This window comes from Sorex araneus, chromosome 3, assembly GCF_027595985.1.
Source record: "Sorex araneus isolate mSorAra2 chromosome 3, mSorAra2.pri, whole genome shotgun sequence".
NCBI lineage: Eukaryota > Metazoa > Chordata > Mammalia > Eulipotyphla > Soricidae > Sorex > Sorex araneus.
In genome coordinates, this window is record NC_073304.1 from 28,039,239 (window position 1) to 29,129,969 (window position 1,090,731).

Genomic DNA, 1,090,731 nt, shown 5'->3' on the forward strand with positions numbered 1-1,090,731 from the left:
TCCAAAAAAAAAAAAAAAAGAGGGAGAGAGAGAAAGAGAGAGAGAGAGAGAGAGCGCGGCTCGAGCGCTACTGCCCCTTTAAGACCTGCTAGCTCTCGGGCTCTACAAAAGGGAGTGACCTCTGGGCTTTGACAGCTCCCCTAATAACTACCACCGTACAGGCCCCGCCCACTAGGCGACCAGCCACGCTGATTGGCTAGCGGGCCGGTATCCCGTGCTAGGATTGGCTCGCCGCTTCCCCTGAGCGAACCTTTAGAACTCTGAGACAGACAATATTCTGTTACATTGTAGCAAAATGGCGACTGTCATTCACAACCCCCTGAAAGCGTAAGTAAGACTAAAAAATGTACATATTCCGCGTGGTTTCAATATGAAAAAAAAGGCGCCTTCTGCGTGCGGAGCGCTGCCAATGCACTGCGCTTGCAGGCGCCTGCAGCGGCGGCGGAGCTTCTCTCTTTTCTTTCAGCTCTTACTTCTTCATCTTCTTTTTTTCTCCCCAACGCGCAGAAATGTCAGGAGATGCAATTAACAAGAAGAAAATTGTTACATTTGTGCTCTGCTTAATTGGCGGTCTGGGAGAGAGGGCTTCCAGGCTGCGGGAGCTCGGCGGCAGAGCGCTCGGTAGCTATAGGGGGGTCGTGGGCAGCTCGGGGACCCGCGGGTCCCCCGAGAGCCCAGCCTCACGGGGCGGCGAGCGCGGCGCGGGGGCGACCGAGCGGGGTGGCGAGCGCCGGGCAGGGGCCGCCCGGGCGCACTTGGCTGAGCCCCGCGTCTCCCGAGCCTGCGGCCCCCGCCCGCCCGGCGGCTGGGTCCGCGGCGGCGAGCGGACCGCGGCAGCGCCGGAGTTTGCAGGGCGCTCTCCTTCCGATCGCTCGCGGGGAGTTTGTGCAAACCTTCCGGAGTTGGGAGGACCGCCGAAGGGAGCTGCGGGTCCCGGGAGCCCTGGGGCCCAGGTGGTTGCCCGGGGCTCTCCTGCCGGGGCAGCACCCGGAGCGTGACGGCGCTCCGGGCGATCGCGTGTGCGTGTGTATGTGTGTGTGTGTGTGTGTGTGTGTGTGTGTGTGCGCGCGCGCTTGTGTGTGCATGCTTTTGTGTGTGTGTGTGTGTGGGGGGGTGGGGGACGAACTGGCCGCGTAGTAAATTAACGACTCCGGTTAACTTGGGGTTGTTCGGAGGCTGGGAAGCTGCAGGTCTCATGAATGGTGTTTTCGCCGGGTGTGGGCGAAACGGAGAGGCGGGCGCGGAGGCAGCCCCGGGGCTCGCTGGCTGAGCGGGCAGCGTCTGCTCGCGGCCAGAGCGAGGGGCAGGTGCCTGTGGCCGCCGCCGGGAGACTTTGAGCGGACGCCCAGATCTGGGACGGAGCGCGGGCGGGAGTGGGGGGCTGGGCGAGAGGACACGCGGGGGCCAGTGCCTGGGTCCGACAGCCAATTCCTGCCCGCCTTCCTCCTCCTTGGCATCCTGGCTTCCTTCCTTCCAGTCGGTGGAACGGTTAAGCCGCCAAGTCCGCTCGCGATCGCGGTGCCCGGGGGCGGCTTCTGAAACTCGCGTCGCTCGAAAGGGGGAACTGTTGGCCACGATGTTGGCAAGAAGGGGGAGGCCCCCTCCGGGCGGCCGAGAGACGTGGGTGCTCAGGGTGCTCGCCGCGGGGAGCCGGACTCCCCAGCTGCGCGGGGAGCTGCGCGCGGAGCCGCGGACGAGCGGAGGAGGGAGGGGAGGCGCGGGTGGCGGGGGGAGGGTGCGTCTCGCGCGTGGCGAATGCCCACCCCGCTTCAACTCAGCCACTAGTCTCCCCCGTTCCTCCCCCGGGCTCCTCCTGGAGTTGAAAACCAGGTTCGCAGCGGGGGGCACCAGGCGGGTGGGTACCCGGAGGAGCGCGCGGGGAGGGTGGGACATGTTGGTACTAGCTCATCTCCCATCAGTGACAGGGAAAAAGACAGGAATGCCCCAGGTCCCGGAGTTTTAAACAGATCTGAGAGCGTTTGGAGGGCAAGGGTCGCTGAGCCTGATCTGAGAGTAGCTCCAGGCTCTGGTTCGCGCTGGGAAGCTGGGATGCCCCGGCCCCTGGAACGCCGCGGCGTTTCTCACCCGGGAAGAAAAATGTTTTATGGCAGAATAAATGGGCGTAACTTCGCCGCATCCTCGCTCCGCGACGCTCGCGCTGCCACGCCGTGGATGCTGCGAGTTGCCACCCAGCTCAGAGCTGATTTGCAGCTTACCCCATTTTCAGCCGGAACCACACAGCCGCGCTGATGCCACCTGGTAAACTCAAGTTGGAGAAATCTATTTCACATGTGCGCCAGGTCTGTATCCTATTGGGAAAGCGGTTACCCTTGTTACCCTGGAGTCCGCTTACGCGCAGACGGGCGCAATAGCTCTACGCTCCAGGGTTCCCGTGCTCGAGCCAGGTTTTTTTGTTTTGTTTTGTTTTGTTTTGGGGTGTGTGTGTGTGTGTGTGTGTGTGTGTGTGTGTGTGTTGTGTGTTGTTTTGTTGGACTGCGGAAGGGAGCGTGTTTGTTGGGGAGGGTGCTTGTGTGGGGTGGGTGTAGAAGAGCAGGAAGGGAGAGAAAGGGGCTGCTGAGTGGAATTAGTTCTAAATGATTATCCTTGTACTTTTATAATTAGAAACAGTCGCAGTGTGGTGCATGTGTAATTCCTTGTCGCCGCACACGCACACACTCGTATACACAACACCCCGTGACTGCTTTTTCTAGGTGGGCGTTGAGGGGTCATTTATAATTAGACGATCCTTTTTGCATCCCATCTCTCCTTTCCCTGGGGGTGGGGGCTGAGGGGGTGTAAACAATACCCAGGACTAGCCGAGCCTCCTGCGCCCTGGACCGCTGTTAAAACTCCATGCTGGAGCACCCGCGTTGTTATGGGGAGAGCCGCACCATCTGCTTTTATTTTTTTTTTAAACAACGTGTTTAATAAAACATCTGATGTATTTCATTTGTTTTTAAAAGTTGCTGATTGGGAAACAATACACACGTGAATAAATTATGCATGGGGAGAAATTAGAACAAAGCGACGGAGACCTCTAGCCGAAGGGATGGAGGAGGGGAGGAGGGGAGCTGGGAGGACGGTTTGGAGAGCTCTGTTTTATCCTCCTGTGTCCCTCCTGACAATGAAACGGAGCTGAACGACATTAGCATTTTCTCTGTGTGCGTTCTGAGTCTCTCGTGCCTTCCCTTAAAAAAAAAAAAAAAAAAAGACACCACCTACGCCCCCTACAGAAATTGGTCACACAAAGCTTTTCTCCAGGATGGGGGAATAAAGTGGTGGTAGGTAAGGTGCTGAGAAAACAGGCTCAGGTTTCCCGCACCACCTCTGAAGGGCTCTGCCTAACCTGAATATGGACCATTTTTCATTATCCTAGCTTTTTCCACGTGGGACATTCAATAATTCAATAGCTCTGGCCACTGTAGGGCCCAATTTGAATCTCATTGCTTAGGGGAGGGGGCGGTCTTCTCTAGGACCCCCAGCTCCTGGATTCACATCTCTACTCTTAGCAATTTGGCTTTCTTCCTTCCCTTCTTTGATCTCCCCTCAACTCCCTTTCTTATCCCCTCCTCCTCATACCCTTCAGCCTCTTCCTCTCTGAAGCTGACAGCCCGGCTTCTCTTCTGTTGTTGCCTTTAACATCTTATTACTGCCCAACAGGGTGTTAGAGGCAGAAACTGGAGCTGCCTGGACTGATCAGATCACAAAGGGGACGCGGCAGGTGGCCCCACAACCAAGCAGTCACATCTGGACAAGTAGAATTTAAAAGCCTTGATGCACTTGTATGATGTGTAAATGTATATGACACATGATTTAATTTAGCAGCTACATTGCCTGCGCCTGAATGTGTGAGAATCATCCTCATTTCTCACATGGACAAGGAAAAGAGGGGCCACATAGTGAAGTAAACTCATGTCAGTCACAAGATAACAGATATAATAAAAATGTGGCCATCACATTACATAGTATGTTCTGATTGATTTCTGAACATCTAGGGAACATGAGGCTTTTATTGTAACTTCTAATATTACTTGATATTCTAATTCAGGTAAAGCAACCTCCCCCAAATCTGCTATCAACACTTTAAACAACGTAATCTTTTATTAAGTTATCAAAACCCTGGTTTGTATGCACTTAGCTGGGAATGTCTGCCACCTTCTGCCAGACTTGATTATGTACATATGTATCTATTATTATAACTGCTTAGGAAGGAATAACTGTTATTATTATTTAATTATACCATGTAAACCAACAGGGCTTTACTTCCAGAAACTGTTTATGAAGAACTGGGACCAGGGAATGGTTTTTGTCATGCTTATTATTGTGAATATACATATCCATAATAGCACTGAAACTTTTTGTAAGGAGTTCCCCTTACTAGCAAATGTGTATTTATATTGCTGTTTTGCTATTAAGGACACACATTTCAGAGAAGTAACTCATTTAGTCAATGCCAAGTAGCAGGTCATGTGTGTGGATGGACCGCAAACCTCCATCACTATGCAGCCTGGTGCAGTGTTTTCTAATCTGAAGTGGTTTTGTGCCTGTGCAGGTTGAATAATTGTCGCCTCTTAGAAGTCAGAGCTCCTCACTTTTGCTGTGGCACTCAGTTTAGATATCAGAGGGGGGAAGGGGACACACATTCCTGGGTCTAATCTCTTAGTGCTTTCTGTTGGGGTGGGGGAAATATAGGTATGTACTAAGTGGGGAATGCTGGTGCCAGGACTTTATGAGCTTGCAGCCTTTTATGGACATCATTTAGGCCCCTTCTGAAAAAGGATCCTCAGACATGTTAAGCCAACAGATGCCTAGGAACACCTTTTCCATGGGCTGCTGGTTGCCACTGCAGGCCTGAGAGTGCTTTAAATTTTCCAAATTTCATTAGCACACATTCTAAAGTGGGGAGAATGTCTGGTCTTGGTGCCATCCCCATGCAGGATATTAATTTTTGCGAGAGTTCAGGTGGAGGCTTTGGGAGGTACAGCATAGATCTCTGAGAATAACCTGGCCTGCAGACCACCTTCGAGACAGGCCGAGATGGTCAGAGTGAGGAGTGATGGAGTTCAGGGACAGCGTAATTGGAGACCTCTAATCTGCTGCTATCTTTTGGGGGGTATCATGCAGGTAGTGGGGATTTGGATACACCTGAGAAAGATTGTAATGTCGAAAGCTGTGTCCCATTTGCTCAGAGCAATACTGAAAAAGAAATTAAAAAAAAAAAAAAGCAGCCGCCATGGTCAGCATGCTTGGCTCTGAGCGTGGACCTGAACAAGAAAGGAGACTGAGGCTGGTGTTTTAGTTTTCGAGGTGCAGTTGCATTGACTGTGGTGCAACTGAGGTGGAGGAGGGGGCCTGGGACTGGGTCATAAAGAAGCACCAGAGTCGAGGCCTCTTTAGTATCCCAGCCTGTGGCCATATAATTTTGGTGATGGTTGGATGTTTTAAAAGTCACTAGAAGACAGAGCTGTAGCCAACTTTCAGCAAGGTCCTGGTTAAAGAAATGCCACAAATGGCACTGGAGCGATAGCACAGTGGGTAGGGCATTTGCCTTGCATACGGCTGACCTAGGTTCGATTCCCAGCACCCCAGATGGTCCCCCCACCACCAGGAGTAATTCCTGAGTATAAAGCCAGGAGTAACCCCTGAGCATTGCCAGGTGTGACCCGGGGAAAAAAAAGAAATGTCACAAACACCAAAATTGCTTTTTGCCCTGTGCATGGTTTTCAAGCAGGGGCCTGTGTAAGCCTGACCCTGGCTTGAAATAGCCTTTAAACAGGGAGGCATTGACAAGGGCAGATAAAGCGTGGCCAGCAGGGGAGGAGAGAGGGCTGGGCTGAGTGGATAAAACCACCATGTGGTCTGCAACTCTGTACAGATGATTGTTTAATAGCACAGGAGACTGCAATCATGATCCATAGCTAGTCCCAAAGTTTTCTTTAGCGCGTGAGTGGCTGCGGAGGGCCGAGGTGTGGTGGTGTTTTTATACTTTGTTTTTCTTATTGGTCCGGTTACTAGTGTTTCACAGTCTGTCAAACCATATGGATGAATGGTGCTTGCATCGTAAAACTGTCACCAAGGAAGGTTTTTGAAGCCTGTGATTTGCATCAGAGTTTTAAAAGCAGTGGTTTGAAGGTGTCATAGGTGGTGGGAAAAGAGGGGCAGAGTATGGGGAGAATTTCTAGGTGTGTATTGTGGTGGGGATGTGGCCTGTGTTGTCTGTCTCAGGGAAGCGAGGGTGGCTTTGAGGAGGTGAAAAATCAGGGGCTCTGTTGGGAAACTGGGAGGGGCAAAGAGATTAGACTCAGAGTTTCTAATAATGGGGTTCAAATAGCCCACATTGAGTCCCCCATACCCTGGCTTGGGATCTGAGCCTGGGAACAATGATGACACATTTCTAATTCCCCCTTTGCACTCCCTACCTCCCCTCCCCTTGTAGACACTGTGGTCATCTCAGGTTGCTGTGAATGAACAAGGGTGTGTTTTTTCTTTCTTTATTTTTTTCACCATGAAAATCTGCTGCTTGTATAAGTAAGCTGCAATGGGAAGCTCCAGCAGAAAAGGCAAAAGGTTTCCCCGTCCCAAATTTCACCGGTGTGGCCCCAACTCATAGTTGGGGGTTTCTAGTTTTCTCATCTGGAGCATGGACTTTTGTAGCTGTGATTCCTTCCTTGTAAGGGAGGAGCAGTGGCTCCTGGAGAGGGACCCTGAGCCCTGCCCCCTCCCCCCCCACCCCCACTCTCACCTCCCCTGCAGCTCTTATCTTGGACTCTGGTCACCAGACCTGCATACATTTTTGTCTCCAAGATGAGGGTGATGCTTCTTGATTGCTTAACATTCCTTTTCGGTCAAGCACTTCCTGGGTCTTATGTGGCCCATTTGGATGGGAAGGACAGACAGGGGCCACAGGGGGAATCCTTCCTTGTTTTTGTGATACTGTGTGTACAGTGGGGCAGTGTGTGGGAGACTTGGGAGATCTTCTAGAAGTGGCATAGACCTTGCATGTGGCCAACCCCTATTCGATCCTGAGCTGCATATGTAGTGATCCTGAGTACAGAGCCCCCTAAAAGGATAAACAAGTCCTGGAGACTCTTGAGCAAATTTCCCTCTCTTCTCTTTTGTTTTTGGGCCCTACTCTGTGGTGTTCAGGGCTTATCCCTGACTCTGCACTCTGGGATCACTCCTGACAGTACTCAGGGGGCCATATGGGGTATTAGGGATTGAACCCAGGTCGGCTGCATATAAGGCAAGCACCCTACCTGCTGTACTATCTCTCCAACCCCACGTGTAGGTTTCTCTTCTTGCCATCTGTGTGGGTGGCTACCTGGTGCTTGGCAATTCTAACTTGGATGGATTCCCTTCTCCATTCTCAGAGCTGAAGGTTGTGGATCTCTTAGAACATGGGCTTTTCTTCTGATTCCCCCTTTCAAATACTTCTCACTAGCATCCCAACCATAGGATGGATGAGAGGAAAAAGAAGAGGAAGATCAATAGGTTTGTGTTGTTTACAAGCACTTAGATAAAGATTTAAAAAACAATTTTAAAACTTTTTAAATTTGGGGGTATAATTTCTAATACTGTTGATTGATGATAGATCCATGCACACATCATTCCAGCACCACATCCTCTACCAGATTGCCCGGTTCCCTCCACCAGTGCCCCAGAGGTCCCTCCCATCCCTGCCCCCAACTGTGGACCAGCTCTCCATTTCTGTTGCCTTTGGCCATTTGCTGTTCCCTCACTGTGGATCTTTATATCCTCAGATGAAGCTTCAGGCTGTGAAAAAGACTGGAATTACCAAGAACATCTGCCTTTTCTGTCCTCTTTCCTTTAAGTTTTAGAGGGGAGTAGAGAACCAAGGAAAAGAGTTTTTCTCTTCTGATTTCCATTGATTCAAAATCTCTCCTCCACCAATGCTCCCATTGGAATTTAAGCGCAGTAAAGCGAGAGCTTATTTCCCTTGTGCCTGGGCAGCTGCGGATACTGAGTTGTCCAGTAAGCCAAAGTATGTGGACCTATACGACTGTCTCACTGAGCTTCCCGTAGCATGCCCCTTGTTCCCTCCAAACAATAGTGGGACCCAGCAGACTGACACATAGGCTACCCCAGACCTGGGAGTGTCTTAAGTGGAAGTCAGCTCCTTTCCTTCAGTGACATACCTCTGGAACACCACAGAGTCCTCTTGGATGTTGTTATCAGTCTTGCCTTTAGTTGAAAGTTCCCTTAGCAATATTTTATGAGCCAGAGAAGGAGTTTACAAAATCCATCAGAGGATTCACAGAAGTGGTTACATGAATTTTGAGACTTGGGAACAATGAAAGGAAAACCAAAGTGGTCACTTTCACTTCTAGAAGACAGAGGCGGCCCCTTTATCCTGTCTCCCCACTTTGAGATAAAATACACATGACACAGAATGTACCACATAAGCCTTAAATTTTGATTAAGCATTTATTAAGATTCTATGGTTTACAATAGCACTGTGGCACTGTCGTTTCATTGTTCTTCAATTTGCTTGAGCGGGCACCAGTAATGTCTCCATTGTGAGACTTGTTGTTATTGTTTTTGGCATATTGAATACACCACAGGTAGCTTGCCAGGCTCTGCCATGCAGGCAGGATACTCTCAGTAGCTTGTGGGGCTGTCTGAGAGGGACAGAGGAATCGAACCTGGATCGGCCGCGTGCAAGGCAAATGCCCTACCTGCTGTGCTATCGCTCCAGTCCATGGTTTACAATACTCTTCAAAATTTTTTAATTTAAAAATATATTTTAATTGAATCAAAATTAAATCAATTAAATTGAAATAATTTAATTCAATTATTTTTAAATTAATTGAGATGCAGTTATAATGTTCATGATCGGGTTTCAGTCATACAATGTTCCAACACCCATCCCTTCACCAGGGTTTAAAATACTCTTAATGATGGCTTTTCATGCATGTAATTCCAATATCGCACCTATCACCAGTGTACCTGTCTTCTTTCTCCAAGGACCCGGACACCCTCCTTTTCAACCGTCTCTCTCCCCCACTCCATTGTATGGATCAGTTCTCCCGTTATGTTGCCTTTGACTTTTTGTTGCTACCTCAATGTGTATCTTTAAATCCCACATATGAGAGAGATGACCCTGTACCTGTCTGTCTCTCCTCACGTCTCACTTCACTCAGCATGACACACCAAGTAAGGCTTTTAAAAGTCGAGACTTCACTGAGTGCTTTCATAGTATGGGGCTGCATCTCCATTCTCCATCTGCAGAACCTGATCTTCCTAATGTACTCTGCACCTACAAAATACCAGGGGTAGAGGACGGGTTAGCTTGCCCCTCTTTCCTCTTCCCTGCCCCTCTCCAGCCCTTGCTCAGGAATCCCTCCCTTTCTGCTTTCCTCTCTGAAGTGGCCCATCCTAAGAATCTCATGAGTGAGACCATATACTGTTCTTTAGTGACTGACCCACTTGCTTAGCATAATGTCCTCAAGGTTCATCTCTGCTAAGAGATGCATGAATCAGCACTTCTTTTTTAGGACCGAACAATATTCCACTGGACAAACACCCCCTTTTGCTGATTCATCCATGATGGACATTTGGGGTGTTTCTCTCTTTGAGCGGATGTGAATATGCTGCCATCAACATGAGTGTGTCGGGGGCTGGAGCGATAGCACAGCGGGTAGGGCGTTTGCCTTGCACGTGGCTGACCCGGGTTCGATTCCCAGCATCCCATATGGTCCCCTGAGCACCGCCAGGAGTAATTCCTGAGTGCAGAGCCAGGAGTAACCCCTGAGCATTGCCGGGTGTGACCCAAAAAGAAAAAAAAAAAACCAACACGGGTGTGTCAAGGGCTGTTTGAGCCCCTGCTTGCAGTTCTTCGGGTCCTCTTTGTTTTGAGACTCTAAATTCAAGTAGTATATCTCTAGGCTGTCCAGGCAACGCCTACCTCACACTTCTAAGGAACAAGCCAAGAGTGTCATGGAATCTCACCTTTTAATGTTTGTGACCCCCTCAAGGAATGTGGGGGGCAGTACATGCCCTGCACACCCAAATACTGGCTTTTTTCGTCCCGGCCGCAAGGATTACCTTCCCCTTGTCTCTGACCCCCCTCCCATTCTTTCGTGTGCAGGACATGGATTTTTTTGTGGGGGGCTGCAGGAGTTGAGAGGTGGTGGGGGCGTGGGGGCATAGTGTCGGGAAGGGAGCCCTGTGGTGGGCAGTCAAGAAGTCAGGAGCTATTAAGTCAGTACTGCCTTGCCTGTAGTGAATAGGAGAACTTGTCTCTCCTTTTTCCCAGCCCCAGGGGCCCCAGTGAAATAATGGATGTGAAAACATTTCAGAAGGTGTAAAGTCAAGAACGCAAAGTGTTACTAGAACTACAAAGTTGCCTGTCGCTGACTGAGGCCCTCTCAGAGAGCCCATAGGACCTGCTTTCCTATAAAATGAAAACAAATGAAATGATTCCCAGCCATCCTCATTTCTCAGGAAATACAAAGCCTTCCTCATCTAGCCAAGTGTAAATAGCCTGGGGACCTCGGTATGGGATTTCCCCATTGTCTGGGTTTGAAATAGGTGAGAGCAGGAGCTCCAGGAAAACCCTCAGTTCATTTACCCTGGTCAGCCCTGAACTGAGTACCCACAAAATCAGAGACTGCAGAGGCTGGAGAGACAGTATAGCAGGTAAGTGTTGCACACGGCTTACATGTGGGTGACCAGGGTTCAAGCCCCAGCATCATAGCTGGTCCCCTGAGCACAGCCAGAAATGATCCTCAGTACAGGACCAGGAGTAAGCCCTGAGTGCCAGGTGTGGCCCCAAACCAAGACCAAAGCCAAACAAAAATCAGAGGCTACAGAAGCTGGAGGGGAAGAGGGAGGAGCCATTCCTGGAACCAGGGGCCTGGTTCTCCTAAGATGCGCCCCCAGAGAGAGAGGAGTTGGGGGAAGGTGTGTCGGGCCAGAGCTGAAACCCGCCAGTGCGTGTGGAGGGCACGCTGAGGACCTGGGAGATCAGCAGCAGGAATTGATTCTTTACACAAAAGTAGACTCTGGAGAGTGTGGCGGCAGGGGTCAAGTCTCAGAATTATGGTTCTGTCTTGGTGGAGGCAGCCTTGGAATTGCTTCTGATTGAAGCTGGCTGCAAGTGACAACATTCCTTTACTTTGTGAAAGCAGAGGAAGTGAGGACACCATCCAGGCCAGCATTAGCTGCCACTCTGGAATCGTGGCCTGTTGTTGTTTGCTTCCTTGCGCTCAACGAGAAGTGAGCTCTGTGGAGTTTTCTTCCTTGTGTCCTGGGAATTAGCCTGACCAACTGTGATCCCAGCCTGCCCCTCAGAGCTAAATGGGGTCAGAGTCACCGTCTCTGCATCTCTGAGCTTCTACTCCAAGGAAGGCTGGGCACGGACGCATAGTTTGTTTGTGCTTCCAGGCCCTTATTCTTTGGCCCAGCAGAGTAAGTGCATGTAAGAGATGCTTCCCTAGGCTTCTCCTGGTGGTGGGGGGTGGGGTAGGGTAGGATGGGGCTGAGAGGCAATGTGGTGCTGGGGATGGGGGGGGGAGGGGGAGGGCAGGGTGGATGGGGTAGTGGGAGTGGAGAGAATATATTCTCTCCTGCTAATTATTTTCCCTGAGGACTTAGCCAATGCAGAACCATCTATTATCGTGGGAGCGCTCTATGGTGGTTTTGCCTGTGATGAATGCTAAGTGGAAACAAGCAAGAAAAATTAACAGGCGGCTGCTTCTGTCCACCTAATTAAAATGCATATCCAAATGCATAATTCCTTATGTTTCCCCATGCACACACTCCCCTTCCAATCCCAATTCTATGGGGGTGGGGGAACCCTTTCTCCCAATCATTTCTCTTGATTATATTTCCATCACGGAAGAACTGGAGGGTTGCCTCAACAGAGAGAAAGGCTTTTATTTGGGTAGCACTTCAAGAATGGCCAGATTTTCAACTTAGACTGGCTCCCCAAATTTTGCACAATTTTTTTTTTTTAACTTAACATGAAAAAGCAAAAACTTTATCTGGTTGCAGAAAAAAGGAGGAAGGATGTAGAGAAAGAAAGGGGAGGGTGAAAAAAAAAAAAGCAAGGAAGAAAAAGGAAAGTTCCCACCGTTTCTGCTGACCTGTCAGTTTTGTGGGGAAAGTCTGGCTGCGCTCAGCAGCAGGCATTGCCGGAAGAGTTTTCCTTGCTCCTCCTTCCTGACTTGGCACTGCCCTCTCCGCTTCACCCCTCCCTAACAGAACCTGGGGTTTCGTAGGGGGCTTTGAGGATACATCCACCTTCGCAGCTAGGTAAAGAGAAAAGAACCCAGAGTTTGCCTTTGGAGAGGGGAGGGGGCCTTACAGAAAAGCTGACATCCAACCTGAATGATCTTTGAAATCCAACTTATCTTTTCCTCCTCATCCTTCCTCTTTGTTCCCCCACAGATCATTTTCTCACTCCCAGAAGAATAACTTTATTCACCGGTTAGAAAACATTGAATAAGGAACGGGAGCAAATAGTACCGCGGGTAAGGCGCTGGCTTTTCTTGCCCTAGCCAACCTGGGTTTGACACCCCCCCTCCCCATAGGGTCCTCTGAGTCCTGACAGAAACGATCCCGGAGCACAGAGCCAGGAGTAAACCCTGAACGCAGCTCGGTAGGGCCTCCAAACAAATAAAAAAGTCAAACAAGATATTGAATAAAACATGAAACTTCAGTTCTGTGGATGAGTTGTAATATCACTGCCATCTCAGTGGTGGCCCCCACTTCTCCAGCAGGAACCCCCACCCCCGGCCTCCTGACCGCCCTCCACGGCAGCCCCAGCTGTTGATTTATCAGGGCCGGCTGGCTCAGCAGTGCATGGAGATTGCTTTTAATTAACTCTCTTCATTTTTCCCAATCTTCAGGGAGCTGCAGCCCTTTAATGATTTTAATATTTTATCTGGATTTATATCCACCTTATTTGTTGTTGTTTGACTTCTGCATCACTTCTTCCTGAAACGCTTCCAGACTGATATATTTATTTGCCCTTTCCCCCTTCCCCTGCAGACCAGCAAGATCTTTCTGGAGAAGGGATGGGAGAGAGGCGGGATTTCCAAAGAAGGGCTGGTCTTCCCCAGATACCCTCTGCGTGCCACCAGCCTGTGTGAGGTTTGCTTTGGGAAACCTCATCTCAACTAGACTCTGAGCTAAAGGAGTTTCCCAGCTGTATATTTTGGGGGCGGGGGAGAGGGAGAGAAAAACTCTAGATTTTAGAAAGTGAGATCTCTTTGCCTCTTTTGTGAGTGCTGGCCTCATAGAGGAAAGTTGGAGAAAAACCATTCGCACATTAAAGGGCCCGGGTGTGGTGTCTGTTGCGTGTACGTGCAGCTGTGAGGAATGGCCAACGGCAGCCCCACTTGTTGGAGTCCTTTGTTTCTTTTACCACCTCATTCTCCCCCCTCCCCCCCCCCACCTTTTTTTTTGTTGTCTGGTCTTATTTCTTCATTACTCAGAAAACTAATTTTGACAGGATTCAGCCTTTGAGGTAGAAGCTCTCACAGGAGCTCGCCTCCGTCTCTTGGCCATCTGCTCCTGGCCTCCCTCGTCCTCTTCGCCAGCCCTTTCGCTACCCTGCAGCCTCTGCCTCGTTCTTCTTGGCGCTCTGTTTCTTCAGGGCAAGACGCTGGCATCTGTGTTGCAGGACACCGCGGAGGAACAAGCCGCTGAGCCTTGGGGGGCTTCGGCCTGAGGTTTCTTACCTTCCTTATGAGGGAGCTTCTGTTTTTTTGTTTTTTTAATTTCTTTTTTTTGGGGGGGGGGCGGGAATCACACCCAGCGATGCTCAAGGCTTCCTCCTGCCTCTGCACTCAGGAATTACTTCTGGCGGTGCTTGGGGCACCATATGGTATGGCAGGGATTGAACCTGGGTCGCCTGCGTGCAACGCAAACGCCCTCCCTGCTGTGCTATCGCCCCGGCCTATGTGGGGGCTTCTTCTTGAGAGAGGTGGGCAGGTGTGCCGAGTCCTCCGGGTCCCAGACGCCGAGGCACAGCGGTACATGAGCCCGGGAATATCCTCCTCCCGGTTCTTTATAAGGGCCCAGTTGGGCACGCGCTAACTGGCCTCCACGGTGGGACCACGCACAGCTTCGGGCGTTCCTTCCCCGCTGCTGCTCCGCGGTCTGTCCCGGGACGGCCCCTTCCTCAGCAGCCGTCGACCCCCAGCTTCACGGGGCAATCGCTGCCGCCCGGCTCCTGACCACCACCCGGCCCTTCCTTTCTTCTCCCACAGCGTCAGCAGCAACTTGGGTTCTCATAAAAGGTGCCAAGTTGCGGGTTCGATTCCCAGCATCCCATATGGTCCCCCGAGCACTGCCAGGAGTAATTCCTGAGTGCAGAGGCAGGAGGAACCCCTGTGCCTCGCCGGGTGTGACTCCAAAAGCCAAAAAAAAAAAAAAAAAGTGCCAAGTTGGCATTCATCGTCCACTTCAACGAGCTTCTGGCAGACGGTGGCTGGGTCAGAGCGGCTCAGCTTCGCGTCCACGCGGCCCGACAACTCTCAGCCGCCTCACGAGAGAGGCTCGACTTCCGCTCAGCCCGGGATGCCTTGAGGCTCCCAGTTCTCGCGAGAAGAGCAGCCTCCTGGCACCTCATTCTCGAAGCCCTGAAAGTGCTGGCTCCCTGCTCCCTGCCTTTGCTTTGGTCTTGGGGAGTCAAGATGTCTTTTGGCCTTGCTTTCTAGGGCTCCTATCCAGCTGTGGACAAACCGACCTCCTCTTTTTTCTTTTTTTTTTGGCTTTTTGGGTCACATCCGGCGATGCACAGGGGTTACTCCTGGCTTTGCACTCAGGAATCACTCCTGGCGGTGCTCAAGGGACCATATGGGATGCTGGGATTTGAACCCGGGTTGGCTGCGTGCAAGGCAAACGCCCTACCTGCTATGCTATCTCCAGCCCCAAACCGACCTCCTCTTAAACGGAGCGCCCACTTGTGTCTGGGCTGTATCTGGGCTTTCCCGTGGTAATAGTTCTCGTTGGGAAACTTCTTTTCGGGAGCCCCACAGAGGATGGTTGCCCAACGTGGGAGTCTGGCGAGCGTCACCCGCCCATCCTGGGAACTTTGAAGGTAACTGCAGCCTGGTTGCTGCTTGCAGATACATATTCTTTTCTGTTGTTTTGGGGGCCACACCTGGTGGTGCTCAGGGATTACTCCTGGCTCTGCACTCAGGAATCGCTCCTTGTGGTGCGCAGGGGACCATATGCGAGGCCCAGGATGGAACCTGGGTCAGCCGCTCTGCAAGACAATCACCCTACCTGTTGTATTATCAGTCCAGCACAAGTGTCTTGTGCCTCAATCCCTGTATCACTCTGACCACCCCCCCCCATGTTTGTTTTTAAACAGTGGCCACCCTCTTGGTGGTATTCAGTGAGGGATACTAGGACTATGCCCAGTTTGGGGACCTCTAGAGGCTAACCCAGCAGTGCTTGGGGGACCCGAGGATGCCAAGTCCAAGGTCTTGAACATCCCAGGACTGTGCTTTACCACTTGAGTCTTACCCCTGAGTCGAGTTTGAATTCAAACTCTGCCTTGCTAAGCACCCTGCACTTGCAAGGCAGGGGGAAGGGTTGACTGTACTTGAGATACAGCCGGTAGGGGATGAATCTTCCAGAAGGGTCAGCTCACAGAAGTCACATGCACTAGCCCCTCCTCTCCCAGGTAACCCTCCCTTGGTGCCAGCTTGTGGCCCTTCAGGAGAGGCCCCCTTGGGAGGGTCCAGATCCCAGGGCTCATTTCCAGCCTGGGCAGCCATCCCAGTACCGAGGATACTTAGACATCTTCTGTCCTCATTTTCTCTAATCACACACGTCTCTGGGGGCTGGGGAGCGGGTCCAGATTGTTACATTTTAGGTCATGCCCAGCGTGGCTGGGATAACACTAATCTGTGGGGACTCCATGAAACTGGGCAAGCTCCCAGGGTGGTGGGTGGTGCTGAAGCACACCAGGGAACATTGTTTGCCCTCGGGAGGGCGGGAGCCTGAATGCTTCACGAAAGTGAGTGTCTGGACCTTTCTGCCCCCCCTTGGTTCTTGCTCTTCTTGGAGCAGTGGGAAATTTATTTTATTATTGGATGATCAAAAGGACCTGTTCTTACAGATCCTCCTTCTGGCAGCCATTCTTCTCACCCATGATCTGTGCAATGTGTTTAAGCTGCTGAGAAATGCATAACGAAAGCAGCACTGATCAATTGAACAACATTTATTATTTTTATTTATTTTTGTTTCTTTGGGGGGGCATCTGTGCAATGTGTTTAGGTTGCTGAAAAATACAGAACAAAAGCAGTTTCTTATTTTTATTTATTTATTTATTTTGGGTGGGGGGCTACACTCGGTAGTACTCAGGGCTTACTGCTGGCTCTGTGCTCAGGAATCACTCAAGGCTTAGGGAACCATCTGGGGTGCTGGGGATTGAACCTGGGTGGCCATGTACAAGGCAAGTGTGCTACCTGCTGTACTGTCTCTCCAACCCCTTGATATCCTATTCTGGGGTTTTCTGTTGCTTTTTTTACATTTCTTGACTCAGTCCCAATCTCCCCATGTTCCCTGAGCCCCATGTGGAGAAAGATGACCCTTGCTGTCTAGGTCTGTACGTGCAGCCTAGTGTCTTTCTGACCTCACGACCCCTTCATTCAGGCCACAACAACTTTCTCAAATATTGATGGGGAAGGGCAGGACATTTGGTGTTGTCCAGAAAGGAGCCCACCCACTGGCAGGAACGTGGGGCTGGGGAAAGGGCGAAGACTGCACACAGACAATTAAAGAGAGGAACTGGGACTTGGGAGTGTTTGGTGGGGAGGTTCTCACCCCCAGGGGCGTGGGCGGATACTGTGGCAGAAGGCTTCTGGGAGCAGCTGTGGGATCTTGTGAGGCTGTGAGTGAAGAGTTGGAGAGTTAGTGATTAATTCCCAAGAGATACGACCCTTTTCCTTTCTGGGGGTAAGGAAGGGGTGGAAACCAGAACATGGAAAGATTTGGTTGCATAAGAAGGGGGAACAGGAGCTTGATACAGAGGTAACATGGGAAATATGGGGCCAGGGATGTGCTGCAAGTGATAAAGCCTACGAGTCACATGTGAGGGCTCCTAGGTTCGACCTCTGGGACCATATGTTTCCTCCCCCAAGCACAGTGCCACTGGGTGAGGCCTTAGTGGCCCTTGAGTATACTTTTGGGACCCAAGTACCTTTGAAGTAACAACAACAACAACAACAAAAGTGAATTTGTGTGTGTGTGTGTGTGTGTGTGTGTGTTTGTGGTTGCAGGGGGAACTTCCTGAACTTTGATTGGACTAGTGAAGCTCAGCTTGATAGTTCCTGGGAAGGCATTGAATAGCTCAGAGGCCCAAAGTGAGACCCCCCCACATGGGGAAGTGGGTGGTTGTCCTGTGTGCTCTCAACAGGATTGCCATTTCCAAAGGCCATCCCTCTCACTGAGGTGGGAATGGGTTTTGGTCCACAGTTTTCTTTCTTCTTCTTCTTTTTTTCTTTTTTGGATCATACCTGGTGACGCATAGGGGTTACCTCCTGGCTTTGCACTCAGGAATTACTCCTGGTGGTGCTCAGGGGACCATATGGGATGCTGGGAATCGAACCCGGGTCGGCCTCGTGCAAGGCAAACGCCCTACCCGCTGTGCTATTGCTCTAGCCTCTGGTCTGCAGTTTTCTTGATCCTGTCCTTGCCCCCACTCTGGCACTCAGTACTCCATCACCTTTGAGCTGTCCACCCCGTGTTTGGTGCCCTTGGGAGTGTGAAGGTTTTGGAGAAGCTTCCAGAGGAGGCTGGGTGTCACATCAGTTCTCATGGGCCTTGAAGACTGAACTCCTGGAAAGCTAACACTTTGTCCAGGGAGCAGGCGTGTGTGGGTCCAGTTCTGGGGGGCTGCCTCTGAAGCAGGAGAATCTGCTCTTCCTGACCTGCCCCCGCCTCCTGCCGCCCCACCTCTTTCCTCATCTGTGCAGCAGACCAGCGGTTTGGGCCTTTCCAGGGTTGTTGGGGAAATGAAGTTAATGCAGATAAAGTGCCGTACACTTTATATTCCCTCAATAGAGGCCTAAATCCTGTTTTTCTCAACGGACCCTGTGTTCTTTTCTGTGAAATGAAGGACACACCTGCTTATTTTTCCCTATACTGGCATCCCTTAAGAAGTGTGAGAAGCTTTGCTCTGTTTCTAAGAAAGAAGTTCTAGAGCTCTAGTGTATTGTTTCTTTTTTCTTTCTTTTCTTTTCTTTTTTTCCCTTTTGCTTTTTTTTTTTTTTTTGTCACACCCAGCAATGCACAGGGGTTACTCCTGGCTCATGCGCTCAGGAATTACTCCTGGCGGTGCTTGGGGGACCACCATATGGGATGCTGCCGAGTGCAAGGCAAACGCCCTACCTACTGTGCTATCGCTCCAGCCCCTAGGGTATTATTTCTAATTCAACTCGTTTCTCTCTTAGAACAAATGTGCTCAAAGAGATCTTGAGGAGGCTTCGATGTATGCCCATGGGTTCATATGTTTGCATGTGCATGGCCATATATGTGTATGCCAGGGACCCAACCCAAGAACTGAGGAGGTACACTCTACCGCTGAGCTGTATCCCTGGCTGGAGGCACTTTGTGTACCTTTGCTCATCGAGTGTTCTTTGGTGGGTGTGGACACTGGGGTCTCTGGGGAAGAACAGGCATCCCCTGCTGTGAAAAGAACAGAGGGGAGTGACTCGGAGGCCGGGGATTGTGTTTTCAAATGTGTGGATGTGTGGCGAGAAGGGGCCTCGGGAGCTCAGCAGGTCCAAGAGGTGGAGGTTGCCTGGGGTCATACACTTGTCTCCTGCTCAGTCTGACACCCCATCCTCAGGGTGGTTGGTAGCGTTTCGTCCTCCCAGTACATACTCCTGGTTGGCAGCAATCTCTGCCTGACCCGTTGGCATTCCAAACATCTGATCTTCCAAACACCAGACCCCTGTGTTATTTTTAACAGTCCCAAGTCCCCCCCTCCACCACTTGGGTTTAAGTGATGGAATTTGAGGGCCTGATCAGAGAACCTAAATGTAGCTTGTTTTGCGTCCTTGCATAGGCCGGTGGTGGGGGAGCAGCAGAGAAGCATCCCATTCTCTGAGCTGATTGTTTCCAATCTTTCTACCTGCTTCAGCCCCCGATCCTCTCTGGGGACAGAAAGTGAGTACCCAGATAACCCAGGCGCCCTGTTCCTGGGTCCAGAGAGGGCGGGAGATGGTCTCTGCCCGCAGCCTGCTTCCCCCATGCACTCTCTGTTCCAGAGTGAGGGACAAAGCTACGTTTTCAGAGATAACAGGAAGGCATTGAGGGAAGGCACTCAATCTCCTCTAGCCCTCTTTTTCAGCCCCCACATTCCCCAGGGGCTCAGTCACATTCTTATATGGCCTTGGGGGACAGAGAACTGAGACTGTGTGATGTCCAGTGAACCCCTGTCTGTGTGAAACGAGGCAGGTTCTCAGCTGTCCCTGCGTGGGGGAGGGGCCTCCTCTCACTGCCATCTATGTCAGAACCCCTCCTGCCGCTGTCTCCTTTCTCTTCTCCTGCACATCTTCACAGGCCATGGTGCACTTGGCATTTGTCTTTTTGTATTGAGGAGCATTCACAAGAGACCAGCTTGTGTGGCCTTGGGTAAATGTGCATTGGGAGCCAAGCTGACACCTCCAGGAGAGACCCGAGTAACCTTGCGTGCACTGCTGGGTTTCACGCAAAAAAGCCAACCTAAATAAATAAGGCATCAGCAAGCTAGTATAGGGGTTAAGGTGCTAGTCTTGCATGAGAGAGTTACTCCTGTTCAGTCTCCAGCACCACATATAGTCCCCTGGTCACTGCTAGGACGGTGAGCCCACCCTATGATGACTACATATATAGGATGAGCATTTATATGAAAAACAAAGTGTTGGCTAGATAAAGTGATAATAAAGAATCTCCTTTGAACATAAAGAGTATCATGCTGAATGAAATAAGTCAGAAGGAGGGGGGCAGATATAGAATGACTGCATTTATTTGTGGTATATCTATCTCTATATCTGTCTATTGTCACTGTCACCCCTTTTTGATTTGCTTGAGTGGGCACCAGTAACGTCTCCATTGTGAGACTTGTTGTTACTGTTTTTGGTATATCAAATACGCCATGGGGAGTTTGCCAAGCTCTGCCATGCAGGCGGGATACTCTCGGTAGCTTGCTGGACTCTCCGAGAGGGACAGAGGAATTGAACCTGGGTTGGCCGCGTGCAAGGCAAATGCCCTACCCGCTGTGCTATCAGAAGACTAACATCCATGGCCAGGGAAAACAGGGACTAGGAGGACTGGTCAGTGGTTGGAATCAACCACAAGTATGTGTGTGGCACAGGGTAGGTGAGATAGAGAAGGTGCCGGTATGACAATAATAGCCAAAAATGATCACATTGGACAAGAACTGAGTATTAAAAGTAGGTAAAGGAATAGAGAGAGAGAGAGAGAGAGAGAGAGAGAGAGAGAGAGAGACAGAGACAGAGACAGACAGAGACAAAGAGAGACAGAGAGAGAGAGGGAGGGATACAGAGAGAGTGAGAGGGGGATAGAGAGATAAAGAGAGAGAGGGAGATACAGAGAGAGAGGGGTGGAGAGAGAGAGAAAGAGAGAAAGCGCCTGCCATAAAGGCAGTCTGGGGGTGGGTGGAGGGAATCTGGGGACACTGGTGCTGGGAAACGTACACTGGTGGAGGGATGGGTGTTGAAACACTGTATGACTGAAACCTAATCATGAACAGTTTTGTAAGGTTCTATCTCACAGTGATTCAATAAAAAAAACTTTTTTTTTTTTTTTAAAAGAAGAATCTTCTTTGATTACATCTCTATCATTCCTGGCCCCATGGGTGGTTTAAACTTTAGAAACCAGCACCCTCCCTCCTTGGAGGTTTTGGAGCCTGTGGGTTTGTTGGCTTTGGAGCAGTCGACAGGAGCTGCTGGCTTTCCTCTGCCGTCTCTCCCGAGGGTGGGCTTCGCTGCATGGTGGGCACGTGCATTGTCTGAGCAGCCACCCCACAAAGGAAAAAGATGGCGAAGTAAAGGAGGGACAGTCAGAAAGACTTAGTGACAGCATTTTTCCCTGCCCGAGTAATGGAAGTTAATAGCTAATTCATTAACACGAATAACAAAAATAAAAAACCGGTATTTATTCAAATAGGTAGAACAAGTGAAATATTCAAATAGATTTAAGAATGGGTACAGATTTATGGCAATACTGGGCCAGAACTGATTTTCTGCGGTGGATGAAACTTAAGCACTGTCCCCTCTTGTGTTTTGTGGGTTCATCCTCTGTAATTTTTACGGGGATCAAACTTCCTGGAAGTGCGAAATCAGCACAGGGTGCAAGCAGATGGCAGATAAGAGACCCTGGCTGTTAGCAAAGAACTGTTTTTTTATTTCTCAATAGAGGTTGACACGTAGCCTGAATCTGTTACGTCGATGGATGGATTCGCCAATGGAGAGAGGAGGCCAGTCCCCCAGCTCTTTGCGTGTTCGTAGCCAAGTTGCTGTATGGCTGGTGTTAGTTAGCTGGATGGCAAAGGCATTGAGGACAAACTAATGAGGCGCAGTGACTCCAGCCTGCCTCTGCCACCAGCTGTTCCTTGGGCTCCTCAGGGTCCTGCTGAGGACTGTCCCCAAAGGGCATTTGTGTGCCCGGGGTCAGGCAAGCTCCTGGGCTTCCCTGGGCTCATTCTGGGAGCCTCCTGTGGCCTTCAGCTGCCGGTGTGATGGGCAGGTGTGGGCTGCGGAGTGAGGAGGCAGAAGAACCTGCCTGAAGCCTCAGCGGTGCTGCTCCCCCCACTGTACAGGCTGTGGCGCAGACGGTGGGCTCGGGAGTATGCCTGGCCCAGATGGCCTCTGCCAGGCTTCAGAAGAGGGGCACGCTTGAGGAGACGGGCTGGTGACCCCTCCTCAATGAAGTGTGTGACCATCAGCTCATCGCCAGTGGCTATAGCAGGAAAAAAAATGGGGGGAGGAACAACCCCTCCTAGATGGGTCTGTCCCAACTTCCTAAGGCGGGGTGGGGGTCTTTTCTATTATTCAGGTCCTGGAGCCTCTCAGTTTTAGGTCAATTGAATGAAATGCCTGTTAGGAGAATGGACAGAAGAAATAGCAGTTTTTATCATACTCCATCCTGCTAATCGACTCAAGGGAGAGAAAGCCCTCTTGATTTGTGGGTTTCGTTCTGTTCATTGATTTATTTTTGGGCCACACCTGGCAGAGTCTGGGTCATTCCTGGCAGTGCTGGGAAATCTTGTGGTTCTGGGAACTAACCCCTGACCTCTGGCATGCAAAGCTTGTGTTCCAGCCCTTTGAACCATCTCTTTGACCCTCAAATTGTCTCTTGTTCCTGGGTAGCACTATGTCTGGAATTCTATTTTTCAAATTGAATTTTATTTTTATAAAGTTGTTCACAGCAGTTCATTACATTCAATATTCCAACACCAGTCCCACCACTGTACACCTTCCCACCACCATTATTTTGAATTTTCCCACCACCACCCAAGCCTACCCCCAAAGAAGGTCATAATTTATTTTGTTTTGCTTGTTATGAATAATCTGCTATAAGTGATCCAAAAAACTTCCTTAGAGGAACGTGTATGAAGATTATTGTATCTCACCCTGGAGCCATTAAGCCCTTGTATAAGAGATTACTAGTATGTTGTTACAGGTTGAGCCTTCTGCTTTAATGTGTTTTTGAACGAGATCAGTTGGTTTCTATTTTACATCCCATCATGTGCTACTCTTGGTACATCAGTTGAGTAGAGTATGAGATGTTGCGTGGCTATGAATGTGGCTGCACACTCCAGGAATTCTAAAATTTTAAATAGGGTGATACTACTAGAGGTAACTTTGGGGTCTGGAGGCATCTCTGCAGCTTATTGCTCTCTTCCAAGAGTTATTTGTGAGTCTCTGGATCATGGCCGTTAATGAGCTTATATGGTGTCAGAGTATGCCTGGAACTCTAGATCTGGAAAGCATCCTGCACAGTTTTGGGAGTTTTCTTCACTGTTGAGTTTAGAAGATGTGGGTTTAAGAATTAAATATGGGGGTCAGAGAGATATTACAGTGGATCAGGTGTTTGCCTTGTATGTGGCTGACCTGGGCTCAATCCCCTGCACTACAGATGTCCCTACCCCAGCCCTTCCAGGAGTGTTTCCTGAGCACAGAGCCAGGAGTAAGCCCAGAGCATGACCAGGTGTGGCTCCAAAACAAAAACAAATAATAAAGGAACTAAATGTGTTTAAAAGTGTGTTTTAAAATTTATGATTTACTATCACTAAATGTTTTATTTGCATACCTATTTTATACACCCAGTGTTGCTTAAAAATTTCTGGAGTAAATAGAAGTCAGAAGAAGACAAAGTGTAAGAAGCCTTCCCTAGGGGTTGGAGAGACAGTACAGTGGGTAAGGTGCTTGCCTTGCAGGCAGCTGGCATTGTCTGATGGTCCCTCGAGTACTAAAATGAGCATAGAGGAGTACTGAGTACTGTTAGGTGTGATTCAACCTCCCCTCCTCCCCTCCCCCCCTTCTCACCCACCACCAGAAAATAAAAAAATCAGGAAAAGGACAGTTCTGGTTTAGACCTAACTAGAAGGATTTAGGATAGTCTTCAGGTTAGATTAGTGAGAGGAGTGCTGGGTCCTCCAGCCCCATCTCCCTTCCACGTAACCGAGGTTCTCTGCATATTTGCTGTGGGTGCAGGCCCCATTGGAAGCTATTGTTTGCTCCTCATGAACAAGGTCCTGGGGAGGCTGGACGTCACTAGTGAGGCTAGAAAAGGGAGCACCTAGGTGTAAAAGGAAATACCGGTGTGTGCTAGAAGCGGGAGACACAGTCATCCTCAGCTCTACCTGCTCTGGAAGTTCTAAGACAAAAGAGGAGCAATTAGTGCAGAGAAAGAAGAAGTGGATTACCCTGCCAACTTCATGGAGGAGTAAGGTTTCATGGATGGAAATTAGGTTGCTGAGGAGAGAGATCTTTTCTCTCAAACAAGGGTACTCATCCTAGCACAGAATCGCACTGTAGCACTATTGTCCCATTGTTCATCGATTTGCTTGAGCGGGCACCAGTAACATTTCCATTGTGAGACTTATTGTTACTGATTTGGCATATCGAATACACCACGGGTAGCTTGCCAGGCTCTGCTATGCGGGCAGGATACTTACTCTTGGTACCTTTCCGGGCTCTCTGAGAGGGACGGAGGAATTGAACCTGGGTCAGCTGTGTGCAAGGCAAATGCCCTACCTGGTGTGCTGTCGCTCCAGTCCAAGCACAGAATACCCACCAGGAATTATTTAGTACCTCTTCATGTATAAGTTTCTGTATTTTTTTTCCTTTTGGTTTTTGGGCCATACCTAGCAGTGCTCAGGGATTACTCCTGGCTCAGTGCTCAGGGATCACTCCCGGCAATAGTTAGGAATCACATGGGGTCCTGGAGGGTTGGTCAGCTGCAGGCAAGGCAACGCTGTACATGCTGTACTATCTCTCAGGCCCCAGGTTCTGTATTTTCCACACTGTGGGTGAGACTAAGAAGCAGAGGATATAATTTCTGTTCTCTGGAGATGATTCCTATTGAGGGACCAGACTGGTTGAACAGGTTGAAGACTAGCAAACTATTAAGATGCACGATGACTTTTTAATCTGGGTTTCCTTCATGATGCTCAGGAGGCCCCCAGGGGGCTCCAGGCTGGGGATTAACTGGGGCCACCCTATGGTACTTGGGAGCTCCCAGTGCTCCACCTAGTGATGCTTGGGTGCCTATGCAGTGCTGGTGATGGAACGGGGGTCAGCTACAGGCAAGGACTGTGCTTTGAGACCTGTGCTAGCTCTGCACCTCACAAAGGTCACTTGTGCGTTGAAGAAACCGGAATAAACCAAAAAAGCATCCAGCGGAAATGAACAGACGAGTCCTCGGGCAGAGCACAGCAATGTCAATGCCGCGGACTCTGCGTTTTCTGTGTGCATGCGACTGCGCGTGGCCACAGCTGCGCGTTCCCAGAGCAGCCTTTAGGAGTAATCATCCAGCTTCGTCTCTTAGACGCCTCTCCTCTGCTCAGCAGCCCTGAGCTGGGTGCCTCTCACTCATCAGCTCATGCAGTGTTCTTAGGAAGTAGGGAGTATGAGCAATCTTATAGATGAGTCTGTTTGGAAGTGTTGAAGCAACTTGTCCGAGGCCCGGAGCAGGCTCTCAGTCTGTGTATCCATAAGAACGTGGGGGTACTGGAGTGATAGCACAGTGGATAGGGCGTTTGCCTTGCGTGTGGCCTATCTGGGTTCCATTCCCAGCATCCCATGTGGTTCCCTGAGCACTGACAGGAGTGATTCCTGAGTACAGAGCCAGGAGTGACCCCTGTGCATTGCCGGGTGTGACCCAAAAAGCAAAAATAAAAACAAACAAAAAAAAACCCCACAAGAGCTTGGGTTCCCAAAGGAAGGTGTGGCACCAATCAGATGGGTGACTGGGAGAGAAAGGCTGGGCCGACAGAGAGACTTCAGGCCGTAGACACCTGTGTGAAGCCTTTGGGTCGAGCCTGTGGGGAGTGAAGGCAGGATGGACTTTTCGGGTGATTAATTTGCAGGCTGGCCTGAGCAGAGAGGCTGTGGCGGGATCACAGACCGCAGCAGTGAGGGTCTTTGGGAGGGGGGGCGGCAGTGGGAATGTGCCTGGTCAAACCAACGTAATGAAAACCCTCACAGCCCATCAAACTTAATTAAAATCAAATAAACACTCTGGCAAACCCATCTCATACCAAGTAGGGCTAGAGATTCCAAATCACTCCTAGGGCATTAGTGCTGGTTTCAATATTGCTGCAGGGACAGGGAGCTTCGTCAATACATAATATTTGTGAAATATGGGAGTGCTCTGTGGGGGGAAGGCTTCCCCGTACATTTATGGCCATGGCCTTCAGCGAGGTCCTCGGTAACCGTCGGAATTCCTTTGTGCTCCCCTTTCTGTGTCTCGCCTCTGCAGTTTTCCAGAGCTTTGCTGTTTACCTGAAAACCCGCTGGGGCTCTGCCTCTCAGCCAGTGACTTCCCCCAGACTTGGTGAAAACAATCAGAGCCCTAAAGCAAGGCGCTTCCTGGCCCTTGCAGTTTCTGCCTCCTCCTGACAAAGGTCTCCTCCCTCACCCACCCTGCCCAGTTACTGTTCCTCATCTTTCTCCCATCTCCCTGCTCTTTCTCTTAGGGGGGTCTCCTTAGCAGGCCTCTTAGGGGGCCTTGCCAGTCCAGGCAGTACCTGGCCCTGTGCTGAACTGGCCCAGCCGTGCCAGGTCACATGGTGCTGTTCTCAGAACCCGGAGGTCTTGAACCCAGATGCCAGCTTACCGGGCATATACTCTGGTCCCTTGAGCTGTTTCTTCTTTCTTTTCTCAAATAATCGTCCATTGTTTTTGTTTGTTTCTGTTTTTTTTTTTCTGGGGGTGGGGGTGGAGGTGGGTGGGTACACCTACTGATACTCAGGGGCTATTCCTGACTCTGTGCTCAGGAATGATACCTAGAGGTGCTTAGGGCACTGAGTGCGGTGCTGGGATTTGAACCAGAGTCCCCGCAGAGAGAACTCTAGTCTGCCTTATCTCTCTGGCCAGAGCTGTTTTATTTATTTATTTTATTTAAATAAAGTTTCACAATGGGCTGGAGCATAGCACAGCGGTTGGGCGTTCGCCTTTCACAGACCCGAGTTTGATTCCTCCGCCCCTCTCGGAGAGCCCAGCAAGCTACCGAGAATATTGAGCCCTCGAGGCAGAGCCTGGCAAGCTACCAGTGTGTATTGGATATGCCAAAAACAGTAACAATAAGTCTCTCAATGAGAGACATTACTGGTGCCCGCTCGAACAAATCAATGAGCAACGGGATGACAGTGACAGTGACAGAAAAGTTTCACAATGCAAATACTTATAAGAAACGGTGTATATGTTTTTTTTTTTCTTTTTGGGTCACACCCGGCGATGCACAGGGGTTACTCCTGGCTCTGCACTCAGGAATTACTCCTGGCGGTGCTCAGGGAACCATATGGGATGCTGGGAATCGAAGCCAGGTCCGCTGCGTGCAAGGCAAACGCCCTACCCGCCGTGCTATTGCTCCAGCCCCAAGAAACGGTGTATATGTTTTATTGTCTTTTTTTTTTTTTTCGCGTGTGGAGGATGGGGGTAAACCCAGCAGGGCTCAGGGCTTATTTCTGACTCCACGCTCAGGGATCACTTTCTGGCAGTGCTCAAGGAACCATATGTGGCACGAGGGATCAAACCTGGATTGATTGTTTACAAGGCAAATACCCTACCACTGTGTGATCACTCTGGCCCCTGTTCTACTGCCTTTTGTCTGCTTTCCACGTTGGAAATATGTTCTATGAAAAAACCAACCTTACCTATCTTGGGCCCTGCGGCACCCATGGTCACTAGTGCAGAGTAGGTGCCTGATTCTAGAAGGTGCTCGTAATGGGAATGAAGGTGTGGATTCCCTGGCTTCATCCAGGGCCTGGCTCTCACCCTTCTTCCAACTCTGCTTACCTGCTCCACTCCACCTGGATGTTCCCCATCACACCTATGCCCTACCTAAATTCCTCTCCAATGGCAGCTTGTTCCCCTCAGTGGTCACTTGGTCACTCAGACAAGCAAAAATCTCAGGTTTGTCTCTGGCTTCTCTCTCCCCTCACCCCCACATAAACCTAGTTCCTGAGTCCTGTTGACTTAACCTTAGCTGTGTCCCTGGACTCTGTCCCCTCCTCCGCTCACCTCTCCATAACGCAACATTAGTGCTCACTGGACACTGGCAGGAGCTTCCTAATTGATTTTCTGGCATGAAGTATCTTCCCTGTCATACTGTCCCTCCCCACTGGGAGAGCTTTGCCCAGCATGGTGTCTTTGTATCTTTAATGACTTTTATTGATTAGAGAATCCACTCATCCACCTGCCTACTCATCTACCTACCCACTCTCCACCCATCCAGCTACCTACCCACCATCTATCCATCCGTCCACCTGCCCTACTACCCACACACCCACCATCTATCCATCTGTCCATCTGTCTGTCTGCCCGTCCATCCATCCATCCAGCCAACCACCAGCTGTTCCCTGGGTACCAACCCTTTGCAGGACCCGGGTGAAGAGCTGCAGTGGAGGACTCAGCAAAATTTGAATTCCTGTTCATGTTCAGCCTGTTGGTAGAGATAGATATAAACTATTCAAGTGTTCCAGGTCCTTTTTATTTGTCCAACAAATGCTTACTGAGCTCGTGCTATGTGGCAACCACTGTAGGTAGGTAACTGGGGACCTGAAGTTAAGGCAACAATGCTCCTTCCTTCATGGAACTCAGTGTTAGTGGTGGAGACTGCTATGGACAGACACAGCAGTGATGCTGAGCTGCAGAGAAAAAAAATACCATCATCCAGGACTCAGGGCTATGGTTGTTCCTTAGGAGAGGATATACAGAGAAGGCTTTAGAGAGGAGGGGAGGGCTGAGCAGAACCCTGCAGGATGGGGAAAAGTCATTCTTTAGCTGTGTGGGAGATGGGTGTAAACATGCAATCAAGGGTCTGGGTGGGGTGTGCTCTGGGGAATGTGTACCAGGTGTGGGGGGACCCAAGGGAAGGGAGGATCTGGAGGAAGCAGGGTGTCCTGCTCAGAAGAGGAGGTCAGCTCTGTGTGGCATTCACAATTCCAGTTCTGTTGCTCATCCTACTGTTTCTCTGTGGGTTCGGAGCTAGCATCAGGCTGGACCATGAACTTCCTGCCTCGAGCCTGGGCTGCTTTGATTTTCACTGCCAGGACTTCTTCCCTGGACCTCCAGGTCACTAGAGGCTCACTCTAGTCTCCACTCTTCCCTCCAAGGCTGGCACAGTGCTCGGCCGAAGCTAGTAGGAGCGTCATGGTGTTGCTTGGCGACAGGAGTCTGGAGCCCAGAGCTGTCTGCCCGGCACCTGCAGGGCCACAGCGCCTGGGAAAGAGGGACCTCAGGTCTCCCCTGCTAGCTGCTCACTGTGCCAGATGCACAGTAGGTGGTTTCATGTACTTTTAAGACAAATTCTGTTGGAAAAGAACTTGTTTGGTCACCAGCCTGCCACTCTGCATAGACATGCAGGCAGACAGACATGCCCTTTTGCTCCATGTAAGCTCTTTTTTTAAAAACAAAAAAAAAAGAAAAGAGTCCTGCAATTCCTAATGAAAGCTACAGGGTCATGAAATTAATTTGTCACTCTGCTGCTAGCTCCATGCCGCTGACTCATGGCCGGGGAAGGAGTTTTTCAACATGTGTTTCTCATCTATGTGCTAATTTTTCTTCCCTTTCTCAGTCATTTTCTCTTCCCTCAGACTTGTGGGTGGTAGCTACCTTCAGCTCTGGGGGCACCTGCACCCTCTCCTGCAGCCTCTGAATAGATGTTTTCCAGCCAGGGGCCTGGGAAAGGCGGGGGAAGTGGTCCCTGGCTTGGGGGGGTCAGAGCAAGGAGTAAAAGTAAGATAGGGTTTTCCCTCCCTCCTGAAATTTATCGGGGCTAATTTGCATGCTGGAGAAGGGCCCCAAATGGATCTCTCTCTTGTGATGAACAAAGCATAGATCTTTAAGGGGGGGCGGTATTGTGATTTTCTTTTCTGTGTTGGGGAGATAAAAATATTTCTCGGTGTCCTGGTATTATATTATTACGAAATTAATTTTAATTGATTTATGAAGGGGGTTGTGGTTGAGCACCCAGTGGTGCTCAAGGGCTATTTCTGGTTCTGCTGACTTCTGACTGTACTTGGAAGGAATCATATGTGGTGCCAGGATTGAACCTGGGTTGACTGTATATAAGGCAAGTGCCTTAACTCCCGTACTATCTGTAACCCCAGGAATTGTCACTGTCACTGTCATCCCATTGTTCGTCGATGCAGGCACCAGTAACGTCTCTATTCCTTCCAGCCCTGAGATTTTAGCAGCCTCTCCTTACTCATCTTTCCCAATGATTGGAAGCTCTTTCAGGGTCAGGGGAATGAGACCTATTGTTACTGTTTTTTGCATATCGAATACACCACAGGTAGCTTGCCAGGCTCTGCCCATATGGGCGGGATACTCTCGGTAGCTTACCGGGCTCTCCTAGAAGTATATGTATATATATGTACATATATGTACATATATGCATATATATGTATATATACATGTACACATGTATATGTTTTACTCTATGATTTGTTGCCTACTGTCTGAACTCCATCAAATATGGTGTGGTAATTATGAAAAATGGGTAGAAAGTGTCTTATAATGTGTCCAGAAAGCGGCCTGCAGCGTGACGGCGGTTGGGTAGTGGAGGTCGGCTGCTGAGACTGGGTCCCTTGGGTGGGGAGGCTTCTCACCTGCCCCCCTCTGGGGCACCCTGAGTGAAAACAGCCTGGCACAGAGTCCCTCACCCCAGGAATTATATTTATTATTATGTTGCACATCAAATATTTATTGCACACCTAGAATGATACAGGGCAATGGACATCATCAGGAATCAAAATTGGCCACATACTTGCCTTCCTAGATATTCCATTCTAGTGGGGGCAGCTAGTGGCCATGCTGGAGGGCAGTGAGGTGGGGATGTCTAAGAGCAGTAACTAAAGCAGGGAGTATGGACAGGGAATTCTGGGGAAGACCTCACCGAAAGGTCAATAGCTGAGGACCAATGGGGAAGAGGATTGAAGGTGGAGGGGAGAGCAAGTGCAAAGGTCCTGAGGATGATGTGTGTCTGAGGATTTGAGGAAGAGCCAGGAGACCAGTGTTATTTGTGATAAGAGGGAGGGTGGGGGAGTGGCAGGAGAGTTAACTCCTGGTGGGAACCCATGAGGCGGTTTCCACAATATCACTGTGGTGATGAGAGGGACGAGGAACAGGAGGAATTGAGAGGCATGCAGGGAGCCAGGTAGGGAAGGCGGTGACCAGGACCAGGGTAATCACTGTAAAGGTTGTGAGCAGTGGATGTATTCTGAGTACCTCTCTAGGGCAGGATGGAGAATTTGCAAAGGAACTGGAAATAGGGCATGATGGCAGGGAGGCATCATGGTGTGGCCCTGGGTATTGGATTTGGGCAAGAGAAAGAATGGGATTGCCCAGTACTATGACTTAGGGCAGGCAGTGTTGTGTGAGCACTTCTTTGTTTGCATTTGGTGAGTTGAGATTCTGCCTTGACAGCCACTTGGAAATGTCCTAAAGACAGAGATGCTTTTGAGCCACCTCTGCCCAAGGAGGAGATAATAACATTGTCCAGAGGGTCCTGATGGCACCTGGGTAACTGTGTATTGTTCTGGAACCAAGGGAACCATCTCTGGGCATGTGTCAATGAATTGTAATTAAAAAAAATATTTCACAAGGGCTGAAAAGATTATACAGCAGGTAAGGTGCTTACCTTGTAATATAGTTGACTTGGAGTTTGATTCCTGGCACCCCCATGGGGTCCCCCAAGCCCTGCTAGACATGATTTCTAAATATAGAGCCAGAAGTAAGCCCTGAGACCCACTGGATATGGTCCCCAAACAAATATATACATATATATGTATTTATATTTACACACACTAGTATTTATTAATACATAATGATATATTATATATTAATGTGTATTAATATAATAATATACTATATATTTATATGTAGTACATATATCAGCCAGGCTCTGCCTGGAAAGCTCCTCATGGCGAGTCTGATATGCCAAAAGCAATAACAATAATAGGTCTCATTACCCAGACCCTGAAAGAGCCTCCAATCATTGGGAAAGATAAGTAAGGAGAGGCTGCTAAAATCTCGGGGCTGGGATGAATGGAGACATTACTGGCACCCGCTAGAGTAAACTGATGAACAACAGGATGACAGTGATACAGTGGCACAGTGATATATATCAGCAGATTTTTCTTTCTTTTTGGATCACACCCAGCGATGCACAGGGGTTACTTCTGGCGGTGCTTAGAGAACCATATGGGATGCCGGGAATCGAACCCTGGTCAGCCACATGCAAGGCAAACACCCTACCCTCTGTGCTATCGCTCTAGCCCTATCAACAGATTTGCAGATTTGGATTCAAGAAATATTTTGTATCACCAATAATAGGCCACGCATTGTGCTAGGTCCTGAGAATATAATACAGGCATAGGACTGAAATGGTTCTTGCCTCTTGGAGATTAGTTTACAGTGGAAATGTGTAGAGCTTGAGGTTTGTTTGTTTGTTTTTGCTTTTTGGGTCATACCCAGTGATGCTCAGGGGTTACTCCTGGATCTGCATTCAGGAATCACTGCTGGAGATGCTTGGGGGAGCATATGGGATGCCAGGGATTGAACCTGGGTAGGCTGCATGCAAGGCAAATTCCCTACCCGGTATACTATTGCTCTGGCCCCACATCTGAGTTTTTAGTATAACAATGGTAACTCCACAACTAATAATAGAATAGACTTTATTTTGAATGCATGCAAATATTTACTCATTACATTTATCCCATTATTGTGATAAAGGATGAAAATTAGAACATGTTTGTGGTTTTTCCAAATTGATTTTCCCTCTCCCCTTGCTCCCACCCCAGCAAAGTTGATTTGGAAGATGTTGTGCATTGAGGGTGAGCATAAGTGATCCCACGAGCAATGTGAAACATTTCCCCAGAATCGAGGCTTCAATCCATAGGAGACAAATTCAATTTGGTTGAATTATCTGGTTATTTTATCAAGGTCATGTAAGTCATCTCTGGCAGGGAAGTTTTACCTTAAAAACTGCTACCGTCATGCATGCCAATAAAGCTAGTTCCACCTCAGGAACAGCTGGCAAACTTTTGTGACAGGAGTATGGCGCCCCAGGAACCTGGGATGGTGGGGCTGTGCCGCTGAGCGGGGGCTGGCTTCTTGGCATCAGATCATATCTCTTCCTTATTTTAGGGCTGGATCCTGGGTGATACAAGGGTGTTTTGGAAGAATACACTCCTGATCTAAATCTTGGAGGATGGGGAGATGACCACTAGTGTCTCCTCCTCCTGCATGAAAACTATAAAAGAGCCAATTTTGTCTTGTCTGTTTAGGATCCTCAGAACCTGGCTCAGTACTTGCCAAAGTAGGTGACTGGTAAGTATTTGTGAAAGGATCGAATAAAATATGCACCAACAGACAAGCTGTTGTGCTGTGTGGAACTGAAATAAGGCTAAGGCCCTTAACCTTGTCTGCGGGGCAGGGTAAGGTCAGATAGAGTGGCCTGGGTACCAACAAATAGCAACAGACTTGATGGATGATTCTCGTAGATTAGAGGAATGGAGGGGGTGGGAGAGGAAGCCACACAGTCAATGAAGATCAACTCTGAGGCCTAAGGGAAGAATTTGCCAAGGCTGGTGTGAAGGTTGCCAGCTGGGGGCTTAGTTTAGCTTCTGGCAAATATGGACTTCCTGTTGGCCTTGCAGGAGCTTCCTCTTTTGCTGTATAGTCTGAAGAATTCCAAACTGCAAAGTCGAAAGCCTCTTCCTGTCCTCCTCACACAGCCTCAATAACGGACAACCAGTTTCATACCATCTCCAGCGTACCCTTCCCACACCAGGGGTTATTTAAAAATAAATCCCAGACAATTCTATCTGTAAATATTTTTTTCTTGAAATATTTCAGCATATAACTATGAAAAAAAAAAGATTCTTCTAAAATAGTCTCTATCTCATCTGAGTTAATAGTTTTCTAAATATATTTTGTTAGTGTTGAAATGTGTCTGTATATATGTATGTGTGCATATATGCCTAGCAACCTGTTTATGTTATTGCTTGAGCAGTATTTAAAAATGAATTTATTGCTTTATTTTTTTGGGTAGGGTGGAGCTGAAACACAGTCAGTGGGACTCAGGTACTACTCCCCTGGCCCTGTCTCAGGGGTCTCTCCTAGTGGTACTGGGAGCATCATATGCAGTACTGGGGATTGACTGGGGTCAGCCTTGTGCATAGTAAGCACCTTAACCTCTGTCCTCTGTCTCCAACTGCAATGACTTTACTGCTTTTTAATTTTTTTATTTTTTGTCACACTCCCTCTCGGAGAGCCCGACAAGCTACCGAGAGTATCCTGCCTGCATGGCAGAGCCTGGCAAGCTACCTGCGGCATATTCGATATGCCAAAAATAGTAACAACAACTTTCACAATGGAGATGTTACTGGTGTCTGCTCGAGAAAATCGATGAACAACAGGACAACAGTACTACAGTGCTTGGTCACATCCAGAGGTGCTCAGGAATTACTCCTGGGTCTGTGCCCAGGGTTCACTCCTAGCTGTACTCGGGGATTTGTATGTGGTCCTGGGATTGAACTGGGTCAACTTTGTACATGGTAAGTGTCCTACCTGCTGCATTATCTCTCTGGCCCCTGCTTTTATAGAAATAAGGTATATTATTTCAAAAATTCAAGCAACACAAAAATGTCAAAATATGAGAGCAAAGGCAGAACCTCCTGCCCCCACGCCAGGCTGTCTTCACTGGGGCCCCCTCAGAGGGGGGAGGCTTGAGTTTCACTCCCCGCCCCAAACAGAGCCCTGGCAGACTAAAATCTTCAGAACCCAGCCACAGCCATGCTCAAAGCCACTCTCCACACGCTCAGAGGAGCCCCATGCATGAAGGAACTGACAGAGGAACCCAGGTGTGCAGGACTTGGGGCTGAGATCTCCAAGCCTGCTAGGATTGGGACTGGGCCTCCTCTATCCAGATCCCCCTTTTTCCAGTAGCTTGGTAGTCATGCCCACAAATTGCCCCAGGCGCCATGTAATCTCATCAACAGCCAAGATCCAGAGACTATAAAACAAAGCTCCTGGAAGAGAGTGATGCAGAATCTTGCATGGCAGAGCCTGGCAAGCTACCTGTGGTGTATTTGATATGCCAAAAACAGTAATAGGAACAGCCCTCATTCCCCTGACCCTGAACATGACAGGGACAAATGGAGACGTTACTAGCACCCGCTTGAGCAAATCTATGGGCAACAGGATGCCTGTGATACAGTAATAGAGTGATAAGAGCAAAAATATCGGCCCAAATTCATGAAAGAAATGCCATTTTAGACACCTCTCCAGTACATGTGTACATGAAAGGACAGGCATTGATGGTTATGATGCTGTTAGAAATGCTTCTGTATTAAAAAGGAATCCCATGGAACTGGAGTGATAGTACAGGGGGAGAAGCACTTGCCTTGCGTATGACCAACCCAAGTTCAATCCCTGGCACTATATACGGTTCCTGAGCATAGAGCCCCTGAGCTCAGAGTCAGGAGTAAGCCCTGAGTACCACTATGTGTGTCCCTGAAACAAAAGCAAAAAATGGAATCCTCGAGCAGAAACTGGAGCCGAGAAGTCACCTAAGGGTCTTAGTCTTTTTATGAGTCAGGGCTGATTGCTCACTTCCACCCCTGACCCCCACCACAAGGAGGGCCTTGCTTCCTTGTGTTTACAAACCCTTCTTTCCCAGGGTTACTCTTGCCACTCAAGTGGACAGTTCCTGGGGTTTGCACTGAGGCACCCTTAATAAATCATTTAGAAAAAACAAATCCAAGGGATTGGAGAGACTGTACAGAGATTAAGGCACTTACCTTGCATGTGGTCAAATCTGGTTTGATTCCTAGCGCTGCATAAGGTACCCTGAGCCCCACCAGGAATGATTTCTGAGCACAGAGCCAGGAAGGAGTAAGTCGTGAGAACTGCCAGATGTGGTCCAATACCCACCTCTCCTCTCCCTTCCCCCAAACAAATGAACACACAAAAATGAAAGAAATATGGCAAGGATGTAACTCAGCAGCGGACTGTTTGCCTTGCATACCGGAAGCTCTGGATTTGATCATAGCACTGTACCAAACCAACCAAGGAAATCATTCACCTTATGATGCAATTGGATGCCTCCTGTGTTGACATCACTTGCCTGACTCCGCAGCTCAGTACGGCATATATGGGGGTTGAGCCAAGCTTTGGGACCCACTTCATTGTCTCATCACCAACCTAGGGGCTCAACCATGGTGTCACAGAGTATTTCATACACAGGTTTGGTGTTTCTGAGTCTGCTCCCATAACCTGGTAGTGGGTGATGTCTCTTACCCAGTTTATCTTTCTCAGAGAGTTGTGGTGAGGGAAATGAAGCCTGCAAAGCTCATGGCATAGTTCCTAGCATGTGCCAGATACTAAATAAATGTTGCTTGTCACCATTATTATCAGTACTAGTGGCAACAGCAGCAATAGATGATAGTGTCATTATTTTCCTCTCCTGCTGGCTTTGTCAACTGGAATTCAAAGGAAGTACACTCCTTCCAGCTCCCCCACTCCACCTAGGTGCCCAGTTGATAACCAGCTTCTAACACTGACTTTTACTTTTTTTCCTGCTGGGAGAAAGAAAAGTTGCTTTCGTTGTGTTGTCTTCCAGCTTCAGGTTGGCCATTGATGTTGGATGGTCAAGGTTTGTGCGGCTTCACTTGCCCACTGTTGGCTAGTGGTGCTGTCTTAACAAGAGCTTTGTAAATAATTAGTCTAATCTCTTCAGTTAGAAACCCTGGGCCGAGGTTTGGGTGCAAGATGTCTGGCCTTCCTGGATGCCAGAGCCCGCTGACTCAGCAGATCTTCCAGGGCCCTCCTCCAGGCCCAGGGTCTGCTGGGTCACTAATGGAATTTGCTGGAAGCAAATTAACTCATGAAAAAAGGACTCGCAAATCACTCCAGCTGCTGCAGGATAGTTAGAGCTTCTCCCCCACTTCTGTCTTCACCCTCACCCACCCCTGTATCTTCCCTTTTCTGGGGAACCCCACTTTCTCTTGTGTGATAATTGAGGAGAGAATCCCCTGGAATTTCGGCCCCCTCAGGCAGTGCTATGTGCGAAGGCCATCTGTGCTGCCCCACCACACCTCCCGGGTGACAGGCCTGTGAACTGGCCCCTTGCATTATTCACATGGCTGGGTCTGGGGCAGCTTAGCCATTTGCTCGATGCTGAGGCTGGGGGTAGGGGGGCAGGTGGAGGAAATAGTGACATCTTAAGCCTGCTCTGTTCTCTGTTCTCTTCTTCCCCCGTCAAATGTGCTTGCTTTCCGACATCTTGTCTCCAATAAAGGGTGTGGGGTTACCATGAATCTGTCCGTGGGTCTGTCCAGTCCCCTGGAATTCCTGGAATGCAATCTCCCTCCCTTGACCTGAGTATGGTTCGGGACCTTCACAAAACACAGGGGCTCGATTGCCTGCTTCCGAAAGAGCGAGGTCACTGATGTGACTTTCTTCTTCTCTTGCCTTCCCCAAAGTTGACTTGTGGATTCCTGAGTCAATTGATAGGGCTCTGGCAGGCAACCCTGCTGGGTGATGATATGGTGGATAGGAAAGAATAATGTTCTTCTGCTTCAGAGAGAGGGATCCAGGCCTGAGGGTTACAGAGTGTTGTATCTTACCGTGGAGCCATTAAGCCCTTGTACAAGTGATTAATAAGATGTTGTTACAGGTTAAACCTTCTGTGTTGATATTTTGTTAGGGCTGGAGCGATAGCACAGTGGGTAGGGTGTTTGCATTGCATGCGGCCAACCCAGATTCGATTCCTCTGTCCCTCTCAGAGAGCCCATCAAGCTACTGAGAATATCCTGATATCCTGCCGCATGGCAGAGCCTGGCAAGCTCCCCGTGGCGTATTCGATATGCCAAAAAACAGTAACAACAAGTCTCACAATGAAGACATTACTGGTGTCCACTTGAGCAAATCAATGAACAATGGGATGACAGTGCTACAGTGCTACAGTTGATATTTTGTTAATGGAGATTGGATGCCTTCTTCATGCACATCCCATCCAATCTGGAATGTTACTCCTGGTTTATCAGTATTGTAGAGTTTGAGATGTTGTGCGGCCACTGATGTGGCTGTGTGCTCCAAGAAGTCCAAAATTTTTTAATGGGTGATACAGCTGGAGTTTATATATATATATATATATATATATATATATATACATATATATATACATATATATATAATTTTTTCTTTTTGGGTCACACCCGGCGATGCACAGGAGTTACTCCTGGTTCTGCACTCAGGAATTTCCCCCTGGTGATGCTGAGGGGACCATATGGGATGCTGGGATTTGAAGCCGGGTTGACCGCGGCAAGGAAAACACCCTACCCACTGTGCTATTGCTCTAGCCCCAGGAGTTAAATTTTTAACTGTATGGCAGATTTGGGGCTTGTGCATGACTGCCAGGTCTTCCACTCCAAGGAAAGCCTTCACTCTGATTTTTGATGAACAGTGGTTGATCTAATTCTAGAACCCACATTTCAATTTTGGGGACCATACCCAACACTGCTGGTGGTTATTCCTGTCTCAATGCTTAGGTGCCATCCCCAACAGTACTCAAATTAAGCAGTGCCAGGGATTGAACCTAGGGCTCCCACCTGTAAAGGATGTACTACAGCTTATTAAGCCATCTTCCTGATCTCTAATATCTAAGTTTCTTAACATATCCTTCCCAAGAATAGAAATGACATCTGTATGTAATATGACCTGCAGTTCCCCCTGATCTAGCACACTTTAATCCATTAAAGATTCCTGAGAACTACATTGACACATGGGTTAGATTCCAGTTCAGTAGAGCCCTTTGCCTTCTCTACCATCACCTTGACTAGGGTTACTCTGAGAATGTTGAGTTAAACTAAGCACTGAAGAAGCTGGATACAGGGGGGAGGGAGGGGAGGAGAGGAGAGGAGAGGAGAAGAGAGGAGAGGAGAGGGAAGGGGAGGGGAGGGGAGGGGAGGAGAGGAGAGGAGAGGAGAGGGGAGGGGACGGGAGGAGAGGAGAGGAGAAGAGAGGGCTTCAGACTGACATGGAAAAGCCCTGGTTTCAGTGTTTCATCATATGCCCCAGTTCCCTCCCCTCCCCTCCCCTCCCCCTCCCCTTCCGTTCCCTCCCCTTGCCTCTCTTCCCCTCCCCTCCCCTCCCCTCCCCTCCCCTCCCCTCCCCTCCCCTCCCCTCCCCTCCCCTCCCCTCCCCTCCCCTCCCCTCCCCTTCCCTTCCCTTCCCTTCCCTTCCCTTCCCTTCCCTTCCCTTCCCTTCCCTTCCCTTCCCTTCCCTTCCCTTCCCTCCCCTTCCCTTCCCTCCCCTTCCCTTGCCTCTCTTCCCCTCCCCTCCCCTCCCCTTCCTTCTCCTCCCCTCCCTACCTTCCCCTCCCCTCCTTCCTCTCCCCTCCTTCCCCTCCTTTCCCTTCCCCTCCCCTTCCTTCCTTCTTCCTTCTTTTTTTGGGGGGGTTACACCAGGTGGTGCTCAGGGCTTACTACTGTCTCTGTACTCAGAGATAATTTCTGGCAGGCTTAGAGGACCATCTGGGGTGATGGGGATTGAACTCAGATTTGCCCTGTGTAAGGCAAACACCCTATCCACTATGCTATCACTCCGACCTCAGTTGTTTTTCCTGTAAAATGAGTGGATAGTAACAGCGGCTATCTCAGTGGGGATAATGATGGGGTGAACTTTGTTAATAGTATCCTGATGGGTAATGTTTGTTGATTTCATGGTAAAGTATTTGCATTTTCATCTTGTTCATCTCACAGCTACAAAGGCAGAGAGGTAAGTAGACATCCTTAGTTCATAAATCAGAGGGATTGTGAGCGGAAGTTAGTATTGGGGTGGCTGAAGCTGGTTTCTGGGCATCTGAAGGTGGGCTCACTGCTCCTGCTGCTTGTTCTTCTGTCCTATTCCATATCAAAGTGTCACCGCCCTTTCAAGTGCTCTATAGTTTGGACTGATCACCCAGGGACTGGCAAGCTTCTGATGAATATGAAAGGGGAGGGCCTTCTTAGCCTATTTCCCGAGGATTCTAAATCAGTACTGGAAAAGAGAGGGCAAAAGTAGAATTGGAAGGACATTTAGCTCCCAAAGGAATGCATTCAGGTCAATTCTGGTCCCCCTGATGAATTTAAGGATCATGAAGAGTGAAGTGTGAATAGTGACTGCTTAGCTGAGAACCCTAGAGATTATTTGGGAGTTTTGATGTCAGGGTGGAGATGCGATAGACAATTGGATTCTCCTGCTTAGCTCTGTCAAATATCAGAAATTCAAAAGACCCAGAGTCTCCATCTTCCAGCTTCAGATCCCATTTCCTGATTTGCTGATAACAACATTGTCTAGCGTATTTGTGAGTGAAAACTTTGTAAACAAATTGAATTTTCCCATTGGCCTCACCACTTCAATTCTATCAATATTTATGTATTTTTAAATTACAAAAACTTAAACTGAAATAACATTGGATTTACTGTATTTTAAAAAAATGTTATTTGCGCCAAACTGGTGTGCCAGTTACTCTCAGAACAGTGCTTGGAGGATACTCCTAGTGGTTGCTCATTCATTGGACTATGTGCTACTGTGAATTGAATATGGGGTTTCAGCATGTAAAGCATGTACTCAGCCCTTTGGGCTATCTCCCTGCCCCCCAGGACTGTATGTATGTATATATATATATTTTTTTTTTAGGAGTATAATTTAACATCTTTTCAAAATGTCTGTTACCATAATATACTCACCAACCAAGTATCAATATCCCTCCAGCACTGTCCATTGGACTCCTTCCACCTCTAAGCCTGCTTCCTTACCCTGCATGGCAATTTCAGTTCTAGAAATTAGAGTAACTTCAGAATCTCAGGGTTTGTTTTCTTTTGCCTTTGTCTGATCCTTTGTTTCCTTTATATCCCACATATAAATGAGATCATCTGCTATGTCTTTCTCCTTCTCTTTTATTTTGCTTAGCATGACACCCCAGTTCCTTCCATGTTGTAGCCAAAAGCAAAATTGCATTTTATTTTTATAGCTGAGTAAGTGTTGCGTTTGTATATATGCCACATCTTTATCCACTCATCTGTCGTTGGGAACTTGGGTTGTTTCCATATCTGGTTGTTGTCAAAAGTGCTATAATGAACACAGGTGTGTATGTATTATTTTGAATTAGTGCTTTTTATGCTCTTTGACTACATACCTAGGACTGGAATTGTTAAATATTTATATAAATCTCCATACTATTTTCTATAGCAACTGGGCCAATTTACATTTCCATCAACAGTGTATGAAGATGTCTTTATTTCTCATACCCAATGCCAATAGTTGTATCTGGCTTTTTTTGACCATTATCATAGTTGTGAGATGATATGTTATTGTTACTTTGATTTACACTTTCTTGCTAATCAGTGATAATGAGACTTTTAAAAAAATTTTTTGTCTATGGGCCATCTCTATGGCTTCCTTAGTGAAGTATCTGTTCAGTTCTTCTCCCATTTTTTGTGTAATTGTTTTTCTGTTGAGGTTTATAATTCTTTAAATACCCTGGATATTAGTCCTTTGTCACATGTATGGCATTTGGATATTCTACCCCTTATTTAGTAGAATGTCTTTTTGTTTTAAATCATAGTTTCTTTTGCTGTGAAAAACTTCAAAGTGTGGGCTGGAGCGATAGCACAGCGGGTAGGGCGTTTGCCTTGTACTCGGCCGACCCGGGTTCAAATCCCAGCATCCCATATGGTCCCCTGAGCACCGCCAGGAGTAATTCCTGAGTGCAGAGCCAGGAGTAACCCCTGTGCATTGCCAAGTGTGACCCAAAAAGAAAAAAAAAATTAAAAAAAAAAACAAAAAAACTTCAAAGTGTGATATAACCCATTTGTTTCTTTGCTTTTATTTCCTTTGTCATCGGAACAGAATCCAATGAATGTCTGAAGCAAATATCATAGAGTGTTTTCCCCATGTTTTTCTTGATGTATTTTATGGTTTTGGGCCCAACATCAAAGATTTAAATTAATTTTGAATGAAATTTTGTTCGTGATAGTGTACAAAATTTTGTTCTTTTGTTCTTGTACATGATAGTGACCTAATTTTATTCTTTGGTTGGGACTATTCAGTTTTCCTAGTATAATTTATTGAGAAACTTCCCTTTCTCTATTTATGCCATGATTCCTTTGTCATACATTAACTGCTAATATATCTGTATGTTCATTTATATATAAATATAAAACTTTGAACCTCTTAATACTATTTTATGATCTCTGTGTGTATTTTACATCTCATACTACACTTCTTTGATTACTATAACTTTGTAGTACAGTTTGAGGTCTGGAAATATGATGCCTCCCCACATTTTCACCCTCAGAGCTGCTTTGAGTATTTGGGGCCTTTTATACTTTTTTTTTTTTTTTTTGTTTTTTTTATGGTTTTTTTTTTATTTTTTATTTTTTTTTATAGTTTATTTTTAATTAGTGAGTCAACGTGAGGGTACAGTTACAGATTTATACATTTTTGTGCTCATGTTTCTCCCTTACAGAGTTTGATAACCCATCCCTTCACCAGTGCCCATTCTCCACCACCAGTAAACCCAACATCCCACCCCCCCTTCCCAGTCCCGTCTCCCCCCACCCCACCCTGCCACTATGGCAGGGAATTCCCTTTTGTTCTCTCTCTCTGGTTAGGTGTTGTGGTTTGCAATAAAGGTGTTGAGTGGCCATTGCGTTCAGTCTCTAGTCTATATTTGGCCCGCATCATCTTTCCCCCACATGACCAACAACCACATTTTACTTGCTGTTCCCTTCTCTGAGTAGGGCCTTTTATACTTTTACAGAAATTGCTCTAACCCTATTCTGTTTCCTTGAAGAAAACTATTAGAATTTTATGGGGTTACATCAGTCTAGGGCTGGAGTGATAGCACAGCAGATAGGGCATTTGCCTTGCATGCGGCCAACTCGGGTTTGATTCCTTTGCCCCTCTCGGAGAGCCTGGCAGGCTACCAAGAGTATCTCGCCTGAATGGCAGAGCCTGGCAAGCTACCTGTGGCATATTCGATATGCCAAAAACAGTAACAACAAGTCTTACAATGGTGATGTTACTGGTACCCGCTTGAGCGAATAGATGAACATCGGGACGACAGTGCTATAGTGCAGTGCTACATCAGTCTGTGTCATGCTTTGCTTCTGTTCTTCCATCTTCTTCTATTTTTTTTCATACTGTCATAGAATTGTCAATGTATAAGTCTTTTCACCTCCTTTAAACTTATTCCTTAGCACTTAACTCTTTTTTGATGCATTCTACATGTGATTGTTTTCTTGATTCAGTGATTTTTGTGTGTGTTTGCTTTTTTCCCCCTTTTTTCTAATTACTTTGCAACTCTTAAAGCACCTTTGAGATTAGGTCACTATTTCTTAAGTTTCCAACACCAATATTCTCTGAGCATTTAAGTAATGGAAGAGATACTAGTTCCTTGAAAAGTCAGAGAAGTAAAAGATGATTTTAATAATTGGAGCTGATCAATCGGTTTAGTAAGTTTGTGGATTCTGTTCATAGAGCAGTGGATTTTCACTCATGTTTCTTAGACTTAAGGAAATCAGGTTAATAAGCCTCCTTTCCCAGAGGGTACAGCCTTATTGCTGTCTCCAGAGGAACTTTAGCCACATCCCCTGTAAAGTGGGTTTCAAGATCCCACCCTTTCTTGGCTTTCTTAAGTGCATCCTGGGGGAAAAAGTTTCTTGAAGAAAATTTGTGATTTATTTTCTTTTTTGGTATGGGTATAGGTATTGTGTAAAAATCAGGAAGATTGGGGACTGGAGTGATGGTACAGTGGGTAGGGCATTTGTCTTGCTTGAAGCCTATCTGGATTTGATCCTCGGCATCTTATACAGTCCCCTGAGCACCGCAAGAAATAATTCCTGAGTGCAGAGCCAGGAGTAATCCCTGAGCATCTCCAGGTGAACCCAAAAAGTAAAAAAAAAATTTTTTTAAATTAGGAAGATAGTTCACCAGCATCACTGGCGTACTTTGCATGGGCAAGGGGGCAAAATGTTACACAGAAACAAAAAATGATCTTAGATATTTTTTTAACCTTTTATTTGTAAGCATATAAAAAGCAACAAGCAAACTTAAAACAAAAAAAGTATAAAATTGAAGGGTATAAAAGAGAAAGGTTTTTGGAACCAGAGCTATAGTATGGTGGGTAGAGTGTTTACCTTGCATGCAGCCAACCTGGGTTTGATCCCCAGCATCCCATATGATCCCCTAAGCACTGCCAGGAGTGATTCCTGAGTGCAAAGCCAGGAGTAACCCCTGAGCGTCCCCAGTGTGGCCCAAAAACCAAAAGAGAAAAAATTAGAGAAAGTCCTTCTGAGCCTATATCAGCGTAATGCAAGACTGACTGAGAAGAGTTATGGGTGACTTTATTGAAAAAGGAAGTCAGTGGTAGGGGTTTTCCCTTAGCTCTTTTCATTTTGAGGTAAGTTGAGAGAAAGACCCTTCAGACTACAGGAAAAACCTTTCCGTCAACTCCAGTGAGCCTATAAGTTGTACATGGCATGGCCTTGTTTAGCGATGCAAATAGTATATAATGTGTGACAAAGTATTCTCTAAATATTCTCTACAGGAACATTTAAGTAATGGAAGAGATTGGAGTCCCTTAGAAGTCCATTCATTCAGAGAAGTAAAAGATGATTTTAATGATTGAAGATTCTAAGATTTTTTTTTTTTAAAAAAAGATTTTTTTTGGAGGGGGGTTATATTCAACTATGCTCAGGGATCACTTCTGGCTCTGCACTCAGCAACTACTCCTGGTGGTGCTCAGGGGACCATATAGGATGCCGGGATCAAACCTGGGTTGAGCGTGTATAAGGCAAGCACCCACTGAACTATCCCTCCAGTCATGGTTCTAAGTTTTTAAGTGATTGCCCCTCAGCTTGTATGTTAACAGCACTGCCTGCCTATGAGGAGACCCCAACAGGTGTGGGCATTATTTGACCTATGGCTACAATTTTTCCAGCATCTCAGAGCAACTATTAGATTTTGAATCAATGTGGTTCGAGTTATGGGCAGACGCAGCCACAGGCTGTGGTCCTCGTCTGAGCACTGTGGACAGCTCTGAAAAGACCACAGACTCACTCCATCAATACATGTGACCTATTGAGAGAGAGAGAGAGAGAGAGAGAGAGAGAGAGAGAGAAAGAGAGAGAGAGAGAGAGAGAGAGAGAGAGAGAGAGAGAGAGATACTCCTGTGTATATGGGTGTATATGGGTTGGTCCTATGTGTTTGGGTGTATTCCTAAAACAGGCCCAAGTGGTAACTTAACTTGGTCCCAGCTTTCATTCTGTCCTCACACAGACTTAGTGGTGACTAAGCTAAATAGAAAGGCCTTTGAGACGAAGCCATGTCATTTGAACTCTTCCTCTGGCTTCGGCCCTGGCCAGCAGCTCTGTGCTCAGGCCCCGACCCCATTTCCCCTCTGCAGCCTCCTGTGGGACGGAGCAGCAGGAGGGACACACAAAAGGCCCGGCCTCTCGGCCTCCTCCTCTGCCCCAGTGCTGGAGGCCCCTTCTTTTTCCCAGCAACCTGACTCTCTCCTGAGAACCTGATCTGGGCTTGGCCACCCGGTTCTCTGTGTTCTCTGGCCCCCGCCCCTCCACTCCGTGCGGCCCTGCTTAGCTTCCACATGCTCAAAAGGGACCCTGTTCTCCTTGAAAGTGTCTTTTGAGGATTAATTGATGTTCGCTCTATGCTTTGAAGAGAGAATCCTATCAAGTCACTTTGCAGTCCTCAAAGCTGGCCCTGGCTCCAGTGGGGGCCAGGCTGGGCCAATGAGGGAGCGAGCGGGGTGGGCATGGTTCTCACTGGTGCCCCTCTAGGCCTGGTTTGCTGACTTGTTACCCACAGGCAAAAGAGACATTCCCCAAATTCAAGGACAGATTCTCCAGTAGATGTGTTTAACCTTGTGTGTGTGTGTTTTTTTTTTTCCACTTGGAGAAGAGTATTTGTATCAAAATACCGTCTCTGAAAGTTTGTTTGTCACCACTTGCCACCTTCCTTTTCTCCTTTGGAAAATGTTCTCAGCTCTTTCTCCCTCTTTTTAAATTTTTTTGTAAGAGTAGGAACAAGTGCAGTTATGATCTATCATAACTCTAGGAAGTTCCATTGCCAGGCCACTTACATTCATTCTGTGTGCTTTGGGGAGGAAAAGGATGTTACCTTTTCTTTCATAAGAGTTTTCATCTCAATGAATTCTTTGCTACAGTTCTCAAATCAAAAAAATGGAAAATAGCAACCCACTCATTGGAAAGACCTGGATAATGCAGTATGAGTTAAGAACCTGGGGTTCTAAAAAAAAAAAAAAAAGAACCTGGGGTTCTAAAGAGAAGATGGGTCTGAAGAAGGAATAAGGGGGCATCGAGATAGTACAGGGGTTAAGGCACTTGTCTTGTATGTGACTGAACCCAGTTTGATTCCAGGTGTTACATATGGTCCCCTTGTGTGCCGCCTTCCCCCGCACCAGGAGTGATCCCTGAGCACTGATCAAGTAGCAGCTCCAGGACACTGCTAGGCTGTCTGCCCCAAATCCCACCCCCGCCCCCCCTCAGAAAGAGGGAAAAAAGGACAGAGAAGCTTTTAAGAATAGATCAAATAGTCAGAGATGTCTCAGGCTGGAGTTCTGAGCCCGCTAGGCCTGGAGGGGTCTGTTTTCAAGTTCTGAGATGGGGGATTGGACTCTTCAATAGGAAATTCCAAAGGGAACCTCTGTTTCCTGGGCTTCCCATTTACCCTACCCTCACCCACCAACCCTTAACTCCTGACCTCATAAAGGCTCTCCAGCACTTGGAGGCTGGTGTATTTTGCACAAGTCTTCCTAGAAATCATTGTTTCAGTTTTCCCAGCTATATCCTTGGATTCCTGAAGAATCAAAACATCCTTTGATATTCCTTCCATCAAGGCAACCACCAGGAATTACTGCCTTCATTTGGGACAGTGGAACAGATGCTTCCTGGGTCACCAACTGAGACAAAGGTCAAGTTTTCCCCTGTTTGAGAAGTTCACAAGAAGGTAGATTGTTAGGGATGAGTGTGCAAGGGGTGGTGATGAGGGGGGAGCACACAGTGCACATGTGATGTCATGGTCACCTTCAGCATCAGGATTCTGGGAACAGAGGGGATTTCCTTCTCAAAAGCACATGCCCCTGCTGGATCAGGCATGAGGAGGAGAAGCAGATGATCATGGCAGAGGAGAGAGGGAGAGAGAGAGAGAGAGAGAGAGAGAGAGAGAGAGAGAGAGAGAGAGAGAGAGAGAGAGAGGAGATAGAGAGTAATGTGAAGAAGGGAGCGTGCCAGTGGGGTTGGAGTAGCAATATGGATGGATGCAGTGACTGGAGAGGAGCTGGGTATCCTTGTGTTTATTTAAAAATTAAAAAATAATAATTATTTTTATATTTGGGCCACATATGGCTGTTCTCAGGGATTACTCCTGGTTCTATGCTCAGGGATCACTCCTGGCAGACTCAGGGGACCATATAGGGTGCTAGAGATTGAACCCTGGTTGGATGTGTGCAAGTGTCTTACCCACTATACTACCTCTTTGGCCCTTCGTGTGTTTAAACTCTGGGATCTTCTAGATGGTGATGGAGATGAGCAGAAATTTGAGAAACATAATCTAAGGCTAGCCAGTGGTGGATTTGCTAGTGAGCTTAACTGAGAGGCTGAAAGAACAGTTTCTCTTTTCTCAATGAGCTCATCAGCAAAATGGAAGTGCTGTTCTGGGCATTGTGAACATGAGTGCCTGCGGGGGCTGGGGTTGGTTGTGGGTGTAAGTAAGGGGTATCTGGATGGGAAAACAGAATAGGGGGTAGACAGTACTGTGGTTCATCCTGTGGATGTCCAAATCCAGCTCCAGCCATTTGCCTTGTGGCAAGGTGAATCTTGCGTGGCCAGGATTCCTGTTTTTTTTTTTTTTTTTTTCAAGGGAAGCTTGGAATCTGAATTTCTAAATGAACTCTAACGATGCTGGATGCAATGAATTCCATTTTCAAAAAGCAGAGTGCAGTCCCACAAAGCACATTCAGTGCCATATTTGGCTCGTAAGCTCTGGGTTTGCAAGCTCTGGGATGAAGCCTGCATCAGCTCTTCCCTCTCTGGCAGCTGAGTCTAGTCAGCTGAGTCTAGGGTCGGGGGAGGAAGAGGCAGGGGCTGACACATGGCTGTATGGTCAATACCGGGGTGCAGGTGGGCTGTGAAACTTGAACCATAGACAGATGGGCAGGTCTGGATGCTGCTGGCCCCAGCAAGGAGAGTTGGCAAGGCCTGGCAGGGATTATGCACCTGGAGACAGGCAGAAAGGCAGCTCGGGGTTGGTGACAAGGAGGTGAGAGAGGGGAAGGGTTCAGGCTATGGGTAGCAGTGGTGTGCGCAGTAGGGTGCAGAGGGCAGGGGTGTAGCAAGAGCATAAGAGAACAGGAGACAGCAAGAGGGAGATAGGGGCCAAGCTGTTTGCTCTGTGCCTGTTAGTCTGGTGGGTGTGGGCAACACCCCACATGGGGAAGGATCAGGGCACACCGGAAGCTCTGTACATCAATTGGCAGTTCATGTACATAATACACCTGGTTCAATCCTCCCAGCTTGTAATGATAATTGGGACTAGAAGCCCCTCACCCATGAAGAGTGGCAGAGAGGTTAAGAAACTTAAATTTAGGTCTCAAACAACTTCTGTTTGAATCTTTTTCTCTCTCTTTTTTTGGTGAAGGGGTCATACCCTGTAATGCTCAAGACTTACTCCTAGCTCTCTGCATCAGGCCAAGCCTGGTGGTGCTTAGAACACCTTATGCGGTGCAGGGATCTAACCAGGGTGGGCGCCCAGGCAAGGAAGCGCCTGAACCTCTGTACTGTTCCTCCAGCCCTTGTATTTGAAACGTACCTTTGTCACTCACTAATCTTGCATCCTGGAGAAAAATACTTAACTTTTTTTGAGCCTGGTTTTCTCCTTTGGGAAGACTAAGAGATCTTCCCTTGTAGGTAGTTGTGGGAATAAATGAAGACGAGAGCTGCCACATCTGGGCAGGGCTTAGTGCAGCCTCTGGTCTCAAGTAAGTGTTCAGACCAAGCTCTTACTATGACACGACCTAGCTTTTGTGGTTCAGCACAAAACCCACTGTCTCAGCAGCTGATAGCAGATGCAGTAAAACTTTTTCCTCCCCTACTGCAAATATTTTCCTAAAAACAGATGCTGGCCTGAGCACATGAGCACATGTACTCAGGGAGGCGGGAGACTGTTGTATCCATCTGGATAACGGTCATCTACCAAGCTTAGATGAATCTGTTTGAGCCTGCATCTGATGATTTATATTGTTCTTGGTCATCTAGCAGATTGTGCTGAGGGCCAAAGAGATGGAACAGGAGTTAAGGTGCCTGCCTTGCATGCAGCTGACCCCAGTTCAGTCCTAAGCACTGCGGAGTATGGCCCAGTGACTCCTACCCAAATAAAACAACACCCCCAAAACAACACACATACACACAGTATTTGTGGAACAATTATTAGTTTCCAAGCACTCAGAAAGGATTTGGGAATTCTGAGTAGGATAAGACAAAGTTAAGACCTTAAGTTGCTGAATCGGGCATACAGGGTTAAAATCCCCAAACAGAATGGCTGAGTAAAACGGAGGCTAATTTCTCTCTCGATGGTGAGCCACCAGACCTGAAAAAAATGTCTAAAAAGCTAAAAAAGCTGTTCTTGAAATCAGGGTTGTTGTTGTCTGTTTTTCAGGATGTGGGAAGTAGGAGGCAGGGTACTCCAAGACTTGTTATTAAAGAGCACCTCACTTGTCTGAGCTTAGTCACAAGGCCGTATCTAGCTGCAAGGAATGCTGGGAAGTGTAGTCTGGCTTTGAGAGGGTCATGTCCAAAGGTAAAATTTGCAGTGGTGGTGACTATCAACAGGACAAAAGGTAGAATGAGTGCAAAATGAGAACAAAGGAAGAATGAGGGACAGTTAGCGGTTTATGATTTGGGGAGAGAAGTCGATGGGTGCTTATCATATAGTGAAGTAAGTGCAGCTCGTGGAAGCTGCATCTGTGATCCCATAGTAATGAGAAAGACTGGGGCCTTCACAGGAACTTGAGCTTTGGAACCAAACCCCTGGGTTCAGCTCCTGTCTCTGGCACCTACCTCTGGGACCCATTGTGCGGGGTCAGTGTGAGGGTTAAATGAGTTAATCCACTTGAAGCTTTTCGGATGCCATCTAATCTGATGGGGCCTGTTAGGGAAGTGTGAACGCTTGCAGTCAGGGAGAGAGGCGGTGAGGTGGCAGGGGCCTGAGAAGGCCAGCTGATTCCAAGCTGTCTGAAGACGTGCTTCTGGACCCTCCATCTTCTTTTTCAGCTTCTCACAGGCTTTGTCCTTCTGGTTGAAGCACTGGGGTTGAACCCCGGCCCCTCTAATGAGAAACGTTAATGAAGAGAAACAAGGCCAGTGGAAGGGGTTGGTATTTGGGAGAAAAGTAGAACTAAGTTGTGTTGGCCTGAACGGGACCTGGGGGAGGGTTAGCGAGGATGTTTTCAGGCTTTGTGTAGGAGCCGTTGGATTTGGCACACGGGTCCTGGGAAGAACAAGTCTGGCTCTTGGCTGGTAAAGCATCTAGGAATCTCTCTGATACTTAGCTTATTAAAAGCAGGAAAGCCTCCCCAGGGGTCTTGGGAAATCTTTGCATTTGGGGGAGGCTTGTGGCCTTTTACTCAGCAAGAGGGAAAAATGGAGACTTCCCTTGGCTGCCGTTGCCCTGGCTGGAGCTGGAGTATCCTCTTCCCAGGAGCTGGTACCCTGTGATAATGCAGAAGGTATCAGGGTTTCTGCAGGTGTCATGTGGGAAGAATCTTCTTTGCTTCAGAACAGGAGCCTTAACTTTCCTTGCCACCCAGACAGACTATGGGCGCTTCTAGCAGAAACAAACAGGCTTTGGAAAATGGTTTCCAACCATTTGTACATTGTCTCCTTTGGGAGGTTAGAGGTTCTGAGGAGCTATCTTCATCTCCTTCCGAGATTTGGATGAATCTCACACCACTCTTGCGTTTAACTTGGAATGTCACCTCACAGGGCCACCATTCTTGACTTTAAAAGCAGCTGACCGACTCCCAGAGATGGGATGGCCACAGGGAAGGGAGCATGTTAGTATACTCAGGTGAATTCACCCTTCTGTATCTATGGAGAGACGGTGGAAGGGTCAGGCTAGGTGAGCAGTATTGGAAGGCCTGGGCAGGGGCTGGCTTGTGGGCAGGTAGGCAGAAGGTCTGTCTGGCTTCTCCTAACCTTAGCAGACCCCCTGAACTTAATCTCTAAAGCATCCCAAAGGTCTGCACCTTGCTTGCTTGGGTCTGTAGGTGACCACATGCCAGGGTCTTTACCCACATTTTCTTTGGGGACTTTGTTTCTTTTCTGTCAGTGGTTCCAACTGGGTCTTCATTGTTCTTAATCAATCTCTGGGATCAATCTTTTTTTCTTATTGTTGTAGGGGGATCACACCCAGTGTAGTTCCTGGTTAGATTATGAACTATTGGAGATCAAACCTTGGACTCCTGCATGCAGAGTACGCACTCCAGGCCTCTGAGTCATTCCTGACACCTGGGATCAATCTTATCACCACGGAAGATTTATCAATGGGGTGGGGGCAGTAGTGGGAGCTGAATATATTTGGGATATAATTGGAGGAAACTAGGGTGTTATTGTTATATGAGCTTTAGTATATGTGGTTACCAAGATGCTTCCCACAGTGCATCACAGGGACAGGCTATCCCAAGCAGGGAATAAATATTTTTATTTATTTATTTAACTACTGAGTAGAATAGTATCGATCACCAGGTAAGGTGCTTGTTTTGCACACAGCTGACCTGGGTCATATTCTAGAATCCCAACAATAACAACAACAACAACAACAATTATGCAGGTCTTGTCCATCTCCTGGGATCATAATTATTTACATTGTATTTAAGTGTGTTTATATTTAGAGTGAGCTTATTGAGAACAAGTGTTTAAAACATGTCACAAGGATTGTACTCCAGCCTTATTATGTTTTCTTTTGGAACCTCTGCCCACCTGGTCTCTCTCACCCTTCAAGGAGCCTTGTACCCAGCCTTCTACCCATCTCTAAGATCTTGTACCCAGCCACTACTGATGAGATCCTTTTTACTCCAGATGGCAGTTAAGAAAGAGGAAGTGTTCTTATGGACCCTGCCCCCCAATAAAAATGAATGCTTAAATCCTTAGAACTTATTCTACTGAAGAGAATAGTACCAATCAGAAAATGGACACTCCTCACTCAATACTTAATATTCAGGCATTTGGAGATTGTTTTTTTTTCTTTTTTTTTTGGGGGGGGAGGAATGATGGTTTGAACTACACCAGATGGTGCTCAGGGATTACTCCTGGCTCCGTGCTCAGGAACCACTCTTGGTGCTCAGGGGACCATATCTGGTGCAGGGGACAGAACTGAGGTTGGTTGCTTACATGGCAAGTGCTTTAATCCCTATACTATTTCTTCAGCTCCTCTAGGTGCCTGTGTGATTCTTATCAATGCAAGGACTAAGCCATGGACCAGTACTTTCTAAATCTAAGTACTCTTGCCCACCAGAGTGCCTAGCATATAATAGGGCCTTAATAAAAGCATATAAGGAAGAAATATCGTATACTAGTCAATAATAGAGACTGTGATTATACTGTCCAGCTTTGCCACTTATGAGCTGTGTGCCTTTGGGCAAATTCTTTTAACTCTCTGGGCCTCTATCCCAGTCTGTAAAGTGGGATTCTATCAATCTCTACTTTTAAGCAAGTGATTGAGTGATTTAACATATGAGCAGTGCCTAGCCTAACATTACGTCAAGCCTGCCTATATGTTCGCTGTTCCAGATATAATTCAGCTGAGAGGGACCCAGACTAGCCTGTGGTATGAGAATCTTAAGGACAAGCTCTTGCCATCTCTGGCTTCTTTGTAACACTCGATCATATTTTCTCTCCAGATTCTGTTTTCTGTAAAAACAGAGGTGATTTCTGTACAAGAGAAGTATGCTACCCTCTCTTCCCCATTCTAAAACTAAGGAAGGAAAACAAACCCAGGAATCAGTGTTTCCAAAATGCAGCTGGATCCATCTGTACCTGATGGTGCATTGGATCAATTATCTGGACGGGAGCTCTCCATTCACAGAAACACCAGTCTCTCTGCTTCCCCTTTCATCTCTTCCACTGGTTGATTTTTCTCTATTCTCAGCACATCAGGTATTGCCCAGTTGGGAGGACTGCTGGGAATTGTACACACCAGGTAAAATTCTACTCGAGGAGCTGGTCTACTTGTTTGCTGTTTCATAATCTCCTCTGTTTTTGTGCATTCAATGACTTTTTTTACATTAAAAATTAAAGCCTAATCTATAGAATAGTGTCCATAAGCTCACCCCAAAACATTTTCATAAGTTGAACATTCTGGAAATCCTGCACTCTCAGACATAGAATTCACACAGCAGATATCCAGTGGTGCTGTTTCTAGTTACAAAGGAATCTCCAACTGGACCCTGCCAGGGGTGACTCTCCTGGCATCGCATGGACTCTTGTGGTATGTTCATTTCCATCGGGATTCTCCCATTAACATGGTTAACACGGGCTGCTTGCATGGTGGTGGCTAGCCTTGCCGGTCAGTCGGTGCTGGTCAGTACTGCAAAGTGTCCTGTCATAGAAATAAAGCATGATTTTTCTGGCTGTTCTGCTCTTTATTTGGGGGCCTTCCCTGTGGTGTTGGGGTGGGGGGCCATAGAGGGGAGTCAGGGATCAATCTCGGGACCTCCGACATGCAACCTCCCTGGCCTGGCTGTCCCCAGATATGCCTGTGTTGGGTTCTGGTAGGTGTCTCTGCGTTGTGCTTTGAGGCACCTCCTGGTATCTGTCATAGGGAGTCCTGAGTGTGCCGGATACACACAAGTTCAGTCGTGGCCACAGTGCTCTTCTGGAGTAGGGCTACCACACATCTGGCACATCTGCTCCATTCTGTGGAAGACCATCATTCCAGAGTCAGGTCTGAAGCTGGGGTCCTGCCTCTTCTCTGACTTTCCCCTCAGGTGACTGACCCGTGCCCTGAGGGTCACATTCACTCAGCCGCTTCATGGCTGCTTCGGGGTAGGGGTCGGGGGAAGGGTCTGGAGTGCTCTTTTCCTTTATCATTATTTGTTGCTGTTGTGTGGGGGCCCATCAGTGCTCAGGGGCTACTCCCATCTCTGAGCTCAGGGGCTGTTGCTAGTGGTGCTTGAGGAACAGCGTAACGTTGGGGCTCAAACCTGGAATTCCCATGTGCACAGTTAGCTCTCACTCCTTTGAGAGCTCTCCCTCGCCTGTAGAAAGACTTTTGAGCACTTTCATCTGAAATAGTTCAGAACATTCTGCCCCCCACTAAAAAATGTCTGCATTCCCTTCTAGATTAGAAAATATTAATCACCATCCCTGTCAAAGGCCCACCTCTTCTCCCTACTCCCCTCCCCCCCACACACACACTCCCCGACTCATACCTGCACTGGAATGAAATTCAGGGCTTAGGGAACTTTGAAGTGAAAATCAAACACCAGTGAGATGATCGATTTCCCAAAATTTGTTCACTGGATTTCCCTTCATGACTTCAATGGCAGTCATGTGTTTGACCAAGGCAGGCAGATGGAGAGTCAATAGTCTGGCCCTGACTTTCTGGGTAAACAACCAAAGTGCGAGGTGCTTCCTAAAGGCCACGAGGCAGAAGCCCCCCTCCTATGCAGTGCCAGATTTCCTGGTCAGTGAGGGCCCCTGAGTCCCAGAGGAACCTGAGTGGAATCTGAGTTTGGGCTTGCCCTCCTTTCCTTGACCCTCAAATAACACGCTTGAAATAACATTCCATAGAGTAACAGCAAAAATAGGACTGTGCATTCAGCTCCTTCATTCATGTCGACCACTTACAAAAGCACTCTGGAATCTCCCAGCACTCGGCAGCCAGGATTTTATTTTATAGCTGGGAAAGCTGAGACCTAGCCTGATAGAGTAAGACTGGAAGAAGTGGGGTTGGAAGCCAAGGGCTGTGTGTGGGTTCGGCACTACTGGAAGCAGGGTACCCTTTGCCTAAAGGAGTGGGCACGGTGATGTCCCTGGGGAGCTCATCATTAGCTCCTCTTGATGGGTGACTATTGCATCTTGGTGCTAGGCGTTTTATCTGGTTAAAAAAGACCTTTGGAAGCTGGAGAGAGTACAAGGGTTAAGGTGCTTGCCTTGAACACAGCTGATCTTGGTTCACTTGTTTCGTACAACTTAAGTCTCATGCTAGGAATGACCCTTGAGCACAGAACCAGGAGACTCCCTTGAGTAGCCCTTCAAACAAAAGCTAAAGGAAAAAAAATATTGTGGTGGGGGGAGGGAAAGTGTGAGGAATTTACTGTTGTAAATTCCTTTGAATATGCACCAGCAGAGCAATATCCATAGCTATGCCTCCATCCTACAGGAATTGTTGCAGAATAGTTAAAAGGAATTGGGGGCTGGAGAGATAGTACAGTGGCTAAGTCACTTGTCTTGCACATGATTGATCCCTGAACACCAGGAGTAAGCCCTGAGTACTGCTGGATGTGGCCCAAAAAGTAATCAAACAAACAAACAAAAGGATTTAAGGCCAAGTATGGAGGAGTGAGAAAGAGGGTTATGAATGTATTGCTCATATAACTTAATTTTGTTAAATAATAACCTCCCCAAACTTCACATTCATGTGTGTATGTGTCTAAGATTGCATGACTGTAGGGGAAAGATACAAACGAGCATGTTCATATGAGCTGCCTAAGGAAAATAGGATGGGGGGGCTGATGGGGGAGAAGGGGGCACAGAACAACAGAAGAGGGATGGAGAGATAGTACAGAAGTAAGGCTCTTGCCTTGCAGGTGTTTCACCTGGGTTCTATCCCAACACCCTGTGTGTCTCGTGAGTAACTTCCAGAAGTGATCCCTGAGCATAGAGCCAGAAAGAAGCCCCAAGCACTGTTGGGTGTGGCCCCCCCAAACACCAACATCAAAACAAAGCAAAAAAAGCACAAGTGATAACATGACATTTGAACACATACTGTGCATGTACATATATGTGTCTACAAATTGCAAAGGAACATGTAGGAGTTCTATGTATGAAATGAAACAAACCAAACAGTGGTTCTAATAAGAACAAGTTGTGAGCCCTATATGGGTCAGTGAGCTGGCAAGAGCAGCAGCTGGTTCTGCAGCCCAAGGCTTTACCCCTGAGGTAAGTTATGTTGCAAGTGAAGGACATTGATCAGAATTGGATCAGGGAAAATGTGGGTGGCTGAGTAGACACATTGCGTTTGGCAAACCCATCACCCTCGCTGCCATTTCAGAAGTGGCACTGTGTGCTAGTACCTTCATCATTTTTCAAAGGTGGATCTTTCTTCCCCCCTCCTCTATTATTATTATTATTTGTTTTTGAATCACACCTGCGGTGCTAGATAGGGGCTACTCCTGCTTCTCTGGTCAGGGGCCAAACCTGGCTTGAGGGACCATGTGTGATGCCAGAGATTTGGAGCATTGCAGCTGCAGCTGTGCACTTAACCGGCACCATAGCCTCTGCACTCTGTCTCTGACCCCCAAACGCAGATCTTTTTGATCCCCGTTTTGTAGGTGAGAGACTCTGAGGGAAAGCAACTCAGGTCACTCGTGCAGCGGGACTGAGATTCAAGTGAGCTCCGTAGGGTGTCGGGACTCTTATGTTTGAGAATTCAGGGATCACAGCACAGCTTCAAGTTCCTCTCCTGCCGCTGTTTCAGGGGAGGCCGATTACCACGGCCAGTCTGCTGTGATCACAGCCGAGACTTCCGTGGAGCCCTCACTCCCAGGTGGGGGTCCTCAGGTGGACATTTCGTTATGAAACCAACCAAGTGGTATTTCCCAGGGGTACCTGCTGGCCTGGTTCGGGATGGTACACACTTGCTGCCTGGGGGAGGGAAAAGCAGCCCGGTCGGGCCTCTGTTCCCGAGGGAGTGGGTCTGCTAGGAAAGTAGGACACCTGGACACCTACCTCAGGACAGGTGAGAGGCAGATCAGCTTGGAGAAGAGAGGACACTTTGCCAAACCTGACACCTAGTTTCTGAATCATGTCAGCAGCTGTTCCCCCCCGACCTGCCTCCCCTTCTTTACCCCACAGTCCCACTAAATGCAACAAAACTAGCAGTAGTGGCTTGTGGAGTGACCAGCCCATGTGACAGTCCCCAAGTCATTGAGCTCCTCAGCTGTTGCCAAGGGCCCCCCAAAGTGCATACTTCAGGTAAACTTTCATTTCTTTCAATTGAGGTCATCTGGTATACCCCCCCCCCCATTTCTTTTATTTGCCTTGATTTCCTCATTCATAAAATGGAGATCTAACTTCCCATTTGGTTAGGTTACACAAACAGACAAACCAATGAGGGGCCAGAGAGAAAGCACAGCCGGTAAGGTTCTTGCTTTGTACTATACAGCTGACTCGGGTTTGATCCTCTGAACAGTTTGTATTTCCCAAGCACTGTCAGGAGTGATCCCGGAGCAAGAGCGGGTATAAGTCCTGAGCATCACCAGGTTGTGGCCCCCAAAACAAACAAACAAACAAGTGAACAAATAGAAAAACCAGGAGTCATTTTACATATCTATATGTATATGTGTGTATATATACACACACATATGTATATACATATATATCTTTATATATCTGCACACATATACATATGTACACATCTATATCTTTATCTATCTATAAAGAAAATCCCAATTGTGTGTATGCGAAGATTTGTCTGAGAACAATAGGGCTGTAGATACTAGTGATACTCACTATTTATTTTACTTACACCCTATACTTCTGGTATGGCTGATTCCTACAGGGCGTTTGTGTCTTAACAATGGCATTAGTGTCTTCCAGGAACAGATCTGAAGTTAGCTGGGCCATGGAGGGTGGACAGGCGAAGAGATGGCCTTTCCTGGGCCTCCTGCATCCCAGAGAGCACCCAAGGTGCCCCTTGCTTCACTGCCCCTCAGAAACCCTGGAGGAACAGGCAGAAGGAGAGAGTGGGCTGCAGACCGTTGTGTTGAGGACTAGGCAGGGCTGGTCCACACTCATACTTTTCTCTGGACCTTACACTCTAGGCTGAGCCTCATCACCATGTCAAACTGCCCTGCTGTGGAAAGAGCCTCACTTTTTGTCTTTCTAATGCAGCAAAATTCTATTGACCGAACCTAAATTGATCTCGTTGTTAGTTCCTTAAAGACTGGAGCTCCAGTCCTCGGTTCTGGCATAGTGCCTGGTGTCCAGTAGGAGCCCAAAGAAATGCTTGTCATTGACTCAGGACCCCTGGAGATCCTCAGCTGGACAGCAGAAAAAGGGTTCCCTTAAGAAAGTTTTTCTCTGCACATTCTTCTGTGCATGATCCAGTGTAGGACTACTATACCTTTCCTTTCCATTCTCATTCTTTGCATTTATTTTATGGAAAACGTGGTTTCCTCTGGACAGGTTAATAGAGAAAATAGGATTTTGCCCCAGTTATCCTCTTGCTTGTGTTTCTGAAAGGAGCTGGTGCAGTCTGGTCTCTGCATGGTTCTGAGACACAGGATGGATTGGCCAGCTTGGTAGGGGAAAGCATTTCTGCTTGCCTGGAGCTGCTCCTAGCTCTGGCCTTTCTCCTTAGGATTCAAGTCTTCTGAGGTTCTGGATTGTGTCCTATACTGGTCAAGAAAGGACCAGGCTGGTCCTCCTAGTCTGCTGCCAGCGCTTGGAGAAGGAGGGTGTCCTTTAGAAAAGAAGGGACAAGAATCCAGCCAGATGGAACAATGAAAGGATTGATATCACTGTAGGCACAGCAACTGAGGGGAATGGGTCCAACTCTGAGTTCACTACGCTCCTTTTCCCAGGGGCCCTGGAGGGGCAGGAGATCAAGGGGGCGGGGCATGAGGGGTGGGGAAGGTGTTTCTTCCCAATGGCGAGAGAGTCTGAGGTCTGGCTCTTCACCCCAAATTCACCTCCTGGCTCCCAGTCTTTCTGGGATGGTGGTCCATGCCCCTTGGAATTATTTGCCTCTGTCACTTTAATGCTGTGGGGAAGGACCAAGTAGAGAGAGGAGACAATCTGGGCAAATTCTGTGGATCCGGGGGCTCCACTAAAGGTTCCTTTCTGTGGCTCCCGCTCCTCAGAAATGCAGTGCCCAGTTCCAGGCTCTGCTGGCATCTTTTTTTTTTTTTTGCTTTTTTTGGGGGGGGAGGTCACACCTGGCAATGCACAGGGGTTACTCCTGGCTCTGCACTCAGGAATTAACCCTGGTGGTGCTCAGGGAGCCATATGGGGTGCTGGGAATCGAATGTGGGTCGGCCACGTGCAAGGCAAACTCCCTACCCGCTGTGCTATTGCTCCAGCCCCTTCCCTGGCATCTTAGACCTTGACTTCTGTGGTAGATGGGAGTGGAGCTGAGTGTGGACCAGACAAGTTGTGCTTATTTTGAAGTCCAGGGCTGGAGTGGGTAAGGTGCTTGCCTTGAACACAGCCGAACTGGGTTTTATTCCCAGCATTAAGTATGTCCCCTGAGCCTTCCAGGAGTGATATCTGAACACAGAGCCCTGAGGATAGTCAACTGTGGCTCCCAAATTAAACAAAAACAGAAACAAAGTCATTGGTATCCAGAGTCCAATGAGATGAGACTTAGAGCAGGGCCTGATATACTAGGTAGATACAGATCTACATAGATAGGGTGCTTTATGTGATGAATTCTGACATCCAAGGACATCTGGTAAACTGGTCTCAGGAGGTCATCTGGGACCCGGGGCAAGGATTTTAGGCATTGAAGAGTTGGATGAGGAGATGCATCTGCGTTGCTCTACTGTCTCCTGGGGACCTGGATCCAGCAGTCATTTCTCCTTGTCTTTGTTGGGTAACTAGGCCCATGTCATGCCTGGTTGAGGCCCCTTGGTAGGTCAAATCTCTCATTAGTCTTTGTGTGCCTCTTAGTCACCCATTTTGGAGTCTTAGAAGTGAGAGTTGAAGAAAGGTGTGCGTGTCATGGTGAGACTGAAGCGTAGCTCTGCCCCATGGGCGCCATAAGACCCATTAGGGTCACTTTAGAAGCTGCTCTTGGACTTCTTTAGTTAAAATCACTGTATCACTGTCATCCCGTTGTTCTTTGATTTACTCAAGTGGTTGTCAGTAACGTCTCCATTCATCCCAGACCTGAGATTTTAGCAGCCTCTCCTTACTTGTCTTTCCCAATGATTGGAGGCTCTTTCAGGGTCAGGGGAATGAGACCTGTTATTGTCACTGTTTTTGGCATATCGACTATGCCACGGGGAGCTTGTCTAACTGTCGTGTTAATTAGAATATCTGGGCAAAAAGGAAAGAATTTCATGTATAGGTCATAGCTCTGGGTGATTTTTTTTGTTTGTTTTTGGGTCACACTCGGTGATGCACAGGGGTTAGTGCACAGGGGTGCTCCTGACTCTGCACTCAGGAATTACTCCTGGCAGTGCTCAGGGGACCATATGGGATGTTGGGAGTTGAACTGGGGTCGGCCGCATGCAAGGCAAACGCCCTACCCTCTGTGCTATCACTCCAGCCCATCTGGGTGATTTTGTAAAGTGAGTTTTTTATTGACAAATTTTTAAATGTGATAAAAATTCATAAAATAGGGCCAGAGAGATAGTACAAAGGTTAAGGCACTTAAGATATGGCTGTGTCTACCACAGCTATAGTTGAGATTCTATAGCACTACATATGTCCCCTAATCCCTGCCAGGAGTGATCCCTGAACCCAGAGCTAGGTGTGGCTCCAAAGCAAGTGAGCAAACAAACAAAAACAAACAAAATTCATGGATAACATAGGTTCACCTCCTTCCCCCACCCCTTTGGCCACATCCAGCTGTGCTCAGGGCTGACTCTGGCTATGTGCTCAGGGATTAAGGGAGTTAAGGGACTATATAGGGTGTTGGGGATGGACCCAGGTCAGTTGTGCGGAGCTGTACTATGTTACTTGGTGTACTATCTTTCAGCCCAAGGTTTACCATTTTAACCAGGGACAATTCACTGGCCTTTAGTACTTAAAAGGATTTAGTAGAGTGACTGTTAGTACATCCACAGGGTTGTGCAACTCTCCCCATGAATCTCACATTTCCCGCACCCCAAAACAGAACTTTTGGACCTGTTTATCAACCAATCCTCATTCCCTTCTCCTCCCAGCCTTTGGCAGGCATCACTCTCTTGCTGTTTCTATGAATTACCCTTATCCTGTTTATGTTTGTTTGTTTGTTTGGGGCTGCACCTGGTGGTGCTAAAGGCTTACTCCTGGCTCTATGCTTAGGTTTCACTCATAACAGTAGATGGGAGACCATATGGGATGCCAAGGGACTACATGGTATGCCAATTGAACCCAGGTTGGCCAAGTGTAAAGACAGCATCTTACCTGCTGTATTCTCTCTCTGACCCCAGGATTTCCCTATTCTGAATATTTTACATAAATGGAATCAGCTAATAATGGTGTATTTTTAGGGTCTTACCATGTTAAAGTGTATATCAGTATTTATTGCCTTGTATGGTAGAATAATGTACCATTGTATGGGTATGCCATATTTTGCTTATCAATTCATTGACTGATTTGGGTTACTTTTACATTTTTACTATTGTGAGTGGTGTGAATACCAACACTCAAGTTCAAGACTTTTGTGTGACTCCAATGATCTTGGGTATACCTAGAAATTCTGGGTCATAACATAGCTCTATGTTTCAAATTTAAGGAATTGCCCATGTGTTTTTCATGGTGGCTGCACTGTTTTACATTCTCATCAAAAGTATATCAGGGTGATTTTCTCTGTGATTCTAGCTCTCTCATTGGTTATGAAGTGCTGTCTCATTATGTTTTTGAGTTGACTCTTTTTAGTGATTGGTGATGCTGATATATTTTTGTGTACTTATTGGCTGTTTCTTCTCCCACTCCTTTTTTTGGCTGTGGTTCAAGGAGAAATGATTCAAATCCTTTGTCTTTGTGTTAGTAGTGTTGACTTGTCTTTTTTTGGGGCCTCGTCTGGTGGTTCCTTAGAACCTTAGATTTAGTGCTTGGCAGGGCTTGGGGCACCATATGTGGTACTGGGGTTGACTGTGTGCAGAGCAAGTTCTCTACCCCTTGTACTCTCTCTCTTTGGCCTGGTTGTTTGTCTTTTTTACTTATAAGAAGTGAATTTAGGGCCTGAAGAGATAGTACTGTGGCTAGGACACTTGCCTTTCATGTGTTCGAGCCCCAGAACCCCAATAGTACCCTGAGCACCACCAGGAATAAATTATGAGTGCATTTTCACAATAGCAAGAATCTGGTAATAACCTGGGTGCCTAAAAACAGATGACTGGCTAAAGAAACTTTGGTATGTCTACACAATGGAATACTATGCAGCTGTTAGGAAAGATGAAGTCATTTTTTTTTTTTGTGGGGGGTCACACCCAGCATTGCACAGTGGTTATTCCTGGCTCATGCACTCAGGAATTACTACCGGCGGTGCTCGGGGGACCATATGGGATGCTGGGAATTGAACTCAGGTCAGCTGCGTGCAAGGCAAATGCCCTACCCGCTGTGCTATTGCTCCAGCCCTGAAAGATGAAGTCTTTCTTATAAGTGAATTATAAGTGGATGGTCATGGAGAGTATCATGCTAAGTGAAATGAATCAGAAAGAGAGGGACAGACATAGAATGACTGCACTCATTTGTAGAATATAAAATATCATAATATGAGACTAACACCCAAGGATGGTAGAGACAAGGCCAGGAAGATTGCTCCATGATTGGAAGCCTGCCTATGAACTGTGGGAGAAGGCGGCTGAGATAGAGAAGGCATCACTAAGTCAATGATGGTTGGAGGGCTCGTTCGGGATGGGAGATGTGTGCTGAAAGTAGACAAAGGATCAAACATGATTGCTTCTCATTATCTGTATTGCAAACCATAATGTCCGTAAGTAAAGAGAGAGAGTAGTGAAAGAGAGAGAAAGAGAGAGAGAGAGAGAGAGAGAGAGAGAGAGAGAGAGAGAGAGAGTAAGAGGGAAATTGTCTGTCATAGAGGTAGGGGGAAGGCTGGGATGGGGGAGGGGATACTGGGGACATTGGTGGTGGAAAATGTGCGCTGGTGGAGGAAAGGGTGTTCAATTATTGTACCACTGAAACTCAAACATGAAAGCCTTGTAAGTGTAGCTGATGGTGATTCAATAAAAAATTAAAATAAAAAAAAATAAGAAGAACTTCTCCTTTGGTGAAAAAAAATATCTGAGTGCAGAGCCAGGAGTAAGCGTTGAGCTTAACCAGGTGTGGTTCCCCAAACAAACAAACAAACAAACAAAGAAGTGAGTTCATTCTACAATGTTATTATTCCTTCCTATATTCTAGCCTGGTGTAACCAACATGGGGAGATGTAAGAATTTATTAAGTCACTTAATTACCTCATTGAAGTCCCTGATTTTTAGGTCATTTTTCAGTGTCATTGAAGGTGGTGTGTGTGTGTCTCTTATTTCTTGCTTAACAGATTTGTGCCTCCAGAGTTTCTGACCCAAATCTTTTGCTCTCAGTTTCTTCCTAACTATCCATATCCACACCCATGACTTTAGATATACTGATGAGCCTTTAAAGATTTTTGTGGCTAATCCTACCTGACTTTTCTCTGGACTTCCATATTTGCACATCAAAGGGTAACTTCAAATGGTTCAAAACTTACTACATTCCTTTGCCAAGTCTTCTCTGAGATTGCCTATATAGATAACTGGCAGATCATCTGGCCAACCAAGCTGGAAGTCATTTTGGACACCTTCTCTCTCTCTCAGGCACCTATACCCTCTTCCTGTCAAGTTCTGTCCATTTGCTCCTTTAGTAACTCTCTCTGAAGTATCTTTACCTCCCCTCTGACTCCCTTAGGTCTTTGTCATTCCAACTAGATTCTCAAAATTTCAGAATTTTCCTTCCACTAGTATTCTTTCGGGATGATTGTATCCCTCCCATCATGAAATCCTTCCACAGTTCCTTGTTGCCTGAAGAATATATTTCCTATTCATTAGTATATATATTCATAATGCCCTTCTAGGTCTTATCTGCACCCATCTTTCTGGCTCCACACTGCCATGCTTGCTCTCTCCTCAGTCTTTACTTTAGCTGTATAGGTTTCCCTTGAATTTCTTGGATGGTTTATTCTCTCTTTATGCCCCGAATGCCATGATTTTGGCATGAATTTTATATACGAAGGGCAGATTTTCAGGAATAAAATATGGATCTAATAGGTCCCCAGTGAAATACTACTATGAGTGTAGAACTTGGTGACTGTGGTTTTGATATGGATTTTGATTCCTAAATTATTTCCAAATTGAATAAATATTAAACTGTTCTTGGACTGCACAGCCACATTTATGGCTGCACGAACTGCTCCTAATTCTTTAGTACAAACATTTTAGTACAAATTAGATGGAAAACAACATAGAAGTCAACTAAACTCAACAAACAAAAGCAATAGCATAGAAGATTAGACTAGGGTCTGGAGTGATAGCACAGTGGGTAGGGCATTTGCTTTGCATGTGGCTGATCTGGGTTTGATCCCTGGCATTTTATGTGATGCCCAATCACTGCCAGGAGTAATTCCTGAGTGTAGAGCCAGGAGTAACCCCTGAAGATGGCCAGGTGTGACCCAAAAAGTAAAAAAAAAAAAAAAAAAGAAGAAGAAGGTTTGACTAGCAACAAACAACTTAGTAAATCCTCAGACAAGGGCTAAATAACTCCAAAATGAGATATAACAATTTTCAAATTTAAAATTGGTTTTTTATACTTATCAATTTTAATATTGACCTTTTTATCTAATCAATTTCACCTCTAGAATTGTATCAACAATTGTGGCTTTTGTTAAAAGACAAGAAGAAAAAGCATGTATTGTAAAGAGTTAAAAAAAACCAACAACCTGTTCTTTATTGTACTTATGAACCACATGTATCACTAAGCTGATGAACTGTTGGGTAGAAAATTCTGGCATGTGCCTCATCTATAGCCTTTTGTTACCTACTTTCTGGACTCCAAATACCAGAATACCTCATGTGACAAGCATATGTGTATTCTGAGAGCCGATGGGACAAAATGTTTGAAATCAGACATGAATTCCAAGGTTGCCATAGCTACTATCTGCTCTGAACACCAGTATCATGTACTTGTTTGATGCCCTATTCTTCTAACCACTGGGACATATTATAACTTCTGAGGATATTAGGTCTAAGAGGAGGAAGAGATTCCTGGATCTTTCCAAAGAACTTTCATTTTTTTAAAGATGGAAGGGCCTGGGGATCACTCAGCATTAGAGAGCCTGTCTGCCTAGCATGAAGCTGGAGAGGCGGTGAGTTTGATCCAAGCAGCTCTGCTGTTTGGATGGGCTGATCCCTGGTGCCACAACAAAATGTGTCATCTCCAGGGCACTGCAACAAGCCCTTGAGTCCCGCAACTGAGTGTGGGAGCCTGTGGCATCAGAGACAACACCACCAACAAAAGCAAGGGAAGGAAGGCGGGGTGTGACTCAGTGGAAGAGCACTTGCATCTACAGTTCCCAGCACTGCAAAGCAGAAACCCAAACAAACAACTTTACTTGGGCTGACAAAAGGCTGGAGCACATGCCTTACAGATGGAGGCCCCCAAGTTTGATCCCCTGTATCATGGCCTTCTGAGCACCAAGCTTTCAGATCTTCACAATTAGGCCAAGTTTCACTGAGAGTGGCCTTCAAACCCAAACTCCCCACCCCCAGCACTTCTTGGGAGTCACCCTATGCAAAAAATGGGAAGGGTACCATGTGGGGAGAATTGCACCATAGTCAGAGGTGTTCAAAGGTTATTCCTCTTTCTACACTTAGGAGTGACCCCTCGGGTGCTCAGGGAACTATATGTGGTTCTGAGGATTAAACCAGGGTCATGGTTGCTACAGCTACAGTGGCATGCATGTCAAGTGTCTTAGCTCCTCTACTATCTATCTGGCCCTAGGGAAGGGGAATTGAAAAAAATAATTTAGGGCTGGAGCCATAGCACAGCGGTAGGGTGTTCGCCTTGCACATGGCCAACCCGTGTTTGATTCTTCCGCCCCTCTTGGAGAGCCTGGCAAGCTACTGAGAGTATCGTGCCCGCATGGCAGAGCCTGGCAAGCTACCCGTGGTGTATTCAATATGCCAAAAACAGTAACAATAAGTCTCACAATGAGAGACATTACTGGTGCCCGCTTGAGCAAATCGATGAGCAATGGGATGACAGTGATAGATTTATATTTAGTGCTTCCAGTCTCTTCACATTTTTTTTTCTTTTTGGGTCACACCTGGTGATGCACAGGGGTCACTCCTGGCTCATGCACTCAGGAATTACCCCTGGCAGTGCTCAGGGGACCATATGGGATGCTGGGATTCAAACCTGCGTCGGCCACGTGCAAGGCAAACGCCGTACCTGCTGTGCTATCACTCCAGTCCCTCTCTTCACATTTTTACTTAGAAAAATGTGGAACTCAGAAGCCAGAGACATAGTACAGCAGGCAGGGTGTTTGCCTTGCAGGTGTCCAACCTGGGTTTGATCCTCTGTACACCATTTGGTCCATGAGCCCTGCCAGGAGTGATCCCTGAGCACTGCTGGGTATAGCCCCAAATTTAAAAAAAAAAGAAGAAAAAAAAAAGAAGAAAAAATGTTGGTCCTTTTAAAATGTTTAAATGACTCCAGGAACACCCTCAACCCTTTGCTTAGGGCCACACTTACTAGTATTTGCCACTACTTCCTGGTCTTTCTCACAGTAGCTTCCTTCCCTCCCTCTTTTGTACATGTGTGCACATGGATTCCTCTGCCACCCACCCCCACCAACTTTTCCCAAATGCATTTTATGACTCTCTTTGTCTTTTGGCCACACTATCACATAGTCTGGAGAAAACAGATGATGCACAATAGGGCAGAGAAAGAACTTTCTGGATTCTCCTTGGAAGGTGATTTATTCCCTTCCAGATTCCAAATGGATGAAGGCACCATGGGGACTAGATTAATGGCCTTTTCCAGAGAATTTGCTAATTCTCCTCTCAGCTGAGGCAGAAGAGGTAATCATCCATATTTTCAGGAAGAGTGATTTTTAGTTCACAGCCCACCTTTTTTTCTGGGATGTTTTGTGCCTCTAGTAAAACTCATTGCCAGAACGGAAGCCTGAGTTCTTGGCTCCCTGTGGCTGCTTTTGGACAGTCCTGTGTGAGTCCCTTTTTTGCTTAAGCTCCCCCAACCCAAGACTTTGGACCCCTGGCTCTTTAAGCCCCTTTTACATCCTGTGATGCAGCGATAGCCAGAATAACTCAGGTCCTTCGGGAGATTGTCCGGGGATATTTAATGTACTTGTGAGATGAACCCCAGAAATTTATTGCTGACTGGGCCACAGCCAGGGCCGTGTCTGGTTTATAACGAGGAGTGTTTTCCCCTTTCTAAGAGCTACCAGAGCTCTTGGCGCCTGCTGGGGCCAGAGGTGGGCTTGGAGGGGCCGGAGGGAGCCTCAGCAACTCTGACCTCTTTGTTGGAGGCCCCATTTTCCTTTGAGATTACCCGCTGACTTAATTCCTCTCTCCCCCACGTCCTTTTGTAGTTACATTTGTTCAAGGCTACTGCACCTCCTTTTCTAGCCCTGGCCCACCTCCAGGTTAACTATCTAAGGAGAGCAGCTGGACCCCCAAAGTGTTGATGAGATGGGGGACTTTCAGGGGCACCCAGATGGGCTGCAGGGCTCTGTTGGGTGAGAGAGACCCTGTCTGGGCTCTGGGTGGGCAGGCTGACTCTTTCCTGGGTTTAATCCCTGTGGAAACATTCAAAAAAGTTCCTGTCAAGGAGAAAAGGACTTTTCTGTGCCAGAGTTGGGAAAAGGAAGTGGGGATACAAGGTGGCCGGAGGTGTCTTTGCTCTTTCAATAGATATTTATTAAAGACCTACTCTATTACATGCTAGGGTCCAGAAAATCTTAAGTCTAAAAGGTTGCCATGAACACTTCCCCGACCCCAGGCTAGAGGCAACACAATGGTAGAAATCCCCTTAGTAATGGTCCTGCCCCCTCCCAGTGGTCACATATTAGGAGTGTGCCCTCCTTCCCCCCCCACACCAATTGGTTCACTCTTACCTGCAAACTGAGGAATCCAGGCACTCTCCTCATCTGATCAGCAGAGGTGGAGGGATCGAGTTCCAGACTGATTTCAGATCTTACCCGGTGTCTCTTGTTCCTAAAAGCTGCTGAATAGACTGGTCAAGGTGGGGAGGTTTTGGACCATACCCAAGTGATGCTTAGTGCTTTGTGCCCCTGACTCTGTGCTCAGCAGTGACCCCTCATGGTGCTCAGGAGGCCCATAAATGGTGCCAGGGATGGAATCTGGGTTGCCTGCATGCAAGGCAAGCACCCTACCCACTGTACTATCTATTTGGCTCCAATCCTTCCAATTAATTTTTTTGGGGGGGAACATCAGCAATGCTCAGGGGTTACTCCTGACTCTGCACTCAGTAATTACTCCTAGCAGTGCTCAGAGGACCATATGGGGTGCTGGGGATCGAACCTGGGTTGGCTGTGTACAAGGCAAGTGCCTTACCCACTGCACTATTGCACCAGCCCCAGGATCCTTTTAATTTTTTATTTTGTTATTAAAAAGTTCCTGGGTTGGGAAATCCAAACATGTTGAAATTGCTCTCTCTAGGAATTATGAAAACAGCAGCAGCGCCCATCATTCATTCATTAAGGACTGAAGTAGGAAAGGGTCTTTTGTTGCAGGTACTGCAAAGCTGAAGGTCCTCCTGGGACTTTTGGGGTTTGATCAATGACTAACATTCCTGACTGCTTCTTGCTTACTGCAGGCCTGACAGGAAGGCAGATGGGATTTTGGCCTGAGGAGTTGTGGTTTCCTTAGGACAGATGTGTGTATGTCTAGAAGAAGTAGTGGACTAGGAAGCTGGGCAAAGGATGGCCAAGGTCAGTCACTGATTGATGTGAACATGGCAAACCAAGGTGTTTCTACTGGAGGGAATTTTAGGCTCTCGGCTTGGGTCTGCAAGTTAAGTAATTTAGTGGACCCGAGGCAAGGTACTTTGTTTCTCTGCCTCTTGCTTTCTTGTTGCTTTGTTATCTTGCACTAGGGCTTTTTTAGATGCAAGTGAGAAAAACCATGGTTGGATCCTTTTTTTCTTTTCTTTCCTTTTTCTTTTTTCTGAATAGCATTTACAATTTTTATTAAATCGCTGTGAATTACAAAGTTACAAAGATATTTATGATTGTGTTTCAGAAGCATACTGTTCCAACAGCAGTCCCTTCTCCAGTGCCCACTATCCTCTACCAATGTCCCCAGTTTCCTTCCTGCCTGCCAGTCTGCCTTTGTGGCAGGCAATTTCCCCCTTCCCCATTGTCCTAGTGGTCCCTTCCCTAACTTATCCCCCGACCCCAGCCCCAGTGGCAAGCTTCCTACTGGAGACCAGTCCTGCTCTTTGTTTCTATTGCCATTGGGCATTTGATACTCCCCTCAGAGGTTTCTTTCTATCCCACATGTGAGAGAGATCATTCTGAGTCTGTACCTCTGCCTGATTTCACTCAACACCATTTTCTCCAGATCCGTGGTGTTGGATCCTTTTCTCCCTCCCACCTACCACGGGGCACCCAGTTTTATTAATTCTTTTCAGAATGCCTCCAGGGTTGGCCCAGGGCATTCTCCACCCAGCTGCAGGAACAATCTGCCTGAACATTGAAAAATCCTCAGTGGTTTCCTCATTGCCCATGGGAGAAAGTCCAAACTCCTTGGCAGGGCTTCTCTGGCTCTGTGCTCGGGGCCCTGCCTGCTTGCCTTCAGTCCTGTTCCTCTGCTTCTGTCTTTTCCCACCGCGCCACCTCGGAGGCTGTACTCACTGGCTGGCTCCTTGTGCTCTGAGTTTGGATGCTGGTCCAACTTTCTGGGCTCACCTTTCTTTTATGTCACTGGCAAAAATGAAACCAATCTGTTTGCTGATCCTGGGAGCGGAGCTTATGCCCCATCTTGCCCTCACTGGCTCGCGAGTGTGGGAAAGCAGAGCCTGCTGGTCTCACTCTGTCTTGTTAACTTCCTATCCAGCATGCGGATGCTGCCATTGTTGAGCAGAAAACAAGTGAGTAAAAGAGGAACAAGTTAATATGGAGATGATCATGCATTCTTTGTCCCCCCAACCAATGTGGCTCCTGGCATGAATATGAGAGACTATTAAAGAGCTTTGACCAAGGAGATGCTTGCAAAGCATGTAAGGTATTTGCTTTCATTTCAACACCTATGTATTGGAATAAAAACTTTAGAATTTTGCCTGTGACATCGCCAATAAACGTGTACACACACACAGATAGAGAATATTTCTAAGAGTAGAGGATAAGGGAATGTTTATTTGGTGTTAGGAATCTATTTACTAAATAGAAAAATCCATATGGTCACAGTTTTACACAGTTCTGCAAAAATATGTCTTATAGGTACAGGGAGCTAAAAAATCATGACTGAGTGGCTGGATTTGCCCTGAGGATTTGCTGCTAGTGACCACTTGCTATTTCTTTCCAGGGAGTTCCAGAGATGTATTTAACTCCTTGAATCACATCCTGGGCTCTTTAAATATTTTTGTCTTCTTTTGTACCTTTACCAGGTTTCTTGCAACCCAGCAAACGTACATGGATATTTAATGAATGAATGAGCTCACTGAATAAGAATTCAGTTTACCTCTTAATGCATCATGTCTTTCTCTGGTGTCTTACATTTTTATTTATTTATTTTTATTCTCTGAGGGGATGGATTCCACTTCCCTTGACCCTGATCAAATTAGAGTCAGTTTTTTTTTTTTCTATAAACAATGGAGAGATGTAGGGGCTGGAGCCATAGCACAGCGGGTAGGGTGTTTGCCTTGCATGCGGCCAACCCGGGTTCAAATCCCAGCATCCTATATTGTCCCCTGAGCATGGCCAGGGGTGATTCCTGAGTGTAGAGCCAGGAGTAACCCCTGTGCATCGCCAGGTGTGACCCAAAAAGCAAAAAAATAAAAAAAAATAAAAAAATAAAAGGAGAGATGTAGATTCTAAGATTATTAAAGAGCAGAACACTCTAAATCTTCAGAATCACAGATTTCATTATGAACTTTTAATTAATTAATTAATTTTAGTTGAATTACTGTGAGATACACAGTTACAAAGTTGTTCATGCTGGGTTTCAGTCAATCATACAATGTTCCATCACCTGTCCTTTCACCAGTGTACATTTACCACCAACAATGTCCCCAGTTTTCCTTCCAGTCAACCCCTTCTCCCAAACCTGCTTCTGTGGCAGGCACTTTTCACTTTTCTTCTTTCTCTCTCTCTCTCTCTCTCTCTCTCTCTCTCTCTGTCTCTCTCTCATTCTCTCACTCTCTCTCTTTCCTTTTGGGCATTATGGTTTGCAATACAGGTACTGAAAGCTTACTGTGATTGTCCCTTTGTCTGCTTTCAGCATTCAGTTCTTGAGAGTCAGTTTTCTTTGACAGTACTTCTGGGCAATCCTTACTGTTAACTCCAGATTAAATTTTCCTTGGGACACCACCCGACGATTCATAGGCGTGGATCCCTCTGCTTCTCAGACCCCTGAGGTTGCCCTGGCACAGCATGGGGAGCTGTTGATTGGAGTAGTTTGGGTGCAGCAAGGTAACCTAAAGGAGTCACTGGTCAAACTTTATGACAAAAGCTGACCCTCTTGTTTATAGACCTTTAAAAGTCATTATCAGTTTCCCGGGCTGGGCAGCCAACAGCCAGCTGCTTTGATGAGTGTCTTTGAGAGATAAGAAAAATTTATCCCTTGTTTTGACTTCAGAATTTCTTCTTGGTTTATTATTTGACGCACAATTCCACTTCCCCCCCTCAAAATGTTTGTGGTCTCAGACAACTTTTTCAAGTGGGTTTCAGGGGAGGTTCAGATTAGAAGCCTACAATTTTGGAGTTGGAAGAGATTGAGATGAATGGTTTGCCCATGACCTTTCTCCCCCTCCCCCCACTATTCTTCACTTAACAGAGCAGCTTCTGGACATACCAACTTCCCAAAGTAATCTGTGCTTGCAGGCTTTTCTCGTGACCTTCAGCGACTCCTCCTATCCTCATGCCTTCATCTACTTTGCTGAGGAGACTTCCTGTAGCTTCCAACCTGGTCCTTAATTACCAGCATTCCCAAGTATGTCACAGAGACCAACAGCGGACTGTGTATATGGATGAACAAAGGACCGTGTGTGTAGATGAACAGAATACTGTGCACATAGATGAACAGTACCTTGCACTTAGAATAAGAGTACTGATCATGTAGATGAACAGTGGCATTAATGGCACTGAGAGCATTGAGAGCACTGAGCTCTGTTGAACTGAATATAGAGACACATAAAGGAACAAAATCAAAGAGTAGATGTAGTACTTTTCTTATAGATGAACAGAGTACTGTGCACATACATGAACGTATCATTAATGCAGATGAGCAAAAGTACAGTGAACATAGATGAACAGTACCATGAATGTCTGTATGTACAGGGTACTGTACACATAGATGAATAGAGTACTGTGCAGTAGCTGAGTGTGTTATCTCCACACTGCCATTTTCTGCACTAGGCTTTCCCTGGGTATCTGGGTTTTCCCTGGGTGAACTGGGCAGAGCCTCTGAGAACCTCAGCTACATTTCAAATAATCTGTTTCCCCCAGGACTTTCTTGAGGGCATGGCTTTTCATTTGGTCTCAGAGTATATAGGCATCATCCACCCTCTGTGGGCAGGTTTTCAGCAGGTGATTCTGTGGGATTTTCTATACCCTGTACCAGAAATCAAGCCCTAATCATGCAGGCTGGAGATCACAACTTACTTTTGGGCTGATGGATTCAAGAGCTCAGGGTACTCTGCAAGAATGGATATGTGAGCCAGCTTGGAAGATAATAGGGTTGTCCATGTTTGTGGAGCAGATGAGTGAATGGATATAGGAACAAGAAGGGTCAACCGGGACCAGGTCCTTCCATTATGGGTCTCTGTTTTCAGTTCAGTAAGTGTTTACAGAGCACTGACTCCAGAGAGAAAATGGTGCTAGGGGTTCAAAAGAAGTGTAAGAGCTGGGTTTTTTTTTTTTTTTTTTTGCATTTGTGAGTTTATTCTAGAGTGGAACAAGATAATAAGGCAGGGAAAGCAAAACATCCATGGAAGTAGTGATACAGGCAGCTTGTTGAAGAAGCATAATTCTGAGGAGGAGCAGGAGGATAGTTTTGAAGGATTGCAATGAAGAGGGAAGAGAATTATCAAGATTTAGACAGGTAGACAGCGAGGGCCAACAGTTTTGAGATATGAATGTGTCCTCTGCTTGCCAGACACCAGGCCTTGTAGTTCCTGTTCAAATCAACATCTTTCTCCAGCCAGTATGGCTCCAAATCCATCTCAGACAGCACCAAATTATCCCAGGAATTTTTCCTAGGCGTCTGACCCCAGGGCAAGGCCCGGGGCTGACATTCCTTTCCTCCAGACTTTGTAGGTGCCCTGGTGGTTGGATCTTCTCTTTGGGGAGAGCCGGGGACAAAATCGGACCTGCTGTGGGTGTGCGGGAGGTGGAGTAACCTGAGGGCGGGGCTGCTTTGGTGCCCATCCCGATCCCTCATTTCATGGACCCTCCCCCAGCGTTTCTCACTGCCAGGACAAGGCCGGTCCCTTTCCGAGAATTTGCCCACGCAATTTTCCAACGCTATTCCTTCTCCATGGAGCCTTTCCTTCCTTTCTGTTCGCCCCACATGTGTGAACCTTCCCCCAAAGGTCCAGGAAACCCACCCACACTTTTCTGAGCTCCCAAAGCCTTACCCGCTTGGGAGCCTGACTTCTTTTATTCCACAGACGCCAGCCGCTGGGTGGCAGTCCCAGAGATGAAAGAACGGTGTTTCCAAGTTTTAGTACAGACAGTATCCAGGGTCAGTGCAATGTTAACACATTAAGAAACTCATATCCAAGCCCGAGATTTTTTATGTCCTCAAGGTAACAGCTTAGTTAAGTTCCAGGGAGCAGGAGGAAGCGAAGAAAGAGAATTCTTAATCTTGAGGGCAGAGATGTCTGGGAAATGGAAGGTTCCCTTGGCTCCCGGCTCCACCAGTGCTGAGCCCGTATATAACAGTGGGCAGGCTCCCCCTCTGAATTGCTTATCTCTGCCGTGCATTTACAGGCTCACCAGCCCGGAGTCTCTCTGGATGTTGGCCAAGCCAGTTGGGAATGCGTAACAGCAGAGACAGGACGGTGAGCCTGCCACGAAGGTCTCCCTTTCCCCTAATTTCCCCCTTGCCAGCCATTCTTGCTGGCCTTGGGAGCTAATCTTTGTGGTCCTACCTCTCTAATCTCTGAGAAAAGGGAGCGTCCAAGTCCATGTTTGCAGGTGTCTGGGCTAGTAATTATGGACAACCCTTGGGAGGCTGGGAGGGGGTTTGGGTGAACACATTTCCACCGAGTGGTGCTTGGGGAGCTGCCATTTTGAAATCTCAGCTTAAGGTCATAGGCACTTCAAATTTTCCCTAATAAATCTACCCCAATTCACTTTTTTTTTTTTTCTGGTCTCATTTTTGGGTCACACCTGGTGACTGCTCCTAGCTCTGTGCTTGGGAGTGACTCCTGGCAGGGCTCAAATCTTATTTTTTTATTTTCTGTGCCACATCTGGTGGTGATCAAGGGTTGTTACTGGCTCTGTGCTCAGGAGACCTGGTGGTGTTTGGGATCAGATGTGGTACAGGGGATTCTGGGTTGGCTGAATGCAAGGCAGGCACCTTACCCCCTGCACTACCTCTCTGGCCCCCCAACATACTTTTTAAGAAAGCAGATGTTGATTTTGCTTTTGTATCCTTCAGGTTTGCTTTTTTTTGGGGGGGGGTCACACCCGGCGATGCACAGGGGTTACTCCTGGCTCTTCACTCAGGAATTACCCCTGGTGGTGCTCAGGGGACCATATGGGATGCTGGGATTAGAACTCGGGTTGGCCGCGTGCAAGGCAAATGCCCTACCCGCTGTGCTATCGCTCCAGCCCCTCAGGTTTGCTTTTTATCCTGGTAGAACTAAGGATGAAGAAAGGAAAGCCCCTTGGAAAGAAGATTCTCGCCAGAAGGGAACAAGGGATGCTGGGAAAATTGGGGAGGTCTTTGTGGGGCTCTGAAGCCTGCACTGCAGATGTGGGGGAGGCAGAAGGTGCAGAGTCCTGCTATGAGCACTCTTGTCCTGGGAGCATCTCTGGGGCACAGCTTGTCACCCCCATAGAATCCTCGATTGTCGATAGAACAGTAGTGCAGTTGTGAAAACTGTAGTTTCCTGTTTGAAGATGTTGTGGGCACCGACAGAGGGGATAGTTTCCATTCCACAGACAAAAGCTGAGTCACTGGCTAGAATTCCCAGGGGTTTTTGGTATATTCTTTTCTTTCGAGCCTTTAACTCGACACCACGGGACTCTGGGCACTGGCTCAGTTTCCCTCAGGAGAGCAGGCCATGGAGATGTTTGGGATTATAATAAAGGTAGGGGCCTTTGTAGTTTCTTATTTATAGAGAGAGAAAGAGAGAGTGAGGGAGGGAGAAGAGAGAGAGATAGAGATTTTACCTAGAGAGATATAGAGAGAGAAAGAGAGAGCGAGGGAGGGAGAAGAGAGAGAGAGATTTTACCTAGAGAGAGAAAGTCTGCAAAGCATTTATTCCATAGCTTTAGTCAGGGGTGTGGGGTTAGGTGAGGGGTTGATTATGAAGCAAATGTTGGCCAGATGGTTAATAAAAGCAAACCACACCATTTTTTGGGTTTGGGTTCATGTTGCTTCTCCTCATGGTGGTCTGTTCAGGCTGCCATCACTGATACCACAAACTCAGTGACTTTAGCAATGGAAACGCATCGTCAGTTCAGGAGAGCATAGGTCTGTGATTGGGGTGTTGGTGGGATTTGTTCCTTCTGAAGCTGTGAGGGAGAGCTCTCTAGGCCTCTCCACATCAGGTGGCTTCCAAGTTTCTGACTTTCCTTGGCTAGCAGAAGCCTCATATTCACGAAGGCAGCTTCATCGTTGCATGCTCGCCTCTCTCCCAGAGCTCGTGTGTGTTCCAGTGACTCCTTTCCGTAAGAGCAGCTGATACTAAATCAGGGCCCGCCCTTGTCACTTCTACTCTGTGAGTCTTATCCTCCTCAAGGACCCTTCTGAGGTCCTGGGGGTTTAGGACTTAAACATCTGCAATTTGGGGACTGATGCCATTCAATTAAAAACATAGCCCTTCTTCTAAAAGTCAATGTCTTTGGGAGCCTGAGAGATGGTACAGGGGTTGAGGTGCTGGTCTTGCACGCTGCTGACCCCAGTTTGATCTCTAACATTGTTTTTTTTTTTTTTTTTTTTTGTCCCCTGAGCCCTGCCAGGAGTGATCCTCCAAGTGCATTTATTTTATTTAGATTTTTTGAAGAAAGAAAGACCTCACTATGAAAAACCCCAAACACTATAGAAGAATGAAAAGGTGTTAAAAAGCAAATCTTTCTTGCCGGCCATCCATTTCCTATCTTCAAACTCTAATTTTGTAGTATAGGGTCAATGATGGTTTCTCATCCTGTTCCTTCCCTACATCATTCTGAAGATGTTCTGTGCATATTAATACACAGCGGTTACTTTTGTCTCTTCAAGTAGTTGCATCCTAAATACCCTGTTCTACACCTACTTTAAAAAAAAATGTTACTTCTTAAAGTTTTGGGTTTATCGCAACAGAGGCGGGGTGGGGTGGGGGGATGGGACTTGGGGGGTGGGAGGGATACTGGGTTCATTGGTGATGGAGAATGGACACTGGTGGAGAGATGGGCTCTTAAACATTGCATGAGGGAAAAACCAGAATAAAAATGTGTGAATCTGTAACTGTACCCTCACTGTGACTCACTAATTAAAAAAAAAACAAACACATCTCATTCCGAAAAAAAAAAAAAGTTTTGGGTTTATGGGCCACACCTTAGGGTGCTCAGGAGCTATTCCTCTTTCTGTGTCAGGAGTAATCCCTGGCAGTGCGTAAGGGACAGTAAGTGGTACTGAAGATTCAAACTAGTGACCACTGTGTGCAGGGTAAATGTTTTAAACCCTATACTATCTCTCCAATCCCTATACCTACTTAAAAAAATTTAACACTATATCACAGATTATTCCACATCAGTAGGTAGAATCTACTTTTAGTAGATTTAATGTTTCATTGTGTAGATACATCTTGATTTAAGTCATTCTTTCTTTGACCATACCCAGAAGTGGCTCACTGGCTACTTCTGCCTTGGTGTTCAAGGTCACTCCTGGGGATCAGTGTGGCACCATCCTAGTGTTGGGGTCTGGGTCTGGGCTTCCATGATGCAAAGCCTGTTCACGAGCTCTTTGAATTGCTCCCGGGCCCAATTCCACCTTTCTTGATGGACAAGTGGTTGATTTTTCAATCCTTGCCGTAATAGAACCACAGATCTATCCCTCTACTTATAAATAAAATGTTCAGTGTTTACTCCTGGCTCTGCACTTAGGAATTACTACTGGCATCACCCTGGGGATCATATGGGATGCCTGTGATCAAATGTGGGTTGGCTGCATGCAAGGCAAGTGCCCTGCCTGCTGTACTATTGCTCTAGCCCCATACTTCTTTCTAAAGTTTTTACATAAGATACATATTGAGTACACTTAAGAAATACTTGATGTATTTCTACCGTGAGTAAATATTTGATATTTTATTATTTGAATAGATCAACATTAACTCAACCCATTGGTTTGCCCTAAATTAGTACTGAAAATTCTTGTGTACAGATTTCTAACTTCAGTTGCTCATTTTAAATTATTCTTTAGCATAGGTGGCTAAAAGTAGGTCAAATAATTTGGAAATTTTTAAGCTCTTGAACTCATTGCCAACTTATATTTCAGAAATGTATTTCTATATCTACCTATTTATCTATATTTGGCTGTCAAGTAGCCATCTTTGCCCTGCAAAGTTAGCATTGCTATTAAAATGAAAATGTTGACTCATTTGGCATGTGAAATACAACATGGCATCATTTTAACTTTTTACTCATTTATTAGCTCTTTCTATTTCTCCTTTTGTGGATTTTCTGTGTTCTTTCATTTATTATCATGGCCTTAACTGCCTTTTGTAGCAATTTGTACAGGGACTTTCTATATTAAGGTGTTGACTTGTCATATCTTTCATGTATGTGGCAGACCTCCATTTTTAGTTTCTCTTTAACCAACTTTATTGTGGTATGATTTATATACAATAAAATACACTCATTCTGTGAGTTTTGACAGTTGTATAGCCCCCTATATGCAGAACCACATTAGAACTTTCTCATCATTTCCCAAAGTTCCCCTGTGTCTTTTTACTGTCATTCTATCTCTGGTCCCAGGTAGCTATTGATCTTTCTGTCACTAGAGATTAGTTTCTTTGGTTCTAAAATTTCTTGTATGTAAAGTCATACTATATTATTGTTTTGAATTATCTCATTTTTTCAATTTATTGAAAAAAGATGTCTCTGTATTATTGAATGTAGTAGAAATTACTTTCTTTAGCTAAGATTATACTATGATATGGATATTCCATGATAGATATGTATATATATATATATATTTTTTACTTTTCTGGCCATACCCAATAGTGTTAAGGGCTTACCTAACTGTGCTTAAGGATCATTTCTGGCAATGTTGCAGAGACCATATGTGATACCAGTAATTGAAACTGGGTAGACCTCATGCAAAGCAAGCACTTTATCCTTGTACTCTTTTCAGCTTTATACCATGATTTTATTGTCTTCAGATTTTGGGTCACACTTGGCAGTAAGCCAGAGCTTACTCCTGGCTCCGTGTTCAGAGATCACTCCTGGATGTGCTCGAGGGACCATAAATGCGGTGTCAGAGATTGGACTTGGCTGGAAAAATGCAATACAAGTACTCTTCCCGATGTACTCTCTGACATGTCTATCCAGTCATATATATTTTTTTGTTTGTTTGTTTTTGGGCCATCCCTGGTGCTCAGGGATTATTCCTGGCTTTGCACTCAGAAATTACTCCTCAGTTTGGTACTCAGGAGTCATTCCTAATAGTGTTAGGAAACCATGCGGTGCTAGGGATCAAACCTGACCCTTTGTGCAACGTGTAAACCTACTGGACTCTCCCTCCACTCCCCTAAATTAAATTTCATGTAGGAAAAAACAAATATGTCCATGTGTCAAAGGAAGCCTTTTGTCCACTTCTGTGTCATTGGTAGGGAAAAGTTTTAGTTCTTGATGTTTTTGTTAAAAAAATAAAACCAAGAGTAAATTATTTCCTGTGTCTTTCCCTCTACACACACACACACACACACACACACACACACACACACACTCACGCACACACATACACACACACAAGAAATTACTTCTGGTGAGCTTGGAGGACCATGTGGGGGTGGGGGATCAAATCTGGGTTGGCTGCATGCAAAGCAAATTCCCTACCTGCTGTACTATCACTCCAGCTCCCTATCTGACAATTTATTACCTTTTTGGGTGGGGCAGGAGGTCACATCCTGCAATGCTCAGAGGTTATTTCTGACTTTATACTCAGGAATTACTCCTGGTGGTGCTCAGGGGACCATATGGGATGCTGGGGATGGAACCTGGGTCAGCCATGTGCAAGGCAAGCACCCTACCCACTGTACTATTGATCAGCACCCCTACTATCTGGTTATTTTTAATGCATTCACCAGTGGATAAACATTTTGACTGTTTCCCAAATGCAAATACTTTTGGAGTATTACAAATTAAGCTACTGTGAGCATCTCTGTCACAGTCCTGTTGTGAACATCATTTTCTCACTTCTCTTGGGGACTACTTCTTTTGGGGGATCAGGCAACCTGCAGGCTCTGAGATGTGCTGGCAAGGCCCAGCCAGCCTCCAATGTCAAAATGGGGAAGAATTCTGGCTTTGGTTTTAGGTGTTTTGGATTTATTTTTTGTGTTTTTTTTTTCCTTTTGGGTCACACCTAGCTATGCACAGGGGTCATTCCTGGCTCTGCACTCTGGAATTACCCCTGGCGGTGTTCAGGGGACCATATGGGATGTTGGGGAACGAACCTGGGTTGGCTGCATGCAAGGCAAATGCCCTACCCACTGTGCTATTGCTCCAGCCCAGGATTTAAACGTGACTTTCCCCCTGTCCTGGACCTGGGGTGAAGTGGTAGATGTTAGGCTGCACTTTTTAATTTTTAAAATGTCACTTGATACACCCCAGAAATGCAGAATTACTTTTAATTTCCCCAGACTGGATATGTCTTGTGTATTGGGTCAAAGGCCAGATCCTGTGAGCAGAGTCAGGGGAGAGAAGCTGGGAGGCTGCATGGCTGGCTGTAAGGAAGGAATGTGGGTAGTCTCCAGAAGAAGCAGGTGTGGGGACAGACTTTCTCCTATAGCCTTGTTCCTTCTCCTCCCAAAGGAAGCGGATCTTGGGAATGTTATCCCAGTGGAATGGATGTTGGGTTCTCGGACTTCTCTGCAGAGCAATGAGAGAATGAATCTGGGTTATTTAAGCCACTTAGTGGGCTTTTGTTCAGTTGCCAGAGGAAAAGAGGAGAAATTCATGTGAATCACTCATGCCTTGGCATGAAGGTACAGCCCATCCCACAGTGAGGTCACAGAGGGCTAACTTGTTTACCAATGACCAGCGTCGGTCTTCTTCCTAACCTTGGCCGTTATGCATTGAACTGCTCTTCATGATTCAGTGTATAGGTCTTTGCATGGACAGATGTCCTCATTTGTCTTGGACAAATGCCTCGGAGTGGGAATGCTGGGTTGTGTGTGTGTGTGTTTTTTGGTTACCACACTCAAAGGTGCTCAGGGCTTATTCCTGGCTCTGTGCTCAGGGATCACTCTTGTGAGTAGTGCTCAGAGGACCATTATGTGGTACTGAAGATTGAACCCTGTGCAAGCAAGGCAAGTGCCTTTCTACTGTACTATCAATCTGAACCCTGTAAATATACTTTTAACTTTATAAGAAAACTGCCAAACTGCTTTCCTAAATGGTGATGCCACTGAGCATGCCTACCAGCAGGGGATTGAGGGGAGGGTGTTGTCACAGTAATTCTATATCTTTGCCAATGCTTGGCATTGTCAGTTTATACAATTTTGTCATAACAATAGATGTTTAGTGGCATCTCATTGTGATTTAAATTGCATTTTCCTGATTACTAATGATGTTGAACGTGTTTTCACAGACTTTTTGGCCATCTGTATCGCCTGTTTTGTGAAATGCTGTTTCTTTCTTTTGGCCATTAAAAAAATTGGGTCATTTATCTTCTTATTGAGCTTTAAGAGTTCTTTATATAGTTGGACTACAAGCCCTTTATCAGATATACACTTTGAAAATATTTACTCCCACACTGTGCCTTATGTTTTTATTTTCACATTAGTGCTTTTTGAAAATCAGAGGTTTTAAATTTTGATTGTATTTAACATTCATTTTTTGAAAATTTTATGACACAAACTTTTTGTCTCCAAAGAAATCTTTGCCTAACCCAAGGTCAAAAAAATATTTTTCCAAATATCTTCTAGACATTTAAGTGTTTTTGTTCTTGTATTTATCTGTATGCTATATTCTGAGTTAATTTTATACATAGGATATGAAAAAATGTTTTTTTATTGTTGTTGTTTTGTTTTTGGGCCATACCTATTATACTCAGGACTTACTCTTGGCTCTGTGCTCTGGGTAACTTCTGGAAGGGATCAGGGGTGCCAGGGATCAAATTGGCATGCAGGGAAAACACTCAATCCACTGTACTATCTCTTCAGTCCTAGGGTTAAGGTTTTTAGTTTTAGGTTTTGGTTTTTGCTTTTCATTTTTTGGCTCATACCTGGTGATACTCAGGAGTTATTCCTGGCTCTGGACTCAGCAATTATTCCTGGTGGTGCTCAGGGGACCATATGGGATGCCAGGGATCAAACTCAGGTTGGCTGTGTTCAAGGCAAATGTCCCACTTGCTGTACTATTACTCTGGCCCTAGGTTTTGAGTTTCTGTTTTTTGAGGCCACACCTGATTGTGCCCACGCCTTATACCTGACTCTGCTCAGGGATTACTCCTGACAGGGATTGGGGTAACACCTGCATGCCAGGGATAAAACCCTGGTCAGCTGCATGCAAGATCAGTACCGTTCCTGTTATACTAATGCTTTGGCCCCAGGGTTAAAGTTTCTAAAATTTTTTTAAAAAATTGGTAATGGGGGCTGGAGAGATAGCACAGCGGGTAGGGCGTTTGCCTTGCACTCGGCCGACCCGGGTTCAAATCCCAGCATCCCATATGGTCCCCTGAGCATGGCCAGGGGTAATTCCTGAGTGCAGAGCCAGGAGTAACCCCTGTGCATCGCCAGGTGTGACCCAAAAAGCAAAAAAAAAAAAAAAAAATTGGTAATGTTTTTGACTGGTCCTGGATGTTAGGGCAATATTTGGTAATGAGTTAGCTTGAAAATGAATTAGCAGTGTACTGGGTACTGCAAAGTGCCTCCCCCACCTTTTTTCTTGTCTATTGGGTCACACCTGATGGGGTTCAAGAACGATGAAGCTCAGTGCTTTAGGGTCACTCCTGGAGGTGGATGGACATCAAGTGGGCATTGAACATTGAACCGGGCTTCCTGTGTCTGCAAAGCATGTGTTTTAGCCCTTTGACTCATCTCTCCAGACCCGCAAAGAATTGAAAATGAGCTCTAATCCCTACTGGATTTTTGCTCACATGTCCATAGCTTCATATACCCACATGCATGCACATAGGCACACACACTGAAACAGCAGAGTTTGATGAACTGCAGAAGAGAAATACAGCGCTCTTGTTGGTACCCATGGGAAACCTCAGAAAAGGCTTCCTGGAGGAAGCAATGCTAACGGACGAGAAGTTAAGAGACATCAGGGGCTGTTCAAATGGCCATCTGCGGGAGCTGGCCCCTCAGGGCTCCTAGAACAGAACAGAACCTGGCAAGTACCCACCTTGCCTTGGAAAGCCAAGGGACTGGGCTGAAGTCACCCTCCTGATGGAGAGAGGATCAGCTGGTAGAACTGGGAGGTAGAGCAATTCTGTATACCTCATGGTGACTTGTTTTATAGAAGTGTTCCTTTGCCTCCCTAACTTTTTTAACTCCCCCTCACGGAGACCCTCCTGTCACTGAATGGTGGTCCCAAGAGAGAAAGGAGGGTAAGGGAAGGACCAGTCCTTGCGAGACCCCTGGGCTCTGTAGTGGGCACCTGAGCACAAGTTCTTATGCTCCCACCAACTCTACTCTTCCTATTTCCCTATTTCCACGGTTGCGGGGTAAGAAATGAGACCCCCAAGGCTCTGTATCTCCTGTGGTCAGCAGCCGCAGACCTAAGACTGCAGCGGGCCTGGCCAGCTCCTGCATGCCCCTTTCACACCCCCCACCCCCAGGCTCTCCCGCACTGCTCCCAGGAAACCTAATTTCTGAGGCAGGCAGGCACAGAGGCCGGAAGGGAAGGGCTGCCAGGGGAGGTCAGGACAGATCTGTGAGCGAGTTTGCTCTGATTTAGCAAAAATACTCAGTGCTGTGGGCTGGCTGGGGCTGCCTGGCTGCATAGCCGGGGTTTGCAAAGCTTCCAGAGATCCTTTTTGCTAGAAGGGCTTTAAAAGCTGCAAGCTCTCAGCAGTTTCTATCAGTTGGGATTTCCCCCCTCCAGACTGAATCCTGTCAGGGTTTTACTGGCTTGTATGTTCCCAGAATGACCCCAACGCTTTCTCACCTGAGCTCCCCGCTTGGCTACTCATGCTTCCTGTTACCAGATGAGTCTCCAGGAAAGAATCTTTCCCCGGCCTCGTCCGTTGGACACCGACAATCCTTCCTGCCTGTTTCTCTGCTTTCTCCTCGAAGCGTGCGATTGTGGGGCTGAGAGAGAGCGTAAGGATAAAGGAGTTTGGGCTTGCCTTGCCCAGAGCTTGATCCCTAGCCCTGCACGTGGTCCCCTGAGCACTGCCAGTAGTGAGCAGAGTCCTGAGGAAGCCCTGAGATTGCTGGGTATGCCCCCCTCCCCCGCCCCAAACCAACCAACCAACCAACCGAAGCAAAACAAAGAGAAATGTATAGTTGCATGCATCAGAGACCAAGGAATGTCAGGACACTGTTTTGATCCCAGGTTTGGTGGTGTGTGTGTGCATGTGTGCGCGCGCGTGTGTGTGTGTCTGCTTCCTTCCTGCTTCTCCAGATATTAAATATTCAAATAGATCCTGGAAAAGTAGGGACTCTGAGAAGGAGGATGAGGAGGAGAATGCTTGTGAATTCAGATGAGTGTTCCCCATTCCGTCCCCTGCCCTCTACACTTGCAAGTGCCACTCACAAGGACCCACATGCTTGGACGCCCCTTCCCAAGGACTCTTGCGTGCTCACATCTGGGTACCTCCGGGCCCCTTGGCTTCTGTGTCGCCATAACTTGCATTCTAGACTGGTGGTTTTCAGCCTTTCTACACCTGTGGACCGGTGGTTGGAAAAAGCCTTAATTATAACTGTTGGTCATGGACTGCTCTGCAAGGCCCGTGCTGATTGGCAGGTTGAAGAATGTGGATCTTGACGGCCATCTCCCCACTGCCTGGGAACTCCCCCCTCAGCCCTCCAGCCCGAGTCACCCTCCGCATGCCCAGAATCCCAAAGTCAGGCAGTTGCTGCTGGCTTCATAGGAAGCCTTCTGTCTGGGATGCTTCTCCTGGCCTCTACCTCATTTCCTCGCTTGCCAAGGATGATGCCGTCAGGCTCCTCCCTGCTCCCAAAATACCAGCCCTGCCTTCTAAATGCTTAGCACATTAGCGGGTTTCGTGGCCACAGTTGCAGTCACTTAGGAGACTGCAGAGGCACAGAGATTTCATTCTGGAATTCTTTCCAGCTGCACGTCCCTGTGACAGCACTGTGCAGCTGTGAGGCCAGGGACCTGCCTGGCCTGGGACACAGACGGGGCCTAGTGAAGGCAGAGAAGGGAGTGAGCACGGCAGCCAGGCTGGCCCCGTGTGGGTCAGTGTCTAGCCCACCCGACTGGCTTCCCGCTGGGGTTTTCTTGCAAGAGCTCTTGGATGCCAGCGGTTTCTTTCCGGTTGCTCTGTGCAGCAGTTTCAAGTCACTGGCAAGGCCAGAGGGGCCCAGGTGCCCAGAGCGGCCACAAATGGTCAAGGAAAAGCAGCTCCTAGTGATGTCTTGAACTTGGAAGGGTGTGCTCAGGGCGTGGGGGTGGGGGCAGGGGTGGGGCAGGTCATCTGCCTTCCAGGCATTGTCTGCAGAACAAGAATCACAGACCCCTTCCCACCAGGGACAGGGATTGTGTCTGACAGGCACTCAGTGTGTGTGTGTGTGTGTGTGTGTGTGTGTATGTGTGTGTGTGACTATGCTCTGTGGATGGTACAACGACAAATGCTTGTGAGCTCCTAGAAGGCAGGGACCGAGCACAGTCAAAATAGGGCAACCTTCTGGAAATTTCTGGATTACCCATATGGTGATCAGCAGGATGAAGAGAGACCACGGGAATATTATTGCGGCTACTGCCACAAGGTTAAACCCCATGGCCTTCACCTGCAGAGCCACAGGCTGGCCCCAGTGTTTACAAAGTGATTTCCTCTGGTCCATGGAAAAGTTATTGCTGGTTAGCATGGGTACACCCTGTCATGGAATGGTACTGTTAGAAATCTTCACAGAGAGTATTCTTTTTTAAATAATTTTTAATAATTTTTGAAAAACTGAATCACTGTGAGATAAATTGCTGTAAGCTTGCTTGTGATTGCTTTTCAGTCAGACCATGTTTCAACACCCATCCCTTCGCCAGTGTACATTTCCCACCAACAATGCCCCCCAGTTTCCTTCCCTGCTGCCCCTACCGCCTTGCCTCTATGCCCTATGGCAGGCACTGTTCTCTCTCTCTCTCTCTCCTTTTGGCATTATGGTTTGTACTATAGATATTGAAAGGTATAGGAGTATTCTTGTTATAAATATTCTTTGGGGGTTGGGGCCATATCAGCAGCACTCAAGGCTCACTTCTGACTATGCACTCAGGGATCACTCCTACCAGGACTCAGGAGACTTTATGCGGTGCCAGGGATCGAACCTCGGCCGACTGCATGCAAGAGAAGTGCCTTACCCACTGTGCTATAGTTCTAGCTTTCTGTTCTCTTTTATTTCTCTCACTGGTCCTAAAAAGCAGAGACTCTCAGAGACTTACCTCCCAGGCAGATAGACAATTGAGAGAAAGGAATCATAAATAGTCCAAGTTTACAGCAACTCTAGCACCTTAGGTTTTGTTCTTGCGTCCTGCCAGCTCAGGGGCTTCTCTTGGCTCTGTACTCAGTAATCACTGCTGGCAGGCTCAAGAGACCATGTGGGGTGCTGGGGATAGAACATCGAGCATGCGGGGTCGGCGGCATGCAAGGCAAGTGCCTTTTCTAGTGTACTATCTATCCAGCCCCCCCGCTCTGGCCCTTCCTAGTCTTTCTTAGCTTCGTGTCCTTCCTCCACTGCTCTCTGCATGCAGGTCCACAGAGGAAGGACCCTCAGCTTGGTGCCCTCAGGTGGCAGCCAGGACAGGACTGGGCTGCTGGATCTGGGTTTGGTTATGTGGAAGTTTCCCGAGACTGAAAGGGGGGTATGTTCGGGAGGGAAATGCTAAGCTGAGTGGGCAGAGGGAGGCTGATCCTTATGTCTCTGCTTCAGACTCAGTGCTGTTCCATCTTCTCTGCATTTTCTCTGCCTTCTGCCACCTTCTACTCGCTCCTGCTCTTACAGGTCCCTTTTGCACATTCTCACCAGGAAAAAAAAAACAAACCCACCTCCACCAGCGAACCAACACACACATCGAAAAGCCAGTGCTTTGCAGTCACTTGCAAAAACAATTTGCGGGAGGAAGTGGGGTCCTTTAGACAGACGGGGCTGCAAGAACGTGCTTGCCCCTTAGCTTCAGCGTCTAGCCCCTACGATCCCAGAGAGCCCCCACATGAGCCCCTTACCCCCACCCCCGCCTCGAGAGAACCCAGGACATGGTGTGTAGTACAGCCTTTGCAGACCCCCAGGAGGAGTTGGGCATTAGTGCCAGAACCACAGACACAGGAGCCTGCCGGGTCCCCAGTGCCTGGACCCCCAACTGACATGTGGTAGCTCCTCACGAATGTCTCTTGGCCACGGCAACCTCATTCGGAAGGGCCAGGTGAGCACACAGAAGTTGGGGCTGGGCTCCACATCCCGGGGGTTAGTCCTGAACTCCCCAGAGAATCAATAGCGAAGCCAGGGCTTCTAGAACATGTGTGCTTGGAACCCTCAGCTCTCTGGAAGGAGAAGGTATTTAGTTTTTGTTTGTTTGGGGGCCACGCCCTGCAGAGCTTACAGCTGGCTCTGCTTAGAGATTGCTTCTGGTTTATGTGGTTGGTGTCTGGGATCCAACTGGGGTCACCTCATGCAAGGCAAGTGCCCTAGCTCTGTGCCAAGTCTGGCCCAGAGACAGCTCCCCGTCCCTCACTCTTGCCGGGAACCACCTCCAGGACCTGGAGAGAAGCAACAGGCTGGCCTCTTCCCCGTGCACTGGAGATGGCATTGCACAAAGTGCTGACTTGGGTTTCCAGGCTGACATTCTAAACATTACTTCATCCTAAAAGTAAATGGTGAACTATTTTCACACACTATTAAAATTTTAATTTGGAAAACTCCTGTCCTTGGAAGGCGCAGCTCACCAGCATTTCATACCCTCCGGGCTGTGCTAGTTCCTCGAGCCTTTCGGCCAGTGCTGCTGTGAGTGAGCCCCACTGGCCAGCTTGGAGGTGGGGTCTGCCCTGGAAAGCGCCTTTTACCATCTGACTTCAGAGTACCTCGTGTGTTGAGCCCTGTACCCTCAGGGCGAGCCCCTCCCTCATCTCCTATATGCATCCTGGCTCCTTCTGCTTTACAAAGCGGGGTATTTTGATACAGTCGTGGCTGGTGAGGGGTGTATGTGTGTGTGTGTGAAAAACTAAAATGCTTCATGTGAACACCAGTCCACACATTTTCCCATCCCCCCCTTGCTGCTGCCTCCTGCCCTGACTCCACTCTGACCTCCCCTTCCAGATCTTTCCTCCTCCAACTCAGAGCCTCCGCTTTCCAAATGCTTGCTCTGGCCCACCTCTCTCTCCCACCCCGACTCCCATGGTATCCCTTACCCCACCCCCCAGCTTATCTTTTCCCTGAGGTCCAGCTTGTGGAGTGACCTTGGGGAGGAGGGAGACTCTAGCTCTCACATTACCACTTTTTTTTTTTTTTTTAAAGCTGAGAGTTTACTGGGGCTGGAGCGATAGCACAGCGGGTAGGGCGTTTGCCTTGCACACGGCTGACACAGGTTCGATTCCCAGCATCCCATATGGTCCCCTGAGCACCGCCAGGGGTAATTCCTGAGTGCAGAGCCAGGAATAACCCCTGTGCATCGCCGGGTGTGAACCAAAAAGAAAAAAATAAAAGCTGAAAGTTTACTGGCTCATTTTGCCAGGCATTGTCAAAAGGCTATCGAAACTAACCAAGTCAAATGGGAAATAACAAAGTTCTGCTGGGGCCTATGTCGGCATCTTTCTAACTGAGAAATACTAATGATGATGGTAGAGGTGATGATAATAATATTGAAAACAAGAAAGGATCCAGTGTGACATACTTCATGTCATCCTAACAACAGTCCTGAGACAAGTACTTTAGTATGTTTGTGTGTCACAACCGGTGGTGTTTAGGGTTTACTCCTGACTCTGTGCTCAGGGATCTCCCTCCTGGCAGTGCTCAGGGGGCCATAGGTCATGCTGGAATGGAACCACGTAAGGAAAATGCCCTACCCACTGTGCTATCGCTCTCGACCTGTAAACAAATACCTTAAGGAGTTTGCACAAGAACATAGTGAATGAATAATGGCAATCACAAACCCACGAATGCCACCAGTACATGCTTCTGATCTGGGGCTAGTAAGGGGTTGGCGCCATAGACCTTGGAGGTCCACTTTGTGGATTGATATTTTTAGGTGCTGTAATGCAGCCCCTGAAATGCTCACAAGGGAGAGAATGCCCAGCCCTTGGCCCTCTGTTTGAGCCTATGAGAAGTCAACTTGGCAAGGGTTCCCAAAGGGTCAGGAGCACCCTGAGGAATGATGCAGAGATGAGATCTGGGGCTAAGCTTCTCTCCAATCTTTCTGTACTTAAGTTTTGGGGAGTCTGGGACTAGGGTTGGGAAAAGGCTCACAGGACTGGACTGCGTGCTTTGTTAGTGGAAGCTCCTGGGGTTTGATTCCCCAACACCACATGGTCCCTTGAGCATAGTATTGATAGCAGCCCTGAGCACTGCTGGGTGTAACCCTCTCCACCTGCCCTTTCACCAAAACCATGAAGAGACCAGACTTGCCCATGTTCTGCACGGGCTCAGCTTCGAGGAGCCTGTTGCGAGAACAGGCTCTGTGGAAAGGTACCAAAGCGAAGAGCCAAGAGAATGTCCAGGGAGCACAATTCAGCAGTCATTTGTTTGTACAGTTGACCTCTGGACATCACATGTTTGAACTTATACCTGGATTTTCTTGTAATAGAAAATATCAACTTATAGTACCAATAAAGCCAGTACAGGACTGGCAGTATATTTCTCTTCCTTGTGATTTTAGTAATAACCTTTCCCCTAGCTTACGTTATTTAAGGGTACTATATATAACACAGTTAACCACTATATATGAAACATACAAAATAAAAAATAATTGACTCTTTATGTTATTAGACTTCCTGTCAACAGCAGGCTCTTAGTTAAATTCGGGGGACTCGAGAGTGATTCATGATCTTTAGAGTGTGTCGGGCTTGGTGCCCTGACCTCCGTGCTGTCCAAGACTATGCTTCTATTTGAGCAGAGACTCTGAAACACATTTGTCCTCTTGCCACCTTTTCCGGAAAAAAAAAAAAAAACAATCACTCAGTGCCTCCAGTTGTACCTGAGATTACCTCCTGGATCGTTTGGGCACCCCCTGGGGGGCAGTATCCTGCACTTTGCAAGGTTTCCCACATGCCCAGAGTGGTTGTGTCAGCTTCATGAACAAGCTCTCTCTTTCCAGGGAGAGAACATTACAATGGAAAACATTTTTATGGTTTTCAGTACTGAACTCTGTCGTTGCAAGAGGACTGAGTGTGAGAACTTGGCGTCTTTCATTCTATTTTTGTTTTGTCTTGTTTTGGGGCCATACCTGGCTGTGCTCAGGGCTCACTTCTGACTCTGTGCTCAGGGATCACACCTGGTGTGATGCTCAGGTGATAATATGCAGTTACCAAGGATCGAATTACTGTTGGCTGAGTATAAACAAGCACCCTACCCTCTGCTCTTTCTATGACCTGCTTGGCATCTTTGAAGCCCTAGGCTGATGTTGTGTTTTATTTCTTTTGCTTTTGAGCCCCACAGGACAGTGTTCAGGGCTTATTCCTGACTCTGTGCTCAGGGATGACTCCTGGAGGGGTTGGGGCACTCTATGAGAATCAAACCCACGTTGGTTGTGTGCAAGACACATTCCCTACCTGCTCTATTATGGTGTTCGTCCCTGGGCTGACATTAGACAAGAGAAAATTGAAGTCATGGTAGTAGATGTGGAGAGATGAGTAGGGGTGCAGGACTGGGTCTTCTGACACATGTGCTCCTGAGTATCCCATCCTAGGATGGAGAGAACTTTCATTAAAGGAACAAAATGAATGAATAGAATCATAGTTCAGAAGATCTTAAAGGAATATGTAGTCAGGCAGTTTGATAACCAAGAAGTGGTCATTGAATTTGGCAAGAAAAGGAGGAAACATGTTAACTATGAAAAAAGCAGTTTGGGAGGAACAGTTGGTGGGGGTGGCAGGGGCGGCGAATAGGTGAGGACATTATGAATTATTTGAAGAGCTTCTCTGTAAATAAAAGGCATGAGGTTGGCTAGGAAGGCATGTGGCTAGAAAGGGTTTGGATGATGTGCAAGAATTCTTTTGCACAGTCCCTGGTGGGACTCTGGGAGGAAAGTAGCCCCAGGTTGCATCCTGGGGACGCCCCGTACCACAGCTGGAAGAGGACTCCTTTAGAGAAGAGAGAACTTTCCCTTCGAAACTAGAGACAGGCAGGGCTGAAGTGATAGAACAGTGGGCAAAACTCTTGCCTTGCTTTCAGTACACACTGAAAGGGTTCGATCCCTGCCATCTCATATGGCCAGGAGTGATTCCTGAGTGCAGAGCCAGGAGTCACCCCTGAGCATTGCTGGGTACAACCCAAACACCAAAACTGGGGGGAAAAAAGAAACTAGAGGCAAGTTAGGAATTCATTCTTTCTGTGCCCTTCCTGCGAGGACCCTCCAAGATACCCCCAGTGTCCCTGGCAAGCTGCTCCTTCTTTGTAAGCAGAGGCGCTGTCAGGCTCCCTTCAGTCTTCTAAGCTGTACATTTCTGTTTAGTCAGTGAAGGCCAATGGAGGCAGGGCCCAGGTGAGGCTGGGCCGGCATCTTTTTTTTTTTTTTTTTGCGTCACATCCGGGGACGCACAGGCACAGGGGTTACTCCTGGCTTTGCACTCAGGAATTACCCCTGGCGGTGCTCAGGGGACCATATGGGATGCTGGGAATTGAACCTGGGTTGGCTGCGTGCAAGGCAAATGCCTTACCTGCTGTGCTATCACTTCAGCCCCTGGGCCGGCATCTTGAATTAAGAAGCATGCATGCATGTGTGTGCATGGTACATGTGCATGTGTGGAGAGTTAGTCACCCAGGACCACAGTTGGAGGAGGGCTGTGGCCTGCTCCATGCATGCCCTCAGGGCACCAAGGGGCTCCAGCATTTTGCATGGGAGGGCAAGGCTGATCAGAGAGGAAGTGGTGACTTCTTAGGTATTTTTCTCAGTTGCTTGCTCCATGCCACACATTTCCAATTTGTGGAAAAAACCAAGGGAAGAGCTAATTTTGGCCAAGAGAATTAAGATATTCTGATTCCCCCCCCCCCCCCCCCATGATTCCACCTGGGATTTCAGGCATTTTGTATCAGTGTCTCTAGAGACAATGTAGAAAAGACATCTCTTAATTTCCTTATTCTTATTTTTGGGATCACACCCCGCTAGTGGTGCAAAGGGGTTACTCCTAGCTCTGTGCTTGGGTAATTTCTGGCAGATCTCTAGGGGCTATAAGTGGTGCTGGAAATTTTAATCCCATATAAGGCAAGTGCCTAGCCTCCTATACTTTAAACCCAAAGGAATCTCTCCCTCTTTATTTATTAATTTTTTTTGGCAGAAGCAGGCGGGGGGGGGGGTGTTGCTCTTGTTCCACGCCTCACAGTGTTTGGGGCTTACTCCAGGCTCTGTGCTCAGGGATCACTCCTGGTGGGCTCAGGAAACTATATGGGGTTCCAGCAATCAAACCTGGGTCAGCTGTGTGCAAGGCAAGTGTCCTACCCTCTGTACCATCTCTCTGGCCTCTACAAAGCATCTGTTTATTGATGGATGTTTTCATTGAATAGAATTCGTTTCTCACACCTTTCAAGGGCTTACCAGGCATCCTTCTTTAGCTTGGCCATTCTCAAGCTCCTTATCACTTTCTCTTCCTCCTGCTTCCTCATTGGAAGAAACTAACCCCCCCCCCCCAGAAAAAAAAAAACCTCTCCCAAAATGCAAAAAATGTCCAAATCCCCGATTTTCCCTTCCCTTTAGTAAGCTATCAAGTCTAATGAAAGAAAGTCTTGTACTTAAATAATCTGTGCAAAGAAGAAGATTCTGCCCTCATATGAAAGTGAAAGAGGACTGGCTGGGCCAGCTTTCAGTCTTTATTTAAATTAGCAATTTTGTGGGTTGTTGTTTGGTTGTTGTTCTTGTGGGATGGTATCCAGTATTCCAATGTTCTTGTAATGCCTTGACTTCACTATCGCTTCTCCTGGGATAATTATAGGTTGGCATAATGTACCTATTGTTCTGGCCCACAAAGAAGCACTGTCAGAGAATGGTAGGATGGAGCTGGAGGGGGTGCACTGTGTGGATCTGGAAGGAGGAGCTTTGTGTTGGAGTGTGTGTGTGTGTCCTGCATGGCCAAGCTGCCTTTGAAAGTATTTTTCTTCTTTCTTCTTTGCATCCTTACTTACCTCTACCCTAGTCCTCTAGTGGTTTGTGTCTCTTTTGGTTTCTTGGCATCTTTCTCTCTTGGGGTTATAGATATAGGTGGAGAATTTCAACCAGAAACTGAGGAGGGTGTTGAAAGAAGGGTTTGTGCCTAGGGCGGGAGAGATAGTACAGCGAGCAAGGAGGCACTTGCCTTGCATGTAGCCAATCTGCATTACATCCCTGGCACCACATATGGTCCCCTGAGTACCACCAGGAGTGAACGCTGAGCATAGAGCAATGAAGGGGTTGAACTGGGAGATCGTTCAGGTCAACCCCTTTCGCTGGACATGCTTGTGTTGATCGCGTGTGTGTTCCATAAAGGCAATGCTTTCTGTGACTTATTGTATAAGGAAGACATCCATCCATTCATCCATCCTTCTAGAATAAACTCACAAAATGCCTACTCTGAACTAATTCTGGACCACATGGCAACTTTCTAGTGATGAGAAATGAAGGACACCAGTCCTGCCCTCAGGTGCCTCCCTTTATGTACCCAGGTAGACAGGTAAAGCACTGGCACAGACACTTACGGATTCCAGGATTGGCTGGCATGCTGAGCTTGTCTCTTCAGGGCTCATATGTCAGCCATTGCCTAGCAATACTTTTTTTTTTTTTAAAAGTGAGGTCTGAGACCAAGAGCTCCCTTAGAAATTTTGATGGTAATTTCTGTCTCACATTGCTCCCTCTTTCCTCCTTTTCCCCCTCTCCACCCTCTGTGCTGGGGCTGGCTGTCTTGAGTATAAATGCTTCTGGCTCCAGCCGTGAACACGTTTTTCCCCACTGAGTGAGCAGCATTGCCAGCTGAATGGGATAGCTCTGTTGCCACGGTTCTGACTCTGCAACCTTCATAACTCACCCTGAGAGAGCCAAGGGTGGGTTTCCTTGAAATCAGGGGACCCTGGCTACTGAGCCAAGCTTCTATGAACACAAACCCGAAGGACAGAAGTATTTTGTATAACCTTGGAAAGGACCTGACTCAGTTGTGCTGCCTGAGAAGGTCAAAGTGAGAGTGAAAAAAAGACATCCTTGATCTCACACGTCAGTTTTACTGGGAACCCGGTTCTTTATCTGGCCATCGTACAGGATAGTTGTGGGTAGAAAGATGGGCAGGGGGATGGGGACCCCACACTATAGGGCTGAGGATGGCAGGATTCTTGCAATGTGGAGTGCCCGAAGGATGATGAGGCGGTTCCCCGTGTCCAGGGTATCAAGATGAGGCAGATAAGAAGAGGAGAGATCAAAGATCTGTGTTATTTGTGGTCTTCGGAGAAATCACCATGGAGGAATAGCAGTCCCACGAACCAAGAGGAAAGAATGGGCTTTAGCCTTGCTGCTCACCCGTTGTATATGAAAATACATTCTGGAAAGAAACAAAAGCAGTCCCTTTGTGTATATATCTTTTAAAAGAATCCAAACTCTGTCCTCTGGTAAGTTAAAACAATACCCAGGCTGGAAATCCATGCAGTCAAGGGCAGCCAGAAGTGTGGTTCAGGCTGGGGCTGCTAGAGGTATGTGCCTGGAGAATATGTGGGCCGACAAGAGTGCTTGGGATGCAGCATCTTTGCCTCCAGTCCGAGAAGATAATTCTGAAGAGCGATATCTGTGTAACTCTCTAAAGCCTTCTACACGAACACTGGCTGAAGCTCTGGCGATCAGCTAATCTGAGGACCAGTTGCTCAGAAAACTGATAAGTTAGCTGTGAGTGTCCCGCTTTGCAGATGAAAAAAAAAAAAAAGGAAACCTTGGAAACTTAGAGATGGACTTCAAGGCCAAAGCCACAGAGCAGAGAGAGCGCCTAGGTTTCCTCACTCCCAGATCGAGTACAGGTTACTGTAATACCCCAATCACTGACCTTGTTGCTTTTCTCAAAGAGAAGACGCCCACTGAGGACCCAGAGCCTAGGCTCTGTCTGCTCCAGCGTGCCGTGGGGCAGTGACTGTCTTCACACTTTTTTTTTCCTACAGATTTTTTTTAATTTTTAAATTTTTTTAATTAGTTTATTTTTAATTAGAGAGTCATCGTGAGGGTACAGTTACAGATCCATACATCTTTGTGCTCATGTTTCCCCCATACAAAGTTCGATAACCCATCCCTTCACCAGTGCCCATTCTCCACCACCAGTAAACCCAACATCCCTCCCGCCCTCCCCAGTCCCGTCTCCCCCCACCCCACCCTGCCACTATGGCAGGGTATTCCCTTTTGTTCTCTCTCTCTGATTAGGTGTTGTGGTTTGCAATAAAGGTGTTGAGTGGCCATTGTGTTCAGTCTCTAGTCTGTATTCGGCCCGCATCACCCTTCCCCCACATGACCTCCGACCACATTTTACTTGGTGGTCCCTTCCCTGAGTTACCCAGAATGAGAGACCAGCCTCCAAGCCATGGAGACAACCTCCTGGTACATAGTATTCCATTGTATAGATGTACCAGAGTTTCTTCAACCAGTCATCTGTTCTAGGGCACTCGGGTTTTTTCCAGATTCTGGCTATTGTAAACAGTGCTGCGGTGAACATATAAGTGCAGATGTCATTTCAACTATACTTTTTGGCTTTTCTGGGGTATATTCCCAGCAGTGGTATTACTGGGTCAAATGGGAGCTCAACCTCTAGTTTTTTGAGAATCGTCCATATTGTTTTCCAGAAGGGCTGAACTAGCCGGCATTCCCACCAGCAGTGTAGAAGGGTCCCTTTCTCCCCACATCCTCTCCAACAGTGGTTGCTTTTGTTCTTTTGGATGTGTTGCTAGTCTCTGTGGTGTGAGGTGGTATCTCGTGGTTGTTTTGATCTGCATCTCTCTGACGATTAGTGATGTAGAATACTTTTTCATGTGCCTTTTGGCCATTAGTATCTCTTCCTTGGTAAAGTTTCTGTTCATTTCTTCGCCCCATTTTTTGATGGGGTTGGATGTTTTCTTCTTGTAGAGTTCAACCAGTGCTTTATATACCATTGATATTAACCCCTTATCTGATGGGTATTGTGTAAATATCCTTTCCCGTTCTGTAGATAGTCTTTGTATTCTGGTCACTGTATCTTTTGCGGTGCAGATGTCTTCACACTTTGATGGCTGTAAGCCACTCCCCATGCAGGAGGCACCTGTATCAGTACTTGTTAGTGGTATTGAAAAGATACTTGTAGAGTTTTGCTTCTATGACAAAAGAACAATATATGAGTAAGTCCAGCACCAATTTTGAAATAAACTTTTCTAGATTTGACGTAGTGAATCATGAGTACCGAGTGCCATACCACCTGACTCCTTCACCAGGAACAAATTTTCACAAGCCTGTTTTTATATTTTTAGATTTTATCCATCATTTGCTATGATTTTGAAGGTTACTTTTGGGAATTCAGGAACACTGAAGATCTGATCTCACTTATCTGTGGTATATACAATAACTGGGTGAGGAAATGTAATATATTATATTGAAATGTATTGTATTGATGTAATGTAATGTATTGAAAGGGGATGCCTTGATCGCCTTGATCTCCTAGATCTGCTCTGAGAGTTTAGGGAGGAGAAGGATAAGAAGGAAAGAAATATAGGGAGGACAGAAGAAGATAAGAAAGGGAAGTAATGGAGGAACAGGGGTCAGGGGCCTCGGGGATACCAGCGGTGTGGGAGAATGGTATAGTTATATATCCAAAGCACAGACTCAGTAACTCTGAAAACATGAGATCTAAGCTGCAACCAGCGAACTTTGAAATTTTCCAGTCAAGATGTGAGGCTGGGTGGAAGGGTATCATGGGAGCACTGGTGGGGAGAAGTTGACTGGTGGTGGGATGGTGGGATTGATGTTGGAATATGTATGTCTAAGACTCAACTATCAATAACTTTGTAAGTCACAGTTCTTTAATGAAATAAAAAAAGTAATAAAAAAGAAATGAATGTCAATCTCTTCTTTACACTATTTTAACTTAGGAAAGGTTCCTAGGGACACTCTACTTTTGGAGACTGGGGACAGCCTCGTGCTCTGCACATGCTTCTGTTGGTGATGCTCTCCTGGCTTTTCAGCAAGAATTTATTCTCTCTGGCTCTTGCTGTACTTGTGTTTCCCCAGCTCTGGGCCTGAGTCAGCCTGAAAGGAAATGCCTGGCAGGAAAGGTGCTGGTCATGAAGACTTATTCTGACCCCTCTGCAGTGACCCTTCTTTTCCATCCTCAGGGATTTTTGTGTGTGCTCTATTTCCTCTCATGCCTTCCTTCTCTTGCTGCAAGGAGGAATGATCTGCAGAGTGTTTCTTGGGGTGACATACCTGGTACCTAGCAAGAATGGACCTTCTCCAGCTGTATTGAACAGGGTGTGCTACTTTACCTGTCTGTCCCCACATCTTGAGCAAAGAGCAAGGCAATCCATTTGTTTATGACACCACACCTTGGCCATCCCTGGAAAAAGTTTTGCTTAGAAATTGGTGATGATCCCTAATCAGAGAGAGAGAACTAAAGGGAATACCCTGCCATAGTGGCAGTGTGGGGTGGGGGGAGACAGAACTGGGGAGGGGGGGGAGGGATGTTGGGTTTACTGGTGGTGGAGAATGGGCACTGGTGAAGGGATGGGTAATCAAACTTTGTAAGGGAGAAACATGAGCACAAAAATGTACAAATCTGTAACTGTACCCTCACGTTGACTCACTAATTAAAAATAAACTATTAAATTAAAAAAAAAAACAGATTGGTGATGATCCCCCAGAGACAGTGAAAGGGGGATATAGTTCTTAGTGAAGTCAAGCATACGTGGCTTCCACAGTGGTTGCCTGAATAGTGAGTTCTCGAGGTCACAGTGAATAGTTTGTGGTGTGGTTCTTTATGAATCACCAACTCTACCCTGAGGTCACGGTGATGTCTTTCACCAGATTGCTTAGGCACAGGCCTCATCTTGGACTGAGTCTGGTTGCTGGTTTTTTTTTCTTTTCTCTTTCCTTTTCTCTCTTTCTTTGGTTGCTATTGTTTCGATGTGTTTTTCCCAATTTTTTGAATCAGGTAGTGTCCTTCTTTAGCCATCCCCAAATCCTCCTATCATTTTTTTAAATTCTAAATTATTTTTATTTTATCATTTTTTATCCTATCATTTTTCAAGGCCAGAGTCATATAGATATGTTTGTGGACATCTGCTCACAACTAAGTCCAAGAGCAGATACCAAAGCACAGTGCCCACATTCTCTAATCTGAGTTGATTCTGGGAGTGAGTTGAGGTTGTTATCTAGGGCTAGTGTTTCATTTTGATGTAGCTGTCTGTGGATGCTGAACTATTTCTCCCTGTGCTGTTGAATTGCTGTGATTGTGTCAACCACGCTGGGTTAAGAGGGAGAACAATTGTAGGGTGAGTGCTACCCAGAAAGGTTTCTCCCATTATTCCAAAGACCAAAACCACACAAAGTAAGCTTGTGGTTATTTCCTTTCTTATATTAGCAAATGGTCCACTAATGGCAGTGTCCTGAAGTTTTATTCTTTGTGTCATGCCTATCCGTACATATGTTCACTGGGCAAATAAAAACCACTTGCTGGTTTGCCCATTCTTCAATTCATCTACCAGTTAATCAATATATCTCTATTAATTTATCCATCCAAGGATTCATTTATCCACTCATCCATTTAACCATATCCATTCATTTATTCATGTACCTGTCCATCAATTCATTCATCCACTCATTCATCGAAACATCTATTCATCTATCCATCCCTCCTTCCCATAAGGATGGTAAACATATGTACTTAGAGGTAATAGGTTGATAAAATAAATTAGAAGGCTTGTAAAGATAATAGTGAGTGGTGTGGTCTGTGGTTAGCTGGATGATCCAGTCCACTGAGCTATAGCATCCCCTGACTGCCCTACCCTCAGGTTGAATATGTGGCACCTGCTGGTCACAATGAATGATCTTTGCCTGAAAAACTTTTGTGTTTGGGGGATAGAGCCATAGTACAGCAAGCTAGGTAGGACACTTGCCTTGCATGCAGCCAACCTGGGTTTGATCCCTGGCATCCCATATGGTCCCTTGAGCTCACCAGGAGTCAGCCCTGAGCACAGAGCCAGGAGTCAGCCTAGATAACTGCTGGGTGTGGCCCCCCAAACAAACAAGCAAACAAAACAGAAGAACCCCCCCCCCCCCAAAAAAAAAGACCTCTTCTGTTTGGTCAGCCTAGAGCTATTCGGACAGAGCTCCTGATTTTTCTTCAACCTTTTATTGAAAATCTGGGTAACCTCCAGCTCGGTGCATAGCATTCTGGTTTTTTAAAGGTTACCAATGGCAAGAAACTTGAACTTCTTAGTATGAAGAAAAATGTACAGGTTCATGTATAGGAGTCCATCTTTTGGGGAGTACAAAAGTCAAGGAGTACACTCGCTTTTCTTGGAGTCTAAGAACTTAAAAAGAACATCTCGATTCCTTCTATCTCCACCTTCTCTCTCAACTCTGCTTTCCTTTTCATTGGCTTCCTCTGCAGGCAGGCCAGCTCCAGGCCCAGTCGCCAGCTCTTCTGCATCAGTTTTCCTTCCTTCCTTCCTTCCTTCCTTCCTTCCTTCCTTCCTTCCTTCCTTCCTTCCTTCCTTCCTTCCTTCCTTCCTTCCTTCCTTCCTTCCTTCCTTCCTTCCTTCCTTCCTTCCTTCCTTCCTTCCTTCCTTCCTTCCTTCCTTCCTTCCTTCCTTCCTTCCTTCCTTTTTTGTAGGGGAGCCTTACCTGGCCATGTTTAGAGGTTATTCCTGACTCTTCACTCAGAATCACTCCTGGTGGTGCTTGGGGAACCATATCGGATGCCTGGGATTAAACCCAGGTTGGCTGCTTCCAAGGCAAGTGCCCTACCTGCTGTATTTTTCTACACCTGTACTGATTTTCTGTACAATGAGGAGGGGAAAGTGTTTGTATGAAAGTTCCAGGATTAACCTGAACTTGCCTGTGCAGACGCATGTCCACCCTCAAACTGACCACTAAGGTCTGGGAAGGGTTTTTCTTTTTGGGTGGGGAATGAAAAAGTCAAAGGATCCTTCTAGCTCAGGACTCAGTTGCGCTAGTCCCATGATGGGACCCCAACAGGAAACTAGGGCTCTGGAAGAGTCATACTTGGAAATTTGAGCCTCTGCTTTCTACCCTGGGTAGAAGCTGCTGGAAGAAGAGAGGCACCAGGCTGTATTCTTAGCAGCCAGGCAAGCCTGATGCAGCCTGTGGGGGTGGGGCGGGGGGGGGGAAGCAGAGGGAAGGGGGCTCAAATTCTCCATTAGGACTTTAGTTCTAGAGATTCAATCAGGCCTGATCTTGGGCCCATGAATTCCCCAGTGCCAGAAACACCCACTCTCCTGGCATTGCGTCTTCTCAATTCTATCAGGGATGATATGGACTGATTCTTATCCAGCTTCCCCATTGTGATGGCTAAAAACATCTAACAGAGTGAATATTAAAAGGCACATAGGAAAAGAGTAGATGGAACTCACAAAGGATTATATTGATAAACGCACTTGTAATAGTCAATAAGCAGAACTACTTCTAGAGGAAGTGCAATTATTGATGGTGAAAAGTACACAAGGACCTCACGTTCTGTCTTACTGGCTATAGCTGCCAGTTATAGGAAAGGGCTATTTTCTCGTCATATTATTTTAGAAAATTAGCAAGATTTTGCCATTACGGTGAGGGTCAAGTCTCTATTTCATAGTTTTATTTATTTATTTATTTATTTATTTATTTATTTTTTGTTTTAGGCCACATGCAGCAGTACTCAGGTCTTACTCCCGACTGTGTACTCAGGGATCACTCCTGGTAGATGCAGGGGACCATATGGGGTACTCAGAATTGAACCTGGGTTGGCCACAGGCAAGGGAAATGCCCTACCTGCTTTAGTATTGCTCTAACCCCTGGGAGGAGAAAGTCTTGAACCCACATCTTTAAACAGCTAATTTAGTTAGTCTCGCTTATTTGGGAGTCGGGGGCGGGGAGGGGGACATTTGGAGAGGTTTGGGCTATCCCTAATGGTCTCCAGGGACTATTCCTGGCTCTGTGCTAAGGAATGACACTGACACTTAGGGGACCTTATATGACGCCAGGACGTGAACCAGGTTGGCTGCGTGCAAGGCAAGTACCTTAACTCTGAGTACCTCTCTGGCTTTAGCCTAGTTTTTATTTATTTATTTATTTATTAGCCTAGTTTTAAAAAATCACTTTCTACTACTACTTTCTACTTTCTAATACTATTATGTATTCTACGACTGTAATGAACATCCATCATATGTTCATATGAAACTATCTTACTCAACTATATTGTTGAAAAAAAAAGTATGTTGACAGGAGAATAAAGAAAACAAGTCCTTTTAAAATGAAGTATTTGACAATCCCATCTGAACATTTTCTTAATATATTTCAGGAATATATCTGAACATAAGCCATAAACCGAAGTATCTCAATAGAATAATATGATTTCCTACATAGTTTTGGCTTTCTGGCATGCTATTCGTTGATTCAATACTTGGTTCATGAAGCATTTACTGGTTCTTATTAGTTTTGTTTACCAGAATACCCTAAAGAATAAAGGCCTCAAATAACCACCTTTGATTTTGCTCTATATTTCTGTCAGCAATTTGATCAGGGCTCTTCTGATCTTGGTTGGGCTCACTTATGTGTGTGTGGTCAGCTGCTGGGTTGGCTGTGGGCTGCAGGGACTAGAATAGCCTCAGGTATGACAGCTTATCTCTGCTCGAGTCTCTGATTTTCCTCCAGCAGGCTAGTCTAAGCTTGTTCAAATGCAAAGCACCGAACTGGGTTCCGGGAGAGCTGGATGGAAGTTTGCTAGACCTCCGAGACCTGGGTGTGAATCTGGCACAGTTTAACTCCTTCTATTTTATTGACCAAAAGCAAGTCACTGAATGTATCTAGCATGCTATGCGTTTCTTACCTCACACTTCAGCTTACCCATTAGGAAGGTGTGTGTTGTTACCTTCATCTTTTAGTTCTACTGTTAGGTCAGATTTCACTTCCATAAAACTTCCTTGGGGGGTGATTCCAGACCAATCTTGGAATTCTGTTTATCCTCAAGAGGACTTGAGTTCATGCACCACTGAGGGGATTTGAGGTAGGGTCTGAAAATGTGAAAAACAGCCCTGCCCTCAAGAGGCCTTGCTGAGAATTGTTGGCTGTGACCTCTTGCCTCAGTCATCACCGTGTCATTTGAAGCATACAGTTGCTTTGAGAAGAAAGGCATGTGGGGAGAGAGAGTTTGCATTTCTGGAAGAGTTGCTTGGGTCTCGCATTTGACTTTCTGTGGAAAAGTAAACTGAGAAGCCTGCATCTGGAATCTTAGCCTAGGAAGGCCCGACCATAAATTTTGATCTTTGAATGTCTCTGCTGAGGTCTCTCAGGCATCCACTTGAAAGGATCAATTTGTATTGGGCTGGGCAGCCTCTGTGATTCCTGGGGCAGGCCAAGGGCTGTTGATATTTGCTGACAGTCCAGTAGTTCATGTTGATCTGGTTCATTCAGTGAACCAGGTGCAAACTAATGGGCTAACAGGACTAGTGGGAAGCTCATTGGTTGCTACTGGATAAGCATTCGTGCTACCGAGGGAGAAAGGATTCTGGGAGATTTTATTTTATTTTATTGATTTTTTTTCTTTTTGGGTCACACCCGGCGATGCACAGGGGTTACTCCTGGCTCTGCACTCAGGAATTACCCCTGGCAGGGGTACCATATGGGATGCTGGGAATTGAACCCGGGTTGTCCGCATGCAAGGCAAACGCCCTACCTGCTGTGCTATTGCTCTAGGCCATTTATTGTTTTTTAAAATTTATTTATTTTTTGCCTTTTTTGGGGGGTGACACCCAGCAATGCTCAGGGGTTACTCCTGGCTCTGCACTCAGTAATTACTCCTGGAGGTGCTTGGGGACCATATGGGATGCTGGGGATTGAACCCTGGTACAGCCCTCCCTGCTGTACTATCGCTCTGACCTGAGAGATTTTTATTTTTTATTCCTTATCATATATGAACCCTGCAAATAGGGACTTTTAGTTGAGGAGATGGATACATACACAGACACCAGCCAAGAGGTAGGACTATTTCTGTGTGTTTCCAAAGTCTGTATTCTTTGGCACTGTGCTCTTGACACTTAAATCCCATTTTTTGCCAGGAAGGAGAATATCCTCACTATTCGTGAACTTTGGGCAGAACCTTTCATTTATTTAACTCTCTGGATGGCTGTAACACTTCTCAAAAGCACTTTGCAATAGAACTTATCTTCGGGTTTGCTCCTCAGCAATGCCCGTGTCCTCATCCTTGGAACGTCATTGTATAACTTTAGATGGTAAAATGGACTTCACTGATGTGGTTAATTTAGGAATTTTGCCTACTATTTGGATGAATATTCAAGATCAAGTGTAATTATAGACACACATACTCACTCCCTGATCCCCGAGGCAGCAATATAGACAAAGGGGGTACCAGGACTTTCTAGGCAGAGAAATATACTCCTCCAGGTGTGCCTGTTACGGGCTCTCTTGCAGGGCATCTTGTATCTAGACTCAAGGCCAGACCCAACTAAATTTTTGTTGTTGTTGTTTTTCTTTGGGCCCCACCCAGCAATATTTGGGGGTTATTCCAGACTCAGTACTCAGTAATAGTTCCTGTCAGTGCTCTGGGAAGTGATGTGGTGCTGGGAATCATATCCGGGCCTCCTGCATGCAAAACATATGGTCCAGCTCACGAATTCTCTCTATGCTCCACCCAACTACATTCTTTTCTTTTGGGGATGGGAGGAGGGACACATTGGTGGTGTTCAGGGCTTCCTTCTGACTCTGTACTAGAGATCACTCTTGGAAAGACTTGGAGAACCATTTGGGGTACCAGGGATTGAACCTGGGTCAGTGCATGAAAGGCAAATATCTTACCTACCATACTATCACTCTGCTGGCCCTCTTCCCTGCACCCCCCGCCCCCAACTAAATGCTTATGGAATTTGCTAATTCCATAGATCTCCAGGTCCCCAAGTGGAAGGTGGGATGGTGATTTCTCTAAAGAGACGCCTTTCTTTTTAGGCTTCCTTCACTGTTTTTTGCAGGTTTCCAATGGCAAAGGTGGTGTTCCAGGGGCTGGCTGGGTGTGGGCTTGGTAATTTCCATTCCCTCTGAATGTGGGAGAGAGATGTCAGAGGGGCTGCAGCAGTGATGGAGGGAAACTTGGTGTGAAGAGGAGCTCTGCGGTCTTTGCCTTCCCAGAGTGTCTCCAGGGTGTCAGCATGTGTGGATGCGTCTGTCTCCCCAGGAACAGCTTGTCAGCTGTACTGGGCCTTGTGGGTCTTTCTATCAGCCGCAGCGGTGTTGTTAAATTGCCTCACGACCACCGTCTACACTTGGTTTCCTTCCTCTCCAACTTTCTCTCAACTTATTACTTCATTTGCAGCAGTGGGCAGAGCAAGGCCATTCTATTGATTATCCTTCTTTTGTTCTCCGTTTCTCCATCTATTCATTAGGTATTATCACGTTTGCCATCCTCCGATCTTTACAGGAGACTGTAATTTTGGTGCCAAAAGGGAGCGCCACAGAAGGGTTTTGATTAGAGTGAGGGGACTTTTTTTTTTTTTTGCTTTTATGGTCACACCCAGCGTTGCTCAGGGATTACTCCTGGCTTTGCACTCAGGAATTACTCCTGGTGGTCCTCAGGGGACCATATGGGATGCTGGGAATCGAACCCGGGTCTGCCGCGTGCAAGGCAAATACCCTACCCACTATGTTATCACTCCAACCCCTAGAGTGAGGGGACTTTAGTTCCAGGTGTGCACAGATTCTCAGATTAAACCCAGTTGTTTACAACATTAAAAAAGAATGTTGTTCTGGATGTTTTCTGCGCCTTACATGAAATGCAGGACAGTGCATGCCCTAAGAACTGTCACGACAATGATGTCAGATGTGTAGGGACAGTGGGGACAGGGAATGTGGTTCAGGATCACACATAGTAGTCACTGGGAATGGGACTAGCTGCTGCTAATTGACCCTTGTCCTGTCTGGACACCTGGTGGAGGGTCATGGTGATCCCCACAAGCTCAGTGGGGGTGGGATGGTACATAGAAGCTGTTGGCACTGCTGTGGGGGCTCCCTGGGCACCCAGTGGAGAGCTGTACCAAGCTGGGTTTTCTGGGAGGGGGGGGTCCCAGAGAGCCAGGAGCTGAATGTGGACTATTTGGGTCTGTGCTGTGGCAGAGCCAGGGACACCCACGTGTGTGGGTCCTCCCAGAATCGCTCCCAAGGCTAGAAATGTTATTTTTTGCCATTGTGTTCTGAAAAAAGAAACTGCTCTCGTCCTTGAGCTGGGTTGCTGGGGAGCAGGGATTTCAGCGCCAGGGAGACGATAGGTTCGGGGGTGCTGGGACCCACAGCGTGAAATCTTTCGTTTTTTGTGTGTTGTTCCTCCGCTGGCTTTCCCCTTCTTCTAAGAGTTTCCTTGTGACTGCCCTGGGCAGGGGCGTGTTGGGTTGAAACGTGGGTTTGTGCCCAAATACAAGGAGAAACACGTGGCTGCCTGCTGGCTCTGGGGGACAGAGCTGTGGGGGCAAGTTCCGGATCCCCAGAGTCTGGCTGGTCAGCGCCCACTGTGGCCAGGCAATGGCAGACAGTGATGAAGGAGGGGACAAGCACTGAGCTGAAGGGGGGGGGCAAGGCTGGGGGGCACATTGAGGAGGCAGTGTGCAGCTGAAACGGGGAGGTGGGGAGAGTGTCGACTGGAATGAAGCAGCTTAGAGATGAAGCGGCGAGCAGAGTGGAACGCATTCCCTCTTCCGAGCTTCCCGGTCTCCTCACAGAGTGTGGGAGGCTGGTGGAGGCTAGGTCGGAGCTCACGGCTTCCCTGCAGAATGAAGGCCGTGGGTCAGAAGGCGGCTTAGAATCGGGGTGAAGGAACCTGTGCACTGCGGTGTCCGGAACTGGAATCCCAGCTCTGCCACTCGGTGGCTGGGTGACTTTGGGTCAATGCCCTTTCCCCCCCTCCCCCGCACGCCACCCTCCCCACCTCCCACCCAATCGTTCATACAAGAGTGAATGTTTGCAAGTGGCAGCTGGGTACAGTGCCTGCATGGAGCTGTTTGTTGCTTTGGCCACTGGCTTGATGACGAAAGCTGCGACCTTGTCTTCCTGTGGGCTCGCCATCTGCAGGGTCTCCCCCGCGTCCTGCATAAGGAAACCTGATCCCCACAAAGGACAAGCCTATGTTGGACTTCATATCCCTGCCTGGGCTCATGGCTCAGGCCTACAGCCTCTGGTGGTCCTTGCGGGACTGCCCCTGCTGCGCCCCCACCCGTCCCCAGAGGGGCGAGGGGGCACCCAGGCAAAGAGCTGGAGCTGCCAGGGAGAACAGCCAGCAAGTCAGCGTTTATTTTTAGATCTTGGAGGGAGATGGCACCCAGGCAGTGCAGAAGGGCCTGGTAGAGGCAGCTGCAGAGAGCAGGGGGCAGGGGAGGGGCAGTGATGGAGGCGGGAGGGTGGCGGTGGGAGCAGGAGGGGAGGCCAGGTGGCGTCTGTGTGGTGCGGACTCAGGGTTCCGGTGGAAAGCAGCAAACTCAAGCAGAGGAGAGTGAGGAGTGTTTAATAAGCTGCTATTTATAACAGCGCAGGCCGGGACACGGACCAAGGGACAGCGAGCACCCTGGCGGCAGGGTCAAGGGGAGAGGGGAAGGAGACTGGGATCACCAAGGGTGGCTGAATGGACAGGGCAGCCTGGAAAGGGCAGCGGTTGGGTCGGAGACCTTCAGGGCCAGCCACCCACTGTGACCCAGCCAGGAGGTGGCCGAGGGAATCAATAATCCGTCCTGCTCCCTTCCCTCTCTGGGCTCTGCAGCTGGGAGCTGCCCTTGAAGCGGGGGAAGGGGGGCAAATACCTGGGCACATCTGGCATAGATTGGGGGGGCTGGGGCCTGGGGAAGCAGAGTGGGGTGGGAACCCGGGGAGGGGGAGGAGGGTGAAGAGCAGAGAGCACAGAGGAGCAGGGAAGGCAGTGGGGAAAGGAGGGAAAGGAGGGGCTCCCTTGGGAGGAGAGATTGTAGGATTCCTGAGTTTCGGGGCAGAGGCTCTGGGAGGGGGGTTAAATATCATGGACTTTGAGCAGCAGACACACGAATTACTCTACTGCGGTGTGATCTTAGGCAAACCAAGAAGCCTCTGGAAGCCTCAGTTTCCTCCTCTGTAAGATGGGTATGATAGAGGTAGTGTTCTCTACTTGGTAGTGGGAGAAATAAAGTACCTCAGAGAGAGAGAAAGAAAGAGAGAGAGAGTGAGAGAGAGAGGGAGAGGGAGAGAAAGAGAGGAGGTGGGAAAAGGGAGGGAGGGAGAGAGGGAGAGAGAAAATTCACACAGGAGGGTTTGTCCAAGGAGCCGCCAACTGTGGAAGGGCCAGAGAAGGTTGTTGTTGACACAATTAGCATTTATCCAGTGACTATTCTAGACTGGCCAGGTTTAGGCAAGGGGTGGGAAACTGCCCTGAAAATACTAGAACCCTCCTCTTTCCAGACAGGATGGTTTAGGGATCTCCTGTAGAAAAATAGATCCTCAGTAATATTAATAAAAGAATTCTCCATAGTGACCAGGTTCTGCCCAGCTCGTCCAGCAGAGAGGTGTTGGAGAATGAAGTCTGTGGACTGGGAATTTGAAAGGAGGAGTCAGCAGGCCTGGGGAGTCAGTCCACACCCCGGCCTCACCCTGGAATGAGGCGAACAGCGCCTGTGCCAGGAGCTTCCGGCATGCCGGCAGGCATCAGGAGGGGCTGGCATTTCCGTTTCCAGAGGACAGGTGGCTGGGGCATGGAGTGCCAGCTGGTAAGAGCATCCCCCGCTGCTGGGGTCAGTGCCAGAGCCGGGTGGTCTATTTACCGGCACTCATACCTGCTCAAAGACCCTCAGCTCTGGATGATTGCTTCAGTAATGCTTCTTTGAGAAAAAGATGGTGCATTACACTGTGTTCCGCCAGATCAGCCGCCAGGTGCTGCTGGGGCTGTGTGGAGAGGTGGCCCCACCTGGTTGGGAGCCAGACTTTGACCCTGGCCCTGTGACCTACGCTGTGTGAGCTGGGGTGCCTCAGCGCTATAACGGGAGCATCTGCGTGTGTGCGAATGGACCAGGTTCCTATTTCTGAGCCCTCGGAATAGGGCCTGGGCCCCCAGGGAGGGCTTCTGAGCCTTTTCCTGAGGTGACATCACTGTGCTGGCAGGGGCTCAGCTGTGGAAGCAGGGCTAGGGTGTGGACCAAAACTCGGCCGTGTGGTGGTGGTAGCAGGAACTCAGAGGGTCTGGGCCACATGTTTATTATTTTTATTTATTTTGTGTGTTTTGGGTCACACCCGGCTGTATTTGGAGCTTACTCCTGGCTCTGTGCTCAGGAATGAATCCTGGCGGGCTCTGGGGACCATATGTGGTTCGGGGATGAACTTGGGTGGGCCTCTAGACCACGTGTTTCAAGAGATCCCGGCCATCCACGGAGACAGAAGGCCATGATTCTGTGGTGGGATTATTGGAGGGTGGCGTCACGGGCAGGCTGGGGGAGGTTGAGAAAGCTTTGGGGAGGGATGTGATGACCAAAAAAAAAAAGTGAAATTAATATTAACCAGATTTGATGGCATCTGTCAGGAACAGAAGTCATTTAATCAGCGTACCTTGGCCAGAACCTGGCTTCCTTCCTTCTCCTGCAGCCTTTGGAGTAGGCTCCGGGCTCCAGAACTATCAACAACGGGGAGCTCCCAGTCCCTTTTGTTAGCTCCTGATGAAGCCTTACGTCTGTTGGAAGCTCTTGAGACTCTTCTATTTTCAGCTCCCCCCAGGCCAGAGAGAAAGGAAAGGCGAGAGGTCAAAGGACAGAAGCTGGGATAGCACAGAGGATGGAGGTGGAGGGGGTGGGGGCGGCATTGAAGGAATTAAGCAGAATCCTTGGCAACTGGCAGATTCCTCTGGTAAGATAAGTGGAACCCTCTGCAGGGTAATTATGAGGGAGCATAAATTCCCTAGACAGCCTGTCCCCTCGAGAGATATTGATGGCTGGAGGCATGCACTCTCCTCCACCATTAGTGGCTCCTGTCCCCCCCCCCCCACCCCCAGCATCCCTGCTGTCCCCCTCCTCGTCCTTTCAGTGGCTCTTCCTCTACTCAGTTGCCCTGGGGAGCCCCCCTCATTTGCAGACCACTGCCTGTGACTCAGTGGGGGCTCTTCTGCGTCTCTCTCATTTGTTTCTGGATTCTCCTCATGGCGGGAGATTGAGACAGTCCACCTCTGTTCCTGGCATCCCGAGGGAGGTGGTGCAAGAGAGCCAGCTCTTGTGGAGAAGGGTTTCCAGGCACAAAAGGGGGTCCCAGCTTAGCTGGCCTGATGGATGGGCAGGACCACCTGTACCCAACACTCTCTTCCCACTTTGGGGCCCCCCTTTCCTTTCCAAACCTGGGGACCTCTCAGGGAAGTCACTATTTGATTTGTTTGCTTCATGTGTGCTTCTTGAAGAGGAGACAGAGGGGCAGGCGGGATTCTTGCTAACTGGGATATGAGGAGGGCGGAGTACAGCCTGTCTGCTGTGTTTTGTTATTCAGTCCTGGCCCTGTACCTCAGTTTTTGACCAAATAAACAGGCCAGGACTCCCTTAAAAGTCCATTGCTTGATTATGTTCTTCTGGGGGATGGGGGTGGTCTCAACTTATCCATAGAACGACCTTAGCATACATTAGCCAAGCAAACGCTCCTTTGATGAGATTGGGTGTACTCAGGGTGGTATGGCCATAGATGCAAATGCTCCTTTGAGAGGGCGGAGAAGTTACCAGTAATTCCCATGGCACCATAGCAGGCACATCTTCTGCTCCCCACACATGAAGTTGTGTTGATCAAAGCTCTCTGCCGAGAGAACGTGCTAAATAGAAGCCTCTTTGGTGGTATGGCTTAGAGATTGGATCTGGGGTGCTGCCTGGCAGTCTTCCTTGCCCCTTAGTTTGTCTCTGCTCCTCTTCTCTATGTAGGTAAAGTCTCTCTGTTGGACACTTGGGTACCCAGGACCTGGAGGGTTTTAGAGACTTGCAGGTGGGGCCCAGGGACAATGTTCCAATCTCAACATAGTGCCAAGATTCAGTTCTGATTTCCACATCAGACTCTCAGGGACTCCCCCCGGCCCCTTCTTCCATGGGAGACAAAAAGAATCTCATCAGAACCACCCTGGGCTGGCACAGATGTGGACCTTTTCTGGAGAGTAAAGAGGTGGATGATGGAGGCAGGATGCTTTGGTGGGAGAGGTCTCAAGAGGGGCCCACCTAGATGGAGGGAGACAAAGAGACTGCTGCACCTCCCTCTTGGATCAAGAGGTCTCCAGGGGGAGCGTGATCACTCCCACTCCAATGGCCTGTCAGTCCATGGGAGACAATGACACCCTCTAATGACCCAACAGTCTCTCTAAAGTGAAAAAGGGCTTTCTAAGGAAGCTAGGGAAAAAAAATTAATTTTCAGAGATGAGTTTTGTTAGCTGTAGTTAACAGTAATTATTCAATAGGTTGGGTGAGCCAGTGCGTGTTTTCCTTATTATTAACTGTATTTATGGCTTTTTATTAAGCTCTTCCAAGCTGGGATAATTGTAAAACTCTGCTTGACTTCGGTGCCTCTCGGGTTTCCCTGTCTATTTTCTTTCATTCTAAGGGTGGAGTTGTTTCATTATCCAAGGCTTATGCTATAAACCAGGAGTTGGCAAACTCTTTCAGGAAAGGTCCGGATGGTGACTGTTTAAGATTTTGCAAGCCCTTGTGGTGTCTGTTGTAGTTACCTAACCCTTCCGTCCGAACTTGGAAGCTGTCACAAAAATGAAGGGATGAGTGGGTATGGCTGGCTTCTCCTGAAACCTTCTGAGGAGAAATTCGCCAGGTGCGGAAAGTGTTCACAGACTCCTGCCGCAAATAGTGGAGAACCCCTTCAGTGAGGCTCCTGATCATTGATGCTCTAATCATGCCCAGCCTCTATGTGGCTGGAAGAAAAAAAAAATAATTCCACTGCTCTGCCCGCTGATTTTTCTTGCTACAAAACAAAGGCTTGGCTCAGTCATATTGAGAGGCTGGAGAGATATAGCTCAGGTGGAAGACTGGCACATGCTCAGCATTCATGAGACCCTGGGTTCCATCCTGGGCAAAAAATGGGGAGAAATAATAGGACCTGATGCAAGGGTGAAGGAGACCATCCACGTAAAGAGCTAAGAACACCGGGCAGGTGTGTGTGCTTGACCAAAGGCAGCCATGTAGTGAGGACTGCTGCCGCCGCCCCCCTGGTCTTCTCTGGATGTGCTGCTTCCTCGTTTCTAGGAGACAAGGACTGATTTGTTCTTGTGCCTTTTGGAAGTCCAGACTTCCAGATTGTCCAGCTGTGTGTGTAGGGACTGGCTCCCTCCGAGTCTCAAGGTTGGGGGAAGATGGTGGTGGTGGGGGAAGAGCACCAGGAAAATTGGGGAGGGAAGAGGGGAGGGAAGGAAGGGGCGGGGTGAGCGTAAACTCATGAGGTGATTTCCGTCCCCTCACCTCCTCACACCTGGTTGTCAGGCTGGGAAGGAAAGTCAACTCCTATCAGCCCCCTGGGGGATCTGGGTGCCCTTGTGAATGACTCTGGGAAGTGGAGGTTATGAGAGCTGATGTAGGTTGTTTCTGGAAACACTGCAGATTTTGCTTTGGCTCTTCTTAGTTCTTCAGATTATATTTATGTTTTCTACTGGAGCTCTCTGGGGATGTGGTGACCAGCTCCTAGGCCCACCTGGCTTTGTTCTGGCCTTATTCAAAGGTATACACATTTCTTCCTTGAAGGTAGAAAAAGGCAGGCTGGAGACATTTTTCCATTGGATCCCTTGGAAGCTGGGGTGCCTGTCCACTTCATGGAAGGGCAAAGGAGCCCCAGGATTCCTTTGTTTGGCTCCACATCTTTTGGAAGGTGGCCTGGAGAGGGTCAGTCTGCAGGGCGGAGTGATTGCTGGTTGATGCTGACCATCTTTGACAGGAGGGCAGAGGCCTCCAAGCAAGGTCAGGACCACAAATCCCATCCCAGCAGGTGCATGATGGGGAGACAGCACCCTCTAGATGACCTTCAAGTTCTCATTGATTTCCCGTCAAGCTACGCATCTCCATCCCCGGTGCGTTCCTGCCCCGGTCCCTGCCCCTGCCCCTGCTCCGGGTCAGGGGCTGTGTGTGAACACTGGGTCAGCCTGCGGAGCGGAACCCGTAGGCTTGGCTCATTTCAATGGGTCTGTCTAGGGAAGTGGGGGTGCTGGGACCATCCTTTCCCACTGCGGGCACCTAGTGCCAACAGTGGTGCTGCTGGTGTCCTGAAGGTCTTTATACCTTTCTCCAGGTTTTAGCGCGAGTGGGTTGTACTTGGGGGACTCGAGCATGGGCATCAGTGGGCTGTTGACCTTGTGTCATGAGTGTGTTGGCTAGGGAGGACCAGAGGAAAGTTAAATGAGGGATTTGATTCTCATTCCCTGGGGGATGGGGGCAGGGTGGAGGGATTTCGGGGGGTGGGGGTTCCCCACGAACATTGACCTCCTTGCCTTTTGGAAGTCCAGACTTCCAGATTGTCCAGCTTGTCGGCTGCAGGTAGGTCTCTCTGATTCTGTGCTTCTGTGGCACTTGATCAACATCTCCCTGTGGCTGGGCCTCTGTCGGGAGCAGCGGACTGAGGGATGCAGGGCTTCCAGACAAGTGCTAAGAAGAACCCTGTTCTCGTGGAGTTCACCACTCAGTCTTGGTTTAGGGCCACACCCGGCAGTGCTCAGGGCTTACTTCTGGCTCTGCTCAGGGATAAGAGAAACGTGTGGTGTTGGGGATAGAACCTGTGTCAGCATGTGCAAGGCAAGTAAGTGTTCTACACACTGTACTATCACTCTGGTCCCCTACCACTTAGTCTCATAGAGGTAGTCAGTAGGCAATAAAAGAACTAAAAAGTTAGAACAATTATTTTTTGGGGGGTGGCATGTTTTTTAGGCCATACCTGATAGTGCTCAGATATTACTCCTGCATGGGATCACATGCAGCTCTGGATATAGACTCAGGGTCTGCTGCTTGCAAGGCAAGTACTATATCTCTCCTTGTACTATATCTCCAGCCCTTAAAGTGTTATAAACTGGGATATAATGGACATAAAATATATTGTGTATATGGTGAAATGATTCCCATAATAGTCTTATGAACATTAATCACCTCCTATCGGAATTTTGAAGATCGACTCTCTTAGCAACTTTCTAATATATATTTCAGTGTTATGAACTAGAAACCTTTGCTGGGCATATTTTCAACATTTTTGAAAGCAGTATAGAAACAAACAAAACACAATAAGAGAAAGGGCTAATGCTGGCCACCCTAGACAGGAAGAAGTCTTCCTGGAGGAGATCCCAGTCTTGAGATGGTCTGGGAGGGGTGTGTGACAGGAAGCTGGAGTGGTCTGTGGTGGGAGAAGCTAGGTGGGACAAAGATTCTTCAGCCCCACCCCTGCTGACTGTCATTGGTTGCTGGACCAGCAGCTGAAAGCTACTGTGTTCTGGGGACAAAAGGGATGCTATGAGGATAGGTCCAGTGCAGGCCAGGGCCAGGGGCTGACCAAGTAGGAAGGGGTTTGGGTTTTGTTCTGAATGCAGAGGAAACCAGAAGAAGGATTTCAGGAGGAGAGAATCATGGCCTGGTGCCATGACCCTTATTACTAGTATTTTATTCCCCCCTTCTCCAGGTGGTAGTTGTGATAATTGGTGTTATATCATAGGTTGTGCTGCTCACATACGCCTTTGGAACACATACTTCAGACTATGTGTACACTGTCACTATCACTGTCATCCTGTTGCTCATTGATTTGCTTGAGCGGGCACCAGTAACGTCTCCACCATGAGACTTGTTACTGTTTTTGGCATATTGAATATGCCACAGGTAGCTTGCCAGGCTCTGCCGTGCAGGCAGGATTCTCTTGGTAGCTCTCTGAGAGGGGCGGAGGAATCAAACCCAGGTCGGCCATCTGGGGGGGGAGCCACACTTGGATTTATTCCTTGTTCTGTACTAAGGAATCACTTCCCTGGTGTGCTCAGGGGACCATATGGGATACTGGGGATTGAGCTCGGGATGGCTGTGTGAAAGACAAATACCTCACCTGTTGTACCATTTCTCCAGCTTCAAGGGTGATCTCTATTTGATTTTAATTTCCCCCCTCCTTTTCCTTTTGTTGTTGCCCCTTCGGCATGGTTATTGCAATGACACAGGGCCTCACATGTGGCCATGGTGCTCATACTCTTGGTGGCAGTCCTCACTGGTCCCAGTGTAACATGTTATCTAGCATGTTTGCACTTGGTTTGGTTGGGCTGTGCTGGAGGAGATTTAACTCTTGAGGCATCAGATCCCTAAAGGCAAGGCAGTACTCCCACTGAGTTCCTCGTGGGACCCTTGGTCTCCATTGAAAAAAGGGACCATGGAGTGTGAACTCATTGGGCCACATTCTTTGTGTCTTTAGCCACAGTTCCTTAGCTAGGGAAGGTGGCTTGGAGGTCCATATATTCCTGTAGCAGAGATTAGGTCTGAGGATGTGTTTGCCCAAGAATTGTCTAATCAATGGGCTCTCACACTCGGGGAATAATGCACAGTCCCAGCTCAGAGCTAGGGTTCCATGAACCAGGGAAATGAGCCCTTTCTCAACTGAGTTTCTAGTGTGTGTGTGTGTGTGTGTGTGTGTGTGTGTGTGTTTCTGGGTATGCTTCACCCTGGATGAGGAAGTTTTTTCCCCCCTCCACTTTTCAAAATTGGTTGCATCCTACACATTCTTTTGCCTCAGGAGGAGAGATTTATTTGTCACGCTGGGATGTCCTTTGTCAGGCAAACCTTGGATTTGAGAAAAGCTTTAGCTCTTCCTTTCTGAGCATCCTCCTTTTCATTCTTTTCTCCTCTCCCCTTGCACACCACCACCCCATTATTAACAGGAAGGAATCATGACTGCTCCTGCCTCCAGTTCCTGTCCTTGGCAGCCCCTTGGCTTCAACCTCGAGTTGTGGATGGCATCACAACACCCAGTGGCAGCTCAGAAATCATGCCCAGGCTTCATAGAAATTTTGTCTTGCTTAGGCAGCTTTGCATAATAAGTCCCTGAAAAGTCTTCCCCAGAGGAGATGGAGGGGAAGGGATTTATTGGGATAAGTGGGTCTAAACAAATGATGGGAGCTTCAGGGTTCCAGTGCTCTGTTCCACTTGGCTTTATAAGATTATGCTACCGGGGTCCCCTAGATCCCCTTCCTGTGATGTTCTGAAGGGTCACCAGCAGGGCTGTCTTTCTTAAGGAGGTCAGGAGCTTCTGAGGTGTGGTATTAGGGATGAAAACTTTTGGCCAACCATTCATTCTGCTTTTTAGGCAGGGCCAAGATGTAGGAAACATTTTCTTTCTTTCTTTCTTTCTTTCTTTCTTTCTTTCTTTCTTTCTCTTCTTTCTTTCTTTCTTTCTTTCTTTCTTTCTTTCTTTCTTTCTTTCTTTCTTTCTTTCTTTCTTTCTTTCTTTCTTTCTTTCTTTTTCTTCCCTCCCTTCTTCCTTCCTTCCTTCCTTCCTTCCTTCCTTCCTTCCTTCCTTCCTTCCTTCCTTCCTTCCTTCCTTCCTTCCTTCCTTCCTTCCTTCCTTCCTTCCTTCCTTCCTTCCTTTTTCTTTCTTTCTTTCTTTCTTTCTTTCTTTCTTTCTTTCTTTCTTTCTTTCTTTCTTTCTTTCTTTCTTTCTTTTTTTTCTTTCTTTCTTTCTTTTTCTTCCTTCCCTCCCTCCCTCCCTCCCTCCCTCCCTCCCTCCCTCCCTCCCTCCCTCCCTCCCTCCCTCCCTCCCTCTCTCCTTTCTTTCTTTCTTTCTTTCTTTCTTTCTTTCTTTCTTTCTTTCTTTCTTTCTTTCTTTCTTTCTTTCTTTCTTTCTTTCTTTCTTTCTTTCTTTCTTTCTTTCTTTCTTTCTTTCTCTCTCTCTCTCTCTCTCTCTTTCTTTCTTTCTTTCTTTCTTTCTTTCTTTCTTTCTTTCTTTCTTTCTTTCTTTTTCTTTCCTTCTTTCTTTTTCTTTCCTTCTTTCCTTCTTTCTTTATGGTTTGTTTGTGGGCCATGCCTCGTGGTGCTCAGGGTTTACTCTTGGCTTTATGCTCAGGTATCACTCCTGCTAGGCTCAGGGGACCTTATGTGTAGTCAGGACTAAAACTTGGGTCTGCTGCTTGCAAGGAAAGCACCCTCTCCTCTGAACTATCTCTCCAGCCCTGGGAAATGTTTTCTCACAAGAACAAAAGCAGTGGAATTCAAACCAGCTCAGTGGCTTTTGCAGGTCTGTCAGTAAAACATGGCAGAAGAGTGTCTCCATGCTCCTTGATTATGCCCTACTTCCGCATGGTGGGGCTCTGTCCATCGGTGTGTCTGTACATCTCCATATCACCAGGGGAGTGTGGAAAACATATGTCTGGGTTCCAAGCCAGAATCAGGGTCTTTGTGCCAACCCTCATCCCACCTCCACTGTGCCCCTCTTGATTCTTACCAAGACCGAAGTTTGAGATCTGCTGCTCTAGACTGTGAGGGGGTGGGTGTCAGTGGCAGGCCTGAGAAGGGCCAAGGGGCAGTTTCTTCAGCAGCTCAGAACTGACCCACAGGGTGAGTGGGTGTGATGCCAGCACACACGGACACTCTGTGGGCTTCTTGTCAACTTCTGAGAAGGGAAGTACACAGAATGACATGAGTATCATCGAGGGATATTAAAGTGTTGCTGGCAAAAATTCAGTAGGAGTTGAACTTGTAACAACCATGTTACAGTCACATACATGGGTCACATACACTGAGAAAGTTAGGGTGTCGAAAGCTTGTGCCAATGGTGGAATTCTCCCATCAGTTTGCAGAGGGTAGCAGGGATTTTCCATCCAGTGGTTCCTATTTGGCACTTTGTTTTCACAACCCTAGCTCTGTGCTTGGTATCGTGGAGAGACACAGACTCGTAACTGCTGCCTTGAAGATGCTTGTAATCTAGCTGGGTGAGAGACACGAGGGAGATGACAGAGTCAGTCCAGACATGAATGAGACAGTTTGGGATCTCAGAGAAGGCAAGGGTGTCATGATTGGCAGGCTTCCTGGAGGAGGATGTTGGCCAGCTGTGTGAACCCCATAAGACCCAACATGTAAAGACACAGGCCAGGTGGGAGGAGAGGCCTGAGTAGTCTTTTTAATTTTTGTTTTCTAAAACATTAGTTAGGCATGTGGTATTCCAATACCAATCCTCCCATCATTACACCTTTATCCCACCGTTGTCTCCAATTTACCTCACCACCCCTTAAGCCTGCCCCCTCAATAATTTATTTTATACTGCTGGTTATCAATGATTTGCTAACAGAATGAAAAAAAATGTTTCCTTGTAAGAAAGTTATTGATACAGGTTGTTAGAACAAGAAAGGTGTTGTTACAGGTTAAGCCTTCTATGTTTATGTCTTGTTAATTGAGATTGGTTGTCTTCTACGTTACTTCACATCCAATCTGGTGTGCTACTGCTGGTTTATTAGTACTGTAGAGTCTGAGATGTTGCTTCAGGAAGTCCAACATTTTTAGTGGGGTGATACAGCTGGGATTTTTAACTGGGTGATGGCTTTGGGGTGTGTGCATGACTGCTGGGGCTTCCGGAAGTCTGCATAGAGCCTTTTGTTGTGTCTCAGGAGTGAAATATGCAGGGTGGCCAGAGGAGGACACATCCTTGATCCATCCAGTCATTCACCCCAACACAGCATGGTCTTTGTGGAGCAGATCAACTTTTATCGGGGACAGACTTCTACCAGGATTGTGGTGCAAGAGTGACTTTGCTCAGCGTGAGGTCTAGCTTTGGCTCCCATTAAAAAAAAATTGTTTGAAACTTTTTTTAATTGAATAATTTTGAGATATACCCTTACAAAGCTTTTCATGATCGGATTTCAGTCATACAGTGTTCCAACACCCACCCCTACACCAGTGTACATTTCCCAGCACCAGTGTCCCTAGGTTCCCTCTCATCACCCCCAACCTCCCACCCCTGCTGCCTGTCTCTATGGCAGGTTCTTTTCTTCTCTCTCTCTCTCTCTCTCTCTCTCTCTCTCTCTCTCTCTCTTCCCCCCCTTTGGGCATTGTGGTTTGCAGTATTGATATTGAAAGGTTATCAAGAATATTCTTTTACTTACTTTTAACCCTCAGAGATTGTCCAGCGTGATCATTCCTAGCTATTATTGTCATACTAGTCTCTTTTCTATCTTACCTACCCTCTGCCCCCCACACACTTGTACTTGTGGTTAGTTCCAACCACTGACCAATCCTTTTTTCCCTGGTCATGGATATTAGTCTTATACTATGTATATTTTTATACACTACAAATAAATGCAGTCATTCTTCTCCTTCTGACTCATTTCACTAAGCATGATATTCTCCATGTCCATCCATTTATAGGCAAATTTCATTACTTCATTTTTCCTGACAGCTGCATAGTATTCCATTGGGTAGATGTGACATAGTTTCTTTATCCATTTCTCTGTTCTTGGGCACTCAGATTATTTCTGGCTATGGTGAATAGTGCTGCAATGAACATAGGCGAGCGGATGGTATTTCTGCTGTGTGTTTTTTGTCTCCCAGGGTATATTCCCAGAAATGGTATTACTGAGTCAAATGCGCACCCTTTTGTCTGGGGATGCAGGCTGGGGTGGGTCTCTGAGACACCAAGCTGCTGTGGAATCTGCCTGATCCTAGCATCCTTATTTCGTTCAGTCCATCCCCCATCTCTGTCTCCCCAGGTTTTGCCAATCCAGCGGAGAAATCTGGGCACCACCCAGAGCTGTCTTGGCTCCAATACTGAAACTCTGGGAAAGGCTGACAGCAGAGTTTCATGGTGGGAGATTTCTTTTTGTCAGGATAGGAAAGAGAGAAGCTCTGAGGATGGCAGGTGATCTCTGCAGGAAGCCAGTAGCCGGGCGAGGACAGAATGAGAGGGGTGAGAGATGATCGCTCCATTATTCTCAAGATTTTGTTAGACAGCCACACAGTCTAAACTACCTTGAATGCCATGCCCTGTGGAGCCTGTGCATGAGCGCTTGCCTCCAAACTTCAGGGCATTGGGAGATGAGAGTTTGTCTTTCAGCAAAGACTTACTGGGCACTATGGTACGTTGTGTTCTGTACTGAAGGTAAATCAGTATCAGGGCCAGGTTGCCTGGGTTGCCTGGCTTTATGGGCATGAGGTGCTGTTCACACAGAAGTGAATGTGAATTGTGTCTCTTGGAAGGGTGAAGCTGTGTCCAGGGACCGGTAGATGTGGTCCCTGTCCCTGGGATTTACAGTCTAGGAGAGGAGCCATGTAAAGCATTGGCTTGGGTTGATGTGACCCTATGAATAGCATCATTATGGTTGGAAGATGGATGTCGAGGGTCTGGCATCTCTCTCACCCCTCCCATCGTACTAATCTGTTTTAAATATTCCAAAGAACTGTCTGGATCAGGTGGGGAAGATATTGTAGACTGGATGGCTCAAACAACAAATATTTTTGCTGCTTGTAGTTCTGGAGACAGAAATCTGAGCTCTGGCTTTGTTGTTAGTAGACAAAGGATCCTGTCCTTTAGCTATAGATTTTTTTTTTGTGTGTGTGTGTGTGTTTGTTTGTTTTTGTTTTGGGGACGTACTGGCTGTGCTCAGGCATTAATGCTGGCTCTGCACTCAGAAATCACTCCTGGTGGGCTTGGGGTACCATATGGGTTGCTAGAAATTGCGCTCAGGTTGGCTATGTGCAAGACCTTACCTGTTGTGGTTACTCTGGGCCTCATTATAGCTGTGTAATTAAGGAGGTGGATAAGGGGCAGGGAGGGAGAGGGGAAGAGATATATATATATATATTTTTTTTTTTTTTTAAGGGAGAGGGCTTGGGCTATACCCAGTGGTGCTCAGGGGTTAATTCTGGCTCTGTGCTCATGAGTGATACCTGGAGGTGCTTGAGGGTCACATGTGGTTCTGGGGATCAAACCATGGTCAGCAGCATGCAAGGCTAATCTTTAACCTCCTGTGCTTTCTCTCTGGTCCTAATTTCTTAGTTCTTATTGTAGTTTAAATAGCATGGTACAATAGCATTAAGGTTTATGGTTTTTATGTAGAAAGTTACTGCACCTTCATCACTGCCTTGAGTTTTGGGGCTTAATCTGTCTATATCACATCCATCCATTGTGGATGGGGGTTACTCCCAGCTGTTGGTCATGCAAGGCAAGTGTCCTGTCCCCTATCTCCCCCCCTAGAAATTCTTGCAAGTATACTCATTCTATTCTGAGGGCCTAGGACTCCCCAGTGTCTCCTCTGCAAGTCCTGCCCTGCAGGGCACTGTTCTTAGGGGGACACCTTTAGCCCACCCTCACAGGCTTAAGGGTGGTATTAGGACTGGGGTAACTTTGAGGGCCTTGCCAGGCTCTGCCCCTGCTTGCAGGCTATGCCACAAAGCTTTCTAGTGGCTGAGTTAAACTTGTTAGCATGCAACTAGGAGGAAGTGAATACATGGGTGTAGATGCCTATTCATGTATGTTTGTGGGCAGTTAGTGGATGTAGGGGCAGCTGTCAGAGACAGCAGGAAATCCAGGTGCCCACAGAGACGAAGTGGGCTACTGGAGGGGGGTGTGGGGGGTGGAGTGGCCTGCAATCCTGCCACAGGCCAGGGCTCCCCTTGATCTCTGCTTATCTCTGTTTCCTGCACAAATCACAGGCAAGGGCCAAGGTCCTGTTTTGACAGCCAAAGGGGACTTGGGGCACAGCAGGCAGTGAGGAGGAGGGACAGGAGTTCAGGGCCAGATGGGTGAGGGCAGGGGAGTGTCAGGGACACCTCACTAGCGGGGAGAAGTGGTCAGGGCGACGCTCTCAGCTTCTGAGGGGAGGCTCTGGGGGAGGGAAAGGCATCTGGAAGGACATGGGGGGAGGGAGTTTGAAGCCCAGCAGGTCATATCTGTGCTGGGGATGTCCCAGGACTGCAGGCCAGGACAGAGCGGGTCCTCTGGTGGTCTCAGTTGGATGACCGGACCTGGGCCTTAGCTTCAATTGGTGAAGGCAGAACCTTATGGAGAGGGAGAGAAGAGAGAAGCACAGATTAGCCTTGGAAACTGCACTTAAGTCAGTTGGAGCCTCATCTCCCGTACCCCCACCCCCACCCCGGAATCTGTTTTTCCAATAGGCTCAAGGAGGGACATCAGAAATCTATGGGAATGTGTTGGATGACTGCCTCGTCTCAGACAGGATCCATCCCAACGGGTGATCTCCCCAGGGCCTTCCCCAGCAGGAACAAAGCCCTGTTCCTGTCTCCCTCTCAAACTGGGTAGCTGGAGCCACTGCACGTGGCACCAGCGGGGCTCCCCTGGCAGAGAACCTGGCAATCCGTTCTCCTTGCCTTTCTGGCTTCTGGTTGCAGCTTGAGGAGCCTGGAGTTGGTTTTGATGAGAACATCATTCTGTTCTTCTAGTTTCTTTGAGCCCAGGACATCTGTCATCCTGTGGTCACGTAACCTTCTTGCTTTGGGAAACAGGTAGTGGCTGAGGCCAGGTTATGCCTGCCCCAACCTGGGACTTGCTGATCACCACACCACAAAATGAGTCATTCATTGCCAGGCTCCCTCTGTCCCTGCACTTTAATGCAAATATCACCCTCCCCTCCTCTCAATGTGGAAATTTTTCTCCCTCCCTCCCTCCCTCCCTCCCTCCCTCCCTCCCTCCCTCCCTCCCTCCCTCCCTCCCTCCCTCCCTCCCTCCTTCCTTCCCTCCCTCCCTCCCCTTATCTTCCTTCCTTCCTTCCTTCCTTCCTTCCTTCCTTCCTTCCTTCCTTCCTTCCTTCCTTCCTTCCTTCCTTCCTTCCTTCCTTCCTTCCTTCCTTCCTTCCTTCCTTCCTTCCTTCCTTCCTTCCTTCCTTCCTTCCCCCCTCCTTCCCTCCCTCCTCTCTCATTCCCTTCTTTCCTCCCTTTCTCTGTTTGAAATTGCTTTTCCTGGCTTAGGGAGACCTGGCCATTGCTTTTCTTTCAAAGTGGAAAGCAAATCATATGAAGCTTTTGGTGAACGAACTTTAGGAGAAGTGCTGCTGGAATGCAGCAAAGAGGTGGAGATCTCTTCTCTGCCCCCCACCAGCGCACCCCCCTCCCCACCCTGTACACACACACCTTGAAAAAGACTTGAAACGTTGGTTTCTGAATTGCTGCCCAGGACTGTTCTGTTTAAAAGCGACTTTCCCGGATAACATGGTAGGGATGGTGTCGGGTGCCCAACATACAGCCTCAGCCTTTCATGCGTGTGCCAACCCACACTCCGTCCTGTCTGTTTATGGAGGAGACGGCTTGTTCACACAAAGATTTTAAAAATGCTTTAAAAATACACAGTCCTCGGCAGGCCAGTTCCTAATAACACTGCATATGATGGAGGTATGGAAGATGAAATGAATTTTTATTCAGAGTGTCACTTTGTTTAACTTTTTTGTTCCATTTGGCATGGATTTGACCAACCTCCCTTCTCCGTAGCAGTCGCTTTCCTATTCAAGCTCACTCTTTGGAACTGAAACTATTCATGGGGCGTTGGGAGCACACTGCGAAGAGTTGGATTTGAAATCCTACTAGGCATATCTTTGGTATTAACTTTCAGAGATTTGGGGGATTTGTTTTGGCCCTGTGGTGCTCAGGGCTTACTCCTGGCTCTATTCTGAGGCATCACTCCTGGGGATGGGGGTGTCGGGAGATGCAGAGCTGGGATTTGAACCCGGGTCAGCTGTGTGCAAGGTGATAGCCCTACTCATATCCATGGTAGTATGGATTCAGCCCTGAATTTGTTTTAAGAACGGAAACTCCCTTCTCTCTACTCATTGAGCTGTGGTGCAGTGTGTAAATTCTTCCCTTCCCCTCCCCTCTTCTCTCCTCTCCCCTCCTCTTCTTCCCCTCTTCCCCTGCCCTCTCTCCTCCCCTCAATCCCTCCCTTCCTTTCCCTTCCCCTCCTCTCCTCCCTCCCCTCCTCCCTCCTATTCCTCTCCTTTCCTATCCTCCTCTTCTCTGCCCTCCTCTCCCCTTCTCTTCCTGCCACTTGTCCCCAAACTTGGTTTTAGGGATTCACTTTAAATAAAATTTCTTTTTTTTCTTTTTTTTTAATTTGTTTTTTTTGGGGGGGTCACACACACAAAAATGCTCAGGGGTCACTCCTGGCTCTGCACTCAGGAATTACCCCTGGCAATGCTCAGGGGACCATATGGGATGCTGGGACTCGAACCCGGGTCAGCTGCATGCAAGACAAATGCCCTACCCGCTGTGCTATCACTCTAGCCCCTAAATAAAATTTCTTTAAAAAATTTTTTTTGGTGTTTGGGCCACACCTGGCTGTACTCAGAGGTTACTCCTGGATCTGTGCTCAGGCATCACTCTTGTCAGGGCCCGGGGGACCGTAAAGATGCTGGGGATCACTTCCAGGTTGACCCTGTACAAGGCCAATGCCCTACCTGCTGTAACTATCACTCTGGCCCTCTCAATAGAATTTCTGGGCTTGAAATAGTAACATCTTGTAGGTTCTCAAAAGGTGGTGGAAAACCATATTACCTTCCACCCCCATCCCCCCGAATTGAACATTTCTGTCATGCACACTTTTTCTTTTTCATTAGTTTCTCTTTTGGGGAACACACCTGGTGGTACTCAGGAGCTATACCTGGCTCTGTGCTTGGTGATTGCTCCTGGGGGTGCTCAGGGCACCCTGCGGTGCCAGGAGGGAGCCTGGAGCTCCCGCCTGCAAAGCTGCACTCAGTCCCCCAAGTGCTCTCTGGCTCCTCCTGCACAATCCTGTCACTTGTCAGCATGCTGTGGCCAGCCCTTGTCCTGTGCAGGGAAGCCGGAGTGTCCAAAGCATGCAGGACAGGCCGCGTGCCGGGCTGCAGGGCTGAGCTGCTCCAGAGAGTTCTGTGAGGCTGTTCTGCACCCCCCCACCCCCCTGCAGACAAGGCATAGGAGCTGGCCGGCATGCCCACGAGGGCTGGGAAGGGAATGTTTCTTTCCCGTGATTCATCTCACAGTCCTTGTTACCAACTTTGATCACACCAGCTTAGATGCAGTTCTGTTTTATAGCATTTTAATGGCTTCCGTTCCCCCTCCCCAATTTATTTCCAGCTGTGTGACTATTGCTATTTGATTACAACTTGGTTTTGTGACTGCCAGGACACTTTCTGAGCGCGTTTGCCTGGCAGTGAGACAGATGCTGCTCCGAGGTGGAGAAGAAGCAAAGGACATTTTTAGGTTTAGGAGGGATATCAACAGTTTCCAAAGGATACCTCAGAAGCTTTGATAGAAACAGAAATTGCTATAAACTCTGGTAGATGCTAACGCTTGACTCAAAAAAAAAAAAAGGGGATAGAAAGATCCATTAAAAGCATTGTTTTCTTTATTTTCTAAATATTTTGATTAATAACATTACTGTTATTATTGTTATAATTATTACTTTTGTTTTTGGGCTACTCCTGGCATTGCCTGGGGTCACTCCTGGTAGTACTTGAAGACAGGTTTATCTGTAGCAGTTATGTGACATTTGTGTTTTTGAGAGCCATTGACTAACCTCCACATGACTATTTGTTAAAAATTTGAGCTCATGGACTTTTTTTTTTAATAAGAAGTTTAGTTTTTTTTTAATTAATTTTTTTTAATTGAATCACCGCAATATACAGTTACAAAGCTTTCATGATTGAGTTTCAGTAATAAACATGATCGAACACCCATCCCTCCACCAGTGCACATTTTCTACCACCAATGCCCTCAGTTTCCCCTCCGGCCACCCCACCCCCATCCCACCTCCTGCCTCTGTGGCAGGCACCTTCCTTCTTACTCTCTCTCTACTTTTGGGACTTCGCTCATGGACTATTATTATTACTATCGCTTTACATTTGATCAGTTATATCAATGTCATATTTTGGCCTTTGAAAAGGACATCTTAAAATTAGTAACATTACCATATATCCAAATGCCAAAGACCCAGGAACATCAAATTTACTGTGCTTAATCAACTCATCCCTCCAGCCAACCAGAAAGGGCATTCTGTGTGTGTTTAGAAAGCCAGGGATTAGATTATTTTGAGTTCAAAATTCAACTCTTATTATTTAAATGGTTATTTGTTCTTCATCAGAAAGATATTTTTTGTGAAGTTGATGTGTTTGTTTTCAATTGCTGCATGTTCCCCGAACTCCTTCCTCATGTGATAGTTCTACTTTTGGGGGGCAGGGATGGGGGATGCGGTGACAAGGACCTTCAGGAATGCTCTGGGGGTTGTGTGGTGCTAGGCATTGAACCAGAGTTTGACCAAACAGAGCAACCACCTGATTAATTTAACTTCTGTGTTCTCTCTTCGACTCCCCAATAGCCCTATGCTTACAAGAGGTCTCGTTTGTCCTTCTGGTCTGGATATGGGGCCTGTCTCTTCATTCACTGTCCCTTCAACAGCAGCCTCTGTGCTAGTGGTCTGGGTCAACCCTAGGGAGTGGTTCGCGGATGTTTCTAAGAGGGCTTTAGAAGCCCGATGCCTCATGGGTCCCACTCAGAAGGTTACATGAAGCTCTACCTGCATCCTGGAGCGGGAACTCACATTTCCCAGAGCAGGGACTAGAGTTACTTTTGCCACTGGTTGTCCTGGGGGACCTATACTCGTGATTCAGGGGCTCGGCCAGGTCCTGGTAGACTCCGTGATGCAAGGGGAACGTATTCAGGACCTGACGGACATTTGGATGCTTCCCCTGGGCCAGTCTCTTAGTCCTCATCTGCCTTGGTCTTCATCACCTCAGCTCTTCCCTGGGTGGTGGGTGGGGGCCATCCATTTCCCTCCCCATGCTTTTGCTTCTTGTTGGCCTTATTCCTTCTCTCCATGTGTTCTGGCAGGCTGGGGGACCAGTTCTACAAGGAAGCCATTGAACACTGCCGGAGCTACAACTCGAGGCTGTGTGCCGAGCGCAGTGTGCGCCTGCCCTTCCTGGACTCACAAACTGGCGTGGCCCAGAACAACTGCTACATATGGATGGAGAAGAGGCACCGGGGCCCAGGTGAGCTTGCCACCCGGGGATGGGTATGTACTTGGGCTTCCGGGTGACTGGGAGGACCAGAGAGAGTTTGTAATTCACCCAGCCTGGGTGTGGTTGAGATAGGGTTGGAGTGCGGGAGGTAGGGGGGATACCTAAGCCACGAAAAGCAGGGTTGGAGTGATAGTACAGTGGGTAGGGTGCTTGCCTTGCACACAGATGGGGTTTGATCCCTGAGGAATGATCCAATAGGGCAGAGCAAGGAGGAAGCCCTGCGTACCACCAGGGATGGCTATCCCAAACAATACAAACTTCACATAAAGTTTAACGATTTTTCAGCTCCTGGCAGGTGCTCCAAAACTCACCAGAGGATGGTGTAGGGTCTTGAAGTCCCATGTATTTTTATCTCCTGGCCTCAGCAATTGTCTAAAATGCATATCTTAGCAGATGATCTAAAGGCCAATCTTGTTTCATTTACACACACTTGCCTCCTCTCCACTTTCTTTCCTGACTCCAGGTTATTTTGAAGCAAATTCAAGGTGCATATTATTTCATCTGTTGATGTCTGAATATCTCTAAATTCAAGAACTTAAAAAAAATAGCTTCCAGTTAACAATAACTTTAATAACCTCAAGTATTTAGTGAATATTTCCTCTGTGGTTCAAATCAGCAATCCTATATTGCAATTGGTTGATGTGTCTAAAATTTCTTCATACTTTTAAGTCTCTCTCTGTGTCTCTCTCTCCTTCTTACCCTCCCTCCCTCCCCTGCCATGTTATTAGTGGAAGAAACTGGGTTGTTGGCACTGTAGGGTTTCCTAGACTCTGGGTTTTCTGATTGCACCCCATGGTGTTGTGCCTGTGAATTGGTAGTTAAGTCTGGGGACTTGAGCAGATTCAGGTTCAATTTTTTTGGGCAAGAACAATTCCTAAGTGGTGGTGTGCTTTCTTCCAGAGGCTTCTGTATGTCTTGTTTTTACATGTTAGCAGCCCCTGATGGTAATTGCCTGGATCCTTTATTCCATTAAGGATAGCAAAAAGGTGATGTTCAATTCAAGACCATCATTATTTCTTCATTTATTAGCTCTAAAACTTCTATAAAGAGAAACATCTCCTCATTAAAATTTTGATTATTGTGAGGTACAGTTCATATGTGAAAGGCAGGATAAATGCCTTTCTTTATTTACCAGTTTTCAAAATAATGAGTTGTTTCCCTAGTATTTTTCAAGGAAGATCAATAAAGTTATTTTTGCCTCCCAGAACCATTATGCATTCACATCATTTTTTTTACAATGGGTTAAAATTGGATGCATTTTTAACCCATTGTAACTGTTATTCTGTTTGAAGCTTCATTTGTCCTAACACCTAGTATTGGTGTTTTAAAAAAACAAGCCCAGTAGTTTCTGGTAGCGTTCATGCTTTCTGAATATTAGGTCACCAATTTCAGGTTCATCTTGTGTGCTTCCTGTCCAGGATCAGTGAGTTCTATAAATACTCAGTTTCTGGGGCCAGAGAGATTTATACAGGGGTTAAGGCCGTTGCCTTGCATCTCTCTGACCCTGGTTTGAATCCCTGATATGATCCTCTGAGAACCACCAGAGGTCGCTCCTGAGACCCAGCAGGTCAGGCCCTTCTCTCACCCTATCCCTTTATGTGCAGAAACAACCCTTGCCATAAAATAACCCCAAAAAAACAAAAAAACAAATCCTATTTCTGTTTTGAGGGCATGGTATTGGCAATCTTGAGCTGGTGCTCTGTGCTCTGGACTGGCCTTCATTATGGATCTTTCACATAGACAGAAGAAAATTTCTTTTCTTTTTTGTTTTTGTTTTTGCTTTTGTTTCTTGGGTCAGACCCGGGCTGAGGGGCTCACCCTGGCCCAAAGCTCAGGGGACTGTGTGATTCTGAGGATTGATCCCAGCCTCCCAGAGCATGCACTTGGCTTATTGACCTTTCTCGTTGGCCCTAGACATTTTCTTTTTAAGATAAAATATAATATGAAATTATACTGATATCTTCTCATTCAATTCAGTTTTACATAGTTCTTATTTAATCATTTTCGATTCTCTATTTCTTTTTATTTCCATACCAAACAACTCCTGGCTCTTAATAATGCTGACATAATTACTTACTTGCTTCATTCCACTATATACACATAACAGTATCGGAATAACAATGAGATTACCAACAATAAGATTACTGTAAGCCAATTTAAGATGTTCGCTCTCTCTTTCTGCAATTCTTTTTTGTCCTTAAGAGATTTCCTGTTAAGGATGTGGAGTCAAGTCACTGTGTGTTAAGATCATGTGACATAGTTCCTCTGTGTGATTGTTCTCACAACTCAGTTAACACGCTTGGATTTAGACATTTTGCTTTCACTTATTAGATATTGCTTTATAAAAAGATCATAGTTTCTTTCTTTCTATTTTAAATTTACTTTCTATTTGGAAATAATGGTAGAGCCTGCGTAAGTTGCCTGCATAGCAAAGGACGAACCCTCATACTCTTCAGAAAACTTCCATGAATGAACACAACTTGTATAACTGTAGTATGACAGTCACAACACCCCCACCCTCCTAAATGAGCATTGATACAGTAGGTTTAGTGCCATTTTATTAAATATGTAGACTTGCACAACCACTACTGAGATTAAAATACAAAAATATTCTCATTACCCCAAGATCTGTCTCGCCTGCACCAACCCTTTTCCGTCATACTCTTCTCTCTCAAAGCATCATTGTCATCTCCTATTTGAGAGTTTACTCGTCCTTCCCAATGATGCCTCATTGGAGGCTCTTTCAGGGTCAGGGGAATGAGACCCAGAAATATAGACCTTGCTGCCTATATTGAATATTAAATCAGCTTTACAATTTGTTTTGGAGGGGTCATACTCCGCGTTGTTTAGAACATCATTCCTGGTATGATGTTCTAAAGTGCTTGGGGGTCACTCCCAGCAGTGCTTGGGAGAACCATGTGGTGCCAGGGACCAAGCCTGCAACTTATGCATGCAAGGCATGTGCTCCAGCCTTTGAATTCTCTCTTTAGCCTGTGTGTTATCATTTATTTATTTTTTTGCTTGCACCATCAAGTATAATTTAGACAACACAAGTGTCTTAAATTTACTAATTTTTACTCTTTTTAAGGCTTATTCTTGCTGATATTCCAAGATTGGCGCTGGCCAGCAGCTATAGAAAGATTGGAAACTGCTGTCTTGGTTGTAAAGTCGGTTCATGGGCCTGTATGCAGGACAGCTAAATAAAGGCCACAGGTCTAAACAGGTTGAAGAACATTATTTTATTTTATTAAATTATTCTGGTTTTGGGGATACACCTGGTGGTGCTCAGGGTTTGCACTCAGGAATTACTCCTGGGTTTGGGGAACCATATGAGGTGCCAGGGATTGAACCTGGGTTAGCCACGTGCAAGGCAAGCTCCCCACTGGTTATATTTTGACTCCATCCCAGAAACACTCTTTTAAAGTATGAATAATTCTGTTCATTTTTCATCTTAGGGGGTAGGGTTTGGGTTTGTGAGGCCACACCTGACAGTGCTGGGACCTATTCTTGGTTCTGTGCTAATGGGTGCTCAAGATGGGACCATCTGTGGTGTTGGGGTTCATGTAGGGGCTGACCATGCAGGCAAACCCTTATGCTGTCTCTCTGACCCCTGGCTTCTCAGATCTTTCGGCGAGAAATTTAAATTGTTTTCCCTTGTAAATATGGTGCCATTTATCTCTCACTGCTTTGTAGATTTTTTCTTAGTCTTTAGCTTTTCCAAAATTCGATTTTGAGATGTCAGAGTCATTTTTGTGGGTTTCTATGTATTGATCCTTTTTGGAGTACATCCAGCCTCTTTAAACTGTAGGCTTAGAGATTTTGATAAATTTGTAAAAAATTCAGATGTTTTCTCTCTATCTATATTTTCAACTCCATTATTTTTTCTTTCTTCTTCTCATTCATATCTACAACATCTTTCCAGGGCCATAAATTTCAAGTAAGCTTTTTCTTAAACAAACTGAAACCCTTACTAAAATATAACAAAATGAATATCTTAATATGTACAACTTATATATTTAACACATATTTTTACATATCCCTGTACAGTCATCACCATCATAACAAAATGAAGAATCCCTGGATCCCAAAGTCCTTGTACCCCATGTAATCCTCTTGCATCCTTCCCCCTGTATCCTTTCCACCTTTTATCCCTCCTCCAGGCTATGACTTACTTGATTTCTATACTAGAATCCTGCAACATGTATTCTGTTTTTTTTTTTAAGGGTTTTTTTGTTTTACTTTGGGGGGTGTCATCCACTTGATCATGCTCAGGGGTTACTCCTAGCTCTGTGCTCAGGAATTACTCCTGGTGGTGTTCAGGGGACCATGTGAGATGCCTGGGATTGAACTGGAGTTGACTGTGTTGTACAAGGCAAGGGCCTTCCCCACTGTACTATCATTCTGGCCCCATCCTCTGTTTTATTTTTTTATTTTTTGCCCACCCATGACTCATTGGGAGGATTCTCCTGGTGGTGCTGGGGCACTGTGTAGTGTCAGGGACCAAACTGGGCCTCCCACAGGCAAAGTATGCATTCCAGTACTTTGAGCTATCTCTCCAGCTTCATATGCTTCCTCTGAAATAGTATGTGTGTCTGACCTCTTTCACTTAGCATCAGTATTTAGAAATCATCTTTGTTCTAGCACTGTAGCACTGTCATCCTGTTGTTCATCGATTTGCTCGAGTGAGCACCAGTAACGTCTCCATTGTGAGACTTGTTGTTACTGTTTTTGGCATATGGAATATGCTAGGGGTAGCTTGCCAGGGTCTGTCATGTGGGCGGGATACTCTTGGTAGCTTGCCGGGCTCTCCGAGAGGGGCAGAGGAATCAAATCTGGGTCGACCTCGTGCAAGGCAAACACCCTACCCACTGTATAGTAATTCATTTTTGTTCTTTAGTTTAGTTTTGTTTTTGGTAAGCACCATGTATACTCAGGGCTTACTCTGGGATCACTCTTCACAGGGCTTGGAGACCATATGTGCTGTTGGGGTAATGAACCTAGGTCTCTGGGTGTAAGGCAAGCATCTTACATGCTGTACTGTCCTGGAAGTGCCGCCCCCCGCCCCCCAGGCAGCCCTGACAGAGGTGACGCCTCCCTCCCTCCCTCTCCTATCTCTCTGGTTCTCACTCCTTATTTTGTGTGCGTTCCTTGCCTTCTCTTTGCTACTTTTACAATGACTGGGGTCACACATGTCCTTGGTAGTGGTGCCCGCGGTGGAGGCACACATCTAGATTAATGCTTGCACACTTGGCTGCTGTGCTTGTAGGGGGCTGCATGCTTTGGCAGTTGTGTTTCTCCCACATCCTGGTTTATTACTCACCTGGGACCACTATGGTTTTCATACCTGAGCTTCCTAGGCTTACATTCATCTTTAATTATGATGCCCCTCGTCCTACCCCGGACACACACATTTTCAGGTGCCTACACCCACCTGACTGTGATGTCTGGAGATCACACAGTCTGTGGTACTGCTCATTTAGACGAGCATTTATTAATCTTTTTCTGACTCTGGCCCCCTTTAGACCTTGTTTTCTTCTGGTGGCCCCTCTATCCTATAGGTTGGCCTCCCCGCAGTGTACTGTGGCAGTTTTCACCTGTAGACCCGCTATACTATTCTGGGGGAGGGGGTCCACATGACTTCCTGCTGAGGAATGCTAATCTTGACAGCACAGTTAGTGGGACTGCATGTGGTGTACGTGGGTGACACCGGGAGTCAAACCCATGGCCTCACACCTGCAAGGCAGATGCTTCTCCACTGAACCACCTCCGGGACTCCATTTTGGTAGATCTTTAAAAGATTAAGGATGCTCAAACTCAAAATTTCTAGCTAAAGAAATTTAAAATCAGACATGTATATGTTTTCACTTTCATCCTGTTCAAATCATTTCTCAATTTCTCTTCTGATTTCCCATGAAAATCTGTTAGTTTCTAAACATTTGTGGCATTTTCCACAGATAAACTTGTTGTTTATTCTTAATATAATTTGCTATGGTCAGATAATACTTTGTATGCTTGAATTCTGTGAGTAATTGTCTTATGGTCCATCTTTGAATAGATACACTTTTTGGTCGGAATAAAGTGTGTATTTTCCTATTGTTGACTGGAATACCCTATAGCTATTAATTCAACCAAGTTGGTGAAGGGTTGCTTTAATCTCTTACAGCGTTAGTGATTTTTCTATTTGTTCTATGAATTCTCAAGAGAAGGTATTTAAATTTCTGACTGTAATTGTGAATTTATTCCTGTCTACAGTTCTGTTAGTTTTGCTTTCATACATTTTGAACCTTTGCTTATTAGGCTGCATAAACATTTATAATTATGTCGTCTTGTTAAATTGATCCCTTTGTGATTATATAATGATCTTATTTATTTATAGTAATATTTTTACTCTGATATTAGTTTAATATCAGTTTCTCTAATAATGTAATTATTACTGTTTTATTTTTATTTGCATCAATATGGTATATCTTGTAAATCTTTATCTGAGTCACTACATTAAAAGTAGATTCTTTTGTAAGCAGCATATAATTGTATCTTATTTTAAAAATGTGATCTGCTGTATGAGTGAAATGCAAACACAAAAGTTCCTAACGGTACATCACAGTGATTCTCTAATAAAAAATTAAAAAAAAATTCACAACATGCTCTAAAAAAATCTGATCTGGAAATTTGTGTTTTCTTTAAAAAAAATCATTTTATTTACTTGTGGGAAAGAGATTCTGGCTATGCTTAAGAATCACTCCTGGCAGTGCTCAGGGACCATATGCAGTACCAGAGATTGAACTAGGGTTGGCAGTGTGCAAGGCAAGCACTTTAGCTTCTGTACTGTCTCTCTGACTTTGAAATTTGTGTTTTAGAAGTTACCTTATTTATGGATTGATTTTTGGTTTTTGGGCCACACCTGAAGGTGCTCAGGGGCTACTCCTGGCTCTATAGCCAGGGATCACTCTTGGCAGTGCTTGTGGGACTATACCCTGTGTTGGGAGGCCTTATTGGAGTTTTTCACATGCAAGGTAAACACTTCAATACCTGAACTCTCTCTCTAAATCCAGGAAATATGTGTTGTTTTAAACATAGGTATTTAGAACATTTGCATTTGATGTGATTATTTGCCATAAAGAAGTTTATGTACATAAGTTTGCAATCTTGTATTTATCCAATTGTACCTTTTCCTCATTTTCTACCTTTTTCGAGTTAATTGAAAAATGTATGTGTGTGTGTGTGTGTGTGTGCGTGCGTGTGAGTGTGTGTGTGGGGGTGGTGATGGGGTGTTAGGCCACCCTCAGCAGTGCTACTTCTAGTTCTATGCTCAGAAATCACATCTGGTGGTTCTCAAGGGAATGTATATCATGCCAAGGATTCGAACTTGGGCCAGAAGACAATCACCTTATCCACTGTACTATCTCTCCAGCTCTAATTGAATTTTTATTGTTCCATCTTATCCTTTGTTACTTCATAAATTAAAATTACATATTTTAGTAGTCATTTAATGTTTATGCTATATGCTTTTAACTAATTATAGTTTATCTTTAAGTGACACATAACTTCAGGAATAGCATAACTAATAGCAAATAGAATAATGGCTCCTTCACCATCAGCATCTCAAAGATGCCCACTTATTAATCTCTGGAACTTGTGAATATGCTACCTTACATGGCAAAAGGGACTTTCCTGATGTGTTAAGAAGCTTGAATTGGGGAAGATTAGTTTGGATAATTCAGATGGAATCAATGTAATGCTAAGGGTCTTTATAAGAGGGAGGCAAGAAGAACAAGAGGTGTGAGAGTTGAAGCAGGGATTGAAATGATGCAGTGGTCACAAGTCAAAAAATATAGATGACCGTTAGAAGCTAGAAAAAGCATGTATTCAAATTCAACTTGGAATGCACTTTTGCCAGCATCTTGGGTTTTAGCTTAATGAAACTGATTTTGCTTTCTTTTCTTTCTTCCTTCCATTTTTTGTTTTTATGTCTACACCTGGACTGCGATAGCACATCGGGTAGGGTTTTTGCCTTGCATGCGGCGGACCCAGGTTTGATTCCTCCATCCCTCTCAGAGAGCTCAGCAAGCTATCGAGAGTATCCGGCCCGCACGGCAGAGCCTGGCAAGCTACCTGTGGCTTATTCAATATGCCAAAAACAGTAACAGCAAGTCTCACAATGGGGACGTTACTGGTGCCCATTTAAGCAAATTGATGAACAATGGAACAACAGTGCTACAGTGCTACAGTGCTATGTCTACACCTGCCAGTGATCAGGTATTACTCCTGACTCTGCACTCAGGAATCACTCCTGGCGGTGCTTGGGGACCATATGGGATGCTGGGGATCAAACGCGGGTCAGCTGTGTGAAAGGCAAGCACCCTACCTGCTGTATTATTGCTCTGGGCGCTGATTTTGGTTATTTCTGACCTCTAGAACTACAAGATAATACAATTGCATTGTTTTAAGACTTTCAATCTGCTATAGCAGCAATCAGGAAATTAGTGAACTTGTTAAGTGTCCTTCTATTCCCCCCTATTGACCTTTGTGCAATTGTCATGTGTTTTATTTATGCATAGGTTATAGATCTCATATTCCTTTACTTTTTTTTTCTTTTTGGGTTACACTCAACGATACTCAGGGGTTATTCCTGGCTCTGCACTGAGGAATTACTCCTAGAAGTGCTTGGGGAACCATATGGGATTCCGGGGATTAAGCCTGGGTCAGCCACATGCAAGGCAAATGCACTACCCACTGTACTATCATTCCGGCCCTATATTCCTTTACTTTTAATTGTTGTGGAGGCCATACCCAGTGGTATTTGGGGGCCTATACTCAGCAGGTCTGGGCATGCTGTGCTAGCTATCAAACACAGCCTTAAACATGCACGACAGGTACTCTGCCACTTAAACCGCATCCTTGAGCCTGCCATTATTTGGGTGAGGAGAATCCCAAATGGTTTTTCCAGAGACTGAGAGTGGGGTTTTCAGTGATTCTTGCCTAACCTAAAAAGTATTTGTTGTGCTTTATTCCTGTGTGTGCATCCATATTGAGACCTGCCATTTCCTCCTTCTGCCTGAGGGGTTGCCTTTGACATTTCTTGTGGTTTGGACCTGCTGATGATTCATTCTTTCATTTTTGTGTGTCAGAAAATCGTCAGCATTCGAAAGACATTATTTTTGGCTAATGTAGAATCTAGATTGACAAGGTTTTCTTCCCTTTTAACTACGGTAATGGTGTTAAATCACTTTTTCTTTTGATTGCTATTGTTGTTTGCATTGTTTATGATAAATAGTTATTTGTTCTCTATATGTAAAAGAGATCTCCTTTCTCTGCCTGACAGTTTCATTTATTTTTCTTGGGGGGTGACAATAGTCTTGGCTCTTTGCTCAGGGACCACCGCAGAGGGTACTCAGGAAAGCTTACGTGTCCTGAGGCGAGGGACCAAACTATGGTCTACTTCAGGCAAGGAAAGTGTCTAAAACCCGTACTATCTCTCTGGCCCTCCCTAGCTAGCTTTCATAGTGGTCTCTTTTTTTTTTTTTTTTGCGTCACACCTGGTGATGCACAGGGGTTACTCCTGGCTCTGCACTCAGGAATAACTCCTGGCAGTACTCAGGGGACCATATGGGATGCTGGGAATTGAACCCCGGTCAGCCGCGTGCAAGGCAAACGGCCCTACCCGCTGTGCTATTGCTCCAGCCCCTCATAGTGGTCTCTTATTCACGATTTGAAAAAATTTGATTATGCTATTGTGTTTTGCTATTGTTTTCTTCATGTTTTTTTTTTTGTGCATAGTTTTGCTGATCTTGTATCTGCAGGTGATAGTTTTTGTCAAATTTCAAAAAATTCTCTTACATTTCTAAAAGTATATTTCTTCACTTTCTCCCAGATAGTGTCTCCAGTTATACATATTGTTTTAAAATTCCATGACTTACTGATACTGTTCTTTTCTTTCTTGTTTTCAAAATTCTCTCTTTTTTTTGGGTCTTATGCTGGGTAGTTTCCATTATGTATTTTCAAGTATACTAATATTTCCTCTGAAAGATCTAATGACATTAACCCTTCTCAATTTTATATTGTCCACATTGTAGTTTTCATTTCTGGAAGTTAACTTCTAGCCATTTAAACATCTTATGCTTTTACTAAGGTTATGAATATATAGAAAAATTTTATGCTTTTATTAAAGGTTTGAATATAGAGCAAATAATAATATTTAGTTTTCTTGCTACTAATTGTAATATCAGTATCATTTTGGAATTAATTTCAATAGATAGACTGCCCTGCCCTCATCATTGGTCATATTTTCCAACTTCTCTATATGTCACGTAATTTTTTGTTGTTTCTTGGGCACCTGGCAGTGCTCAGGGGACCTTATGAGATGCCAGGGATCAAACCTGGATAAGCCACATGCAAGGCAAGTATGTTAGCTGCTGTACTCTCTCCAGCCTCTGTCATATAATTTTATTTTATTTATTTATTTATTTATTTATTTATTTATTTATTTATTTATTTATTTGCTTTTTGGGTCACAACTGGCGATCCACAGGGGTTATTCCTGGCTCTGCACTCAGGAATTTCCCCCAGCAGTGCTCAGGGGACCATATGGGATGCTGGGATTCAAACCTGGGTTGGCCGCGTGCAAGGCAGATGTCCTACCCGCTGTGCTATCGCTCCAGCCCCATGTCATATAATTTTAGATAAGATGTCAGACAATGTGAATCTAACTTGCTGGGTGCCTCTTTTTTCCCAATTAAACAATATTTTCTAAAAAATTTTAAATGTTAATTTTTTAATTAAATATTAAGGTACCGTGATTTACATAGTTGAATTTCAGGTGTACAGTGTTCCAATACCAGTCCTACCATCATTATTGGTAGGACTTTCCTCACCAATATCTCCAAGTTTTGCTCAGTTACCCCTAATAGGCAAGTTTTTAAGTTTGGCTGATGTAGTTTGAATTTCATGCTTTCAGTGGTGTTGACTTTATAGTTTAGAGATACATATGCCACACCTCTTCACCACTCATGTGTTCAAGGACCCTGACCTCTCACTATACCTTTTACCTTTCGTCCATCTCTCATCCCCTGGTGCCCCCTTTTCTTCACCCTCCCCCCTCATGTGTTTTTGACTCACACCCAGCTGTGGTCAAGGCTTACTTCTGGCTCTGCACTCAGGGATAACTCTTGGGCTTTGGAGACCATATGGGGTACTTGGGATTGAACTTGGGTTAGCCGTGTGCATGGCAGGTGCTCTACCCACTGTGCTATCTCTCCAGTCCCTTCTCATTTCTTTGATCAGCAGGTGCCTCGTGTGTGTGTGTGTGTGTGTGTGTGTGTGTGTGTGTGTGTGTGTGTGTGTTTGGGGCCACACTTGGAAGTGCTCAGGGCTTAGTCCTGACTCTTTGCGCAGGGAAATCACTCCTGGTATGGCTTGGTGGGGGTGTTATATGAGATGCTGAGGCTTGGACCACATAAAAGGCAAAAGGCTTGGCCACATAAAAGGCAAGCCCCCTACCTGCTGTCCTATCACTCTGACTCGGTGCCCCATTTAAAAAAAAATTTTTTTTCTTACAAAGATTCTTGCTCTTTGGGGATATGGTAAAGTTACTTGGAAATCATTTCATCCTGTCTTAGCTTGCTTCTAAGATTTGTTAGATTAATCTGGAGCAGTGCATAGTCTAAGGCTAATTATTCCCCCTGAGTGAGGCTAGTCAGTTCCCTGTACTGTCCTTAGCCCTCCACAAAATCACAGGGCTTTTCCGTTTCAACGGTGGAGCTCACCTTCGCTCACGAGGCAGTGTCCTTTGTTCTTATCAGGTGGGTTTTCCTCGGCATTGAGCAGTTTCCTCACAAGCACGCACTGATTGGTATTGAGCTGAATTCTTACAAAACACCTCTGGGGACCTCTCCAGTGCTCCTCTGATGCGGGCCTCTCCTGCTTACTATTCTGTTCCTTGAGTTTTAGTCACCTCATTCTCCCCAGACTCTCAACTCTTTCTCTTCAACTCAGACTCAGGGAGCCTGCGGGTTACTGCTGTGTCCCTCCTCTCTTGGCTGCCATCTGGAAACTGCTGGGGTGGTTAGCTGGAGCCATCGAGGCGCTCACTTTGTTTGGTGCCAGTCGCTCAGAGCTGACTGGTCTTTCTTGCTTGATGTCCAGAGTTGTGAAAACGTTATATGTATTTTTGTTTCTCTTTGGTAGGAGGGTAAATCTGGACCTCGACACTTCTACTCTTAGCCAGAAGCAGATGTTTTCTTTTTTAAATTTGAATTTTATTTTATAATTGTATACTATACTTACAGGATTCTAAAGTCAGATCTGGAAAGCATGGTGTATTCAGAGAAAGCACATTTCTAATTCTGTCTTTAGCCTATTTCTTTGTTCTTTCTATAAGTAATTTAAAAAAAAGTTTTTGGTTTTACTTTACAATAAAAGAATATATATATAAAACACATGGCACATATATTTATATATGCATGTATATGTATATGTATATTTTCACGTGTTAGATAAATGATAGTCTATTATGCATATTATTCACCTTGCTATTGTTTTCTTGGCTATTATTGTTTATTTAATCAGGTTCACTTAGGTGGATATCAGATTATATACTTTTTTCTAGTATTAAAAATGCTACAATAAATACAAATTTGATATCTTTTTTTTTTTCAAATTTGATATCTTTTTGCATGTGAATGTGTAACGAAGATTCTTGGAAGTGGACCGGTTGCTCGAAAGGCAAACACATATGCTATTTTGCTAGAGTGCTGAGCTCCCATCCATAGGGCTATATCACTTTGCATTCTCACCAGAGATGAGATGGGATTGGCAGGTATGTTTCCAGTAACAGTATTTCCACAGCAGCAGATTGATTCCTGTAGACTGGAGGATTAACGTAGAGGCCTGAGGAAGGGAGATTTTGTCAGGTATTTTTTGAGAGACAATTATTTATCTATTTATCTATTTATTTATTCTTGGCTTTTTTTGGTCATACCTGGGGATGCTCAGGGGTTACTCTTGGTGGTGCTCAGGAGACCATGTGGGAAGCCAAGGATTGAACCCAGGTTGGCTGCGTGCAAGGCAAACAACCCCACCCACTGTACTATTGCTACGGCCCCTCATTATTATTATTATTATTTTTAATAGTAGCAGTTATACCCAGCAGTGCTTGGGGGCTGTTAGAGTCATACCCAGTGGTTCTGGATAGAGATGGGGAGCATGCAGCATTGGGTATTGAACTCAGGGCCTCAGATATCCCAGCCATGTGGTCTTCCATTTGTACCACATTTCCTCCAGGGGCAGGGGTTGCTTCTGATTCTTATGTCAGTTAAGAATCAGAGGTCTGTTTTTTCCAAATTCTGGCTATTGTAAACAGTGCTGCAATGAACATACAAGTGCAGATGTCATTTCGACTATACTTTTTTGCCTCTCCAGTACATCTACACAATGGAATACTATGCAGCTGTCAGAAAAGATGAGGTCATGAACTTTGCATATAAGTGGATTAACATGGAAAGTATCATGCTAAGTGAAATGAGTCAGAAAGAGAGAGAGAGACATAGAAGAATTGCACTCATCTGCGGAATATAAAACAGCAGAATGGGAGACTGACACCCAAATGAATGGTAGAAATAAGGACCAGGAGGTTTGCTCCATGGCTTGGAAGCTGACCTCACATGCTGGGGGAAAAGGCAGCTCAGATAGAGAGGGGAACATCAGGAGGATCCACTAGGGATGGGAGAGGCGTGCTGAAAGCAGACTATAGATTGAACACGATGGCCACCCAGTGCCTCCGTTGCAAACCACAACACCCAAAAGGAGAGAGAGAACAAACAGGAATACCCAGCCACAGAGGCAGGGCGGGGTAGAGGGGGATAGGATAGGGGAGGGTGGGAGGGATGCTGGGGTCATCAGTGGAGAAGAATGGGCACTGGTGGAAGGATGGGTACTTGAGCATTGTATGACTGAAACACAAGCACGAAAACATGTAAATCTGTAACTGTACCCACATGGTGATTCATTAATAATAATAATAAAAAAAGAATTAGAGGTCTGGGGGGAGTATAGAGGGTAGGGTGTTTGCCTTGCACATAGCCCAGCTGAGTCTGATCTCTGGTACTCCATACATTCCACTTGGAAGAAGTGGGAGTTTCTCCAGCTATATCTGTCTAATTTTTTGGCCAAATAGGATTTCACTGGAGCTCAGGCATCTCCCTTTTCAATAAACGGTCATGGTGCTCTAATGCCCAGTCCCGGTTAAGAACGCCTGGTTCATGTCATAATCTGTTTATAAACATGGAGGTTGTTAATCACACTGTGTGGAGCCATATGGTGGGAGTGAGCTTTAGAGGCGCCTCCTGCTCCGGCCCTTTCATGGACAGGACAGGGTGGGTAGGGGGTGGAGAATGAAGGAAAGCTCTGGTGGGAGCTGTCTATTTTCTTACCCCAGTTCTGAGCAGCTATTAGACATCCCCCTCTTTTTCATTTCGTATGTATTTTATTTTAGCCACTGTGATTCACAATTTTACAATCTCTCAAAGGCAGGGCTTTGTGCATACAACATTCCATCACCACACACACCACCAAAGTGTCCCCTTCTCATGATCCCAGGAACCGCCTCCCCTCCCACGCCCCTTGCCCTGCACTCCAGGTCCCAAACACCCCCTCTTTCCGCCAATGCCCATTCCCCTTGGATGTCTTTCATTGGGCTCTTCCTTGAACTCAAGTGGGTGGATGGAATGGACAGTTGGGATTCAGGTGGCACCTGGCCACTCTTGGAACATCAGGTAGATGCTTGGCCAAAGTTTCAGGAAGGTAGATTTGAGTTGAAGGATGGGCGAGCCGCTGCCCCCTCAGAGTGAGTCAGCGGCCCCAGGAGGTTCTGAGTTTCTCCCTGCAGGGAGACTCCCCCACAGCAGGAGGCTGTCCTCTCCGGGGGCTCTCCTGGGGTTGTAGGAGGGGAAACCACCTCACTTCTGTTCTTTTCGGCCCTGATCCCTCGCTCAGATCATCCCTCCCTTTCCTTTATCTCAGTCATCTTCTAGATTCTTTTATTTGGGGGAGGGGGATGTGGGCCCTGCCAAGCAGTGTTTCGGGGGTCACTCCTGGTGGGGTTCGGGGGACCATATGTGATACTGGGGATTGTACCCAGGTTGGCCCTGTACAAGGTAAGTGTATTACCCACTGTGCGATCTCTCCAGCCTCTCTTTTGAATTTTTTTTTTTGCTTTTTTTTGGGTCACATCCAGCGATGCACAGGGGTCACTCCTGGCTCTGCATTCAGGAATTACCCCTGGCGGTGCTTGGGGGACCATATGGAATGCTGGGAATTGAACCCGGGTTGGCCGCGTGCAAGGCAAACGCCCTACCCGCTGTGCTATCGCTCCAGCCCCTCTTCTGAATTCTTAATAGATCTTTCCATGTCATAGCCACCTATAACACTCAGGTTCCACCTACTGAACTTGGGCCATGCTGGCCACAGGTGACTTGTCTGGAGGCCACTGACCAGGTGGACATCAGAGTCCTACTGAAACTCCGTGGAGCCCATTCTCCTTCCTGAGAGTGGGTGTAGAGGTGTGCGTGTTAATCATGCTGTGTGGGTGTAAGAGTGTGTGTGTGTGTGTGTGTGTGTGTGTGTGACTGGAATTGCAGCTCAGGATAAGAGAAAGAGCCCTGTGGGAGGGGTCCTTGGTTTCCGGGAGTCACTCTTGCCTCCTGCCTCCCCTCTTCTGCCCTCCATAGTTCCTCTAACTCACTCTTTGAGCCTCATTTCCGTGACTGCAGCTGTGACTCGCTCCTGTTCCTCCTCCTCCTCCTCCCCCCCATCCCTCCCCCCATGCACACGAGCTTTAAGTTATGTGCCTTCTGTTCTAATGAGATAAACAACATAACTCTCTGGGGCTCCACTCGTCCTTCTATAAGTGGAGCTCCAGGGCTGAACGTGTTGGCCCTATAAAGGCACCCTGGTGTCTGTCAGCCTAGGGAGCAGTGCAAGGCAGCGGAGCCCCAGTCTCGAGGGATCTGTTGGGGGCCGAGAGCTCAGTGAGACCCAGTGGACAATGCAAGAGGACTTTCAAGGAGGCCTGAGCCCATCTTCTCGGCTGGAGAAGCAAGCAAGCAGCAGGGATATGTGGGCAGGGAGTTTGGCCCTTCTGCTTGGGGACAGAGCCCAGACTGACCTAAGTCAGCTAATGCATGAGAATCCATCACTGACTCCAAGCAGGACTTAAGGTGCTCACGAGCTGAGCCTGCATCTCAGGTGAAAGTAATGTGTGGCTCTGTGGGAGATGCACGGTGATCTCTTTGGCATCAGTTTCTTGAACGGCCTGATGGGTGTTGTACTAAACACTGGGGATACAGAGGTAGATATGGTTCCTGCCATCCTACATCTTAAACAACTAGTTAGAGAATAAAATACAGTCATTGGGCAATTAATGATACTGTCCTGAAGGAAACCCAGGAAACTTGAGGTCCAGCTGAAAGAACCATTAAGTCACACTAAGTAAGTACATCAGAGAGAACACGCAGGCAAGGACTAGGTAGTGCTTAGAGATCTGAAGTTATCAGACATTAGGCCAATCTTCAAGGATCTTGAAAAGTGGTTGTCCAAATCCCTCTCACTTCATCACCTCTCCACTTGAATTGGGTGTGTCTGGTATGGATTTGGAACATTGGTATTAACAAAAAAGTGATTTTTAGGGCCAGAGAGATAGTATAGGGGTTAAGGTGCTTGCCTTGCATGCAGCTTACATGGGTTTGGGTTTGGTCCCTGGCTCCGTATATGGTCCTCTGAGCAATACCAGCAGTGATTCCTGAGTACAGAGCCAGAGTAAGCCTTGAGCACTGCCGAGTGTGGCCCCAAACATAACACAAATAAAAAAGGAAAAAAAACCCAAAAAGGTATAGTTTCAGCCTGGATTAAGGATACTAACACAAGATGAGAAGGATTTTTGGGGACATAAAGAATATCAAGAAATCCTTATAATTGAACTTCTTTGGGACCCTGAGGAGTGCCAAAAAGTTGCCCTGAACTTTGAGAGGGGACCCAGACTCAATCTGCCCGTAAAGAAATGTCAGGATCAGAGATGACTTGGCTCTCAGGAGCACCACACTGAACATATAATTCTTCCAGTGATGCCTTTCCTCAAGCAAGCTTGCCTTGTAAGGATTCATGTAATCTGGAAATCAGCCACTGGCCATGTACTCTGGGCATTCAGAGCTTCAGTTCTAAGTCCTTTGCAGAAATATTAAAGTTTCCAACAAAAACCAAGTATTAGGATGTCTCTTGGACATGGTACATCCTTAGTTAATAACACCAGGGAAATTTTTCCAGACACCTCAAGGCTCCATCACCTTTAAGAATCAAAGGGGTGGGGCTGGAGCGATAGCACAGCAGGTAGAGTGTTGGTCTTGCACACGGTGCTGCTGATCCGGGTTTGATCCCCAGCATTCCATATGGTCCCCCAAGTACCGCCAGGAGTAATTCCCAAGTGCAAAGCCAGGAGTATTTCCTGTGCATTGCCAGCTGTGACCCCCCCTCCCCAAAAAAAGAATCAAAGGGGTCAGTACATCCAACGTGTACCCAGCCTTACAACCTGGGTGATGAGCAGCTGGGTGATGAACAATGAGAGCTGGCACATGGAGAGAATTGAATTGGGACAGGTGAGCTCCTTTCATGCTGGAATAGATGCCTCAGCTTTAGACCCAAACATTGGAGTTGGAGAAGATGAATAAAAATGAAAAATGAATAGAGATATAGCAAAAAAATATTCTGATTTCCTCTGCCAAAGGCGTGCACGAAGCCAGTTTCCTTCTTAACCTTTAAAGGTCTCCATGAGAGGAAGACACCTATGAGAAGAAGATAGTAGATGAGAAGAGGGTCCTGAGGTTTTCTGAACCCCATGTCCTAGGGCGAGACAGTGTCCTAGGGCGAGACAGGGCTGCTTCTACCAGTCACCACCAAGGGAAATGAAGCTGGGTCACATCCATTCACTCAGCCAATGTTTCTTTTCTTTTTTCCAGGGGTGCTGCTGTGGAATACCTGGGCCACCTCAGTGGTGCTTGGGGCTCCCAGGGCAGCTTTGGTTTCAAAGGCAGCTCAAAACACTCTGGGCAGGCAGTCAAGCTTGCAGCCAGAAGCCCAACCCAGAGCCTCCCCGCTCTGTGCTTGTAAGGCGCAGGCAGTGGACAGGGTAAGGCAGGGAGGTGGGCTCAGTGGCAGGAACCTGCCTACCGCCTCTCACCCCAAATGTGTGGCTCTGTGGGAGATGCATGGGGATCTCTTTGGCATCAGGAAGCTGCTGGCTGCTAATGGGGTGAAGGAAGTCAGAAGGTAGGAGATCAGCTCCTTGATCCCCTTTCCTTGTAACGATTTTGTTTTTTGAAAGTACTTTTCAGTTACAGCTTCATGTGATGCACACTTCCTTAAGCTTTAAGTCAATACTTTATTTTCAATAACTTGTTTTGAATTGCAAATTAGAGAGGCACAGTTGTTAAAAGATACTGCAGAATGTGATGTTGTCGCTACTGAGACATTCCACATCAGGTGGAAGAATTTCTGAGCCTTACCTTACATCTTGATTTTGGTTTGTTTGGGGGCCACACCCAGAAGTGTTCAGGGGCTATTCTGGTCGGGGGACTGTGCCATGCTGGGGGTCACACGCCCGGGCCTCTCAGTGCTTTACACACTCAGCTTGTGGAGCTGTATTTGGGTGATCCTATTATCGTGAAATGCTTCCCAGCCTCGGCGTCGAAAGGGACATGGATTGGCCTTTGGTAGTTGCACCTGCACCGGAAGGGAACCTGTCACCCAGGCCTGGCCCCACCCCCACCCCTGCCTGGGAAACAGGGAGGTGTAGCTGAGTCCAGAAAGGTCCGCTATCTCTGCAGACTAGGGATGCACCACTGATGGGGGAGTAGAGCCCTGGGTTCATTGAGGCAGCCCAGGAGGACAGACAGCTCTAGCGACCTGGATTCTGCCTTAGCTCCAGGTGTAGCCAGTGCGGTGACCAGTTGCCTTACCATTCTGGGCTTTTTTTCCACCCCAGCCCAGAAGGCCTGTGTGGCCCTAGGCTTTAACCTTTTCCCCTGTCTTGTCCACAGGCCTTGCCCCGGGCCAGCTGTACACCTATCCTGCTCGATGCTGGCGGAAGAAGAGACGATTGCACCCACCTGAGGACCCAAAGCTTCGACTGCTGGAAATAAAACCTGGTCAGTAACCCTCGGGAGTTGGTGGGGCTGGCGCCAGACAGGCTGCTCCACTTCCTCAGCCCAGGGCGCATGAGCACGCTCAGGGGTTTTTCTGACTTTACCCTCATGTCCATGAGTCCACCTGATCTTCTCTCTTTTCAGTCCCAGGCCCGTTCCTCCTCCTTCCTCTTGTCTCCCTCTCTGCACCCCCAGGGGAGGGAGGCTAAGGTGGAGACTGTGTTCCCTCTGCCCCACTCCCTGGCTCTGAAATTCTGGACATCTTACTTGGAAACGGTCAGTGCTGCTAACAGAACCTGCCTGGGACTTGGAAGGGACAGAATTTGCCTCTTGTTTGGCTTTGTGGCCACCTAGAAGGAAATGGTTGGTTTTCCTTACGATTGACCCATTATGGTTCTACTGATGGCTGTCTTCAGACCTGAATTGGGTGACAGCAAGCCCAGATGACCCCAGGCCCTTCACTCTAAGAAGAGCCTGCTTTGGGTTGCCTGGGCTGGGGGATGCATCTCAGGGAGGTGGGGCAAGTGTCTGACTGACACGCTTTTCTCTTGCTGTCACCACCATGGTGTAGAACCTTCCACCTCTGCCTTACCACACGCACCCCTGAGGCTGCAGATCTCTCAGGCTGGGAATGTTTTCAGTCACAATTCTGTGGTTAAGTTGGCTTTGATGGCTGACTTCAACCCTTACTTTACTTGTGTAAGAGGTTCTATTAGTGGTAGGAGGGGAACAAATTCTTCAGTGTGCTTCCAGCCAAATTCTCCAAGGGCCTTGTACAACTTACGCACCTTTACAAGTATTCCAGGCTGTAACTGGCTGCTCCGATCACCCCATTCAGGTAAATTGGAGGACACCCAGAGAACCCTCTACAATACATTGCAATAGACATATAAGGGAGACCACATGTACCATTGTACATTTTCAATAGTCATATTAAAATAAGCCTGTGAAGTTAATTGTAGTGATGATTCTATGTGTAGGTGACCCTACAGATTCAAAAATATTATTTCAACATGTAATTGATAGCAGAATTAGGAATAAGATATTTGACTTCTTTTTCCCTAGGGTATCATCATCTTTGAGTTCCGGCATGCATTTTGCATATTAAGTTCATCTCATGATGGACAAGTCACATGACAGGTGCTCATTTGCCCTCTCGTTCTAGTACTGAGTGTGACTGAGAGCTCCATTCTAAGACATCCTTGGAAAACTTGGTAGAGATTCATAATCTGGGGCCTCATTCCAGACCCACTGCATTAGCATCGGTGTTTTGTCAAATTCCATTGACTGCACCCATCAAAGTCATGTTAAATTATGAGAAACACTGGTCTAGAAGTCTCAATGGCCAGGCCACAAGTCAGTACTATTACTATGTACTCATAGTTTTCACTTCCTTCCACAAAAATTCTTGCCTATTTTGGAACATTTTGGAGGCTGGGCTTTCCTTCTTTCATGTTCCAGACCCACCTAGTCTTGGTCTCTTGGAAGTGACATGGATGATCAACAAGAGGATCCCTGTTTAGACCTCACCTGGGCCCATTTAAATTTTTTCCCATTGAGGGAGGATGACCCAGGTATCTGCCACTGACTGCCTTTGCCTGTTTGTTTGGGGTCCTGAAACCTTTGGGTAGATTTTTCTAGCCTATGACACAGACACAGTGGAACTTGAATTTTGAGCTTGCCTTGTAGGTTCCTCATGATGATTCAAAGGACCATGTGTAACAGTATTTGTTCTTTCTTACCCTTATAATAAAAATTTAAACCAATCTTTTTTGACTTTTAGTAGGTAGTAAAGTACACGTTTGACTCTTGAAAGATTAAAAGGATATATTGCACTGGGAGAAATAAGACCTTGATTGCCTAGAAGCCATTGATGGTATTGGTATTTGAGATATTTAAGAAATAGTTTATGAAGACAAGGGAATGGAAGGTACCAAATGATGGCAAACCTTTATTCCTGAATTATAGAAATGAGAAAGCCAAGGAAGGGGGGGAAGGAATAGGAGGTAGACTGGTGATAACATAAGAGTGTTGGTCAAGGGTGTTGGACATTTCAGTGGTTTAGAGGGGAGGTAACTATGTACAACAAAACTATGAGAGTCAACACTATTGTAAACATATGACCCAAACAATAATAATTAAAAAAAATTTTAGAAGTGAGTTTTCTAAGGAGACCCAAACAATAATAATTAAAAAAAAATTTAGAAGTGAGTTTTCTTTTCTTTTTTTTTTTTGGTTTTTGGGTCACACCCGGCAATGCACAGGGGTTACTCCTGGCTCTTAACTCAGGAATTACCCCTGGCGGTGCTCAGGGGACCATATGGGACGCTGGGATTAGAACCCTGGTCGGCCGTGTGCAAGGCAAACGCCTACCTGCTGTGCTATCACTCCAGCCCCATAGAAGTGAGTTTTCTAAGGAGAGAGAGCAGGAAGGAAATGTAAGTCATTGTCAGAGGGATGACGACACTGGTAGTGGGTTTGAGAAAGGAACACTGGCATTCTAAAACTCTGCAATGAACAGCTTTGTAAATTACATTGCATAATTAAACAACAATGACAATAACAACAACAAGAAGAAAATATAAAAGATTATGCAGACACCGGGAATCACATGGATATGACCTTCTCCTTTTTTATTTAAAAAAAATAAATAATTATTTGGAGTTCTACTGTGACGACTGTATTCTGAAAATAAAATATACTTACCATATCTGACCTCGTTTGTTATGATGTTTGTAGGAGCAAAAACAAAAAGTGGAAACATCCAGGGGTACATTGATGGAGGCCTGGTTAGATACATAGAATGTTTGCAAACTGGACAACTATTGTGTCTTTGACTTTGTTTATTTCTACTTTTGTGTGTATGTGAGTCACATCTGATGGTGTTGGGGAGTATGAGATGGGAATGGGACTCAGGGTGAGGCACGTGCATGTGGTTATTTCATGAGGTGCACCTCTGGCCTGACAATTTTGTCTTGTTTGTTTATTTGTTTGGGGGTCTTTTTTTTGTCTTGTTTTGTTTTGTTTTTGTTTTTTGGGTCACACCTGGCGGTGCACAGGGGTTACTCCTAGCTCTACACTCAGGAATTACTCCTGGCAGTGCTCAGGGGACCATATGGGATACTGGGAATCGAACCCAGGTTGGCTGTGTGCAAGGCAAACACCCTACACACTGTGCTATCACTCCAGCCCCCAATTTTGCCTTTTAAAGATACAGGTAGAACCCGTGAGGAAGGGTTATATTATATTGTTTCATGGAAAGAACAAGAGAAGACCATGCAACATTTTTTTTTTCTTGCTGAGAATCAATTATTTTCAAAAGTTATGTCTATCTATCTTGGGATGAGTCTCTAAACTTAGGGAAACCCGAAGACTCAATTTTGCTGGCAGCATAGCAATGGACAAATGAACCTTCCCTTACTCCTTTTCCCCTACTTCCCAGTTCCTACTTCCTACTTCCTACTTCTTGATGCCCTTCCTCCCTCTCCCTGACTCTCCTGAGTAGTCCCCAGCAGGCTCCAAAAGTATAGCTTTGTCTCTTGGAGCTTCCCCGGGGCGCTGGGTAAGCTCTGGCTCTCTGGCTCTCTCCATCAGCACTGTCCTCTCTCGGGGAGATGGCAGCACTGGTCTAGGGCCGATTGTCTCAAGGAATAAACTTCCTGTCACATCAGGCCCTTCCACAGACCCTTCCAGGGACAATGAGGAGATACCACAAGCAATTTGCCTTGCTCAAACCTAGCTTGTCCTCCTCCTCTTCTCCCTATGTGTCCCCTTCTACGTCCAGGTGGGGTCATGGCCAGGAGGGAGTCACATGGCTGAGAGGTGTCTTTGATCCCAGGTCTGCAGAGCAGTGGGTTCTGGCAGAAAATAGGTCAGGGTGAAGAGAGGGGGTGTAGATGCGGGGATCTTGATGGACCTTCTTTAGAGAAGGTCTCAGTGTAGGGGGGGGGCAGTGGTAACTCTCTCTGTTCAACACCCCAAAGCATAGAGCTGATCCGGGCTGAGTGAACACAGCGGGACAAGGAGCAAGTTGCTGGATGAGGGCAGCTCCTCAGTCTTCTTTGTTCCTGAGCCCAGTGATCCACTGATGGCGTGGGCCCAGCCCCCCTCTCCTCACCCCGTCTGCCTCACGTGGGTAGATGCCCTTCCACCCGGTGGCTCTGCATGCTGCAGGAGAGAAAGGCGCATCTGTGTGGGGTGGGATGGGGCCGAGCGGGGACCGTGAGCATCCTCCCCCTGCTCTGGGCCTCTGTTTCTCACGCCCAGCCTCACCCCTCCCTGCAGTCTTGAATCAACATTGAGCAACCCCCTCCTCGCCTGGGCATTTGAAGGACAACACACACAACATTATTACTCGCAGCCGGCTGACAACGGGCTGTAGTGTTCCCTGCAGCTCACAGGGTTCTTTGGGGGCACAAATTCAAGCCAAGATGATTCCCCTGCATGACCCCCTCCCCACCCCAACTCTGTGTCAGAGGTCAGAGTGGGTCTCCCCTAGGTCATTTTCCCAAGAATGGAGCTCTGTCCTGGCAAAGCGGGCACTGAGCTGGCAGGGAAGAAAGGTGGGTAGCACATATCACACAGAAGGCCCTGAGCAAGGCAGATGTTTAGCACAGCCAGCTGAGCCCAGAGAGACCTTTAACATCACTTTTTTTTTTTTTTTTTGGAATGAAGATCAGAAAAAGGCCAGGAACAAACTTTTTCTTGTGTCCCTCTGCAGGAAGTGCTCAGAGAATCAACTTACATCAATTTAGTATCTTCCAATCCCAGACCTTTGGTAACCTCTGTCTAGGGCTGATTTTCTTTCTGCTTTAAAGGCTGGGAGACTGTGGTACTGAATTAGGAAGTTAATTTCCCAGGGGCCATTGGGACGGGAGCTAAGGGGCGGGCCTGAGGGAGAAACTGGTTGGAACTGGTGCCATGTTGCTTCAGGACCCTAGACAGCCATTCCTCCGGCGTTCTCAGACCCACGGGCGCTCCTGAATGTACCTGCTCTTGAGTCTACCTGAGGCCTTATGAACTCCTCGTGCTCTGGGACACTTAAGTTAGTGGCACCTCTCTTAGCCACCCTTCCCTATTCCGAGGGTGACAGGAGGGAAGTCAGCCAAGGTTGGGGTTCTGGTACTTTTTCTTTTTCTTCTTCTTCTTTTTTTTTCCCTCTTCTGTTTCTGGCTGCCACTCAGTGTCTGGGGATGAATGAGCAGGACAATCACCGCCCTACCACACACTGTGGAGGGAACCTGAACAGGGGGACGGTGCCCCAAAGCAGGAGGTGTCATCACCAGCGCACATGTAGGTCATAGGGACCCTCAGAAGGATGCGTTGTGAGGAGCTGGCCCCAGGGAAAGAGGCCTGAGTCCCTCCTGCTTGGGCCGGGGTGGAGAGGAGGCCTTCAGCGGCCGAGGGTGCCGGCCCTGCCGCCACGGAGCTGCCAGAGTTCTACAGATGGGAGCAGGCTGTGGCCAACTTCCCCAGCTTTTGAAAACCCTGCATCTTAATTAGTTCCCTACTGCTTTTGTACATGGCCCACATTTTAATAGTCTCCAGGCTCCCCCCCACCATTTGCTCTCTGATGTTTGGTGTGATTTCTCTTCTCCTCAAGACAGTCCCCCCCCTCTCCCCCCCACGACTCCTCCAGCACCCTCCCAGTCCGGGAACAACTTAAAGGCACGCCGATGTGCCAAGCATGTAGCCCGAGATTGATGAGCCTGTCAGCCAGCTCCCTCTGCCCCCCCCCACCTCCCCCTCTCCCGGGTGCTCCTCAGCAGGGATGAGCCAGGTGGGGGGGGGTGAGCGCCATGGGGGAGGCGAAGGAAGGGACCCGAAGAGCCCCCGGCCAGGTGTGAGCCAATGGACGACGTGACCTTCTCCTGGCCTGCAGAGGAGTCTGGCTGTGTCCTTCCGAGGGGGAAGGACACTCCGCTCCCACCCCCATCTGTCAGGGCTTATCTGCCGGCACGGGGGTTGCCTGAGCTGGGGACGCTGGGAGAATGGATGCCTTCAAGTGCATCAGGGGGAAATGACCAGTCATTTATCTCTTTCCTGCAGTGTCAGAGCCTGCAGCCATCCATCCTGGAGGCCCGCAAAGGCAGCCCTTCAGCTGGGGCCCTCCCGGGTAGGGGAGCTGGGGAGCGCGTTGCAGGCCACGCCAGCCCTCCCACCCCCTCACTGCCCCAGTTCACACCAGGGCTGTTTACGCCCCTTTGACTGTCCTGGAAGTTCTGGGGGCTGGAGGGGCCCCATTGGGACTGGCTTGGCACTGCTGGCATGTGCCACAGGGCCCTGCAAGCTTGGCAGGCAGAGGAAATGGGTGGCAGCTGGGAGTAGGCTGGGCGGTGGGGTTCCACAGCCACGTTGGCTGCCAGGACTGCGATGAGGGCGTGGGCTGGGAAGCTGAGTACTCGCCCTGTCACCCCATTAGGCTCTGTCTCCACCGGAAGGGGAACACTTGGAGGATAGGGCCCACCTCGTTCTTCCTTTGTCTTCCCTGGAGTGTGGCATGGCTTGGCACGTTGCGCGTGGGCAGTGAAGATTTATTAAAGGGACGGAGGAGAGAAAGGAGCATGGTGTGGCTGAACAGGACGCAGTTCCCATCAGCCCATTGCACAGTGGTGGTGGTGGGAGGTGGGCAGAGAGGAGTCTTTTCTTTGGATTCCCAGACTAGGTTGGGGTGGGGGACCTGTCCAGCACCCTGCCGGCTGGCCTCTTTCTTGGACTTGAGGATATCAGGGTTTTCAGGGTGCCCAATAACTCTTCTCTGCTGGAGAAGTGGGCTTTATGAGGCTGGGGTTCCAGTCCAGACCCCTCTATACACACTGTATAGAGGGGCTGTGGGAGGCAGGCGATTCCCACCTCATCCTTGAGCAGCTGTGGCCTGTGCACCGTGTAGCAGTTATGCTCACTGCTGTGTTGTCCTGAGACTCATCGGGGAGTGTCCAGTGGGAGGGTGTGCTGAGGGGGGTGGAGGCAGCACAACTTGTGGCCCAGCTCACGGTCATTTTGGTGAACGCTGGTCCTGTTCCAATGCCAATCAATGCCCCATTGTTACAAGCAGCTTGCAGCTGCAAGAGTGGGTGCTGCCTGGCTTAGAATGGAGAACCCTCCACCTGAGCATCTTTGAAAAGGCCCAAGGCTAATATCTTTGCCACTGAGGATGCAACCTGGCATCTGGCTGTGGGACCTGCCTGGCCCACCACCCTCCAGAATAACTCAGAAGACCTCCTCCATGCTTTCACCAGCTCCCATCATCCCTGGGTATTTGCCTGGCCAGGCCCATTGTGGCTGTGTCTTTCTTCCTGCCTTTGGCCCAGACTGCTCCACCTTCTTGTTGAAGAACGATTGATGCTTACACTCACTCTGCCTGGCTCCAACCCCAAGCCTCTCCACCTGTCCTGGTCTTTGTGTGTGTGTGTGTGTGTGTGTGTGTACCCCTGTCAGGGTCAGAGGTCTGTGTGTGTGTGTGTGTGTGTGTGTGTGTGTGTGTGTGTGTGTGTGTACCCCTTTCAGGGTCAGAGGTCTGTGGGTAGCTTCCCAGTACTTTGCCTAGGATGCTCGTATCTGTTAACTAGGGCCATGCACAGCCCTCTGTGTGTTGGGGAGGGGGTAGTTGGGGCAGCGGAGTGGGCATTGATCTAGTGGATCTCTCTGATTCTCACCTGTTGGTTGTTTTCTGAGGGATCCTATTCAAATATAGGCATTGTCAGTCCCTTTGTGGTCAAAACCCCCAAAGGCTGCTCTTTGCAGAAACCAACATTCCTACAGTGGGCTGCACTGCCCATGAAGACCCCCTGGTTCTCAGGACTGGCCTCCGATCCACACCGTGACTCACGGTGCTCCATGCAGATCGACTCAGCAGGAGGGCCTCGCTCTGGGGCACGCTGAGGTTTATGTCCCAGCTAGGAGGTGGTTCCGTTTCCCCTTCTCAGGTTTATGCTCTCCTGTCCACATTTCTCTCACTGCCCCCACACTCCAATTTTCATGATATGCCCGGTTCCCCTCTCCCCCCCGCCCCCCGCCCAAAGCATTGATGGCCCCTGTCTATTGTGTACTCCTGTGTACATTTCATGTACAGCTTCTGTAGCTCTAAAATGTAACTTCAACGAGGGGAAGAATTTGGGTCTCTCTATTTCCAGTCCCCAGAACAGAGACCAGGACATAGGAAGTACTCGGTCATCTGTCCAATGAATGATAAGAGCCAGGCCTCTTGTCATGGTGGTTCTATGACGATTTCCAGGTCTGCCTGCCAAGGACCCCCAAAATTGAAGTGGACCCAGATCCCGGTGTTTGAGCCTAGTCTTGGACTTCCATGCTCCAGCTTCTTTGCGGCCATCTGCCTGGGCTGAGGCTGGATCAGGAAGCCTATCCCGCTGCTTCTCAGGTAGCCTGAGAGCGTCTGAGGAGAGTTTGCAGAGAACAGCAAGGAGAGAAAGCTTCCAGAGAGGCAGAGAAAGGCGCTGGCATTGGCAGAGAAGCCCAAATGCAGACACTTGTTTCGGGGGCCTCATTTGGCTTGTTATCTGCTAAGCCTCCCCACAAAATGCAATCGCAGGGACGGGCCCCTGTAAGCAGCAGCCACAAGGCAGGACTGTGGACAAATGGGAGTGGGCAATAAGTTTGTTTTTCCAGTTCTTCAGAGGAAGAGATGGAGGCCGGGAGTGTGGGTTTAGGGCAGTGGTTCTCAACCTCTGTACACCTGGGAGAAATGGTTCATGGATTCCTAAGGCAGAGACAGAAACCGTTCTTTAGAGTAGTATTTTGTGTATGCATCTTTAAATCCAATGTTCTAAAAGGAAAATTTCACCCAGATGTACCATGTGTTAGGCGGCAACAGTTGTACACTGTGCAAATGTTGGCCCGGTCATTAAAAAACCACTGGCTAAGGGTTCTATAGCCAAGATTTCACCCCATTATGGCCTCTTGTAGGACTGGAGCGATAGCACAGCAGGTAGGGTATTTGCCTTGCATGTGGTCGACCCGGGTTCTATTCCTCCATCGCTCTTGGAGAGCCCGGCAAGCTACCAAGAGTATCTCACCCTCACGGCAGAGCCTGGCAAGATCCCTGTGGCGTATTCGCTATGCCAAAAACAGCAACAATAAGTCTCACAATAGAGATGTTACTGGTGCCCGCTTGAGCAAATTGATGAAAGTGGACGTCAGTGCTACAGTGATAGTGGCTTCTTGCACTTTCCATTCAGTTGTATCCCTGCAAGCTGTTTGCACACACCCTCCCCTTGTCACCCCATTTAGCCTCTGTAGGACAGGCTCTCCTGGCCAGCCCTGAGCACTGGACAATGTGTGTGTGTGTGTGTGTGTGTGTGTGTGTGTCCCAGGGTTTAAGGGAGATGCTTATCTCTTGTCCTAATATCTGATGCTCCTTGTGAGGAGGCTGGGGGCATGGGGATGGGGGTAGGCACAGCAAGAAGCGGAGATGTGGCCTGTCATGTGTCCGTCCTGGGATTCTCAAACCAGCGGTAACAAGGGCCTGCGGGAGGCAGCCTGGGCGCTGGGTTCTCATTGTGAACCTCATCTATTTTGAGCTTCATGAATCACAAAGCAGGGAGTCACACGCAGCCAAGAAAATGGCACCCCTGAGGAATGAGCAGATGGATTCTGGGGCCCGCCACCTTCTCAGGAAATCGGGGCTTTGGTCCCCTCCAAGCTCTTCCCCTGTGGGGTGAGCCATAGCAAAACCCTCCTCTCTCCCTCCCCAGCAGCCTGAGAGTCGGGTGGGGATAAATGAAATAATGATTCTTAAGCTCCTTGCTCCTTGGTGTAACTTGATGTCTAAATCCAAGGAAATGGGATGTGCTTAAATCCTCCAAATAATAAGCACCCAGAAGAGAAAATGGCATATTTATATGTCGACAGAAAAACTAGAGGCAGGTTCAAAAAAAAGAAAGAAAGAAAAAGCAGAACCGGAGCAACTCCCGATGTAGCCAGAGGACCGTCGGCCATTGTCTGACTTCTCCCTCCCTTTTGCACCATAACTCTATCTGCAGGCCCCTGAGTCAGAGAGAGCCCATGATGGATGGACGGATGGATGTGCCTTGTCGGGGGTTTCACCACGATTTCCCTGGGGGCAGTCTGTCTGTTGGCAGAGCACAGCCTTCCGAAAGATGGTATCTCTTGCAAACTCGACAGCTAACAGACAGCTCCTCTCTTTGTATATTTCCCCAAAGAAGAACTGTCTTAATCTGTTTTTTTATATGGCATATTTTATTATAATCTATATATGACTCGCAGGTTCCCAGTCCTCCATCCTGAGCCAACACACACACACACACACACACACACACACACACACACACACAGAGTCAGAGACTCTGTGAGCCTGTGACATCCAGGCGTTTGCATTTTTAAATGACCTGGGATTTAATTACTCACCGAGCTCCCATGTCGCGTTTTCGGGCTCATCTCGCCCGCATCCTGTTAATGAGCTCAGTGGCCTCAACCACCCAGTGGAAGCTTTGCTCTCAGTGTGTTGGGTGGCAGGCTGGGGGCACCTGTGTCAGAAGCCTGTGGCTTTGATCTCCACCTGAGACAAGGGCTGACCCCCTGTCCAGGGCTTTGGAGAGAAATCGTTGTTCGTTCTCTCTCTCTCCTCTCTCTCTCTCTCTCTCTCTCTCTCTCTCTCTCTCTCTCTCTCTCTCTCTCTCTGCCTTGCTTTTATTTGTGCTTTTTTTTTTTTAAGACTTTATATGCTTCAATCCTTGTTTGTCTAAGAGGTTTTTTCTTATTTGGAAACCGATTTGCTTCGGTTTGCACAGAAGCTGTCTCTGGTGTGATGGATTGTGCTGGAAGTCACCCAAGGAGTATCTCTGTTCCCAATTAGAAGTGGAGGCAGAGCTGCTTACGGGGCCCGGGGAGGCGGCTGGCTTGGGTGACAGCTGCTGCCGCTCTGCAGAGAGTAACGATCCGTGGGTTTATATCCATGTGTATAAAATCAGGCTAATTTAAAGATGAATTATGTGTGTGTGTTTTGGTCCGTTTTCTTTTAATGTTAAATGTTTGATGGCTCCTGTCAGGTTGACGTGGTCCCCAAATTTGTGTGAGGTTCAAAATGAGTACACTTTGAAAGAATGACTAAATCCCATATCCAGACAGGAGGTATTAAAATAAAATGGAATCAATGAAATCCCTAAGGGCTCAGAGAAGGGAGCGTGTCTAGGACGTGCATTGTGCAAGAACTTGGACTGGTTACTTCTTTCTCCTCTTCCCTCTGGGACTTCCTGTGGTTAGGAGCCAGAGAATATATCTTCTGCTGGTAGCTGGGAGGGTACCCTGTTACTGTTCAGCTGACCTCCAAAGCTTACCCAGAATGCTTTGAGAGCAGGGCTTGCCAATGACCACTGGGATGATGCGCTTCTGGGTGTAAGTAGGCAGTGTTCAAATACCATTTTAAGGGGCTTGAGTGATTATGCACTGGGTAAGATGCTTGCCTTATACACGCTGACCGGGTTCAATCCCAGGCACCATGTACAGTCACACCAGGAGTGACTCCTGAGTACGGGACCAGGAGTAAGTCCTTGAGCACCACTGGGTGTGGATTAAAACACCTCCCCCACTCTTCCCACAAGACCACTTTGATACCTTTCCATTTGGGGGAGAAAAATCATAATAAAGGTTCCATTAACACTCTAAATCTGTACTGTCCAGTATGGAAAGCGGGCTCTGGAACAATTCAAGTGGGGACTTGTCTGAGTTGAGATGAGCAGGACATGTAAAATGCACACCTGATTTTTAAGACCTAATGTGATTAGAAGAAGGTAAAATTTTTGCATTGATTATAAAATGTTGACTATAGGGGCTGGGCCAATAGTACAGCAGGTAGGGCATTTGCCTTGCACGGACCAACCCAGGTTCAATTCCCAACATCCTATATGGTCCCCCAAGCATCACCAAGAGTAATTCCTGAGTGCATGAGCCAGGAGTACACCCTGTGCATCACCAGGTGTGACCCAAAAAGAAAAAAAAAAGTTGACTATAGGTCTGAAATGACAGGTTTTAGATATGTTAGGGTGGATAAAACATTTTACTAAATTGAGTGTACCTTTTGTGCTCAACTCTCAAAAATGTAGCTACCAGAGGATTTGGACTGGAACGATAGCACAGTGGGTATGGCGTTTGCCTTGCATGCGGCCAACCGGGTCCGGGTTCAATTCCTCCGTCCCTCTCGGAGAGCCCGGCAAGCTGCCGAAGGTATCCTGCCTGAACTGCAGAGCCTGGCAGATTACCCGTGGTGTATTCGATATGCCAAACACAGTAACAACAAGTCTCACCCTGGAGACGTTACTGGTGCCCGCCAAGCAAATCGATGAGCAATGGGACGACAGTGCTTCAGTGCTACCAGAGGACTTAACACTGGGCAGGTGGTTCCCCCTGTATTTCTTAGGCTGTGAAACTGTGCTATTGGAGTTGGAATTATTCAGACTTCGTTAATAACCACATGTAGCATTTACGGGACATTTATAATAGCTCAGGTTCTTTCCGTCTTTGATCTGATTTTGAGTCTGAAGGCACTCATGTGTGGGGATGGGGAGGGGGACACACACACCTGGCAATGCTCAGGGGTTACTCCTGGCTCTACATTCAGGAGTTACTCCTGGTGGTGCTCCGGAGACCATATGGGATGCCGGGGACAGAAGCTGGGTCAGCTGTGTGCAAGGCAAACACCTTACCCGCTCTGTTGTTGCTCTGGCCGCATGAGTTTTGAATGGAGAAAAAAACCTGGTGAGCCTCCTTTCCCACTGCTTCTCAGGCCAGTGTTTTGGGGGGAGGTTAAGGGGATCTTTTCAGAGTTTCCTGATGGAGGTAGTGCTTTTGTTTAATGCCCATACCCACACAGGGAAAGATTTGATGATCATCTCCATTTAACACCTAAGAGAGAGCAGGGCTAAAGAGTGTCCTCTGGTCCCACCACTAAGATGGGGTAAGGCCAGGTTTGCCTCTAGGGCCGTGTGAGAGCAGAACTTACCTGAAACAAGGAGTATTTTGGTAATCAGGGCAGAGGACCCTAGGACGGTCTGTGTCTTTCTGTGCTCCAATTTCCCCATGAAAGGTGGGGCTCTGGTGCTACTAGAGGTCTCTCCGCAGTCCCCCCTTGCGGGAGATGCTCCTTTTATGGTTCCCATTCGGGTTCTATTTCCTCTTTTGATTCTCCCTTAGTGCCCATCTGGTTAAGAACGAAGTCAGGTGATTTATGGGAGAGCAGGATAGAGAGTACTGAGCAGGGGAGAAAGAAAGAACAGGAGTGCGTGTGTGTGTGTGTGTGTGTGTGTGTGTGTGTGTGTGTGTATGTGTGTGTGTGTGTGTGTGGTGTGGGGAGGATGGAGGAGGAGAGATTACAGTCAATGGGAAAGTTCTCTCTGATATCAAAATAGAGGAGGAGAGGGGAAACCCCACACGGAGAGAGACCAGAATTAGTGAACATATGGAGCTGAGACCAGAATTAGTGCACACACCTGCCTGTAGCCTCAGCTCAAACTTGGGAGAGAGTCTAGGAAAAGGGACGAGAATGCATAAAAGTTTTGAAGGAGGCCTTCCCAGGAAAGATCAGAGTCACACTGAGGTCCCTAGAGCCTAGACTTGGGTTTTGGCAAGACATGAGTTCTTGGCAATGAAGACGAACATGGTCCCCTTATTTGCTATGTGATGTTAAGCATATTCTTAACAGCCATAACTCTCAGCATTGCCATCTGTAAAATGGGATGATAATTGCACCATTCTTGCTTGGCAGTGGGAATGAAGTGTTACATAATGCTGGCAGCCATCACATTTTGAATGTGGGCTATGTGCTAAGCACGCGTAAGTACAAACAGACCCGGGATCATTAGGGGTGCGGTCTGGGTCTGTTAACTAACTACAAGTGAGAATATACAATGTGTGGTTCTTTTCATGACTGTACAGGATCTTACAAGAGATGGTTGGGCGCATTCTCGGCCTGCCGTGTAGGTTTTGGTGTAGTTAACTTCTCTGAGCCTCTTTGATAATTTGTTTTTAAACAGATAATTTTTCAGTCCTTCTCCAGTTCTGAAATACAGAACTGGATTCCGTTCTGGAATAGAGATTCATTAATTTAGTAGTTTGTTTTGGAGTTACACCCAGCTGTGCTCAACGGCTTACTCCTGGCTCTGTGCTCAGAGATCCCACCTGGCGGTACTCTGGGAACTGTATATGTAGTGCTGAGCCTCAAACGGGGGTCAGCTGCGTGCACAGCAAGTGTCTTAACCCCCTGCACTCTCTCTCGGGCCATAACTGATTTATTTAGTGTAGAGAAGGCTAAGGTGAACACTAGAAAAAGAGCTTCAGAATGTGTAGATACCAGCTGAGGGATGGTAACCCACTCTTTATTGTTTTTTTTTCTTTTTTTTCGGGGGTCATACCCAGCAATACTCAGGGGTTACTCCTGGCGGTGCTTGGGGGACGCTATGGGATGCCAGGGATTAAACCCGGGTCAGCCCTGCATAAGGCAGACTCCCAACCTGCTGTACTATCACTCCAGCCACCTACCCACTCTTATTTTGAGGCTGAATATGAGGGCACAGATTTTGTCTTAGAGGAGATGCAAGTGACCTTTCCGCCTTCTAGGGAGTCATTTGGGGTAGGAGCAGGTTCCTTCCACTCTCTAAGCTCATGGCAGCAGACTCTGGCCTATTTTTTGCTGACTCTGGACTTCTCTCTGACCCCCTGAAGAAGTAGGCTGCGGCCCCTTTCTTTCTGCTTTACTCTGCGTTCCTTTTGCCTAGAACAGGTTGTGATGACTGTGTATTTCACGTCTGCCCTTGGATGCCGATCTCTGTAGACTGTCCCCCCGCCAAGGGCTGAAGGATGCTTTGGTTCACCACCTGGTGCTTGGGGGAATCTGCTGAACGAGGGTTTTGTTCGTGTTTCAGAGGGTTTCTGCGGTGGCCTTGTTTCATGGTGGAGGGGCTCCTCCTCCTCCTCCTCCTCCTCCTCCTCCTCCTCCTCCATGTGGCTTTTTTTTTTAATTAAGGAAAACTCCCAGGATGTTGTCTCTCTAGGGACTTTAGATGTTGTTTCCCTTCCTATCTTCTTTTTCTGGAAATTGACACCCTGAAACGTAATTTTGTATGTAAAATTTTTTATTTTCAGGTAACACCTGGCTCTGTGTTCAGAGTCACTCTTGGCGGGGTTTGGGGGACCCTATGTGGTTCCAGAGATCAAACTGAGATCGACTGTGTGCAAAACATGCACCTTACCCCTGTGACCCTCTCTCCGATTCCTCTGGATGTGATTTTATTTTATTTTATTATTATTATTCTTTTTGCTTTTTGGGTCACAGCTGGTGATGCACAAGGGTTACTCCTGGCTCTGCACTCAGGAATTACCCCTGGCCATGCTCAGGGGACCATATGGGTTGCTGGGAATCGAACCCGGGTCGGCCATGTGCAAGGCAAATGCCCTACCCGCTGTGCCATCACTCCAGCCCCTGGATGTAATTTTAAAGGCAGTTCTCCTTCCCTCTGTCCTGGGCATTGACTTCTGTCTCTGGTGGAGGGATGGGTGGTCCTGTGTGAGTGAGGACAGAGCCACCTCTGTCTTTCTTTCCACTGCCCTGGACCAGGAAGCTGACGCTGATAGAGGATCCCCATCCTAGCTTCCGGTGGGGACTGCCATTGGGTGGGCGAAGCAAGAGACCTAAAGGAAGGAGAGAGTAGCTGAGCTACGTGTCCTTGTGTCCTTGGCTCCCTTGAGGCCTCATCAACTTCTCTAGGACTTGAAGTCACAGCTTGCACCCAGGAGGGGTTTATGGTGCCCTCCCCAACTTCCTCTAAACGCTCCCTCTGTCCCTTCAGGGAGAGCTGGGGTGATGACTCCCCACTGTTAGCTGCTGGGGAGGGGGGTGGTGAGGGGAGGAGATTCACCATTTCTTCTCTTCCTCTTGGCCTCACCCATGAACCTGATATCTTCCCGCCTCTGCTCACAAAAGGTGGACCTTTTGTGTGGGAGTGTGAAGAGGTTACCCCCCCACCCCCACCCCAGTGCCTCACAGGGTTCCTGCCCCCTGTCCTCCAGGAGGGAGCTCTCTCACGCTGATCTCTCTAAAGGGGGCTGGAGTCCCACCTGGCCGGGCCTGACCCTGCTTCTCTGTCCTGGCTTTGCAGAAGTGGAGCTGCCCCTGAAGAAGGACGGGCTCACGTCGGAAAGCACCACCCTGGAAGCGCTGCTCCGCGGTGAGGCGGTGGAGAAGAAGGTGGACGCCAGGGAGGAGGAGAGCATCCAGGAAATCCAGGTACTTCTGGCCGGCTCTGCAGGCAGCGGGGGAGGCGGCACCTCCAGAACCCAGCACCCGCCTCCCTCCAGGCACGGTGCTGGGAAGCGTGAAAATACCTTTTGGATTCAATGTGGGGGAAATTTCCTGGGGCAATTCATTCCCCAGGAAAAGTTGTTGTTTTCCTGAAATTTGTTCCTCTTCCTTCATTTCCCCTGTTTGTTCATTCAAAACTGCATATGCTTTGGGTTTGGAGTGCTCAGGAGTGGCTCCTGATGGTGTCCAGGGGACCGTGCCATGTGAGGGATTGAACTTGGGGTTCCTGCGGGCATAGCCTGTGCTCCTGCCTGCTGGGCTCTCTGGTTTTCCAAACTGTATTATTTTGAGCCAACCATGTGCCAGACGCTGTGCTAGACCCGGGGACACTGTGGTAAGCAAAACTGATGAAGGCCTTACCCGGGAGTGGCCAGTCCATGTCTGCGCTCGCCTCAGCCCTGCCCTTTCCTCAGCTGGGTTCGTTGGTCTCTCTGTCTTGTCCCTTTTCCAAGGCTGGTTTTGTGTCCCCTCCAGCAGGGCTGGTGACTCCTGTCCCACTCGCTGCCCTTTTCTATCTATAGCACTGTCTTTTGGGGGAGTCTCCCTAGTGGTGTTCAGGGGACCAAAGGCTACTCTAAAAGATTCTCGACCAACCAGGCTCCACTGGGGCCATACTTGATGGTGCTGGGGGGTGGGGGTGGTGGGTATGTGGTGCTGGGACCCAGGTGAGGCATGTACTAGGCATATGCCACAATCCCTGTCCTATCCCCTGCCTCCCCCCAGCACTAGCAAAACTTCACACAGAATTTATTTATTTTTTATTTTTGGGAGGCTGGATGGCGGGAGACCCTCAGTGATACGCAAGGGTCTGTGCTCCTGGCTCTGTGCTGTGGGATCATACACAGGGGACCCCATGGGATGCCAGGGGTTGAATCCGGGTTTGCTACATGCAAGGCAAGTGCCTTATCCACTGCATTATTTCTCTGACCACCCCCACACAGCATTTTAATAGGGTGCTGCTACCTCTGCTTACCTATCAGTCTTGAATCCCCAAGGGCTGAGTACAGTGGCCAGCATAGAATATTGTAATAATATTGAGACAAATACTAAAAATGGCAATCATGAAATAGAAATGATTAAAGTGAAATCAAACTTGTATTAAATCTTTATGCCATATTCTACATATACACTACACTGTTCACATATCACTTTAAAAATATTTACTTTGGGGGCTGGAGCGATAGTACAGCGGGTAGGGCGTTTGCCTTGCACGCGGCTGACCCAGGTTCGATCCCCAGCATCCCATATGGTCCCCCGAGCACTACCAGGGGTGATTCCTGAGTGCAGAGCCAGGAGTAACCCCTGAGCATCACTGGGTATGACCCCCCCCCAAAAAAAATTTACTTTTTGGAGGGGGTCTCGGGGGCAAGATACCTAGCACTATTCAGGGACCCATATATGGTACCAGGGATTTGAATTAGGGCCCACTATATGCACAGCAACCTCCTTAACACTGGTGCTCTCTCTTTGGCCCTCAAATATTTTAAATCAGTTTAATATTTCCATATGAACTATGTATGACAAGAACCGCTCCCTGAGGAACTGGTGCACTTTGGGTTTGCTTCATCAGTGCCACGGGCTGGTGAGTTCTGACAGGTGGGGGCCCCGCTGTGGAGGGCATTGTGGTGCCTGGGGAGGGGTGTATGTCAGGTGGGGTCCTCCATGAAGCTGGGGCTCAGTGAAGATGTTGGCCGGATCCCCAGGTCTGGCCTCCTTCCCTGCCCTCCCCATGTTTGGTGACCAGCCCAGTGATATCTTTGTTGTCCCAGCATGGCTTATGTGTTTTGTCTGTGTCCTCGTCCCCTGCAATAATAAAGACCCTACTGTTTTGTTTTGGGGGCCATATCCTACCAGTGTTCAGGACTTCCTCCTGGTTCTGTGCTCAAGGAGCACTACTCGTGGGGCTCGGGGGAAATCATATGCTACATTGGGGATGAAAATGGGGTCAGGGAGCCGGAGCCGTAGTATAGCAGGGAAGGTGTTTGACTTGCACATGGCTGACCTGAGTTCGATTCCCGGCATCCCGTATGGTCCCCCGGGCACCACACCACAGGAGTAATTCCTGAGTGCAGAGCCAGGAGTAAACCCTGAGCATTGCCGGGTGTGATCCAGCTTCCCCCGTCCCCAGTTCCGCCAACTGGCCCCTGAATGCCTGGAGGCGGAGGGTTTTCTTAGAGGGAACCATTCCCGACCTGCCCCACCTGAGCCCACACAACAGCTCAGTCACAGGCCTCCTTGGCTCCATTCCACATGGCCCTCCGACTGCCTCCTTGCCCCACCCCCCAAAAAAAATTAAATAGGGTCAACCTTCTGCAAGCCTTAGCTCCTGTATTTTTTGAACACTTTTTTTTTTTTTTTGCTTGTTGGGTCACATCTGGCAATGCACAGGGGTTACTCCTGGCTCTGCACTCAGGAATCACCCCTGGCGGTGCTCAGAGGATCATATGGGATGCTGGGAATCGTACCTGGCTCGGCTTTGTGCAAGGCAAACGCCCTACCCGCTGTGCTATTCTCCAGCCCCTTTTGAACACACCTTGAGGGCATCTCCCACTCTTACCTTTCTCTCCTCCCCCAGATTCCTCGGGGAATCTTGTTAGTGGGCCCTCCAGGGAAATTCAGAGCAGAGTCCCTTCCCGCCATGCCCCACTGCTTCTGCCAGCCTAGCCGCGTGGACTCCGTGGCTCTCTGAGGGAGCACTCTCTCCCTGCTCCTGGCCTGGAGGGGGCCACTAGGATCTCTGTGGGATCACAGCCTTCCTGGATTCTGTTCTGTCTGCCTCAGGGCTCCCTCTGTCCCCACTGCACCGAGACCCCAGCAGACTTCTTCTGGGCCCTCACCTCCTTCAATAGCTTCTTTCTCTTTTTGCTTTGTCCTGAAGATCCTCTGACCTGGGATTCCTATACCCCTCTGGCCCCTAAACCCCTGTCTGTCTCCTCTTTGCTGAGTGCTCTTTCCCCTTCTAAGGCACTGAGGAACATGCCACTGGACGATATCATTGTCTGTCTAATTCTCTTTGATTCTAGTTGCACATTAAACCCCTTAGCACCGGGTCTTGCTCACTTACACGGCCCAAGCACCCAGTGGGTGCCTGACCCCTCACAGGCTCTGTAACTGCAACTGAGCGGGCACCCTGCAGTGGCCCTCTGCTGCCTGTGTCCTCCTCCAGCTGGCCTTGCATGCGGGAGTAGCCGTGGAGAAAGGGATGTCAGATAGGAGATTTTCCCTATGTTCCAGGCAAGAGAGAATGGAATCTTTAAAAAGGCATGCCTTTCTCTCTCTCTCCTCTCTCTCTCTCTCTCTCTCTCTCTCTCTCTCTCTCTCTCTCTCTCTCTCTGTCTCTCTCTCTCTCTCTCTTTCTGACACAGCCACAAACCATTGTTATCAACACTGTAAAGACTGTTTAGAGGCACAGGGAGAAAAGTTATTTTAAAACGTGTTTATTTTCCGGTGATGGCCTTGGATCGGCGTAGCGGGTGTGTTAAGAGGAGGGAGTCGCAGTGCTTGTAGCGGGACACCCCTCCGTTCCTGAGACAGGATGTTCCCTCTCCTTCCTGAGCCCCGAACATGAGCTCTGTGGAGTAGGAACCTGAAGCTCTTTCTGGGGTGGGGGGAGGTGGGTTTGGGGGGGTGAGGGTCACACTGCAGGACAGGCAGACACATGGTGAGGGAGGGGCACTGAGCCTGGGGCGCGGAGCACAGGTTCTAGGGACCTAGGGAAGCCCTAGGAAGAGGGTGGGCCCTGAGGCCAGGCGGTCCCTCCATCCAGGGACTAGCTCAGCCCTTGCCACCCGTCTCACCCTCCCAACTCAACTCCACCCGCAGCTAATAAATACTTCCCTAATAGGTAAGTGTGAAGTACGAGTGGCACTGAGATGCTGGAGGCAATGACCTTCACATTCGAGCAACTTGGAACTTCGCATGATTAAGTGACTTCACGCAGAAAGTCTGCATGCGGACGGGGTGAGCGGCAGCCACGGTGCCAGAACATCCCGTGTCTGTGGTCGGCGGCTGCTCACCGTGGGCCACACTGCTTGAAGGTCTCTGCCCACCCACACTGCAGGAAGCGGGGTGCAGGAGGTTTGCCCTGGCCCCGCGCCCTATTCCCGAGCCGCAGGCCCCAGGTCATGTCCAGCTGGCACTGCCATGTCTCTGTTAGGTCGCCGACCTTGGTCCAGAGCCCAGTGGCCATACGCAAGGCCTGATGGAGAAGCCATGAAGCAACGTGCTGCACCTTTTAAGTTTCCGTAGGGGCTACACCTGACAGTGTCGGAACCCCCGGAACCACAACTGGCAGTGCTCAGGAGCCACCAGGGCCACCCCCGGGGCTGTTGGGGGGAGGGAGAATGTGTGAGCCGGAGATGGACTCAGGGCCTCCCAGCAAGGCCCGTGCTCCACACCTGAGCTGCAGCCTGGCCTGCAGCGCCAGGTCTGTCTCTGGGAGCAGTGGTGATCACTGGTGATGGGGCTCCTGACCCCTGGGGAAATTGGAACGGGACCCTCAGAGAAGTGGGCGGGGAGGCCTTAAAAACTTTCTCCTGCTCTAGAGGCCCAGGGTGCTGTCCTGGAGGCCATGGTGGTGCTGGACACCAATGCAGCGCGAGTTGCCTACTGGGCTTCTCATGTGTGCCTGTCACCCCATCTCACACCCAGGCCTGTCTTTCATGCCCTTCCGATGTCTCTCTTTCCTGGTACCCATCCTCTTTCTGCTCCCCATCGGCCTCTTCTCTCCCTGCCTCAGGGAGTCTGCTCCTGCGGTTCCCTTTCCTGGGACCCTCCCCTGCCCGCCTCTCTAGACTCAGCCAGCCCTTGTGCTTCTTCCACCCCACAGGGTCCTTAGGACTCTTCCCCAGAGCATCCTTCTCTGATCTCCAGAACCGTGACTGTCACTCCCGACACCCTCTGCCTCGTTCAGCTTGACCTGACTCTCGCGGCCTTGTGACAGTCGTTGTTCTGTGGTTGTGTTGGGGCTGGAACAGGGGTCTCCTCTGCCCCACTGTGGAACTTTCAGAAGCCAGAACTGGGGACCCCTTTGCGCTAGTTTGCTTTGCCGGACAGATGCTTGCTGATGGCATGAGTAACTTTCTACTCCCTTGGGGGCCATGGCGACATGAGGCAGTGATGGCTTGGTTAAGGGCATGGCATGAGCCTCCTAATGAACCCCCCCCCCCCAACCCCTGACATGGATCCTGTGGCCTTAGTCCCACTTAGCCCTCTCTGTGGGGCTGGGGTCTTGCTCGCCATCACCTGCCTTTAAATCTGAGACACACACCCAACTTGTTGCACCTCGAAGGGCATGATGTGCCCAGGCTGGTACGGGAGGGGGGCAGCCACACTGTTCCTCAAGATTCTCCAGCATAGCAGTTGACAAATAAAGGGGTTCCTGGGTGATCAGTCTGCCTTGGCTTTGGTCAGATTAGCTCTTGAGCGTTCAAATCTACTTTATTGGAGGGGGGAATGAGAGGGAGGCAGCTCCCCCCCCTCCGAATTCTCAGAGGTTCTAGTGGCCACTCTTAGAGATCCTTGGCCATTGGATATGGCTGGATGGTTCAGTGTCTAGATCCTCTAGGACTGTACCTGGTGGTGCTGGGGGGCCACGCGGAGCTGGGGATTGAACTTGGGAACCCCTCATGGAAAGACTATGCTCCAGCCCTCTGAGCTGGCTCCCAGCCCCATCAAGCTATGTTCAGCCTCAGTTTACTCACCTGCAAAATGAAAACTGGATTTTCTGCTATAGTTTAGTCACAGGGCTGAGGAAGAGAGATAATGAAATTCATGATCTTTAAACTCCTTTGCAAGTAAAGTGCTGTAATGAAAATCCATTTTCTTAAAAAAAAATAACAAGGTGTGATTATGAACAACACATTAATGTCAAATTCTGGGTACATGAATAGGAAGTTGCTTGTTTTCATCAAACAGGGCAGGGTTCCAGGAAGGCAGGGAAAGGAGAAACATATTTTCGTACATCTGAAGTGGCTCTTTAGAAGTAAAAGGAAAATCACAGTCAAGAAAAATAAGTAGAACAGGACCTCTTGAGAAGATGGAGACCATATAGAAAAGTATGCTTGGCAAGGTATCTTTTCTTTTTTAAGAATAAAAAAAAAACCAGTTTGATTAAATGTTTGGTCTGTGTTTTTGCCTTCCCTTTGTGGTGGTTGTGGGGATCAGAGGTTCCCACACACTCGGTTGCAGTGTGTTCACTTTTGGCGCTTGCACCCTTGGTGCTATGTGCTGCAGATGGCACCCGTTGTGGGGATGTGGGGAATCCCAAAGGCAGGCCAGCTGGGAGTGCACTGGGCATGTGAGGTGAGCATGTGGCCCGAGGGCCCGCAAAGCTGGTACTCACTCTTCTTCCAAGTTCAAGTTCTGCCCGGGCTCTTAGAGGGTTTTCTTTTAAAGAAATTTTTTGTGGGGTTGGGGAGACAGCAAGAAGCTAGTTGGAGAGGGAGAGGGAGGGAGAGGGAGTGAGAGGGGGAGGGAGGGAGAGAGAGACAGAGACACAGAGAGAGAGACAGAGAGAGACAGAGAGAGAGAGAGAGCGCCCAGCTAGAGAGAGAGAGAGAGAGAGCCCAGCTACCAGGGTGATTGCCCTGCAGTTGGCCTACTGAGGTTTAGGACCAGGGTTCAATTCCTGGCATCCCATATGGTCCCCTGAGCACCTCCGGGAGTAATCCCTGGGTGCAAAGCCAGGAGAAAACCCTGAGCATCACTGGGTGTGGCACAAAAACAGAAACAAAAAGAATTAAGAAGAAAGGATATGAAAGTAAAGGTGATTGGAGTGGGAAGGCGGGGCGGGAAGGGGCCCAGGGTTTGAGAGGGCGCTAATCCCGTGAGAGCGCTATCTGGCAGGGCTCCAGGGCTGCTCCCTAAGCATCTTCACTTTGGTCAAAGAGCAACACCCTCCCTCCATCCCCCCCCATCCTGCCCCCAGTGGCTCTCACCTTTGCATTTGATCTCTCAACTCTTCTCTTTATTTTCTTCTCCTTTCAGAGGGTTTTGGAAAATGATGAAAATGTTGAAGAAGGAAACGAAGAAGAGGATTTAGAAGAAGATATTCCCAAGAGAAAGAATAGGACCAGAGGACGGGTGAGCCAGGGAGGGGAGACCTGGGGGTGGGGAGTTCCGGGAGGGAGGGAGGGAAGAGATCAGGTGGGTCAAGGCCAGGCAAACACCTGGCCCCATTCAGAGTCCCCTTGCAACGCCACTTTTCTGCAGTCATTTCATTAGAACCTTGTTGAGGAGAGGACAACCGGGTTGGCTTGGCAGGAAATGATGCTGTTTGAGCTTTCGTTATACCTGGTTTGAAGGCACAGGTTCTAGGAAGCTGTTGACATAGCCATAAAGGGAGGAAAGAAATTTCAAAGTCTAATTGTCGGTGATAGCTGGCAAGAGTTTAGAGCAGGAAAGGGGGAGAAGTGGCCAGAGTGTCCTGTGGGTCAGGAGTGGGGTGTGAGAGCAAAAAAGTGTGGCTGTGGTCCCTGTACCCCGTAATCCAATAAAGGAACCGTGTCCTGCCCTGGCCCCAGAGGTCAGAACCCTTGCTCTGGGCTTACTCTCCCCTGGCAAAAGAGCCGGAGCGGGTTGAGAAAGTGGAGTAGAGGTGTGGATGGGGAATGGCTCCCGGCTCCCTGCAGATGTCCCACGGGCCTTAGAGGCTTGCAGGTCTGGGAGTGGCAAGAAAAGACTAGAAGCCCACAGAGTGCAGTGCGGAAATGCATGGTGGAAGGAGAGAAGCATTAGAGGGGGCAGGACTGAGGCAGGGGTGCTGGCGGGCACTCAGGTAGATGCTCCAAGGCCTCAGGTTAAGGTCCATAGGGGCATCCCTGGTCACATCAGGGCCTGCTGAGCATCTGACTCTGTGGGTGGGGAGCGACTGCTCCGTAAGCTGCTGCCTTCTGCCTGGGGAAGGAGCACACCTAGGTCCTTCTGCTGCCTCCACTCTTGGCACCCCGGGCTGGGGGCGCAGTGGGTCACTGGCAAGCCTGTCTCTTCATGTGGTACCAGCGCCTTGTATCCACCAGAATCACTAGGAGAGTAGATCCAAATGTAGTTTTCCAGTCCGGCCCCAGAAGTTGGATGGGAAGCTCTTAACAGAGTGAGTTTCTAAGTGGCCAGGGCAAGTGGGTTGGCACTGTCCCCGCTGAGAGGGAGCTTCCCATTGTACCCATGTCTCTGACATGACATGGTACAGCTCAGAGATGTCACCAGCAGTTACCATTGCTCCTGTGATCTGTTCTTTACCGCTGCTTTTGGTGTGTGTGTGTTTGTGTGTGTGTGTGTAATTTTTTTGAAAATAATGGGGCTGGAGTGATAGCACAGCGGGTAGGGAGTTTGCCTTGCACGCAGATGACCCGGGTTCGATCCCCAGCATCCCATATAGTCCCCTGAGCACCGCCAGGAGTAACTCCTGAGTGCAAAGCCAGGTGAGACCCAAAAAGGAAAAAAAAGAAAAAAAAAAGAAAATAAACTCAAGACATTTTATCATTTGACCTGCACATACCTTAATGAGTGTCTCCAACAGCAATCATGATTGAATCTAATGTAACAACTATTCTATGGGATGATAGTGCAGTGGGCAGGGCACTTGCCTTGCACACGGCTAACTTGAGTTCAATCGCTGGCACCATAGATAGTCCCCTGAGTCCTTCCAGAAGTGATCCAGTAAGCCCTGAGCACTTCAGATATGGCGCCAAAACAAAACAAATTAGCAACAACAACAAAAAACCCCACCCCTAAACAAACAAAGTACTATTTTAGTAGCTACTCTTCCATTTTCTCTGTTCATTTTCTCCTGGTCTTCACAAACATTTATTTTTCAATTTGTGTGTGTGTGTGTGTGTGTGTGTGTGTGTGTGTGTGTGTATTTGGGTCACAGCTGGTGGTGCTCAGGGCTTATTCCTGGTTCTGTACTTAGGGATCACTCCTACAGTGCTTGGGGGACCATATAAGGTGCCAGGACCAAACCAGGGTCAACCTTAACCTCTCTTCTATCCCTCTCCTCCACCTCCTCTTTTTAGTTATTTTAGAAACTTAGTCTACTTTTGAACTGGAGTGATAGCACAGTGGGTGGTGCGTTTGCATTGTACATGGCTGACTCGGGTTTGATTCCTCTGTCCCTCTTGGAGAGCCCTGTAAGCTACCAAGAGTATCCCACCTGCACGGCAGAGCCTGGCAAGCTACCCATGGTGTATTCAATATGCCAAAAAAAGTAACAGCAAGTCTCACAATGGAGACGTTACTGGTGCCCGCTTGAGCAAATCTATGAACAATGGAAGGACAGTGCGACAGTGCTACAGGCTACTTTTATTCTCCCACACAACTTTTCCTTGCTATACCCTAAGACACACATTCTCCACTCTCCCACCCTCCTTGCTGTTTATTTATTGAAAAATTTGTAAAACTTCTCATTCTAGGTTTGTTACTATTTAATATGGTTCTCTGAAAACTGGTGGTTTGGTTTTAGGATTCTGGAGTGTGTTCATCATTTCTTGGTGGGGTGTGTGCACACTTTCTGAGTTAGCCTAGAAGGGAGCTGTTATCGTGTGTGTGTGTGTGTGTGTGTGTGTGTGTGTGTGTGTGTAACATTGATCAGTGGGCTGGGGTGTGCCCACTTCATGTCTCCTTATGAAGTTCCCCTTTACACTCTCACCTCATCACATTAGTGGCCAGGGAGGAACTTACCAAGACCCATGACTTCATGTGGGTGGGTAGGGTGGAGGTTACAAAATCACAAATATGCAATTCCATCATTCCAGGGGTGCTAGAGGGCAAGAAATGGACCTTTTGTGGACTCTGAGAACTGGGTGCCTCCAAGCTTGCGTCTGTTATTTTCCTCTGTCCCATTCAAATTTACTTCACAGATTGCAGACAAGGTCCTGTTCCCACCCGCCGCCTTACCTAAATCCAGACAGCTGAATTCCCAGGTGCGAAGGGGAGTCAGGTGTTTATTTGAAGACCTTGTAGAACTTCTCATTGCAGGATTGGAAGACCTGCCAAGTGAGACGTTGTCATTCCAATTCTTTGGAAGGACACCAATCATTTAGACACACCTGACCAGTATCCACTGTCCACCGGACAGCGCGATGGGGCTTTTTGCAATAAAGACTGCCATGGGGAGGCTGATTCCTGTGTGGCAGCCTTGTGCTGTGTCCTCTAATCTGCACGGCCCATGACAAGGCTCTGGTCACCTGGGATATGCACTGCCTTGAAATGTTGCAGCTCCACCTTGAAATGTGCTGGGAGTGCAAAATATACATCAAATTTCAAAGGCTTTATTAAAAAAAACACAGAGCTGTTTGTTAATATTTTTTACACACGGATTCTCATTAAAATGATAATACTTTGGATTAAATGAAAAACTTTTTTTTGTTTGTTTTCGTTTTTGGGTGGTGTTCAGAGCTTACTCCTGACTCTGTGTTGAGGGTTCACTTCTGTAGGAGCTTGGGGGACCATATGAGGTGCTGGGGAACCTACCCAGGTTGGCCACGTGCAAGACAAGATGAAATATTTTATTAAAATTAATTGGGTCTATTTTTTTTTTTTTTTTTGCTTTTTGGGTCACACCCGGTGATGCACAGGGGTTACTCCTGGCTTTGCACTCAGGAATTACTCCTGGTGGTGCTCAGGGGACCATATGGGATGCTGGGATTCGAACTCGGGTTGGCCACGTGCAAGGCAAACGCCCTACCCGCTATACTATTGCTCCAGCCCCTCTATTTCACTTTTAAGTTGAAAGATGTGGCTATTGGAAACGATTTAAATTAAATTTTTTTCTTTTGGTTTTTGGGTCACACTGGTAATGCTCAGGGGTTACTCCTGACTCTGCACTCAAGATTCACTCCCGGTGGGGCTTAGGGTAACATATGGAATGCAGGGGATTGAACCCAGATTGGCCACATGCAAGGCAAGTATCTTACCTGCTGTACTATGTCTCCAGCCCCACACTGGAAATTTTAGATGACTTGTATGGCTTCCATTAAATTTCTGGTGGTCATCATTACTTTTATTATTTCATTAATTTATTTTTTTTTCTGGATTGGGGTTACTCCTGACTCAAGGGATAGAGCTTTGTGAGACCACATGATTCCAGGGGTCAGACAGTCCTCTGAGTCATCTCCCTGGCCCCATTACTACTTCCTTAGCTCTCATAAGTTGGTAACATTACTCCTAGAGAGATTTAGTGCCTTGATTGAGATACTTCACCTTAGTAAAGAAGTAGTTAGAATTTGAGCTCAGATCCAGCTTGGTGGCAGCCTAGAGCCAATGACTGCTTTGTTCAATGAATGACTGGATGCTGGAACAAGGAAGCAAAGTATGGGGCCGAAGGATAGTGCAGGGGGTACAGTGCTTGCATGTGGCCAACCCAGGTTCAATTTCCAGCATTCCATTTGGTTCTTCAAGCCTGCCCAGAGTGATCCCTGAGCACAGAGCCAAGAGTAATCCCTGAGCACCACCAGATGTGGTTCCAAAACAAACATAAAAAAAGAAAACCAAGTCCTCTTTTAACTGTATGGGATTTGACAGAAGGCTTAACATTGTTCGGGGCTGGATAGGGCCTGACTAGTTTTGGGCTCACCTAATGTGTGTCTAGGGCATTTGTAAAGTTTTCTTTCATGCAGTGACCTTCTGGACATGACAGCTTAGTAGGGGTTTTCAGGCTTCCAGACATGGAAGGATGTGGTGAGCCTACCTGGCCTTGGATAGGTGTTTGCGTGTGAGTGAAGCTGTTTCATCCACATCCTCATTTCATTTCCTTCATTTCCTTCAGAGGAGGAATGGAGGCAGAGAGAGAGAGAGAGAGAGAGAGAGAGAGAGAGAGAGAGAGAGAGAGAGAGAGAGAGAGAGAGAGAGGGAGGGAGAGGGAGAGAGAGAGGAGAGAAAGGAGAGGAGTATATAGGGATTAAAGCACTTACCTTGCATGCCTGGAAAGCCAGCATTTGAGCTGAGGCTGACTGTTATGACTACTCCTCCCATTTCTTTGCTCTTTTTTTATTTTTGGGGAGATAGGGGTCTTCCAAGTGGTACTCTGGAGACCTGAGAGTTACTCCCAGAAATTGTCTGCTAATTGGTTCAATACAAGGACTGAGAGATGCTGTGTTCTGAGTCCCTGAGCTGCCGGGGGTCATATGGGCCACTCTAGCTACACCTGGCAGTGCTTGGGAGGACAAGGGGTGCCAGAAAGCAAACCAGGGTTGGGTGCAGGCAAAGCCTGTCCCTTCCATCATTCCTTGCCCCTCCCACCACACCCCTTACTGTGGGTGCCGTGGAGGGCATTTGAGGTCTTGTACTTCAAGGTGAGATCCCAGCCGCAGCTTTGGTTTCTCCTGGGAGCTTGTCGAAAATGCAGGTACCCAGAGTCCTTACCCTCCCCCGCCCACAGACTTAAGCACCCTAACAAATACCCTGAGCCCACAATGTCTCCGTTAGGGTGGGCTAACTGAGGAAACAGGGCTGAGATGGCAATGACAGACACGTGCTGCCTTGTTGGAACCTTGAATCCAAATCCCAGCCTACCACACACTAGACAGAGTGGACCCTGGAACCTGTGTGACCTTGATCAAAAGATAAAGGAATTCTCAGGAACTCTTTTTATATGTTTTTGTTTCAGGGCCACAGCCAGGGGTGCTTTTGGGTACTCCTGGCTCTGTGCTAAGGAATTATTCCTGGCAGTGCTTGTGGGGGGGACCGTATGGGATGCTGGAAATTAAACCTGAGTCAGCTGTGTGCAAGGCAGATGCCCTACCCCGGGCCTCCATTTCTTCATCTGTCAGTGGGGATGCTGGTCCACAGTCAGTCACTTTTGAGTGTTTAATGAAGACTATGGATTTTTAGGGTGGATACCAAGGGAGCAAACGCCTGGACTTTGGACAATGGAGATTCCCAGAGGGGTGAGGGGAATTCACTCAACAATTAATTCTTGTGTCCATGGTAACTTTAGCCCAAGAAATCAAAGCTCTTTAAAATTCATGATTTTCCCGTGAGTCATCCACGTGAGGATTATCAATCAAGCCACCCGTCAATCAGCAAATATTGATGTGCTGCGGGGGCTTCTCCAACTTGAACGTGCATATGAAGCACCTGGTGATCTTGTTAAAGTGCAAACTCATTGCTGTGGCGGGTCTGAGGTTGGGGGGCAGAGATTCTGCCCAGTGAACAAGCTCTGGGGGGCTGTGCTGCAGGGTTCCGCTCCCCAAGTTGCCCCTTCAGATAGCAAGGCTGGAGAGCAGTGGTTCTCAGGGCATCAGGCTACAGGGTTCGTTGTTATGTTTTTGGGCTACACCTGGCAGTGTCAAGGCTTATTCCTGGCTCTGCGCTCAGAGATCACTTCTGGCGGGGCTTGAGGGACCATATGGATCCTGGAGATTGAACCTGGGTCCGTTGTGTGCAAAGCAAATGCCTTATAGCTGTACTATCTCTGGCCCAGAGTAATTCTTTTTGTTTATTTGTTTTTTTGTTTGTTTTTGTCTTGAGGCCACACCCAGGGCTGCTTAGGGGTACTCCTGGCTCTGCACTCAGGAGTTACTCCTGGTTTGGGGGACCATATGGGATGCTGAGGATTAAACCTGGGTCAGCTGTGTGCAAAGCAAATGCCCTACCCACTGTACTATCTCTGTGGCCCCAGGAATTTTTTTACTTAAAGTGTACTGGGACTGGAGAGATAGTACAGGGAATAGGGCACTGGTCTTGCATGTGGCCAACATGCAACACTAAATATGGCTCCTCGAGGACTCCAAGAGTGACCCCTGAACACAGAGGCAGGAGTAGGCCCTGAGTACTGCCAAGTGTTGCCCGCCCTTAAAAAAAATGGAGAACTCCCCAACATTGTTCTGGTGTATTCTAAAGTTGTTCTGGTGTGTTCTAACGTGTGCTTACCATGTTAGAGAGCCACATGGTAACAGATAGCCAAGCTTAGGATACATGAGCACTCAGTGTCAGCGATCTTCCACCCTTGTGCCTTGGGTAAACTCTGCTTTGCGCCAGGAAGAAAACAAGGGTGGAAATTTTCTAGTAACATTTTAGTAAACTGAAGAACATGGTTTTGACAGGGCAGAAACCCCCCACCCCAAAAAGGGTTTTTGGGACAACCCCTGCTCCTCCCTCCCCCGTAACCCCCGCCAGCATCCCTGGGTCAGTATTTGTGAACTGGTGGAGAGGACCCAGTCTCTCAGAGTCTGTCCTAGCCCTTCCGTCTCAGAAAACTCAATGGCCGAAGAGCAAATGGGAAGTTTTTGAAACTCAATATGTGACGTGAAAATGGGAAGTATTTGAAAGGCTGCCTGGCAGTTGCCCCAGAATGAAGCGATTTGGGAAGATTCAAGCTTCAGAAAGAAGGCGCCAGAAAGTGGCAGGGATCCAGGACTGGGAAAGAAGGGTGCCCCGGCATGGTCTCTCTCTTTCCCTCTTCTTCTCTCCCAAGACTGCCTTTCCTGTCTTTCTGTGCAAATGGACCCATAGTTCTTGGATTGAGGATTCTCTGTTCAAGAGAAACACACGAATGCAGTAGATCTCAATTAAATTCCAGTCCTTGGTGGTGGACTTGACTGGTCCATCCCGGGTCAGCTGTTTACCGAGCCAGCCAAGCACCCATGGCCTGTGTAGTACGTGTGGTATATGTGGCTACTGTGGCTTGCAAGTGTGTGAGTGGGAAGTGGAGTGGGGAAGAGTGGGATGGATAAGACAAGGATTGGGTCTTTTTTGGGGGGGAAAGGGGCGAGAGTAAAGGCTCTCTCACCGACAGGTGCCACCCACTGATTCTTGGAGGCCCAATGCCAGGGATGTGAAGTGCTTGGGTCCTGCAGTGCTGGGGATCACTCAGTCCACCCAGTGGTGCTCAGGACCTCCAGGGCTCTACCCAGCAGTGTTTGGGGGACTAGGTAGTGTTGGGGATTGAACAGGGTCAGCTACATGCCAGACTGATATCTTTTGGATGGTCAGCTTCAACGTGTTTTGGGAATAGAAGTCTGGGAACCTGGATCCTGCTGCTTCTGCTGGCTCTGTGACTAAACGAGCCATGGCCTCTCTGAGAATCGCTGCATTACGTGCGAAATGGGGATCAGGGAATCACTTGGTGTGACTCCAAGGGTATTGGAGGAATCAGTTGAGCTGACCTGTGCAAAAGAGAGCAGGATGCTCTGTGTCCAGCAGGTGTTCAGAGTCAGGGTTCCTAGTGATGTATAAAAACCTCTCTTCATTCTCAAGGATCTTGAAATTCAACTGAGAAAATCTTACCAGTCATGATACAACTAGGAAGCATCAGGCTCTGACTGTGTACTCAATGTAGAGAGAGAGGGAGGGAGGGAAGAAGGGACAAAGGGAGAGAGGGGGGAGGGAGAGGGAGAGAGACAGAGAAGGATAGAGACAGAAACAACAGAAAGGGAGAGAGAGAGAGAGAGAGAGAGATGGAGGAAGGTAGAGAAGGAGGGAGGAGATCATCTTGGGTAAGAGGGGGAGTCATTATTGAGTGCTGCCTGTAGACATGGTTTGACCCCTGTAGTTTCACATGCCCTCACTCCCAACAGCCTAACTCACATGGGGTGCTGCTAAAGGGATCACAATGCCCATTTTACAACCAAGAGAGTAACTTGTCCAAAGACACACAGCTGGTGTGTAGGTCTGACTGATACTCAGTCTGATGCTAATGCTCTTTTGGCTGCTCAGTAGGGAGTGGAAGAGTCTGGGAGGAGTGGACGGTTAGCAGGGATCAGAGGAAGATGGGCGAGGAGAGACTAGCCCAGGACTGGCATGAGCACAGGGGACCCGAGCGATCAGCATCAAGTTGCCATGGGAATGTTTCCATGCATTTTATTTGGCCATGAATGAATGAGAAAGTCATGAATGACTACGAGTTTCCTTTCTCCATTCCTTGTGGCCAGTTGGTCCAGGAGCTGCGAGGGATGGGTGGGGAGCTGTGTGGGACGGATGGCTCAGTCAGTGGGTTCTTTTAAGCTTTTCTGGTGCTCACTGATGAGTGCCTGGATTCAGATGTGGAATAGAAGGGAAACCAAAGCCTGAGAGCACATTGGAAGGAAGAAACGGTAGCCCTTGGAGACGGCTAGTGATGGGCACAAGTAGAGATGGCAGGCTCATGGATTTATTTACTCAGCAAACAGTGTTCCAGTGTTGCTTCGGTGGCTGCCTGGGCCAGATTCCCTGTATGCTGGTGGTGCAGGCTGGGATGCTCGCCACCATCATGTAGGGAGAGGAGCAGTCTTGTGATGGAGTGTGGGACGGTGCTGGGTACTGGGTGAGATGGGACTGATGGCAGGTGGAGGGGGCGGGGGTACACAGAGGCCTGCTGGAAACCCCAGACCCCTGCGGGTCTAAGCTTGAGAGAGTCTGGGCTCCCCTCAGAAGGACACCACCTTGGGGGAACCCTGGCCAGTCCTCCCAGTGCCTTAGAGCCAAGATCCCCGTTTTGCACTTGAGGAAGTGGAGGTGCAGGGAGTGCAGTTCCAAGGGGTTCATGCAGTTCCCAGGGGTTACCCTGCAGAGTAACAATCAACCCTGGCTCTCTGCAGTGCACCCCCTTTCTGCCAACTGTGCCCCGGAAACTGGGTACTTCTAGCTCCTCCTCCTCCTCCTCCTCCTCTTCCCCCTCCTCCTCTCCCTCCCCCCCCTCCTCCTCCTCCTCCTCCAGCGGTATTTTCCTTCTCCCAGAGTCTGCTGTGGCCTTGTCATTCTGCTTGACTTGCTTTCACCTGCTCCGAAGCACTGTGACAGGCTGAGGGCTGCACCCGTCAAGCTGTCCCCGGTTTCGCCAAGGGGGGATGGGGGGTGCCAGGGCAGCTGGGGGTGACCACCCTCCGAGCCATGACAGGCGGGGCGGCCTGTCAGTGCCTTGGAGTGACTGCCAGCACCTCCTCACTCCCTCTCCTTGGGTCAGCTCTGAGTAATGAGGGCTGGGAGGTGGGGGCTGCAGGCTGGGATGTGCGTGCAGGAGTGGGGGGTGGAGGCAAAGAGGCAGGTGGGAGGGAGCATAGGGAGGGATGGAATTTTGTGATCAGTTTTAGAGCAACGACGAGCTGAGGAGGTGGTGGAGGTGGTAGTTTGGCAGGTGGTGTTGATTGTGACGTGTGTGCAAGCGTGTGTGTGTGTGTGTTTGTGTGTATGTGTGTGTATGTGTGTGTGAGAGACAGACAGACAGAGGGAGACAGAGACAGAGAGAGAGGAGAGAGAGAGACAGAGAGAGACAGAGAGGGGAGAGAGAGAGAGAGAGAGAGAGAGCGCCATCTCTGGCCTTTTGACCAGGTCTTCAGGGGCCACTCTTCTTGACCCACCTTGGGATTGCCCCCTCTTCCCTCTACTCCAGTTGCTGCCATGCTTGGTACATTTTTGTCTGTCCCTCAAGACCCCAGCAGCCTCTGTCCTTGGCTGGGACTTTACTCATTATCAGCGACTGGGGTGTTACCCACGTGACCCATGTGGGACTCACAAGGTTTAAAAATAAACCACGACAGTTCTGGTAACCACGCCCAGGGGCTGCCCAGCTGCCAATGCCCGGCCGCCCTCAGCTGTTCTTCAGGCCCGTGCTCGCTCCTCTCCCCTGCCCCAGCGTGTGCAGACCCCCTCTGAAAGGCATGCAGGCTGGGGAACTGGTCAGTGCTCTTGGTCACGGGCTGGAGGCTCGAGGTGACCAGGGAGGGAGACCTCGGTGCAGCCCCTTCCTGTGTGTGCCCAGCAGAGGTCTCGTCGGGGTCTGGGGTCTTGCCCCGGACCTGTGGGACATGCCAGGCTGGCTCTTGAGGGGTTGGATTGAGCACTGGAGCTTGGGTGTGTGTGTGACTGACTGCTGGACCCCCTCCCAATACACGCCACCCTTCATGGATGAGGACATGGGGTGGGCTTCTCGCTCAAAGACACCAGCACCTTGAAAGTAGACTATAGACCAAATATGATGGCCACTTTGTGCCTGTATTGCAAACTGTAACACCCAAAAGGAGAGTAAGAGGGAATGTGCCTGCCACAGAGGCAGGGGGTGGCAGGAGGGACACTGGGAACATTGGTGGTGGAGAATGGGCACTGGTGGAGGGATGGGTACTTTGAACATTGTCTGACTGAAACGTAATCATGAAAGTTTATAAGTCTGTAACTGTATCTCACGGTGATTCATTTAAAAAAGAAAAAAGAAAAGAAAAGAAAAAAAGGACCACCACCGAGGGCAGGCTGGGGGAGGAGATGGCGCAGGGAGGGTAGAACAGAGAATTCGGGGCATACAGGCATGGCTGTCCCTGCCTCTGGCCTGACCGTGCCTTTGGTCTCAGAGTGTCCCCGAACAAGTGAATTCTCTGTGGGGCGTCCGGCTCCTCATCTGTACCTAGGAGACGGGTCGGGAGAGGGGATGGGATGATAGAGGCCACACACCCTGGCCACTTGGGGGTGACACTCCTCTCCTGTAACCCGGGGTGGGAATCTGAGACCAGGCAGATGGGGGGTGGGGGCGGTGAGGTGCGCAGCCCCTCCCAGAGAAGATGCCCTCAGGAACTGCAGTTCTGCCTCCTCCTAATAACCAGCCTCCTGACCCCCGTGTCCCCCCAGGCCCGTGGCTCTGCAGGCGGCAGGAGGAGACATGACGCGGCGTCTCAGGAGGACCATGACAAACCGTACGTCTGTGACAGTAAGTACGAGCGGACGTTTCCCCACCCCCACCCCCTACCCCAGGCCTGGCCCGCCCTCCGCCGCCCCTGCTCAGCCTCACCCACGGCATCCTCTTGGGCCTGCATCTACTCGCATGCTTCCTCGTGCTGCCGCCGCTGCCACTGCTGCCGCCTCCCCATCCCCCTGTTTCTGCATGTAGGGGGAAGCAAGTTGGGGAGCCCCCACCCTGGGTACCCTGCTTCTCTCTCTGGCGGTGCCCGGCACCTCTCTGTGGCTTTTCCTCCGTCGCTCCTCCACTCGGTCTCCTTAAGATTCATCCTCGATTTCTTTCTCTGTTTCAGACAGTTACAAACAAAAGCATAATTCAAAATCCTCCGACAAAGGTACTTGGCTTCTGTGACTTTTCATTTGTTTCCCTTTCATGGCCTCCCTCTTTCCTGTCCTGCGGAGGACACGTTATGGATCTTTCTCTGGCGTGGACTCCGTGTACTTGAATGGCCCTCGATCCATCTCTAGTCTTTCTGCAGCCTTCAGAGACGTCTTTTGGATGGGTGACCGCTGGTGCTGTGGGCTTTGGGGTCTGCAGACGGGGCAGGGGAGAGCAAGAAGCAAGGCCCCCAGTAGCCGTTGGCATGTGTATGGAGTCTTTCTCATCCAGCAGAGCCCTGGTGCCAGGGTCAGCAAATTCGGGGAGAATGGAGGCCTGGGAGGAGGGGGGGATGTGGGGAACAGGGCGGTCACTGGGTGATACCTTTGCCCCCACTCTTTGCTAGCCTCTTCTGATTTCAAGAAACGGTTCTGAGCCTCCTGGAGTGATGGCCGGCTGGAGACCACTTTGCTGGCAGGACCTCAGTTCTGAGCACCTCAGTATCTGGGTGCCATGCACTGATGCCTCTTCCAGGCTGAGGAGAGAGCAGGGCATGGGGTTGTAGCCCTACCCCACGAGCTCTTGCTTCTAGAAGCTTCCCTCAGGTTCTGCTGCCTCCGAGCCTAGCATGCCAGAACCCAGCGACAGTGGTGCTAGGGATGGTCCTTCAGACCAGCTATCAGGGATGCCCCCCGGCTGCCTCAGGGACCCCAGCGTCTGCTTCCTCCTTTAAACGCTTTATTCTCTGCACCCCTGGCTAGGTGTCCTGCACTTGGCTGTCTCTCCCGTTTTCATTGGCTTCTCAGCTAGTACCCAGACACACATTTCCTGTGAAGGGGCCCTTCTTCCCTGCACGGCCCTCTCACTTCCTGCCTTCACTCCCCTGTCTCCCACACTTGTCTCTTGCTGCATTATCTCCACCACTGGCCCTAGTGTGTGTGTCTGGGGGGGTCCCCTCCCTCTTGCCTGCGCCCCTCTTTCTGTGCCAAGGCCTTGCCTCCCACCCTCTCCCCCACACTCCTGTGGCTTTGTTTAGAGGCTCTCCATGCCCTTTGTTCTTTCCTGTTTCCCTCCCCACAGGGTCGCTTCCTCCTCCTGTTTACCTTGTGCTGCTTGGGACGCCCCCTGGCAGGCCTGGTGTGGGCTGGCTCAAGCCTTGGCCTCTGGATTCTTGGCTCCCCGGCCCCCCGCTTCGTTCAGACTCCCTCTTCCTCACTTGGCAGGGCAAGGTCTTCTGGAGATCACCCTTCTCTCTTCTGGCTCTCTTCGGAAATTGTGTGGCAGCTCCGTGATTAATAGGCTTTATTTTTATCTGGTGCCCTTCAGACATGTGATCCTTTGGGATAGAAGTGACCTTTGGCAAGGTCACGAGGCCCACCCCCCCTATTCCCGAGTGGAGCAAGGAATGCTTTTAATAATCCTGAATGTGCCCTGAGTGGAGAGGTGTCTGGTCACCTCTTTGAATGTCCCTAGGGATTGTGTTACCAGGAGCTGCCCTTTCTTCCATGGTCCCAAGTGTGCAGCGAATGACTGTGTTTTTCTTAATAGAAACTGAGGTTTCTCTAGCCTCAAAGGCCCCCTTTGAGTTTGTGCTTATTTTCCCAACAAGTGGGTATCATTCATTCTGTCTCCATTGTAGACTCTCTGAGTCTCCCCTTGAATTCCAGGTTTATCCAGCCCACATCCCCTGGCCTCTGTAATGGCCTGTTTTAAATTCCCTTCCCGGGTTGCATTTAAACTCAGTGTTCCCTTTGGAAGTAGCACCAAGGTCAAGTGACTCAGAGGGTGACAGACACATTCCCTTGTTTACTTTACAGATGGGCTTTTAGCACAGCCTGGTCTGCAGAGAAGTCTTTGGCCACCCCCACATGCCACCTCCCTTCCTTCCCACCCAGTGCCTGTCCAGAGCCCCTCGGCAAGGCTGCTCCAACTTTGGGTTCCTTTCTGCCTATCCATCCACTGGATGCTTCCTCCTTTCACAGATCACTGTGTTTGGCCCTATTGGATCTCAATAAAGAGCTACAAGAGCATGTGACTTCAGTATACCAAATTCAATCAAGGCAGCTGTTCAGTCTCATTCTCCAGAATTGTGGTCCCTGCCATTTTTGTATTCACTATGGTTTGAGCTGCATGATCCTCACACCAGCTTTCCAGTTGTCTGTGGAAATGTTAGGCCAGCTTGAGCCTTCCCTCCTCTCAACAGAGTTAAGTGGAGGACTTGCACCCATTTTTTCAGACGTGATGTATTTAACCCTTCCCATGTATGTTCCTAAATACAGTTATCCCCACATGTTCTCAAGCTCAGCTTTCCTTTCAAGATGGGCGGTTGAAATATTATCTAGTTACTAACATCGGGTGATAGATAGTTTTTATGCTGCCTTTCACTCAGCCATTGAATTTATTCCATCTCAGAGAAATATTAAATCATCTGGACATAATTTATTTTTCACCCAATCCATGGCAATTGTGTGGAGGAATACTTCATTTCCCAGCATGTAACCCATCTCTATTAATTATCCTGAAAGTTGACCGAGTTTAGGATTGAAGTTCTCTTCCTTCTCTTGCAATCTCTTGCTGAAAGGACTGTTCATTGCCCACTGCATGTGATTTTGAGGAAAAGCCTTGGTCAGAGTGTGGAACTGGGTCACCCACATAAAGACAACCCAGTAGCTGTTTATTCAGATGCAGATTTCCAGGCTTCCTGCATCTGAATCACTGGAGGACGGGCCCAGGAACCTGTGTTTTGAAAAGCTCCTTAGGGGATAGGAGGAACACTGCCTTTTTTTTAAATAGATTATTTCCATTTTTTTTGGATATATATATTTTTTTATTTTATCACCATGTGGAAAGTTACAGAGTTCTCAGGTTTATGTCTCAGTGTCTCAGTTATACCGTATTCAAACACCATCCCTTCACCAGTGCCCATATTCCACCACCAAAATCCCCAGTATACCCCCCACCCCCTACCCCAACTGTATAACTGATGAATTTCACTTCATTTTCTCTTCACCTTGATTACGTTCCATATTTCAACACAAAACTCACTATTGTTGTGGGAGTTATACCCCCAAACAAGATAGCCCTACTAAGGAAGCATTTGATAATTAGTTTTCCATTAAAAGATTGTATGTTTTCAGGTTTTAGAAAAGGTCGCGCGGCCGCGTTATTCAGCCCACATTCGGCTCGGATGTGTCCCAGTCCCAAATCCCGGAGCCGTGTTAGTTGCTGCTCAGTGTCGCCAGGGCTCCATCTGGAGAAGATGTGCAGGCTGCACCTCCTCCTTCCGACTCCCCGGTGTTGTTGGCCCCAATTCGAGTTGCTCACCAGAATGCCTGGCCGCTTCTCTGTTGAATGTGGCAAGATGGCGCCGAGGGTGGGTCGAGGGCATGACTTCCGGCGCCCGGGACCACTTGGAGTTTGGGCTGGCGCCGCCACACTCCAGTCCCCCCCCCCCCCCCGCCCCCCGAGGTTCGGATGTATCCCAGTCCCAAATCCCAGAGCCGTGTTAGTTGCTGCTCAGGGAACACTGCCTTTTGAGCAAGACTAGTCTACTTTATTCAGATGCAAAGGCCTCTGGCTTTTGGCTTCTCAGCCCTTTTATTGTTCACTCTTTTACTTGCATCTGGAAACTCAAGTCTCCAGGAATCCTGTAGCTGGTCACTGGTCTGCACCTCTGTTTTATGCGATTCCTTTAGAATCTTTTCTTTTCAACTTTTGACATAAATCTCAGCAGTATAATATTGAACTCAGTGATCCTGCACTTGACTTTAATTTACTTAATAGCTTCAAATCCTAATAGTATCATTAGTCCCATTTTATAGGTGGGATGAAAAGTGGGGCTAGATATATGAAAGAAATCCTTAAGTTTGGGCCACTGGGAGTTTAAAAAATCCTCTTCAAGATATCGCCTCTTCTCATCCTAACTGCTGCCAACCGGGAGTTTCTTTGTGTGTTATTGGGGTAGACTCCTGATGGGACACCCACCTTTCTATCCTCTATGTTCAAAGAGCATCACAGCAAAGAAGGTGGTGGTGAGGGGGTGATCACTAGGGAAGGGAGAACCTTCTGTATGTAGGCATTAGCCAGCTGGGAGGCTAAAAATGTGCTCATTTTCCCCTTTTGCTGGGCCTAAGTAATTGGTTTGTGTAGGTTTTTCCTCATTTTTTCTTTAAAAATTGTTGAAATTAATTTAATTCCCTTGCTTTTGGTTTTTAGGCCATAGTCAGCAATGCTCAGGGATTACTCCTCGCTCTGCACTCAGGAATCACTCCTGGCATTGCTCAGGAAACCATATGAAGTGCTGAGGATCGAATCTGGGTTGGCCATGTGCAAGACAAGTGCTCGAGCCACTGTCCTATTGTTCCAGGCCTAAAAAATAATTTCAATGAATGATTAGTGGAAAGAAGACTTCACATACAGCCCACCCTCAAGAGTGTTTAAAATCTCCCATCCATATTGTTGTCAAGGGGCTACAGAGTTGTAAGCAGCGCTCTGGAGCTGGTTCGTCATGCTTAACAGAAGCTTTCTGCCTGTTGGTTAGCAATTTCCTATCTCCCTCTCTCTCCCGGTCCCTGGCAACACCATTCCACTCTTGGATGCTATCCATTCGACCATCTTAGAGACCTCATCTAGGGGAAATCATGCAGTATTTGCCTTTCTGTCGCAGGCTCATTTCACTTGGCATAATGGCCTCGGGGTTCATCCATGTGGCTGTACATCAAGGAATGGAGGAATAGGATTCCACTGTATATATATATATATATATATATATATATATATATATATATATATATATATATCCTGTTCTTTAGCCTTTCATCTCCTAAATTGGACCTTTAGGTTGTTTGCTTTCCGTGGCTATGGGGAATAATGCAGCAATATACATAGGGGTGCATATATCTCATTGAAACCCTGATTGCAATTCTTTTGGATAAATACTCAAGATTCGCTGGGATTACTGAATTCTTATGGTGATTCTGGGCTGGAGCGATAGCACAATGGGTAGGGAGTTTGCCTTGCACGTGGCCAACCCGGGTTCTATTCCCCCATCCCTCTTATGATACAGCTACCAAGAGTATCCCACCCACACAGCAGAGCCTGGCAAGCTACCCGTGGCATATTCAATGTGCCCAAAACAGTAACAACAAGTCTCACAATGGAGACGCTATTGGTGCCCACTCGAGCAAATCGATGAGCAAGGGGATGACAGTGATACAGTGATTCTACTTTGTCTTGTTTGAGGAACTATCAGGCTGTTTTCAGTGCTGCCTTCCTTTTCGTATTCCCACTCCCAGTGTCTGAGGGCTCCCGGAATCCACATCCTCACTTTTATTTGTCTTTGGTTCTCACATCTTTCTAACCATGGGGTGAACTCCTACTTGCGCCATTCACAGCTCTCAGAGTGCAGCGATAAGCATTTTTCATCTGCTGTTTCTGCACATCTCGGCACTAACTTGGAGAACAGGAGCAGCTGACCTCCTGGGTGAAGAAACTGAGGCTCGAGAGGTGAAGGACTTACCTGTCCAAGGTTCAGACATAGCTGATTAATGCCAAAGCTGGGATAGGGTCCTGGTTTCTTCAGCCCAGAGCTGACCCAGCCCAGGACATCACCATGCAAATTGTAGCTTTAAACAAGCATCCTATTCTAGGGCTTGCTTTTTTGAGAATTGAAGGGAGGAAAAAAGAAACTGCTCTTTAAAAAGGAATGAATGAGGGGCCAAGGAGTAGCTCAGAGGGCTGGAGCACAAACCTGGTGTGAATAACGTTGTGTGCTTGATCCCGGGCACCCACAGGCCATCCTCCAGCATTACCAAGTGTATCTCTGGAGGCCCCTAGCTCATAAGGGCCTGGCTGGCACATCCGAGGGCCTGAGTACTGAACCATCCAATGGTTCAATACTTGGTTGGCCAAGTATTTCCAGGAGTGGCCCTCGTGCCCCACTGAGCACTGCTTGGGAGCCCTTCCCAGGAATAAATGAATGGGCGTGTGCCCCCTTTTATGTGAGCTGAATCTCTGCCCACTTAAAAAAATTTTTTTTATTGAATCACCATGAGATAGTTACAAGCTTTCATGTTTGGGTTACAATCTCACAATGATCAAACACCCATCCCTCCACCAGTACACATTCCCCCACCACCATTATCCCCTTTCCCACCCTCCCCCTGCCTCCATGGCAGACAATATTCCCCATACTCTCTCTCTACTTTTGGGCATTATGGTTCACAGCACAGACACTGAGAGGTCATCATGTTTGGTCCATTATCTATTTTCGGCACACATCTCCCATCCCAGCTGATTCCTCCAGCCATCATTTTCTTAGTGATCCCTTCTCTATTCCATCTACCTTTTCCCCTCTGCTCATGAAGGAGAATTCCAGCTATGGGGCAATCCTCCTGGCCCTTGTATTTACTGTCCTTGGGTGTCAGCCTCATGTGATGTTATCCTATACTTCACAAATGAGTGCAGTCCTTCTATGTCTGTCCCTCTCTTTCTGACTCATTTCACTAAGCATGATACTCTCCATGTCTATCCATTTTTAAGAAAATTTCATGACTTCATCTCTCCTAACAGCTGCATGGTATTCCATTGTATAGACGTACTAAAGTTTCTTTAACCAGTCATCTGTTCTAGGGCACTTGGGTTGTTTCCAGATTTTGACTATTATGAACAGTGCTACAATGAACATATAGGTACAGATGTCAGTTCTACTGTGCTTTTTTGCAGGGTCATATGGAAGCTCAATTTCTAGTTTTTGAAAGACTGTCCGTAATGTTTTCCAGAAAGGCTGGACTGCTCTGCCCACTTTGGACAGAGGAGCTGGCTGGAGACAGCTATACAAGGTGGATTCTGAATTTGAGCTTTTAAAATTTAAATGGGACTGGAGCCATAGCACAGCGGGTAGGGCATTTGCCTTGCATGTGCCCAACCCAGGTTCGATTTCTTTGTCCCTCTCAGAGAGCCTGGCAAGCTACTGAGAGTATCCTCCTGCACAGCAGAGCCTGGCAAGCTACTTGTGGCATATTCGATATGCCAAAAACAGTAACAAGTCTCACAATGGGACATTACTGGTGCTCGCTTGAGCAAACCGATGAACAACTGGAAGACAGTGCTACAGTGCTAAAATTTAAATGTATTAAAATTGCTTCCTCCCCCACCTCCCCTCATCCCTCTTAAAGTAGGTCATTTGGGTGGATCAGTGACAAAAGGGGACTGACTAGCCGTGACTGTAGGCAAGCTAGGAAGAAGGCTCACCTCTGAGCCCAGTGGTGTCCTCAGTGCTGCCCACTCAGCGCCTGTGTCCATCAGAAGTGGTCTCCCCTTCACACTCATCCCATGGACGTGCATTAGCATTGTGTGGCCTACGACTCAACATGTGGCCCCTCAGGGTCCCGTCCCTATAGAAAGTCATGGCAGGTTGACTGTCTCTTTGGGCTACGTCAGACTTAGGCTTTGGGTTCCCTCTAAAATGTCTTGGTGTTGGCAAACTGCAAGGAGAAGGGTAAAAAGGCAAAACTCTAAGGGTCGAGGCCCAAGGCTGTCCCTGGTATTCGTTTCCTCAGTCGACATGTGAAGAGACATGAGACTCAGACCCCTTTCCCTGACTGGACTCTCCTCCACTGGGGGCCCCTTTCTTTCCCGACTGAAACTGATCAATGAGAGGCTTTTCCCAGGAGACACACGTGGTGGACTGTGGGTACTTATGGAAACACTGCGTCATGGGGGTGGTTGGATCCGTGTGTGGGGTTACACACAGCCTACACCCAGGCAGCCCCAGAAAATCTGCCTGACTTCAACCTCCTTAAAATCACTCTGGCGTTTCCCAAACCTGAGTGCACAGAGACAAGCAGATGAAAATTGCAGTTTCATTTCAATCTTGTTTTGTTCTTGAAAGCAGGAGAGGCCCCCAATGTCCGAAGCTCACGTGCTGCAGTTTTGAGCTGTGGTGGAGAAGCCAAGCCAGTGGGCTTCAGGCGAGCTGCCCAGTCCCTGCGGGCAAGCCAGGCCCAGCCTTCTGGCCATTATCTTGCAGGTCCATGAGGTAGGGTAAGCATCAGGCTCCAGAAAGGAGGGTTTGTTACCCCTCTGGATGGGGCTCTGTCCCCTGAAGCGTGAGTGTGTGACTTACAGCAAAGCTGGTCTTTGAAATATTTCAGTGTCATCATGTCTTGGGCACATAGGTGGCTGGGATACGAGCACGACTCAGAGAAACAGGGCTAGGGAGAAGCCCAAGTTTCTCATTTCTTTTCTCTCTTGGCTTCTTCTGTTCATCCTGTCCCTCTAGCACTTTCTAGAAGCTTTCTAGTCACTAGGTTTGCATTTTCTGGACTATAACCCATATCCTCACCAATTATCTTCTCATTCACTGGGAACCTTGTTCTTAAGCTGGCTATCACCTGATGCTGACATTTTTGGCAAGAGATTCTTATTAAGATGTGGATGACCCAACACAGGTAGTGATAAGCATTTGTAGATATTTTTATTTAAGTGAAATCAGAAATGACAGATCTGCAGAACAGGAAACTCATCATCCTTCTTCTTGGAGATAACTACCATTTTGCTTGGTTTTTAGATTATTCTAGAATTCTGTCCCCTAATACATGTGGACATGAATACATGCATGTGCATACCTACCCACTCACAAACACCCCCTTGCCCTTTGACAATCATACAACTGATGCATGATACTATTTTTATGATGCTCCCCTCCCCTAGATGAGAAACATCTACCATATTACTAAAGGCACTTAATAATCCTTTTTTAGTGCTACATGGTGTTCTGTTATAAGCACATACCCCACCTGACCCAATCTTTTTTTTTCTTTCTATATTTAGAATGTTCATCTTTAAAAACAAGATTGCAGTTCTATCTTAGCACTATGATAATATTTCCTAGAAGCAGTGTAGTGAGGTCAGAAGGCCGGGTGCCAGGACTTTGATTGAGCTTATTTCAGATCATGGTGGATATAGGGAAGTGGGCAGCCTGGTCAGTACCACCAGGGTAGGCGGATCTGGGGGAAGAGGATGAGGTGTACTTCGGAAGGAGCAGACCCAGGTCAGATTGTGGCTCCACGAGTAGTTGTCTGCGGTTTCCCGAAAGTTCTGTTATTGCTGGAGTCTACATGTCCTGAGGGGGCTATGGGGATGTGGTGGGAGGTGACAGGCCAGGGGCTGCATGTGGGATGTGCCTGAAGCATGCTTCTCCCACCCAGCCTTCTCCTGGATTCTCCTGTCTCCAATGTAGTTGGAAAGATAAGGCAGATTTCGGGAAGAGATAAAACAACTGTAGGTCTGAGCTTGTGTATGTGGACATGTGTGTATCTGTGTATATAAAGGGCTCTGCAGGTTCTCAGTGAGCCAGTATTAAATGGAGCACACTGTATTAAGTGTCCAGGGATTGTGGTATGCATGTGGCAATAAGAGAAATGGCGAACGTTTGTTGGTTTAGTTTTTGTATTATAGGCCTGGGATGTTTGATAGGACTCACCTATATTCCTTTGTGAACACTTGTCAAAGTGCCATGAACTAGATGGTATAATTACGCTAAATAGAAAAGGGTTGATGTACTTTCCCGAGGTCACACAGTAAGTGGCCGAACCAGGAATTGGTCTCTCTTTATACCCAATCTCCCATCTCACTTCTCCTTTCCCTCTCTACCCCTAACACACATCTTCCTGGGCTCTTACCTGGCATAGATCTCTGTGATCTGCCTTACCTGACAGATTTCTGGGATTCCCCTTGCCTGATATAAATTTCTGGGATATGCCTCATTGGTATAGACTTCTCGGATCTGCCTTACCTGTCCTGGATTTCTGGGATCTGTCTTTCCTGGGGTAAAAGGTTGGTTGCAGTTTGCAGGCTCCCTTGCACTGGAGCCTCCGAGGATAAGGATCTGGTCCCTTCAGCTTGCGTTCCAGCTCTGGCCCAGTGGTTGCTCCCAAAATATTGGTGAAAGTGAAACAAAAGAGTGTCCAGTTTGGCCAAAGTAGAGAATTGGGGTAAGAAGCTGGGGGAGGTGGTGGACACAGTTAGAGAAGGATTTGTGGGGAACACTAGGCCATGCTGTAGGGATTGGCTTGTACAGATGATGGGGAATCGTGACCCCAGAGATATCTCTGGAAGTGTTCATCCATGAGCCTCTCTGTTTACGGGAGAGAGCTTGATGGCTGCCAGGAGAAAACAGGAAGCCTAGAAGGTGGTGGCAGAGAGAGCATGGGCAGGCCAGGAAGAGTGATGAAGGAAAAATGCATAGACACTGGCTAGGTACAGACAGGATGTGGGATATGAGAGGGAGGGAGGAAGGTGGCAGTGATGACCCTGGAGAGGCTGAGAGCGGGTAGGAGAGAAAGTGGGAGAATCTGGTTATGCTACCCTACAAGTAGAAGGATACGGGGACTTGTGGGAGGGATGAACCTTTGCCCTATGAGTTTGTGCAAATAGCAGGGGATCCAGGTAGAAATATGTAGCAGAGACTAATGGACCTTCATTACCCCAAAGTTCATGGATAACTTAGACAGATGGAGGAAGACGAGGGTTTAGCTCCGATGAAGATCCATGAGACACTCTGGAGACACACATGTGCACATGCTCACCTCTCAGCCACATTTATGCCAGTTTCTATGGTACTTAAGATATGGCCATGCTTTGATAATGGCTCTGACATATTATCTTTTTCTGTTTATCTGCAATGAACTTACCGTCCATGCAAAAGTAAGCTGTTAGTATTTATTTCTTCTGTAACCCAAGTTAAGGGTTAAAGGTGCTCTTAGTCGACACCCACGTTGGGCTCCCAGTGCATGTTTTGCCCAGGCTGCTGGAGGTCCCAGGACCAGGGAGAGCATCTGACCAAATTCAACCAATGACTGAAACATGTGCATGTTGGCAGGGTACAGTTGTATACCAGGAACTGTGTTCAGCACTTTTTCTAGTATGGGCGCATCCAGTTCTTACTCTCTCCACATGAAGTTCAAATAGTTTTCATGAGCCAGGAAATAGAGGACTGGAAAGGTGATAGAACCTGCCCAACACCCCTGAGCCAATGAGCCAGCCCCAGAAGACTTCCCCAGAATTCTGTTCCCTTATTCCCCAGTAGTGTGGGGAAGAGTTCCATGACACATGCCTTGCTTTGTGGAGGGAATTTAGGAATTTCTGAGTTTCTCTGCTGACATTCCTGGTCAGAGTAGACCAGTGTCAGGAAATGGAAGGTTTGCCATGCATCTTGGTTTCTCCTGTTTTCAAGCTCTCTTTTGCATTGAGCACATTCCTGCAATAAGCAGGGTGCCCTCCTCCTCTAAACACCTGGGTCTTGGCATTTGGTCAGTGATGGCTCTGAGCTGATTCCTGATAGAGGTCAGTGCCAGACATTGACGTATCACACCCTCCCCTACCCCTACTGCAGATCTCTCTTCCTATCCAGAGGAATTCTATTTATAGCAGTAATCAGTGGGGCCAGAGACTCAGTCTGGGGGTTACTCACAAGCAGGTGGACCCTGCTTCAAATCCCTCAGAGGGCCTCCCGAGTCCTGCTGGGGTTACTCCAGAGCACAGAGGCAGCCATGACCCCTGAGCATGTCCAGGTGTGGCCTCCAAGCCCACTCCCCCAATGAACAACAACAAACTCCAGAACCAGCACCATTAGCGAGGACCAAGGGTGGACTGGGAGGAGAATTGGTGACGGGGAACACCTGGCTGAGACTGGGTGGGGAGCAGGTGGGGGTTAGGCAGACCCCAGGAAGATTTAATGATGGAAATTCTCTTATAATTGAAGAACTACTTGCTCTAGAAGACACAAGGAGCCTAGGAAGATTGCAGAGAAAACAGTGTCTTGTCTTGTTTGGGGGCCCTCCCAGGAAGTGGTCAGGGCACCCAAAGGCCTCTCTTGATGCTGCTCATCAATCCAGCCCTAGAGTTCAGTGCTCAGGCCTGGCAATGGGATATTTCTTGGGTCCAGCAGTGCTGAGGGTCACTAAGACCACCCTGCTGTACTTGGAGTGCCATAGGATACACTCAGTACCTCATACATGCAAGGCTATGTACTCTAGCCCCCCTTGTTTCTCTCCCTGACCCAGAAAAAAGATCTTAAAGGCAAGGGTGGAGGGATTTTGAGGCCATTTGAACCTGACTCCTTACGTGACAGATGGAGAAGCAGGAAGAGAAAGTATGGTATCTGCAGGGGATGCACCTGGTGGATTTTCGTCCCAGCCAATGCAGCATTGACGACTCCAGGATCCCCCATGCTGCTGGCCTCTTTACGCAGAGCAGGGTGTGTGTGAGTGTAGGGTAGAAAGAAGGCTCTTCTGGGTAAGGGGTGGCTGGGCTTGCCCAAGGGCTGCTTCGTATTAATGGCAGGACCAGAATGCCTAGAAGCTTCCTCTGTCCGCTGAGCTCACAGAGCACCATGGACTCTTGAGAAAAGTCTTCGCATTCCCAAGAGTGGGGGCTAATGTCCCACCCCGAGAGCACAGAGCTGGGCTGACTGCTCCCCTGGGCTGCAGCCTGAGCCAAGTTAATGTGTGTCGTTTCTTACTCTGTGCTTCTCACCAAGTGTCAGTGGTGCGTGATCTTCCATCCGGCAGAGGGTTCTGCAGGAAGAAGATGAGGGGCTGTTGGGGAAGCATGGGGAGTCCCAAGTGTCTTGGAACCAGGCTCAGTAAATTGGGGCTCTGGCAAGTTGGACTCGGCTCTGCTTGCAAGCCCAATGGTGGGGCATGACAATGGGATGATATGGGGGTTTCGGCAGCACCAACCAGCAACGGAGGAGCAGGAGAAGCCTGGGAGAGAGGTGGGTCACTCTGTGCCTGCCTAGAGCCCCTAGAGAGATGGACCAGACCCCTCCTTCCTGCTCCTCACCCTCCACTCCCCTGCTGGTGCTTCCCCTGGGCTCAACTCTGGGGACACAGAGAACAAAGGGCTCCGGAGCTCAGCCGAAGGCCCCAGGACAGGTCAGATGGAGAAAGCCAAGGACCTTGCAGTCAGCCAGAGCAGAGTTCAAATCCTGCCTCTGCCTGTAGAACTGGGCTTCAACTTTTTTTTTTTTTTCTGACTCAGTCCCATCTGTAAAATGGGACAAATGAGCCAGTGTGCCAACCAGCATAGAGTCATCGACCTGTGCAGGGGGGACCTGCTGTGGGGACTGGACAGCCCAGAACAGGGCGCTCCAGAGGGCAGGAGCTGCCTGCTCCTCCTCGCTCTACCTGGTGCCACAGGGCGGAGGTGGGAATGAGATGCGCCCAGGTGGCTCCCAAGGCCCTGCTTTGTCTTTTGGACACTCATCCCGTAATTGCTTTCTGTCCCTGCTCTCAGTCTCTTGGAAACCACTGGCTCAGATACCCACTGCGTGCTCCAAGTTGGGCTGATGAAAATGTGCCAGAGTCATTAAGTTATCAGTGGGGAAGGCGGCCGCTTCCCCGGCAGGAAGGATTCTGCGTCTGCTGCAGCCGGCTTTGTTCCCACAAACTGCCCCGGGGTCCTCCCACCTCTTCTTCATCCCCCTGCTTCTTTCCCCCACTCTCCCCACCAACCCCCCCTTCACCTCTCCACTGCCGCCCTCAGATGAGGCAGTGGAGCCGGGCTGGGGTGTGTGTGTGTGTGTGTGGGGGGGGGGGGTTGCAGTCAATATTCCGGGCAGCACTGAAGGCATTTCCAACTCCTGCCAGGAGCTCTTGCCTGGAGGACCGGGCTCCAGCATGGGCAGTGGGCAAGCAGGATTTCTGCAGCTTGACAGATGGACCCGCCCCGGGGGAAGGCGAGAGAGGCGGTGAGCGGGACCTTCTGCACCATCCCAACATTCCCTGCCACGCGAGCCGTGCCAGGCACGTGGCATCCAGGTGCCGCTGGCCAAGGTGAAAAGAAGGAGCTGGGGTGCTGTGGACAGGCAAGCCTGGCTGCTCCCCGGGGTGTCGGCTGCCAGGTGCCTGCCGCCGGGAGCTCGCACGCAGGATGGAGATGGGGCCGGGCGGAGAGGGGCACAGCCGTCTCTGAATGCTCCAGCAGTCTCGGGGCGCCGTCTGATTCTGCACGACAGATCATTGCCGAGTGAGATTGCTGACATGATAAAAGGAGAGCAGATGGCTCTCATACTTGATTTTCAGAATCTGTCTTTCCCCGCACCCTCTTTTCCTTGTAACTCCATCGCCCCAGACTTTAGGGGAGAGCTGACGAGACCCCCACCCCACCCCCCACTCTTTCGAGCTTTATTTCCCTGGGCTCTGCGTGGATGGGAGGGAAGGTGGGGTGGGGATAACCGTGATGAGGAGTGAGACTGGCTCCGAGCTAGGCTTGGAGTGTCCTCCTGTGTTTTCCTCCCAAACGCTGAGGTTGATGTGTTGGGATTATTCCTGTTCTCCAGAGAAGAGACAAAAGCACAGAGAGGTCTGGCGACTGACCCAGGATCCCACAGCCACAGCGATGCAAATTTGAGGGCAGGTGGTCCAGATCTGCTATCTCCCTTCCCTGCCTTGCTTGTGACCCTGCCTCTCTGAGGGCAGGGCAGTGGGTAGCACTGGCACGGCTGCTGCTGAGTGGCTCACTGCTCTGGCCAGGCCTTCATGGGTACCTCTGGGCAGCGGGGAACCTAGGCAGCTTTTACAAGCCCAGGTTGACTGTTGAGAAAGCCACAGCCTAGATCCCCGCCCCAGCACTGGTAGGCTTGTAGGATCCACTACAGAATCCACAGGGCTTGTTGCAGAACAGGACTGAGGGGCCCTTTGTTCAATGAGTTATAAAGAATTCTGCTGGGGGCAGGGAGATAGGAGAGTGGGTAGGGTACTTGCTTTGCACCTGGCCCGTCCTGGTTTGATCCCTGGTACCCCCAAATGGTCACCTGAGTCCGCTAGGAATGATCTCTGAGCACAGAGCCAAGAGTAAACCCTAAGCATACCAGGTATGATCTGTAAACAAAACCAAAAAAAAAAAAAAAAAGGAATTTCAGCAAAGAGCTGGGGACCAGGTTCAATTCCTAGCCACACATGGTCCCCGGATCACTGCGGGCATGTGCTGGGTGGTGCCAACACTAGCATTCAAATGATGACCGGATTGACGGAGAATCAGTAGATGTGGCCCCATGAGCACTGCTTGGTTGACACTCTCCCCTCAAAAGGAAAAGAGGAGAGAGAACTCCAAGGTGATGATGACCAAGTATGAAACCCGGGGTGGGCTCTTGCGGGCAGGAATCCTCTCTGGGTGCAGGCTGCTCCACCGTGGAGCTGACCCCCAAGTGTTCGGTCTGGCAGGAGCGGATCCTAAATACAGACGGGGAACCAGGATGTCAGTTTCCCTCTCTTCCCAGCTGGCTAGAGCAGGATCTGCTGGGCATCGCTCTCCATCTAAGTGCAGCTATCTGATCAGATGCATTCCAGCCCCAATAAATCAGCCATCTCCTATCCCTTGGTTGAAGTCATTCAAAGGACTGGGACTTGGGTCACAAGCCCTGTTTGGGGGTCAGACTTCTCACTCCATTATCTTCGATCCCTCTCTACGCTGCCTTTCTCACTCCCCTCCCTCCTGTCTCCTTCCCTCTGACCTAAAAGCCTTTTCCAAGGGCTGTGCTGCCAAGGACCCGGCTTGCTCCACCTCCCTGAAGGCCCAGCCGTCTGCCCTCATCCCTGCCCCTTTCTCCTGCTCCGGCTGTGCTGCATGGCCCCTGTACCACAGCTTCTTTCCAGGAGCTTCTAGAAGGGCCCTGAAGGCTATTCTGTCCTCCACGAATCCCAGGTTTCCTTCCCATGAAGTTGACCTAATTGCCAAAACCAGGCCTCTCTCCCCAGCCCCTGCCACCCCCTGATTCTCCCTTTGAGACTGCCTGAGATGACTCAGCTGCACAGTGGGAAGGGGGCTTGCTGATGGCGACTGTGTTCGAATCATTATGACAGGCCTGGTATATGCTACCCACCTCCAGCTATATCAGTGGTGGTCTCATGGCCCTGGCCCCCCAAAATTCTCCTCCTTTGCCTTATGTTACTTACTCTGCTCTCTCCTTCCTTCCTTCCTTCCTTCCTTCCTTCCTTCCTTCCTTCCTTCCTTCCTTCCTTCCTTCCTTCCTTCCTTCCTTCCTCCCTTCCTTCCTCCCTTCCTTCCTTCCTTCCTTCCCTCCTTCCCTCCACTTGCCATACTCAATAGTGCTTAGGGGCTACTTGTTGCTCAGTATTTAGGGCTCACTCCTGGAAGTGTTGAAGACATCAACAGGTGCCTGGGACCAGGTACCCCATATATAAAGCCTGTGCCAGCCCTTCGTGTTCTCCCCCGGGTTCCCGTATAATCTTATACATTTGCGCTTGTGACCAGACTCTTAAGAGACAGGTGTGTCCTGAGTTCCAGCCCAGCACCACCTTCATCCTCTCTTGCCACCTTCTTTCCTGGCCTTTGCTTCGGATCCCTAACTCCATTGCCATATCCCATCTCCTCCTGAATTCCAGGTGTGCCAGCCGATCCTAGCCTGAATTCATTTTCTTTCTTCCTAAGTTCTGGGGGTTCCTTCTTCTGGGGACTTCTGCTGTCCCTTTAGCTGATTACGCAGTCAGGGAGTTTCCAGTCAGGACCCCAGTTGGTCACACACATACACACACACACACACACACACACACACACACACACGGCTCCTGTGGCTGGTGGGAGAGCTGTCTATGAAGACCCCATCAGGACCCCAGCTGGTCTCACACACACACACACACACACACACACACACACACACACACACACACTGCTCCCGTGGCTGGTGGGGGAGCTGCCTATCGAGACCCCATCAGTCCTCGGGAGGTAATAACCCGGGGTCCTGATTGTAATTGGAGGCTACGCTGGGGAAGGGTACACTGAGCATGCAATCTGCAGGACAATGAAGCATTCCACAGGCGCACTGGGGCTTGGGGGGACATTCGAGACAAGGGGGGGCTTGCTCGAAGGTCTGCAGCAGAAAGAAACATTTTAAAGAAGATAAGAGGCTACTGAGTGCGTTGTGGGGGAGGGAGTGGGGTGGTGGGGCTGGATGGGCCTGGTGGGGGGAGGTGGCGGGGCCTGGGTGATGCTGGGAAGGGAGGCTGTGCTGGTCCTTTTGTTTTGGTTCTCTAGCCCTATTCCCCACCGAAGTCCCCACTGTTTGTACCCAGAGAAGAGATATCACTGCCACTTTGCACCCATCTCCTACATCTTAGACTGAGAGGTGGTAGCGCTAACACTATCTGCAAAAGCCGGTTCCTGGTACACAGTCCTGCCCTGGTTCCTCATTGTCAGGATAAAGCCCTGCCCAACCTTCCTCTTGTGTTTGCCGCTCTCAAACCCGCCCATCTCCCTCACTCGGCAGCAATATCTGTAGCAACCCCCCAAAAGTGCTGGGTGTGCTGGGTGGAGCATAGTTTGGTGTGTGACTGCTCCATCCTGCTGCTCCAGGAAACTCTCGCTTCTGTCCCCTGCTGTGCTGGCCCCACTGGCCAGGCTCACTCGGCTGCATTCGCCCCACTTTCTTCCATCCACCCTCCCTTCTGCTCAACTGGGAGGTCCAGCAGGCTGGGACAGGCCCTCCCGGGGCTACAGGGCTGGGCACATGATAGTTAGTGCATGATGTTTTCTTGAAGGGAGTGAACTGATAGAAGTAGGTGGTAGTCATAAAGGCCCATCCAGAGTGCTCTTTGGGTTGGGTCTGCTGGTGAGTCTTCCAGGACTCCATGTGCTACCTGGCTAGACTCAGGCCTCAGGCTATTCTCCCCTCTCCCCTCCCCCCATGACCATTCACCAAATAACCAGGGGCATCTGAGACCTGTCTGAATCTAGTATTTCTTCCAGCACAAGTGGTTCTCAAAATATAGCATGTAGCAGAATCAACCCAGGCCACTGGGCCTGCCCCCAGGGCCCCTGATTTCATTTGGGGTAAAGTCCCCCAAATTTGCATCTCCAGCAGTTTCCCAGGTGACAGTTCTGGTGCTGGTTTTGGCATGACCTTTGAGAGTCTTGCCTAGAGAAAGGGTTTGCTAAAATGAATGACTCCCGTGGGAAGGAGTCGCAGGAAGTGTTTGGGTTGTGTTTGGTGTGATTGGTTTTGGGAACTATTAATATGAGCTTAACACGGATAGTGGGTCAGCTCCTGATCCCTCTTCCTCCATGCTGACTCCTCCTCCATCTCCTGGCTTTCCCACAGAATGTTTCTGAGTTCACTCCCCAGCTGTTCCGTAAATACATTTTGAAGGTGTATCATGTGCCTGATAACATATAAAGTGGAGTTGTTAATAAGAGATAGAATGTTTATGGAACTTATTCAGAGAAGCGGCCCTCTTATAGCTAATATGTGTGGACTACTATGTGTGGACATTGTGGTAATTCCAGAAGTCATAAGAAGAAATACCTGCTTGAATGAGCAGTGGGTTCCCTATCAGTGGACTTGTCCAATATAGGCTGCTAGAATAGTAGTGGGAATAAAACAATTATACAATTAGGTCAAATGACGATTAAGATCCAGAAAACGTTATGATTAAGGAAGGCAATGGGTGGTAATTGACAGAAAATGACACCAATGAAATGCAGTGCATAGGGGGAAGCTGGCGACAGAAGATAAAGTTTCCCCTTGTAAGTATGGGTTGGATCAATCTGCTTTGTTTCGGTTTGTATTTTGGTTGGGGGAACACATGGAAATATTTGGTGTCGCTCCCTGCAAGTCCCGAGAATTGAACCTGGGGCTCTATCTTGTAGAACATCTGCTGCAGTCCTCTCAGCAACCTCCCCAGCCCCATAGTAGTAGTAGTAGTAGTAGTCACTATCACTGTCACTGTCATCCCGTTGCTCATGCTCATTGATTTGTTCGAGCGGGCACCAATAACATCTCTCATTGAGAGACTTATTGTTACTGTTTTTGGCATATCCAATATGCACGGGTAGCTTGCCAGGCTCTGCCATGTAGGTGGGATACTCTCAGTAGCTTGCCGGACTCTCTGAGAGGGGTGGAGGAATCAAACTCGGGTTGGCCTGTAAAAGGTGAACGCCCAACTGCTGTGCTATCGTTTATTTTTAATAACATTTATTCATCACCAACAGTATGCTTGGTCACAATGAATTTATACCCAGTGACCCCATAATGTGATGTTTATTGACCTTATGTAATATGTATATATATATGTATGTGTATATATAGATATAAACTGATATATATGTATATACTGTCATTTTATTTTCTTTTTTGTAATGAGAGAGAAAGGGAGAGAGAAAAGGGGGGAGGGAGAAGGAAAGAGGGAGTGGAAGAGAGTGAGAGCACAAGCAAGTAGGCAATGACTTGAGTTTATAGTCAATTGGTAGGTTGTCAACAGCAATTTCAGATTCAAGAAAGCCCAACCAATGGCCAGTTTCTATAGTTTGAGGTCAGGAGTCAAACTTGAGATGAAACAAACTAAGCTGATGCCCTTCTTAATACCTTATGCTAATAAGTTGTTATAACTTATTGAGCATCCATTATGTACTGAGTACTGAATGAGATGCTTTACTCCAGCTATTTATAGCCTAATAATAATTCTCCAAATACACAGAGAGAACTTGTGTTTTGCCTAGTACATTCAGCAAAATTCCTCAGTGTGTTCTTATAAGTTAATGTGACCCATAAAATTGAAATGTGATAAAAGATAGTCCAAAATGATAAATCTGCCTTAAGTCCGAATATAGATAACATGCGATATTAGCAAACAGAATATGGCAGTGTATCAAATGGATAATACACTCTCACTAAATAGAGTGCTTCTAAAAATGCAGGAATGGTTCAATAATAGGCAACATTAGGAAATCAACATAATTCACTATATCAGCAAACTGAAGGAGAGTCACATATTTGTTGATACTGAAAGGGTGACCCATAAAATTCTCTCATAATAAAATTTAAAAACAAGGATTAGAGAAACAACTCAAATTTGATAGAGTAAAAATGAGACTCATATTTCATTCAAAGCAGAAAAACATGAAATCCATCTTCATTAAAACAGGAATAACCTCTTTTAAAATATTGTCTCCGTGATTCTTCTAAATGAATTAAACTGAGAAGATAAAAAATAGTTTGAGCAAATGTGAGTTGAAGAGATGATTTGACCAATTTTTGCCTGTGACGATACAGAGCATTCCCTTCGCTGCGATTTTCTGGGCTTTTACTTATAGGTCAGCCATGGGGCAAGACTATAAGATATTTTAAGATACAGACCACATTCAGCTTTCATTACAATATGTTATGATGGTTGCTCTATTTTTTTAAATGTTTAATTTAGAGCTTTATTTATTTATTTATTGAATCATTGTGAGAAACAGTTGCAAAGTTGTTCATGATTGAGTTTCAGTCATGCAATGTTCCAATACTGGTCCCATACATACCAGTGTATGTTTCCCACCACCAGTGTCCCCTGTTTCCCTCCTTGCCTATCCCTGCTTCTCTACAGCAGACACTTTTCTTCTTTCTCTCTTTCTCGCTCTCATTCTCTCTCTTTCATTTTGGGCATTATAGTTTGCAATGATTTTTCTGTTTTTCTTACTGTTGTGAATCTCTTGCAGCATCTAATTTCTAAATGAAACTAGCTTCTATATGTTGGGAAAATAAGGTGTCTGTAGGGTCTAGCACGATCCACAGGTTCAAGTATCCTCTGTAGCCTCTGTACTCTTGGGACCTACTCCCTCTGGCTAAGGGAAGACTGTGGTAACACCTTGAGAACCTGAAGATAAATGGAGCGAAAAAGAAACCCTACTAGAAATAGTAAGGAATTGGCTAAGGAGACTTTCACAGTCACCTAGCCAAGTCAATTTTGCTGCATCTGAGAGACAGTTGTGCTCCTTCCCCCGATCACTTTATTTAAACACCATTTGCCTTGCACGTGGCCGACCCGGGTTTGATTCCTCCATCCCTCTTGGACAGCCCGGCAAGCTACTGAGAGTATCGCGCCCGCACAGCAGAGCCTGGCAAGCTACCTGTGGCACATTCGATATGCCAAAAACAGTAACAAGTCTCACAATGGAGATGTTACTGGTGCCCACTAGAGCAAATCAATGAATAACTGGACGACAGTGCGACAGTGCGACAGTGATTTACAAAGTTGCCCTGATGCATTTGCTACAGGCATTCAACATTCCAACACTGATTCTATCACCACTATCATCTACCCTTCACCATTCTCCCCATTTCTCCAACCACCCCTCAAACCTGCCTCCATAGCAGACCCAAATTATTTTATATTCCTGTTGCCACTAAATGACTAATGAAATGATAAAAAAAAAGACTTCAGTAAAAGAAAATTTGTGAAAATTGTTATATCTCCCCCCGGGGACATTAAGTCTTATCTGAGGTTTTACTAAAGCTGTTGTTGCTAGTTGAGCCTTCTGTGTTACTGTTTTTGTTAGTCGAGCTCAGTTGGTTTGTACGTTACATTCCCGTCCAATCTGGTGGCTCCTACTGGGAGGTTGGTGTTGCAGAATTTGGAGATATCGCTCCAGAAAATCCAGAATATTTAATTGGCCAGTAAGCAGCAGTGGTGGAATGTGGGTGTGGTTGCTGGGGCTTTAGGAAGTATAGGGAGGTGTGGGAAGGTCACTCACCCCAACTCTGAGAAGGCCTGGAGTTTTTAAAAAAAACGCACACCAAAAATACAACCCCAGTGTACCTGAAAATTTCGGTAGTTTGACATCTCTGTGGAGCTGTCGTGAGATGGTGGAGTATAGCCGGAGGTGCAGCCACTGGGGTGCAAGTGTGACTACCGGGGCTTCCAGAGGGCAGGAATTTGACCCATTCTCACTCCTGAGATCTCCCCAAAGGTCTCAGCCGGGGACCAGTGTATCCAGAATTTATTGGCTAATTAATTCTTGAGATTTAATTGTGAGAGACAGTTGTGCTCTTTCCACGTGTGGATAGTCTGTGCCCCCTGATCAGACCAGGCCTGAGGAAGGAGGGTCTCTGGACACCCGCCTCTTCCACCACAGAAGGGGTGTTTGCTCTGCTGGGTACAATATGGGAGGTTTGGCTCGGGAGTTTGTCTGAAAGACCCTCTGGACTTCTGTGATCACCACAGCCGGCCAGGGAACGAGATATTGGGCCTTGAGTGAAAGTGTGTGGGGATCTGACTTCTTCTTCGGTTCTGAGCAGCGGAACTGATTTCTTCTGACTTTTGAGAGGCCATCTTTCTTGGTTTGTTGCTCTTTTTCCTTTCTGTCTGTCCTGGAGGTAGAGCTCATGTTATTAGAAGGGAGTTTGTAATTCAGAGACTGTGTGGGGCAACAGTGGGGAATAATGTTCTTGTCTCCCAAGAACTTCTGGGCTTGGCAGCTTCTATGGCGATAACAGGCTATGATTTTCTGGCATGAAATCATTGGGTGTCTCATTAGGAAGAGTACCCCCCACCCCCCAACACACACACACACACACACACAAACACACCACACACACACACACACACACACAGAGTTTTGCACTTCTAGAGTTTGATTCTAGTGACTGTGTCACTTCAGCTGTGTGTTCCCAGGTCGATCTCTGAGCCTTGCTGGGTTTCACTTGCCCAATCTGTGCTGCAGAGTATTGGGTTGGGTCAACTCCTGTGCCCTTTGGTGTCAAAGTTGCCATAATCATAACTCGTCATGACCCGTTCACGCCCCTTGGTGCTTTGCAAAAAAATGAACTCATCACCCTGATTCTAGGAGGGAAATGTTCTTATTGTCATTTTCTCTCAGAAGAAATTGAGGCACAAGAGAGGGTAAGACCTGGTCTGGGGTCTCAGAGTCAGAAAATGATGGAGCATTCACTCAGCTTGTGCCCATCATACCTGGGTGCTTTTTCTTCTCACGGGCTCATGTGGTCACAGCTGTGCTGATTCTATGCGGGGGGTGAGGAAGGTGGGAGACACTTTGTAATTCACCAGCGCCAAGGGTGAATGGGTGGGAGAAGCTTGGCAGTGGCCGGAGGGGTGGCTGACGTTGCTGTTCCCTTTCTTGTTTTCTTTTTCCTATCTAGTCTGTGGCAAGCGCTACAAGAACCGTCCGGGACTCAGCTATCACTACGCCCACACCCACCTGGCCAGCGAGGAGGGGGATGAAGCCCAAGACCAAGAAACCCGGTCCCCACCCAACCACAGAAACGAGAACCACAGACGTGAGTTCCCCATTATCAGACTGGACGGTGATGAGGCGGGGTGCGGATGGGGAGGAGGCTACGGATCATTCCTTTTGTATACTTCTGGCATCTTCTGATGGCTTCTGTTGATTCGTCTCGATTTCCTGGGGTGACTTGGCCTTTTCAAGCCAGCCCCAACTGCTCTGTGGAATCTGGCAGGGCTCAAGGGAGCTGGGCAGGGGTGGCACACCCAGCTCTGCACCCAGAGAAAGGAGGTAGGGTAAGAGTGGAGGGATACACCTTTCCCTGGCCTGTGTCAAACACAGGACCTGCTACTCTTTCCCTCAGCTCTGGAAGAACCATTCCCAGCCGCTCACCTGAACTGAACACAGTCCTTGGTGAATCAGTTTGGACAGACATTCCTCATATCTTCTTGCTCATCCAGACATGTCAGATATTTTTGGTTCATTGTTTAGGCTTTGGGTACAGGGCACCCTTCTACCCTGCTTAGAAACACTGCCTTGGGACTGACTTGTCATTTTGTTGATCACTCCAGTAGCCAACACCATGTGGAGGGCCTTACCACTGGGATATTGGACTTTCAAGACCCCAAGTGATTCTGAAAATTGGGGACTCCATTTTTATTCTTTCCTTTCTCCAGGCATAAATGATTAGATTAAAAAGAACTTAGTACTCACCCCTTGATTTTCCTCTTTAACACTGGTTTCTGGGAAAGGCACTCAGGCCACCGGAGCTGGGTGGGGGTGGGGCAGGGTGGGGGCGGGGCAGGATGGGGACTGGGCATCAGGGTCATGTCCAGCAGTGTTCAGTATAGGGGACTTACGATGTGAGGGATCAAACGAGGGGTCTTGAACATATAGGGCTTATATTGTGCCACCTGAACTGTCTCCCCAACCCTTAATGTTTCCTCTTTACTTACTCTTAAGACCTTGGCTCCAAATGTTGTCACATTCTTAGGTTACTGGGATTAGGAATTTAATGTAAAGAATTTCGGGAGCAGAGAGACAAATGTAGTCCATAATGCCTGCTCTCATTTCTACTCACTTTCAGGTTCCAGCCGTTTGCTTGACAACCAGTATTTTCTCATAAGGGCTTGAACCCTGGAAATGAGTACGAATGAAAGCATCAATGCGCTGTTTCTTCTTGTTATCTGGACAGAGTCTGTAAAGCAGGCCAGGAGGGTCTGACAGAGCTATGCCCCCGACCCCCTTTTCTGGCCACCCCCACTACCAGCTGATGTCTCTGCCTTCTCTCTGCAGACGGGTTCCTTGCTCCATTCATCCTGTCTTTCAAAAAGGAGACTACTGACCTGCACAGACACTCTTGGGATTTGGCTCCCCGGCCTTCCTCTTATCCCTTGTCTGATCTCAGTGGTCAAGGATAGCTATTGTCTCTTACCTCTGGGAGGCCTAGAAGAATCTCCTTTGATTTGGGTTGCAATCTGGAAGGTATTTATTAGTGACAGTTGCCCTCTAAAGTATTTATTAGCTGGGTTTTGTTGCTCACTCTCACCATCCCCTCTGCTCCCCTTTACATCTCTTTGCAAATGTCAGGCCAGTGTAATGCTTCATTCATGCTGGAGGGCGTGGACACTTAGCTTTTGCCTGTCTCTTTTGTGTGCACACATGCGTGGTGATGGGCAAAGGCCTGTGGCTGCTTCCAGGCCCCCCTCCCCCGTCCTTCAGGCAAGCTGCAGACCCCAAGTAGAACAAGTCTCTTCCTTAGCTGTTCCTGCGGATCCCTCTGGGGGCTTGGGGGCTTCCAAGGTGGGTGCTGATTTCTGTCTATGTCCATCAGAATCTCGTCTCATGCTCTCATGGGTCTGTCTCTGCTTCTGGTGGCCTCACCTTGAGCCACTGTCTTTCTTCCTTCTAGGTGGCAAGCATCCCCAAGGAGTCCCACTGGCTGCTTGTTCTCCTCTCTTTAGGGGCTGTCAGCTGGCACCATTGTCCTAACTCCATGTCCATCCCACTTCCCACCCAGCTCTTGGGAAATTGGCTCCATCATAAAGGATCGCTCCAGGGATTTGAAACCTCAAAAAACATCTTTGACTATTTTTGGGCACCAAGGAAGGTTCTAGAATTTTTGCATGCATCTTTCAATGACATCTCTTCTGATCAACCCCAATTTTACTAGCTGAGAGGGTGTAGCAGAAGGACCCTTTGCATCCACAGAGCCTTTCCTGGCTTTCCTACCCCCATTTTTAAAAAACAAATCCAGGGCAGTGGCTCTGCCCAGGTTCTTTGCTGCAGACAAGCCCCTGAAGTGTTGGCTGCTTCGAATGTTTCCTCCCATGCCCCCTCATGAGAAGCCCCCCAACCATTTCTCATGAGCACTAATTGCCAGCATCATTAATACCCGGTCATTAGCTGCTCCCACTCTTTGGGGTGTGCGCCGGCTCCCATTCATTCTGCCCCTAAGTGCCACTGGGGCTGAGTGGCGAGTCGAACGTGGCAGCTCTGCAGCATCCGGAGGCCTTGGTCTGATTGATCCTCCCTGGGCCAGGCCTTGGGAGGGAGAAGGAGCCAGGAATTACCTCCCCGATATGCAGAAAAGCTCTGTACCCCAGAGAAGTGGGAATGCTGCCATATTCTTATTGAGTAGAACTGTAGGGGCACCCCCCCCTTTGCCTGTGAGCACGAGCTTAGTGCCGGGCGGAGGAAGCTCCACAGACCAGGAGATTTCAGGGCCAGGTAGGTTCGAACCTCCTGCAGCCAGCGGGAGAGACATTTTCACACTGGTCCTCCTGCTGTCCCTTGCTGCAGCCCCCAGCTGCGCCTCCAGCCAAGCCCATCACTCATCCCCTGCCTGCTGCTGCTAAAAGGGCAGAGAGTGCCAGAGTGCCAGATCCCGCGTGGCCTCTGCTGCCCCAGGCCGCCCCTGCACGTTGCCAGCTCAGCACTCCGCAGTCCTCCTGCCCCTCCCATTTGGAGTTTTTCTCTCTTTGTTCCCCTTCCTGCCTCCTTCCCTTAGGGCCCTGTCGCTTAGCCCCAACCACTGGCAGCCCCGATGGTGGGAGCACAGACATTTGGCAAGGGAGAGACTTTTTTTGGAGGAGTTGGGGTGGGGGTTTCTGTCCCCGAGTTTCAGTCCTTCCCCTTCTGTGTGAAGCTAAATTCTTTTTTCCTTCATCTGCTTTCTGCAAATCTCAGCGTGTGCATGCATTCAGAGCCACACATCACGCACACAGATTATGTATAAAATGAAAGCAGGAGGGCCCGGCAGGTTAGGTTTCTGACAAGTGCCACTCAGGTGTCTGTTGTGACTTCTTGAGGACACGCAGTTGACACCCTCTGGTGTAGAAAGAACCCTGGCTTAGGATTGGAAATGCCCAAGACACAGGCTCACAATATCAAGACTTTTCCCGAATTTCTTATTATCATTTTTATATGCAATGGCTATCTTTTATAGAAGATGCCTTCAAGGTAACTTTAGAGGAGATAGAGTGAGGTGGAAACTTATGAGAGCTTGAACCTGGATGGAAATGCTATGTAAATAAATTCAGTATAATCTGTTCATCTATTCATTCATCCATCCACTAATCCATCCATCTGCTGATTTGTCTGTCCATTCATCCATCCCTCCCTCTATTTCCTTCTCTCCTTCCCTCCCTCCCTCTTTCCCTTCCTCCCTTCTTGCCTCCCTTCCTCCTTCCTTGCATCCATCTATCCACCCTACATTCATCTCTCCATCCATCCCCCCATCCTTTCATCTCATGACTGGTCCATTCACCTATGTAATTAGTAACCAAGTATTGCCTATCTATGGGCCCCGTGTTTGAGGAGCTAACATTCTAAAGTGGACTGTGTGATCTGGTCATGAGGCTATGTACAGGTGGCAGGGGAGCAAAGGACTCCAGGTACAGTGCATGTTCTGCCCCTCAGCACAGTGCTGTTCTAACGGTGAAAACCCAGTTACCTGGGAGTTTCCTGGATGCCTGCCTTCATCAGAGGGACTGAAATAGAGACTATTGGTTAGGTCCATCAATCAATGATTGAAAATGTCTTCCAGGGCATTCTGGTACACAGGAAAGCCCAAGAACCTCTGCATAAAGGGATTTGCAGAGGGTTCATGGAGGAAGTGATATTCAAGCTAGCTTTGGTACACCACAGAGGAGTTTTTCAGGTGGGAGCGGACTTCCTGGGCAGAGGGAATGCATGTCTGCACAAGACAAGGAAGTCTAAGAAGTTGTCTGTCTGGTGACTTCAGACAACTGGTAGTCATTTGGGTCTAAGTCAAGTCAGATTTTAGAATCCTGGCAGAGAAAGGGTAAAACACAGAGGTTTAGGGATCTAGGGAATCCCCTAGTGAATTAATTAGTAGTGGCTTTTGGGGATACGGAAAAATTATGGAAATGCAGACAGGGACCACAGTTGGAAGTACCTTCTATGCCCAACAGTGGAGAGCCACAGTAACAATGACTAGGTTAGAATAGTAGGTTAAAATATTAGGTTAGAGTACTCTTTAGTACATGGGGCACTTTTTATGTTGTCTTCCTCTTTTTTTTTCTTTTTTTGGGTCACACCCGGCGATGTACAGGGGTCACTCCTGGCTCTGCACTCAGGAATTACCCCTGGTGGTGCTCAGGGGACCATATGGGATGCTGGGAATCGAACCTGGGTTGGCCGCATGCAAGGCAAATGCCCTACCCACTGTGCTGTTGCTCCAGCCTCTGTCTCCCTCTTTTATCTAATAGCATAAAGGAGTATGAAATGCTTGGTCACATACTGGGAACTGTTTACAGGGAAATATCCTAGCTCTGAGTGTATGTCATCATTTCAAGCTGATTTCTTAGCTGCTGGGAGAAGCAGTAGGGTTGGCCTAGGTAGTGGGTCAGTCTTTTGTGGCACAAGTGCTGTGCCAGCCACTGAGAGTTCCAATTCTGCTGAAAGAAGGAAGGGCCCCTGCGCCAGGCCCCTTTGGAGGGCATGCTGTACCCTGCAGATTTGAAAGAGCTTAGTTGATTAAGGGTGATGGCAGCTGATTAGATAATCTGAAAATTAGCCTGATAATGTGCAAATTATCCAAAAGAAGCAGATGATGTCATTGCCCCACTGATGGGAAAAATCTAACAGATGTTATTAGTCTCCTGACATCTCTGTCCTCTGCTGTTCAGCGGGACAACAAAACCAGAAAGTGAGAATGGGAGTTGCCCGTGACACAGTGTCAGCATTTTGGATCAACCTGACAGGTGACTGAAAAGAGCCCCGAACCCCGAGTGGCCAAGCACTCACCCAATTTCCAAGTAAGATACTTGGGCTTTCACACCCGAGAGCAAGGAGAAGCTTCCAAGACAGGGCTCTCTCTCAAGAAGTGAGCACATGTGGAAACAAGTTTCTAGAATGATTCTTTAACAAAACCATTTGTGCTGATCATACACCAAAGAAGAACCTGAAGGGTTGCCCTGGACATGGGTATAGAGTTCATGTGGAGTATATATTCATTTGACCTTGAAGCCCAGAGAAGGGGCCATAGGGTTGGCCTGGCCAGGGTGTGGCCCCTGACTGCCCTCTGTGTAAGGGGGCAGTTCCTCATACCTTGTTGTTCCTTTATCCCTTCATCATAAGACAGAGAACAGTCCGGCGATCTTGTAGGGTGCTAACAAGTTTTCACCAAGATCAGAAGATCAGGTGGGAGTGTGTCACCAAGCTGGCACAGTCAGGCCAATGTCCCATCTGTGGCCTTCATGAGAGACCATCAGAATGTGGTTGTGAACATGGTTGGCTGGTGGAGCCAGGGATCTGCCAGGTCTAAGAGAGGTTGAGTAGGGTAGAAGCTAAGTGTGAATGTGTGTGTGCTGGTCCTGGTTCAGTCACACTGGAGCGATCCTGGGAAACAGTGCTCTGAACACTCTCAGAGCTGGCTCTGGCCCTGGCATATCTTTTGCGAAAGCTTAGATGGGAGATACTGCTCCTTCTCCAGGGCCAAACATGAGTCTGTATCAGGCAATGGCTCTGCATATTTGCCTGGGTGGAGGAGTGGGTTGTAGTTTGGGGGAACCTATTTGATTTTTCTTATATTTGGGGACTAATTACCAGAAGGTTTAGGGCCCACCAGTTCTATGGGCTCTTGAAATGACAATGACAACTCTAGGTGTTGATGGCATTCCTGAGTGAGCCCACTGTGCCAAATGGGCTGCATCCATATGCTTCGTTCCTTGCAATCCAACAAGGTGGCTACCTTGTCACTGGAGGCCACCAAGATATGAAGGATGTGCCCTGGACAGAGTCCAAATGTGAATTCTTTGGTTCCCTGCCACTTTGGGGAGGAAACGAACTTATTTGGGACTATAATTTTTGTTCCTTATTCTTATCAGTAATAAGCTACCCTTGCATCTAGAAGAAGAAAGAAGATTGACATGAAAGAACACTTTCTAAGTGACAGGCACTTAACTCACATTGAATTGCTCCCATTTTACAGATGAGGAACCCATATCTAAGAGAGGTTGAGCAGGGTAGAACCTATGTGTGAATGTGTGTGTATGTGTGCTGGTCCCGATTCAGTCACATTGGGAAAGTGGAATTCCAAGTGAAGGATCCTCACTCAGCATGGGCTCTTGGCCTTGGTCCCTTTTCTGTCCCTGAATTTTCCCCGAAGTGCATTCAATTGTGTAGGAGCTTTAGGAAAGCAATGGCTTTATTCATGGGCACAATCTTACCCTGGGCTGTCACAATCTGCCTCTGCCTCATGACGTGAGTAACAGAGATGGGTTTACCACACTTCTGCATATGCTGGAACTATCCAGTTGAGTTGTGAGTGGAGTGGGTGTTAAGTCTTTCTGGGGGTCACAAGGCTCTTCCTGGTGTGTGTGTGGAGGTGTGTTTGTGTGTGTGTGTGTGTGGTGGATATATAGGTGTATAGGTGTGTACAGAGTATGTAAGTGTGTATAGGTGTGTACAGAGTATGTAGGTGTGTACAGAGAAACAAACTATGTACGGTCTGTTCTTATAAGTCCATGGAGCCCACCAGTAGGCTCTTATCCTCATCACCTCGTGGGAAGTTGTGGTGGTGAGAGGGCACAATAGGGTTTAGTTCATAGGAGGAAACTTTAGTCTTCAACATTAACTTTAGGAGCCTGGAATATGGTTCAAGAGATAGAGCACGCGATTAGCATGTATGAAGTCTTGAGTTTGATACCTGGCAATATGTTGTCTCCCCTATTCCAGCTCCATCCCTGCCTATAGCTCTGCTATACCCCAGTGAAACCCTGGTGGCTCCTGAGACCTGTCACACACAAAGGCTTGCCAGGAGTGAACCTGCCTCCCCACCATCCCTAGAAACACTGGGCGGAGTCCTTTTTGAAAAACCAAACCTAACCTAATGTAACCTAACTGAATGCAACCATAATGTAATGTAAAATAATGTAACCTAACCTACCACTAGTTTTTGTGATATACAGTGGACCCTCCCTCCCCCCTCCCCCTCTTCTACTACAGATTCTGCCTGAGACTTTATTAAAATCATGAACCACTCTATATGACCGACTTCCCTCCCTCCCTCCCTCCCTCCCTCCCTCCCTCCCTCCCTCCCTCCCTCCCTCCCTCCCTCCCCCCTCCCTCCCTCCCTTCCTTCCTTCCTTCCTTCCTTCCTTCCTTCCTTCCTTCCTTCCTTCCTTCCTTCCTTCCTTCCTTCCTTCCTTCCTTCCTTCCTTCCTTCCCTCCCTTCCTTGATACCTGGCAATATATTTCCTCCCTCCCTCCCTCCCTCCCTCCCTCCCTCCCTCCCTCCCTCCCTCCCTCCCTCCCTCCCTCCCTTCCTTCCTTCCTTCCTTCCTTCCTTCCTTCCTTCCTTCCTTCCTTCCTTCCTTCCTTCCTTCCTTCCTTCCTTCCTTCTTCCTTCCCCCCTCTGTTTCTCCCTTTCTCCCTTTTCCTCCCTTCCTTCCTCCCTCTCTCCCTTCCTCTCTCCCTCCCTCCTTCCTTCCCTCATTTCCTTCCTGTAAAGCTTTTGTGGCCACTGCAAACATCCTAGGGTCTGTCCTTGGCTGCTTATTTTCCCTTCACTGTCCACACCAGCTCCCTTGGCAAAATCTCTCTCCCTTTCTTGCCCACTGCTGGCTCCTGTCCGGATCATTGCAACTTACATATCGATCTCCCAGCCTCCCAGAACACATTCTCTGTGGAGGCGCCACAGTGGCCTTTTGAAAGCATAAAACAACCCAGGCCACTCTCAACCCTTGAATCATACTTGAATAAGGGCCTGTTTTGGTGCTTCTCTGGGTCTGGTTGACAGCACCCACCTCACCCAAGAATTATTCATCCATATGCGCTCAGGAACTTCCCATTTTTACTACTGAATTCCCCCAGCCCTTGGGACCCCTCTTTGTGCCAGTGGAAACTCTCCATGCCAGGCAAACCTAGCAGGTTGACTTCTACAGGCAGCTGGGGAGAAATATGCGACCTTGGATACTGATTCTCACTGCTGCATCTTAATCTGAGTAAGATTCCTCTGGAATTTATCTGCACAGCTCCCAGCTCCAGGAAGCCCTGGTGGGCCACTGTGCAGCTTGCTATCTCTCGGGTTTGTAGTTAGAGTGGTCTCGCAGGGCTATTCCATGTGGGCTGGCTAAGAGCCCCATGACCTGGGCTCAGACGCCACATAACCACCTGCTAATGTGTGACCTCAGGCATGAACACAGCCTCCTTGGTGCCTCCGTCACCTAATAGAAGCAGAACCTTCTCGCCCCTTTGATTGAGCTCTGTGCTGATCACCAACGCTCATCCCTAAGCCCAACATTCATAGCACGGCCTGGGAAACCCAGTGCTAGGGGCTCTCATCCTTCTTGCTAAGGCCATGCTGCTCAAGCCTGAGCATGAGTCCTTAGAACAGAGTTTTCCAACTGCTGGGGCACAGGCCAGGCTGAGCTCGCGGGTGTGCAATGGTGGCCCGGCTCTGCCAGCATGTGGGTCATCACTGGGTCCCACCCAGAGTTTCAGGTCTGGGGCAGAGCCCGAGGATCTTTGTTTTTGGCAGTTCCCAGGAGGAGCCACTGCTTTGAAGAACTCCAGCTGGTGCAGATGCATGTTTAACGGCTTCTCTGGTGTCTTGGGTGACCTCAGTCAGCGGGGGTGCTTCTCAGCAGGTCAGGAGTGAGGCTGGACCTGGTCCTGGGTACAGGCTTCCTGGGAGTGTTCCAAGCTGGGCCTTCTCTTAGCTGCTTTCCTGGGCTCTGTGCTTTTACCTCTCTCCTGAAATATGCCTTTGACACTTGAGGCTCATTCCAGTCCTCATCCTAATGAGGCTGTGTTTTGGTGTAACGGACCCAGAAAATGTGCTATTTCTTTGTGGACTTGCCAGAGTCCCAGGGGACAAGAGGTTGGATGGTGTTGCAGGAGGGATGGGGTGGGGGTGGGGGACAAGGCTGGCCAAGAGGCATGGGGAAAGGGAGGAGGTTTGCTGAATTCTAATCTCAGCAAAAATGTCCTGGTAGCGGGGACAGCATGAGCTTCTATAGCTCAGATGCATGGGGACGGCCTGCAATTCTCTATGGGGAATGACACCACTTCATTGCAAGCCCTAGTGACATAGTTCCTCTTAAATGAAACATTTCTCCTATAACTGACTCATTTGGTGGCAATAACAAGTTGCTACACCAGGGCATGAACTGACCCCCAGGACCTTCCTGTAGAAAATGGAAATGTTTCCTGTGCTTTCCCTAATCAGTGCCTTGAAAAAGAATCAACCTGGCCCCATCTACTTCTCCATTCTCTGAAGCATCAGTGACAGTAGGGGCAGTTGGTCAGGCTGGAGAACAGAGCATGTTACTGATGTGCCCTGTGACCATCTGACCCCTGGAGGGAGTGTCCACACTCGGGCAAGTTTCACTTGAACCACACACGTTCACACCAAGCATCCCTGTACTCTCTGTGCATTTTTTTTTTTTGGTCTGTGTGTGTTTTGTTTTGTTTTGAGGCCACACCCAGTAGTGCTCAGGGTTTTCTCTTGGCCCTGTGCTCAGGAATCATTCCTGGTAGTGCTTGGGGAACCATATTGAGCAGTGCCAGGGACCAGACTGAGGTCGGCTGCGTGTAAGGCAAGCATCTTTACCCCTCTCTGTTTCCGTGCTTACAGAACCAATTTTAGGAGGTAAGTCACACAGGGTGTTTATCTAACAGTCAAAGTTTTGTATTCTGCAAAGACGGAGGAGGAAGTAGGCATAAATCCAGGAGGGATACCTGATGCCACATTTAGACATTTTTGTAGGGGCCAGAACCACAGCTCAGAGGCAGTAGGAGTGTGTAGAAGGCACTGGATGTAAATTCGACTTACAGTTCTGCATAGTTTCACCTTCCTCCAGGACCATCTAGTAACCCCACAGTACCACTTGGCCAAGCTGAGCACTAAATTGTTAGACTCACACAAGATGGTCCCCAGGCTCCTGAGCACTGGAAAGTACTACCCACCCACACTACCCAGTTCCATAGATGTCAGAACATGTTTTTTTCCTGGGTCATACAGGACTCCTAGCAAAAAAGGAGATAGAAGGTTCCAGAGTTACTGGGACTGGCTGAGTCTGGGGGTTCTTAATTCCTTCGATTCTCATTTCCTAAGGAATGGTTCAGGGAGAGGATTCCTGCAGAAGGCCAGGCCCCGGCTTTCCCCATAGACAGACACCCTTTGCTTCTACCCCCCACCACTATCCCCATTAGGAACAGGACTGTGGCGCCTTAGAATGGATGCTTGACACTTGGGGGACCCATGAAATCCTTTTGCCTGGCAAGTATTTGCCCCCTCTCTGCAGATGGCGCCTCCTGTGGTGAAGTATTGATGTGAGTGCCTGGCAGTCACTGTGCCAGTTTTGGGGACTCGGTGAATCCTGGCCGCCCTGGCAGAGGTGCGCGCACACACACACAAACACACACACATACACACAAACAGCTGCCACAGGAGGCCAGTTCCTCTGGGTGTAGGATTTTCACTCCATTATAATCCTCAGATACAACCCCCAAGCCCCCCACCCAAAAAAAATTCTTAAAGTGCCATCCAGAACATTATTTTGCCTTCAAATAGGCAGGTGCTCAAACTGCCCCTGCCAGAAAAGTGGTCTCAGTGGGAGAAACCCCCTCCTCTGACAAGCCCAACTCTGGAACTGTCCTCATTTTCCACTTCTCAAGGCAGGCGCTATCATTTCTGCACAGTCTGTCTCAGGGTGTCCTTGACAATCCAGCGTGGCGGTTTAGTCTCACCCCAAATCTTGAAGACTTTTTATGTCAGCCTTTGATCTTTTCTTCTCTAGGCTGACAAATCTCAGCTCCTGACATGGCTCCATACCTGCTGTGCTTTCTCCATGTTCTATAGTCATATGATCCTCCATGTTCCAGGGCTGTGTGTTTCTCCATGCTCTATGGCTGTGTGGTCCTCCATATTCTGTGGCTGTGTGTTCCTCCATGCTCTATGGCTGTGTGGTCCTCCATGTTCCATGGCTGTGTGGTCCTTCATGCTCCATGGCTGTGTGGTCTTTCGTGCTCTCTGGCTGTGTGGTTCTCCATGCTATGTGGCTGTGTGACCCTCCATGCTATGTGGCTATGTGGTCTTCCATGTTCCATGGCTGTGTAGTCCTCCATGCTCTCTGGCTGTGTGGTCCTCCATGTTCCATGGCTGTGTGGTCCTCCATGCTCTATGGCTGTGTGGTCATCCATGTTCCATGGTTGTGTGGTCCTCCATGCTCTCTGGTTGTGTGGTCCTCCATGCTCTCTGGTTGTGTGGTCCTCCATGCTCCAAGACTGTGTGGTCTTTCATGCCCCATGACTGTGTGGTCCTCCATGCTCCATGGCTGTGTGGTCTTTCATGCTCTCTGGCTGTGTGGTTCTCCATGCTATGTGGCTGTGTGACCCTCCATGCTATGTGGCTATGTGGTCTTCCTTGCTGTCTGGTTTTGTGGTCCTCCACACTCCATGGCTGTATGGTCCTCCACGCTCTCAGGCTGTGTGGTCCTCCTTGCTATGTGGCTGTGTGGTCTCTGCAGAAGAACCAGCTCTCTGCCACTGAGCTCTCCAGTGAATTGTGGTAGTGGATCAGTGGACCCCATTGTCCATTTCTCCTCTGGGCCCCCTAGACTCTCCTGCCTTTCTCCAGGCTGGGAGGAAGGGGTCCCTGGTTTGGGGGTCTCAGTGGCTGAGAAGAACCAATCGGAATGGAATCCCAGCATTTTTATTCCTTGGATCTGTGGGATTTATTTTTTCATCAGTTCTAGGGAAGCAAGGGGAAAAAAAGGTGTCAGGTCTTGGGGATAATTTATATGAGTAAACACGTAAGGAGTGGGGTGAGCAGAGCATGAGAATTAAGGCCATTTATCCAGGCTTTGAGGCTCTGTTTGCCCTCTGGTCCAGCCTTCCCCACAGTCTATTTGCCACTTAACCCTCTCCTGTCCTGCTCCGTGTCCGCCCCCACAGGGCTCCCCACAGCCACCTTCCCAGCTGGCCTTCTGCCTGCTCCCCTGCCCCTCCCGTGTCCCTCATTAAAGGCTGCGTGGAAGGGAGCTGGCTGAGACGGAGGCCTCCAGCTGAGGCCTGCGCGCTGATTCTGCAGGGAGAGCACGTGGGCTGATGCCCTCCCTCCTCGTGCCCCCTGACTCCAAAGCCACTTCCTTGGGCCTGTCCAGCTCCAGTGTGGCCTGAGAGACTGGCCACAGGGCCACCTCTCTGCTCCCCCCTCTCTCTTTACTGACTGTGTCCTCCAGAGATGTGCTCTGCCCAGCCGAGTGGCACCGGGCTGGGATGCTTTACACTTGAGAGATGAAGTAATAACAGGTGGCAAGACCAGAGGCTGCCAGAGCCCAGGATTCTGGTTGCCATGGAAACATGTCAGACCTGTGGAGGGCCCGGGAACTGTCAGCCTGGGAGGGTGGTGGGGGAACAAGAGAGAGAGAGGGCTGAGGAGGGACGCAGCTCCTCCCTGAGGGTTCTCCTCACTGCCCCCAGATACCCCAAGGGCTTCACACCCCAACTAGCAGGCCCTGGAAGAACAGCTGCAGGCTACGGCTGGGCTGGGGGCGGGGGCGGGGGGCTCTGAGCATGCCCACGTGCCTGTGCACACCAGGCCCTGGCAGGCGGGCTGGGCATCTGCTCAGGATGTGAAGTCACGCTCTTGTGTGTGTGCCGCGGAGGAGCCGGAACTTCTGGCTGGCTTCCCATTTCCCCGGGACGCCGGGGATGGGCCGTTGCTGGTGGTCAGCCATCTGCCTGGCTTGCTCCCACTTTTCCCGAGTGGGAGGCATTTTTTGGCAGAGGGCACCCGCCTTGGCCTCAAGCAGCCCTGTCTGGGTGGACCCCTGTGGGACCCTCTTTACCAGAGCCTGGAGAAGGTAAATGCCATGTCGTGTGGGGCTATGGCTCACGTAAAGCACAGGCCCTGCTTGCCTGAGGCCTGGGTACCACCCCCACACCCCATACACCCGCCACAACAAAACTCCTGCAGCATCCAGAGGTGCCTTCCAGAATGATGCCTTTCGGAGCTTGCTAGAAAGATTACTGGGGGAGCTTTTGACCTTTTTTTTTTTTTTTTTTGCTTTGATGGATTTGAATGTTCCCTCCCACCTTCTGTTGTTTATTTATTTATTTCCCTAATTTTCGCACTACCATATCCCCCCCACCCCACCCCCTGCCATACACACTTTGAGTTTTTTTTTAAAAAGTTTTCTCCTCTAGGTAAACTTGTAAACTCTTTAGGCTCACTTTATTTTTCTCTGCCGCTTCCTTGTAACTCTTCTATGAGCTCAGCCCATGAACATTAATCAACAGAAAACCAAATCCATCATCACAGATGTTGCCATCCAGATACCGCTCAGGTCTTTGCCCTCCCCCGTCATCTTATTCTATAAAGCAGGACTCAATTTCCCATAAGCAGAAGCAGAATCTCTATTTAAATCCCACTTGCAAGGTCTGGGAGAGCATCCTATTTATAGTAAAATCCTTTTTATAATGATCTCATAGATGGTACCAGGAAATTGCTCACGGCTAGGTCAGGCCATAGGCCAGTATTGCCATGGTGTGAGCTTGCCTTAAAAGAAATTTCTCCCTCAGTTTCTGGAATTCTCTCGAGGTTCATTTTTGCAGAGCATAGGGCAATAAACAGGACCACCTAGAGTGAATTACCATGGAAGGAGTCTTCTGCTTTTAGTAGGCCAATCTTGATCATTTTGATCTGTTTGGGCTTCCTAAATAATGCTTTGGGTGAAACAAGATGCTTCTAAGGAGGTTCACAAAATATATGCAAGCTATGATCAATTTGCTTTGGGCTTCCCCAGAGACAGATGTGTCATTTGAGGCAATCTCTGAAGACACACCCACCCAAGGTGAATACTTTCTCCTCCACTTAATAACAGTGGGTGAAGACAGTATTTCTCTCTCTCTCTGTCTCTGTCTCCCCCCCCTTCCCCCGCCCAATTTGGTTTTGGGACATACTCAACAGTGCTCAGGGGCTACTTCCAGATCAGGGCTTATTTCTGGCAGTGCTCAAGGGACCATGCAGTGTTGGGGATTGAACCCAGACCTCTGCACACAAAGCCGTGTGTTGAGTTAACTCAGTGGCTCAGAAGAGAGCATCACAATCTCTCTGGGCTCCAGTTACCTCACCTGCCACCTAACTCCTACTTTACAAAGTTTTAGTGCAAATTCACAAAATGGTATATGTAAAGCGTCTCCTACGAGATCCTCACAGTTCTGTCATTTAATAAATGTCACCTTATTTTTTCTCCCTTCTTCTTAAATAGCATTTGAACCAAGGGGGAGGCATGAGTGGGCAGGTGCGACTGGGCATCCCCTTCTCAAGATACAATGAATCACAGTCTTGAATGTTGGTGTGTTATAAAGCTCCTCCTACCTTAGCAGGGGTACAGTGGGGTTTGCTTGACAACCCAATTTCCTCAGCCTCCCACCCTTATGTACTCTGGAAGCTAGTTATGGACCAGACCAGGCCAGATGAGGGCTTCATCTATCTGGCCATGGGCCAGTTCTTTTCTCTGAGGACGAGGCCCATAAACCAGGCAGTGAAGAATATTCAGACTGACAGTTAACTCTGCTACAGCAAACATGGTTCTCTGTGCCCACTCACCAGGAGGAGGTCCCAGATGCATCACTGAGGTGCCGACAGATCTGTGCTCTCCTTTTCTGAGCCATCCACCCCACCCATTCTTGTTAACCACTTCTCCTGTGTAGGGCATGGAGGTGTTAATGATGAGTGGCTGGTGGTGCCTGATCTAAAGGACTAGACTATTTACAACAGGGAACTAAGGCAGGCACACAACTGTGTGCCCAGGGTCATGAAAGCCATGTGACAGAGTGCTCGTGGATGGCCACATTTGGCTAAGGAGACAGGGAAACTCCATGGGGGAACTCTCATCCTAAACCCCATCCTTAAATACCAAAAAGCACAAGAGAACGAGATGTAAAGTCTATTAATAAGTTTATCCCATGTCATTTTACCAAGACGAGTGGAAGGTTTAAGTTCACTATTGTGAGATGAAAGTAGGAAATGGAGCAAAAAAGGATTTAACTGGAAAATGAAGCCTAAGCATTCACGATCCCTTTCTATTATGGGGTGTTGCTTGGTCCCCCCAACCCTTGCCATCCATGACTGCATTTAGCAGGGCGTATATCAGGGATATGACCCTCAGTCAGTCACTTTCTGTGGTCAACGACAAACTTAAATGTATATAGGGACTCTCTTTTGACTTGTCTCCTCTGAAACTCCTCTTCAGCAGATGAATGAAATTCTGTTACTTTGTGTGTGTATTTTCTTTTTCTTTCTTTTTTCTTTTCCTTTTTTACATAAGATCAATTTCTCAATCTCTTCTTTCTTCTGTTATATCAGTGGATTTCAACCTTTTCACAACTATGGACTATCACTGATCCAGACTGGCAATTGAATAACCACTGTATCAGATCATTTCTGAATCTTTTATTTTTTGCAATACATTTCTTGGGATTCCCCAATTCAATAAGAAACATCCTACCAATGGTCTGTTGTTGTACACCCCTGCTTCCCCCCCCAAAAAAAAAATACCTGTCAAGAATGATCCAGCAGTTCTTATATTAAACTTCTGCATCCTCTGAAGCCACAAGGGATAGTCTATTGGAGAAAATAAAATTCTTTACTGGATTAAAGGTTTTGTGACAGGGAAGGAAATCAGGCATAATAGGAAGTCCCTAAGAGAACAGAATAGGCAAAGATGACAGGACTGAGTCTCCTGAGAGTTTCTGTGGGATGATCTACATGGGAATCTGGTTGCTTTTTATGCAGGAAGCTACCCAGGTTGTGATTGACATTTCAACGCTTTTTATCTAGTAAATATCAGCCATGAAATTTAGCTTTGGTTTACCCTCAGTCCTAAATTTAATCTGCCCCGCTCCTTTCTGTTCCCCTTTTGCTTGACTTCCATGATAGTCTCTCAATAATGAGGAAAACCCAAGCTTATTTGCTTCATAGACATGCTTGGGTTTTCTTTAGAGAGTCCTGAAAAGTGGTTACTATGGTGCCAGAGAGAGAAGGAAGGAGGGGATAGCGGCACTCTGGATTTAGGCAATGAACATTTTATAGGCAGAGTAAAATTCTTGCAGACGTACTGATTTTTGGAGATTATCTGCAAGAGCATTCTGTATGATGTGCAGCTGTCTCTGATGGGGTGAGTGATGAAGAAACACCCGCACCAGTAGGCCACTGGGTGTGGCTCGCTCCTGTACCAGCCCCAAACAGTCCACACTTTCCTTGCAGAGCATTGCCTGCCTCCTTGGGGATGAAAATCAATGACTTACAAACTGATTAAACAATCCAAATAGCAACTGATAAATGGATTAACCCTCTCTAATGTAATTCCAAGAGCTTTTGTCTTCCGCCTTCCCCAGGTAAGTTTTTCTCTTCCTGGAGGCTAAGCAGAGGCATGGAGGAAGCGAAGGCCAGAGGGAATCATATTAAAGTGGGTGAATCTGTTCATCACTTGCTGTCTAGATAGTATTTGTGCTCACATATCTGCTTCCTTTTACAGATTTGTACCCTACGGGACCCTGATTAATGTTAGCTGGTGAATAATGAAAGATAGCAGGAGACATTGGGTACAGAATGGAGGAAGGTACCCTGGTGATTTAGGCGGATCCCACAAACCTCCGTTCTTTTCTTCTTAGTCTCAAGCAGGGAGTGTTAATATGACAAAGACATGTCCACAATAGGGATAGAAAAACAAGGGAAATGGAAGAATTTCTCCTTATGCTAAGAGCCTGTTCAAGGCTTTTCAGCCAGCCCTGGAAAATGAGAATGATCTCAGGGCTCCAGGACATATGCTTCTCGAAAGGCTTTGTTTTCAAGATCATGTCCCAAGGTTTTTTGCCTTTGTGTAAGAATTTTCAGCCTGAATGGCTATGAAGGCGTTAAGCCTCATGCCATGCTCACAAACTCACTGTTTAACTCATCTCTGGCATGAGACTGAGCCAAGTATCCAGTTCTGATTTTAGGTGTTTGGGGTCTGCTATAAACTCCTGGGTATTCCTAAGATCAGGGGGCCTGGACTTCAGGGAGATGAGACTGAACAAGAGTGGATCCCTGTGCATTTGCCAAGATGTTCACAGGAGTCTCTAAGAGCATATTTTTTTTTAGTAAAATAGTTTTATCTATGAAATACGAGAGGACAGAGAGGCAGACAGAAAGAATCTCATAAGGTAAAAGACAGAAATTATGTATTCCAATTTGGGGTGGGGAGGAACAGAATAGGCACAAGGTAGAATGTGCCTCTAAGAGCATCACTAGTGTCCTTTCTGAAAGGAATCACACCCTGATACTTCTTTTGCCTCAGTAGGGATAGGGGCTGGTCTAGAGGCCCAAAGCAAGAACATTTTTCTCAAGGGCAAGGCCCTGGCATTGGCCATCTCTATTCCTACAGTCACACCTCTGTCAGTGATTGCTATCTGCTACATGGGGCCTTGGTTCCAAGAAGTCATTATTTGGGGATGCGAGGAGTTTGCTTGACCAGTAGACTTTGGTCATCCAGAGATGTAATCAGCTAGGTAGTTTCTGTAAAGACACAATTCTGGGAAATATGGGTGAAGTCAAAACTTTGAGTTTCTTGAGCCCTGGAGGACTTGTAAGACATTATTATTGTTGCTTTTTGGTTTTGGTTTGCTTTGGTTTTGTTTTGGGGGCCATACCTAGTAGTTCTCAGGGCTTGCTCCTGGCTTTGCACCCGGGATCACTCCTGGTACAAGGCAGACCACATGGGGTGCCAGGGATTGAAATCTAGTCTGCTGCATGCAAGACAAGCACCCTAACCCACGATGCTGTCTCTCTGGCCCAACACCCATATTGTAACTGTGAGAGGATCAGAAATGGCAGTTAGCCCATTTAACAACTTGTTTATACTGAAAAAGCTCAGATTCTGAACTTCATATTCATTCTGGTGCAGATCTTGCCAGACTAGGGGAGAAGAGGCTCCAGCAGAAGAGGAACTGGGGTTGTCGCAGCCTCAAATCAGATTTGTTTTATTAAATGTTTCTACAGCCCAGAAAGGACCGGATGGGACAGTCATTCCCAATAACTACTGTGACTTCTGCTTGGGAGGCTCTAACATGAACAAGAAGAGTGGGCGGCCTGAAGAGCTGGTATCCTGTGCAGATTGTGGACGCTCTGGTGAGTGTGACCCCTTCTTGCTTCATGTGCCTGTAGACCAGGAACTGCTCCACTTGCATCCCTCTGCCATCGTGTAGACTTGCGGGGCTTGATGGGCGTACTGGAAAAGTGATGGTGATGGTGATGGGCAGAGATGGGCTCCCAGGTCATGTTGGTATTTCTCTTTGTTAAGCCTTAAGATTCATATCCCGAGGTGCAGGAAAAAGGGAAAGGAGAAGATATGAGTTGTGTCTGGCCTTTCTATGAAGTGGATTATTTCTCTGTGTGTGTTGTGGATGACAGTGGAGATAGTATGGAAGTACCCAAAGACACCGGCAACATGCTTCTTTGAATTGTGTGTTGTGCTTGGAACAAAAAGCTGTGCTTTTCTGTGAAGGTGCTTGGGTCAAGTTGAAAGAATACGGAAACATGAATATTGGGAGAATGGCCACATCTTAACTTGTGGGAGTCCTGGAGCCCTGTGGTCTTGAATAGTTGCCTAAAGGCCACCTCCATTGGTCATTCATCCCACTTTCTCATCTGTAACAGACAAAAGAGACCCTTAGAGATCAAAGAATAAAAGGGAAGACATTCCTGGAGCTCATATGGAGTTGACTTGGAATGTTTCGTTTTTAACCTCTCCAAAGACAAGAGTAACAAAAAGTGATTTTGTTCTTGCAATTTCATTCTGAAAATGAGTTTAGGTATTCAAGCTTTGTTCAGGTTATTTTCCAATTCTAACCAAAGTGTTATTTTGGACTGGTCCTGGTTGGTTAGTCCTCCCTATATTTCACACAGCTTTATGTCATAACTAGGCCAAAGTGCAAGAAAGGGAGTAGAGAAGATTTCAGACTTATGTTCTGTCTCATTAACTACTTAGGTGAAATTCACTTAATTGGAATATTAGGCAAAATTCATTTAATTGGTTGGTTGGTTTCAACAGTGAGGAGTCCTAGCTGCTTCCCACCTTTATACCCAGTATCTTCTCTACTCCACGTCTAAAAACAGGATTGAGAATGATGACATTTTCTATCATTGGAGCAACTGAGTTCTTTCCTTGCATTGTTTGCAAATTTATATTTCATGTTTGCATTGTCTAGGGTTCAAGATTGACCTGAGTGGCACATCAGTCACTGGAAGTGATCTGGGTTTTCCATTGTATCAGACTTTCAACTTTTAATCTTTAAGGACCCTGACAGGATAGCCCCTCTATGTCATTCTGTCATGTACTTCTCAGACATGAGATTTTAATATTGAACTCTTTACTTACCTGTACCAGTGGGAAGTGAAGACCCATGTGATTGTGGGTTCTGTCTGTGTTTTATAATTTAGAAAGAAATGGGAACAAAGGAATTCTTTCTATATATTTTAAGCAAGTAATCAGACAAAATCTTTATCTCCAGAAACAAATGTTATTGACTATGGTGGCAGCTTCAGAAATCTCAATGGAAATGGTTGTCATTTGCTCCCTTCCTTTCCTACAAGAGTTATGGGGTACTTGACTCAGATCTTGACGCACTAGAAGTGGATTTTTCTTACCTGAAATTTGTCTTTAGACCCTTTATTTAGGCTTTTTCCCCTCCCAGGACCAGTATGCTCTCTGCTCTCAGCAACATTTTGCAACCTGTTTAGGTCTTTTCCTTGTATTTGTGGAGGATTAATTTTAATGGATAACCAAATCAAGGTCTAAATCTGATATTCTTGAAATAGTTGGTACTCTGGGAATGAATAGGTGACATCTGCTCATGGGATATGCTGGTAAAGACTGATGGGCAACTGCTTCTTTAGGGTCTCTCTGAAGTCTTTTCAAGGAAAGGTGTACCTCAAAAGCTCCACCTTACCCTTCTCCTCTTCTCTACTGTGGTTTCCCAGGGAAGAGTAAGCTTTCTGAAATTGGTACCATAAATGGTGTCTCTTGACATCATTTGGTCATTGAGTCCTGGGGCCCATTGAAAATGTGAACAAGCTTAAACCTGAGTTTTATGAATTTCAGGATACTGTATTTAATTAGTTTTTTTAAACACCTATTTCCCACTTCCTTGTACTGAGTTAAAATTGACAACTCTGGAGTTTTTGGAATAATTAAGACCTGGACAGTTGGGGGTAGAGGCTGGTGTGTTTGTGTTTGTGTGTGTACGTGGATGCAGCTGTGTGAGTGTACACATATGAGTGTAGCTCATACTCGCGTCCAGGAGTGCAAATCACAGACATTTCCTCAAGAGGTTAAAGAAAATAGACTCTTTCATTATCTACCATGTGTCAGACATTGCAACTTCTTTTTGCTTTCAGTGCAAATGAACTACACGGTGTAAGGGCAGGATTGAAAGGGTACCAAAAGAATGGGATTAGAAATGAGTAAAAATAAAAATAAAATGGAAGGAGGCTTAACCACCTCAAATGGGTTATCTGACAGTAATACCTTTGTAAAGCTGACTGTCAAAGTGAAGGACAAACATTGTTCAAAGAAACACCAACTGAACACACGAAAGAAATACCAACCAGGCTTTAAAAAAAAAAAAACCCACAAAAAATACCAACCCAGGCAGCTCATTGTCTGGGACTGACTAGCGCAAGCATGCATGCGTATGTATGCCTACGGAAGAGAAGAAAGCAAGCTCCCGACTGAATCCGTGGCTGTCAGAAGCTATGGACACACATACGGTGGGAGAGACAATATCTTTCCAGGGAGGGAGGAATTCTTTGTTTGACCCCTGTGGCCAGGGGATGCTCCCTGGTAATGCCTTTTGATGTGCAATGGTTTATGATCGTGCTATTAAGAATAACATTGTCATAATGTAATCAGAATATTAATAATGCTGTCTGTTGCTTAACCCATGTGCTGATATATTCATCATACATGTCAGCTCATTTGGGAGGAGAAGGCAGGAAGGAGAAGGCAGCGGCTGCAGCACGCACCACGGAGGACTTATTCGGTTCCACATCAGAAAGTGACACCTCGACTTTCCACGGCTTTGATGAGGACGATTTGGAAGAGCCTCGCGCCTGCCGAGGACGCCGCGGTGGCCGGGGCTCCCCCTCAGCAGATAAAAAGGGCACTTGCTAAGCCCACGGAACTGACTCTCGGGGGTGGCCGTCTGCCGCCCCCTCTGACTTTGGTCATTGATCTGGTTCTGAGCTACTTTTTTGTTTTGTTTTGTTTTGTTTTTTTAAATGAGAGACAACTTTAGGTTCCCCCTCCCTCCTTGCTTCTCCCTCTCACCTCCTGCGTGCCCTTTCCCTGCCTCTGCCCCTCAGTTTGTGGGTAGGTCCAAAAGAAAGCACAAACTACAGTGACACAGAGAGCTGAGTGTCCTAGCCCCGTGGCCTGTTGGCCTTGCAGCCTGATGATCTCTTTTCCATAGAAGCAGGAAGCCAGGTGGAAGAGCTGTTGTTTTGGGGGGGAGGGTGTCTTTTTGACATGAGCAGAGTTGATTTCCTGTTTTCACACTCATTGGCAAGATGAAGAGAGGAGGAACATTGGGTTTGGAAACAAAGACCCAGTCACATCACAACACTGTTGTTGATCGATTCTAGCCTTACTTAGACATGGACCTTTGTGTTTTCTGAATATTAGAGAGAAGGGAACTCAGAGACGTGCAGGGAAACCCTGGTTAGAAGGAAGCCTTTGGGGGGTGGGGTTTACTAATGATGGGGAACCCAGTCAGGAACATTTCCACAAGTGCCAACGTTGATGTTGGCATAGTCTGTGCCCCCCTGTAACAGTGGCTCCCCACGCACACCCCTCCCCCTCTCTTGTCCCTGACCTTTCCATCCTCCTCCCTGCCTGTGAGAAAATGCCAGCTATTTCTAGAAGTCGGCGGGGGTGGGGGGTGGGGGAGGGCTGTGCATGGCACCCCTGCCAGCACCTGGTCCCTGAACCAGCAGTGGCTCCTGGCTCCTTCCTCCTCATCAGCTCGACCTCAGCCGTTTCCATGTGGCTGCTTTCCCCCTCACTCTCCTCCTGGCGAAGAGCAATATCCAAATGCAGGACTGGAATGGATGCCCCAAGTCATGGACTCTGCAGCGACCAAGCCAGCCAGCACCGCTATCCGGAGGGAAGGACGATACCTCACCGTGCACCTCCCCTCCCCTCGCCCCTGTTAAAAGCATATAAATTCCCGTTGGATGATCAAGTCTCCTGTATTTCTTCTATTTTTATAGTGTCCTGCAGGCACTTTGTTTTATGTTTCCAATAGCACCTCCTGAAATAAACCAAAGCAACATTTGCTCAAGGCCCCTGGGGAGATGGAGAAGACCCTCCTCCACCTCGTTGGCAGTCCCCTGAATGAACTGCTGGGCGGTCCCGGTCTAAAGGTATGTCCCCCACTGACCTGTCTGAACAGGAGGGTCAACCCATCACAGTTTAGTTTTCTTTGTATTTTTCTTTCTTTATTTCTTTCCTTTGCACTCCAGTTTGATTTTTCTTTTCCTGGGTTCAGACCCTGAATGGGGCGTGGCTGTTGGCAGGGCTCCCACCTAGCCCTTGGCTTGATGTGTGTGCATGTATGCCTGTGTGGGCTTAGGAGTGGCACCGAGGGCTCAGGAAGGGTTCTGTGTGGGCTTCTGGCTTCAACCAGGATCAAAAATGGCTGGGGCATGCTTGGCTGTCTCTCCCTCGGCTACCCCCAAAAGTGGATCTAGGGAACTGAGGTTGGAATTAGTGGTGATAAGGGGTGGAAGGAGGAGTTGTGAGGACAGTGAGGCTGTGTATTGGGGGTGGTAGTGTCTGCTCCAGGTACTGCTGGTATAGTTAACACTAATGGGACATCCCTTGACTAATCCATTGGTAAGGATCTTAGTTGAAACCCAACCCTCAGGCTTGCTATAGGAAAGTCTGAATTCCCACCCAAAGGAGCCTTGGACCTCAGGGAGGGCACAAGTCCCTAGACAAAGACACTAACCCTCAGCTTTCTAGGCAATGTGCTAAGTATCTGGGGAGGTACTTCTTGGACAAGTAGGCTTTTGCCTGTAAGTTAGAACTCTCATCAAAATCACCATCCAAACACAAAAGCAAGGACCCAGTAAAGAGCTCACAAATGGATCTTTGTGCTTTTCTGGTAGCTAGAGAAAGGAAGGGCTGCTACTTTTCTCCTGCTTGAAATGTGTAAATGCTTGCCTTGGCATTTGTCCTCAGTTGTGGGAGAATGAAAGTAATAACCTCACCACTTGGGGGATGTTCTCATAATCTGTACGTGGTCCTGTTCCTAGAACATACTTCCAAAACTGTTGTATCCCGGCATGCACACGTGTGTGAAAAAGTCAGTATCATGGGTTCCAGTTGGTTTCTGCTCAGGATCTCCAACCTGCGCTGGCTGTCATTCTCTACCCCTCTCCTTCATCTCTTCTGTGACTTTCATTTAGCTATCGGATTCAAGGCATTATGATTTTCTTTCATTGATAAAATGTGAGCTTCCATCTTAATAAAAATGTGTCCAGCCAATCTGTAGTGTCGTTTGAAGTCTGTGTAGTTGTTTGTAGTCTCAGAATTCTCAATGACAGTTTGCCTTAGAACTTGAAAAATTTTAAATTTCATATCGTTAAAATATAACATATCACCTAACTCCAGAGTCAGGCGCAGAGTTCTGAAGGGCAACCAAGGATGAAGAGTTGTCTAAATAAGGCAAACTCCCTTGGAAAGATTTATCAGAGCATGGCTATTCCTTGCCTATTTTATTTTCCCTAGTATAGCTTGATCTCCGGTATCCCCTGCGAAGGGTAGTAGATGTGCTCGTTTTCCTCAGCTATATACCAACTGGCGCTAACATAGTAATGCATCTGAGCATTTTTGAATATTTCTCTTGTTGCTTATAGAATTTTTCAAAGAGACTCAGAATTTATGCTCTCAAGAGCCTACAAGGACAAAGAAACTTTGGAGATGATCAAGTTCATCTTGCAGTTGAAAAAGATGAACCCAGAGAGATGAAATGAATTAATTTTGAGAGAGTGGTGGGCAGGCAGTAATGGAGACATATAGGAGGAAGCTGGCCAGCTGTGTTTACAGAGGCCAGGAGAGTTGATGTTCTATCTTTTTCCCACTTTCTCTTTATTACAATGTCTTACATTGTTCTGTGGCAGACATTGTTCCAAGTACTTTCCCTTGGATAGTTCATTAACTCCTCCTGAGTTCCCCTGAACCTCCTGATACGTGAAATTATTCCTCAGTTTACAGATGAGGAAACCAAGACTTTAATGATAAGGTTAAGGATTGTACTGAAAGCTGCATAGCTAATAAGGTATCTAGCCTTGAACCTTGGCAATCTGATGCAGGATTATATTATAACATATATTCTTTTTACAATGTATCATTTTGTGCTGCTTCTTCCATGATCTTTTATTTCATAAAAATACACATGTAAATTATCTACACAGAAGTATATATCTGTATGTATCCATTTATCTGTATGTGTATATATCTCTGTGTGTATACATATATACACACATGAATGCATACATATATACATATATACATAGATACATATATATATACACATATATACTCACACCTCTCCTTTGCTTTTTCTCAAGTCCAACTAATGATAGGGGCATTTGTAATGAACATAGGCTTAAGAGATAGCCTTATTAAAAACAATTTCAAAACTGAAGAGTGAATCATTAGCTCCCCCAACAGAGAATTCCAATTAAAATTCTGTGCAGGATAGTGTAGAGAGTCCAACTTTCAGATAGCACTTCTAGACAACCTCTTCTAATGCCTATCAAGGACAAAGATCTTCTTTTGTGACCTCAGGAATTGCAAACATTATAGGAGCAGTCAATATTAGTCGAACTATCCTTTTGTCTTTGCTTTTGTTAAGGAGAATCTCAACCTAAATTTTAATATTAAAGAAATTAGAGTCCCCAAGATAAAATTGATCAGACTACTTTCCTTTATCCTCAGTTCAGTAAAGCCCTACCCTAAATACTTCATAACTGTCACCTTATTTTCTGAGTCCAAGCACAAAGACAGGGGAATCAAAGATATAGAAATTTCTAAATTTGTTACAACATTGAAATCCCCCGCAGGGGAAATGTTGATATATAGGTGATTATGGTTGTCGCTGATTTTTTTTCCCCCTACCTAGAACAATCTGATCCTCTATTTCTGTTACTGAGACTATGTAGAAATTAAGGCCTCGAATTGCTGTAACAGTGGGAGTTAGAAATATGCATTTAATTTTTCAAAGGTACTTTAAAACCAGTAATGCAATTTGCTACTGGTATTTTAGAGAGAAGGATTTAATAAAAATGTGATGCTCACATCAATAGTCTCCCTTTAAGTCTTCCTGCTTACTTTGCATCTCTCTGTGCACCTAATGGGCTGCAGCCTCATACTGCTTTCATATAGTACTTGAGGGAGCACAAGATCATTACTTGGGGAGACAGCGGAAGGCTGTTTGGAGGGTCTCACTTCGTGGAAGAATAAAACTAATTAATATTATCCCAATCTGTTATATCTGATAAATGTGATCTTGAATGGGTCCTTAAAATTTTGAGTAGGCTCAGGTATTAGGAATTTTCCCACAAAGGATAATTTAAGATTTTAAATTTTAGATTGTGTCTAGCTTTTAGAAGTGAAGTTTACTTGCATTGCAGATTTTTTGAGTTGGGGTATTTTTACTGTACCAAGTAGAAGCCTAGAGATTCAATCTTCTGTGTTCTGTCAGTTCTGGTGTGAGATTGTTGCAATAAATTTCCTGCCTCAGTTTCTTTATCCCTAGATTAAGAAAATTTCTTAACACATTCTAATATATAACCACTGTTATCTCATTATGAGTCTTAAAATAACCCAGGGAGGTAGAATTAATACTATTTGTTCTCATTGTGGACTGGAGCGATAGCACAGTGGTTAGGACGTTTGCCTTGCATGGGCTGACCTGGGTTTGATTCCTCCGTCCCTTTCGGAGAGCCCGGCAAGCTACCGAGAGTATCCCGCACGGCAGAGCCTGGCAAGCTACCTGTGATGTATTCGATATGCCAAAAACAGTAACAGCAAGTCTCACAATAGAGACATGACTGTTGCCTGCTCAAGCAAATCGATGAATAATGGGACAACAGTACTGCAGTGCTCATTGTACTGGTAAGAAAATTCAGGTTAGAGTTGGTGAGATGACTGGTTGAAGTTCTAGAATCAGGCTATAGCATCTGGGTCTTCTAATACTCTTGACTCAGTCTATACTGACTTCTCCATGGATCATATTTTGAAGATTTCTTGAGTATAATCATTGAGGAACTTTGAGGTCTTTCATTAAGAACGGAAAAGTTTTGGATTGGATTAAGAGGAGGGTTTGATGCTGTGAAATGGAACAAAGCAAAACACCCAACTTCTAGCTGCATGTCTGAATCTTACTAGGAAGTAGCAAGGTCTAAATCCTTACTCACTCTCCCAGAGAACTGAAGTCAAGCTTTCTAAATGGTCCAGGTTCTCTTAACAGCACTGGGGTGTGTGTGTGTGACTGGTAGGAACGAGTGGCAGAGAGTAAGTATGTCAGGACTGGGTCACATGTCCAGGTTTTCCAGCAAGAAAAGATTCCATCCTATGATGCAACTGTGCTTCATGTAAGTAGTCCCTGACCATTTAGTCAAAGCTACAGTATAAGACAAACTGTTTACTCAAGTCACAAAATAGCCAAGAATGCAGAATATCCTATTGTAACTAAGTTATTACCTAAAATGCATTAGCATTCAGGTTTTCAAAGTACCTTAATACTGATCTTCAACCACTAAACCTTCTATATAAAAAATTTATTTATAAGCCGTCTCAGAAAACATTCTAAAATATTTTAGGAGATAATTTTAAACTTTAAAAAATCCACACAAACAATATAAAGAACTTCCATATAAGTTTAACCCAGTGTCTCCAAACAATACAGTGATCATATTTAAAAAATGAACATTTATGTTATTATATAATCTGTAGACCTTATCCAAATTATACACAATTTTGTCTCACTAATATTCTTTCCCTGTTTTAAGATCCAGTTTAGTATCACATGTTGCTTTTATTTATGCGTGTTTTTTTGGGTTTGGTTTTGGGCTCCCTCTTGATGCTCAGGATGACACACCTGAATCTGTACTCAGGGGTCAATACTGATAGTGCTCAGGAGATCATATGTGCTACCAGAGATCAAACAAGTGGGTGCAAAAAAAGGCAAGTGCCTTATCCACTGCATGCTCTCTGGACCACTAGCTATGTACTTTTAAAACCCAAGAGTAGTTGTTTCTTTGTCTTTCATATTCTTGATATTTTTTGAGCATAGGCTAATCATTCTTAGAAATTTCTACACTTTAGGTTTGTGTGCTGTTTAATAATGATTAAATCAGGTCACACACATTTGGTAAGGATATCTCAAAACTCATGTTATGTCCCTCTTGGTGCATCCTATCAGGGAATACATGATTGGCTTATTCTATTATTTGTGATGCAGACATTTAACCTTTCAGCTGAGGTTTTAAGCTGTGGTTCAGTCAAGTATATGTAAGGACCCTAAATGACATTTTTTTGTTCACATATGCATTTGTCCAGCAGGAGAGTAAGGACTGAATACAGGAGTATACAGATGACTGCTGATACCCATGAAGAGTGGGATAAATTTGAACATGGCTACACTTGAATTTATTAGTTTATAGATTTATTTGAAATGTTCATGGGAAGACTAGATATCCAGAAGTCCTTACCAACCTATAAAAGCATACAGGGGTGAGATGTGATTATTTTTGTAAAACAAATGAGTCAGTGTTTCTTAGAGGAAGCCAGCCAGATCTGTAAGGAACTTTAGACTGCCTGTTGCTATTTATAGGAAAGAATGTAAGAGAGAATGGAGATAGAGCTGAAAAGAAAGCAAAGCCAGGAATCCCAACATTAACCGTGTAAAACAGCAAAAGTCACAACTTTGAAAGATGCATTAGTGTTGTTTTATAGTATTTTATTCAAGTTACTAGTCATGATGTAGCTCATCACAACACAATATGATTGTAGTCTTTATTTTCAAACAGATGTCGTGTTCCTTGAGGGCAAAGTTTATGTCATTTATGTCCCTCGGACAGTGGTTGACATCATTGTAGCAAAAGTGTTTGTTGAAATAAACTGAGGACTAAGCAATATTTTCTAAGCTACTAAAGAGGGAAGAATGTAAGGTCTCATTCTAGCTACAGCTGATGCTTAATAAAAAATATTGAGAGCAAGTTTGGAAAAATCATATCAATATCTACTCAGCAGGTCAAAGTAAGTAGGTAGATGAGACTTACGGATCTTAATGAAGTGGTGGTGAGAGGTGAGGGAGAGAGAAGGAGAATGTGAGGACAAGAGGAATGGGAAAGGTGAAATGCGTGGAGGGAAGGATTGCTGAGCCTTTTTGGAAGGGGGGCACTGAGAGCAGATAACAAAGAACACAGGGATTTGTCATTGTCCCAGCCAGAGGAAATGGAAGAGAAAATGATTATTAGGCGCACCACGTTGGGAACAACTAACCAGCTATTATCTAGTGACTTAGATGAAGTAAAAGAAGAAATGTGTGTATGCGTGTGTCGGAGTATGGTTATGAGACAGACTCACTAGAAAAGTGGCAGGTGGCATCTGACCAACGGGAGCAGGTTGAACATCAGGAGAGGGACAGAATCCTGGCAGGAGGCAAAAGTCTGATAGATGTCCAACAAGAGGAATACTTTATGAAGAGTGTGACAAGCACTCTGTGGGAGAATGGGAGAAAGACAACTATTTTTATCACTGGAGTGAAAGGGTTGTAAGCATGTGGACCATGGAGAGGAGATGAGCAGTAAGCAGGAGGAGGAGAATCTGAAAGGGGTGAAGGACAGACATGAGAGGTGGAATTGAATGAACAGGAAGGGAAGGGAAGAGGAACAGGTGTGGAGGGAGAATGTAGGTCAGTGTAACCTAGGGTCCTTCTTAGGCTTCCTTGGAAATCTCAGTACACAGACAGCTATGGATTTGTGTCTAGCCCAGTGGACCAGAGAGTAGTAATGCCTTGGGCTCTAGAAGAAGAAATGGGGAACAGGACTAACAGGACTGGGGATATTCGATTTGGGAAATGTTGCTCATGTGGTTTTGAGCCATATTCCCTGCTGGCTTCTTCATTTACCAGTTAGGCCCCTCCTACCATTCCTCTCTCCCTTGTCAATCAGCTCAACACAAGCTAGGCACAGTTAGGGGTTCCCAACTCTGTTCTCAAGAACTGCTTCTGGGGTGAAATGCGATAGCACATGGTTTTAATGCTTACTCCTTTGGACCCAAGACTTCATTCCAAAGACCAAAATAACTTGGCAGGTTTATTTTGGCTAGAAGCAGAATCCATGCCCAATGGGTACCTATCCAGGCTAAAAGCTTACCTGGTTTGAACTGCTACCAGGTTGTGAGGTTTCCCGGGATCACTGGGCTAGCTGAGGGTTGCAGAGGGTGTCTTGACTTAGTTCTCTCTCTGAGTAATTCTGAAACCCCGGTGTAACGTGGAGACAGAATTGGGGGTGAGGATAGTGCCCAAAGCATCCATTGGGGTTTTCTGTGACTACACCTGATCCTACAGCAGGCAGCTAAGTATCTACTAAGTATCTACTTAGGTCACAGGAAGACATTGTACCATCATGATCCTGAGGGGGTATTTTTAGCAGTGAAAAATACAGTGTATAAGTAGAAGGGAAAAAAGATATTTTATTCCCAGTTTTATACTAGCCTCCTAGGAATGGAAACTCCAGCTGTGTCCTTCGTTTCCTGTTGCCCAGTAGCAACTGCCTGGTGGCAACTGCCCAGCCCTCTCCCTGACTGACTTCACACGGCTGTGTGCAAACCCAGGGTGCTGGCCTGGTTCTCCACACACCTGACCTTGGCCCCATTGGTGTGGCTGTGTGCTGGTGGGGTTTTAGCTAGTCATTTAATTTTGATTTTCATTCATTTCATTTCCATCTCCCTCCTTTTAATTTTAACCTTTCCTTTTTTTAGGTAGTAGCTCTGTGCTGTTGTTTTTTGTTTTATCTTGCATTGCCTTTCCCTCTGCAGTCGGCTCTGTGACCTGGGGACGCCAACATCCTCCAAGCAAGCCATTTCCGAAGAAGGTGGAAAGAAGCCACAGTGATGAGCACCTCCTCCTCCTCTTCTTCCTCCTTCTCTTCCTCTTCCCTTGCCCGGCCCCCTCCTGCGCGTGTGTTTCAGTCAACACAGGAGCCTGGATTGTGGAAAAGCCTCCAGTGCAACTCAGCTCAGCTCAGAGAATCTCGGGAATGGCCTACGTTTGTGCAATAAGAAGATTTTTTTTTTCCTTTTTAAAAATTCTTCATTACATTTTCTTTAAGTGTCTGTGGGAAAGTACCCGGGTCAGACTGGAATTGCTCTACAATAGAAAGAACTGAACACAAACAAACTGACAAAAAAAAGTTAACTATTTTATTTATTTCAATATTTAAACGAAAAAATTGCTGAAAATGCACAATATTTTTGTTTAAAGTACCTTCTACTTCAGAAATTAAAAGCAATTTTGTGAAGACATGAAATCAAAAGAGTACTTAATGTAAAATAAAGACTGCATATTAACCCTAAGGAAAAATACCCCACGATTTTAATAAGAAAATAAAGATCAACTCTGCTCTCTCAGGCTTTTTTTTTAAAAAAAGCCATTCATGTATGTGCTTTAGGTATTTTTATTTTTGCGAGTTGGATGTGGTAAGTGAGGAGTACTAAGATTTTTTTTTTTCCTTCCAAAGTCTATTGAAAGTGTTGGTGATGTTAAATGATTATGTGTTAAGACTTGACAGAAATAAATTAGCCACAAAGGCTATCAGCAGTCTCTTTGCACCCCCTTCCCCCACCCAAACCTCTCTCCTCACCCCAGGCAAGTCCCATTTATCTGAATGTCAAGAAGCAGCCTGCCTCCTGGTTATCCTGTCTGAAGAGGCCTCCTTCTGAAAGGAATCCCATCTACTGATTAAATATATCTCTGCAAGTTCAACAGATTCAAAGGCAGACTGTTTTGTTTTAAAATAATGCAGTAAAGGAAGTCTAAACAACAACAACAACAATAACAACAACAACAACAACAACAGAATATAAGCAGATGCTGAGATGATCTTAATGCAGTCAGCTATCAACATCTAGTGGAGATTTGCGAAGGGACTATTCTGCTAAGCTGGCTTTGAGGGACCCCGAGATTCTAGAACTGCCTCCACTGGCAAGAAAAGCCAACCTGAGTCATGGTGACCTCAAATTCAGTTGTTGGTAGGGATCAAGGGAGAAAGAGAGTGTTCTAGCACGTTCTTTTATGGCCATGTTGGGACAGTGCATGCTGTGACCTCTGAAATGCCATCCAACATGGTGCCTACCTCTCAATGAGGAGCTGGGTGGATAGGCTGGTTACTGGGTTCTGCTCCCAGTCTCTTCCATGACCATGTTCTCCAGAATTTTCCCTTACTTATAAAGTCGAGTCAGAATAACGAATTTACAATCCAAGGCTGAATATTCTTGTTCTCAGGAGTCTTGAGAGACAGTGTTACTGAAATGGTTCTGAGCCTGAGATCTCTCTCTCTCTTTTGCCTTTCTAGGAGTAATTGGGGTGCAGACTTTCTGCCCATCTCTCAGGTCTCTCGTTCAAGGCCAGTCCCTGGGGGAAATCACCAAGAGTGTCTTTGTATCATTTTGTATTCCTTTTCTGTGACGTTTTCTGATAGAAAATGTCCCTTTTCAAGATGCTGATAATTATGATAATAGTCTGCTCTCCAACCAACTCCCACAAGTTATAACATGTGTAGAATTGTGATAAAGCTTTGCATAATGTAGGGTTTGTATCAAGCTTGTGTAAGTTTCTGTTAAATAAAAGTCTGTTTCCAATGCTCCTATAGCATCTTTGTAAATTTTACTTGACCACCTTCATGCTACATGAGTTCAATTGTTATGTGTTTTGTAGAAGGAATTCCTAAAAAGATTCTGCTCAATTGCATATCTGAGATTTGTTTGAATCCTGTGTTTTTATTTGGAAGCACAGTCTTAAAGAGAAGTTTCCTCTGGATTAGTTGAAATCATGGTGGCATGAAAAATGGAAATTGCCCATGGTGGATGCCAATATTTGGTCCCTGGGCACAGACTGTCACATGGTTATCCACCTACCATCCTGCCACCATAGCAACCCTCTGCATGACCAAAATAGATTTAGGGAGATACTGGTTCTGTGCACGGATCTGGTGTTGCTATCACATCCATGGCAGGAATAGTTTGGTGCAAAAAGAAAAGAATTTGCACAAGAATTCCAGAATTAGAATGTGCTTGGGAAGAGCTGAAATGTTCATGATTCCACGGCCTGAGATGTGCGCTTAGTGTGGCCTTCCTAGGTTCCCAGGTAGTCTAGCTGTTTAAGCGGCTCCATAAGAATAACTCAACTGTGTGGACGGGAACTCTTCTCCGGTGAGTCATCTGTATATGAGAGCACCAGACCAACCTTTCTGGTCTTGCTCTCTCCCATCAGTTTGGCCTGCCACCAGGCGGAGAGGGAACATGTCATTCTCATACCCCTGTGCTTGTCTTCAGAGTGAATGTCACAAAGGTACAGTCAATATGGACTTCCTAAATGTCCACAGCTGGGAAAAGGCTCTCCCTCTCCACCCCTTTATCCCAAGTATATCCTCCTTAGATTTGAAGCAGTTTTTGCTGTGTACAATATGCATGACATAAAATGGGCCCATTTAAAAGCATACAGTTCCATGAGTGCCCTCAAGTCTAGTCATACAGCTGTCAACCCACAACCACCATCCATCTTCATAACCTTTTCTTCTTTTCCTTTTCCAGTAGAAGTTGTGTGACCATGGAGCACTAATTCCTCATTCCCATCTTCCCCCCAGAAGCCCAGCAGCCAGTCTTTTGTCTTCTATTCTAGGAATTTGATGATTTCTGGTACTCAACATAAGTCAAAATGTCCGATATTTGTTCTTTTATGATCGATTTGAATCTTTTAGCATAACATCTTCAGGGTTCATCTCTGTGAGTGTAAGACTTTCCTTCCCTTTTAAGAATGAGTGATTGTCCATTGTTTATATACATAAACAGATATACACAAATACATGTGTGCATCCAGATGGACATATACACAAATGAGTACATAATAGATGATGATATATGTGTTGTATTTTGTTTGCTCATCTGTCTGTAGATTGACACTTGAAAAAAAGTTTTCTACATATTATACAGTATCCACTTCCTGCAGTGACTCAGCTTGGGGAAACTAGATCCAATTCAGGGATCATTCAGGGTATTCAAAGTCTTCTATATAGCAAAGTGACTGCTATATAGACTGAAGTCTTTCTTCTGATCCCTCCCCTAGAGCAGGGCTCCATTAATTCTGATGGGAAAACAATTTTCCCAAAGGATATTTTATCTACTAGAGATTTTTTTTTATAGTTATTGTCTTTGTGCTGCTCACAGAAACAAGATGTCTAACACGGAGCTGTTGCATTGATGAAAATACTGAGGACAAGGAGATGAAAAGAATGGAAGTTCTCAATGGTGGGCCATGAGGGCGGAGACTGTCTTTTTCACAGGCCTAATGGGGTGTGGTCGGCAAAACATGTCTGTGCTTTGTGCCTGTAGATGGTTACTAGGCAAGAGGGAGGGCCAGGGTTTACTTCTGAGTCAGAGAATACAAAAAAGAAATCACTTTTCTCATCCATTTGGAGACATCAATTCATGTAGAGGGGCAGCCATGGATTGAAAATCAAATGCCATGAAGCAGGTCAGGTGTGAAAAATCCACAATGCCAGGAACACTGGAGAGGGTTCCAGTCTCATTCAGGGTCAGGGGAGATAATAGTGGTGGGGAGTGTATGGACGCCAAGGGTGTCCCTGCTCCAGTGGGGGTCACCACCCCAGCTCAGAGGCTGCTGCCTGCAGGAATGTGGGCACAGGGTTTTCCAGTTCCAGGTTTTCCAAGAGGAAAATTCTCTTGGTGAATTCTCCCCATGTTTAAGTAGCAGTAAACTAAAGACCAACCCTGAAGATCAGTTTGGTGTGAACTAAACCAAATGTGAGCAGGCGTCAACCTCCTGGTGATAGCTTTGGGGCCGCTTTCCCCAAGGATTGGCAGTCTGAGCAAGGTTGCAGTTCAGAAAGGAATATGTTGACCAAACTCCTTCCTGCAGCAGGCTCATGATTTCTGCCATGGATGTGTTTTGTGGTATTCTCACTTCAACTTGTCATGGACTGGAAAAGGGTCTTTGTTTGATGTCTAGATAGACCTGGCTCATTATCTAGCATCTGTTAGGAACCCAAATGTGAAAACTTTTCGTCCATTGACCTCTTTCCTTCTGTATATATGTGAAAGGTCTTCCCTTGACAACTCTGGGCAGAGCTGAGTTGTGTGGGCTATATTATTTTTTTCTCTATTGCTGACCAGTCATCACAATTATTTTACCCTTCACTTCCATGTGACTAGTATTAAATTCAAGTGTGACTAGTACTAAATTCAAGTTTTATTATAGCACTAAATCAACAAAATTCAGAACGGCTTTTTATTTTTCCAGAGCTACTTTTGATTTGAAAAAAAAATGTAAAATATGTTGGGTTGGAATCAGTGGTAGAGCACATCCCTTGTATGTGTGAGACCCTAAGTTCAACTTCTGGTGAAGAAATTATATATGTAATATACATGTATATCTCTCTATATACTTAGGGATATATATTTTTATTTAGTTCACTTTTTAGGAGCCATGGTTTACAGTACTACTAATGGTCAGTTTTATGCATAACACATTTGAGCTCCATACCCTTCACCAGAGTGTCCACTTCCTGCCACCACTGTCCCAGTGGCCTCCAACCTCCTCTTATTCCCTCCTTCTCCATGGTAAACTTTGTGTTGAAGACAAGTTCTCAGTTTTTGTTGCCTTTGGGCATTTTTTACACCCACTTCTATGCCCTATATAGCCCACATGTGAAAGGGATCTCTCTCTCTCTCTCTCTCTCTCTCTCTCTCTCTCTCTATCTATCTATCTATCTATCTACCTATCTATCTATTACAAAGAATCAAGTGAAGTGGGATGCAGATAAAATGGAAAATACTTACAAGACAAATTTTTTTTTTAATTTTTAAAATTTTATTGAATCACCGTGAGATAGTTACAAGCTTTCATGTTTGGGTTACAATCTCACAATGATCAAACACCCATCCCTCCACCAGTACACATTCCCCACCACCAATATCCCGGGTATACACCCCTTTCCCACCCACTCCCTGCCTCTAAGGCAGACAGTATTCCCCATACTTTCTCTCTATTTTTGGGCATTATAGCTTGCAACACAGACACTGAGAGATCATCATGTTTGGTCCACTATCTACTTTCGGCACGCATCTCCCATCCGAACTGGTTCCTCTAGCCATCATTTTCTTAGTGATCTCTTCTCTATTCCATCTGCCTTCTCCCCTTCGCTCATGAAGCAGGCTTCCAGTTATGGGCAGTCCCCCTGGCTTAAAAGTAGGAGCACTTTTTGGGAGCTCCTACCCTACCAAAAGACAAATTTAAGTAATAAAAGTTCTGGGACTGGGGAGATAGTTTAAAGGGTTGGAAGCCCCCAGACTTTGAATTTCTGGTACCCTATGGCCCTTTCTCCCCCGAGCACCACCTGTCCTCAGCATTGACTTGTCCACCCTGGTTGCTGTTACTAGGAATAGCCCTCAGGGTGCAATGAGCACTTTTTGGGAGCTCCTACCCTACCAAAATAACAAAACTTCTGGTGGGATATAGATGTATATTATTATATATTACATATATACCCCAGAAATTTTATTACCTATTATCTGTTACATAAATATATATTCTATATTTGGTACATTAAAAATAGATCTATTCCAGAGTTGTTTAGTTGCACCATGGAGGAGGTTATTCTGAATAAGCAGTTTGTTTTCCTTATGATTTATAATGAAAGGAGATCTGAAAATTGTTCCTAAAAAGTCTTAGCTGGTAAATGTTTTAGAGTTTGCAGGTCTAAAGTGGTAATCCGTTACAGCTCTGAAGTTCTAGGACTGGACGATTGAAAACAACTATGGACCACTGGTTTTCAGTCACAGGCCCGTGAGCTGGCACCAGTATGCATGTGTGAAAAGGTCTAAAATCACATCTGTATATAGACAATGTAGAATTGAATGGATATGACAGTACTCCAATAAATCTTTATTTGCAAAATAGCCAGCTACCAGATTTGGCCTACTGGCAGTTGTTTTGCTGATCTCTGATGCATTAATACCATGTACCATATATTAAATTGGATGGGGGTAGTGGTTATATTTAAGGCATTGTCTAAGTGTCAGGACTAAGAGAAGAGAAGAATTTCACCTTAGCTGATGAAGGGCTAGTGGTACATTTCATGTTGTAGGTTGTGTGGAGGCCCATTTGCACCAATGTTTCATAGTAAACTAATTCCACCACAGAATTTGGGATACTGTTCTCATTTCTTGTTTCTGTGCTGAGTACAAACTACTAGAGTCTGATGCATATCTAAGCGTACGTAAAGCAACCAGTCTAATTGCTAGATATACAGTAATTCTCAGTGGAGATGAGTAAGATCATTCAACTTCAGCAAAGTATGAAAAAATTTAAGTTTAAAATGGTCAAATGCTTGAAAATTGATTCTATGGGCTAAATGAACAAAGATAATTTTATCTATTGTGATAAAGGATATTAGTGAAATCCAAATTAGGCGGTGTGGAGTTGTAGATAAAGAAATGGCCTCTCACTAGTGAACAGTGATTCTTCAATGTTCGTGGCTCCTTGAATTTGTTCACAATGGAATGTTGAGATGTTGCTGAGATTTCTTCATTCCTAAGAACATAGGTCATGTTCAGAACCAGAACATTTCTACCAATTCCTTACTTCATACCCCAGTGAACTGATAGTGAATTCCTCTTTGGTGGGTAGAAAGGATTTCCGATACTAGACTACTATGGAATTGAAAACTTAAGAATTGAATATGAGGTGATCAATATGGATTAAAGGTGGCTTCTGTGATGCTATTATCGCAGCAGCCAGGCCAAACTTATGGAGCTGTTCTTTAGCTGTTACTATAGCATATTCAGTGATCTTGAAATAACTAGTACCTTTTTGTATCTCAGAGTTCCTTATAATGGAGTTTATTGTCAATTCCCCAAGTTATCTCCAAGTTCCCTCAGAAGGACAGGGGTTGGGGTCAGTATACAAAACTGCTCCATTTACTCCAAAATCTACTCTGTGATCACATGTGAGACTACCCAGATATTGATTTACAGGCCAAGACTAAAAGGAGACAGTGACTTCAGACCCCAAAACAGAAAATCTTCTTTATATAGATATGTTGTATAGTATTTTATATAGTATCTGTACTATACATACAGAGCAGGCAAGCCTCCCAATCCTGTGGTCTTTTGATCTTTTCTTCATTGGATAGGAAATGTTTTGTTGGTCGTCAAATCCTAGCTGATTTAGCACCAACTGACAGATGCAATTATCTTGACACTGCTGTTAGTCATTGTGCTTGGCCAGGCATAATCATAGCTGAGATGGATCTGGAAGTGCTAGTGGAAGACTAGCTTAAAGAGTATTGTGTTGTTTGTTTTTAAGTAAACATGATACCGAGCTATATTAGGAATAATGAACAGGGATTAAATCCCCAGCACCGCATGGTTCCCTGAGTGCTGCTGGGTGTAACCCAAGCTCTGCTGGGTCTGGTTCTGGTGGTTCTCAAGCACCTACAGAGTGGTCCTGACACCACACAGGACCTGAGCAGTGTTGTATCTTTGGACCTGAGCATTGTGCCGTCTAGCCAGGTTGGACAAATACCACTGGGAAGTGCTAAGAATCCCTGAGCACTGCTCAACCCCAACCCCACCCATCCCCTGAATTTCTGCTTGAAGTAAGTGGTCAAGTTCCTTTGAAACAGCTTATAAAACATTGTTCTTTTAATACCTTTGAAGTTCTTTTAAATAATTTAGAAAAGAGCTATAGAATAATTTTACTCTGTTTGATTTTAAGAAGTAGCAAGGATTGTGCTATATTTAGTCTGTGAGTGTCAATTTTCTGTGGACTGGAAGTATCAGAGATTGGATATGAAGGAACATGTGGAGAAGGGGGGCGGTGAAAGAGGGGTGTGTGATATACTTGCACACTTAGCACTGAAACTTCTATGTGGCTGAGTGATGGGTGGTTCAGAATGACTGGCAATTTGTAATCCTGAGAACTTCTTTAGTTAAAATAGATCTCTTCCCTCCATAGACATTAACCTTTCATCCATAATTGAAAAACAGATCAATGCATTTTGACCGCATGCTGTTACTTTGTATAATGACCCTCTGGTTATTGGTTTGCTTTATGCTACTGATCAATTAATCAAACATTTATTGAATGCCTTCCATGTTATAATTCTGTGCAAGCTTTTGCAGAAACTAAAAGGGAGGTTGAAACAAACTTTTGGGGATATGTGCCAATTCTCAGGGATAGGAGATGGCTTGTGTTTATTTGGGGGGTACAATGAGCTGTGCTCAGGGACTACTCCCAGCTCAGTGCTCTGAGGGGAGCACTTTTAGTGGTGCTCGGGGATTGAACCTATGCCTCCTGCCTCCTGCCTGCAAAGCATGTGCTCCAGCCCATTGAGTTCTCTCCCCAGCCCCATTGTTAGCTTAGTAAAGCTGCAGACAAGCCATTTCTTGATATCTTGTTCACAGAAAGGGAAATTGGGGCTCAGAGAGATTGAGGTGACAAAAGCAGTAGTGCAATTTGTAAAATATGATTTTTTCAATTGAGGCTTTTCTAGCTATAAAACTCCAATATATAAAACACTCTTTTCTGTTCTTGAAGAGAGAGACAGGTGGTTAACATATTATTCAAGGCAATACCATTTAAAATTAAGTGCCATGGCGGTGTAAAATGTGAGTGCCAGGCCAACTCAGCAAGGGTAGTCATTAGAATCAGTTGAAATAGACTGGGACTGGGTGAGGGGGGGTGGGCGGGGGGGGTCCCTTTATGGAAAGAAGAATAGAGTTGGGATAAGTAAAGAAAACGCAGGACCTTCAGAGTAACCATGGGAAATACATAAGCCAAAAACTCAGTGGTGTGAGTGGCATGGGGGTTCTGCAGCCGGAGCAGAGATGTATCTGGTCTGAATGGAGGTGGCTGTGAGAGAATCCTAGTCATGTCAATGGCAACGGCATTATGGCAGGGCTAGTTCCCCACTTAGAGTCTATAGGCACCAGGGCCCTTGTGCGGTCTTGAGCAGGGCAAGTGAGATGTGAGGACAGTTATGATGGGACAGAGGAACTGTGCAGGTCACAGATATTTGGGTTCTTATATTCTCCACCACTAGGTTGCCACTGAATCTGGATAGTTGTGACTCCTGGCCTTCGTGAAGGAAAAACAAGTGATCAGGAGTCCTTGCAAGTAACTTGCAGCAGAATCCACGTGTCATGGCTTTGTGTGACATTATCCCAATCAATGAAGTATTTGTTGGACTGAGTGCATGACCATTCTCCACTAAGCAGTTTTGAAACCTGATAAATTATTTCATCACTGAGTGGTTTGTAATACGTTTGGGAAGGAGTCTAGGAAATACTGAACTGTTGGTTCATCCCAGAGAGCTTTAGATCTGAGACACCCATTTCAGTTTGGGGGGAAAACTGTGGCAGTCCTCTGCGCCAACGTGGAGAAAGTAATCATTTCTAAAGGACCCTTTTGCCAGATGGCTTTCTGAATATGGTGAGGACAGGTGAGGGAATAGACCTGGAGTCTGGCTGTTGCTTTTGTTTGAGAATCCAACTTCCTTTAGGAGTGCTTGTCTGGAGACCCTTGGCCAGTCAGCTTGTTGGCGCAGGTTTTGAGTTTGTGGAACCATACTGCATGCTTATTTCCTCTTCTGTCTCTGACATTCTCTCTCCCCACTTGGTCTTGTCACCGGATGCCTTATGGCCTCCGTGAAACAGCGGAAAGAGGTGTAGTGGATGATTTGCTGAATGTGGTGTGAGGACAGGTGAGGAAACAGACTTGGAAGTGAGGATTGTGGATCTGAAGAACGTGACCCTCTTGTCTACTGGGGCCAAGAGTGATAGGAGCATCCTGATGGGCTAGAGCTGAGGCTCCTCTTTCTTGATGGAATCTTCCTGGCATCCTTTCTGGGTCACTGTCACTTAGCAGAGGAGCAGACCCAAGCTCAGAAGGTCACCGAAGGGATGTGGTCACAGTCACACAGGAGTGGAAGGGCCCAGACTAGACTGCAACCCCTCGTTCTGATATTTGGTTAGTGCCATTGCTTGCTGCCCATCTATAATGCCCATTGACAATGGTCTTGATGGAGGTGCAGCAAAAGGTGTCAGGACTCAGAAGTGAAGCTGACGGAAGAGAGTGAAAAACCCTCATACAGTAGCATCTTCTGAGCGAAGGAAAGCAGTCGGTGCTGGCCTGTGGGTCCACCTCTCTTGCTCCCAGGCCCCCGAACACTTAGGTTGTACCTGAGCCATATCTAGGACTGTCCCACCTAGTTCCCCTATCATTTACCTTCAGGCTGCAATGCTGGGCTGAGAGCCTCTTAGGATTGGGACCAGGGCTGTGTTAATGGGCACACGCTGTTCTGTGTTTTTACCCACAGGCTGGCTTGAAATCTCACTTTTTTGTTCTTTTGTTAGTTTTTGGACCACATCCAGTGATACTCAGGGGTTACTCCTGGCTCTTCACTCAGGAATCACTCCTGGTGGTGCTTGGGGAATCATATGAGATGCCAAGGATTGAACCCAGGTCGGTAGTGTGCGAGTCAAACACCCTACCTACTGTACTATCGATATTTCACTTTTGACCCTGCAGGAGAATTCCCCTCACCCCCATGCCCTGCCTCTAATGGCCACATTTGGTCCATTCAGGCAACTCTCTAGCCACTTTTACCCTACTGAGGTCGAGCATGTTGGCTCAAATAGAAGGTCCTGCCTGGTGGTTGGCACTGGAAAAGAGATCTTCCGAGACAGCCATTGCCTCCCTTGTTCTGTCTCCATTAATTCCAGGAAACTCTCTGCTGTTCTTTCTCCTGGTTCCCCTGGCAGCACCCTCCCCCACCTTCCTGGTCTCTCTTCTGTGCTAATCACAGCTCATTTCTGCAGCATGCCTCATTGAGGAGAAGAGCACTCCAGGGCTCTCTGCTTATGACAAGGGAAATGAAAGCCAGGGGGCCATGAGTCATCCCTTCACCACTGGGATCACCATCCAGCTCCCCCAGACTCCCCTCTTGGGTGCCTTATTGGGGTCCCTGGGAGAGATCTCCCCTGGGATTTCTCTCTGGAGAAGAGGGGGCCAATTTTGTATTCTAAGGGAGAGAAGAGAAACCAGGCTTACTGGGAACTCCACTAAATATCTGTCTTCAACGAATCTGGAATCTCACCCTCTTCCTAACAACTCTGGTAGGGCTGGAACCATTTTATATATAGGGAACTGAGGCTGCAAAAGTTTTAGTAGGAACTACTCAGAAACCAGACAAAAGCACCAGTCTATTTTACTCAAGATTGTGCTTATAAACCATTACTTAGAGAAGTTAGTGGGGAGGAGGTGGGAGGGGCGACCCTCTTGTCTTCTCCTCCGTATTCCCTTAAGCCAAGAGCTCTGTACTTCTGCTCATTCTCCTGACTCTCCTCCAGCCCTCTCTTGGGAATCTTCTGGTTCCTGTAGTAACTAGAGTCCTGCTGGCTCCTGGGAGAATCCATTCTGACGGGGAGTCCTGCTCCCATTGGCTGTTGGCACTGTGGGTTTGACCTGTATACTAATGAACCAGTTTCCCAGCAAGGACCAGGGAAAACTGGCTTGACTTGGAGACAGCTGCCCCAACAGGCTGCCTGGCAGGACTCCATGAGGGCTGCAGGCACGTTGTGCAGGGAGGAGTGTTGACCTCACTCCTGGCACCTTTCCTTGTCCTCGGTTTCCTTGCCTTTCATGAGCTCACTTTAAGGCCGCAGGCACCACAGAGAAATTCAGTCTCCATCTTGGCAACAAGTGAGTCCAATCTGGCATGAGTGAGAGCCTCTTGAAAATCCTGGGATGCCATCCATTTTGATGAGCTTGTGATATATTTTTTTTAAATGACATTCCCCCCACATCCTAAAAACCCCCTCTCTCCACACATACTTCTTATCTTTTTCCCATTATCCAGAGAGAGGAAATACCCCCCACCCCCCACAGGGCCCCCTCTCTGTGAAAACCTCTAGAGCTAGTTGTACCTTTTGGAACCTTCCTTCTCCCAGGGCCCTATGTGCAGACTGGACCATAGATGGGGATATTTGGGTTGTGGGGATTTGATGCTCAGTTGTCCTTCCCAGAGACAAAGCCAGGGAAGAGGTAGTAGGCTCTTGTTTTCTGTAGGGGCTGAGCAGGAACAGGACAACACAGGGTCAGGATGTGGAGGTCCCAGACCATCTGGGTAGCACTCCCTGGGGCCAGGGCAGACTGTGGAAAGACTTAGAGACTTGAGTGCAGGTTACAACTCTGCTGTCCCCAGGGATAGCCACTTCTCTGTTGCCCTGTGTGGTTTTAACATTCCTTCCTTCCTTCCTTCCTTCCTTCCTTCCTTCCTTCCTTCCTTCCTTCCTTCCTTCCTTCCTTCCTTCCTTCCTTCCTTCCTTCCTTCCTTCCTTCCTTCCTTCCTTCCTTCCTTCCTTCCTTCTTCTTCTTCCTTCCTTCCTTCCTTCCTTCCTTCCTTCCTTCCTTCCTTCCTTCCTTCCTTCCTTCCTTCCTTCCTTCCTTCCTTCCTTCCTCCCTCCCTCCCTCCCTCTCTTTCTTTCTTCTTTCTTTCTTTCTTTCTTTCTTTCTTTCTTTCTTTCTTTCTTTCTTTCTTTCTTTCTTTCTTTCTTTCTTTCTTTCTTTCTTTCTTTCTTTCTTTCTTTCTTTCTTTCTTTCTTCCTTTCTTCCTTCCTTCCTTCCTTCCTTCCTTCCTTCCTTCCTTCCTTCCTTCCTTCCTTCCTTCCTTCCTTCCTTCCTTCCTTCCTTTCTTTCTTTCTTTCTTTCTTTCTTTCTTTCTTTCTTTCTTTCTTTCTTTCTTTCTTTCTTTCTTTCTTCTTTCTTTCTTTCTTCCTTTCATTGAATCACTATGAGATACACAGATTATAAAGCTGTTCATGATTGGGTTTCAGTCATATAATGTTCCAACACACATCCTTTCACTAGTGTTCATTTCTTACCACTAATATCCCCAGTTTCCCTTCCGCCACCCCTGCCCCCCAGCCTGTCTCTATGGCAGACACTTTTATTCTCTCTCTCTTTCTTTCTCTCTCTCCCCCATTTCTTTTGGGCATTATGTTTGCAGTATAGGTATTGAAAGGTTACCATGTATATCACCTCATCTCCTTTCAGCACTCAGTTCTTGTGAAGGGTGATTGTTTCCAACTATTGTTGTCATAATGGTCTCCTCTCTGTCATAACAGCACTGCCCCCTCACCACCTACATGTATGGCAAGCTTCCAATCATGGATCAGTCAGTCTTCCTGGCCCTTGGTTCTACTGTCCTTGGGTATTAGTCTCATAATATGTGTTTCATCTCCCACAGATGTGTGCAATCAGTCTATGTCTGTTCCTCTCCCTCTGACTCATTTCACTCAACATGATACTCTCTATGTCCATCCATTTATAAGCAAATTTCATGACTTCATTTTTCATAGTGGCTGCATAGTATTCCATTGTGTAGATGTACCATAGTTTCTTTATTCAGTCATATGTACCCTTCTGTTTATAGAGAAGGGGACGTGGGGGTCTGAGGGTGACTGGTACTGAATCAGAGGCTCTGGGTGAGTCCAGGGAGGAGCCTGTAAGTTTGCTGTGTCCAGGTCAAGAGCATGTTTGCATTGCAGCTGTTGTTTTGGGGAGGGAAGTTACGGTTTTCAACAACTGAGGTGGCATCAGTAGGAGAATTCCTGTCTGTGGCAGGAAGAAGACCACAGAGTCACTCCCCAGCCCAGCAAGAACCTCACCTTGTGCTGCTTCTGCCTGCTTTATCCACCCACCCCAATTTCATATGCTTATTGCTTGACTGAACAGGTGGAGGGGAGATCTTGGGCTGTAGTTAGGGGGGTTCAGGGATGCCTGTTTGATGTGAGGTAAACAGTCATAGGTCTCTCTGAAGATCAGCCCACAGCCCCCCACCCTCTCATAGGTAGAACATTGCTGCCCTGCTCAAGGCTGGGATCAGAGAGCTGGAAGAGGAAATGGAGTCACAAAGAGTTTGTGCTGAGACCCCCCCAGTGCCCCCAGAGATCACACAAGTCCCAAGCCTTGGGCATCCCAGATAGTTGAACGATGTGTTGCTGGTCTACAGCCCTGCTCCAGTGACTCTCTTCCTCCATGCTCTGCACCTCTTTGTGTGGCTCTTGGGAGCTGGGGAACATCTTAGCTCACCAGCCCTCCCACACACTACCCAGATTTGGTGAGGGCAGGATCAGGAGATGGCCTTGACCTGGCTTTGCTCTGGGGTCCTTCAGAGAATGCCTTAACCTGGGATCCTGGATTAAATGAGAGGGCTGGGGGGAGCAGTCAGTTCCCCCTGCTCTGACCTTTTCCCCACCTCATCTCTCATACAAAACTGCTGAATCTGCAGGCTGCCCTCCAGGTTAGCTCAGAGTGTGGGAGGGGGCGGCAGATGATGGAGAGGAAAGTGGGGTCAGTGCAGCCTGGGGGAGGAGCTATGGGACGGTCAGATGGTCAGCCCAGCTCAGGCTTTTGGCAAGCTGTACGTGGACTATTTCACATCGTGGTGACAGAAGAAGGGTTGTTCTTATTTCCTGTTTCCTGTGGCTGAGGGTGTAGCCTCCCATGGATTTTGGGAGCTACATTCTGTCCTGGCATTCCCTGCTGTCCTGTCACCAAACTGCTCTGTGCTCCAGTGTCCATCTCAAGGTGACAGGAGCTCTGGGAATCAGTCTGTTTTAGAAATGAATGTGTTCAGAGCATCCAGATGGTGGCTGTGGGGGATGAGACTCAAATCTTCTACTGGGATACTCAGAGAATAAAGGGCCAGTCTTTCTTTCTTTTTTTTTTTTAATGGAATTGGGCCATAATTCCAACTGTGGCCCCAGATTAAGCAAGGGCTGAAATGCCTTTCCTGGGTTCTTATTTATTTATTAGAAATAAAATAGTTTTATTTAGGATATATACAGAGAGAGTGTGTGTCTTTTCCAAAAGGGAGTGAGGGAGGATACCCCATAAAGTTAGAGAAAGGAATTGTACATCCCAAGGTAAGATGTGGGTGGCTCCAGAAGGGGATGTGCTTCTTTCATGGCTATTTAGTTTCATTCTCTTATGCAGTCCTATAATTTCGTTCTGCTACTTCCATGTGCTTTATTTCCTTCCCTGTTCTCCTTGTTCTTCCTCTGAAAATTTACACATTTTTGCTCTTCTCACTTTTGTTTTCGTGTTTGGGCCATATCTGTTGGTACTCAAAGGCTACTCCCAGCTCTGTGCTTGAGGCTCACTTCCAGCAAAGGGCAGGAGGTGTCAGAGATGGAACTCAAACCTCCCACATGCAAAACCTGTCCTGAGCCCTTAAACTATCTCTTTGAACCTCTTCCTGTCACTTCATCTCTCTTCTCTGTCCTCATAATTCTGGAAGCAGAGATCATCTCTTTTCTTGAGTTATTCTCAACTCCAAGGGCATCCTGGTAATTTCAAAAGCTGATACCACCTAGCTAATTTTTGTCTTGCTGTGAATTCTACCTCCTTCCCTCTCAATAAAGATGTGTCAGCCCCCAACCAAAGACTCCCCTTCTGGCCTCAAGATCAGCACCACCTCTTGAAAATGGATTTTTTCACAGTTATCTTCTACCATCTGGGATAGTTTTCATTTGCTGTTCTTTGGATTTTTCACCACCATGCTTGTGTACTTGAGTCTGAAGTTCAGGACAAAGGTCCATGTGAAGACATCAGTTTGGTAGTTGAAAGAGTCTATCTAGATGGTGTATAGGGAAAATGAGTGAAAAGTGGAGTAAGAGAGAAGAGGAAGAGCCAGCAAAATAACTGGAGAAGCTGTTGCAGGCAGCAGGGGAAGGTCAGGCAGATGTGCCAAGGAGAGTGTAGAAAAAGAGATGGTGCCCTGACCCTTTCATGGGATAAGATAAAAGGAAAAGCAGCTAATTGGGTTCTCAGTGGAGGGTATGCTCAGTCAGGAGAGGTCTCTGAGAGATGGGAACTTATGGAGTGAACCAATATGCTTGCAGAATGAACAGTCAGCAAGGAATAGAAATTAGAAGCATAAGATTGAGAAATAGGGAGCTGGAGCAATAGTACAGCAGGTAGGGCATTTGCTTTGCATGCGGTCGACCCGGGTTCGATTCCCAGCATCCCATATGGTCCTCTGCACACCACCAGGGGTGATTCCTGAGTACAGAGCCAGGAGTAACCCCTCTGCATTGCCAGGTGTGGTGACCCATAAAAGCAAAAAAAAAAAAGATTGAGAGAAGGAACTAATTCTCAGGGTGCATCATGCGTGTGTGTGTGGGGGGGGGGGGGTCGGGTTAAGCACCATCCAAGGACTGGCCTTGGGTAAGAGAGTTTGTTCCTGATACTAGGTAGGGAGAGGAGCAGAAGGGGTGAATGTGTGTGGATAAATTGGTGGCATTTTTTTTCCTGATTAGTTGTTTTCAATTCTTCAGGAGAATACGAGAAAGGGCTATACGTGTTGGGGTAGCTGAGAAGATGGAGAGATAGAGGACAATGTTCTGGTCTGGGAGAGTTGGGCCATAGCCAAGATTTGGAATCATTAAGGAAATGGAAATTGGTTGACAATGGCCTGAGTTTTCTGCTTGGGCACAGACACTCGGCAGCTGAGTGTACTGGGGTCCTTCCCTGAAATTGAGAGAAGTAGGAAAGATGTCAAGAGGGTGAGGTCTGGGGTGGATCTAGACTCCACCCAGGGTCCTAGAGGGTGTGGCCTGTGGACAGGTGACAGAGTCATGGGTGGGCACTTGGCCAGGACTGGCTGAATGAATGGTCTCCTCAATAGCATCATGCTGTTATGAGCTCTCCCCTTTTGATTTTGTCTTAATAGAGTCCTCTTAAAATAGCCCAAAGTGACGCTGAAATAGAAAATGACAAGAAGCAATACTAGTTTGGGGGTTATTTAATTCTTCATCATTAAACGTGTGCAAATTAATTAGGTCGCAGAGATGCTCAATGGTTTGAGAAGACACAATGGAAAACTTTTTGTGCATCTTTGCTCCCTTCACAGATGCTGCAGCTGGCATTTGGGTTTGTTCTTACTGATATCAAGGATCTACTGGAAGTAGGTATTTGTTGTGGAAAGGCTCTATCTTGGGGAGGGCTCATTGCCTGTTTCAGCTGCTCAGAGGAGGCTCCAGCCTCCTGTTTATGCATAGGGCCCACAGGTCTCTGGCAAGCACAGCTGGTCGCAGGAAAGCAGTGCCTGCCTGGACACTGGCCAGAATGGATCGAGTCCTTTGCATCCAACAATCACAGGATTGTCTGAAACACTTAAGCATGTGTTGAGAGTAGCCTGGGAGGTTAAGAGAAATACAGAATTTCTGGGAATAGAAATAGAGCTCTGTTTGGGGGGATCAAAACAAAGCAGAAGGATGGTAAAAACTTGTCTTTGTTATTTGATTTGAAAGCAACTTTCAGTTTTGCCAAAACATATACCCTATCACTACGAGTCTAACAGTAAAGGATGGGGTGGGCAGGAGAGATGTGGGGGCTATTCTGTGACCAGTACAGACCCAGGGTATCAGTGACTGGTGTTCATGGATGTGGACTTCTACTTGTCTGTGAATTGATACATTCCCTCATTGGATGAGAATCATTCTGGTGATGGTTGGGAGAGGAGAGGAAAGTTAGATCAGAGAGAATGAAGATAGGGACTCCCAGAAAGAGAGGAAATACATTCAGGGCTGCACAACCACCAGCAAATCATGTAGGGGACTCAGCCTAGAAGCTTGTTAAAATGCAATGTAGCTTGGGTGGGTCTGGAGTGTGTGTTTCTAATAAGATGACAGGCGGTGCTCATTGTGGAATGCTTGTTTCCCTGTTGGATTGTGAGCAGTTAGTTACAGGCTGGGAGAGGGAGGTCAGTATTTCCGGAAGAGCAGGAAAAAAGAACAGGGATCTTGATTTGGTTCGTTGTGTTATTGGATGGGGAAACAGGAAGGAGCACAGTGCTTATCTGTATGACTGTTGTGGTGGAGAAAGAAGAGCTGTGATTGGAACAGCAAAAAGGCCCATGATGCTCAGGGAGGTAGAGGGGCTGGTGTTCTGAAGACTGATTGCTGTCTCGTAACTAACGAAATAGAAAATCATTCACCACTATTTAAAACCTTTTTTTATTTATTAAAAAAAATTTATTAGATAATCGCTGTGATGTATGGTTACAGACTTACGAACTTTTGTGTTTGCATTTTACTCATACAGTGATCGTTTACCCACCCCTCCACCAGTGCCCATTCACCTCCACCAACGATCCCAGTATCCCTCTCACCACCCCGACCCCATCCCCCACCACCCCACCCTGCCTCTGTGGCAGGGCATTCCCCTTTGTTCTCTTTCCTTTAGAGTCTTTCAAATTATTTTCAGTGAAAAGAGAAATCTCTGGCTTTAGGAGTCTTGTCTAAGCATCTAGCCACCAAATTTGGCCACCATTCCTGCTGCAGTCCTGGTGTTTGGGGTGAGTCCTATGGCTCAAACAGGGTTAAATGGCTGGTAACTTACTATGGACTGAATCCCTCATTCTCACCGGAGGATTTACACCTATGAGAGTTACTACCTTCCAGCTCAGAATAGTAACTCAGGTTCTTCCTGTATGTGAAATCCTATTTGGAGTTTGGGGATGAGAGAGGCTCTACGTTCTCATTGATGACAAAATAAGGAGAATGCTGAACCTATTTGTGATGTCTGTTGCAAGGCCGGGTGGAAGAGTGGGCTTGCTCTCATGGCTTAGTGGATTCCCAGTTACCTCCATTTCTCAGAGCAACCCAAAACCTTCCAGAAATACTCCATATCTTCATTTCCCTTCCTGTGAGAGCTTCATGAAGCTTCAAACAGGTGTGAGGCTCTTATCTCCAATTACAGAGTACCAGGAGAGACTCACCTACATCTCTCGAATATTGATGGGGGTTTGGCATTGAGCAGAGTCCATAGACGGTGTGTCTTAGAGCATCATTTCTATTAAGTCAGAAGACAGATGCTGGTAACTGGAAATAGGCATTGATTTGCTTTCTCTTGTACCATCGCAACTCCCTAATTTATCCAGAGGAAGAAAATAAAGTCCATGTCAAATCAACTCCCCTAGTTTTCTAAGCAAACAGCGAGATCAATTCTCATTCATAAATTTCTTAGATAAATATTTGTTTTGTTTAAGGGAAAGCCAGCTTACCCTCTGATAGGAATCTGGCTGGTGGAAAATGCTCCATGGGGCTGCCTTAGGGGCCCAAGCTAAGATGGGACGGGTGCAGAGTTGGTGTGTTGGGGTTGGAAGTGGGTGCTGAGTTAATACGGGTGTGATGAACGCTGGCTTTGTTGTGCTCTTATGGAACTCTGGAACATAGTGTTGGTTTTGTCATTTCAGCAGCATGATTTTGTTTCCTTTTTGTAAATTTTAATCTTCCAAGTAGTGCTTGAGGGGTCCTGGGGTCACTCATATGCTTCAGCTCGTCAGGCCATCTCCCCAGCTTTATGTCCTTCTTTTGAGGGAATTGAAGTTCAGAGAAGACCTCAGAGGCCCAAGGAGCCTGGTGAGAGAGGCTTGAGGAGAAGCTGGTTGTCCCCATCATCATCCTTCTCATTCCCATTCTCCTGCCATAAGCATTTGGAAAGGGAAGCAGTGACTTGAGGGATTGGGGGCGGGGAGTTGAAGAGTAAAGGGGGAGAAGGGAGTCAGTGGGACTGGTGTGTAGGGTTACAGGCCTCTTGACTCTCAGGGGGATAGTTTGGTAACTGCCAGAGAAGGGTCCCTTCCTGTCTGCTTTGTTGTTTTCCTTTGAGCTGAGGTGAGCAAAAAGCGTTTCTTTCTGTGCCTCACAGGACGGTGTGTGCAAGGAGGTTTCTGGGCCTGAGGAGTCCTGGTGCCTACGGCCTCTGTGTTCCTCTCAGATGCTGCACAGGGTGCACTGGACAGGGAGTGTTCACTCAGGTCAGTCTATTGAGGATTTAGCCAACCAACCATGAGCAGGAATCAGTGACCTAGCCAGACGGAGGGCCATGGCAATGGAGAACAAGGAAATGACACTTCTCTATCCCAGCCTCGATAGCAGCGCTGTGGCCAATGAGGTCAGGGGACTTCTCTTGAAACTTTGGTGTGCTGAGGCCTCATCATGGCCTCTAAAGCTGCTGACCCACTTCTGGGAGCCTGCAGGGCCCTTTGTGTGGGCAGGACTGGTCTGCTCCTGGGTGCGTCTTCTCTAGGGGTTTGAAGGATTAGTCACTGCCAGATGATGGGGACTTGATGCCTTGCTCATGTGAGCAAGCCCAGTTTTCTGAGAGATTTGCCAAAGAGGGATGGAATGTGGAGGCCCTGGAAGGCCTCAGGGGACAGCTGGCTCACCTCTGTGTGGCACACATGCAGAAAACTGAACACAGAGAGATTCAGTGACCTGCCTCACTGTGCCTTAGCAAACATCTCATGAATTAAAGGGGGGACATGTTTTATTGAACGCCTTAAAATAGGAATGAAAATGAAGCTGGGTCTTTGTTGGCTTGGCTATCCTGGAATATAGTGATAGAGTGAAAGAGTGAGATGCAGAAGAGAGTCTAAAAGGCTATTGTACTAAAACACAATGGTACTTGGAGGGACCATGTGGTGCTGGAGATTAAATTGGGATGCCATGCGGGTGAGGCCTACATTCCTCAATACCTGTATTTTCTCTGGCTTGCTCGAGTGCTACTGTTGGTAGCTTGTTGCTCTGCCCTGTTGAACTTCCAGCGAGTCCCTGACATTCTAAACTGGAGGATTTACTTGGGGACCTAGAGAGGAAGCTCAGGTTTCCTAGAGGGGAAACTTGCTGGAAGTTAGGGATGGGCTCAGGAAGGGAGAAGAAAAGAGAGGGGATCAAGGTGAGAGTGAGAAGAAATATGGGCAAGATTGGAGGCCAGAGGGCAGCATCTTTGGTGGACAGGGTCTGCTCCGCCCCCACTGTACCAACAGACGGGGCCGGGAAGCCATGGCTGTCTCTTGCTTTGGTGAGAGGTTTCGCACCTATTCACGTCTCTTCCTGGTCAAGTCTGTATTGTCGCTGAAGTGATTTCAGTTCCTACTATTCATTGTTTTGAAGATAATTGAAAAAAGAAGAGCTGTCTAGGGTGGAGGAAAAAATGAGATGAAATCCCCAGACCTGTTCCTGGTGCTCTTTGCTCAGCCCTGTGTTGAGCCACACCGAGGCCAGGCTCTGCCTGTGCAGGAATCTTGCCCGATGTCTGTCTTTTTGAGTGTCTTCCCCACACCCCTGACTCTTGGTCCCTTGATGCTGTTAGTTATCTATTGCCATGTAACAAATTACCTACAGACTCGGCAGCTTAGCTCAGAAAACATTTACTATCTCATTGTTTCTGAGGGTCTATTATTTGGGAGCAGTTTAGTAGGTTCCTGGCACATGGTTCTCCTGGGAGGTGGAAGCCAAGGTGCCAACTAGGGCTGGGAAGTCATCAAGTGTGCTCACTTCCTGTCTTCTCTTCACACTTTTCAGTGTGTGTGTGTGTGTGTGTGTGTGTGTGTGTGTGTGTGTGTGTGTGTGTGTGTGTGTGTCCAGGGTGGGAGGTTTGGGGGGAAGGCTTACTGCTGAGTAGCTGACTTCTTCCAGAATGAGAAAATAGGGAAAGAAGGGGGAGAGAACAAACAGCCGAAATGGAAAGCTGAGGACAAGGGCGAGCTCCCAAGGAGTAGAGCACATGTCTAGCATATTTGAGGTCCCAAGTCCTATCACCATTTCCCTATGGCCCATCTGAGTATGCCTGGTGGCCCCTGAGCCCTGCTTGAGTGCCTTATACTTCAAAGAAAACTGGGCTGGAGAGGGAATACAGCAGGTAGGGTGCTTGCCTTGCACACAAACAACCTGGGTTTGAGCCTTAGAATCTTCTATAGTGCCCTGAGCACTGCCATGAGTGATCTCTGAACACAGAGCCAGGAGTAAGCCAGTGGGTGTGACCCAAAAAACCAAACAACCAACAAAACCCCAAACAACAAAAATTCCAAAGCAAAACAAAGCAGAACAAAGGGCATCTAAGTGCCCTTTCCTAACTTAGTCTCCATGTGGCCTATCATCAGGTCCTCTTTCCTCTGTTGGTGTAAAGCAAGTCATTAAGACTGTCCCACTTTTAAGCATGGGGGTAAGTTCCCACCTTGTGAAAAGATGGGGTTCAAAGAATATGGGGTCATTTGGAAAATGCATCCCTGAGAACAACATCTCTGCCTGGTGGTCTGTCCATCCTGAGCATCCTCTTCCCAATGTCTTTATTCACTATGTGTGTTGTATGTTGTATGTGTGTTGCTCCTGTGTTGGGAGTCATGCCTTCTTGAGTTGGGCATTCTGGGAGAATTTCCCAGGCCACCTGTTTTGGATTCTGGAGCTGGAAAAGCCTTCTCCAGGACCCATCCCAGTTGCAGGCAAGGTCAAAGAATCTATGGTAAGAACAGGCTTCTAGGGACTGGATACATCTGATGGCAAGGACAGAAATGTATGGTGACAGAGGGACAGACATCTGCCATCGAGTAGAATCAGATCAAGTCAATATTTCAGAGAATTTTTCTATGGTGCTTTCAAGTTGGAGCAGAGCAGACATGCCTATGGAAGGAGAAGCGTCCCTCTCCTGCAGATGTCTGGTCTAATGTCACGGAGGTGCCCTGCCTTCCTCTTCCTGAATGCCATGCTCAGGCTTCTCCTTCGGGGACCACATTGTATCTCAGAAAGTGCCATCTCTGAGACATGGGTTTTCCATGTCTCTGACTTTTTCCAAGACCCATTCATGCCTTTAATCTCATTTATTATCCTTCTCTCTTCACCAACCAGGTCCTCTTGATTTAAAAAAAAAAAAAAACAACAAATCTGCTTACTCTGTGGTTTCTCCTGGAGAATATCACCAACTCACAAGACTTTTCCTATCATCTTCAGTAAAGGATTCTAATTCTTTATATTCAAGTGGGTCCTGGCTTCTGAAGAGAGACCCAGATAATATTATTGAGTGCATGGCTATCTCTACTGAAGGTCTCATCTCTGCTGCCAATGCAGTGTGCAAAGAGGAAACCTGTTATTTCTCTCTCACCCCTTCACCCTACCATCTCCATCTCAGCTCACTGTGTCACTATGACTCTATGGCCTAGTCTAGGGCATCTATGTTCTGATGTCTAGATCTGATTCTTTTATCTTGCTCACATCCCTATCCAAGCAAGCATACATGTTCTGTTAGCTGATTCCACATCTCCAACATCTCTCACAGTTATCCCCATGGTTCCTAGGCCAGACTCTGTGCCTTAACTAGACTAGTGCCCCCACTAGTATAGGTACTTCACAAGGAGCTTTTATCCAGAGGCTCATTGTTTAGCATCTCTCCCAGTGTTCAGCCCATCCTGGGTGCCTAATATTAATCCGTTGATGAAATAGACATTACTGCTGGTCATGCTGCTGTAACTACCTCTATAACACCTCTATCCTCTTCCTTCCTACTACAATCATCTTGCTAAAGCATGAACACAGCAGATCAGGTCTTTGCTTTAAAAATTGCATATTTCTCACTGCATATGGAGTCAAATTCAAATCCTTATGCTTGCAGAAGAGGCCCTTCCCAATTTTTCTGGGGGGGAAGGGGAAACTGATTGGGGTCTACTCCTGGCTCTGCACTTAGGGATCACCCCTGGCAGGACTTGGGGGATCATATAGGATACCAGGGGTTGATCTTGATCAGTTGAGTACAAAGCAAGTGACCTACCTGCTATACTATCTTTCCGGCCATTTATTTTCCCCATGTGCATCATCATTTGCCATGTCTCCTTTCCTGGAGCTAATCTGTTTTACCTGAGTGAACAATCACCTTTAAATTTCCTGTTTTTCTCTCTTCCTGTAGTACTCTTCTACCCTTCCCCCTTTCTTCCTCTCTCTCTCTCTTTCTCTCTCTCTCTCTCTCTCTCTCTCTCTCTCTTTTTTTCTCTCTCTCTCATGTGCATGTATGCGCTCTTGCTCTTGCTCTGTCTCTCTCTCTCACATCATCCTTCAAGGAGCCACTCAAATACTACCTTTTTCCAACAGCTTCCTCCCAGCCCCCATTATTTGTTGCTTCTGCATCTATGAACACCTTGCTCATTCCTCTCCTATAGCACTTATTGTGTTGTGTTAAAGTCATTAAAAGAAAAAGAATATCTAACTCCCTAGTAGTTATCTGTAACTGCCTAACAAATTGCTCCAAAACATAATATATGATGAGAACATACCTGTATTATCTCCTAGTCTTGGGGAGTCTGGAATCAGGGTATGCTGAGCTGATGCGTCTGGCTCAGCTCAGAGTATCTCACAATTTTGTGACCAGGTTGTCATTCAGGACCAGAGTTTCTTTGGAAGGCAAAGGATCCTACTAAATCTTATTCACATGGATTTTGGGAGAAGCCTAGTTCCTTCCAGGCTATGCATGGAACTGAGGCCTCCCTTCGCTGTATGTGAACCTGGACATTTCTACAGGGCATTTCCAACATAGCAACTGGTTTCTCTTAGAACAAATGAGTGAGAAAGAGCAACAGAGTGATAGAAATGACATTCTATCACTTCTGTCATTGTTGAGGGTGAGTCAGTCCACTCTTACAGAGAGAGAAATACACCAGTTCAATACCTGAAGCACTGATGGCCACCTTTGGGGGTGCTAATCACTCCTCCGAGGATGCCTCCTCGCAGGATTCAGGTCTCATTTATCTGTGAAACTTTAGTATCTCATAAACTCATGGAAATTAATGGGTGTTCAGTGAATTTGGTCAAATTAAATAGAATTCATTTTTATAAGAACCAGATCAGGATGAGTAGATTACAGTTAAAAGAGTTCTCAAAATCAGACTAAAATCATTTTTCTAAAAAAAAAAAGAACCACTACACTCTAAAACAAGTTTTAAAATGTTTTCTTGGGTATGTTGTTGGTCCTCTTGTTCTTGGAACTTCCAAGATTGGGATCCAGAGTGTCAGCGGAAAGGAAAAAAGGGAGGAAGTCATCGTTTTTCCTTTCACTGTACATAGCTCTGGGGCTATTTTGAAGGAAAAATATGGGAATACCATTTCAAATATCTTCAGTCAACTCCAGAACATAGTCCACTCATGAATTCCTCTGCCAGTTTGTGGATGCTCAGCAGTTGCAGCATCTGAGGCAATCAAGAGTTGACTAATTACTTGCCCCTCCCCCACACCTTCAGCTGCATCTCAAAACCTGGATTGTAATCAAGACAGAAGGAGGCCCGGAGATTAAAAGGGCCTCCAATCTGTACAGCAATTTCTTCTGCTGCTCACTTTCCTAAAGAAACCCCAGTCTAGAGCCAGGGCCTCCTCCAGATTGCTTCTGATGTCCAGAGAGCCTGAGATGCATGGTCAGTGTTGGAAATTGACACCTGAGATTCATGTTTGGCTCTTCATGATGCTTCAGGCTGGCTTCCACACAATGTTCTGTTTGGCATTTTATGGCAGATGATTACCTATAAATCTACAATTTTAGTTAAAAATTAAAAGAGAGTGTCAATCCAAGGTGCTCATAATACAGTCCTCTTTGTCCATACCGTGTCTAGCAATATTTGTCCACTGTCCCATAACCTGCTCCATGCAGATACACTATTCCTCATGGAAAAATCTTAGCCAGGACCTCTGTTTGCAAAGTAATTCATAACCCACTTGTCTGGGCCCAACTTATTGCATGGGAGTGGCTGATGAGTTAGAGAAGTATTTTAGGCTTCTAGGTTTCTTTTGCTTTTCTGTCATGGCCATATTTTGATATTGGTTTTGGATTAGCATTGAAATAGTCAACATGGAAAAATTAACATAAATTCTAGTATTGTAGTAGTACTTAACAGGTTATTTTAATTTTTTTTTGTTTTTTTGGGGGGGCACATATGGTGATGCTCAGGGTTTATTCCTGGCTCTGCACTCAGTGAGACTTGGGGGACTATATGGATGGCAGAGATTGGAACTGGGTTGGCTATGTGCAAGGCAAGAGCCCTACTGGCCGTACTATCTCTCTAGGCTCCTTAATTTTCTTTTTAGTGTGTGTGTGTGTGTGTGTTTTTAATTTCACTTTGAGTTTTAGCTGAAAAACGTTAGAAGACTGTTATTCTGCCAATAAAATGGGGAAATTAGGATTAGTAGTATCTCTAAAATATTACTTCTTATGAGTGTCATAGAGAGGACAACAGCCTTATGGGTAACAGATTCTTATCTCTTCATTTAACACATTGGAAAATGAATGCCCCAACAGGGAAAGTGGCTTGTTCAAAGGACCCAGATGCTGCAGTATAGTTCAAATGATGAGATTTATTTCCTGAGTTTGTGTTTTGGTTTTTCTCACTGTTGTATCCTCAGTGCATAGAAGAAAGTGGCTGCCAAAATTGTTGAAGGAGTGAGTAGATGAATAGGCTATCATTGACTCTCAATTATAGTAATTAATTAGAGGTTCTGGGATCTTTATTGTGGTTTTTGATGTCTTTCTAGAGCTGTGACTTAGCTCCAACCTAGGCCAGTCCAGTTAAGTTATATAAATCCCAAGGGTGTCTAGTCCCATTATTTCAGTTTAAGAGGCTCAAATACAGTAACCTTAGAATTAAAGATGGGTGTGTGAATTTCAAGGGATCTCTACCTTGGATCAGACTTGAAATGTCTAGTGTTACATGAGAATGGCACCATGAGCCCTTGACTCTTTACCTTGAATGAATGTGAAAGTGCCTTGAATGAGTGTGACTTATAGTTCTTGACAATAAAGACATGTGCAATCATCTCTGTTTTGATTTTAATGTGTACCTGAATGTCCTGGGGTTTTACCAATTTGGGGGAGGATAAGCAGACCCTGAAAAAGAGTTAAACTTTCCACACAGTGGTGTTTTGCCCAATTAAAGAGCAACCAGTGTGTATAGCATCATTATTTGTTTGTTTGTTTGTTTGTTTTTATTGAATCACTGTGAGATACAGGTAAAAAACTTTCATGTTTGAGCTTCAGTCATACAATGATCAAACACCCATTCCTCTACCAGTGCACATTTTCCACCACCAATGTCCCTAGTAATCCCCCTCCCCCATCCCAACTCTCCCCCTGCCTCTGTGGCAGACAGTTTTCCCCATACTCTCTCTACTTTGGGGCATTATGGTTTGCAATACAGATACTTAGAGATTATCATGTTTGGTCCTTTATCTACTTTCAGCACACATCTCCCATCCCCAAAAATCCCTCTAACCATTATTGACTTAGTGATCCCTTTTCTATTCCAACTGTCTTCTCCCCCAGGTCAGGAAGCAGGCTTTCAACCATGGAGCAATATTCCTGGCTCTTGTCTCTACTGTCCTTGGGTATCAGTCTCATATTATGTTATTTTATATTCCACAAATGAGTGAAGTTTTGTTCGCTCTTTATCCTTTCAACTACTTTTCTTTTCTTTGACCTTTTTGAAGTACATTAAAAGTGATGAGGGAAAAAGGGAGCCATGCAGGTGTCTCTGGAGTGCCATGTGGCCATCAATTTGCAGGTGTCTTCGTTTTAGAAGTAATGTCTGAGTGAGAGGTGAGAGGCGAGCTTGCAGACCCTTGAAGAATGTTCATGTAGCAGAGCTGGAGAAGTAATCCATATGAGAAGCAGAGCCTGGTTAACACACTCATCATGGTGTGTGTACAGAGATTGATTTCTTGATGGCTCAGGATTGGTTTACCCCTTTACAGATTAACCATGGTGACTCAGAGCATCATTCCCTCCACCTAGTGAGTGAGGAACAGAGATGGAAGAGAGAGAGACAGAAAGAGAAAAGAGAGAATGAGAATGAATGAATGTAAATGAATGGATCTAACTGAGTGAAGTAAGCTAATAAATTTTTCTCTCTTCAATTTACTCTTCAGCATGGATGATTCAGAATTGACTGTGCTTTTCATAACCTTATTAAAGTGTCTCACATAAACTTGAAATATGTAAGTATTAGATATTTTATGTATATGTGAATATAGAAATTTTTTAGAAATTTGGGCCAAATTCTTTTTTTCATTGAATCACCATGAGCTACAGTTACAAAACTTTCATGTTTGAGTTTTAGTCATACAATGATTAAACACCCATCCCTCCCTCCACCAGTATACATTTTCCACCACCAATGTCTCCAGTATCCCTCCCCTTTCCCCCCCATCCCACCCCTCCTCCTGCCTCTGTGGCAGACAATTGCCCTTTTACTCTCTCTCCCTACTTATGGGTATTATGGTTTGCAATACAGCCAAATTATTTTCTAATGAATGCCCCTGGAGTCTTGTTTTTGGTACTATTTCAGATTGGAATTGATCTACTGTATTTTATATAATTTCTATAAATCAGAGACCAAAGAGTATGACACAAGTCTTGCATTAATTTGCCTGAAAATCATGGATATTTAGGCTCTCCTTTTGGGAGAAATTGGTTTTTAAGAGATCAATGTTGATAATCAAGCTGATAAAATATAATTAGATGTTTATAATTTTATGAATAATAGACCATGCTCATTTTGTAGTTATTTATATTGGTTTTATTTATATTTTCAGCACATACCTACAAAGATAATATGCTTTTTCCCCTGGTACTCTAATTTAATCAGTGATATGGTATAGTTTACTCTGCATTAAATACTGGAAATAATGAAATAAAAACTCTTTTAATAAGAATCATAATGTAAGAAAAACATGTCATAGCAGTATGTATATAAAATAATAATAATAATAATAACAACAATAACAATAACATTTTTGTCCAGAAATAGCTGAAAGTGAACTGTGTTTCTCTGGATGTGTTGAATATCCATAGAGTGAAGCTGATTGGTTAATGATTTGAGTAAGCTTCTAAGTCTTAATTGTAATGTGAATTTGATCAATAAGGTATATTTATATACCTTTATCTGTAGAAGGTTGGAAATATCTACATATGTGGGCAGCTATGTATGAATGTTTGTGAAAGTAGGAGGCTCTGAATCTGAAACCACTCTGGTTTTCCCTGGATTTTTATCTCAGTGCCTTCTCACCCAAATACCAGGAAATTCTCTTGGCTGTCTCTGCGATGTTCTCAGCATCTCCTCACACGTGCTCTGTAATGACAGGCGCTGGGCCCTTCCAGGCAAGGGAGCAGTCATGATTCAGACGCCTGCCTTCCCTCTGAGCTCAGCAGCCTGGAGAGTCCTAACGCCCGTCTCATGGACAAGCTACTTTCTGAGAAGCTTCTCACCCCTGCCCACTTCCCTTTTCTTCTTATCTGCTGACAGAGCACCCTGAAGCCAAATCCTGTTGTCCCGAAGTCCTGTCCAGGAGTTAGGTGGGCCTTCCATGGTGGCCTGCGGTGACATTTCCTGTGTCAACTTTTAGGGAAGAGTGAGGTCAGTTTTGGAAGGGCTGAAGGCTGGATTCAAGGGACCTCTTCACTCCAAACTCACAGCTGGGCCAACTGCACGGGCAGGCAGAGGAGCTAACCCGCCTGGGAGGATACGATGGGAGGAACACTTGCTCTTTAATAATCTGGCCAAGTGAATCATGTGCACGGCACCCCTTTCTGAATTCACTGTGGTAATTGGAATCTTATAAATGGCTTGTTGAGTCATCGCTCTCAGGGGCACTTGGGAAGGGCTGCTTCCCCTCCACCCCACTGGGCTGTTGAAATAACAATACAAATGCTCCTTGGTTTGTTTTTGTTTTTGTTTTTGAGTCACACCTGACGATGCTCAGGAGTTACTCCTGGCTCTGTACTCAGGAATTACTCCTGGTGGTTCTCGGGGGACCATATGGGTTTCTAGGAATTGAACTTAGTCGATCATGAGCAAGGCAAGCATCCTACCTCCTGTACTATCACTCTGGCCCACAGGTTCTCCTTCTTTTAAAGAAACCAGAGAGGAGAGTTGGAGAGTTAGTATAGTGGGTAGGGTACTTACTTTGCACACAGCTGACTTGGGTTTGATCCCTGGCACTGCATATGGTGCCCTGAGCACCACCAGGAGTAAATCTGAGCATTTTGGGTATGGTCCAAAAAAAAGAGAAAACTGGAGATATGAGAAAAATCCGAGCATCCAAGCAAGTACATGAGTGTAATGGTTAATTTTATGAAAGATAAAAGTAGGAATTTTTAACTGAGCGACTATAAGTAAATTTCTTTATAACAATGTGCCTAATTTTTTCCCCTACCAACCTTAAATTGGAAAGACTTCTAGTTTTTCTGACTTCCAGGAATTTTAGGAATTAGCTCTGGGCAAAAAATAAGAATTCTAGCAGTAAAACTTAGAAATAGTGTTCTATTACTTTTCTTAGAAACTTCCTCTCTCTCTTTTTTTTTTAAGTAGCATACATGATTTAAGTCATTTCTGTGGGCTTTTGTTGTTGTTTGGGGGTGAGGGAAACCCCAGGAAATGCTTAAGGCATTATTATTGGAAGTGCTCAGGGGACCTTCTGGTGCCAGTAATCAAACCCGGGCCTGCTACAGGCAAAGCATGCGCTCAGCGATGTGCCATCTCTCTGATCCTCTGTCCTTATACTTAGGGTTTTTGTTTGACATGACTTTTGCAGATTTGGAGGTGGACCAAAGACAGCCAACCTGTTCTGATAGTAGAGGCCAGAGGGTTTCATCTTGGGCATAATGTTTGTACATGCCAGTGGTTACACGGATCTCTCCCCACTCTGCCAAGACGTCGCATGCCTGCTTCCCTCTGACACTTGAGGGCTGGCTTAGTTCAGAGTTGTTCTGTGAGGGCCAAGCTGCCTCTCTGCCCTGAGGAAGGCTGCATGAATCTTTTTACCCTTCCTCTGAGTTTGAAGGTCATGGGGTGGGGGATCGGGTGCTGCAATGCAATGTTCTCAAAATGGGACCACAGAGAGAACCCAGGGTTGGGTTTTTGTTGTTGTTGTTTGTTTGCTTGTTTTAAGAGACCTCCAACAGGAGTTTCTCAAACCCATTTTCTTCATGCTTTCTAAGCTCTCTCCAAAATGAATCCAGGGCTCGGCACAACAGCCTGCAAGAACTTGCACTTTCCTTAGTTGTCAAGGCTTGAGGCAGTCATGCCGCCCTGCAGCCCACCCGTGGAAGCTGTCTCTGGGGCCCCGCTGCTTGGAGTTCCACATCCTGCTCTGGAGCAAGCCACCCTATCTTTCTGGGGAAGAAAACGCTATTGTCAGCATGGGAATCTGGCACCTTCCTGCCAACCTGCTCTTGCTCAGGATCCTCACTGAGCAACAACAAATTTGCCCAGCAAGCTGTAGCTCTCATCTGCCCCAGATATCTTATTTGGGCTGTGGTGACCCCACACTTGCACAGGGGTTACCATCCTTGATATCATTCCCTTGTTCTTTTGATCGTTGAGTTCTTCAACACTCAATTCTAGACTTTCTGTCTCCCCCTCTTCTCTCTCTTTTCTTCATCTCATTAATTCTCATCATTTCAAAGATGACCAATACCGTAATCTCTCCTAAATTTGTGTATAAATGTATCATTCCCTGCTGATCTCTAAATTCATATATTCCACTATTGCGCCAGCATGGCAGACCCTGGCAAGCTACCTGTTTTTCAATATTTTCAATATTCGAAAAACAGTAGCAATAAGTCTCACAATGAGAGATGTTACTTGTGCCCGCTCAAGCAAATCGATGAGCAATGGGATAACAATGACAGTGACACTATGTACTAGATATTTTCACAGGTACATAAGCTATTTCTCCATACAATTTCTTAGAGTTGAACTCTACTCTCTCTCTCTCTCTCTCTTTGTCTCTCTCTTTCTCTCCCTTTCTTTCCTATACTTGCATCAATTCAACTAATTATCAAGTCCTATCAACTTTATGTCTACTATTTCCCAAATCTCCACATCTTTTAATTATCCTTGTATAATTTTAATTTCTCCTGGTAGCTACATAAACCTCTTAAATAATTTCCAGACCAAAAATACTTTCTTCTTTATATTTTTTCTGCTTCACAACAAATTCTTTCCTCTTACAGAATTTTTCTTCCTTCCTACTAAAATTTTTCTTCCTTCCTACTAAAATTTTTGTGTTTTCCTTACTGAAAAAGATGTGTTGGGGCCAGAGTGATAGTACAGTGGGTAGGGCACTTGCCTTGCATGGGACTGACGCTAGTTTGATCTCTCATATCCCATATGGCCCGTGAACTCTCTAAGAGTGATTCCTGAGCATAGAACCAGGAGTAAACTCTTATTCCAGTCCACTGTCACCAAAAACTTTAAAAAATCATTTCATTTTTTCCCCTTGCAATAAGTGTAGTTTCATAGAAAGTTACAGAATTTATTATTGAGAGACCCAGGCACTCTTCCTCTTGTTTCCCCCACTTGTTAGTAACGTGTTACGTAGTTACAGCACACAGCAGAACCAGGCAAGGGACATCAAAGATGTCATTGCAGAGCTGGTTCAGTGTTTCACATAAAACATTTGCTTGTTGACCAAACACATGTGTATTTCCCACCCCTGTGATTCCTCCTCATCTGCTAGGTATAAGCTGAAAGATCTTTGTCAGGGCATACTTCCTTGACATCTAAGATGAGATTTGTGTTCTCTTGTGGCTTATTGGCATTGCCAATGATACTTTTGCCTGCCTGGCATTTATCATACAATGGTAAGTCAATGGAGATATGTACAGCATACTAATTTGAGTTCTCTGCCTAGAGTAGGGGTATCCGACTGGTCACTCTATCTTTTCTGTCTGATGCAATGGCTGATATAGCTCTTGTCCAAGAAATTCTTTGGTTACCAAACAGTTATTGTAAGCTGTCTGGATGTGGTTAGGGTGGCCCAAGGTCATGCAATCAGACAATATGTGCTTGCCTACAACTCATCTCCATGAGCTCATCTTTAAACTTCCCATGGGTTCTCTGGACTCATAACACCCAGACTCTCAAACAGGTATTTTATCTTATTCCCATTTCTGTGTTCTCTCTGAGAGACTGTCACAGGGCACCATTCTGGTGAGTCTTCTTAGATCTTTGAGATGTTTTCAAAGATCTCCACTGATGTGCCCAGGCTTTTGCTGAAAGCCGTCCACCTCTTTACAGTCACAACCATAATGGCACCTCCAGGGACATTTGTTTAGTGAGGAGTAGAGGGAGGGCTCTGAGTGGAGGACCTTGCAATTTTTTTAGATCAGCTTTCCCCTTAGTGCTTCCACTTGCTTGTCCTAAATGTCTGCCACTCCCCCCCCCCCCACATCAACCAATCATTTCCAGTGAGTACTGAGTGTGATTTGATACCTGGAGACCAGATGGATGGGTCTTGCATTGGCTGAGTAGATGGTGTTTGTCACAGTGTCTGTATTGAAACCATGTCTCTGAGAACCTGGAAGGGAGAAAGTGGGGGCATCCCACCAACAATGTTCTTGCGCAGACATGATCGATCTCTCACAAGCAAGAAACAGCAAGAATAGCATACTTTGTGGTTGTGGGGGGAGCAGAGTGGGAGCTTTGGCATTTTGGAGAGTGGTGAACCCCTCTAGGAGGCCATTCTTTTGTGATATGGCCAGGAATGGACTTGGGTGCTCCAGGCACATTCTTTTTTCTTAAATTTATTTTTAAATGAATCACCGTGAGGTACAGTTACAGACTTACAGGCTTCCATGCTTACGTTTCAGTCATACAATGATTGAGTACCCATCCCTCCACCAATGCCTATTCTCCACCACCAATGATCCCAGTATCCCTCCCATCACCCCCACCTCATCCCCTCCACCCCACCTTACCTCTGTGGCAGGGCAGGGCATTCCCTTTTGCTCTCTCTCTCTCTCCTTTTGGGTGTTGTGATTTGCAATATAGGTATTGAGTATATTAGACTCAATACCTATAGTAGAAAGTAGACTATAGACCGAACATGATGGCCATATTGAGTATGGCCATCATGTTCGGTCTATAGTCTACTTTCTGCTCGCATTTCCCATCCCGAGTGGGCCCCCCCAAGCACCCTTTACTTGGTGGTTCGTTCTCTATCTGAGCTGACCCCAGGCAGATTCTTAGCTGGGGCTCATTGCTGCCTTCCCACAGCTAGCATATCTCCGTGGAGGTGAGTAATGGCTGAGAACAGAGACTTTCTCTGCATGTCAAGCCTTGGGTGTGGGTCCGTGGGGCCTGTCTGCTCTAAGGTCACAGGTTAACATTCTTTTTTGCTTTTGCTATTGCTTTGAAAAACATTTTACTTGGGATGGAGAAAAGAGCCCACTATGGGTTTCTTGCTGTAGACCTGGTCAGTGTGGTGATGTTACAGCCTCTCAGCCAGGCCACTGGACTCCCGAGTCCTGTTACTGTGTAGGGCATGAGCTTCTAGTTCCCGTGGGCGGGCATGGTGGGAACTTTTGGTTCAATGCCTCAAAGTACTCTGCGCCTGGGACCCTCTCAAGTTCTCTGACTCCCCTGTGCCCTAAGGCAATGTTAATATAATGGATCAGATACTCCAGTTTATTCTTGCATGTTGCTTTTGCTGTGGTTGATTCTGGAGCATGGGAGAAAATGGGGGTGACTCTCATGGTGTGTGACACACAATTTCCCTTCCCCTTCTTTCCAATGACCACTTTCTGTTCTCACCAGTGGGTTCTACCTCTCCTCAGAGGGAAGAGAGCAGAGCACAAGAGCTCTTGAGGCAAGAGGACCTGCATGATTGGTACTCATGCCTGGTACAAGGATCAATCACTTGTTCTTGTTTTGGACCTTGAGAAAGAGCCTGCCAAGCTACCCGTGGCATATTCTATATGCCAAAAATAGTAACGATAGTTCTCATTCCCCTGACCCTGAAAGAGCCTCCAATCATTGGGAAAGACGAGTAAGGAGAGGCTGCTTAAAATCTCGGGGCTGGGAGGAATAGAGATGTTACTGGTGCCTCCTCGAGTAAATCGATGAACAATGGGATGACAGTGATACAGTGATACAGTGAGCTGATGTAACTATGGATGGAATAGGAGTATGGTAGGGCCCCATCCAGAACCCCAGTTTCTTATCCGTGTCCATGGCAGGCTTCCCTTGCTTCCAAGTGAAGCATCCATATGTTTTGCATAAGTGGAGCTGAGAGGTGACTGTTTCGATGCTCTGGACCTAATACACTCCCTTTTCCTGCTTCTTCCAGGTCACCCAACCTGCCTGCAGTTCACCCTGAACATGACTGAGGCTGTCAAGACCTATAAGTGGCAATGCATAGAGTGCAAATCCTGCATCCTCTGTGGGACTTCGGAGAATGACGTGAGTTTGGGCTTCTCTGGGGGGCTTTTCTGGGGGAGGGAAAAGGCTGTGGAGCCTGGAGTCCTCTAAGGGAGGGGGGAAAGGCAGGACTCTTGTCACTGCACTCCTTGGGGGGAAGGCCAGGACCTCCCCCAGGTCTTTGCTGCCAGGTTCTCTGGGCTCTTGCCCACACAGCCTCTGTGTTTTCTGTGCCCATGGAGAGAGCAGTGGAAGGTGCTGGAGACACTGTCCCACTGGCCGTTTTTCCAGAGCATGTGCCATCAGTGGGTCAGTGCTGAGGGTAATACATGCAGGAGCCTAAAGTCACCACTCTTGTTTTTTTATTATGGGCAATTTAATATACCAAGAATGAACTGATAACATAGTTGAACATAACATAGTTGAACAGTGATCAATTTTATTTCATAAATACTACCCATAAATAAGATACCCATAAATACCCATAAATAAGAGGAACCCAGAGGTGTGGGACCCAGGGCTGAGACCTCCAAGCCTGCTCAGATTGGGACTGGGCCTCTTCCGCCCAGACCTCCCATTTTCCAGTAGCTAGGTGGTTATACCCAGGGACTGCCCCTGGCGCCATGTAATCCCACCAGCAGCCAACATCCAGAGACTTAAAACCAAGCTCATGGAAGCACACGGCCTCGACATTTTATAGCCTACTTCTCTTGCTGGGAGAGTTTCCTGCCCACATGGGAGAGCCTAGCAAACTCCCCATGGTGTATTCATATGCCAAAACCAGTAGCAATACTGGGTCTCATTCCCATGACCCTGAAAGAGCCTCAATGCGGCATCATTAGGAAGGACGAGTAAAAAGAGGCTTCTAAAATCTCAGGGTTAGGACAAATGGAGACGTAACTGAGACCACTCGAGAAATTTGACGATCATGGAATGATGATGATGATGATGATGATGATGATGATGATGATGATGATGAAATACTACCACCTTCTTCTACTACTTTATCCAGTCAGAATAGCATTTCACCTGAAAATTTTACCTTTTAAAATAGGTAGCTCAAAATGGTAAGGATTAACTTGCTAATAAAACCACAAAATATTAATGTGCTAAAAAAGTCCTCAATATTTCCTTAATGTAATCATTATATTATAAATATACATATATAGGTGTGTGTATATATATGTATATATATATATTTGTTGCAGTGCTGAGGATCCAGTTCAGAGTCTCACACATTTGACCTATGTGCTCTTCAGCTGAGCTACCTCCCAAGTCCATGTTAATGTTTTTAATAGAACATATGTACTTGTATTGGAATATAAATAAGCTCTATACATTGCAATTAGTTAATGTGCTTTAAAAACACTCCCACTTAAGTTATAGATTTTTTTCTCCTTTTCCTTTTTGCTTTTGTTTCTTGAGCCATGCTCAGCAGTGCTTAGGCTTACTCTTGGCTCTTTGCTCAAGTTTCACTCCTGGCAGTGTTCAGGGGATTATATCAGGTGCTGGGGATTGAACTGGGGCTAGCTGCATGCAAGGCAGGTGCACTATCCACTTTACTGTTTCTCTGACCTGTCTTCTCTTCTTGTTCCTTAAATTTTTATTGAAAAAAATCAGATAATTGTTCATTAGGGTTTCTCATGACTGCATTTTTAACTCATTGCATTCTTATTGTGGTGTTTAATATTTTCCTTTGTCTCTTACATTTCCTATAGAGTGACTTGATTCAATCCAGTTCATCTCTCTTTTAGTTGATCTCTTTCTGTAATATATGATATTCATACATATACCTATGTATGTGGCAATACTATTTCATAAATGGGGTTGTGCACTTACATTAGAGGATTTGAATGCTTAATGTCTTTTTGTGAAGGTAACAGCTATTGCTGATCTTTGAACAGATTCATTCAAACTACCCCTAATTGCTTCATTAAGTATTACAAAATAGTGATTTTCTTATTTACTAATTTTTAATTTATTTTTATATGTAGTAGTTGGTCTCTGTGGCAGAATGGTCAAACCAGTGGTGGTACAATCACACAACAAAGTATTAGGCATCTCTGAAAATTAATGAGAAAGATCTCATTCACTCAGAGGGATTTCCAGGATATATTAAGTGGGGAAAACACAAAGTAAAAAGAAGTATTTATAGTATGTGGCTATCTTGTAAGAAGTACACAAGGAAATATACTCATATCTGCACACTTGTAATAAAGGAAATACGAAGAGGATAAACAGAAAACAAAGGAGACTGACTGGCTATCCACTGAGATGGGTAGAGATGGAGTAAAATAATAAGGTGGGATGATAGAAGACGGTCAATAGTTCTTTGAGAACATCTTTTTTGTATAGCTCTGACTCTTAGAGTGAAAATGTGGTTTCACATACCCTCTGTAAAGAAAGATTAAAAATCAGATAAAATGTGGGAAACCAAAAATGCTATAGTAAGAGTAATAAGGACCTTAACTATAAAAGAACTAGCAGAGTCATCTTAAAGAATGGAGGCAATAAAAAGCCCAAGGTAAGTAACTCTGGAAAGTAGTAATTGACAGTCTATTGTAAGTCTGAAGCAAGACAGGAAAGTGCTCACCAAATGATAGGGCTCTCTAACGGACACAAGAGCCAACCTGAAGGAGCTGACATTTGCCCAATTTGGGCCAGTTTGGGTCATAAAGTAGATAATGATAGCATCGAGGTACAATCCATAGAACACAACCACTATACTAATACCGAGCAACAAAACAATGGAATGAATAAATAAACTGGGGAAGAGGTTAACTCTTCTGGAGGGCAGAATTTCCACATAATTAAAGGGGACTGAGAGTTGGCTGACATCTTGCATAAGGGAGGAGACCTGGATTTGATCCCCAGGATGAATGGTTCCAGAGTACCACTGGGTGTGGCCCCCCTCCAAAATGTTGAAGGAATAGAAAAATTATCAAATATCATGGTTAAGCTTGCTGTAATGAAGCCGATTTACTTTCCTGAACAACCAACTGATACAAAAATTAATGGAAAAACACTTAGTGAGAGACAGAATTTTTGCATAAGCCCAAAGAATCTTTCCACCAGTTAGCTTATGAACATATTACAAAGGGAAAAACCATAGTAATTTTGCAATGGAGACACAGGTAGACAGAAATTTAAATATCTGATCCCAGTACATCATAATAACAAGACATATTTGTTCCCCCTCATATAAAGCACGACATTTGGTGGGGGGGTTATTATTGTAAAAAATGATCATCCTCAACCTTCCTATGAAAAAAAGTCAGTCAAACTCCAATTGAGTGACATTCTACTAAATCACTGGCCTAGAATCTCCAAAAATGTCAAGATTCTTAAAGGTAAAAAAACCCCATAGAACTATTAGAGTCAAATGCTAAGAAAAATACGACAACTAAATGTAATATGGGATTCTGGAATAAAGACATACCTGAAAAAACTTGTAAAATCCAAATAAGGTCTAGGGTCAGTTGGCTATTTTATATACCAAATGGGGACTCTTGCTTTTTATGATTATACCATGATAGCATAAAATGTTAATAGTGGGAGATGCCGTGTAAAGCACATACAGAAGCACTTTTTGAGCATTGGATACCATTTAATAATTTTTTTCTAACTCTAAAATTATTTCAAAATAATAAGTCAAAGGCAAGCACTTTCAAAATAATAAGTAAAAGGCAAGCATTTTCAAAATAATAAGTAAAAGGCAAGCATTTTCCAAAGTTTAAAATATCTTTATGAATTCAAGTGTGTGTGTATATATATATATATATATATATATATATATATTTGTTTCAGATCTTCACATTCAAAACTGTCCCATCTACGGGCAGTGTGAACATGATCAGGATGGAGCCTGAGTCCTCTCTCTTGACCCTAATCGTATGTGATAGTTTCCTTGCTTTCCAGTATGTGAAGATAAACATTTTGTGTTCCATATCTGGAATCAGTCATTTCTTTCAAGGACTCCTGTTTCCCATCAGTTGGCAATGGTCTTCACAGAACTCACCGTATGTGCTAGCGGTGCTAATTCTCACAGTTAATCATTGGAGCATTTTCAACAGACAAATCTAGAAAATAGGTTCGCTTGTTCAACTGCACTGTGAATTTATACTGATACTTCTAATTCAGACCTGGCTCTGTGCTGAGGGATCACTCCTGGTAGGCTCAAAGGACCATATGGGGTGCTGGTAATTGAATCCAGGTTGGCCATGTGCAAGGCCCTACCTACTTTACTATTGCTCTGGCCCTAGGTGAGTTTTACTTTGTTCCTGAATCAAATCTATAAAATAAGAAATACATTTGAAGGAGCACAGTTTCTGTCTCTGTCTCAGTATGCTTACAGGTGACCAAATAAAAATATGGCTTATCTTTTCATTATTTAATATAAGCATATATATTGCATACAAATTTGTATGAAAATAGAGGCAGCTTAGAAATGATAAGAGATACATTTCACTTTGCTTTAAAACAAATACCTGGAGGTTACTGCACAGAAGTATATAGAAATCTGCGTTCCTCCCTACAGACAGTCTTCATCAGTTTACTTGACCACAGCCTAATTGGTGCATATTTGGGCTGAGCCTATAGTGGACTCTACAAACATGGCTAGTATGGAGAGGTTCTGTAGGCATGGCATAGCCTTTAGGGAGGGGTCAGGACTGAGGCTGCCAGGGCAACAATGTTCCTGCAGTGGAGGCAGTGATTTGCCCACACCCCAAAATGGGTTTCCACTCTACCTTAACTGTTACCACAGGTGGACCCTAATTCTTAGATATTTGGGTATAAGAGGCCCTTAAACTGTATTTTCCTTCAGGGTTAGCAAGAGAGGGGAATTCTTGTTGCTTTTATTTTTTTTGCTGGTCTTTAAAATGTAACTTTTAAAATACTGGAATCATCATAAATTACAAAGTTATTCATGACTGAGTTTCAGGCACACAATGTTCTAACACCAATCCCTTCTCTCCACCAGTATCCCTTAGTTCCCTCCCACCCTCCAGACCGCAGATTTTCCTTTTTCCTCCCTCCCCCAACCCTTTACACACCCTGGCTTACAAAATTGTTACTGATAGGGTATCATGCATGTCACTTTACCTCTGTTCAACACCAAGTCCTGGTCCAGAATGAGCACTTTCCCCTATCACTGTCATAGTGGTCCCTTCCCTGACACATCCTACCTCCCCCTACCCTCCAGTGGCAAACTTCCTGTTAAGGAAGTTCTCCTGCTACTCTTTTCTATTACCTTTGGGCTTTAGTTATTCTCTGACTCTGTTTCATTATTTCTCACATATGAGTGAGACTATTCTATGTCTGTTCCTCTCCCTCTGACTCATTTCACTCAGTACAATATTCTCAAATCCATTCATGTATCATAAAAATACATGAATTCATCTTTTTATGGCTGAGTAGTATTCCATTGTGTGTATGTATCATAGCTTCTTCATTCAGTCGTCTGTTCTTGGGCACTTGGGTTGTTTCCAGACTTGGTATATTGTGAATAATGTTGAAATGAACATAGAAATGCAGATGTCTGCATTGTGTTTGGGGTATATAGTTTATGATATATTCCCAGGGGTGGAATTGCTGGGACATTACACGAGCCTGTGAAGATCAGCTATGAGGGCAGCGGTGATTGGTTTCTGGAAGTTTGGGGGCTGTCGGGGTTTGTCTGGTGCAGGCAGAGAGAGAGGATGCCTGCCCCTATCTGAGGTGTCCCGGTGAAATTAGCCCAGCACATGGTCTGGAGCCAACCCTGTAGCGAGCTGCTAGGTTCTGAGATTCATTTGTGAGTCTCTGGATCATGGCCGTTAATCTGGTTGTTCTTTTTTTATGAGAGCCAATCTCTGTGGTATGAAGTGATTCTGTTCATCTCCTTTCCCCATTTTTTTTATGGAGTTGCATTTTTTTTCTTGTAAAGTTCTACCAATGTTTTATATATCTTGGATGAGTGGTGGGCAAATATTTTATCCCAGTCTGTGGGCTGTCTTTGTATCCTGGTTATCATTTCCTGAGGGGCAGAAACTTCTTAATGTAATGTAACCCCATTTGTTTATTTTTGCTTCCACTTTCCTGGTCAACGGCATTACATCCTTAAAGGTGCTTAAAGATTCAGTGTCATGGAGAGTTCTGCTTATGTTTTACCCAATGGATCTTATGGCTTCAGGTCTGATATTGATGTCTTTGATCCAATTATTGGATGTTTTTTGTAGTTGTTTTTTTTTCATTGGGCCACATTATTGGTGCTCAGAGCTTACTCTTGGCTCTGCACTCAGGGATCTTTCCTTGTGGGTTTGGGGTTGCTTGGGATAGAACCCACATTGGCCGCATGCAAGAAAAATCCCTATCTGCTGTCATATTACTCCACTCTCGTCTTTGTGCATGATGTTAGGAAGAAGTCTGAGTTCATATTTATGCATGTGGCTGACCAGTTTTCCCAACACCCCTTATTAAAGAGGATTTCCTTGTTCCACTTGATATTTTTTGCTCCTTTATTGAAGGCAAACTGACCATATACCTGAGAATCTGTCTCTAGATTTTCAATACCATTGAATAGAGTACCTGAGGGTCTGTCTTTATCCCAGTACCATGCTGTTTTATTTACTAATGCTTTGTAATACAGTGTGAAGTTGGGGAAAGTGATGCTTCTCATCTTTGTCCTGAAGATTGCTTTGGCTATTTGGGGGGAGAGTGTCTATTGTTTCATATGAATTTTAAGAGTGTTTGATCTATTTCTTTGAAAAATGTTATGACATTCTTACAGAGATTGCACTGAATCTGTATAATGCTTTGGGGATTATTGCCATTTTAATGATTTGAATCTTCCCAATTCATAAACGGGGGGGTCTGTTTACATTTTACCATTCTATTTTATTTCTTTAAGTAATGTTTTATAATTTTGTTTGTATAGTTCTTTCACCTCTTTAGTTAAACCAATTCCTAGGTATTTAATTTTCTGAGGCACAGTTGTGAATAGAATTGATTTTTTAATATATCTCTTTTCTTTTAAAAAAATTTTTTATTAATGAATCACCATGAGGTACAGTCTTCTATTTTATAATTCATGTACAGAAAAACTGTGGAATGTTATGTGTTAATTTTGAAACCTGTCATTTTACTACACAAAACTATTGTTTCTAGGAGCTTTTTTTGTAGAGTCTTTAGGGTTTTCTAAGTATAGTTTCATGTTGTACACAAATAATGGAAGCTTGACTTCTTCCTTTCCTATCTGGATGCCCTTGGCATCCTTTTCTTGCCTGTTATGGCAAGTACTCCCAGTACTATACTGAATAGAAGTAATAAGAGTGTACACTCTTGTCTTGTGCCTGATTTCAGAGGGAAAACTTTTAGTTTTTCCCTGTTGAGTATCGTGTTTGCTGTGGGCATGTGGTAAATAGCTTTGACTATGCTGAGGAAAGTTCCTTCAATTCCCATTTAGTTGAGAGATTTTAATCACAAATGGGTTCTGGGTCTTGTCAAATGTGTTCTCTGAATCTATTTATATGATTATATGATTTTCATTTTTCTTGTATTGATATGCTATATTATGTTAATTGACTTGCATATGTTAAACCCTTCTTGCACCCCTGGGATGAATTCCACTTGGTCATGGTGTATGATTTTTTTCTATGAGATGTTGGATTTTATTTGCTAATATTTTGTTGAAGATCTTTGCATCTCTGCTCGTCAAGCATCTTAGTCTGTGATTATCCTTTTTAGGACTGTCTCTGCTTTTGGTATCAAGGAAATGTTTGCTTCATAGAAACTGTTCAGGAGTGTTTCTGTTTCTTCAGCTTCCCAAAGGAGCCTGAAAAGGATTGACATAGGTCTTCAAAGGCTTGAAAAAACTTACTAGTGAATCCATCTAGGCCTGGGATTTGTTTTGGGGGAGATTTTGATTACCATTCCAATTTCCTTGATAGTGATAGGCCCGTTCAGGTTTTCCATATTTTCTTGGTTCAGCTTTGGAAGGTTATAGGAGTCCAAGAATTTATCAAAAAATATTTTCTTTTTTTTTTTTTTTTTTTTTTTGCTTCTTGGGTCACACCCAGCGATGCTCAGGGGTTACTCCTGGCTTTGCACTCAGGAATTACTCCTGGCGGTGCTTGGGGGACCATATGGGATGCTGGGGATCGAACCCGGGTCGGCCGAGTGCAAGGCAAATGCCCTACCCGCTGTGCTATCGCTCCGGCCCTCAAAAAATATTTTCAAAATAATCCCTGATGAATTTGAATTTCTGTGGTATCTGTTGTGATGTCCCCCTTTTTATTTCTGATTTTGATTTTATTTGATTAATTATAGTTCTCTCTCTGTCTCTTTGTGAGTTTACTAGTTATCGATCTTGTTTTTTTTTTCAAAATATCAACTCTTGATTTTATTAATCTTTTGGATTTTTAAAATTCCAACTCATTAATTTATGCTCTTATTATTCCTTCCTCCTGCCTGCTTCAGGCTCCTTTGTTGGTTGCTTTCTGATTTCTTAAGCTGTATAGTTAGGTTATTTATATGTGTTCTTTCTTCCTTCCTGATGAATACTTACATAGCTATGAACCTTCCTCTTAACACCACTTTTGTTGTGTCCAACAAGTTTTTGCAGCTCATGTCCTCATTCTTGTTTGTTTCCAGGACTCTTTAGATTTCCTCTCTGACCCACTTGTTTTTCAGTAGTGAGCTGTTTCTTTTAATTTTTGAACTGTTTATTTCTAGATGTTTGAGTTATTTCTCCATTTTTGTTTGTGACTAACTCTCAGTATTGGTGTATCGTGATCTGTGTAGATAGTTGATGCAGTTTCTATCTTTACGACTTTGTGGATGTATATTTTGTGGCCCAGCATATACTCGATTGGAGAAGAATTTTTATTCAGCGATTGGGAGATGAAAAGCTACACACACACACACACACACACACACACACACACACACACACTATTCTATTTCTTCCTTTAAAGCCAGTATTTCCTTGCTGGGTTTTAGTCTAGTTGATCTATTGAGTGATAGAGTGGTGTTGAAGTCTCTATCATTTTGCTTCTATCAATGTCACTGTCACTGTCATCCCGTTGGTCATCGATTTGTTCGAGCGGGCACCAGTAACATCTCTCATTGTGAGACTTATTGTTACTGTTTTTGGCATATCCAATACGCATGGGTAGCTTGCCAGGCTCTGCGGTGCAGGCTCCATACTCTCGGTAGCTTGCCGGGCTCTCTGAGAGGGGTGGAGGAATCGAACTTGGGTCGGGCTGCGTGAAAGGCGAATGCCCAACCGTTGTGCTATTGCTCCAGCCCAATGACTTCCTTCAAATCTATTAGTCTTTTAATTTAATTAATTTATTAATTTACATCACACCCAGCGATGCTCAGGGGTTACTCCTGGCTCTGCACTCAGGTATTACTCCTGGTGATGCTTGGGGGACCATATGGGATGCCAGGGATTGAACCCAGGTTACCCATGTGCAAGGCACATACCCTCCCCACTCTACTATCGCCCTAGACCCAAATCTATTAGTTTTTTTAAAGTAGGTTTTTAAAATATTAGTTTTTTTTAAGTGAAGTATTTTTTAAAGGTATTGCTGGTCCCTCATTAGTTGCATATATGTTTAGGAGTGTGATTTCTTCCTAATGTACATATCCCTTGATCATTAGGAAATTATCCTCTCTTTCTTATAACCATTTTGAGCCTAAGTCTATGGTTGCCTGATATTAATATGACCTCCCTGGCCTTTGTGGCGGAGTTGTTTGCTTGAAGAATTATCTTCCAACTCTTGACTTTGAGTCTGTGTTTGCTCTGACTATTCAAATGTATTTCTTGCAGGCAGCAGAATGTTGGATCCGATTTTCTAATCCATCCTGCCACATTGTGTGTCTTAATGGTACACTTAGGCTGTTGACATTGAGTTAATTATCATAGAGTTTGTGTCATATTTCTGTAGAAGTTTGATGAGTTTGTGCATTTGTATTGTCTTAAAGTAGCCCTTTAGTCCTTGTAAAGTTGATTTTGAGTCTGTGAAGTTTTCTGTGAAGCTTTGTGTTGTTTTTTTCAAAACTGAACGATAGTCTGGCTGTGTAAAGTATTCTTGTTGAGGTGTTAATTTCATTGGATTTTTTTGCTATATTATTTTATTGTCTTTGGGCCCTGAGGGTCTTGTTTAGTAAATATTCTGTAAATCTTTAGTACAATCCTTTGTACATGATTTCCTTCATTGATCTTGCTACTTTCAGTATTCTATCTTTATTATTGGCTTTTATCATTCTGATTATGATGTGTCTTGGAGTCCTTTTATTTGGTCTCTTTTAGTTGGTACCATTTGGACCTCTTGAATTTAGGGCATGTGCTCTTCAGCTTTGAAAATTTCTCAGGGATGAATTCTTTGACTAATGCTTCTTAATCAGATTTGCCTTTCTGAACCTCTGGGACCCTGATGATTCTTATGTTGTTCCTCTTGAATTCACCCAAAGTTATCTTGTCTGCTGCTAATTTATTTTGAAGCTTCCCCCCATCTTCTGCTGTTGTCTGGAGGTTTTATACATTTCATCTTGAAATTCAATGACTTTGTCCATAGTTCAATGTACTCTTATCCTGAGACCTTTCAGTGAGCTTTTCATTTCACCTACCAAATTATTTAGTTCTATCATTTCTGCCTGTACTTTACTCATTTCTGCTCTCATAGCCTCTTGTGTTTTATTGACTGTCTGTTCCATTGTTTTTTCTTTTTGAGCTTCTTAAATATCCTCAACATTTTCTCTCCAAAATCCTTATCAGAGAGGTTATATAGTATTTATTACTTGTAGAGACTTCAGGGCTACCATCTTCACTCACTAAGTGTGATGGGGTTCTGAATTGCTTTCCCATTGTGAATTTTGCAATCTGGAAGTAATTTTTGTGTATTGTGTGGCTAGGTGAATAGAGTTAGGATGTCAGTGTTATGTTCTCTGTGAGATATGAAAAAGTGAAATATAGTGTAGCCATTAGCATTGTTCTGACCTGGAGGTGAAATGGAGACTTCTGAGTGCTTCCTAGCTATGTTCTGATGCTTAGAGTTCCAGAATCGGGAGCGTGGCAGGGCTGAGCTGAGACTGAGCTGGCATCTAGCTGGGTGGCAGGCAGATGTTGCAGGAATCCTAACCTGACCACTTGAGTGTGGCTTCCTAGCTATGTTTGATGCGGTTTCTTGTTGAGTTTAAATTTTCAGTTATCCTGAGAGGCAGATGGAGAGGAAAAGAATATAGTGCTAGACTATTAGCAACTTTGCCTAGTTTTACAGAGGCAAAGTCTAATCCAGGACATTCTACCCAGAGGGAAGGCTCTTAGTTTTTCCCCATTGAGGATGACGCTTGTTGTAGGCTTCTAGTAGATGGCTTTGACTATATTGAGGAAAGTCCCTTCTATACCCATTTTGGCGAGAGTTTTCATCATAAATGGGTGCTGGATCTTGTCAAATGCTTTCTCTGAATCTATCGATATGATCATATAGTTCTTATCTTTTCTTTTGTTGATATGATGAATTATGTTGATTGATTTCCGAATATTAAACCATCCTTGCATCCCCGGAATGAATCCCACTTGGTCCTGGTGTATGATATTTTTGATGAGATGTTGAATTCTGTTTGCTAATATTTTGTTGAGAATCTTTGCATCCATGTTCATAAGGGATATTGGCCTGTAGTTTTTTTTTTGTGGTGTCTTTGTTTGCTTTTGGTATTAGGGAGATATGAGCCTCATAGAAACTGTTTGGAAGGGTTTCTGTTTTTTCAATTTCCTGGAAAAGCTTGAGAAGAACTGGCAACAGGTCCTCTTTAAATGTTTGGAAGAATTTTCTAGTGAATCCATCTGGACCTGGGCTTTTGATTTTGGGAAGACTTTTGATTACAGTTTCAATTTCCTTGGTATTAATAGGACTGTTCAGGTACTCCTGGTCTTCTTGGTTCAGCCTTGGGAGATTGTAGGAATCCAGGAATTTATCCATTTCTTCTAGGTTTTCTTGTTTCGTGGCATACAGCTTTTCAGGGACGAGACAAGGATGCCCACTCTCTCCTCTCCTGTTTAATATAGTACTGGAAGTACTTGCAATAGCGGTTAGGCAAGAAAAATGCATTAAGGGCATTCAGGTAGGAAAGGAAGAAATCAAACTCTCACTATTTGCAGACGATATGATACTATACTTAGAGAACCTTAAAACCTCTACAAAAAACTCTTAGAAAAAATAGACTTGTGTAGTAAAGTTGCAGGCTATAAAATCAATACCCAAAAGTCCATGGCTTTCCTATACGCAAATAATGAAAGAGAAAAAAGCGACATGATAAAAGCAATCCCATTCACAATTGTGCCTCAAGTGATCAAATACCTCGGAATCAACTTAACTAAGGAGGTAAAGGACTTGTATAATGAAAACTACAAAACGCTACTTCAGGAAATAAAAGAGGACACGAGAAAATGGAAAGATATCCCCTGCTCATGGATTGGAAGAATTAATATTATCAAAATGGCAATACCCCCCAAAGCATTGTACAAATTCAATGCGATCCCTATAAGGATACCCTTGACATTCTTCAAAGAAATGGAGCAAGCGCTCCTGAAATTCATATGGAACAATAAGCCCCCATGAATAGCTAAAGCAATTCTTGGGGAAAAGAAAATGGAAGGAATCAACCTCCCCAACTTCCAACTCTACTACAAAGTGGTAGTAATTAAAACAGCATGGTACTGGAACAAGGGCAGAGCTGAAGACCAATGGAACAGGGTTGAATATCCTGACATACCACCCCAAATATATGATCATCTAATCTTTGATAAGGGATCAAGAAATGTGAAGTGGAGCAAGGAAAGCATGTTTAACAAATTGTGCTGGCAAAACTGGACAGCTATATGTAAAAAAATGGACTCGGATCTCCACCTATCACGATGTACAAAAGTCAGATCAAAATGGATTAAAGACCTCAACATCAGACCAGAATCCCTAAGGTACACTGAAGAAAATGTCGGCAAAACCCTCCACGACATTGTAGGCAACAGGACATTCTACCCCCTTGCATTTCTGATGTTCAGACTATAGTGTGGGTTACCAGTTTCTATGATGCTAGTGGTGCATTTTATTTTTTCAAATATCTTATTTTTTGTATCCCATCCTAACTTGTTTCTTCTTATATTACCCAAATTATATTACTATGTCACTCACCCACTTAAGCTCCAACAATACCAGTGTAATCTTATGAAATAGGCCACCCAGTCCTGGCTTTTATTTTACCCTTCTGACTGGTTCTTAGTCTTTTTTCTCTGTGTCCCTTAAAGTTAGTGTTCCTCGAGGATCTCACTCTTGGCCTTCGTCTCAGCAGCCTTTTATGAGTCCTGGATTATTAAAAAAAATTCAATAAAAGCTATGAATTTCCTCTTTCCTCAGAAACATATGTTTCTATCTATATAGAGTTGTGCCTATAACTTCAAGTTTCTGGCTACCTACTCATGAGTGTAAGTTCAAAGATAGCATCTCTCATACACACCAGTCTGCATCTCTAGGGCCTTACATCGAATCACCAATGATTCCAAATCCATACCTCAGGGTAAAGCTACCCTCCAGATCTCTGGTGAGTTGTGGATCTACAGAACATGCTGGTAGCCAAGATTGCCCTCTGCTTCCCACAGATCTTCTCCAATTACTCAGTGGGGAGTTGCATCATCAGGCCTGCTGACCAAGCCACAGGAGACATTCTTGTTTCTTTCCTATTATTCTCTATACCTAACCAATGGCTCTTACATGGGAGTATAAAGCTTTAATCCATACTCCTGCTACCATCCACCTAGTTCAGTCTGTCATCATATCACTCAGATGCTTATAACAGCCTCCTACCGCTGGCCACTAGAATCAGTCTTTTTCCACCTATAATTTATATACTTTTCACGTATCATTTATATACAGCCACTAGTGCTAGTGAGGAGCTCTTTCTATTTTTTTTTAATTTTTATTATATCACCATGTGGAAAGATACACAGTTTTCAGGTTTATGTCTCAGTTATACAATATTCAAACACCATCCCTTCACCAGTGCCCATATTCCACCACCAGAATCCCCAGTATACCCCCCGCCCCCCACCCCCCACTGTATAACTGATGAATTTCACTTCATTTTCTCTTTACCTTGATTACATTCCATATTGCAAAACAAAACTCACTATTGTTGTTGGAGTTTCCCCCCAAGAAGGACAGCCTTACTAAGGAAGCATTTGATAATTGGTTTTCCATTAAAAGATAGTATGTTTTCAGTTTTTAGAAAAGGTCGCGCGGCTGTGGGTAGCTCCAGTCCCGCAACCCGGAGCCGTGTTAGTTGCTGCTCAGTGTCGCCAGGGCTCCATTTGGAGAAGGCGTCCCAGCTGTACCTCCTCCGCCTGGATCCCTGGTGTTGTTGGCCCGGGTTCCGGTCCGGAGCATTTCGAGGAGCTCTTTCTAAATTGTAAGAAGTATTATGTCGCTCTTTTGCAAACTCTTCAAAAGTTTCCCATTTCCTTCATTGAAAGACTTAGCTTGATAGATCTCTTAGGATCCCCCCCAAATCACTGTGTCTCACAGGAATTTCAAACTTCTCAATCTACTTTTTTTTTGTCTCTAGAATCTCTGCACTGGTAAGTGCCAAGATAAAATATGATACAACATACAAGTATGCAAACCTTTTATAATCCATTCAATCGAGTTCAAAGTCCACTGAATAGAACAGGACTGGGCCTAGAGAATGGAGAACAGATCACATCAATTTATGAAGTGGCTACTACAGGAAATGAAGTTCTGAAGGAGACACTTAAAGGAGTTCAATAAGGTTCTACCACTGGATTGTACAGCCCAATACAGTGTTAACCAAAAAGGCATGTTACAAATGAGCTCATCCACACAACACTGAGCACTGTGTAAAACCTGTCATGTGGTAGCACTGTCTACCACGTGACAGGTTTTAAAACTTTAAGAAAAGTATAAAGACAGTGGGGATACAAGAAGAGAGAGAACATTCAGTTGAGGTGGAATATTCTTTGTGGAAGTGACTGAAGGGTAGGTAGGGAGTGGTCAAAGGGGAAAGGAAGAGGAAATTCTAGTTGTGTGCAAAAGCATATCATCCAATTCAGGGGAGAGGAACCCTAAGTGAAGCCTGTAAAGGAGGCATCCAGGGAGGTTGTCTGTGGAAATCGGCTGAAGGAGTTGAGGATGGGGGGGGCCTATGCAGAATTTAGTCCTAAATTGTTCATTCTTTCTCTGTCTCTCCACCTGTTCTTTCTCCTACCAGGACCAACTACTCTTCTGTGATGACTGTGACCGTGGCTATCACATGTACTGTTTAAACCCCCCAGTGGCTGAGCCCCCTGAAGGTAAAGATGATAAGGCCCATAGTAACACCAAATATCTTTCCCTATTATTACTTATATACTTTCCCTAATATTACTTATTATACCCACTGGGCTGAGGTCTGTGCTAAGGGCCTCATTGGTCTTGTCCCATTTAATCAGCACAACCCTACAAAGGGCAGGCAACACCACTGCCACAGACCAATGAGGTCCAGTTCAACCAGCTGGAGCTTCAATTTGAGGACCAAAGAGAGGTTTGCTAGATGTTCAACTGAGACAGTAGGGAGATGGGCACTTTCAGGGGTGCTGGTTCAACTTGGGGAGGGGATTGGTTCTAAGGCATAATCAAGATAGGAGCGTCTTTACGATGGCTCAGCCAATCATTTCTGAGCATATAGTGGTGTCTGAGTGGCAATTATTCTGCTCTCCATCAGACTCCAGGGTTGGGACACTGCCAATCAGTTGGGGAAGCAGAGTGGAAACGGGGTGTACCATTAGTAAGGACTTGAGGCTTGGGAGAGGGGCTTTTGATAACACCATCTTGTTTTTTTGTAGGAAGCTGGAGCTGCCACTTATGTTGGGAACTGCTCAAAGAGAAAGCCTCAGCCTTTGGCTGCCAAGCCTAGGGCTCCAGGTCATGGAATGTGACTTCCGGTCAGAGAGGCTAGACCAGAGCCCAATTCAAATCCGATTGAGCCTTGTCTCCTACATATCCAGATAGGCCAGCTGTAAGAAACCTCAGTAATCACAGATGGCATGAACGCGCGGACCCAAGAGGACGAGGTGTCTACTGACCTCTTCCACACAGGTGTCAGCATTTCCACCAGCTCCTTCTCCTTTCTACCAGAAGAATCTTGCACTTTTGAAGAACAACCCAGACCCCAGCCCTGTAGAACCCTCTCTCACATTTACCCAGTGCTGTGGCCCTCTCCCTGGTTCCCATTTTTTGAGGAAAGCTGTTTTGTGACCACTCCTCAGTCATTTGTGTGTAGTTTGGTGTTTTCTATGGATGTGTTCTAACGAAGAACTCTCCCCTTAGCCTCCCTGCCCCTCCCCCCACCCCCACGTGGGCTTTGAATCCTGAACTCGATAGAGGAACACAAAAAAAGGCTATGGAGAAGTTATTTATTACCTGTGTCTTTGGAAACTTCTAGATTATGAGTCTGAAGGCCGTCTTGGCAAAGGGACCCTGAAATCCCTCTTTGTTTTCTGGTCTCTGTGAAGAGGAAAAGTGACTTTCTGGACACCCCCACGGATACACTGACATGCAGAATGGTTCTCCATGGGGCTGGAGAGGGAAACAGAGGTACAGAGGGCGTGGTAGGAAACACTAGGAAGAAATTCTGAGTCCCGCCATCCCAGTCAGTATTTACCAGGAATGATTCTGCACAGGTCAGGACCGGGATACTCCAACCACCTGGACTTGTCTCTTGAGGGTCTCAAGAACCAAGAAGGTGAGTGGCAGCTGCCTGGTTACAAATACGGATTTTGGCACCAAGAAGCTTTGAGAATTTGTACAGTATTGACAGATGCTTGGAATTTCTTATCCCACGCAGTTCCTTCCTTTCACGTTTAGTGTGGAGGTCACCTGAGGCCGGACCCTAGGCACTTTGGGATGGGGGAGGGAGGGTGGACTCCTCACGAATCACGGGGTTGTGTGATTATTTGTGACGGGGCGGCGGTGGCCACGGTAGCCTCCACTGGAGGGCCACGCGTATCTCCTGTATCCCGAGATGCTTGCTGGATCCTCATTTTCAAAAAGAAGAAATCCTTTTCCAGAAGAGGCGGGACGCTCCAATTCCGAGAAGCCCAGCTTGGAAGTCAGCCCCGTGGCCGGCGGGAGAGGCCCAGGGCTGCCTTTGGATTGGCGGGAGTGGCCGGGCAGTGGCCACAGCAGCAACACAATAACTTGACACTTCTGGAAAAATCATTTGCCCAAAGGGCAGGTCTCGTGGCGCGCAGGACCCTGGCGCATGCTCGGCTTCCCTGAAATCAGCTCCCCCCTCTGGGGTCCGGCTGCTTACAACAAAGGCCGGGGTTATTTTTAGTCCTCCGGCTCCCGAAGAAGCCTCTGGAGACTCAGACACTCGCCTGGCGGGGCCCCTCCTGCCCAGCTGCGGTGTTTGCTCGGCGACTTGGCAGGAGCCTTCCTGCTCGGCTAATTGCTGCTGGCGGTGGACAGGGGCGCAGCCTGGCCTGCAGCCGAGCCCGGTCGGTCTCCTCCCAGTCCTTTGCAGAGGGACCATGGCAAGAATTGGGTGGTCCCCCTCTAACAGGGGCCTGCGGGCCCTGAGCGATTGATTGCACGCACGCGCAGGTGTGGTTTGCAGTGAGCCCCAGAGCTCTGCTTGCTCCCACTCCGCGCCTGGAATCCAGAGGCCCTGGGGAGGGCTTGGGCGCAGTCGTCGCTGTATTCCCAGGAGGCGGCACGTCACGGGATGCGCGTCCACGCCTTTCTGTGCTGCCTTGCTAGCCTCCTGCCAAACCCTTCCCGTCGGTCCTCGAAGGCTGAGGACTGGTTTTGGAAGTCACTTTGATTTCATTTTTTGGAAAAGAACGTTCAAGAGAGAGGTTCCCAAAGCCAGAGGTTACCCTGGCTACAAGTTCGAAAGGCAAACCTGAACCCCAAATCTGCACCCCGACCGTTTGACAGGTTCCCCCCAGGGGTGGTGGTAAACCCATTTCCTGCCTCTGGCAGACCGTCGGGTGCCCTGTTGCACCTCTGTCTGGCCTTACTTGCTTGTCCAAGAGGGAGGGAGAGGTGGAGTTTTGCAGGCCAGGAGGAGATAGTTCCCCCACCTCACCCCCTGCCCCACCCTGCCGCTGCTGCTCAGGGCTCTGCGCCAGACAGTAGAAAGGGCCAGAACCCCCCCTTGGTACCTTTACTTCCTGCAGGATGGGACCCACACCTTCATTTGGGGAGGTCTCAGTTTCCCCATTTGGAAAGGGGGGACAGCCAAGCCAGCTGGTAGAACAGCATGTCCCAGGCACAGCAAGCAGACAGAACTTTCCAGAATCACACCTTTGTGTTATAAAGGAAGGTGCTGGCCAACGTCACACTGCTCTTTGAGGGCAGAGAACAAGCCAGGCGCACAGAGCACACGCAGATAATCAGGGTTTTAGCTTTGCCTCTGCCACTGAAGGGCTTTGTGACTTTGACTGTGTCATTTAGCATCTCTGAGCCTTAGTTTGCCCACCTGTTGAAATGGGGATAATAAGATTTGTTCTTAGCAGCAGTGGGAGTCTTCAAAAGAGAAATGTTCTCTAAATAATTTCCCTGGGACTGGGGTTGTCTGGGAGGGAACCCAAATGATCCCTATATGTCCCTCTCCTGCGAGGTAGCCAAGGATAGATTATTTCTGGAACTCTCTCATTTGGACAGAGGTGATTTAGGTTTCAAAGGCCAGGTTCCCATGCTCAGCTCAAGAGACTAAGGGGTCAGTGACTTGGGGATGGGGGACTCTGTGTGGAAGGGCAGGCACCCCTCCTGGGTAACTTCAGATTGAAGCTACCCAAGACTCTCCCTTCTAGATGACCAGCACAGCCGAGGCTGGGAGCAGCTTCTGGAGAAGGCTCTGATTCATTTCCGTTCTGTGTTGTGTTCTCTCGCAAATGTCCGTTCCGAGCCGGGAAGAGAGCTCCACGGGCCGAGTGCAGGCACTGCAGGCAGGTCGCCCAGTTTTGATCCTCTACACCGAGCATGGCTACCTGTGACTCCCAAGCACAGAGCTGGGAGTAGATCCAAGCAGATGTGTTAGAACTATACCTCCCCCTACCCCCCCCAAAAAAAACCCACCAAACAACCAAAAGTGCTCCATTCAAAGTCCAGCTCTCCTACTTTCTAGCCTGTCAACCTTGGGCAAGTATTTTTCCACATCTGCAAGAGGGGCTGATGTGGGCGCCAGCAGGGTTTTGCAGAGGTTGGAATAATGCTGATAATGAGCCTGGCATGGGGCCTGGTCTGAGGAAGGGCCCTGCTCGGTGCTGGCTTTGGTCTTTGTGTACCTCTGTACACCAGCCGAGATAATGATGCTGCGGCTACTAGCTCAAAGCCCGAGGCAGCCACGGGGTCTTCACTTTGCTTCACCCCGTGTGGTTCCCCCCTGACCAGAGAGGACATGGGGCTGCAGGATCCAGGCTAGGAGCAGAAGCCGTTTTCTGGTAGGCATTTCGGAAACACTGCCTTTTGGGCCTGCAGCAAATGCTGTTCCGTCAGAGTGTCAGGAGAGAGCCAGTCCCTGCTAGGAGATTGATTTCCGCTGGGCCTCCAACCACTCATGGCCCCGAGTGAGGCTGCCAGTGGGTCCCTGGCTTTGCCCAGGGCCAGAGAGGAAGCCGGGATGGTGGAGAGAGCAGGTGCCTCTAGCTCCACTGAGTCTGAGGCCCTGCAGGGAGCTGGTGGGTGGGAGGGAGGCCAGATTCCTCTGGAGCTGGCAAAGATAACAGGTTTGAAGGTTGGGGGAGGGCACGGCTCCCAAGAAACCCTGGGGAATGCCACTCTGGGTGCATTTTAGTCCTTGTGCTTTGAACACAGTACGCTTCTTTGGGGCCCGCCCCGTCACCAAGTTCAGCTATTTTAGGGAAGGAAAATGAGATGATGTCTTTTCCTATGGGGGCAAATTTAGGTGACAGACCGGTGCTCTTCTGAACAGCTGAAGAAAGATTATTGGCAACGATGCCAGGCTTTGGGAGTCCGGGAGGAGGACCCCCGATTTCCGCTGTAGGCCCAGGTGTGCTGGGGGGTGGGGGTGGGCCCGGAGACTCCCACACTGACCCTCCCTTCCCCACACCCACCGCCCTCCCTGGCTGCTGGCGGCTCTCCGTGTCCCTGTCAGAGCAGAGGGAAGTGCTGGCTCCCTGCTCAGAGACCCTGCACGCCCCACTGGCTCCCTCTGTGTCACCAGAGCTGAGGCCCATCCCAGGAGGAGGAGGGGGTCAGAAAGGGCATTGAGGAGCAGGGTGGTCGGTGTCCACCTGAGGAGGGGTTTGGAGTTAGGGAGATGGCCTGGAGCTAAATAACTGGGTGGGAGGAGTGGGAAGGGAGATGCAGTACATGCCACCATTGTCTCTCAGCAGCTCCACATTTTCCTGCGATTCTGGATAATAGACTTAAAAAAAAGAAAAGAAAAGAAGTCAGACACTTGCACCATTCCATACCAAGCCAGATCTACTGTTTTCAAGACCCCCTCCCCCACACACAGACACCCGGGTTCTGAGCCCCTGTGGGATGGGGGGTTTCCCAGGACAAGATCTGCTCCTGTCAATGGAGGCGGGAGGTTCAGAGACAGTCTTTATGGATCTTCCTTGTCCCTCCTTATCACCCTCTCTCCCCCCAAAAGTGTTCTTTTGATGTAAATAAGCTGCTGAGTTCTCTTTTGTCTGGATGGGTTACAAATGACAGCAAAGCCCTGGATAGCAGAGGGGTCAGCACTGCCCCCCAAGACTCCCCCTCTGTCCCCCCCCACACACTGACCAGGGTCCCTGCCACTAGGAGAGGAGGAGTCCTGTCTTGGGCAAATAGATTGGGGTTCCTTTTAGCAGCCGATTCCCACCCTGGAGGATACCTTTGGTCTTCTGACGAGTTTCATCTGGACACCAGGTGAGATATAGACAAGATGCTGGAAAACACCGAAGCGGTCATTGCTCTCAGACTTACCAGCAACCCCCAACCCTACCCCTAAACCCCCAGGTATGTGGTGCTGCTGGTTGTCTGGGGTCCAGCTGGCTGTGGTCAGAGAGGATCTCTGTAGTTGTCCATGGCCTGAGGCTCCTCTACTCATTTCTGAAACTTCCCAGGACGTAGGATTTTGTCCACGATGCTCTGCCAGGGCCTCTGGTCACTGAGCATGACTGCCCAAGCAGAGAGGTGGTTCACTCAGAGGTTAGAATAACGCTGATAACGAGCCTGGCATGGGGCCTGGTCTGAGGAAGGCCAGGGTCTTTGGGGTGGCTCTCAGAAAATCCTTGGGAAACTGGGTCCCCTTCTGAGAAGGCTGGGGACCCTCAGGTCTGTAAAGGTCAGTGGAGGTCATTTTCCTGACCAGGAAGCAAGAGGAAGACTGCTCTGATGCCCTGGGTCAGGAGTATGCAAGCAGATGGAGTGCTCTAGCAGATGGAGTGCTCCCAGGAAGTGCTCCCAGGAAGGCATTGCGGCTGTGTGGCCCCTTCATGTATCCTGCCTGGGCTGCTGGAAAGAGAGGCCAGAGGAAGCACCTCCAGGAAACTGGTGGGGCGGGGTGGGGGTGGGGCGGGGAGGAGGGGAGAGTCGGGCCTGCTTGGTCCTCTTCCAGTTAGTTGCTTTCCCAGAAGGAACAGGGAGCTCCCTTTGTGAGGAATAAGATTGGGAAGTGGGTCGGTAGCCAGAGAAGGGTCCCTCTGGGCTGAGGGAGCCCTGGCTGTGTCCCCACAGAAGGTTGAGACCTGAGGTCACCTCCCGGGTCCCCCGAGACTGTGAGGGATGGGTTGGAGGGCAGAGGAATGCCCCTGACTCAGTCTCTTTGCCCCTCAGGCCTTCGCTTTCTTTGCGCCTGTGCCTTGACAAGGGTCATTTCAGGGTTTCCCCCTCTGTGGCCCCACCAAGAGAAGGAAGCATTTGTGCTGAGGGTGACATTTCCCAGGGCAGGCCAGAGGAAGGCCAGGAACCAAGACTGGCAGGCGGCCAGAGCCCATTTCGGCAGAGATATAATCACTAATAATGACCTCTAGCCCGGGCAGCGAGCAAAGTAGCCATTCAGGACGGTAGCAGCCCTGCCTGGCGCATGGACACAGTGTGGCAGGGAAGGAAGGGTGCAGGGCAGTCCCCGTAGGAAACGGGGGGGGGGGGAGGGGGTGTGTGCAGAGCCCTCAGGGCCTATATTTTCCCTTAGTACCACAACTTCACGAGTCTCTAGGTTATATTTAGCCTGGCTGCATCCCGTTTGTCTGCAGCTCTATTATTTGTACTGGTGTTTTTGATATTGATGATGAAAACAGGGACAGAGACAAACACTCATGCACACACACACACACACACACACAAACTCACACCTCACTTAGCAATCTGAAGTGAACCGTATGTTTTGTGTGCACATATATACACACACACAAACACATGCACACACCTTGCTTAAATGGACTGGACCATAGGTGTGTGCATGTACATAGATGCATGTACACACACACACACACACACACAAACACACACCTTGCTTAACTGAACTGAGCCATATGTGTTGCTCCAGAATGAGAGAGGGAAACTGTCCTGGGCTGGGAGCTGCCAGACAAGATGTTTTCTATTTTGGGGTGCTCCTAGGCCTGCTCCCTGAGCTGTCAGCCCCTGCACCAGCACAGCCGTGGGAAAGAGACCTTGAGCTCCAGACACCATTGGCTGTCACGATGCCTCCCTTCCCTCCACTCCGCTCCTTTCTACTTCTTTGCAGGGAGCAGGGGAGATGTTTGGCAATAGTCAGGGGCCAGGTCTCCCTTCTGTTTTCTGTGGAAGGGATGCAAATTTTTGCAGTGAAAATTGGGATGGTTGGAATGCTTTCCTTTGCTGGGAGTTCTGGGTTCCCCTCTTCTTTATCCACTCCCCTTTCCTGCCCCCCTCCTCCTCCCACTGCACTGGCTGCTGAAGAGAGGGGTGCCAGGGAAAGAAATAGAGGCACCCAAAAGAAAGAAAATATACCCCTTCGCGCTTCCAACACATAGTTGGAAGAGGTCTAAATTAGGTCTGTGAGCAGTGAAGGAGAGCATGGATTCATAGAGGGGAGCTCAAAGGCAGGGAGTGGGGTCCATTGCCCACATTGCATCTGACCCGCGTGGCCCTGGATCGAAAGCAGACAAGTTACTGTGACAAGGCGGGGGCAAGAATCTGGGGAGTCCTTTTGCCTCTGGCTGGGAAAGGGAGGGTTGCCCATCCTTGTTGCTGACCCCTCATCTGCCACATTTGCACTGGCCACCTCTCACCTGAAGGAAAAGGACCCCATTTCTTGCCCACTTTGAGGAATTGTTGGGCAGGCTGGCACGGGCTAACATACTTGGCAGGGCACCCTGTGCAGGGCGATCCTGGTGGGGCTAAACCACAAACCCCTCCTGGTCCAACCTTCTCCACCCTTGAATGGCACTCCCTCCTGGCCATCCTGCTCTGACCCCAGTCGTGTGTCGCCCAGGAAGGTGTCTGTGCATCTCGGTCACTTTGCTTATATGCACGTGTTGTGTGTTCATCCATACTTGAGGCACAGGCTAAAGTGTACATGGATTTCCCCCATCTGGAGGTCAGGCCTGGGAGACTGCCCGTGAGCAGCTGGGAGCTCTTGGTCATCTTTTCCTCAAGCATCGGTTGTCCCAAAGAGAGGATCCTCCAAGAGAGGAACACTGGGTGGCAATAACAGCATCTGGAGAGGAATCGGCCAGGCCACGGCAAGAACATGATCCTGAGTCTCTCCCCTCCCCCCGCCCCCCAGGCCACTTGTCCAGTGCCCTTCTGGGGTGGGGTCTCATGTGGGGATCAGAGGAACTCTACAGGGGAATGGGGGCAGGGGACCAGTTTCTGGGGTCAGCTGTGCATCGTGTCCTTGCTTCATGCCTCGCCTTCTCCTTGCTGTATTGACTGTGTTCTGTCACCCTTTTCCTTGCATCTCCCTGAAGAAGCCGCGCCAAGATTGAGCTCTGTGCCTGAATGCGAAAGGCAGCCAGTATCTGCCCAGCTGGAGGGTCGGCTCAGAGTTTACCTGATGCTGCCCTTGATATCTCTACAGGCAGTCCTTTTTGGGGTCTCCAGATAGCAGCTGGCTGGGATCCAGAAGAATCTCAGTGCGCATAGCAGAGAGGACACAAGATTCCCTTGCTGCTTGGTTGCGAGTCTGGTTCTAAAGTGTGAGTCTGGTTCTAAAGAGCTAGGACACCTCCTTCCTGCCCTTTCTTGGTTCTAAAGTGTGCGAGAACACAAACTGCATTCTGGGACTTGGCCCTGCCTTCCATTTGAAAGCTGGTGGACAAGGTCCTTCTGAGCCACCACACATCTTAGAAATAGGTCACCGTGTGTCATATGCTGCTGGCTGGGGGAACAGAAGGGGAGAGTCATCTGGTCTGGACCAATCCAGGCTAGACCCAGGCAGCGGGCCTTCAACTTTGAGCTTGTGGGCCCTCCATCCAGGCTCTGTGAGGGGAGCACTGGAGAGCACTCAAGGAGGGTCTGCTTTGAGACTCCCGGGGAGCATGACTGGCAGCACCTCATCAGAGGTGGGAAGGGCCTGCTGGGATGCCTGGCCTGACACTGAGCCTCGATTCGTACCTGAGGAGACTTAAAAGAAAGCTGGACCTGTCCATATCACCTATGCAGGAGGCAGCACTAACTAGTCTCTGCCCAGAAAGAGGCCCGCACCCCTCTTTCCAAATGTGCTCTCCTCTGAGAGCTAAGAAATAGTGATTCTCTGTCGGGGTTGAAAAAGTTGGTTTCTTCTTCATGTTGCCTCAAGCTCCCCCGGGGTTCTCCTGTGAAATAGGGGAGGCTGTTGTGCTGGCTTTGGTGAAAGTTGTCACTCCATCAAACCGGGGCTGTCCTTCTGAGTGGGCATAGCTGAACTGGGTGGGGCGGGGGGGGTTTGTTCCTTCTGAGTGGGCATGTCTGAACTGGGAGCATCCTCTGAGTGGGCCCGAGCCACTGAGATTGACAAGACTGAGAGGTTCTTAGAAGGAGAGGCCTCACGTGCAGGCTCTGAGGAGAGAGGCTGTGGAGTCTGTGAGGGGTTGAGGGAAACTTTACCCGCTTACGCAGCCAGTGATTAGGCCCTGGATGTCTGCATCACCCCATTGCTTCGGGCCGCAGCTGGGAAGGGGCTCCCGCTGGAAATATCTCTGAACTCCGCCATGCACTGTGTCTGTGTCTCTCTCTAGAGCTGTAAGTAGGAAGCCAACTTGGGGGCACAAGAGAGCAAATCCATGTCAACATGCACTGTTGCACTGTAGCACTGTCGTCCCATTGTTCATCAATTTGCTTGAACGGGCATCAGTAACGTCTCCATTGCGAGACTTGTTCTTGTTTTTGGCACATCGAATATGCCACGGGGAACTTGCCAGGCTCTGCCCTGTGGGCGGGATACTCTCGGTAGCTTGCTGGACTCTCCGAGAGGGGCAGAGGAATCGAACCCAGGTTGGCTGCATGCAAGGCAAACATCCTACTCACTGTGCTATCGCTCCAGCCCATGTCAACATGATAGTCCCACAGTTCCAAAGTGCTTCCTTGTCTCTTTTACCCTCCCCTCACTCCCTCACCAACTCTTTCTGGAACCCTCAGTCGTACATTAGGAACGAGAGAGAGAGAGAGAGAGAGAGAGAGAGAGAGAGAGAGAGAGAGAGAGAGAGAGAGAGAGAGAGAGAGCTGGCTCCTTTGGATGTCCTCCCCAATGGTCCTAGGGATCAATGCCACAGGACCTCCCACTGATGGGACTGCATAGAGCTTTCATTATGAGCTGCTTGGGGACCTTAGTGTCCAGGACTGAGGCTGATGGTAGCCTTTGTGAGGTTAGAGAGAAGAGCTCCAGGCCTGGGAGGTCTGAAGACACGCGCTCTGTGGACTCCTTTCGAAAGCCACCAGAGCACCCCCATCCTGCCCCAAATGCTTTTCCTGGTGTGATGTGATTGTAGTCTCTGTCTGTAGGGTAGACATGTCGTGCCACTGGTCCTCTGCCTGCAGGGTGCCCCCATTCTCCCTGTGTTCCGTCCCCACGTTGTGGATCCTGGTGTGAAAGTACTGTGATGTTTCTGCCCCATGCGCAGATGCGTGGAGACCTCTGTTTCAGTATCGGAGATGGGGCTTATCACATCTCCCATCACCCTACGGGGATGCAAGGGGCTGTGACTTTCTAGAGAGCCGTGCAGCCTCAAGGCCTCTGGAGAATCTACAGGAGGCCCATGGCTGCGTCTGTCCAGGACTGGCCTGCAGCGAGAGGTCACCGATGAGTGGAGAGGGCTGACCAGAGGCTGCCTGGAGCTAGGACGCCTCCTTCCTGCCCTTTCTGGGGTTCCGGGAGGGGGCCATGGAGAGGCCAGATCCTGGAGCCCTTGCTGGAAGAGCCATGTGGGCCTCAGCAGCCTTGATTTGGGGGACCCCCGCAAAGCCCAGGCCTCTGTGGAATCCGCACACCTTCACCGAGACTGAGTCACAGGCCCCGCCTCATTTGCTGTGGTTAGTATCTTGTTCTGTGGTTGCTTAGCCGTGTTGACAACCTATGTAGCAAATCTTTTTTTGTCTGCAGTTTAGAGAATGTGTAAACAAATAAAAGACTTCAAAACTCTTGGGAACTTTTGACTCTTTTCTGTCTCCCTCCTCTCCTTTAAAAAAATCAATTGACAACATAGATCCTATAGCTAGTCACTGTGTGTGAGTGTGTGTGTGTGTGAAAGAGTATGTTTAAGGGTGTGTGTGTGTGTGTAAGAGAAAATGGTGTGAGTGGTAGAGAGTGTGTGTATATGTGTGTCTAAGGGTGTGTGTGTGAGTATATAAGAGTGTGTGTGAGAGTGTTGAGTGTGTGTGACAGTTATGGGAGTGTGTGAAGACGTGTGAGAGGGTGTCAGAGGGTGAGTGTGTGACAGTGTGTGTGTGGGTGTGAGGGCATGTCAGAGGGTGTGTAATTGTGTCTGTGTGTGTATGTGATGTGCATGCGTGTGTGCCAGGTTCCAGTCAAATGGCTGCCAGGAGACTCCAGGTGGCATTGGCTCCTGGTGATGAAATTCTAACCCTGATGCACTCCAGCTCCAGGAAAACCAGAACTAGTCCAGAAGACCCCTCTGAGAGCAGAGGGTGGATGTCCTGAAGACCCTCCCCCACCCTGGTATTTTGGTGAGAGATGGATGACTCCATGATGACTCACAGCTAAGGGGGGGGAATTTGCTGGGGGAGAGACCTTAAGCTCAAGAAGGCATCTGATTGCACTCATCTGTGGAATATAGAATAACAGAGTAGGAGACTAATACCCAAGACTAGTAGAAATAAGTACCAGGAGGCTGACTCCATGACTTGGAGGCTGGCCTCACATTCTGGGAAGAGGGCAACTCAGAGAAGGGATCACCAAGTATAATGCAGCTGGAGGCCATGCGGGGGGAAGGGTGATGCGGGCTGAATGTAGACTAGAGACTGAACACAGTGGCCACTCAACACCTTTATTGCGAACCACAACACCTAAGTAAAGAGAGAGAACAAAAGGGAATACCCTGCCACAGTGGCGGGGTGGGGTGGGGGGGAGATGGGATTGGGGAAGGTAGGAGGGATGCTGGGTTTACTGCTGGTGGAGAATGGGCACTGGTGAAGGGATGGGTTCTCGAACTTTGTATGAGGGAAACAAGAGCACAAAAATGAGTAAATCTGTAACTGTACCCTCCTGGTGAATCACTAATTAAAAATAAATAAAGGGAAAAAATAAAAACACTAAGCCATTAAAAAATAAAATAAAATAAATTAAAAAAAAAAAAAGAAGGCATCTGAGTCCTAGGCCCTTCCGGCCTGGGTCAGAAGTCATCTCCCGTCTAGGGCAGTGAGCCGGTACCAAGTGCCAGACTTTCGCAGAAAACACTTGTGCTCTGAGCACCCACCTTGCTTAGCCACCCCCTTAAAGGAAGAGCTGGGATATGGGACTCCGGGACCATGCAGGGCCTGTGGCTGCAAGCATGTCACAGGACAAAACGAAACCAGTCAACGAAGCCATGTGCCAGTGTGTGTGCAGCAGACAGGACAAAGCAGAGCCTTGCTGGGGTCCCTCGTGGGGTTCACAGGCCAGACAGATGATAGTGCCACAGAGGAAGGATGGTGGACGGCTGGGGGGCTGAAGCACCAGCAGGCGGACTTCTCCTGGTCCCGGCCAGTCTGCTTTAGCTGGAATCTGTTTGTGCTTTTCACTGCAACCTTGGTGGTGGTGGTGGTGGTGGGCAAAAGGCAGGTTGCCTGCATTTCTGCATAAGTACTGCACGCTAACCCATTGCGCCACTGGAGCTCTGTGGTTGCCTGCATTTCTGGAAGACCAGCCAGGCACGTTTTCAGCCTTCCCTTCCAAGCACACGGGGCAGCTCTGCATAGATTGTTGCTGCAGACCAGGGTCGTGAGGCAGGTCACCGAGCCTTCTCTGCAGAGGAACTGACGTCACCACCCAGGCGCTAAGGCAGAAAGGCTGGCCTCGCCCCAGGGGCCTCAGTGGGAGCTGAGCCGCTCCTTCCAGCAGTGGGAGGACATAGATTCATGACAGAGTTCAGGCAGGAAAAGCCCAGAGCACCCGTTCACCCCCAACTCTGCCTTCTATCCACAAAGGAAGAAGAGACATTTCTACTCTGACCCCAGGGACCCAGTCTCTCCTGCTGCCAGTGACTTTGGGGGCAGCAAGAGATGTCCCTGACCTGGGGCCATTATCTAACTGATATTGCTCTAGAGAGCTGGAGGGTCAGAGAAAGGAGGGGTGCAACAGGGGACCCAGATTATGTTCAAGCAGAATGCTCAGAAATACAGAGCAGAATGGATTTTCTTAGCTCTTTCCTTGAGGCAAGGAAAAAATGATGGGTCGAGGGAAGTGGCGGGTGGCATGGGGAGCTAATAAAGGCCAGAGCATGTGATGAGATGCTGATGTTGCCCCCTAGCACCCCGTGTTAGGGAGCATCCAAAAGAGCACTGTGGCTCGGGGAGAATGTGGATTCCCTTTCCTGGGAGACAGGAATGCAGCGGGAAGAGCCAGCCGGGCCAGGTCGTGGAGCGTCTTACTGGGAGCTTTTGACTTTCACAGCTTCAGGCCCGAGTTTCTAGAAAGTCAGCCGGAGACTCCTCCTGCCTGCTGTTGGTCTCCTGCCTGCCCTTCTCTGCGGAGCTGCCTGAGGGAGTGGCTTGACAAAGCCTGCCCCTGCAGACCCCTGGACAGGCTGGAAGCCCCAGCCATGGTGAAGCTGGACTCTGTGATTGCTTGGCACCTGGTTCTCCAAGGAGCTGCTGCAGAGGTCTAGGCATCGGGAAGGGACGTCAAGGCCATCGAGGCCTGGAGGGCATGAAGGCAAGGAAGGTTCCTGACCAGCACAGCTCTGATTTGATCTTGTGTGTGCTGTAGCTCTGCTGCTGTAACAAAGGCAACAACACAACAGTTTGAACCCACGGGGTGGGGGTGGCGGGGGGGTGTGGGCGCTGAGGCTGCAGATGGTGGTGTGAGGCCCTCTGGGCCATGGACGTGTGGGCACTGACTCTCTTTCCACCTCTCTGCTCCCCACGGGGGGCTCTCCTCAGCAGCGCAGAGGCACATCTGTGTCAGGCCAGGAGGGTTCACTCCCACTCCCTGCCTCTGAGGAGGGGGCTCCCTCTATCTTCCACCAGGGCTCTGCGGTCACCCCTTCATGCTAAGCCTCAGCTCGGGGGGCCAGAGCGTTCCCAGGGTGGTGGGTGGCGAGCGCCCGGCCTCAACTCAAGGTAATGAGCTTTGTTAATGCTCGTTCTGCCGAGGACAGCTGGGAGCCTCATTAAAGCGCCCTGGGACGGGGGGAGGCAAGTGGATTCAGGTGTCAGCATGCCCGTGTGTGTGTGTGTGTGTGTGTGTGTGTGTGTGTGTGTGTGTGGTGTGAAGTGGGGGGTGGGGGGGTTAAGGGGCTCCGTGTGGACCTCCAACTCCCTGCGCCCCTCTTCTGGCATCTCTCCTCGTGGCACGCCTCCGCTGCCCCTTGCAGAGCCCTGTATGTGTCCATCTCCTTCCTCCCTAGACCCCCAGAAAAACTGTGATGGAGTGGAAGGCCACCAGGGGCCTTGCAGGTGGGACAGGACAGGGCCAGAAGCAGAGCCTGCGCTCTGGAAGGTCTTCGTCTTCCTCTTTACATTTCTACTCTTTCGGGTCAAAACCTAAGGCCGCCCTGGGTGCCCGCCTCCACCTCCCGACTGGATTTCTAGGCTCGACTGGCATCTGCTGTGGCAGCTCCCAGCTCCCCTCCCCAAGAAAGAAACCCGAGCCCCCTTGGCATTAATTTCTGGGATTCCTGATTCCTGGGAGGGGACGGACTATTTGCCAAACAGAGAAATATGAAACGCTCTTGAGCCCCCTGGAAACCTTGAGAAAAATAATGACAGTTCCTCCAGGGACTAAACACAAGCTCAACCCCCAAACAGAGGGAAAACACAATTCCAGGAGTTTCCCTGGGGACTGAAGGGGGCCCCCCAGAAGGGCTCAAGTGGTCTAGACACTGTGTCCCCTCACCCACACTGCTGGGGCCCTTTGTATCTGGGCAGACATCCGAGCCATTTTTCATGAACGCAACTTGACCATCTTCACCAGGCTTGATTCACACAAGGAACTGGTATCAGCATCTGAGTGGGAATAGTGGGCTAATACCAGGCCAACCGAAGACATCGGGACTTGGGCTAGAACAGCAGGTGTGTGGTCTCGATGTCACAGTTCAGGGCCATCTGTGTGCCTGTGTTCTGTGTGCAGGAGGGGCGGGCACATTCAGAAAGGCCAGGTGTGCTGGAGGCTAGCTGGGCACTTGGAGAGCAGTGATGTCGAATTTGAAGCTGAGCTTTCCAAGTGGAGAAGGCGATGAGAATGTACCTCTAGCCCTCCTTTTATCCTAGGGATACTGTGCTGGGCTATGGAGCCCTCAGTTGCTTTCACGAACACCCAGAAGGACTTTTTTCTGAAGCTGAGAGTCATGTTGTAGAACCTGAGTTCTTCGTCAAAAAGAAACAAGGCAAGGATCTTACAGCAATTCTTCTGCCATTTTTAATTTGCTTTGTGGCCATGGATCCTTGTAACCTTTGCTTCCTCTCCTGTGCTCTATGATTCCCCCTGAAGGACAGCTCCTTAAGCAATTCTTAGGTATTAAAACCTTTAGTTGGATCCTCTTCCGGTGCTTTCTAGTGTCTCTTCATTTTCCACAACTCCCCAAAGTGTCGCCAACCTTCCATTCTGCTCTTTGATGGCGTGTCTAAATTATGTTATATCTAGAATGCCACATTCCTGCCCTCTTACATAACACAATCTCTCCACCCACTATAGTTCAGCTCAGCTCTCTCCTGGAGACTTTTTTGGATAGGCCTGGGTATCCAGTCTTTTGCAGAGCTCCACCAAATTTGGCATTTCCCATTCTTAAAGCACCTGGAGTTCCCAGTCCTATTTATTGGCTTTTTTCATGAGTATTCCTGTCAGAATTGACTCTCCTTGGACATAGACCATACCTTGTTCACTATTGAATCTCAACTGGTACATGATCAAAGAGTGAATGGATAAATGAGCAGATTAACAGGTGAAAGGATGATGGATACATGAGTGAGTGGATGGTTGATAGTAAGTCTGTGCTCAGGGATCACTCCTGGCAGGGTTTAGAGGACCATATAGGATGCTGAGTACCAAACCTTAGTTGGCCGTGTACAAGGCAAATGCCCAGTGTACTAGCAGTGTACAGTACCTAATGTACTATTGCTCTAATTCCAAATGGTCAAGCCTTTACCATCTCCCTCTGCTAGGTTACTATGGTTCATTTAAAACCCAAATCCTTCACTTCTCACTACATTATTAATTAGAATCTATATTAAGTTGGTCTCCTTGTGTTCTTCTTCAGGGACCTACACTATGGACTTAAAAATAATAAATTATGGAAATGATCTCTATGCTTCTCTGGGGCAAAAAGAGATCAGCTTTTCTCTTTAAGGAACTCATAAAGGGCCCTGAGAAATACCTTATTAGATTAGTTCCTACAGAGACAACCTTAAGCTAAAGCATTGCTAAAGAGCATCTGAAAGCTCAGGGTTCTAAACTAGTGGTTTATAAGTAACCTTTGGTTTAAAGGACTAGGTAAGAATTGAGGTCAGTCTTCCAACTTCATCTAACTTTTGAGGAGAGAGGAGTATAGTTTTGGGAGTGATCTTTTAGTTGAGCTTATGTTGTGTCACAAAATCATTAGCTTTCCTCTGGTTATACCATTTAAAAAATATACACTACACTCCTGTATGCTCTTAATTATGTCTTGAGGCCAAAATTATTACGGTTGGGAATACAGTTCCAACCACATAATGGAAGTTGGTAAGAAAATATGTTCCAATTACAAAAGTCAATGGACTCTAACACTTCCTCAAGTTATCCATTTGTTGACTTGAAGAAGGTGCCCCAAAGCTCATCCCTGCCCTAGTGCACACGGTGAATCCTCCTGTGAGGGGACTTGGGGATACTGTAAGAAACAGCTTGTACTGTCACGCATAGGCTGACTGATCCCACGGGGGAGAATCATATAACCCTTTTGAGCCTCAGTTGTCCATCTGTGAAATGGGCGGATGACACCTACTCTGGAGAGTGGCTGAGAAATCACAATCACATTCTTCTCCCACCACTTGTCAAACTGTGTAATCATGGGACGGCAAGAGCTTCTGCCCTGGAGAAATGCTGATTAAGATCTTGCCTCCTGGTAGAAGTTCCCTTAAGAAGTAAATGAGGTGGCGGGGCTGGAGAGATAGCACAGCGGGTAGGGCGTTTGCCTTGCACGCGGCCGACCTGGGTTCAAATCCCAGCATCCCATATGGTCCCCTGAGCACGGCCAGGGGTAATTCCTGAGTGCAAAGCCAGGAGTAACCCCTATGCATCGCCAGGTGTGACCCAAAAAGCAAAAAAAAAAAAAAAAAGAAGTAAATGAGGTGGGGCACCTAGGGACAGGGTTGGAGGCATATTCGTTGGCATAATGGTGTTGGATGTGGGCTAGTAACATGGCATGCCTAAGTAACATGGTATGCCTAAAATATTAATATTAATACTATAAAAAGTATGATATATTTTTAAAGTTAATTTTATTTTTATAGAGCTGTTCACAATATTCGATTACATTTAATATTCAAACACCAATCCCACCACCATTACATCTTCCTACCACCATATTTTGATTGTTTCCATTCCAAACCCCAAACCCTACCCCCAAAACAGAACCAAAGTAATTTATTATGTATTGCTTATTATGAGTTATCTGCTAAAAATGATCCCAAAAAGTTTCCTTAGAGAAAAGTGTGTGAAGACTCTTGTATTTCACCCAGGGGTCATTAAGCCATTTTATAAGAGATTACTAACATGTTGTTAAAGGTTGAAACTTGTGTACCTATATATACACACACACATATATATATATATATATCTGTCAGAGAAATGAGACAGAGATATCTGTATATATATATTTCCCCCTAAGATTGGTTGCCTTCTTCTTTAAACCCCATCAAATGTGGTGTGCTACTCCTGGTATATCAGCGGTGTAAAGTATGGGATGTCACATGGCCATGTGTATAAACACAAAAAAGGGGCACACATGGGGGGCTCTATCTCTTTCCTGCCACCCACATTAGGTAGTCTCACGTCGCTTCCCCACCCCAGGGAGGCCAATGATGATGGGCAGGCGAAGGAAGGAACAAGGGTCAGGCTGGTTGGTCTCAGTTGCAGTTTATTCCATTCCCATCTCCATTCCCCTCTGATTCTCCTCCTGATTCTTCCTCCCCCATGCTACTTCATTCTCCCTCTCGCTCTGGATCTGGATCTCGATCTGGCTTCTCTGGATCTGGCCCACCCAGCCCATTCTTACAGCCTAGTTAAATCCCCAAGCATGAGGGGTTGGGGCTTACACATAGGTATGGTCACAATCAATAGGGGTAAAGTTCTTTCCCTCAGGGGATGCTGCTTCTAGGACAGATTCTCTTTCAGCAGGATGACCCACCCAAGGGCGGAATCCCATGGGTGTGTTTCTCCTCTTCTTGTCCAACTAACATATAAACATTCATAATATTAATCATTTTGTATGGACACAGTAAGAGATACATTGAGGTTATAGAATTGCTCTCCTGGGGTCATCTCAATCTTAGACTACAGTGCTCAGGCCAGATTAGTCTTTGCTATCCCTAGCAGGGTCCTAGTCTCATCGTTGCTTTTGGATCATGACAGCATTTGTCCGTGATCAATCTCTTAACTTATAGTTAAGAATCGTGGCCTTTGGCCTGGCCCATACCCATGCCAGGGTAGCTCACAGCTTGCCCTGGGTCCCTTCAGTACCTCATCGGGACCCTGCTTTGAGGGTACTAGAAACTAAGGGCAACTGAGGCTTACGTTGAGAAAGCAGATGCCCAGGAATGAATAATATTCGAATCCAATTAAATCACAAGTTACAAAAACATACTATTGACTGTCTTTATTTGTCTATACAAAAAGGACATTGCTTTAAACTATTCAAAAGACATAAGGAGAAGAGAAGGGCAATATTAACTTACAATACAAGTTCAGTGTCCTAGAAAGATCTGAACTTGCAAGCTAACAGAGTCTGAGTAGGGGGAAAAGCTGATTAACTGGTTGGGGAAGAGAGCATAGAGAAGTGGTTACAGATAAACAAAGGAATGGGAGTGACTCAGGAGCACTGTGATGGGTGTGACCCGATAAACCTAAGCCCACTGTGGCAAGGGGGAAATGACAAACCAATGATATCCTACAGCCATGAATGCGGCCATGTGTTCCAGAAATTCTAAGATTCAAAATATGATTATACAGCAGATTCGCTCAGGGATGACACTCGTCTGAACCTGTGGAGAGCAGTCATGAGCATGGCGGCAATTGAGTTCTGGAGGTTTTCGGCTGCTGGGGCTCCACAGGGGCGGGGAGGAGAACTCACCGGCACCCCTCCGGGTTGCCCCGGATGAGACAGCCGGGTGCAGGGTCTGGAGGCATCTCTATGCTGTATCTTTATAGTTAAAAAAAAAGTAAAACAATATATTTTTTCAAAAACTTCAATTTAAAAAAAGAGGTGTTAGAATAGGGCTTGTGGGAATCTGGGAGATACAGCTCTGCCTCTTTGTCTCTAAATGGGATAATTATACTTATCTTGTATGCTGCTTGCAAGAAGATTAAAGGAGACAACTTAGGCCAAGCTCTTGGCTCCGTACCTGGCACACTATAGACAATCACTAAATAGTTGTACAGGCTCACAGTGTCAAGTTTACTCACAGAGAATAAGGGGAACATGTAAAAATCCACTGGTGCCATCAGAAAACATTCCAGGAGGGGTCAGAGCGGGAAGGACTGAGACAGAGAAACCTAGGGAGACTAGAGATGGCATGAGCATTGGGTAATGGAGGAGAAGGGAGAGAGGCAGATTATTCTAGACACGTGGCTGGGTGTGGTCCGGAGAGGGCGCCCACAGTGTTCTGAGAGGGAGCAAAGATGGAAGCACCCACTGGAAGTAATGGAGGTTGGGCAGAGGTTCCTGGCGGGGGAGCTGTGTGGAGGAGACTGGAGTTGAGGATGGATCCCTTGACTAGGGCTCTTTGCCTGATTACAGGAGACCCACTTTCTGGGCCAATGTCAGATACCAAGGGAGGAGGAGGTGCGACAGCCTCCTGGCCCAGGGTCTTCAGGCTTAGAAAGAGACACCAGAGGCTGCAGCCACCTGATGCTCTGTGCTGGGTGCTGAGTGACCCTCTCCTTTCCTTCCCCCTTTTAATTTACCTTTGTCATGTGGTGTGAGTAGAGCTAAACCCAGTGGGAAAGCTGTGCAGGGAGCAGATCCCCTCCTTGTGGTGGGAAGGAGGTAGGAAAGGGCCAGTAGCTGGAGATGACTTGGCCATATGTGTGGTCAGGTTTCACCTGGGATGACTCCTTGGAGGGCTCCAGCCCAGGGGTGAAGGACACGCATGGTATGGAAGAAGGGGGCCCAGGCCTAGGCTCAGAATGTGAGCATGGAGAAGTGCCGGAATAACCTTTTCCTAAACTGTTGATGAACTTTCAACTAGCCTGTAAAATAATGTGTGTGCACGTGTGAGTATATGTGAATGTGCCTGTGTCTGTGCATGCATATGCACATAAACACTACATGTATGCATATGCATGTAGTGTTTATGTAGTTGTGCACACCCGAGTGTGTGTGTATGTGTGTGTGTGTGTGTGTGTGTTTCATTAGCTTCTCAAGAGGATCTGTGACAGTCCCCCAAAACGGTCAGCACTCAGTCAATGTAACCCTTTGTTTTCCAGGGCTAACCAGGGTCAGTGGCGCACTAGAACCCATGCTGAGTGAACTGCTACCAGCTACCAGCAGAAGGAAAGGATATCTGGGGGGGAGGGGGTGGATGGGTGTTGCTGCCCAGGAGTGGAAACAGAGGAGAGGGGGAGGGGAAGGAAGAAAGGAAAGCCCAGAATTGCCCAGGGATTAACCATCTGTGTATTTTGTAGGGACCAGTCCCCCCCCAGGATACCTGATACCTTTTTTTCCCCCAGGTATTGTTCTAGTACTTTCCCAGGGATGGACTGGGCTGGGATGGGTGAGTGAGTGAGTTTCAGAAGGTGGATTCAGGGAGGTAAGAGAGGTATTGATGGCTGTAATAGTGTGTGTGTATTTATATATGTATGTGTGTGTGATAGAGAGAAAGAGAGAGGGAGAAAGAGGGAGAGAGAGAGAGAGAGAGAGAGAGAGAGGGAAAAAGAGAGTAAGAGGATACTGAGGGCGTGTGAAGTGTGGAAGCCCACCTTTGCTATCTCAGAGGATCAGAGTCAGCTTGCTGGGTTCAGTAAGAAGGTGGCAGAGGGCAGCTGAAACATTCTCTCTCTCTCTCTCTCTCTCTCTCTCTCTCTCCTTCCCTCCCTCCCTCTCCCTCTCCCCCCATCCTCATGATCCTAAGAGCAGCTCCATGACACTGAACTTGACGTCTGTACATGCATTAACCCACAGATCTTGCTGTCTGATCTGAGAACTTTGACAAAATCCTTTTCTGCTCTGTCTCAGCCCATGTCCTAGCAACAATAGCATTTTTAGGGACCAATGAACCCCATGGTTTTCAAAATTGACTCTGATGGGCTGCAGGGGATGGCGAATGGGGGAAGGGCCAGCCAGCCCCCACTGCCCCATCCTACCACCTCAGCCCCCATGTCTCCCCAGTGTGACTCGCCAGAGTCACGTGTTGGTGTTGAGTGGCAGTCAGTCTAAATTGGAGGATACAGGTCTTGGCTAAGAATGGGAACTCAGTTTTGGCTTGGTTTTTGTCTCTTGGGGGCCACTCCCAGTGTTGCTCAGGGCTCGTTCCTGACTCAGCTTAAGGATCACTGCTGGCAGTGCTCGGGGGACCATCTAGGGTGCTTGGGGGTGGAACTTGAGCCGACTGTGTGCAAGCCTTAGACCCTAAACTATGTCTCTGGCCTTAAGAATGGGACTTCTCAATCCCCACCACCACTCCCAGCACCTTCAGGGCTCTTTAACCACCAGTCCATGGACAGGTGCTTTGGAGCTTTGAGAGTGTTGTTTGGGCATTAGCCTCTTTTTATGCTTTGTGAATATTTTCTCTCAGTAGGATGGCTGGAGCGATAGCACAATGGGTAGGGCGATTGCCTTGCACGCGGCCGACCTGGGTTCGATTCCTCTGCCCCTCTCAGAGAGCCCAACAAGCTACTGAGAGTATCTTGCCCACACGGCAGAGCCTGGCAAGCTACCCGTGGTGTATTCAATATGCCAAAAACAGTAACAACAAGTCTCACAATGGAGACGTTACTGGTGCCCGCTCGAGCAATCGATGAGCAACGGGATGACAGTGACACTGATACTCCCAGCACCGGGAGTTTTACAGAAAGGAAACAGGTAGAGTTGGGGGTCACTTCATTCCACCCCCCGCCTCCCCAACTCTGGTGCATTGTTTTGTTTTTCCTGGGGTCAGCAAGGGAGTGGAGTTGCAGATTGGGAAAGGTCCCAGGGTCTTCCCTCCTCTTCCCTCCCCTCCCCTCCTATACTCTCCCCTCCTCTCCCATCCCCCCTCTTAACCAAGGAGAAAGGAAGGGCCTGGAGAAAGCGAGGGCTGAGAGCCCCAGAGAGAGGCAGCGTGGGGAAGAGCTCCGACAGAGCAGCTGCTAGAATCCTGGCCTCTGCTCCTGCCCATTGGAAAAACCGCTGGAGGAGCAAGTGAAGGGGGCGCCAATCTCATACCCTGGAGGTTTTAGTTTTTGCTCCTCCAGTCCAGGAGGAGGAGCAGTTAGTGTCCTTGTCAGCTGGGTGAGAAGCTCTAGCAAGCCCCTGTCTCTCTTCGTTCTAAGGCTGAGCAGACATGAAAGCGCGCCCAGGCACAGAGCAGGGCTCCAAGCAGAGGTTGGCTTCTGGACAGCGGTGAAGGCCTGGTTTGCATAAATGCAAATGAAGCCGAGCTCGTCTCGTCTCTTTCCAGCTTTATCCAGCCAAACCCAGGTGCTGTTGGAAAAGTCCCAGATCCTGCCTCAAAATTAGCCTCTTGAGAGGATTTTTTTTTTTGTTGGTCTCCCAACGTGAAATTTCCTTTGAACTCCTTCCAAGACCCTGGGACCCTTCCCAGTCAGCAGCTCCACCCCTTCCTGTCAAATGGGGGACTGGCACAAACAGCCTTGGAGACAGCCAGGGGTGGGGGTAGCCAGGAGCTGTGGGGACTGGTTTAGCCTCCCCTGTGAGGGGGGGTCAGTGTTACCTGGGGGTGAGTCACCTAACACCCCAAGCAGAGATGGGTAAACAAAGAGGGGCTAAAGGTTCCTTCCAGAGCCAACATCAGCAAGTGTTTGTGTACACCTGTGCATCAGGGTTCTTGGGTTGCAAGTAACACACAGCAACATACACCGACTGGAGATGATAAGGCCTCAGGTCCTCAAGGACCCACAGATAACAATGGGGGTGGGCTCAGAAGAGGAGGAGAGTGGAGGGCTGTCCGCTCCCTCCCTCTTTTCTTCCAGTTCCTTTGGAACAACTACTTCAATTCTCTCCCTCTTCACTCTTCCCCTCTCCACTTCCGTTTTCCTCCGACTGCCCCCTCTTCTCTCTCCTGTTTTGTTTTTTTCTCTGCTCCTAGGTGTGGCTGGTGAAAAATAAAGATCAGACAATACCAAGTCTGGAAAAATAGAGTCTAAGTCAAATGGATACCCAGGTATGGTTGGATATTTCTAGGGGAGAACTTCCATGGGTTTGGAGTGAGTCCAGTGATCACTTTTGGTCCACTCACACATGGCCAAAAAGTCAGGGCCATAGGGAGAAGCGTGGCCACCTCAGGTCGCACCTTGACTCCAGAGGAAGGTTTCTTTTTTCTTTTTTTTTTATTAGTTTATTTTTAATTAGAGAGTCATCGTGAGGGTACAGTTACAGATCCATACATCTTTGTGCTCATGTTTCCCCCATACAAAGTTCAATAACCCATCCCTTCACCAGTGCCCATTCTCCACCACCAGTAAACCCAACATCCCTCCTACCCTCCCCAGTCCCATCTCCCCCCACCCCACCCTGCCACTATGGCAGGGAATTCCCCTTTGTTCTATCTCAGAGGAAGGTTTCCAAGTGCTGGGCTGCAGTCTACCACATCCTACTACAGGCAAGGTATGAAATTCTAGTGAGATCCACTGAGTTTCCACAAGAGGCAGATACTGAACTTGACATATTTCACATTGAAGTACAAAAAAAATCCCAATGAATGATATATGAATCAAGAATCAATGAATTGATTGCTCTTATATTTAATTCTCCTAATTAGACCTTGAGGTGGGTTTCACTGTTCTACCCATTTTATAGAGTGGGAAGCTAAGGACAGGTGAGGTTAAATACCTCATCTGAGATCAGACCAAGTAAAGCTGGGGGTCCCCAAGAGTCTCTCTATGTATTAGAGTTATCTTCTCTAAAAGAATAACTTCTGTTTAGTAAGACTTTTGTGAAGATGAAGTGATGTGAGGTATGACAGTACTGAGCACCATGCTTGACATAGAAACAGCATCCTTATAGTAAAGTGGACATACGCTTAAAACTGTCAGAGACTCATAATTCATTATCTTTGCAGTAATTTACCTCTAGGCAGGCAGCTCTGAATCTTATTACTAAGTTATTTTGCACCCCCCCCCAATTTTTGGAATACATGGACATGGTAACTTATCTATACTGACCCTTACCCTACAAGGTAGTGACCTCCTAAGGTAGACCCACAGGACCTCAAAGATACTCATATCCGAATCTTCAGTTGTTACCTCCTAGAAGCCAAGTAAAAGTTACAGATGGAATGAAGGTTGCTGTCAGTTTCTCTTGAAACAAGGAGACTGGTTTGCATCCTACATGTGGACCCAACAAATCATCAGGATCCTTAAAATAAGGAAGAGAGAGGCAGACAGGTGTCAGAGAGCTAGGGTGAGAGAAAGACCAGAGTAGCCATTGGTACCTCTGTGGAGATGGGACAACAAGGCAAGGAATGTGTGACTATTCGAGGAACTGAAAGAGACCAGAAGGTGGAATGAACAAAGGACCATTACAAGCAAATCAGATCTTTGAACAGTGTGTTTTCCCCCTGAGCGCCTTCTCTTTCAGGCTGTATAAGCTTGCTTTCTTCCAGAGGTCTTGACAGGAATATTTTGGGATGTAAGCCATGTTTGAAAGAAGAAGAAGAGATCATCACGTATTTGTAATTATTGACTCCTTGCTGGCTTTCCACAGAGGTAAGCAACTTGGGCAGCATGGACCAGCGGGAGTGTCGATGGTAAGGGTTTGCCACTATAGGATGCCAGAGATGATGGAGACAAGTTAGTGCAGGTGTCATTTATCACTTCCCAGCCTCTCTCGACATCCAGCTAAATATCAGAGTAACCTTTAAAGAAGGCAGAGGCTATCAATTAAATAAACAGATGCCTTGATGGAGAATATAAGTGTAAACATAGGCACCATCTCATAATTTACTGATGGCAAATCAGCCTATTCACTCACAGGGCTGTTCTCCATCTGCACTAAAGAAAAAGGAGGAAATCCATCACAGCAATGGGAAGACCTTCCTGAGACTTGAAAAACACCAAAACTGATGACTGGAGAAGGTTGGACATCATCTGCCTGGTGTTAAAATCTTTTCATTTTAAAACCAGATGTTACATGTGAGTCTTCCTGTATTGATTTAGATGATGTCTTGGGAGATGTAGAAAAATGAATTGGGTGACCTTTGGGCAGTTCATACCTCTTTTTTTAGTTTTAGGATCCAAAGGTGGTGATTTGTGTCTATACATTCATGCTCATGATTAAACCATATATACAGGTTACTTAATAGAGGTAAAAAAATACACTGAACAATAGTTCCAATGACCTGAGGATGTGTGTGACACATTCAGCAAAATTGGGCCAGCGATTAATATTGCTAAGGTCAGCATGGTCGTTTGGGGCATTCAGGGGGTAATCCTTCATCAGGGTTCACCACTCTCCTGTATCTTAGTTCATCACTAATGGACTGGCAGAGAGAGATGGTTATTAGAAAATAAAATGCACTTAAAGTCCCCCCCATGAATCATTTATGGAAGACACCCTGCTTAGCAAAGACTATGAAAATATGGCCCTGAAGGGAAACTCTGCCACTTTCTCTGCATGTACTGCTGGCCACAGAAATGGTCCTGGACTCACTGGAAAAATTGAGCTCTTCAGAGTGGGAGGGACAATGTGTGGGCAGAGGCTGATCCCGGAAGATGGCCTTCAAGGGCGATGGTTCCTACACGACCAGGGGGCCTGGCTGAGAAGGGATTCCTCACCTCTCCTCTGACTCCCATTGCAGGCCAGAGCAGGAGAGGCAAGCCCAAAAGGCTGATTCATTCAACAGAAGTGAGCTTGGCTACTGAGTTGTAAGTGTGCAGCAGTTCAGGAGAAAGGCTTTTTTCTTATCATAGCCAAATGTGGTGTGATTTTACCAAGGCCTTTGAGTAACCTGCAAAATGTGTCTTCTCCATTCTGCCTACCCTTAGAGTATCAGACTTGTGATAGTCCAATGAAGGAGCCTCAGGAACCCAAAGAAGGAGAAAATTAGTATGCTTTGGGCTCACTAGAAACAGAATCGGTTGAGATCTTTCAAGAAAGCTGAGGAAGCCATCAGCAGACTGAAAAACTGCAGGAATTATCTACAGGGTACAGTTTGACCTAAGCTTTGTTCTCCTTTAGATAACCAAGAGGAAATTTGCTTCCAAACAGCATGACATATGTCTGAATCACCCTCCCTTCCAATCCCTAACTTTTGCTGGATAGATGTTTAGTGGAGAAGCAGGAGGTTCCTACTTGGGATCTTTGCTTCACTGTGTTTGCGTTGTTGGGGCTGGTTTTAGATGATATATTTCTCGATTTGATCTTAGTGGTTACTTCTGACTGTTTCTTTTTTGTTTTGTTGGTGTTGGTAGTATTTCCAGAATATTGAGCTCGACTCTTGCTATGTTATGGTACCTGCCTGGACTTCTCTGTAGAATAAGCATCAAAATAATTAGCTCTCAAAAGCCTTCTCATTTTTGAAGATTCCTAGATGATTAATAAACACATACTATTTTGGGAGGGTTTAGGGGGAGAGAAAGTTTGCTTTCCTGGGGGGAGTTGGAAGATCTTGACTGGTCCAGCTTCCACCTTCAGCCCCTCCTTGGGTGGCTCAGTTTCTTGAGTCCCTATGAAGGTGATTTTGATTCAGAAGGGTAGACCCCGAGCTGTGTCCAGAGATGTTTGAGAAACCTTGTCATATGTCACTACCTTCTAAATATGTTGTTGGTGGGAGAAGTGGCTTCCTAAATGACACAGGTCTCTTGGCTTCTGATTATCTCACCTAATGTTTTAGACAGTTTGGATGAAATAGTGAGGAAGGTAGTAGCCTCAACAGAGGGAGATGCTACCATCTTCCTGTTCAAGTCACATTGGTCACGTAGGGAAGTACCTGGGAGAAGACTTAGACTGGTAAAATCTGCCATGAGCATATTTCCAGCATGGATGGTAGTGTGCCACCAGTCCCACTGAAACACTGCCCAGCTGCACCCAAAGTCCACTTGATTATGGCATGGGAACAGGTTCTCAACACCCATGTTCTTGGGGAGCTGTGGCCTCAGGCTAGAACTAGGAATTTCTCTGTTCAGGAAAAGGAAACTCAGTCCTTTCTTCCATCTAGTTTTCTTGGTCCATTGTCCAGTCTTGCAAAAGACTTTCAAGGAGAATAGTGAGGCAAATAACTTTACTTGAGAAATATGAGGGGAGAAAAAGAGAGAGAAACACATTCAAAAGAGAACATGGACCTCTACAGAGGGGAGAGAGTCAAGAGTACACACCCCAAGTTGAGAGGGTGAGTTATGGACGACCTCCAGAACAGACTGTGCCCTGCATCCTCTGCAAAGTCGGCTTAGTGTATTTTCCAAACTGCCCCAACTTGGATCTTTCTACATAGATAAGAGTCTGTTGTTAGGGTGTCACCAGGGGCATGAACTTGAACTTATGATGGACTTCTTCCATATTCTTACCATGGCTATTTGTTTCTGCTGGAACTTAATCTACTCAGGAGGTCCAGCCTTCTCTGTTTCTGCATCTCAGTGGGTTTCTGACCTTCATGTTTTTGGACTGCTTTGGGATGGAGATTCAGTGACTTCTTTAGTTCACATCTTGGCTTCTTTCCTTGCTGAGGAAAAACTCATTGCTGTGGCCTCCCAAGCTTGTCTACCTGTTTCAGATGGATCACATCACAGTGATGTAGGGCGGATTAAAAAAAAAAAATCAAGTTCCTCTAGCCACAAGACTTAGGAAGTTGCATTTTTAATGTCAGGTGATCACATGGTCAAGTAGATTTGGCAAACATGGACCGAAATGCCCTCTAGGGTCAAGGTCTAGAGAGAGTTCCATTTGGAGCTAGTGTTCAGCTATGATGCCATGAAACATTTCCATCCTGTGAGTGAATGTCCGCTCACCCCAGCCTCCACTGCAGTAGTACCATTCCAGCCCCTCTGCTCCTTACCTGGAATTCCCTGCCTCTGTACAATCTGCTGTTTTGAGTCCTCATGAACCTGCCTCATTGCTGGGCCCCTGCTTTTGTTTCCACTGGTATGAATAGGTGCCACCAGTATTGTAAAATATTTCACAGGAGGCTCGCAATGCTGAAGTCCTGGAATGCTAGGCTTTGTGAGGAAAGCAGAAGCCAAGAACAGCTCATAAATTTTCTTAATTTTTACTGATTTGATATGAGAAGCTGCCTCTTTTATTTGTGGCGATGGTAATGTGTGGGTATGTGGGGTTGGAACGGACCTTCTAGTTTTCCAGATTGTGTTAGTTCCACGATTTCAAGGAGTGAATTCTACCCTCTTTTCAAGAAGGCAGAAGTGTGTTTACTAGCAATCATGCTCCTACCCGTGGTGCTAATCTTGAGGTTGTCTCTCCATGCCCGCCCATTGCCCTCTGGGCAGCTCTGAGCAGATCATGGGCACTGGAATAAGTGGGTCACTCTCTATAGTCATAGCCTGAGGATCAGTCCATGGTCGATCCTATACCTCATGGTACTTTTATTTATTTATTTATTTATTCATTCATTTTTAATCAAATCACAGATACACAGTTACAAAATTGTTCATGATTGGGTTTCAGTCACATAATGTTCCAACGCCCATCCCTTCACCAGTATACTTTTCCCACCACCCAATGTCCCCAGTTTCCCTTCTGCATGCTCCTCCCCACCTCTATGGCAGGAATTTTCCCTCTCTCTCTCTTTCTCTCTCTCTCTCTCTCTCTCTCTCTCTCTCTCTCTCTCCTTTTGGTTATTAGAGTTTGCAATACAGATACTAAAAGGTTATCAGGTACATCCCTTTACCTTATTTTCTGTCCAAAGTGATCATTTACAGCTATTATTGTCAAATTGGTCCCTTCTTTATCCTAACTTCTCTTTTATGGTACTTTTAATTATTTATTTTGGAGAAAGCCCTCTCACACAGTGATTGGCACCAGACTGGTAGTTGGTGTGTGGGCCTGAGGATATGCTGCTTTTTGGGCCATGTGGTTCTGGGCCATCGGAATAATACTTGGGGGACCTCAGGGCCATATGTGGCAATGACAATGGCAGTGGAATGGAAAAGTGGTTGGCTTCATGCAAGGCATATATCTTAACTCCTGTACTATCTATCTCCCACCTCATGGATCTTAGGTGAAAACATGAGTAAAAATTGTAATCAACAAAGAAAGCCCATCAAGAGTCATCTTAAAAATTTGAAGTCATGAAATTTGCATATAAGTGGATCAACATGGAAATTATGTTAAGTGAAATGAGTCAGAAAGAGAGAGATAGACATAGAAAGATTGCACTCATCTGTGGAATATAAAATAACAGAGTGGGAGACTAATACCCAAGAGTTGGAGAGATAAGGACCAGGAGGTCTGCCCCACAGCTTGGAAACTGGCCTCATATGCTGGGGGGAAAAGGCAGCTCAGATAGAGAAGGGAACACCAAGTAGAGGATGTTGGGAGGACCCATTTGGGTGGGAAGATGCAAACTAAAAGCAGACTATAGACCGAACATGAAAGCTACTCAATACCTCTATTGCAAACTACAACACCCAAAAGGAGAGAGAACAAAAGGGAATGCCCTGCCACAGAGGCAGAGTAGGGTGGTGGGGAATGGGGTGGGGATGGTGAGAGGGATACTGGAGGGATACTGGGATCATTGGTGGAGGTGAATGGGCACTGGTGGAGGGATGGGTAAACGATCACTTTTAATGAAATGAGAGAAATGCAAACACAAAAGTTTATAAGTTTGTAACTGTACATCACAGTGATTCTCTAATAAATTTTTTAAAAAATAAAATAGGTAAAAAAATAAAGTAATAAAAATGAAGTGTGAAAAAAAGGAGTCATCTTAAAAATAATACAAAGGGGTTGGAGCAATAGCACAGTGGGTAGGGTGTTTGCCTTGCATGTGGATGACCCGGGTTCAATTCCCAGCATTCCATATGGTCCCCTGAGCACCACCAGGAGTGATTTATGAGTGCAGAGCCAGGAGTAACCCCTGTGCATCGCCAGGTGTGACCCAAAAGCAAAAATAAATAAACTAAAATAAAACAAAACAAATATTTGGGGCTAAAAAATGTGTATATTCTACCAAAAAGATTATTGTGAATAGCCTTAGACTACATAGTGATAGGGTGGCAGCATAGCTTCAGAAGTTACCAGAACCAACTCCAGAATCAGGCTGTCAGGTGAAAATTCTCCTTCACCATTTATGACCAGGAGCAAACTGCTCCTCAACCATTTAAGCCTTTGATTCCTCTCAAAGGGGGTCATGAAAGCTGAGCAAGGAAGGCACTGAGAGCCATGGCTGGCATATCTGAAGGGCTCCATTGGAACGCTCTCCCTTTTCTGCAAAGAGCTGGTGAGTAAATCTTTCAGACTTTATGGGTTCTGTGGTCTGGTTCAGAACTACTCAACTTTGTCGAAGCAGCCGTAGAGGATAATTGTAACCGCCTGGGTGTAATTGTCTTGCAGGAAAACTTTATTTACAATAACCCATGGCAGGATGAATTTGACTCCTGGCTGTGGTTTGCTGAAGATCGTCTTGGAAGGAAGGAAGGAAGGAAGGAAGGAAGGAAGGAAGGAAGGAAGGAAGGAAGGAAGGAAGGAAGGAAGGAAGGAAGGAAGGAAGGAAGGAAGGAGGGAGGGAGGGAGGGAGGGAGGGAGGGAGGGAGGGAGGGAGGGAGGGAGGGAGGGAGGGAAGGAAGGAAGGAAGGAAGGAAGGAAGGAAGGAAGGAAGGAAGGAAGGAAGGAAGGAAGGAAGGAAGGAAGGAAGGAAGGAAGGAAGGAAGGAATGTCATGGAAGTTATAAGCAGCTCCATGGCCAAGCCTCCTGGATACTGGATACAGCTTAGGAGCTAGGAAACTCCGCAGGGCCTTTCCACCTGAGGGCTTATTGTCATCTCAGCAGCAAGATCTCAATCTTTTGTCATTTTGGAGAGCCAACTTCTATTTCCATCTCTGCTGTTCCTGCCACCCACGTCCACCCACCTCTAAGGCAAACCTCTCTCCTCTGCCACAGCTTCGCCTTCCAGTTTTGCATGCTCACATTCCCCACACAGCTTCTCTGGGCTTTCCTTCTGGCTTCTGCTCCCAGACACTGTGTTTTGACTCCTGCTTTGTATCAGAAAGAATCTGCGAGAGCTGGTTAAAGGGATTTGTTCCAGGGATGTGATGGTTAATATGATGTCACATTGACTGAATATGGTGGCGGTCAGAAAGGCATCACTGGGTCAAAGCTTCAGGTCTCTGTGTCTTTGAAAGTTCTTTTGAATAAAATTAATGTCTGAATTGGTGGACTAAGCCAAGCCGACATTTCTCTCTCTAATCTGGAGAAGTTTTATGCCACCATTTTTTTAATTAAAAAGATTTTTAATGTAATTACTATCAATTACAAAGTTATACATGATTGGGTCTTAGGTATGCAATGTTCGAACATCAACCCCTTCACCAGTGTCTACTTCTCTCCTGCATTTCCTCAGTTTCCATCCTGTCTCTCTCCCCCCCCCCCCCCCAGCCTGGCTCCATGGCAGGTACTTTTTCCTTTTGGGCACTGATTTACAATACTGTTAGTCACATGCATGTCACTTTACCTTCTTTCAGCACCCAGTCCTTATCTAGAGCGATCACTATTTTTCATCATTGTTGTAGTGGTCCCTTCCCTGTCCTATCCTCAGCTCCTCTCTCATTGGTGCGTTTCTACTCAGGACGAGTTAGTTTTCCACTCTTTGTTTCTATCATCTTTCATGCCACTATTTAGAGACATGGATAGAACCCAAAGTTTAAGTAAATACTATATTGACTCTCCCGGCCCCACTCAGAGAGCCATCATCAAGAATCTTATAGCCTCTCCTAGGACTTTGCCCGTTAGAGTTATATTATCTGTATAGAGAGGCATCTTGCTAAGGTGGAAGGAACATGCAAGGCTCCTAGAAAGAAACAATGATTCTGAGCAACTTTCACCACCTTTACAAGCCCACTGCCTGCTCTACAAAATAGGGATGGTGCATCAGCTTGCATGACAGTGTGGAATATAAGTGAGAGGATGAGTGTAGAAATTACTATTCCCGGAAAGAGTTCACCAGAACAACAGTTTAATCTTTCCCTTCTTTCTGTGGAATCAGTTCTAGCCAACGTTAACATTTTTTTTAGTGCTTCTGGTAAATCCAGGAGAATTTTCTGAATCTGAATTTCCTGTATTGGTGAAGCAGAATATTCAGATCCTGAGAATGGTGAGTTGAATGACCTCAGACCTTCCTCTGTCCGGTTTCTGCATTCCCAACGCACCTCATTTTCTTTGGGATCTCTTCACCTACCCTCTGGAACCTTTCCACTGACTGCCTGTACTTATTATAAGTAAAGGATTGGAACTGAATTTGGCTGTGGCTTGGGTTTTGGAGAAGCAGTGAAAGTCAGGAATATGAACTATGAACAATTAAAATCCTTGAGATATAATGATGAGCAATGCTATTTTTATTTACACCATTCTTTTTATTTATTTATTGGATCTTTCTGGCAATGTTCAGGGGCCTGAGAGTCCACTCTGCTCCATGGGCCTGATGGGTTGGTGCTCAGAACCAGCAGAGCTTTGGACGACCAGGGCTATCTTCAGTGGTGCTGGATGGGGGTAGGGGGCATGTGGTGCAAGAGATCAGACTTGGGGCCTCACAGATGCAAGGCATAACCCTTTGTACTATCTTTTATGCTTCTCCATCCTTTTAAATGTATTTAAGAAGGAAAGTTCTTCTTCTCCCACTGGATGAAAACATACACAATTTCATGACTTTTCTTCTCCCTCTTCAATCATAAAGAGTCCTGTGGGCACTCTAAGTCACCCGATACTGTCTTAATCCAGTGGCTGACTGGACTCAGGGAGCACTGAGTGAGTTCAAGTAACAGGAGCCAATTAGAAGCAGTCCCCAGTGAGTCTCATTTACATTTTTGTTCTGTTAATGCCACAGTGTCCATCGAGGGCTTTCTAGATGTCAGCACCACTCGGAAGCATTACATAATTATCTTGGTCTGAAGCCAATGGGGAAAACACAATTTAGTTTTCCAGCCAAACCTGGTCTTATGAAAAAATTGGAAAAATAGAAAAGATTTAAAAAGTCACCAATTCCTCCACCGCTAAGAAGGCAACTGTTAATATTGCTTTAGCTTGCTCTATTTTCAGCATATCAGACAAGTGAATTCATTTTATATACAATTTTGTGTTCTTCACTTCCAGTTTCATTGAAAACTGGTTCCTGAATATCATTTTGATTCATTGGATAACATTTTTTGGCTGTTTGTAAGAATAATGCATTTTTATTGTAGGAAAAAATGGGAGATTGTAAAAGAAGAGGCTAAATGACATCAGGAAACGTCTACCCAGACGTTGGTACTACATTTACTTCAAGTCTTTTTTTTCCCCAATGAGTTTACTTGTATATGTTCACGATACTCACAACCATGTGCCGTGTACAGTTCTTTTAAAATGTTTTCAAAGATATCTAGTGTGGCACTATGGGTAGGACTATGGGTAATTCAATAAAAATGGCAAATACAGAAGAGCTGAGAATGAAAAACAATCTTGTCATCTACTGCCTCTCAGCCCCAGTCCTGATCCTCAGAAACAGCTGCGTTTAGCCTGTTGGGTACTTGCTTCTGGTGGTTGTGTCAGCCTGTGAATCCAGCTGACAGGGTCCATCACTATTTTCGGCTTATCAAGACTGCCAAGCATTCTCTCGGTGTCCTGCTCTCACCAGGCCACCAAGCTTGCTCTCCTCCAGCATTTAATTCCTCTCTAGGTTGCTTTGGGCTCGCAGACACCAGTTTCCGTCTGCATCATCATGTGTTAGCACCTCTCTCCAGTTGTTCTGCTACTACATTTTGTCGGCGGAGAAGGACATCATTGACACCCTCCATTTTTCAGCTCTCCTTCCCAGATTTTGCAGATTAACCTTCAAGGTACTTTGGCTTCACATGGTTTTCAGTGTCGACACAGAGGTGGTGCTCCTCGACAGACACATTCCTCTTCTCTCGTCTAAGTTGGCGGGCAGAGTGGGACAGGAGCACACAGCGTTCCTCCCCACGGCCCTGGCAGCACGGCCCAGAGAGCCAGGAAGGCGCCAAGAGCATCTTTGCTTTCTTTCTTTTGAGTTTTTTGTTTGTATGTAATCAAAGTAAAGAGAAAGTAAAGTGAAATTTATCAGCTACACAGGTGGGGTGGGGGGCTGGGGGGATGGGGGGAGGTTTACTGTGGTTCTTGGTGGTGGAATATGTGCACTGGTGAAGGGATGGGTGTTCGAGCATTATGTAACTGAGACTTAAGTCTGAAAGCTTTGTAACTTTCCTCTTGGTGGATCAATTAAAAAAATAACAATAAAAATAAAAAATAAAAAAGAGCATCTTCGCTTTCTTGAACCTCCCTCAGTTTTGCTAGGTTTTCATGAACTATTTTATTTGTGTTGATCAACTGCTCTGTTTCACCTCAACTTGTCCATTATTCTGCAGACCCTCCTCCAGGGGTTTCTGCTCTTCTCTTGGCATTGTTTCTTTTCTCAACTTTCCCCTGGATTCCTGGTTTGTCTTTACCCAGCTTTCTCTCGGGATGCAGTATATCAAGTAACCCCCCAAAACTTGGTGGGAAGGAGAGATTCTTTTTTTTTCTTTGCACATTCTGCCTTAACACTTGATCCCTACTTTTATCTGGGGTCAAACTCTTGAACATTGAATCCACCCCCTGCTTCTGCATGCCTGTGAGGAGACAGGTGGCCTGGTTCTGAGTCCCTTGCTCATGACTTACTTCCTGCTCTCTGAAAGCTTTGAGGATTCTCTCTTCATAGAATTTCTGTATTTTACAATTATGTGTTAAGCACAGGCGGTTTTCAATGTTCCACCTGCTAGTTATTTTTTTCTGTTTTGTTTTTGTTTTTTTACTCCAAGTCTCATGTCCTTCGATGTTATGTAAGTTTCCTGAATTTACTTCTTGGAAAATTTCTTCTCTGTTCTCTCTGGAACCCCTAATGTCTAGACTCGACACTTCTGGATCAAACTTCAAGTTTCCTTTTCGTTTTTCTTCTTCTGTTCTCTTCCATTCTCCTCCTCTCCCTTCTCATCCTCTTCCCCTCCCCTTCTCTTCCTCTCCCCACATGTTTTCTTGGTGTGTATTGGGTCACACCTGGCAGTATCCAGTGGTTACTTCCATTTCAGTGCTCAGGGGATGCTCCCTGAAGTTCTGGTAACCATGCTGAGCCGGGGATTGAACTTGGGCTTCTCACATGCAAAGTATGTATTCAGCCCTTTGAGTCATCTCCCTACCCCCTTGTTTAAAAACTGACTTTCTTGGAGAGTTCTGGGATTTCTCTGGGTCTGTAATCTCCCTCCCCCAACCCCTCTCTGAGTGGGTGGGTGGCACTGACTGCCACAGCATAACAGGGTTTGAGAACTTCTGTGCCACAGCATAGCAGCATTTCGGAACAGACTGTTCCATCTACAGATATTCATAATTCATGCTGAGTTGTTCTGCTTGCTCATGTCCTTCTGGCACTGCTGAGTAGCAGCCATATTCCTTTGGCCAATTCACCTGTAAATATCCTCCATGTTCAGAGCTCCTTCACTGTGCTAGGTCACTTCTCAGTGTCCACAAGACTTCCAACTCACTCATGTCTTTCCAAATCAGTTGTATGCTTGCTCTTTTCCCCTTTCGCTTCCAGTCAGTGGGTTCTTGAAGGGAAATATCTATAGCTAATGTATCACCTTTTACTTGACATTTAAAAAAAAACCATGCTTTAAAATAATAAAATAAGCAAAAAAATCTCTTTTAAGTGCATTGTTCACTGAGTCTGAACAAATGCACCACAGTAAAAATAAAGAACATTCTGATTTTGAAAAAGCATTATTTCAGCACTTCACAGTTAATTCCTTTCCTCATCCAACTCCATTGAACAACCATTTTTGCCTAAGGATTTATGTAAATGGAACATGCAGTTACCTATCTTTTTGAATCTGACTTCTTATTGTTGGTATAATGTTTTTGAGATTCATCAAAGTTGTATATACCAATACTTTGTTCCTTGTGTTGCTGAAAAATATCTAATTAAATGTATTTATTGCAATGTAGATATAATTTGTTCATCCATTCATCTATAGATAAACATTTGGGTTATCTCCAGTTTTTTTTTGGTTAAACTTTCTTTCTTTCTGTTTTCTTTATTTAAACATCGTGGTTTACAAGGTTGTTCATAATAGAGTTGTTCCAGGGATGCAACGTTCCAATGTCAATCCCACCAATAGAGTGACTTTACCTCCACAATTGTCTGCATTTTCCCAACCACCCCCAAGTGTTTCCCCCATTAACAGGCACAAAATAATTAATTTTATATTGTTTGTTACAACTAAATGGTTAATGGGATTATCAAAAATAGTTCAGTAAAAGAAAATTTTGTGAATATTGTTATATCTCATAATGGGGACATTAAGTCCCTGTCTGAGGGTTTACTACGTTTTTTGTTGCTAGTTGAGCCTTCTGTGTTACTATTTATTGAACTTAGTTGGCATCTATATTGCATTCCCATATAATTTGATGTGTGTCTACTGGGATGTCGGTATCGAAGAGCTTGGAGGTGTTGTGTGCTCTCTAGAAGCTCCAGGATTTATAACTGGACCTAGGGTTTACATGGTGGTGGTTGTAGGGTGTGGGTATGGTTGCTGGGGCTTCTGGAAGTATGGGGGCTGGGGGAGGCTGTCTGCCCCCACTCAGAGAAGACCTCAAAGTTCTCAGACTGAAAACTGGTGTACCGAGAGTTTATAAGTTTGGAATCTCTGCAGAGTTCAGTCGTGAAGCAGTGGAGTTGGGCCTTTGGCATGGTGGCGGCTGTAGGGTGTGGGTGCAGCATCTGGGGCTTTGGCAGGTTGGAGAATTGGCCCGTCTCCAACCCAAAGACACCTCAGAGTTTTCATCCAGGAAACCCATGTACTTGTGAATTTTAGGGTTGTCTCCAGTTCAGATGAAATCATGAGGAACATTTAAAGGTAATTTTTTTGGTGAATATATGCATTTTTGGTTTATGTTTTATTAAATTGGGGAGGGGGTCACAGTACTATGTCTCTGCGGTACTTGCAGTACTGTATCTCTGGCCCAGGATATATACTTTTGCTTCTTTTAGTTGAATTCTGAGAAATAGGGTTACTGGATTATGTGGTAGATTATATTTAATTTTATGAGAGCCAGTCATACTGTTTTCCAAAGTTGCTGGGTTGTCTTAAATTCCTACTAGTAATAAATGAAAGTTACCAGTTGCTCCACATCTTTGTCGGTCCTTTTAACTTTAGACATTCTGTTAAGTGTGTGATGCTAGTTCACTGGTTTTATGTATATTTCTTTGATAACGACTAACATTGAGCATCATTTCATGTGCTACTGCCACTTTCAATTCTTTTGTAAAGTATCTGTTTTCTCACTGTTTAATCATCTTATTTCATACAATTCTGTTGAAAGCATATTATTTTTATTTTCTAATATTCTGCCATGTATCATGATTTATTTTAATGGTTCTATTTGTTGAAAAATTTTGGCTTTTACTTTTCTTTTGTGATTGCTATGAGAATGGTACAAGGTGCTTCTTCTTGCAGAGATATGATTTGATCCATAGATTCCTAGGAGCAGAATAGCAAGTTCAAAGAGCAGAACATATTAAGGCTTTGTGATATATGTTGCCAAATTGTTTCCTGAAAAGTTTACGGTTTGCTCAACTGATTGATTGATTGATTTTGGACCCAGAGATTGCATCCCAGACTCCTGCAGGGCCTGTATTTTCCTGCTGACCCACATTTCTGGCTTGACACCTTTCATGTGAATCAATGACAGATGAAAACCTCACTTTCTGCCACTATTGCCAGCTGTGGAATATCATAATTTTCTTAAAAACTTAAAAAACACCAGTTTCATGGGTGAAAATAGCAGCTGGCTTGAACCTGCTTCACTCCACTTGTTACTGTGTGTGACCTTCTTTTCAAGTGTTAAGTAGTCATCATTCATTTTTTTTCTCTCTGAATTATTTATTCCCATCTTGTGTTCTCACATAGGTTTTGGAAGCACATTTCCATCTCTGCAGAGAAGTTGCCATGCCTTAAATGTTCAGAGTCAGGGAGAGAACTGTGCCGGCAGTTGGCTGGAGAGGACTCCTGGATTGAGGGGGGCTATATACTCCTTTCTTGAAATAGTGCAGCCAGCTCATGAAAGTTCCAATTTCTTTCTGTTAGTAGAAAGAGGTGATACTGAGAAACACAACAGCAATGGGCAGGATCACTAGATAGCCTCACAACAGCTTCTGGAGGCTAGAGAAATGGCAAAAGGGTTAAAGCATGTGCTTTACATGAGATCACCCTATTTCAACTCCCACACAATGTAAGCCCCTAAAACTTGCTAGATGTATCCCTGGAGGTCCCCAAACATTGTCAGATGGCCCAGGTGATCCCCAGCACTGCAGGGCCCAAGCAACATTGCAGCATCCTCAAACTCTCAGCACTGAATCACCTTCTCAGTTGGCAAAGTATCACTGGGAGTGGCCCCCAGGCCCTTTGATCATGCTTGGAGAGATTGAATTTTTTTCAAAAACTGTTTCTAAGACTATAAGTTTTGCTGGTAACCAAAACACAATTGTCAGACCTAAGTAATGATATTCATATCTAAATAATAAGCCTCTTCAGGAGGAGAAAAGGAGTATGGTTCCCACTTATCAAGATGCATGTAAAAATGCTCCTAGTCCTGTGGGGACAAAGAACATCACAGGGGATTTAAAATGATCCTCACATTTCAATGGATCTTGCCTCCAGTCCTACCTTGCAAGGACTCTGGATGTTTAGATCCAGGAACGCCTTCCACACTCTTGAGAGACTCAAGTTGGGAGTCCCCGAGATGGCTCCTGGACTCTCAGGAGTAATTGTGGCCCTTTGGTGTTTCTGAGACTCATGCTTATAGATGAGAGACTCTGAGAGCCTGGGTATGAGTCTCTGGGCAGACCCATTGGTACTCACAAACAAGTCTTCCCAAATACCTCTGGAACGTCCCAGGGCATGTCTCACAAGAGCTCATAGATAAGAGTTCCCCAATATTATGGGCATTCCTAAGTAATGTCTTCCATCTGTACCCCGGCATGTTTTCCTACCCTTAGAGTTCTGGAGTTCCAAGGAGAGTTTCACCTAGTCTCACAAAGTCTCTCCTTTCCAGGAAAGTCAATACTTCAGCTTGAAGCTTCCCAGATTTTAGATGTGCCCACTGAACATCTGGGGGCACTACCATCTCAAGGTGGATGATGATGTCCCCCAAACAGAAGTCTTTGGCATTCTAGCCAGGTAGGGTAGAATCTCTCCTCCTCTGTTAGAGGGTGGTCCAGAGGCCTGGATGCAACTCATGTGGTATCTAGAGTTAGTGCATAGTTCCTTCCATTTTTACTGACCATCCTCTTATTCTTACTGGGATTCATGTAGGACTCTTGAGGGGCCAGGAAGGCCAGGTAAGGCCAGGCACCTGAAGAAAGAAATCAGCCCTCTGATGACCAAGACTTTGTGTTTCTGATGGCATTAATCCATCAACCTGGCTTCTTCTCCTCACTGTAGCCTCCCAACTCATCCCAAGGTGCACCATTTGTAAGAAAAAGTCTCATTGCTCCTGTTAATAGGTGTGTCACTCAATTGCTAGTGTTAGCTTAGAGGGGTTTATTAAAGATAGGGACTTATGGAAGAGTTGGAAAACCAGTAAGGAGAAATGCCAGTGACATGTGGAACAGAAACCTGTGACTCCCTTCAGTATCTCTGAGACCTGGGGATAGAAGCAGAACTCCTACCACAGCCTCACACACAGGACAAATCCTATCACCTGTGCTGCTTTGGTAGCACATGGTGGCCACCTGGTGGTTTTCCATTCCATTTCCAGATTGAAGGGGGAGCCTGCTTAGAGGTGAGTAGGTCACAGGGTGTAGGATGTAGTTTCAGTTATTGGTCTTTACCCACAGAAAAGCACGTGAAAGGCTTTCACAGGAGAGTTAGGTGAGCCAGAGTAGGCCTCTCAGGGGCATATCACCTTAAACACCAGCTGGACAGACCCTCCAACCATTATTCAGGATAATATACAGCCATGGCAACACCCAATCCTCATACCTTCTTAGAACTGTTATTATGCTATGAGGTGTTAGGCTTTTTATTCCTTGTGATTTTTATATCCATTCTGGGCAAATGAACTCCTTAACGTATCTTTTTGTTGTTGTATTGAAGAATCAGATAATATTACTACCTTCTCTTTTCTCATTGATTCATTCATCAACTATTTATTGAACCCTATAAGGTATAAGACACCAGGGTAATATTCGTGAAAGTGAAAAATAATATGATACAATTTCTATTACTGAAGATCTTGCTGGGCCACAGGATTGAGAGCAAGGCAACAAGTGATTATAAGATAGCTTTGAGTGGCCGAAGACAGTTCAATGGGCTGAGTACATGCTCGCATGCAGGAGACTAGGTTCAATTACACGCTCTCCTGAATACTAAGCTGGTAATAATCCCCAAGCACTGCTGGGTGTATCTCCCTCCTTCCAAGGAGCTGAGAATGCTAAGGTAAAAAAGAGAGCAAAATGACTTTATGAAGAATGGGGGTGGATTGATGGGTGCTTTGTTTCAGGATAGAGAGATGCATTGGGTCATAACAAGCAGGGTGGACACTAGAAGACCTTCTCAGCCAAAGATCCCTATGTCCAAAGGAATCCTCAGGGAACCCTGAGATGTATAAAAAGGCTGTGTTATAGTATGCAGGGCTGGAGGAGAGAGAGAAGAGACAGGCATCAACAGGGGTCAAGATGCAAAGGCTATGGAGTTATACAATCTGAAGTTGGAATTTCATCCTGAATATAATTCATATTTTATTTTCATGATGGGCTGGAGTATAGCACAGCAGGTAGGGCGTTCGCCTTGCATGCAGCCGACCTGAGTTCAATTCTTCCGCCCCTCTCGGAGAGCCTGGCAAGCTACCTAGAATATCTCGCCTGCACGGCAGAGCCTGGCAAGCTACCCATGGCGTATTCAATATGCCAAAAACAGTAACAACAAGTTTCACAATGGAGACGTTACTGGTGCCTGCTCGAGCAAATCGATGAGCAATGGGATGGCAGTGATGGCAGTGATTTTCATGATGAGGCTTAAAAATTTTCAACAGTAGATTAGTGGGCTTAAGTTTAGGTTGTCTTAAACACACACACACACACACACACACACACACATTAACCCTGTGGAGCAGAGAGGAAAAGTCCAAGGAAAGAAAGTTGAAGACCTAGCCCAAGTTAGAAATTCTGAGACCTGAACTGATGACAAGGTAAAAGGAGATGACATAGGGTGGGTGGTTTTGCAGCAGGTTGCTTCCCAGAATACATCTCATGGAATGATGGGAATGAGGCAAAGGGAGAAGTAGATGCTTTGATGTGCCACTGTGAGAGTTTATTTGGAGGTTTCAGCTACTTGTATACCCTTGATAGAAGAACCATCCATCTCTATTCAGGGAAGGCGATTCTCTTGACTGAGTAGGCAGCTTTTGGAGGGAGACACATGGAGTGGTGAGGCAGGAAGGGGACATCTGCCTAGCTAGCCAGATCAGCTGAACCAACTCTGGCAATCAATGGGTGACAGATGTCATAGGCAGATTGCCCTTGCATCCTTGATGTGCCACTCTAAACCCCTCAGGACTGATGGGCTTATTCCACTAACTGTTTGGAGAATTGCCCTTGGCTGTGACAGTGATTTTGTTCAAGGTCATATTGTTTTCCAGGATGATCCATATCTAGTGGTCAACATTAGGGTGTAAAAGCTACATCACTGACTATTGGTTTCTTCTGGACAGCTCTGAGTGTGGTCCAGCTATATCCCAAAACTCCCCAAGGGGTTGAACAAGACCTTTGCTGAGATTTCACTGTAGCTCAAAGTCCTCTTTTCCCCAATCTCGATTTCCTCCCTTTACTCCCAAAAATGGGGATCCCAAGAGCACTTTCTAATACTCTTATGCCAGTCTGCATCTAATACTCTGCATATGTAAAAACAACTTTCAATGGATGATGTCTCACCTCTTGGCTTGTGTGTGAATAGTGTGGATGATAATGACATTCACTGAGCAGTGGAATACAGAAAGAGAAGTGATTTGTAGGAATAGAAAGGAGATCATGCAGTCAACTGAAGAAAAGTTGAATTTAAACTTTCTGAAATTTTCAGGGAGTGGATACTAACTTTCAGAAGAAATGCATAGACCCCAAGTGTAGGTTTGGGAGTCATTAGAATTCTAGATTAACCAAAGTCTTGAAAGTCTTGGGTTTCTTTTCCAATAGAAGTAATATAGCAATTTTTCTGGAAACAGTAATGTCATGATCCTTGGATTTCTTCATCTTTGGCTTTACATTTAGCTCAGTATTTCTCCTCAAGTTTCTGATACATGGGGTTATTCTGACCCTCAATACTGCTGACATAGACTGTGACCCCAAGCCTGGCTCAACTGACACAGCTCAATTCCAACCTCTCCTATTTCGCTTTCACCTAAGTCCCCAAGACCTGAAATTCCTTCCTGTTTTCATGATATAGTGCCAAGCCTAGTCCTGATGTAACACCCTCTAGGAATTTTGAACACTGCCAATCGTAAACAGTATTGAACTATCCATTGCCAGTCTTTGCCTTCTTCAGACTTTATTCCAATGCTTTTGAGCATCAATCTGTCTCACTGTGAACCTTGACACTAGCTATTTCCTTGGTACTTGTGTGGTTAGCTGGTTCCTTCTTGTCATCAATATTGTAGTTTCAAATGTTTCTTTTTCAGAGATAGTCACCCTGTTTTTATCTATAACATTACTCAATTTTGCTTTTCTGCATAGCCATTATTACTATGTAACACTTTCTTGTTTGCTTATTTGTCTCTCTGTCTTCTCCAAACTAAAAATGTATCATTCTTCACCATCCTGTTATTAGCATCCACAATGTGCCTGACGCTTGATAAGTAGTCAAAATCATTGAATGATTCTGTTCTTTGGCTGCCATGGACCCTTATTAGATTGAAAGGACTAGATACTTTGTCAACTGGAATTATATCTGCAGTATTCACATATTTGCAAGATTCTGGCAAGCTCTAAGACAAAGTCTGACTGAAGTATCATAATTTACATTATGGGAACTCAGACCATCCCCTACTTCCTTAGCCACTAGCTTATTTCACCTCTTGGATAATGATTCCTTCTCATTTTGTTTTCTCCTGCATCACTGGCTTGATTCATGGTGATTAGTTGAGGGTGATCCATTTATGTGAAACACCTGCTTCACACCTGTGTCCCTACCAACAGCCAACTTTGTACCTAGTGCAGAAAACCAGTGGGTGTCCTTCATAGATGAATGGACTTCCAGAATTTTCTCCCAAAGTCAGATCTGAGCTGGCACCATATGGATGACCATCTGTATGTCCTGTTGCCAGCATTGCATCAGACACATCTGCCAGTTTGAGAAAGAGACCTGGAAGTCCCAAGAAGGACTGGTGCAAAAACTGGCTAAAGAAGTAAACAGTGCCAGAGGAAGCAGTTCCTATTTTGTGAATTGGGTTGTAATTTAATTGGCCTCTTTTCATCTGTTCTGGAAGCCAGAACACCAGTCCAAAAGATACTATTCCTACATCCTTCCCACCCCCACCTACTCTGAAGAGAGTCGACCAGTGTGTCAATGGTTATTTTACCCATCCCAGGGCTGAAAAGCACATCCTACTTTCCATGGTAGAGAACTCTACGAAGCAGTTAATCATGATGTTATGATTATGCTCCTTGTTCTTGCATTATGAGCAAGTTATTCATCCAACCCAAGTCAGGCTACACTACATGCTGATTACTAAGTATTGTTCTTTGGGTCAGTGATGGAACTCACAGAATCAAGAGTTAACACATTTAATTGAATGGGTTTAGGGGAAAAGCACCAGTCAGAAATGTAGGGAAACGCTGAGTTGCAGCTGAAAGCACTTTTGGAGACATGTCTTAATTTTACAGATGTCATTTGCATACACAATTCTGCCATCTTAATCCCTAATTATGCTCACCCAATGTTGTGGGCCCATTGAGCCATTGGATGATTGCCACCTCCATTATCTTATTTGTTCTTCCACAGATTCAATCATTTGGTACTTCTGGCATGCTCCAAGAGGTGCTATCACAGGCAGAAGGGCTACCAAGTTGAGCACATCAGAATCTGGACCCTAAAGGAGTTCATGGACAGGTATCAGGGATAGATGAACAAGTCAAGTGTTGCACAAGTCCAATAAAGAGTTGTCATTATCACCAAATTTAAGAGAAGGAGGATCAGGAAAGGCACCAATAAAGGAATGAAGCCTGATGCCAGCCATGATGGAGGACACAGATTCATTAAACAGCAAGAAAAGGGAAGTGTCTCAGCAAAGACAGAGCTTGCAGTGGGAGAGTGCAGGAGTGCTGGGGGTCCCTGGCAGTTTCTATGTGGCCCCAACAGGGGTGCACAAAGGTACAAAGGAGCAGGTAAAGTGTTGGGACCTAAGGCTCATGGGAGGATCATTCAGAGGGCCCTGAGCATCAGATCTGACATTTCTGGGAGAAGATTCTGGCTGTGATGTGAAAAATGGGCTGGAGGGAGAAAACTTGCACACAGGGCTCTGCTAGGCTATTGTGCTAAAACCAGAAGGAGTAGGAGGAAGTAGATGAGGAGGAGGAGAAAGAAGAAAAAGAGGAAGAGGAGGAATAAGAAGGAGAGGAAGAGGAAGAAGGGATAGGGCTGGAATAAAAAGTGTTCCAGGGGGAAATTTTAATTGAGGGTGGAGAGGTACTACCAGAGTTAAGGCACTTGACTTGTGTGTGTCTGACCAGGTTTTGATCCCTGGCACCACATATTGTCCCCAAAAACTTCTAGGAGTGACCCCTGAACATAGAGCCAGAAGTAAGGCCTGAGCACTCACTGCGAGGTGCAGTTCCAACACACACCCCTCCCCCAAATGTATGCATTTGGATGTGGAGAGGGAGAAAGAAAGGCTGAGCCCTAGATTTCTGGTCTGGGAAAATGGATGTGTAGGGTGGTTATAAAAGATGACAAAAAATCCCAAGTGGGAGAGGTGAGAGCTCTTCTCTCCTCACAGAAGGCTGGGACCTGCCAGGCTGCTCAGAAGGGCTGGGACAGGAGGCTCCATCTGCAGAGGACTCCAGCGCCTCTCGCTCCCCAAGATTTTAGAGTTGAGACTTCTGTAGAGCCCTGGGAAGCCTGAAGGGGTAGTGATGGCTACTCAGAGCACTGGGTTCTAAACATTCCCCTTCCTTGGGATAAGAAGGCCACCAGGAGACTCATCTCCCTGTGAGTGACAAGGAAGTGCCACGAGCTAAATGGATCTCTGGACTTTGATTTGGAATGTGAGAAGGGGGTTCATGGCACATACTTGCTCAATGCGGGAGCTTGTGCAGTCACAGACAGGGCACCTCTGGCAGACTCTGGGCCCTTTCAAGGCTGGGGGGCAGGTATTTCCACTGTGCTTGGCTAAAGACCTCAGTCCTACTCCTTGGCCAGGGAGCAAGGTGAAGAGCCACTTGGAAGAGACCATATGCATAGATTATACCAATATTCGTTCGGTTTTCTCTGGAAAGCAATTGCAAAGCCACTTCATTTCCCACCTGCATTTGGCTAAAGGCCTGATGATTGCCACTCTAATAACCTCCAAATACTCGCAGGCACAGCCTTGGCATGACAAGATGCCTGCTCTGCCTCCTCAGTGCCCCATTTCATGCTTCTCGGGGAAGGCAGCTGCGCATTCCTCCCAGGTCTGAGGTACTGGAGGAGAGAGGCAGATGGCTGAGGGATAATTCCTGAAGTGCACTTCCGAGGACCATCAGCCCTGGCGCCCAGGCTGACAGCCCACATGGGGCTACAGGTCAGAGCAGGAACCGTCCCCATGAATATGGATGTGGAGGATGGAGGCTGATTGCTTCCATCCTGCAGGGCAAAGCTGACGCCCTGGGTGGAGATGACATTTTTGCTGAGATACAGGGGGAGGGGGAAGGGTTGATTCCTGAGCTCGAAGAAGGGACATTTTAGGATAGGGGATCCTGGCCTCATGGAGACAGGTGTCACCTATCACCATCATTGCAGAGAGGGACTGGGACCTGCCACACAGCTCCTCCATCTAGTTTTTTTCTCTTGCCCTGATGACTCCCGGTTAACGGGGTGGAAAAGCCAGCACGGTGCAAGATGGTTTTGTGAAAGCAAAAATATGGACAGATGAGCCTCCAGATATCTCCCACCCCTTCAGGGCTCAGTGCCTGGCTTCTGTCCTCACTGCTAGTGTTCCCCGAGTGGTTCTTTGTCACACTTTCTTACTATCCAAATTCTGCCCACCTGATTCAACTACTCCATGAGTCCATCCCCATGACCCCTATCCTTCCCAGCTGCCTTTACTGTCTTTACCATTATGTGTCTGCTCCCAGGTTCACCCATTTCTCAGTTTGGGTCCCATCTACCCAGTCAGTTGAAATGGCTTTGTCGTCAGAAATGACGTCTATATCGTGCATTGTTAGTCTCTGGGGTTAGTGCTGAGAGTCAGCATTCAAAGGGAACAGTCTCCTGGGGCTGGTTGTTACCACCGGTCACACCCCTGAAACCCGGTCCAATGAATTTTTCTTTCCAGGTCTCTGGGCATTGGAGCCTGACATAGATGTTCATTCTGGCCCTTCCAGATGCCCTCCGTGGGTTTGTAAGAAGGGCAATGCATTGAGCCGGGCTGACGAGCTGGATGACAGGTTCCTCCCTCCGGCATAGCAACCAGGACAGAGAGTTGCTGCATGCTGGCCTCATTCTGACGGTCATTCGCTAAAGATGGCTCATAGGGCAAGTGACAGTGATGGCCAGGGACAGGGACAGTGCTTTCCCATTTGGAGGCAGTGAACCACACAGGGGCTCCTATGATTCTATGTCTTGGCTTTAGTCATTTTCTTTTTCTGAAAGACTCCTCTGTGTTCCTTTCATCTGTGACCACATGACAGACACCTACTTCCCTGGCATGCCCCTACTCTAGTGTCACTGACTTCTACAGTTTCCTTGAACTCTGACCTCTGTTATGGTGGAAGTGATGAGGGGGATGTCAGGTAAGACAACCAGATTGTTCATATAAAATGCTACTTACATGGGACATAGTCAGGTAACAGGGACTAAGGGTGGAATTCTGAGCTAAGTGTGTGTGGGGTGGTGGTGGGGGCATATACACATATATGACTATAGACAGGCCCTCAAGTCAACAGCTGGTGAGAGCAAACAATGCAGACAGGCAGTTGGTGAGAAACTTACCATTCGACTGGCAGATGACAGAGATGAGGAGGGGAAGAAGCTGACACAGACAATGCAGACAACATGAGCTGCTGCAGGGACCAGTGAAGGCCAGCAGGCAGCTGAGCAGCGGATGTGTGAGCCCCAAGTGAATGCACACCAAGCACAGAGAAGTGGCAATAGAGTGAGGGGTCCTTGTTGCTGCTGTGCCAGATATTGAGTTCCCAGTGTCTATGGCTGCTCCAGCACATACAGACACACCTACATGAGCTTCAAAATAAAAAGCTGTAACACAGGAGACACTCAGAGTTGATATGATGCTCTTATAAGCTGTCCACAAGGACTCCCAAAGTTATGTAGTCTAACACTCCCACAGTACCCAGGGAGAAGTGTTTGCACAGTGCCCCCTTGGGATCCTGCCTAATACTTCCACTTGGACCCTTTCCCCACCTGCATTGGCAGCCTCCTGCCCTTCCTTGAAGAACATTAACTCAGTTCCACTTGCCTAACACCCAACACCAGCCTGGTGCATCTGAGTCATGGTGCCACCCAGTTTTGGTGGACCCACAGAGGGTAAACCCTAGAGTGAGAGAGTGTGGTTAAGATGTTTTAAGCAGAAAACGGACATACTTTGAGAATGTGGTGGGCTTCGAACCAGTGGCCGGGTCGCCGGCAGTCAAGTAAGGCTTTTCCTTATCTGAAGGCAGAGGCTGGGTACACAGCAGGACACACAGGATTCCACAGTGGGCAGGTTCTGGGATTTGGAGGCTGAAGGCAGATGAGAACTTAACTCCCAAGGTCAGGTGGGGCCAATGGGGCAGCATCTGGGAGGTCATGAGGAAGGAGGAGGGTACGAGTGTGGCCCCAAAGATCGTGAAGTCCTTCCCTAGACACGGAAAAATCTAAAGCACATTTCCTTTTCCACATGGGGGCAGGAGGAGGACATTCAAGTGTAATGGTCAGAGTGGGCAGTGTGGATATTTGTGTTCCGGTTGGAGAGAGAGCGGTAAAAAGGGCCTGAGCCAGAGCCAGGGGAGAAGTTAGAGCCAATTTCAACCACTTGTGCCTGGGACGGCCGACAGGTCTGAGGTTCTAATCCTGGGAGGGAAAGGAGAGGCCTCCATCACATGTCCATTTCCTGGCCACTCTGCTAGTTCTGGGAACACCCCCCAGGGCCACACTTGCACCTTTTCCTCTATGAAAGTACTGCTGGGTGTGGCCCAAACAATGACAACGACAACAGAGCGTCAGTGTGAGAATGATGTGTGCCACTGGGACTGAAGGTCCAGGGAGGTCAGTTGTCACTCACTGGAGCTGTTGCCGGGTCCCTTGCACCTGGAAAGAGCAGCTCTGTGACATACAGAAGGACCTTTCAGCGGTAAGGGTCATGCTTATCAGGGACACCAGGAAACATGTCCTCTCCGTGGGTGACAGGGGTGCTGGGGAGGGGAGGGCACGTGTCCCCGAAACTTGAGGATCCCAGATCCTATGGGGGCAGGGTGGACACATTTCTCCCTGGGTGTTGGCTTTTAAAAAAAAATTCCTATGTTTCTAATTTTATTTATGCTTGCATTATTCTTTCATTTTTAAAAACTGAAATAAGATTTACTGCTACACTGTCTATGTTTTAGGGCACAAGGTCACACTTCTCCTAATATACTTTGTCACATTCTGTCACTGAAATCCCAATGATCTCCCTCTAACACAGGACTTTGCTCCCCCTCACGCCCCTGCTTCAACTCTCAACCTCAGTCCTGCAGTCAGAATTCAAGCTTGGGTCCAGAGCGATACTATAGCGATAGTATAGCAGGGAAAGCGCTTGCCTTGCACACAATTGACCTGGGTTCAATCCTTGGCATCTCATTCAGTCCCCCAAGTCCTACCAGGAGTGATTCCTGAGCCAGGAGGAAGCCCTGGATGATGTGAGGACTGCTGGGTGTGGCCCAAACAACGATGACAACAACAACAACAAAAAACCCAAAACTCACCCTAAAATACCAAAACCAGAATTCAAACATTTGGTTTGGCTTTGTCTGTTGCTGCGCTTCCTTATCTATAACACATAGGCATGAAATCATCTAGTATTTTCCCTCATTTGTTTCACTAATGCCACTCCGTCCAGTTTCCCAGGGAGTGTCTTCATTACACACACAGCAACCTAGCTCAGCTTCTCATCTCTTCATTAGTCTCATCTCGTGAGGTGCTTCCTGGCAGTAGTTCAGCTCTTGCCCGGTCTCGGTAAGACACGGTGCTGCTCTACACATGGGCAGACCTTTCTCAGAGGCAGGGTGAAAAGGGGACAGCTGCAGAGGGCCAGAGGAAGCCTCAGAACTGGCAGATGCCCTAGGCATGGCACCCCGCCCCCACCCCCCCCCCCCGGCCATGTTTGGACAAGAACTCTGTAGCTTCTCGGAGATATTTTAGGGATCGTGACCACTTGCAGCAGATGTCTTCTCAACCCTTTGATGCCTTTACTCAGAAGTGTTCCATAAAGAGTTTAGAATCATGTGGATATGAGTTTTGAATTCTGGGAAAGAGGAGCTCTTGGATCAAACTGGCGTTATTCCTGAATACAAGTTTAGGACTGTAGGATAATATACCTCCTTGGTTACAGCTGCCTATTGGGACTTTGGGTGCCGAGATGCATGGAGATGAATTTAATAAACAAAATAGTGATGCAGTCTCGTGAGTCTGGGGGCCACCTAACAGAAGCCTCATTGTTTAAAAGGCTCCACTGGTTTCAGAAGTCAAGGGGGGGGTGTTTAGGTGTCCTCTAAACAGAGGACAGTGCTGCCCCAGAAAGGCATTAGAATTTCAGAGACTTCCTGGTTCTCAGCTCAGAGTGCCAATTTGGAATTTGGAGTGAAAGACTGCACTAATGAAATGTGCGTGATTACAGCTTTTCTCTGAAATTTACTGATTCTTCCCAAAGGGTAGGTGAAGGGCAATGAGGGTCTACAGTGAGATGGTGGGATCCATCATTCAGAGAAGCCACCAGGGTGAACAAAACAGAGCAGAAAAGAGCCCGATTCCAAAGCCTCGGTTCTGTCTGCTTCAAGCTAGTACAGCACAGATAAAACACACCCTTGTCTCACAAAACTTTTTTTTTTGTGTGGTGCTCATTTTGATAACACGTTTGCAAATAGTCTTACTCCAAATGGCCTAAAAAAGACACAAGGCTTTATGCAAGAAAACATTCTGGAAAATAAAAGATGTGCTCTGATCTCTTTTTCTTCCACCAGTGCCCTTCCACAGCTGCAGAAAGGTTGAAAACTACCAGTCTACCATGTTGGTTATAGCTGTTGATCCGTGGGCTGGTATGCAAGACAGCTGCACAGCTATAAAAGTGTTTCAGAACACTGCTCTAAGCCGTTTGCTTCCCTCCAGGGACTGTCCTCATGGTGATGGAGACCCAGGTCCTTGCGCTGGGCATTCTTTCTCAACATTCTTTTAACCCTAGTCCAGACCATGGCAACCCAGTAAAGATGTGCACTAGGGAGGAGAACACTGCTATTCTATTATTTTGTTGTTGGGAACTTTATGTCTGATCACCCTTACTGGGCCAGGAACAGAGCTAAACAGCTATTATGGAAGCTGGAGGAAAAGCCTGAAAGAGAAAAAACTGGGAGAACAAAATCAGTGCTGCTTGTGGAAAGGAAGACAGGGTGACAGAAGAACTGCCAATGAAAGTGACTTGTTCCTCCACTTTGTCCTCTGCATGGATAAGAAGCTTGAGATAAGGCAGGTCACCGTGAACCCCACCAAGGGCTCTAATGAGAGTTAGCAGGGATCCTTCCTGCCATGGCACTTGCAGAGATAAATGGGCTGGTTGGGAGCAAGGCCAGGGAGTAAAGGTCATGTAGGAGGGTCTCTGGGTCCACCCCAAGTACCAACTTCCCTGTGAGTTTGTACAGGTGGAGAGGTGGGTGCAGAAAATTTCATCCCAGATGGGCTCTATTGGGAGTCTAAGAAATGGAGGAAAGTCAGCCCCCCACCCCAGCCCATGCAGTGTATGGAGAGATCCAGTCTCTCCACCACCTCACCCGCACACCTGGTAATCTGGCTTTGATTCTAACCATCCAGTGGGTTGTGAAATTGTGTCTCATTGTGATTTTGATTTTGCATTTCCTTGATGAATCATAATTTTGAGTATGTCTTTTTTTTATTGGGGGCCACACCCAACAGTGCTCAGGACTTACTCTTAGCTCTGTGCTCAGGGATTACTTGTGGTGGACTTAGAAGATAGAGTGATGGAGATTGAACCCAGCTCAGCCACATGCAGGACAATCTCCTGAATCACTGTCCTATCTCTCCAGCCCTAATTTTGAATATGTTTAAATGTACTTGATCATTTGTAGCCTTCTTTGGAGAAATGTTTAGATATCTGGCAATCTTTTGTGTTGTCTTGAGGTTTTTTTTTTTTTTAATTTACCTTCTCCCCTTCCTTTCTCTTTGTTGTTGCTATTGTAATGACCACCTACATGGGTGATGGCACACATTTGCAAGTGGTATTTATCTGGAGAAGGTGTCACATCTCTGGGCACAATACTTGTCTTCACTATTCATTAGGGGTCACAAGTTTCTAATTACAGTGCTTGTGTATACTTGGATGTGATTCACCAGAGATCACGCACTCTTTTGTGACTCTGGAAGTCCCAAATGGTAGAGTTGTTGGAAGCTTGCTTGGAGTATGTGGACAGAACTGAGCATCAAATTCAAGACCTTCTTGCTCGCAAGACAAGCATTTTTACCACTGAACCATCTCTGGAGCCATTAGTAATGAGTTGTAAGAGTTTGACATACAGGTAGATGCAATTACTTGTTGGGTGGGTGATAGTCAAGTATTTTCTCACATTTTGAAGTTTATTTTTTCACTTTTTTCATGGTGTCCTTTAAAACATTACAGTTTTCAATTTTGGTGAAGTCCAATATTTTCATTATTTCTTCATTTTCATCTTCCATTATTTTCTTATGCAGCTTATATTTGGGGTGTTATAGGTAAGGTACTATCTGTGAATACAACACCACAAAGATTTACCCTTGTATTTCCTTTGGGGAGTTTCATAGCATTGGCTGTTCGATCTATTTGGGATTAGTTTGCCAGTATATTGTGAGGTAGGAATCTGACTTCATTCTCCAAATTCAATTTTATCTAATTAACCCAGTTTAAAGGTCAATTCCTTCTTCCATTGAACTAAGTTGGCCTCTTGTTTCTAAACCAATTGACTGCAAAGGTATGGATTTACCATAGACTTAGTTCTAGTCTGCTGACCTCTATGTTTATCTTTAGAGAAGTACCACACTATCTTGAATATTGTAGCTTTACAGTAAGTTTGGAACTAGGATAGTTCCCCTTTCTACAATAACCTCTCAGTTCATATTGTAAGGACGGAATATGGCCTGAGGGGAAGCATCTTGTCAGATGGACTGAGGAGAGGTCAGGAGAGGTAAACTATGCTAAGCCCAAAGAATCTGGATGCAGAAAGATCTAGTGTTTAACCCTTGCACTTTATGCATCGCCCTGTGCAACCCTTTGTAAGTCACAACATTTCTGGACCTCTATTTCCTACTCTGTGGGATGAAGGCTCTGAGCCAGTTGATTGTGGAGGGAATTTTTAATTCTGATATTCTGAAAGCAGCAAAGATTCAGTTTGCATTGCCAAAATCTCATAGCCCCCCAGACCCCAGAATTCATGGTAAAGCATATACTTGGCTTGAACTCATTTGGAGCACAGGGAAGTAAGCAAGATGACTCTGGATGAGCTTGTTATGCCTGGTAGCAACACATGTATCAAAGACTATTAAGGTCACATTTAAAGGACTCCAGGGTCAATTTGAAGAGACATTTTCTTGCCTCAAATAGGTTGCCTTGGATATCAGCAAGGGTAATAAACAGGAGAGATTGATGTGCACTAAATATATTTGAATCCGTGAATTCAAAATGATGCTTTCAAAACTCCTCTTTTTTTTATAGTTCTGGAGTTTGAGGTTTCTAACTGAGAAAACTTTGGGTCATCGTCTCTGCTTGGCCTGGTTTTCCTGACCGCCCCGCTCTCTGTCCCCAGAGTCTATTCCAACTCGTTGCTTCTGGGTAACTTTTATTGCCTTGTTATTCTGTGCTAATCTATTTGGAGAAGGCACGGAGGCTCCAGGGTTACTGGCAGGATCTGCAAAGCGCCACTTGCTGATAGAATAAACAAAGCCTTGCTCTGCTCTGCACTTTCTTCCCTGCTTCCCTCGCAGGTGCATGAGCCTGCATTCTCTTCCCCGCCAACTTGGGAGATCACGGTCTAGCAAACAGGATCCAGTGCATTTGGGGGGGATTAAGAGATCACTTTTTTGCTTCGGGATGGCCAGTGGGTCTGAGAGGGTGAGTGGGCTCTGAGCCCTGCTCCTCTAACTCCTCTGCCCTCCTCCTCTGGGGATTACTTGACATATAAAAACAAAACATTGAGAGGACAGAGAGATGGCACACAAGCTAAGGTGCTTACCTGGCATAGTGCTGACTCAAGTTTGATTCCTGGCACTGCATATGGTCCCTCCAGCATTTGCTGAGTATCCCTGACAGTAGGGCCTGGAGTAGCCCCTGAGCACTGCCAGGTGTGACCTTTAGACTTAAAATAAATAAATAGGTAAAAACTCTGCGCTTGTGCGAGAAGCCAGAGTCACAAGGCCTGAACTGTATGATTCCTTTCCTGGGGTTTTCTAAAAAAAAAAAAAAGGCAAAAACTCCTGGATTGGAAAACAGATCCAGGGGCTAGGAAGACAATCCAAAGGTCTGGAGCACATACCTGCCATGCACAAGGCCCTGAGCTTGATCCCTACCCCCAGCGTACTACTAGAACTAAGAAACAGCACCCACAAGTGTCAGGCCTGCAGAGCTGGGTCAGCATTCACGGGGAGTGTCCCCAGACTCCTTACACTGCTGGGGAAGCTCCAAAAATAATTAGAAAATGTGGGAGTGGGGTGGGCCACACCTGGCAGTGCTCAGGGCTTACTCCTGGCTCTGTGCTCAGGGATTAAGCCATACAGGGCTTCAGAGACCATATGTGGTGCCAGGGATTAAAACGGGATTGGTCACACGCAGGACAAATGCTGCACTTCCTTCCACAGTGTTTGTGTATGTGTGTGCGTGTTACATGTAAGGAACTTGAGGTTCACGCTACTTCCTCCTGCAGTGTGTGCATGACAAGTGTGTCCCTTTCACTCAGGGAGCACCCTCAGGAGACGGATCTTCCCAGTCCTTGATCCTACAGCCCTAAGCTGGACACGAGCTCAGAACCCAAACACCACCATCGTGGCCTGGCAGCCCAGTGGAAATCTTCGGTTTGTACTTTCCTGGAACTCCCTGCCTCTGCTCTGCTGTCTACTGAGGTCACCCAGGCGTAGCAAGGGAGCCGGTGTCGGTGGGCAGAAGACAGGACACACCACCTGGCTAGAAAGTTTAGAAAGTCAGGTCCCTGCTGTAGCGGGCCCAGTTAAGCTGAGATTGAGGGGCCAGGTGCTGCCTCTCTGTTTGCTGGCATAGTCCGGGAGAGGCAGCTTTGGCTCCTGAGAGTCATCACGGTGGACAGCAGGCACTGAGGAGCTGGAGCAGGAGGAAGCATGGAAAGCCCTTTTCCAGAGCATGCTCCTATAGAGCTGCTTCCCTCACCCGTACCCCTTTAAGAAAAACTCCTTACACCAAACACGATAACCTCTCAATATCTGTATTGCAAACCATAATACCCCAAAGTAGAGGGAGAGTATGGGAGAAATTGTCTGCCATGGAGGCAGGGGGAGGGTTAGGAAGGGGGGTATATTGGGCACATTGGTGGTGGGGAATGTGCACTGGTGGAGGGATGGGTGTTTGATCGTTTTATGATCGTAACTCAAACATGAAAGCTTGTATCTGTATCTCATGGGGATTCAATAAAAAAAAAAATTAAAAAGAAAAAAAAAGTAAAGAAAAGCTCCTTGCCCAGGGAGGCTGTTGTATGTGCACATTCCATCCCTACAGCCCACTGTGGGTTCCACGGGGCTTGCAGCAGGGAATGGGCCTGACTGCAGACCCTGGTGTCAAGATCGGCAAGGCAGGCCAAGGGAGGGCTTGCTGCAGAATTATTGGCTTGGAGGTACCCTGCCGAGAACCTCCTGCATGAGGCTTCCACATCCTAGGCAAAGTCCTGGGGCTGGAGCAATAACACAGCGGGTAGGGCGCTTGTCTTGCACGCAGCCAACCTGGGTTCGATTCCCAGCATCCCATATGGTCCCACAAGCACCGCCAGGAGTAATTCCTGAGTGCAAGAGCCAGGAACAACCCTTGAGCATCACCAGGTGTGACCCAAAAAGCAAAAAACAAAAACAAACAAACAAAAACCCTAGGCAAAGTCCTAGGATGGGAGACCCTGTCAGAGGCCCGATGGTTTCTTGGAGACTGGGCCCAATGAGCATCTGAGGGCTGGCACTAGGTGCAGGGACAGTCACATGTCTTTTATGCCAGAAGGCCCTGGGAGGGTATGGGAAGGGTAGAAGCAGTCAGGAAGCCTCTTGGACATTCTTGGGTGGACAGAGCTCTGCATGTCATAGCTGCTAGCCCCAGATCCCCTCTCCTGCTCTGGGCCTGAAGCTGGACTCTTCTCTTTGGGTCAGCGAAATTGTGCACAGAGCAACAGCTTGCTGAACAAAGGGCTGGAAAGAAGCCAGATGGCTTGGCTGGTCCAAGGAGTCCCCAGGTCCTGGAGCTGGGGGCCATGATGGAGAGGAGAGCGAAGCTCAGCACAGGGGGGCTGGGCCAGGACCTGACTGTGGAGCACAGACCCGCCACTCCAGGCACTGCAGCAGACACAACCTTGATCTGGACCCTTGGGGCAACAGATCCTGCTCCAGGCAGTGTCTAGGGGCTGGGAGATGAGTCGGCAGCTCAAGGCACTCTGAGACACTTTCTGCTTTGGCCGGGCTACATTTCTGCCACTGAAGTGAGCTGCAAGGTGCCAGCCTGGGGTTAATAGAGGAGAGCAGAGCCTTGCCTCCTTTAGCCCGGGTCTCCCCTTCCTCTCATCAGCCTGGCACTCGGTGCTTTGGTGTTGGTGGGAGATGGGTTTGCTCGTCCCTCAGGAAACCGAGCCTCCCTATAAGAAGCCCTGGCAGTAGACAGCAGACTTTGATCTTGGAATCTTAGTTCAGAGCATCAGAGCTGTCTGGGCACCTTTGATGTTCACCAGGCCACTGGGTTTTGTGACTGAGGTTCTAGAGATCAGGGCTTTGGCCTTCAGTGACCCCATGATCCCAACCTTCGGGGTGAGTCTCATACGCCAGTTTTCCTGAACTGTTCAAACCCTGCTTGGAAGAGAGGAGGGGGAAAGACCGTGTGCATGTGTGTGTATGCAAGTGTGTTCATGCTGGTGTGCATGTGTCTGCCTATGCTTGTGTGTGTTCAGGTGTGCGTGTATCTTCACAGGCTTATATCCATGTGCTTGTGTGTGTTCTATGACTTCATGCACATACTTGTGCATGTGAGCATATGCTTCTGTTCTTCCATGTGAGTATATATATATGTACATATATATACATACTCATGTGTACACATAGGTGTGTGGTTGTGTGTGTGTTCACGCATGTGTGTATGAAAGCCTGTGTGTCAAAGTCCTCTGTGTCCACTGGTGCACTCTGGGTTTTTGTGGGGTTTTGTCCTCTTGGTAAATCCTGCCCAACAACCCCCCAAACCAAGGAGTCACACAGAGTTAGTTGGAGTAGAGTGGCTTTAAGTCATTTATTTTAGGACTGTACCAGCATGTTTGGTTCTGGGATCTAATTCCAAATTCCAGAAAAATAACCTAACGTGAACCACATGCACTAGGAGAAGGCCATTGCGACGTGTCCATGATCATGCAGTGAGTGGGTGCAGACTGTGGGGCAGGAGCCCTGGGCATGGAGTAGGGCCTCCCCCGCTCACTCCCTGTCGGCAGCTGACAGCAGCTGGCGCTGGTCCTCGGAGGGCTGGGGAGAGGGCTGAGGCAGGGTTATTTGGACTCTGTCTCTTTATGGCCCCAGGCCCCTTATTGCTACATTTGCTACTTTGCTACTTTATGGCCCCTGGCTTGCGCCCAGGAGATGCCTTATCACTGGTTGGTATGAATAAGTAGGCTGCTGGCGTCTGCTGTTGCCATGGTTACACGAGCACAGCCTTTCTTTGGAGGGTCCTGTGGTGAGCTATCAGGGATTCATTTGGCCACTGTTCGCCTCTGCCACATGTGGGCCTTTGCTGCGTATTCAAGTCACCCTGGGCTTTGGGAAGCTGGAGGCACATGACCTCCTTTTGCCCCCCTCTGCCCCACCTTGTCCTGGGCTCCACTGCTACCTCTCCTCTCCCCCCACCCCACCCCACCCATAAATTCTGCAAGGCCTGTAATCCATTCCGGCCTCTGGGAGGGTTCCCCAGGGGTGCCCTTCGTAGCCCTGCGTATGGAGCAGAAGGGGAGGGATGTATTTCAGGAAAAACATGAGCTGAGGGCTCACCCGAGCGCAGCCTCCGCTCCAGTGCCCTGTTGCTGAGGTAGTTTGGACACACCATCCAGGGGAAAGAGCCCGGGGCCAAGGCCTCTGTGTCCACTGGTCCGAGAAACAACGCAGAGTTATATAGGGTCCCTTAGGGCTCTGGCCGGGTGCCTGACTGCTCAGGGATGGAGGACCTGGATACATCAGGTCCCCGCTGCACCCTTAGACCCTGCTGGGGCCCTGGGGGACAGAAATCCCTTCCAAGAGAACAAAGCTTGTCTTTGTGCAAGAGGCGCTCCCTGCAGCCCAGAGATCCCTCGCTCAGGTCTTCAGGCTTCTCCGAGCCTGTACATGAGCCAGCCACAAACTCTGCACTTGCCATAGAAGCGAAGGCAATGGAGGCCTCTGCCCAGTGTCCAGGGCTTGTCTCACCTGAAGGGGTTGGTGGTCTGTGGGGTGGGGTGACCGATGTGTTAACCCTCCTCAGGAACGGTCTCGGGTTCAGAAGCCACAGAGAGCCAGGGCAGCGAAAGCCAGACAGGGCAAAGCCCGCCTTGCAGCAGAACCACCTCCAAAGAGTCTAACCTGGCAGAATTCCAGTCCACGGGGGCAGATTGTCTGAGCACGCTGCGTTCTAGGTCTCCCATGGGGGACTCGCTAGCTCCGCTTGGGAGAAGCAACCCATTCGCCTTCTCGCCTATGGTTCGGCATGAGCACATAGTGGAGGTCACAGAACTGAGTGGGCCTTGTTGGGAGGAGGGGTGAAGGGTTATTGCTTTGGAGGTGAATGATCTGAAACACCCTTCCCGCCGTGGAGCCTCCTGGCTCCATGGCCCCTGGGAAAGCCACAGAGGGGTCTGAAAGTCTCAGTATCCCCGTCTCATGGCCACGGACAACAGACATCACTCTGGAGGACCCCTGGGGACAGTTGGGGATGGAGAAGAGGCAGGGAAGGCCCTGGGAAAGGCTGCAGGTGGCTGGGCCCTGGGCCTGCATCACTGAGGCAGAGAGGTGCTGTGGGTCTCTTCAGTCCGTCTGTGGGCCCTGTGCCTTTGTGTCGGCACAGCCTGGGGACCATGGCAGGGAAAAGTTTCCTGTGACTGGGTGATATGGATGGACTTGGACTGCCTTGGGGTTCTAAGACAGGAGAGGCCTATGAATGCAAGGGGAGAGTGACCGAGAGTGCTGAGGGGGCAGGGGGAGCCCAAAGACCCTTTACCTGGTGCGAGCCCCACTTCACTTACTCACTCTCTCACCCTCTCACTCTCTCCTCACCCACTCTCTCATTCTCCCACTCACTCTCCTCACTCTCACTCTCCCACTCGCTCACCCACTCACTCTCACTCTCTCCCACTCACTCACTCTCCCCCTCACTCACTCTTCCAATCACTCCCTCTCACTCACTTTCCTCCTCCCCTCACTCCCTCACTCCCCCAGCTGTTATAAAGTGTGTACAGTGAGCCAGGGTTTGTAATGAGCCTGTGGGAACCTCTGAGGAGAAGCTGGGCCCCTCGTGTCACCCTTGGATACACTCTTGAGGACTCTTACCTCAGTTATGCCTCAAAACTCCATAGCACCTCAGAGATAACAACTACTGCCAGTGGGGGAAACTGAGGGATGGTGGACCTGGCCCACCAGGGTACAAATTCTCACCAAAATTTCTAAGGCTCCCCTGTTGGTGAGGGGAGGCTGGTGCCTTGGAGCATAGAGCCTTCCAGAAGGAGGAGCAGTCTCAAGGGCGCCTCCTGGAGTCAGGTTCCCCCAAACACACTTCTGAGCCCGCACTCACGGGCTGGCCAATCTGCCTTCATGAGGAAAGAAATACCAGTGATAGCGGATTGTTTTTTCTGCTATGTTTTCTGTTTATAGGCTCCCAAGGGAGATCTTTATCACCTGTGGCCAAAAATAGATCCCAGGCAGGTAGGCCAAGCTGTCAGGGTCTGAATTCAAACCCACGTCCCCCAGTACCACTTTGTCCCAAGGCTCCTGGGAGTCACCATGACAACAAGGACCAGGTGGAGGAATAGCTGCTGTCGGGGGGAGCACCTGCGACACATATACGGCCCCTGGCTGGGTGCCCTCTGTCCACCTCTGACCTCACAGCCGCTTTGACACGCGCACGAAGGGAATACAATGCAAGTCATTTGCCAGGTTTTTGCCGGGTTTGCTCGGTGTTTGCTTTTCTTCCCTTGAGGACCAGCATTGTTGAGTGTGGGAGGCTTGGCTGGCTGCCAGAGACTCGCGGGGGTCTGATCAGGGTGCGCTGGAGCCCCAAAACAACCTGCTCCAGCTCCACACATGATGACGGGGGCCTGGCTCAGTGGGGTGTGGCCTTGCCCATCAGGATGCCACAGTGTGGGCTCTGCCCATGGGGAACCCCCCAGACACCACCACCAGGAGCCCTCCCCGAATCCACCCGGGACTGCTAGGGGCAGGAGGGGAACCCCCCAGTGCCCCTGAGTTCATGGCCATGTTTATCTTGAGTCATAAATGAGCAGACAGACAAGGAGCGAAGGGCCGGGACAGGAAGGATTCCCAGACGGCAGTATCTGGGAAAGATGGCAATGAGATGGTCCAGGGCTGCTCACCAGTCAGCAAAGTCATCTGTGCCGATGCTTCCTCTGGCCTGGGACCCTTGACACATGCCGTGGAACCCAGGGGCTGCCAGCAGGTGTGTGGAAACCTCCTTGAGAGCTGGAGTCCAAGGAGATGGAAAGAAACGTGTGATGGTGTCCCGGGGGAGTTGGCTCGGGGCTGACGATGCTGCTAGGGTGTCCAGAAGGTGCAGGCAGAAGGTGGGCAAGACACAGTGCTCCACTGTGCCTTTTGGGAAGGTGGAGGGATGCTTAATACTGGACGGGCTCAGGGCTCAGGACCAGTGGGTCTGTCCTGAAGGTGCCAGACAGTGGTCGGAAGAGTGAAGATAGGAAGAATCGAATCTCGGGGGACTGTCACCATAGGAGCACCCCCTTTCCTGTTTCCCCCCAACACAAGGTGGGGACCAGGGCTGCTGAGAGGACAGGGTGTCGGAGCACAGCTGTACAAGGAAGAAGGGGGTGTAAACAGCGCCCCCAGGCCTCATGGACGCCTTCTTTCTGGTCTCCCCAGTTGCCCGCTGAGTGTCCCCACTGCCCAGAGGCACCCTCACTCTTTCTCCTTCACAGTGACCAGATCACCCCGGAGTGAAGCTCTGTCCGAGGACGTGGAGCGCCGCCGCCTGCCCGCCTGCTCCTCGGGCCCGGGGCCTGCACTGGGGACCGTCAGGAGGACTGCATCAGGCCGGTGAGGCGCTTGCCCGCCAGCGACTTTCCCTGCAGACACGGGGACAGACAGGCACACAGGTCCACGCACGGAGACACATGCACAGAGGGACAGAACAGAGAGCCAGACAGGTGGATTAATGACAGTACGTGCCAGCGAGGCCCAGAGACCTAGCTACGTGACCCGCCGAACCTAGGCTGGGGAACCGTGACTGCGGTGTGTGAGAAAGAACAGACTCTGGGGTGGGTGGGGGAGGGGAGCTGCTGGGCCGCCCATCGGGGAGTGGGAATTTCCTGACCCACAACCAGGGAGATTGTCTGGGATGGCCAGGGGGCTGCCCCCAGTGCTTGAGAAAGGAGCGGAAGGAGCGGGTGGATTGGTATGTTGTCAGATCAGGGTGGCCTAGGCAGATGGGTGGTTTAGAGATGACCAAACGGGTCTTCAGGGAGAGGGGAAGGTGGCTCAGTGCCGGAGCACAGGCTGAGCCTGACTGAGCTTGGGGCTTGCTTGATCCCCTGCCCTGCCAAACTTGAGCTAAACAAAAGAAGGGAAAGATGAGAAAGGTCAAAACACAGGATCAAGGCCTGGTAGGATACAGCTGGTAGGGTGCTTGCCTCGCATGACGCTGACCCAGGTTCGAGGCCCGGAACTGCATAAAGCCCCTGAAATAATCTCTGAGCGCAGAGCCAGGAGTAAGCCCTCACCACTGCGTAGTGTGGCCCAAAATTAAAAGAAGAAAAAAGGAAGTAAAGGGGAAAAAAAAATCAGGATCAGGTTCTCCTTGGGTGAGACAGGGGGCTTTGAGTACCTTTGATGCTGCGGTGGGATTAATGACAACACAAGGGCGTGTGCCAAGGCTCCATGGCAGGACCCAGTGCAGGGGACCTGCTACCTCCTCTGTTTTTGGTTTCCGACGGGCAGTACCCAGAGGCTAGGAGTGGGGAAATCTACCAGCCTTTCCTTTACAACCTTGAGAGCAACTCTTGGAAAGTGTCATCACAGGCTGGTGCCTGAAACTCACGGTCCCTGAGCCTGGGAGCCTGGTGGGGGACAGGGCGCCCAGAGGACAGATGAGGAGGGTGAGGGAGGCTCCCCTGCCTGCCCATCCCCCATGACTTGGTTACACCTGCTCGCTGCTCCTCCACTTGAGAAATCCATCATCAGACGGGGGTCTGGAGGAGAGCGGGTGGGCCCCGAGTACATTGATCTCTGTGGCTGAGAATGCGCTCCAAGCCCATCCTGATATTGACAGCGGGTCACCAACTCCATTGCCACTGGCGGGAGCAGCACGTGATGTGTCGGAGCGTTTGGTGGCCTGGGACTGGAGGGGCCAGGCATCGCTCAGGTTCATTTCCAAAGGAGGTGTGTGTGGGGGGGGAAAGTAGGGGAAGGCACAGCGTGTTCTCTGGGCTTGGCTGAGTGTAAGCTGGATGTAATTAAAAAAAATTGATCCCGTTTGTGAAGCCTGGTAGGGTACTCAATAAACCTGCTGATTGATGCATTGATGGATAAATGGGGTATCTAATAAACAAACACCACAGGCGGTGGGTTGGCTGCACGGAGGATGAGGAGTCACGCGGCTTTCCTCTCCATGGAGGGACGTGCCAGCTTGACTGAGACTTCCGAAGCAGGGATGGAAGCTTGTCCCCAGCTGGTCTCGCTCTCGGGACCTTTTGGAGGATCACGTCTTTTTCTCCTAATCATCCCCAAGCCCCAGCCCATCTTTCACAAGACAAAATTTTTCAGTTTTTTCCCCTATCTTAAAAAACACACCGATATACACACACGTTCACTGGAAATCTCCCATCAGCCACCTTATCGGAATCTTCAAATGCAGCAAACATAGCCGGCAGCAGCTGCATTTCTACAAGGCTAAGGATTTCTTAATCAGATTTCTGCTTTTTATAATCCTAGAGGGTAACAGTGGCAGCCTTTGCAAATCGCTTAGAGCAGGATGGCTGCCCCTCTGTGCAGAGCCAGTGTGACAGCTCATAGACACCACGGCTGACCTTCAAGGCCGCCCCCAGCCCCAGGAGCACAGCGTGCTCAGTGCCCTCGTGCCTGCTGCCCTTTCCACACGGCGTGCCAGGCATTTGTCATCCTGCAGATTCACCTGGGAATGCGCCTTCTCCAAGCAGGCCTGCAGAGAGGCACGTGACAGTGTGTGATGATGTGTGTGAAAGTGTCGGGCTGAGCAAGTGTGTGCATGTTTTTAAGAGTGTGTGTCTGAGTAAGTGAGCCTGAGAGATAGCAAATGATTGTATGTATGTACATATAAATGCATGTGTGCGTGTGACAGTGTGTATGTGTGTGATACATGAGTATGTGTATACATATGAATGTATGTGTGAAAGTGTGTGTGTATACCTGAGTGTGGTTGAGTGTGATCAGAGTGTCAGTCTGTGTGTATGTGTGTGCATGTGATTTTGTGAGAATATGTGGTGTGTGCAGAGATGTGTGTGAGTGTGCACACACACACATGCACGCACGTGCACATTTCCCTCTCTGTGGTAGTGGGGAGAAACCCAGGGACTTCCTGGTCAGAGGGCCCAAATAACCTTCCCTTCCTTAAACCCACATCCATCCTGCTGACACACGTGTAAAGCACCTAAGCTGCTTTCCTTGCGGCGTTCCTTCATGTTGCAGTGACCACCTCACCAATCTGGACACCGCTCTCCTCCTGCCCTCTGCCCCAAGTGCACCCCACTATTCCGGCTTTTCCATACATGGTGTCTGGGACTCTGGGGGGAGAAATCGATGTGGAAAAAGAGAGAGTGCTAGAGTGTCTGAATAATAGTCTGTCACCAGTGTGTACATTAAAAGCTCAGAGACAAAGAAGGTGAGGTTTACCAGGCCTCCAGACCCTCATTACAGCTTCATCCTCATTAGTGAGGTCATTTGGGCTGGAGAGGGGCCCTGGGCTGAGCCAGGCTGAAGAGACTATTTCTGGAGGAAGGGGTGCTTGTCTATTTGTTTTATGTGAATTTGGCCCTGAGGCCGCCCCTCCCCCCTCCTGGTTCCATAGAATGGGCTGGGCTTGGAGGCGCTAATTAATCACTTCCTGCTGAAATCCTGGAGCTCAGCCTCCAGCTCAGGATGACCTGTGGCCAGTGCCCATGCTGGGAGGGGCCCTCTGCACACACCCCCCCCCCCCCCCCACTCCAGCTGCTTCCCTGAGCCCAGACTTTCCCGTGTGGGTGCAACTGACCAGCCTTTAGAACATACCCTGGGGTTGGGTCATGTTCCCCCACTCCCGGCCTCCAACCGGCAATCCTGACTGCCCGGCACCCTCCCCTTGCACCTGCGTGCACTCATGCATCAGTCTTGCTGCCAGAGGAGATCAAGAGGGTCCAGGTTGGCTCAGGAGGCAGCTCAACCTCTCCCATCATAATGCGTACTCCGGGGAGAGGAAGGGATGGTAGTTACTGAAACAGCAAGATGTCTGGCCCCAAGCTTTGGGGAAGAAATCCTGCCCTAGCACTGGGTTAGCCGCTGGCTCCCTTCTAAAGAGCTGAGGCTCCCTAGTTTTCAGAGATCAAAGTGAAATCCTAGAGGCTGCCTGGGCTCAGAGCGACTCCCCCAGTGTTTCAGCTGCCAGGTACCTGCTGGCAATTTGCCCCAGAGAGTGGGGCTCCCCCTGGAACCTTCTAGAGCTCTTCTTCCCTCCCCATTTTCACCCCCATCTCTGGCCCCTGTGTGGGTGGTTCTGGAGAAAGTGTAGGGCATGGAGTAGGAATTTGTGTTTCTGCCTAGCCTTTTGCAAAGCTACAAAGAAGCTGGGCTTTATTTTATTATCATAATGTTTTTTTTTTTTTCTGGCTCTGAATGTGTGCATGGTGTTCCTCAGAGCTGGTCAGTGGGGAATGGATCACACTGGTGCCGGGAAGCTGCAGCCAGCACCGCCTGAGGCCTTGGTGTCACTGAGCGAAGCAGCTGCAGGTGGTTGAAAATGCTATTAGCAGGCAGCCTTTGTCCGAGTGAAAAAATCCACAGTGATGAAGCGCCGAGCTCCGGAAGGTACGTTCCAGAGACACCAGAGCTTTACATGTAGACAAAGTGCTTTTCACCTCTGAGACATCCGGCAAAGTTTAATCCAATCGAATTCAGGAGCCTTCGATTTCATGGAGCACAGCCTCCACACTGGGGTCACAAACACTCACACATTCGATTCTCCTCCGCCCCTGCTCCCTCCTGCCCTAATCATTTCGGCACTGTGGCCATCTTGATGGCCTGGTGCCTGGAAGAAGGTGGTCATAGGATCCTTTGTTTCCAAAGGGCAAGACACAAAAGGAACAGCTCCCTTTTGTGGAGTGCTCGGAGGGGGCGGAAAAAAAAAAATCAACATGCTGCTCATCATGCCGGGGCCGTGCGCAATGCACGTCCAGATGTTCATCAACAAAGCATGCACCATCCGGGGACCGAGAGCCGCTGCCACTTACTTACCTGGGAGGCGGCTGCCAAATTCATTATCTGTGAGCAGGGCTGTGACTCAGAAAGGAGCCCTGGGGGGTTAGATGGCATATTGGGGGCAGGCACTAGGGGTTTGTTGGGATGGACCTTCTGCCAAGCTAAGAGAGGAAACACAGCTGAGCTGTGGCTGAAATTCTCTTGCAGATGTGTTCAGAGAACTCAAGACCAAAGCTACAAATCTCAGGTCTCCCATAGTCTTCCAAATCTAAGATAGCCACAATCTTGGTGTGGTTGGTGTGGTTGTCCCTGGGGGCAGGGGGAGGGGGGAAGCGGGGAGGAATGAACTTGAATGGAAAGGGGAATGAGAGAGAGGCTTTCTGGGGTGATGGGTTTAGGCAACACTAGAATGCCCATTGGTCACATTCACCCAACTACTCATTTCAAGAGCTCTTCATTTGCCATGTCATTACACCACAAAAGGGAAAATGATTTAAAAAAAAAAAGTTCCAGCTATCACCTCTCCTCTCTGACACTTAGCACTCCTGATTCATCTTTGAGCTCTGAGGCTAAATTCAGTGCTTTCCTTTCCATTACAGGAGAAGCCAGTTTCCTTTGTTGAAACTGGAAGGGGAAGCAGAACAGATCTGAAATATTCTTTCTAGTCTCCATGGGTCCAAACTGGTCCCCTTCATCCTCATTCAAAAACAATGTTTTGCTAGACAGGACTCACCAAATGACCTAGCCCACAAGAAGCGGGGGTCTAGGAGGTGAACTCCTCTCCAGGGTGGAGGGGACGGGTCTCTTATGAGTGGGTCAGGCTTCTGTTCAGAAGGGAGGAGGCTGTGAATGTCCCGGGTCTGGGGGCACCTGCTGAGGAGCTTCCGGGAAGGAGAGCAAAGGGCCCACCTCACTCTCCTCAGGTCCCCTGAGCAAAGCTAAGAGAATTATTCCAGAAGGGGCATAAGAAATAGGGTGCTTAGCATTTCACTTCTCAAGGATGTCTAGAGTTGGGGAGCATGCCTTTTGCTTGCTATAGCTTCGGGGTCTCAGAAACTCTGGTGGATAGTGTCAGGAAAACCCAGACTCTCATCTGTTGCTCAACTACGTGAAAATGCACGGTGAGCAGAGGGGATGGGAAAATCAGGTTGTGGGTTCCCCAGGGTTGGCCCGGGACCCATCCCCAGCAGAGCCAGGCCAGTGCCACTGGAGGCAGAGTGAGAGGACATGGTGGTCTCCAGACTCTTCCATGAGGCTGGGAGGGTGGGGCGTAAGTGCAGGAGTGAGCCCTGAGGAAAGAGCCTTTCCCAGGGTCTGTGTTACTCCTGGCTCTTTGCTGAGCTTTCTGATCTCTCTCAAGAGCTGAAGGGCATTTTATTTGGCTTTAAAATATTCTGTTTATTTGACTTTTAGGAAAAAGCTAAGATATACCACAAACATAAAACAACACCCAACTGGGGGGGAAAAAAAAACAACCAAGAGAGAGGTGAACATGAAACTCATAACAAAATTCACTGACTGAAAATATATATATTCGTGGGTGTTTAGACTCATTTTTTAAAATAAGGAATATGAAATAAAAGAACATAAAAGAATAAATGTGAGGGAGCAGCCTGCCGTACACGGCAGTAAGACCACCAGGTTTGTGGAGTCAAGGCAGCCTGGGGAGTCCATCATGCAGCCATCTCACCTGAATGCAGTTGCCCTAGAATGTTATTGCAAAGGGGACCTCCTATAGGAACCAGTAACAGGCTCCTGGTGGGCATCTACCAGTATTTCCCTCCCAGCCTCCGAACAGTTCCTTTAGCGCACATGAGCTGCCACTTCTTCTCCAACCCACTGCGAAGCACCTGGCTGTCTCCTGCAAGCCTGCCCTGGGTATTTCTCTGTATTTTTTTATTCCTGCCCAATTGGAGTGTATCCAGATCTCATCCCCCTGCCATCTCCACTGCCCTCCTCTTTCGCTAGCTCAGCCCCTGATTGATGGTGGTGGTGTGGGAATGGGCTTGGAGCAAGGACAAAGGACAGTCATGAATAGCAACTCGGTCATTAGAATGGGGCAGGCAGCTCTTGATTCCAGCACACTGGGTGTTTCAAAAAATGCTGCACTCATTCCCACACCATCCTAACCGATTAAGAACCTCTTCAACCTGAACACTGCAGGCACACCAGGGCACACAGCTCTGAGACCCTCCTTCCTTGGACCATAGGGCATGTGGTGCCTCATCTTGCTAAGCAAGAAACCTCAGCTCTAGGGTATATCTGAGACCATCTCAGGCCTTTCTGCTCTGCCATGGGGCGTCCCTTCTTCCCTCTGGGGCTCCTGGTGGGAGCGGGGACTGTGGTGGTGTGACCTTCTAGTTGGCAGGCCTGGCGAAGTAAACCTTTGGCTACTGTGCTGAGCTGGGGGTTGCAGCTCACCCCACTTCTTGGTGCCCATTAATTTCCAGCAGTGGCTACTGGCAGGCCAGAAGAGGTCACCACGTTCCTGGGGCCCTGTATTCTGGTCCCGATGCCTGTGGGATCTCTCTGGTGATGGCCCGAGGAAGGAGAGAAGCAGCTAGAAGCTCACCTTTCTAAGGAGGGGCAGACAGAGTAGCCTTTCTGCAAGTGGAACCTTGTGTCTAAGTGGGGGTGGCCTGGCCAGGATGCTGGAGCCCCTTGGCAGGCAGCCCCTCGCACCTCTGACTCCTGCCCTGGCACACACATCACTTCCCAGGCTCCTCATAGGAACCAGCCTTTGTGAATTCGGGTGTGTAGTAGAGCCCTTCCTCCTGGGCTCTGCAGCTACTCGGGGACAAATCTGGAATGCATCAAGCATGTCGAGAGTGACAAGAGTTCAGCCGCTATGACTTGGGCTGGTGGCAGAATGCCCAGGCTCCCTACCTCCCTTCTGAGTTGTATCTTCCCATTTCTCCTTCCTGGGCAGACAAGGGCCCTGGGTCTCTCCTTTTCCCTCTAGCGCTGTAGAATCAACTTGGTGCTCGCCTACACTTAGTCTGCAAGGAGTTCATCCTCGCCTCGGGCATTCAGCTCTTCTGCTCCTCTGAGTAGCAGACCTTCCTGTAGCCCACACAATGCCTGCCTTTCCTCCTCCTCCTCCTCCTTCTTCACCTCATCCTCATCCTCCTCCCCTGTTTCCCCAAAGAGCCTCTCAGCTCTGGCACCCTGCAAACTGGGCAAAGGGCAAGAGACCTAAGGAAACAGGAATGGGGCTGTGTTGCTATGGGCAACGGCTTGATGCTACTTTTCTCCAGCTAGGAAATTCAAGTAACCTTGAGTGTTGCTGCAGAGGGAGGAACGCCGCAGTTTAGCGGAGGAATGAGGAGGAAGACTTGCTTGTGTGGCAGTGCGTGATGCGCCCGAGGACCCACAAGGGCTCTCACTCCGCCCTCTTGAGGATACTCGGCATCTCCTGCAAACACATTCACCCCAGACTCGCTCTGGGTAAAGTCAACGGCCCAGGCAGTCAGCATGCTGAGTGCCACCCCCTCTGCTCCAAAGCACAGGATTCCATGTCCATTCGCACGGGGAATGCAAAGATGGCCCCGGGAAGGAGAGAGGCCATTGGGGGCATGGTTTCTCTCTCCAGACCCCCCAGAAAGGCAACTGGGCTGGCATGGATCACGCAGATTTCTAACCCACAAAAGACCATCAGGGACATCAGGGACAGCTCAAGCTGCATTTTCAAGAGGTGTCAGGATAGAAACTTGTGTGGGTGGAATTGCTCACAAGGAACTTTCCTGCTTCCCTGCAGATCTGCTCCTGCTCTGCTCTGGGGCCCCAGGAGACAGAGGACGGGTGGCTGCTCAGTCCTCTTCCCCCCTGATGGTCAAGGTCATGGAAAGGCGAGACTTCCAAGGCCCTGGGAACACGAGGCCTTAGCGTGCAGATAAAGGGCCATGGAAGCATGGAAGCTGGAAGTGGGAGAGAAAGCCTTAGGCAGCTGCTCTTGGTTGGAAAAGTGTCTTCAAAAATAGTGGGTAGATCTGTCTGTTTGACTAGGGGTTAGAGAAGTGAGGGACAGGAACGTGGAGACATTATTGGCGAGTTGCTTCCGGGACAAGAGACTCATCTCATCATCAGTTCTGGATCCCTCAGCTCCTTGTTTCCTAGGAAGGAAAAACTATGGGGCACAGAAAAAGGGTAGGAAAATGGGGACACCCCAAAATGTGTGCGACTGCCACGGAGTGAGGGCAGGAGAAGAGGTGTGGGGGCAGGGGGGTGTAAAGAAGAGGCCGGGGCACAGAGAGATCATCTCCTCCAGAGTTTGGAGCACTTTCTCTGCAGCAGGCTCCCAAAGAAGGTTAGACAGTGCGGACGCCGATCACTCACCCACTGCTGGAAGGAAGCCACCTCGGGGGTGAAATGCAGCGGCCATTCTGACTCTGCGCCAGCAGCACTAGGCAATTGTGTTTTTAGGAAGGGAAGTGAAGAATAACTTATGCAGCTGAAACCATGAAGACCTGTGGCTTTAGGGGAGCCCCTGCCCAGACACGTACATGGCGGCAGCGGGCATGCGATCCATGCTCGGGGGTGGTGGGGATGGGGGTGGGGTGGGGGCGCATGCATCGGTTACGGTGTGGCACGTGGAACTCAGACATGTTGCTTAGCATGCATCAGAGACACCTGTGAACAGATAGCTGAGCACACGTGTGTGAGTCTTCACCGCGGGTGCTGGCAAAAGCGGCTCATGCAAGGCACAAGGGCAGCTGGGGCTTTGGACCGGACTCCTGAAATCTTTGACCCATACCGTCTTGAAGCATTTACCTGAAGGTCCATCTCTAAAGCCTGACGTCTCCCCGAGAGAAAAGCCATTGGGGTCAGCGGAAATGGCTTCTCTCAGTGTCCGTTTCTGTCATGACCGTACAGCGGCCATCAGGGTGAAGGTGGGGGGCCCGGAGTGGGGGGAGGGCAGCGTGCACCCCAGGGGGCTGGTTCATAAGGGATTTCAAAGCCTCCCCTGCCACTGGCGTCTGACTCCTCCAACAACCCAACTCTGTACTCTGCAGTTACAAACTAGAAGCCTTTGTTTATCTGGCAGATGGAGCTAGCGGCCTTGTGGGTCGGACAGTTGAGGGTGGCTGGAGGCAGGGAGGCAGCTGAGAGGTGACTGTTTCTGCATCTGAGAGCATTGCCGTGCACAGGGCCACTTGGGAGTGGTCTTTTGCGGGGGAGACGCACCCCTGATCTGTGTCTGGGGGCAGGAGGCGGCTTAGAAGCCCACGTCTCAGCAGGGGGCACACATACACACTCCCCACAGCATATGCCACAGTTTCCCAGCATATGCCCTGCTTTCTCGCACCACAGGCTGCAGGCCGCCACAGCTCCGAGAGTCTTCTGGGTGGGATGCCCTGAGAGCACCACCTCCTGGGGCAGCCTTGAGAAACTGACCACGTGGTCAGCCATCACAGATCACAATCCCTCTGCTCCAAGGGAAAGCCAAGATAGCAGCTCTCTGAATCAACTTGAAAACAAAGCCCCTCACACACACACACACACACACACACACACCTCCCCCACCCCCTGGCCAACAGCTCCTGTCTATTACTTTGAGCTGGTCTTGGAAGAATCTCATGTGTGTGCTTAGCGTACACGGTCATGTATGAGATACCTGTGCGCTCACCATCAAGTACAAGATAAATACACTGATACCTACCTCGTGGAGTAGCACGGGAAATTGAATACAGTCCTAAGAGCTAAGTGATGGCTGGGAAGAACATGGGAAGATAATGAAAACAGCACTACCAAGAACTGTGGCTGAACGATGCTATGTGAAGAGACCTATGTATCCCCCCCATCCGCTTAGTCATGTACTCTTCTGTCCCTTTTCCAGACAAAGAAATGGAAATGCCTGAGCGTCCTGCTAACTGGGAATTGGGAGAAGCAACTCCAGATTCACAGGGATGCCCGCAGCACAGTGCTCAGCACCCCGAGAAATGGCAGGTCTGTGCCAACATCCACCCCTGCGGGAGGCTGCCTTCAGCCTTACAGAGGTAGGAGGAGGGATGGCCATCCAGGATCACCCGGGACAGCGAGCCCACCAGCATCTGACCCCAACATCTGACCCCAACAGGTAAGGAGGCTGAACCGGTTTTAGATGCCCCATCTCTGCTTCCCTGCACTATCTGCCAGGACATGGACCAGGCCCTCCCACCCTGCTTGGTGGTTTGTCTTTTCCTGAGAGGTTTGGGGGTTCAGAGGTAGACCGGTTCTGGGTGCAAATGATAGAAGGCCAGGTAGTTAGGAGAGCGGAGAGCCAGTACAGGGTGGTAAGGCATTTTCCTTGCATGCAGTCTGCCCATATTTGATCCCTGACGTCACATAACTGTCCTGAAAGCACTGCCAGGAGTGATTCCTGAGCAGTCAGGAGTAAGCCCTGAGCAAACCAAGTAGGGTTAAAAAAAAAAAAGAAGGGAGGAAGAGAGGGAGTGAGAGAGAAAATAGGAAAGAAGGAGAGAAGGGAGGAAATGACCGAAAGAAGAAAGAAAGAAGGAAAGGAAGGAAGAATGGAAGGAAGCAAGGAGGGAGGGAGGGGAGGGTGGAAGGAATGAAGGAAGCAAGGAGGGAGAGAGGGAAGGGAGGGAGATAGGAAGGAAGGAAGGAAGGAAGGAAGGAAGGAAGGAAGGAAGGAAGGAAGGAAGGAAGGAAGGAAGGAAGGAAGGAAGGAAGGAAGGGAGAGATGGAGGGAGGGAGGGAGGGAGGGAGGGAGGGAGGGAGGGAGGGAGGGAGGGAGGGAGAGGCTGGAGTAGGGCAGGTGTAAAATGGTTCTTCAGCCCTGAGCTAAAGTATGGGTGTCCCCAGGTCCCCATCCCTCTCTCTCTCTTTCCTATGTTTCATGTCTGGGCACATCATCCCCCATGGATTGTGGGAGCATACTATCACAATCTCCCCCCCCACCCCGATTGGGCTTTCTTTAAGAATGTCTTATTAAAACTTTGCTGACTTTACCCGGACTGCCATGTTTAATGAGAGGCCTCAAAGAATGTGAAAGCGAAAGATGAGAGGAAGGAAAAAAGCCATAAGCTGTAATCACCATAATTACACAATCCCAAGAAGCGTCGCCAGCCGTTCTGGCCGAGTCTGAGCAAGGGAGAGCCACGAGCTGTGCGCTGGCCCTCAGGACAGCTGGCAAGAGTGGCACTCACGCACCCGTCCCTCCCCCAGAGCTGGGGAGGGGGAAGAGGATCCCTCCAGGCAGACTCCAGAGGAGGAGGGACCCCAGAAAGGCAATTTGTCCTTGGCCTGAGGTCTTTGGGGGCATCTCCTGCCCTGGGTTAGAGCGGAATAGGTCAGGGTGCCAGCTTTCCTCTCCTGAAATCTTCAAGTATCATGGGGTAAAAGGCTTTCTCCACTTTCCTGTTCCCCAAACACCCTTTTTTATGGAGTGGGGGAGTGACGACTGGCCAACCTTTGTCCAATGCAGAACCTGGCCCTGTGAACATGTCCCCCCACTGCTCAGCCTTCCGTGCGTATCCTGTGTGCATTGACCTCCTTTGAGCATGCAGGACAGAGTCCCCAGCTGTGGCAGTAGCAATTGGCTTAAAACAAAAACCGAACCTCCCAGTGGAGGCAGTGAGCAATGCAATTGCTGGGCAGCACCCCTGCTCCTCGCCAGGCCCCTGGCTTGGACTGTGTGGTGATTTGGCTTCTTCTCCCTCCAGGCCAAGTGGAATCTGCGGCTGAAACCCCCTCTCCGCCCATCTCAGCAGGTTCCCCCTGCAGGCTCCGTTCTCCACCCACCCCCCACGTTCCCTGTTGATAAGCCACAGGATAAAATGCAGCAGGAGTCATTAACTAACAGGGTTTACGAAGCTTCCCAGGGCTGACACGCTGGAATCCGGCACCTGCTCTGTGCTCGCTCGCTCGCTAGCTCTGGCTGTTCACTTCCGAGGGTTTCCAGCAGCTCCTGTGCTCCCAGGGGTGACCTATTCCACTGCTGGGGCATCGCTGCCATTCCATAAGCTTCAGGCCAGTGACCCTTCGCAGATCTAGTCTAGTTCGAAACAAAGGCCCTCTCCTTTGTTTTAGTTCTGTCCGGAACAATCCAGAAATGACCATTCACTGTGGAAGACAAATGCCCACCTATCTCCGCATCCAGATGGCTATCGGGGCTCCTGAGGGGTGAGCATCTGCCTCTAATCCTGTCTCTCTCTGCTCCTGTGGTGACGGAGACCTCAGTTAGTCTGTTTGGGGTACTTCAGTGGGTTAAAAAAAATTTTTTTTTTTTTAAATTCTGGATCCAGGGGCTGGAGCAATAGCACAGCGGGTAGGGCGTTTGCCTTGTATACGGCCGACCCGGGTTTGATTCCCAGCATCCCATATGGTCCCAGAGCACCGCCAGGAGTAATTCCTGAGTGCAGAGCCAGGAGTAACCCCTGTGCATCGCTGGGTGTGACCCAAAAAGAAAAAAAATAAAATTCTGGATCCAACACAGGAGCTTAAAACCATGATGATGCTTTTCAAAGCAATACAGAAAGCAGGGGAACTGACTGCTCTTCTTTTGTGATTAAGCCTAAAATTGCTCTGTTTTGGCAAGGGAGTACCTCTGAATGGTGCTCAGGGAGGATCAGAAGCTCCTCCAAGCAACTCTGGGCTGACTGGGCTAGTGGTTCAATTCAAGGGCCTGAGGATGTGGTGCTGCTCAGGCCCTGTGGTACAGTGGGGTACTTGGCACCACACCCAGTGGTACTCTAGGGCCTCTTGGGTGGCACCCAGCAATGCTCAAAGGACTATGTGGCTGGCAGCATGCTAGGTGGGCACTGGCCATAACTGCTGTACTATGTCTCCAACTGCTACATTCGCTTCTTAAAGACAAAACAACTGCGTCCTGCCTGAGCTTGTATTAAGTCACCCCCCTCCACCTCTGAAGTTTTTCTCTTGATTTCCCGTCGAGGCTAGGAATACCATCCCACAGCTGTGGGACTGGTGCTTTTCAACCTAAATTTTATGGAATTGTCCTTAACCCATCAGCCCCCAGAAGGAACCATTTTTCCTACTCAACTCATCATCTGACAGTTGAACAATGCCCCCCGACTCAGATCTGTGTCTCTGGAGGCCGGGAGTGTCTCCCCATCTACGTTTTCAGAAAGGTGGGAGAGACGAGCACCACGGCTGCGTCCTGGGGCAGACCCTGCCTGCCCAGTTGCTCTAGATCTACAAAGTTACCTTTGCCAGCCTATCAGACACCATATGGGCAAGCACTGAAAGTGCAGAGGGCAGGGGAAAGAGAGCTACTATTTACCCATTGCACTGAAAGAAAGCCACACATAAATGTTCTTGGGAGCAGGGGATACACTTACATGGATTACTCATTGACAGTAAGCCGGACTAGCAAGGAGGGATAGAAGTTCATGCACAGGGGCTGGAAGGATAGCATGGTGGGTAGGGCACTTGCCTTCCACACAGTAAATCTGGGTTTGATTCCCAAAATCTTATATGGTCTCTTGAGCCCACCGGTAATAATCCCCGAGCGCAGGGCTGGGAGTAACCTCTGAGCCGCCGGGTGAGGCCCCCAAAACAAAAACCAACAAAAACCCCAAAAAAGAAGTTCCTGCCTAATACCATACAGGTGAGGCTCCTGTCAGGAGCTGTGGGAGGGACCATTGGTCTGATTGTCTTGGGAATGGGAAAGAGCCAGGCCAGCTGGGCCCCGCCACCAGCCACCATGGGTGTGGCTTCACCCTGCCCACCCCTTCCCCTCTTCCCACTGTGGGAAGTGATGAGCCACCAGACACCCCATTGGCCTGAGGGGGGTCCTATCACCCAATCATACACCCCACTTTCTCGAGCTCTTCCCATCTCCCCTGCAGGAACCCCTTTTGCATTCTGTTGCATAGCAACGCTTTACAGATCCTTTTAGGAAACACAGGGGCTTGTGCCCTGCCCTCCTTCCGGAAGGCCTGTTGCTAGCCTGAATACAACCAGAGACTCACTAGTTACAAGACCCCAGGAGCCCATAGTGGGGGGTTTGGAGCGGGGCCCACAGTGGTCTTCTTAGCCTGAGACCCTTCTATCTTCAGCGCTCCCAGCTCTCTTTGACCCTCCCATTTGGACACAGCAGCTTTGGGCCTCTACTGACCTTGACGTGGCAATTCTTCCTTGGCAGACTTCCCTCGAGTAAGCCTTACCCGGGCTGAGAGACTTCTCTCTCTTGTCTCTTTTGTGGGGTTACTGCCCCCCCCCTTGGCAGATGGAGGTGGCTGCCTCCTCTGCAGACATGGGTGCTCAGTCCTCCAAGTGCTCTGCCTTTGCTGGCGACCTGCATCCACCCCCCACCCTCCACCCCTGCCTTCTTACCACGCAGATGGGAGCCTACGCTAGTTTGCCCATGACTGCCTGGGTGCAGGCTCTTGAAGGCCAGGCTGCAATTCACACCCCCGCCAGCCTCTTCTACAGCGAGAGATCCTTCTAGAAGGCTGTCTTTCCTGAGGGGGGTCGGGTGGGGGAGGAGGTTCTTTCATGGTGTAGGGCTGCGGGTCACCTCCCGAAATAGATTTCCGCCTGGCACACACATCCAGCGCTTGCCCCCAGCCTGCCTTGCGGGAGACTGGCAGGGCGTACGATTGGATCTGAATCAGCGACTGGGAGCGCACAGCTGTGCCTTTCTGCCTCCCAGAGCAGTTTTCACTTCACTGCTTGGCACCTCGGGGTCTGGGGGAGGCAGGAGAAGGCCTGAGGGTGGGTGGGGAGTGGGGGAAAGGGAGGGCTGGCCGAGGAGGCAGGGAGCTGCCTCCTGGTAGAGCTGTGCTCACGCCTGGGTAGGGAGACTGAGTCACCGGGGCCTTGCTCTGTGCATGCGCTGGGAGGCGGGGTGTGGGGGGGAGTTTTCTGTTGACAGGTTGAACCGTCAGCTGCAACAGCTGTGAGCTTCCGCTCCGAGAGAAGAGAAAAGGCGGGGTTGGGGGCCGAGTCCCCCCCGGCGGTTACCCCAAGCTTTTGCTGACCCGTAAACAACTCCCCATGCCTACCCACCCCCCAAATTTAGGAAAGCTCCACATGCAACTGCTTGATCATTCTCTCTACTCCCAGCGTTCCACTGGCTGAGCCGATTCTGCAGTTTTACATTTCATAGTTTGTTTACCAGAACTAGACCTTGACATGTTTCATTTTTACAGCGACAAAATTACAATATTAAATAGAGTATAAATATGCATTCTCAAATTTCACTGAAGCCAAGATGGCAGAGGCCATGGCTGGGATGAGGGTAAAAGATGCCTCTAAAGAAGGAAGGAAGTGGTGACCTGACCTGCAGAGCCCAGGGAACCAGAAAGTGTGGCAACAGATGAGTGGCAGAGTGACGCTGAGGCGCCCTCCAAGCTCACAGTCCTGCCTTCCTGTGCCCCCACCCTAGACTCCTCTGCTCTGCCCAGGTGCCCTCAGCCTGCCCATGCCAATCCTCTGACTGTAAGGCACAGCATGCAGTGATAGTGCTACAGAATGGGCATGGCTGATGGACTGGGGGACACTCACCCACTCACCCCCCTTGATGTGACCCTGTCACAGCGCTGCTCTCAGGGGTCCTGGTGTAAGAGTGAGCCCAGAGTCAGGGAGCTCGGCCCTCAAATACACTCCCAGCTTACTGCACTCCCTGGTCTCCTTCCTGGTCTCACGCCTCCTCACTAATTCTGAGATGATTAACTCAACGCTGAAGGACAGAGCTAGGAAAAGGCTCAGCGGGTGGAGCATAGACTTTGCATGCAAAAGACGGGGGCTCAGTCCCTGGCACTGGCACCACATGACACTACAGAGAGTGACTCCTGGGCATTAAGGGGAGGGTGAAGGGGTGTAGCTTCTGGTCACATCCTTGGTCTGATCCAGCAACAGGAGTGGGAGGGCCTGGACCTATAGAACAGCACCCCCCAATAAAAACAGATCATCTAGTACAAGCCATCGTGTGAGAGAGAAAGATGGCGCTCAGAGAGGGTTACTGATTGGCCTGAGGTCACTCAGCTGATCCCTGAGCTAGCACGCTCATGCTGTTAGTAGGAGCCAGTCTGGGGCTGGGGGGAGGGGAATGGGGGTGATGGGGAGGAGGTGGTGCTGAGGCACTTCACAGTTCTTGCTGCTAATGAAAGACATGTTTTTCTGCTTTTCCTCCCAGGTGTCTACTTCATCTAGGAGGCCAGGGTTGCAAGCCTGCTGGCTTTGAGACAGGCGAGAATGACCCTCTGATCTGACCCAAAGGTCCCCAAGGGTCCCATTTGCCACACAAAGCAGTCCCCTAGAAAGACTTTCAGTCAAGGGGCCTTTGCTGGAGGCAGGAAGTCTGTCCATGGAGCTCAAAGCTGTCTGAGGCTCCACTTGGGCCAGGGATTGAGAATTCATTCCACTCAGTGCAAGGCGATGCCCCTTGATAGGCTGAGGGGAGTCAGATTAGGGGGTGTAACTCCTGAGTGCCCATGTCCATCTGACTCACCAGCTGCATTCCTTGGCAGCCAGATCAGAAAGACCTCTGGGGGAAGATGGCACCCCCATCACATGCCCAGGCTCCAGGCTCCCACAGCTTCTGACCCTGCTCCAGGAGCACCTTGCCAAGGCTTGGTTGGGGGCTCTCTTGGGAAATTGGTTGCCACCTTGTCACTGCCATCCCTGCTCTTTGTGACCTCAAGGATAGGCCCAATCACCTGTAACTGCAGATCCGCTATGGGGCAACCCCAGCTACAGCTCACAGAGCTTGCAAGAGGGCAGCTGAGGGCAGGGGGCCAATACCAGCCTTGCTGGGGTGGGGGGCAGCGGCATTTCTTCCTCACTCAAGTCTCTCCCACCTCCAGTGGCTTTTTCTCTGGACGGTAAGGCCCCTTTGTTCCCGTGGCCTGGCCACAAAGCTTCCACGGAGCCTATTCAGCATCTCCCAAGGAGCACATGTAGAAAGGGCATTTGTAGCCTTCATAAACAACCCCCCCTGCACCTTGAGGCACCCCAATCTGCTGTCCCCACATGCTCCTCCACTACTAAGAAAAAACATCGACATGGGGAAAATTCTGGATTCAGTTTCAGTCTCCAGTAGAGTCTGCCTGGCTGAACAAACCAGCCACCACTAACCAGCCTAATCAACATTTCTTGCCACTAATTCATCCTAAGCCCCTAGCGATAGCACAGCAGTTGGGCATTCGCCTTTCACGAGGCCGACCCGAGTTTGATTCCTCCACCCCTCTCGGAGAGCCCGGCAAGCTACCCGTGCATATTGGATATTGGATATGCCAAAAACAGTAACAATAAGTCTCTCAATGAGATACGTTACTGTTGCCCGCTCGAACACATCGATGAGCAACGGGATGACAGTGACAGTGACAATTCATCCTAAACAATCTCTGGCAACCTCACAACCCTTGTCCATGAGCCGCCTGATCCCACTCCTTCTTTCCATTTTTAGCTCCATGATATAGTCTTTTTTTCACATTGAGCTCAGCACCACGAGAATTCTTCTGAACTAGACTGTCACTGAGCTTTATAGTTTGTCATAAGTAGCAGATGAAATATTCATATGGTCCAGAGGTTCCAAAACTTGCCTGGCCTATGACTAGCCTTTCAGAAAAAAGAAAAGAGAAAAAAAAATCACTCAGTACCCACTTGGAAATGGATTTGTTATTTTTGTTCTTTGGTACCCAGAGGCTATTCCTGGTTCTGTGCACTCCTCTGGGGCCATTTTTGGTTTTGGTGACCTAACCAGGGTCAGCTGCATGTAAGGCAAGTGTCTTACCCTTGTACTATTGCTGTGCTGCAAGTCTCTCTTTAAGCAAACAAACAGAGATTCCCCCCCTCCCCCCGCCCACTACTGTACCAGAGAACACTATTGTCCTGCTGGGTCACAGCAACACCCATATGGAGCTGTTTCATGCACTTTAGGAAACCCTTTAATGGAGCCCTTTAAACAGAGAAATCAAACACTTTCTGAACAGCACATCTAGAAAATAATTCTAAAATTGTGAAGCACATTGGCTGCTGGGCTAATTCCATTTGCTTAGAACTGTACGAAGGGTTCTGCTTCAAGTACAGTAAGAGTTGCCTCTGTCCTTCTGCTATTTACTCAGTCACAAGTTGGGGTGCTCTGGCGTTCCCCTCAAGAACACAAGAAGCTGGGCTGGATGAAGAAGGACACCACTCCATCTCCAATACTGCAACCAAAGAAACCAGCATACACAAGAGACGAATCTTCCTCTAAAGAGCATGGGGAATTTAGGGATACCTTTATCAATCTCTGAAAGGTTTGAGCCTTTCATCATTTTGATGCTAAGAAATCTCAGGAGTCTGGGAGGTTTTTCTCCTTTAGTCGACCCTGAAAACATCCCTGTGAGAGCTCCCACATGAACATTTCAGAGATGGGGAAGGTCAGCGGTGCTCTCTCTTCTCACACGCTCTGTTAGCAGACCTTGGAGAAGCACCGAGCGGGCACCGGCACCATCTCTGGGCTGAAGGACAGCTATAAATGCTCTTCCCGGAGCGTCATTCCGATCACTGTCATCTTTCCCCACACTGGCTCCTCAGGAAAGGCAGACTGGAGACGTTTGAACGTCTCGTCCAAGAGCCAGCTCCTCGTCTGGCTCACTTGTATGGCCGGTGGCAGGCAGCAGGCATTCATCTCTCTCCTGCAGCCTGCTGCCTCCAGATGACCTGCCAAGCCTGTACCCACTCTCCTCCCCAGGCCCCAGGCCTCCAAAGACCTAGGTAAGAACGCACTTCCCCGCTGGCCCACGGGAGCAGGGATGCTCCCGGGGGACCTTGCCTGGCCGCCCTGGCCCTGTTGATCTCAGGACACAAAGTCAGGAGGGGGACAAGCAGCTCTGCGCACTGCAGGCTCTGACTTCTCACGGGGCCATGGGGAGGGGAGCCCAAAGCAAGGAAGGCACGGACAGCCACACTTTAATTATTACCTACGAGGGTTATTGTGATGCTTCCGTCTAGCAAATCCAAAACAATGCTGAAGCCCAGTGGAAATGGAGCTCGCTATGACAGCTAAATGACTAGGTGGCTTTCCGCACTGAATTCTCCATGGATGCTCTCAGGGTAAAATAAGAGACAAGCCACACGGTCGTCAGGTTTTACAAGGACTTTCCTCATCAGTCAAGGGGAGGAAGAAAAAGGGACATTGGTGGCAGGGGCGCCCTTCGGGAAGGGGAACACGGCCACGTGGGATTCCCGCGCGCTGGGAGCCAGGGCAGTTTTCCTCGCGCCCATGTGGAAAGTTCAGGCTGGCCTTAGGCACTCTACAGCTTGGTTTTGGTTTTTGAAGGAGCAGCACTGAGTCCTCGGCTCAGTTCTTGAAGTCAACGGCATGGGCAGGGAAGATGGGTATGTGCGGTCCAGCTGACCACAGACAAAGATCTCTACCAGGCACTGCCCATCTGGGGTAGTCACCTGGTCCCGAGGCATCTCTGTACACCGTGCTCATCTCTACCTACCACCTTCTAAGCTGAGTGTGCCCGAGTAAGGCTGTATGCCTGCAAGGACGATGGACCTGTCTCCTGTGCTGAGAAGGAGCAAGGACTGGGAAGCTTGACAAGAGGCCCGGCGCCCGCGGAGGGAAAAGACCAGTATGGGGGACTTGCACTCCCCAGTTCTGCCCTCCCCTCTCCGTCATACTCTGCAAATGAGGCCGAGGGGGGCTAGGAGGGAGGTTGGAACTCATGCAGAGGCCACTAACACACGCTAGCTGGACCGCAGTGCCAGGTCCCATGCAGCAGGAACGCGTTCTGCGCACGCGCGGGCGCACACGCAAAGCCCCCCTACGCAACAGCAGCGGTAGCAGCAGCAGCTCGAGACCGGCACCCGTGTGACAGCCTGTTCGCAGGGGGAAATTTGGAATGGTTTAGGTTTTAGATGAGTTAGGATTCCGAGCCAATTTATTCTGGGGTACAGTTGCAGGGCCTTCTCCCTGGGCTGCTGCAGAAGGAGCCCACACCGCGCAGCCCCAAGGGCCCCAGGGCCGCGGGGGTGGATCCCCGGCACCCACAGTGCAGTGCGGTGGTTCAGTGGGGCTCGCGTGCAGCCCCCTTCTGCAGAGAGGACGCCCCGACTTTCACAAATCTATCCCTGGAAGAGACGCTGCAGACACTCACCACAGAAAAGAGGGGGTGCCAAGGGGTGGGGGTGGGGGGAAGCACTGGACTCCCTCCCGCCCCAAAGGCAAAGACACCACCAAGACCACCACCATCACTAACAACAAAAAACAAACTGGAAAAAAATTAAATAAATAAAACGGGGAAAAGAGAGCGGAAATGTCAAGGGAAGAAAACCAACCGAACTTACCACGCTGCGAGTGAACTTTTCTAAGGAAGTTCTACGACCTTGCTCACTTTCTGGCTTTAAGAAAAACAAACAAACAAACAAAAAGGTCGGGAGAAAAATACAGGAAAAAAACCCCCACAGAACTTCAGCTTATATGTGGTTTCGGAACAGCAGTGGCGGCAGCTAATGAGGAAAAACAAAAGCCAAAGAGGACAGGAAAAAAGGGGGAGGAGAAGCGGCCAGTGCTGAAGGCACGATGAGAGGGAGACAAAGGGAGAGTGGAAGACAGGGGGGTGCGTGGAGGGTGGAGTATTCACTCCTGTGGAGCCTGTTGCAGGGCTCTGATCCTGGGATCTGTGTGGGGCGGCCAGTGGGTGGCCCAGGGACAGCTGCCCGCCCATGCTTTCCATGGCCTAGGGGAAGAGGAGGTCCTGGTGTCACACTCAGGCGGCTCGAGGTGGAGTGTGGGACACACAGAACATAGTAGCTCTGAGGATGCTGGATTATGTTGGACGCTGCTGAGATGCCAGGAAGTGCCGGTGGCCTGCATTTGCCGACCCTTGGCTGAGGACTGGGTCCGAGCCAGCTGCAGCCACAGCATTAGCCACTCTCATCCTTTCTGATTAGCCCTAAGGACTGTCCTCTGGGTGCTTCGAGCAAGGAGTGTCTCTGCCTTGTCGCTGCAAGGTTGAACATGTGCGGCCTGTTTGTTCTGTCCAGGTGGGCCGTGCTCCATGGGAAGGTTCTCTCCCATCCCTCAAAGGCTGTGCCTTTCGACAGCTCCAGAATGCTCCAAACTCCTGCTGGGACTCTTCACAAGTTGCCCCCACTGGGCAAGTGGGCACAAACGCTTTGAGCCCAGGTGGAGAGACCTGTTCCCCCAGTTCCCTATCTGCGGGCTTTCTGGAAGGCATTCAGTCTGCAGCTCCTGCTAGGGTCCGAGACTGAGATGAAAATTCAGAGAGCATGCACACTTGCTTGGGCACACACGCGCGTGCTCGCACACACACCACACACATAGAGAGATACACAGCAACAAAAGGGGCTCATAGTGAGCTGAAGGAGCAGCTAAGTGGATATACACAGGATGTGCTCCAACAGAGAGGGGCCTGAAGCTGGGGGATTTCCTGGGCAGTTGTGGCCCCTCTCCTGCCTCCAACAGCTGCCAGAAGTCAGGGAGGATGCCTGAGGAAGGAAACAAGACATAGCACATCCCGCCAACAGAGCTGGGCCTTTCTCCTCGCACCAGGAAAGGAAGGGCTCGCGTGAGGCTCTGGGCCCCCACAGTACCCTCACTCAGAGAGGGCAGCCTGGAACCAGTTATTTGACCCCAGCAGACCAGCCCTGGGCTCTGCAGGGAGCCTCTGCTACTAAGATTCTGCTCCCAGAAGGCAGCCATAGACCCCCCTCCTGGGGGCCATCTAGCCTTGCACAAGCCCCTAAAGCAAATCTTCATCCCTGTGCCTTCGTGGTGCTGGCACAGCCTTCCAAATCCAGCTTGCCTGGCCCCTGGGTTCATCAGGATGACCGACCTCCTCTTGGGATGTGTCAGAAGAGAGAGAGAGACAGAGAGAGAGAGACAGAGAGAGAGACAGAGAGAGAGAGAGAGAGAGAGAGAGAGAGAGAGAGAGAGAGAGAGAGAGAGAGAGAGCGCGAAGAGGGATGAAGGAGGAGAAGGCGTTGGTCCCCACTTGCCTTGCTCAGCAGGATGGGGAGGCCTTCCAGCTCCTTTCCTTGCTGCTGGGTATGGCTCACACGTACCTTTCAGGACCTGGACCGGAAGGTCATGTGAGGTGGAAGGGGGCCATGCCTGCAAGCAGGAGCTAGCTAGGCCTACCTGGAGCAGCTGAGTGGCAAGTCCATCCACACCCGGAGAATAAGGAGGTTGGTCACTGTGGGCAGAAACAACCCCCAGCCATCGGAAGGGTGTGGGCACCTGTAAGGCTTCCTGTGGCCAGGTCTGCCTGAGGCAGTGAGTAGTGTTAATGAACTTCATTTATCAGTTTTCACGGGAACATCGTGATTGAGTCCTCACTCCAAATACCTCCTTAGAGAAGTTTCCCTAGGGGAGGCGCTGTGGGCTCAGCTTCTCCGCCCCATCCCCTGAATTGCAAGGGGCTGGAGGTGGTGGTGCAGCTTCCCCTGGTCAAACCCGCAAGGAGTCTGCGGGTTCTTGTTTCTCCCAGGAGGGCAGACAGGCCGGCTGGGTGAGACAGCCCAAGTGTCCCAGAGACTTCCTATTGTGATCAATTCAGCCTCAAGGTGTCGTGAGCTACAAGAAACAAGGAGCACTTACTTTGATCTTCTCCCATGGGCTCTGGGGACATCAAAAGGCTGCATAACCTTTCCTGAGAAGATGGGCGTCAGAGACACGTGAGGGGAGCCCCTTCCTCAGAGCCCCTGAAAGGCATAGACTCAGGCCAGGCGTTCCACTCTCCATCATGGTAGTGGCCCCTGATGGAAGGGAGGAGGAGGCTTCCAGGCCGGCAGTGGCCATCTGGACACGCCCATAGTCCAGGTCTCTTTCTCAACATGCAGGACTAGTCTCAGGCTGCGAAGAGAAGCTGGAGGGCAGGAGCTCGGCATGTGCTCCTCTAGATACCTGAGTTCTGTGGTACCAACCAGATTCGTCGATGGAATCCTGGCATACAAAGCTCTTAAGAACCGGGGCGGGGGGTGGGGGGAGGGATGCATGGTGGAGCAGGCAGCAGATGGAGAATGTGTCAGTGGACACACAGTGAGGGATGGGAGGTCCAGAGGGGAGAAGCAAGGGAGGCAAGATACAGGAGCTGTGGGATTTGGTACCAGGACAGCCCCGCCCAGCCATACGCAGGCTTCACGTGGGAGCTGAAGAAGGCAGAGGGTGGGCAGGCAGCTTGGCATTGAAAGCCATCTCTTCTGCCCCAACTTCTTCTAAGACCCCTTGCCCTTCCTGCTCATCCTTCCCTCCTCCCAGAAACCCAGCTGATTCATCTCTGATCCAACCACCCCTCATCACCTGTAGCTGAGAGGCCCTGGGCCACAAATCCAGGTACTTAGCTCTGCCATGAACCATGACTGAACTCCAAGTGGAAAGGAAGGAGGTGCAAAGAAATCATTAATTCTTAGGTAAGATAAGGCAAGCCCTGGAACAGGCGAGGGAAGCGACAGAGAGATGGGTTCAAGGAGAAATGACTTCTTTGGGGGCTGGAGTCATGGCACAGCGGGTAGGGCATTTGCTTTGCAAACCCGGCTGACCCGTGTTTGATTCCCAGCATCCCATACTCCCTGAGCATTCCCTGAGCACTGCCAGGAGTGGTTCCTGAGTGCAGAGCCAGGAGTAACCCCTGTGCATTGCCAGGTGTGACCCAAAAAGCAAAAAAAAAAAAAAAGACTTCTTTGAGGAGACAGATTGCAGTTTTTCTGTCCCACGGACGAGGGGTGGCCTCTTTTCCAAACCTGGGCTACTCAGGGAGAGGAAATCTGTGATGAAGCCTTGGCAGGAACGGGACCCCTCTGCTTTCCACGGGGTTTGGTGAGGTCCCTGCCTGCTCCAGACTGTGCTGAACCACGGTGGCCTTGGTGGCTGGTTGCATTCCCAGCTGTGAGTACAACATGTAAGTAGAGGTTGTAGGCACATGGAAATAGGCTCCCCACCCTAGAGATGGGGGTGAGGGTGTGACCACCCTAATCATCTCCCATTGAAGATGGGCCCAGGGAGAGAAAGCAAAGAAGAGAAGAGAAAACAAAACCCCAGGGATGATATTGTCATTTCACACCAGCGGCAAGCAGTAGGCAAGGGTCAACAGTGCGGAGGAAGGCGAGCCTGCCCTTCCCCAAAAATACCTTCTTCTTGGCCAACAGCAGGTCCTGGTAAGCGTTGGACCGGAGGAATCGAGCATAGCTGTCACTCTTCATCAGTTTGTAGATGTGCTCCTGGGAAGGAAGGAGGCGGGAGACACAAAGAGCCGTCAGCTGATACAAAAGGGAGCTACCCTCCTCCCCAGCCTATTCAGGAAAGAGACAGACCAGATGTGCTTGGAGGCACCTAAGAAATGTGCAGTGCCTTCTTTTGTCTCGTTCCTCATTCAGAAACACAGTACGAAATACATTTTCTGGGACCAGAGAGAGAAAGATAGATAGATAGATAGATAGATAGATAGATAGATAGATAGATAGATAGATAGATAGATAGATAGGGAGAGACATAGATAGATAGAGAAAGACAGACAGAGACAGAGACAGAGATAGTATAGTGGGTAGGTATTTGCCTTACATGCAACTCACCTAGGTGTAATCTATGGCACTCATGAGCCCCACTAAGAATGATTCCTTAGCACAGAGCCAGGAGTAAGTCTTGAGAGTTCCCCCTACCCCCACCTCAAATATATATATATTTTCTCTCATGGATTAAAAAGATCCTTGAAGCTCATGTCAGAGGCTTTGTGGTTGGATGTGGGTGCTGGGTGCTGCATTGGGGACCTAATCACTGGGATGAAACTCAAGGGAGTTACAAGATGTAAGAAACCCAACCCTCAAGACGGCTATGGGCCCTATGAGTCCATGCAGATAGCGTTCTTGAAATGAAAAACGACAGAAAGATAGCAGGTGAGCTGTGGCCAGGGGTCATGGGAGAGGAGGGACGTGTGGCTATGAGGGCTAACAGGAAGGCTCCTTCTGAAGATGGAATTACACTGCATCTCAACACTTCTCCCACCTGTGACAGACTCTAGGGAGTTAGACGCATGAATGCATGTGTGCACACACAAAGGTGCACACAGATGACAAGGAAGCTGCTCTGAGCAGTGTATGCAGCCATGCAGTGTGCGGTGTGTGTTCTGTGTGCTGCACGGCTGCAGTGGCATAGATGCTACCTGTTGGGGAAACTGGGGAAATGGCTCCTGTCTGTATTTGTTCTTACAGCTGCATGTGAATCTGGCTCTGTCTCAAGCACACATCAAAGATACCAGTGGGCCAGGTGTGCATATCAGGCTACCATCTGGAGGCAGAGGTGTGCTTGGAATCAGGTCATGGGATTTGAGGGCAAAGACATGGGCCTGAGGCTCCTCTCTGGGGGGACAGTTGCAATGTGTCTTGGCACCCTCTCTTCCCGGGCACTCCTGCAGGCATTCACATTCTGACCTTGGCACAAAAGTCTGCTCTAGATTTCCAGCTAATTGCTAGAGCTTGGTGGGTGCCTGGTTTAAAGATGGGGCTGGGTGGGGGGAGTAACTCAAGACACATGCTTTGTGGTGCTGGGTGCAATCCCTGGCACCTCCAGATAAATCAAGAGAAGGAGCTTTTATTGGTCTGCTTTATCTTATTTTGGGCGGGGACCACACCCTTAGTATGGAGTTCATGGGACTGTCTGCAGTGCCAAGGACTGAACCCCAGGTCAGTCACATGCAGGGACAGCACCTTGCCTTCTTTATTATCTCTCCAACCCCCTACAAAGAGGGGCCTTTTGATGGAAAGGGGCTTATTTCTCAGTTGGAATGGAGTGAAGCTCAGCTCAGCTCAGCTGCACAGGAGAGTGAGGTGCTCCCCAGAGGCCCTGCAAGAAGGGAGGGAGGGCTTTCTTGGGGTGAGTGTGGTTGTTAGGTTGTTTAGGTAGGAGTGGGGGGAGGGGCAGGGGGCAGGGCTGGCTAGGCCAAGAAAGTGATATGACCCACTGGTCACTCTAGGAAGCAGGACTGGTCCCCGTGCTCTGGGGACTGGAGAAGTGGTCACTGAGGAGAAGGAGGGCTGGAATGGTCATTATAGGCTCTTCCTGACAGACTCTTGCCAGGGAAGTGGGGGAAAGAAGGAGATGGGGGTGGGGGACAAGCTGCAGAAGAAAGTGAAAGCAGAGAAGCAAGAACACCTGAACCCCTAAGGTTCCCCTGCAGCTACATCACAAGCAGACCTGTTCCGGTTACCCCCTGCTTGAGATGTCCACGTTTCACAAAATCAGAGTATAAGCCCATGCCAGGAGGCAAGGAGAGTCAAACATGGCTTGGAGCTGAGATCTCCCTTCGCAGTACTGTGGTCTAATTAACTTAGCAAGAACATGTCTCATTGATTTTTTGTTGTTGATGTTGCAAATTTTAGACAAAGCCCGGGTCTACTCTAGTTTAAGATCCTTGAAGGTAAGGAGGGATGCGGTTTCATCTCTTACATTTGCTCAGTGCCCAGCAGAGGGTCGGATACTGCTTGTATGGATGTTGTTTCTTGGTGCTTTCAAACGCTTGTTTGAATGGAATGTTCAACAAGTATGCAACCGATTCACTTGTTTTAGTTGCCACTTCTGATTCCAAGTTCATGCTTAGTCTAGAAGGAGAGTGGACTCACGCTCGGCTCAAAGGAAGCCCCCGGAGCAATAGCACACATTGCTATGACCTTGGAGCCTAGACTTGTGGATGTTATAGTCTTTGTTTCCTCTGACTGAATCTCCAGTTTTCTAATGTTTGAACGTGAGATGCATCATTACTCAGCGTGAGAATGACTCCTTTTTCACGCTTGTGTCTTGTCCACAGAGCCAGGTGTGTCTTGTCCACAGAGCCAGGTGGTCCCGAGTCATCCAGGGAGGTCTATCACTCTCCCTTCACCTTCTACAAGGCAACCACTTCCTGCTTCTGGCTCAGATTTTCAGAGGTACCCAAGACCTCAAATATACTACAACAAATATCTCCCTCCTCTTATGCCCCAGGAGGAGTAAGGAAATTTCCCTCATACAGCCTTCTGGCCTGGGCAACACATTTTACCCAGATACAGCTAATGCCTACCATCTCATCATGGAGGGTTAAGAGCCAGGTTCCGTGAAAGAGAAGAGCTTGTCATTTGGAAAGAGCAGGATAAAGCAGATGCCTAGACATTTAATAAGAAAATGGGTTCGCACATATTTATTGAACACCTGCTAGGTGCAATGCCAGACCCTGAGTCAGGCATTTGAGATTACAGCCTAAGTGTGACAGCGAGATCCCTGCTGGCATAAATGTAGGTTCCATTAGCAAGATCTGGGCACAGAGACACAGGCTATAGAGAGGTGCATGAGAGGGGTGGGGCAGCAGCTACCTGCGGGTGCGGGGACAGCTGTCTATCAACCAGAAGATTCTGCACCACGGTGGGGGGTGGGGGGGAAGAGATGGGAATGAGGGACATGTCCCTTCAATTCCATGGAAATGGGGTGAGAGCATCTGTCCAAGGAGGATAACCAGAAGTGGAGGAAGGAGTAGCAGGTGACGCGTCAGTGTGGGTCAGACAGAAGAGCAGCCCGGACACCACTCATCTCCATGGCACATGACCAGCTCCAAAGTCAGGACCAAGGTGGGGAGGGTTTGAGGAGAATGCAGTGGCAGTGGGGGGTAGGGGAGCACATGACCTGCCAGGGGAAGGGACAGGAGGGTGTCTCCTTCTGCCCACCTTGTTGCCAGCCCTTGATAATCACTTGGGTAGTTTTGAGTCACCTCACCAGGGACCAGCCTCCAAGGCAACAGCAGCAGGTGAAAGGTGCAGATCTGAGAAGACCCCCGTCTCTGCGAATGCCCCCCTGCTCGCTGCCTCCTGCAGTCACGGGCACCCTGGGCCGAGCCTGCTTTTCCAGGATCTGAGACTCTCCTCCACACTCTGTTTCTCCCCCCCAAGCAAAGAAATGGAGCCTTTAATCTACCCAGTTATGGAACTCGGCTTCTTCCTGCTTGCCAGCTTTGTCTGGGAAACATGAAGACTGGAAGCAGGGGGTGGTACACGGGGAGCGGAGGTTTTTCTGGGAATGAGAATGAACATAGGACTCAGGGTCTTTGGCCAGTTCCCAAATGCAATGAGTTTATCACTGCCAGGGACAGCGAATGTACAAAGCTCTTGGCAGTGACCTCTACTGATTTACGAGGGGCTCTGCTTTGTTTCCCCTGCTCTGCAGACAACCCGTGTTAAGGAAAATGTATATCTAGAATTTGCAAAGAAAAAGAGGGCCACTGGCACAATCAGCGAGAGAATACTGGAGGGGGGAGGTAGAGAGAAAGACGTGTTTTATTCTGCACCGCTTTTTCTGTTCTTGGCTTTTCCGGTCTTATCTTTGTCCTTTCCCTTCCTCTCTATTCGTTTTCTCCTTCTCCTCTACCCCTCACTAACCTCCTGCCCTGGGATGCAGATCATTGAGTTGATTGGAAAAAAAGAAAAAAAAAAAGAAATGGCCAGGGGCCACATCTGCTTTCCTGTCGTGGAGCACAGCACTTCTGGGGGTGTGAAGGAAGCTTCTTTCCCATTCTGAGACCAGTGTACCAGGGACCTCGACTGCCACAAACATCTCTGTGCTGTTCTCACTGGTGGGGAGAATGAGCCCTGGAATGATGCATTAGGGTACAAGGCTGTACCCCCTGAGCAGACGCCCCCCCACCCCACCGCCTGCACTGCTCCCTCTCTGCCCAGCCTTGACCTGGGGTTCTCTGCTGAAGACAGCAACCACACAGAACACTTTTGGGGTTCCGGGCACACAAGTGAAAGCAGTTGGTGTGTGTAAGTGGAGGGAAAGCTGTCACCCCACCACACCGGCTACCCATTAAGTCAGTGCCCCGATGGTCCTTACCCACAAATCTCCTTTTTTGGTGGATAAGAAACACAGAAGATACTTAGACAAACTCCTGGGTGCGTGGCGTACGGAGCAGCTCCAGGACGAAGACCACCCTCTGTTTCCTACACATCTCCTCCTATTTTCCGGCACCTCCCTGACATGGGCCGCCACACGGTGGGAACTGGCACAGCTGCCGGGAGCATTTCTGTTGATTTTTCAAGAGCCTCGTTTTCCTTTCTGTAGGAGTACGCACCTCCCGCCTGCCCTCTACGCCCAAACTTCTGGAGCCACGCCACATGGGGGCACAGCCGTGGTCATTCTGCCTCATCGAAGGCAGACAAGGGCAGGGCGGAGAGGTGTGTGGGGAATGGCAGCGGGGAGGGGCTGGGAGTCAAAAAACCCGAGTTCCAGCTCCCATTCCTGCCCTTCCCAGCCCTGTCCCTTGGCATTCCAGAGACACTCACATGGACTGTCACAATGACACAAGGCCCTGGAACCATGGCTGTCCTACCCAGGGTGTGACGGAAGATGGGATGACGAACAGACAGGTGGGGGCTCTGCTGTGGGGGAGGGCGGCTGGCTGTTGGAGTTGCTGCCACTGTTTGCTGTGAGCTGGGGCTTAAACAACCCACGTTGACCAGGGAGATGACTCAAAGAGCTGGAGGGCCTGCAGGAGACCTGGGTTTGATCCCTGCTACTGCGTGCTCCCCCAGCACTGCCAGGAGCACCCCACCTCTAAGCACCTTCCACAAAAGACCTCAAGTGAGCCCCACATACAGAGGAGGGTGCTAATGCTTGGGAAGGTGAAGTGCCGGGTCTGAGCTGCAGCGCAGGGACTGAGATGTAGTCCAGAACCGTGAGGCCCCTCAGAGGGATCTTACCCCACCACACGCTGCTCTCGCAGCCATAAGATGGGGCTTTCGGGGGGCTCAGAGTGGCATGGCCAAGACAAGCCCTGAACATGGGGCAAGAACAAATGTCGGGAGCTTTCTCTCTGTTCCTCCTCTGAAGGTCCCAGAAATAGACGCAGCAACTCCCTTCAGTAGCATGTGTGACCCTCAGTGGCAGTGATATTGGAAGGACTAAGTCATCTGGGGTGATCTCCAGGAACAGGCACAACTTTCCTTCCAGGTCTGCAAAAAGGACCCGACCTGGCAAAGCTCTGAGAGGGACTGGTCCGGGACAGCGCTAGGCAGCAGGTCTGTCTCCGAGAGCGCCAGCCAGAGCATCCAGCATCTCAACTTCCTAAGAGACAGCAATGTCTCAAAGGCCAGAGTCCAGCACTCAGGACAGGTCTGCTGTGGAGAGGACCCTCTTCCCCCTGAGGAGCTGTGGGAGGGTGGGCCAGAGGCTAATCATAGCTCAGTAGCTACTGGCACCCCACAGAAGAGAAAGCTGAGGGAACGCACACCCAAGAATATCTTGGCCCCATGGATGCAGCTCTGGGTGCCCCGTGGAGGCTCATGAAGATCTTGAAGGAGAATCCCCATGTACATTTCTGAGTCTTTGGAACCAGGACATAGGACCCCTTATTTTCACGAGACAGAATCAGGTCAGAGAAAGCCTGCTAATTAGTGACCTGCAACACTTCTGGATAAATGTGTTTTATCAAACTAGCTAAAGGACAGAGTGTTTTAAAGCTGTTCACCCCCCATACCTAGGAACAGGTAGGCCTCAAAGACAGCTTTGCCTACCCTAACACCAGGAGTATGGATGTACACAAGGGATATTTCTTTTCCTCTTCAAGGTCCCAGGGTTCGGTGCAAGAAATCTATGCTCTGAAGCTATCAGAAAGACATTTTGGAATCTTGATATCTTCTCTACAAGAAATACTTGTTTGTGTGGCAAAAGCAAACAAGCAAAGAAAGAACCATATCACAACTGACTTGTTCTTTTCAAAAATGCGTCCCTTCCACTAGTCTTTATGTTCTGAAAATAAAACCACCTGCCAATAAAATAAGCAAGTCCCAATGCAGATGGTGTCATGGCATTCTTTATTAAAATATGTCAGGTATAGGATGTCTACCTGAGAATGCCCTCTTATCAAGGATTCCTATCAGGAAATAGGAGAAATCATGTGTTTCAATACTGGCATGCAATACCTCTACCTCCACCCCAAGTTCCAGGAAGAACAGCTTCCCCCAGCGAGGAGGAACTCCTATCTTTGAGTAAGCTGGGGTGCACATAAACACATACTCCCTGAGATGCTGGCTTTTCAACAAAGCCACTGTCAAAAGCCTTGCTTTCCTGAACCAAGTTGCTGTTAAATATCACATTCGGAAAAAAAGCAGAAACCTTTTGACCAGAAACTTCTTGTCTGTTCAAGGTGAGTGCCGACTTGATGGTGTATTTCTTAGCTCTTTCATTCTGATTTCAGCCTTGAGCTCACCTTTGGATCATTCCATGGATGGCTGGTTTCTTTACAGGGAGGGTTCAGTACCTTCCATAGGGGGCTGCTAAAGGAAAGGATCTTCCCTGTGGCTCTCTGTTCCCACAGCCCAGAACATCTGGCATTTCATGGGTATTCCAAGTTTTGCTAACTTGGCATATTGCAGAAGTGTAACTTAACCAAGATTTATTGATCACCTGCTTTATATGTTCCTCACGGTTTGGCAAGATTTTTTAAAAGTGGAAAGCCACGGGACAAATTTCTCATATTAAAAAATTATTTTATTATAGGCCTAGCTGGGAATGTCATAATTCTAAACTGAGTTGTCAAGAAAAAAAGTTTTTTTTTTAAAAAAAATTCAACCATGTGCAAAACATTAATGTCCTGAGGACATATAAAAGCTAAAGAAGATAAAATTTCTGCTAAAACAAAACAGGAATTTTGTCTTAGCAGCAACCTCAGGTCAGGAAAGAATATGGTTTTGACAGCCAGAAAGTCCACGTGGGGACCTCCAGGTGCTGGTAAGTAAGGTGAGTTGGTCTCCCCTCCTACACAATCCAATTCAACTATCTGTCCATTTGACAGACAGATTTCCAATCCAATCCAATCTCAAGGAAGTGTTTTCTTGGGCCTGTTTTGTTTTGTCGGTCAGGAACGAGTATGCGTGGACAAACTCTTCCCCATGGCAGGATGCCATCCAGACCTCTTATTTCCTTTGCAATTTTCCTCCAGAAAGAACTTGTACCCAGAGGTCAAATCTCCCGCCCTACATGAGAGATTGGTTGCTCATGAAGTGTGAGGATGGGGAGGTAGACAAGTGATGGAACGGATTCAGGGACAGAGCCCTTGAAACATCCTTGGGTCCTCTGAGACTTTTCAAATTGAAGCCAGGCAGCTATTGTGCCAAGCAATCAACGCCCCTCTCCCTTCCCTGGAGCTTCTTGAGGTTATGGAAAGAAGCAAATGCCCTCCAGAAAGCTTCCAGAGGGGTTGAACCTTTGGTCTCAATGCTTCCTGTGGCTTTAGTGCCTCTTCCTGAATTTGACCCTTCTCCAGGCAGTCCTCCAGAACTGCCAGCTTCAGAACACATGTCCTTAGACTGGCATCTCTCTGGTGGTGGTTCACTCTGCCTACCACCATATGTTCCCCCTACCTTCTCCAATAGCTTAAAGCCTTCTGTGCCTTCCTACTGGTTGAAGTGAGAAAGTTCAAATTCTTGAGACTGACACTGGAGCACACCCTCTCCCCACCCCACCATTTAGTTTCTATGTATTTTGTCCTGTATTACCTCCATTCAGCCCCAAGGATGCTTTCCAAGAGTAAACATCATCTTCGAAGAATTATTTTATGATCTAGCTTGGAATGACATGTGCTCATGGAATGCTAAGGCCATTAACTTTTGTGAGTTCACACATATCAATACAAAACAATTTTTATTTGTTCAAAGAAATGTCAGGGATATTCATCTGATTTCGCAATGATCCTTAGAAGCCTGGAAAGGTGAGAGCATCCCCATTTTACAGATAAGAAAACCAAGGCACCAAAGGTTAAGCTCTTTGCCTGAGACTACAGAGAAAGTAGGTGGCAATGCAAAGTGTCGCATACTTGAGAATAAAAAATTCAGTCCCTAACCTAAAGAACAAGCCTTTTAAAAACAAAATCAAAACCCAAAAAACCAACTCTGGCCCATTTTTCTTTTTCTCCCTACACAAGGCTAAATCTGTGAAATTGGAACAACACAGCAAACAGCTGAGGGCTATGGTCACAGCCCACAGACCTTTATGGAAGATTTGGTCTTGGCCCAACTTTTCAAAAAAGCCAAATGGATCAGCAAAAACACAAGTGCAAATGCTGGGCCCATGCTGACAGGGTGTCTTGTGAAATATTTCCACAGGAAGCAAACACAGGCAATTAACTTTGCTATAACAATGCATGTGGTCAAATAAAAAAAACTAAATCCTTGCAGAGAGCCTGTTCCCCACTCCGGTCCCCCTTTCGCATCCATCTATAAATCAGGCTGAGCCTTCACTCTGGCTACTGACCCTTTCTCTCCGGGCACAAGCTCATCCTCCCATCTGCATTCTCATGGCTGTGGGAGGGCTTCCGAGAACCACCGGGGATGGGTTGGAGAAGCCATCTGGAGCTCAAAAGCCCATTGAGGTGGGGGAGGGTGTTGACTTCCAAGGGCTGAGATGTCACCATCTCCCCTGTGCAGTTTGGGAGGCCAAGAAGAGGCCAGACCTGTGCAGTTTGTGCATCTCTGACAAAGCACAGAACAGAAGCGGGGCTGGAATCTGCTGCCTAGGTTTTGGGTCCTTCTCTGAGGACCTGAGTGTTTCCTGGTCTCAGGATGACAATCAAGGCATTCCAGACCTGTGCAGGTCAAGATAGGAGATGCCTGGACAGCACCTGGGAGACCTGAGGGTCCCTGGGCAGCTGAGGTAGAGAAGAGGGGCTGGTGGTCAGGAAGCACAGGCAGCGTAGCATGACAGTATCGGCTGATGTGCCCTCGGCTTTTGATACATGCACTCGTTGCAACCTCCTTGCAGAAGCCTGTTTGTTGGCTGCAAGGCTGTTACGGCACCAACACAAGATCCCCTCTAACCCACTCTCCCAAACCAATGATGCTCAGCTGCTCCCACCCCTCTATCCGTCATTTGTCTGGATTCCCTGAAGCATTTCAGTGATTTCCATGGTACATTGTTTAGCTCAGAGGTCTAAGCGTTCAGCCTGGGGTGCTCCAATCAGCCTCACCATCTATTTTGTTGGATTCCACAAGCCGAAAATAACTTTCACATTTTCCAATGGTTGAAAAATATCAAAAGAAGCCCCTGAGCACTGCTGGGGTTGCCCCCAACAGCACTGGGCCCGAACAGCACCACATCACAGTCCAGAATGTTGGACTGTCTGTCTCAGAGGCTGAGGATCACTGGGAGGTCCTCTAGGTCTTCTCAGCTCTGCACTGGAGCCCTCCCTGCACCAAAAGCCAAAAGCAAAAGATTGATACTTTATGGAAAATGACAGGAAACTTGGGGCTGGAGTGATAGCATAGCCGGTAGGGCATTTGCCTTGAATGCAGCCGACCCGAGTTCAATGCCCAGCATCCCATATGGTCTTCTGAGCACCACCAGGAGTAATACCTGAGTGCAGAGCCAGGAGTAACCCCTGAGCAACGCTGGGTGTGACCAAAAAAGCAAAAAAAAAAAAAAGACAGGAAACGGAACTTTCACCATTCCAGAATAAAATTTCTCAGAATATAGTAACACACACTCATTGACATGGTGATGGTGTAGCTGCTCTTATATGACAGAATTGGGTAGCTGTGGCATAGATGGTGTGACTCATGAAACCTAAAATTGATCTGATTTGATCCTTCACTGGAAAGTGGAGGTTTTTGTTAAGAGACACCCTCTTAACAAAAGGGGTGGAGAGAGCACAGAGTTAAAGGTGCTTACATTGCATGTGGCCAACCCTGGTTTAATACCCCACCACTTCATATGTACTACCAAGCGCCATTAGGAATGATCCCTGAGTGCAAAGCCTGGAGTAAGCCCTGAATACCCTTGGAGTGCTCCATCCTCACCCCCGCCACAAAGAGGGGGAAAAAAGAAACACTAAAAAACAAAACCAAAAAAGAATTTGCACACCTTATATCTAGCAAAGGGCTAATACCCAAGATACATAAAGAGCTTAGAAAACCTAACAAAACATGACCAGAAACCCCATACAAAAATGGGAAAAGCACTAAACAGATTTCTTAAAATAAGACATAGGTTGACCAATAGCACACAAAAAGTTCATCGTCTATTATTATTAGAAAAATGCAAACAAAATGACAATTACATATCACTTCTCACTAGTGAGAATGGTCTATGGCAAAGAAGATAGGAAGGGGCCAGAGCGACTGTGCAGCAGGTAGGGCGTTTGCCTTCTATGCGGCTGGCCTGGACTTAATCTCCAGCATCCCCTGAGCACCACCAGGAGTAATTCCTGAGTACAGAACCAGGAGTAACTCTTGAGCATCACCAGGTATGACCCCAACCCCAAGCCTTTGTCTTCCCTTCTCTCCAAAAAAGATAGAAAATGATCAGTGTTGGTGGGGATGTGGTAAAAAAGGACCCTCACCCACTGCTGGTAGGAATATAAACTGATTCAGACTCTATAGGAAATAGAACAGAGATTACTCAAAACTTAAAACCAGAACTAACATCTGATGCAGCAATTCCTTTCCTAGGTATCTATACAAAGGACACAAATATATTCATCCAAGGGGCTAAAGAGATAGTACCACAGGTAAGGTGTTTGCTTTGTATGACACCAACCCCAGTTCAATTCTTGGCACTCTATATGGTCCGCTGAGCTTACCAGGAGTGATCTCTAAGTACAGAGCCAGGAGTAAGCACTGGACACAGGTAAAACTGCAGTCATTAAAAAAGATATGGGCCAGAGGGATAGTATTGCAGGTTGGGCGCATACCTTGCATGCATGCAACCTGGGTTCGATTCACGACATTCCATATTGTTCCCTAAGCCCACCAGGAGTGATCCCTGAGCAGAGAGCCAGGAGTAAGTCCTGAGTATGGATAAGTGTGACCCAGTCCTGCCCTCTTCCCCAAAAAAAGGAAAGATATTTGCATACTTTTATATATACTGTAGTGCTGTTTACAATAAACAAGGTCTGGAAACTGCCCAACTGTTCAATGACAGATGTGTGAATAAAGAAGATGTGGTATATCTATCTATGCAACAGAATATTACTCAGCTGCAAGGAAAGAGGAAGTCTAATCCTTTTAGACATGATACAACTACAGAGTATCATATTAAGTGAAATAAGTCAGAAGGAGAAAGGCACATACTAAATCATCTCACTAATATTGGCACACAAAGGAACAAAGCAAAGGAATAGACAATGTCTAATGAGAACAAATCTTTTGGCTCTGCTCAGGACCTTAGATTGCCAAGGAGCAGTGTATGGATGGAGTGGACAGAGGGGACCCAGTGGACTGTGCTGCATGATACCAGCACTTAGGTGGTAGGTGTTTCATGGTGACATCGTAGCCCTCAAACAGAAACATTTGCACTCTTGTGAACCAATGTTACCTAGGTAAAAATCACTGTCACTGTCACTGTCATCGAGTTGCTCATCGATTTGCTCGAGCGGGTACCAGTAAAGTCACCATTGTGAGACTTGCTATTACTGTTTTTGGCATATTGAATATGCCACAGGTAGCTTGCCAGGCTCTGCCATGTGGGCGAGATACTCTCGGTAGCTTGCCGGGCTCTCCGAGAGGGGCAGAGCAATTGAACCCAGGTAGGCCACATGCAAGGCAAATGTCCTACCCGCTGTGCTATCACTCCAGCCCAGGTAAAAATAAACATTGATAAAAGAGTAATTTTTTTCAAACCACCCTCTGACTGGTTGTAAAAGACAGACTGGCAGATTCACCCTATGCACTTAAAATGAGGGGAAAAACACACCAAATGCAGGAAGTAGTTCTCAGAGCTTAATTTTACATGAATTGCTTAATGTTTTCCCCTCCACCCAATGTGTTAAACATAAATGTATGAAAAGGAATACTTAAATGAGCAAAAGGCAATAGGAAACATTTGTCCACTTTCCAGCACCCAAATCCTTTAAAACACTTCATTCCACCTTACCTTCGCCCCCACCTGTGACCCTGTGGAGAGTCCCCTGTATACCTGTTCCCTGGGGAGGAAGGAAGACTCAGGCATGTGAAAACACTTGCCCAGCACACACTGTTGGAGAGAAGTACTTTGCTTATTTAGGATGGACACACGAGTATGAAGCCAAAGAAAAGCAGCTGAGCACCGTAAGTGGTTTAGCAGAGTGCTGTATTTCTTTTTCTTTTTTTATTCTTCTTCTTTTTTTTTTGCTTTTTGGGTAACACCTGGCGATGCACAGGGGTTACTTCTGGTTCTGCACTCAGGAACCACTCCTGGCAGTGCTCAGGGGACCATATGGGATGCTGGGAATTGAACCCGGGTCGGTCGTGTGCAAGGCAAATGCCCTACCCGCTGTGCTATCACTCCAGCCCCGAGTGCTGTATTTCAATTTGCAGCAGGCCAATCCTGAGAGCAAACAAAGGACGTGGAGATGCTTGGGTGTCCCCACATCTGGTCCCCCTCAGGAATGAGCTAGACTATATCTATAAGTTCCAGAAATATAACAGAGCACCGGGCCAACAAAACTGAATTCTAAATTCTGCATACTCAGATCTGGTTGAGTCACGGCATGTGGATGACCGGAGTTCTCCCATCAACTCCCTCTGGACTGAGAAGCAATGTGTATGCTGAGGAGAGAGTAGGGCTGAGCAAACCCTGGGGCTCCCACACCAGGCAAGGCAGACAAAGAGCCAGGTGAGAGGCATGTGGTGGCTTGAAGTGTTGACCAACCTGTGATTCTAATGGCCCGGTGGTTGTGGTAGGCTCAAGCTCATGAGTGATAACATAAAGGTTTAACGCTAGTTCTTGAGAATCAGCATTCTCATTACAGAGAAAGGAATATATAAGAAAGGGGAGGAGGTTAAATAAAATGCCCTGTAGGTGTTTTTGTTTTTTTAGATATATGGTTCAGTGGGGCTGAGGGATTGGAGATGGGATCATTCTTAGTGAGACTCAGCCCTGCAGTGTGGGTTTGAAGGTTCAGGGCTTTGCTGGGCCATATGGAGGGCTGGGCTCAGGTAGTTATGTGGTACCTGGGATCAAACTCGCAGCCTCGGGACTGGAGCAATAGCACAGCGGGTAGGGCGTTTGCCTTGCACGCGGCTGACCCAGGTTCGATTCCCAGCATCCCATATGGTCCCCTGAGCACCGCCAGGAGTAATTCCTGAGTGTAGAGCCAGGAGTAACCCCTGTGCATCGCCAGGTGTGACCCAAAAAGCAAAAAAACAAAAACAAACTCACAGCCTCACAACATGCCAGGTGGGTGTTGCTCCATACCAGTGGCCTCTCCCCTGAGGTCCTGAATTTGAATAGAAAGTATTAGCATGATTGCTTGATGTACTTTGAATGACCACCTTCTATTGACTAATCTGTCCCCTAAAAAGGCTGGATTTAGGACAACCCAGGAACCATAAGCTTCCCCTCAGTGCCCAGATTGTGTTCCTTTTTCTAAAAATCACTTCCTGCTAAGAGGAACCAGGGATACTTGGAGAAATAGCAGGTTCCATGGCTAGAGAATAGTCTGAGACAACTTAGTTTCAATGTTTTTTGCATGGCATCAGATTCCTAGGGCTATGGTAGAAGGAATTAACAGGACAGAGATGCAAGATCCAATAAAAATAATAGTCAAATATGCTTAAATATGTGGGTTTAAAAAGAAAATAGAAACAAGTAAGAAACCTTTAATGGGTCACCATTGGAAGATGATGGTCAACCACCCTTATTTTTAAAATTTGTAAGTAAAGGGAGAGAATCCAGTATTGATCTCTCCTATATGCAATGTTGACTAAAGAATAAAAAACTAGATGTGTTTAATTATTTGTATTTCAGCCAATAAGTGAGGGAATAAAAGAGAATTACAATGTCACTATTAATTGCTGATTTAGTAATGGGGTTAAGCAATAAACATCCATGAATACTTAGATCCCTAAAGAAAATTAGATATTATGTGTCTTCTGACAATACATGTCTTATTGTTTTACAAGCTATGAAATAGTTTTCCTAGAAAAATCAAACATAAATATGATTAAATACCTAAACCAAACTATCAATTTATGGGAGATACAGATGGTAGATTAACATGTCAAGTAGCACCACAGGGCTGCAATCAGACAAATCCAGGGGGGAATCTCTATAGCACAAAGGAACCAATTTCTTCATCAAATAAATTGCAAAAGCATGGGCTATTGCAAAAGAGATGAGAAGGTACTTAAAAGAAAGACCAATCTACTGAATGTGTGACCCTTACAGGGATTCAGCTATTATATAGCTTTCTTTTTTTTAATTCAAAAGACTTTCTGTAATTACCATAGACCTTAATACTTAGCTGGAATTTGGTGATATTGATGAATATTGCTAATTAAAAATTTCTTGGGGGGGTCACACCAGTGGTGCACAGGAGACCCTATAGTGCTGGGAATTGAACCCTGGCCTCTCCCCCTCACACTCCATTTGAGCTATATCTCCAATCATAATATTCCAGGTGCCAAAATGGTACTATATTAATATTCAAACCCAAGGGCAGGTCCACTTTATAGATATATATCTAAGTACTTAGAAATGAAGTTTCATATTAGATTCCTCTTAAAATGACCCAGTGGTAGGTGAAAAGCTAGGTGCTGACACAGAAAACAGCTGGATAAGGGCCCATAAGAATGAATTTGTTGTTTCTACTTTTTTATATGTTCACAAATGTCCATCATATGAGATCAAAATAAACCTTCCTTATGTCATGCCCAGTGTGATAATACTAGGCCGTATGCACCACAGTTCTGACCATTATCCCTTCTCTAGTGTTCCATGAAAAAAAGCAGAGTAAAACATAAAATTCATGTTTCAAATTATTGAGGGAGCATCTCCATCATTCAGTAGAGTCCTTTCACCCATGGGGCTTCTCCATCACCTGTAGAAAGTCTCCATCACCCAGGGTGCTTCTCCAGCACCTATGGAGAGTCTCAACATTCACAGAGCTTCCCCGTCACCTCTGAAGAGTCTGTATCACCCAGGAGACTCTTCCTCACACATGAAGTGTTTCCTTCATGCATGGAGTTTCTCCATCTCCCACAGAGAGTATCTATGACCCATGGAGCTTCTTCATCATCAATGGAGGGTCCCCATGACTCATCACTCATTGAGCTTCTCCATCACTTATGGAGAGTCTTTATCACCCAAGAGATTCCCTCACCTATGAAGAGTCTATCACCCAGGAGATATTCCCTCACCCATGGTGAGTCTCTTTCACCCAGGAGACTCCCCCTCTCCCAGGAAAGCCTCCCTAACTCATGGAGCTTCTTCATCACCTCCCTCACCAGGCTATGTCCTTACGTCCTAGGAAGTTTAACACACTCAGATATAGCAATAAGACAAATTTTCTCAAGACCCAACTGTTTTTTTTTTTAACATTGCAAAGGGTGTAAGAGACTTGTGATTTCATGAAGCAAAGAACCCTATAAACCACATCTACCCCATATAGAAATTCAGTGGAGTTCAGGTGTGGGGTGGGGAAATGTAGTTGTATGGTGTTGAGGTGAGTGGATCGTCCATTCTGAAGCTCTGAGCAAGAGGCAAATCTAAAATGACAAGAAACTCTGTGTCCTTGCGCCATTGTGTCGCTGCCTCTGTGCTTCCCTCATGAGATCATGATGTCACAGAGGACTTGCTCTCCAATATTTTGTTGGAGATAACTGGGTGCAAGATAAGAAGATGGTTCAAGAGACAGGACAAGACTTTTAGCCCTGTCACCGAGTCAAGAATGTTGAAAGAAAATGACAGGCGAGGAGAGGAAGTAAGAGAATGGCCTGATGCCTCTTATGAGACATGGCACAGCTGGCTGTTGAGGGTGGCTTTGTGCTTCTAACCTTTTTGCTATTTCACGAGCATCTGTACCTTCCCTGCACAACATGGGATTGAGGTCCCCATTGCAGTGTTCCGTAAACCCTAAAACTCACCTGGGAGGTCTCTCCCATGGTTTCAAGTTCCCATTTCCTTGTCTTTCTGCTCCACTAGGCTGAACCCCCCTGAGGCTCTGGCTGTTCTTAGTGGGCCCTCACAGTTGGGCAGGAACTGGAAGATCAAGGGACGCTCACAACAGTCATCTATTGTTGGGGAAGCACGCAGGGGTGTGTGTGGAGGGCATGGGCGTCACAGTGATAGACTAACACAGATTGGGCTCAGCTCACAACACCCACTTTGCATGTTGCTGATGCTGTGTTACAATTTCCAGAAACTTCTATTAACTTTTTATTTTTTTTTAACAAGACTTCAAATTTTACAAAGTATATTGGGGTTCTCCTAGTCAAGAGAGCACATATAACTGTGAAATTTAAATTTCTCTCTAATGACATAACTCATCTAGGAAAATTACTCTTCCTGGAGTTTCAGTGTGCACTGACTTGGGATGCTCTCCACTGAGGACCAGGTGGGGAATCAAGCCCGGCATGCTCACAACTTACCATATCTGACACACGTGGGAAAGGGTGAGGTGGGGGAACTGGGCAGAGGCACACATTGCAATAGAACCATTCCGGTAGATAAGCCAACCTGGGCATCTTCGAACGTGTATCTCCCTCCATCTTTGACGTTTTGACTGGTTATCTCATAGCTGTGAGAATCTAGGTTGATTGCGCTTGGGGCCCCTGGGGCCAGAAACTCTTGCCAGATTTCTTCCACCCTTTTGGCCACATCTTGTAGGGGCTGTTTCTTGAGATCTTGGACAGCCAACCAGAACCTAAAGTGGAACATAAAGAGTCAGTTCCAGGCAGCTCAGTCCATACCTGGGCTCTGCTGGATGTGTTCCCAGAACTTACATCCCATGACACTCAGGCTTATTACACAGGTCCCAGGGATGGCTCAAAATGTGGAGTGCTCGTGAACTGAAAAACAGCACATGGCAGAAGACCACTGTGCTTCTGGTTGCCAAAAAGGGACCTCTCTCTCCCTCTGTATCAAGGTTTCTCACCACAGCCATTCCAGGCTAGAAAGTTCTTGGTTGTGGGACTTGCCTTCTACACTGCAGCCTGCCCAGAAGCAATATGGCTCCTACCCAGGACATCACTTAGCCCCCCAGCCCCAAGGGGTGACAAACCTTGGGTTTCTAGACCTCACTCAGTGTTCTCTGATTGAGAACCCTGCTTCTGCTGTTCTATGTAAATGCCAGGCCAAAGACCATGTGAGTCCCTTTGTCATACCCAGTTGTGATCCACTGGAGACATTCAAAGGAAGGAGAGATCACAGAACAGACACAATCTTGGAATCATTAAGAATATTTCATCTGGGGGCTGGAGCAATAGCACAGCGAGTAGGGCATTTGCCTTGCACGCGACCGACCTGGGTTCGATTCTCAGCATCCCACATGGTCCCCTGAGCACTGCCAGGAGTAATTCCTGAGTGCAAAGCCAGGATTAATCCCTGTGCATCACCTGGTATGACCCAAAAAGAAAAAAAAAATTGACCTGGAAGGACCCCACCATTCATGAAAGACCCCACCATTCATGTCATACACTGTGTGTGTGTGTGTGTGGTGTTGGTGACTAAACTCACCAACTGTTTATGCTTATGCTACAGATGAAAACACTAAGCTGATCCTAACACCCAGGTCCCACATGGGGTTTTGCCTACAGAAGGGGCTTGGAGAATGGCTACGGGTTTGGAGATGCTCCTCTGAAGCAAAGTGAAGGGCCGTGTCTGGGGAGCCTCTGGGGAAAAGGGTACAGGGAGCACTGAAGGGAAGACCTGATCGCTTCCTTGCCCCCCCCCCCCCCATAAGGGCACGACTCTGGGAATGAGAGGGATGCATGGCTGTCTGCCAAGCACAGCAGCAAGCAGAGGCCAAGCTTGGACCCCAAATCACTGCATCTTTCAGATGTGCCACAGGCAGCTCTGGGGAGGGTTTCTGTAGGCCCCAGGGCTGGACGGCACCCTTCAGGCTCTGTGAACAAGGCAGAGGATGAGAAGTGAGGACAGACCCCTGGCTGCATGGCTCCCGGCCATGGGAATTTTAAGTAGTTAACAAAAGGACAGGGAAAAGAGAAACGGAACCACGACATGGTGGAAAGTGCATTCAATCTGTCATCAAATTTCACCCAAAGTAAGATGGACTTTTTTTTTTTTTAATTTAAAGGTTAAGCATGTTTTTTCCCTTGCTGTTCAGAATAATGTCTCTAGAGCCAAGTGCATGGCCCCAAGGCGCCACCTAGTGGTCAATAGAGCTAATGCAGTTTCATTTCTGCAAGAAGTGTGTGTGTGTATATTTGTGTGTGTGTGTGTGTGTGTGTGTGTGTGTGAGAGAGAGAGAGAGAGAGAGAGAGAGAGAGAGAGAGAGAGAGAGAGAGAGAGAGAGAGAGAGAGTTTCTGTAGTGTGTGAATGTATGAGTGTGCTTGTGGGTGGAGGTGAGTCTGTGAGAGAGAGTGTGCACATGTTCCACCCTTTATTTTGTAAATAAAGGGGATTTTGTAAAAACAAAACAAAACAAACAACCCAACCCTTTTAGTGTCCTTAATTGTCCTGAAGAGCAAGGTGCAAAGAAAGGGCTTCAATCGCCGGGAAGATTGGAGGTTCAATCCTGTCCTTGTCTGGGCAATGCCACATCCAGTGATTCTGTCTTTTTAAATGTCTCTTTCCTCACTTGCAAAATGTGGACAAGGTGGGAAAAGGATCTAACCCGGACCTGGAAATCCTCCCATGCAGCCTTTGCGCCGAAACGCTTTCAGGGAGGAGGCCACGGGGTGGCCTTGGGGTCTAGGAGAGGCCTGGGTAGGGTTGGTGCCAGCAGCCTTCCAGCCCTGCTCTCTCCTTGCTGCCCAGGCCTTTGTTTCCTGTCTTCCATCCAGCTCTTCAGGGACAGGAAGGGGAGAGAAGAGTCAAGCATGGCCTGGGAGGGAGAGCTGGAAAGGACCCCTCAATCCTCAGCTACATCTTGGCGGGGGGGGCTTCCCACCTCCCAGGCCCCTTCCCTGGCTCCCCAGCACCCCTGCAACAGGACATGAAGATAAGGGAAGGAGGGTGGCATCAGGTGTTTTTTTTCTGGGGACAATGTGCCAGCTGGGGATTAGGAAGAGCAACTGGGCAGAAGGAAGGAAGGAAGGAAGGAAGGAAGGAAGGAAGGAAGGAAGGAAGGAAGGAAGGAAGGAAGGAAGGAAGGAAGGAAGGGAGAAAGAAAAGAAAGAGAGAGAAGGAAGGACAGAAGGGAGGGAGGGAGGGAGAAGGAAGGAAGGAAGGAAGGAAGGAAGGAAGGAAGGAAGGAAGGAAGGAAGGAAAGAAGGAAGGAAGGAGGGAGGGAGGGAGGGAGGGAGGGAAGGAAGGAAGGAAGGAAAGAAGGAAGGAAGGAGGGAGGGAGGGAGGGAAGGAAGGAAGGAAGGAAAGAAGGAAGGAAGGAGGGAGGGAGGGAGGGAGGGAGGGAGGGAGGGAGGAAGGGAGGGAAGGGAGGGAGGAAGGGAGGGAGGAAGGAAAGATGGATGGAGGGAGGAAGGGAGGGGGAAGGGAGGGAGGAAGGGAGGAAGGAAGGATGGATGGAGGGAGGAAGGGAGGGAGAGAGGGAGGGAGGAAGGGAGGGAGGGAGGGAGGGAGGGAGGAAGGAAGGAAGGGAGGAGAGAGGGAGGGAGGAAGAAAGGAAGGAAGGAGGGAGGGAGTAAAAGAGAAGGGAGAAAAGGGAAAAAGGAGGAAGGGGTCTGGATGAAAAAGGAAAAGATAAGGAAAAAAGAATGAATGGAAAATTGCCGGGGGTGGGGGGGAAGGCACGGGCCTCCCTGAGGGAGGCGCTTCTGGGCTAAGCCCCGGGCTAGAAGCAACTCCTCTGAGCCAGGGTCCTTCCCTGCGATTTCTCTCACAGGTGGAACATGGGGGGGATGTCCTGTTCCCTCAGTCACAGCCTTGCAGGCGGCTCCGTGCCCCTGTTCCGGTCCGCTGCAGGCAGGAGTGGCAGGACCCTGGAGAGGGGGGTGGGCAGCCTGGGGGCCCCGAAGCCCCGGAGTCCCTGGGCAGAGTGATCTGGGCCCCAGGTTAGTGAAGGGCCCACACTGCTGCCTGCACGGAAGGGCTGGAGCTGTGGGGAATGGAAATTTCAGAATCAAATCTAATAAACTTTGACATAAAAAATTAAATGGTTCCCTTTGTCAGGGAAAACCATGAGAGGGGAAAAATAAAGCCAACCCACAAGAGCGGGGGCTGGCGGAGGGGGGCGGTGGGGCTGGAGACCCAGGCAGCAGTTTCCTCTGCACACACACACTCACTCACACACGCGCACACACACACACACACGCGCACACACGCACATACATGCATGCACACATGCACATGCATGTGCACGCATGCTCGGCGCCCTCCTGGCCTTCTGTCTGCCTTGAAGCTGACCTGCTTATCCCGCTCCTCAGGTGACAGCAAAAGCGCTGTCACCACAGCCTCCTGACACCCACACGTGTTTACCGTCACTGGCTTTGAAAACCCTTTGTGTGGATTTGAAATTCAAAACAGGCTTTGGTGTGTGTTTGCCATCTGCGATAGCGCAGGCCCGAGCGGGGAGCTCAGCTCGCAGCCCCGGCGGCCCCGCTGGCCGGCGTGTCCCTCTCCCTGGGGAGCCACACAGGCTGCCCTCCACAGGGCTGGCTCTGGAGAGGGGCGGTCCACGGAGGTGCCCACCGTGTGCCAGCCACTTTTGCTCTTATCAGGACTCCGCAGAGGGTGCCCTTGGGCCTCACCGCGCTGTCCCATCTGAGCCTCCCGGCTGGCAGTGGAGGGGCTGTGGCGAGAGGCAGCCTGGTGTGGGGACAGACTGGAGCCCTTCCCCCCTCCCGCCAGCCCAGGTCCTGCCTTGGCCAGAGCCATCAGAGCTGCAGGGAGGGGCTGCGGGCAGGCAGGAGGCCTGAGTCTGTGCTCAGACAGGCGGGCAGAGGGGAGCCGGGGCGCTGGGCTCAGACACCCAAGCATCTGTAGACAGAACACAGGGTGGGGAGGCCTCCCGCTCCCCCGGGCCTTCATGGTGACAGGGAATGGCACTTTCTCTCCAACGCTGATGGAGGTGACCCTGTAGCCTGGGGGTCCTTTCTGCATCCTGCCAGTTCCTTGCCTCCCCATCTCTGGAGCAGGTAGTGTGCTCCTGGGTTAGACCCCGTCAGAGTTTCTTTAGCTCCTGGAGAAAGAGCAGATGCCGGGCAGCAGGTGGGGAGTCTGTGCCCTCTGCTGGCCGTCGGGGACGCAGCCAGGGCTGTTCTGCCCCTGGCCCTGGCTCACCTGGGGCCCACCAGGGCCTTCACTCTCAGTTCGGTTCCAGGAGCTGCAGCTGACAGGCTGCAGCGGATCCTGGGGGTGCGGACGCGAGCCCCCTCTCCACCCAGTAAGCCCGCCCGAGCCTGGGGGAGGGGGCACCGTGAGAGCTGGGCCGTCTCCATGCCAAGCTGGCTGTCCCCTGCGCTCTCTTTAATTGCTTCTCCCTTCAGCTGATGCGGTGTGGGATGAGGATAATCAATCTGCAGGTTAGGAGAACAACCACGTTCTCTCAGGAGACGTTACAGCTCATAAAAAATGTACAGGGACGCTCCTGGCTGTGGGTTCTGATGTTTAACTCATGCTCTGCCATGTCGTGTGCAAGGCAGGGGTGGCGTGGGGTGGGGTGAGGTGGGGTGGGGGGGCGCAGGGAAGACAAAGATCTGTATAAGGGAGAGAGGGAGGGAGCCCAGGAGGCCAGACAGCCAGGAAAAGGGAGCAAGAGGTCACAGAACTCACTAGAACGCTCAGGTCTAAATGGAGGAGGAGCGGTGGGCATTCCTGCCCCCACCCCACACTGCAAACAGTTGTCTTGGAGGCCTGCCCAGGCCGTCGGCTGAGTGTGAGAGCACAGACGAGGCTGCCCACCCTCAGACGTCACAGGAACCCCGAAATACAATAGGCAAATGACACTCAGCTCACACTGTAGCATCAGAGGCAGCTTTCCTTGAAGGATTCGGGAGGATGCTTTGGTGTTGTGAGCGGGATCCGTGTTATCCCTTTGAGGCCCCTTGGTTCCACGATCCAAAGCTCTGGATGGACTCAACCACCTCCACCACCTGGCTCCTGCCCGGCAAAGCTTCTCCAGGAGCCGTGTCAGCCACAGAGCTGGGTGACCCTTCCTGGGTGCCACACACGGCCCACGGGAAGCAGTGACGTCAGCTGGGTCTCTTTTCTCTGCTACCTTCCCAGGTGTGGGGGTTCCTGAAAAATGCTGGGGAGAGGGGCCAGCCCCAGTGTGAGCTATGATACTGATGGGCAGGCGCCATTAGTTGCCACCCAGGTGGAGGGGGTCTCCCCAGGTGACGTGGGCGCCCTGGACAAGGGCTACGACGTGTTCATGCCAAGCAGGGCTGAGCTAATGAACCAGAGGGAGAAGTCCAATGGGCAAGGTGAGGGTTGGGAGATGGCCTCGTGGCTCAGGCGCCTGCCCTATAAAGGTGAGGCCTTGAGTTCAAACTCCAGTGCCTCCCACATGCACCAAACATGCACGCAGAGCTCTCTGTGACGCTCAACTCTGTGTTCTCTGACCCTGTCACTGCTCAGGATTTCCCGCGACTCTTCAGATAGGTGTGTGTGTGTGTGTGAGCACTGCAGCTAGAGGGAGCGGTGCTCAGTGAGCACTTCAACCAGAGCACCACAGAAGCTTCTGACCCCACTGAGCACCGAATTCAGCAAATGAATGAACACAATGACCAACTGTGTGCAACTCTCAGTCCACCACAGAGGGGAGGAAAGAAGGGAAGGGAAGGACACAGGAAGAAACCACCAGACATTCCTAAAGTCTGATTTAAAACCCGAACACTGGCCCCCACCCTGACCCCATATACCTAAGAGTGCTGAGCATTGAAAGGTAGAATTGGGACATTTGAGAGGATTTTCAGCACTCTTGGGCTACACTCTCTGTGCCCAACTCCTCTCTTCTTGATATTCTCTCTCTGTCTCTCTGTCTCTCTCTGTCTCTCTCTCTGTCTCTCTCTCTCTCTCTCCAGTTGGTGGGAATCCTTTTTAAGTCTGGATGCAGGTACTCACTCTGGGTGTTGATTAGTTCCTGCACACACACACACACACACACACACACACACACACGCACACACACATGCACACATACACTTACACACATATATGACATACTTTTATCCAAGACGCAGCAGAGCCCTCTGGCACAGGAGGGAGCTGGCGATGGCACAAGGGGCAGGGGTAGGCTGAGGTATTGAACTCCACCAGGCACACTCCCTCATGTCCCCTGGCCTTCACAGTCAGCGCTGCTTGGTTCTTGAGCCGGGTTAGCATCCAGTAGTTTTGGCTTCCCCAAGCTGAGCTGTGGGTGCAAACACTCCCGGGCCCCTCCCAGGGACCAGGACCTGGAGCCATTCTCCAAAGACTGTCCTGGTGCAAGTGGCAGTTTCATTAGGTCATTCTGACTCAGCAATGAAGAGAGCCTTGGTCACTCTCCCTCCCAGGATCCCGCAGTGGAGAAGGATGAGGGGAGATGGGAGAGACTCCTGGGAGACACAGATGCTGGGACCTGGGCAGAGAGAAAAGATGACCAGGTGCCTCCCGCTGACCTCAGATTGGGGCTACTTCCCAAGCAGGACGCATCTCCCAGCTTGGGAGGCTGATTGGAGCATCACCCCAAGGAAGAGTTTTAGAATTCAAACCTTCTCTTACAAACATTTGATTGGGAATTGAAGCAAAACTCTGAGATGTGAGAGGAGTTCAGAATAACGTCTCAGAGGAAGGGGAGGGAGAGTGCCAAAGCTTATCTGGTTGATGCAAGACAGGTGACTGCCTTGCAAGGCAGGGATCCAGGTAGAGAAGGAGCATTCACATGCCCCCTCCAGGCGGGGGGTGAGGGACTTTAGGGTGTGGGAGAGGCCTGGACCACCCTGGCTCAGATGGCTCCTGTGCAGAGCGCTCTCACGTCCCTTCTTCAAAGTCCAGCTTATGACTCTCTGGCTCCGGCTTTCATTCCTTCCTTCCTTTTAAAAACCCTTTGAAAATGGTTCTGAGAGTTGATACTCGTTGATATTCATTTAATGATTGAACAGTTTCTGGTGTTTTTTTCCGTAAGAACCTGCAAGGTCATGGCAGGCAAAGACCCTGACTCTCAACTTTCTCGCTTCCCTCAGCAGCCTTTTGCGGGAATTAGCCCAGCAGAGGTGAGCACTAAATACCACCTGACTGTTGTTTGAGTCACATGGCCCCTATCTCCAAATAAATAAAACAAAGCTTGAATGCTAACATTGGAGTGGGCAGTCTTTTGTCCACAGTCTATTCTCTGCTGGTTTAAAATTAAATGGATTTCCTCTTCTTTTTCTTCTTCTCTGTTTTTTTTTTCTTTTTTTTGCTTTTTGGGTCACACCCGGCGATGCACAGGGGTCACTCCTGGCTCATGCACTCAGGAATCACCCCTGACAGTGCTCAGGGGACCGACCATATGGGATGCTGGGATTCGAACCTGGGTCAGCCACGTGCAAGGCAAACGCCCTACCCGCTGTGCTATCACTCCAGCGTTTTTTTTTTTTAAAAGCCACATCTCCAGTGTTCAGAGCTTACTGGTTTACTTCTGACTCTATGCTCAGAGATTATTCCTGGTGGGCTCGGGAGACCATACGGGACACTGGCAATTGAACCTGGGTTACCCGCATACAAGGCAAACACCCTACCGGCTGTACTATCAGTTTGACCCCTAAAGTTAAATATTTTTGAAAAGGCCAGGGAGTTCACTCTCGGAGCTGGAGCGCACGCTTTGCATGCTGGAATCCTGGGTTGGATCCCTAGCCCTACTAGTCCCCTGAGCATTGCCGGGAGTGGCCCTCGAGCAAAGAGCATCCCATCAAACTCACCCACACTCTCTCTCTTTGGGAGGAAAAGGTCACTGAAAAACAGGAATTAACCTGGTTTGTAAAGAATTTGCTATCAAGAAGATGAAATACCGATCCTCTTCACTGCACCCACTGAAAAGTCAATAGTTTGCTAAAATCGCAAATCACTCAGGGGCAGAGATAAATCATTTCTTCCCAGAAGTTTGTGTTTCTGTAAGGAACACAGTGAGTGCTTTCCACAGAGCAATGCCACTGCACCCCACCTCCCATTTTCTTCCTCTCACATGGACTCTGGTTTAGGAAAAGAGAATGTTAACATGGTAACACATTTCCTACTGTCTTTTTTTTTCCATTTTGGGTCACACCCGGAGATGCACAGTGGTTACTCCTTGCTCTACTCTCAGGAATTACTCCTGGCGGTGCTCAGGGGACCATATGGGATGCTGGGAATCGAACCCGGGTTGGCCGCGTGCAAGGCAAACGCCCTACCTGCTGAGCTATCACTCCAGTCCCCCATTTCCCACTGTCTTGATTAGTCATAGAACTATAAAGAAAACCGAAGTTCTCATAGGCACCTTGTGAGCAAAGTAATTGCTCTATGGAGGTGAAGGAATTACCTATAACAGAAATGTCTCCCGTTATTGGAAGATACTTGCTTGGGAATTTCAAAATTTGAAATTTGAAAGTTTTGAAATGCATCCACTGACCCCCTTTCTTCTGTTTGGCTCATCAAGTGTTCAGGACCATAGATTGGAAAGTTTGGAAGAGAGGGCCTGGAACTGCCTTTTATTCTGAAGCTCCAACTGTCCACATAGTTAGTAGATGATCTCATCAAATCCACGTGCCCATTTACTTACTATTGAAAACATGTTTTCATAACCGGGGCTAATGTCATCTCGACCTTCAGGAACCGTAGGGGTTGGTAGGTGATAACGTGGCAACAACAAGGCTGCATATAAAAGCTGTCCTTGCTTTGGACAAGCCAGCTAGGCTGGGATGTGAATTAGAACCATGACGCTTTATAGAGGAAAGCAGACAGCAGGAGAGATGGATCATGCAAATTTCTTCATACCCACTCTGGTCTGCGTGTAAACCTTAGAGAGAATTACCTGAGGTTTTCAGAACTGAATTCAGACTCCAGGAATCGCAGAAACTGGTCCCGCCCCACCTGGTCCTTCAACATTTCATCGAAAGAGAAACCCCATCTCTTCACTCGCTGCTGGCTGGGCTCTTTGCTTTTTATGGGGAGTGGGGGGGTGGAGAGAGGGCAAAAAAAAAAAAAAGAAGTTTAAAACACGATCAATACTGAGCAAAAGCTACATTGTGATCATCTAAACACAAATCTATTATTTTGTGCTACTGTGGAGCAATGGGAGAGTCTTATATTTAAGTCACAGATTCCATGAAACCTGAACAAAAGCTAAAGCTAAACACATGTGTTTGTATATTAACAGTAAACAGAAAAAAAACAACCCCAAACGAAAAACCTCATTCCAGAAGTTATGTGGAAGGGGCACCATTAAGGTGAGAGATGCCTGCCAAATGGCTGGTGAGCACTCTTTAGAGGAAATATTGTCACCTCTCCAGTTACCCCCAGGGCCATTCTCATCAGTTACAGGCACCACTCTTGACTCCATCATTTTTCTTTTTAAAAATAACTACTTTGGCAATTCATCTTTTCCTCAAAGACACTGCCCCTTTTCCCTTTAACCCACAGGGGAGAAACAAAGCCACAGGAGGTACCGTGGATCAGAAATGCATCACCACATGGTCGCCACCTGGGCCCCTGACAGACCTCTCTTTACCTGTTTAGAATGGAATATTGCCTTCCTTTGTTAGCTTAGCAGTCATCCAGATTTTGTTATTGTTCTAGGTATTATTGTGAGCATTTCACATCTTTTAACTTACAGGTTTTCACAATTACTGTGAAAAGTGTCCTATTGGGGGCTGGAGTGATAGCATAGCAGGTAGGGCGTTTGCCTTGCACGCGGCAGACCCCGGTTCAATTCCCAGCATCCCATATGGTCCCCCAAGCACTGGCAGAAGTAATTCCTGAGTGCATGAGCCAGGAGCAATCCCTGTAAATCACTGGGTGTGACCCAAAAAGAAAAAGAAAAGTGGACTACTATTGTCCCCATTTTTTTGTATAAACAATTGTAGGTCTAAGGGTCATTGCCCAGGGACACCTGAGGGTATGATGGAGCCAAGATTCAAATTCAGACAGCTTGGCTCTGGAATATAGCTCTGAATTCACTTGTCTCACATTCAAAGAATGCTCTCCTGAGCAAAGCAAGGTGGATGAAATTTTTCTTTAGATGTTGAGAGACAAAAACATTTTTTTTTAATTTCTGTCTGACCATTTTCACATTGTTTTTTTTTTTTCTCTTATTCCTTCAAGCAGCCATGAGGTTTGAGTACACCCATCACATTGCATTCATGGTGTGTCTCTGGAATGGAATCTCAGGTCCCATTTCAGCCGGGTGGACACAGAGTACCCAGCTTTACACTCTAAGTGACTAAGGCATGTGTTGCTCTCTGAGAAGCACTGGCCTAACAAATTATTTTCTGTGTTTTTAAAAATCAACACAGGCTTCTTATTTTCTCTAATATACACTCAACAAAGGAAATCGTGTTTCCTCCTATTGTGGAGCTGGCATAGGCGCAATACTCATTTTAGAAAATTATGCTTAGTAAAAGAGAGATGAGAGCTTGTGTATTGAAAGGTTTGGGGAACACAAATTGCTCAGACCAGTGCAGTCCTACAGAGCTTTCTGCAACAATAGAAATATTCTGCCTACTTGGTGCTTTCCAATATGGTAACCACCTGTGGCCTTTGAGCACTTGCCATGAGCCGAGTGTAACGAGGAACCACGCTTTAAAGATTGCACTTAATTTTAAATAATTAAAGTTTAAATTTAAGTGTCCACAGCTGACTAGCAACTATATATTAGAAATCATGGCTCCAAATCCAGCCCTTCTATTTCTGTACTAATATATGTTATCATTAGTCGTAGTAGGATCTTCTCGTGTTGAGATTGTGTGTCTGGGATTTACAGAGACTCTTGTGCTCAACTCTGAATCTGCAGGTTTAGCCCAGTCAGGTGAAGGTGGTTGACCTAGACCTCCAGATTAAACAATAGAGTTCCATGAAAGATCCCTTCCAAAGAAGAAAGCAGAATGTTTTTTATATGAGACAAGATAGATTCTCTCAAACTCTGATCAGAGATCCAAACAGGGGGAAAATATGCTATTCATGGACAAATCTCTGGGGCTAAGGCTAGAAATAAATATTAATCTTCACTGAGGTACAGGATTCCACCCTTTCTTGCCAGGGTCATGCTGTACCCGGAAGGACTTGACCATCTGCTCCTGACCAGCTAAGAATGCAGAGTTCCACAAGGATAGTTTGGGTGGCATCTATGTGTCAAACAAATATTATGGACAGAGACCCAGGTGTGGATGTCAATCACAGTGGTTATCTCATAAACACCGCCCTCCTCCCGCCATGTGTCATCATTTTTCTGGGACCCAGTGAGTCCACATGCACATTAATTCCACCTGGTTCATTGGTGGTATCAAGGGCAGAAGGACCATTTTTCAGGTGGCCTAAAAAGCTTAGGGTGTTATGTTAGATGTAGAATCAGACCTAGAACAGAGGTTAAGGCATCCAGATGTCTGCAAGGCCATCCTAAATAGGAACTAATGGTGTACCCACAACTTGGGTGGTCTGACTGTATAGAAATGTATTCTCTGCAAATTATGGCATTTAGGAGTACTAAATCAAAGTTCTGGTTGGGTTGTGCTCTCTGAGGCTCTAGGGGAGATTCCTTGTTCTTTATCTTCCCTCTGTGACCAGCAGTTCCTAGCTGCCAGCTATCATCACTCTGCCTCCAACTGTCACTCCATGTGCCTGTGTCTTCACCTGGTGACCAGTCTGCATGCCTCTGTTTTCTCTTATTATAAAGAACATCAGGCATATTGGATTGAGTACCCACCCCACTCCAATATGACTATCTTAATAAATTATATTTACAATAGTCCCATTTCCAAGTAAAGTCACATTTTGGAATTCTGGAAAATATGTGCATTTTGGGGGTGACACTATTCAACTTAGTACACTGGGGACCCCTCAACTCTACATTATTCACAACCCTATTTTTATACCTGGATGCCCCATACCTGTTTCTTTTTCCCTCAAACATTTGCCCATTGGGATCCACACTATAAAAAGCATTTGGATGTAACTTTTTTTAGAGGTGTCTTTCTGCATCACTTGTTTTCCTCCATGCATCAACACCTTTAAGCTTCAAGATTGGATTTTAACATCTTCCTGCCACTGAATTGTCTTTGTGGTTATAAAGTAATCCTAAAAATTAAAGTATCTTTGCACAGTCATTCCCTGGTGACTGGTTCAATGACTCTCTGTTGGCTCAACTCAAATAACCCACAGCAAGCATAGCGCTTCCATAGATTGTCTAGACATGCTTCCTTATGATATATTTTATTATAGTATTATATCATCTTTCGGCTTTTGAAGACTTTATGTCATTGCCTATCTATCTTTGTGAGCTCTATAAAGAACTTGTCTCCTGCATCTTTGTATTGGCCACAGTGCCTTATGTAGTAAATGTTCAACACTGAGAGGAAATTAATAAAAAACGTGCATAGTTATGTGGGTAATGTGTTCCCTGGCTGACATTACCATAAGCATTTTAAAACCACTTGCTAGATACATCTTTCAGTCTTTCCTTCCACTGGGGAACTCAAAACAATACAGAGCAAAAGCATGTTTCTCCAAGGAAGTTCATTGTTTTTTTCCTAATCACCTCCCAACAAGAAACATGAAGAAAATTGCACAAAAAGAATAAAAAAGCCAAATTCAGATGAGGCAGTCATCTGTAAAAGCACTCGTTTCTGTAGGGCTACATAGAGTAAGGCATGGTATAAAGAGTTTGAATCTCAGTATAGTCAAAGGTGGGTAACTGTGCTTAAATTTTCAGAGCGCAAAAAGACATTTAAAAATCCCAAAGTTCAAAGCTACACAGCTAGGAAGTGGCAGTCTTGAATAGGAACCCAAATATCCCTGTCTCTAAAGCTTGTTCTCTCTAGCCCCACCCCGACTCTCCTCCCTTGCTTCCAACTATGTTTCCTTAATGTGCTATCTAAATTATGAAGTGAGAAAGATAATAGTTATCTTCAAATGATGTTTGATTTATTAGAAAAATTATGAATATGGCACAGTTTCTTAAAAAAGTAAGTATTCAATGATCTCATCTTATGGAAAATACTATCGAAAGAACAATCACAATTCTACTCAACACCTCACGAAAAATCTTAATACTCAAATAAGAAGAGGTTCTGCTATTTGTTTACTTATTTATTCATGTTTTTAGGCACACCCAGCAGTGCTTGGGGATTCCTCCTGGCTCTATGCTTAGGGGTTGCTTCTGTTGGTTGGTATTTCTAGGGGTAGAACTGGAGTTGTCTGCATCCAAGGCAAGCGCCTTACCCTGTACAATCTTTCTAGCTCTGATGTTATGTATTATTCTTTAAAAACTCATTGAAAAACTTAATAGAAATAATTTTTACAATAATAAATAGGGGTGGGTATGCTAATACAGTGAATACAGTGAGTAGGGGATTGCCTTGAAATGGACTGACCCGGGTTCAATCCCTTGTACCCCATGTGGTTCCTCTAGCTCCACCAGGAATGATTCTTGAGTGCAGAGCCAGGAGTAAGCTCTGAGCTTCACCAAGTATACCCGAAAGACAAAACAAAACAAAACAAAAAAAGGAAGGGAGGAAGGAAGGAAGGAAGGAAGGAAGGAAGGAAGGAAGGAAGGAAGGAAGGAAGGGAGGAAGGGAGGAAGGGAGGAAGGAAGGAAGGAAGGAAGGAAGGAAGGAAGGAAGGAAGGAAGGAAGGAAGGAAGAAAGGAAGGAAGGGAGGGAAGGAGGAAAGAAGGGAGGGAGGGAGGGAGGGAGGGAGGGAGGAAGGAAGGAAGGAAGGAAGGAAGGAAGGAAGGAAGGAAGGAAGGAAGGAAGGAAGGAAGGAAGGAAGGAAGGAAGGAAATAGCATTCACTGATTCTTTGGTTCTATTCCATGGGCAGGCTGGGGGTTCTCAGTTGGAGTCTTTTAAATAGTTAGACTTATGGCAACCAGCACAAACCATCTGAGGGATCAGATGGGCTGTGAGTGATAGCACAGCAGGTAGGGCATTTGCCTTGCATGTGGCTGACCCGGGTTCGATTCCCAGCATCCCATATGGTCCCTCGAGCACCGCCAGGAGTAATTCCTGAGTGCAGAGCCAGGAGTAATCCCTGTGCATTGCCAGGTGTGACCGAAAAAACAAAAAAAAAAAAGAAAAAGATGGGCTGTGTAGCTCATCGCTTGGCAGCAGATGCTCCTTGGACAGGAGTTCAGCTGAGGCTGTTATCATCCAGGCTTCCTAGGTGCTGGCACCTCACATCAAGCAGTCAATGAACTGTAAGTAGTAATGATGCAGGGACAAACGTACTAACTGACCAGGGCAGAAGCCACATGGCTGCCTTATGACCTTTCTCAGAACATAAGTTCTGCCACAATCTAGGTCACCAACATGAGCCCAGATGAGAAGGGAGGGAGGAGTTTCCTCTTGATGTAAGAAGTGGCTGAGGTACACAAAGAGTGCACCCTGAAGGGGCTATAGTTCAAAACTGAATATCATAGAGAAGAAGCTCAACTAATATCCTGGATAGACTATTTGGTCCAACTTGCCAAGACCTCTCTGTCCTCAGTGGATTGGACTGGCTGGAAATGGCTGCCCATGGCCGATAATGGTGAGTCAATTACATGCTGCTCCATCCTTAGGTCCAGCAGAGGGAGAAGGCTCAACAAAAGTCATGAAATGAGAGCAGAGAGGGAGCCACAGTCTGCAGGCAATGCCCAATTTCTGTGTGATTCATAATCTGGTTCATGGCATCACCAGGAATACTTCCCATAAACCTTCTTAAGATCCCTCCTGGGGGGTATATTAGACTACAGATTTCTGGCTTCCATATGGCGACTTCTGGCTGCTGAGTCCGTGACAGTAAGCCCTCATTCTCTTTAACTAAATGCTACTTCTCAGAATTTTCTACTAGCTAGACTTGAACTATCATTAGTTCATCCTTGTAGAGGGCAGTTTGATCGCTGAACAGATGCTTTCTCACTCCCCCTTTTCAGGATATGCTGTTTTGAGACACAGGGAGGATCCAAGCACATTAATCTATTATTCAGTTTACGTCCTGCTTCCTTGGGTCAATGATTCTGTCCACCAATGGGCTCTCATGCTCCTCTGGAGCAGAAGCAGCCTGCTCTTCCTCTCTGTCACTGCCCTCAGCCTGGACACTTACACCCCTTTGCTCACCCCATGCGGGTGACCCATCAAAGTCAATCCAGCTGCTCATGGATTCCCAGGGGAGATCTGCTTCCTCACAGGCTGCTTCTCCTGTCTCTTCACCCCTGTATCCCACTCTCACCCCCAGCATCCTTCATACCAAGTGTTCAGGAGGGGAGAGCCTGTCCTGAAATCTGAGAAGGTGCATAGCAATTTCCAAACCTCCTACTTACATTCGGTTCTTGAAAAATCATCGGGCACTCAGTGTGGGACCTTGCTGGCCCTGTGCAGACCCTTGTCTTTCTCAGAAACTCCTCCTCACCCCTTCTTCACTCTTTACTGCCTTATCAGGAATACATATTCTTCTCTTCTCATGTGGCTCAACACAACCCTCCTCCCTGTTGTTCCAACTTCTGCCTTCACTCTTGCCCAAGGGCCTGGCTGTGACTTCTTAGAGTCCTCTGCCCCAGAGGAGGGACCCCTGGGACCAGATGGGTGGACAGGATGTGGTGGAGCTGAGAGACATTGCTGGGAACCCAGCACACACTAGGTGCCAAGTAGGTATTCGCTGAACTAACTGAAATGGAGAAAAAAATGCCATTTCATTGTCTTAGTCGTCCTCGCCAGACTCTGTTTCATGGACAGGAACCATGTCAGGCTGAAGTTGGATGTTGGCACTAATCCTGGGCTCTGTGCCCCTTTAGACACAGGTTCCTACCACCACGGCCAGCACCGAAGCAGAGTAGGGTGTCCTACTGGGAGAAGAAACGGAGCCTCCCAGCGTGGCTACATTGCATTTGTATCTGAGTGACCTGGTTCTGCTTGAAGGTGTACAGGACATTAAAAGGAGTGAGCATCAAATGAAGGGAAAATTCCTGAGCAGTCAGAGCTGCAGTACTAGTTCTAAGGGCAGGTGGTACTCCCTAGGAGGTTAGCGCAACTAGGCTGAGACAAAGATGCAGCTCAGGCCCCACATGCCTGTCTGCTGACTTCCAGAATGAAACAATCCCATAGTTGACATGGGGAGCACGTTTATGCTCTTAAGTCCCCTGTTCCCAAATATCAGGGAGATGCCCAGAGATACCGTCCTCTGCATTTATCTGCTATTAGCCTATGCTTTTCTAATTTTATTTTATTATAGTTTAGAAAGTTGTAACAGTGTTAAAATATATGAAACTGATATATAAACTGGATAGCACAGTGGGTAGGGTGTTTGCCTTGCATGTGGCTGACCCGGGTTCGATTCCTCTGCCCCTCTCGAAGAGCCCGGTAAGCTACTGAGAGTATCCCACCTGCACGGCAGAGCCTGGCAAGCTACACATGGTGTATTTGATATGCCCAAAACAGTAACAGTGAGTCTCACAATGGAGATGTTACTGGTGCCCACTTGAGCAAATAGATGATCAATGGGACTACAGTGCTACAGTGCTACAGATATATAAACTTACAGCATCCCACCACTACCACCAAAGTGTCCATGACCATCTACCACCGCCTATGTTTCTTCTAGTCTTGTCTTCTTTGCCCCACTCCTTTTCCACTCCTTTTTGTTAACTGGTTCTATATTCCAATGTCAAGGATTTGTCATGGTTCAGTACAGTCTATGTTCTTATTTTTATTCTCTATGTTCCATGCATGAGTGAGATCATCCTGTAGTGATCCTCTCCCTCTGATTTATTCCACTTAACATGATGCTCTGTTACGTCATCCTTGTGGCAGCAAACTGTGTGATTTCATCTTTTCCTAAAGCTATTTAGTATCCCACTGCACAGCTGGTGATGTTCAGTTCTTACGCCTGTCTGTATGACTAGGGATTACTCCTGGCAGGCTCAGGGCACCATCTGTGGTGCCAGGGATCAAAACTGGGTTGGCTGTATTCAAGGCAAGTGCTCTACCTGCTGTACTATCTCTTTGACTCCTATATGACAACTTTTTGACTCATTCATCCATAGTTGGGCATTTGGGTTGTTTCTGCATCCTGGCTATTTACTAAGTGCTACAATGATCATGGGTGTGCTAATGTTTTCCAACCTATGCTTTTGGAGTACCTCCTGTGTGCCAGAGACAGGTCTAGGTGCTAAAATAATTACAATTCTTATTTAGAGAGAGAACATGGGCTGAGGGGCAGAGAGGATTCGAATCAGAATGACAGGATGAGTGGAGCAGCCACCCTGGGTCAGGAGGCCACAGACAGCCTTTTGGAGGGAGGGACACTAATGGTGAGGGAGATCTGAGTGATGAGTAAAGCCTGCCTGGAGAGGCCTGGGGTAATGTTTTGGGAAAGGGGAGTGTGTCAGGAAAGAGTTTTGTGGAAAGGATGGTGATACAGAGTCAATAATCTGCTGTACCATCTTATTGGATTATGTTCATGGTCTATAGAAGCAAACACAGATCCACTTAGCAGAAGAAAAACACTGATGACTTTTGGGAAGGCAGGAAGCTGAGGGACTGAACCTGTGGCCAAGATGATGGGGAGCATCATAGAATTCCTGGGGAGTCACCAGAGAAAAATGATTTCCCCAACACAAGCCTGGGGAAAACCTCCGGGTTTAAGCAGCAGGGCAGGAAGTAGAGGCAAGTGGCAGGCATTGGACAGGGAGCAAAGGGAAGAAGCTCAGAGCTAGAGGATGCAAGCATTCCAGGCTGCCCACGCCCCATTGCTCATATGGGCACTCCCCCACAATACACAGAGGGGTTGCCTCTGTGTACCAATTGGAATAGCAGGTCTAGAGGAAAGAAAATTTCAGCAAAGCAGAAGACTTCTAAATGTTCTGGTGTGCTCGTTTCTTCTCACGGCCTTCTGCAGAGCGAATGGACTCTCTGGAGAGCCCACAGAAGGGAGAAGGGGGGTTATCAGCAGAGGGGACTTAAAAAGTTCAGAAACACTCTAAGTCCTGAGAAATTCAGAGAAGAGCACCTGGCCATGGGGATGCTCAACCTCCAGCCCCGGACCCCCAGAGCTCCTCTCCGTTTCAGAGAGCACTGGGCTCTCATCTTAGACCAGTTCCTCGGGATCCCAAGGTGAGCCCAGCATTATACTCAGGGGAAGCCTTCTGGCCCCATGAAGTGTTCCAGGGAAAGCCGGGGTGCAAATGGGTTTACAAGGCTGATGCAGTGAATCACACCAAGACATTTCAAACTGCTGGGTCTCAGAATGGCATGGAAGGGTTTTGTTTGTTTGCTTGATATATATATATATATACATACATATATATATATACATATACATATACTTTAAAAAAAATAGGTGCCCAGAATTATCGCAAGGCAGCTGTAGTTTTTCATGAGCCCCCAGGTGAATGTGATGAATCCTAGGGTTAGAGATCAGGGAACTTCCATAGTCGCTGAGGGCATCCCTCACCAACTATGCCATCTGCATGTTCTCCTGACCAGGGCTGCACTGAGTCACAAACACCAACAAACTGCGCCCCAGGAATTCTGGTTGAAAGGCCAGGGGAAGGGACTGGGAACTGGTACTTCCTTTTTGTTTGTTTCGGTTTTTGAGTCATGTTCAGCAGTTCTCAGAGTGTACTCCTGGCTCTGTGCTCAGGGATCATTTCCTGAATAGGGTTCAGGGGACCATATGGAATGCTGAGGATTGAACCCGGGCTGGCTGCACACAAAGTAAAAGCCCAATCTGATGTACCGTCTTATTGGATTCTCCACTGGCAATGCTCCTGAACCATCTGGGCTATGCTGCCCTGTTGATTATACATCCGGGGATTCTCCTTGAGGGGAGAGAGGCTCAGAGACATTGCCTCAGAGGCAAAGAACAGTTCCAAGAGGGGCCCATTCCGTCATAATTTGAGGTCATTGCTCTTCTATTAAGAGCAGTTCGAAAAGACTCGGGTCTTTTCCTTTTGCTAGGTAGTTGTGAGTTACCTGCCACCTTTTGCATCACCCTTTGCAGTACTTCCATGGCTCCCCGACTTCCCAGGGATACTCACCCATGTTCAACTTCTCCTTTATGCAACACTTCCCCTGCATTGTTTCCTAGTCTATCACTGTCCCCTAACTCTTAGCAGTTGCTCTCCCCTATCTCTAGCCTGTGGTATTAGGAATAAAGGTTGTTGATTATTGTCTGGTGATCTGTCTGCAACCCATTTCTCCTCTATCAGCTGGGGAATGTCTATTGGCCACTAAATGAACCAGGAACTCCCCCTGATCCCCCACTTGCCTGTCACCACAGGACGGTGACTTAGCCAGTATCTTTTCAGTTCCTTAAATTTATCTTAAATTTTCATTACTTTTACTCATCGTTAGATTAACTTGGGGGGCCACACCCAGTGGTCCTCAGGGCTGGGTCCTGGCTCTGTGCTCAGGGGTTACTCCTGGGTGTGCTCAGGGGTGCCATATCCTGTGCCAAAATTGAACCCAAGTCAGCTGTTGTGCAAGACAAGAGCACTACCCTCAATACTATCCATCTCTTTGGCTCCTGGGCATTGATATTTGGTTCTGGTAAAATCTCCAGGTAGCTCTAAAGAATGGCCAAGGTAGGAAATCAAAGCCTTTGTTTATGAAAACCAGAAGCTCATCCTAATGAGCTAACCACCCCATCCTAACCACCATCCTAACCACCCATCCTAACCACCCCTCCCCCCGCCACGCCCCTTGCCACATTCTTGGTACATGATAAAACTAATCTGCTGTGAGCAGTGATTGAAGGAATGAGACATTGATTCTCTTGGTTTATGATCCCAATGGCACTCTAAGTGATATAACTGACATAGAGAGAAAAGGAATAAAAATTTTCCTGTATCACACCATCAGGGGGATTCAAGGTGAGTATCCAAACAATAGAACAGGCTATACTAAGCTAGAAGAAGCCCAAGAAATACCAGAAATTCTTGGAAATTAGAAGCATGATGTGCACCATCCCACCAAGACTCATAAAGATCTCAGAACGGACGTTAATGAAAATGACCCTGTGGAAGAGTGATTTAAGGAATTTTAACACCAACAACAAAATAGAAAGACTCAGAGAGAGAAGAAGATAGATATGGCTGCTTTGTCTTAGAACCCCCCAGTTCCTATAAAAGTACTTCCTTTTCAGTAAGTAAAGTTTGGACAGAACAAAAAGCAGTAATAATTTATTTATAAATAAACAGAAAGGAAGGAAGACCCCCAAGTGAAATCATGGACAATTTTATAACATTATCTCTCTGTAATTTAATTAAAAAAGGTTTTAAGAAACGCTTAAATTCTTGGATCATATTGGAAGATTCTACCCATGGCATGTCCAAAATATTAGGAAGAAGATACTCACCTACAAACCACTGTTCTTTTAATGCTGACAGAAATATGAGACAAAATATTGTCTAAAATAGACTAGCTCAGGTGAGGTAACTGAAATGAAAACCTATACATGTTAGCACTATTATAAATATGTGACCCATGAATTCCTTGTCAAGGAAATGGGGTGAGCAGCACTGAAATTGATGGTAGGTGTGGGGATGGGACATTGTATACCTGAAACTCCATTATTAGCATTATTGAAATCACAGTGCCTGCATAAAAATTGGATAAAACGTAATATAGCAAGTCAATGTATCTCAGGGGGAGAATGGGATATGGTGGTGGGGGTGAAACTTATTTTATATACAGTATCATTACTTGCATGAAATAATGACCTTTTGAATTAAAACATTTACAAGTAAATATGATTGAAATAGAAACTAGGGCCAGAAAAATGGCTCAAAAGGCCGTAGTGCAGGTTTTATTTATTTATTTATTTTAGTTGACTCACCGTGAGATATACAATTATCTGTCAGCCTCCCTGCTCCCCTGCCCCACCCCCACAGCCTGCCTCCATGGCAGACATTCCCCCCATTTTCCTTTTAGACACAGTGTTTCGCAATACTGTTACTGAAAGGGTATTATGCATATCACTTTACTTCGAAGTGTAGGTTTTGAATGTGGGAGTTTCTGATTTGATTCCTGTTACCACATGGACCCCTGAGCACTGCCAGGTATGGCCCTCAAATTAGAAAATAAACTATAATAACAAACACTAATGTAAAATTAAATTAGTAAAGCAACAACCAGAGAAAAGAGATAGAAGCAAGATGAAAGAATGATATTCACAAAACATAAAATGTTAGGAAAAATAGAAAACAAATATCCAAGTAATTTTTGTACCCCAACATTCAAAGCAAAATACACCACTAGAAGGAGAAGCAAAGAATGGAAAAAAAAATAGCCACGTTACAAAAGAAAAACGAAGCTCCAGTGACCGTGAGAAGAGATCCCACATATATTAACAAAGAGATGAAAAGTAAAACAAGATTGTTATTTTAACTTAAAAGCTTTGCAGAGAGAAAAATCTTGATAATGATTGGTCTGGTGAGGATATAGGACATGATTGCTTGTAAAAGGTTTGTTATAATTTTGCTCAAGAGGATTCTGGCTACTTGTACTAAAGTTAAAACATGCATACTTTCTAGCAATTCCATTCCTGGAAATTTATGTTTAAGAAATAATTGGATACATGCATAAAGATGTTCCTCACACCACTGCCTATGTTTGCAAAAACTGACCCCCTCCAAAATGCCACATCAAAATATTTATGACTTGGGGATTAGTTAAATAAATTAACTTATTCACACAAGGGCTTACTGTGTCACTGTTAAAAAAGGATAACTTGGTAATTAATTTAAAAAATTATGGGACAATGTATAAGCGCATGTGTGCAAAAGAATTGGATACTGTGTGTACATAAAAATGTAAGGGGATAGAGACACTAAGTCAAAAGTGTCTCAATTTTCTGACACCTCTGATGTCTTCTTAGTTCACTGAACATGCTCCCTATTCCAACACCCAACAGCTAAATAATCAGAGCCAAAGGACTTCTAACATTTGTGTATCCAAAAATTAATGGCATTAGAAAAAAACATATATAAACAGAGGCATTAATACATTTGTGGCACTCTTACATAACTAATACAGGACCATGAGGCACTGCATGCCTTCTCAGACCTTGGAACTAAGTTCCATCCACACTTCCTATTACCTATTGGTTTTTGTACAGCAATTGCTTTTCTTTGAGGAAAGTTTGAGATTATCTCTGGTACCATTTAAAAACTGTAAATGAAGACTCTCTAACTATAAACAAAGTTTCTGCAAATGGAATTGTGTTGGAAGAAGGAAGAATGTTCTTTATTATGTATATCTGATTGGCTTGAAAGAGTTTATGTCTTGAACTTTCAAAATAAGCATCTATGAGCTTGTTAATTATTCTAGGTTCCTCAGTCATAAAGCAAACACATCAGCTTTCCATACAGGAAAGGGACTATTGGGTGACACCCCAAACAGCAGAGTGATCCACACTATAGCTATAACTCTCTGCCTAGATTCTACTTGCTAACCTGCACCCACTTGCTGTGTGATGTTGACCAGGTTGATTAAGTCCTCTGTGCCATTTCCTCAGATGTTTCATATTGTGAATGATTGTTAATGGGGATTCCACAGAAGGTAGTATATGAATTGATATGAATTGTGTAGTATAAAGGCTAGATATTGTTATTGTAGTTATGGCTGCTGCTAATATGAAAAAGAAGGGGTGAAAGATTCTCTCCAGAAATCAGCATTGGGAAGTGGAAAGAACTGTTTTCATTATGATACCCAAAGGGTCAGAGAGTGGTCAGAAGTAGACCACAGAGGAACCACACACAAACTGAAGGTCTAAAGAGGTAGAAATCAGGAGTAATCCCAGAACTCTCTCTCCACCTTCTCTCCCACCTGTTCAGCTAGGCCATGCCCTAAAGGGTCTCTCTTCTCACGCTCAGTTGAGGTAGGCAGTCAGGTCACCTCAGGATCTTATAATGTTGTTGCACATCCCTCCCATTCCCAGACAGGAAAATATTTTTGGTACCTCATCTCTATGTCCCATAAAGCAAGGTCATCGCTGATCCAGGGATTGGACGGCTCAGCTGGCATGATCAAAGGGTCGTATTCCATGTACTGTTCTGTATATGCAATTAAGCTGCAGAAGAGGAAAGAAACAAAGGGTTGGCTATGTAGCATAAGACTGAAGCTTAATGAAGAGAGATGAAAAGACTTTCTAGGCTGTCTAATGTCATTTCCTCGGTGCGAAGGGAGGTGCAAAGGGAGACAGAACATCTATCAAATCATTGGACAAGTGTGCTCGGTTGATTCTTGTCTCTTAGGACTTGCACCCCAATATGTACACAGGGATACTTTGGGGCTGCTGTGGACCCATAAACCTTTATGCTGACCATGGCATATCTGCCCAGGAATAGACACCTAATCCATGCGGGGTTCCTCTTTTTATCTCCAGCTTTAGCAAGAGAATTGGTAGGAATGACAAGCTGAAGGGTTGGTGGCAGCTTTAGTTCCTAATATGCATCTGTGATGTGAAAGTACAGCCACAGGAAGTGCAGTGGGCCAGAGGGAGCCCTAAGGGAGGTGGAGGACTGGCACCGGCCATCCTTGAACTAAATGACATCATTGGGCTTCCCAGAGTTCAACTTTACAGTCCTCATGCTTGTTTAACCAGTCCACGCTCCTGTCAGTGGAATGTGTTCACTGTGGAGTTCCTCTACTGCTTGGCACTAAACTGACATGGCAAGGACAGAGAGGAGGATGGAAGGACCATGAGGATAAGACCCTGGAGGCAGTTCTCTGGAGTATCGGCCAGAGGGGTTTCTTCACCCCAGGACATGCACTTCCTCCCAGCACATAGACTACTGGGTGGATGGAGAATCTGCTCTGGAAACATAACAATAGCAAGAGACCAGGCAAGCAATGAAGCTGGGAGAAATGGTCCACACGGAGTATGAGTCAAGTGTGAAGCCACCTTCATGAACTACAAAACGGATTGAGATAGGACAGGAAAAACAGAGGGAGGACAAAGCAGATGCATTGAAAGAATTTTCTAAATTCTCTGGCACACAAGTTCACAAGTGACAAAGGTCCACAGAGGACTGGTGCCAATTATGTAAAAGGAGAATCTGAAGTTGTTACAGACTGAACTGTCTCTCCGCCAAATTTGTGTGTTTAACACCCCCTTCCCACATGACTGTTTTCAGACCTAGGGATTTGAGGGAGGTAATTAAGAGTCAATGATGCCATAAGATGGGACCTTTATCTTCATGTAGCACTGCTCTTAGGAGAAGGGAGGCCACCAGATCAAAAGCCACATGAGGACATAGGAAGAAGGTAGGTCCTGTAAGCCTAAGAGGTCTCCCCACCTAAGTGGCCAGACAGCACCAAGATCTCAGACTTGCAGCCTCTAGAAGTGAGAAAGAAATGTCTGTTGTTGGGCACTAGTTTGGCTGTGTTTTGCTAGGGCAGCCTGAACGGACTGGTCCAGGGAGAGACAGAAAACACAGAGAAGTGCAGAGGAAGCCCATTAGGAATGTTTTTTCTCATCAAGAAAGTTATCCCTGGTTGCTTATCCTTGCCTCTTCTGATTCTTCGATGGATTTGTAATCTGAAATGACAGCTGAGAAGGTGCTGATGTGCTCCGGCAAATGCTCCATGCACCATCAGGAAGGGCTATGAAATGGGTCTTGGGTGGAGGCTGAGATCTGTGGAGCAGGAATTCTATTGCTTGGAATCAAATGAATATAGATGAAATCAATGAGGGTGAGGGGAATGTATGGGCTGCTGGATTTTCCCATTTACTTCTGCCCATCTCCTTGTAGTCTGAAAATTTGCCACATGACTACTGGGGCCTGTGGTCAGTCATTCAGTCACGGTTACTCAGCTTCTGCTGGTATCCCAGTCATCAATAAGCAACTCTCTGGAGTTCAGGAAAGTGCTGACATGGAGCTAACAGCAAAGTCAGGAGTTCGACATTAACCTGTCGTGGGTTGGTGGTATATGTTTATCATTGTGCTTAGGAAGGAATTTCAAGAACAACGTTCCTCTGGGATTTCACCTTCTGAGCAGGTGGGAGAGAAGAGGAAGAGAGAGTTCGGGGCTTCAGGGGAAACAGACCTGAGGGATGGAGGGCAGTACTGGGAAACCACTACACAAGAGATAAAAGAAAAATGAGGCATGCAAAGCATTTCGGGATAATGGCCCTTGTTCTAGCTTAGAAACACAAGCAACATGAGCTGCTGCTTTCACTAAGAAACCCAGTCTTGCCTCTGGGTAGATGTGAGAGGAGGGACAGAAAACTGTATGAAAAGGGGGTGAATAGAAGAGCTTGTGTGTAACTCCTTTTCTATGTGCAGTTTCTAAGCTACAATGCACAAGGGCACATGAAAGAAGGAAGGGATCGGTCCGATTAGAAAGGAGAAGGTAAAGTAGATAGTACTGGAAAAGCAAGAAGAAAGTGTGGTTATGTTGGTTAACAAATTATTTAATTCACTCCACCCACCCAACTTGAAAGGCAGGAAGAGAAGAGAAAGAACAATTTAATTGCAGGTCATCCCGTTTAATAGAGAAACTGGGGATGAAGCAGGTACGTGGAGGAGAGTTCAGTGAATCTGAAAGAAATTGCAGCTGTTGGGCCAGGGAGTGTGGCTCTTCCAGATCCTGGTCTTAGTACAATCAGCCTGGCTCTCACATCACCTCTGATCTTTATGTTGTTGTTCCTGCCGCCTAAGATGGATTGAGAGAAAGGGAAAGGAAGGAAGGACCCACCATATTTGGAATCTCATGAAAGCAAAGTTGTAATGACCTTTTTGCCCCTTTATTTTCCTCGCCTGAAACTATCATTAAACATTGAATTCACAGACTTCTTTCATCCTACTGGGGTCTTAATAGACCTTTAGGGTATCCAGTCCCTTGCTGTCTTATCTCATTTCATTAATTACATCTCATGATCACAGAGGGTCAGGAGGCAGAGGAGGAACCTACATCCAATTTCCATTGGAGCAGCAGAGATCATGAGATGGGCAAGAAAGAGGATGGGTTAAAAAAAATCAATTCCGCAGTCAGCTGTGACACACACACCCCTCCTGGGCAGAGGTTGGGAAGAACCAAACGTACAGCAGATATGAACAGCACTTTTGCATCTCCATATAGGGCAACATGGTGTGACACCTTCAGGGGGCTGCCGCATGGTGGGCAGAAGTCTCTGGGGAAACCCAGCATAACTGAGACTTTCCTGACATGACACATTGGCAGGAAGATTGGGAGAGTTTGCCTTCTCGAAACCATCCTGTCAAGTGTGATAAGACTTGGAGGGGAGGGGATGGAAAAGAGGCGCCCCTGAGGACTTTGGCAAAGAGAAATCAGACTTGACTAATAGGGCAACCTTAGTGATGGAGAGAATCCGGGGAGGGGTATGAAGTCAGAAAGGTGGTCTCTGGGCTGAGCTACAGCTGGAACAGACTTGATAACTCCAGGCTGGTTATCTTGTATTTGTAAGAGCAGATCTGGCATTGCACACTATTCACTCTTGGTTTAGAGCAGGATGAAGGAACATGGGGGCAGAGAGGGAGGTGGCTCAGGGGCTAGGTGGCACATGTATGCTGCAGGTTTAATCCCTAGTACCACACTGTCTCCCAAGCATTGCTGGGCTATGGGGGACCCCAGCAGCTCTGTGGCCCCTAGCATGGCAGAATATAGTCCGAAAGCCTCTGAGCACCACTAGGGCGGCTCAAGGAGTCTCCCTTCTACCACCAGAGGTCTGAGCACTGAGCACCCCCATTCTTGGGCCCTTGCATTAAACTGTCAGACTGGGACAGAAAATCACTGGGGGACTGACCCCCCTCAAAACACTCCAGTACACTCCCAGCAAAACACCACCACCACTAAGGAATGTGATTATCTGATGTGCTGGCATGGCTGGGCAATTTCATAATTGGAGTGTATTCCAAATTCTGTCCTTGAATGTGGGTCTGGGACTTTGCTTTCAGAATGAATGAAGCAGAGGTGATGGAGGGTCCAGACCTCAAGTGGCTCTGTGCTTCTGCTCTCTTCTTCTCCTTTGGTTCCCTGCTCTCCCCATGGAAGTAGGTCAAGTTAGATCACCGAGGGTGAAGATACTACGTGTGGGAGAAGCTCTGGGTTTTCCTAAAACAGTATATGCGAGACTGTTCATTCAAGATCTGTGACTTGCCCCCATGAAATTTGCTTATAAATGGATAGACATGGAGAGTATCATGCTAAGTGAAATGAGTCAGAAAGAGAGGAACAGACATAGAAGGACTGTACTCATTTGTGGAGTATAGAAGATCACATGAGGCTGACACCCAAGGGCAGTAGAGACAAGGGCAAGGAGGATTGCCCCGTAGCTGGATGATTGCTTCATGAGCGGAGGGAAGAAGGCAAACAGAAAAGAGAAGGGATCACTAAGAAAATGATGGCTGGAGGAACCAGTTGGGATGAGAGATGCATGCCGAAAGTAGATAATGGACCAAACATGATGACCTCTCAGTGTCTGTGTTGCAAACCATAATGCCCAAAAGTAGAGAGAGAGAGTATGGGAAATATTGTCTGTCATGGAGGCGGGGGGGGGGAGGGTGGGAAACAGGGGGGGGTATACCTGGGATATTGGTGGTGGGGAATGTGCACCGGTGGAGGGATGGGTGTTTGATCATTGTGAGACTGTAACCCAAACATGAAATCTTGTAACGATCTCACGGTGATTGAATAAAGTTTAACAAAAAAAAAGATCTGTGACTTACCCCATGTCACATCACTCCATTTGAAAAAGGCCGAGGCGGGCTGCAAACCCTGATGGCTGGTTCCATCCCCCTCCCCTCTTCCCAAGATGCTCTGTTCTACCTCCTTTGCCAGGCAATTTACTTCCTCTCTTCCCATTGGGCCTAGTGGCTCCCTTCAACCCTAAGATGACAATGCTGAAATTTCTAGAACTGGCCCCCTCGTGGCTGCTGGTCTTCTCTCCCCAACATCAATTCTCAAGTAAAAAGATGCAGGAGGGCCTGTTGGGGGTGGGGGTGGGAGGATGGGGAAGGGGTAAGGTCCTTGGCCTGAGGGCTTCTGGCTAATTGGCACCCAGGGAAACCTGATCGGTTTCTGGGCACCCCCTGAGAGAGCTCAGTCCCCCCTCCCCTCCCCCCTTTTCCCACCCCACCAACACCGCTGACAGACAGAGGCTCAGCACTGCTTTATCTCTTGCTACCACCTGGCTCTGCTTGCTCTGCCTCTCTGTCTGGAAGTGTCCCTGTGGCTCTCATGAAAAAAGCCGCTGTCACCGGGAAAAGTGGCCAGTTCTTGCTGCTGGGAATATGATCCTTCTCTGCCAGCGCCAATCTGGTGAGGGAGGAGGTTACTGGGATAATCTCCATGTGAGCAGCCTCTCAAGCTTATTAGAGGGTGCCAGGTGGGGCCCCGCCCTGACTCAATGCAAACAAACAACAGGCCCTGCCAGGCCCCCTTCCCTGATGGGGCTTTCTCTGGTCTCAGCCCCAGCTCACCTGTGGCTTGGCACATCTGCCCTGTGGGCGCTACCATCAAGTCTAGGCTCTCCTCCCACAACCCAAGACAAAGCAGGGTGAGCCTTCTCAGGTGATGCCTCAGGTGGTCTGAGGGGGTGGGCAATGGCTTTACCCAATCTGCTTAGACCCAGCGAACCCAATGGGGGATTATGCCAAAGGCAAGTTCCCAGGAACGACTACATTCAAGTTCCCCAGAGCTAGGAATCTCTATTTGGGGGGGGGGGTCACTGTTGCAGTGGAGGCCATACCCAGCCGTGCAATGGCCACTCTTGAGGCTACTGGAGACTCTGGGGGTGCTCTAAAGGCCTTGCCATGCTAGGGAACTAACTTAGGAGCTCATACTTGAGCCACAGGCCTGGTTCCATGAATCTCTGTTCTCGACCCCCTTCCTCATCTGAATTGTCATCTTTAAACCAGTGCACCTGAACTAAGAGACACTCTTTCTAGGGACCCATTGCCCTTTCAAAGGCAAGTTCATCCTTGAAGAACTACTGGGTTCAGAACATCAATAGTGACATTTTGAACTGCTCTGTAATAGACAGAAGCGGCCACCAGAGACTGGAGTCCTCACTCTGCACTCTGTGAAAAGGGACAGCCAATTATGTCCCTTTTCACAAAGGAAGTGAGAGACTCAACTCCTCATTCATTGTGGCACCCATGGATTCAAGATCATTTCAGCTGTTTCACTTTCAGGCACTCTTCTGGAATAAAGACAACTATAGTAAAGTCTAGAAAACTACTTTAGAGCCTGCTTCTCTGAAAAATCCCATGTTATAGTAGGGGATTGAGGTGATTTGTCAATTTATTGAACGTGTAGGATAACTGTCAGAAGTGAAGAGTGAACTTCAGCCAGAACAACCTGCTGGAGCACTTGCTCAGGGCAAAGGAGGGGTATCAGTGGTTCTCAAGAGGGCTAGGGAACACCCCCTGACCAGTGCAGGGGCAGCTGGAAATGTTTAGAGACATCTGTGGTTGTCAGGTTGTCACAGCTCTGTGGTGGGGTTTTGCCATTCAGTAGGTAGAATTCAGAGTTATCACTCCATATCCCATGATATGCAAAGCAGCCTCTCAGCATGAAGTTCTGGGTTCAGAACTTCAAGAGTCACATTTTGAGCTGCTCTGGGATAAACAGAAGTGGCCACCAGAGACTGGAGTCCAAACCCAGAGCCTCTTAAAGGTAGCATTAATTCAGCGTCAGGGGGCAGGGGCAGGGTTTATTTAGCCTCCATTTGTTGCTAAGCACCTAGAAAGATGTGGATCAACCCAAGGCCATCAGACCAGGGTTTACAGGCTGGACAAGTGGTCAGGCCCCTGTGTGAGTCAGGTTTAAAGGACATAAAGGACATATTTCCCTCTGCTACCTGATAAACACTAGGACCCATCTGGAGCCTTGGGCACTCCAGAGAGTGACCATCACCTTCTGGTGATATATGGATGAGCTGGCAGTCAGTGCTGGCTGCCTGATGAGATTTATTCCACACAGATTCCCTAGGTGGTCGCCCTCTTCCTTGAGAGTTCAAAAACAGACTATTTAGTTGACAAAATTGAGTCTCCCACAAGTTAGTGGAGTGGAACCAGCCACTGGAGCAGATTGTAGCACAAATGCTCCTGCCAAAGCCAGGCTGGAGGTGCCAAATATTTTTCTTACAGTTGATGTGATGCACTTCAGTGGCTGATGGTGTGTGGAGGCGGAACACCTCCTGATGGTCCAATCCCCCCTGCTCCTGCAGCTAGCACCTCAAAGGGCACCCGCAATTTCCTTCGCCCTGTAAAGTGAATCTAGGCATTTTACAGCTGAGATGGGAGCAATTCCAGTCGAATTAATGAGGAGGCTGAAGGCAAAGTGCATTATGGAGCTTTTAAGGATGCTCTTGCTTGATTGACAAGGCCCTGTGACCAACCCCCACCCTTTCCCCAGAAAGCTTCTGCAATGGAACAATTCTTGATGTCTTTCCAGGGGGGGCTCTGCTATCTTATTGTCCTGACTGGGAGCCTGTAACACTTTCGCCCCTCAGTTTAAGAAATGACTCTGGCTTGCCTTTCCAAGTCACCCATTAGCCATCGCCCTAACATTTCCCCTTTGTTAAATTAGAAGAATGCTGTAATGTTATTGAGCAAAAACATACCTTTCAGCCACTTTGGACATTTTTAAACAATGTCTGTCAATCTGAGTGTTCAAAAATGTTATCTAGGGAAGGAGAGAATGGAAATGTTAAAACCAAAATAGAATTATTTTCCCTCTACATTCCAGGAACCCAAATCTTATATTTTCACCAAGATCCAAGCACTTCCTCTGACAGCTTTGCTCCAGTAACCATTTAGCACCTCTGGAGAGTCTTAACACACAGAGGATTCCCACTTCAATTTAGTCTATGTCACATATTCTTCTGATCTGTGTTCTAGCTTACAACTGGATTCCTCCCAAATAATTGAAAACTTAAGGGGAGTAGATATAAAGGCATATATTGTGCCTGGTTCTACAGTACCTTTTTTACTGTGCTTCAAAGGTATTGTCTTGACTCTACAGAAATTCTGAGTTGCCTGGTTCTAGAGAGTCAAGCCACAGTATGGACAAGTGATGCATAGACTATAAATATCTGTCACTGTCATCCCGTTGCTCATAGATTTGTTCGAGCGGGCACCAGTAACGTTTCTCATTGAGAGACTTACTGTTACTGTTTCTGGCATATCCAATATGCACGGGTAGCTTGCCAGGCTCTGCTTCGCAGGCTCGATACTCTTGGCAGCTTGCTGGGCTCTCTGAGAGGGGCGGTGGAATCGAACTCGGGTCGTCCTCGTGAAAGGCGAACCCTCAACCGCTGTGCTATTGCTCCAGCTTTGACTAATTTCCCCTGAGCTTCCTCTGGTCACCTTTCATACCTACATTACAGACTAGAATAGCCAAACAGCTACATTAACCTCTTTCCTCTTCTCTACCCAATCATAAACTTGTTAAGTAGATATTTGTTTTTTCCCTTTGGTATCCCCCAGAAGCCAGATAAGTATAATGTAAAGAATAGGTGCTAAAGCTATTCCACTTCCAGTGACTCCCAGAAAGCAGTAATGGAATTACCTACTGTGTGTGGGTCTGGGCTGGGTTACCCTCTCGTCACAGAGAATGAGAACAACAAACCAGATCCGGTTGAAATGGTGCAGGAATGAAGCTTTCTTTGTTCTTACACATTTCCCTTGAATCACTGTGATAGAGATGGTTCCTGAGTGGGTCTACTTTGGAAATGCACCATAAGTTTAAGGACCCCATGGCTAGTCCCTCTCGCCTCCAGTGTCAACAGGGTGGGGCCAGAACCTCAACCAGGGCAGTGGTCCATGTGGCTTAGGGAGAGCTGTGTGGTCCCTTCTCTGCTATGCTCCTCTAGGTGCTCATATCCTCCACAGACACAGTCCCATCTCCTATGGCTGGGCTCTCCAGGGCTTCCCCTCAGCCTTCAGAGGTGACCATTCACAGGGTTTGTGGAGTGTCCATGAGGACAGCACTCACCTGTTTCCGGATGTCCTCTTTGGTTGTTTTCCTGATTGGTTGGCTGGGTACATGCACGGGACTTTGTGACTGGGACTCTTCGGTCACACCATACACCGACTGCAGGAGAATCAAGAGCATGGTAGCATGCAGGCAGCAGAGAAATAGCAGGGAAGGGTGTTTGGGGTGGGGGACAGTTAACCACTTGGCCAGTTCTCCACCTCTCTCTCAGATACCCTAACCATACAGAATCAACCTTTGAATCTGAACTGGAGTTCACTGAATGAAGGGAAACTGCTTCTTGTTGGAAAACCCTTATTGAGCTGGAAACAGTCTCCATGTATCAGTGTCTACAAACAAGATCCGCAGGCTGTATGCCGAGAATTATCTCAGGATACTTGATAAAGCACCTTGCCCAGTCAGGGCTCAAAATGTACGGAATAAGTTTTTTCAGTTAGAGTTTGGGAATTTACTCTGTGACTGAATGCTCAGGGGACTCTCATGTACAAGGAAGTTCAAACACACTGATCCTCTGATCCTCTCTGTATTTTCATATTTATTGTTCTGTTTTATGTATGTGTGTAAGAGGGAAAGAGGAGAGAGAGGAGAGAGGAAAGACAGAGAGAGAGAGAGAGAGAGAGAGAGAGAGAGAGAGAGAGAAATATAGGGGTGGGGCTTCCAGGAATGCTCAGCCTGGCAAACAGAAATGCTTGGCCCCAGTGCTGAGGTCCTAGGGACACCTTGAGGTGATTGAAGGTCTCCAGAGATAACTGGTGGTGCTAGGGATGTGACTTGGGCTGTTGAGCTCTGCATTTTCCTTGAACTCTGTCTATCTCTGTATTTTCCATCAACCAGAAGGAAGCAAGTGTTTGGCAGAGTCCAGACCTGAACTGGCAGGACTTCAAGTTTTTGATTCTTTTTCTATTTTAACTATTAACACCAGTGTAGCCCACCTATGGATCACATCTGAATGGACTTTAATGAACACAAACTGCAACTAACATGTTAAGTTGAATGGTTTTCTGCAAAGTCTCTCCACATGCCACAGATAGGACTGCTTTTTATGTTGTCACAGATACGACTACTTTTTACATTGTTCTTTGTGTTGAGATAGATTATGATCTTTTCTTTGGTAGCAACACCCACAAGGGTATGCACTGCTTACCTGAAATTATGAAATCTATAAAGTCATGAAGGACTCAGATAGGGTAAATGTGGCTCCATGAAACGTTGGAGGTTAGAATTTAGGAGGTTCTTAGAAGTTGTATTAGGACATTCTGAGTCCATATCCTGGTATTATATATGGCCATTTCTTTCACTCACATATGTATGTGTGAGTGTATATGTGATTTTAAGAAATGGGCATGCTCAGGGACATATCTACCTTTTTGAAATTAATATTAAGGTGGACAGGCCACCACATGGGCGGGACATAGCAACCACAGATAGTCTGAGTGTGGCTGCCTGGGAGGCAATGATTACTGTCCCTTTCAAGGCAGTGAAACATAAACCTTAATTTTTTATTTAAAAAATTTGTTTTCATTTTGGTACCACACCTAGTGGTTCTCAGAGCTAACTCCTGAGTCTGAATTCAGGGGTCACTTCTGGAGGTGTTCAAGGAACCATATGGGGTGCTGGGGATCAAACCCCAGTTGGCTGCATGCAAGGTAAGTGCCCTAACTGCTGTAAGATCACTCTAGCTCTGATGCAGATTCCTCTGAGTTCATCGCCAGTGGAGTGAAGGCTGATTTGACAGGGGACCACCTAGCAGCACTAAAGGCCTTTCACTTTTGTCCCTCTCACTTCACCTTCACCTGTGGGATTTTACAACGTTTTGTGCCTTTGGTTCCCTCCCCTCAGCCAAGCTGACTTACCCCTCAGACCTCAGCACTCATGGGTGTGTGGGCAGCCTCTTGGAAAGCTTCCCGCCCCACCCCGGCAGTCAGTCCTGACCCAGCCTTCCTGGCAATGAGTGTTGGCTTGTCTCCTCTGCACCAGGCTGTGGCTTTGTGAGGATTTGCCACTGTATTTCAACAGTAAGGACAAGTGCCAAGCACACATCAGCCACTCCATTTGTATGTGAAGGATGGATGAATGAAAGAGTTGCAAAGGACGAAATGTAGTAGAATTACAAATAGCAAATTATTGTTTCCACAGAACCAGAAATGGAGGGGCTATTGGCATCAAGAATTTTAAAATCAGCTAAACTAGCAAACCTTTTTAACCTTTTGTGGATTCTTCAAACGTCGACATTTTCTGATATCCATTTCTGTTGTGTTCACACAGCCTGGCTGAGAAAAAAAAATCACATAATTTACTAAGTGGAAATTACCCTTCCAGTTTACCCCAAGAGACACACTGAGAATGAACCTTTATCTTCCCCATTACAGAAAATGCATCATTACCTTCATTTTGCCATTTACAATAATATTTTACTAAAATGTTTCATGCTCAATATATGTTTCCTCACAAAGTTCTCCTGCAACGTGTCAAAACTAACCCTATATTCTCTAGGGATGACCTGTAGACAGTCTATGATAGTTGAAAAGAGGAAATGATATTCAAAGTTGGGAGGTGATTTTAGCAACAACTTTTGCCATTTCATAAAACAATCTAAAAATCATGCCAAAGGGGCCAGAGCGATAGTACAGCAGGTAGGGTGTTTGCCTTGCACGTGCCCAACCCGGGTTTGATCCTCAGCATCCCAAATGGTCCCTCAAGCACCGCCAGGAGTAATTCCTGAGTGCAGATCCATGACTAACCCCTGAGCATCGCCAGGTACAACCCAAAAAACCAAATAAATAAATAAAAACCATGCCAATATCAGAAAGGGAGATTAGTATTACTGTTATTATAATCATCATCATCATTATCATTATTATTATCATTATTACTTGATTTAAAGTGAATGAAGTTATTAAGGACTACTGAACTAGTGTATTCATTTTTTTAGTTAAGTTTCATGAGGGAAGTGAAAGATTTGTTTATTTAGGTTTTTAGTGCTAGGAACTGAACCCAGGGTCTCACACATGCAAGGCAAGTAATGTGAACCTCAGCTACATCCCCGGCACCATAGGTTTTTTTTTTTTTCCATTTGAAATTTTTATTTTTATTTTTATTTATTTTTTTTTATAATTTATTTATTTTTAATTAGAGAATCACCGTGAGGGTACAGTTACAGATTTATACACTTTTGTGCTTATACTTCCCTCATATAACATGAAACTAGAAAATACAGTTAAGCTTTACTATTCAAGAGTTTTGTAGTTCCGAATTCACATAGCTGTTCAAATTTATTTATAACCCAAACCATGGCTTGTGGGGTAATCAGACTGGGTTGGGGACATGTGCAGAGCAGCCAAAGTTCTGAGTTGCTTAACATGCAAGTTTCCAGCTGAGCTGATCTAAGTACCATGAGCTTTCATTGTTTCTTTTACTATAAACAAATATCCTTTCACGCTCAATTCCGTGCTATGCTGTGCATATTTTTGTGTTTTGCTGGTGATTTTACTGTTATGAAATGGCCCCTTCCTTGTATTGAAGTAGGGTCTCATGTCTGTCAGTGCATGCAGGCTATGACATATCTTTGGGAGAAAACGCCACGATTAGGTAAGTTGTGTCAAGGCATGAGCTATACTGACTGTTGGCTGTAAGTTCAATGAATGGGAACTAATCATGTCAATAAAACAATGCATATTAATCAGTACAAATGGGTCAACAATGTATATGAAAGGAGATGTCTTTAACCAGAAAGGCACATTGAATAAGACCATATATTGATCAGTTTATAAAAATACTGTGACTTAGAGATTCATAGGATGTGACCCAGAAACAATGTACGTGCTTACTGAGTGTCTAGGAGACTGTATTGGGTATAATGATAGAGAAAAACAAGGATCTGCTACAGTGAAAAAAGACTATTTTAAGATTTTGAGGTGACCAATAGAAGAAATGGAAATTATTACTTGGGAAATGCGAAATTCCTGTAGGCCCGTAAGTTCCCAGGTGGACTTTTCACAGTTCTCCCCTTTTCCAATCCCATATGTTCATGGGTGAATAATTTTTTTTAAAGATTGAACTGAGATATATCCCAGAAAAATATACTGAGATGATATGAATGAGTGCCAAAACCAATTTTGCAAAATGTAGCAATTTTTTAAAGCATGAGACACCTGGTGGTTAAAGATAGTCTCTTCCTTTCAGTCTGGGAATGAGGACAACTAAAGAACAAAACAAAACAAAACATGACAGTCTCAGAACCAAGCAGGCCTTTCTCACCACTGGCCTATGGACGTCCCAAAAGGCCCGTTCCTGACTATCCAGAATCTTTCTTTCCGTCTTGTCCTTTTTCCGATCAATTCTGGAAGGGGAAAGAAAAGGAGAGATTTTTCATCTTTCGTATTACTTTCCGACCCTTGCCCCAGCACTCTGCTCTGCTCCAGATTCTAGATACTAGGCAGGTGCCACTTTCCTGATGCCTGCTCTCTGCAGAACTGCAAAGTTCAGGGTTTGACTTCCTGAAGGAACTTCCAGATATCTGCACAGGATTATAAACAACTTAGGAGAGAGAGTGCTTTGCTGTCATAGGTTAAGGGATGCAGGAATGCCGCCATACCCAGCGATGCTCAGGGGTTAGTCCTGGCTCTGTGCTCAGGATTTACTCCTGGTGGTATTCAGGGGACCATATGGGATGTTGAAGATTGAACCTGGGTTGGCTGCGTGCAAGGCAAGTGCCTTACCTGCTCTACTGTTGCTCCGGCCCCACCACAGTCCTTCTAGTCATTAAGATGTGGAAGGATGATTAAGGATGATGTTCTCCACTGATTTGCCCCCAACTAACTAGATCTACCGTGCATGCAATTTATAGGCAAGATGAACCAGAGGCCAGCAGTTCTTTGTCCTCTGATTGGGAGACTTGCTTTAGATTCAGAGACAGTAGAAATGACTTCAAAGTGCTGCAATTACGTGTTTTCAAAGTCACTTAAACCATCTGGCTTTCGAAAAGCAGAGTAATAGCCCTGCATGTGATGAGACCCTGAGGCAAGCCCAGCCAGGGGAGGCACAGATTGAGGGAGGGAAATTACAGGTGACAGAGGTGTCTCCTGTTGTGATCTGGTGTGCAGATAAGAGGCTGAAAACGAGCCTGCATTACTGCATATTCTCTCTCTCCTAGTAAGAGAAACTCAGATTAATTGCCATGTAACTTCTGGTTCCTGGGTTCTCTTGGGAGCACTTTAGTTTACTGGACTGAAATAAACCCATAATCACCCGTGATTTTTGTGATAATTACTGTGTACTTAAATGGTCCAAATTATAATGTAATCACAGAGTTAATCAAAAAAGTTAATCGAGAAATACCATCTTATACAAAACAAGACGCTCCCCTCCTCTCGAGCCTGCAAGTATGGATTTGTCCTCTTTCATTCTGTTTCCTCACCCCACACCCTCTCTCCACCTTTCTCCCTTCTCAGCTGTGCTCAACACACAGCAAGGGTGCCCGCTGCTCTCAGGGGCTGCTAGGCTGGCAAACAGGTGGCCAGGATCAGGTAGAGAAAACACTGAGATGGTGAGGAGTAGGGGATGGAAAGTATTGGAAATATGTAGAGGAGCACAGCATCTCCCATCCTGAAGTCATTTCCAACTGTACCAAACGTTGATCTGACCTCTACAATAGTGATGGCTTGAATATGGCCATTGGGTGTTTGTATGTGTGTGTGTTGGGGGGGGGGCTGGAGGCGGTATTGGCGGATCAGAAGATTCCCTGGAGTTGCTTACAGCATGTAGAGCCCACCCTCTCCCAGTTCAACAGCTCTTCCCCACCCTCTCCTGCCCCATTACCTCTGTGATGTTTCCTGGTTCCAACAGAGATCATCAGTGTAAAAGGTCAGGATGAGCCTGACTGGGTCAAGTCCATTTCCCAGAATCATTATGTGTTCAGGAAGACCTGACTGACCACTTCTCATGTTCCCTGGAGAGGAACGAATTCTTGCCCTATGCCCTGCAGGGAGAAGCACTCCAGCTTTCTCCTTCTTTCAATTTTTGCCCTCTTGGGTAAGATTGGTTGAACTTATTGGTAGACTTTAAAGGAGAAATTCAGATCAGTAAGTTTTGATGTTCTTCTGGGCCAGCCTGTTCCTTGGGTATCTGTTCTTAACCTGCAGTAAACGTGGCAGGGGGCAACTCTGGTCTGGTGGTGGGGGCGGCAGATAGCCAGCCCTGTTCTGCCTGGGAACTTGATTCCAGGGTCAAAACTTTATGACCACAGAGCCAGGAAATAAGTCAAGTGGTAGAGCACTTGCTTTGAATTCGTGAGATGCTGGGTTCAGTTTCTTTCTTTTTTTTTTTTTGCTTTTTTTTGGGTCACACCTGGAGATGCACAGGGGTTACTCCTGGCTCTGCACTCAGGAATTACCCCTGGCCATGCTCAGGGACCACATGGGATGCTGGGATTTGAACCCGGGTCGGTCGTGTGCAAGGCAAACGCCCTACCCGCTGTGCTATCTCACCAGCCCCCCGGGTTCAGTTTCTGATACTGGGGGTAAAAATGCAACCACCGGCCCCAAATCATGGCTTATAATTAGCTTTTATCAGTAACAAGCTGGCACTTGGGACTCCAGATATCTGATGTCTGCTTTATTTTTGATGGATTCTGGACTCTTCCTCTGGGGCACAAAGGAGAAGAGGTTTTATAGGCACTACTTGGTACCCTTCAAACTCTAGTATGTTTTCTAATATATAAACAATCTTCAGACCCCCAGGTAAGAGAAGCTCTGAGGCTTTTTAGCCTCAGAGAAAAGAATAATTGGAATAATTGGAAAACCCTTTGGGAAAAAATTATATCTTATAATCAGAGCTCGACGTTTGGGAGGAACCTCATCACTTGCTGCAGTCTATCTTTTGAGATCAGAATGCCATTGATTACAAAGAGAACATTGATCCATGATGTTCTTAATTTCTGCTCAGCTGCTTCCCCAGGAGATTAAAGTGACTGCCCACTGCTGGCCAACCTGGAAGGAAACCCTCTTTGGCAACCCCACTTCATACCACCTCCAACTTCTCAAGCCTTTTTCTCTTTGGCAGGAGTTTCTGATAAGTTCACCTACTTCACTTGTGCTTCTGCTTGCATAAAGATGAATTCCCACTTCCTTGCAAAGGCCCTCTGGAGTCTGGCTAAGTTTTCCTAATGAGAAATGAGAATCAACAAAAAACCATTAATCACTATGAGCCTGCACATCGAACTCTCTGCTTCTTACAAGGCAGCTATCTATTTTGATGACTTCCAAGCAAACAGTACAGCCGCATGTTAAATCCACCGGACATGAACCAAATTTGACTTTGCACCAGACTTGGCTGTCCAGAACAAACCTATCAATACTCGTTTGTACACATGTTTGGTCTGAGATCCCCATGGTTCACCGGGACCCTCTCTTCTCAGGTGTTTCCCAAACCTACAACTCCTACTACATTGGTGATGAGGATGAAGAAGCTTGGGAGAGTGTTTTGCAACCATTCCTGTGGGGGCTGGGAAAAGGAGTGGGAGGTCTTTGCAATTTATGGGTCAACATTGAGAGCAAAATAAAGAATGGATTTCTAAGGACTCATAGTAGAACCTTGGGCAGGTTACAGGAAAGGAAGAGAAGAGGGCATGGCAATAATACCTTAAAGGTTGGATTCAAAGTGAAAAACAGGTAGAATTGGCCAGGGAGAGAGCTCAGGACTGGGGTTCATGCCTGGCATGCATAGACCCTGAGTGTGATCCCCACAACAACACTGTTCCCCAAGCACTTCTATCCAACGTGAAAGGGACATCTGTAATGTTGATGAAAAACCACCCCTCAAAAACAGAAAGGAAAAGGCACTCAGGATTGCCTTACCTCTGAGTCTGCAGAGTTACCTACTGGTTCAATAGGACAGTGAGGAGGCATCTGACAGGGCCCTAATGCTTTGCCTAATTCTGATGGAATACAAGGCCAAAGCTTACATTCTGCTATGTATTTTCATAGAGCTCATGCTAATAGTAATTGATTATTCTCATTAGTAGGCTATTAATATAAAGAGTTCTAGTTGATGATCACCATAGGTAAACTAATGCTATGACCAAGAATTGGAGCACACGTGCTTCAAAAATATGCTCCTTTCATTGTACCACTTATCATAGAAAGCAAAGCTTAAAGTGCCTGTCAATCAATGGTGGAATAGTTAATTATGACACAGTAATCCCATGGAATATTAGGCAGTCACTCCCAAAGGTAATGTGAAATTATGGCTGACATAGAAAAACTCTCAGATATCTAAATGTATGATTGATGAAAGGGACAATTGTAGTTTAAAAATTATTCTGGACAGTGCTCAGGGCTTACTTCTAGCTCTATGCTCAGAGATCATTCCTAGTGTGTTGGGGGGAGGAGGAAGATACCATATGCAGCGCAGGGGGATACCATATGTTATGCTGATTGATTGAATGAGGAATGGCTGCATTCAAGGCAAGTGCCTTATTCCCTGTACTGTATCTTTGGTCTCCCAGATAACAATATTTATGGTATGATTCTTTTTTTTTTTTGCTTTTTGGGTCATACCTGGCGATGCACAGGGGTTACTCCTGGCTCTGCACTCAGGAATTACCCCTGGCCGTGCTCAGGGGACCATATGGGATGCTGGGATTCGAACCCGGGTCGGCCGCGTGCAAGGCAAACACCCTACCCGCTGTGCTATCTCTCCAGCCCCTGGTATGATTCTTATTGTTTTGTAAAGAAAAAACACAGGCAAGAAAAACTTAGCTAGAAAAGGTTATGGGTTATTTTCTCTCCTTCCTTTGATATTTGCATTTTTGTCTTTTCTGAAGAGAATAAATTATCATGAAAAATTAATAAAAATAACTAACTTTGAAATGAAAAGGTTTTTCTTAGTTTCTAAAACTTATAGGCAGAACTCATGACCTGATTACTTATTTTTTAACTAAGTAATGCTAAGAGAAAACTGTAAAAAAGACAGTGGGAATTGAGGCAATCTTGCTCCTGTTTGGACCTTTTCTGGAATGTGGAAATAGAGACTGGAATGGAGGGGTCACATGCTTCTCTCTCTGGGTTTTGCCTGGAGGTCTAGTTTAGGAAGTGTGGGAGTCAAGGTGCACTAAAGTGCTTTGCACCCAGAGCAAGACAGAAGCTGTCTGGAAAAAGATGGACTATGTCTCCTGGGAGTACATAGGGCAGAAACCAAGTACCCAGAATTCTCAGGGCCACAGGACAATCACACATGGGAAGACTAAGTCCTGACATATGTCTCTTTAATGACTCCCACTGATAAGCCAGCTTACACTGACCTTGGGTAAACTACAATCCATCCTCCTCCACTGTTAACCCAAATGTGGTGAAGGTCCAGGTGCTGGCCTTGCTCCTGAAGATATGACCAGTCCCAGTGGGTTATGGGCTTGAGCCACAGGTACCCAAGAATGACAGGGCTGGTGGAGTGAGACTTGCTTGTTCAAGGCAGTCAAGGAAAAACAGCTGGAATATGGGAGGACCAGAAGGATCTGTAAATGCTGGTCATCTGGCAGGAGCTTCAAAATCTTTTTCATGGAATATATCCCGAGGGTGCAAAAAAGCACAGTAGAAATGACATCTGCACCTGTATATTCATTGCAGCACTGTTCACAATCGCCAGAATCTGGAAGCAACCCGAGTGCCCGAGAACAGATGATTGGTTAAAGAAACTTTGGTACATCTACACAATGGAGTACTGTGCAGCTGTTAGGAAAGATGAAGTCATGAAATTTGCTTATAAGTGAATGGTCATGGAGAGTATCATGCTAAGTGAAATGAGTCAGAAAGAGAGGGACAGACATAGCACTCATTTGTGGAATATAAAATTACACAATAGGAGACTGACACCCAAGGACAGTAGACACAAGTCCAGGAATACTGCTCCATAGTTGGAAGTCCGTCTCATGAAGGTATCACTAAGTCAATGATGGTTGGAGGCATCATTAGGGATGGGAGATGTGTGCTTAAAATAGATAAAGGACCAAACGTGATAGCCTCTAAGTATCTATATTGCAAACCATAATGCCTCAAAGTAGAGAGAGAGTATGGGAGAAATTGTCTGCCATAGAGGTAGGGGGAGGGTAGGAAAGGAGGGGGATATGAGGACATTGGTGGTGGAGGATGTGCACTGGTGGAGGGATGGATGTTCGATCATTGTATGACTAAAACTCAAACATGAAAGCTTTTAGCTTTGTAACTGTATCTCACAATGATTCAATTTAAAAAAAAACTGTAGAAAACCCAAACAAACAACCTTCCCATGGCCCCACATTCTTGCTGTGGAATGTCATAATATCTGGACTTAGCAGCACCCCTTCTAGAGGGCACTGGAAAGAGTAGACAATTTTCAGACTCCCCAACCCAAATAAAATGATTCTGATACCAAATTGAAAGTAAAAACAAAAACTGTGAATCTTAAGCTCTCCGCCATTGGGCTCTATTAATAAGTGGGTGTGACATGAGTGTGTTGGTGGGGTTTCCTTTTTTTTCTGCTTTTAAAAGAAATTTAACATTTCCGTTTTTGGTTTTTCAATACTATTAATAATGATTTCTCATGGACATAATTCCAATACCACACCCATCCTCAGTTTACCCATCTCACCCCACCAGGACCCCATTCTTCCTCCCTGTCAATTTTGCATGCCAATTCTGCTGTTATGTTGCTTTGGGATCTTTGTTGCTACCTCTCTGTGTATCTTTCAGTTCTACATGTGAGATAGATCATTCTGTATATCATTCTGATATCCCTTTCATTCTGGTATCCTCTAGTTCCATTCATGTTGCTGCACATTGCATTATTTTGTTTTTTCATAGCATCCATAGGTTTCCACTGTGTATATAGACCACAACTTCCTCCTAGTAAATGAAAACACCCATGAGTGTGGTGGTGAGGCTTCCACTTTTAGCACAGAAGCCCATCTTGTGAAAAAAAGGTTGAGGTGAGAATAACTGGGAAAGGAAGTGCTTCTTACAACACACACATTCTCTTCTACACTGCATCTCACCCTTAGAATCTGCATCTACTGCAAATCACAGGGAAAATGAGCATAAAGATGCCATTTTGATTTATAATATTTCCTCCGCCCCTCTCGGAGAGCCTGGCAAGCTCTCCAAGAGTATCCTGCCTGCACAGCAGAGCCTGGCAAGCAACCTGTAGCATACTCGATACGCCAAAAACAGTAACAACAAGTCTCACAATGGAGACGTTACTGGTGACCACTCGAGCAAATCGATGAACAAATTATTTTATACTAATGAATCATAGGGTTGGGGTCATACACAGTCGTACTTAGGGCTTACTGATAGGTGGGTTCATGGGACCACATGGGATGCTGATAATCAGACCTGGTTTTCCTGCATGCAAGGTCCTACCTACTGATTACCTCTTCAGTTCCAATTTTAAATTTTAATTAACTTTAATCCGGTAGTAACTTTGGCCTCTCGTTTTGAAAACAGTTCTGTGAATTTTAATACAAGTATAGATTTAGTAATCACCACTGCAGTCAAGATCTATCACTCCCCAACTCCCTTTTGCTGTCTTTATGGCCACATCCTACCTCGTTAATACACCTGGAAACCACTCATCTGTTTTCCTTTACAAAAGCTTTGTGTTTATAAGAAAGCCATGTACATGGGCTCAGCCATCTATAATCTTTTGAGACTGTCCTCTTTTATTCAACATAAAAGATTTGATACTTATCTAAGTGGTTGTTGTATCATTACTACAGAATAGTATTCATTGGTTGGATTTACCAGGTTAACTTAACCATTCACCCATTAAAGTACATTTGGGTACTAAAGCTGCTTTGGTGTACAGGCTGTGTGAGCATTAGTTCTGATTTTTCTAGGACATGGTACAAGAATAGAATGGCTTATTTATATGGTACATATACATGACTTTATGATAAACTACCAAACAACATTTTCAGAGCCGCTGCACAATTTGACATTTCTTACTGGCAATGCAGGAAAATTTCTCTTCATACCACATCCTCATCAGCACTGAAATAATCAGGACTTTATACTTAAGTCATGCTTATAGGTCTGTCATAGTTTCTCTCATAGATTTGATTAGCACTTTCCCAGTGTTAATGATTTCAAAAGTTCTTTTGTGTTCTTCTCTGCTGTATTCAAGTTCTCTTTGGTAAAGTTGCCTGTTTAGAATTTTGCCCGTTTCTAAGCTGAGTTGATATTTTATTGCTGAGTTTTGAGAATTATTTATTAAAAGGCATTATTTTATTGTGATGGTAGGAGGGACTGAGGAAAAGGAGGGAATAGAAGAGACTTTTTATTCTCTGAAAGGAATTGAGGAGTGAAAAGGGGGAAAATATATGCTGGAATAGAATTGCAGACACATTGTTACTTTCACCTCGTATCTATTCTGGAAAATAATTATACTTACCGCTTCATAATCTGCCAATTCCAGCCTTGCTTTGTTCTGCATGGTTCTTTTACAAAGATAGATGGCTGAGGGAACAAGAAAAATTACACCGTGTACAGAGCCAGCAGTGTGGTGTGGTCATCCATCCATCCATCCATCCATCCATCCATCCATCCATCCATCCATCCATCCATCTGTCCACTTGTCTATTCAACTGTCCATCTGTCCATCTGTCCACCCTTGTTCATCTCTGCAGTTATCCATCCATTCCTTCCTAGCACTGTATTGTAATATGTTTCTGTCTTCACTTCACTCTTTGACGTCTGACTTCTGGGGATCTTTCTATGCTTAAGATTGTTGGAATAGCCTTTCTAATAGCCTTTCTAAGTAAGAACCTAAGAGTAGCCATTTTAGAAGTCAGTGATGCTCGAAACGATATGACTGACAGCTGAACTGGGCATGAACCCTAGGCTGTATCATGGAGCACATCCTAGAAGCAACAACAAAACAGACTGAGAAACAAAGGCTTGAGGTACTTGTGGTCTTAGAGTAGCAACATCTCCAATGAACCAGACAGCTAGAGCTTTCCTCTGTTATGTTTGATGAGGGGGTTGTTACACAGTACCTCCTATGATTTCCTGCACCACCAATCAGGCAGACTGTCTGGTGGGGGGGGCAGGGGAGGAGCAACCTGAAGCAGGGAGCCTGGCATATTACCAGACCTACCAGATCTTGACCCAACAGCAGTGCAAGTCACAGTGGGTACATTGACAAAGCTGCTCCAGATGATACAATGTGTTGGCGGGTGTAAAACTTAGATGAGGTTAATCCAGATTTGAATGATGGACTGAATTCAGGCAAAATCATGCCAAGATATTTCCAAATCTTCAGGGGCCCATGGCTAAGTTGTGAGGTAACTTTTCATGCGTGGAATACAAGCCGGTGTCACTCCGGATGACCCTGGGTCACACAGCCTTATATGTTCAGCTTGTGTCCCCAGGGGACAGATGTCAAACATGAGTTATTCTGTTCCATGTAACTTGGGGGTGGGTAGAATGTAAATGGTTGAAGGGACACCCTCTTGGAACATGCTTTCTCTGGTGTTTGTCTGCTTTCCCAGGGTCTCTTCACAGAGCTCACTGTAACATCCAACCAACAGCCCTAGAAGAGCACATTTGAGAGACCCATTTTTAGCTCAGGCAGGGTTTGTTTGTTCATGTTTAATTTATATATATATATATATATATATATATATATATATATATATATAAATGGGAGGTCACAACCAGCGATGCTCAGAGGTTAGTCCTGGCTCTATGCTCAGAAATTACTCCTGGTGGCACTTAGGGCACCATATGGGATGCCAGGGATTAAACCCCGATCAGCCACATGCAAGGCAAACACCCTACCCGCAATACTATCGCTCTGGTCCCTCATGTTTAATTTTTCATAGAAAAGTATGGTTCTCCTTACCCTTACATTGGCTCCTCACCAACATTTCACTTGATTCTTGGGGGTGGAGGATGGGCCACATGTTGTGGTGCTTGGGACCTATTTCCAGTGCCTGGTGCTTGGGAGACCAGAAGTGCCAGGGATAGAACCCACAGATCCCAATGTAAAGTATGTGTTGCATCCCTTAGAGTTACCTCTGGGTCCCAGTGACTTTTCTCTTGAACAATCCACTGCCATCTCAAGCACAGTGAATCTCATCATGATAAAAAATAGAAGCATTGCAAAAGTCATAAAATGAGCAAATTCTTTGGTGGGGGTGAGACACTGAGCAGTGCTCAGAGTTTATTCCTGGCTCTGTGCTTAGGGATTACTCATGGCAGGGCTCAGGGAACCACAAGGAACGTAAGTACCTGAAGTCAGGTATGTGCAAGGCAAGTACTAGCTCTCCAGTCCCAGTGAGCAGATCTGTGCAGTTAAATATTAAGAAATATACTGACTTTATCCTAGTCCAAGGTATTTAAGAAAGTGGCCTTTATTAGTGATAAAAATATTTACTTCCATCTCCTAAACTAGGGGACACGTAAATCATAAATTTCTCTATTTTCCTCATACTCTAATTAATTTTTTTTAGAACAATAGGATTTTAGCATCGGAAGTAACCTTGGCAACCATCCAGCACAAACCCTTCATTGACCTATGGGAAAACAAAAGGCCAAGAGTAGTGGAGCAATTTACCCAGAGGCGAGTTAATGGTGAAGGTAGAATTAGAATTAAGATCTAGTTCAGAGCTTTTTCCACTGTGACATTCACTGACCCACTTACTCATTCATTTATTCATCCATTCACCCATTTAAAAATTTATTGAGTGCCTCATAGGTGCAAGCACTGTTTTCAGGGAATCATCATAACAGAAAATCCACTTTCATGGTGTGGGTTAAATGTCAGCCACCATTCTAGAGCCTTTGCAAATGTTTGTGCACTCAATCCTAAAATTCTGTGAGTTGGGTCCTGTATTCATCCTTCTTTGATGGATGAAGGGAAAATTTTCTACTTATTCCTCATTGTTGGGCACCTATGGTGGTATCCAATCTGTTCCAGATGGAAACTGACCCTTCCCTGTCTACTCAACATTCTTGTTGAATATTCCCAGCCCAACATTCTCATTCAACATTCTCAGCTGAACACTCACTGAGATTCATAAATTCTGAATACTCCAGTCACTTGTATCATCATCTTATCCACCCACTCCTCACTTCTCCAGCCTGGCCTTCTCGCAGGGCAAAACTGTGAGTCCCCCTCACCTCAACCCCTTTGACTTGTGGGAAGTGACCCGGAAGTGCTTGTGAATAAAGAACAACCTCTGGGCCTCATCAATGGATATCAGACCTCAGCTTCCATAAACGGGTTTCCAGCAACAGTGCCTCCGGGAAATGAAGCACATCAAACCTTAGCTCGGTAGTGATGACAGTAACCACCACCATAGTTCTGATGGCCACTTTTGAATCTGCATATGCATTTCTTTTCATCCTAACCAAATCACAAGAGGGGACAAGCATTATTACTATTCTGTTTTGAATACTAGGTCTGTAAGGCACAGAGAGGTTATTTCACTGGCCAAAGTCACATAGCTAGTGCAGCAAGTGCCACGCGGTGCAGAACAATCTTTCTTTCTTTTCTTTCTCTTTGCAGTGCCAGGGATTGAACCTGGGGTCTCACACATGTAAAGCAAATGTTCCACTTTGGAGCTCTACTCCTGGTCCCAAATTCACTTGGTTAATACAGAATTTCTGCTTTGGGACTGCAATAAGTACGTTAGCTCCCTAAGCCTGGACTTCACCTGATTTGTCAAAATTAAGGTACAGGGCTTCAAAACAACTTTGCTTTTAGGAGTACCGGTACAAGTTGTTATTTTTATTCTTGCTCATGTTGCACAGTTAAAATGATGAGATGGGAAAACCCTCAGAGACAGAGAAGGGAGCCGAGAGGTCTGCTGCGTCAGATGGCCTGAGCTGTGGGGTTTTATGTTCAAGTAAATCTTTTCTTCTTACTCGGACCCAGATATCTGCTCCTGCTCCCTTTCTAACCTCTCTGAGGTCTGGAAAAATATTGGCTTTCACATCTACAAGGGCACACGGTGGCCGCCAGGAACAGGGTGACAATGATTCAAATTCCAAATTGGGCTTTTGTGAAGCCTCTTCTCAGTCCCAGAAGTGTTGGTCTTAGAGCCAAATGTGGCTCTGCATTCTGAGATGTAGCCTTGCTGCTCTTCAGGTCATATAGCTGAGGGCACAACCCGGCACAGCTCGAGGCGGGGGGCCCCGGGTGCCTTCACATAGCTGACAGACAGGCAGAGGCTGCTGTGCTTGGAGGCCAAACAAGGCAGCTAATTAAACTTGTCCGAATCCCATTCTGCAGCCAGCCTGCTGGCTTCCCCGTCTTTGACCAGGGATGCAAAGGGACGGGCCTTAACTCACAGGACTCCTGAACTAGCCAGAACATCTCCAGCGGCCAAACCAGCCTCCCACTACTTCCTCCGCCTCCTTCCTGTCTTGCTGAACAAACAACTATGTGAGAAACCCAGAGAATAGCTGCAGGCCCCATATGGTGTTTGTCCCATTGGGGTTCCAAGATCGAGAGCTGGGCCCAACTCTACCAGCAGTCGCCAGGATGTTGGGCGCAGGGACAGGAGAAAGGCTCATGTGTCTGGGTTCATGTTCAAATTCTGCTGCCTCTTCTGGTGTCCACCAGCTACCTTTGAGAAAGACCGAGAGCTGTCAGCAAATACTTGAGTTACAGCTCTGCCTTAGGCCTGCTCTGTTCTTTGGGTGTGTTTTGCCACCCGCTGCTACCCTCACAGAGCCGTAGAGGAAAAAGAGTGTGCCCGTATGAGAACAGGGTCTCCAGGCCTCAGAATACTGAAATAGAGGCATAAGGTCACTTCTCTAGACAAGAACACAGGAATACGACAGTCTCCACAGAGAGCCTGTTGACAAACAGCACATCCCTGCCTGGTAGAATAATTCACAGCATACCCAGCTCCCAACATACCCACTCTGGTTTCCTATTTAGGGTATCTTCTGTTCACCCTTCACTGTCCTGTTCCTTTTCTCCTAAGTCCCTTTATCCCCCCAATACCCAACTTTCAAAAATGCCAGTGAGTTGTTAGGAAACCTTAGCAAGTCTGTGAGAACAGAATAGGCCAAGGACAAGTGGTCCTGTGATCCAGATTTTCCTGGAACCCAATCCTAGGGAAAAGTGGTCAGCAGTCACTGTCCTGTAGCATCACTCTGAGCTCCCAGATCTCCAGAGCTTCACAGAATGAGCCTGTCAGCTGCCCTTCCCTTCCTCCATCCTCTCTTCAGCACCACACAACATGCTCATGTTGTCTTTCATCCCCATGTGGCACAGGGTGCTGATTGTATAGGTCAGCCTCTAAAAAAAGGCTGATGAAGGGGGAAAGACCACCCCTTCTCCCTGTGCACTGCAGTCTAAGCATCTGTCTTCTGTGCTCCCTGGAGTAACAGTATGGACCCGGGCTCCACTGCTCACCATAGTCGGTGTTCTCTGGCTCCCAGCAGTTCGAAGGCCAGAAGTAGGGAGCCTGTAGAAAAACACAGGAGTCAGGACTCAGATGTATCCTGTACCCACATTTCTGTTTCCTTATATGCATTCAGGGAAGATCCTGTCCCCTTGTTCACATCCACACCCCACTACCCCCCTTTCCCCAATTCCTTAACAAGGCTGAAGCCAGTCAACATTTTAAGGTAGAAGCGGGTCAATGACATCCAGGTCAGCAAAATAAATGCCAGAAGGAGCAATTTAATTTACAGCACAAACATTTCTTATCCCAAGAGAGTGGAAGCCAGATGGACACATCTGACATCCCTGCCAACCTCTTTTTACCCCTTCGTTAAGGAGTGAATTGTGTGACCCCCAGACTCCTTGGAGGAAGTTCCTGCTTCCAACCAGGCTGAATTTGGAAGGAGGCACTCATTAGGACAAGTTAAAAGGAAGTCATATGGGAGATGCCCTCATCAGAGAGGAAGAAGAAACAGCAGGGTTTTCCTTATTGTCTCTCTGTCTCCCTGTGTCTCCACATGTGAAGATAAAGCAAGAGGCAACCATCTGTGCGCCAGATAAGTGCTCTTATCATACATGTCTACTGGAGTCTTGAGCTTGGACTTCCAGTAGCAAAATCAGGAGAGAGCAAGCCTGAGTTTAGAGTATTTTGGAATGGGTCCTCAAAGACCCACCAGGACCCACCTGCCTTGCCCTCTCTGAAGAACTCTATTCCAAAACTGTTTTTAGTTTTGGTTTTGTTTTGTTTTGGGGCTATACCTAGCAGGTGCTTACCCCTGGCTCTGCGCTCAGGGCTTATTCTTGGTGGGGCTCAAGGGACCATATAAGGTGCCAGGGATCAAACCAAGGCCAGGTGAATGCAGGGCAGTCCCCTATCTCCTGTACTATCACTCTGGCCCCCAAACTGTTTGGTTTTGATCTTAACACAACCCTTAGACTCTTTGTCAACACAACCCTTAGACTGTCAACACCTTCTCAACAAGTTCTGAGAAAGGAAGTAGCAAAAAATTGTGGAGGGTTAGTAGATAGCAAATTGAAACTTGTCCCCAAAACTGTGCTGATCTGGGTTCAGAGTCAAATCAAGTTCTGCCCACCACACTTGGGGTTTCTGACGCGGAAGATGAGAAACCATCTTCCCAGTGACCATGTCTGAGCTTCAGAATAAATGAAGAAATTGATGCAACAATTGCTCTACAGAAAGCAAGCTTTCCACAAAGGTATTTTATTATTATTTAAATGGAGCAACAAGTGGCCCAGACCAGGGTCTGAGTGGTTTTTGCAGTGCTGGTGAGGAGTCAGGGATATTCTTTAAAGTCCCGTGTGTGTGTGTGTGTGTGTGTGTGTGTGTGTGTGTGTGTGTGTTTAAGGGGTGGGCAGAGAGTGGTTTGGGGGATGGGTTGGGCCATATCCAGCAGTGTTTAGGACTTACTCCTGGCTCTGTGCTCAGGGATCACCCTGGCAGTGCTCAGGGGACCTTATGTGGTTGTGGGAATTTAACTAAAGTCAGCCACATGCAGAATAAGCACCTTTCTCACTGTTCTCTCCCTGACACCCCCTCATGATTAGAAAAGAAAAAATTGTTTAAAACATTTTATTAAATGAAATTAATGTAGGGTTGGAGAGAGTACAGAGAGTATAGTACTTGCCTTACATGTAGCTGACCTTGGTCCCTGGTTCCACATTATGGTCTCCTGAGCTCCCAATCTCCTACCCCTCTGGAAGTCATCCTTGAGTGCAGAGCCCCAAGAACAGTCAAATGTATCCCCTCCCAAAACAATCAAAGTGTAGTTATTATAGTTTAAGTCATATGTTTACCATGGAGGGGTTTTGTTTTTGCTTTTGTTTTGGGGTCATACCTGACTGTGGGAACAATATGTGGTACCAGGGTCCACACTGTGAACAAGGCAAATGCCTTAACCTCTGTGTCATCTCTATGTCCAATGTTTATGGGTTTGATGCAAGTTACCTCATCTCTTCACCACTACCAACAGTGCCCTAAGTCACTTCCAACCCACCTCTTCATCCATGCTCCACTTCCACCCCAACTTGGTATTCTCAGTTTTGTACTCCAAAGCCAAGGCTTTGTCATCCTTCAATACTGTCTATACCCTTGTTTTGTCTCTCTATAATACAAATGAATGAGCTCATCTGGTATTTGATCTTCTCTCTATGCCTTATTTCACTCGATGTCCTCCAGTTGTATCCAAGTTGTAGCAAATTAAAGGATTCCATCTCTGGCTGCATAGGCTCCATTGTGGATTAATCTCACAACCTCTTTATCCACTCATCTGTCATTAGACATTTGGGTGGTTTCCATATCCTGGCTATTGCACTAAGTGCTGCAATGAACAGAGATATGCATCTGTCTTTCTGAATGAACGGTTTTGTTTTGGAGGTTAGATACCTAGAAGTGAAACCACTGGATCCTGTGGAAGCCCTATTCTTACTTTTGTGAATGAATCTTTATATTGTTTTGTGCGGAGGCTTAACCAGATGGCATTCCCACTAACAGAGAATAAGGGTTGCTTTTTTCCACCACCAGATCCCCATCCTCCATGTTTTAATTCGGTTGTTAAATCTGAAATCAGCACATGGTTCCTTGGGAAGAAGAATCAGCAGCAAAGCCTACCTGGAAACGATAAAAGGTGCCATCATCTTTCATCGTGAGAACATGGTCCGAGATGGGGAAGACGTAGCCCTGGGCAGCTATGAGGCTTCCCAAGTGGATTGCTTCAACTGCAGGGATGAGGCAAGAGAAAAAGAAGTCATTAAGAAGACATCAAGAGGCAGGGAGACAAGCAGAAATTTACACAGGGAGAGGAAAGCACAGGCAATGGCCATCATGCCCAGATATCATTTTTTTCTGATATAATCAATTGCTCTGGGACAGGGTGGGAGATGGGGTTGGTGGTAGAGAAGGGGGATATCCATGGATGGGAGGGGCTGATACATGTCTGGACTTGTCTGGATCCAACTCTGAGAATCTGACATTGCTGAACTTTCCTGTGTCAAATCTTGTAGGAGAAAATTTAGCTGCATGGTAATGAGCCTGAGCTCAGTATGGGTAGACCTGTCTTCCACTGAGATATTTCACAGAAAGTGCTTGCCAGGGTCTGATGCAGGGTACATGTTCAGTAAGTACTGTCAGCCTGGTTTGTATTGTTTTGTTTTATAATATGTATTTTTAAATCACTCTCAGCAATGATTCTACAAGCAATCTCACTGCTTGTAGAAAGTTGGGACTCACTTGTGTTCAACCCGCAATGAAGAAGTGTTATCTTCACTCAGTGAAGATGGAATATAATTTTTCTTGCTTGAAGGCCAATGCAGTGATAAAATGGTATAGGAGATCTACCTGGTAGAAGTATTTATATTTTTCTCACAATCAAGTTATTTTGTAACTTTAGCACCAGCTGTAGATATATTTCCATAACTAGTCAGGAGTTTCCTGTATTTTGCACAGAGTTAAGAGAAAATATTAAATGTAAATATGGTTTTACCATAAGTGATAAAGTTGACAAATATTCTTGCTGGTAAAAGGAATTTTGGACATGGGACCTGAGAGGTGCCCCAGATTGGGGAAACTCCAGGGATGATTAATTCCATAAATTCTGTTTTTTGTTGTTGTTTTGGTTTATTTGGTTTGGGGCTGTACCCAGTGGTCTTAAGGCTTATTCTTATCTCTGTGCTTGGGATCACTCCAGCTTGTGCTTGAGGGACTGTATGAAGTGCTAGAGATCGAACCTGGATCAGCCATGTGCAAAGCAAGCTACTCACTATACTATCTCTCTGACCCCAAGTTATGAATTTTTAAAAATAACTTACTTTGGCATGACATACCAACTGTTCAAGAGGTTTTGTTTATTTTGTTTATTGAGAACAGACATTCTGTTTATTGAGAATTGCCTAGCTTCACCCAGAAAGGACAAGTAATGTAACTTGTGGAGTCAAAAGAATGGAGATATATTTTATTGCTTCATGATGACCAATCTGCTTTGTAATATCCTCAAAAATTATAGGTCCAGCAAAAAAAGAGAAATTTCTTGACACCCACATCCCCAAGGAAGGAAGCAAAAAATGTGAGCAAAAGGTGACGTACTGTCAGAAATCTAAGACTGAAAATCTCACTGGATATTTTGGGTTTTTTATTAGAAATGTGGCAGATGGAAAGATAAAAGGAAGTGCGAAGGGATGGGGCCTGGAGTGGGGACAGAAGTTGGTCCTGGGGTTTCTCAGGTCCTTTGTTCGACCCATTTCTTTCCTTTCCTTGTATTCCCAACTGGTGAGTTGTTCTTACCTCATACTACCCAATACCTTCTCAGAAGCTCAAACAGGTCCTAACATCCGTATGCTCTCCCAAGGCTATCAGACCATCACTAACAAGTCTCTCTCATTTGAGACTTTCGCAGAAGCTTCTCATGCGAGGTCCAGGGGCTTCTTTACCCTACTCACTGGCTACTGGGGGGTTCAAGATTCTGAGAGTACTACCACTTCTACCACTGCTGCTGCCACCACTGCTATTAGTACCAATGATAATAGAAAACGTAAGTTAGAAACATAACAATCATATTATTTTGTTTTATATAGATTTTCAGAGGTGTTTGAGGATTATACCTACACGTACAAAGATCCTTTGGAAGAGAAAAAGAAAAACAATAAAGAAAGGTGTTCTATAGTGTATCACAAAAGAAATACTGACTTTAAACACTTCCAACTAATTTGGTAGCAACTTGTTAAGTATGGTTTCTATAGGCGGGCATTGAGAAATCTAGGCTGCTTCAGAAAAAAACTCCTCAGGTAGTTGATTTTTCTTGCCTTGAAAGGATTAGCATATATAGTTGCCTCTGTGGATGAAGAACCAGGCTAAAATTCAGAATTTTCCCTCCCCATGAGCATGAATATTGATCAAGGTGGTAAAAAGGCTAGTGTCACATTTAGGGGCATAGTTTTGACCCTTTTTTGGGCACTCAGATTTCTGGCAACTCTATTGACGTGAACTCTATGTAGACTGTATTGTTTCAAGTTGTATATTAGGAGCATCGGTTGAGAAGAAAGCCTGAGCTGACATGCTGAACCCAGCAAGAAATCACAGCTGAAGGTCAAAGAGTCAGAGAGGACTTTAAAGAAACCTTTAAAAGCACAGCAATTGGAGGTCATTTAATTGAGAAAAATAGGCAAGGTCTCCCAGAAATGTCAGAATAGACTAGTGAATGCTTTCAAATAAAAGTTTTAGGCATCAAAAATACTGAATTATGACAGGGAGAGTACAATAAATTCAGGAAAATATTAATGAGCAACAGGGATCATAAGCTTTCCTTGCTATCTAGGATATAAGTTTATCTACAAAAGCTTTACAGTAACCAGAATTCTTATTTTTCAGGAACCCCCCCATTTTCTAATTATGCCATATAAAATACATTTTACTACTTCTTTTCTGGTTGGAAGACAGATTTGAAAACTCTTTTATTGGCCAGCGTTTTGTTTTTCTGGTAAGGTTTTCCTAATTAAAATGCAGGATTAAGTTGGGGATGGGGATCATTCTTTCATTTTTTTGTAGAAACAGAAAATACGAGTTGTAGCAAATAATTTAACATCTTAATTGTGGATCAGGCAATCTAATTTTAATAGCTGGCTTTAGAAGACAGTTCTGTGGCAGTGCTACAACTTATCTATGATTGCTGTGGCTAACAAGAATTCATTTCATTTCACACATTACGGTACCAGACTTTTTCGCATTCTAAATAGTTGCTCTCTCCCTTTGAGGATGACTTAAATGTAAATGATGACTTAAAAGATAGCTACTCAGTGGAGAAAATTAATTAATTTTATTTGTAAATGGGGTGCAGCCACATCCAGGAATTCACATTTATAAATGTGAATTCTACCCTCCAGATTCCAGGAGGGTAGACACATCTAGTTTGGATCTTGGTTATGGAGTATTTACAAGAGTAATGGCAATAAAGTCAGTGTCCAAGGGTCAAGTACCTGGATCCTCGATGGAAAGGTTCTTCATAAGCCACTGCACAATGTCAGTACCTGTAATGATAAGGCAATTTCAATTGAGGAATTCAGGGGGCATTTTACCCAATGACAAAATAAATATATTTCCCTAAGAAACTCTGATTCCAATTAGCACACATCCAGAGGGAGATGGAAAAATCTTTGCATCAATTGGTGCATGTCTATAGTCATAATATCATTCTTTCCCACAAAGAATCCACTTAGGATGACTCCAGTTTTATGTGGAGCATCTTTAGGGGACTTTGTAGAATAACATTGGTTTGTTATTTTTCCCTGGCCACAGGGAGCTTAAGTTTATTGGGTTTCACCCATCACAGTGCTCCCAAGGCACTCCCATTACTGTGTGTTTATCTTTAACTTCTCTGTGATCTGCTTCCCCAACCAGTCTATCACCTTTATTCTCAAATCAGACTCTATTGATTTGTATTTGTAAGTTAAACATTGCTTTTCTCTTCTCCTTATGTCTTTTTTGCATAGTTTACTTCAGAGCAATGTCCTTTTTGTATAGACATGGGAAAACAGTTAATGCTATGCTTTTGCAACTTGGGAGTTAATTGACTCCGAATAATATTCACTCCTGGGCATCTGTTTTCCTGTCTTAAATCTCAGTTGCCATTAGTTCCTAGCACTGCAAAAGCAGGGTCCCGATGAGGGACTGGATGGACCCAGGGCAAGCTGTGAGATACCCTGCCATCAAAATGGGTCAAACCAAGAGACAAAATCACTGTATCACTGTTATCCTGTTTGTCGATTTACTCGAGCGGGCACTACTAATGTCTCTATTACACTCAGCCCTGAGATTTTAGCAGCCTCTCCTTATTCATCTTTCCCAATGATTGGAGGCTCTTTCAGGGTCAGGGGAATGAGACCTATTGTTACTGTTTTTGGCATATTGAATATGCTATGGGTAGCTTGCCAGGCTTTGCTGTGTGGGCAGGATACTCTCAGTAGCTTGCCAGGCTCCCCGAGAGGTATGTATATATCTTTTACTTATTTGGGATATGAATACACCATGGGGAGCTTGCCAGGCTCTTCCAAGTGGGCAACAGACTCTTGGTAGCTAGTCAGTTTCTCCAAGAGGGAGAACGAGGCTATTAGATGTCATTCTAAGAGGCAAAATACTTAACTATAAGTTAAGGGCAAGGTCATGGACAAATTCTGTCATGATCCAAAGAGTAACAACTGGATTAGGACCTTGTTAGGGTTAGGAAAGACTAATCTGACCTGAGCACTGTAGTCTGGGATCTATAGTGAGATGCCCCCAGGAGAGCTACCCTACAAGCTTAATGTATCTCTTACTGTATCCATACAAAATGACTAATATTAAAAAGTAGAATTAAGATGAATGTTTGAGTGGTTATTGGACTAAGGAAAGGAGAAATAAACTAGTAGGTGGTATTTCACCCTTGAGCAGATCTCCTGGCTGTTGGAGATTGGAAGGAAGGGCTTTTATATGCTGATTGTGCTACCCCCCAAGGCTTGAGACCAAGGTGGTGAGATGGAGCGCGAAGAGACTAGCATGAAGGACTGGAGGAGACGGGAATGAAGGGTGGTATGAGACTGGAATGGGGAGTTTAGTGAGACTGGAACAGGCGCGTGGGGAGAATGGAATAAATGGCAACTGATCATCAACCAGCCTGGTGGCCCTGTTCCCTCCTTCATGCCTCTGTTGCCTGTGGCTGCAGGTTGGAATGGGGAAGCGGCACCGAACGCATGTGGTGGGTGAGAGAGACCATGCCACCCCCTCCACCGCCGGCTAACTTACTTATTTTGTGATTACACAGGACTTACTGTGTCTCTCTATTTTGATAACACACCCAGGTCAGATGGTGATAGTTCACTGTGCTCAGCCCTAGTCTGTTTTCCTATGGGGAGCCCTCAGCCATCCATGTCCCACCCTTACTGCCAAGCACCAATCAGCACATGTGACCTAACAGGCTCCTGAAAACCATCCTTTCTTACTTCTGGTTGGGGATGACCATGAAAACACGCAAATGGCCTTGTGATTATGGGTATAAGCTCTATGTGTTGACACAACCTCTTTCCTGCGTTCCCCCAGGTCACACACCCAGTCTCCTATAGTCAGGGGTGAGCTGAGTTTGGAAAATGACAGGTGGCTAGAAATGCCATCTGAAACCCTGAACATCAAGGCTTCTCAGACCCCTCACATGCCCAGGGGCAGAGCCACATCGTGGATGGAGCCTGAAGATTGATACCCACTTCGGGCAGTGTGATGTGATCAAAAACTCATCTGTCATGCTGAAGTCCCAGATGTTTGGGTCATCTCTATTTTGCATCTATTATTATATTTTTATTTATAACTTTTTGGGAGGCAATTTTGGTTTACAAGACTATTGAATTCAGATGGACAATATACCAAAGGGGGGAGGGTCCCACCCATTATTGAATGAACCCCCAGGGTGTCTCACTCACTCTCTTCTATACTAGTATCCACATTTCTTATATCAGAGACCAAGAGTTTGTTCTCGTTGTGTTGATTTCTTTGTTTTGTTACCTCATATTTCACCTGCATGAAATCACATGTCATTTGTCTTTTTCCATCTGACTTATTTGCTGAGCATGATTCCTTATGATCCACCCATGTTGTTGTAAATGGCAAAATTTCCTCTTGTTCTAATAGCTGAGTAGTAATTATGTAGATTATATACATAATATATACATTATGTATATAGACCACATCTTCTTTTCCCCTGACCTGTTGATGAGCACCTAGTATTAACTAATTTAAAAGCCTGAATGAGTCAGAAGGAACACTTAAAGCTTATTTACTCCAACTCTCAGTAATACACAAGTCCCATACATCTTTGGACACATGGTGTTCAACTGCCCTTTAGAAAAACCCAGTATCTGGGAATTTATAAACCATCTAGGTAGCTGGTCCCTGTTCCACTCTCTTGTATATCTGAACAGACTGATCTGACCCCTCTCTTTTTTTTAATTTTATTTTATTGAATCACCAGGTGGAAAATTACAATGCTTTCAGGCTTAAGTCTTAGTCATAAAATGCTGAAACAACCATCCCTTCACCAGTGCCCATATCCCACCACCGAAGACAAAAAAAAAAAACACACAGTACACCTCCTATCCCGCCCACCCCCGCACCCCACCCCGCCTTGTAACTGATAAATCTCACTTTACTATCTATTTACTTTGGTTACATTCAATATTTCAACACAAACCTCACCATTATTATTAGGAGAACCCCACTAGAGTCAGATCTGTTGCGAAGAGAAATGAGGTCGCTCGGCTGCAGTAGCGGCCGCGCGGTTTTGTATTTCTGTACTTTAACAACTGAGTCCAGGGAGATTTCTTCCGGATCATTGCAAGCTGGTAAACCCCATCTGTGGTCGTCATAATATGGCGGTCCCCACGCCCTTCATCCCCAGGAAGGGACAGGCGAGAGAGAGAAATACCTTTCCCCTCCTAGGCGGGCATGGGGTCGCGGCTTAGTTCTCTGGCTGGAGACAATCTGCAAGGAGCAGTCCATGTTGAAGTTGGTTCAGCTGGGTCTGGGTTCACGCTCGTGCAGCTGTGGAGGAGCAGCACGCGCGTGCGGCTCCCGCTGACCCCTCTCTTAAGTTAGTATTTTGTCCTAGGATAGTAGGAAATTAAACCCAGAATGTTTTCTGCCCATGACATGGTCCTTCAAAGAATGGACAGCATGCCCACCGACTATCTTCTCCTTGAGTTGACCCCTTCCCAGAGAAACACTCTGGGGTTCCTCGGATATTTTCTTTGGTCCTCTTTCAAAAGGAATCCAGTTCTAGAGCATCCCAGTTGACAGGGGAGGAGAGGTGTCCAGTTCTCTGGAGGGTTCTGCAGTTCCACTTAGTCTACCTCTGCCACCAGAGAGCTCACTCTCAACCCGTGCAGACCTCTGACGTGGCCCAGTTCCCTCTGGATGGCATGTGTGATGGGAAGCAGCGTGAAAGGGACATTTCCAGCTCTTAGGGTCTATTGTGGGTCCGAGGCCAAGAGTTCTCCTGGAATAGATTCCCAACTGAAAGAGCAGAGCGCCAGCTGAGTGACTAAGAACTGCTCTTTTTCCAGAAAGACGGCTTCTCAGAACTGTGACGGGGGTGCTGGGAGCGAGGGCAGCACAGTCTGGAGCCTGCACAGGGCTTCTCTCAACCTCTCTGACCTAACCAGAATATGACCTAACCAGTGCACTGTCCTGCCTCCTCTCCTCCTGGCCTGGCTCCCCCCCGCCCCCGAGGTCCAGCCTTGGAGACTCATTGGTCCTGCCAGCTTGCTGCTTTTTCAACCTCAGAAGCACAACTTCTAAGCCCTTCCCCAGGCTGGCCCCGGGATGGCATCAATGAGCTCAACTTTGGATCCAAACCACTCCTATTCATTCACATTCTTGGAGAGAAAGCGAGAGTGTGTCTGTGTGCGTCCATTTCCTCCAAATTATACAAGTTCAACATTTGTCCTAGGAAGTGAAGAACAAAGCAGAAATCAAATAAGAGCTGTAATCCCAAGTTGGGGGTGGGGGAGAGACTCTAACCTGCTCTTTCCTCAAAAGAGAAAGAGTTCTTTTTTGTGTGGGTTGCCTAGAAACTGAGAGGGTTTCTGCATCCGCTACAGCTCTCTCCCCGGGGCAGGCGGATTATCTTTCTGCTGAGCTTGCTGAACCATTATTTATCACCTGCCAAGATTGATTACTCACCCTGGGACAATGACAGCCCTTCCTTTCCCCTGTTAATTACTGTCATCATTAATATCCATGTCACTAATTAGTATTCATTCACATTGAAACTCCTTCCTTGCTATCATATCCGCTTCCCTCTCTGCCCGGCCACCCCACCCTAGAACTTGAGCACCATTGTCTGCGGTTCTCCCCGCCTTGGCTCCAGTCTCTCATCTCAGAGTCTGGCCTGGTGGTCCCCCACCGCCCTTCTCCACCAGGTCTCAGTCATTCAGAGCCAGATGATTACAGTTTTAGCTCCGTGTGTGTGTGTGTGTGTGTGTGTGTATGTGTGTGTGTGTGTGTGTGTGACTGTTGTGAGTGTGTCTGGAGGAGGATAAGTCACAAAAGCCTCTTCCTTCCCCTCCACTGCCTAGCTCCACACCTCCCCCAATGCGATGGGTACCACATGTTCAGGGTTTTTGTCCTCTTGCTTGCACCATGATGCTTCCTGCTCCTCTGGGGATGTGTTGGGAATGTCACCAGGCTCTGGGGAGGGCTGAGCTGCCACTCCAGGTGCCCAGGCTGCTATTCTCAGTAGCACCCAACTCCTGTTCTTCTGCCCCACTGCGCGTTAAACCCCAACAATGCAACTGTGCCTAGGGCTGGAGACAGTCTCTGCCTCAGCACAGGGATATTTTATTTTTGGGGGGCGCACACCCAATGGTGCTCAGAATTTACTCCTGGCTCTGTGCTCAGGGATCACTCCTGGCAGTCATCAGGGGGGCATAGGGGATTGAACTGGGGTTGCCGGGTGCAAGGCAAGTGCCTTAACCCCTGTATTATCTCTTGGAAGCCCTCACCATAGGGATATTTTAGGCTTCCTCTGATCAGTTCAGGAGGAACCATACTCTAGTCTTGAGGCAGGAAGGAAATCAGAGCAACTTTTACTGCAGGACCAAAGAAGAAAGAAAAATATGTCATATATTCTTGGAAATCTGGGATGGTGACATCCGAGAATCAATCAGGTAAGACTAGTTCAAAGAAACATCAGGGAAAGGATTTTTATTTTTATCTTCACTTCTCCTCTTTCCTCTTACCCATAAACACCCAATCATCCTTTACCACCCTTCTAAACAGAATTCAAAGCGTAATTATAACTTATCTGAAATTGTTTTGTTGCCACTATTGGATTCTAATACAGTCAAATTGCCCTGCAAGAACTTAAAGACAATGTAAAAACATTAGGAACAAATGCAGGACACTTCTCATTTATTCCTAAGGGTCCAAAAACTCTTGGCTAAAACATTTCCTTGCTGAATTTCTCACCAGAAACTCCAGGAATAGCTATGGATTGCCAGAGAGGATGCCTGAAACACACTTCAACGCCTGACATATGTTTATCCTAGGCAGATATGATTGTATTTATATAGGTATCATAGGACTGCACTGTAATTCTATCTTTTATATAGTCGGTAAGTTCTCACCATAACTGATAGGACAATATTAACTTTAAGCAATACAACCTGTAACAGAAGCAAGTCCTTAATGTCCTTTTCCTCAACTTTGGCTAGTTTATTTTTGCTCACCAATATTATGAAAAAAACAACATTGACTAAAATGACGATTAGATTTATTGGAAGGATAACCAGACACAAACCGTAGGCAGCTGAGAAGGTGACTGAACACAAAATATGACTCTTCTAATAAAATTATTGATTATGTACACCATAAGTGAGACGGCATTTTAAGAAAAGTACATATTGCAGAATGATAAATTTAGATCAGAAAGCTCATTATGTTTGTATTTTATGAATTCTACATGCAGAGAAGCATGTGGATATGGAGAAAGAAAGTACTGGAATGATCAACTCCTTAACTTCAGTGATAGGAAATTTCCATCCTCATATTTCCTTATGATTTGACATTCATAGAACATAAGTATTTTTTAACTGGAGGATGTGCACTTTTAAAGACCAGGGAGAGGACATTTAGCTTCTGATATTCAGTGGTGAGGGTCCGGGGATGGAGCTACAGACACACAGTGGAAGGGGCAAAAAGCGGGAATGGACTATTGGGGACCCCGGTCTCAGGCAAGCACTCAGCTCCAGGGTCTGGGCAGAGAGTAGTGAAGGAAGAATCCAAAATCCAAAAGCTTCCTGAGGAGCAGCTGGGGGGGACCCCACCATGGTCCCAGACAGCTCATTGTCTTTGGTCCCATGCTCAATGCAGAGTCCCAGAGAGGACTTGGCTAAACTGTCCGCTTTAGTGCTGGACTGGGTGAAGACCCCTTCCTTGGGCTTGGGGTCTGTGGGGCTCTTCAATGGATGTCTCAGCAACATAAATGTGGTTATTCTTGTATTTTATGGAGTTGTATCTCCCTAAACAATATTCTAAAACTTCTAGCTTGGGAAAACCTCTTATGATAAAAGGGTTCTATATTGACTTTGTCTTAGGATGTTCTTTTTTCTTTTCTTTTTTTTGGGGGCATGGTGGTGGTGAGAAAGGGCCTCTAAGCAGTGCCCTAGGATTCCAAGGAGTCACACTTGCAATGCTTGGTCAACTGGGTGGGTGATACTATGGGCCTCTAGGACTATAACCAGGTCTGGTCTGGGGCAAGTGTGTGGTGCTGGGCGTTGAACAAAGACTTCTGTGAATGGAAGACATGGGGAGGAAGAATCTCTCAGGCTTGTCTTGAGGTGTCTTAAGTTCCCCAAAGATTTAGCATCTCCCCATGCTACCCGATTATTCCTTCCAGATGAGTTAAATCTTGAGCAGATCCTATAATGAAACACCTCCCTGCCCCTTTCTCAAGTATTCTGTCACTGTGAGCCCCTAATGGGACTATAGACTTGTGATAAAAGATTGGTTCCAGGCACCTGAAATGTTCAAGTGACCTGAAAATTGGTGGCACATACATCATATTCCTGTGTGTGAGCTCAAGGAATCCTCAGTCATGGTTGTGGCACGGTCTGCCACTGCCATGGCCTCTGTCACACCTGTGAAGGGAACAGGCGGCTTTGTGCTACCTCTTCACAGGGAGGGGCTGTGTGTAGGCCAAGGTGATGAATGAAATCTGGCATGTCCATTGGGTGCCAGGCTGGGCTGGCACTTGACCCTGACGTATCACCTTGACAATAGCTGAAATGCAGTATAACCTGAAAATATACTAACCCTGCAGCTATTTGAAGGAGGAGGCCCAGAAAGGCCAAGGTCATATATTTGTACCTATTTGAACTGTAGTTGGATCCCAGGTGATCTCATACCAAATATTTTTATAAATCATTCTGCCCCTCTTCCCTGCATAACTTTGTTTTTCTTTTTCTTTCTTATTGAATAAGCTTGAGATACAGTTACAAAGCTTTCATGTTTGAGTTTCAGTCATACAATGATTGAACACCCATCCTTCCACCAGTGCACATTTTCCACCACCAATGTCCCTAGTATCCACAGCCCCCTTTCCATCCCTTCCCCTTCTTTGGTACATCTACACAATGGAATACTATGCAGCTGTTAGGAAAGATGAAGTCATGAAATTTGCTTATAAGTGGATGGTGATGGAGAGTATCATGCTAAGTGAAATGAGTCAGAAAGACAGGGACAGACATATAATGAATGCAATCATTTGTGGGATATAGCACTGTCATCCTGTTGTTCATCAATTTGCTTGAATGGGCACCAGTAACATCTCCATTGTGAAACTTGTTGTTACTGTTTTTGGCATATTGAGTACGCCATGGGTAGCTTGCCAGGCTCTGCTGTGCGGGCGGGATACTTCCAGTAGCTTGCCAGGATCTCCTAGAGGGACAGAGGAATCGAACCTGGGTCGGCTGCATGCAAGGCAAACTCCCTACCCACTGTGCTATCACGCCAGTCCTATGCAGAATATAAAATAACATAATATAAGACTGACACCCAAGGACAGTAAAGACAAGGGCCAGGAATATTGCTCCATAGTTGGGAGACTGTCTCATTAGCTGGAGGAGAAGGCAGCTGGAATAGAGAAGGGATCACTAAGTCCTCTGCATAACTTTAAAGTAGAGTAGCTGGAACACTAGGAGTCAGCACTCAACTTCCCTCCAGAAACAGAGCATTAAAGCTAATAATCAAACTACTATTATTAGCTCTTGAGTGGATAATTTATTGACAACTTCTAGGTTCCTGACTTCAGTATGTTCCTTCCAGAATGATCCCATGGAGTAAATAACTTACTATTATCTACATTTTGCAGGACACTCTAAGAACACTCTGCATAGGACAGTCTATACAATTTTACACCTGAATATTGTGTCTTAATTTAAAAAAATGCTACATCTAGTTATGAGACCAAGTGAAAGAGACCATTTTAGACTGGACTGTGGAAGACAAGCACGATGTTTATCTGGTGGTGAGATGGGGAACTTCTGCTGGAGGAACCCATCGGAAATTCTAGTGGCATTACTGAGCGAATCTGTTTAGTGAATGGATTTGAATTATTTTTTGAGGCCACATTTTTGACAAATAGATAGACATTTGTCTATCAAGCAACTGAGTCAATAAGCAGTCAATAAGCACAGTGTTTATACAGTTGATATAAATATGCTCAACATGTTTATATAGTTATACCATGTCAACTCATGATATGTGATTTGCACACTGTTAATACCACTCTCCCTCCCACCCCCTGCCCACCACAGGTGCCTTAACCTACACCTCCATGCACTCTTCCAATATACATTTCTTCATGGCTCAACTTAAGAAAATACTGCCCTCTTACAGGTTGAAGTAAGAGCATGTAGACATGCTCTCCACAGAGGTTGGCATATATTTTATTGAAATGAACCCAGTATGCTAGGTATCTTCATCCTTCATTCCCTCCTATAAAAACAAAGATTAGGAAAATAGAACCCTAGTACTGAGGGTTAAAGGACTTGTTGCATACAATGCTAGTACCATGTCTGGTGCAGAATGGCACTGATGCACATTAGCTAGTGGCAGAGTCTATGTTTCAGGGACTTGGGGTTGGAGTCAAGTATCTAACCAAATGATCTGTCTGGATGGGTAATCAGCAGCTTGGGATGCCTGTGCTTTCACCTGTCTATTCATTTTAGGTCTCAGAATACCTCAAACTGTTTTCAGGAGCTTTTCAGAAGGGGTCTATTAAGGATAGCTTCCTGAACTGAAGAGCAAGCAGAGGAGGGAGTGGGGACGGAGATGTCAGACGGGGCTTCACAGAGGGAGAGGATGTGCCTCACAGCATCTGTGGCCTGCTATGGCCATCATTGCCAGGTTGCTGCTGTTTCCTTCAGTCATGCAAGTGATTTGCCTCAAGACTTGGCTCCAATATAAGCTTTTCTAGTCTGCTCCTTTGGACTTTCACATTCCAGGAAGTGAGAGTTGAAAGCAAAAGAGGTGTTCCTCACTGTCTCTTAAACATCATCTTAAACTGAGTATAGAACTGGATGTGGGTGCCCTGGTCCTTGGTCACCCCTAGACCTGTCCTGCCTTTCTTTCCTCTTCTAATTCATGGACTGCCTTCCCATAATGCACCTGCTTTATCCGCCACAGGGCCTTTGCACATGCCACATGTGTGGTGCAGTTAGCTCTCCCATTTCTCCATTCCATTTTTTCTAGTTCTGGCTGTTTCTGAATCTGCTTCAACCATAACCTTCTCAGAAAAACCTTCATTGTTCTCCATACCAGATCAAGATGCTCATTTGCAGAGAATAAACTGTTTTTCTGGAGCACTATTTCAGTTTGGAATTAAACATCTACAATATGATTTATAATATGCTAGATAGCTACATTTCTCAACTGCCATATAAGTTTCTTGAAACAGCAAACTGAGTGACTGAGTCCACAGAAACATATCATCTCAGAGTTCCCGATGCCAACATCTGAGGTCAAGGTGTCAGCAGGGTTGGTTCCTTCGAGGGTTATGTGGTGAGGTAGAACTTTGCAGGCCTCTCTCTGTGTCTAGTGGTTTGCAGCAGCCTTTGTTCCTTGGTGAATGGGAGCATGACCCCATTGTTGCCTTCCCGCTGATGTGGCAACCTTTCTGGGTGCATGGCTCTAGATCCTTCCAGAAGTCCCTTCCAGAAGGACACCAGCCATTCTGGAATGGGATACATCCTTAGCCCCTCATCTGACTCTGGTTACCTTCAGTGATGCAAGTGTTAGATAGTCACATTCTGAGAATACCGAGGTCTGAACTTTTGGAAGATGCAATATCTGAAGTTTTGGGAGACATACGTTGACTGATATTGCCCAGGGAGTTCCAGCTCTGAGATGACTTGATCCAGGTCTAACAGTAAAGACCTAGTGCGAGCCTTCATTGGTGCTTATGGCTCAACACAGATATTCTCTCTCTCTCTCTCTCACACACACACACTCTCTCTCTCACACACACACTGAACATACCAATTCAATGCACACACACTCACCATAAACCATACCCATCCAACACCACACACACACACACACACACACACACACACTCACCATAGAATATATCCATCCAATAAACACACCATAGAAGATACCCATCCAATATATACATACTCACTATAGAAAATGCCCATCCAATAAACAAACACGTACACATAGAACATGTTCATCCAATATGCTCACACTCACCATAGAATATACCTATCCAATAAACAACAACCATAGAACATACCCTTCCAATATACACACATTCACCAAGAAGCATACCCATCCAATACACACACCATAAAACATACCCATCAGACATAGACACACACTCACCAAAGAATATACCCATATGATATACACATACTCACACTTAACAAGAATACACTTATCGAATATTCATACACTCACCACAGAACATATTTCTTTGTGACTGGAACCTGTTTTTGTTCTTTTTTTTGTGGTTGCTGCAAACCTCAGCAGAAACCTCCACCAACCCCCTGGGATGAGCACTGGGAAAGCAATCAAAGCTCTGGGGCTTCCTCCATTCAGTTGTTCATCCACTGGCATGGACTTCTGTAAAATCCTATCACTGTTAGGTGAAAAGAAATCTCAGCGAGTATCTGTTTACTAATAAGCAGAGGCCAGGGGTATAGCTCAGCGGTAGAGCACTTGCTTCATGAGTACTAAGTCCCGAGTTCCATCCCCAGTTCCACAAACCAACAAAACCCAAGTCATGCTGCCTCCTTCCCCTTGTAGAGTACCACTGCCACCTGAGGACAGGAAGTGTAAAAGTAGTGGTGGGTCCTCTCCTGTGCTAAAATTGTAATCCTCCACCTCTCTGCCGATCCCTGCCACTTCCAGGCTGTGGGTCGACACTGCCTCTGGTGCCCCTGACCCAGCGCGTGAGTTTCCTTTCCTTTCCTTTGTATGTTGGAGTCCTGCCCAGTGGTGCATGGTGATGTGGGGAGATGGTGCTTGGTCCCATGGTGGTGCCGGAGTAGGGAGCCACTGGGGCCCCTAGCACCACACCTGGCACTGCTCCAGGGCCTGTGCGGTATCCCATGAAATAGAAAACACGGGGTAGAACTCAGGTCCTTGCATATGCTGGGTAAGTGCTCTCTCTACCCTTCGAGCTAGCACTCCGGCTCCGACTTTCCTTTCTTAATGGGAAGACTTCTGGCTCGTCCAATTGACTTAGGACAGGCTCAAGGACAGGCTGCATCGCATCACAAATGCGATGCAGCAAATGTGATTCCAAGCCCAGTGAAACACAGATAGCTCCTCGGTCCCCCATTTCCATGCCAGGGTCACCTCCCTGGGCTCTTCTTCTTCCAGGCCATGCTGCATTGGCTTGTAGCCCTCCATGGCGTGTGCCCCTCAGTGACCCACATGGCAGGAAAGACAGTCAGCTGTCCAGAAATCTCGTGGGTCTCCACCCCTCCCCTCCAGATCCAACCCCAGCCCTAGTCCCCCTGCTCAGATGGAGCACTGCCCCATCCCCTGAAATGTAAAGCTTCCCTGTGCATTATGAAAAATAATAGGGGGCAGGAGACCAGGCGAGGTTATTATCAACTCATAAATCAGCCGGGAGGCTCTGAGGGTTGAGGCGAGATGCCCGAGATGGGCTCCCCCGGTTTGTTCTCTCACTGGAGTCCCCGCGATTGATTCACAACCTCATAGTCCTCCTGCATCCAAATCCCCAGTCTTCTATCTAATTGTCAGCCGGCGAGTACATGATTTGCAAGAGGATGCGAGCAGCCGCCGACAGGGGTGGAGGAAAGATTAGTTTTGTCAATCAAAAGCATCTGGGGCAAGCCGGCGCGCACTTGGGATTTAGCTCGCCGTCAGCTTATTAAAGGGGAGGCTGGGGATGGCGCCGCAAAGCCAGGTGGGGTGGTCACAGTGGGCTCAGTCCTGTGGCTGTCACTGATTGCCATCTTCCACGCCCGCTGAGGGAAGTGAGGGAAAACAGAGAGCAGAGCCACAGCTCCAGGGGAGAAGTGAGTAAAGGCCCAGGCCATCTAGGCCTAAGAGCATCCATCAGAAAATAACAGAATTGCTGCATTCGGTACCATAGCTAAGATATGGAATCAACATAGGTGTCCAAGGACAGATGAATCGATTATGAAGATGTGGCATATATACACAATGGAATACTATGCAGCTGCCAGGAACAATGAAATCATGCAATTTGTTGCAACGTGATTGGAACTGGAAGATAATGTTGAGTGAAGTAAGTCACAAGTCATCAAACACAGGATCATCCTTGATCTCACCTGTCTACGGTACAGAGAATACTTGATGAGGAAATGTACTGCAGTGAAAGGTGGATGCCTAGTTTACCCTTGATCTCGGTGTTTAGAAAGGAGAACAGAGAAGGAAATAAATTGGGCGGGGGGGAGAAAAGGATGTGATGCAATGGGTGAACAGGCAGCAGGGCTTCAGTGCTGGTGATACGGGTGAGTGTATACCCACAAATGCAAAACACAGACTCAATGACACTGAAAACATGAGATTGAAGCTGCAACCACTGGGGCTTTGTAATGTGCCTGTCAAGTTGACGGGTGGGGGTTGATGGGGTGGGGGGCTGGGGTAGGGAAGAAATATGGGAACTTGGTTGAAGGAAGTTGACACTGGTGGAGGGCTTGGTGTTGAAATATGACATGCCTAAACTGCAACTATTAATAACTTTGCAAATCACAGTGCTTTAATAAAAAAACTAAAATAAAAGGAAGTCATTAGAAATGGGGGTGCTGCTGGCTGGTTCCAGGTAGAAGGCAGATAGATGCCAGAATACTTGGCCTTCAGGAATTGTCTAAAGGTCCTCTAGTTCGCACAAGCTTAAATCTGAAACCTGACTTCTTTTTGTTGCTGTTGTTTCGAGGAGGGCACATCTGGTGGTGCTCAGGGCTCTGTGTTCAAGGATCACCCCTGGTGGGATTCAGGGGGCCCTATGGGGTGCTGTGTGCAAGGAAAGCGACTTACTTGTACTATCTCTTCGTCTCTAAGACCTGGTTTCTGGACATTTTATATTTCTTTCTTTTTTTTTTTCTTTTTGGGTCACACCTGGCATTGCACAGGGGTTATACTCCTGGCTCATGCACTCAGGAATTACTCCTGGCAGTGCTCGGGGACCATATGGGATGCTGGGAATCAACCCTGGTTGGCCACGTGCAAATCAAACATCCTACCCCTGAGTTATATCGCTCCAGTCCCTGGACCTTTTATATTTAAACAAACCTGCATGGTGCTGTCACACGTCGATTCTGATCTGCTTTACCCACTTTTTAGAGCAGTGACACCCCCACCCCCACAGCCACAGCAAGCTTGTCAACGTGTGGTCTGCAAGTCCCCTCACCTGTGGCAAGGCCAGGTGGGCTATGCACAGCAGGGAGTGCCCTCTGGAACTCCTGTCCCTGGAGTGAAATTTCTACGGGGGACTCACTCATTCCAGCTCCAGAGCCGAGAGTCCTTCTTTGGGTTCTGTCAAGGAGCATCACGGGCCAGGTGGGAGGAGTGGGTGTTGATTTTTGTTTTTGGCATCAATTTCATTATTGTTTTTTGGTGGGGCACACGCGATTGGGCTCAGGGATCACTCCTGCTGAGCTCGTGGGACCATATAGGATGCCTGAGATAGAATCCAGATCAGTGACATGCAAGGCCAGTGCCCTATTCACTATATTTTCTCTTTGGCCCCTCAATTTTATTATTTCATTGTTGTAATAACATGATTCACAATAGAGACAATATTTGTGCTTTACTTGTGCAATACCACCAATTTACTCTCCAATTTACTCTCCAATTTACTCTCCAATACCACCACCAAGATGACCATGTCTCTCCACCACTTTCCCTAGGCTCTTCTTGTCCATCCTTCCTCCCTGCCTCATCCCTTGCTGCTCTCTTGCTCCATGATCCCTTACCGCACATGGTGACCTCACCTCAGCTATTATCAGAGTATAAAAGATTTGCTTTCATTCGCCTTGGTCTATTCTCATGTATATGGGAGTGAGATCTCTATATTTTTTTGCTAGTGGCGTCTGCTGGTGTCTAGTGGCTGGTTCTCTACCTCATATTGTGAAACACGATATCCTCTGGTTCTATCAATGATATAGCAAAAATGCAAAAATCCATCTTTTCTTGCAGTTAGTTGGAAAGATGATCTCTAGGCCATCGGCAGTCAAAGTCTTGGTGGTGGGTCCTGGTGGGGAGCAGGTGGGCCTTACTGTGTGTGTATGTGGGGGGGCTGTAATACATTTTCACTGCAGTGGTGAGGTTGGAGGCTGTTGGACCAGCCTGGGGCTGGAACCTGAGAGAGAAGATCCCACCTTTAGGTCCAATGGCTGTGGGAGAGAGAGAGAGCAGGCAGAAGTCATGGCCTTCAGCACAACACTATACTCAAGGCAAGGCCCACCAGGGGACACGGGCAGGGGCCCCTCTCTTCTCTTGTGCTCCCCAGAGGTGAATCCACCCACCGCCTCCAAAGCCAAGTAAGCTAATGATGCAGTCTAGAGATACAGCCTGGAGAAGGCAGAACTGATAAGGAGGGTGGCAAGGACTCTGGAAGAACATTGAAACCATCAATGTTCACTGTATCACTGTCATCCCGTTGCTCATCAATTTGCTCGAGCAGGCACCAGTAACATCTCCATTGTGAGACTTGTTGTTACTGTTTTTGGCATATTGAATGCACCACGGGTAGCTTGCCAGGCTCTGCTGTGTGGGCAAGATATTTTCGTTAGCTTGCTGGGCTCTCTAAGATGGGCGGAGGAATCGAACCCGGGTCGGCCATGTGCAAGGCAAATGCCCTACCTGCTGTGCTATCGCTCCAGCCCATCATGTTAGATAAGAAAAACTGTCCTTGCCCAATGTCAATGTCAAAAGCTCTCCTTGGTTTATCCTGCCCCTCAAAAGCCTACCCTGGCTTTGTTTAGGTTCACAGATAACACAGCGTACCTCAGGGGACCAGCCCACAAGGGGCTTTTATTGTGGTGCCTGCTGGTCTGCAAACCACCTCTTTCACCCTGCTCTTTCTCCTGTCAGATAAAACAGTTTCTTTGAGGACATGAGTTCATCTCCCCAGCTGCCAGCTGGTAGCTAAAGAAGCCTGTTCTCAACCCACCCTGATCTCTCTGGTTTGGCCTTCGAGGGGCAACAGAAAAGATGCTTTGTGGTTACAGGGTGAGGCCCTGGGAGTGGGGGCGAGGGAAGTGCACCCCCAGGCGGGCCCAGGCTGTGCGCAGTCACTTTCCTGTCCAGTGTGTGGTGGGGAGCTCCAGGCAGGGCTGGGGGTTGGGGGTGGTTCTTGGCTTCTGGATCCCCCTACCCCTGAGATGTCCCTTCAACCTCTAAGGAGATGTGACACATGCCCATCCCCCTTCTCGCCCGGGGAGCGAGGTGCAGGAAACCCGCATTTTGCTCATCTGGTCCTTCTTAGGAAGCATTTGCATCTCCATGCTGTGCCCAAGGCAGGTGCTGTCCCTGCCCTTTCCAAGCCTGCGTCCTCCCAGGACACCAGACATCCGGCTACAGATGCCAAGAAACACCAGAGTCAGCAGGAAGGGGGCAGGGAGGAGTGGGATGAGGGGGGAGTTTGAGACATGAGTGAGATGGTGGGGAAACACAACACAGAAGCCTGTGAGTGGGACAGAGGCGGTTCTAGAACAGGAGGAACTCTCTCTCTCTCTTTCTCGGTCTCTCTGTCTCTCTCTCTGTCTCTCTCTGTCTCTGTCTCTCTCTCTCTCTCTCTCTGTACATGTGTGTGTGTGTCCTGTCCCCCACCATGCTGATGCTACCTCCCGAGCCCCGAAGGAGCAGATGGCAAGTGGAGGGTGGCCATGCCCTAACCTGACCCCAGGCAGGCTGGGGAGCAGACTGGCTGGCTGGGAGAAGTCACCCCCACCTTGGTGCGGGTGCTTGGGGAGACTTTGAGCTGTAAGAGGGGTCTCCCCATATGGTTTTCAAAGGCCACTTGGACTTGCGGTTGAAGAAGGTGTGGTAGAGAGATAGGAGGTCACCTAATGGAGCTCATGAAGGGGACAGAGAAGTCTCACTGACTGGGGTCCCATGGTGGTGAGGGGTGATGGTAAGATGGAGGGAAACAAAGGACTAAGTGAGAGTCTCGGCTCAGGGCCCTGGTCCCCTAGGAAGGGCAGGACACGGGGAGTGGAACCCTGGGGCTCCAGCCTTGCTAACAGGGTGCAGGGCAGCTGTATGTGGCAGGGGAGGGCATGGGGTGCTGACTAACTGGCTAACATCAGTTAGCCGCATGGGGAGTGGCGTTGTCCAGCCGGTCTCGGGCGTGGAAACCTGGATTTGGGCCTCAGCAGGCGGGAAGGTGGGCCCATAGCTGGAGCTGGGAGTGGGCCCATAGCTGGAGCTGTGAGGCCAGCCTCCAGGGAGGACATGCAGGGAGGGAAGCGAGGGGTGTTGGGAGAAGGCCCTGGCAGGCAGAAGCTGCTGTAGGACAGCCAAGCCTGTGCGCCCTCAGGCTGGGCTCACAGTTCTCTCTCCAGTGAAGGCGTAGATCTTGCTCCCCAGCTCCAGAGAAAAGCGGAACAGCTCAGACTCTGGGCCTCCTGCCAGGCCGTCCTGGCACCTGTTCTGGGTGCCTCTCTTTCGCTGCTCTTGTCTCCATCAGGGAAAATCGACAGGTACCACCTGTGACAGCCGCAGAAAGCTCAGATTTTTGGAGTTGTTGGCTGCTTTATGACAAGTTCAGTGTGGGATTGTTTCTGGCTGTTGGAGTCTAGACAGTGCCACTCCGGGGCTGGCCTGTGGCTAAGCACAGCCAGCAGAGCCCCCCCCAAGCAGAGTGAGGTGTGAGGACTGCTTCAAAGCCTCGCCCCCAGCCCTGAGTTAGAAGGCTCCGGGGCAGTAATGCGCCTCTGTGCAGCCAACCCCCAGCTCACACTTATAAATCTTCACCAGGCGAAGCCCTAGACTCAGGAAAGAGCCTAGAGGGAGACACTGTCCCCCAGGAAAGGACAGGTGAGATGGACGCTGACACACTCTTTCTAGTGTGCTGCCTTACCATCGTGCCCCACCTCAGACACTGGCTCCTTCAAAAATAGATTAGATCTGAGGCAGCCAATAGCTAAGTGGATAGAATTAGTGGAGTCTGCAATGAAATTAAAGCATCAAACAAGAGAATAGGACCAAGCACTGACTGGAGAGGACAGAGCCCGCGTGTGGGATGGGAGAGGACAGGGTCCACATGTGGGATGGGAGAGATTAGGGTTCATATGTGGAATAGGAGAGAACAGGGTTCACATGTGAGATGGGAGAGAATCGTGTCCACGTGTGGGACAGGAGAATAGGGTATACCCGTGCGATGGGAGAGAATAAAACCCACATGTGAGGTGAGGGAGAACAGGGTCCACATGTGGGATGGGAGAGAACAGGGTCCATGTGTGGGACAGGAGAGAACAGGGTCCATGTGTGGGATGGGAGAGATCAGGGTCCATGTGTGGGATGGGAGAGAACAGGGTCCACATGTGGGATAGGAGAGAATAGGTCCATGTGTGGGATGGCAGAGATCAGAGTCCACATGTGGGACAGGAGAGAACAGGGTCCACATGTGGGATGGGAGAGAATAAGGTCCACGTGTGGGATGGGAAGAGCAGGGTCCACGTGTGGGATAGGAGAGAATAGGTCCATGTGTGGGATGGCAGAGATCAGAGTCCACATGTGGGACAGGAGAGAACAGGGTCCACATGTGGGATGGGAGAGAATAAGGTCCACGTGTGGGATGGGAAGAGCAGGGTCCACGTGTGGGATGGCAGAGAACAGCATCCATGTGTGGGACAGGAGAGAATAGGGTCCATGTGTGAGATGCGAGAGATAAGGGTCCACGTGTGGGATGGCAGAGAACAGGGTCCATGTGTGGGACATGAGAGAACAGGGTCCATGTATGGGATCAGAGAGAATAGGGTCCACATGTGAGATGAGAGAGAATAGAGCCATGTGTGGGATGGGAGAGAATAGAGCCACGTGTGGGATGGGAGAGAACAGGGTCCACGTATGGAATGGGAGAGAATAGAGCCATTAGAGCCACGTGTGGGATGGGAGAGAACAGGGTCCACGTGTGGGATGGCAGGAGACAGGTCCAAGTGTGGGGCAGGGGAGAGCTATACCAGGAAAGCTTGTAGAGGGGGATTGTCTCAGGGGTCACAGCGTCAGGCATCAGGCTTGTGGCTCCTGGAAATAGCTAATCAGAACAGTAGTGTGGACGGGACTCCCCCCTCCTCCGCCTGACTCTCCATTCATGCATATGAAAGTTAAGGTGCTCTTCGACTCAATGCACAAGGCCTGCCGTTCTGCACTGCACAGCTGATGGAGCTCCTTTAAAATGTTGGCTGGGGGAATGCTTGGCATTTTGGCACAGTGAGGAAATAGGATGGTTTTCCTTCCAGGTTTGGGTTCTGATGCAGTTGCTAATTTCTTAGGGCTACTTCTGAATTCTGGTCAGGCCTTCAGTGTAGAAGGTTACCTGACTAGATGCAGTTGCAAATTATTTACATGTGTATTAAAGAAGGACAACTCCATGGCCTTACTTTAACCTATTCAAGGCAAAACTTGGCCTGTCAGAGTCCCTTATCCCTGTTCTCATGGCCACCCTCATTCGAAACTCTGAAAGAAGGTTAGTGCTAAAAGCAGGTTAATAATAAATGTGCATGGTTTGGCCTCAGGCAGAACAGAAGGCTGCTATCTGATCAATGTATGATGAAAACACTGCCCAGGCTTCTAAAACACATTCCCAGCAATGCTTATTTCTAAGTCAAAGTCAGGGAGTTGATTTGGCTTATTTACTTATTTATTTACTTACTTTCACACAGATGAAGCCTGTCACCTTTTATCCACCTGGCTTCCACCCAGCTATCTCCCATCTCTCAACTTCGGTAACCTCAGTTATATGATCAGTGCCCACTGGTGTACGCATTTTATGTTTTCATCAATTTAATATTCTTGTATTTCACACAATAAAGAGAGCATTATTGTTCTTTTCTTTCTACTTATTTCTACTCTCAGAATTCCCTTAATTTCCTTTTATTTTACATCGAATGACCAAATTCTGTGATTAAAAAAAAAATAGCTGGCTAAATAGTATTCCACTGTACAAAGGCGCCAGTCTTTCTTTAGTTACTTATCAATGAATGGAGATTCCAGTTGCTGCCATAGTTTAGTTTTTGTAAGTAAACACTGCAACAAATGTTGTGGGTTGGTGAGTATTGCTTCCCCTGTCACTTTTTTCATGCGCTTTGGATAGCTATCCTAAGTGGGATGGTTTGGTGATCTTAATTTTAGCTTCTGGAGGAAGCTTCCAGAAGCTAAAACCTATCAGAGGTTTCCAAGTTGGTTGCATTTCCTAGACTCACCTTATTAGGAAGGAAATTGAGTATTGTCTTGAGGCCTCAGGTTTAGGTTTAAAGGACTATTTCAGAAAAAACAAATAATAGGGTTGGTCTCAGGATAGGGAGCATTTTCGGGAAAAAGAAATCTAGCAGTGAAACCATGGTCTCCGCAGGCATCACTGCTGTGACATTTCCTCCCCCGTCCCCCACGCACACAATGGGGCTTGGCATTCACCCCCATGGTGTCTGGTGTTCAGTGTTCCCTGAGACCCAGCCATCACACCAAGCTTCAGGCAGGAATGAGGAAAGGTAGGAGACATCTGTTCCTGGGTGGTCTGTCCCCAGTGACTGATTGTGAACACATCAGAGGTGGTAATGAGAAATTACTGTGTTGGTCTGCCTAGGACAGTCCCCAGCATGGGAACCGGCCGCCATCTTCCTATGCTGGGTTACCATAATCTAGGAAGCCAAGAGAACCTAACTACAGCGTCTCTAAAGCAAGGGAGGGTCTTATGGCAGATTTGGAGAGAGCTTCCTGATCTCTGCTCCCAAGTGGTCTTCTGTAGCTCTGGGGTTCTGGCTTGATTTGCTTCCTTCAATGTACCCCATTCTCCTTACCCAACCCTTTCAAGCCATGCACCATGATGGACCTAAGCTTCGATTCTCTGTAGCCAAAGGGTTTGGACTGGAACTTTTCTAGCAGTTTCACACTCTACTTGCCCTTTGTGATTCCCCCAGAACAGCGACTCCACAATTGGGTCCCCAGAGTTGACTCCTAGGAGCTATGACTATTCCCCTCACATGGCAGATGGAGGGGATGGATAACGCAAACAGACGTGTGGCCACTTTGGACTCGGAATAGTGAGGGAGGATCATAAAGGGAGGGAGGCAGGCTGTCTCTCTCTCCTCAGCAGAAAGGGCCAGCGGATGGTCCCCCCAAGCCTGTGTCAGGCTGCATCTGGGTCAGATCTTAATTTTCACCTGCTAGGACCCATTTCAGACTGATCTCTCTGAAGAACTCTGAAATAACGGCTTTGGACTGTATTGTTTTCAGCTAAAAAAGGTTGTAACTTGTTGCAGGAACAGTAGAAACTTGTACATGCATCACATCTCGGGTCCCCCTGAGCACACCTCGTTCCAGGTGGACAAGATGGGAAGAAGCCAGGTTCTGGATGTAAGTGAACTCACAGAGGGGGCGGGATAACTCAGGAGGGAAGAGAAAATGATTGCTGGGGTGGGTCGTGGCAGACTGTGGTAGTGAAGAGCAAACACACAATCAGAAAGGTCTCTGCGTTGGAGATATCAGCAGAGTCTTTTCAGATGGAAAATTCTTTAGGTCCACATTGCAAAATTGTAGCTACCAAGGTAATAATTTTTTTTTAAAGAATTATGACAACTGATTCAACTCGTACTTCTTTCAGTAGAACATTTTCTGCCATGCCTGGTTTCGCTGACAGCTACTGGTCTGATCTGCTGTGGCCTGCGGGGTTGTCTGAGCCGAGCAGCAGAGGCTGGAGTCTAAAATGGGGCTTTGAAAGTGGGAGCTGTAACTCATTCAGCTATCAGTCAGACTCATTTTCCAGCTTTTCCCTTGGTAAAGTGAAAATGCAAGTTACCAGAGGATACAAAGGCTGACAGAAATTTCAGATAAAAATTTAGAAGTTCAGGGGCTGGAGTGATAGCACAGCGGGTAGGGCGTTTGCCTTGCAGGTGGCCAATCCGGGTTCAATTCCCAGCATCCCATATGGTCCCCTGAGCACCACGAGGAGTAATTCCTGAGTGCAGAGCCAGGAGTAACCCCTGTGCATCTCCGGGTGTGACGCAAAAAGCCAAAAAAAAATTTAGAAGTTCAAATATGGCTCAAAAGGCTGAAACCTGGGTTTGACAACAAGCCAACAAAGCTTCTCTGTACCAACAGTATGACCCTAACTCCTCTCCCACGCACAAACAAACAAACAAACAAACACAAAAAGATTACAGATAAACCATTATCAAGTACTTGCAAAATATCCCTGGTATGCCATGGTGATAAATTACTTTTTTTGGATGAATGAAGGAGTTAATAAGTAAACAATTGAGTTTAAGGATCTCAGTGTGGTTTCACACACCCATAGGAGCACCTGGTGCCCAAGGATTCTATTCCCTGCTAGGTGCAAAGCCCCTAAGAAGTTCCCATGCTTAAAATTCACAAGTTCATGGCAAAAGTGGACAAGAAGTCAATGTATGCAGGGCAATGAGATGTGTCTGCTGGAACGAGTGGGAACATAGACAAGTGACCCAACGACAAACCTGGCTGCTAGGAAGTGTCGCTGGAGGAGGAAACAGCTCAGTCACATCAGAAAGGATAAGTCTGAATGACCTAGAGCAAGGGGCTTCATTCTAGGACAGAATCACAGAATCACAGGGCACGATGTTCACTAGTGTGCCAAGTCAATGCTCCTTGCGTGCCAACCTTTATGTCTATTAACTCATTTCTGTGCAGAGTGCCCCAGTGAAGCAGGGGTTCATCATCTTAACTCCTTCCTGACAGATGAGAGTGAGTGTAGGTAACTTTTTCACAGTTACATGGTCTATAAAGCTGAAATTTCCATGGAGACCTTGGGCAGCAGAGAACAAAGGCTTAAGTCCATCCTGGTACGTGGCCAGTAAGGGCTGGGTGAGGAGGACCAGGTGTGTTGAAGGAGGCAAGTCAAGTCAGAACTCGAGGGTTACAGGAGACCACTTGAGAGCAGTGATCGGGGTGCTTTCTCCAAATCCTCCGTAACACCCTCCCTTGCCTTAAAGATGCTGTAGTTAGGTTTTCTTGGCTTCCAAGATTATGATAACTAAGCAAAGATAACCGGCCAGTCTCCAAGCTGGGTAGACCCGGACAGTCATTTATTTATTTATTTATTATTTATTTATTTATTTATTTTTGATTCACACCCAGAGATGCACAGGGGTTACTCCTGGCTCCTCACTCAGGAATTACTCCTGGTGGTGCTCAGGGGACCATATGGGATGCTGGGAATTGAACCTGGGTCGGCCGCATGCAAGGCAAACGCCCTACCCGCTGTGCTATCACTCCAGTCCCCCAGACAGTCATTTCTAATTCCCTCCTCTAATGTGGTATTCACAGTCAGTCACTGGGGACAGGCCACCCAGGAAAGGGGACAATTGTCTAAGGGTCACTTAACTTTTCAGTTCTGAAACAACAGACCCTAGAGGAAGGGACACTGACTTTGCTGTGGTGTGAGGCCCAGACATGGTCAGGGTGGCTGTTTACTGACTGTGTGACACGGATCTAGTTAGTCACTCTTCTATCTCTACTTGTGATGAGGTTGGATCATGTCACCTGTTCGTTTCAAGTCTAGGAGTTACACCAGCGACTTCCGTAAACTACCTAAGAGTGTCCAGGAAAGACCTCCAAACCCATACAAGCACCCTTAATAATGCCCCTAGTATTATATAAATAGACATGAGTGTTTCATTTTAGAATTTTTTTTGAGCAATAACAAAGGAAGAGTTTAAGAGAAAAAATGAAAACAGGTGCAGATGGGGTGGGTCTACCCCATCTGCATGCCAGGCCACTTGGTACAGTACTTGCAGAAACAGTAGGACCACAATAATACTGCCTTGTACTCAAGATCATGCTGAACCTAAACCACAAGCTGAGGTACCGTGCATCAGAAATCTGAACTGATATTTTTCCAGTCCATTGGAAATCCATTTATTTTTCAGATGCACAAATGGGGTAGTCACTGATGGAAATGACAAAGGAATATCAAAAGTTGTGTATGGATCTTGCAATAGGAGAGATAAACTTGAACTTTTAAAAATGAGTGACAGTACATGGCTAACATCAGAGATTCATAATCCCCTGGCTTTAGGACAATATGTCGACAATTGTTTAAATGACAGAGCAGCTGATGTGTGTTACCAGGAATTTGATGTGTCTGCAGTTTTCCCTGTAGAACTGAAGCAGTACCTTCCAAACATTGCCTACAGCTATGGCAAACAAAGCCTCCTTCATGCATTGTTCTTGTCACATTCAGGGACATCAAACAAGGAGACGAGCTTTCTTTCAAACTACCATGCAATTGTCACCTAATTCTGAACTGGAAAGTCAGTACCCAGTTCTGAAATAGATTTTAATATTTCTTGTTCATCCTTTCTCTGAACACTCATTCAGTTTTTTTTTTCTTTCTGCTTTTTGGGTCACATCCAGCAATGAGCAGGGGTTAAGTCCTGGCTCTGTACTCAGGAATTACTCCTGGGTGTTGCTTTGGGCACCATATGGGATGCTGGGGATTGAACCCAGGTCGGCCTATGCAAGGCAAACGCCCTACCTGCTGTACTCTAGTCCCCTCATTAACTTCTGGTGGGAGTGCCAACTAGTCCAGCCATTTTGGAAGACAGTATGGACATTCCTCAAAAACTAGGAATTCAGCTTCCATGTGACCCAGCAATTCTATTCCTGGGAATATACCCCAAGGGTCCAAAAGCACAATACAGAAAAGACACCTGTGCTCCTATGTTCCTTGTAGCCAAGGATACAATTCCCCAAATATGAAAGTAACCCAAATGCCCATGAAAAAAATGACTGGATAAAGAAAATATGGTACATCATGGTATATCTACACAATGGAACACTCCCCAGCCGCAAGAAAAGATAAAAGTCACGCAATTTGCTGCAGTGTGGATGGATCTAGAGAGTATCATGCCGAGTGAAGTGAGTCAAAGGGCAAGGAACAGACTCAGAATGATCTCTCTCATGTGGGATGTAAATAAAGTTCATCGGGGAATAGCGGGCTGGAGCGATAGCGCAGCGGGTGGGGCATTTGCCTTGCATGCGGCCAATCTGGGTTTGATTCCTCCACCCCTCTCACAGAGCCCGGCAAGCTACCGAGAGTATCTCGCCAGCACGGCAGAGCCTGGCAAGCTACCCATGGTGTATTCGATATGCCAAAAACAGTACAACAAGTCTCACGATGGAGACATTACTGGTGCCCGCTCGAGCAAATTGATGAGCAATGGGATGACAGCGGCAGTGACAGGGGAATAGCAAATGCCCAACGGCAATACAAACAAGGAGCAGGAGAACTGATCTCCAGTAGGAAGCTTGCCACTGGGGCAGGGGTGAGGGGGATTAGTTAGGGAAGGGAACATGAGGAGGGGGGGAGGGGAAGCACCTCCCACAGAGGCAGGCTGAGGGGCAGGAGGGGAAAAGGGCACATTGGTGGAGGGTAGTGGGCAACTGGTGAAGGGATTGGTACTGTATGCCCGAAACTCAATTATAAACATCTTTATAACTTTGTAATTCATAGTGATTCAACTTTTTAAAAATGAAAAAAAATCAAAACAACCCAACAAAACCAAAACAAACCAAGAATATACTGCTAAATTAAAAGAAGATTAAAGTAAGACATATTTGTCCCTCACATTAGATCTCTCTCACTCTCTCTCTCTTTATCTCTCTCATACACATAATTTCCTCTTAAAAATGAATTAAAACTAATTAGTCATTTGGGGACTGCTCAAAGCAAGGCCATTCTTGGCAATACTGGCCTGATGGTTTGGCCTAGCATACTGGATGACCTACCATTCGAGCGGGCTACCAGTATCACCCCAGAGCTCCTCAGGGCAACCAGGACCACCTTAATGCTTCCCAGGGGCAACCAGGACCACCTCATTGCACTTGTAGGTGACCAGGATAACCCCAGAACACTCAGGGGTAACCAGGACCACTTGGTTACCCCTCAGGGCCACCCAGCAATGCTATCGGGGCTTCTACAGTGCTGAGGATAAGACTTAGGGCCTTGTGCGTTCCAGGGCACAACTGCTAGTTTTTGGAACTATTCTCTCTGGCTCTTAGTGCTTTTTTTTTTTTTTTTTGCCTTTGGGTCACACCCGGCGATGCACAGAGGTTACTGTGCACTCAGGAACTACTCCCGGTGGTGCTCAGGGGATCATATGCCTTATGGGATGCTGGGAATCGAACACGGGTCAGCTGCATGCAAGGCAAACGCCCTACCCGCTGTGCTATTGCTCCAGCCCTTCTTAGTGCTTAATGTTCAGTGTTTTACTAACATATCTATCTTTCTTTAAGGACATAGCTTTGCTCCTTCCTTAAGTGATCAATACAGCAAAAAGGAGGCGCAACATTTAAAAAAAATACTTTCTATTTAATCCCCCAAGTTAATCTCAACTAAAGGTAAGTTCAGACTGTTTTCAAGGCTTTGGAATCCGCCGCACAAGTGATCTTCAGGTCCTGCTGGACCACGTTCTCCCGCTCTGAAAGTGCCTGCTTGGCATCAGTCCATAACCTTGGTGGGCACCAGGCACCTGCTGATTTTGGGTCCTCCCCAATCTGAATGGGGAAGAAAAGACCCCCATTAAGAAGGGTATGGCTCTGTTTTTATACCTGAGCACCCATGTTTCCCACCAATTACTGAATTTCTTCTCTAGCTTTGGTATTGCTGATTAGTAGTCCATTAAGGATTAAGGAACCACACACCTTCTGAAATACATGCCAGTCGGAGGGGGGTGGGGGGATGGGAGGGTGGGGGGTGCTCATTTGCCTTTCAGTGGGGTGCCATTCAGGAAGCCTTTCAAAATGTTTGATATTTCAGCTGGTCAACTCTTTCTGGGTTTCTTTCTTTGCTGTTGCTTGGCCTCTCGTCAGGACTTTACAGAGAATGAACTTTCTAAGTTCTCATTGAATTCATTTATCCATTCAAACCACCAGCACTGGCCTAGGTGTCTGCCAATTCAGGTCCCGCTCTCTATGCAGGCCTGCCCACCGAGGGCCAGGGCTGACTTCAGAAGGGAATATCCCACAGCCCTGGGGTTATGAGCAGAAACCAGCACAGAATCTCAGAGACCAGCGACTCCTGGGCTTTGGCCCCGAGAGAGGGCCTTGTGATCCTCCACACCCCCACCTTCACCCCCCTTCCTGTATCTCAGGGCGTATGTGAGGACTGAAATGGATACGTGCCTGCCAATGCTCAAAAAATAGAAATGGGAATGTGTGAGAATGAGCCTACTTGACATGACATTTAAGAAATCAGTAAGAACATTTGCTCCACAGCAGTCAAAAAGGAATCATCACTCAGGACCTAAGACCATTTCATTAGTAAGTTAAACGCTGATACTCTTTCTCCCTCAGGATTTCTCTTAGTCTTCTCTGGAGCGAAGATTCCCTCTCTATGTTCCTTCCTTCCTTCCTTCCTTCCTTCCTTCCTTCCTTCCTTCCTTCCTTCCTTCCTTCCTTCCTTCCTTCCTTCCTTCCTTCCTTCCCTCCCTCCCTCCCTCCCTCCTTCCTTCCTTCCTTCCTTCCTTCCTTCCTTCCTTCCTTCCTTCCTTCCTTCCTTCCTTCCTTCCTTCCTTCCTTCCTTCCTTCCTTCCTCCCTTTTTCTCTATCCCTCCCTTGCTTCCTCCCTCTCTTCCTCTCTCTCTTATTTTTGTCACCCCAATGGTGCTTCGAGTCTATTCCTGGCCCTATGGTAAGCAGTGATCCTTGATGGTTCTTGAGGGAACCATTAAACTTGGTTCTGTCATACAAGGCAAGCATCTTAAACCCAGTACTATCTCTCCAGCACTAAGAACGATTCTTTCTTTAAGGGTTTTTCCTGAAAAAAGCCTGTCAGTGAGGAAGTATCACTCAACCCTTGACTGAACCCCAGTGACCCAGAAGAGTCCCAAGGTTCTCAGTTGGCTCACCCCAAAGGGTTGATGGTGTATCTGCAAACTGTGGCTTCCTTCTAGCCCAGAGCTTCTAATTTGAAGTGATGCCTAAGAAAGGTGCAGAAACCTTACCCCACCCCATGACCTCTCTGATAGGTCTGCAGGAAAGGGGAGGGATTCATATCTGTAGCACGGGGATCATTTGAGCAGGGCGCCAAACAGGATGGGACCCCAGTGACTCCTCATGATCCAAAAGAGAGAAGATATGTAACAGATAAGAACCACCAGAGCCAGGCACAACCAGGAAAACTTGAGCTGTAGGGAGCTTCCCACTGCCATTGGCTGGAACCCAGGCCATCCCTGAGCAAGGTGTGAGGAGGGTCTGGGATCTGCACTGGCTTCCCCAGAACTCCCAGAGAAGAGAAGGAAAGCATGGGGGAAGCATGCAGGGGCCCTGGGGATGGTGGTGGTGGTGGTGGTGGCAGGAGCCCCACCCCAGACGCAAGGATTTTTTTTCCCCCTTTCATCTTTTGGACTGCCACAATAGAACAATAGAGTCAGCAATAGAACAGCAGAGTGCTAGCCTTGTGTGTATGAGGCCCTGGGTTTGATCTCTGACACCACAAAATTAAAAAATGCAAATAAATAGAACAAAGGCTATCTGTGATGAATGTCTGCCGCCCGGATACCCTGTTGACCCGGGGAACCCAGCCGTGGGGTTGCAGGTGCAGCACTTCCTTCTATCCCTCAGAGGTCAGGGCAAGGTGACCTTAGAAACTTCCCAGGATCGGCCTCCCCCTGTCAGGGTCGCAGTCAGGATACACGAAAAACCTTTCTCAAGCAGACAAGGAGGTCCACAGGGGCTGAGGGTGGTGGGGTCAGGCAGCTCCCCAAAGGCGTCGCTTTCTAATTGGGAACCCTGAAGTTTGGCGAGTCAACATTGCTTCTCTGTTCTGGGTACAACATTTTTCTATGCAGCCTTTGGCTTAAGATGCAAGTGGGAGGCCGAGAGCCAGCACAGGGGTGAGGGTCCTGTGCTGCGTGTGGCCGACTCCCGTGGAACAAGCATGACATGTTTGTCATGCTTGTTCAGTTATAGCTTCAGTTATAGCTCAATGTTCCCTGAGCATCCAAAGACCCCTGTCCCACATAGTATTGCATCCTTGGGACTGTCCTTGATCTGCCAGCCTGGCTGGCCAAGAATCACCACGAGGGTCCCCAGGCCCCTTGACCACCAACTTTGGAGCCAAATGAAAGAACACACAAGCCTTCAATTTCATTTCTAAGCCTTAAATTCCATTTCTCATCATTTTGTTTTTATCAGCCAGTCTCCCCTATCACCACCCCACTCCATGCTGCCTTATATCGTCTCTGTATCAACTGTCACTCCACCTGGCAGGGTCCCCTCTGCCTCATCCCAGCCCTCACTCACCCCAAGTCATTCTTGTTCTCCCCTGCAGTTTACTGTCCTTTTCCGTTTCCCGAGAAACAGGATCTCTTCATGTTTCAGGAGTCTCAGTACCGTAGGAGTTAATGGAGCTCCTCGTCTTTTGTCTTTTGGTAGAAACAGCCTATGGGTGGAAAGTAGAAGTTCTGGGGAGGGAGGGTGGACAAGGTCGCTTTGCAACAACCCTTTGCTTTACTGCTTGGACCCCTTTCCACCGCTCTTGGGCACAATGCACAGAATGGCCACACGAGGGCGCTGTTGCCCTTGGAAGCCGCCCGCGGAGCTTCAGCAAGCAGCGTCTGCAGGTTAAGCAGGAGAGTCAGGATCCAGGGCTGTGCTGTTGGTTTCTTACATTTCTTGTAATTAATAATCATTGGTATTCTAAATGACTGCTTCATGTCTTCGCTCTCAAGGTAGCGCTCTGAAGTCATTTATAGCCTGTTCCAGAAGCAAATTAGGGAGGTTCAAGGAAACCTTCGGTTATAGCTCAAGTTACTTGGCAGTTCTTTTTTTTTTTTTTCATGAGTTTGAAAGCGTTCTTGGACCTGCAGGTTATATAGATTAAATTAACATGTTAATTGTGGCAGTCCAAAAGATGAAAGTGGGGGGAAAAACGTGTGGGCAGGAAAGAAACCTTTTTGATTATTAAAGGATGAGGTACCAAAGGTCGGGAGAGACCTTGTAAATTATGCTGGTTATTAAAGCAGGGCAATTAAGCCTGCGTTCCAGAATCTGGGAGATTGTGGGTGGGAGGTCTGGCCTCGTCAGTCTGCAGCTAACCATGACTCCCCCATGCCTTGACTTCTCTCAGGTCTCTCAGGGGAGGGGTACCCATCCTTGTCTGAGGACCGGGTCCTGTTTGGGCAACACTAACTCCCGGGAGACTTAATCTCCCATTATAGGCTGTGTCTTTGGGGAAGACAGATAGAAACACTTTTGTGCGCAACCCTTGGCACCCACATGGTGTGCCTGGTGGAGTAGGAAGAAGGTTCTGGGGTGTCTGGGCAGGCCTGCCTCCTGCGCCCAGGCCTCTCCGGCAGAGTCCTCCAGAGCGGGTCCTGGTAAACATCCTCCTTCTCTTCCCACTGGCCCCTCAGAGACAGCCGCCCGCTCTCCCATGACTCTGTCTCCACGAGACAGCCTCCCACGTGGCCAAAGGAGACCACTAACTACTCCCAAGGCAAAAACTCCTTCCAGGGGTGAGGTGGGTGGGGGGGGGGGTGAAGAGGAGAGCTGAAGAGACAGTACAGTATAGCCCGTAGGGTGTTTTCCACAAACCCTAACTGCAGAGCCCGGAGTGAGCCCTGAGCACCGCCGGGTAGAGCCCCCAACACCAAGCAACAACTGTTATCTGTCCACCCTTGTTCCCCTTCTTGTTGCTCTGAAAAGTCCCTCCCTCTTCTTTTTTTTTTTTCTTTTTGGGTCACAGGGGTTGCTCCTGGCTCATGCACTCAGGAATTACTCCTGGCGGTGCTCGGGGGACCATATGGGATGTTGGAATTCAAACCCGGGTTGGCCGCATGCAAGGCAAATGCCCTACCCGCTGTGCTATCACTCCAGCCCAAGTCCCTCCCTCTTCTGCTCAGTTTCATTCCTCTTCCAAGGCCCAGCGTTACCTACTCCAGGTAGCCCTCCCTGATACCACAAGGGCAAACAGTTCCTCCCCCCCCATTTTTTTTAAATGAATTTGCAGGGTCTCATCTGAATGCTTTTAGTTGCTCTCCTATTTTCTCCTGTGGTAGAACCATTTCTGGGGTCTTAAGGTGCTCCTGGGTCTCGAGGGCCATGATTGGCATCTGGTTCTTCCATCCTTCAAGGCCCAGTCGCGGCCAACACTGCAGGGACCCAGGCAGCAGCGGGTGGACTCTCCCATCACAAGCACACGCGTGTACAGGATGCTTTGGGCAAAGCTGGTGAACATGTTTGTGGTCAGCTGATAGGCCTGGGTGCCTGGTGGTCTCAGCCCACCTCCTGAGCTGAAGAGAAGTCAGAGCTGAGATTCTTCTTCTTCTTCTTTTATTTATTTTTTCTCTTTTTGGGTCACATCGGGCAATGCACCAGGGTTACTCCTGGCTCTGCTCTCAGGAATTACTCCTGGCAGTACGTGGGGACCCTATGGGATGCTGGGGATAAAACCCCGGTTGGAGGCATGCAAGGCAAACGTCCAACCTGATGTATTGTCGTGCTCATCCCAGTGCTAAGATTCTTGAGCTGGTCTGAGGGAGTTCCTAGCTTGGCTCAGAAATCTCAAGCCCTGTGGCTAAGGGCTGGGTGTGAGACGTCCCTGTGAGCTGGCTGTAGGACGTCCTTGTGCACCCTTCTGGACAGAAGAAACCCTTCTGGACTTCTTGGCCATGAACAGTATTTTTTTTTTTTCATAGTAAAATAATAGTGTGTTAGCACAGATGGTAGGGCATTTGCCTTGCACGCAGCCGACCTGGGTTCGATTCCTCCATCCCTCTCAGAGAGCCTGGCAAGCTACTGAGAGTATCTTGCCCTCACACCAGAGCCTGGCAAACTACCCGTGCCGTATTCGATATGCCAAAAACAGTAATAACAAGTCTCACGATGGAGGCTTTACTGGTGCCTGCTCGAGGAAATCGATGAACAACGGGACGACAGTGCTACAGACAGTAAGACAACAAAAATTTCTCTTCTTCGCATGCCCATTCCAGTCTCTGGTTAGTTTTGCGGCTGTCCTCTGTGAATAGTGCTGCGGGGCCTGGGTGGGCTCCAGCTTTGGGTCCCGAGAGTGAGTTTATGTCTGGCAGGTGTTGGGCACATGGAGAGCAGATGAATCAGGGCCCAGGCAGCCTACTCCCGGCCTTCTGCTAAATGACACTATTTGATCACAGTGAGTGGCCTCCCCCGCCCGTCCCGGCCAGCCGGGCGCCAGCCTGGCCCCTTATCTCCCGGTGACATAGCTGCAGCTCCCAGACCACTTGGGGACCTGCTAGCGCTCAGCCCAATTGTGCTCTTATCTGCTGGGAGTCAAGGACAGAGGAGGACAGAAATAGGGCTGAAGACAGACGAAAAGGAACAGCCACCTGGCCAAAGACAAACCCCCTTCCAGGAAGAAAGAGGCATCTGGAATATTCCCGCAGGGGCTCAAAGATCAGCACCACCGCCTCGCCCCCACTGGGGCCACATTCTGTGTCCTGACGGCACAATTATTTCAGAAAATAAACATGTTTTCTTTCTTACTTTCTGGCCCTGCCCGAATTTCTTTTGACTCCCTCCCAATTCCATTTCCTGGCAAAGAAGTTTATTTGGAAGTTAGCCGCTGGCGCTACAAACCAGGTGGTATCTGTTCCCGTGGCCTCTTCCTGGCGACCCGGGCTGGGAAGAGGGGACCACTGGCAGGTCTGGGGGTTGGGGACACAGGGAGGGGAGGGAGTCAGCACCTCCAAGCTCTCCTCCCTGCTCTGTGCCCTCCTCCCTGCCCGACCTCCTCACCCCTGTTTTTTTTTTAATTTTATTGAATCACCATGAGATAGTTACAAGCTTTCATGTTTGGGTTACAATCACACAATGATCAAACACCCATTACTCCACCATTGCACATTCCCCACCACTGATATCCCGGGTAGACCTCCCCTTTCCCACCCTCCCCCTGCCTCTAAGGCAGACAATATTCCCCATACTCTCTCTCTACTTTTGGGCATTATAGCTTGCAACACAGACACTGAGAGGTCATCATGTTTGGTCCATTATATACTTTCGGCATGCATCTCCCATCCCAACTGGTTCCTCCAGCCATAATTTTCTTAGTGATCCCTTCTCTATTCCATCTGCCTTCTGCCCTCTGCTCATGAAGCAGTCTTTCAGCTATGGGGCAATCCTCCTGGCCCTTGTATCTACTGTCCTTTGGTGTTAGTTTCATGTGATATTATTCTATACTCCACAAATGAGTGCAGTCCTTCTATGTCTGTCCCTATCTTTCTGACTCATTTCACTTAGCATGATACTCTCCATGTCTAACCATTTATAAGCAAATTTCATGACTTTATCTCTCCTATCAGCTGCATAGTATTCCATTGTGTAGATGTACCAAAGTTTCTTCAACCAATCATCTGTTTCGGGGCACTCGGGTTGTTTCCATAGTTTGGCTATTGTGAACAGTGCTGCAATCAATATATAGGCACAGATGTCATTTCTACTGTGCTTTTTTGCATCTTTGGGATATATGGGAAGAATAAATGAACAGAAGTTTCCTCACCCCTGTTTTAGTGAAAGCACTAAAGCTTTGGCCATGCGGGTTGATCTGAGAACAGAGCCAGGGGCCAGAGAGGGCACAAAAGCTGGGGTGTGGCAGGGGGAACAGAGTAGCTCACCCCTGCACAGCTCTGGCCTCTGAGGCTGTGCTGAGCACAGAGCATGCTGCTCAGTCAATCATCCAAGATCTGTCGAGTGAGTGGCAGCTGAGGTCTGGATCCCAGCCTGGCTCCTGGCTCCAAGGAGGAGGAGCAGCCTTTTAAACTTTCTCCATGTGTCGGCCCTTGCATCTGAGGAATTTTCATGTGACCAAGTATGCAAAACAGGCAATCAGACCATTTAATGATAAAAAATTATAAAGACTTTATTGATTGGTTTTGGGTGGTGCTCAGGAATAACTCCTGGCTATGCACTCAGGAATCTGACCTGGCAGGCTTGGGGGACTCCATGGGATGCCAAGGATCAAACTCAGGTCAGCTACATGTAAGGCCAGTGCCTGACCCACTGAGCTATCTCTCTGGCCCCCTTGAAAATGTATTTTAAAACAACAAGAAAATGAGGGATTTGGAGCACACCTAGCATCACTCAGGGTTTATTCCTGACTCTGTTCTTAGGAATTACTCCTGGTGGGGCTCAGGGGCCCATTTGGGATGCTGGGGATTGAAATGGGGTCAACTCTGGGCCATACAAGTGCCCTCCCTGCTGTAGCAGCTCTCTGGCCCCTTAAAATAAAATTTAATCGAGTGATGCGAGCCCATATGGGATCATAGCCCACTGGTTAAGAAGTTAGGGTGTAGGGAGCTATTTATGGCTCCAAACTCAGGTTCCCCATTGTCAGAGGAAGAAAGAGCCATTCCAGTCCCACTATCTCTTTTTTTTTTTTAGTTTTTATTATTTTATTTTTTTATGGAGTTGGAGCAATAGCACAGCGGTTGGGAATTCTCCTTTCACACGGCAGAGCCGAGTTTGATTCCTCTGCCCCTCTCAGAGAGCCCAGCAAGCTACCAAGAGTATCGAGCCCACATGGCAGAGCCTGGCAAGCTACCTGTTAAGGGGTAGCTTGCACAGCTAGCTTGTGCAAGCTAGTTTTTGGCATATTGGATATGCCAAAAACAGTACCAGTAAGTCTCTCAATGAGAGACGTTACTGGTGCCTGCTCGAACAAATCATGAGCAACAGGATGACAGTGATTTTTTTTATGAATCACCGTGAGGTACAGTTACAGACTTATAAACTTTCATGCTTACGTTTCAGTTATACAGTGATCGAGTATCTATCCCTTCACCAGTGCCCATTCTCCACCACCAAGGTCCCAGTATTCCTCCTACCACCCCAGCCCCCGCCCTGCCTCTGTGGCAGGGCATTCCCTTTTGCTCTCTCTCTCCTTATGGGTGTTGTGATTTGCAATAGAGGTATTGAGTGGCCATCACTCGGTCTATAGTTTACTTTCAGTATGCATGTCCCATCCCGAGTGGGCCCTCCAAGCACCCCATACTAGGTGGACCCTTCTTTATCTGAGCTGCCTTTCCCCTCAGCATGTGAGGCTGGCTTCCAAGTATGGTAGAAATGACCTCTGCACTTTTATGTTCATTGCAGCACTGTTCACAATAGCCAGAATCTGGAAAAAACCCGAGTGCCCGACAACAGATGACTGGTTAAAGAAACTATGGTAAATCTACACAATGGAATACTATGCAGCTGTTAGAAAAGATGAAGTCATGAACTTTGCACATAAATGGATCAACATGGAAAGTATCATGTTAAGTGAAATGAGTCATAAAGAGAGGGACAGACACAGAAAGATTGCACTCATTTGTGGAATATAAAGTAACAGAATGGGAGACTGACACCCAAGAATAGTAGAGATGAATACCAGTCCCACTCTCTGCTTCTTCAAACTCAGTGTCACCTCTTTCCAGGCCTGGCAACTGCCCTCTGCTAAGTGCTCTGAACCAGGGCTGGTGAGTGAGAAGAAAGGAGGAGAGTGAAGAGAGATGAGGGGGTTCTTCTCTCAGTCTAGCCCCCCAGAGGGCCCTTCACCCCCCTGGGCTGCTGCAGCCACATAATCACTATTTCAGTAATCTTCCTGGGTCTTTCTGAGAGTGCTGGGGACCACACAGCTCAGCTGGCAGGGGTGTTTCTGAAGCCAGAGCCCTGCCTGTTCATGACACCATTCTTTCTCTTTTTCTTTTGGGGGTGGGGAGGAGGGGAAAAGGGAGGGAGGTCTGGGTCCCACCCAGCAGGGCTCAGCAGCTCTGTGCTCACCAGTGAACTAAGGTTGGTCACATACAAGGCAAGTGCCTGAACTCCTACATTATCTCTCCTGTCCCCACAACCAATTTCTCATGGAGATGTCCCAGTCAGGATTCAAGGATGATAGAATGTAAAGGTTGAAGTGCTTTGGAGTTCCCATGAGCAGTAGCAATGGCAGGAACAGGAAGGGGAATAGGGACAGGAAGACGAAGAGGAGGGGACAAGAATGGGAACAGGAAGAGGAAGGTGAACAGGAATAGGGAAAAAAAAATAAGAGCAGGAATGGGAATGGGATTGGGGGTTGGGAATGGCGATGGGGAATGGGAACATGAGGAGAATAATACGATACGATGCTGCCATTACTGGCTGTTTTCATGTTCTAGGCACCACTGGAGGCATTTCGATGGAGCCATTAGCCTCCACTTCAAATACATTCTGGGGTATTTACAGCCTGTTTAGACCCATTTTGTAGTTGAGGCCCAGAAGCAGAACTCCATTTGTCACTAATGTCAGAAGTGGGATGGAACCCGGACAGTCTATTGTCAAAGGTCATACTGTGTGGTTTCTGTGGGATCAACCCACACGAGGCAAATGCCCTACTACACTTTGGGGCCGTGTCTCCAGTCCCACAGTCCCTGCTCTCTTTGCGGGGAGGTGTGGAGTCCTCCCAAGCAGCGTGCAGGAGGCTTGGGGGCCACTCCAGGTGGTACTCAGAGGGCTCTCTGGGTGCTACTTAGCCCAGCACTGGGAGGCTGATGGTTCAGTGCTTGGGCCCTGGTGGGGGCTGGGGTGCGCCGTGTCAGGGATCTGCTGGGCCTTGTGAATGTCATCACAAGACCTTTCAGGGGCCGCAGAATCCCAGGCCCTTAGTAACTGTTTCCTGAGATAGGCACTTGCTTTCTGCTGAACCGAGTCTGTAGGATTATCTCTGATCACACCATACCTTCAGGAAGAGGTGATCATGGCACAGTCCCCCCCCCCCCCCCCCAGTCAGGTGTGTGTGTGTGTTCTTTCCTCAGAGTGAGTGTGGAATAGGAATAAGAAGAGAAAGGGGAAGTGTGGTGGAGAATGGGAACTGATGGAGGGATGGGTACTTGAACATTGTTTGACTGAAACGCAATCATAAAAGTCTGTAAGTCTGTCAATGTGTCTCACGATAATTCATTAAAATAAAAAAAATTTTTAAAAAGAGAAAGGGGAACATGAACAGGAAGGGACACAGGAAGAGGAAGGGGAACAGAAATAAGAACAAAATGCGACGGGGCTGGAGCAATAGCACAGCGGGTAGAGCGTTTACCTTGCATGCAGCCAACCCAGGTTCGAATCCCAGCATCCCATATGGTCCCCCGAGCACTGCCAGGAGTGACTCCTGAGTGCATGAGCCAGGAGTGACCCCTGTGCATCACCAGGAGTGACCCAAAAACAAAAACAAAAAAAAAGAACAAAATGCGAGCCGGAATAGGATTGAGAGCAGGAGTGGGAATGGGATTAGGGATTGGGGACGAGGAGCTTCACCGAGAGGCCCACATGGCCAGGAAGAATAATCTAAGCTTCACTTTGGGGAGGGGTGTTCTTTTAATTCTGGGGGCTGAACCGAATGAAATGAAAACACTTGTAGGAACTAATGTGAAGCGAATCGACTGGACTCCCGAGACTTTATGAGTTTTAGGTTCAACATGCAATAGTGACACGACAACAAGCATCTCTGTTCAGAGCTGAAGCGGGGACAGGGAGAAGTCTGCCAGGCTGATGGTCACCAGCGGATGAAGCCTGCGAGGGAGGGGCACTCAGATCAAAGTGTTTCCAAAACCAGGCACCCTAGAGGGTCCCGTGAGAGCACGTGCTCCTGTGGGCCTCCAAGATCGATGTGCATGACGTCTACCGCAATATCACAAGCAGGAAACCAGGAATGAGCTTGTGATGTTTCCATTCTTATACAAGTCCACAGGCCAGGAAGGTCCAAGAAAACACAGAGACAGAAATGGGCGGAATGCAAGTAAGAAACGCCTTTCCTGGAGCAGTTGCCACTCTGCACACACTAAATCATTGCTCACATGCTTCTTAGGCCAACCTGGATGCATCGTGCAGAAAGAACGGTGGCAGAAAGATGAATGCAGTGGTTCATATTCGCTGGCTTGAATTCTTGGATTCTGAACAAGAATTTGTTTAGAACCCTCAATGGCTTCTCTGTAATCATTCTCATATTATTATTATTATTATTATTATTATTATTATTATTATTATTGTCACTGTCACTGTCATCCCATTGCTCATCAATTTGTTCAAGCGGGCACCAGTAACGTCTCTCATTGAAAGACTTATTGTTACTGTTTTTGGCATATCCAATACGCACAGATAGCTTGCCACGCTCTGCCGTGCGGGCTCCATACTCTTGGTAGCTTGCCGGGCTCTCCAAGTGGGGGGCCGAGGAATCAAACACAGGTCGGCCATGTGAAAGGCAAATGCCCAACCGCTGTGCTATAGCTCCAGCCATTATTATTATTATTATTAATTATTTTAAACAGCAACTGAACTTTTACAGTGCCTATTAAATACAACCTGAAAGTCACAACTTTGAAAACCATTACCAGAACAAACCATGTTGTTTCTCTAAAATAAGTTATTTTCTACTTTTTGCTCAGTTGGTGGACACCCGACTAATCTGCCAGCAAGGTAAGTTTGGAACAAGGTTCCATGGCCTGTGTCCCATGATGACTCAATAACCCCCAGCACCTGTATCTCCCCAAATTAGTGTGGGTCCAGCTGACTCAGCCTGCCGTGGCTTCATTTAGCAGAAAGGATCGATGACCTAATGTGCTTTTTTCTGTCCCTTACCATCAGAGAGTGTCTCTTCACATAGTATTTGATGCTGATGCACTATGTCATTTTGTGATGCCAAATCGATTTATTAACTACTCTCAGAAACAAAAACTCCCATTTCTAGAAAAATGTCATTCAATTGTGACGGCAGCGAAATACGTGTTTCACTTTGTGAAAGCTTCCCACTGAGCACAAAACTAATGAGGGTCAGATGTCACCCAACAAATCACAGTCAGGTGTCCCTTTCAGAGTGACATTCAGAATTAAGTGAGGCTCTTTTAGAGGCTGACAAGGACCAGAACACAGGCACTTAAATCTCAGGGTAACAATGTGTTACTAGGTGGTCATTTAATATATAAATAAAATATAAATTATATACTATATATTTTATATATGTTGTGAAATATATTATATATAAAATAAAGTTTCAGAGTATTACAAAAATTGAAAACAATTATCATAAAATCCTAGACTAAAAGTAATAGTAGAGTTAATTTGCTACTTCTCCAGCTATCCGAGAACCACCAGGGATCTTGGATCTTGGCAGAAACAGCCCAGTTCCATCTAAAAGTGCTTACTCAGGGCTGGTAAGTTTTCCTGCCAAAGTACCTACAGGACTCCTCAACATTTTCTTGAAGGAGTCAGTACAGCAGGGAGGGAGCTTACCTTAAAACACAGCCAACCTGGCTTCAATCCCAGGCACCCACATGATCCCTTGTGCACCGCCAGGAGTGATCCCTGACTATAGAGCCAGGAATAAGCCCTGAAAAGGGCTCAGTGTGGCCCCAAAACAAAACAAACAGAAAAATCCAAACAAAACACAGTGGAGTCACCTTATTGCCGCTTGGTTTATAATTGACTTCTGAAAGAAACTTCCTCCTTCCTTTTAATGACTCTAGTTATCTAGTTCTCTCCAGTGGGGCTGAGGGTAAAACTGTATAGGATTGCAAAGTGAGCCCAGGGTTCTAAAGCTGATAATACTCTTCAGAGGCTCCTTATACCACATTCCTTCCCTGGTCAACACTGAGGTAAGGAGGTCCTGATTAGAGCGAAGCACTCCTAGAGTCAACTAACCACAGCCAGACTCTTCACTGAGAGACCAGGGGACGCTCCCTCTACACACAATGTCACTTGAGTAACTTCTGAGGAGGATTTGAAAGCCAAGTCATGGGAAAGGATATGGTCTCTGTGACTCACACAATCCTCTCTAAGGAATTGATGCTTCTTGACTAAGAGGCTTTCCAGGGGGGCTCTGCCAACTCATCACCTGGAACAACACGAATTTGGTGGGCTTGGGTGGATGGATGGGGGTGAAGTGAGAACTAAAGGCTATTGCAGGATAGGAATCAGCAGGACCAGAGGAACAGCTACAGGAGCAGCTATTTTCTGGGACACACACATTTCCTACAAAATGGTTCTCTGAACAAATCCATAAGCAAAGACTGAGAACAACCCTCCCCCCCCCCCATAAATATGGACATTTCAACATTCTAATGGCTTGGCGAGGGGCAATGTTACAAAGAACTTAGAGGAGAGGAGACACAGATCATTCTAGAACTTGGTGGTCATAAGTTGTTAAGAGAGCAGTCTTTGAGTTGGTAAATTAGATTTGTAATATGATAAAACATGACACAACCCAAATCAGCATAACTAACCACAAACTAACAATGTCACATCACCAAGTGTGAATTTAGTGCTTCTCTAAGTGAGTTCCATAAGGTCTATATTCACGTTACGAGGAGAGATCTGAACTCGAGGACCAAATTGACCATAAAATCAAGACTGGTTTTCTCCAGATAGCAAAGCCAAAGCTGAGGCTGCTGCCTGCCCCCACACCCTCCTTCATAAAGCCCTTGGATGGCCAATGATCTTGCACTGTTACCTCTACCCCAAGGAAACCTTTGCATGGTGGTTGGTTTGTGCAGCTTGACTCCAAAATACTCAGGTGAACCCACCTACATAGCTGTAAATCTGTTACTGTTGTAGACAAACCCAAAGAAAATGCAAATTGGAACCTGGTGCTACAGATGGATTGTTTCCTTCCACCTTTGAAATAAATTTTATAACTCGTGACAGGAATGAACATGCCTTCTTGCTTTCCCTGTCTAGGCTCCTCATAAATCATTGAGGGTCTCTGGGCAGTTCCAGTATCCAAACACCTGCGTGCACACAGCTCTGACCTGCCTCCACATTCAGCATGGTAAGGCGCTGAGCAGGCTTTTTTTGCTAAAATGAAGTGTCCTTTTTCCCTCTTTTGCAGACAAGAATTTTCCTTCTGAATGCTTAAGATCTAAATACGCCTTGATGTTTTTTCCCATTCCCTGTCTCCAGTAGCAGTAAAATTGGATTTCAGACATCCCAGCAACCAAGGACATTTTGAAAAAAAAGATACCCCAGTTGTAGAAAGAAAACATTCCTGACAAAAACCTGAGGCAGCCTTCTATTGTTGCAAGAAGGTCCAAGACAGTGATCCAGGTTGGAAATGAAAGTTTCTAACACTTGAGGAAATGGAAAATTAAATCTAATCACCAAAGGATGTCCTCTTCCATTAGTCCTTCAGAGAATGAAGGTGACTGGGGCAGGGGGAACAGGAGAGGGTGGCAAGGAAACTCGGTGCAAATGGTGACAGATTTCAGTGGAGTACAAGGTGAGTCTAAAACAGATGTTATCAAACAAATCACAATCAAGGGTGCCTGGTAAAAGTCTACAGGAATGATGTTCTTTCAGATGATGTCCAGGTTACCCACAGAATAAGAACACAGGTGCTGAAATCTCAGGACAATAACATACTTTGGTTATAAGGTACAAGTTCAAGGATCTTGCTTACCTCCATTCTCTGCTGGGTGGGAGAGTCAAAGAGCTTATGTGTATGGACTTGAGGTGGCGCTATTTCCCTGTGCACAAGAATTTGTGCACAATATTGTCTGTCAACAACATGTCTTGACTCTCAGCCTCTGGCCAAGGTGCATGAGATTGCTTTATCAAGGATGTCAAGGTTCAGGGGACCGTCAGGGGATGGTGGGGTCAGATTACGAACTCAGTTCTCAAAGTGAGTCCTTCATGCTTTGCTTTGCTCCTACAGTCACGTGTTTCAATCATGTGTTTCAAGAGCTAAACCCTGCAAGGGCTCATGGGTATTATTTAGTGACCTTCTGGGGGCAGTTGGCTATACTGCAAAAAGAAGGCCAACTCTCCCATTTAGAGGTAAAGAGGGTGAAACTCCTGTGAAAATGTCATCTTTCTGTCCCCCCATGCCACATGAGAGACAGCTCCTCACTCTCCTGCCCTTGTGACTGAATTTAGGAAGAGGCACAAACCTCGCAGGGTAGGCGAGCTTCTGTGGGGCCTCTTCTCTTACTCCTTGCTGACAGGTTTATCTTCCCAAAGTGGCTGTGGCTATCGTGCAGTTTGGCTGGCCTAGGAGCTGTCTTTACACACGCTCAACATCACTTTCCCTGCAATCTGCTCTCTCAGCCCATGTTCAGGGCTTATTCTTAGCTCTGCCAGGAATCCTGGTGGCTCTCAGGGACCATATATGGTGCTGGGGACCAGACACTCTGGGTAGGCTGAATGCAAGGCAAGTGCCTAACTGGCTTATACTATCTCTCCGGCACATCTTTCTTTCTTTTTATTTATTTATTTACTTACTTTTGGGTTTGGGGGCCATATCCAGCAGTGCTCAGGGATCACGCCAGGTGAAGCTTAGGGGCCCATATGTGGGGCTAGGGATTGACAAATGATCAGGCAAGCACCCTGCCTGCTGTGCTGTCACTCGGGCCGTCATCTTTCTTTCTAAAGAACTTTCCAGAGACTCCTGGCTCAAGTCTGAGAATGTAGCTGAATGCAGGTTGAGACTCCTTCCAGTTCAGCAGACCTAGGTGTTGGCCAGTGAGGCACTCCTTCAATTTATAAAATCATTTCAAACTATATTCTATTGAAACATATTCCTGGGCTCAGTGATCTTCCTTTCTCTTTCTCACAGGCTGGTTAAGCAGTGGAATGAGACCGGCCCGGAGAGTGAAGATCTCAGGGTCCTGCGTGTTTGCTCAACTGCTTTAGAAAATTGAGGGAATGATCACCAGCCTCACTACCTGCCTTCTGGGAATAACATGTTTTTTCTTGTATTTCTTTGAGGGAGGTGGTGCTGTGGCTGCACCCGTGCTCATAGGGTCATCAATCCAGCAAGTGATTGAGGGACCAAGCAGTGCCTGGGATAGAAGTTGCAAGGCAGGTGCCTGAATCCCTGGACTCCTCAGCCAAAATCATGCATGTCTTCAAAACCATCACATTCTCAGAACATGGCAGAGAACACAGTTTTAATTTATGTTTCTTATTGTTTCAATGGGCTGGAGCAATAGCACAGTGGGTAAGGCGTTTGCCTTGCATGCGGCTGACCCGGGTTCGATTCCTCTGCCTCTCTCCGAGAGCCCAGCAACCTACTGAGAGTATCTAGCCCACAGGCAGAGTCTGGCAAGCTACCTGTGGCATATTCGATATGCCAAAAACAGTAACAAGTCTCACAATGGAGATGTTACTGGTGCCCACTCAAGCAAATCGATGAGCAACGGGATGACAGTGATAGTAATTGTTTCAATGGACTTCAATGTTTTACTGGACTGGAATGATAAACCAGCATGTAGGGCGTTTGCCTTGCATGTGGCCGACCAAGGTTCGATTCCTTTGTTCCTCTCGGAGAGCCCGGTAAGCTACTGAGAGTATCCCGCCCACATGGCAGAGCCTGGCAAGCTATCCGTGGTGTATTTGATATGCCAGAAACAGTAACAAGTTACTGGTGCCCACTTGAGCAAATCGATGAACAACAGGATGACAGTGATAGTGCAGTGCTATTGTTCCAATAGGGACCATGGTAGTGTATACACTGGATAGCGACCAGTTTATGAGTTAAGAGACTTAGGTTCTGTACTTCATATACATTGCTCAGTCATACATCACGTGTACTACAATTGCATAACATTTAAGCCTTGTAACACTGTATATTCTTGGTTATACTTATATATACTTTAAATGTATAATATATATTTATTTAATAGTATATTGTTATATATTAAATACATGTTATACTTTAATACATAATATAATAATATATACAAATTAATATATCATATACATTTTACACTTAAATAATGTATATAATGATATACATCAAAGTATATTTATATATATAAATTTTATACATAAAAATTTACAAAGTATATAGGATATAATTGTAATTTATATTCACTTGGTATATACACTCTTATGCTGTATAAGTATACTTGAAATGTACTTTTTATATATAGATGTGTGTGGGTAGGTATATATGTGTATACCAGTATATGCATACTTATGTAAAAATAAACTTGTGTATATTTATATTAATGCACATAGCCATACATATGTTGATACAGAACACTGTATCCCCAGGGTCAGTGTGATAGTACAATGGGTAGGGCGTTTGCCTTGCACAAGTCCAACCTGGGTTTGGTCCCCAGCACACCATATGGTCCTCCAAGCCTGACAGGAGTGACCTTCAAGTGAAGAGCCAGGGGCACCGGTGTGCCCTATCCCCCATCTCCTCACAAATAGAATGATGCATCCTGATGGTTTTGTATCCTTGACTGAACCCTGAGGTGCTTTTTCAAGATCCTTATCTGATCAAGCTATTCCCATTTAAACCTTCTGTAGTTTCCCACTGTTCTGAAGTCTAAAGCTGCCCACCCAGCCTTCCCCTCCATATGCCTTCTGCTCTCCTCACGTATCTGTCTTTTGGGTCCATGTAGATGCTCATGTGCTCAGTAGGGATTTTGCTCTCACTACCCTTTCTGCCCAGTCACTATCTTGGCCATTGTGATCTGGAGAATAGCAAGTATATCCCCTAGCTTGCCTGTCAGCACAAATTCTCCCATAGTGATCCTTCAAGTGTTCCCACACTTTTCATCACTTAATTTTTGTGGGACCATTTTCCTTCACTGGATCCTCCTTCTCTTCCTCCTCTCCCTCCTTCTCTTTCTCCTATTCCTCCTCTTCTTCTCCTCTTCCTTACTTCCTTCTTCCCTTCCTCCCCTCCTTCTTCTCTTTCTCCCTTCCTTCTCCTCCTCCTCCTCCTCATATTCTCTTCCTCCCCTCCTCTTTCCCCTTCTCTCCTCCTCCTGCCTTGCATGTGGCCGACCTCCTCCTTCTTCATGATACCATGGATGGAACAGGACCTCACACAGGCAGGGAAAGTGCTCTATGTTTGAGCCACACCCCCAGTCCCCTCTATTGGATTACAAGGTTCATGGGGACAGAGAGGATATTTTTGCTTTCCATATGTGCTCTATAACTCATCTGGCACACAACAAACCTTTTTCCTCTCCCCAGCATACGATATATTAGAGGAATACATGAGTAAATAAAAATGCGAGACAGATGGCAAAGATAGGGGAGGAACAGCATCAGGAATAAGATGGGAAGAAATCAAACGGGAGCCAGGGTTGGAGCGATGGGACAGTGGGTAGGGTGTTTGCCTTGCATGCGGCATATCCAGATTAAATCACCAATATTCCATATGGTCCCCTGAGCACCACTAACCACCAGGAGCGATTCCTGAGTGCAGAGTCAGAAGTAAGCCCTGAGAATCGCTAAATGTGGCCCCAACAACAACAAAAACAAACAAAAAGGTCAATCAGGAGCCCAGGTAAGTTTGGGGGTCCCTCAGGGCCAGCCACTGTGGGGAAGCCCATTCCAGCAGTGTAGGTAGAGGCTGTTTCTCTTTAACAGGAGACTGGCCACTGTTCACTTGTGTCAGGTAAACGCTTGCTGGAGCCAGAAAGACAGTTCTTCCCTTTCTTGCGATGAACTTTTGCTAATGACTTTTTCAAGCCCCAATGGCTGACAGTCTTCACTATTGAAGCAATCATGATCAAATGTCTACTTTGTTCGCCTTTGGAAGTCTGGGTTCATTTTTTTTTTACCCTTTTAAAATTTATTTTTATTGAATCACTGTGAGATACACAGTGACAAAGTTGTTCAGGATTGGGTTTCAGTTATATAATGTTCCAACACTCATCCCTTTCACCAGTGTATATTTCCCACCACCAATCTCCACCCCCTCCTCCTCCCCCCCACTCAACCCAAGCCGCCTCTGTGGCAGGCACTTTTCTTCTTGAAATCTTTTAATGTGAAAGAAGACTGTGAAAATGTATCATTCTCTTCAGAATAAATTAGTGTCTCTGGAAGGAAAAATACCAACCAGGCATTCTTGAGTTTTGGTTCAGTTTACACCTGTCATTCCAGCAACAATTTCTATAAGGAAAGCTTTTTGTCCTGATTGTCATTGACTTATCCACCTGTTTGCACTTACCAAGGTATGTTTGAATGTTTTCAGACTTCGTCTGTGGTCTCCTAAAGATACGGCACAATGCTGGAGCATGAAGTCCAAATGGAAGGTTCTAGAACAGTGTTTTCCAAATTGGGTGACACTGCCTCCTCTAAGGGAGGTGCTGGAACAATTCAAGGGTCAATAGAAACTTTAGGTGCAATTGAGGCCACTTTCTGTTGGTTTGTTTAAAGAAGATAGATTTCCAGAATGGAGCTGAAAGTTTTTCTAAAATGGAACAGTGGGTCAAATAAATTTGGGAAACTCTGATCATTGCTGATCTGTGGCCCCTAAAGAAAGTAGCCAAGAACTTTGAAGAGTCAGGATTTGACATCTCATCCCCTAGAGTAAGAGCGAGGAAAGCTGGTTTTCTCTTATTCCTTGTTTCCATTTTACTTCTGAGGAGATTTCAGGGCCATACTTGGTGATGTTCAGGGCTTTGTTTTCAAGAGTTACTTCTGGTGGTGCTAAGGGGACTATATAGAATGCTAAGGATTAAACTAGGCAGGCCACATGCAAGGCAACCCCCTTAGCCCCTGTATTGTCTCTGACCAGGAGAGATGGTTATCTTTTTTAAAAATTTTAAATAATTGAATCACTATGATGCACAACACTGTTGAAAACAGTTGCAGGAATTAGGTGTTCCAACTCCAAGGCCACAGGTTTCAGTTCTTGCTCCCACATGAACTATCATCTTTGGAGAACTCAAAACACCAGTGAGTTCAAACTCTATTTCATTGTCTGTAAAATGGGTCAGTTGGATTATAGAGGACCTTTAAATTCAGGTATATTAGAAAATAATAATAAATAAATATATAGTATACTATGATTCTAAGGTTTGCCCTTTGGGAAAACAATCATGGTAAATGGCTTGTCTCAGATAGATACAATAACTTTGGGGAAATGTAGGTCTAAAGAGCTAGTTAGGCAGCTATTGTTTTCTATATTTTTCTTGAAACAATTTCTCCCTCAGAATGTTTCACCACTGAGCACTGTGCACATAAACACTTAGAATCTTTGCATAACTAGTTTTTTTTTGCATAACTAGTTCTTGTGTCTATGAATATACTCACAACTCTCCAGTCATAGGAAAGTGATGGCTTATAACCACAACTTTCCATAACTGTACTTGTGTCTTGTCCCCATTAATCCTTTCTGTCACATCCATAATCAGGACTTAGTTCCCAGCTACCACTAATGTGATATGAGAGACTTCGCTTTCCATCGAGATTCATGGCTTTCCACACCCTGGTTTGCTTAGCAAGCATCTGGACCCATTTATGATTAGTTTTTAATTAAAACAATTTAGGGGAGTCACACCCAGTGGTGCTCAGGGCTTACTCCTGGCTCTGTGCTCAGGGATCTCTCCTGGCAATGCTCAAGGGACCGTGGGGTGCCATGGACCAAACCCAGGTCGGCCAAATCTAAGGCAAGCACATTACATGATGTACTAATCGCTCCAGCCCCACGATCTGTTAATTTTTTAAAGAGAATGTATTTTGCAGGTTTCCTGCACTTTGAAGTTCTTACCATCTGTTATTGAGTCTTTATAGACAAGTGTTTATTTAGCATATACTCCCCTTGGACGTTAACTTTAAATTCTAGTTTGACTTTTATGGTTAATTTGAGGACAAGCAATTAAATCAGAAAATAATTTATGAAAATTAATTCAACAGACTCATTGAATTAACGTGACTTCAAGATATTTATTCACATGGGATAGCTTCAATTTTATTAATTTATACAAAACATTCAAACTCAAATGTAAGCTATCCAAACAGCTTCATTGTGGTATTTTTTTATCCCAGTCTTGAAAAACAATTTGTGTCAAAATGACCAAAAAAATTGAAAAAACAAACTAACCAGCTTTAATTATTGGTGAATCATAGGAAGTAATTATTCTACTCAGGATGTTACTGTTTGTGACAAGTCCCTTGGAGTTATTTCCAGTTTGAATCCAGACTACCACAGTAAAGTGACTACCACAGTAAAGTTACTGTCACAAAGAGGAGAGCCATGTTTTATTGTTTGTTTGTTTTTTGGTATATATAAGACTTGTGTCTGGGGTCAGAGCCTATAGTCCAGTAGGTAAAGTGGTTGCTTTACATGGAGCCATCTCAGATTCCTGCCAGGAGTGATCCCTGAGCATAGAGGCAGGAGTAAGCCCTGAACATATCACATGAGGCCCCAAAGTAAAAAAAAAAAATAAAAGTTGTGTTGTGTTTGTAATATATTGGAAACCATTAACGGTGAGGTAGCCTTACATCTTAAAAAAGTAATGCATGTGCCTCAACTAAAAACTCTTTGCTGCTAAAATTGCTAATCATTTATGAGCCTTTGGTGACTATACTCATTTTTCAGGCATTTCGATTGGTAAAAGATACAATATCTGCAACATGTGAGACAGCCAAGTGCAATATAATGAGGGTAGCCTGTAGCTTCCAAATAGCCTCTGAACTGTGTGTCAGCTTCCGGTGATGGTGATAGGACTTGGTTGACACAGTCTTGTTCTCAGATATTGGAGAGCCTTAATGAATTTTCACCAGTATTGCTGGGGAATATTTCAATAATGAATTTTCACCAGTATTGCTGGGGAATATTTCAATAAATTAACTCAAGTGATTCCTATTCTCACAGCTTCCTGTTCCTCACCTGGGGAGCAGCCAGTGAAGTGTGCTGACAGCCTCAGGGGTGTGGCTCTAGGGAGTCAGTCCTGAATCAGAGCCTTGAAAGACATTCATTTGATGAGCCCCTCCAGGCAAAGAAGAGCAGAAAAGAGAGCTAGGGCCAGGCACCCTGGAGAAGTCCGGGGAACCCAGCCAAGCTTTTGAAAGAGCCAAGATTTGAGCATTTAGGATGCAGATAATTTGCAATCCTCTAGCTCACAAGGGATCTATAGGGAGTCAGTCAGACCTCCCCATCTCTTTGCCCCCAGCCCTACATAGGTATTCCCAGCATGGTGCAGGACCAGAAACAAAACAAAACAGAACATGTCCAGCAAATGGCCCTGAAACTCCCAGCAGGATTCTCCCAGTGAAGAGGCATAAATTGATAACCTTATTTTATAAGCTCCCTCTCCCGCCCACAAACCCAAACAACAATGGTGCTCAAGAACTAACTAGGAACAACACTAATACCAATAATTAGAAATCCCCACAGAACATAGCTTCTACTATGGGGCAAATACTGTTCCTGATTAATTTTATACACAATTACTATTATCAGCTCTTATAGATGAGGAAAAGGAGGCACAACGAGGCTGAGTAAAGTGATCAGGGCACACAGCCCACAGCAGGTAGTGCTGGGACTAAACCCAAGATGTCTAGCTACCGAGTCAAAATCAGTGAAGCTTTGGGTCAGGACACAGAGAATGAGGCAGGAACAGGTGGACTCTGAGATCAAGGGAGACGTGTTATTGTGGACAAAGCACCATGGACTTTGATAGAAGTCTTCCCTGACTGAGACCACACACACACTCCTCCCATAGATTTAGGTGCAATTCAGAAAGTGGATCTCATCCAGAAATAGAATTGAGGTACAGAAGGGTAAGGCCACATAAATTCTTGCTCAGCAGGACTGAACTAGAGATGACATCCCCAGGGAAGGTCACGGCTATGATCACAAGTGATGAACCATGGATGCTGCTAAATGATCTCCTCAGCACACATCAGGTCTATAAAACAGCCTTGATTTGTTTGGGAAATACGTATATATAATATATAAATATATATTATATACATAAATATATATAGATACATATATATTCATAGATTAAAACAAAAACCTCTTGCTAAAAAGTTTGAAATATTCGTATAATGAATAAATTAGTAAATAAGGGACCTCAGATCCCACTCTCCATCAATTATGGTTCTCTCCTTATCAAGACCTAGCTCCCCCCTCCCCTCCCCTCCTCTCCCCTCCTGTCTTCCCCCCGCCTTTCCACTCCTCTCCCTCTCCTTCTGTCTCCATCCCCTCCTCTCCTCTCCTCTCCTCTCCTCTCCTCTCCTCTCCTCTCCTCTCCTCTCCTCTCCTCTCCTCTCCTCTCCTCTCCTCTCCTCTCCTCTCCTCTCCTCTCCTCTCCTCTCCTCTCCTCTCCTCTCCTCTCCTCTCCTCTCCTCTCCTCTCCTCTCCTCTCCTCTCCTCTCCTCTCCTCTCCTCTCCTCTCCTCTCCTCTCCCCCCGATCCCTTCCCCTCCCTCCCTCTGCTCCCCTTCCCTCCCTCCCCCTCCCTCCCCTCCTCTCCCTCCTCTCTCCTCCTCCATCCTCCCCTTCCCTCCCTCCCCTCCTCTCATCCTCCCTCCCTTCCCCTCCCCTTCCCTCTCCTCTCCTCTCCTTCTCTTTGCTTTTGGATTACATCCAGTGATGCTCAGAGGCTATTCCTGGTGGCTCTTAGGAGGCCATTTGTGGTACCAGGAATCAAATCTGGGTCAGTTATGGGCAAGACAACTGCCTTATATTATTGATCTGGCCTGTATATTTCTTTTCTTTTATTTCCCTTCCTTCCCCTTTCCCTTTCTCCCTCCCCTTCCCTCCCTCCCTATGTCCTTCCTTCCTTCCTTCCTTCCTTCCTTCCTTCCTTCCTTCCTTCCTTCCTTCCTTCCTTCCTTCCTTCCTTCCTTCCTTCCTTCCTTCCTTCCTTCCTTCCTTCCTTCCTTCCTGTTTTGGGGCCACACCTGGCAGTGCTCAGGGCTTACTCTTGGTTCTGTATTCAGGGATTACTCATGTTGGGGATCAGGGGACCATATGCAGTGCTGAGAATTGAATCATGGTCAACTACATACAAGGCAAGTGTCTTAACCCATGTACTATATCTTTGATCCCATTTTCTTTATTTCTGAGTTCTCTTCATGGCTGTGCCTAATCAACCATCTAAATTTTCTATTAAATTTCTGATTTTAAAATATTATTTTACATAAATTCTATTTTTTTAGGGAGAAGGAGTGGCTCCCAAATAGTGCTCAGGGGATCTGGAAACACTTCTGGCAATATTCAGTAAACCAGGCCAGATGGTTCAATGTTTGGGTCTATGGATGTGGGGCTTCTCGGGCCCTATGGTGCTGGGGACCCCAGTGCCTCTCCATTGAGCTCAGGTCCATATAGGAGTGTATCAGACAATAGTTATATTTCCACAAGTGTTACCTATGGTGAGCTCAACAAATGTCTTTTTTAATTCTCAGGAAGACAAAATTCTGAGGTGTTAATTATCTGTCAAATATTGGGCTGGAGAGACACTATGGAGAGTAGGGCACTTGTATCTCAAGCAGGTTTTATTCCCAGCACTTCATATGATCCCCTGAGCACTTGCAGGAATGCTCCTGAGCACAGAGCTAGGAGTAATCTCTGATAACCACTGGCTGTGCCCTCCTCCCTCCACAAAACAAATAGCGAGAAATTTGTAGAAGAGCCTGAGTTCACTGTCATTGTATCACTGTCATCCCGTTGTTTTTCGATTTACTGGAGCGGGCACCAGTAACATCTCTATTCCTCTCAGCCCTGAGATTTTTAGCAGCCTCTTCTTACTCATCTTTCCCAACAATTGGAGGCTCTTTCAGGGTCAGGGGAATGAGACCTATTGTTACTGTTTTTGGCATATCAAATACACCACAGGTAGCTTGCCAGGCCCTGCCCGTGTGGGTGGGATACTCTCGGTAGCTTGCCAGGATCTCCGAGAGGTATGTGTGTATATATATTATATATATTAGTATATATATATAATTGACTATTATATATATATAAACTCTATGATTTGTTGCCTACTCTCTGAACGCCATCAAATATGTGTGGGAATAATGGAAAATGGATAGGAATTGTCTTATAATGTGTCGTGCAGCGGTTTTGCGGCTGAGCGGTCCAGAAAGCAGCCTGGAGATTGGCTGCCGGGGCTGGGTCACTTTGGGTGGGGAGGGTCCTCACCCGCCCCGCCTCTGGAGTGTCCCGAGTGAAAGCAGCCTGGCATGGAGTCTGGTAGCATGGCTATGGGGACCTCATTTTACTCCTGTCTGGGAGGAGCAGCCGTTGAGATCTATCCTGAGTTAATGGTGCTATATTTGGATTTAGGCAATGACAGAACCAAAGACTGGATTAAATTTTATAATTGAAGCTTACGTAAAACTTTATTTATATCAAAATAATTTTAAATTTCCTCTGTAAATGAGGGTTAAATTAAACTTTATTTGTATATAACATGCAAATCCAAGTCAAAATATGTAAGGGAGAAAAAAAGTTAATACAACGACAACTTCTAAATTGGCTTTAAAGTACACACACACACATATATAAGTTTATATACCACGATTATTTTATATTGCCATTAAAAATATTTTGTCTTCCATAAATTAAATCTCATTCTGGTACCACTCTTCTTAGTAGACCAAGCTGCAAAGAATAGTCTCCATGCTTAAAATCCTGGCATAGACTTCTTGCCAATAAGCAGAATTTTGCTAGTCTTCTGACCTACTCATTTGGGTGTGGAGACTTCTGTGTGACAACAGGTGGTTCAACAGAATCCATGGTAGTCATTGTTACTAGTCTTGTTAAAGGGAACAATGCACGTGGTGCTCACTGATGCTCTTTTAAAAAAACACACAGTGGCCCCAGGATCAGATACTAAAATAATCAGTATTTTATTCCCTTCTTAAATTCTCTGATTATCACTTTGAAACTGACTCTTAAAAATAGAAGTGTTGAAAAGAAATCTGAGTGCATAAATCAGTAGGTTGTATGGAGAATTTTCACTTTTGGTAAATTAGCTGTCTCTTCTTCCTTTTATTCCACTTAGTGTTTCTTTTGAAAGGGGAGAAAGTCAAATAAGGAGAAATGTGAGAATATGAATTAATGTGACATTTAGAGTAAAATTTTCATGGCACAAAGGCCAAGAATATTAAAGTTTTGCCTTTTGCTTTCACAATTATAACTTGAGAGGTTTTCAGGATATTGTTACTAAATGAAATTCATCCAAAGTGAAAAAAAAAGTGCTCACATTTAGAGAAAATGTGTTGTAGTAAAGTCAAAATTGTTAAGAAAAGCACAGTGTAATCAATATTTAATTCAGCATTATCTCGTTCAGAGTTAGCCCTCTGAGGCTATACCCTGATTTCAATGAGCATTGACTGTGACAAAATGTTTTTATAAATCCTTTAGGGAAATAAACGTATGATCCAGTTTACACGAACAGAAAGAAAACAGCTTTACTCAATTTTTAAACTAAAATTGACATAGTATGTTGGAAATTAGCATTTCCCAGACGTTATTGACCAAATCACTATAAATTACTTTCTTTTCTTTTCACATTTTTAAAATTAACGCACTGTAATTTACAAAGTTACTCGTGGTTGAGTTTTAGACATACAAGACTGCAGCACTGATCCCCTCACCAGTGTCCCTTCTCTCCACCAACGTTCCCAGGTTCCCTCCCATAGCTACTACTCCCCGCCGCTTCCCATACACCAGCTTACCCTCTTCACAGGCTCTTTCTAAATTTGGCTGTTACAGTTTGGGTTGGATCTCTTGATTTCAACGTTGTTGACACGGTTGTTTGGATATCTGGCTCTATCATTCCTTAATATCACCTTTGCACCAGGTTCCCCTGTCTCAGCCCCCCCGTGCTTCTTATTTGTTCCCCTTCCCCTTCACTCTTTCTTTCCTTCTTCCTATACCTTGGGGTCAAGGTTGATCAGCACATTCCCCCTTTACAATGCAATCATTCCCTCACCCAGTTATTCTATTCCTTCATACAAGTGATATCATCCTGTGTTTATCATTCTTCTGGCTTACTTTATTTGACATGATATCTTCCAGCTCTTTTTTATCTTCCAGGCAATTTTTCCTGGAGCATGTGGCTGCATTCATGGCCGCGGGACCTCTTTATTTTAAATTTTCCATCACGGCAGAGCTTTGGCAAGCTACCCATGACATATTTGATATGCCCAAAACAGTAAAAACAACGTGCTCTTCATGTTCTGGGAGTGAGCAGATGCCATTGGGCTACACTAGCACGTGACAGAGACAAATGAAGACATTACTGGCGCCCGCTCGAGCAAATTGATGAACAACGGGGATGATATTGATACAGTGATACAGTGATCTTATAGCTCTATCTATATTGCCACGAATTGCATGATCTCATCATTCCTAACAGCTATGTAGTATTCCATTTTGTATATATACCCCATCTTCATGATCCACTTATCGTCATTGGGCAAACAGGCTGATTCCAAATCTTAGCTATTTACTGAGTGTTGCAATGAAAAATGATGTGAAGAGGATCTTTTGAACTAATATTTTTTCTACCCAGGGGATAGATGTCCCAAAGTGGAATTGCTTGGTCATATGAGAGCTCAATTATGAGTTTACTGAGTACTCTCCATACTGTTTTCCATAGAAGTTTATATAAAAAAATTAGAGTCACACCTGATGATGCTTAGGGGTCACTCCTGGCTCTGTGCTCAGGAATTACTCCTAACAGTGCTTGGGGAACCGTGAGATACTGGGGATTGGTTGGTTGCATGCAAGGCAAGTACTTGCCTTACCTTGCTCATGTCCTAAAATTATATACCTACAGGTTATCTTTCGTAAGGGAAGTACTCATGTTATTACAATTAAGGCTTACATTTTTCCCCTTGTGCTCTAGGATTCCTAGAATGCATAGTTCCAATAACTGTACCCTCCCTTTTCACTGTCACTGTCATCCCGTTGCTCAGTGATTTGTTCGAGCGGGCACCAGTAACGTCTCTCACTGTGAGACTTATGTTACTGTTTTTGGCATATCCAATACACCATGGGTAGCATGCCAGGCTCTGTCATTCGGGCGTGATACTCTCAGTAGCTTGCCGAGCTCTCCGAGAGGGGCGGAGCAATCGAACACGGATCCACTGCGTGAAAGGCGAACGCCTTAACTGCTGTGTTATCGCTCCTTTTATCAAAGGTAAATGCTACTTGTGGCCCCACTCTGCTTAGGGGAGCACTTCCAGCAGTGCTTGGAGGACAATGTGGTGCTGGTAATTGAGCCCAAGCCTCTTGTCTGCACTCAGCCCGTTAATGTGCCTTTCTGGATCTACATTCTTATTTTCTCATTAACTTAATTAATTAATTAATTAACAAACCCAGGCTGGCGGGGGCAAGGCTAGTGTCTTTATTTATTTATTTATCTATTTATCTATCTATCTATTTATTTATTTATTTAAATATTTTTGCTTTTTGGGTCACACCCAGCAATGCTCAGGGGTTACTCCTGGCTCTGCACTCAGGAATTACTCCTGACAGTGCTTGGGGGACCATATGGGATGCCAGGATTTGAACCTGGGTCGGCCACATGCAAGGCAAATGCCCTACCCACCTACCCACTGTGCTTTTGCTCCGGTCCCTTCTCATTAACTTTATCATCTATTAAATGTCTTTATGCACTGTCATTCCATAGTTTGTTTCTTTTTCAGTTTTCTGCAAATGAGATCAATAGCATATATCCTTCTCCATTTACCTTCTTTTTATCAATATTTTGTTTATGAGCTAGATAGGAGACCAAGATAGGAAAACTTGGCCTACCACCTATTTTTGTAAACACAGTTTCATAAAAGTACAGCCATGTTTCTTTGCTTACATACTATCTTAGGCAACTTTTGCTTTATAAGAGCAGAGCAGAGTAATTTCAACAGAGATACTTTTATTGAAATCCTAAAGTATTTGCCACATGGTCTTTACAGTAAAGCTGGTCAACTCTTAGATGCTTCACTTGATTAAATTTGCTGATGCCTTTAGAATTTTGCATCTTTTTTTAATAAGAGATAAACTTTGTGTTCTGTAGTGCCTCCATCTTTGTGACTAGGGTACTCTTAATTTCATAAAGTGAGCTGAAAAGAGCTTCTTATTATCAATGTAAAGTTGGTATTATTTCCTTCTTTCAACCTAAGTGAACTGCCCAAGGAAGCCAACTGGGACTAACACTTGATTTACGAAGTAATTTAAACAGTGATTCAAGTCAATCTAAAAGGTAGAGTTACGTTCAAATTTTAATTTTTTTTTTTTTTTGCTTTTTGGCTTGTCCTTACTTTCTAGATATGAGTGATTTGTTACTTTTTGAAATATCCTCAAGAAATTTTTCTTCTAATATTGATTTTTCCTCATTACTTCTCTCTGTTGTAGCTGAGAATACCTTAAACGTTTATTTAATTTTCCTATATATTCTATGTATTTTAACTTTTTTACTCAATTCTTATATTGTTCCTCCTAATTTTTTCCTGAATTATACTCTGAGAAGACACTTTTCTTTTAACATTTAACATTCTATTAAACCCACACTTAATAAGCTATTAAACTTATTCATATGAGTTCTTAATCTTGATTACTTATCTAGTTCTGGAATTTTTATTTAAAATATTCTTGGGAGACTGGGGTCAGGGAGGAGGTAGGGAAACCTGAGACAATGATGGGGGAAAACAGATACTCTGGAGGGAGTGTATGGTATGGTATGTTATATTCAGGAAATCTTACCATTAACAGTATAATAATCACGGTGAGCAAAATAAAATTGAAAAAAATATATATTACTGCATTTAAAAAATGCCTTGCAGTTATTTTCTGAAATTTTCCTTTTATCTGCCTCCTTAAACAACTCTTTATGACATTTACTTTTGAAGTTAATGTCTAATAATTTCAATATTTGCATATTTTCCAAGTTTGTTTCTACTACCTGTGAGTTCTACTTGCTTTCATGTGCCTCATTTTCTTCAACTGTGTACAGAATTTATGTTTAGAAATACCTTGCAGACAATAACAAAGCTGTCTTCTTCCAGAAAGCATTATCTCCCCTCCCCCCCCCCCGCAAGTGCTCAGGAGCATTTGCTCAGGAGCAATCTAGAATCACTTTTCACCAGTGTTAAGAATGCAGAGTTCTATGTCCTGCCCTAATTACTGGAAATGGACTTTCAGTGTATATAAAAGTCAAATACTGTCATTTCACTTTTAGCCTTTTAAAGTCTCAACAGTCAGTCTCTTGGGGTTCATGATTTCAGTGGTCCTCAGGCTTGGGGTTACTTTTTCTTTAATTCTCTTGTTGATTTCCATCCCACAATGTTTTCAAATGCACTGCACAAACTGGCACTTGCTTCTCTCAGTTGCTAAATGTCTCCAAGGAAAAATTTAACCCCCAAATCAGGATTATATTTATGGAGTTTACATCACCTAGCATAAATTATCATTCTTGACTCTCTTACTTTCCAATGACATCGAATTGTTCTCCTCTCCCCAAGTTTTTATAGATGCTCTTATGTAGTTTTTTTTTTTGTTATTGAGGGAGGGAAATGTGGAGCACCAGGTGAATTTAGTCAGTCACTTTAAATCTTGCTCATTGAACAGATAGCCAATCAAAATTGATAATGGGAGGGTGAGGATGGGAGATAGCAGGTAAATGAAAGCCATGAGCTAGGCAGTCCCCTTCTTTCACTCACCCATTCTACCCTGTGCCCCTTCTCTGGCTCTCTGCCCAAAGGGACTGCAGGATCAAGTGGGGCTCCCAAGCGTCTGGACAGATATCATATTCAGGCAAGACTCAGAGGCGCAGTCATAGATACTGAGCACAGGAGTCTTCCCACAAGGAGTTGGCAGTGGCTGGAGGCTAGAAAAGCTAGAAGAGCTGAAGTAGAGTCCAAAAAAGGCCCAGTGATAAGATTTCAGACTAGGAAAACATACACTGGCTAGAAAGTGGCATAAGGACAAGACTTACATGGGAGGTGAATAGCAGGCGAGGGATGGGACTTAGAAAGTCATACACAGGAATGGGAAGGGAAGACAGGACAAGTGACATCGTCTATAGGTAAAGGAGAGGCTTGAACATTTTGGAGAAACACAGACTCATCCACTTAAGCTGTGCAATTAACTCTAGCTTCTTAACCTCCTGAGTTACGTTTGAGAATCTTTCCTACAATTCTCAAGAACCCACCCACTCAGGAAAATACACTTTTGTGGTAACAATTTGAGTAGTATAATCTATCTTGAAATTAATTTTGCCAATGTATATGTTTACCTATTCATAGCTTTGCTTCTGTTGTGAATATATGAACAAGTTTTAGAAGATTTAAAAATTCTTAATGGAGAAAAATTCTAGAAATAAATTAATGGCAATTTCCTTGAAATAAGTATCACTTCTCAAGTAAACTATTGTAAGGAAAAAACATATATATTATAATGTGTGTATATTTCATATAGAATAATATGCATATATTATCAGTACATACAAATTTTGACATTCTGATGAACATTAAATAATGTATAGGAAAAATATTATGTAGGATATATGAAAGGTCATGAGACTTAGCCAAATGAATTTGTGATATACAATTTTTTTGGGGGGGTTACACCCAGCAATGCTCAGGGGTTACTCTTGGCTTTGCACTCAAGAATTACTCTGGGCGGTGCTTGGGGTACCATATGGAATGCCGGGGTTCAAACCTGGGCCAGCTGCGTGCAAGGAAAACACCCTACTCACTGTGCTATCGCTCCAGCCTCTGTGATATACAATTTAAGCTGATGATAATTTATGTCTTTTAAGTAGGTTTCTTGTAAATTAATCACACAGGTACATGTTAGTGCTATTTGCTTTCATAATTACATTGCAACTTATATTTTTCCATTAAGATTTTGGAAGAAAACTGCCTAAAAACTTGTACGTGTTTATGCAATTAATAACACCTCAATTTTCTTTTTTTTTTCAGGAAAATAATCTTTTTTCAATACTTTTATTGAATCACTGTGAAATAGACCCTTACAAAGCTGTTTATGATTAGGTTTGAGTCATACCCATCCCTCCACCAGTGTACATTTCCCAGCACCAGAAACACCTCAATTTTCTAAAACATATTGCACCATTTTCTTTTTTCTTCTTTTTTTTTTTTTGGTTTTTGGGTCACACTCGGCGATGCACGGGGTTACTCCTGGCTCAATTACTCAGGAATCATTCCTGGTGGTGCTCGGGGGACCATATGGGATGCTGGGAATTGAACCCGGGTCGGGTCGAGTGCAAGCAAATGCCCTACCCGCTGTGCTATTGCTCCAGCCCCGTACCATTTTTTTTTTGTTTTTTGCTTTTTGGGTCACACCCAGCAATGCTCAGGGGTTACTCCTGGCTTTGCACTCAGGAATTACCCCTGGCGGTGCTTGGGGGACCATATGGGATGCCGGGGATCGAACCCGGGTCGGCTGCGTGCAAGGCAAACGCCCTACCCGCTGTGCTATCGCTCCAGCCCCAGTACCATTTTCTTGATGCTATAATATGTTCAGTTTTCTCTTTGCTCCATAACAAATCACCACAAACTCTATGACTTAGGATGACAGAAACTTATTCTCTGACAGAATATTAGAAATAGTTTCTTATGACGGAAGTTAAGGTGTGGCCAGCCAATCAGTCCCTCTGGATGCCCTCAGAAGACTTTTCTTAATTTGTGCCAGAACTTCCGGATTCTCTTTCTTTTGTGTGTCTACTGTATTTTGATATGCCAAATACAATAACAATGATGGGTCTCATTTCCCTTACCCTGATAGAACCTCCAATGTGGCACCGCTGGAAAGAATGAGTAAAGAGAGGCTGCTAAAATCTCAGGGCTAGGACAAATGGAGACATTACTGGCGCCTGCTTGAGAAAATTGATGATCAAACGGGATTACAGTGATACAGTGATATAGTGATGTGTGTGGGAGGCAGGACTGTGAGGGTGTTGGGGCATGTTGTGTGTGTGTGTGGGGGGTATCCACACTCAGCTGTGCTCAAAGATCACTCCTAGCAGTGCTCAGGGAATCGTTTATGGTGCCAGGGATTGAACCAAGGTCAATGGTGTGCAAGGCAAATGCCTTACCTAGTATATTATTATTTCTCTGGCTCTTGACTCTCTTTTATAAAGATACATGTGATTGAATTTAAGGGCCTGTCCAGATAATCCAGGATAATCTTCCATATCATAATCCTTAGTTTAAACACACTTGCCAGATCTTTTATTAGCATAACTTTTACAGTCTTCAAGAATTCACTGTCACTGTATCAGTGAATTCACTGTACCACTGTCATCCTGTTGATCATTGATTTGCTTGAGCGGGCCCAGTAACGTCTCCATTCGTCCTAGCCCTGAGATTTTAGCAGCCTCTCTTTACTTAAGGGCAGCCTCTCCTTCTCAATGATGCCGCATTAGAGGTTCTTTCAGGGTCAGGGGAATGGACCCATCATTGTTTCTGTTTTTGGATATGAATACGCCACAGGGAGCTTGCCAGGTTCTCCTGTGTGGGCAGGAAACTCTCAGTAGCTTGCCAGGTTCTCCAAGAAGGAGAACTAGGCTATAAGAGGTCACTTTCGGGAGCTTGGTTTTATAGTCTCTGGATGTTGGCCATTGATGGGATTACACAGAGCTGGGGGCAGTTTGTGAGTGTGACTGCCAAGCTACTGGAAAATAGGGGATCTGGGTGGAAGAGGCCCAGTCCCGATCTGAGCAGGCTTGGAGATCTCAGCCCCGGGTCTCACACACCTGGGTTTCTCTGCCGGTTCCTTCATGCGTGAGGTTCGTCCAAGTGTGTGGAGAGTGGCCTTGAGCATGGCTGTGGCTGGGTTCCAGAGGTCTTCGGCTGCCAGGGTGCGGAAGGAAACTCAACCCGACCCCCTTAAAGGGTGAAGACGGCCAGGCTCGAGGGCAAGAGACTCTGCCTCCAAGAATTAGGGTCTGATATTTTGCGGGGAGTGTCTCTAAGGATTAAAGTTCACTACAGAACTCCAACTAATTATCTCTATTTTGAGTTACTTTTAAAATTCCTTTTCATCTCCATGATATGGAAACAGAAGTGGAGTAAAGTAAATTGGATACGATTAAATTCCTTATAAGGATGAAGTATCTAAAGGACAAGAATGCTGATGAATACTGGGCTATGCTTTGGCTGCCTAGATCATATCCCTTGTTTTCTGTTTTGGGAATTTCAAAGTTTAAGAGATAACTGGTGGCTGGGATTAACTCAAGAGTAGTTTAATTGAACAAACAAAGGACTACCTGGAAGATTTCAAGCAGAGCTACATCTACATACTTGAAGAGTCAGAGAAATTCAGAGTCTGAGGGACTACAGATATAATTTAATCCAACAGTATTAATTTACAGATGAGGAAGCTAAAGTTCTAAGAGATTGGTCTCCAGCTCAGTGGTTACACAAGCAGTTTACCCTAAACTTTTTCATCCAAACTATACTTCCAAGAAGCCATTAGGAAAATACTCTCATCTTTTCTCTCCTCCTTCTTCTTTCCCCTCCCTCGCTCCCTCCCTCCCTCCCTCATTCCCTCCCCATCCCTCCTTCCCCCTCCCTCCCTCCCTCCCTCCCTCCCTCCCTCCCTCCCTCCCTCCCTCCCTCCCTCCCTCCCTCCCTTCCTTCCTTCCTTCCTTCCTTCCTTCCTTCCTTCCTTCCTTCCTTCCTTCCTTCCTTCCTTCCTTCCTTCCTTCCTTCCTTCCCTGCTTCCCTCCCTTCTTCTTTCTATGATGTAGGGAATCTGACCCATGATTAGGATATGTTCTACCCCTGGCAACACCCTCAGCCTAGAAAGTGCTATTTAAATGTTTAAAGTCCTCTAAAATTGTTGTGAACTATTGAAAATGTTAGAAATGTACATGTGAAAATTGAGTTAAATGTAACAAGTTTGTGCATATATAACAAACCCTGACAGTTATTTGTATAATAAAAAGTTGTAGGAAGAGGTAGAAGGCTAAGCATTACTCAAATTCATCCCTCTATTCTTAGGTTGTGAGGAAGAGGTAGATATGGACCAACGGGTTGATGCTAAAGTAAGTTGGATATGCTTAAATTCCTTATAAGGATGAAGTATCTAAAGGTTAAAGTTGTTCAAAGATGGAATGAGAAATTGACATTTATCATTTGTAAATCACTGAAGCAGAGACCAGAGAACATTTGTCAGGAAGGTGGTAATTATATTAATTCATATATTAAGATAAACTATTAGATAATCTGTGCAGATGGTAAAACTAGGCATTTATGATCCCAGGACCATAGCTAAGTCCTGGGATCTGTACATTTAACAAAATATCCAAGTGATTTTCATTTCTGGAAGGGATTGCATTAAACATTTGTAAGGAACTATTCCAACTCCAGAGTCTACCATTTTCTTTCTGAGCTAATGGAAATAGCACTACAATGTAGAACAGAACCCAAATTCTATCTTTATTCTGTGCCTAACAAGTTGTGTAATTTGTGAGTACATAACATAACGTCTCTGGGACTCAATTTTCCTGTCTTCAAGATTAGATGTATCTGGTCTGCTCTCGAATTCTAGACATTTTTGTTTCTGAGGGCGGCCAGGAAGAAACCAATCTTCAAAGTCCCTGGAAAATTTTTTATGACATTCAGGTGAAAGACTTAGCCTGCAATGACTGTCTGTGACAGCTGGGCAATCTGGCTGTGGTCCTGGAGTTTGGCAAGCATCTGCCCAGGATTCGTCTGTCACAAACAGGGAAGGTGGGGGAGTGGATTAGGCTGGCAAAACGAACCTGGAAACTCAGGAACCTCAGCAGCTTGTTTCCAAGCACTATCTTCATTGCTTTTTTTTTTTTTTTAACTTCTCCAAAGAAGGCCTACGGGGATGATCTATTGGTCTTAAAAGGGAGTGTCGAGGTGATGCTCTTTCTTGCTCAGAAATATGAACCCTTTCAAGGTCAGGTGGGCTGCCAGGATCTTAACTGACTAATGAGCCTTCCTCCCAAATTCAATAACTCTTGGATAGAGTTTCCTTCCTTAGGGTTTCCTTCCTTCCCTATTTTTTTTAACTTTTTATTTAAATCACCATGTGGAAAGTTACAAAGTTCTCAGGTTTATGTCTCAGTTATACAATATTCAAACACCCATCCCTTCACCAGTGCCCATATTCCACCACCAAAAACCCCAGTATACCCCCGCCCCCACCCCCTACCTCCTACTGCATAACTAATGAATTTCACTCCATTTTCTCTTTACCTTGATTACATTCCATAATTCAACACAAAACTCACTATAGTTGTTGGAGTTTCCACCCAAGAGAGACAGACCTACTACCAAGGAAGCATTTGATAATTAGTTTTCCATTGCTGGAAATGATGAGATATGTAGCCCCACTGCTACCAGTACATAACTCTTTTTTTTTTCTTTTTCCCTTTTTTTTTTCTCCCCCTCATCCCCCTTCCTGCGCCTCATAGTATGGTGTACGCCACGCCGCGTCGCATCGGCCAGCATGGGGCTTTTGCTTAGTTCACAGTCCAGAGAGGTGGCTGCTACATTAATAACCTTCAATATTTCAACAAAAACTTAGTGTTATTATTTGGAGTTTCCCCCCCAAGTCAGACCTGTTCAAAAGGAACCGTTTCACATTGCTGACAATTATAGATGTTAAGTCTATAATTGTCAAAATCCAAAACCGCGCTGCCGCGTCCGCGCGGTTTTGGATTTCTGTATAAGGTCCAGGGAAAATTCTGCCAGAAATTGCATAGCCCAGCTCACAGTCCCAGTGCATTGCTGTAAGAAGTCTGGAATCAAAGTCTTTAGGCGCAGAGGGTCCGCTTCACGCTCAGCGGCTCCGGATTTATCTGGGTTCCCTATTTTTCACGTCACTTCTCCACCTATGTTCCCGAGGGTCACTTGTTTATCAAGTCTCATCCTCTATTGTAATTTAATGTTTTACCTTTTAAGGAGGAATTATTACTTTCATTTAATCTCTTCCAAAATAAACTATTTTTCTATTTCAGTACATTGACTCCCTGGGTGACCTTCCTACTCAACATGTTCCTATAGGACAAACCATTGGTTTTAATCCTAGAAATATCTGTAGGTTCACCCATGGGCTCCAACCTGAGTGACAAAGGTCATTTTCACGGGAAGGGGAATTTCACATTCAAAACCGCAGATACAGACAGACATGGGTAGGTGAGGGCAGGTGCAGACAGTTCATTGTCCAGCAGTTCAAGACAATGCAATCCCTGTATTGTTTAAACCTGTTTTTGGGTTTTTTTTTGCTATTTTTGTGGTTATGCCTGGCAATGCACAGGGGTTATACTGGCTCTGCACTCAGGAATTACTCCTGGCGGTGCTCAGGTAATATGGGATGCTGGAAATCGAACCCGGGTCGGCCGCGTGCAAGGCAAATGCCCTACCCGCTGTGCTATCACTCCAGCCCCTAAACCTGTCTTATTATGTTTGTCATTGCGAACCTGAGACTGTTAGCCTTTACTAAAATATGTTTCTCACAGAGAAGAGAAAAGGCAACTTCCAGCTGTTACTGGGCCCCTGCCCTGTCTCCTGCAAGTCCTTGTTATTATTTTTTTTCTGATTTCTTCTCTCCATGACCTCTATTAAAATATCTTTTAAGTTTTAGGACTTAGACAATGTTTTCTACTAATATTCACTTCACAGGTGAGCTCATTAGCCCTATGACTTTAATTCCATTTCAAGCTGATGATTGACTGAAGACCTGCCATTTTTATTTATTTATTTATTTACATTTTTATAAAGTTATTTTCACAATATTTGATTACATTTAATATTAGAACACCAATTCCACCACTATTACACCTTCCCACCACCATATTTTGGATGTTTCCATTCCGAACCCCAAGCCCTACCCCAAAGCAGAACTGAAATAATTTATTTTATATTGCTTGTTATGAATAATTTGTTAAAAATGATCCAAAAAACGTTTCTTAGAAGAAAGTGTGTGAAGATTATTGTATTTTACCCAGGAGTCATTAAGCCCTTCTATACAAGATAAATAACATGTTGTTGAAGGTTGAGCCCTGTGTGCTTATTCCCCCTAAGATTGGTTGCCTTCTCCTTTAAATCCCATCACATGTGGTATGATACTCTTGGTATATTAGTGGTGTATAGTAAGAGATGTCGTGTGACCACATTTGTGGCTGTGACAGACCTGCCATTTTAAACATGGATCCAGGGATCTACGCATCCACTTGTCATCTCCAATGGAATGTCCAATAGGTTCCTCAAAACTAACATATCTAAAATGGAATTTAAAACTTATTACACATAAACGAAAGAATCACAGAAACAAAGCCCTGCCCTCTTATGGAGAGGAAAGGCAATCCCAACCAACCCTCCAGCGGGTCAAGCTCCAACGAGTGGGTACATTCCCGATTACTTTCCTTCTTTCATCACTGCCATCTCATACACAAGTACTTCCTATTCTGTTCTCAAACTTGAATTAGAATATAGTCACTTTACTTATCTATAGTGCTGATGACCTAGTCAGAGTCACAATTTTTTTTTTAAAAAAAAAAACCTTTCCTATCTGTCACTTAGTCTCCCAAATGTTTAGAGCAAAAAGAACACATTAGTGATCATTTTGCAACAAACCTGAGCCCTTCAGCCTATACTAAAATCCTTCCTTGGCCTTATAATGACCAAGTGGCTATATGGCCCAGGTCACCACTGTAAGTCTGCTTTCATCCCCATTGCCCTTGCTTTTCTTCACTCTGTTATAACCATCTGCCATTCTATATTTGGAGACTTGGCACTTCTTCTTTGGAAAGATCTTCCCTCCAATATACACAGGAATCAGTCAATCCCTCATCTCTTTTTCATCTTCACATAGGTGTCACCTCATGGAATTCTTCCTTAACTATGACTCCCTGTCCTAAAAATGGTATCCCCATTTCATACTTTTCTCATTGGCTTTTTACACGACCTAAAACTCTGCATAGTTTCCTCATTTATCTCATTGTCTCTTCCAATAAATCTAAATTATATGAGAGCATTTAAATTTGTGCTTCTATAAATAAAAAGCAAAGTAATAGAAATGAAACAAAAATGATAAAATTATTTTCCAAAACAAACACAATATCAATAAAACTATATAATTCATTGCTCATCTTATGAGCTGAATATAAATTGAATATCCAAATCAGCAATACGGAAAATAAGAAAAATAGCAAACTTCTTCTTTTTTTAAATTTTGCCTTTGGGTCACATCTGGCAATGCACAGGGGTTACTCCTGGATCTGTATTCAGGAATTACTCCTGGCGGTGCTCAGGGAACCATATGGGATGCTGGGAATCGAACCCAGGTTGTCTGTGTGCAAGGCAAACACCCTACCTTTTGTGCTATTGCTCCAGCCCTGCAAACTTATTCTTAACCCACGGAAATAATTAAATATTTTAAATAGCTTTTCAAGAACAATTCCATAAATTTAATAATTAGAAAGCACTAACAATATAAGCATCTTTCATTATCCAGATCTACTTGAATACATAAATACATGGATTCTTTTAGTGACAATCTAAATAATGAATTGTAAACTTTATGGGTACCTCAACCTAATGGATTTATTTATAAAAGTAACATATAGTAATATTAATTTTTTGTTTTTGTCTGTTTGGGGGCCACACCCGATAGTCCTCCAGACTTACTCTCAGCTCTGAATTCAACCATATGGAGGACTGGGGATCAAACCAGGGTCAGTTACATTGAAGGCAAATGCCTTTTCTGATATAGTAATATCTCAATCCTAATACTAACTTTTTATGTGTATGCCACTTTATGAATTTTTACATATAGATAAATAGAACCAAGTTGTCACAAACAACCACAATCAGAAGACAGAGAAATTTTATAATTTCATAAAATTTCTTTATATTATTCATTTTTTAGGGGCTGGGTTTTGTGTCACACTCAGTGGCACTCATGGGCTATTCATGACTCTGTGCTTAGGAGTGACCTCTGAGGGTGGAGAGATAGAACAGCCATTAGACCCTTGCCTAATCTGACCCAGGTTCGATCCCTGGCACTACATATGGTTCCCCCTATCCCTCCCTCAGCTCTGCTAGATGTGATCCCTGAGCAGAGAGAAAGGAGTAAGCCCTGAGCATTGATGGGCATGTCTTCAAAACAAAATCAAATGAACAGTGCCTGGATACTAATGGCAGGTTCTTCATTGTTGCATTTTTTCTTCTCTTTTTAGAATGTTATTAAAATTCAGTGAAACAGTATACATTTTTTTGAGACGTTCTACTCAGAAGAATGATTGAAATTCATCCTCATTTGTTGGTACATGCATTTCTAATTCTCTGAATTTTATTACTGAATGTTAATGTTTAATGGTTTGTTTATTCATTCACCTATTGAAGAACATTTGGGTTGTTTCAAATCTTTGGAGGTTATGAATAAAGTTGTGATAAATATTTACAAGTTTTTATCTGAATGCAAATTTTCATTTCTCTTGAATAAATACCTAGAAGCAGGATTGCCAAATCATAAGTTACACATATAATTATCTTCCCAAGTATAAAAACTTCTCAAAGAACTGATCCTTTCACCTTCCCAACAACAATGTATGAGAATTCTAGTTTCTCAGAGTCTCACCAGCATTGAATAGTGTTAATATTCATTGAGTAGTGTTAATAGTGTTTCTCAGAGTCTCACCAGCATTGAATAGTGTTTTTGAGCCACAATGCATGTATAATCTGAATTCTGATTCCTAGGAATTTAACCTTTTGGTTCCACAAATTCAGGGGGAAAAAAGCAAGATTTTGATAGAGCATCATTAAAATTTCCCCTTAATTCATTTTATCCTTTGCTTGGATGGTAAAGGATATATATGTATGTAGCAAAACTATGAACATATGTAAGCACATCATTTTTTTATAGAAGGAGATACTGGCTCTCTATCTCTCATGGAAAGTAAGGCAAATATCATCAAGAATGTGTGCCACGAGACCCAAAATGCTGATGAGAGATGGCTATGATAGGTGTCATATCTCACTTGATTCTTAAATCATCCTTGAAACTATACCCATGTAGGATGCATTTCACAATTTGCAATTTTTAATTTTTTAACACATACAAACAAACCAAAAGAAGTGCAGAAAAATAATTTAAAAATAACTTTTTTGTCTGCTCAAGTATAGTGAGTTAAAAAACTTAAGAGCATATTGTAGAATTTGAGCATAAATTTTCTTAAAGCAATTTAAGACTACAATAATTTAATTAATAATTCAATGTTAGCATGCATCTTGGATACCATATGGCTGATAAACAGGCCGCTTTATTTATGAAACCCTATCCAAAAGCCTAGACAATATCCAAAAGTGTTGGTCATGGGAAAGCCATTATTAATTATTCCATCTTCCTAGAAACCAGGACTAAGGTTGGACTTAAGAGCAAAGCATGTTGAATGTTTCTGTGCTCTTACAACATTTCTTTATTCCTTATAAATTCTTAGTCAAGCCTTAGGTCTGCAAGACTACATAACTCTTCAGCTGTGTCTTCCTATTTTCACCAATACTTTGTAAGGACATTTACCTGTGACAACACTGGGGATTTTGGAGAGAAAGCTCTTGACTGTTCTGATGGGCACACCCCCTGTCTTGTCATCTTGCATCTTTGTAATGATGTCTTCAATCTGTAAAGTAATAGAGAAAAGAACATTGGTTTCTCCCACAAAGCAACAGCAAGTGATATTTTCATGAAGAATCAAAGCGAATACGTATGCCAACATGTTGCCAAGTGATCATGATAGGTATCAAGAAGAGTCTTCACTTTGTCAGTTAAAACACCTAATGTATATTTCCACTGTGGACTAAGTAATAAGGTAGAGGGGGGGTGTCTCAGAGACTTTTATAACAACTGCATAATTCATGACTTATAAGAAGATTCCCCCAGTTTATCATGGTAAGGAAGAAATATATTCAATTGAGGTTCTCAATGGGATCCAACATATAATTCAATGTGAATAATAATATAAAATATAATATAATATGAACCTTAAAATTGGGTTCATACATAGGGTTGAGCCACATGAATTGACATATTTAATCTAAATAAATAATAATTTATCCTCACTGAACTTAGTATATTAACATATTGATATCTAGTAGTATAGTATGGGTGCCTTTGAGACCAGATAAAGATCCTGCTAGAGTCATTCGGGAAAAAAAAGTGACTACAGAAATGGAAATCTTGAATATAGACAAGCTGGACATCACAGAGGTTTTATAGGTGTGAGGATGGTAACCTTGAGCTAGTCAGGATGGAATAAAGGTATATAGTAATCTCCTTTTGGACTAAGGAAGTTCACACTATGAAGACAAAGATCATGATGGTTGTCATTCAGGAACAAGTGAAATAATATTGAAGCAGCAGATACTATGTTCATAGATTGTAAAAAGAGCAGATAGAGGAGGTGAACTACAAAGATACAGGTGTATAAAGTGAGAAAGTAATTTGTAGTAAGAAGTTACAAGCCAGATGTAATTTCTTGGTCAGAAATTTCCAAGATAGGAAGTAGAACAACCTGTACTAGATAAGCAAACCTTTATGTTTGGGAAGAAGAGGAGTGCATAACCAAAAAGGAGAGATAATGTTTAGTTTTAGCATACATTTTGTTTCTCTAAGCAATAGAATATTTTAGAAACACAAGGATGGATTATCTTGGTGTTTCCATAATTACGATTCATAAAATCTAACTAACATATTGCTTTGTAGAATATTTGTTAGAAACTAAGTTAGGTCATAATATAACTTAATAACAAATGACAGGCAAAAATATTAAGGATTTATTTTGTGTTAGGAACTATTCTAAGTATTTTACACATGGTATTGTATTTAATTCTTATGATTATTTCATAAGCTAGATACATTATTACACTAAGTTTTCAGATAAAGCAACTGATATTGAGGAGGTATATAAATGACTAGACTAGATTAAGTTGTGGTAGCAGATAAAGTTAAAATCTTAGTGACTTAATAGAATCAAGTTTATCTCACTCTATGATTTTATCACCAGGTTAAACAGGGAGATTCTCGCTGTGTTAACTCTGAGATCCAGGATGATGGGGTAGCTACCATGTTGAATGCTATTGAAGTTCCAATAGCTATTAAATGTTATAGCCCAGGTGTTATAAACAATAATGTTATAATAACATTGGTGATCCCAATTCTTTGTTCATAACTAGTCAAATGACACCAATTGAAAACACTAAGGGAGGACCCAGAGGATTCATCTTCTGCATATTGGAAAAGAGGACTAACTGGTTGTGAATCTTCCCAAGTGGACACAGATATTAATTGTGGAACCACATTTGAACCTGAATGCAGACCCAATAGCTTAGGCTTCTGAATTATTACATGACAGAACAGGAAGGACTTTCACCCACATTTGGTTAATAGTCTGCTTCTGCCTGCTTTCTGTTCTCTTTCCATCCAGAAGTTTGATTTGCTCAGGGAGTTATTCCTAGAAAGATGTTCCTCTGTTACAGAGTATCCTATGCATTTGATATAGTGAAATATCTGAAGCCAGAAATATCAGGTAAATTACTGCTTTATACGCAATGAACTGAGAAAATCACCAGATATGGGAGGGAAGCCAATATCTCAATTCAGTGAGATCACTGACTTGTCAATGGAAGGCAATAATTTTAACTGTATTGAATATGGGTTGGATTTAAAGATGGGTTAGGTTATAGAGGAGGGTTCCATATTATTTCCCCCTGTGGGTTTTTTTGTTGTTGTTGTTTAATCACACCACTGAATCTTAAAAGGGCTTATTTACAAAAGAGAATAACTTATCTTTCTTATGTTAGCCCACAATGTACTAAGAGGTATACATCCAAGTTATAGTAAAACTCAAATGATATCCCCTTAAATGACCAGGTAGAAGTCACCCTCAAGCAAAATCTTACAGCACCACAGCCAGAGGAATTTTTGCTTTCATTTTATTTTGCTTTTTTGGTCACACTGAGCAGTGCTCAGGGGCTACTCCAAGTTTGGTGCTTGGGAGTCACTCACGGTAGTGCTTGGGGACCATATGATCTGATATTAGAGAACAAACCTGGACCTCTTTGATGCATTACAGCCCATCTGAGCTATCTCTGACCCTGTACATTTTTATAGCCTCCTCCCCAAGTCTGTAGCCCCTTCCCCACAGTGGTGCATGGGAGTTCAGAATATAGTCCTGATGATAGTTGGACTGAGAGTTTAGTGATCAAGCCTGCAGCTGTGGCCTTTGGGGTTCTGGGGGCCCCCAGAGTCACATTCTGACAGGTCTTGCTGGAGACATGCAGTGCTGTGCATCAAACACAGGGACTCACACATTCTCAGCATGTATTCCACCCCTTTGAGTCATATCCTGTCCCTGGAAGAATATGATTGGCCCTAATTCTTGACTCCTCTACAGGATGAGTATACATCAAAATCCTTGCCTGGCCTCCTGGTGACCAGATAATCTGACTGTCAACTTTGGGCCACGACCATGTAATGTGTTTGACTAGTGGGATGCTATTAACTGGACCAAAACAGTTAGAGGCTTCTGTAGACTTGTTTGGCTGTACCTTTATTCTTCTCCTCCCTCCTGCATCACATAGTTGTGCACCCAAGAAAGGTGAGAGACATTTGGAGCAGAAGGGTCTTGAGTTATAGCTAAATCATTTAAACCTCAGGGAAGCCAAAAATCCCAGAAACAAGAAATACTGGCTTATTGTTGTGTGCCCCTGAGTTTGAGGTATCAACAAGGTGATTCCAAAGCAACTGGACAGTTAAAGAAAAAAGCGGTTATACTTGACTGAGTATCTTGGCTCTGGAAAATAAAAAGGCATTTATAAAATATTGCTGGAAGCTCAACAAATGCTTGGTAATAAGAACCAATGAATTTTAGGAGCCATAGAGAAAGTAGAGAGGATAAGAAGCTTGCCTTACATGTGGCCGAACCATGCTCAATCCCCAGCACCACAAATTGTTCCCTGAGCGCCACCAGGAGTGATCCCTGAGCACTACTGTGTTTACAACCCCTCCCCAGAAAATAAAAAGAATCAATTTTAAATTTTAAAAGTGGAATATCCCAGAATCCATAAAAATAAAAATACAGAAATTTATAAAAGTATAGAATAAAAATATATAATTATATTTTAAAATATTTTTATAAAATACATTTTATAAAAATACAGAATTTTTTTCTACACTGTATACCAGTGGCTCAAAAGCAAAGCAGGTATGCAACCCTCAGGCAGGCTGTAGCAGCCAGATTTACAAAATCTGAGTTTTAAGCTTGGGCACAGTCCACTATCACATCAACAAATAATAGGCAATAATACACTTGGAAAATTTTGGACATTCATGGTTTCTAGAGAATGGCTGGGAGAATAGACTTATCAAAAATTTCCAAGTGGCCTTCAAGGAGCTTATAGGAACTGTAATGACATTTTCAGCACATCTACATTGTGGTCAATCCTGTCCTAGGTATTTTATTTTATGTTTTTGGGTCATGTCCAGTGATGCACAGGGGGTTACTCCTGGCTCTACACTCAGGAATTACTCCTGGTGGTGCTCAGGGGGACCATATGGGATGCTGGGAAATGAACTCGGGTTGGCCGTGTGCAAGGCAAATGCCCTCCCCGTTGTGCTATCGCTCCAGCCCCCTGTCCTAGGTATTTCAAATAAATTATACAATTTATTTCTCAGTATAAAATGTATTTTAAAAGAGGCAAGATGGATCTTTAAAAGGTTAAGTGATTTATGCAAGGGCACCGAGCAAAGCCAGGATTCTTCCTTAAGTCTTCTGCTCTATCAACCCAAACCCAGTCTATTAAATCTAAGGTTCATCTTTTTATCTTTAATCAGTGTCTACCGACATGAGTTTCAGATGGAAGGTACTTAATACTATTTGTATTGACAGGAAAATTTAACATAGTCCTAAGGAAATAGAGACAAAAAGATAAAGAAATTGATGCATATGATTAGATTAAGCAACCATCAGGATTTATTTCTGCATACTGACTGCTGAGGTCTTATTGTTTAGCCCCTGCTTTCTTTGTTCAAGACACTGGATGGACTTATCTTATACTGGTAGATGACTCTCCTTGGGAACAAGGAGAGAGGAAGGCTTTCCCAATCACTCAGTTCCATCATATTCTGATATATTTTGTTTTTGAAGAGGACCAAAATCAATTCTTTCCCCTTTAATAAAAGGTCTTGTGTCATTTGGGTTCAAATTGTATGTAAGTCTCTGTGCCAACTGGCAAGCAGGTGGGTGGACTTTATCTGTGAACCACTTGAAAGACTGGGAAATTCTGCCTAAATTTGTCACAAAACCAACCTCCCCAAAATCCTCAGAGCTCAGCACTGACATGCAGGTCGAACATTCTTCTAAACTGTGGAAGTTGTGTCCTGGAGAAACTTGGATAGGGGGTCTCACCTCATAAGATTAGCGGGTAGGGCATTTGCCTTGCACGCAGCCGACCCCGGTTCGAATCCTTCACCCCTCTCGGAGAGCTTGGCAAGCTACTGAGAGTATCCCGCCTGCACGGCAGAGCCTGGCAAGCTACCCATAGCGTATTTTATATGCCAAAAACAGTAACAACAAGTCTCACAATGGAGATGTTATTGGTGCCTGCTCGAGCAAATTGATGAGTAATGGGATGACAGTGACAATGACAGTGATGAAGTGGAAGACAAAATTCACTGAAATGCCAAGGAGTGGGAGAGAGGAGCACAAAAAGCCTTTGCAAAAAAGCACAAAGCTCCTTTGCAATCAGAATTCCCAGAAGCACAATAGGAAGAACCTGGAACTGAGGTCAAAGGGCAAAGCCAGGCTCAGTTTCACTGATTTCCTGCTTCTCCCTTGAAAAAAGTTGTCAGCTTCTCTGCTCCTCATGCCTCTCACTCCAGGGTAGCAGGCCTGGTGGTTAAATGGAGATCTCATGTTCTCCCTTTCTCTAGGCTGTTCATTTGCCCCAGTGGGACCTGCCTCTGGCTCCTCTATGGAAAGAGGAGTGTTGTGGGGAAGGGTCTTAGTGGGACTCAGGAGTTTTGATACTTTCTGAAATCAGTTTAGACAAACAGCACAAGAAGCCAGATAAAGACATGATCTGTAGTTGCCTTGACACTGGTCCTTCTCTGCTGTCCACACCTGCTCCTCTCTGCTTTTGTAGCACATATTCCTAGCAGGAGTGACAAAAGGCCACAAGGGAGCTTTGTGCAATTCCATTGTCCAGCGAATTATTTCATGGAGCTCCTTCGCGTTTTTCTCAATAGAAGATCAAACAAATTTAAGAATAGACAAGCCATGCTGTGATCATTAAAGGAAAAGAAGCAGCACCACGACTTGAGCAGAGAAGACCGAATCTGCTTGGTGCCTGGAGGTCTTTCTTACTGAAGTTTTTCATCTTGACTTTGCAATAAGTTGCCTGCTTCTAGCTAATACTGACCCTTCAGCTCCTGCATTTCATTAAAGACTCCTTCTGTTGGGGTGGCTGTGAATGAGTGAGAATGACTCTTTGGATACCATGCTATCGACAGCCCAGAGGCAGGATTCAGTACTGGCAAATGATTACCATCTTTCTTAATCACAAGTGTGCCTGCTTTGCTGAACGTGCTCTGGTCCTTATGTGTCCCATACAGTGGTAGAAGCTCTTATGTTTGTTTTAAAAACACAGCACACAGTTATTCTCAACTTCTCAATGTATTCAACTTCCTTCCCTGGCTGCATGGACATTTCTAGGACACTAACAAAGTGCCAAACACTCTTTCAGTTCTAGTTACTGAAATAGAGAAAAATCAGGAACTGTTCCCTTTCATCATGGACCAAACCATTCAGAACCCTAGACTCACAGTTGGGCTGGAGTGATAGCGTAGTGGGTAGGGAGCTTGTCTTGCATGCAGCTGACCCTGGTTCGATTCCTCTGACCCTCTTGGAGAGCCCAGCAAGCTACTGAGAGTACCTAGCCCACATGGCAGAGCCTGGCAAGCTACCTGAGGCATATTTGATATGCCAAAAACAGTCACAACAAGTCTCACAATGGAGATGTTACTGGTGTCCACTTGAGCAAATCAATGAGCAACGGGGTAACAGTGACAGTGACAGCCTCACAGTTAAAGTTGTAATGTGGGGGTGGGGAAGGCAGGGCCTGAGGCTAGCTCAGTAGTGAGTCCGCTTTGCAAGTTTGAGGCTACAAACTCAATCCCTGTTGCTGTCTACATGCACTAAATATTCTAGTGGTTCTTTTGTTTGACTCTGGAGACAAAATAGAGTCACTGGCTTCTGGTGCACAGCCAGGTATGCAAATGCAATGTAAAGTACAAAACTCCAGGTAATGCTAGTGTGTAGGTGATGACTTGTCATTCAACAACCACCAATGGAAGGGAAGGGGAGATTTATAAAAGATAATGAAGACATATGGAGACAGTAGAGCTAAGGTCTTGTTTGAAAGAGTCTGGCAGGTTCAACATTAAGTAATGACACTTTCAGGGGCCCTTAGAGGTGGAATCATCAAGTCTGTCTTCCTCTTTCACCACCTCATTCAGATGACTGATTTCAACCCTGTGAGCATAGTTTTGAGATGCCCTGCGATTTTTTTACAAAGATTGAAATTCTTATGAAATTATTGTTAAACTTACATTTAACTCACTGCATCAGTCCAAATGTGTCTGTTAGAAAGTTTGAAAAACTTTAACCTCCAGTTCTGGGATGTTATATTTCCAACAAAATTAATCACCTTGCTTAAAATCTGTGTATAGTTTTTCAATGCTTACTCTGCTGTAAACTCTCATTGGATCCTCTATCTTCTTCATATTATTATTTTTTTCACATTTGCATTTATCATTAGATTGTTTTGATCACCGCTGAATCCCAGTAGGTGCTCAGTAAATACTTGGGTAAATAATCAAATAAATACATCAACAAAGAAGTGAGAGCTTTATTCATTTTGGGGCAACACCAGTGGTACTCAGAGCCTACTCCTGTCCCTGCTCAAGGAACCATGCAGTACCTGGGATTGAACCTGGGATTCTTGCATGCAAAGCTTTAGCTAACCTTATTTAGTTGTCTCTCTAGCCCTGAGTAGGATATTCTTAAAGAACATTTTCTTGGATTTCAGTATCGAATGGGATGATTACTATTTTACAGTCTTAGGGGCACTGATACCTGCAATTTAAAACAAATTTGGGATTTATATGTTTAATAACATTATGCTTTGGAAGTAAATTAGATAAAGAAAAAAATCTTAAATTCTATGAACTTTAACAACTGTCAAGGACGAGCTCTATAGTTACCCTAGAGCTAGCTGAGGTAAGAATCACATCCTCAATGTATCATGCCTGACATTGCCCAGAGTAGTTCAAGGGTAGAATATGAAACAGTAGTGTTTTCTTTGTCTTCCAAAAGCTTCATTTTATTTTACAGAAAAAAAATTTCCTCATTTAGTTGAAGAGAAAACCAGGCGTATTCCAGGTCAGGGAACACGTGGTGTGTTGAGGAGTCTTTTGGGGAAAAGGCTTTCCTCTGAGAGCAATAAGAATAGCCAGACCCTTAAAAGACATTGTCTTTATCATATTCGCATCTTTAGTTTTCTAGGAAAATGAGCAGAGCAGGTCCTTTGGGCAATCCATGCAATAATGATTCTCTGACTGCAGAAATTAGTCATGAAGCAAATGAGGAAAACAGTCACTGACCAGTGAAAGGTTTTAGCAATGCCAGAAGACCCCAAATCTCTCTATTATAATTTCCTCAAATTATTCTAATTTGAGTGTGTGCCATCTGCTTCTTGTTGGGAGCCATCCCTCCATGACATGTCAATAAACTATACTTAGGGAAGGAAAATTTTCCAAATCCAGTCAAGACTGTTGAATAAATGAGGACATTGGTATAGTATCACACGGAAAAAGGCTTTTGTGGGTGGACTAAGATTAAGGACCCTGCAATGGAGTAAATATATGGGATTTTCCATGTGGACCCAGCTTAATCATATGAGACTTTGAAGGCTGAAGACTTCTCACAGCTGCAATGTGTTGAAAGAGATGGCGTGATCAAAGAAAAAGGATTAAGATTTTGGTGACTTTAAAAAGGTCTGTTATTTTTCCTACACATTAGTTTTGCCCACTGAGGCCCATTTTAGACTTCTGATCTCTATGACTCATGAGATCATAAATTCATGATGTCTTAGACTATAGGATAACAGTGCTCATGAGGCATTCCCATCCTTCTGTGTTTATCTTTAACTTTTCTGTGCTGCTTTCTCTACCTGTTAATCACTCATTTACCCTAAGCAGTACCTGTGACTTGTAAAATCAAATTCCTCAGAAATCTCTGATTTGGGATTTGTAAGTGAAATATTGCTTTTCTCCTTCCCTTATGTTGTTTTGCATAGTTTACTTCAGAGCAGTGTCCTTTTTGTATGACATAGGAAGACAGTTAATGCTTTTGTAACTTGGGAGTTAATTGACTCTGAATAATATTCACTCCTGGGCATCTGTTTTTGCAACTTAGGCCTCAATTGCCCTCAGTTCCTAGCACCCCAAAGGCAGGGTCCCGGCGAGGGACTGGATGGACCCAGGGCAAGCTGTGACCTACCCTGGCATCAAAACAATCCAGGCCAAGCACCATAATACTTGACTATAAGTTAAGACCATGGTCATAGACAAATTCTGTCATGATCCATAGAGTAACCACTGGATTAAGACCCTGCTAGGGTTAGGAAAGACTAATCTGGCCTGGGCAATGTAGTCTAGGATCTATAGCGAGATATCCCCAGGAGAGCTACCCTACAAGCTTAATTTAGCTCTTACATACAAAGTGACTAGAAATATTATTTAGAAGTAAGTAAATCTAAGATGGTTGTTGGACTAAGGAAAGGAGAAACACACCCTTAGATGGAATTTCACCCTTGAGCAGATCTCCTACTGCAGGAGATCTTTGTCATATCTTACAAGAGCTTTCCTCAGAAGGAAGGGCTTTCATATATTGATTGTGCTACCTGACCTAGAATCTCGCATGGCAGAGCCTGGCAAGCTACCTTGGTGGCATGGCGTGGTGTATTCGTATTTGATATGCCAAAAACAGTAACAATAATGGGCCTTATTCCCCTGACCCTGAACACGACAGGGACGAATGGAGACATTACTGGCAGCTGCTCAAGCAAATCTATGAGCAACGGGATGACAGTGATACAGTGATACAGTGATGCCTGACCTAGGTGTAGTTGCTACCCCAATGGTTGGAGGTTGGGCACTAGACCAAGGTGGTGAGCTGGAACTTTGAGAGACTAGCAGGGGGGACAGGAGGAGAGGGGAATGAGGGGCAGTGTGAGACTGGAATTGGGTGCTTAGTGAGACTGGAGCAGGTGCATGGAGGGAATGGAATAGACAGCAACTGATCATTAACCACCCTGGCGGCCCTTACAACTGTTGGCAGCAGCTGCAGGCCGGGATGGGGAAGCAGCACATGGCCACTAAATGCATGTGGCGGGCGAGAAAGACCACGCCACTGCTGCCACTCACTTATTTATTTTGTGATTCCACATTAGACTATTAAACTTGTGTTGATCAATGGGAAATGAATACACATAGTAGCCCCTACTACATATGTTTGGAAAAATCCTATGTTGTTTCCAAAACAAGTATTTTCTCTTCCTGTGGAGAGAAGTGGATAGATTTATCCACACTGTCCTGTCCCCTGTTCCTTCTGAACAGTGAAACCAATGGCCAAGCAGGAAGTGTAGCACTTTACTTGGGGAAAGGTGTTGGGGATAATGACAGGGAAAATGTTTGTATAGTACCCAACGTACACATTCCTGCAATCCTAAAGTAGAATTATCAAAAAAGTACCTGATGGAATTAAGTCAAAAGCAGGAGAAAATCTATCAATGCATTCATGATATTTGGGCCACACCCAGCAGTGCTCAAAGGCTACTCTGTTCTTGGTTCTGTGCTCAGGAGTAATCCCTGGTAGTATTTGACGGACCATTTGTGGTGTCAGGGAACAAACTATGGTTGGGTTGGTTGGATGAATGAAGGCAAGCACCTTAACCCCTGTACTATCTGTTTGAATGCACACATTTTAAATTCAGTTTCTGGTCTACTTGGGACCGATGAGGTTGGAGTCTCAGTTTATTTTCATGAACATCTTAAATGGGTCATTTTAGGCTTTTCCCCCTATGGTAATGGGGGAAATGCTTGAAAAAAATACCCTTTTTATATTCCATCTGAAATTTTACACTTTCTTTAACGTAGGCCACCAAGGAGAATTGTTCAAAAGATACCATATGTTCACATAGCCTGAACAATTAAGTCAGAATATAAAATGTCCCAAACTTGAACAAGAGTGTCTTTTAAAATATATCAAGTTTCTACAGTATACACAAATTTCTATCTCTCTTTCCCTCCCTCCCTCCCTCCCTCCCTCCCTCCCTCCCTCCCTCCCTTCCTTCCTTCCTTCCTTCCTTCCTTCCTTCCTTCCTTCCTTCCTTCCTTCCTTCCTTCCTTCCTTCCTTCCTTCCTTCCTTCCCTCCCTCCCTCTCTCCCTCCCTCCTTCCCTCCCTCTCTCCTTTCTTTCTTCCTTCCTTTCTTTCGTTCTTTCTCTCTCTCTCTTTCTTTCCTTCTTCCTTCCTTCCTTCCTTCCTTCCTTCCTTCCTTCCTTCCTTCCTTCCTTCCTTCCTTCCTTCCTTCCTTCCTTCCTTCCTTTCTTTCTTTCTTTCTTTCTTTCTTTCTTTCTTTCTTTCTTTCTTCTCTCCTTTGATTCACAAATTTTACAGTGCTGGGGATTTATACAAGAAATGTTCAGGTGCTTTTTTTGTGGGAGTGGGTTGGGGTCACACCCTGGGATGCTCAGGGTTTACTCTCTGTAAAGCTATTACCTCTGGCAGTGCTCAGGGAATCATATGGGATATCGGGGAATAAACATGGGTCAGCTGCATGCAAGATAAATGTCCTACCCACTCTACTATTGCCCTCCCCCCCGCAAATATTCAGGTTTTAGCACATTTATCATCTTCCCTTAACTGATATAGAGAGGTATGTTACCTTGTTGTTTTTAATGGTCTAAGCGCTAGGTATATATTTTATATTTTAAAGGATAAAAACACATTTCCTGAATGTGCAAGGCCTCTAATTTCAATCTCCAGCACAGCATGGAATGGTATCTCCAGCACCACAGAATCTGAGCAGTACCAGATAGATGGGGTCTAGCGCCAAACTCTTAGGCCTACACTGTAAGGTAGAATGTCACTGAGAGTGTACCCAGGGTCCCTTAGTACTGCTGAGAAGCACCCCACTTCAAAGCAAGTAAAAACAAGCAATCTGTTGAGTGTCTTGGAATATTAATATAATTTGCTCCTCTTGGAATGAATCAATAGATATAATGACTTGTCCTTCTGCACTCTGACGTGGAGGACATTCTGGATTCTGAGATAAGTCATTGTTTCTGTTATTTTCTTCTGGCCTTTTCTCAAAAGCTCTTGTTTGATTGCATACCCCATGCCATCTCCTTTGACCCAGGGTGGAGAGGAGAAGCCCCACGGATGAGTGAGTGACCTCTAGTACGATCATCTCTCAACATAGAGACCCATACAGGAGTCTCAGGAGCTAAGAGCCCATTCAGCTTTGGCAGTCTCCTGCACGGGTTTGAGTCAAAGAACCCCCACAGGTGAGAGCAGCCCAGGAGTAGTGAGTGGCAGCAGTAGCCACACCCCTAAGACATCAGAGCATTAGGAATAATGAAACAGCAAAGGAACTCAGCTATGTCAACAGAGGGTGACAAAAAGATCTTCTAGAAAGATACCCAACTATATCAAGCTCGAAGAAAACTCTAGAACTGTAGCCATATTAATGTTAAAGGATATAAAAAAGAAGTCTAAACAAAATTAATGATATTGATGATAGCTTTATGGAAAAAAATTAAAGAACAAAGTTTAAATAGAATAAAGGAGATGAAAAAGAGAGCAATACATCTCAGACAGCAGAAGGGACAAAACTAAAAATCAAAACAATGTCCTTGAGGATACATTAAACAGCCCCAGCAATAAAGTAGAGGAAATATAAAAGACAATGAGGAAAAAAGAAGAGTTATTATTGGCAATATTAGGAGGAAAAAAAACTCAAAATCATAGAAATCCCAGGAGAGGAAAGAGGGGAGGAAGATAACAGCTAGTTGAAGGATGTAATAGGGGATATATATATGAGAGATATTGAAGCACTGACCCAAGAAGCCCAAACAGTGACAATGAAAAAAAGCTTTAACAGAGCACCACCAGGAAACACTATATAAAAAAAAGCAAAAATATAAGCACTCAAAGACATAGATATATCCACCCATATATATATATATGGGTGGATATATATATATATATATATACCATGAAATGCAAAGTTATAATGTTATTATGGTTGGGCTTCAATCATACAATGTTCCATCACTCATCCCTTATCCCTTCACCAGTGTACATTTCCCATCATTAATGTCCCGTTTCCCTCCCCATCTCTCTCCCTCCAGCCTACCTCTATGGCAGCACTTTACTTTCTCTCTCTCTCTTCTCTCTCTCTGTTCTTTTGAGTGTCATGATTTGCAATCACTGTATCACTGTCATCCTGTTGTTCGTCAATTTACTCGAGTGGGCACCAGTAACGTTTCTATTCCTACCAGCCCTGAAATTTTAGCAGCCTCTCCTTACTCATCTTTCCCAATGATTAGAGGTTCTTTCAGGGTCAGGGGAATGAGACCTATCATTGCTATTTTTGGCATACATATTGAATACGCCAAGGTAAGCTTGCTAGGGGCTCTGCCTGTGTGGGCAGGATACTCTCAATAGCTTGCAAGGCTCTCCGAGAGGTATATGTGTATATTACTCTCTATGATTCGTTGCTTACTGTCTGAACTCCATCAAATATGGTGTGGTAATTATGGAAAATGGGTAGGAAGTGTCTTATAATGTGTCCGGAAAGTGGTCTGGAGCGTGGCAGCAGTTGGGTAGTGGAGGTCAGCTGCCGGGGCTGGGTCCCCTGGGGAGGGGAAGGTTCTCACCCCTCTGGGGCACCCCGAGTGAAAACAGCCTGGCGCGGAATCTTAACTGAGGTTTAAGTCAAGTAAATACGATGGATGCCCAGGAGTAGTAAATATTATCCAGAGTCAATTAACTCCCAAGGTACAAAAGCACAGCATCAACTGTCTTCCTGTGTCCATCCCAAAAGGACATTGCTCAACCATGAAAATGACATAAAGGAATGAGAAAAGCAATATAGGTACTAAAAAGTTATTATATTTGTCCCTTACTTTCAGATTGCAGTTCTTATCCAGAGTGATAATTTTCAACTATCTTTGGCATAATGGTCCCTTCTCTATCCTAGCTGCCCTGCCCCGACCACTACTTGTGGCAAGCTGCTAACCATTGACCAGTTCTCCTGGTCTCTGTTTTCTCTGGCCTTGTATATTAGTCTCTTCTATTTTTTATATCCTACAAATGAATGCAGTCATTTGACATAGATATGCTTTTTAAAGCATCAAGAGAGAAGCAAAATCTCATATGAAAATTGTAAAAGTAAGGTTCACAGAATTTTTCTCTAATGACATTTTACACAACCTCTCCTCTGAGAGGGACAGATATAGAACTGCATTCGTTTATGGGATATTATATATTATAATATATTATTCAACTAATGTCCAAGGCCTGGCAAAACAAGGGCCAGGAGGACTGGTCAATGATTGGAAGCTTGCCACAAGAGTGTGAGAGTGGTGAAAGGCATTTAAGAGAGAGAAGATACCAGTATGACAGTAATAGTTGGAAATGATCCTTTTGGACAGAAACTGAATGTTGAAAATAGGTAAAGGGATATACCTGATAACCTTTCAGAATCTGTACTACAAACCATAAGGCCCAAAAGTAAAGAGAGAGAGAGAAAGAGAGAGAGGGAGAGAGAGAAGAAAGGCACTTTCCATAGAGACAGGCTTAGGTGAAGGGAGTTGGGGGGTGAGGGAGGGAAACTGGGGACATTGGTGCTGGGAAATACACACTGGTGAAGGAATAGGCGTTGGAACATTATATGACAGAAAACCAATCATAAGAAACTTTGTAACTATGTATCTCACTGTACTTCTATTTAAAAATGTTTAAAAACTCTTTCTTTAGAAAGGTTTCATGCCAAACTGAACTGACAACTGGGACAAATTTAGGACTTGGAATAGTGTATATAAATGGCCTCTTCATTAAAAGCATGCTGTGGCCCCCTATGGTGACAGTTTAAATGCTGAATCTCCTAGATGGAATTCAGCTCCTCTATTATTAGGCATCAAATCACCTTTTCTGTAACATTTCCATAAACCATTTTGCTTCTATTTTCATAGATCTTCAGATATATGAAGATATCTTTCCAAATACCATTCTTGCTCAAACTACAACTTATCTAGACCAACAAACCCATCTGAATCCTTGTTGTTTTCTAGTCTCACTTCAAAATCTCTTCCCTTTAGGAAACATTCCTTCATATTTACCGTCATGCATACATATAAGTAATGACTATCTGTATTCACTATCTTTTTTCCCATTCATATGATGCTAGGCAAGAATCAGAATACTATACTTAGAACTTATTTCATTCTTGCTGGCACTGCAATTCTGCTTCATTTTCTCTGTAATGTAAATTTCTAAAGGGAAGAAACCATTTTATCACTAAAGCATCAGTCTTCCATGCCTGGATTGCACTGAATGGAAACGGATGACAAAGAGGACAATACTCCTCTCATAAAAATATTTCAAAGACAAACACCAGATGATCTTACTCATTTGAAGAGTATAAAGGAGGCGAAGGATTAACAATCCCCAGTGGAAACAACCCTAAGATAAAGTCAACATAACTGTGATAGGATGGGGGCAGTGGAGAAGGAAACTTAGAACAATGGTAAAGGTATCAGGTACTCTGGTGGTGAGCATGATGCAGAACAATGATGCTGTACTACTGTAAAACATAAATTAAAAACATATGCAAGCCCCTCCCCCAAATTTTAATGAATGGAAAATATTGAAATTCAAAAAATATATAGTTGCATTCTTTATCTTGGAGATTTCACCCACATCTCAACCTAACAATGTGTTCTCTCAACTTTCTCTGTGAAGAATGCACATCTTTCTGTGATCACAGAAAGATGTGCATTCTTCACCTTGGAGATTCACCCACACCTCAACTTGAGATTTGTACTCTCAGCTCTTTTATTTCTGGAGAAGCCTTCGTCCTCTATGTATTCCTCCCCTTTCTTGCCCCCCCCACATCTCTATAAATAAAACTATTTTACTTTAAAACTGTATTTCAGGGAGTTGAGAGAAGTACTTTCACAGTCTTGCTGAGAAGGGAGGAGCCGAGATGTACTGTCCTTGGTGCTGAAATGCCCCATGGATTGGCCAATGAGCCTTCCTCCCTGGGCTGCGGATTCTGCCCTCTCCCCTACAGCCAACTGTGTCCTGTGCTACCCTTTCACCTGCCCCTTCCCACCTATACTGGCCTCCCATCCTTTCCTTCATTTTCTCAGAAGATAGCCTCACTGCTCCTGACTCCTGCTCCTGACTCCGTTCTTCTCTTTCATGGAAATTCTCTTCTTTGGTTCTATCTTTTTTTCATGTTTGATTCCCCAGGCTGATCTAGCAAGAACCTGAGCTATTGAGTTCCCTCTGAGGGTGGGAGATAAAGTCACCCATCATGGGGGGATCTCCTCAATTCTTTTATAGGTGACATCAGGTAAAATATCCCTGAGGAAAAAATGGAGGGGGAATCATTGTGTATTCTGAATACACTGATGTGTTCTCTCTCCACCGCCCCCCACCTCCCGCCTGTACTAAGTGGTGGGAGAGAGACAAGCAGGTCTGTCCCTCAAGTTAACCATGTCATGTATATGTCACAGAGGAAGATTACATGCATCTGTAGAAGAAGGGGGAAATTCCCATGGAGACTCTGCAAAAGGAGGTACAAGGCTGGTAGGGGTTTTTGACTCTTCTCTAGAAGGGACTCCTGGAGCCATAGATAGAACTGAAAGCTTTCTGTTTAAGTATGGGACTCACATCTTTGCTTATGATAATTCTGCTTGGGGGGGGGCACACCCAGCAGTGCACAGGGGCAACTTCCTGAAAGTGTGCAGTGAGGCTGCTAATGGTGGAGCCTATGGGACCATGTGTTACTGGGAATTAAACTCCAGCATTCAGGGCATACACTGAATCCTTTGAGCTATTTCACCATTTTCTCCTGCTAACAATACTTACTGCTGCTTCTGAGAACACCTGCCTGATGATTTCTAGAACCCATTTCTAAGTGAAGCCAGTGAACACTTCCCCATCTAATTGCCCAGAGGTCACATTCTCAGTTGGGAATTTAGGGTTCTCTTTCCAATATGCCACAAAATAGCCCTGCACTATCTTAACTCTTACACAGAAGAATGCCCAAGCTCCTGCTCTACCTGAATTAGCCGTCCTCTCACTGTCAACCAGAAAACACATGATGAAATAGAATGAGCTAAAAAATGATGGACACTTTTATTCTCCTCTTTCAATTCTGTAAAATTCCCCTCAATTTATCTAGTGTCCATGAATAGCTTTTACTAATTTTAAAGAATGGAAGCTTATTTGTAAAATTTAAACCAGTAAGCAAAGGCTTTTAACAGTTTCTGACACATCGAAAGTCATTCCTGATAAAGGTCAATTTTCCTTCCTCCCAGTTAATGGTAATTTCTTTTCTCTAAAGCAAAGCGGTAACCACATAAGATTCCAGTGCTCCCTGCAGAGGAACGTGATTAGTCCTTCCTTTGTGCATTCCTGCCAATGATGATTTGAGAGAAGGCAGTTAGGATGGGAGTGGGGGGATGGGGCGATTGGTGGGGGGGGGGAGAGTGAGGAAGGCCCAGCAAGCTCCCAAACGGAGTCACTTAAGTCACTTCCCAGGGAGCACTTTCCTGCCACACAAGAAAGGACTCTTTCCTTAGCCAATGCTGCATTAACCCTGGACTCCCCAGAGCAGCTTGATTTTTCACAGCTCTATATTCCAAGCAAAACTTTTCTGCTCACAGAGGCCACCCTGCTCAGGGGAGGTCCACCCAGGCCTGGAAGGAGATGTAGCAATCACAAAACATAATCTCTCTGAAGTTATCGAGTTAAAAAGAAGTCATTAGCGGGAAGATAGTACTGTGTGTAGGGCACTTGCCTTGTACGTGGCCGACCCAGGTTTGATCCCTGGCATTCCATATGGTCTCCTGTGCGCTGCCAGGAGTAATTCCTGAGTGCAGAGCCAGGAATAACCCCTGAGCACTTCCAGGTGTGACCCAGAAACCAACCAACAAAACAAACAGGCAAACAAAAAGTCATTAGAGTGGTCCCTCAATTGAGAGGCCCCTCCTTATAAACAGCAGGTATTTGGGCAGAAATGTCTATAAAGAACATGGAGTGAAGAGACTGATAGAAGACAGTCACATACTCATAGCCCTCAGAAAGGACCAACTTGGTCAGTACCTTGACTCTGGATTTATGGATTCCAGAACTTTGACTCAGTGTCTATACTGCCAAAGTCAATAAGTCTGTAGTTATTTGTTATGGGACCCTCACCCCTCCCATGAGGACATATCACAGTAACTCATTTTACAACTCTTCCTGTTCAACACATAAGTAAACAATTTCCTCATGTGCACACACATGTTCTATCTCAGGGGATGATATAGTAATTATTTTAAAATTAAATATTGTTCCATGTGCTAAATTGGCTATTTCATATCCTGTGCATTTGATTCCAGAAAATAAAACTACATATTACTTTAAAACTCTGGATCCCACAAATTAAGATTATATATAAAATAAGGTCTAATAATAAATGCCAGATTCACCAGAATGAATAACAGATAATGACAAATCAGAGTTAACATCAGGTAGGGAAGGGAGACATTGAAAGAATCAGGAGTGGAGATATCATGATTAGCATTGGTCTTTTACTTGTCCTAAAACTATCTGTAATAAGGAATAAATACAAAATCCAATGTATAGGACACATATGCATAATAAGATAACATGAAAACAATGTGAGAGGTAAATGATTTAGCACACCAAGCACAAGATATTTCATATTTGAGTCAGTTGAAAATTTACAATATACTAGGGGAACAAGAACAACAAGGATAATAATTCAGTCTCAGGATGATGAATAAACAGAAAAACAGAGGCCTTAAAGCGGAGATTATAGGGACCCCATCTGCCCTGAGGGTACACATGTAGAGATTCTGAGCAGTACCAACATTGACAGGACATTTAAAAACAGTAGTGAGTCATAAGGCAAGTGACCTAGATTCTGTGAAAAAGATTAAATGGCAGGGTACAGATCAATGGTTAGACCCTCAGCTTGGAAAATCCATCCACTTAATTAAAACCAGAGTCAAAGTGAAATAAGCATTATCCAAGTAAGGATAATGAACCTTGGACTTTCTGTGTAGAAATTTAGGCTCTGCCCTGGCCAGTTTTAAATTTCTTGAGCCAAAGCCCTAGTCCCTTGGAATCATTTTGGCACCTTAGAGAGCAACTGTGTCAGCTAAAAGGGAAAATTGTTAATATACTAGATGACTCCCCTGTAGGAAGATTGAGTCCATCAGAAAAGTAAATACTTGCCCAGGAACCCAGAAAACAGAGACAGGGAGTAGAGAGAGGGCATTGGTGGAATGGTAGGTTCACTGAAGTAAACCTGAGATTGTCTTAGAGACAAGGCAGTGCCCATGAACAAGGGAGATGCAGTGGAGGTGGGATGCAGATAATCTCACAAAACCCTGGAGTAGCTTTTGTGCATGTAGTCCTAACCTTAGATCACAAGGAAGTCATTTCCTTTTGGGGGGCTGTCTCCTCATAATGGGGTTGGATGACCTTCATTATGGAACACATTCCTCATCTTCCCGGGGCCTTCAGTGGGTGCTTCCTCCATTTCTGGAAGATTACAGGTTAATCCAGAACAGTCCAGAGGTTCTCTATCCTACCTTAAAGATAAATGTTGGTGGGGCTGTAGCGATAGCACAATGATAAGGCATTTGCTTTGCATGTGGCCAACCCAGGTCTGATTCCCAGCATCCCATGTGGTCCCTCAAGTACTGCCAGGAGTAATTCCTGAATGCAGAGCTAGGAGTAACCACTGTGCATCACTAGGTGTGACCCAAAAAGAAAAAAAGCAAGATAAACGTTGATTCCTGGAGAATGAAGGGAGGAAGAAGGAAGAAATGCCCCCAGATTTGCTTACTTGCATTAATCTCTGAATCCTTCTTGATCATCTTCCCTGGTTATTATTGGTTCAAGTGGAACATAAGTGAAAGCTCCTCAAGACCCAGAGGGCCATACTCAGGCCAGCTCTTAGGCCAGTTTGCTCCCAGAGAAAGGTGGGGTTCGGTATGAACTTTAGGGGCAGGGTTCTGGCCCTAAAAAGTTCTAGGGAACTTTTTAGCACTGAGATTTATTGGGAAGAGCTGCACTACAAAAATATGGATGAACTATCTCAGAAATCACTTATCTGATGAGGCTTGAGCTATACAGCAGGTCGGGCATTTGCCTTGCATGCAACCAATATGGGTTGATTCCCTGTACCATATATGATCTCTTGAGCCCACCAGGTGTGTTTTCTGAGCATAGAACCAGTAGTAAGCCATGAATGCTGCTGGGTGTGGACCAAAACCAAAACAAAACAACCAGAAAACAAGCAAACATTAAAAAATGACTATTTTTCTCTAAGGAGCCTCCCTCTTTCTGGACACCAATTACAAACCAGCTCTGGAATTCCCCTTGGACCTATAAGTGCGCAGGGAGTTGGGAGGCAGAGAGGTTTGGGTAGGGGCTGGTGAGATGATGAGAGAAATGTAAAGCCAGCGTTGGTGACAATACCAGCCCAGCACTCATTTGATAGTAACTTCTGACAGATTTAAAAGCTCTGCCAACATGTAGGTCATTTTGGGATACAGAGATTTGACGGGAATAGAAATCTGGTGTGTGTGTGTGTGTGTGTGTGTGTGTGTGTGTGTGTGTGTGTGTGTTACTTGCTTCTTTGTAGGGCCGGAATATAAAACACAGCAAGTTGACTTAGATTTTTCGGGTGCATCCTAACCTGTGAGGAATGGGATGTGAATGGTTCTGGCCTCCCCAACATTAGGAGCATAGGGGAGTAGTGGGCGTCCCCACCAGCTCTAGTACACTGCTTGGATAGAACTCGGGGACCCAGAACAAAACACTTGGGGTTTGGCTCTCTAAACACCAGCTGAATAAAAGACAGAGCACAATCTAGCCACATAGGCAGCGGCTGGGAGCATGAGTATCCTGGTGGTGGGAAAATAGTAGCAGAGTTCAAACCCCACAGGTCCCTCTGGCGATCTGAGTCGGGCCCTCCTGTGTGCAGGGAATCCAGGGTCCCCTGACCAGAGGAAGTAGCTTCTACCTGTGCTATGCTGTGGCCTTTCTGTCCATTCCTTCCTGCCTCTCTATGGCTCAGAGTTGACTGCATGTGATACGCAAGGGTCTGTTCAGAGGTAAGAAAGTGCAGGGCAAAGCAGCCAGAGCTCCTTGCTTACCTTGATTTCATGATCACACACACAGTATCACAGTATCCCGTTAATCACTGATTTCTCGGGCGGGCTCAGTAACATCTCATTTCGTCCTTTCCCTGAGATCTTAGAAGTCTATCTCGACTTGGCCCTCCTAACGATGTTGCACTGGGGGCTCTTCAGGGTCAGGGAGAAGAGATCCAGCTTGTTACTGGATTTAGCATATGAATACACCATGGGAAGTTTGCAAGGCTGTCCCATGTGGGCAGGAAACTCTCAGAAGATTGCCACTTTCTCCCAGAGGGAGAAGAAAGTTAAAGATATCGCGTGGCCACTTTGCGGCCACGCGCTTCTGAGAGCTTGCTTTTAATTCTTTCTCTGGATGTTGGCCGTTGATGGGATTACACACACCTGGATTCTTCTGCCGGTACCTTCATGCATGAGGCCTGTCCGAACATGTAGAGAGGAGCCTCCAGCATGGCTGTAGCTAGGTTCCGGTGGTCTTCGGCCGCCGGGAGCTCTGCTTGGGGTGGGGAGGGAAGCTGGAGCCCATCCCCTCCTAGGGGCCCTGGGGAAGACAGCCAGGCATGCGGGCAAGAGACTCTCTGATTTCATGATACTAATTTTAAATAATATTTGGCTGCAGATGGCAGATTATAGGGCATCATCTAAGTGTACACTACATCAGAAGAAGTATGAGGTGGGGTAGCATCTGTGACAGACTTACATTGGGGAGAGACCTGCCCAGATTGAGAAGCTGGCAGGACCCTTGAGGTGAGAACCTGCATGAGAAGAACCCTCTGCTCCCCAGCAGGCATTCACAAACCCCAGGGGTGCAGGGAGTGTAGGGGTGAGAGGTTTGCTAAATCAGGAAGTGCCACCAGGACCCCAAGGTATCCCGAATGAGCTGCAAAAACCAAGGATGAATTTCCTTCTGCATGAAAGCTACCTCAGTATTCAAAAATCTCCATTTGAGGGGCTGGAGTGATAGCACAGAGGATAGGACATTTGCCTTGCACGCAGCCTACCCGGGTTTGAGTCCCAGCATCCCATATTGTCCCCTGAGCACCGCTAGTAGTGATTCCTGAGTGCAAAGCCAGGAGTAACCCCTGAGTATCGCTGGGTCACTGGGTGTGACCCCAAAAGCAAAAATAATATAAAATAAAATAAAAAATCTCCATTTGAGTTGAGCTATGTGGTTTCAGCTTGCCTCAGGCCACCTAGGAATGCTCTGCTCCTGTGGGATGGGGGGTGTGGGTGGAGGGTGGGGTGTACCCTGCCCACAGGACTCTTGTCTATTGCCACAGCCTCCATCTCTCCTGAAAAGAAGAGAAGCGAGGCTCCCCGGAGAGGTCATCTTGGGCTGTGGAAAGGCCCCTGACTGCTCCTGCTCAGCAGCCTGGCGCCTCTCTGCTCCTTACTCCAGGGAGACAGAGCCTGGAATCATCCCACCACCGGAAAGGCTTATGGGATGTGCAACACCATTGTTGGGGTCCATATCAGGTTTTTGGTCTGACGCTGTCCTCCATATCCTCAGAGAGGTGGTTATTAATAAAGGTGATATTTTCATTATCCTGTTTCTCAATTCTCTCTGTCTCTGTATCTCTCTCTCTCTTTCTCGTTAGTTCCAAATTATGAAGAGAATCAGTTTACTATTCAAGTTACACCCTGAAACCCCAACACTAACCCTCAGGTTTCCAGGAGGCCACTCTTCCCACTGGATTGAACCACCACGAGCTTTTTTGCAGAAGCTTCCAGGACTCTGCAGAACTCCTCTGAAGTTCCTGAGCCATCTGGAGCTGGGATGGACTTAGCTCAAGTTGTTCTCAAGGAGACCCGGTTCTGGCAACTACTCATAGTGGCTGTCAGACAATTTTCTCAGTCAAGTGGACACCTGGGGGCCACCAAGAATACCTACAAAGTAAGTTGGGTTGAATTGTGACTACCCAGTGACAGAGCCATGAGGCCCCACCATTCTGTGATTCCCAGGCCATCTCTGGGGGAGGAAACAGCCTTGTCTAATGTAAGCTGACAGGTGATTTCATGCCTCATTGAGCTCTTTGCATGGCCAAGGAACGCCCCAGAGACCAGATCACTAGGATCATGTATAACAGACGTCTCCCTAAGGAATGAGATAGTACAAAGTCCAACTATAAAAGCAGCAGCCATTTGGAGGGTGCCTAAAGAAAACCAGAATTACGTATCTGTTCCATGAATAAGCCAACATACTTCCCCTTTCTTACCTCTGCTCCACTTGGGGCAAACCATTTCAAATAGTTCTCAATGTCAGTGGGAGGCAACTCCTGGTCTCTGCTCTAGACAAAGTGTATTGGAGTTGAGACAGAAAGAGAGGAAAGGGAAGGAAGGGAGAGACAGAGGAGAACCATAGCAAGAACAGTTTTCTTGAAATCTTGGCTCCTGCCCACACCTAGCTCTGTAAATTGTTCTCAGCAATCCCCTCCACTGATGATTTTATTTTATCTTGTGTTACTCTTTATAATGGCAACTCAGTGAGACAGAGGCCAATCTTGTAACACAAAGGGTGTAAGAAAATTCTCCTCTAATAAAGTCTGATGGCCTTATGTTTAAGTCTTTCCTGCTAATAAAATAACTCTGAAACAAGGACACCTCACTGACCAATAGTTACCCTCAGTAAAGGAAGCATTCAAACTCCTTGGGCAAAGAGTTCCATCTTCCAAAACCACAGTGTCGCATGAAGTCTGGCAAACCAGTGAGGATACTAGGAGCTAGAGAGGTCACCCATTCCCTCTGAGTCTTCTTGACCTCCGCTCTTCACCAGGCCACATACTTTGTGTCTAGTAAATCCTGGGCCACTGATTGCCTGGACTGTGGTCCATCTGTCATTGATCCTCCAGATGGACTCAGCATAGAGCAGTGCTGCCTCCAGTAGCCAGCAGGCCAGTCTGTATCATCTATGACACAATGATATATTGGGGATGAGGGAGTCCCACCTCAAGCCACCCTGCAGAGTGTGCAAAGACCACAGACTGATAGGAATTTTCATCCTGACTAGAAATATGAGACACACCAAAGGCTTTCAAATGTCATCTAAAAACATCCTTGAAGGGGTAAAGTAGAAAGTTAAAGCATAACTTCTGTCACCCCCATCTGGCCTGGTATCTCTAGGTCCCAGGTCCAGGCTGTTAGGAGAGGGTTTGGAATTACTTCTGACAAGTATCAATAGATGTGGGCCCCGTGGACCTGAAATTAAATATCCTGTCACTAACACTGATTTAAACATCCCCCTTAGCTAAGGTATATGAAAAGTTAATGCCCTGCAGATGAATCAGGCTCAGAAATGCAGCAAAAGCCTTGATTTTTTCGGACTGCCAATAAAAATCTTCCCTCGGGTTCAGGAAAGGGAAAATTCTGCTAAGATTACTTTACTTCTTGGCTGTCTGCTTCACCCAGTGAAGCACACTCAAGGTGCTGTTGCCATAAGGCACTTACAGTGCTTCTCATCCTCTCCTAAACATGGTACAACAGTGCAGTGGGATCCATACACCCAAATCAGAGACACTCCAAGGAAAGACAAGAAAGTATTGGGCAATCTAAATTTTGCAGATGTGTAATTCCTTTGGGAGAGCACTCTTAATACCCACTGGTTCTGTGGGCATGCACACAATTGGGTATTTAATATCTACGTTTAATATGTTCATTTCATGGACAAAGACACAATAGAGGGAGAGATGGACTGGAATGTGGGAAACCATCACTCTGGGTCTGAATCCCAGTGGCAGGTCCTAGCAAGGCTCCTAATTCTGATGGAAAATTTGTGCCTATGTCAGTCCTCCAGAGATCTTTGTTCAGAATCCACCGTGTTATGTGCTACAAAGAAACACAAACAGGTTCATGATCTCATCAGGGAGTTCCCAGATGACCACCCTGGACTTCACTGAGATCAATGGTCTTGAAGCTAAAAATTAACCATAATTATAAAAATTGGGAAAAAACCCAAACATGTTGGAGCCTAAGCAACAGGTTTAACAACTCGGGTCAATCAAAGGAGAAATAAAAAAGTATCTGTAGATGAACAAAAATGAAGAGGACTGATAGCATATATCAGCTCTTCTGGGATTCAGGAAAATATAGTATTGACTGAAATGCACAGCAACATAGGCCCATATCAGTAAATAAGAAATGCTTCAATTCTAGCATATAAAAGGTGATTGTAAAAGCCTTATCTACTCTTGTCTACTGGCAAAAGAACAAAAACATCCAAAGTTAGTAGGAGTAAAGAAATAATTAAAAAAACAAGAACAGAAATAAATGAAAGGGAAACCGAAAATATGATGCAAAAGATCAGCAAAACCAAGGGCTGTTCCCTGAATCTATAAAACTGATTAGCTCTTATCTTGGCAAATAAAAAAGAAAACCCTAATATGAAGAATAAGAAATGAAAGAGGTGCTGTTACCACAGATACTAAAGAAATATAAAGAATCCCAAGAGATTTCTTTGAAAACCTATATGTTAACAAATGGAATAAAGTAGAAGAAATGGGAAAAATTAGAATTATACAACCTTCTTAGACTGCAAAAGGCAGAAAGGCTGAATATAAGAAGTAGAATTAAGTCAGTGTAAAGTTCAAAACAGTAATCAATAGTCTCCCTAAGAACAGAAGCCCAGAATACCAGATGGCTTCACTAGTGAATTCTACCATGTAATACATATTCTCCTCATACTATTTAAAAACATAAAAGAGGGGAGAATGCTTCCAAACACATTATATGTAGCCAACAGTTCCATAATTCCCACACCAGACAACGCTATCATACACAAAAAAGGAATTATAGATAATAATCTCTAATGAGGCAAAACTCCTCATCAACATCATTACAATACAACATTGTTGTTGAAAATTGAATCATTCACAAGCCATATACAAGCAAATTGAGGTAATATATCATATCAACAAGAGTAAATATAAAAATCACATGATCATAACAATAGGTAGCAAAAAAGCATTTGACACAATTCAACATCCATTTCTGATAAAAAAAATAATCTCTAAATCTCTACAAGGAATATACCTCAACATAATATAAGCCTTGTAAGGCAAACCCACAGTGATAATCACACACAATGGTAAAAAATGGAAAGCTTTTCTCTATGATCAGGAAAAAGACAAAGATGCTTACTCTCAACACTGCTGTTCAACATAGTTTTGGAAATCCTAGCCACAGCAATTAGGCAAGTAAAAACTATGAGAGGAATACAAGTTAGAAAAGAAGAAGTAAAACTATGAATATTCTCATTTGATATGAAAATATACATAGAAAAGCCTAAAGATTACTCAAAAAAGACAAGGAAGAGTAAATAAATACAATAAAGTTGCAGGATACAAAATTAAAATATAAAAATTAATTTTCTTTTTATTCAACAATGAATTGGAGAGCAGAGCTTCTTAAACTTTTTCCAACACAATCTTTTTCACCCAAGAAAGTTTTACATGATCCTAGGTATATGGGTATATGAAATCGGTATATGAGTCAAAGACTTGCTCATAATATATCACAAAGAAATTTATTTTAAGACAGATTTCTTAAAAGTTACATGACACCATATGGGATTATTAGCCACTGTCTAAGAAACTAAGAATTAGAGGAGGGAGAAATTAAGAAGACAATCCCAGCATAGATAGTACAGGGATGAAGACACAGGCCTTTCATGAGGCTGATCCTAGTTTGATCTCTAGCATCACAGATTTCTCAAAACATCTATAAGCCACTGTCCTGGAGGCCCCCATACCTACAAGAAAATGCAAATCAAAGTCATAGTTCTATCACTTCATTCTTGTAAAAGTAGCCTATATCATAAAGACTAAAGGGAGTGGAGAGATAGTGTAGCCAGTAAGGCACTTGTCTTGCACACACCCAACTCTGATTTGATCCCAGACCTACACTATGGCTCCCTGGGCACAGAGCTAGGAGTAACCCAAGTGGATGCGACCCAAAGCAAAACAGACTGAAAGCAAGGATTGGTGAGGCATGGAGAAAAAAGAACTCTTGTACATTGTTGGTAGAAATGTAAGTGGAGGTACTCTCTTTGAAAAATGTCATGAATAGTTCTTAAAGACCTAAGATTGGAAATACTATAAACATTCAACAATACCAGTCCCAGCATTTATCTGAAAAGTATGGAGGGAATAAAAGAACTAAGAGGATCTTTATATCCCTGCGTTTATGCTTATTGTTGTTAAAAATATTTATTTATTTATTTATTTGGGGGTGGGTTTCTGGGCCACAGCTTGTAGTACTCATGGACTATTCCCAGCTCTGTGTTCAGGAATCACTCCTGAAATGCGCCAGTAAACTAGTGGTACTGGAGATTGAAGTGGGGTTAGCTGCATACAAGGCAAATACCACAGCCCCAAATATCGTACCCCCATACTATCTCTCTAGCTCTGAATCCCTTTATTTACAGCAGCGTCATTCATAATCACCAAAACACAAATCAACCTAGATGTCCATCAACAGAAAGTAGGACAAAGAAGTGCTAGGATATATACACTCAATGAAACATTCCTCACCCTTTGAAAAGAATGGATTTGTGCCTTTTTAAGGGGGAAGGTGGGTAGAATATATCCAGCTTTGTTCGGGGCTTCCTCCTGGCTCTGTGCTCAGAACCACTCCTTATGGTGCTTAGAGTGCCAGGGATATGTAATCCCAGGGGTAAAACCCACATTGCCTGCATGTAAGGTAAAAACCTGATCTGCTGTACTATTTCTCCAATCCCTGAAATTACACAACTCTCAGCAACCTGGATAGATTTTTAGGTCATGATGTTAAGTGGAGTAAGTCAAAATGAAATACCATAACAGGATGGTTTTACTCATATATGGACTATAAATAACCAAAGCAAATTAACTATAAAATGTAACAAAATAAGTTTTTTACTCTGAAAAATCGTGTGGTTACCAGAGGGAAAAGGTATGAAAGGAGATAATAGTGGAGTCATTTTGATGGTGCAATAGCATTAGAATTCAGAGGTGGATATGACTGACACAAATAGAGGTATGAAGCTGTATGCTGAATTGTATTAAATAAGTTAGAAACCATTAGTAAGTAAATTATTTTTTTTAAAAAAGAGAGTTGTGTATAATTATATATTTCATCAATTTGTTTAGTCCTCGTCTTCAAATTTTTTGGGGAGTCTTGGGCGGGGTCTTCCTAAGTTTAGGAGGTCTAAGGACCCCTCCTGCTGCTTCTTGGCCAACTGGGTTGGCGGTTTAATGCAAGCACCTGCAATTAAACATATGTTTTCCAAAGGCCTTGATAATGGAAATAAAAGAAGGGGAACACATATATTTCATCTCCAAGAGACCCCCAAAGAAGCTTCACTATGATGAAAAATCATTGATCTTTGAGAAAAACAATTTTGTTCCGAAAGAATACTAGTGTCAGTATCGGCTAAAAGGGGACCTTAGCAAGTGAATCAGAGAAAACAGTTGACATCCCCAATGCTGCATGAGGAAATGGAGCCTCTGCAAATTTAATGAACAAACTCAAAGCCACGCAATCAACAAATGCTATCACCAGTGCCAGATCCCAGACTTGTCTGATTTATATCTTTCACTTTAATATCTATAAGTTAGTTATCTCAATTATCTATTATAATGGAGTTGCATTAAATTCTAAAAAAGTAGGCATGGAAAAACATTTCTCAGTAATCTACAGGAATAATTTATATGCTAGGAACTGCCAGATGGCCACTTTGAGAAATGCAGGCTTGCTTACTGATTTGGCTGTGGATACTGGGGAGGTGGACTGGGAGACAAAACACCAGCCATGGCCTGCTGAAAATGAGAGGTTTTCTTTTCTTCCTGTATAACAAGGGATTGACCATCAAACAATTGAGGGCTAGTGGCCTGGGCCAAGAATGCCATTAAAGAGCCGGACTCTAGACACTGTCCTGCAACACCAGCCTTCACATTCCTTCTAGTGGTCAAGAATAGCTACCGGATGTCCTATGAGTGAAACTTCTTTGGGTAAAGAGCAAAAGGCAAGGAGACTTTACCAGTCTCAATTCCTCAGGGAATTCTGCGTGCTGGGCCTTGGGGAGAAATGTCTCCAGACTATTCTATACTCAGCCAGAAGCAGGAATCTGAGGTTTCTGAGATGGACACAGACAAGATAGGAGGAGTTGTAATGAGATAAGAACCAAACATTGGCTCTATCCCATTGTCTGGGAAGATCTTAGTTTCATGGTAGAAGGACACTGTTTTTTTCCGAATTGGTCAAGGACCATGAACACACTCCCTTTCTGTTTATCCTAGAAAAACAGAACTAAGAACTGTTGAGAGTCAGGTGAGAAGTTAATGATGTAAAATTGTCTGTCTGGGGGCCTAGCATATAAACAGTTGTTCTTAAATATTACCTCTAGGTTCAATATCATTTCAACCAGTCAAAACTTTTAATTAACTTCAGAGACTTGGAACATCTTTGCTAAAAATGAAAGATTCCTCAGTAAAAATGTACAGGGATATATTTTGTCAACAGTGAATTATGATTCTCTCCAGGGTAGCTATTATTCAGTTCACCTACAGATTTCATGATTTATTCAAAATTTCAACGACTGACTAAACATTTAGCAGGTGCTATACTTCCAATTTACTGCCGGGAGCATTTAAAGAAAACACAACAGAAATTCCTCACACAACATTCCCCAGCTAAGAAGGAAGAAACGGCAATAATGTTAGTTCAAGCATCTCCAACAGAAACATATTTACATTTCCAGAACCTGTTATTTCTCTACCTTGGACTGAATTACACAGCTCAGTTTTCCTGCTGCGAGAACTGCATGTGGTGATTATGGTGGAGAAATTCCATCTTGGCTTTTGTTTCTAATCTCTCTAGTTGATATTTATGTGTGGTTTTGAATCTGGTCTTATTGTAGGAAAGTGAGTTCAGTGAATTACTAAGGGCATCCAAACATGCTCTTCATAGGTAAATAGGTCCTACCCAAGCAAGCCAACAAACAAACAAGTCCTTTGTGGTTTGAAGAACAGATGGGTAGCAAGAGGGCAAATCCAGGCAGAAGGGCACAGATCCTAGAGCAAAGTTTGATACGTTTGACACATATTTTCAAATATGCTACAAAAACTCCCAATGCATGACTTTCTCAAGTAAAAAATCAATTCTGTATAATCCACCTTGGATACACAACTTGGAGGAAGTTTTCTCTGAGGGGCCTCAAGGGGTGGCATAATATCATTTAAATTCGATTGGTTTTAAATATCCATAATGTGATGTGATGTCCAGCTCTTCATGTCAGTAGGGATTGGCCAAACTGAATGGCATGGAAGTTATTTTAAAGAGAACACTAGAGCAGAGTGGCAAAACCACCAAATCTGGGACTGGATTCCTGGAATCAGACTCTGTCCCTCTCACCTGTGTGTTTTTCCCAGGAACTGTCTTCACCTCTTGACTCCTATATAAAGACTTGAAAGTAAAACACCTACTTTCTCACTAAGAACTCTCTCTTTCTCTCTCTGTATCTTTCCTTTGGGGCATGATGGTTTACATACAGGTACTGACAGGTTATCATGTATATCCCTTTAGTTACTTTCAACACTCAGTTCTTGTCCTGAGTGAAAATTTCTAACTATCCTAACTGACTTTTGCCCCACACACGTGGCAAGCTTCCAATCATTGACCAATCTTCCTAAATCCTGTCTTTCTTGACTTAGATATTAGTCTCATACTATTTTTTTATATCCCACAAATGAGCACACTCATTTTAAGTCTGCCCCTCTCCTTCAGACTCAACTCACTCAGCATGATACTCTCCATGTCCATCCATTTATAAGCAAATTCCATGACTTCATTTTCCCTAACAGCCACATATTATTCCATTGTGTAGATGTGCCAAACTTTCTTTATCTGTTCACGTGTTCTTGGGCACTCAGGTTGTTTCCAGATTCTGGATGTGGTGAATAGTGCTGCAATGAACACAGGAATCAGATGGTGTTTCTGCTCTGTATTTTTGGATCTCCAGGGCATATTCCCAGAAGTGGCATTGTTGGGTCAAATGGAAGCTCAATTTCTAGTTTTTTTGAGGAACATCCATACTGTTTTTCAAAAAGGCTGGACTAGTGGACATTCCTAGTGTGAATTCTAAAATTTAAAGTTCAGAGACAAGGTAATGGAGACCTCCCCCAAACTTGGGAAAAGAAGCATGTGAGATGATTTTTATAGCTATCTGCCTCTATTATGCTTAGATACTCTTTGCAAAATACAGGCTTTCATCTTGACTTAATTTTACTTTTACTTCCTCCTTCCTTTCCCCATATACATACACTCCAAACCACTTCTTACGCACCATTATACACTGTGAGTTCTTTATTTTCTTGGACTGTCTTGGAAAGAACTTGGTAAATACAGATGAAGAGAAGAGAAAGTTGTAAAAATAAGTTATCATTTCTCAAGCCTGGCTCTCTGATTTTAGGGGCAAGTGGGAAGAAGCAGTTCAATCATCCATGGGAGTAATTCTATAATGTTGGTGATAGAAATTGCACTGGAAGAGGAAAGATCAAATCAACATTCTCTAAGGATACACAGCTGTGAGGGAGAGCAGAAAGGAAGGGAGGGAAAGGAAGAAAAGTAGAAAATCTTGACTGCCTAGGAGGAAACAGACTGCCACTGTACGAGGGGGTGGAAGGAGGGGATAATAAAGTGCCATCCCCAGAGGAAGAAACCAAGGCACAAGGCATTGATGAAAATTGTCTGAGCTGATACCTAGTAAAGAAGCGACCAGAGGCAGAATCCAAACCCAAGTTGCTGCAACTCCAAAGTCATCTCCATCTCCAAGCTCATTTTCACTGCAAAGGTGCTCCCTGCTGATGTTAGATTCCCATCGATAGAAGATCTAAACTCTGCAAATGTCTAGAAAGCAGGACTGTGAAGCTCCATAAAGGAATAAAAATCTCCTTAATCAAAGACTATTAGCATTGAGGTGGCCTTTGAGCTTTTTGATTCATTTGCTTCAGAGGGAGAATTATGGAAGCGATCTGAGGGGAACACCCCCTACTGCTTTGCCTTCCAGTGATAGGCTGTGTTTATGTGACATGGGCTCTTCTAAGCACTTTCAGTTCTGTCTTCATAGTCTTTTTTTGTTAAAGAAAAAAATATTTATTTAAATACATACATGTTGGACTGGAGTGATAGCACAGCAGGTAGGGCGTTTGCCTTGTACACGGCTGACCCGGATTTGATTCCTCCATCACTCTCGAAGAGCCCAGCAAGCTACCGAGAGTATCCCGCCCACACGGCAGAGCCTGACAAGCTACCCATGGTGTATTAATTATGCCCAAAACAGTAACAAGTCTCACAATGGAGACGTTACTGGTGCCTGCTTGAGCAAATCGATGAACAATGGGACAACAGTGCTACATACATGTTAAGATGCCGATAATAGTTGTGATCTAAAAAACTCAGAGTTTGCAAACATTTTAAAAGACTGAATAATTTTGTCTGCTGGCTCCTTAATCCAAAATTTTTCTATCAGTTTTTGGCTTTTACTCCAGGTCTGATTGTTAGGATATTGATGAATTTTTAATTCTCTTGCAGGAAAATTCATTCTGCTTTCAATATGTGAAGAAGTATGATCTGGACATTTTAGATCATTTCAAACACTTTCACATCTGTGATTTTATTTTACTCATATGACTATGCCAAAGGTTAGCCAGAACAGGTGTTACTATTCGAATAAAATTAAAAAATTATTTCTCTAAACATTTATCCTTTGCATTAAAAAAACCACATTAGGTTAATAGGAATTATGAAACCCAGAACCCTGCCTTTTTTCATTGCAGTTGGAATCTTGACCCAGAGAAGCACAAGAATATAAAAAGACAAATAAAACCAACATAAACATGTCAGAAAAGATGTGATTGGTCACTTTTTCTGCACTCATGTTTCCAGGCAAAATTATGAGTAATATTAGAAACTGCATGATAGTTTACAAGCATGCATTTATCTCAAAGCTAGGGCATAACTTCAATTGGGAAAATGAGGGCTGGGACAAAGAGATAGTTACTGGCCAAATTCTATAAGCACAATTTGAAGCTTAATGCTGAACCCCAAAGTGCACATCACAGCAGGATCTCTGCAGGCGCCTCCTGCAGGGCGGAAGCAAACTGAAGCCAAGCTGATGCTGTTGCTAGGAGCTGAGATGGTCCCCTTTCCTGAGCATCACACAGCAACCACCCCCCCCCCCCCCCAACAGCTGCTGCTCCTTTCAGTTACTAGACATCTGAAGGCTGGCACTTTCTGCTGGGTCCTCTTCAGAATTCTGCCTAAAGAGAAGAGAAGCAACAGATCTTGACCTTTGTAATTTTTTGATTTCATAAGGGAAATGAGAGCAGAACTCTGCCATTTCCTGCTACACTGATGAAGGTCAATCTTCCTTTTGCCGTCAGAAGTCAAACTTCCATTGCAAAAGTGCTAAAGCCAAGGCACAATTTTGCATGCAAATTAACTCTGCAGATCAACGACTGTAATAAAACCCAACAGTGGCCTTTTGAAGTAACAATAAGAGCCTTGCAAGATGTGAAATATTCTTGAGATGCTTTTTATCATTATCATTGGAGAAGCGGGCATGAGGATGAGGAAAGAGACAAACCACATTCACAATGCAAGGGAAATTGCCAGATCACCAGGAAATGTCTACCCTGGGCTTCAGTATAATAAGTTTATGCTAGATTTATTTAAGTGAGAAAAATGGAACAGTTACAATAATGTTTTCTCTCCTATTAAAAAAAAGTCTCTCTTGACCTTCAGTAGCAGGATTATCCCACTTTGATGTGAGTGCATTAAACATTAACAATATTACCATGTTAGTGTCCCAGACCAAATCTTATTAGCATTTAGTTCTGACATTGGTTCTTGCTGGTGAATTATTTTAAAAATGTAAGAGTCTGAGGTTGTGTGATAAAAATCACATAGTCACATAATGGAGATTATTAAAGGTCTTTGAAGATGTGAAATAGGCAAGACCAGTAGAACATGAGGCGCTTACTCTGTGTTGCTTTCATTAAAATATTTTGCAGAGCAGAGGACTACTTTTATGATGTGATTCTGAGCAAGGTTCCAAAGCTTTGGGTGCATTTCTCTTTGCGGGAGTTTAGGACTCAAAGGATGGTCTTCCCTTCTCTCTGGTCTCAGCTAAGGAGCTGGGGTGATGGCACAAATCATTCCCTTACTTTCTAGACTAATTTGATATCTGTTGAATGCCTAGAGCATAGCACAGTCCTGTTCTTTGATTCTGTCCTAAATAATGCTGTTTTGACTTTGGGGAACTGGAAGTAGATGTCTAACGGTCTTTTTCAAAAATTACCCTGGCCCCTGAGAATTCTGAATTCTCAGAAATAAAACTGGACCTAAGGAATCCCTTGAAAGGTGTGGGTTGCTAACATCCCCAGCTAACATGCAGTTGACTGTGCCTCTCAATGCTTGGTGAGAGAGGCTGCCCCATGGGTGTGTAGGCTGATTGGTATGGGTAAATTATGCATCCAGAAAAGGTGGATGATATTGCAAAGAATATGCTTCTGAAAGGGCACTCCATGGAAATCACCCAGAAATATTTAGCTGGTAAAATCATGGTTTAATAAGAAAAAGGGAAAGTGCTTGCCCCCAATAATTAAGTTAACACACACTAACCTTCTTCTTCCTGGCCAGAGAGAAAGTAAAGAAACCACTTTATGAAACAAACAATAGAGGTGTTGGCTATTCTTAATCCTGGGAATCAGCCCCATTCCAAACACAAAGCTCAGTATTTTATGCTCAGGAAAGGGAGGGGGATGGGTCTCTTAAAATGAGCAGTTCAACCCTCTGCTCTCTGGAGAACAGAATGAATAAATGACCCATCCCCACCCTTGATGCAAAGAAGCTGCTGTCCTCTCTGGTGCCAGGAAGAGAAAGGAACCCCAGCAGCCTTGCAGCAAGCAGTCCTATCCCACCCCCCACCCCACTCGATTCTGCACCTGTCTCTGCAGCAATGCACAGGGGACATGGAGTGCTGGATTGGAGATGCCAAAGGGTCATCAATAATGAATGACCAATGTGCCTCCAAGGAAGACAGAGAGGAAAGAACTAGAAAGCAGAAGGAAGAGAGGAAACTGGCCTTTGAAATAGTTGCCACCGGGAGGATACACCCACAAACCTCAATTTATATCAATATTGGGGGCTGTGGAAGAAAAAAAAAGGAATGGTGATAATGGCAGAAAATAAAGGTTGGGTCCAAAGTAGCTGTCATAATGCACAGAATATATCTCTGATCACAAAGACATTCTTCCAGTTTAGTACTCCTTTCTGGTGGTCTGTAATTGTGGGCTCTCTTCCCTGGCCTACGGCTAGAGATTTAAGAGACCAATTAGTTGCCATTTTATCAGTGATTTCCCCTCCCCCCAAGCCCCCAGAGCTTAAAAGGATTTTCTACTGCCCTCCATGCATGTGCTCTCAAATGCATGAATTAATAATAAAACCACAGTCATCAGGTTAGGAAACTAATTCATCCTACTGTATGAAGAACCAGGGCAAGGTTCTTCATCCTCATCCAAGTCCATTGTCAACTTTATTCACAGTGAAACATGTTTTAAAGTAGATAGCGAAAGTCAGTTCAGGAGCCATCATCTCCTTTTGTCACACAAGCGTGTTTGCTCATTCACTGTCCCACAACTCACACATCCATGGGAGAGAGAGCTCTGAAGAACCAAATGTGTGTCTTCGAGGGCCCTCATCTCTTCCTCCCTGCAGAGGCAAGACATACAAGTCCCAGTGTCTATCCCTGTCTATCCCTGTGCCCACCTTCCCTCAGTCCTCTGAGGACACTGGTGTGAGTTGTTATCAGGCTGACGAAAAGTTCCTCTGTAACATCTTCAGCTCCCCAAAATATAAATTTGTAAGGTCTATGTGGACACATCTCTGGTGTGAGGGGGCAGAGCAGAGAGAATGAATCCATGGCTTAATAGAGAAGCTAAAAGTGGAATTAAAAATCAGGAGGACATGCCGCACCAGATAAAACCAACTGCAACATTACAAAGTCACCCAACACTGATACTAAGGTCACTGGCTCTATTATTATTTCTGAGGGAGGCATTTTAGAGAAAAAGAGTCTGAGGTTAAACTAAAAGGCATGAAATGACTTGATGATTTAGATCATTTTATCTAGATTTAGAGAACTAATCAAGGTTCAGATGTTCAATATTCTCTGGCTGTGAATGGCTTTTTTCTTTCAATTTATTCCCTAACATCTGAAAGGTGAATGTTACATCTCCTTTTGGAGAATACCAGATAAGAATATGTACATGTGTGTATATTAGGAGTTGGATTCATATTTATTACTCTGGCTAAGTGCTTGGAATGACAACAACACATTGTATTCATTCAAATGTTTATTTAGGATTTATTTGAGTAGATCTTCATGTTAATTAATTAATTAATAATTAAGCAGCATCATATTGAGCATGTGCCCTGTGCAAAGCAGAATTCTGAGTATGACTGAAATATTAGTCAAAAAACTTGGCCTTTTCTAATAGAATTTTTGCACACATGAGACCTGGGTTTGAGCCTCTGCACATGAAAAAAAAAAAAAAAGACAGCTTCTCTACTATGCATTGTTCTGACTAACCAAAAGCAGACACTGGGAAAAAGCAATGACTTAAAAAAAAAACTACAGCAAGAATGTAAAATAACCATGATTTAGAGATCATATTACAATGTATACCATTGTAAATAATAAAAAAGGAAATTAGATGGCTCAATCACCTTAATATTTGTAAATTATAAGTAGGTAGAAGATTTTAAAGGAATAAAAGTGTATGACATAATGCCTAGGAATAAATGTCACGAGAACATGAGGAAATGTACAAGATCTATACAAACTAAACACTGTTCAGAGCCATAAAGACCTTAAGGAAATAAAGTGAATCACATTTTCTTGGAGAACTATCATCTTAAAAGATTTAAATCTCTTTGTTTTAGTACATGCATTTTGAATGATCTCAGAAAAATTAGCAATATTTTCAAGGAATTGTAGATAAGATGATTCCAAAGTTTATATGAAAAATATAAATGTAGACAATAACACTAAAGCTTATTTAAATATGTAATAACTAAAAAAACTCTTTGGTAAGGTATAAAGAGACAGATAGACTTAATGGACTAGATCACAGATCATAAACAGTCTCTTAGTATTTGGTAATTATGACACTACATGTTAGTAGGGATAATATAAATTGTTTTAATATAGGTACTCAACTGGAAAAATAGGGTTTTTGGTCTTTATCTGGTAATTTACAATGGGATAGACTGTGAATGAATCAAAGATTTTAATGTAATTATCAGAACCTTTCAATCCAGATAATGTAAAAACACACTATAAATATCCCACTATAGAAAAGACCTCTCTGTGTATGATCCAAAACTCATATAAGAAATTAATCTGACAACAGAAAATTAAAAATTAAAATTAATAACCTATAAAGTAAAATGATAAATGCTTAGTATGTACTCCATGTTATAGAAAAAAGTTTAAATTACTTTTTATACATTATAAAGTTTTTTCAAATCAATAAAACACAAGAAAAAAACAAAACATTCAAACATATGAGATGAGACTCATAAAAGAACAATGCAAACTAAAACCACAAGGACTTGCTATTTTTCACTTATCATCTTGGTCAAGATAGGTTAAATATCCAGAGTTGGCAAGGGTGTGGTGAACAGGCTGGTGTGTGTGGATCTAAATAGATCCATATTCCATGGAGAGTAACCTGGTAATTCAAAACAAATGTAAATGCATGTTATCTTTATCAATCTTTGACTTCTAAGGAATTACTCTTTTAGAGGTGAGATGATTTCTGTTTAAAAACTGCACCAGAGTACTGCTATGAGACTAGAGAGTGGACTTTAAATGCCTTAAAACAGAAAACAGGAAAAATAAATTAGCTTGTACTTGGAGGATAGAATTCTTTAAAAAGGAAAAATAAGGTATGCATTAGGTACTGGAATGGAATTGTTTTTGTCTTCTGATCTTCCTATTGGTAGGAGTAGAATCTCCTGCCCTAATTATTGGAAGATGCTCAACTCGAGACAAGTAAGACAGACAACAGCCTATAAATCTCTATATTCCCAGTCTGGGGAAAAAGGACCCTGTATGCCACGAAAGACCAGGCAGGATTATAATCTAGAGCAGGGGGACCCAGCAACAGATAGTAATAATTGGATATTCTCCAGTTCCATGGGAGAATGTGATTAGCTTCATAAACTTATGTTAAAATATACAAAGAAATTTCAAAGCACCAAGAATAGCAAAACATCTAGGAAATGAAGAACAATGTTGGAGGACTTCGATTTCAAATTTTACCATAAAGTATCATAAATCAAGCATATAAAATCAGTGAATAGAAGGAGAGTCAAACAATGGAATAAAACGAAAAAGTCTGAAAGTTGACCCACTCACATAGGATCAAGTCAATTACAATAAAAGGATCAAACCATTTCAATGGAGAAACATCTTTTTAGCAATGGTTCTAGAATGTTCTAGAATGACCAAATAAAATTAATCTTACTATACATCATATATAGTTCAATTTATATATTTAAGGGGCTTAAGAGCCAGTATAGGGCTAAGGTGCTCACCTTGCAGGTGATTTACCCAGGTTTGATCCATATATGGTCCCCTGAGCACTACTTGGAGTAATCCCTGAGCACAGAGCCAGAAGTAAGCCCTGAGCACTACTGGGTGCGACCCCAAAATAAAAAAAAAACCTGTAGACATAAAGATGTATGTTAAATTACAAATTACAGATCTCCTGGAAGATAATACAAAAGAATATGTCATTGTGGGAAAGGTAATACTTCTTAAAACACAGAAACAATGCAATAACCATGAGAGAAAAATATTTATAAATTGAACTTCATGTTTCTCATCTAAAATACACCTTCAATATAATAAACCAGCCCTCCAACTGGGGTAGTTTCATAATTAATTTTTGCTTCTAGTTTAAGTAACATGGTTATAATAGCATTAACATTTATATCTTGATACATAAATGAATCTTACCATACATCATATATATTTCAATTTATATATTTAAGGGGCTTAAGAGCTAGTATAGGGCTAAGGTGCTCACCTTGCAGGTGATTTACCATAAAGTATCATAAATCAAGCATATAAAATCAGTGAATGGAAGGAGAGTCGAACAATGGAATAAAACGAAAAAGTCTGAAAGTTACTGCACTGCACCACCACCACCAAAGTGCCTAAGACCTTTCCATTTTGTCTCTTTGTCACCTCTGGTCCTCCTCTTCAACTCCTCCTCCTCAGGACTACTTGGAAATTTGACTTTTGGTATCAAGGGTCAACTGTTGGTCATCTGTGTATAGTATATATTCACCTGTTTTTGTCATTTTATATCCCATAGATAAGTGGAGTGACCCAGCATTTGTCCTTTTTTGTCCTTTTTAAAAGAAAATGTGTTAAATATCTATATGTGATGTAGAATTTATATTAATAAATTCTAGAATAAAAAAAATAATGAAACACCGTGAGATACACTTATAAACTTACACACTATTGTGATTACATTTCAGTCATGTAATGGTCGGGTACTCATCCTTCTACCAGTGCCCATTCTCTACCACCAATGTTCCCAGTATTCCTCCCGCCATCCCCATTCTATCCTCCCTCCGCAACCCCACCTCTGTGGCAGGAACCATTCCCTTTTACTCTCTTTTCTTTTGGGTGTTATGGTTTGCAATACAGGTAGTAAGTGTCCATCATGTTCGGTCTATAGTCTACTTTCAGCACGCATCTCCCATCCTTTGCTTGGTGGTCCCTTCTCTATCTCATCTGCCTTTCTCCTCCCCCGCACCCTCACCATATGAGGCTGGCTTCCAAGCCGTGGAGGAATCCTCCTGGTCCTTCTCTATACTGTCCTTGGGGGTTAGTCTCCCATTATGTTGCTTTCTATTCCACAAATGTAACCCGAGAATTTTATAATAAAAACAAAATACAATTTTTGAAGGCAATCATATTAAACAGACATTTCACAAAAGATAGATGAATGGCCAGTACAGATTTGAAAAGATACCGATTATCCTTAGTTATATGGAAATAAAAGTGAAACTACAAAGAGGCACCACTAAACACTCACTGGGATCAAATTTAAAAGGCTGGCAATACCAAGCATTGGCAGGATGTGCTGTAGTCAATATGCTCATATATTGCAGCCGAGGAAGTAGAATGGATATTCACTTTTAGAAAAGTTTTGGCAGCTTTTATAAAAGATAAACATCTTTCCTGTCACTCAGCAATTCTGCTGCTAGATATTTATCCAAGAGAAATAAAAACATATGTTGACAAAAAAGCTAAAACAAAAATTTTCATAGCAGTTTTTTTTAATATACTAGTTAAATATGAGGCATAGAGCAGGTGTCCATCAACAGAATGGGAAAACAGTAGCATATTTATTCACACAATGCAACACTGCTTAGACATAAAAAGGAACCAGGTATTGCCATGAGTTGCAATATGGATGAATATAAGAAATACTACATTAAATGAAAGAAGTTAGTAACAAAAGAGTATGCACACTATGATTCCATTTATAGAACATTCTAGAGTGGAAAATGGGTTATGATGAGAGAAATTACATCTTTGCTTCCAGGTGGGGAATGATTTAGTTGGGTGGGGTGAAAGGAAAGGGATGGATAGAACTTTAGGGTAATAGAAATGTAGATTTTGATTGAGCTGCAGGTTGTACAAGTATACCCATTGTCAACACATATCAAAACTATGCACTTAAAAGCTATGCCATTCATTATATGCAATCATACCTCAGTACAACAAATAATTGAAAAAAATCACGTTGTTTAAATGCACAGGTATAAGTAATTTTATTCTCATGTGAACAAAAACACTAACAGTACTTTCCTCTGTGCAATTATTTATTTTCTTCCTACTGGCTGCTTAGATGCAAAGGAATGTCAAATACCAATATAACATTAATCCTTATAGTTTTGTGTTTCTATAAAATATTCTAAATATATACACCACAAAAACATGTAGTGTGGGGGAATTCTAAAGAAAAGGTGTTTTAGAACAACAAATGCAGGTAGAAAATGTGATTATCCCAAATGACCCCTTCTTTGTTCAGAGTGATATCCATTGGCAGCTTTCAAATTAGTTCCTTGGGACAAAACAGTGAACCCTAGCACATTCTTATTCTTTCTTCCTGGTTGTGTCAGAACAACTTCCCATTTTGCAGTTGTGTATACTGGTATTTTTCATAAGATACTAGTTGAGAAAGTTGTTGATTTTAAACTCTGAAGAATAGGCTGTTTCCTTCTACCTTAATAGTAAGGTATTGGCATTCTGGAATGTCAATTGGCAATGCCTAATTGGCATTCTGGAATGCCAATTAGTGGTTTAAGTTCCAGTTTTTAGAGAGGTCATTTTTGTTTGTTTGGCTGGCTTGGGGCTTTTGTTTTCTTTCAGTTTGGGGGTTACACCCTATATTTTTCAGGGCTTACTCATGGCTCTGTGCTCAGGGATCAGTCTGGTTGGGCTTGAGGGGTCATATGGGGTATTGGGGATTGAACCTGTACTGGCCATTTGCGAGGCAAATGCCTTACCTGCTGTACTATCTCTCAAGGGCATGCTTTTGAAAAGGGCTGATGATTTGGGTCATAATCATTAACAAGTTATGTGTCTTAGTCCACTTTCAGACCCCCTCCTTACTTCTAAGCAGTTAGAAGAAAAGGCCATGCATCTGGTGGCTTGTAAACAATACATGATTTCTCACAACTCTGGAGAATAGAAGTCCAAGATCAAGAACCAGTCAATTCAGTACCTGCCAAGACCCAGGGTCCCTGATTCAAAAGTGACCCAAGTCCCTCTCAGAGGTTTGCAATCTGATATATTGTGGGGGTATAGGAGAGGCTGTAACAGAGGAAATTTGAAGGAACATAAATATTGAGAGCTTAGCAATTCTTTTTCAAAATTTATTTGAGATACTTAGTTACTAAGTTGTTCATAATTGGGTTTCGATCATACAATGTCCCACCATCAATGTCCCCAGTTTCTCTCCTTTTACCCCCTACCCCCAGTCTGCCTTTATGGCAGGCACTTTTCTTCTTCTCTCTCTCCTTTACTCTCTCTCTCCTGCTCTCTCTCTTCCTCCCCCCTCTCTCTCCTTTTGGGGATTATGGCTTGCAGTACAGGTAAGTAAAGGTTATGCATGTCCCTTTACCTACTTTCAGCGTGTATGACAATGATAGTTGAAAATAATCACTCTGGTTTGCATAGTTTTTATTGAATGACCGTGAGCTACAGTTACAAAACTTTCATGTTTGAGTTTCAGTCATACAATGATCGAACACCCATCCCTCCACCAGTGTATATTTTCCACCACCAATGTCCCCAGTATCCGCCCCCCTCATCCCAACCCTCTCTCTGCCTCAATGGCAGACAGTTTCCTTCTTACTTTCTCTCTACTTATGTGCATTATGGTTTGCAATACAGATAGTTAGAGGCCACCATGTTTGGTACTTTATATACTTTCAGCACACATCTCCCATCCTGAATGATTTCATCATTGACTTAGTAATCCCTTCTCTATTCCAGCTGCCCTCTCCCCCAGCTCATGAGACAAGCTTCCAACTATGTGTCTACTGTCTTTGGGTGTCAGTCTCCTATTATGTTATTCTATATTCCCTCTCCGTCCTGAGCAAAGCCCCGGCAGCCAAAGATCTCTGGAACCCAGCTACAACTATGCTCAAGGCCACTCTCCACATGCTTGGATGAGCCTCACGCATGAAGGAACCGGAAGAGAAACCCAGGTGTGTGGAACCCGGGGCTGAGATCTCCAAGCCTGCTCAGATCGGGACTGGGCCTCCTCCACCCAGATCCCCCATTTTCCAATAGCGAGGCAGTCACACCCAAAAACTGCACCCCCCCCGCCTCCTCTCCCCACTCCATCCCCACCCCTGTGTAATCCCATCAATGGCCAAGATCCAGAGACTATAAAACAAAGCTCCCGGACCTCTTATTGTCTAGTTCTCCTTCTTGGAGAACCCAGCAAGCTACTGAGAGTATCCTGCCCACATGGCAGAGCCTGGAAAGCTCCCCGTGGTGTTTTCGATATGCTAAAAACAGTAACAATGATGGGTCTCATTCCCCTGACCCTGAAAGAGCCACCAATGTGGCATCATTGGGAAGAACGAGTAAAAAGAAAGAGGCTACTAAAATCTCACGGCTAGGACAAGTGGAGATATTACTGGGGTCTGCTCAAGCAAATCAATGAACAATGGGATGACAGTGATACAGTGATGTTCCACAAATGAGTGCAGTCATTCTATGTATGTCCCCCTCTTTCTCACTCATTTCACTTAGCATGATACTCTCCATGACCATCCACTTATAAGCAGATTCCATGACTTCATCTTTCCTAACAGCTGCATAGTATTCCATTGTGTGGATGTACCAAAGTTTCTTTAACCAGTTGTCTGTTCTCAGGCACTCAGGTTGTTTCCCGATTTTGGCTTTTGTGAACAGTTGGCTTAGCAATTCTTAACCAAAGGAATTCATCTTTAGAAAGGAACCTTTTGGTCTATGTCTTCTTTGGAACTGCTTCTAATCCTCAGTGTGATCCAGGGAAGCCATCTTTGAACCATGGCACTATTCACTTCAGAAAGAATCTACTGCATCAAAGATTGATCCTCATCCTGAAAAATTAGGCTCTTTTATCCAAATGCAGGATTGGAATAACAACAAATAAATTAACTGGATGGCTAGAGGTAAGGATGTAAATGTCTGAAATTAGAGGACTCACTGTGCCAGATGAAGGATGGATTGTGTGCAAGGAGGATGTAAAAATGAATTGATGAAAGATAAGGGGAGGAGCCATGTGTGGTATCATGGGAGGAACCATCCTTCTTTTATGCCACAAAAGTTGCTGATCTCTATCTTCTGTTCTCTTTATCCTCTTTAGATCCTCTACTGGGAATGTGCAAGTTTCTACTCCTCACAGTCAAACATCCCTGGGAAGGCGCTGTTGATTTATTGCTTGGACAGTGTTTGTATCTATAGAGAGTGATTCAGGTACTAAAACAGATATCACAAGATCCTACCTTTGGAAATAAAGTCCACCAAAGAAGTCAAAGTAGTCAGCAGCACAGTTAACATAGTGTTTTCTCATAAACTAAGTATAATGACAACTTAACTGGGCTACAGAATGTCCACAAATTGGTCAAACATTATTCTGAGATGGTCTATGAAGCTTTTCTTTTTTGAAGATTAACATTTGTGTCAGCAGACCCATTAGATTGCTCTTTCCCGTGTCAATGACCTTATTCAACTAATTAAAATCTTGGATAGAAACAAAGAGATTGTCAGAATCAAAACAAAATTTTGGTTCTTCCTAGGTCTTAAATGTACTGTCTTGAGTCACCTGGTTTTTCAGCTAGAATCAGCTCTATTGGGTCTCAGGCATTCAGGCTCAGGAACCATTTCATCAGATCTTCTGGATCTCCAGCTTTCTGACTCACAGTGAAGATCTAGGGGACTTACTAGCCTCCATAATTGTGTGAGACAATTCCCTGTAATAAATCTCTTTGTTTCTATGCATTTTGTTGGTTGTGCTCTTCTGGGGAGTCTTAATATACATTAGGAAAGTACTGATTCTGCTTGGGCACAGCTGGGGAACAGAAGGCACCTCTCTGCTAGTTATACCAAGTGGCACCTGTGGTGGGAGGCAAAGAGAAAGAGAACATGGGTTGGATTTCAGATCTCCTTTGCCCTCTGGACTGGGCACCACCACATAGGGAAGAGCCCTCACATCTGTCAGTGGTGGCTCTGCAATAGCTGAACCAGGGGTTGGCAAATGAGAGCTGTGGACCAAGTGCAGTCTGTGATCTGTTTCTGTAGTTTGTTGGAGTACAGCCATGTCCGTTTGTTTACTATTATCTGAGGCTGCTCTGCACTACAACAGCAGAGCTGGATTGTTGGTATTGAGGCCATGTGGCCTATAAGCTGAAAATATTTGCTCTCTGGCTCCGTAGAGGAAAAAATTCACTGGCTCTTGGTTAAGCTTATGACTTATAATCATTTCCTTTTAGTCCATACTCCTAAACAGTGAAATGAACTTGGGTACAGAAAAGCCAATGCGGCTAGATTCCACCGACTCACAATTAGGCTTCACAGAGATGCTAACCTGCTGAAGATTTCAGGTACACTGAGGTTTTTTGACTGAACACTCTAGGCCTTCTTGGAATTGGGATAGGCCACCTGCCCCACCTCCTGGTATTTTGGGAAGCCCCGGAAGCCACACCCATGTCCCACTACCACGTAAACTCATCTCCTGGCTCTGTTCTAGAGATTCATAAATAAATCTCAAAAGAGACCAACTAGACAGAAAAATTTTGCAGATACTCAGTCCTGGCTGAGACATTTGGGATAATCTAGGGGGAGGCAGGCCACATTCCCATTCTACCAAAGCCCCACCAGCCACACTCACGCCACAACAGCTTCTGGTATCCCTCCAGCTGGACTGCCCAGCTAAATAATCTGGACATTCTGGAGCAACATGTCCAAACTGTTACAATACTAACATCCCAGTAGGAGAAAACCAGATTGGATGGGAATGTAATATAGAAGCCAGTTAATCTTGACTAGCAAAAACATTAACACGGAAGGCTTAACTTGCAACAGCAGCTTAGCAAACCTTCAAAAAAGGACTTATGTCCCAATGGTAAGATACAACAATTTTCACAAATTTTCTTTTACTGAAGTATATTTTGATCATACCATCAGCCATTTAATGGTAATAAGCAATGTAAAATAAATTATTGTGGGTCTGCTATGGGGACAGGCTTGAGGGATGATTGAATTGGAGACAATGGTGGAGGGAAGGAGACAGTCATGGTGGAACAGGTGTTGGTATATTGAATTCCTGTGACAACTCATCATGAACAAGTTTATAAATCATGGTATTTAAATAAAGTGGGTAGAAAAAAGAAAACTAGCCCATCGAACGTTGGAACTGAATGAGTACCTGTATCATTTGGTTACCATTTGCTTATAAACAAAATAAAATTCTGGGACCCTATAGGAGTTTATTCTCCCCTGTACCCCACAGCCACACATCAAAAGGCTGAGCAAGATAAATCAGGTCTATTGATTATAAGAATACTTGTGATTCTGTTTCTGTGTAAGGTATGTTTGCTAGAGGATAAATTAGTCCTACTGATTATAAGAAACTGCAGGATTCAGTCTCTATTTAAGAGGCAGGGAGAAAAAGCAGATATAGAAACTATATCCCATCAGAAAAGCCTTTCAAAGCCTTTCCAGTTACAGTTTAAGAAATAACTGTGTACTAGTTCTATTCTTTTGGGAAGTAGACCTCATATGTTTTATTTTGTCTTTTGGGCCACACCCAGAGATTTTCAGAGTTTATATCTGGCTCTGTCTTCAGGGATCACTCCAGGGATTAAACCCGGCCAGATGCACGCAGGGCAAGCAATCAACCTGTTGTACTATTTCTTTAGCCCTCATCTTTCTTCTTTCCTTGATACTGCTTCAGCCATTTTAACCTGAGAGGGCTTGTGAATAATGAATTATTAATAATGAATAATAATTTGGTGGGGACACAAATATACTTAAATAAAATAGTTGGGGTGTATGTTGTTGAGAACATCTAGTAAGAAAACTACTGCTCGTTATAAATATATGCAGGTTTTAGTTTATTGTTTCCTTATATATATATAAAAAGAGAAGGAAGATGAACTAATGAGCATAGTAATTTGGGGAGGGGGCAAAGCATCAGAAAAAGGAATGAAATTCACAGAAGCAGCATAACCACATAAAATATTGTCAGAAAAAACCCGAGGTACTCCAAGGATGAGAAAGCATCTCAGAGGAGTCTAACAGCTGCTGGCAGAGCAACATGTCTAAAACAGAGTTGATACAGTATCCGCAGTCTACTCTCCTGTGGAAAGGCTCCTGCTTCATCTCTCCTGAGAAGGCTGGGAATCTTTCAGGTAAAGAGACTAGCAAAATCCAGTCACCTATACAAAGGAATATATTATCCAGGGACAAGAGTCCCTAAGTCCAGGGCAAGGAGATGGTTCACTCTCACTCTCTTATGATACTACAAATCAGCAACATCTTGTTTATTTCAAGAAAGCTTTGGGTTCAAGGAATCCTGGAACAAGAGACTGGAGCTACATGAGGCAACTATGCACTGTCATTTTGAAAATATCCTGTAGAGGGCACTGTTACAACGGTTCAAGGGGAAAATGGAAGGAAAGTGAACGCTGAACTGAAGAGAAGGGAACAACATCTTTCCTTAGAGCCTGCAAACAGGGGTTATTCTAGTATATGAGCTTCCTCAGACATTGCTTAACTGCATTTTTCTACTCTCCTTGAAGCCTTTTACTGTCAGCTCTGTCTGTGATTCCTCTGCTTTCCCTGACAGTGGAGGTACTGTCACACATCCTTTGTCAGTGTGGTCCAGGAAAGTGAAGTATTGTGACATCTGAGATACAGGTTCCAGCCACCTTGCCAGGAGAAAGCAGAGTAGATGACAGTTAGAGGTGACCACCCAGAAGGGTCAAATTACTGCTGTGACTTGAATATAAATTTACTAAATACAGTGTTGAAGCCCTGGCCAGTGTAACTTGCTTGCTATCAGAGAAAATTAGTCAACACAAATAATTGGGTGCCACTGCTTGAATTGAATCTCCACCCACACCTCTTTCACTCAGGACAGTTAAAATCCTAGTTCTGACAGCAGTAGATTGAACCTCATTTCTGGGTCTATGTCTTTTAGATGTGGGTTCCTCTAGACTGGACTTTCAATAAGATATTTACACACACACACACACATACACACATATACCAGTACATTTATAGAGTTGAACATTAGTGTACAACAGGATTAGTAACAGAGTGTACTTTGAAATATTCAATGAAAATCACTGAAAAAGTATGAAATTATGAATGCATCTATTATTCTTCCAGTAACTTTCTATTGTATTTGATACCTGGTCCAGCATATACATTTTTATATAATATATATACACATATATATGGTCTCATAACTAGTGATGAACTCAGTACTGAATTTCTTTATTTCATTTTATTTTTTTATTGAATCACCACGTGGAAAGTTACAAAGCTTTCAGGCTTAAGTCTCAGTTATACAATGCTCGAACACCATCAGCACTGAATTTCTTTTTTAAAAATATCCAAAATACAAACTTGCTTCAGTGAAGTCATGAAAGACCTAAAAGAACACTTCTCTTACAGCAAGATGTAGTCGACTGGCCTTGCCCTTCCTGGCTTTAGAAAATCTAATTGTTTCACCTTTCTAGCTCTATCTTTCTAGCTCATCAGAAAGGTTGATCTGCTGTTCTCAATTCAACAAACACTCTTCAACTCTGGGTCTACTACAAAGAACTCTATTAGGTGCTGTGAGGTGACAGGGATGAGTAAGACACAGATCAAAGACCATTGCAAATTTTAACTCCAATCGGGGAGGAAAAGTCATACAGAATCCTACAATGGCTGGCAGATGAAATGGTAAATCCCAAAGCTGATCTAAGAAGAGTGTTTTACAGCAGTATTCTTTACTCTTTATACTCCTATAGACCAGCACTGGAACGTGGACAAGTGTCGAAGACCCCTGCTTTGGAAACATTAGGAACAGAACAATAAACTCTCCCTGAACACAGGGGCTTCATTTGAATATGGTCACAAGGAATGAAAAGAATTATCTTAGGTGAGGGAAAGAAAAAAAGGCAGCAGTGGCTGACCTTGAGAGAGGGTAGGCGAGACTCAGCAGTGTCCACTGTGGTTTCACTAAGCTTGTGGGAGGACCTGGAAGAGGAGAGTCACATGGGAAATTATGGAGAAATGCTGAGCTGAGAACTGAAAATTGGAGCCTGGGAAAGTACTGGAAGGGTCTGTTCATAACCTGGATGGCAGGGCTGGGTGGAGACTGAGCTGGAGCACTGGAAAAGAAGAGATGGGCAGAATCAAGAGGGTCACGAAGGGAGAGCAGAAATAGAAAATTTAAGCCCCTACTGCTCTTCGCCCTTGAATTGCTGTTTGCCAGAGTCCACTGAATGAAAGAACCTTCCACATGGAAAAGGAGTCAGCTTCAAGTCTTTCTCCCCTTTGCCTATGTTTGGCAGTCGCAAATAAGTCACACCAGCCATGAAGTTTTCACGAGTGGGAGTAGTTATTTTTTTAATTAACTAGTGTGAGACTCTTTTCAAATAGGTGCAAATAGAACATTTCCTTGAAGACCCTTTAAGAGGATCAATTTCTTTTAAAGCATTTTTCTCCTTCTCTGCTAAGTTCCCCATGTTCCACAGTCACAGAAGCAATGCTGATGTGTCAGCAAGCCAAAAATGTAAAGTCTTAGATTAAATTAAGAGGTGAGTTTACTCTCCAAGGATCAGCTTAAGGTGGTTCCTAAAAATAGAAGCTTTAGTGAGGTATAGGTGTAGAGTGGGGTCTGAGGACCTGCCAGGGTCTGGGAAAACTAGCCATGTGCTGGGCTTGAAGTTAACCAAAGCTTTGTAGGTGCCCTAGTGCGAAAGGGGAAGGTAGAATGAGAATATTCCAAAAAAAACCTGACAGCTTCCTATAGCAGTATATCAGGGAAAAGATATAGGGGTGATGTTGTCTTAAGAATGAGAAATCCAAAGATCTGGAGCTGCCGTGTGCGAAACAGACCCTCTGCTCCTTAAGACTATGATCTGAGAGGTCTTCTAACCTATTTTGGCACCCAGAGCGGCTTCTTACAGAAATGCATCTAAACTGTGAGCTGTGCTACAACCCGGTGCCGCCCGGGGAGGGATTTTCCCTGTCCCCCCTGTTTTTCTGTGCAGAAAATGGCAGCGGTGGCAACATCCATGTGGCAAGAGCCACATCCTAAGACTCCCAACTCAGAGGTATGAGTTTTGCAGTGCCGTTGCTCGTAGGCGATCATGGGAGGGGGGAGCGTTAACGGCACGCCCTCCGCCCAGATAAGATCCAGAGCTGCCATGCGCCAAACAGACCCTCTGCTCCTAAAGACTATGATCCGAGAGGTCTTCTAACCCATTTTGGCACCCAGAGCGGCTTCTTACAGAAATGCATCTAGACTGTGAACTGAGCTAAAATATCAGAAATTCAAAAGAGCTCATAGAGTCTTCATTCTCAGCAATGAAAAGAAATTATTAAGTGATGCCTTTTCAGCAGGCCTGATAGTTGGGGGAAAATTCCAGACAGTAATAGTGAGTTCTTTATTGAAATATTGAATGCATTCAAAGTATAGAGAGAATAAGTTGAAGATCATTAGCTACTTAGGTGGGGGGGTGGGTGGGAGGGGGTATATTGGGGCTCTTGGTGGTGGAGCATGTGCACTGGTGAAGGGATGGGGGTTTAATCATTATATGACTGAGACTTAAACCTGAAAGCTTTGTATTTTTTTCACGGTGATTCAATAATATCACCGTGATAAGCCTAGCACCTTGGTGGTTTTGAATTCAATGATTTTGAATTCAAAGCTCATCCCAACCCAACATTGCTGGGTGAATCCTCTATCTTAAAAAATGGAAAATGCAACTCAAGTAAATTGAGATTTCCCTCACACCCTTGAGAATGGCCTATGTTGAAACAAGTGTTAGAGTGGGTGTGAGTCCAGAGAAAACAGAACCCCAGTATAGCTGTGTATGTTTTCTCTGTCACTCCACAGACTGTAGGGTAATGTAAACTAGTGTAGCCCTTAAGGGAAAACAGCGTGGAAATTCCTTCAACTAATACAAATGGGGCTGGAGGATAGTGTTGGAATATTTCCCCTTTTCCAGCTGCCTTCTGGAGTTTTGTCACAGAAACCTTTTGTCACAGAAACCTAGCTGATCTTTGACCCGCAGATCTAAGGTGCTAGCCAGGCTTGATTTGACATTGTAGATTCCAGGCTGCAGCCCAGCCTGGTCTTTGGGATGTAAATCTGAGTGCTTTCAGCCTAAAGAAGGCTTCGGTTTTGGTTTTGGCAGGGGGGGGGGGCCTAGATTAATGGCCTGCAGATACAAGAGAATTATGTTGCCTCAACATTCTTCCTGTAAGATCTTTTGGTGCCTTTGGTGATGTCAATGTATTGCGCCCTTTGGAGGGGCCATGATCAATAAAAGGGGTTCGGAGGGAAAGTGTAAGGGGGTGGAAAGTGTATAGAGGTGGGAAAGTGTATAGGGGCGGAAAGTGTATAGAGGGTGGGAAAGGAGTAGAGAGGACGGAGAGTGTATAGAGGGAAGACTGGAATAAACTGCAAGTGAGACCAAACATCTTGGCTCCGTTCCTTCCTTCGCCTGCCATATCTTCACCATCAACCTCCCCGGGGTGGGGGAAGTGGCCGGAGGCTACCGAACTCGAACTCGGGTGGCGGGAGAGATGGCTGCTGCCCTAGGCCCTGTGCCTGGCTCGGTGCAGTGAGGCGTCCCTTCCCTCGCCCGCACCTTTTCTTTTTATTTTTATACAGATAGTACAGTGGGGAAGTTGCTTGCCTTACTTGTAGTTGATTCTTGTTTAATCCTTAGCACTGAATATAATCTCCTGAACACCTCCAGGAGTGATTCCTGACCAAAAAGCCAAAGTAAGTAAGAGTACTCAGCGAAGAGTACTGAGCACATGTGGTATGGTCCCAAACCCCCCAAATATATACATACATTGTGATACAGTAATACTACTCCTGCAGATTTATATGAAGAACATAAAACTAATTCCAAAGGATATCAACCCTTATATTGAAAACATTATTCATAATACTTTAATGTGATTCAACCTAAATGCCCAGTGACAGATAGCTCAATAAAAAAAGCTATGGTGTATATATTCTCAATAGCGTATTACTTATTATCCCATTAAAACAGATAAAAACATGCCTTTTCAAACAAAATAAACAAGAAAATAAAATACAATTATTGCATGGTCTAACACTTGTGAGTTGAAATAACAAAAGCCGGTGAGAAGGCACAGCCCAACAACAGTAACTCTTAGACTAGAGAGGGAAGTGACGAAGGTCACTGGAGAGTAAGGCAGGGAAGTGGGAGAAAATGGGAGCAGGGTCTTCTTGATGGTGGGATAATACTGAACTTTGGGGGTAGGTACTGGCTCATACAGTTACAGAGGTGTAAATCTATACTCCTGAAAAGTCGTACTACTGTAATTCAGTGATGTCAATTATATTTTATTTAATGACATCAATTTAAAAAATAAAACCCAGGGGCTGGAGCAATAGCACAGCAGGTAGGGTGTTTGCTTTGCACGCGGCCGACCTGGGTTCAATTCCCAGCATCCCATATGGTCCCCTGAACACCGCCAGGGGTAATTCCTGAGCGCAAAGCCAGGAGTAATGCCTGTGCATTGCCAGATGTGACCCCAAAAGCAAAATAAATAAATAAATAAATAAATAAATAAATAAATAAAGCCCAATGGCAACTAGGGTTTCTGGGGCATATTGGGTACAAATGCTTAAGCTCAGAGGTCACTTGGATCTGAACCTTTGCACTACATGGGATTGTGCCCAAGGAGCATCCCCCTGTTCCTCAATCTGTAGAGCTTCGCTGTCCTTCAATTTCTATATCACCCTTTTCATTTTTAAATATATTGTTCCCCACAGGAAAATGTACATTACATTTAAGGGAGTACAGAAAGTTCTATTTCTCTTGATGGTGAAGAATAAACACATTTTAAATGCCAATTTTCTTCTTGTTTTATGCTTTTAAATCCAGTCTGAGGAGTGACAGAGAAAACAACAGTTCTGACAAAGAGCAACCGATAACTTTCAGCAAATCCATTAATTAGGGTCATGTTTACACTTCCTGCCGTCAACTAAACATCTGCCTAAATAGGTTTTCTTAGTGTATAAAGTCATAACCATCTGTCTCCAGGAGATAACGGGTTCTACTTAGGTTTTATTGGCATGTGAGAATAGCAGGCTTATGTTTTCTGTTGGAAGATGGCTTTTTCTACATAAAAATTGCTGGCCAGAGGGCCAGAAGACCCAGGCTGTCTGGCCTTTGACATTAGCACAGAGGTCTTGGGCAAATAACCTCTATTTCAGCATTGGCAAAAGGGGAATAGTACCTACGTCTTAGGATGAAAGTGAACAATGAACTTATATGATTAAAGCTTTTACCTTCAGGAAACTTTGCTAAGGGGAGGAGTGGGAATTACTATAGTTTGGCAATCATGCTTTTGTAAAATGAGCAATTCATCAACAGATTGGGTTCTAAGCAACAAAGGACTCATCCTGACAACAAGCTTTCAACACCACAGCAACACAAGAGAAAATTCTAACCCCAGTGGGGGATCATGGAGCCCAAGAAAATAAGAGAAGTGGGGGGTAGGCAAGCTAAGAGACCTGCACAGAAGGAGGGCCTCCGCCACAACTTTCCAGATCAATTAGCAATCAATCACCAGCCAGTAAAGTAGATAGAAGATCCCCAGGAAAAATGATTTTCAGAGCTGCTAATTAAGAGTTAACACTAATTCCTGGCCAGAGAGAGCTTAAAGACTTATATCAGGAAGCACTCACTTTCTACCTTACTATGTGTGTGTGTAATACATATATATATATACATATATAACATGTATGCATAAATACTATATATACAATATTTATACACTGTATAATATATATATATATAATGTACACATTATATACATATGTTATATTCTTTGTTTCAAGAGGGGTTTGTGTGGCTTGAGAGAATCCTTTGCCATCTTTTTTTTTAATTTAGGCACGATTATTTGCATAATTGTTTACACTAGATTTTTAGACTTACAACTGTTCCCACCTCCAATCACACTACCTGGTGTACCCATCGCGTCACCATTGACACCAGATTCCATCCCATCCCCGATCCTAATTTCTTGACAGTTACAATTTTTTTTGACAGTTACATTTTTAAGTTTAATCGTAGTTTGCATCCCCTGCTTGTAATAGTATTAGGTCTAGTAGTATAGGTCTAAACAGATACTTCATAGTGTAACTTTTTGTTTTGTTTTATTTTGTGTGGGGGGAGAGGGTCACACATTACAGTGCTCAGGGCATACTCCTGACTCCGCACTCAGATCACTCCTGGCAGGGCTCAAGGAACCATCTGAGGGTGCTGGAGCTCAAATTCAGATCAGCAGCATGTAAGGTCAGCACCTTATCTGCTATACTATCTCTGTGCCCAGTGTCACCTTTTAAATGACTTTCTTAGATACTGACATTTTTAGATACATAGGACCACTGGATCTTATATAAGTTTTATAATCAAGATTCAGGTACTCGAAGTATGTAAAACCAGAAAAACTGCCTCCCTTTCAAAATGCAACCTTATCAAGAGGTCTCTGGCCTGAGAAATACATGACACATGTATTTCTGCATGTGCTACCTTCAAAGAGTTATTCTTCAGCTCCGTTTTCTTGCCCAAGCTTCTTACAATTCTCAATCTTCAGAATTTTGTGACCTTCTTCTACCTGTCCTTCACTTCATTTCAAATCTCCTCAGTCAGTGACCCTGACAACTCTCCACTACTATTTGTGTCTTGTTTTCATCACCACCCTATTTCTCCAGGTTGACTGGACTTCCCTCCAGCCTGCAGAATCACTTGTTCTTCTGTTGAGATGGCAGATATGGGGTTCTTCAATCTCAACTGGACCTATGGCCCCTGGGCACAGCCTTCTGACAATCCTTTCCTAGTATCTGCGACTGAACCTTGCCAAATGCAAAGTCTATTCCTGAAATGGATGACTTTCATTCAATGGAATTATGGAACAAACCTCAGCATTATAGCATTACTTAAGAAGCCAACACATCAGAACTATAAATGAGTCATAAAAGTGAGAATTGAGCAGTATCCTTTGGAGAACAATTATTGACCTTAAAACTTTACACATATGTAATGTTTCTGTTATCCTACCAGCTAAATAGAAATTTGTGTTCATATTTAATCAGGGGTGACACAGAGATGGGTAAAGCAGGAAGTCATTGATGCTTATATACTTCCTCTCATCTTAAAAGACCTGTCCTGCTGGTCTGCTATAGATTTAGAACCCAACTCTATAAGAGCCACATCATTAGGGCTTTCTAAAGAACTGCACATTTCAAATGAATGAAGGGAATCTGATACATGGAAAGGGTAAGACATTAGCTATCTGTCTAAGTGACCCACAAACTTATCAAAGGCAGTCTATTGGTACCCAGTCAATTGATAAAAGGTTTTGGGTGGTTCAGTATGTTTAATGCAGAGAAGCATCAGGCAGGAGACTATACAGCCATCATATCCATCTCTCATGGATGGCACAACTACACACCACAGGGTCTACACTATAGTCAGAATAGTCTTTGTTCTTTATTCTTTCTGGTATGCAGAACCTGCAGATTTCTCCACATTTTGTCCATTTCAAGTCTGAAATGCACAAATGACCCAGTGCACAATCATCTTTAACAAAGGCTAAATGTCCAGACATACTCTATCAGTGATGACGCATTATAGCAGACATGGTTGTGATTCTTTTTTTAAACAAAAATAAAATCACTTTAGTCCTGCTTGAAATTTTCCACTGACTTTCTCTACACTTTGCATAAACTTCAGATCCTTTTCTGTGAGCTACAAGGCCCTGGAGTTTGGCTCTTTCTAGCTTTACAGACGCACTGATTCTTATGCACCACTTATTCAGCAACCTCCACCCACTCTTCATTCTGTTCCTTTGACATAATCCCTCCACTCCTCCACCCGGGGGCTTTTGTACTGCATTCCTCTTCCTGCCACGGTCCTTCTCTAGAATTTTTCATATCTGTCTCCTCAGACTTTGCCTCAAAAGTCAACACCTCAAAGGCCTTGCCTCCTTCTCCACTCACATGTTCCCTATCTCCTTTTATTTACTTTATTGAATCCATTACTCTAGTAGAAGAAACTCAATGTGATAGGAGTTGAAGAAATTGTGTGGCTCCTTCTTGGTGGCATATCTTGTCCTGGGTATCTTGTTTTGTTTCTCACTTGTTTAGTTTGTTAACATGCTTCACTCTGCATTGACACACCAATAACTATTTCTGTATCAGTGAAGCCAGTAACTCTCAGCACACCCATTATTTAGGTTTACATTTATACTTCTTATTGTCAACTAAACATCTGCCTAAACATGTTTTCTTAGGGCATAAAGACATAATCATATGTCCCCAGGAGATAATTGGTTCTACTTAGTTTTCTTGGAATGTGTGGACAACAGAACTATGTTTTCAGCTGAAAGAAGACTTGTATAAGCTGGGGAACCAGAAGACTGGGACTGTCTCATCTCTGAAATCTGTTAGCACAGAGAGGTCTTGGGCAAATAACCTTTATTTTAGCATTTGTAAAGGGAAAATAGTAACTATATTCTAGATATAAATGAACGATTAACCTTTAGGATTAGGGTAATGAGTGATTTGGTAATTAAATGATTTGCTGTTCATTTTCTTTGTCCTGTCTCTTCTCACACTGTAATGTAAGGTTCATGAGAGAAAGGACATAGATTAGCTCTTTATATCCAGTTGCCAAATACAGGGAATAGTACCTGCTATAGACTTGTGTCCTTTATATTTCTTGAGGAGTTGCATTAGCAGTTATTTTCACAGTTGTTCTGGGAGAAAATTATGTCTCTGCCACTTCTCATGTGAGAAACCAGAGATTATAAAAGGCTGTATGACAAGCTGGAGACCTGCCTTCATTATGCACATTATTTGTGCTCTGATGTAATGGTTAATTTTATGGATCATCTTGACTAGGCCCATAAACTTAATTGTACCACAGAGAGTGCAGAGGTTTGGTGGGTTATTCTAGATGTGTCTTTGAGGAGGTTTCTGGATGATTTATCATTTACATTAATAAAGTAAATAAAACAAATTACTCTTCCAAATGTGTGTGGCCCTCATCCAACCTCTTTCTTGAAGGCCTTCACAATTGAGCAAATGCCTTATGATAAACACCCCCACCTCCATCTCGATCTTTATTTTTGCCTAATGAAAATATTACTGAAATATAATGAAATTCTACTATATAACACTGCCATATATGTGTATTCTCATACCTATTGGTTCTGTTTCTTTAAGAGTCCAGACTAATATACACAAAAATGAAGAAAAACAGGGATATAGCATATATATAGTATATGTACATGGTAGCATAATTGGCTCCTGACATATTGGTTATTAATACATATTATTATATATGATTATATTATACAATATGTATATATTATGTATATATAATATATTATGTATATATACTATATGTACACTATTTAAAGAGTCAATAATGCTACTATGTTTATTTGACAGATTTTTAATTCTAACACAAAATTGTATTGCTTCCTATCTGCACTCTCCATTATTTTAGAAATACATTTCATCTATTATGATGCTTTCTGAGTGCTTCAATTCTTTGGTCTCGAGCTAACACAATGGATCCTGTTCCCAAAGAAGGATCTTATATTTCCTTTGGAAAATATTATAAAAAATTTAGCTGAAATCATTAGTATTTGTGTGGAAAGGGGGGGAAGTAAGATTGTGCTAACTTCACAACCTTTTCCTCAAATTATTTGCGACAGGTTATTATTAATTATTAATTATTTTAATATATCACTGTATCACTGTTGTCCCATTGCTTATCGGTTTGCTCAAGCGGGCACCAGTAACATCTCCATTCGTCCCTGTCGCGTTCAGGGTCAGGGGAATGAGGGCCATTATTGTTACTGTTTATATAATTCATTCAATAATACATATGTTTAAATATTATTTATTTAACTATATTATTACTAATGTTAAATTGTTATTATTGTATCAAATATTTAAAAATAACTAGACACATTAACCTCTAATAGTGGAAACCCAGTATCAGTGAGTCATGGAATGATTGTGGTTAGTTTCACTATTTTTCCCCCCTAATAATCATGTTTGTCCTATGACTTTGTAGTTTGCTATGTATGCCCTACTAGCTATATTAATATACTCAGCTTTGTTGTTTGGGCCTTTCCCCCTTCTTTTTATACCTTGACACATAAAATAATTCTTCACTGTTTCTGTTCTGGTTCCTTCTTTTTTGTCCTTTTATTTTCAGGGCAAAACTTATACTCCATTACTTAGTAAACATTCCTTTACTCAAACCACTTTAAAAGAATCTACCTTTTCAACAAAAGATTCCTTTAACTCTTTAAAGGTCTATTTCTGAACCACTGACTGCCATCCTAAGTACTACTGATTTGTTCACAACTCCTCCAAGCCAAGACATAATTTCTATTCAAAGACTGTGGAGTCCATTTCTTATAATTCCCTACATGATTCTGCTAAAATGGGTCACAAGAGAACTTTATACATGGAATTCAGAAAGCAGAAGAGGAGTAGCAACCACTGTCATCCTATATATCCACCAATGGCATAACAAGTCCTCCCCATACTTCAAGTATGACATTGCCTTCTCCTCCCCTTCCTTCCCCTTCTATACTCCCCTCCCCTCACTGCTTTTAAGGGCTCATGTAATTAGGTCAGGTCCATGCAAACAATCTCTCCTTCATAAAATCTATGCCTTATTACATACTTATTCATAGAAGTAAAATCCATCATATCTATAGACCTAGAGCTTGTGCAGGACAAGTATATCCTTGAGGTCCTTTTAAATTCTGCTTACAACAGTGCTCTTCTTAAATTCCTAATAACCTGGAAATCTATAGGCAAGACTCACATCATGCATTATTCTTGATATATTAGATAATTTTAAGATTGTCCTTCTATGCTGTTTCTTCTACTTTCTGTTTGGTTCAACAATATTCATGTTCACATTATTAGCTAAAACAGATCAGGAAAATGTGAAAAGTAACAGTTTTTTTAATTGTTAATTGTATCATTTATATACAACATGCTTACTAAAGATATACTTTTTAAAAAATACATGCTGAAGAATTAGAATTTTCAGTATGACTATATGATACAAACTTCACATAAGAAAGATATTTGGTTAATATGAAAAAAATATGATAGCAGAGAGGTTGGCTTGCTACCATGGTTTGTGGTGGTTGTTGAATTAAGGTGAGTAATTCACCTTGAGTGTGAGTTTTCTGTTGAAGGAAATGAATGAGCTCTTATGCTTAATCCTAAAGCAAGAAACAAGGTGAGTTGCATTAGTTTCCTAACGTTACTGCTCCTGTAACAAATGATCACTACATTTGACTTAAAGTAACACAAATTTATTTTCTGACAGTTCTGGAGGTCAGAAGTCTAAGATGGGTGGCAGGGCTATGTTCCTTATATACCCTGGAAATTTCATATATTCCTTTTCCCCGACTTCTAGAGGTTGCCTGCAGCCTTTGGCTCTTGGCCCCTCTCTCCTCTCCACTTTTTATAGTGAAGGGATGTTCATGTGCGTGTGTGCGTGCGTGTGTGTGTGTGTGTGTGTGTGTGTGTGTGTGTGTGTGTGTGTGTGTGCGCGCGCGCCTGCATGTGAGTGTGTGTATGCCCTCTGGGCATTTTAGAAATTATTTTTCCTACATTGTAAACAATTTCTATGACATTGGGCTCACTGTTGAAGGCAATAGATCTGGTTGGCATTGTGCTGGGAACAGACCTGTCCTAATGGTGTGGTCACAGATGGCAGGAAGAAAAACCTTTTAAGCGTGGGATGTTGCCCAAGTTCAAGAGCTAATGGAAATGTACCTGAATTCTAACTGCACTGCTGGGTGTGGAGATGAAGCAGGAGGGACTAACAGACTCAATGAGAGAACTGATCCTACTAAGATCAGATGGAGAAATGTTTCTGGACCCAGTGCTGTTGTTCCTATTACTGTGTATTTGCCTGGTGGAAATGACTGGGACATATCTAACTGCCTGTGATGGGGTAACTGGTGACTTTCTCCTTCATGAATGATATGAAAAATGCTAATCAGCTGTGTGGACTCTCTCAGTTCAAAATTAGCACTGTATTATCGTAAAGAAACAGGGGGTGGAGAGACAGTGTAGCAAATGGATGATTTGTTGCACACAGCTGACCTTGATTTGATCTCTAATGCCCATATCACTTGAGCTCCACCACAAGTGATCCAGGAGTAACTCTGAGCATCTCTGGATAAAGATCCCTTGTACAAAACAAAACAAAACAACCAAAAAAAGAAAAATCCCACATGGTAAAATAAACCATTATATCACGGCATATAATTGTCTACACAATAGAATATAAAATACTAGCCATTTGCAATTGTGTAACTGGCACATTTGATGAAGTTCCGTATCTATCTTCTCATACCAGGGTCAAGGCTAGATTTTACACCTTCTCCTTAGGTTGAATCCATGATGTCATTTGTAAATGGATGCTGTTCCATGTACCTGACATACTTAATGTTTTTAGGTCTTCCCATAATGAAATCCATTTTTTGTGCATCTCCAAAGATGACATTTCCTCGATGTTCTTCAGGCCTGTTTTGGGGGATAATGTTTAGCCCGAGAGATTATACTTGAGGCATTAGGAACCAGCAAGTGAAACTAATGCCTTCATAAAGCAAAATGTTTATCAGCTGCTAGTAACTCTATTTCCTCTCATCTTTTATTACTTTAAATCTTACTAGGACCCTTGCACTATTCAACAGCTTATCAATGCTGGCTTCACAGTGTCATTTATTTCCTGTGTATAAACCACTCGCTGTCCCTGCTGCCTATACTCATGCTGAGGTAGCTGTTGACCCAATTTAATGCCTAGCTGGAAACTTTTCTCTCAGTTGTGATTAAAGAAAAAAGGGAGAGAAGAAGAGATGATTCAGTTACTTGCATATGTATAACTCTTTGATTAAAGGAAAAAAGGTGGTAAGGAAGGAGATTGTCTAATGACCCACATACATATTATTTTTTTTAGACTCAGTTTTCTTACCCATAATGTAATCTTTGAAAGCCTGAATAAACCTTCTCAAGCCACCAGAATGCCCACTTTCAATTATGTGTAACCTCATAATCACCAAATTGATTTTCTTAAAGCCATGTTTCAACTGAATAGAGCCATAATTTTATCTCTAATGCACCTAATTCACTGGCATTACTCCATTGGCATAACTTCCAAGTTGGAGGGGGGGGAAATAAGGGGGAGGCAGGGGATAGACTCTATGCATCTAAGTTCCCAGGAGTAGGATAATGGATCTGATTCCACGGGTTGGGAATAGTAGGGTTATAGACACTGAGTTGTACATCAGATGATATTTTCTTGACTATTTTAGCATTTTGACACTGGAATGATGGTAATATTTTTTTCAAAAGATGAGACTTTTTCAGTACATTTCCTAGTAAAAAGCCATGGAGAACTAAGAAAAAAAGAAAGGAATTTGAGAATATCTAACTGAATATCTTCACCCTACAGAGAAAGAATTAAAATTGCAGATAGGGCTAAGGTTTCTAATAAACTGACCTTAAAATAGAAAGATTATCTTACATTATTCTGGTGGATCCATTGTAATCACAAGAACATGGAAGGAGATTAGTGCTTCCATGTAAGAATTGGACTCATTGTTATGATTTTTGGTTGTTTGTTTTCTTTTGTGTGCCATACCTGGAAGTGTTTAGGGCTTTTTCCTGGCTCTGCACTCAGGATCACTCCTGTGGTGCTTGGGGGACTATATGGGATGCCAAGGACCAAACTCAGGTCAATTGCACACAAGAAAAGCACTCTACCCACTGTACTATCTCTCCAGTCCCCTCATTTCTATAGTTTTGAAGAGAAAGGGTTACATGCACTGAAAAGGTGGGCAGCCTCTAGAAGCTGAAAAAGACAAGAAAACAGACAACCTTAGAGCTTTTCAAAAGAACACAGCCTATCAACACTTTGATCCTAAACCACTAAAATCTGCATCAGGCATCTCACCTCCAATTACATAATAATAAGTTGGCATTGTTTTATGCCATTAAATTTGTTAAGTCATTTGTCATAACAGCCATTAAGATCAATTCAATGTTAAGATGTCTGCATACAACACTAGCTCATGTTTAAATGCTAACCACTTATGTGGATGGAAGCTTTGGCACCTCCGTGCCAAAATGTGTCCAAAAATGCTGGATTTTTTTCTGACACATTGACATGTCTAGAAATGAGAAATCGAGAGAAAGGGTATGACAGTTTCTTTCTCTCTCAAAAGCAATCCTCTCCCACACCAATAACTTAAATTGATTATTAATACTTCTCTTGCATCATTAATGGCTTGAAAAGCATACGTGACTTTCCAGTTACACTTTTCCAACAACTAACTAGCATAACACTTGGCCATACAGTAGGTCAATAAAAGTAGCAGTCAATAAATGTTTATAAAACCCACATGTGTGCCCCAAAGGATGGCTTATATCTTTCTGCAGTTCTAAAAGAAATCTGTACAGAACCCGTTAAATAAAAAAGGAATTCTACCCAACTTTCAATGTACTAGAATTGATTGTGGCAGAATGAGGACTAGACTAAGGTATAACTAGGTGAAAGGTAGAAATCATGGCTCCGGGTGTATTATACAGTTCTTTAACAAGCCATCATCTCCAACTACCCAACAGAAAATGAAGATGTATTTTAAAGTCTGGTTGACAGGCAGTGTTAGAAGTCCAGACTCTCGTTACTACAATGGAACAGCTTGTCACAGCAGTCTCATTTATTTTCTTTCTCTGAAAGCCTGGCACAAGATCTGAAACTGAAACTGCTTTTGTTTAAGACTCAACTATCGCCTCCAACCAAGCCAAAATGTGTAGTCATTGTGAGCGTCTGGTTGCATGCTAATTGTGGCAATGTCCTCGGGTGACATCTGAAAGGCTGGACAGTTGACAATGAGCAACACGTCATAGTCTTTGCCAGTTGTCCTCTCTCCCACCCGTTCCTATTGGCAGTTCCTGGGATTATGCCATTTCATTTCCTCTCTTTTTATTTTTCTCCCAGCCCTAGTGGATTCCATTTGTTCTGGCTGTAACCCAGTCTCTTTTCTTTTTTTTCCCACCGACCAACACTGTGGACATGAACCTCATTTTAGATGATGGCTGAGAGCCTCCAAAGTTGTCCATGGCTGAAATCTTGCAAACAAGATTATTTTGAATGCTTAGAGGAGCATGTGGCATAAAGGAATCTGATCTAAATCCTGTTCATTTGTCTCTGTCTCCTCTTTGAGCCCCTCCCTTTATGTAATCTCTCCAGATTTTACTGAATCTTCCTGCACAAGACTTCACTGAAACTTATTTCATATGTGCATTATAGTGTTACAACATCTACCTTTGTATTTTCTCCTCCCTTAAAAATGTAAATGTCTTTAGATACCTTTTTATCTTCTTATTCTCTAATTTCCCTACATAATAGTTTGCACAGGAAGGATTAAATCTATATTTAATGCATTAAATAAAAGCTATGTGGCTTATCATTGAGATAGAGTGTGAAGGTGGGGAGGGCGGGTCAATGTGCTCTGTTTTTAAAACAGATTTTGTCTGTAGAGAAAGAAAATATTCTGTTCTATCATAGAATATTATTTATTTTAAAAAACATTCTTATTAAAAATAAATCTCATACTTAAAGGGAAGTCATTGGAGGTCCCTCCTTCAGTGTTGATCAAATGAAACTGTATCTTAACAGTCATCTTTTTTACTTAAGATGGTTTTTAATACTTGCAGTTTTGCACTAATCCACAATCCACAAATCCCTAAGGTTTCCAACATGAAGATTTGCCATATAAAATTCAAATATTCCTTGATAAACTTCACATAGTCTCTATGTGAAGCTAACATCACCAAACCTAAGTGTCCATTCATCAGGGTGACTAAGGAGGAGGTCATGTACGCACAGATAGGATGCGTGCACACCATGTGTCTTGCAACTTAATTTATAACGGCTAAGATCTGTAAAAAATGCAAGTGCTCAATGAAAGACGAGTGGATAAATTGTAGTATAAACGTATATACATAATAGGAAACTACTCATTTATGAGAAAAATCTTGTGATCTTGCGATTTTCTGTCACATGGAGTTGAAGGAAGTCATGCTAAGTGGAGTGAATCAGAAAGAAAAAGATAACAGCCCATCGCACTAATTTGTGGGAGATAAAGAAATAAAGTAAGGAAGTAGATAATACCCAAAGTAAGCCTAAGATATGGTCAATAAATGTGTGATCTGAATGTGTTGGAGTTGAGGGAAAGGGGGACTTTGAGATAACTGTAGAAGGTACTGGCACTATGGTGGCGGTGTAGCAGCACTGCTTGTACAAACCACTAATATCGCACTACTGTAAAAATAAACAAAAATGACCATTTCAGGGACTAGAGCGATAGCACAGCGGGTAGGGAGTTTGCCTTGCATGAAGCTGACCCGGGTTCTATTCCCAGCATCCTATATGGTCCCCCAAGCACCGCCAGGAGTAATTCCTGAGTGCATGAGCCAGGAGTAACCCATGTGCATTGCCAGGCATGACCCAAAAAGAAAAAAAAAATAACCATTTCAGCAAAGACATGAAGACAACTAGAGAGAAAGTGACACAGTTCCTGGGAGAAGTGTTCCAGGCAAAGGGAAGAACAGAAGTAAAGGTCTTGAGTGTTCAAGAGACAGCAAAGAAGCTAGTGTTTATCAAGTAGAAAGTGAAAGTGTGGAAATGACAGGAGAGGCCAACAAGGTATTGGAGGTTAGGTGGTAGATTGTAACCCTGTAAAGACATCTGCTTCTATTGTAAATAAAATGCACCTTTCAGTCAAAAGTTTCTTAGACTTACCATTTCAACTGTTGAGAATTCACTGTAGGAGAGCAAGAGCACAGACAGGGGCACTTGGCAGAATAGGCTCACAGTGGTTCCAGGGCCAAAAAGTAGAGTAATAGACTGTGGTTAGAGAATGGCGCTTATTTATTTGATCCCTAGGAGACCTAAAACTCTGAACTTAATAGATAATAACAAAGCCCACATACACAATACATACATACACTACCTACATACACTGTTTTTCCTAAATATAGCATTATCATCCGGTTATTCATCGATTTGCTGGAGCGGGCACCAGTAACGTCTCCATTGTGAGACATGTTGTTACTGTTTTTGGCATATTGAATATGCCATAGTACCTTGCCAGGCTCTGCCGTGTAGGCGGGATACTCTTGATAGCTTGCCGGGCTCTCCAAGGGGGATGGAGGAATCGAACCCAGGTCAGCTGTGTGCAAGGCAAACACCCTATCCGCTGTGCTATTGCTCCAGTCATATACATACCTAAAATAAAGTTTGATTTATACATTAGGCACACTAAGGGATAAAAATTACTACTAATAAAATAAAATAAAATATTTATAATAATATACTATAATATAAGCTATAATTAAATGTGTTAAAATATTTAGTTGTGTATAATATTTTTGTTCATGATAGGACATTGGGTCACTAAAATTGTAGATAAGGGGGGACTAGACTGCTATCTTATATTTTGGGTAGTCTCCTAAGCAGTGTCAGAAGACTGGAGTTCATCCTGGTGATTTTTCACCCCAGGTCAGATGCTTCAGTCCCCATGAAGAAGTACTGCTTAGGACCAGTGATGATGGGGGCACTCAGGAGCATCCAGGGTCACACCAAATAGTGCTTGGAAACCATGAGGTTCCAGAGATCAAAACTGGTCCCCAGAACAAATTAGGCATGACCCCTTACCCTGAGTTATCTTTCCAGCCTCAGCTACAGTTTTTTTGTTTATTTTAGAGCCACACACACCTAGCAAAGCTCAAACCTTACTCCCGGCTCTGTGCTCAAGGACCACTCTTGGTGGGGTTCAAGGGACCAGATGCTATGCCAGGGATCAAACTTCGGCCAATTTCATATAAAGCAATCATCTTGCTCATTGTGTGTTCTCATCCCCAGTGTGGTATTTAAAAGTGAAGCAGGGGTTTACTGCTGGACTGAAGGAAGATAGGCAAAAAATAACACAAGAGGTAGAAGAGCATTAAACATTTGAAATGAACATTTGGAAAGACAGAACAGTCTTGTGGGGAGGGATTCTGCCCTGACTTGTTCTGCCTGCCTGTCTCCATTCGTCCTTGCCTAAAATCACTCTGAGTCAAGGGTAAATGAATCACCACTGCAGAGTCTATCAGAAGTCACGAGTAACTTAGAGTAACTGGTGAATGAAATCCTAGTTTGGGTTGGAATGACTGAGAATCCATGCCTTGGGGCCAGTGCTGAGCAAAGGGGTGTGGTCTCTTCACTGATTTGCATAAGAGAGATGTGGGAGGAAGGAAGAAAAATATCATGGGATACTATTCCATCTCCCTGAGGCAGAAACCACCCAAGAGAGAAAATTCAAACTGTGAGGCAATGGGTCATCAAATTGCTATGAAATTGAGAAGAAAAACAGAAGCATAGAAAAGGGAAGGGAACAGAAAATTCCCAGGAGAGAGCTTAGAAAAAAGCTGCCACGCACATACTAACTTATCATACTTAGTTAACCAGTAAGGGCTCTCCAGAGACAGGTACTGTTCCAGAAAGGCTAGTTTACCTGTAATCAGGAAGAACTACTTCAAGTATGACTACTATTGTGTCCTGGATACAAGAACAAAAATCTTTGAGACAAGCCTCAAGATCAGCAAGTTGCAAGGTTATCAGGCATTGCATGTGCATATGTGACTGTGCTCAGCCAGAGTCATTGATTCATTGTGGCTCTGGGGACTAGGATGATGACAAAAATAATCATATTTTATGCTTCAGAGTAAAAGTTAACTGGCAATATGAACAAGAGCTTTCGTTGTTATTGTTGTTTATACAGTATTAAGAATCACAAATATATAGTGGACTGGCTAAAAGAAGAACAAGGTGTTGGTAGCACAGTCTTTCATATTCTCCCAGTTCAATTAATTAATTAATTCTCTGAGTTTTAGTAAGCCAGTTACTCCCTGGATTTGGAATGACAGAAAATTTATTTGTTGCTTAGGCTAGAAATAATGCGCATTTCTATTCACAATAGCCAAAATCTGGAATGAACCCGAGTTCCCTAGAATGGATGACTGGTTAAAGGAACTTTGGTACATCTACACAAGGGAATACTATGCAGCTGTTAGGAGAGATGAAGTCATGAAATTTGCTTATAAATGGACAGATATGGAGAGTATCATGCTAAGTGAAATGAGTCAGAAAGAGAGGGACAGACATAGAAGGACTGCACTCATTTGTGGAGTACAGAATAACATCACATAAAGCTGACACCCAAGGATAGTAGATACAAGGGCCAGGAGAATTGCCCCATAGATGGAAGCCTGCTTCATGAGTGGAGGGGAGAAGGCAGATGGAATAGAGAAGGGATCACTAAGAAAATGATGGCTGGAGGAATCAGTTGGGATGGGAGATGTGTGCCTAAAGTAGATAATGGACCAAACATGATGACCTCTCAGTGCCTGTGTTGCAAGTCATAATGTCCAAAAGTAGAGAGAGAGAGTATAGGGAATATTATCTGCCATGGAGGCAGTGGGAGGGTGGGAAAGGGGAGTATACCGGGGACATTGGTGGTGGGGAATGTGCACTGGTGGAGGGACGGGTGTTCGATCTTTGTGTGATTGTAACCCAAACATGAAAGCTTGTAACTATCTCATGGTGATTCAATAAAATTTTAAAAATAATAATAATGTGCATTTCTCCCCATCTTGTCACATTATCCTTCAATCTCAAGCAATAGTTCCTATTTTTCTTTCCTTAACTATAGTTGACCAAACTCAGGCCTCAAACACAAGATTGCATTGAGTTATCTCTCCAGTCTCTATCTTTGCAATCTGAAAGCTGTAGTAGAGAATATAAATGAAAACACATGACTTTTTTCTTTCCAATGAAACTTAATTTATAGACAGAAAATAGAATTTTATAGAACTTTCAAGTGTCATGAAATTTTCTTCTTCTTTTGATTTTCCCCAGCCATTTAAAATGTAAAGTTCACTTTTATCTCATGGATTATATAAAAGCAAATGACAAACTACATTTGACTAGTGAACCACAATTTGATTCCCCATATGATTTGTAGGATAAATGAGTCTTCACATAGCCTAGCAGTTAGAGGAGCAGCCTAGCTCAATCTTGACATGGATAAACCTTAGAAAGAAAGTGGGGGTATACCCACTTTTAGGTTGAAAGAAAAGTGCCTCCTGTCTCCCAACTTATCATACTTGGGGAAAAATCCGGAAATGATTATCAGTTAGTGCAGAGTTTAAGGTAAGAAATTGGAAGAGGTATCCTCAAAAAAGTCATGATACTTCTCTGAGAAAGTGACCAGATTGAAAAATTTGCTTTCTCCAACTCTCTCCATATTAATGAATAATTATTGAAACCTACCATAAGGACTACATTTTTGAAGCAACATAGGTTTGGAGAAAACAGCATAATATTTAAGAAGACTAGATAACAAATAAGGTAAGTATGGTAGATTTAAGATGGTGACCCTCAAGGCTATATTATCTGTAGTGTGGTAGGGTTAAAGTTCTCCTTAAAACTTGAAGGACTTTATAAGTGCTTGATAGTGAGACTATTGCAGAAATTGGACCAAGTCTAGGAGCCAAGTAGGTTTTAATTAAAGAGAAATTTTCTTGAAATGTTTAGTTTTGAAGAAGTTAGCTATGAACCAAGATTTCCAAGACCATCAAATCTAATGGTTGTTCCAATGAGCATTCCAGGTTAGCATTATTTCAAGCTAATCAAGAGGTCAGGAATTTTCATATTTTCTAATCTCCAGTTGACTCATGTGAAACCACCAAGTAACCCTGGATATGCCCCAGAAACCAAAGAATCTCCCTGCCAACTCCTGCTCTTATTCAGAGTCTACAAAAGCATAATTAAGATATGACACAATATTTATAGTTTTAAGTAAATAAATTTCAGGGTAGTTTGCTCTACCATATAGATATGCATAAGGGCAATTATGTGTATATGCACTTTATTCCCTTACACCTTTCAAAAATAGTGGTATGACTGAGAATTCAGAGAAGTAATTCAGAGAAAGAAGAGATCTGAGGAAAGTTATGGGAGAAATTGTAGGCTGAATGAGTAGGAAAGGGAGGTTATGTCTAGCAGTACTGGGTAAGAGGAGAGTAGGTGAGGAGGGTCTCTAGATCTGGGAGCTGTGTATGTGTATGACGGATTGGATGTTGGCAAGTAATCAAAGACAAAGAAAAGACTCTCAACAAAGGAAGCTACTGCAATGATAATGGGCAAGCAATATAACTTTTTGGGAATGTCACTTTCTTTTTAGCAACACAATTTTTGTTGAATATGTATAATATATTATATATACATATACATATAATATATTATATATACATATACATATACATATATATATAGCAGAACCTCCTGTCCCCGTGCCAGTCTGTCTTCACTACCAGGGCCCCTTCGAAGGGGGGCGGGTTGAGTTTCTCTCAATGCCCTAAACAGAGCCCCAGCAGCCAAAAACCGCCAGAACCCAGCCACAGCCATGCTCAAGGCCACTCTCCACACACTCAGACGAACCTCATGCATGAAGGAACCAACAGAGTAACCCAGGTATGTGTGATCCATGACTAAGACATCCAAGCCTGCTCAAATTGGGACTGAGCCTCCTCCACCCAAATCCCCTGTTTTCCAGTAGCTTGGCAGTCATACCCACAAACTGCCCCCGGCACCATGTAATCTCATCAACAGTCAAGATCCACAGACTATAAAACAAACTCCCGGAAGAAGGTGATGCAGAATCTCGCATGGCAGAATCTGGCAAGCTACCCGTGGTGTATTTGATATGCCAAAAACATTAACAATAATGGGCTTCATTTCCCTGACTCTCAATGCATCAGGAACGAATGGAGATGTTACTGGAGCCCGCTCGAGCAAATTGATGAACAACGGGACAATAGTGATACAGTGATACAGTTAGGTATGTGGCGGGTAGGAGGGGCTGTAAAAAGGAGATTATTGTAAGCCAATTTCTCTAGCAATTTCAACAATAGTAGGATGAGATCAAATTGCCTATCAAGTAACAAGATACAGCTACTACTAATTCTATTTGTAGAATCAAATGAGATTGCCTCTGTCCTCTAGAGCATTGACCAGTACCCAGCCAGCAATGCTCATTTGAATTACCAGAACTATAATGAACTAGATGGCAGGTTCCCCATAAAGTGGAGAGAGAGATAGAAGTCTTCCAGGGCTCAGACTCCAAATACTGTTCTACTGGCAGAATCGCATGGCTCGCCAGTTTTCTTCACCTTCACAAGTACTTTGTGTTGGATACTAACCCCAAGCGTTTTAGGTATCATCAGTGAATTGTCCCTTTTCCTCTCCCGAGGGAAGCTTACAGTGCTCTTATGAGCATCCCTAATTTCCTGAGTCTACCTTTAACCTTTGTACTTTACCTCTCATTGTTATATTCCTCAAGTCAGTCTTGGTTATTTATAAGTCAAAACTTCTAGTGATTCTGGACTTTGTACTCTGAACTTTGAAGTGAATTACTTGCTTTTCTATTTCCCCTATAACCTTCTCATATTTTACTATACAGCAATGTTCTTTGCTTATATACAGAAAGACCATTAATTCTATGCTCTTAATATTTGGAAGTTGATTGACTCTGAAATACATCTACTACTGGGCATTCGGTATAATTACTTGACTCAGGTTTTGGTTGCTGTAGGTAGTTCCTAACAGCCCAAGAAGTGGGGTCTTCACTATACAGAGCCTGGATGGAACCAGGGCCACTGGCAAAGCTACCCTACATCAAAATGGGACAGTCTAGAAAGCATAAAAGCACGGTCTTAATGCAAGTTCTTATGACTTAATAGATAAGACTCCCATGGGGAAGGAAAAGCTTAACCGGCTTGAGGACCTATTCTGGGATTTACGGTAGAATCCCAGCAGCCTTGCTCTCAGAGCCCAGAGAACCAAGTTTTGGCTTTACTTCTGTAAATGATCAATCACACCTATGTGCAGTCCTATACCTCGAGCCGCCTCTGATGTTCTTTAAGTATGCTAACAGCTCTACATTAATGGGTCATCAGTCTGTGGTCCCCTGTCTCTTTGTTCCTCTGCTGGGGAGGCTTGGGGAGCTGGTTCTTGGCCACCAAATATGTCATGCACCCACACTTTGAATTCACATTATGCTTCAGCCCAACCCAAACACATATGCTAACCATTACTAATTTTGCCAATCTCAAAGTATTTTCCAGATTAGGATATCACACATGCCCTTGTCCAGCCTGAAAGTCCCCATGCACAATATTTGAAAATTAAATTTTTACAATTCTATTAGGACTAAAGTGTATATGCAATCATTGCAATGATCATGATTTTCCAGAGGAAACTCTAAGCCCCTCCCTCCTCCAACTTCCTCTCAGAAGGCATCAGGGAGAGGTATGTCAAATCTACCCATGACAGTGGCAAAGCACCAGAATGCAGCATTGAAAAGGTTTTGAAAATATGATACATTGAAGTATATCAAAGATCCTTTGAGCTGACATATGGGATAACTGAGACATAATGGTGGTAAATGGTAGATACAAGTTGGCAAGAACATTAGCAAAATTTGGATTGATTCTGCCCTCTGCATCTCCCTGGCAAAGGCCAAGAGTTGTAAACTTGAAAATTCTCTTGAACGTCATAGTGCTATACAGTAATTTATTTTTGGATGCTTGAACTGCTTTCATTCCTGGTAAGAGTGCTCTCTAATTTCCATGCTCAGAGATAAGAGATTTAGAGAATCCTTGTGTGAAAACCCCATAAGAGTTGCCGGAAAAAAGAGTTCCTAAGTTTCATGTTGACCTCATTTTACTTGGCAGAAACCTTGCCTCTGGACAGTAATTTGGATTTTAAAAAACAAGAATAAATAAAGCCCTTACATTTCAGGAATAGTAGCCTTCTAACTCTGTGTACCCTAGGAACTTTTCAAAGCAAAGACCAAGGTCTTGAATCTGTTCTTTTAATCACCAATCCACATAGCTGTCCAAAGAGCAGCACAACATTGCACAACATTAAAACACTGCTGATTTAGGACTTTCCATTGTTCTTACATTTGATGGAGACTTGCCAGAGCTGCAAAGATTCCAAGAGATGTATTCATGAGCACCTACTATGTACCAGCAAAAATAGGTCCAGGGTCCCTCTGTTGATAATTCTGAAATGTATAAAATCCTGAAAACATATCTCCTTCCTAACTTATACAGGAGATCAAACCTAGTTTTTAACTGTTGTGCATCTCTTATAGACTCTTTATTCTGGCTGGTATGAACATTCATACACTGTACTGCAGAAACACTCATGAGATGGGCTGCCAGGGGACGCTCCAAATCCCGTAGGAGTGTCCGCATTCTCTCAGTGAGAACTGCTAAATTCAGAAACACATGTGATCCCAAGAATTTCAGATGAGGAATCAGGCATCTGCATCCAGATGACAGGGTCTCCATTAGGCGTGTGTGGAGGAGCAGAACAAAGATAAAGGCCTTTCTATGGCAACCTGCAAGTACGTCAAGCTAGAGCCAAAGTTGCTGTTGGAGACAAAGACCCTGTAATCTGAAGGGTTTTCAAAGAGATAGACGCAAAGGTCAACACGACATCAACTAACTTACCCAAAGACGTAAATAACCTTAAAATCAAATCTCACTTTAGAGTATGATACCAATGAGCTCATTTGAATCTTTGAACTTCACCTATAAAAATATAAATGTTCCATGGGACAGGCGAGATAGTACAGAGGGCAAAGTCCTTGCCTTGCACGTGGCTGACTCAGGTTCAATCTCCAGCACCCCATATGGAACCCCCAAGCCCTGCCAGGATTGATCCCTGAGCACAAAGCTAGGATTAAGCCCTGAGCATGTCCAGGTGTGGCTCAAATAGCATCTTAAAAGAAGAGGGCCAGAGCGATAATATAGCGAGTAGGACACCTGCCTTGCATGCAGCAGACCCAGGTTTGATTCATAGCACCCCTTGTGGTCCCCTGAGCCCTGCCAGGAGTGATCCTTGAATGCAGAGCCAGGTATAAGCCCTGAGCACCACTGGTTGTGGCTAAAAAACAAATGGAAGTACAGACATTCCAGAGTGCTGATCAGTTGTTGTAGCTCAGAAATGGACAAAGGAAGAGGGTGGATATCTCAAAGTTTAATTTGCTCAGCAGCTTCTATGTTAGAGAGATGGCCTCCCTCCTGATGTGGCTGCTAGTCCACAAGCCCTGGCTCCAAGTGAGCAGTAGTTACCTTCTCCCACACTGGGGCAGTCAGAGGTGTCTATCTGGTCTATCTCTCCTTTAAAGATCTGTATCACTGTATCACTGTCATCCTGTTGCTCATCAATTTGCTCGAGCGGGCCCCAGTAACATCTCCATTGTGAGACTTGTTACTGTTTTTGGCATATGAATATGCCACGGGTAGCTTGCCAGGCTCTGCCGTGTGGGTGAAATACTCTCGGTAGCTTGCTGGGTTCTTTGAGAGGGGCGGAGGAATTGAACCCGGGTCGGGGGTATGCAAGGCGAACGCCCTACCTGCTGCACTTTAAAGATCAACACATGAAAAACTGGATCATCCTGGAGCAGTCGCAGGTCCTCACTGTCAATACAGCTGGGAGGTGGCAGATATTGACAACATTCCATACAATGGATCAACTTCTCTGACAGTATTGGATGCTCACTCCCTGCTCTGTAGGCCCAAAACACACATCTGGTTTTGCTTCAGTGAGTTGGTGTTAGGTTTTTTTCTTTCAAAAAAGAAAATTCTATAGGCAACTGGGTCTAGAAGTCCACTGAATCAGATTAAGTATATTGTTCAGAATGTGAACTTTGAGAAAACTTTAAGAGAATCCCTTTCTCATTCCTTGCTTTAAATGGAATTGTGCCCACCTCTCATTCCTATACTCCAGTCCTAATCTTCAAGGTGACTTTATTTGCAGACAAGTCCTCTAGGGAAGGAAGTGTGGTTTAATGAGGTCATAGGGTAGAACTCTAATTCAACAGCAGTGTCCTTCTTAGAGAGACCAGAGTTCATTTAGGGCACATGCACTCTCTTTCCTTTCTGTCCCCTTCCTTTCTATTCTCTCTTCTCCCTCTGTAGGACAAGGGACTGGAAAAACCTACAGCAAGAAGATGGCCATGTAGAAGTCAAGAAGGGAGTTCTCACTAGAATCTATCCCTCATAATATTTTGATTTTGGACTTCTACCCTCTAGATCATTGAGAAAATAAATTTCTGTGTTTTAAGCCATTAAGCGAGGATATTTTGTTGTATGACAACCTGAGCCAGCAAATGCATTCCATACAAAATTTCTGAGGAATTAATGACCATTTGTCACCTTGTGAGGGTTACCCCCTGTCCTGCATCCTCTACCACCAACACAGAAAGACTGTGATACAATGCACAGGAAACTGGGATCTGCCTTGCCCAAACTGGAGTTTCTAAGTGCCTAAAAGGCACTGGAGATTCTAGCACATCAAAAGAAGCAAATGCTTTAAGTGAATTTCCTCATGTTTTCTAAAAATTGTGAAGTTATAGTGATTTAACAACATCATGTGAAATGACTAAAGATAAAAATTCAAACTATAGTTTCTAACCATAAAATCTCATGACTCAAAATTATTTCTAGAATAGACTCACCTTTGACACCAACAAACCAAGATAATTTGCTCTAATTTAACTGTAAGAGAAAATATTTGCAAAGAAAGCTTAGAGGAATATAAATTTTACTTTTTAGTTCTAAGACTTTAATTTTGAAAGGAAAGCCCTCCTCCCAAATCCAGTTTTCTAAGATACTTAAGACGGTTAGGGAAAGAGAACTTTTGCTAAATACTATCTCAGTGTTCCACAAGATGAGAAACTGGTTTATTGAATGGTCGGGATTTAAGGATAAGATTTCATTTTTATCTCATCACCATTTTTGATCTGTTCTCTTGGTTCTCCTTTCTCTGCAAGTGCGGCAGCACCTTGGGATGCCCTATTGTTTTTCAATCACTTTCACTCATCTGAGCAGTTTTATTTGTGGAAACTAAGACACGCTGGTTTATCAAAGGCCTAGCGATCTCATCTCAGAGCTTCAATTTCAGGCAAATAACTGAGAGCTTCTTGTTCCGCCCCATCTCGCATAGCCTTGAGTCAGATAGGGGCTGCAAGCTTTCTTTCTACTCCCTCCACTTCTCTCCCTGCTCTTCATGCCAAGTTGCTGCGACAGCTCTCCAAGTCAACACTATGAGAAGATCAGTGTGGTTTGCCCCACAGTTACGTATTGGTGCTTTCGTGGAGTGTGTCTGTAAATTCCTCACCGGCCCACAGAGATTTGCCCTTGCCCAGTTCCATAATACGGTTGAAGAACAATTTAAGTGACCTTTTGTGCTCGCTCAGGAAGGTGCTAGCAATTATTGCTCAATCTCACTCCCTTTCCAGTGTTACGTGACTCAGGAGAACATGCACATGTTTTTCTGCCAAGTGGTGAGAATTGATTTACCACTGATGATACCCCCTTTTGTCTCACCTTTATAGGCTATGTTAGCTACTTCTCAGTCACAGAATCTCTGTTCATACTGAGATCTCAAACTCCCCCTTTCCAGTACCCAAATCTCCAGGACTCTGGATTAGAGTCCCTTTCTCTTGACACATCTTTGCCCATGTCAACTAGAAGAGAAGTACCCATTTTTCATAAATGTCACAGCTTTTTACTGAAATGACTGTCTTTGTTCTCCTGAATCATAGCCATTTCTAATGTAAGGGCTTATGGGATGGGGCAGATAATGACTGCACTGTTTTTGACATCTCTTATTAAACACTCCATAGTTCTGTCCAGCACTCCATTTTAGAACAACAAATAATTATCACTCATTTTCAACTTTAGAATTTTAATTTCTTATGATAATTGGAAAGTCCCATTCAATATACCTTCACTTCAAATTATGTTTCTAGACAATTTGTAACCCAGTGCTGAAAAATCTTACAAATCGTGAATACAGAACACAGAAGAGGACCTTGACTAATCCTTACAGAATTCTACTCAAATAGTAAAGACAATTATAACTTTATAATACAGTCTATCAAGCATATCTTATACATGTAGATGCTTCCATAAGATAGTCCTTTGCTATAATACTTTCAAAAACCAAAATATATAGCAGTAGGTTACTTACATAAAAATATTCTTAAACTTTTATTTCCTTAAAGAGCAGATGGAAACAATTCCCTGGGTAAGGTACTTGCTAGGGAAATACTTCTTCAGGAGAGTCATAATTTTGTTGATTCTGTTTTAGTAAATGATTTTAAACTCTTGATTAGAAAGCACTTTTATGCTGATAATGTAATTTCTAACTGTTACCAACAACAACAATATTCTATACTTTAAAGGCATCATATTGTGTTGTATGGAGAACAACATTTTCCCATGAAGGGGTTCGATCAGTTTTCTCAGCGAGAAAATGCAACAACAAGCAAATTATGAAAGAATCATGAAACCAGATGTTGGATTTACCACACTAGTAATATAAACTAAGAAACAAGGCAGTAGGGAATTGTGGGCAATAGCAAACCTGGAGCCACAGTGTTATATTAGTTTCAAGTATGCAACATAATCATTTGTTATTTGTATACATTGCAAAAATGATAGTACTAATAAATCTAGTAAAATTATCTTACACATTCACAAACTGTTTTTCCTTTAGGACTAAAACCAAAGATCAGATGTTTCAAAATAAAACTTAAAAAACTTATTGTGAATCTAATAACTTAAAAAAATTAGATTTTCTCTTATTTTTCAGATGTCAAGCCTGAAAAAGTAAAATGAATCACCCTCACCCCTTGAACCCCCATATGCTAACAAGCCAGTTTTCAACCTTCTTTTCTTTCTTTATAGCAAATATTGGTGGTGTATTAGGCAAAACCATGCCTATGAAAACCCCTTTAAAACAGCATGTTTTCAGTTAAGACTGTAGAATAAGTCCAATCTTTCTTTTTTAAAATTTTAAAAAATTTTTTTAATTAGTGAATCACCATGAGGGTACAGTAACAGTTACACATTTTCATACCTGTGTTTCCCTCACACAATGTTCGAGCACCCCTCCCTCTACCAGTGTCCATTCTCCATTACCAGTGAACCCAGTATCTCTCCCACCTCCCAATCCCATCCCCCCTCCTCCCCGCCCCCCCCAATTTTTCTTAAACTCCTATTTTACTTTGATCTCATGGATACTGTGAGGAAAGAAAATTCTTGTTCTTTTTTCCTTGTCTGCCAACGAGTACAGAAGCACAAAAGCAAAACTGCTGCCCATTCCAAGCATACAGAAAGATAGAAAGGTACAATCTCTTGGCCACATTATATACTTCTCCCTCCCTTCTCTTTCCCACCTACCCTTAATGTATGCCATCTTGCTCTATTTTATACAAACCAATGAGTCCCATTTGACAAGTGAAGAAACTGAGATTACACAAAGTTACCAGACCTGATGATTCATCAAATGTTTGAATAAGGAAGTGAGAAAAAGCAATCCATCTTTTCTGGTCCCAAGTCAACTGCTTGATCACCTAATAAAAATAATGTATGTGTGTAGCAGGGACCTGAAATGCATTGCAACCCAGACGTAGATGCTTCAGTTGCAAGAGAGCTTTTTGCCCAGAGCCACTTCATTGTGAAGGCACACAGAAATCCAGTGTGATGACAACACAAATGGCACCCTGACTCCCTGCACTTATGTGGCATATGCAGCACATACTCCCGAATGGCATTAAAAACTAACTTTATTTTTCTAATAACAACAAACGAGTAGGCTGAACTGGAACCCCAATTGAAGAACCAGGTTATGAAATCTATCCAGAAAGAACATGTGGACACAGTGTCTAAAGAGGACCATTCAAACAAGTCTTATGCAAATAAGGTGATCTAACCTGTGGCAGATTTTGGAGAGATTCTTGTTAGATCCTGGTCTAAAATCTGGGCCACGGGGCAGCTTCATGGGTGAGAGAATGGAAAGAAATCCTCTGGATTTTTCTATGACCAACTCCCCAGAGAGTAGTCCAAATGAATTTGTTGTGTACAAAGCTCTGCTCTCTGCTTAGAATTGAATTATAGAATGGTTCCAATACATTTGGATTGAATTATAACAGTGTAAGAGCACAGGATGTACTCAGGTCTTAAGGAATTAGTTGTTTAAATTCGGTATTATTCTTATTCATGGTTTCACTCCTCATAAACAATATTAGAGCTGTGGCTTTTCAAATATTTTAAATGCTCGAACTATTACTTCCCCCCAAGTCTTTCTGCATCTCTAGTGCTTGGTAACTGGGTGATCATTATGCGGGAGGTTTGTGGGCTGGCCCTGGGGGCTGCTCCTCTAGGTCCTGAGTTGTTAGGAAGACTGTTCCACTCCTTTCTTCTTGCCTGCAGGGTGGACAACCATCAGGAGCCCTCGCCTCAGTCTCATAACTGAGCCTGCTATAATGTGATACAAATGTTCAGAGGAACCTCTAAAGTAGTTTCAAAGAATCCTAGGGTTTCAAACAGTTTAAAATTTAAAAGTAAACAGTTTAAAATTAATTTCTCTTCTGCCATATTGTCAACCCAGTAATTGCCTGGGCAATATACTCTGGAAGACATTACAACATCACCGAAGCAAAATAAAAATATATAGTGTTAGTAAATTCTGGTTTCCATAGCAACTTTTAATATAAACAGCAAAACTCCCACTGAAGTAGAAAGCATCTTTATAAAAATAATTTTAAAAGCACTCTTCCTGCTGGTATCTGTGTATCTCTATGACATGTTTTGGGGTACAAATGCATGCCAAAATGGTCTTGGCCTAATCCCCAAACCAATATGTCGACACTACCTGTGATCATTATTGTGCTCACATAAAATTCTAAAGTTGCTAAAGTTTAATGTAATGCTGTTTATGAGGAGTGATTTGTTTTGTTATTTAAATCATTTAAATAGCCATTAAAAGATGCTATATATTTCTGAAATTTCAGTGGAAAGTTATGAAAAAAGGAGGAAACATTTTACTGAAATAAAAGCCAGAAAATAGTATGTGAATACAACTTCCCTTGTAAGTTATTACTTAGTCCTATCTGCTTAGAATGAGAAACTAATTGTCCTTAGTAAAAAAGTGGCAGAAAAATGTGAAAGGAAAATGCAAATGTACCAAATAAATAAGAATAATCATTTATATAAATGTACACAGTCAAGTTATTTTGAGCATAAAGAAAGAAAAATGTTTCTTTGAAGCCTTCACTCAAAGGCATTGAGTAAATAAAGAACACTAATGCCTCATCCCTCTTCTGACTGGTGTCCACATGTCTCAGAACCTCCTTGGAAACCAAGGAGGAACAGGGTAGCAGCTCTGGAAAGACAGACTTCAGTCTGGTATTCCACTAATCACTGTAACTGGACATATCAAAAGACACTTAGAGAATATTTGTGTCAGATACAGGCCTTAACCATTTGGTTTCTATCCTAGCAGCAGGGTTTCATGTGTGTGTGTGTGTCTGTGTCTGAGTCTGTGTCTGTGTGTGTCTGTGTGTGTGTATGTGTGTGCTATCTTTTTGACCCCGTTTTGAGGCCCTGGTTAAAAGCTGGTCAGTTCCTCATCTTGTATTGTAATTAATTCTACACCCACAACTATCCCCCTTCCATCCCTCTCCATCATGTTCCCTCTCTATATGCCTAAATTTCCCTAGTGCCTGGAAGAAGAAAAGGGATGGTCATTTTCCCCATCTGCTGAAATGATTCCAATTAATCCTAAATATGCTTGCTCTGCCTCATTCTTGCCTTCTGGGAGGGGGGGAAATCACAGACTTTCTTGTTCACTGTTCACACCCTAATCCCCTGGCTAGACTTCACCCTAAAATCAACCCCAGTGCTTCCCCTGACCAGCACTCCCTGGCACTGTGTGCTGAGTTTGCCCCAGGGAACCATGAGTAACAAAACTGTAAAACTCTTTCCAGGGACTAGAGCGACTGCACAGCAGGTAGGGCATTTGACTTGCATGCAGCTGACCCGGGTTCGATTCCCAGCATCCCATATGGTCACCTGAGCACTGCCAGGAGTAATTCCTGAGTGCAGAGCTTGAAATAAACCCTGTGCATCACCAGGTGTGACCCAAAAAGAAAAAAAAACCCACCATCAACACTACCACCACCAAAAACTCTTTCCAGTCTCTCAACCTCTATATAGTCTCACCATACCTCATCCAAGGTGAGGTGAAGATAGCACAAATCTAAAACCTTTGTCTCTAAAGAAAAGTTCTAAGGCTAATTGTGGGTGGTACCAGAGAATGGTCACTAATAGGATTCTATGAGTCCCACACAGTCTGAGTAAAAGCGGATAGGGATAGTCTCTGGAAACAAAGGGCACTGCCTTCTGTCTTGTGGTTATTTTCAGAATTGAAATTTGATGCACAGAGGGATTTCTGCATCTCCCTGTCATTTAAGGTAGGGAAGTGAGGGACCCCTGGTGAATCAGGACATTTCCAGAAATAACAGCGGAGGTCATAGAGGAGGTGCAGAGGGAAGCTCAGATTGGACAATTACTTGAGACTTCTGGTCAATGCATTCCCCAGAGAAGCAATTAGCCACACCAGGGATAAGGAAGAGGCATGTAGAAAGGACAGGGCACATGTGACAGGAAAGCTGCTAGAGCTCTACCTGGGAAAGGAGAGAGTTCACAGGGCCAAAAAGACCAGATAAACAAAAGGGCTGGATCTCACAGTGCTAGAGAAAGACTGCTTGGTTTTATAATGTACTGACTTCAATAAACTTATGCTTTTATCACCAAGGAGAACCCAGTGACTAACCTTCACAAAGCGGGGAAATTAAAGGTTATGTGGCAGTCTATGATTTTTGCCTTATCAGATTTTTGAATCAAACTTCTCACAGATTTCATCCACTACAAATTTAAGTTAAAAATTAGTTCTGGGGTATATGCCCTTCTGGAGTCACTTGCCTTCCAGTTTGGGGTGCATATTTATCTTTATGCTTACGGACCCTCTTTCTCACACCCTCTTCCTCACTTCCTCACATTGCCACCTGCCATTTTCTAAATGAAACCATTTTAATTATTTTTAAAAATTACTTAAAGCGGGGCTGGAGTGATAGCACAGTGGGTAGGGTGTTTGCCTTGCATGCGGCTGACTCGGGTTTGATTCCCAGCATCCCATATGGTCCCTTGAGCACTGCCAGGAATAATTCCTGAGTGCATGAACCAGAAATAACCCCTGTGCATCGCCGGAGTGTGACCCAAAAAACAAAAAGTAAAAAAAAATACTTAAAGCTTTTTCTACTCTGAGAAAGACTATGTTCTTTCTTGAACACATATTTCTCTTCTCTGCTTTTCACTCTGCAGAAGGCTGTGTTCTCTCCTGAGTACAAATTCCTCTCTTTTTCTCCCAGAATACCTTTCTAAGTAAATTTCTTTTAATAAAACTGCTTTTCTTCACTAAAAAATACCTCAGGGTTGAAATGTGGCTTAGTTGGGAAAGCATAAGCCTCACGTGTGTGAGGCTCTGAGTTTGATCCCAGCAATTGTTTCAGATTATTACAGGTGTTACTCCTGACTCTGCACTCAGGAATTACTCCTGGCTGTGCTCAGGAGACCGTATGGGATGTTACAAACTGAACCTGGGTCAGTTATGTGCAAGGGAAATGCCCTGCTTATTGAATTATCACTCCCCTACACCCCCACCCCCGCCCATGAATCATAAAGCATAGATACGAATCTACATATTTTTTCACTTCTGATTACATTTCATTGGACAAAGAAATCCACCTGAGGTCTAGAAAGAGAGATCAATGTGCTGAGCACATGCTTTATGGACATGTTTGATTCTCCCTCCCACCACTCCACCACCACCCTCCCCACCCCCATCAACACGGAATGGTTACCTGAGCACAGCCCAGAGCAAACCCAGGCATAAAATTGGGAGTGAACTTTGAATACTGGTGGGTGTGCATCTCTTCCCCCCGGAAAAGAAAAAGAAAGTCACTTGGTCCAGCCTGACAGCTCTGGGTAGAGAAGTAAACTCCACCACAAGCAAGCATGGTGAGGTACCTATGTGCAAGGATGTGGATAATTGTACAGAGAAGAGATAGTCATTGAGAATACAACAGAATTTTCCATCCCTACCTCATGAGACGTTGGGGGGGGGGGAAGCAGTAATGACTGTCACTGGATATTAAGTCACCCTGAGAGAAGTTGTGAAGAAATGATTCAAAGGACCACAGAGAATGCTTTGCAGGTGGGAGGCCTGGGACCCAACTCTAGCACTGCATGGTGTCCTGAGACGACTGTAAGAATCCTCTCTCCACCCCTGCACCCTACCATTGTGAGGCAATGCTTGGTATAGCCTCAAAACTAGAGAAATAAAAAGTCACTCTGGAGTTTTAGGATTAGTTCTGTATATGAAAATACCCAAGATCAAGAATAAATGATCAAAAACTTCTAATGAGTCATTGACTCTCCAGTTCTGAACTGCAATGTCCTTCTCCACAAAACGAGGTCATCAATACTGAGTCAGTGCTCTAAATTTTTTTATGTTAACAAATGTTGAGCCTCAGTCCATCCACTCACCATGGCTTCAAGTTGACTCTGAGTTACTATAGACTGAAAAAAGCATCATGGCCAAAGCCATCATATATTTAGCCTATACCTAAAGGGAATTTTGAGACATTTGAATCACTCTCTCCTAGTTCATTCACACTTGAGCAGATTTGTTCAGGCTACCAGGGAGATGGGAGCAGTCCCACTGGCTTCAGAGGCAGTTTTTCTAGAAGTACAGATACCTAAATTTATACCACACAGAGATATAATGGAATTGGCACTAAACTCAATACATGGCAATCATCTGTTCATCTCTGTATCTCTGTGGCTTGGAAATGTCTGTTTCAATACAGCATTCCAGGGATTTTTTACACAGTGAATGCTCATAAACTATTTCTGAACTAATGGATAAAAATTGATTGATAAAAACACCAAGTGGTCCATAGTGTTTCTAATATTTTTTTCTTTCTCTGATCTTGGGACTCTCTCTTATTACCATAGTAATTCTGAACTGTTTTTCTTTGGGGAACCTTGTCAGTGCTTTCAGGTGGTTGGGATTTTTCTGTTTTTTATCTGATAATTTATATGTAAAAGAAAAGACCATTCATTGTAAATTCAAGATAGAGGGAGTCTAGGAGAATCTATAAGGAGAATTTGTGGGATAGGATATGAGGGGGTCAGGGGGCTTTTGGGAGGTAAATCATGGGCTCCCAAGCAATGCTCAGAGGGTTCTGGGGGTCACCACTGGCAATACTTGGCCACCTGTATTGCTGGATCATTTAGTGCTGCCCAGCATTGTAAAAGTGCTGCTGCTAAGGCCCAGCAGTGCAGGAAGCACCAAGGCTGCACGCAGAGGTACTGGTGGAGCATGTGGCACCTGTGCCAGGAATCTGACTGGGACCCAATGCATGCAAGGCAAGACTCCGACTGCGAGTTCTCTCTCTACCCTGTAAGCACGATTTCTCAGTAGTACATTTCTTTCTCCATATTTGACCCAGTGTTTCAGTTTCATCTGCCTCTCAACACCAAAAATCCAAATCCAAAAGGCTACTAGAAACACAATTGCAAACTGATCTTTCATTCCATTTAAGATGGCAGAGTGAATGAGTGAATATAAATGTCATAGGTCAGACCATCCTTTGGAATCATTAGGTATCAACTCGTTTTATCAGTATAAAATTTCCAAATTAAAGGGTCTGAAGAGAGAGAGAATAAGAGAGAGGGAGAGGGAGAGAGAGATAGATAGTGAGAGAGAACAGGGGTTAAAGTGCTTGTTTTGTATGAGACTGACCCTTGTTCAATCACTGACACCACATGGACACAGAGCATTGCTGGGTATAGTTCAATAATACCTGCAGGGAAGGAAAGATGAATAATGGTCAAATATTTGTGCATGTCCTACAGACCACTATAAGATCTTGTTAAAATTCAAGGTTCAATTTTCAATGGGTTTGGGCTGGCTTGAGATTCTAAATTTCTAACAGATACCCATGTCCAAAGAACCGGTTTTGTGTAGCACAAGGTCAAAGAATTAACACAAATGATTCTGCTGGGTTCAGTTACAACCTATTGGTCTTATTGGGAGATAAAAAACAAAGGAAAGAACTTAAAAATGTATGTTAAACATTGTGCTATGGTCTAAGATACTAGCTCCTAAATATTTGTTCTCTATAGTTTACTGAGTAAAGAGCTTCTGTTTATATCGGTTATTTCTAGTGTGACTTGCCACTACATTCTTCAAAATGAAATCTGAGGAACTAAAATACATTTTGGATAATTTATTGAAAGTTTACAATAAGCCCATTTTCATTATTAAGTAAAATATTTTCATAAATAATAAAATACATTTCCCACAACCGGGAGGGGAAAAATAGTCAGAAGACAGGCGCCATTTCACATTATTTGCCAATCACCTTCCTCTCTGGCTCAGTGGTCCATGCTGAATTCTCATATCTGTTCCCACAAAATTTTTTATGCTATCTTGTGTCATGTACATCTGAAAAGCTTCACTCTATACTTATAGGGGGGAAGAAGAGATGCAACTAATGTAATGTAAATTAGAAATGTAAGTCAATGTCATGAAAATCATTTTCCTTCACAGAAACCCTGAAGGGGTCTCTGGGGATTTCTGAATTATATTTGGAGAAATGGAGATCAAAGATGGAGGACATGTCAAAGATGGCTTCCCTTGACATGGTTGAGGATCACCTAATGTTAATGAGTACCTCTTAGATGTTGCAAAACCTTGACTGCTGGGATCATTTTTGTTTTCAAGTACCCTGACCATGAATGTCTAACACAAAAGCTTTTTCCATGAACGAAAGTGCTGACTTTGTTTGCCTGGAAGAACCTGATAGTAAACCATCACATAAAGTTATGAGTACAATAAAGTTTCTGAGGCTAGAGGAGTTGCTTTAACAGGACAGGAGCTGGAATCAGAGCACATATGTCAATAATCAGATTCTTCCAGTAGGTGAGCTGAGGAGAATACCAAGAACCAGGAGGTATCAACAGGCTCTGCGGAGCTTATACTTTATTTCTGGAGACAAATATTAGAAATCCATCTAAATTGCAAATAATCACACGCTCGAGGAAATGTTATGCATTAGAGGGATTCACCAAAGAAAAAGGAATGAATACTGGGTCAAGTCTCACAGCAGAGACAGTTTCCCTTCCTTCAAGAATAAATACAAATGGCCAAAAGGCACTTAAAAAATTCTCTGCATCACTAATCATCTGGGAGATGCGAATCATCAAAACAAGAATGAGATATCATCTCACACCACAGAGACTAGCACACATCAAAATGAACAAGATCAACTAGTGCTGGCATGAATGTGGGGACAAAGGGACTTCCATTTATTCCTGGTGAGAATGTCTAGTGGTCCAGCCTTTCTGGAAAACAACATGGGCAGTACTAAAAAGTTTATAAATTGAACCTTCATTTGACCCAGCAACTATACATTTTGGAATATACTCCAAAGGCCCCAAAACAAAAATTGAGAAGAGAACATTTGTTCCTTGCAGCACTATCTACAAAAGCTCAAATCTGGAAACAAATCCAAGTGCCCAAGACTAGACGGCTGGATTAAAAAAAAAACATATACATATATACATATACACTGTGATACATATACACAATAGAATATTACTTGGCCATAAGAAAATATAGTCATGAAACTTGCTGTTACATTGAGGGACCTGGAGAGTATGATGCTGAGTGAAGTTAATCAGAGGGAGAGATACCTGCACAGAATGATCTTCCTGGTGTGTGGGGTATAAAAAAACATAATGATAGCATAAGAATTCCCAAAGCCAGTTAAAACATGGATCATGAGAACTGATATCCAATAGGAAACATGCTTGAGGGGCTGGGGAATAGGACATGGAGGGTACAAGACTATGGTGGAGGGAAGTGTTCAACCAGGTGGAGGTGGCGCTGCTAAATGGTGTTAAAGTGCTACAAGTGAAATCCTATCATCAACGGTACTATAAACCACAGTGCAAAAACTTCTTTTTAAAAAAACTCCACTTGTAGAAGCGGACTGGTGGATGGAAAGCAAATGAGCAGGGGGTGGGGGCACTGGTGGAGGGAAGCGGACACTGGTGAAAGGTTCGGTGTTGAAATACTCATGAAGCCCAATCATGAGTAACTTTGCAATTTCATGATGACTAAATTTCAAAAAATAATAATTTTAAAGTAGAAGTTTCCTAGGCATCAATGAAGCTTGTGCTGGATAAGGAAGGGGCGAAGGGTGGGGAGAACAGGGATTATGGGACAAAGGCTCCCAGAGGCCCACCCTCCTAGAATGGCAAAATTATATTTCAAACTGAATTTAGAATTAGACAATCATACAATCTAAATTCTAAATTAGAATTTAGAATTTAGAGTCCTGAAAAGAAATAAAAAACAAGGCCAGAGAGATAGTATGGGGTTCTATCTCTCTGGTCTTGATTTACATGAGGCCAGTCCTGGTTCAATACTTAGCACCCATATGGTTCTCTGAGCACCACCAGTAGTGATCTCTGAGCACAGAATAAGGAGCATGTCCTGAGCACTGCCAGAAATAGCCTCCAAAAAGACAACAAACAGAGATGAGATCCAGAGCAGTCACGCACAACACAGCCCCTCTGCTCCTTAAAGACTATGATCCAGGAGGTCTACTAACCCATTTTGGCACCCAGAGACTTATAGAAATGCATCTAGACTGTAAACTGAGCTAAAACAACAGAAATTCAAAACTGCTCGGCCACAACAGCGGCTGCGCGAGCTCCTACAATCTTCATTCTCAGCAATGGAAAACAAACTATCAAATGATGCCTTTTCTGCAGGTTTGATTGTTGGGGGAAAATTCCAAATAATAATAGTACTCTGTTGAAATATTGAATGTATCCGAAGTATAGAGAGAATAAAGTGAAGATCATTAGCCACTCAGGTGCGGGAGCGGGGGTGTGTGGGAGGGGGGTATATTGGGGTTCTTGGTGGGGGGACAGGTGCACTGGTGAAAGGATGGGGGTTTGATCATTATATGACTGAGACTTAAACCTGAAAGCTTTGTAACTTTTGTCACGGTGATTCAATAAAATAAAAATTAAAAAAAACAAACAAACATAAAACATAAATAATTATTTTTTAAAATTCTGTATATATTTAATTTGGTTGGCAATGAATCATTACAGTACATAGAAAGGAGGGAAACAATGTATTAATCATATTAATGGAAGTATTTATTTTACTTTTAAATTTTTACTTTGCAGTACTGGATTGAGCCCAGGGCTTCAGACATATGAGGTATATGCTTTAGTACTGATAATTTCTTGTATCACTTGTATCACTTGTCATCCAGTTGATTTCGATTTGCTCAAGTGGGCGCCAATAATGTCTCCATTCGTCCGTCGCATGCTGTAGCCCAATGACATCTGCTCACTCCAGGAACACAAAAAGCCTCAAATCATTTGTTTAGTGTTTTGACGAAGAAGTCTGACCATCTCGTTGGTGGGCGGCCACGTGGTCTTTTGACTTCCTGTGGAATCCAGTCGGTAACAGCTCTAGTCCAGCAGTCATCTCTGAATCCCATTACGTGTCCGGCCCATCTGATTTTCGACACCTTGGTAAATGAGACAGCGTCCCTGGTTCTTGATCGTCTATGGAGGTTGGAACTCCGGATTCCTTCTCTAACTTGAGAAAAATGTGATACTCCAAGCATAGCTCTTTCGATTCCTCTTTGGGAAACCCGAATAGCATTCTCATCCTGTTTTTGTAGGGCCCAGGTCTCTGAGACATATGTTAGTGCAGGAAGAATGGTGGAGTCAAAAAGATGTGCCTGGGGCCGGAGGTTCTTCATCCTCTTAACAACTTCTTCGATGCTCTTGAAGACGTTCCACGCTGCTCTCTTCCTCCTGGGCAGTTCTGGCGCCAAGTCATTCCTCATGTTGTGTTCTCAACTCAGATACACACAGCTGCTGCATTCGGAGATGTTCATTCCATTAAGAGCAAATGAAACATCAGGGATTAGTTTGCTTTTCATGAGCATTGTTTTGGTGAGATTCAACCTGCAGTCCAACCTTTCCACACTCACAGCCGAAGTCGGCCAGCAGTTATGGCACTCGGCTAACGTTTGGTGTTATTAGAATGATGTCATCTGAGAAGTGGAGGTGGTGTAGTTGCCGACCATCTATCTTCACTCCATTCCTTTCCATTCCATCGCATGATGTTCTCAAGGGTGGCACTGAAGAGTTTTGGTGAAATGGTATCACCCTGCCGAACCTCTCTCTTTATGTCAATGATCACTTTTTTGTAGAATGGTGAGATCCTGGTGGTGAATCCATAGTACAGCTCAAGGAGGATCTTGATGTACTGAGTCTGAATGCCCTGTTTAGCTAGGGCTTCAGTCTCAACAGAATTAAAGGCCTTCTTTAAATCAATGAACGTTGGACAGAGCGGCATCTTGAATTCTCGTGAAACGTCAATGAGCTTGGTCACTGTCTGGCTATGTTTGATCGTGCTGAATCCTTTTCGGAAATAATTTCTTGTATAGACCATAAAAGAAGTATGTGCACATAAATACACCCCATAAGGTACAGAGAAAGAGTCACACTGAGAACTGCATTTTGTGCTTCCTTATTTCATTATTCTGACAATCCTTGTGTAATCACGGGTTTGGATCTAAATTTTAAACATGAAATGAGGAGTACAACAGGGCTAAAACACATAAATCATGGGACCAGAGAAATAGTACAGGGATTAAGGAATTTGCCTTATGGGCAGCTGATCTGTTTTGATCCCCAGTACCACACATGGTTTCTAGAATACTGCCAGGAGTGATCCCTGACCACGTACCCAGGAGTAAGTTCAGAGAATAGACAGATGTTGTCCCAAAACCAAAAATAAACAAAAAGATAAACACAAATCATGCTGGTAGCAAACAAATGATTCCAATCCTTATAAAATACGCTTTGTATAAATCAGGGTTTTTCAAAAAGATGGACCAATAGAGATTATCTATCCATCTCTTGATTGATTGATCTATTGATTGATCTTTCTATCTACCTACGTATGTATCTATCTTCTATCATAATTATGGAGGCTTGAGAGTCCAATAATCTGACATTTACCAGCTGGATACCCAGTAGTTTAATCCAGGTTGAGTCCAAAAGCCTGAAAAAAAAAACTGGGGAGCCATAGTGCAAATCCCAGTAGAGCCGAATGTATCTGCTCAAATATCAAGCACGGGATAAGGGACAGGAAGGAACTAACTCTGCCTTCCCATACATGATCAGATGCTGCCACCCACATTGGTGAGAAAAAGTTGCTTTGCTGGATCTACAGATTCAGCTGCTAGTCTCACCTGGAAATACCACTGCAATAGCTGAAAAATGATGCATGATCCAGGGACATACCCCATCCCCTGGCCCACCATACTCCTTTCTGTAGCAAGTCAAAAAAGTATAACTGGAAATTTTTCAAATCAATTTCCCAGTAGGATATAATACTTCCATTCTTTTCTCATCTTTGCATTACAACTGGCGATGCTCTTGGGCTTTTCCTGGCTCTGTGCTTGGGGATCACTCCTGGTAGTGTTTGGGATGAAACACGGGGTCTTCTGCAGGTAAAGCATGCTCTCAGCCTGTTGAACTGTCTCTTGGACCCAGTACAGCATTTCTTGAAAAATAAAATCATAAATATGCCAGATTATCATTATCATGACTATTACTATTATTATCATCATGATCATCACTCAATTATTAGAGTTCTTGCTTAGAACTTAGACCCACAGAAGAATAGTCTGGGAGGAGAGCCATTACTTAGTATTGCTGAGACTCGATCAAGATAAAAAGCAGACTGATTCTGAGTCATTTTTAATGATTTTTTTATGCCTTCTCTCACCCAGAGTGCCCTCGCTGTCCACAATGGGGCTGATGATACCTTAGCATCACTTAGTTCACTGCCCAAGGCCTGGAGCTGGAAAGGAGGTGCAAGAGTGTGGGAGCTGGGAAGACTTTGCTTGAGTCTCTGCACTAGCTCTCTCCATCTATTTTTTTTCTTTCAATTAGTATGTGACTTCTACTGATTAAATGAAAGTATGCAGAGACTGTGGTGGAGCATGATTATTGTCGGATCTTCTTGCAGCAGAGGCCCTGGGATGACAAAGGCTAAGGAACACACAGATCACCAGTGAGCTCGGGTCTATTGTAGCATTTTTGTCAGGAGATACTAAGTGTGGTTTATTTGCTTAGAGAGAGGCAGGTAAGAGTGATGTTTATGGAAAGTTATGAAAGTCTGAAACAGAAAATATTTAGAAAAAAATTTTTGAAGCTAGAAAAATAGTAAATGAAAGCTTGGATGGGAGGGAATTCTCCCGGAAGGCTTACTGCTGACCTTTCCTGCCTGGTGATCTCACTCTGCTGTGTTCTTTGGGCTATGGACATTTAGTCCTCGCTCAGGGAATAGCTCGGTTGAGAGTGAGGGTTGGCTTTATATGTTCGGCTGTTCCAAGGGGAGACGATTGGGATTTTTTCCAATGTGCTAAATATATCTGCTGTTTCTGTCTTTTCTATATAATTAGAATCACGGATTCAGGCCAACAAAAATATTGAGAAATAAAATTCAAAGTCAAGCTTGAACAAACCTTCGGAGAGCATTTCTGGTCCCTGAGCTTCCAGGCTGTTATTTCTTTTTAACAGTGAATTTCAGTCCCTTTATAGTGTCCTCAAAGTTCTAGGAACTAAAAAGTTGCCTTTTCTCAGAACAGCTGAGTAAGTGACACCAAATACTAGAATTAGGTGGATAGAGAAACAAACAAACAAAAATAATGTGCTTCTCTTAGAAGAAATGTTTGAATGTCTCTTTACCATCCCAATAAAATAAAATAATGTGGGTTTATGCAAACACTGCATTTAGTCTTCATATTAAATCTAAATGAGGGGAAATTATTTATGCCTCTCAAATTGGCAAAGGGATCTAGAAGAGCTATAACCTAATGAAAGTATGTGGCAAGTATGCAATGGGAAATTCAAAATAAATCGCAATGTCACATATAATGAGCCTTTGTTTTGAGATATGTAACCCACTTTCTCACTTGTCATGCCTTTCAATTATGTCTCTCACACTGCATTATCCACAAAGCTACGAGGGAATGTTCAAATCAAGGCTGGCTACAAAAGTCAAGATTTAAGGAACTGAGATTTGCTTGAATAATATCTGTAGAAAAAACACTATTTCCGAGGTTAATGTTAGTAAAAATATAACCTAATTTTTCATCTCTGATATTTATGATCAGTTCTCCCAAAATGTGTGATTCAGAAGTTTTAAACATCCCATAACTGCAAAGTGAACTTAATGGATAGCAGATAATATTGTTAAGAATTCTTTGACACACACAGCTACTATGCCTTCTCCACTACTAGAGTCAACATATGCCTATTTTCTTCTAAAAGTAGCTGTCATATATATTCATATCTGTGATATATTATATATGTTCATATCTGTGATGTAAATATATTCATATCTGTGATGAAAATTACCCCTGGACTCCTTCCCTCCCTCCCTCCCTCCCTCCCTCCCCTCCTTCCTTCCTTCCTTCCTTCCTTCCTTCCTTCCTTCCTTCCTTCCTTCCTTCCTTCCTTCCTTCCTTCCTTCCTTCCTTCATTTCTGTCCTTTCTGTATTTCTGTTATTCTTTCTGTCTTTCTATGTCATCTTTCGCTGATATTTTTAATTTTTCCAGTTAAAAATTGATGAAAATAGGAGCTGAGATTGTATCTGAATGGTAGAGTACATGCTACACATGTATGGGACCTTGGGTTCTATCACAGACATAAAAGAAAGCATAAAAACCATTATTGCTAATCACATAATTCATGATAGAATTTACCATTGAGCACATTTATTTTAATTAAAAAATAATTAGAAAGTGTCAGTTTCCACTCACTCATATTTCAAAACAAAACATTTGAGTTAGAGATGCTATAGAAGGAATTTTTACTGACCTCTTATCTGACTAAAGGGGAGTCTTCTCAAAAGACAGTTGTCATTAACTTCCCTCCAAGGGAGTTCCCTGAAAATCCAGCTGCCATGGAAACAGACTACTCACCACTATTAGTATTAGAAAGTCCAACAGAACCTGCTTGTCTTCCCAGGAAATTCCTAACACTTTCACACCCACTCTGGACATTGTTAAATTTGTATATACTTTGAACTATTCCATGTGCTACTTAACACTGACAGTACTCATGTGCTTATATAAACTGCCTTTTATTTTTTAAAAAAATTATTTATTTTTAATTAGTGATTCCCTGTGAGGGTACAGTTACAGATTTATACAATTTTGTGCTCATGTTTCCCCCATACAAAGTTTGAGAACCCATCCCTTCACCAGTGCCCATTCTCTACCACCAGTAAACCCAGCATCCCTCCCACCCTCCCCAATCCCATCTCCCCCCACCCCACACTGCCACTGTGGCAGGGTATATTCCCTTTTGTTCTCTTTCTCTAATTAGGTGTTGTGGTTTGCAATAAAAGTGTTGAGTGGTCATTGTGTTCAGTCTCTAGTCTACATTCGGCACGCATCACCCTTCCCCCGCTGACCTCCAACCACATTTTACTTGGTGTTCCCTTCTCTGAGTTGCCCAGAATGAGAGACCAGCCTTCAAGCCATGGAGTCAACCTCCTGGTATATATTTCTACTATTCTTGGGTGTTAGCCTCCTACTCTTAAACTGCCTTTTCTTTTGCCAATCTATCATCAGCTAATTTGCAGAATCTTAAACACTGAACCCAAGATTGAAGAGAAAATTTTTTTTTCCCAATGAAGGCAAAATTAAGACTTGAAAAATCACGATTTGATTACTTCTGCATTTCCATCAAGCTTGCGAATTCAAAAGATCATAAATTAGCATGTGAGATAATAAGATAGCACATTAGCTATATGAAAAGGCATGGCTATAGTAAGTCAGCCACTCTGAAATACTTCCAGGATCTGGAAAGCAATTTTATTCATTGATTGAGATCAGAGGAGGATTTTGGCCATACCCAGTGGTGCTCAGGAGCTATTTCTAACTATGTGCTCAGAAGTGACATCTAGCCATGCTTGGGAAAATGATATGTGGTGCTGGGGAGCAAATTAGGGTCAGCTGTATGCAAGGCAGTGCCTTAATCTCTCCCACCCTGGAAAGTGTGGGTTTTTTTAAAGTGTGTATCAAGATACTTAATATATATGTATATGTATATATATATATTTACTATGTATATTTGTAGCACTGTAGCACTGTCATCCCATTGTTCATCGATTTGCTCAAGCGGGCACCAGTAATGTCTCCATTGTGAGACTTGTTGTTACTGTGTTTGGCATATCGAATATGCCACAGGGAGCTTGCCAGGCTCTGCTGTGCGGGCGGGATACTCTTGGTAGCTTGCCAGGCTCTCCGAGAGGGATGGAGGAATCAAACCCGGGTTGGCCCTGTGCAAGGCAAATGCCCTAACTTCTGTGCTATTGCTCAAGCTCACATATATTTGTATTGACAAAAATTATGAAGAACTTAAATTTTAATGCTTAAAATAAATTAAAGGATTTAAAAGTTTTAAGGAGCAAGATAAAGTTATAAAACTGTAGATCTAGTGTATTTATGTATACATATATGTACATATATATGTACACACATATCTCTAGGAGGAAATATATTCAAATGCCAAATAGCTGTTTTCTCCTGCTATTTTCTTAAGAGCACACAGCCCAAGATAAAATGAAATGTATCATGATTACCTATGGATCTGGTTAGCAAACATTGTCTGGAAAGTTGAAACAAAGTTCAGGGGGAAAATTTAAAGTTTTCCCTTAATTTATAAAGCACTGGTACTGTTAACTTGGGTGTGTGTGGTGGGGGGTGGGGGTCGGGATTTTCTGTATATTCATAGACTTGTTTGCATCCATGTTTCTCTGACACTATTAAGTCTCCATTGTATTCAAAACTCCATGCCAGCCTTCTTGTTCCCCTTCTCATGTGAGAGCATAATTCTAATTATTAGAATTAGCTATAAGTGATCATTGAATGTTCTAAACATTGAAGCACTAAACCATGTGATTAAACATAAAAATTTCTGCCACAAATCATAAAGGCAATATTTCAGTATAGAAAAAAAAGAAATTCAATGAAAAGCTCAGCTCTCAAACCATCATACATCTTTCTAATGCAGAAACAACTAGAAGTCAAGTCCCCAAACTCTGTACATTGATAAGAAAAAAAATATTTACTAGTTCTAATTTTTTTATTAGTGAATCACTGTGAGGGTACAGTTACAGATTTACATATTTTTGTGCTTGTGTTTTGGTCATACAATGCTCGAGAACTCATCCCTCCACCAGTGCCCATTCTCCATCACCAATGATCCCAGTATCTCTCCTAACCCATAATCCTATCCCTGATCCACTTACAAGCAAAGGTCATGACTTCATCTTTTCTAACAGCTGCATAGTATTCCATTGTGTAGATGTACCAAAGTTTCTTTAACCAGTCATCTTTTCTCGGGCACTCGTTTTTTTCCAGATTCTGGCTATTGTAAACAGTACTATGATGAACATATAAGTGCAGATGTCATTTCGACTATACTTTTTTGCCTCTCTGGGATATATTCCCAGAAGTGGTATTTCTGGGTCAAATGGGAGCTCAATTTCCAATTTTTTGAGAAGCGTCAAAAAATTGTTTTCCAAATGGGCTGAACCAGTTGGCATTCCCACCAGCAGTGTAGAAGGGTCCCTATCTCCCCACATCCATGCCAACACCGGTTGCTTTTGTTCTTTTGGATATGTGCCAGTCTCTGTGGTGTGAGGTGGTATCTCATAGTTGTTTTGATCTGCATCTCCCTGATGATTAGTCATGAAGAGTATTTTTTAAGTGTCTTTTGGCCATTCATATTTCTTCCTTGAGAAAGATTCTACTCATTTCTTTGCCCCATTTTCTGATGGGGTTTCTAATTTTAATATACAAATTATAAAAATTCCCTGAGTAACGTCTTACTACCATTAAATTACATCAATATAATCAATAACAGAACCAGAGTCAGCAACTAGTAAAGAGATTATAGGCCACTTTCCACCCAGACGAGACCCCGAGCAGCCACACATGAACAGCGCCTCCATTCCTGAGCGACCATGATCCCAGAGGCCCACTAACTACTTTTGGCATGCAGCGGCTTCTTGCAGAAATGCCTCTAAACTGTGAACTAAGCTACGGTCTCATGCTGCCCGGGGAGGGGAAAGGTTTTTCCCCTCTCACCTTTCCTTTTGGCTGCGGCGTGGCAACCGCCATCCTTTAGAACCCACTAAACAGAGGTACAAGCTTGCAGTGATGCAACTTCTGGCAGAAATTTCTCTGGACTTAATTACTAAATACCAGAAATCCAGAAGACCTCATATGCTCTTTATTCTCAGCAATGGAAAACATATTACCAAATGATGCCTTTTCGGCAGGTCTGATTGTTGGGGGAAAATTCTAAATAATAATGGTGAGTTGTCCGTCGAAATATTGAATGTAACCAAAGTAAAGGGATCAAAGTGAAAATCATCAGCCACAAAGGCAGGGATGGGGAGGTGGGATGGGAGGTACACTGGGGTTCTTGGTGGTTGAACATGTGCACTGGTGAAGGGATGGGTGTTTGATCATTGTATGACTGAGACTCAAACCTGAAAGCTTTATAACTTTTCTCATGGTGATTCAATTAAAAAATAAATAAATATAAAGGGAAAAAATAAAAGGAGAATAATTTTTAAAAGACTATAAAAGAGATACTGTTAAAAAGCTTAGTTAGGGGCTAGAGCGATAGCACAGCGGGTAGGGCGTTTGCCTTGCACGCGGCCGACCCGGGTTCGATTCCCAGCATCCCATATGGTCCCCTGAGCACCGCCAGGGGTAATTCCTGAGTGCAGAGCCAGGAGTAACCCCTGTGCATCGCCGGGTGTGACCCAAAAAGTAAAAAAAAAATAAATTAAAAAAATAAAAAGCTTAGTTATCAGTGGTAGTTACAGAATGAGTGGCACTTTCATGGTCTGAAGAGTTATTGAGGGCATGTCGGTGTTGCTCAGACTCTGTGCTGTTTATACTCAGTGAACTGACTTCTTACCCTAATGAAAGTCATTTTGATACCTAAAAACCATATCTGGAGCTGTACTGAAACATCAGACTTGCAGTTAAAAATCTACCAGGAACAAAAGTACAGGTAAACTCTCAGTTGATTTGTCTACTTGCTGGTTTGCTGTCAATAAAGCTAGGAGTGAAATTAGCACCAAGACTGGAGCTAATGTCATTAAGTCTAGAGGCAGAAAATCATGTTAATGTAAATGATTTTCTAAAACTGAAAACCTAAGATTCCAGAGGAGTCTATATTTTAAGGACACTAGTGGAGAGAGGAAGGGTGAGGAGGAAGGGCGTGTATACTCTTTCACTGTCTCAACATAATTTGTGTTTTCCATGATATCTTCCAGCAACAACAGTGATTTTAGTGTGGGTGTGGATGCAGGTTAAACCACCCTTCCACACTGTAAGTTATAACCTGTGAAGCATCCTAGACAATTTAAGGCAGTGGTGTGAGTGCCAGGAAGAACACAACTGGAGTCCTTATGCCGACAGATGGTTTTCACAAAAGCTTCAAACAATTTCTATCTGAATATATCAGAATGTTCATTGAGCAGCAGAAAGTGATACCAGAAATGATCCTTCAAAGGTGAAATGAGGGACATGGGAAAAATATGTGAATTGGTTAGATACTTCAGAGTTGGCATAAAAGAGGACCCGGTTTGACTAGATTAATGTCTGGAATGTTCTCCAGCCCTCCATCCTAAAAAGCTGTCAGATCCTGCTATCAGATCAATGCACTGAGACAGACTCTCACTGGAGTATCTAACAAGCTTGCTGAGAGGCCACAGGGAAACAGTAAATCAGATGATGCATTTGATTGTGTTTTCTAAGAATTCTATATTTTGTAGAATCAGGCAGGTTTAAAGTTGCTGAAGATGTACCCTAAGGCAGACTTAGGGTGCAGTGTTCATGACTGATTTCTCCTATTGGAGGTAACTGACACCTTCCCCCCAAAAAAACTTCCATATTGGGTTAAATTTATTTCCACCATCCACCCACTCTCAGCCCTTCGCTACCCTCTTTACTCACATGGAAGATCTAGCAGTCAAAAAGCAAGATGAAGTCCAAAAGAAAAATGCCCATAACTTCTAGTGACCAGGAGTTAAAATAGTAATAGCCTTTAGTTTCCTCTCTTTTTACAGCACAAATCAGAAACTATAAAAATCTATTGCCACTGTGCACAGAGAATGTTTAGGGGAAGGAAGGGCAGGATGGTGATTTGAAACACCTTCAGTCTGGCCCCACGAGAGCTGCCAAGGAAGGATTAGGGCAGGAGATCAGCAACCAAGAGTCTAATTTATCTCTGACAATTACCTGAACTTGAACCTGACAGCTTCTATTATGCCTCTATTCTTCATAACCAGGTAGTTATGAAGCTTACAAGACAACAATGAGGAAGGAAGTATATACTGTAAAACATCACCTAAGATCAGTGCCAGGTCAGTAAACATTAAGTACCAACTTTCTCTTGGCTATTTGCTGTCAGGGACAAAAGAAGTCAAAGGCTTATGCCAAGCACATATGCCCATGGGCACCTCTACCTATAGGCCTGAAAGCTCTGATGCCACTGGCCTTGAGCCACACCTATCACTGGGCCTTAGCATTAAACCACTAAGACTGGTTGCCCGAGTTAGATGGATAGCCCTTTGGCCCCCTGAACCCTGCGGGTGGCATCCCCTAAGTTATATAGCATTTATTTTTCTATCATCAAATGGACTGGAGCAATAGCACAGTGGGTAGGGCGTTTGCCTTGCACATGGCCGACCCGGGTTCAAGTCCTCCATCCCTCTCAGAGAGCCTGGCAAGATACCGAGAGTATCCCGCCCGCATGGCAAAGCCTGGCAAGCTACCTGTGGTGTATTAGTAATGCCAAAAACAGTAACAACAAGTCTCACAATGGAGACGTTACTGGTACCCGCTCAAGCAAATCGATGAGCAACGGGATGACAGTGATACAGTGATACAGTAGCAATTCAGGTGATTGTCAACAGGTAATTGAATAGTAAATTGTGGCATATCCATACAAAGGAGTCTGTACAACACTACAAAAGGTACCTAATATGGTTCACTCAGAAAAGGAGATGAATCTTTAAAATAGAGTTAAAAAATGCTATATAGTAGCATGTGCCATGTATGTGAAATTGTGTGTGTATGTGTGTGTGTGTGTATGTGTGCATGTGTGTACTGGCCCCCAGTTATAAAGCAATATCATTCTAGAACTCTATAAAGTTATAGAAGAGGCTTAACAACATGAGTCATGAAAAACCAGATATTGGTCAACTATTTGCAATTGCCATTACCCTGAGATATTCATTGGTCAAAAACTCACTGAATTCATCTTTGATACATGACTTTTTAAATTTTAAAGTACATATTTTTATATCTGAATAGAAGTTCCCACATATTATCCACATATTTATTTAACACCTTTATCCTTTCACTCTAAAATTATGTTTGTGTTTATATCTTATCTAAGATCCTGTGTACACACTCTAGATTCTGTTATTTATACAACCAGGTACCCCTTTATTTGTGAGTTCAGATCAATAAAATTTAGCATGGTGACTGAAAAAACTCTTTGAGTAGAAAATTTCACGTTTGTGTGTGTCACTATGTATTAAACTTACCTAAAAATTCTGTGTGAAAATACTGAAATCTAATTAACATATAGAAGTTAAAGTGAGAGATTACTGGTGAAGTGTCTTTCTGCAGCTGACTTCAAAATGCGTGAAAATCAGATGGGAAGAGGAATGGACAGATGGACACACAATAATATTTTAAATATAGAAAAGTTAATTGTAAAATGTAAGTGGAAGGTTCATAGGTTCTCACTTCAGATTTTCTATCTCCTGGAAAAATATCCTCTTAAGTTGCTGTCAAGGTTCTCAACTATTCTCCTTTCTCTTTCACTTTGCCAAACAATTTTAAGATATTAGCAAATGAAAGTAGCTATTCTAATAACACATAGCTATTCTAATAACACATTTTTCAATCCATCATGAAAATTGCATTGTCTATAAATCCTGCTTTCTTTAATTATTGAAGAAGTTACAATACTCTCTGGCAGTAAGTAGTTCTAGTTTTAAGATTTGAAACTAGAGGCCAGAGATAGTACAGGGATTAAGGTGCGTGACTTGCACGTTGCTGACACCGGTTCAATCTCTGAAACCACAGAGTCTCCTGAGCATTACTGACTGTAACCCTAGCAGCCCTAAGCACTACTGGAATACCTGGAAAACCCCTGGCATCACAAGGTCCAGGCAATACTGCACAATCATTGAGCCACCCACTGGAAGGAACCTCTGGTGCACTTCCACCTCCCTCAAAAAATCTCAACAATATTTAGAAAAACTAATGCAATTTTTAATATAATAAATATAAGTTCTAGAATCTATGGGTCTCAGTATTAGGTTGCAATCTTATATGCAATACTGGATAAAGAAGTTAAAATTTGGTGGGCTATTCACAGAATGAAACATGTAGAACACATACAAATTAATGTCTAGATTGCATGGAGTGCTACTAGATGAATGTTGTTATCTTTCGATTTAACAAGGTAAAAAGAAATTCTTGAAATAAAAATAATAAAGGAAGTGGAAGTGGTAAATGATGCACATGTTCAGATAGCACCTATAATGATATTAAATGAAGGATAAATTGTTTCCTTCTTTTGGGTCGAAGCTTATTTCAATCATGCCAAAGGAAAGCTTTCACCTTCCTGAGGTAACGTGACTGAGTTTCTTCAACAAAGTATTAAAAAGATAGTGATCTTTTTGACTGTGAGAAAGGTCATAATTTTGTGTTTTTTTTTAAATTTTTTAAAATTTTATTGAATCACCGTGAGATAGTTACAAGCTGTCATGTTTGGGTTACAATCATACAATAATCAAACACCCAAAGGTCATAACTTTGAACCTGCACCCATAAAGCACAGCTGGTCGGGCATTTGCCTTGCATGCGGCCAACCTGGGTTCTATTCTTTTGTCCCTCTCGGAGAGCCCGGCAAGCTACCGAGAGTACCTTGCCTGCAAGGGAGAGCCAGGCAAGCTAACTGTGGCATATTCAATATGCCAAAAACAGTTACAAGTCTCAGAATGGAGGCTTTACTGGTGCCCGCTTGAGCAAATCGATGAGCAATGGGGATGACAGTGACAGTGACCCATGAGATCCAGAGGTTGGAAAAACAGTTTCCCCTCTGAGGGAGTCATGATGTAGGGTTCTGTAAGGGGGCCACTCTGCCTTAATTTCTTGTCCTCTTTTGGGAACAAAGACGATTGGGAAAATTAAAAGTGATGTGTGCTGAGTAGGTCTGGGAACAGATAGCCAGGTAGGGTAGGTATAGGAGAAAAGGTACATGCCACAGAACACTGTAAGATTCAGCTCTCACCCCTTCTGCAAGGTGAATTCTGCTCTCACACATGCTGTCATGCTGCTGCAACCCAGTAATCGATTGTCAGCACAGCCACTCCTCCCTGCTGTATCTGGAGTCTTTGTGAACCATGGCAATGACTCAAGAAATACTGCAAGATGCTGTGCTCCTAACATCATCGTCACAAAATAACCTGGAGACTGGATGTGTGCTCCACTGAGTTAGTGTGGCTCTAGCTCATATCATAGGCAGAGAGAATCATGGTCCTGGCCTTGTTTCCTGGAGAGAATGGGTTAACATTGGCCTATCTCATGCAAGTTTTTGACCTTCTCCCTTCTAGCTTCCGGAAAATCACAGAGGCAGGGAGCATGCTGTGCTACCCCTCACTCTGAAGGTTAGTATATAAGCAGCATGGACAAATAGGCACTAAAACCCAGTTACTAGAAATGTTATTATAAGTGTTCCCCTAATTGCAACGACTCAAAAAATCAACCTAGGTTGTTTTAAAACGTAGATTTTAATTTAAGTGGAATTTTATACACAGAAGCTGTGGAAAGTTTTGGTCTCATATTATATTTAAAACCATTTCCACACTGATAAACAATCCTATAAGCCTTGCATTCCTTGAACAATGTACCTACTGTGACATGCCTGCACTCTCTCCTGGAGAAAATTACTGAGGTGGCATTTGAGAACCAGACAACTAGATACTCAAGGTCAAGTGGAAAATAAAGGTTATTTATTTCAGTCCCCAAGAAATGTTCAAGCCTCCATCCCCAACATTCTTTCCAAGTAGCTGTCCACTTTATTGCTGAGACACCTTCAAGTGATAGGAACTCACTGCCCTACAAACACAAGGGCAGAGAAGCTGGTGTTGGAGATGGAATATCAGAATCCTGGAGTGTGGTGGTAAAAAAGAATTTGACCACAGTTAGGAAGACTTCTTTAGCCTGAGTCTCTCTACCAAGTTCACTTGGTCTGGATTCAGGCCTCTATATCCTCGCAGCTGAAAGCTTATTCGTATGTAGCCTAATAAACTTTGCTACTCTCTGAGTCTGAGCATTTTTATTACTCAATATTCTCATTCTTGAAAATATCAAAGAACCTGGGGATTGCAGTGAACAGCCACTGCTTCTGCATCAGTTCTATGTCAATGGAGAAAAGCTCTGTGGAAATACCATTTGAGGGCTTGAACCACCCCATCATATGCCAACAGTCATTTCTATGATGTATTTTATCTGTCCTGTTCTGGTTCAGGTATTCTATCCTGGTCTGGGTAATGCTGCTCACTTTTAAACTGTCATTTTCCTGCAGGGATTATGTTAAAGGATCTCCACCCAATCTCTTTTTTTCCCTGCCTTATGGTTCAGTCCATTCTTCCCACCATCTCCAAAATTATCCTCTTAAAAAGTCAGTCAATTAAGGTCACTTTTCTTTTTTTTTAATTTTATTGAATCACCGTGAGATATTTACAAACTTTCATATTTGGGTTACAACCACACAATGATCAAACACCCATCCCTCCACCAGTGCACATTCCCCACCACCAATATCCCGGGTATACCCCCACCCCGTCCTACCTTCCTCCTGCATCTATGGCAGACAATATTCCCCATTATTCCCCATACTCTCTACTTTGGGGCATTATGGCTTGCAACACTGACACTGAGAGGTCATCATGTTTGGTCCATTATCTACTTTCAGCATGCATCTCCCATCCCAACTGGTTCCTCCAGCCATCATTTTCTTAGTGATCCCTTCTCTATTCCATCTGCCTTCTCCCCTCTGCTAGTGAAGCAGTCTTTCAGCTATGGGGCAATCCCCCTGGCCCTTGTATCTACTATCCTTGGGTGTCAGCCTCATATGATGCTATTTTATACTCCACAAATGAGTGTAGTCCTTCTATGTCTGTCCTTCTCTTTCTGACTCATTTCACTTAGCATGATACTCTCCATGTCTCCATTTATAAGCAAATTTAATGACTTCATCTCTCCTAACAGATGCATAGTATTCCATTGTGCAGATGTACCAAAGTTTCTTTAACCAGTCATCTGTTTTAGGGCACTCGGGTTGTTTTCATATTTTGGCTATTGTGAACAGTGCTGCAATGAATATATAGGTACAGATGTCATTTCTACTCTGCTTTTTTGCATCCTTGGATATATTCCCAGAAGTGGTGTTGCGGGGTCATATGGAAGCTCAATTTCTAGTTTGTGAAGGACTGTCCATATTGTTTTCCAGAAAGGCTGGAACAGTCAGCATTCCCACCAATGTCTAAGGTGACTTTTCTCTGGTCAAAATGCCCCCAAAGACTTTTCTGTCTTCCTCAGGGAACTCCAGAGAATTTACAAGTAATCTGTTGGCCCCTTGCTGCTACTCATCTCTTCTCACTTCTCCTTACAAGAGGCATAGCAGGTATTACTTTCCACCCCCAAACACTCTTAGTATCTTCATAGCTCACCATCTCCTTCCTTGTTTCAACTTCCTAATTCACTACTGAAAATACTCTTTAGCATTTCCCTCTACGAGCAAGGCCAATATTCTATTGCCCAATTATACTTTTCTTAATGTATCTTTGCCCCTGGATCAGTTGATCTTTTGTCTGCTGAAGTTAAATAGCAGTTGCCTTAACCAGAGAGGCCTCTCCTGTTCAATACCCACACAGTGCCTGATTCACAAGGGGTGCCTCTTAAAGAATTTCTGGGGGAATTAATAAGCTCCAGTATACCACACTTACCTCATTCTCTTATTTCTACTAAATCTTCTCTTTGATTTTATGGTAACCATCAATTCCTTGACAGTTAAATGAAACCACAATAATACTTACAATTTAAAATTTATGTGGTAGTTAGTTCAGTGCCAAACACAAATGTTTTCCATGAATTATTTATTTTAACCTATGTGGTTGATATCCTTATTATTATCACATTATAGTCGTGGAGCTAGCTTCTGAGTCCAGCCTGAACACTGAGGGTTGTCACTAAGCCATTCTCCCCTCTCATCTGCTGGCCATCTAGCTCTTCTGTACTGAAGAGAAAGAAAAATTAAGTGTCACTTTGGTTCATAGAAGTTATGATCTCTGTGACAAGTAGTTTTCTGCTATAGCTTGACTAGCTGACAGTATTCTGTTATTCAGTTGAACGTTATCTTGGGTGTTGCTTGAGGTTTTTGGTGGATAAGGTTGACATCTATAACCAGTGAACTTCTAGTAATGGAGAGTCTCCTTGATGATCTGAGCAAACCTCATCCAATCAATAGGAAGCACTTGAGAGCAAAATGTCTATTTCCTGAAGAAGAAAAATTTCTGCCTCATGACTATAGCATCTGATTCTGTCTGAGCCTTTCTATTTCCCAGGCTGGTTCTATATGCCTTGGACTTGCTAGCTTTCCTACTTGAAGAAGTGCTAACTCTTTAAAGTAGATCTTAAATATATGTATTTACATGTTTGACTCACATGTATGTAAACATATAGAAACACACCACACATACTATTAGTTTTGTTTCTCCCAAAGACCTCTGGGACAGTCTCCAATAGTCTCTATTGGATCTCTAGTGTCCCTTAAGAGATTTTTTTCTGTCATCTCTGGTTAACTCTACCACTATTCTATAAAGTTTCACCTTTTTCTCAGAAATCCACAGCTATACTAGAGTAACATATTTCAAGTATTAAAATTAGCTGCTTTTGATAGTAGTAGCACTGTAGCACTGTCGTCCCGTTGTTCATCAATTTGCTCGAGCAGGCACCAGTACATATCATCCTGAGACTTGTTGTTACTGTTTTTGGCATATCGAATATGCCACAGGTAGCTTGCCAGGCTCTATTGTGCACGTGGGATACTTTCTATAGCTTGCCAAGCTCTCTGAGAGGGATGGACAAATCAAACCTGGGTTGGCTGCATGCAAGGCAAGTTCCCTACTCGCTGTGCTATCGTTCCAGCCCTTGATAGTGGTATCTAAGGATATTTTATATTTCTTCCTTCTAAAAGTGAACATTAATTCAAAGAGCTATATGTACACTTATGTTTGTTTCAGCCTTTAGCACAATAGCCACGATTTGAAAACAACCTAAATGTACAACAGTGGATGGATTGGATAAAGAAGTTGTGGCACATATAGTAAAGAACTGTGCAGCCACTAGGAAAAATAAAGTCATGCAGTTTGTGCAAACTGGATGGAATTAGACATTATTGTGATGTGAGAAAAACCAATAGTGGAAGACAGAAGGACCAACACAGGGTAATCTAACCCATCTGTGGTATACAGAAAAACAAGGGTATGGAAAATATCTATCGACGATAAAACTCAGATTCTAGAATACAGGCATGAATGTACAGGGTTAAAGGAAAGGGGGGTAGGAACGAAGGGTGTAGGCTGCAGAAAATAACATGGAAACATAAATGGAAGGTCCCATGCACTTGGGTGGTGCTAAGTGAAATGACAGTGTGCACCCAAACCATTGTTGTCAATGAACAAATAAGGAGGGATGGAGGGATGGAACTTTGAACCAGAGTGGACTTAGGGATGGGGAAGGGTCATTGGCACTTTGATGACGGGCAGTATCTGTGCATCAATACCCAGAAATTTGAACACTACTTAATCCTGTCATATAAGCTATACATTTCAAAACTATTTATGTATATTATTTCCCCCTTTTAATTTAAACACCATGGTTTAATTTTTTTCTTTTTTTTTTCTTTGTGGGTCACACCCGGCAATGCACAGGGGTTATTCCTGGCTCTGCACTCAGGAATTACCCCTGGTGGTGCTCAGGGGACCATATGGGATTCTGGGAATTGAACCCGGGTCGGCTGCGTGCAAGGCAAACGCCCTACCTCTGTGCTATCACTCCAGCCTCTTAAACACCATGGTTTATAAGGTTATTCATGAAGATTCGTTACAGTCATTCACTATACCAACACCAATTCCCCTATCATTGTCACCTTCCCATCACCATTGTCTCCATTTTCCCAACAGTCTCTCAAGCCTGTTCCCGGTAGCAGACTCACAATAATTTATTTTATATTGCTTTTTACCACTAAATATTGCCACTAATGCAATGATCAAAAATATACCTGTAGAAGAAAATTTGTGAAAATTTCTGTATCTCACCTTGGGTCCATGAAGTCCTTGTCTGCGGGTTTACTAAGCTGTCATACAAGTTAAACCTTCTGTGTTAATGCTTTTGTTCACTGAGATTTGTTAGCTTCTGCATTCCATTCAATCTGGTGTGCTATTACTGGGATGTCAGTGCTGTTGGGTTTGGAGATTCATGGACGTCCACTCTAGAAAATCCAGAATACTTAATGGGGCTGTACAGTTGGAGGCATGATGGTTACTTTGGGGTGTGAGGACAGCTGCCAGAGTTTTGTTATGGTGGGAGCTTGCCCCTGCCCCTCCGATATTGTCCTGGAGGTCTTAGCTGGTTAGCTGATCTCTTTTGAGATTTATATTTGAGTCTCTGGAGCAAGGCTGGTAGATGAGCTTACATGGAGGCAGCGGTGGGATAGGGCGTGACTGCTGGGTCTTCAGAGAGTAAAAAAAAATTCTATAGATCTGTCAATTGACAGATACATATTTCTTTTTTTAATTTTAAAAACATTTTTATATGAATCACCATGAGATAAAGTTAAGGACTTACAAACTTTCGTGCTTACATTTCTTTTTTAATAGCCTTAAAAGTTCAGTGAAGTTAAAATTTTATGTATTGTAGAAACTTACACTAACAACTATAAAATTATAATAATGTTTTAATTCTTTCCCCCAAACAGTGAATTTTAAAAATTATCTAACATATACTAACCAAGCTCAAACTAAGTAAAGAACTCTTTCTCACACAGTCTTTCCCACTGCAAACTCTAATTGCTAGATACAGCTATGTGCATGGTTTAGGCTGTTAGAAGACAAAAGAAATCATATTTATAGTCTTGAACACTTTGATATGACATCTACATTTTAAAACTTTACCATCTGATATAAAATGCTAAGCAGGAATATACCAATTAAAATGGCCCTTTCTTTAAAAATACTGCTTTTGAAGGCCAATTTATAACTTGTTTGAGGAACTGCTAAATGCCTAATTAAAAGTGATTTCAGTGGCATTTTCTGTTTTTTTTTTCCTTTGAAATTTCAGAGACTAAAGCTGATTACTTTTATGAGGGGTGTGGGCATTTTATAGATTTGGGTTTTTATTTATTCTTAGTTCTTCCAGAATGAAGTGAAAATTACATCTAAACACCCTTGACTCTGAGGAGTTTGCTTTTAAGCAAGAAAATTGGACTCTACAGAGCACTTGTTTCTTCAGAGATTTCAATATTAGGATAACAACAGAAAGAATTCCAAATGTCAACAGTTATAAGGAACAGAAAGTATTAGAAAAAACAGAAAGTATTAGAAAATATGGGAGGAGCCTACACATCTTTTCAGAAACACTTAGTTAAATAAATTTCCATAATTATTACAGCATATTGGTGGCTAATAAACTGGATGAAGTAGATCTATTTATTGATATAGATATATATTTGAGATGTATTAAGTAAGGAAATGATATTTGATTACACTAAACTAAGTATGATCCAATTTTCCAAGGAAGTATATAATGTATGCTATAGTAATACACTATGTTAACACTGGAGTTTTGGCAGCGGTATTCTAAATTTGATTTTTCTTTTTAATAAAGTGAATAGTTTTTTAAAAAATCTAATTTTCACTGAATTCAGGCTATATTAAATAACAAAACAAGCTGAATCACAGACTCCTTAAGTAACAGTTAGGCCACAGGGAACAACAGAATGGTTTCTGAGAACTTGATTGAAGAGGTCCAGAAACATTCATAGCTTCCTCAGACCTATAGGAGGATGCCAACTCCTCAATGCCCTGCTGCTAGGATGTAGCCACCCCCTCACTGCATTCATCTATCCAAATTCATAACCTCAGGGGCTCATAGAGGCCATCACAAAGAAATATATTTCTTCTATTACTGCTACTAGTATGGATTTTTATATGCCAAAAATACAAGATTTTTTCACTTATTAACATGAGAATATTTCATCCTACAAAATCATGCATTATATTATCCATGACACACCAATAATGCTCTATCAGGAACATTTGTTTTTGCTGTGACTCAGCTAAAATACTACATTTTCAGAACTTCTTAGCATTTAGAGAAGGTCAAATGACATAACACATGAAATAAAAGTGTAGATCACAGATGATTATCTTATTATATTTTATGTATAGTTTTGGGCCTTATCCAACAATGCTCAGGGCTTACACCTGGGTATATACTCAGGCAACATTGCTGGAGAAGCTCAGGAGACCATACGGGGTGCTGAGGGATTGCAAGACATGCAAGCAAGCATCATACTCGTACTATCACTGAAGCCTCAGAGATGATTATTTTAAAGTTTTATTTTCCAAAATGTTTCTTCTCCTTCTTGTATACTCTTCCTTCTGACTTCCTGAATACGACCATCATTTCTGAAACTGTTAAAGTCATCTTGCACTCATGAGCACAAGACCAGAAAAATCGTTATGACTCTGTATCTAGCATTAAGTTCTTGGACAAATGATAGTAATTAACTACTATTTTTCTTATTACTTAATGGTGTTGGGGGAAGGGAGGGAACAATTTCTCTAAGTCACTTCAGCTGAATTTTCTCTTGAGCTCAAACACAACTATGAGCAGGCAACATAGCAGATAGAAAATTAAGACAAAAAATAAAAGGAGATTGGATGTTAAATAGGCAGGTCCCGAGCCTATGCTGTTCTTATTATAATTCTGCTTTCATGGTCTCAGCAACTGAGAGGTTAGATCTGATTCAAATGTAATTTTTAACAGAGCAACAGACCATAAATACAAGTACTGCAGTCAGATGGTCAGTTTAGTTAAAAGATTTGCATCAAAGATTTTATGAAGTGGCATCTCTGACCAAATTTCATATGAATTCTTCATCCTCAAGATACAAAGCAAGTCTACCTATAATAAACTAGGTATTAAATTTGAAATGCTAAGGGCCAGATCCCATACCAGGAAATTTTCCAGATTAGTGGTAGAGTTCAGATGAGCCTTACGCATGAAGGAACCAGCAGAGGAACCCAGGTATGTGGGACCTGGGGCCAAGATCTCCAAGGCTTCTCGGATCAGGACTTGGCTTCTTCCACCCAGATCCCCTGTTTTCCAGTAGCTAGGCAGTCACATCCAGAAACTGCCCCCAGCACCGTGTCATTCCATCAACAGCCAACATCCAGAGACTATAAAAACAAGCTCCTGGAAGCGTGTGCAGCCGCATTGCAGCCACACGACGCTTAATAGCCTAGTTCTCCCTCTTGGAGAACCTGAGATCTATCAGGAGTTTATTGCCCACTCGGGAGAGCCTGGCAAGCTACCTGTGGCATATTCATATTCCAATAACAGATATATACATACCTCTCGGAGAGTCTGACAAGCTACTGAGAGTATCCCGCCTACATGGCAGAGCTTGGCAAGCTACTCATGGCATATTCGATATGCCAAAACCAGTAACGATAGGACCCATTCCCCTGACCATGAAAGTGCCTCCATCGTTGGGAAAGACGAAAAGGAGAGGTTGCTAAAATCTCAGGGCTTGAGTGTAATAGAGACAAACAATGGGATGACAGTGACACAGTGATACAGTGGTATCCTATAAGCCACTCTGCCATCTAGTCACTTGCCTTCTGGGGATTATTCTCTGCTGCACATTTTAATATCTACTTGAACCTTATTAAACTCTCGTGGTTGCCAGGAATGTTACATTTTCTTATGTAAATATAAAGAAATCGTCATGTTGAGACATTTCTTTTTTAAAATTTAATTTTATTATTTTCTTTTATTAATGAATCACCATGGGGGTACAGATACAGGTTTACATATTCTCATGCTTGTGTTTCAGTCATATACAGCTTGAGTATCTATTCCTCAACCAGTGCTTGTCCTCCACTGATGACCCCATCATCCCTCCCACCCACTCCCACCCCAAACCCCTCCCACCCCAACTCTTTGGCAGGGCATTCCCCTCTGTTCCCTCTCTCTCTTTGGGTGTTGTGGTTAGCAATGGAGGTCTTGGGTGGCCAATGTGTTCGGCCCATAGTCTGCTCTGAGCACGCCTCTCCCATCCCAAGCGGGTCCTCCCACCACATTTTTGCTTGGTATTCCCTTTTCTATCTGAGCTGCCCTTTCCCCCAGCATGTGAGGCCGGCCTCCAAGCAATCAAAGATGACACGGAACTAAGAAATCAAGTAGAAACAGAAATAAACAAATGGGACTATATTAAACTAAGAAGCTTCTGCACCACAAAAGACACAGTGACACGAATACAAAGGCAATCTACAGAATGGGAGAGGATATTCATCCAATACCCATCTGATAAGTGGTTGATATCAAGGGTATATAAGGCACTGGTTGAACTCTACAAGAAGAAAACATCCAGCTCCATCAGAAAATGGGGCGAAGAAATGAACAGAAACTTTCTCAAGGAAGAAATGTGAATGGCCAAAAGGCACATGAAAAAATGCTCATCATCACTAATCATCAGGGAGATGCAGATCAAAACAACTATGAGATACCACCTCACACCACAGAGACTGGCACACATCCAAAAGAACAAAAGCAACCGCTGTTGGAGAGGACGTGGGGAAAAAGGGACCCTCCTACATTGCTGGTGGGAACGCTGACTGGTTCAACCCTTCTGGAAAACAATATGGTCGCTCCTCAAAAAATTAGAAATTGAGCTCCCATTTGACCCAGCAATACCACTTCTGGGAATATATCCCGGAGAGGCAAAAAGACATAGTCGAAATGACATCTGCACATGTATGTTCATCGCAGCACTGTTTACAATAGCCAAAATCTGGAAAAAACATGTTGAGACATTTCAACAAAAATATTTTCCCCATCTCCAGGCAATTCCATGGTACAGTACAAGGTAGGAATAATTAAATTAATATTTTCAGAGTCAACATGATTCTAGAAACTTTTTCACTGTAAAATTAAATTGCTCAGGATTATGAAAATTACATAAATTCAGAGTGAGTCTGCAAATAATCTGTTTTAGTTGTAACTGGACAACACTTATTGTGTATAACAATACATATAGCTGACTCACAGAGATCTTACCAGTAATGATCGGTAAAGGGAGTTCAGAACTGGAAGAGAGGAACCTTAAGTGCTAGTTTTGTTTACTTGAGTGGTGTTACTTTAAATAAATCAACACAATCAAATCTTCAAATTTTCTTTCAGGTCTAAAATTAAATACTCATAAAGGTTAAATATTTCCTAAGTAGTTTTATCCAGCTCATTATTCTTCTTTTAAAAAGGCTTTCCGTCCTATCGCAAAGTCCAATTTTACTGTGGTTTTTTAACAAATTATAACAAATTTTGTGTGTGGGAAATCCAAATTAATGAGATTTTTAACTGAATGCTAATTAAAACTTCTTAGAATTCTATAAAGACTTTCCCTTCAAGAGTTAGAGATTTGTTGATGAAATTTTCTCATTAGTCCTCACAATGAGCTTGGGAAACATTTGTTCAGCCTACCAACTCATAAAGGAAAAACTCATTGATATATTCTTAGTTTTTACTAGCAAAGGCAATGACAAAACAACATGGAAACCTAGTATTCTGGTTTAAACATCTTACAGGTAAATCATTCTCTTAGATTCTTGCAATAATTTTAAAGCAAAGTGTAATGTAACAGTGATGCTCAATTAACACCTTCATTAGTTGGGTCTTGATCACACCTCTGATTACTACCTCTAATAAACTGAATTAATGTGTTCATTCATTACAGTCATTAGTCACTGTCAAGATGAGAAGAAATATGTTTGTATTCAACTTCTAATGAGTGTGGGAAGTGATGTTTTTTCTTAGAACATTTTGGTTGTGGTTCAGAGCAGAGCAGCCTGCGTAAAAGCCATTTGTGTTGAGATGGCCTGGGAAGTTTAACTAAAACAGCTGAGACAGAGAGACCACCAGACTAGTAATTTAAAAGGATCATTTAGAACCCAAGGTCTAGAATAAAGAGAAGATTGCTTCAGTCTATTGCTTCAATGAAAAGATGAGAGGCATGCAGGCAAGCTTTCTTGCTCTTATGATGAAAAGATCACTTGCATCAGAATAATTAGGGGGAGGGTCAGAAAGAAGTGGTATATCCAGCATATTGGTGGTGGGAAATGTGCACTGGTGGAAGGATGGGTGTTTGATCATTGTGAGATTATAACCCAAACACGAAAGCTTGTAACTATCTCACGGTGATTCAATAAAATTAAAAAAAAAGGCTGGAGTGATAGCACAGTGGGTAGGGCATTTGCCTTGCACGTGGCCGAACCGGGTTCGAATCCCAGCATCCCATATGGTCCCCTGAGCACCACCAGGGGTGATTCCTGAGTGCATGAGCCAGGAGTGACCCCTGTGCATTGCCAGGTGTGACCCAAAAGCAAAAAAAGCAAAAAAAAAAAGAAAATATGGAATCTGTGTGACTAATAAGCACCCACAGTTACTTTTGTATTCAACAAAGTTTAAGAACAGATACAGAAGATGCTTGTAAGAAGAGGCAGAGAAGCAAATGGGATCTGGCAAGGATATAAAAATATTTTGTAACAAAGTATTGGAGAACCATTCAGTTTTCTTTTTCACTATTGAGGGTTCTTTTTTGGGGCCTAAACCACTGTGATAAATTATTAAGAGAATCACTTGTATCAGTTGTCATCCCATTGAACTTCGGTTTGCTCGAGCCGGCATCAGTAACGTCCCTATTTGTCCCTGTCACGTGCTACTGTAGCCCAATGATACCTGCTCTATCCAGGAACAGGAAGAGCCTCAAATCGTTCATTTAGGCTTTTGATGAAGAAGTTTGACCATCTCTCTGGTGGGCGGCCACGCGGTCTTTTGATGTCCTATGGAATCCAGTCAGTAACAGCTCTAGTCCAGGAGTTGTCTCTGAATTGCATTATGTGTCCAGCCCATCTGATTTTTGATGCCTCGGCAAACGAGACAGCGTCCCTGATTCTTAACCGTCGATGGAGGTTGGAACTCCGGATTCCTTCTCTCACTGAGTGAAACGTGATAGTCCTAGCATAGCTCTTTTGATTCCTCTTTGGGAAACCTGAATAGCGTTCTCATCCTGTTTTCATAGGGCCCAGATCTCTGAGGCACATGTTAGTGCAGGAAGAACGGTGGAGTTGAAAAGATGTGCCCAGAGTCGGAGTTCTTCATCTTCTTAACCACTTCGTCGACGCTCTTGAAGGCGTTCCACACTGCTCTCTTCCTCCTGCGCAGTTCTGGCTCCAAGTCATTCCTCATGTTGAGTTCTCGACCCAGGTGCACATAACTGCTACATTTGGAGATGTTAGTTCCATTGAGAGCAAATGGAACATCAGGGACTAGTTTGTTTTTAATGAACATAAAGGAATCAAGTATTGATCATTAACCAATTCACTCTTGTGGACCCTAAGCCATTGTTCCTATTATACTCTGTGACTGGCAGGCGCCCTTGTGAAGGGATTACAAGAAATTACGTATACAGTTATCAATTAACTCTGCTAACTCAAAAGTAAACTTCTCAACTAAATGTCATATTTTACTATAACAAAAAATCATAGCTGAATAATAGCTCAACATGTTTGAAAAAGAAACTTTCTCCTGCACCCAATATACAATTCTTCTTGACCACTGGTTCAAATTTTGAAGAATTTTATTTTTGCTTCCACATGCTTGGGCTGAGCCTCATGCATGAGCGGCCGTGTGAAAAATCATAAAGGGATATATATATACACACATATATATGTATATACATTATATATGTATATATATACATTATATACATATATGTGTATATATATATGCCTCTGGGAGAGCCCAGTAAGCTTCTGAGTATATCCCGCTTGTACGGAAGAGCCTGGCAAGCTCCCCATTGCATATGCGATATGCCAAATGCCAAACAATAACAGATCTCATCCCCTGACTCTGAAAAGAACCTCCAGTTGGTGGGAAAAATGAGTAAGGAGAGGCTGCTAAAATCTCAGGGCTGGGATGAATGCAGATATCACTGGCGCCTGCTCGAGCAAATCAATGAACGATGGGATGACAGTGATACTGTGATATATATAATATATATAATGTATGTAAAAAATAATTTCCCATTAAGATTGGTTGCCTCCTACTTTAAACCCCATCAAATGTAATGCGGCACTCTTGGAGTATGGGTGGCATGAGGTATGAGTTGTCATGGCGGTGTGGTCCAGAAATACATTCACTTATGGGTGAGGCTTGACTCGGAGCATGTGTAGAATGGCCGTCACCATGGCAGTGGTTGAGTTCTGGAGGTCCTGCGGTATGGTTATGGCATGTGTTGTATATTGCTCCCTTCTGGGAGAGAAGGACATGTGACTCTGGATTATGGCCAATAACGAGATTATCTGGCACCAGCCAGAAGTACTTCTGGGAGTGACTGTTGAGTTGCTGGAAGAAGGGGGATACGGGTGGGAGATTCCCATTCCCAGTTCAGTTGAACCCAGAGTTTTCAGTCACAAAGTCCCACACGCCTGCAGATTCAGTCGTGGTGAGGCTCGGCCGGAGCATGGGAGAATGGCCATGAATCAGGTGCTTTTATAACCTGGTTGGTACCAACAGATCTTTAACAAGGAGAAAGAGCATGGTTTGTGTGGAACAAGAGGATGAAAACAAACCTGGGGAATTCAGTAACCTGCAAGGTCTTGACCTAGAGTTTCAACCTATCAGAACTGTCACAAAACACTTGCTTCTCCATAAGAACAGGAGAGGCGTATTGAGTGGCAAATCTGGGAGTTAATCATCAGGGTCTAGTGAGAACTATAAGTAAAGGATGATTTAATGAACTAATTCCTTTCTACTAATGACAATAGGCTCCTTGGTATCTACTTAAATAAATGTTTCTTTTCATTTGGGGATCCTCTGAAGCAGTTCACAGGAGAACCAGCTTACTTTTGGTGATAATCTGCCAACCAGGGAGGGCAAGTCAATGGGGTTCTGTGACATGGTACTGCTTGGGTTCTGTGGTTCTGGAGTCTGTCCACCAAGCCCACACCTGTTGGTGTTTGAAGTATTTGAATGCAATGCCAGAGATTAACCTGAGGGCCTTGTATATGCAAGACATGCACCCTGACATCTGGTTATCTTCCCACTCCCTCAATTTAATACCGAGATAAATTAAGAGGATGCACTCTAGTATTTGGAGTTTGTAGCTCCTTATTTCAGCCAAGAAATTAAAAAGTCCATAGGATCAGAGCGCTTGCTTATCAGCTTCATCAACCCTGGCTTTAAGAGCTGGTATTCTTTTAGATCAGTCATATATATTTCTTTGTTTCCTGGGCCTCCACTGAGACTAGTTGAATCAAAACGTTGAACCTGCTTTTGTTTCCTTTCCTTAAACTCTCAAGCACCACTATATATAGTCAATGCAAACATATTTGTTTAAAACATAATATGGAAGGAGCTCCTCAAGCCCAACAAAATCTTGTCTTCAATAACCACACTAAATACTCCTTAGCCAATGTTTAAGAGAATGCTTTCCTCCACAGACTTCCAAATGCAACTAGATTTTTCAAAAGTACCTAAGATTTCCATTTTTAAAAAAATTCTGTTATAGGCAAACATTTCTAGCACCAATAACTATTTTTAGTTGCAAGGCTTGGTTGCAAAAAGCAGATTCTGCTTTAGTCAGGGTAAGAACGGGACTTGGAAAGGCAATGAGGGAGCTCACAGGGTCTATGAGAATGCCTGAGAACTAGGCTTGCAAGATGCAAACTGAGGAACAATTTTGATGGGAAGAAACATTCAACCATAGCACCTCATGAATGCCTATTATGGAACACCAGTGTTGTGTGGTGTAGATCCTACAATTCAGTCATAGCCACCACAGAACTACATAGAAATGTATCCACCAAAGCTGCTGTGCAAATGACAAAGACTCACTGCAGTTGGTAAATATTTATGAACATGAAGAATGTCAACTTCAGGTAGAAGGTCATATTGAGGAAGGCTGAGCACAGAGAAAAAGAAATTAAGTCTTTGAAATATCATTGAACTGCTAGAACAAAACACCTGAAAATCCATTCTACCTTGATTTTCCAGTGAGGTGGCTGAATGAATTTGTTATGAGTTAGGCTATTTAAGTTTGGCTGTCAAATATTTGTAACATGGAATCTGAATTGATTGAAGAGGCAGACATACGGATCGTATCTTTAATCTAGGCTATCCCTTCCCCAATAATACTTGAATGCATATTTTCAACTTGTGACCTAGCAGATTTCTATTTTCTATTACATGAACTGATTGCTCTCAAACAATAATTAACATCAGAACAAGAAAATATGCATCTAGGAGAAGTAACACAGAATCCTACAAGCAATTTATAAAAATTAGGGGCTGGCGAGATAGTACAGAAGGTAGGATGCCAGCCTTGCATGTGGCCAACCTGGGTTCAATCCCTGGCACCACATATGATATACCAATCCCCACCAGGAGTGACAACTGAGAGCAGCGCCAGAAGTAAACCCTGAGGACCACTGGGTATGGTCCTAAAGCAAACAAACAAAAACAAAATTAACCCTAAAAGTTCTAAAAATAATCTAGAGGGATTTCAAATTTAATTTGTTTATTTGAAATTAATTTTAACTCCACCTCCCATTCATTTTTACCATGATTTTGTTGTCACTTGAAGAGCAGGGAGAGAGCAAAGTAATTCAACCATGCACAGTCCCAACAAGTGGTACATGATCCCTTCTGCTTCTCTATTTCAGCATGCATGATACTACAAACAATGCTGCTTTTCGCTTTTATAACTACCTTATAAGAATAAAATAAAATTTTCACAGCACAGGATTCTGCTTTTATTTATTTATTTTAACCAGGTGTTAATTTTTCTGCTTTAAATGGTCCCAAAGCATGGAACCTAACTGTGTCCATTTATTCAAGTACAAGAAGGCTCTGATGTATTTATACGTCAGATAAATAACATGTCCTCAAATTTTGACCAGACATGAGTTATAGTATGGTTGGTTCTGAGTTAAATGTTAATAAATCAACTATGAATAACAAATATGCTGTATTTAAACAGAGATACATGTAAAACAAGGTGAGATGGACTGTGAGAAGATTTTTCCAGGAAACTACTCCTGCATTCTCTCTCAGGTCAATTGTTCAGTATTCACTTCTTCAGTGTTCTCCTAACTTCCTAGAATTGAATTAAAAGCAGGATAATAATTCACAGTAAGTTTCCTCAGTGCTATATGATTACCTATAAAATTAATAATAAATAGCATTTTTTTATTTAGAAATAACATTTTTGGACAAAACAACTTGCCATAGCTATGCTGCCAGACCCCACACCAGGTTGTTTCATTCAGGGCACTCCAGAGGAGTGTGGGTGAGGTCCCTCCCCGCCCCAAGAGACCCCGCCCTGGCAGCAGAAAATCCCCAGAACTCAACCATCACCATGTTCATGTCTGCTCCTCACAGGTCCAGCTGAGCCTCACCTACTAGTAATCCTGACTCTGGCCGCAAATGAGGCCACATGACACATCATGCCTCACACCACTCATACCCAAAAGTAGCGCACGACATTTGATGGGGTTTAAAGTAGAAGGCAACCAATCTTAGAGGGAAATATATATATATATATATATATATATATGTCTCAGGTCATACCAAACAATGCTCTCTAAATGCCATACATATTAATAAACAACCTATTAAATTATGATACTAAGATGTATCTTATGATACTAAGATGTATCTTCACTGGGGCCCCTCGGAGAGAGTGGGCTTCAGTTTTCCTTCCTGAGCAGAGGCCCCACAGCTGAAGACCTCCGGAGCCCAGCCACAGCCATGCTCAAGGCCCCTCTCCACATGTTCAGACAAGCCTCACACAAGAAGGAGCTGGCAGAGGAACCCAGGTGTGTGGGACCCGGGGCTGAGAACTCCAAGCCTGCTCGGATTGGGACTGGGCCTCTTCAGCCCAGATCCCCCATTTTACAGTAGCTAGGCAGTCACACCCAAGGACTGCCCCTGGCACCATATAATGCCATCAATGGCTAACATCCAGAGACTATAAAACTAAGCTCCCAGAAGCACGGGGCTGCTTGCGGCCGCGCATCATCTTAGAGCCTAGTTTTCCCTCTAAGAGAACCTGGCAAGCTATCGAGAGTTTCCTGCCCACATGAGAGAGCCTCGCAAACTCCACATGGCATATTCATATGCCAAAACCAGTAACAATGATGGGTCTCATTCCCCTGACCCTGAAAGAGCCTCTAATGCAGCACCATTGGAAAGGACGAGTAAAGAGAGGCTTCTAAAATCTCAGGGATAGGATGAATGGAGACGTTACTGAGACCACTTGAGAAATTCGATGATCAATGGGAATATGATGATATGTTGATGATGATGGTGATGATGATATATATGTATGTATATATATGTGCATATATATACATATATATGACTCAAACCTTACAACATATTAGTAATCACTTACAGAAAAGCTTAATGGCCCCTGGGAGAAATGCAACAATTGTCATATGCTCTCCTCTAAGGAAAGTTTTTTGAAGCATTTTCTATGGTTTATTCATACAATACAAATTAATTATTTTGGTTCTGCGTTGGGGCAGGGGTTGGAGTTTTGGATGGAAATATCCAAAATATGGTGGTGGGGAGTGTGTAATTGTGGTGAATGGATTGGTGTTATAAAATAAATGTAATAAAATATTGTGAATTACCTTATAAAAATAAAATAAAATTTAAAAAATAATTAAAAGTCAAAAAAACAAATACAATTTCTGGAAATCTCCCTCATCAAATATTTATATACATGACTTGAATATTTATATATTTTATATTTAGTTAAAATTTCATACATTTACAGTCTTTAATATTATCACAATATGGATATACTAAGGTATTCAAGAATTTCCCTATCAATGAAACTTAGCTGTGATTTCCTAAGATTGTTGTATAGGGATCATGTATATAAATATTTGTGTCTATGTTTATTGTTATCTATGTATATATATGGCAGTCACAAATATGTGTATGCATATATATTTAATACAAGTTCCTTAGATAATCCATTCCAAGCTGAAATTTCAAGCAACCTAACACACACATGTATACATATATTCTATTTGTGTGGATACATACATGTACATATATTTTCTAAACTTAGAGGATTTTCCATTATGACTTGAATGCTTGATAAGTATAACTTTAAAAATATAACACAATTTATAAAAATAAATAAAAGGCAATAAATGAAAAACCGTAATACTCTTGGAAATTTTATATATACTTGAATAAGCAGTGTGAAGAATGGAGTAGAAAAGGGCTTATCAGCTTATTAGTATTATTATCCCAAGATAATCAGGAAACAAAGGGGTCAAATGAGAATAACTATTCTCCTCCATATTGGATTCTTAGCGACAATGGGGACATATCTTTACTTTTAAAACATTAAAGAGAAAAATATAAAAATAAAAATTCAATTGCATGTAAACAAAAAGCAGATTCCCCGGCCCTACACCAAACCCTGGAGTACTTGTGCAAGAAGGCCTGGAGTTTGCCTGTTAACAGACACTTGAGAGAGTCCCCAGCTGGTTGTCTATCTGCATTGTGAGGAACCCATCCCTGAACTTACACCATCCTTATCGCTAGAGTTTCCCACTGAGAATGCAACTGCTAAGGTGTCATAGCTAACTGCTACCAGCATTGAGTTCTGCTTCCATGAGATGGCTTCTATAGCAGCTTGATTGGAGCTTCAGGTGTTCTCAAACTCTTCAACCATGCACTGATTAAAAATGTACGTCCACACTGCTGATGGAGAATGACATCCCAGATGTCTACATTTTACTCCTAGGGGCATCCTTGATATTCCTTATCTTCAAGCTGTTGGGAGAAGGAATCAGTTGCCAGACCTATGTACGACTTTTTTCCTTATTGATCCCTTCTTAAAATAAGTCATCAATATAAATGAGACCTCAACCCTTCAGTGTGTCTAGATTCCATTGCCAAAGGGAAGCCTTGGTTATCTTTACCACAAAGTCAATATTCATTCATTTTTTCACATGTTTGTAAAATAAACTCTGCAGTTTTGTAAAGTAAATGCTACTTCCCTCCCCAAACAAGTAGATTCTGAGTGTAGGTCATTATCAAAGAGAGCTGTGATCTTGTTGACCACAGCAACAACATGTGTGTCATGATAGAAAAAATCACTGGAAGAAAGAAGGAGATAGGAAAAGCAAAAGAGGTGTGTCTCTGTGTGTGTATGTGTGTGTATCTGTATGTGATGGGGGGAGAAAGATTAGGAAGAGAGGAGGTAAAGGGAGTGTGAGGGACAGAGGGGGAGGTATATATATATATATATATATATATATATATATAGAGAGAGAGAGAGAGAGAGAGAGAGAGAGAGAGAGAGAAAGGCTTATTGCTTTAAGCCTGACTACATCTTCATTACTGTTTCTACAAATCCATTATGTCACCATAGCTGCTCCCAGGGAACAACTATCATTTTGAACTTTATTTAATTATTACTTCTTTTATATCCAAATTGTGAGATCTGTAATTTGTGTGCACCTATTTGGAGTTTTACTTTACATGTCAATGATAAAAACTTTAAATATCTCATTACATTTCACATTTGAAAAACCAGGAGAGAAGTTATCCTATATGGAATGATTCTACATTCCTTTCAATAATGATAAATTGATAACTTTTTTTTTTTTTTTTGCTTTTTTTTTTTTTGGGTCACACCCAGCGATGCACAGGGGTCACTCCTGGCTCATGCACTCAGGAATTACTCCTGGCGGTGCTCGGGGGACCATATGGGATGCTGGGATTCGAACCCGGGTCGGCCGCGTGCAAGGCAAACGCCCTACCCGCTGTGCTATCACTCCAGCCCCAATTGATAACTTTTTATATTAGGGATATGTCTTCTATTTGTTGTGCTGTCCCCTAGTAAGTACTAGAAGGAACTATGATAGATGACAGTCTTTACTTCTGAATACTTCCGTATTTTCTTCACAGTACATGTAATATCTTTGCATTTTTAAAACATATGGTATGACCGCTAAAATTTGGACAGCATTTTGTGAGGGTTGACAAAGGCTAAAGATTGTATCTTCCTCTGGAGTAGGTTTTAAGAACTTCACTCCATCTCTTGGAAATAAAAGTGCTACAACCTCGACCAAACCAAATAGATTTGTAGCCCGTGTAATTCTCAAAAGAGAATTTGTTTCCATGGCATAAGCTAAGACATATGCTTGTATGCACTATCTGCCAGGGGATCTTTGCAAGACAGAACGGATACTAAATGAAAGAATTTATTTAATTATATAGGACACATTCTGAGTTCCAGAACTCCAAGAAGATCTATGGGAAACTGTCAAAGTTGAGAGGGACATTTAACATTCTCCATTTTCCTATCTCCAACTTTCTATCAGAAAGTAGCAGGCCCTTCAATTCCTGAACTTATAAGTCTACTGAGTCCTAAAGTGATACTGAACAGAATGGATGTCATAGCAGTAAAAGTTATAAATGAGCTCAAACATTGAATATGAATGGTGACCAGGATAGAGAGAAGAATGGAGAATGGCTTCTGGTGGGGCAGCAAGTTCCAGAGAGACTGACACCAAAATTATTAACAAAGAGGAAAAGATACACCTGTCTCTGGTCGTTGCTACCTGGAGCTAACAGTCATACTGGTGAGAACCCTAGATTGGAAAATATAATCACTCAATTCTGGTTCAGGCTCTTCCACTTAGAAGTCAGGTGAGTTCATGCAGATCTAAATTTCTTCAATCTCATGTTTTCTTATCAGTAAAATTGTAATTTAATTGTAATAATTTGAATAAGTTACTTTTATATTTAAATTTAAGTAGCACATTGCTCTGTAAAGTCTCGTGGCCAACTGATGTTCTTCTATTTTTTGTTTATTTCTGGGCCAGGGCTCAGGGCTTAATCTTGACTCTGTGCTTGGGGATCACTCTTGGTGGGGCTTGGTGGACCATATGGGGTGCTGGAAATTGAATCTGGGTTGGCTATATGCAACACAAAAGCTTTACCCACTGTTCTATTGTTCTGGTCCCTGTTCTTCTATTCTTATCTGCTTATTTCCTCAAGTTGTTTCTGAGAAAGGAATGCATCTATATGTCCTACATAGCATAAGAAAGATGAAATGGTTATAATATGAATTATTATTAAATTTTGGGGGTCTTCAAATGGTGCTCAGGAGATCTGGGACTACTCCTGGCAATACTCAGTCAGCCAGGCTGAGTAGTCCAATGCTAAGGCCCCCCAGAAAATTTGGACCCTGTGGTTCTGGGGAGCTACTGCTCAGTGTTTTTCCAGGACCAAATATGGCTGAGCATGGGGACCTCCAGGACTGAACCTGTGTGTTTGGTAGGTCAGGTGTTGTCAGAGTTTGAACTTGGGTCCCAGATCCAAGTTGCTATTAAATTTTTTCTGCACACATTTGTATGCATCAGGACAAAAATAAGATGGGGTCCTATATCACTTCTTGATGTTTTTTCAGTAAGCTAGGTCAGAATATATATACATATACACACATATGCATATATACCTATATACATGCATATATGTACCTATATATACATATATGTATGTTAACCCTAAGAATTTTATACATATATTAATTAGATGGAATGTATAACTCTAGGATTTTTAAAAAACAAAATACTTCATTTAAAAACCTTGCTTTACAGGAACCGGGAGCCGCGGCACGAGAAACAGACCCTCCGCGCCTATTGACTGTGATCCTGAGGTCTCCTAACCCATTTTGGCACCAGAGCGGATTCTTGCAGCCATGCATTTTGACTGTGAACTGAGCTAAAATATTAGAAACCCAAAACCGCGCGGCTGCAATAGTGGCCGCGCGGACTTAAAGTCTTCACTCTTAGCAATGAAGAGAAATTATTAGATGATGCCTATTCAGCAGGCCTGATTATTGGGGAAAATTTCCAATCAATAATAGTGAGCTCTGTATGGAAATATGGAATGTACTCAATATATATAGAGAATAATGGGAATATCATTAGCTACTTGGATGGGGGGTGGGGTGGGAGGGGGGTGTATTGGGGTTCTTGGTGGTGGAACAGGTGCACTGGTGAAGGGATGGTGGTTTAATCAGTATTTGACTGTGACTTAAACCTGAAAGCTTTGTATTTTTTTCCTTTTTTTCACGGTGGTTCAGTAAAATATTTCTTTAAAAAAAAATAAAACCTTGCTTTACAAAGTAGTTCATAATAGAGTGGTTATGGGCTTTCAATGTTCTAACACCAATCTCACCAACTAGAGTGACCTTTCCTCTACCACTGTCCCCATTCTTCAAACCCCTCCTCTCCCCAAACCTGCCCCCTTAGCAGGCACACAATCATTTATTTTATATTGCTTATCACAACTAAATGGCTAATGAAATTAACAAAAGTACTTCAGTAATAGAAAATCTGCGAAAATTGTTATATGTTAAGCCTGTGTCTCAGGACTTACTAAGTTGTTTGCTGCGGATTGGGCCTTTTGTGTTATTGGGATTTTGTTTGTTTGTTTGTTGTTTGTTACTTTCCCATCTAATTTGGCGTGCTCCTACTGGAATCTCAGTATTGTGGAGTTTAATGGTACAGGCCTCAGGCTCTGCAGTCTGAGCCAATATTTCGACATGGCAGTGGCTGTTAGAGGTGGATGTGGTTGTCGGGGCTTTTGGAAGTACAGAGGTGTGGAAGGAGGCTGCCTGCCCTCACTCCCAGAAGACCCCAGAGCTCTCAGCCTGCACACTGGAGTACCTGAAAGTTTTTGCAGCTTATAGCCCAAGCATTGCAAGCATGATGCCCCCACCCCCAAATAAAAATAAAATGACACCCCCCAAATAAAAATAAAACAAAACAATCCCCAGTTTTTCAGGTTTATTTTTTCTGGTCAGGTACAATACCCTGAAATTATACCCTACCCGAAACAGCTCAATATAACTAAAAACAAGAAATGTAGCTTCTCTGCCTGGGAAATGAATCAGCTCCAGAGTTAGTGCACAACCAGCCAATCTCCCACCCAGTGCTGGCTTCACTGTTCACAACTACCCCTCCACTTAATGACTGTTAGGGACAGAGCCAAGTCATTGGGAAAAAGTCATGTTCAATATGTTTCAGATTAAATAATAGATCATTGTGAAATGAAAACAAATCCAGACCTAGATATGGAGAGACTTTATTTAAAAGAGCCATTTTAAAAGGGGAGAGGAGATATTGTAGAATAGGAGACTTCTCTGAGATCTGGCAGCTTCCCAAAGGCCAGTCAGAAGGATTCTCCTTTAATTGGAAGGAAGAAGCAATCTGCTGTGCTCTAAGGTTGAGAGAAAAGGTTTTCTCTGCATTAGATAGATTGTCAAGAAGAACCATTAAAAGGAAGGATTGTCTCCTGTGGCAGAAGGGGAACACCCTTCCTCTTGGAGGTAGGCTGTAGGCTTCAGTAAAGTCTGGTCAAGTCAAATTAGCAGGCATCTGGTACTTACTGATCAGTGGTGGTATTCAGTGCACCACTTACAAAACAAAGAATATTTCATTATGATCTGGGAGTGACCTTGCCAGAGGCACAAATGGATTCATTCAGGAGTCTTCAATAAGGTAGATGTGCAAGGCACTTCTCCACAGTGAGAATTCCTGTTTCCCAGAATATATCAGGGTAGGGACATTTCTTAATATTGCTGTTTTCTAGAAGTATGTGGTTCACATAAAGTTCAGCATTTTCAGCTTCAGAAAAATATACACATAAGCTAAACATAGCTGGTGCTGATTAAAGACTTTTTTAAAAAAAATTCTCCAGGGACTCTCAACCGTGGGGTATTCAGAACTGTTGGGGAGCATGAAAGGAACCACAGATTAAGCTCAGGACTTCACACTTGCCCTGTGTTCTTCCAGAGACACAGATTAATCTGGGTCCCTAAAAAGCTCTGGAACTTTGCTATCTGTACTTTCAGAATTGTAACTGTGAATACATTATGGTTTAGATAATAATTTAAAAGTCTGTAATACACTTTCTCATCAAGTGCTATTAATAAGAAGCTGGTGGTGATGCAAATGCCTTTGGTAGAAGGGTTTACTTTCCTATTAGGTCATGCTGTCACCAGGAGTGTATTGCAAGACCCCTGGCTAGAGAAGATAGCTGACATTCAAGAAGGAAGAAGTCTAAGATGGAAAGAAGCTGGGCCCAAATCTCACATGCAATGGGATTCATGCCATCTCTCTAGAGAAACACCTCCAAGTACTCAAAATAAGTCATCCTACCACTTCATTGCTTTGAAGGGAGGAAGTAGAGAAGTAATGTACTAGGCCAAAACATGCCAGTCTGATGACATGTCGCCCAGGAAGAAATCTAGCTGACCTTGGATCTCAGAGCTCTGATTAGCACAAGAAATTATAAAATAACTCAAGAAAACACCAAGATTATTAGCTTTGACCTCTCTCCACTGCTTCTGACTCTGCCTCTTTAGTCAAGATGATGGAATATAATTAATTTGTTGATCTGATAGATCATCTTTTCAGAAGGGGACAACAGTCCAGGTCCAGGACCAGGGAGATTGCTGAGTGGGAGCACATGCTACAAGGTTCTGGATTCATTCCCAGGCATTCTCTGGTACCCTACACACTGCCTGGTGGCCCGAGTACTGCACAATCATGGTTTGGATATACTTTAAATGTCTGCCTAAGGCACTCTTAATAAGAAGCTGGTGGTGATGCAAATGCCTTTGGTAGAAGTGTTTACTTTTCTATTAGATCATGCTGTCACCATGACCTGAGCATTAACCATTCAGATACACACCCAAAGTCAGGAGAGACCCCAGCCTAGCCCTGCAGAGTGTGGTGCCTACTAATGGAGAAAGATCAAATTCCTGTGTCTGGCCCTGCTTTTCCCTGTGTACAAGATACCAAGTGACATCTGTCGCAGTGTACCTGCCTCATCTCCTGGAAGAGACCTCTTTTCCTTTGCCTGAGCCTACAAAAGTGTTGGTTTTGAAGGTGTATGTCCAATAAAAGGTCTAGAGAACCACACCCAGAGGACTTGCGCCAATCTGTTGGTATTCTGGCATCTCACCAAATTGAGACCTGTGACCAACACAACCTGGGAAACAAACACCGATTAAGCATCAAACAAAGAGATGTCACTGAAAGCAGGAACACAAAAAGTGTCATAATTTATTAAATTTCCCAAGCTTCCCTGGAGAATTTCTAAGCTGTAAGTCCTGCCAGTTTTTGAACAATCTTTGACCATATCCAGCTGCCCACAGCATCTATTCACAGTTCCACAGACAAAAGCATTCCTATCCCAGCCTCTCTGAAATGATACAAATCCTTCTCCAGTTGCCCTGGTCCCCTCCTTTCTGATGAAAGGGGTTGGCAGCCAGCACAGGCAATCAGCAGGGTCAGCTGGGCTGAAGTGAGTGTTTGATTAGGTTAAGTTATCAGTAGAATGCTAAGACTAGACAGCTAATCTTGTGCATTTAGCATAATTAACATCTATGTCCCATAGCATTGGCCCACAATTCATGTCTTAGACTGCTGGGTGGAGCATCCTTAAATTGGACACAAAGGGAGTGGCTAGCAATCAGGAGTCAGGAGCACATGGTCCACTGGTCACAGTTATTCCATTTTTATTTTATTTCAACTTTCAAAATTCTGGTCTTCCTCAGGCACATGCAACACTGTCACAGAGACCATTTAACTGAGATTTAATCTATCACCAGGATAAAGACTCAAAGTGGCAAAACCACTTTCATTTATCAGATGGAAGGGTCTCCAAACTAAAACTTTTTTCTTTAAAATGACATACAATGATTTCCTTCAAAGATCACCTGATTAAAGTACTCAGAATACAGTAGCATGTCCTTCCCTGATTAGATAAAAATTGGTGCTAAACTTTGGACAAACAAGCACCTTCAACCTGCCCCCGATGCCATCTTGCCTCACTCAGCAGTGAAGGATCCTGGCAGAGGGTGCCACAACACCGGAGAATGCTCCGGACCCCACACTGAGCTGCATAAATGGTCTTTCCTGATATACAAAAAAATGCTTGGGAAAGGCTCCTATGCTCCTGAATGACCAGGATCCCAGAGGCACACAAAACAATCTTGGAACGCAGCGGCTGCTGGCAGAAGTGCTGTTGGATGGTGAACTAAGCTACGGCCCCATGCTGCCCCCAGAGGGGAAGGGTTTTTGTCCCTCAGCCTTTTCCCTTTTGCAGCAGCATGGCGACCATCACCTTTCAGAGCCAATTGGACAGAGAGGTAGGAGCCTGCAGTGATAGGGCACACAGGAAATCTCTCTATGGGGCGGTGGAACCAGCCCTGCTCCCTGCCCAGACAAGACCCCGAGCGGCCGCCTCTGCTTCTGAACGGCCATGATCACAGAGGCACACAAACCAATCTCAGAATGCAGCAGCTGCTGGCAGAAATACCTCTGGACTTAATTACTAAAATACCAGAATTCCAAAACCACATGGTCTCGACAGCAACATCATATGCTCTTCATTATCAGCAAAAGAAAACAAATTATCTAATGATGCCCTTTCGGCAGGTCTGATTGTTGGGGGGAAATCCCAAATAATAATAGTGGATTTTCTGTTGAAAATTGAATGTAACCAAAGTAAAGAGAGAGTAAAGTGAAAATCATCAGCCACATAGGCAGGGTGGGGGCGGGAGGGGAGGTATGCTGGGGTTCTTGGTGGTGGAACATGTGCGCTGGTGAAGGGATGGGTGTTTGATCATTGTATGACGGAGACTTAAACCTGAAAGCTTTGTAACTGTTCTCACAATAATTCAATAAAAAAAAACCTTTGGACAAGTAAGACGATAAAATGAAAGTTTGAGAACCTCAATATATATGTGTGTGTATATATATATATATATATATATATACATATATATATAAGAAAGCAATCTGATCTGGAAATCTTTGGAAATTTGCCTTTCTGACATAGAGAGGAACAAACAAATCATTAGAGGAGGTTTGCCACTTCTCATCATGCCCTGAACAGTTCATTTCTTTTGATCCAGGAAGAATGGGTTCCATCTGCCCAACTTTCTCATCAACATGGCGATCCTTAACCTAGGAGCAGGCCAATCACATTCTTCAATTCTTGACTGGAGGAACCTCACTAGCCATCAAAGTCCTACAGTAAAGGGAAATTCAAGAACAACTTAATTGTCAGCTTTTTGCAGGTAAGAGATCCACTGCAGGGACTGAGAAATAGCATAGCACTTAGGGCGTATCACTAGCAAGCTCCTGACCAGGGTTCCATCCCCAGCACCATATGCTCCACTGAGCATCACTGACACAACCCTGGAGGCTGCCGAGCACAGTCAGGGTGGTCTGGGTAACTGGAGCAGCATAGTATCTTCAATCCTTTGCACCGAACCACTGGTTCAGTTGGTTGATGGTGGGACCCCTCGGCCTCCTGAACACAACTCTGAGCCTCCTCTGCACCTTCAACCCCTACTCAGGACAAAGGAAAGAGAGACACAGTATTCAAGAAGTATATATTCAACAGTTTGGTCAATGGTGGCCAGGGCATCAATAGTGGAATGATGGGAGAGGCGTAGAACATGTCTTTAATGTTACAGGCACATCAGCTTTGGGAATTTTAAAGTACCATTATGAATACAACGGATTCATACCCTATTTTATTGTCTCATAATCATATATAGGTTGCTTTTTAAAGAGTAACCACAAAAGAAAGAGCCGAATCGTCTTCATTCTTCTGCTCTGAAAAATAAATGTGGAGAGGGGGGGAAAGGAAATTCCTATCAGTGGAACATTGTAAATGAGGTGTTCTTGCCAGTGAATGTTCCCTGAATAAGAAAGAATCAGGGAACAAGGATGACACCAACAACCTGTTCAGAGTGAAATCTGGTCCATATGTCTCTCTTAGCCACCTGTCCTCAAGAGGAATGTCACCAATGCAGTAGCCTGGAGTATGTGTCATTCCTGTGTCCTTCCAAATGGTATGTTCATGGAAAACTACCTCCTTCTCAGGTTCCCAGAGGTACTGGGTATAAACCCACCACTCAGTGCAATGTTAAGCGGATTTAGAATTCAAATGTCTTACAATTGAAATGGCATATTTAATTAGCCCTCTAAAAAATAAGAACAGTAATTTACAAAAACTAGCATTTTGAACTCAAAAAATGAATGGCTGCTTCCTTCTAAGGAACAGAACTTGTTTACTTGTTACCTGCTTATCACTTGTTCTACTAGATGTCTACAGATGACTCATATATAGTTCTTATTTCATTGAGAGATAAAATCATTCACCTGTCAAGGGCGAGTAGAAAGAGGAGAAGCACAAGAGGGTGTCTTGATTAAAGGGCATTACCAAGCTCCACATAGGAATTCAACAATATTAGTTTCTGTCCCCTATCTTATTAAGTCTTCCAGATAGAATCAGCAGAATTTTAGGTATGGATAAGCCAGCAACATTGAACAGGTTATGTTGGCACATTTAAGGGAGCCTCTGGGGCATATTGTTCGCTCGACAAATATTTAGCCTCTAATGCACTCAAGCACTGTGTGGGGAACTGGAGATCCAAAGGTGATATGACCCAGAGTCCTGCATTACAGAGCAAGAAAGCAACAGAGAAGTAAAGAGCATTACACTTAGAGAATATTTGAGCTCAAATTATTGGAGAGTTGATGGAAGAGTTGTTCCGGCCCGGCTTCGTGATAGTACTCCACAGTGGCAATGTTACCAGGATATGATTTCTCTCTCTTTGCTTCTGTCTTGCCTCCATCTTCATAAGGACTCTCACCTGGAATATCCTGGTGGCAGCAACAAAATGCCTGACAAACATGACACTCAAGTTCAGAGAAAAAGAAAAGAGTTTGTCTTCTTTGAAAATGAATATTTTCAGACTCTTTGGTTCATATTGGGTTATAGGAACTCTCCCGTATGAATCACACCTTCTAAAAGAAGATACCCCAATCCTTTAGCTAATAGGACTTCAAATACACAGTAAAAGGTGAAATCCATCTCAAACAAACCTAATAGATTGAGTAAATGATTCCAAGAACAGCAATAGCAGCCACCACATAAAGACTTTACTATGTACTAAGAACTTCTAAGTCCAGGGAGCATCATTAACTTCCTGCAACTAGTGGCTTTAGAAGCTGGTAGATATATTATTACCCTATTCATAAATGATAAGCTTGAAACAAAGATTGCTCAATAATCTCAGTACAAATCTCCACACACAGCTAATTATTTTGTCAGAAAGAGAGTGGACTGTTGGATGGTAAACACAAGAGATGCTCAGGAATAGGACTTAAGATGAAGAACAAATTCTGTGGGAATCAGATAAGTACTGAGTCAAAAATAGAGAAACTGGAGCTGTAAGGAGTAAAAGCAAGCCTGAAAGATGTAGAAGGCTGACAGGAGATGGATTTAAAGTCCAAGGACAAACTGGAGGACAGACATGAGATAGAAAATAAAGGACGCTGTAATCCACATAAGAAGAATATTACCTGAAGTAAAATTATACCTGAGGGAGATGAGAAGCCACTACTATTTTATTCAAGAGACCAACTAAGCCTAGGAATTGAGTTGGCTATAGAGATGAAGAAACTGAATATAAGGCACAAAGAATAGTAAGTTTCCATTGCCCCACTTCTAATTCTGACTTTTAACCAATGAATATTCCTAAACCCCACGCTATTAACATCATTTGACATAACTTAATATATATGAATATATAAATTTATAATGCAACTTTAAAAAGAATCATTGTATTCATCATATACTTGAACTAAGTGAAAAAGCTTACAAAATACTCTATATGAAAGAATAAATGTATTCTAAAATAATACATGAATAGAAAAATATATATGATTAATGGCAATCATATCTGGTGGATAGAATACACTGTAGTTAGATTAAGAGGTAATTTTTACATTGTCCTCAAAAGCTACAAAACAATGCATGCTAAAAATAAAAACTTAAAACAATATAAAGCAAGTATTTATGGGAAAATAAGTAACAACTTCTTTTGGTTATTCCTCACCTAAGAGTAAGAACCACCTTCATTGACAGTTTGATTGTATGCTTCTAAACAAATTTAGGTGGGTATACCTATACTATCATGCATTTATGTATATATCTATATATCTAAATGTAATATATATCATATGTATGTCTGTAAATGTTTATATCCACAAATGTGGTTTTCTATAGAAGAGGCCACACTGAAAAACTGCATTGTGACTTCATCCAAAACCAAACTGTTTCTTTCCATGTGAAGGCATACAAAATATGTCCCAACATTTTAATTTCTGCCTGGAGACACAACTGTAACCAATTTACCTGATCTATTCCTAATGAACATTGAAGTTATTTATAATTTTTTTCCTGATTGCAAGCTGTATTACAGTGGAATTCCTTGGGTAGACACTCTTTCACATGCATGCAAGAGTGATTTAAGATTAATTTCCAGAGGCTGAGATGTAGATCAAGTGGTAGAACATTTGTATGTGTGAGCACTTGGTGGGATTCCCAGAACGATATGTGCATCCCCATCCCCACAACCAGCACTACCTGAAGTGGCCCTGGATTTTAGAGATCCTGGTTTGGTTCCCCACAACTCACAACAATAACAACAACAACCACAGCAACAACAAAAGATCAACTTCCAAAAGTAGAATTTCTTAGTCAAAATATATATACATTTTAAGTTTGAAGACAAATTTCCAAATTTCCTCCCTAGAGATGAGTTCAATTTCCATTCCCAGCAACTGACAGTGGAAGGGATGTTTCATCACATTCTCACCAAACCTAGAGTTTATCAAAATGTAACTTCAGTCAGTGGGCAAGCAGATAGTATTTTGTTCCAGAGAACATACTTTGGAAACCACTTTTTAGTAACTGTTTTTCGGTTTTCAGCATTGTCCAGTAAACTATTTTTTATTTCAAAGGTTCATAACAGTCTTTCCAAAATCCTGATCACAGGAAATCTTGTTCAAAAAATTATAAATATATTTTGTTTGGGGACCACAACCAACTACATTCAGGGCTTATAACTGGGTCTGTGTTCAGGGATAACTCCTAACAGTGCTCAGAAAACCATTAGGGGTGCCTGGGATCTAGCCCTAGTTGGCTGCATGCAACTCCACTTGTTGTATGATCTCTCCAGACCCTGACTATAATATTAATTCACTTCTTTGACTTAAAAATACAACAGGGCTGGAGAGATAAGACAATTGTTTTGGTGCTGGACTTGCAAATGGCTAACCCAGGTTCAATCCCTGGTATCTCATTTGGTTCCCAAGTATTGTCAGGAGTAATTCCTGAGTGCAGAGCCAGGAGTAAGACCTGAGCACTGCTGGGTTTGTCCCCAAAACAAAACAAAAGAAACCCACAATTACACTGATCAAATTTTCAAATTTCTCAATCAAAATTTCAAATTTGATTCATTAAAGGTCTTGCTGGATAGTGTAAAGGACTACCAAGTGGGTAGTAGACAGATGGGGCTGAACACATCCATGTGTGCATTTGGATGAAACTCATCTGTTTAGCAGGGACCTTCAAGAAGGAACTAGAGTAGAAACGACATGTTACCTTTTGGAAAAGATTTAAACAATGGTTTTAAAAGCAGCCTGCGGACACATTGCACAAGCTCATGCATTGAGCTCCTGGGGAGCTGTTTTCAATTTACTCCACAGAACAACTGGCCAAGAAAGGGAGGAAATACATTAGAGAGATGCTTGGGGTGGGGTGGGGTGAGAACGGAGAGAGTTTAGGCAGAAAGGCACTTGCTTTGCATACAGCCAACCCTGGTCCAATCCCGGCTGTGGCATATGGTCCCCTGATCTTTGACAGGAATGATCACTGAGCACAGAGACAGGAGGGAGCCCTGAGCAGTCAGGCACAGCCCCAAACAGAAAAAAAAATGCTTTGGAATTTGCATAGAAAAAAATAGAATAAAGCATAATGGAAACAAAGATCACAGTTGGTGATGAATAACAGCAACAGAAGACTATACCTTAGAGGGCTACAGTGAAGCCAGATAAGCTAAGTAAGCATTGTTCAAGAAGACTTCTTAGAAGCTGCATTGCTTTGCACATAGGTACTGCTATAAACATTTGGAACTCTATTCTAGATCTCAATGGTTCTCCTCCTACTTCCAATTTATATTTGCTCTTGCTGCCCGGTGTTTAAAATATGTGACTGTCATCTGTATTGCAAACCATAATGCCCAAAAGTAGAGAGAGTATGGGGAAAATTGTCTGTCATAGAGGCAGAGGGAGGGGTGTAATTGTGGGGGGAGGGGAACATTGGTGGTGGAAAATATGCACTGGTGAAAGGATGGGTGTTCGATCATTGTATGACTGAAACTCAAACATGAAAGCTTTGTAAGTGCTACTCAAGGTGATTCAATTTTTAAAAAATGTGACTTGTTGAATCATCAAGGAGAATCCAAAAGGCTATCCAGGAAGACACTGTCTCAATTATAAAATTGTATTATGCTATTAAAGTGTGAAAGCTGACACAGGAAATCAGTAAACATGTGGATAGATCTATGTTTCCAAAAGAGTTTACTAGAATGGTCTGTGGGTCAAGTTTTATTCATGGGATACCTTTGTATCACTATATAAAAGATAGTCCTTTCCACTACTCAGATCTTATATCTTAACATTGTACAAAGGATTGAGTTCTAAAGTCAGTAAAGCAAAACCATAATTAGAATAAACCTCTTACTTTCTTGAATTTCTTTTGTGCATCACCTTTTCCTGAAGGGAGAGTAGATCTCGCTTTCCATGCCAAGTCTCTTCTAATTTTTAAGTAACTCTCTTGTTGGTCACCCCTGAAAAATAGCTCACACTGACAATTTCTCAGGACTTCAATGTAGATGGGATAGGAAGTCACTGTGTACAGCAACCGTGAATAATGCATACACTCCCTGCAAAGGAAAGAGACAATCTCCTACTCCTTTCACAATTTTAGATTACTTTCATGGCAGTAAAGCTTAAATAGATATAAAACTCATCCAACTCAATGCAAAGTGCTTTTATTGCCGTGCTACTGAAACCAGAAATGAATATAGAAATTAAAACCAAACTAGGAATGGTCCAGTGCAATAAAATACTTTGAAGGATGAGGAGGCTCTGCTCCAGTAAATGTCACTCACTGTCATAGCCCCCAGCGATGGCCAGGCATCCTGCTGTCATCAAGGGCCCTCGCTGAGTTTGTATGCCTCCCTTACAAATCATCCCCTGTCCTTTTCTGTTTCTGGCCAGGACAGTATCATACCCACTGACAGAAACAGACAGAAAGCCTGAAAATCAGCAGCAATGATGGGTGCAAACACAGAAAATTTGCAAAGGAACTTGCAAGGCTCCACAGAGGTGTCCAGGCACCTGGGGACAGAATCAGATACAGTATAGCTTTAACCCAGCTCTCGTTCTGAAGGGATTTCTTTCTTCTGGTAAACCTCTCTTGCCCTGGCCCCCTCGGAGTGGGTGGGCTTCAGTTTCCCTTCCCGCCCAGAGCAGAGCTTCCATGGCCAAAGACCTCTGGAGCCTAGCCACAGCCTAGCCACAGCCATGCTCAAGGCCCCTCTTCACACATTCGGATGAGCCTCATGCATGAAGGTACCGGTAGAGGAACCCAGGTGTGTGGGACCCAGGGTTGAGATCTCCAAGCCTGCTCGGATCAGGACTGGGCCTCTTCCACCCAGATTTCCCATTTTCCAGTAGCTAGGTGGTCACACCCAAGGACTGCCCCCAGGGCTGTGTTATCCCACCAACAGCCAACATCCAGAGACTTAAAACCAAGCTTCCCGATCACCAACTACATTGTAGTTGAAGGCCATGTGGGGGAAGGGAGTTGCGGGCTGAATGAGGGCTAGAGACTGAGCACAGCGGCCACTCAACACCTTTATTGCAAACCACAACAGCTAATTAGAGAGAGAAAACAGAAGGGAATGCCCTGCCACAGTGGCAGGGTGGGGTGGGGGGGAGATGGGATTGGGGAGGGTGGGAGGGACGCCGGGTTTACGGGTGGTGGAGAATGGGCACTGGTGAAGGGATGGGTTCCCGAACTTTGTATGAGGGAAGTATAAGCACAAAAGTGTATAAATCTGTAACTGTACCCTCACGGTGATTCTCTAATTAAAAATAAATAAATTATAAAAAAAAACACAAATAATCAGCACCTATATTAATGTACCGTATAGCAAGTACTTGAGTGAGTCCTTTCACTTTACTTTCTGATTGTACTTTATGTATGAGTAATAACTCTTAATAGAAAATTAATCAATGGGATTAATATTAATTAACTAATTAATGTAATTATTATTAAAATATTTTTCTATTTTTAATTTAAAAAAAACACCAAGCTTCCAAAAGCAATATCTTATAGCCTAGTTCTCCCTCTGGGAGAACCTGGCAAACTACTGAGAATTACCTGCCCACATGGAGGAGCCTGGCAAACTCCCCCATGGCGTATTCATATGCCAAAACCAGTAACAGTAATGGGTCTCATTCCCCTCACCCTGAAAGAGTCTCCAATGCGGCACTGTTGGGAAGGACGAGTAAAGAGAGGCTTCTAAAATCTCAGGGCTAGGACGAGATTTTACTGAGACTGCTCAAGAAATTCGTTGATCAACAGGATGATGATGATGATGATGATGATGATGATGATGATGATGATGGTGGTGGTGGTGGTGGTAAACCTCTCTGGTGTTAACTTATTCAGGTGAGGCTCAACATAGGCTCCTTCAGACTAGAATAAGGACAGGAGGAATACCTTTGCAAGAAAAATAGAGGATCTCTGATTGGAGTGTCTCCAGAAGTTTGGCTTCTAATCTGAGCTAGAACAGAACTACTTGAAGAAGAACACTTAATTTCTCAGAGCCTTATTTTTACAGCTGCTGAAGGAGCTCAGGGCTGTGGTATCAGTATGGCCTCGTGTCTTGGACCCTTTGAGCCCACAGACCCTGGATTCCACACAGTCCCTGAGTAGATGCCACCCAAGAGAACACTAGGACCTTCTGCTTTGCTGAAAGAAGAGGGTTTATTTCATTACGGGCTTAAAAACATTTCTGAGCCCACCTAGCTGTGTTCAGGGCTTACTCCTGGCTCTTTGCTCACTTCTGGCAGGCCTTGGGGAACCATATGGAGTGCCAGAGATCAGATCTGGGTCAGTTGTGTGCAAGGGCAAGCATCCTACCCGCTGTACTATCTTTCCAGTCCTATTTTGTTGTTCTTTAAATAAAAAAATGGTTACTTTTAAAGCAGTTGTCCCTTTTTTTTAAAAAGGACTATGAAGAAACTCCTTCATCCAGCCCATGTGTTGCCTCAGTGTCCTCTCCCTTCTCCCCACTATGTTCCTGGGTCCAGCTTTCTTGGGTCAAGCAGGCAAAGCATTGTGCTTGATCATCAGAGACTGGAGGATCTGAGTAGGGCAAAAGGTATCAAACTTATCTGGCCTATTGTCCCCTTTTCAGAAACAAAATCACTGTGTCCCCATGGAAACCTTTCTTCCTTAAGCAAACAGAAAGTGACCCCCAAGTGCACCCCCTACTAAAGTCCTCTGCAATCACTCCAGTACTCCGGTGGGGCAGTAGAACTCACTTCCGGTGGGGCAGTAGAACTCACTTGGGGAAAGTCTGTAGGACTCTTGTCCAAGCAGATATTTTTCCTAAAATGGGATAGTTTTTATAGCAGAAGTATTTGAACAAAATATGAGAACATTTAAAATTTAGGGGCTGGAGAGGGAAATTTTATACATTTCTTCCAATTAAACAACACTTTCTTAATTCTCAAACAACACCCACAGGAGGTAGGAATGTATTTCATGAATTAATGTGACTTAGGTCTCTGGGGAATTTTCAGATTTCAAAATCATTTTTCCAAATTCTACTTCAGTGTGCTCCCACACACTTAGCAGTGAGCTGCTACCACCAGTCTTGGAAAACACTCACCTTAGAACAGACCATTTCAGGGAACAGAAACCCCTGATGAAGCAAGCAGATCTCAAATGATAGTTCCAGAGCTTGGAAAATTAAACTTTATTGGGCACTGACAAATGTAAGATAACAAAATGCCACGTAAAAATTTGTAGAGAAAAGGGCTGGAGCAATAGCACAGCGGGTAGGGTGTTTGCCTTGCACGCAGCCAACCCGGGTTCGATCCCCAGCATCCCATATTGTTCCCTGAGCACCGCCAGGGGTAATTTCTGAGTGCAGAGCCAGGAGTAACCCCTGTGCATAGCCCGGTGTGACCCAGAAAGAAAAAAAATGTAGAGAAAGTCACCAAGACTTCTTCATAAAGCAACATAAAGGTCAAGAATGATTCTGGAGTGTGTGTGTGGGTGGAGGGGTACACATATTTTTCCCTTTCTCTGATTTTCTTCCCATCAGGCAACTGGTGGCTGAGAGGATGAGACCAGAATGCGATCACAAAGCTCCCCCTCCAGAGGTGGATTTCTGGGAGAAGAGCAGGGAGGACTTGTCATGGAAGACAGAGGCTCTGGGTATCTCTTTCCCCATGCATCACAGCAACTCTGGGGGTGGCACAGCAGCTCTTCTCCCAGCCCTGAGCAGGCAGGCACCAGCATTAATCAGCCACTGCCTAATTACCAGGTAACTAATTAGTGGGGAGGGGAGCTCCCAGGTCCCTGCTGAGTCTTAGTAATTAATCCATAAACTGGTTAATCTGACAACCCCTACCCCTGATCCTCCAGCAAAAGTCCACCATGGGCTCTGATGCCTCAAGTCGTGCAAGGTAGAAAGCTGGGAGTTGCCTTCATTCATCATCTTTGCTCAATCTCGTAGTGAATATAGTCAAATCTATCTTCTGAATGTGTCTCCTATCCAGCCACCCCCTTTTCTGTATCACTGCTTATTCTCTGGGTTGGGAGTTTCCTGTGCCAGGCTTCTGAGATGATATTCCTACCAATTATCCCTGTCAGGCATCTCTCCCCCTGGAATCCATACTTCCTTCGGTCTCCCACAATACATACATGAAACCACTTATGATGTGTTACTCCCCTGCTTTAAAAATGTACTTGAACTCTCTGCAATGAACATAGGAGTTCAAATTCCATTTCTGTTGTGTGGTTTTGCATACAAAATTTCTGGGGTATATTCCCAGAAGTGGTATTGCTAGGTCATATGGAAGCTCAATTTCAAGTTTTTTGAGGGATACCCATATTGTTTTCCCAAAAGGCTGGGATTAGTAGGCATCCCCACTAACAATGAAGGAGAGACCCTTTCTCCCTGCATCCACACCAGCCCTGGTTGCTGTTATTCTTTTGGATGTGTGCCAGTCTCTGTGGCATAAGGTGACAGCTCATTGTTGTTTTGATTTGCATCTCCCTGATGATTGGTGATATAGAGCCTTTTTTTTCCCTGTGCGTTTTGGCCATTTGTATTTCTTCTTTGAGGAAATTTTTTTTGGCTTTTTTTTTTGGTCACATCCGGCAATGCATAGGGGTCACTCCTGGTTTTGCACTCAGGAATCACCCCTGGCGGTCCTCAGGGGGCCATATGGGATACTGGGAATCGAACCTGGGTTGGCCACGTGCAAGGCAAATGCCCTACCCGCTGTGCTATTGCTCCAACTCCCCTGAAGAAGTTTTTTTTCATTTCTTCTCCCCGTTTTTTGATAGGGTTGAAGTATTTTTGCTTATAAAGTCCTACCAGTGCCTTATATATCTTGGATATTAACTCCTTATCTTATGGGTATTGGGAAAATAGTTTTTTCCAATTCTGTGGGCTGTTTCTATATCTTGGTCACTGTTTCTTTTGAGGTGCAGAAGCTTCTTATCTCAATGTAGTCCCATTTGTTTATCTTTGCTTATACTTGTTTGATCAGTGGTATTTCATTTTTAAAGATGCCTTTAGTTTCAACCTGGAAACTACCCAAATGCCTGAGAACAGACAACTGGTTAGAGAAATTATGGTATATATACACAATGAATACTATACAGCCGTTAAAAATAAAGCCATGAAATTCGCTTATAAATGGATGGACACAGAGAGTACCATGTTGAGTGAAATAAGTCAGAAAGAAAGGAACAGACATGGAATAACTGCACTCATTTATGAGATATAAAAATTAGTATGAGACTAACACCCAAGGACAGTAGAAACAGGGGCCAAGATAAATGGTCCATGGTTGGAAGCCTGCCTCAAGGGCTGGGGGAGAAGGCAGTTGGCATAGAGAAGGGACCATTATGACAATGGCGGTTGGAAGGGATCGCTCTGGATGGGTGATGAATGCTGAAAGTGGGTAAGGGACCAAACATAATGGCTTCTCAGAATCTGTATTGTAAACCCATGATACCCAAAAGGAGAGGAAGAGGAGGAGGAGGAGGAGCAGGAAGAGAAGGAGGAGGATTAGGAGGAGGAAGAGAAGGAGGAGCAGGAGGAGCAGAAAAGTGCCTGCCATAGAGGCAGGCAGTGGGGTGGGGGGCAGGAGGGATATAAGGATATTGGATATTGGTGGTGGGAAATGTACAATGGCAGAAGGATGGGTGTTGGAACATTGTATGATTGAAACCAAATCAGGAAAGCATTGTAGCTGTATCTCACGGTGATTCAATAATTTAGAAAAAACACAGGGGAGAAGAAACTTCTAAGAAATGTGTTAGAGAGCTTAACACATCCTAGTCATACTTCAGAAGAGAGGGGATCAAGATGTCTTTTACAAATACAGAAATAAGGGGCAGGAGAGATATTACAGTGAATAGGGTACTTGCCTTGCATGCAACTACCCAGGTTCAATTCCCCACACCCCCTATGTTATACTGAGCACTACCAGGAGTGATCTCTGAGAACATAGTTAGACTCTGAGCACTCCCAGGTGTGCCTCCCAAAACAAGAGAAAAAAAATCAACAACCAAAGAAATAAAGATATAATCCATCTCTTGTCTATTATCATTTTCAGAGGAAAAGCAGCATTTATCTGATTATAAACTTTTTGGTGCTCCTTACATTTTGCATTTCAGTTGGACCATGCTAATCCAAACAATTTGGGGAGCAAGGGTTTTAAGTAAGGAGATACATGCTTTGTTCTCCCTTTAAAAGACACAGCAAATTAAAAAAAAAGTAGCTTCAGTGAGGTAACTTGTAAAATAGAGTACTAAGGAAGCCATCCCATGGAAAATAATATAGGGTATGAAAATAAATACACTGTGAATAATGAGAGAACTCTATTTCCACTGATACTCAAGAGAAGTTTGATTATTCACAGAATGGAACAACTTCCCTTTTTAACCTCAATAACTAAGAGATTTTGAAAGGAGTAACACAAGACTAAACTGTTCAGAGATGCACAATCAGGAATTCCTTTATCTTAACTATGTAAAATCTATGCTTTGATGGGCCACAAAGTCCACTGGAAATCTGATAACACATAATAGCATTCAATTGCAAATCACAGATTCACTGCCTTCATAGTGAGCCAATTAGATTCTTCACTGCATCCTTCTAGCTTTTGAACTCCTACATGAAAACATAAATATATCTCATCCCAGGAAGCACCACACATGTGTCCAGGCCTTGCTCCAGTGGAGCTGGTTGAAAAGTTCATGTTTGGCATATTCCCTCATGACACTCCACTGTCCTTGATGTACCTAGCAGAGGTCCTGAGAAGCTGATGCTAGGCAGTGGTCCTGGGGCCTCTTTCTCTACCATCATTACTTCCACATAGTCCCAGGATTCAATGTGCCCACCCAGCAAAGATTCTCCTACTATCTGCCACACACCTATTTCAAGATATCTTTCTCTTATTAAAGCTTTTATTTACTTCACCAATTCCAATCATAAAAAAAATCAGATCTTTCTCTTACAGAATAAAAGTATAAGTGACCAGAATAACTGATCAGAGAAGTTGTCAGTAGAGTGCAGTTAAATGGGGTATTTATTTTACAGAGTGGGGAAAAAAAACATGACCATTCCAGAGAGCTTCTTATACTTATGTCCTTAGGAAAAGTCACAACAAGAAATCAAGAATCTGACAGGCAGTTAGGCTAGGTCCAGAATGGAGAATAGACATATGGGGGCATATACACAAAAGAAAAAATACATACACTTATTGGGTAAGGGGGAAAAAGGGGACAAAGAAGGCCAGTGAAGATGGAATGGAGGAGAAAGTGAATATTTAACAAGGAAGGAGAACATTTTTCAGGGAGGAGAGAACTAAAAAGGAACAAGCAAGGGAGCAGTTAAGAAGTGAGTGTCTATTTATGTACGATTTCCTGCATCTCATAGAGAAGCTGACTATATGGACCCCGACTGACATTATAGTTACTTGAAAAGTGTGCCCCAAACGAAGGAGGGCCCTGAATTGTGTTTATATCTCAGTCAGGTACTATTTATTTTTCTCCGAAAAACCAATATCATGAAAAACATACTAAGAAACAATTAACACTAATTAACCCAGCACTGAGTCAGCAGATGAAGAACTATTAAATAAAGCTAGAAGAGAATGTTATATAAAAGAGACCAAAGAAAATCTGAGTTTTAGAATAAGAAAGCAGATTGCATAATAATTAGAGTCATAGTAAAAAACCAGAGGCCATCCATGGGATGCTGAACTCAAAAGTGAAAAAGTCCCTTCTTTGCCCTGGCTCAATGATTATTAGTCTTTATATATATATGTGTATATACATATATATACATATTATATATACATATATATGTCCCCTTTTAATTATAGTAAACATATAGGCATCAAAACTTTTTTAAAAAATTTATTGAATCCCTGTGAGATAGTTACAAGCTTTCATGTTTGGGTTACAGTCACACAATGATCAAACACCCATCCCTCCACCAGTGAACATTCCCCACCACCAATATCCCCGGTATAGCTCCACTTTCCCACCCATCCGCTGCCTCCAGGGAAGACAATATCCCCGTACTCTCTCTCTACTTTTGGGCATTATGGCTTGCAACACAGACACTGAGAGTTCATCATGTTTGGTTCATTATCTACTTTCAGCACACATCTCCCATCCTGACTGATTCCTCCAGCCATCACAATGATTATTAGAGTCTTTTAAGAGTTAGCACATACCTACTACTACGTATGCACAGCACAACATTCTCAATAGTGAAAATCGTTATTTTACAGTGATCAGTGAGATTCTAGTGCTGCTGCTTCTGCAGACTTGGTGTCTGACTCTTGTACGTGTGGAATCTTCCTGCTCACTGTTTTTGCCTTCATTTATCAACATTGCAGTTATGCATTCATTTATGCAGTTTTTGCATTCAAATCTATCTTGCTCTTCTTCTCCAGGCTGTAAGCTTATAAAGCACAGGAAATTTGTTCTGGTAGCTTGCTAATGTCACTACCTAACAATATAAAACCTGACCAAGCTAGCCCTTTCCTGGAAGGAGAAGAGAAATGAAAGAAATACCCATATTAGCATGCAGGTACTTTGTGTGAAACTGAACCTCAATTGTGAATAAGGTTTTCTTGGAACACAGTTACATTCATTTGTGTATATTTTTATTTATGTATGTACTTATATTTTAATCGAGTAACTATGAATCACAAAGTTACAGAGTTATTCATGATTGAGTTTCAGACATAGAATGTCCCAACACCAGTCCCTTCACCAGTGTCCACTTCCTTCCACCAATGTCCCTGGTTTTTCTTCTGCCTCCTAATTTATACTTCCTTTTAGCACTCCATTCTCCTCTTGGTGCTGACTTCTTCCCACCAATGTCATATTGTACCCTTCTCTCTATATGTTTTATTTCTGGAGACATTTAGTCACAATGCAAAGTTAAGTCTTGGGGATAGAGACCACTTAGTTCACAAAGTAAATTTTATGCATTTATTAACTGACTAAGAGAGAGTATGCCAGCCCCTGTATTAGGCTTTCACTTTCACTTTTATTAGAATGATTACTGTTTTAGTGACCAAAATACAAAGACAGTCTACAGAATAGGAGAGATTATTCATCTAAAACCCTTCTGATAAAGGATTAATTTCAAAGGTATACAAGGCGCTGGTCTACCTTTGATATTAACCCTTTATCAGAAGGGTTTTGGGTGAATAACCTTTGATATAACACCTTTGATATAATCCAACCCCATCAAAAACTGGGGAGAAAAAATTAACAGAAACTTCCTCAAAGAAGAAATTTGAATGGCCAAAAGCACATGAAAAAATGTTTTTCAACAATAATCATCAGAAAGATGCAAATCAAAAACAATGAGATACCATCTCACATCACAGATACTGGCATATATCCAAAAGAACAAGAACAAGCAGTGCTGGTGCAGATGCAGGGAGAAAGAAACTCTAATTCATTGCTAATGGGAATGCTGACTGGAACAGCATTTTTGGGAAACAATATGGACATTTCTCCAAAAATTAGAAATTGAGCTCCCATTTGACCCAGCAATACCACTTCTGGGAATAAACCCTGGGGTTCCCAAAACACACAGCAGAAACACCATCTGCACTTCTATGTTGATTACAGCACTGTTCATAATAGCCAGAATCTGGAAACAACCTGAGTGCCCAAGAACAGACAAATGGATAAAGAAACCATGGCACATCTACACAGTGGAATACTACGCAGTTGTTAGGAAAAATGAAGTCATGAAATTTGCCTGTAAATGAATAGACATGGAGATTATCATGCTGCATGAAATGAGTCAGAAGGAGAGCGACAGATGTAGAATGACTGCATTCATTTGTGGTATATAAAAAATATACATATAGTAGAAGACTAATAGCCAAGGCCAGGGAAAACAGGGGATAGGAGGACTGGTAAATGGTTGGAATCTACCACAAGTGTGTGGGGGGCAAGGTGTAGGTAAGATAGAGAAGGGACCAGTATGACAATAACAGTTGGAAATGATCATGCTGGACAAGGACTGAGTGTTAAAAAGTAGGTAAAGTGATATACATTATAACTTTTCAATATCTGTATTGCAAACCAACAATGCCCAAAAGGAGAGAGAGAGAGAGCCTGCCACAGAAGCAGACTGGGAGATGGGGGTGTGATGGGATGGAAACTGGGGACACTGGTGCTGGGAAATGTACACTGGCAGAGGGAGGGATATTGTAACACTGAAAGCTAATCATGAACAACTTTGTAAGGTCTATCTCATAGTGATTCATTAAAAAACTTTTCATTTTTTTTTAAAAATAATGACTATTGTTTTGCTCCCTCTGCACCTTGTTTCACTGAATAATGACCCAGGCCTTTGGTGTAAAACACAGTTTTCCACAGGAGATAAAATGATTGCATAATAAATTTCTCTGCTCTCAGTGGAAGTCTCTCTACTGCCGAGCTCTTTTCCCCCCTTCTTTCTTTTTTTTGCAATTAATCACAGCATTTTAAGGCTTGTCAGGCTCATGAGAGACTAACTGGTCCCCTAGTGGAAAAATAATTGTTCTTAAGTCAGCCCAGAAAGAAAGTTTTTAACACTCAGACGCAAGATCTGGGAACCAAAGACTGGGTCCTCATCCATAACAAAGCACAGGAATGAACGGTAAGTTAAACAACAACAAAAAATTCATTCACTTTTGTATTTAAACTGTGAACACAAGAATAAAAAGACAGAAAGGAATCCATGGGATGAAGTCAGGTGTTGAGATAAATAGAATTCTTGGTAATTCCTCCCCATGTTTTAATCGACAGTGCTGATGGTAATAACAGGTATAGCAGCAGCTCCTGAACACTGTGCCAAGAAACTCACACTTTGTAGACAGTGTCTCCTGTCTTCACAATTCTATAGGCAAGTACAGTCCATCCTCTTATACATACTGATTATGCACTAGAAGGTTATTTTTAACACGAAATCTCTGTAAACACTAAACACTGAATCACTGCCCCTACAAGAAGTATAATAGGTCAGCTTTCTGGATATACTTTCATAACCAAATCAACAAAAGAACTTTGTGCTACATGTGTGTGTGTGTGTGTGTGTGTGTGTGTGCTTAGAGATACCCTATTTAATGGAACTGTTGATTCACTAACATTGAACTCATGGACAACAGTGAGCTGTGCCTGGATAGATTTAATTAAACAGACATATTTTCTCCATTAGCCACACCTTTGCCTTCTTGCTCCCAGCAGCACAAGATGGCACCTCAGTGTCATGTTTGAGGGGACCTTTTGAACCATAAAATGGACATCAAAAAGCACAGAAACACACACAAAAATGTGGTGCCAAATTGAGAGTGAAAATGATACTTGTTTTCTATATAAGCACTCAAAAAAGAGGGCCAGGGGTCACCTTGTTCAATTTCACTGGGAATCAGATAGAGAGAATGAGTGACTCAAAAGTTTTTACTTTCCCGTGCATGTCTGTGAATGAGCATGATCCTAGGGTTAGCTAGACATGTATCAGTTACTGAATTTGCAGATAAGGAATCTCAGTCTAATGAAGGCCAAATATATTATGGTTTTCCTTATTTTCCAGATGAGGACTCTGTGAGGAAAAGAAGTGTGAGAATTTGTTTTAAGGTAACACTATTGGGTATTTGAAACCAGGAATCTCAGGCACCAGAGAGGAAACTCAAAGGGCTGGAGCTATACTTTTCATGCATAAGGATCTGTGTTTGTTCCCTAGTACTCATGGCCCCCAACACTTGGAATGAATACCAATACCCCTGGGCCTTAACAGCATCACCTAGCCAGGCCCAAACCCATATTATGGAGTGGCCCCTGGGCCTCTGAACTCTTCTGGGGAAGTTCACCTCCCCCCGAACAGAAAATCCTAATATTAAATTTACCTTTGATTACCATTTCAAAACAATTCCTTGCTTCTTTGCTTACTGCAAAGTCAGGAAAAGGCTGAAATCTCTGTGCAGAAATGGGCAGTAAGGCCTCTTCCCATTTGGAAGGAAGAAGTCTAAGAAGATAGAAAGCATGCTGTAAGTTTGACACAGAGCTATTCAACAAAGGTACCACCACTAAGACTGCCCAGAAGCTCTACATTTTGTAGAATAAGTGTAGCGCCAGCACAATACACTCATAGCCCCAAATTAGACATACTTGAAAAAAGTCATCTTTGAGTCAACAAAGTTTTGCACTTTCAATGGGGCACACAATGTGATTTCACCACTTAGTCAAGCTACCTGGGCAATATTCCATAAGGCAAAGTTCATCTATTAAGGTGCAATTTTCTTTATGTCAATTGAATTTTTAAAAAAAATCAATAGCTATATTGGCATAAGCCCTAGTTATTTGCTTAGGCAAATAAAAACCGCAAACCAATAATAACTGCTTCACATTTTCCACATTTTCCAAGTTTAGAACTGGTGAGGGTTTTCCTGTTCATTCTCTTTCTCTTGAGACATTTTCCCTGTGACAGAGCAGAAAATCCAAATGGCCACTTTTCTCCCCAAACTTTCTCCATTCAAGGAGGAATTGACACTTTCCCCTCAATATGTAAAATCATGACATCAGCCTTCCTGTGACGTCTGCTCACAGGCCTCTCCAGGACTCAAAAGCAGTTCTGTTGCCCCAGAGATAGACATTATTCCCATGCATTTATGCAACCAGATCCCTCTAGTGCTTCCACTGACTCACTGAAGCTGAGACACACGTATTCAGTATCTATTTAAATAGCACTTATTGCCATAGTAGCTAGGCACTTGGACAAATCTGCTTTTTGTTTTGTTTTGGTTTTTTTTTTTTGCAAGAAAATAGAAGCAAGTCAGATGAAACAAGAGGTTGAAGTTGAGGTCTGTCAGTGATTATGTTCCATGGAAAGTAGGCAGGAAAGTTAGAATCAGGTCAAAGTGTCCCCAATAATCCATGTCAGTCGGAATGCTTTTGTTCTCCCGGACAGAAATAGGTCATCTCTGCACACTGTAAGTTCACCAATTAGAGTAGAGCTCCTGTGAAGTCATAAATAAATAAGGGAAACAAATAAAGTCTTCTTTGGAGCATAATACTTCCCTTCCAAAAGCAGGAGACCAAAATTCCTGGAGAATATAAGCCTATCAAAGACTTTTACAGGAAATACACCTCCTGCAAGCCCAGTCACTTCGTGATATACCATACAGTTCTTTATGCAAATCAGTCTCAAGTTCATTTGTCCAACAAAATACACTGAGAAAAAATACAGGGCAACAGAGCAGATAGATTTAGTCTCTGTTGAAAGAGATTCTTAAGCTCCATCTGGTTCAGCCAGGGGAGCAGATGGTTGTGTCTGCTGGAGTATTGAAAAGTAAGGGCAGTGGGCTAAGCAATCACCTCTACTCAGGCTTTGGAGTCAAAATCCCAGAACTCACATTAATAACTCCCTTTGCCTAAGGGCCAATCACTTCCTAGAGACTAAACTTTCTCACCGATATACAGGAAATAGTGTAATAATGACACTAGCAAGAGTTATTTGGGGGGATCAATGGCATAATTATGGAAAGTGGCTAATAAGACAGGGGACTGCATATTAAAGCAATTTTAATCTATAAATACTGCAGATATTTTCATGTAGAGAATTTATAACTGCACAATCTAGACAGAAGAATGCACAGTACACAGTAGTTAATCACATTCTAGCTTTCAATCCTAGTACTGCATTTTGTAATATTAAATAGTGAATAAAATACATATTATATTTATTGTCATTGCATTTATTTTTAAAAGGGCCTAGTTGTACTCATAATGGTTATAAGAGTTTCCTCTGCAGGCATTTAAGCAGTGTTGAGTCACTAAGTGAAGTCTGTCATTTACAATGACAATGTACATGGCAAATGTCATTTACAAAAACACTCAAAAGTATACATATAAATAAATTTAACAGAATTTTTATTTGTGCCAACTGTAAAAAAAAGAATGCATCTTTTTGTTATTAGGAAAAGAACCTTTATAAAATATTAGAAAGGCAACGAGCTATTTTGCATTAACTCTATAAGAACTTAAGGCTAACTATATGAAGGGATACACCCAATACCTCCTATACTGCCATTGTATCCAACAAAGTATTTCTAGGCTAGGAATATTTGGGAGAGGTACAGATGTGGCCATATGTTATTTACAGATATTACTTGATGAATACACTTGATGATTATACTCAATTTTCAGGGAAAGCAGCAATTATAAATTCAGTAACCAACAATAATTATATCACTGTAATGACTCCTTTAAGTGGGTTTCTGAATAAAGAATGAGTGAGAGCAAAATACTTTTAGCATCTTAGCATGTAACCACTAAAGTCAACACTACTTTAGAGAACATCAGCACAATATTAGTATTTGTAAGTCTCACTGACTCTCTTTTAAGTGACTCCATTTCTTCAATGAAGTAGTTGTTTTACATTAATTCAGTGAAGTTTTATAAAGGATCAATGACCTCTGATTGTGCTCCCAAAATTGCATGCAAGATTGAGGTACAGAGAGACAAGATAATGGGACGACAAATTTGCTTTAAGCTTGAACACCTTAAAAGAAAGCAAATCCTTCTCAAGCAGAGAAATTCCAGTGGAAGAAAACTAGCGGGATAAGTGCTGAATGATCCCAGTTGGAACCTGAGGCTCAGAACATCCATCCTTCTCTTCTAGCACCATTAACACAGAGGAAACAGAACAAGCACATGTCTTCCCAGTCCTGAGGTTCCCTTCCCCTCACCTCCCACACTCTCAATCCCCAAACACCTAAGATCAATCCAGATTCCCCAAAGAAGGAATGTGAACACTTTGCTTCTTACTTGAGATGCAAGCATACCTTACCTGCTTTGGAGTCTCTTTTCTTCTTCTCTTTTTTAAAAAACAATTTCTTTACAGTCTTTTTCTCTTGCTGCATATTCTCCCCTCTGCTATTTCCTTATGTACTGTACTAATCAGGTCTTTTATTGTTTTTTGATTGTTTTTTATTTGTGGCCTACCCAACAGTGCTCAGGATTTACTCCTGACTATGTTCAGGGATCACTCCTGGTTGTGCTTGGGGGACCATGTGTGGTGACAGAGATTGAAGTTGGGTCCACTATATGCAAGGCAAGCATCTAAACCTCTGTACTAGCTGTATAACCCCGATTTACGTCTTTTAAACTACACTTCCCCCATCCTATGATAAACTGATGTACTATTTGTATATATCAATTATCCTGCTTAGAATTGGAGATTAGTCATCATTTAGTGAATTAATGGTAAAATCACTGTAGAACTAGACAGATATCCCTAAAATGATGCCATATTATCATAACTTATAGACCTACAACACAAGAAGTCAGTCCATTAATCATACAAATTATTCAAGAGGCTATGTTGCATTAAGTCTTGGATCTATGTGCAGAAGAGATGGAAGGTTGTGAATGTAAAAGAAGAGATATTTGCAGGGAGAGAAACAATTCAGCCAGGTTTGCACATTACAATACAATTTCCTAACCCAGGTTGTCTCTTTCCTAAAAGAAATTAATAACTACCACTGACTCCTTTACATCTTTCAGTACTTTGCTTGACCTCATTTCAAGTTAATATAAAGTAAGGCTACCTTGCCAGATCAAAACAGAGAGGATTTTACTTAATTTTTTTTTATTGAATCATTGTGAGATAGACCCTTACAAAGCTGTTCATGATTAGGTTTCAGTCATACAGTGTTCCAAAAGTGATCCTTTCACCAGTGTATATTTCCCATCACCAGTGTCCCCAGGTTCTCCCCCATAACCCCTCAACCCCCATCCTACCTCCTCTATGACAGACACTTTATTCCTCCCTCCTCCCCTCCCCTCCCCTCCCCTCCCCTCCCCTCCCCTCCCCTCCCCTCCCCTCCCCTCCCCTCCCCTCCCCTCCCCTCCTCTCCCCTCCCCTCCCCTCCCCTCCCCTCCCCTCCTCTCCTCTCCTCTCCTCTCCTCTCCTCTCCTCTCCTCTCCTCTCCTCTCCTCTCCTCTCCTCTCCTCTCCTCTTCTCACATTGTGGTTTGCAATATAGATACTGAAAGATTATCATGTATACCCCTTTACCTACTTTTAACACTCAGTTCTTGTCCAATGTGATGAAATTTACCATAAATGGATGGACATGGAGAGTATCGTGCTGAATGGAATGAATCAGAAGGAGAGATACAGATAAAGAACTACTGCATTAATTCTAATATATATATATATAGTGAGAGAGAGAGAGAAGACTAACATCCATTGTCAGGGAAAACAGGAGCTAGAAGGACTGGTCAATGGTTGGAATTAACCACAAGTGTTCAGGGCAGGGCGGGGGAGTGGGGCATGTGGACAGAGGGTAGGTAAGATAGAGAAGAGAACAGTATGACAATAGCAGGAAACTAGGATTTGTGTGGGGGGCGAGAGTGATAGCACAGTGGGTAGAGTGCTTGCTTTACACATGTCTGAGCCCAGTTCAAACTCTGGCATCTCAACGGTTTCCTGACCCTCTCAAGAATGATCCCTGAGCTCAGAGCCTGGAGTAAGCCCTGAGCACTACGAGGTGTATCTCCCGCCCCTCCAAAGAGGATTTTTTGACCTTCAATTAATAGCATATCTGTGACTAAGAAGGATGTTTTTCCATAACCATAGCCACAAAAGCATCTACCTTTGACCTGTGCGGTCTCCATCAAATTCTGTTAAGAATTTCCCACATGGTGGAGGAAGGCTTTCATTTAGAATGAGCAAAGGAATGTGGACAAACACTATATTCTTTGTTTTACTCACAGATAACCTGAACAGAATACTGGAAAAAAATGTCAAATATCAACACTTACTAGATAGTTTCCTAAAATGTTTCAAAATACATTTTTTAAAATCTTGCTAAATCTTTCCCATTCTGGCCATTAACCCAGGACAATTATTGGCATATTTTCACAGGATAGAACTTCCCTTAAGCATATCATGACACTGTTGCTGTAATTTTGTGTTTGCTCAATGTAGTCCTTGCATCTTTGAGAGCACTATTCCTCTTTTGGGGGGAGGGTTATACCCAAAGTTGCTCATTGTTCTGCGCTCAGGGATCACTCCTGGCAATGCTCAGGGGACTATATGTGGTGTCAAGGGATTGACCTGGGGTCAGCTTCATACAAGGCAAACTACTTGCTAAGTTATCTCTTCAGGGTTGTTCCTATGTTAATGTGATTCCACCTGGTCCAAGTTTCTATTTAACTCCTAACATGGTGGTCACTCTTACTGGCATCTGTCGCCCTTCCAGTAACTTAAAACATTTGCTGTACTGCACTTCCTGCACCCACCCAGCATTTCAATATTTTGGGGGGTTATAGTTCATATAAAATATAAGCTCCATATATTCTAAAGAAAAAGGAAAAAATTCAAATCTGGTATCATTATGGTAAGGACAATTTTCATTGATGCATGGGTGTGAAATCCAAAGTGAACAACAATGCAAAACAAGGAGTAGAAAGCTAAATATCTCAGTAATTTTCTCTTTCTTTATTATAGTAAATAAGTCACTCAGTAATTTGGTAGTATACACCCATTTATCATGAGCAAAGCATTCTCATTGCTGCCACTATATATTCGAATAATAAAGATAAATGGTTGGCAACTCAAATTAATTGTAAACCAAGCTCCTTTTCTACATTTATTAGGCACAGAGAAGGCAAACAAATTCTGGTTAGAAAACCAATTACCTCATATTATTTATAGGACTACTATAGAAGCAGCTTGCTAGTATTCAAGGTCGTGGAGAATCTGATAATTTTTACTATGTCCTCAAGGTGTTTTCAGAAAAAATGTTTCAAGTTCAAGTGGTCTTCACTCTACACAAAACAGGTATGGGGACCTGTTAAGACACTGTTTATGGTCTACACAGGTCTCCATATTCCAGTGTTTGGAGGTTCAAACCCTAGCAGTGTTGAGTCAGCTTCTTGGTCTTTACAGACACATTTCTGCAACAAGCAACTTGCTCACTTGCAGAACATTGAATAACGATAAAAATGAATGCCCTGACAACATCTTATGGCAGGGAGATGTGACTTTAGTCACGGTCCACATAGAAATTATAAAAGCTCATGTCAAAACATTAGGTAACAGAATCTTGCTTATCCTGGTGGCATAATAACTATGAATAAAATAAAATTATTTGATCTGCTACTCATCTGCTCACTAAGGTCAAAGATGGAAAATCCCATTTCCCATACTGAAGTAATAAAAAAGTTCCAATAAGGACTTTGTAAGACATGAATTATAATTAAACAGGAACAAATAAAGCTGAGTACCTTTACTTAAAGCAAAATCACAACAACACTGAGGGGAAGTATTACAATGATAAATTATCATCCCCTGATCAGATTTTTCCAGAATTAAGAGGGTAAGCTGACATAAATAGTAGTGAACATTTTTAGGATAGAAATTTTTTTTCACACTCTGACTCTTTGAGATACATGGGGTAAATTTTAAGACTAAAACTGATGAACCTGCATTTGTCTCAGAAGATATCTGGGGTATTTCTCAGAAATTCTCATCATAGTCAACTGATTCCATAACGACCAGGGATGAAGGTCTTCTTCAGAGAATCAGAGGAGGTTATCTATTAGGAGGACTAAGGTAAAAGTGACTGTCATCACTTTAGAAGCTTGAAGTGAGATAGCTACTCAACAGCCATATTCATTCTATTCATTTAATCAAACATGAATTGAGTATCCCTTACATTCCATCCCAACCACAGCTGCTCTGTGGAGAAATACTCTGTCAAGACCAACTTGAGATCTCTGCTTTCAAATTCATTTGCTTGGGACATATCATACTTCAACATACCTTTCAAAAAGCTGTGTGTATGTAAGCATGAAGTGATGCACTTGAGTAACAGCTCCAGGGAAAATAGCACAGTGGACAAGGTGCATGCTTTTCATACAGCCAATCCAGGTTCTAACCTTGGCACGGGTTCCCCAAGCACTGCCAGGAGTGAACACTGAGCCAGGAATAAACCTTAAGCACAACTGTGTACTCCCTCTTTATTCACAAAAATTAAAAGAAAAATAAAAAATAAAGTGTAAACAGATCACAGCAATGTTCGTGAACTACAGTCACCACACAAATAAGAAGACATGAATTGGCTTGTGATTTCCCTACCAGTAGAGCTCAATACTTTCTTCTTCATCTCCCATGTATGTCCTACCTTTAAATGTGAAAATATGCATAATTAGTAATAGAGATGAGATGATCTCCAGGAAAATCCACCCAATAAACAACTATACTCAAAGTAGTGGTCTTCTGACTGTGATGATGAATTTGGAGTTGATCATGGGTTCATAAACTTTAATACACTTCAGAATCATTTGGTGGATTTGTTAAAGCACTGATTTCCAGGGCTGTCCCCAGAATATAATCAAGGTAACATCCTATGAATCTGGGATTGAGTATGAGAATTTGCCTTGCTAACAAGTTCCCAGGAGATTCTCAGAATCACTACCATATGAGACAGCTCCATTTGCAGATAACCTAATTGTACAGATACTTCAAATATGGATTTAGAAATCCAGTGTGGGGAGGATAACATTGCTGCTGATGGGCCTTTTAGCTGAGCATTCCCTGCTTCCTTTGTGGCCAGAGGTATGTACTGCATGTGATAGGGGCTCAGAGAAGTCACGCATTTTCTATGGCTTGCTATTGCTAAAAGTCAGGGTGGCTGGCTTTAACTGTTAGAAAAATCTTCAACTTAATCTAACACTAAACCCACTCTGTGCCAGGCACAACTACAAACTGAGCAGTGCTTTCCAGTCCCAGGTTGCTGGGAGGAGACCTTGTCGAAACATAAAATCTAGCCAGATCAGCCTCTTTACCCAAGGCAGCTAGATTTGAAGGTTGTCCACAGACCCACCACTCTTGGACTGAACATACATTTTGATCCTAGAAAGGAAGCAAAGAAAGTAAATCGCTGATAAGGAAAAAAACACCTTTGCTTGCAGTCTTGGAAAATATCTGTTCCAATGCTAGAGCTCATTTGTCTGTTTTTATTTCTCAAAGAAGTACCTTATTTTCTCGAGAAATAGTCTTGGGCCAGACTTCTGGTTTATAATTTTTCTGATTAATCTTTATGACTGAGTTTCTTTTTGCTTTTGCCAGATCAGAAGGGTGTGCTGAATTTCTCACGACAAAACATCCTCTATAAATGTTTGGATCTGTGAGTCCATTGTCACCATGCAGGTCTTTTCCTTCTCAAGTCTAAATTGTTTAAATCTTTATAGCAATTATGAAGACCTTTCCCTTTTCAGAGGTTCCATGTACTACCTGGTGGACACCACCCATGTCTGTTCTTATTGTGTATTCTGCAATTCTGTGACTTGGGTTGTTTGTCACCAGAAGGCAGTAACACATCGAACCTCTCTGCAACCTCTTGGCCAAACTACCTTCCACATTTTTTTTATTCAATATGAAGGGCTTGATATATGAGGTAGCAAGTTAGGACCCATGAAGAGAAAGATGGTTGATCTGGCCCTTCTTTATAGCAATATAATTCTCTCCTTTCTTGGGGTCATTTAATTAATTTATTTATTTCTACAGAGTTGTTCATGCTAATTTGTTATAGACACTCAATATTCCATCACCAATCCCACCACCAAGCAATATAATTCTTTGTGAAAATAGCTAAGCATTGACAAAGAATAGATACAAGTTATAAAGATATTCTAATAAAGTGCTTAAAAAACGAAAAACAACAATTAGGAACTTAGTGAGGTCTAAAGAGTTTCAGTTGGAGGTTAAGAACAAGGTTTCTTGTGACATGATTTTGATTAAGACAAGGCTGCCTTCAAATTAAAGGGAACTCCTGCAGAAGTTTTGACCCTTTGGATGGGGAAAACAGCCTGAAGTATCATAAATGTGGACTCCATCCTATAGGCTGAAAATTAGCTACCCCAAATCCCACTTTCTCCAGAGCTCTCTCCCATCTTGGCACGACATTCATTTCATCAGAGAGGATGGGGCTGACTTATTTCCTCTGTCCCTGAGCTAACAGGTGGGGTCAATGTATTAGGATATAGGGATATTCCCTAGAAGTATACTGTTGATGTGTGTGAGGGGGTAGGGGATAAGGGGGAAAGGAAAGAGAGGGAAGAGGAGGGGAATGGAGGTGGGGACAAGGGAAGGGAGTGGAGGGGAGGGGAGAGGATAGTAATTATGAGAGATTCTGTCCAAATCAAGTTAGAAAGGGCAAGTCTGTACAGTGTACAGGGCCGGACAGAAGCTGGTAGGTCATGGCCATAGACAATCAACCTGAAGGGTCCTTGGACAGTCCAGGGTAAGAGGTGCTGGCTGTGGTGGCCTGGGCAGCGCTGATCTTGTGACTGAATGAAAGAAAGAGGCTGCCTGTGTGAGTCTCTCCTGAGAAGTGGCCTCCAATGAGAAGAACTGAATAGTTACTCATCAGGACCAGTGGGTAATACAATGATAGTTGGGAGGAATGGAGCTATTGCCTGTGTAGGTGCACAGAGTGGCAGAGGAAGAGAGCTTTGACTGCTACCCAGGAAGGACCAGTGGCACTCAGCAGAGCCTGTATACCAGGAAAAGATGAAACTGTGGGCTCCTCTAGTGATATCCTTGTGATTTTCTCTCATCACTATACTTGGGAATTTGCAGCTAAACTATTACTCAGCTAAGGTGACCAAAGCTCAGAAGTCATTTGGAAAACACCCAAATCTGCCTTTTTATTTTATAAATGAGAAATGGGGTTTGAGAGCCCAAGGAAGATGTAACTGGTCTAAGGGAGATGTGTAGTGTCTGCAGGACATCACTAAGGCTGTACCCTTCCATCTCTGGCTGGATTGGCATCCATCTTACTCTGGGATCTTCCCAACAACACTATTTTGACTCATATAAGAGCCTTTTCAAATTCTCTGCTTTCAGACACCTTATCTACAGCCTCTGTTATGGGAAGAAGGAAAGAAATAGAGTATAAAGCTACTCTGAAGTCCAGTGTAAAATCTATAACTCAAGTCTTAATCAAAGAGAAATGATTGTCTACGTCCAAATGATAAGCTTAGGGAATAGAGAGAGTGGTCAGTGGGCTGGAGCACATGCATTGCATGCAGGAAGTGAGGTTCAATCCCCAGCAACAGATGGTCCCCTGAATAACCCCAGAGCACAGAGCCAGAGGTGGTCCCTGAGAACCGGTAGGTATACCCCCTCAAAAAGATTAGAACTGGGGCTGGAGCAATAGCACAGCAGATAGGGTGTTTGCCTTGCACACGGCTGACCCGGGTTCAATTCCCAGCATCCCATATGGTCCTCTGAGCACCGCCAGGAGTAATTCCTGAGTGCATGAGCCAGGAATTATGCATTGCTATGCATTTCTGGGTGTGACCTAAAAAGAAAAAAAAGTATTCACAGAAAAATAAAAGAAAAGGAATACTACAGTGGTTTCTATAAATCCACTAATTTATAGAATTATACTCTCAAATTTGTTGCATCTACAGTGAACAACTAAGAAAATTTTGATTTATTCATGCTATGGGATTATATACAGCATTAAAGGAAAAGTAAGAAGGAGGGAAATTGTAATTTAAAAGGAAGAAAATTTCTGATGCATGCAACAACATGTATATCCATATCAGAAACATTAAGTTGAGGGAAGAAATCAGACTCATGAGAGCAACTGATTGTTTATGTGAAGATCACAAAAAAGCAACACTCACCCCCAGTGCCATTTTGCCACACCTAACAGGGAAGAATCCATGTTACTGGGCACCGCACGCCAGAGAATGCTCCGGACCCCAGACCGGGCCAACAACACTGGGGCGCCAGAGAAGGTGCTGTCTCCCCACCTTCTCCAGATGGAGCCCCGGTGACACTGAGCTTCTACTAACACAGCTCCAGTATGTGGGACTGGGACAATTTCTGCAAACTGCACGGCCACTTAAGAGGCTGCACGAACTTTCCAGATGTACAAAAAGGCGCCCAGGAATGGCTCTACCACTCCTGAGTGCCCATTACTCCAGAGGCACAGTAACCAATCTTGGAATGCAGTGGCTGCTGGCAGATATACTTCTTTTTTTAAAAAAAATTTATTGGTGAATCACCGTGAGACAAAGTTACAGACTTACAGGTTTTCATGCTTATGATCGAGTGCCCATCCCTCCACCAGTGCCCATTATCCACCACCAATGGTCCCAGCATCCCTCCCATCACCCCCACCCTGTCCCCTTCACCCCATCCTGCCTCTGGCAGGGTTTCTTGACTGTGAACTAAGCTACAGCCTCACGCAGTCCCGGGAAGGGAAGGGTTTTTGTCCCTTGGCCTTTTCCCCTTTGTGGCAGCATGGTGACCACCATCTTTCAGAGCCAATTTCACAGAGATATAGGAGCCTGCAGTGATGGGATGCATTGGGAATCTCATGATGGGTGGGGGGGGGGGGCAGAACCAGCTCTGCTCCCTATACAAATGAGACCCCGAATGGCTGTCCATGAACAGTTCCTCCAACCCTGAACCCCCATGATTCCAGAGACACACAAAGCAATCTCGGAATGCAGCAGCTTCTGGCAGAAATACCTCTGGACTTAATTACTAAAATAGCAGAATCCCAAAACTGGGTGGATGCTTTCGTGACCATGCAACATCATATGCTCCTTGTTATTAGCAATAGAAAACATAATGATGCCATTGCGACATGTCTGATTGTTGGAGGACAAACTCCAAAAAATAATAGTGGGTTTTTTGTTGAAAATTGAATGTAATCAAAGTAAAGAGAGAGTAAAGTGAAAATCATTTGTCACACAGGCAGTGGGGGAGTGGGACGGGGGTATGCTGGGGTTCTTGGTGGTGGAACATGTGTACTGGTGAAGGGATGAGTGTTTGATCACTGTATGACTGAGATTTGATCCTGAAAGCCTTATAACTGTTCTCACAGTGATTCAATAAAATAAAATAAAATAAAATAAAAAGAAAAAAAACAAAGAAGCAATACGCATCAGGGATGATAGAGACAACAAGCATGGTCATCTGGTGAGCTACTGCCTGGATAGGAGGGCAGGGGCTCATCTAGGGTGGTGGAATATTTTAGATCCTGACCAAAATGAAGGTTATACAGTTATGAGTGTGTGCACGTGTCCTGAGTGTGAAGTGTCTGTAGGACATCACTGAGACAGATATCCTCTTATACTCACAAATATTCTGACTTGGTAAATATTCAGATAACTCAGATATTTTCATAAACTCTTCACATGCACAGCCCTCAACTGGCTCTCTCCCAGGCTTCTCCCTCTGACTTCCTGGCATCAGAATTTCCCGAAGGATTCGGTCTTGTTCCTGGCTCTTTCTTGGCAGCAGAGATAGAAGGAAGTCTGGCATGTAGGTAATGGTAAAGACATTGTCACTGGCATTAGGTCACAGCACAGCTGGTTCACGGTCTTGTCCCCAGCTGGCTCTGGGTGTTGACTGGCACCCTTGCCGCCTGGCAGGGTGACATATGTTCCTATGTCCCTACCCCCTACACCCTGACTCTGAAGAGTCTGAAGAGCAGGTCTCCGCCTCTGCCACCTGACACATAAAACTAGGCTGCTCCTCACCCCTTTTTGGAAGCATCCTGCAGAGGAAGCAAGTCCTAGGACAGTATCTCTTGGGGTGAGGGGTGTGGGAGAAAGGGCAAAGCTTTACGTGCCTGCATTTCTCGTATGTTCACCAAAACGCATGTTCTCCCACTACCAGACCAAAAGGCCCTGAATACTGGGGGTGGGGGAGTGAGAGTGGGGGATTTTCTTGATGTGACAGGTCCCTAAAACAAATGTTATCTCATGCTAACTAAGGTGTGGGTTAGCACTGGGACCTGGGGCTTCTTATGAGCTTTGTCCCTTGGGATTTACTAGATAGATAGATAGATAGATAGATAGATAGATAGATAGATAGATAGATAGATAGATAGATAGATATACACATATATTTTACTGAGAGCCTATTCCACAGATTTTATGTCCTTCTAATTGGTCCTCAGATGAGAAGGAAGCAGTGCCTTGGAGTAGCAAGGTGGGGTATCACAGTGAGAGCTTAGGGCAACCAAATGTAGACATGTTCACCCAGACCCTCCAACACGTGGGCTGAGACTTCATTCATGACCACATCCAGGCAGAATGGAACCAGCTCTGCCTGTCTTCCTATGTCGGTATCTTCAACTTCTTCTGCTACAAGTTGTCCCACTTTCAGATCCAGCTAGATATTGAGATAAAGAACCTCAAGAGCTGAACTCTCCAGGTTATTCTGGGCAGATTCTGTTTTTTTCTGAGACCCTGTTCTCAAGCTTCCTCCTGAATATAACTCCTCTCTCTTAGGGCTGGGAGTCCCAAAGCCAGTTCCCAAGCCTCTGAGATCTAGGGAGACCCAGGCACCTGGTTCAATACCAGATTGGCAAACAGTCCTGCTTGCTCAGGCCTCAAACATACATGAATATGCAGGAGTGGGGGACAGAGGGTGACTGTTGGCATGCATCTCAATCTAGGAACCCTATGGAGTCCCTCCTCCTGCTGGTTCAGAGTTGCAAAGGGGCCTTCACTACCAATGTGGGGATAATGTGGTCCTGGAGACAACAAAAGGTATCATTGGTTTCCTGGTGGCCTGGGCAGCCACTGGCTCCACACAAAAGGAGTTCAAGGTTGAAGGCCAGTTGCCAGTAAGACTCAAGGGAGATGAACAAAGGGCTTCCGACAGAGAAGTGAGTCCTTCCTCTTTCCTTGGCACTCCAGCCATAGCAAAGATGTTTCTATGAAACTGTTATACTGAGCGGAAAGGAAAGCACATGCCAGTGAGTTATTTTGATCCAAAGAATCGTAACAGCATAGAGCATTTTAAAATGAAATTCACAAGAGAGGTCCAGGGCATGATGGACGGCTGCTGTAAGAATATCCATCACCCACTCAAGACATGAGTTCGATGCTGGAGCAGCAAACAAGGCCTGGCTGCTGATAACTGTCTCCTGAGTGCATAGCTAATCCACTGGTGTCCTTGTAAGTCCGAAGGGCAGCTCAGTGCCAGGAACACCAGGGCTTTGGGGGAATCCATTGTGTCACCAATACAGACTCTGGTTTGGTCTGTCCTGGGCCAGGAAAAGGAATTCTGGGGGAAGGCGCTTGCCTTTCAATGCCCACTTGGGAAGGTCAACTGCCACACTTTCACCCCCTCTACTACAACTACCACCCCCACTAAGCAGTGCTCTAGAACAAGGGCTCTTCACTTTGGCTATTGACATTTGGAGCACCTATATTTTTGGGGAGGTGAGAGTGGGGTGGCACCCTCTAATCTTGTGACTAGCTGGCATCCACTCACTATGTTATATGTTAATTTGTTAAATAAGTTAAAAGCTACATCCACATGTTACTAGACCAGTTAAAGGCCAAACGTTTGCAAGCATGAAGTTCCTGGGATGTATGGGGTGTCTGGCTTATCTATGATAAACAACAGGTCATATAGTCAGGATATGTTATATATTGACTATAGTCCAATTGCTATATAGATTATCTGTGCTGACCATGCAGCTCATGGTCAAGAAGATAAGTAAATCCCAACCCTGAGTTCTGTAAAGAAATTGTTGCCCACTTGATGTATGGCTGCAACCATGTTCTGTTTTCTTCTATTTCACCAGGATGGGTGGCAAAATGGTTGGTTTTATTCATTTGGTTTGTTTGGGGGGTGGGGTCATTTCTTTTTTTAGCTTTTTGGGTCACACCTGACGAGGTTCAGGGGTTACTCCTGCATCTCCACTCATGAGTTACTCCTGGTAGTGCTCAGGGGACTATACGGGGTACTGGGGATCAAATCTGGGTCAGCCACATGCAAGGCAAGTGGTTTACCTGCTGTACTATTACTCCAGCCCAAAATAGTTTGTTAAAATTATAGACAATGCAGCTCTCAGTTGATCTCATATTACCATCTTTTTCTTTTGAATGTAATTTATACTATAAATGCAACCTCAATTTTTGAATCAGTAATCTAATGAGTTAGAGGCCCATGACCCTTCATAATACCTGTGAAGGGATTATGTGAAATAAATATGTCCTAATCCTCTTCTGTGTGCTGGCTATCTCAATGATGAACTCAGGCATAACAACTTTTTCCATTGTGATGACCATAAACATCTCACCAGAAATTCCCACATGATTCCTGATGTCTCAAGATCCATGCTTGAGAGCCTGGCAGGCTTCACCTGAGCTGGGCATGGCTGCAGGCAGCCCTGGGCAGTCACTGGGGCACAGCCTCCTTTATCTTTCATGTGACATTCGACCCCATGACTGATAGGTGATACATTTGCTTCCTTCCTGCTTTTTTCCACTTGGTCAGATCCCTAGGCATTGGGCTCCTTGTTGGAAGACCAGTGTCTTGCACACTGACACTAGGGAGAGTGATCAATGTGACCCACCAAAAGCACAAAGGGACTGAGAGGTGCGGTTTCTTCTGCTCATGTTTTTTGTGCTAAACAAGCTTATGTTTTATTTTATTATCTATGCACAGCATCAAGGAGTATAACATGTAATAGTTGATGCAACTGTCATCTATATGCATGTTTATTTATAAGCCAGAATATATAGCATCATACACGTAGCACATGTATATAAATGATAACTAAAGAGTTAAAAGAAACTTTCAAAAACAAAATTGAGACATTCAACAGAGAAGCAGCCAGGCATTCTGGTGAGCAATGCAGCCGGACAATGCTCCGGACCTGAATTGGGGCCAGCAACACCGGGGATCCGGACGGAAGAGGTGCAGCCATCACACCTTCTCCAGATGGAGCCCTGGCGACACTGGGCAGCAACTAACATGGCTCAGGCTCCGGGATGCAGGACTGGGACATAGCCGGACCGTTTCAAAAAACTGAAAACATACAATCGTTTAATGGAAAACTAATTATCAAATGCTTCCTTAGTAGGGCTGTCTTTTTGGGGGGGAAAACTCCCACAACAATAGTGAGTTTTGTGTTGAAATATGGAACGTAATCAAGGTAAAGAGAAAATGAAGCGAAATTCATCAGTTATACAGTTGGGGATGGGGGGTGGGGGCGGGGGGTATACTGGGGATTTTGGTGGTGGAATATGGGCACTGGTGAAGGGATGGTGTTTGAATATTGTATAACCGAGAACTTTGTATAAACCTGAGAACTTTGTAACTTTCCACATGGTGATAAAATAAAAATTAAAAATAAAAATTTGAGGGTCCTGGGTATATGGCTCAGTGGGAAAGTGTTTGCCTTGCATGTATGAGGTCCTGAGTTCAATCCTCAGCACTGCCCCACTTGCTGAGTGCTGCTGAGTTCAGGGATGCCAGTATGATCTAAGGGGCCATGAGGGTGATACAGAGGCACCACAACAAAGTATGTGCAGACTCTGCAACCCAGTGTATGACCCTGAAACAGCAGTAGCAGCAGAAACAACAAATGCAACGGAAGGAAAAGACAAATAACCACAGTCTAATTTTTATAGTCCCCTCACAAAGGTAACTAAATATCACTCACTAAGCCTCAAGGGTATTATAAGGATAAGATAACAGTTGTAAAGATGCTGGCTTCCTCCCTGGAAGGCATTACTAGCTGACAGAGAGGAACTATGATATCATCTCCACAGGACTGCTGAGTGAGTTTCTATGAAAATCTAAAAGAGCTCAACTGCATCTTAAATCATCACAGTTCTTGATTTTTGCAAATGAGCACAACCCATTAGGAAAGGAATGGAATTGATTGCCTTGGAAGCCCCACCCCGCCAATGAGTCTTTTTAAGGTCTCTGGAGCAGTCTAAATCCTTGTCAAACCCAGGATAACAGCAAGCATCACCTTAGGGAGTCACCAGGTTATTGCCCAGGAGAGCTTGTTAAAGTGGAAGTTCTGAATATTTCCATATTCCAAGCACTCTACTGCACAGATAAAGAAATGGAGAAAGAGTAGGGAATAGTGTGGTCATGACTGCCTCCCTGGCCAGATTCAGTCACATGGTCACATTCACAGCAAGGGAGTCTGGGTGACATAGTCCAGCTATGGGTGTTCGTGAGGAACATGAGCTTTATTAAATGCCAGCCAGTCAGGCACAATAAGAACCAATGAACCAAAGAAATTCAAACAATTGAATCATTAGTCCTTCTTACTGATAAGCTCAGATCAAGATTTATTCAGGAACAGGAGTCATGATTGCCCTAAAGAAACCTGTATTTCTGTTGAAGCTCTAAAGCCACAGAGCATGAACTGTACATTCTTCAAGCTGTTAGTGTCCTAAAGCAGAACACAATAGGAATTTCCTAACTTAAAAGGGGCTGTCTAAATTTTCCTTCTCAAGAGACTAAGTAATCATCCTTAGAAACCATAGTACCATTTTTGTTTGTTTGTTCTGCTTTGGTGCCACACCCAGCTATCCATGGCTTACTACTGGCTCTGTGTTCAGAGATCACTATTGGCAGAGCTTATGAGACCCTCTGTGGTGCTGAGTATCAAATGGGGGTCATGACAAAAGCTCTTAGCCACTGTCCTATCTCTCTGGCCCCTGATCTTCTGTTTGTATCTTGATCCAGCCCCATAAATATTAAGGGAGGGAGGGGTGACTTTAAAAACATGATAAAGCCAACTATGACTTTTCTGTTTCTTGCCCCTTTAAAATTTTTTTATTAACTTATGTTATGAAGATTGACTCATTCCCCAATTTAGAGAACAACAGGGGTCTAGCTTGAACCTCTTTATAGATGTATCAGACCCACTACCCCCAGCAGCTTGGGGAAGTCATAAAATCGTCCCACAATCATTGAGAAGAGAGCAGAAAATACCATTTCATTTCAAAACAAGGTGTGGGTAGCATAAGACAGTTTGTGAGGCTCCAGAAAGCTCCATGTGGGATGATGGCCAGTTCCCCAGTCCCTGAGTGGGGCGCCTTGCACTCAGCTGCTGGTCAGTCTCCGACATGCAGGTGCCATGGTTCCTGAGACATCAGTATTCTCCAGAACTCGAGGTTCATGCTCTTGCCGGACATGTTTACACTACAGAATTAGGCATGGCAGTTCTCCTTCTGCTTTGTTCCTGTGTTTTGCTCAATCCCGTAGCCCTAGCAACCAGAACAGATCTGGCACATAGCAGGTGTCCAATAACTACTTTTTGAATGAATTGCCCTATGTACTTTTGGTTCATTACATTAAAAAATTATAAATCACATGGATAACAAAAGAGGAAGCCTTAGTTTCCCCCTTGCCAGCTGCTGTAAACAGTTCCATTTTTGAGCTGCCCCATCCTATACTTTTGGCTTCCGGTAAATTTCTGGGCTCTTTCTGATAAACAGGAAGTTAACAATTGTCCAAGATAAAATTCTACTCCAGTGCTTAGGCAAATGGCCAGACAAGGATCTGTTTGATTCTTGCATTCTCTATATTCTTGCCAATCCACAAGACATGCAAAGAACCCAATTTTCATTTGAAAGGACAAACATTAAAAAAAAAATCTGTAACTTCCTTGCATTCTCTGTAACCATTCAAAGAACTGGTTTTCCTATAAAACCCCTCACAAAAGGAGCCTTAGTTCATTTTGTCCAATACAAAGTTCCTCCCAACATGATAAATTCCTTTTTCATTCTCTTCTACTTTCCAATAAACTTTCTACTTTCTGAGTCTGAACATCTTAGGAATCTAGGAATTGTGGACGAGCACACAGACCCAGAGTGACTGCTCCTACATCACAACTACTTTATGAAAGTGCTAAAACACTGGCACAGGTGATATCGGCTGCTTTCTTTCCCTATACACTGAAAACACACACTAGGAAAGAGCTCAATAAGGATTAGCTATTATGATTAGCCATTAAAATGAGAACTGGTATTCAGTCAGTATGTGGCATTGCAATTCTGATTACAGTAGCACTGACTGCTGTTCCATTGTTCATCAATTTGCTCGAGCGGGCACCAGTAATGTCTCCATTGTGAGACTTGTTACTGTTTTTGGCATATCGAATACGCCATAGGTAGCTTGCCAGGCTCTGCCATGTGGGAGGGATACTCTCAGTAGCTTGTTGGGCTCTCCGAGATGGCTGATTATAGTATTGTTAAAATATGCTGTTAGGGGTTGAGAGATAGTACCATGATCAAAGTGCTTTTCCTAGCAATGTATCTGATCTGGGTTCAACTCCCAGCACCACATGGTCCCTTTAGCACTGTGGGTTACAGTTCTGGAAGCCTGTGAGCATCACCAGATGTAGCCCTGGAGGCCCTCATCCTCATGCCCTTGCACTGAACTGCCAGCCCTCTGGACTTAGAATCATCAGTGGGACTCCAGCACCTCCTGAACACCACTTGGGAGGCCACTAAAGAAAATTAAACAAAACCTGGTCTTCAAACCTGGTTAGAAAATAGCAAGTGTCTTGAATTCTCCCAGGGTCTTCTAACACCACCATTAGAATCCTTTCTCCAGAATTCTCACCAGAAAGCCTCCTAGCTATCCTGTACGGGATGAGTGAATACTAGGTAAACCCAAGCAGGGGTTTGAATAGAGCTAGAGTCATCATCAGCCACCTCTGACTACCCCTTCCAAAGCTCTATAGACTGGTTACTGTTTCTTTTACTCAGAGCAACTGATATTGGCCTTGGTATGTTCTGACCCATTTCCCCTAATGAAAATGTTTAAGCTTATCCACAATGTTTTTGGCATATCGAATCCTACACAGCATCCTATTTCACATTGAGTGTTTAACTTCTGGAGTACATTATCTTACCACTGAGCTGTTTAGTAGTAATCATGGACAGGGTAAGAAAGGCAAAGCAAGAAGGCTCACAGTGTTATCTGCAGAGGTATTTCTCTGAAGATCGGAGGTATTCCTGTGCAGAGAACCTGATGAAGAAGTTCAGAAGAGACTGAATTACCAGGGTCCAAACAGCACAGAGACAGAGATGAGTAAGTTGGTGGCTTTCAACTTCTGACATTCAGGTATTTGCATAACTTCCTCCTCTTAAATGTGGGCAGGCCCTGTGGCTTGCTCCTAACCCAGTGAATGGGAAATGACACAGATGAGGGGAATTGACAGAGATTCTGCCAACATTCACAGGGAACTGCATTCTCCTTCTTGTTAGCAGACTCTTTTCCTTGCTAACTCAGATGAAGCAGATACCAAGAGAGGGAGGCCCATTTGGTGAGAAGTGAAAAGTGGTCTATGGTTGACAGGCAGCAAGAAGAGAATCTGAGGGACTTCAGTGCAACAACCCTAAGGGAACTTAATCCTGCTGAAAAATTAGCATTAGCTGGGACCTGCTCTGGTGAGGCCCCAGGCCTGGACAACAATAACTGCATTATATGACAAGCAACTTTGGAAGCAGAAGATTCAGTTACGTGAGGCCCAGTAAGTGCATGTAGTTTAAGCTTCTGTTTTTGTGACACTTTATGACACAGCCACAGTTATCACACTTAGCAGTACTATTTTGGGTGAAATGGACTGATAGGCATATACACACGTATCTGCTGGTGTAGAAAATCTTAGACTATCAGAAATTAGCAGGTGTTACCTGGAGAGAAAGGGTCTCAATTCTGGGAAGAAAAGAAAGATTTTACTTGCAGAGCCTCATGCATTGTTTAGTTCTGTTGCTGTGTTCATGTCTGAAAGCAACTTATTCACTAGAAATGTGCAAGTAAATTGGTAAGGAATTGAAATACATTACTGACTCAAAGGCAGTATTTCCAATGAGATATGGCATACTAATAAGAAGATCAGATGAGCAAATAAATGACTAACAATCCAATTATTCTAGCTACCAGTCCTCAACATTCACCATCAAAATTATAGAGGAAAAGAACATCCACCTTACATTGAGAACCCTGGAAAAGGAGAGAAATGGAATGGGGGGAGTCTAGAGCATGATTGCTGTCCTCTGGCTGACTCATGTCTGCTGAAATCAGTAATAGTCTACAGAAGACTACATTTCTTCCTCAGGGCATTTCCAGATTGGGAATGGACCTCCCACCACCGATCATCTCTAACCTCAAACCATAAGAACGGCTCTGATGCCTCCTCCAACTCTTAAGTTTCTCTTTATCTTTGTTCTATTTCTAAAGTCAATCACAGATGGGTTCCAGTAATATACTTGGCTAGTGAGTGTCCTCCTATAATGAGATTTTCCCCACTCAGAAAATTCCTGACTTGGATATTTTCAAAAGGTCCCGAGTGTGTCAAATAGCCTAGTTCCCCATTCTCTCTTCCATATCTGCTTACAAGTCTATATTCAGGATTATTCAGGGAAAACAAACCATAAGTAAAAGGAGTTGCAAATACAGCAAATAATTGGAAGCACTTTTATATCCACTTGGCTATGTTTCTGTAGTAAAAAAAATATAATGAAAAACCAACTACAATGAAAGTGGAGATTTTTACTTGCTTGTTTGGTTTGTTTTGGGGCCACACTGGGCTTTCTCCTAGCTTATATTCAGAGATCATTCCTGGCATTGCTTGGGGGAAGATATATGGGATCAAATCTGGGTCATTTATGTGCAAGGCAAGAAACTTACCCACTATATTACCTTTCCAGGTCTAGAAATTATGTCTTATAACTATTTTATAACAAAATACATTATGTTCTGAAGGCAGAAGTTTAATAAAACCAATAGGAAAGAGGGATTTTATCTATCAGCTAAAAAATAGTAGGATCTCAATCTCTCATTCACACACACACATACACACAGGCACACGTACACACATAGATAAAAGGAAGGAGTCTTAGAAAATGACTTGCATAGAAAAGATAAATTCCACAACATTTAGATTAGCTATTGTTGACTAAGCCTTGAATCTCTTACAATATGTTCCTTACTGCTTGATAAAGTCAGTACTACAGAGGGTTTATAGAAAGGGTTTTCTAAAGTGTTGACAAAATTATTTCAGTGTATTGTTACACTACACATGGCAGGAACTGCCAGAAAGGATTTTGACTTCCAAAATCACAGCATGTCAGCAGAGAACAGGTTTGGGTGATACTCTTGAAGAACTAGGTACAATGAAGCAACAGTATGCCCAAGAAAAGCCATACTGATGTCTGGCTGCCTGATAGCCTCAAACATCTAGCTCATCACAACGTACTTGCTCTTTTCTGCAATATTTTCAGAAAACGGAGGGCTGGCATTTGTAAACATGTTGCTTGGGTGGAAAGATGCCCGTGTACAAAGCAAGCTGTAAAATCCCTGCAGCATGTTTTGCCAGAACCAACCACCAAACCACAACAAACAAAAAGCAGGGCCCTCAAGGACACCCAGCCATGAGCTAAGACAAAAAACTATCACATGGAACACACATCCTCCTGCAGGTGAAGAGGTGGGAGAATAAAGCGTCTCTTGGGGAGGCTGGGTTAAACCGCTGCTCTCTTCTGTTGGGAACTATGCAAGAACTCTGATGATAAATCCTCAGATTTATCACAAGGAGAAACATTTTCTTCCTTTCTTTTCCTTTGATTGCGTATTGAGGAGCTCCGCAAACATTAGCTGAACCAATGGTGGTAACTATTTCACAATATGCATAAATCAAATCATCACGCTGGTATCCTCAAACTTTCAGTGTGATAGATACCATTATTTCTCAATAAAATTGGAATAAAACAGACTGAATGTCATCTTTCCTCCTGATGACACAGCCACTGTACTGCTTTTTTCCTACCACTCACTCCACTCTGCCAGAAGGGACTCACTCCAGCTAGAGGTTGGTGGCTTGGGAGAAATCTCTCTTGTTCCTTCAGGTAGGGCTGAGCATGCTCTCTGGTCAGACCTAAATCATGACACACTTCATCAACTCATGTTTCCTGCCATGCCTGACTCTTGGTCAAGACTTGGTGAATGATCCACAGCCAGAGCCCGGCTACTGTGTTTCTTGATCTCAGATAGGGTCCATAGTTCCTTGCTGGAACTAACCAGTATAAATTGAGCTACACTGAAGTAAGAGCCACCCAGAGAGAAGTTTCTGGTGTGGACTTAATGAGTTCCCACCTTCCATGACCCATCTAGCCCAGATAGGCTGTTGATGTCATGTCCTTTAGAGAAATATGTAAATTTACTCTTAATTTACAAACAAAATAAATGACTCCAAGCCAGCCACATGGTTAGGTCTGTTAAATTAAACATAAAATCTTTGTTAACATTTTAGAATAAAATGTGTTAACTTTAGAGTTAAGTCAGTCACTGATTTAAATGAGACTATATGAAACTAAAAAGCGTCTGCACTGCAAAAGAAACTGTGGCTAAAATTAAAAACTACCTAACCAGATGGGAGAAAATATTCGCTAACCATACATGTGATGTAGGACAACTAGATGGAATACATGAGGAATTCACAAAAACCAACAACAAAATAAAAAGTGGGGAGAGTAGCTGAAGTCACTTCCATGTAGAAGAAATTTGTGCCTCCAACAGGGATATGAGAAAAGTTTTCATCATCCTTGATTACCAAGGAAACAAATACCAGGTTGTCAATGAATAATCATTATCATATATAATCAGGGTTTATATTAAGAAATACAGAAACAGGGGCAAGAGAATACAGGAGTTAAGGCACAGAACTTATATGCAGCTGACCATATTCTGATTACTAATACTGCATGGTCTCCTGGGTGGATGAAACCGTGAAGAACCCCAAGCACCATGGGGTCTAAGCTGCACTACATTTTCAGGCTCTTACATTGGTCTGAAAATACCAGTGTGGTAGGATATGAAACCCTCATTTACTGTTGGTTGTATTGTCCTCTACTTTAGCCACTATAAAAAACATCTCAGGGGCTGGAGCAATAGCACAGTGGGTAAGGCGTTTGCCTTGCACGAGACCGACCCGGGTTCAATTCCCAGCATCCCATATGGTCCCCTGAGCACTGCCAGGGTGATTCCTGAGTGCAGAGCCAGGAGTAACCCCTGTGCATCGCCAGGTGTGACCCAAAAAGCAAAAAAAAAACCTCAAAAAATGAAATATTTAACTCCTGTATGACCAAGGACTTTACTCCTTGACACCATTTATTGTGATACTATTCACCATACCCAAGATCTAAAAAATATCCAATTGTCTAAGGATAAATGAATAAAGAAATTGTGATATATATACAATTATATATTGCATACACCACTACACAACAGGATACTGCTCAGTTGTAAAAGAAGATGAAATCTTGCATTTTCCTGCAACTTGGTTGGAACCAAATGTCATGTTAAATGAAATAAGTGAGAAGGAGAAAGACAAACACTGGGTGATCTCATTTATATGTGATATATAAACGAAGCAAGGAAATGGACAATGTCCAATGAAAACAAACTTTTGTACCCTGAAAATAGAACTAAAGTTACCAAATATGTGTGCAGGGAAATGGATTGGAGAGAAAAGACAGGGTGTACCAGAAGTGACATAAGAACAGTGGTGGAGGATCTTTGGCACTTGTTGGTAGAAGGGCAGTAACTTAGCACATAAAAAGAATAAGATTAACACTACTGGAATCATTTTACCCCAAGAATAATAGTTTGTTTTTGTTTTTGATTTTTTAATGTACCACTTCATTTTAGACAAGGGAGCAACAGGAAGAAAGATTAAGTCAGAAATTTCCAACTTTTGACAAAATGAATGAGATACATAAACAAACTAGACCATATCATGACTAAAGAGACACCAAGTTTTACTTGAGACACCAAGGAGAACAAACTCCCAGTCAATCAAAATCTAGAATTTTCTTTTTTTTTTTTTTTTTTTTTTGCTTTTTGGGTCACACCTGGCGATGCACAGGGGTTACTCCTGGCTCTGCACTCAGGAATTACCCCTGGCAGTGCTCAGGGGACCATATGGGATGCTGGGATTCGAACCCGGGTTGGCCGCGTGCAAGGCAAACGCCCTACCCGCTGTGCTATCACTCCAGCCCCAGTCTAGAATTTTCTTCTGACCACAGCAAAGTCTTACAATTTTGAATGCCTCCCATACAAATCTTAGTGGCATTCCCTTTCCTGTGGTCTTCTTTACTATCATAAGAATATCTTATGATATAGAAAATTCTGGGATGTCAAGATAGTACAGTAGGTAAGAAGCTTTCCTGGCACGTGACTGATCGGGTTGTATTCCTGGCATTCCTTTAGGTCCCCTGAGCACTGCCAGGAGTGATTCCTGAGTGCACAGCCAGGAATAGGTTCTGAGCATTGCCAGGTATGACCCCAAAACCACTAATAATACAAAATTTTACCAATGAAAGGCATGTTATAGACAAGAAGTTGGCTGGGGGCTCTTGTAGAGGGTAGGTTCAAGCAAACAGTGTGCTGGCATAAGGGGCAAGAGCGGAGGGGTGGAAAGGATAATGGTTGGCAATAGAGCTTTAGGAGTATGGTGGATGCAGTGAGGTATGTATACAAGGATGTGAAACCATAATTTCAAAACTTAGATGACACTACTTAGCAATAGAAAATCAATTAAATCTTAATTTTAAAAGGAGTTGAAATAAATCAAATCATTGCCTTGAATTGGGAGGGAGAAAAGGAGGGAGGGGAAGGAAGGAAGGGAGGGAGGGAGGGAGGGAGGGAGGGAGGAAGGAAGGAAGGAAGGAAGGAAGGAAGGAAGGAAGGAAGGAAGGAAGGAAGGAAGGAAGGAAGGAAGGAAGGAAGGAAGGAAATGAGGGAGGGAGGGAGGGAGGGAGGGCAGGTATAAGAAAAATAATCCAGTTCAGGGATGGGCTCCAGGCGTACAGAACAGGCATAGTATGTTTATTCCTTAGTTCAATCTCAAGATCTTTCCCCTCACTGGGGAAGTCCCACTAGGCCTTAGTGGGACCCCTCAACACTGCAGAGTTTCAGGACCCACAAGTAACAACCACCATCAAAAGAACAACCAGCAGTCATTTTTCCTTTCTGCTGCACTAATTAGGCATTTCATGCCTGTTAATGTCAATTAACAATGTCAAGTGCATACAAGTGCCAATTACGGGCTATAGCATAATCAAAGTTTTGATCTTGAAATTTTGATAAAGAATTCATGTAACTCAAATTTCACAGCAGAATCTTGCTCTGCTATTCATCTTGCCCTTGAGTATATTAGAAAAACACAGTGGAATAGACAGAGGAAGAACAAAGGAGATGAAAGGATTTGAAGTCAGATGCCCTGGATGGAATCTCACACTTCCCCTGGGTTTCCTACAGAACTTAAGGACAAGAGGAAAACAGTAGTACCATGATACAGTAGAAGAGAACTCACATTGAATTTGTCTCATTCATCACCCAGAACTCTAGTTGTTAGGCAAGGACAAATAGTTTAAGTAAGCAAGGCTGGTCACAAAAGAAATTCTATGTGAAAGGCACATTACATAACACTCCTATAGCTTTGCTTATCATGAAAATTGGAAGAGAAGAGCCAAAATGACAAGAGAAATTCCACATGATGAACTTTATAGAAACAATATTTCAACCATGAGGTCACTGCAGTGCCTGAATCCCCTAATTCAAGTGCCAGATCCCTCATGGTCTCTTGTAAGGGAATTGTGGGGTAAGAACTGAGCAAGAGAAGCCAAATTCACTCACATGAGTTATTTTATAGCACATAACTGTCTGAGTTACAAAATGTCCATCAAGCAAGAAAAGTCCTTTAACACCCTTTAACATCACCTTCCCTTTATTTTTCACATTCTCTGATTCTTGAATTTTGCTAATCCTATGGAGCAATATATGGCTATATTAGTTTTCCAGGACTACCATGCTACAACAAATCACAACACCTTACTAAATAAAGGAGAAAGAGGAAGAAAAATAAATAAACCACAACAGGCAGGTTGACTTAAGTAGCAGGTTTTTTTTCCCCCTCACAATTCTATAGGCTAGAAAGTCAAGCTGGGTTGTTTTCTTTGGGAACCTGTTCCTAGTCTTGCAGATGACTGGCTTCTCCTTGAGTCTTCACCTAGACTTTCTGCTTTGTATATGCCTTTCTACATTCACCCTGTGTGTGCAATGTAGAAAGGCATTCACATTGTAGTGTGCAAGTTCTTAAAAGAATGCCACTTAGATGTGAGCTCACCCTGAATTAATCACTTTTTAAAAGAGCTCTTTCCAAATAACTTCTGGAAGGGGGTGGTGGTTTGGACTTTAACACGAGGATTTAGGGAGAACATAAGTCGGTTCTATAGTGGTTAAAATGAACCATTCACCCTACCCTGGCCCATCTCTCTAGCTGCTCTCACTTTAATTCATTCCTGATACATATGCAAATGAAAAACAGGAATCATTTGGAAACCAGTGTCCTCTCTTATGGCACTTGACGACATTTTTATACATTTATTAGATTCCAATTTCATGCATTGCTTTAATGATGAGGGGGAAAGTTAACAACTATATTCTTTGTTTTTTATCAAAGTACTTTGGGGTTTGTTAAAATGACTTCTATTGTAGCACTTGAATCTGGTCTCCTGAGTTCTACCAGAAGTGATCCCAGAGCACAAAACCAGTAATAAGTCCTGAGCATTGCTGGATTTAACAAAACAAAACAAACAAATAAAAAATGCACATATATATGCATATACACATATGTATATATATATATGACTCAGCCATTATGTTAGTTCTCCAACATTATATTTCTATAGGATAAAAATAATTTCATAAAGCACTTTCGGTTGAATTAAAAATTTTGACATTAACAAGATTGATCAATTCCATAGGTATTTTCAGATTTCTGAGTTAGCAGTACATGGCTATGCTAATGCAACCCTGTGAACCATGCTCATCCATGAGACAATATTTATTTTTCCCCATATGCTTTTGGTTCATGCTTAAGGATACAGTAAGGACTCTGTGAAGACTACACTTTAAAGAATAGGAAGGAACTTCTTTTCAGTTGAATGTATTGCTGGGAGTCACAGAAATCTATACTTAAATCTCTAGTCACAAAAATCTATACTTGAATCTCTAGGCTAGCAGAGTCCAGCACAAGACTGAGAAAACAGAGATATCTGAATTCACAAATAAGTTCTAAAAAACCATCACACTTCATGATCACCTTTTGCATCATAAGGGAACGAGGGTTGAAAGTACAACTGCCAGGCAATATCAAATCTACCCAGAGGCAAGTTAAGATCCTTTTCTTCTGGGGTTTTCTTTTTTAATCACTACATTTCTCAGGACACTTTGCTAAAAAAGCACCTACAGTTGGCCACCCCAAGGTGCCTAAACACTGGTCTCACCTTCCCATGGAAGATTGTCAATTTATTTTTTTTAATTTTTTAAATTTTTTTAATTGAATCACCATGTGGAAAGTTACAAAGTTCTCAGGCTTATGTCTCAGTTATACGACATTGAAACACCCATCCCTTTACCAGTGCCCATATTCCACCACCAAAAACCCCAGTATACCTCCCGTCCCCCCAACCCCAATTGCATAACTTATGAATTTCACTTTATTTTCTCTTTACCTTGATTACATTCCATATTTCAACACAAAACTCACTATTGTTGTTGGAGTTTCCCCCCAAGAAAGACAGCCCTACTACCAAGGAAGCATTTATTAATTAGTTTTCCATTGCTGAGAATGAGGAGATATGTAGCCCCACTGCTCCAAGTACATAACTCTTTATTTCCCCTTTTTCCTTTCCCCTTTTTCCTTTCCCCCTTTTTTTTCCTCATCCCCCTTCCCCCTTCCCGAGCCTCATAGTATTGTGGACGCCACGCCGCGTTTCTCCCCGAAAATGGGAAACAACCGGGAAAGAGGAATATTTCCTCTTCTCGGCCAGCGTGGGGCTATTGCTTAGTTCACAGTCCAGAGAAATGGCTGCTACTTTGATTACCGTCAATATTTCAACAAAAAACTCACTGTTATTATTTGGAGTTTCCCCTGCAAGTCAGACCTGCTAAAAAGGAACCGTTTCACATTGCTGACAATTAAGAGATGTTAAGTCGCGCGGCCACTGTGTCGCAGTTTTGGATTTCTGTATAAAGTCCAGGGAAAATTCTGCCAGAAGTTGCATAGCCCATCTCACAGTCCCAGTGCATTGCTGTAAGAAGCTGCGCTGGATGCCCAAATGTGTTAGGTCTCTGGAATCAAAGTCTTTAGGCGCACAGGGTCCATTTTGCTCTCAGCAGCTCTGGATTTATCTGGGCCAAGGGTGTGCTGGTTACACCCAATTCCCATGGGAATTGGAGCCCCAAGTCTAAAAACCATATACCTCTGGGTTAGGAGTCTTAGAAGATGGCTCCTGTCATGTAGATGTTGCTGCCGCCGCCATTTTCCGTGCAGAAAGACAGGGTGGAGAGGAAAGATCCATCCCCGGGCAGCACGGAGTTGTAGCCCAGCTCACAGTCCCAGTGCATTGCTGTAAGAAGCTGCACTGGATGCCCAAATGTGTTAGGTCTCTGGAATCAAAGTCTTTACATGCAGAGGGTCCCAATTTTTTTTTTAAATGTTATTGAATCACCGTGTGAGACAGTTACAAGCTTTCATGTTTGGGTTACAATCTCACAATGATCAAACACCCATCCCTCCACCAGTGCACATTCCCCACCACCAATATCCCGGGTATAACCCCCCTCTCCCACCCTCCCCCTGCCTCTAAGGCAGACAATATTCCCCATACTCTCTCTCTACTTTTGGGCATTATAGCTTGCAACACAGACACTGAGAGGTCATCATGTTTGGTCCATTATCTACTTTCGGCGTGCATCTCCCATCCCAACTGGCTCCTCCAGCCATCATTTTCTTAGTGATCCCTTGGAAGATTGTCAGTTTAGAACTCAATTTATCCTCCAACAAACATCTCAATGGTAAAACAGAATTGGAGCACACATCCACAGCACATACCCTGGAATGTCTCAGCTGATGTCTTAGATAGAGCCTGTCTCTTCATTTGTAAAGGAGGACTAATTCCTCTTACACCACGGGCTTGTTTTAAAGGCAAAGACAATATCAAGAATTTATGAAAGTGTTTTGTAATTCATTAAACAACAATAATTAGAGCAGTTCATGTTTCTGAAAAGCTGAATAAAGACAAAACACTTTCTCTGTGTTAGTTTATTTACCTCCTAAATAACCATGTGAGGCAGGTGCTACAATTATGCTCCTTCTTTGGAAAAAGAAAAACACACACAGAAATAAAATAATTTGCCTAAGATCACAGAAAGAGAATAGGCAGAGCTGGGCTTCAACCCAGGCAGACTGGTTCCAAACTCTTTGCTAATTCCCTCAACACATACAGCTACCTAAGTACATTTCCCCCGCTAACTAGCTACAATACATTTCTAGTTGTAAGCATTTTGGCAAACAAATCTACCCCCATAATTTATTGACTGCTGTTACTACTCACCCGGCACAAAAGAAGTGCATGTTTGCAGAAATTATGCTAAAACATTGCTTTATTTAACATGTCCTTGTGGTGATGGGATAACAGGTACCAAGACATGATGAATCAAATTTGAGGCAGAGGTATGTGGAGGAGGGGTACTTGCTGGGTCTGGAGATAAGTAATTAAAGGCCAAGACAGCCTTTAATTACTTGTACATGATGCCCCCAATAAGACAGTCTTTAAAGAGATTGGTGCTTATGGGCTGATTTGTGACACATCACCACCAACCACCAACCACCAAATGCCTATGTGAGTGACTACAACTGTAATCAATGTGAGGATAAGGTCTTTATGGAGGTAACTAAATTAAAGTGTGGTCATCTGGGTGGACCCTCATCCAGGAGAACTAATGTCTTTATGAGAAGGGAATATTGGACCTAGATATAAATGGAAGAAAGACAATGCATTGAAATACATACGTAAGGGAACAGTGGCAATCCGGAAACCAAGAGGAGAGGCCTAAGTAGATTCCTCCCACAAGCAACCTGAAGACTTTCCGACACTGGGCCTACACTCTGCAGATCTGTGAGAGAACAAAACTAGGCTAAGTCGCACAGCCTGAGGTATAGTCGTACCTTGAACAGACTATTACATCAGTCATGAGAAAGTGGTGTTCTGGCCACTGGGTCCAGAAAGCTGAAGCCTGGACAAAGGAGCCATGGTTCTGCATCCTCACGTTCGCGCACCTCTCGTCTACTCTCCACAGCAAGTCAGTGTGCAGCATTAGCATCTCCCACCTACACAGGACTGCCGAGTCCATATTCCTAAAATACTTCTGTCAGCATGTTGCCTGCCTGTCCAAACACCTCCACTAGCTCCCCACCATCTCAAAAAAGAAGTTCAAACTCTTCCCAAGAGGTCCTGAAAATATCTTGTTATTTAATAAGACAGAATAAAATGCATCTGCTTTTATGTGCAGTAGCATGCACCGTGTGCATGAAAGTAAAGGTGACCTGAGCCCTGGTCAGGAACAAGGGAGTAGGGCAGCACCTATGCAGTCCTGTGCTACTGGGGGCATGAAGCAGGATTCCGCCCCCCATCCCCCCGACCCCAGGAGACCTTCCTCAATTTCAAGCAAGTTATAGATAAAGACACAAAAGGAATCAAAAGATTCAGGAACTTCTGAAATCTAGAGCGACCTCCCGCTTGTTACAGTCAGAGAGCCCCCCTCCTGGAGACTCCTCAGCTTCCAATTGCTAGGAGCCCACAAGAAGGGGAATACCAGGTGCCAGGGGGGCTGCATTTAGTGAAACTGTCTTACCTTCCTTATGCAAAGTATTCAAATGATCTCTCTCTCTCTCTTTTTTTCCATGAAGAATTTAGAGGGATCTTTAGAGACATTACCTAATTTTACACTTCCTCACTGAGAGCTGAAGGGTATTATCAGCCTGGTTTAGCAGAGAAAATTGCTTTTCACTAGAAGGCATGATGGAACCCACTGCCCCTTTCCAGGCAGTTCCAGCGGCTGCCCTGATAACAGATTTCAGTCTCTGTCTCAGACAGGTGGGCCGTAAGAACCCCGGGCTGTGCTCTCCCACAGCTCACCTGGATGGAGCCTGGAGATAGTGAGACACAACCACAGGGGCTGGGAAGTCTCACTGTTGCTGACACACCTCTACTCTGTCCAGTTTCCTCTCTGAACTGACTGCTGGCAAGACAGCCTGGTACTCACCATCAACCCGACCCAGAGATTTCCAAACTTAATTGGCCTGCTACCCTCTTATTAGAAAAAAAAATACTCAGGATCCCCTGCCCCCCAGGAATCTACCTTCTCTAAAGGAGCAACAAAAAGAACCCCCCCAACCCAATTGCACCCAAAGCTACTACTACTGCCCTACTAAATAGTTCCAGAAGTCCTGTAGGAGGAACTGTCATCCACTTTGGGAAACTCCTCTGATCTGTAGCAGCCACACCTTGTCCCATGTGCCACAGACTACAGTAAACTCACTCCTCAAACACCTGTTGCCACCAACTTAGACCTCGGCTGAAACATATCATAACTCTGTCTTTCTCGATAAGCAACCTCTGTAGTTCACAAGCTGTCTGTGCACTAGCTCATAGAGACTAAACAATTCCTGAAGCTCTGACTGCACCCCAGATCTACCCTAGTTTCTAGGAATGGGACCCTGATATTAGTAGATTCTCAAAGTTCCCCAGGAGTTCCAATGAGCAACCAGTCTGGGAGCAATTGATCTTAGTTCTCTTCACGGTCGAATTTCATTTTCTTCCTGGCTGTTTCACAGAACTAGCATCTCACTGCATCTCACTGGACAGCACCCTAACACATTATGACAATATGAGAAACTAACACTAAATTGAGAGGCTGAGGATAAAGTGGGCCCTGGATGCCTCAGCCAATGTGCTGGTTCAAGTGACCGATACCAGTGGAGAAAATTACTGATTGCTGCACATTTGTCACTATGCTGCTGAGAGCAGGTCAGGGCTTCCTGTGGCCCTCAAAATATAGCAGGTACACATAGCAACTGCTAGTCAGAAAACCCATCATAAGCTTCAAAAATCTAAATCTCTTATAACAAAGGTTGAAAACCAGAGCTGGCCTCTCTCTAGACCAGTTAAAATTTCATGATACCCCAAGGACAGGACACTTTTCCTAAACTGACACTGTTGTATTGAGTGACCTTATTCAGTATTCCAACCTGCGATGTCAAGCACTAATTCTGGAAGGCATATCCTGGGCTAAAGTCTGATCCACTTGACCTTTAACTCCTGGAAAGACTTGGTTTCCAGTAAAGGCTCACTGGGCTCTAAAAACTAGGGGAAAAGAAGCTCCCTACTATTTGCCAAGCCATAGCTCTCCTCCAGGGACTTAACCAAGCCTGGGGGGACAGAATGCTCTGTTCTGAGTTAATGCCACAGGTGGGATTCAGCATCACAGCAATACCTGAGCTAACAAGAAATAATCCCTCTAGTTCCAGAAGGCTGGTGGTGGGAGCCACAGTAACAGCGAGGAGGACCGTCTACATGAGAGATGTCCCTGCATTCTAAAGGGAGGAACAGTTTCTCTATCTTGTTAACTCACTTTCCAAGAAGCCCATAATGAAGCTTATACAGAGAACTGTGGACCAAAAGAAATATTGATTTCATTTTGGCCACCACCTTCAAATAGAAGATTGGACTCTCTTTGGGATTTTGACTCTACCCAATACCCAGCAGGAAGCTGCCTCTTGGAGGCTTGCAGGACATCATGGAGAAGTATTTTTCTAAACCTGCTACCTGGGAACAATGGTCAAAATCATGTCCTAGCAAACACCAAGAAAGAAGTGAAGTGGGCTCTTCATACTAACTAAAATACAGCATTCAGAGCAAACAGCCTAACAGCTAGAGAGAGTCATTTACCACAAATAAAATAATAATTAATGATGATAATGATAATATAGCCAGAAGGAACACCTAGTATCATTTATCTATTTTGAGATGGATGGAAACTTGAGTTAGTCAAGAATAAGAGTAAATTAATTACAAATTTATTTCATGTAAGTTGGCTGGAGATGGATGCCAAGTTTCCCACCTGATCCTAAATCAGCCTAGTTTGCATCCTGCAGGGACCTGAAGTTCTTGAGCCTAGATCACTCTCCTTATTCCTATCAAACAGGTCTCACTGACTCCAAGATAACAAGGAGGATAGACTTGGAAAACAGTTAACAGTGCTTCTCAAATGTGGGTCAGCATACATCCAAATGACTCATTCCCCCCGCCCCGTTCTTTTTATTCTCTGCTACATGATCAACCAGAACCCCTTCTTCCTAAATCAGCTTTAATTCTCTGGTCACAAGAGAGGGGGTAACAATGGAAGGCAGAGGACCCTATAACTCCTATGACAACCTGTACCAGAAATTTCCAAAATTGACTCCAAAAAGAATCCACATGGCTGATTCATGGGAACCACGTGAACTTCAACAAGACTTAGGTTTCACAACAGCATTATTGCAATATTTATGGTTAGATCATTTCTTGTTATCTAGAACTATCCATTTATTTTCAGCTATTTTCAAGCTCTATTCCCAGCCATAAAATGCCAGTGGAGGTCCTCCAATCATCATAGAAATAGAAATATGCTACCATTTCTGCCTAAAAAGTGGAGAAAGGGTGTTTAAGAGGGACCATAATATTCCAATATAGAACATCAGCTCTTTTATGCATTATTTTAATATACTTTATCCTGAAATCTCTTCAAATAAATGTCACTTGTTTGAAGAGAGTGTATGGCACCCTCTGTACTATAGTAAAGCAAAGACCCTATTATAAGAGTCCACCCAGGTGACCCCAACCCCCAGAAACTGCTCCAGCAAAGTAGCAGCCAGAATTATTGCACTGATTCGAAATGTAATGTCTTCTGAAAGGGGCCAACTGCAGCTCCAGATTATTGATTTGAATGTTCCAGTGTATGTTGCTGGGCCAGAGTATGGCGCAAGCTAAAGACCACAAAAATAAGTTTGTTCCCTCTCCCACACTGATGCCCTTTATATATTTGAAGAAAGCCACTTATCGCTCCCAATTTAAGCGAGCAGTCTAATTCAGCTCTTCTTATAAGGTTTTATCATTTCTAGACCCTTAAATGCATCTTAGTTATTTTGCTGATGCTATCCTGGATTATCACCAAACCCCATCAGGTAAGCTTATTATCCCAATTTTACAGAGAAAACCGAGCCATTGGCTGGAGTCTATATGAGAAGGAAAGGACACAGCCTGCATTTCCTTGTTTTTAAGTCCTGGTTTCTTTCATGACAAACCTGTGGCTCCCACACCTGACTTTCAAAATCCCCTGGGAAGGCTTATTTTAAAAATAGAAACGCACAGATTCTAAAACAGATGTAATGAATCAGAACCAGATGATTCTGATAGAACCAATCCAGAGATTAGCAGTTAAAAATTGCTGCCATGTGTGATATCTGACCTCCTTGACTTTCCATTTTCCTTTTGGGGGAACAAACTTTATTTATACAGAAAACAAGATTATTCCTATAGCTGATAGTGCAACTGAAGCCTGACCATTTTATGCTCCAAAAGTGATATATTACTTCCCTTACTCTGGAAGGATGTGTCTCCCAAGGAACCTGATTAGACCCCATAGCCCCTAAGAGGAGGGAATCCCACTTGAACACACAGATACCACCTCTGTTGCCAACGCTGAGGATCCCCCAGATTCACTCCCCTCTGATTTTGTCCCTGTAGTTCCCTCCCCCCACCCCGTTCAAGCTTCGTGGAGTGCATCTCTCAAAGGCAATTAAAATTACACAGTGCCCTGATTTCAATTCTCCTGTAACCATGCTGAATATTTTCCACTTTACAAAAAAATTAAGTTTTAATTAAGTTTTTTCATCAAAACACCCGTCCTGCTGATAATGTCAGGAAGGTCTGAGAAAGTAATTATGTGCACAACCTGTTTTTGACATACTTCATTCTCCTCTGGGACATTTCTTCTGTCTCCTTTACTTCATTAAAAATCCCCTGTTGCCATGGGAAGGTTTGATTTCTTCTCTCCTCAACGTCATAGAGACAAAGAACTAGACCCTTCTTTGGAAACTCACAGCAACACCTTCTGCATCAAAAGAGCTCTGTTAGGTGCCAACTTCCAGATATGAGTCCATTTGCCTTTGTTGTGTTCACATGCCAGTGTAGATAAAAGAGCCATCCCAGAGTTGAGAAGGGCACTTTGGCGAAACCCGTACACTCTTTTTACCTCCCTTCCCTGTATCATCTGTTCTGCTGTTATATCCCCACAAGAAAGGTGTCAGCTTAGATTCCAATCTCCCGAAGGTATATATGATAAAAATGATGTACAATTATCAAGAGACTCAAAATGGCTTCTTTTTAGAAAACCAGCACTGATAATTTCTGGTATTTTCTAAGCTGAGCTCTAACTCTTGGCACTAGTTTACTAATAATTCCATAGATGATCACCTCAAGCTGGGGAACTCAAAACAACAATTTAGTCTCTCAATTCTGGAGAGCCAGATGTTTGAAATGAAGGTGTTGAAATAGTTGCATCCCCTATGGAAACTCTAGAATAGAATCTTTCCTTGCCTTCTCTGACTTGTAGTGACTTCTGGGAATCATTGTTTTATTGATCCTCAACCACAGTCTCTACCTTTGCATCTTCATCAAGTCCTCTTCACACTGTCTCCATTTTTGTTTCGTTTTTGTTTCAGGCCACACCCAGAGGTACTCAGAGATTACTCCTGTTCCTGAGCTCAGTAATCACTTCTGGCAGTCTCTGGAGACTATATGGGGTATTGGGGATCGAGCCCCAGTTAGCCGCATGCATGGCAAATGCCTACCCACTGTACTATTGCTTTGTTCCCTGTGTCCTCTCCTTTTCATACAGGGGTGTCAGTCATTATATTTAGGCCTCTCTTCCTTGCAGGATCTCATCTTAGATCTTAATTATACTGCAAATGGCAAACGTCTTTTCCAAATAAGAACCTTTGGACCTATGTGTTTGGGTTATACTCAGAGATGCTCAGGGCTTACTCCAGGCTCTATGCTCAGTGATCACTTTTGGAAGTGCTCAGGGGAGACCATATGTGGTGCTGGGATTGAACCAGAGTCAAAGCAAGCAAAGCAAGTGTCTATCCCACTGTACCAACCAATCTCGACCCCTTCATGATCAGTTATAATGACTAAAATTCAGCAAAAAGTGGAAGCTATGTTGATGGACCAAGTGATAAATGGTGATAGAACTTCTACCTTGCTCTGGCTCTACTCTCCTTGGAGTCCAATCAGACAAGATCTGAGGAACTACAGCATCCACATGGATTGGTCATGTGTAGGAAATCTGTCCATCACCCCATGGGTTCCAGCCCATGATCAGCATCAACTGCTTCACATATGAGTGAGAAACTTTGTGATGATCCCAACACTAGCCCTCAAGCTGCCTCATGTGATACTGAGTGGAACCTAGTCACACCAAGCCTAATCAAAATTTTACAGATCATAGAAAAGAAATTATTAGCAACATGAATGCTGCTTTAAGCAATAACTCACAAGTATTTATTATGGAACATTCAATAACTTGAGCATTTTACCTGTAGTTAACTTTCTAAAAAATTGTTTTTGGTGCTTAGTATCAAATTCATGGCCTCAGACATGTAAGACTATTATTCTTCCATTGATAGACAACTCTGAACCCTATAAATACACCTTTTCAGCATTTGTAATAAGAGCCTACTTGATATCATAATACCATATAATTATTTAAACTCAATATGTTCAAAGTAAAACTCAGTTTTGGTCCTATGGTAATATTATTTTATCCATACTTTCCTTATCAGTGAATGATATTAGTCTTCACTCTATTAAGGAAACCAGAAACCTATAAGTAATGCTAATGCACATTCCCCAAATTCTATTAATAAATGCTAAATTCTGTTGATCTGCCTTTTATGTATCTCCAGATCATTCATTTCTTCCTTGGCCATCATGTCTACCTGAATACTTATCACCCTTTACCTGGATAAAATAGTGCCTTTACCAATCTGGCACAAGAGTGATCTTTGCAAATCACAAAAGTGTGCCTTCTATCTTTCTCATTTAAAAACTTCAACCAATGAATCCCAATATTTAGGATGAAATCCTAAAGTCTTTTTTTAACTATAAGGTCTTTCAGGGTCTGGCCCTAACCTGATGCCTGAGCATGTTTCCCAGGATCGAGCACCATATCCTCAATACACCTTTTCAATTTTGTTGTGCTCTCTTTCATCATCGAACATCAGTACCAGCTGCTGCTTCTACCTGTCATAAAACGCTGCACCTAAATTCTTATGTATTTCATCTCTCCTTACCTGTTAGTGCTCCCTTAAATGGCATTTTTTCAGAGAAGCTCTTTCCACCCAGATAGTGAGATTCCTCTGTTGCATCTCATCATACACTACAGTTGTACTTTTGCATTTATAAGCATACATTTTTATTTATAGATGTCTCCTCTATTCAGTTATGAGAGGGCAGGTATGATGATTTTTTTGCTATGCACCATATTACCAGTTTCTAGTCACATCGTATGTGTTCAACAAACATTGGGTCTGATTGAACCATTTCTCTTCTATCTTTAAATCTAGAATGGTGCTTTCTCCAAATAACTTAAAAAAATAAATTATTAATGAATGGAGAATGCTATTTTATATCATTCTAATAGTTTTGTCAGAATAAAAGTAGTATAGAAGAAAATATAGAACCTTGCAGCTCAAAAAAGACAACCACCTTTCAATTGTTGATCTGAGTGTTCAAGATAGAGAAGAACATCCTGTGGTGAGTCACAGGAGGAAAGAGAATCAAAGAGAGAAGATATAATTTTGCAAACTTTTCCTTAAGGGTTTAATAACTTTAAATTTTGTTATTTCTAACTTCCAAACTTTGTTTTAAAAGCACCAGTTGGAAGCAATTCTAAACACAAAGAAATGAAGTGATCTCATGATAATTCAAATGAAGCCAACTTATTTTCATTGCAACTTTCCTGTTTTTAGGATAAGGGTTTTATAGACTAAATACACCAAGGAGCATGATGGTTAAAAAAGTACATAATAGTAAATTGGTCTAGGCATGAGGGATCCTTGGCTCAAAATTCAGAAATGATTTTTTGTGTCTTACAAATATCTTTATTTAAAAAATTTCCAAAGATAAGTCTAGTTGTTTTTCCTTTGGTTTTCTTACTTCCTTGGCCCTAAACTATAACTGAGATGTCACTTACTACTTGTTTGATTCAGATATATCATAGATCAGAATATTAAACACTATTTTCTGCATTTTTATCTATATAAACTGCTTAAAGTGTGATTTAATGATCAAAAGAAATTATCAATGGAACTCTAAGTAAGCTACAAATTTGGACCGAAACAAAGAAATCATTAAACTGAGGGAAAAGTCATGTTCTAATAGAAAAAATTTCTATAAAAAGCAAAGCGAATATTCATTTCCCTCATAAATCATCTTCCAGTTTGTTGAAGGGTTCATCACTTGTATCTTGACACTAATTATTCCCCCAGAGCTATTAAGCATGTTAATGGAAAAAAAGTGGTCCATTTTAGAACTGATGACCAGTTATACTTGCAACTTTTCATTCCAAACTTAAATAGTCAAACTCCACTGGACTTACACACACACACACTCACATGCGCGCACACACACATGCACACACACATACACGTTTCTGCAACAGAAATTAATGTTACTTAGTTAACAAATGATGAAATATCAGGCAGATAGAGGACAGAGAGAAAAAAGAGCTAAGAGAAAATGCCATTCTTTATTCAGGTTTCCCCCTCTCTTGTCCTGTGACCTCTTTTATTGTCTTAAAGCTATGTTTCTGCTATCAACTTCTCACACAGTGGCCACTGATGGCAGTAAGAGTTTTGCTGTAAATCTGAGAGAGGGAAAAGAAAGTCAAGCCTTTCCCCCAATACCTGTTCTAAACTATTAATACTGCTGCAGCTACACCTGTGTTTTCAAAAAGAAAAAAAAGGAAAAGAATTATTCCTGAGCATTAACTATATCCTTTAACATTAGGTGTGAGAGGAAACAGAATATGTATCAGGGGTCTAGAATGAGACAGTTAACACAAAGACTAGTCTATCATGAGCTAGTCCATTGGACCCCCTATCTGACCATCAGCAATTGGCTGACAAAGCTACTGAAATGATTCCTTTCCTGAACTCAGTAAAATGTCACTGTCCTTGATTCTCTCTGATTTACATCAGAGAAACACATGAAACAGACAGAAGTGATCTCAGAGACCCTTGGGACTTCCTCTGAATGACTTTCATGCAGGCCAAGAGAAGCAATGACGCAGAGAAGGGGACTGCATCAGTATATTTATTTTAATCACAGAAAAGTTTTCATTTATAATTCATAGGTACTTAGGCTTCTTGGGATGCCTTATTAAATAGGATGTCATTTTTCTTTACTTCTCTGTGACCACAGGAAAGAGAAACTTCTTAAATGTGGTATAAGAATAAATTGGTACCAAAATAGTATCTGGTGCCCACTAATTACAGTGCTATCCAACCCACATTTATAAGATCATCATCATCACCATATGAAGAGAGGAACATATAATTTAGACTGAAACTAGTACAATTAACAGGTTCTTAAAAACTCAGCACCATAACAGGAACTTTCTGATGACTACTAAATATACCATTCTTCTCTCTCAGAAAATCCTGGTTGAGTAGTTCCCTAACGTAGGAGAGCTAATAGTAGGGATCAAGAGAGAGACGTTGGAGAAGAAAACATTCACGTATGCCCCTACTGTTGCTTATTAAAGATTCAGCACAGTCCAAGATACTTTGAAACTTTTTTAAATGGAAAATAAGTAATCTAGGAATGCAATTCAAGTCCATATAGAATATGTGATTACCTAAGGTTACTGCTGCACTAAAATTTGCCTGAATCCCAAGGTTCTATGTGGGAACATACAAAGATATGTCCATATGTGATGCCAGATGCTGGGGGGAAAACAAATGGGGACACAGTCAGTAAGAAATAGGATCTCTTAAAGAGTAGTGGGTTAGGACATCTTCTAAGTTCATGAGAAGTCTCCTGGCATCAGGGACTTTGAGTAATCTTGTAATACTCTTCCTGTCCAGCAGAGAGCAAGCTTAAAGAAAACCACCAAAATGACAACATTCAACTTACTATAGATCTGTTTATCTCTGCAGAAAGCTGAAGGTTTTTCTAGAGAAAGAACAAGCATGAGTGAAGATATGGAGAAAGGGGAACCCTTGGATACAGTTGATAAGAACGCAATTGATATACACCTACTAAGGAAAACAACATGGAGCTGCCTCAAAAAAAAAAACACAACTATATACGTGTGTGTTTATGTGTGTGTCCAAAGGAAATAAAATTAGAATATTGAGAATATGTCTCCTTGTGTTTATTGTTTGTGATAAAAACAGTAACAATAGCCAAAATTAGAAAATTGGAAGCAACTTACTTGTCACTGCATGAGTAGTTGAAGTCTGCATATATGTGTGTATCAATTTATCTAGAGAGAAGACATGAACAAATGAAGAACATATAAAATATATATGTACTTCAGTCATAAGAAGGAAATCCTTCCATTTTCAATGATAATGATATACCTTGAAGACATTATGACAAGATAAGTATTCTGCCCGCACGGGCAGAGCCTGGCTACCCATGGTGTATTCGATATGCCAAAAACAGTAACAATAGGTCTCATTTTCCTGACCCTGAAAGAGCCTCCAATCGTTGGGAAAGATGAGTAAGGAGAGGCTGCTAAAATCTCAGGGCTGAGAGGAATAGAGATGTTACTGGTGCCCGCTTGAGTAAATTGATGAACAGCGGGATGACAGTGATACAGTTATACAGTGGATCTAAGACAAATACTATAAGATATCATTCTCTATGGACTAGAAAAGAACCAAACTCATGAAAACTCAGTAAAATGGTGACTGTCAGGGGATAAAAAACTGGGGAGTGAAAAAGCAGTATTTAAAGGTAGAGTGGAAATAACATTACAATATAGAAATATGTCAAATCAACATGTTATACACCATAAATTTATATAATGTTATTGCAATTAAAAAATTAAATGAAATAATAAAAGATATTGCTTATATAATAAACTTTTTAAAAGAGTGGAAACTTAAGAGCTATTCTTCCAGGATCACTCCAGAGAAAGGATTAAGAAACGTCAGGGACAAGCCAGGCAACCAATAGGAGCTGTCATGGCTCCAGTGCCCTGGGAGTCTGACTCCTCAGGCAGATCCTGAGTTAGAGGCATGGCATTCCTGAGTCACCAGTGAGTCATCAAAATGGATAATGAGCCACCAATGTTCATGTTCTTTTGCTGGATGGTGTTCCCTCCCGATGCCAATGTTACCCTCCAGTGAATGAAAGGCCCCCAAACACTAGCTGACAATGTTGATTGCTAATATGCCCCTTGATTTGACTAGATTCTGGGATCCTGCCATAAGATGTCAATAGAGAATGTCAGAACTTACTTTCTGAAAAGGAAATTGCAGCAAAACGGCACACAATAGTGTATATATACAATATATATGGTAGTGCATATATACTATATAACTTTATGAATTTTAGTCTCGTAGTCATCAATCTCCTTACCTTCACAACACTTTATGCCTAATAATGGAAACCTCATCAGGTTAGAGAATGTATGTTCTCTGCCATCACTCTGTCACAACTATCACCGACTAGTAATCTGCTCCAGATCCTAACACACGGGGTTTGGCAGAAAAACAGTGCCAGTCACTTCACATTCAGGGTTTTGATATGAAGGTGTAGCGCTGTAGCACTGTCTAGCACTGTCATCCTATTGTTCATTGATTTGCTCAAGCGGGAACCAGTAATGTCTCCATTGTGAGATTTATTGTTACTGTTTTTGGCAAATCGAATGCACCATGGGTAGCTTGCCAGGCTCTGCTGTGTGGGCAGGACACTCTCGGTAGATTACTGGGCTCTCCAAGAGGGACAATGGAATCAAACCCAGATCAGCCAAATGCAAGGTAAATGTCCTACCTGCTATCACTTCAGTCCTATTAATTAAAAATTATCACAGAGCAATTTCAATCGTTGTGTATAGATTTTGTGTATAAAGGCTGAAATAGGCATGGGAATACAATGCCTTTTCCTCCTACGAAAGATCTTGCCTAGTATTCAAGCGAAATGTGACTCTTATTTGCTTTTCAAGAAACCAGTTATGTCTGCTGGTCCCCCTGAAGCCTCCTTCCACCTTGTACAAAGGGCAAGCCTGTTCCAGGGGGAGCAGCTTATATGGAGGTGGATCTGCCAGTAAATTTTTCACATAGGCCAAATACACCAAAAACCATCAGGATCTATTTAAGTTGGAATTGATGAGATAATTTCTAATCTGTGCTTTGGAATGACTTGATGGCATTTAAAACTCTAAATGGTTTCCTTATAGGTCTCATAGAATTGAAATAACTGAAGGTAAAATAGGAATTAAAAAAAAAACCTGACCACTTTCAATGTAATTTTTAAATGACTATTTAACTATGTCTAGAAAAGCGCAGAATAATAATGAAGGAAAAACGTTTCACCTAAGAAATGTGAAGAATTTTCTCTCCCTCCCTCTCTTTCTTCTTCCCTCTCTCCCTCCCTTCCTCCTTCCTTCTCTCCCTCTCCCTCTCTCATACTCTTTCTCTCTTTCTCGCTTTCTCTTTCTCTCTTTCTCTCTTTATTCCTTTCTTCCTATCTTCCTTTTTTTCTTGCCACATCCAGCAGTGTTAAGGGCTTACTGCTGGCTCTATGCTTAGTGGTGCTCTGGGAACTAAATGAGTAAGAGGAATCAAACCCAGGTTTACCACATGCAAGGCAGGTACCCTACCTACTGTATTATCACTGGCCTCAGTGAAGTATTTTCATGGTACATCATAATGTTAAAGATGTAAGTGTCTTGAGTTCAAATCCTTTATTTAACATTTACATTCTCTTTGATGCTTTATTTTCCCCTTGCCATGAATTACCCTGTTTCCAACTCTTGAATGCATAACTAGAAAACATTTTTTTAAAGCTGGAGTTTATGTGAATTCCACTTGACAATTCTATTTCCTATTATTTCAGTCTGTAATGCCAATAGTATTTATTTGCTATTTATTTTCTGCTGACAAACTCAAGCCAAAGTAATCATGCTCTTCAACTTGGTCCAAGTTTTTGTCATAGAAGTTAGATGGACAGTGTTCTATATGGACTGTGGATAGCTCTCAAGTGTCATAGAAAAGGGTAGTTTATGCCATGGAGTAAGAAGAGCTACACAATGTTATAGGGATGTGCTGGAAGCACATTCAAGAGTAAATATTGAACATAGAGTTGGAAGACCAGGAAGAACTGCCCCAGCTAGGAACCCAGCCTTCACCACAACAGTGGACACAAGCATGCTGGACCCAGGGTTGTTTCTTTCCATGCCTACAATCTTGAAACTTTTCTCAAGGCTACTCTGATCTCTATAGCTCTTCCCTGAGTCCAGAACAGATTAGTTGTTTGACCAAACTTAAGTAATCGGGTAATCTACACTGGCTATATCCCTGAATGTAGGAAGATGAAGTAACAATCCATTTCAGCTTCCTAGTTAGAATAAATATCTCCCCAAGAAAGGAAAAATCCTAAAATGGATAAAGACCTATTTCAGTGACTACAGGTTTCTATCAGGAAAGATACAAAAACAATTCTATCATAGGAAGGATGAAGATGACATTCTCCCTCCCCGTTTATGGTGTCATGAGTCTGTTTTGCTATGCAGTTGGAAAGACAGAAAACTTCTCCATATCTGCAAAGGTTTTTGTCAATTCTATACTTGCATTTTGGTTTCTAATAACAAGTGACATTATTTAATTTCTCATCCGTGGTATCTTGCAAGTCTCACATTTCAGGATTCCATATTATGGCTCCTATTCTTTGAGTGTAAACTTTACATACATGCCTCTCTAGTAGTGTTCAGATTCACCCAATAAAACAGTAGAGGGAAAACAATAAAATTTAATGAAATAACATAGGTAAGCCAAGTGTCAATAAAATCAGGGACTCAAGCCGTTAGCCCTCTTGGCAGTGTTTGAGAATCCTCTGATGATATGTCATGCCTCTCACCAATGTCCTCCTGAAATCCACACTGATTTCTTATGTTGAAAAGTGAACTTGGTAAAGGATAGGTGGTAAAAGGAGTCTTTCCCCAACAAGGTTAGAATATAAAAATGAGAGAAGTAACAGAGGAAGTCTCTTCACATTTCATATAGAAATTACGTGGGGTAATACCTTTCAAGGTAATAGGTTTTCAAATTAGTCTCTTAGAAAATTGATTACTGTAATCCATTTCTCAACAGGAGCCATATGGCTTCTGTGAACCCCTAGAACATTCCAAGAGGGTCACAGTTGAAAATCATGTAAATGAGGGGCCATGACATGAGCAAAAGGGGACAAATAGTAGGACAGGGGTATCACAGAAAGGAAGATCATAATGAGTCAAAAATGGTCATGAAATTCATTTATTTACTGAACTAATAACATGACTGGCAACACTATTCACTGAATAGAGCAGAACATATTCAAAAACTGCTTTATAAAAAATGTTTGATAAGTTCCTTTATTCTTTTTTTCAATCTCAGTTCTCAGGATTAAGAATGGTTTCATATCTAACATCAATGAAATATTACCTCCACATTGAAAACACAGGTGTTCAAACTAGTTTTTATTTACATCCCTGGAGTTTACTTGAGAATACCCAGAATATGATATAATTCCTCAGAAGAGAGAATGCATCAACCCACTATGTTTATGACATGACCAGAGAGTCACTTAGGCAAGGAAAGAGGCAGCTCTAGCACAGCAGGATTTAGAAAAAGAAATGATAACTTCTGGAAAAAATAGTGCAAGAAATACCTTGATATGTAAACTCAAATGCATACTGCTGTTCAAATTAAGATATGCAGGAGAAATTTTTAAAAATAAGATAGTGCAAAAATGTTCCAATTAGGTGTTTTCTTGACTCTTCTCTTTTTTTCTATTTCAAATATAGATTTAGGTTGAAGACTAAACATTTAAGACATCCTACTTTCAGGAAAATAGATTTGTTATTTTAATAATGCTCCTTAAATGGCACCATATAACCATCTGTTATGAACTCTTGAAATCCTGCATACTCCACTCCTCTCTGAATATCAATATTGCTACAGCCACCCACCCATCCACCCACCCCTGAAAAAATGTTGAGGAAGAATAGAAAAGAGAAGTTTGGCAGGAAAAACCCAAAGTATTGAGCTCCTCAGAATACAATTTTGTTAACTATTTATCACCTCTTATCATGATATAAACAGATTTTACAGTGGGTACAAATATGAATTACAAACAAAATACATGCCAGAAAGTACAGGCCAGGGAGTCAAGAGCCCTAGAAAGGTGAAGAGTGAGAGTGAACTTAAAGGAGAATCTTCAACCTAGTCTCATGACTTACAGATGAGAAAGCCAAGCCCTTGACTTTTAGAGGACCCAAAATAGAAATAAATTAGAGCCTGTTCCAGGTTTAGAACCCAGTGAACCTCTACCTCTTAGGCCAACAAGTTCATTAAGATCCAAAGGTATCATGAAGTTTGTCATAAAAATATTTCTACAGCCAAGGTTTTTGTAACATTATGTTTAATGCCACCAAGAGAAAGAACCACAATACATTGCTCCTATCCAAGCAGGTGGCAAAGGCAAGTGATAATAACTTCACGGCTTTGCAAATACCATGAATGCAGCAAAAAATCAAATTACTTTTAAAACATGGGAAGCATATCGGGTACATTCTTGCTATAATTTCTGTACCCAGAGAGCTAATCTGTACACCAAGAATTGGGGGAAATGGAAATATCATAGGGAAGAAGTCTTCAATTTGTTGAAGGATTTAAATGGTGTTCAAAGTTACCAGAGCCTTTGGTATATGGGCATTTGCCATCATTAATAAGAAGAGAATTAAGGATCAACTCAGGAGAAAGGACTCAGTAAATGTAAGATGTGTCTATACACACATCTCTCCTTCTAGAGATAGCCAATACAGTCACAGGTAACAGAAAAGGCAGATGTATAAGGCTTGGGTTTGTCAGGAGCAGGAGTGACCATGCAGAAGTGAAAGGCAAAACTTGAAGGAACTGATGCAAATGGCTAGAAAACCAGTGCACAGGAATAATACAGGCAAGAGAAGATGATGTTGTCTACATATACACGTGTGGGGCATGCCAAATGGGTTTTATTTTAGATGGCATCTCTAATCAATTGAATGAATTTGCCTCGAATTCTGTGTTAAGGACGATGCTTAGACTGTGTTGAGAATGAGTGTGAGGACATTCCATGAATAAAAGCCACCTCCATACATCTGCATCACAGTAAGCATAGGTGTAGAAAGACAGCATGAGTATGAATAATGTTCCCCAGGAAGCATCCATATGACTTGACCATCTACCACAGGACTTGCTTTGAGAGGGATGTATACTGAAATATGCAATCCTGCTCAGAGGAAGCAGAGGAGACACAAAGATTGGGCATGTCAGTGACATCCTTCCAATTAGACCCTGGGATTTCCCGAGCTACAGAATTTTCATGTTTTCTGAATAAAGGACATGCTTACAAAAGGCAAACATATAAGACTTGGGTTTTTCAGGAGCAGGGGTGATTACAAGTCCAGGCACAGTAGTAAAGCCCGAGAGAGTTAAAGTCTAATTAGTGCTTTGAAAGTAAGAACCACACATTAAGAGACTCCACTATCCAGTATGGACACCTTTCACCAATTTTCCTGAGAAACCACAAGAAGCTTTCCTGAGAATCTCCTTTTTCATGGAGATCAAAGGGAACCTCAGAGCAAATCCTCGACTCCTTCAGCTCATTTCTCAGTTTTGAATTAGGAGCCGAGTAACTAGAGCACATCTCAAATTCTACGGAACATAAGCCATTATAATACAGGGAACAAAAAAATGGAAAAGTATTGAAAGAAAAATACCATCAGAGATTGGACTCTCAAAGATTAAAGAAAAGCAGTCCTTATAAGAGCTAGAAAGGAATCTTCAAGGCAATGCAGGAAGGGATTGTGGAATGCTGTTATTACTTAATCTGACATTAAAGGGCCACAGCAATAATACAGTGAATAAAGTGCTTGCATTGCATGTGGCCAACCCAGATTTATTCCCCAGCACCTCCAAATGGTTCCCTGATCCCCACCAGGAGTGATACCTGAGTATAGAGCCAGGAATAAGACTTTGAGCTTTGAATACTACTAGGTATGCACCCTCACCCCCCAAAAAGAGAAAATTTAAAAAAAAAACAGTAAACAAAGGAAAAGGAGGAAATTAGGGGAGGGGGAAAGGGGAGGAGAACAGAGGAGAGAGGAGACACTTCTGCTTTGCCACATCATCTTGGTTTTCTAGGTTCCTGGTTCAAAGAAGCCTCCCCATGAGATTCAAAACCAGTCACACTTTAAATAAGTACCACAAAAACACGACTTTGAAGAGAAACCATGGGGATATAAATGAGGAGCAGAGCACATTTCCTTTAGTCCAGTGCTAAAACCTTCTTATTAAATACACTCTATGAACAAAACCTTGCTGAAGAAACGAAGATCAAACAAGCCAAGTCAATGGTCTCAAAGACTAAAGTTATAGCACAAGTAGTGTCTGAGAGAGTGAGGGTTACAAACAAGATATGTCTGCCTTTTCAATATGTGACTGGAGATGTGATAGTGAAGTTAAGAGGCATTTAGCCACAATCAGAATCAAATAATTCTGCAAAATAACTGAATGTCTTAGTTTCCAATAGGCAAAAGAGAATGCTAAATCACACTATAAGTACAAAATAGTTGCTGGAAGTAACACACAGGATATATACAAAATGAGCATTGTATCATTACTTGTATCATCAGGACCAAATGTAGTACCTGGTACACATCAGAAGCTTAATTAAAGTAATCGTATTACAACATAAAGACAGCAGTTCCTATGGTCTAAATGCTCAGATCCATAGGTATCAACAAATACATGACAAAAACTCAGCTGTCTTATATTTGATGAATCAGTAAATCATTACAAGACAATGTCTTATGAGTAGTAGTAGAGCTGTATAAATTAAAAATACTAATGTTTATGGGCTCTGGATGAAGACTAATCATGAAATAGCATACTGGTCAGGCTCTAGGGAGAATCCTAAAGACTTCTAAGAATTTTTACCATATATTTAAAAACAATTCTTATAATCACAATTCAAATTTTCATGAGTCCAACCCAATGATGGGCCCATATTAAGCAGAAAATTAATTATATCAAGCAGATTTTTAACAAAACATATGTACATTTTTTAATGTTACAGAAGAGTCAGAGGTAAGGAAAAATAACGGAAAAAGGGATTCTTGAACCCTTGACAGTTGAAATTCTCTTTCCTATTTAATTCACCAAACTCTCTCTTAAATTATTCAGTTTGTCCTAATTAACTCCCCATGGAATTATCTTCAAGACACAGTTGTTGGTTGTTGCTGGAGGCCAAACTCTAAGCCAGCTCTGGGATGTGGGAGTGCTACAAAAGTTTTTTTTGCACTGAGAATTTCAGTTACATGGTCAAAGAGAAGGGAATATAATTATCTAATAACTATTACTGCTGTACCCAAAGGAGTCCAGGAATATCATATTTTAAGTTGCCATTGGCAGTTGATCTGATGTTCTTACACAATAAAACTCCACAGGCAACAAAGGTTTTTAGCTATCTGAATTGTGACAAGGTTCTTCCCAGGACAAGGTGATAATTTGCTTCATGTTGCTAACGTGCCCTGGGAAATCCTAAAAACAGAAGATTTCAGTGAGAGATCCCAAAGGAACCTCAGAGTCAGGCCTGGGGATATAATGATGCCAAAATGTGTGGACCAGTCCTAAAATAGCTTTTCAACTATTGCTTTTCAGATGAAGGGACTGAAAAAGACATTTGAGAAGCCAGAAGATAATTGTGTATGTTGGGGGGGAGCAAGGGGGAGGGTGGCTTAAGTCTGTAAAGTCTATGAGCAGAAGCTATAAACATACAATCCTTGAAAGGTCCAAATAAGGATAGAAAAAGAAGGAGGGGATGGTGGGAAATAAAGAATCGGAACTTTCCTGGTGCAGAGTCTAGCAGGCTTCAAGGTTCAGGGGATCAAAAAGAGGATGCCCAAGAACTGTGTCTGGGAATCAGAGTCCAACAGAGTAAAGAGTTCAAAGGTCTAAAGCTCAGACCCAGCATCTAACACTGCACCAGAGTCCAATACTGGAAACAGAGTCCTCCACTGCAACCAGAATCCAACACTGGATCCTGTCACAAAAACTTTTCTCTCACTGTCCTCACCCCCAACACAAAGCAACTCTATCTGCTCTTCTGAATAAGTCCACTGACATGTGTAGCCTAGGCAGGCAAGACTGGGGTTTCAGCGTCCTGGTGGCTTGAGTGTCAGTGGGGCTATTATAAAGTAGAGTACACTTGTCATGTAAGTGATGGGAAAACTATTATTTTTATAGTTTTACCCATTTTTCTTGAGATCAGCTTGCATTTGTGACAGACCAGTCAGGTAAATGAAAAGTCAAGTCCTTATTCATTCTGTAATACAACAAGAAATGCACTTTTCCTTTGTTCCCAATTCCACTTTCTGGCACCGAGCTTCATATACAGAAACACCTTTTGCTATGCATAATGAATTACACATGTTCACTACAGGGTTATCTTCCCTACCCTTCAACTGGAGGAGGTCGGCATGGAGCTTGAGTACAATCCCCAGTGTCCAATTACGTTATCAAAGAAGCCTTGATGAACAGATGAGTTGGGGGAGTTTCCTGATGGGTGAACATATTGATGTTGACTCTACCAGTCAACTAGTAGAGCTGACTCCTGGGGATTGTTGCTCAGCAACAGTGCTCAGCTGTAAATGCCATATACTGATAAGACCTGAGACTGCACAGAAAGAGAGGACTGACATCCCCATAGCCAAACTGAATTCCATGAAGAAACCCAGCAACTGACCACAAGGGAAATGGGCAAGATCAACCAAGGTTTACTGTTGAAGTAAACTTTATGCAACGTTGAGAACTATGGTCATATGCCTCTCAGTTTGGAGCTGTCTGCTCTGTGGCCCTGGATACACAGAGACACACACAGATAACTGTAAACGTTTACACTCATAATTCTATTTTAATGAGTCAAGAGGCTAGAGTGTCGACACATGTGCCAATCAGCAAACAATGTGAGTTAAAGGCATCACATATCCCATTAGAAATGATGTTGCATCCCTTCCTGCAAAACCAGAGGTTATTTTTTTTCTTTTTGGGTCACACCTGGCAATGCACAGGGCTTACTCCTGATTTTGCACTCAGGAATTACTTCTGGCAGTGCTCAGGGGACCATATGGGATGCTGGGAATTGAACCAGGGTCAGCTGAGTGCATGTGCAAGGCAAACACTCTACCCATTGTACTATCGCCCCAGCCCTCCAAACCAGAGGTTATTGTGGGGGGACTTAGAGCCTTGGATTCAGAAAAATGTATGTGAGTCTCACTATAATCAAACTCTTCAATCTCCCCTTTTCACAGCTGCGTGTTCCCAAATAAATTCATCTTGTTGGAATAACTCATTGCTTCGGTTTGAGGTTAACATAGCACAACAATGTCAAAGTATATAGAATAGTCTAATAAAGACATCTTAGATAACATCTCGGATGTTACTTTACTCATAGGTGGGTATTTTATGCACTAAGGTGATCTATGTTGCACTCTGACTTTGGGCTAAACACTAACTAACTGGGCACTGAACACAGAGATGAAAGAGAAGTTCTGCCTTCAGGGGAATATCCAGAGTAATCAGTCCTTTTCCTATTTTTCCTTCTTTAACAGCGCTGTCAACTTTGATCCTCCAGGACTCTTCCTGATTTCCCTCTTTCTAAGGCAAGCAAGAGTCAACTTCAGATTCCCTTTTGGCATGAGCTTTTCCCAGGCAAACTTGGTCCCTGTATGTCCACTTGTCCAATTGTAAAAGGAGACACAAAATGGTTGATAAAATATTGCTAGAAGGATGGGGCAGAAAGATAGTCCAGGAGTAAGGCTTGCAGCAGTCAACTATGGTTTAATTCTCAGCACCTCACACGATACCCCAAGCACCACCAGGTTCACAGAGCAAAGAGTAAGCCCTGAACACTACTGGATATGTCCCAAAGAAAGAATAAAAATATTGTCAGAAATTTAAAGCAGGACTTTTTTTCCTTCCCGAGAAATGACCTGATACATGTCATAAGCAGATGACTTGCTAGTGTCCGTTTTAAGAGACTGTTTTTGAATCACATTAAAAGCCACATCATTCAGAAGTGACCATTACTAGGATCATCTGCTTTCCAGACAAGACATTAGTTCTTCTGCTCTCCATTTTGACAAGGCAAATATGGAACCTAAGGAGATGCCCGTGTATTTTTTGTGGGCTCTGAAGGGGAACCAACAGGCATTTCCAACTTCCGACAGGCATAACCACACATTTCTGAACAGCCCTCAGGCGATTATCTACCATCCATCAACAAGCCATAAACTTCTCAGAGTGTGCCTGTGCTGCCACTTCTATTCATAATAGAACATTCATTTAATTAAACCTCTCCACTCAGAAATTCCAAGTGCTTAAGTGCATTTAATGTTTTTAAAACATCCAACAATTGGGCTTGGCAGCAAAAAAAAAAAAATCAACACAATTGCGCTCTCATATTGCCAGCTTCCACAAACAAAATGAGACGTGTGAGCAATGCTTAATTAAAGCAAATATTTATAGTTTCTATTGAACAATCAGTTAGATTGAGACTCAAAATCATTTAGGTTAAAAACATGGACACAGGGCCAGAGAGATGACTTGATGGGCTGGAACTTTGCATGCGATATCCTGGGTTTGATCCTAAACTATTCAAGGTCCCACAAGAAATCCAGGAGGGACCCCAAGCAATGAACCAGGGATATAGCCTCCAAGCATTACCAGATGGAGACTAAAAATGAAAGATGCAAAAACCAAACCAAACCAAAACAAAAAAAAACCATGGGTAATATATTTGCAAATTCAACTGCTTGACATTGGCCATAACAAACAAGTTTGATTTAACACCTAAATAAACTACAATTATGAAATCAATTCGGGTATCTCAAAGAGGAATCAAAAGAGCTATGCTTGGAGTATCACGTTTCACTCAAGTGAGAGAAGGAATCTGGAGCTCTGACCTCCATCAATGATCAAGAATCAGGGACACTGTCTCGTTTGCCAAGGCGTCGAAAATCAGATGGGCCAGACATGTAATGTGATTTAGAGACAACTGCTGGACTAGAGCTGTTACCAACTTGATTCCACAGGATGTCAAAAGACTGCATGGCCGCCCACCTACGAGATGGTCAGACTTCTTTGTCGAAACCCTGAACAAACGGTTTGAGGCTCTTTGTGTTCCTAGAGTGAGCAGATACCACTGGGCTACACTAGCACTCGACAGGGACAAATGGAGATGTTATTGGCACACTCGAGCAAATCGAAGATCAACGGGATGACAAGTGATACAAGTGATATGAAATCAAATTACTTTGAGTAAGTTTGTCATAGCTTATAATAGTTTTAAGTCCTAAGTGACTCTGAAATGGTTTATGTTATTCTTTGCACTTCCATAAATGATCTTTAATAAGAAAAAGCCATAAGCAGCTCTCTAAGTGTGCTTTTTGAAATCCTTTTTCATAATCAGCAAAACCAGAAACAATCTCTGATGTCATTAGGTGGATAAGCTATCACAGTGGCAAAAAACATGCATCATGGAAAAATACTCAGCAACAGACAAGAAACAAACTGTAGATACATGCAACAGCTTGGGTGAGTTTTTAAACAATTGTGCCAAAGAAAAAATTACCCCAGAAAATTATATGCTATATGCTATTGCTCCTCCTCCTCTTCCTCCTCTTCCTCCTTATACTTCTCTTCCTCCTTCTCCTCCTTCTTTTTTCCTCTTTCCCTTTCCCTTCCCTCTCCTCTTTCTCCTTCCCCTTCCTCTCCCCTCCACATTCTCTTCTTTCTCCTCCTTCTTTTAGAGACATAGAACATTTTGATAAGCAATATTATATTGTTCTTTCTACTTGAGGATTTCTTAATCTTCAAGAAAAAATAAGAGTTCAGCTTTTTATTTCCCAAATAATGTACAATCAATATATGCTAGCCCCTCTTCCTACATCCACATGCCTCCACTGTACCCACTCATGTGATGGGCTGAAGCAAGGGATGAGACTGAGGGATGTAAATTCAGGAATGGGTGTTTACATGAAGCAATATGGAGGGGATAACTATGAATATTACTTAGTCATTTAAACAGCAAGCAAGAACCAAGTCTTCCTCACCAATTTAACTGTATAAGATCAGTCAAATCAAAATGCATCTTCCAATCGAAACAGGCTCATGAATAATTCCATACAGTCAGCAACTCTCTCTTCATGCCCAGAATGAAAAATTATCACTCACACAAGGGAAAATTCGAGTGCTTTCTATTTTCTTAGTAAGAATGTTTCAACCTTTTTGGGGAAAATACAAACACTTTTTAAAAACTAAGAATTGAGTTTCCATATGAACCAAGAATTCTCCTCCTTGGCATCTACCCCAAGGGCCTTAAAACTCTTCTGAAAAAGACATTTGTACTCCTATGTTCATTGCAGGGCTGGAGCGATAGAACAGGGGGTAGGGTGTTTGCCTTGCACACGGACTATCCAGGTTCAATTCCTCTGTTCCTCTCGGAGAGCCCGGCAAGCTACCAAGAGTATCCCACCTGCAAGGCAGAGCTTGGCAAGCTACCCATATCATATTTGATATGCAAAAAAACAGTAACAAGTCTCACAATGGAGATATTACTGGTGCCCACTCGAGCAAATCGATAAACAACGGGATGACAGTGCTACAGTGCCACTCCCATGTTCATTGCAATGCTATTCACAAAAGCCAAAAGATAGGGAAACAACCGATGAGTCCAAGAACATATGACTGAGTAAGGAAACAACTGAGTAAGGAAACCATGGTATATATACACAATGTAAAGGCTTCAATAGCACCCATCCCAAAAGTCTGATGAAATTCTAAATAACCTTTGACCAAATTTATCTGGAGATAAATATGTTTGTGATGCTCAAGGACTAACCAGCTACTCCAGTCCTGAATACAACTGGACACAGCCAATCTGCTCAGACACCTTCTGGGCTCTGGAGCTGGTGGTGGGACACGGGAGGTTCCTGTGGAAATGCAGCCTTCAAAGCCAGACGGGGACTGTCTCACTTAGCTGAGCTGCCCAGAGGGCACAGCCATGTCCTGAGCATGTAAGGGAACTGTGGAGGTGCTTCCCTGAAGAAGCAAGCAAAGAGGGTAAGAGATTATTTCCCAACACTTCTCAGGAAAGGCTGTAAGAAGCTACTGTCTTAGTCATACGTCTTTATGGGTTTATCTCCAAGGCCAGGGAAACAAAGCAAAACTAAATAAAGAGGACTATATCCAAACAAAAAACTTGTTCTGTGAAGAAAACCATTGTTAAAATGAAAAGGCAACCTCTGACTAGCAGATTTTATTTGCAAATCATTTATCAGACAGAGTGAATATACAGTGTACAAAAATATCACTCATAATTCAACCACCAAAACAAAGAACACAACTAAAACAACTAAAAAAGGAACAGAAGATATACAGAGACATTTCACCAAAGAAGACATACAAAGGTTCAACAGATTAATGAAAACCAGATATTCTTCTTCAGTTATCAGTTGGAAAATGCAACTCAAAACCACAATGGGAAATTACGTTACTATCTGCAAGAAGAGCTATTAGCAAACAGCCTAGAAACAATAAATGTTGCAGAGGACATTAAGAAAAAAGGAGGGGCTGGAGCGATAGCACAGTGGGTAGGGCGTTTGCCTTGTAAGCGGCCGACTCGTGTTCGATTCCCAGCATCCCATATGGTCGCCCAGCACCGCCAGGAGTAATTCCTGAGTGTAGAGCCAGGAGTAAGCCCTGTGCATCGCTGGGTGTGACCCGAAAAGAAAAAAAAAAAGAAAAAAGGAACTTTTGTACATGTTAGTAAGGATAGTGGGGCAGGGATAGCTGGGGCAGCCACTGTGGAAAACAGAATGAAGATTCCTAAAAAAAATAAATAAATAAAGGAACATATCTACCATGTGACCCAGCAATTTAACGTCTAGGTATTAATCTGAAAAATATGATAGCATGGATTTTCAAAAATGCTCCCCATGTTTCTTACAGCATTAATTAATCAAGACAAATGCACAGTCTGGGGGTCCCTGGACAGATAGATAAAGAGGTGGTCTGGGCTAGAGTGATAGTACAGCCTGTAAGGCAGTTGCCTTTCACAGTGTCAACCTGAGTTCAATTCCTAGTACCATATATGGTCTCCAGAACCTGCCAGGTGTGCCCAGAACTCCCCTCCAAAAGAGGTGGGACACCTATACAATGGTATACTAGTCTAATATACAAAGGACAGACTAGAGGGGATTATGCTAAGTGAAATAAATTGAAAAAAAAAAACCCTACCAGTTGATCTCACTATGTGGCAGATAAAGAAACAAAGCAAACAAAACAGAAATCTTTAGAGTCTTACAATAAAATGGTGTCCATCAGAGGCAAGTAAGGTGGGAGGCAGGGTAAAAGGGTATAGAGTCAATTGTATGCTGGTGGATGAAAACTAGACCATAGAGAATACTTATAGAAAGGCAAACCAACATACTGTACCTGAGAAAACAGTATGTAAGAAGTTATGGGATCCTATTTGCTACCTGTCCTTTTTGGGGGCTGACTAAGACTTATATGTAAAAGGAGGGATGGAAAGGAGGGTGAAATGTAAGGAGGGGTAAGAAGGCAACAAATCAGCACACAGGTTCAGCTTGCACCCAGGTAATTCTGAAGCTCCAAACTGAGTACAGAAAACTGTGATTTAGTGTTTGTATGGACTGGAGCGATAGCACAGCAGTTAGGGCGTTTACTTGCATGCAGCTGACCTGGGTTCGATTCCTTCACCCCTCTAGGGGAGCCAGGCAAGCTACTGAGAGTATCTCACCCACATGACAGAGTCTGGCAAGCTACCCGTGGCATATTTGATATGCCAAAAACAGTAACAGCAAGTCTCATAATGGAGATGTTACTGGTGCCTGCTCAAGCAAACTGATGAATGGGAGGGCGGTGCTACAGTGCAGTGCTATAGCACAGCTGAGAGATCATACTATTCACCAGCCACCAGGTCTCACTCCTGACTACTCAGCACGGTTAGGGGCACCATGTCCTGTGATGCTGCCCTTGAAGGCAGGCAAGAGTGGCTTTTTGCAGGGATTACTGGTGACACGACCTCAGCATCAAAACGTACTTGCTTCCTAGAACATCTGGAAGGAAGGATTGGAGAACTTCCAGAGCTATCCCATGAGTTGACTGCACTGCACTGTAACATTGTCGTCCTGTTGTTCATCCATTTGTTGAGCGGGCACCAGTAATGTCTCCATTGTGAGACTTGTTGTTACTGTGTTTGGCATATCGAATACGCCACGGGTAGCTTGCCAGGCTCTGGCGTGCGGGTGGGATACTCTCAGTAGCTTGCCAGTTTCTCCTAGAGGGACAGAGGAATTGAACCCGGGTCAGCCACGTGCAAGGCAATGCCCTCCCTGCTGTGTTATCGCTTGTTAACTAGTAGAAGTAAACCTTTGAAAATGGTGATCATTAAAAATCTCAGAGAAATGTCAACTGGAGTCTCTCCATTATGTAAGATATCTGTTAGGTTGGCCCAGGGGGCTCAGGGTAGAGGGGCACCTTGAGACAGCTGGTGATCATTTATATATATATGCAGCTGGTAAAACCACCGCTGCATATATAGGGATTTCTTACAGCACTTGGAATTCCTAGAACTTGCACCAAAGTCCCTATCTGACAACAATAGGCCCTGGGACCCTCCTACCCTTACACTGGTATCACTCTAACCATGCATTCCTCCCCTGCCCCACACCTCCTTTACTTCAATATAAATCCACCCTAAAATCCAGGTTAGGCACAACTCCACTGGCTTCTCTAGAGGCCTGTGAACTTCCCCCAGGAGAGCTTTCAATAAACCCATTTCACTCACATTCTCCTCTTGGCCTCTGTTTTTTCCTTTTCACCAGCCTATTCCCAGACCTCTCAGCAGCCTCATTTGCAGCCCTACTCTTTCACACCATTTTGGCCTTTATACAACTTAGCATCAGATAAGGGTATAAGGGAGGCAGGTGAAACAGTGAATACTGTCTGTCTGAATTCAGTCCTTAATGTTCAACTTTGGCGTCAATGCTCTATTATAGACACCACTGTAAGCAAGAAAAGGAATTCATCCATAGTGATAGTTATTAAGAAGGAACAAATACTTCATAACAAAATGTTGCATAAACTTTATGACAAATAATGGATGATTTTCCTGTGTGTGCAATATAAGGAAATAAAGAAGATAAACGGGGAAACAAAATAGAAACAAACTAGGGACTAGTAACAAAACTGAGATTAGGGGAGGAACTTTGTAAGAGAGGGGATCTAAATGATGGTGGTGTTAATTGGGGCCGTGGGGTTTGTTTGTTTGTTTTTTATTATTTGGGGATCACCCACAGTCCAGCAGGAATCAGGGCTTAGTCCTGGCTCTGTGCTCAGGGATCACTCCTGATGGGGTCAAAAGACTGTATGTGGTGTCAGGGTTCAAATCTGGGTCAAATACATGTAAAGCAATTGCTTCTCCCACTATATTATATCTTTAGCCCTTGTGTTATTTTAAACTTTTTGTCCTGAAAAATAAAAAATAAAATCTCCTCTATAATAAAGGCAAGTTATTGCAAATGCTTTTCTATTTCTATTTTAAGGAATCCTGTTGGCTTTTTTTTTTGCCAGAAATGGATTTCTTCAAACCTAAGTAAACTGTTTATAGATTAAATTCTATTTTCAATACCTAGGAGGCTACTTAGAAACATTTTATGGTAATTTTTCTTGTACAGATAAGAATCCTATTTATTGCAAAGTCCTACATTTAAATATAGATTTTCATATAACAAGCTTTTGCCTAGGATCACAGACATTTTTGTTGGTCTGCTTTTCTTATGTACTGTGATCATGATTAAGGGAAAATCTTTGATTAAGTCTATCCACTCCTGTTAGTGGCTTGCTGCAAAGTGTATAAAGCAGGTTAAGTTGATGAGATCCCTGGGAGTTCATAAGACGAAATACGCAGCTGTAGACTTGGAGACATTTTTATAACTAATATCTAAAGCTCACATGAAATCAACAACATAATAAAGCAAAAGAGACTGCATCTGTAAAGAAATTAAATGCCTGTTATTATTACCCAGTAAGTGAATGAACTGGCTTCCATGATAAAGCTGTAGGAGATGACAAAGCAGATGTCAAATAGTTTCCTTTCCCAATCTTAAGTAGTGCTTCTGCTATCCTTTCCATGGGGTCCTTATAAGTGATGCAATTTATACAGTGAATCTGTAAGTCTGTTACTTATGAATAGTTGGTATTCATTTGAGCTGCATTACTGTCACTATATCACTGTCATCCCTTTGCTCATCGATTTGCTCGAGCAGGGACCAGTAACGTCTCCATTGTGAAATTTGTTGTTACTGTTTTTGGCATATCGAATATGCCATGGGTAGCTTGCCAGGCTCTGCCGTGCGGGCGAGATACTCTCAGTAGCTTGCCAGGCTCTCCGAGAGGGGCGAAGGAATCAAACCTGGGTTGGCCATGTGCAAGCAAATGCCCTATCTGCTGCACTATCTCATTTGAGCTACCATCCAAAATAACCAAGCTCTGGCCCTCATAGAATAAAGTCAGTTTCCCAGGTGACCGGGCAGAGGGTGCACCTGCCATCAAGTTAAGAACAAGCATTTCCTTGTCCATGTATACCAGCTAAAGCTCAGAGTCTGTCTCAATCTGTTGAGGACTATTTCCTTCTCAATAAGTATATGCTAGCCTTACACAAAGTAAGTTTTTTTCTAAGAGGTCTGCCTGTTCAACTCCTACAACTTGCATTGCATCAAATTCAAAATGGGTTCTGTACTTTGAGGCAACTCTTGTATTATTTTTTGCCAGCTTTATAAAAACTTTTTCCCTCATAAAACTCAAAGGTCATCCCTGTACTCCTTGATTCCAACTATGCTTTTGATACATCAGATTTCAATGGGAGTCTGCCATACTATCTCCTGGTCACTTATCATGCAAAATAATGTCTCCTTTTATCCCTTCATAAAAAACAGGCAGAGAGATCTAAGAAGCTAAGTACTCCATTTTATTGAGGTTTTCAAGATCATCAATGCTTTAGGGGCACAATTTTACACTTCTTAAAAAAAAAGTATGAGGCCACATATCCCATCCAATTACCAAAATCCCTCCACCATAGTTCACTGGAACCTGTCCCCTTCTGGGATCCTCTTAGAGAAATAAGAAATAGCTTCACTGTCACACCCAAATTTAAAACTGTATTTCATAATTTCTACCAAATGCATCAATTTTTGCCTTTTCACTATTTTAACACATTTTTTCTTAATTCCTAAATATAAAGCTGCTGAATACTAGAGACTGAAACCAAGAAAAAGACATGTGCTATCATGAAATAAAAGCTCTAGCCCAATGAGACTACATTTTAAGAGCTAGAACAAAATATTTCCTATTCTTTTAAGGAAATATTTGTAAGTATCTTGCCTTAAGTATCAAAACTGGTAGCCGAACTAAAAAATGTTTGGCTGTTCATTTCATTCTATTCCCCCCCCTGAATTTCAATTCTTCACCCCAAAGAACAAGATTCTTAGGACATGTTAAGTGAACAATAAGCTAAACCCATGAGTACTGACCCAAATCATCTTTGGAACAGAAACAGCTTATTATAAACAAAAAGATACCCCTGCCCTCATTTAACAGACTGAGCCCTACACCAAGATTCCTAGGAATGAGACAGGAAAATCAATTTTATCAGGGAGAGGCAGAAACATTTAACTAAATCTATGAAAGCTAAAGAGAGTAACTTGGATACTGACAAAAGATGACTTTGGGAGACTTCAGAACACTTGATTTTGAGTTTGGCTTTAAATCTACTAGTGTATAGCCTGGGCAACATATTTAATCTAAGCCCCTTTTTCATAGCCCTCTCTGAGGAGAGAGGGAAGATACTCATGATTTGTGTGGAGAACCCCTATTATTCTGGTGATAGAGTAACAGATAAATCTTTCAAACCAAAATCAAGGAAACACTGGTTCAATAAACGGTCAGGTTCAAACTCTGGGTAAAATGATTACTGTTTGGCTAGTGGGGGTAATATTCAGTCAGACTCATCCATCCAGAGCAGTGGTTTTTAACACCTGGACTACAGACTGCAGAATCTTCCTGTTAGTTTGTAGATAGACTATTGTCATTTAACACCTGGTATGCCTTAAGCTTGTAGCAATATTATTACAAATATTGATAATTATTGATATATACTATGTACCAAATAATGGTTATTTACTTCTGCTTTAGTTGTTTGCAAAATATTTCTCCTATTTTCACTGGTCCACTAGTGAAAAAAAAAGGTTGAAAACCAAAGACCTGAAGGATTTAGAAGGGTCACGGAAGTCAAAAGACTCCTCTTAATGGCAGGCACTGGCCTCAGAGCTGCTTGAGTTCTTGATGGAGTTGATCCACTGTTTTCTGTAGAGTGAGGAATACTGTAGCTAAGGATTGGTACTGTTCACAATGTGGGTTGTGTGCTATTTAAGTTTGTTTGGTTTGGACTACACATAGTTTACATTATCTCAAGCCTCCAGTCACTTAATGCCAGTTAACACCCTGCCCCCAGATTTTGACAACAAATATACCAGCCATAGAATTATAGGGGCAAAAGAACTCAGATAAAATTAATCTTTCCAGACACTGCTGAAGGTCTGTAGTTCACAAAGATGATGAGAATATATTCTCAGTCTTTGAAAAGTTCTCAGTAGAGTAAGAGAGACGGACATAAATGCACGTGTCACTGTGGATGAGCAACAGAGCTCAATACACTCCATTCAACTCGGTTACTCGGCATAGGAGGAGCAAAGGTGTGGGCTGGAGACAGAGCTAGAACCTCTTAAGAACACTCAGCAACTCCCTGAGACCCCTCTGCATTGGCCAGTAGTCCAAATGTTTTATGAATGTGAAGCCAGTAATAAATGCTCATCGCCTCCCACACCCTCTCCTGAAACAAAGTCCTCACTCTGTAGGCCAAACAGCACAGCAGTAGGCGGGCTCCATTGGAGATCATTTATGGAGTCAAATTGAGCATCTGTGCAGGTAAGTCTTGAGGTTACCTAAAAATACGGTGTTCCTTGAGGGTGCACATTTCACCTGTTTGTGGACAGGTCTACAGTGGAAGATACCAGTACTGGCCTCTCCCTGACCTATTCTTAAGCACTAAAATGACTAAGGCACACAAACCTCCATGTGGGCTTGTAACCTAGAGCATAACTATTTAATGAGCGGTAAGACAGATGAAACATGGTAGAATAAAAGTGTGGTTGTGCTTGCCAGTTTTGATATCATAAGAAAATTAAAAAGCTGTGTCACAAACTCTACAGTGCTGTCAAGTTAACACTTCCCAGTAACAGTGAAGTCTTTGAGCAAGTGGTGGGAGTAGGGATATTCTGAGGGTGGAGGTGAGTCAGCCTTGAAGTATCTTAGTAAAGGGAATGCATATCGCTGAGGGAGGTAGACAGGATACAAAGCACTGGACCAATGATACAGAAAAACCTAAGCTCCAGTTCTGGTCTTTGCTCTAGTTGCCTAAAGGAACTGTGCAACTCTTTCCAAGGAACTTCAAAAATTCCATTTCTTTTAAATAACACATGAGATACAGTAAATAGCACACATTTTGGTATTTTGTGTGATAAGTTTTGACAACTGAATAGACAAATGTTAACCATCGTGCAAAGAAATGTTTCCCAAATTCCAAAAAATTCTCTTGTACCCCATTTGAATTAGTTTTCCTCCCTGCTACCCAGACAAACACTCGTTTCTTTCCCCTTAGGTTCATTTCATAATTCTGGGAATTAATTACATACATGGAATTGGAGCATACATATTCTTTGGTGTCATAGTTGCTTCCCTCAGTATTTCTGTGACTTATCTGCATTGTTATATGCATCTGGAACTTGTTCATCTTATTGCTGAGAGAGTTTACTGTATGAATTTTCTACAATTTATCCACTATGCTGACACAATTGCTGTTAGGCTCATTTTTCAGCTACTTTCAATAAGACTGATGGTATCATATTGTACATGGCTTTATTGTAAATCTGTATTTTTATTTCTTTCAAGTTCATCTTTAAAATGATATGGTTTCCTATTATTTGGCACTTTGCATGTTGGTATTTTAAGGATTATTCCAAGGTACAAGAAAGCAGAAGAACACAGAAAATGTAAGTTTTTTTCCTATTAGATTTCTATGAACTGTCTTCTATGTAGGGAATTTGTATAAACATTACTTGAAGGAAGAATTACATACAATATTTGAAAGCCATTTCCAGAAACAATTTCCAAGATGCTTTTAGCTTCAAGAATCTATGATTCTTTAATAGATTCAAGGAAACCACTTCACAGTTTATACCTAAGTTACGTCCTTTGAATGTTCTGACAAGCTCTTCCTCAAACTTGTGTAATGGATCTTTTGTTACATAGCACACACACTACAAAGCCATTAGTAAGATCTTCACAATTGCTCTCCGAGTTGATTTGGATGCGTTCGTAGGAGTACTTCCAGTATTTCTGCTTCCTCTACTACTTCAATCTATTGCCTCCTTGTTCTTGTCCCTTCTGCTACTGGAATATTCTTGCTGATATTATCAGTCAAGATTACATCCTTTGTTATTAACTGGATTGAAACTCACATCTTTCTAGCAACCTTTCAAAACCCACTGGGGTTAATTTTCCATGAATAAAGGAACACATGTGACCCAAGTAGGTAGTACCAAAATTATTTGGATATGTACTTAAATCCTCACTTCAAAATTTTCAAGAGTGTGGAATTTAAAGTAGCAAAACGGGAGACTAACACCCAAGAGTAGTGGAGATAAGATCCAGGAGGTCTGCCCCACAGCTTGGAAACTGGGCTCCTCACATGCTGGGGGGAAAGGCAGCTGAGATAGAGAAAGGAACACCTAGAAGAAAATGTTGGGAGGACCCGCTCGGGTTGAAAGCTGTGTGCCGAAAGTAGACTATAGACTGAACATGATGGCCACTCAATACCTCTATTGCAAACTACAACATCCAACAGGAGAGAGAAAAAAAGGGAATGCCCTGCAGCAGAGGCAGGGTGGGGTGGTGGGGGTTCAAGTGGGGGTGGTGGGAGGGATACTGGGAACATTGGTGGAGGAGAATGGGCACTGGTGGAGGGATGTTTTCCAAGATGGGGATTGTAGGTCAAATGACTCTAGTCTAAATCAAAATGAAATGCAAACACGAAAGTTCATAAGGTTTTAACTGTACCTCACGGTGATTCACAAATAAAAATTTTTTTAAAAACTTCAAGAGCCAGATAGCTCATTCCTCTCTCCTACCCTCTCTCTGAGTCTTCTGTAGAAACAACAGTCATAGCTCACATAAAGCTAAAATCAGTACGGGTGGAATTTGATGAGTATTTATGACTATTATTTTCCTCAATCCTTAAAACAAGTGAAATACAAGCTGTTTAAGGAAAGGGAAAAGCTTAAAGCATATCCATGGAACATTAATTCACAAGATAACCTTCCTCAGTAACCTTCCACATGCATGGTCATCTTGTGAATCTTGTTTGAATTGCCTCTACACAAATACCCTATGTAAAACCATTACTTTTAGGAGTAGTGGAACATGATTTACCTAACTAACATCCAACAACAGCAAAACAGTTTTTAAATCCTTTCAGTACTAGTTTTACCCATGATCTAAATCAGGGTTCCCCAATGGGTGCTATAAAAATAGGGGCATTCAGAACCTCAGGTGCAGTGGGAGAGGGGGCAATTTCTGTTGGTTGCTTAAAGGAAATAGATTTCTATAGGGGATGTGTGCGATTCTGTTTTTCCAAAATGGGGATTGTAGGCCAAATGACTCTAGTCTAAATCAAGTGATATTCACAGGAAGGTAGCAACAAAAGATCAAAGGCAATGCAAGAGGAGAGCAGATCCACAAAATTGAGTTGATGGTCATGGTGAAGGAGATTTTTGAGAGGGAGGGTCATTGGGGTTCTCGGGAGAGTCAGGTGCACTGGTGATGGATGTGGTATTGGAAATATGTGCACGGGAAGCCATGATAACAGTTGTAAATCACAGAACTTTAATAGCTTAAAAAAGAAAAATAAAAAAGTGATATGCAGTCACATTAAAATAAAACTTAATCTCAATCCTATTATTCAGCTCAAATGCATCCTTTTTTAGCTTCAAATGCTGTCCATATATATAATATGCTCAGGAAAACTGAAAGATATCAATGTTCCTTGAATTTCCCTAAATTAATCCCACTGCCTTATAGATTTTTAAAAATCAATTACATATTCTCTCTCTCTGTGATCTAAAATCCTTATAACATAACAAAAAATAGATCACCCCAACTAAGAAAACAGGCACTGAGAAAAGCAAAGAAAGAGACAAATATACTCTGGGAGGTTCTCCTGGATACTATGACAAAATAATTTAGGGAAGGAGTAATGTTTAGAGAAGCATTTTAGATGATCGATTTTTCCTCAGATAATAACTCTTTAAGCATATAAACTACTTTAAAATATTTTTAATTATTGCAGCAACATGGGTAAAATTGTGGTAATGTTTATGTTTTCATTATACAAAGCTATTGCTCCTGCACTCCCATCAGCAAAGAGTCAAAGACCCCCCCAACACTGTCGTTGTGTCAATTCTCATCAACACTTCCCCTCCCTTGACCCCTGGTCCTCTAACTTGGTAACCTCAGTTCATTTCACATGAGGCTTGGTTCCACCCCGTGTAGCAAAAGGGCAAGACTTCATCTTTTTGTATTAGCTGAGTTGTATCTCACAGTGTTTTTTTTACCACAATTTCTTTCTCTGTCATTGAGCATTGGGGTTGTTTCCCTATTTTAGCTTATTGAAAACAATACTGGGATGAACATACATATGCTTATCATTCATGTTTTTGAATTAATATCTTTTGGAATAGATGACAAAAAGAGAATTTCTGGGTTAAATAGAAGTTTTATTTTAATTATTTGTGCTTACTGTCTTCCATAGACACTCACTCTGATGATGTCCCCAACAACAGTGGTACCTTTGGCACCACAACTCTTTAACTCACAGAACTAGCTGTTTCTATTCTGGTTGTTTAACTTTAGTCATTCTGAATTCAAGTGTAGCAGAAATGTATGAAATGTTTCTGCTTTTCTAAATAAACTATACGAAAAAGAAATTAACTTGAGCTCAGTGTCTCATGATCTGTGTCAGGAAATTGGTTGCCAGGAGACCCTGTCACACAAAGAATGCTTCATAATGACTCTGGCATGGTGGTGTTCAGGGCCAGTGACCCTGCACTGACCTTCAGGACTTTTTTTTTATGTCTGAATCTCCTATCCTGAGCTCAGCCTGTCAGATGTTACCTCTCACCCACAGTATGGCTCTCTGCCATCTACTTTATCTGCTTCTATTCAGGTGACCTCACATATTCAAATGGTGTCAAAATGAAAGTAAATCATTTCTTCAGAATATGTAGAGGGCCTTTTCTATGACTCAAAAGCAAGAATACTCAAAATCACCGCCGTATTCCTGGCCTGACTCCACCATCTCAGAATAGGCCTCACCAAGATATAATCTGCTGAAAACCTGTATATGCAGGTTTTGTAACTGAAATTTCCAGGCTTTCTTGGGGTTGGAATGGACTACCTCCCCCCACCACCTACCTGTACTTCTGGAAGCCTCGGCAGTCATATCCACACCCCAAAGTGGCTACCCAATTGAAAAGCTACTCCAGACTTACCATCCCAATAAAAATACTGAATGCCCTGAACAAACACCATAACCTCTTAGTGCCTGTATTGCAAACCATAATGCACAAAAGGAAAAGAAGTGAGGAGCAAGAGGAAAGTGCTTCCCATAAGAGGAGGCTGGGTGTGGGGGGGGCAGGTGTTGGGGGATGGTGGTAGGGAGAGTAGTGGGAAATGTACACTGGTGGAGGGACAGGTGCTGCATCACTGTATGACTGAAACCCAATTATGAACAGCTTTGTAATAGTCTATCTCATGGATATTCAAATAAAGAATTTTATTTTAATTTAAAATTTAAAAAAATGTGGAATTCATGTCCAATTCAATCAACTTAATCAATGGTTGAATTCCTATACAGTACTCCTATATTTAAAAAAAGCAAGGATACTCATGCTTATGAAATTCTGACACCAATACCAAATGGGTATAAGACCAACAAAGAAGCAAGACTTAAGAAAGTATATATGCTGGTGGGGTTGGGGGGTAAGGGACAGAGGGGGAGAAATAATCCACCAACTGTTGATATATTTTTTGGTTTGCAGTCCACACACATAGGTGCAAAGGGGCTGTTCCTGGCTTTTTGTGCAAAGCTAAAATCTGTAAATATTCAGGAGTGTAATGGTACTAGCTGCCAAACCATTATGGCCACATGCAAGTTGAGTACCCTTTAACTTCAGTCCTTAAGACTTTGATAAAAAAGAAAAAGACTATTCTGGGTAGCACTCAGACAGGGGCTTTTTATCGTTCATCCAAATTCAAAATCCATGGGACTCCTTTTCATAGTCTTAGAGATATGTGCATGGCCACCAAAGGCCATAGAAGGCTGTTCTTCTAAATCATTAAGGCATCAATTTTTAAACATCTACTATAGATTAATTTAATTTAGATGACACTTTGCTATCATATTAAATATAAAATTGGTTATTGTAATAAAAATTAAATACAACAGATATTGAGGTTTAATTTTGCATCAAACTCCTCCAATCATAAGTCAAATTCACATACTCCAAAGCTAAAATTGAATCATCAATTTAGTTAATTAAATGGGGATGAGATTAGGGCCCAACACTTGGAGTAAGGATCTTAATAAGTGTTCACAAGGACCAGAGACAGAAGCAGCCATATGCTGATGATGAGAGCACCACTTCTGATTGCCTACAGACATAGACTCAAAACTCTGTCATTAATCAGTCAGTCTTGATTGATAGCAACTGACATCTGCGGGTGATTATTCTGTGGGTCACAGGACAGAGGTGGTAGAGTACCTGAAACTGCAGGGAAAGGAAGCATCTGTCTACCCACCACACAGTGGTTGGTGAGGTCCTTTCAAGGAATAAATCACACTACAGCACCACTATGATCAATTATCTCCAACAAGTCCTAGAGTAATCTTGGTGAAGTGCTTAGGGTTAAAGTTCCATAGTGTGATCTTAGTCCAAAGCTGCCCAGATGGTGGGGCTCCCACCAACATCCATGCACCATATATGTTCTTTTCCTCATGGATTCTCCAAGTCCGGTGGCATCTCTACCTTCCAACAGCCAAGCCTGTTCCCATCCAGTCTGAGTAGTGTCTCTTCTTTCTGTTTGAAGTATTCTTCTCCCAGGATTTTTAAGGGAATCACAAATTAAATGCCAATATCTCAAGGTCTTTTTAAACTATAGGGCCAGGTTATCCTGGGAACACATTGGATCTTATTTTGTATTCTTTTTTTTACATTTGAAAAAAATAAAATTTTATTCTGTAGACTTAAAAAATTATTTGTTTTAAATTTTATAGAATCACTGTGAGATAGTTACAAGCTTTCATATTTGGGTTACAATCACACAATGATTATTTTACTTTTATAATGTTATTTATTATAACAACTGCTGACATGCTCTGGGCTGCTTTCTGGACACTCAGGCTGAGCCTCACACATCAGTGAAGTCCCACAGAACCAGGTAATATGGAACTTTGTGACCTTGGACTTTAAGCTCAATGGGACCTGGAAACAGAGATCCTCTGTCTGCTTCCACCAATCTCTGGCGACTCAGGGATCACACCCATAAGACCCACCCTGCCAGTGCCAGATAAATTCCTCAGGGGCCAACCTCCACTATCAAACTGCCACCATGGTCCAGGCCACTTTCCAGACCACATGGATGTTTCATAAACACTTCCTACCCATTTTCCATCTTTACCACACTATATTTGATGGGGTTCAAATATGGTGTGAACCACTGGAACACCTATAATGGGCGATTGGAGGCCGCCCTAAAAGCCCCCATCCCTCTCAGAGAGCCTGGCAAGCTACTGATAGTATTCCGCCCATACGGTAGAGCCTGGCAAGCTACCTGTGGGTATTCGTTATGTCAAAAACAGTAACAACAATGGACCTCATTCCCCTGACCCTGGAAAAGCCCCCACTATGGCAGCGTTAAGAGGCTGATAAAATCTCAGGGCCGAACTAGGCTGCCCAAATGAAGAAGTATTAAAATGACTGTTTGCACTTTTAACACATCGGAAGCACCCACTGAGGATCTGATTGTGCAAGCATGGAAGATTAAGTATGATGTCATTTGATTGACCAAGACGAGAAGGCATCAAACACATCACGCTGTTTTCAACACTGGAGAAGAACTGTTCTTCAGAACATGCGGCAGTAGAGGCAAGGGTGGTGTCGGTGTCCTTGTCAACATGAACTTGGCCATGAGCATTGATTTGTTCAAATGCCTAACAACCCGAATCGGATGCTTACATTTGAATAGATGTGTCTCGTTGCCGGCAGTTTCTATCTTTGTCGTCTATGCACCAACATCCAACTACGACAAGAAGAAATTGAGAAGTTCTACATGGAGCTGGAGAAGTTCTATAAAGAAGACCACACCTTCTACAAGGACATTGTCAGTGATTTTAACGCCGAAATAGGACCTAAAAGGTCACCCGAAGAACTCCACAACGGGACCCATGGCCTATAATGGAACAAACAGGGTGAGAGACTGTCTGAATTCATCATGTTGACCAAGACCATTCATAGTAACTTGCAGTTCTAGAAAGCTGAATCTAAACTCTGGACATGGGAGTCTCCTGGTGGACAGTTCCACAATGAAACTGACTACATTATATTCAATTGAAGGTTTTGCCTAACTGATGTCACTGTTGTCCCAAAATTCCAAACAGGATCAGACCACCATCTCCTTCATGCAAAATTCTACTTCACTGAGTGGGGAGAAAGGGCTTCAAAGTTTAAGAAGAGAACTCCCAGAACGACCACCAACTGGGATCTTTTTGGCACTACTGCAGCAGTATGGGACGATGCCATCGTTGACAACATCAATGAGGAATATAATCGACTGGTTCAGCACCTCCATGATTGTGCAAGGAATGTAGAGAGAGAGAAAGTCATAAAAAGTAGACTGTCTTTGGAAACTCTCGAGCTCATTCGCCAACGTGATCTGGTGCAAGCCTCAGGCAATCATAAGCTAACATCCAAGCTCTCAAATCTGTGCAGAAAAGCAATAAAGGAAGACCTCAGAGAGAAGAGCAGCAGTGTTGGCCAATGTGGCAGAAGTCGCAAATAGTATTCGCAACACCCACCTGTCCTTCACCAACTACAAGACCAAGATGACTGCCCTCTGACATCCTGATGGATCTGTCACATCTTCCAGAAGGGCAATGGAAAAGGTTATCCACAACTTCTACTCAGATCTCTTTGATAGCCACATCTACCTGCCCACATACCAAATTCCACAGGATGGATATGTCGTTCCCAGTAGTCTCGCTTCCAAAATCTGACGTGCCATTTTGTTGGTAAAGAAGCATACAGAGGGGATGGGGTGGGAGGGGGGTGTATTGGGGTTCTTGGTGGTGGAACATGTACACAGGTGAAGGGATGGGGGCTTAATCAGTATATGGCTGTGACTTAAACCTGAAAGCTTTGTAATTTTTTTTCATGGTGATTCAATAAAATAAAAACTTAAAAAAAAAGAAGCATACAGAACCCAGTCCAGACAAGGTCAGACCCAAACGCCTGAAGAATCTGCTGCCAGTGCTCGTCAATACACTGGCTAGGCTCTTTACACACTAACTCTCTGAATGCAAGCTTCCATCCCAATGGAAAACCAACAGGACCGTCCTGTTGGACAAAAAGGGAGATATCCATGACATCAGTAACTATTGCCCAATCTGCCTGTTGTCCACCATCTACAAGTTATTCGCTCAAGTCATCCTGAATAGAACACTAGATGAAGGACAACCATGCAAGCAAGCTGGGTTCTATAAAGGATTCAGCATGATCAACCATATCCACACGGTGACCGAGATCATTGAGGTTTTCCGAGAGTTCAAGATGCCACTCTGTCTAACATTTATTGATTTAAAGAAGGCCTTTGATTCTGTTGAGGCTGAAGCGGTCATCAAAGCCCTAGCCAAACAGGATGTTCAAACTCAATACATCAGGATCCTCTGTGAGCTGTATTATGGATTCACCACCAGGATCTCACCATTCTACAAAGAAGTGATCATCGACGTAAAGAGAGGGGTTCGGCAGGGCAACACCATTTCACCGAAACTCGCAGTGCCACCCTCAAGAACATCATGTGATGACTGGAATGGGAAGGAATGGGAGTGAAGATAGATGGTCAGCAACTACTCTGCCTCTGCTTCGCTGATGACATGGTTCTCATAACACCAAATATCAGCCAAGCAGCACGAATGCTGGCCAACTTCGACCATGAGTGTGGAAAGGTCAGACTGCAGCTGAATCTCACCAAAACAATATTCATGAGAAATGGACTAGTTCCTGTTGTTCCATTTGTCCTCAACAGAATGAATATCTCCGAATGCAGCAATTATGTGTACCTAGGTCAAAAACTCAACATGACAAATGACCTGGTACCTGAACCGCTCAGGAGGAAGAGAGCAGCATGGAACGCTTTTAAGAGCATTGAAGAAGTGGTTAAGAGGACAAGGAACCTCCGGCTCCAGGTACATCTTTTTGACTCCACCATTCTTCCTGCACTAACATACTCCTCAGAGACTTGGGCCCTACGGAAACAGCATAAGAATGTTATTTCGGTATCCCAAAGAGTAATTTAAAGAGCTATGCTTGGAGTATTACGTTTCACTCAAGTGAGAGAAGGAATCCAGAGTTCCAAGCTCCACCGACAATCAGGAATCTGGGACACTGTCTCGTTTGCCAAGGCATCAACAATCAGATGGGCCAGACATGTAATGTGATTTAGAATGACTGCTGGACTAGAGTTTTTACCGACTGGATTCCACGGAACGTCAAAAGACTGCATGGCCATCCACCTACGAGATGGTCAGACTTCTTCGTCAAGACCCTGAATGAATGGTTTGAGGCTCTTCATGTTCTAGGAGTGAACAGACGCTATTGGGCTATACCAGCATGCGACAGGGACGAACAGAGATGTTACTGGCGCCTGCTCAAACAAATCGATGAACAACGGGATGACAAGTGATACAAGTGATTCATTATTTATTACATTCAATATTCCAACACCAATTCCACCACCAGTACACCTTCCCACCACCATTATTTTGTGTTCTTAACAGCATGCATTAATGTTTACATATCTCAACATCAGATAACTATAAGTGCAGTTTGCTGCATGCATTCCACTACAGGGTATGCTCTAATAGCCATTTTGATATTATAAAGAGTTAAATGATTCCTATCAGATGTTCTGTGTGTATAATAAGGTCCTGAGTTCAATCCCTGAAACACAGTTGGGGGGGTGCATAAAGAGGAGAAGAGAAAGGATATTCTTTCATGTAAGTGACCCTTCACAGCAAACACAAAACTGATGTTTCCATCTAAGCTGGTAGTGCCCTCATTGAACAAACTAGTTCAATAAAGAACCATATAACATGATGCTTCAACAGGAATTTCTCCCCACTGGGCAGGTCTTGTGTGATCAATGAGCTTAGTGAAACAAAGTCTGGTAGATTTATATTATGTTAACTTGGCTGGAACTATGTTTCCCACACTTTCCTCTTCTGCAGAGTTCTATGCAAACATACACCACAGGAGGCATCTGGTGTTAGCTCTGAAACAGTAGCAACATCAACTTTTTTGCATCTGAAAGGCTGGGACAGGCATCAGCTCTTTGGACTGATAAGGCAGCTCTTTGGACCCAGTGATGCAAGGGCAGGAGATGGGCCTGTGAAACCCATTCCAGAACCTCTCCTTCACTTTCTCTAATTCCTGTCCAGGCACATGACTAGCTCCATGACATAAGTCAATCAACTTCTCCAGGAAATTGACTCCCATAGCAGAAGTTGCTTGAAGGCAGTGAGATACCAATATTGGTTTCAGTCTAGAGACCAATATGAGTTTCACTGAGAGACCAATATGGATCCCAGCTAATTAGAACTAGTTCCTCCACTTCAAGTCCATCATTCCTTCACACTACTGCCCTGTTGACCTTAGCATCCTCAGTAACCAAATACAGATGCAACAGTTCTCCAATAGCTATGAAATGCTAGTGCTTCATTTCTCTGACCAAACCTGAGACACTAGGGTTGATGACTTAGGGACCTTCCTGTGATGTGTTCTACACTGACTAGGTGGCCCTATAACAAAGGTCCAGGTGAATTAGATATGACTGAAAGAAAGTGGATTTCCATATGGAGTAACACTCAGTTTTGACTCTGGTCAATTAGAAAATGACGGATAAGGTGATCAGACTTATAACATGCCCATGACTGGTATCCTCTCCATCTCTTGAAATGTCACTGAAATTTATTCTAAATAGACTGGATGGGTGACTTTCTTTTAAATTTTTTTCTCATTTAGTCACTGTGAAATTACAAAGTTATTCCTGATTGTGCATAAGGCATACAGTATTTCAACACAGATCCCTTTACTTGTGTCCATTTTCCTATACCAAAGCTCCTCCACCCCATTTGCCTCCCACCCACTGGACTGTTTCTCTGCTTCTAAAACAGGCATATGTGTGTGTGTGTGTGTGTGTGTGTGTGGTAATATACACACACATATAATCACCTTTCAGCACTACCTCCTTCTCTTGGTCGAATGCTTCCCTCCACCACAGACATTGTCCACTCCCTGAGTGGGTGACTTTTTAAATCCCACCTGACGAATTTTTTTCCCCATAATCATAATAATTTCCCTGCCAAGGGAATTACCCTACACTTCAACACTCAGCAATGAGTCCTTAGATCACTGGGCTTGCTTGACTTGCAATATTTAATGATTTTCACTCAAATAATTAGTTATAGGGGGGGAGAGCTAAAAAGTAATTTAGGGCAATTCTGTTTGTGCCACTCCATCACAATTTTGTAACTGCAATTTTATTTTTCAACTGCAGCTATGCATTTAAACATTCTTCATTTATCTTTAACAACTCCTCATGGAGTCAGTTTCAATAAGTACTGCTGTGGGAGATTTCTGCTTTATTTTTTTGTGATTAAAGAGAATATTGCTAGAATGTTATAGGGGAAAATTCTCATCATTTCACCTGTTGCCCACATGACAAAGACAAACTTAACAAACTGAAATTATCAGTAGATCCTGATACTTTATAAAAACAAATTAATAAGTCTAAAGTTAGAAGGAAAAAACACTGAGGAACATAAGGGCTGGAGTGACAGCACAGAGGGTAGGGCGTTTGCCTTGCATGCGGCCAACCCAGGTTCGAATCCCAGCATCCCATATGGTCCCCGGAGCACCGCCAGGAGTAATTCCTGAGTTTAGAACCAGGAGTAACCCCTGTGCATCGCCAGGTGTGACCCAAAAAGCAAAAAAATAAAAAAACAACTGAGGAACAAACAGCTTTCAGCAGATACAGGTTTAAAGCTCAGTGGTATGGCTGACACCAGTATACAAGGACATGGGGGCAATGGAAGAAAAACTGGATCTCTAAATGAAGTTAATGTAAATGGGGATAGGAGGAACAGGAGGAACTTTTATTTAAAACAAGGATTTACACCAACAAAGTTGTTAGATGGAAGTATATTTGTATCCTCTCTCTCTTTTTTCTCTTATAGAGTACGACACAGACCACAACCACAACTGACAGCCACTCGCAGCACTATTCCTGAGGCATGACTATTTCTGGGCATAAACTTCTTGTCTTTTACAATACAATACAATACAGTACCCCAAACTTGTGAATCCTATGAGCATCACGAATCACGAATCACGAAATCCCTGTTAATCATTGATTTCTTGAGCGGGCTCAGTAATCTCTCCATTCGTCCTTTTCCTGAGATCTTAGAAGTCTCTCTCGGCTTGGCCCTCTCAACGATGTTGCACTGGAGGCTCTTTCAGGGTCAAAGGAATGAGACCAGCTTGTTACTGGATTTAGCATATGAATACACCATGGGAAGCTTGCAAGGCTGTCCCATGTGGGCAGGAAACTCTCAGAACTTGCCAGTTTCTCCCAGAGGGAGAAACAGGCTACAAGCCATCACGTGGCAACTTTGTGGCCGTGCACTTCTGGGAGCTTGCTTTTAAGTCTCTGGGTGCTGACCGTTGATGAAATTACACACACCTGGGTTCCTCTGCCTGTACCTTCATGCGTGAAGCCTGTCCGAACATGTGGAGAGGGGCCTCGAGCATGGCTGTAGCTAGTTTCTGGTGGTCTTCGGCCACCGGGAGCTCTGCTCAAGGTGGGGAGGGAAGCTGGAGCCGGGGAAGACAGCCAGGCATGCAGGCAAGAGACTCTCTGCATCGCTCTCTTCTGGGAGCTTGCTTTTAAGTCTCTGGGTGCTGACCGTTGATGGAATTACACACACCTGGGTTCCTCTGCCGGCACCTTCATGCATGAGGCCTGTCCAAACGTATGGAGAGGGGCCTCGAGCATGGCTGTAGCTAGGTTCTGGTGGTCTTTGGCCGCTGGGAGCTCTACTCAGAGTGGGGAGGGAATCTGGAGCCCATCCCCTCCAAGGGGCCCTGGGGAAGACAGCCAGGCATGCAAGCAAGAGACTCTGCCTATGAGCATATGTGGCTTTAAAAACTTTATTCATTTGCAAATGTAGACAGAGCAGAGATAGTCCAATCTTTGTAAATAGCTGTAGTCACCTTCACTATTACCCCCCAACTCTTCACTCACCTCTGCATCCATGCCCTTTCCCCTGTCTCATAATTAACTATTCCCATCCCTTGATTTGTGTTGACCATGTAGCTTGCTTTATATGATAGTATTCTAATTCAAGCCTAAGTAAAGCATCTGACAGGTGATGAGTGAAGTCATGTACTAGCCCAAGGAAGCTAAGAGGCTTGTGAACAAGAGCCAGGCCAGCCCATCCACCCATCCATCTGGATAAGCAGCTGCCACCAGAAGCGCAGCAGCCTGGCACTGCCCAGGAAAAGTTCTCGCCCACACAGGCATGCCCGGTAAAAAGGATTATTGGACCAATTCTAGAATGGGCTGTTAAACAGGAATAGCAATCTGATAGGAAGCCCAAACACTTCTACCAAGAAAAAAATCTCATGCAGATGACACATCAATCCAATGAAAGTAGAGCTGCTCCATTTGAAGCACGAGGCAGGTCCTTGAAGTCTCTGTCCAACTCAGCCATCATAACTGTTTCTGAAGCACCCCCAAATGCCACCTTTTGAAAGCAATTACTCTAGCAGAATGTGCATGAGAGCAGAAAATACAGTTCTGAGTTCAAATCCGCTTGGGGAGGGGGAGATGGCGGGGAATGGTGTGAAGCAAGAAACTTTTTACTGAAATTTATTTAGGAAGAGGTGAGGACAGATAAAGGGGGAAGTACATGTTCGAGAGAGAACACGGGCTTCTCCAGAGTGGAAATGAGAAGCAAAGAAGCATAGAGACAAGCAAGTGAGATACATGCTCAAGGGATAACACAGGCTTGATAAGCAGGCCAGATCAAATCCTCTTCACTCCTCCAGAGAGTCAACTTCTTCCAAAGTGCAGGAGAGAGGAAAACTGTCCAGTTATCCCTGTTGTCCAGAGATAGCCAATGAGAGCTAGGGTCAAAAATAGAGTAAACTAATCTAACTTGTCTCCTGTGCTTTGATGATGGTATGTATAAATTTTATGTATAAACTCTATATAAATATATATTTATACATAAATAAGATATATTTACATATAAATAAGCAAATATAAATATATATCTATTTTTATGGTACCTGAGTGAACTCAGAATCACATACCTGCAAGCCAACTGGTCTACCACTGAGCCATACCCCTGGCCTTGATACATGTATGTGTTGTGTGTATGTGTGTGTATGTATGTATGTGTGTGTGTTTGTTTTTGTTTTGGGGCCACACCTGGTAGTGCTCAGGAGTTACTCCTGACTCTGCACCCAGGAATCACTCCTGGCAAGCTCAGGGAACAATATGGGGTGCTGGGGATCAAACCCAGGTAGCCACATGCAAGTCAAATACTTTACATGCTGTACTATCCCTTTGGCCCTGTTATTTATGGTGCATATATGTTCTATTTTATTTTAACTTTGTTTATTTTTTATTATGAATCACCGTGTGGGTACAGTTACAGATTTACATATTTTCGTGCTTGTGTTTCAGTCATACAATGCTCGAGTACCCATCCCTCCACCAGTGCCCATTCTTCTCCACTGATGACCCCAGCATCCCTCCCACCCCCCATCCCATCCTCCCCCACCCCACCCCACCCCGCCTCTGTGGCAGGGCATTCCCTTTTGTTCTCTCTCTCCTTTTGGGTGTTGTGGTTTGCAATGGAGGAATTGGGTGGCCACTTAATCTATAGTCAGTCAGAATGCATATATATTTTAAAATGTCTTTATCCCTTTTGTGTTTCCAATGCTCAGGGAACAAATGAGCTAAGAGTTTGGGCTTCGGTAAAACAAGAAGGATACATACCAAAGCAAGGCACTATGTGGGTGGTTCTTTAGAGAGTGAATACCCATTTGTCCCTACCATTATGAAAGCATGGGAGAAGATCCCAGGGATCCCAGGACTTAATAAGGACACCCACCAGCACGACCTGGTCAGTCAGACACTTAATGTCTATGCACTCCCGGTTTCCTTGTTTGAAGTGGTGACTAAATTACCTATGCAGAGGATTGCTGGCAAGAGTGCTTAAAATTCAGCCTATAAAATGATTAGTGTGGTTTCTAATGATCCAACAAACAATTGCAATTGTAATTATCATTGGGCACCAGCTATTTCACGCCCATTATTTGGCCCTAAGAGAACCATTAGGAGTTCTATAACATGCAGACCATTTCATTAAGAGCCTGGGTTTTAGCAACTGAGGGTGAGACTTCGAATTTCACCCTCCCCCACCCCCCATTGCCACACAGATGCTTTGTGACCTTGAGCACAGTTCACATTGAACTTCTTAACCCCTAGAGGAGGAGCATCCAGGCCTCTGCTCTTAAAGACACAGCAGCCTTCTAGAAGGCATGTGGGCATCCTTTAAGACATGTCATTGTAACCATGCTCAAGAAGGGGCATGAAAGTGCTCAAAGAAGTAAAAGGCCAACTAACTGCCACTGTGTTGGATGGGGTGCTGCCCTGCCATGGCCCATCTGTAGCAAGGATCACAAACACTCCTTGTTGATTAGCACGTAAATGCCACCATCTGCTCAGAGAGGCCCAGAATATCCTAGTAATCCTCATACATTTCACAGCCATATTGCTCAAAGACCTAGAACCCTGCCAGGGGTTTGTGCCTCTCTGAGGGATTATACTAAAGAAAAACAGCACTGGGAATAGAAGAGAAAATCTGAGAACCTGGCACTGAGAGCCACCTCGCTAGTTCTTCAACACTGTTTTGTGACTGGGTTGTGTGAGAATCACTGGATCAGTTGAGTTGCTCAGCTACCAATTTTTACAGGAGTATGATGATAATTTCTGTCTGATTGCTCTTCTGAGACTCCCTATGTAAGTCTGCCCAGAAGGGCTTTTTGAAGCTTTGGGTAGGGTGGGGGCTCCATGCTCTCACCGTGCTGCTCACTGCTCACATACAGGAGTAGGGCTTCCCAAGTCAGACCTTCATAATAAGAGTCTTTCTTTTAGGAAAAGACACTTTATCAAAACCCTGGCAGCAGTAGTGTGAATAAGGCAGAATGGCAGCCAGGATTTCTGAGGTCCTACTATGCTCCGAAAATTTTACAAGATTTTTAATAGCCCTGTGGAGTTTGGTGATTCGAGGTGCACTTTAAAGCAACAGTATGAACAGAGTGTAATATGACCCATTAGTAAGGCCCATTCTGTCTTCCTGGTTGCGATTCTATTTGTAAGAGGCAAATTATACAGTCTACTTCTCAGTAGAAATTCTACGGCAATGTAGGCTGATTTGGCAGTGGTTACCATGTGCCTTCTAATTACATTCATTTCTGATCATCCCAGAGGGAAAAGAACCTGAACATCCATGCCCATGTGGGAAGGGCTCTGTCAGCACTTTTCTGCCCGTTTTCCATGTAAGGAGATTTGAATGTAATTTACTTTAGTTAAAGGGGATTGACTGGTTGCCTTTTACAGTCTCAAGGGAAAAATAAAACGTTACCCCAGATGAGCAAAAGGAATCAGAGATAAGCAAGGTACACGGAAAGCTGGGAAAGACTACAGAGCACGGAAACTCTAGGTTGTCCTCTCAGAGTCCCAGTCCTGAGAGGCAGGTGGGGTTCAAATTTGATTTGAGGAGCAGTGAGAAAGTATCAGCGGGTACTAGGTAGGAAAGTGACCTCTGAGAGGAGTTTAAGGTCTAACTTGGTGAGCAGGAAAAAGGACAAAAGATCCACCTGAGTCGGTGAATGGAGTTGAGAAGGATGAAGGTTCAGACAAAGAAAATAGCAAGGAGGCTACTAGAATTGAGAACCCTTTAAATAAAACAAAGAGCTGGCCCTGTGCTCCACTGTCCACCCCATCCCACTCTCACACCATCATTGGGAAGATTATGTGGGTCAATGGATGCTAGGAGCCTACAAAAGATTCATTTTTACCTTAACTCTTCTGGTGTCAGTTAAGCTGGTTTCAGTTAAGCTCAACTGCCAAACCAACACATTATTAAGATACACTGGGTCTCAAATATGACTCTTGAGGAAGAAAACTCCTGAGCAGGAGGAAAAGTAGAAAAGGAATAGGCAGGTAACCAAGAGCAAGCAGCTACCCTCTCAGAGAATCAACTGCAGAACAGACTCTCAAGATGATCATTGACTTGAGTTGAGATGATCATTGACAGAGACAAGACTTCTCTCCTCTCTTCTCTCCCTCATGATGGTGGTGATAGGAGGTGATGGGGCAAGATAGAGGCGGAATGGGACATACAAGTCCTGGGGGTCATGCTGAAAAAAGAGGCTATTATTTGCTGCCTAAAACACCTCAAACATAAAAGATCTGTTTCCACAGATTTCCTGTTTATTAGACTGGTAATTTGGTGCAACATACTATCGGTTGATCTGTCCTCTTCTGTGTAAACTCAGGACAATACTAATACTTTGACTGGTGGCAGAGATTAAATAAGAACATGTACAGCAAAGCAGCCCACAGGGGCTAGCTGACAGCAAGTTACTCTGTGAACAGTAGTAACTCCGTGTGACTGAACAAAGGAGCTCTCTAGAGACAACTGCCCTACTGAGTCTTTTTTAAGATGATTGCACAATAGTCTCAAAAATGGCCTATATATATTTAAAGTATTATTTTTCCTAACAAAACACCTTTCTTATATTTAATGATAAGATAGAATACAGTGGTGGAAAGTGTGGGGCTGTGAGTCAATAAAATGTGGATAAGAGTGGGGGTAGTACAGTGGGTGGGGTGTTCATTTTGCACACAGCACCCCATGTGGTCCCCCTAGTTGGTCAGGATTGACCCGAGTGCAGAGCCAGAAGTAAACCTTGAGCACTGCTGGGTGTGGCCAAAAAAGAAAAAGAAAAAGGAAATGCATCAAGGGGCTGGAAAACAATATAGATGTGAAGGCTTTTGCCTAGGCTGTTACTGGCTCAATACCTGGCAAAACATATGGTCCCCTCAGCTCCTCCACATGTGATCTCTGAGCAAAGAGCCAGGCTTAGGTCCTGAGTACCTCTGGGTATTTCCTCCAAGAATAAAAGAGAAAGAAAGAAAGAAAGAAAGAAAGAAAGAAAGAAAGAAAGAAAGAAAGAAAGAAAGAAAGAAAGAAAGAAAGAAAGAAAGAAAGAAAGAAAGAAAGAGAGAGAAAGAGAGAGAGAAAGAGAGAGAGAAAGAAAGAAAGAGAGAAAGAGAGAAAGAGAGAAAGAAAGAAAGAAAGAAAGAAAGAAAGAAAGAAAGAAAGAAAGAAAGAAAGAAAGAAAGAAAGAAAGAAAGAAAGAAAGAAAGAAAGAAAGGGAGAAAGAGAGAAAGAGAGAAAGAAAGAAAGAAAGAAAAAGAGAGAAAGAAAGAAAGAAAGAAAGAAAGAAAGAAAGAAAGAAAGAAAGAAAGAAAGAAAGAAAGAAAGAAAGAAAGAAAGAAAGAAAGAAAGAAAGAAAGAAAGAAAGAAAGAAAGAAAAAGGAAGGAAGGAAGGAAGGAAGGAAGGAAGGAAGGAAGGAAGGAAGGAAGGAAGGAAGGAAGAAAGGAAGAAAGAGAGAGAAAGAGAGAGAGAAAAAGAGAGAGAGAAAGGAAGGAAGGAAGGAAGGAAGGAAGGAAGGAAGGAAGGAAGGAAGGAAGGAAGGAAGGAAGGAAGGAAGGAAGGAAGGAAGGAAGGAAGGAAGGAAGAGATGGAGAGAGAGGGACGGAGGGAGGAGGGAGGGAGGGCTGAAAGGAGGGAAGGAGGGACGGAAGAAAAATGCAGACTTGAAGTCTAATTCTCAAAGTACCGAAGGACAACAGTGGTTAAGTCACCTCTCTCTGCTGACTGGCAATATGTTCTAAAAGCACTAACATAATGTCTGTTTTTTGTAAGGAACTCTGTAAATTTTACTTTGTCTAGAAATGAGATGTATATCTTAAGAAAGACTAAACTTTTGTTGATTAGCTCATTTTTACACATTTTGGCTCACATTTTTGTCCTATAATTACATATTTTGTTCTATAATTAAGCAAAGAAAAAAGAATAAGCTTACTCATCTCGGAATTATAATCCTTTATATTTTATGTCAATTTATTTACTTCTCAAATTATATTCTTTTTTAAAAAAAATTGCAGTGGCAGAAATTAAACCCAGGACTCCACACATAAAATGCAAATTTTGCTCTATCGTTGAGCTACTAAATTTCCAGCAAAACATTTCAAAGAATTTTTTCACAACTTCAAAAGTTCTACATCTCTCAAATTCTAGTGTCCAAAGTTTTATCATTATCCTGAGCACTACCAGATGTGACTACAAAACAAAACAAACAGTCCAGTTTTTAAAATTCTATTATACAAAAAGGAAAATGATAATGGGCTGAGGGGTAAATCAACAGATTAAAATCCATAAGGTTAATAAAAGCTATAGCATCTGGGGAGATAAAATTTGTGATAAAACTATGGAGACAGACACAATTATTGTAAAATTCAAGTTGCGGGGGTGTGGGGTGCAGGGTTCGAAAAAGGAAAGAGCTATAGTTGGGAAGAAACACATAAAGAAATTTCTGGAGATTCTGACAATGTTCTGTTTCTGCACCTGGTGTTAGTTATAAAATGTCCATCTTATAAAGGTTCACTAAATTACTGGTTCTCAGTTTCAAGCATGCATCAGACTCTTTCAACGGTCTGTTATAACAAAGTCCCACCTCCGCAGTTAATGATTTAATAAGTTTTCTTAATTTAATAAGTCTCCACAGGAGATCAAACATTTATTTTTAGCAATTTCTAATATAATTCTGGTGGTACTGATTAGGAAATACATTTCAAGAGTTTTTTTCTTGATACTTTGTGCACTTTTGGAGACTTTTTTTCAATGTAAATGTTAAACAAAGGGCATAAGAAAGACAGATGGATGGATGGATGGATGGATGGATGGATGGATGGATGGATGGATGGATGATGGATGGATAGATGGGGAAAGAATAAAGTAGATGGGTAGAAAGTTGGAAAATTTCCTACAAGACAGAACTAGGAAATATCATGCTGATACCATGAGAAGACTGCCTTATCACTCATATATCGTATAATATCTTTCTTCGTTCAGTGGTACTCAACTTATATCTGCTTAAATCTTCCACTGTTATTTATAAGTCTTTTTCTCCTGTTCATTATGAGAGTTATATTTTGGAGGTTTGTTTATGGGCCACACACAGCCATACTCAGAGCTTACTCCAGATTTTGTGCTCAGGATCACTCCTGGTGGGACTCATGGGACCATATGTGGTGCCCAGGATCAAACTCAGGTTTGCTGCATGTAAGTAAAGTGTGCCCTACTAGAGTACAATTTCGCTGATCCCAAGAGGTTCTCAATTAAAAAAATAAAGTGTTGGGAGCTGCTGAGTGGGAAGCGGATACTCTGCGCCTAAAGACTTTGATTCCAGAGACCTAATACTTTTGGGCATCCAGAGCAGCTTCTAATAACAATGCATTGGGACTGCGAACTGGGCTTCAACTCTGTGCTGCCCGGGGGTGAATTTTTTTTCCTCCCCACCCTGTCTTCCTGCACGGAAAACGGCGGCGGCGGCAACCGCATGGCAGGCGCCATCTTAAGAATCCCAACCCAGAGGTACTCGATTTCTACATTTGGGGCTCCCAGGGACTCATGGGAAGGGGGTGTAACTGGCACGCCCTCAGCCCAGGTAAATTCGGAGCTGCTGAGCGGGAAGCGGATCCTCTGTGCCTAAAGACTTTGATTCCAGAGACCTAACACTTTCGGGCATCCAGCACAGCTTCTAATAACAACGCACTGGGACTGCAAACTGGTCTATGCAATTTCGGGTAGAATTTTCCCTGGACTTCATACAGAAATCTAAAACCGTGCGGACGCTGCTGGGTCCGCGTGATTTAACATCTATAATTGTCAGCTATGTGAAATGGTTCCTTTTGAACAGGTCTGACTTGGGGGGGAAACTCCAAATAATAACAGTAAGTTTTTGTTGAAATATTGAAGGTTATTAATGTAGCAGCCACCTCTCTGGACTGTGAACTAAGCAAAAGCCCCACGCCGGCTGTTGCGGCCTGGCGTACACCATACTATGAGGCGTGGGATGGGGGAAGAGGGTGAAAAAAAAAAAAGGGAAAAGGAAAAAGGAAAAAAAAAAAAGAAGAGTTATGTACTTGTAGCAGTGGGGCTCCATATCTCTTCATTCCCAGCAATGGAAAACTAATTATCAAATGCTTTCTTGGTAGTAGGTCTGTCTCTCTTGGGTAGCAACTCCAACAACTATAGTGAGCTGTGTGTTGAAATATGGAATGTAATCAAGGTAAAGAGAAAATGAAGTGAAATTCATTAGTTATACTGTAGGGGATAGGGGGTGGGGGTGGGGGGCATACTGGGGTTTTTGGTAGTGGAATATGGGCACTGGTGAAGGGATGGGTGTTTGAATATTGTATAACTGAGACATAAACCTGAGAACTTTGTAACTTTCCACATGGTGATTTAATAAAAAGTTAAAAATAAATAAATAAATAAAGTGTCATATACTTGTTGTCCAAGCCGAAAGTATTTGGTAATGGCTTATTGATAAGGCAGGCTCTCCCAACTCACCTCCCATAATGTCATAGAAAAAATATTTATGTGCACAAAACCTACACTTGCATATCTCTAAAATCTTACACTTTCTTATTTAAGAAATATCTGGGGCCAGAGAGATAGTACAGCAGGTAGGGCTCTTGTCTTGCACTCCAAGAGTTTGATCCTTAGCATGCCATATGGTTTCCCAAGCCTCACCAAGAATCATCCCCGAACATAAAGCCAGAAGTAAGCCCTGGCACTGCCAGGTGTAGTTTATGAAAACAAACAAATAAGATAAGTTCTAACGCATCTTTTAACAGGACTTTTCTGAAAGAGATTACTATGTACTATTTAGGGAAAAAAATGAATCTTGATTAAACAAATTATCAACTAAACATCTGAAAGCATTTCTTACCTTCTCAAAATGTAAAATGTATCCTTAGACTAACACACAAGCAAAATGGTCCTGGAACCAATAATCAAAAAATGGTTTAGGTTAAAATATCAGAGAGTGAGTTTTCGTCATTTAAGTTTGGGGTTTATTAACTAGAAAGAAAAAGAAAAGCAGAAATCATAGTAAAAATAATATGTGTCCTAAATATAAAGAAAGCAAAATTCCTAGAATTTTAAGAAAAAGAAACCTTGTCTATGCAAATAGCAAAGGACACGCAGAAGATTGATCTAACTAATAAATCTAATTCCATAACTTTATATGCCTGCCCTGTGAAAGGACAAAAATGAATAGAACATAATCTTTGTCCTTAGGACAGTAAAATTGAAAAGAAAGCTCCATAACATTTTTAAAACTAAAACCAACTGAAATGTGTGTGGTGATATAGGAAACACACAAAACATATTTTCTTGGGTTGAGAGAGAGAGCTTTGATTTAACAGACACAAACACACAATTGGCTTGACCCAGGTAGAAAAATTATCTCTAAGTTATATCTGGAATATCCCGAGAAGTCATCTTATAAACTTCATTTCCTCCTATACTATTGTTCAATGCTTGTAGCTTCCTACTTAATGACAGGATGTGATTTTTTATAGTAGAATACTCCAATAAGCAGCTGTGTTTGAATTAAAGGGCAGGAATTCTCAGATTAGAGTATTGAGACAACTTAGAAGTCAAGTGACATTTCTACTGATTTGTAAAGGCTCATGTCTTTTATTGAAACTGAAAATTATTTGTTGAGGTCTCATCAGAACGCTGCTCTCCAAGTGTCTCCCATAGCGAGAGCATTATTCAAGGGCATGCTGGACATACAAACTTCTGGGTCCACTCCAGTGCTGAGAAATCTTCCTCATATCCTTAAGACTCTCGGATTCACCAATACATCAGAACTGGAAAGTCATGAAATTAGTCATTTTAGAACAAAGCACCGACAGTCCACTTTTTTTTTTTTTTTGCTCAAATTAGTGTGTATAGTCAAGTTGCCCTAAGTCGTGTCATGCTAATTATTGGAGGCTGCAGATAAGTGGACAGAGAGGGTCATGTTATCATAATGAGACTTTTCTGCCCAATAAATGCAGATAAAACCACTGCATGCTATGGAATGAGGCCTGTGGTCTTAATAGAGAAAACCAAAGCCTCAGAAGTCATAGAAGTTTCAAGTCAGAAATAATTTTAATAAATACATCATCTGTCATATAGACTCATGGTGTCATTTTGAAACTCTTGGGTGTTTTCTTGCCTTTAGTTTTTAAGCCTGCTCTTTTGAAATTTCATTTTTCCTATTTTAAAAGAAACGTGTAGAAGCAGAAAAGCTGTATGTAAGCACGATTAGTTTAGACATTGTTTTATGCTTGTACTTATTTAAGTAACAGTACAATAAAATATAATTCCACATTTAAATTCAAGAGACTTCTTCCCTTTAGAAGGGAAATAGCACTCATATTTGGTAAACACATGACAGTGACGGGCGTATGTTTTGAAAAGAGAAGATAGACAAAAGCATGAAAATGCAGGATCCCAAAATGACACACCAACAGCAAACCCTGTAGGGACCTGTGGGAGCAAATCAACATCTCTCCCACCCTATATCTTTGCTTCAGGTGACAGAGGCCAGCAGCCCCTGCACAGCATATTTCAGTTCCTAATAAAACACTGCTGTTCTTCCCACATCGTTTTTTTTTTTTAAAAAAAGAAGAAAGATGAAAAGATATAAGAACCATGAGATCCTGGAGAAATGTGTAGAGGTAATAATAAAATAGTGACAATAATAATGAAGAGGACACTAATGCAGATAGCAGCAAAATAGCAATTGCTACATGCAGCAGCTCCTAGCACTTTGAATGAACTCATTTAACTCTATTATTCCCTATGACAAAGCTACTCCTTTACGAGATGATGATTAAAAACGGACCATACTCTTTCACTCAGAAAGGGAATACCTGCTTTCTCCTCCCTGCAAGTCTGCTTAATTCATGACTTATCTTGACACTGGAACATGATAGGAATGATCATGAGCCATTTCTTGGTCCTGGCTTCAACTGTATCACCAAGCACACTCTCAAGACATTTCTCTACCCTGGGAGCAAGTTCAAACACATTCACTCATTCATTTACCTTTTTTTTTTTTTTGGTTGCAGAGAGGGTTCTCCAGGAGGCCTGGTAGTTGCATCCAGTGGTGACCAGGAGGCCATGCAGTGCCAGGGATCAAACTATGGCAGGCATGTGCTCCAGCCCTTTGAGTGATCTGTCCCCCACAGGGACATTTATTTCAATATGAAAGGAAAATCTTGGGAAAATTATTTTTTTCCTTTGAGGGCACAATAGGATGGAGATTTTCTGTAAATTTTTACTTAGGGGTAAAGTTTTCTTCTACTATTAAGTTTTCTCTTTAGTTGCTATATGTATAAAATATGCAAGTTCAAGATAGCAGGAAAGAAGAGAAGGAGCTTTATAATGGCTTCTATTCGAAGAAAAGTAACAGTGAAAAGTTGTTGTTTTCTTCCTGTGCTTTCCAGAACTAAAATGGATCAAAAGGTATTTATTTGCATAGATGAGACAGATTTTTCTAACACAATAATTTGACAATCACTTAAAAGTTTTATTTTTTTTTTGTTTTTCTTTCTAAGTGGTTCTTAAATACAGTGCAGGCCACATCCGACACTTGATTATTCATATATTGCAATTTGGAGGTACTTTAAAAGGTGATTACAGCTTGGATTCCAGGTGGGAAGGAATGAGAGAGATGACTATGATTCAGCCATGAAGGGCCTAGTTAGCCGAGAGACAGGTAAGAACGTCCAAGAACAAAGAAAGGTGATTTCCTACGTCTTCATTAGGAGAATCATCATTCCTTCCAGGATATTCTGTATACAGTGTTCCACTGTGACCAACTCTTTAATAAGCCAACTCTTTAATTCTTCTTAATATGACAGCAATCTGATAGTCTGATTTTTATGGAACATTTCTAATTTAAAAGACATTGTTCCATAGCCAATTCTGGGTATGAGACCTTGTAATTTCATGTACACATATATTTTTAGAGGGGAAAAAAGATTGAGGGCTAATATTATATTGTGACATCTTAGCCAACAAAGTCTTCTTCTCTTTTACTTTTTAAAAATAATGAATAGGAATTTTTTAGAGTTAATTGTAGTTGCATTATTAAATATCTTGCCCAATGCCTTCACTTTCTTGTTTCACTCACTGCACTAGCACTGTCAGTGGTCTTTGGATCAGAGGCATTTTATAATTAGATGTGCTAGGCTTACTCTTTACTGTCATACACAGGACTACATGAGCTTGAGCTCCAGAGACTATATTCTCTTTAAAACAGAGATTTATTAACTAGAGAAAATAATAGTTACCATGTCAATATGTCAATACTTCTGGTTAAAAGAACTTAACCAGGCCAGAGAGATAGTACAGGAGGTAAGGAGTTTGTTCAATTCTCAGCACCATATACTGTTCCCCTAGTACTACAAGGAGTAAGTCCTAAGCACAGTCAAGTGTGGCTCCAAAACAAAACAAACAAAAAAGAACATAACCAAAATCTAAAGTTACTATAAATATGCATTAAACACCCTCTCCCTCCAACCTATAACTTGGGTTTGAGGATTATGCTTTCCAATTCTTAGACTGAATATGATCTGTATTCAGATTTCACATGTCCATAAAGATGTTGTTTGCATTAGTATATTATGATAAAGCAGAGAAAAATAAAATGGGATTAAAAAAAAACTTAAATAGGAAAACAGCCACTGAGCAACAGCCACTGAGTTAGGAATGAGTACCTTTGCCAACTTAAGAAGGGGACTTTCTAGAGATAGAGTATGGGGAAAATGGTCTTGTCTGCCATAGAGGCAGGGGGAGGGTTGGGGTGGTTATGGGGGGTGGGGAAATCCGGGGACATTGGTGGTGGAAAATGTGCACTGATGGAGGGATGGGTGTTCAATCATTGTATGACTGAAACTCAAACATGAACTTTGTAACTATATCTCACAGTGATTCAATGAAGAAGAGGAAAAAGAAGAAGAGGAAGAAGAAGGAGGAGGAGAAGGAGGACTTTCTAAAGAAGCCATGTCTCACCGTTGGGTACATGTTCCAAACTGAGAGCTAGCATGCATATGACCAGACATACACAGAGACGTGATGTTCCTCTGCCAGATCCAGGGTGACAGGAAAAAGACTTCCTAAGCAGGACCAACCATCTTCTCAAGACTAATAGGAAAAACAGCATGCAGTGGAAATTGACTTTGTTCCCTATGAATGCCCCTTTGCATTGGACTCTGCATTCAGCCTGAATATTACAAGGCCTGCCAAAGCCAAGAGTACCACTCCAGCTTGACAACTTCAGGGCAGGTGATTGAGAGCAGGCAGGAGCATGGAAATGTGGTAGAGGTATTAGTTCCAGATTTCAGAGAATGCATTCATTCCTCTGCTTCGGCTGTCATCACAAAACAGCAGTGTACTGTCTCGTGGTTTGGAAGGCTCGAAGTCCAAAATCAGAGTGTCTGTGTGATCTGAGGAGAACTCTCTTTTTAGCTTCCAGATAACCTCTTTTACAATGCCAGAGATTCAGAGAGCCTTGAAAGCTGCCCCATCATCTTCTCCTCCAGGGGCACCAAGCCCATCCTGAGGGCCCCATTCTTGTAACCTCTAACCTCAATCATCATGCAAGAGCCTCACCTCCTTAATACCACCACTTTGGGGAAAGGGATTCAATAGAGAAATGGATGTGTCTTTCTGTGGGTGGGTGGGGGTGGTAAGAATAATTAACTTTGGAGAATTTTCTGGGGATCAGGAGGAGATGGAAAAGATCATATTTGGCAAAGTCTATTTTCTATTCCAGATGCATTCCTGTCTCAGCAGAAGTCTCTCTGTGTTTCAGTAACACAGGAGGATCACAGCATCATAGCTGACACTCACAGACCTCAGAAACTGCCTCCCACCAGCACATACAGATGCTGATGGTGGTACCATTACTCAAGCACAGGATTCTGTCAGTGCCTGAAACTCTTATTTACCAGTATTTACTAAGCACCTATGCTGTCTCAGATACTCTTCTGAGAAAAATAGCAGTAAACTAGTGAAAGTTTACATTCAGGTGTCACAGAGCCTAAGGCATGGTAGTCACTCAAAAAGCAAATTTACAGTGAGTGACAAGAACATCTCACTAGGCCTTCTTATTTATTATTCCAAGAATTGAAGAACTATCTGTTTTTGCAGATTCAAAACCCAGATTCTACACCACAGCCACTCCCTGGTGAAAACCCTGTCACCAAGAAATGTGCATTACTACTATGTAAGGTTTTGTTTCAAACATGACATTCAATCTTAGTGAGAAAAGCTGATAACTAGAAGAATTCATTAAAATGAGCTGCCTAGAGCAAATAATATAGGTCCATTTCCCTTTGGTTCAAAGAAATATTCTTCTATCAACCACTGATTTAGTTGTATGATTATCTCTCTAAACTTCCACAGGTTCACCAGCAAATTGGGGAAAGTGATAAATGCTCCCTCCTTAGTAATGAAAATGCTTACTATAGTATCTGAAGCTATATGTACTCACAGAAGTTATCTATGGCTATTACAAAGATGGTCACTATTATCACGTTCATGTAAAGGAATGATACAAAGACAAATAATCACAGCTAAAGCCACAAGGAAGAGTGAGATTGCCTCACAATTCCTGCAGTAGGCTATCTTAACAAATCTAGCTCAATATTTTTAAGGGTATCAACAGCTCCCAAGAGAAAAAACCCTAAACCAACTAAATCAATCAAGTGGAAGAAAGAATGACCAAAGAAAGAAATACGAAATCAAAATTTCTCTTGGCTAACCAGTTATGGCAAGATGGGATAGGAAAGTTATTGTGGAAATACCCTGTCAAACTTCACTTCCTTGAGTCAGTGTGAGCACCACTGACATTCACTCAGATGTACAGTCCTCTGGTGTCTATCTGTTGGGCCTGAGTTCAAGTACTTCCTTTTGCCTGACTCACCTCCCATTTAAAGCATTCACTAACTCTGCTTAAATAACAGACTAAAACTCTTGTCTCTGCCTCACAGTGCTATTGTGGCAGTGCTAAATATTTAAATTATGCCATTTTTATGGTCAAAATAATTACAACCATCATACCATCAGGCTTAATATAATAATCATTTTAACTGTAATCACAGAACACAATAATCATAAGCATTGAACTATATTCCTTATCTTTTTTTCCTATTCATGTTTACATAGTTTAGGTCACAATGTATAATTGTTATTATACTTTTCAGTTATTTGACAATTTTTAAATAACATCACAATCTGCAATTTTATTTGTCACATTACATCCCACAAAGCAAATGTTTTTGATTTACTTAAGCATTTCTCTACAGACATTCAGAGCATTCCCTATTTGGGGATATTATAAATAGAACTAAATGAATAATTTCCATGCATATGGATTTTTCCAAATTTTGAAATATTTCCTAAAATTAGATTTCTAGAAGTTGAATTTCTGAATCAAAAGGATTGAGCACAGAGATGGTTCTGGTAATATACGGTGAGATTATCTAAGACCAAAATACAGATTAAGTATCCATTTGCAGCTTATTTTTCAAGAAACTCCTTTCATTTAAATTTATTTGATTGTAGTTAGCAACAAAGGGCCAAAGACAACACAATGGGAAAACTGATCCACACAATTGAGTTGGGAGGGTATGTTTAAGAGAGTTCTTAGACTTTGGAGTTTTGGGGGGACGAAGGTGGATACATTGATGATGAGTGTGGTATTGGAATTATGTGCATAAGATATCATTAACAGTATTGAAAATCCTAGAATTTCAACCAATAAATATATATGCAAAAAAATAAAATAAAATTAATTAAATTTTTACGATTTAGGTAGCATGAAATCGTGAGACTCAAACTTAAGTAAACAAAGTTTGAAAGTGCCTGTCAAGATGGCAGGCTAGGATTGGGGGTGGAAGTAGGAAAGAGAACCAGGGAATACTTGCAGAGGGAAGATGAAACTGGTGGCAGGATCTCCGATGGAACATTATATGCTTAAAACCCAACTAAGAATAACTTTGAAAATCACAGTGCTTCATAAGATAATATTTGGGAAAAATTAAAATATAAGTATTACAAAATTGTATACTTTTAAAATTCTAAGTCATTTTTGAATACTAGCGCTGTAAAAAGAAAACCCAGGTCATTATAGTTTTGTCAGAAGTAAGGACCACCTTTTTTTTCTGCTTGTATCCTAACCATGCCTCTGATGAAACATGGTAAAGCTTTATAAAGTGGTTCTTCTTTTTATATGTCTACCTGTATCCCCTAAAACGAAGCCTTTATTTTTTAATTTTTTATTTAAAAAACTTATAGTAGTATTAATGTTGTTTACCAAGAGAGAAAACTATTACATTTTTTCTCTGTAACATTATTATAGAAGTTGTCAAGTTAAATGAAGTCAGAAGGAGAAAGATAATTCATAGATAATCTCACTCAGGTAGCATATTTAAGAACACACCAGGAAAATGGTCAAAGGCCAGTAGAAACAAACTCTTTTTTTTTTTTTTTTTGCTTTTTGGGTCACACCAGGCTATGCACAGGGGTCACTCCTGGCTCTGTACTCAGGAATTACCCCTGGCGGTGCTCAGGAGACCATATGGGATGCTGGGAATCGAACCCGGGTCGGCCGCGTGCAAGGCAAACGCCCTACCCGCTGTGCTATCGCTCCAGCCCCCAGAAACAAACTCTTGGACCCTGATGACAGATAGAACTAAGGGAGGAGGTAAGGTAGGGATGGAATAGAATACAAGTGACATGAGGACAATGGCAGAGAGTTATCTGGCAATTTGGTGATAGATGTTGAATAACTTTGTGCACCAAAAGCATAAACATTAACAGTATTGTAAATCAGGTTGCCTCAATAAAAATGAATAAAAAGATTTTGATTGACACAAGAGAAAAAGAGAGGCAAATAAGAAAGAACAAAAGGGGAGATTAAGAAAAGAAGTCAGGTGTAGAAAGCAGGAGGAGGATAATAAGGGGGGGCATCTAGAGCAAAGATAAAAGAATTTAGAGACATTACATTATAAATATTTGACTTCAGAAAAAGATTCAAAGATACAATTATGATTAAGGATAGAAATAAATACCTAAAATACGTTACTAATATTTGTAGGTTTATTCAGTCAACCCCAGAATCTTATTTGGTCCCCTGAGCACTGCCAGGAGTAACTCCTGTGCCTTATATTTGTATGTTCTATTTTTGACAGAGATTAAAACTATAGACAAGCAATGGGAACAAAGAAATTAAAAAAACTCACTCAGAGAAGATTATATTTTCCAGGAAATAAATCTTTTTTTTCTTATTCTTTCTTTTTTTTTTATTCTTTTATTGAATCACCATGTGGAAAGTTACAAAGCTTTCAGGTTTAAGTCTCAGTTATACAATGCTCAAACACCCATCCCTTCACCAGTGCACATATTCCACCACCAAGAATCACAGTATACCTCCCCCCTTCCCCCCACCTCCCCAACCCCCGCATGTGTAACTGGTAAATTTCACTTTACTTTCACTTTACTTTGATTACATTCAATATTTCAACAAAAAATTCACTATTATTGATTTGGAGTTTCTCCCCCCTAAAGTCGACCTGCTGAAAAGAAAGCATTTGATAATTTGTTTTCCAGGAAATAAATCTTAAAGATGTGTAACACTTTCCTCCTGTGCCTCAGCACTTTACTGCCTGGGAGACCACTTCCCACCATGCAACCTGGAACTTAACAGTTTATCATTTGTTAAATGGGGTGACTAAAGTTCTTATCTCACAGGGGTCTTGTGGGATGTGAGATTAGTGAATTGGATAAGATACATTGTAAGTGCTCAATAAAAAGAGAGCTACTCTGATCGTTATTGACTAACCAACAGATAAAAGTCGTGTTCTAATGGGTACACAGAAGTTCTGATACCTCTGAAATTATGTCCGACAGGTCTGCCTTGATTAACTGTGCTTTGAAAATATTATATATTTTACAAAAATAGAATTTTGTGAGCGCCCTTACTTAGAGCCCTGACATAGAGCAAGTCTCTTGGCACCATATTTCCAACAGCTTATGTGGACAATGGTTTTTATCTCAGGGGTCCTCTTGGCAGCCCCCTGTGTTCTAGAATTCTGTACGTTTGGTCATACCACAGCACCTATGACTGACATTTTCTAGAGTAATGTATATTATTCTAGAGTCAGGTATCTCACATACAAAAGAAGAAAATAGGCTACAATTTAAAAGGGAATGAGAAAAGAGTCCTCTGTTGAAAGGGAATAGCTAGTTACCACTTAGTTGGAAGCTGTTATTGCTAGTTGGGAATTAAAGTCTATTTTTTATACTCCAAAATTTTCAAGGGAAACTAGAACTCTGTATTTTTATCCACAGTGTCCTAATAATTTTTAATGTTAGGCAGCTCTGTCAATTATTTCCCAAAACCCTTTGCAGATAAATAAAAATACACTTGTGAGAAAAAATTAGCCTGAACCCCTACTGTTCTTACTTTCTTAATGTTGATAAAAAGTGTCCCTAAACCCGTGTTCACCATCCTTCCACACCTTAGGAGGGGTTGAGTGAAGAGTGCTGCTGTTCAGCAATCATCCATGCACTGCACAGGCTCCAGCAGTAAAGTTCAGCACCAGTGATCACCTGGTGCATATCCATACTACTCAGCCATCTATGGACAGCAGGGAAAAAGGAAGGCAGGAGTTTATGTCATAGCAAAGACACTGGACACATGAATGAAGCGACAAGCAGTGTAAGTGCACAGCACTGCTCAATAGAGAGGTCCATTTGAGGCACCATAAAAAATTGAGGAAAATGGGTATTGCAGGTTTCAGAGGACACTTAAGAGAACTTCAAGTAGAACATACCAGGAGGATGGGTGGCTTTGGGTGAAGACAGAGGACTATCCCCTGGTTACAAGGCAAAATGAGTGATTGCAGGGTTGTCTCAGGGTATTACAACATATTTCCTAGTCTTAACATTGGACATTTGTATTGCCCAGTTTGTTATTCTTAGTATTTGTTCTGTTTGAATCAGCCAGGGTAGGGAAGGTGTAAGCCACCTAACAGAATGACCAGGAATTTTCAGAAAAAAATGGCCCATATGTTAGTGTAGCTGACCATGTATACTGGTTTCTACATTATGTTTTGCCTGAAGTATGATACATGGCTAAGAGTTGGCCCCTCCCCACTAGGAGTAACATCTGAGTGAGGGAGATGACGATACAGAGTCAAGGTAACAGACAGACACTGTGACTATTACGGCACTCTTACCCAGGGAGTTGAGGTAGAAGCCACAGCTGGGCTACATCTGGAGATGAGTGGGAGAGAAGGGGGAGGAAGGGTGTCTCAGGTAGCAGTGGCATCACAGGATGGCGTAGATTAGTGAAAGCTAGTAGTTTGTAGCGGCAAGGATACCACCCTCCTTCCCACATCTTTGTTCTTGATCTCCCTGTTAATTATGACTTTTCTGTATCTTACAACACAGGAATCTCTGAAATCCCTAAGGATTCTCAAAACTTGCTTTGATGTTGTCATTCAAATGGAAAGGCAGCAAAGATTAAAAACCCACCACAACCAACATAAAGAAAATGACTTCATGTGCCTGGGTTACAAGTTGATATATTTCACTGGATTTCTCTAGTCTTGGCCCAAAGAAAGACAATGCTGTTAATAAAATCAATTTCAATCTCACTTATTTTGGGATAGAGTGTTCTTGGCTTGGCCTCTAACACAAGAACATATTCACATATAAATAATAAAAATTTTACATCAAGGCTCAGGAATATTTATAATTTGTACTTAGGGTTGTCATAGGGAAGGTAGTTTATTTGCAGCTACTAGTGCTAATAAGAACTTTTAAAATTTTGACTGAAATGTAAACACAAAAGTTTGTAGTTTGTAACTGTACCTCATGGTGATTCACTAATTAAAAAATAGGGAAAAAAAAGAGCTTTTAAAATTAATTGTTCTTTTTCTCTCTGGAAGGTGAAAATTTAAAGATATGAATGTATAGATTTCAACTCTTCTCAGAACTACTGATGGTTGTTCAGGATGGCATAAAGAGGATTCTCTAAGTCATCAAAATGGTAACACTATGTAGGGGAGGGGGCAGTTTGAACCATACCCAGAGGTGCTTTGCGCTTGTTTCTCTCTATGCTCAGGGAAAAATCCTGGCAGTGCTCAGGGGAACATAGGTAGTGCCAGAGATTGAGCCTGGGTTGACATCATGCAAGGCAAGTGCCTCACCCATTGAACTATCTCTTTGGCCCCACAGAGTGGCAATTCTTGGCATTCTTGTTCATTTTCTAGTACATGCAAGAGTATTCTCACCATTTTTGCCTTTTGCTTGAATTCCAATGGCCTGTTCAAACCCCTAGGGGAAGAAGGAAGGATATTTTGTGGTGGTTTAACTCCAAAGATGGTCCTCAATAAAGGATATTTCTAGCCTTCTAGATACTGATGACTTCTAACTCAAGAGCAAAAAGAGTCTTGCACCAATCATTGCTTGAATTCTTTGGCTTTGGAAACCAGCCACCAGATTGTGAGAAGTCAGAGCCACATGAAGAGGCCACAGGCCAGAATCTAAGCTGAGATTAAAATATCATTTCAGAGCCAGAGTGTACAAAATATTTGGGATTGGAGGGTTGGGGGTAGAAACCATCCAGCAGAGAGTGCACCAAGGAGACAAATATCAAGGAAAAAAAGAAATTTCTGAAATTTAGTAATAGTCCTTTCCATCAGTGGCAACTTAGAAAATAAGATAAATAGTTACTACTAATTAAAGTTTTTTCTTAGGAAATTGAGTATAGGTATGAATATCTCTCTTCACCTTCCCATAGTGAACACCTAAAGATAACCAAGGTATTAAGAATGCATTTTGGGGACCGGAGTGATAGGAGAGCAGACAGTGTGCTTGTCTTGCACATGACCATCCCAAGTTCGATTCCCAGTGTCCCATGTGATCCCCCGAAACCCCTAGGAGGAATTCCTGAGTATAGATTCAGGAATACAGAATACTGCCAGGTGTGGCCCAGAAAACAGACACACAAACACACACAAAGAAGAAATGTATTTAATGAGACTATCTGCAGAATTACAAGCTCTAGCTCATATGTATACAATGTTTTCTTAATTTATTTTCAAGTTATTTGCTGTGAAAAACAAACCAAAGCTAATGTTTTTCTGAAAGAAGGCAAGAATAAAGAATAACTTGCCTCCACCAACTATCTTTATGCCAGTAAAGTCAATAATAAAATCTATTGCTATGATCATCAGTACATCAATACTTCTTTTATACTTTACCATTATAACTATGGAGTTGGCATGACATAAAAAATTAAGTGGCTTTGCATTTTCATGGCAATGACATTCATTTTTATATTTGATATTTAACTGCTGTCACTTTTATACTTGATACTTAACAGCTAAATTCTCTCCTGTGATATATAATAGGCTGGTGATTCACAACCAGTTGCTCTGTCTTCATTCATCCCTGTATTTCTTATGAGTCTACTCCTAACGTTTTTAAACCTATTGTGTCAGCTAAATATACAACTTTCTGAGTTTTTCTTAAAACTGGCATAGTTATATGACACTAGGATAGTGATATAGACCTAAAAATTAGTCTATTCTGTAGTTTTAAGAAAACCTTTTCTGTCTTCCCTTTATGAGTTAGCTGGGCCACTCCTTGCCTCCTAGAATATGAATATGAAGTGCATCTACAGCCTGTTTGTAACCATGAGCCAAAAAACATATGAATGAACAATAATGGGAAAAACAGAGCCAAAAAGCATCAAAGATTCTGGATGTCTGATGGAATTTCAAAGCAACTGAATGAAACCTAGAAACTGTCAGTCTCTTCTTTGTCATGTGACAAAACAACATGCATTTGGCCTTCCATTACCTGAAGCCAAATGCATCTTTTGCTATGAAGCACTAAATTATTCATTAAAAATCTAATAAACTCTCGTATGATTGAGCCCAATTGTAGCTGCTAAAATAAAATTTCTTTTCAAACTACACTAAGGTTCCACATGGCTGATAATGAGATACATTTTAGCCACTTCAACCACTCATGTAGAGAAGTGACATGTTCACACTGAAAACATGTCCTTTAAGGAACGTTCTGCATTTAAAAAGCCAACCACACACACTTAGACTGACAAAAACACATCAGATGAAAAAGCATTAGACTTTTAAAAGGACAGTAGTTAAGGAAAGTATCAGAATGATTGTAGGAGGTTTTTTTTTTTATTTTCGTGCTTGTTGTGTAATAGCAATAATATTCCTGGCTTTGGAATATACTTGTAGAAACAACTGTTGTGGTTATCAAGGCATCTCAGTTTTGCTTTAGCATTTAATCACCCACAAAATCCCATTTATTGTCTCTCGACTCCCCCATGGTTATCAGAATCCCATAATTAAGGCATAATGAAAGTAAACAGTGCCACAGAAAACTAGATGTTTTGAAAAGGAGAGTAGTCAAGGCAAGATAAATGCTCCTAAAGATAGCAGTGGAACCAAGTGGCACTGCTGAGGAGTTCTGTTTGAGTATGTGTATGTGCTAGCAGTGATTAAAGCAATCATCATCTAAGTGAAGTATATAGAGATGGAGGGGGCAAGCCTCCTGATGGATAATAAATGAATTTGGAGAACATTTTTAGAAACTAAGTGGGAACCCCAGCACAGAAAGACCCTGACAAAGATACCTCCAAGGAAAAGATACCACCAGGAAAAGAAAATCTGTTGATATATGAAAAGTAAACTGGGGGTTAAACTGGGACAAACAGCTTATTAACTTCTATATTTTCTCTTTCTTTAAAAAAAATTTTTATTAGAGAATCACTGTGGTGTACAGTTACAAACTTATGAACTTTTGTGTTTGCATTTCACTCATACAGTGATCGTTTACCCATCCCTCCACCAGTGCCCATTCTCCTCCACCAATGATCCCAGTATCCCTCTCACCAACCCCACCCCATCCCCCACCACCCCACCCTGCCTCTGTGGCAGGGCATTCCCTTTTGTTCTCCTTTTGGGTGTTGTAGCCTGCAAAAAAAATATGGAATGCTTCACGAATTTGAGTGTCATCCTTGCGCAGGGGCCATGCTAATCTTCTCTGTATTGTTCCAATTTTAGTATATGTGCTGCCGAAGCCAGCACTATATTTTCTCTTAAAGGAATATCTCAGCCACTTCCAAAATGATTTGGAATGTAAAACAAGAACTATTAAAAATAAAAGAAAATCATTTATTTAAAAAGCTAAGATATGAATATACGGCAGAGCCTGGCAAGCTACCCGTAGCGTACTCAGTATGCCAAAAACAGTAACAAAGACAGTCCTCATTCCCCTGATCCTGAAAGAGCCCCAGTATGCCATCGGGCTACACTAGCATGAGATAGGGACGAATGAGACATTACTGGCGCCCTCTTGAGCAAACTGATGAACAACGGGATAATAGTGATACAGTGATAGTGAAAATATGAATATAGTAAAAGTAGCTGTGATATGCCAGGTATTGTATCTAGGCACTACACTCAGATATGAGATTCCTGGTAGCTGAGGCAAAAAGAGAAAGTCTGCTTTACATGGCTTCCAGTGCTACATTTAAGGAAATAAAATTCTTTCCTATCAAGCAGCTCTTCTGGTAACTTTTCAAGAAATGCTGACATTCTCAATTGTCCTTTGTTTTTCCCCCAAGGCACATAACTTATAGTTCTATATTTTTATAACACTTCTGGGTAATATATATTATCTAGGATGTTTGTCTTCCTAAATAGGTTGTAAACCCCATCATAAGGGAGGGATAATATCTATTCTGTTTACCCCCAGAGCCTAGCTTGCTTTCTGACCCATTTTACATGCTCAGTCAATGTTTATTGAATGAATAATTAAATAGTGCTGTTAAAGATAAAATTTGAAACCCAGATAGCCAGTTCCCCAAACTCCAACCATACAAACAGATACATAAAGCAAGTTTGTTTGCTCAGCGGTCTGCAACTAATACAGTGAAAACAAAATGGGGGGGGGGGGAATCTAAATGTAATGAACACAAGAGTAGATTAATACAATAGAACCAGATTTAGAAATCAAATAATCGAGCCAAGTATATCAAAAAAAGTTATGTGAGGAGGAAAACTGCAAACTGCAGAAGAAGGTTTCCAAGGAGAGCATTGATATCATTTCAGATCTGGAGAAAACTCAAGTTTCCAACAAAAGATAACTGGATAAAAATTTCGGAATACAAACACAATGGAATACTATTCCATTGTAAGAAAAAATGAAGCCTTGCATTTCACAAAAATATTGCAGGGAACTAAGGGATGTAAGGTGAAATAATCCATAAGGAGAAGGACACATACCAAATGATCTCATTCATATGCGGTATACAAAGAAGCAAGGACATAGACGATGATTAATTAAAATAAACTTGTGATATTTCCAACAGAACAGAGACTGCCAACTGGGGGTGGAGGGGATTAGTTAGAGAAGAAAAGATGCCGGGGGGGCAGGGAATACTGGCATTCTGATGGTGGGTTTGGTGCAGTGACACTGTAAGCCTAAAACATGCATATCAGAGCTAGTATAAATTATTACTAACTTAATAAAAATAACAAATGGACACTCTATATAGTTACTTCAAAGCATGTCTTGATAAAAACACTTTACTTACAATATTGGCTGTCTTGGGCCAGAGAGATAGTACAGGGGTACAAGGGCTAAGGTGCTTGCCTTTAGGATGGTCAATCCCAGTTTAAATTCCTGGAAACTACATATGGTACCCCGAGCCCTTTCAGGAGTGATCCCTAAGCACAGGGCCAGGAGTAGGCCTGGACACTGCGATATTCCAAAACAAAACAAAACAAACATGAAGATGTTGTCTGTGGAGAAGGAAGGAGAATGGAATCAAGGAGGGGCACACAGTGCTTCAAACATGTAAAATTTATTCCTCCAAGGTTAAATGGTAGTTATGTTGGAAACACACACACACACACACACACACACACACACACACTGTCACACTGTATTCCTGGAATATTGCATAGTAAAAGGAAATTCTGAGTCATCAAACTACAGGCCCTAGGGAGAAAGGAGACAAGGACACATCTAGCTAAGTGTTCATGTCCCCATTTGCATGGGATCTTGAAACAGAAGGACATCAGGCCAAAGCTATAGAAAAATGTATGGACTGAGTTGTTAAGAAGGTCACCATTCAGTTTACTCATTGACAAATGTATACTATTTCAATATAAGATGTTTTTCCTGGGAGAAGATAGAAATTCTGAACTGTTGTCACAGTTTTTCTGAAAATGGGGAAAAAATCTGAAATATTGAGTCTATTTAAAATGAAGTAAACAACTCAAAAGTTTTTCAAGTAAACCTTTCTCACTGCCAGCCTACAAAAACTAGAGGCTGGAGTGACTACACAGTGAGCAGAGCACTTGCCTTGCTGTGATGTTTGATCCCCAACATCCTATCTGGTCCCCTGAGCACTGCCAGGAGTAAGCCCTAAGCACGCACCCACTGTGTTCCAAAGAGCCAAAATAACAAACAAACAAAAAATTCAAAACACCCTATGCAGCTAACAGACTTCTAAGCCTCCCCAAGGAGGGCAAAATGATAGGGCCCAAATGTTTCTCATGGATCTGACCAACATAAAAAGAATTTAAATAGCAGTAAATGAATGCAGCCCCTAGACAGCCCTGTTTTTCTCAAATATGAGAGGCTCAAGTGTGTTTCTCTGAGCTGGAGAGTGTCAAACAGATCTTGCAGCCCTGAAGTGATGACCTCAGAGGACAGGAGCCCAGGACAGAGCACTTGTTAACTGGTGTTGCTTTTTATCTCACCCCAACTCCCCCTCTCTCTGAAGCTCCCCTCTCCTGTTTGCTCAGGCCACTCACCTTGTCCAGTGCTCGTGACGTCCTCTTGAAAGATGAGTAAAGCACCAATGATTGCAGGGTTCATAGACACCATCAGACACCTGCACCCCCCTGCTTAAAGGGACTGCACTCCCCCACAACAATTCCAGAGTTGATGAAAGACAGAAAGGCAGAGCCAGAAAGCAGCGGGACTCAGCACATGTGGCCTCTTTACTTCAGGCTGTGGGTATGTGAAGTGATCTATGCCTCATCCCTTCACTTCACATGCCCCTTCAGAACTTAAGCCACCTACTGGCCTCCTCAGAAGTTAAAGGGAAATGGGGACCTTAGTCATGACCAGAGTTCCTCTCAGAGAGAGTTCCCTAAGCTTCACACTGCAGATAATAGGTGGGCCAACACCAACACCACAGGAAGATTTGCATAGGGCTCTGCTGGGGTAGGGGAGGTAGAGAAGTGCAGAAGCAACAGGTAGGTAAGGGCAGTGCAGCCTCTGGGGTGACCCACAAGAAGGCCCCTCCTGGTGGCAGCGGGCAGGAAGAACTATTTTACCTGATATTCATGTCCCTGCCCTTCTGCGCCGAGATCCACCCACTTTTCCCTTCTATAGTGAAGCCCTCCACACTCAAAAATGCTCTGTCAGAATCATTGATGCTTCTGGGTCCAAAGGCCAAAAGGACTTAAAGAGTTCTGGAAATGACAGCTATTGGAAAGGCAAGAAGACTCCTGTGGCGTGTAGCAAGGAAGGCCGGAGCCAGTCCTAGACAGGCAGTGAGCAGACTCCTGACAAGAGACATTTCTGAGTTTGGCTAATGCTCTGTTCCACCAAGTACCCCAGCACAGAGGTTTCCAAAATGCCTTTCCTGAGGAGACCGTCTCTTTCACTGTCGCAGATGTGAATCTGATCCAGAATTTTCATATAAAAAATAATTCACCTAAAAGGACCCATGATATAAGGAACCATAAAGGTACAATAAGAAATGTAAAGGGTTTTATGCCTAGCCCCTGCTGAAGCCTTGTAAAGGTTGTTTTGCTTTTGTTACTGTTGCTGCTGCTGTGTGAAAAATACAGAGGACTCAAGGCATGTGGACGGAATGTAGATACAGGTAGAAGAGTTTATAAAAGGAGATTTTTAGAAGAATCAGGATGCGTTGGTATCAGCCTCACTGCGGAAGGGAGGCTTGTTACTTCTCAACAGTGTCAAATATCACAGTGAACTTCAGTATAATGATGTTTAAGGTGTCTATTGGGCTTTGTCAGTAAGAGGTCACTGATGGGTTTGCCCAGATAGTGTTCCTGTGCCACACAGAGCCGCAGAAACTGTTGTTTGAATCAAGACACCAGCCTTCCTTGTGCACACAAAGGGAAGGGATTTTCTCTGAATTAGAACAAAGGCATCAAATGTGCTTGAGAAAGAGGGAACTGATGGTTTCAGAGGAATGTGGGGCCTAAATCCTGTCACAAATGAATTAGAGATTAAACTGGAAAAGAAACAGTGGGCACATGCTAGGGCACAAGTTCACGCCCTGATTGGACAACTTTAACCTAATCTAAAGAAGGATTTTCCCTTGGAGGAAACAGATGACTGGGGGAGAAGATAGAAAAAAATGGAATGACGGAAAAGGGAAAAGGAACTGTGAGAAATATGGGCTCTGACTTTTACTGCTGATAAATTTACCTGCTCATTCTGTTCATGTTTGTAGAACTCCACAGAGCTTTCAGTGCAGCTTACATACTGCATTTGATTTGTGGTGTGAGGCACCAGGACCTTACACATACCAGGTTATATGTTTTACTGCATCTCTAGCCTTGCATTTGATTCCTAAAGCATCTTAGGAGATACATAATGCAGTGCTCTTATTTGCCATCCTCGTGAGAGGAAACTAATAAGCAAAATTTCAATGCTAACAGATGGAGGCAGGGATTATGTTAAAATGGACTAAGAGCGGATCTTGCCTGCAAATTCAGGTGTCCATCTCAGCCCTGTATCATAAAAGCAAGTTCAACCAAATCACTGAATCTCTTTGTACAACTGTCAATTGGAGCATAAACTTACCTTGCAGCTATAGAAGGATAAACTAAGATTCTCTGACATCAGGATGGAGTCAAGCACAACCAATACACACAAAATATTTTTGACATCACTCCCCGACATGCAACTCATATTCATGTTATTGGGAATCCAGACTGGTAGCTATGAAATCAGTGGGTACGGTGGTCATTTATGCAGTCATTCTCGATTCTATGCATACTTTGGCTTAATGAGCACCCAGGAAAAATTAAGGTCCTTAAAGAATTTTCCCTGCCAATGAAATGTGATGGGCTGTACTTACCTAACATTTTACAACCTACCCCATAAAAATACCAGTTGACTGAAAAACTGCTTCCATGCAACTTCTCCTCCCACCAGTCTCCTTGGGAACCTGTGCCCTCATGTGTAGATGATTTGGGAAAGAAACAAGGAACAACTTTCCCACCCCTTCTGAGGTGCTGCCAATCAAGCAGAACTGGGAGCTGGTGAGAAAGCTACAGACCTGGTAGAGTGGAGAGTGGCGAAAGGGAGGTATAGAAGATACCTATACCTTCCTTTCTGAATCCTCCTCATTCTGCTTTGTGGCGTTTGTCCCTCCAAGCAAGGAAAAAAACACTAACATACGAAAAATGCATAAGACAATTTAATAATCTGGTTCTGGTAAACATTTTGTGTCACTAAAGCACTTCCATCAGGAGATTAGGAAATAAGGTCAACCAAGTCACTTTTTAAATTCAACAAAGATTTCTCAGCTAGGAAAATTCGAAATTGGAGAGAACAGATTATCTTCATCTCCCTAGTATGGAAAATGCAGCATAGACTAATGAACTCAGTTTCTAGCAGCAGGAAACTAAAGCACAATGTGTAGGAATAAATTCAGCTCCCCTATGGCAGGCTTCACTCTGGACAATACATTTTTCAAAGTACATGAGTAGGCTACAACATCCTTTCATGTCATCTCTGCTGTATCCCTCTTTTCTTTCCACCCTTTGTAACAGTACTCTAGGAAAACAGGGTTTTGCTGGACAGTGATGGGATTTAGTTACGCCTGGGACAGACTCAATGGTGAGTGAGGCTCTATCTTCATTCCTGCTCTCATTTCTAGAATGCAATCATCTATGAGGCTGGCGCTACTTTGGAATTCAGTTGGGAATGAATCCCATTGTTTTCGTGGAAATGATTCAAAGGATACCGTAAAAATGCATGCAACAAGAATCAATTGAGAACTGCAAATGCAATAAAGAGAACACAAACCTTGAGAGATGGGGCTAGAGCTACTTTCTAGAAGGCAGTCAAGGAAGACCTGGGGACAATGAGAAAAGATTGGGAACGGGCCTGTACCCTTCAGTGGAAACTGAACGTGAAGGTCTTGAGGAGAGAAGTTTTGTTCAAGAAGACTGAGGAGCAGAGGCAAGGTGGGGACAGAACATCGAACACAAAGCAATGAATGCAGCATCCCTGAGATAAGGCTCATGGACAGGCCTGTGGGATGACTGGTGAGCCACAGCACTAGACAAATGTTATTAAAAGAGCAATGGAAACTCCCTGGAGGGTTTTCAATCAGGGGGGTGAACAGTCCTAATTTTTTAAATTTATTTTATTTTATTTTTTTATTGAATCACCGTGAGATAGTTACAAGCTTTCATGTTTGGGTTACAATCTCACAATGATCAAATACCCATCCCTCCACCAGTGCACATTCCCCACCACCAATATCCCGGGTATATCTCCCCTTTCCCACCCTCCCCCTGCCTCTAAGGCAGACAATATTCCCCATACTCTCTCTCTACTTTTGGGCATTATAGATTGCAACACACTGAGAGGTCGTCATGTTTGGTCCATTATCTACTTTCGGCATGCATCTCCCATCCCAACTGGTTCCTCTAGCCATCATTTTCTTACTGATCCCTTCTCTATTCCATCTGCCTTCTCCCCTTCGCTCATGAAGCAGTCTTTCAGCTATAGGGCAATCCCCCTGGCCCTTGTATCTACGGTCCTTGGGTGTCAGCCTCATGTGATGCTACCCTATACTCCACAAATGAGTGCAGTCCCTCTATGTCTGTCCCTCTCTTTCTGGAACAGTCCTAATTTAAACTTCCAAAAATCACTCTGGCGAGGGACAGAAATAGGCACAGAAGGCCTGAGGGAAGGGGATGTAGTCTGGACGGAACAAGGAATTCACACGGCAGCCAGACAAAAGATGGGAGGACTTCCCGACACAACTGTAAGTGATTTGGTTCCCTTTTTTTCCTTTGTGGCATGTCAATGAATCCTTAAAAATGAAGTCTTACTTCTCTTTTGCCAAAGAGAGCAGGAGCCTAAATAGAAATGTAGTGATAAGCAGTGAATGTCGAGCTTAGATAATTTCCTAGCCAGCAACTGGAATAGGAGCGAGTAGACTCAAGCATCTGGCCCCTCCAAAATACATGTATTTATGTGGAAGTAAGAGGCAGGAGGGTAACACAGCCAGCAGGGTCATTGTTGGCTCCGATGAGAGGCCCCTACACTCATTTCTTAGGAATAAGCTGTGCCCAGAGACCCAGAGTGAACAAAGGATACCATTTCCTCAAAACCATGCCCTGAAGGTAGTGGAAGCTGAGGGTTAGCTGAGATGTGAGATAATGAATTGCCTTCTTCTTATAAATCTAAATTCTATCCCAATTGCAGAGAAGGTGTTTGGAAAAGACTGTGCTTCTCTTTGTTCAACTCAAAGCACAGGCTGTTCTTCCAGAATCCTTATCTATTAGATTGTCCATCACCAGGGTTCCAAATTTCCCTCACTTTTATTTCTCCATCAGCAGGGAGAAGTCTGATGGCTTTGACAAAGGAATCTGTCCCAACCAAAAAGTCAGGCTCCTCTGAGTCTTCTTTTATTCCTATTTATTTTTGTTTTGGAACCACACTGGGAAATACTCAAGGGTATACTCCTGTATCCACACTCAGGAATCACTCCTGTCAGGCTCAGGGGACCATATGGGGTCCAGGGGATCAAACCTGGGTGGCCACATGAAAGGTGGGTACCACATTTGGTACTGTATCTCCATCACCCCCTGAGTGTTCTCTATGCCTTTGGGTCCTTCACATTGCCCACTTATTCCAGGAATGGCTATTTGCCATAGCCAAGATCTGGAAACAACCTAAGTGCCCAACAATGGATGAGTGGCTGAAGAATCTGTGTGTCTATACACAATAGAATACTGTTTAGAAAGGTACATTATTGTCTTCTGCTACATGGGTGGAACTCAAAGGGTATCATGCTAATGAGATCTATCAAAAGGTAGAAAATAAATATTGGATGATCCCATTCATATGTAGTATGTAAAAACTACAAAGCAAAGGAATAAATAATGTCCAGTGAAAACTAACCCTTGGACTCTGATGACAGAACTGAAGTTACTAGACATTGGTGTTGCATGACTAGCACTTTGTGGGGGTATATTAACATTGTACCCCTAAAGCATACAAACTATTGTAAACCAACACTACTTTAATTTTTAAAAAATCTGCTGAGATAGTGTAGTAAATACTCCCACCTTCCACCTTTATTATCTGATCACATCCAATATCTACCCTAGACATCCCTCTGGCATGCCTTCAGCAAAAACTTGCTAGAATATTCCTCACCCATGATATATCTTTTTACTAAGTTCCTTTCCACTGATCCTCATCTTGCCTTTTGGTTATAGATGTCACTTGTTCTTGTATTCAGAGTTTGACCTTATTTCTCTCCCTTACCACAAATCCCATCATGGTATTGTTCCACACACCCTATTTAATAAAGTCCTCTTACAACCTACAAACATATTGTTTCTTTAATAGTTCTAAGGGCCAAGAATGTAGACCAGATGTAAAGTGTGTATGTCCCTGTGTGAACCCTGACACTGCAAAAAATAAAATTATATTAGTTAGCTAGCTATAAAGGTAGATAGATGCCACCTAAGGACTACAAATGCAGACTAGGGAATAGCAGAAACTCAAAACCAAAATTTGGAATGCAAGAGCTTATCCATATGATTTGTTTTAAAGGCTCTTACATGATTAGAGGTGGTAAGTCAAAATCAAGAGAAGCATTTGCAGTACAAATGTGGGTGTTTAAAGTAAATTGTAGTAATACAATAAAGAAGGTCCAGGAGATAGTACAGTAGTCAGGGTGCATACCTGGCATATATCCAACTCAGAATCTATTCCTGATGCCAGATACTCCCCTAAACAGCATAGGGTGTGGTCGTGGAGGCCCACATCACCACTGGCCTATGCCATATCACATCTTTGGGCCATTACATTGAACAGCCTTCCTGTTGACTGAGGATTGTTAGTGGGTCCCTGAGGTCTCCTGAGAACCATTTGAGAAGAGGAGGAGGATGAGTAGGAGGAAAAGGGAAAAAGGAGGAGGAGGAAAAAGAGGAAGAGGAGGAGGAGGAAGAATAGAAAGAGGAGGAGAGGGAGAAGAAGAAGAAGAAGAAGAAGAAGAAGAAGAAGAAGAAGAAGAAGAAGAAGAAGAAGAAGAAGAAGAAGAAGAAGAAGAAGAAGAAGAAGAAGAAGAAGAAGAAGAAGGAGAAGAAGGAGAAGAAGGAGAAGAACAAGAACAAGAAAAAGAGAAGAAGCTTTTATTTAATCTAAAAATTAGAACATTAGCAATATTTATTAAATCTCTCATTTAAAACTGTTCCATAGTCACTATTCAGAATTTTCTGTTCACATTTTCTTTACCAAATGTTGTTGAACTTGTCATATGTTTCTGAATTTTATGGAAAGCCTATCAGAATTCTGGACCTTCCTTTGTACTTAGAATCATTACTAAAATTTATCCATGCTGGGTATCACTACTATCTGTTTTATCTTACAACTTCATAACAAAGTATCAGGTTCCTTTTCTTTTCTTTTTAAATATTTCTATCTTATATGATGAGGCAAAAATTCTCAGAAAAAAATCTTCAGAATTTTCCTAATCCCATAATTTTAGAAGTATGGTCTTAATTATAATAAAGAACATATGATCATAGACACTTCAGTGAAGATATGTGGGGTTGTAGCATTTAGTGGTCAGGACAGTTACTTGTGGGGGTGGCACCCATTAGTTACAAATATTCACATGCCAATCAGGTAACTGAGTAGAAAATAAATCACAAAGGATTCATTATCTAAACTAAATTGGATCAATTTAATTTTGATTCTCATTTATTTTCTCATCTGTTCCTTTTGTTGCTTCTGTTGTGATGAGGGGGCATCACACAGGCTTGGATGCAGAGCTCCTCATCCAAGAGGCTGTGTTGCTTGCACAGAATCCCACACTTTAGTTTTGGTCCTTGCTGGAGCCATACTTGTTTCATTGAGGTGCACAGGCATTTTGGCCTGGAGCTCGCCAGATGTCACTGAGTGGTTGCACTCCTGGCTCAGTGCTCACACAACTCCCTTAGGGAGTGAGGGGTGCACTTGACTTGCAGTACTCACACACACACACACACACACACACACACACACACACACCTGCTCTGCTCTGCCAATGCATACTCTTCTGCAGCACTGTGACCCCCAAATAGCAAAGGTGTGGGACTGCTCTTTGCACATGTGAATGGTAACAGGGATCAAACTCATGGCCTTGTGCTTGCAAAGCAGGTACTTTTAGCCCTTGAGCCACCCCTAACCCCTCATGAGGAAAAGTTTTACTTTTAATTTCAGCTGGAAATCTTATATTTAATATCTCATGCTTTTTTAAAAAAAAAAGCTTACTAAATTTAATTTTCTGTCCTAATTTCAAAGGAAAGGGTTAACTTCAAATAAGTCCGTGTGTACCTTAAAACAAACCCCATAAATCTCTGCACTAGCATTTTGTGGCTAGATGTCTGGTGGTAGAGGCAGTTTCTAGTTACAACCAAAAGAGAGAAAGGGCCAAAAAGTAGAAAACCAGTGATAAACCATGGCTCAAGTCAGAGGAAACATTCCTCTGTGCTGAATTCTGTGGAAAATTCAACGCGTTCTGATAAAATGTAATAGTGTTTTAGAGAAAGCACAGGAAGAAAGACGAAAGCCTGCCGTAATAAACAGCAAACTATCATGGGGAACATTTCCAAAGTTACAAAATTGAATGTCCAGCCTGAAGCCAAATATCTGTAAATGGCTGCTTCTGGAGGTCAGCAGTTAGGAATGAAGGCCAAGAAAAGAAGTACCCCCAGAGACATGGTGGCCATATCATAAACATAGCAAAGCCTGATGTTGGGGGAGAAAAATCTCACTGTCTAGAGGGCAAGATGACACAGGGTCTTCCAGCAGGGCCTGTGAGAGCCAGTGTCCTTTCGGAAAATGGCTCCATCTCCACAGCATCTTAGCAGGGAGGGGAGGTGAACCTTGGCTAGTCCATCTGCTTTCCTAGATTCACACACTCCTGTGTTTGAGACTTTTCTAAGACAGTAATCATTCAGTGTGTTTTATTCCCAAGATCATCGTTTAAATGACTGTTGTATATCTCTAAGGAAAAAGAACAGAAATAAATACCATAGTCTTGGCATGATGGCTTGAATAGAGGGGGAAAGACAGATAAGAGCTACATCAACCAAGGCAAACCTTCCCATTTGTTGTGAGATGAAGCAAGGATAACAGGCTCCAATCAGGAATCTTTTTTCCTCAGGAGTGTCATTCTAAGCTTCTGAGGTGTACTCTCTTCCTATTAAGTACAGTAAAGACTTCTCTGCTCCTGAAAATAATTCCTGTGTCAAGGAATTCATGCTTACTGAAGAAACCACTGCCAATAGACTTGCTGAGCAGGGCTGTCTCACATGGGCCCTAAGCACCATGCTGGGCCTGAAGTGGAATCCTATGCATTCTGGAACCTTCTGTTCTGCCAATGATTGTGAGAGATAGTGGGCAAGTTCCTTCACCTCCCTGGCCAACCACTTCCTCATACATAAACTAAGATCATAACACAGACCTTGTATGGTCAAAAGTAAAATCACTAGCTGGAATTATGCAGAAGGCACTTGAGAAATGTCCTTTTTCTTTAGCTTTCTGGACTCCTTCAGTTCATGCCTTCCTATTGCCAAGTAAGTGCTCTTGGATGCTCTGTATCTATAGAGTCACCACCATGTGCAGTGAAAGAGGAAACTATTCTAAAGAAAGCTCAGGAAGGTAATGTTCATAGTGACAGGGAAGATAATGTTGCCAGAGATGAGAGGCTCCATAGATGGCAGACTGTCACACTGAAACTAATAATTAGGGCTTTGGAGATTAGATGTCATAGGCACAAACATGGGATCAGGCCAGAGAAGATTTTTACCTGGCTAACTATTGTAAAGATTTTTATGTTCTAGTTTATTATTTGAGAACAACTTGGGCTTAAAGGAGATGGGTAACCACAATATTTTACACTAAGTGGGTGGGAATAACACTGGTCTCCTCATTGTTTCAGTATGTGCACAAGTTAGCAGAAAGAGAAATAAATGAGCTTTGGCTTCACCTGTTGTGATTCTCCAACTGATTGCTAAAAACAATTAAAAACACAAACACAAAAGTGCTGCTAAAACTACCATCAACATTGTGAACTTCTTTACTTGAGGAAGGGATCTAATTTTGTCTGAAAAAAGGGAATTATAGAACCTTTATGTCTTTAGAAATCAATTTCTTTCTCTTTTCCAGATGAGCTACCCAATGCTGTAAACAGTCAAACAGTATCTCAAAGTCAAGTTGTCTAGCTGGGCCTTGAAGCAAGACCTTAGCTGCTTCATTCAGCATGCTCTAAGATATTAATTTCAAACTACCGTGCATGAAAGAAGAAAAAAATGCAAAGGTCTATCTAAGAGTTTCAACATATAGCCATTGCTATTTCTGGCAATTAGAATTTTGAGGAATCCTCAACCCTGATGCTTGGAGATATAAGTACTTGAAAACTTGTCTGATCACTAGCTTTAAATACTTCACTACATTTTCCAGGCGGGCTCAATACCACAGTGGTAGGCCGATAGACAGATTTGGCTAGGCCAGGTTGTTTTTTCGCACGTCATTCCTTTTGGCTTTAGTCAAGCAACATAGAGGCACTAAGATATTATTTTTATAAGAACTTGCTGAAAATCACTAAAAATATCTGTAGTAGAAATCTGGACAAACAAGATGACTGGAAACAACATGACTGAGTATAGCACAAAATTCAGTGCAGTAGACTAATGTTTACAGTCTCAAACTCACAAACTTTGAGCTACCCTTTTGAATAACTCAGAATACTATATTTTTGGAGCCCAGTGACAGAGGGTACTTGTTATGTCCTCTCTCTTTAGCCCCATGCCTTTCTGGAAAACAGACACCCCTGCTCCCACCCCACTCAGTTCTAAGGAACAAGATCCTGGTACATATGCCAGGACTACTCAACCTCAGTACCATGGATACTTGGGGTGTTCTTTGCTAGGGAGGCTGCTCTGTGCTCTAGATTGGACAGTTAGCAGTAATACTGACTGATCCCCATACCAATATCTGTCATGTCTTTGGAATATGTCAGTCACAGGAATACCTCTTACCTCCGATTAGTCCAAGTATGTGGTGAATTCTGGCTACTGAGATCCTACAGGCAAGATTTCAGATTTGGATTCTAAAAACAGATCCCACACTCATAGGCAATAAACAGGAAAGGCAATGATGATTGTCATTCTTGAGGACACTGTAATGTTTGGAGGAGATGTGTATGCAGGTGTGAATTTACTTGGAGTTGCACTACCCACAATGTAACCAAATGAGAACCTGGCTTGAGATGAAGCTGAACATCCCTTGTTATTGGTTGGAGGAAATAATTCCTTTACTGTCAAGTTGAGTTGGGGTTCTTCAAGTTATAGCATAAAGCTCCTTATATAATGCTCCAATTGCATTGTACATTAAACATATTCATGAGAGCAATTTAAACATCTAGAACTAAAGTTTCCTGATGCTAAAATATACTTATTTCCCTCTTAAGCTTACTTTATACTATTTATAGCATTCCTTGTATTTCATTACCCTCCAACTCACAATTACTAATCATTATTAAGAAATAATTGAATGTATATAATATAAAAATATACATTAAAAAACTTCAAACAAGCATGAAATAAATTAACTCCTGCTTGAGCTAAATGAGAACCAATTGTACCATTTTCTCTACTTTAGGCTACTTTATAAAACTAAACAAATATGTAAGAATAAAGATGAGTATGGTCATAATTTTTTAAGTAAAATAAAGATTCACTTGCTAAAAGTTCAATTTTCAAATTAAGATTTCAGATTGAAAACACTACTAAAATTTATGACTACATGAAATTGTAATTTTCTGAAGGAAGGAAAAACTAAACTAAGGTGAAAAAGTTATTTGTAAAACTTTAGAGATAACTGTACTATTTGAAACAAATATTAATATTCTTATCATATACAGATCTATTATAAATTGATAAAATAATCCAATGGGAAAATGAACAAATAAGAAGTCATATACCAAGTCAAATAATAAAGACATAGAACTATCTTCAACTTTACCAGTAAAAATTAATGTGTACTAACAACAAGTCTCACAATGGACACATTACTGGTGCCCACTAAAGCAAATCAATGAGCAATGGGATGACAGTGACAGTGATTATTATTTATTATTATTTAATTACAAACCTTAAAAGAATTGTAAATAATCAGTGTTGGGAAAGGCAATTAAAATGCCTATTTTTAGGAATGCAAATTGCTTTATTTTAAAGGATAATTTGTAGATATGCATGCATTTTATATATATATATACACAAATGTATGTGATACATATACATATAATTGCATTATCTTTAATCTAACAGTTGACCATCTAGAATAAAGTCCCAAGATAAAGATTACTCATTGTAGTGTTAATTAGAATATGGGAAAGCAGAAAATATGGGTTTTTTCCTTTTTTAAAAAATTTTATTGAATCACCATGAGATAGTTACAAGCTTTCATGTTAGAAAATATATGTTATGCAGGTGATAAAGTAATGGGCTATTCATGAAATTGAATGTTATATAGCAATCAAAAACTATTTTAGTATAGTTACAACATAGAAAAAGGGTCATTAAAGAAAAAGGTGAACAATCAATGATACTATTAAGGCTCATCCCTACAGAATGATCAGTATTGATTAGGAGAAAATTCACACTAAAACTACACCAAGTAAGAGAAGAAAATTATCAAATGGGTAAAAAAGCTAGGATTATTAGTAATAAGGTCGAATGAGGAAGACACAAAAAGAGAAAACCTATCTGGTTACAGAGTATGTTATCCTCTGAACGTGATAGAACAGAACAGGAGCTTGTTTTTGCCAGGGGAGATACCCATCTAAGATGCCTCATGGACCACACCTTCAGCTTGTTCTGGCATTGGTCTACTCCTCTCTCTGGAAATGGGGTTCCAGAGAGAAGGAGCAAACAATAAGTGTTATGAAGGTCTATATTAAAGCTGAGACCTCTTGAAGAATGCCATCATCCAAAAAGCACAATGTCTTAGAATTTGAAGGGAGAATGTTGGGGATGTATCAGAGTAAGTGGAACCATGTGCCCAGAGAACCCCTGAGCATCACTGGTTCCTGTTCTTCCCACTGACTAGTTAGGTTTCAGCATCTCTGCATCAGCTCATCTGTTCGAGCACTTGCACAGATCGCTGCTGAGAGGGCCCTGGGCCAGGATTGAGAGAAGGTGGGCACACATGCTAAAGACCTCCACAGAAGAGGGACTGAACAGCTGTAGAAACATATGAAGGCACAGAAAAAAGTCTGTGGGAAAAAGTCAGCCTCTGAATACACAGTAAACGTGTAAGAGTAAATAACAAAAAGCTAACAATAGTTAATGCTAGGTAGTGAGATCACAGATTTTTCTCTCTATTTTAGTTATCTTTCTTAATTATCCCTCTTTTACTGAAAACATGTATTATGTTTATAATTAAAATCATTTATTCTGGTTTGTGAAAAAGACAAGATGGGCTGGATTAAGAGAAAGATAATATGTGAGTGAGCTTGGTGTGAATCCCTTCTTCAATCTGTCTGCTCTTATCTTTAGCATGCACATGTATTTTTCTAGGTTATAAAATGCTTAACTGCAAAGCTGAACATGTTTATTTTGTTAGGTATACAAATAGTAAATAAACGAATTTATGAAACTGACTCCTTTCAATGGCAACAAAAGAAAAATTTCACAAAGTTTCTAAATAGTATAATATCATAAGTCCAGTTTACTTTTAAGTAGTGTGGGAAAGCATCTAATTTTCATAATGACAATGATTTCTAATTATCGTGATCAAACTAACAAATAATTGGAAAATAGATGTGTACATGCCTTTACTCATAATAATAATAAACAAAGGCACTTTACCCTAGTAGAGGGTAAAGTTCTAAAAGGAACTTGAGAGCTGGGGAGATACCCCAAAGGGTTGGAACACATACCTGACATGCACAAAACCCTAAGTTCAATCCTCAGCACTGCATGACTTCTCAAGCCTCACTGTGGGGGACTAGAGTGATTAGCACAGTGGGTAGGGTGTTTGCCTTGCATGAGGCCTACCTGGGTTTGATTCCCAGCATTCATATGGTCCCCCAAGCACCTTCAGGAATAACTCCTGAGTGCAGAGCCAGGAGTAACACCTGTGCATTGCTAGGTGTGACCCAAAAGGCAAAAAAACAAAACAAAACAAAACAAAACAAAACAAAAAAACCCAAACCTCACTGGGCCTAACCCTGATGACCCCTGAGCACAAACAAGTGTAGTCCCGAGCACTGCCCGGGTAACCCAGGTGGCCTCCAGCTCCGGCTAGGCCAAGCTGCCCTGCAACCACAGGCCTGGCATATGGCTCATATAGCCAGCATGAGCATCCGCAGGAGTGGCCTGGGGACCCCTGAGGACTGTTCAGAAGATCCCAAAATATCACAGCATAAAGGAAAGGAAGAGAGGAATAAAGGAAGAGAGAGAGGGAGGGGCACAGCATTTTCAAGAAAATCCTAAACATTATTTTCCTCTTTATCCACCCCCCCGAAAAATACATTTTCACTTTAGTAAATTGTTTCTTTCAAAATGCAGTTTATTCAGTTTTTAACTTTTTCAGTGTGAACAGAAACTAAGTATAGGAATTGGCATGAGAAAGCAGTGCCATAGATTGGAGAGACAGTACAAGAAGTAAGGCATATGTACAGTTCTTTTTGCTGGGGGATAGGAGTGGGAGAGGGCTCCCAAGCAGTGCTCAGGACACCCAGGGGTCCCTCCTAGCAATTCTCAGCCAAGCAGTTGGTTCAGAGTCAGAACCTGATTCTTCGCAGACCCTGTGATGCTGCACACAAGGCATGTGTTTTCATCTCTGTACTGTCACTCTGACCCCAAACTTTGCAGTCTTTTGGAAATAGATAAACATGTTAAATGATTCTAAAATATACCTGCTAAATCTAGGTGATGATTTAGAGTGACCTTATTATAAACCATGAAAGAGAAACTAAACAAAACCAAAACCAATACCAGCATTAGGAGGGTACTATACAAAACTTGATTTGCTTTATTCTTACCCGCTCGTGGCTTTGAGATGCCTTTGAGACAGAAAATATTCAAGAATAGCAGTTTTCCTATTTTCTATTTTAGGTTGCCACAAGCAATATTTTGTGCCAGCCACTAGTCTAAGCAATTTACATGTACTTACTCATTTCATTCTATCATTCTGTGCGATGGAGATACAGTTCTCATCATCTCCATTTTACAGGTGAAGAAACTGAGTCAGAGCAACATTATGAACTTACACAAGGTCACAGAGGCCAGGTGAGTTGCAAAGTCACCATTTGGGTTTGATAATTCTAAATGTTTCACCTATGTAATTAATTATTCTCAAGAAATTCTCAACCACTTCCTTACCTTAGAAGCCCTTGGTTTGAAAGATGCTTTGAAAGCTTCTGACACCCAAAATTGTACCCAGACTAGATAAATCAGCATTTCTGAGCAAGATTCCCAGGAAGCAAAAATTTTAAATCTCCCCTGAAAGATCCAATGTAGAAGCAATTTTGACAACAACAGTACCAAGCCATATTGCTGTATTGATTACAAGACTTAGCTTCACTCCAAGTTGATGCTGCTTAATATTTTTTGACATGAAAATTAACATTGATTTAAAGCTAGCTTAACTTGTACAACATACACTGAATTGCTAATAGAGTGAACAACAGGTTCAGAACAATCTGAAAGACCTGTCAGAACTATACAAACTTTCTTACAGCAGATGTGCATCCAAATTTAAAACATATCCTTTCCCCAGACCTTCATTTACTCCCCTCCCACCCCTCACAGCTGCACCACCCCACCTCCAACCTGCCATACACACTCACAAGGAGAGGTTTAGCTTAAAGAAGCAAATACATGAATATGGGCGGATGGGGGTCATATTCATTAATACACAATTAATATATCACTGTCACTGTCATCCCGTTGCTCATCGATTTGTTTGAGTGGGCACCAATAACGTCTCTCATTGAGAGACTCATTGTTACAGTTTTTGGCATATCCAATACACCACGGGTCATCCTGTTGCTCATCGATTTGTTCGAGCGGGCACCAATAACGTCTCTCATTGAGAGACTTATTGTTACTGTTTTTGGCATATCCAATACACACGGGTAGCTTGCCAGGCTCTGCCGTGCGGGCTCCATACTCTCAGTAGCTTGCCAGGCTCTCAGAGAGGGGCGGAGGAATCGAACACGGGTTGGTCACGTGAAAGGTGAAAGCCCAACCGCTGTGCTATCGCTCCAGTCCAAGCCACGGGTAGCTAATATAATACCTATTATTAATTAATATACATATATATGCATATATGTTTCACTTGTGTGTATAATGTATATATATCTTATATGTGTATAGAAATAAGTCCATGTAAAGTATATGCACATGCATATATGTGTTTATATGATTCCTGGAAAATAAGCCTTGTGCCTTGAGATAACTACCTATCACCACAATCCTTGAATGTCGGCTGAAGATCCAGTCAGCAAAAGCATGGCAAACAGGAAGGCTACCAAGCCCCAGCCTCAGTTGCCTTTGCCAAGTTGTGCTCTTGCATTCGTCTATGTCTCTCTCAAGTGGAGCCTTTTCAGTTCTCACAAAGGAGCGCACAGACTAGGAGAATTTGTGTTCAGAGAGTGCAGAGATGTCCAAACCAAGCCCAGGGCCTGCCAAGGACAGGGTGGCTTTGAGGTTCCTCACTGGCACCACAAGGAGCAGGAGTAGCTCACCAAACTTTGTTCCCAGGTGAGCCTAAGGAAATGTGTCTGACACGAGACTGGGCTGGGGAAGAAGGAAACCAATCAGCCCTAATCCATGCACATGGGCAGCACAGGTTCATACAACAGGCTTCTCCAAGCTCTGAAGTCTAAATCTTAATGTCAAGGATTACAGTTGGAAATGAACTTAAGGTCATAGCATAAATATAGTAGGCACAGAGCATAAATATTTTCTGAAAGAACTCTTCTCTAGCCAAGATACAGAAAATCCTTACAGTTATGAAGGGAAAAAAGAGTGACTCACAGTCAATAAAAATTCCTAAAACATAAGAATGGTTATACTCTTGTAAACCAAGGTTACCTAAATAAAAATTAAATTTAAAAAAACTGACTACTTAACTCACACATAGAAGGTTAGTAAATAAGATGCAATGAGTAAGCACCAGCATATCCAGACTTCGAAAGACTTCATATATCGGAATCATCAAACTGAGAATGTAGAATATTTATTTTATATGTCTAAAACAGTAAGAAAAGATATTTCCAAGCATGATATTTTAAAATATTTTTGTCTCTAAGAGCACTGGGAGAAAAGAAGAAAATATAATTATTCAATACCAGAATAATTATTCAGTCTCAAAAACTGGTTTGTTTGAATTTTTAGGAAATTAAGTGCTTAAGTAAAAATCCCAAGGCATTACTCACTTGAGGTTTTATTTTTGTTACCTGAAGCCAAAAGACTAACCTAATTTCAGCTTTGAAGTGGGCAGCCGATGAACCTGTTCTAGACAAACTATCTCCTAAACACACCTCTTTGTAAAAGGGAAAATGCCTAATTAGCTTAATGCCATCTTGAAAAAACAATTTTTGACAGGATTAAATAAAGCATATCTGTGAAATGTAATTCCCATGAAAGTTTAATTTTACCTATTTAAAGAAAACATGATCTCAGAGCAACCGAAAGTGCCAGTTGCTGTTAGGTTGCAGTAGTAATACACAGGCCTATATGTAGATGGAAAGACCTTTCGAAAAATCTTTGGGTTCCATACCAGGCTTTTCCAAACTGTTAATCCACCTTTGATTCTCAAAGCATAAATTTCAGAGAATCAGCAAAGATAAAATCTCCAATGATCTCTTCCCTCTCTGCTGCAGCCAAACCTTATACCGTCACAGATTAACAAGCACTTCCAAGGTGGCAACAGACTGGTCCCCCCAGCAAGACTACTGGGCTCCTTTTATGGCCCTTTGCTTTTTATAGTCGATTTTGATTAGCTGCACAGAAAGAAGTCAAACTCCCAAACATTTATAATAAAAGCTTTCACTTTGGTGTGTAAAGTGAACAGATAATTAAGTGTATCAGTCAACAGAGAGTGATATAATTTAGCTGTGAGGGCCCCTTTCCAAAGTCTTCCACTTCTCCTTGGGAAGATAGATACCTGATAATGGCTTTTGGTGTTGTCTGCATGAGAAGCCATCATTAATAGAAAATCACAGAGTCTCAATCAATTAAAAATTTTTTTTTCTTAAGTCCTCCACTCCCTGCTCCTTTGAAAACGGTCAACTTGAGGGCCAGGAAAAGAGTTCAATAGCAGCGCACTTGCCCTGTGCATGCTCTGGGTTCAATCCCCAGCAACACCAAATGCATTAATTAATTTTAACAGTTGACTTTAACACCTTCATTGTTGGATGGAAGAGAGATCTGGCTCTGACATGTCACCCCACTGATCCCAAGAGTTACTTTGGCTGATCTAGCTGGCCAGGTTGGTATCCCCCTTCCCCTTTATTATTCCATGTGTGTCTCTTTTGATTTCTGTCAAAAAATAAAGCCTTCCCTGAAAACCTTCATTGTTGAACAACATTGGCCAAAGGCTTAAAAATTCTAAATACACTGATATGGGAGCCAGAGCAATACTATAGCATGTTGGGAGTCTGCCTTTCACATGACCTATCTGGGTTCGATCCCCAGCACTCCCATGGTTCCCTGAGCCCCTCCAGGAGTGATCCCTGAGCACAGAGTCAGGAGTAAACCCTAATCACCACCAGGTGTGTCCCCAAAAAATGAAATAAATTAATTAATTTAATACTATATGATTCTGGTGACTTTTGAGGGTGTGTTATTGCTGCTGTAGTTGTTGTAAAAGTAGGCAGAGTACATCAATAAAAAATATTTCTTTGTTTGCTTGGTTTTTTTGGCCACACCCAGATATACTCTGAGTTTATTCCTGGCTTATACTCAGCAATGGTGCTCAAAGGGGTCCCTTTGGGATGCCAGGGGTCCAAACTAGGTCAGCCACATACATGGCAAGTACTTTACCTACTGTGATATTTCTCTAGCCCCAGAGATCATTTTTGAAGATATAGAAGTTGAAGTTGTTGAACTAAACAGTGAATGAACTTCATCCTAATTAGCAAATTAAGCTAATTTGCTAATTCTTGTATCAAGACTTAAGGTATCATACACCATCATATCATCCCAAAACATATAATATCATACATGTAAAAATAAGACTATTTCAAGAAATAGTTGTTGCCAATAGTATAAAATAAAGCCATGAACAGATCTGTGATTGATCTATAAGTCAAAGTGGCAATAACTAGTAATACAGCGAAGTGAAGTTCATGACAGTGACTCACACACAAAACCCCTTCAGAACATATACTATAATAGACAGGGAAGTTGGAAAGCAACTATGGTAGATGAGATAACATTTTCAAAGTATACCAGCTGGATATTTCATAAAAATGCCAACTATCACATCTAAGTTTCAATTCAGAAGGCTCTTCTTCTATACAACATATGTTAATCACTGGTAAAATTGTCCCTAAAAACACAATGCATGTGATAATGCTTAGATTTCCAATAAGCATGAAATGAATCTGACTGTTATAATAGTTATAGCCACTAATGTCTTAGACACCATAGAAATAATAAGATTCATCTATGATATTAAATATATTTATATAGAATAGATTTTACATTGCCGTATCTTTGATGAGAGCTGCTTTATATTTTCAAAGCAAGCTTTTTTTATTCACTGATGCTTCACAAGATAAATACACATGACAAAAATCTTCAGGAGGGAGATGTCTTTGTGTGCTATTATTTAACAACCAAATAGATGGCATCTATCCAATGAGCTCTCATTTGTGACATACCAAAGCTTCTTTTGTTGTGCCAACCAAGACCTTATCTTCCAATTTTATCCCCTAATATGAGGCTTGGTGGCCCAACTAAAATGACATCTCTGCAATTCTAGCCTGCCAGTTACACAGCAACAAAGCAGTGGAATTCAGTGGAATCTAACAATCACAAAGTATTCAGTTCTGCTTTCTCACTCAGCTCCTTTTAATGGGGAAAGACACAGATACAGTCCATTAATTTTAAAGATTTTTCTAAGAATATCAGGGTAATTTCCTTATACAAACTGAATTTGTAGTCAGAGTTTAAAAAATACACTTTTCCCTAGTCCGGCAGTGAAAACAATTTGTTTAATGTCTCTATTTGAGATGAGGCTTGAAGAACGTTTTGTTTCATAGGTATCCCCAGTGTATGAGATGCCCTCGAATTCTTTGACTGAGTGATCTAGTCTGGGTCCAAAATGACACAATGATCACTCCCTTGCACTTGTTTTCTATTCACCTCTGTCTCTTTCCACTTTTATATTCCTATGTTAGCAGCGTTATAATCCTGGTTAAACACATGTGTCTCTGAATTTTCCTTCCACCAGAAAAATTTACCCAGTCTAAAGAAAAGAAATGACTACACAGGCTGGTTTTGCTTTAAAGATAAGACATTAATCCCCAAGGCAAGGACTACCAATCTAATCTTACTACATTGTCCCAATCAATTTACCATAGATAAAAAGCTTTGTAATGCCCCTCTCTCATAATCATCTGAGGATCTTGGTTCTTATTTTTCTTAGAAAACAGAAGCAAACAAATCAAGCCACAGGATCTTCTCACAAGCATGTGTTCTCTCTGATAAATGCTTACATAGATCAGTCTTTTTCCATCAGTTCCTGTGTCTCTACTAAATAATTACCATCTGTTTTCAAACACTTTACAAAAATTCCATTTTAAAAAATAAGCAATATAGATCAGAATTCTTTCATCAGTTTCTGTAAGTCTACTAAATAATTACCATATTTTCAAAAATATTACATTTTTATTTTTTAAATAAACTAAATATTTCTGATCTTATATAGCTATCCACAACTGAGTCTACCACATCATATAAATCTCTCAAGAAGTGCATTTTCCTTCTCTGTTTTTTTAAATGTTCTACCTGCATCCAAACCAACTGCAAAAATAGACTTTTGCTTTCACCCACCCAACCTCCACTATGATATAGCCAACTCACCTAGCATCCCAATGCTACATCAAGTCCTCATCAGGTTTCCATCTCCCAGAATCTTTATTAGGACTATTCATTGTTGCTTAATCTTAGCACCTTTGAACCTTTAAGACACTTTATTTGTCTGATTTTACTCCTTGGCCCTCCAGTTGTTTTTTCTCAATCTCCTTCACTGGTTCTCATAAGTTCCAACCTTCAGGACTCATTCCTCAAGATATCTTCTCTTGGCCCACCACACTAAACCCAGGAGGGATTTTAGACAATTGTGAACTTAAACCCATCTGCCCACCAAAGGGTCAACTTGATTTCTCTAGCTCTAACCTCTTCTTTGAACTCCAGCTCAGACAGTGCACAGAATGGTCACCTTCTCTTGAGTAAGTGAGAGCATACAAAACATCTTCCTCAGCTAAGAAAATAGCATCATCATTCAACCAGATGTTTGGGGTAAAATCAACATCTAAACAGCAAGTCCTAACAGTGTTATTTTCAATATATATTTTAATCCAGGCAGAGTCTTTGAGGCAGCAGGATATCTTATAGCCTAGTTCTCCCTCTCAGAGAACCTGGCAAGCTACTGAGAGTTTCCTGCCCACATGGCAAGCCTGGCAAGCTCCCCGTAGCATATTCATATGCCAAAACCAGTAACAATTATGGGTCTCATTACCCTGACCCTCAAAGAGCCTCCAATGTGGCACTATTGGGAAGGATGAGTAAAGAGAGGCTTCTAAAATCTCAGGGCTAAGACAAATGGAGGCATTACTGAGACCGCTCGAAAAAAATCAACAATCAACGAGATGATGATAATGATGATGATGATGATGATGATGATGATGATGATGATGATGATGATGATTTTAATCCAACCATTGCTCCCAACTATCTGTAGCTGAAACGCATCATCTCCCTTCTGGACCCATGTATACATCTCCTAACTGGATTCCCTTGCCCATAGAGATGAACATGCTGTCATAAAGCAGTCTATGACTCTCCACATTCACAACCCTATTGACTCACAATAAGATGCAGAAAAACTTAGAAGGTCCTGGTTATCTGGCTGTTGGCCACTTCCTTAATAGGCTCTCTTGTCAACTTTCCCTTTGGTCCCCATACTCCAGCCATACCTGTCATTTTGCTAGTCTTCCAAAATCTTATCATATTTGTATCTCAAACCTTCATATTTGCTACTTCTGCTCACCTTTCATATACTTTCTCAAATAGGTTTTCAAATAGTTTTTCCCCCTCACTTCTCTTGTTCAAGTGTTACCTTCTCTAAGAGGACTGTCCTGGCCACCATACCTAACATTTTTACTTTGCCATCCTCTTTTCCATTTGTCTGAGTTCATTATTGTCACAGTGCTCATTCACTGATGTCTGCTCTCTCTTTGCTTACTTGCTTATTTGCCAAATCCTTCATTAAACGCAATATTTGTGAAGTGGGGAATCTGTTTTGATCCTTGCTGTCCCACATAGACTGGGCTTTATAGATAGCAGATGTCTAAACATACCATGCTTGCTGAATGGTATTAAAACTACTAATTTAAGCAACAAATGAATGACCCATTTAACCAATATTAGCCATATTGGTGTATTTAGATGGACTCTTCCCCACATACCAAAAAGATAAAGTACAGTTTTGACTACAAGATGCCACCAAAACAAATCTGTAATGTTTTTGATATATTCCATATCCTAAGTAGCACTGTAGTACTGTCATCCCATTCTTCATTGATTTGCTCGATCAGGTACCAGTAATGTCTCCATTGTGAGACTTGTTACTGGTTTTGGCACATCGAATATGCCACAGGTAGCTTGCCAGGCTCTGCCGTGCGGGTGGGATACTCTCAGTAGATTTCCAGGCTCTCTGAGAGGGACGGAGGAATCAAACCCGGGTCAGCCACGTGCAAGGCAAATGCTCTGTCCTCTGTGCAACAAAATATAAGCATAACTCACAACTGGTCTTCTTGCGCCCAGTATCAGATAAAAACATAATGACTAACAGTAAATTTTAAGACAACATATAGGTGCATTCACAAAGTTTTTTTAGGGCCGGAGCCATAGCACAGCGGGTAGGGCGTTTGCCTTGCACGCAGCCGACCTGGGTTCGATCCCGGCATCCCATATCGTCCCCCAAGCACCGCCAGGAGTAATTCCTGAGTGCAAAGCCAGGAGTAACCCCTGAGCATCGCTGGGTGTGACCCAAAAAGCAAAAAAAAAAAAAAGTTTTTTTAAAGCCTTACGAAAAATTTTGTTATTCCCAATAAAAACTAGCATCTCAGTCTGCTTAAAAATGCAATCTTGAGGCCAGAGAGATACCATAGGGGTTATGGCATTTGACTTGCAACAGCCAACTCAGGATCTATCTTCAACCCCTGAAAAGTGCCCAGAGTTATTCCTGAGCAAAGAGCCAGTAGTAAAACCTGTTCCCCCCAAGAAAAACAAAACACAATTTTAAAAACTGTAATCTTAGGCTACCATCACTTCCTGGAAAAAACAGGTAAGGAAAGAAATAAATTAATGATTCAAAAACAAAAGCAAAATTAAATGTGTAAATTTCCTAATAGTTACACAAAGTAACTGAATTCTTCCGTCACTAATGTATAACACTTGTTTGAGAATAAAACTCCAGTAAACAAAAATTGCTGATACATCCTTGGTGATGCTTCTAATCTTGTTGGCACTGATACAAGATCTCTCTTGGCTATAACTCAGGTTTAGCTGCATCCAATCTATTTGAATAAAAGCCAGTTCTGACATCAGATGATTTCAGCTTCAGCTAAAGATGATCCAGAAACCAAAGGAACAAGGTAAGATTAATGAATAGCTAAAAGTGTTGGAGTCTAGGCAGAGATTAGTACGTGACAGACTAAATACTCTTCAGAAGAAATTGACAGGTATGACAGATTGGATGAAAGAGAAGGATGATTTGTAGTATTGTAGTCTTTCATAGTTCAGGTTACATTAAAGCATATAGATCATGGTTTAAAAACACAAAAAGACAAAGAGAGAGGGAGAGAAAGGGAACAAAGAACAATGTCAAGAGTGGGGAAAAGTAAATGAGTAAATGCCTTCTGGGAAATTATTCATGAATAATATGAGATAGCTTCATGATAAAATTTTATGCTCTACAAGACCCTTTGGTCACAGTTATCAATGGTCTAAACCTCTAAAATCATACATGGAAATTTTAACTTATCAGTGTGCTAATGGAAAGATGTTTGATGACCCTTGATCCCCTTGAAAAGCCTGACTCTGTGTCCCTTCACAGTAAGGGATATTGAGGGCTAGAAAAGAGAAAATTCTTGATGTACCTTAACATTCACATACTTCCACTGTGGAGACATAGCAAAAGTGTATCGTTCAGGTAAAGAAGTTGATGGCTAAACCACACTCACTCAAGCAAATATGTCATTTACTCTGACTGCTACAACTAAACCCCACAGACTGAGGAACTTAAAAAATAAAACCCTATTTCCTCACATGGAAATAAAAACCCAGATCGAGAAGGGGCAGGATTGGTTTCTTCTAGTGAGGATCTCCTACATGGGTAGCAGAAGGCATCCTCTAGGACGCTGAATCCTCATATAGCCTGTTCTTTGTGCCCACACACAGAACCTTCTCCCTCCTTTTTCCCTCTTTTAAGACCTCTAAATCTGTCATGAGGTCCTGCCCACAGAAGTTAGTCTAACCCCAGATACTTCCCAAATAGCACATATCTAAATACCATAGCTTGGAGGGTAGGGTGTAGAGTTTCACACTTTCCAAGTGGGCAGTACCCAGAAATTCATCTCTAACAGGTAACATACACGATGACTGGGTAATAGTGAGTTACAGACTCCTCTGAAGCCTCTGATCAAAACATAGTACTAGATTTCCAATAAGCTGCCACCTTGATTTAAATGGCAAGGAACTTCAGTGACAAATGATAGCACACAAGGAAGGGGGAAAAAAGACCTCCTTCAGCTTTAGAATGAATCAGCACATCACATCAGACCCTCCCAAACAATGGCTCTGCTCTTCTTTCAAGATAACCCCATCTAAACTACATTAAGAGAATTTTCAGTAAGGAAACGATGCATTCATGCAAGGCTTCCAAACAAAGACATTTGAAAAGCTAATAATAAGAAAAATTCCCATTCTACTCTGGTTCATGGGGTCACTGAAAAAGAGTATTGAAAATAAATTCAGTTTGGAACTGCTACCATAAATTAACTATGTATTCAATATTGAGAACTGGGTTGCTTGCTACTTTAGATGCATAATGTAATAAACTCAATCCTTCATTTCACAGACAAAGACACAGAGGCACAGAATTGTTTGAAAATTGGTAAAACATCACACACTCAAAAATATAAGACTCAGGTTTCAAACAGCATTGTTACCCATATGACCATCTTTGAGAAACGATTTGTGGGTCTCTCAATAGTTTTGGGACCCAGCAAAGTTGCAAGTCTCTCTAGAACCTGGTTTCTTCATCTGTAAAAGTGAGGTACTCAAACTGAATGATCACCAATTCAGCTTTTATGATTACATTGATTTGGGTAGGGAGGGGAGCCCCTGCAGTACTCAGGGTATTTGGAGACCAATGCTTCAGCTCCTGAATGCCATGCAGATTAAGAGCCAGTGGATGGCCATATGCCCACCCACCCCCTCCCTGCACCCACCTGCAGCCCAAGACCTCACATCCTGGTACTTCAAGGGCCTCCATAACTATACCAATGGTACTAGGAGGGAAGATATGTGATATGAGGCATCCAATGCAGAGTCAAGCACTTGTCAATGATGAGATACAACCCTTTGAGCTATATTCCTGGCCTTATAATTACTTTTAAATAATAGTTGACTAGAGCTGGGAATGGTTCAGTGGTAGACCTCATGCTTATCATGTTTAAGGCCCTGGGTTCCATTCCTGGCACTTTACTAATGAAAATAAAACTTACAGCGATATAGTACAAAAATAAGACTCTCACTTGAATGCCTCTGATCATAGTTTGATGCTCCATATAGTCCCCCAAGCACTGCCAGGAGTGACCTTTAAGCACAGAGCCAGGAGTAAGCCCTGAACACTGCCAGGTATAGGCTCTCCCCTAAACAAATGAATAAATAGAACTTAATTAAAATAAAACTGTTAGCTAAAAACAAAACAAAAAATACTTTTAACCTACATCACAGAGGATGTTATAAAGAATAAATGAGCAGGATGTAAGGTACAACATGATAACTATAGCTAACACTAGGTAATGCATATGGGTGATATATGATAAAATTATTGAGAGTATATCTAAGAGTTCTCCTGCAAGGCAAAATGGTTTTTCCTTTTTTTCTTATTATTGTACCTATGTGAAGAGCCTTAGCTACCAGTATTGTGATCATCATTTCACAGTATGTGGAGAATAAAGCATCATTCTCTGTACCTTAAAAATATACACAAAAATGTGTGCTAATTATTTTCTCAATGAATATAAGAATGATCTCATGGAAATGTAAAAAGTGCTTTTGATGATGTAATTTTGAAGTTTTGTCATGACCATTTTATAATCAATGAAGAAACCCCCAACTATAACCAGCATTCTTCAAATATTTAAGAGGAGGAATACTAGAGAGTGAGAATGAATAGCTCCATGAAAAGCAAACCACCTTAAAGTGTTAGCTAAGTTGACAGCTAGCTGTTTCACTGCATCAGCTTCAAGACAGATCTTCTAAAGCTGAGTATTCTAACACTTTACACTTAGGGCTCCACCACATTTTAAAAAATTCAACTAATTTCAGCCACACCTCCTATAAGTCAAAGTCTGTTCTAAAAAAAAAGGTGAAAGTTAAAAAGTCAGAAGCTCTGATAAATATGATAACTATCATAGGATTAATGGAAATTCCTAATAGACATTACTCTTGCCTCATAGCAAACAGAGATGGTATAATTCTCAAATGGAGCACAATGAAGATATCAGTTTACTAAAAAATGTCAAGTAATGGGAGCAAGTAGGTGGAGCTAATCCTGTGTTAATTGACAAGCCAAATGGAAATTATCTGAAAAGTGGAATCCTAACTTTTCAAACGTTCTGAAATCCTAGAGAGATAAAAGATGGAAGGCTCTTTCTTAAGCTCCTGATTTTTTATCTTTTTTTTTGTATCTTTTTAAGTAGAAGCACCAAATGACCCTCAAAACATCTCTGGAATGAAGCCTAAGAGAAACTGCTAAAGAGGAACTCACTGTCTTTCCAGTTTACTATTATGATCGTGAGAACCCTTTATTGGAAGAGAGAAGCAATAAAGCAAAGCAAACCCAGCTATGAAGTAAATCAGCTGTGGAACTGTAATGGCAACAGCTTCAACAGACCAAGACACTCCCCCAGGTTAGCCTACAGAAACTGGGGCTCTACTGAAGCAACAGCACCCAGATAGGAAGCAAGCAAGACTATGTGGGGATCCAACAAACCTCTTCTTTAAAAATACATCAGTAAATATGGAAATATATTTCTTTTTATACACAGTGAAGTATAAGTGTGCCCCATAAATGTGTCCTCATAAATATTTTTAAGAGGATTGTCTTTTTATAACATCTTATTTATTCATTTGTTTGGGGGCAACATCCAGCAATGCCCAGGGGTTACCCCTGGATCTGTGCTCAGGGATCACTCCTGGCAGTATTTGAGGAACCACATGTGTTACTTGGGGATCAAGCACTCTAACCGCTGAACCAGACTGAGAATTGTATTTTCACACAAAGGATATATACTAAAAGGTCAAAACATACATTATCACTGCATTTACTATAGGTAACATGAGAATTATACATAAATATTGAGAGTAATTATGATACCTTCATCACAAAATATGGGCCCAAACATCATCATGATGTTTCCTCACAATTACCATCTGCTCCAAAATACATTAAAAATTTAGAAATATATTGTGTTTCATGTAGACATGCACAGCTGTATTGTAGATGACTACAGATGTAGTACAATATGAACATAATTTAAAATACTAGGCCAAAGGCCCAAATTTCATAGTAAAGTACTAATTTAGGGGAAAGAACATGCTCTGAATATGCATATTAAATGTGCAAAGAAATACTTCTATCTACTTAAACATGAATTAGAAATGATTCTGAATGCTACATGGAAGTTATCAACTAAAGTCATTATTTTAGAACCAAGTGAAAACAAAAAATATGTCACATCGCATTTTTTGCAAGCTCTGTTTTTAAAATATTATCCTATGTACAATTTGTTCAAAAAATGATAATCCACCTTAAAATCAAAATCAAGAGTTCTGAGTCAGTTTTTCAAGACTTTTTTAAGACTAAAGGAAAACACTTTTAGTCTTGCCTACAGGGATGAGTGCACCTTCCCGAAATTACTTACATGCAAATAACAACTTCATACACAAGTAACAGTTTTATGATAACAAAATCTCAAATAGTCAAAATTACTACGATCCATCAGAATTAGCCACAGAAACACTAAGGTACCCATCAATTACTTTGAATATTCAACAATCGTTTAGCTCCTTACCTGAGATACAATCTATATACCCACCCATCTTTCACAGAAAACTGCTATTTTTTTCTTCATTCCCACTGTTAGGTTGACAACCACAGAACTACACTTCCTATCTAATTAAAGGATCCAAGGCCAGTTTTCCAAACCAAATCAAGGCAGAACCCCCAGGGTGTGAAGCACTGGGGCAGATCATGCACTCCTTTGCAGAGAAGCTGTAAAAGACACAGCAGTCCTCTTGCCAAAAGCCAGATTTGTTGTCCAATGGGAGAAGCCAGTCACAAAGAATACCAGCATGCAGAATGGATTGATGCTTAGGATTCTTGGTACTAAAAGGTACCAAAACCCACCAGATGGCATACAGCAGTCCTGCTCACAATCAGCCCTGGTCATAGCAGCAACAACTAGAAATATTCAAATACCCAATGACAGGAATATGGATAAACCAGAGCATAAATTATACTGTAATTGATGAGGTGCAGTATAATCACAAAACAAATTATGACAGAGCAGAGAGAGAGAGGATAGATAAATCTTTGTAACATCAAGTTGAAAGGAAAAAACAATTCTCAGTCGACTGTATGAGTCAGCAATGATACTTCTTCATAACATTCAGAGCCAGGAAAAATGGGACGATGTATCATCTGCGTACACATGTAGAAAGAGAGCTGCTGAGCCAGAGAATAATTAACAGCGTTTGAAATAGGGGTTACCTCCAGTGGTAGACGGGGGTGGGGGGAGAGAGCCAAGGATCACAGAGAGTTGGAAGCAACAGTGTTCTGATTCTCAGATTAGACTCTGGGCTCACAGATCTTCATTTTAGCAATAAATGAAGTAAAAGACCATGGGAAAACCATGAGTGCTAAAGTCATGATTCGAAGATTATGATTATTCTAATCTACATAGGATAGCTCTGAAGAACAGGAGGCCAAGGAAATTCTAGCAGAAAAGAACCTAATAACAGTGAGAAGGAGTCAAGATACCATGCAAGGATTCAAGTTAAAATTAAGTTCCAACAAAAGCTAGAATCTTGCCTCCTACCCTGGCGATATTAATGGCAGGAATGTCCAGGTTGCCAGGCCATGGCAAAAGAGCCATCCTCAAGCAGGGGAGATCCTCGTTGCCAGCCAAAGAGGCTTCTAGGGGGCTGGAGCAATAGCACAGTGGGTTGGGCATTTGCCTTGCACGCGGCCGACCCGGGTTCGATTCCCAGCATCCCATATGGTCCCCTGAGCACTGCCAGGAGTAACTCCTGAGTGCAAAGCCAGGAGGTAACCCCTGTTCATTGCCGGGTGTGACCCCAAAAGCAAAAAAAACAAAAAACAAAACAACAACAACAAAAAAACAAAGAGGCTTCTAGAGATAACTTTTCAAAGGAAAGAAGGGGGGAAATTATCCCAAATAATAGCAAAATAACCCAATTTCTACTCTTGCAACACCCTGGTCTCTGAGGGAATCTATGCCTTTTCACATTTCCCTAAGAAATTACTATCATTTAATTCTCGACAGCAGGGCTAGGAGGCCTAGTGGCTTTCTAATACATACTAGTGGGGGGGAGGGGGGATATATTTCATAATATTCTCAGTTCAAACACAGTGGATAGCATTTACAAAAATGTTTATTCCCTTGTTCCCACCTCCACACTTGGGAAGTAAAATTTATTTGTACCGTTTTGTCTTATCTCAATTTCATCATTTTAAAACCAAGTGACTGGCTCAGTTCTTTTCCATTAGAAACTTCTGAAAATCTGTTTTTGACTTTCAGGAAGCATTTGAATACATAAACGTAAGGTCAGCAATCCTGACAGGCAGCAGCCCGAGAGAGGACAGATTTGTTTAGCATTTGAGTCAGCAGGTCTTTTTAAGATCAATTTCAGAGAGGAATTTTGAAGAGAATATTTTTCTGACACAACAGAGCTCTTAATAACTTGAAGACAGTGTTCCATTTTTACCAGAAATAAACTCTTAAGCTCCTACTTTGTATAACATAAAATGAAAAACGGGAAAATAGGTTTGCCTGCAGAAACCCAATGGCCCTCAGCAGTGTTCTCAAACTTCACTGTCACTGTCATCCAGTTGCTCATCAATTTGCTCAAGCGGGCACCAGTAACATCTCCAGACTTGTCATTACTGTTTTTGGCATATCAAATATGCCACGGGTAGCTTTCGAGGCTCTGCCGTGAGGCCGGGATACTCTCGGTAGCTTGCCGGGCTCTCCGAGACGGGTGGAAGAATCGAACCCGGGTCAGTTGCGTGCAAGGCAAACGCCCTACCTACCCACTGTGCTATCGCTCCAGCCCTCCTCTCAAACTTCAGGGTATGCAAAAACTTCCTGGAGACCAACCTAAAATGTGGATTCTAAAGTGTTACCCCAGATCAAAGGAAGGCAAGATGAAGAGGGTTCCATTCTTCACAAGCACTATGGAACCCCGAAGCCACACACTTTATCCAATGTGCTGCCCCATGTAACTTACAAAGAAAATCTGAACAGGCCTGTGCTGTCCTGGAATTCCAACACACCCCAGACACCTCTGTGGATCTGAAATCTTATCTATTTCCCTGTATCAGTGTGGTTTCAAAGGATGATCCCCGGCCTTTGAGAGGCAATGTGTTTTGGAAGGTATCTCAGCTTCCTTACTAGAAAACACGAAAGCAGCTTTAAAGGAAATAAACAAAAGCAGCCATGCAGTTCCCATCCAGTTTTAATCACAAAAATGTCACCTTCCAGGGTTGGAGCAATAGCACAGGGGGTTTGCCTTGCACTTGGCCGACCTGGGTTAGATTTCCAGCATCCCATACGGTACCCTGAGCACTGCCAGGGGTAATTGCTGAGCACAGAGCCAGGAGTAACCCCTGTGCATCGCTGGGTGTGGCCCAAAAAGCAAAAACTTAGATCTTCTAAAGTCTCAATTTTAATCTTTGGGAAATAATGATATTTGAATTTTATTTAATTAATTGATCTTAATTTATATTATAATATGAACTAATATTTATATCATATTATAATATTTAATTTATTTTTTTATTTGAGGGCCACACACAGCCAGGCTTACTCCTGGCTCTGTGCTCAAGGGATTCCTCCTGGCAGGGGTTGGGGGGGACCATATGTTGTGTCAGGCATTGAGCCCAGGTTAGCTGCATATATGGCAAACACCCTGCTCACTGCACAATCACTCTCACCCTTGAAACAATGGTATTTTTAAAACCTGGTATGAATCATTCCTCGTCCAGTTCCTGGTATGAATCATTCCTCATCCAGTTTCCTGAGAGCTTCATAGCTTAAGGGGCCTAAAAATGCAGCACTTCAATTACTGATGTGTCCCTTCCATTTATGAGTTCAAATAAACCTTGTCCACTACCTGGGATCAAGTCTATCTAAAATGAACCTTCTAATCAGTTTGGCCAGATAAACTGCCTGTATTGATTTTTGCAAAGGTTTCCAATCAGTACATTATGAAAAGCTGAGCAGGGGGGAAGGGGCAAGGATTTAAGAGTAAGGCATTGTTATTATGTCTGTCTCTTTATTAATAAGGCCCTTCAAAGATTTTTGATAAAAAAATCATATTAACACGTTAAGTATCGAGTTACTAAAAGTGTCCAGGGTACAAAGATTGTAATAACATCACAATTCTTATTGATTAAAAAGTACATACCAGGAGGCGTTTGAAATATAATTGCTCATCTGGATTAGATATAAAATTCTCTTCCAAGTTTCTTGGGTTAGAAAAGCCTTTCAGAGGCTCAAAGCACACCTTTCGAAGCCCTGCCTGTCTGCCTTCTTTCACCTGACACCTGCGGGGCACCGACTGGACTGCCCTGTCCTTCTTGCGCAGCTTCCATTTGACTTTGGTGAGCCAGGACACCAAAATGTCTGTATTGACTAGAATCTACAGAGCAGGAAGAGAATAAAGAGAAGCAAGAAAGTCACTTTTGGGGTTGGGTCACAGTGTTTCACTGAGTTGGGGAACCGAGCATTTTTGGACCTAAGTGACCTAGCGATAAGAACCGAATTTATACCTCGTGTACTAAGAACCATGACATTATCTCTCCATAATACCTTTATCTCAAAGTTTTCAATTTTTGGAATTTTACCATGAGAAAATGTCACAGAAGTAAAACTTTTCTTTCCTTCTACAAAAAAAGTGCTAAAGTCTATGATAGAATGAAGAGTTTGCACTCACTCTCCACTCCACTGTCTTTTAAAGAGTCCATTATGAGTACAAACATTCGTAAGACTAGGAATTGGTTTTTTTTTAATAGTAAGTCTTCTCATTGTTACTCTAATTTACTATGTGCTAACATTCTCTTACAGTATCTTTTCTTTCTTTTACATCCTAAGTTTTGCCTTACCAATTTCAGTAGTGTTTTTTCCAGGTGTAAAGATCTCTAACCATAGTGATTTCTGGTTGTGCTGTATCTTTTACTAGTATAGAACAGCACATCCTGCCCATTTAATGTTTCTTCCCTTGAAGTTGTCCCAGGTGGACCTTGCCAGACTGCTCTCCCAGTGGGTTTCATTTGCCTATCTATTTTCATTAAATCAGTGCCTATCTGGTTTCATTTGCCTATCTATTTTCATTAAATCAATCAAATCAATTGTCAAACTTGGTGCCATTTTGTTCAGGTACATCTCTAATAAACAAAAGGGGCCAATTGTGCCTTTAAAAAAAGCCAACAAACTATATTTGAAACTGTGTCTTTCCTAGGGAGACTTCATAATGTTTTGCTAATGAAGTTAGTCATCCTAGTCTTTAATACACTCATCTCTGTTTTTGCAATTTCTAAAGAGTATAGAGCTGAATGGGTACTTTAAAAAAGAAATGAAGCAATGATATAAGTTGAGAAGTTAAACCTTACCTTGCTTACTCCCAGATGCCTCTATAAACTGAAGGCTATTTATATTGACCACTTAAAATGAAAGAAAAAGATTGTAAATACATCATCTCCTTTACCTATTGTCTCTGCTATATATTTCCTTTTTTAAATTAATCACATATTTTTATATCTAAATATTTTGTTTATCAAAATTTAAGAATTTTTATCAATGAACTTTTAATCATCTCTGTGGGGCCTAGTAATTATTTTAAACACATAGTTTTATACCTAAATATTTGCTTTGTTTACCAAAATTCGAGAATTTTGATCAATGAGCTCTCTATGATCTCTCTTCTATGTAGGATCTAAAGGACATAGTAAAGGAAAAGCAAATAACCAAAGGCAATAGACTAGAGATCTGGTCCATGGAACATAGTTTAAGGAGGAGAAGTGGGAACAGGAGGCATTTTCATTACCTTGGTGGAGCAAATTTGGCTACCTGATGGTAGCTGTAGTGTTGGAATTATTTATGCATGAAACTATCATTAATTGCATTGTAAATGATAACACCTCAATAGAGATCATTTTTAAAAGATTATCGATGCTCCTACATTCCTTGCAGCACTATTCACAATATCCAAAATCTGGAAACAACCCAAGTATCCAAGAACCGATGACTAAATAAAGACACTAAAATACATATACACAATGTAATATTACTCAGCTATAAGAAAAGACAAAATTATGCAATTTTCTGCTACATAGATGGAACTGAAGGTGACATCAGCCATAAGGAGAGGGAGAGATACAGAATGAACTCTCCTATGTGGGATAGAAAGTATAGTAAATGAATAACAAATGGCTCTAAGCAACAGAATCTATGAAATGATCTATAGAACTTATTTTACCATGGAGGCGAAAGCAAGGAGAGCAAGTACCCCGAGGCAGTGGAGAGGGAAGCAGACACTCTGGTGGAGGTGTGGTGTTGAAAAGTTGTATGCATGAAGCTCTATTAGTGACAGCATTGTAAACCATCCTGAGTAAAATAGATGTTATCAGAGAAAAAAAACACCAGTCAATTCTCATTCTAAAACTAGGACTACCTAGTGGGTTTTTTTTTTCATTCTTTTATTGAATCACCATGTGGAAAGTTACAAAGCTTTCAGGTTTAAGTCTCAGTTATACAATGCTCAAACAACCATCCCTTCACCAGTGCACATATTCCACCACCAAGAATCACAGTATAGCTCCCCCCACTCCCCCACCTTCCCAGCCCCCCACCCCACCTGTGTGAACTGATAAATTTCACTTTACTTTCACTACCTAAGTGGTTTTATTCAGTGCAGATGCAGAGAATGAGACCATCTACATTAAAGGGAATAAAATCCCTTATCATCATACCAGTTCCATGCATCATAATCAGGGGGATTCTTTCTCTTACACAGTATCAATGGCTCTGAACACTGCCATTCTTTAAGTTAATTCATAGAGTAAAATAGGATTTCTTCTGCAAACTTTTGACTTTTCCCTCAATAATTTTAAATTGCCTTTCTTTTATTTCTTCTCGACCAAAAAGAAAAATCTTTATTCCATTATCAAGACTACATAACTGGTCAGTCTGAGACAGAACTCCTATTCAGATGTATTTTTTTAGTATTATCTTTTGGGTAGTTACAAAGTGCTCTGCACTCTCTTAAAATGCTTTTTGGATATAGAGGATCTTCAAAATAGTTTAGAGACCATGCACAGTATGTAAAATTATGGCCATAATTTCAAATATTTATAAATTAAGCCTGGGAAATTATTTATAAATCACCATCATAAAAGTAATATTAGTCTCTTAATATTTAATGAGTGGGCAGCATGAAATGCAATAGCTGCATAGAGTTTGTGAGACAAATGGAGTCCATCTTTTTCTGTCTGAAAAAGTTAGGATGGTTCAAAAGAGGGTTTCCCTTTCAGAGTGTGGGGAACAGCAGCCCATCAGCAAAGGAGGCAAATGATTGCAAAAAGACCTCAGACACCAACCTCTGAATGAATCTAATCATGATCACCAGAGGCATGATCCCTGGAAAGGCCATGATCTCCATTCTATAGGCACCTGTTGTGATCAGCCACTCTATGTAGGCCATTGGGCTCACTTGAGAAAACAGTATGCTTGCTTCTGGCTGATTGATCCTCCAGTCCTCATTTATTCACTTTTTCACTTCCCACTGGTAAAATCTTAATACATTTTCAAAAGTTTCCATTTGTTTTTTTCCTTAAGAAGATATAAACAGAGGGGGCAGGAATCAGAACGGACTTAGCCTCATTTCTTACTGAGCTTCCCTAAAGCCTGACTTCTGGCTTGGAGTCCCTCCTTCATTCTGAACCTAGTGTCCTTACCAAAGACAAGTGAAACCTGGGGTCAGTACAGGTACCAGCCCTTCTGTTTTAAAAATTCAATCCAGATGCTTCTCTCGTGGAGAGCTTCTAAGGTTTTTCAGTCAAACTATTTCTACTCATTTCTAATCATGAATCTATAAGACAGGAAAAGAAAAAAATTGTCTTCACATGGGAACCATCAATACAAACATGTATTTGAAAATGTTTTTATCATTGCTTCTTTTCTTTTTGTTTTCCAATTAGAAAATAAAATACTTTCTATTGTAGTCATTATTTCAGCCCTGCACAATTACTTATGTCACCATCATAGGAAAAGTAATGTCAGTGCCTGACAATTTAGTTAACAGTAAATGCGTTGCAATAGATGTTCAAAACTTGGGAATTGGATGCTGTTACTTTCTCTCTAAATGGTCAGGTTATAAAGGATTTTATCTTCTTTTTAAAGCTCTTCTCTTTTTAAAAAATGCTACAATTTCCATGTATTGTTAGTGACATTAAAATTTAATGAGCATAATAGGAATGATGATGACTTGGTCTGCTATTTTAGATATTGAGGAAACAATTTTATATCTATTTTCTTACTCTGCTTAAGAAAAAAATTTGCAAAAGAAAAATAAATGTCCCTTGCAACAAAGGGTAGTTTCTACAAAGGTAAGAAAAACACAGTAAGAATAACCTATGAAAATCACGGATAAGAGCACTGATTGCTTGAAAACTTGTATATAATGGATGGAAAGAGAATGGGGCCATAAATTTCCACTCTGATTCAATAGGAAAATCAGTGCAGGAAAGTTCCCCATCTTATACAGCTGTGTGATTTTTCTCTTTTTCTTGCTTTGAATTAGAAACAGAAAGCAGTAGGATCTCCAAAAAAAAAAAAAAAGGAAAAATAGGTACTCTCTATAGAGTAGGTACTTTCTACATAGTCCTCTACGAAGATTATAAAAAGGTAGAACAGACACATCTTTAGTGGAGAGAATACTATAGAAGTTGTGATATCTGGAAGAGTAGGTGAAGAGCCTTGATAATTTAGATACTCCAGAACAGATTAAGAAAAAAATGTAGTTATGAAGCACCACATAAAATCAGAATTAAAGCTCCATTCAGCAATTCTTTAAAAAGTGAAAACTGGGGCTGGAGCAATAGTACAGCGGGTAGGGCTTTTGCCTTGCACTTGGCTGACCCGGGTTCGATTCCCAGCATCCCATATGGTCCCTCGAGCACCGCCAGGAGTGATTCCTGAGTGCATAAGCCAGGAGTAACCCCTGTGCATCGCCGGGTGTGAAACCCCCCCTCCCCCAAAAAAAACAAAAACAAAAAAAAGTGAAAACCACTTTCAAATGGGTGACAATGTAACCAGAATTTCCCTAAGGATATGTTTTCACTATCTGTTCAGAAGTATGACTACACTTAAAAAACATGAATCAACATTCTCTTGGGTTCAGATTTTGGTTTGGAGAATTTCTGCTTCTATTGATAATCTGAGGCTGGAGCGATAGCACAGCTAGTAGGGCATTTGCCTTGCACAAAGCAGACCAGGGTTCAATTCCTCCACCCCTCTCAGAGAGCTGGGCAAGCTACCAAGTGTATCTCACCCGCACAACAGAGCCTGGCAAGCTACTCGTGGCGTATTGGATATGCCAAAAACAGTAACAAGTCTCACAATGGAGACGCTACTGGTGCCCGCTCGAGCAAATCGATGAGCAATGGGATAACAGTGATACAGTGATACCGATAATCTGATAATCTACTGATAAATCTGATAATCACATTTGTAGGTCTTGCTTCTCTAAGGGACTAACCAAATGCTATCTTCGTCTTAATGACCACGGTTCTAGAATAGAGCCTAGCCTGTGTGGCACATTAGACTTTGTAATGTGGGAGGATGGCAGGGGTAGGTGGAGGCATCAGAAAACTGAGAAATCCAGGTTCCAATTATGTCACCTTAACTCAACAGTAAACTTTATGTACCTGAGAAGTCACAGCCCGAAGTTTCCAAGCTCGAACCATGATGGAGAAGCCAAAGTCAAAGAACCAATTTGGATTAAGTCTGATTGTTGGTACTCCCACATCTGCATGACATTATCCCTTGTGATGCCACCCTTACTATCTAGAAAGGAATCTTTCTGGAGTTGGGGGCTAGTGGAGGACTAGGGTGCATATCATACACTCAATTCAGTCTCCAGCACCTGGGTTACTACATATTATCACTAGCTTGGAGGCACATGGGCACCATTAGGTTTGGCCCTGCTGGTCCTCAGCAGTGCAGGGCTGAGTGGCATAGCATCCTTGAGCCCTGGCATTCAACCATTCAGCCTTGTAGGCTAAGATTCATGGGGAGTAGCCTTCGACTCCTAAAAACTGCGACACTGTACCTTGGAGCATTTATTCTCTTCTGCCTATGTTGATCAAAATAAGTTACTTGTTCTAGACATATAAAAAAAAGTAAGAGTTGGATTCTGAACTCTGCCTAATTGATGTCTTAATCACAAGTCAAGTAAATGCTATATAATTAAAGGATTAATTTTAGAAATAAAATGTTTTAGGTTGCCAAACATGGGATTAAAATAGACACTGGACATGGGAATTTTAAAGCAATTAAAATGAGATTAAATGAAAAATGTGTGCATGAGCATTTTGTAGTGCCAAAAAGTATGAAGATGAAATCTCTGTATTATAGCTACATTTATGTTTAAAAAAATTCAAGGCATGAATCTGTTCCTAACACTAGCTGGGCAATTTAAACATAGAAAAAAATATTACAGAAAAGAAATGCTAACTTTAACTATTTGACCTCCATAATGAAGACTGAATTAAATCAGTGATATTTGGAACACAAAATGAAAATCAAGAATCCTATGAACATCACTACAACCAAACTCTTGAAACTTGAATTCCTCAATCCCTCCCACCCACCTACTTACCACTCCCCACATCTTCACAGATAAAGACAGCAACGAGTGGACCAGTGAAATAATACAGGAATTTAGCTGACCCCAGTTCAGCTTCTGTCACCACATATTGTCCTCCGAGCACTGCCAGGAGGACCTTGAGAAAAAGCCATGAACACTGACATGTGTGGTCCAAAAAAAAAGAGATCATGTAAGTTTTGTTCTCAGAGAAGCAAAACCTGTGATAACACAACAAGGTACTACTCAGTTCTGTTATGAGCCTCTGCTGACAATTTGATCTCTCATAACCCCAGCTGATATGACTGTCAATAAATATATAGGTGAATGAGAAGCTGGAGAGAATAAAGAAGGTAAGGCCTTTGCCTTGCATGTGGCTGACCCAGCGATACATACAGTTTTCCAAGCACCACCAGGAATGATTACTGGGCACAAAGCCAGAAGTAAGCTCTAAGCACTGCCAGGTATTGTCCTCCGCCCACAAAAGTGAATGATGCCAAGAAATTATATACACATAATAGCCTAAAGCAGGATATTTCCATTATCTGAAAGTAATAAAAGGGGTCTGGACTAAAAGTAAAGCGAGGGGCACTTGCTTTGCATGCAGTTGATCCAGGTTTGATCCCCAGAATTCTACACGGTCCCCCAAGCCCCACCAGGTGTGATCCCTGAGCTATCCTCCTAAACCAAAATATAAAATAAATGTAATCAGAATGAGTATAGTGAAAATCATAAAATACTAGAAGGAAAAGATCCCACAAACACATAAGAGGAAAATAAGAACCAAATAGAGGCTATGCATTTGGAATGAGGAAGCGAAGTGAATCAGAGCCACCATATTTCCTTGGCATTGTACAACACTACAACCGTGGCTGGGATCCATAAGAGGTAAAGAATAGAAACTCGGGAAGTCTTATATTCAGATAGATAGGATGTGATGACAACAAATATTTTAGAGACAGGGCCTGAGATAAGCTGGCTTGACAAAGTGTACAAAATTCTGTTCTGAAAATGTTCATCCCTGGCCTTTCTGCAATTCCCTCACTCACTTATCCCAGTGTGAAGATGGTTCTCACATCCACATCTTTCTGGAGGCAGCACTCTCCTAGAATGCAACTGAGATCGTGGACTTCTTCCAATTAAGTTCACAATTTTCTTCTACAGCGTTATTATCTCCTCCAACCATGCTAAATTAATCACTCTTTTATGTGGGCCCCTGTAATACACATTTCACCACAACATCACTACACATGTTATTATCTTGCTTTCTATATCAATTCATAAACCATCTGAGGGTCTAGTTTTACCTCCAACAATCTGCTTGGAGGAAATAGTATATTTTAAAGTCATGCAAAATGTCTTATAAAGATTTTTATAATCTTATATGTATAATAAGCTCTTCAAAGGCTTGCTCCTCAAGCCTATGTTCTCTCTTGAATATGTATTTTGGGGACACACCCAGTTTTGCTCAGGATGTACTCCTAGCTGTGTGCTGAGGAATCACTCCTAGAGGTCCTAGGGGACCAGCTGGAGTTCCGGAGTTAAACTCAAGTCATCCACAAGCAAGGCAAGTGCCCTACTCGCTGTACTATTGCTCTGGCCCTGTAACACATTATCTTGCTTGTTTGTCTTTATGTTTCTTTGTTCGCTTATTTCCACTCTGAAGAAGTCTATGTCCTCTCTTGATCATATATTTCCCCTCTTTCTCTCTATTCACATATTTTCTCAGCAAGTTTCATTTAATAAAAACTATCTTGCTTCATTAAAATAATATAACAGGGCTGGAGCGATAGCACAGCGGGTAGAGCATTTGCCTTGCACACGGCCAACCCGGGTTCGAATCCCAGCATCCCATATGATCCCCTGAGCACTGCCAGAGGGTAATTCCTGAGTAAAGAGCCAGGAGTAACCCCTGTGCATCGCCAGGTGTGACCCAAAAAGCAAAAATAAATAAATAAAATAAAATAATATAACAATATGTTTATAACTATAAACATAGTTATAAAATATAACCTATATTATATTATTTTAGTAATATAGGTTATGACAATAACCTATAATAATATAGGTTATGACATCCATATTTTAGGAAGAAATGTAACTTAAAATCATATTTTAAGATCATATTTTAAAATTAAATGCTTAACATACATTAACAAAAAGTTTATCTCGTGTTTTTTTCTTATTGGGCGAGTAGGCTGTTTGCTCAGAAATTACTCCTAGAGGACTCAGAGGACCTCACAGAGTGCCAGAAATTGAACCCAGGTCAACAGAATACAAGGCAAATGCTATACTATCTCTACAGAACAGCAAAGTTTCTTAGGTGAAGTATGATGAGCAGAGATGAGAACTCTGAACAGAAAATACTTAAAGTACATAATTTTAAATATTATGTATATATGAAATGTAAAATAAATACTTCAAAATAGTAACAGTTATTTCTTAGTTGAATTCTCTGCAGACTTCTATAGAGTAATTTTCTAAGTGTGAACCTAATGACCACTTGTAATAATTTATGCAGTACTGTATTATTATCATACTTATACTTCTCTACAATAAGCAGTTGTTAAATAATTCTTTAATATTAAACATTAAATTTGTTATTATTAAAATTCTGGAGATAGGCTGTATCTATGCAATTAAGTCCTTCAGATTGTACAGTAAATGCTATATTGTGATATGATAATTTATATTCTAGTATTATCTTAATGGGGTATCAGCAGGTCTAATATTAGTTACAGAAACATACATGAAATCTTGTCTCCTGATCCCCAGTATAAAGATTCTTTCACTGACATTCACTGACAGGAGTAAAATTTTGTCTTCTTGGGAGAGGAAGTCAGCAAAATGGCAACATAGGAAATTCCAGATACTGTTTCTCTACAGAAACACCAATTACAAATGGTTCAAAACATCTCACGAAAACCCCAGAAACAGTCACAAAGTCGAAGTACTTCTGTCAAGTACAAAGGCCAGAACAGGCACCGAATGGCTAAGGAAATGTCATTGCTTCTCTCCTTTAACAGCGTTTTCCTTGACAGGTTGGTGATATTAGGCAAAAATCCCCAACTGGAAGTTTCTCCCTCGGGCAGCGAAGAGAAGAGTGGAATCACATACTTAACAGTATGACTTTTCAGGGGACAGCCTGAAGGCCTCATTCAGAGCCCTGCTGGGGAACCAGCATCATTTGAGAACAAGGAAAAAACTTGGTGCCTTGTTGCTGCACAGAGACCCTGCAGAACTCCACAGGGACCCCAGATGGAATGGGAGATAATGATCTCTGGAAAAGATTAGCAAGCCTTTCTAGTTGGGAGATTTTACTCATAAGCCAAAGGAAGATGCATTCCCAGAAAAGGTTGAGAAGTCTCCAGATTCGCTAGTACAGCTAACAAGTGAATTTGATGATCAAATCCCCTCAAAATTAATAAGGCATAGGAATAAAAAAGGAATTGTAACCCAAACAAAGGATCAAAATAAACCTTTCAAGAAATTCAAAATTGTCCCTTTAAAGAGGTTTTTTTTTTTTTTCCCTAAAACCACACAGGAAAACAACCAAAGGGGGAAATTTGTTTAGTTTTAGGGACACACCAAGTCATGCTCAGAATTTACTTCTGACTCTCCAGGATCACTCCTGAAAGGAGTTAGGGACCATATGAGATGTCAGGGATGAGACTGGGACAGGCCACTGTACTGTGTGGCTCTGCGTCCCTCCCAAAGAAAAAAAAAAATTTCATAGTTAACGAATTGGGAATAAGAACAAAAAAGAAGCAGCTATTTTTTAATTATATATTTTGGAGCTAAAGAAAGTGAAAAACTCACTAGAGGAATTTAACAGTAGACTTAATTAAGTACATGAAAGAATCCATGAACTTGAAGACAGATAACTTGAAATTATCTAATAAGTACAGCAAAAAAGAAAAAAAAAACGGAAGCAAAAGGAACTTAAGGAACACTAATGAGTAAGTCAATGCATAAATTACTGAAATCCCAAAAGAAGATGAAGTGGCAGAGAGTATGACAAAATAATGGCAATTAATAATAATAACAATAATAATAATAATAATCCCCCCAAATAAATAGACATCTAAATTCAAGTATCTCAGCACAGCAAACGTCAACTCACATGAATCTAAAGAATCCACACTGAGACGCAAAATTAAACTGTTTAAAGACAAACAGAAATTTTAAAACAATAAGAGATAAGTAATTCATCACATACGAGGTTATTCCTATAAGATTATTTAATTGTTTTCTCAGCAGAAACATTATAAATAGAAGCAAATGAGATAATATATTTATAATGCCCAAAGAAATATAATTCCAACCAAGAATACTCTATCTGGAAGATTATCATCCAAAAGCAAAGAAGAAATAAATATTTTTCAAAACAAAAGTCGAAGGAGTTCACTCATACCAGTATCTAGCTTAAAAGTGAGTACTAACGTGAGTCCTTCAGATTAAAATATAAAGCTTCTAGACAGCAATTTAAAAGCATTCCAGAATATAAAGCTGTCATTAGAGGTAAATAGACAGATACAGCATCCTGTAATAACTATAATGATAGTGTATTAATTACTTTTCATTCTGGTATAAAATTTAAAAGATGAAAGTATAAAAAAGAACTATGACAATATAAACCTGCCAACGCATTAATAATATAGAGGAAAATATTATAACTACATATACTCTCTTTAGTCATCACAAAGAAAACATATATAGACATACACAAAAGAAAATAAAAAAGGAACCAAGATATGTTGCTACCAATAATCAACAAAACATAAAGGAAGGCAATAGAGAGAAAATAAGAAGAAAAACAGCAAACATAGGAATATAAAAAATTATGTATGAAAATGGCAAAAGTGAATCCATCCCTAAAAGTCAACACTTTAAAAGTAAATGGATTAAACACCCTGTAAAAAGAGATGAGATAACTGAATGGATGGTTAAAAAAAAAAATCTAACTATTGGTCTTCAGTGATTCATTTTAAATGTAATAAAACACACAAAATACACAAGCTATGTGAAAGAATTAAAAAGAATGTCCCAGGTTAGTTGTAACTGAAACAGATCTTTACAGACTAGAGCAATAGCACAGCAGGTAGGGTATTTGCTTTGCACACAGCCGACCCGGGTTCAATTCTTTTGCCCCTCTCAGAGAGCCCGGCAAGCTACCAAGAGTATCTCGCCCGCACGGTAGAGCCTGGCAAGTTACCCATGGTGTATTCTATATGCCAAAAACAGTAAGAAGTCTCACAATGGAGACGTTACTGGTGCCCGCTCGAGCAATTGTTAAAACAAACAAAATACTTTTAGTTAACACTCTCATAAGAGATCTAATAAGATAGTATAAAATTAAAAATGTCTTTATTCATTAGAAAGCTATAATTATAAGTACAAATTCATCTAATACAAAACCCAAATACAGAAATAGACATTTATACTCAAAAAGAAAAAATAGGGGCTGAAGTGATAGTACAGCGAGTTGGGTGTTTATCAACCCTGGTTTTATCCTCAGCACCTGATCTCATCCCCTAAGCCTGTCAGGAGGGATCTCTGAGCACAGAGCCAGGAGTCAGCCCTGAGCACTGTTGAAGTGGCCCAAAGATCAAATAAGAAAAGGGGGGGTAGAGAGAGAGAGAGAAATAGGGAGAGTAAATAAATAGTAGCGTGGTACTACTGCTATCCAGTAGTAGTACAATTCAATATCACACTTTCAATGATGGATAGAATTACTAGATATAAAATCAATAAGAAAACAGAGGGCTTGAATAAATTAAAGGCTTGAAATATATATCCTAATTGGAGATATGCAAAATATTCTACACAATAGCAGCAGGACCATTTTATTTATTTACTTTTTGTTTTGTTCTGGGAGCCACATCCTATTGTGCCAGCGATGATCCCTGGCTCTGTGCTTAAGGATCACTCCTGGTGGACTCAGAGGACTGTATGAGGTGCCTGGATTGAACCTGGGTTGACTGCATGCTAGACAAGCACCCTGCCTACTATTCTATCTCTCTGCCCCCAGGAAAACTTTCTTCTCAAGCACACACAGACTATCCATTAAGAAAGATCATGTGTTAGGTCACAAGTATTAATGAATTTCTGGAGATTGAAATATACTAAGTATCATTTCCATAATAGTAAGAAGCTAGAAATTAAAAATTAAAGAAAAAATAGAACATCAACAAATATGTGGAAATTAATTGAAGAACAGATTCAAAGAAGAAATCACAAGAAAAATTAGAAACTATATTAATACAAATAAAATTAAAATGTAATATATCAAAACTTGTGAGATACAGCAGAAGTAAATTCACCAAAAACAAACCAGCAAACCGTATATGCAAACTGTAGTAAGGGGATTGATTCTATAATTAAAAAAAACAATTCTAGCAAAGAAAAGCCCTGGTCCAGATAGTTTCACTTAAGAATTCTACCAAATGCTGGGCTGAAGTGATAGTACAGTGAGTAAGGCATTTTCCTTGCACAAGGCTGACATGGATTTGATCACCAGCACCCCATATGGTTCCCCAAGCCCTGTCAGGAGTGATCCCCAAGTGCAGAGAGAGGAGTAAACCTTGAGCTCTGCCGGGTGTGACCCAAGAACAAAACAAAACAACGAAAAGAATTCTACCAAATGCTTAAAGAATTAATCTCAATCTTCCATAAACTCTCAAAAAAATTGAAAAGGAGGGAATACTTCCAAATCCATTTTATGAGACCAGAACAACCCTGATACCGAAACCAAATAAAGATACTACAAGGAAAGAGAAGTAGAGACCGACATCCCTAACGAATATTAATGCAAAAATTGTCAAAAAAGAAAAACCGTGGTACTGGCTAACAGTAGCACAGATGAATGGACTAGAGTTAGAAGTGCAGAAATAAATTGATACATATACAGTTAACTGATCTTTGATAATGAAGCCAAGAATACTGAATGGGAAAAAGAGAAGCTCTCCAACAAATGGTACTAAGGATACTGTATATCCATATGTAAATAGGATGACATCAAATTTTTAAAACCTCTGTGCAGCAATGGAAACAAGAAAAGAGTCAAAGCACAACTGATAAAAGAAATTCTTTTTTTATGATAAGTGGGTAATCTGGCTAATACCCAGAATTTAAAAAAAAATTTAAAAAAATAAATAAAAAATAAAAAACAAAAACTCTTGAAAGTCAACAAGAAACAGTCAAATCAGACTCTCATGATAAATAAACCATTATTTATTTTTAGTCTCATTTTTAAAGTACAACAGATTTAGACATTTCTCTAAACAATGTACAAATGGCCAGTAAATGTGAAAGATGTTCGGTAGCATTAGACATTAGGAAAATATAGGCCAAAACCACAATGAAATATCAACTCACTCTCATTAGGATGGCCAACCGGAAGAAATAATACTAAGTGCTGGGAAAGATGTACAGAGAATAGAGCCCAGGTGCACTCTGGGTAGGAATGGTACAGGAGATAGGGAAAACAGGAAGGAGTCACTAAAGAAACTTATTAAAATTGGCATATGATCCCTAATCACTTTAATATATCTTAATTATACATTCCAAAATAATGAAAAACAATATCTTGAAAGGTTATCTGCACATCTATTCGCATTATGTGAAGCATTCTTCACAACAGCAAAAAAGTAACAACAAAGCAAATGCCCATCAGTGGATTGCTCTATCGGAAGAGAAGACAGTAGTGCTTTTCATCGCATGAAGGTTGAAGCTGGGGAAGACTTCTGCCAGGTATGCAGTATCAAGTGTGGTCACCCCAATTCAGAACATCAGGACACTCCATCAGCAGAAACCAGGAAACACATTTCCTCCCACATTCAAAGTTCATTTCAATTCCTACTTAGCAGCAAAGGAGAATACTTATGAGTGCTGGCCTGTAGCACCATACTGAACAAGAGACCAGGCCTTTCCTTAAGAAAGTAACTTTAGAATCTCAACAGCATCAGATGGTCTTGATATGGTCAGGAGACCAAGAAACCTAGCAACTGAATCACACTCAGAGAATATAGAGACTGTCACATCCAAATACAGGACAGTTACATTTTCCTTTCTTCTTTTTCCTTTTTCTTTTTGAGTGAAACAGTGACACAGCTGTGCTCGGGGCATATTCCTGGCTCTGTACCCAGAGATCTCTCCTGGCAGGGATTGGGGACCATATAAGGTGCCAGGGATTTAACCTGGGTCAGCTGCATTCTAGGCAAGCACCCTAGCTGCTGCACTAATTTTCCAACCCTGCTACATTTTTCTCACTTGGCCAAGTGACAGCTTGAATGTAGGCTAATAATCAGGAGGTCCACTTTTGCACAAGTCACAGTAAGACCTGCAGTTTGGGGATGACAAGGATTGTGCAGTTTTGAAACTGTACTATAGGTGTCACCTCAATGATAGAGAACCAGTTTGTGGCACTGTAAGAGAGATCATGGGAAATACATGACAACAGTGTTTATAAATGAGCTCTAACATATAAGCACTGACCATATGCAACACATGCTACCTGTTCATTGCTGAATCAAGATGATAGGCTCTTCTTAACAAAAAAAAAATCATGAGTAACTTATCAATAAAAATAATCAGATATAATCTTGAATAACTTATCATATGCTAAAATCAAGCTACAGAAAGTTTCTTTTATGGCTCCAATGGTCTATGCCAGTTGGTATAGGCAATTTACTTTATGATTTATAGATAAAGAAGTATTAGAAAGACTTCAAGATTACACTTCTCTCTGACTAAACAACCAAAAGCATCTCACCCAGACACAAAAGACAAAAAGCAATAGAGAATTGATTTTTCAATCATCTTCTGAGATAACCACCAAACTAGATAAGCTCTAAGTCTTCTTTTGCTACTTTTGCTATACAGGCTCAATCAGGTAAGACCCATTAGTGGAGTGCAGACACAGGCTTAGAGGGGGGCCTCTGTGCACTAATTTTTAAGAATTCCATTAGCAATGTGTTCCAGTAGGATGCGTGTCCATTGAAATCATATTATGCAGATGGGATATTACTCTAAAAGTTCTTCCCTGCAGTTAGAAGTACAGCATTAGCAGTAATATCACGCCAGACATAAAAATCACTATCCACAGTGTTTAGTAGGTCTAAATGAATTCTTCTTTCAGAGATAACTATAAGATGTATTCACTAAGTGGGAAGAATAATAGAAGCATATTCTGAGCATTACCGGTTCCTCAGTTTCTTTTTCATTGTCTGCTACTCAGCATAACTGATACTCAGGAATTCTGTAAACAAATACCAGTCTAGGGAGGAAGTATTCGTAAAACAGGCTATCATTCAAATTGGAACAAGCAAAACACATCCACAAAGTGTTCAAAGCAATTTCAAAGTACAGCAGAATGTGTTCAGAGTCGGGGCTAATGCAAAGGAGAAAGATTTCCAGTCTAATTTGAGTAAAGGATCTTAGAAGGAAGAGCAAAGCAGCCGGGAAATAAAGAGTAGCTGCACACCCACACAAACCCTGGAGGCTGCCCTTGTCACAGCACAGTGTAAATCCAACATCAGTGTGTGCAAGCCAGCAGCACAAACATGCACTCATCCAGTGCAGCAGCAATTCCCACACTCCAACAATGAGTAGGGATGGCATTCACATCCGAAAGTAGTGTGTGTGTATGTGTGTGCGTGTGTGTTGGTGAGGGTTGGGGGAGGCACATACTAGAGATCACACCCAGGTCCTCACACACAAAAGACACCTGCTCTACCACTGAGCTTCATCCCTGCCCCCTCCCCAAAATCAATTCAAACCAAGCATCAGGAATTAACTAACAAACTGCTACCCAGGGGACAACAAAATAGTACAGTGTGTAAGAAGCTGGCTTTGCACACAGCAGACCTGTGTTAGATCCCTAACACCCCATATGGTTCCTGGAACACCACCAGGAGTGATCCCTAAGTGCAGAGCCAGGATTAAGCCCTGAGCACAGTTGCACAGTGAGGTTTGGCCCAAACTCCACCCCTCTCCCCCCACCAAAAATTCACTGCTTACAGAAGACTGTTGGTGATCTCACCCAGAAAACAATATAAGAGAAAGCAAATAGTGAAACAGAGCACACTTCGGTCTTTTGATTGAAGATATGGCAGGACTAAGAAACTCAGATGCTAGGATCTGTGTGTGATGAGAAGAGTGGCATGCCCTATCTCCTCTGACTTTGGGAGCCCCGCTCCTCCTCCCCATCTCCTCAGACCCTACTCTGACCCCAGCCTCCTCACACAAGGGCACCTAAAACAATGAAGGAGATTTATTAGGAGATAAGCAATCTCTCAGCTCTTCATACATCCCTGGCCATTGGTCATTAGACAAGATCGAGGATCAGAAAGTCACCTCATTTCTTTTTTTTATTTTTTATTTTATTTTATTTTTTGCTTTTTGGGTCACACCCAGCGATGCACAGAGGTTACTCCTGGCTCATGTACTCAGGAACTACTCCTGGCAGTGCTTAGGGGACTACATTGGATGCTGGGAACCCAGATCGGCCGCATACAAGGCGCCGCATACAAACACCCTACCCGCTGTTTGGGGCTATCACTCCAGTCCCAAGTCATCTCATTTCTAAGGCTCTCTCTGGAAGAAAGGGGGCAGCTTGGGTGGTACCTGGGCAGAGAACAGCACCTTCCCCAGTGAACAGCACAGTCATTGTTACACACTTGCTGGACCTGTCCACAGAATTAACACCCAACATGTGCGTGAGTATGGGGACACAAACATCACTAAAGCAGAGAACACACCTGCTCCTGGGTAATTTCCTTGCTTTCCCTGTTTATTTGTTATTAATTTTTTTAATTGATTGAGATACTTGTGGTTACAATATTGTTCATAATGGTTTCTCATCTCAGCCGCAGGTCCCACACACCTGGGTTCCTCTGCCAATTTCTTCATGTGTAAGGCTTGTCTGAACATGTGGAGAGGGGCCTTGAGCATAGCTGTAGCTGGGTTCCGGAAGTCTTCAGCTGCCAGGGCTCTGCTTGGGGCGGGGAGGGAAACTCAACCCACTTCCTCTGAGGGGCCCTGATGAAGACAGTCAGGCTCAGGGGCAAGAGACTCTGGGTCACTCTCTTCCAGGAGCTTGGTGTTATAGTCTCTGGATGTTGACTGTTGATGGGATTACATGGCACTGGGGGCAATTCCAGCTGGTGCAAGAGGCCACAGCCATGCTCAAGGCCCCTCTCCACATGTTCAGACGAGTTTTACGCATGAAGGAACGGCAGAGGAACCCAGGTGTGCAGGACCTGGGGCTGAAACCTCCAAACCTGCTCGGATCAGGACTGGGCCTCTTCCACCCAGATCCCCCATTTTCCAGTAGCTAGATGGTCACACCCAGAAACTTCCCTGGAGCCATGTAATCCCATCAATGGCTAACATCCAGAGACTATAAAACTGAGCTCCTGGAATCATACAGCCAATTTGCGGCCGCATGACATCTTATAGCCTAGTTCTTCCTCTCGGAGAACCTGGCAAGCTACTGAGAGTTTCCTGCCCACATGGGAGAGCCTGGAAAACTTCCTGGCAAGCTTTCCGTGCTGTATTGGTAAGCCAAAACAATGATGGGTCTCATTTCCCTGACCCTGAAAGAGCCTCTAATGCGGCACCTTTGGGAAGGATGAGCAAAGAGAGGCTTCTAAAATCTCAGGGCTAGGACGAATGGAGACAGTACTGAGATTGTTCAAGAAAATCAAGTATCAACGAGATGATGATGATGATGATGATGATGATGATGATGATGATGATGATGATGATGAATGGTTACTCATGCACAAATCCCAACACCACACCCATTTGGAATGAGATGCCAACCCCCAAGCCCCTGAACACTCAGCCTCCCCTCCATTTTCTCTGCCATCCTATCTTCTCCAACTTCCTCAGAGAGACATACAAGAGCACCCTCTCCCACCTCTGGGCTTCTTTCCTCTTTCTGCAAAGTGCGGGTCTAGAGCCACGCGTGTTGCAGGTCCTTCTCGTCCAGGTCTCTGTGACCAACCCTCCACCCCAGAGGCACTCCTGAGCTTCCCACTGGAAACAGCCTACTCCTTAGCCCACTATTAGCTTGGTGGGCAGACACTCTGTGCCAGGTTTGCACTTGTTTGTTTTGTCAAGGGACAATAATATCCTCACTGGGCATCTACACCAGAACCACGAAGAAGCTGGATTTCTTGCTCACTATCATTTAGGTTCAGTCATTGACCTTGTGCTGACTTCAAGGTCTGTCTCTCCCAGTAGGACACACAGTTGATATTATGCTGGGCTTTGGGAAGCCTGGGGTTCTGTGATAGGAGGTGCTGCCCGAACACCCCACTCCCTGAAGGTTGGCTCTCAAGTGAGCACAAAGGTGAGGCAGCTCTTGATTGGCAGACACTCTGGAAGAGTCTCTGAGATGAGGTCAGCCCAGATTGGGTGACTTTGAGAGTTGGGTTTTCACAAAGACAAGCTGTGGACTGAATAAACAGATTTCAAATTGGTTCTGCGGGCTATTTGTTACCATGGTGACTGAACAACTGAACTTTTCCTGTGGGTAGAAACTTTAATTCTATTATTTTCTGAAGGTAGGTGCTACCTGATAGGTTTGTCTGTTTTATTAGTTTAATTCATCCTATCCCCTCTATTGCATGCCCCAGCAACTGGCACATTCACTATTGAATTATTATTTTTTGCTAGATTACTGATAATAAGTGCTTTCATTTTAAGGTTTTCCAATTTTTCCTTCAAGCTTAGTAGAGCAGTTAAGAGCAAGGCTTTATAATAAAATAGTACTGGCTTTGGATTTTGGCTCAGTCATGAACACACTATAAGGGCCTTCCTGAAACTTCATTTCATTATTTAAAAGGGTATCGAGGAGAAGAATAACAACTCTCATATCCCAAGTTTCCTCTGGAGGTTTACAAAAATAATTCCCAATTTATAATATCTAAGTATTCGAAAAAATGAACTACATCTATTACTATTCAGAAAGAATCAGAAAGTCTTGAAGAAGACATTTCAGAGCCAGAAATAGGATGATCAGATGCTGCAAGAGTGTAAAGTAAGATCTGCAATAAGAGACACAAAAACGGACTCGGGCCCAAATTGTCCCCTTTCCTCCAACCCTTCCTTGAGCACCCAGATACATCTCCATCTGGATTTTCATCTTCCTTCATCCTTGCCCATAGGCCAATCACTCCTGAGATGCCCACATTAACATCTTCCATGTCTGGACACACCTTAATTCAGATCATTTTCTCCAGCAAAACATCTAAACCAAAACAAATCAACCCCCCACTACCTAGTAAGTAAACTCTATTGATCTCTTCATTTGATTAACATGGTACCAATCGCTGAAATTTACCCTCCAGCAGAAATCTGAGAAAATGAGACTCCGGACTGATAAGTTTTGAAAGGCATGAAAGGGAAGGGCTTGGACACTGCTTCGCTCCCATTGGTGTAGAAGGATCAAAGGACCTAGAGGTTCCAGGCAAAATTCAACCAATCTGCTATTTTTGGGAGCCCAGTTTTCTACTCTAAACTCTTCCCTCTCTTTCTCCCCTCCCTTCCCATCTCCGCTCCTCTCTTCTCTCTCCTTGCTCTCTTTTCTCTCTCTTACACACACACACACACACACACACACACACACACACACACACACACCCTTATCTCACTCAGCATCTCTTCTCTATCTCCTTATGCCTATCAGAATCTTTTGAAACTTTAGTGAGGTTTGTAGGTACAAAGAAGCCTCCAGCTGAGCAGTCACTATTTTGGAATTGTCTGAAGACTAACCCATAGTAGAGTGTATTTGCTCATAGTGATCGGCCCCTGTATGCCCTTCCCTTCGCATGAGCTCTCACTTTACATTAATCTGGATGTTAGTACTAGCACTATCTCTGGATCTGAGCAGTAGATTTGAGATGCTGTAAACTTCACTCTGTAGCAAAAAAAGTAATAAAAACACAGCAAGCCTGTCGACAGATGGCCCTGGGTTTGAATCCTCTCTCTCCTCGTTCCGAGCTGTCACTCTGGGAAAGCCGCCTGAGCCTGCAGAGCTGGTTTCCTCATTTAGGCCCATCCTGTGGGACTGTGCTGAGAAATGCAGCATAAAAACCCCAGGCACAGAGCAGGGACTTATAAGGCAGCAGTTTAAAATAGTCAGGGGGATCCCACACTGCAACTCACAGACTGTCGGAGTTATGGAAGACTTTCCAAATGACTTTGGGGAAGAATTTCAGAGGAAATATGGAAGCTATGGGAATCTTGTTTTCTTGGAAAATAGGGGATAATCAGAAACTACGTGAACCCAGCTGACACAGTGCAGACCTGGCTGGGGCAGAACTGACTTCAAATGCCAAAGTTCAGCCACACTTTGGAAGAACTCTTGTGGACCTTCTCTGATAATAATAGAATAGGAGACTAACAGCCAAGAATAGTGGAGATAAGTACCAGAAGGTTGGCTCCGAGGCTTGGAAGCTGGCCCTACATGCTGGAGGAAGGGGCAGCTCACATAGTGAAGGGAACACCAGGTAAAGTGTGGTTTGAGGACCCACACGGGATGGGAGATGCGTGCTGAAAATAGAATATAGACCAAACATGATGGCCACATAGTGCCTCTGTTGCAAACCACAAAACCCAAAAGGAGAGAGAGGGAGAACAAGGGGGAATGCCCTGCCACAGAGGTGGAGTGGGGTGGGAGGGATGGGGTGGGAGGGTGGGAGGGATACTGGGAACATTGGTGGAGGGGACTGGGCACTGGTGGAGGGACATAAACAAAATGCAAACATGAAAGCTCACAAGTTTGTAACTGTAACTCATGGTGATTCACTAACAAAAATTTAAAAAGTAAAAAAAATAAAATAAAATAAAAAGAAAGTGAGGGTTGACTAATGTTCTGAATTCCACGTGCACATAAAACACCAGGAATGAGAAAGAGTTGTGAGTGGCTACTGGGCATGTGCTCCAGTATGTGCTCTGAATAAGACCCAAGACTTCCCAGCTTTCCAGAAGTGTCAAGATTTATTTCATCCATTTAGGAAGAGTTCACTTTCCTATGAGGCACCACCTAGTGGCCACTACCAGAAATGACAGCACAGAATTGGCCTTTCGCTTAGCAAATTCTTAAGGAGTTCCTGTTATATGTCAGACCAAGGCTTCATTCTGGGTAGACAAAGTAAATAAAATTTGGTAGTGGATCCCTATATTGTCAATATAATAGCTGAATGATAGAGTTGCGTGGAACAAGCAGAGTAAAAGCCCAAGGTCATGCTCTAACTTGGACCACACCCCCTGCTCACCAGCTGTGAAACTCCTTCCCTTCCCTCATTTGCAAGTAAATAACATCCCTCTGCCTGAGTGCCTTTGGACCACATCTCTCCTGCCTCTATCATCCATCTATCTTTCCAACTGTACCAGGCTAAGTCTCTTGTACCATTTTCAAAATGAACATTCCTGCCCAATTCTCCCCTGAGGAAGAATTGAGTTCCAGAGAGAATGTTGCTGTCATTTTCTTCCATTTTTTCATTTCATTTTGTTTCCTCTGGATACAAGACAGACACCCATTTTGCTTGAGTTTTAAAAGGTTATTCCTTTGCTCCACTTGAATGGCCAATAAAGATGAGTCCGGTGGGTAAAGTGAAAAGGGGGGGTCGTTTTGGGGTTTTTAAGTTTTTATTATTTCTCCACAACTCAAACTGCCTTGGATTTGTTTCCTCTTTCATTCTCTCCCTTCCCCCACCCCTTCTATGTTGCTTCTAAAAGTCAGAGAGGGACAATGAATTTTTTTTTAAGTAAAAGGAAGATATTAGTTCCAATTGTCTTTCAGTTTCATTCCCTGATTTTTAACATTTTCTGGAGTTGTATTTCAGAATTTCCTGTGGCATATTCTAGTGAATACCTAATTTTAATCCCTAGAGAACGGATGTGATTTAGAGAAATAGCCAAGTTTTAAATGGATGACTCAGATGGGTGACAGAACAGGGTTCATGTCATCATGCGTCCCAAAATGAGTCCCACGATATTAAAGAAGGAAATTGACTTTCTTGGGCAGCTCGAAGGCAATTCAGAAAAGGAAACTCCTCCAAAAGTCTTTTAATCTCCCAGAAGCTTTGATGAAATAAGTGACATGACCCGAGACTATCGCTCTGTTCCATGGCAAGGTGACACGGAAAAGTACTAAGGAAATGAATGGGAATGCCAAGTGGGTGGGCATGACCCCGAGAGGGAAGCACACAAACACCCTTGTCATCCCCAAATCCCAGAAACAACTGGATAGAGAGGAGAGGCTATGTTGCAGGGAAACAACTTCCCTACGTTAAGAAGCAAGCCTAACTAGCACTGGCTAGTTAAGGCCTGGTAGAGTGAAGGTGATACAGTATATACAATCTAGTAGTTTTTCAGGAAACTCAGGCATGCATAGTTGAAGAACATACAATGAATATCCCATTCACAGAAAATGTGGAAATTCTGGCAGGCTCAGGGAACTATACAGGATGCCTGGGATCAAACCTGAGTCGGTGTGTAAGGGAAATGCCCGACCCACTGTACTCCACCTTTGGCCCCCAAAAGCGGTGTTTTAAGTACAGAATCAAGAGAAACTGTAGGGTGAGGTGGGTTCCATGCCATGGGTCTCCATTAATCAGTGCTGGACAGTAGGTTCTTAGCAGTACAAAGGTACTCAGAAGGCCTCACCAGCCCAGATAAAAGAATTTAGCCTGGTAACTTCTTCCACAGAAAGGCTGCCACATCAAACAAGCTCTTAGTCAGTTTTTTCTTTCTTGATTCTAGAGATTCCTTCTAAGATTTGAGGAGGGAAGATAAGGGGCAAGTTGCAAAAAAAAATTTTTTTTATTATTTCATTTATCTAGAGAGAGAACAAGGAAGTTCTGGCACAGGTAGTGAGCACAGGTAAAACTGTCCATACTGATGGAATATTTCAGCATAAGAAAACGGAGGTTGTCACAGCAGGGAATGCAGAGCAAAAGCTGGAAGGGAGGAGAGCCAGGACCCAGGTGGAAAAGTCTCTGAATCCAATTATAGATCATTTGGACAGCCCCCGCCCCACCCCGCATCTTTCACCATCACCATATACTGATGTTGGGGTTCATGAGAGAATAAAGGAATAAAGGAGGCAAGCAGAACAGAGACCCTGCAGGAGCAGGAGAAAGCAGCCCTGGTCTGTGGCTGGAGATTCAATTTTGAGATTCTAGCAGAATCACTTCCTGGGCCAGGGAGTAACCAGGAAAAAGTCTCTGTCCTCAGCTGCCAAGTGGGAATAATAGTAGCAGTGGCACAAGTTCTTGAAAGTAGCCAGCACAAGGCGTAAGTACCCCTCAGAAGCTCCCTGGTCCCAGCACAGTGGCGGTGACAGACTAGCCAGAGGAAAGAGCTCACACGGGAGACCGTTACTGTCATTCTGAAACTCAGTGACAAAGTGCTCAGCTGGAAAAACAAAGGCAGTGGAAAGGAAGGTCCAGCTATCACAAATACTTCCAACGAAGGAATATGGAAGGAGTCTAGCGAATACAGGTAATTGAGGAGGAAAGGAGGGGGCTCAGAGCTGAAGCCTGAGCTCTGGGAGATAAGGGTGCCAGCAGCAGCGAGCGGGGAGCAGAGGGCAGAGTTCTGTCCTGGGGTGCTCTGAGTCACAAGTCCCAGCAACAGGAAGGGGAGATCTGAAGCAAAATGGACTTGTTCCCTTATATCCTAGGACACTATTCTTCCCCAGAGAAGCCTTCTCCAGCCAGTCCCTACCTCCAGTGCGCATCATTTCTTTTCCAGAGCACGTGTAACCGTCTGGGCATTCACATGCACACACAAGGGCAGGGGAAGACATAAAGGTGCTTGTTTGAACAGGTTTTACTTCTGCCGTACCTGTGCATTAAAATGTGTACTCCAAGAGGAAGAGCCTTTATGGCCGCTCCACATCCCCAGTTCCTTTTACATAGTAGAGGCTCAATAAGTATCTGGCATTATGAAAATTCCTTCAAAAGTACCAGGCCTGGGGGCTCAAAATATAGTAATAGTGGGTAAGGTGTTGCCTTGCATGCAGCCACCTAGTTCACTAAACCCCATATGGTCCTCCTGTCCCTGCCAGGAGTGATCCTGAGTGCGGAGCCAAGAGTAAGCCCTGAGCACCATCCGGTGTGGCACAAACCACCCCTCAAAATTAAAAAATAAAAGTACTTGCTTTAAAAAGAAAGTGTCAGGTTTAAAAAACACTACACATAGGTTACTCCTGGATGTGCACTCAGGAATTACTCCTGGTGGGGCTCAGGGGACCATATGGATTGCTGGGAATCAAACCCAGGTCGGCCACATGCAAAGCAAATGCCCTACTTGCTGTGCTATCACTCCAACCCCAATAAATATTTTTTAATTACTATCTCCACCCCAACCACCTCCCCTCTACTAAAAGAAAAAAAACTGAAAGGAGAAAGGCCAGTAGAAAAAGCTAACTCTTAGAAAAGTCACATTTACCAGGAAAAGGAAGAATTATCAGGGAAATTTGGGTGTCCTTGAGGACAAGGTTGCCAGGCAAGATCTATGCTAAGGAGGTCACACCTTGGCTTTAGAAACTGCCCAAGTCCTAACACTGAAAACAGTAAAGGGGGCAAAAAACAGTTCATCCTGGGCCAGGATGACAGTTATGAAAGGAAAAGAATGAACGTTTTCTAGCAACAGAAAAGGAAGCTCTTGGGCTGAGTAAATTTCTGACTATAAGTAATTGACTTGCTATGGCCTCTTTGGCCCAATCTTTTCTTTCCTCCTGTCAGATCATTTGGAGATTCAGAATCTGGCAGAGTTCACATGAGCTCACTCAGCTCAGAGACTAAACATCAAGCTAATTAGCAGATTCATAATTGACTGCTCCAGATATATGGGGACTGCAAGATCAGCTCCTCCAGAAAATATGCCTATTGTGCATTGAGAAAATTCTTCACAAAGTCATCACCACAACTTCATGATGGCTCTATGTAACTAGCGGACTAAAAGTTCTACCATTCTGTAAAGGCTTCCAGATTGGTCAGAGAAGTATCACTGCCTGGGCACCTCCTCTGGGGTAGTATCAGGCTACACAGAGTATCCCAGAATATTCTTATAAGCACTGAGCAAAAAATCCCAAGGCTGTCTTCCCACTCAAATTAAGATGCTGCTAAATTAGATCCTGAACAAGAGTAAGTATACTGTAGGAAGTCCCCTGGAATCCACCCTTAGCCAATAACAGATTAAAATCTCAGCCACATGCAACTTTTAATCATAAAATATCATGTCCATGGCTATCTTTACAGAGGCCTTGGATTTAAAGTCACATGCTGGGGGAATAAAACAGCTGAAATAGAGAAGAGAACACCAAGCAGAGGATGTTGGGAGGACCCATTCAGGTTGAAAGATGCGTGCCAAAAGTAGACTACAGACCGAATGTGAAGGCCACTCAATACTTCTATTGCAAATTACAACACCCAAAAGGAGAGACAACAAAAGGGAATGCCCTGCCGCAAAGGCAGATGGGGTATGGGGTGGGAGTGGTGAGAGGGATACTGGGATCATTGGTAGAGGAGAATGGGCACTGGTGGAGGGATGTAAATGATCACTGCATTACTGAAATGCAAACAAGAAAGTTCATAAGTTTGTAACTGTACCTCACAGTGATTCACTAATAAAAAAAATTTTTTTAAATAAATAAAGTATGAGTCAATAAAGCAAGAGGGGGAAATCAAAGTCCACCTCTCTGCAGCTTTCCAAAAATCATACATATCACTTCATTCTTAAGAGATACTTTAGGAGTAAGGTACACATGTCTAAAATCTTGCCGACGTAGAAAATGAGGCTGCTTATGAGTTCCCTAGGGCTCTATCTTGTTCCATCCTTGTATTTTGGTTTGGTTTGGTTTGGTTTTGAGTCATTCCCAGTGGTGCTCAGGGCTTACTTCTGGCTCTGTGCTCAGGGACTACTTCCCGCAGGTTAGGAGACCCATATGTGGTGTCAGGGAGTATGCCTGGGTTGGTCACATGCAAGACAACCACCATACTTGCTGTACTCTTGTTCCAGTCCTGTCCATGTATTTCTGACTCAAGCAAAATTTATAAAAAGGAAAAATGAAAACATCATTATTAAAGTTAAATTAATGATAATTTTTATTTCAATGGTTTTTTATTGTGGTTTAGTAAGATGACTATAATGGTGTTAATTTGTATGGTTTTGATTAAGTTACCTCACCACCATCAAAGTGCCTAAGACTCCACCACTATTCCTGTTTCACCCCAATTCACTCCCTCTTTCTCTTCTCCCTTATTGCTTAATATTCTGTCTTGCATTGAGAGGCCTAGAGTTTGTCCTTATTACAGATTGTTCATTCAATATAGAGTATTTCTCTGTGTACCACAGATGAGTGACAGCCATATCAAAGGATTTCGTTCATCTCTGTAGCTTTGAAGTCAACTACTGAAAATTCCTAGCCAACTAATTTTCAGATTTTTCTTTCATCTATGTACACTAAAAATTAACAGTTTTCAGAGATAAACTTAATAATTCATTCTAGAATTGGCAATTTATACAACTATGTGATACTTTAGGAGTATTATATGGAAGACAGTATTAACATTCATAGCAGTCACCTTGAGAAAAGGCACCATTAATACCTGGTGTGCTTTGCCTGCAGACCATTTCAGAGGAGTGAATGGTCAGTTTACCTGCTTCCTTGCCTGGCTTTGCCCCTGACAAGAAGCTGGTCGAGTTACTTATCCTGCCCTTTTGAAAGGAGTTGGGAGAACTCTTTGGGAGAACTTCAGGAGCTAATATGCCTATAGAATTTAATATGCTTGCTAGCTCATGTTCAGATCTAATGTGGTGGAACTGCTTTCTGTTTTATTGGGATTTGCTTTGGTTTTTGGATGCTGACATTGCATTCAGAGACGAGTCTCTTATGCCAACCAGATGGTGAGCTGGTATGGCCCATGCATTCACACACTCCTGCTACAAGCACCTGGAAAAATGAGATATAAGTATACTTTTAAGGGCAGAGCTGACACTGCAGTAAATAAGAGGAAATTACCAGATGCCAGAAATAAGGTTAAAACTGAAAACAGTAAGTAAGCAGAGGATCAACTGACCAGCTTTTACACGAAGGTAAAAGGAATGAAGTGGGGGAGCAGCGGCTGTAAGGGTAGCAAGAAGTAGGACAATAATTGATTCAGGAGAAATAAGGGTTTGAAATTTCAAATAGCACAGAGGGCCAAGAGAGAAAGCCAGTCGGTCTCCCTCACACAGGAGGCTGCTGCCTCAAGGGAGACTTCTTCAAAGGCCCTGAGCACAGGGAAGAGAGGCTGAAAAGCATTTCCCTGCCAATTTGGGTCCCTTATTAATTTCTATCTTATCTCAAGACAGAACGAAAATCTTTTACCAAAGTTAAAGACCTCTGGAACATTTATAGTTCACGGTTATGTACCTGCACAGTCCAAAAATGTGCAACCTGAGAAATTAGCATCAAAAGTTGGTCTTAGGCCAGTGATGGGCATGGGGAAAACTAGAGCAAAATTCCTACAGCCTCACTTCAGATAATTCCCAGAGATACTCAAGAAAGCATTTCATTAAGCTCACAAGCTATGCACGTATATTATAAATCACAAATACAGGAGGAATCTAAAAGACAAAATAATCAAGAATGTTTAAAAAGAGAGAAAAACAACAGATCTCAGATGCCAAAAGATATTCTCAAAATTTATAATTTTTTAAGTAACAAAGTAAAGCTAGTAAATAACCGAGTTCTTACAAATCTAAGAATAGTTTTTTTTTTTCTTAATCAAATTAAGGGAACATGCCAAGCAATTTAAAGGTAGCATCATTCCTAGAGGCAGGGGACTTCGCATTCTCTTTTGAGTCAGGAAAGAAACAAGAAAAATCATCATTACTCCCTACATTTAACACTCTGTTGAGGGAGTGGGCAAACTTTCTGTAAAGGGCTTAAGAGCAGATACTTTTTATAGGGCAAACTAAACAGACTCTGTTATGACTCTGCCATTATAATACAAAAGGAGTCATAGAAAAATATGGGTGAGACTGTGTTTCAATAAACCTTTACTTATGAACACAGGTGGTCTTATAGCAATACAAGAAAAATACATGAACTTATTATGAGTTTGTGATAAAAAAATAGATACTAATTGGCACTCATCCTTAGTTCTTATCCCAGAGCTCATAACACGCTTGGGATTTCCTGAGTAACAGAGGTAAGAGAGTCTTACATTATTTACAGTAAAATCCCTTGCCACCATACCTGAGGTTATGCTGGTAAGTAATTACCTTTGAAATATGGAACTGGCTATACGAGAGGAAGAGAGGCTGGAAATAGAGTTCAATCACCAGTAGTCAATGATGTAATCAGTCCTGTTATAAAACCATCATGAGGGTGGAGTGAGTGCTTGAGTGGTAGAGCTCATGCCCAACATGTGCAAGGTCTTGGGGTCAGCTCACAGGAACCACTGAGTTTTGCCCATGGACATCATCTAGCACTGCTGGGGGTGACTCTGGTGGCTCCTGAGTTATGAGGGCAGCACCAGTGAGAAAATTCCTAGAGCACTGTTGTTGAGTGTGCCCTCCTGTATGAAAAATACATTGGTACATGATGGGCTTTGAAGAACTTTGGGGAGGTGAATACATGAATATGCTGGGAGAGTGGCATGCCTACGTAGGGCAAAGAAGCCTATGAAATCCCTCTCCCACCCACCCCCATCCTCCAGACCTTACTCTATGCATTTTCTCCACTTGGCAGTTTCTATTATTATCTTTCATGACAAGCGGGTCAGAGTAAAGTGCTTCCCTGAGATCTGTGATTCATCCTAGCAAGCTGTCGAATCCAAGGAGGAATCAAAGGAACCTTAAAAGTGAGGTCTATTCCCATACTTGGGCTTGGCTGACCTCTAAAGTAGGTGGGGGAGATCTTGAGAGATGGAAACTTTACCATGTGGGGTCTCACTACCTCCAGATCATTAGTGCCAGACTTGAATTAAGGTGTAGGCACCCATTTGGCAACCACAGAAAATTGAATATTTGAAATGTGGGGAAAACTGGCACATGGGGTGTCAGAAGTGGTGAGTATAGAAACAGTTTTCCTTTAGTCAGACAACTTGGAAAAGACCCGTCATTATCAAAAGATTATATATCTGTCTGCATAAGAAATGCCAGCATATCTCCAGTTAAGGCATGAACATTAATGAGAGCTCTCCAAAATCTACAAAAACAAACTTAGAAAGTATCTGAGCCATAATAGGGAGAGATGAGAGAAGGATGCTGTTCACATCAGCAATATGGTCTATGAAGTGCTCAGAAAACAAAAACATGCTTGTTTGTATTTTTAAAAGCTGGGTAAATACATTATAAAATTATTTTGAGAGATGTGTTCTGGAACGAACTAAACACACCTCTGCCAAGTTTGGGGATAAGAAGACTCTGCATCCTATGATGTCGCATGTTCACAAGATATTTGTAAAACACATGGGCAGTTTCCAACAAAAGGAAAGCAAGATTTCCACGTGCCTAAAATATTTTTGGCTAAGTTGGAATACAAGCTAAACCTCCAAGCCCAGAGCAATTCAAATACAGTGGAGCTGACCTTTGTAGACAAACTTCCTATCCACATAGAACAAAAAGCCATAAAATACATCCACAGATGCTGGAACATATTCACTAAATCTTGGTGAAAAGATTTAGAGTATAGAATAAGACAACTGGATAACAACCCATATGAAAAAAGATAAATGGAGATTCCAGCGCATGCTACACCTAAAATCAATTCTAGATAATCATAAAATACCACTGTAGCACTGTAGCACTGTTGTCCCATTGTTCATTGATTTGTTTGAGTGGGCACCAGTAATGTCTCCATTGTGAAACTTGTTGCTATTGTTTTTGGCATATTGAATATGCCACGGGTAGCTTTCCAGGCTCTCTGAGAAGGATGGAGGAATCGAACCTGGGTTGGCCGCATGTAAGGCAAATGCCCTACCCACTGTGCTATCATTCCAGTCCATAAAATACCACATAACAAAAAATTAAAAGGATTTATAGTATTTTTATGACATTAGGTTATTGGTAGGGTTTTATCAACAAAATACCAAACAGCCCGTACTACAGAGGAGATGCTGATAACTGTGGCATATTACAAGTTAGCAATTCGGAAATCATGAGACTCAAACTTAAACAACCAAAATTAAATAGGTGCCTGTCAAAAGGACTGTGGATGGCGAGTATGAAATGGAACCTAAACATTAGTGCAGGGAAGTTGACTCTAGTGGTAGGATCAATACTGGAACATTGTATGCCTAAAACTCAGCTGTGAATAACTCTGCAAATCATGGTGCTTGACTAAAATGAAAAAAGTAAAACCATAAGCCATGAACTAGGAAAAGATATTTGCAGTCCATCTAACTGACAAAAATAGCACCTAGAATTTAAAAGAAAGTTTCTATCACCTGGAAGTGCTCAGGGTTTACTGTGCTCAGGGATCATTTTTTGGAGATACTTGGGGGACTATATGTGGTGGCAGGGGTCAAACTCCAGTTGACTCCATGCAAGGCAAGTGCCTTACCTATTTATTGTACTATCACTCCAGCCCTGGCAACCTGAATTTAAATTACTGATATAATCAATAATTTTAAAGCTTGCACAAGTCTTTGGGGGTGGGGGAGGGCACCCCAAACACTTGTGATATAGATAAGGGATCACTATAACAGTAAAAGTTGGAAATGATCACTCTAGACAAGAATTTAGTATTGAAAGTAGATAATGGGATATACATGATAAACTTTCTTTCTGTATCTGTATTGCAAACCATAATGCCCAGAAGGAAACAGAGAGAGAGAGAGAGAGAGAGAGAGAGAGAGAGAGAGAAGAGGTAAAGTGCCCAAGTGTCTCCCTATAGAGGCAGGTTTGGGGAGTGGGGTGGTGGGAGGGGAAGGAAACTGGTGGTGGGAAATATACACTGGTGAAGGGATGGGTGTTGGAACATTGTATGACTGAAACCTAATCATGAGCCACTTTGTAACAGTGTATCTCACTTGATTCAAGTTTAAAATTTTTTAAAAAATAAATATATAAATGAAGGCAATGGCAGCAGAAAAATTGGCAAAGCATTTAAATGGGCAATTTACAAAAGAGGAAAGTTGGAGGGCCAGTAAACAGATAAAGAGATGCTCAATCACACTAGTAAGCAAGCAAACAAATTAAAACAGAGACACAAAACAATACCAATAAGGATAGGCAAAAATTAAAAATCTGATAAACCAGAGGATATAGGGAAACAGAAACTGCTAATGAGAGCATAATTACAAGTGCTTTAGAGAACAATTTGAAATAATGACTAAATTGAAGATGTGCATATTCTAGAACCTACCAATTCCTCCTCCAGGAATTTACTTTAGACTATCTCTGGCATACATTCCAAGTATATATCCCTGTTAATATTGCCTATAGCACCATTTGTAATAGCAAGACTGGAATAAATTAGTTGAAATATATTCAGCATATTTATATACTGAAATACTACAGATTGATAAAAAAAATCAACATGAGAAGGGAAGAGGCAAGTGAAAGGAATCAACTGAATGGTGGATGGTACAAGATCTTTGGAGAGAGACATGGTGTGGCATATATATTTGTCATGTTATGAAGTTATACTCCTGAAATTTATATCATATTGAAAACCCAGTGGTACCAGTTTTAATTTTTTAAAACTCTGTGGTGATCCCTGGGAGCAGAGCGAGGTGTGAGCCCTGATCACAGTTAGGTGTGACCCAAAATCCAAAGAAGAAAAAAATCAACATAGATAAATCTCAAAAGCAATGACAAAGGATACATAGAATTTAATATAATTGGTATAAATTTTAAACACTGCCTCCAGAATACAATATTTTAAAGGGATGGCGGGGTGCCCAGATCAACCTTGGCCCCAAAGTATAGGGAGGAGAGGGAAAGAAGGATTGGGGGAGGAGGGGGAGAAGAGACAGATGAGAAGCTACGGGGGTACAAAGGTATGATAGAGCCAAATATTCAAACCACAGAGTCAACAACACTCTTGACTTCAGTATTAAGAGATCCAAACAACTGAACTTAGAAAGGTGTCTGTCAAGGGTACAGGCCGGCAGGGGTTAGGAGGTTAGCGGGGATATGGGAGGGAACCTGGGCAATTCAGTGGAGGGAAGTTGATTCTGCTCATGGGATTGGTGCTACAATATTGTATATCTAAAACTCAATTATGAATAACTTTGTAAATCGAGGTGTTCAATAAAATATTTTTGAATAATCACTCACACATACAAAACCCAAAAAAACACTCCCTCCAAAAAGCATAAATACACCAGGACCAAAGCATAACAACTTCAATAAATCTGACCATATAGCAAGGAAGATGGTCATGGGGCAGGCTAGAATTTTTTAAATATAAAAAAAAAACTTTCTCTCGTAAGTAGAACAGAGAAGGAGAGAAAGATAAACCTAAGCCAACAAATACAGCAAAACACTAGCATCTATTTAACATTAGTGTATAGAACATGTTTTCAGGATGTTCTATAGTGCTCTGTAGTCTTGAAATATTTTATAGTTTGAAACGTTATTTGTAGAAGAAATCACATACGGAAAAATACGTGTGGGACATAAATATAAAATATTTAAGATCTCATTTGTGTGGGCCACAACCTGTCATTTCTGGTCCTAGCACCACCTCAGTTGTTGCACTCAATGCCATTGACTTCTTTTTTTCCCAAAGAAATCAAAGTCTCCTACAAAGAATAAATTTGTCAGACTTGAAAATAGTCACAAGAATGTGCCATAGACTCTGAAGGCAAGTTAAAAAGAAGGATTCCGGAAATGTTTGGGGCAATAGCAACATCAATGAAATCATCAAAGCATTACATTCATCCCAAGGTCATTACTTTGAAGAGAATAAAATCCATTCATACTGTAAGTCTATTTTTTAAAAATTCAACAGCACCAACTAAAATTATTCCTCCCATGTCTTCCAACATTACCCAAAAGGGAGGTCAATATCCCCTCACTAGGAATGCCCTAGGATGAATACTAGTGGCAGCATTCTAAATGATACCACATCCTTACAAGAAGCATACCACTCAATTGAGAGCCCATCGGGTGTGTGGGGGGTGTGCAGAAATCAGCACAGACCTTCAGCATCATCCAAGGGAGATTTACTTTGGCATTTTGTTCAGAAAATGGGAAACTTGTTAACCAAACACTGAAACCCACAGACCATCAGGAAGGAAACACTATTTTCACAGTGAAATCAGCTCCAGCAGCTGCAATAAGGACAGAGCACACACAAGGGAGCGGCAGAGGAATCAAAGAACCTGACCAGCATAGAGTGAGGCACTCACACAGAGCAATACCCACCTGCTTTGTTTTGAATCTGCCTGCCTTCAAATCTTGTAATGACCAGGAGGAAAATCTGAAAGGACCCAGCCCATTCAGCAGACAAGAATCCATTGTCAGATCATCATACAAAGCCTCCATTATGTTCCCGACTTACACTGCTTTGCACTCAAAGCACAGACAGGCTCTTGATGGGTTCATTCCATGAATCTTTATTGAGCATATACTATGGTCTAGTAGTGGACTGGTATGTAAGTAGAAGACTGAGAGTCACATCCCTCCCCTCAACAAGTATAAAAGTTGAATACATTGTGCACAAACAAATGACAAATTTCTTCCAAGGTTTTAACCATCATTTGTCAGTATATGAATCTGCCTGGAGAAACATTTTTACTGGGCCGGGAAAATGATTCAAATGGTTGCAGTTTGTGCTTAGCATACGTAGTTCAATCCTTGGTACTAGATAGTTCCCCAGGTACAGCGAGTAAATGCCCTGTATTTGAGACAGAATCACATTAGTGGCTCCTGGGGCCCGTGGGTAGTGTTTGAGTAGAATCCCCTCCATACCCCCGCCCCCGCCCCAACAAAAATGAAAATGAAACTAAAATGAAACTAAAAAAAAAAAGAATTCCTACTTACCTTTAAAATATGCAAGATTGCACACAATCCCTATCAATTACCATATGTTAAGATTGCCGAGCTTATGGCTCCTGGATGTCAGAATTGATAAAATGGATTCAAATGGAATTCAATAAACTGGAAGATGATTACCATGGTTTATTTTACAGGAGCAATTTGATAACTGGCTTAACTTCGGAAGGTTCATACACTACAATAAAAGTTACCTAGATTTATTATTTGCCTACTCTATGCCAAATGCTATTAAGTATTTTGCCACTTGTTAAGTCCTTTAACCCTCACAACAAGCCAGAAATGTAAGCATTATTTTTGCCTCCAATTTATACATGAGGGCAAATGAGACATAAAATTTTACCACTTGCCTAAAGGCATAACCATAAGTGGCTAGAACTACTACAGTTCAAATTCTAATCTGAGATATTTACCCTTACACAAAATTAATTCTAAGACAAACAAGAAAAGATGGAGGCAAAACCTTTGCTCCTAATGGAAAGAGCATATTTTAGTAGTTTCTACTAAGTAAACATCATGACCCCATAAAACATGGTTATTCGTATATTTTTATGCAACAGCTGAAAGAGCAAAAACAGATGGGACAAAAATCTGAAAAATGGCTGAGAAGATAACTCAAAAGTTTGGAGCATATGCTTCTTATGCATAAGACCTAAAGTTCAACCCCCAGCATGGTCTCCCAAGAATGAGTAGGTAGAACTTACAGTCGCCAAGGTAAAGCTGGGTGTCCCAAACAAAATAAACTGAAAGAGTCTAAAAGTCCAGAAGCATGTGATTAGGTATCTAAATATATCATTAGTTGGGAAGTGTGTTTCAGCCAGACTTGGCAGTGTTCAGAGGCTAATTTTAGCTCTGTGATAAGGGGTTGATCTTGGTGGTATCAGGGGTTGAACCAGGGTTGGCTGCAGGCAAGGCAAATACTTAATCCCTGCCTGTTCTCTCTTTTTCCCTCTCCGTCTCTCCCTCTTTGGATATACTTGATATTAGAATCAAAATTTATCATTTTTCTATCTTCACATAATAAAAACCAGTAAAATATATGAGAAAAATGTTTAGTGTCAAAGGACATGTTCATGACATGATTAAAAGTGAAAATCACAATACAATTTATATAATTTTCATATTTAAATTATGATTTGTAATATAGCATGATATAATTTGTGTGTATGCGCTTCAGCTTTGATTAAATTAATTCTTGGATTAAATTACTTTTAAGGAAATTTATAAAGAACCCAAAGATATCTACTTATAAAATACTATTGAGGGCTTGTTTTCCACATTAAAGGCATCTTAGTCTGAGTTATATCTTTCTACATAAGTCTATTTCAAAATAGTATGCAGAGGAAGAGACCATATAAAACAAAAGAAAGCTCATTTGTCTGAATTTCTGTCAAGGCATCATGTGGCAGAGTAGGAAGCAAGACTCAATAGATAAATATTAATATATTATAAGGCCTTGAAGCACTTGGTAATTAATTTTTCAGCAGGAAGAAGATTTTATTCCATTGGTAAGAACAAATGTCATCACCAGGGTGGGGTGGGGGGAAGTAAGAAAGAGAGACAGAGAGAGAGAGAGAGAGAGAATGATAATTGGGGACCTAAAAAGTGAGAAAAAGAAGGATGGCCATATACCCATTTGTATACACACGGACCTCATCGGAAAAGGAAGATGGCGGCATCTGAGTGCCATCAGACAAACTGCTGCCATTGATCCTGTTTTTTTCCAGACAAAGGGGAGGAAGGCAAACCTGCTTTATGAAACTAGTTCAGGATCTTGATTTTTCCTAGCAAAGAAAGCAGAATGACTATAACATTATTCACAGGCAAAATTACCTACCCGTTCTACAAATATTTCTTTAGCACGGAGGTTCACACACTAAAGCAAATCCTGGAAAGAGAGAAATGACTAACGAATGGCTTCCTGTCTTAGTTAACCACTTGTGAGATATATACTCCAGTGGCTCGACATAACAAATACTTATTATCTTGAGATTCCTGAGATTTTTCCTTTGTTTTGTTTTCAGGCTGGGTGGTGGGGAGTAAAGCAAGTTTATCTGTGAAACAAGTGGAGAAAAAGAGAGATACACATTCCTGAGAGAACAAGAGCTTCTCCAAAGTGCAAATAAATAAATAAATAAATAAATAAATAAATAAAGCAGGTCTCTGGCACAAGACCTCTATATGGGGGATCCCCCAACAAAGCCCACGGATCTGGTGATCATTAAAAGAATTCACAGCACTTGAATATAATGTTCTTCACAACAGCTGTAGTACAGAAAAAGGATATTAAGGGGGGGGGTAAAAATCAACAAAGGAAAAATGTGCATGAATAAATGCTAAGAAACAGACCCAAGCTCCCAAGAGTTCCCTCCCCATGGAGTTGCATAGGATGGGATGAATTCCACCGGTTCAGTGTTCTGACAACATGTGTGAAATATCAAGCAGGGAAGCTCATTAGATACCCTGTGCCTGGGTTGTTCATGCAAAGCACTTTCTAACAGTCCAGACTCCCAAACAGAAATTGGTTTTGGCCATAAATAACTCTGCTTGCACACTTTAGGCACGCCCACTCTCCTATCATCAGAGAGATGAATCCTCCCTCAGTTCGCTTTCCCAGATGCCAACCAAGAACCAATCTTGCAAGCAAGTCTTTCTGAGGACAGCTTCTCAGACCTGCATTGTGAATTTCTTTCTACACAGCATCTCCCAAAACTGCAATCAAGCTGTCTGCTCAAGTCTGTTTTGATTGTTCTTGGTTGTTTTTGTTTGTTTGTTTGAGGGCTACACCCAACTGTTTTCTGGGATTACTCCTGGCTCTGTACTCATCACTCCATCACTCCTAGAAAGCAGGCAGGGTCCACAGGAGACACTGAGGATAAAAGGCAGGTTAGGCACATGCAAGAAAAGAGAGTGTCTACTGTACTTTTCCCTCAGGCCCCATTTCAGCAGAAGTCTTGGCTGGCAAGGGAAGGAAGACAGCAAGAAAGCTATAACCCCAAAGGTCTTCCCATATAAGGGTCTCCCCATCAAACTACCTTAATTTTCCCAGCTGTTCTAGGTGGTATCACTGCAAGCATCATTCCCACAAGTATTCTTTATGCATAACTGATTGGTCAGAAGCCAAGTTCGCTGTAAAATGGAACAAACTGGCTGACAGTTGGTTTCATGTCTCCATTGACACTGTAAGAAACCAACTCTTATTTAAACTGATGTGTTATCATTTTCTAGTATGCAATCTGGTTTTACACTCTGATTTCACACTCTCAGTGAGTTTTATTACCATCAAAAAATGGCCCCCCAAGGTATAATACTATAAGCAAAAAAAAGGAAAAGAAAAGAAAGATCTAGAAGATGAGTGGGTACCAACCACAATAGAATGCAGTCCTTGGAGTGGTATCACCATGAATCCACACCTCTGAAAAGTCCTGTTTCAGTGCATTATTTTGAATGCTCTTTGTCTTTTTTTCTTCTTTTCTTTTTTACTGATCACGAACATATGGCAGCTGATTTTCCCTCCTGGGTGTGCTCCAAGAGAGCAAGAGAGTGAGAGCATGCCCAAACTGGAGCTGCAGTCTAAGAAATTCATCCATATTAGAACTGAGTTACCATCTCTACTGCTATGGTTCATATAAATCCATCCTCACTATGTGAAGAAGAGAAATTCACCACTGTGAAAACCAAGAGCCGTGGATCAGTTTGAGAGGCTGCTGATTAAGGGTCCGGTCTCTGGCTCCCAGTTGGTTCACATCTCTCCCTCTTGCAACATACACTAACTCCTCCCACCACCCCTAAAAGACTCATCTCCTCCTCCATCACAGCATCAACTCCCAGTCCAGATGCTCATCATCTAAATCAGTCTAAGGTACAGATGGGGAACCTTGGGTGGAGTCCCTGACATATGGCTCCCTGGATATGAATTCTCTCACTTGAAAGACATGTTCAAATAAAGCAACAAGTTATCTGTCCCTGCACACTCAGTATAAAATTCTGGTACAAGCAGAAGATAACCAGCCACTATCAACTCTGCTGCTCATACGGGGAAAACAGGAAGCAAGAAGGGATAGCAGTTCTGAAATCCTCCAAGAAAATGTTGGGAGTTCCTTGACTAGGTCTTGAATTCAGGACTAAGAAGAATTTTTTTCATATCTCTTAACTGTACCTCTTGGACTCCTGGTTTTAGCCTCTCTATCATCTTCCCATTTTCCAGTGGACAGTAATAAGTATTTGCAGCCAAGCAGTTTCCTTAAACTATTTCTTCCTTGTTGATACTTGAGGGTCCATAGGCCTTTTTTTTTCATATTTTACTATGGGTCTTTCATTTCATACTGAGCCAGTTCTTCAAGTCATTTTAAAACATTGAGGGTCAGACTGGAGCTATAGTGCAGCAAGTAGTGTGCTTGCCTTGCATAGTGGGTGACCTCAGTGAGATCCCTAGAATTACATCTGATCCTTTGAGCTCACCAGGAGTGACCCCTAAGTGCAGAACCAGAAAAAAAGCACTGTTAGGTGTGGCCTGAAAACAAAAATATTGAGGGTTATCTGTGAAACCTTTTTGCTTCATTCCACTAAACAAAAGCAACACCCACAAATGTTTTACAATAGGTTCTTTCTCACCAAAGATTTTTACTGAGATCTTTGTGCTTCCAGAAATCCTGGCTTTTTGTCTTTGGGGGAACCTGAGTACCACATCCAGCTGTGCTGAAGGCTTATTCCTGGCTTTGTGCTCAGGGATCACGCCTGATGGTGTTCATTCATGGATCTGTCATGGATCAAACTAGGGCCATCCCTGTGCAAGGCAAATGCCTTAATCCTTATACAATCTCTACTGCCCAGGTGGAGAGGGTCTATAAGTCTAATTCCTGATCTCCTCCAAGGACCTTTTGACTTATTGCATTTCACTCAGAGGTACCACCTTTGGGTTTTGAGAACTTAAGGAAAAATTTTTATTCATATCCTTGGCTTTTTGTTTGGAACTTGTTTTTGTAAAAGTACCCTGATTTTGATCTTTGCTCAGAAACAATTTCTTAATTTAGCATCATATGCCATCTGAAGAGGTTAGAAATCATCAAAACAGCAAATCCTGGCTCTTTTTTTGTTTAATAATTATGCCTTTAGATTATCTCTCTCATCATAAGATTTTATTACAAGCAACAGGAAATAAAGGCACTTTTGGCACTTACTTAGAAATCCCCTCAACAGTATCACCCAGTTTATTAGGTACATTCTCTATTTTCTATACAACTGCAGATAATGGTATTGCTGAATTGTTTGCCACCTCATAACAAAGACTTCACCTTTTCTAGTTTACAATGTGATTTTTCCTTATTTTTCTTTAAGGCTTTACTGGAAGCCTCTTTAAAAATCCAAATTGCTATGAATTGTGTGTTCAAGGCAATTCAAGCTTTTATAAGAATGTTTGTGAAAAGCTTTTCATCATTTTCCTCTAACCATTGCCTAGATCCAAAGCCTCTTACACATGTTTGATTGCATATAAGCACCCCACTTTTAGTATCAAAATTTTATTCATCATTCATTACTGTATACAAGCTACCCCAAAACTTAGCATTGAAAGCAATGAGTATTGCTTCCACATAGTTTCTGAGGATTAAAAATTGGGAGCCATTCCAATGACTGGTTTTCTTTCAGGGTTTCTCAGGCAGATGAAAAGACCCATAGCATCTGAAAACTCAACATGTGAAGGGAAGAATCAGCTTTCAATTTCACTCCCATTGTTGTTGGCCAGTCTTGATGGGCAGCTGAGAACACCAAAGCCTTTCTCCACTCATTACCTGATAATAATCATCCTTCCATATAATTAGTGGTTCAAGAAAAAGCACCGAAGGAAGATGGAAGCCTGTCTTGTATAATCGGATCTTAAAAAGGATGTATCATCACTTTAGTCATAATCTATTGGCCAAAGACACAAATAGCAGGAAGTGAGGTTCATTGGTGCCATCTTGGTCAGTAGCTACCTACTTCCTACTCAAACAAAGGTCAAGTGGGATGATAAACATCTATACTCATTTGAAGTAAACTTTAATTACAGAACTTTAAAAATCATGGAGAAGTTAGCACTAGCATAATCATTGGGGAGTCAAAACTGTATGACAGAGGATGTGATGTTTAATTTAATGCTGTTGGAATGAAAGTGCTGTATCAGACACATGGAAGAACCTCTGCCTGCTATAAGTTTCTTTTGCATTTTGCATACCCAATATGCTTGGTAAATTTGATAACCTCAAAAGTTTTCCTAAGAATAAATAAGAAATGACTTACTACCAACATTTAGAAGATGCAATATAATTTAATAGATTAATCAGAAGCATAAAGGTAGATGATGGATGTGATACTTGAAAATGTCTCATCTGAAATTCAAGCTTTATTTAAAGCAAAAAGGAAAATAGAAGAATAAAGTGAAAATGCTCAGTTTGATCACAAATGTGAAAGTTGGAATAAATTCTACTAAAATAGTAAATCACACAACTATTCAGTCCATTATAATGGTTATTTAAATAAGAAGGCTGTAAAGGAGACATGCAGAAAATAATGCCAAACAAAAGACTCTTCACAGGAAATAGATGCAGTGCTGTTTAAAGAGTGGATTGGAAAATAGGTCAGGCAAGCAGGCTAAAATATTAAAAAAACTACCATTTCATTTCTCATTACAAGAATGATACTTTTCTCATTATAAGAGTGATATAATCTCATTATAAAAATCTGCAAAGCATAAGCATAGGAAACAAAATAAGAATCACCCATGACCCTAAATTCTAGAAATAAACACTAATTGGATTACAAACTCTTTCCTTTTAAACCTTAGGACAGATATACATCCATCCATACATGAGTATGCATTAAGGGTATGTATGCACATATATATAGATATATACAATATGTGTGTGAAGAATTTTTAACTATGTTCTTTTGGAAACGGAACATGGATTTCATGAATATAAAGTTAACATAAATTAGCATATGAGTAAAGATTCTTAAGTCTCAATATTATGGAATGATACGAGATGGAAATTAAAATTCACCTGTAGTTCTTTTACTCAGAGGTGAAAACACTGCTTACTATTAACATCTGGTATTTTTCTTCAAGGCATTTTTCATTGAAAATATGATTTAAATGCAAAAATAGGTTCATACTGTTTTGTTAACTTCTTCTCTCATTTAAAAATACATGGGAATTCTCTTACACTGTGCAAGCATAGCTGCATTATTATTTTTAATGATTATGTAGATTCAGAGCAGGTAGGAATCATCACTTATTTATACTATTAATAAGCATTTATACATCTCTGTTTTCCACCACTGCCAACAAGGCTCAGCATCAATAAGCATGCATCTTTACACATATACCTGTTATTTGAACATGCCAGGATAAACTTCTCATATGAAAACTGCTATGTCAAAAGACTTCCACTTTTTAGGAAATTCTTAATATTGCTTCCTGTTTCATCATACATCTTTTATCATGGAACACTCATATGTGGAGTACAAAAGTGATTCAATCACAGCCTTCATCATGAATAGTATAAGCAAATAGTCTTAATTTTTTCACACATAAATGACAACAAATGAAAATGTACAATAGATCCCAATGTTTAAAGATCATCTGATCTTCCTTTTGACTTATAAATGCTTTATTTTTTCCAAATTTTGGCAGAACTCTTCACTGCTTTTGATTTGTAAAGTCCCTCGCAGTCACTCAGCGTACATCCATTCATGTTTTCAAGTAAAGTGGCAAAGTCTTACCAGCAAAACATGAAGAACTCACAAAATTAGTAGATAATTGAGCCAAGTAAAAATTTTCCTGACTTCAGAATGTATGAACTTCCCAACAGTGCTCTGAAAAGCTATCCTGGACTGAAGGAGAGTAGTTTCTAAGATGTTGCCTATGAAAATAAACTGTGGTGCTCTAACACTACTGACAGCATTTTCTATTCTATATCAGTTTAAATGACATAGTAATTTGGGGGATGTCCAGGTAATTCCAATTACCTTGAATTAATCAGGAATCCAGGAACCATTGACGAAGAAAGCCACTGGCTCAGGGTCCTAAACTGTTAATCCTATCCCTTGGTAAAGAGAGATCAAGCTCATTTTTCTCCCGGTGAGTGAGGCCACTTTATACTAAAGAGCATAAAGGTAGAAAGACCCATCAAGGTTCAACTTAGAAAACTGCAGTAACAGAGTCCCCATTGGTTAAAATGAGACCTTTATGACTTCAAGGCAATTCATCTCATCCCACTTACTTCTACTTCTTTCCCTTCCCCACAAGTAACCTGGAGAGATTCCCTCTGGATAAAGCCCTGCACACTAATCTCCAAGTTTTTCTACCTGAAGGAACTAACCTGTGTTTTCTACTACAAGGAGCTTTCCCTAAAGAGGAATAAACAAAAATCTTCCTCATTTAGCAGGGAAAGAAATGAAATCAAAATGGCATTGAGATATGATCTCTCACCAGTGCAAATAATTTAGATCAAAAAATATTTCAAACAGTGTTGCAGGAGATGTGGTGAAAAGGGTCTCTCATTCACTGTTTGTGAGAATGTTAGCTAGTCCAGCTTCTATAGAAAGCAGAATGGAGATTTCTGAGTAAACTTTAGAAAGCTACCATATAACCTAGCAATTCTCTTTCTTGGCATCTAAACCCCAAACACAAAAACATTCATTTAAAAAGATATATGCACACCTATGTTAATTGCAGCACTAAGTATAATAACCATAATATGGAAAATATCAAAATGTTCAATTACAGAATTAAAAAGTTGTATGGTATATGAACACACATAATGGAATATTGTGCAGCTCTAAAAAAGGTAAAATCTTGTAGTTTGTGACAACTTGGACAGAAATGGAAGTTATCAGATTAAGTAAAATATTTCAGAAAGACAAGGACAAATTTTGATCACCTCAGTTACCTGTATCACTGTCACTATCATCCTGTTGCTCATCAATTTGTTTGAGCAGGCACCAGTAACATCTCCATTGTGAAACTTGTGGTTACTGTTTTTGGCATATTGAATACACCGTGGGTAGCTTGCCAGGCTTTGCCATGTGGGCAGGATATTCTCGGTAGCTTGCCCTTTCTGAGAGGGGCGGAGGAATCAAATCCAGGTCAGCCTCGTGCAAGGCAAATGCCCTACCCTGCCCTACCCACTGTCACTCCAGCCCCTCAGTTACCTATAGTATATAAAAAAACAAAAAGAGGCAATCAACTAAAACACTGAAAAATTCTAAGCTTTGGTTTATTAAACTAAGGTAAATGAGTCACAGGGAAAAGGGAGTGTTGGTTCATGGTTATATAAGGATGGTGGTGGATAGGGACTTTGATTCTTTGAGATGGTGTAGGAACAGTAACTTTGTACACCAAACCATAAACATTAACACTATTGTAGCCATACTATCTAAACACCATAAAAATAATTAAATAAAATGTAACTATACCTCAGAGGCATGTGAAGGTGTAATCAATACATACTCAAATTTCATTTCAGATAGAGTTACTGTTTAATGAATCAGAATTTCTGTCTGGAGAAATGAAAAAGCTTAGGAAATAGGTGTAGGGGTCACACAAAATTTATACCTAATGTTTCTGAATTATACACTTAAAATGGTATAAGTGGGAACTTTGATGATATATATTTCACCATGATTATAAAAATGAATAAAGAAACATGCCAAAGGTCACTGAATTGTATACTTTAAATGGATGAGTTGTTGGTTTATGAATTATATTTCAGCAAAGCTGCTAAAAATCCTTTTAATGGAGTATAAAGACATGGTGCTCACTGAGGCAAACAGTAGCTTTGAGTCTATTAATCTACAGAACAATGGCAATGTTTTAAAGCCCTCATATTAGAGTTTTCGCTCACTCACTGCCTCCCTAAAATTAAAAAAAAAATGCTTATTGATTTGTACTTTACGTATCTTCGGTCAGCGGTAATTCAGGATTTATATGCTGAGTGGTACAGGGAAGAGAATAAGCAATTTCTTGGATCTGTTCCCAGGGTTAAGAATATTTAAAGACTGTTTGACGACTAAGATATTGGCACTGTCACAAAATTCAGTTTTGTGGCCGCACAAGTGTTCAGCAGAAGTGGGACGCAGCTCACACAACAAAAAAACATCATGAAGCTAGATAAGGAACCTGTTTCTAGAAGAGAAGCAAAACAAGCTGCTTTCTAAAAAACAAAAATGTGCCCAAGGCAGCAGTATCCACAGAATAACCGATGTGTGCCTTGACAGAAAGATGCAGTCTACCCCAACACTCACAGGATTCATAAAATTATCCTTATCTACAAATTCCACCTCCATCATCATCATTGTCACCATTGCTAGCTATCCCCAAAGAACCTAGAAGTTTCCACTTTGTAAAGATTGGCTAGCCACTTATCTCAATGCCCTCCATGAACAAAAGTCTTCCATTCAATAAAGGCCAAACCTCTAATAAGAAAGAGTAACTGTCGTTCAAAGTCTGTGGTTTCTACTCCTACTCCTCCACAATCAATTTACTACCAGAAACCAACTTGCTGCTACACAAAGCTCACATACTGAAGCACTTAAATATGAAAGAAAACACTAATGCAAAAAAAAAAGTCACCTAAAGTACTGAGGAAATAATCATCAAATTAATTTGGAGCCGGGGACTATAAGATCAGACTTGAGGTTGCTGACACAAGTTGTGTGGTCCTGAGCTAATGAGCCCACCTCTCTGACTCTGTTCCTTGCTCTGCACTGTGGACCTACTATGACTTGGGTCTACAATCTCACAGACTGTTGTGGGGGCAAATAAAATGAACGGATGACTGAGCATTTTAAAAAGCTGAGGTTCTGTACAAATATGAAAGAGTGCTGTATCACTTCGAGTTGCTAGAGAGACCAAGAGCAACCAAGTTTCAGGTCATTTAAGTATAATAAAGCTGTTCATATAGCACAGCAGGTAGGGCATTCGCCTTGCACGCAGCCACCCCGGGTTTGATGCCTCCATCCCTCTCAGAGAACCTGGCAAGCTACTGAGAGTATCCCGCCCACACGGCAGAGCCTGGCAAGCTACCCGTAGCGTATTCGATATGCCAGAAACAGTAACAACAAGTCTCACAAAGGAGATGTTACTGGTGCCCGCTCGAGCAAATCGATGAACAATGGGACAACAGTACTACAGTACTACAGAGCTGTTTGGATATGAGGATAAATAAGTAAATCCCACTGAGATTTTAAAAAAAATAGCTATCCAAGTCCTCTTGTCCCTAGTTCATTACCCATTGGAGACAGGCTGATTATGGATGCCATGAACTAAGTGGTAAAAGGGAATAAAAGTTGACATATACCTTACTCAGACTGATAAAATAATTTCTGTGGGAAATTCTAAAGTTTGGTGTATTGCTTTTGTTGTAAGTGTTTTGTTTATTATCATAGAAGGCACTAATATAAAATACTGAGTTCCTTTTGGGAATAGGTATAGCTATATTTTTTTCTAAAGAAAACCCTAGGGAGAACGAAATTTTTCACAATCTTACACAGCCATTCCCTACTGGATTTTAAAGGAATCCAGTGAGGTAAGATAAGACTCATCAACATGCTGATTTTATATTGCACAAATGGGAAATTTTGAAATCAGAGACTTATTTTTTCCCACCAAATAAAGACTTGGATTGAGACTAACACATGTTCCAAATTTAGCTGAGCCACAATGGTTGCAAGCAGTTGCTTAACAACTGCACACCTTTGTGTATTACCTCACAGGTTGCCAGGAGAGGCCAGGCCAGCAAAGGAGAGCAGTCAAGTCAGACACAAACAATTGACCAAACCCCTGTCAAGAGAGGACTAGATAATGTTCTTCTTTCAAGTTACTCTTTCTTCAGGAACACCTCAGAGTAGGGAAGGGGTGTAAGGAAGGGGAAAAAATGGATATTTTCTAACAAGTCAATGTTACTGAAAGTGTCTAGGCTCTGGAGAATAAATGCGGTCTAAAGCAAAAGTTTCAATCTAACCTCTTGTCTTTCCTTTCAACATTAAACTCGTCCAGAGAGTAGTCCACAGTCGCTGGCCTCCATTTACTCACCAAACAGCTCTTTCATCAATCAATACAGTCATGACTGTGTATTCCAGGACCAGGGGGCTTTCATGAATATTTCTGTACCTTCCTGGGAACTCTGATGCTACTGGCCAATCTTTTTTTTTTCTAATAACAACACCATCATTTGAGTCCTGTTATAAAATACTGATTTTATAACAGGACTGGAGCAATAGCACAGCAGATAGGGTGTTTGCCTTGCACGCAGCCGACCCAGGTTCGATCCTTCGTCCCTCTTGGAAAGCCCGGCAAGCTACCAAGAGTATCCCGCCCACACGGCAGAACCTGGCAAGTTCCCCATAGCGTATTCGATATGCCAAAAACAGTAACAACAAGTCTCACAATAGAGATGTTACTGGTGCCCGCTCGAGCAAATCGATGAACAATGGGATGACAGTGCTATAAAATACCCATTCTGACACACTGCCTACCCCTCCTACTCCACTTTCTTAATACTGTCTTTCTCTTGGTTGCTGAATATCTAAGGGCCCTGGTTTCTGCCTTTTTCCACTGCTCATACTCACTGGACAGCCAAGCTCCTCTGAGGGATCTCCATCCAGATTCTCTGTGACAGTTCTCTTATTTCCAATTGTTGCTCCATAGTGCAGATTCTTTCCCTGTGGTCCCAATAGCCAAAGTAGTCCCACCTCTTTTCCTGCAGAAACAAGCTCCTGAGCCTATCTTTCCAAATTGTCTTACTCTTCTCAGTCTTTGCTATCCAAATCATTCATCTAGTCTACCCACATTTACAAGTTTCCAAGGTCTGCAAATGAATTAAGTTGTTCCTTGTATCTGCTCTTTATAGGCATTACTTCCTTTGCATCCTAATGCAAACTCATTTTGATAATGTCCTATGAGGATTCTTACTGGCAATGTTTTCTAACTCTCGAAAATTTCTATACAAGAGAAACTCGGTCTTTCTGAAGTAATGTGTATACCATAGTCTTGTTAAAAAGAGGTGGAGCTTCTGCTTTTCAAACCCAGAATTCCAATCCCAACATCTAAGGTTCTCTATTATCCACCCATAGCTCTGATAACACCCTAAATAGTCATAATGTTCAGATTAAATTTGATTCTTAACTAAAAGATTCATGCACCATCTACAATGTTCTTTAAATCTTACATCCTAACCACAACCTAACCACCTAAGCCATACCTTTTCTTTAACACTGAGCTCAAAGTACCTACACAATTAATTTTATTTTTATTTATTCCATCAAAAAGGCCCTCATATGCAAAGGCATTTTGCACCATTTTTGAGGCTCTTACCATAATCTCCAACAACAATGGGTACATTTACCTTTTTTGCATAGATTACAATTCTATCATGATTTTCTAAAAAGAGCATAAACTTTGAGATAAAAATGAAAAGAACTTGTTTCTACCTGCACTAGCTAAATAATCTGAATCTGCTGGACTTTTAGCTCCTTCTTCTGTAAGAAGAATTTATGACAGTGATGATGGATTGACTTGTTCCGGGGTGGATAAGTTCAGGGGCGGATAAATTAAGGCCTCTTTGCCAAATGCAGCCTACCATCCATTTTTCTTAATAGAACATTATTAGTGCATCATTATGTTCATTCATTTCTGTACCTTCTATGGTTCTATGGCTGAGCTGGAGCTATAGCATAGTGGTAGGGCATTCGCCTTTCACGTGGCCGACCCGTGTTCGATTCCTCCGCCCCTCTCGGAGAGCCTGGCAAGCTACTGAGTTTCGTGCCTGCACGGCAGAGCCTGGCAAGCTACCGGTGACGAATTCGATATGTCACAAACTAACAATAAGTCTCACAATGAGAGACGTTACTGGTGCCCGCTCAAGCAGATCGATGAACGACAGGATGACAGTGACAGTGACAGTGACCTTCTATGGCTGTTCTTCCCCAAAAATGGTAAAGATGAGTAGCTACTTGACTCACTAAGACTAAAAAATTTATTACTGAAACTTTGGGGGAGAGTTTATTCTTTACCTCCATTTCACTCTCCTGTTAGATGGAAAAGTTAAATATTTATGTTCCATATTTCCTTGCATCAATGAGTACCAGGGCCCCATTAGTTAGATGCACCCATGCAAAATACGTTAGAATGTCAAGGAATATGAAGGATCATCTGTGGTCTCCTTATTAATTGCTAAATGCTGCCCAAAAAGGTCATGAGAATCTGGGACATTATACCTATTGCCACATCCTGGTGCCCTTTCTCCAGCTTCTCTGAGATGGAAAAGCAGGTGGGCTCCAGCCATGTTGTCTTTCCAATGCCAGCTTCCCAATGCCAGATGGCAAATGCAAACATATGCTCTGACCTTGGTTCCACATTGTTCTAGAAATCTTTCCTAGAGGCTCACATTTCCAGTAGTTTTGTAAGCACCTAATTCTCTGCATTAAATCACATCTTGTTTAAAATTTATAGCCACATTTCTGTGTCTTGCACCGAACTCTGACACAGAGCCAACTGATAAATATCTAGTTGAGTTACTGAGACATGAAATGACAATGTCTGTGAAAGTACTTTATAAATAGTCAAGCCGTTTTCCATAAATCATCTCACCCTCCAATCTCTGGTACCCCACCCCTGATTTGGCACACTGTCTCTCATCCCTGAGACATCCATGATCTCTACAGCACCATAATCAGCTCTCTTCCCTTATCACACTTCTGGGTAAATATCCTATATAGTGTTATAAACCAAAGCTACTTGAATAAAAACATTTTATAGAAAAGTCATACTTCATTTATGACTTCAATAACCATATATATAAAATATTAACTATTTGAGGAGGTGAATATTTTTGAAAAATTCATGCAAAGCTAACTCTTCAGAGCAATGCACATATGTTAAAATTTCTATTTGATTCTAAATGTTCGTGTGTCTTCTGAATTTTATTTATGAACCCATAAGTTATTAAAACCTGATCTCATTTTTGTTAATGAGTGTCTAAATCTCTATTGAAACCAGATTATTCCCTAAGGTTAAGACTAGCATGGGAACTGCCCCGTGAGCTTCCTAGGTCAACTCAACTCAATAGCTCTGCAATGCTCCTCTCTTTAGCATGTAAGTGAATGATAGTAGCATCCTCCAAATATTTGGGTATTGTTAAAACATCTTTTATTTCTTATCCATATTATCCATAGTTGGTAAGTGCCAGTCAGTGTACCAATGCATGGACTGGTGCCAATCCATATGTGTAAAATGTTTTAAAACCACCGTATATAGAAAACTTCCAGGTCTTGCCAATTCTGCATCCCTCACCCCTTCTAAATGTATCCACACCCCATGAGTTATCTGTCCAACTACCACTAACTCTATTCCCAAATGCTACAAAATCCACCAAATCAATTATCTGGTTTCCCTCTGTCCTCTCAAATCCATTTCCTGTACCTGAAAACATGTATACCAAATCCAATTATGGTTTGCCTCTGTTCATCTCTTGAATTACCCCATATTATTCTCACCACTTACTTTCCCTTTATTTCCAAGAATGGCTCTATACTAATCTATCATAGCACTGTCACACTGTCATCCCATTGTTCATCGATTTGCTCGAGCGGGCACCAGTAACATTTCCATTGTGGGACTTGTTACTGTTTTTGGCATATCAAATACACCACGGGTAGCTTGCCAGGCTCTGCCCTATGAATGGGATACTCTCGGTAGCTTGTCGGGTTCTCCAAGAGGGATAGAGTAATTGAACCTAGATTGGCCGCATGCAAGGCAAACACCCTATCCGCTATGCTATGACTCTGGTCCAGTCTATCATATAAGCTAACAAATCCAAGAACTATAGTTCTGTCGCACCATTGAGTATCTGCTATTCTCTCCCCACAATGTCCTTTTTATCATTTTATGTCCTACTGCCTTTTCCCTTCTACCACCACTTTTCTCACCAACACATATGCTTTCCCAAACCAACTTCTCACACTTGTCAGCTTGATGTGATTTGTTTCACAAGTTTACATATCAAATTTATGTGAATTAATTCCACCAGTTTACCCATTTACTCATTTGTCCACCTCTGGACTAATACTAGAGGTAGAACAATAAAAACATAGTCATAATCTCTGTTCGAACAAAGCATAATCACAGAGGGACATTCAGTCAATAGTGCTAAGTATATTAATCCCTGCAGTTTCCACAAATTCCAGCTCCAGATTGAGTCATGATCCTCCATTGTAGGATTTCAAAACCCACTTCTGTAACCCTCCACCTCCACTCTGCTCCTAACAACTCCTCTGTGCTGTCCAGTGATCAGACTCTATGCCCTTTACAGACAGAACTGTGTCTTCCTTTCATTTCATTTATTGCTTATGCCTAGTACTCTATCAAGCACACAGAAATTGCTTAATAAATCTCTATTGATTTGTGAAAACTCATTCAATCAATATAAGCTCAACGAATAAGCACTGCTTAAGAGAGGCACTATAAAGGAAAAATTCTTTAAAGGAGTAACCCCACACCAAAAAAATAAGTGGGGTAAGGGTTCTCACTATTTTCTTGTTTGGGCCTTGCCAATGCCTCAAATCAAAGATGACTAACAATCTTCTAACAAATATCAGCTTTCCTACCCACATTTCACATTAAGCATCTATCCCCAGCAACCTTTCTTGCCTCCAGGACAAATACTTGCTTGCTCAACAGTGTACCTAATTAGAGGCAACCCCTGGTGACTCTGGAGGCTGCAGGAAGCCAGTCATCAAGCTGTGCCCTTGGTCACTGGCACCTAAACAACATAGGAGGCAGGTAAGCACAGGGGACTCAGCAGCCAGGAGAGGCCCCAGGAGCTCAGTTGAATTAGATCCCAGGAGCTTTGCTCCAAATTCCCTGTTAGGCCAATCCTGAATCTGTGTGCACAAACTCCTGCCATATTTCTAAATGTGTGAGAAACTGGCAAGGGATGAGAAGAAACAAAAGGAAAATGAAGAACAAATGCATCCTCTTCCATTAAAAATAATTGTAAAGTTTACATAAATGCAGAGGTTTTCTCGAATCTATCACAATGCAATTGAACATTTATGAGGCATAAATTATATTCTGACCTTGTGATGTGCCTTATCTCATTTAATTCTCTCAATTTCCCGATGAGTCGACTCCATTATTCTCTCTAGTTACAGATTCATAAATGCAGAAAGTCGAGTGAGATTACTGAGTTCCCAGCTAGGAAGTAATATAGCAAGATGCAGACCTGCGGTCTGACCTGAGGCCTAGGATCAAGGATCTCTGTACAGGTACCTCCATGAGGGAGGGATAGTGTTCTCAGCTCCATTCTGTCAGCATCCCAGACCTAAATCTGATGCATCCCGGCATGTATTGTCCAACAGAACTTAAAACAAGTTCTCTGTGTAAACCTACAATCCATCCATCTGACCAACCACAGCCATATAATAACAAGGGTGGGACAGTGCCAGCTCATCTTATGCCTTGAAAGAAGTTATATATTTATTTTCTAAAATCAGGGATTAAGAAACCTAGGGGTCATAAAATATGATAGCCAAAAGGAATTAGAAGAATGTGAAAACAATTAAGTTGTTAGACTCATAGGTAGAAAGGGGTTAAGAGATGAAAGACTACCCAGCCTCAATTTGCTATGTTTTTGGTACTAAAAATTTCCAAAGGACTCTGAGAAGTTTGGGAGTGGATACGAGGACTAGGATAAGGACAACAGAGATTTTGCTACTTGTGACCAGAAAAGTCAACCTCAGCTCTCAGGTCCACTAAGAAGAGGAGCACCCCAAACACCTCTGTTTTGTTCATTGTGAAGATAGTGAAAACACCAGGCTAGAATTAGTTTCACAGGACTATCAAAACAAAATGCCACAATCCAAGTGGATTAAACAAGAGACATTCATTGTTAATGATTTGGAGTCTGGTAGTCTTTTTTAAAAAGATATTTGACTTAATCTTCAAGTCTGTGTTCTCCCTTGAACATGTATCTCACTCTGTCTCTGTTTCTTTGCTTGCCTACTTCAAACTCCAGAGAAACTTGTTTTCTCTCTTGGACATTGACTTCTTTCTCTTTCCTCATATATTTCTAAGTACATTTCAGTAATAATTATCTTGCTTCAAAAAGTGATAGAGGATCATGTATCCACTGAATACTCCGGGGAAGAACTATAACAGGCTCTTTTCTGAATTCTGGGAGGTACCTTAACCAGAGGCAGAACTATTCCTATCTTTATATGACATTCCCCTATAAATATCTGTTTCCAAATTTCACTGTTTCTAAGGACATCAATCATATTGGATCAGAGTCCCACCTAACTCTGGTCTGACCTCCATTTAACAAATCATATCTGCAATGACTCTTTCCAAGTAAAATCACATTCTAAAGGAAAAAGGTTAAGATTTCAACATAGGGCTTTCAAAGGAACACAATTCAATCTATAATAAAGCTCTTAATGGAAGTCTCGTTTCTACCAGAGTCAGGATCCCTAAGAACAGGATTAAAGCATGTCATCATTTATCTTTGGAAAATTACTGTGTTCAAGGAACCATGCAGGGAATAAAAAATGAATTAGATTCTTATTCTCAAGGGCCTCCTAACAGAGCTGGAGAAAGAAGACATGCACAACAACTATCCTGCAAATAAGTGGCTCATAATTGACTTGAGTGAAATATGAATACCATATGAACCACAGAGGGGGAGAGAAGTCATTTTTGTTTCCAAAAATCAGGTATTGATCCTGAAGGGGTGTTTGATCACAGTGTTGTGGGAGCCCCAAGAATTCTGACAGATGGAGAATTAGGGCTAGTACAGACAAATTTAAGACATTCCCAGTAGACAGAACAGGTTGATGAACAAGTGAGAAATAAAATCATGAGCTATGTTTATTTCAGGTATGTTTGGCCAGTGAATTTGATGTGTATAATAAAGTCCCACAAAGAAGGACATTGATAATATCATTTGAGATCAGTTATTCTAACCTGCAGTGTTTACCAGATAAGGAGTTTGTATGCTGAGAGTAATCAAGGATCCTGAGAGTAATCTATGTGACCAAGAGAAGTAGCTCCCAAAATAATTGTTAAAATCTTCCCAAATCTAGTAAGAGATATGGGCATCTAGATATATGAAACCATACGTTTCCCTAATCAGATTTAACTGAAAACTGTCTTTACTGAAACACATGATGAAACTGGAAAATCAAAGATATAGAAAGGACTTTGAAAGCAGCAAGAAAAATAAACTCTTCACATAGTAGGGATTCCCCATAGGAGGTTTCCTCAAAAGAAATCTTTCAGGCAAGGAGAGACTAGAAAAATATGTTCAAAGTGCTTAAAGAAAAGAAAACTTTCAAACAAGACTTAACCCAGCAAAAACTTTCCTTCAGACATGAAAGATAATTTTCCAGAAAAACAAAAGCTGAGAGACTTACTCTATAAAATGCTAGAGTTCTCAAAAATTAAACAGCAATGATAGCATAAAAACATATGGAAATATGTAACTCACTGGGAAGAGTAGGTATATAGTCAAATATATAATGCTTTATAGGTGGAAAACAATGGTTTAATTCTAGTATCAATGTTTGAGAGTATTGAAAAGATAATTATAGCTGAAGAATTTGTTAATATATACATAATATAAAAATACATAAACTGCAACACCAAAAACAAATGGTTAAGATAAGGGTAATATTTTTATATGTAGTTTAAGTTATTATTTTAAAATATAGACTTATAATTATATTTTATATAAGTCTGATGATAACCTTGAAGAAAAATCTATAGCAAATATGCAAAATCAAAATCAAAAATATATAAAAATCAAATCAAAATATACACCACAGAAAACCATTTTATCACAAGAAAGATGGCGAGAGGAAGAAAGAGCCCACAAAAGAACTATATAACAATTGACAAGATGGCAATGCAAGTATTAATCTACAAATAATTATCTCAAGTACAACTGGATTTTCTCCCATCAATAGACAAAGAAAGTGAATGAATTTTTTAAGATATCAAGGGAGGAAGCAAGAAGAAGAAGTAGATGGAAAGTTACAGAGGGTAGGGTCAAGAGCTTCAGTTCCATAAGTTGCATAGAGGAGTGGATAGCGATAGCAAATATATATATATGTATATATATATATATACATGCTGGATGCTAAACTAAGAGGCTAAAGTTACAGTGACCAGAATACAAAGAGAACCTACAGAATAGGAAAGGATAAAGGATATTCACCCAATACCCATCTGATAAGGGGTTGATATCAAGGGTATAAGGCACTGGTTGAACTCTAAGAAGAAAACATCCAACCCCATCAGAAATGGGGTGAAGAAATGAACAGAAACTTTCTCAAGAAAGAGATACGAATGCCAAAAGGCACATGAAAAAATGCTCTTCATCACTAATCATCAGGGAGATGCAGATCAAAACAACAATGAGGTACCACCTCACACCACAGAGATGGGCACACATCCAAAAGAACAAAAGCAACTGGTGTTGGCGTGGATGTGGGGGGAAAGGGACCCTTCTACACTGCTGGTGGGAATGCCGACTGGTTCAGCCCTTTTGGAAAAAAATATGGATGCTTCTCAAAATATTAGAAATTGAGCTCCCATTTAACCCAGCAATACCACTGCTGGGAATATATCCCAGAGAGGCAAAAAAGTATAGTCGAAGTGACAGCTGCACTTATATGTTCATCACAGCATTGTTTACAATAGCCAGAATCTGGAAAAAACCTGAGTGCCCGAGAACAGATGATTGGTTAAAGAAACTTTGGCACATCTATACAATGGAATACTATGCAGCTGTGAGAAAAGATGAAGTCATGGACTTTGCATATAAGTGGATCAACATGGAAAGTATCATGCTAAATGAAATGAGTCAGAAAGAGAGAGACAGACATAGAAAGATTGCGCTCAACTGCAGAATATAAAATAACAGAATAGGAAACTAACACCCAAGAATAGTAGAAATAAGTACCAGGAGGTTTGCTCTATGGCTTGGAAGTCGGCCTCACATGCTAGGGGAAAAGGCAGCTCAGATAAAGAAGGGAATACCAAGTAAAGTGTGGTTGAAGGACTACACTTTACTTTGGGAAGGGAGATGCATGCTGAAAGAAGACTATAGATTGAACACGTTGGCCATTCAATACCCCTACTGCAAACCACAACACCCAAAAGGAAAGAGAGAACAAAAGGGAATGCCCTGCCACAGAGGTGGGGTGAGGTGGGGAGGATGAGACTGGAGGGTGGGAAGGATACTGGGTTCATCAGTGGTGGAGAATAGGAACTGGTGGAGGGATGGGTTCTCAAACATTGTATGACGGAAACACAAGCATGAAAATGTGTAAATCTGTAACTGTACCCTCACCGTGATTCACTTATAAAAAATAAATTCTGGGTGCATATATAGTTATAATTGTATTCTCTTGATGAGATGAGTTGATGCCTTTTCTACTGTATTAAAATCTTTTATGTTTCTTATATAGTTTTCAGTATAGCTATAGATATCCTCTATATCTATATACCTAAACCTATACAGAGTTTATATATATAGTAAACATAAATTTTATCATAAATATAAATATATATTTACAGTAAATTACATAATTTACTATAGCTAGCCACTCCTCTAAACCACCTATGTATCCAGCCTTTACCCGCCTCCCATAATTTCTCATCTATTTCATATCCATTTACTTCTTTATATAGTGAATTTATGTAAGTGGATATATGTAAGTACATATAGCTATACTTGGATAGCTATATATAACCAAATCACAGAGTCTACAAGACTGAAAGCAGGAGATACAAATCACAACACCCAAACTGAAAATGTTCATGTAAGGGCCCGAGTAATAGTACAGCAGATAGGGCCCTTTGTCTTGCATGAAGTCAACCTGGGTTCAATCTCAGCACTCCTTGGAGTGATCCATTAGTGCAGAATCTAAAGTATGGCCTGAGCACTGTCAGGTGTGGCCTCAAAACCAAAAATAAAACAAGAATGTGCCTGTCAAGGAGGCAGGTGGGGTGGAAAGGAATCTAGTGACATCGGTGGAGGGGATTTGACACTGGTGGTGGAACTGGTAAAGGAACATGGTATGTATAAAATTCAACTATGAAAACTTTATAAATCATGGTATCTTAATAAAAAATAAAAATTATAGATATGCATTTTATTTAAAAAATAATTAAACAAGACCACCACTTTTTGTTGAAGGGTATACTTGTACTGAAAAGGGAAGGATGAGAAAAGATACTCCAAGTAAATGGAAACCAAAAGAGAGCAATAATAACTTCACTTATTAGCATATGGTTAATTAATTACATAATGATAAAATATTTAGATTGTGGTAAGCTATAGTAAATTATGTAATTTACTGTAAATATGTGTAAATATTATCAATTACTATTATGTGAATTGCCTCCTAACTTCAGGTTAAAATATAGTACAGAGTAGAAGCCCTGTCTCTGAGCATTGACATAGAGATCCTAAAGAAATAATGCATTTGAATTTTCTTGATTTAAGGGAGGTATCTCAACAAGCACTATAGCACTGTAGCACTGTCATCCTGTTGTTCATCGATTTGCTCGAGCAGGCACCAGCAACGTCTCCATTGTGAGACAACTTGTTACTGTTTTTGGCATATGGAATAGGCCACAGGGAGCTTGCCCGGCTCTGCCTTGTGGGTGGCATACTCTTGGTAGCTTGCCAGGCTCTCAGAGAGGGACAGAGGAACGGAACCCGGGTCGGCTGCGTGCAAGGCAAACTCCCTACCTGCTGTGCTATCACTCCAGTCCTTTAAGGAGAAAAATGAAATCTTTTTTTAATTTTGTGAACCATGATATTTACTTTTAGAATATTCAAACAATATGTTATTGAATATTTTATTCTTTTAGTTTTTTTCCTTTTTTGGGTCACACCTGGCGATGCATAGGTGTTACTCCTGGCACATCTGCACTCAGGAATCACCCCTGGCGGTGCTCAGGGGACCATATGGGATGCTGGGAATCGAACCCGGGTCAGCCGCATGCCAGGCAAATGCCATACCCGCTGTGCTATCACTCCAGCCCCAATTTTAATAGAGAAAAATGAAATCTTAACAATACATAATATAATTCATTTTAATTTTTGCACAGTGATAATAATTATAGATTAACCCAGTTACTGATATTATAGAATATACTTACATAATAATCAACATAAACAATATATCATATACAATTAAAAAAACAGGGGCTGGAGCCATAGCACAGCAAGTAGGGCATTTGCCTTGCATGAAGCAGACCTGGGTTCAATTCCCAGCATTCCATATGGTCCCCCAAGCTCCACTAGGAGTAATTCCTGAGTGCATGATCCAGGAGTGACCCCTGCGCATCACCGGGTGTGACCCAAAAAAAGCAAAAAAAAAAAAAAAAAACCAACAAACAAAAAAAAACTTAAATGAGGACTGTTTCTCTTACTCTGATAGAATCTTGATATAGTTACAAATATTACTTAAAATAATTTAAGTAGAAAATTAATTTTTGCAAACAAGTTACTTTTGTTTTTTTTCAACCAAATGTATTTATACTTGTACCCATTGCCATTTAAATATCAAGAAAACAAAAATGATTAAAACACAGTCATAATTGCAAGCAGAGGCCGCCCCAAAAGCCTCCATCCCTCTCAGAGAGCCTGGCAAGCTATCAAGAGTATCTGGCCTGCACGGCAGAGCCTGGCAAGCTACCTGTGGCATACTCGTTATGCCAAAGACGGTAACAATGACGGTCCTCATTTCTCTGATCCTGAAAGAGCCCCCAATACGCTGTTTGGCTTCACTGGCAGGGACAAATGGAAATGCTACTGGCGCCCGCTCAAGCAAATAGATCAATAACAGGATGACAGTGATACAGTGATACAGAGATGTCAGATAGAATTTAGGTCAAGAACTATGTAAGACACATGATGGCCATTCAATACCTATACTGCAAACCACAACACCCCAAAGGAGAGAGAGAGCAAAAGGGAATGCCCTGCTACAGAGGCGGGGTGGGATGGGGGAGAATGGGTGAGGGTGGGAAGGATACTAGGACACTTGGTAGTAGAAAATGGGCACTGGTGGAGGGATGGGTACTCGATCATTGTATGACTAAAACGTAAGCACGAAAGTTTGTAAGTCTGTAACTCTACCTCACTATGATTCATGTTAAACTAAATGAATTTTTTTTAAAAAAGAACTATGTAAGACACAAAAAAGGTCTTTTACAATAATAAAGGAATCAACTCATCAAGATGATAAATTTATAACTATATATCTACCCAGCACTGAGCAAATGTTATCTTAATCAAGTAGTTCTCACTTCAACTTTAACAATTATGGTATTCATCAAGCATGCAGATATTATTGAAGTCAACGTATAACACAGTGTCATATGCAACAATATGTAATAAACCTGCAGGACTCAGAAAGTAGAGCATTAGGGGCCGGAGCGATAGCACAGCGGGTAGGGCATTTGCCTTGCTTGCGGCCGACCCGGGTTCGATTCCCAGCATCCCATATGGTCCCCTGAGCACCGCCAGGAGTAATTCCTGAGTGCAGAGCCAGGAGTAACCCCTGTGCATCGCCAGGTGTGACCCAAAAAGCAAAAAGAAAAAGAAAAAAAAAGAAAGTAGAGCATTAGGGCCAAAGGTAAGCTCCACTATTTACCATTCATAAGGGCTAGGATTACAGCGAATATGAAATGAAACAATGGAAAACACTGTGTATAGAACATGCTAAGTGATCAGCAGAAAGTAACTATTAATTTCAATTTTATTATCATTATTACTGTATGTTGTTATTATCACAGAGGGTAGGGCGTTTGCCTTGCACGTGGCCAACCCAAGCTCGATTCCTCTGTCCCTCTAGGAAACTATAAAATAAAGCTCCCAGAAGAGAGCAACACAGAGTCTCCTGCCCTCGAGTCTGGCTGTCTTCACCGGGGCCCTTCGAAGGGGGGTGGGTTGAGTTTCCCTCCTTGGCCCGAGCAGAGCCCCAGCAGCCGAAGACCTCCAGAACCCAGCCACAGCCATGCTCAAGGCCACTCTCCACACGTTCAAACGAGCCTCATGCATGAAGGAACTGTCAGAGGACCCCAGGTGTGCGGGACCCGGGGCTGAGATCTCCAAGCCTGCTTGGATCAGGACTGGGCCTTCTCTACCCAGAGCCCCCATCTTCCAGTAGCTAGGTAGTCACACCCATAAACTGCCCCCGGCTCCATGTAATCCCATCAACAGCCAAGATCCAGAGACTATAAAACAAAGCTCCCTGAAGCACGTGGCCACATTTGTGGCTGTGCGATCTCTTATTGTCTAGTCCTCCCTCTCGGAGAACTTGGCAAGCTACCGAGAGTATCCTGCCCACATGGCAGAGCCTGGCAAGTTCCCCGTGTTGTATTTGATATGCCAAAAACAGTAACAATGATGGCTCTCATTCCCCTGACCTTGAAAGAGCCTCCAATGTGGCACCGTTGGGAAAGATGAGTAAAGATGAATAAAGATGAGTAAAGCTAAAATCTCAAGGCTAGGACAATTGGAGATGTTACTGGCACCCACTCAAGCAAATCTATGAACAATGGGATGACAGTGATAGTGACAGTGATTACTATATGTTATTATTATCACAGCGGGTAGGGCATTTGCCTTGCATGCGGCCGAAGGGGTTCAATTCCTCCGCCCCTCTTGGAGAGCCCAGAAAGCTACCCATGGCGTATTTGATATGCCAAAAACAATAACAAGTCTCACAATGGAAACATTACTGGTGCCCGCTCGAGCAAGTCGATGAACAATGGGACGACAGTGCTACAGTGCTACAGTATCAGTCATTAATTTATATTGGATCATGTATTGCCTCTAAAAGTCATTCACTAAAAACTATTTTCCCCTAGCATGTGTCATTCATGGCAGCTAAAAAGTGTTGCCATGATAACAACTAAGCAGAAATTTCAGTTAAATGTCACAAAACCTAGTGATTAAGAGATGGAAACTAAAAGGACAAGTTCCCAACAGAAATAAGCTCACTCCTTCCAAATAGTCCTAATAGTATTTTCATTTCATTTCATTTTCATTGTTTGTTTGTTCTTAATTCCAGATGTATGACTAGTGCTTTTATATTGAACCAATACTTTTCTGCTTAACCTCATCAACTGTAAAGACAATAGCTCTTTAAAGTAAATGACTCATTTTCAAACAACAATATACTATAAACTCAAATGAGTTCCTCATATGAAAAGCAAATCAATAGAAAAGAAAAACGTTTTTGTACAATAATCGAGTAAGAACATGAAGGAGAAATTACCTAAGAAAAAATGGAAGATATTTCACCTGCATTTATAATTTTTAATTGTTTTAAATAATGAGGAGGCTTGAATTTCATTATTACCTATTATCACAGAGCTTTAGTAGAATATCCGTGATCAGTATGGTTGTTAGGATCACAGCTCTTATGTTCCAACCAGAAAATATAACTTAGTCATACATGTCACCTTGGCAGTACAGATCAAAAACCCTAAATTGTACTTATTATCTCAATTCTGGGAATTTATCTTAAAGAAATAATCACCAATGTAATTAAATGAGTATTTGAAAGCTTGACCTCTAAAATTAAAGCAAATCTACATCTTATCTTTTCTATTTCATAGGGTTTGGGACAGGAAAAGTTAAAAAAAAAGTAAATAGATAAAAACCAGCAATGTACCAAATTCAACATAAAACATCAAGCATGATTAGATATTATTATGCTTGGTCCAGTAAATAATGCTATATTTATAAAGTAGATTACTGTTTAGTCACTAAAAATATATTCTCTAGGGCAAGCAACATAGCTCAAGTGGTAGAGCATAAGCCTGACATGTGCAAAGGTCCTTAGTTTCATCCTTCACACTGTGTCCTTTACTCCTAAGCACCACTGAGTGTGGCTTCAAGCACCAGAGCCTGAACCTGAAACCATTAGGCTGCAACACTGGCCCTGAACTCCCCAGGGTGTTCCCAAACACCTTAACTACTTTTGACAATAGACCAAATACTTATATTTTTTAATTATATTTTAGAGTAGTGGATTTCAACTGGTATTAGTTCCCAGGGGTAAAAATATTTAAAACTGCTGTGTAGGCATAATCAAACTGAAGCCCAGTCCATGAGTCAAACTTGGCCCACGACTGTTTAGAAAATAAAGTTTTATTCAAACATTAATTCACAAATAGTCTATGGTTGTTTTTTTATGGCAATAGTAAAACTTAATAGTTTAAGCAGAAGTAGTATGTCCTACATACTACTTCTGATTCCTTATAGAAAAAGATTACCAACCATGATAGAGATTCTAGATATCTATTACTGTGGGGAATAGTTTCAATTAAAGTCCTAAAAGCATATACAGTAAGTCTCCATTTTTGTTAAAATATATTCATAGGAAAAATAAAATACAAAAATTTTATTTTAAACATTAACTTAAAATGAAAAAACTTGTTCTGAGTGAGGGGTGGGAGTAAAATATTTTTTCTTTGTGTTTACCGATAATCACTATTTTTTAAACAACATATGTTGAACTGTTTTGTTCTAAGATCTAGAAGGAAATGAAGGAAAGCAGCTATTTTAATAGTGACACAGAATAAGAAGGAAAGTTCCTCTTTAAAGGTGACATAGAGGGGAAGAAGCGGTGTGGCGTCCGCCATATTATGAGGACTATTAAGCAGGTATGAACTTGGTGGCGCGGGAAGGAGAAAAAAATTAAAAAGATTTATGAACTTGAAGCAGCGGGATGCGTGGGCAATCTCGGGCTGGGGGTGATACCAACGCGCGCTCCGCCAAGATTCGACTGGAGTGGCCACACTTTTGTGTGGCCGCTCTGCTGCTGATCGACCATGATCTGGAGGCCAGCTAGACTACTTTTGGTCCCAGCAACTGCTTGCAGCCATGTCTCTAGACTGTGAACTAAGCCATTGCCCCATGCTGCCCCAGGAAGGGAAATGATGCAATTTCTAACATAAATCTCCCTGAACTTAATTACTAAAATACTAAAATACAGAAATCCTAAACCACGCAGCCGCGATAGCAGCCGCGCGACTTCATATCTCATCATTCTCAGCAATGGAAAACTAATTATCAAATGCTTCCTTGTCAGTAGGGCTGCTTTTTTAGGGGGAAACTCCAACAACAATAGTGAGTTTTGTGTTGAAATATGAAATGTAATCAAGGTAAAGAGAAAATGAAGTGAAATTTATCAGCTATGCAGGCGGGGGTGGGGGGCGGGAAGGTGGGAGGTATACTGGGGTTTTTGGTAGTGGAACATGGGCACTGGTGAAGGGACGGGTGTTCAAGCATTGTATAACTGAGACATAAGCCTGAGAACTTTGTAGATTTCCACATGGTGATTCAATAAAATAAATAATTTTAAAAATAAATAAATAAAATAAAGCCCTAAGTTTAACTCAGAAAAAAAATAAATAAAGGTGACATACAGAAAAGACAAATACCATGTTTAATGATAGAACAAGACAAGAGGTATTTTTAATTGGTGAGAAAATATGAATTGGATATTGGTCTTTAGTTCTCATTCTTTCACAGATATGAATTTGAAATATGGAGGACAGGGAATCAAACAAGCAAGAAGAAAGATGTGATGGCAGAAGCATTACACATGGAGAGCAGCCAAGTTTAATAATTCCAAATATAAGTCAATTTTCAAAGCATCTAGAGACACTACCCATCTCTGAACCAACGATCAAGTTACACAATGTACCCAATGTAAGAAGTCATGAGGCACCAAATCTTATCTGAGATATGTTTTTAGTGATGCCTAATCAATAGGTATGCCCATCAAATATCTCTTTGTTGCCAACTTAGTGCCAAGTATTTACAAAGACAGGGGAAGGTGTATGCAAAGCCTAAAACACACTCACATACACATACATACTTTACATGGCCTAGAAAAGGAAGAGGTGATTCTTTCAAGGAGAGCAAGGCTGGAGTTTTCGCTCCTGTGCTAACTGGGTGGATGCAGCTATACCATCCATTTAATCCCAGAGAAGGAACTGTTTTAGGAGAGCAAAAGGACTCACCTTCTACTTAAGAGATGCAGTAGATGTAAGAAGATGTAATTTTGGTCTAGAATTTGGAAAGGAAATAGCAATTTGAGGATTCCTAATCAGAAAGAATGGATTTGTCCCCAGACAGCATGCAGAAAAGACAAAGTCAAAGATACATGTGTCAGGCCAAGGAAATCACTTCAAAGATGAAGACTGAAAAGGGATATACATAGAATGGTAAAAATCCAGGACAGGGAGTCAAATGCACTCAAGAATGATCTTCGTCTCAACGTCTAAAGATTTTGCTTGAATGTTTAATAATTTTGCTTGAGTGGTTAATAATGTGTGTGGTGTAATAAAATGTTTTAATAACGTGTGCAGTGTAAGCAGCAGTTCTGATTAATGATATATTCCCATGTCCTAAAGAACTCTTATCTCCTTTGATGATATATTTCTTTACAATTTCTCAGCTTTTTCTCTAAGCAGAACACATTTCAATTATTACAGTCTTCTTTGTTTGGAGTCATGTGGTAAGGGGAACATGAATGGAAATCCGTTGTTAGTTTTGTTTTGTTTGGGCTGAAATGCAAGCAACAGATGCAGTGATGAGGAAGGGAAAGGTATTCCATGGTACCTTATAACTCAATAGAATCACAATGTGAAAGCTGTATCCCAACGCATCTAGAATGTGAAACTGGTCTTGGAGGTCAGTTAGGAGCTCCCATCAAAATGAACATAGAGACCCACTGTATCAATGGGAACATAGTTCCTTGCTAGATGACTCTGAATGATGTGACTCTGAGATGAAAGGCCTTGGTACTGCCTCAGAGAGAAGCCATGAGAAGTTGGATTTGGATGCCAGAACTAAAGTCAACAAGTCTAGCTCTGTCACTTAATGTGCATTGACCCTAAACATGCCCCTTCACTTCTCAGATTCCTTATTTACAGAGCAGAACTGTATATGACTTAGAGCACACGGGATTTTTAAGTATTATATAACACAATATATAAAACATATGAAGTGTTGGCGGGGAAATAAACCTAAAAAATGGAAGTCAACATTTCTCAGATATTCTGAGGTACAATTACAAATAAAACTGTATATTTAGGGCTAGAACGCTCCAGAAGTTTGCAGAAATCCATCTTTTTATTAGGAGGGCAACCCCTAGCAGTACCCGACTCTGCTTGTGGACCACTTCTGCTGGTGTGTAGGGGATTGTGCAGTGCTGGGACTTGAACCCAGGGCTCTGGCACACAAAGCATGTGTTCAGTCTTTTGAGCTATCTCTCCAGTGTGGACAAAAAAGTAAACTAAGGGACAATATATTCACACATTGTGAAATAGTTGACACAATCATGTTAACTAACACATCTGTAGCTATATGTACTGTGTGTAGTGAGAATGCTTAAGATTTGCTATGTTGGCCAATCTCAATATAAAATATAGTATTAGTACTAATTACACTTTCCATTAACTCTTCAGAACTGATTCATCTTATCAACTTATCTGCATATTTCCCCCTCTCCTAGTCCATAGCAACCACTATTCTTCTTTTTAGTTTTATGAATTCAAGGTTGGTCTGTTTTTCAGATTCTTCATATGAATCATATGATCATATAGAATCTGTCTTTCTCTGTCTGACCAATTTTTTTTCTTCCAATCCTTGCTTTATTTTATTTTTTAAATTTACTCTTTTATTGAATCACCATGTGGAAAGTTACAAAGCTTTCAGGTTTAAGTCTCAGTTAAACAATGCTCGAACACCCATCCCTTCACCAGTGCACATATTCCACCACCAAGAATCACAGTATACCTCCCCCCTCCCCCCACCTCCCCAGCCCCCCATCCCGCATGTGTAACTGGAAAATTTTACTTTACTTTCACATTACTTTGATTATATTCAATATTTCAACAAAAAACTCCTATTATTGATTTGGAGTTTCTCCCCCCTAAAGTCGACCTGCTGAGAAGAAAGCATTTGATAATTTGTTTTCCATTGCTGAGAATGAAGAGATATGAGGTCGAGAGGGCACACCAGCAGCCGCACAGGTATGGATTTCTGTATTTTAGTAACTAAGTCCAGAGAAATATCTGCCAGAAATTGCATCATTGTAAGCTTGGACCTCTCAGCTACTTTATATTCCACATATGAGTGCAATCTTTCTATGTCTGTCTCTTTCTTTCTGACTCATTTCACTCATCATGATACTTCCCATGTTGATCCACTTATATGCAAATTTCATGACTTCATGTTTTCTGACAGCTACGTAGTATTCCATTGTATAGATATACCAGAGTTTCTTTAACCAGTCATCTGTTTTTGGCACTCTGGTTTTTTCTATATTGTGGCTATTGTAAACAGTGCTGCAATGAACATAGAAATGCAGATGTCATCTCTACTATAGCTTTTTGCCTCTCCGGGATATATTCCCAGGAGTGGTATTGCTGGGTCAAATGGAGGCTCAATTTCTAACTTTTTGAGAATCGTCCATATTGTTTTCCAAAAGGGCTGAACCAGTTGGCATTCCCACCAGCAGTGAAGAAGAGTCCCTTTCTCCCCACATCCACGCCAACACCGGTTGCTTATGTTTTTTGAGATGTGGGCCAGTCTCTGTGGTGTGAGATGGTATCTCCTTGTTGTTTTGATCTGCATCTCCCTGATGATTAGTGATGTTGAACATTTTCTCATGTGCCTCTCAGCCATTCGGATTTCTTCTTTGGAAAAGTTTCTGTTCATTTCATCACCCCATTTCTTTTATCAGGTTGGCAGTTTTCTTCTTGTGGAGTTGTCTGACCAATTTTACTTACCATGATGTACCTAGTTTTCACTCATGTTGTTGTAAATGGCAGGATTTATTTCCTTTTTGTGACTGAATAACATTCCATTATGAATATGGCCCACACTTTCTTTCTTCATCCATGGATACTTAGTTCATTTTCATATTTAGTTAACATGCGTGCAAATCAAAACTACAAGAAAGATATGACCTAATACCTATTAAGATGACTATTACTAAAAAGAACAGAAATAACAAATGCTGGCAAGGACGTGAAGAAAGGGAAGTCTTGTTCTCTATTGGTAATAGTGTGAATGAGAGCAGGTCTTGTGGGACACAGTATACAGATTCCTCAAATAATTTACACAGGCTAGCTATACCATGATCTCACTTCAGGATATGTGTTTTTGTGCGTATGTATATATATAAATTATATGTGTGCATTTATGTACAAATTTTGAGAAAATGGTTTTGTTTTATATATATAGGAAACAAAATCATTTTCTCAAAATATAGTTTCATATATATGAAACAAAATAATTTTCTCTAAGTGACTCTATACTTCCATATTCTTTGTAATGTTATTTACAATAGAAAAGATATGGAAACAATCTAAATATTTATCCATAAAAAATGATGATTAAATACTCCAATGCAGTGATTAGAGTGTTTTGTTTATAAGATTGTGATAGTCCTGCTCTCCAAGAGAATTTACCAGAATTCACCTAATCTCTAGGTGGCTGGCCAGACCCAGCTAGATCTTGCAAAAAGAAGAGAGCTGTGGGAAGTGTTTCACACTAGCATGTGCATACCTCCTCCTCACAGGCAGAGTGGGTAGCATCACACCATTCAAACAAGAAGTGCTGTCAGCATGAGCCATCCTGTGTCAAGGATGGCTGACATCCTGGCCAACACCTGCCTGGACAGGTGGAATCTGGTAATATGAGAATCATTTGGACACTGCATCTGAAAAGTGGGATAACTGGCACTCTACCGTAATATTTCAAACACAAAGACCAAGAGCTCTAGCAACTCAACATGCTCTTTTTTAAAAAATGCACATAGGAAACAAAATCTCTTCAATAATCTACTAGTAAAAGATCCACCAATAAGGTAACATATTATTCAGTGACTGAACAGCCACACTTGGGGACCATGCCTAGCATGTGAGTGTGCTCTTGTTTCTGAGTCATCTGGTAGATGCAGTCCCTGGTTAGAATTAACTCTGTGAGCTCTGGGGAATGAGTCAGCACCAGGCATCATTACTGGATCTTGATTCCTACAGAAATGATGTCTTAGGATGGATGTTTTCAGAAGCTGCCTCAGTTTGTTTGTTTTTTATTGAATAACCATGAGGTACAGTTACAGACTTAGAAACTTTCATGATTATGTTTCAGTCATACAACGATCAAGCACCAAACCCCCCTCTAGGGCCCATTTCTTCTTAATCCTATGACACAGAGGCTGCTCTGGAAGGGGCCAGCTAGTACCTATTTTAGTCTTTGCTGCGCGGTCTCCGTCCCCATCACTCCACTACTCTGAAGCAGCACAATGAAAGTCAATAAAAGCCCTAGCTAACAGATAAATTAATGGTGTGCTGTATTTCTCTAGAACTTGACTTAGGAACACTGAAACTTGAATTTCACAGCATTTTCACACATTATGGAACACAAGTTCTCTTTCAATTTTTTCCAACCCTTTCAAAATGTAAAATTCACCTTTAGTTCAAGTTCTGTGCAAGAGCCAGCAGCCGGACAGATTTTACCCGTGATTTTCAATGGCTGGACGCACAGCCAGGCTCGAACCAGCATCAGTTGGCAACAGTACAAAGATTGAAAACCTCTGGACTGGCTCTGAGGGCAGGTTGTTGGCTGGTCAACTGCTCTCCCAAACTTGTGTCATGCCAACAGTCAAATCCAGCAAGGTGGCTATAAACACTCATACGGGGGTACCTTTGGTCAGCCATGTCACCACTCAATGGGTAAAAGCAGGGTATCAGCAGAGCCTTGAGCAGAGGGCACATGTACTCAGGGAGGAAAGTGAAAGGTGCCAGGTTCTTTGGGATGGCATCAACCCAGTGGAAGGGCAATTCTTCTACTCCACTGTCCAGCCAGCTATGAAAATGTTCATATTAAAATATTACTCAGTACCACAAATTTTCCTCTCACGGCAGAGCCTGGCAAGCTACCCATGGTGCATTCGATATGCCAAAAACAGTAAGAACAAGTCTCACTTGGAGACATTACTGGTGCCCGCTCAAGCAAATCTATGAGCAACAGGATGACAGTGATACAGTTGATACCAAAATTTTAACATCATCTGAAATATGAAGAGACAGGAGACCAGTCCTCCTGGTCCTTGTTTCTACTGTCCATGGAGGGGAGAGAGAAGGCAGTTAGGATAGGAACTATCCTAACTGATTTTCAACTATGATTTTCAACTATGACAATGATAGTTGAAAATAATCACTCTGGACAAGAGTTGAGTGCTAAAACTAGGTAAAGGGATATTACTGATAACCTATCAGTACCTGTATTGCAAACCATAATGCCCAGAAGGAGAAAAAAAGTGAGAGAGACAGAGAGAGGGGGAGGGAAAGAGAGAGAATGAGAGAGAGTGAGAGAGAGAAGAAAAGTGCCTGCCATAGAGGCATGTTAGGGTGGTGGTGGGGGATGGGGGTGGTGGCAGGAGAGAAACTAAGGGCATTGGTGGTCGAAAACATACACAGGCGAAGGGATGGGTATTGAGAAACTCTATGACTAAAACCCAATCACGAACACCTTTGTATCTGTGTGTCTCACTGTGATTCAATTAAAAAATACTACATAAATAAAATGACAGGAGACCTACAAGAATGCCACTCTGTAGGGGATGCCAGCAAAAGCTTTTCTGCATTTCTTTTAAATAACCTGCTTGCTTGTGATCTCTCATGGGCAAGTGCTTGTCTAGACCTCAAACTGGGTCTAATCTGGGAACACAGAGGGAAAGGGGGTCTTTAACTTTAGGTGCCTGATCATCCCCACTGCCAGCAGGAGAAGGACACCCCTATTCAGCTCTTAAATGCACTTGAGCCAATGCAAAAGGATCTCTTCATACAGGTTCGATTTAGGTTGCCACACAATTATCACCCTAAATTCTTCAAGGATAACCCTTCAGCACCTCCCCTTTCTAACTATGAAAAGAAAAATAGAATTCACTCAATACCTCCATTGCAAACTATGACATCCAACAGGAGAAAGAACAAAAGGGAATGCCCTGCTGCAGAGGCAGGGTGAAAGAGAAAGAACAAAAGGGAATGCCCTGCTGCAGAGGCAGGGTGGGGTGGTGGGGGGTTGGGGTGGGGTGGGGTGGCGGGAGGGATACTAAGAACATTGGTGGAGGAGAATGGGCACTGGTGGAGGGATGTAAACGAAATGCAAACACGAAAGTTCATAAGTTTGTAACTGTACCTCACGGTGATTCACTAATAAAGATTATTTTTTAATGAAAAAAATCATTTCCCTTCCCTTTACTCAGCTAGAGTGTAAGAAGTAAAATAATGCCTCTCTCCAAAATGTTTCTAGCTGAATACTTCCAAACCATGACTATTGGCCTTAAGGAAGCAAAAGGGACTTTGCAGATACATATCCATTAAGGATTTTAAGATGGGCAAGTTATCTTGGAGTATCTTGGTGGGGTCCGTGTGAATAAAAGTTTTTGCTAAAGGAAGGAAGGAAGGTCAGAGTTAGAAGTGATGAGATGGAGATGCCCCAAGCTCAGGTCAAAGGTTTGTTGAGGAATGTGGGCAACTTCTAGATGCTTGGGGAGGAAGGGGGAGGGAAAGAAGAAAATAGGTTCTCCCCCAGAGCCTCCAGCAGGAAGATAGCCCTGCCAGATCATTTTAGACCTCTGACTCCCAACCTGTAAGACAATATGTATTTCTGTTTTGGTTTTAGCTAATAAATTTGTGATACTTTGTTAGAGCAGCCACAAGGAACTAATAGGGGCTGCTATTTAAAATGTCAATAGTCAGGCTGGAGTGATAGTACAATGGGGAGGGCGCTTGCCTTGCATGCAGTCAATCCAGGTTCAATCCCCAGAATCCCATATGGTTCCCCAAGCCCACAAGGAGTGATTCCTGAGTGCAGAGCCAGGAATTAACCCCTGAGCACCACCAGATGTGGCCCCAACAAACAAACAAACAAAAATGCCAGCAGCTAAGTATAATTACTGATAACTTGGCACTTTATCTCATTACACCTCACCCCAAAGGATGAAAGGAGAGTTCTACCCCTTCCTCATGCCCGGTGATCTCCAGCAAAGGAAGCTCAACAGGAGCAAGTGGGCAGCAGAGAGGCCATCCGCTCAGAAACCAACATCCACAGGGATGGCAGAGGATGAGATAGAAATGGAATATAACTTATTTATAGCCATGCTGCCTCCCCTCACCAGTGTGTGACAGAAGAGCTGTTTTAAAGTTTTCTTCTTCAAACTTGGCTACAGAACTTGGCTGCGTCTCAGAACTGTGCTTTTGTATTTAGCTTAAGACTATAAGAAGCAACCCCATGGTTAAACTGTAGGCAGACGTGGAGCGGGCAGGAAAATGCAGTAGGGAGTGGAAAGAGGTTGAAATGTGATTCTTATTTAGTTAGTTTCTTAAAGAAAAACAAATCAAGAATAAATTCCAAATATCCCAGCATTGAGGAACTCAAGATAATGATACTATTGCAAAGCTGGTCAGACAGATGGTGTTGAGAGGAGAGAGGGAAGCACGACCTGGCTCTAATTAGAAAGCTCTTTCCTCTGAAGTTTAATGACACAGAATTTTCACAGCCCAGAGAAGCCCAGTTTCTATATCCAGAAACTAATACAGAACCAATACAGTTGAGATATCAATCATGCCTTTTGACTTAAGATGTCTAAATGTCAGTAATAATAAATAAGAGACTGAAAATTTAAAGAATTGCACATTATCCACTGGGATTATGCAACTTTTAAAATTACGATTATCAAAGTGAAAGTAAAGTGAAATTTATTAGTTACACAGGCGGGGGGTGCTAAGGGTGGGGGGGTTAGGGGCGTGGGGGGCGGGGTGGAGCTATACTGGGATTCTTGGTGGTGGAATATGAGCACTGGTGAAGGGATGGGTATTCGAGCATTGTATAACTGAGATTTAAATCTGAAAACTTTGTAACTTTCCACATGGTGACTCAATAAAAAATTTAAAAAAAATAAAATAAAATATTTAAATAAATAAATAAATAAATGTATGTTTGGAAGAACTCGCTAGTGAAAAAAAATAAAATTACGATTATGATGACACACAGCAGCAAAACACAAAATAGTGCCTCCACCATGATCACCCATTAAGTGAATAACTCATATCAGATACAAATTGATACAAGAAAATATACCACAGATTCCAATATAAACTATAACCATGTTTGTAAAGTCAAGATATGTGAATTCCTGAAAATTCTGTGGTTTGATTCTTTCTAAGTTGAATTATTACTTTTAAAATGAAAAATAGTTATTTTTCTAAAGAAAAGGAGAAAAAACAGCAGTCGTCAGGAAAGCTCAGCTTTACCAATACCCAATGCTGTGAATTTCAGAACTTAAAATGGTGTGTTTCCTTATTTCAAGATGTCCATATGAAGAATGAATATACTGGATACAACTTCAAGATTTAGTATTATAAAACACACTGTCTCTTAAATATATCTGATGCTTTCTTATCCACACAAATTTGCACACACCACTCCAACCATCTAGAATCTTTTCTTGGCTCTTTTCTACCAAACCAAATCCTACCCTTCCTTAAAGATGCAATGCAAGCCATCGCTCTGCAAATTTCTTGTTCCTGTCCTTCTGTACAGCCTCGCCAATGCTCCTATAATCAATCACAAACAACCTTGATATTTCCTTTTGGTTTACATAATTCAATTTAAAAATCACACAGACTTCGGAATAAAGCAAACCAAGATGCAAGTCCCAATGCCAGTTATTGACTCTGTCTGCCCCTCTGCTTCCTTACCTGTAATAGAGGGTGAACAGCCTTCATAACAAGTTATTCTGGTAATGATTTGATGTCTCTGTGCACCTGCACAGTAGCTTGTTTGTATCTGAGAGGATAATCAAAAAGTGCTAGGAATCTTCCTTAATCCTACACTACTCTTGGGCTACACAGGCTGTAAAGTCTGCAGGACAGGAATCAGTTGTGATAGACTATTTTTTAACCCCTTCTGCCCATAACAGTATGTGGAGGATAAAGTACTGCACCTGGCCAGAAACAGATGTTGATTAAATTTTTTAATTATTTTTTTGCCAGAAGCATACATTTCAGGCAGAGACCAATTAGAAATGATTGTGACTTGTACTGTGTCCTCCCTAAAAGATATTTTGAAATTCTAACCCTGGGTACATGTGTATGGGAACTCACACAGAAACTGAGTCATGGCAGATGGAATCAGTAAGAAAATAGTCTACATGGGACTGTTTGTTTAAGAGTGGGCCTTAAATCCCCTGGCTTGAGTGCTTTCAGGAAGATTCTGTGAAAACCTGGAAGTTGACATGCTGACAGAAGTGAAGACAGAGGTGTTGCAGGGATGCAGCCACAAGCCAAGAAACAAGTAACAGTGATGGCCATGAGGACTGAGGAAGCAGCGAGGGTTCTCCCCATGAGCTTTCCAGGGAAGCATGATTCCACACTTCTAACCCCCCTGGGCTGTGAGAGACCAGATTGCCTTGTGCTAAGCCTCCTGGTTTGAGGGAATTTGTTGCAGCATTATTGTCCAAGAAAGTTAGCCGAGAGGTGCTCATATGTACTAGACTGACACATAGAAGCTGCTTCTTTTCTTCCAGCCCAAGTAAGATTTCCTCCAGAGAAACCTTGTTTTCAGGTATACTTCATGTAATTTTCCTGTTTGTTGCCTACTGTTCCAGAATTTCGCAGGACTAGTCTGGGAATGTTACATGTCATTCTATTGGGAATGGTAGGTGTCATTCTATTATAGTAATGACATTACTCTTTAGAGTCTCTCTCCTTATGCTAATCCCAGTGACAGGAGCCACCCATTCCGCAGACCCAAATCCTGGACATGAGCCTCAAATACTTTTTTTTCTTACTGTATAAGTCAATGCTGCTTCCCAAATACACTAGTGGATTTCACACCTTCCTTTATCTCCACCACCCTTTATCTCAGAGAAATTAATCGCTAGGGGAAGTATATTTTATTTCTTGGGTTTGGAGGAGGGTTGGGGGGAGAGGGTTCTGATTTTTTTGTATTAAATTACTGAGGGCTAGAGCGATAGCATAGTGGGTAGGGCGCTTGCCTTGCATGCAGCCAACCCGGGTTCAATTCCTCCGCCTCTCTTGGAGAGCCCAGCAATCTACTGAAAGTATCCCGCCTGCACAGCAAAGCATGGAAAACTACCCATGGCGTATTCAATATGCCAAAAAAAGTAACAAGTCTCACAATGGAGACGTTACTGGTGCCTGCTCGAGCAAATTGATGAGCAATGAGATGACAGTGACAGTGATTAAATTACTGTGAGATATGCACCTATAAACTTGTTTATGATTGGGTTTTCGTCATATAATGTTTCAATCGGGATTGGGCCTCCTCTGCCCAGATTTCCCATTTCCCAGTAGCTAGGCGGTCACACCCAGGGACTGCCCTCGGCATCGTGTGATCCCATCAATGGCCAGCATCCAGAGACTTAAAAGCAAGCTCCCGGGAGCTCTCAGCAGATTTGCGGCCGCATGATATCTTATAGCCTATTTCTCCTTCTGGGAGAACCTCACAAACTACCGAGAGTTGGGGCCGGAGCGATAGCACAGCGGGTAGGGCGTTTGCCTTTCACGCGGCTGACCCGGGTTCGATCCCCGGCATCCCATCTGGTCCTCCAAGCACCGCCAGGAGTAATTCCTGAGTGCAAAGCCAGGAGTAACCCCTGAGCATCGCTGGGTGTGACCCAAAAAGAAAAAAAAAAAACTACCGAGAGTTTCCTGCCCACATGGAGAGCCCTGCAAACTCCCCATGGTGTATTCATATGCCAAATCCAGTAACAAGCTGGGTCTCATTCCCCTGGCCCTGAAAGAGCCTCCAATGTGGCATCATTGGGAAGGATGAGCAGAGAGAGGCTGCTAAAATCTCAGGACTAAGACAAATGGAGACGTTATCGAGACCGCTTGAGAAATTCGACGATCAATGGGATGATGATGATGATGATGATGATGATGATGATGATGATGATGATGATGATGATGATGAATATTCCAACACCCATGCCTTTGCTAGAAGAAAAGTGCCTGCTGTAGAGGCAGATTGGGGATGGGGGTTGGAAGGAGGGAAACTTGTAAGTATCATTTCTTAAAGCCTGTTGCATGCAAGGCAAGCACACTATCCACTGTATTATCTCTCTGGCCCTAGAACTCATTTTTTAAAAAAGAACTAGACATTTTTAAAAAGACAAAATAATCTAGCATTGCATTGTCCATAATATTCAATGATACCCTATCCATAATAATTTGAAGTATCTGTTATAAATTTAGAATACCTCTAATTTTAATACACTTCAGGAATTAAATGACAAATTTTTTTAATTAGGACAATAAAAACTATGAAAAAATAAATAAAATTTTAGAACTTATGAAACAATTAAGTTATGACCTCAATGGGATTTACTTAACTGCATATTAGATACAGTTTAGAAAAAACTAGTAAAATGGAAGATAAATTTATTAGAAAATACCTATATTGAAACACAAACACGCAAAAAAAATTAAAAGTAGAGAAAGGAACATAAACACAGAAGAAAAATCATAACTTATAAAACAGAATGACAAGCAGGTAAAAAAGAGATAATAGGATGTAATCATTTTTCGAAGAGTTAATGGCTGAGATTCTTCTAAGCATCAAATTAAAAAGAAATGTTTCCATAGGACATTGGTGGAGGGAAGCAGGAATTTTGGAATGATTTATTCATAAAAGTATTATTTAAAGTATCAGAAATAATGTTTCCTCAATAAAAATGGGAAAATAAAAGAAAAATAATCACTTGAAACTTAAGTAGTTTCACAAGGTAATGTTTCTTCAATAAAGGGGGGATGTTGTTAATACTACTGAGACTAAATCTAAAGGAAAATATTTTGTACTTAAACTTCTAAATTCCAAGTGAAAGAAACTGTAAAAGCAGTCAAAAACAAAAAGAGAAAGAGAGAGAGACAGAAAGAAAGATTATATTCAAAGAGTTAAAACTGACAACTAACTTCCCAACAGAAATAATGAAAGTCAAAAGACTAGAAAAGTTATTATCAAGATGTAGGAATAAAATGCCTGACAATCCACGATTCTTTACCTTGAAAAATAAAAGCAGTCTTCAAAAATGACAATGAAACATGGATTTTTTGAAATAACAAAATGCTCTGAGTTTGTACTTGCTCTCCCTCCCACCTTTCCAGGCTTCTCTTAGCCAAGTTAGAGAATCCAAAGCCAGAGGTCCAGGAAGTTAAGGAAATGGATTTGTACAGGGCAGTCTTTGGGACTGAGGGGATGGTGCCCGAGGATGGAGGTACAGGGGAAGATACCCACTCAGTGCCCAAAGTCAGCTTGATGTGAAAACTCTTTTATGATCTGCTCCTAATCTTTCTATTCTGCTTTATTTCTCAAGCCTGCATCACAGAAACCTGCCTCCAAATAAATGGCCCCTTGTTTTCCAGAATGTAGTAAACATCACAACTTCATCCCTTGGCATGTTATTCTGCCTTTTACACTTTTCTCTTCTCCACTCTACTAATTCATTGCTATTCATCTTTCAAAAGCTTAAGCTGTATCAATGTCATTGTCACTCTGATTCGTTCTCAGATATAGACCACATGACCCCTTCATTTGTCTACCGGTACTGCGTCATTCAGTACATCTTTGTCCCTCTGCCCTGTGGATTTATCCAGGGACTAGCACTCATCTTGTCTTCCTAGGCAGCTAATAATAGTGTCTGAAATACAAATGCAGTTTCTAATTCTTCTCATGTTTTGGTCACCAGTATCTGTGGGTTCCCTGATTTTCAGTGGTGTCAGCCTCTACAATTGCTTTCTATGAATTCCAAAGCAACATGTTCCTCCCAGCTTTCTTTCTTGCATTGCTTCTTCCAGACCACATTATCCCCTTTTCGTTGCATACTGCTGCCTATGGGACTAAAACTGCATTTATTTTCTGAAAATATTCTGGAACCAACTTCCGCCCAGGAATTCAAGGGTCTTAGATTATTAGAAGTGGTGACCCTTGGGGAATCACACAACAACACAAAGGCTAGACCCAAATCCCAGCAGAAATAGAGTCAATCACTAGGACACTCTCAAGGCAGTTAAAAGACAAGAACATTAATATATAAGTACAATGGCGGCTTCTTCTTCTTCTAAAACCCCTATTTTTTCCATAATACTGCTGGCGACGGGCTGTGATGCTATTTAAACACAATTCCCGGAACCTACATAATATGTATTACTGAGAAATGGTAACTGTACAAGCAAGAAACATAGGTAAAGGAGATATTTTAATCGTTGAATCATTACAACTAATCTTTTCCTTCTGATTCCTGATTCTGTAGGGTTTTATCTAAATTCAGTTGAGTTTGCTTGTAACTGACTAAAATATTTCCACTAAAGTTCAAAAGACCATCAAACACATACAAAACCTCACAATGGTGTTTTGAACTTAGTTTTGATCTAACTAAGTTCAGTATTAACTTCTAGAAGACCAGAAGTTGCAGGATGAAACTTTGAAATCCTTACATAGAGACTTGTGGCATTATCTAGTCACTTCACTATATAGAAGAAAAAATCAAGCCAAAGTAATATTTTATTTATTGGTATTTTGGTGGCTGTAAAGGATTCATTTTATGCTTTTTTCTATTTTACATAAATGCTGAATGAATTTTCCTTCATAGAATATAGCTCATAACTGGGAAGATAAGAAGAAAAGAAGAAAGGAGGAAGACAAAATAAGAAAGAGAACCTGGAAGATGATATAACTCACCCAGGGTAATAAAGTGGTATGTGTGAGTTCTGGGACCAGATATCCTGAGTGTTTAGCTTCCTGTTTTGTCATCCTTAATCACACTGTACTGCCTCCTGACCCGAGTTTAGCTACAGTTTCTAAACCTACCATTCAATTGCCCACAATTGTACCAAATAAAATTACTAGTCCAGTTGGAAATTTGTCAGGAGACATTATTAACACCATTTGAAGAACCGAAGAAAGCATCCTACTCTTCTCAAAATATATCCTAGTTATATAAGAAAGTGAGCATTTCAGAAAAATTTTATTCAAGTACTGGCAAGTAGAAGGAAGCTGGAACATTACAAATGCTCTAAGTTAACATAAGTCAAATCTTCAAAGATTAAAAAAATGTGTATATATATAATAAACAAAAAGGTTCCATACAATATTTTTAATTTATTTAATTTAACCAGTGGCTGCTGAGCCCCAGCCATGTGGCAATGAGAATTCTTGACTAATGACATAATAGTGGAAACAATGCCAGTGCGTGTCATCAGGTTAGCTGGACACAACCGTGGTTTCACTGGAAACTGCTGAGTAACTGTAAAGCAATGTAAACAAAATATTCTTTTCATACTTCAGTTTTCTCTTCCATAGTATGAGGATGTCGGTTGAAAAACCATTAAAATGAAATCACAAAAATCCTTTAATTCTAATTCTATGACAAGAACCTGATACTCTTGAGAGACTGAAAGAAGTTGTGAAATATAAAACCCACTTTGGAACACCAACTTCCACATGACTTTGCCATGTGTACCCTACACAGATATTGGACAAGATGCTCAGTGCACTTCAAATTTAGGCAAGCATCAGATTCCCCTGCAAACATGATAAAATTCAAAGTAAAGGGCCCAGTTCAAATCCATTCCATGAAAGTATCTTTGGGTAAGGGTCTCCTTTAATGATAGAATTTTTATAAAGTATCCCGAATAATCAGGTTCAAATACCCTTACTATATTGGGTAACTCAATGACCCAGGATCTTTTGGCTCCATGAATATAAAAACCGTTAATAGATCTGGGCAGCTTGATAAATAATTAAGGTTTTGTTTTAAATAGATTTTTAATGTGATGAATACATTTTTCATACACACCTCCAATCCCAAATGTGAATATGAAGGATGAAAAACTAAATTAGAAAGTTCAAGTCAATAAATAAATCATGTCTTTGAAAAGTACAACTTCTCACGCTTAATGATAGAGAAAATATGGGAAGGAAATGAAAAGCATTCTAAAAGGGTATGGGCTTGAGAAACCCACCCATCGTTACTCATATGTCAGAAGGTTACCATCCTGAACGGCATTTAAAAGTCACAACAAAATTATGGACATAATCATCCTATTTAGTACTCAGAAGTCTATCCAAAAACTCCATTTCTCTAGATTTGGCTTTTTAAATGTCAACATCTGAATCAACACAACACAATCCAAGCCAAAATTTCACACTGAAAATGTCTGCCAGTGAGAAAAAGAAACAACAAACAAGAGAAAAAGAAAACAAAAATAAAATAACTATTTGTGTCATTTGTATCATTGTAATGTAAATTTAATTGAAGACATCTAAAATTTATTTGATTTTATAGCTATAAGCTTGAATAAATCACTTTCAAGAGGATGTCCTGAGTAAATGTTTGGCATTGCCTCTGGCCCTGAGATGCATTCTTTTCTGACATCCTCATGATCGTGTCCTCCAGGAAGTTTGACTTGGTCATAGCCCAGATGAGTTTAAAGCACTGGGAGTGTGTAAGTAGATAAATGCCTAGTGGTTCAAACACAACCAGGCTTTAGTTAGTCATATTACTAGATACAAATGATTCTAGGTCCCAAGTTTAACTGCAGTAAGTATACCTTCATCCTAATAGACTTATTGAAGAGACCCATAGTACCTTTTGAAACATTTCACTATTCATACTGAAAATACCATGCAATCACATATTCTCCACACAAATTTTGTCATGAGGAAAGCAAGGCATATTTTCAATCAAGAAACCAAATGATTAGTGCTCATTTCTTTAAATAACTAAAACAACAGGTAACATGGCTTCTAAATTTAATTTTGGAAAATGTCGCCCTCCCACTGACTAAAAAATAAATATTAAGTTCCCCAAAACCTGTGGGAAGTTTTTCCTTTCAACATAATGCCAAACATTCTAATGGAAAGGTGTTTGCATTACCTGACCTTTATCTTTCTTATTAACCTATAATAATCCATGGATTTTCAATATCATGAATAACATATAAATATTTATATTCTCTTGTCTTAAAAAAGTAATTTGCTGTAGAAGTGTGCCTTAGTCAAGTTACAAACAGTACCAACATTAATACATTTTACCATTGCTTTTTCTCCACGAGCCACTGTCTCAAAGATCTACAGATATAAAAGAATCAGAAACATTTCCAACTTCCAAGCCAAATGGGATGTATAATGTCTTATTGACTCTATCTAAACATATCTTCAAAAGAACTTCGTGAGTTAGCACCTATTTTCTTCTAGCTTCTCCTGGAGGTGGTTGTTAGAAATAAAGACTCACAGATGTGAACTAGTTGTCATTAGGTTACACCACTAGGAAGTGGTGGAAATTTTATTTCAATCAAAGTCTTCAAAAGCCCAAGCAAACTTCAATGCCCAAGTTCTTATAAGTGTGACACAGGGTTTCTCAGTTTGGGGTAGCTTACAAAGAAAATTGGGGCTGGAGTGGTAGCACAGCGGGTAGGGCGTTTGCCTTGCATGCGACCGACCTGGGTTCGAATCCCAGCATCCCATATGGTCCCCTGAGCACCGTCAGGGGTGATTCCTTAGTGCATGAGCCAGGAGTGACCCCTGTGCATCGACGGGTGTGACCCAAAAAGCAAAAACAAAAAAACCAAAAATTGTGGCTAAGCATCATTCTATCATTTGTATGCTTAACTACTTAGCTCCATTGATCTACTTATTCTTTGCTACAACTCAGTAAGTATCTCCCTTAGAGATGGCCTATGTAATCATTGAAAGCAAGGGACTAAGGAAGTTGACACCCAAAGCAAGAATAATTTTAAGATTTTATTTTTACAAAGATTAAAAAAAGAAAAATTACCATATTGATGGTGCAAGAATATCTAGTTCAGCATTGCACATATGATTAACATAGACTGAACATGGAGTCTGGCAGAATCCAAACTACTCAGAATTAGCAAAATAAACAGACATTAACTCATACCCCTTATTAGAATGTAATATATTTAGGTTAAATTTCACAAACACATAAACATTAAACAAAAGGCATAATAAGAGTCAGGTACTTCCTCAAATTCAGCACATGCACAAATAAGAATTATGTGGCAAAATTTCTTCCTTTAAAACACAATCTCCCAAATGCCCCAGATAAGATTAAGAGTTTCAATGTGTTTTTTTATCACCCAAGGTCATAAATATGGTCATCTTTGATTTTCTCTTTACCTCCTGATTTTAGTTATTGAGCTTTCAAATCATTTTTAATTTGGAGTCTTTTAATTCCTCAGCACAGTTGCACTCAATTTTTCCCCTGTGAGATTAGCAAACTCCAAGCTTCCTCACCAACACAGAAGTGCGCACTGCTCCCTCACCCAGAGTCTTCGATCTACTCTGACAACCATGCATTTGGCACATGAGGGCAAGCTCATAATCCCAATGAGAAACTGCTTCTACAATTCCTGGCACAACTGTTGCATGATTAAATTGCTCATAATTCAACATTTTAGAACCTGACACCATTTTAACCTCTCACTCCTAATCTCACCTCACCTACTCCTACTCATTTATCCTATGCCCAAAGCTTGCCTGCTCTGGTGTTCTTTGCATTTTCTAGCACTTGTCTCTTCTCAATGCAGCTTGACCCTAGAATGTTGATTTTTTCCTCCTTTCAGTTTTTCTGCAGAAAGCAATCCTACCAATTCCTGAAAACTGAGTTCAAAGAATCCTCCCCCTCAGGTCCATTCCTGACCTCTGACATCAGAAGTGAACATTCTCTCCTCTGAGATACCAGTCAATAATCTGCTTGCACTTATCATTCAGAAATTAAGACTCAGACTCCATTACAGTAAGTTATGTACATCTTCTATCACTGCACATACATCCTCCTCTCCCACAAGATCTAAACCAGACCTTGCATATATTATGGATTTGGAAAAAAATTATTAATAAATGCTACACTAAGGCTTTTACTCAGATGAACCAAAAGAGAATACTTCTCCATCTGCATTGCTTAGACAACTGTTAGTCGTTAAGAAAACTAAACTGCACCATATACCTTTTAAGTACTCTATACCACTCATGGCAAAACTGACTTGCTTGAATTTCAGAATTGAATAGAATGATACAAGAAGAAAATTCTATTCATTTACTAGACAAAGCAATTTAGGAAGAAGATATTTGTTGAACCAATACACCACAGCATGCAAATACACACAACTGTAGCACCCCAAGCATGAAACCAAACACCTTACTTTGCGGTAGACAATCATATTTGGAGAACTGTCCTCTGGGTCCGCAATCCCCACTGCTTTCTGATCCCCGAAACCCTGAGCCATCCTGGCGTCTTCGTTCAAACTGCAAGAGTAAATGAACAGACCATTAAGAGAGAAAAGAACTATATAAAGAAAGCTTTGAAATGCAAAGAACCAAGTTATCTTTTGACAGGTGCCTAGAAACCAAATATGATGCAATTTCTTATTTCTCCTTATTAATTTAAGCAGCATTACAAAAAATGTAGGGAATTAGGAAATGACTGTAGTGTTAATCCACCAACATGCATCTAATCCTAAATCATGCACCCTAAGGGTGATCGCAAGTCAACCTAAAATAATCTCCAGGGGCCTGAGCGACAGTACAGCAGTACAGCGGGGGGGGCAGAGGGGGCCGGCGGGGAGGGGCATTTGCTTTGCATGAAGCCAACCCAGGTTCAATCCCTGGCATCCCATATAGTCCCTCAAGCACTGCCAGGAGTAATTCCTGAGTGAAGAGCCAGGAGTAACCCCTGAGCATAACTGGGTGTGACCCAAAAAGTAAAATAATCTCCAGGACGACAAAGCCAATCATTCACATGTTGATTTGGACTTAACCAAAGCTCCTTTCTGAGCATTAAAATATAACATTTATCATCAGCAATGTATAAATCAAAAACAAGGAGATCCCACTCCATACATACTAGAAATAGTAATTTTTAAAAAATAAAATATCAACCATTGGCCAAAGTGTATAGAAATCAGATTTCTTATCCATTACTGGTAGGAATGTGAAGAGTAGCCAGTCACTGGGTCTTCATTCATCACCTGGAGATGGCACAAGAATCAAACTCATGGTTTCAGACTTTCAAGTCACGAATTTTTAGCCACTGAGCCTCCCAGATCTTTATAATTTACATAAAATGCTCCTAAGAGTCAAAGGTAAAGTTGTGAGTTTCAGGGCAATATTTTATAAAATGTGCTCATTGCTCCCCTCTATCAACTGTATCTCTTCACAGAACTGACAGCACAATACCCAACAACTGGACCCATTCTGAGAGAAATACAAGGTCTAAAATGACTACAATAACTCCGCCACAGCAGAAATCACAGAGAAGTGTGCGGCAGCACTGAGGTGCCATCAGGAAGCAGTTAGTCTCAAAGCATCAAGTCCCTTGACAATCTTCTGGTTGTGGCTGTCCACTTCACCTTATAGAGCTTCTAGTATCTTCTCCATCACAAAGCTAGTTCAGAAGTCCCATACAGACAACTTATATGTCTGCTTACTGCATTTACCATGACACCATGGATGCCACATCTTGATAGAGAAGCAAAATCTGGCAAACTTGCAAAAATAACCATTTTGTGATTTACTCAGGAATAATGAGAAAATATTGTTGTTACTTTTGGTAAAGAAAGTTTTGCAGGGGCTGGAGCAATAGCACAGCGTGTAGGGCGTTTGCCTTGCACACGGCCAACCCAGGTTCAATTCCCAGCATCCCATATGGTCCCCTGAGCACCGCCAGGGGTAATTACTGAGTGCAGAGCCAGGAATAACCCCTGTGCATCACCAGGTGTGACAGGTGTGACCAAAAATGAAAAAAAAAAGTTTTGCAAATCCATTTTATTTGAACCTAAGTAAGCGTGAATTTTATTCAAAAATTAAAGTAAAATGTCTGGATTTTAATTCTGTGAATTTTTAGCTCCACTAAGAAAAATTAAGTATCTTTGACTTTTATGTATATGGTTCCAGTGACCAAACCCAGAGCCACACTCAGGACCACACACAGGCAAATGTTCTACTACTAAGCTATACACTTCAGCCACAGCTTTCTTTTGGGGGGTAGGCACACTCAGTGGTGCCTGTGGACCATGTGGGTTTGAGACTGAGCCCACATGGTTCAGAACATGTGTGATCCAGCTCTTCAAGCCAACTCCCATCCCAATCCGATTTGCTCTTTCTAAAACCTGGGAAACATGTCAGTGAAACAACAGCAGCACATAGAATTTTTGAGCAAAGAAGCAAGTTCAATTCTTGATGAGACACTGTTTGACTGTGTGACTTTAAGCAATTTAAATAACCTACTGGGGTTTCCTTTTTAATTTCTTTTTAAAATAAGCCTCCTGGTGGTTCAAAGGACTGGCATGCATGCTTTGTGAGCAGGAGACTTCAGGTCAATTCTAGGAACTCTGTGATATGCAGCTGAGTATGGAGTGGAAAGTAGTTCTAAACACTGCTAGGTGTCTATGCCCACAAAAAAATTTTATAAAAACAATATGACATATTGGATTCCTACTCTGCACCCAGAACAAGCCCAGGCATCTTCTTTGACACAGCACTCATCGATAAAATGCAAATCCCCCTGACTGCTCTCAGGTAAGGACCAAATCGCTGAGTGTAAAAAGATCCTATAAAGCCATAAAACTCTTCCACAAATGTTATCACTAATCTAAGAGTCTGCCTGGGTTATTTACACAAAATTCATAGGCTTTCATCAAAGAAACTTTTATAAATACCAAACTTGACAGAAAAGGCCATTTCAATTTAAACTAAAAACTCAGAAAACATTTTATTATGAAGTAACAGTATCAAAGGTCATTCCATTATAACAAATTTGGGCAGAAGCTGGGGAAGAAAAGGGAATTTGTAATTTATGCTAAGAATTTAATTACCGAAGACACCCATCTGAATAGTGTGGCTTGCTTTCTTCACCTCCTGTGAATTAGTGCACATTTTGGAAGTTAGATAACATGACAAGACAAAGAGTATTCTTTTATCTCTACCCTCTGTAATATCAGTATTTCTAGTCCTAAGGTATAACATTAAACACTGATTATTATACTCATCAGTGGCTTCTAAAGATAAATGAACAATGCACTGCTTTGTTTTAAACAACTGTTTATTGGCCTACTCCTTTGCCTTAATACAGAATATGAAAAAACATGAAAAACAAAAATTGAGTCCATTTATGTATGCTCATTTGTCTATGTAACAGAGCTATTTGGGGTTTCTATTGCTTTATCCTAAAATGAACACTTTCACTTTAATGAGCATATTATCTTCTACCTAGAAATCTGTGCTATAACAGCTAGACTGGAAATGACCTAGAAACAATCGTGTCAGCCCTCCCATCTCCCATCCCTGGCCCTCTCCACCCCATACGCATGCACACACACACACACACACACGAGCACGCACGCACGTTCACACACACACACACACACACACACACACACACACACACACTGAGCAGAAACGTGTGGGTGAGAGCAGGCTGCTGGTCCATGATATGGATCTCAAACAGCTATGTAGATGCAAATCTCTACATTAAGAGTTTGAGTGAGCCTAGATAGTAGAAAACCCTCTGTTTCTGATTCCCTTCAACTGATTTTAAAGTTCACTGTCACTGTCACTGTCATCCCGTTGCTCATCGATTTGTTCGAGCGGGTACCAGTAACATCTCTCATTGAGAAACTTATTGTTACTGTTTTTGGCATATCCAATACACACGGGTAGCTTGCCAGGCTCTGCTGTGCGGGCTCCATACTCTCAGTAGCTTGTCGGGCTCTCCAAGAGGGGCGGATCCAGCCCAATCCAGTATAAAGAAAATATCAGGGGTGGAGTGATAGCACAGCGGTTGGGCATTCGCCTTTCATGCGGCCAACCTGAGTTCAATCCCTCCGTCCCTCTCAGAGAGCCCGGCAAGCTACCGAGAGTATCGAGCCCACACAGCAGAACCTGGCAAGCTACCCGTGCGTATTGGATACGCCCAAAACAGTAACAATAAGTCTCTCAATGAGAGACGTTACTGGTGCCCGCTTGAACAAATTAAAGTTCAGGCAAGTTATTTTATTTTTCCTGTTTTTTAACATTTTTGAGGTTAAAACATGGGTAGAGGAAAGGTGTTTGCTTTTCCCACGGATTGACCCAGCTTTGATCCTCAGCATCCCACATGGTTACCCAAGTACATCCAGAAGTAGTGCTCCCTGAGAGTAAAGCGAGGAATAAACCTAAGTCCTAAGTACCACCAGGCATGGCCCAAACCTATATATATATATATATATATATATATATATATATATGTTATATATGTTTTATATATAAACTTAGGGCTCATAAAGTTAAAAGACTCATTTTCATTGATTACAACATAGTATGGGGCTGGAGCGATGGCACAGCGGTTGGGCTTTCGCCTTTCATGCGGCCAACCCGTGTTTGATTCCTCCGCCCCTCTTGGAGAGCCCGGCAAGTTACTGAGAGTATGGAGCCTGCACGGCAGAGCCTGGCAAGCTACCCGTGCATATTGGATATGCCAAAAACAGTAACAATAAGTCTCTCAATAAGAGACGTTACTGGTGCCCACTAGAACAAATCAATGAGCAAGGGGATGACAGTGACAGTGACAATATAGCATAATTTTTTTAATTAATAAAACAAAGAGAGCAGTATTTGGGTGGAGGAGGAGCTCTGTACTCAGTGATCACTCCTGGTTCTGCACTCAGGGATCCCTCCTGGTGGAGCTCAGAGGACCATATGAGGTTCCTGGGACTGAACCCAGGTCAATGACATGTAAGGCAAGCACCCTTCCTGATACACTACTGCATTTTAATTTAATGAGAAAGAAAAACAAATCCTTCTTTAACGTAGTTTTACATATAAACATGTATATATATAACTATATATAATTATATTTGTATATATATCACTTGCATAGGCACCCAGTAAATAGTTCCAAAACTTTTAATATTTGGAGATATGTCTTTCTGAAAGAAAACATTTCAAAAATATTACTCCCCCAGAACGATTCATAGTGAGCAAAGAGGAAAACTAAACATGTGTTAGGGTTATGCATTTCACAATCTCTAAGACAAGAGAGCTTAGTGGTTACAAGCTGGCATCTGTCATTAGGCTAATCTACATCTGAATCAATCTAAACCCACTCACTAGTTGTGTGACTTCCCGTCTCTGTGCTTTTGTTTCCTTATCTGTCACAAAGTTCAGTTCTAACACAGTAGGCAGCCCACTGAACTTGGAAGTCTGGATCCACTGCCTGACAAATGGCTGTCAACCTACCAGGCCACAAATCTACATCCTGGGGCTGGAAAGATGGACTAGAAGTTAAGACGCTTGTCTTGCATGTGGCCAACCCCAGTTCAACACCCAGCACCATGCAATCCCCCAAGAACCCAGGGGTCACTCCTAAGCACAACCAGCAGGAATAGGCCCTGAGCACTGCCTGGTGTGACACAAAAGCCAACATTAATGATTTTGTTTTTTTAATCAGCATCATTTAAATTCCCTCCAGCTCTGACCTCACATTTCCAAGTTTCTTTCAGAGGCTCATCAGAATATTTTATGCTACTTCCTTTCTTTCTTTCTTTCTATTGTGGCTGCCCACATCCTAGCCCATCTCTATTAATGGCAGCAGACGGCGTTCATGCTGGACTTCTCCAAAAGCCACACATTTCGGGAAGAATGACTCAGAGGCCTCCCCATGATGCAATCCCTCCATCTGCCACTAGGTGCCGCAGGACTCAACATTTATTCCTGCAATATCCCGCTTTTATAAAGCTCCCCGGAAGGCCCTGGAAATGTAAACATAACTCAGACAAGATGCGCTCTGCTTAACATGTGCAGAGTCCAGGAGCTGTGATGACATGTCCATAAATGCAGGGTAGTCAAGAGTGTAGGTATTCATTTATGACAATGCCAGGATAGGAGAGGTGGAGACGGGGCTGTGGCAGCTAAGATCTGAGCAGAAGGGTAGACGGAAGTCTAGGAGAGGTATAAGAGGACAGCACAGCCTTGGAAATATAGACCCAACCCCCCACCCCCAGAAGTAGAAGACATCCAGGGAGTGAGGAACAATAATAATTTGATTTTGAGGAGACTAAACAGGAAATAGTGTAGAAAGTGAAATAACAAAATCCAGGCCTATGGGAATTCACACAAAGCATTTAGTCATGCATTTAGTCAAGAATCCCCTCTACTGAAGGGCCAGTTCTGCGTGAGCCAAGCCCTTGTCAGTGGGGCTCACCCCCCTATCCCTGGTACCTAGAGCAAGGCCTGGCTCATAGAAGATACTCAAGTACCTTTTAGGGAATGAGAACTGATTATAATCCACCAAGATATGGCGAGCTCCTTCTGGAACACTCATGTGGCACACAAGCCGTTCTAAACCTTCCAGCAAAGAAGGCTTCTTATCAATCAAAACCTAAGGAAACACAAATGAAAATATCTTTCCCCCAGCATTCACAAATTTGGGCTATCCCTAAGTCCAGAAATTCACTTTTGGAATCCATGAGCAATTTAGTTAAGAAGAAGTCTGTAGGAGGGTGGAAAGGAGAATGAGGAGAGACCCTGAATAACAGAATAATTCAGCTTTATGACTCAGGTTAGGAAATCTTTAGAAAGTCAGGACTGCAATTTACTCCAAACTTACATCACAGTTATAGTTTGCAGTTACAATCAACACCAGTTGTTTTTCTTCTCACACCAGCCTCTCTGCTGGAACAAGCAAAGACAACAGAGAACAGAGCTTGCTAAGAGGACATCCATAATTTAAAAAAAATTTAAAAAGAGGGTGGCTTTGAAGCAAGACCAGGGATCACGCCTCAACTCTGACCCCAACAAGGCTCATGCTGACAACTGACAATCCCATTTGATACTTCCAGCTCTTTATCCACCCTAGGAGAACCCTGTGTTTACAAGACTTGTTTGGAAAGTGGAAGAAAAGATGGCAGGCAAATTCCCTAGCAAGGAAAGCACTGCTTGGTATGTTGTTCTCCATCAGTGTTCGGGGTCAAGTGTAATTCTCAAGTGACTTCATCAGACTCTTTTAAGAAGCCTCCTTGACCCCACCCCCACCCCGCCAACTCTCAAATCTCCTTACATAGAGCCATCCACAGTTTAACAAATTTCATAGATGGTTCTGATGCACGACAAGGAAGGAGGTTGTTCCAGTTGTACTACAACACCCTACAATCATCTTTGAGTGCAGTTCATAGTCTTCAGAACATGCTGGCCGCTCAGAGTGCCCGACCCTTCATCAACTGCCAGAGAAGCCCTCAAACTCTGTCTGCAGCAGAGTCCAGTGCTATTAGCTGCCAAGGAAGAATCTCTGCTGATGGTCTTTCCTTTGTTTCTTATTATCTCAGAGTCATGTGGTTTGCCTTAGCCTATTAAAAAAACAGGATTTTGTTTGGTCCTTGGACATTTTTTTCTTTTTTTAACATCAGCAATGTTGAGCACATCAAAAAAAATTTTTTTTACAAGATGTGTGCTTGGTCAGGAATGGAACTTGTTTATACAGGCCTAACCTGACTGAGTGGGCAGGATCCTCCAGGGGAAAGGAGGAAGAGCAGCAGCTTGAGAGAACAAACCAAAGTTTGTGTCATGGCAGACGCTGTCAACGTGATGTTCAGATGCTCCCTGACAGCTTGGCTCTCTCAGGTAACGCAGCTAGAATCTTAGCACAGACCCACAGAGTTTTACCCCTCAGGTCCAATTCTGGTGGCAATGCCAGGCACCAGAATTTAGTTTACTGGCATATAAACATTTAATCCATTCAGGGTTCCGTCAGAATCTGGTGTTTCCCAGCAGTTGGTCTAAAGATCTGAAATCAGTTTAGTGATCTCAGAATTTCCTGGAGGTTAAGGAATCCTAAAGGTGTAGGAATTCCTAGTCCAATGCTTCAGGAATCCTCATCCCAGGCATCTCAGGTGGTCCTTGGATTCTTACCTCACATGTTTCCCCAGGGTGACCTGGAAGTACAGACAACCTGGGAAAACACTGACCTCAATTCTGCAGAGCATACTTCTTTTCACCTCATCACTCTGTCCTATTCCATGATGCCTACTGTATGGTTATTTTCCCTTGGATTTTGGCAGACACACTGCCATGGATCAACTAGGGATGCTGAGCTCAGAAGTTTGCTCTCAATCCTAGCTATGCCACCTTGGTGATCAGGACCATGAGCTCCATTTACTCCCCTTCCCTGAGCTTCAGCTTCTTCCTCTCTTAGGTAGGCATGACAATACTGAACCCCATGCACAATTGGGCCTGGGCAAGGTCTTACCATGCTCACAGGTAGCGGCTACTGCTCCTCCTGTGTGAGACGAGGCAGACTCCAGAACATAAAGAATTTGTCCAAAGTAACACGCCTTTCCATCAAGTCACTAAAATTCAAACGCAGGATGATCTGATGCCCATGGACATTCCATGGCATGTCAGTCCTGGAGGCCAGTGACATTACCCAATGAAACACTCAAAATTCTGTAAATATGCAATATGCAAGTCTGTGCTTATGTTTAGTACATACATTCATTCTATATATCAACTACTTAGTATTCAACACTGCTGATATCTAGGACAAGTGGTATATAGCAGGTCCTCTATATGTGTGTTCCTTTTTTTCTATTTTCTAGGGTGTCAGAGAAGTTGACTTCCCAATATCAAACCTATCACAAAACAGATCAATAAAAGAGAACTTTTTAAGGGGCCAAAGCTGTGTGACAGTCAAAATAAACTAATTTACCAAAAAAAATTAATTTACCAATGCTGCTTACAAAGAAAAATACTTTTGCATCCCCCACATTAAACAATGCCATTAGAATTAAGCTGGTAGGAAGAAGTTGGAAGTTGCTCACCGAACAGGGATTTCACGGCTAATCTTCCAAGGCACCCCCTCCTATGAAGCTGTGACTTTGAACAACCACCCCCCACACACACACGTGCACACACATGCACACATACACACATGTGTGCACACATACACACACATACACACTGCTGCTGCTGCTCTGGGCACCTCTAGACCCCACCAGCTCCCTCATGGCTCTTCCTAAGTCCCTTATGCTCTTCTTTTGCAGAAAAGTATAACGATTATGTACTTCTCCTCTCTGAAATCTGACCTTCTGGACTTTAAGGGAAACCTGGATTCCCTGGGAAAAATATCCCCTCCTCAACAGTCCCATTAGCGCCACCCAGATCTTAATACCAAGAAGTAAGGTAAGTGATGCCATTCTTGCAATGCTAAGACCATCTGACTCAGCCACCTATGACCATCCTCAAGGCAATTTTCTATCTCCTTCCTGTTCAGGTGTCTTCATTTCTGGAGACTTTGGCATCTGAGTCTGGTTCCCAGGGGCTTCTTCTACCCCTTTTTTTTTTCTTTCATCAGTCTCAGTGACTTCAATACTGCATATCTGAAAAGTTGGTTCTAGGTCCTTCCATTTCCTCACTCTCACCCCTGACCTCCATGGTCTTCCTCAACCACCATCTCACAGGATCACAATCTAAGTCTACTCATTACCAGTGCACATACCACCTCAGTCACAATACACAGCTTTCCCTCTCTGTCCATCTACCATACTTCCAGCTCACTTACTGCAGAAAAAAAAACTTGTTTGGACACGCAATCCATTTCAGCCCTCAACCTTTTTTAAAATTACATCATGGCTTTAAACAAAAGATTAGGAGGCACCAAAAAGCACAGTCTGAAGAGAAGCTTCATATCACCAGCAGACTCCGATCTGACATGACACAGATGTTGAAATTACCAGACAGGAAATTTAAAATAACTGTGATTAAACAGATCCAGGGTTCTATGGAAGGGAAAACAGACAGTAATAAAAGCAGTGAGGCCTAAAGATCGTTCAATAGGATGGAGCACAGGCGTTACATGCAGAAAACCCAGTTTTGATTCCTGGTACTGCATGGTCCCTGGAGCACTGCCAGGAGTGATCTGTGAGCACTAAATCAGAAGCAGCTCCAAAACTCCTCCAGCTGTGCCCCTTAGCCCCTCAGAATAATAAATAATAATATACATAGAATATATTTTATATATAACAAAATATATTTTATATATAATAAAATCAGAGACAGAACATTTTATTTTACAAAGAAAGTAAAGAAAAACTCCTCAAAAAGGATATGTGAAAAGTCAAAATACTCAATAACAAATAAAAAATGCTTTCACTGAGATCAAGAGACAGGGAAATAAGCAATGATCTTGCAGGTAAATAGAAACTTCCTAAGCTGAAAAAAAAGGAGAGAGAGAGAGAGAAAGAGAGAGAACTACTTTTGAGAGAATAGAACATTCACATGTTATAATACAATATAAATTGTGTGACAAGTATAATAGGAGTATCAGGAGGAAGGGAGAAAAAGTCAGAAGAAAAAATATTTGAAGGAATGTAGCACTGTAGCACTATTGTCCTGTTGTTCATCAATTTACTTGAGTGGGCACCAGTAATGTCTCCATTGTGAGTCTTGTTACTGTTTTTGGCATATTGAATATGCCACGGGTAGCTTGCCAGACTCTTCCATGCAGGCAGGATACTCTCGGTAGCTTGCAGGGCTCTCCTAGAGGGATGGAGGAATCAAACCCGGGTCGGCCTTGTGCAAGGCAAACGCCGTACCCGCTGTGCTATCGATTTGAAGGAATGACTGAGAAATTTCCAAAATCAATGCTAGACATTAAGCCACAGAGCCAGGAAGATCTGAAAACATCAATCACATAGATGAAAAACAAGGAACAGTTTCCGTAAGGTAGTGGTTATCATGTTAAAGGCCCCCAGTTCAAAACAGAGTGGAAACATCTTTGGTTCTGGGGCTGGAGCGGAAGTACAGAGGGTAGGGCACTTGCCCTGCATGCAGCTGACCCAGGTTCAATCCTCAGGACCCCATATGGATTCCCAAACCTACCCGGAGTGATCTCTGAGCACAGAGCCAGGAGAATGGCCTGAGAACCACCAATGTGACCCCCAAAACAAAGGAGAGAGAGAAAAAATGATGGTAAACAAAACATCAAAGACAAAAGGGAAATCCTGAAAGACAGTAGAGGAAAACAAACTTTCTTCCTAAAGAATGAGGGTAAGAATTACATAGGGCTTCTCATTTCAAACAGTACAACCAAGAACATGGCATGGCATACTTAAAATGTTAGGAGAGAAAAGAAACAACACTCCAGAATTCTATAAATACTGAATATATCCTTCGAAAGTAAAAGAATAATACTTTCTTAAACAAAGAAAAATTAAGATGCTATTCAGGCAGAGAAGAAAATTATAGAGGTCAGAAAATTGGATTTACAAAATGAAATAGTAAACATCAGGGAAAGAATAAACAAAAAGAAAACAAGACATTTTGTGTTCTTTTTTTCTTAATTGGTCTAAGAAAAGAAATATGAGTCTACCGCACAAAGGAAAGTATTTTAAGAGACTCCCTCAGTGCCTAACACAAAGATCTCGCATATCCCTGAATAGTCAACTAGTGCAAAAGTTGACGAACTGGGATCTGTAGGACAAACCTAGCCAGTTGCTTGTTTGTGTTTGGTCTGTGAGTCACAGAAAAAGGGGTTCTACATTTTTAGAACATCCCTCTGAGAGTGTCCCTCGAGACTGTCCCCTGTCCCTCCAAGCCCCAGGAGTCCAGCAGAATTTTTTTTTATATAGAAAAAGGACAACACAGACTGGAGTGATAGTACAGCGGGTAGAACGTTTGCCTTGCACGTGACCAAGCCGGGTTTGATTTCTCCATCCCTCTTGGAGAGCCCGACAATCTACCGAGAGTATCCCGCCCACACGGCAGAGCCTGGCAAGCTCCCCATGGCATATTCAATATGCCAAAAACAGTAACAACAAGTTTCACAATGGAGACGTTACTGGTACCTGCTCAAGCAAATCGATGAACAACAGGACGACAGTGCTATAGTGCTACATTTTTAGAACACTAAATAAAAGTCTAAAGAAAACAGGTATTTAATGACACAAGAACCCATATTAAAAACCTAGTTCTGTCCCCACGAATAAAGCCTTATCAATAAATCCCACTTGGTCACATAGCATCTGTGACTTGCTTTCACACCTCCACAGCAGAGCTGAGAAACTGCAGCAGGGACCTGCAGCTGACAAAAGCTCCAAATATTGACATTTTGCTTCACCATTAAAAAAAAAAAAAACTTCTCGAGGCTGGTGAGATAATCCAGGGGTTAAGACCTGTGCTACAAGCTGCCCTATCAGTTCGATTCCCACATGGTACCATGAGCATGGCGAAATGTGGCACTAGAACCCCTTTAAGCACAGCCAGGGTGGTCCAAGTCATCTTCCATGCAGTCCATTGAACCACCAGCTTGAGAATTGCTTAGGCCCTGAATACTGCTTGGGAGAACCCTAGCCCGAACATTTCTTAACCCCTGAATAAGTCAAACATTTCTTTTGTCAGAGAATATAACTTAGTTGCACTGAGTTATCTGCTCACATCATCTCGATGGTGGGTAATACAAGCCTATGAGAGTTCAGATCCTAAGACCCCACATGAGAAGACATAGTTATGAAATCATAGTATCAAACATGGTTTATCAATGCTACTGACCATGGGGACTCCAGAACATTTTCTCATCCCCTTACTTGACATGAAAGACTGCCAGACTGCAGAGAAGGAGTGACAGAGAGTATAGTCAACTTCTATACATGAAAAGGGGATGAATGACTAAGACATGAAGAAGACAGGAGTCTCAGAAGAAAAGCTCTCCTATTAGCTTTTTGAAAATCATAATAATGTTATCCTTAGGGACTTTCTGTTGTTTCTGTAAAATCACTGTCTTTATGCCCTGGAAGTACATCCTGAATTAGCGGGCACATCCCTTCTGTGACTCTAGGTAACAGTTGAAGCAGCAATAGTAGACTTCACCCTGAGAGGCAATAGCAAGAATTAACAAAAGAAAATCTATTCACAACGCTCACCAGGCGGAAGCAATGTAGGTCAGAGAAACAATAATGGAATAGATTTCTGAGAGATTATTTTACAGTTCTTCTCCTACTATGCAGATAAAATATTACAAATAGAATGGGTTGCTGATAAAGGGTCTATCTTATAATAGAACAGCCCTCCCAAACTATCAGAAAGCCTGGATAAAACTGAAAAAAAAGGGGAGATCTCAAGGCATTGAGTATGTTTGAAACCAAGAGGAAACAGAAGTATAGAAATGATCCTGATAATCCCCAAAACTATTGCTTCAAAGCATTTAATCCAGTTCAACAGCTAGTCCGGAAAATCCCCTTGGCAAATTTTGGTAAGGAGCTTATTTAATCCAATAAAGGTTGTTTACAAAGCACACTGTATTTAATAAGCACACCTTGACAACTTTCCAGTGAAAGTAGGACTGAGATAAGGATGCTAGAATTAATTCTATACACCCTTGTGTTAGTGGTCTCCGCCAAAACAACAGGAAAGAAAATTACATAAAAGGGACAATGATTACTAAGGAAGTAGTAGGGACTGTTTCATAGGTAATTTGACACTTTCCATGGAAAAATGAATAATAATTTACACAAGCTATCAATTTAATACATGAATTAACAAAGTTAAAAGACACAAAGTTAACGTATAAAAATCAGTTCATGTCCATATATTCACATCAAATGAGAGTACTCAACCAGAAAATGATACATTTTTAAAAGATACCACTTATAATAGTATAAATAACTTCAAATAATAGGATATAGCTAAAGAAAGATGCACAATTACTCTGACACATAGAGAGATATAAAACACTAATAGAAAGTTAAGACCTAAGCAGATTAAGGGGTATACAATATTAAAGGACTAAAATAGTTAGTATACAATATTAAAGGACCAATCTAGTCAAGTAAAGACATTAATTTACTCCCAATAGATAACTAGGGCTAGAAAATTAATACAGTCTCAGTAAGAATCCCATCCAAAGATAGTTTCAATATGTATAAAGTAATGTAAACGGCAAAGAATAATCAAATTATTTTTAAATTAATAGCAAAGCTGGAGGACATAATTTACCAGCTATCAAGCTTTAATATTAAGTTATAATAATTAAGATCATGTGGAATCAATATAAGAATAAGTCAGTAGAATACTGGAATGGATCAGAAAGCAGAGGCAGACCCTCATATAAGCACTCAATTTTAAATAAATGTGACATTTCAGAACTCCAAACAAGACGTTTCAAAAAGCAGTGTTGGGTTACTTGGACATCCATGTAGAAAATAAAATATATATGTATATTTTTCTCATGGCCTCTCAGACATTTTTACATAGATATATAAAAGCAAAAATACAGGGCTTTAATATATTAAAATGAGAGAAGAGCTTTCAACTTATGATTAGGAAAAATTTCCTCAAGCAGGCAATTACCACAAAGGAAGAGACTGATAATTTAGAGTACATCTTTTTCCCCATCAAAAGCAAGTCAAGTGGCATGTCGCAGAATAGGGAAAACAGTTCAAATACACAGGATTGATAAAATAATTTAAATTCAGTGTCCAGAAGATAGTTCATTGGTTAGAGCACCTGCCTAGCAAGTCACTGACCTGGGCTTGATCCCCAGCACCACATGGTACATCAGCTGTAGTCCCAAGGTTCCCTGAGCATGACCAGGGTGGCCCAGAGAAACCTCCAGCACCACAGTACCTGAGCAGCACCATATCCGCCAACTCTCCAATTGATCAGCTGGCCCAGTTAACTGAGAATTGATGGAAGGGGCTCTGTGGCTCCTGGGCACTGCTGGGGAGCTCCCTCCACCCCCCTCCCTGCAAGAAAGAAAACTAGAATCAATATGAATAAGAACCTATACTCAAGTATAATATAAATGGGTACAGCCACTTGGGAAGACACCAAGTACCTACCTTAGTACGTACATATACCCCCCTGTATATATATTCCCTGACCTAGCAATTCTGTCTGAAATATATATACATACATATATATATATATATATATATATATATCAAACAGGAAGGCATTCCTAATCTAAGTGCATCAAGAAATGTACAAAAATGTTCCCGGTAACATCATTATTCACAATAGCCCCAAACTGGAAATGTCCCAAAAGTACCTCAATAGAAGTTAGTTTGTGAGCTATTATAAAGTAGAAAGTTATACAGCAGTATAAATAAATAAATAAACTACTAGAGCACATCACAAGATGAATGAAATCAATTATGGTCATAAGAACCAGGAACAAAAAAAGTACAGACATATATGCATCATCCCATATAGTTTATAAGTGAGAAAGCTCTGCTGTTAGAAACCAGGTCAGTCATTAGCACTGGGGCAAGGGACTGTGAAATTACTGGGGTTAGGGGGACAGGAGGTAACTCCTGGGGAAATGTTAATGTCCTAGGAGACAGATCAAAGGTGAGCTTTGAAAAGTCATTGAATAATGATTTCACTACTCCCCCGTAAATATTGAACAGGGCACTTAATTCAAAAGAATTTGTTTCTTTAAAAATAATAGTGTGGGGAAGAGGTCCAGTAGAAAGGGCTGGAGCACATGCTTTGCATGCTGGAGCCTCGGGTTTGGTCCTCGGTACTGTATGGTTTCTTAAGCATCACCAAGGAAAACATGATTATTGAACTGGGAATAGTCTCCAATACTTCTGGAGGTGGCTTTCAAACTAAACAATGAAAATAATAATGCAAATATTTCAAGAGAATGATAAGGTATCTCTGGTTCTCAAGGTACAGTTTAAGCCACTTCAGGTACATAAAAACAAGGGGGATAAGTCTACCACCTCTGTGGACATCTGGCCTGATGTTGGTGTAGTTGGCCCAGATCAGAAGCAATAAGCATTGAATGAAAGAGAAGATACTGAAATGAAACAAGAGTGAGAACCACAGAAGGAATGCTGCACATTATCCAAAAGCTTTATTTTTAATAATAAAAAATCTCCTAATTCATATTTTAGAACTTCTAAAGACTGCCTGAAATACTCTGCACTTACATTTTTCAGTTTCCTGTTGCCCAGTGAATAAAAATTGAACATGCTTCTGCTAGTTCAGAAGGTTGAGGTTGTTACTGTTTGGGTGCCTCAGGCTATTTTTTACAGTAAAATTTTCTTCTTCTGATAATAAAATATGGCCAGTGAACTATTATGGCTAAAGCATGTTGTATCACTGGACACAGAACCAGAAGAAATGTAAACCTGGACTAGACAGTATCTGCTTTGATGTGAAACTAAATGCCCTACGCATTAGGGTGAGATATTGGAGAACTAGTCAGGCCAAGTAACTTAAATAAAGTTTATCCTACTATTTATTCACTTTACCTCCAGCCATAGGTAGATCTGGGGTCAGCAATCAACCTCTGAGTCTGAAAGTCTAAAAAGCACAGAACTTTGGTGACAATATCATACAGCGGTGGGGGGTGCCCATTTTCATGAGAATTAGGCATTAACTATAATAAAGCCAAACCACTTACAAACATCTCACTGCAGGGGAGTTATCTACAAGAAAACAGTATATACTTCAGAAATATAACTGAAAAAATCCATTGTATGCCCTCTATTACCAGAGTGAGGTGAAAGAAATGTCATTCTGTTCTCTCATTTTATTTTTGGCAAGCTTAAGTATTTAGCCTCAACCTTCTTTTCCCTTAGGCTTTAAGTTTGTCATTATAGACTTATCATACCTAAAAGGTTTGTAAGGTCTGACTCTAAGTAGCAAGGTAATTAAGTATTTGTTGCACATTTATACATCTCTATCCTTTCACATACACTGAAATATTCAATCCATTCCCCCTAGCTTCCTAAATGAAATCTTCAATAAGAAAGCATCTCTTCCCCATTCCAATTATATGTGCCTATCTCACCATATTCTGTTTTTTTTTTTATCTCTCTCTCTCTTTGGACCATATGTAGTTAAAAATTCTTAAAAACAGAAACCCTAACTGACTCATTATGAACTCCCTCACTACCACCTAAATATTGACTAAAGATTAGTCAATTCCAGTTCAGTTCCAGGAACAATCTTTGTTTCAGTAATGTCCTCAAAGCAATCAAAATGTCTTAGCCCTAACTCTATAGCTGGGAAGAATGCAGATCAATGTTAAGCTACTTTGTCTAATGTCACATAACCCCCACCACCACCACCATCACCCTGCCCCAGTTACATGCAGAAACTAGCTTTCAAGCCCCCAAACTACCTGCCATTCTGAAAGTTAAGGTGACTTCCCTTAATATATATATATATATATGTATACATATATATATATACCATCAATCAATGTATTTTCTGTGAATACATCCTGCATCCTTTCTATTTTCACCAGGTGCTGAATCAGTTTTTTATATTAGGATGTATGGTCAGCAGAATAACATAATGGCCTCTTCCTGCCGGACTTGGAATCCAAACACAGTTGCACTTACGTAGCAGCTTAAGGAAATACACACAGGACATTTTTGAAGTTGTTTCTTTTCTAGAGAGTCAAACAGGAAAAACACAGCCTACTCACACAAGTGTTCCACTTGGATTGGATAGTGTAGCACTATAAATATTGTTCTAAACTAATATCAATAAAATATTGCTTTAATTGCTAATAATTAAAATTGAATTAAATAACTGGGTGTTAGCCAGTTTTAACCTGTTCTAGAATTGATATGAATAAAACATTACTCTAATCACTAAAAATTAAAATTGAATTTTAAAAACTGTGTGTTAGTGCTACCTGAGCAACACAGACCCTTAGCTTCATCACACTTCTCACCTGTCCAGAATCGTCAACCCCGACTAGAGTTTTTCTACCTTGATTGTGTGTGTATGTGTGTTTTTGTGGGGGCGGGGGGTGGAGAATGGTGTTGGATCATATGTGGTAGCAAGGATCAAACCTGAGTCAGTCATGTGCAAGGCAAGCACCTTAACCCCTGTACTGTCTCTCCAGCCACGGAGCTGCTCCACTTTCAGAAAAAGGAATAGTGTAATCTAGTTTCCATCTCTCTGTCAAATGAGTCTGAGGCTCCATATTTCCAGAAAAACTGATATAAATGCATTTCTTCCTGGAAGTAAAAACTTCTTGTAAGTTTAACACAAAAAACACTTTTTTGATGAAAAATATGCCTGGGGTCAGAGAGATAGCACAGCGGATAAGGCACTTGTTTTGTGTGTGACTGATCCAGATTTAATCCTCAATACCCCATAAGGTTCTCTGAGCCCTCAAGAGTGATCCCTGAGCAAAGAGCCAAGTGTAAGCCATGAGCACAGAGCCAGGAGTAAGTCCTGAGCACAGAACCAGGAATACGCTCTGAGCACAGCAGAGGGTGTCCCAAAAACAAACAAACAAAAACACAACTTAAGTTGTTTTCATGAAACTCTACTTGGTTTATACATTTACTTTACCTATGGGAGTATGTAAAAGCTTAAGTACACAGCCCTTTTTCTACAGTTTTTCCTCCAGTCATTGCACAAATAGTTCTATCTTTATTCATTCCACAGATAATTCTTAAGCAATTATTGTTAACCTTAATCTGTAACAAACATTGAAGCTATTCTAGAATAGATACAACAGGGAATAAAAGGAAAGACAAAGCTCTCATGAAATGCAACAAAATGCATTTATTGCAGTGCAATGTCCTGCTATTAAAGCTAAGATTAGAGCTAGAGCAGATCAGACCAGAAAGAGCAATGTGCTTGGGCAGAAGGGATGCTCTACAGCGTTCTGGGATCCTGGGATGGCTTTGATGAACAAGATCTTAGAGTATCAGTTATTTACTCTGAAAGCAAGTAATTGACTTAACAACCAACGATTATCACTTTCTATTCAAGAGGTCACTGTTATCCCTCTCTTCACCTGTGAAATTTTTACTATTTCCCAAAGCCTGGATCCAGGTCTGGTTAGATAGGAGTTCTTCTTCTATTGCTATGAAATCTTCTGTCAGGTGAGATGATATAAAGCAAAAATCAGTTACCATCTATTTATAGGGAAAATATTTTATTATCTCCAACCCCCCCCCAAAAAAAAACTGTATCACTGTATCACTGTCATCCCATTGCTCATCGATTTGCTCGAGCGGGCACCAGTAACATTTCCTTTGTGAGACTTTTTGTTATTGTTTTTGGCATATCGAAACAGCCATGGGTAGTTTGTCAGGCTCTGCCGTGCAGGCAAGATACTCTTGGTAGAACCAAAAAAAATAAAACCACACAAAAATATCATAAAGCCTAAAATAACACAAATACTTAATAAAACACCAGAAAGCCATTCTATTCTGTTTTGTTTTGATTGGGCACCACACCCAGCAATGCTCAGGGGTTACTCCTGTATCTTCACTCAAGAATTAATCTTGGCAGTCCTTGGGGGACCATATGAAATGCTGGGGATCAAACCCATTTCAGCTGTTTATAAGGCAAGCACACTACCTGCTGTTCTATCGTTGCAACCCCCAGAAAGCCATTCTTGCCTCTTGAAAATATGAACTGTTTCTAGAAAAGCAGCAGCAAAACAAGCCCTAAACCGATTCTTGCCTTTTGTCATGAAAGCAAAACCCCTCTTTAAATTGCCTTCCATCAGCAAAAACAAGTATTGGTGTAAATTTTTCATAAAGGCAAATGGCATAATGCCTTTCGAGAAGCAGGAAATACCTATTGAAGCTTCCCTGAACTGAACTGGCTTCCTCTATCTTTGCCATCTGCTTGCTAGATCTGACTTCAAAGTGTTGTGCATTCTTTTCCTAAACTGTTCCCTAACATCCTTTTTGTTAATATTTTTAAACCTTTACATATTATCTCTCAAGACAGATGAAATGATCTCAGGGATAGTCCTCTGTTTTGTGCGCTACCTTATAATCAAAGACTTGCATAAGTCAGATCACAAAGAAACTGAACTTTGGGTTGAGATAAGATCTGAGTTTAGGGGCTGGAGCAATAGCACAGCGGGTAGAGCCTTTGCCTTGCATGCGGCCGACCCGGGTTTGATTCCCAGCATCCCATATGGTCCCCTGAGCACCACCAACAGTAGTTCCTGAGTGCAGAGTCAGGAGTAACCCCTGTGTATAGCCAGGTGTGACCCAAAAAGAAAAAAAAAAGCCTGAGTTTAAATCTTGAGTTCTCTGCTCTCCTGCCTCCAGCAAGTAGCTGACCTTTTTCAGCTTGACTTTCCTCATCTGTAAAAAAGGAAATAATACTAATTAATTCTTATTATAAGGCTTTAATAAAACTCTATCCCCCAAAAGTTACTAGTGCTAGTTGTAATTTTATCACTTTGACCACTACCTAAAAGAGCCATAGCTTTGTAGGTTAAGCAACTTTTCGTCTAGGCCAGGGATTCTTTTAAATTTGTTTCCTTTAATTATTAAGACACTGTGATTTAAAAAGGTGTTCATAATACAATTATTTAAGGTATACAATGTTCAACACCAGTCTAACCACCAATGTCCCCTTCACTCCACCAATGTTCCCACGTTCCCTCCCAACCCCCACCCCCACCTGCCCTCTTGGCAGGCACATAACAAATTTATTTCATATTACTTGCTCTAATAAAACTTAAAGGAATGGCAAAATGGAATTGTCAGAAAATAAATCAATAAATGTCTACTTGTGATGACTGACTGCAATATGATTTAACCTATGTAAGAAATTCAAATCATTTACTATAATATGGTATATTACCTATTTTCATTTACAAAACTAGGTTTACAATTCTGTGGGTCAGGGCTTCTTAAGTCTTTTCCACTCACAGCCCCTTTTGGACTGAGAAATTTCTTTTAATTTTTTTTTTTTACTAAGACCAGGGCTGGAGAGATAGTATGGCAAATAAAGCACCTGCTTTGCACATAACTGACCTTAGTTCGATCCCCTGCACCCCATATGGTTCCCCAATTGTACCAGGAGTGATCCCTCAATGCAAAGCCAGAAGTAAGCTCTGAGAATAGCTAGGCATAGCCCAATCTTCCAGTCCCCAAGAGAGAAGTTAAAAGACACCATTATTTACAAAGTTATATAATACTGAGTTTTAGGAATACTACGTTCCAATACCAGGCCCACCATCAGCTTTCCTTCACCTGTGTCCCCAGTTTCCCTTTCACCCTGTACTCTCACAGCCTGCCTCCTTAATGGGCACCTTTTAAAGTTTGGTTGTGGTTTGGATCTCCTGTTTTCAGTGTTGCTGATTCTGCAGTTTGGATATATAGCTGAGAAATTTTTACATGACCCCAGGTATATGAGTTCAAAAATTAAGTGTACAATCAAACATTTATTGATAAGAAATCAAAAAGAAATTTATTTCCTCCAATCCTCACATTCAGTTAGGCAACCTCCTAGGACCCACAGTTTAAGAAGCTAGAGTCTAGGCAGTTGATTTTTATCAGTCATTTACTGATAAAAATGTGTATGTCCTCATGCTGGGGCCAGGATAAAATTGGTTTAGAATGCAAGAGGCTACAGGTTCAATCTTCTGTATCATATGCTCCCCATCCCTGTACAGTGTCAGGTATAGACCTTTATATAAGGTGTTGCCTTCCCCCAACATTCACCCCCAAAATATGTCTTGTAAAATAAAAAAAATAAGAAGCCAGAGAGATGGTACAGTCATTTAGACACTTGTTTTGCATGCAGCCAATGCTGATTTGATCATTGGGAGAAACTTCCATGCATATAGCCAAAAAGTATCCCCCAACATGACTATATGTGGTCCCCAAACCCATCCAAATATAGCATAAGAAAATCGATCTTTCTTTTGTTTTCTGGGAGCACACCAGGCATTGATACGTCCATATTCCTGGCTCTGTGCTCAGTGATCATTCTTGGCCGGGTTTGTGGGACCATAAGTGGTGCTGGGAATCAAACCCAGGTAAGGTATATGCAGAGGAAATGCCTTACCTGCAGTTGCTATCTCTCTGTCCACAAACACTTGTCCATTTTGATAAAATATTTTTAAAAAATATTTGAAAGTCCATAGTTCCGGAGGAGATATGACATTAATGGATAAATATACATTACTATCGGGTAGGGCATTTGTCTTGCATGTGGCCAACCCGGGTTCAATTCCTCCATCCCTCTCAGAGAACCCAGCAAGCTACCGACAGTATCCCACCTGCATGGCAGAGCCTGGCAAGCTACCCATGGCATATTCGATATGCCAAAAACAGTAACAACAAGTCTCACAATGGAGATGTTACTGGTGCCTGCTCGAGCAAATCAATGAACAATGGGATGACAATGCTACAGTGCTACTATCATAGTAACAAACTAGCATGATGGCCTTGATCTATGGTGGGCATGCGGAGGAAGAAGAAATGAAAATGAAACAAATATTAAGAATCAGAGTTGCTGGCGGCAGAGCAATACTACAAGAGTTAAGTTTTTGCCTTGCATGCAGCCATCCATGATTTGATTCCCAGCATATATTCCCTTGAGTACCACAGGGGTCACTCTTGAGTATATATCCAGGAATAGTCCCCCAGCACTCCAGCTCATTCCATACCACCAAAAAAGAATGGGTACTCATGAGTGGATGATGAAAATATGGTGTGTATATACACAATCAATACTGAGCTTCTAGAAAAGATGAAACCTACAGTTCACTGCAATGTGGACAGAACTGGAGGGCATCATGCTGCATGAAGTGAGTCCAAGGGGAAAGACATATACTAAATATTTTGCCCACGTGTGAGAAATACAGCAGGGGAATAAACAATGGCCAGTGATAACAGGACCCAAGGGTAAGCCAACAGAACTGAGTGTTCTAAGGAGGTCAAGTTCTAAAAACAGTGTGGGAGGGACCCTAACTCTGTTAATGGGTGCCCTGCAGCAACATTATAAGCAGGGAACATTGCTATTAACAGTATTTCCAAACACAGAGCCTAATTTCTTTTTAACTTTTAAGAATGGGGGTTCCAAGGACAGAGCCATATTATAGTGGGTAGGGTGCTTACTTTGCATGAGCTGACCTGAGTTTGATCCCCAGTACCCCAAATGGGCTGCCAGAACACTCTCAGGAATGCCAGGAATGATTTCTGAGTGCAGAGCCAGGAGTAAACTCTGAGCACCACTGGGTGTGGCTGCAAAACAAAAAATAATGGGTTTCCAACCATTCTGCCTTGCCTTCACACTTTGCACAAATCTATGCACCCATTCCCAGACAGCCCAGCACTCACATCCAAGAGTCTCTGTATTCACACCTGGCCAGTTCCGGCATCTGCATCAGCAGGGGTGCCACCTTTTTCCACATGTCACCCTGCCACAGACGTCACTTGGCCAGTCAATAATGCAGTAAGCACCATCTGCCAAGAGCTGCCAGAGACACTCAGCAAATCACAGGTGGCCTGGCTCTGGGCAGGGCTCACAATCTGAGCAGGCAAATGGCAGTGACCATTGCTTTGTTTCTCACTGCTCTTGCTGGAATCTCCAGCCTCAAGGAAACACAAAGATCTTTCCAGTCTGCAACTCCCAGCTTAGCGTGGGTGCCACTCACTTGCACTCTGAGAACTCCCTCAAATCTTCCTGAGAACCAGGGAGCATAAAATTCACCAAGGGCTCCCACCAAAGGACCCTGAAAAATCACCCGGATAAAGGGAGTCCTCAGGAACAGAAAAACAAAGGAAACCCTAATGTGGAAATACTTAGTGATGATCAAAACAACTGGCAGAGAGGAAGCACCAGCTCTGCGGAGCAAATACACAGGCTACCCTTTTTCCTTCACACATTCTCCAGGGTTATGTGTCTATCTCCACTTTACAGATGAGAAGACCGAGGTTCAGAAATATAATGGGGAGGGGGTGGGGGTGGTAAATACCTGTAGTACGAGTGTGAGAGCCCCTGACTCAGTTCTCTGCAATGGGTTCAGGCTGAGCACACCTCAGAGAGTAAGACACTGAGGATACCAGGAAGCACCAATAGTTCTCACTTGTACAGAACACTACCACCCCAAAAGGCTTTTCTATTTTGATATGTGTTGCCCCTGTGCAAGAAGATAATCTTTAGGGTTGAGCAGACACTAGAAAATAAGGGAACTCTGTCACACTTTTTTTCCAAAATGATCCTACCCAAGTATTTAGTAAAGTCTAGACAGTTAATCTTCATCACAAACCATTTCATTCCCTTTACATGAGCATTTGTTTTGCTCAAAGTCAAATATTTACCCATTATTTTTTAAAGTTTCCACAACTAAAAACGTTGTTCTCTACACTCTGTGTGTTTCTTTTTATGGGCTACACCCAGCAGTGCTGGGTGACCAGTGGTACCCGGGACCAAATGCGGGGCTCCCACATGCAAAGATATTCCCCAGTCCTTGAGTGGTCTCTCTGTACTCTAGATTCGGGGAAAGGAGCATTCAACCAGACCTGGCTCTGTTTAGGGCTTACAACCTACATGCCCTGCACACATACTCTGCATTTCTGCCTCCTAAGCAGAAGAAGGGGATAAACTCTCTGTTGATAAAGCATTCACATGTGGAGCATAAATGTAGTTCAGCAGAAGAGCACACACAGGGTCTTGCATGTGTGAGGCATGCAAAGATTTTTTTTGAAGTAGCCACATAAAAATGGCCAAAGTTCTAATTTGGATATGTTTCCTTGTTATCCCTAAGAAATATTTCCTATACTCCACAAATGACTGCAGTCCTTCTATGTCTGTCCCTCTCTTTCTGACTCATTTCGCTTAGCATGATACTCTCCATATCTATCCACTTAAAAGCAAATTTCATGACTTCATCTCTCCTAACAGCTGCATAGTACTTCATTGTGTAGATGTACCAAAGCACTGTGTGATTGTAACCCAAACATGAAAGCTTGTAACTATCTCACAGTAATTCAATAAAATTTAAAAAATATATATTTCCTAAAGTAAAAATAAATCATGTAAAAAGAAAAAAATTACTATGATTTTTTCAGTGTTTTTGAGCCCCCAAAATAACCTCCTTAGTCATATCAAATAACAAATAAAACCTAAGGAACACTAACATACAGTAAAAACTATAGTCACACATAGACAAGTCACATATAGACAAGTTCTGATAAGTAGTTTGTTCCATGGGAGGGCACTTTGTGTCCACTCTGACCCCTCAGCCTGTCTTGCCTCTATTGTGTTTCATTTGCAATCATCAAAGTCCAAATCCCCTTTAGATATCTTTCAGTTAACAAGAAGAGGTGCTGAGATCTTCCAAGACCAAAAGCTATTTTGACATGGACTAGGGTGGAGTGGAATCTCCTAGTTCTCCCAGGCACTCACTCAGTGTCTAGAGGGAAGAGCTGAGGTGGGCCCATGGGCTTCAGACAGGCCTGGATCCGATTCCTGGAGCACTCATGGGAACTTTGTGTGCAGTTGAATGGGGCTCTCTTTGTTTCCTCCATCATAAAAAAGGGTACTTCTCTCTCAAAGAACAGCCATAGTGCTCTGCTAGAAGCAGGAGAGGGAGGTGTGGGGCAGTCCTTGCTTTAAACACCTGCTTTGATCCTTAGCATAACTAATAGTGAGTTTCCTCTTTCTTCCATTTTGGAATACGTAAGTGATTTAAAAGCAAAGAAGAAGAAGAAGAGAAAAATGAAGTGGCCTTTGCATATCTCAGGGAAGTAATAGGATAAGCTTGATGGTTGGTAACATCTCAAGTAGGTACTCTGAGTTGTTATTTTATAAGACTCATTAGGTTTAATGTTCGTTTTAACTGCCTGCTTGTCAGCATTTTGGCTTTCCTTACAGTTTTAAGAACTGGGATTCATGACTGATTATTACTCTTGCTACCAACTTAATGGCTCCAATTTCTGGATGAGGGCAAAGAGAAGGCTCCAAGGACTGAAGTTACACATTTTGCACGCTGAAGCCCTGGGTTCAGTCCCTAACACCAGATATCCCAGCAAAGAGCTAGAAGTAGTCTTCACACACAGCCAAGGTGTGCCCCCAAGCCAAAATCAAAACAAACCCAAATCCTGCATGATTCTCTCTTGCTTATGGACTACCTCAGAAAGTGCTTCCCCACAAAGTAAACAGGCCCTGTGTTCACAGATGTTGCCCGGGCACCTCAAGTGGTTCCACTGCCAGACACTGTAGGGATGTGCAGACAGGTAAAAGGGGACTTTCTGCTCCCCTAGAGCTTGCCAGCTGGTCCTCAGCTGAGTGTCCAGGCCAGCAGAATCTGCATCATCTAGAACATCTTAGGGATGTATATTCTTAAGCTCCCGATATACTAAATCAGAAAAACTGGGAGTGATTTCCAGCTATTTGCATATGAAGCTGTCTGCTTAAAAAAAAATAAAAGAAAAAGTATTATGCTCCTCACATGTCAAAACAACTGACCTGTTAGATTATTGAGTGAAATCTCTGAAAAGGTTGTTTGTCCTTTGAAGAAACAGGAGCCCAGAGGTTAAAGGCCAGATGAAGAATCAGTGGTGAAACTGAAAGGAAACTGCATCTCCTGCCTTCCATTCTATTTCTCATCTTTCTATTCCTTTGCTGGTGTTTTAATGCATCATTCTTATGAGGAGCCCCATGTATCACTGGCCCAAAGTATAGACCTTGGTTTTCAGTGGTAACAGAGAAACTATCTTCTTAGGGAAAAAAAATCTAATAAAAATTTTAATCTGAAATATAAATGACCTCCTAATAAGCCAGAAGTAATATCTCAAAACTTTAACACAGATTCAAGGTCCATGTATGTGACTGGAAAATCAGGGAAGTGGGAAGAAATATAAATGAAATATGTGATAATAATAAAATTAGGAAGAATATATAATATTTAAGGATCAACAGAATTTGGCCGCCAAGAGGAGAATTACAAATTTTCTTTGTTACATTGCATTTTACTGAATTTTTTTTCATGGCCATGGATTACTCTTGTGCTTAAATTTTCTTTTAAGTTTAAAACTGATTTTTTAAAAAATCTATACCCATATCATTTAATATGAAGGTTTCTTTTCTGGTTTGATTTCTCCCCATCCGGCAGGACAGTGTGTATGTAGTAATTATTTATATCATGCCATATGCTACAATGAAGATGAAATTCAGTAAATATATTCTCTCCAGCTGGCACTGCAAGTGAAGAGGTTAAATGCTTCCCTAGGTTCAAAGCACTATGAATTAAGACAAGCTAACCATGAAGCAAAAGAAAAATTAATCCCAGTATTGAGTTCTTTGAGAACATCCCTTTTGAAAAACATTAATGTAACACCCAGTTCCTTTCTCACATCTTCCTGATGTTAACCCCTGGCACAAAATGGAACATTCAGCAATTCCAGGCAAAGTCTTATAAATTCAGAAGATAAAATATGTAGAAGCATATCAAAGAAGAAACAGAATGATCATACTTTATCATAAAATTCTGCCCCTGTGGATAATAACATTCAAAATTACTGGCAAATTCCATTGTCCTAAATATATTTTTTCTTTTGCTTAAGAAATGTTTGCTTACTTAAAAAATATGTTGGATATCTTATTCCATAGATCATATATAAATATATTAATAAGGCTGTCTCACTCAGAGAGACATTTCTGTCACAAAGGCATTGTTGTAATGTTTTACTTGATAAGACAAATGTGTTGCTTTGAAGAAAATCTAGCAGTGATATACTGAAACTCTCAGCAATATGAATTCAGTGAATACTAATTAAAGTTTCTTAAGGAGACAGGAAAGCAAAGTCAAGAGTTGAGTGAATGAATATGGAAAAGGAAATACCAAGGCTACCGACTTCACCCAAATACCTCATAGTAACTCATGTGTCCAGAATTTGTAGATACTTTCAGGAAAGAATGAGCTGTTAGGACTTGATACACATTACATCTATGGTAGAGCTTATATGTGGTCTGTATTGGACATGGCCTATATAATATAGTCTATATATTACATATATGGCAAAATATAGTACACTGCAACATTTATATAGTATAATCATATTGACATAACAGTGTAGCTTGACAGTGGCATCAGAGACCTCAGGAAAAAAAATTATCTTGGTTTTCACTAATCAGCATATACTTTCTTTCAAGGTGTATCTCAGAAGGGTCTTAAACATTCCTCTGGCCTCTACTTTGTTTCACAGGATAGTCCCACTATTGGGAATTTAAGACATTAATAAGAACAAGAGTGAAGAAAGTTCCTCAGCACCCACGCAGCTCCCAGTCCATATAATGTCGCATCTCTTTATGCAGACGGGTCTGTAAAAGTCTGGTTGTTAACATGGGTCTAGCAGTTTTTGACGTGCCATACACAAACTTGCAGCTCAGTCTGCAGCTCCATCCTTACTCCTCCATCTCTCATGCCCCTCACCAGGTGAGAAAGGGGTCCTGTGTTAGGTTTTCCCCAAGACTGCTTATTTTTGCAATTTTACATTGGGGCTGCTAAAAGGTATTGATTAGAAACTACCTGCAGATCCAGCTTCTGAACATTGATAAATGCTGAGGGAACAATTCCAAGCCTATCTAACACGACCCAAAATATCCCGGGTTTGTAGCCCGGAAATACCACTCCTCTCCAAAAGAACGCTCCTACTCCATCAAATTGAAAAATAAGATAGAATTCAGCAGCTTTCCTTCTGAGCAAAATTACATTTTCTGGGTCACTTTCTTCTCTCTGGGCCACTACCCCCCTCTACCCTCCCCTCCCCAAACAGCCTGACGGTGACCATAAACACGGTTTTGGCTACCAGATTTGCAGGAATCCTCGCAGAAGCACAACCCTTCCACCCCCCACCCCCCGCAGTTCCCCCACAACCTCACCGTCCGCCCCTGCCCTCCACCTCACGCTCGCTCGCTTCCTTCGCTTCCAAACCGCCAAAGAGCGAGCCTGTTGAGAGAAAAAAGTTCCTGCCGGTCGGCTTTGGGTAAGGAGGCCCTACCCTGTGCTCACCAAATCCATGGAAAGACGGGAATGAGCTCAGAGCACGCACCCTCCGCAGGCGCGTCCCAGGCGCTGAGCGCTTCACACCCTGAGCCCCAGGAACATGATTTATATGCAGACCTGTACCCATCCCACACAAGTCCGCACGCCAGCTTGCTAACCACTTATGTAAGCTCGTGCCTCTACAGTCCCAAAGTGCGCGTTCACACACACACACACACACACACACACACACACACGCACGCACGCACGCACGCACACACACGCACATACACGCGCACACACCGACACCTGTCACGCATCTAAAATGGACAAGCATGCACATGCAAGAAGATAAAAAGAAAGAGACACAAATGAACAGGGGGAAGAGGGAGATTTTCATTAGAAAATATCCTCTCTTCCCCGCCCCCCCCACCCCATCCCCATTTGTTTCTTGACCATTTGGGATGACAACTACAATTACCTTAGCAACCCAAGAATTGCCTGGACTCTCCCCCTCGGCTTCCGAACGTCTCCTAAAGCCAAGCTTGCTCGGGTCTCATGGTAACGCTAGGGTAAAACCCAAAGATCGGGGCACCGGTAGCCTCCCGGAGGGGGGAGGCGGAGAGGAACGTCTAGGTCGGACTCCGCGCCGCTCTCCAACGTCTCGCCAGGTCTCGGCGAGTGTCCGCGGCGGCGAGCGCCAGCGCTCAGCGAGCGGAGATAGAAGCCCGGGGCCGGCGAGGAGGAGCGGCGGGGCGCATGGTGCCGGGGCTCCGGGCGCTCGGGTGTCTCCAGCGCGCTCGGGGCGGCTCGGGCTCTCGGCGCTCCCCGCCTCCTGCTCCCCACGCACTTCGGGCCGGCGGGGTCCGCGGAGGTGGACGGTGGGCGGAGGTCAGCCCGCCCCCTCGGCGCCCGCACGCCCGCTCCGCGGCTGCTGTGCCAAGCCGGCGCCCGGGCGGAGCTCGCGCCGCGCCAGGAGCTGCCCCAAGTCGCGAAGCCGGCTGGGCTCGGCGGCTGTGCTGAGCGGCGCCCGCTGTCGGGGGCCGAGCGGAGCTGCAAGCCCGCGCCCCGCGTACCTGGGCGCCGACACCTGCGGCCCGAGCGAGCGGCGCGGGGCGGAGCGGGGCGCGCCGCGGTACCTGCGCGCGTCCCCGGGGCGCCGCCGTCGCCTGGCTCACCTGTTCCCTGCGGCGCCGAAGGGACCGAGCGTGATGAGGCGTCGGCGACGGAGAAAACCTAGAAAACCTAGAAATTCCTGGCACCGCCGCCGCTGCCCGCCCAGCCAACGGGCAAACGGGCTCGGCGAGGCGGAGGCTCCTCGCGTCGGTCCCGGGAGCCCGCGGCGCCTGGAAAGTTTCTTGGCGTCCGAGTTGTGCTGGGGATCCCTGGTCCGCGGGGGTTGGCCGGGTGCTTGCTCGCCGGCGGGTCTCGGGCGCCCTCTAAATCAAAGCGCGTCTCCCCAGTGTCAGGGCTATTGTTGGAACTCACCTCGTCATTTTCTTTCTTTCTTTCTTTTTCTTTCTCTCTCTTTTCTTTTTCCTTTTTCTTTTTGGATTCACCGTGCACCAGCCGTGTGTTGCGGTTCGGCGGGTTTTCTTAACCTCAATGGGAGGGCTGGCGGGGGTGGGAGGTTGGGAGTGAGGGACTTTCAAGGAAAACCTTGCACATAGTAGTCCTGGGGGGAAGACGGGAAATTTGAAGACAGAAAATGAGGCAGTCTAACAAACTGAGGGCATTCTTCAATAGGAGAGTTTTGATATTTGATGTTTAAGACTTTAGGAAGGATCGGAGAGATAATACAGCAGGTAGGGCGCTGCCTAGCATGCTGTCGGCCAGGTTCGATCCCGCTTAGGCGCCGCCCCCCACCCCCAAATCAGCCCCACCAGGAGTGATTCATGAACAGGGGGGCCAGGAGGAAAAAGCCCTGGGAACAGCCAGGGGTGCCCCCACCCCTCAAAGCAAATTAAAGCCAGAAGCTGCAGGGAGAAAATAGAATGAAATTGTTGGTACAGGAATGTGATGATGAGATTTCTGAGCAGTATCAGTGTTATCAAGATTCAAGATTTATTCATGAATTTTTTAGGGGAGGGCCCTTGATATAAATTGCTATGTGCCGTTGAGAATGAATGATCTGAAATAACCTGATCTGGACTGTCGTGGGCCACGTGAGTCCAGAAACTGAGGTTTAAAGCCATTTTGCCTGCATGTACTTCCTGACCATCATTTCACGTTGATTCACGGATGCATCCATCCTTTGTTCAATAAGTAATAATTGTCACCCGCCCTATAGTAGACTAATTCCAGCTAAGCTCTGAAAATAAATAAGGAGAGCAGCCACTGAACTCGGTCTCCAGGTCTTATCAGGACCTGAACTTAGCAAATGGCTGTGCCCCTACTAAATCCTATAGGAAAGCCTGAACTCTAAAGAAGTCGCCCAATCTGATGAGTAAAACATAATTTTACTTAGATGCCAAGTTATTTTATCAACCCCTCTTGTTCATAGTCAACATTTGGCTTAAACTTCATTCTAAAATGGGCTGCAGCTGTTGGTCCTCCCTAGCAAACAGTGACATGAAAGAATAACCATGTGAATCTATAAGAAAAGAGCTTCAGATACACCTGAAGAAAGGCCATGCATTTCTTTTGATATAATAGCACCATAGCACTGTTACCCATTGTTCATCGATTTGCTCCAGCAGGCACCAGTAACATCTCCATTGTGAGACTTGTTACTGTTTTTGGCATATCGAATTCACGGGTAGCTTGCCAGACTCTGCCGTGTGGGCGGGATACTTTGGGTAGCTTGCCCAGAGGGACAGAGAAATAGAACCTGTGTTGGCTGAGTGCAAGGCAAACATCCTACCCACTGTGCTATCGCTCCAGCGCCCGAGTAATAAAATTAGAGTACATTTGGCCAAAGATGTGAGAGCTCCTGAATTACAATACATCAATGAAAGAAATTAAAGACAAAAGGGAAGGTATCTCATGTTCATGATTTGGAGGAATTCATACTTTTAGAATTTCAAACTATTGCAAGTCACCAATACATGTAGTGCAATACATATTACAGCTCCAATGACATTTTAACAGAAGCATAAAAAAATCCTAAAATTCATTATGAAGCCACAGAAATCCTAGTAGCCAGAGCAAGTGTGCAAATCAGTAAGGCACACTCCTGATTTAAAACTTTATCACAAAATGATAGTAATCAAAACAGTATGGTATTGGCCTACATATATGGGGAACTAAGCAAACATATAAATACATTTAAGATATCTACAGGTTTCTCACTGTTGAAGAAAGGAAATACAAATATAAAAAGAAGAACTAAAATAAGGTTAATGCTGTGACTTGAAATTGGAAAGATGGTGTGGAACTTGAAAACTGTTTTGCTAGGGTGCAGCCCATTTCAGAACTGAGCTTAAGCCAAATGTTGACCATGGAGAAGAGGGTTTGATAAAATTACTGGGACATCTGAGTAAAATTACGTTTTAATCATCAGAAATAGACATGTGTAAACATGTGCATATATATACATATATATGGTTGGTATATTTCCTAGCTTTATCCACAGAGAGACTCTAGATGTAATAGCACCCTTGTGGCAATGAAGATCCTATCAGTCAGAAGTTGGTACCTTAATACATTCTCCACCAAAAGCACCAAAAGTAACTATAGTACTTTTGGTGTACTATGATTCTATAGTGTAGTGGGTGGATCTGGAAATTTATTGTGAAAAAAAAAAACAGTGAATTAAAAATGATGGTAATATGTCTAAACAATATGAGTCAATTTGAAGAAGTTAAACTTGGGAGAATTTAAGTGTCAAAATAAATAATAACAGCAGCAGTTGCAACTTTTTGAGGAAAATTGGAATCAAGAAGTTCATTATAGAAAGAAGGGGGTAAAGAATGGAAAGTTTCTGCTTATAACTCACAGATGAAAAGGAAGGATAGTTAGAAAATCACCATTTTATTGCTAATAGTTCCTTTAGGCAAGAATTATCAATCACTGTATCACTGTCATCCCATTGTTTATCGACTTACTCGAGTGGGTGCCAGTAGTGTCTCCACTCGACCCAGTCCTGAGATTTTAGCAGCCACTCCTTACTCGTCTTTCCCAATGATTGGAGGCTTCTTTCAGGATCAGGGAAATGATACCTGTTATTGTTACTGTTCTTGGCATATCAAATATGCCAGGGAGAGTTTGCCAGGCTCTGCCATGGGGGAGGGATACTCTCGGTAGCTTGCCAGGCTCTCTGAAAGGTATACATATTTATCTCCCTCTATGATGATGTGTCTTCACAGCTGCGCAGTCCAGGAATATGTTCACTCATGTGTGAGGCTTGGCCCAAGTGTGTGGAAAGCAGCCTGGAGCGTGGCAGTGGTTGGGTAGTGGGGGTTGGCTGCTGGGGCTGGGTCTCTTGGGGCGGAGAGGGCTCCCACCTGCCCGGCTCTGGTGCACCCCGAGTGAAAATAGCCTGGTGCGGAGTCCAGTGGCATGGTTATGGGGGCCTCATTTTATGCTTCCTTCCACACAGTTGTGAGTTCAATGGATCATCAATGGATACTAAAATTGGTGGGTAAAACATTTGATGAACAGGATACTACACTGTCCCAAAGTATGTCTCTTATTATACTCATTAATATAATTAACTCTTAATAAGGACAGCATACCGATGAATATTTTAGCTATTATTCTTAGAGATGCCTTTCTAATCACTCGGCAAGACATTACATAAATCAAAAAATAATAATAAGACAAATCAGTCTATGTTACCTCCTGATATCCTATACTGAGAGGAATATAATTTCTTGCATTTGTACATGTTATAAGGAAATATCAAACGTAAACTAAAGGGAATTCAAATAAATGACTTGTACCCTTAATAAATATAAAAGTTATGAATATAAAGATTATAACAGATTGGTGGTGACTAGAGATAAGATTACTATAAAAAACTAAAGCTCGTCAAGGGGCGAGTGCACTCGCGGGCTCTCGGCGCGGCTCTGTCTCACCACCCGCGTTCGGTGCTCTGGAACCGCAGTGTGTAGACTGGATCGGGACGGCCGGTGGTCAAGGACAGGCGAAGGAAGAACGAGGACCAAGCTGGTTGCTGATTAGTTACTGTTTATTCAATCTTCAAACTTTCTCATCTCCCGCACTCCCAGCTCCGGCCTCTCTCTGGATCTACTCTCAACTCTGCCTCCCCTGGCCTCTCTCTCTCTCCTCCTCCTTGTCTCTCCCACCTTGCCCTCTAGGCTACAACCAGCCAGGTAGCCAAATTAACATAAGAAAGCCCTTCCTGAGGGCAGGGCACTCCAAAGCCCTTCCTCACTCTTAAGGTTTTTTTCTTTTCCTTAGTCCAAGAACTTATTAACATCTTAATACTAGTTATTTTTGTATGGACATAGCAAGGGATACATTGAGGCTTGCGAGGCAGCTCTCCTGGCAACATCTTGCCACAGGCTCAGACCACAGCACTCAGGCCAGATTAATCATTCCTCACCCTAGCAGGGTCCAAATCTAGTATCACTGTTTGGATCATGACAGCATTTGTCCATGATCAAGCTCTTAACTTATAGTTAAGCATTAGGCACTTTGGCCAGGCCCATCTCGATGCCAGGGTAGCACACAACTCACCGCTTGCCCTGGGTCCTTCTTGTCCCACGTTGGGACCATGCTTTGGGGGTGCTAGGAAGTAAGGGCAGCTGAGGCTTAGGTCAAGAGAACAGATGCCCTGGAGGAAAATATCATGTAGAGTCAAATGACTCCCAGGTTACAAAAGCATAACATTTGTTAAGTCTTCCTGTGCCCATACAAAAAGGACTTGCTCTGAATAAACTATGCAAAGGACTCAAGGAGAAGAGAAAAACATTATTTTCAAGTCAACATAACACCAAGAAAGAAGCTACAAATAAACAAAGAGGGATAGGAGCACTGTAACGGGAGTAACCCAATAAACCTAAACTACTGAGGCTATGTTATCCTACAGATTACCAAGGCAGCAGGTGAGCTTTTCTTTTGTTTTGTTGGGGTCAAACCCAGCAGTGCTCAGGGTTTATTTCTGGTTCTGCACCCAGAAATTATTCCTGGGCATACTTGGAGAACCATGTGGGATGCTGGGAATTGGACCCATGTCAGTCACAGCCCATGTCAGTCACAAGCAAGTACCTTTCCTGTTGTACTATTGCTCCATCCTCAGCAGGTGATCTTGAATGGAATCCAAGACCTACAAATGTCATTAATGACTGCCATAATCAGTAAGGTTTCAATGGGTTCTGTAGATGACATGGATAAAATGTTAACAATGCCATTGTACCCATGTTGATATTATACTGATTATTTATGAAAGATTCCTTTTTTAAAATTTTCTCTTCTTGGACCCCAGGCTGTGAGTCATGATTCCTTCAGAGATATTTCAGCACCTCTAATTAAGCTGATGCCCTCACACTTGCCCTGGACACTTTCAAATCCACTGAGTCACTTCTGGGCTCTGAGTTTACCTGTTTTAATAAAATAAACACTGAAACACGAAGGGGAAAGGTCCTAACACCTGAAATATACTCATGGATGCTTCAATGTTAACCATTGAATGAAGGCATAAAGGGTCTTTTGAACTGGTTTTGTAATTATTTCAGGGGTCAGGGAGGTAGTTCAAAGAATAAGATCCTTATTTTGCATGCGTAAGTCCTAGGTTTGTGTCCAAGAACCTCATGATCCTCTAATTACCATGAGAAACAGCCCAGAGTACCACCAGGTATGGCCTACAAACTAAGAAACAAACCAAAATAAATGGCTTTAAAAATAGAAGGCGAGAAGAACTGGTCTGCAGTAGGACGCCTGCCACTGGGGTTGGACTGGCTAGGGGAATAAGTTAGGGAAGGGAACACTAGGACAATAATGGAGGGGAAAAGTACCTCCGCAGAGGCAGTCTGAGGGCTGGAAGGGAAACTTGCAACATTGGTGGAAGGAAGTGGATGCTGGTGAGAGGATTAGTGTTGGAATTTTTTTATTCCTGAAACAATATTGAATAACTCTGTAACTCTGTAATTCACAATGATACCATGTAAAAAAAAATCCACAAAAATAAAAGGATAGAAAAGGATTTATTAAGCAACAATTGTTTGCCTTACCCGAGCCCCCCCAAAAGTAGTAGTAGCCCCTTTTCAAAGTGTTTCCCTGTGTTTCCTTTAATTATGAACTCAGAGTTAGCTGTACTGAAAATCTGACTTGATCTTTTATTTTGTGAATGTAATAATAATGTGATTCCTGCCAACACATTTTATTCAGTCGCTTAGTGACTACTTATTACGGGCAAACTTATAAGATGCTATGTATAGATTCTTATTTATTTATTTATTTATATACTATTGTAATGAATCACCGTGAGATACAGTTACAGACTTACAAATTTTTGTGATTACGTTTCAATCAAACAATGTTTGAGTACCCATCCCTCCACCAGTGTCCACTCTCCAATGTTCCCAGTGTTCTTCCCGCCTCCCCCACTCCTTCCCACCCTCTGCCTCTGTGGCAGACATTTCCTCTTACTCTCTCTTTCCTTTTGGGTGTTATGGTTTGCAATAGAGGCACTAAGCAGCCATCATGTTTGGTATATAGTCTACTTTCAGCACGCATCTACCATCCCGAGCAATCCCTCCAACCATCATTTGCTACGTATAGATGTTTTGGGAAAGGATTTTTCCCAAAATTCATCTACAGTATAAAATGAAGTTTTATATTTATATTTCTAGGTAATCCTGAATCCTTTGATTGGTTTCTTAATAGAATGTCTAGCTTTTCTGTAGCACTAATTGCATAATCTCCTTCTCAGGAGGGGTCTGTGGCAAGCAAGTTGATTACAATATGAAATGAATTATGTCTCTTTCTAGTACAGTGACAGTTCAGTATGCTTGATCTCTAGTTTGTAAATCGTGTCTCTGGGGATGGATATCTTTACACAATAGGCTAAAAAATCACCCATCCTTTTATTTTTTGTTTGCTTTTTTAAATTGACATCTCGGAGTTTACAAAATATCAAATACATTGTTTTATGATTGCAGCATGCTACACATTGTAGCATTGCTACACCAATCCCTCCACCAATGTTTCGAGATCCTGCTACCATTATTCTATATTGTCCTTCCTACTCCCACCTCCCGAGCCGCTTCAGTTCCTAAAGCTATTGATCATGTCTCAGGGTTTGTTTCCATTGGAAATTGTCTAATCCCTTTGTTTTATGAGCGAGATCATCTGTTATTTATCTTTCATTTTCTGCCTTATTTCACTTAGAATGACTAGGTGAAATTGTGGAATAATCATGTTTTGAAACTCAGAATTAATTTTATATCAGAATGGAAGGCATATACACAAAGTCCCCGTGGATAATAATGTGAATGCAGGTTTGTATAAGGTACAACCAATGCACACAGGAGAAAATTTATCTCTACAATAATAACCTGTAAATGTGCCCAACCAGTAGGATTCTATTCACACCAGTTGTTTGCACCAAACTTCTTCATGACATCTATTCCCAGGCATTATTTCAGATACTGCATCCCAGGATCTTGCAGTTGAAGAGGGCACAGAGTAGGCAACTGTCTATGAGATATGATTTGAAGTATTGGACAGATTCTCTAATCTATGGGGGTAAGGTTTTTTGACCTTACCCCCATGCTCCTATTAGATATTTGGAATCCCATGGTTAATCATCATCAGCTATAGGAATATTTGGTTACTTCTGTGGTAAATATGTGTGTAATTCAACAGAAGGATCCTTTATTTGAGCAAAACTTGTCACTTAGAAATTCCCTCAAAAGTCCCAGTCATTTAAGACAAGTAATTTTTTAGTAACACTGAAATTGAACACATAAACATGTGTTCAATTTGTAAAACATGGTAAAACTTCCTGCTTCAGAACCATGTATTAATTAACCATGTATAACTTAAGACTCTGAAGGTGTTTAAGTACCAGAGCTCAGGCCTACAGGGTATGCTCAGCCTTCTTCAGAATCTTCTGTCTGCCAGCTTATTATTCATATTCTAAAAAACACAGAAATGAAATGCATACCCTTCTCCCAAACCAAAATCTGGGCAGACGACTTGTTTTTTAATAGATGTTTACCCTAGATTCAAAATGAATTTTTTTTACAATGCCTTTCTGTCCCTTTTCATACTATCAGCCAAGATCTGGTAGAATTTTTTCCTTTGAGGAAAAAATAATGCCTGCTATCAAGGCAGGATGGGGAGTAGGAGGAAAACTAGGGATATTGGTGGAGGGAAGTGAACACTGGCAAAGCGATTGGTGTTGAACACTATACAGCTAATACTAAGTCATGAGTAACTTTGTAATTCATGGTGATTCGGTTTTTTAATTTTAATAAACAAATAATAAATAAATTTATTTATTTTTGGTAAATAAATAAACCAAAAACTTCCCTTTGAGGTGTAGCATTTTTATTACCTAAGACACTTTCCTTATTCTCCTTATTTCCAGTCTCCTCTTTCCACTCATTCAGATATCATTGATCTGTTTTCTCTCCTTAAGATTTTGCCTTTTTTTTAGATGTTATTTGTGTTGTTGCTTTTATTTGGCATACTGCCTTTGAGATTCACCCAGGACATTCCAAGTGTAGACAATCCATTCATTTTTACCACTGTGTGGTGTTTCATTTGTATAGACATGCCCCAATTTGTTTATCCATGCCAGCATCTTTGTATTCCTATCAAGATTCCAGTACATCATTCTCCTAGGGCACCATGGCACATTTGAAATTTACCGGACTTTCTAACAGGCACTTTGTTGTCTTCCAACCCCATTTACCACCCCATCCTTATCCCTGATCATCTTTCCAGTTTTTCTTCACTCCTTTCGATTTTGTTGGCTTCTCGCACTATCCCGGCAGCCATGACTTAAGAAAGAGGGTCTGTTCCTATTTCCTCTAGGGAGACTACTAAGCTTAGCTAACTGTAGTAGCCCCATTTCTTCAATCATATTGTAGTGTTATGACAAAAAAGACTCAATGAAAAAATCTGCTGGGTCCATCTAAAATAGAGGCTTCTCTTCAATTCTGAAACCCAGCTCTCCTGATTGTGGGATCAGAAACTCACACACACACACAATAGTCTGATATTTTACAGAAAAGATGGTAAATTATTTATATCCCATAGAAGTTAGTATGACAGGAAGCTAATACAGTAGAAACTGGCAGCTTATTGGCAATTGTGCTGTATATTACTTGTTATAGGTACCTCTGTAGAATAAATACCTAGCAAGTACTGCTCAAAACAGTCACAACCATGATAAACAAAGAAAGACTGAAATGGATATAGATTAGAGGATACTAAAGAGAGAGAGTGCAGTATTTTAGATCGGATTCAGAAACCAAAAGAGAAATTAAAGAGAAAATGTATGATACCCAAATAAAGTCTAGTTCAGTTGGAAGTGTTATACTTTTGCTCATTTTATGATATTGATAAATAACATATTGTAACCTGTTATTAACATCAGAGGATGCTGGGTGAAGGACAGCAACTTTTTGAAATGTAAAAGTACTCCAAACAGTTTTAAAGATTTTTTGATCATAAGATATTTCAAAATCTGCAGTACTTTGGTAATTTAGTCCTTAAAAACTGTCATTCAATAAATATTTATTGAGTTCTGGCTGTATTTCAGGTGTTCAGTTGCTAAGGATATGTGATGTACATAACAAAGAACTTGTTCTTATATAGGGTATGTCAGACTTTAAAAGGTTAGAAAAGGAGGGAGAAAAGAAAGGAGAGAAGGAGGGAAAGAAAGAAGGAGAGAGGAAGAGGAGAGTGGAAGAGAAGGAAGAGAGAAATAAATATATTATCAAATAATAATGAATGTTAAAATGAATAAAGTTAGTAAAGAGCTACAGAATATCATTCAATAAGCTGATAATTGACTGATTTTATTTTATTTTTTAAAATTTTATTGAATCACCATGAGATAGTTACAAGCTTTCATGTTTGGGTTATAATCTCACAATGATCAAACACCCATCCCTCCACCAGTGCACATTCCCCACCACCAATATCCCGGGTATACCCCCCCTTTCCCACCATCCCCCTGCCTCTAAGGCAGACAATATTCCCCATACTCTCTCTCTCTATTTTTGGGCATTATAGCTTGCAACACAGACAATTAGAGGTCACATGTTTGGTCCATTATCTACTTTCAGCATGCATCTCCCATCCCAACTGGTTCCTCCAGCCATCATTTTCTTAGCGAGCCCTTCTCTATTCCATCTGCCTTCTCCCCTTCATTCATGAAGCAGTCTTCCAGCTATGGGGCAATCCCCCTGGCCCTTGTATCTATCGTCCTTGGGTGTCAGCCTCATGTGATGCTACCCTACACTCCACAAATGAGTGCAGAATTGACTAATTTTAAAGAGAGAGAGCAAACCATCCCTCTCACTCAAGCAAACTCTTGTGCAGAATCAAGAGCTTTATTTGTCTCTGAGGCTGCATCAAGCTTGACATGTGCAAATAGAAAGAGTTGGAGGAAATGAGCTGGGGATATGGCTCAACGGGTAATGTATATGTTTTACATGACCCTGGGTTTCATTGAGGGCACCCAGGTGCCCTCTCCTGCTCAATAACAATGTAAGTAATAACCTAAAATAAAGAGTAGGAGGAAAAATGTTCTGGAAAATGCTGGGTCAGGTCATGCAAAACTGTATAGGACATGATAAACACCGTATGTTATTTAAAGTGTAATGGAAAATCATTAGAAAATTTGAAGATTAGAAGAACACAATCATTTAAATACTAGCTTCTGTGTTTAGAATAGACTGTGGAGCAGGGGTGCAAGGTTTGTGCTCTTGCAGTAATTTATTGTGGCAAGAAATGATCTAGTTTGTTTTGGATTGAGTAAACAAGGTGAAAATAATGAGAAAAAGTTATGTTCAGGACATAACTAATAGAACATTAATAGCTTGGATGAGGATTGTGAGAGAAAGATGACAGCCAAGAAATATTGTAGCACTGTAGCACTGTTGTCCCATTGTTCATTGATTTGCTCTAGCAGGCACCAGTAATGTCTCCATAGTGAGACTTTTTGTTACCGTTTGGGGCATATAGAATACGCCACAGGTAGCTTGCCAGGCTCGGCCATGCGGGCGGGATACTCTTGGTAGCTTGCCGGGCTCTCCAAGAGGAACAGAGGAATCAAGCCAGGATCAGTCGCCTGTAAGGCAAATGCCCTACCCACTGTGCTATCGCTCCAAAACATCTTAAACAGAAATGCTATTCTAAGGACAGTTGCCTCATGTCAAACTTTTGTAAACTTGCAAGAAAGAATGATAGAAATTTCTGAGAGATGCAAAGATGGCTCAAAGGGCCAGAGAGGACACGCTTTGCATGTGGGAGACCTGTGTTCAGTCCCCAATCCCAGAACCACATGATTCCCTGAAAAACCCCAGGATCAACCCCCAGCACTGAGTCAAGAGTAGGCACAAGACTGATGGGTATAGCCACAAAACAATAACAGCAACAGTTTCTGAGTGCTTTCCATTAACTCAAGACACATTCCTGCTATTGTGTTTTTTCCTGTGTCATCTCCTTTTCTGATCATCTTTACTTTCTACCTCTTCCTCTTCAATGGACTCAGCTGCAACACATGCATTGAACTCTCAGTCCCCCTCCCCAGCTTCCACCCTCAATTGTTCAGCTTCAGGGTTTTCTCCATCCTGACCCTCCCCACACTGTTGACACTACACTTATTGTCACAGATGATGAATAAGATTCATCTACAGCAAACTCAACAGTCCCCAAAAGTAGACCCTTCATGTCTGGGTCTGGCTGATAATGCTGCTAAGCTCTGATGGGCATGTCAGTCTCTGACACAGATGAATCGGTACATCGTACTCACATTCCCTCAGTTTTAGAAGCAACAGGTCTCCAAGACCTGGGTCTGAATTAGTGGGAGTAATGGATTTGCCCACACCCAGGACAACTAGGCTTATGTGCAATGTTTCTAGCCTATATATCTTGAATCTCACTCATGGTGAGGATGCAGCTCAGTGGCAAGCATCTGTCTTGTATGTGTGAGGCCCTGAGTTTGATCCAAGACACTGCAAAAGCAAAAACAAAATTGTAATCCACTGTTTTTGCTTTCATCATTGAGGATGGAGGATGTATTTTAAATGTATTATTTGCTATGGTGGAAAGTTGAAATTAAAAATCGCTTTTAACACATCCAAAATAACAAAATCAACCGCTGTTGGAGAGGGTGTGGGGAGAAAGAGACCCTTTTACACTGCTGGTGGAAATGCCGACTGGTTCGGCCCTTTTGGAAAACAATATGGACGCTTCTCAAAAATTTAGAAATTTGAGCTTCCATTTGATCCAGCAATACCACTTCTGGGAATATATGCCAGAGAAACAAACAGGTATAGTCGAAATGACATCTGCACTTATATGTTCATCACAGCACTGTTTACAATAGCCATAATCTGGAAAAACCCCGAGTGCCCGAGAACAGATGACTGGTTAAAGAAACTTTGGTGCATCTATACAATGGAATGCTATGCAGCTGTTAGAAAAGAGGAAGTCATGAACTTTGCAAACAAGTGGATCAACATGGGAAGTATCATGCTAAGTGAAATGAGTCAGAAAGAGAGGGATAGACATAGAAAGATTGCACTCATCTGTGGAATATAAAATAACAGAGTAGGAGACTAACACCCAAGAATAGCAGAATATAATACAAGGAGGTTGGCTCCATGGCTTGGAAGCTGGCCTCACATGCTGGGGGAAAGGCAGCCCGGATAGAGAAGGGAACACCAAGTAAAATGTGGTTGGGGACCCCACGCAAGAAGAGAGAAACGTACTGAAAGTAGACTAGAGACTTAACAGGATGGCCACTAAATACCCCTATCGCAAACCACAACACCCAAAAGGAGAGAGAACAAAATGGAATGCCCTGCCACAGAGGCAGGGTGTGGTGGGGGGATGGGAGTGGAGGGTGGGAGGGATACTGGGTTCATTGGTGGTGGAGAATGGACACTGGTGGAGGGATGGGTTCTTGAACATTGTATGAGGGAAACACAAGGACAAAGATGGGTAAATTTGTAACTGTACCCTCATGGTGACTCACTTACTAAAAAATAAATTTAAAAAAATAATAAAAATCGCTTTTAGTGAGCATCCCGTCAACCACCACTTCCTGACCGCATGAGAGACTGAACTCTCTAACTCATATTCACATCAATGCTCCTGACTAGTAGATTTTGAGTGTGAATGCACCTGCCTATCTATTACATTTAACTAACACACATATATCTTACTGGCATGTAGAGTCAAAAACTCTGGTTCATCATGCCCAGAGCTCCAGTCATTCAAACACTGAACACACTGACTTAAAGTCAATCATATAACAAAAACTGGTAATTTGGGTGGTTCTCTAGAGTCTAAGGGGCCCCACATCAAGAGGAAAAACAGGGGACCCTCTCTAGTTCTTACATGCGCTTTCCATGGAAAACTCTGATCGAGTGAACAGAAGGACCAATGCTTGTTCATTGCCACTTCAGAGCCAGTGACTGTACCAAACACTGTGCAGAAGGTGGAGGCAGCTTTGGAGGATTTACAAGTGGATTTCAGGATGAGAGAATGAAATCCCTGCCTGATCCCCAGGTGCAGAGCCACAGAAGGCTGGGCGCAGTCTCTTTCCTACTTACTCCCGCACTGGGACAGATTATCAGTGACCCGGAAGGGAACAGCACTTTCTGGAAAAGAATAAGTTTATTTTCTAACCGTGCAGAGGAAAAGAATTTGTATACTTTCAACACAAACGCCTAGAAACCACATCTGTTCTGTCCACTCAGGGAGGTTTCAAACAAATCTGATAGTTCAAACCCCTTTGCTGCTTACCCTAGATTATAAAATTTGCTTCTCATTTCAATCTATGTCTTAGAATGCAGCTAGATCATCCAGTTTCTAAAACAGAAAGGTAAATAGTTGGCTGGTTAAAGATTAAAAGCGAATCCCAAGGGAAATTATTAGCATGCTGAGTTGGGGGGATGATAGGTTGTTTAGAAAAATTGCCTCCCAAGAATGAAAACTATTTCACGTAATGGAAAAAGATTGAGGTTTAAGAAAATATACACACATAAATATTTATACTGAGGGAGTATTTTTAAGTAGGAGACTTTTTTTAAACTACTGTATCAACTCAAATGGGAACACAACACTATTGGGGAGTAAATGTGATTTCTCTTTATATCTCTGTCCTCTCAATTAATGAAGTAAAGAATTTCAGCAGTAAAAACCCCATTTCCAATAAAGTATGCATTACCCTTCTCTAGGGATACCTCTAAATTAGACAAAGTTAAGAGAAGAAATCTATTAACTAATTCTTTCTTTGGGGCCAGGGTTAGCCCCTGACTGAAAGTGGCAGTGGGAGGAACCTGAGGAAATGTGCTGGCGAAGTGTTTTCTGAAGTCCAGCGGAAAAATCCTAGAATCACTAGTATAAAATGCACAGAACTTTTCTCCAAGTTGACCGTGTATTAGAAAGGTTTAAATTGATGCAAAAACAGGGACACTTGCTCTAGATATCCTAGAAGCAGCATTGGCAATGAGTTTCTGCTACTTACTGTGAACAAGAGGGAGTGGGCTGAGAAAGAAGCATGGAAAGTCTCAGGAATGCAAATGGAATCTTTTCCAGTTCTTTCCTAATTCTTCCCAATGATGCTTTTCAATTTTTTTTTATTGTTGTTTGATTTGCTTTTATAGCTCAGGAAAAAAAAAGACAAAAACTGAGATCTAAATTCTTGATCAAAGGAGCAGCTGGCCACTGGAGGTTCTACCACCCAGGCCACGATGTCTATTAAACTTGAGGGTTTACTGGATCACCGTGCATAAGAGAATGCCTTCTCCGCAGACTCATGTTTGATTGACCTTAGAGAAGTCTAATGATTAGTGCTTCTGCTTTCAATAGTAAGGAGTGATTGTCAAAATCTTTGCCGCACCAAACAGCTTTTAAAAGCAGCAGGAGAAGGGGGCTATGATACCACCTAACTCCCTCTTTGTGTCAGGGGTCTGTTACACAGCCTATGTAACTTCAACACACATAAAAGCTCGGATGGTACTAGGGCCTATCTGCCCATCACCCCAAATCTCCACACTTTCAAAGCTGCTGGAGTGATCCCATGAGTCAGAAGATTACCTAAGGCCACACGAAAGGCAACCTACTGCAGGAAGCATTGTTTAAGATCCAGTCTATCTTAGGGCCTGCATCCCATTTAGATGACTCAGGGGCAAATAGTCCCAAGTGGTGCCCCAATACATCCCACTTCAGAACCAACTAGAACCATGTCCCTAGGCTTTCTTGCCACCTATTTCAGCCATTCTCTTGCTTGGCTGGGCATCACAGAATTATCTAGAGGCCAGAGAGATAATATAAAGGTTAAGGCACTTACCCTGCATGCAAGCCAGCCCCAGTTCAATATTTGACAATGCATATCATTCCCCAAGCCCCACCAGGAGTTATTCCTGAATACAAAAAAAAAGAAAAAGAAAGAAACCAAGTTTCATTAGTTTATGCCTTTGAACACTCGTAGGTGTGGGTTCTGTTGGAGGAGATCACGAGAGAGCATGATTACAGGTTGACCCGCAGACTGGATCCAGGCAATCAGGGGCTCCTGACTCCCTCCCCTGTGGTCACATATATTCTCTGATTGACACCCCACACTGTCAACTGTCATCAGTACACAACTTCGAGGGAGCAGTGTTGCATGAACCATGTGATTGACCTGGTTAACTCTTCTATACAAACGCTGGCGTTCAGGTGGGTGCTGAGCTACTCAGCTTGCAGTCTCTGAAGGCGAGTGCCCGGAGTCTGTCCCCTTGCCTATTACAGCTGCCACCCTCTGTCTGCACTAGTCTGCCTTTCCCTTTGCTCTCTCCTTTCCCTCCCTGTTGGAGGTCCAGTTGGCTAGCCTACAGGCACCATGGAACTTACCTTTCAATGATCTTCTTGAAAGCCTTTCTCCGAGCTGTGCATTCAGGGGTTTTGATGCCATTTTTCAAGCACATGTACTGAGATTGTGTGTTTTAACAAACAAGCTGGAGCAACAGTACAGCAGGTAGGGTGTTTGCCTTGCATGCGGCCAACCTGGGTTCGATCCCTGGCATCCCATATGGTCCTCCAGCACTGCCGGGAATGATTCCTGAGCACAGAGCCAGGAGTAACCCCTGAACATTGCTGGGTATGACCCAAAAAGCCAAAAAATAAAAAATAAAACAAGGTAACAGTGGATCATTGCTCTTCCACCCCTTTGTCCCCCCAGTAGTTGCTGCCATGGCACTGTGCCAGGTTTACCCAAGACCTTTAGGCCCATATGCTCAGCCTCTCTGACCCGAAGACTCAGAGGCACTGCCTATGAGTGGGCAAGTATGCAGCCCCTGGAGAATTCCATAGGAGAAAAGGGGGTCACAACACACCGGGGATTGCCACTGGGCCCCTGCTCTACTGTGTCAGGTAACTGTCCTCTCCAGGTCTGCAGCTTGCCTTGGAACCAGATTCATTTTCTTCCCAACCCTCAAAACACAATATCCCTCCATGACCCCTTTCTTGGGCAAATAAAATGTATTTTGGAGCAACTTAGACTTATAAAAACACACTGGCCTATTTACTAAAATTTCTTAAGGGCAGCTTCTCCCTCGGCCTATAAACACAAGCAGCCTAAACCATTTCATCCATGGGGCCCTTTCAGTGATGGCTGCTAATGGAAAACTCAATCATGAATAAAGAGATTTCTTGGCCCCGGGCCCCTGGATGGTCTAGAGCCAGGTCAGGCCTCAGGCCTGGCTTAATTCCGTTTCTGCATCTGCTGGTTTTGTTTTTGATCTCTCTGCTCCATCTTCCCCCAAGATCCGCAGGACCCAGCTCCACATCTTTGTCCCACCAGAGCTGTAGGTGCCCCCAGAGCATTCAAGCAAAGCAGTCCTGACAGTCCTCCCTGAGTCTACTGTTTCCCCAATGTGTCTGCACCTGACTGACAGTTCCTGTGGTGCTGTTTGGCCTGAGCTGTTCAGAAGCTGGGATGGTACCCAGTCCTCAATAATGAAGCTGAGATGGTACCCAGTCCACAATAAGGCTCCTGCAGTGGGATGGATACTGTAGGATTTTTCATGGGGTAAGGGATACATATGATGCTGCCGTGTCTTACAGCAAGAACCCAAATAGCCTCTCCACATTCATCCAGGAAGCCCATAGGTCTCTAAGCAGTAACAAGGCACAGAAACATGGGTTAGGGCCTCATCTGCTCCACATGAATAGTGGGGATAATGGAAAAGGATCCCACAAATAAGAAAAGAATTTCCTCACTAACAAGTTTCCCTCCTCTCCCAGCTTTCTCCTCCCAGTTGAATCTTGAAGTTTGCCCCAGATAAAAGGTCCTGAGCATTTAATTGCTCTTATTCCTTAAGTAATTTTGTATCAATTTAAAAATCAGACTGCTGGGAACTGGAGCATTGGTACATGTGTAGGGTATTTGCTTTGCATTTATCTGACCCAGGTTCTATCCCCGGCATCCCATACAGTCCCCCGTGAAGTGTCTAGAGCAATCCCTGAGTGCAGAGCCATGAGTAACCCCTGAGCATCACCAGGTATGTCCCACAAACAAATAAAAAAATCGTATTACTTGGCCAGATCTATACTACAGAAGTAAGGCCCATGTCTTACACGTGGACAACTTGGGTTTGATCTCAAACACCCATATGGTCCACAGAGCACACCAGAAGTGATTCCTGAGCATAAAGCCAGGAATAAGTCCTGAGCACCACCAGGTGTGCCCCCCTATAAGCCAAAAGAAAATGAAAATATTTTTTTTAATTTGGACATGATGTTCTCTCATTCTTTTGAAGTGTCCATGTCTATGTTCTTTGTGAGCATAAAAACATCAAGTAGAAGAACAAATAGAAAGTTTGTTCTATTGATGTGTCATCGGTTTACAATATTCTAGAATTTCAAAGGTTTAGCTTCCTACTTCTGCTTTTGGTTAGTATTCTCAATACTCCAAGTTCCAGCATTCCCCCATTTCTTCCCCCAAATAGACCCTCTGCTCATTCCTCCCACCCTGACCCATTCCTGGTAGCCCTCATAATTTTCCTTGACTCTAGTTTTGTCGTTTCCTGACAGTGATTTTGCTTTACAAAGCAAACATTATATAATATGAATTTATAATGGTTTTTCTCAGCTGTATTTTTTTCACTGAGTATCATCACTTTAGTCTCCACCTGTTTTTGTTCAAACAGCTCCATTTTATCATCATTTTGGTTTGGTTTTTTTTCTGGGCCACACTCAGCAATGCTCAGGAGTTACTCCTGGCTCTGCACTGAGGAATCACTCTTGGCTGTGCTCAGAGGACCATTTGGGAATCATACCTGGTTTGGCTGCATACAAGGTAACTGCCTTACCTTTTGTATTATCTCTACAGCCCTGATTTCATCTTCTTTAATGATAAATAAGTAAGACATTTTTAAACATGAAAATGATTGTGTGTATAATTCCGGTGCTAGAGAAATGATAAAGAGGAAAAGGAAAGGAGAATTAATGAAGCACAGAGACTCTGCCAGATGTCTGGAATGGTTGTGCTATTGAATTCCATTCACAAGCTGAGAGGCTAAGAGAGGAAATGGGCTCAGACAGACTCACAGAACACACCACGGCCGCCACTAGGGCCCTGCTCTGTGGCCCAGGCTAGCATGTATCTAATCCCCTACATCCCTCTCCTGTATTCTGTCTCCTTATCCTTGTCACTACTGTGTTGTGAAAAGGTGACTCCAGCAGCCCAGATTTTCTGAGTCAAAGATGCAGATTAGCCTGGAGAAGTTAAGTGGCCGCAGAGAATTCTTAGCAGAGAGGGTAAGACACTTGTCTTGCACACAGCCAACCCTGGTTTGAGCCTTGGCACCACATTTGATCACCCAAGTATGAAGGGTCAGGACGCCCTCCCCCAAAAAAGCTAAAACAAAATAAATAAATATTGATTAGTTGTTCCTCACACTCTATAGGAAGATTCCAGCTGACATCTAATTGTGGCAGTTACCAATTGGGAAATTGCTTCACTGTCACATGCATTTGCTTCAGATGTGAGTGTATAGTATGCTAATCCCTGGACAAAGGGAATTGACATGAAGGCTCTTTCTCTCTCGGGGGTCAGATGCAGTTTGTGGGTGAAAAATGCAAGGACTAGGGATAAACTTCTTAATCTAAAGGTCTTTTTGTGTGTGGCTGTGTGGTGGGTCCCATATCTTTGGGGGGCAGCAACACGAGGGGCTTAGAATAAAGACAGGCAAAAGGCACAGAGTGTCCTCACGGCCTGGTCTTTTTACAGCGATATCTTTCACAGCTTTGTTATGACTGGCTTAAAACCTCTGCAGGCTCACTCGTCTCGGTGCCCAAAATTGGTCTTTTCCTTTCACATCCCTAAAATAGGGATAAAAATAGTATACACTTCATAGCATTGTGGGGAGAACGAAATGAGATCATACAGGCGCAGTGCTTAGCAGGTAGTAAGTGCTCCCAGAATGTTTGGCACCCCTAGGCAGTTGGCTTCCATCCTCTCCAATAGTGAACTGTATCTACTGACTCATGAGTGCCAAGTTTTAGATGTGCTGGGATTTTGCAGACCTGCAACTCAACCATTGTGGAGTGGAATGAGAATATTTACAGAAGTTAGCAAGTGCTGCAAAACCGAACTTTACTTCTTACTGAAGATCCTTTTCTAAAACAATTCACAAGGGCTGGATGTTGCTTCAGGAGTTAGGACATGTGCAAAGCAGGGACCCTCTCAGGTTCAACAAGCATCACATCTCCCTACCCCAGCATCCCAGAGTGTAACCCAGGAGGTCCTAGCGCCAGAATGGTGGCCCTTGTGATCTATGGCACCAAAGTAAGCAGACAACATCACAACCTTGGACCTTGGTATTGAAGTGCTATCTGGTAGGCTGAGTATCACTGGAACAGTCCTCAGGCCTCCTGAGTACCACTTGGGAGCCCCCCTACCAAAACAAAACAAAACAAAAACCAGGCATGCCCTAATCAGAATGCATGCAGTCTGTGCTTACAAGGTCCCAGAAGATGACAGAGACTAACACATCTGCCTTGCAAGCTTGAGGCCATGAGTTTGATCCCCAGTGCTACCCACATGTGTCAAGCATGATCCCAATACCTCTACTGTTTGGGGCCCCTGTGTTACTAGAATAGCCCCATTTCTTGCTCTGTGGTAGCCTCTTGCTCTGTGGCTAGGGGAAAACTGCCTGACAGAGCTGGAACTCATGAAAAACTGGTTTATTTCTCCAAGCCAAGAGAGAAACAAATACTCAAGTGGGGGAGCAACTCAAAACAACCAAAACCAAGAAGAGCTAGTTTGGGGTGGCTTTGTTTGCTCTGGTCCTTTATAGCTCACCTGTGGGTGAAACCACCCAGAATTTCCCATTCAAGTTTTGACTTATTTTGGTTAGTAAAATAACCAAACTCCATCCATGTTGCCACAGCTGATGGAGTAATTCCCTGTCTAAAGATCATCACAAGCCATGCAATCTATACCTCTTCGTGCCTGCTTCTCCTCAACACAGCACAAACATTGATTTGTCCCCAAACCTCACTATAATTCTACCTTTATATCTTTCAACACTCAGCGTCATGTGCGCCCCAGCCCTCCCAATTGGGAGCACATATTCCCAATCATTCTGGGAGCACTTACTACCCTGGACCTGTTGGTTTGTTTGGAGCCACACTCAGCAGTACTCTGGGCTCATTTCTGGCTCTGCGCTCAGGGAACCCTTCTGGCAGGGCTGGGAGAGGGGTCCAGCAAGTGGTGACAGGGAACAAACCCTGAGTTTGCCAAATGCAAGGTTAGTAACTTATTCTCTGTTCTGCCTCTCTAGTCCTTGTCAGTTTTTTTCTAATAAATACCTTTGCTTTATCTGTTCTTTTTTTCCTTTTTTATTGTTTGTTTGTTTGTGCCATATCCAGGAGTGTGCAGGGCTTACTCCTGACTCAGTGCTCAAGAATCACTCCTGGCAGTATTCAGGGGACTGTATGAGATGCCAGGGATTGAACCCAGGTTAGCCACATACAAGGCAAGTACCGTGCTACTTTTTGATCTCTTGGCTCCTTCATATTTTATTCTTGTCACTTGTATCACTTGCCATCCCGTTGATCTTTGACTTGTTTGAGCGGGCGCCAATAACATATCCATTTGTCCCTGTCATATGCTAGTGTAGCCCAATGGTATCTGCTCGCTCTAGGAACACAAAGAGCCTCAAATCGTTCGTTCAGGGTTTTGACAAAGAAGTCTGACCATCTCGTAGGTGGGTGGCCACGTGGTCTTTTGACATCCCATAGAATCCAGTGAGTAGCAGCTCAGTTTTATTCTTAGTTTTATTTTAAGAGTAAATATCAATGATAATCATTTAGAGTGTGAACCTGTATTTCTAAAGCATACAGTATTATACCAGTGTTACCATGATAAAATAGGTAAGTAAACAAAAGAAGGAAAAAATGCCATATCATTGCTTTGAATAGAAAATTATTATGACTTGCCAAAGGAAATAGATACAGTATATACAGATAAATAGATACAGTAAACAAACATAAGGTGACATTCAACTATAAAAATAAAAATAATTACCTTTAATAATAATTTTCCAGGTCACGAGTTGTATTGTCTTTCACTGAGAAAATACATCAAGATTTGGACTTTTTCTTGCCTTCCAAGTGGTGTAAGCATTTAAAACATGCTGACTCTAGGCATTTATAGTACCAGTGGTTGTCCTAAGCAGATCTTTTTTCAAGTTACAAGGAAGGATTATGAGAAAGTTTTCCCATTTACTCAAGACACATTCCTGTTCTCCTGTTTGTCCTGTGTCCTTTTCTGATTGTCTCCTTTTCCTACTTCTTCCTCTTCTGTGGGTGCAGCTCCAACCCATGCATTCAACTGTCAGTCCCCCTCCCCATCTCCTACCCTCAGTTGCTCAGATTCAGGGTTTCGTCCATCCTGACCCTTCCCAAACCATTGACTCTCCACTTCTACTCACAGATAGTGAATAGGATTAGTCTACAGCAAACTCAACAGCCCCCAAAAGTAGACTGGGTCTGACTGATAGTGAGGCTAAGCTCTCAGGAGAATGTCAGCCTCTAACATAGATGAATCAGTACCTCAGATTCACCTTCCCTTCAGCTTTAAGGGCAAATGAATCTCTAAGACCTGGGTTTAAATTAGCAAGAGTTGCTTGCCTATTGACTGTGATCCTGAGGTCTCCTAACCCATTTCGGCACCAGAGCGGATGCTTGAGCCATGCATTTTGACTGTGAACTGAGCTACAACCTTGTGCAGCCCGGGGAGGGATTTTTTTCCCTCTCCACCCCATTTTTCTGAGCGAAAATGGCGGCGGCGGCAGCAGCCACACGGTGAGAGCCACCCTCTAAGACCCCTCCAGCAGGAGGTAGGACTCTCTTTAGTGACATAGCCTGTAGGTGGTCCTGGGAGGGGGGGTGTTCCCGGCGCGCCTTCCGCCCAGAGATGAACCGAGAGCCGTGGCACGAGAAGCAGAGCCTCCTCGCCTATTGACTGTGATCCTGAGGTCTCCTAACCCATTTTGGCACCAGAGCGGATGCTTGAGCCATCCATTTTGACTGTGAACTGAGCTAAAATATTAGAAACCGAAAACCGCGCGGCCGCGATAGCAATGAAGAGAAATTATTAGATGATGCCTATTCGGCAGGCCTGATTGTTGGGGAAAATTTCCAATCAATAATAGTGAGTTCTGTATGGAAATATGAAATGTACTCAATATATAGAGAGAATAATGGGAATATCATTAGCTACTTAGATGGGAGGTGGGGTGGGAGGGGGGTGTATTGGGGTTCTTGGTGGTGGAACGGGTGCACTGGTGAAGGGATGGTGGTTTAATCAGTATTTGACTGTGACTTAAACCTGAAAGCTTTGTATTTTCTTCTTGTTTTCACGGTGGTTCAATAAAATATTTCTTAAAAAAAAATTAGCAAGAGTTACGGATTTTCCTAAGTCTAGGACAACTAGAATACTCCATTCATGTGCAGTACTTCTAGCCTACCTATATCCTTTGAATCCCACTCACAATCATCAGTGAATAATAAGATTTAATGCACTGAATCTCATTTTGACTGAAGATGGCTACTTTGTCCCCTCTGATGAAAGAGAATGATAATACTATTTAACAGGGTTGAGAAAAAATAAAGAGGTGTGGTCTTTCTTGACTAGGTGTGGTGCAGAGCAAAGAATTCCTTTGCTCCCCTTCTCCTCGTTGCTGTTGTTGCTTGCTTGGGTCACTCACACTTGGTTGTGACGCTTGTATTATGGGTAATTTGGGGGATGCTATGAAAGAAGGAGAAAAGAGGGCAATAAGAGATGATGTGGGAAATTACTAGTTGGGGGGTGTTAGGTAATAATACTCCACATAGACCCACAAATATGACCAGGTGCAGCCTAGAGTGTTCCCAAGCATTGCTAGGTGTGGCCTTTGAGACTCCAAGCTCTGTTAGGGTAACCCAGATATCTCAGACAACCATAAGACCCAAGCAGCATTGCATCCTCAACCCGTTACATTGAGCCACTGACCAGTTTGGCTAATGGGGCCTCAGAGCTCTAGGTAGCCCTGCCCCCACCTCCAAAGCAATTAGATGATCTAGTTCATCTAATGAAGTAGGTACCTTATCGCAGAAGTCTTGTCATTGCCAACTTCTTACAGGCAGTATATTGGAAGTAGCGAGGAATGAAAAATGGACTCCAAACTCTCTAGGGGGTCCCCATATCTCTTTGGGTTGCCCACTGTGTATGCCACACCTTTTGCTTTGTAATAAACACCACCACTCTATAACTGAGTGTCCTGATTGAATTCTTTTGGTAAGTGAAAGAAATGAAATCCAGCGGGGACCCCAGATTCTGCCTGCCTCTTTTCTGTAACATTTGCTCTTGTTCACACATCTGCTTGCAAATGTGCTCATGGGGATTTAGACGTTCACCAGTGTGGTGCTGGTGCACATCCTGCTGTTGACGCCCACCAGGAGTCACTGTGGATCTCACTACTGTGCCCAAAAGGGTCACGCACCTTGCTGGCCACGTGCTCACCGGTCTTTTCAAGTTGTGATACCTTTGATTCTCAGAGGAATGAAGCCATTGCTGTCTGAGTACAAGCGGTGATAGTGCCAATGTTGTTGCAAAGAACTCACTACTGGGTCCTCTGATCACAACGCAAAGCAGCTTCAGACGCTATAAACTAATATGCTGATGAGGCTGTTTCTTACACCTTGCTCTTCCCTGGAGACATAAATATTTACATTTATGAAGAATTTTACAGAAGCTTTTGTACCTTCTCTCTTTGAGAGCATATAGCAAGCTGGGCTAGATAATACAACTTACGGACAATAAGCCAAGATTCAGAGAAGTTGGGATGCAAAACAAGGTCATATCACCTACTATCAGGGAAAAGGACTCAGGTGTCATCTCTTCAGAAGCTGTCGCTTGGTCATACAGACATCTAGAAAAATAAAATCTGAAAAAAAAAATCATGTTTTCCAAATCATATCCTGTCTCTTGGGTTTCAATTCAGAACCTTTTCAAGGAAAGAATATAGTCCATGAATAACCAATCTCTCAATGCTTGGCACTTGACCTTTACCCTGTAACTGCCAACACTGAGGATTCAAGAACAATTTTTTCCAGCCATATGCTTATGAATTGTGTCCTTTCTTTTATTCTTCCTTTTTCCCTTTTGCTTTTGGCAGTGCTTGGGGGACCATGCAGTAGTGGGAATCGAACCCACAGCTCCCACATGTAAAGCATGCTCTGCAGTCTTGAATCACCCTTGCCCCAGATGTGTTCTTACTTTGGGTCAGGCTTTTCTTTTCTCACTCTATTACTGATTGCTGTACAATCGCACAGAGCAACAAGAACACTGAAATGGCCAACCATGTGATTTTATTTGAGGGAGCTATGGGAAAGAAACCTGAGCGGAGAAGGCAATAGTGAACATTTATAGGTAGGCTAACACTGCGTGAGAGTTTAGAAATCAGATTGTCCAGTGGAATGTGCCTTGATTACATAGCTATGCAAAACATTTTCCTTTAAGTTGTGCTTATTTGTGTCTCATGGGGAAAAAGTTATTCTCTTATCAATGTCTAAATTTCATACATATTATAGTCAAGATTTTTTTAAGTATGTAATTAAACAATTGAATTTCTGTAGAGTTAAAAAAAGAAAAGTGTTCACAAAGTAATAAGCTAAAAATCAATCTGGCGAATAATAGGTGAGAACAGATGAAGCTGGAGAAACGTCAAGCTAGGACACCATTCCTCTGTGTCTCAGACACAACACACTCATACTAAGAAAAGCTCCAGCATATACCTCAGGTCAGATCAGTCAGAAATGATCCAGACAGGAATGGTTTTAAACAATTGGATTTATTGAATAAAACCATGGGACTGGAGAGCTAGTAGAGCCAGCAGGGATGCTTGCCTTGCATGCAGCCAACCCCAGGTTGAATCCTTGGTACCACAAGTGGTCCCCCAAGCAGCACCAGAACTGATCCTTGAGTGCAAAGCCAGGAGTAAGCTCTGAACACCGCCACATGTGGCAAAAAAACCCTAAAATGTGATGCTGTTCTTAAGTACAAGTATGTTTCTATAAATAATAGCTGTAGGAGGTGGAGAGAAAAGACAAGGGCTAAGGTTCTTGCCTTGTGTCCTGCCAATTCCAGCTTGATCTCCGGCATGGTATGTGGTCCCCTGAACACTACCAGATACAACCCTAAACCATCAACAAATAATAACTTCAACTCCAAAAGTCATATGAGGACAGAGAGAAGTAGGCAGAAAAGAGAAGAAATCCTGACCACCATCACCACGGCATGACCCTGAAGTAGCCACTCCCCACTCTTCTGCTTCAAAGACAGTGGAAAACTCCAACACTGGAAACTCTTGCTAGAAGACATGCTGAAATGATCAGTCATTCTGTGCTGTCCTCCCCGTTCTGCTTCATCACACTTGAAGTTCTGCCGGCAGGGATTTTTGCTGTCTTGGCAAACATGATGATGGTGTCAAACCTAATGTTTCCTAAATTTTTGCAGAAATGCTGAGAAGACTTCTGTGGGGGCCTATTGTCAATTATCTGGAAAAAGAGAAGTTTGCAGACATTAGAAGCAAGAACTGTGCGGGGTTAGGCTCTGGGTTTTAATGAGAAGGATTCAAATTAGAATGTTGGCTATTTCCTAGAGCTGGCTAAAAATAACCAGGGTGCCTGCTTCCTTCCCTCAAGCTTCATTTTCAGTGCCTGATCATGCTGAAGAGGCAGGAGGACTGGAAATGCTTCTTGGGATCCAGCACTGATGCCATTCGTTTAGGTAAATGTAATTTAGCATTGCCCTGCTCTCTCATGCACCACTGGCCTTGTTTCATTCAGACTTCAGGTCAGACTCATCTTGAGGAAATCGGAAGGTAAGGGAGTGCAAGGTGGCAGGGGTGGGGGAACTCAGGCACCAAATTCTGCTGTTTTCACCTCTTAAATTTCTCTGCTCATCACAGCCACCATATTTATCCAAGCTACCATCATTGCTTTCCTAAATCACTACAAATTCTTTTCTTTCCCCCTCCCCCTGCCCAAACCCCATTACATCATACCCAGAATAATCTTTGACAACAAAGCCTGAATATAGGCTCCACTCTTATCGTGACCACCACCACCAATGAAACAGTTCAGGGGCTTCCTTGCATGTATGATAAACACTAAATTCTCAATATGGTCTGTAAGTGAGGGCTCCCTGATCTGTGCCATGCAACTCTCCAGCTTCATGCCTTCTCCCCTTTACTCTCTCTATTCTCACCCACCAGGTTCAAGCTTTACTCTTCTTTATATATTTTAGTCATTGTTTGCTTGAACCACATCCAGTGCTCAGGGGCCTTTGGACTAGTCCTTTCAATTAGCTCCCTCCCCATCCTCCAACCCCTCTACCTCACTCTTATTCATCATTTGAACTCGAACTCAGTTGTCACTTTTTCAGAAAGTTTTTCCTGGTGCCTCAGACTAGGTTATATCTTCATTCCCATTGACTCCAGTAGCCCGAGACTTCTCCTTATAGCATTATTCTCACTTCACTTGCATGTTTATTTAATGATTAGTTTATTACTATCATTATCTCTTCAGATAGCAGCTCTATAAAAGCAGGACCCATATCTATTTGTTCACTGTTGTATTCTTAATGTCTAATACCACGCCTGGTACATAGAGAAACTCCTGTTTATTGAAGGAGATAAATAATAAGTCCCTTGAAGATCCATGCCTTCCTTTGTTGCTGAGGTCTTTCCTTGAAGAAAAGAAAGTAGTTTGCATCCAACTATAGCGTCTCCTCTACCACTGGTTTACCAGCCCTTACGGGGCTCACCTTAGTCATCCATACTACCCATATGATAGTATGGACTTCTCCCCCTTCATTTTCCTAAAAGTGTACTGAAAGTACAATAGTACACTTTTCAGCACAAATTGGTTTAACTCCTGCCTTGATATTTCTGAGAGAAAGGTCCCCAAGCAAATTCTACATCGTTTCTCTCTATTTTACATTTTAGTCGAAAACCTGATACCACTTTTCTTATTGAATTAAGAAAAACTATCTTTCACTATCTCAATGTATGTGAAATCTTAGGCACTTATGGTATCATGTAGGATATTTAGGGAAAGAAAGGCATGGTAGGGACAGAATGCTTGGTGTTAAGAGGGAAGATACAAAGGTTTCTGACCACACCAGAGAGATTATACAGGAGGGAAGGCACTTGCCTTGCATGAGATCAATCCTGGATTGATCCAGCCCTGGATGAATGATCCCTGAGTGCCATGAGTGATCTCTGAGCACAGACCACAGGCAAACCCTAAACATTGCCAGGTGTGCCCCTTACCTCAAAACAAAGGTTTCTACCGGACGCTTTAAGGCTCTGTCTCCATGGTGGGCATTGGGGTAGAGGGTAATGACACAAGTGGCAGTACCCTCCTGGCATAAGGGATGAAAAACTGACAGTCCATAGAGAAGTTTCCTACTTCTGCCAGTTTTGTTCACTCCCATATTCCCACTCAGCTGTCCACCTTTCTTTGGGAAAAAGCTTTTAGCATTTGCTACATCTTCAAGTCAACCCAGCCTGTGAGGAAGGATTTCCTATTGGTACATTCTTGAATTTTACTGGGTGTTCTCAGTAGTGATTACTGCAAGGAGGTGCAGATGTCCAAGTGAAGTCTGTGCACTTGAGGAGCTTGACCTGCCTGGTCCAGGCCAGCTGGGCCAGCTTCCGTGTGCCTAATGTTTGGGGCAAGGTCAGATCAAGGCTGTAGATAGCAGCCAGCAGGGAGCTACTATTTTGGGGGCACAGGTCATGGGAAAGGCTTACTGAGTTCAAAATTGGCATCTCTGTCATTTCACAGCTTTCCTTTCATGGATGACAGTTCCTAGCAGTGCTGTGAAACAGAGGAAATCACTGGGTGATTTGCTTCAAGTCGCTGATATGGTGCTACCATTCAAGTGCTTAAGATAAACAGGCTTGCTTTCTCGAATAAGAGCCAGATAATCTTTTTTTAAAAAAAATTATTGAATCACTATGAGATAGTGACAAGCTTTCATGTTTGGGTTACAATCACGCAATGATCAAACACCTATCCCTCCACCAGTGCACATTCCCCACCACCAGTGTGCCTAGTATACCTCCCCATTCCCACCCTCCCCCTGCCTCTATGGCAGACAATATTCTCCATACTCTCTCTCTACTTTTGGGCATTATGGCTTGCAACACAGACACTGAGAGGTCATCATGTTTGGTCCATTATCTACTTTTGGCACCCATCCCGATTGATTCCTCCAGCCATCATTTTCTTAGTGAGCCCTTCTCTATTCCATCTGCCTTCTAACCTCTGCTCATGAAGCAGTCTTCCAACTATGGGGCAATCCTCCTAAGCCAGGTAATCTTAAGCTCCTCTTGCACTTTATGGAAGGGGACAAAGAAAAAACATGGAAATACTTTCTGATGTTCCGTTTAAGTACCTATCTTTCTATTTTTCATCAGGATGGAATTTTAGGAATTTTGAGTCTCTTTCAAAATCTCCTGCTGCAAAAAATAAAAAAGCAAAAAAACCCTATATCTCAGTAATAGTAGATATTGATAAGCGTGTGTGTCTGTGTGTGTATGTGTGTGTGTGTGTGTAAGCATGTTGCTGGAGAGGTAGTACAATAGGTAGGGCACTTGCCTTGCACACTGATGACCAGAGTTTTTTCCCCAGAACTCCAGATTGAACCCTTCCAAAAGTGATCTGTCAGTGGAGAAGCAGAAGTAAACCCTGAGCACTTCTGAGTGTTTACTCCAAAACCAAACAACAGTAACCATAATAGACATGACACCTGCCTAAATGTCCAACCTTTTATTCCACCATAAATAAATAAAAATTTAAGCTAAATGCCCAAAGGACAAAGAGCATGTGTAAGAAGGTTCCTCTGGGAAATTGTTCCTAGCTGAGTGAATGGCAGGGCAGGCTCAGGCCACAAAGGCCCATAGAAAGCCCATGAAGCTCCACTGTTTCTCATCGACTATTGTGGTGAATGATCAAGAAGAAAGTGACCATTGGGTCTCAGAGAGGGGCTGAGCCATCATCTGTGAGGTTCAGTGGGACCACTCTGGTTCTCAAACACCTGGGAATGTTGTAAAAGTGTAAAAGTGCAGCCTGTCAGACCTTGGCAGCAGGTGACCCCAGAATTGCATTTCCAATGAGCAGCTTATGTAATTTCAAAGCAGCCCGAGGAGAAACTGCTAGAATAGCTAAAATCACAGTAAGAAAAAAAAACTTATAATAGCATCTGGAATTCTCTGTGGCTGTTAAAAACCCAGGGGTGAGAGGCAAATTTTAGGCAAAGCATAAATCCAAGAAAAAAATACAGAATAATAGAAAGTTGAGTTCTGTTCAAACATCACACTAGACTAAGTGGATTGAGTAGTCATTGAAATAAATAGGAGATTAGTAAAGAAGATGCCAGGTTGTTCTGGGGGGGAGGGGGGATTGTTGTTGTTGTTGTTGTTGTTTTTGCTGAGTGAGAGAAAGCCCAAATGTGTCTTGTGGGGAAGTGGAAGTTACAGCTGTAGCTAGAGCAGGTCTCCACGGGTCTCCGGGACAAGAACAGCCCCACTATTGCACTCTCAGCCTTTGCCTCTACATATTACAGCTCCTCAATCTTGGTTCTTTGCTCTTTTGTTAACAGGACACCTGCCTAACAGTCCAGCTTTTCATCCTATCAACTCAGTGTTGACTCTTAAATCTATTTTTAAAAAAAGAAAGAATGAAAGAACTTTTTCCTTGTTATTAAAATAAATGTATCAGTTATGACTCAGCAGCAAAAAACACTTCCCTCCTTCCCACGAGACCCTGAGTTCAATCCCTGGTCATCCCCAGGCAACCAATGTGGCTCCTGCAGCTCTGCTATCTGGGACCCACCACCACCACTCTGGCATTATTACCAACAGTGTGATCTTTAGAGTACCACAGCCAAGTGTGTGGGAGCACCACAACTCCAATGTGTATAACCAACCAGGCCCACATATAAGAGATGTGTGAATCTCTCAACCAAGAGTGTGACCCCCACCCCCAGGCAGGCACAATGACCAGAATATAGGAAGAGTATAACCCCACATTGAGCACATGTGCAAGCACCCCAATTAAAAGTATGTGACTCTACTCACTCAAAAAAATACCACAATCAAAAATGCAAGCACCATGGTCACGCACATACTTTGCTCCCATTTTTACAATAATAAAAAAAGGATGTAAGGGCAAGAAAAAATCCAGGATTACATTATTTACCTACTTTCAGTCACATGACTACTTCCAAAATAAACTCTCTGGTCAGGTCAGGCATTAAAATGTAATATTTTTGAGCTCTGGTTCATTTTCTTATTCCTAAATCTAGGAAAAAGACAAGGTTGGAATGGAGGAAAATCCATGGAATGAAAAATAAGGTAAGGAGGCAGAAATAGTATACTGAGAAAAAATTTAAGATGTCCTTCCCCATTAAAGAGAAAATAGAAATTGGGTAGTAGAAGCCATGGTTGTTGGCTATACAGTCTGAAAAATTCTGGTTTTGAAGTAAAATAGTTCTATTGAGGGAAAATACAAAATTTTAGGATAGTGTGGCAAGAGGTAGAGAGAGGAAGAGAAAGAAAAGGAGGAGTATATAAGGAAGAAGAGGAAGAAGGATGATATTGAAGATGAACATGACAACAACAAAGAATAAGAGGAGGAGGAGTCAAAGGAGGAAGAAGAGTAGGAGGAGGAGGAAGAAGAAAGAAGAAAGAAGAAGAAGAAGAAGAAGAAGAAGAAGAAGAAGAAGAAGAAGAAGAAGAAGAAGAAGAAGAAGAAGAAGAAGAAGAAGAAGAAGAAGAAGAAGAACAAGAAGAACAAGAAGAACAAGAAGAACAAGAACAAGAACAAGAACAAGAACAAGAACAAGAACAAGAACAAGAAGAACAAGAAGAACAAGAAGAACAAGAACAAGAGCAAGAGCAAGAACAAGAACAAGAAGGAGGAGGAGGGGGAGGAGGAGGAGGAGGAGGAGGAGGAGGAGGAGGGCAGGCTCAGGCCACGAAGGCCCACGGAAAGCCCATGAAGCTCCACTGTTTCTCATCGACTATTGTGAATGATCAAGAACAAAGTGACCATTGGGTCTCAGGGAGGGGCTGAGCCATCATCTGTGAGGAGGAGGAGGGGGAGGAGGAGGAGGAGGAGGAGGCGTAGGAGGAAGAGGAGGAAGAGGAGGATCAGTGGAGGGGGGAGGAAGAGGAGGAGAAAGAGGAGAAAAAAGGGAAACGAGGAGGAGGAGGAAGAAGAGGAAGAGGAAGAAAACACATAATCAAAGTGGAGGCTATGAAGTAAAATAAAGAGAATCAGCTCACTCTGACTGGGATGCAGCATCCCCAGAATAACACTTGGTTTGTGTGTGTGTGTGTGTGTGTGTGTGTGTGTGTGTGTGTAGCTAAGGCCTCATACATGATGCAAGGCAAACACTCTACTGCTGAGCTACATGCTACATGTCCTGCCCCAGCTAAAAAAATAATATAACTGTTTAATTATATATTTTGTATTCCCCTGGTGATGGGCAATGAGAGGTGTGTAGGGGCACATCCAGCAATGCTTAGGGGTTATTCCTGGCTATGCACTCAGGAATCACTCCTGGGTGTTCTTGAGGCACCATATGGGATGACGGGAATCAAACCCAAGTCAGTTGAGAGCAGGGCAAGTACCCTATCTGTAGTACTATCCCTCTAGCCCTGACTTTCCAATGTTAAATTTAGAGTGCTATGTTCATATGCACATAAAGTCATCAGTAATAGAATTTCTACTTCTTTCTTTTCATCAAAATTTTAGGGTAAAGGGAATCTATATAAATACTTGGTACATCAGGACTGGAGAGGTAAGTTGCATACCTTACATGAGACTGGCCCCAGTTCAGTCCTGGTTATTGGATATAGTCCTTCAAATAATAGAGTCAGGAATAATCCCTGAGCTCCATCAAGTGTGACCTCAAAACTCCAAAATAAACAAAAACAAACAAATAAAATACTGAGTATATGGATATGTGACTGTTATGACTATATACAAAAGTCAGAACTTCACAACAGTGATAATGAGCAGCCCTAGAAGAAACATAAAAACTCCACTTAAGACTTTGAAGCTTTATGGGGCTGGAGCGATAGCACAGTGGGTAGGATGTTTGCCTTGCACGCGGCCGACCCGGGTTCGATTCCCAGCATCCCATATGGTCCCCTGAGCACCGCCAGGGGTAATTCCTGAGTGCAGAGCCAGGATTAACCCCTGTGCATTTCCAGGTGTGACCCAAAAGGCAAAAAATTAATTAATTAATTAATTAATTAATAAAATAAAAGACTTTGAAGCTTTGGCTCCTGCCTCGTATGTGCCGGTATTTCTTCTTCCCACTTAGCATATTAAGATGCACTGCCTGCTGCCATCACTTAGCTGCCATCACCCGCCCCAATTTCTCTGTCTGAATAGCCCTCATCCAATGGGAGACCTAAGCCTATCTTTTCTAAGACTTGGTGGTTGAGCAACAGACTCTAAGCTGCTAATCCTCAAGAATTCTTATCTACACACACTGAAAAAAAGAACCTGACTTTACATATCCTGAGCTGGAGAAGGGACAGGCCTAAATAGTCAACTGGAAGTGATCAAACTCCTACCATCTCCAGAGCATTGTTCTAGAAAAAGATTGAGCAAAAGAGCAAAAGTGACTCATAAGAACAGAACACTGCTACCACTGAGGAAAAGAAGTCAAGTAACTAGAAATGTGGCCAAAGTGTAAAGGAGGCTAAGGGGGCACAAACCTCAGTCAAGGGCATTGCCCTGCTGCCATCTTTTAAGTTTGTTTCTTTGTTTGGTTGGGGATAATACCTGGTGGTGTTCAGGGCTTACTCCTGGCAGGCTCGAAGTACTATATGGGGAGCTGAGGATTAAAATTGGGTTGGCTGCATGTAGAGCAAGTGCCCTACCTGTTGTACTATCTCTCCAGCCTCTCTGTGGCCATTTTAAGGGTCACACTCCTGCCATTCTTCACTCACGGGTTCAGGTCCTTCTGCTTCCTAGGTTTCTGGAATTCTTGTCAACACAGTATTGGTCCTACCCTAGGTGGGTCTAGACCTCTGTCTTCACTAGGTAGAATAAAAGAAGGGTTGAAAATGTACCTGATGCAGGCGATGAGTCAGGAAATTAGCCTGCCAACAGAAGCTAAGGAGTAAAGATTTGCTTCCCAGATTAAGAATCAGACAAATTGCCTCCCCAGGGCTCATTCCAAAAGGTAAACAGACCGGTTGCATTATTTGTCAATCAACAATGGCTGCAGGCAATATTGCCAATGCCCAATTTTATGTTTCATTAAGATTTCAATTAATCTCTTCCTCATTTAGTATGAGAGAGAAATTGATCTGCCTTTAAACAAATACCATACAATTTTTTACTTTCAAAGAGCAAATAAGTTTATATATTTGATTTATTTCCTTTGTCAGTGTATGGTTCAGAAACAACAGCTATTCATTCTCTTTCTCCTAGTATATAAACTTTACCAGCAGTTCCAAGACATTATCTCCATCTGTAAGAATTTTTCTCTATGTGAACCTTACATTTCCCAACAGTTTACACCTCTCTGAAAACAACTCAAAAGAAAATTGCTCCACATGTATCACTGTATCACTGTTATCCTGTTGTTCATCAATTTGCTTGAGGGGGTTCCAGTAATGTCTCCATTCATCCCTGCCACATGCTAGTGTAGCCTAATAGTGTCGGCTCGCTCCAGGAACACGAAGAGGATGTTGTTGTTACTGTTTTTGGCATATCAACTATGTCATGGGTAGCTTGCCAGGCTCTGGATGGAGGAGGCCCAGTCCCAATATGAGCAGGCTTGGAGATCTCAGCCAAGGGTCCTGCATACCTGTGTTCCTCTGTTGGTTTCTTTGTGGGTAAGGCTCATCCGAGCGTGTGAAGAGTGGCCTTGAGCATGGCTGTGGCTGGGTTCTGGAGGTTTTCAGCTGCCAGGGACTCTGCTTGGGGCGGGGGGTGGAGAGGGAAACTCAACCTGCCCCCCTCCAAGGGGGCCCCGGTGAAGACAGCCTGGCTCGGGGACAGGAGATTCTGCATGGCTTTCTTTCAGGAGCTTTTCTTTTTTAGTTGAATCACCATGAGAAAAGTTACAAAGCTTTCCGATTTAAGTCTCAGTCATACAATGATCAAACCCCATCCCTTCACCTGTGCACATGTTCCACCACCAAGAACCCCAGTATACCTCCCACCCCACTCCCACCTCCGGCCTGTGTGGCTGATGATTTTCACTTTACTCTCTCTTTACTTTGATTATATTCAATATTTCGACAGAAAACTCACTATCATTATTTGGAAATTTCCCCCAACAATCAGACCTGCCAAAAAGGCATCATTTGATCATTTGTTTTCCATTGCTGAGAATGAAGAGCATATGATGTTGCATGGCTGTCGCAGCCCCGCGATTTTGGATTTCTGGTATTTTAGTAATTAAATCCAGAGAGATTTCTGCCAGAAGCCACATCACTGCAAGCTCATACCTCTAATGGGCTCCAAAACATGGCCATGCCACCACCACCGCCAAAAGGAAAGGCCGAGGGACAAAATCCTTTCCCCTCCCGGGGTAGCACGTGGTCATAGCTTAGTTCACAGTCTAGAGGCATTTCTGCAAGAAGCCACTGGGTTCCAAAATTGGTTAGTGGGCCTCTGGGATCATGGTCATTCAGGAGCAGAGGGGCCATTCATGGGGGGTCGCTCAGGGTCTCGTCTGGGCAGAGAGAAGCACCGGAACCGCCCCCCATCCTGAGATCTACAGGAGCTTTGTTTTATGGTCTCTGGATCTTGGCCGTTGATGAGATTACATGGCGCCAGGGGGAGTTTGTGGGTATGACTGACTAGCTACTGGAAAACTGGGGAACTACTCATCTGCCACTCTACATGAGCATCACAAATTTAAAACTTTATTGATGAAGAACAATCTTTCAATATATATCCAAAGGTCTCTTTGCCGTACCCAAGATTCAAGTCTGAGAGGAACAAAAGGCTTTGCTTTTTCTTTAAGCCTAATAAGATTTGATGTCATTCAATGACTATGAAAGTACTGAGTTGCCAAAAGAACCTTTTGTCTACAAAATGAATGAAGTAATTTCTGTTTTTCTGCAGCCTGCTTCTCTCTGAATATAAAGAACAACATCTAAGTGGAGAAAATAGGTTATTCATGTCTCACAGTTGAGTCATTTAGATGTTTTTTGATGTAAATAACAGAAAAGTCAACTCTAAGTAGCTTCAACAATAAGAGGTTTTAATGTACCAGAAGTCCACTAAAAAGGACTTTTAAGGAGCAAGAAGTCCTAAGCCAGGCTGGTTTTCAGATGATCTACACTGTCACCGAGGACCAGATTTCTTCCTCCTCAGAAAGTTGACTCTCATCTCAGATTCCACACATTGGAGTAGAAAGATTATTCCAACAGCCTCAAGCATCCCATCTTCATGTGTCAACACCCAGAGACTGGAGAACCGAATATTCCATCATTATTTGTCTTTTAAGAGAAAGCTTTTCTTTTCTCTCTAAGAGGCTTTCCTCATCTTCTCACTGACTACAATTTACTAAAAACCCATTTCTAAAACAACAAATTGCATGGAAATTGCAATGACCAGGACTTACTGTCCTGAAGCACCTACATGACCAATAATAATATTTGGCCATTGTGTGGACAATCATAATTTCTGTGCCCAAAATCAAGTAATGAGAAAGAAACTTGTAATGGATTTAGGGCTTCACCCAAGGATCTTTGAGGAAAGCTGTGAAATTAGAAATCTAATAACCATGGGGCAGTTCAAGTCACTTAATTAGAACTACTTACCCTGAAAAATACGTGTTGTGTATCTAATGGTCACTGTTGCTCATGCCATACGTATTATGGAAGTGGGAAGGAACATAGTGTGAAAAGTGTCTTCATTAAACTAAAGTCACTTAGGTGTGTGCATTACAAAATTATTAATTTGAACTTTAAGATAGTAGAATGAGTATGCAAGAGAGTCCTTTCCCTGCTCTGAAAGATTAAGCATATAGAAGAATACTTTCAATTCAATATATGGTCATATACTAAAAATAGATGGGCCTGTTTATGGACCTGAAACTCTAAAGAAACTGCTAAATCAAGATCTGTTAAATCATATAGAAGAGAGAAGTGGTATCCTAGGATATGTGCAGAATCTCTGAGTCAATTTTAACTGATGAAAAAGCTCAAGTGACAGCAAGTGTGTTTCATACCAGTTCAAGGAGAACTGACAGAGGTTTTGGAGTACCTAGCGATAGCTGAGAACTGTGTTACATTCAAGTCCAGAAGAATAGTCAATATACTACCTCACTAAACAGTATGTTTGGTCATCTCTCACTATGTGGGAGCAAAGTAAAATATAAACCCCAAAACTTCTCCTCTCATTTTCCCTAGGAAAAAACCTGTAAGCAGAGGCAGCTGACAACCTAGCAGGAAATATCAACCACAAAGATGTTTTTAGAGGGACCAGAGGGATACTACAGTGGGTAAGGCATGCAGCAGCCAGGATTCAATCACCAGCATCCCATACGGCCCCCTGAGCCCCACCAGGACTAATTCCTGAATGCAAAGCCAGGAGCAAACCCTCAGCATAACCAAAACAAAACAAAAAATGTACTTATAAGATGGAGACATCCACATTTGAATAATATCAACAATTCAGAAGAAAAGTAATGAATTCTGCCACAGAAAACAAAGAAATATAGTTAACAGAACAATCAGAGAAGAAATTTAAAATCTTTTGATCTATGAGAAGAGCTTCTGTATCCTCGAAATGATATAATTGGCTATAAAATAAGATCTGGGACAGAATTCATTACAGGCCTGACTATCAGTATAACTAATGATATTTTTAAAAATTCAGCAGATGGACTGATTAACAGTATGGTTATAACTATAGGGTGATCAATGTATTAAAGAGTTGAAGTCAGATCTTAGAGGAAAGGTTTTTAGTTTTTCTCCATTGATGATTGCCCCATAACAGGAAGCCTGCTTCACACATCCAAAAGAACAAAAGCAACCGCTGTTGGAGAGGATGTGGGGAGAAAGGGACCCTTCTTCACTGCTGGTGGGAATGCCGACTGGTTCAGCCCTTCTGGAAAACAATTTGGACGATTCTCAAAAAATTAGATATTGAATTCCCATTTGACCCAGCAATACCACTGCTGGGAATATATCCCAGAGAGGCAAAAAAGTACAATCGAAACAACATCTGCACATGTATTTTCATTGCAGCACTGTTTACAATAGCCAGAATCTGGAAAAAACCCGAATGCCCCAAAACGGATGACTGGTTGAGGAAACTTTGGTACATCTATACAATGGAATACTATGCAGCTGTTAGAAAAAAGGAAGTCAAGAATTTTGTAGTTAAGTGGATGGGCATGAAAAGTTTCATGCTGAGTGAAATGAGTCAGAAAGAGAGAGACAGACATAGAAAGACTGCACTCATCTATGGTATATAGAATATCAGAGTGGGAGACTAATACCCAAGAACTGTAGAAATAAGTACCAGGAGGTTGACCCCATGGCTTCGAGGCTGGCCTCACGTTCCGGGGAAAGGGCAACTCAGAGAAGCGATCACCAACTACATTGTAGTCGAAGGCCATGTCGGGGAAGGGAGTTGCGGGCTGAATGAGGGCTAGAGACTGAGCACAGCGGCCACTCAACACCTTTATTGCAAAACACAACAGCTAATTAGAGAGAGAGAACAGAAGGGAATGCCCTGCCACAGTGGCAGGGTGGGTTGGGGGGGAGATGGGATTGGGGAGGGTGGGAGGGACGCTGGGTTTACGGGTGGTGGAGAATGGGCACTGGTGAAGGAATGGGTTCCCGAACTTTGTATGAGGGAAGTATAAGCACAAAAGTGTATAAATCTGTAACTGTACCCTCACGGTGACTCTCTAATTAAAAATAAATAAATTATTTAAAAAAATAAAATAAAATAGAAAATTTAATTATATTATTAGAGTTAAAATAAAAAAAAAAAACCAGGAAGCCTGCTTCATGAGCGAAGGGGAGAAAGCAGATGGAATAGAGAAGGGCTCACTAAGAAAATGATGGCTGGTGGGAGATGTGTGCCAAAAGTAGATAATGGACCAAACGTGATGACCTCTCAGTGTCTGTGTTGCAAGCCATAATGCCCCAAAGTAGAGAGAGTATGGGGAATATTGCTGCCACGGAGGCAGGGGGGAGGGTGAAAAGGAGGGGGTGTACTGGGGATATTGGTTGTGGGGAATGTGCACTGGTGGAGAGATGGGCGTTTGATCATTGTGTGATTGTAACCCAAACATGAAAGCTTGTAACTATCTCACAGTGATTCAATAAAATGTTTTTAAAAAAAGAGTTGAAGTCAGTTGGAACTGGCTTCCTTAATGGATGCATAATTTCCAGATTTCATGTCCACTTTCCACATCCCTCAGAGAAATATATATCCCAGAATTTCCAAAGGAATTCTCAAGTGATCAGTTGATGGAATCACCTGTGTGCCAATCCCCCTGGCTAACAGAAAAACACAATTAGTCACTTGAGTAAGAAGAAATAGTGAATCTGAACTAACGAATACCACGTATAGTACATCCCTAAAACCGTGGAGTTTCATTCCTACCTTAAACAATACAGTTGCTATTGTGAAGGAAGCAAAATCATTACTGAAGAGACAACTACAGTTTCCTGGCATCGGAGAGTGGAGGGAAAGTGCAAAAGGATTCATTTTACAAAAGTACTCTCTGAGGGGCCAGGGAAATAGTTTGAAAATGCGGGGCACAGACTTTTGGAGTATGTGTCCTAGGTTCAATCCCGGGCAATGCATGTCCACTGAGCACCGAAAAGTGTGGCCCCTGAGCACTTTGCCCAAGAGTAGCCACAGCACTTCTGGGCATGGCTCCCTCTTTTTTTTTAAATTTTTATTAGTGAGTCACAGTGAGGGTACAGTTACAGATTCAAACATTTCGTGCTTGTTTTTCCCTCATGCAGTATTCGGGAGCCCATCCCTCCACCAGTGTCCATTCTCCACCACCAATGAACCCAGATGTTGGAGTGTAGCTCTAAATACTTTTGGATAACATTGATTATCCTTCCTCCCTTGCCACAGGGAGCTTAGGTTTAGACACTCCGAGACACTCCCATTCCTTTGTTTATCTGTAAACTCTTCTCTGCACCCTCCTTCCCAACCAGTTAATCACTTTTTCTTTAATCAGATTCTGTTATCTTGTAAGATCAGGTCCTTCTAAGGGCTCTGTCTGAACTTGTATTTTAAGTTATGTCTTTTACATAGTTTACCTTAAAGCAATGTCCTTTCTGTATGGACACAGGAAGAGAATTAATATTGTGCTTGTAACTTGGGAGTTGATTGACTCCAATAATATTTACTCCTGGGCATCTGCTTTCTTAACTCAGTTGCCCTCAGTTCCTAGCACTCCAAAAGCAGGGTCCCGACGAGGGATAGGATGGATCCAGGGCAAGCGGTGAGTTATGTGCTACCCTGGCATCGAGATAGGCCAGGCCAAAGCGCCACAATACTCAACTATAAGTTGAGAGCATGATCATGGACAATGCTGTCATGATCCAAAGGTAATGACGAGACTAGAACCCTGCTGGGATTAGGAAGACTAACCTGGCCTGAGGACTGTATAGTGAGATGTCCTCAGGAAGAGCCAAAATTTATATCTCTTACTGTGCTCATACAGAATGACATTGCTAGAAATATTAGAAATATTAGAAGTAGATTTACTGTAACTATTTAAGCAGATTACTAGCTCACACCCTGATACACCCTTGTTTGGACGCCCACCCTTGAGTGGATCTCCTTAGGTGAGATTTCCTTAGATGAGATTTTGTTAATCTCCTCAAAAAATGGTCTTACCTTTCTTTGTTGATTTGTTGATGTTAAACCCATCTTTGTGCCACCGCCTTATGTAATTTGCTATATAAACTAAGACTGTGGGGCGGAAGGAGATGGGGAGAAGCAGAGAGAGAGAGAGACGGGAGTGTATAGAGAGGAGATTGGAATAAACTGCGATCGAGACCAACCAACTTGCCTCCGTTCCTTCCTTCACCTGCCTCATCATCGCCATCAACCTCCCCGGGGTGGGGAAGCGGCGCGAGACTACCGAACGCGGACAGTGGGAGAGATAGAGGACAGCGGGAGAGGTAGAGCCCCGTTGGGCCCCCTCTTCTCTTTTGTGTTTTTACACACCAGTATCCCTCCAACCCCCAAATCCCATCCCCCCACCCACCCCTCCTCTGTGGCAGGGCATTCCAATTTGTTCTCTCTCTCTCCCCTTTTGGGTGTTGTGGTCTGCAATAGGGGTATTGAGTGGCCATCATGTTCGGTCACTAGTCCACTTTCAGCACGCATTTCCCTTACCACGCGGGATCTCCCATCACATTTTACTTGGTGTTTCTTTCTCCATTTGGTATGACTTTCCCCCAGCATGTGAAGCCAACTTTCAAGCTATGGAGTCAACCTCCTGGTATTATATACTACTATTCTTGGATATTAGTCTCCTACTCTGTTATTTTATATTCACAGATGAGTGCAATCTTTCTATGTCTGTCCCTCTCTTTCTGGCTCATTTCACTTAGCATGATACTTTTCATGTTGATCCACTTATATGCAAAGTTCATGACTTCATCTTTTCTAACAGCTGCATAGTATTCCATTGTATAGATGTACCAGAGTTTCTTTAACCAGTCATCTGTTCTTGGACACTCGGGTTTTTTCCAGGTTCTGGCTATTGTAAACAGTGCTGCGATGAACATATGCGTGCAGATGTCATTTCAACTATACTTTTTTGTTTCTCCAGGGTATATTCCCAGAAGTGGTATTGCTGGATCAAATGGAAGCTCAATTTCTAATTTTTTGAGAAGCGTCCATATTGTTTTCCAAAGGGGCTGAACCAGTCAGCATTCCCACCAGCAGTGTAGGAGGGTCCCTTTCTCCCCACATCCTCTCCAACCAACAGCAGTTGCTTTTTTTTCTTTTGGATGTGTGCCATTATCCGTGGTGTGAGGTGATATCTCATTGTTGTTTTGACCTGCATCTCCCTGATGGTTAGTGAAGGCATGGCTCCCTCTTCACTCCAGAAATAATCACTGAAACTGGTGAGAGGAAAAAATTGTGTAGATAGATAATTTTCTTAGAAAGTCTATAAAGGAAAGGGAAAATTAATACAAATCTAAGAAGTTTTTTTCTATAATTTCGAATTATTTTTGTTTACCTACATTTCTTCTATAGTCAATTTGTGTGGATTTTTTTAACCTTTTTAAAATCTAGGTTTTTTTAAAAAAAAAGAGAGGCAATTCATTGATAATACTAAAAGATAAATAACCCAGAGAGGCGGGTGGGCCAAATACCCACCCAGTCAAAACTTGGGCAGTCGCACCCACTGCCCACCACTGCAGTCACACCAAGGGCTCAACTCCACCACTTCATGAATATTCTCTGCAGAGATGCCAAACTGTGAATAACTTCAGGTACACTGAGAACTCTGGTGTTTTTCGGATCGGGTGGGTAGATTCTCCCCAACGCCCCCCCCCCCACTTCCACACACACCCCTCCAGAAGCCCCTGCAGCCATGCCTATTTCCCACAACAAAAGTGTCGTGTCAACTCATTGGCCTGGACCATAGATCGTGACATTCCCAGATACCTTCTAATTCCTCAATACCAAAATTCTAGTAGGCGCACACCAAATTAGATGGGAAAGCAATACAGAAGCTGACTAAACTCAACAAAAACAGTAACACAGGTGGCTCAACTTGCAATAAACAGCTTAATAGATTCTTAAACCAGGTTTTGACACACCTTCTGTCAGATATAACAATTTTCACATAAATTGATCATTAATACTGATTTTAATATTGAAGATTTGTTATGTAATCAAGTCTAGAATTGTATCAACAGTTGTGGCTTTCCTGTACACTAAAATAATTTTTTTAAATGTTTAAAGAAAGTGCAATCTGATTGCACTCATTTGTGGAATATAAAGTAATAGAATGGGAGACTAACACCCAAGAAGAGTAGAGATAAGTACCAAGAGGAGTACTCCACAGCTTGGAAGCTGACCTCACATGCTAGGTGAAGAAGCAGCTCTGATAGAGAAGGGATCACCAAGCAAAGGGTGCTAGGCGGGCCCACTAGGGATGGGAGATACGGGCTGAAAATAGACTATAGACCGAACATGATGCCTACTTAATACCTCTGTAGTAAAACACAACACCCAAAAAGAGAGCGAGAAAATGGGAATGCCCTACCACAGAGACAGGGTTGGGTGAAGGGAAAAGGGGGGTGGGGTGGGAGGGATGCTGGGACCATTGGTGGTGGAAAATGTGCACTGGTGGAGGGATGGGTATTTGATCATTGTATGACTAAAACGTAAGCATGAAAACCTATTAGTCTGTAACTTTGTCTCACAGTAATTCACTAATAATATAAAAATAAATAATAATAAAAAATAAAAACTTATCTAAGAAAAAAAAAGTTTAAAGAAAGTAATAAAAATTAAAAAGAAAAACAACCCAGGGGACGTCATCAGAATATTGTTTATCCCACATCACTGTCACTTAAAAAAAAAAGCTGGGTTTTAAAAAATATCTTATTCATAGCTTTAGATGATTTTTCTACAGGTTGAAGTTTTCTAACACATAAAATATGCCATGATTACCTAAATAGGTGTTAAACTGAAATCCAAAAGTAAAATTGTTTTTAAAAAACAAATTGTAACTCGCAAGCATGCCTGTATATGTATACGTTTAGGCAACATCTCTCTTGAACATAGCCCAAAGTAATTCTTTAGGGCACACCATCCCTCAGATGCTAATGTGTTCAAACTTTGCTAAATATATTCATGCCATAAGTGACCAATGATTATTTAAGAGAAAAATGTCAAAAACAAATAATAAAGTTTTATATTTGTGCGTTGAGCTATTGGGTTGTCCTTCAAGAGAGAAACAGTTTGGACTAAGAATGTAACTGGGTAGCAGAAAACTTGCCTTGAATGTGTGAAGCCCTGTGTTAGCTCCCTAACACCAGGGAAAGGAAGAAAAAAGAAGAAAGAGGTGGGAAGTGTTTAATGAGCATTAGTCATTTGAAAGGATCCCTCCTTTGCTGTCTACATTCTTTGACAAAACCTAACAGCAGGTAAATGAGACCAGCAGCTGCTGTCACCATGGTCCAGTTGGCTCCCAGTCATGCTAAGCACTTAACCATGATGTGATTCAACTTGAATGAGGTGAGTAAATTTTATAATTCCCATATTATAGAGAAGAAAATTGTACCTTTGAGAGGTTAATTTGCTGAAATTTCCAGTCTCCTAAATCAGTGAGGATTCAAATCAAATTATTCCTTATTCCAAAACCCAGGCTATCTCCAAATTCAGCAACCAACTCACTAGCCACTGAGTAGCCCATTCAGTCCTTCCTTCATCCAATAAAACACTACTGAGCACCTATTGCATGCCTGACACCATAGTAGTGGATGCCTCTCCCTTAGGCTTCAGGGATTATGGTGAGTGAGTGAGGTGATAGGAAGACAGTAGGTAAACAAACAAATAGAATTATAAATGCTAATAAATGCAATGGGGCTGGAGAATAGGTTGCTGAGTCTTGAGATGCATCCAGCTTTCTTAACTCAATATAGCCCTTCACAGACATGGGATAATCTCTTCCTATTTAATAGATAAATGAAGCAGTTAAATCTCCTCCTATCATGTGGTGATTTGCAATAAAATGTAGGTCAGGCCAACTTGTGTTAGACAGAGTGGGAAAGAAAATTTACTCTGAATGGAAACAGAACTTCACTGTCTGATGTGATTAGCAACTCCTTTGGAGATATAATTAACATTTCTAATAAGTTGCATAGGCTATTTTCTGATAAACTTTAATGAGATCGTGAATTCTTTCTAAAAATTTTACTGTGCCGCATCTTCTGTTTTCCCCCTCCCATCCCCTGTCCATGCTTTTTTCCAACTTGATGTGCATTGGAAGTTAGCCCAGATGGACTCATTCACACCTGCCTAATTGGACTAGGTCCGGCCAAAGGAAAGCACCAGCAGGATATTGGAGGACAAAGAGGAGGAAGTGTTCATGAGTATCAGTGGCCTGGATTTCCCCCAGCAGAGATGCCATGGGTTGGTTTAGTCTTCAATTAAAGGGGCTTTTGACCGATGGTACTTTCTATGGAGCTCCCTCTTCAGGCCGATTGACAGTTCCCTTCGCCCTTTCACATTCAGTGAAACACACTCAAAGAAAGGAGCAGCAAGCTCTAGGCAAGGACTGTTGCCCTTCCTTCAAAGAGCCTAGTGATAACAGTAGTGGTCTCCACTTTGCCTTTTGCCTGAAAGCTGAGCCCTCACTTATGGTGCAGAAAAGATGGAGTGTGTTTCCAAAGACTAGTCCACAAGGGAAGTATGTTGTTCATTCTGGCACTCACTGGTCTTAACCTCTCTGTCTCATTCTAAAAACAGTCTTCCCTGTTCTCCTGTTCTCTTTCTCCATTAAAAACAAACACTCTTCTTATCACTGTGCAGGCAAAATGAAAACTTTGTGGACATGAGTCCACCATCATCTAACTTTCCGAGTTATTGTCTGACAGGCTCTTTATTACTCGGCTTGACACTTAAGTCTCCAGTGGATGTAAACCTTCACTGTTTTCGGGGGGGGGGTTGTTTCTTTAGGTTTGGGGGGCAGACCTAGCAGTGCTCAGGGTTTATTTCTATTCTGATGCTTAGAGATTACTCCTGGCAGAGTTTGAGAGACCATATGGGATGCCAGAGATTAGACTGAACCCATGTTGGCTGCAGGTAAGGCTAGTGCCTTGAAAGGTCTTTGGTCCCAGGACATTTGCTGTTATACTCAAAGTAGTAATGGTTCCCACTCTTATTTGCCTTGAGGAGTATTCTGTGCCTTGCTAGACTAAACACTGTACAAACTCTAATAGTCTATTCTACTTTCTTCATCTTACTCACATTTTGAGTGATTCATTTCATTTCTACCATAACCTTAGCTCACACAGTCACAACCTGACCAACACTTTGGGAGCTGTTTAGCAACCCATGAGCAGTTTTCTAGAGTATCTAATGTTTATCTGCACATTCTTTTAAAAAATTACAATCGATTATCTAAAAGATTTTAATAAGATATGTACCAAGTAAGAAATATGCTAGTGAGCTCCTTAAGCCTTTTATATAGCAATGAGTTTGGGAAAAAAATCTTTTGCTATATGATTGTAATTAATTTTCCTGAGAAGTTATTTTAACAGTATAAACACAAAGAAGGTCATACATCCTACTCAGCTAACTTGGCAAAGTCCTCATTTTCCATTATTTTGTGTATGGGAATAGCATCTTCTATATAAAATTCACCCAAGACAAGGGCAATCATACTCCAAGCAGATTCAGCTGCCAAGTCAAATAAAGGTCACATAGGATCCAGTTAGCACCTGTGCATTGAACAAGTTTGTAATAAAAATCCTAGAGAGAAGATTCATATATTCTGCTTGAAGAAAGGTAGGATTGCTCAAGCAGTGATTTCAGCAAGTCCACGTATTTGAGGACCACTCATTTCTTCAATGACAAAGGTCTATTTAATACCCACTCTATTTATCAAAGCCTTTAATGTAAATCAGAGATAGAAATGTCAAAGTCTTTCACTGGCATCTGTTACTGGAATATAGACATCGTTTACAACTTTCAAATGCTAACAAGTCATCCCTTTGGTGAAAATTTCTGATTACTGTCATTAACTGCGTTTGAAATATAGATAAAAAACCAAGCACACAGATTTCATTATGTCTATGTAGAAGTATTTTAAAGATTTTTGAAAAAACAAGACAAATAAATATCCTTGGGTCATCCCAGGCATCTAACTGGGGTCACTTGTTTATCTATTTACAGAGCATATTATCATATAATAATTGCCTTGCTATATGATTTCTATAACACAATGCCTCATTTGAAACAATACCATGAAAACCCATAAAATTCCTTGGCATTATAACAGCCATGATATATTTGTAAATCCCCGATAAGCCATTGTCTAAATAACAGTTCACCTAACTTCTGAAACAGCATTCATAGTTTATTAAATAAGCCTATTGTCATCTCCTTGCCATGTTAGTTGCTCTACCTGGCCCATTCCCTTTTGCCACAGGGGTAACAGTTTAGATGGCCTGCAAATCAGAGCCCACCACGTAGGAGGCACAAGTATGAAACACCCAAGACAATTGCTCGTCATTGGTACCACCCACCTCCAGAACTTTTTCTTCCAGAGGAACCACTCATACACCCTTTGAAGTAGAAAGAAGAGATGAAACTCACCTAGTATCCCTCTTGCCAATCTTAATTTGTTCGTGATTAAGCAACTAATGCAAGCATAACTCAGGCTGATCCAAGAAGACCAAAAAGAACAATCTAAGGTGATTTGCAGGAAGGCTGTATCCATCTGCTGAAGATTATTGGCAATTATCCAGTTTTTGAAGCAGAGAAGAATCTATTTTTATGAGGCTTGTTGGTGGCTAATTGCTTGAAAATGACAGAACACAATTTCTCAGTCATCAAACCAGCTCCCAGTAGCTTTCGTTTCCTACTGTGGGCCCAACCCATTACGATTGTTTCCAGAGGACTGTCCACAGTGCTTTATTGTGGAGAAATTTCATTCTATTATTTGACATATAAGAGCAATTAGATGCCATTAAAATGAAAAACACCCTCTTCACTAAAATGATTTGTATTATAATAAGTTTCATGTGTAATGTAGTCATGTGAAAGATATTTCAAAGAGTGAGCTATTATATTAAAATCTCTGCCTTATAAGAAATATAAAAATAAAATTTTATGGCAATCTTCACACAAGTTAGGAATCCATTAACTGATTAGAATCAAATCAGCTAGAAAGAGTTAAGAAAGGAGGAAGATACACAGGAGATTTGCCTGAGTGGATTAGAGAGAAACAGAACAAATACATAACAACAAGACCAGAGAGATTGTAAAAGGATTAAAGTGCATACCTTGTATGCAGCTGACCCTGGTTTGACCCCCAGCATCACATGAGACCCCAAGCACTGGACCACCTTATCCTTAGCTCTCCCATTGAAAATCCATCCTGGTTGGAAGAGAATTGCTAGGAAGGAAACCTGGGCATCCTGAGCTCCATTTGGGAGCCCTACTCCACCCTAAAATAAAATTAATGGAAATGATGAAAAGAAGCTAGAGATGACAGTGTCAAGTATAAATTCAGATACTAATAGAGTTTTACATGAACCTCATATAAATCTATGGAAAGGTACTCAAAGAGCTCAGAAGGTTGATTCTATAGGACTATAGAAGTTTGCTACTTCTTTGGTTTTTGTTATGTTTATTTTTTTTAATGGCTGCACTTATCTGATACACGTCTCATCAAAAGCTAGATCTTTCCAGTGATACCACTTCTCAGCATTTATTCTGCTCACTGATCTCCACTCCTCCCCTCCTGCCCCACCCCAAACACAGAAATATAAGTTTGAAAGGATACATGCACATCTATGTTCACATCTAGCCCATCTATGTTCACATCTAGCCAAGGTATGAAAACAACCCAAATGGACAGGTACAGATGAATGGGTCAAGAAATTGTGACTTATACACACAATGGAATATGCATTCTACTTATTTACAATGCATCTGTTAGAAAGGATGAGGCCATGCAATTTACTGTGACATGGATGGAACTAGAGTTCCATGATGAGTTAGGTCAGTAAGAAGGAAAAGGATAGCTACAGAATGATCTCTCTCTTATACTAGAGTTAAAGGTACAGAGGAAGATAGCAACAAAGAGATAAAGGAAACACAATGGGAGAATTGATACACAAAACTGAGTTGGGCAGTGGAGGTTGAAAGGGAAGGGCTTTGCGGGTTTTCTGGGCGAAATTCGGTATATTGGTGATGAGTGTGGTATTGGAATTACATACACATGAAACTGTCGTTAACAGAATTTGCAAATCATAATACTTTAAGCAATGAAGTTAAAAAAGTTTTTTTTCTTAGGTTAAATCTTTGACCCGTGTGACTATTTCAACCAAGTGAGCCCTTGGCCTATGAATTATTTCAACCAAGAAGTTATAGCAGAACTTCTGAGGCTTGTTTGGAAATGTCATGTTGTTTCCATTTCTCTTTGTGGTGGCATTTGCCTGGAGGTTAGCTGCCAGGTAGGAAGTTCAACTAGTCTAAGCTGGCAGGCAAGCTGGCATTGCTGGAGGGGTCCTTAAGTAGGCTCTCTTGACAGGTCAAAATTTGTATCAGCACCAGTCATGGTCAAGCCACTTTGAATGACCAGCCCTGTCAAACCTTCCGATGACTGCAGGCTGGGAGACATTTGATGGTAATTAACTGGACAACCAAAGAGAAAAATTACCTATCAGAGTCCTTCAAATCTCCAGCCTTGGGATAATTTGTCTCATAGCAATAGGAAGAAGAATTATTTCACTTATCTAAGAATTCTACAAATTAGAATATTTCTGTAAACTGCATTAGGTAAGCCTTAAAAAATAAGTGAACTTGTTGACTGGACCCTCCAAATTGGCCTAACAATCATGGAGTTTTCTTTTGCTTCCTCCATCTGAAAAAAAAGTGTCACTCTTTTCAGACATTAAATAAAGCTGAAGTAAGTTATTGCTTAACTTTAAAATCTGTTTTCTCACATTTTATTTTATCAGAAGCTCTACCAAGCACTAAAATGTTTTCTTCAACTGTGCAGTTTTGAAACATAAGGAGAAAATTTGTATTTAAAAAGTACTGTACTGTTTTAAAGCCCAAGTTGAATGAAACCTTCCTTAGTTGCTCCTGAACCAAACCTTTTTCACTAATAACTTTTATTCTTAACAGAGGTTTCACTGACTCTGAATCAATTTCTGTTGTGACTCATGTGGTGCGTGGGTAGCAGTTAAAGACTTTCTAGAAGGGTGAGTTACTACAGGGAAAACATCCCAAATGATCTTGAAGAATAAATTGTAACAGTTATAAAACAATCACGGCACAACCTGCAGGCAGTCCTAGAATTAACAGGGCTGAGGATTAGCAGCAGGTACATGGTTAGAAAAGGAACAAACTTGCAACTAACCTTTAAAGAATGAGTCAGAACAAAGGTCAGACCAAAAACCGTCTGACAACTGACCTAACAGGAAGACAGGCACCATAGAATTAGGAGGGGTTGGAAGGAAATGTGAAGTAGAGCAATTTTTATTCCGATTTAAGACAAGATTTCTCATTCTCTCGCTCTATCCTTCCCTTCACCTCTCCCTCTGATCTGTCTCTCCCTCCCCCCTCTTTCTTCTCCTTCCTTCTCTCCTTCTCCCTCTTCTCTCTCTACCTCTCTCCTTCTCTCTTACCCTCTCTCCTTCCCTTTTTCTCATCTTCCCCCTCTCTCTTCTCCTTTCTTCCCCAACCCCCCAACACACACACACACACACACACACACACACACACACACACACACACACACACACACACACACACACACACCAGGGATTATCAGACAAGGACTATTGTCTGCAATTTCTCAGTGGCAGTCCTCTTCTGCACTGAATTTTCCTCCCAGGTAGGTTTGAAGATCAGATGAGATAGATCAAATCTTTGGTCTCCTCAGAGTTCAATTTGACCAGTTGCAATGGTAAAAATGACTTGTATTATCTTTCTGCTTTTCCTTTCTGCACTTTATACCTCTGCCCCTCGGAGTGAATTACCCTAACTACCCTCATTCCTTAACTATCTCCATCCTGACCAGACTTGGTTACGGATTCCTTTGAGGGACAGTTTCCATAATGGGATGTTTTCTACTCTTTCCCCCCCCAACTCATCAGAAGCTGTTCTTCCAGTTTCCTGTTTTCTAAGTGCTAAAATCCCTCTGCTGACTTTTCATTGCTTTGGAGGACAAACACTCTGTCACTTAAAAAAAAAAATTCTCTCCTACCCCAACTTCCTTTCACCGCTGGAGTTCTTGCTGTTGTTATTATGAGGTTACACTCCTGCCTGGTTGTTATGCTTTACACATTGTTGAATGTTGTGCTCACCAGGGTTCTCACATCAGGTTGTGGTGCTCACCCATATTCACACTCCATCAGTGCTTGTACTCGTGCTTGCATGCACTAAGCTGAGGTACAAGTGACGGTTGCGATGTTCACCGAGAACCTTGGTGGTACTCACCAGTGGACTCCATAGCTTAAGTACTGAGGAATATTCATAATTGAAGAGGTGGACTCTTTATGTTTCTCTTTCCTTCTCCTAACAAAAGATTCATTTCTCTTTCTCTTTTCCTCTTTCTTCTTTGGACTTGTTGTTACCCTTAAAAGCGGCTAGTAGCTTAAACCCTTGCTTTGGGACCTATTTTCTAAAGTACCCAATCTGAGATTTTTTTTTCCTTCATAAATTATCAACATCTTACTGAGACTTAAGAGTTCCACTTCACAGAATTGAGTATAAATTTCATGCAGTTTCCCCAGGAGCATCTTTAATTTCAGTATGTGAACTTCCATCTGCCCATTTTATAAAAAGGAAAAAACCTGTCTTTCTGGAGTCTTCCTTCTCCTACAGACTACAACTCTTACTAATATACAGAAAGTCAGACCTTCCTGTGTCCTAATGTAGTACAGATAATTATTTAAGGGAGAGGGTGGCAGATTGGTCCACATCCTGTCATGCTCGAGATCTATTTCTGTGCTTAGGAGTAGCCCCTCGTGGTGGGGCTCAGGGAAGCCATATGCAGTATTGGAAATGGAACTGGGTTGGCAACAAGCAATTCAAGTGCATTACCCACTTTACTATCTCCTTGCCCATTTCTTTTTTTTTCTTTTTGGGTCACACCTGGCGATGCACAGGGGTTACTCCTGGCTCATGCACTCAGGAATTACTCCTGGCAGTGCTCGGGGGGCCATATAGGATGCTGGGAATTGAACCTGGGTCAACTGCGTGTAAGGCAAATGCCCTACCCGCTGTGCTATCACTCCAGCCCCATGCCCCATTTCTTGAGACCTCACGGATCTGGGATGACTATCGCCAGCTAATATCCCTTCACTTCTGCTTCATAGTGGTATCATTTTTCTGGAGCAGCTAACTTCCTAGTTAAAGACTATTTTTCCAAATATCTTTTGCATGTGGCTATTCCTATGACCACATCCAGGTCTTGCTTTTAAAAGAGTTGGTACAGACATCTCTTGTTCCTTTTCTCTTTCCTCATGGCTGAAAGTCAAAAAGTTTGGAGTAGCTTCCTTATCCTAATGTGGAAACCACATGTACAGAGACACAGCCAGGGACAATTTATCTCTACAATGTAATCAGTGAAGGAAATAAATTACCACCTTGTTCAGTCCCTGTACCTGGGAGTCTCTTTTATAATGGTGGCTTAACCTGTTTCTTATTTAATATAATACACAATATAATACACACCATATCCTGGTTTCTCTGCAGCCCTGTTTTCTCCAAATTGGAGATGTCTTTGTGGACTATGTCACTGCCGTTGCCATGAGTGTCCATATCCATGATAACCATCCTCTGGAACCCCAGAATAAGGAAGACATGTTTTCCTATGTGGCCCACTGTGTTCTCTTTTTTTTTCTTTTTTTCTTTCTTTTTTTCTTTTAATGTATCACTGCAAGGTACAGTTACAGACTTACAAACTTTTGTGCTTATGTTTCAGTCATACAATGATTGAGTACCCATCCCTCCACCAGAGCCCATTCTCTACCAACGGTGATCCTAGTATCCCTCCCACCCACCCCCCATCCTCTACTCCCGCCTCTGTGGCAGCCGCATTCTCTTCTGCTCTTGCTCTCTCCTTTTGATTGTTGTGGTTTGCAATACAGATTAAGTGGCCATCATGTCCAGTCTATAGTCTACTTTCAGCACACATATCCCATACCGAGCGGGCTCTCCAAGCATCCTTTACTTGGTGGTTCGTTCTCTATCTGAGCTGCCTTTCCCCCCAGCATGTGAGGTTGACTTCCAAGCCCTGGAGCAATTCTCCTTATCTCTACTATCTTTGGGTGTTAGTCTCCCATTCTGTTAGTTTATATTATGTGTTTTTGTTTCTAGTTATCAACCCACCAGTCAGTAGCCAATAGCCAACCCAGTTTATCTGAACTGATTTAGAAGGAAATCACTTTCCCTTTCCTTGCTCTTATTTTGTAACTGTGATCCACTTCTACTCCTATAAAGCTTTGACTCAAGATGAAACAAACTTGAATTCCCCAACTCCTTACTCAGAGGGGCCCATCTGCCACCATTCTGGAGAAACTTCCTGATGACTTCCATTAATTATCTTCCAAGGGGAAACTAGTTCTTCTATGACTAATAATGACTAAGGTCCTTCTAATGACTAATATTTCTATAAGACAGAAGAAATATTCTTCCATAAAGAAGATACCATCATCTTAGTCCTCGCTGATATTTTCTTTTTGTTTGTTTGTTTTTTGGGTCACACACACCTGGTGATGCACAGGGGTTATTCCTGGCTCATGCACTCAGGAATCACTCCTGGTGGTGCTCAGGGGACCATATAGGATGCTGGGATTCGAACCCAGGTCGACCACATGCAAAGCAAATGCCCTACCCGCCGTGCTATTGCTCCAGCCCTGATATTTTCTTTATACTGGATTGGGCTGGAGCAATAGCACAGCGGGTAGGGCATTTGCCTTGCACGCAGCTGACCTGGGTTCGATTCATCTGCCCCTTTCGGAGAGCCCGGCAAGCCACCGAGAGTATCTCGCCCACATGGTAGAGTCTGGCAAGCTCCCCGTGGCATATTCGATATGCCAAAAACAGTAACAACAATTCTCACAATGGAGACATTACTGGTGCCCACTCTAGCAAATCGATGAGCAAAGGGATGACAGTGACAGTGATCCAGTGACACTGTATTCGTACCATTATAACTTCCTTGGCCTGTGCAGTTTCCTAAGAAAAAGGTCTCAGGTTCAGGAATTGTGAAGCTCCAATTCAGTGTTAGACTTTTTCACTACTTTTTCACTACTCCCCAATCTGCAATAGATCAGAAACAAGTGGAGATTTCTGTTGCCATCACTGCCTCTAAAGTTAAACTTGGGAGGAGATACAGAGCTACTATTGCAGACAGAAATATTTAGAATAACACCCCCTCCAATGTCATCTTCTATATTGTTGCAATCATAGAGCAGGTCCCGCTTCAGTCCTGGCTCAAGAGTGGGACCAGGAAGTATTAGTCAATCTTGGTTAACTGAGACCTTTTTGTATATAACTGTGCTGATTTACAAAATTCTGTGAGCACACTTGGATCAAGGTAGGAAGCATAAAATGCAAATGCCCTGAAAGAGGGAACATAAACTCATTTTAGCCATCCAGTTAACAAAGGTTAACTAATTAGTTTACTAGTATTAGTTGACCTTTGCCAGATTCGCCTTGCCATTTCTGGTTTTTGTGGAAAGAAGGATAATGTCAATGTCACTGTCATTCCATTGCTCATCGATTTGTTCGAGCGGGCACCAGTAATGTCTCTCACTGAGAGACTTATTGTTACTGTTTTTGGCATATCCAATACGCACAGGTAGTTTGCCAGGCTCTGCCGCTCAGGCTCAATACTCTGGGTTGCTTGCCGGGCTCTCCGAAAGGGGCGGAGGAATCGAACTCGGGTTGGCCACATGAAAAGCAAACGCCCAACCGCTGTGCTATCGCTCCAGCCCTCTAAATACATATATATGGATAATTATAAAATTGTGCAAGGTACATTCATCTGCATTTTTGGAAGATTGTCAGTCACCCTCTACCAATGTTGTCATCTGCGGAGCCAGGAAGCAGTATAATTATATTGAATATAGTGGCTATGGAAAAGAAAGAACTCAAAAGCTTTCCATGAAAGCTAGCACTTACTCATTTAACCCTGGAGTTTTATTAAACACCTGACAGAATGGAAAAGAACAATATAAATAACCAGATGGAAAAATGGTAGAAGAATTTCAAGTAGAAGAGGAATTGAATAACAGAACCCTGTCTGGTAGCATCAGAGCATGCCCTCTGTTAATTGTATTTTAAAAACAATATTCCAGTGCTGGTCTAATGTGGAACATTTCACAACTGGGTTCCAGTGCTCGAAAACAATGTTCTCCCTGGTTTGTAAAGGCTTCCAAGTACCTCCTCTGGAATTGGCATGTTAAGTCATGGTGGAACTATTGTTTTGAAGAAATTATAATATTCCAGACCCAAAGGCAAATTCAGTGAATACCATTTTCTAACACTGGGTAGGGGGTGGAGAAGGAAGAGGCAACTAGAAGTGACATAAGGACAGTAGTGGAAGGTCTTGGGCATTTTGTGAAGGTGCAATGACCTTGTTCATCAAAATTGTGAAAATTAAGACTATTGTAACTATGTTGCCTAAATTTGAAAATATTTTATTTAGCAAACAAATTGAAGGTTCTCTTAGATGGTGATACATTGGGAAAGATAAAGGGCAGAACTCTGGTCTAGGCAGGATCTCAAATGCAGATACTATCCCAAGAAACAGGAGACATGGGACAGGGGATGTGGCAAGGATGAGTTGGAGCTGTAGGAAGCAGTTTATATAGTGCAAGTGAGGTAGGCATCTGTCATAATGCAACAATTTTGCAAGCTCCAGGAGTCACAAAGTTTGACCTGGGTTGTCGAGTTACCTGGCCCCTAACTACCTGGATCTGGGACCACTGGGGCTATGCACAGGGCTATGCCCTGGAGACTGGGGTCCAGTCAAGAAAGTAGTTGGCAATGTGCACTTAATCAGCACCTCCGAAGGTGACTTGGTTAGCTTCCAGCCAATCTTGATGCCAAAATTAAACTGGAAAGCACTTTTAAAAGTAAAATAAGTACAATAAGTACAATATTTAGGCTCTTTGCAACCATTGGCTCAATTATTATGCTGATTTACAAAACCCTGATATATCTATGCTGATTTATAAAACTCAGACATAAGAGCACTCTGATCCATGAAGCATAAAATGCAAATATCCTGAAAGATATTTCGTGATCATGATCCTGAAAGAGGGAACACAGACTCGATTTATCGACCCAGGAGGTGAAGGGCTAAGGCAAGAGGCTATAACAAGAACTGGGTATGTGGTTCAGGGGATAGAGAACAACCCTGGCACATACTAGGCCCTGGGTTCATCCTCAGAACCACATGACCCCACCCCCCATTATTTATCTCCCCACTGGTATAGTTCTAGTGAACTCCAAACAGAACAGGATGTGACCCCTTACAATAACCAATAACCGCAACAACATCTGAATATGTTTTTGGCACCCAGACAGGGGTTTCTTGGCTGCTTTGCCCATTATTAACCCCGATCTAAAGAAGGGCAAATTAGAGAAACATGGTAGATGAAGTGGCAAGCAAGTCCATGGAACAAACTGCTGTTAAACTTTTTAGGGAGCAAAGCAAAACAAACCAGGCAAACATTGCTATTACAATGAAATTGACTGGGAACTCGGATGTAGTTTAGTGGTAAAGCATGAGACCTGGTTTGATCTCTACCACCATGTAAAGTCACTGTCACTGTCATCCAGTTGGTCATCAATTTGTTCGAGCGGGCACCAGTAATGTCTCCATCATGAGACTTGTTGTTACTGTTTTTTATTTATTTATTTTTAATTAGTGAATCACCATGAGGGTACAGTTACAGATTTACTCACCTTTGTGCTCTTGTTTCCTTCATACAAAGTTCGAGAACCCATCCCTTCACCAGTGCCCATTCTCCACCACCAGTAAACCCAGCATACCTCCTACCCTCCCCAATCCCATCTCTCCACACCCCGCCCCGCCACTGTGGCAGGGTATTCCCTTTTGTTCTCTCTCTCTAATTAGGTGTTGTGGTTTTCAATAAAGGTGTTGAGTGGCCACTGTGTTCAGTCTCTAGCCCGCATTCAGCCCACATCACCCTTCCCCCGCATGGCCTCCAACCGCATTGTACTTGGTGATCCCTTCTCTGAGTTGCCCTCTCCCCAGAATGTGAGGCCAGCCTCCAAGCCATGGAGTCAGCCTCCTGGTACTTATTTCTACTATTCTTGGGTGTTAGTCTCCTACTCTGTTATTCTATAGTCCACAGATGAGTGCAATCTTTCTATGTCTGTCTCTCTCTTTCTGACTCATTCACTTAGCATGATACTTTCCATGCTGATCCACTTATATGCAAAATTCATGACCTCCTTTTTTCTAACAGCTGCATAGTATTCCATTGTATAGATGTACCAAAGTTTCTTCAACCAGTCATCTGTTCTAGGGGTTGTTACTGTTTTTGGTATATCAAATACACCATGGGTAGCTTGCCAGGCTCTGCCATGTGGGCGAGATAGTCTTGGTAGTTTGCTGGGCTCTCCGAGAGGGGCGAAGGAATCAAACCTGGGTCGGCTGCATGCAAGGCGAATGCCCTACCCTCTGCGCTTATCGCTCCAGTCCACCATGTGAAGTCAAATCGAATAAAACAAAGCAAAACAAAATAGAATAAAGTAATATAAATAAACTTACTATTTTTCACTTTTCCATTCAACTGTTAAAAAATTTGGGGTTAACAGTCTCTCCTCTACAGAGATTATTAAGCCCATGGGATGGATATTTAGCACTACATGATCCCCAAGCAACAAGCAATATAAATAAAATATTTAATGTCACATATTAAATATATATTAATAGTTCTATATTTGATATATTAAGTAGTTAATATCTCAAAATTATATCCAGAAAGCAGACCTCATATAGATATGTGTAAATAAATATTCATAGTAGCATGGTGCCCTATAGCAAAAAAGTGGAAACAATCCATATTTCCACTGATAAGTAAATAAGTAGAATGTTTGTCCATGCAATCAAATAGTATTTAATCATGAAAAGGAATAAACCTGGACACATGCTAAAATATAATGAAGCTTCAGGACATCACACTAGGTGAGATAAACCCAACACTGAAGCATAGAGAGGTACTAGCTCTTCCTCTGTGAGAGGCCTAGATCACCAAATTCATGGACATAGAGTTGTACTTGTGAGAGGAGGGAGTAAGAAATGGAGATTCGGTGTTTGATGTAGACAGGTTTGTGTGTGATACTGAAAAAATTCTGAATCATAGTGATAGTTGCAAACAGCATGAATGCACTTAATGCCACTGAATTGTACACTTAAAGATGTCTAAGAAAGTAAATCTTGTATATATTTTGCCACAATGATAATTTAAAAAATCAGGAAGAGAGAAAGATAAGTACTGTCTATTTGCCAGGCTAGTTTTGGGAGGCTGTGATTTTTGTCTGCTACTGTGTGTCAGCCTCTGTGCTAGGTAGCAGTCCTTATAATGTCCCTTACAGCATTGTTATCCCTATCTTACAGATAAAAACACAGATTCAGAGAGGTTCCATTAGTTTCCTCAAGTCACAGAGCAGAGTCAGTTATTTGAGTTCTAATCCAGTGCTTCTATCCACTCTTCTCTACTATTCTTCATCTTTCTGCGAAAATCTTTGAATTCAGAATAAAGCAAAATTCATAATTATCTATTATATCTCCACACTCTTTCATTGTGTGCTTTCAATGGGGGGAGTGAAAAATAGCTTTCTCCTATAAATCCCCATGAGTTTTTAAAAACCAAACTTGTAAGATCTTACAGTTTTTATTACTCCCTTTGCCTAAGCCTCAATGGCTCAGCAGATAATAGGTTTGAGAACACAAACAAGAGCAGAATGGAGAAGGGAGCCAACCACAAAGGGAATGACATCCAGAACGAGAACCCGTATGCCAAATAGTTTGTTAAATGGCACAGAACCAGTCACAGAACCACAGACGTAGTGGGACTGTAGGAAATAGCATTCTAAATTGACAGCGTCCCTAAAGAAAGAGAGTTCTGCTGTCAAAGAAATAGTAAAAGTGGTAAGGTGCCTGACTTTGAATGAGGTCCACTTGGGTTTGATCTGCAGCACCATATAAGGTTCCCCAAACCCTGCCAGAAGATCCTTGAGCACAGAGCCAGGAGAAAGCCTTAAGTGCTGCCATGGAGAAAGGGAGGAAGGGAGGAGAGAAGCTGGTAGGAAGGAAGGAAGGAAGGAAGGAAGGAAGGAAGGAAGGAAGGAAGGAAGGAAGGAAGGAAGGAAGGAAGGAAGGAAGGAAGGAGGGAGGGAGGGAGGGAGGGAGGGAGGGAGGGAGGGAGGGAGGGAGGGAGGGAGGGAGGGAGGGGAAGGATGGAAGGGAAAGAAAGACTACAGGAATGGGCAATAAACATCTGCCTTGTGTATACAAGGCCCTCCTGGGTTGGATCCTAGACCAGAAAACAAAAAGGAAGGTAAGAAAACAATGGCAAGGATGCAACTAGCAGCTGAATTTTTACAAACTTACTCTTATTAGGTTTAGGAGCATGTTTTCTACACTTACAATAGCTCTTCACTTCAGCGAGGTGCTACACAATTGTAGCAGTAGATTAAAAAGTCCCTTTCAGATCAAGAAGCCCTGGGGCTTCCACACAAAGGGACTTGTTGGAGACCCCCGTATCCCAGCAGCAGGCCAGCACCCCTGAAGTCAAGTTAAGCTCCTGGGGCGGGGAGAAGCAAGCCTTCCGTGGCGCTGGAGAGAAAAGCAGTTCTGCCCTCCAGGTCCTGAACTGAGAAGCCAGCTGTGCCCCATGGCGAGCGCCAACAGAACCCGGGGGACTGTGCGCGCTGCGGGCGAGAGGGTGGCATTGTCAGTGGGAGAAGGAAGACTTGAGTCACTAAACCGATCCTTCTTTTATCCCATCTTGTAGGCGGAAGTGAGGAAAACTGCTCATTTTTCAGCTCCTCTTAGCGCGAGTAACAAGAGCTAGTGGCTAAAGAGAGGGGGTGGGATTGTGTTCATGTGTAATTAAAAGCGAATAAACCTCCGTCTCACCCAGCGCCAGCGCCCTGCTGAGAGGCTGCCCACGGGGCGCTTGCTTGCAGCCAAGCTGTCAGGGAGGCCTGCATCTCCGCTCTCCTCCCTCCTCTCTCATCTGCACCACCGCCCCCCCCCCTGCCACCCCCAAGCAGGGCCCGCTAGGGTTGGGTGCATGGGAGAAACTTGTTGGGGGCTTGAAGATGCTCCGAGAAGATTCACCCAGCAAGAAAGTGTGGAACGAGCTAGAGAGGATAGGAATGACATCTCTGCCCCACTACAGGGCTCAAGAGGGAGGCTGGCGGGTGGGGGGATGGGTGGTGCCGCTGGAGTCATAGTACCACAGGTAATGTGTTTGCCCTGCATGTCGCCAACCTGGGTTCAATCCTTGGTATCCCATATGGTCCCCCCCCAAAAAAGCCGAAAGTGATCCCTTGAATGCAGAGCCAGGAGTCAGAGTTGAGTACAGTCGGGTGTGCCCCCAAAACCAAAACCACAAAAGGAGGAAGGGAAGGAGAAGAAGGAGGGGGAAGAAGGGAGGAGGAGGTGGTGGGGAGTCATGGAAGAATTTCTCAAAGTCCCACCATGAATGATCTCTGAAGGGAGAGCCAGGAGTTAGTCCCGAGCACCGCTGGGTGTGGCCTCCAAAAGTAAGATATAATAAGTGCCTCCTTAAGTTACTTCTTTTATAGTTTCTTTTGTAGTGACTCCATCCCCATAGTATCCCCCAAAGGCCACCTGCAAACACCACCCCTTGTGCACACCTCCGCATGCCTGGATGAACAGCCTTGGCATCTCCTAGGGAGCTCAGGATGTCAACTCCCTTTAATCATGCGGGCGACCCTTCTGTCTATCTCCCTCCCACAGTGGAGGTGAATCAGCCTGAGTCATTGATTTCCTGACTCCACTGGGCTTTCTTTAGCCTACTCGCAAAGCTACTAATCGGTGAATGGAAAAAAAAAAAAAAAAGCTTAGAAGTTGAATGAAAATAAAAAAAAAGAAAAAAGCTAAAGATCAGTAAAGATGATTTTACCTTTTGAGTTGCAGAATTGTACAGAAAATTGTGTGCTTGCAAAGAGAGTGGACCAGGTGGAAAACCTGGCCTTCATCAGCATATTCCTTTGGAAAATTCTGTGTGTTGTGTGTGGACATATTCATCAAGTGGTTTGGGTGTGCTAACTAATGGTTCCGCCTCATCTTGTTAATAGGTTTTCTATAGCTCACATAGGTCTTTTCTCATTCAAAGTGGTTCTTTTCTTTCTTTTTTAAAAATGTTTAATGAAACACTGTGAGATACAATTAGAGACATACAATTTCATGATTACGTTTCAGTCATACAGTGGTCGAATGCCCATCCCTCCCCCAGTGCCCATTCTTCACCACCAATGTTTCCAGTATCCCTCCCCCTACCCCAAACCCATCCTCCTGCCCTACCTCTGTGGCAAGCACATTACCTTTCACTCTCTCTCTCCTTGTGGGTGTTATGGTTTGCAATACAGATAATAAGTGGCCATCATGTTTGGTCTACAGTCTACTTTCAGCAAGCATCCCCCAACCATCCAAGTGAGCCCTCCAAGCATCCTTTGCTTGGTAGTCTCTTCTCTATCTCTGCTGCCTTTTCCCGAAGCATGTGAGGCTGGTTTCTAAGCCATGGAGGAATCCTCCTGGTCCTTATCTCTACTATCCTCGGATGTTAGTCTCCCGTTATGTTACTTTATATTCCACAAATGAGTGCTGTCATTCTATGTCTGTCCCTCTCTTTCTGACTCTTTTTATTTTCAATTTAATGCATAGAAGGATGTCACTGTCCTCTGTCGGAAAACTTGTCTGTCTCAGAGGGGACAAAAGCAGCATAGTGTATAAAGTTAGCGCTCTCTGCCCCACTGCTTTGTCCTAATCTAATATGACTGTCATTATCATTTGCAAATGAAAGACACTCTCCCTTTTTCAATTGGGAAGAAGCAATCATCACCTTGGGTCCAGGGAGTAACACTGGAGTTGGGACATCTGAGTCTGCTTTTCTTCTGGCAGACAAGTGGGTACTTGCAGGTATAACACAGCAAGAGAAACCTGCTTCCTCACCATGGGCTGGTGGCATCTTCAGGGCTAACATGTGCATCTCTGATTTCCAAGGCAAATATGCCCCAGAAATTGAATAAGTGATGCTTTGGAAATCAAGGCAGGTTTGCACACCACTTTCCGGTCAGAGCTCCCCCAAAGCAGAGCTGGAGGTAATGCATACATGCTACTCCTTGTTAGGGAGTCCAGCCCCCAGGAGAGTAGGTGCAGGGCGCAGAGGGGAGCAGTGGGAGAAGCAGTGTCATTACACAGCCCCTCTGACTTCTCAGCGGTCCCAGAGGAAAGTAGAGCATGTCCACAGGTGTATTCTCTCCCAGGAAGGAGGTCCAGCACACTGGCCAGGAACCCCTGCATTTGGGGATTGTGGCTGGTCCTCCCAGCAGGTCTCTGCAGAGTAAAGCTTCACCATCAACAGGGGTGTCCTGTGGCAGGAGTGTTGCAGAGCAGGAAGGCATGGGGCTATGGAATGGTGCCCTTCTGAAGGCAACAGAGTCCCCAATAAAATGTCTGCTGGAACCAGTCAAGTGCTCAAAGGCAGATAGAAAGGGGGTGAGGGCACCGGCCTATGATGACCCAGGTTTCATCTCAGACCAACACTGCACTTCAGGGGTGACCTGGGTAACCCCCAGCACTACAACCTCAGGCCCTCACATTGAGCTGCCTGAGCAGTTGGCTGAGTGTTGTCAAGAGTTTCACCCCAAGACCCCTGAGCACCACTTGGGGGGCCCCTCATTTCCCCACGCCCCCTCCCACACACATGACAGATGATCAGGAGGACCTGAAATGGTCCGTGATTTGTATCTAATAGCCCTAGACCATGTACTGGATTTCTAGAACTCTCTTCCATCCACGTCTGTGCAGTGTGTCTACCACAAGGCAAGATCCTGAGAGTCTTTAGGATGACATGTCATTTACTTTGAAACAGTATGATCACAGAAACCATTTTGGGTGAAGAATATGAGTGGTTTCACCAGGGAGCACCCCACATTGGAGTGGAGCCCTGTCCAGTTCCTGTCCTCTAGCAAGAAGAGCACCCCCACTTCTCCACCCAGAGAGCAAGCTTCCCTTGGAGTATTGCTATGTAAACTCAGAGCCCCAGGTCACTCTCAGTTCTCAACATCACCTCACATCAGTCCTGAGCATTCAGTCCTGTGCATTTGAAAGTCTCCATTTCTAATTCAATTCACTGTTGTCCACCCGCCCCCCCCAACATACACACACACACACACACACACACACACACACACACACACACACACCGCACCTTCTGCTGAGTTCAGACTAGACTGGAGTAGGAGGGGGTCCCAGTAGTTTCTCCTGACACCACTCCCCACCCCTTCTTTCTTGAGCTCCTCTCTCTGGGGCTGGAGCAAGAGGAGAAAGCCAGAAAAAGACATTGTCTTCACCGGGGGACACGGAAAACTCTTCATGCCAGTGAATGGTCCTGGCCAATCAGAGAGTTGCCATTCTCTGCTCTGGATTTGAAAGGGTGATGATCTCCATGGGGTGCATGGACATGAAATTGTATCCTAAGGTGTCAGGGACCCCTCTAGAGGAGGTATCCCATCTTCAGGGGGACCCCAAAAGAAATCTAAGCTGTCTTCCTGGAGCTCAAGGCTTTTGCTCCTTCTGTGACAGTATCCTATTTCCCCAGCTCATCAATCCAATAAGGTCCATAGCCCTGGGCCAGCAGCAAGTGCAAGGACTATAGCCCATGGACACTTTGATTCTTGTCCCACCTTGCCTTATCATCTCTCCTAACCATCTAACCCAGAGCTCCTTCTCTATTCGAGATCAGAAGAAAGGTCAGCTCACTCTTCTGGAGGGTATGAATAATTCTCTCCAGAGTACTTCTTGGCATTTACTCTCTATCCACAAGACAAGTGACAAAAGGGTGAGCCATAACTCTTCGTCATAATGTTTTCATGCTCTTAACACCATTTCTATCCTGAAGAATCTAATTAGAGAAGCGTTTGGAGGGGAGCTTAAGAGGGAGCTGTTAGGGGAGCTGGGAGGTTGGATCTGGTGGTGGTATGGAGCCTCCAGAAGATCCGCAAGTTTATTCAGAGCATTTCCACCCAAGCACTGGCCATTCTCTACACTTATAGGGGAACTTTAGGTTTGTTTTCAGCAGTACTGTTAGTTATCAATTCCAACTCATATGAGGAACAACTCCCACTTGGCACCTAGTTTCAACTTGTTACAAAATATTTTCCAGTTACTGAAAAAAATATTTTTTAAAGCATTAACAATTCTAGTGCCTTTGGGGGGTAAATTTTGCAATGTGTATGAATTCTTCTCTGATTTTCTAAATATTTTCACATTTTTGCAAGGGAGATTTGGGGCTGAGCTCATTTTTAGTTAATGATCCCCAGCCTTCATGTTTGACACTTCTGTTGTCAGATCCAAGATCTAGGGAGCATAATGGAAGGTACAAAGTGTCAGAGCTCACCCTACACCGTGTCAGAAGATACTCTGGAAGGATCGGACAGCCCCTATGCTAAAGCCAGTGCCCTGGTCCCAGGCCCCTTGGCTTCTAGAGAGGCGGGGAGGAGTCTCTGTGGAACATGCTGTTGTCTCCACTGAGAAGATGAAAAGGGCAGCTGTGAATCTCATTGTATTCCCAAGCAGGAAAATTGCAGCTCATTTCATTTATAGTTTATTAAGTTCATTCTCAAATCATTTATCTTTTTATTTTGTTTGTTTTTGGGGGGGTTCACATCCAGCAGTTCTCAGGACTTACTGGCTCTGCACTCAGAGATCATGCCTGGCAGACTCAGAGGACCATATGGGGGTGTTGGAGACTGAATCCCAGTTGGCTGCATTTAAGACAAAAGCCCTACGCACTATACTGTGTCTCTCTGGACCATAACTTATTTTCTTTTTTAAAAAATTGGTAAAGAAAAGAAAAAAAATAAAAATAAATTGGTAAGGACAAGAACACTCACCTAGTAGCACTCATGACTTATTCCTGGCTCTGTGCTCAGGGATCATCACACCTGGTAATGCTGAGTCGACCATATGGGATGGCAGGGATCAAACCCAGGTTGGCTGCATGCAAGGCAAATGTGCCTTATCCTTATACTATCTGTCTGGTCCTCAAATCATTTTTTTTTACTAAAACAGAAATGGGTGGGGGGGGAACAAATGCAACTAGAAGGAACTTTCATGTTTGTGCATCCATCAGAAAAAAAATCACCAAAGTGAACATCTTCAAGACCAGGGAGATTGCACATGGAGTAAAGGGGGGTGATAGAAAGATTAACTTCAAAGTCTACCTTTTCCTTTCTAACTGATGGGGCAATAGTGCATTCTACCAACCCCACCTGGGCTGTCTTCTAAAACAAAAGGTTTGGGTAAGTGAATCACCATCCATGCCCTCTACTCACATTGCACCCTCGGGTCCTAGCATTGAACTATCCAACTGAGAATTTCCAGGAGTGAGTGGCCCCCTGCCCCACTCACTGCTTGGGTGACCCTGTTGCCTCATTAAAAAGTATGTGTCTTCAGCACTTTTATTCTCTGCATTTCTGCAGGCCTATATCTTTTCTGAATTACATATCTGTAACCAGTGGCTTGGTGGAAATAGCTAATTGGGAAAATAATAGGATTTTCACTTTGAAACATACTATCATATTTAGGCAATGTGCCTATTGTAGGACATGATTATGATTTTTAACTAATTCTTTTATCTAAGTGTTTAGGATGCTTACATTTATTATTATCATATACAATGCAAAAACAAAATAATTATCTTAAATTAATTTCATATTTAAATATCAAAAGAATGAGAAAACTCACTACTCTTTGTAAAGACAAAAAAAATAACAAAGTATATCCCAAAAGTGCTGAAATAAAGCATAAGAGTTGAAAAACCTGCTCCGTGGTCTGCAGAAACAATTACTACCTGAAAAAAGAATCACTGGCCACAAATTATTTGGGTTTTTGACCAAAATAACCTTGTTATCCAACTTTGGGTCTACCAAATTACTTTTGTTCCAACCTCTTTCAGTCAAATCACTTGAAACTAAGATAATACGTAAACCCTCTTAGAAGGCATGGAGGATGACCCACTTACCCGAATCTTTTGCATTAGGGGGCAGCCCAGGTGGGGTTGGTAGAATGCACTATTGCCCCTTCAATAAGAAAGGAAAAGGTGGACTTTGAAGTGCTATTTTTTAATTTCCCCATCTCTTGGGTTTTGCTCAAATGCTACTGCATAACAGAGTACCTCTTCTGAATATTTAATTGGAGATTTTTCTGACACTCCTCATATACAAAGAGAAGAGGCCCAGCAGTCCTGATTTTATTAAAAAAACATGAAGCTTTCTGCTCTTTCTTTGAGGGTGGGGAAGGGAGACCACTCCTGGCAGTGCTCAGGGAACCATGAAGCGCCAGGAATCAAACTTAGGGCTCCCACATGCTTTGTCCCAGCCCTTTGAGCCATTTCTCTGCCTCTGCTTCAAGCTTTTACTCCTCAGATTCTGTGCCAGAGAATGAACCTCTGACTTCCTTCCATTTTTCTTGGGATTTCTCTGAAGGTAAATTAGCTGTAGCCTCTCGTGCTTTCACTCATGATTCATTCCTCCATTCATCCTCCTCCTCAAGACGCACTAACATCTCATCTTATGTGCCTCATAGGTATGTTCCTCTGTTCCCTTCTTTTGGGGGAGAAGCGAGGGGTATCTCTCAAGTAGTGCTCAGGAAGCTGGGGGAGGGTCCCTCCTAGCCAAGCTCAAGGGGCCTCCAGGCTTACACCCAGAAATACTCAGGGGACCGTATGCACTGCGAGGGATCAAATAGGGGTGGCCATATGTAAGTCAAGTACTTAACCCTTGTACTGTCTCTGCCTTCTCTTCTATCCTTTTCTGTATTCACCTCAGCTCTAGCGATGGAGCCTTATGCCACGGCCACCAAATGTCAGTGCTGGAGGATTAAAGACTCACTGGATCATATCTGGCAGGTGAGGGCTGTGGACCTCAAGGGAAATAGCTGGAGCTCAGAGCCAAACACAGTCCAGGACCCTGTGAGGGGTTTGGACCTGTGGAAGGGATCCATGCTGGGAGATCTGAGAGGACCCCCTGGTGAGCATCAGCAGTTCTGTGCTGTTTTAGTCACTGGAGATGGGAATCTTCTTTTTTTTTTCTTTTTTTTGGGGGGGTCATACCCAGCAATGCACAGGGGTTACTCCTGGCTCTGCACTCAGGAATTACTCCTGGTGATGCTCAGGGGACCATATGGGATGCTGGGATTCGAACCAGGGTTGGCTGTGTGCAAGGCAAATGCCCTACTCGCTGTGCTATCATTCCAGCCCCGGGGATCTTCTTTAAAATAAAGTTTATGTCTTTTAAACAGGATAGGTAGAATATAATTAAGCCCTGCTGGATGAGGGTCATCTGATGGAATATCATTTTGAACATTTCTTGGGAGCCAATTCTTATTCCAGGCACTAGGCCAAGGAGATGCAAACACTGTTTTTAAAATGGCAAAGAATTCACAGTTTCCCGGGGGAGAGACAGAAAACTAATCAATGCATCACAAAACTTCCTGATCATTAAATGGATTGAGAAAAGGCTGCTTCGGGAAGACAAAATAACCTCTAACTCTCTGTATCTTTCAGGGTGATGTTTAGAGAGGAATCAAGGTCAAGGATTAAGTAAGAAGCATTTCCCAAGTGACAAGGGTGATGGAAGAACATTCTGGACATCCAGAGTCGGAGAGCATGTTTGGGAAATGTGGGGTGACTTGAGGTAGACTAGAGGGAGTATGTACTAGTGCATGTTTGTGATACTGGGACAGGGAATGGCATTTTTAAAATCTATTGGCTTTATTGGTGATGCAATATGAAGAAATTTAGGTGGGACTGGGCTTGTGGCTCAATGGTGTAGTACATGATTTGCAAATGTAATGCCCCGGATTCAGTTTAAAAAATTTTTTAAATTTTTAAAAAAAATTTTAGAGATGGACCAGAAAAATATTACCATGGTTAAGACAACTGCATTGCACGCAGCCATCCTGGGTTAGATCCCCAGCATCCCATATGATCACACAGGTCCCTCCAGGAGTTATCCCTGAGTGCAGAGACAGGAGAAAGAGCTGAACATTGCAAGATGTGATTCCCTGAGCACAGAACCAGTAGTAAGCATGGATCACTACTTGCAGTGGCACAATAATAAAAAAGTAAACATTTTAGAGGAGCTAGAGAGATAGCTAAAAGACTGCAATGTGTGCTTTGCATGCACAAAGCCTAGCTTTGATCTCTAGCTCTGCATATGATCCCCTGAGCACCAACAGGAGTGAATTCATAGCACAAACCTGGAAGAGTTGCCCAAACTCCAGTTTAGGCCCCCAAACAATAAAATATTACATGCATTTTACTTTTTAATATAATCTTTAATATTTAAATTGTACTTAATTAATAAGCAATGCTTCTCTTCTGTAAAGAAATCCTGGTTACTTGACCAGTCCATCTTGTATTAACATCTTGGCTTGTGGGTGTGCTTTGAAATTGAACACACCTAATATAGAATAATTTTGACTACATTTTACAGTAGCAAAAAATAGATTAAAACTGCTTTCATGACCTAATGCTGGAATGCTTGCCTTTGCTATTAAAAAAAATGCCGACTAGTTTATTTTTGAAACATTCCTATTTGTTTCTAAATGATGATATTAGAAAAGGACTTCAGCTTGATTTTTCCCAGCACTGCTAATAAAGAACATAATATTCATGGTCTTTATACCAAATAAGTTGGACACAGAGTTGCATATTATAGTCATTCTTTTTGAAGGACCAAACATGAACTATTATTATGTTAGAAATACTATATGAAGAAGATTAAAAACTACTCTATCTCTCTATCTCTCTCTCCTTCCAGGTCACATCTGGCAGTACTGTGCTAGGTGGTAGGGGTGGTAAATTCTCAAGGCAGTGTTCAAGGGATTATGCTTTGCTGGTGATGGACCCAGGATAGCATAATATTTTTGTGATATTTTCTCAGTCCTTGAAAATGTTCTTCTGTTTTTCATCATGGATTCCCAGATGAGCCCGTGTTTAAATTATCCATTATGAGTGAGTATTAATTCTTTGTGTTTTTGTTGGGGAGGAGTCTACAACTGGTGGTGTTCAGGGCTTAATCCTGGCTCTGTGCTCATAAGTGATTCTTGGTGGGACTTGGGAGACCATATGGGGTGTCAGGAATCAAACCTGGATCAGTCGTGTGCAAACCACACTCCATGCCCATTGTACTAGGTCTCCAGATTAATTTTAAAATATATGACAAAAAATTCAATTTAATTAGAAGTGAATCTAAAAATCTCATCCTACATCTCAAAGGTCTCCTGTTCTCCCAGCTGAATAAAGGCTTCAAGGGTATTTTCCTTATTCCCATCTTATTATTCACTGTTGGTGCCCACTCAGAGATATGGGGTTTCTGTTCGAATAGATGGGATAGCTTTTATTGGTGTGGGGCCACTTCTAGCAGTGCTAGGTGAATGTTGGGGGTGGGATGCCTGTGGATCTAACTCAAGGTCTTGCATATACAAGGTATGTACTTTATGACTTGAGCTGCATCCCTGATTCCAGAGGTTATTTTAAGTAATGATCAAATTTAGAAAATTAGAAACTGCAAGGGGGCAGGAGAAAACTGGGGACACTGGTGGTGGGAAATGTGCACCGGTGGAGGAATGGGTGTTAGAATATTATATGACTGAAGTCCGACCGTGAACAGCTTTGTAACTGTGTATCTCACATGATTTAAATTTTTTTAAAAAAGAGGAGCGTATGCTGCCTGAGCCCATGTGCTGCTTGTCACCACATGGCCGAGCACATGTAGTGCCTGAGCATATGTGTCACCCGCATCTCCCCTCTAAGATGTGTACTTTCATGCTTTTGTGTATAAAGCTCAGATGTGTGTAGGGGCTCTCTCCACTCTTGGAAAAGCCCACGTTCTCTCTTGAGCGCATTACTCTTACTCTTCTCTCTCCCACTTATCCCTTCCTCCTTCCCTCAAAAAAACCTCTAAATAAAATCTGTTTAACTACAAAAAAAGAGAAAGAAAGAAAGAAAGAAAGAAAGAAAGAAAGAAAGAAAGAAAGAAAGAAAGAAAGAAAGAAAGAAAGAAAGAAAGAAAGAAAGAAAGAAAAGATAATTATAAACTTTAAAAATAAAAGGAAATTAAGAAAACCTTGAAGGACATAATGCCCCTGGCACCTGGGACATTCGCTGCTTGAGCAATATAACTGCTGAGAGCTTTTAAACAGCGTTTGATTTGTGTTGCATGATGAGCTCTTTGACAGCAAGAGGGTGGATGGAGTAAGGAGAGGGAAGTCTGCAGCCAGAGAGCAGGTTGTTGGCTTCTGCAATGATCTAAGCAATAAGCCAGGAAAAAAATCTATACGCGGACATCAGCAGCGGGCAATGGCTCTTAAATCAGGTTAAGAGCCACGACTTAGAACAGTATCATCTAGAATTCCATAAACACAAGTCCACTGGGGCCCTGAAGTGTGTTAGCTAAATGTAGGCCCCCTTATACTTGGACACCAATAATCTTAACTGCTTTTTCTCCTAAAAAATGCTCTTGCTTTCCCTTGCAAACTACCTTTTAGTATTGTCTATGCCTTCTTGGAACATAAAACTATGCTCTTCCAATCTCCACTTCTAATTTGTTTGGGTTTGGAAATTAGGTAGCTCAGTTAGTTAGTATAGCTTCTTTTCAAGTCTAAGTCACTAGTGTGAGACTCATCATGTTCCTCAAAAGATTTTTTTAAAAGTGCATGTAATTAGTGATGTTCCCTTTGTTTATACTATCTCTCAGAGTAATTATTCTCAATTGGTATCTGCCCTTATCTGAGGTTCCCTCAAAAATAGATTCACAGACAAGGAGTCTGAGATCCATAGTTTCTTTGGGAAGTGGATAAACACCTCTAGGGATATGAGTGTGTTATTGAGTCTTCTGCTGTGGAAGATTGAAGTTTATCTCCACTGGGAAGATGTGGCCAATGTGGAGAGCCAGAAATTCACATAGACTGCTAAGTGGTTGTGTTCATAAATTTCTAAAAGTTTGTTCTTTGCTACTGCTGCTACTGCTGCAAGTGTTATTGGTATCTGACTTTTTGGACCATACCTGGTGGGGCTCAGATATACTGGCTCAGTGCTCGGGGGTCACTCCCAGCAGTATTCATGTTGTGCTGAATTTGGGGCATCAGACATGGGGCTCTAGCATGCAGAGTATTGACTCCAGCCTTTTGAACCATCTTACCAGCCCCTGTTACTATTATTGTGATATTGTTGTCACGGTCACTTTAAAGACCCCCAAATTCCTTCAGCGTGTTCTGGCTTTTCTCTGCTTCCTGTGGCTATACTGAAAGTCAAAACTGCTCATATGTCAGGATCAGAAGATGACCACACAGCTGATAAAACACCTTTCCTGAGTGTATATATTATACATCCCATATGTGAGGATATTTCTGGAAGATTTTAGTATTTTGATCAGTAGTGAGTACACAGAAAACTACCCTCATCAAAGAGGTGAGTATTATCAAATCTACTGAGCTCCTGATGGGAGAAAAGGCACAGGAAGGAAAAATTGGCTTCCTGCCTGAGCCAGGAAATTCATCTTGTATGCTTGGAGTTTAGCCCCCAGGCTCTCAGGTCTTTGGTCTCAGACTGAATTATCCAATCAGCTTTCTGATTTTCCAGTTGATAGATCATGAGATTTTTGGCCTTTATAGTCATGTGAGCCAGTTTTCATATAGTGATAATGACATAATAGTAGTGTATTATATGTTTTCATGTATACATATATTCATTTTATTGGTTATGTTTCACTGGGAAATTCTGGCTATCACAGGGACCGTTTCCATATTTTGCTTAGAACCACATGTGGGCCATCACAGAAATATAACAGAGGTATAACAGAATAAAAGACTGCCTGTATGTCTGTCCACTGTCCTCCCGTTGTTCATCGATTTGCTCAAGCGGGCACCAGTAACATTTCCATTGTGAAACTTGTTGTTACTGTTTTTGGCATATCAAATACGTCACGGGGAGCTTGCCAGGCTCTACTGTGCTGGAGAATAAAAGACACACCTGAAAAAAATTGACAGTTGGACTGGAGAAAAGAACAAGATAGTGAGATATATATTTCCCTAGTAAGTAGTGCTAAGGATGCCAGAGAAGGTGTTTTTGAATATTTAAAAATGCAGACTGAAAACAAACATAGTCCTAGGCATGTCTAAGACCAGTCAGATCTCCAGAGTGAGGAAGAATGGCATCCTGGGCTTACCCAGCGTACAAACAGCCTTTAGCCCTGCCTCATCCTAGTTGAAGGCCACCACTTTGGCACTCAATTCAATCAATAGACTTGGTCAATAAGAAGCTATAACTTGTCAGAGATTTTTGTTTTGTAATTTTTCTTGAAAAAGTCCAGGAACAGAAGATACGTTTCTTTCTAAAATCCTGTCAAATTGGAGAGGATCTTTTCACGGTCACACTGACAATCCTGTGGCATAAAGAAATTTTAGGTGAAGCTGAGGCTGTATCATTTTCTAAAGCTTGTTCAACCAGATAATCTTCCAGAAAGACAGCTTGGGTTTTTTTGGGGAAGGTGGTTAAAGTAAATAGTCTTTTTTCCCATCTTACCTTATAAAAACAAATTAATTCTCTTTTTCATGAGAAATCCTATTGCCATACTAACAGAGACTACTCATGGAATAGCTGACATCTATTTTCTCTGCTTCTTTTGTAATTAAATCCTTATTTTATCATAGAATGCAATTGAAATTAGCTTGAATACTATCTCCTGGTGCTGGAACTAGGTAGATCAAGGGACAGGAACACATATTTTGCATGCTGGAGCCCTGGGTTCAGTTCCTGGCCTCACCTGGTTCTCTGTGCAAAACCAGGTGTGTTTCCCCCAACTTTCCAAGACAGAAAGAAAGAAAGAAAGAAAGAAAGAAAGAAAGAAAGAAAGAAAGAAAGAAAGAAAGAAAGAAAGAAAGAAAGAAAGAAAGAAAGAAAGAAAGAAAAAAAGAAAGAAAGAAAGAAAGAAAGAAAGAAAGAAAGAAAGAAAGAAAGAAAGAAAGAAAGAAAGAAAGAAAGAAAGAAAGAAAGAAAGAAAGAAAGAAGAGAGAAAGAAAGAAGAGAGAGAGAGAGGAGGAGGAAGGGAGGGAGGGAGGGAGGGAGGGAGGGAGGGAGAGAGAAAGGAAGGAAGGAAGGAAGGAAGGAAAGATTATATCTCCCACCTTCTCTTGCAGCCATGTGATAACAATCTGACCAATAAGAGGAATGTTAAAGGAAAGTCATTAAAAGGACTTGATTTTGCTAGATGACTCCTTGCAAATCCTCCTTTTCAACTTTCCTTCTTCGAAAAGGTTGAAGAGACCCTACAGCAGGTAGGGCATATGCTTTGCACAAAGGCATTTGCACAGGTTCAATCCCCAGCACCTCATATGGTTTCTGGAGCCTGCCTGGAGTGATCCCTGAGCTCAGAGCCAGGAGTAAGCAAGGTGTACCACCACATTTGGTCCAAAAACAAACAAGCAAAATTTTTTGAAGATCCATCCACTATAGTCTATGGATTGACCTTGAGTGTGTAAGCTATATTCTAAAGATGAGAGGCAGAAATTAGAATGGTAGGCCCTGAGTCTAAGCCACTTCGACCAAAATCAGTTTCTGACTGAAATGCAAATGTATTCTAATTACATTGGAAGGATTCCTTCCACGTCCCCACCTCTTCTCTCATTGCTTCATGCAGAAAATGGGTTTCAGTGATAAATAAAACATCTACTTCTTTCTTCTATGTTATCCTTTAATGTTTCCAGTAGTTGAGATTGAGTTTTCACCCCAAATTGTGTATTGTAAGCAATTAAATTAAATATGAATGAACCTCTCAGTATTTTCTTTTTTTTTTTTTTTTTTTTTTTTGCTTTTTGGGTCACACCTGGCGATGCACAGGGGTTACTCCTGGCTCTGCACTCAGGAATTACCCCTGGCAGTGCTCAGGGGACCATATGGGATGCTGGGATTCGAACCCGGGTTGGCCGCGTGCAAGGCAAACGCCCTACCCGCTGTGCTATCACTCCAGCCCCACCTCTCAGTATTTTCAAAGGGACTCTTTGATACAATCAGAAATGCAGAACTAGAAGAATCCAGAGGCGTCATTTAGTCCAATTTCTAATTCTTTGGGTTTTCAGAAGTTATTTCAGAAAAGCAAGTGTCTGATGTGATTAACAATTTAGATGTTATCTCATTTTATGCTTTAAATTACCACTTTATGTAATTATGATCAATGGATTTCTTTATGAGTCTCCAAAGTGGTGCTCTGGGGGGCCCAGGGATCCCTCCCAACACAGCGCTGCTCAGGCCTGTGGTATTAGGACCACCAAAGTCACCCTGGCAGTGTTTAGAGGCCATGAGAGCCATATTTGGTCATAGTCAGGAGGGTATGTGGCACTGGAAATAAAACTCGAGCTGATACCTACAAGGTACCCTTGTAGTAGCTATAGATTATAAATAAACATCAAGGTTTTGTAACTATTACTACAGTCAGATTCAAATGTTTTCATTGACCCAAAAAGTACCTCCTATTCTCTTAGCTGGTACCTTCAATCTACTCTTAATCTGTTCTCTGACATATCAAGAATCTCAGAAATACTGCAGTTTGGCACTAACCATTTAAGAGTAATTTCTTTCATTTAAGACCATAATGAACACTTGGGGTTGTATACGCTGTATATAACAGATATGCTGTTTGCCTTGTACATGGCTGGCCTGGGTTCAATCCCTACCACTACAGATGATGGTCCTCTAAGCCCTACCAGGTGTGATCCCTTAGTAAGCCCTGAACACAACCAGGCATGACCCCCAAACAAACGAAAGGATGAAAGATAATGATGACGGCTGTGTCCATGTATCAACACCAGTTTCAGGCCTTTCTGCTACTAAGGCAGTTTCTTAGTTTTGTTATTTATTCATCTTTCAATTGACATTTGAGTTGTTTTCAGTTCGGGGAGATTTTGAATGGAGTTGCATGAACCACGATTTGCATTTTTCTAATGTAAATAATGAGGATCATATGGTAATTTTAAATTTTAATTTCATAATGCCAGATGTTTTAGAGATGTTGTATCATTTCTTATTCAAACCAGCAATGTTAAAAAGTTCCACTTATTCAACATCTTTGTCAGCATTTGCTATTGTCAGTTTTCTTTAATCTATTTGAATAACTGCAGTAACAGTGCATCATTAATTTAATTTGCATTTTTCTACTGACTAATATTGAGCATTATTTTCCTACACTTATTTGCCTTCCATTAGTCCTGCTTGATAAAGTGTCTGCTTACTTACTTATTTTCTTTCTGTTAAATATTAAAAGTATTTTATATACTCTAAATTAAGACTTTTAATATATGATTTACAAATATTTTATCCCAGCATACTACATAATATTTGAATTTTCTTAACAGATAATGAATTCTCTTCATTAGAAAACAAAGTTTTAATATTTATGAAATCTAAGTTACCAATATTTTCTAGTAAGGATTGTGCCTTTGTTCTTATAAATAAGAACTCTGGTTATGTCATAAATAACCCAGGTTATGGAGGTTTTCTTTTTATATTTTTCTGATGTTTTATAGATTTTTTTCATTTGCATCAATAATCTGAGTTCATTTTTGTATGGTTATAAAGATTAGGCGCTGGAGCGATAGCACAGTGGGTAGGGCGTTCTCCTCGCACTTGGTCAGCCCGAATTCGATTCCTCTGCACCTCTCGGAGAGCCCAGCAAGCTCCTCAGAGTATCCCGCCCACACAGCAGATCGTGCAAGCTCCCCGGGGCCTATTCGATATGCCAAAAGCAGTAACAAGTCTCACAATGGAGACGTTACTGGTACCCGCTGGAGCAAATAAAAAAACAACATGATCACAGTGATACAGTGATACAGTGAAGAAGATTAGCTTGTGTTTCTTTTTTCTTCCTTTGTTGCTTCACATCCAGCTGTGCAACACTTTATTAAGTAGATAATCCTTTATCTGCTGACTTATTTTGAACCTCTGTTCAAAATTAATTGCTCCAATTTGCATAGGTCTAGATTGCGGCTCTCTGGTCTGGTCCATATTCTGTTGTCTAGCTCTCCATCAAGTCTGAATTTCTTTTCATACCTCTTCCCTTCTCAATAGTTGTAATGTGAAAGTTGCTCAGAGTTGGTGACAGTGCTTGGTTATATATTCAGTAATGGTGCTTTGTTTTTGGTGATATTGCACTTTATTTGTTGTGCCTCACTGGTATTTATACATTTTCATTGTGATAGTGACATCACTAGAGACTGAATTCTTTTCTGTAATACTGGAGATGGTCTGGAATGATAGCACAGTGGGTAAGGCATTTGCCTTGCATGCAGCCGACCCGGTTCGATTCCTCTGTCCCTCTCAGAGAGCCCAGCAAGCTACCAAGAGTATCTCGCCCACATGGCAGAGCCTGTCAAGCTACCCGTGACGTATTTGATATGCCAAAAACAGTTACAAGTCTCACAATGGAGACGTCACTGGTGCCCACTCGAGCAAATCGATGAACGATGGTATGACAGTGACAGTGACAATGCTGGAGATGCCCAATGGCATTGCAGCTGAACTCAACCCTTGGTGCATGTGGGGCAGTGAGGGCTCATGCTTGCAAAGGAGCTGCTTTTGTTCCCGTTCTCACAGTCTTTTTTGTTGTTGTTGTTGTTGTTGTTCTGTAGAGTAAACCTTAAAATTATACGATTATCAATTCTAGTTTTTGTTTGGAGGCCACACCCAGTTGTGCTCAGGGATTACTCCTGGCTCTGAGCTCAGGGATCACTGCCGGTGGCCTTAGAGAACCATATGAAATGTCAGGAGAGAACTAGGGTAAATCCCATGCAAGGCAAGTTCCATACCTTTTGTACAATCTTTCTGGCCCCTAGTTCTAGTTTTTAAACCTGTTTACATCTATTAAAAACTTCTTGGATTTTTATTGGAACTATAGTGAACATATAGCTGTTCAGAATAGAATTTATATTAATGATATCAAAGCTATCAATTCATAAGATAAGTATCTGCTTTTTACTTTTATGATTTCTGATGTCTTTCAGGATTTTTTCAGTTTTCAGAAGATAGAACCTCACCACATCTGGCTGTATTTCTTTTTTTTTAATTTATTGAATCACTGTGAGATAGTTGTAAGCTTTCATAATTGGGTTACAATCACACAATGATCAAACACCCATCCCTACACCAGTGCACATTCCCCACCACCAATATCCCCGGTATAAGCCCCCCTTTCCCACCCTCCCCCTGCCTCCTGTATTTCTATCTCATCATTTTTCTTTCTTTCCATCTCTTTTTCTTTTTTGCTGGGGGAAGGCATCCTCCCAAGCAGCGATCAGGAGGCCTGGGGGCCCACCAACAATTCTTGGCCAATGGGCCAGTTCAACTGCCAGACCAAGGAAAGGATGAGAATGTGGTGCTCAGGCCTGCAGTACAGGGATCCGAGGTCACCTGAGGGGCCTACAGGGTCACACCCAGCTATGTTCAGGGGACCATGTGGTATCAGAAATCAAACCCAGATGATGGGCCCTAACCACTGAACTCTCTCCTGCCCTTTATTTTTAATAACATGGGGTGCCATATGTTCACTACCATTTTATAAAATATGGCTGATAGGAATTGACCTTCCTTCTTTCCTTCTGTGTTACAGTGCTGACTTTTTCATTTTGAAAAGATCTTTTTTTAAAAAAAAGGATTGCTTTAAATTTTTTTTAATCATGCTAGAAACAAGGAGAGTTCTATTTCTTTCCAAACAGGCCTGCTTTCCTCTTTGCCTTATGACATTTATTTAAGCCTCAGTGTCATGCCGAATAGAGGAGAGAGCACCTCACAGAGTTGCTCCTCATCTTAAGAGAAAAGTGTTCACTCTTATCATGAAGTATTGTTTGAACAATTTATGTAGACATTTTCTTTGTTTGGGATGAGGGTGCACCCAGCAGTGCTCAGGGCTTACACCTGGCTCTATGTTAGGGAACACTCTTGGTAGACTTGGGGACCATATGGGATGCCAGAGATGAAATCTGGATCAGCCACATGCAGATCACTCTACCCGCTGTACTTCTCTGATTTCTTTAAGTAAATACTTTTTTTGTCAGGTTGAAAATGTTATCTTCTTTTGTTTCTTCACTGGAAAAAGTTTTGCCATGATTGAATACTGAACCTGGACAAATGATTTTTGCACGAGATTGACACAATCTTGTGTTTTTTATTTTTTCAGACTGTTTACATGGTAGATTGCACTATAACACTGTCCTCCCACTGTTCATCAATTTGCTCACTCGGGCACCAGTGACGTCTCCATTGTGAGACTTGTTGTTACTGTTTTTGGCATATGAATATGCCATGTGTAGCTTGCCAGGCTCTGCCAGGTGGTCAAGATACTCTCAGTAGCTTGCTGGGATCTCCAAGAGGGATGGAGGAATCGAACCTGGGTCGGCCACGCGCAAGGCAAACACCCTACCCGCTGTGCTATCGCTCCAGTTCATGGTAGATTGCATTGATCATTATTTGAAAATTGAATTAGCTCTCTTGTTTTCTCAGAATAAGAGCCACTTGGATGGGGCCAGAGAAATAGTACTGCAGGTAAGGTGCTTGCCTTTCCTATAGCTGACCTGATTCTGATCCCCAGCCTCCCCTATATTCCCCTGAGCTCCCCAAGGAGTTGTTCCTAAATGCTAAGCCAGGAATAACCCCTGAGCATCACTAGGTTTAGCCTAAAAAAAAACAAACCAAAAAAACCAATTAGTGAGATAGATGCATATATAAGTAGATGGGGAGAGGGAAAGAGAGAAAATGTGCTGGGTTCAATTTGCTAATATCTTACTGAGAGTGCTTATATTCATAAGGACATTGTTTTGTGAATTTCTTTTATTGTTATCTTTTGGTTTTGGCATCAGAGTACTTAGTGATAATACAATGAGTTTGGAAGTGATTTTTTTCTCATTCTATTTTCTGGGATAGACTTGCATTAAAAAATTTTTTGAATGAATTCATGCTCATGGCCAAGTTTGTATTGACAAGGACACTGAGGCCACTGATGCCTCGGTTGTCACATGTTCTGAGGAACAGTTCTTCTCCAGTGTCAAAATCAGACAATTATGCTTGAATAGATGTGGCTCACTGCCGGCATTTTCTATCTTTGTTGTCTACACACCAACATCCAACTATGATGAAGAAGAAATCAAGAAGTTCTACATGGAGCTGGAAAAGTTCTACAAAGAAGATCACACATTCTACAAAATCATTGTCGGTGATTTTTATGCCAAGATAGGACCAAGAAGGTTGCCTGAAGAACTCCACATTGAGACCGATGGTCTAGACTGTTTGAGTTCATCATGTAGACCAAGACCATTCATGGTAACTCACAGTTCCAGAAGGCTGAATCTAAATATTAGACATGGGAGTCTCCTGGTGGACAGTTCCACAGTTAAATTGACCACATCATATTCAACTGAAGGTTTTGCCTGACTGATATCACTGTTGTCCCAAAATTCCAAGTGAGATCAGATCACCATCTCCTTCATGCAAAATTCTACTTCACAAAGAGGGGAGAAAGGTCTGCAAAGTTTAAGTGTAAGAAGAGAACTCCCAGAATGACCAGCAACTGGGAGTTCTTTGGCACTATTGTGCCAACATGGGAAGATGCCGTTGACAACATCGACGAGGAATAAGATCAACTGGTTCAGCACCTCCATGACTGCACGAAGAATGCTGAGAGTGGGAAAGCCACAAACAGATACCTGTCTTTAGAAATTCTCGAGCTCATTCACCAGTGTGGTTTGGCATGAACCTCAGGGAATCACAAGCTAACATTCGAGCCCACAAAGCTGTGCAGAGAAGCAATAAAGGAAGACCTCAAAGAGAGAAGAGCAGCAGTGTTGGTGGATGTGGCAGAAGCTGGGAAAAGTATTTGCAACACTTGCCTGTCCTTCGCCAACTACAAGACCAAGATGACTGCCCTCCGATGTCCTGATGGATCCATCACATCTCCCAGAAGGGCAATGGAAAGGATTATCCATGACTTCTACTCTAATCTCTTTGACAGCCACGTCCACTTGCCCACATACCAAATTCTGCAGGATGGATATATCATTCCCAATGTCCTTCCTTCTGAAATCTGACATGCCATTTCATCGGTAAAGATGCATACAGCACCCAGTCCAGACAAGGTCAGACCCGAACACCTGAAGAATCTGCCGCCAGTACTCATCAATACACAGGCTCAGCTCTTCACACATTACCTGTCCAAATGCAAGGTTCCGTCCCAATGGAAAACCAGCAGGACCATTCTGTTGTACAAGAAGGGAGATATCCATGACATCGGCAACTATCGCCCAATCTGCCTGTTGTCTGTCATCTACAAGTTGTTCACTCGAGTCAACTTGAATAGAATAAACAACGCTAGATGAAGGACAACCATGCGAGCAAGCTGGGTTCCAAAAAGGATTCAGCACGATTGACCATATCCACACAGTGACCAAGCTCATTGAAGTTTCACAAGAGTTCACGATGCCGCTCTGTCTAACGCTCATCGATTTAAAGAAGGCCTTTGATTCTGTTGAGACTGAAGCAGTCATCAAAGCCCTAGCCAAACAGTGTGTTCAAATTCGGTACATCAAGATCCTCTGCAAGCTGTATCACAGATTCACCACCAAGATCTCACCATTCTACAAGGAAGTGATAATTGATGTAAAGAGAGGGGTTTGGCAGGGTAATACCATTTCACTGAAACTCTTCAGTGCTACCCTCAAGAACATCATGCAACGACTGGAATGGGAAGGAATGGGAGTGAAGCTAGATGGTTGGTAACTACACCACCTCCACTTCACTGATGACATCATTCTAATAACACCAAACGTTAGCCAAGCAGCACAAATGCTGGCCAACTTTGATCGCAAGTGTGGAAAGGTTGGACTGCACTGAATCTCACCAAAACAATGTTCATGGAAAACGAACTAGTCCCTGATGTTCCATTTGCTCTCAATGGAACGAACATCTCCAAATGTAGCAGCTATGTGTACCTGGGTCGAGAACTCAACATGAGGAATGACTTGGCACCAGAACTGCGCAGGAGGAAGAGAGCAGCGTGAAACAACTTCAATAGCATCAAAGAAGTGGTTAAGAGGACAAAGAATCTCCAGCTCCGGGCACATCTTTTCAATTCCACCATTCTTTCTGCACTAACATATGCCTCAGAGACCTGGGCCCTATGAAAACAGGAATAGAACACTATTCGGGTATCCCAATGAGGAATTGAAAGAGCTATGCTTGTCTCTTCATTCTCAGCAATGGAAAACAAATTATCAAATGCTTCCTCTTCAGCAGGTCCGACTTTAGGGGGAAGAAAATCCAAACAATAATAGTGTTTTTTGTTGAAATATTGAATGTAATCAAAGTAAAGTCAAAGTAAAGTGAAATTTATCAGTTACACAGGCAGGGAAGGGGACTCGGGAGTTGGGGGGGAGGTATACTGTGATTCTTGGTGGTGGAATATGTACACTGGTGAAGGGATGGGTGTTTAAGCATTGTATGACTGAGACTTAAACCTGAAAGCTTTGTAACTTTCCACATGGTGATTCAATAAAAGAATAAATTATTTTTTAAAAAATTACATAAGCATGTTGACATATGTTTGAGAAGTTCATCCATAATCCATCCAGTTTTTATCAATGTCATGGTTTAGATGTTGTGAAAGATACATTGATCAATAAAATAATCAAATAATAAAAAAAAAAGAAAGCTATGCTTTGAGTATCAGGTTTCACTCAAGTGAAAGAAGGAATCTAGAGTTCCAACTTCCATATATGATCAAGAATCAGGGACACTGTCTCCTTTGCCAAGGCATCAAAAATCAGATGGGCCGGACACGTAATGCGATTCAGAGACTAGAGCTGTTACTGACTGGATTCCATCGTACATCAAAAGACCGCATGGCTGCCCACCTACAAGCTGGTCAAACTTCTTCATCAAAACACTGAACGAATGGTTTGAGGCTCTTCCTGTTCCTGGAGCAAGCAGATACCATTGGGTTACACTAGCACACAACAGGGATGAATGGAGACATTACTGGTGCCCGCTTGAGCAAATCGAAGATCAACAGGATGACAAGTGACAAGTGACAAGTTTAAAAAATTTATGTGTAGAATTTGCCAATCTATGTCTCTGCATGTAGATTTATTTTACAAAAGGTTATTAACTGTGGGTTCAATACCTTTAATACTTACAGGGCCATTCAATTTATTTGTCTTTCTGTGTTTGACAATTTGTAGGTTTTGAGGAACTTATAGCTCATTTTACATAAGTTGACTGAGTTTATATGCATAGACTTGTTTTTAGTATTTTCTTCTTAAGCTTTAGATATTCTATAGTAAAATCCCTCTTATAACTCTAAGTAATATGTATAAGGGAGACTGATCATCCCCATTTGCTTGGACTGGAAGATTTTCTTGGACATCAGATTTTCAGTGCCAAAACTGCAAAATCCCAGGCAAAATGGACCACTTTCTTTTGTAAGTGCTTCTCAAAATGAATCGGTGTTATTAGTTTTGTTTTCCAAGAATCAGATTTTGGTTTAATCAATTTTTCTTTTTTTCTATTTTCAGTTTTACAAATTTCTACTGTATTTTTCTTTTCTTCCTCTGCTTTCTTTGGCTTTATTTCAAACTTTGTTTTTTAAAGCTTCTTAAAGTGTATCTTTAGATTATAATTTTTTTAATTAAAAAAACACATGTGGGACTGGAGCAATAGCACAGCAGTAGGGCATTTGCCTTGCATGTGGCCAACCCAGGTTTGATTCCCAGCATCCCATATGGTCCCCTGAGCACCGCTAGGAGTAATTCCTGAGTGCCAGGAGGAACCCCTGTGCATCACCAGGTGTGATCCAAAAAGAAAAAAAAAACATGCATTTCCTAAAAAAAAGTTTAATCATTTAAAACTACAAACTTTCCTAAGTACTACCTTAGTGACACAATGCAATTCTTAGTAAGTTGTATTCATTTCATTCAAAGTATTTTCTGTTTTCTCTAAGATGATTCTTCGAGGCATGACTTATTCAAGTGTTCGATTTTTTTTTCAAGTGTTTGGGGATTTCCCTATTATCTCTTTGGATTGGTTTCTAGTTTAATTCCATTGTGATTAGATAGCTCCACAAGGTTTCTCTCATGATCCAGGATGATCTCTCTTGGTGAATGTTCCATGTATACATCAAAAATGATCTGGGGGCTGGAGTGATAGCACAGAGGGTAGGGCGTTTGCCTTGCACACGGCCGACCCGGGTTCGATTCCCAGCATCCCATATGGTCCCCTGAGCACCGCCAGGGGTAATTCCTGAGTGTAGAGCTAGGAGTGTCCCCTGTGCATTGCTAGGTGTGACCCCAAAAGCAAAAAAATAAAGAAATAAAATCATTTTTAAAAAATGATCTGAGCTCCAGTACCTATCTCCCACGATCTCCTTGTCTGTAAAACAAAGACAGTGGATTACGTGAATTAGATCACCCCCAAAGTTCTGTCTCTCACATCTACCCCACTGCCATGAGTAAAGAGAAATCAGTCCATTTTCTGCTTATCTGTTGCAAAACCACTTTATCTGTCCTCAGTGAACATTCAGGATGTGCAAGGTCCTGTCTTCTGTTATTCAGAAGCAACCAGGACTCTGAATTCAGAAAAAGCTGGATTTTTAAGGCTCTTTATATAACTTCAATTTTATTAAAATGGGGTGTGAGTCCTTTGAATTTTTTATAACCTTCAAAAGATATTGCAATTCTTTTCAACTAGTCTTGGTGCTAAAATATCTATTCTCACCTGGGATCACAGAATTGATCCCAGAATCTCCTTGGTGAAGTATCAGCACTCTCAGATTCTGCTGAATAGAAAGAACAATATAATTGCTCTATTTGGTTACACTGCTGATAGTGTTTCAGTGACCAGCAAACCAGTCAAGAATAATGCATTCAATAGTTCTTGTAGCAAGCAGAACTATAAACATCGTGGAGACAAGGAGAAATACTCTTCAACAACCTATATCAGACCTTTATCTCTCCCTATCCAGCTCAAATAATCTTTTTGTTTTTAAATATTCCACCAGCATCACCTCGTGAACCTGAAAGTTAAATAAAAACAGCAACTATGGTATTTCAAAGAAGGCTCCAGAACATGTTCACAAATAGAGAACTTCTTCATAAGAAATCAGAGGGATGAAATTGGAAAAAGAGGGTATGAGCTTTAGAGGAAGCATTATGACTTCTCATTGCCATATGAACTTCAAAGGCAAAGTTATATGCTTTGTTATATATCTCTTATTCAAGATAGGATAGGGCAGAGCCAGCTGTTCTCAGGGATCATGTTTTTGTGTTTTACCTACCTCCCCCCCTCCTTCCCCCTCTCATTTTGTATATCTTTTACCTACCTGCCATTGGGCCACTCTGTTTAGGCCATTCATTAAGGGTCAAGGAAATTGAAATTGGTGTCAGAGAGCTAGTACATATAGCAGATGAGGCTCTTGTTTTGCACATAACCAACCTAGCTTTGATCACAGACACTGCATGTGCACCTCAAGCCCTTCCAGGAATGATCCTTGAGCAGAGAGCCAGGAGTAAGCCCAAAGCACCACCAGATGTTGCCCCCCAACCCCCCGAAATAGAATTATGGGAATGGAAGGGATATTCATTTATTTAACACCACCTGAAGAGACAGCTCTCTCTGAAAACCTGCAATAGATACAGGCAGTTCATGGCCTGTTGCCCCTTCTTGGGTCAGGTGGAACACTAAACCTCAGAGCCAGCAGGGGGCAGCAGCACAGCAGAAATATGGAGCCAAATACGGGTATATGGATGAGGTCTTTGAAAACTCTGCCAGTGGATAGAAAACAGAAGGAAAAAATAATCAGACTAAAAAGATTTTGCAGTATTAAAAAAAGGGGGGGGAGCTAAAATTAAAAAGACATTCTGCCCAGTGGGAGAAAATAGTTTCACAGACGTTGATACTAAAGTACTCACAAAACTCAACAATCTCATTAAAATAAAAAAAAATGGAAGAAGAGTTGATCAGACAATTTCCCAAAGAAAACATCCAGCCAACTAGCATTTGAAAAAGTATTCAGCATCACTGGATACAAGGGAAATACAAATCAAAATGACACTGAGATGCTGAGATGTTATTTCACACTTGTGAGAAAGGTCTATGGGCGACTGTCATCTGGTTCAGCATGGAGATGTCTCAGAAGATTCAAAATAGAACTCCCTTATGACCAGAGGTCCTAGTCCATGGAATCTATCCTACTAACACAAAAACATTGACTTGAAAAGGTATAGAGGGACATCTATGTTCACTGTAGTGCCATTTACAGTAACCAAGTTCTGGAGATAATCCAGTAAATTATGAATTCAGATGAATGAATAAAGAAGTTACTCTATAGAGACAGACATAGAAAGATTGCACTCATCTGTGGAATATAGAATAGTAGACTAGGAGACTAACACCCAAGAATAGTAGAAATAAGTACCAGGAGGTTGACTCCATGGCTTGGAGGCTGGTCTCTCATTCTGGGCAACTCAAGTAAAATGTGGTCGGAAGTCATGCGGGGGAAGGGTGATGCGTGCCGAATGTAGACTAGAGACTGAACACAATGGCCACTCAACACCTTTATTGCAAACCACAACACCTAATCAGAGAGAGAGAACAAAAGGGAATACCCTGCCATAGTGGCAGTGTGGGGCGGGGGGAGGGGGGAGATGGGACTGGGGAGGGTGGGAGAGATGCTGGGTTTACTGGTGGTAGAGTATGGGCACTGGTGAAGGGATGGGTTCTCAAACTTTGTATGGGGGAAACATGAGCACAATAATGTATAATTCATTTCAATTCTTAATGTAATTTTATTAGATCAATAAAGTCCAGATGAAAAATAAATAAATTAGGTAAATAAAACACTACTAAAATAAAAAAAAAGAAGTTACTCTATAAATATACAATGTAATGATATTTGGCTATAAGGAAGGATGAAACCTTGTTTTTTCCCTACAACTTGGATGGAACTAAGTGGCATCATGGTAAGCCAAGTAAGTCAGAGGGAGAAGAACAAATGATCTCTTGATGATCTCCCTTAACTCTGTTATGTAGAGAGACAAAATTAGGAAGGGGACAGTGAGCAGTGGAAACAAACCGTGGACTCTGAGAAGAGAACTGAGGAAGGGAGGGATGAGGGAAACTAGGTCTGATATAAAGACTTGTCACTTTTTTGCTAGGCTAGTGGAAGGTTTCTAGCACTTTGCTGGTGGCAGAGAGGCAGTAAATTTCTACATCAAAAGCATAAATATTAATGTTTTTGTAAACCATATTGCTGCAATTAAAAAAATGGATAAAAGAGAAGAGAAAAAAACTCTGGCAAGAGGAAACCGTTGTTTTCTACTTTTGGAAGAGCTCAGTAACAAACTTAAGCCTCATATAACAACCAACAACAAATATTGGGAGTCAAGGACTGTAGATACAAGGGCCAGGGGGACTATCCCATAGCTGGAAGACTGCTTCATGAGCAGAGGGGAGAAGGCAGATGGAATAGGGAAGGGATCACTAAGAAAATGATGGCTAGAGGAACCAGCTGGGATGGGAGATGCATGCCGAAAGTAGATAATGGACCAAACATGATGACCTCTCAGTGTCTGTGTTGCAAGCTATAATGCCCAAAATTAGAGAGAGAGTATGGGGAATATTGTCTGCCTTAGAGGCAGGGGGAGGGTGGGAAAGGGGGAGTATACCCAGGATATTGATGGTGGGGAATGTGCACTGCTGGAGGGATGGGTGTTTGATCATTGTGAGATTGTAACCCAAACATGAAAGCTTGTAACTATCTCACGGTGATTCAATAAAATTTTAAAAATAAAAAAAAAATAAAGATTGAGAGTTTTGTAAGGTCAAATTTCTTTTAGCATTTTTGTTATGAAAAATTCCACACACCAATTCTCCTATAAGTAGAGAAAAGGAGTATAGTAAACCTCTATACCCTTTCTCCAAATTCGTTATATCAGTATTTCTTTAGCATCTCTTACCTACCCTACTTTATTTTTTCTCATTTCATAAATTATTGGAGTTTTAATTGGAGTTTCAATTGGAGTATGTGTATATAGTGAGGTGTGTGTATGTTGCTGTTGTTTATTGGTGGTGTTACAGGAACATACCAGAAGTCAGTATTCAGGAGCCACCAGGGCCACTTCTGGTGGTGCTGAGAGATGGAACTGGGCAGAGTCCAGGGATATTGATATGGTTGGTACCAGGGATCGAACCCAGGGTCTTACACATTTAGCTTGCAAGCTCTGCTACTGGATTTTTTTTGTTTTGTTTTTTGTTTTTGAGAGCCACACCTGCTGTGTTCAGCAGGGCTTACTGGCTCTGTGCTCAGCGATCACTACTGGCAGGCTCAGGGGACCATATGGGGTACCAGAGATTAAACTCAGGTTAGCTGCATGCAAGGCAAAGGCAATACTGGCTGTACTATCTCTCCAGCCCTGAAGTATCTTCTTTTTTTGTTTGTTTAGTGCTGCTACTTGAGCCACATCTCTAACCCCTAGAGTGTTTATTCTTTAAAGATGGCATTTTGTGGCTATTCATAGTCCTGGTATTATGATGGAAATTTATGATATGCATTTTTTATTTTATAATTGATTTATAGAATGTACTTTAAAGAGGTGATTTTCCTTGTGGATGGAGAGTTTTAAAAGATGCCCACCCTGTCTGCAGTTGGGATGAACTTCCCTATTTTAAGGTTAGAAAATGCTGACTTTAAGAAATTCCCTGTAGTCCTGCTGATAAGATGCTATCATATGCATGCACCCTTGCATTGCTTGAGCATGAAGCAAAGTAATGATGAAGTTTTAATAATGCCCTATAAAAACAAATTCTTGAACCCCTGAGTTTTGTTTAAGATTTCAGATGCTTGCCTAGCCTAGACCAGCTGGCCTGATCAGCCTACATAATAAAGACCTCCTTGTTCTCCCACACAGAGTGTCTCCGTGTACTTGATCAAGCAAACACTTGTTACAACACTGATGTGGTCCTCCATTACCATGTGAGAATTCTACCTTTCTGTCCTGATACTCTGACATTTAAGATAATCCTTAGGACAACAAGATGGCTGTCACACCTCTAAGAGTCACATTAACATTCCACATGAAAGACAATCCAGGTTAAATACATGCTAAAGAGCTACCTGTCCCATTGCAAATAATGGCAGGGAGAGCAGTAAAACTTTAGAGCCAACAATAGACTTTACAAACCAGCTAAAAAAAATGGGGAAAATTCTAGGCAGTCTGTTGGACATGAGCCCTAAGTGCTTTAGGCTTCATCAGTAAATTACCCCTTTTCCTCCCCCCCAGAAAAACTTATTACAGTGATCTTATGAGCACCTGTAGTCCCCTGAGCTTATCTTTAACCTTTCCTTTGTGTTTTGCCTCTCATTGTCACAATTCCACATGCCAGTCTTGGTTAGTTATAAGCCAAAACTTTCTGGTAACTCTAAACTTTGTATTTATAGTGAATTACTTGCTTTTCTACTTCCCCGATAAAAAAAGCCTTCCCCAATGAATTTTATTATAGAGCAATATATTTTACTATAGAGCTCTATATTTTACTATAGAACAATGTTCTTTGCTTAAACACAGAAGACCATTAATTCTGTACTCCTAATATTTGGGAGTTGGTTGACACTGAAATATATCTACGCCTGAGCATCCATCAGAATTACTTGACTCTGGGCTCAGTTGCTGTAGTTCCTAAGGCCCCACAAAAGGATGGAATAGACCCAGGGTGAGCTGAGTGGCAAAGCTACCCCAACATCAAAGTGGGACAAATCTAGAAAGCATGAAAGCATGGTCTTGATGCAAGCTATTATGACTCAATGACAGAACCTCCTCTGGGAAGGACAAGTCTGACCAGTTTGAGGACTTATTTGAGATTGATTGTAATAGGCTTGTATGTCCTCCCGGTGAGAGAACTAGGTTCTGGAATCTATAACTCTAACTGTGTTTATTCAAATAACTGCAAGTATTAATAAGAAGCAAACTTAGTTGTTTAATATGTACAACTAAAGGGAGAGATAAAAGCAATATAGATGGCCCTGGGACAGAGTCTCCTTGCATTAATCCCCTTATGAGAATTGCCTCCATCAAAATGCTGTACCTTTGTAAATGATCAGTCACACTCTACATGCAGTCCTATACCTTAAATCCCTTCAGATGTTCTATAAGTAAGCTAGCAGCTCTGCATTAAATGGGCCATTTTTTTACCATCAGCCCGTGGTTCCCCATCTTTTTGTCTCTCCTGGGAAAGTTGGGGAGGTGGCTCTCAACCACAGAACACATGTATAGCACACCCACACTTGTGAACTCACAGCAGTCCAACCGAGAAAAAAAAAACCACAACTTTCTGTAGCTCCTAATGAGTCCAGGCCTTTATATAAACTATCCTAACGGCTGGGGGATATGGCTCAGTGTTAAAATGCATGACTTGCCGGCATGAGACTTGGGTTCAATCACCAAAATCCCCCTACATGCACACAATATTCCAATTATCACATTAAATGTCCACAGCAGCCCATTTTCCACTATTGAGTAGGAGAAAAAACTTTAGTTGCTGATGAGGCTACAAGAGACCTCGCAGTTATTTCAAGGCTTCAGACTTGATAAAGAATGCTGTCCCCTTTTTACTGCTGTGTTCCTTTGTTATTGGTTTTCTCAGAGATGCAGTAAATACACACACACACACACACACACACACACACACACTCGTCCAAGAACAGGAATGCAATCTCTCCTTGTCCATTGCACAAAGCTGCCCACCAGCTGCAGCTGTAGATGTGGTCATACTCTGTCACCCCTCTAACATAGGGCCCATGCTACCTCTGGGCAGAGTCTCAGAGGCACCCCAGGCTCAGGCACTTGAAGAAATGGACTAATACCTTCACAAAGCTATTGTTTTTCTGCTCTTTTTCATAAATAGAAAAATGCATGTAAGTAGAGCGACTGTGGTCAAAGTGACCTTTTGTCGAGGGCTTCTGAATTGTCTGCGAAGAAGGGAAATAATGCTTTGTGCACTACTCTTGGAATAGATTAATTATGAGCTGAACTTCACATAAGAGATTTAATGAAACAAATTTTTTTCTATTGTAAGAGTTTTCCAAAATGTACAAAAGAAGAAAAAATATAACAAATCCCACAAGCTCTCCCCAATTCAATACTCACTTTTTGTTCCGCTTACTCCTTCCCCCTTAATTCATCCTTTTTGAGAATATTTTTTCAAACAAATTCCTATCAAGTCATTTCACTCTAAATTTTTCCATGAATTTCACTGACAAATTCTGGTATAAAAACAAACCATTCTTATTGTCTGCCATAGAGGCAGGGGGAGGGTGGAAAAAAGGAGGTAAATCCGGGATATTGGTGGTGGGGAATGTGCACTGGTGGAGGGATGGGTGTTTGGTCATTGTGAGATTATAACCCAAACATGAAATCTTGTAACTATCTCATGGTGATTTGATAAAATTTAAAAAAAAAATTTTTTTTAAAAGGACCAAGAAAATAAAACCATTCTTACAACCACTAGTATGGATATACATTGTACATTCAGATGTTTAGTTGTGTCAGAACAGGTTTTTAGACCTGTTCTTATCAAAAAGAGGGTCCAAATAGGCACAAGTTACTGTCTGTAAGTGCTGAAGCACAGAACTCTCCTACCCTAGGGGAGTGTTAACAGTGTGAAAAGGACCCCAAACTTTTTCACATTCTCAAACCAGCTCCCACCGGCAGCCCTTTCTCCTTGTTCTCTGCTGCAAAGCTGCCCAGGCCCACATATAATCTTGTAACCTTCTTGTCCTTCAGATATCAGACAAGATTTTCTCCCTTTGGTGACCTGGTCTCTCCTAGCATTTCCTTTCGTTAATACTGATTTTACAATTCTAGGAGTTTCTGCTTGTTCGTTTGTAGGCCCTACTCAGTGTGCTGAGATGATTGGGGTATTACTCCTGGCTTGGTGCTCAGAGCTCACTCAGTCGTGCCAGGGAGACCATACAGTGCTGGGGATCAAAGCAGAGGCTCCTATCTGTTTGGCCTGACTTCAATCCTTTGAAAATGTCACCACCCTAGTTTCTGCACTTCTCTTTTATTTTTCCCCTCTTTATTTAAACACTGTGGTTTACAAAGTGTTCGTGATGATTTGTTCATGATCACGATCACGAAATCCCATTGATCGTCAATTTCTCGAGTGGGCTCAGTAACCTCTCCATTCGTCCTATCCCTGAGATTTTAGAAGACTCTCTCCACTCAGCCTTCCCAATGATGCTGCATTGGATGCTCTTTCAGGGTCAGGGGAATGAGATCCAGCTTGTTACTTGCTTTGGCATATGAATACGCCATGGGAAGTTTGTGAGACTGTCCCATGTGGTCAGGAAACTCTCAGTAGCTTGCTAGTTTCTCGCAGAGGGAGAAGTAGGTTATAAGTTATTGCTCGGCCATGGCCATGTGCTTCTGGGAGCTTGCTTTTAAGTCTCTGGATGTTGGGCAACCCAGGTTCGATCCCCACCATCCCATATGGTCCCCCGAGCACCACCAAGGGTAATTCCTGAGTGCAGAGCCAGGAGTGACGCCTGTGCATCACCAGGTGTGACCCAAAAAGGAAAAATTTAAAAAAAGATTTGTTGGTATCTATGTTACATTCCATCCATCTACTATTGGGATATTAATGTTGTAGATATTGGAGATGTCATGTGGCTGCAAATGTGGCTGCAAACTCTAGAAAGTCCAGAATTCTTTACTGGGCAATCTGGCTGAACTTTAACTGGGCAGTGGCTTTGGGATGTGGAAGCAACTGTGGGGGTCTTTGCTGGGGTGGGAGCTGGCCTAACCCCCTCCAAGATCATCTTAGAGGTTTCAACCCAGAATGGGGGTCAGAGAAACTTTTGTAATCAGGTAATTTCTTTCGATTTCAGTGGCCTCACATTACCTGTCAAGTCAAGCTGAAAAAAAAAAAGATGTGCCCCTGGAAATATTGTAAACACAATGGAATGTTTTATGGAGCGTCCTTTCTTCCGTCACAGGAAGCTCTTCCTCCTTCCCTTCCCTGCCACTCTCAGTCATTTCCTCTTTCCCAGTCCTCTTTTCAGCCTCACATTCCCCAAATGCATCACCCTTCTCTTCTCTTTTCTCATTTTATCTTCATGAGACCTGTTCTCAAGTGACCTGTCAGTTTAGAAAAGAGATGATTTACTAATTTACGCCAAATTGTGCTGGGGAAATCAAACAAATAAACACTAAAAGCTTCTTGTCATTCTATCTTCTTTAGCTGTTCTTGTCATCCTATCTTCTTTAGCTTTTTTAGCTCACCCCCTGAAAATATTTGCATTTTAAAAGATGTGATTGCTTTTATCTGAAATCAACAAATATTGCAAGCGGAGTTTGAGTCGACATCAAGGAATACTTTAGGGTATAATGGATTTTTCTAGCATCCATTTCATGCTTTAGATCAATCTCTGCATAAATGAATTCTCTTTGCTCTTACTGGTTAAAACAAACTTATTTGGAATCTGAAAGAGGGTTATTTCAGAGTGTGGGCCTCTTTGTCTCTCATAAATATACATGACTTTGTAATTGTAGGTTCCAGATGGGACAGGGATCTATGAGGTCAAAATACTGGGGGTGGGGGATGGGGGGTGGGAAATGCTTCTCTAACTTTCATAAACAAAAAGTCCCAGAAATCTCAGCTGCTGAGAGTTGGTCCCAGGAGAATGCTAACCTAATTTTCCAGCAGTGAATTAAGTCCTGGATATGAGCCCTATTAAAGGACCAGAAGTATCTATAAGACACCCACATGCTCATGCTCCTAATGAGAGATATCTACTTTAATTCTGAAACTTCTGGCAGTTAGGACAATACTAATTACCGAGGTGGAGTGAATCAAAATCCTTGCTAGATAATATAAGAAACCTAGTTGTGAATAGATAGCCACCATAACTGGCCTTATTGAGTTTAGAGTCTAAAAAAAAATCCTCTAGCAAGTAGTTTCAAGCATAATATGTGACAGAGATTAGGGTGAATCCATTAGGCTGAAGAATTTAACCAAGGAATATCAAAGGAGGCTTCCTGAAAGAGGAATATTTGAGACCTGGAGGATGACAGAGCAAAGGCAGAGAGGAAGGGAGTTTGCTGCCAATGGTCCACTATTTGTGGCAGAGGGATATCTGATACTGAAAGTCTTAGAGATGAATGAATGAGGTAGATCAAGAGAGAAGGTTATTTAAAGTGAGGTTGAAGAGGTGCACAGCTAAATCTCCCAAGGAACAGATAAAACCTTTGGTTTGGAGTGCCTAGGGATCACTCAAGGGTAGAGTGCCTGCTTCAAAGTCATGAGAATGCAAGTTCCATCTCTGGCACCATCCCCCCACATATTAAGTGCCATTCAGGGACACTGCTTTGGGGATCCCTGACATCATAACAGGGTTGATCTCTAGTGGCCATTGCAACGATGTGTGATGTGTGCAATCCTTGCTGAGCACCAAAACCAATTGTGTACACCCCCATTGTGGCAACAACAGCATTAAAAGGAAGGGGAAATTTAAAATAATAATAATAATAAAATAATTTTGGTCTTTGACTCAAGACCTCTAATAAAAAAAAGACCTCTAATGAGCCACTAAGAATTTGAGTAGGCTGGAGAAGTAGTGGGCTGGAGCGATAGCACAGCAGGTAGGGTGTTTGCCTTGCATGCAGCTGACCCAGGTTCGATTCCTCTGCCCCTCTCAGACAGCCCGGGAAAATACTGAGAGTATCCCGCCTCCATGCAGAGCCTGGCAAACTACCCGTGGCGTATTCGATATGCCAAAAACAGTAACAACAAGTCTCACAATGGAGATGTTACTGGCGCCCGCTCAAGCAAATCAATGAGTTTGCTGGGCTTTTGGAGAGGGAAGGAGGAATCGAACCCAGGTTGGCTGCGTGCAAGGCAAATGTCCTACCACTGTGCTATTGCTCCAGCCCAGTTGCTTTATTCAGAGAATAATAATGTTATCTTCATCATAAAGCTGTCACAATTGCAATAGTACATTAAAACTGCTCAATAAATTATGTCTACTTGTATGTATATTGCTCTTAGGAATCTCAGATATGTATACAGCTGAATTTCAGTCCATCCACCTCTCTCCAAGATGCTATTCCTCCTTCTGTTTCTTATCTAATCAAAGAAAGGCATTTAGCCAACACACCACCATCACCTACACACACACACACACACACACACACACACGCACACACAGAATAGCAATATCATTAATATAAGTGAACCACCCGATCTCCAGATAATCAGGAGACCATATGGAAAATAAGCCAACTTGAACCTTCATACTGAGTGGAGGGGAGGAAAATCACAGACTGTGACCAGATCAAAGAGAATATTTTATCAATATAAAAGTGTTGGTTTGTCCAGAAGACTTAATAATCTTAAATTAGTATGTGACTTGTAATCACTGTATCACTGTCATCCTGTTGCTCATCGATTTGCTCGAGCGGGCACCAGTAACATCTCCATTGTGAGACTTGTTGTTACTGTTTTTGGCATATCAAATATACCACGAGTAGCTTGCCAGGCTCTGCCGTGTGGGCGAGATACTCTCAGTAGCCTGCTGGGCTTTCCGAGGGGACGGAGGAATCAAGCCCGGGTCAGCCATGTGCAAGGCAAATGCCCAACCCGCTGTTCTATTGCTCCCTGGAATAGAGTATTCTCTGTCAAACAGCATGAATATAAGAATCCACAAGAGCCAGGAGTATGGCTCAGAGGCAAAGCTCATGGACGCACACACACACACACAGGCCGAGCACATGAACGCACATGCAGCCAGCCTATGGCTCAAGCACAGCACACGTGGGCCACAACACACACACACACACACACACACACACCAGCGATTTTTTAGTAACCTCTCCCTTGACAATTCTCTGGAAGAAAGAACCTAGAACCTAAAAGCAACAAGTAAGCTTAAGTCTGGTAACAGTATCCTACAGAGTGCTAACATGTATCTGATACACTGAGGGCTTAGGTAGCTAGATGTCAGATGCTAGGCTCAGGTCCAAATTGTTTCACCAAATTCTGCATATCTTTTATTTCTTTAACTCTTTCCAGTCCTACTGGAGTTCTTAATAGCTTCCCTACAGTCCTCTCAAGTTGGCTGAAGTTGACATAATCAAACCATTCACACTGCTGCCATTATTCAACAGGAAGATGAAAACTAACAAACCTACGGCACAATCCAGAGTTCAGAAAATGAACCAGGTGACCAGATGCATCAGAGTCTACTTAATTGCTTCTCATCCAGCAACACTGACCTTCACAAAGCAAACCTGGAATATGCAATAAATAAATAAATAAATAAATAAATAAATAAAACAATTTTTAAAAATATGACTTGCAATGGAGTTTCAAAATGCAGGAAGAAAACTTGAAAACTAAAGGAGAAATAGACAAACTTATAATCATAGTTGACATGTTTAGCACTTTGGGAGGGGGCCACACCTGGTGGTAATCTGGTTTTACTCTTGCTCTGTGTTGAGGGATCACTCCTGGCAGTGCTCAGGGCAGTTCCATGGATATAACCAAATGCAAGGTAAGTGCCTTTTCCTGATACTATCACTCCACCTCCTAAAACTTTCCTGTGATTGAACAAGTATTCGTTCTTAAAATCATTAACATAGAAGATTCCAGGAAGTCAGTGCTGGGGCAATAGTACCGCAGGTGGGTTAGATCCCCAGCACCACAAACGTGAGTTAGATTTTCTAATCTCCCAAGCCCCACCAGGAGTGAACCCTGAATGCAGAGCCAGAGGTAAGACCTGAACATTGTTGGGTGTAGCCCCCAAAATTAAAAAAAACGTATCCAAGATGCAAGCTGTGACTCAATGTTAGGGCACCTACCTGCCTTGTACACATGAGGCCCTGAGTTCAATTCCCAACGTGACAAAAAAGAAAACAGCCAAGAATACAAAAGATATGAACACTGAACACTATCAATCAGACTAACCTAACTGACATTTACAGAAGATAAAGACCTAAAGTGGCAGAAGATAATCTCAAGTATACTTGGGATATCTTTCAAAATCGGTTACCTGCTGAACCATAAAATAACCTCAAAAACAGTCGAAGTATTGAAATCATACAGATTTAGGTCCCACATACAATAGATTTCCATTAGAAATTAGTAGCAATAGCATAGCTATAAAAGCTCAACACTAAAATATATGTTCTATGATATAATTCTTAACAACCCATGCATCACAGAAGAAGTCACAGAAGATGCAGGAAATATTTAAAATTGATACTGACAATGTAACAATTTTTTGAGATGTGGTTCATGCACTCCTTTGTGGAAATTTATCATTAAAAAATGCTGATCTTTACCAAAATGTAGATTTACAGAATTTTCTCTGTGCAGCAACTAACAGTACAGCTCCCTGTAAACATAGGAGGCCGCTCTGCAGATGGAAGTGTAACCCCCAGAGAGCACTCCAGCCAGATGTTCGAGTCTGGGAAGCACCTGGGCCAAGAGAGGGAGCACTAACTCCAGATGTGTTCAACTCATGTTATCACAACAACAATGAAGGGAAGGAATGGGTGGATAGGTAGGCTTAAAATAATTACATAAAGTAAGGAGGCAGACAAAGAAAATAAAATCAAACCCAAAACAAGTAAGAGGAAATAAATATAGAAGTAGGAACAGTAATTTAATAATGGGAAAATAGAAAAAGACAAATAAAAATTTTTAAAGCCAATTTTCAAAAGGTCAAATTTTAAATTTATTAATCTGCAAAATGAATAAAATTGATCAAGACTAGCAATACTGAATAAGGAAAACAGAAGGGGAAAGTAAACACCCCTCTTCCAATCAGTAGTCAGTGTAAGTGGAAAAATTTTAATAAATCAAATTTGTAATGAAAATTTTTTTCAACAAAGAAAAATACAGATGAACTTGTAAACGGTTCATTGTTTATATAAATACTTAAATAAACATCTGATTTCTTTCAAATGTCTAAGGAAGAAATCTAATCTTGTAAAACCCCTGACAAATAATAGGAAAAAAATTTCTCAAAGTTTTGACAAGACTATCACAGCTATAGCAGAACTGACAAAGACATTAAAATGAAAATTGCAGAGCAATACCACTTGTGAACAAAATCTCAAAACCCCTTAGCAAAACATATGAGCCCATTAATATATTAAAGTGCTAAGCCACCTATAAGTAAGTGTACTTTAACAGAACAATTTGGATATTCTAAAACAAATCAATATGCTCTATTAAATCACCAAACTAAAATAAAACTCAGTTACTTCACAAATGCATAAAAGTAACTTGACAAAATTCAACAGCATTTGTGATAAATCTCAGCAAACTAGCAAAAATTAGAAACTTCCACATTCTCATAGGACATCTCTAGTGCAATGATGATTATGCAGAAATATGACGATACCTAACATTAATTAACTCTACTTAAAACAGGCAAAATGTAAAGCATTTATCCAAATCCTGCATCTCTTCTGCTGAGAGAACCCAACCTAAGACAAACTATAATTTCATATTAATGGATTTGAAAACCAAAGTGCTTTCTTGAGAAAAGTTACTTCATAATTTTTTAAAAGATTCAATTTACCAGGAAGCTCTAAAAATATTAAATTTGTATGCCTCCAATAATATAACCTCAAAATATTTAAGGAAAAAATTGATGGAAGTACAAGAAGAAATACACCAATTCACTACCTCAATAATTGATAAAACAAGCAGAACCCCCCAAAAATTAAAAATCAGTAATGATAGAGATAAGACTTGAACAACACACTCAGGTTGGTCAGCCCTTTAGCTTCTGTTCTTGCTTCATTCCAGGTATTTTTTTTTTTAATCTCAAAACAGACTTGAATCCTACCAACTTCATTTCCAGATTCCTTTCTTTAATTGGCATCAGCTGATATTTTTCTAAGATGAGACACTGCCAATTAGAAGGCAGAAGGAAACAGAGAAGCACATTTTTTTTTCCTTTTCTACTTCCAATGGCAACTTCAGCAAAAGAAGCAATCTGCACTGCCTGACTCCTGCCTTTTTTGTCTCTCTATAGTCTCCCAGTTTGCACAAAGCAGTCACAATGGTCTTAGAGTCAGTAGTCATTACCCTAGCTCCCATCAGCTCACTGGAATCCCAGTGAAAATTGCTGCTAACATCTATTCCTGGGGGAGGTGGGTGCTAATTGCTTTCTGCATTCACTTAAGTTTCTCTCTTTCTTTGCTTTTCTGACCCTTCTAATAAAGTTGCAAGCAATTCCCTTACTAAGTTTGTTACTTGAAATACCATTTCCCTCCAAGTATTCTGACAGATATAGCAAAGTATAGCATTACAGTCAGCCTAGTAAAAACATATTTTCTCTTAGAACATGTGTGGAATACCCAACAATGATGTCTACTGGATCATACAGTAATTGAGGGCTGGAGCAATAGCACAGCAGGTAGGGCATTTGCCTTGCACATGGCCGAGCTAGGTTCCATTCCTCTGCCCCTCTTGGAGAGCTCCACAAGCTACTGAGAGTATCTCGCGCACTCGGCAGATACTCCCCGTGGCATATTCGATATGCCAAAAACAATAACAAGTCTCACGATGGAGACGTTACTAGTGCCTGCTCCAGCAAATCGATGAGCAATGGGATGACAGTGACGGTAACTGAAATGATACCCCAAAAATGCTCTCTGATCACAATGCAATAAAACCAGAAGTAATTTAAATGAATTGCAGCATAGCTAGTTAAAAGCATTCAAAATTAATAATGGTGAGTGGATTAAAGAATAAATAATAGCAATACATAATAGCTTATACTTGTATTGCTCCAACTGTGTGCCAAGCTCTAGAATGCACAAAACCCCCCGAAGTATAAAGTAACAGTATATGTTTCTATTTCTAAAAATGAAGGAATCAATGTCCTTAAGGAAATAAGTAATTTAGCCACACTCATAGAGCTTAGAATTAGTTTCTACTAGAAAAGTCCTGGATGTCAGGTTTGTAATCCAAATGTTATATTGCTTCTCACCAGAAAGTTAATTAGAAAGTTAAAACTGGATGATTATATGTAATATTACATATTTTAAAAGTCAAGGCATAAGGTAAGAATGGAACTGTAAGAGATACTTTATCTTAGTATGTAAGTCTTATGTGCTTAGATAGACGAAACCACAAAAGACAGGAAAATATTGAGTTATAGTTAGAATATGAGGTGTAGGTTTAGAAAAGGTTAGTAAGATAATATCCAAGGCAATGTAAAGAAAAAATAAAAGGAACTGTGTTATTAGCTCCATGAGCTGGAGTATACTATGGTTTGTGTGCAGGAGTCCCAGGTTCCATCCCTGGCATTGAGTAGTCAGGGGAATATGCCAAGAGCTTCCCCAGAAAACTAACCAGGAGTAGTTCCTGGGTACCATCAGGTATGTTTACCAAGAAAGAAGAAATGGAAATAAGTAATAAAGTTAAAAATATAAATTGATGAAAAAGTAATTAGGGAGATCAAATCTTGGAGCTGATTTACTCAAGACACATAAAATTGAAAAATTCTCTGGTAACGTTGAAAGCAATAAATAAAGAAACAATATTAGAACTACAAAGTGAAACACACTCTAGATAATGCAGTCTTTGGAGTTATTGAAAATACTACTGACAACTTTTGTAATACATTAGGGAATGTGGAAGACTAAGTAAATATTTAGAAAAATATAGCAGAAGAAGAAGAAAAAATTATTTTGAATAACCTAAAATCTCTACAGATAATCAGTTATTTTTTTTTGCTTTGTTTTTGGGTCATTCCCGGCGTTGCACAGGGGTTACTCCTGGCTCATGCACTCAGGAATTACTCCTGGAGGTGCTTGGGGGACCATATGGTATACTGGGAATCAAACCCGGGTTGGCTGCATGCAAGGAAAATGCCCTGCCCGCTGTACTATCACTCCAGCGATAGTATTTAATCAGTTTTTAAAATCCCACAGTATGGGGCCGGAGTGATACAGTACATCAGATAGAGTTCTTGCCTTGCACGTGGCCAACCCAGATTTTTTTCCCCACACCACATATGGTCTCTTAAGCATCACTAGGCATGATCCCTCAGTGCAGAGCCAGGAGTAAGTCCTGAGCTTCCACCGGAACTGGGGGGAAAAAAAGAAATGCAACAAAAAAACTTTTGAGATGGCTTTCTAGCTAGTTCTATCCCATTTAAATATAAAGTAAATAATAATCTGTAAATTGTTCTTAGAAACACCTCTAGTTTGTGTTATAAGGCTAATAAAGTTATAAAACCTAAACCTGACAAGGAAAATAGAAGAAAGAAAAATGACAATTAGCCAATATTTTTAATCAACAAAGATGAAAAGAAAAACCATAATGCCCAAAAGAAAAGTGCCTGCCATAGAGGCTGGCTGGGGGGGAGTGGGGGAGGTGGGGGGGACAAGAGGGATGGGGAATAATTGGTGGTGGGAAATATACACTGGTGCAGGGATGGGGGGGCAGGAGTGATGGGGTTAATTGGTGGTGGGAAATATACACAGGTGCAGGGATGGGTGTTGGAACATTGTATGATTGAAACTCAATCATGAAAGCTTTGTAATTGTATCTCAGGCGATTCAATAAATAAATCACTATCACTATCATCCCATTGATAATCGATTTGCTTGAGCAGGCCCAGTAATGTCTCCATTCATCCTAGCCCTGAGATTTTAGCAGCCTCTCTTTACTCATCCTTCCCAACTCAATAAATAAATAAATAAACAAAATTTGTTGTTCTCTATTTTCCTGGCATCCAAGGCTGCTGCTGAAAACTCCATAATCATTTAAATTATTTCCCAACATAAGTTATATTTTCTGTCTGTTTTTTTAATTTTTTTACCTTTATCTTTGTTTCCAGAATTTAATTATGTTGTAGCTGATCATCAATTTCTTCTCTCTCTCTCTTTCTCTCTCTCTCTCTCTCTCAGCTTTTTGAATTTATATCTTTTGAGAAATCTGGGGAGTTTCTAACCACTAATTTTTTAATACATTTTTTTCTGCTCTAGACTCTTTCCTCATCTTTTAGGCATTCTAATCCTACAAATGCTAACCCTTCTGGTATTTTGCCACAGGTCCTGAGAGAGAGTATTTTCCTCTCAGTCTTTTCCCTCTCCATAGTTTATAATTTCTGCTTATATACAAGATCACTCTCTCTTAACTTTGTAATCTTTCTTTTACATTTGAATTCAATAACACTTTTCCTTTATTTATTTTTAGCTTTAAATTTTCCATACTTTTTTTCATTATAGAGTATCCTTCCCTGAGACTTTCTATGTCCTCTTTCATTAAAGGGATGTTCACCATTATTTTAATAAACAATCTATTACAACTGTTTTAAAGTCTTGGTCAGATAATCTCAGTATCTATGGCAGTTCATCAGTGGTGTCTGCTGATTGTTCTTTTTCATACAAATTTAGATATTGAAGCTCTTAAAATTCAAAATAATTTTGGATTCTACCCTGTACATTTTTGATATTATGTCATAAGACTCCAAGTCTTATTTAGTACCATAGAGGACACCAGAAATATACCTATTTGCCTTCAGGCATCAGTTGGCTTTCTTTTAACTTTTTAATTAAAATAATATTGTATTATATGTTTTAGGTAACTATCATTATAAACCAATGTCTTCTTATGCCATGTTCAGTTTTTCATTAAAAAAATGCAACTTTATCTTCCATATAATTGACTTCTTTTACTCAGTTTGCCCAACCTACTGCTTCCTTCCCTTCTGGTAACCAGTCATTTAGTCTTATAGTCTAAAGGTTTATTTATTTTTATTTATTTCATTTATTTGCTTTATTACCATGTATGAGCTAAAATATGATGATCTGTCTTTCTCCATATGATTTATATCGCTAAGCATAATAGCCTCAAGCAAGGTTCATGCATGTTGTTGCAAGTGCAGCATTTCATCTTCATTTTATAGGTGAGTAGTTCTCCATTGTGTATATTTACCACATCTACAGCCAATCATCTTTTGATAAGCACTTGAGTTGTTTACAATTCTTTGCTATTGTAAGTAATGATGCAGTGAATGTGATGATTCATGTATCTCCTTGTGTTCATGGTTTTGTATTCTTTGCCTAAATACCCAGAAGTAGAGTAATGAATCATAAAATGTCTGTGTGTGTGTGTGTGTCTTTCTCTTTCTTTGTCTTTGTCTCTCCCTATCAATGTACTTTCTGTAATGACTGTGCCAATTAACATTCCCACCAATAATGTTTGAAGTTTGCTTCTTTTCACATCCCCTTAAGCAGTTGTTACCTGTTTTTTAGATAACAGCCATCCTCTCAGGTGTGATGTGATATCTTATTGTTATTTTGAGAATAAGAGATGATGGACACCTTATCATGTTCCTATTTTTCACCTGCATGTCTTATTTGAAAAAATGTCTTTTCAGGGGCCAGAGGGATAGAGGTAGTACAGTGGGCAAGCTGCTTGTCTTGCACCTGGTTTAATCCCCAGCTCCACATACGATCTGCTGAGCCCTACCAAAAGGGATCCCTGAGTTCAAAGCCAGGAGTAAGCCATGAGTAACACGGATGTGGCCCAAAAAAATAGAACCAAAAACTAACAGCAACAACAAAAGCCCTAATCATCAGAGAAGTGCAAATCAAAATCACAATAAGGTATCACTTCACTCCATAGGAAGACTGCCATCAAAAAGTCAAAAGAGAAGAAATGTTAGTGTGGATGTGGAAAAAAAGGGAACCTTTGTTCACTGTTGGTGATTATCTAGATTGCTGTAGCCTTTGTGGAAAAACAATATGGAGGCTTCTCAAAACATTTTTTAAAAACTGTACTGTTTTATGACCCAGAAATTATCTCTGAGAATATATCTAGAAGAAATGATCATTATATCAAAGGCTATACTTTAATGTTCATTACTCATTCTTCACAGTAGCCAAGTTACAGACTCAGCTAAGGGTTTATTAGGAGACGAATAGATAAAGAAAGTGTGGTAATATAGGAGCTATCGATCTCTTTCTCAGATCACTGGTGTCAAGGGGAGGCTTCACCCTCTGAGGTGTAGCTAATTCATCTTCAAGCAACATGGTCTCAGTTGAAAGTTCAATTGTAGGAAATATATGACATTAATAATAATTTTAGGGCTGGATCAATAGTACAATGGGTAAGGCATTTACTTTGCATGCAGTGAACCTGAATTCAATTTCTGGCACCACCTGTGATCCCCTGAGCCCTACCAAAAGTGATCCTTGAGTGCAGAGACAGAAATAGGGGTTGAGCACCCTTGGGTATGGTCACCCAAAACAAACAAAAATAATTTTAAAAGGCCCCAAAGTGAAGCCTCAGAGAACCATAAATTACCAGAAATACCACAGAGAGGTGAACATGAGAAAGAAACCTCACAAAGTAACTCAGTTCATTGTACACACACAAACGTGATTCCAAATAGCGTATGATAAACTTGGCCAACGATACTCTGCACAGGCCACCACCTAAATCCCAAACTCTCCACTGGGCATCACACATAGCAGGCAGATACCAATGGCACAGGAAAGTCTTTGAAGCAGAACTGACATGGAATTATATTTCACGCAGGTGATTTTGTTTTGTTTGGGGGCTATACTTGGATGAATTCAGGGCTTACTACTGGCTCTGCAACTCAGGGATCACTCCTTACAGGTTCATGGGACCATGTGTGGTTGCTAAGGATGGAACCAGTTCAGCAACATGCAAGGCAAGAACCCTACCCACTCTACTATCACTCCAGCCCCACTGAATGTTTAATTCTCTTCTTTCCTGGGCACGGCACATTTGCTGACCCCAAAGTATTCTATTCTTGCCTGGGCACACTTTTGTTTCTATGTTATTTTCTTAAAAGACTTGAATTGTTTTACCCAGGGTATTATCCCAACCGTGGGGCTTGGGGGTTGGGGGAGGGTCTTAAATTTCCCACAAAGACTGTCACAGACATAGCAAGACTTCTGAATCTTCCTCCTCTTCCTCTTGTCCCACAGAAGCACAGAAGCAGTTATGTGCAAAGAATCCCTCTTGGCACTAGGTACAACTTGTAAGTGTATTCCTAGAGTGGCGGCATCCGTATCTGACATGTAGGCACCCAAGAAGCAGCCGTGAAGCAGGGCCTGGAACACATCATGTGTGGAGCAGAGTTGGCCCGGGTATGAGCACTGGCTCTGAGAGTGGTCCTGTGCTTAATGCACAAGTACTCAGAGTGACCACAGAATCAAGGTCTAGATTACGGACAGAAGTGGAGTAACTGTTGTTCTGGGGACCTGGGGCACAGATGTGTCTACTGCTCTGGTGAACTGGTGTCTCAGGCACAGGTGCTCATGGAGAAGTTATTGTGAATGAAGTAACTTGGGGTTCCAAGTCAGAAGGGCAGTGGAGCTTGTAGTGAAAAAATGATTCTGGGGACAGAGAGTAGTCACACTGTGTGTGTGCAGTAAGAGAAGGCAGGGATGCCAGTGCTGATCTTGGGATGGAACAACTATAGTTCCTTCTTCAGGCAATAGCTCTATAGCATCTTTTTCTCCAGGGGTTTCCTGGGGGAAGTAACTTTGGTTACCTCTGAGTAGTCTCCAGGGTCCATGCTGACAAACTTTATGAGGTCCTCTGTGCAATCTGCTGCCGTCTATGACTATTACAGGAGCTGTCAAGGTCCCCAGTGCAGGGTCCATTGCATAGTAGGCTACTGGGGACAGCAGTGGAAGCTGCTGTGTGGAAGCAGATACTGGTAGCATTTTTGTTGTTGTTGTTGAATCACCATGAACTACACTTACAAAGCTTTCATGCTTGAGTTTCAGTCATACAATGATCGAACACCCATCCCTACACCAGTGTATATTTTCCACCACCAATGTCCCCTGTATCTTCCCCCCATCTCAGCCTTCCCCCTACCTTTATGGCAGACAACTTCCCTCCTACTCTATCTCTACTCGTGGGCATTATGGTTTGCAATACAGATACTGAGAGGCTATCATGTTTGGTCCTTTATCTACTTTCAGCACACATCTCCCATCCTGAATGATCCCTCCAACCATCATTGACTTAGTGGTCCCTTCTCTATTTCAGTTGCCTTCTCCCTGAACTCATAAGGCAGGCTTCCAACCATGGAGCAATCTTCCTGGACCTTGTCTCTACTGTCCTTGGGTGTTAGTCTCATATCATGATATTTTATATTCCACAAATGAGTGCAGTCATTCTATGTCTATCCTTCTCTTTCTGACTCATTTCACTTAGCATGATACTCTCCATGACCGTCTACTTATAAGCAGTAAGTAACTACTGCTTATAAGTAGTAAGTTACTTCATCTATCCTAAGAGCTGCATAGTATGCCATTGTGTAGATGTGCCAATATTTTTTTAAGATACTAGCAGCGTTTTTCTTAAACTTATGTACCGAGATTAACAAAATGCAAATAACAAGGTTTAGGACAGTCATTGTTCCAACTCTATTGCCAGCAGCAGCAGCCCTCCACCAGTGACCTCCCTCTCCTCATCCACCTCCTTAGCAGACTTGGTACTGAGAATTCTTGCCCTTATAGGTCCCATACCACCTCCAGACAGCTTTGCTGTGCTGCTCTCATAAGTTTTGCTGTGCATTTTCCCCCTCTTTAGTTCTTTGTTTCACTGTGTTGCTGCACTTGCTTAACTGGACTCTTGAGTCCAAACCAGGCCATTTTTATTCCTGGGCAGATGTCTAATTGTTGTGTTATAGAGAGAGAAAAAATTGATATTTTCTCCTCCACCTTCTTGTTACCCACTCTTGCACATACTAGTGATTTCTAAAGTCCTCTAGCAGTAGTGGTCTGGTGGTAAGGTTTAGCAACCCACTCTCCAAAAGAAAAATATCTGTATGTACCTACGTAAACTTATTATCTTAGTGATATCAAGATATATATATATATATAGTACACAATTTACATATAAAACTGAAAATAAAATCTTCTCATTACAAATTCCATTTAGCATGTGATGATCATGATTTGCCTTTATTGATTTTTTAGTGAACTATAGTAGCTCACATGCTTGCAATTGACAAATGAGTGTAGTTTAGACATGAATGCTTGTTGGTGTGTCTGTTTATGTTAACATGGAAAGTAAAAGTGAAATGTGGGGACATTAGTTTGTCAGCATTTTATTTGGTTGTCAATAACATGGGTAACTTATTTGCTTCATCACATAGTGATTTTGAATGTTGGAGGAATATTTCCTCAAATTTTCTGTGTTGTTTACAATGTAATGGTTACAAATTGGACATAATTTTAAGTTTAATTTGCCTTGTGGTAATCTTTACTTTCATTTTTTTTAAATATAGAGAATCAATATGACAGTTAACAAAACACTAACTATAACATTTGCCAGTAATGCCACCGTTGTCATTTTTAACTAAACAATGTGGAATAACTAAGTTTTGAAATACAAAGAGAGGAACAATGGCATCCTTTATATAGTATTCCTACCACAAGGCCATGCAGATCTAAATAACTGTAAAACCATAGACAGGATGGGGCTGGAGTGATAGCACAGCGGGTAAGGCATTTGTCTTGCATGCGGCCAACCCAGGTTTGATTCCCAGCATCCCATATTGTCTCCCGAGCACTGCCAGGAATGATTCCTGAGTGCAAAGCCAGGAGTAACCCCTGAGCATCGCCGGGTATGACCCAAAAAGAAAAAAAAAAAACCATAGACAGGAATAAAATAATAAATGTAGCACTGTCATCCCATTGTTCATCAATTTTATTCGAGCGGGCACCAGTAATGTCTCCATTGTGAGACTTGTTACTGTTTTTGGCATATCAAATACGCCATGGGGAGCTTGCCAGGTTCTGCTGTGCAGGTGGGGTAATCTTGGTAGCTTGCCGGGCTCTCCAAGAGGGTTGGAGGAATCAAACCCGGGTTGGCTGCATACAAGGCAAATGCCCTACCCGCTGGGTTATCACTCCAGCCCATAACTAGCAGTATAACTCTAGATGGTGATGCTTGGGGGAGCCGTATGTGAACCAGGGATTGAACCCAGATTGCTGTGTGCCGTATGTACTGTTCTATTGCTCTGTCACTCTCTTATATTCCTATTTTCCTTGGTATTAGCTGAACTATAAGTCATATATATAGGGAAAAGAAAGAAGGTGCAAGATATCAGTTTTCAAAGAGAAAAATTGGTTTTAGTAAAATCAGTTTCTGCGATTTGGGGAAGGGAGCACACCGTACTGCACTGTGCTCGGGGGTTACTTCTGGGTCTGCGTGGGGAACCCTATGTGGTGCCAGGGATATCTAACCAATGATAAATAATAACATATCAAAGACTGCAAATAATAAATTTTGAGAATTTTACTATTTTTTCATCTAATTTCATTATAAATGTATATATATTTTTGTTTTGTTATGTTTGGAGGCCACACCCAATGGTTGTTGGGGGCTATCCTCTCTGCTCAGGGGTCCTCTCTTTAAAGTGCTTAGGGGAGCATGTGGTAGCAGGGATCCAACCTAAAACCAGGGTTCCCACATGTATCATATGTACCCCGCCCATTAAGGTCTCTTTGATACCATGCAATTCATTTTTAATAAAGAGCATGTTTAGCCACAGTCTCATGACATTTAAAATTTTTTTCAGCTTAGCTTTCATGAAGATTTTAGCTTTCATGAAGCTATCATGTACCACCGCCAAAATGTTACTTCTCCCAAGTGAGTCCAGGAGAAGCTAGGTTTGGACACAATTTCTTTTGCTTAAAAATGGTTCATGTGTCTTCCTCAATTTCTAGATAACTCCCCTTTAATCCTTCTGTTTAGTCTTAAGCAAAAAAAAAAAAAAAACTAAAGCCTCTGTACACACCCCAAAGGGAAAATTCTGCATTAGTGGGTATCCCTCTAAAGAGTTCTATTTAATTTGGATATCTGATCGAGCGGTGAGAGTGAGTCCACTGACCTGGATGGAAAGAAGTGCGGGCTATACCTGGAGCTGAAGAAATTATTCTGCTAGAAGAGCAAGCCACAAATCCAGCCCAACTCCTTGCTCTTATCCTTTCTCCCAGAAGAAAGATGTCTGTTTTCTAACTACATGTCCCTTCATGGATGCCCATTTCCTAAACAGTGGGCATCATGAAGAGTACCTGGCAAAGAGTCCAGAAGGTTGCACTCAGTCCTCTCTCTCTTTACTACCATTATATTGCACAATGTGTCCAACCTCACGTTCTCTGCACCCTTATTCAAGTGTAGAATAAGACAGCCCTTGCTACGTTGGCTTCTTGAAAATTTTTTGAATTTTTTTTTTCAAAAACACACATATGCATCTATTTGTAAGTGATCTGTAAGTAGTAGAAAACTCTTATTTCGGGGCCAGAAAGATAGTACAATGGGTAGAGCACTTGCCTTGCATGCAGCTGACCCTGATTTCACTCCCGACACTGCGTATGGTCCCCCAAGCACTGTGGGGAGTGATCCCTGAGCTCAGAGCCAGGCGTAAGCCCTGAGCACAGCTAGGTGTGGCTCCCCACCCCCCAGCCCCCACCCAAAAAAAGAAGCCCTTTCATATTTCTGAAGGGTGCCATGATTATCACTGGAACACCTCACATGTTTTGAGAGATGAGATCATTCTGTAATTACATGTGGGCTTTGTGAATTTCTGTTCATTTTATGTTTCACCATGATTCATGTAGTAAGTTCCCAACTGAAAATTTTTTGGGTTGCTTCTCACATCTTGTTCTAACACATAATACTAACTAAGTTCATGAATTGGACTATGTCTCCAGGATTACTCTCTGCCAAACATGACTGGGTGTGACCAAAAAAAAACTGAAAAATTAAATACAGCATCTTGAGACATATCCTTGCTTACATAAGTATTATGTATAATGTTTATATAAATACAGAGATATGTACAATATGTATATTGTATATATACCACATGTAAATATATCTCTATATACTACATATCTGTACATACATATACCCATAGTTTTATATCTAATATCATGATAAAACTCTAGAGCAAACTCTCTGGTCCTAAGGAAACATTCATATATATGAAGTCCTCAAAGGTACGTCCAGAATAGTTTATGTGTTTCCCAACAAATATGCCATTACTTAGGCCCTGTATTCTTTTTATTGTAGTATCCTTAAAGTTTTATATTGCATTTGTGTTCTTTACATTCCCTAGTAATAATTATTTGAAAATAATCATGACCTCCCTGTGCTCATTTAGCCTATTTTTCATTAGATAATTAAGATTTTTCTTAAGAATTTGTAGGAGCACTTTATTATTTAAAGTTGCCATTTTCTTAAAAGGAGGAGTTTATATCCAGCTGTTCCTTCATTGACTAGTCCCTAGAAAATGTTCAACAAGGTTTTGTGAAGGAAAGGGTGATACTCTTTCAGGCCAGCTATACAGTCACTCTGAGCCTAGGTGTCACTGTAAAATGAGGAAGATTAAATTGTCCCTCAGAAATTTTATGAGAATAAAAACGTATTTTATATGTATTTAATATGTATAAGAAAGTTGATCAAGTTCAGAAATGGTATCATGAGTTCCCCTATCCCTCCAACTCTCCCTTGGACCAGTCGAGGAAGTTTCTAGAACTATCCTGTTTCCATAGCCACCTTCACCATCCATCAGAATGCAAACAAACCAGACCCTTTGCTCTGGACTTGTGTCCTCCAGGAAGTTAGAGCAGCTACATGCTTCTCTCTATTCTGAGGCTGCTTGCAGAATTATTTATCACAGATGAAATGTTTCTGGCCTGTTCATCTCCCCCCAAGCCCTACAATCACTGCTTCCTGCTCCATTTCCTCATAATTCTTTATCTGCAAATGCAAGATGATTCTGTATGCTAATTGCTGAGGCCTTTGCACTTTAATACTATCTAGTTAATAGTAGACTGCAGTTCACTCTCTCAATCTTGATATCTGCCTTGTAGCTCTGTCTATTAAAAATGTCAGACTGTTATGAGCATTTTTCAGTATCTATGTGTCACATCATTATGTCGTACATCTGAAATGAGTATAAAGTTATATGTCAATTATATATATATAGTTAAATGTTGGGTTTCCTCTGATCTTTAAGACCCCTCTGGCTTCATCCACAAACCTTACCTTTGCTTGTGTATGGAAGGAAGGATTTCAGTGCTTTGATTTTTGTTTGTATTTATTGTTGCCAGTACAACTGCATTGAAAAGATTTTGCATTTTCTTGAGCCCAGGATTTTCACCACTTTTCTGTGGATCTCTTTCAACCCTGTAAGATCCACTGTGAGATTACCCCTGGAAGGGTGGTTGTTAGGTACTGTCAGAGAACATATAAAGAGGCAATCTCATTCATTGCCATGCCTTCTACTTTCTATTGAGTCAAAGTCAGCCTTTCCAGAACTTCATCCCTGAGCCCTAGTTTTTCCCACACTAGCAACACTACCTCTTATAAAACAGCATTTCCCAGCATTTTTGATATAAAGAACTGCCTGGGGTGCTTGTTAACAAATAATCAAGACAAATAGAAAAAAAGAATACTTTCTCTGGTCCTGTTTTATACCCAGTATATTGAAGATCAGTCTGGGACTTCAGATTTTTAATAAGTTCCTCAGGTCATTTTTTGAGAATTGCACTTCATACTTCTGAAGACTATTAATATCTATCTCCAAAACTCCTTTTATTCACAATGAAATATCACTGTTTCTATAATCAACCCAATGCAGGCTATGGATTAGAACCATAGCCATTAGGTTCCTATCCAGGGTCATATTCATTTAATCCATGCAGAAAATAATTATGCATGAGTTTAAGAAATAAAGAATAAAAATATATATTTATTTTTATTAAGACACCATGACTTACAAAGTTGTTCATAATAGGATTGTTTCAGGTATACAATGTCCCAATCCCACAGCCAATATCCACCCCCTCCTCTCCACCAGTGACCCAAGGTTCCCGGGCACTCCAAAACCTGCATTTCACAAACATATAACAAATTTATTTTCTATTACTTGCTCCAACAAAACTTAAAGAAATGGAAAATGGAATTATCAGAAAATAAATCAACAAAAGCCAATTTATAGTGTTTGATTGCTATATGATTTTAACCCACATAAATAAAGAAATTCAAATCATTTAATACAATGTAACATACGGCTTATTCTCATTTACATAACTAAGTTTTCAACTCAGGCATCTAAAATATATTGTGTTAAATTTTATTTTATACTTGGATTGAATCTTATTGTAGTAATCATATCTTCCCTGTATAAATTAAGTTGCATTTTTTTTGGCTCCCTTGGCAGGCTTGTAACACATTTATTTCATATTACTTGCTCCAAAAAAATCTTAAAAGAATAGCAAATAGAATTACCAAAAATAAGTTAATGAAAGTCAATTTGTGATGATTAATTGCTATATATTTCAACCTTTCTTAACTTAGTACAGGACCACTATATGCACCATTTTTGAGTTCCTTACTCAATGCCACATGATGGAAAGTTTTCCTGTACTTGAAAGGAGCTCTTTTTATGCTTCTTGCAAAACTAGTTTCAAGGCTATGAATTCCCTAAGCTGTTGTCCGTCCATGCAGCTCTGTACAGTTCCTTCAAATCTGAATGATATTCTACATGGACAGAGTATTCTTGGTTAGTGTTCATTTCATTGAGTTTTTAATACTACATCCTTCCATATTCTTCTGGCTCATAGAGTTTTATTTGATCTACTGTACATCTAATGGACCTTCCTTTGTATATTGTTCCTTTTCTGATCTTGATGATTTCAATAATCTATCTATATACTTATATTTCAACATTTTGAGTATAATGTGTCTTGGAGTTTTCCTAACTGGGTCTTTTTTCACTGGAACTCTTTGGATCTCATTGCTTATAATCCTCACCCTGGGTAATTCTATCAGTGATTTCTTTAACTATTGTTTCTTCATAATATTTGCTATCCTGTTCTTCAAGGACTCTGATGATTATTATATTGTACCTCTTGAGCTCATCCCATAGTTCTCTGGCATGCTGTTCATTTTTTTTCAGACTCTTTCCCACTTTTTGCTGTTTCTTAGTGGTTTCCGTCTCATCTTGGAGCTCCTCAATCTTTTGTTCAACTTCTGTTATTCTGCTGTTCAGAGCTTCTATTGACTTTTTTTTAATATTACCTACCCACGTTGATTTCTGTAATTTGCAACTAATAGGTTTTTTTTCATTTGATTCTCATACTTTCTTGTACTTTGCTGACTGCCTGCACTATTTTTTCTTTGAACTATTCATCTATTGTCACTAATAAAACTGAGGACTTACTAGTGTTGTTTATGTCTCCAGTGATATTGTTTATACTCATTGAGCACTATGCATTTCTATTTGTTTTCCCTATTGGAAAATTGTTCTTGCTCTGCTTGTGTGAGTCTTTGTAGTTAATACCCCTCCCTGAGGGATTAAGCTAGAAGTTGATATCTCTCTGTTCCACCTGGCCTTACAGAATGACAGGAATAGTAACTGTGAGAAGCATGTAATCTGTTGAGTATACCTGTCATGTGGCATGTAAACCCAGTGATATGAGTCAGAGGCAAGCCTTACCTGGGATGGTAGAGCAGCAAGCAGAAGTATCTAAAAAAAAGTATAGATATATATTAAAGAATAGGATACACTCAAGAATTGGGATGCAGATACACTCAAAGAATAAACAGCTTTGTTTCTAAGACAGTTTACAGTGAAAGTACTTACTCAAAGTAGCAAAGTATGGGCATACTCCAGACAGAGAGTAACACTGTTTCTACACAAATTTCTAGATAATATAGTTAAAGGAATAGGACACATTAATTAGCATGGGTGTATTCATGATATTTCAGGAAAGGAGACTTTGAGGATGTAGATTTCCAGGAGTCAAGGTACCACCCAGATTCTCATCTTAATTGGACATTTCGGGGGGGGGGGGTTGTCATAGAAATTGTAAACCCTGGTGGCATAGTTAATGTTAGCTAAAGGAACAGAACAAATTAATTAGGGTTGGTATATTCATGGTATTTCAGGACATAAGGAGACTGTGGGGTGGATATTTCCAAAAGTCAAGGTACCATTTAGATTCTCATCTTAATTGAACATTTCCAAGGTGCTGTCATAGAAATTGTAAGCCATCCTATCATAGGTTGTGTTATTTTATCGTGCAAATGTATTCCAATAAAGTGTGAGTAATCCATCAATTACTTAGTCCTTTATTCCAGTTATCTTGGCTCCAAATAGTATATCACAGGTTTTGGTCTTTAATGTTCTCACCTCTTCCTCAGAGATTTAACACCTATAACATATTAACTCTTTTGACAAAACCAGCATGTTATACATACACAGAATAGGTGCCATTTCAAGAATAAGAGATCACTCTTACCTAGAAGGCACTTTTATTAATTTTATAACTCAGGTCACTTATACGCCATTTTTCTATCTCAAACCCGTCTAAGAAAATGTCTCTAAATCTTCTTCCAATTTGTTTGCTCCCCAATGCAAACAGCAGATCATAACAATTTCCCTATTGAAATTTCTTTTTTCCCCCATGTGAACATGATCATTTGTCAATGTATTCATTGTTTTAACAAATGCCTATGAAGCACATATTAATGGTAGACACAATGTTTGATTTTGACAATAAAGAAAAATATAATCACAGTTCCTTTACTCTTAAAGTTTATGTCAAGAAAGAAAACAAAGAAATAAAAGGCAAGAATGTTAAAGCAGGGAGAAATAGGAAGGGAAGAGAGCAGAACAAAATAAGTGATAACAAAATATATAACATACTGCGAAAGAGGCAAGTGCAAGAAAGCAGAAATATTTTTTCCTCTACCCATTTCTTAGTTGAGATTACTGTAATAAAAGATAGGTTAATAAAGACAAATAAACCAGCTTATTAAGCTGCATGCTTCTTGGATATATGAAGACACCCAGGAAAATGGAGCAGTACCCAGAGACAGCTTACAATTATGGCTAAAACACTATCTTAAAGGGGCCAGGGGAGACAGAAGTGGGTAGATGATTTTTAGGGAAGAAGGAATGGGCTTTTGCAAGAACAAGTGAGACAAAATTTGAAAGGTTGAAACAATGTCTGCCTGGTATAGATTTCCAGTCCATCTTCCCTGATTGATGAAATTCCCAGGGAGAGAATTGATGACAAAAAGGTTCCTTTGGGAGATCTCTGTCTTATGCAGATGAAGGGATTTCAGAGCAAGACTCTTCCTGAATTTGCTGCTTTTTGAGTGCCCATATTTCCAACAAATCCATACACCAGAGCAGTCAATAAGGGGTCACATGCTCTGCTGGCCTTCCCAAGCAAGGGACTGAGTTGGATGTCATCAAGAAGTCATCTCTGAAGATACATTCATTAAGCTCAGGCTTAGATAATAGAAGATAATGCCATAAATAAAATAATTAAAAATGGTAATAGAATAATCATCCAATTGTATAATAAATTAATGAACTGCAAAGAACACAAAGGCCAGAGAAGGCAGGGCAAAAGGAGTTTTTCTTGGACAATGGAGAATCTGGCATGTTCTAAGAGGCCAAGGAAACCAATGCGACTCAAGCACAATGTGTGTGAGAGGAAGTTAAGATAAGGATAGAGGGCTACACAGAACCTGGACCATCACAGGAGACTTATTGATACCAGGAAAGAATTTGCATTTTATTCTATTTGAATCATAAAGCCACCAAAGGAATTTCGGCTGGGAATGACAGGACCTGATTTCATTTTAAGAAGGTCATTCTTCAGAACATCTGATATAAATAAAGTTATGCAAATCAGCATCTTTTTTCATTCGCCTGAAATTGTACAGAAGCAATAAAGAGAATGAAAAAGAAAACCCACAAACTCAATTTCAGCTATACTAGCAGACAAATATAATTTTCGGACTTCAAAATATGCTAAAAGGTGCTCCAGAGCAGCTAAAATAAGACAGAAAGTGAAACAAGAAATATAGAGAATTGCAAGAGGATTTGGTGGTATCATATCTTTTAAAGGACCATAAAGTGCTTTTCCTGAGGGGCTGAGGAGACAGCTCAGAGGGCTAAAAGGGTTAGCCCTTTGCATGCTAAAGTTCAGGTTTAATCGCTCTACAGCATGATGCCCTGGGCACCATGGGGGAATGCCCTCTCCTCCCCCAAAATATATTATTCTCGAAGGCGATGACCCACTCGAAAGTGTAGAACTGTATGTCTTATTTAAAGCACAAACATAAAAACTGGGCTGAACTTGTCCTATGGCTGTGGATCCAGCTTGTATGAGAAACAGTAGAAATGGATTACACAGACAGTCGCCAGGTGAACCACATTTGCAGAAAGTAGCTTGTGTCTGAGACAGCAAATAGGAGAGAGACTTGGAATAATAAAAGCACTAAAGTTACTCTCAGTACCCAGCCTCTGGCCCCATAGGAATCAACCTGTAAATAGTTTCCACAGAGATGCATCTCTCAGTGATAAATAGTAATAAAGAAACTGACACAAAATTGAAACATAGAAAATATATGAAAAAAAGCAGAAAAAAAGCAATACAACTGACAGCAGAAAACTGTCACAGAGAAATGGATAGAAATTGTGAGAAAATATTTTGTGAAGAATTTAATAAAATAATTGCCTTTACAAAAAGGAAGACTTAAAACATAATTGTAAGAAATCAATTTTTTAAGAGGGTAGAGTTTAGGAGAAGATAAAATTTGCATGGTGAAATTCTGGAAAATATCAAAAGACAGAAAACAAAATTTAGATGAACCTAGTGGAAACATAACTATTTCAGAAAAGAAAATTATAAGAGATACAGAAGATATAAATAAAAGCAAAGTGAAAAAATTAATTGTAAGCAGGTAACTAAAACTATTGGAAAATCAGTGATAGATATAAAGAATCAAGGAATGAAGCCCAGGGTATTTCTCTAATTGGAAGAAAGAAGAAAAGCAAGACAAGGAGAGAAACATTTCAGGGTAAATTTTGAGTTTTTTCTTGAATTTTAAATTTGTGGATTGATTTGTTTTGTTTTGTTTGTTTTTTGGGTCACACTTGGCAATGCTCAGGGGTTACTCCTGGCTCTGTACTCAGAAATTATTCCTAATAGTGTTCAGAGGACCACATGGGAGGCCCGGGATCGAATCCAGGTCAGTTGCATGCAAGGCAAGCAACCTACATATGTACTATCACTCCAGGCCCAGTTTTGTGGATTGAAATGTAATACCTTACAGCAGGAAAAATGTTACTCTTAACAATATAAGAATTGTGCAATAAAAAATGGAAGCAGAGAATAGAGTTAGGAATAATCAATTTACAGATGGTCTCATGTATAAAAATGAAAGTCAAAGATATAATTCAAAACTTAAATTAACAAGTAAAAGAAGTTTAAAATATGTTACAATTCAAAAACATGCTAAGAAAATGTGTGCTTATGTGTGGTACCTAAGTCTCACACAATAAGGCATGTGCATTGCACTCACTAAGGCACATCCCTGGCCTGCTAAAGAAATATCCTGACATGGGCTGGAGAGACAGTACATCAGGTTGGGTGCTTGTCTTGCATGCAGTTGAACCAGATTTCATCCCTGGTATCCCATATGGCCTTCCAAGTTTTGCCAGGAGTGATTCTTTAGTACAGAGCCATAAGCATACTTGAGCATACTAGGTATGGCTCAAAAAGAAAGAAGGAAGAAAGGAATAAAGTAAGAGAGAGAAGGAAGGAAGGAAGGAAGGAAGGAAGGAAGGAAGGAAGGAAGGAAGGAAGGAAGGAAGGAAGGAAGGAAGAAAGGAAGGAAGGAAGGAAGGAAGGAAGGAAGGAAGGAAGGAAGGAAGGAAGGAAGGAAGGGAGGGAGGGAGGGAGGGAGGGAGGGAGGGAGGGAGGGAGGGAGGGAGGGAGGGAGGGAGGGAGGGAGGAAGGAATAATATAATGCATATAAATACCTCTGGAGCCTAGCCACAGCCATGCTCAAGGCCCCTCTCCAAACGTTCAGATGAGCCTCATGCATGAAGGAACCGGCAGAGAACCCAGGTGTGTGGGACGGGGGCTGAGAGCTCCAACCTGCTTGATCGGGAATGGGCCTCTTCTGCCCAGATTCCCCATTTTCCAGTGGTTAGGTGGTCACAGCCAGGGACTGTCCCCAGCACCGCGTAATCCCACCAACGGCCAACATCCAGAGACTATAACACCAAGCTCCCAGACATCTTATAGCCTAGTTCTCTCTCTCGGAGAACCTGGCAAGTTGCCGAGAGTTTCCTGCCCACATGGGAGAGCCTAGCAAACTCCCCATGGCATATTCATATGCCAAAACCAGTAACAATTATAGGTCTCATTCCTCTGACCCTGAAAGAGCCTCCAATATGGCACCATTGGAAAGGATGTGTAAAGAGAGGCTTCTAAAATCTCAGTGCTAGGTCGAATGGAGATGTTACTGAGACCACTTGAGAAATTCGACGATCTGGGGCTGGAGTGATAGCACAGCGGGTAGGGCATTTGCCTTGCACGCGGCCGACCCGGGTTTGATTCCCAGCATCCCATATGGTGAGCACCGCCAGGGGTAATTCCTGAGTGCAGAGCCAGGAGGAACCCCTGTGCATTGCCAGGTGTGACCCAAAAAGCAAAAAAAAAAAAAAAGAGAGAAATTCGACGATCAACGGGATGATGATCATGATCATGATCATGATAATAATATCTAAATTTAAAAAATTTGGGGATAACTTTTTAAATATCAAAAATATTTTCCAGAGAACCAAAGCAAAATAAAAAGAGACCAATCTGCAAAAAGTGAATTCAAATTCTAGAAATTGAATCAAATATAACCATCACACCAGTTAATGTAAATGGCATATCCTATCTATAAAAATGAAAATATTTTCATCTTGGATCATAAAACAAAGTCAAATTAATTTATAATTTGTAACATAACAATGTCTATGTAGCTTACAAATATATAAGCCTAGTAGAAAAGTATAAAGGAAAATTGGAAAATTCAGTTTGTGCTAAGATATATTATCACAAATGCAAACAAAAAACAGAGGTCATAGTCTTAAATATAAGGTAAGGTAGAATCTAGGCCAAAAAAGCATTAAGTGGAGCCAAGAATACATAAGATTCGAAATACCTAAATAATTAATAAGGTATATCTGAACTAATATACATCAAACTTCATATTCTACAATTTTAAAATACACCTTCTTTTCAAGCACCTATAGAGCTTTCACAAATATTGATCATACATTAAATTAACAATGAAAACATCAATAAATTTAAAGTAATAAAAATAATACATTTTCTGGTCACAAGCAAGAAAATTAGAAATTAATAATAAGCAAAAGACAAAAATTTCCTTCTTTCTGCAAATTTTTAAAGCTCTTTAACTTTTGGGTCTAAAAGAACGATAAAGAGAAATTGTAGACTTTCTACAGAAGGGGAAGTAAAAGTAAAAACAATGGCAAAGACCTCTCAGAACTTAGAATGCAGCTGACATCATCATCATAGCGGAAATTAGTTAACCTTAAGCATATTGATAAAAACAACCTGAAGCTGAAGGAGGAAGAGGAGAAGAAAGAAGGAAGAGTCAGAGGGTAATGAGGACAAAGAGGAAGAGGAGAGGGGGGAGGAGGAAGAGTGGGAGGAGAGAGAGGAAGAGAGAGAGTGGGAGTGAGAGGAAGAGGGGAAGGATGAGGAGGAAGAGGGAAGGGGGAGAGCATAAGAGATTTCTACCTCTAAAAGCTAGAAAAAGTAACTAAAATAAAAGGAAAAATTCTTCCTGATCAAAGCATAAATTTATGTTAAGGGGAAAGAGCAAAGGCATTAGATGACTTAAAGTGAATCTTCAAAGAAGTAAAAAATGTGATAAGCCATGAGGGGAACAGGGCGGTGCCACCCTCTAGCCCTTTCTGTGGAAGAGTTGTTGCTTCCACTTCTAGAAGCAGGACCTAGACAAAATCCTCTCCTGGCAATTATGGGAGGGGGAGGTGATCTTATCCACAGAAGGTCCTCACTCAAAGTCACACCCTTCTCAGTGACCCATGTCACTAACTGTTCAAAGCAGTGGAGGAAGGCCTGGCCATTCAGATCAGTGAGGGTCCACCTGGAAGGGCCATTCTAGCCCCAGCATTACCTCGGAAATCTCCCCAGAGATTGTAGTTAGACTTGCCTCTTAGGCAACATTTCCCAAGGCCATCTGCTTCCATGCTTCTTCCTGGAGTGTGATTCCCTAAAAAACATTTCTTTTTTTTTTTTTTTTTTCTTTTTGGGTCACACCCAGCGATGCTCAGGGGTTACTCCTGGCTTTGCACTCAGGAATTACTCCTGGCGGTGCTTGGGGGACCATATGGGATGCCGGGGATCGAACCCGGGTCGGCCGCGTGCAAGGCAAACGCCCCACCCGCTGTGCTATCGCTCCGGCCCCTTTTTTTTTTTTTTTTTTTTTTTTTAATTTATTTATTTTTTAATTAGTGAATCACCTTGAGGGTACAGTTACAGATTTATAAATTTTCGTGCTCGTGTTTCCCTCATACAATGTTCAAGAATCCATCCCTTCACCAGTGCCCATTCTCCACCACCAATAAACCCAGCATCCCTCCCACCCCCCAATCCCATCTGGAAGCTGGCCTCACATTCTGGGGAAAAGGCAGCTCAGATAAAGGAACACCAAGTAAAATGTGGTTGGAGGCCATTCGGGGGAAGGGTGATGCGTGCTGAAAGTAGACTAAAAAACATTTCTTATATTCACCTCTGCCTCCGTGTCCACTGCCCTCTGATCTAACAGTAATGTCACAAGCTAATGTAGGCAGGTGAGAAAGGGCAAAGCCCAAAACAGATCATTCTAGTAAAAAAACAAAATTAGATTGTTCTTTAAAAAAATATTGGGGGGGGCCCACTTCGCCGCGCCCACCACTCCAGTATGACCGAGGAGGACAAGGGAGCTGCTTTGGACACCAGCAGCCCACTGGACAACTTGCAGTATGTGAACTGAGCGTTTCCGCCAGGCCGCCCGTGCGGGGGCCCAGTATTTCTCTAGGTTTTCCCATCTTATGAGCACCATAAAAGGGTAAAAGATTGTAGTGATAGAATTTCAGGCAGAATTTTCCCTGGACTTTATACAGAAACCCAAAACCGCGCGGCCGCTGCCATGGCAACGCGACCTAATATCATCTAATCATCAGCAATATGAAATGGTTCCCTCTTAACAGGTCAGACTTTGGTGGGAAACCCTAACAAGAATAGTAAGTTTTTTGTTGAAATATTGAAGGCAACCAAAGTGGTTGCCATCTCTCTAGATTGAACTAAGCCATACACCCACGCCAGCTGAGAAGAAATATCCTTCTTTCTCGGGAAAAAATGCGACGTGGCGTTAACCATAGTATTATGTCCATTAAGTTGACACGGACCTGGTGGCATGGGAATGGGATACAAAGGAATAAAGTATTATGTACATGGAACAGCGGGACGCTGGTGGAATCTCGAGCCAGGGCCGATACCAGCGCACTACTTTTGGTTCCAGAAACTGCAGACTTTCTACCAGACTATCAACTAAGCCAGAGCCCCACGCCGGCTGATGACGGGAAATAACCATCTTTTTCGGTTTTTTTCCCTTTGTCAGGCAGCGTGGTGAATACTAAACAGGCGTGAACTCAGTGGCGCGGGACGAGGGGGAAAAAAATAGAAAAGTTATGTAACAAACAGCAGGACTTAATATCTCTACATTCTCAGCAATGGAGAACTATCAAATGATTCCTTGACAATAGGACTGTCTTTTTCTTTTTGGGGGGAAACCCCAGCAACAATAGCAAGTTATGTGTTGAAACATAGAATGTAACCAAGATAAAGTATAAACGAAGTGAAACTTATCACTTACAAGGGCGGGGACGGGGGGGGCGGGAGGGGGCGGGAGGTATAATGGGGTGGTTTGTGATGGAATAGGGGCACTGGTGAAGGGAAGGGTGTTTGAGTATTGTATAACTGACATAATCCTGAGAACTATGTAACCCTCCACATGGTGACTCAATAAAATTTAAAAATATATATATATATTGGGGGGAAAGTCCACACCCAATAGTGCTCAGGGCTTACTCCTGAATTTGTGCTCAGGGATCACTCCTGGAGATAAATCGAAGAACCATATGTGGTGGAGGGATCAACCCTGGGTTAGCCACCTGCAGGGAAGCACATGACCTGCCTCATTCAAGCGCCAGCCCCCAAATTAGATTGTTCTAATCTCACTGTTTCAGAGAAAGGGGAAAGGGAGAAAAAGTTCAAATTCCTTTTTTTTTGGAAACCAGTATAATATCATAAAATAAACTCAATCTAATTCTCATTTCAAACCAATCCATCATGACCAAATAGAATAATTTACTCCTGGAATGCCTCAATGATTCAATATTAGGAAATTATTAACATAATTTGTCATATTAATACCTCCAAAGAGAAAATCCTTTCACTGAGCTCGCAGTTACTGAAACATTAGGCAAAATTAATAAACCCATCATGGTCAAAATGGTCAAAACACAGTAAAGAGGAAGATGACATGACCTAGCTCCTTATTGCCTGAAGTAGTCAATAAAGGACTAGGAGGGGAGAGTTGCCTTCAAGACAGGAAGTAGTCCAAATGCTGCCTACAACTACCATTATTTAGTATTATACTGAAGGTTCTGACCCACAAGGGGAAAAGTAAGATGATAAAACTATTTTTAACAATTTATTGGGTAGGAGTTATGGTCAGGGGAGGGTTAGGGCCATGCCTGGCTAAGCTCGGAGCTTACTCTTGACTCTTGCTCATGGATCACTACTGGACTACTGGTAATGTCCAGGGGACCCTGTGAAAGACAAAGAACACTGCGACTGTACTTTCTCTCTGGCCTGGTTTTTTAAAGGCTAAAATTATTACTTTAAGACAATATGTATGTCGGAGACAGAATGATAGTATAGCGGGTAGGGCATTTGCCTTGCTCATGGCTGACCCAGGTTTAATCCCTGTCATCCATTATGGTCCCCCAAGCACCACCTGGAGTAATTTCTGAGTGCAGACTCATGAGTAACCCATGAGCATAGCTAGGTGTGACCCAAAAAGAAAAGAAAAAAAAGCAATACGTATGTCAAACCCAAGAAAGTCACTAAAAGTTTGCTGCTGACAATAAGTTCATTAGCCCAGCAGAGAACAATAGAAATAAACAGTAATTTATATATGTGAACTAGATATGAAGAGGGAATTGAGGAACAAAAGAAAGATAAAATATCTAGTGATAAACTTAATAAAAAGTGTAAAGAAAGTGTTTAACTGCTCCTATAAGTCCTGAAATGACATCATGTGGAGCCAGAAACAGAAGAGTCAGCCAGGAAACTTTGTACTGATCCACCCAGGGACTCCCAGATCAAGAAGCTGGGGGGCTTTGGATGGTCTCAGTTGCACCGTGTTCAAGAACTCTCCTGGGCACTTCCAAGTCAACCTTACTTCATCCAGACCAGGAAGTGAATAAAGACCCCACATCAAGGGCCCACGCTACTGGGCTCAAAGGGGGAAATGCAAGCCCTGTGCAGGGTGCAGAAAGCCATCTCCTGGAATCCTTCCCTACGGAAGAAAAAGGATGAAAGATGCACTGCAGGTATGAAGCAGGGAGATTTCATCAGGACAGGGAGAGTGAAGGGCAGGCCAACCTGGTTGTCATAAGTTCTATAACTACCATCGGTGCTGTTGGTGGTGGTGGCAGCAGAGTTATATTATAACACAGATTTGGCAGGGAAGTGGTAGTAGAGAAATTAAGTCATCTAGCTCATTGTAATTTGCTTGCCACCTCTTCTGACTGACCTCAGGATCATATTTTCAGAACCTGGGAGCTACATCCTTGACTTGGAAAGTTTTCCTGTGGAAATGTGAGCTCTTGGGAAGCTGGGACCCCTCAGGAGGGCATGTCAGGGAAAACCGTCTGTTTCCTCTAGGTCTGCTGATCACTGCTGAGTGGTCTAGAAACCTTCTGAGAACCATCTAGAAGCTATCCCGGCTTCTCTGGCTCTGAGTGGCCTAGGATGGGATGTGGGGGGTGTCAACCTCACGGTGGGCTCAGCTTTTCTGAGACCCACACAGCCTCTACTTTCCTGCCATGCTGGCAGACGGAAATGCCACCTCTGATAAACTCATCAAACACCAAGTATCAAATCAGAACTCCTTCTCACACAAGCTGCTCCCGCAGGCTTCCCTCCCATAGCAAATGGCATTGTCTTGCCTCCAGCAGCCCAAGCCCAGCAAGGCACTCTCTCTGACTCGCTCCCTCTTTCCTTTGCCGTGGCCTGTCTAAAGATTGTGCCTTCAGAAGTCATCCTGGTTCAGCCTCCCCGCAGCCCTTCCTCCTCTCACACTGTCTCCCTGCTCTACAGAATCCATCCCATTAGTCTACCTTCTTCTACTCTTGACCCATTTCCCCACACAGAACCCAGAATGCTCCTTTCAAAGAACATTAGAACAAGTCCCAAACCTCTGCTTAAATCTCCCAAGGGTTCTTTTTACCCCTCAAATACAATCCCCAGAGGACAGGGGCTTTATCTGTGTCATTCATTATCTAATACATGACCCAAAGCAGTGCCAATACGTTGTTGGATTTTAGTAAATGTGGTTTTTTGAATGAATGGACAAAGGAACAAATGAATGCATGAACAAATGGATTGAGGTTTTTATATGCCCAATTTCTCTTTCACAAATGGGGTTGCTTTTGGAACTGGAGAGATAGTGCGGGTAGGGCACCTGCCTTGCATGTGGCCAACCTGGGTTCATTACCTGGCATCCCATATGGTCCCCAAACCAGGAGTGATCCCTGAGTGTAGAGCCAAAAGCAACCCCTGAGTACTGCTGGGTGCGGCCCCAAAACAAACAAACAAAAAGACAAACAAATGGGATTGATGTGACACTACAGGAATATGGTCAGAAAATACAGAGAAGGAAAGAAATCAAGTGGAGAAGAAGAGAAGAAGTAAAGAATGAACCTGTATCAGGGCTTCCGTTATACTAGTGATCTGAGTGAGGAGTATAACCATAAAACTGAAAACACGAGATCTAAGTTGCAACCACCAAAATTTTGTAATGTCAAGTTGACAGGTGGGGGTGGAGTTGGAGTTGCCATGAGGAGGGAATCTGAAAACACCAGTAGAGGGAAGTTGACACTGGTAGAAGGACTGGTGTTGAATTATTGTAAGTCTAAGACTCAACTATCAGTAAATTTGTAAATCATGACTCTTTAATTAAAAAATATAACTGGCTTTAACAATAAGTGGGGGAAGAAAAGAAAAGAAAAGAAAAGAAAAGAAAAGAAAAGAAAAGAAAAGAAAAGAAAAGAAAAGAAAAGAAAAGAAAAGAAAAGAAAAGAAAAGAAAAGAAAAGAAAAGAAAAGAAAAGAGCTTGTGGATCTTTTGCATCCTGTTGAGAAATATCTTGTCTGGGTTGTTGAAACTGTTGCAAATTATACAAAATTCAGTATAAGCCAGATCACTTGACTATAGTAATAGCCATTGATATTTACAACCACATGGTAGTATCTGGTCTGGAGCTATAGCACAGCGGTAGGGCATTTGCCTTGCACGCAGCCAACCGGTGTTCGATTCCTCCGCTCCTCTTGGAGAGCCTGGCAAGGTACCGAGAGTATCACGCCTGCACAGCAGAGCCTGGCAAGCTACCCATGGTGTATTCGATATGCCAAAAATAGTAACAATAAGTCTCACAATGAAACGTTACTGGTGCCCGCTCAAGCAAATCGATGAGCAACGGGATGACTGTGACTGTGACTGTGATAGTAGCATCTAATACCTTTAGAAGAAACACCAGGAGAGAACCTTCTCACCTTGGGTCAGTAATCAAAAGATTATGAAACAACACACTTTGGAATTTAGGTTAAAAGTGTGATGACTAAGCAAGCAGGAGGCTATGGGGAAAGTGGGAGGGCATGTGGGTGAGTTCAACTACAGGCCTGGCTAGGATAGTTAGAGCACAAATGCTGTTGATTTGACCAAGTATAAAGCTCACTTCTGTTGTTTACTGAATGGCCTTGAACAACTTGCTAGCTGCAACCCACAATTTGGAAAGATGAGAGGGAGCAGGAGGGAAAAGGGCTGGGAGTGGCAAGTGGGCTAAGAGCTGGACGCACAGCATCTCTTATGAGCTGAGCTCACAGCTTCCCTCATCCTTGGGACTCACAGCTTCCCTCACTTGCTGGGGTGTGGATGGAACTCACTACATACTCACCATGCAAGCCATTTCTCTTGCTGACTTGGTGTCATAATATTTATAAACACAGATTTGCACATGATAAAGGCCACAACTTCCTTTTTCGTAGCTCAAACAAATACCACAGTAACCGCTGTGTAAGATGGATGCCAGAATGAGACATCAGAGGTAGTAATTCCTATGTTTTCAGGCCACTGAAACCATTGTTGCAACACAACAAATGTGTCTTTATTAAAAGGTTAAGTCACTCATGTCAGACTGTTCAGAACAGATCTGACTGGACATTTTAGCATTTTCAAGTATTCTTTTTTTTTTTTTAATTTTTATTAAATCACCATGTGGAAAGTTACAAAGTTCTCAGGTTTATATGTCAGTTATACAATATTCAAACACCCATCCCTTCACCAGTGCCCATATTCCACCACCAGAAACCCCAGTATACCCCCGCCCCCACCCCCTACCCCCTACTGTATAACTAATGAATTTCACTTCATTTTTTCTTTACCTTGATTACATTCCATAATTCAACACAAAACTCACTATAGTTGTTGGAGTTTCCAACCAAGAGAGACAGACCTACTACATTTTCATTGCTGGAAATGAAGAGATAGCCCCACTGCTACAAGTACATAACTCTCTCTCTCTCTCTCTTTTATTTTTTTTTCCTTTTTCCTTTTCCCTTTTTTTTTTCTTTTTCCCCCTCATCCCCCTTCCTGCACCTCATAGTATGGTGTACGCCACGCCTCGTCGGCCAGCGTGGGGCTTTTGCTTAGTTCACAGTCCAGAGGTGGCTGCTACATTAAAAACCTTCAATATTTCAACAAAAACTTACTGTTATTATTTGGAGTTTCCCCCCCAAGTCAGACCTGTTCAAATGGAACCGTTTCACATTGCTGACAATTATAAATGTTAAGTCCGCGTCCGTGCGGTTTTGGATTTCTGTATAAAGTCCAGGGAAAATTCTGCCAGAAATTACATAGCCCAGCTCACAGTCCCCGTGCATTGCTGTAAGAAGTCTCTGAATTCAAAGTCTTTAGGCGCAGAGTGTCCGATTCACGCTCAGCGGCTCCAGATTTATCTGGGCCTAGGGCGTGCCGGTTACGCCCCCTTCCCATGAGTTCCTGGGAACCCCAAAAGTAAAAACCGAATACCTGTGGGTTTGGAGTCACAGAAGATGGCGCCTGCCACATGGGTGCCGCCAGCCCGCCGCTTTCCGTGCAGGAAGACAGGGTGGGGAGGAAAAAAAAATCCACCCCCGGCAGCACAGAGTTGTAGCCCAGTTTGGTGTCCCAGTGCATTGCTATCGAATGCTGCCCTGGATGCCCGAATGTGCTACATCTTTGGAATCAGTCTTTAGGTGCAGAGGGTCCGATTCGCGCTCAGCGGCTCCGGATTTATCTGGCTCAAGTATTCTTTAAATGACTTAGTCCATGATAAAAGATGACAACCAATATTGTTCTTTGTTTTCCTGTGAATACCCTGATTTGAATGCAGGTCAATAGTTTTCAATAACTAATAGTCATTTACCTTAGCCAAATCTTAAACCTTTGTGTGTGTGATCAAATTAAGCATAATTAAAAAGTCTTTATGTCTAGGTCAGGGATGTGGTTCAAGTGATATGACATATGTCTTATATGTGTAAGAGACTATGCTCACTCCCTAAACTATATGTTCTCCCAAGTTCTCCCAAGATTGTTCTGCCCCCCCAAAAAAGAAATATTCATTTTTTGGCCTTTATCTGGAGTCAAAGAGAATCTGCTTCCAAAGTTAGTCACGTGAATAATTTTTATCATCAGCATCAACACCAAAATCATCCAGCCCTTTACACCATTCTGCCTTTACCTTTCCTACCGGCTCCTAAGTTATCTCCACAAACAGCAGTTAATTCTTTGAGGATTTTTAGTAAGTACCTCCTTTGAGCTGAGATACCATACAGATACATACTGGCACAAGTTTTCCACTTTTTTCTAAGAATGACAGTATTTACTTTACTGGTTTTACACAGAGTCTCTTGCCCGCACACCTGACTGTCTCCCTCGGGGCCCCTCGGAGGGGATGGGCTCCAGCTTCCCTCCCCACCACAAGCAGAGCTCCCGGCAGCCGAAGACCACTAGAACCTAGCTACAGCCATGCTGGAGGCCCCTTTCTACATGTTCGGATAGGCCTCATGCATGAAGGTACCGGCAGAGGAACCCAGGTGTGTGTAATCCCATCAACGGCCAACATCCAGAGAGACTTAAAAGCAAGCTCTCAGAAGAGAGTGATGCAGAGAGTGTCTTGCCCGCACGTTTGGCTGACTTCCCCAGGGCCCCTCGGAGGGGATGGGCTCCAGCTTCCCTACCCACCCCGAGCAGAGCTCCTGGCAGCCGAAGACCACTGGAACCTAGCTACAGCCATGCTGGAGGCCCCTTACCACACGTTTGGATAGGCCTCATGCATGAAGGTACCGGCAGAGGAACCCAGGTGTGTGTAATCCCATCAACCGCCAACATCTAGAGAGAGACTTAAAAGCAAGCTTTCAGAAATGCACAGCCGCTTGCGCATTTATCATGTAGCCTGCTTCTCCCTCTGGGAGAAACTGGCAATCTTCTGAGAGTTTCCTGCCCACATGAGACAGCCTTGCAAGCTTACCATGGTGTATTCATATGCTAAATCCAGTAACAAGCTGGACCTCATTCCCCTGACCCTGAAAGAGTCCCCAGAGTGACATCGTTGGGAGGGCCGAGTCGAGATAGCCTTCTAAGATCTCAGGGAAAGGACGAAATGAGAGGTTACTGAGTCTGCCCGAGAAATCGGTGATTAACGGGATTTTCATGATTCGTGATTTAGTGGTTTTACACAGTTGATATACTATGCTTACAGGTCAGAACAACACCGATGGCCCTGAGAAGCTCAGACTCAGGCCTGGTGATGGTTCTTTTATGTGTCAGTGGTAGTGGACTAATGGATGCTAGTGAGAATGTGCAAACAATTTGAAGAGGGAGTTTTGGGGAATAGTGAAAGTGCCTACCTTGCAAGCAGGAAGTCAGGAGTTCAATCGCCAGTGCTATCCACATATGCCACACAGTCCCACTGTCTCTTCTGTGTGGGACCCCCAGGCCACAGTAGAGTATACAGTAGAGTCTTTGGAGCACCATATCCAGGTATGTGCAAATACTGGATATGGTAACTAGCTCATAACTGAACTGCTGACAACCCCTGGCGAGCACTGAGGCCATGAGTGTGACACCCTCGAGAGATACCCTACCCCTACCTCAACCAGGTGAGCACCACAAGCATGTATGGGTATGACCCCAGTCATTTATTACAAGAACAATATAGAAGGAAGTGGAGGAGCACAGAAAGAATGGAAATAAAACAAATATTATTTTGAACACTATTTCTGGGTGTGTTGGTGTTTCTGGGTGTATTGGTGAGGTGTCTTTATGAGAAATTCGCATGAATTGCAGACTGAATAAGATCTCCCTGGCCAATCTACAAGGGCCTGAACAGAACATAAAAGCAGAGAAAGGGCAAAGTGCTCCCTACAGGAGCAAGAATATCCCTCTTCTCCCCTTAGATGACAGTACTCCTGGTTGCTTTTGAATTCAGACTAAGCCCCTCCACAGGCTCTCTTCTACCTTCATCTCAAGACAGCAGACCATGGCTGTATCCTTGGCCTCCAGACTATGTCCTTGACCTCCATAATCCCCAGAGTCAACTCCTGAAACTCAATCTCCTTTTTGAGCCTATATCTTTATCTCCATGCCTGTCTGTCCTGCTGACTGCAGGACCCTGACTACACACACCCTTTGAAGGAAGGTGTTATAAGCGTTGGTGGTATGATTCTTGGTGGATGATCATGGTCATGGATTTGCTGCTGCTGCCTCTCCTCAGTGTTGCCGATCTGTGCATGGAACAGATGTGGTCAAATGAGCGCTTTCTCTACCTCGCACATAAAATCTTACAGAAAAGAAAATGGTGCTTCCAACATCACAACAAGTCAACCATGGTCAATTTTATAAGTATAGGATGCACTTAGATGCTTGTTTCAAGCCTTAAATTTATCACTTTGGAATACAAGAAGCAGAAAATGCGATCCAATAGAGCTTTTTGTATGGTAAGGCTAACCAGTGGGGGAAAAACATCATTGCAGTGACACTTAAATTTCAACTATGCCGTTTGAATGAGCCTCAAAATTCTTGTGGCTAATAAGAAAGTTGCCTGGGCTATAGGTAATACAATGGAAAGCCAATAGAAATGGCTTGAAGCTTCCTTCGAGGTTTCAGATTCACTTAATTGGAGAAAACTTAGTAGAGACCTCTGCCATCGATCGGATCAAATGTGTTTAGATTCAAGAAGGCACAGCCAAGTGGAAATGATGCATCTTTACATGTTTAAAAGACATGCCTGAACTAAAACTCTGAGATTAAATTCAACCCCATTATTACTTCTGACTGGACTAAGGCTAAATTAATTTGACATTTTATTGAGCTGGGTTTATTGAATTTTAAATGATGGGAAGGTAACAATGTGTGGATTGGAAAACTCCTATTTGAGTTAAAGAAATTCTGTGTGCATTCTGTGATACACTTGTTATGAGTGTGACATCACTGACTTTGGTCTTCATTGTGGAAATGTGATATGGCAGCTCAAGAACACACCAACTCCTGCTCTGAGCTCCCTTCACATCAATGTTGTCCAAATGTCCTTCACTGTCAGGCAGACAGGAAAGCTGGCATTTTATATGGTTTTAAACCTGCTAAATCAGTCCTCCCTACTGAAAAGTACAAAAATTAAATTCTCGAAGATCCTAATGAAAAATAGAATTCTTGGGCTGGATTGATAGTACAGTGGGAAGGGTGCTTGCCTTTCATGCACACAACCTGAGTTCAATCTCTGGCATCCCACATGGTCCCCTGAGTCACACTAGGAGGAATTTCTGAGTGTAGAGGCAAGAGTAAGCCCTGAGCACTGCTGGGTGTGCCCCCCCAAACATAAATTAATTAATTAAAAATAAAAATAGAATTCCATTAAGATCTTCTTCCATTTTATTTACACAATACCCATCAGATAAGGGGTTGATATCAATGGTATATAAAGCATTGGTTGAACTCTACAAGAAGAAAACATCCAACCCCATCAAAAAATGGGGCAAAGAAATGAACAGAAACTTTACCAAGGAAGAAATACGAATGGCCAAAATGCACATGAAAAAGTGCTCTACATCACTAATCATCAGGGAGATGCAGATCAAAACAACCACGAGATACCACCTCACACCACAGAGACTAGCACACATCCAAAAGAACAAAAGCAACCGCTGTTGGAGAGGATGTGGGGAGAAAGGGACCATTCTACACGGCTGGTGGGAATGCCGACTGGTTCAGCCCTTCTGGAAAACAATATGGACGACTCTCAAAAAATTAGAGGTTGAGCTCCCATTTGACCCAGCAATACCACTGCTGGGAATATATCCCAGAGAGGCAAAAAAGTATAATCGAAACAACATCTGCACATGTATGTTCATCGCAGCACTATTTACAATAGCCAGAATCTGGAAAAAACCAGAATGCCCTAGAACGGATGACTAGTTGAGGAAACTTTGGTACATCTATACAATGGAATACTATGCAGCTGTCAGAAAAAAGGAGGTCATGAATTTTGTATTTAAGTGGATGGGCATGAAAAGTTTCATGCTGAGTGAAATGAGTCAGAAAGAGAGAGACAGACATAGAAAGATTGCACTCATCTAGGGTATATAGAATAACAGAGTGGGAGACTAACACCCAAGAATTGTAGAAATAAGTACCAGGAGGTTGACTCCATGGCTTGGAGGCTGGCCTCACATTCTGGGGAAAGGGCAACTCAGAGAAGGGATCACCAACTATAATGTAGTCGAAGGCCATGTGGGGGAAGGGAGTTGCGGGCTGAATGAGGGCTAGAGACTGAGCACAGTGGCCACTCAACACCTTTATTGCAAACCACAACAGCTAATTAGAGAGAGAGAACAGAAGGGAGTGCCCTGCCACAGTGGCAGGGCGGGGTGGGGGGAGATGGGATCGGGGAGGTTGGGAGGGATGCTGGGTTTACGGGTGGTGGAGAATGGGCACTGGTGAAGGGATGGGTTCCCGAACTTTGTATGAGGGAAGCATAAGCGCAAACGTGTATAAATCTGTAAATGTGCCCTCATGGTGATTCACGAATTAAAAATAAATAAATAAATTAAAAAAAAAAGATCTTCTTCCATTTACCTCTCTCTCTCTCTTCCTCTCTCTCTCATATGCACAGACACAAAGGAAATATTTCTATGACACTTTGTGTGTGTTTCTTTGAATGTCAGTTTGGGGGAAACTCATAGAAAATTCTACCATGGTCCACCACACATTTTCCTGCCACACAATGTTTAGAGTCAGCGAAGGAAAACCTCATTAGCATCTTATTGAAACTCAAGTGGTCAGAGTCTATAAGACACAAAAGAAAGTTTTAGTTAGGATATATGTGAGGGAAAAGAGGATGGAATCCAGAAGCTAAAAGAAAGGAATTATACATCCATGTTAGGATGCTGGCAATTCAAGTACAGAATATGCACCACTTGCTTTTACAAAGTTGGTAAAATAGAATTTTTTTTTTGGATTTTTTTACAGAATTTTCACCAAACATCACCAGCTTGGGGCTTTTGATGTACATAAGGAGTATTGTTAAAGTTTTGTCAAGGGAAAAAGATTTTGAACTTCTGGTGGTTCACTTGAAAATTCTTTGTATGGCTTTTTATTCCTGGTGGGTATCTCTTCTAGTAACAAGGTCCAGCCTACTCTGGGTTGGTGTTGGCATTATTCAAAGTCTTATCATAACCCAATTCCTGCATCTCCAAACAGATCAAAGCCTTTAAACTTCTAGGATTTCTTTTCTTTAGAACCTGTCCTGATCTTATTGCTTCCCAAAACTTATTGCCAGGTCCCTCTACCTAACCACCAGCCTAATTTATATCAAAAATTTCTAGAAGGGTTGGAGAGTGACCAGAGAAGGAAGATTGGAGGATGGCATAGATGTGTGTGTGTGTGTGTGTGTGTGTGTGTGTGTGTGTGTGTGTGTGTGTGTGTATAGTCAAAGAGAGAACCTGACACAGGAGATCCCTCACAGGAGATAGTGAGGGCAATAAAGCTGGGAGGAATTAAGCATTCTGGGAATCCTGAAGACTGAAACAAATACAGAATCAAATGGGTTAACTGGGGGAAAAATGGAACTCTGTAGTGTTTGGGAATGTTTAGTTCCAAAAGTGTTCTGACAAGGAGGGTGGATGATGTGTTCCTCATCAGTCAAACTCCATCATTCCCAACTCATCAAGGTGCACAAGCCCTTCGACTATGCATCATCAAGTCCCTGGATTACTCCCCAGCTGGTATTCCCTAAAGGGTAGAGCCCCTGACAGTTCCCCATATGGCCCTGCCTTCTTGGTTACAAATCTGCCTCACAGGAAGAGATGCATGTGGAAAGGATGGCTGCAAATCACCAACACCCTCTGCATCCTCAAACCCAGTCCCACTCCCCACAACAACAGCAACCTCTCCTATGTTTGAAAGCTATGTCTATTCCAAAGGATATGAGCTCTACGTGACTGTGGAAGAAACAGTTACTACTATTCCCCAAAACACTTAACAACTCTTTCCTTAGCCTTCACAACAACCATAAATGCAATTATTATGTGTAGTTCAGAATTACTGTTGAGGTTGTCATTCTTAAAAAAAAAATGGAAAAAATGAATAGAAAATAGGGCCTTTATTGGCATGGTAACAAGTTGGGAAGGATATCCACCAGCTCTGGCTGGAAAACAGCTTCAAAGAGGAGTGAGAGGCCCGGTTTTATGCCCAGCAGAGATCAAGTGGCATGGCACTCTTTACATATTCTAGTAGTTTTTCTAGAGATAGTAGAGCAGGTAGGTTACTTGCATTGCACTCAGCCAACCTGGATTTGATCCTTGACACTCCATATGGTCCTCCAAGCCTGCCAGGACTTATCTCTCAGCACAAACTCAGGAAAATATCCTGAACACAGCCAGATAGGAGCAAAAAAAAAAAAAAAGGAAAGAAAGGAAAACAAAAGATATTTCAGTGGACTCCAGGAGACTCAGTTACAAAATGGATTTAAAAATTCACCCACTGAGCATTTGCCAAACAAAACTCCTGTAATCTAATAATATTTGACCCCTTCCCAAACCTTTTGCATATTGAATAGAACTGAAATGTGCTATTTACCAACTGAATTGCAAGAGTTCTTTGTTGTAATTTTTTGCCATTGCTTTCAGAATTAGCCATCATCCTGTGAAAAGAATGCAAATGGATACAAATGGATTTGCTTTGCTTCTATTTTATTGTTAACTATGTTTTGTTAACTGAAAGTGCCCTGGATGAAAACATAATCAACTCATTCCCTCAGGAACTCAGTTTCTGGTCCTGGCCCTGCAGTTTTTCTGAACTAATTAAACAGCCATTCTATCCAATAAAACATATATAGGAAGCATCAGTCTTTTTCAATTGCATCTCAGATTAAAATTTAGAAGAGACTTTGGTGTTTGAAAGAGTAACATAGATAAGAATGAGAAGAGAAAAAGAAAAATGGAGGAGGTAATTTTCAGACTAATACTGTTTCTCTTGGTATTTTTATAATGAAAGATGGACATTTAGCATAGAAGATTTGAGCTAGAAGGGACTCTGGTGTTTCAGGTGGCTTCTGTGACTCGGAGAGCGAGTGAGGTAACCTGGAGAAAAGAGAGCAGCCATCGCCCTGATTGCCCTACCGTGGTCACCTGGGAAAGTGCTTACGGGTGAGAACTGGGAAAGTTGGCCATGAGCCCTTTTATCGTATGGAAGTGAGTGTACCAACAGCCCTACCGGGCAATTGTCAAGCTGTACCTGCAGTCCGCTTGATCTACATGACACAGGAACTAGCTCCCACCACCTAAATGCTCAGAGAGCTGTGGACTCAGGCTGGAGCTAGGAATTGTTCTTAGGAAGAAAAGAAAACTCAGTTCTAACCCCTACCCAGGTTTCCCAGAAATGTTACCTTCCCTCACAGTGATGTCAGTGGGCCCCACAGCTGACTTATGTGAAGTTGGGAGGAGAAAGACGATCACTTTCTCCCCAACCACCTCCACCACCTGGGACCCAGGGTTGCTGGGTTCTTGTCTTGCTCGAGGAAAAGAATTTCAGGAGTAGACAAGCAGTGAAGTGAACAGATTTTATTTAGAGGTTTTTGTGGGAAGGAGGAAGGGGTAGTGGGAGAGAGAAGAGTAAGAATAACGCGTTCAAGAAAGAACGCAGGCTTCTCCAAGGGTGGAGAGAGCTCTACATACATCCTAGCACTAGACAGGAAAGCATGATAGTACACATCTCAAGAGGGGAGATGTAGGCGACACAGGTGCTCAGGCACCGGATATGCTCGGCCACATGGGGACAAGCAGCACATGAGCTCAGGCAGCATATGCGCGCGCTTCCCTTGTTCAAGGTGTCTTTTGTTTGTTTGTTTGTTTGTTTTTGGGTCACACCCATAGGGTTTCTTCAACCTGCCCCCACATGGGGTTTCTTCCCAGGTAAAAATCCGTTGCTAAGGACGTTACCAGGGAGGTTGGGAGTGGTGATAGTCTCCTTTAGGCTGGATCACATTTTAATCAAATTAAGGGAGAGGTCGAGGGAATTCGAGGAACTTCATGGGGAGGGGTTCAACCTCCTCACGGTCTGCTGAAGTTCTTATAAAGTCTGTTTTCTGTATTCACAGGGTGGGTCAGTCTCAGGATTCTCCTTCCCAGAGACTTTGTTAATCTAAGTTTCATTGCCAAGGGCCTACATCAACAGAATAGAATATAGAAATTCGGAAGATGAATAATGAAGTAAAATAGTTTTATCTCAAGAAATGTGTGTATGTGGTTGTGTGTGTGTGTGTGTGTGTGTGTAGAGAAAGAGAGAGAACATATTTGTGTGTGAGGAGAGAGAGAGAGAGAGAGAGAGAGTGTGTGTGTGTGTGTGTGTGTGTGTGTGTGTGTGAAAGAGGGAGAGAGGGAAGGAGGGAGGGAGGGAGAGAGAGTGTGTGTGTGTGTGTGTTTGTGTCTTGTTTGTGTATGTGAAAGAGGAAGAGAGAGAGAGGGAGGGAGGGAGAAAGCTAAAGCAAGAGCGAGAGAGAGAGAGAGAAAGAGATAGAGAGAGAGACAGAGAGAGAGAGAGAGAGAGAGAGAGAGAGAGAGAACATGGGCTTCTCAGAGGTGGGGGGCAGGGAGACTGAAGGTAGATATCTCACGTTGAGATGCAGGTAAATCTCTAAGCTAGAGAAATAGAGAAATGCACCCATGTGCCTTTACAACGTTGGTTTTACATTGGGGCTTCTCCCAAACTGTCCCCACCGGGGTGAAATTCTATTGCTAAGATATTGTCAAGCATAAAAACCTTGAATTCTTGATGACTTTTCTTATTTTTATTATAACCTTTAGTTTCATTTGAAGCTTTTTTTCTGAGGGAGTTCGCCCTGCTCTGGGTGGTGCTGTGGTTCTGCATCCGGACAGTGCCTCACCTTTTCCATCCACAAAGAGCTCAGGGTTTGCATCGCAGAGGAATGTGGTCTTTGTGCCTTTGGGCTACCTCAGGGCTGGTAACTAGGCCACTTACTGAAAGCCTTAATTACTCATTTACCAGCTCCCCCCTCATGGACTGCACGCAGTGTTCTCTTTGACTACACACACACACACACACACACACACACACACACACACACGCACGCACGCACGCACGCACGCACGCACGCACGCACGCACGCACATCTATACATCCATCTATCTGCTACTAACAATCGCTGACTGGATTCATTCCTTTCCAGAAAAGGAAGCAAAGCCTCAAAGAAGGACTTTCCCAAGGTCACAGCCAAAGATGAAGGCTCCAGTGGAGGTGTGATAGTCTGAGGCCTGGGAGGTCTGAAAGGTGCTATCTTCCCCAGGCGGAGGAACTGCGCCTTGGGGGAAGGAGCTTTACAGCCCTAGATAGTATATCTTCCGAGAGTCAAAGGTCAATTTCTTTTTATTTAGGGACACAAGGGGAAACTGGCAGAGCGAGATTAAGAAAATAGCCCTAAAGAAAGGGAACCATCAGGGGCCTGAGCGATGGAAGAGCAAGTAGGGTGTTTGCCTTGCACGCCCACCTGGGTTCAATCCCTGGCATTCCATATGGTCCCCCAAGCAACAGAAGTAATTCCAGACTGCAGAGCCAGGAGTAACCCCTGAGAATCTCTGGGTGTGACCCAAAAAGCGAAAGAAAGAAAGAAAGAAAGAAAGAAAGAAAGAAAGAAAGAAAGAAAGAAAGAAAGAAAGAAAGAAAGAAAGAAAGAAAGAAAGGAAGGAAGGAAGGAAGGAAGGAAGGAAGGAAGGAAGGAAGGAAGGAAGGAAGGAAGGAAGGAAGGAAGGAAGGAAGGAAGGAAGGATCATCAGTATGGAATGTCACAAGGTGGGACTAGGTAGTGCTGATAACCTGATACAGCAGGAGTGGAAGGGGGGGTGCCATGTGAGTTTAGTTGGTCAATTTAAATCTCATGGAAAAAGGATCCAACCAATCACAGTAGACAAATGGTTGGTGGGGGTTGGAGATAACAGAAAGGCTCAGTCTCTCTGTCTCTCTGCACATTCACCTATGCCCAGATGGGCTACATGATCACGTAGGGTTCTGGCACCCAGAGAGCTGAGTACAGCAGGCCTCATCAACCTAGACAGGGGCAGACTTTGGGCCCGGTCAGACACCTCAGTCAGGAAGGCTGAGACTCAGGCAGGGCTCAGATGCCAGGCAATGACAAGGTGCTTGAGCACAGGACATGGCTAAAGACTAAGGAAAGTGGAAACATCAAGAAAACATTGGAGTCGAGTCCAAGAGAGACCCAGTGACAAGATGCCAGAGTAGGAAAGCACCTAAAGCATAGAGACAAGACCAGGCCGGTCTACACCACAGGCAAGTAGACGGTAAGGGACAGGACTTCGGAAGCCACACACTGGACAGAATCATGAGACAGAACTAGTGACATTGGACACAGGTAAAGGAAAGGCCTGGATATTGAGGACGAACCTGGACCCAAATATTCGAACTGCACAATAAACTCTAATTTCTTTATCTTCTGTGTTTTGTATGCAAATCTTTTATATAATTCTGAAGAAACTACCAGTTCAGGAAAATCCACTTTGGGGCCAAAAACTGGACACTAGAAGATAATCATCTCAATATTCTCTCCCCTATTTTAATGGCTGTGTTTCATTACCATCCCTCAAAATCTTAAAGATCTCTATAATGATGGAAGAGCAGTGATACCTGATGGCTGTTCTTTCCCAGTTCCCACAGTCTTCAATAATTTCAAGAATAAAAGTATTAAGTACTAAAAACGCTCAGGTTCAGAGGTAGAAAATAGAAACGTCTATGGCATAGTAGAAGAGAAAGAAAAAGAAACTCCCCCTGTGGGAAGGAACTTAGTATAAGACTAAGTTAAGTATGGCTTATTTTGTGGGGGGTTCATAGGAAAACTGAGGTTTTGTATTAACTTACTAAGTGACAATAACACTATAGACAGAGAATGCAGGGATCTTACAGAGTGGTCGGGCTGGTTTAAGTCTTTTGGGTTATCAAGCTTACCATTTGCCTTAGGTAGGTGTTGCCTATTATCTCAGTCTCTGGTGAGCCTAAACTCCGGGGCAGAATTTGGAGTCTGGGAAAATGCTAATTCCCTTCCTCAGGAGGAGCCCAAGAGTTTGCAGAGATGGTTAAAGTGTGAAATAGAGACAGCTACAAGAGAGCTGCTCATAGTAGTCAGCCAAGGGGAAACTGAGTCTTCCTCTTTTATTAGTAATGAGGTAAAAGACTTTGGCCACTTAAAAAAAAAAGCTATTTTTTGGGTCTTGTGCCAATAAGAATTTTCAATTTGTCATACTCTGAAGACTCCGTGACTTCCTGGGAGTTTTGCCTTTGTTTGTGTCTGGGCCGCTTTCTGCATTAGGAAACAGACCTCAACTCATACAAATACTTGTAGTGGCTCCTCTCTCCACTTTCACCCCCTCTCCATACTCCCTCAGTTTATAAATACTTGTCTAAGTTAACCAGAGCATCTAGAATTTGTGTATGCTATTTAACTTCTAACTGTCGCTATCCAGAGGGCCAAAGGATATGCCAAAACTAAACTTAGAGAACCACTGTGAACATTAGAAAACTAACTTTCTGCTTTGGCAATTCCCAGCTGCACAATGCTTCTTCTATTTTAGCAGTGTTGGGGATCAAAATGAGGACTGCCACAGGAGTAAGGCAAGTGCTCTTCCCACTGAGCCACTTCCCCATCCCAGCACTGTGCTTCCTGCCCTGGGATCTTGCTTAATAGCACAGAAATGTAAAGTAAAGGCAAATTCATTGTAGACCTTATAAAAAAGAATTTTGTTGGGAAAAATTCCAAAAAAATATTATTATAACTATACCAGGATGTTACACTGGCACTCTGGCTAAGTTTTGGCTCAGCCCCAAGACATCGCTTGTGAATAGTCCCACTAAATGTCTTGCTCAAGAGTGGTTAAAAATCAGTTTCATGTTTATGGAATGCAACTAATGCTCAGAGGGAATTTCATAGCTTATAAACACCTACATTAAAACATAAATAAATCCCACTAATACAAGTAAATTATTGAATAGCTTAGCACTGGAGCACTGTCATCCCATTGTTCATCGATTTGCTCGAGCAGGTACCAGTAATGTCTTCATTGTGAGACTTGTTACTGTTTTTGGCATATTGAATACGCCTTGTCAGGCTCTGCTGTATGGGCGGCATACTCTCGGTAGCCTGCCGGGCTCTCTGAGTGGGACGAAGGAATTGAACTTGGGTTGGCCGCATGCAAGGCAAACACCCTACCTGCTGTGCTATCGCTCCAGTTCAATAGTTTAATAAGTAAAAAATTGCCTAGATAGAAAAATTACATATAATTGATTTAATTCTTCCTTTAAAATTGGGGGGGTTGTTAAACTTCCTCTCCATTCAACTGGGGCTGCCAATGTCAACCTTCAGAAGGGGTGGTGTAGAAAGCTTATCGAGGACTCCTTCCTAATTTATCCCACTTTTCTTCCCTTTGTTACTCATGCAAGGATAGGAGGCCCCTACTCTTGCTTTCTATGGTCTCTGTAACACTTTTAGGATAACATTGCTTTGTCATTTCCCCCTTGCCACAAGGAGCTTAGGTTAATCAGGTCACACCCATCACAGTGCTCCCGAGTCACTCCCATTCCTTTGTATAACCAGTTCTCTATGCTCTCTTCCCCAACCAGTTAATCAGCTTTTCCCCCTAATCAGACTCTGTTAATTTGTAAGGTCAGATCTTTCTAGGACACTGAACTTGTATTGTAAGTTAATATTGCTTTTCTCCTCTCCTTATGTCTTTTGAATAGTTAACTTTAAAGCAATGTCCTTTTTGTACAGACAAATGTAGACAGTTAATGCTTTTGTAACTTGGATTTAAGTCACTGTCACTGTCACTGTCATCCCGTTGCTCATTGATTTGTTCGAGCGGTCACCAGTAACGTCACCATTGTGAGACTTGTTACTGTTTCTGGCATATTGAATATGCCACGGGTAGCTTGCCAGGCTCTGCCATGCGGGCAAGGTACTCTTGGTAGCTTGCCAGGCTCTCCAAGAGGGGCAGAGGAATGAAACCCGGGTCAGCTGTGTGCAAGGCAAACGCCCTGCCACTGTGCTATTGCTCCAGCCCTGGGATTTAAGTGGCTTTGAATATTATTCATTCCCGTGCATCTGCTTTCTCGACTTAAGCCTCAGTTGCTCTTAGTTCCTAGCACCCCAAAAGCAGGGTCCCGACGAGGGACTGAAAGGACCCAGGGCAAGATGTGAGCTACCATGGCATCGATATGGGCCAGGCCAAAGCGCCACGATCTTAACTATAAGTTAAGAGCTTGATCATGGACAAATGCTGTCATGATCCAAAAGCAACGAGGAGACTAGGACCCTGCTAGGGATAGGAAAGACTAATCTGACCTGAGTACTCTAGTCTGAGATTGAAATGACCCCAGGAGAGCAATTCTATAAGCTTAATGATTAATATTATGAATGCTTATATGTTTGTTGGACAAGGAGAGGAGAAACACACCTATGGGATTCCGCTCTTGGGCGAGTCATCCTGCTGAAGGAGAATCTGTCCTAGAAGCAGCATCTCCTGAGGGAAAGAAATTTAACCCTATTGATTGTGACCACACCTATATCTAAGCCCCAACCCTCATGCTGGGGGATTTAACTAGGCTGTAAGAGTGGGTTGGGGATTCCAGAGCCAGAGCCAGAACCAGATCTAGAGCCAGGAGGAGAAGAATGATGAGAGATCAAGAAGGGGAATGAAGTAGCATGGGGGAGGAATAAGCAGGAGGAGAATCAGAGGAGAATGGAGATGGAAATGGAATAAACTGCAACTGAGACCAACCAGCCTGGCCCTCGTTCCTTCCTTCGCCTGCCCATCACCATTGACCTTCCTGGGGTAGGGGAAGCAGCCCGAGACTACCAAATGCAGGCGGCGGGAGAGATAGAGCACCACTGCCCCTTTTTGTGATTACACAACACTTTTTAAAAAATTTATAATCAGTTATTGAAGAACCATGGCTTGCAATGGCATTAGTGTCTATGCTTTCAGCACACCATTAGTACACTACAGCACTGTTAACTGTGTTGCTTGAGCAAATTTTGGTTGTAGTGCTCTCCGGGGTTGACACATGGGGTTGTTATGTGTGGCACAACAAGATGTGGCACACTTTCTTGGCACTGGAGATCCCAAACAGCAGGACTTTAGAAACCGCACAGCAGGTGGAGCTGGGAATTGAATTAGCGAGCTCCTGGTGATGTAGGCAGGTAGGTTAGGAAAGGACCCCCCATATCATGGCAATGAAATTTCTGGGAAGAAATAAAGCCACCAGTCCTAAGTCTGATCCACCTTGTGGAAAGAGAAAGCAACACCTGATAAGACCTCCAGCAGCCAACCCTGAGGAGAGTGGGACCCCTCCCTATAGAAAGAACCTGAAGGAAATGACTAGAGAATCCCCAATTCCCCAATTCCTTTCTTTAATCTGATTAACCCTCAACTAGTCCAGACCAGAAAAGGCTGGACCCACCCTTCAAGAGATGATTCAGCAAAAACAAAGGTCAAGAAAAAGAGTTTCAAAGATGGCCACTCCCAACTGTATCCACTTAGCAACAACCTTAGCGATGGACTCCTATCTAGCTAGAAAGCCCCACATGGCGGCGGGCGTGGGGGGGAGCGCTTGGAAAAACCCTATAAAAGTCACCTCGACCAAAGGGAGGGCATGCCTATGCTGCCTGGGCCCATGTGCTGCTTGTACCCATGTGTCCAAGTACATGTGACACCTGCATCTCCCCTCTTGAGATGTGTACTTTCCTATCTAATGCTGGGCTGTGTGGGGCTGGAGCGATAGCACAGCGGGTAGGGCATTTGCCTTGCACGCGGCCGACCCGGGTTCGAATCCCAGCACCCCATATGGTCCCCTGAGCACCGCCAGGGGTGATTCCTGAGTGCATGAGCCAGGAGTGACCCCTGTGCATCACCGGGTGTGACCCAAAAAGCAAATAATAATAATAATAATAATGCTGGGCTGTGTGTAGGGATGCTCTCTCCACCCCTAGAGAAGCCCATGTTCTCCATTTACCATGTTACACTCTCTCTCTCTCTTTTTCCCTCCCTCCTCACCTTCAAAAAACCTCCAAACAAAATCTGTTCTGCTTCATTGCTTGTCTACTCCTGAAATTCTTTTCTGTGAGGTGAGACAAGAATCTTATACCCTGTAACTCTGGGTAAGATCTCAGACTGACTTTCCTTTCCTGCAAAGAGCAATTCCTCTTCCCAACCTGAGTCTGTGGCTCCGCAAGAAATCAGGTGGTGGGGATCAACTCCCATGCCAAGAAGACCAAGGAATATCAGATGTGGCTTGACGGCCACCTGCTGGGGCTAGAGGAGCTTTGGCCTGTGCAGAACAGGGGCTTGTCACAGACTTTATCAGTCTTCCCAGCTGGATCTCGGGATGGCAGAGGTGGTTCAGTAGAATCTCCTCCCCACCTAACATATGCCACCAGTGGGGCCCATCAATGTTACTGGGCCTCAGGATTGTAAGGCAGTAGCTTTCACCACTGAGCATTTTCTGTCTGGGTGTCAACATGAGCAATTCGTAGTGGAATCAAGTCCGTTACAGTGGAGAATTCTGACAAACACTGCTTCCTGCAGTGATCAAGTCAGTAGCACTCCAGCCTCACCTGATCAGTGCCAAGGCAGGACCTGAGTTCCATTTGATCTTCATGGCTCCCTGAGAAATCTGGCAGTGGGGACTTGTTCCTGTACCCTGAAGACAGTGCAGCCTGAAAACTGCTTTGTTAAGCTGGTGGGACGCAAACATCAATTCTGAACAAGTACTCATGGCAAACTTCAGCTGACCTTGATGTACACAGGTAGACAGGGAAAGGTCCTGACAATAAAACTTAGGTCAACAGAACTTCTGGGAGGAAAATCCTAAGACTGATCCACCCTGCGGATACAGAAAACAGACATGATAAGACCTTCAGCTGACCTTATGGAGGTTTGACCCCTCCCTACAAAGTTCCTCAAACCCTTGTACCTCTCCCTTAATCTGATTAAAATGTGATCCAGCCCTGAGATGACTCCAGAACTTCAGGATCAAGACAACCCGAGTAGGGCCTATAAGAAAGGAAGGAAGCATGTACATATGCTGCCCTGATCCCGTGTGCTGCTTGCACCTGCATAGCTGAGCACATGTGGTTCCTGAGCACATGTGTTGCCTGCATCTCCCCTCTTGAGATGTATACTTTTATGCTTTCCTATCTAACACTGGGATGTGTGTAGGGGCTCTCTCTGCCCTTGGAGAAGCCCACGTTCTCTCTTGAGTATGTTACTCTGTCTCCTTACTCTCCACTCTCTTCCACTTTTCTCTTCCTCCTTCCCTCCAAAAACCCTCCAAATAAAATTTGTTTTACTTCACTGCTTGTCTACTCCTGAAATTCTTTTCTGAGAGCAAGACAAGAACCCTGAAAACCCTGGGTAAGGCCTGGGACTGGTTTCTTCTTTCCTGCAAAGAGCAAATTCTCACTCCAGCCTGAGTCCATGGCTCCCCGAGAAATCAGGTAATGGGGATCAACTCCCGTGCCAGGAAGACCAAGTGGACTTCAGGTGTGGCCTGACGGCCACCTCGTGAAGCTGGCAGGGCTCAGGCCCATGCCGAGCAGGGGCTCATCGCAGACTTTACCCGTCCTAGTCTTCCCAGTGGGTCCCAGGTAGCAGAGGCGGAGTGAAAGAAGTCGGAGAAGGTGGAGCGAGTCCTCCTGACTCGAGTAAGCCACCCGTGGGGTCCACCAACATCAACCTGACCCTCCCAGGCACTTCCCTGGTGAGTGATGTGGGTGAAGCAGGAAGATGGTAGCACCTCTCTTCTCCAGGCTACTATCTCCCTCACTCCCCACTTCACACAAGTCTCCTGCAGCATTTTGGAGTCAGCTGACCTGCAATGTTTCAAGAGCTGCCCAGAAGTCCTCCTAGTTACTCTTTCTTTGCACCTGCAAGTAAATGAGTAAATTAAATAAAGTAAAAGATGCTGGAACCAGACAAATCGCTCCACCAACTATAAAACCAAGCTCCCAGAAGCTCGAGGCTGCTAGTTCTCCCTCTCAGAGAACCTGGGAAGCTACCGAGAGCTTCCTGCCTGCATGGGAGCACCTGGCAAGCTTTCAGTGGCATATTTATATGCCCAAACCAGTAACAATGATGGGTCTCATTCCCCTGACCCTGAAAGAGCCTGCAATGTGGCACCATTGGGAAGGATGAGTAAAGAGAGGCTTCTAAACTCTCAGGGCTAGGATGAATGGAGACATTACTGAGACCACTCAAGAAAATTGATGATCAATGGGATGATGATGATGATGATGATGATGATGATGGTGATGATGATGATGATGATGATGATGATGATGATGATGATGATGATGATGATGATGCTGGAACAGGTGGATATGAGCATCCAATGGAATGAAGCTGACCCGTTCTTATACTATGCATAGATATTACTTTAGAATGAGCAAAAGACCTATAAATACACAAATAAGAGTCATAAACCAAAACTCTTATAAGAAAACATAGGGGAAAAATATTTCAGGCTAGGTGAGAATTTAATTACAGAACGAACAGCACAAGCAACAAGAGAAAACAAATGGTAAATTGCATATGATCAAAATTCAAAACTTTTGTGGCATTGTAGGGCTGGATCAATAGCACAGCGGTTGGGCTTTCACCTTTCACGCGGGCAACCTGTGTTCGATTCCTCCGCCCCTCTTGGAGAGCCCGGCAAGCTACTGAGAGTATGGAGCCCACACGGCAGAGCCTGGCAAGCTACCCGTGCGTATTGGATATGCCAAAAACAGTAACAATAAGTCTCTCAATGAGAGAGACGTTATTGGTGCCCACTTGAACAAATCAATGAGCAATGGGATGACAGTGACAGTGTGCCATTAAGAAAGTGAGAATGCAATCCACAGAATGAAAGAAAAAAAATTTTTGCAAGTTGTGTAGCTGCTAGACATTTTTACCTGGGGAGAGGACTCTTAACAACACAATTGCAAATGGATAAATAATTTAAGAAGAGCAAAGAACACAGATAGACACTTCTTCATACAAAGCAATATTATTTGCTGTTGAAGAGAGTGAAGTACTGACCATATTACTGTTTTGAAAACATGCAACACACAGGAAACCCATCAGAAAATACCTCATTTTGAAGGGAATATCAAGTAAACTGTGGTTGGAGGACCCGCTCGGGAAGGGAGATGTGTGCTGAAAATAGACTATAGATTGAACATGATGTCCACTCGATATCCCTATTACAGACCACAACACCCAAAAAGAGAGATAGAACAAAAGGGAATGCCCTGCCACAGAGGCGGGGGGGGGGGTGGGATGGGATTGGGGGGTGGGAGGGATACTGGGTTCACTGGTGGTGGAGAATGGACACTGTGGAGGGATGGGTGCTCGAACATTGTATGAGGGAAACACAAGTATGAAAATGTGTAAATCTGTTACTGTACCCTCATGGTGATTCACTATTAAACATTTTTTAAAAATTAAAAAAAATTTTTTTAAAAGAAAATACCTCATTTTGTATCATTCCTTTATATGAAATGTCTGGAATCAGCAAATCCATTCATTGTCAGTTAATAGAATGGTACTTCCCTAGGGCCAATGGGTGGAGGGATGCTAGTGGCAGGCATAGCTCATGACTACTAATGGGTGTGGAATAACTTTAGTGGATGATAAAAATGTTTTAAAGTGGGGCCAGATAGATAGTACATGGGGTAGGATGTTTACTTTGCATGCAACTGACCTGAGTTCAATTCATATGGTCACCCTAGGCCCTGCCAGGAGTGATCCTGAACACAAAGCCAAGTTCCTGAATAGTCCTATTAACATCAAGGAAATTGAAACGGTAATCAAATCAAAAGTCTTCCCAAAAACAAAAGCCCAGGCCCAGACGGATTCACTAGCGAATTCTTCCAAACATTTAAAGAGGACCTATTGCCAGTTCTTCTCAAGCTTTTCCAGGAAATTGAAGAAACAGAAACCCTCCCAAACAGTTTCTATGAGGCTCACATCTCCCTAATACCAAAAGCAAACAAGGACACCACAAAAAAAGAAAACTACAGGCCAATATCCCTGATGAACACAGATGCGAAGATTCTCAACAAAATATTAGCAAACAGAATTCAACAACTCATCAAAAAGATCATACACCACGACCAAGTGGGATTCATCCCGGGGATGCAAGGATGGTTTAACATTCGGAAATCAATCAACATAATCCATCATATCAACAAAAGAAAAGATAAAAATCATATAATCATATCAATAGATGCAGAGAAAGCATTTGACAAGATCCAGCACCCCTTTATGATGAAAACTCTCACCAAAATGGGTATAGAAGGGACCTTCCTCAATATAGTCAAAGCCATCTACCACAAGCCTACGGCAAGCATCATCCTCAATGGGGAAAAACTAAGACCCTTCCCTCTAAGAACAGGGACAAGACAAGGATGCCCACTCTCTCCTTTTCTGTTCAATATAGTACTGGAAGTACTTGCAATAGCGATTAGGCAAGAAAAAGATATTAAGGGCATTCAGGTAGGAAAGGAAGAAATCAAGCTCTCACTATTCGCTGATGATATGATATTATACTTAGAAAACCCTAAAACCTCTACCAAGAAACTCCTAGAAACAATAGACTCGTATAGTAAAGTTGCAGGCTATAAAATCAATACCCAAAAGTCCATGGCTTTCTTATATGCAAATAGTGAGAGAGAAGAAAGCGACATGATAAAAGCTATCCCATTCACAATAGGGAATAGAATATTTTGTGAGTAAATATCTCTAGACATGCTCTGTTACATTTATCATGCAAAGTAGATGATGTGAATAAAATAATAAAATAATTCTTTAGGCTAAGAAAAAAAAAGCTATCCCATTCACAATTGTGCCTCAAAAAATCAAATACCTCGGAATCAGCTTAACTAAAGAGGTAAAGGACTTGTATAATGAAAACTACAAAACGCTACTTCAAGAAATAAAAGAAGACATGAGGAAATGGAAAGACATCCCCTGCTCATGGATTGGAAGAATTAATATTGTCAAAATGACAATTCTCCCCAAAGCATTGTACAAATTCAATGTGATCCCTCTAGGGATACCCTTGTCATTCTTCAAAGAAATGGAGCAAGCGCTCCTGAAATTCATATGGAACAATAAGCCCCCACGAATAGCTAAAGCAATTCTTGGGAAAAAGAAAATGGGAGGAATCAACCTCCCCAACTTCCAACTCTACTACAAAGCGGTAGTCATTAAAACAGCTTGGTACTGGAACAAAGGCAGAGTGGCAGACCAATGGAACAGGGTTGAATACTCTGACACATCCCCCCAAATATATGACCATCTAATCTTTGATAAGGGAGCAAAAAAGGTGAAGTGGAGCAAGGAAAGCATGTTTAACAAATTGTGCTGGCAAAACTGGACAGCTACATGCAAAAAAATGGGCTTAGACCTCCACCTATCACCATGTACAAAAGTCAGATAAAAATGGATCAACATCAGACCAGAACCCCTAAGGTACATTGAAGACAAGGTCGGCAAAACCCTCCACGACATTGAAGCCAAAGGTATCTTCAAAGCTGACACGCCACTGGCCAAGCAAGTGAAAACAGAGATAAATAAATGGGACTATCTCAAACTAAGAAGCTTCTGCACCTCAAGAGAAACAGTGACCAAAATACAAAGACAATCTACAGAATGGGAAAGGATATTTACGCAGTACCCATCCAATAAAGGGTTGACAACAAGGATATACAATGCACTGGTTGAACTCCACAAGAAGAAAACTGCCAACCCGATCAAAAAATGGGGTGATGAAATGAACAGAAACTTTCCTAAAGAAGAAATCCGAATGGCTCAGAGGCACATGAGAAAATGTTCCACATCACTAATCATCAGGGAAATGCAGATCAAAACAACCATGAGATATCATCTCACACCACAGAGACTGGCCCACATCCCAAAAAACAAAAGCAACCAGTGTTGGCGTGGATGCGGGGAGAAAGGGACTCTTCTTCACTGCTGGTGGGAATGCCGACTGGTTCAGCCCTTTTGGAAAACAATATGGACGATTCTCAAAAAATTAGAAATTGAGCTTCCATTTGACCCAGCAATACCACTCCTGGGAATATATCCCGGAGAGGCAAAAAGGTATAGTAGAGATGGCATATGTATTTCTATGTTCATTGCAGCACTGTTTACAATAGCCAGAATCTGGAAAGAACCAGAGTGCCCCAAAACAGATGACTGGTTAAAGAAACTCTGGTACATCTACGCAATGGAATACTATGCAGCCGTCAGAAAACATGAAGTCATGAAATTTGCATATAAATGGGTCAACATGGAAAGTATCATGTTGAGTGAAATGAGTCAGAAAGAAAGAGACAGACATATAAAGATTGCACTCATATGTGGAATATAATGTAACTGAGAAGTACAAGTTGGCAACGATGCAACTTCTGGCAGATATCTCTCTGGACTTAGTTACTAAAATACTAAAATACAGAAACCCAAAACCGAGAGGCCACTAAGTGTGGTCACTCGACCTCATACCTCTTCATCCTCAGCAATGGAAAACAAATTATCTAGTGCTTCCTTTTCAGCAGAACTGACTTTAGGGGAGAGACTCTCCAAACAATAATAGTGAGTTTTGTTGAAATATTGTATGCAATCAAAGTGAAAGTAAAGTGAAATTGATTAGTTACACAGGCAGGGGGGCTAAGGGTGGGGGAGTAGGGGCGTGGGGGGGGTTAGGGGTGTGGGGGTGCGGGGTGGAGGTATACTGGGATTCTTGGTGGTGGAATATGTGCACTGGTGAAGGGATGGGTATTCGAGCATTGTATAACTGAGATTTAAACCTGAAAACTTTGTAACTTTCCACATGGTGACTCAATAAAAAAATTAAAATTAAAAAAAAAAAGTTTGTGTGTTTGTTTTGCAACCCTTAGCTGACAAACATCTTCCAGTCTCTAAGAATTTGGAGACAGGGACTCACAAACGAATCTCAGAAGAGAGCAGCCTGCCACAGAAATACCTCCAGACCCCAAATATTTAAAAATTTTAGAATTCCAGGAGCGCCTGGGGACTATTTATAACAAGTAATACAAAATATTTAACATCTACCTGTGGAGCAGACTTGTGTGGTGGTGGGAAAATTCAAAATAATGGTGGTGGGAAGTTGTAATGGTGGTGGAATTGGTGTTGAAATATTGAATGCAAACAATTATTGGAAATATTAAATATAAACAATTATGAAGTTGTGTGGACAGCTTTATAAAAATAAAATTTTAAAAAACAAAAAAGAATTTGGAAACAGGGGCTAGTGAGATAGTACAGGTTGTCTTGCACACAGAAAACTCAGGTTTGATCCCTGGTACCCCATATGGTCTCCCAACTCTACCAGGAGAGATCCCTGAGATCTCAGAGCCAGGAATAAGCCCTGAGCACCACTGGATGTGGCCTGCAAACAAAATAATTTGCAGAGACCGAGAAAGCTAGTAGAGCCTGAAGCCAGGATGAGAGAAGACCACCTCCCTGGCTTTGGCTCACTCAGGAGGAAGGAAGGAGTTTCCACCCTAGCACAGATCTGCAGAGCCTGGAGCTGGCCACACCTCCAAGAAACTTTGGGGCAGCATCTGAGAAGGCAATCTCTTTACTCCTTTCTTGATTGCCCTGTGAATTGGAGATTACCCCTTTTCAAAGAAGCCCCAAATAGTAAATGAAGAGCCTGATCATAATGGCCCTCTGGAGCTGGAGTGATAGCACAGCGGGTAGAGCGTTTGCCTTGCACGCAGCTGACCCGGGTTCAAATCCCAGCATCCCATAGGGTCCCCTGAGCACTGCCACGGGTGATTCCTGAGTGCATGAGCCAGGAATGACTCCTGTGCATTGCTGGGTGTGACCCAAAAAGCAAAACAAAAACAAAAACAAACAAACATAATGGCCCCCTGGTGCTTTTTTTTTTTTTATGACTTCATGCTTCTCCAGATCCAGAGTTTACAGTTCAATGTTATTGTTATTATTATTATTATTATTATTATTATTATTTTGCTTTTGGGGTCACACCCAGTGTTGCTCTGGGGTTACTCCTGGCTTTGCACTCAGGAATTACTCTTGGAGGTGCTTGGGGGACCATATGGGATGCCAGGGATCGAACCCAGGTCAGCCACGTGCAAGGCAAATGCCCTACCCGCTCTGCTGTCACTCCGACCCCACAGGTCAATGTTATTGTCTGGAAATGCACGACTTTTTTCAGCACTATTTCTATGACTTGGGAGAAAAAAAATTCTCTTTCCCTTCAAAGGAGGAAGCCATAATACCATTTCTACCAATATGAAGCTTAAAATGCTCATTTCCTTTCCTCACCCTTTTTTGGTGGGGGAAGTGTCTCCCGAACAATACTCAAGGGGTCCACAATCACTCCCAGCAGGATTCAGCCTGCATCCAGCAGCTCTATGATGCCCTCAGGTCTCTGTGGTGCCAAAGATCAAATCTGAGACCTTTGCATGTCAGAGATGTGCTCCTATGGGGGGGTGACGCATGAAGTGGGGAGGTGAGAGACAGCACCCAGAGAGGTACCTGGGGAAATATAGGACTGACAGAGTCAGCTGAGAGCCCTTGTGTGATACAGACCACATGTCTCTCCAGCCTCACAAAGGCAGTCATCAAACCACCCTTATCCCATGTGTGCTGCCAGGTGGGGGAAATCTGCCAGATCCCTGGCACATGGGAGCCCCAGAACTCAAGGTAGAGCAAGGAAATGCTTTCTGCAAAAAAGGTGAGTCAGTTTCAAATTTTTCCCCAGGAGTGTTGCCTTCCCTCACAGAAAAGAATTTCAGAAGGAGACAGACTGTGAAGTAAAACAGTTTTATTTGGAAATTGAGAGGAAGGAAATTACACGTCCAAGAGAAAACTTGGTGGAGGTGGGTCAGGGCAGTTTGCTGGAGCAACAGTACAGCTGGTGGGCTGTAGGCTATAGGCGGGTTGCCTTGCACACAGATCACCCAGGTTTAATACCTAGCACCCTATGTGGTCCCTTAAGCCCACCAGAAGTGATACCTGAGCACCATGAAACAAGCCCTGAGCATTACTAGGTGTGGAGGGAGCAAGGGAAAAAGCGAATAGGGGGGAGAAAGAGAAAGAGGGAAGGAAGGAAGGAAGGAAGGAAGGAAGGAAGGAAGGAAGGAAGGAAGGAAGGAAGGAAGGAAGGAAGGAAGGAAGGAAGGAAGGAAGGGAGGGAGGGAGGGAGGGAGGGAGGGAAAGAAAGAGAAAGGAGAGAAAGAAAGTGAGAAAGAGGGAAGGAAGAAAGGAAGGAAGGAAGGAAGGAAGGAAGGAAGGAAGGAAGGAAGGAAGGAAGGAAGGAAGGAAGGAAGGAAGGAAGGAAGGAAGGAAGGAAGGAAGGAAGGAAGGGAGGGAGGGAGGGAGGGAGGGAGGGAGGGAGGGAGGGAGGGAGGAAGGAAGGGAGGGAGGGAGGGAGGGAGGGAGGGAGGGAGGGAGGGAGGGAGGAAGGGAGGAAGGGAGAGGAGCTGAGAGTTTACTACATCTTAGATGTGGGCCACACCCCAGGATGGGGAAGTCAGTCATTTGTCTTTGTAGAGTTGGTTTTGTAGGTTTTCTCTCAAATTGACCCCTTATGAGGCTTTCTATTTCTCTAAGAGTCTGTTGCTATGGTGTTGTCATGAGGAAGAATTTGGAAACTCTGGAGGCCCATCTTAAATGTCCTTATAACAACCCTTCATTCCTGCTACTACATCTCTCAGGAGAAGTGATCCAGCCTTCTCTGGGCCTATGCTAGGACCAGCTAGAGTCTTATCAGACCTCAGTTCCTGTGTCCACAGAGTGTGTCCAGTTAAAATTCTTTTTGGCTACTTTAAGGCTAGTGTTAGAGCATCCTGGTTTTACAACTTCCCAAGTATTCATTGGTAGGGGCCTCCTGTATACCTCTCTACTTCACCCACTCTTTGAATATCTCCAGCCCCTTTCTCACCTTTTAATAAAATAGATATAGTGCCTGTTTTGAACTACCAATATCCCCATAATAGAATGAATTTCAGGGCAATGGGGATAGCTCAGAGGACTGGAGTGCATGCATGGCAGATTGGCATTCCAGACTGGATCTTCAATATCATATGCTTCCTCAGTTCAATGCCTGAGGGCTGCCAGATGTAGCCTGTCCTCCAACACTGCCCCCCCAAAAAAAAATTAAAACAAATTTTACAATCAAGAAATTCCTGTAACAACTTTTTTCCTTCCCCCACCCATTACATAATTTCCTTTTCAATCTTATTTAACACTCTCAGTTATGAAATCTTCCCCCTTTCAACTATATTCCACAATAATTTCCTAAGGGAATACAGGTCTTCTGTATTATAAATCTCTATTATCTTTTTAGTCCCTCATCACCAGAAATACTTCTGGTGCAACAGCCCAATTATTCCATGGGAGATGGAGAAAGGAAAAACTACCCAAGGAGACAATTAGCTTTTGTGTGAAATAGAGCTAGAGCAGCTGGCTTCAACACAGGCAGAGGGAAGCCCTAGCCACAAGAGGGGGGCAGGGGGAAAGGAAGGGAGGAAGGAATAGAAACAAAACAGGAGCTACTAAAGTTTGTAAGTTCCCATGCTATGAGTGTTTCTTTTTATTATTTATTTATTTATTTATTTTGCTTTTTGGGTCACACCCAGCGATGCTCAGGGGTTACTCCTGGCTTTGCACTCAGGAATTACTCCTGGCGGTGCTTGGGGGACCATATGGGATGCCGAGGATCGAACCCGGGTCGGTCGCGTGCAAGGAGTGTTTCTTTTTTAATAATTTTTATTTTATTTTTATTAATTTGTTCTGGAGCAATCGCACAGCGGTAGGGCCTTTGCCTTGCATGTGGCCACCCCGGGTTCAAGTCCTCTGCCCTTCTCAGAGGGCCCACAAGCTACTGAGAGTATCTCGCCCGCATGGCAGAGCCTGACAAGCTACCCATGATGTATTCAACATGCCAAAAACAGTAACAAACAAGTCTCACAATGGAGATGTTACTGGTGTCCACTCAAGCAAACCAATGAGCAACGAGATGACAGTGACAGTGACAGTTGTTCACAATAATTCATTGTCACTGTCACTGTCATCCCGTTGCTCATCGATTTGTCCAAGCGGGCACCAGTAACGTCTCTCATTGAGAGACTTATTATTACTGTTTTTTGGCATATCCAATAAATCATTACATTTAATATTTAAACAACAATCCCACCACCACTGTACCATCCCACCACCTAAGAAGAAAGTATGTGAAGATTGTTGTATTTCATCCTGGAGCCACTCAGTCCCCGTATAAGATATTATAAACATGTATATTAAACCAAAACGAATGGGTGCTACTCTTAGTATATCAGTGGGGCAGATGAGGGGTCGCGGGGCGCAAATGCAGCCACGCTTCAGGAATTCTGAAATTTAGAATAGGATCACAGAGCAGATTCACTCCTGGGTAAGGCCTATGTTGCTCTATTCCAGGAGCTTTATTTCTGAGTCTCTGGATCTTGGCCGTTGATGATATTATATGGCACCAAGGGAAGTTTGTGGGTGTAATTGCCAAGCTACTAGAAAACTGAGAGTTTCAATAGCCACAACAGGTTGGTGCTCTTTGGGATTTCGGGGTGGTTTTTGTTTTTGCTTTATAGATTTTGGGGGGGATGTTTTGCCTTTTGAGCCACACCTGGTAGTGCTCAGGGCTTGTTCCTGACTCTATTCTAATGGATCATCCCTGGAGGAGTTTGGGGAACTATTTGTCATGCGTTGACCACACACAAGGCAAGTGCCTTCACCCCCGTTACTATCTCTCCGGGCCCAAGTTGATGCTCAGAAGCCACAGGTCAAGCTCTAACCCTAACTAAGTCCACTTTCCCCAGAGGCTGCAAATTCACCTGTCAACAGGACACAACAACTAAGTCAAGGCATCACTGTCCAGTCTAAGAAAACTCTGTATGTTAAAAACATAGGAACAATCTTTCTATGCAGAAACATACACTCTGTTTTAGAATTTTTTGAAATGTTCAATTTACATGGTATTTTAATTTTCCTTATTTAAAAGGAATTATGCTGCTGTTTCTCAATTCTTCTGTAAGAACAATAACAGTAAGTGATATAAGTAGCCTCTGAAAGAAACTGTGTCAGGTAGAGAGGGAAAGAGGAGATTTGTGAGGAACTGGAGAGCACAAGCCCCATCTAGTGGGGACGTCAGCACCACCATGTAGAGACATGGTGTCCCCGTGCCAGACAGTCCCCGTGCCAAGAATCCAGGTACTTGTGGGCCTCCTCCCTATGCTCAAGTGTTGGTTCTTTTGATTGTTTGAAACACTATGTGAGTAGATATCGTCAGACTCAAGCCCGTTACTGCATTTACCAGAGTAGCACAAGTTGACAGCTGCTGTCTATGCTCAGAAAAGTTGTCAAGTCCAGCAAAATATGTGTACAGATGAAACAAAGGAATTTCTCAGTCTTCTTCAATTTGAAAGATGCACCCATACCTAATCACACATGGAAAAGAAAACTTCAAGGCAACCCCTTTTGTTGAAGGGAATCACTAATCCTTGTGGAATTACTCAGACCCTGCTGTCTCCTTACGGGGAGTGAGTGCGCTCAAAACAGAGACAGCCCAATGGCAAACCCATGTGTTGACTTGGGGTTGAATTGGGCTTCCAGCAATTCTTCTTTCCCTCTGTTCACAGCCTCTTCATATGTAGAGTAGATTATTTCTGACAGGAAGTCCTTCCAGGCTTCTGGTAACAGTCAAGCATGTGCTTCTCTGAAATATGATTCCTAATCTCTCTGGAGACCTGAAAACTTCCAAAGCAAAATCTGGGCACATCAGAGAACTTTCGACTTCATTTTCTAAGACTGCCCTTATATACCCTCCAAACTTCATATTCATCTGATATGTTCAGAAATCTCAATATTTTTTTTCTTTTATTGAATCACCATGTGGACAGTTACAAAGGTTTCAGGATTAAGTCTCAGTTATACAATGCTCGAACACCCATCCCTTCACCAGTGCACATATTCCACCACCAAGAATCACAGTATAGCTCCACCCCGCACCCCCACATCCCCAAACCCCCACCCTGCCTGTGTAACTGATAAATTTCACTTTATTTTCTCTTTACTTTGATTACATTCAATATTTCAACACAAAACTCACTATTATTGTTTGGAGTTTCTCCCCCTTAAAGTCAGACCTGCTGAAAAGGAAGCATTTGATAATTTGTTTTCCATTGCTGAGAATGAAGCTCATATCCACACGGTTTTGGATTTCTGTATTTTAGTATTTTAGTAACTAAGTCCAAAGAAATATCTGCCAGAAATTGCATCATTGCAAACTTGTACTTCTCAGCTATATTATATTCCACATATGAGTGCAATCTTTCTATGTCTATCTCTTTCTTTCTGACTCATTTCACTAAGCATGATACTTTCTATGTTGATCCACTTATATGCAAATTTCATGACTTCATGTAGAAATCTCAATATCTTTACAACAGTTTTCATCAAGGCCTTTTCCTCCATGTAAGAATATGACTGTGGTTCCCCAGGTAAAAACTTCGCACTACTTCAGAGGTCTACCAGGCAATCAAGCTATAAGGGTAATTTTCCCAGAAAAAGAAAGAGGAGAGAGGGCTGTGCTCAGAGCTCCCAAGGGCTGGCCACCACATCCAAGCAAAAGGCAGTGGGGATGGGAAGGCTCTGGGTTGTCACTGGGGTAAGTGACCACAGGACCAGATGAAACTGGAATATTTGTATAGAGTCCAAGCACATGTCATTTAAATGTCTATGAGAATGACGGCCTAGGCAGCAGAAACAAGCTTCAGAGCTCAACAGAGCATTAAATAGATTAACAGAATCCGGTCAAGTTGCCCAGTACACTTAGCTAAGTGAGAGGGCAGTTATGTTAGTCAAATGAGAGAATGTGTCATTTCAAACCAGAGAAACTGGACTGCAAGATTGCCCTATTAGCTGACAGTGAATTTTATTTTACTTACTTATTATATATATATACATTTATATATATATATGTATATATATATATACATCCTGGCAAACTACCGGGAGTGTCCTGCCCACATGGCAGAGCCTGGCAAGCTCCCCGTGGCATATTCAATATGCCCAAAACAGTAACAACAAGCCTCACAATGGATTCATTATTGGTGCCTGCTCGAGCAAATCGATGAGCAACTGGATGACAGTGATATTATATATACACATATTTTTTTGCTGGGAGCCACTCCTGAATCACTCATGGTAGTGCTCAGGGGACCATGCAGTGTTAGGGAGCAAACCCAGACTTCCTGCATGCAAAGCATGAGTTCAGACTGTTGAGCTATTTCTCCAGCCCTAGAGTGACAGTTTTAAAATTCAAGGTACAGTGCATAGCCTGGCAGGACTCTCTCAATGCCTGCATCACTCATCATCACAGCCAAATCCCTCATGGCCCTGAGTTAGCATCGTTAGCATCCTTGGCTCATGGAGATGCTAAGTTTACTTTGGGGGAAGCAGAGTGACTGACTCCCTTTATCCAGGGTGGAGATTTGTCTGTACAGAAAAAGACAATGAAGGATGTTGATTCCATGGAACTACTTAACTGTTAAGCTTAAGAAAAGATTTTGTGAGCAACAGTATGACTTGTGTATATCTGAGTGCTCAACTGTCTAATGATGAAGAGTTTTATTCATTGAAAAATAAAACATTTTCTGTGACTAACGTTTTTAAGACTCTTAAGGTAGCATTGGTTTAGATCACTGTTTCAGGAGTGGTTTTTAATGTTGCTTCAAAGTAAATTGTCACACCACATCCACCACCAAAGTGCCAAAATCCTTCCAACCACTTGGTGTTGTGTTGTTTGACTTTCTGTCCATCTTTCCCACTTCCTCTTGTAACCTCAGTTCTATGATCCGAATCCAATAGTTGATTTGGAATGATTTTTCTGCTTCCTTTCATCTTTATATCCCACATATGAATGATATAGTCAAGTGTTTTCCACTTTTATCCTTATTACTTTGAATAGCATTATACTCTCCAACTCCGTTCATGCTGTTAGAAATGTCAAGATTTCTTCTTGTCCTATAGCTAAGTAGTATTCCATTAGGTATGTTTATGGCATCTTCTTTAGCCACTCAGCTATTGGGCACTGTTCCAATCAAATTGGATCTTATCAATCGTGCTGAAATTAACATAGGTATGTATCTGTCCTTGGGAACTAGTGTTTTTCTATTCTTCAGTTAGCTATGTGGATCATTTGGTAAGTCTATTTTTAACACTTTGACAATATTCAGACTGATTTCCAAAAGGCTGGACTCGTTGGTATTCTGACCAACAATGTTCTTTTTTTTCCTCCACACACTCACCAACACTTACTATTTCTAGTCTTATGACATGGGTAATTCCAGAATGAGTTGATATGTTATTGTAGTTTCAATTTACATTTTCCTGATAATAAGTAATATTAAGCATTTTACCCATCTCTATGTTTTCTTTGAAGTGTCTATCTCTGCTCATTTCAGGATGAGATTATTTGTTATTGATGTTGACTTTTTCCCACTTTATTTAAATACTATGGTTAACAATGTTGTTCAAGATGACATGATGCATGACATTATAGGCATTCAATAGTCCAACACCAATTTTACCACTGCTCTCACCTTCTCTCCACTATTTTCTCCATCTTCCATACCACCCCTCAAGAATGGCCCCGTAGCAGGCCCACAATAAGTTATTTTATATTGCATGTACCACTATATAACTAATGGAATAATCAAATAGTATTTCCATAGCACTGTCTTCCCATTGTTCATCAATTTTGCTCGAGCGGGCACCAGTAATGTCTTCATTGTGAGACTTGTTGTTGTTACTGTTTTTAGCATATTGAATATGCCCTGGGTAGCTTAGGGGAAAAAATTGTGAAATTTGCCGTATACAACCATAGGGTCATTAAGTTCTTGTCTGAGGGTTTATTAAACTGTTGTTGAAAGTTAAGTCTTCTCCATTAATATTTTTGTTGGTCGAGATTGGATGGCTTCTACATTATATGCTATCCAATCTGGTGTATTATTACTGGGATGTCAGTGTTGTAGAGTTTGAAGATGTTGCTCAGAAAACCCAGAACTCTTAGCTGGGGAGTCAGGCAGAGGTATGGCAATGACTTTGGGGTGTGGGAGAGGCTGCCAGGGCTTTGTTAGGGTAGGAACTTGGCCCAACCTCCTCCAAGATCACCTCAGAGGTCTTAGCGGGGAACAAGTATCTGAGAAGTTTTTGTGGCTAGTTGATCTCTCTCAAGCCTATTTATGAGTCCCTGAAACAAGGTCAGTAGATGAGCTTACATGGCAGCAGTGGTGGGATGTGGGCAGTGGCAGCCGGGTCTTCTCCGGAAGTATGGGAGGCAGCTGTAGGTCACCCATCCCGACGCTATGAAGGCCTGGAGTGTTCAGCCACCAAGACCCACGTGCCTGAAGTTTGGGGCAGAGTAGATTCTCTCTGTTATTGATTTTTATGAGTTCTTTCTTTTTTTCAGGACTAGGGTGAGAGAGCACAGGTTTCCTTAGTGGTACTCAAAGAGGCCCAGGGACCTCTCTTGGTGATTCGCAGCTAATCAGATTTGCAGTTCAGTGTGAGTCCAAAGATACATGATTGCTCAGGCCCCCCAGCGCCAGAAATTGGTGCTCAGAGACCTCCAGGGCTCCACCGTCTGTGCTTGAGGTCATCCTTGTGGTGCCAGGGACAAAACAAGGGGAGGCAAGGGATACACCCCTGTCCACTCTCTCTGGCCCCTGTGAATTCTTTCTGTACCTTGGATATTAGCACCTTATTGGCTATATAATGGCAAACTCTTTTCTTCCATTCCACAGGATATCTTATGTGACTCTAATTTAAAAGGTTAAATTGGGTAGTTAATTTTAAATTGTGACTTTCCAGTTCCTGGCCGTTAGAAGAATTTTACAACATTTCAGAGCATTTTAGATTGATAGTTACCTGTGAGTCGGCTTTATTCATTAGATCTGTTAGTGTATTTTAAATTTTAAAGTTATATTAATTCAATCAAACATTCTAAACCCTTTAAAAGAGACAGAATATTTCTTTATAAATAATGTTTAAAAATTTAAAAAGAATTTTTAAACTACACTAAGTAAAATTGTGCACTGAATGAAAATATAAGACATAAATTGAATGGCAAGGTTTAGAGGAAAGTAGGAATTTGAACTACTGGCATTAATAAAACAGGTATTTATGAAGCATCTCCAAACAGCTGTCAAGAATAAGAAATGTTGCTTTGGCATAGTTCAGGAGCTCCGAGAAGCCTGCATCCTGTGCTCCTCCATCATTCACTGTACGACCTTGGGCGAGTTACTGCATCTCTTTGGTCAAACTATTCATCATTTATTAAAAAAAAGTGGGGGGCAGTGGCCAAGTGGGTCCCTAACATTCCTTCCAGATCTAGGATTCTGGAACTCCAAGACTACTTAGACTACTTACCTATTTGTGATCCATTTCAACAAGCTGCTGATTTGACAGTTGCCTTGGAAGGCCACCACACCTTGATGACAATCCTGTTTGGCTATTCTCCAGAGACCCTTTTAGTTTATGGCTTTTGATTGCCTCCTACTTATTTATTTTTAAGCTGTAGAAAAACATTTCCTTCCTCCTCCCCAGTGAGGACAATAGGACAAACCATAAACAGGGAGAATCTCACAATCTATGAAACTTTCTGGCTCTTCTCTAAACCTCTTTCTTTTTTAAAAAAATTTTTTATTAGTGAATCACCATGAGGTACAGTTACAGAGTTATAAACTTTCATGCTTGCGTTCCAGTCACACAATGATCAAGTACCCATCTCTCCACCAGTACCCATCCATTCTCCACCATCAGTGGTCCCAATATCCCTCCTACCACCCCCACCCCATCCCCCACCCCACTCGGCCTATGTGGCAGGGCATTCCCTTTTGTTCTCTCTCTCTCTCTCTCTCTCTCTCTCTCTCTCTCTCTCTCTCTCTCTCTCTCTCTCTCTCCTTTTGGGCATTGTGGTTTGCAATAGATAAACCTGTTTCTTGAAGGTCTTGACCTAAACATTCTGAGTCTAGAGCAAATTATTTATTTGACCATATGGTGTCAACATGGGACATGATGGCAAGAAAGTTCACTCCATTTCCAAATGAGTCAAACCAAAGATGTTGAACAAGTCTGAAAATTAAAGAAGACTTGGACTAATTATGGGTGATGATTTTAAATCTTTTTGTTTTGTGTTCTTCTTCTTTTTTTTTTTTTTTGCCATGCTCTGTGATGCTCAGGGATTACTCCTGGCTCTGCACTCAGGAATCACTCCTCGTGGTGCTCTGAGGACCAGATGGGAGGACGGGGATTGAACCCAGGTCAGGCCTGTGCAAGGCAAGCGCCCTACCTGCTGTGCTATCTCTCTGGCCCCAGTGATTTTATATCTTACCATTTGCCTTTTAATTCATTTATTAGTGAACTCAGTCTTCCAAAGGGGAATTGGCCATGGGTAAAATTATGATTCCAGAGATTTTTCCCATGAGCAGCTGATACCTAGTACATATTCACTGTGATTTCTCTCCAATCTCTCCTTGTCATTTTCTTCTTCCCACACCTGCCCCTTTTCCTGTGTTATGTTGGTTAGGGACTAATTATTGGCTCTTCTGAGTAAAAGGGGGGAGTTTAAATGTCTACTTCAGAACCAGAGAAAAAAGTACAGTGGATAAGGTGTTTGCCTTACACATAGCCAGCCTGAGCTTAATCCCCAGGACCATGTGTGTTACCCAAAGTCCCACCAGGAAGGATCCCTGAACATAGAACCAGGAATAACCACAACTAGGTGTGGCCCCAAACCATAAATAAATAAAGCCTACTTCAGGCTTGAAGTGATAGTTGCTTTTGTATATCTAAGGCCTTGGCTTCAGTACCACAAAATGAAAATTAAAATAAATTTTCATATGACTGCTTTGGTAGTTTAATGTATGTAAATTTGTCTGAACCTAGTACAAAATGAGTGGTCCATAAATGACATTAATAACCTTTGAGTTGGAAAGCCTTTCAACACATGTGTGGAATTTTTACCAGGAAAACCATCTGACAGATTACCCAGTTCCCTCCTAAGGATATGGTATAGGAAGACCCTGAATCATCACTCCCTGGGTAGTCACCAGAGATGACATGTGAGCCCCTCTGAAGATTGGAGTTAGGATCTCTTGATTTTAGTTGGTACAACTTTTTTACTCTAAAATAGAAATAATTATAATACTGCCTTTGTATGCTAGCCTGAAAATTAAATTATTGCCTCAACCTCTCCTCCAACTGGGCACCTGGCAAGAGCTGAATAAATATTGGGGATGATTAGAATGTAAACATCTTGACTTCTGTTTTAAGTTCTAATATTTCCCCAGAGTCAATGAAGCCCTGGGGTCAATGTAAGCACTCAATAAGCACCTGTTGACAGAACAAATACCATCAATACTAATTAATACTATTATTGTATTTTTTTTGAAATACAACAATATTTTGTATTTTGAAAAATTGAACAAAAAAAATCAATTGATAATTTTTATTTTTTGTTTTTTGGGCCACACCCAGTGATGCTCAGGGGTTACTCCTGGCTCTGCACTCAGGAATAATTACTCCTGGCAGTGTTCAGAGGACCAGATAGGATGCGAGGGATTGAACCTGCTACTAGCATGCAAGGCAAGTGCCTTACCCATTGTACTATTTAATGCTCCAGCAACCAAATTGCTAATTTTTATGACTATGTAGTCACAGTGATTAGTAAGTCTAACTCACAAGTGCCAGTTTGGTACCAGATGATGTCTAGGAAAGTGGCATCTTAATTGGCAAACACTGCAATGAAAGTGAAGAAATCAGTGCCAGGCAGGGCATTGGTGGATTTGTTTTTGTTTTCGGGGGTCACACCTGATGACATTCAAAAGTAAGTTACTCTTGGCTTTGAGCTCAGGAATTACTCTTGGAGGTGCTTGGGGGACCATATGGGATGCTGGGAATTGAACTTGTGTCAGCCACATGTATGGCAAGCACCCTCCCCTCTGTATTATTGTTCCAACCCGGCATTGGTGGTTTTGATGAAACCTTGGAAACTGAGGCCCATGTGATAGTGCATCTGGACCAGCAGAGGCTTCAGCCCTTGCTGGCACACAGGATTCTGCAGGGTGTTAAGTCCAGGTGTCCGCCTTTCACAACACAATGAAACAAGCCAGTGACGTCAGCTGTTCTGAAACTGGCTTTCAGAGCAGTCCTCTATGTTATAGGCTAGACACCCAAAAAATGCTCCCCAAAGTCATAATTTTGTCTCGAATTAAGGAACTTTTATTAGCTGGCCAGTGGCTACTCTCTCAAGCCCAGCCTGGATGAAAGAGGCAGCCCTGAGTCTAAAAAGTAAGGATTTTTTTAAAGGGTCAAACCACTTTCTTGGAGTTTCACTAAGTAAGTAAATTTACAGAAGCCAAACAATGTGGCTAGCTAAACAACCCATTGGTTAATACAGAAACCAAACATTAAGCAAGCAATAGACAGAAACCAAAAATAAAGTAGTCAAATAATTAGTAATCAAACAATCAGTAAAACAATCAATAGAGTAGCAATTTGTTTCTTTCTCAAGGGAACAGGGTCAGTCTTCCACACTTGGCTTGATCCCCACTCATGTTGCAAATGACGAGCATGTGGGGATGTTTAGTTTGCAAGATGATTTTATAATAATAATAATTATCATCATCATCATCATCATCATCATCATCATCATCATTATTGTTTTGGAGGCCACACCTGGTGATGCTCTGGACTTACTGCTGGCTCTGCACTCAGCAACCGTCATTGCTCAGGGGACCACTGTATGAGGATCCAACCCAGTTCAACTGTATGCAGGGAGAGCGCCCTACCTATTGTACTAATTCAAACAGACTTTTTTTTTCTTCCTTTTTGAGTCACACCCGGTGATGCACAGGGGTTACTCCTGGCTTTGCACTCAGGAATTACTCCTGGCAGTGCTCAGAGATGCTGGGAATCAAACCCGGGTCAGTCGAGTGCAAGGCAAATGTCCTACCTGCTATGCTATCACTCCAGCCCCCAAACAGACATTTTAAAAGAGTTAATTAGTCTTTAATATTTTTAATCAGCAGATATCTCATTTAGAAAGCAAGCACCCTACTCTCTGTACTACCGCTCCAGCCCGGCATTGGTGGTTTTGATGAAATCTTGGAAACTGAAAACTATGTAATAGTGTGTCTGGACCAGCAGAAAAAAAAAAATAGAAGTTTCGTACACAATACACCCCAAAAGTAGCAATTGGGTAGAGATGTTTTTGGAGTTTCAGTAGGGGAAGACGGGGGCCCGTGCCCAGCATGAAGTATGCGATTCCCTGTTCTCACACCTTCCTGGTCACTTAGGCGGTGGCATCAGCCCTCCCTCTGGAGGCAACCCTGCCTACCAGCAGACCTAGAATTCTCCTTGTCCTGTTTCTCACTGAAAACCAATGACTTATCCGCTGGGTTGTAGCATATGTTTCTTGGGGATTTGGGGAGTGTGATTCAGTCCCTTGGGTGGGCCTCTTTGGAACACACATGCCATACACAAACATATAGCTCCACGTGGGGTCAAGCCTGGATTCCGTAGGGAGTTTCTGCCTCAGTAGACACCAGCCATTCTCTGAGCTTCATTCATCAGCTTGCCAATTATCTTCCCGAATTCCTCAATGCCCAGAGAATGCATTGCCAAGCGATATCTGAAGGGCAGGGGCAGCGCTCCCCAGCTGAGTTGCAAATGAGGCTCACTGCTCATCTGTGAACCTACTGCAAATACCAATTGGGCAAGTCTGTTTGTTTATGATTGCCCTTGAAGGACTCAGCCTCAGGTGTCGCCTAATTGTCTGGTGCCTAACAAAAGACGAGAGAAAATTGCTATTGACATTCTCATTCCTTCTGGGTTCCCTAGCCATCTCTTTGTGGCTTCCTTCATTAGCTCTTCTTTCCTCTTCAAGGAAGCCCATGACCTTGGAGCTTCTGCACTTCTTTGCTGAGTCTGTGTTGCCCCTCGAATGGAATGAGGTGCCTTTCTGCCACCCCAGGATTAGCGGCCAACAGGAGAGCACAGATGCCCTCGCAGCTGGCAGCCTCTCCTCCTCAGTTTCATCTCAGTAGGAGCAGGGTCTTTGCAATCCATGCTTTTTTCTCTCCTCACATCAAAGCAAAAGCAAACAATAACTTAAATAGCATCTTTTCTGTAACAAGAAAAACCTTCAACTTTCAACACAACCAGAAAGGAAGCCATTCTTGGCTACCTGGGATGAGCTGCCAGCATGCACTTGGCATTAATTCCCCACTCGGGGTGATGGATATGCACGGAGCCATCTGTACTTTTCATTTCTTGGACTGCAGCGAGGCATTTGTGAGTCACATAATGAAAGTACCTTATGATCAGATATCGAAGCTAACAGGTTTATGGATGGACTGACTAAATCCTTGGATTTTATTGCTATTGTTCTAGTTGCTCCAGTGACCCACCCAGAGATCCATGCACTTTCACCAGCAAAAAACCTCAATCACTTCTTCATTCTTATACCACAGGTCTTAAAAAAAAAAAATACCTTCTCTCTCTTTGAGAAGGTATAGGGTATAGGACATAACCTTACATTCCACACATAAAGGCAGGGTGTCTAAGGTGTGGTCTTCTATGTTAATGAATGCTTCTGCAAATGTCAACGTTGATTATCCAATAAGGGATGGCTCTGCCAATCCTTCCCCCAAGAAGCCTCAGAATCAAAGCAGCTTGAGGAAAGATGCTTCCGCAGCCTCAGGGAATGCTACACTTTTGTTCCTGCATCACTGAGGTTTCTATAACTCATTTCCTGAGTTTCCAGCATGGATGGAGTCTTTCTTCCTCAGAAATGCTTGGAACATAGCCATCACCTTATTTGCTCAAAAGGCTTAGAGCCAAAAAGAATCAGTCAAGGTGGGAACTGGAGATAAAAAGGAGGCTGGAACTTTTCTCTGGACCTTATGACCTTGAGATCAACTAAGAAGTTCAATGCTTGCCCTCCTGCAAGGTGAATAGAAATGCCTTTGGCTACTGAAAAGGATGCTTCTTCACATATTTTCTTAAATGAAATAGCACCACAGGTGTAAAATGCTAAAGAGAGATACTAAGTGTCTCTTTTCTCTTCAAAATGTCCACAAAGAGCTTCTGGTCTATGGTTTCAATTTTCTTTAACAAAAACAAAAATAAAAAACTTTCTCCGTCAGTGATCTGATTATTTAAACCCCAAAGAATCAGATCCACTCCTCCCGGGAGAAGATGAGTGATCCTTCCTTAAAGCTGAGGTAGAGATGCCTCCAAACCTATCCAAGATCTAAGCTCTAATCATAGAGCAGGGAGGCAAGAAAGCAAGCAGATAAACTGATGGAATTCTTTCATTGGGGGGAAGAGAGTGAAGGGATATTGCCCCACACCTGGCTGTGCTCAGTGGATATTCCTGGCTCTGTGCTTAAGAGTGACTTCTGGTGGTGCTCGGAGGACCAGCATCCGGGATCCTGGATATTCAAATCAGGGTTGTGGCCATTGCAGCCACATGCAAGGCAAGTGCCTTCCCTCCTGTACCTTCTCTCTGGGTCCCTGTCTGCTGGTGGAAAGTGTGTGATGTTGCCTTTCTCCTCTACCCTTCCCAGGCCATGTGCTAGACACCTCACATGCCCTGCTCTCCACCTCCTCAGCTTGGTCTTTGCAACCCCAAGTCCCAACCCTAAGGTGCTTTCCAAACCAAGAACAGGTTACTGGCATGGTCACTTTGCTTGCTCACAGCTCAGTGAATGTCCTCAATTTCCCTCTTCCCCACTTTTTTTCTCTGTTCACATGAACCTCCTCCCTGATAGCTAACTTTGGATGAATTTCACACTCCAACTTCCTTTCCAGTGGAACATCTGTTGTTCCTTTCCTTCCTGGGATGAGGAATAATCAGGAGGGCTAGGACATGAACCAGAAGAAAGACAAAGATGTTTGATTGTGACCTCAGTCCACAGAGGAGAAAATCACATCCCACTTTTCTTAGGGACAAAGAGAACTGAGTGTGAGCCAGTTAATCCTTTCAGGTCCGTCTTTGTTTTCAGAACTGAGCTTAAAGATGTGTGCCCAGAAAGTAAGAGTTGTAATGTTTGTTTTTGGTTTACAGTGAGTCTTATGTGACTTCATTACATTATAATTATTTGAGTTTAAATTATTTTTCTCTAAAATAAGCTTTGAGCATACAACAATGAGCACAGATAAAGCAACGAAATGCCCAACTCTGTGGGTTCAAGATCTCACAAAATGAACTTGTAATAAAGGCAGTTAGTTCTTTCCCATGTCAACTAAATATATGGGTCAGAGTATTAATTTGTCTTTTATGGAATGACTGTTTCTTATTCACCTGAAATGTAAAGAATATTGGCTTAGTCAGACAAAAAGTAAAGCTCCTACTCTGAAAACACCTTAATATTGTATTGCTTAGCAAGATAATCACTGACCTTCAATATTCTCTTTAAAGACATGTTAATTAGAATTCTCCAGTGCCACAGGTTACAGGTTGTTTTCTTTGGGTTTCCTTTGGATCTCTCATCTAAATGATCCATAGCAACCTACTCCCTCTTGTCACATAAGAGAATATTCCCCAACAGCAAAAGTAAAATGAGTGTAAGAGCAGCTCTGCTTTCCTGTCTCTTGTGATAAGAACACTCTGGTGTGAGGAGTAATGAATGTACCTGTCTTCAACTGCAGGTCAGAACAAACATATATGAACAGGGGGAGCCTGAGGGATGGTCGCTTCTGAAGGGTTTAAGTGAACGTGTTCTGCAAAGTCAAATCAGCAAAAGTAGGAGGGATGCTTACAGCAAGGAGACAGGACAGAGATGCAGAGTGTAACTTGCTCTTTGTACTTTGTACTCAAACAGATGAGACCTACGGTGACCTTTTGAGACAAAGTTGGAATGAGACCAGATTTTTCCCTGTAATTTACAGAAAACACAAGGGGTAATTACCAGGCAGAGGCTATTGGCATCAATCCCAATGTATTTCTCCTCAGATGAGGTGCACCATGGAAATATAATGTTTTTGGGGAGGAGAGGGGGCACCACACCTGGCGATGCTCAGGGATAATTCATGGCTCTTCTCTCAGGGATCACTCCTGGCAGGCTCTGGGGACCATATGAGATGCTGGAGATGGAACCCAGGTTGGCTGTATGCAGGACAAGAACCTTACTGTACTATCTTCCCAATCTCCATGGGAACATGAGCTTAGAGTTCCAAAATGGAGAAAAATCATTCCCTTGTGTGAGATGTTTAAAGGGAAAAGGTGATTTCCAAATTGAATTTAGGCATGTTGGGAAGCCAGAAAGCACTTTGTTCTCACCTAGAACTGGGGTCATCAGAGTTGCGTGAAGGGGATGTGGCTCAGTGGTACCGTCTATGCTTTGCATGCACGAAACTTAGGTTCCACCCCCAAGAACAAAAACCAAAGACAAGACAATGAATAGCACAGTGCTGATCAGTAGTAGAGGGAGGTGAGGAGCTTGAGATTAGAAGCCAAATGTGAGGTGACCTGTTGCCTGTCTAGCCTGTGTGCCCATCTGCCTGGCCAGGAGACAAATTCTTGCCAGTTGAATGAAAGCCCATTAATTGCTTACAGGCTGAGTCTGTGATGTTCTTTCTTCCCCTTCAACATGGGGACAGGGAGGGAGCTAGCCTAGTTCCATTAGTCCATTAACTTTCCTTATGAATTTATCACCAGCTTGCCAGTTCCCAGTAATGTCTGAGTAATGTTTTTGACCAGAATCACAATATACATTATGTCGGGGATTGAACTGTAACTGCTTTACTATCTTGTGGCCCTATTTCTGTTAACTCTGTCTCAATCAATTTTAGTGGCTATAACAAAACAGTGTAGACAGGGTTTATTATTAAGTAATAGGCTTTAACATGGTTCTAGAAGCTGTAAATCTAAGATCAAGATGGGGATGAGAAAGAGAGAGGGGAAGAGAGAGTGGTTTCCTTGTTTTGCATTGATTTATCATTGGCTTGCAATTTAGGAATTTTAGGTATCTAACCTTACACTTCTATGTGTGCAAATAACTCACTAAATCAAACACACACACACACACACACACACACAGACCCTAATCCAGTGTTCTCCCAATTCCAGAAGTTCCTCTGCACCCACTTCCCTCTATGACGGCCACAGTTTCCCATTAAGTTTTGAGTTAGCTTTGTATTTTTTTCCCCAGTACATTTACTTTAGCTATTTAAATCCCATGTGATGAGTCGAAATCTTCTAAGTAATCGGTTTTCACTTCCTTATTTCACTTGGTCAAATCACTTCAAGTCCCATGCCTTTTGTCCCCAGAGGCATCTTTTTGTCTTTGTACTGACAGAGTAGCAGCACCCTGTCTCTGTCCTATCACCCGAAAATGTGCCGGGGTTGATCCATGCATTGGCAGTTATAATAATGGTGCTAGGAATAGAGACTACAAATATCTTTTCAAATGGTTGTCTTCATATCCTCCATGTACATTCCTGGAAAAGAGGCACTAGATCATTAGGGATTTCTGGTTCTTAGTTGTTATTTTTTTAAAAAAAGAATTTCCAGCTCTTAGACCTTCCTATAACAACATCAATTCCGTTATGAGCTCCCCACCCCCCATGGCTTCATTCATTCAAATATCTGTACCTACCAATGTCATCATATTGGAGGGGGGGCTGAGAGAGGTTTTAATGTCACAAAATATCAATTGGAAGAGGCTGGGTCACAATGTTCATTTCATACCTACTTGATCTCTTTTGTTCTGTTGTCAGTGAAATATTTTTTTTCAGCATGTTTCCTTATGATCTGGTATACTAAGTTATCATCTTAGTATACTAAGTTATCATCTAAGTTATCATATCTAAGTTATCATACTAAGGTGATACTAAGTTATCATCTTAGTATATACTCACTGCATTTCCCACATATAAATATAGGAATATAATTATATAATAAATAACTGGTATCAGTAACTTCAATTTTCCCCCACCCTCCCATCAACCCTGCAATGGCATGTGAGCAGCAGTTGGCCTGGGTTTGTGTCTTGCTGTTCATTGGTCCCATAGATGGGGTGGGCCAGGACTGGTTCAATCCCAGGCAGTATGTATCCAGGAGGATGCACACTGGGCAGGATGGAAAGTCAACCCAATGGTGCTTACACAACCAGGGAGTGGTTCTTTTCTCACACAAGAAGTCCAAGTGTCTTTTGCATATAAGTGGATCAACATGGAAAGTATCATGCTAAGTGAAACGAGTCAAAAAGAGAGGGACAGGCATAGAAAGATTGCACTCATCTGTAGAATATAAAGTAACAGGATGGGAGACTAACACCCAAGAATAGTAGAGATAAGTCCCAGGAGGTTGCTCCATGGCTTGGAAGCTGGCCTTACAAGCTGGAGAAAAAGGCAGCTCAGATAGAGAAGAGAACACCAGGTAAAGTGTGGTTCGAGGATCCGCTGGGGATGGGAGATGGGTGTTGAAAGTGGACTATGAATCAAACACGACGGCTGCTCAATGCCTCTATTGCAAATGACAACACCCAAAAGGAGAGAGAGAACAAAAGGGAATGCCCTGCCATAGAGGCAGGGTGGGGTGCGGGGTATGGGGCGGGGGGGGGGCGTGGAAGGGATACTGGGATTATTGGTGATGGAGAACGGGCACTGGTAGAGGGATGGTTACTCAAGCATTGTATGACTGAAACTCAAGCACAAAAAGTTGTAAGTCTGTAACTATACCCTCACAGTGATTCACTAATAAAAAAAGGAAAAAAAGAAAAAGGAGTCCTAGTGTGTGGACTTCTCAACATAAGTTGAAAGCTTAGGACTTTTCTTCTGAGCTGAAGGTATTCATTCAGCTTTAAAGACTTAAGTCCACATTCCAGGCAGGCACAAAAGAATGGGAAACTTCAGAGAGGGCCTCTGGCTAGGGTACACAGGTGTCTCAGAAATATAGCAGAGATTGCTACTGGTTTATGCTGCAGCTCAATAAGTCAGTCATGTGGCTCTACTTATTCAAGGGAAATGTAGAATACAGCTTTTTCCAAAATTGGGTTCTTCCCTCCCCATGCCCACACACACACCCAAAACAGGGATTCTGCTAAAAGGGGAAACAGAGAGAATGGGTAATGATTGAGAAAGCAACTAGAAGATTCTGCTACAAATGTAAAATTGAATACGTCACCCACATTCTAATTTTCTTTTGCAAATAATTGTCTGGTGAAGTGCAGCATTGTTGCTAGTTGCTTTTTCTCGTTAAAAATTTTTTTAAAATATTTTTTCCTCTTTTTAAGTTTTATGGTCTAATCCAGTGGTATTCAAGACTTACTCCTGACTCTGCACAGCAGTCAGGAGTAAGTCTTGACTTACTCCTGAGAGTGCACAGGGGACCATTATGTGGTGCCAGGGATTAAACCTGGATTAGCCCTAACAAACACCATAACCCCTGTTCTCTCTCTCTCTCTCTCTCTCTCTCTCTCTCTCTCTCTCCCTTTCTCTCCTTTTAAGCATTTTAGTCTTTTTTTAATTAATTAATTTTTATTAGTGAATCACCGTGAGGGTACAGTTACAGATTTATACATTTTTGTGCTCATGTTTCCCCCATACAAAGTTCGAGAACCCCTCCCTTCACCAGTGCCCATTCTCCACCACCAGTAAACCCAGTATCCCTCCCACCCTCCCCAGTCCCATCACCCCCCACCCCACACTGCCACTATGGCAGGGTATTCCCTTTTGTTCTCTCTCTCTGATTAGGTGTGTGGTTTGCAAGCATTATAGTCTTTATGGTTTGCAACACGGATACCAGAAGATTATTATGTACATCCCTTTACCTACTTGCAACACTCAGTTCTTGTCCAGAGTGATCATTTCTAACTATTATTATCATACTGCTCCCTTCTCTACCCTAATTATTTTTCCCCCACACATACAAACTTGTAGAAAGTTTCCAACCATTGACCAGTCCTCCTGGTCCTTGTTTTACCTGACCTTAAATATTAGTCTCATACTTTTAAAAAATTTCTCACAAATGAGTACAGTCATTCTGTATTTGTCCCTCTCCTTCTTGACTCATTTCACTCAGCATGATATTCTCCATGTCCATACATTTAGAATCAAATTTCATGAGTCCATTTTTTTCTATCAGCTGCATAGTATTCCATTGTGTAGATGTACCATAGTTCCTTTTACCAGTCATCTGTTCCCAGGCACTCGGGTTGTTTCCAGATTCTGGCTATTCTGAATAGTGCTACAATGAACATAGAAATGCTGATGATATTTCTGTTGTGTGTTTTTGAGTCCCTGCTGTATATTCCCAGAAGTGGTATTGCTGAGTCAAATGAGTGCTCAATTTCTAGTTTCTTGAGGAATGTCCATATTGTTTTCCAAAATGGCTGGATCACTTGACATTCCCACCAATGAATGAGAGTCTCTTTTTCCTGCATTCACACTAGCACTGGTTGTTCCTGTTCTTTTGGATAAATCATCCAATTTTGAATGGCAAGGAAATTGTATCTTAATCTCCCAGGTAACACTTGCTGCAAATCAACTCATAAAAGTAGAGCCAGGATTTGTATTCAGACCATCTGACCTTACAGCTGACTTTCACCAATAACCACACCACACACTGTTCACCACCTGCCCAAAATTTCTGACAACAAGCACAGAAGAGGTGGGACATCAGCCCAGATGTGTGGTCAGAGTTGGTGTGTCTATGTGACCTTTTCATGTTTGTCAGCCCATGTGACTTGAACGTTTGAACACCTAAGTCTTTTCACTAGTTATACTTCTCTGGACTAATTACTTAATGTCAGCGTGCCTCAGTTTCCATCCTTCCTGGAAGGATGATGTGAGGGCTCATGGGCTAACCTGTACATACTTCTTAGAACAGAAGCTACTGTCTAGAAAGCATTCCATTAAGGTTGGTTATTACGATTGTCAGCATCATTGTCATTTCCGAAGGTACCAAATGCCATCGAGAGGGTGGGGAGCTCAAGTAGTACAGTGCATGTGAAAGATTCTGAGTTCAACCCCCAGCACTGCATGGTAGCCCAAGCATCACCAGGGGAGGCCTGGTGGCACCACACGGCCAAGCCAAGCACAGACTCATTTAATATGAGCCCCACAGTCTTGGGGAGAGACAGGCAGGATTCCAGAAGTCCTCACGTAGATTGGACATGGGGTTGGACACAGTGGCAGGTCAGACTCACTGGCAGAGATAAGTCATGCTGGAGATGGATGCCAGGCTCGTCTATGGCTCTGGAATAATGAATCACACTTCTGTCTAGAGAGAGAGGGGAAGAGAAAGACAGGAGCCTGACTGTTTCTGTAACCCTCTTTCCTCTTGATGAATAGGGGGAGGCCCCTCCTCCCCAAGTGAGAGGAGCAGTAAAAAGCATCAAGTACCAATAGGTCTTGAAGAACAAACAGAAAGTGAAGGACCCAGAAGTTGGGAAAAGTAGGCACAAGAGGAAAGCTACCATGAGCAATCAGTCCTGGACAAAAGATGTGATCAAAATTTCTTGAAATGTGCCTGAGTTTTCTAATCAGAGGATTTGGTGGTCCTGACTAAGTAATTCTATCCTTCTCAGTCTTGTTTTCTATCTTATGTAGTCAAGAACCTAGAAATGGCATAGAAGGTCTCACCAAGTGTGATTTGTTTTGCATAGAGCTCTCTGAGCTCCTCTGAATCTGTGGAATAATGTCTTTCATCAGTCTGAGACATTCTTGCCATAATCTCTTTAACTGTCCCTCCTCTCCTCTCCCACTGTTGCATCCTTCCCAGACTCCTCTTAGCCCATATGTCCCACTGCTGATGTTTATATTTCCTCCATGAAATTTTTTTAGATATATTTTTTGGATATTTTCCAATGACCTGTCTTCCAATGTATTTTTTTTTCTTTTGGGGTCAGACAGGCGATGCACAGGGGTTACTCCTGGCTCTGCACTCAGGAATTACTCCTGGAGGTGCTCAGGGGACCATATGGGATGCTGGGAATCGAACCCGGGCTGGCCGCATGCAAGGTAAATGCCCTACCCGCTGTGCTATCACTCCAGCCCCTGCCAATATGTTTTTAAACTCTATTTACTCTTTGCCATTACAACTATTGAGTTATTTTTTAAACATGTATTTTTCATTGCTAGAATGTCCACTGAATTCTTCTTTAAATGCATTCTATTCCAAATGACTGATGAAAATCTCTATTCTGTCACATGAGCATGTGGATGGATGTCTTTTTCTTCATTTACCTGAAAACTTTCATCACGGTTATCTAAAAGTTCTCATCTGCTAATATCTGGGATACATGTGGGTTTATGCCTGTTGTCTTTTTTTTTAAACACAGTTCCCTGGGATTTGATCATCTTTACTTGTTTGAGACATTTTTTTCTTATGTACCATATATTTTTATGGAAGACCTGAAATAGCACCAGAGGAAACTATCTCCCCTCCCCGCTCCAGGCATCTGGAAGGAGCCTGGTCACCAGAGACGAATGAAACCAAGACTTTGCCACCATGCTAGTCAGTTTGAGTAATACTGGGGTTGATGGAGCGCTCTCCTGTTCCAAAGTGGTGAATCTAAGTTTTTCATGAAATTCTGGCTGACCTTTGGCTCCTAGCCTCGAAAGCCTATGCTCTCATTTAACTCTTCCCACCAGAGGTTCACATAAGCTTCTTAGCCTCCTCACAGACTGCAGACGTGCTATCATAAGAGAAATGCCTAACCACATGATTGGGGTCCCTCTAGTCTTTCATGTGCCACCCCAGTTCCTTCTATTAATATCTGTTCCCCTGCAGCAGGGTGAAGGGCAGGTGCTCTAGCATTTCCCAGAATTAATAGGGGATTCCAGGCCCCAGAATCGCAGTGTCCACATTCTGTACTTCCTACTCCATGTGGCCTGTTTTTGAGTCACCTACTCAGGACCATTCTGTGTCTCTAGCACCTCCAGATCACAGGCTACATCATTCTGCCTTCGTTTCTTCTTTAAATTTGGTTTTGGGAGATTACTCCACCTCTGTGTCAGGGAACTATGCGGTGCTGGGGATCACATGCAGGCAACCCACATGCAAACTCTGTACTCAGTCCATTGAACTGTCTGTCAAGCCCAGAAAAGATATTTTTCAACGGCAAAGACAGTGAGAAAAGAATTAAGCAGAGTCACGCTTCAAATTTTGACTCAAACAAATGAAAGAGATGGAAGTACATTTTCTGGTTTTATATTTTGGGGGAGGCCAGTGCTCAGAAGTCATTCCTGGTAGTGCTCAGGACCCCAAGGTGTGCCTGGGATAGAGCCCGGGTCTCTTGCATGTTTCATTAAGCTCCACATCCCTGAGAAAAAGAGTTCTAAGTTAGGAGAGTTCAGTCCCATACACAAAAATTTAGACTTCCTTTTTTGTTTCTTTTCTCTTTTTTTGATCTTTTCATTTGGGCGCTACACCCAGCAGTGCTCAGGGCTCACTTCTGACTCTGCTCAGAGATTCCTCCTGGCAGGACTGAGGACCATCTCGTGCCGGGGATAGAACCTGGGTCAGCTATGTGCGAGGCTAATTCCTTATTTAACCCTGTGTTATCTCTCCAGCCCCCTCCCATTGTTCCTTTTAAAACTAAGTGGGGGTGGGGGCTGTCTTGCAAGCGCCAGGCCCTGACTGATCCCCACCGGTGCCACATGGGGCCCTGGTTGCTCAGGTGCTTGTGGTCCTCCAACACTACAAGTGGGTTCCAGCCGCACAACAGCCAGATGTGGGGAGCACACACTAAAAGGTGTGACCTGCAGGGAGCTCATGTGGGAGTCCCACAAGGTCACACATGTATGGGCACTTTATCTGAGTCTGATCCTCAGGGAGCACCTTATGGGCACCGTAAACAAGGAGCACCATGCCAGGCTGGCGTCATGCCCAGGAGTGGGCAAATTCCTCTTCGGCAAGCACCACAATGAACTGTGTGAGCACTCGGGTGTGTGACCGAACAGCAACGTCAACAGGGGACAGGGAAGTGAGTGAGTGAGTGAGTCATACCAGTAAGAGTGTCTAGGGCGGGGTGCCCGGTCTTAGGGGTTAGTGGCATTCTCTGTGACAGGGCCTGGGTGCTTGATGTAAGGGGGCACCAGCGCAGGCTCATCATGGCTCAGCGCAGTTCCCACCCAAGGGTGACTCCTGTTCCATTTCCCCCCAGGTGTGGCTCTCTCCTCATCTGCCTCCCTCCAGCACCATCTCTGGAGGCTGGAAGGAGGCTGAAGGGCAGAGGCCAACTCGGACTCCCTCGCCTCAATACCCCTGCACTCCCTCCCCACACACATACCTGCTCCTCTGCCCCCGATTGCCGGGCCCAGCAAGCCAGACCTCACTTGGAAAGCTCTTTCCTGCACCCCTGCTTGCATGGCGTGTCAGCCTCTGTACCCCTGCATTATCTTGTGGGAAGTTGTGCGCATGCCCTTCATGGGGTCCCCCTTCCCCCAAGGGCACCTCAGACCCGACACCAGATGCAGACCAACTTGGAGAACTTGTTACCCTTTACATATCCTCTAGCTCATCCCCATTAGGCCAGTCCATTGTTACACTCAGAAAAATAAAAGTGGAAAACACACACCCAGTTACCTCTTCTCCCTATTTTCAAAGCTGGCGTCGTATGTGGATTCAGAGGAAGATGGGCATGTCTCAGTAGCATAGAGGGAAGGATCTCTCAGCATTTCCTGCTAGACTTGGAGTTCTGCTCAGTTGCCTTCACCGAGTCAGCTTGGCGTGCTCAAACACCAGGGAAGCTAGAAGGACTTTCCCATGTTTTATGTCCCTCCTACTGGACACCTGAAGGCTGGAAAAAAGATACTAAAAAGCGTAAATGAATAGCACTGTAGCACTGTTGTACCATTGTTCAATGATTTGCTCCAGCAGGCACCAGTAATGTCTTCATTGAGACTTGTTACTGTTTTTGGCATATGGAATACGCCACGGGTATCTTGCCAGGCTCTGCCGTGCAGGCAGGATACTCTTGGTAGCTTGCTGGGCTCTCTGAGAGGGACAGAGGAATCGAACCTGGGTCAACTGCTGCAAGTGTTGTTGCACTTGCACTACCCACTGTGCTATAATCCAGGAAATTTCTTCTACATTGAAGTAGTGGAAAGACTGAACATGACTGGTCCAGCAGCCTGGATCCCTTAGAATAGCATTGCTCAGCCTTTTCCCGACACAGTCCCCTTTGACCTTGTTTCTCTCTTGTGCCCCCACCCCATTCCTAACAGTTGGCCCTGTAGCTTCATGCTGTGCTCCCCATTTACACAACCATCATCTATTGCCCCCTGGAATATCCCGGGGGGCCAGGGTCCATATGGCATCCAGTTGAGAATACCACCTTAGCAAATAAGAGAACCCAGTAAAATGATATAAGTCCCAAGATATTCCCAGAGAATATTGATACATGATGATGTGCAGGTCTTTGTTCTTCAGAGCTGGTGGTAAGAGAAGGTTGAGAAACCAAGATGAGCATCTTTAATTGAGTGGGTCCTTAAGTTGGCCTCTTTGTAAAGTGGGCCCTGCCAGTCATCCTGGGTAGGGACCCTATGAGCTCCTTCAGCATTTCACAGTTTCCCATGTGGGACAGGTTGACCCCAGGGTCACCCCAATACTTCTCCTTTCTGCCTGAAAGAGCTGGGAACATTGCAGGTGGGGGGTCATGCCCTCCCTGTACTACTGTAGCACTGTCATCCCATTGTTCATCTATTTGCTTGAGCAGGCACCAGTAATGTCTCCATTGTGAGCTTGTTGTTACTGGTTTTGGCATATCAAATACGCCATGGGTAGCTTGCCAGGCTCTGCCGTTCGGGTGGGATACTCTTGGTAGCTTGCCAGGCTCTCCAAGAGAGATGGAGGAATCAAACCCGGGTCGATCTCATGCAAGGAAAACGCCCTACCCGCTGTGCTATCGTTCCAGCTCACCCTCCCTGTAAAGACAGAAATATTTACTAGTAGTCCCTCACACAAGCATTTCTGAATCTCTGCTTTTAAATCAGTGCCCAAAAGGGAAGTGATTTTAGTTATTCACTTAGAATAAAAAACTCTTTTACAATATTTGCAGGGACAATTACGAATATTAACCACAACTTCCTTGTTTTCTTTGGCAGTTCAACATTATTCATATGACTTTTGTCCTTGTACCATCCAGTGAATTAGCAATATTACATGATTTGTTCTCTCACGTAATATTCAGACCCTAATCCTTTCCTTCATTTAAAAGTCTCTCTTCTGGAGAGAGGAACCCTTGATTTCCTTAACTTTTATTCAAGCCATGTTTGGGCTATTGCATTACTAAATTCAAAATAGTGTCTATTACACTTAGGAACTAGTCGTTGTTTTCTGTAAGCAACACACTGCTAAAGCAAACAAAAACAATCCATCGGGCTTGCTCTGGATATATGGTTGCATTTCAGGATTTCACTGAGTTAGTCTTTTTTTTTTCTTTCTTTCCTTTTTAATTTAATTTTTTTTTTAATTTTATTGAATCACCGTGAGATAGTCACAAGCTTTCATGTGTGGGTTACAGTCACACAATGATCAAATAGCCATCCCTCCACCAGTGCATATTCCCCACCACCAATATCCCTGGTATACCCCCCCCTTTCCCACCCTCCCCCTGCCTCCATGGCAGACAATATTCCCCATACTCTATCTCTACTTTTGGGCATTATGGCTTGCAACACAGACACTGAAAGGTCATCACGTTTGTGCCATTATCTACTTTCGGCATGCATCTCCCATCCCAACTGGTTCTTCCAGCCATCACTTTCTTAGTGATCCCTTCTCTATTCCATCTGCCTTCTCTCCTCTGCTCATGAAGCAGTCTTCCAGCTATGGGGCAATCCCCCTGGCCCTTGTCTCTACTGTCCTTGGGTGTCAGCCTCATGTGATGTTATTCTATACTCCACAAATGAGTGCAGTCCTTCTATGTCTATCCCTCTCTTTCTGACTCATTTTCACTGAGTGAGTCTTAAGTTGTTTCCATATCTTTGTTAAATACCCTCACTTTCAGCTGATTATCCAGTTGTGTTCTAGCAGTTGTAAGAATGGTACCTGAGCATTTTTGTAGGCAAATATGTTCCCTTGAAGGATTTCCAGGTTTGACATCTTGGAATGTTCATTTTTTCAAAAGATTTTATATTTGTTTTCTATTTTTGGCTCTTTTTTTTCTTTTCTCAGACCCTCTCTTGTATTTTATAGATTGTCTTCTGCTCTTATATTTTCAAGGATATGGAAGAATATATGGAAAAATGAGATGTACTTGTATTTCAAATACAAATCCTAACATTCTATTTTATCTTTTTTTTTTTTAGTGCAGGGCACACTGGTGCTGATGGGTGGGGCTAGGCCATGCCAGGTGAAATCTTGCAGTGCAGGCCTGATGGTTAGATTTGGGGCTCAGTCAGCAGTTCTCAGGGCCACCAGCGTCACTCCTGGTGGTTCTCTGAGTGAGGAGACCCTCTGGTGCTGGCAAAAATATTCAGGACCTCACACTTAGGCATGTGCTCTGTCTACCAGTTGAGCTATCTCCCAGACTCTACACACAATTTTAATACCTATGTGTGAGGTGAATCATCATAAATATGAACATAGAAATAAATCCATACATGTGGATTTATTTCACTTCACACATGTTACCTCCAGACCTCTCTAGGTAACCTGTGAGAGGAATAAGAATTACTTCATATAGCAAAGAGTTCCTCAACCACACATGCATGGCTTGGGAATATCCCAGAATGCAATTTTGGTGTTGGTTTGGGTTTAGATTTCCGGACCACACCCAGAAGCGTTCAGAGATCACTCCTGGTGATGCTTAGTGAACCATATGTGGTGCTGGACTCCAGGCATCAAACGCTGGTTGGCTATGCGCCCTCCCCGCTGTGTTATCTCCGTAGCCCATGACCCTGTAATTAGAACAGTGAATTGGAACAAGGGGAAGTGCAAGAAACAGACACTTGAGAAGTGATGCAGCTTGGACAGAGCTATACCTTTGACGCTCGATAAGCGGGAGGACAATGAACTGTCTTTTCTTTACCCAGACCCTGCTGATGCACCAACCTTCCTGACTCGGGGCAGCAGCAAAGCACCAATACACCTAGCTAGGCAAGGCACACCTGGGCACAGCGCAGTGGCCTCCTGGCCCAGGCTGAAGGGTGATATGGCCTGTAACGGGCCTGCCCGTATTCTATGTGGCACACCTGCCTGCCTGCCTCAGGCTGGGCCGGGCCTGGAGAAAGGAAATATGAGGGGAGCTTCCTGCAAGGCCACATAAGAGACAGTAATCCCAAGGTAAGAGCGGTGACCCATGCACGCACCAGGAACCCCAAGAGAGACAAGGCAGCATCCCTCCCCGCCACCCTCTCCTCAACGCACATAAAGGGTGAGAGGAAGCAGGGAGGGCTCTGTGCTGGGGCCCCCTGGGAGGGCTGCAGGCTTGAACACTGCCTCACTGCCTGGACACAATGCCCTGGGTCTGGCAGGGACACTCAGAAAAAAAAAAAGAAAGACAGGAAGAAGGGAAAGGGGGTTCAATTCTTCCACTTTAAGTAATCAAACTGCCTAAGTGAATTTATTTTTTATTTATTTATTTACTTTTTATTTTTGCTTTTTGGGTCACACCCAGTGATGCTCAGGGGTTACTCCTGGCTTTGCACTCAGGAATTACTCCTGGCAGTGCTTGGGGGACTATATGGGATGCCAGGAATTGAACCCAGGTCGGCCGCGTGCAAGGCAAAGGCCCTACCCACTGTGCTATCGCTCCGGCCCCTGCTTAAGTGAATTTAGAGACTCCTGACTCGCTTCCCCATCTTTTCTCTCCTCCCCAATCTGCAAACTGGGGATGAGGCTGTTCATGGTTTATGATCAGAGGGACCCTCAGGGTGTTACTTTCGGGACAGCCTCCAGCATCTAGACCTTGATTTGGGTGAGGGTAGGGGGTTCTGTGTATGGGCCTCTTTGTGGGAGAATTCCCGCTCAAAGACCCGAACCCCTTGCCGCTCAGCCTGAACCCACACATCGCACCCCCTTCCCGACCCCCCACTTCTCTACCGACCGGGAGTTCTCTCCTCCACACTGAGCACCCCACGCGCTGAAGCCACATCTTTAGCCTCTGTTCCGTGAGTGATGCTCCCAGAAGCTCCCTCTCCACCCACCGCGGGGACCCCAGAAAAGTTCTTCAAAGAAACTGCGAGGTTGGAAGGGGGTGGGGTGAGCGAAGTCACTCCCGCTCGCTCAGCCACTAGAGAGACTCGCACCCAGTACCCAGGTGCCCAGAGAAAGAAGAGAAGGAAACCCTGGACCTCCCGCGCTCCTCCCGCACAGCGCCGAGGCGGACAGCAGAGGGCGCGCGCAGCCCGCGGTTGGCCTCCAAGGCCCGCCGCCCAAGCGAGGCTTTGCCTGGTGCAGGCTGAGGGCACCCAGGAGGCACAGATCAGGCTGCCTGCTAAGGTTCACGTGCTTTCCTTCTAGGCCTCCATCTTCCTGGCCTGTCACCCCGTCTTTCCCTGCAGCGGAGTTCCCCAGCAAGCAGGTGTCCGGGCTTTTGTCCATCCAAGGCGACAGTTCTGAGACTGACCTGTTCCACGATGCCTTTGCTCCCACTGAAGCCCACTGCCTGCAGTATGGGGGGAGGCAGAGCCTGGAAACTCTTCTCCGCAATAAAAAGAATTCACCAGCTCCGATCCCTTAGCTCCCTTTCCCTGATTCTCCAGAAGGGGATCCTCAAGTCACACACACACACACACACACACACACACACACACACACACACACACACACACACACGAGTGCTTTGTGCTCTGCTTGTGTCATTGTCAAAGTCAGGCTGGGCCCAGAGTGATCCCCGCGTAAACGTCCTTTGTAGCCAGAAGTCAAGAAGGAAAGACACTAGGCCACCTCTGCGTCTCCATCTTTATCCCAGCGTCCCTGCTCCTCCCGGCTGCCAAGGAGCTGGAACTCCCGTCCAGGCCTCCGAACACTCCACTTGCAGGGGGACGAGAGGGCAGCTCCTCTCTTTGCTGGTCCTCACTCACCACTGGAGCTGCTGGCTTGGGTGTCTGAGTTTTTTTGTTTGTTTGTTTTGTTTGGGGGAGGCACATTCCATGTCTCTCAGGGCTGTGCTCCCTCCCAGCAGTGTCCAGGGATCGAGCCCCCAGGCCTCCTGCTTGCACACGTACCACTCCGGTCCACCACATGAGCTCCCAGGTCCTGCCTGGGTATATCACTGTATATCACTGTCATCCCGTTGCTCATCGATTTGTTCGAGCGGGCACCAGTAATGTCTCTCATTGAGAGACTTATTGTTACTGTTTTTGGCATATCCAATACGCACGGGTAGCTTGCCAGGCTCTGCCATGTGGGCACGATGCTCTAGGTAGCTTGCCGGGCTTTCTGAGAGGGGCAGAGGAATTGAACTCGGGTCGGCCGCGTGAAAGGTGAATGCCCTACTGCTTTGCTTGGGTGTTTTCTTAAATTTCAGTTACTCGCCCACGGATCCTCTCTGAGATGTCCTGGAGGTCTCCGCCCAACTTCCGGCTGCACCCAGGAGAGGCTGCAGAAACAGCTGCTGCTCCACAGTGTACGAGTGGGGGATGGGGAAGGTCTGAAGCTTGGAGCAGGCAGGGCAAGGCCTTAGAGATGGGAGGGCAGCGCGGGAGCGGCAGGATGGTGGCGGGGTTGATGGTGGGTGCACTGGCCCCCAGAGTCTCCCAGGGAGGTCTGTTTGCTAGGCTGGTTCAGAGGCTGAGGAGGGCGCCGGCCCTGTCCTTCCTCAGCCCACATTTATATTGGGACAGCAGCTTTGGAGCAAAGTGCCAGAGTTCACACTGTGCAAAGTCCTCAACAGATGGAAACCTTCATCCATCCATCTCACAAGGCGAAATGTAATTAAAACAAGGGGCTCTTTGGGCGTTCCTCAGACTCATGATTCTTCTCCCCCAGAGAAAGGCCAACATGGGTCAGTGCTCCCGGAAGCACCTCGGATTCATCACCTGGTGATTTTGCATTTTGGGTTGTTGTCAGAGCAGAAAACTTTCACTTTTACCATGTTTTTTTCATCACCTCCACATGCAGTGAGGCGACCCCCCAGTTCACAAAGCCCCGTCCTACATGGCTGCATGTAGGAGAGTGTCTGGCATGCAAGGTGCCAGAGCTGGCATGTAACAGAGCCAGGGATGGGAAGGACACTGGTTATTTGGCAGCGTCGGAAGCTGCTGGTTCCAGAGCAGTGGATGGTGTCATGATGCTGGAACTGTGCATTGTCAGTACCTGCCTTGCGCCCTTGGTACAAGACCCAGATGGACAAATGATCGTGATGGGTTGTCCCGGAGATGGTTGTCCCAAAGGGAGAGGGAGAAACCCAGGGGTCGCCCCTGCACACGCTTGGAGAGGCCACCTCTAGAAAGCACAGGGGAGAGGCTTCTCCTTGGGGTTTCTGCAGGTAGGTCCAGCTTTGGATCCTGCAACGTGTCCCTGAGGTCACACTGATCCCTGGGCCTGGACCCAGGAGGCTGGAGCAGTTGAATTTCCAGAGCTGCACCCAGATGGGATCAGCTTCGCAGAAGCCGGGCACACATGGAGAATGGCTACGATTGGGTAGCAGGTGAGGGAAGGCCACTTGGGGTTCAAAGAATTTTCTAGCACTTGGTGCTTTCCGCATAGAGGGCCATGCCCTGAGGTCTCGGGATCCAAGGGCCCCTTCCTGCCTACTTTCTCCCTAATGCTTTGGGGGTGGAAAGGACAGCCCCCAAAGTATTGCTAACCTGTGCAGTGGGTGAGCCCTAAGGAGACTCATTCTCAGGCTCTCTGGGGACCCACCACTCTCACACTTTGTTTGTTGAGATTCTAGGTAGGAATTCTCACCTCGGTGAGAAGGGGATGGTGTGTAGATTGAGCATCCTCTCAGGTTACATGGGAGTGGGTAGAGTGGGTATCCCTGTGAACGTCCAGAGCATGGGGCGAACTGCAGAACTTTGCCATCAGCTGAGATGGAGGGATCTCCCCTCGTAATAAGGGAGGGGGTGGGGTGATTGTTCTCCAGGGAAATGACCATTCACAGGTTTCTCCTCTACCCTTCTCTTTCTTCTTCTGAAAACTGGGGCTGTCACATGCATGCACATACTCTTAGATGCATTGCGGTGTTTGCTGGTTTGTGGTTGTGGTGCTTCCATCAGCAGGCGGGAGCTTACATCCTCAGCTAAGGTGTGTATTGGGGTGATAGACGTTCTGGTCCTGGTGTTCTCCAGGGTCGCTGCAGTGCTTCCACTTGCTCACCAGGGGGCGCACATCCTGGCACTCGCATGGCTTTTAGTTGCAGCGTTCAGGGGGCTTGGGCGTCTTTGTGGCTGAGTCTTGAGAGTGCAGTAAGGCACCCAGAGTCTCAGGCAGCTCAGCGCCAGGTGGCAGCGCCAAGATTGAACTCGTGATCAAGAGCTTGCAAGGCAGGCATTTTTGTGTCTTAGTTTTTTTTGTGGGCTCAATATTTTCTTAGGACTTCAGATATAATTATCAAGTGGTATCACATTTGTTTCATATGTTAAAAAATTCAATACTTATATGTTGTGAAATGAATTTCTTCTTAAAAATTGTTTTTAGTAAATTACCGTGAGGCACAGTTAGACTTACAAATTTTCGTGCTTACATTTCAGTCATACAATGATCGAGTACCCATCCCTCCACCAGTACCCATTCTCCACCACCAGTGATCCCAGTATCCCTCCCAGCACCCCACCCCTTCCCCCCCACCCCATCACACCTCTGTGACAGGGCATTCCCTTTTGCTTGATTGAGTGGCCATCATTCGGTCTATAATCTACTTTCAGCACGCATCTCCCATCCCGAGCTATCACGATAAATATCTAATTTATCACCTCCATCGTTACACATTTTCTTTCTTGTAATAGGAATATTTAAGGCCACTGTTATTAGTTCATTCCAAATATGAACTGATCTTAACTAGTCATCATGCTATATGTCACACCTTTAGAACTTGCTCATTCACTCTTAGATGGAAGTTTGTATGTTTCCCCACCTCTGCCAGTTTCATCTTTGTTCTCATTTTCCCATCTCTGGAAATCACCAGTCTGTTTCTCTATTTCTAACTTTGGGGTGTGTGTGTGTGTGTGTGTGTGTGTGTGTGTGTGTGTGTGTGTGTGTGTGTCATTGTTTTTAGTGGAGAAGTTTGCTTTAGATTCCAGATATGAAATAACAGAGCTCTGCCTCTTTGCGGGTTGAGGGAGACAAACTCATCAGTGGTCAGGGGCTCCTTCAGACTCTGTGCTCAGGGGTCACTCCTGGTGGGACTCAGGGGGACCAGCTGTCAGCTGACTTCTAGACAAGCATCTTAACCCCTTGTACTACCTCTGAGGCCTCAGTTTTTGTTTGACTTATTTCACTTAGCCCTATCCATATTGTCAGAAATGACAGGATTTCCCCACTTTATGGCTGAAAAATATTCCAGTGTGTATAGATACCATTTTCTTTTTCTTTCTTTTTTTTTTTTTTTTTTGCTTTTTGGGTCACACCCAGCGATGCTCAGGGGTTACTCCTGGCTTTGCACTCAGGAATTACTCCTGGCGGTGCTTGGGGGACCATATGAGATGCCAGGGATCGAACCTGGGTCGGCTGCGTGCAAGGCAAACGCCCTACCCACTGTGCTATCGCTCTGGCCCCTAGATACCATTTTCTTTCTTCACTGAACACTTGAGTTGCTCCCATGTCTTGGCTTTGTAAATAAGGCCGCCCTGAACATAAACATGCAAATACTTTTTTGAGTAAGTGCTTCAATCACTTTGGATAATTACCTCAAAGTGTGATTGCTTGCATCAGATGATAGTTCCATTTGCAATGTTTTGAGGAACACAAAAATTGGGCCACCAGGATAATGACACAAGCCCTTTCATAGGAGGTGCTGGTTGATTGGAAGGAGGCAGAAGGAGAGCTTGAAAACCAGCCTCTGTCCCTGAGAGTATTTTGCAGGCTAGAAGGACATTAAGACAGATGTGTGCTCTTCAGCTCAACCCTTCAGAGGAAGAAGGCTACAGGATTAACAGAGGATGGGTGCTCTTTAGCTCCCACCTCTGCACAGGCATGGGTGCGTCTACAAGCACTAATGCTTTTATTTAGTTTTGTTTTGGGGTCACACCAGCGATGCTCAGTGCCTACTCCTGGCTCCGAACTCAGAGATCACTCCTAGGGGTGCTTGGTGGAATCACATAAGATGCCAGGGAATGAAGCTGGACCAGCTCTCAGGGGCCCTCTGTGACCTTGGCAGACAAGTCAGGAGCTCTTTGGACTTTGGCCATGGCTTCTATGTGGGGGCTTGGCTGGTTCTGTTCTTTGGTCTGTTGCTTTAGCAAGCAGACCGTGGGGACCTTAAGCATGGGTTCCTGAGAGATGGGCTTAGAGGTATATTCTTGAAATCTCTTCTTTGTCTTTTGGTTGCTGGAAACGGGGACCAGCATGGAAATTGGTGACTCCTGTCTGCTCACCTAGAAGGGTGTAGAACTAGCAGCAGGGTATTACAGCAACGCCAGTAATGAGATCTGATTAGACCAGAGTGTCAAATTAACATTGTTACAGTTTATCCTAAGTAAAAAAGAGTGTTATAGACAATATTTAGAAGTTGGTTTTGAAACAAAGATTTTAATTGGTCTCCACTGAGCTTCGGAGTTGATGAAAGGAAAACCTGCCGTGGAGTGTGGGCTGAAGTTGAGAACTTTCAGCTACTGAGTCCGCAGCTCCTCAGAGTGGCGGGGGACCAGCCACTGTCCAGGCACCCCAGGCCAGACACCCTGCCTCCATTCCCCTCCTGCCACTTGCCTCTTCGGATTCAGAAAGGCTGGCCACAAAGGTATCGGAAACATTAGGACAGTTTCTCAAAGAGAGGTTCAGGAGCTGGATCTGTCATAAACATTCGGGTGCTTGTACAATGAGGACTGCAACTCTCTCTCGGACCCCTGCACACCAACCCTCAGAGCTGGGGCCAGGATCTGAGATTAACCCCCCATTCCCCACCCCCACCTCCCTTGGTTAGTGCCAATAATGCCGTCCTCATTCTAGAGACCATTGGCATGGCCTTCTTCAAGAGTCTTTCTCTTCAGATTCAGCCCAATGCGGGGACAGGCATTTCTTACTTCTTGAAGCCAAATTCATGGGAAAAACATATATTGCCTGAGAAAGATTTAAGTTTTCTCTTTCTTTCTCTTTTTTTCTTTTCACTCCTCCCTCCCTCCCTCCCTCCCTTCCTCCCTCCCTCCCTCCCTCCCTCCCTCCCTCCCTCCCTCCCTCCCTCCCTCCCTCCCTCCCTCCCTCCCTTCCTTCCTTCCTTCCTTCCTTCCTTCCTTCCTTCCTTCCTTCCTTCCTTCCTTCCTTCCTTCCCACAGTAGAACTCCAGGGGAGTTGACCACCCCCATTTTAGGCCTGTCTAATTGGGGAGGTGACCAAGCACCTTTTTCGTCCTCTCATTAAGCCTACATGCAGTTGGTCTCCCATCCTCAAGGCCCCTCCTACCTCGCTGTCCGGGCGAAGAGTGGCAGAATATGAGGCTGGCTATCGCCTGGCCCTTTGTGCTGTTGGGCCTGTTCTCATGCCACTTTGTTGCGGGAGATTTATGTGAAGTGAACGTGGGGAAGGCTGTTCTGTACCTACAAGTCACAGCTGCTGTGTATTGAACAAAAGTTCAGTCCTCGTTTTAGCCAATTTCTGTAAAATTCATTTTGGGGAGGCCCAGAAGTTCTCCCCGTGCTCCCTACTACTAAGTGGTTCTTACCAACTGGGCCAGTGGTTCAATGTGAGGTCCCAGAAGGCCATACTGCTTGGGCCTTCAGGCCAAGGATGCCCTGGATTGCCTCCCCCCGCCCCCCCTCCACTGGCAGTGCTGGGGGACTTCCAGGGCCACCGGGGTGATCCTTGGGAGCCTTTAGGGCGGCATCTGGTGATACTCAGGGAACCAGGTGATAGTTTTGGGAATTGAACCGGGGTTGACTGTACACAGGGCATGTGCCCTAACCCCTCTACTACCTTCTGGTCTCTTAATTGTCTTTGTGAATCTAAGTATTCTTCATGGGTACATGGGTAGTTCATGGATGCACAATTCAAATAGGGGAAAGGTAGCCAATATGACCATGGGTATTGTTTTTTGAAAATCACTGTCACTGTCATCCCGTTGCTCATCAATTTGCTCAAGTGGGCACCAGTAACGTCTCCATTGTGAGACTTGTTGCTACTGTTTTTGGCATATTGAATACGCCACGGGGATCTTGCCAGGCTCTGCTGTGTGGGTGGGATACTCTAGGTAGCTTGCTGGGCTCTCTGAGAGGGACAGAGTAATCGAACCTGGGTCGGCCACATGTAAGGCGAACGCCCTACCTGTTGCACTGTCACTCCAGCCCATAGCATTGAAAAAATAAAAACAAGCCAAGTCTTTCCTGGCACAGTGTGTCCTTGATGGAGGTGTTTGAGCTTGTGCTTCACTCTGTCATTCCCTGTGGGAAGCAGAGAGCAGCAGGGCCCCTGAGATACCTTAGGGAACAACAATCAATATTTAACCTGAGGCAAATGGCCAAACCTTGTGGGACCCATTTCCTCTGCTTTGGGTTGCGTTGGTGGTATAGTGGTGAGCATAGCTGCCTTCCTCTGCTTTGGGTTATTTAAAAATAAGATTCTGTGGCTCACAATGCCATTAATGATGGCTTATCATGCACATAATTCCAACACCACAACCCCTCACCAGTGTAGCCCCTCCCTCTCCCAAAAACCCCAACATTCCCGCCTCCCAGCCTCCTCTCCCGCAACTTAGTTGTGTGGCTCAGTTCTCTCCTCATGTTGCTTTTTAGCTTCTTGTTGCTCCCTTGCAGTGTGTCTTTAAATCCCATGTATGAGAGAGATCATTCTCTGTCTATCCTTCTCTTTCTGACCGGCTTTACCCAGCATACCTTCTAGTTCCTTGCCTTGGATTATTTCATGCCAATTGAAGGGAGTTGATTATTCAACCCAATTCAATTTGTTATCACCGTGAGCATATCTAGAATGTGACCAATCACCCCCTATAGTCAGCTCCTGCATGGAGCTCTGCCCCAGCCCCCAACAAGCCAATGCCACCCCCTTCCAGGACCCTCAATTCATCATCAGCCTTCCAAAGAGCAAGATCATGGTCTCAGCAGCCCTCTTCCGCTGCTAGTCAGAGTGTCTTGTGTCCTCCAGCCTTCCCGTTATCTTGTGCTTCAAGATCATGTAGAATTGTTGGACTCAACAGAAGGAAGAAACTCTACAGTTAGCTCTCAATTAGTTGCATCAGTGGAGAGGAACAATGACGTGATCGA

General features: G+C 43.7%; 2 protein-coding genes, 1 non-coding gene and 2 pseudogenes across 16 annotated transcripts; 2 read left to right on the forward strand and 3 right to left on the reverse strand.

The window, feature by feature from the left end:
• Nucleotides 1–258: 258 nt before the first annotated feature.
• On the forward strand, nucleotides 259–295,806 carry DPF3 (double PHD fingers 3). 4 transcript variants are annotated; one of them, XM_055130025.1, is made up of 12 exons: nucleotides 259–327; nucleotides 125,621–125,781; nucleotides 144,894–145,001; nucleotides 161,123–161,250; nucleotides 168,313–168,408; nucleotides 179,857–179,935; nucleotides 180,258–180,299; nucleotides 203,223–203,360; nucleotides 221,823–221,951; nucleotides 269,140–269,252; nucleotides 284,475–284,556; nucleotides 285,088–295,806. In XM_055130025.1, the coding sequence occupies exons 1-12, from the start codon at nucleotides 296–298 to the stop codon at nucleotides 285,156–285,158; spliced, it is 1,179 nt and encodes a 392-aa protein (XP_054986000.1). In that variant the 5' UTR covers nucleotides 259–295; the 3' UTR covers nucleotides 285,159–295,806. The 4 variants fall into 4 exon arrangements, with proteins under 4 accessions (XP_054986000.1, XP_012789067.1, XP_054986002.1 ...); XM_055130026.1 differs by lacking the exon at nucleotides 259–327 and adding an exon at nucleotides 1,902–2,300; XM_012933613.2 differs by lacking the exon at nucleotides 180,258–180,299.
• Nucleotides 295,807–342,303: 46,497 nt separating this feature from the next.
• Nucleotides 342,304–903,325, reverse strand: RGS6 (regulator of G protein signaling 6). Of its 11 annotated transcripts, none has more exons than XM_055129995.1 (19): nucleotides 903,223–903,325; nucleotides 873,182–873,284; nucleotides 512,498–512,597; nucleotides 443,989–444,039; nucleotides 440,633–440,739; nucleotides 437,974–438,025; nucleotides 432,994–433,058; nucleotides 427,656–427,732; nucleotides 424,831–424,912; nucleotides 422,769–422,843; nucleotides 420,574–420,672; nucleotides 419,201–419,262; nucleotides 411,569–411,679; nucleotides 397,453–397,578; nucleotides 388,079–388,265; nucleotides 370,768–370,857; nucleotides 366,964–367,017; nucleotides 355,051–355,117; nucleotides 342,304–346,358 (listed from the first exon to the last, which is right to left on the reverse strand). In XM_055129995.1, the coding sequence occupies exons 1-19, from the start codon at nucleotides 903,228–903,230 to the stop codon at nucleotides 346,192–346,194; spliced, it is 1,683 nt and encodes a 560-aa protein (XP_054985970.1). In that variant the 5' UTR covers nucleotides 903,231–903,325; the 3' UTR covers nucleotides 342,304–346,191. The 11 variants fall into 11 exon arrangements, 10 of the variants coding, with proteins under 10 accessions (XP_054985970.1, XP_054985973.1, XP_054985971.1 ...); XM_055129998.1 differs by lacking the exon at nucleotides 903,223–903,325 and adding an exon at nucleotides 902,913–903,142; XM_055129996.1 differs by lacking the exon at nucleotides 903,223–903,325 and adding an exon at nucleotides 902,216–902,767.
• Nucleotides 467,767–468,529, forward strand: LOC129403318 (SET domain-containing protein 9-like; annotated as a pseudogene).
• On the reverse strand, nucleotides 756,809–756,915 carry LOC129403793 (U6 spliceosomal RNA). The gene has a single exon (XR_008629454.1). It is a non-coding gene; the product is annotated as a U6 spliceosomal RNA (small nuclear RNA).
• Nucleotides 813,348–813,467, reverse strand: LOC129404037 (small nucleolar RNA SNORA27; annotated as a pseudogene).
• Nucleotides 903,326–1,090,731: the final 187,406 nt, after the last annotated feature.

Coding starts and splice junctions, on each gene's coding strand:
- DPF3 (XM_055130025.1), top strand. CDS start 296: ATGGCGACTGTCATTCACAACCCCCTGAAAGC. Junction 125,782..144,893: donor GAAGAGGCACCGGGGCCCAG/GTGAGCTTGCCA, acceptor TCTTGTCCACAG/GCCTTGCCCCGGGCCAGCTG. Junction 203,361..221,822: donor CAGAAACGAGAACCACAGAC/GTGAGTTCCCCA, acceptor ATGTTTCTACAG/CCCAGAAAGGACCGGATGGG.
- RGS6 (XM_055129993.1), bottom strand. CDS start 901,770: ATGGATTTGGTGAGCACAGG. Junction 370,858..388,078: donor ACACGTTCGAAGATGCCCAG/GTTGGCTTATCT, acceptor CTTCCTTCCCAG/GAGCACATCTACAAACTGAT. Junction 346,359..355,050: donor TGGCTTCCTTCCAGCAGTGG/GTGAGTGATCGG, acceptor CCGTGTCTGCAG/GGAAAGTCGCTGGCGGGCAA.